Source organism: Pelodiscus sinensis, chromosome 1 (genome assembly GCF_049634645.1).
Source record: "Pelodiscus sinensis isolate JC-2024 chromosome 1, ASM4963464v1, whole genome shotgun sequence".
NCBI lineage: Eukaryota > Metazoa > Chordata > Testudines > Trionychidae > Pelodiscus > Pelodiscus sinensis.
Genome location: NC_134711.1, coordinates 226476691 through 227630123, shown reverse-complemented (window position 1 = coordinate 227630123; position 1153433 = coordinate 226476691). Strand labels below are relative to the sequence as shown.

The 1153433-nt window shown below is 42.2% G+C and overlaps 3 protein-coding genes and 1 long non-coding RNA gene across 11 annotated transcripts; 3 read left to right on the top strand and 1 right to left on the bottom strand.

Moving 5' to 3' along the window:
- Positions 1–292030: 292030 nt before the first annotated feature.
- GABRB3 (gamma-aminobutyric acid type A receptor subunit beta3) lies at positions 292031–574080 on the bottom strand. Of its 4 annotated transcripts, XM_006116094.4 has the most exons (10): positions 573718–574080; positions 463378–463425; positions 456716–456807; positions 456479–456546; positions 356189–356409; positions 345195–345277; positions 343909–344046; positions 325880–326032; positions 323163–323407; positions 292031–294512 (listed from the first exon to the last, which is right to left on the bottom strand). In XM_006116094.4, the coding sequence occupies exons 1-10, from the start codon at positions 573816–573818 to the stop codon at positions 294162–294164; spliced, it is 1500 nt and encodes a 499-aa protein (XP_006116156.1). In that variant the 5' UTR covers positions 573819–574080; the 3' UTR covers positions 292031–294161. The 4 variants fall into 4 exon arrangements, with proteins under 4 accessions (XP_006116156.1, XP_075772540.1, XP_075772536.1 ...); XM_075916425.1 differs by lacking the exons at positions 463378–463425; positions 573718–574080 and adding an exon at positions 458082–458156; XM_075916421.1 differs by lacking the exons at positions 463378–463425; positions 573718–574080 and adding an exon at positions 457373–457648.
- LOC142827036 (uncharacterized) lies at positions 445575–452943 on the top strand. The gene is made up of 3 exons (XR_012901403.1): positions 445575–445681; positions 449445–449592; positions 452809–452943. It is a non-coding gene; the product is annotated as an uncharacterized LOC142827036 (long non-coding RNA).
- GABRA5 (gamma-aminobutyric acid type A receptor subunit alpha5) lies at positions 494997–591120 on the top strand. The gene is made up of 10 exons (XM_075916457.1): positions 494997–495114; positions 497904–498058; positions 510069–510190; positions 512965–513032; positions 513144–513364; positions 549299–549381; positions 571868–572011; positions 584962–585114; positions 586829–587040; positions 589634–591120. Exons 2-10 carry the CDS (start codon positions 497973–497975, stop codon positions 589934–589936), a joined length of 1392 nt encoding a protein of 463 aa, XP_075772572.1. The 5' UTR covers positions 494997–495114; positions 497904–497972; the 3' UTR covers positions 589937–591120.
- Positions 591121–600062: 8942 nt separating this feature from the next.
- Positions 600063–1149724, top strand: GABRG3 (gamma-aminobutyric acid type A receptor subunit gamma3). Of its 5 annotated transcripts, XM_075916388.1 has the most exons (8): positions 863311–863477; positions 864151–864280; positions 924802–925022; positions 928671–928753; positions 1081677–1081814; positions 1127793–1127945; positions 1139632–1139828; positions 1147328–1149724. In XM_075916388.1, the coding sequence occupies exons 2-8, from the start codon at positions 864218–864220 to the stop codon at positions 1147604–1147606; spliced, it is 1134 nt and encodes a 377-aa protein (XP_075772503.1). In that variant the 5' UTR covers positions 863311–863477; positions 864151–864217; the 3' UTR covers positions 1147607–1149724. The 5 variants fall into 5 exon arrangements, with proteins under 5 accessions (XP_075772529.1, XP_075772513.1, XP_075772503.1 ...); XM_075916398.1 differs by lacking the exons at positions 863311–863477; positions 864151–864280 and adding an exon at positions 860448–860556; XM_075916406.1 differs by lacking the exon at positions 864151–864280.
- The last annotated feature ends 3709 nt before the right edge of the window (positions 1149725–1153433 follow it).

Below are 1153433 nucleotides of genomic sequence, written 5' to 3'. Positions count from 1 at the left end.
ACTCCCGGATCCCCAACATGCTGGATAACAAAGCTTTTACTGTCGATTGTTGGATTTCTGTATGGACTGGAGATCACTCTGAGAACAGAATAAAGCCGGTGTAAGATGACCTGAGAGATCCAATAATGTTAGCTTTAATAGCCAAGATCATGCACAACTAGAAGCAGGGCATAATTCAGTGCCATCTGTATAACTCAGAGATGGCCAGGCCTGAAACCACCAAGACAAGTTTATTTTAGATGTCTAGATACTCTAAGAGTTGTCTCAGGAAAGTCTTAACAAAACATAGAAAATTGGCATAAAGTCTATATTTGACCAGACTGCCAGTATCAGATGATGGCTGACTGAGCAAAGGTTCTATACACACTTTATTTTAAATCACCTGCCCCACAAAGGATCCATTCTTCTCTACTGGCCTTTACCAGCCAGGAAGAACATAAGTCCAAAACATATGTAATGGAATTAAGTTCTTCCAACACATCCAAAGCCTCAGTGAGTACTTCCAGCTGGAACTCAACATTTCTGTTCTGCTGGCACAGATGTGTACAACTTGGTCCAAAATTGAGTACTTGCTATACTCCTCCCCCCGAACCCTTTTAAGAAATTCCCTTTTAAGGTGAATCTATATTTGCTATCGTGTGACCTTTTGGTATGGGAGTCCTGGGATAAATGAGACAGTACTGCCGTACAACTTGTACTGCAAATTCCTTGTGTTCTTCACTTTGCCCAGTGTTCTGCCCCTTGTAGAAATACCAATCAACAAGATTCAGTATAACCCTGTGACAACACTGACAAGCATGAGTTCCACTTGTTTTGACGTGCATTCCACTTTGCACTGTAACCGGAGGGAATTGAATGAATGTATAATACATTAACACAGCCACATCTAGTGAAGACCTTGCTGAATGACTGATATTGATAAGCAACGTGTTGCTTACTGTAACAGATCTTTGCTAGGTTGTCCCAAACTTCACACAGTCTCTCAGGACGTATCTTCACAGCAGAATTAGTTTCTTGTGAGGGTATTGTCCCTAACCTGGCTACCATCCACATACAAAACACCTCTCATAAAGATGGTGTCATGCTTTTCACCTGGGATAAGCCATAAAGCCCAAGCGATGCTTACACTCAGGCTGGCAACCTGCCTATTTTGCTCTCCGTGTGAAACGTAAACCACCTGAATGGTGATAATTCTCCAGTATTTTACCAAAATCCCACTCTGTGTCCCACCTGTTCTCCCATAATTCATTGGGAAAGAATCATAGAATGACTCACCTTATTGCACCACTAAAAACATGGGCTGTGCTCCCAGCAGCCCCCCGGGCACACACAGTTTAATGAAGAATCAATACATAGCCAGTAACTTGAGTGTTGCTTTGCAGTGTGGATGCTCACAACCAACTATAACATCAGACTCAGGTGCTAATCCCTCAGGTTAACTGTGCAGTGGAGGTACTTTATATTGAACTGAAGATAAAGTTCTCCACTGAATCTCCTGTGTTGTAAAAAACACTGTTTTACAACAATCAAAATCCTATAGTCAAGTCTCTTGAATCTCTCTTGTATTATGAACTGCAGACTTATACATAAAGGCTACGTCTAGACTGGCATGATTTTGCGGAAATACTTTTAATGGAAAAGTTTTTCTGTTAAAAGTATTTCCGCAAAAGAACGTTTAGATTGGCACGGATGCTTTTGCACAAAAAGTGCTTTTGCGCAAAAGCATCCGGGGCCAGTATAGACACGATTTTGCTCAAGAAAGCCCCGAACACCATTTTAGCCATCGGGGCTTTTTTGCGCAAAACAGTTCTTCCCTGTCTACACTGGTCCTCTTGCACAAGTATTCTTGCGCAAGAGGGCTTTTTCCTGAGCGGGAAAGTATTTGCGCAAGAAGCACTGATTTTGTACATTACAAAGTCAGTGCTCCTGCGCAAATTCAAGCAGCTAATGTAGACAGCTGGCAAGTTTGTGCACAAAAGCAACTGCTTTTGCACAAAATCGTGCCAGTCTAGACACACCCAAAGACTTCAGGTGCGAAAAGGAATGTTAAGTGAGGCCTGTTGAGTGGGAAACAGCAGTATAATGAGCACAAAAAGTTCTTAGTCAGAGAAAGTAGAAAATGCTCATACTAAATCCTCTGTTTTGCTGACATAGTAAAGCTACTGTATATACTCGAACATAAGCCCATTCGTTTATAAGCTCATCCCCCAAACTTACAGAGAAAAAATGGTAAAAGGTCACTGACTGGTTTATAAGCCAAATCCAGAGTACAGACATCCAGTCCCAACTTCTCAGGGTCAGCACCAGCAGGGAGGCTCTCGACTGAACTTTTAACTCTTCACACTTTACTGAGCTTTTAACACTTTCTGAGCCACAGAAAGCAAGGCGGGCTGAAGGATTTGCTGGCTGCCAGGGAAGTGTTAAAAGCTCAGTGTTAAAAGTGTTACAAAGATAGCCTCCCCAATTATCACCTCTAATGTCATTACCTCATAGACATTAACCTCCCCCTTGTCCCCCCTCTGTTCTAAAATCTGATTTGTCTACTTTATGTGTGTTCACTTTTTATTGTTTGTATCATTTTGGTAGATATGGTTGTGCCAATTTTCTTCCACTATTTGATCTGAGGAAGTGGGTCTGGCCCACGAAAGCTCATCACCTAATAAACCATCTTGTTAGTCTTTAAAGTGCTGCATAGTCCTGCCTTTTGTCTCAGCTGAGAGATTCCTTGCTAGCAGCTAGCAAGTCCTTCAGCACGCATCACTTTGTGAGGCTCAGAAAGAACCTGTTCATAAGCTGACCCCCTCTCTTCACTGCAGGATTTTTTTTCCTGAAAAAGTCGGCTTATGAACTAGTCTATAGTACTTCCCTGAGCGGTACATTGCCACAATCAATGTAGTTGTGTCATCAGAATGGCTATCCTGGTTCATACCAATGGTCCATCAAGCCCAGTATCCTGTCTTGTAATAATGGCTAATGCCTGGTGTGTTAGAGGGAATGAATAGAACAGGGCAAGTATTGAATTATGCATCCTCTATTATACATGCCCAACTTTTGTCAGTCAGAGACTATACCCGGTACATGCTTCTCATGCTGAAAATGAATGAATGGACATGTATATAATGTTCTATGTCACGTAGTGATCCACCTGGTCATTATTGTTTGCAATACAAAAATGGAACCTTCTCAGCCAATCAAAGTGGAGAGATGTTGAGTAGCTATGACCATCATTGTTCCCAGAGAGCTAGACCCTCAGCCAGAGTGAACTAAAGTATTTCCATGATCAGACCCTTACTTTTTTAGCAATGCAGTTCTCTATTCTCAGACTGAAAATTCTGCAGGCTCATTATTCTACTACTTCTCACTCAGTGGGCCTTTCTTAACATTCCTTAAATCTGCTGATTGCCTGAGAAATCCAGCCACATGCCATAGTGAGGGAAACAGAGATCAGATTTCTCACTAATAATTGTAACTTGAGAATGTTCTCTGTTAATATTTTGTGGTATCACTCTGCTCTCCTCTCCTCCATGATGTTACAGCTTTGCTAAGGATTTATGAGCTTTATGCTATGGTAAATACCATACTCAAATAGGTGTGTAGTATCACCACAAACAACCCTTGTGTCTTCAACTGCAGGCTATCCCATGTAAAGATCATTTTAGTACAAAATTTAAAAATAAATCTGAATTATGAATCAGCCTCACTCCTGTAACTGCACTGGTCATTGGGGCACCATCACAGATGAGCAAACAACCAATTGTTTCCACCCCCTGACGATTGTGTGCCAGTCCTTGAGTTCCACAAAATCCATTCCTGTCCACTATTTTATGTTGTCCGCCCATTTCTTCTGTCTACCTCTTGTGAATACATACAAATGTAAACAAAACACAAGTCGGCATGTTTGGGCTGCTCATTTGCTCACCTCACTTGCAATAAATAATTGATCATATTTGTGCCATTGTGTGAAATTCAAAAACAGTTTTGACTAAAACAAAAGTCGTACAAAGTGGTTAGAAGACTGAAATAGCACAGCCTGATTTGTTCCACTGCCATAGACTTCAGTTGGAGATTTAGGTGCTGAACTCTTATCAGGCCCATAATTGCTGTTGCCTTTTGAGAACACCAGTGAAGGAATTGCTTTGGTCAGCAAGACACCTGATATATTTTAAAAATTCCTGAATGTATGTTTTAAAAAGGCACTCATGAAAAATGTGTTCTTTTTATTAATAAAAATGGAACAAGGAAATAGAATATGCTTACACAACAGACAGGGCCTAACAACTAAGAATCACAAAGAAACTCAAGTCAAAGAATGAAATTTACATCCTTAGATTTTGTCTTTTTTCCTTTTAGCAGTTTTAGTTATAGCAAAGTAAAAAAGTTGGCTTTTATTGTGGCCTTCTTGCAAGCTTTGTGGTGGTAGTTGATGGTGTTCTGTTTGTTCTTTCTTCATAATAACATATATTACTACAATGAAGTAGAGTTTTCTTTTTTAACTGCCAACTTCTTGCTATTATTGTGGTTTTATTTTCCTTTGAAAAATGTTTATAGTAAATAGAAATCTTGACCTGAAGGTTGGATACAGGGGGACTCTGGTGTCCAGAAGAAAACCTTTCACATCTTTATACCATATTCTACAGGCTGTACCTCCCTAAACTGGAGCTTTCTGGTCTGACAACATCCATGGTCCGGCAGGGCCACAGATGTTCCTGGATCACAGAGCCCAGGAATAAGGAGGTCTGGTGGCAAGGCTGGGAGCATGGCACAGGGTTCCATCATAGTGAGGGGTCTGGCACTCCAGCTCCAGCTTCAGCAGCTGGGGAGCTCCGGCCCAGGAGGTGGCTGGTGGTGCAGTGGGGAGCTCCAACTCCAGCCCCACCAGCAGCTGGTCCAGCAGTACACAGGGGAGCTCTGACTCCAGCCACTGAGGAGCTTTGGTCCTGGCCACTCAGTGGGGAGCTCCAGCCCTAGCAGTGCTGCAGGAAGCTTCAGTACCAGGGAGGGAGCCCTGGTTCAGCTGGCAGCAGGGGTGCTGGTGCCCGAGTCCAGTGGCAGCAGATCTAGAGTCTGAGCCCAGGGGCAGTGGGCCAAGCACAGGAAGCAGTCAGCAGTAGGGGCGGGGGATTAAGAGGTCCAGCAAATCTCATTGTTCGGGACTGGTCATGTCCTAAGGGTGCTGGACAAGGGAGGTCCAACTTGCATATGTAAAATTATATTATGGATACAGCCTCCAGCCTAATCTTTCCCCAAGCAATGTTGTGGTAATAAAGAACTTAAAATGAGCATCACAACGTATGAGAGAAAATACAGAAAGAAAACGCTTCTCTTAATAACTACAGTATTGCCTATTGCTGAATGTGCAGAGCTACAGGCACAGCTATTGCAAAAGCAAATAAAGGAGGAGTTAAACATACACCAACCTGCTTGGGAGTTCTTTTTCTAGAATCATGGCTCTTGTGCGTGAGAGTGACTTAAGCATTTGCATCTAGCCATTTACACTGTTTGCTGATGTACAGTTCCTTTCATGTGTAAAAATATGCCTTATTTATATAGGTCTGTCTCTTCCATGTATGTAGTAGATCTAGAAATTGTTAGGGTCTTTACAGCTTCCCTCTTATCCCTATTAATGCTACAAGAGAGAAGTTCCAGGCTCCTTCAGCTGGCTCTTTGGCATCTCTCCCAGGAAACTCCCACTGCCCACCAGGGAAGTTCTCTTTGTCCATCTCTTTCTTCCAATGGGCTATGGTGAGGCAGCGAGTGGGCAATGGGTTAAAATTCCATGTTGACACATTCCAACTCATAAGGAATTAATTTGCAGGAGCTTATCTGGCACAGGCACGCTTGCTCTGTGGCCGGAGAGGAAATAATGAAAAGAGTTCTCCCCTTCTCTGAAATATGCTCTCTTCCTGCTGTAAATCTCCACTTAATGCCCCCTGAATCAAACCTCTCTCTGTCTCCCCCTGCCCTATTTCCTGCTGGGGCCAGCTGGCTTCTCTGGTTGCAGCTGTTTATTTAGATTGTAAGGTCTTTGTGGCAGGGACAGCCTACTACTCTGTGTTTGCACAGCACCTACCACAATGAGGCCCCATTCTTGGCTGGCCAGCCTTTAGGGGCTACCATAAAACATGATTATTATTAATAATAATAACTGATCCTGCAGGAGATGGAGGTGGTTGGGGCAAAATAAATGCTACAGTTCATCCTTTTCCTGGTGGGTCAGGGAGAGTGCATGCAAGCAAAAGCGCAAGAGACCCAGAGTGGGGCCAGGAAGGAAAGAGACAGCAGGTGGGTGTAAATATAATTACATTCAATGAGACTTTATTAGCATGACATGTTACACAGATATTGCCAATGTGTACAACAGAGACAGACAGCTTGGCTGTCTGTCAGAGGCAGGTATGTCTTGCCCAGAAGCAGCATGTATCTTGCATGTGGGCTCTGATCCCCTCTGGCCTTTGTCATTGCTATCTACTCCTGTTCTGATGGCAGGTTGCTATATAGCATAATGCCACCTTTGCCATCTCTCTTTTTGCCCTGGTTTGGATGCAGCCGTTTCTCATTTATTTTTTATTAGATTTTTAAAACGATTCCTGATCATTAGAAGAAGCTTTTTGCACGCTCTTGCATTTCTCACATTGACGTGGAAAGCGTCTCTCGTTCTCCCCTCTAGTTTGTGACTGCTGATGCTGTATTTGGGTGAGAGTCTGCCTTAGCTTTGCCCATTTAATTTTTGTGAAATACTAGCCTGCAAGAATGATATTCTGTGCAAAAATCTATAATCAACAGCATAGTTTGTTGCCGGTTTCGATTTGCTCTTCCTAGTAACTCAGATCATAATGTTTTAGGAGCTGATTTAGTATTTTGAGATTTTGGGTGGGCTTGTTTGCTCCACTGTTTGGGAAATGGGAGTTGCTCACAGGGAGAGGTGGGAATGATGACATATAAAAGGGGATCAGCTTTTCATTTAGCTTTTACTGTCCTCCTAAGTTCTGCATCACAGAAAGAGCTGTTCTGGTTGAGATAGCAATGAAGTGTATTGGTTTTTACTGTAGATTAGTGGAGGAAGATTGGCCCAGTTCTACTGTGCTGTCACTTTTGCTGGAGCTCTCATGCAAGTAGAGTATTTGTTTACAGAACTGCAGATACAGGCTTGCCGTTGGAGTTTTCTCCTCATCAGCTCAGTTGTTAAAGAGGAACCCCTGACATGGGCTGGATTATACTGTCAAATAGTTTTATTGGGGTGTTATAACTATGTAATGGTTTCTTTATGGGATAGAGGGCCTGCAGAGATTTACCTTCTAATACTTTTATAGACATTATGTGGCTCCACAATATGTTTATTATAAGACCTCTGCATGCAATTAGGGTGCATTCAATTTCCATGTCTGTGTAGTATAATTTTGTGCTCTGGTGAGTCTGAAGAAGAGCTCTGTGTAGCTTGAAAGGTTGTCTCTCTCACCAACAGAAATTGGTCCAATATGAGTTATCGCCTCTCCTACCTTGTCTCGCTAATAGCCTGGGACTGGTTGGGCTAACCTGCATGCAGGTAGTTATTCCTAACAAGCTAAATAAGCTAACATAAACAACACAAGCATTTTAATGGCAACTATGTCTGTTGAAATTATGATACATGTACTGCAAGATGATACCACCTCACGATGGTGTAGTCTTTGGGTCTCAGGCTTATCTACGATTAAAGGAGACAGTGAGAACGACTTCCGTAAAGTTTGTTTTGGTACCAGCCAGGGTCTTATCGGAGTGAGGCCCTCTTGGAATGTGGTTGCCAGGACGACCAGGGTCATGTTAGCTGCTTGTTCTGTGTGTTTCCATGCCTTGCCTCAAATTTAGGATTTTAATAGGGATTCTTAGCAGAATACCATGGACTGCCTCAGTTTACCCCTACACCTATCTTCTAACAGTGGCCAATGCTAGGTGTCTCAGAGGGAATGAACAGAACCGGCCATCATTACTTGTCACCCATTCCCAGTTTCTGGCAAACAAAGGCTAGGGACACCATCCCTGCCCATCTTGGCTAATAGAATTTAGTGAGGGACAAAATTCTGGGATATGGTGGACACAGAGCATTACACACATATACATGTGTGGTTCTTGCTTTGCCATTAGAGGCAGTGTGTGCATGTATGGGAGGGTTGTGGTGTATGAATTATGAAAATTCAGTGTCTATGAAATCTGGTTGTACATACAATTTTGTGTGTTATTCTGTTTATTTTCTTTAATGAAATGGTTGCATAGCCCGGCGAAGCATTCTTTAGTTACAGAAAGAGAACCCACATTAGCATTCATGTCATCGCTACACCCAAATGGCATGTCATATGAAAGATTAAAGATACATTTTAAAAGACATATGTAAAAGAGGAGGGTTAAACAGTGAGCCAACAAGGTACAGAGTCTAGATAATATCAGTTTAGATGTGTACATTGTACATTGACTTTCTTCCTTTTGGGCTACAACTTGGGGGCTGCCCGTAGCACCTCTCCCATTCTTCCGCCATCCATGTACAAAAACTTCTCCCTTGAATTTAGTGCTGTCTCAGTCAGAGCTAATGGGTCTGACTGGGAGTATGGAACAGAGCCTAGGTCCCACCATCCCTTGGGCTGATCACTGCCAAAAGGACAGATTAAACCACTCCTCCCCACTCCACAACCACATAGGCTGATAGTCCTCCAGTGCCTTCCCACAATACACCCATGGAGGCAGGCCCTGGGCAAGGGACGGGGCTGGCTTTGTGCTGCTGGAAAGGGCATAGCCTTGTATGGAAGAGGCAGGACTGGAGAAGACAGCCCTCAGTGCCGCTCAGGCCTTGATGCCCCAGAGTGTGCTGCACGGTCCAGAGTGTGCTGCACACCGAGCTCTGCAGCACACCGTATGGGGCTCCAGCAGCAATGGACTGGGTTCAGTCCCAGCTGCTGCTTCAGTAGCCAATAGTAGGCTACATGTTTTGAGGGAAGGTCTTTGGAGTTATGTAAGGGGTGTTTCATTTGTTCCACACACCCAACACTACTGACCTGGGTATAAACATTCCTTATAAGTGTGGAAGTTTTAAATATTGTAATAAAAAAAAAAGCCAGGCCCCAAGGCAGTTGCCCCCTTTGCTCCTCCCCTGGGCGGGCCTGCACCCATGTGTGCACCAGAAGTACAAAAATTCTTCCACCATTCACTGGGAAACAATCACATAGCCACTTAGCTTACTGAAGCACAAAGACCCATGGGGTATGCTCACAGAAAGCAAGTGATACTCACTGTGAATGATACACAAGTCAGCACATCGTAATTCAAGTGTGATTTGTTTAATGTGGCTCCTTATACTTAAACTAACCCGGTTGCTAATCTCTTGAGTTAACACTGAAGTGAAAAAAAATGCCCTAAGAGAAACAGAAACTGTCTTCTTCCCTCTTGTATCTCGACCCTCATTGAATTCCAGTTATGGCCCCAACACCTCCCTACTAAGTTTCTTCAGCCAAGGAGACAATGCATCTGACTGACAGATTGTATAACATCCATTACTTAGTAAGTATAGCCTAAGGCACTAGCAGACAAGATTTTGGTTTTATTCCTAAAAGAAAATCTGTGCTACCATGAAGAAAGAGAATTCCATGTAGATCAAATCAGTCTTACCTGAAAAATAATCTGAAAAACTGCCAGAACGAGAAATGCTTGGCAGGCAGAGAGCTGTCTAGCTTTTGCTAAGCTGACTTTTTGATTTTTTTGTAGTTTAAGGATAGCATCAAGCTATGGAAAGTTCCTTTAACTTCTCACACAGGTGATTGTCTTCATTTGGTAGCATATTTCACACTCCAGATATAGTAACTAAGGCTGTATCCAGACTCAGGGGTATTTTCGAAAAAAGTAGCCTTTTTTTGAAAATACTTCCCCTGCGTCCAGACTCAAGCCGCGTTCTTTCGAAATTAATTCGAAAGAACGCGGCTTTTCTTTCGATGGCGGTAAACCTCAATTTACGAGGAAGAACGCCTTCTTTCGAAAGTTCCTCTTTCGAAAGAAGGCATTCTTCAATGTAAATAGGGCGTCTTCGAAAGAGAGCATCCAGACTCACTAGATGCTTTCTTTCGAAAAAACAAGCCGCTTTTTCAAAATGTCTCCGTGCAGTCTAGACGCTCTCTTTCGAAAGAGGCTCTTTCGAAAGAAGCCTGCAGTCTAGACATAGCCTAATTGAAGAGTTCATATCTGGTATCTTCTAACCAAGTCCCCAGTATTTGCCAATGAATATGTTATTAGTCTATTGTTTCAAACTGAGTATTGTTTTTACTACTTGATTTAATTAAAAAAGGGGAAGAAAGCAGAACCCAAGTTTCTTTCTTCAAGACATTTAATTTTGTGCATTTTCCAGTTACTGGACATGTTACCATCTACTGTGTAGCAATGTTATGCATTATTCAGTAATTGCTATGTGTCACCCCAGTGGCAGCTCAGTGTGTAGTGGTCCATATAGATTGAGTGAACCTTATCCTTCAACACGTATTTGTGAATTCAATGGGATTACTCACAAGAGTAAGGATGATAGGGTTGGACCTGTAGCGTATTACAATTTATAGGCTTGAATGTCTGACTAATGGCATGAAAGTCTATATTATTTTTATTCACCATTGATGGATGGGAGATTTTCCCCAGAGTAATCCTTTCCAGCATTTCTTATCTTTAACATTAAATACTCATTCTATGTATTGGTTTAAGCTCTATGGATGTAGTAGTTTATCATTAATATCACATCAGCACTTTGGAACAAGACATCCCTTCCTTTGTGTTTTATGTAGCATCTAATTCAATGTAGGCACAGACCTGATTGGGGCCTATGGGTTCTAGTATACTACAACTAATAATAGATAGGAAAACTAGTTTGGCATGATTTCTCTCTTTCTTCCCATGTTTCTTGCCAGTTGATTTTGCTACAATTTAAAAAAATCTCATAAATGTATAGCAACTTCACCTCCGCTCCATTGCTCATAGTAGGCTACTTGTGTTGAGAGAAGGTCTTTGGAATTATGTAAGGGATGTTTCATTTGTTTCACACATCCAGCACTACTGACCCAGTTATAAAGGAACAGACTTCTTGTAAGTGTGAAAATTGTAAATATTGTAATAAAGGAAAAAAGAGCTTCTAGGATAAAGGATAATAAATTTCCAGTTCTTTCTGTATTAATGTTGTAGTCTATTCTCCCCAAACAATGAATGAATCCTTAGCTCTTCAAAGCCTGCAAATTCAAAGATCTTAAAAATATGGTTTCCTCATATCAGAATCAGAGGAGAAAGCAGAGATTCATAGATTGTAAAGACAGAAGAGATCACTGTGATAATCTAGACCAGTGGTCTCCAACCTTGTCGCACCCAAGATCACTTTGTAAATGACAGAACAAGCCAAGATCTACCGCCCTGCCCCTTCCTCGAAGCTCCGCCCCTTCCTCGAAGCTCCACCCTCTCTATTCTCCTCCTCTCCATCACTTGCTATACCCAACCCTTATACCGTTGCTTTTTCCCCCAATTCTTCTGTAGGAAGTGGTTTTTCCAACATTTGGCTTGTCTAGACTGGACCAAATGTCAGAAAAAACCCTTCTTTTGGAAGCCCCCTTATTCCTCATTGAAAGAGGAATATAGATGTGACCGAAAGATCATGTTTGCTCTTCCACTAAGAGAAGTGGAAGAACAAATGCATCCGTGGATGCAGAAGAGTTTTTCTGGGATATCTTCGGAATCCTGAAACTCCTGGGCTGTGCTGATTATTTTCAGGCATAACGGCTTTGTGCAAGAGGGTTTTTCTTGCGCAAGAAGGGGCAGTGTAGACAGCTCTGTCTTGCGCAAGAGTCTCTTCCGCAAAATGGCGGCTAGTTAGTTATGCAAATGGGGCTCGGCAATATTCCACGCTGAGCCTCATTTGCATAGCTCTGGCACAAGATCGCGCCAGTATAGACACAGCCCTGCAGCTTAGCCGTAACCTTGCTGGGTAGAGACAGGATGTGTAGGCTCTGGGGTGGGAATGAGGGATTTGGGTGTGGGAAGAGGTGAGAGGTGCAAGCTCTGAGACAAAAACTGGATGCAGGAGAAGGTGGATAAGGGGACACTGGCTCAGGGAGAGGGTGCCAGGCCGGGCAGTGTTGGGGTCAGATGTAGGGTTAAGGTACTAAGCAAACCACAAACTTCTGGATGTGAAGGTTCAGGAATTTGGATTGGGGTATGTGAGGGGCTCAGGGCAGGGGGTTCCAGTGTATGATAGGCTCCAATGTAGGATCTGGGGAAAAGAGGAGTGCAGGAGTGTTATGGTGCTGTGGCCAGATGGGTTCTTAGCCCCAATTTGGGGTTTGTTGGCCAGGCTTCATTTTTAAATAAAATACTGTGTCAAACAAAAAGTTTCTGCATTATCTTTATTTCTCAGAAGGGCAGGGAACCTGTCTTGAGTCAGGGGTCACTGACCCAAGAAATTCAGTTGGGGCCACACAAGTGAGATGCAAAAAAACCCTCCTCCACCCCTACCCAAGCTTCACTAATGTGGCCCCAAATGTGTTGGTGGGAACAGGGGACATAGAACTGGGGAAGGGTGCTAGTGGGTGCTTTGGCAGGGGACAGGGTGCCAGTGGGAACAGAATTCAGTGGCTCGGGACAGGGGAATGGGGACAGAGTTCTGAAGCTGAGGACAGGGGAGTGGGGACAGAGTTCGGGGAGTGAGGATGGGAATGGGGACAGTTCTGTAGCTGGGGACAGAGGAGTGGGGGGATAGTTCTGTGACTAGGGAGAGGGAACTGGGCAATAGGTAGTGGGAATGGGGGAGTGGGAAGAGAAGGTGGAGGGGGGCAGTGGAGGCAAAGAGTCCCCTGCATCCGCCTCCTCCCAGGATTCTCCACCCCTCATGGGAAGCCAGCATGTGCCTCCTCAGGGCCCAGCTCACCCCGTCCCCATGCAGGGAAGCCCCCTGCGCGCCTGCCCCGGGGCTGACCCTCCTCTCCCCCCCCCCCCCCCGCGCAGGGAAACCCCGTGCACACCTCCCCCAGTGCTGACTCACCCCTCCTGTGTAGTGCAGGGAGCAGATGCTCCCTCTGGTAGTACACCCAGCAGAGCAGCTAGCGCATTTAGTGTACTGTAAATGCTCTCTGTCTGGGAGGGAGCAATGGGCCTGGACTGCCTATTGTGAGGAAGGATTGTTCAGTGAATGGCTGCGTTAATTAGCACTGCTCCATGGACAATGGCTCTCGGAATGGCCAATACACACTTGAGGAATGTGTCTGGAAGCCTGCAGATCAGCCAGTACCTCATGGCTGCTGGCATGTGAAACACAGCTAGGTCACTTGATCATGTGACCAGCTCCAGCTTGGGAGACACCAGGAATATAAAAGTGCCTTGAGGCTGTCTCCATCTTGTCTTCAATATTGCTCCTGATTCCAGATGCAGCCTTGCTAAGGAGAGAGAGCCGGGAAGGAGTGCTGACCCATCCCGATACAGGATGTACACCAGAGACTTTTAAACTAGCAGTTTGTAAAATCTCTGCTAAGAGCCTGCATCAAGAACTTGGTGACTGGTGCATGTAATGTACTCTCCTTAACAATCTTACTCTCAACCTTTTATTTCTTTTATTAATAAACCTTTAGATTCTAAAGGATTGGCTCAGCATACTCTTATGGCAAGATCTAAAGTGTAAATTGACCGGGGACTGTGGCTGGTTCTTTGGGACTGGGAGGTCGGGTTGCCAGGTGTCCGGTTTTGAAGCAGACAGTCCAGTATTTGAGCTTTCTGTTCAGGAAACACATTGAAAAAATATAAATGAGAAAATAGAACTGTCTGGTATTTTCTAAATAAAATGTAATGTAGATTGTGATGTAATGTCAAGTGTGTCCTGTATTTTTGTTGAAACCATTTGGCAGCCCTACCGGGAGGATCTGTTCAGAGTTGGTCAGATCAGGTTTTATAACCTCTCACCTGTGTGTAAGGTCCGAGGCTGATTGTGGCACAGGGAGAGCTGGGATGTCTGAGGGGTTTTGCTCATAAGGCTTCCTGCTGGCTGGATTGGTAGCTGAAGTGCTCTGTGTGATTGGTGTGTGGCCTATTTGGGAAAGGTCTCCAGTCGAGGGCTGTAAGTAGCCCTGGTTTTGAGCAACTCGCCCTGAGCTGTTGCCCTCAGCAGTGCCCAGACCCATCCCAGGCTGTTACAGTTTCTTCAGCCTCACAGTGCATGGGTGGAGGCTCCCCGGCCCCACACTGCTGCATACTGCTGGGCTTCTCCGGCCCTCAGCCCCGTGCTGCTGTGGGTGACCAAGTTTTCCTGACTCAGTGCTGCGCATGCTGCAAGGCTTCTCTAGTACCCCAGGGCCATGCTGCCGCAGGTGGCTGGATTTCTCCAGCCTCAGGGGTCCCACACTTCTGTAGGAGGCCACTGCTGCACTACCACGGGCTGCCGGGGTTCTACTGCCTTGGCCCAAACACTGCTATGGCTCCTCCAGCCCTGCTGCCCACTGGCCGGGCTGCTGGCCCTCCTGCCATTAGGCTCCAGGACTCTGTGGGCCAGGAGCACCCATGGTCCTACTGGACCACAGATGTTGCCAGATCAGAGTGTGCTGGATTTCAGAGGTACAACCTATATAGGGTATTGATTGCATCATCATTGGTTCTACCTTTATATGGAAATGTCCATCAAAACCTTAGAGTTACAAACATCAGAGTTAGAAATAGCTTAGTGTACCACACGCCTCCTTTGGAGCCAAAGCATGCAATCAGACAGCAAAGAAAAAAGAAGCATATACAGAATTAAAGGAAAGGTTTTTTAAAAAAGATTTGACAAGCTAATGAAACTGTTTTTTTGTGGTTGTTTCATTTAAATTGAGATGGTTAAGAGCAGCTTGTTTTCTTTCTCCTCGTAGTTTCAAAGCTTTCTTAGGTCAATGTTCAGTTGTAAACTTTTGAAAGAAATAACCATAACATTATGTACATGATGTTCATAACATTTCAGAGTTATGAGCAACCTCCATTCCTGTGTTGATCATAGCTCTGAGGTTCTATCGCATATTCTTTCCCTTTTGCCCTTTTACTGGAGAATAGAAGCTTATATTTTATCTGTGTTTCTGTCCTATCTTTATTCTATTACTTTTCTCTCATTCTTCAAGCAAGCAAGCCAATGCATAGCATTAGTCACAGAGGTGTTTTTTTTTTAAATTTACATAGAGCTACTCACAAACCTCAAAGTCCTTTACATAATACTGCACACATAGAAGAAGCACTTCATTTACAACTAAAATACAGCATTGGAACATGACAGCTGTGTAATGATTCCAGCAACACTACTTGACAGCTTTAGGAGATAGACTGAAGAAGAATACCTTATCTATTTGAAGCCATGGATTTTAAACTACAGTAGGCAATTACCTTCTTCACCCCCAGCACCAGGGTTAACATCCTGACTCAGACAAAAACACTCTACATGACTATGGCTCATTATACTTCCCCAGGTAACATTGCTTAAACTAGCTCTCACTATTAACCCTTTATTTGCTTCAGGGGGTAGCAGAGTTAGTCTACAGGATAAACTTATAAAACAACAAATGGACTAACAAAACATGTAGATGGTGTCATGAGCTTTCATGGGCACAGACCACTTCTTCAGATAATCTGTCATCATGATACCATTTGTTTTGTTAGTCTATAAAGTGCTACCAGACCATTTGTTGTTTTTTAAGTTTATCCTTTATTGTTTATCATCAGTTGTATTGCTTTCCTATTGTCTGTTACAGCACAAAATAATTCACTGAACTTTCAGAAAATAAAGCCATATCCAGATGCCACTGTAATTAAAGCTGAACACTGTACTTATGGCATTGTGCTCAGACAGCCTAGACATGTCTATATATCCTGCAACACACTTAGGTATACATAGTGTAATGTTCCATGACATTTTAATGGACAGCTGCTTTCCTCCTGGCATTGTTCATCTCTTTTCTACAATCCCCACGAGAGTGGGAAAGGCTATTATTCCCCTTTTACAAATGGGGAACTGAGGCACAATGGACAAAGATACATTGAAATCCATGTCAGAGCACAGAAACCTGGGTCACTCCCATCCCAAGCTCCAAAAAAGGATCAGATTTTCCGCTGTTTTCTTCTGAAATGTTTGTGCAGTATTTCTATTTCAGTGGAACTGCACATTCTGACAGAACGTGATTCCACTGACATTTCTCCAACTAGCTCTGGTGCATTAGCCAGAAAAAAAAAACCCAACCCCAAACCTCAGTCCAAAACACGCAACTAGACTTTCAGCATTGTCAGGCTGAGTTTGCAGAGCTGGCAGCCAGTAAAGAGCCCGTCCTTTTAATTTGTGACCTGAACAAATTTGACTTGGAAGTCCTGGAGACACAACAAACATGAAATCCCTTACAGGATTGATCTTACAGAATCAATTTCCTGAGAATAACCGTACTTCAACTCTATCAAAGATGGCACAACACTGAGAAATACTACCCAATAATGATGACGTGTTACCAATAGTAGTTTACGCTTTGTGATCCTGGATACAGTGAACACTCAATGATTACAGTGATTATTGTGATGCCTACTGCAAAATGACAGTCTTGTGCAGGGGAGCTGACAGACTTGCTGGGCCCCTGGGCAATGTGTGTGGGGGAGGGGAGCAAGCTCTATGCTCCCAGAAGGGGTGGGGCCTTGTGTGGAAGGGGTGGTGCTGGCTGCAGCCACCTTCAGTGACACCCAGAGCACACCATGCCATGCCTTGCCCCTCCCACAGGTAACCCTCAGTACTGCCCGGAACATGCTGCGGCGGTGCTCCGGAGCAATTTAAAGGGCCTGGGGCTCTGGCTGTGCCATTGTTGTATTAGTGGCGATGGTCAGAGCTGTAGGCCATTTTGAATTGCCAGGCCTTGGGGCAATTGTTCCCTTTGCCTCCCCTGTCGGCCAGCCTGATCTTCTGTGGAATGCAACAACATGAAAGGTGTGTGTAATAGGCCACGTATCTGACATCTTGAAATCAACATTCACATCCTCACTCTCAGAAATGATTAAGTATCTAGAGGAATGAGGGTATTTTCCTATTCCACATGTGGACTACTACATATAGCTGAAATATTTTTGGAAAGAGCTTCACAATTTGATATAAGGATCTATAAGCACCGTGCTAAGTTACCACATGGACTAGCTGAAGGGACTGCGTTAGCCATCGCACAATGCCCTTGCTCTTTGGAGAGTGCCTCTTCAACTTATTTATTAGTCGTCATTGCATACTGTTTTTCAGTTAGACGTGCTCAATTTATGCTGAAAATGTAAGCGTAGAATAATCTGAATCATAGCACAATTAGGTCTCCAAATCGTGGATTGTGGATATAATGAATAGCTACAAAACCATGCCACTTAGAAGATTAATGGTAAGAGATCACTTTATATTAGTTTGGGTAGGTTTTGTTACATGTAAAGTAGTATACAGTATCAGAAACAGTTCACTCGGTATGAAGACAAACCCCATAAATTCACTGCAGAAAGGAAAAGGAAGAAGAAAAAATATTAACATACACACTAATTGTAGTTCTAATGGGAATGGATAACAACTACTCCTCTTAATTAACAATTGAGTAGTTAATGATGATAAAAATCATATGTGCTAAGGCCAATTCTGAAATTCTGACAGGATTCTTCAGTATAACATCAGCTGCAGAAATAAGGTCAGGAGAACACCAGATTCATTAGTGCTGCTAAAATTTAACATCTGTGGTAGACTTCCCTAGCTCTATATGCCTTCTAACCTGAACTATCCACTGATAAAAAATTAATATGTATAGCACAATCCCATTTTAAAGCTATTTACAGCACAAACTTCTCTAGTCTCCAGGGTTTTATTCATTTTTATCCAGTGTTAGAAGGCATATGCACACCCAATCAGATTACAAAGCAAAGAGGCAACATTGCAGCACCTTTTTTTTTTTTTGAATGGTGCCTCAAGCTACAGAATCCTGGTAAGTGAATTAGCATAATACTGTAATTCAGAACCTCAAACTTTGGATTTATTCAAAACATAAAATAGCTGTGCTTGGACATTTTTGCAGGCAGGATAGTAACATGAACAAAAAACAGAACTCAAATAAACAACAATTAAAAATCAGATTCTCCACATCAAGTTGTCTGTTTACCAAGCAATACATTCACCTTTATGCACCAGTTGCAGTTTTTAAATTGTGGGCCAGATTTTGTATAGAATCATAGAATACTAAGACTGGAAGGGACCTCAAGAGGTCATCGAGTCCAGTCCCCTGCCCTCATGGCAGGACCAAATACTGTCTAGACCATCCCTGATAGACATTTATCTAACCTACTCTTAAATATCTCCACAGATGGAGATTCCACAACCTCCCTGGGCAATTTATTCCAGTGTTTGACTACCCTGACACTTAGGAACTTTTTCCTAATGTCCAATCTAAACCTCCCTTGCTGCAGTTTAAGCCCGTTGCTTCTTGTTCTGTCCTCAGAGGCCAAGATGAACAAGTTTTCTCCCTCCTCCTTATGACACCCTTGTAACCTGAAAACAATCCCATTGAAATCAACAAGTCTTCTCCAAAAGTAGGGTAATACACAGTGTGAGAAAGGGGAGCAAAATGTATATGGGTCAGTATAAATTAACGTTTTCTTGAAACTGCATTTAAATTTTTATAACATTATAATTTAATAAAGTCTGTGCAAAATAAACATGAATGAATAAAACAATCATTTTAACCTTGATTCTGGTATAGGGAATGTGATCTAAAACAATATAAAAAGCAAAAGCCCAACTTATTAACTCGTTATTAATGCTGGTGAACAGTGATTTACCTAAATAGTGCCATTGATTTCAGTAGGGCTATTTGTTTAAGTAACTGTTCACCGATTTCACCAGGTAGTTCATAATCTGTCCCCAAATTAGAAAAATAGGTTAGATTTTGCCTATGTACAAAAGTTGTACGATTTTAACTATACAAATAGTCCCTTTTCACAGACACAGTTATACTGCTATACATGAAAGAATAAGCTGCACTGCTATAAACACTTTTATACCAGTAATAAGAATGATTAGCATTGATAGTTATTAATAGGAATATAACTGCGTTCACCCCAGAGCTTGTACTATTATAACTATTGTGGTTTAAAAAATCACCCCCTAAATGCAATACTTATATCTGTACAAATTCTGTGCTGACTAGGTCATATGAAGATACCCACCTAACTGCAAAAGTTAAAGAAGATACAGTTAAGATTAAATTGACCTCCATTCTGATCCTATACATTAGGACCTTTTTACTGGGATGAGGAGTTTCTCCAGAAACAAAGAACTTATCCAGTCTTCAAACTCTGCTACACTAGTACATCCTACAGCACTTTTACTTTTCTGCCATATAGTTTACCGTATTTTCCGGCGTATAAGGCGACTGGGCATATAAGACGACCCTCTAATTTTCTAGTTAAAACATAGGTTTTCGTCTTATACTCGCCATATAAGACTACCCCCCCTTAAGAGGCCAACCGGCAGCGCCCCAGCACCCCTCCGCCTCCCCGGCTTTGCTCCCGGTGTCCCTCGTCTGCTGGAGACGGTCCCCAGCAGACCAGGGGCACCAGGAGCAAAGCTGCAGCCGTGGCGGGGTCCCGCGCCTCTGAGGCTCTCCCAGAGCAAAGCCTCAGAGGCGCGGGACCCCTCCGCCTCCCCGGCTTTGCTCCCGGTGTCCCTGGTCTGCTGGAGACAGTCCCCAGCAGACCTGGGGCACCGGGAGCAAAGCTGAAGCGGCGGCAGGGTGCCGCGCTTCTGAGACTTTGCTCTGGCAAAACCTCAGAGGCGCGGGACCCCGCCGCGGCTGCGGCTTTGCTCCCGGTGTCCCTGGTCTGTTGGAGACGGTCCCCAGCAGGTCAGAGGCACCGGGAGCAAAGCTGCAGCAGCGGCGGGGTCCTGTGCCTCCCCGGCTTTGCCAGAGCAAAGCCTCAGAGGCGCGGGACCCCTCCGCCTCCCCGGCTTTGTCACAGCAAAGCCTCAGAGGCGCGGGACCCCTCTGCCTCCCCGGCTTTGCTCCCGGTGCCTCTGGTCTGCTGGGGACCGTCTCCAGCAGACCAGGGACACCGGGAGCAAAGCCTCTGAGGACGCCGGCAGCAGGACATCCGCGGCGCGTCTGGGCTGCCCCACTGCCGGCTTCCCCCGAGGCTTTGCAAAGCCGCGGAGGGGCTCGGGCAGCGGGGCCCCTCCGCGGCTTTGCTCCGCGTCTTCCTGGTCTGCAGACCAGGGAGACGTGGAGCAGCTTTTCTCAACCCGGAGTACACGGGCGGTGGGACCGCGAGGTCCCGCAGTCCGTGTCCTCCGGGGCGAGAAAAGCCCCGTTCATACCTGCAAGTCGGGGACTGCCTGTATACCCGGCGTATAAGACGACCCCCGATTTTGGGGGGATGTTTTTAGCATAAAAAGTCGTCTTATACGCCGGAAAATACGGTAATTGGTTAACATTTTAAATGGGATTGTGCTTCAAGGATACTACAGCGAGAAGGGACCACTATCATTATCTACTTTGACCTTTTGCATAACACCGGCACTAGTACCTCACTCAGGGTGTGTCTAGACTACATGGCTCTGTTGACGGAGCCATGTAGTTTAGGCAGGACGACAAAGGGAAATGAAGCTGTGATTTAAAGAATCGCCGCTTCATTTAAGTCAAAATGGCCACCGTGCTGTGCTGATCAGCTGATTGTCCGCACAGCGTGGCAGTCTAGACGAGGATCTGCCGACCCCAGAGCCCTTCATCAGCAGATCATTTATGCCTCATGAAACCTAAATGCAACCAGGGCACTGTGTCCCATCTTATTAGTGTAGCCCACATTCTTTGTTCCTAAGTGTATAACCTTGCATTTGCTTTTATTAAAATACATAGTGTCACATAAAAGTCATATGTGGGTCTTGCAGCTTAGCAGGCCTGGGATAGAAGTTTCCATCCCTGCTGTACCCAGCTTAGCATGGTGTGGGATGCTGCAAGCCCAAACAGCAGCTGGGCTTTATCAGCTCTAACCCGTGCCTTGAGCTGAGAAACTACTGAGCAGTAAACAAGTTTGACCTTGGTCTCAGCTCATAAGAGTGATTAGAATGGCGTTGTGCATACCCGGTAAACAACTGTAGTATAACTAGTGTAAGAAGTCCCATGCTCATTGACTCTCAACAGGGACCCAGACCTCAAAGGGTGTCCTGAATCCCCATAGCTGGAGCCACGTCCACTGTGATCGAGTGCGAGGTAACCGGCATGGGACTCCCCGCAGACCTGAAAGTGTGTAAGCATTTCCAAGTGCCTGTTACTCTTATACGCATTTCTCTGCCTATGCTTATTTGTACAGCTTTGCAGTAGCTGTGTAACCATCTGGCAGTATTAAGCCTATAATAGTACTGACGTAGCGAGATTAAGGATAGATAGCTGCTTTTATTAATCTACTCTGTCTTGAAGTGAATCCACAACCCTGTTGGCCTCTGCCCCTGTGAGTTGTCACATATTATTTAAAGGACTGGTCTGTATAACTGTCTCCCTCTCCATCATTATTTACAACTCCACCAAGTTTTGTCATCTGTAATTTTTACTGGCAATGCTTTTATATTTTTTTCTGGATTATTAATAAAGTCTGAAAATCACTGGGCCAAGAACAGATCACTGAGGGGCCTTACTAGACACACCCTCATAGGATGATGAATCCCCTTTTATAATTATTTTGAGATGTACTAGTTTTAATGTATTTATTAAGAGCTACATTAATTTTGTATGTGCTAATTTATAATCAGAATGCTGTGCAAATGCCCTATAGAACTGTGACTATATTAGGTCAATACTTTAATCTTCCAAATTTGTAATATCATAAAACAAAAATCAGCTTTTTTTTATAAGACCTACTATTCTGTATATCACCGTGTTGATTGGTTTTAATTATGCTTCCATCCTTTGATTTTTTTTACTGATAGTTTCCTGTATCAGCCTTTCCATGATTTTTTCTGGGATCAATGTCAGATTCAGTGGCCTATGGGAAATTAAATTACTCAGGTAACTCTCTTAAAATATTAACACGAGTTATTTTTTCAGTCTCCTGGACCTTCCCCAGTATTCTAAGTTTTGTTAAAAATTAATGTTAATGGTTCAGAGAACTCTGCAGCAATTTTTAAAAATACTCTTGAGTACAAGTTATCTGATCCTGCCTATTTAAAAATGTTTAACTGTAATAGTTTCTGTTTGCCTTCCTCTTGGAATAGAAAGCATATTCTTGTTGTTTCCAAATCCCGAACAGAAATATTCATTGAGTACTTCAGCATTTACTACAACATGACTGGCAGTTTTACCATCCTTATATAGTAGCAGACTCTATTGCAATAGTAGGATTTTGTTTATGTCCTTGTATACTTAAATAATTCCTTCCCACTGTCCTTAACGACACTGCCACAGTTTTTCTCTCCCCCTGCTCCCCGACACTGATACTTTGAACTTAACTTATCAATTGCTTGCATTTCCTAACTATCTATTATCTACTAGCCCTAAGATACAACTGGATCTGCTCTGATACCACAGACAGAGACAAATACCTACAGGATCTGTATAGACAATTTTTAAAACTGAAATACCCACCTGGAGAAGTGAAAAAACAGATTGACAGAGTCAAAAAAGGACCCAGACATGAACGCCTTCAAGACAGGCCCCAAAGAGAAAACAACAGAATTCCATTTATCATCACCTACAGTCCTCCACCACATTATCAAAAATCTACAACCTATCCAGGAAAATGACCCCTCACTCTCAGAGGCCTTGGGGTAAAGGCCAATTCTTGCTTACAGACAACCCCGTAATCTGAAACAAATTATTCCCAGTAACTACGCAGCACAGCTACATCATAAGCATTCAGGAACCCACCCCTGCAATCAGCCCCTGTGCCAGCTCTGCCCAAACATCTACACAAGCGTTTTCATCACTGGACCCAACCATATCAGCCACCAAATCAGAGGCACGTTTAACTGCACATCCACTAAAGTGATCTATGCCATCAAATGCCAACAATGCCCCACTGCCATGTATACTGACCAAACTGGACAATCTCTATAGGAAAGAATTAATGTACACAAATCAGATATCTGAAAAGGCAATACACAAAAACCTGCTGGAGAACACTTTAATCTTCCTGGACACTCAGTAATGGATCTCCAAGTCGCCATTTTGTTTCAGACCAATTCCACAAGCCAAATACACAGAGAAGGAATGGAGCTTAACTTCATTCACAAGTTTAATTCTTATACTAATGGTTTGAATCATGATATTGGATGGCTCTAATGTTATCAATCAACCAAACAATGAAGTGCTAATGGTTCTTGATGTCTGTGTAGAATCTGGTGTAGGTCATCTTCCTTTCCAAGTGCTAACTAATGGTTCTTATCAGCCTCTTGAAACTATTTAGTCTCTGAGATGCTACTAGACTAATTGTTGTTTGTTAAGTTTTTCCCGTTACAGACTCACTTGGCTACCCCTTTGTATCTATTTGTACTCATTACTATCAAGTACCCCATTTTCCCATGTGTTATACACTGGATTTTTTTTTTTTTTTTTTTTGTAATTCTTATGCCATCCTGACCAGAATAATTTTTTATTTAATTGAAAAAGTCTTACATGGTTTCAGCATTGTTTTGGGGATATTTAATACACTCTTAAATCATAATAATTATTTTTTCTGGCATATTTTTAAATCATTTCTAAGGCCTGGTTTACACAAAAAAAGTATGTCATTGTAACTATGTCACTCGGGTGTGAAAAATCTATTCACCGGGTACCACCTCTTCTCTGATGGGAGAGCCCTGCCAATTGGCATAGATGGTGTTTACATTGCAGTGCAGTTGTGTTAGGCTTATAAGAAGCGCATGGGATCTTTTTCTGGGGAAAAGGCAATACACTGTGTTTATGGAGAATACAGTAGAGAAGCAGTTAGCATATGCTTTATAAAGACAACCCTCCCCCCCACCACCACACACATCCTGCAGATGGTGCATAGTTACCAATCCATAGTGGCTCAAGTGAGTCTTACTGGCCAGGCAAGGCTGACTGAGTGAGGAGTTGGGGTTCCTCTGAGACTCCTCTGAGGCATGGCTTGCAGGACTGAACCCAGAGTCCCATGGCAAGAGCTTCCCTTCTTATACACGTACATTTCCATTTGAGTCTATGGGTTTTGCAGTGTCATGCTGCACTCGTCCACCCTTAGGAGGTGTTAATCTGTGTTTTTGGGAGTAATCCTGTGATGGTGATTGTCAGGCTGCCCTTCCTTGTCTCTCATTCTTGTGGGGAGGGGGGATAGTGATAGAAATGTAGCCGTGTTAGTCTGGTGTAGCTGAAACAAAAAACAGGACTGTGCAGCACTTTAAAGACTAACAAGATGGTTTATTAGGTGATGAGCTTTCGTGGGCCAGACCCACTTCCTCAGATCAAATAGTGGAAGAAAATTGGCACAACCATATATACCAAAGGATACAATCAAAAAAATGAACACATATGAGAAGGACAAATCAAATTTCAGAACAGAAGGGGTATGAGGGTGGGAGGTAAATGTCTGTGAGCAAATGATATTAGAGGTGATAATTGGGGAAGCTATCTTTGTAATGGGTAAGATAATTAATGTCTTTGTTTAAACTGAGGCGTAAACTGTCGAATTTAAGCATGAATGACAGTTCAGAGGATTTTCTTTCAAGTCTGGCGTTAAAAGGTCTTTGAAGCAGGATGCAGGTAATCAAGTCATTGAGACAATGCCATTTCAACCAGAAAGGCTGTCATGCTCACACCTCTCCACTCATACCCCCCAATTGCACAGTTTGACAAGATCAAAAGTTACTACAAGACACAACTTAGTTTGTGATGCAGACAAGGGGTACAACTTCATTTGCAATGCTAACAGGAAGCAAGGCCTTGCAGTAAACATTATCTAATCATGAGAGAGAGAGAAATGGAAACATACAGAACTTATAAGCAAAATACAGGACTATGTAGCACTTTAAAGACTAACAAGATGGTTTATTAGATGATGAGCTTTCGTGGGCCAGACCCACTTCCTCAGATCAAATAGTGGAAGAAAATAGTCACAACCATATATACCAAAGGATACAATTTAAAAAAATGAACACATATGAAAAGGACAAATCACATTTCAGAACAGAAGGGGAATGCGGGGGGGGGGGGGGGAGGAAGGTAAATGTCTGAGTTAATGATATTAGAGGTGGGGAAAGGTAGATGTCTGTGAGCTAATGCTATTATAGGTGATAATTGGGGAAGCTATCTTTGTAATGGGTAAGGTAGTTGGGGGTCTTTGTTCAACCCCCCCCCCCGCGGGAGAGTGTCGAATTTTAGCATGAATGACAGGTTCAGAGGATTCCCTTTCAAGTGCAGATGTAAAAGGTCTTTGTAGCAGAATGCAGGTAGTTAAGTCATTGAGACAGTGTCCTTTCTGGTTGAAATGGCAAGAAACTGTTTTTTCTTTGTGATCCTGTCTGATATCTGTTTTGTGGGCATTAATCCTTTGGTGAAGTGTCTGAGACGTTTGTCCAATGTATATAGCAGACGGACACTTTTGGCACATGATAGCATAGATTATATTTCTGGATGCGCAGGAATATAGAATCATAGAATTATAGGACTGGAAGGGACCTTGAGAGGTCATCGAGTCCAGCCCCACGTCCTCTAACCTGTTCTTAAATATCTCCAGAGAGGGAGATTCCACCACCTCCCTTGGCAATTTATTCCAATATTTGACCACTCTGACAGTTAGGAATTTTTTCCTAATGTCCAATCTAAACCTCCCCTGCTGCACTTTAAGCCCATTACTCCTTGTCCTGTCCTCAGAAACCAAGAGGAACAAATTTTCTCCTTCCTCCTTGTGACACCCTTTTAGATATTTGAAAACCGCTATCATGTCCCCCCTTAATCTTCTTTTTTCCAAACTAAACAAGCCCAGTTCATGAAGCCTGGCTTCATAGGTCATGTTCTCTAGACCTTTAATCATTCTTGTCGCTCTTCTCTGTACCCTTTCCAATTTCTCCACATCTTTCTTGAAATGTGGCGCCCAGAACTGGACACAGTACTCCAGCTGAGGCTGAAGATATTGAACAGTACGGGTCCCAAAACAGACCCTTGTGGAACTCCACTTGTTATCCCTTTACAGCAGGATTTAGCACCGTTAACAACAACTCTCTGACTATGGTTATCCAGCCAATTATGCACCCACCTTATCGTGGCCCTATCTAAGTTATATTTGCCTAGTTTATCAATAAGAATATCATGCGAGACCGTATCAAATGCCTTACTAAAGTCTAGGTATATGACATGCACCGCTTCTCCATTATCACAAGGCTCGTTATCCTATCAAAGAAAGCTATCAGATTAGTTTGGCATGACTTGTTCTTCACAAACCCATGCTGGCTATTCCCTATCACTTTATTACCTTCCAAGTGTTTGCATATGATTTCCTTAATTACCTGCTCCATTATCTTCCCTGGGACAGACGTTAAACTGACCGGTCTGTAGTTTCCTGGGTTGTTCTTATTCCCCTTTTTATAGATGGGCACAATATTTGCCCTTTTCCAGTCTTCTGGAATCTCCCCTGTCTGCCATGATTTTTCAAAGATCATAGCTAAAGGCTCAGATACCTCCTCTATCAACTCCTTGATTATCCTGGGATGCATTTCATCAGGACCTGGTGACTTGCTGACATCTAACTTTCCTAAGTGATTTTTAACTTGTTCTTTGTGTATCCTATCTTCTAAACTTACCCTCTCTCTGCTTGTATTCACTACGTTAGGCACACCTCCAGACTTCTCGGTGAAGACCGAAACAAAGAAGTCATTGAGCATCTCTGCCATTTCCAAGTTTCCTGTTACTGCTTCTCCCTCCTCACTAAGCAGTGGGCCTACCCTGTCCTTGGTCTTCCTCTTGCTTTTAATGTATTTATAAAAGGTCTTCTTGTTTCCCTTTATGCCTGTAGCTAGTTTGATCTCATTTTGTGCCTTTGCCTTTCTAATCTTGCCCCTGCATTCCCGTGTTGCTTGCCTATATTCATCCTTTGTTATTTGTCCTAGTTTCCATTTTTTATATGACTCCTTTTTTATTTTGAGATCATGCAAGATCTCCGTGTTAAGCCAAGCTGGTCTTTTGCCATATTTTCTATCTTTTCTACACAGCGGAATTGTTTGCTTTTGGGCCCTTAACAACGTCCCTTTGAAATACTTCCAACTCTAGATAGTTCGAACTACGTAGCCATTCCGAACTATCTGTACTCCTCGTGGAACTCCACGAGGAGTACAGATAGTTCGGAATGGCTATGTAGTTCGAACTATCTAGCCCGTGCCGCGTGTAGCCGCGCGGCACGGGGTTCGCACTAGCCGGCTTTTAAAAATGGCGGCGCCAGCTTTATGCTAATGAAGCCCGGGAAATTCAAATCCCGGGCTTCATTAGCAAGTTCGGTATGCATACATTACCCCGCTAGTTCGAACTAGCGGGGTAGTGTAGACATACCCTGAGATACTGATTTGATCTTGCCTCCCTGTTGTGCCCTGACCCTCCTTTCTCCTTGCCATTATAGGCCGTAGTCCCCCCCATTTCCAACCCATCTCCCAGTCCCACACATTCAGCACTTACCTGTGGGCTTTGCTCACCTGTCCCCGTCGAACCTAGTTTAAAGCCCTCCTCACAAGGTTAGCCAGTCTGTGTCCAAACAAGGCCTTCCCGCTCCTGGAAAGGTGAACTCCATCTCCGCCAAGCAGTCCTTCCTGGAAGAGCACCCCGTGGTCAAGGAAGCCGAAGCCCTCCTGGCGACACCATCTTCGCAGCCAGGCATTCACCTCCAGGATGCACCTCTCTCTGCCCGGGCCCCTACCTTTGACAGGAAGGATCGAAGAGAATACTACCTGTGCCCCATACTCCCTCACCCGTACTCCCAAAGCCCTGTAGTCACGCTTGATCCGCTCAGTGTCACACCTGGCAGTATCATTTGTGCCCACGTGGATGAGTACCATGGGGTAGTAGTCAGAGGGCCGGATAATCCTCGACAATGCTTCCGTAACATCTCGGATACGGGCCCCTGGCAGACAGAATACCTCTCGAGATGAACTGTCAGGGTGACAGATGGGTGCCTCCGTTCCCCTCAGAAGAGAGTCTCCAACCACCACTACCCTACGTTTCTTCCTCGCAGTGGTGGCAGGAGAATGCTCAACCTTAGTGGTGCAAGGCCTGGTCTCCTCCACTGTGGGGGGTGACTCCTTGTCTCCTGCAGAAAGTAAAGTGTAACGGTTATGTAACAACACAGTGGGAGGGTTAGGAGCAGGGGGGGAACACTGCCTGCTGCCGGAAGTAAACAGCTGCCAGTGCGCACCCTGCACCACCGCCTCCTCCATAAGTGGCTGGTCAACAGTCCCACATCCTAGGACAGTGACCTCAGTGGACTCTACAGGAATACTGTCCAAGAATTCCTTATGGCCTCAAATGCTCCTCAGCCTGGCCACCTCCTCCTGTAGCTCTCCCACCTGCTGCCTGAGAGATTCCACAAGCAGGCACCTTTGACAACGGTTGTCTCCCCCAGCCTGGAAATCAATCAGTGGGAATTGCAAGCCACAAATACAGCAACACCACACCAGGACCTGGGTAGAGGCATCCATGCTCAGGTTCTCTGTCTGGATACAGTCACAGGTGGAGGAGACAGGAGAAGTACTGGCACAAGCGCTTCGGGTCTTCATCACCATCAGTAACTCAACTCCCTCTTCAACTCCCCTGTCTGCTTCGCTCCCTGGTCGCTCTGCTCTGGCTTTTTAAAGCCTGCTTGCCTAGGTCAGGCCTGCCCCCTTCTGAGTCACATAGGGGAAGGCTGAGCCTGAGGCTAATCAGAGGCAATCAAGGGAACAATGGCAGGCTCTCAGTCCCAACTGCCACAGAAGCTGAAACTGAAACTGCTAGCACTCACCTGGAATCAGACTCACAATTCACACTTCAAACTGTAAAATTCAAACAGTCAGGCACACACACTCACACCACAGCTAGTACTCTCACCGGGTATCCTCTTCGGCGGTGGGGTCGCTTTGCTCTCCCTCTTCAACTCCCCTGTCTGCAGTCCCCTGTCCGCTTCTTGATGTGTTCTTGATCTTATAACTCACTTGGGGTACGTCTACACTACAGCGCTAATTTGAACTAACTTAGTTCGAATTAGTTAATTCGAACTAAGCTAATTCGAACTAACACGTCTAGAACTAAAAACTAGTTCGAATTAGCGTTTTGCTAATTCGAACTAGCAAGTCCACATTAAGTGGACCCTGAACCGGGCTTAAGGATGGCCGGAAGCAGTGCCGGCAGGGCATCAGAGGAGGACTTAGAGCGTGGAGATGCTGTGTCAGGCTAGCCGAGGGCTGTGCTTAAAGGGACCCAACCCCCACCCCGGACAGACAGTTCTCAGGGTGCCCCGCTTGCAAAGCAGTCCTTGCTTGGAGTGCCCGGAGTGCCCACACTGGGCACATCACAGCACTCGGCCATCAGACCTGCTGCACTTGCCGCAGGCTGCCATCTGGGGAGAGGGGGCAATTGGAGGGCTGCAGGAGAGCTTCCACCCCCAGAAGCCCACAGAGCCAGCCCAGTCCTCCCCATCGGGGGCTCGTACCCCATTCCTCCCTCACCTCCTTCCACTTACCCTTCCCTAGCCCCTTTTCTTAATGTACAAAATAAAGGACAATTGTGTTCAAAAATGGAATCTGTCTTTATTGAACAAAACTGGGGGAGACTGGGAAAAGGAGGTGGGAGAGGGGAAGAGAGAGGCTGGGAGAGAGGAGGGCAACTACAATGATCAGGGGTTGGGAACTGGTCCCATATGAAGAGATGCTAAAGAGACTGGGACTTTTCAGCTTAGAAAAGAGGAGATGGAGGGGGGACAGGATAGAGGTCTCTAAAAGCAGGAGCTGGGTGGAGAGGGTGCATACAGAAAAGTTCTTCATTAGTTCCCATAAAGAAGGAGTAGAGGACACCAAAGGAAAGGAATGGGTAGCAGGCTTCAAACTAGTAACAGAAAGTTCTTCTTCACAAAGCAAAGAGTCAACCTGTGGAAATCCTTGCTACAGGAGGCTGTGAAGGCTAGAACTAGAACAGAGTTTAAAGAGACGTGAGATCAAGTGATGGAGGTTGGGTCCATGGAGTGCTATTAGCCAGGGGGTAGGAGTGGTGTCCCTGCCCAAGGTTTGTGGAAGGCTGGAGAGGGATGGAATGAGACAAATGGCTTGGTCACTGTCTTCGGTCCATCCCCTCCAAGGTCCCTAGGGTTGGCCGCTGTCGGCAGACAGGCTACTGGGCCAGATGGACCTTTGGTCTGACCCAGGATGGCCATTGTAAGCTCAGGGCTCAGGGTCGGGGGTCTCAGTGGACCCCCTTGATTTTCATGCACACCTGCTCCTGGGTGGCCAGGCTGGCAGCTCTCCTGCCCTAGACGGCCACTTTCCTATGTTTAGTGCGGAGATCGTGGATGAGGTCCACGATGTCCGCACTAGCCCAGGCGGGTGCCCGCCTCTTGCGGTCCCGGGCAAGCTCCCGGGAGCCGCCAGCCTGGTCCCGGGAAGAGGGGGAGGGCTGGGGGGCATCGTGTGGCTGGCTCGAGCCATGCCAGGTGTAAGGTCTGCTGGCTGGGTGCTGGCAGGCTTGCACCTGGCACGGGCATCGTAGCCAGCCCGTGCCCCTTTAAGGGGTCCGGGGCCGGGAGGGGGGCAATAGAGTTTCCCTGGTGTTGGCCAGAGTGGCCACCAGGGAAACCTGGGGAGGGCTAGCCTCCCACTAGTTCATATTAGGGGGCTACACACCCCTTAATTCGAACTAGCTAGTTCGAACTAGGCTTAATCCTCGTAAAATGAGGTTTTCCTAGTTCGAACTAAGCGCTCCGCTAGTTCGAATTAAGTTCGAACTAGCGGAGTGCTAGTGTAGCGGCTATGAAAGTTAGTTCGAACTAACGTCCGTTAGTTCGAACTAACTCTGTAGTGTAGACATACCCCCTGTTAGGTCCAATAATGGTATCAGCAGAATGAATATATGGACAAAGCTGGCAACGGGGTTTGTTGCAAGGGAAGGTACCAGGGTTGGTATTAGTGTGGTATGTCCTGTGGTTGTTGGTAAGAATCATGTTGAGGTTAGGTGGTTGTTTATAGGAGACTATGGGTCTGTCTCCCAGAGCCTCTTGGAGTTTGGTATCCTGTTCCAGTATAGGCTGTAGTTTATTAATAATGTGTTGGACAGGTTTAAGTTGGGGGTTGTAGGTGATGACAAGTGTAGGTGATGTTGGTTTTCTTGGGTCTGTCTTGAAGTAGATGGTTTCTAGGTATTCGTCCGGCTCTTTCAATTTGCTTTTTTATATCTCCGGGTGGGTAGTTGAGGTTTATAAATGCTTGGTAGAGATCCTGAAGCTTCTGGTCTCTGTCAATGGGATTAGAGCAGATGCGGTTGTATCGAAGGGCTTGGCTATAGACGATGGATCGTATGGTGTGTTCTGGATGGGAGCTGGAAGCATGTAGGTAACTGTATGAGTCAGAACTTATAAGGAAGTCATTGTATGTCAAATCATTACACATCATACTTGTGGCCTTATAACCAATACTAAAATATACATTTTTGCTATAGCTGCAGCATTGCAGCTGGGCCACTGTAGCATTTCACGTGTAGACAGACTCTAAACTGTCTGGAGTGAACCTTTACTGCTCTCTGTTATTGTCTGGATTTAACACATACAGCATGAAGCACCTCTGGTGTAAACCTGTTGTTAACCTATGAAGACTGACCATTTCCCTGTTCAGTAATTCCTTTTGGATAAAGGATACATATATGAATCATGCAGTGGCTAGAAAAGTCATAGAGGGAAGTATTTTCTGAGTGTGAACCCTGAGAACACCTAGGACAACAACCCAAGCTGCTCTGATGGATTCTAAAAATTTAAAATTATGCCAGCTAACACTTTAATTAGTGTATAGTCCTCCCACTGAGTGTATAGACCCAATTTTCAGTAGGGATAGGAGTCTCCTTACTGTGGCGTGTATTACAATATACCAACTGTGCTGCTGTCCTGTGAAAGATATTTATTTTATGGACATTGATGTTGGTCCAAAATAATTTGTAATTTTTCTCTTTCCATCTGTATTGAATAGTGCATTTAAGAAATCCAAGTTATGTTGCCATTGGTCTTTCTTTTCTACTTTACACATTTCTGACAATGCAACAATGAAATTTGATTTTTCTTAAAAAAAATCATGTTTGAAGAGAACTGAAAGAATCTAGATGTGAATTGGGGGAAAACTTCTCTTTAATAGAGAAGTTTAATTCAAACACATGTGCAAAGGAGAATGTTTTCTAAAGGAGATATAACTGTTCCCCTTTAGAAAACATTCTAAACAGGCTCAGTGTTTACAGAACTGTACCAACACAGCTTGATACTAAGTAAAACCAAATACAATAAATGTAACGGAGAAGAATTACAACATCAAAACAGTCTCATGAGTTTATCAAGTGACCTGAAGGCAGGACACTTACTCTCTACTGTGCCGATTTTCACAAGCTTATTAACTTGTCATGTACAGTCTAGGACTGTTAAGGTAAGCATTGACTTACCGGCATGCTTACTGGACCAAATAGTTAACTGGTGCCCAGCCTGACTGGGCCCACCATGCTGCATTGCGCATTGAGGCTGCTCCAGCACCTCCCGCTCATGGCATACCGATTAACTGGTTAAACATATAGTTTAATCAGTTAACAATTTAAATGGAATTTTACATCCCTAGTGCCCCCGCTATGTCAGTGAAATTGCTCTGATCCCTTATAAAAAGGAGGGAAGAACAAAGAAATGAAATTGTCAATGATGGGTTTTTGTTGTGCTATATAAATATGGGAACAGGCTGATTGTTTTTAGCTTCAAATTCAATTTTGCTTACATTCCAAATAATTGTTTGGGGGAACAGATTGAATTTTATAAGCAGAAGGAAAAGATGAGAGTTGGAAAAAGCTAGCTTCATGGAATGTGGAGTGGAGCAGTTAAAAAAAAAGGCTGAATGGAGACTTTTTCTTCTTAACTGCTTGCGGTAAGTAACACAGCGCCCTCTGGGATGGGTTGTTGGCAGGTGGGGACTGGATCTTGACCTCTGCAACTGAAAGCAGGGACTTCTGTTAACTCTGCTAAAGAACTAGTCTCCATCAAAACCTGTAGTTACTCATATTTGTATAGCAGACTGTTCACAAGGGCGAAGGTGTCCCACTGTATAAGCACGTCTCCTGGTTACAGGAACTGAACCTGTGTCTAAGTATCATCCAACTCAGGTACCAGTGTGGGCCACCCTTTTAATATGGTGCCATTGACTAGGCTGCTGGCTGTAGGTTTTGAATCCAGGAACTCTGAATCTAGGAAAGGCACTCAGCGCATCACATATAATACAAAATGGAACATATTTTTTAGCATAAATAGTTACGTGCTTCTACTGCCTGAGCTAAAAAGCCTGGAATTCACTATCTCAGGCTCTCCACAGTGGGAGGACAAAATTAAACCTTATTAGGCACTGCCACAGAAACCAGCTGGCAAAAGCAGCTGAGGAAATATGCTGAATCCACCCAACATCGCTCATTTTTTTTTAAACTATGCCTCCTCTTCTGGGAGGCTTTCCCCAGGACCAGGAGTCTCTCCTGAATGTCTATTGATGGAAATTAGTGTACCCTGCAGAGTGAATTGAACTCACAGAATGTGAACTAAAAGCCCTACTTCTGTGCAGATATAATTTCTGTCATCATAAACAGGCAGTGTAGGCTCTGCTAGTCACTGAAGAGTTACCACCTCCTGGTATTTGCAACATTTTACACGTATGGTGTGTTTTCAGCATTCATGGAACAGCGAGCACTTATATTTAAGACTCACAGGGTGTTTCAACTGCTCAAGCCAGTGCACATTTCATACACACTGTATTGTTTTGTTTTTTTAGCTGGGGGTTGGGCTAAGGAACCATTTTTGTGTGTGACTTTTGATGGCTGTCACTGTCAAATGTGTTTACGTTAGCATTTAGTTAAGAGATTCAGCAGCGGGCTTACATGTGTCTGCTAATACTAGACTGTAGCATGACTGAATATCACTTGGATCAAGAATAAGACTATAATGCAGCACCTCAGTCCAAATCTAGTGTTCAATAGATCAGTCCAGTTTTAAAATTTAAATCCTATTTCACATGACTTGAATGAATTAGTCTATTACCCTAACATTAACATTTTGCTAGTCTAAAAACAATGAGCAGTCCTGTGGCACATTAGGCTATGTCTACACTGTGGGTTTTTTTTGGCAGAAGATATGCAAATTTCACTTTCATTTGCCTATCTTCTACTGATCCTTTTTGCAGAAGATGTTTTGCCACTAAAAAGCCCAGTGTAGACAGGGCCATTTGTCAGAAAAAAACCCTTTTGTGCAAGATCCCTTATTCCTCAAAAAATGAGGTTTACAGAATCTTGTGCAAAAAGGTTTTTTTTCTGACAAATGGCCCTGTTTACACGGGGCTTTTTAGCGGCAAAACCTCTTCTGCAAAAAGGATCAGCAGCCGATATGCAAATGAGAGTGCAATTTGCATATCTTCTGCTGCAAAAAAAGGCAGTGTAGACGTAGCCTTAGAAACTAACAAATGTATTAGGTCACGAGCTTTCATGTGCAAACCCCACTTCATCAGATGAGTTGGAGTGGAAATTACAGAATTTGAGGTGTATATATAACAGCAAAAGAAGTTACCAGTCAATTGCAGGACCAGTGTTAATGAAGCTATTTAAGTCAGGGCGAATGTTTCACATTCACAGCATTTGATGTGGAGATGAAAATATCAAAAGTGGGGAAATTGCCTTTGTAGTGAGTTAACTAGATAAGATCTTTATTCAAACCTAATATTGAACTTGTAAATGAACTCTAGTTCAGCTGTCTCCAACTGAAATCAGGTGATAAAATTCTTTTGTAGAATTATGGCTACTTTTAAATCCATTACTGAATGTCCAGGGAGGTTAAAATGTTTCCCTACAGGTTTATGTGTGTTACCCTTTGTCATGATCATGAGGGTTCGTCAGAATCCTGGGGACTAAGGGGTTAACTATGTCCCTTACCTAAACTAGGTGGCAGGCAGCCAATAGGAATGTAGGTAGGAATTTCAAACTGTGACAAAGGAATTTTGGGGTTTTCCCCTCCTTTGTTCGAGTAGTTTCTCTCCAGCTATTGAAGGGGACAGGATGTCTCCTTCTAAGAAAATACTCTTCACAGTCTGTAAGTAGGATAAAGTTTAGATAAATCCAGTTTTATTGTTTTATGGTTTGGGAAATGGGATCTGATGTCTGTGCATTTAAAAATGGGTTTTGCTCTCCTTTGTAACTAAGTTCCTGGCCCATGGTAAATTTCTCCTCCATGAGTATATTATTTTGTTACTGTTCCATCTAGTCATTATGCTTGCAGCAGGAATATTGTGGTGATAATAAAAGTTCTTTCTCTTTTCTTTTTATTAACCTGGTATTGGTTAATGTTTGTACTTTAGGGGTGAGATTTCCCAAGTAGTCTCTCCCTGCTTGCTTTATTAATATTTGGGTGGTGGCAGTGGCATTTTATTCCCAAAATATAGGTTGTTAAGATGTTGGGAGGAGGTTTTATACCAAAGCCTAGTAGATAAAGTTTTGGAGTACTTTTGCTGGCCTCCACTTCTGGATTTATCATGCCAGAGTGGGGAAGGAGCCATGACACCCTTCTTGATGTCTGATTTGTGTCCATTTACTCTTTGGTGCAGAGACTGTCTGGTTTGACCAATATACCAGGCAAAGAGGCATTGCTGGCACTTGATGGAAGGCAGATTAGCTGGATGTCATTAAAATATATTATTTCTCCGCCTACTGTTTTTTCACGTGTCTGGACAAGAAAGAAACTAACAATGTGTCTATAAACTAATTAGCAGACACCAGATTTCACTTCCCTCGGATAGGAAAGGTGTGTAGGGGATAAAATCTTTTATTGGACCAGATTCTATTGGTGAGAGACAAGAGCTTTAGAGCTAACCAGAGCTCTTCCTCAGGTCTAGGAAAAATACTCAGAACATTCCAGCTAAATAGAAAGTGGAACAGATTGTTTAGCACAGGGGCTGGCAACATTTTCAAACCAAAGAGCCAAACTACATCAAAATTCAGAACAAATGGTGAGCAAAGAGCCAATAAAGAATGCCCATTTGCATGAATGAAAATATGCAACTTAGTATTATTGATAACTGACATAATGATTAATAATAACATAAATGAAATATTGTACTCACAGACTTTATTTAATGGGACTTCTGCTGCTGAATCTTTTCACATATTTCTTTGAAATTTACATCATAACTGGTCAAATTCAGCTTCATGCACACAATCAGGCTGTCTTCTGTCCTTATGGCAGGGGGCTGGGGATGTGGGGGTATGAGGGGATCAGGGAAGGGGGTTCAGCTGTATGATGGGCTCAGGGTTGGTGGGTATGGAGGTGCAGGAGTGTTATGAGGGTTTTGTTGGCCAGGTGTCATTTTAAATAAAGTAACATGTTATGTCCAACACAAAAGGTTTCAACATTGTCTTTATTTATGGCAGGGATGGGGAACCTTTTTTGGTGAGAAGCCACTGACCCACAGAAGAATCAATCAGGGACCACACAAGTGAAAAACACCCCACTCCTCTGGTGGAGTGAGGGGCAGGGAGGACTGAGGTTCAAGGCCTCAGTTCAGATTTACTCTTCTGGAGTTCCAAGGTTAGTGGATTTTGTGGGGCTCCCTAGCCCCATTTTTGGGTGGGGCCAAAAATGAGGGCTTAAGTTTGTGGGACAGGGCTGCCAGTGAATGGAATAGGGATGGGGTGCAGGAACTGGGCAGGTGGTGGGATGCAGGACAGAGTGAGGGGGTGAGGCATGAGTGGGAGGTAGGATGCAGGAGCAGGCTGGAAGTAGGATGCCTGGCTGAAGGGAGAAGGCAGGAGCAAGGGAGGGTTCCGGAGCAGCCTGGGGGCAGGGTGTCTGTCTTGGGAAAGGGGGCCAAAGGAATGTGGGGCAGGAACAGGCTGGGGGCAGGGTGTCTGGTCGGGAGGGTGAGTGAGGATGGTGGGGGTGTGGGATCTGGGCATGAAGGGATGGGGGAGGGGCACTTACTTGCTTTCACACTTTGTCACAGGCACTATGTAACATGGCCTCCTGCTGCTCCCATTCACCAGAAGGAAGCCTTCCTGTGAGGCTGGCCCTCAGCTGGGGGAAAGAAGATGGCAGTGCGCTGAGCCATTTTTGGCTCTGCTTATTCCCTGCATCCTGAATCTGGTGGGGAGGCTCGAGGCTTGCCCCCTGCCCCCACAGCCCCCTGCAGGAAGCAAGTGCTAGCACTCCAAATTCACAGGAGTTTGTAAGGCTGTAGAGCCAGTATGGGCTCCCTGCTGTGGGGGAATCAAGGCAAGGCAGAGCTAGGGCTCCAAAAGTGCCATATCTGGCTCCCTAGTGAGCCATATTTGGCTTGCAAGCCATAAGTTGCTGACCCTTGGTTTAGCATAAGTACTTAGCACATATTCTAAAGAAACCATTCAAGATGAAGTTGTAGGGGGAAAGTTTTGGTAATCAATAACATGTGTACGCCATTTTGGAATAGTCCAAACAACAACATGGACTCCATGTTGGTTGCCCTTCTCTTTCCTCCCCTGAGGGCATTACCTGCTCTTGGCATTTTCCCCGCTCTTTGGACGTTATGGCGGGAAAGCTAGACAGACATGGGACCTAGGTTCTGCCCAGTAACAGCAGCTTATTTAAGGGCTGCCTCTTCAGTTTCAAGGAGCAGATCTTCTGAGTTGCAGGGTCCGGAGCCGCTTAGAGGGTACGCCAGCACCATGCAGATATGTTTTGGTTGTGGGAATGTGAACTTACGTGCATGCAAGAGGTGTGCTACCATCTGCCACCCCTCATCAACAAGGACATGTATACAGCCACAATTGCGCCAAAGCAGAGCTGACACAGCCTGATTGCTCTTTACCTGTGATACCATCTGGAGATGGAATCCGGAGTTGTCCCACCACCCTGAGGGTCCATAGGCTGCAGGATATGGTAGTGGTTTCATAATCCTCCATTTCCTTTCCTGGGTCCCATCCTGGGGAAAGGGAACACACCCAAGTCACAGTCGTGCTCTACCTTTGTGTCATTTACCTTTAGTTGTGGGGGTCCTGGTTATAGCTACATTCTTTACTTTGTTTGAACAATTAAATAAGTGCCCTCTTTGCTAGCACCCATATTTTAGTTGGTTTTATTTTTTCCAATGGGGGAGACAAACCCCGATGACAGAAGCGAGTCGAGAGATATTCTCTCTACTTTTTGGCCAGGCACACCAGTCAACAAAATTGCCCTTTAACCCAATTTCAGTCATAGGACAAAAAGGAGTGGGAGATTATCGATTATAGATCATTGTAATAAGCCATAAATTCAGTGTCTTTTTTAAGACTATGAGTTTTAGTGTTTTCAGGCTGAACCTCCAAAATCCGGAATTCTCTGGTCTGGCAACATCCATAGTCCAGCAAGACCCCAGCAGTTGCTGGATCAGAGAGCCCTGGTGCCTGAGAGTGCAAACCCCATCCCCGAGGAGCCCCTGCTGGGCAGGCAGCAGCGGGGCAGCCAGTAGCAAAAGCAGGGCAGCCGGCAAGCCCCGTCCCCGGGGATTCCCAGGCAGGTGGGGGAGAAGCAGGGCTGCAACAGCTGTGGAGTGCCGTCCCCGGGGAGCCCCTGCAGGCTGGAGCCCAGTGGCAGTGGGGCCAGAGTAGAGTCAGCTGCAAGGAGGGGGAGCGTCCTGGGAGACTGGTGTCAGGGACCTCTTCTGATCTGGCAAATTCCCTCCTATAGGATGGGTCATCATGTCCCAAGGATGCTGTACAAGGGAGATCCAACCTGTAGCAGAGTTATGCATTTAAACTCCCAGACTCATAATTTGAAGGGGCTGTGCAGGTTTCCTTGAAGGATGAAGACTGATAGGTCGAGAGCAGACAGATCATTATACTGAAAAGGGTTTGACCATGGGTGTTACAGTGTTTTTATCTTTTTCACCTTTCTGTCTGAGTTCATTTGCAAGCTTAGCAATATTCCTGTTTCACCCACATTGATGTTAAATGTCAGGTGTGATGGGTTCCATTGCTTGTTCTGCAGAACAGTGCCACATACGTGCCTGTGGCGGTGCTAAATGCCACCAAAGCAGAACAGTGAAGCCTGGGACACAGATTGCAATCTGCAGCCTGTTACACAAATGCTCTTCGTCTGGAGAGCTACTTTAGACTGCCAATGGAACGAACAGGGAGGCAAACAGGAAACTGCAACTGCACGGGTTGTGCCCACACTGGTGGGTAGTAATAGAAATAGTGTCATAAGGCCAGATTTTCAAAGGTATTTAGATCTCTAAAGATGCAGTTAGGCACCTAATGGAATTTTTGGCAGGAATCATTGAGAGTTGGACACCCATCTGGGTCTTCAGGTGTCTAACTACTTTTAACAATCTGGCCTATACAGCTTTTATTTAACCTAGAGCTGTGCCCTTGTCTACCCTGCTGTTACTAGCATCTTCCTAGTGAAAGCCTACTCATCAGTTTGTAGAATTCCACCCCCTCACCTACACTGCTATCAGGACTCATTGCACGTATCTGTTAACACACATTACTGCAACCAAGCCTTCAGCCAGAAATCTTATAGTCTGCAGGGATGTATTCCTCCCCTGGCTGAGCCACTGGAAGCCCTCAGTATAACATTATACTCAGGAAAAGATGATACTGGCAAACTTTCATTTTTTTTCTCCCTTCCAGGGTGATAAGAGGAAATTATGTTATCACATTGAGTGCTTAATCGCCAATTGTGTTTTCCACTGAACAGTTAAGAAATGGAGCCAAGAATTCTGAAGGCACTTTTCTGTTGCCCTCATGCTGCCAGGAACTCAGCCACAGTTTGCTGTAACTGTGCACTGCCCACTAATTGTCTTCTCTGTTAAAAACAAATTGAGCAAGAGTGGCTTATATTTTTAGGGGGTGGGGTTAGCTTAGCAATTAAACAGCACCATCTCCTGGCTAAAGAACTCACATAAGAGTGCCCCCTCTCCATCAGCTGAGTTGTGAAACAAAGCCATCATGGCATGGCCACTGCTATCCAGTGGTTTTGTAGAACCTGAAAAGTAGGGTTGTGTGACTTTCCACACCTCAGGTAGCATAGGTAGGCCTAGCATCTGCCGCAGGAATTAGGCTTCTTCTTTAGTCTGTGATGATGGTCGCTATCTGGGATCCATGTCTTTCCTTGCCAGAAAAACCATCTCTCCTTCACTTCTGGTGTGCTTCACCTGCCATCTGAAAAATTAAGACTTTCCCTCTAAATCACCAACTTTTTCCTTCTGCTGCTAGCATATTTAAAAGGTCTGCTAAATCCTTGACTACTCTTAAATCACCAGAACTGGGTTGTGAACATTTTCTGCTGAGACTTATGTTGTTAATAATATCTCTGCTATCTTATATGGAGCCTGTTAAAAGAACCCTGGCTGATTTTATATATTTACTGGCAGACTTAATAGTGTTGCCCGGGTATTTTAAGGCAGGGTCTTGAGAGTTGCAGGAGGCTGGGGAGCAGGGGCCTATTCTCATCCCCACCTCAGGCCACCCACCCAGCCTGCTCAGGGCCTGTTCTTTCTTCTTCCTCCGGGCTATGCCCCCAGCTCCCAGGGGCCTGTTCAGTACCCCTCCCCTCCAGTGCTGTGGCCAAGGGCTGGGAAGGGTGGAAAGGGTTTGGGCTGGGGGGGCATTAACTTACTCAGGATACGTCTGGACTACGGAGTCTCTGGTATCCTGGAAAAACTCCACTGTGTTCAGGGAATGCACCTGCTCTTTCAACATTTTTTTGCGGGTAAGAAGGGCTCTTCCAAAAGAAGAGGATTTTCTGAAATTTGTCCCAGTGTAGACGGGCCAAATTTCGGAAAAGCCTCTTCCGAAAAAACAAACGGAAAGAGGTTTGCCAATTGTGGGGCAGTCTGCTGGCAGGCAAGATGGTGGAGCCCTAGCCCTGCTGGCCACTCCCTTGGTGATGTGGCTGCTCCCAGTGGACAGTCTCACATCGCATTCCTTGGAACAGCAGCTCCTCTCTTTGCATGGTATAAAAAATTGTCCCTTTCCCAAGGCTTATGGTTCTCCTGGCACAACCAAACCCTGACCTTGCTTTAAATTAGGAATTTAAATTGGGTGAAACAGGAATATTGCTAAGCTGCATATCAAATTTGTTGGCTCTAGCTTTTACCGTCTAGAAGGAGTTCTTGAACAAATTGACTCATAGAAAGACACACAGAGAGATGCACTCTAAAATGAGCACACACACACACACACACACACACACACACCCTCTAAAGACATGAGGCAGACAATAGAGGAGAAAATGAAGTGGAATGAGGTGTAAACTTGAACTAAGGACTTCGTTCAAGTTAACGTTTGAGTGCCACGTGTAGCCGTGGGCAGTTAGTTCAGACTAGGGGGATTTAAAAATGGCGCCCGGATGGGAAGATGCAAATAAATCCTGGGATATTTAAATCCCGGGCTTCATTTGCAACTTCGAATGTCTACGTTAACCTCCCTAGTTTGAACTAGACTCCTCGTGAAATGAGGAGTAACGGTAGTTCGAACTAGGAAGCCTAGTTCGAACTACCTAGTTTGTGCCCCGTGTAGCCGCGCTGCATGGGGTTCGAACCAGCGGGGTTTTAAAAATGGCGGCTCCCCGCTTATGCAAATGAAGCCCGGGAAATTCAAATCCCGGGCTTCATTTGCAAGTGTGGTATGCCTACATTACCCTCCTAGTTCGAACTAGGAGGGTAGTGTAGACATACCCTTAGTGATCTATGGTACAGATAAAGTGTGCTGTATGTGCTAAATATTATTTGAATTCTAAAGTTGAGTCTTTCAAACTGTAATAGAATCTTCTTTCCTTTCTAACTCTATTATAACCATTCACTCCTGAAAGAATACTTGCAATAAAAAGATCTCACTCTGAGAACAACTGCATTTGGTGAATTTGAGTAACATTTCTAATGCGAGTCAGAGTATGTTTTTTGAAAATTCAGTGGCATGATATTGTCTTCCTTTGCCATCAATATTCTTCACAATGTCGCTTAAATAGCTGGAAGGGAAGTTTCATTTTCCTTCTAGATAAAGCATATTTTATCTCTTTAAATGTTTTTGCAGATAAATAGGGCCCATTTTGAAGTATGAAACAACATTAATGGAGTTTCTGTATTAGAAGTTGAAATAGCATCAATTTATGGGACCGTTAAAACAAGATTATAGGATTTTTGTATATGCTGTTGCAGAAATTGTTGTTGCAGAAAGAATGTAAAGAAAGCAACTTTGTATTAGCCCTAACATGCAAGATGATTAATTTATTGTCAGAAATTAAATAAAGCAAAGTTCCTCTAAAATGGACACGCATTTACGCTGAGTAGTCAGAAGTCAGAGCTATGAAATTTATGCACTTCCTAAATGTATAGTACCTCCAGAAATGCTCAATAAGAATTTCTTTCCCTTTTTTTCTATTTTATGGACTGTGATGGTGCTTACAGACCTTGCCAAATATAATGTTACAGGAGTGTAGAATTACATGTTCTATGACTTAAAAGGCCAAGAAAGTTGAAAACATTAGCATTTATTTCCTGCTGCACCTGAATTAGTATAAGCCACTGCATTCATGCAACTGGAACAGGAAGTAGGAAGAATACCAATCTCTAAACCAAGCACAGACTTTGGAAAAAACAGAGGACAGACCATTCCTGGTTTGCTGCCTTTTAATATTTTCTTATGCACTGTATGCTCTCTTGAGCTTCAAAAGGCCAAGAGGAGCAAAGCAGCAGTAGAATGAAAAGTCAGGGATCTGAACTAGACTGAGTGATTTTTAAAGAAAAAATTATCCCTGCACTTCATTCTGCTTTTCTTGTCTATATGGATGTTGTTAAAACCTCACTTTAGCTCTGCCTCTTCTGTAAGAGAGAGACAAATGGCTATGGGGATTTAGCTAGTGATGTTGCTAGTGAGGTTGCTAAATGCACTACTGGAAGGCACTGAGGCCTGCTCTACACTAGAGTGGAAGGTCAACTTAAGATACACAACTCCAGCTAACTGCATTTAACTGCACATCCACTAATGTGATCTATGCCAGCAATGCCTCACTGCCATGTATATTGGCCAAACTGGACAGTCTCTACTGGAAAGAATTAATGTACACAAATCAGATGTCTGAAAAGGCAACACACAAAAACCTGTTGGAGAACACTTTAATCTGTCTGGACGCTCATTAAGGGATCTCCAAGTCACCATGTTGTTTCAGACCAATTTCACAAGCCAAATACATAGAGAACGATTGGAACTTAACTTCATTTATAAGTTTAATTCTTATGCAAATGAAATGAATGGGTGGGTGGCTCGATCCGTGCCAGGTCCAGGGTCTGCTGGCTGGGTGCTGGCAGGCTTGCACCTGGCACGGGCACAGTAGCCAGCCCGTGCCTCTTTAAGGGGTCCGGGGCTGGGAGGGGGGCAGACGAGTTTCCCTGGTGTTGGCCAGAGTGGCCACCAGGGAAACCTGGGGAGGGCTAGCCTCCCACTAGTTCGAATTAAGGGGCTACACACCCCTTAATTCGAACTAGCTAGTTCGAACTAGGCTTAATCCTCGTGGAATGAGGATTACCTAGTTCGAACTAAGCGCTCCGTTAGTTCGAACTAACTTTGTAGTGTAGCTATACACTAAGTTACCTGACCTTCATGTACAAAGCCAGTCTAATATTTTTTCAGACTGCAGGCTGAAGAGAAAAAATAGATTCACTGCATTACATCCAAGCCAGGAGCTCTACTGAAAGGGAAATCATATGGCATTGAGTGCCTGCTGAGAGCTTTTATACAAAGCAGACATTTACCTATACCCAGCTGTGGTGCAATTTTCAAAGGAGTGCAAGAAGATTCTTGATTCATGTGCAGCTTTGTGTATGCAGCTCACTTGTACACACAGTTTTTGTACGCTCTCAGCTTCCCTTGCATGCATAAACAAAATATTTTCCAACTGTGAGAGTGTTTGTTTTGTGTGTGAGCACAAACTGGTTTTATGTGAATACTATTATTTGTACAAACAGTGCACAAACTTGCATGTGCACACACATATGCACACATAACTGCATACGCAAAATTGTGCACTACATCAAGTTTGCTTGAAATAGCACTGAAGGGGCTCGTCTACATTGGCCCCTTTTCCGGAAGGGGCATGTTAATTTCACGAGTCGTAATAGGGAAATCCGCGGGGGATTTAAATATCCCCCGCGGCATTTAAATAAAAATGTCCGCCGCTTTTTTCCGGCTTTTAGAAAAGCTGGAAAAGAGCGTCTACACTGGCCCCGATCCTCTGGAAAAAAAGCCCTTTTCCGGAGGATCTTATTCCTACTTTGAAGTAGGAATAAGATCCTCTGGAAAAGGGTGCTTTCTCCGGAGGATCGGGGCCAGTGTAGACGCTCTTTTCCGGCTTGTCTAAAAGCCGGAAAAAAGCGGCGGACATTTTTATTTAAATGCCGCGGGGGATATTTAAATCCCCCGCGGATTTCCCTATTACGACTCGTGAAACTAACATGCCCCTTCTGGAAAAGGGGCCAATGTAGACGTAGCCAAGCTGTGGAAAAAGCACACCCTGCACAGATATGACTTTGTTGGAAATGGCAGCAGAGAGTGACCAAAGATATTGGCAATTCAAGATCTGGGATTCTCAATTATTCCAATGAGAAGAGGCCTTGTTGGCAGTCTTAGCAAAGAGTCCAAAGGTTGAATGGGGATAATGAATGAACTACCCTCCCACCCCTAGAGCTATCTGCCAGTAGAGCTTATGGCACACAGTTAGGGTATGTAAACACGAGCCCCCTAGTTCGACCTAGGGAGGCTAATGTAGGCATTCGAAGTTGCAAATCAAGCCTGGGATTTAAATATCCCATGCTTGATTTGCAACTTCGAATGCCTACATTAGCCTCCCTAGTTCGAACTAGGGGTCTAGTGTAGACATACCCTTAGAATGAAGCTGGGAACTTGAATTCTGCTGTCTGTTCTGCAGCTACAAGATTTCAGAAGAGCTGCTGAAAATCTGCAGTTTACAAGCATTCCATTCTCTTCAACACGCGTTGTTTTAAGAATAAAGCAGAATTAAAAATATCTTATGGAAAGGGCAGAGCAGAAACCCAAAGGACACACATTCATCCTACACAAAACAACCAAGACTGAGCTCCTCTTTCCACAAGTGCCCCAAAGTAAAGTGCCATCTGTGCATGTTGTTACTGCGTTGGTGGGCCAGAGAGATCACAATGTGAGCGGGGGAATGGTCCCGCTATTGTGGGGGACTTTCCTGGCTTCTATACTACCCCGGTGAAATGATCCAGCGAAAGGATCTGAGTCCCCACTCCCACTTCTTTTACCCAAATGCTTCCCTTACCCTGAGCGCTCCTCTTCCACTCTCCTGAGTAGCAGAGTCCTTGAAATCCCAACAAGGCTGGGCCCAGGTTTTCTGGGGCTTAATCCCCGACCTTGTAGTCACTTAGGGCAGGAGCTAGCGCAGGGGTGGCCAACCTGTTACAGACGAAGAGCCAAAATAGTGGTGGATACAGTGCAAAGAAATGAGGGAAAGAAGTTGTTGAGCAAAAAAAAATAAAAATAAAAATAAAAGTCCCGCTTTCAGAGCCACGTGTGGCCGAAGCAGGCTTCTGTCGGCCGCAGCATCAGATCTCACTGCGCCAAGTGGTGCCCTGCCCAGACAAGGAAAAAAGATCAGATCAGGGGACTGTGAGAAGAGCCGCGGGTGTGGGAGCCTCAATTTTTCCTTTGAAGAGCTGCATGCGGCTCATGAGCTACGGGTTGGCCACCCCTGAGCTAGGGTGTCCACACTCCAGGGTGCTCTCTTCATGCTGGATGCTTCCTGACTCACTGATCATTACATACAGTTCAAAGCAAATACATTTATTAAACAGCATCTGATTAAAAAGAAAAGAATAAGGAAAAAATGAGAAAGGTTAAAAGAGAACAGATAGCCCCACTCTGAGGCATGGGGACATGACAAACAGCAGCCTGCGGAGTTTAAGGACAGTTCATAGTCTGTTCGGGTATGTCTACTCTACCACCCTAGTTCGAACTAGGGTGGTTAATGTAGTCATACGAACTTGCAAATGAAGCCCGGGATTTGAATTTCCCGGGCTTCATCTGCATGTTGCCAGGCGCCGCCATTTTTAAATGCCCGCTAGTGCGGACTCCGTGCCCGTGGCTACACGTGGCACGAACTAGATAGTTCGGATTAGGATTCCTATTCCAAACTATCTGTACACCTTGTTCCATGAGACGTACAGATAGTCTGGAATAGGAAGCCTAATCTGAACTATCTAGTTCGTGCCGCGTGTAGCCGCAGGCACGGAGTCCGCACTAGCAGACATTTAAAAATGGCGGCACCCGGCAACATGCAAATGAAGCCCGGGAAATTCAAATTCCGGGCTTCATTTGCAAGTTCGTATGACTACATTAACCACCTTAGTTCGAACTAGGGTGGTAGTGTAGACATACCCTTCCTCATAAGTCCCAGGGCTCTTTCTCAGGCCCTGGCTGTGCTGCGGGGGGGAGGGAGGAAGCTGTAGGTTAGACACGCTTGCTCTGGCAGTGACCACATGACTTCAGGCTCTAGGTGGCAGGACCCTTTCCCCAGCTGGAGTTATAATCCATCTCCAAGTCTGGCCTGCAGGGCCTCTTAGATGGTGGTGTCTCCCTGCCCAGAGCCTCTTCCCCCCACCTGTTTTTCCTGGTCCCACCTGCTCACCACACCCAGTTGCAGACTATGCTGCTTTGCCAGCCTCCAGCCCCTTGAGTTGCTTCTCTGCCCCTTTGGCACATCTTGAACCCCTTGCAGCTGTTCATAGCTCTCTCCCATTTTTCACGGAGACCCAAAAAATCCCAGCTCCCACGGATGGGACCTGACAGTCTCAGGGCTCTGATTTCTCATGGACCTTTTCCCTTTTGATACTGGGAGCTAGCCAACCAAAAACCCTCACTGAGTTTTCGTAAGGGGCTAACAGTCCCCTTACAATGAGACATGCCATTATTCAATTAATGTGATATGGGCTTGGAGTGCAGACACAGTCTAACCATGTTACTACCCATTTTTCGAACTGCGCTACAGTCTTGAGAAAGTCCAGGACAACAAAATGATTTGAGAACATAGTTAGAATAAGGTTAGGTCCATGGGAGCCGACAGCATTGCCAGGCCCCTGGGCAATGGGGTAGGGATGGGACAGCCAGCCCCCAGCACCACCTGAATGGTGCCTTGTCCATTCCAGTGGTTCTCAAAGCCAGCCAGAGCAAATGGTTCAGGGCTCTGAGGTGTGCACTCCTATGGCCATTCTAAAGGGCTAGGGCCCTGTGGTAATTGCCCCCTTGATCCTTCCCCCATTGGTGAGCCTGGTTGGGGACCATTTACATAATAAATTGTGTTTTCACCTACCACATTCAACCACATCCCTCAGTTGCTGGCACAGTGCAGACCTTTACTTGAAACTGAAGATGAATTCTGTGCACAGCCACATTAAGGCAGAGAAGAAATATTCTCCACAAAACAATTACCTTTCTCCACCCAGGGCTTCTGACAGCCCCAATTCTGAGAGAGCCACTAGGTGGCTACCCTAGAACCAGGTACCCTGGAGTATCAGGCTGCCAGGGAAAGAAAGATTGAGAGCTTGGGACCTGGAATTCCTAGGACATTCAAGCTCCTTGTTCTCTTTCAGCCCAGCAGGCAGGTTGCCAAGCAATGCTTGAATTACATGGGGCTTTGGAGAAGCCAGTCCCCCTTAGTACTTTTAGGGTATGTCTAAACTACATGGTTCCGTCAACAGAGCCATGTAGATTTGTTGTTTTGGCAAAGTCAAATGAAGCTGCGATTTAAATGATCGCGGCTTCATTTAAATTTACATGGCTGCCGCGCTGAGCCGACAAACAGCTGATCAGCTGTTTGTCCGCTCAGCGCGTTAGTCTGGACACTCCCCTGCCGACATTAAAGCCCTTTGTCGGCAGCCCCGGTAAACCTCATCCCACGTGTTGAAGCATTTTTGTATAGTTTGAAAGATATTGTTTTCCACCAAGAAAACCAAAATAATTTGATCTGGGGTCAATTTTTGAAACCATTTTTTCCATTTTTTTCTAGTTTGGTTTTAAAAAAAATCAGTTCACATAAATCTAGATATAAATGCTCAATTCAGAATGAAAAAAAGCTTTCCCATTCTCTTATAGGCACAGTCATTGCAAAAATAAGTAATTATTTTGTTCATAAACACACATTTATATGTATTTATGTATAAAGTGGGCATAAATCCATCTCAAAAAAGTTTTAGCATCTACTGCAACTGCCATTTCTGAAAGATTAGAACATGTGCAGTAACCAAATCTCCCTTTTATGAAATGTTCTTATTTTCAATTTTAATTTTCTACTTCCCAATCTTATTTCTTCTGATCAGAATTAAAAGAAATAAGTAGAAATATTTAAAGAGAGCAGAGACTCGCTAATCAATGCTAATGACTTAAAATTAATGCATTTTTAAATTAACAAATGACTAAACAAAATAAAAAATGCAAAGTGAATCACAGGATATATTTTGTGCATTTATATGGTTAACTGCAGATTGTTATGTATGGCAATACTTCATAGTATAGTAGTCAATGTAGTGTGATACAGTTTGTAGAAATGATGCTATTAATAGAAGACTGCAGTATATCTTTCATTAAATTGGGGAGAGGCTGCCAATTTTTATTACTGATTGTAAAGTGTGTAGTTTAGGGAAATGCATATTACTTAAGTCCTATTGTGCATGTATGTATTTTATCAACAACAAACCCTTTAAATTTTGACTATTTTTCCATTCCTGCTGCCTTACCAGTGAGATAAACATGAGTCATTTTGAAAAAGAGCTCACCACAACAGCAATGGCTGTTGTTTGCCCTGGTTACATAGCAATCTGTAGTAACAGTTTTCATAAAGTACTCCCACTTGCCTGCTTCTGTCTTTGAGCCACAAAAGCATTCTGCATATGTGTTGGCTACCAGGATAAATGAAGGCAGAGCATGACTAAAATTAATGGGCTTGCAGAACTATATTTCCTTTGACCCCATTAAAATCTACAGCAAGGGCCAGATCCGTGCCTGCAGATGAAGAAGGCCTGAGACAGCTGCAAGGTGAGCACAAAAGTAAGGTTGAACCTCTCTAGTCCAGAACTCTCTGGTCCGGAAACATCCATTGTCCAAAATGATTTTAGTTAGCTGGATGTCCACTTTAGAATGGGTGTGGCCAAGTTTCCCATGGTCCCATAAAATTTGTGCTGTTATTTAATTTTAATCTACCCCTAAATGTTTTTAAGAGCTCTAAGCAGTGGAAGTGTTGGTAATGCTGCTACACAATATTGACCTCCCATGATCCAGAAAATTCTGTAGTTCAGGACTGGTCAGGTGATGAAGGTTCTGGACTAGAGAGGTTCAATCTGTATCTTTTACACTACCCTACTGGGGAGATAAGAGGAGGCTCATCTAAGTGTGGGTCCCAGACATAAATTAGAACACAGCCTTTAGGACTCTTCCTGGCTGCTAGTAGTAAGCAACCATTCTAATTGCTGAGGTTCTCCCAAGCTCAGGGCCAACCGCCCCATCCATGCCTCCTTGTCTCTTATCCACATTCTCCAAACTGGCAGAAGAATGGCTCTAAACTTAACCAAAGATCCCCTAGATTTCAAAGCACAAAGCAGATCTAATGCACTGGAAAATTGTGTTCTATTCACCCGAAAAGAAAGATAAACATATATTGCTAGCTTTTGTTTCAGGTAGCCCCGGTTAAGTGCTAGGTGCTACACAAACACATCAAAACATAGAGTGGCTGACCCAAAGATCTTAGGGTATGTCTACACTCGCTTGTTAATTCGAGCTAGGGAGGCAAATGAGGTGACCAGAGTTGCAAATGAAGCCCGGGATTTAAATATGCCGGGCTTTATTTGCATGTTCCCATCCGGTCGCCATTTTGAAATTTCACTAGCCCGAACTCACTGCCGCACGGCTACACGCAGCAGTGAAACATTAATTCAAACTAAGTCCTTAGTTCGAATGAACTATTACTCCTCATTCCAAGGGTCAAATCATCTGTGAAATACTGGTCCGTAGTTTCTAAGAGAGTTCTATTTTAGTGATTAAAATATTAGCTTTGTATCTTACTATGCATAAAGCATTTAGTACGTTGGATTATGGTATGTCACATTACCTGTGACCAAAGGATTTGTTGTTTTAATTAAATCCTTTAACAGCTATTATCATGTTATTTTAATTTGGTGGATTGTAGAAATGATGAATCAGACTTCATAAGGCAACATATACAATTCTTTTTTTTTTTTTGCATTAAAATTAAATTAGTTGGAGAATTCAAATAAATTTACTAGTGGAAAGAAAAAACATATAAGGATGTCAACCTAAATAAATCTATTCCTGGGCACATGGTGGAGACAGACACATTAATAGCTGGGCCATATAAAACTTCTATGGAGGTTCCATTTCAAACAATGAAATGCAATATTGTAAAGCATTGTTGTGAGAAATAGAACAGATTCTATTTTTCCATTATTCAAATCTCTTTGCTATGAATGGTTAATGAATCACTGATCAGCATGCAGGGATCTGCATATGGCACAACAACTGAGAAACAACCTTAGAACATCTGTGCAAATCTGACTCCTTTAGTCAGTCACCATGTAGGGAACTACAGAAGTAAGACATAAGCATACAGCTCTGGTGAACAGGAAGGCATGTTGGGCAGGCAGAGGGAACACCTTTTTTTCACACTCCCACACTTATGCATGTTCTAGCGATGCAGGCAGCTCACACAGGGGAGTAATAAGGCCCCTGTGCCTGTAGCAGAGATTATGATTGCATCTTGACGATTGGGTATTTTCCTCTAATTGTTTTGGCCAAGCAAAGAGCTGCCTAATGCTCAGCTCAGCTTTGTCTGTTTGCAATGTGATCATTTAGAATGCCACAGTGGAAAAGTTCTGGGAATGTTCTAGGCATCAATAGGCAAAGCCCTATTGATTTGGAAGGAAAACTGGAAAGGAAAAACAGGGGATGTGCAGAGCCCCTTGAATTTGTTTACCACCACATACAAGCTTTAACCATCTCTGGCAATCTATCAAAGAAAGGGTTGATAGTAGTCATGAACACCTCTCCAGCATAATAACATCACCTCCTATGTCAGCTCTGCCCTTTAGAGTTTAACATGCTGACACCCTGACACTCCTCCTCACAGATAAAAAGAGAAGGTGATAATAGCTGGGAGAGCCAGAGAAGAGAGAAGGAAGTTTCAATTTAACTTGGGGAAATGTGTGTAGTCAGGAGTCTAACAACAGACTTAAAAGGTCTTTAAAGGGTTTTTAGAGGGGGTACAAGAGAAGGTGGGAGAAGTACCTGTGAATGGTCAGATGATGCAAGGACCCAAAGTGAGGGAGGGCATAGGCACCGACTCTGTGGGTGCTTCCAGGGCCAGAGTATCCATGAAAAAAATACTGGGCGCTCAGCACCTACCAGACACAGCTGACTAGGGGCTGTTAGTGGTGAGCTGATTAGTGACTTGGGAGTGAGTGGAGAGCAGCAAGTGGAAGGAAGGCAGGGACCCCCAGGAGAGTGGTGTGTGTGTGTGTGTGTGTGTGTGTGGAGGCTTGGGGAAAGGAATGGTGGGGGAGGAGCACCTCAGGGAATCCTTGAAGTCAGCACCTGTGTGGGCAGGAGAGAGTGAGTATGGGGAACAGGGACTGTTTATAATCAACCCTGGAAGGAGAGAGGTAAGTGTGTGTGTGTGTGTGTGTAAAAGAATGATTCCAGCCACAATGAGAGAGGGGTGTGAACTTCTGGGGCCCAAGGAGAAGAGGATAGGTTAGTGAGTAAGTGAAAGGTAAAGGACAAAGCACTTATGAGTGTAGCATAAGGTTGTCTAACTTCACATGATCACCCATCTCTGCTCCTTTTCATGGGCCCCATTACTACTCCACCACTCCTTGCAGAGCCTTTCTTTCCCTCCCCCCAATAGCTACAAATAGAGGACTCTCTGGTGGCACTCCTGTGGTTTTCTAAACATATCACAGGCAGAGGCTTCATACACTGCTCTCTCTCAGTGGTCTTACCGCTCAGCCTGCAGCAGCAACACAGCGTGTGACCTTCTAGTTTATTGCATCCAATATCTGAGTTGTCCTCGGTGGCTGTATTTGTTCATTACATTAATTTTTCACTATGATCTTGCAAAAGCTGGAAAGCTAAAATAACCCCAACACTTTTATTCCACAATGCAGGATTTTTGGTCCAACTGTGTGATAAAACACACTAATGGCTCTTTTAAGGAGGAAAGGAATCTCATAGCCCTCTAGCTGTTTCTGTTGGTACTACAGTGTTGCTTTGCATTGTTATTACTCAATATGCCATCCTGCAGCTTGGTGAAAAAATCTCCGTCTATGGGCCTTCCCTATGTAATGAGGGAACTGCGAGACCTAGTTAATGTTTGTTAATCACACGGAAATCCTTTGAAGAAAGGTGAATGTGTATGCAGAAAGGTGACTAATATAAAACTCCTAATAAGCTTTTCTTTTCTTTTGTCCCAAGGGCACAACTTCAACACAGGTCTACAAAGATGAAAAGCAAATTTCCCAGTTTCAAATTGGCTTTCTCTCACAGAACTGCTAATTGTAACAGCATTTTTAAAAACCAGTGATAACAGAAAACACTTTGAGTTGCTGAGCATGATCTATTTCAGAAGCCGGTGCAGTCCTTCACCCTCACTCCCCATGCTGAATGTGATAGTCAGATATAGTCAGAGCTGCAATTTTTAAAGGTTAGTATTTTGCTGTACACATATCCTGAATCTTCACATTCTGAAAAGGTTAATGGGATCTCTGCAAGATCAAATGTTTATATGACAATGGATTAACCTTTACAGTTAAATTAGTTTCTTGCCACTGTAAGCACGGATACCTTATGATGATGCCATGCCAATATGGTCAGCAGTTTAAGTCTTCATTAACTAAGAGCTAAATTGCAGTAATAATCATGTAATTTTATACTATGCAGGAGCTCTTTTCTTGCCCACTGCAGCAAGCAAGCATTTTCAATGACATATTAGAGCAACTTAGAAACATAAGCTCACTATACAATGTTTCCTCTTTATATTGTCTTACGCTGTCTTTGTGAGACATGCCAGACTTTAAATAGACAGAGTTTTTCAGTTTCTTTAAAGACTTTGTGTGTAGAGTCTCTTGATCCAAATTTAGACAAGCTGGTGCTTTAAAGTAGCCTTATGAGATCAGCTGCCTCCATGCCAGTCACTGAATCCTTTTCTACAGTGTTCGTGATAGTGTGAGCCTTGTTCTTGTGGGCAGGACAGTGGCTTTATGCTGCACTGTTGACAAAATATGTCCCTAAAATGTGTTCAGCTAACCACAGGAGCATCATTCAGTAGATGGGGATCCTCCAATAGCAAAAAGATGACAGATTATCTCTTCCATGCCCTTCTGCTGCTGATGAATCAGATAGCTGGAACAAAGACTGACCAAGCACCCCTTCAACTTCTTTGAACTCCAAATGGTATATTGGCCCCTGGTAGCTCTTGTCATCAAACAACCTGCTGTTTGCTGAATAAGCCTGAAGGTGGCTCTTAATTTTGACAGGAGCATGGATTGCAAAGATCACCGTCTCAGGGGCTCTTCTGTGTGCATATCAACTGTACGGGTGAATCTAGCCCAGAGCGTGCAATGAGAGCCTGTCGCCAACTCCATTTTTTTCTCCGTAAACATCAAAAGTCCCTGTATCATTTCACACTGAGGGCAAAGTTGTTTTGGACAGAGTTAACCCATTTACTTTTCTCTTCATGATTATTATGAAAATGGCATTTCTCAGTTGGCTAGTGGGGAAGAGGAATACCGGGTAGTTCCGTTAAGAATGGAGAAAGGGATGGGCTGAACAAGATCTTCATTGTACTTGACACCTTTTCAGTCTTTACTGCCAACAGTTAAGTTAATAAACCTTTCTCAGTTGCTAGCTGTGATAGGGCACATCTACATAGCAGGGCTAAAGCCGAAGTAAGATACACAGCTTGAGCTATGTCAGTTGCATAGCTGAAATTGGAATACTTATTTCAGCTTTTAGCACTGTCTATATGGCAGGAAGTCTGAGTTAAAGCATTCTTCCTCTGAATTCCCTTACTCCTCGTAAAATGAGGGTTACAGGAGTCAGAGTAAGAAGTCCTCCAGCTCAATGTTATATTGACGTAACTGCTTGTAGTGTAAACACAGACTATGTTATTTTCACATAACATCAGTAATACCACTGCTGAGTAGACGTAACCATAGAGACAGTTGCATTATCTCTGGAGCACAGATATTACAGAATATGTGGTTGGCAGTTGATTTGCAACTTCAAATGCCTACATTAGCCTCCCTAGTTCGAACTAGGGGGCTAGTGTAGACATACCCTCAAAGAGTATCATAAGGAGGAGGAAGAAAAATTGTTCTGCTTGGCCTCTGAGGTTAGGATGAGAAGCAATGGGCTTAAATTGCAGCAAGGGAGGTTTAGGTTGGACATTAGGAAAAACTTCCTGCGTATCAGGGTGGTTAAACACTGGAATAAATTGCCTATTGAGATTGTGGAATTTCTTCAGGCTTGCCTCATATCTCATGTTCTCTAGACCCTTCATCATTTGTGTTGATCTTCTCTGGACTTTCTCCAGTTTCTTCACGTTTTCTGAAATGTAGCTCCCAGAACTAGACATGATACTCCAGCTGGGGCCTAATGTAGATGGCTCATTCCCTGCCTAGGGGACGTGAGACTGGGTGGGTTAATTTCCAGTCCTCCTGTTTATTCTTTTCCTAAGCCAGGAAGGCACAGTAGTTCTGATGGGGGCTCTGCAGGAAGGCAGCCCGCACTGCCCCCTGCCTGAAACCCTGTGCAGGTGTTAAACAGCTGTCCAGCCCACCCTAGAGGTGACTGCATTTCAGTATGCCTGAAGCAACACAGCACCAGCAATGGACAGGAGAATGGCTCCCAGGCATGGCTTGCTCATGACTGCTTCAGTCCCGTTGGATGGGCCTCACCCTCTTTCCTTCCACTCCCCCACTTTGCAGTGGGGCTGTAGACTTTGGGAGAGAGGGGTGGAGGCAGGCAGAGGTGTCTCCCTGCAGCAGATGTAGACATGACTCTGTATTAATCATTCTCTCATTGAAGTTTTTAGCTTTGTAGTGAGTCCTTTGGAAACTTTGTATTACGTCTTGGTAGAATAGTCCCTAGGACAAGTGAGGCAGAGACTGTCCCTGTGGGGTGAATGAGGTGGGACTGGAAAAGGCGGAAGGTGAGCACCTCTGGGCAGTTGCAAAGGTTGGGGAGAGGATGGAAGCCAGATCTAAGACCAATGAGCCCTGGAAAGTGGGCCCATTGAAAGGAGACTGGACCTGTGGATGCCTTGGGGGTCTGCTGCAAGGGCCTGCTTTGGGAAGCCCCCTCTTTGGAGGTGAATGTGGCAGCATTGAGACACCACCCAGAGGCAGGCGCCACAGACACTAACTGCAGATTCATGGGACGGCTCTCACAGATCTTGTACATGCATCAGATGATAGATCTGCAGGGGTGGGGCAGTGGCGTAGTGAGGGGGCCAGAGGGGTCAGTTGCCCCTGGGAGAAAAATAATATAAAATTTAGTTAAAAATAGATGTCACACATTTTTAAAAGGAATACCATATCTCCTGCCTTTTGTCTATTTTTATCTCTTTAGGCCCCCAGTTAAAATTTTCGAAAGCACTTGAGTGACTAAAGTCATTTTTGAAAATTGGACTTGGAAATCTATGCTCAGATTTTCAAAGGTAATTAAGCTGCTAAAGAGACAGTTGCCAACTCAGATCTTCAAAGATCTATCTGATCTTTACACACCTTTGAAAATCTGGTCATAAGTGTCCTAGTCAGTTCTGAACATGAGATGTAGGAGCCCAGTCCTAATTCCTTCAGGCTTTTTTTTTTTTTAATTTGAACATTTATCTACATTAATTCCCCTCCTTTCTCTTTCACTATCCAATAAATGCATGCATCAAAATTATAGGTGCTTTGTGAATATGCTGACTTGAGAGTGGAAAGATTTCATATTGTCATGTATGATTCCTGATAACCCATCTCAAATATGAAAAACTAGGTTGATACCTGTTCATATCAGGAGCTGTTGAATTCAGTTCACCATTTTCAGTATCTCATTAGGATGTTTAGTGGAGATGATGTTGTGTTTTTTTTAATTTATACTGTGGGCAAAGCATGGGCTCACAAAAATTCCTCCGTTGTTTTACCATGAGTCTCAAAATATTTGGGCTACGTCTAGACTACATCCCTTTTTCAGAAAAGGGATGTAAATTGGACATATCTCAATTGCTAATGAAGCGGGGCTTTAAATCTCCCCCGCTTCATTAGCATAAAAATGGCTGGCGCTTTTTTTCCGCACGGAGCTTTGTCGGAAAAAAGCGCCAGTCTAGATGCTGATCTTGCGGAAAATAAAGCCTTTTCCGAAAGATCCCTTATCCCTCTTGAAATAAGGGATAAGGGATCTTTTGGAAAAGGCTTTATTTTCCGCAAGATCAGCATCTAGACTGGCGCTTTTCTCCGGCAAAGCTCCGTGTGGATAAAAAGCGCCAGCCATTTTTATGCTAATGAAGCGGGGGAGATTTAAATCCCTGCTTCATTAGCAATTGCAATACGTCTAATTTACATCCCTTTTCCGAAAAAGGAATGCAGTCTAGACATAGCCTTGGTGTTTTTCTAAAGGCCTGAAGTCAATTGATTATGTAGGAATCTCCACTTTCATTTAAAAAAAGTTCTCTATACTTCTGGGCCTTACAGCTAAGGAGGACAGCTTTAAAACATGAACCCTAAATACTCAAGAAACAAAAGGCCAATACAAATCCAAAATGTTTTATTTTAAAAAAATCTTATGATTTGTAGACCATTCTCATAACTTTGTGTAGGCGTTCTTTGTGATTTTGGGGTTGGCAATACTGCTCTTTGACTGGTGAATTTAGAGAGGTCTCTCCCTTCAGTTTCCCTTTCCACTCTGCTTTTTTGTCACATACCATATTACCTAGTGAAATCATTGGTGCTGAAATCACTAAGGACTGGAATTTGACCACAGAACTGACACTTTCTTAAGAAAGACTCCATTTTTGCTATTTAAAAAGTAAATCAATGTAACAGAAAACTGCAACGCTCTCTGGTAACTTTTTAAAAATCAAACTTTAAACTTTATTGAAAAGACTGGATAGTTTGCAATTGAAAATATTTGACCTACACTTAAGGCAACTGATTTAATTTTGTGTAAAATTTGCATAATAAAGGATGGCATTTTTTTTTGAAAATGTTCAACTATATTGTTATACATTTTGATCAGATCTACTTCTGATGTGATATTTGTGTGTGGTTGTGGTTTGTTGTGTGGGTGTCTTTTTCTTTTTTTGCTCAACAAAAAATCCTGGATGGTGGGACCCCGCCAAAACTGTTCGAATTGGGGCCTGCACTTCCTAAAGCCGGTCCTGATGGCATGGTCCTGGTCAAGCTGCTCCTGGGGTCCTCCTGCACCCAGGCCTGGATGGTGCAGTGTAGGGCTCGCAGGGCCCCCAGGTGCTGGTCCCGGTACCCCTGCTGCGTGCTGGTGGTCTGGAGGAGCCCTTGGGTGTGGGAGCATGTCCCAGGTGGGGTGGTGCGCCCTGCACGTGAAGCTGGTGTGGCTGTGGAGAAAGAAGGGGAGTGGTCAGTTCTCCCTGGGGCTGCAGTGGATGATGCCCAGCACCTCCTGCGAGGTGCGGATGACCAGGCCCTGCACCGTCAGAACCGACACGCTTGTACAGAGGCCATGGTCAGGATGTCTGGCTCTCCCCGGGAGTGGGAGCTGCCCCAAGACCACACCCATGCCCCTGTGCCATGTACAGTGTGGCCAAGGCGGGGGTTGGGGGGGAAGATGCCCCCTGCCTCTGTGTAGAGGGTGTGTGTGAAGGGAGGGCATCATGCTGGCTCCTGTCCCGGGGTCAGGAGCATGTCCGGTCTCTTCACAGACATATGTGCCTATTGGGCCACGGCCCCTGGGTGTCACGCAGCTGGAGCCACCTGCCCAAGGGTGGCATGGCACGTGCTCGCATGTGTATAGGTGGCTGCGTGATCTGTGGAAGGCATGGCTCACGCGCGCAGTCCCTGGTCTCCCTCCCCGCCTCACCCCCAGGTACGGGACAGTGCTGGAACTTACCTTGTATGGCCTCCCCAGACAACCCTGCCGACTCTGGTGCTGGGACAGCTTGTGGTTGCCCAGGTCAGAGTTCTCAGCTCCCGGCTCACTGCCTCCCAGGCTGGCGTGGACCGCCTTGCCCTCCAGGATTCGCTCGAGGGTGGGGAAATAGGGGCAGGGGGCAGGTGGCAGCCCCTGCTGTGGCGCCGCCCCGGTGGCCCTGGCGTACACCTGCCGCAGCTCCTTCACTTTCAGGCACACCTGCTCCTGTGTGCGCCTGTGGCCTTTCCTGGCCATGGTGGCTGCTGTGCAGCCATGGATGGCCACATTCCTCCACCTAGTTTGGAGGTCATGAACATTGGGGGCCTCCCCCCAAACCTCAATGAGGTCCATGAACTCCACACTAATCCATGAGGGTGGGCGCCGTCTATGACCCCTGGCTGGCCCCTGGGTGCTGGGGGACTGGGCGGGGGACAGCTGGCTGCCACTGGCTGCCATTGTGCGGCCACTGGTTGAGGGTCTGTGGCTGCTGGCAGGCCTGGCTCTTGCACGTGCCCAGTGACCAGACTCTACCCCTTTAAGGGCCCCGGGGCTGGGGGAGAGGAGAAGATTTTTCCTGGTTGTGCCCAGGGTGGCCACCAGGGGAAACTGGGAAGGGCTGGAGTCCCCCTAATTCGAAATAAGTGTCTACACAGCACTTATTTTGAATTAGCTATTTCGAATTAGGCATTATTCCTCATAGAATGAGGTTTACCAAATTCGAAATAAGTGCTCCACTATTTCGAATTTATTTCGAAATAGCGGTTTGGCTGCGTAGACACTATTAAAGTTAATTTGAAATAACTACTTTTATTTCGAATTAACTTTGTAGTGTAGACATACCTTCAGGGAGGATTCACACTCAACAGACTATTAGTGAGAATTCTGTTTTCTACTTTTTTCGTTGCTGAGATTATAAACTTAGTTTTTGGTGGGATTGATTTTGACTTTGGCTCTAAGTTTGACTTTGAAAGGGTTCCACTTTTAACACTATATTGAAGATTTTAAAAAATATTTTGTTTTTAACAATTATTGCTCCTTTTCAAGATTTGCTGTAAAACACAGCCCTTTTGATTATTTTTATCCTGAAAGTTAGGATTTCCACAATGTTAATTCTTAACAGTTATCTGATTAAATGTCTTTTATTCAGTTGGGAAAACCTTATGCTTTTTTGCAACTAGGCTTCTTACCATCTACTTTGGGATCACTTTCTGAAATTGATGAATACTTACTGCTTATTCTTAAATTATATTTTTTCCTTTTTAATGGAGTTAGGGTTGTTATTAAGATTTCACTTCCTACTTGGACTGGCATTTGCTTTTATTACTAATTTAAGGAAGGTTCCTTGGGAAAAAGGAAAATTAAAAATTATGCTCTGTTGCACTGGATAATAGATATTAAAATGATCTTAAAGGAAATATTATCAGTTTATGTCTTGCTCCTCATTACTTTCCTCCCTTTCTCCACTGGAGGAAAATCTCCTAAAAGAGATGTGCTAAAAAACAAAATGGGAAGATAGATATCTCTTATGTATTTTCCTCCTATGGAATTACAAGACAAGGTTCTTTCATTTCCAATGCCTTTGATATGTCCTCTTGCAATTACAGCATTGGATATTGTTTGAAGTGCTAAAAAGTGGTCAGCGTCATACCCAGCTTCCTTAAAAACTTCTAAAGACACATTAGAAACTTATTTTCATTGCCATACTGGGCCTGCAGTCTAAAGGTCTGATTCTGTTGCACCAAAATTAAATTAATAATGTATGTGTAACATTGTCATTGTTGGAAAAAAATAAAACCTGTCAATGATCGTGCAAAGAAAAAAATAACGTGTAAATTTTTTGAATGATAGTGACAAAGATAATTCAAATGCTTCAGTAGAACTAATTGAAATATTTTTTAAAAGAAATGTTACTGAAATGTGAAGTTTTGATGGGTGGTGGAGGGAAAGAGAGAGTCTTTTTCTGATCCAATATTCAGGCTGGGTGTGGGCAATTCAGGCTAAAATCCCTCCTTGAGAGAGAGCTGGAAAAACCCTGGTCTGATTCAGAAAAATGAGCAAAAACTCAAATCAGTGGTTTCCCACATCCCTGAAAAGTTCTAACTTTGATCTGTAAATGAACATTTTGACAATCACTTTTTCAAAAAAAGGTATGCAACGAGTTTTTTTTCTAGTTTTGAATGAAAACAAACATTGAAAACTTGCCACAAAACAGAATCTTTGTTCTCTGCTCAGCACAGAATTCTAAGCACTGTTTTCATTAAAGACAGACAAATTCAGAGTCTGATATAAGTTAGCCCAGTGGCCTAAATTCTGGGGCTCAACCAACTATTATTCTCTGGGTATATCTACACTACAGAGTTTTTTTTCCCAGAAAAACAGCCATTTTTTCAAAAAAACTTGAATTATGTCCACACTGCAATTGCGTTCTTTCGAATGAACAGAGGGTTTTTTCTGACATTGGTAAACCTCTTTCTATGAGGAAGAAGCCTGTTTCCGAAAGAGCTCTTTTGGAAAAAGGCGTGTGTGGATGGGGAAGAGGGTTTTCTTTTGAAAGAAGAGGCCTCCAGGAAATAACACAGGTGCCCTGGTGGCTACTCTGTCCAAAGTAATCACAACTCTATAGTTCCTGTCTCCTGGCACCTCTTAAAGCTTCAGGCACCCTGGACAAGCCTTGTGGCAGGAAGCTGGCCTGGGAGGAGCACCCTGACTGCCAGGATCTCCCTGCCACAGGCTCTACAAAGGTGGAGCCACAAGACCCTCCTGGCCTTTGCAGGGAACAGCACTAGGGCTCCCAGGATCCACCCAGGGGGACCAAGAGGTGGGCACCTTCCTGGTCTGGTGTGGAGATCCTGTCCCTCCTCGAGCTGTGGGGCGAGTAGGAGACACTCCAGGATCTCCACCCAAAGCACCGTAATGTGGACATTTATGGCTGGATGACCAAGTCCCTGGCAGAGCGCGCACACCCACCCCGGATCTTGGAACAGGTCCGGAGTAAGGTAAAAGAGCTTCGCCAGGGATACATGAGGGCCAGAGAATGCAGCTCGTGCGACAGGGTAGGACCCCACACCTGCCCCTGATACCAGGAGCTGCACCAAATCCTGGGGATTGAGAAAGCCATTTCCTCACCCGTTGTGGTGGACTCTGGCCTCAACACACCTGTCGTCGCCCAGCCGGAGGTCACAGCGGAGGAGAAAGAGAAGGACCAGGGACAGCATGTGGAGGAGGAGGTGGACAACACGGCCACCATCACACTCTCCTTGGAGCCGGTTCCCAAGAGCATGGATGTGTCCCAGGCCTCCTCAGACACCGGGGAGGGATCTTCAGGTGAGTGTTCTCAGTTTGTCACACAGACAGGGCGGGGGAGGCAGGCACAGAGGGGGAAGGGGTTTGAGCATTGCTCAGCTTGCTCAGGCTGGACATCGTGCTGAAGTCCATGCATGTAGAACCATGCGCAGCATTAGTGTGCACCATGTGGACTCAGCAGGCAGCCCCTGAGCATGGGTGGGATTCTGCTGCCAGGCTCAGGAGAGGCCACATACATGTCTGGCCCCCGGGGTTGGGGGTAGGGACGTCCTCCCAGCATCTGCCACGGCTGGAAGCAGGCTAGCCACAGGGCACAGGCATGACCCCAGACACACTGAGGAATGCCACACATAGCACACGGGCATGCCTCTATGTTCAAGGCAGTGCCTGCTCTCATGGAGCAAGGCGCAGGGAGGTCCAGGCTGCTCCCAACTCTTCTGATGTCCATGGGGGGAATCCCACTGTGGCCAGACACTTCCCTTGTCTGATTGTCCCTGGCTGGGGGTGGAAAGAGGGTGGGGAAGCAGGCAGCATGGTCCCCTGGGCACCTCGGGGCCTCTGTGAGGCAGGGCTTTCTGTGCAGGCCACGCATAGCCTTGCTCTCAGGACATCCCCCTCCTTTGGCCCAAGGACAGTTGGTTGCTGCTCACAGAGGAGGGCACAGCCTCAGGGCCAGTGTCTGCATGGACGACTGATCGCCTCTCCCTCTTTGTGTTCTCTACAGCCGGGCCAGTCCGGACTGAGGGGTGAGCTACACCACCCGTGCCAGCTGCCACCACCTGGGGGACCCGCAGGCATGTCAGGGTCCAAGAAGACCTGATGCAGCAGCATGTCAGCATCCTGCGCAACATGCAGCAGACCCTGGCACAGAGGATCCAGAAGGATGCAGAGTGGCAGAACTGCGCCAGGGACCAGCTCATGCAGCGATGCAATAGTATGTGTGCCATCATGAAGGAAATGATGGCACACCCAACTGCTGTTGCTGCTCCTGCCTACCACCCTCCTGCCCTCCCACCTATGACCATTCCCCCCCTTTTGTCCCCCAAGCGATGCCTCTGCTCCCTCCTCAAGCAATGCCTCCTCCCCCCTTTTTTAAAGACAAATACAAAGTTCATTTTGTTCAAAACCAAACAGGTGTCTTTATTGAGAGATCAGGGAATGTGGGAAGGGAGGGGTTGTGGTGGGAAAGGGATAGGGCAGTAAGCCAGAGGCCCTTAGGGGAAAGGCCTGGGGGAGAGTTACTTGAGAGAAACTCTCCCTCAGGAAACTCTTCTGGATGTGCATACTGGCCTGATGGGCCTGGGGGATGGCAACTGTCCACGGCTGCTAAAGGGGTCTCCTTTCGTAGCCAGCGTCTGTCCTCCACCCTTGGGCGAAGGCCTCCCCTTTCCTCTCCACAGTGTTGTGGAGGACACAGCTTGCTGACACCACTTAGGGGGTGTTGTGTTTCCCCACACTGAGGCAGGTCAGGAGGCACCTGAACAGTGCCTTCAGGTGCCTGAGGGTGCACTCCACCTGAATCCTGGCCCAGTTCAGGTGGGCATTAAATTGGTCCCTGCTGGGGTCCAGGTGGCTGGTATAAGGTTTTATAAGTCAGAGCATCAGGGGATAGGCCATGTTCCCCATGATGCACAGCGGCATCTGCACATCCCCAACAGCAAAGTTCCGGTGGGGGAGGAATGTGTCAGCTTCCTGTGGAGGCTGGATTTCCAAAAAGTCTGAGCATCATGTGTCCTGTCCAACCACCTGACAAAAATGTCTGGGAACTGTCCACGGTGGTCGACCAGAGCCTGCAGCACCACAGAGAAGAGGCCATTGTGGTTGATGTACTGGGCTGCTCTATGTTGGGATGGGGGTCCCATCAATCACTTCCCCACAGTTTGGGAACCTCAGGGCAGCAAATCTGGCTACAATGGGGTCCAGACCTCTCATCTGGATGACCCTCCGCAGCAGGATGGAATTGATGGCCCTCACAACCTGCAGAAGGAGACAAACAAACACACAAAATAGAGAATTAGAGAGGGGGTGCCTGAGCCTTTGGCAGGTGCCCGTCCTCTCCTATCTCCTCCCCCTACAAACACCTCAGAAGCCACTCCCTATGAGGTCAACCCCCTGGGGATGGGGCTTCTTCCTTACCCCCACTCCATCCTGCACACCCCTCAACCCCCCTTCCTCTAGGGCCCCCCTTTCCAGTACTTCCCCCCCTCCAGGCACTGCAGCCTGAGAGTGCCTTACCTCCATGAGGAAGGCCCTGACAATGGACTTTCCCATGCTAAACTGGTTGCCCACCAACCAATAACTGTCTGGGGTAGCGACCTTCCAGACGGCTATGGCGACCTGCTTCTCCAAGGAGATGTGGGCTGCTGGTGGGTGTTGCATCATCAGAGGGCAGAGTGAGCCAGGCACATAGCTCCAAAAAGGTGGTCTTCTGCGTGCGGAAGTTCTGGAGGCACTGCTGGTCATCCCACCGCTCCATGACCACCAGGGTCCAGCTTCCAGAAATGCCTCTCGACTGCGGTTGCAAGGGTGTTGCTCCCGCACCCAGGGAGAGGGTCCCCAGAATGAGCCTGAGATTGAGCTCAATCAGGACCAGGAAGGCAGCTGGCACAAAGTGCTGCAGAAACTGCAGCATGGCCGTGTGGGACCACCGCATGCCCAGGGCAGCTCCGACTACATGGCATAAAGGAAAAAGCTGTGGTGTCCCAAAATGAACAGGTCAATCACAGCAGGCACTGCGAGAGCTCTGCTGCCCCTAGAAGAGGTAGGCAAGCAGACAGCAGCAGCAGATAAACGGCTGTCCGGGGGGGGGGGGGGGGGGGCGGGGTGTGTGTGTCCCTTTAAGTGTGTGTCTCTGCAAGGCTCCAGCACCAGCAGTCAGAAGCAACTGGTGACCTTAAACCCTGTGTGAAGTGGTTTTGGGTGGCCTTTTATGTGAGAGACTATCCAATCAGTCTGGATGCTTCTTTCAAAAAAGCAGATTGCTTTTTCAATGTGCTTTGGCAGTGTGGACGTCTTTCAGAAGACGTTTTTTCAGAAGATCTCTTCCGGTAAGAAAGAAATCGTTTCTCTTCTGAAAGAAGCCTGCAGTCTAGATGTAGCCTGTGATTCCTTAAAAGCTACTGATGCATACACTATGGAAACTTCTGAGGGAATCAGGCACTCAGCCCGCATTAATGGAGTTTGAGTACCTTACTCCCTGAGGCTGCTTTGAAAATCGTAGCCTAAATAAGTACAATTTACATGTTGAGGTGTTAGAAGAAAGCTTATTCTAAAGAATGGGAGCTGCAAAAACAAACTGAACAAGATTTCTGATTGATTTATACAGATGTACTTCGTTGGCTAGTAATGCACTGGAACTTTTTCCTGCTGAAAAATGAATAACTGTTTATGTAAAATATATATCTTTTTTGAATAGACTGATGCCATAACTTTAACTGCACAGCTTAAAAAATGGAAGGGTGACATGACTGATGACATTGTCATAGCTGATTAATTATTTTCTGAATAGAGATTTCTCTCCTGTTGGCTGCATTTGTACTTATTCATATAGTTGAAATTAAATGCAAAGATAGCAAGATTTTGATACTATTAACACATCATTCTAAGCATTTATTATTATTAAAGCATCCAAGCTTTCACGGATAACTGCTTGTTGAACTGGGGATCTTCAGAAGGTGGAATAAACAAAAGAAGGAACCTTGCTGGGAGAGGCAAGAGGCACGGTATATTTTTGGCTGCAGCTAAGGGTGATAATAACCTCAGACAAGTCAGTTTCTACACAGCTAGGATGTCCTTGTCATGATGGACAACATACTGACCTTATATATTACCAAGGAGAACAATTGTCATGCAGTTATATACAAAAAGAAACTGGTGTCTGGTTTGTTTGGAGGTATCATGCCTTCTACTCATGCATGAGTAGGCATACCTGAACTAGCTGCAATCTAGCTAACTTGAGTTCAAGAACAATGTAACCATGGTAGCATGCTCTCTCCACAAGGCTGTAGAAGCCTGGCTAGAACTCTGGATAATTATTAGTGCTGCTATGGCTATGTACCTGAGCTAGCTGTGCATAAGTTAGCTGCTATCACACTCCGGGTATGTCTACACTACAAAGTTAATTCGAACTAACAGACGTTAGTTCGAATTAACTTTGATAGGCGCTACACACGAACTTAATTCAAACTAGCGGAGCGCTTAATTCGAACTAGGTGAACCTCATTCCACGAGGACTAACGCCTATTTCGAATTAACTAGTTCGAATTAAGGGCTGTGTAGCCACTTAATTCGAACTAGTGGGAGGCTAGCCCTCCCCAGCTTGCCCTGGTGGCCACTCTGGGCACCACCAGGGAAACTCTTCTGCCCTCCTCCCGGCCCTGGAGCCCTTAAAGGGGTACGGGCTGGCTACGGTGCCCGTGCCAGGTGCAAGCTTGCCAGCACCCAGCCAGCAGACCCTGCACCTGGCACGGCTCGAGCCAGCCACCCGCTGCCACCCAGCCCTCCGCCTCTTCCTGGGACCAGGTTGGCGGCTCCCGGGAGCCTGCCCAGGTCCGCAAGAGGCAGGCACCCGCCTGGTCTAGTGCAGACATCGTGGACCTCATCCATGACCTCCGCACTAGGCACAGGAAAGTGGCCATCTTGGGCAGGATAGCTGCCAGCCTCGCCACCCAGGAGCAGGTTTGCATGAAAATCAAGGTGGTCCACTTAGACCCCCGACCCTGAGCCCTGAGCTTAGAATGGCTGTACTGGGTCAGACCAAAGGTCCATCTAGCCCAGTAGCCTGTCTGTCAACAGCAGCCAACACTAGGTACCCTGGAGGGGATGGACCGAAGACAATGACCAAGCCATTTGTCTCGTGCCATCCATCTCCAGCCTTCTACAAACAGAGGCCAGGGACACCATTTCTACCCCCTGGCTAATACCACTCCATGGACCCAACCTCCATGACTTTATCTCACTTCTCTTTAAACTCTGTTCTAGTTCTAGCCTTCACAGCCTCCTACAGCAAGGAGTTCCAAAGGTTGACTATTTGCTTTGTGAAGAAGAACTTTCTGTTGTTAGTTTGAAGCCTGCTACCCATTCATTTCATTTGGTGTCCTTTAGTCCTTATATTATGGGAACTAATGAAGAACTTTTTTTTATGCACCCTCTCCTCACCACTCATGCTTTTATAGACCTCTAACATATCCCCCCTCAGTCTCCTCTTTTCTAAGCTGAAAAGTCCCAGTCTCTTTAGCCTCTCTTCATATTGGACCTGTTCCAAACCCCTGATCATTTTAGTTGCCCTCCCCTCTCCCACCTCCTTTTCCCAGTCTCCCCGAGTTTTGTTCAATAAAGAGAGTTTCTATTTTTGAACACGTGTCCTTTATTTTGTACATCAGGAAGGAGGGCTAGGGAGGGGTAAGTGGAAGGAGGTGAGGGAGGAATGGGGTACGAGCCCCCGAGGTGAGGGAGGACTGGGCTGGCTCTGCGGGCTCCTCGGGGTGGAAGCTCTCCTGAAGCCCCTTGATTGCCCCCCCCCCCCCCCCCCCGGATGGCAGCCTGCGGCAAGTGCAGCCGGGCTGATGGCCGAGTGCTGTGATGTGCCGACTGTGGGCACTCAGGGCACTCCAACTGCTTTGCAAGCGGGGAACCCCTGAGAACTGTCTGTCCGGGGTGGGGGTCGGGTCCCTTTAAGCACAGCCCACGGCTAGCCTGAGACAGCAGCTCCACGCTCTAAGTCCTAACCTGATGCCCTGCCGGCACTGCTTCCAGCCATCCTTAACCCCGGTTCAGGGTCCACTCAGTGTGGACATGCTAGTTTGAATTAGCAAAATGCCAATTCAAACTAGTTTTTAAGTCTAGATGCGCTAATTCGAATTAGCTTAGTTCAAATTAGTGCTGTAGTGTAGACATACCCTCCCTGACTGAAGTCTGGACAGTCTCATGGACAAATGAGAACCTTGCATCCTGGCATGCATATTGCATGAAGAATAAATCAAAACTAACCACTTTAGAGGGATTACTCATGAGTTACTCATGTGCATAAACATTTACAGGGTCAGGTGTACAGAATGTACCTGGGCTTAGAGGACTTTTGATTGACAAATTTATTCTAATATATTTAATTTAAATATTAATTTGTTGATGTAATAGTTAGGTGTTCATATTGCTCATACAGTATGAATACAATTAGTTATAAACAGCCTCACCCCAAAACATTTCTTTTCTCTCATTATGGTTTCTTTTTCAAACTCTCAAGGAACATGTTTTGCTCCCATTATATGGGAGAGATGCTAGTGATGAAAAGCCCTCATTATTACTGGTATATGTTGATTGCAGAGCACTTTGAAGATGAAAGATCTCGGCTTTTTATCAGAATAATTAATTGTAATCTGTCTACTTCAAAGCCCTTTCTAAAGAGACCATTTTTAGTAATAAAGGAATTAAACTGTCTGCAAACAGCACTGGATCATTTTTATCTTCATTGCTTCACACAGCAATGCATAAATTCTCAATTTTTTTTTGCTTTTCCTGCAGCTTTTCTGAATATTTACCCAGATCTCTACATATTTCACTTTTGTTAGGAGCTAATTCACCTCACAAGCTCTTCACAAGCTTCCAGCCAGTATTCCAAGTGCTTAATATTCTGGGCCTTCTTTTGTAAAAACTTGTTTGACTTAGATGATTTCTTGATTTATTACAGCAGAATCTGCTGATTAGGCAGGAATCCTGTGCAGCTAGAAATGAATTTATGCAGGAAATCTTTCTTGCATCTGTCAAGGAAGTGATGGCTCCTATGTTTTTTTCGGACAACTGCCTTTATCTGGAGAAGTTTTTAGTCTCCCAGAACGAGGTCCATGTTCAGAATGATTTTCATTTTGGTTTGAGCCTACCCAAACCAAACAGGACACTTTTATTCACCATCAGTGAAGGAAGGAGAATTTGGACATAAAGTGAAAGCATTGACAGTGAGAAAGGGGACCTTTGTATGTAGCACTGCATATTGGCAGTCCAAAACAGAGGTCAGATAGAGATGGATACTTGAAATAATCCACCTGCAGATTTTGGCTGTTGCTTTTTCTGTCTTTCTCCCCTGCTACCAGCAACTGTATCCTGCTCCCCTTCTGGTACCTGTTGCTGAGCAATGCCCTGGTGCTTAGCCAGGCCCTGCAGCATATACATTTTTCATAGACCAGGCTGGGGGTAATCCTTGAGTTGGTGGATCCACAGAACAAAATGGGAGAAGGATTGGGGGAGAGGGGGGAAGAAGGGAAAGAGCTTGGAAAGGGATTTAAAAGCCACAGAGTAGAGAGTAGGGAAAGAGATCTGAGAGCAGAGAGAGCTGCCAGGAAAAGAAAGATGCATTTGAGCATGACCACGCAAGGAGAGATGTGAATGTTTATTCTTGATGAGGTTTGTAAAATCAGTGCTGTAGTTGAATTAGCTGAATGTTCTGGTAACCACTGAGTACAGTCACACCTTAGTGAAGAATGTACTTAATGGGGATATTAGCTAATAATCTGAATTGGAATAGAAATCTAAATACTGGGGACTTTCCCTTTCTCATAGATAGCATGAAGTGCATTTCAGATAATCATAATGCTATGCAACCAGGGCTGGAATAAAATACCATAACCTATTTGGAATAAGATTGTATATGGTGATGAAATAGTTAACTCCACCATTACCTACTGGCTATCTTAGTTCATTAATGCTGTGTACATCAGAGTTCACTATTGTACTGGTACCATAACCAGTTTTTAGATCCGGATGGCTAGATATGGTATGCACCAGAAAGGATAATATGGCCCTTAGTATTTTCTTTCGGGAGTTAAGCTAGTTTATTTCATCTGACTTCTGGTGTATGGGGGAGCAGGATGTGGAACCGAGATACGTTTGGGAACTTGCGCAGTGAGAAGAAAAGTGGACACTCCTATGTGAAATATTTTCTCTTATGTGCTCTTCATTCTAAACTTGATCTAAATGCAGTATGGTGCCTTTGGTTACTCCTTCACGTCTCTACACGGAGCTCTTATTTTATTTCTTTTTTAACCACTTCCCTTCCCTCTCCTCCTCCATTCCCTCCTCCCCCCCCCCCCCCGCTATCTTAACTTTTTTTGTTAAGTGGGCACTATAGCTATAACCTCTGAAATCACAGCAAGGGAATAAAGAGCATAAAGAAAAAAAAAGGAGAAGAAGGACATTTAACCTGAGAATGACCAATGTAAGCTGAAATAGAGAACAGAGAAAGTGAATAGAAAAAGAGAACAAAAAATGAGAAGAAAGAAAAGGCAAGACAGAAAAACCAAAATAAATAAATAAATAAAAAGACCATGTTAGACAGAAATGAGGACAAATATGGAGGGATAAGGTTAGAATGAATCACACAAGGAAGGAGTGCTAAAAATAGGAAAACTAAAATCAAGTGGTGTTAAGATAATGATTTTTTAAAAACTTGTAAGTGATCTTATTTCTTAATGCTTTACTTCATTGGCAAATGCCCTACACAGTCAAAGCCTATTTGCTCTCCAATTACCCGTAACTCTCAATTATCTGAGTGTCATAAATGTCCTCAAAAGTAGCTCGCATATAAAAACGCCTCTCCAGTTAACAAAATCTCTGGCTATCTTAAGGTTACTGATGTTCAGAGGTCTGTGGATTGCTTCCACCTTATCTTAAAATTCTTAGACTGTGCCAGATACTTCACAACTGCTTCTCCGAATCCAGAAATAGTGAATACTTAAACGTGTTGCCTTCTTCCCCATAGCCCTCTTTGTCCAAATAGTTTTAAGGTGGTATCAGAGTATATTCCATCCTAACACTAACAAGAGTCATGAACAAACTCTTCTGATTCTGCCCACCAAACTGATGTGTCCCACCAATATTTTTAACAAGTCCCTTAACTGTCAAGAAAGCAGTCCCAACAATACAGCTGTGAACACTAAAAATCTCAATACAAATGAATGTACCTGATAAGAATCACTGTCTTTACTTTTAACTTTCTTAGTGAGGCACTAATTAACAGATCCTGTTAATTTCATGGCTCTGATTTTAGACCTTTTTATGGTCTTTATATGCTGGAAGCTAAACTACCTCCCTCAACCAGAGGTCAGTTTTACATTTTAATTTAGTTACAAGCTGTACAGTAACTACAGTTCTTCAAGATGTTGTAGCAAGTGTGGATTTTGCTTGGAGATGCAGACTGTGGGGTGGTGTCAAGAACATTGTCCTTGTGACCACAGATGCCACCCCTGTAGCTCCCAGTGGTAACAATTTCCGGCCAATGGAGTTGCAGATCGGGCATTCGTATGGGGGCAGTGTGTGGAGGTTCCCTGGCTACTTTTGTGCCTTGGAACCACAGGACCTGACAGTTGCTTCCATGAGCCATGCAGAACCAGGTAGGAAGCCTGCTTTAGCTACAGGAGGGGGTGTGCTGGCCAAAGATGGTATATTGAACCTCATTCTTGTAACTTCTGAGCCTAAAATAGCCTTCATGGACTACTTTAGCAGAAGTAGCTTGAGCCGAGAATCCTGGCCTTGAATGTCCTAGAGGAAAAGGACTTGAACACAAAGCAGATGTCTGGGATGTGGCTCTCCTGTAGGCAGATGACACATCAACTATCTCTATTGATTGCAATCAGCCCATTGCAGGATGACAGTTTGATCATTGAGGGTTTGGATTCTGCCATGAGGCACAGCAGTTGACAGAGTTGCTTGCTTTATGTACAGGGGAGTTGCTGATTTGTTTTTCCTGTTCTTTTATTTTATTTTAAGTATGCCCTTAGATGGGAGTGGAAAGATGAGATTTCTTCACCAAGTGATTAGAAAAGAGCCAATTTAGGGTCTCTGACGATACCAGCATATCAAACTCTCCTTGGGTTCTCTCTCTCTCACATGGGGCTTAGGTGACTCATGGTAGCACTCTGGATGTGCACTGCCTCCCTGTGTCAACACCAAAATTCTAGTTGCTAGATGGGGTATCTTCTCATGCCTGTTCCTCTGGGTGGCCCTCCCTACATCTCCTCCCGCCAGGCACTGGTTGCTTATGCAAAGAGTCATGAGGCACAGAGTTGTGGCCATGATGGACAAAGATATTTAGAAAAAAATTGAGTCTCAAACAAACAAGGCCCACATGCATCCACAGTGGGATCCAAACCACCACCGAAGGACAACCACAACATAAAAGCATAATGGAAGGTATCAGGCAAGTGAACAAACAGTTCCTTGCTCAGACTTTATTCACAGATACCATGCACAGAGATATCACTGTGGGTACATGTAGACTGTAGAGTTTTTCCAGGATATCCAGAGGTATCCCGGAAAAGCTCTGCTGCGTCCAAGGAATGCATCTGCTCTTCTGAAATTTTTTCGGCATCCCTGTAAACCTTGTTTTACCAGGAAGAAGGGATGTTCCAAAAAACAGAGGGTTTTTTTTTCTCACATTTGGCCCAGTTTAGATGGTCCAAATGTTAGAAAAGCCTCTTCCGAAAAAAGAAGCGGAAAAAGATACAAATTGCAAACCACAATTTGTGTATCTTTTTCCGGAAGAACTGTGTAGTCTAGACAGCCTGAATATGCAAAAAATATATCAGCCAGTCCATAAGTTTTAAATAAATATTGCCTGTGGGAGACAGTAGACCTGACCTTTCATAACTGGGCCTTTCATGACAGGTTGCCATAGTGACTGCTGTACAACACAAATTGTCTCCCACTATAAACTTGTGAAAAACAAAGGCTTAAACACTGTAATTAGAAGACATTAAAAATACTGTACATATAATCAATGCCCTCAAAAATCTATGATGTTAGTAGGCGGGGAAATAAAATCTATATGGACTTTCACAACAGGCATTTCTTCTATTTAAGTATTTTTGTACTCAGAGTTAAAAGCACAGACATTAAAATTTCATCATGCGCTTCCAAGAAAAATGTTCTCTGCTTAGTAAAATAATTAAAAGCCTGCATGGTCACTGCAGTAAGTGGCTGTGGAGCGATGAATGAGCATGCAGTAGGAGAAAACGTGCTTGCTTTAATCAGCATTACATCAACCAAGAGGGATCCTTGCAAGAGAATTGGTAAAATCGAGCATTCTATAGCTTGCACATCCATGGGGAAGGCTCAGAGGCTCAGCCCTGCTTTGCATTTCATACACTCTGTGACTGGGGCAGCGCAGAGTAAATCTAAAACATATCCCTCCCCAGAGTGCCCAGATCATTCTAAATAAATAAAAACACCCTGCAATACAGTGTAATATATCAAAAACTCCTGTGTAAAGAGATTTCTGCCAGCTACAGGGCTATTTTTAGCTCTAACTCGTATGAGGCTTAGCTCGGTTATGAATCCAAATAATAAGAGTGAAGCTTACCCCCAATTCCTGTGGAAGGTCCAGAAAAAGGAAGAATCTGCTTTGAAATCTTTATGAGAAGCAGTTGGCTACCCTGAAAATATACAACATACACACACAAGTTCTGAGGCAGAAGATATGCAAACTCCTTAAAAAGTGGTTGTGATGAAAGCATTTGGAAGAGGAGCCATGAAATCCGAAACATGATAGACAATACCTTGGAAACAGTTGTTTTAGAAAACTGATCCAAATTGTGACAGCTGAGAAAAGCATTCATTTGCTGTTAGCAAACATCGGCACCTTTGTGTGCAAAATGTAAGTAAGTATTTAGTTGGTTGGCCAAGCACACATGGGATACCTGTAAATGGAGTTCTACCCTGCAAGCTGCTGAGCCCTGTGACCCTGATTCAGCTATTCACTAAGCATACATTTAATAGTAAGTCTATGAGCGGTCCCATTCAAGTCAATGTTTGCATTCATTTTTACAAAGTTAAGCTCATGTTTAGTGTATCCCTTGCATTAGGGTCAAAATGCTCAGCACCCTTTAGGTTTGAGCCTGTGGTAGGATGGAGTATTCTTCATATCAAATGACAAGGGAAAAGCTCATTGTTGTATATGTCTATATGTGGTATCTTCTGACTAGCATGATGCTGAATGCTGCGTCTTTCTCAGTGCAGTTTACACTTTTTAAAGTTCCTAAGGGGGTGCCACTAGCTATACTCACTTGTCACTGCTAGCACCTTTTGTTCAGGTTTCAATGGTATGATCCTACAGAAATCAACTGATTGAGTTGAGGATCTTAGTTTCTCCTATACCCTCTTACTGCTAAGAGCAGTGCATGGCCCTATGTGAATAACTTGTGCCTTCTTGTTGTCTCACTAAATTATCTAATAACATTAGATAACGATAACAGTATCGTGCCACTGATCTATAATCTTTAACTCCCAATTACAAATCGATGCTGAAATCTGTTTAAGTGAATACTTAAACGATGGCTGCAGAAAGCAGAGACTTTTGCTTTCAACTACCAAAATTACAGGCTTAAAAAGAAAGCTATTTAAATCAGAATTCTTCAAGGATGTCAACAAGCATGTGAAGGAGGGTAACCAGTGGATAGAGCAAGGCTGGGCAAACTATGTCCCATAGGCTGCATCCAGCCCATCAGCCAATTTAATCCAGCCCCTGGGGAGAGGGGTCTGGTGCTTTCCCTCCTCCACATGTGCCATGGCTCCGGATGGCTTGGGGAAACAGCAGCATGACCCCTGGCTTCTATGTGTAGAGGCACCCTCACGGCTCTGTGTGCTATCCCTGCCTCACACACCATCTCTTCAGCTCCCATTGGCTGGGAACTGTGGGGAGGGGGAGGAGGCAGCATGCAAAGCTGCCTGGCCATGTAGGAGCTGGCTGGAAGGGGGACGTGCTGCTTGCTTGAGCACAGCCCAGAGCCTGCAAACCTGAGTTTTCCCCATGCCCCAACCTTTTGCCCCAGACCTGATTCCCCTCCCACCCTCTGAATCCCTCAGTCCCTTCCTAGGGCCCCCTGCTGTACCCCCAAACCCTCATTCACAGCCTCACACCACAGCCTACCTCCCCAGCGAGAGCCCTGCCCCCCTCTTGTACTCCAATCCTCTGCTCCAACTTGGAGCCCCTCCCACACCCTGAACTCCTCATTTCCTGCCTCATCACAGAGCCCACATCCCCAGCCAGAGCCTTCACCCCCTCCTGTACCACAATCCCAATTTTGTGAGCCTGCCATACAATTTCCATACCCTGATGTGGCCCTGAGGCCAAAAAGTTTGCCCTCCCTTCAGATATAGTGTACTTGGACTTTCAAAAAGCCCTTGACAAGAGCTCTCAAAAACTCTTAAGCACAGTAAACTCTATGGGTATGTCTACACTACCCCGCTAGTTCGAACTAGCGGGGTAATGTATGCATACCGCACTTGCTAATGAAGCCCGGGATTTGAATTTCCCGGGCTTCATTAGCATAAGCGGGGAGCCGCCATTTTTAAATCCCCGCTGCTTCGAACCCCGTGTAGCGCGGCTACACGGGGCTCGAACTAGGTAGTTCGGACTAGGGTCCTATTCCGAACTACCGTTACTCCTCGTGAAACGAGGTGTACCGGTAGTTCGGAATAGGCACCCTAGTCCGAACTACCTAGTTCGAGCCCCGTGTAGCCGCGCTACACGGGGTTCGAAGCAGCGGGGATTTAAAAATGGCGGCTCCCCGCTTATGCTAATGAAGCCCGGGAAATTCAAATCCCGGGCTTCATTAGCAAGTGCGGTATGCATACATTACCCTCCTAGTTCGAACTAGGAGGGTAGTGTAGACATACCCTCTGGGAAAAGGGGGAAGGTCCTCTGTTAGATTGGTAAAAGACAGGAAAAAAGGATAAAAAAGGAATAAAAACTTAGTTTTCCCAGTGGAAAATTGTAAATAGCTGGGTCCCTCAAGGATATGTACCAGGACCAGTTCTGTTTAGCATATTCAGAAATAATCTGGGAAAAGGGATAAACAGTGAGGTAGTGATGTTTGTAGAGGCTACAAAGCTACTCAAGTTAGTTTAGTCCACAGCTGGTTGTAAAGAGTTACAAAGGGATGTCGCTAAACTGGATGACTGAGCAACAAAATGGCAGATAATGTTGATAAATGCAAATTAATTCACTTTGGAAAACAACCTCAACTCTACATAGAAAATGATGGAGTTTAATTTAGCTCTTATCACTCAAGAAAGATAACTCAGAGTCATTGTGGGTAGTTCTCTGAAAACATCTGTTTGGTGTGCAACAGCAGTCAAAAAAGCTAGGAGAATGTTGGGAATCATTAAGACAGGGATAGATAACAAGACAGAAAATATCCTGTGGCTGCTATATAAATCCTTGCTACACCCACATCTAGAATACTTGTTGGCCCATCTCAAAAAACTACATACTAGAATTGCAAAAAGTTCAGAAAATGGCAACAAACATGATTAAGGGTATGAAACAGCTTCCATGTGATGAGAGATTGAAAGACTTGGATTGGAATTGGTTTGGAATAGAAGGAACTTAAAGGGGCATGTGATTGAGGTCTATAAAATCATGAATGATGTGGAGAAAGTGAATGAAGAAATGTTATTTATGACTTTACATAGCACAAAAACTGGGGTCACCCAATAAAATTCAGAAGAGGCACGTTTAAAACAAGAGGAAGTTGTTCACATAATGCACACTCACCCTGTGGAACTATTGCTGGGGAAGTTCGAATGATACAAATATTACTGGGTTTTAAAAACATAAGATAAATACTTGTAAGATAGGTTCATCAATGACTATTAGCCAAGATGGTCACAGATGCAAGCCTATGCTCTGGATATCCCTAACCTTTGACTACCACAGGGCTGGGCAAAATACGGCCTGGGGGCCGGATCTGGCCTGCCAAACCACTGGATCCAGCCCCTGGACCACCCTGCCGGGACCCTCAGGCACACGCAGCTGCTGTGGTTTAAAGCTCAGTCTTTGTGTCTCTCTGCTCTGCAGGGAGGGGGAAGCTTCATGCCATCTCCCTGCCCCAAGCCCAATCCTCAGCTCCTAAAGGCCAGAAACAACTGGCCAATAGGAGCTGAGAGATTGGCCTGGAGGATGGGGGCAGCAGCTAGCCTCTTCCCCCTCCAGTGCTGAGAGCAAAGTGCAAAGTGATATGGGGCTACAGCAGGCAGGGAGTCCAGCCTGCCTTGGGTGTGCTGCAGGCTTAGGTAAGTGCCTTCCAGCCAAAGCCTGCCTCTGCCACCACAACCCCTTCTGCATCCCAACTCCCTCCCCTAGGTCACCATACAAACCCTCTGCACCCCCTGTCTCTGGTCACAACATCATCCCAGACCCTGTACCCTCTCCTATACTCCTTCCCCAAGCCAGAATCCTCTCCTGCACCCAAACACCCTCCCAGACCGTGCACCCCATCCTCCTGCCCCAAGTCACCACCCATACCCTCTGTAGTCTGAACCCCCTTTTCCCCTTCTCCCAGGTCACAGATCCCTTCCAGACTTTGCACTCCCTTCTAGTGCCCCTTCCTGACCCTACATTCCTATCCCCTGACCCAGGTCACAACCCCCTCCTTTGCCCAAACTTCCCTGACCCAGGTCACAACCCCCTCCTTTGCCCAAACTTCCTCTCAGACCTCACACCATATCCTGCACCCCAGTCCCTTACCCTGTGCACCCTTCTGCACCCAACCTCCATCCTAGACCCTGCACCCTCTCCACAGAAAAGTGCAGCCCTTGACCACTTTCCAAAATCTTGGACTGGCTCTCCACCAAAAATTATTGCCCACCCCTGGACGACCAGAAGCTGAGGGGTGAATGACAGGAGATGATCTCTAGTTCTGTTCATTCTCTGATTTATCCGACACTGGCCACTGTAGGAAGACAAGGTTCTGGATTAGATGTGCCATTAGTCTGATTCAGTATGGCTATTCTTATGTTTTTAAAACCTAAGATGAGTATTTTTATATGAAGTGTGTAACTAAAGGAAATTTGCTCAAATATAGCTCTAGTTCAGGGGTGGGAAATAATTTGGGCAGCACTCCAAAAATTTGCCAAGTGGTCAAGAGCCAGACTCTTTCATTATATTAATGGAGGAGGTGTGAGCTGTGCAATGGAGGTTGGGTGCAGAAGGGAGCATGGGGTTTGGGAGGGAGTTTGGGTGAAGAAAGGTCTCCCCCAGCAGTAAAAGTAACAACATTTCTTACAGGTCCTATCCCATTGCAAGCTGGGTCCCTGCCAGCTCTTTAAATAGCTCCATGCCGGCTTTTGCTGCAGCTTGTGGGAGCTGAGCACCAGGGCGCACCCGCTTACTTTAATCTCTGGTCTCCCTTCTCTCAAGACCCTTTTGATAGGGTGCTATCGCTCTTCTTCCCCTCCTCCAGTTTTCTTCTGTTTTCCTGAGCTTTGACCTTTCTGGATGAACACAACTTTGCAGATTAGCCTGGGAGGAGGGAAAATCTACAATGCTAACAGACTGGGCAATATCTCTTAAGAATTCGCAAATGTTGCTGAGGGACAGTTTATCTTGAACCACTCTCTTTCCTTCTGCTTGCTTCTCTTTAAAGACCCTTCTTAAGCTAAACCAATATATCCATACAGTAATATATGCTAGGCCAGTAATTAGATCAACCTATAATATGCAAAAATTGTACAGAGCAACTTCAGTTCCATCATACTGTGTCTTTACCATGATGCCGACTAAAGCTCTGAGAGAAATACAAGACCGTATTCTTCCTGTCAAGGTCCTGGGTTATACTTCAACCAGCTATATCTAACTAGAAGGTGTTACTCTGCATTTGCATTAGGAAAAAGTGAAAGTTTAAGTCAGGTTTGCCTAACATGGGTTACCTAAACCCAGTCTAAACTCCTCCACTATTCCTAGTCAAGACAAAGCTTAAACGAACCTCACCAATTAGAACTAATCAAATATAGAAAAATCAAATACCACAGTCAATATTCACAAATGTATCTTTGCATTCCCAGGAGTTGTTGGATTCCACTATACTGTATTTAATATTTGTTATTTGCAAAAACATTTGGGGAATGGCTGTCCTTCATCTGAATAACTCCTGTCAACAACCGAATTTGGCCATGAACCAATATGTTCAATATTTATTATTTGTGATTCAACTGATACTAGAAATCTTGTGTTGTTTTTTGTTCTCCTTTATAACAAGGCCCAGCTATCCAACTGAGGGTGTGTAAGTGAGTGTGGCCATCCTGCCAAGTTCACCTTTCATGGAAGACACCTCTCTTCACCGTTTGGTCTGCCAGAATACTTCTCAAAAACAAAGAAGGGGGAATTAGTGGTACTCAGTGGGTCCTGGTCTTCAAGAAGGGCAGCACATAATCAGGGTTGTGACCTTTAGTCAGGTAGAGCTGAAGCAGTTTATTTGCCTGCCCTTGAATCAGGGCAAGGCAGCACATAGTCAAGGTTCTGGCATGCAGTCAGGTGGAGCTAGGCACCAACCTAGTCCATGGGGCTGAGGTTGGGGTCAAAAACCAAGTACAGTCTATTGGGCTGAGGCTGGAATGTCTAAGGAATGTATGCCTTCTGTTCTGAGAAGGGGGAGGACTGTAACCACAGGCCTGCCCAACTCTACAGCCTTCCCATCCCAGTCCCCTAACAGTGGAGGAGAAGCCCACCATTGGGTCATGAATGCAAAAAAAGGCCAAATTAAGAGGACAATGTATTCACAAGTAATTTATCCCCAAAATTCCCTTGCTCATAGTCCTACTTACCACAGCTTTATATTTTGTAAGGGAAACTGCTGATATATTAAAGAAACAGACAAGATTTAGATCCATCTCATGTATATTACTTCTTTTTTAGATTTATTACCCTCTTCATACCAATCCCCCAATAAATTTACTTATCTATTTTTGTACTGCTTTTTATCTACAAAATGCTTGATAATCAAGAAAGAATCCTAAATGCTAGAGCTGTCCAGAGAATGACAATGAATTTCATGAAACTTTCCATGCTTCTAAATTTGCTTTCATTCATTTGTAATGAAAACAAAATCTTTTAAAAGTGTTTAGTTTTTGCAAAACGGAATTGTGACAAAACATCCATTTTCAGATTGACAGATCTATACTGGTCCTCAGAAATCATCTTGCTGATATTTTGTAGAAATGTATCAGTTTTGAAGTTGTTTCAGTTTCAATGAAAAAAGACACCAAAAATATTTAATTGAGAATGTTCTGACTAGCTCTACAAACCAGTTCTCTCTGAGAAAGGACAATAACCTTGTGTTACAAAAGGGGAAGAAAGGAAGAGAAGTTGACTTATCTAAAGCTAGAGAGTGAATCCGTGTTAGGGACTTGATTAAAATTGATGTCATTCTTGCCCCAGTTGTATATTTTAATTCAGTAAACACATAAATGGCATTTTGGTTAATACAATAAGTTTGTTCAAAGAAAGCATTACAGACAACTGAGAAAGTATCTATTTTGCCCTGTTCTGTATATCCATCATCTCATTGTCTATTGTTATCATGCTTAATGATTTATAGAAAATCTACATTAAAAGCCCACTGCCACTTAATGGAAGAGAATAGTTTGTGAGGAAAAGCTACTTAAACTACTGAAACTTGCACAGTATGAAGATGTTTTTGAATGATTTTTAGTTATACATAGCTACCGATTAAAACAAATGTCTAACATTTCTGTCCCTCCCCCACTCATGCAAAATTAAGCCATGTTAAAAAAAATTGTGCCACAATAAGACTGGTGCATGGTGAGGGAAGAATCAGAATCATGGGGCATGACATTAAAAATAATCAATCTATGTGCATATAAAGTTCATACTGTTTAGTTTGTGTAATTCAAATAAATCTGTGAATGTTGAAATATTGTGTAAGTCACAGTTTCAATTGATCGGCACTAATGGCACTATTACATTAGTAAATTGTCATTAATCAAGTGATAAGGAATTTTCAATCTGAATAACTATTGCCTTTCATTATTCATTCTTAGGACATATCATTTCAATGTTGTAATTAATGAAATCTTGGCTCCAGGCAAGAAGATCACAGTTCTTATATGTTTTAAACTTTTATCTGTCAATTTCATTTTCAATTTTATTTTACTTCAGACCATCTTTTTTATCCAATTTTGACATGAGTGCAACGAAGTAGGTGATTATATGGCTACACTATAACTAACAGAGCAAAAGAGAACATCATTAAAAAAGAAACACTTTCTCTTTGATCAGCAACCCATAGAAGCCTGCTGACTTCTTTCAGACATTATAGCACTTTTTAATTAACTTACTACTGGCTTTGCTATTATACAGAATTAAACTACGAGAAGTATGTTAAAGTGGTATTAAGCATATCATTTAAATCCACAAAAGACAGGAAAAATCACTTGAGGCAAGATCTTTGTCCTTAGCTCACCCTGTTGTGCCAAAGGTATTGCAGCCCAATGAGGAATAAATGCTACTTGCCTTGATCATAGAAGTAGTCCCATTGTTTGGGATGTGCCTAATTGTAGCAGTAAGGTGAGCAGCGTTTGTATTTTTATATCCAGAATTACATACTTGTCTAATACACTGTAAAACTAAGCAATTTGTACAGGTTAAGAATGCAGTTTACAGTTATTTTATATTCCCTTTTTTAGTAATTTCAAGGCACAATTTTAGAATGCAGTTAACAGTTTTTGCAGGTTCATTGCCCAAACTTACATCCTGAGCTGACTGCACCATTAGTTTTTGACTGATGAATCTTTTGAAATAGAAAAACTTGGGACCTAATGGAATCTTTTCTCGTGGTAATAGCTCTACACCTGGTTTTACAGATACAGATACTTGAAGCATTCTAGTGTCTGCACTTTAAAAGGAGATTGAAAATTTGGAAACAGTTCAGAAGAGACAGAAGACAGAACTATGTAGCACTTTAAATACTAACAAGATGGTTTATTAGGTGATGAGCTTTCGTGGGCCAGACCCACTTCCTCAGATCAATATGTGGAAGAAAATCGACACAACCATATATACCAAAGTGATAGAATTAAAAAAAAGTGAACGCATGTGAAATTGACAAATCAAATTTTAGAACAGAGTGGGGGCGAGGGGGGAAGGTAAGTTTCTGTGAGGTAGTGGCATACGGGTGATAATAGGGGAAGTTTCTATGAGGTAATGACATTAGGAGTGATAATTGGGGAAGCTATCTTTGTAATGGGTGAGATAATTAGAGTCTTTGTTTAAACCCATACATAAAGTGTCAAATTTAAGCATGAATGACAATTCTGAAGCTTCTTGTTGAAGTCTGGAGTTAAAGTCTCTTTGAAGCAATATGCATGTTTTAAGGTCATTAAGTGAATGATCAGCTACGCCAGACTAACAAGGCTGCATCTCTATCACTGTTCAGAAGAGAGTTACCAGAATGATTTGGGTCTGGAAAATATGGTTTACAGTGAGAGGCATAAGAAACTCAATCCATGTAATTTATTCAAGAGAAGAATAAGAGATGACTTGGCTGTAATATATAGTTCCTACAGCTGGAAGAGATTTTTGACCGTAGATGGTGATGTAGTCAATAAGACATAAATGGTCTGGAAGTTAAAGCCACACATATTCAGACTGGAAATAAGGTACAATGTGTTAAGAATTATGGTAATTAACCATTAGGACATCTTACCAAGGAATGTGGTGAACCTGAAGTCATTACATCTAGATTGGATGCATTTCTAAGAGATGTTCTAACACAACCAGAATTTAGGAGTTTAATGCAGGAACTATTAAGTAAAAGTCTAAGGCCTTTGTTATGCACAAAAACAAACTGGTATAAAAAATCCGCAAAAAAAAACCAAAAAACAAAACAAACCAAAAAACCAAACCAAAACAAAAAAAACTTTCTGAAACCCCCTAACCACTGTCTGCCACATAAGCCTTTAGATTAGGCATATGACGTTCCAACTCCACCTTCTGCAAGTAGGAAAATTCCTTTGATTACGTTTTTGACTATAATATGACACAATTAAATTTAAACTCTGCATTCAGTCAACAAGTATTCTGAACGTTAAGGAAAAATGTTTAGAGCGATGGCTCAGAAACAAATTACAGCTTCCAGACACTTTAAAATTCATAGATTCTAAATCCCAGTGATTTTTGCAAGCCATTGTCTTGATTATGAGTTATATTAATCCAGTCAGGGAACAGAAACAATACCATGTACTTTGTGACCAATCTCAGCTAACCAAGAGAGCTAGAATACTAACTGTGAGTTGCTTATAATTAATCCAAAGAGCTTTTAAAAAAAAGTGCAACAAAATATGTCCTGTAAATTCAAACAATGAATACATTACAGCTGCTTCTGGACTTTCTGTGAGCTGGAAAAATAGATAATTCAATTAAGTACATTGTTCACTGCAAATTATTATTTTTTTGGTTCAATCATAAACTATTGCACAAAGACAAACTGTCTACTTTGCAACATTTCCCATTTGTTCTGAATGTTAAATGTTAAGTGGAAGCTGATGTTCTTTCTTCTTTCTTAGTCTTGTAGGTAGCCTAATTATGGAAGCTGTAGGCTTTCCCACATGGCGCTCCAGCAATCTTAATTGATTAAACCTAAAGAAATCACAGTAAGTGATATTAATATTATTTTTCCATGAAACTTTACTGTAGTTCTTAACCTCTGACTGCTTGCTGAGACAGTTGTTGATCTGAAATATCCCAAACTTCCAGAACCCTGCCAAAAGTGCTCCAAAACATGTATTTCCCATTTGTTCTGTTGACATTTGTTGTTGCTTTGGAAAAAGTTCAAAAATGATAATTATTATAGATTCTTATCTTCACAATATGTTTTCCTGTTCAAAATTTAACAGGAAAATTGCTGTTTTCAAAATAAGATGGAGGGCACCATGATTATTTCGCTTCACCGGTTTTACTCCATTGAAACAATGATGAAACTGTCAAAACATTGCCTTGGAGACTCTCTTGCTCACATACTTTTTCTGATATATAATATTCTCCCTTTGTCAGTGCAACAGAACTCAGCACATTAAAGAAAAAGGCAATGTGATGAACTGAACTTCTTTGCATGTCTATAACTATTTGCAATCACAGTACGATGAGGTTCAATATTATTATCTGCTTTCCAGGAGTTTAATATCAAACTGGCTTTAGCTCTAGAGAAAGTTAAATTTGGCACAGGACATGAGTCAGGGCAGAATTTGTACATAGAGCCTTATGACTACACCAAGGTGCCAGCTTTCAAGTCCAAATAATTTTAACAGTATATTGTTCATCCAGGTCCTTACATTCTATCACTGCAGGCTCCGTATGACTGTCTCATTAGGTACACCACTGTTCTGAAGGACGTAAGAAGTCTTGCCATGTGAGCCCATTCAAAAGCCGCCCAGCCTTGAATTTGATCAGAAGTCACGAGGCTTCAGTAGTCATTTTTACCAATAATTGAAATGCCCTGATGGCCATAAGGAGGAATACCGATTGTGAAAATGTCTGTTTTTAAAAAAAACAGCTACTAAGTGTTGCTAGTTTTTATCAATCAAGTCGTAGCTTACTCTCGCCTAAATCAATGTCAGACAATACATGAACACTGAATGGAAATAAAAAGCAACAATGAAGAAGGAAAAGTGAATAATTTCTAAGAATTCAGGACTCCAATAAAGTTGTAAAGCTCAATGGCATTGGAACAGATTTGATAGTGGGGGTGCTGGAAGCCACTGAACAAAATTGTAAACCCTGGCTATGATGGAAACCACTCTAAGCCAGGGAGTGTTGCTGCACCTCTAATTCCCGTACTGCGGTGAAGCCCCACAACAACTGAGATCATTTAGTGTACAGACAGTCCCCGAGTTACACGGATCTGACTTATGTCGGATCCGCAGTTACGAACGGGGCTTTTCTCGTCCCGGAGGACGGGAGCGGCGGGACGCCCAGATGAGCCACGGTCCCACCGCCCGCGTTCTCCGGGGCGAGAAAAGCTGCTCCCCGTCTCCCTGGTCTGACCAGCAGAACAAGGAGACGGGGAGCAAAGCCTCGGAGGACGCCCGCAGCAGGACAGCCGCGGCACGCCTGGGCTGTCCTGCTGCGAGTGTCCTCTGCGGCTTTGCTCCCCGTCTCCCTGGTCTGCTGGGTCGGGGAGCGCAGCTAGTGCCCTCTCCCCCCCAGCAGACCAGGCTTTTCTGCCCACGACGCCTGGGGTAGAGCAGCTGGGGCGCTGCTGGGTTGGTCCCGCAGCGCCGCTCCTCGGCGCTACTGGACCAACCTGGCAGCACCCCAGCTGCTCTGCCCCAGGCGTCCTGATTCAGCCGCTGCTCGTCAGTTTCAGCAGCGGCTGAATCAGGACGCCTGGGGCAGAGCAGCTGGGGTGCTGCTGGGTTGCTCCAGTAGCGCCGCTTCTCGGCGCTACTGGAGCAACCCAGCAGCACCCCAGCTGCTCTGCCCCAGGCGTCCCCAAGTCAGCCGCTGCTGAAACTGACCAGCGGCTGACTACAGTAAGCTCGAGGCAGAGTTGCTCTGCCCCCGGCTTCCTGGAATCGGCCGCTGATCAGTTTCAGCAGCAGCTGACTTGGGGACGCCTGGGGTTCTTAAGTTGAATCTGTATGTAATTCAGAACTGGCATCCAGATTCAGCCGCTGTTGAAACTGATCAGTTTCAGCAGCGGCTGAATCTGGACGCCAGTTCTGACTTACATACAGATTTAACTTAAGAACAAACCTACAGTCCCTATCTTGTACGTAACCCGGGGACTGCCTGTACATGCTACTGTGTTAGCTAAACTCATTTCTGTTTAGCTGTGATGCTGACAATATGTTGGCCTATATGAGACTGAAGACAGTCTCATGACAGAAATGAATAAAGAACACATAGAGCTGCTAGGTCATAGCTCTCTGGAAAGTGCAGAGCAGATCAAAGACCGGGACAGCAATTAGAACAAGAACATATAGTGCTCAACTAGATATGTAAAATCTTGATTAATCAGTTAATTGGTTAAACATTAGGTTTAACGGGTTAAACTTTAGTTTACCAACTAAGTGGAAGGAGCAACCCCCAGCCCATAGGGTTGGCTGCTGGATCCCAGCGCTGTGTTGGGAGTGGGGCTGCCGATGGCTCCTGAATCCAACACTGGGGCAGCCCTCTGCCCATGGCAGGCCTCAGGCAGGGTGATGCTTCTGGGCACTGATTAACCATTAGCAGATAAGCATCATCCGGTAAGGGTGTTGCTTACTAGGTAACCAGTTAACTGACTACCCATTCACATCCCTATGCTCAACTGATGTAAATAAATCCACTGCTGGTGTAAATTACCATCATGGTATCTGCTGCAATTTGGCTTCAGAGGAACTATGATGGTTTCCACCAGCTGATAATTTTCACCTCTTAGGTGAAAGAAGAGGAGAGTTGCAAAATCAGGCAGAAACTAAATGGGATTGCTCCATTTTTTCCAGTTTTGAAGTTTCAGTTAAAATTTGCCTTGTAATTTCAGATTTTGTGGAATAAATTGTAATGTCTCTTTCAATATCAAATCAAACCCTCTGTGCAACATTTATGACATATTGAGATACTCTGTAGTGAAATTATAAAACAAGGTAAAGCTCTTGAGATAATAAGGATGACACAGATATCAATGATAAAAACAATATCATATACATTGCTATGTGTCAGATAAGAAAATAGGGATTATTTCATGTCTATTGTCTGTGGGTCAAATCTTTGGCTGTCTTAACTATCCCCAAAGGCCAAAAGCATCCAAAAACCTGCTTGTTCAGAGGGAAATGTCATTGAATACCCCACACAGAGAGGTTGTTCATCCTAATTGTTGCAGAAAATATAGCTTGATATACACACACAATTCTTATGGCATCACTGTGTCATTCACGGGTGGGAAAAAACCACACCCTTAGCAATACATTTAGGCCAACAAAACCCCCACTCTAGACAGGATTATGCTTATGTCAGCATTGCTACTGGCATTCAGAGAGCTGGTGTTCCTATCCCAGGAGAAAAGCTCGTTGTGTTGGCATATGCTGCATCTATGCTAGGAGGTATGCCAATATAGTTATGCCTATGTAGCTATGCCAGCATAGGCTGTGCCTATACTGCCAAGCTAATCTCTGAAACTTGTGTTTGCAGCTTCTTAAAGTGGGGAGGAGGGCTGTCAGGGGGAAGGAAGTTTCACCAAGGCTAATAGTACCACCTAGGCTGTGTCTAGACTGAAAGGTTTTTTCGAAAAAAGTAGCCTTGTTTCGAAAAAACTTCACCTGCATCTAGACTACAGCCGTGTTCTTTCTAAATTAAATCGAAATAATGTGTCTTTTCTTTTGATGGCGGTACTCCTCATTTCACAAGGAAGAACGCCTTTTTTCGAAAGTGCTCTTTCGAAAAAAGACGTTCTTGAATGCAAATAGGGATTTTTCAGAAGAGAGCATCCAGACTGCCTGGGTGCTCTCTTTTGAAAAAGGAGCTCACTTTTTTGAAAGAAGAGGTTGCAGTCTAGACGCGCTCTTTCGAAAGAGGCTTGTAGTCTAGATGTACCCCTAGAGACAATACTGTCACCCAGTGACTACAGTCTGTGGAGACCTTGCCTAGCAACTAGAGTTAGTGATTGAGGGTCGGGGAACCCAGGCCCGCACTGGATTCCAACACAGGGAATTTGAAAATAATGAGCTATGAGTGGACCCCTTTACACCTATTCCCTGGGTCAGTTCCTACCTCACTTCTTGTTCTTCAGTTTGCACCACAAGTTTATCTTGAGGTCTCCCTTGGCATCTCCTCCGATCATTCTCTGGTCTGTCTTCTCCCCTCTCCAATGACTCATCATCCTCATTCCCCATATGGGAAGAGGCCTGTGGCTTGACTCTGAGGCCTGGTCCCAATTACCTTATCCCGGGAAGCCATCTTGGATACAACAATCTTGCAGCCCACTGAGATGGAGGGCCACTTATACAGCCCACTCACTAGCCTAGATTGTTTTACCTCTCATCTCACCAGTGTGGAGTTTGTACACTCCATCACAAGGGCTCAGAGCCTCAAAGATATTTAGGCACTTGACTCCCATTGAAATGAATAGGAATAGGTTCCTAAACAGTTTTCAGTATCTGGGTTAAAGGCTCTCAGGGTATGTCTACACTACCCTCCTAATTCGAACTAGAGGGTAATGTAGGCATACTGCACTTGCAAATGAAGCCCGGGATTTGAATTTCCCGGGCTTCATTTGCATAAGCCGGGTGCCGCCATTTTAAAATCCCGGCTAGTTCGAACCCCGTGCCGTGCGGCTACACGCAACACGGACTAGCTAGTTCGGATTAGGCTTCTAATCCGAACTAGCTGTACTCCTCGTGGAATGAGGACTAAAGCTAGTTCGGATTAGGAAGCCTAATCCGAACTAGCTACTCTGTGCCATGTGTAGCCGTGCGGCACGGGGTTCGAACTAGCCGGGATTTAAAAATGGCGGCACCCGGCTTATGCAAATGAAGCCCGGGAAATTCAAATCCCGGACTTCATTTGCAAGTGCGGTATGCCTACATTACCCTCCTAGTTCGAACTAGCGGGGTAGTGTAGACATACCCTCAGAAAGCCAAATGTGTGAGCCACGATTCCTTGCATTGTATTGGCTGAGGACAGTGAGGTGATGATGGAAGAGTGGTAATCTGCATTTTCCCCATCTGCTATATTATCAGCTATGACACAGCTACACTGGCAGTAGGGGACAGCTGGGGTTGTGGGTGCAGCCCCCTAGTCCAATGCTATTTTCCTGAAAAATAAAGTTTGCTCTGTGCCATAAGATTTAGCCTGAAGTGCACAAATGTGCAACCTTTCTACTTGTTTTAATATTTTTGTTATGGGATATCAATGTATGTCTCTTAGAAGTTATGGAAAAGCAGTTTCCAAGGGTCATGCTCATGAGGCTTTGCCACCCCCTCTCCTTACTGCAATTCTAGAGAAAAGTCTGAGGGGGAGTACATGTCAGAGCATTGCTCCTATTTAGGGATTCTGAGGGCTATGGAAAAATACACAGATCATCACAGCCAAGAAATAAATAAATAAGGGGGGAGAGCTAGGAGAAGGGAAGCCCTAACTGATTTGATGAAGCCTAAAACAAAGAGCTTGTTCTCTCTTCTTTTCACTTTGTTATTTTAAGCGCCTTGTCCAACTGCTTCTGGGTGGCTACAAAGTACATAATAAAATTAATAACAGCTCATTGCCACCAGATGCTCACAAGCAACAAATGTAACTGTAGATTGTCTTAGTCATTTTTTTCTTCTTGGCCAGTTGTTTTCCATCCTGGGCAAGAGATACATGGAAAATGAAACAGGTATTAGACTCAAAATGCTGATAAATCAGTCCGTTCTCTTGAACCTGTTTGCAACTGTAATCAGTAGTTTCAGAAGAGCACTGATTATTTAGGACCAACATGTACATTAGGAAAATCCAGCCTGGGTGTTATTTAAGTAGGGACATTTCCTCTCCATACCACCCAGCCTGCGTAATTCGTCTAGATGCATGAGGAAGAGTCTTTTTACTCCTCTAGAGTTGCTCCACAGCAGGAGAACTCATAGGGCACGTCTACACAGCAGGGCTAAAGCCAAAATAAGCTACACAACTTCAGCTATGACAATTGTGTAGCTTAAGTCGAAATAGCTTAATTCGGCTTTTCATGCTGTCTACATAGCAGGAAGTCTGAGAAAGAGCACTTTTCTTCCTACTTCCCTTACTCATAAAATGAGGGTTACAGGAGTTGGAGTAAGAAGTCCTCTAGATTGACATTATTTTTAGATTATATCAAAATAACTTTGCTGGGTAGGCGCTATGTTATTTTGGAATAACGTCAGTTATACTGAAAGAACACTGCTGTGTAGACATAGCGATAGAGTTTGGCTCTATTGCCTTAGTCATGCCTTTCTGCCAGTCACCTCGGCACACAGGTAACAACACCACAGCTCTTTTGGTATGCTCCCTTCCCAAATCCACCCCTCTTCTCCTTTCAGCAAATATTTAATAGTTCCATCATACATAGGACTCCTTAAATTGTTTCTCTAAACTTTGTGTTTATTCTCTGGGTCTTCAAGTGTTTTTTCCTTATTTGCTGTAGATTATAGTGGTTAGTGCTTGCATAAGCACAACAAAAAAAAGTACAATCTGCATTTTCTTTTTTTCATTTTAGAAGACATAGTTCCCTGGTAATGAGGTTATTCCAAGAAGAAAAGAAGAGGTGGGAACCTCACAAACTATCTGCATGTTTACTGTCCTCTTGATACCTCTTTTGCACTGTGTTAGCAAAAGTCATTACTCAATATGTATGGTCATTGTTTCTGCTATATTCCAAATCCTTCTTGCTTTACATCCCACCCACTGAAGTCAATGGGTCTACTCATGTAAGCAAGGAAGCAGGAGCTTGACCTACAGATACTTTGACTATCCATATGGCTAAACTCTCTCCATTCCACACAGTTTATTGATTTCTCCTGAAAGAAAAAGTATTTGAAATATACAGGCAAGACACTCTGTGTCCATTTGTGAATCTTGTAGAGGTTATGCACTCTTACTCTTGCATACTTATACCTGTGTGTGGCGTTTGGTGTGGTAATGATGCTTTTCACTTACAAGTTACTTCCCATCAGCTGTGTAACTGCTAAACTTTGCCCTCAGTTCCATGAATCAATGAGAATTGCATGTGCGTAACCAAGGGATAGTTGGATATAGATAAGTAAATGGGACATAAGATACCGAGTCAGGAGACTTCGGTTTTGCTTCTGTCCGAGCCACTGGCTTCCTACATTATTTAGAGTAAGTCACTTTGCTTCTATATATCACTTTCCCCTCTTTTTCATGTGAAACTATCAGCTCTCCAGAGCTGGGATTTCCCTTGTGTTTGTACAGTGTTGGTAGCACTACTTTAGTAGAAAGAAAAAAGAAACACGAGCTGGTCACAAATTTTCTGACATTTTTCTATCTGAAAAATGACAATTTATCCAAATCAAATCATGCCACAAAACTGTGTCGGTTTGGATGGAACCTTAATGGAAGCCATGTAGATTTCCTGCCCACCAAACCACCTGCCTGCCCGGTAGCTTGCCCTGCTGGCTGCGGGGGCCAAGGACTTCCTGGGCAATCAACCACATTGGCAGCCTGGCTGGGGAACTGGGGTTCCCTAGCTCCAGGCTTTTCAGTAGCTTACTGAGGAACATATTTCAATTTGCAAACACAGACATTCCCATTCCAAAAGCACTGTGCTGGTTGGTAAACGTACTGAAATGTACACCCAATTGTAGGAAAAATGTCAAGCTTTTGGATGTTTGTTTCCCTACGCAGCATGTGAAATAATAATGAAATAGCAAAGCAGGAAGTAATTTGGCAAACCTAATAGATTACGAGTCTTTCCGAGTGAAGTTCTTTGCCTTAAATGACTACTTAAAACTTCTTTCAAGTGAAGGAAGCCAGGCAAACTGCTAATGGAAAAAAGAAAGAGTGCTTGTTCCATATGGTACAGTTAATATGCAGATTTAGATCCTCAGCCCTTAAATATAGCTACCACCCAAAAGACAAACAACCATGCAAATTTCATGAACTGGAAGGCAACAGATTCATGCACTTCACAGTGGTACCAGCTTTACTGTCTAATTTCAGGTGGCAAATGTCTGGGACAGACAGACAGACAGACAGCCCAGACGCTGCATACTAAAGAATTGAATTATCTAGCTACAAGGGAAACAGGATTTTACTAACTGTGGTGAAGCAGAAATAAAATCTTATCAGGGCAGAAAAACATGGGCAGGCAATAGCATCCCTTCTCATTATACAAAACTCTGTTATCAGAAGGAGTGTACTTACAGCACTACACTTAGGAGTTCTCAAGAGAGTATATTTTTAAAGATAATCCAATGCAGTAGCACGTCTGACTGTATTTAGTTGTTCTTGTATCCAATGGTTCTCATGACTATAGTGAGAAAATAGAAATTCAGGGGTATCAGTATATGAGCAGTATGACCTGTTGACCATGTCAGACTTAGCCAAAGTGGTAGAAACAATAAAACAGTCCATAGGAAAATTGGATCAACAGAAGGGAAATGATAACTTAGAAGATTTTTTTCTGGCTTTATACAGTAGAGGGAGAGATTATGCAGAGGGAGAGATTAGACATCTTTCCCGTAGTCACATATCAGCGCTATGGCAGTGAGAAGAATTGAACTTGGGTTTTGTGATGCTTAATCTGCACCACACAAGACCATCATCCCTAGATCCATCCTGCATGGATACCAAATCACTATTCTAAATGCAATTCAGGGCAGCATGCATTGAAAAATATATTGTCAGTAGCACCACTACTGTACATCCCAGTAGCTAAGAAAGGAAATCAGAATTCTTGGCAAAATTTTGTTTCTTTCAGCATTTTTTGTTTCTTAGATAAGAATTTGTTTTTTAAGTTTGCATTTCGTCTCTTGAGCTTCTTTCATTTTCTTCTGCTTTTTCTGCATCAGGTTGCTTCCATTTCATTGGTGAACCTGACAATGTGTTTCCCAACATAGATGATTTTATTCTCTTTTGCTCAGATATCCATCTATCCTTTGTCGTTGCATGAGAAATCTCAACAGTAGTGAACCTCCAGGACTCAAGCAACACAAATAGGGCTCCAAGTTTGATCTAATCTTTGAATAGCATTTATGGCCAAACATAGCACATTGAGAAATATTGTCTAGCTTTAGGCTGTAAATAATGTAAATTCAGAATGGAGAACTAATAAAGTTCTCTATTCTTGCATGCAGGTTACAGAATCCACTGCAAAGTAGACTCAGTCTTATTTTTGTTGTCTTGGTTTTTTTCTTCCTGCTAGGTTAAAATAATCTTAAACATTTTCTCCTGCATATTTGAATTATAATGTATCTATGCAACTCCTGATGAGATTTAAGGAGGGGGAGGAGAATTTACAGGTAAAGCTTGATGCAGAATATTTATTTGTAAATTGTGTCAGTACTTTTCCATTATTCAGCCTCATTCTTCCCCAAATGTAGGAAAGTGATGTTCATCTCAAAATGTATGACAATAGTGGCAATACCTGTTATGGTGTACATAATAAGCACTGGGTGCAGACTTCAAAAAAGGATCATCCCAATTCAAGGAAGTCAAATGGTTGTTACAGTGTAAGGACTTGAGTATGGATGGCTTATTCCACATTTGCCATATTATGTGATTGCGTTTCGTAATGTAGAATCCAGAATAAGATTCAGAAGAGGTAACTATGTCTGGCAATCTGTCATTCGGAAGAAACATGGAAGAGGCCACTTTGGAGCTTAGCATGGAGCTTAGCTGAACTTGTATTAGCACTTGCACTGTTCCAACAGTAACATGATTAGAAGGACATATAGCACATTTACCCATCATATTGGGTATGGAGTCTTGTGGAATTTGCAAGGAGATGTTTTCCAATCCAGTGGATTCAAGAGATCTAAAGCAAACAGCAAGTCAAGGTCCCAGAAGACAAAAGCTGTCTACATAGATAGCTGCCTTCCCTGCTGAATTACTGCCCACCTGCCTCCCTCCTGATAGGATTTGTGCTACTCATCATTTGAAAATTCCCCCTATAGCTGCTTGTCACAGGGTGTCCTTGTCCTTGTCTGCAGGACAATCCCCCCCCCCCCCCTTATTGGGGTAAATACAGCCCTCAGGCCCAGTTCCAAAATACAATTCCCCCTACTAGGGTAAATGTGGCCTCACCAGCCTAGTTCCAAAGTACAATTCGCTCGACTAGGGTAAATACGGCCTCACCAGCCTAGTTCTAGAGTACGGTTCCCTCTACTAGGGTAAATTGACCTCCCTGGCCTAGTCCCAAAGTGCAGTTCCCTTTCTTAGGGTACGGACGGCCCTGCAGGCCTAGTTCTTAGGGAAGCCTCCCAAAGAGCCTGGGAGAGGCGTTACTGTGGAGGTTTGGGGGAGGTAGTGGGACTCCCATTCCACCAGGTCCCAGCCCAGGGCCCTGTACGCAGTGGAAGCCTCCACAGCCAGCTCAGCAGGGGTGCCCACCAAAGTGCGCTGAGCTCTCAGAGGACAACCCTCCATTCCAGGCCACTTCCTACCATTCTCAGTATGCAATGGGGACCTCGGCGTTTGGTTCAGCGATAGGGTTGCCAGGTGTCTGGTACTGACCCGGACAGTCCGGTATTTTCGCCTCCTGTCTGGGAAAAAAATTCAGAAAATACCAGACACCAAAAATGTCTGGTATTTTCTGATTTTTTTTCCCTGCCAGGAGGTGAAAATACCGGACACCTGGCAACCCTATGACACACTCAGCAACCAGGCCCAGCCCCCGCCCCCCACCCTTGCGTCCCCGGGTCCCCGGACCTCCCCTGCTGCTTACCTGGTTCTGCAGGGAAGCTGCCTTCTGGCGCCGATCAAGAAAACAAGATGGCCACCGGCAAAAAGCCCAAAGACTTTTCTTAAAGGGGCCATGCTGTTTTAATGCTGTTTTATTTATTTATTTATTTATGCTTAACTCTCGGTCCCCCCTTTTTTAACTTTGGTCTCCCCCCCCCCCTTTTTTTCCTCAATAGAATTTTTTCCCCATTTTGGGGAGGGGTTGTTTGGTATTTTTGATTAAACCATCTGGCAACCCTATTCAGCGAATTGGTGTCTTCCGGACGTCCTCACTGTTTTGGGTAGTTGGTGAGGCTGGGGTTACTGCTGCTGGGGCTGCTCACAAGCTCCTTCCCCTCCAGCCACCCACACCAACTGATCTGAGACGCTCTCTCTTATACTAGTACAGCCGGAGCATGCCCAGTAAGCTAATGGGGGTGTGGCCTCCCCTGTTCTCTGGGCTGAGATAACCCCCTCCTGAACAGTGCGGGGTGGATACGCCCCATCACACTGCTCAGTAACTTTTATACCATGGATTGTGCCATAGTCTATATTGTGTTAGCCAGAATTTACTCCTGATAGGATAATGGCCAAGTCCCCTGTCCCTTCTTCTGACATTACACCAGAACTCTCAGAATATCTTCTGACTGGAGTCCCAGGTGATGGTATTCCACAGGGCTTACTGGAGAGAAACTAGACTTCGGGGTGTCCCTTGCACACAAGCAGATGAAAATGCTTCCTTCAAAAATGTAAATTGAGTGGTTGCTTTACCTAGTGTTTTCAAGGGAATAAAACAATGATAAAAACTTCCCAAATTTCAGGTTCATTTTTTCACTTAATTTTAATAGATCATCAGAATTGCTAAATTCTTTCTTTTTTGGAGCTCACGTCAAATGCCAAGGAAGCACCAGAAATCAACCCAAGCCATGTCAAAAGTAGATGCTACAGCAGTGACCGACAGCTATCACAGATGTTTTCAGGGCTGTTCACCACTCTGGCACTACAGCTACACTGCCTTTTTTTGCGGAAGAGTTTATGCAGATTGCGCTCACATTTGCATATCTTCTTCGGATTCTTTTTGCAGAAGAAGTTTTGCAAGATCCTGTAAACATCGATTTATGAGGAATAAGGGATCTTGTGAAAGAAGATTTTTTTCCAACATTTGGCCCCATCTACACAGGGCCAAATAGCGGCAAAATCTCTTCCGAAAAAAGAATTGGAAGAAGATATGCAAATGCAAGCACGATTTGCGTATCCTCTTCTGCAAAAAAAGGCAGTGTAGCTGGAGCCTGAGTGCAGAAGATGGGGCTAGCTAAGAACTCAAAAGGAAAAAAAACCCTTTTCGTCTATAGGCACTGGTTACAAAAAAACTTCCGCACAGAATCAGAATACACAGATTTTAGGGGATCACTGCCACCAACAAGTGAGTTTTATCCCTAAAAATCAGGGGTTAACACTTGAACCCACCCCCAATGAGCAGGGGCAGATGAGGATTTTACCGGGGCCAGGGCAGCACAATTTCGCTGGTCCCCCTCTTTGACATGGCGCATGCGCGGTGGCGTCACGGCACATGCGCTGGGCTTCTTGAAGCATGGGGCCCGGGGCAGCCGCCCTGCTCGCCCTGCCCTATATCTGCCCCTGCCAACGAGTACCCCAAGCTCTTTTGCCTTAAAAAAGCTTGGAAAAAGAAACAGGAAAAACAAGTTGCAGTCTCTAGTTGCTGACCTCTCAGTCTGAGGCAGACCTCCTGTACCTTCCAGGACACAAGAATCAAATCATCCCTTTAAAAAAAGTGATTTTTATTATTAAACAAAAGATAAACTCGATAAAGCATACCTGGATGCGAGATGTTACAGAGCAACTAAGGAAAACAAATTAAATCACAGAGAAAAAGTCTATGAGCACAATGGAAGATGGTAAATGGGGAATGGAAGCATAGGTTCACACAGAGCAGTTCAAAGCAAAGCACAAAATAAAGAAAAAATACCCTGAACCTGACTAGATTTACTTTTTCTCTTTATTTCCAATCTTCTCTTTATTCAGTCCACTTCCATGCCCCAAATTCCTTGGAGGCATGGTAGTCCTGCCTGGGATTAAATCATTCTGTGTCTCTCAATTCCTGGTTTTTCTCTCCCTCACAAAGAAAACAGGCAAGTAATCTTATATGATTCAAATTTCATCCCTCTATCTCAATTGGTTCTCCCAGTCTCTTGGCCAACACCTTTGCTAGCTACCTGACTTTAACCTCTTAGTCACTGGGGCTACGTCTAGACTGCATCCCTCTGTCGACAGAGGGATGCAAATTAAGCATGTCGATATTGCTAATGAAGCTGGGATTTAAATGTCCCATGCCTCATTAGCATAAACATGGCCACCACTTTTTTTTTAAACGGAGTTTAAAAAAAACTGGCAGTCTAGACATGGATCTGTCGAAAATAAAGCCTTTTTCTACAGATCCTGTATTCCTCAAAATCTGAGGTTTACAGGATCTGTTGAAAAAGGCTTTAGTTTTGACAGATCCGCATCTAGACTGCTGGGTTTTTTCGAAAAAACTCAGTTTCGAAAAAAAGTGGTGGCCATGTTTATGCTAATAAGGCCCGGGATATTTAAATCCAGGCTTCATTAGCAATCTCAATGTGCCTAATCTACATCTCTCTGTCGACAGAGAGATGTAGTCTAGACACACCCTGGATGCTGGTCAGCACTGCTCCTGTCCATTACAGATGTATTGAAACAGTTCCTTAACATGACCATCAGGAAAATGTGACAATTGAATTCTGGCATTGATGTATTGCACATTCAAATAGGTAAAATACAAAGACAGTTCTAAGGATGTGAATTGTATCCCACAAAAGCTTATGCCCTAATAAATTTGTTAGTCTTTAAGGGCATGTTTACACCAGGAAATTATTTCAAAATAACTTATTCTGAAATAATAACTCACAAAATAACTTGTTCCAAATAATGCGTCCATGGTACAAGGCATCAGCGAAATAGTGTGTCCACACTGATTGGAGCCTGCATCACATTTAAAGCACCCGGAAGCACTCCAGGGAGGGCACCAGGAGGGTAGTCACTTCCTGTAGCTGCTTGCTGAGGCTAGCTGAGATGCGTGCTTAAAGGGGTGCCTCTCTACTGCCGCTTCTCATATGCCACTTCTCAAGTGCTACCCCCTCGCAAGACACCAAACTCATGCCGTGTTCTGTGGCTGTCCTTGTGGATGCCGTAGCACTTTCAACATGGAGCCAGAGCTGCTGCAAAGTAGTGCCAGGCTCACGGCTTTTGTGCTGCACCTCATGGTGCAGTTGATCCAAACTGCCCAGGTGCTGCTTTGGGCTCATGATGAGCTGTCTAGACTGGGGAACCTCTTCACCCAAGTCCTGCCTACCCTGGGTTCATCCAATGCCTGGGAGAGGGGGACCATTCTAGGTAGAGAAGCAGCTCCTGTCTGGTTAGCATGGTGTCCTGGTTAGCCTACTCCTTCTCTTTCTCCTCCTTTACGGCCCCGCTCTCATAAAGGCTGACACTGGATGTGTCCTGACCGGAGTTAATGATGATGATGGGGGAGGTGACCAGCTCCCTTCCCAGTATGGCATCCAACTGCTCATAAAATTGGCAGGGGTGTGATGCCACCCCAGAGCAGGGACTTTGCTCCGTGGCCTTTGGGTAGGCCTGCCCGAGTTCTTTAATTTTCATCTGGACCTGGTCCAGGGTCCTGATGTGCCCTTTCTTCACCAGGCTGGTGGCCATCTGAGCACAGACATTGGCATTCTTCCTCTTGGAGCAGAGATTGTGGATGTTGGTCTCCTCCCTGCAAACCTCGATGAGATCCAGGATCTCCACACCAGTCCAGGCTGGTGCCCTCTTTCATCCCTGACCAGGGACATCAGAAGGTGCTGAGGGTGTATTGTCAGCTGTGGGGGGTTGCAGAAGAAGCATTGGGGTAATTCATGATTCCAGTCAACGGTGCTGTGTGGCACGGGGCAAGCAGGCCTGTTCTGGTGTCATAAGCCATTCCCTTCTGCCTGTAGTTTTAAAGTCTACAGGAGGAGGGGAGGAGTGGAGCTGTCAGGTGTGTGGCCAGAGAGGCCACAAGTGTAGCTGTGAGAGGCCTCTGGAGGCCAATTATTTTGAAATCACAGCAGCTGAGCATCCATACTCACGCTATTTCAAAATAACAATTTCAAAATAAGTGTTATTCCTCATGACAAGCAGGAGTTATTATTTCGAAATAACGGGCTTGGTAGTGTGGATGCTCCACTTGTTATTTCAAAATAAGGGGAGTTCTTTCAAAATAACTCTCTAATGTAGACCAGGGCTAAGATGCCACCAGACTCCTTGTTGTCTTTGCTGAAACAGACTAACATGGCTACCCCTCTGAAATGTTGATCAGATTCGTATATCTTCAATACACCACTCAAATAATTGCACATGCATTCATGGGGCATCACAGAAATATACACACACATATATGCTCATCACATTCTACATTGAAGTAAATAATTGCAAATTATTTATCTTTGTTGCAACAACATGTTTAAAAATAACCAGAGATCTGTGATTTGTTAGGTAGACAGACATTTTAAATAGGTTTTTTTTTGCGAAACTTGTGTGAATTGTTACACATTTAACAGAGGTTTTGTCAGGTCTCTATTACATTTTTACTCTTTGTCCAACCTGAAGGTTGCTCATTCTTTTAATTTTTTTTCTTTCACTTTTTTTTTTCCAGGCATCTCTCCAAAGAAAATTCCATTATACAGTATCTCTGCAGATGTTTTGCTTTTTTGTATGGCAAGCGTATTTTATAACCTAAAATGGTGTGTGTCTTTTGAAGGGATTTCTTTAAGTGTAATTAGCTTGAAAGGAAAGATGAATTCCTTACAAAGCAATCTGTACTGTTTTTCAAACTGCAAAAATGATCACCGTGGCGTGTTCTGAGTTCTCAAACAAAGCTTCCAGCAGGGGGATGTAGAATTCCAGTTTCAGATGTATTGCAGAATAGGTGGGACAATTACCTTTATATGTCACGCACACGAAAATGGATCTGTTTTTAAAAAAGCAGAGAGATGAGAGGAAAAGAGATAACCTGAAGAGTTATGACACCTGCATAATCACTAACTTGTTTCTCTAATGTGATCTGAATAAATTATGACAGTGAACTGTTGAATTACATGCCTGATGACTGTCCAGAAAATGCTAAGGGCAAGTATTGTCTGAATAAATTCAGAAGAAACAATGAAGGGAGGAAATAGGACAACATATATGCATGCAATTTGGCAACCATAGGGCCTTATTTTGTGCCATGAAATGCTGAAAACTGGACAAGTAGAGTCACATTGCTCTGGAAGACAGTTTCCACTAATGTGTAAGTACAATTCTAATAATATTTTAAGGCAAGGTAGGTGAATATGATACACGGGAATAAAAAGTGCTGATTGCCCCTGAAGGGTTCTAGAAAAGACACAGAAACAACACTATGGTCCACAAAGCATGTTTGGGTGCATAAGAAAAAGTTATTTACTTATTCCCATCATATAAGAACTAGGAGTCACCAAATGAAATTAATAGGCAGGTTTAAAAAGCAAGTTTTGCTTCACTCAGCACTCAGTCAACCTGTGGAACTCCTTGCCAGAGGATGTAATGAAGGCTAGGACTTTAACAGGGTTCAAAAAAGAGCTAGAAGATACATTCATGGAGGTTATGTCCATCAATAGCTATTAGCCAGGATGGGTAGGAATGGTGTCTCTAGCCTGTTTCTCTGGAGGTTGGTGACAGGGGAGGGATCATGTGAGGATTTCCTGTTGTGTTTCCTCCTTCCAGGGCATCTGGTATTGGTCACTGTCAGCTGACAGGATATTGGGCTAGGTGGGAGGTACCGGGCACTGGTAAATTCCAGGGAGGGTGGTGGAGGGAGGGCAAGGTGTGGTGTTGGACACAGGTCTCTGGGCAATGTGCATTGGCGGGGGGAGAGGAGGGGAGGAGAACGGGCGAGATGTGGGGCTGGGCACAAGTCTCTGGGCAGTGGTGCTTGGGCTGAGACCTGTGCCCAGACCCACATCTTGCCTGTTCCCCCCACACAAAGAGGTCCTGGCTGTTTTGGGGGGTCAGATAACATGGCCCTGGCTTATATGTTGGTGGCATATGGGAGGGGAGGCAGATTGCAAGGCTGAGTACAACTACAGGGTGTGTGTGGGGGTAGGCAGTTAGCCAGGCTTATACAGGTACCAGCTGGCTATGTGTGGTACTGATGGCACAGTTGGGGACTGGGGCCAGCATGCTGAGTAGTTTTCAGGGTGAGTAGGTACAGGGTCATGCACCTTGTTAATTATCTGTTGTTTTAGTATTTTTTCTTACATAACAATTTAAAATTATATATATACAGGCAGTCCCCGGGTTACATGGATCCGACTTATATCGGATCCCTACTTACAAACGGGGTGAGGCAACCCCGCACTAGCTGCTTCCCCCCAGCAGACCAGGGAGACGCGAAGCTAGTGCCCCCCCCGCTCCCAGCAGACCAGGGAGACACGGAGCGGCTTTTCTCAGCAGACACCTCAGCTTGAGAATAAAGGACTGAGGGAAGTGAGGTGTGGGAGAATAAAACTGAGCTCTGGAGAAATGTTTGATGTTTGGCTAGAATTTCCCCTACAATATGTACCAGTTCCAACTTACGTACAAATTCAATTTAAGAACAAACCTACAGTCCCTATCTTGTACGTAACCTGGGGACTGCCTGTATATATATATATATAATATGTGTTTGTATGCATGTGTGTGTGTAATTTTATTCAAACAAGCATACATGACCTCAATATTGGTGCACAAGACAGAGCTCACTCTGCTCACGGATGGAAAATCTTTGCAGGGACACTGTGTTCAGTCTTTTCTTGAGCTGCCTTTCCCTTCTCTGAGCTCCCTTTTGCCAGTAAAAGTTTCCTTAAAACAGTGACTCACTCATCACCTTCCCATATTAACCCTGAGATTTCTTACCTCACAATAGTGATTCCTTTAGAGAACATAAATTGGAATTTGAGCATTTGAATGGTCCAAAAGCTGCATTAGAAGCTTTAGCATATGTCAACTGAGGAAGGAAATGTTTCTAACCTTATTGTAGAAAATTGCATTCAGGGAAATATAACAGAATAATCACTGAAACCAAATGCCAGCAAAGCCAATTAAGTGCTTCTAAATTAAAGAAGAAACCAAGCTGTTGTTCATGTGCTAATGCCAGTTCTCACCGGTGCTGTCTGCTATCCAATCAGGAGGCTAATTCATGGGACTCACTCCTACCCCACTGGAAGAGTGTCAAAAATCCTAATGATTGAAGTGGGAGCGGAATCTAGTGAACAATCTGCCAACTGCCAGTTCATTGGGACTCATAATTGTGCAGTTGGCCACGTAACAATGTTCTGCTGAAAGCCATGTTTTGTATAAACAAATTGAGAGCAGAACTTCCATGCTCATAGACAGTTATTGGTGGCTCACATTTTAGAGTCTTCTCTATGTATAAGTCAATGAATATTATCAAAGGCGAGCAATAGAGCATGTAATGCAAATTGATACAGATGGTCAGGAAGAACAAGTTAGTACATAAATGAAAGTACAATAATACACTAAGATGGAATCTTATGGGTTTATTTTCAAGAGGTATTTTATATATATACGTCAGACTCTATTGATTTTAATAGGATTGTAGAGAGTGTAAACCAGTGTACAATTGACCCATTTGAAATTTGAATTCCTTGGGTACCAAAGCTAGATTAACTCTGGGTATGTCTACACTACAAAGTTAATTCGAACTAATAGCTGTTAGTTCGAATTAACTTTGATAGGTGCTACACTAGCGATCCGCTAGTTCGAACTTACTTCGAATAAGCGGAGCGCTTAATTCGAACTAGGTAAACCTCATTCTACGAGGACTAACGCCTAGTTCGAATTAAGTAGTTCGAATTAAGGGCTGTGTAGCCACTTAATTCGAACTAGTGGGAGGCTAGCCCTTCCCAGGTTCCCCTGGTGGCCACTCTGGCCAACACCAGGGAAACTCTTCTGCACCCCTCCCGGCCCCGAAGCCCTTAAAGGGCCACGGGCTGGCTACACAGTTTGTGCCAGTTGCAAGCCTGCCAGCACCCAGCCAGCAGACCCTGCACCTGCCACAACATGAGCCAGCCACCCAATGCCCCCCAGCCCTCCCCCTCTTCCCGGGACCAGGCTGGCAGCTCCCAGGAGCCTGCCCAGGGCCACAAGAGGTGGGCACCCGCTTGGTCAAGTGCGGAGATCGTGGACCTCATCCAGGTCTGGGGGAAAGCCTCCAATGTCCACGATCTCCGCACTAGCCACAGGAACGCGGCCATATACAGCCGCATGGCTGCCAGGCTGGCCGCCAGAGGCCACCAGCGGAGCCGGGAGCAGGTCTGCTGCAAAATTAAGGACCTGCGGCAGTCCTACTCCCGGGTCTACCAGCCAGGGGCCGACCTAGAGGCATGCCCCCACTTTGAGGCCCTGGACCACATCCTGGGGGCTCATGCTGTCCATGCCCCCCGGATGGTGATCGACCCCGGGGCAGAGGGATCCGTCCCGGACACCGAGGAGGAGGAGCCGGAGGACTCCGAGAGCCAGGAGCCTGCCGGGAGCCTGCCCAGGACCCCGAGGAACCCCACAGAGCACATCGCCTGTGTCGTCCGCGGCCGGGGAGGGCTCCACATGTGAGTATCATCATGCTCCCCTTAAGTGTACAGGAGGGTGGGGGGAGAGGGAGCCCAGGAACCGTGCGCCTGGGCCTTGCCCACCATGGAGCAGCAGCTGGGTGTCATGCAGGGGCCCTGGCCTTGCAGAGGGGGGCTGGGTTTCACCCACCATGTCCCCAGGGAGAATTGACCGCTACTGTTGTTTCACCACAGCCGCAGCACCTGGGACTGCAGGGCGCACCACCCCGCCTGCAACAGCCACCCGCGCCCGGGCCAGCAGGCATGCCAGGAACCAGGAGGACTACCAGCGGCGGCACCTCAGGTTCCTGGAGCAGCTGCTCCGTAACCAGGAGTACTGGGTCCGGGAGGACCTTCGGCTGCACCAGCGGAGTTTGGAGGCACTGGAGGATCAGGGCCGTGGCCTCAGAGGCCACCTCCAGACCCTGGTGGACCGGTTTCTGCCTCCTCCTGCTCCAGCTCCTGCAGCTGCCCCAGCTCTCGCTCCTCCTCCCACCCCTGCTGCCCCTGCTCCCCCTACCCCTGCTCTCCCTACCCCTGCTCCCCCTGCAGCACCTGCTCTCCCTCCAGCTTCCTCCGCACCCCCCGTCCCTCCTGCCCCACCCTCCACACTCGTTCCCCCCGATGCCCCCGCACCCTCAGTGCTGCAAGACGGGAGAGCCAGCCGGACCCCCAACCATGAGCTTTCCCTTCTCTTCCTTCCCTTCCACCCCCTTCCAGCTCCCTCCTCCCAGGTTTCCCCCTTCCCTCTCACACCCTCACTCCTCCCTCCTCCCACCCCAATTATGTAAAATAAAAAGAGATTTTTTTTTGCCAAAACAGGTGTCTTTATTTGACATTAGGAAGGGGGGTTAGGGAGGGGAAAGGGGAAGGGGGGGAGGGTGGAAGAAGGCCCCAGTGGGGCATGCAGGGAGAGTTCAGTCCTCCTCCTCCACCTGGAAGCTCTCCCGCAGGGCTTCCCGGATCCGGACGGCCCCCCGCTGGGCTTCCCGGACGGCGGCGGTGCGGGGATGAGTGTAGTGACCAGACATGCGGTCAGCCTCAGCCATCCAGGCTGGCAGGAAAGCCTCCCCCTTTCACTCACACAAATTGTGCAGCAGACAACATGCTGCCACCACGGGAGGGATGTTGTGCTCAGTGAGGTCGAGATGGGTGAGGAGGCATCTAAATCGGGCTTTCTGTCACCCGAAGGCCCCCTCAATGATGATGCGGGCCCTGGTCAGCCTTGCATTGAAGGCCTGGTGGGAGGGGTTGAGGTGCCCCATGTAGGGCTTCATCAGCCAGGGCTGTAGGGGGTAGGCCGCATCCCCCACCAGGCAGACGGGCATGTCCACGTCCCCGACCCTGATGTGGCGGCCAGGGAAGAAGGTCCCGGCCTGCAGCCTCTGGCACACGAAGGAGTTCCGGTACACCCTGGAGTCATGTGCCTTGCCGGACCAGCCCACATTAATGTCCATGAACTGTCCCCGGTGGTCACACACGGCCCCGTGCCCCACTCCCGGAAGCAACCCTCCCCGGGCGGCGTGTAGTACGGCCAGGAGAGACCGGCCCATCCAGTGCGGGGCACTTTCGCCTCCTCCCCCCCATCCTCCTGTTTTTCCTGGGGCGGCCCATCCCCTCCTTGGATCTCCCCACGCCGAACTGGTTCCCAACAGATCGGTAGCTGTCCGGCGTGGAGAGCTTCCAGAGGGCAATGGCCACACGCTTCTGGAGGGGGATGGTGGGCCTCATGCGAGTGTCCCTTCTGCACAGAGCAGGGGCGAGCCACTCGCAGAGCTTCAGGAAGGTGTCCCTCTTCATCCTGAAGTTCTGTGTCCACTGTTGGTCTCTCCAGCACTCCAGGATGATGCGGTCCCACCAGTCGCTGCTGGTGTCCAGACGCCAGATATGGCGGGGCACGCCGGCACCTGGGCGCCGCCTTAGCTGCTTCATGGCCCCCAGGGAGGCCAGGCGGAGAGGCAGGGGGCTGACGTGCACCAGGTGGTGCCAGGCAGCCTCCAGCCATTGCTGGCAGGCTTGCAGCAGGAAGTCCAGAAACTGCACCAGAAAGTGTAGGGTAAGCTCTGGCTCCATGTTGCCACCTGCGGCGGCGGCCCCAAAGGGAAGCACCGACACAGATGGGCGGAGAGGAAAACGCTTTGCTGTCCCTCGGCGAGGTAGGCAAGCAAGCGGAAAAGCTGAGAACCTGCTGTCCAGAGGGGTCCCTTTAAGCACAAGCCTCAGATAGCCTCAGTCAGCAGCCACACAAAGCAACTACTGACCTGATGCCCTGCCAGAACCGGTTTCAGCCGGCCTTAAATGCGCCTCTGCGCTAGTTCGAATTAGCAAAATAGTTTTTAAGTCTAGATGCGCTAGTTCGAATTAGCTTAGTTCGAATTAACTAAGTTAGTTCGAATTAGCACTGTATTGTAGACATACCCTTTGACACATGAAGGTGCATGGAAAACCTCAGTGTAAAAGGGGGTCAGTACTTCCCAGGACAGATTCACAGAGTTTTAGGTCCAAAGGAAGCATTTTATCATGTGGTCTGATCTCCAGCATAGCACAATTCACCAAATTACCCCAAATTACTAAAGCATAACTTCCAGAAGAGCAACCCATTTTGATCTGAAGACATTAAGAAATGGAGTATCCATTTAATAATTTGCTCCAATGATAAAATGTGCATAATTTCTAATTCAAATTTTCATGGCTCCAACTTCCTGCTCTTTTACCTCTTTTCTCTAGAACAAAGAACTTTTCCACTATTTTCTCCCTATGCAGGTATTTCTACACCATTATCCAATCACCTATTTTTTTTTTTTAAAAGCCTAAGCAGATTGAACTCTTTAAATCTCACACTGAGAAGCATTTTCCCCTGCCCTTAAATAATTTTTTGTGGCTCTTTTCTGAATCTTCTCCAAAATGTGTTGGAATAATATCTCCATGAGACAGCAAGTGGTATTTCTATCATCCTTTTTCAGGAATTCCAATGTAGCCCTTCTTTTCACCAGGGTCTTCTTAGGAGACCCACTGGTGGACAGTGTGTTGACAACATGTGGATGCTGATGCTATGGTAAAAAATGAGCTGAATCTGTGTATTGCCACTCATTGCCAGCCATGTTCTTTTCCCAGACATTTGAGGAGCATACTATAAGCAACCAAAATATTCAGTTGAAAGAGGGGGCCCATCACTTTCCTGGAAGAAAAGTGGGGTCCCCAGGTAGTGGAAAGCTCAGGGGAAGACCATGCATGGTCCAGAGGTTCTTCGGGGGCCTAAGAACCATGTGTGACTAAAGCATTAGTTATATTGTCAAGCAATTATTGAATTTGCAGGCCAAAATGTGGGGTTTTCTACCAAAACTGGAACAATCCAGAGACTATGTAGCAAGCAGGCAGAATTAGTAGCAGAAAGAAAGAGACTTGTAAAGGACTCATGGTTGTAAAGGAATGCTGCCTTCCTCAGGAGAAAATCTGTATAAGTGCTCAAGAAGCCCAGCAATAATGGTGAAGCTCAGGCACTTGGATGGATGTCTGATGCCTAAAATGTTTCAAGTGCTAGAGGAACTTGCACTTAAACAAGGTACCAAATGCCAGATATGGGGTCTCTGATGGGGACCAATTATGGGAGTGACCAGTATATCAAGGTACTAGAAGAGAAGCAATACCCAGAAACTCAAATATCTCAACTCAAGAAGGAGCAAAGCAATAGTAGAAAGTCTCATTAAAAGCCCCTTAGGGGAAATTGAGGCAGATGAAACCACTATTCCATGTCTGGCTTCTCATGGGTTCTGGCTTTGGCTTCCCCTACCCAGGGCATTGGGCTCAGCCTTTGGCTTTGCCCCCCTGCCTTTTGGCCTGTTCCCTTTCATGAGAGTAATTTTATCATATTTCTAAGGGTATGTCTACACTTGCACCCTCTTTCAAGAGAGGGATGCAAATGAAGACATTCGAAATTGCAAATGAAGCTGGGATTTAAATATCCTGTGCTTCATTTTCATATTCGCGTTATAGTGCTATTTTGAAATAGCAGTACAGGGAGTCCCCGGGTTACATGGATCCGACTTACATCGGATCCCTACTTACAAATGGGGTGAGGCAACCCAGCACTAGCTGCTTCCCCCCAGCAGACCAGGGAGACACGAAGCTAGCACCCCCCCCCCCCCAGCAGACCAGGGAGACGTGGAGCGGCTTTTCTCAGCAGACACCTCAGCTTGAGAATAAAGGACTGAGGGAAGTGAGGTGTGGGAGAATAAAACTGAGCTCTGGAGAAATGTTTGGCTAGAGTTTCCCCTACAATATGTACCAGTTCCGACTTACATACAAATTCAACTTAAGAACAAACCTACAGTCCCTATCTTGTACGTAACCCGGGGACTGCCTGTATTTCGAAATAACAGACCCTGTTAAGACGTGGTTATTTCAATAGAAAACCCTTCTCTCGAAATAACCCTTATTCCTCATACAATAAGGTTTACCAGTTATTTCTAGAGAAGGGTTTTCTCTCGAAATAACCGTGTCTTAACAGCCTCTGTTATTTCGAAATAGGGCAGTAACACAAATATGCAAATGAAGTGCGGGATAGTTAAATCCTGGCTTCATTTGCAATTTTGAATGTCTTCATTTGCATCCCTCTCTCGAAAGAGGGTGCAAGTGTAGACATACCCTTGCACTTTCACAGAGACCTCAGCTCTGCCATATTGCTCTCTTGTAATTGAAGGTAGGACTCAATTTATATTCCCCAATAGATTGCTAATATAAGGCTTTCTTATAATATACCTCTCCAAAATGAGATTGTTTTAAGCTGTTCTGAATGTGGCAAAGCACCTGACTCCTGAACTATTTGAGCTATCTAAAATTTGTGAGAATGCACTAGACTAGAATAATAGTTTCTCTTTTTATTGCGAAAGAATCCTATGGAATCTAACAGAGAATGATGTCCTTTCCATAGAATTTGTGAGCTGCCTTATAGAACTTAATTATTTCTCTTATATAGAATTGTGCGGAATTATTAAAAAGTAAATCCTACAGGAAAGGTTTCCATTCTTTGTTCAAATTCTCTTGCACATAGTTATATCCGTTTAATGCAGGTGTAACTCCTGTGTAAAACTGGCACAGCCAAGTGAAGATTCAGATCTGATATTTTTAGACCCGATTGGTTTAATCATTACTAAGTGCCACAGCACTTTTCCAGAAGGGTTCCTCTCTTTGTTATGTGTATTTAATCTAACCTCTCATTTGGCTGGCAGTTGGGAAAATGCCACTGTATTTTTGCATTTACAGATCAAGGCCAACAAAGAAGATTTTTGGTTTTGATTTGGACTCTGGCTCTTTTGAACACACTGACTCATGCACAGATCTGGATCTGTGGATGTATTTCTACTGATTTAAATGAGAGTACTGCATAAGGGTCATGAGATTCTATGGCCAGCTATTGCTTTGTACATGAAAATGAAGCTCCATGTGGGTGGACACATGTAGATGCCTGGAGCCTCATCCAAGTTAATGAGACACAGGCTCTTACTGCAAGATCAAGTCTTAAGCCTTAGCCAAAGATGTTGAATTTATACTTTAGTTGCATAAGTCTGTTTATTCTGTACCATTCTAATTCTACTATATTCTTTGGATGTAGGCTTACCATGCATTGATGATATGAATAAATTCTGATTTGCTCCTTCCTGGAGTACTTTTAAATAGGACCAGTTCATATACAAATTTACAGATTAAGTTAATGTCATATAAGATGTTACATTCCTTTGTGGTTTAACCTGTCATTAAGTCTGATTATTCTACTGTGTTATGAGCTTACTCAGTGCAGGAGAGAAAAACATCTTGTCTTTCTGACAGGGCGGGGGTGCAGGAGGGGGAAGATTACATAAAAGAGATAGCAAGCCTAGATCTGCCTCTGTTACCCTGGATTTGCATCAGTGTCATTCCATGTACTTCAGAGAGTTAGTCTTAATTTGCTTCTGAGTAACCAAGAGCAGAATTTGGCTCACTTGGTATAAAAGCTGCTTCCTGTTGTTATGGTAACCAAAGTTCTAAGAATTATAGATGGCAAATAACACCGGGTTGCTGTGATAAATGGTAAATAAAAAATGACTGGTTTCTCATGGTGTCTTTCTTTTAATTGATATGTTTTTTTAAAATTGTACTGTATTGATTAATGCAATTAATCAGGGTCCTGCTGTACCTAGGACTACTTTAAAATTCCAGCAGCTGGATTTCCAGGGAGAGAACAGATATGACCTCGTTCTATTATGTAACCTGACAAATGAGATAGGTGAGCTTAAAATGACAAATTCGTGCTCTGTGCACTCTCATTGATTTCTGAAAAAGCTGTCTTCTGGCAGCAGCAGTCAACACAGCCAAAGCGGTAACGGTGACAAGAAAGCTGTATTCTCTGCACTGTAAATGTCCTAGAATTTGGAATGGATACTTCAAAAAGAAAAGATTGCAATGTCTTTTCACACAGACTTATTTTGTTTATATTTGTAAAGGGAATGTTAGGCATTTAGAACATAAATACACATTTCTTATGATCCTGATAGATCCTTTCACACCTACAAATCCGCACCTCTACATCACCTATAAAACAAGAGGGACAATATGGGTTTGTTCAATAGAGTCTCTAGCTCCTGTCCTGAAAAAAAATAATTAAAGGCTCTGATGCTGCAGCTGCACTCTCGTAGCAGACTGTGCACTCACAAATAGCCCCACTAGGTACTGGACCCCGAACAGTTGCATTTGCCAAGTAGGAGCCTATTAAAAGATGGCACACTGGGAAACCTAGGGGTGGCTGTTAGCTTCGAATTTCTTTACATTTTAATGATACGAGATATAAATTATAGATGTAAACATTTCTAGTACTTGAGAGCAGGAGCTCAGTGCTGAAGAAAACACAAAGGAAGATATGGCCTTCAACTCATTGTCTCAAGGCACAATCCTATTCTCACAGACGTCAGCCACAAAACTTCTGACTTCCAAGGGAGCAAGATCAAGTGCTAATAGATTCCAGCTACAGGGCACTGAAGTCTATAGAACTATGCCAAATTATACCAGAAGGTGGCCACTAACAAGTCAGACATGTGACAACACTGAGTTATTCCAAACAGCTGCATATTGTCATGTATTTTGTAATAGGACTCTGCACATTTCTCCAGTATGTCAGACTTTCATTAAAACAAAAGACAGGACTGTGCAGCACTTTAAAGACTAACAAGATGGTTTATTAGGTGATGAGCTTTCGTGGGCCAGACCATGCCAATTTTCTCCCACAATTTGATCTGAGGAAGTGGGTCTGGCCCACAAAAGCTCATCACGTAATAAACCATCTTGTTAGTTTTTAAAGTGCTGCATAGTCCTGTCTTTTGTTTCAACAAGACAAGACTAACATGGCTACATCTGTATTACTAGACTTTCATTAGGCAGTGATGAGAAAGGTACCTAGCATCAACAAAAGCACCTCTTTTCCATCTTAATTGATCTTTGGAAAAACAACTGCAAAACTCCAGAGTAATCTATGCTCACAATATTTGTATGAAAATTATGCAACTGTGGAGTTATGCACAAGCCATGGATTCTTTAGAGAGTTTACTTTTTTGGCTTTGATACAAAATTGATAACTATGCTATGGACATGTGCCTTTGAGATGTTGGAGCAGATTTAATGCATGGTGCCTGCAATGAGTCCAGCCCTCTGATTTCCCAGGGCATACATGGAGCTACTACAAAGCTTTAGTCATTAGGGGTGTTAACTGGAGAAGGGGTTAGGAGTTACAACACTGATGCGATGTCTAGACTGCAGGCTTCTTTCGGAAGAAGGTTTTCATTAAAACATCACCATCAACCTCCTCTGGCTGGGCTAATGAAGGCATTCTGATCCAGTAGGTGTGCTCAATGGCCATGTAGGACTTAGCCAGCTAAATGCCTATTCTGATTTGTTTATGAATTGCTCTGGATCTCAGGCAGTTGGCAACACTAAATCCCTGCAGGCTTAGGGACAGCCACACAAGCTTACGTGCCCACAGGTTTCGGGGCAGCCAAACAACAGTTTTGTGGATTGGAATGGTGCTGTATCTAGAGATGTAGGCATCTAACTCGGGAGGCTTTGTGGATCACACTGGAGGGTCTAACTTCAGTTAGATACTCAAGCATGAGCTTAATTTTAAGCATGTGGCTAAATCAGTGAGATAAAGCAATTGCCTACAATTATAAAAACGAGAGTCACTATATTGCTGCAGCTGGGCCAAGAATCCTATCAATTGCAACTTGTAACCCAACACAAAGGGCATATCTTCACTCTCCTTTTTGTGCTGTTTTTCCTCACTCACTTTATAGTAAAACTTTTCCAAGGCAACAGAATTAGCTACAATATGTTTTTAGCATCTAACTGAAGAGGTTATCAAGTGCCAACTCCCTTCCCTTGTGAAGCCGATAATCAGCTTTTTACACTTCGCACAAAAACACTGACTTAGTAGAAAGGATATAATTTTATTAAAATGTGATTCTTCACATCTAACAGCACTAACTTTGAGACTTCATCAGTGACTTAAAGGCTGGAATAGAGAATATTAAAGTCTAGCAGGTTATATTTATTGTAGAATACTTGCTCTGTGCAAAACAAGTGGGTACAGAACATTATTTCTGGAAAGGTCTTCAGCTCTGCATTCACTCATGATTACTGAAGACTTAATTTCTCCTGGGTAGATTCTTCTTCCACAGTTGTTCTGCTGTAGGGAATGTGTGTCTCACAATGGAGAAACTAATCAATATGTCAGAAAATAGCAAAACCAAATAAATGCCTAAGAGAGAGAAAATAGCAATGGCTGGGTTCTGCTCAATGGCTGCTGATTCTCCTCTCAGTGAAGGGGCTGCCTACACCACAGAATGGATTAAAGTTACATGTAGGTGCCTCTCACACATTTTCTGCTGGGGTTGGGGAGGGAGGACAAAATCCACATACGATGATGTTGCTGCAGTATTAAAGGTGGCTGCAACCATTTTTCAGGACTTTTCTTTGGTGTATCGGGGGCCCTGCTTAAAGTATAGCAGGTGGATAAGGGCAAATATGTTAAAAATCATACTTTAACCTGCCACTAGTCTCTACTACACTTCCCTCTGGCTGTGTTCAGGTTCTGAGGGAGCAGAGCTGGAAAAGTTGTATTGCTGCTTAGCTTGCTGTTGGGAGGAAGGAGCCCCAGATTGTGATGAACAGGAAAGAACCCCACCACAACAAATACCCACTACCTTTCTCCTATGACCAATCCTTCCCGCCCCTAAAACACAAATGTTGTCATAGGACTTCAGTGGCTTGTCAAATTCAGGCTTAGACTAGTGCCAGAGGACTTGTTATGCGTCAATAATTCATATTTACTATGAAAAAGAAGGAATGACAGAGTATGATTAATGGCAGAGTGGAGAGGGCATGCCCATGGGGATGTCTGACCCAGAGGGTCAGAAAGGAGAAGTGAAATATGGCATCCTTTTATTTACACTAACTAAAGTTAATGGCCATCTACCTAATTTGACCTTTGCATGGTTTCAAGTTAGCGATGACATTAATTGGTTCTTTTCTTCTTCTGTTACATTATAGATTTCTCTCTCTGTTCTTTATAAATCTGGTTTTAATTAAAACAACCGTGTCCTAGGACTATTTGGAGAATGATCATACAGACTGTGCTAAACAGCGAGAGCCACCCATAAGGCAAGATGATCTTGGGAGACACCTAAAAAATTCCGGTATCTCTAAAGGGAAGGTGAAGAGATCCCAGGTTTCTCCTATTCTCCTCCCATCTCTATTTATTATCAAGCCACTCCAACCAGAGATGACTTACTCCTGGTTCCCTGCAATGGGATCTGTTACTTACCTCTTGGTAGTGCCTCCTCCTGCTCATCTGGGGAATGAACTTGAGACTGTCTCTGTACTGTCCATCCCTTTGTCCCTGGCACTTGCCCACTAGCAACTTCATGGCTTAACACTCCCATCCAGTCACCACCAGTCTCCCCTTCTGGGGTGTTATCAGATTCTCCTTCCTCAAAGTCTCAGGCAGTCTCACTATCCATGGTGCTGATTGCACCACTCCTGAAGGGATGGGTAAGGGAACCTGGGCCTGCGCTGTACACCAGGTTCCAATCAAGGGACACTCAAACCAGCAGTTCAGGTCTATCCCTTTAACCTAGCTACTCCTTTCCTAGATTGCTTCCTATCCTGCCTTTCTCAGGCTCCTACACTTCCTATTACAGCAGAAAGGGGCACGGCAAGCACCTCTCACTGCAGTCTCATTCCTGCCTAAACTCTTGGGCTTTATGGATGCTCTCCACATACCTATTCCTGCCCAGATGAGCTTCATTCTCAATCAGTCTCATTTCCCCTTAGCTCCCTAGCAGATGCAGCTTAAGGTTGATTGGCCTCTCTTGCCACCTTAATGTCATCCATGCTGGTGAGGGCTGAATGCCTCTGGTGGGCTTCATGATCATGGTTGCCTGCCTCAGGGCAGACTGTCAACAACAGGGAAGACCTCTAAACTGGTGGTATGTTCTATTAGATCTACCATGCCAGTAACAAACAAGAACTTTTAGATGACTATGACTGCCTTACCATGGAGTCACAGGCAGTCTCCTTGGTCTCTCCAGTAGCTCTTGCCATCTTGGTAAGATGAACTTAGTGATAAGCAGTCACACCAAAAATCACATAGTATTCAAGTTGCTTCCAGTGCCAAGAGACCAGTCACTTATCCCAGATCAATGGGTACCCTAGCTCTTCCACCAAAGACAATCCCTGCAGCCAATCCTAGAATAAACTATTCAAAGGTTTATTAACTAGGGGAAAATGACTGTGATTGACCAGTAAAAGCAGGCAAACACATACACTCAAGGGAATTACCATTTATGATTCTTAAAAGATGACAGAGATGAAGTAATCCATCTCTTCCAAATGTTTTTCAGGAAGGCTCCAGGTTGATCCTGAGAATCTCTGCTTCAGTTTAGTCTCTCTGACCCTGAGAGTGTTTCAAGCAGCAAAGAGAGGACCTTTTTTTCTTGCAACACAGATTTTTTTTTTACATTTACATTTTACATTCAAATGTAAATATTTCCTTATAACATGGGATACAGATGTTACAAGGGAGATGAATGCATGGCAAAAACTTACCAGCATTTCATAAGTCTAAGAACTACATATATTTTATAACACTAATGCCAGGTTTGAACAAGCATAACATACAGATGAGCCCATTCAGTGTCCAGCTATGAGTTTGTCAGTACTTAGCTAGCCTAAATTGCTTTTGGCCACAGCTGGCACTTGGATTATCAGTGTCACAGCCCCATCACAGACTCAACCATATTTTGGAAGAACTAGATTTGTGTCTTTGGAACGAGCTATATTTTAAGTATTATATACCTGATATTTGATATAAAGTCTTCTTTGAGAAGATGAACCCCTCTATATGGAATCCATCCCCATCCTACAGTATTCAAGATGTTATTTTCTATGCCATATTGTGCTTTATGTAAAGAGAAGGAAGGGAAAGGCATAATATAGCTTGCATCAAGTATAGCTACTGACTAGAAATATGATTTGCACCCTTTTGTTGTCTTTAATAGAAAACAATTTAATATAAGGGGTGCTGAATGTGTGTTTCAAGAGAGGATGTAAAGAAAAATGAACATGTCCAGATGACCCACATAAGCAATGTTGTTGATATCAGCTGAAACAGAATTCCTTTGGCACCCCATCAGCAGCAGTTCTGCTGAAGTTTTATTTATCAAGCATCTTTGCTTAAAAGAAAATTATGAATCAAAATAGCCTGCAGTCATAAGATGATTTTTTTTCATACAGGGGAGTATGATCCTAACAGCAACCCAATGCCAGAGGCCAAGGGGGGCCCTTGTATCAAGCAATGAGTTTCAGCTTGTCTGACCAGCAGAGTGAACCTCAACTCACTGTTATCATAATCTGTAACTAAAAGGGTATCACAGAATCATAGAAATGTAGGACTGGAAGGGATCTCCAAAAGTCCGGTCTCCTGCAGTGAGACAGGGCTGAGTATTATTTAGATCATCCCTGACAGGTGTTTGATTAATCTCTTACAAACAAACAAACAAACAAACAAACAAACAAAAACAAACAAAAAACCTCCTATGATGGAGTTTTCACAACTTCCACAGGTAATTTGTTTCTCGGTTTAACTACTCTGACAGTTAGGAGAAACTTCTCAATGTCTAACCTAGATCTCCCTTTCTGAAATTTAAGCCCATTACCTCTCAGTGGATAAAAAGAACAATGGGAAAGGAGAGTGTGACTGTTCTCTTTATAAGAACTGTTTTACTTGAAGACTATTATGGCTCCCCTCTGGCTTTTCTTCTCTTATCAAGGTATCTTATGGAAATTGGTAACACTCTGGTTATTAATATTATTGAATGATCTATGTATAGGTGATACATAAAATGATGAATATGTGCTGGAATTATCTTAAAATCTGTTTGGCTGGTAAGGATTAATTCATCCTCCAACTGCTTGAAAGTGTCTCCAGTGTCAATTGAGCAAGGAGACCCAATGGAAGTGCATTTACATAAAAGGTGAACAAAGCTACCAAAGAAGAAATAGAACTTTGTAGTCTAGACATAGCCTATCGGAAAAAGATACTCAAATTAGGAACTGCAATTTGCTTATCTTTTTCTGCTTTTCTTCCAAAAGAGGCTTTTCCGACAATTGGCCCGTCTACACTGGGCCAATTGTCAGGAAAAAGCCTCTTTCAGAATATCCCTCCTTCTTCGTGGAATAAGGTTCACAGGGATGCCAAAAAACACATCTGTTTTTCAGAATTTTTTTTCAGAAAAGAAGATGCATTCCTTGGACGTGGCAGAGCTTTTCCAGGATACCTCTGGTACCCTGGAAAAACAAGGCAGTCTACATGCACCCTTAACCACTTAACTATCATGACAGGGAGAAGAAACTGCCAAAATTACCATGGTGTCAGCTCCCTGGTAGCCACAGCAAGATGAGCCCTTAGTAGGGTTTCCTGACTGAAAACAAAGATAAACTTGGAGGATATAAGCAGAGAGGGAAAGCCACTTTGGCATCCTGACACTGAATGAGACAAAGAAATCACACACTTTGAGCTCTTTGCTGGATCCTGACCAAAAACTGGCCAGCCATGCTGGAAGAATGACTGTCCCCCCAAAACTACTTAGAACAAAATACTCTAGTTTGTTAAAGTAGGTTTTAGTTTTAGAAGCATGTTGTTACTTTTGTGTGTTTATTTATATTTATTTATGTATTTAAAATGTTTTTGCCCAATCTCTCTATTTAAAATATTCGAGGTGGCCCAATTTCTTCTACTTGGTATCACTTAAATATCTGTTCCTTGTTAATAACCCTAATATTGTTCTGAACAGTGTTTCAAAGTAAAGAATAAAATCTGCAGCAAAACTAACAGGCCAGTTCTACATACTGTCTCTTTAAAGGAGAAGCAAAATGGGTATGTTTTGTAAGCATTACTGTGAGAAGGGCTGAGCACTGCAGAGGAACCGTTTTGAGGAGACTCCGGAATAGTAGCATTGTGTCACCCTGTGAGAAGTAAACAGGCAGGTGGCAGCCAGGGTGATGTCAGTGTGCTGAAAACAGGCTGATGGTGTCAGGGCTTTGAGCCAAAGCTGCATAGCAGAGAAGCACTGAGAGTTACAGGGCAGGCAGTGATACAGTCCCTGACTAGTTTTGGTGAGCCTACAAAGTCTCATGGGGGAGGAGAGAATTAATAGAATCAATAACAGATCCTCAATGTTTCTTCTGTCCTCTGTGTAATGGAGGATATAGATCAAGGTAGCACTGTGAAATATAACCTTGAAATATTACCTTGGCCTTTGAGATGGTGAAGATTCCTTGGTGAGCACAGGCACAGCTTCATTTGTCAACTGGATAGAAAAGAATAAAAAATATATATTATTTGCTTTTATATGCACAGAGCTATTAAAATATTAATGGCCCAGGGCTCCAAGAAATGTATCAGACAAGAACAAATGCAAAAAGATATATTTTATGTTTCATATACATATTTGGAGGAGGATTGGAGAGTAATAGTAACTCATGAATTAAAACTGGCGGACTTGGATGTGCCTGGCATCCTGGAACTGCTGTGGAGATGTGTGGGGAAGTGTATGTGGAGATGAAGCACAGGTTATTTCCAAGATTTATACTCAAAAAACCTTTGAAGAGGCTCAGTGAGGATGTGATGGTTGGTGTCCAGAGTAGTAGAACTGGCAGCCCTGATGTCCCTTTGATTTGGGTAAAGTTTGGAGATTGGGATTCTTTTAAAGGCCTCATTTCCCCATCCTGCTTCACAGTTGCCAGGTGTCCGGTTTTGAACTGAACAGTCCAGTATTTGAGCTTTCTGTTCAGGAAACAAATTGAGATAATATAAATGAGAAAATAGAAATGTTTTCTAAATAAGATGTAATGTAGATTGTGATGTAATGTCAAGTGTGTCCGGTATTTTTGTTGAAACCATCTGGCAACTCTACTGTGGTGAATCCCCTGCAGCTACCAGGAGCAGCAATAAGTTCTGGTGGCTCCTGGCGGCTGTGGTGAGTTTGCTGTGACTCATGGCCCCTGTGGTGAGGTGAGGCCATGTGGGGAGCTCTCTGCAGGGGCTGGGAGCTGCAGCTTCTAGTACTCACTAAGGACACATCTAGACAGTGGTTATCCCCTTCCCAGAATGTTTCCTAGGCATCATCTGAAGCCACGGAAGGCCCCTCCGGTGAGTGCCATTACTTTCCCTAGACACACACAGATGGAGGTGGTGGGTGGTGAGGAGCTGCTGCGTGCCCCTTGCTCGGCCTTCTCAGCCTGAGGATTGTGTAGCAACCTGTGTATGTGGATGCACGTGAAGCACCAATCTGGGGAACACATCCCCAGAAGGCAGCAACAGAGGACCCTTGTTCTCTGGCTCACAGGGGGTCTGGAGAGGCCTGCCTTACTTCTGACACCTGGACACGACACCCTCCCACCCACCACAAGCCACCACTAGAAGGAGGCTGGGAACATGCGCGCGTGCGCACACACACACACACACACACACAGACACACACTCTCTCTCCCTCTCTCTCTCTCTTTCTCTCTCTCTCTCTGGGTATGTCTACACTACCCTCCTAATTCGAACTAGGAGGGTAATGTAGGCATACCGCACCTGCAAATGAAGCCCGGGATTTGAATTTCCCGGGCTTCATTTGCATAAGCCGGGCACCGCCATTTTTAAATCCTGGCTAGTTCGAACCCCGTGCCACGCGGCTACACGCGGCACGGAGTAGCTAGTTCGGATTAGGCTTCTAATCCGAACTAGCTGTACTCCTCGTGGAATGATTAGAAGCCTAATCCGAACTAGCTACTCCGTGCCGCGTGTAGCCGCGCGGCACGGGGTTCGAACTAGCCGGGATTTAAAAATGGCGGCGCCCGGCTTATGCAAATGAAGCCCGGGAAATTCAAATCCCGGGCTTCATTTGCAAGTGTGGTATGCCTACATTACCCCGCTAGTTCGAACTAGTAGGGTAGTGTAGACATACCCTCACTCTCTCTCAGTATTGCTGCATATAGCACACAGGTATGCACTCTCGGGGCAGCATCCACTCCTGGGGACAGCACGGCGAGGCAGAGGAGCATCTGCCCCTCACACACACCTCCCCCCAGCAACCTGCGACCCTCTCCTCCAGCGGGCAGGGATACAAGTCCTCTCCCTGTGGGACACTGCCGCTGACAGACCTGGCATGTGCACTTCACAGAGGGAAGCCCAGCCACCCTGTAGCCACACTCCCACCCACAGGCTCCCAGTCTGGCTGGCACCTTCCTATGCCTGCTTGTCCCTGGGATAAGGGGGTAGTGAGGCTCCCCCCTTGGACATCTGTGCCCCTTCTGGAAAGGGCCGGCTGTCTAGACTTCAGGTGGCTTTGCTTAAGCACATCACCTTTGTCTGACCTGAGGCCTTTCGGTCTCGGCTCAGATAGAGGGCTAAGCTTTATGCACGGTGTCTTCTGGGATGACTGCCCTTCTCTTTGTTCTCCACAGCTGAACTAGCTGTAAGAGGGGAGAGGACGCCACCTGCTGTGCCATACTTCTGACCATGCGTGATCTGCAGGGGCCGGAGAGCCCACGAGGACCTCCAGAGGAAGTATATCACTGCCCTGTGAGCCCTGCAGTGCTCCATGGACTGGCAGGACCGGAGACTGGAGGAGGACCTGCGGCTGTGATGCAACACCTGGGCTGTGTCTAGACTATATGCCTCTGTCGGCAGAGGCATGTAGATTAGGGTTGTAGGCAAAGGTAAATGAAGCCACGATTTAAATGATCGCGGCTTCATTTACATTTACATGGCTGCCACGCTGAGCCGACAAACAGCTGATCAGCTGTTTGTCGGCTCGCCGCTAGTCTGGACGTTCCCCCTGTCGACATCAAAGCCCTTTGTCGGCAGCCCCGGTATTCCTCGTGGAATGAGGTTTACCGGGGCTGCCGACAAAGGGCTTTGATGTCGACAGGGGGAACGTCCAGACTAGCGGCGAGCCGACAAACAGCTGATCAGCTGTTTGTCGGCTCAGCGCGGCAGCCATGTAAATGTAAATGAAGCCACGATCATTTAAATTGCGGCTTCATTTACCTTTGCTGAACAAACAAATCTACATGCCTCTGCCGACAGAGGCATGTAGTGTAGACGTACCCCTGGTGGGAGCTGCTGTAGCAGGGCTGATCCATCTGCCCAACCTTCCACATGGTCATCGATTGCTGTTGGCTGCTCCTGTGCTGGCTCCCATGGTGCAGGAACACATCCACTATGAATGGCAACCATTTTCTGCATATATACAATTATGGGTACAGTTCTGAGATGGATTTCATAGTAGAGAGGGTGAACTTTTGAGTTGCACATAGTTCTTTCAGAATTAGTCCATGGGATAGAGTCCAATGTTCTTATTGAGGGTGATCCAGATGGGACTGGAAATCTCAGTCTTATAGTTTCCCCTGAATAAAGCTTAAGCAGCTCTGAAATAAAAATGATCAGAACTCAAGAGTTCTTTATAAAGTTCCAGGTCTTCTCTTGACAGCTCAGATTTCTCAGGTGTAGGCTTTTAAAGTAACCTTCAAAAAGAAAAAGGAAGATTGTCTTCACTCAGCGCACAGTCAATCTATGGAACTCCTTGCCAGAAGAAGTGGTGAAGACTAGGACTTTAACAGGGTTCAAAAAAGATCTAGATAGATTCATGGAGGTTAGGTCCATCAATGGCTGTTAGCCAGGATGGGTAGGAATGGTGTCCCTCTTTTTGCCTGGAAATGAGTGGCAGGGAAGGGATCACGTGAGGATTACCTGTGGTGTTCCCTCCCTCTGGAGCATCTGGCATTGGCCACTGTTGGCAGACAGGATACTGGGTTAGACGGACCATTGGCCTGATCCAGTATGGCTGTTCTTATGTTCTTAACCTTCTGTTTCCTTAATATCATTGATAATTAACTATACAGATTAACATAAGATAAGTAGCCATTAAACTGTTTATCACTAACTTTAAAGAGACTTATAGACAAGGACATTATTTTGCCTAAGTTTCATCTAAATGTTAATATTTCTGATCTTTGTATTTACACAATACAGCCTTAAACAGGAGTCCCTTGGTTACATTGTTAATCACAAATAAGACATAGATAAACATAGCATGGACCTTTCTAAACCAGAACTCTATGGTCAGGCAACATGTTCCAGGACCAGAGAGTCCCAGATGGGGACTGGGAGTCCTGCGGGCTGCCAGGGCAGCAGGCTGCCAGCAATGAGGCTACCCGCTAGGCCGGGAGCAGGGAGGGAGCCAGCTGGGAGGCCAGTGTCCGGGTCAGGGCTGGTGGAAGCAGGGGTCAGAAATGACCTTCCCTGGTCTGGCAAAATCCCTCATCCAGGACCGATCAGATCCCAAGGGTGCCAGACCAGAGAGGTCCAAGCTGTACTAGAATCACTATCTTCTTATGCTTTAACAAGTTTAAATTTCAAAGCTTTAGTCTATCTAACATTGTTATCCAAGCTAAGGAATAGTCCTAATTATCACTAAGGGTATGTCTACACTACAAAGTTAGTTCGAACTAACGGACGTTAGTTCGAACTAACTTTCCTAGGCGCTACACTAGCGCTCCGTTAGTTCGAACTTAATTCGAACTAACGGAGCGCTTAGTTCGAACTAGGTAAACCTCATTTTACGAGGACTAACGCCTAGTTCGAACTAGCTAGTTCGAACTAAGGGCTGTGTAGCCCTTTAGTTCGAACTAGTGGGAGGCTAGCCCTCCCCAGGTTTCCCTGGTGGCCACTCTGGCCAACACCAGGGAAACTCTATGCCCCCCTGCCGGCCCCGGACCCCTTAAAGGGGCACGGGCTGGCTACGGTGCCGGTGCCAGGTGCAAGCCTGCCAGCACCCAGCCAGCAGACCCTGCACCTGGCACGGCACAGAGCCACCCACCCGATGCCCCCCAGCCCACCCCCTCTTGCCGGGACCAGGCTGGCGGCTCCCGGGAGCTTGCCCTGGACCGCAAGAGGCGGGCACCTTCCTGGGCTAGTGTGGACATCGTGGACCTCGTCCACGATCTCCGCACTAGGCACAGGAAAGTGGCCGGCTAGGGCAGGAGAGCTGCCAGTCTGGCCACCCAGGAGCAGGTGTGCATGAAAATCAAGGGGGTCCACTGAGACCCCCGACCCTGAGCCCTGAGCTTACAATGGCCGTCCTGGGTCAGACCAAAGGTCCATCTAGCCCAGTAGCCTGTTTGCCGACAGCGGCCAACCCTAGGGATCCTGGAGGGGATGGACTGAAGACAGTGACCAAGCCATTTGTCTCGTGCCATCCCTCTCCAGCCTTCCACAAACCTTGGGCAGGGACACCACTCCTACCCCCTGGCTAATACCACTCCAGGGACCCAACCTCCATGACTTGATCTCACTTCCCTTTAAACTCTGTTCTAGTTCTAGCCTTCACAGCCTCCTGCAGCAAGGAGTTCCGCAGGTTAACTATTTGCTTTGTCAAGAACAACTTTCTCTTACTAGTTTGAAGCCTGCTACCCATTCCTTTCCTTTGGTGTCCTCTAGTCCTTCTTTATGGGAACTCAGGAAGAACTTTTCTGAATGCACCCTCTCCACCCAACCCCTGCTTTTAGAGACCTCTATCCTGTCCCCCCTCCGTCTCCTCTTTTCTAAGCTGAACAGTCCCAGCCTCTATAGCCTTTCTTCATCTGGGACCTGTTCCCAAACCCTGATCATGTTAGTTGCCCTCCCCTCTCCCAGCCTTTCTCTTCCCCTCTGCCACCTCCTTTTCCCAGTCTCCCCCAGTTTTGTTCAATAAAGACAGAGTCAATGTTGGAAGAAACGTTATCTTTATTTTGTACATCAATAAGAATGGGGGCTAGGGAAGGGTAAGTGGAAGGAGGTGAGGGAGGAATGGGGTACGTGCCCCCGATGGGGACGACTGGGCTGGCTCTGCGGGCTTCTGGGGGTGGAAGCTCTCCTGCAGCCCCCCAATTGCCCCCTCTCCCCAGATGGCAGCCTGCGGAAAGTGCAGCCGGGCTGATGGCCGAGTGGTGTGATGTGCCCAGTGTGGGTACTCCGGGCACTCCAAGCCAGAACTTCTTTGCAAGCGGGGCACCCCTTAGAACTGTGCGTCCGGGGTGGGGGTCGGGACCCTTTAAGCGCAGCCCTCGGCTAGCCTGAGACAGCATCTCCATGCTCTAAGTCCTCCTCTGATGCCCTGCCGGCACTGCTTCCGGCCATCCTTAAGCCCTGTTCAGAGTCCACTCAATGTGGACTTGCTAGTTCGAATTAGCAAAACGCTAGTTCGAACTAGTTTTTAGTTCTAGATGCGTTAGTTCGAACTAGCTTAGTTCGAATTAACTAATTCGAACTAAGTTAGTTCGAACTATCGCTGTAGTGTAGACGTACCCTAACATACTGTCTTAAAAAACAACAAATAGTCTAGTAGCATCTTAAAGACTAGCAAACATGTAGATGGAACCATGGGCTTTCGTGGGCACAACCCACTTCTTCAGATGATAGGAGTGTTGGAAGTCCAGATCCAAGAATACATAAGAGAAAGGGAGAGGGAAGAGAAGGAAAAAATGGAGGGGAGGAAGAAAAAAAGACAGTAAGTAGATAAGCTTCAGAGGGGTAGCTGAGTTAGTTTGTAACAGGAACAACTTAAAAAATAACTAATGGTCTAGTAGCACCACAAGGAAGAAGGGCTCCTCCGAAAGAGGTTTTATTTCCAAAATTTGACTCAGTGTAGATGAGCCAAATTTCGGAAAAGCCTTTTCTGAAAAAGTATTGCAATTTGCGTACCTTCTTCCAATAAAGCCCCATACTGTAGACATAGCCTTGGACAGATCATGATGTTTGACCAATACTGCTGGTCAAAATATCCAAAAGTAGGTTCAGAAAGCTTCAAACTTCCTTATGCTTTGGAAGCTTCAGATTTCCTTATGCTTTGGAACTGTGGTTTTTTTTTTGGCTGATTTAAATGTTTATCAAAAATGTTTTTGAAATGGCTGAACAGTTATTATTTACCCAAAACTGGGCATGTTGCCTGCTCTACTGTGTCAGCATGAGCCTTGCCCACCTACCAGCTGTGAGTTGGTTTCCCTGTGGCCGGCTGTCTGTCTGACAGCTCTGAGTGGGAAAGGGAGGAGTGGTTGCTACTCTTCAAACTTGCCCTGGAAAGAAAAAAAGAATTGATTTTCCAGTTCATGGTGTTTGGGAGAAAAAACTTCCTAGCCCACAAAGAAACCAAGAGACAGTTTGATAATTTCAAAAATCCTGAAAAAAATCACTGGAAAAGGAAGCTGGGTGTCTGCCTGGAGGCAGAGACTGGTAAGGAGTTCTTCCTGAGGGGTGCTCCTTGTGGAGCACAGGAAAGCATGCCATTTTAACAGTTATCACTTTACATTTGTAAGGAATATCCTAGCTCTGCTTGCAGATTAGTGGGCTCTGTAGGTCAATGTGTGAGCTAAGCCTTGAGCAGTCAGTCTGCAGAGAGCTAGCCTAGAGCTTGTGCTTTTCTGCTGTGGTGTGCAGTCAACCATGTGTCTAATTTTCTTGCGTACAATCCACTTGAATGGGCAGAAATAAGTAGTGTTGCATGCAGTTCTCCTACTAATTTTTCCCCTTCCTGAGTGGAATGAATTTTGTAATTCGCACTGATGAAGAGGTGATGTGCGACATATCACCTTCGTATTGGTGCACATAACAAAATCCCGCTGTGTGTGAGGGGGCAAGCTGTTCTGAGTATGGGAGGGGGCTTAGGTGTGAGGCAGAGGGTTGGGGTGCAACAGGGTAAGGGGTTGGTTGAGAGCCCGGACTCTGGCTTATGGTGGGAACTGAGGGTTGTGGTACCGGGGTGGTGAAGGCTTTGCCTCTAGGTGCAGGCTATCGGGTGGGGCTGGGTTGAGGGGTTTGGAGTGAAGGAGGATGTACCAAGGCTACTGTGAGGAGAGAGGACTCCCCCCAACTCTTTCTCTGAGCAGCCGTACTTGGGCTGAAAAGGAAAGGCACCTCTCCCTGATGGGTCAACTCCAGGGCTGGGCATCAGGGAAGATGCCTTTCCCCAACAGGTTGGAGCTGGGGCTGGGTTGAAGCTGGAGCCATACCACCCAGGCTGCATCAGGTCTGGGGCCATACCAGCCTGGCTGGTCTGGGGCACCCAGCTGCAGGAGGTTTGGGCTGGCACTGACTTCAGGTCATCGCTCCCATGGCGGTGGCAGGTTGGAGGCCGGACTACGTTAGGACTAGGGTTGGGGCAGACTTCCCTCAGCAGTGGCAGGTTCCCAGGCAGGTTCCTTTAGTGCCTGCATGACTTAGAGGGAACTTAGGTTACATGGCAACCTTCCAGAAAGAGTTTTGATCCACCTTCGCTGTGTGTATGAAATGAAGGTCACAATCTCCAGCTCAGGCTGAGAGCGCAGATGCAGTCTGGCTGCAGTGTCAGAGAGCCTGCTACAGCAATTATGACAGGGAGGGGATGAGTTAGGAGCTGTTTATTAGAGAAGCTTCCCTACAGCACTTTTGCCTTTAGAAAAGGAATGATCCGTTTTTTATTTAACATAGTCAATGCAGACATTCTGATGGCTGTACGTGTATCTGGACTGCCCTCTTGCTAAGGAGTCAGTCCCAAAACTGCTGATGGGAGGGTGATTTCTGGCATGTGCATGGGATCAGCGTTACAATGCTTTGGAGGTGTTTATGTGTGATTCGTAATGGAGGCCACATCCCGTTATGATACACTGTTTCAGCTACACAGCTGCACCTGGTAGCACAATCCAGAAGAAACGTGCTGAGTTGAAATTTGTGATCTGGTGCAAGTAAACTTTCTGGGTGTGTTGGGTGTAGGGTACTTGCCATTCTACAAAAACCAGCCTCTTGTGAACTATCCTATACACAGAAAGTGAGCACAGACATTCAAGTTTGATATTCCCTACCTCAAGCAAAACATAATGCTTAGTTTGATGTGGTTTGTTTTACTACATTTATATTGTAATGAAGTTGCTAACATGCATGGCCTTGATCTGGGGGAAAATAAGGAGCAACAGAAAAACAAGGGAAGCGGGGTTCCAACATAACCCACTCCCTTACGGTCTGTGCATAAAGGGGTTTTTTTTGGTGTACATCTCAATAGGATCAGAAAACATAATATCTATTAAAGAATTCATCTTCACAGCATCCATGTGAAGTAAGGAAGTAGTATCATCCCAATTTCACCAAAGAGGAAACTGAGGTGCAGACCTTGTGAATTGCTTAGGAAAGGAAGTCTGTAAGGATATGTCTACACAGTAGTGTTATTTCGGAATAACTGCTGTTATTCTGAAATAACATAGTCCATGCCTACACTACAAGCAGTTATTTCAACATACTGCTGAAATAATGGCAAGCGGGAGGACTTACTCTGGCTCCTGTAATCCTCATTTTACAAGGAGTAAGGGAAGTTGGAGGAAGAGTGGTCTAATAAGGACTTCCTGCTGTGTAGGCAGCGCCAAAAGCTGAGTTAAGCTATTTTGACTTATGCTATGCAATTGACATAGCTGAAGTTGCGTAGCTTATTCTCATTCCACCAGTGCTGCTCTGCAGGCCAGTGGACCTAGGGCAGGCACCAGACCCGTGCCTTTTCCATGTCTCTCTTCCTTTAGAGTGCTGGAAGTTCATGAAGGAAACAGAACATTTACTCTTTGGACCAGAGACTGTAAATCCAAGGCCTTTGCACTGACTACACAAGTGAAGGAAAGTCCTCATGTGTTCTTCTCTCCTAGGCACTCACATAAAGGTCTGTGAAACCCAACCCTTATGGATTGTGGGGCTATACCATGAATTTTTCAGTGTCTTAACATCCCTTGACCAACTCTTCCAGTGATCAGATGAAGGGTAAAGCTTCCAGAAGAAGCATTAACTGTCTGAACCAATATACTTGCTCTGGCTATTGCTGTCATAATCACAAACACACATGAAGCTGGAAGTTTTGGGAGACAGGTAGGCTCAGCAGAGTTTTTGGCTTATTGTGCTTAAGATGAGAATTGATAGTATTTGACAAGCTGCCTGGGAACAAACATAAAAAAACCCCAAAAGAGGTTTATATATATATATATATATAAACTAAAGGTGAACTTAGCAAATCAATGCAACAGCCCAGGGCAGTAAAAAGCCACAGCAGTAAAATGGATTGTTAGGGAACTGCGGAAAGCAGAGCAAGGCAGCTGCATGAAATATTAGGAAGTATCTGACTGATGGGAATTTCAGAGGTTGTTAAGCATCCAGTGCTATAATTACAATATAGAGAGTCAATGAGGCTGCAAATTAGTTTTAAATGTTTCAGTGTAGTTTGGAAATTGAGAGCCAGGTCTCACTGTTGATTTATATTCCTGACTCACTCCCCCCCCCCCCCCCCCCGCCCCAAATCTGACAACCTTACAGTTCTCCATTTAGAGTTTAGCTCAGTTTTTTCACCTGTAAAATGGGAATGACATTACCACATTGACTTTCATCAGAGGGCTGTGGTGTTTGATTAGTTATTGCTTATCAAGCATTTTCATTGTAGGATCTTTTTTATTACATTTTAGTATTGTCCTGGTCCCCAGGTAGGCATCACCCTGTGAAACCCTTCTCCGTGCTTTTCACCACCTTTCCCAGTGGCTGCCCCAGGACACCACTGTAGGGTGGGGTCCCACCGTACTTGCACTCTACAAGTGAATTACGCACCTCACTGCAACTGTGTGATGTAACAGTCGCAATGGACGTGGCACTATCAAAAATTTCCTTCAGAAGCTTGTGGTTGTAACAGTATGCAGTGATCCAAAAGCAGTGCTTCCAAAATAGCCTGATTTATTTTGCCCAAAGGTACTTGGCTTTAAAACAACAGACCTCCATGCAGCCTACATGCATCTTGTTTTATCTCTCCTTGGCATTCTCTCCAGGTTTTTGGGTAGACATGGCTCAGGCCTTGTCTACACTAAAGAGTCATGTTGACTTAACTCTGTACAGGCATGTCTATACTAGAAAATTATTTTGAAATAAATTATTGTGAAAAAATAACTCCTGAAATAACTATTGCAAAATAGCATGTCTATACTACAGGGAAGCTTCGAAACTCATCTGAGGCAGGCTCCCTTAATGTGGATGTGCTACCTTGACTTAGAGCCCCAGAAAGCACCGTGGAGTAATTACTTTGAATGACTCTGGGGAGGAGTTATTTCAAAATAGCAGCAGTGGAGCATCCACACTACTGCTATTTCAAAATAACTATTTCAAAATAAATGTTATTCTTCTTGGAAAGCAGGAATTGTTATTTCAAAATAGCCAGCCCCTTATTTCAAAATAATGAGCTTGGTAGTATGGACACTCCACTTGTTATTTCAAAACTAGCCAATTAGCCCGTCATAAGATGGGATTTTCAGGTCTCTCCTCCACATTGGTCTTCTTTCCTGTGCCTCCGGTCTCTCTCTCTCTCTCTCTCTCTCTCTCTCTCTCTCTCTCTTTCCCTCCCCCCCACCGCAGCTCTCCTCCGCCTTCTGCCTCTCTCGCTGTCTCTCTCTTTCTCTTCTCCTCCCCCTCTTGCCTCCCACCGTGGCGCTCGGCTGACTTCTGCGCCACTCAGCCGGGCCACTGCGGAGGAGCAAGTGGCGCAAGCGACCGTTTGGGCCCCACGATCTCCATGCAGCACGGGGCCCAAACAGCTGCTTGTGCCACTTGCTCCCATGCGGCAGCTTGGCTGAGCAGTGCAGAAGTCAGCCGAGCGCCACGGCAGGAGGCAAAGGATGTGACTCAGGCAACAGCGCCGCCCAGAGGGAACAGCCAGCATTTTAGTGTTACAGAGTCTCAGACATTGGGCTACTATATATATGATAAGAGGAGTTATTTCAAAATAACCCCTGGTGTAGACTAGGACTATGAGTCTACATTCCAATGTAGCTCCCACTGATACAACTCACCCACTATCCAATTTAATAACTCTGCTTCCACAAGAGGCACAGTGCTTAGGTTGATGTAGTAGGTCAACACAACATGAATGGAGACTCTGCTTTGTTTACGTGGACTGTTGGTTTCTGCCTATGAGAAACCAAACCTGATGCCCCGCACTGGCAGTTGAATTGGTGCAAGCACTCCTGGGGTATGTCTAGACTGCATGATTCCATTGATGAAGCCATGTAAACTAGTTTACCCAGCATAGGAAAGGAAGCGGGGATTTAAATAATCCCCACTTCATTAAAATAAACATGGCCACTGTGCTGTGCTGATGATCAGCTGATCCAGCACAGCGCGGCAGTTTAGACACAGATCTATCGGCTGGGGAAGCCTTTGCCAACCGATCCTGTAAACCTCGTTTCACAAGGCATAATTTAAATCCCCGCTTCTTTGCCTATGCTGGGTAAACTAATTGAGGGTATGTCTACACTACAAAGTTAGTTCGAACTAACGGACGTTAGTTCGAACTAACTTTAATAGGTGCTACACTAGCGCTCCGCTAGTTCGAATTTGAATCGAACTAGCGGAGCGCTTAGTTCGAACTAGGTAAACCTCATTTTACGAGGACTAACGCCTAGTTCGAACTAGCTAGTTCGAACTAAGGGCTGTGTAGCCCTTTAGTTCGAACTAGTGGGAGGCTAGCCCTCCCCAGGTTTCCCTGGTGGCCACTCTGGCCAACACCAGGGAAACTCTATGCCCCCCTCCCGGCCCCGGACCCCTTAAAGGGGCACGGGCTGGCTACGGTGCCCGTGCCAGGTGCAAGCCTGCCAGCACCCAGCTAGCAGACCCTGCACCTGGCACGGCACAGAGCCACCCACCCGATGCCCCCCAGCCCACCCCCTCTTGCCGGGACCAGGCTGGCGGCTCCCGGGAGTTTGCCCTGGACCGCAAGAGGCGGGCACCTTCCTGGGCTAGTGCGGACATCGTGGACCTCGTCCACGATCTCCGCACTAGGCACAGGAAAGTGGCCGTCTAGGGCAGGAGAGCTGCCAGCCTGGCCACCCAGGAGCAGGTGTGCATGAAAATCAAGGGGGTCCACTGAGACCCCCGACCCTGAGCCCTGAGCTTACAATGGCCGTCCTGGGTCAGACCAAAGGTCCATCTAGCCCAGTAGCCTGTCTGCCAACAGCGGCCAACCCTAGGGACCCTGGAGGGGATGGACCGAAGACAATGACCAAGCCATTTGTCTCGTGCCATCCCTCTCCAGCCTTCCACAAACTTTGGGCAGGGACACCACTCCTACCCTCTGGCTAATAGGACTCCATGGCCCCAACCTCCATGACTTTATCTCACTTCCCTTTAAACTCTGTTCTAGTTCTAGCCTTCACAGCCTCCTGCAGCAAGGAGTTCCACAGGTTAACTATTTGCTTTGTCAAGAAGAACAACTTTCTCTTACTAGTTTCAAGCCTGCTACCCATTCCTTTCCTTTCCTTTGGTGTCCTCTAGTCCTTCTTTATGGGAACTCAGGAAGAACTTTTCTGAATGCACCCTCTCCACCCAACCCCTGCTTTTAGAGACCTCTATCCTGTCCCCCCTCCATCTCCTCTTTTCTAAGCTGAACAGTCCCAGTCTCTGTAGCCTTTCTTCATCTGGGACCTGTTCCCAACCCCTGATCATGTTAGTTGCCCTCCCCTCTCCCAGCCTTTCTCTTCCCCTCTCCCACCTCCTTTTCCCAGTCCCCCCCAGTTTTGTTCAATAAAGACAGAGTCAATGTTGGAAGAAACGTTATCTTTATTTTGTACATCAATAAGAAGGGGGGCTAGGGAAGGGTAAGTGGAAGGAGGTGAGGGAGGAATGGGGTACGAGCCCCCGATGGGGACGACTGGGCTGGCTCTGCGGGCTTCTGGGGGTGGAAGCTCTCCTGCAGCCCCCCAATTACTCCCTCTCCCCAGATGGCAGCCTGCGGCAAGTGCAGCCGGGCTGATGGCCGAGTGGTGTGATGTGCCCAGTGTGGGCACTCAGGGCACTCCAAGCCAGAACTTCTTTGCAAGCAGGGCACCCCTTAGAACTGTGTGTCCGGGGTGGGGGTCGGGACCCTTTAAGCACAGCCCTCGGCTAGCCTGAGACAGCATCTCCATGCTCTAAGTCCTCCTTTTATGCCCTGCCGGCACTGCTTCCGGCCATCCTTAAGCCCTGTCCAGAGTCCACTCAATGTGGACTTACTAGTTCGAACTAGCAAAACGCTAGTTCGAACTAGTTTTTAGTTCTAGATGCGTTAGTTCGAACTAGCTTAGTTCGAATTAACTAATTCGAACTAAGTTAGTTCGAACTAGCGCTGTAGTGTAGACGTACCCTTACATGCCTCCGTCGAAAGAGCCATGTAGTCTAGACCTACCCCAGGTGAGGTCCTGCACCTCCAACACAAAGAATGTATTGTGGACGTGTAAAATCGATTCAATTTCTGTAATGTCTATACATCAGTGTAAGATAGGTTGATTTGATATTGCAGCATATACTTACCCTTCTTCTTGGTGTTCCCTAGTCTGCCTGGGCCCCAGGTTAAAGTTTGTTTGCTGCAGACTCTATGCTATTCTTGCTGTATGCTGAGCCTTCCCCCTCCATTTCTATAGGGTAGCTCTTAACAGCCCAATCTTTCCTATTAGCCTTGGTCAAACAGCCTTCTCATCAGGGCTGAGGTTAAGGGAGTCCCTCTTCAGAGCTATAAATCTGACTATTGTGTTTGAAGAGATGCTCCTAATTTAAGCCATTTTTTACCTTTCCTGTCTGGGTTCTTTTAACAACTCCTTTTGAAATAACTCTGCTATAGGCTGGATAATATCACGTGGGAACATATTGATATTTCTTTGAAAAACATAATACAAATATTTCTATGTTCTCCACAAGTATCATCTTATCAAATTAGAACTTTGAAACAAGAAACTACTTGAATTTGATCCCATCATTTTTGTGTACTGACAGAGCCTGACGTGATATTACACATCCTTTGCAATATGTATATCTTCAATTAATCAGCTACGCTGCTGGCTCATAGTATGTGCAAACCAACTAGACAGAACATGTGTCTTGCAACAAACACTTAAAAAGCAACAGCAGAGGGTTGGAAGAACATTAGTGGCTGGACTTTTCATTCAGGTTCTGAAAGAAGAAAGGAGAAAAAACAGGAAACGGAGTAAGTAGCTGGAAGAGATACTATAGTTCCAAGTTAAGCGTCGAATAAGTTTGCTGTTTGGGGACTTCCAAATTGATTTTAGGGAGGATCAATATTTGTACCTTTCCATTCTAGGGAAAAGTCTGTAGTGGTTGACCTGGGGCAAGGTATATTTCTGTCATTTTTTGTAATAAGAAAATCATTGGAGGGTTTTCTTTTTGTACGAGAAAACGTTGGTTACTATTTCCTTAGCAAAGTGAAGGTTGGTCTCAGTCTTGTTAGAGATAGATTTGTTTGTATGCTTTGTTTACCATTTAGAGAGTAGTAGCTTTTTAGAGTATAACCAATGCATTATGTTTTCCCTCTGTTAATCCTACTAATCAGTGGCTAAGCCCAAATATTCAGCCCCTGCTAAATGAAAGAATCTACAATAAAACCTGCTTTAGTAACCACCCCTGAAAGTCCATCAAACATTCCCTCCTTATCATTTAACTATTCAGAGACTATTGTCGAGGGTTGCCAGGTATCTGGTTTTCTACTGGACAGTCCGGTTTTTGGGTCCTCTGTCCGGTGAAAAAATCCAGAAAATACTGGACATGTGCAATGTCCGGTATTTTCTGGCTTTCTGGCTGGGTGCCCGGAAGCTTGGTGGGGGTTGGGGGAGTGACTGGCAAGTGGGGCACGATTGGCGCTGGGAGCCTCTGGTTGCATGAGGAGGAGGAGGGGTAGCCCGGTCCATGCTCCTGCGCACTGGTGAAGTATATGGTGGAGCCACAGCCAGATTGACTCGCACTTCACCAGACTGTGAGGGGAGTGCCCTGCCCGGGTCAGTCCTGCTCTCCGCCAACCAATTCACTCCCCCCCTGGTCCGGCTGGTTGGTTTTCCCCCACTTGTCCTCCTGATCTACCCCGGCCAGCCCCGCTGCACCCGCCACCAGGCCTGCTTCTGGCGGCCAGTTCTCCCCTCCTCTCCCAATCTCCCCCAGCCAGCCCTACTGTACCCAACCCCCACCACCATCTCTACCTCCCGCCGGCTGGTTGATCTTCCCCGGCCAGCCCTGCTGCACCCCCCGTCAACGCTGCTTTCAGCGGCCAGTTCTCCCCTCCTCCTCCTGAGCTCCCACAGCCAGCCCTGCTCCTGATGGCCACCCCCCTCATTTCCCCTGGCCAGCCCTGCTCCACCCGACCCCCTGCCCCCACCGACCAGTTCTGCTTCCCGTCGCCCCCCCTCCCCCATATCTCCCGGCCAGCCCTCGACCCCTCCCCCACCAGCTCTGCTTCCCAGCACCCCCTTTCTCCTGGTTCCCCCCCTTCCTCCTGGCCAGCCCCGCACCCCTCCCAGCTGGTCCCCCGCACCCCACCATGTGTCCGGTATTTTTTTTAAGCCTATCTGGTAACTATTGTAGCCTCTCCTGTTCACTAGCCCAGTATATGTTGGACCTCCCTGGTCTGGCAATGACAGACTTTGCTGAACAAGGGGAGGTCAAGTTTGGTCAAAAATGGACTCTGTGGCTTTCCCAGGATCCACCAGCAAAACTGGACCGGCTCCTCTCCAGGCTCTACATTCCCATCTGGCTCCACTGCCAGCCTATCCACCAGTCTGGCTCTCCTCCTGGACACCGACCCACCCACCAAGCTTCTTTCCCCTAGGGGGCTGGCCTCAATGAGGCTGCACTGCCAAGTCTGGCCCCAGCCCCCAGACTTCCCCCTGTAGCGGGGCTGTGATGCCAGATCCAGTCCCAGCACTAGCTGCCAGGCTCTGTTGCCCGCAGCAGGGATCTCATGCTGGGTCCATCCCTGTCCCCATCCACTGGGCTCTGCTGCCCCAGAAGGGCTGCACTGCTGAAACCAGCTCTGGCCCTGGCCACAGGTTCCATGCCCCCGGCAGATCTGCAATGTTAGGCTCAGCCCTGGCCTTGGCCTCCAGCCTCCATGCCGCTGGTGGAGCTGCACTGCTGGCCCTGGCCCTGGCCCCGGCCCCAGCTGCAGGGCTCCCTGCCACTGGGCTGGCAATACTGTTAGAGAAGAAGCAGGCGACCCAGGAACAGATGGGATAAATGGACTGCTTTACTGCTGACCTGGGTCTTGTTGAAGCACCTCTGTGAGAGCAGTACTGGGCAGGCTCGGATGTGGGGAGGGGCTAGAAGAAGGAGACTCCTGCCTGATATCTGACAGGCTGTGGCCTTGCCACTAGGGCCAGGAGAGTGCAAAGGGGTCACAGGCCAAGTGGCCCAGGGAACACAAGACAGTGGCGCCCCACCACCACCTGGGCCTCCCTGGGGCGAGGGAGGGCAGGACAAGGTTGCCACCAGAGGGTCCCTGAGTTGGGACCTAGAGTAGTGGGTGGGCCTGGGTCCCCTTTTCTCTTTGCATCACACCTTGTCACTAAGGCATGGCTCATACAAACTGTGGCTTGCCTCTGAGATGAAGCGTCTGGGCTTGGAGGCCACAGCTGGCCACAGTTGCGGATGAACCACAGGACTACTGATATACCCCCCGGGAAGGGGGATAAGAGAAAACTGTAGTGATCACTGCTGGAAGGCAGTATCCTGAAGAGGACACCATGGTCCGGGAGTGATGCAGGTCTAGAATACGACCGTGGACAGAGTGGAGCAGTGGGGGAGACCCTAGCCAAGAGTGAGGGGATCTGCTGACAAGAGCTGATTCCAAGTGCTACTGGTAGAGAGGCCATAGCGGTGAGTCATGCCCTGTGACACCCCCAAAGAATGGTCTTTACACTAACTACCAGGTTAGTCATGAGGGACTCGGTGATGTTCCCAGGGTTAAATGTCATCCCTCAATAAATGATCAGTGGAGCTAAGGGCTGATCGCTGAAACAGTCATCCCCCCCCCCCCCCGCCCGATCCAATAACCCCAGAGCATGTCCCAGGCATTGGATTCAAGTAGAGGAATCAGCTTTTTGCAGGGAGTTCCATCCTTCCCATACACAGTTAGCAAGATCTTGCCACCTCTGGGTACTTCTGTCAACCGAATTCTTAGTGGCCCACAGCAGCATCTTTTCTCCTACTTTGGCAAACTGGAAGTAATTAGCAAATGTGTTATTAAGATACCAAACAGTGGGGAACAGGCTGATTCATGATTTTCAAACCCTATGTATTATGAACCACAGGCCGCAGGGTGAGGGCGGACCCGCATGGAGATAGGTGTGTAACTACCAATTTGGTCTGAGGTGGAGGGGTAGGGAGAGGAAGAGGTTTAATTAGAGTACATTTCCTTTTATTCCAAAAGGGAGTGGCATGACATGCCCAATAAAAAGGGTGTACCATGCCTGTAGAATTCAGGGGAATCCAGAGGGTAGGGGAAATTCCCATCCAATGTCCCTTCTGCAATTTTAGTTTCTGTAAATATAATTAAAATGCTTATTAATTCTTTTCTGCCTAATGCAGTATCCCCACTTTTTTCAAAAACAACACACAGCCATGCTAGCAATGAGACAAACATACAACACAACAGATAAAATACAATAAATCCATGTTATTATCAGTTGCTCTTCAGCTGACACCAGCGCTTTCTGATGTTCTGAAAGACAAAAGGAAATATTTTCTACCCCACTCGGAGGGTGGCACATTATATCTTAAAACACTCCTTTCTTTTACAAATATTCTTGCTGTTTTCTCTGTTTGCCTGCAGTTACCCCAATACTTTGTTCTACAAGCAAGCCAGGTTTCAATGGTTTCTTCCCTTTATGGGTTTTGGGTGACTTTTCCCACTGTTCAATCATTACATTAATGAGCTAGTGTACCTCAGTTTTCTTTTTATACTGCAGACAAGATGTGTTTCCAACCACCAATCCAGCATGCTTAAAGGCTTTTCCTTTTCCAAAATAAAATCATATGCATTTTACATTGTTACAGGTTTACTTATGAACATTAAATTTATCCCAGGATTAAACAGCAACATTAGCATCACATTTTTTACAAGTGGATGTTTACCATGTCCTTTATTAGACAATTTATCTTTGAGACCAGTGTATTCAATACCTTCTTGAAATCTTTGAATAGGCCTTAATTTATCTTGGAGGTGTGAGTGAATTAAAAGGTAGGAGTATCATGCATAATAGCAGGCTCCTTTTATCTCTGTTTTCAGATTTCAGCATTGTTCATACACATTTTTTCCCTACTTAGGGTTAACCTGCCCCCCTTTATTCTCAGATCTGTCTCCCCCTGCTAACCATCCCCTCCCTTCCGGAGGCTTACAATATTAACCAGGTATATTAACCATCTACAGCCCCTTTGTACTGTCACTTATGGGAAGTTCTAACCCTCCCTTAAAAGCTAGCAGTCTGCATTCACATAGACACTTTCTGGCTTGGTTTCAGATCCAAAGTTATCTATCAGCAACCCAGAAACTCAGCCTTAGAAGGGACAGTGAACTTTCAGAGTTCTGATTACTTTTCACTTTCAAATCCTGCTCCCACAGTACTAAATAATCTGAAAAGGAAAACACGAACCATTATGGCTTTTTTTTGAGTCCTAATAAGATGTTATGTAGAAGGTTTGTTTCATTTACCCCTGTTACCATATACATTGTATATGTTACAGGAAAATGCACATTCCTTCTAGAGTTTAATTTCTATAACGTTATATTAAGCACATCAATTTTTATATACAATGTAACTTTCTTTTGTGCTTACAGAGTTTTCACGTACCCTTACCAAAGTGATGGTTTGGTTACTTAGAGCCACCTTAAGGCTCAGTGTTCCTAACATTTCTGTTTTCCCTCTTTTTATTCTTATTTTTAAACTACTGCTCTTATTTGCCACTTTGCCAAGAAACAAGACATCCAAAATCTTTTCCATTCTCCTGCCCCTTGTAACAGCCACAACTTAGTTTATAAGAAGATATTGAATTTTCTACATTACGGTACTGGAAAGATTAAATGCTAAATATCAAAAGCCAAGCACTAGTTATCTGTATATGGCAAAAATGTCTTGTCAGTCTTACAACTTGAAATGAAATGGCATTATTAAAAATTAATTTCAAGCCCACAAAACTTTACAAATCATGATTGTTGGTTAAATTCTAAAACCCTTACATATTTACACTATATTTTTATATGCACATACATATACATACATGTGTGTGCATACACACATACACACACACACACACACACACAAATTAAATAGTCTCTTTGCCTGGATTATTTACAGACATTTCTTTGGAAAAGGGCCCATTTCCCCACTCAGAATGGCTGCAAAGAAACCAAGAAATCTTTTTCTATAATAATTTCCTTCTGTAGCATTTACAGAACGTTCAATTGCTCAATTCCCCCTGGACTCTGCCAAGTTAACTTCTCACTTTCTCTTTTTCCTTAAATCACTTGCTTAATCTCCCAAGATGACATTTCCAACAGCTCACACTATCACCATTCACAGAGATCTGAATTCCCTCTCCTGTACTCTTTTCCTTACTCCTCCTACTATGCCCTCCCCTAGCCTGGTTTTATAGTTCATCAGTTGAGTACCATCTTGTCTGGGCCTGATCCTTTTTTCTGTCCTGCTGAATGGTCCCTTTCCATGGACGCAGGCTAGTTTCACTATCAATTTAACGAGGAGAGTGTTCTTTTTAATTACCCCCACATCTCCTGGTCATTTTCTTAAAAAAAATTCAAATGTCCTATGCTTATGTACCTCTCTTTGAAGAGAGGGGGTGGGGAAAAAGGTATGATGCTTTAAGACATCTGCTTGACCCTTCAGTACTAGGTTCTCTGACTTAAGATGATTAAAAATCATCCATGCAATTTTCAGCCATTCTGGCTGCCAGCACACTCTGGGTATGTCTACACTACAAAGTTAATTCGAACTAACAGATGTTAGTTCGAATTAACTTTGATAGGCACTACACTAGCTCTCCGCTAGTTCGAACTTAATTCGAACTAGCGGAGTGCTTAATTCGAACTAGGTAAACCTCATTCTACGAGGACTAACGCCTAGTTCGAATTAGCTAGTTCGAATTAAGGGCTGTGTAGCCACTTAATTCGAACTAGTGGGAGGCTAACCCTTCCCAGCTTGCCCTGGTGGCCACTCTTGCCAACACCAGGGAAACTCTTCTGCACCCCTCCCGGCCCCGGAGCCCTTAAAGGGCCACGGGCTGGCTACATAGTTTGTGCCAGTTGCAAGTCTGCCAGCACCCAGCCAGCAGATCCTGCACCTGGCACGCCATGAAACAGCCACCCGATGCCGCCCAGCCCTCCCCTTCTTCCCGGGACCAGCCTGGCGGCTCCCAGGAGCCTGCCTGGGGCCGCAAGAGGCGGGCGACCGCTTGGACTAGTACGGAGATCGTGGACCTCATCGAGGTTTGGGGGGAAGCCTCCAATGTCCACGATCTCCGCACTAGCCACAGGAACGTGGCTGTCTACGGCCGCATGGCTGACAGCCTGGCTGCCAGAGGCCACCAGTGGACCCGGGAGCAGGTCCGCTGCAAAATAAAGGACCTGCGGCAGTCCTACTCCCGGGCCTGCCTGCCAGGGGCCGCTTGGAGGCCTGCCTGCACTTTCACGCCCTGGACTGCATCCTGGGGACTCACGCCGTCCATGCCCCCCGGGTGGACATTGACCCCGGGGCAGAGGGACCGGTCCTGGGCACCGAGGAGGAGGAGCTGGAGGACGCCATGAGCCAGGAACCTGCCGGGATCCTGCCCAGGACCCAGGACCTCTGAGGAAACCCACAGACAACATCTCCTATGTAGTCCGAAGCCAGGGAGGCCTCCACATGTGAGTACCATTATGCTCCCCTTATGTGTACGGGTGGTCGGGGGGAAAGAGGGAGCCCAGGGACCGTGCACCTGGGTCTTGCCCACCATGGAGCAGCAGCTGGGTATCATGCAGGGGCCTTGGCCTTGCAGAGGGGTCTGGGTTTCACCCACCGTGTCCCCAGGGAGAACTGACCGCTGCTCTTGTTTTACCACAGCCGCAGCACCTGGGACTGCAGGGCGCACCACCCCGCCTGCAACAGCCACCCGCGCCCGGGCCAGCAGGCATGCCAGGAATGAGGAGGAATACCAGCGGTGGCACCACCGGTTCATGGAGTAGCTGCTCTGCAACCAGGAACACTGGGTCCAGGAGGACCTTCGGCTGTGCCAGCGGAGTGTGGATGCACTGGAGGAGCAGGGCCGTGGCCTCAGAGGCCACCTCCAGACCCTGGTGGATGGGTTCCTGCCTCCTCCTGCTCCGGCTCCTGTGGCTGCCCCAGCTCTCGCTCCTTCTCCCATCCCTGCTGCCCCTGCTCCCTCTCCCGCTTCCTCCGCACCCCCCGTCCCTCCTGCCCTACCCTCCACACCCACTCCCTCCTGAGGCCCCCGCACCCGCCGTGTTGTGAGATGGGAGAGCCACAGGCTTCTGGAGGGGGATGGCGGGCCTCATGCGAGTGTCCCTTCTGCTCAGAGCAGGGGCGAGCCACTCGCAGAGCTCCAGGAGGGTGTCCCTCTTCATCCTGAAGTTCTGGGTCCACTCTTGGTCTCCCCAGTGCTCCAGGACGATGCAGTCCCACCAGTCACTGCTGGTGTCCAGACGCAAGATGCAGCGGGGCACGCCGGTGCCCGGCCGCCGCCACAGCTGCTTCACGGTCCCCAGGGTGGCCAGGCAGAGAGGCAGGGGGCTGATGTGCACCAGGTGGAACCAGGCAGCCTCCAGCCATTGCTGGCAGGCTTGCAGCAGCAAGTCCATAAACTGCACCAGAAAGTGCAGGGCGAGCTCTGGCTCCATGTTGCTACCTGCGGCGGCGTCCCTGAAGGGAAGCACCGACACAGACAGGCGCAGAGAAAAACACTTTGCTGTCCCTCGGCGAGGTAGGCAAGCAAGTGGAAAAGCTGAGAACCAGCTGTCCAGGGGGGTCCCTTTAAGCACGAGCCTCAGATAGCCTCAGACAGCAGCCACACAAATCAACTACTGACCTGATGCCCTGCTAGAACCGGTTTCAGCCGTCCTTAAATGCTCCCCTGCGTCCAATCAATGTGGACACACTAGTTCGAATTAGCAAAACACTAATTCGAACTAGTTTTTAAGTCGAGATGCGCTAGTTCGAATTAGCTTAGTTTGAATTAACTAATTCAAACTAAATTAGTTCGAATTAGCGCTGTAGTGTAGACATACCCTCTGATAGTTAACAGTGTGCTGCTCTTCAGCAATTTGCTACAGAGTTTCTACTTCAGTATTAAGTTTACTAACTTCCTCCCACAAATGTGACAGACCCTCACACAGAGCCTTCACCAGCACAACCTGTTCCTCCCCTCAAGAACTCCTGGATGGCAGAACAATTCTGATGACCCTTGGAGGGATCCACATAATGATCCCTTCCCATTTCCCTACCAACTTGTTAATAAAATCCCTAAAGTTGTTGCAACAAAGAGCCCAACAGAGTTACTCATGCGATTCATTGAGACATGATGATCAGGCATGCCTCTCCCCTGGGATCCTGTTCATGATGCTAGATGTTAGAGAAAAAACAGGTGACCCAGGAGCGAATGGAGTAAATGGACTACTTTATTGCTGACACATGTTAACCTCAGACTCCCAACACAATGTTCCGAGTCGCAAAGACTTGGCACCAGTTACACTTCTTTATTCATTTCCAGTTACACTTCTTTATTCATTTTAGTATGTTTATTTACATGTCTATTACTACTGTCCCTAAATTCTTATTTAGCAACGTTAACTCCCATGTAATGAATATTAATAAACAGGTGATGAATATAATTATACCCACCCGTTTGTTGTTTATTGGTTATTAGTTAAATCAGCATTAAATACTGTCTTAATCAGCAGCTTATGGGAGTGTGGGGTGGAAGAGCTCTGACCCTGAAAGTGTTTTTACAGAGCAAATAAGAAAACAAACCAGCTACCTTTCTAGGCTGCAAGGACAAAGGGGAAAACATGCTTACAGGGCAATGCCTGCTGTGGCAGATCCCTTTAACCACTAATACACAGCTATTCCAGACCCCTATTAATGTGTACATATCCCAGCAAATACCATATCATATCTTTGAAGAGAGACCATCACTTACAAGTGATCACAAATGGTCACACCACCTTCTAGCTATTGAGCAGTTTGCAAGATGTCACTGTCAGCACTGAAGAAATCACAATACATGTAGCTACTGTTTCTGTTTTGTGTGTACTACTCTATAGGTGAGCTGTCCTGAGGTACCAGGGGGCTTCTCTCTCCTCCAGCAGGACTATCAGGGCCTGTACAAGCTCCTGTCTCCCTCTGCCCTTCTGGAGACAAGGTGCAGAAACAATGTGTACAATGGGGTTGCTAAGAGCCACTGAACCAAACTGTAAACCCTGTGTATGATGGAAACCACGTTAAGCTACCTGCAGCTCCAGTACTCATGTCAGGAGGTGAAGGATATGGCAGCCTGTCACATCAAGTACAGCAAGAGTAGAGAATGACTCCCACTCCCAGATAGCTTTCTTGAAGTGGGATTAAGAAATAGTCCTTTCCCCAGCCTGAGAATATCCTGAACCAATTTTATGGAATTAGGATACAGTGTATTGAATTAAGGCTACTACCTTTGGAGTCCAATGCATTAATGTAATTGTGCATGTGTCATGGCATTGGATGTACCTTCCTTAGTTGGAAGGGGGATGCTAAAGTAGTGCCTCCATTATCTGCCTTTGAAGCCATCTTCTGATGAGGTTTGCATATGCTAGTTCAAACTGGATTCTCCAGGGCCCAACAGACAAAGAAAGGGGTTTTAGATAAATAGCCTTTTACATTGGCTCAGAGCCAGGGCCTTCCTTCTTCCTGGCAAATAGGTGCTTAAAAATAAAATAGGTTCTCATAGGAAGGGCTGGGTGGTATCCTTACAACTAGAGAGAGAACATCCAGGCATCCTTGGGACACCTGCCTATGCTGGGAAATGCACAACGAAGGAAGGGAACTGTGGAGCCTAGAAATACCGTGGTCTGAAGGGAGGTAGATGCCCAGAAAAGCCATGGTTGGGGAGCTGGAACCCTGAGAACAGATTTCCTTCCTGGACCACTGAGGGGACATACACGTGCAGTTGTCTTTGGGGTAATAGCCAGGGAATCTCTGGGATTTCTCCGGCAACTGCTCAGACAGACCGCACATTCTCTAACAGAGATGCTAGCCCACCTCATCAGTTAATGACAATACACTTGACCAGAATCATGGCTACATTGTGTGTGGCTGTAGAAAAGTTTTGACATTTGTTGTGCCTGTCCTGCAAGTTCTCTCTATACTACCACTACTCTCTCTCTCTCTCTCTCTCTAAGCTCCTACACTGTTTTTTTTCTTCCTACTATCTTGGTTTCCTGCTTTCTTCACCCTGTTTAAATTGCTGTCCTATGAGGAATTAATTCCTTCCTTCTCACATCTAATATTGCTTCTCCCTTCCCGTCTCATTTTCCTGGTTTAGCTCTACCAGCATTTGGATCCACCCGTATTCCCATGGAGCAGCACTGGTAAGTATGAATGTAGTAAGAAAGTAAGTGGCTGGTGGGATGTGGGAAATGCAGGATTGGGATACATGTCAGAAAGAAGGGTCATGAGGATGGCTTCTGGGGGTAGCAGGGCAGTGCTGGGAGCTAGAGTTCTAAAGGAGGAGGACATAGGGGAGATATGGAAAGATCAGGGCTCTCTTGCAGTGGATACTTATCAACACTGATCACTACTCAAGGAAATAAATGGTCAACAATGATGCATGTGTATGAAAAAAAAAAAAAGCTTGGGAAACTCCTAGGCAATAAAACAAATGTGGGCTGAGAATTGAGGGAGCTGAACCTGGGGAGGGGAACTGCAAAGTGGTATGTAAGGTGGAGTATTCATTGAATGAACTAAGAATTCTAGCTGAAGTTCAGTGAAGCATATTTTAATGGTAAATATATTTTTATTCCTGAAAGAGGAAACACTATATCATCATATTCTAACCTATTTTATTTGGCTCCCTGTGACAATGGAGTGGATGATCGGTAACTTGAAGTTCTATTTTCTTGTCACTGTGGGTTGAACCTGCCTCAAAAACCCATCATCAAGTGGCATGTAAAGACTGTAAATATTGGCTTGAGCATCAGTATCTCCAAAAATACTAAGCCACTTATGTTACGTTCAGGAGCTGACGAAAGAAAACTGTTATTAGGAAAACACTAGCCTCTTTGTTCCCAGTCACGAAAATAAGCGCTACCTTGTCCTTAGTGTTATTGCTAAAAATATAGCCAACTAATGTTGACTGCACTGGGACTTGTTATTAAAAATATTCCAGGGTCTAAATAACCAAGTTTAGCCAGGTCATTGTGTAAAGACAGAGTAGTACAATGTAAAAAAGAGGTACATGTTATTCCTTGTCTCTCCAGGAAGTTGTGGAGAACTCAGCATATACAGGTGTGCTCTGAAATATGCATTCAAAGCTATCTCCATTTATACTGGACCTATTTAAGAGTCAATGATTTCTAACCCACCAGTTTATACAAGTCTTGTACCTTTCCTTGTTTTTCATTTTGTTCCAGATAATATCAGACTGCAAAGATACCTCCCAACTTTGTACCTAGTCAGAACATTCATGTTTTTGTATTTTCCAGTGCCAAAGCTGACCTGAGCTATGCAGGGTATTTTGGGATATATATATCCCATTGAGGTGGTTTTGAATGCATATTTTAAAGCACACTGATGTAAGGTGAACTGCATGGTGCAAGATCACAACTTCCCAGAGAGACAGGGAGTAGCCTGCATACATTTTTTTTACATTGTACTACTCTGTCTTTACACACTAATCTATCTTATCTATCTTATCTATCTAATCTAGGCATAAGTGATCTGAATAATGGGAAATGCACAATGCCATTCAGTTAGTTTAACTTTCCAACAGCTATGTATATAAAGGCAATTTCCCCCACCTTTGATATTCACATTTTCACATCAAATACTATAAATGGGACACGTCAAGGATGACAATTAATTTCATTAACTCTGGTCCTACAATTGACAGGCTTTTACTGTTATATATACCCTGGATTCTGTAATTTCCTCTCCAACTCATGTGATGAAGTGGGGTTTACCCATGAAAGCTCTTGATCTAATATATATGGGTATGTCTACACTACCCCCCTAGTTCGAACTAGGGGGGGTAATGTAGTCATATGGAGTTGCAAATGAAGCCCGGGATTTGAATTTCCCGGGCTTCATTTGCATAAAGCCGGCCGGCGCCATTTTTAAATGCCAGCTAGTTCGGACCCCATGCCGCTCGGCTACACGTGGCACGGACTAGCTAGTTTGGATTAGGCTTCCTAATCCGAACTAGCTGTACACCTCATTCCACGAGGCATACAGATAGTTTGGATTAGGAAGCCTAATCCGAACTAGCTAGTCTGTGCCGCGTCTAGCTAGTCTGTGCCGCGCGGCATGGGGTCCGAACTAGCCGGCATTTAAAAATGGCGCCGGCCGGCTTTATGCAAATGAAGCCCGGGAAATTCAAATCCCGGGCTTCATTTGCAACTCCGTATGACTACATTACCCCCCCTAGTTTGAACTAGGGGGGTAGTGTAGACATACCCTATGTTAGTCTCTAAGGCTACGTCTAGACTGCAAGCCTCTTTCGAAAGAAAATGTCTAGTGACAACCAGTACTTTTGAAAAAGCAAGCTGCTTTTTTGAAAGAGAGCATCCAGGCAGTCTGGATGCTCTCTTTTGAAAAAGCACAGTTTGCATTACATAGCGCCTTTTTTTGAAAGAGCGCTTTCAAAAAAAGGTGTTCTTCCTCTTAAAACGCAGTCAAAAAAACTGCTGCGTTCTTTCGATTTACTTTCGAAAGAATGAGGCAGCAGTCTAGATGCAGGGGAAGTTTTTTAGAAAAAAGGCCACTTTTTTCGAAAAAACCCTGTCATCTAGACACACCCTAAGGTTCCACAGCACTGCTTGTTATTTTTAAAGTTACAGACTAACACGGCTGCCCATCTGAAACTATGTATATGTTTAGCACATTAATAATGTGTACATAGTATCTATTAATATGTTGCGTACTACACCTAACATATATTGTCTACAAGTGTATTTCTTATACAAAAATGTGTATTCCATTGATTAGATTTTAACCTGGACTCCTCCATGGACATTCTATGAGACTAAAATTGCTTCACTCTGCATGATAATTAGAGTGATGGCAGTGCTTATGAAAAGAACTCCTACAGGATGGGGAAACACAAACATTCCAAAATTAAGCCTTTCCCCCCCGCTTTATGTCAGACCATACAGTGCTCTGATAAATGCCAATCTCCTTTCTGCTTTCCAGTTACATCAGGAATATGCCAGGTTGATGAGAGACCTACTTTTCCTGCACATTTTGCCTTGCTTTTAATTACAGCAATTAGAGTGCCCAGATCACTGGCAAAGTCCCCAGGATGTTGACTCTTTCTTAATGTTACTGTTCTATAGATTACAGTTTTTTTGCCAGCATGAGGCTCCCTAATTACCCAGCCCTTGACTGTGTCACAAGCATGGAGGAGGTATTTTTTTCCCCTGGATCTTTGCAAATTTTTCAGGAGCCTGCCATGCAGCCATCATTACACAAAGATCTCTTAAGAAGCCAAGGGATAAGATTACATGTTGGATCTCCTCTTCTGCCACATGGGAATAGCATTCCTGGACTATTTTGTAACCTAGTCTGTCTTATTCAATATAATTACACATATGATATTTAACAAAGGATACAGGTGATTTTTTGATTTTCCTTGTTTGCTTTAATATAATTTAGTTAGTTAGAAGAACAAATGGAAATTAGAAGAGTTTGTTCTCTGTAACATTTATTTATTGGGAAAAGAACAGTGATTAATTGGCAACACTGAGCAGCCCAAGTTTCTATCACCCTTATTCACCATGAATAGTGATTTATGTTACAGGCAATCTCATTGAAATCAATGGGAATATTAAAGTAGTAAGTCACTACTCATCATGAATAACAGGATCAAACTCTGCCCATAATCCTAGACTTTTGTAAACATGAAGGAGACCTCCTGCAGAGTCTATTTTTTCTCCGAAGCGAATACCTTAAGAAGAATCCTATGGCCTCTGACTCCTATTTTAAAATGTTGTGGGAGTCATCACTATGGTTCACTTCTGTAGCAGTGAAGTCAGTAGGACTCTGGCCACTAATCTCATTTGGCTGAATCAGGTCCTCTGTCTAATGGAGCTTTTTTGTGACAAGAGTGAAATACTATCCTCAGTTTAGTTCTGAGGATGTCTCTTCCAAAAATGAGATGACTGAATTACTTATGAGTGAAGTCTTCATTGGCTTATAAGGCTCATCCCAAATAAGTACCAGTTAAAATCTTGACATTGTGCCACAACATCATGTATTCTACATATGCCACATTTTACAGGACAATTTGTATTAGACTAATAAAGTATTTTGACTGGCATTATTCTGTGCCCCTTCACTGCAAATCCAGCTGTAAGGACCACATGAGTAAACCTGCCAGTTGTTTTTTAAATTGATGAGGTTTTTTGCAAGAATGTAATTTCTTAGCCAGCTCTACTAATGTTGTCACATCTCTAAAAATGACATACTTCACTGCAGGGACATCACAACTTTGAAATCTGATAGCCTAGGATCTTTCAGAGCCAGTGGTTTCTCATTGGAAAAAGGCACTCTTTTGTTTAGCTTTGCAAGGTCATAAAATGCATGATCTTAGGACTGACCCTTGCCCATCCAGGACTCCATTTTGGTGGCCTGTCTCTTGAAAAGCACACATTTGGTGAAGGGAGAAATAGGACGTAATTATGTCTTGGTTGCTCTTTCCCCCCATTGATTTCTCTTTTCCCACAGATGTGTAAACTCATGAACAAAGCTTGAAATGAATCCTATATTAGAAGTGACAGTCATTGTTATTTTTACTTTAACTGAAGACTTTTAGTTTACTATGTGACAATGTGATAGTAATGATAAAAGGAATGTGCTATATTTTTCATATACAGAGGCAAACATGCACTTTGTTTGCTGACTTACTGTAAATAATGGAGTAGGAGAGGCAGGGCTGTCCTTAGGATTTATGGATCCCTGTGCTATTAAGCTGGTGCCCCTATGACTGATGGTAGCCGGTGGGGGGGTTTAGAGGTGTGATTTTATAATCTTTATCAACACACTAATGAAATATTTTAAAGCAATTTTTAAACTAAGGTACTAGAGACTAATATAGGACATTTAGAAACTGACAGTATATACCAGTGATTGGTAAATGTCTGCTAAATGGCCCCATTACCACTTGAATGGCTCTTTCTGTGTTCTCTTAATAGGTCAGGCAGGGTTGGGGTTTTTTTTCACTTTTTAAGTTAACTAGATCCTCACTGGAGGGAAGCAGAGCCACAGAAAAAGGAATAGGAAGAGGTGGGTAAGTAGATATTGAGACCTGGGGTGCTCCAAATTGTCGAGTTCCCTACATAGCTGCATATTATGTGTATGGGTGAGGATAGCCCTGAGGAGAGGGGAAACATACTTCATAAGAAAAAAAGGCCAAAGTGACCCTCAGCTACTCCATTTTAAAACTCCTTGTAGTCCTGCCTCTTTAGCCGAGAGATCTATTATGTTTTATGGTACAGTACAGGCAGTCCCCGGGTTACATGGATCCGACTTACATCGGATCCCTACTTACAAACGGGGTGAGGCAACCCCGCACCAGCAGACCAGGGAGACGCGAAGCTAGCGCCCCCTCCCCCCCAGCAGACCAGGGAGATACGGAGCGGCTTTTCTCAGCAGACACCTCAGCTTGAGAATAAAGGACTGAGGGAAGTGAGGTGTGGGAGAATAAAACTGAGCTCTGGAGAAATGTTTGGCTAGAGTTTCCCCTACAAAATGTACCAGTTCCGACTTACATACAAATTCAACTTAAGAACAAACCTACAGTCCCTATCTTGTACGTAACCCGGGGACTGCCTGTATATAGAAAATAAACCGATATGTACACATAACAAAATAATGTCTTAAATACATTGAGTTTTACCAAAAGTGTCTTGAATTTTATTATAAATTACATTAATCTGAAATATTAAACTAAATCCATGGCATCAAAAGTATCATCATAGCAGGCCAGAACAATGATCCTTCTAGCCCAGTATCCTGTCTTTTGATAGTGTCCAAAAGCTTCAGGAGGAAGAACACAACAGGGCAATTATCAAGTGACCCATCCCCTGACATCCAGGCCCAACCTCTGGCAATCAGAAGTTTAAAGACACCCAGAACATGGGGATATATCCTGATCAGCTTGGATAACAGCCTCCGTGGACCTGTGCTCCATGAATGTATCCAGTTCTTTTTTTAACCCTGTTAGTCTTGGGCTTGACAGCATCCCCCAGCACTCAGGCAGTGAGTTCCACAGGTAAACTGTGTGTTGTGTGTAGAAGTACTTTGTTATGTTTGTTTTAAATCTGCTAATTTCATTGGGTGATCCCTGTTTCTTATGTTAGATGAAGGGGTAAATAGCACTTACCTATTCACTTTCTCTATACCATTCTTCATTTTAGAGACCTCTATCATATCCCCTCTTAATTATCTCTTTTCTAAGATGAAAAATCCCAGTCTTTTCAATCTCACCTCATAGCTGCCGCACCCCTAATCATTTCTGTAACCTTTCTACATACTTTTTCCATTTATGACATATTGAGCTGTGGTGACCAGCGCTGCCTGCAGTATTCAGGCATGGGCACCATGGATTTATATAGTAGCATTATGATGCCACATGATTGTAATCTGAAGCCCAAATGAGGTGGTTAGCAGGGTGAACCATACTGAGTGGGAGTCAAGCTATATAGGTAAAAAGAAGAAACTATTCCTGTCTGGGTTAAGTCAATGGACTGAAGTCAATGCTTGGGTTAAGTCAGTGACCTGAAAATCTTAGGAAATGAAAATAAGAAGTTACTAAAAGACTGGTAGCCAAAGCCACACTAGAAAAAAAATCCCCCAATTTCTGGAGCACAGATACTGCCCCATAGATATGGTAATTTGACATGGCCCATGGGACTCCAAAGCTAGTATTTGCACTTATTGGTAGATCTACTGCACAGAAGATTTTCTTCTTGTCAGCTCAGTAAATACTTGATACTACATTCTAACACACTAGGTTTTAGAAGACTAAAACCATTTGTGTGAAAATCCTTGAGACTCTTTAACTACACATTATTATTGAGTAACAAAGTATTAACCATAGGATATTTTAATTTCTCCAAACTAATAAACAGAGAGATGTAGATGTTGCCATGCTATATGGAATGGTTTACGACTGAGGCTATGTCTAGACTATGCTCTATTTTTGAAAGAAGATATGCAAATTTCTGTGGATTTTGCATATCTTCTTCCGATCTCACTTTCAAAAGCAGATCTTTCGAAAGTGAAAGTAGTCTGGACGCATTTTTGGGGGGGGAAAAACCCTTTTCGAAAAAAACGCTCTTCCTTAAAATATGAGGTTTATGCGTTTTTTTCGAAAAAGGGGGTTTTTCATGAAAAAAACATTTCCCACGGAATTTGCATATCCTCTTTCGAAAATAGACCGTAGTTTAGACGTACCCTTTATGCCTGCCTCAGGACAACAAGTGGTCCTGTCGCACCTTATAGATAATCAAAACATTTGTATATAGTACCATGAGCTTTTGTGGCACAAACCACTTCTTCAGATGAGTGGAGCAAGAGGCACAATAGCTCATGGTACTATATATAATTTTTTGTTAGGTTCTAAGGTTCTACAAGACCAGTCTTTTTTTAAGTCATAGACTAATATGGTTACCCCTCTGAGACTTTTTCCTTAGGACAGACTGTCAGAAGCAGGGCAGACACCTCAAATTGGTTCTATGTGCTATAAATATACTTTATCAACCCATTAACAAATGGGAGCTCCTGGATCACTGTAATTGTCCTACCATGGAGTCATAAATAGTCCCCTTGGCACGCTTGCCTATGTAGCCACCCAGCAAGCTGGACTTGCTGATATACAGCCACTTACAGGAGACCTGCATGATTTTTGGAATCACTATTCATGGTTTCATGTATTCATGGGTCTCCTGGCCTGGCCTGGGGAGGGGAGAGGTCCAGAAGGTGTGGAGAGCTTACCGAGGCTCCTGGCCCTGACTGGGAGTTCCCCACAGCTGGCCAGAGTCATGTGGAAGTCACTGCAGCTGTCAGCTGTTATTTACAGGTCAAAGCAAGCAATACAATTAAGTTTCAGTCTGTGATTCAAAAACTGACAGAACTTTAGTCTCTTGTCAATTCAAAACATCTTCCAGGGCTAATCCATGCCAAGTAGCACAGGGATCTCTTTGCTCCTGTTTAGGAATCTTTGACCCTCCAACTCTAGACAGAATGAAAAGAGATTAAGTTTCTCCTTGTTAGGCTTTTTAACCCCCTCCACTGGTGGGATACACTAATGGGATGAGATTATTTATGGATTTTCTCTTCCTGGAGGGAGTTAGGAATGCAAGCACCAGAGTCTCTCTGCTTTAATGCTATGCAATGCCTTATTTGCCTTCCCTGGGCCATCTTTCTCACTTAACTTTAATGCTTCTTTCCTTCTTTGGTGAATTACACAATTAGAGAAATTTGTAATGCAAATACTTCACCTCAATTTACATCATGGTCTGCAGAGGTTAAGTGAGATTGATACATGAAGCATCCTACAGGCATTTTAGAAAGTCTAAGCTCTAAACACAGTCTTACGAATTTAACTTCTAAGACCTATCATGATCGTGCTAATCCACTGGTAAGCACAACAGGCTTCAATTATGTATCTGTCAGCATTCAGTGAGGCCTGGGGCCTTGGCATGAGCTGGCACATGCTCTGCATTATGGCTTGAAGGGGAGTTTAGACAGCTTGCTTCTATAACATTGCATGTATCCCAGAGTCAGTGAGTCTGAGAACATAGACCCCATGGTGGTGGTATCTGTTGCCCTGCACCAGTTATAATTCTAATGCATCTCAAAGACTTCCCGTATGAGAACAGCCTTGTTCATAACCATTCCACCCACAACAACAGGGCTAGACCCCCCCAGAGCTTGACCCCACCCCAGAACACCCTCAAGATGGCTGAATCATGTAGATGACATAGCCGATTACTCCTTCAGCTCTACATCTGATAACAAGAATCCTGAGAAGTTTCCTTAAGGGAGTCTTAAGTCCTCTTTTCATCACTGCAATGATGCCAAAGGTCTTTTGACCAAGAGCTGGTCACTACCATCAGAAAAGAAAAAAAAAGGAGAGGCGTGGGAAATGTTGATTAGTGTGAACCATTATCTTATTAAGCCATTTTCATGGTGTCTTGCCCTCACCAGCCTCCTTCCACATATAGAAACTTCTGTTCCAATTCATGCATAGAACAGCCAAACAAATCCCTCAGTTTGTGAGCAGTGGTGTTACATAATAAGCATTCAAAACCTACGGAAGTGACAGGAGCTTCCTCACAGTTATAACTTTATTCCACAATCTGAAACATTTTGATTGTGTTGTGTCTGTGGGGAAAAGAGAATTGTTTACATTTTATTTTAAGCCAGAAAGACAGTTTGGGTTGATTTTGCCCTTTTTTTAAAAAAAATGCAAAAGGTATACTCCTTGGGGCCTTCGGAATGGCTGACCAGCCATGCGGATAGAAAGACAGCTTTAGGGATTTTGCAGGAGTTTTCTGCCGAATTTTTTTTAAACGCTGCACAACCTGCCAGATAACTCCGTAGGGGAGTTCAGGCATGATGTCATGCCACAATTTCACAATGAATGTAATAATTTACATTTACATCACAATCCCTTGGGAAGAGCTGTAAAGTGCATAATGATTTAGGCCCAGTACCTGGAAAACTACTAGTATACATGTGCTAATTGTATATATAAAAGGGTAGCATGGATGTAAGGTGTCATTTTCCTTAGGGGCCTCACACTTCAAACTTGCATATGTAGTGCTTTGTCTATGGACACATTTGTACTGCTGTAGTTAGGTTGGTTCAATCCCCCCTGTAGACACATATTTCATGTTAATAATGACTTGGTTTTGTTTATCTTAAGCCTGTCTTAACTTATTTGAGTTTAAATGAAATGAGTCATTCTCAAACTATGGAAACTCTTCATTTCAGTTAATCTAAATCAGTTTAAATTTACATCTTTAGTTAAACTAGTCAACTATCTGTCTAGACAGCTAAGTGTTTGGAGACTCAGGGACTTCATGTCTGGATATCGTTTCATCCTCCACTGAAGTGCAGTCTCTTTTGGACGGGAACTCAGTAGCCAGTAAAAAATGATAATGATTATTTTAAAAGAGAGTGAACTGCTGGGAATCTTATTGAATAAAAGTCACAATAAGAGTTGTCACAAGCTGTGATTTAGACTCTTTTGGAGTAGGTTGTGCTATTCTCATCCCGCTCTGGGTGAAACCAAGGCTGACACCTTACATCACCCCCATCTGACACCTGACATCCAAGATATGGAATGAAATCGACAGATAGGCTATGTCTAGACTACATGGCTCCATTGAGGGAGCCATGTAAAATAGTCAAAGAAGCGTGGATTTAAATAATCCTTGCTTCATTAAAATGAAAATGGCCACTGCTCTTTGCCAATGATCAGCTGATCTGGCACAGCGCAGCAGTCTAGACGTGGGCAGTCGACAAGGGAAGCCTTTGTCAACCGCTCTGGTAAACCTCATTTCATGAGGCATACCGCAGCGGTCGACAAAGGCTTCCCTTGTCGACCGTGCCACGTCTAGACTGCTGTGCTGTGCTGGATCATCTGATAGTCGGCACAGTGCAGTGGCCATTTTTATTTTAATGAAGCGGGGATTATTTAAATCCACGCTTCTTTGACTATTCCGAATAAACTATTTTACATGGCTCCCTCAACAGAGCCATGTAGTCTAGATGTAGCATATCTGACGACAAAGCCTCTGTCGACAAAAGCCTGTAGTCTAGACGTACCCCTAGAGTTGATTAATAAAGAATTAACGTATTGTAACATAATTTATACACACACACACTCACACACAGAGGCACTGGGGGGCTGTACCCCCTGCTCATTACACTTGCCAACCCCCCTCTCGCTGGCTGCTTTTGTGGCCAGAGAGCCTGTTAATCTTGCACTGAGCCCAGCTGCGCTCTTCATGGTCTCAAGCCATTGTACCCTTCTCTGCTTCCATCCCACCACAGCCCTCGATGGGCCCCTCCGTCTGAACACTCTCAGCCCATCCCACCTGTTCTTGCCCTTCAATCATCAGCTGTTCTCTCCCCCCCACAAACTCCTTTCTTCCTCCTACTCCACCCACCAATAAAATAGTTTGTTCATGTGAAGAGTTCAGAGCCTCTCTTGGCAGCTAGTACAGGGCTACAGAGAAGTGACCTGCCAGGAAGGGCTGTGCTCTGCAGGCTTGTGGGCCTCACTCGTAAACAAAAACCAAACACAATCAGTAAAATGGGGCCCAATTCAAACAAATCCCCTTTGTTCCGGGTGCTCCTGGGCACCCGGTTCGCTAGCAAAGGGAAGGGTTATGTGCAAGAAGCCAAGCAGGGAGAGAATTCCCTGCAGTCCGCACCAGTTACTGCCTATTTTTGCAGGGCAGCAGCATTCCAGATGTGCCCTTCCAGCTGGCATGCGAGCTCCTGCCACAGCGCTGGGACATGCTCCGTGTGGACAGGGCACAATGGAGAGACATGGAACCATGGAGGAGCCCCCAGCTTTGCGTGCCTGCATCCTACTGAGAACCAGATTTGGGTCACATGGGAGGAGATCCCAGTGGGGTAATCTGGGCCGCTAGTCCTTATCCTAGAGCTCCATGACCCACTGCTCATTCCCGCTCCTTCCATTCCTACCCCCACCTACATCATACATTCCTACACACACCATCCTCCCTAAGCACTCCCCCGCTCCATCCCACACTGCCCATCCCCCTCCTTACAGCTCTACCTCAGTTCCATTCCTGCACCCAGCCATCCTCCCTAACCCCTCCCTCTCTCCATCCCACACTGCCTATCCCTACTCCCATCTCCTTCCTTCTTTCCTATACCCCCATCATTCCCTAACCCCACCCTCTCTGCACCCCATACTGCCCATCTCCCTGCCTCCATTCCTATATCCCCCTCATACGCACCATCCCCCCTCACTGCACTTGCCATCCCCACATACACCCTATCCCCCTTCCTCCCTCTTTACACACATCCTGATCCCTCCCATAAATTCATCGAGCTGTGCTCTCAGGCTCAGCCCAGCCTTTCCAAACAGGGCTGTTGGGGTTTGTGTAATGCTGTGTGATCAGCTGGTGGGACAGCTTTGCTTCGTGACAAGCCCAGGGAGCCCAGAGTGCAGAATGGTTGCTATGGAGAGCTGGGGAAGTGGCCAGTGTGCAGCGTAACCACATCATTCCCAAAGGGCTGGGTGTGCAATGTGGCCAAGACCTGCCCAGCTCACAGCAGGCCCAGGAGAGTGCACCTGAGCCAGGGGCCAGGCCACAGGTCACCGGCACACACCAGAGCCATTCACTCAGGGTGAGACCTTCAACATGGCCCCCCAAGTGCTGTGGCCAGATGCGGGCCACACACAGAAAAGCTGCATGGCAGCTGCAAGGGCCAGGCAAGCTGGGGGCAGGGCCCAGAAGCAGGTGGACGGTGCTCCAGGGGACTCATGGGGATGGAACTACCTGCACCCCCATTTCATGGAGCAGTCATCTGGTCAGGGCCACCGGGGAGAGGGAAAGCTGTGAGGCTGAGGTGGAGGTGGGCGGTGGGATGCAGAGTGACATAATGATATCACTGTGTCGTGTAGGAAATTTTTTTATATATATGAACTGAGCCATTGATCAATGGATCTCATCTTCTATAATGCCATTGTTCAGTGACTAAACCAATCCTCAATCAGCAAATCTGATTACAGACATCACATAAAAATCACCATCTGTGGGTGTTGTACATTCTTTTGTGGACACTGTGCTTTTTCTTGTAATATGTTGACTATCTGGATATGTTGACTATCAAAGCATTTGAGAGCCTGTGAAATAGTTTGCCACCCAAACAATCAGTCCTGAGCTATGATTTCCAAGTCACCAGGAGATATGCTACATGACTTCATGTTAGCCTTTAAGATATCTCTGTAATGCTTATACTGACCACCAATAGAACACTTTCTGTGAACAAGCTGGCTAGAGTGACCCTCTTCAGTATCCGTGTATCATCCATCCTCATAACATGACCAGTCCAGTGAAACTGGTTGTTCATAAACATTGCATCCAGGCCCATGACACCACACAGTTTAAGAACCTCCATGTTAGGAAGATTGTTCTGCCAATTTGCATGGGAAATCTTCCATAGGCAGAACATAAGGAATTGATTGAATTTCAAAACGTGACAGTGATATGTGGTCCATGACGCCAAGCCATACAGCAGGATATTCAAGATATTAATATCAACATGGATTTATGGAAAATAGATCCTTTTTTGATGAGATTATAAGTTTGACTGATAAAAGTAAGAGTGTGATGTAATATACTTAGATTTCTATAAGGTATTTCACTTGATATGACGCAACATGATAATTAAAGAAATAGAGCAATACAAAATGAATATGGCTCATATTTAACAGATTAAAAGCTAGTTAACTGATAGGTCTCACAATGTAACTATCAATGGGAAATTGTATGGTATGTTTCTGGGTCTGCAGGGATTGATTCTTGGCCTTATGTTCTTTAACGTTTTTTATCAATGACCTGCAAAACCTTCCTCATTATCCCAAACCATTAATAGTGAAGTTTGCAGTTGACACACAAATTGAAGAAGTGGTGAATAATGAAGAGGATGGGTCACTGTTTTACAATGATCTGGATCTCTTGATAAACTGCGTGCCAGAAAACAATATACATTTTATTATGTCTCAATGTAAACATGTACATCTATGAACATGCTTAGAGGATGTGGGACTCTATCCTGGGAAGTACTGACTAACCAAGATTTGAGGGCAATGTGGGATAATCTGCTGAATGTAAACTCCCAGTGTTACATAATGGCCAAAAGAGCGAATGTAATCCTTTGATGAATAGATGGGAATCTTGAATAGGAGCAGAGATGTTATTTTACCTCTGTTTTCAGCACAAATACTTTCTTTGCTGTTTCTTTGAAGACCCTTGATATTCTCTCCGGTGTGACCATCTTTGTCATTGTTTTATTTTGCGTTTGTTCCCTCCATCCTGAGCAGTTTTTAAAGCCAACCTTGACAAATCCTGACTGGAATGATTTAGTTGATGTTGGTCCTATTTTGAGCAGAGGGTTGGACTAGATCAGTGTTTTTGAAAGTGTTCCACGAAATCACTTTCAGAAACACATTAACTGGCTGCCCCAGTTTGTTTATTTCCTGGTGCTGTAGCCATGGAGCCTCGGGGCTCCTATTGGCTCCTTTTCATCCTTTGCAGCCAAGAGGAGCCTCAGGAAGCACCGCAAAGTATGAAACAACGCTCCATGGCCACTGTGCCTGTAAATAAACAAACTGGGACAGCCAATTAATGTGTTTCTGAAAGTGATTTAAAGAACATTTTCAGAAACACTGGACTAGATGACCTATTGAGGGCTCTTCCAATCCTAATCTTCTGTGATTCCCCACAAGAGCCTACATTGATTTATCCATGAAGTAAATCAATGTAGACAGACAAGCCAATACCAAATAGATACATTAAGGAAGATTTGGCATTAATAAAAATATAAATGTCTCAATTCTACATAACACTCCTCACTGGACAAAAAAGCAGAGTAATCAGAATTAGAATTTAGTCCAAAACACTGTAACTTATAACTCTCCTATTCTTGGAATTGTTACAATAACTTTTAAGGCCACTAATGATTAAATGATCTCATTTGAAAGATAACCCCCTGATCAACAAATTAGTATAGTTTCTCTATAGACTGACAGGGAAAATAGTGCCTACTGAAACTCTTTTGATGGATCTGATCTCAAGAGCTGCACTAATCAAACCTTAAGTAATTTAGATAGGCCTGTTAAGATCATAGCCAAAGACTGCAATTTTTTGATGCTTGCAAAACCCTTGTTTTCCTTCAGTCATTTCCTCTGTACCTATTAACATCCTGCTCTGTGTAACTTGTCATTAAAACAGACTAGCGAAAAGAATGAAAGTACTCAGATCAAAGGTTAATTTTTAAAGTGTTTTGGATAACAAAGGCTAATCTATATTCTTCCTGACTCTTGCTTCATCACCAGTATAATAATAAGGCATCTCTAGATCACATTCTGCCCAGTTAGTTTTGGGCAATCCCATTTTCTTCAAATTCATTGATTGACACCAATGCAAAACTTGGGGGATATGTTAAAAGTCAGAATTCAGGCCAGTAAGCAGAATTGCTCCTGTGCACACTGAAATGGAATTCAGATAATGTGCCTGTAACAGCATCGATTCTACTGCACTACAGGGGTTACAGGTTGCCTTGTTCACGAACGGCTGTAGCTGACTAAATACGCATCAGATCCATTGGTGTGCTCTTGCTGCTGTTGTGCTGCATGAAGCAAAGAGACTGCAAATCAAGCTTAATTAACCAATTAACCTCCGTTTAAGTCTGGTGAATAGGGCTCAAGGCCTGAGTCTCTACTGCCACATACCTTGTGCAGTGATTTACAACTGTGCAGAGTGGGGTAAAGTGATATTATCCTTTTGCATTTTCATTTTGCATTTACTTTGGCCTGGGGTAAGTGACTACACAAAGTTCATGGCAATGGAGAATCAGGCCATCAGGCCTATTGTTGCTGCTTCAGTAGCATCCTTTCCAGGAGTAGTTGAGGGAAGCTGTTCTACCCTGTATAATATCAAAGTATTTATACGCACCCCATCACTATAGTATCTGAGGGTACGTCTACACTAGCCCCCTAATTCAAATTAGGGAGGCTAATGAGGGCGACTGAAATTTCAAATGAAGCACGGGATTTAAATATCCCACGCTTCATTAGCATGTTCCCTGGCAGTCACCATTTTGGAAACTGACGAGCCCGGAATAACTGCCCGCGTCTACACGTGGCAGTGAAACAGGAGTTCGAAGTAAACCCCTTAACTCAAATTAGCTGTTAAACCTCATTCCACGAGGAGTAACAGCTAATTTGAGTTAGGGGTTTACTTCAAACTCCCATTTCACTGCCCCATGTAGACGCGGGCAGTTATTCTGGGCTAGTCAGTTCCCAAAATGGTGACCGCCCGGGAACATGCTAATGAAGTGCAAGATATTTAAATCCCAGGCTTCATTTGCAATTTTGGTCGCCCTCATTAGCCTCCCTAGTTCGAACTAGGGGGCTAGTGTAGACGTACCCTGAGTGCCTCAAAGTCTTTAGTGTGTTTATTAGAGCAGGGCAGAGATGGTATTCCATCCATTTCCTGGAGGATTTTGATCTTTCAAAACTGGATTTTGTTCCATTTGGAGTGAAAACCAAAAAGTTCAAGATTCTCTATGAAGTGCGATGGATCTCCACTCTGAAGCAGTTTAATGGCAGGTTGCCCTTCAGCCTTGAATGCCAAAGCCCAGGATGGTAAGAAGCTGGGCAGGTGACCTGACAGGTCTCCAACAGACACCTGGCTGGTAGTAGGCTTCTTTCAGAACAATTGTTGAAACTGAAAACCTCCCTCAAGGTTATTTGATTTCAATGGATTGGCAAGTTCAGATGAAAATATGAAGAGGGTCAAGAGTAGGAAGTTACAGAGCTGCCTCACTGGACTGTACTAACAGTGGAACACAATTTTTAGAAGCCTACAAAAATCCCAGTGTTTGCAGATGATTTGAAGCAAAATAGATATAAATAACATAAAACTATAAAAATGGTGCAAGTTGCTATTACACTATTATACATTTGGAAGGGCTGCATTACTCATCAACAGTAACTTTCAGATACTTATGTAGCCATGTAGCTAAAATGTAGCCTTATCCAATGTACCTAAGTGTACCTTGCCAGCCATCCTTTCGGACTAGCAAAAAGAAATGGTTAAGTGCTGTTGGTACAGAGGCATTACACATGCTATTTGTGTTTGTTATTAATGTTAAAGCAGAAATGGACCAGAAGGGTCTTTGTGAATCACCGTGGCCACACTTTTACCCTTAGGATTGTTTTGTTCTTTAATTTAAGAGCGTAAGAATTTTTTTTTTTGTATTATGGAAGAATTTGTAATAGTAATCGTTATTTTAAACAGAATATTTTGTACTAGATCTATTTTTATAAAAGCAACTATGTAATCCTTGTCTATGTGATGCAGCTAGGTAATGTGTGTTTGTGTGAGTGAAGAATGTGAGTGTTTGTTTCAAAAGAGATTGGTATGAAGGCCAGCACAGCATGAGATGGTCAGAGGAAGGGTCAGAGATTTGGGGGCACAAAAGAACTATTAAATGTTCCCACAGCATTTTTGGACAGATGAGGGGTAGATAGGTGCCCCTGAAGTTAGAAGCCAGCACTTCCAATGTGTGAAGATAACAAATCCTATCAAAACCATGATGGGAAAACACTCAGAAAAGTCATCAGGAGACTGATATTAAACAATAATAAAAACAATCTCCAGATAAAGATATGTTACAAAATGACTGATTACAAAATGATGCAGCAAAACTCATAGATTTGCATGAGAAGGTTCTTCTGGTTCTGTCCTACAAAGATCAAGGAGAATCCATCTGAACCAACAGGAGCCTGCCTCCCTTCTGACACACAGCCTAAATGCCTACTAGGCTGACGCAAGCAACAGACTGGGTAACTATAACATCAACAGAACCATGTGGGTATGGCTAGACTACAAGAATTTTTCTGGGCATCCAGGGACATGTTTGCTCTTCCACTTTTTTTTTCCAGAAGAGCAAACACACTCTTTCAGAAGTCCCTGTATTCCGCATTCCACGAGGAATAAGAGGGCTTCCGAAAGAGGGTTTTTTTCCTGACATTTGGCTTAGTCTAGATCGACCAAATATAAGAAAAGCCTCTTCTGACAAAAGGATTGAAAAAAGCTTCGCAAAATGTGGAGCACATTTTGTGTAGCTTTAAAAAAAACCGGCAGTATAATCGTACCCTCAGTGTGAATGTGTGCATATGCTTTTTACTTTGTATTCTCAATAAACACAGCATATTGTCTTTTCCCCTAAAAAGATCCCGCATGTTTCTTATAAGCATAACACATAGCAATCACTTCACAATAACCCACATCAGCACATATTTTGTCTGGCCTTTACTGATTTTTTTTAAGTGTTGAAACCAAGTAAGAGCAGGTTTTGTCTTTCTTCCACCCCTTTCTTCTTAGTAATACATTAGTTACTGAGAAAGCCATGATACAAATCCTCTACTAGTCAATGTTATGGATATTCAGAAGTGCAGCATATAGTCCTTTTCAGTGATGCTGGGGGCAAATGCCAGAGTCTGTAATAATGGATGGATCTTCATTTGTATTTGTGACCTCCTTCTTTAAATGCAAAGTTAACAGTAATTTTTTCTTGACACAGCCTGAAATTCCAGGAGCATCCGAGTGATATATCATAACAGAGGAAGGAAGGAACATAGCCAGTCAGAGGTCACTTTCTAATGTGGGTGTGTAATGCAGCTCTCCAAGAGGACACTTTTCTCTGGCACACTGATAAATAATTTGATTAGATTCAGAGGGCAGGCTTCTGCAGCCCACAACACAGGACTCAATTTGCTGAAATCACTAACTCGATTTATAAATGAGGCAGTGACACACCCAGCATTAAGCTGCCTAGGGGTCAGTGCTATGGCTCTGTTTGGTGGCCTAGTTCTTGATTTATGGCATTTGCTATCATAACAGTTAAGGGACCAATGACACAGACATAGCAGCAAAAAGATGCGATTGCCAGGCTACACAAATTGGGTTTTACACTACCTAATCTACTATGGATTCCCTAGTAGCTATTGAATTCCCCATGTGTATCCCTGACTCTGAGAAACAATGTATCGACACTGCGCTGATGTGATATGACAATTCATAGATAAGCATTTTTCCAATCTATTGTATACCCTTCCAACAGAAACAAGTTGGAGTACGCCCCAGCGCTTGCTCTGGTTTTGTTAATGAAACTGTAATGGGAATGCACATCCATGTCTAATGCTAGTGTAACACCATATTGCCTTTTTGGAGAAACTCTTTGCTAGTTCCTTAGCATCACACTAACAGCTCCCATTAGGGTACTGAACATTTCTCACTGCTGTACATTGTTCACATATGAGCATTAAATACGTCCTGTTAGCTTTATAAGGATCTTTAGTGTATCTAAAAAGTATGCCAGTCTTAGGATCTAAATCACGGAATCCACAGTACTAACTTCTTTACTTGAACTAAACACAACTGTAATAGATATCTTCTTTACAGGAGACAAGGCACTTGGGTAAAATATGATAAAGCTGAGTAGCTCAGCTAGATGCTCCAAGAAGATCCTTTCCAACACTAGTTAGAATGGACTAATTCACTACACTACAACAGTTCCCAGCCTAGAAAGGGCCACATTTTATTATAGATATTTCATGTGATAGGTTACAACTTGACACAGGAACCCTGCAGGGGGTAGCTTTGGCAGTAATATATTGCCGTGGATATTTTGTCACCGCCGTTATATATTTTGATTTAAGACTATTCACTTACACTTGTATCATGCCGTTGAAGCCAGTGATGTTACTCAGGTTTTATAGTTAGGAGAGAAGGACATAAGGCTCATGTTTCCAAAGACTAGATTTTTTTCATGCAATAAGTGGTATGATAAGTCAACAAAAGGGGCATGACAAAAATATCCTTGACAATACATTGCCCACAGCCCCTCACAGTACTAGAGACTCTAAATGAGTTTTACTGAACAGAGGATGATGCCAGTATTTTGATAACACATTTGGAAGTAAGCCCCCTGGAAATCCCAGCATTGCTTTTGCAGCAATTGTATAGTAGTATGTGATTAGAAAGGAGCCAGTTTCCATTTCTTCAGCAAACCCTTTATAGCACAGGGCTTAATTACAGCAGGCGAGAGGCAGTGCTTATGTCACACCGGAGAGTAATAATTGTTTTAATTAGAAGAAACCTATTGTACCTGCTGAGAATAAAAGCTGAAATTTTCACTTCTCTAGATAAATTGGCTCGTTTTTCTGAAGCCATCGCTTTTGGGTTAGGTTTGATGATGTTTATGTTTTTTCATATTTTATTGCCATGGGCCATTCTAACATTTAAATTACATCCATTTTATAGGGAAACTGTAAACAGTGGATTTGTTTCCCTAATGGCAAAGGTTAATTGAAGATTTTGTGCTTTCTAATTTATCATGTAATGGTACGCATCATGAGAAACTGCGTGGTTTTCAAAGGAGAATTGAAATTGGGCACATTTAAATAAACACACTCTGACAGGTACTGACTGTCTTTCTTGAGATAATTGATGCATTGAGTATTATACCTGAGATATGAAATAGGCTTTGGGAAATGTAGACTTCTGTTGACAGAGTCGAGGCAAAGAATGCCTTTTATAGTCCATAATTAGTTGTTTACTTAAGGATACCCTGAATTGATATCAAAGCCTACATGAAAATTGTGCTCATTCTCGCAAATATTAAATTTTGCAAAGAAGAGCTATTACATAGTTATGACACAAAATGCCTCTAGCTAGATTAACGTGTAGTCTGAATAACCGTTGAATTTAACAGAAGTTTTCTTCAGCCCACACAGACAGTGCAGTAAGTGATACCCACCATCATCAATCTTAAAGAGACTTAATTTTCTGTTCTCAGTTTGCTCTTGAATTTCATGACTATAGAGTTCACAAGGGAGGTTGCATCTGAAAAAAAATCACTGTAAGTGCAGATAAGCATTTAGAGAAAGCAAACAGCTAAGAAGAAATGAAATTGTTTAGGGTGGTACATGGAGAAATTGAATGATATTAGATTTCAAACGAAAATGCAGTGTGAATAAAAATGTCCTAGCAGCAAAAACTGTGTAATCTAAAAGACCATGGAGTCGTTAGCCAAAAGAAGAAGAGGAAGACACATTATTTGGGACATTTACAGCTGGTATAGTCCTGATACAAGAAACCCACATCTTCCCAATATTAGCTAAGTAATCTGTGTATTTTTGTTCTACTATTTCAGAGCTATTATAGGTTCAGAGAGGGGTGATGAAGGGGGTCAAGGGTATAGAAAGGGCTGGATATTTTTATAATAGGTAATAGAAGCAAAAAGTATTGGAAGGAAGATTTAAAAAACCAAAATGTTTCAGGGTTTAAGCCAATTTCTAATTATTAAGGACTTCATGAGAGTTGATTGTATTACATCTGCCTGCTTCATGATTTATTGCATCTTCAAAGTCTGAAGAAGCTGGTCCTGGCCACCATGAGACAAAACTGGCCTATGGAGCATAAAAAATTTCCATACAGAATCAGATATATTTTCTTATGTGCATTTTATGAAAATCACGGCTTCACCATAGATAGGTGCATGCATCACATTTTTCAGATACCTTAGCAGTCAATTGTTTATTATCCAAGACATCTTCCACCCCCACCCAACACAGAGAATGTAGTTCCAGTGTAGACGATTTGTATTAGTGTATCATTCAGGAACACCTGACATTTGCACATGTTTTTTTCTGAGTCAGAGTTCCATATAAAATTACACTGGCCTTGTATTTTTAAAAGCAAAGTAAAAAAGGCATGTTTCAGGAGAAGAAAATTCATAGTATTCAAAATTTTATATTAGGGCAATATTTACATGGTATGTTCCTTAAGCCACTTGGTCACCATACTGTCCCTTCCTGGTGCTGGAAGATCTGGATGAAGCAGAGGACTGGTGTCTTCCTGTATGCTTTGTATTAAGCACTGGTGAGGCCTTATCTGGAATATTGCATACAATGCTCCCCACCGCCCCCATTACAGAAAGGATGTGGACACATTAGAGAAAGTCCAGTGGAGGGCAACAAAAATGATTAGGGGGCTAGAGTACATGATTTACAAGGAGATACTGAGGGATTTGGGTTATTTAGTCTGCAGAAAAGAGGAGTGAGGGGGGATTTGATAGCAGCCTTCAACATCCTGAAGGGGGGTTCCAAAGAGGGTGGAGAGAGGCTGTTCTCAGTACTGACGGATGGCAAAACTAGGAGCAATAGTCTCAATTTGCAGTGGGGGAGGTCTACATTGGATATTAGGAAAAACTATTTCACTAGGGGAGTGGTGAAGCACTGGAATGGGTTACCTAGGGAGGTGGTAGAAACTCCAACTCTAGAGGTTTTTCAGTCCTGACTTGACAAAGCCCTGGCTGGGATGATTTAATTGGAATTGGTCCTGCTTCTAGCAGGGGGTTAGACTTGACGACCTCCTGAGGTTTCCTCCAATCCTATGATTCTACCACAGAATGAGGGCTAACCACCAGCTAATACAAAGGAAAGCATTATGGGTGCACTCAGATAAAAGGTCCTTCTTACAGACTTACAGATCCAGTTGTCAATAATTCTTAATTAAAGGATCATAGCCACTATACCAATTTGTAAACTGAAGTTCTGACTGAAAACCTACTGAAAACTTGAATGAATTATAGTCCTATTATCTGCTAGCTAATAAGTGGGAAAAAATTAATTGAATCCCAATCCCTTCAGAATTCCCTGTATATAGGTCAATTGCCTGGAGTTTAAGGCTTGATACTAGTTACTCATGAGGTCAGTGCCATTGTTCTGAATACTTCAGGATGAAGCCTTACTGGTGGAAGGAGAAGAAGTAATTCCCACTGACAGAACACCCACACATTTAGAATTATAAATAAGTACATCTTCAAACAATAGCAAAAATAGCTTCTTCTGTATTTAACTTCCACGACTCAGGTCCCAGGTTCTCTTTTCCCTTTCAAGGATGGATTAAACTAAAACAGCATTAAAAACTGATGTCCCCTTGCTCAATTTAAGATATTGCTGAGGTCATCTACTTTTGCAAGAGAAAAAGAGTCACCTGAATGGAGATCTTGGCAAATGAAAAGCTTTTAGGTCACCTTGAGAAAAATAATTAGCAGAGGGAGATGAAACATAGCAAACGATATCAGGTTACTTGACAATATGGGAAGTGTTTACATTCACTTTCTGTTTTCTACAGTATTTTGCTGTTCCCAAAATGTACTGATGCTTTATTTAGATATAGATAGATCCATTGACAACTTCTCCCTTGCCCAGTGTGCCTGAAGAATAGCTCTTTGACTTACCTATGTAATCAAATGGTCTACACATCAGAAGACTGCTTAAGCATGTGCTTAATTCTTATTGATTTCACTTTACCTTAGGCCCATGATTAATTGTTTTGCTGAATAAAGAACATACTGAACAAACAGTATATAGGAAAACACATAAATATTTAAGTTATTCTTGTGAAAATAAAAAACAATATAAGAGATTGCTAATTGTGCCAATAGATAATCTAATTACAAATTACATTCATGTAAAGGGATCATTATCTACTTACTAGTTGGATGCTATGTGTTAACTATAACTGTCCAGAACTGGGCTACTGCACTGACACTTTTTTGCTTTGTTATAATGATTTCGGAGTAGTACAAGAAAGACAAAAGAATGCTGAAATCCACAGGTAAAAAACTTGACAGCAGAAATGCAGTGCACAAAGCATTGTACAATATAACTTTAGAGGTGTGTACACTTTTGGAATGGAGTTTGTTCATAACTTTGAAATGTTCACAACTTTGAACAAAATGTGATGGTTGTTCTTTCAAAAGTTTTCAACGGAACGTTGACTTAATACAGTTTTGAAACTTTACTATGTAGAATTAGCGGTGAGGAGTCCTGTGGCACCTTATAGATTAACTGAAGTGTTGGAGCATAAGCTTTCGTGGGCATCTGATGAAGTGAGTCTTTGCCCACGAAAGCTTATGCTCCAACACTTCAGTTAGTCTATAAGGTGCCACAGGACTCCTCGCCACTTTTACAGATTCAGACTAACACGGCTACCCCTCTGATACTTGACACTATGTAGAATAAAACTGCTTTTAACTATCTTAAATTAAATGAAACAAGCATACAAACTGTTTCCTTGCCTTATCAAAGCTGTCTTTTTAAATTTCCCTCACTTTTTTTTGGATAGTTTACATTTAACAAGTACTATACTTTATTTGGCTGTTTGTCTCTGATACAGCCTGATTGCAAACTTCTGATTCTAAGTGAGGTGTGTGGTTGACCAGAAGTAGGTAATTCTGGGGTTCATAAGTCTGAGGTTCTACTGTAGTTCATAAATGATCTGAATACAAGACAATGCATAACTGAAAAGTGCTTTAGAGTGTTTTTATAGGCTATTAGAGACAACTATACCTGTATATTTATTGCCCTGTGTGAAAAGAAATCTGTGGTTGCATTTCCCCAGGGATCCTTTTTTAAAATGAAAATTTAAGCAGCAGAGGATGGTCAAAGTGACATGAAAATTAAGACATTTAAAATGATCAAGAATAGGATAGTAAACTCCTTGTTAATGTTTGTTTTGTGCTTAATTCTTATTGATTTCACTTGACCTTAGGCCCATGATTAATTGTTTTCCTGAATAAAGGTCATACTGAACAAGTAGTACACAGGTATACCCATAAATATGTAAGTTAATCTTGTGAAAATAAAAACAGTAGAAGAGATCGCTAATTGTGCCAAAAAATAATCTAATTCCAAATTAGGGACATTATATCGACAAAGTATATTTTCTTGAATGACAACACACTGATTTATTTTATATTAATATGGGGTTTTCCATGTAATTTTCCTCCTTTTAATTTCTTTCTTCCATCAGTTCCCATAACCTGACACATATTTCTGTTTTCTCCTGTCCTCTTTTGACTTTTAGCAGCGTGATATTATCATTCACTTTTCACTCTCATTGGCTTACAATATTTCTGATCAGATGCAAAATAGTGAAGATCTTCAGTTTCCACTGAAGATGCTTATACATTTTAAATACCTGTCCTAGTAGTGACCATTCCTTCGAGAGAGATTTTTCAGAAAGCTTTATGTTAGGACGTGTAAATGTTTAAATTATGGCTTACAGACCAATGACAAGAAATAGGACATCTATTTCTGGGTACATTGCAGATTTATTGTGATGAGTCAATGCTAATGCAAGGTGAACTCCTCCCTTTATGATCATCACCACAAACACATTAGCTCATCTGTGAGTTTAAAAATCGACCTCCAGACAGTTAGCTGGCAATTTGACACCTTGCTTTGATTGTATACAATTTAACAAAAGAACATTCAGCACTAATTCAGGAGTAATATCACTTCTGTCTTTCAGGAATGATTTATTCCTTTGGATATAGTGTCCAAATCCCATTTTCTTTAGGTGTTGATGTGTTGTTTGCAGTGTATTGCATTGTTTTTCAAGGGCAAAAAGAAAGGGAAGATGCACACATTCAAAACCTATCACACTTCTCAGATAAACTTTAGACTAAATTGTTTTTCTACCCAGAAAATCCTGAGGGAGGGGACAGGAAGTTATACAGGGTTCCCTTACACACTACATTTCCTTTGGGGGATGTGTCCCTCTGCCTACAAAGAAGGCTTGGGTTTGTTCCACAGAACCCACACATTCTATATGATTTACTGTGTCGCTGTGCCTCCCCAGCCCTGCAGCTGTTACCAAACCCATATCAGCACTTCTCCAGTGAAGCCAAGCTGAGAGAGCATGCATAGCCAATGCTTGAACTCCTCCTCACTAATACTGTATAATTGGATGCTCTATTAACTTTCTAGAACATTTCCTGTTGTCTGCCTTTGGGCAGAAGGTGGAGATGGGAAACATAATATGTAATACATTCATCATCACCCCCTCCTGTCTATAGAAGGTCCCATTCCCCACTGTATGCAGATCTCAGCTCGACAGTGGGCTATGGGGGCTCAGGGAGGAGATAATATGTCAGGGTATGTCTACACTACAATGTTATTTCGAAATATCTTATTGTGAAATAGTTAATTCGAAATAGCTTATTCCGAAATAACGCATCTACACACAAAATTCATTTCAAAATAGCATTTTTCTATTTCGAAATAGCGTGTCCACACTGAGTGGACTCTGAATCACATTTAAGGCTGGCCAGAACCAGTTTTGGCAGGGCACCAGGTCAGGAATCAGGGTACGTCTACACTACAGCGCTAGTTCGAACTAACTTAGTTCGAATTAGTTAATTCGAACTAAGCTAATTCGAACTAACGCGTCTAGAACTAAAAACTAGTTCGAATTAGCGTTTTGCTAATTCGAACTAGCAAGTCCACATTGAGTGGACTCTGAACAGGGCTTAAGGATGGCCGGAAGCAGTGCCGGCAGGGCATCAGAGGAGGACTTAGAGCGTGGAGATGCTGTCTCAGGCTAGCCGAGGGCTGCGCTTAAGGGGTCCCGACCCCCACCCCGGACAGACAGTTCTAAGGGGTGCCCCGCTTGCAAAGAAGTTCTGGCTTGGAGTGCCCGGAGTACCCACACTGGGCACATCACACCACTCGGCCATCAGCCCGGCTGCACTTGCCGTTAGTTCGAACTAACTTTGTAGTGTAGACATACCCTCACTGTGTGGAGGTGCTGTCTGAGGCTATCTGAGGTCTGTGCTTAAAGGGACCCCCCCGCCCCCGCGGACAGTCAGTTCTCAGGTTTCCCTGCTTGCTTGTCTACCTCGATGAGGGACAGCAAAGCATTTTGTCTCTGCGTGCTCTGATTGCCCTCACTCGGAACACCACAGCACTCGGCAACATGGAGCCAGAGCTGCCCCTGGGCACTCTGGTGCTTCGCTTGGATGCATTGCTGCAAGCCCGACTGCACTTTCTGCAGGCTGCAATCCGGGAGGTCCATTGGGGGGCTGTCAGTATCCAGGAGGCCTGTGGGAGAGCTTCCACCCTGAGGAGCACTAAGAGCCTCCCTGGTCTGCCTCACTGGGGGCTTGTACTTCATTTCTCCCTCACATCCTTCCACTTACCCCTCTCCAACCCCCCTTCTTGATGTCAAATAAAATACACATATTTTCATGAACACAAACTCTCTTTATTTAACAAAATTGGGGAGGAGGGAATGAAACTCCGGTGAGACTGGGGAAAGGAGGTGGGAGAGGGGAGAAGAGAGGGAGGGAGAGGGGAGGGGAAAACCTGGGAGGAGGGAGCTGGAAGGGCGAAAGCAAGGGGAAGAAGGGGGAGGGAAAGCTCAGGGCTCAGGGTTGGGAGTTTAGCTGTACAACTTGATTGTCATGTAGTCCTGCTCCTGGGTTCACATGTGGCCTTTGGTGGCCAGGCTGGTAGCTATCCTGCCATAGACAGACATGTTCCTCCGTCTAGTGTGGAGATCAAGGACGTTGGGGTTGAATAAGGTCCATGATCTACGCCCTGGACCAAGAAGGCGCCTGCCTTCTCCGGGCTCTGTCAGGCTCCTGGGAGCCTGGCAGACTGCTCCTGGGGAGCGGTGGAGGGCTGGCTGCCAGTGGCTTGCTGGCTCATGTTTTGGGGCCACTGGATCAGGGCAGTGACTCCTGGCTCTGGGCTGGCAGGCTTGGAGCTGGCACAGGCACTGTGGCCAAAGTCAACCCCTTTAAGGGCTCTGGGGAGGGGGGGAAGGAGAGGAGTGTTCTTGGTTGAGGCCGGAGTGGCCACCAGGGCACCCTGGGAAGGCTGGAGGCCCCCTATTTCAAAATAAGTGTCTACACAGTACTTATTTCGAAATAGCTATTTCGAATTTGGAGTTATTCCTCGTAAAATGAAGTTTACCAACTTTGAAATAAGCGCTCCGCTATTTCAAATTTATGTTGAAATAGAGGTTTGGCTGTGTAGATGCTAGGAAAGTTATTTTGAAATAAGGGCTGTTATTCCGAAATAACTTTGCTGTGTAGACGTACCTTTACTGAAGGACCTATACACAAATCTTCCTATGCATGTTCTGTTCCTAGAAGAACAATTTGTAATACATTGCAGGTGCTGATATCACAGATGACCTGTAACAAGGTGTTGAATTTTTTACAGTCTAGTCTTAACTAATTATTTGGACAGTGTGTCATTACATTTACCCAGTCTCTAAATTGCCACGGACATTGTTTTGTTAACAGTAAAACTGATCCCACATACATGCTGTACCAGTTTGTAATGCCAAGAGACTTTTCACAGTATTGTCCTACCAAAAGCATTTACTCCTTAGTTCTTAGGCTTGTCTGAATACAGTTTCCGGCTGGGGCTTTCACAGGTATTTACAGTTTTAGACAAATGACTACCTAGATGCCTTGGAAAATTCCCACCTCTCTGGTTATATCTTCAGTGTTTACCCAGATCCAGGCACCAGGATCTGGGAACACTGTGACAGACGTGTGAACACTGTTACACAGCACCCAATTCAGACCCATTTGGCTGCACCTACACTGGTGCTGCACTAACCCATGAGAGTTGCTTGGACCTGGAGGGAGAGGGTGGAGGGGGAATATCCCAGGGCTCTTAGTTGCTTGTGACAATAATTTGTTTTGCAATGTAGGGTAAAAGAATTGGTCTGTTCTTCCTGCTATTGTATTCTGGGTGGCAAGCCAGACAAATGAGGACTTAGGCCACCACCTGCCCTGCAACCTTGGGTGTCTTACAATGCTTTGCTCCAGTAGCTCCCAACCTGGGCATCTCACAAGCAGGTAAACAGCATGAAGGTCACACTCTGAGGGCACGTCTACACTTGGTCTCCCAGAGATCACATTCTGGTGTTCAACTTAGGGGGTCTAGTATAAACCCTTACATTGTATGCTGAGGGCAGCTGCGGCTGGCGCCTGTACACCTCACAGTTATGAGGAGTACGGAAAGCCAACAGAAGCATTTGCTCCCATTGGCCTCCTGCTGTGTGGATGTCACCACGCTCAGCTTATGGTAAGCTGACTCCAGCTACGTAGACTATGTACCTGGAATTGCATATTTTAAGCTGATATTCCACGTCTAGTGTACCCCAGTCTGAGGGTATGTCTAGAGTACATGGCTCCGTCAACAGAGCCATGTAGATGAGTTTACTGGTCATAGGAAAATGAAGCGGCGATTTAAATAATTGCCACTTCATTTACATCAAAATGACTGCTGCGCTGTGCTGATCAGCTGTTTGGTGGCACAGCGGGGCAGTCTGAATGTGCCGCAGTTGACAAAGGAAGCCTTTGTCGACTGCTCTGGTAAACCTCATTTCACAAGGCATCTCCAGCCTTGATCCAGTCACTCTGACATCAGCAGCCTGTTAGCAAAACACCAGCCAGGATCTGGCTTCCACCAGCCTTGGTTACTACTTGCAGAGTGATCCCAACAGACTCCCAGCCCTGGATTTCCCCCAAAGTATAGAGTATGAACCAAAGCAGCTTTTCCTGGGCATTTCAGATGTTATAGATCTGTAAAGATCTGCCCCATAAAGACTCAATAACTAAGTTTGCTGCTTTAACTAAAATAACTCAACCAGCTCACTTTAAACACAGCCCTGGATTAATTTTAATTAAAGCACACACCAAGTTTATTTAACTACAAAGAGAAAGGCTTAGGTGAATCCAAATTCAAAGTATTAATATCAAAAGGGTTACACTTCTCCCCTTTAACTTTTCTGCATCACACCAAGGTTGCATCATTTGCAACATCAGTTGCATGGATGCATCACCAGATTTCCAAACCCAAAGCTTCAGGAGAGCACCCCATTCCAAGTCAGCCCATGCATTTATGCAGGGCAGTCACCAGGAGAAGTGGGGAAGGGGAAGAGGGCAATTGTCCTGAGGTCCAGCAATTCATAAGGGATCCTGCCTGCTGCCACTATACAGCAGGGCTGGAGCCCTAGTCTCTTTAAATTGCCAATGGAGCCCTGCGTGGCACGGTCCGGGTGACACTGAGGGCTGGCTGCCCCACCCTGTCCCTTCCACCTGAAATCCCACCCTTTCCGTGTGCACTGAGCGCCACCCACCACACCTGGCCCAGGAGCCCAGCCATTCTGTTGGTCCTCCAAAATTGAAGACTTGAAGGCATGGAGTGGTGTAATGTAGTTGACATACTTTGGTATTCTGTTGTAAGGGTTCTTTACATAAAGAACATATTGTGAGGGTGAAGTAAGCACAAATGCAAAACCAAATGCCGTACTGCATTGTAACTCAAGCGGCCCATTGGGTGGTGCAATTCAGAAGGTATGTGTTACTGTGAGCCACTGAGTTGGGACAATACCCAGAGAGAAGGGCATTCTGGCATGGGGAACAAACTATTGGACAGCCTATGGGGGAGAGACACATGCTATGTGAAAGCAAGGAATCCGGAGGCAGCTTTTGATAATCATTCAGTATTGATTAATCAGTTACCATGTTCATTTGAAATACAACCCAAGGCTTGTTTAGGAAATGGCATCACTACAGCTCAGGAGTGTCCAAAATGGGATATCACTATCAAGGTTAATTTAACACTGATGAGATCAATAGAGTTCCCTGGGCTAGTAATAGATGTGAGACATGGCTCATTACATACCGCTTCAGTTCTCTGTAGTAAAATGGAGTGGGGGTGGAGGTGGAGGGAAATGCCATAAAGAATAGAGAGAGACTTTGAGATCAGGCAGATATCTTCTACTTTTGATTGAGTGAATTGTCCATTCTTTGTTATAAGGAGGCTGGTTCAATTTTCATGATTTGAAATATAGCCAGCCAAAATTGCCAAGAGATTTGCACCCCTCCCCCACCTCTGCAGGGTTTATGTTTACATGCCGCTAGATGTGAGTTGCCTTTCCAGCTGTTCAGTTAGCACACTCTTCATTTGACTGCCCCCAAAAAAGGAGTTTTAAAAAATACCCCCAAATGACCAGATCTGAATTTTTCCCACAAGGGCTAGTAGCTTATAAGATCCTATATTTTCTTCAGTCATCCCAACTCAGTTGGAACCAGTTGCGTCTGATCACTGCCCATTAACCTTTCCGCCCCAGTACAGAATCCGAGTATGATTCCATTGGGGCTTTCAGACTTGAGCCCCATAAAGATAACATTCCAAATCATATGGTCCAAAGATATTATACAGCAATTGTAAGAAAATAAGGGGATTGGCAGGCTCCATAAGGGGTGTGGCAAATGGGCATTGGCTTTCCTTCTATGTCACTGGGGTCTAGCTAGACCATCACTGCACCAATGAAGAAACAACCAAAGGCTGCATAGTGGCTTATGTGGAATGTGTTTATTTGTACATTCTTATTAGAGTTTCCAGCATCGCCATGCGCAGCACATTTCATTAGGGTGTGCACCCAGGGATTTTTTTTTAAAGGCAAACATTTATTGAATATTCAGTCACAAAGGACATTATTTGTATTCATCAAACAAACTAAAGAAACTAAAACTTAACTGAATTTGTTTTTTTTTAAATTAACAACTAAACTTTACTTAAAAAATACAAACTTAAGCATGGGACATTGTACTTCTTAATTTGTTTTTTACATGTGCAATTCGGCGCTTATTGCATAATACAGCAATCCATACTTGAAAACTAAAAGAGCATATCATGCGATTAAATTAAAACACAAAGCCACTTTTTTTTGAGACATTATAGGGTTACCAGGTAGTCTTAAAAAAATACTGGACACATTTCATGGGGGGGACCAGCCGGGAGGGGAGCGGGGCTGGCAGGGAGGAAAGGGGGGTGGCCCAGGAAGCAAAGCTGGAGGTGGGGGTCAGGGGCTCACCAGAAGAGATCGGGGGGGGGGGGGCGGCCGATGGGAAGCAGGGTTGTGGGGGGAGGGAGAGGGCGGAGCGGGGCTGACCAGGGGAGATCAGGAGAGGAAGGGAGAACTGGCCGCTGGAATCACCGCTGGCGGGGGGTGCAGCGGGGCTGGCCGGGAAAGATCAGGAGAAGTGCGGGAGAATCAACCGGCCGGCCAGAAGGGGGCGGGGGAGGGGGAGGAGCGTATCAGCTGGTGGGGAGCGGGACTGACCCGGGCAGTGCAGATCCCAGGGCGCTCCTGCTCCCCGCATGGTCCAGGTGAAGCACGAGTCAGTCCGGCTGCGGCTCCACCACGCACTTGACCAGTGCACAGGAGCACGGACCGGGCTGCCCCTCCACCCCAACCAGGGCTCCCAGCACTGATCACGCCCCGCCTCCCAGACACTCCCCCCACCAGGCTTCCAGGTGCCCAGTCAGAAAACCAGAAAATACCGGACATTGCACATGTCCGGTATTTTCTGGTTTTTTTTTACCGGACACAGCCCCAAAAACCGGGCTGTCCTATAGAAAATCGGACACCTGGCAATCCTCAGACATTAGGGTGTGCCTGGGAACACCCAGCACACCCCATACACACGCCAGTGGTTGCCAGCTGTCTCATCACACAAATCCAAATGCCCTTGCCTCACCCTTGTCCTGCCCCTTCCCTGAGGCCAAATTGCCTCCTCTCCCCTTCTCCAAGACCCTGCCGCTAATCACTCCACTCCCTCCCTCCTTCATTCACTCGCCCTCCCACCCTCACTCACTTTCATCGAGGTGGGGCAAGGGGTTTGAGTGTAGGAGGGGGTACAGGCTCTGGGCTAAGAATGTTGGGGTCTGGAAGGGGGCTCTGGGCTAAACCTGCAGCAGGAGGTCGGAGTGCATGCAGGAGTGCAGGGTGTAGATGCTGAGGGACTTTCAGAGAAGGAGGGGGCTGGGGCAGGGGATTTAGAGGGCAGGAGAGGAAGCAGGGTTCAGGCTGCAGGATGTGGTCAGGCAATGCTTACCTCAAGCGGCTCCTAGAGAGTGGGACAGAGGCTCTAAGGTAAGGTCCCTTCCTGCCCTGGTTCCACGTGGCTCCCAGAAGTGTCCGACGTCTCTCTGCTCTGCACTTGGCCCCTGCCCTCAGGTGTCATCCCGGCACCCCAACTCCCATTGTTCCTGGTCAATGGGAGCTGTGGAATCAGCACTAAGTGTAGGGGCAGCGCACAGAGATTCCCCTGTCACACCCAGTGTTGCAGGGACCTGCTGGTCTCTTCCAGGGGCGGCACGGGGCAAAGGCAGGCTGGGAGTCTGCCTTAGCTCTGCTGTGCCATTGTGCTTTCAGAGGCCTAAAATCTCTTGGGTTGGCTTAAGCAGCATTGGGGAGATAGAGCCTGGTTGCAGGAGACTCCTGGTGAACCTAGGAGGGCAGGCAACCCCAATTCCTGTGGCATATGTATTAAATAAACAGATCTAGCAATGAAGAGGTGGAAGGCTGTGTAGTTACTGAACCAATAAGCCAGTCAGTCACTTCCTCCTTTTAAAGATGATGTACATATGGACATCATAAGTAGAGACAGATTTGAAGTCAGGAGCATAGCAGCATATTGTGCCCCATATACCATCACCCCTTTTGTTCAATGAAACATGGTAACAATAGTTCAGTCCATTCGTAATTTTAGATGAGACAGTTCAGCAGTTCTTTGCCTGGAGATGCTAAATGGATAGTGCACTGGTTCTCAGTCAACCTCTCACATACAGTGTACCCCTTCTACGCAGGATAATGGGATAATGTGGTTCATTGATTTAGATCAGGAGTGGCTAACCTAAACCTGAGAAGGAGCCAGAATTTACCAATGCACATTGCCAAAGAGCAACAGTTCTGTCACCAGCCCTGATCATCTCCCCACCTCCACTCTCAGCACATTCCTCCCACTGGCAGCCACACTGGTCAGCACCTTCATCTTTTCCTCCTGCCCATTGGGATCAGTTCTCTCTCAGGGTATGTCTACACTACAGCACTAATTAGAACTAACTAATTCGAATTAGTGCATCTAGACCTAAAAACTAGTTCGAATTAGCATTTTGCTAATTCGAACTAGCATGTCCACATTGAGTGGACCCTGAACCGAGGTTAAGGATGGCCGGAAGCAGTGCCGGCAGGGCATCAGATTAGGACTTACAGCGTGGAGCTGCTGTCTCAGGCTAGCCGAGGGCTGCGCTTAAAGGGACCCGACCCCCACCCCGGACAGACAGTTCTCAGGGGTGCCCCGCTTGCAAAGCAGTCCTGGCTTGGAGTGCCCTGAGTGCCCACACTCGGCACATCACAGCACTCGGCCATCAGACCGGCTGCACTTGCCGCAGGCTGCCATCCGGGGGGGTGTCAATCAGGGGATGCAGGAGAGCTTCCACCCCAAAGAGGCTGCAGAGCCACCCCAGTCCTCCCCATCGGGGGCTCGTACCCCATTCCTCCCTCATCTCCTTCCACTTACCCCTCCCTAGCCCCCCTTCCTGATGTACAAAATGAAGGACAAGTGTGTTCAAAAATAGAAACTCTCTTTATTGAACAAAACTCGGGGAGACTGGCAAAAGGAGGTGGGAGAAGGGAAGAGAGAGGGTGGGAGAGGGGAGGGCAACTAACATGATCAGGGGTTTGGAACAGGTCCAATATGAAGAGAGGCTAAAGAGACTGGCACTTTTCAGCTTAGAAAAGAGGAGACTGAGGGGGGATATGATAGAGGGCTATAAAAGCATGAGTGGTGTGGAGAGGGTGGATAAAGAAAAGTTCTTCATTAGTTCCCATAATAGAAGGACTAAAGGACACCAAATGAAATGAATGGGTAGCAGGCTTCAAACTAATAACAGAACGTTCTTCTTCACAAAGCAAATAATCACCCTGTGGAACTCCTTGCTGCAGGAGGCTGTCAAGGCTAGAACTAGAACAGAGTTTAAAGAGAAGTGAGATAAAGTCATGGAGGTTGGGTCCATGGAGTGGTATTCGCCAGGGGGTAGAAATGGTGTCCCTGGCCTCTGTTTGTGGAAGGCTGGAGATGGATGGCACGAGACAAATGGCTTGGTCATTGTTTCAGTTCATCCCCTCCAGGGTTCCTAGTGTTTGCCACTGTCGGCAGACAGGCTACTGGGCTAGGTGGACCTTTGGTCTGACCCAGTACGGCCATTCTAAGCTCAGGGCTCAGGGTCGGGGGTCTCACTGGACCACCTAGATTTTCATGCAAACCTGCTCCTGGGTGGCCAGGCTGGCAGCTATCCTGCCCTAGACGGCCACTTTCCTGTGCCTAGTGCAGACGTCGTAGATGAGGTCCACACTAGACCAGGCGGGCGCCCGCCTCTTGTGGACCCAGGCAGGCTCCTGCAAGCCGCCAGCCTGGTCCCGGGAAGAGGCAAAGGTCTGGGTGGCAGCGGGTAGCTGGTTCGTGCCGTGCCAGGTGCAGGGTTTGCTGGCTGGGTGCTGGCAGGCTTGCACTTGGCACGGGCACCGTAGCCAGCCCGTGCCCCTTTAAGGGCTCTGGGGCCAGGAGTGGGGCAGACGAGTTTCCCTGGTGGTGCCCAAAGTGGCCACCAGGGAAAGCTGGGGAGGGCTAGCCTCCCACTAGTTCGAATTAAGTGGCTACACAGCCCTTAATTCGAACTGCTTAATTCGAACTAGGCGTTAGTCCTCGTAGAATGAGGTTTACCTAGTTCGAATTAAGCACTCCGCTAGTTCGAATTAAATTCGTGTGTAGCGCCTATCAAAGTTAATTCGAACTAACGTCTGTTAGTTCGAATTAACTTTGTAGTGTAGACATACCCTGGGAGACACTAGAGGGGGGAAGCATGGGTGTGACAGGCGCAGTGGAGAGGGTGGGAAGTGGCAGGATCCTAGGGGGAAAGAGTGGAGCAGGACAGTGCCTAGAGCAGAGCTGGGGATTGAACAGCGAGCACCCTCTGGTCCAGTGGAAAGTTGGCACCTGTAGCTCCTGCCCTGGATTTGGTACCTATGTAAAGAGCTGCATATTAACTTCTGAAGAGCCACATGTGGCTCTGGAGCCACAGGTTGGCCACCCCTGATTTAGATGTTATTTTTGCATCCTCTGACCCATGCTGTGTCCTTTCTAACGTTAGTTCGAACTAACTTTCCTAGGCGCTACACTAGCGCTCCGCTAGTTCGAACTTAATTCGAACTAACGGAGCGCTTAGTTCGAACTAGGTAAACCTCATTTTACGAGGATTAAGCCTAGTTCGAACTAGCTAGTTCGAATTAAGGGCTGTGTAGATCCTTAATTTGAACTAGTGGGAGGCTAAGGCTTCCCAGGTTTCCCTGGTGGCCACTCTGGCCAACACCAGGGAAACTCTATTGCCCCGCTCCCGGCCCCGGAGCCCTTAAAGGGCCACGGGCTGGCTACAAAGTTTGTGCCAGTTGCAAGGCTGCAAGCACCCGTGCCGGCAGACCCAGCACCTGCCACAGGATGAGCCAGCCACCCGAGGGCTCCCAGCCCTCCACTGCTCCCCAGGACCAGCCTGGCGGCTCCCAGGAGCCTGCCCGGGGGCGCAAAAGGCGGGCGCCTGCTTGGCCAAGTGCGGAGATCGTGGACCTCATCGAGGTTTGGGGGGAAGCCTCCAATGTCCACGATCTCCGCACTAGCCACAGGAACGCGGCCGTCTACGGCCGTATGGCTGCCAGCCTGGCCGCCAGGGGCCACCAGCGCAGCCGGGAGCAGGTCCGCTGCAAGGTCAAAGACCTGCGGCAGTCCTACTCCCGGGCCTGCCAGCCAGGGGCCGACCCAGAGGCCTGCCCCCACTTCCACGCCCTGGACCGCATCCTGGGGCCTCATGCCGTCCCTGCCCCCCGGGACGTGATTGACCCCGGGGCAGAGGGCTCGCTCCTGGAGACGGAGGAGGAAGAGGAGGGCTCTGAGAGCCAGGAGCCTGCCGCCAGCCTGCCCAGGACCTGGGACCCCCGAGGCACCCCACAGAGCCGCTCGCCTGCGTCGTCTAAGGCCGGGGAGGCGTCCACCTGTGAGTACCGTCGTGTTCCCCTTATGTGTACGGGGGGCTGGGGCGAGAGGGAGCCCCGGGACCGTGCGCCTGGGCCTTGCCCACCACGGAGCAGCAGCTGGGGATCCTGCAGGGGCCCTGGCCTTGCAGAGGGGAGCTGGGTTTCACACACCTGGGCCCCTGGGGTAATTGACCGCTGGTCTTGTTGCACCACAGCTGCAGCACCTGGGCCTGCAGGGCGCACCACACCACCTGCAGCAGCTGCCCGTGCCTGGGCAAGCAGGAGAACCAGGAATGAGGAGGAGTATCAGCGGCGGCACCTCTGGTTCATGGACCACCAGCTCCGCACCCAGGACCACTGGGTCCAGGAGGACCTGAGGCTGCGCCGGAGGAGTCTGGAGGCCCTGGAGGAGCAGGGCTGTGCCCTGCGAGGCCACCTCCAGAGCCTGCTCGACCGCTTCCCATTTCCTCCTCCCCCTGCTCCCCCTGCTCCTCCTGCTCCCGCTCCTGCTTCCGCTCCTGCTTCCTCCACACCCCATGTCCCTCCTGCCCTCCCCACAACTATTTCCCACCGACGCCCCCGGACCCGCAGCGTGGCGAGATGGGAGAGGCAGCCGGACTCCCACCCCTGAGCTTTCCTTTCCCTTCCTCCCTTCCCTCCCCTTCTAGCTCCCTCGTCCCAGGTTTCCCCCTTCCCTCTCCCACCCTCATTCCTCCCTTCCACCACCCAGTTCTGTGAAATAAACAGACATTTTTGTTTCAAAAACAGGTGTCTTTATTGTACAGTAGGTAGGGAGGGGAAAGGGGAAGGGGGGTAGAGTGGAAGAACGCCCCAGTGTGGCATGCAGGGAGAGGTCAGTCCTCCTCCTCCACCAGGAAGCTCTCCCGCAGGGCTTCCCGGATCCGGACGGCCCCCCGCTGGGCTTCCCGGATGGCGGTGGTGCGGGGCTGACCGTAGTGTCCAGCCATGCGGTCAGCCTCAGCCATCCAGGCTGGCAGGAAAGCCTCCCCCTTCCGCTCACACAAATTGTGGAGCACACAACATGCTGCCACCATGGGAGGGATGTTGTGCTCGGCCAGGTCCAGACGGGTGAGGAGGCATTGAAAGCGGGCTTTCAGTCGCCCGAAGGCCCCCTCCACCACGATGCGGGCCCTGGTCAGCCTGGCATTGAAGGCCTGGCGGGAGGGATTGAGGTGCCCCGTGTAGGGCTTCATGAGCCAGGGCTGCAGTGGGTAGGCGGCATCCCCCACCAGGCACACGGGCATGTCCACGTCCCCGAACCTGATGTGGCGGTCGGGGAAGAAGGTCCCGGCCTGCAGCCGCTGGCACACGAAGGAGTTGCGGTACACCCGGGCATCGTGTGCTTTGCCGGACCAGCCCACATTAATGTCCGTGAACTGTCCCCGGTGGTCGCACACGGCCTGCAGGATCACGGAGAAGTACCCCTTGCGGTTGACGTACCGGGACGCGTGGTGTTCCGGGGCACGGATGGGGATGTGCGTCCCGTCGATGGCCCCCCCGCAGTTTGGGAAGCCGAGGGCGCCGAATTCCCGGATGATGGCATCCGGGTCGTCGAGGCGTACCACCCTGCGGAGCAGCACCCGGTTGATGGCCTTGACCACCTGCGGAGAGAGACACAGCAAAGCGCCAATCAGTGGGGCGCCCGGGTGGCTGGGAGCGTGCATGCCCTGGCAGTGCCCCGCGCCCCACTCCCAGAAGCAACCCCCCTGGCAGCATGTAGTACGGCCGGGACAGCCCGACCCCTCCGGTGCGGGGCGCTTTTGCCTCCTCCCACCCCCCCTTTGTCCCTGGGGCGGCCCATCCCCTCCTCGCAGCCCCCTTCCCCCCGGCTCGGTGGCCGACGAGTGCCATACCTGCATGAGAACCGCTCCGACGGTGGATCTCCCCACGCCGAACTGGTTCCCGACAGATCAGTAGCTGTCCAGCGTGGAGAGCTTCAAGAGGGCGATGGCCACCCGCTTCTGGAGGGGGATGGCGGGTCTCATGCGAGTGTCCCTTCTGCACAGGGCAGGGGCGATCCACTCGCAGAGCTCCAGGAAGGTGTCCCTCCTCATCCTGAAGTTCTGGGTCCACTGTCGGTCCTCCCAGCGCTCCAGGACGATGCAGTCCCACCAGTCGGTGCTGGTGTCCAGACGCCAGACGCGGTGGGACACGCCGGTGCCGGGGCGCTGCCCCGGCTCCTCCACGGCCCCCAGGGCGGCCAGGTGGAGAGGCAGGGGGCTGACGTTCACCAGGTGGTGCCAGGCAGCCTCGAGCCATTGCTGGCAGGCTTGCAGCTGCAAGTCCAGAATGTGCACCAGAAGGTGCAGGGCGAGCCGTGGCTCCATGTTGCCACCTGCGGCGGCCCCCCCCCCGAAGGGAAGCACCGACACAGACGGGCACAGAGACCAACGCTTTGCTGTCCCTCGGCGAGGTTGGCAAGCAAGCAGGAAAAGCTGAGAATCGGCTGTCCAGGGGGGTCCCTTTAAGCTCGAGCCTCAGATAGCCTCAGACAGCAGCCACACAACGCAACTACTGACCTGATGCCCTGCCGGAACCGGTTTCAGCTGCCCTTAAATGCCCCCCTGCGTCCAATCAGTGTGGACGCGCTAGTTCGAATTAGCAAAACGCTAATTTGAACTCGGTTTTAGTTCTAGATGCGCTAGTTCGAATTAGCTTAGTTCGAATTAACTAATTCGAACTAAGTTAGTTCGAACTAGCGCTGTAGTGTAGACGTACCCTCAGTTAGAAGAGAACAACACCAGTTTATTTATTAAGGGACAGATTCCGCCATCCTTACTCACACCAAGTAGTACCTGACTCCGCAAGTTGCTGCAAGAGGAAGAACTGCAAAGTACAAAATAAGCTGTTTGTTCAGGTCCCCCAAAGTATTCTTTTTTCTTAAATGGAAGTGCCTCTGTATTCTAATTACAACAGTCTCATCTTAGGATGCTCTGTCTAAGAGCACTCTCTTCATATGCTGGATATTGCTCTCTAATGGGCACTAGTGAGCTGTTTAGATACAAACATGTTGTCTGAATTGTAATTGGCATATAAAAATAAGCAAGTTGAGTTATCATGTACATCAATTAGTGCCTAAAAGCAAGGACTGCAGAGCTGCATATAGAGTTTAATGATTTCACTGCCTACTGAACAACAACAGCCTAAGTTTGCCAAGCCTGTGCTGACAAACTAACGAGGGTCCCATTTTCCAGAGGCAGAGATCAAGCTTATTGTTGTTGCATTTGGTTTATTGGCAATACTTCCTGGAATAAAGATGAAACTTTGAGCCTCAAAGTAAAGTGCACATGGATATAGAAGGGCAAGGCAGGGGTTAATATTACAGTAAGATTGTATTTATTCCTTCTTGGTAGCTCTTCCTAAGTGAATTAGAAAGAACTACCCGTTCCCTCGACCTACCCATTCACTCAGCCTAGGATTTTATAACATACCAGGCATTATAGTATCTCTGTGCATAAGCACCAATTTTTCATTTTGCTAGAGGGTGCTCAACCCCCTTCTCCACTCCAGGCCTCATCCCCACTGCACCTCTTCTTCCAAATGCCCACCCTGCCTCTTCCTGCCACTATTCCGCCCCACCTCCTACCTCAATTGTGCCTCCTACCCCACTCTTCACCTTCCCTCCTGGAGCTTGAACACTGTGAATCAGCTGTTTGAAGTGCTCCAGATGCTCTGGGAGGGAGGGGGAGTAGCTGGGGGGAGAGGAGCAGAAGGGGCATGCTTGGTACCTGAGGATGCTCTGCACCCATTCATTTTTCCCTGTGGGTGCTCCAACTAGCAAAGAGAGGTCTCTAGTGGATTTCATGGAGACTTCTCCTGACTCTTTGGGAGATACTTGTTAGGACACTTTTGACAGGGTTTGTTACTATTGCATATTATGGTGGCAAAGTTTTACCATTTACCATATGTCTTAGAAGTGGACTAACTCTGGACTGCTGTGATTGAACTTGAAATCTAAATCAATTTAAAAAAAAAGGTCCACCTGTAGCTTTAATATACTTCATCCCAGACCTTTCAAATGTCATTCTCACAGATTTATTGGCAGCTGCCTACATTAATCAAGAGGTAGCTCTTTGGATACTCTTCCATCTTCAGTATGTTGTTTGAAATCAGTTTAGCACTTTTTACCTACAGAAGTTGTATTCCTCTGGCTACACCATAGTCAGGAGAGCAGTATAAACCTTCTAGGGTGCACACACTTATACTGGTATAAAAGATATCTTTACCCATAGAGTTTATTCCTGTTTTGGGAAGGGGAAAAGTTATAAACAATGTATCTACATCACTAATGTTCAACATGCATGTGGACCACTGGGGTTCTATGTGTGGCCCATGAGAGTTTTTGTTTACTGTTGCCAGATTTCATTAGTTTCAGTCTGCATAGGTTTTTTTTCCTAACAGTATTACTGATGAGACACACATGAAAACCACGGGCACATGAAGTGAGGTGCATGCAGAACGCACACAACTTTGACTGAGAGAACCATGAGCTCCCTCTGCATTCAATCAAAGCCCTGCTATGAGTCAATCAGCACACACAACAAATTCTAGGTACACAAACACAGCTAGCAAAACTACCCTCTCCCGGGAGACATTCTTCATTGTTACCGTCTTGCAGCCCACTGAGATGAAGGAGGGCTACTCATACGGCCCACTCACAAGTCTAGATCTCCCATCAGTGTGTACTACGTCCCTGTGAGGAGTTTAAGTCTAACTATGTCAAGCAAAAAAAGAAAAAGAAAACCAAAATCAAATGAGGCAACTCGTGTAAGCACTTTTCCTGGTACCAGAAGCTCTATTTAAACCATGCTCATCTTCTTAGTCTTCCCTGAAATGGCGACCAAATAAAGCTTTGAATTGGGTTTTCTGCACCTCGACTTCATGACTGGAACAAGTCTAGATCAGGGTAATAAAGACCTTTCATACTGAAGGATGCTATCAACATGACATTAATAGCAGACTACAGTCACACCTGCATCCAAGACTTCCTTCTCAAGAAAGACATCTTACTTCATTTGCAATGCAACAGACTAGTAACACCTTTATTAAATGTGCCAAGAGACCATTATTACATGGTGAAACGCTGCTTTTTTCATCCCAGAGGCCACCCCCAAATCTGCATTTCTATGTAGCTGTTCCCTCCTGAAACCTATATCTCCTCTACAACCTATGATGGCAAATGTGTTGCTCAGGCCTGTGAATATACCACCCCTCTGACTGACAAAAGTTTCAACAACATCAGCACTCATATGCACATCACTATGTCAGTGGGAGAGCATCTCCTGCTGACACAGCTTCTGTCACTCACGTAGGTAAAGCAGCGGGAGAGCTTGCTTCTGTCAGTATAGAGCATCTTCACCAGATATGCTGCAGTGGCACAGTTGGGTCAGTACAATTGTATCACTGCATGCACAGACTCGGCCTTATTCTCCAAGACAGCAGAGGATTTAGCACTGTAAATCCTTGCACACATCATCAATGTTATCAATTAAGCACAAGTTACCTTGCAGAACTGGGGCTCTAGAAATGTCCCAGGCAGAGCTGTGCCCTTCTCAACACAGAGGCTGTGTCTAGACTGGCCAGTTTTTCCAGAAAATCAGCCACTTTTCCGGAAAAACTTGCCAGCTGTCTACACTGGCCGCTTGAATTTCCACAAAAGCACTGACGATCTCATGTAAGATTGTCAGTGTTCTTGCAGAAATACTATGCTGCTCCCTTTTGGGCAAAAGTCCTTTTACACAAAACTTTTGCGCAAAAGGGCCAGTGTAGACAGCTCAGCTTTGTTTTCCACAAAAAAGCCCCGATCGCGAAAATGGCCAATCTAGACACGCTTTTCTGAAAATGCTTTTAATGGAAAACTGTTCCGTTAAAAGCATTTCCGGAAAATCATGCCAGTGTAGACGTAGCCAGAAAGTATATTTCAGCTAATGTAAAAGGGAAAAATACTCTGCAAAATTTGAAATCAAACTAAATTCAGGAAGGTGGTCAATAGAACAGGATGGTTATAAACTCAATAATATCTTTGTGAGCCTGTTCTCAGTAATATAACAGAGTCAAGGTTCAAATCCAAAGAAAACAAACTCAAATCACAACCCAGAGGTCAGCTACAACTAAAAATCAGTAGCGTAGCTTCCTGAAAGGGTTGGCCATCTCAGCAGTTGCTGTTGGTGTTGGCGCTGCCTTCAGAGAAGGGTGGCTGATGGTTAGGATCCCAGCTCTTAAGGCAGAGCCACTGCCAGGAGCAGTGCAGAAGTAAAGATGCCATGGTATGGTATTGTCATCCCAATTTCTGTGCTGTTTCCTACAGAGCACTCTGAAGGCAGAGCACTGTCAGCAGCAGTGCAGTACCATCCAATACCTCTTTAGCTTCTGCACTGCAGCCTTCAGAGATGGGTGACCAGCTGGGCTGCTGACTGAGGGTCCAGCTATGTGGGCAACTGCACAGAACTAGGGGTGGCAATACCATACCGTGCCATCTTTACTTCTGCATTGCTCCTGGTAGTTGCTCTGTCTTCAGAGCTGGGATCCCAAGCATCAGCCATCCTTCTCCATCTGAATTTATGCAGCAAAGCAAGTGAGGAGAGAAGAGAAGACAACCAACTGAAGAAAGAACAGGAGAGGGTAAGGAGGCAAAGAGCATAGTCAGACAGGAAAAGGTGGGGACAAAGAATTATGGAAAGGATAAAATGTTTGAACGAGAGAGAAAGATGGTGGCAGGAGAGACAGGGAAAAGTGAAGATTCGGGCTTTCATCTTAGTTCTAAGAAGAGCTGAGTGAAGTTTTTTGGCTGAATAGTAAATTTGCCTAAAAATGCAGCTGAGACACAACCAAAATAATTAATGAATTCTGATCTAATTTGGTGAGTGGCTTCAGCCAAATAAAAATAAGGAAAAATTTAGAAAAAGTGAGAGCTTCTTTTGACATTTTCTAAATCAACATGTTGATTTGAACAGATGCTGGAAACATTTTGTTTCAACCCAATGCATTTTTTTCAATATTTTGTTCCAGCAACAAAAACAAAAATTCAGTTTTGGTTTGAAACAACCAGATTTTCTCCAGATTTTCTGATATGGCCACTGATCTGAAAATAAAAATCAGTTATTCATTCAGCTTGACTCCTGATATCATTCAGGGTTGTAATACAGAAATGGTTGGGCCTCTCTTTCTTTTAAGCTGATTTCCCATGGTGAAAGATACTAGTTTTTGTTCTTGTGTAACCCACATACCTAGGGTACGTCTAGACTACAGGCTTTTGTTGACAGAAGTTTTGTCAACAGATACTGTCGACAAAGCTTCTGTTGACAAAGAGCATCTAGACTACATTCAGTTCTGTCGACAATTTCTATGCTGTTTCCTACAGAGCACTCTGAAGGCAGAGCACTGTCAGCAGCAGTGCAGTACCATCCAATACCTCTTTAGCTTCTGCACTGCAGCCTTCAGAGATGGGTGACCAGCTGGGCTGCTGACTGAGGGTCCAGCTATGTGGGACCCGTACTGTTCAATATCTTCATCAATGATGTAGATATTGGGATAGACAGTACGCGTATTAAGTTTGCAGATGATACCAAACTGGGTGGAGTTGCAACTTCTTTGGAGGATAGGGACATAATTCAAAATGACCTTAGCAAGTTAGAGAAATGGTCAGAGGTAAACAGGATGAAGTTTAATAAAGAGAAATGCAAAGTGCTCCACTTAGGAAGGAACAATCAGTTCCATACATACAAGATGGGAAGCGACTGTCTAGGAAGAAGCATGGCAGAAAAGGATCTAGGGGTCATAGTGGATCACAAGTTGAATATAAGTCAACAGTGTGATGCTGCTGCAAAAAAAGCAAATATGATTCTAGGTTGTATCAACAGGTGTGTTGTAAGCAAAACTCGTGAAGTCATTCTGCCGCTCTACTCTGCACTAGTTAGGCCTCAGCTGGAGTACTGTGTCCAGTTCTGGGCGCCACATTTCAAGAAAGATGTGGAGAAATTGGAAAGGGTACAGAGAAGAGCTACAAGAATGATTAAAGGTCTAGAGAACATGACCTATGAAGCCAGGCTTCATGAACTGGGCTTGTTTAGTTTGGAAAAAAGAAGATTAAGGGGGGACATGATAGCGGTTTTCAAATATCTAAAAGGGTGTCACAAGGAGGAAGGAGAAAATTTGTTCCTCTTGGTTTCTGAGGACAGGACAAGGAGTAATGGGATTAAAGTGCAGCAAGGGAGGTTTAGATTGGACATTAGGAAAAAATTCCTAACTGTCAGGGTGGTCAAATATTGGAATAAATTGCCAAGGGAGGTGGTGGAATCTCCCTCTCTGGAGATATTTAAGAACAGGTTAGATAGACATCTGTCAGGGATGGTGTAGACGGAGCTTGGTCCTGCCTTGAGGGTGGGGGGCTGGACTCAATGACCTCTCGAGGTCCCTTCCAGTCCTATGATTCTATGATTCTATGACAAAGCAAGCTGCTTTGTCAACATGGCAGTGTAGACGCAAATGACAATTTAGATGCAATAATGCCTTCTGTCAACAGAACTCTGTCGACAAAAGGCGTTATTCCTCGTAAAATGAGGTTTACCAGCATCGACAAAACTGCTGAGTTCTGTCGACGTTATGTCGACAGAACTCAGCGGTAGTGTAGACGCAGGTTTAGTTTTGTCGACAAAAGTCCACTTTTGTCGACAAAACCCTGTAGTCTAGACACACCTCTAGTGTGGTTACTGAATAATGCAAGTGGCACCTAGACCACTGCAACAGTTAAGATCAAGAGACCTCTACAGCATGGGCTGGGAGCCAGCTGGCTTTTAGTTCAGAGGGTAGAGGCTCCTAGGCTATGTCTACACTCACGGCTTCTTGCGCGAGTAATATGCAAATGAGGCTAAGCGTGGAATATCACCACGCCTCATTTGCATACCTAATGAGCCACCATTTTTTTCAGAAGAGGCTCTTGTGGAAGAAGGAGCATCTACACTGTCCCTTCTTGCACAAGAAAAATCCTCTTGCACAATGCTGTTACACCTATTACTTTTCAGGAAGAACGGCATTGCGCAAGAGGGTTTTTCTTGCACAAGAAAGGGCAGTGTAGACGCTCCTTCTTGCGCAAGAGCCTCTTCTGAAAAAAATGGTGGCTCATTAGGTATGCAAATTAGGCTTGGTGATATTCCACGCTTAGCCTCATTTGCATATTACTCGCGCAAGAAGCCGCGAGTGTAGACATAGCTCTAGAGTCAGCTCTGGAGGTCCCAGTTCAAATCTGCCTCGGTGGTGATTACACTTGCACTTTCAGGCTAGACACTCTTGTGCAAGAAAGTTCTGATGGCCATTCACAGAATGGCCATCAGAGCACCTGTGGTTTTTCCCATAGGGGTTTCTTGCACAAGAAACCCCTCTGGAGTGTCCATACTTGCCTTCTTGCGCAATAGCTGTAGTACTAAAAGCAGTTATGCCTCAGAAAAGGAGGTTTACCTACGGCAGAAAAAGACTTCTGTTCTGCCGTTTAACTGTCCATTTAATTGCATAAGAGCTCATTTGAGATGTGGACTCTCTGCAGCTATTTTTGCTCAAAAACCTTGTAGTGTAGATGTAGCCACAGTGTTTTGAACCCCAGAATAATTCTCATACTGAGTCAAAGCAGCTAATATCTGGTTTCATTGCATGATCTTTCAATCATTATTTATCTTGCCTTAAAATGTTTTAAATATCAAGACAAAATATTTAGCAGAAGTGTTGCTCAATGTAAGTATGATCCAAACACCTTTGAAGTCCATGAGGGTACGTCTACACTAGCTCATTAGTTCGCACTAGGTAGAGTAATTAGGGCAAACGGAGTTGCAAATGAAGCCCGGGATTTAAATATCCCGGGCTTCATTTGCATGTTCCTGGGCGCTGCCATTTTTAAATCCCCCTTAATCCGAACTCCGTGCCCATAGATACGTGCAGCACGGAGTAGGTAGTTCGAATTAAAGATCCTAATTCGAACTACCGTTACTCCTCGTGGAATGAGCCGTTTGGGCTCTGCACTCCCCATGCAGCACAGGGACCATGGAGCCCAAACGGACGCTTTTGCCTCCTACTCCCCAGCGGCGGCCTGGCTGAGCGGCGCAGAAGTTAGCCGAGTGCCATGGTGGGAGGCAACAGCGCCCCCCCAGAGGCAAAGCTATAATGGTACAGTGTTACAGAGTCACAGACATTGGGCTACTATATATATGATACTATGCAATCACATCCTCTGCAAATAAATTAGTGCATGTAAAACTCAATAATTGGGCTGGTTAAATCAAATAATTTGTATTTATAAGTCTGCTAGTATTTTAGTGAATGGTGTTTAAAGATTTTACAACGCCATTATTGTAATGGCTATCAAAACAAATACTATGTTGTAAAAAGATCGGTATTCTACCCACCAAACATGACTTTTCTTGTTTAGTTAGCAATCAGCAGTGAAGTTAATTAAGGAATAATCTATTCTGTACATATGAATAACTAGAGAACAAAGAAAAGCAAGAAAGCTTTCAGCTGAGTTCTCAAGCAAACCTACAGGACTGCTTATGATTATATTTATTTTTACTGATAAAACCTTACATTTCCTTTTAGTTCTTCTCCTTTGTCAGGAACGTAACGTTGGAGCATGACAGAAGGAGAGGGATTATACAAGCTGCTCCTGTGCAAATGCCCTGTATTGCAATTTCATTTATTCTCATAAAGCTTAAGCCAATAAAAGTCTTTTCTGTGATTCTAAGTGGCTCTCTGCCCTTTATTTCCTTTTTTGGTTTAGATCAATCCCTTCTTCTTTTGGTGTTCTCAGCATTCTGTTTTAGTCACCCCATTTGGAAACAGAAAGATTTGCTTTATATTAAAACTAGGTTTTAACTCCAAACCCTTATCACTGCGTTGGTCTTGCTTGCTCTTTTTGGAAGAATAGCCCAACATGTATGGAGTTCATAGTATTTTCACTATACGCTAGAGCTCTGAAGTCATTTAGCATATACACTACACTGCTTCTCTCCTTCATTCTGTTTTCAAGACCTCCTTCTCTGCTTGTCATATAAATTCAATACAAATCCAAGTTAATGTGGCAGCAACCAAACAACTTGAATACTTAAAATTGCTATTCTGTTAACAACTGTATACTTGGGCCTCTGCTATATGTTGCAAAATTTAATGTACTGAAAGTTAGTTCATACAAAACATAATTATTTACCAGGTCTATCAAGCCAGTTTCCTATTACATTTTACCTTTTGGTATACTAGAATGTTATACCCATGAAAGGTTTATGGCTTCATTGGATATTCATCTGAGAAGACTTCACTACATTTCTGTATCTATTCTGATATGAGGCATTTTATTTAAATCATTTCTCCTGGGTTGGTTGCTCTACAGTCTTGATTTGATTGATTTGACTAATATCATGGATTTTCAAACCTTTTCCATTGTATGGCCCTATCTTCCCAATCCCTATTACACAAGTGCAGCTATTGGAAAAGTAACATTGAGAAGATATGCTTGTATTCTAGTAGCCTTTAATGTGACAAATGAGGTGTTCTTTTTTTAGGAAAAAATGTCTTTTTGCTTTTTGTTTCATTTCTCTCATTCACTGTTCCTGGTTCCCCGCTTTCTCCAGTGCTCCTGCACATTCATCTCCTTTCAGTAGTGTTTGCCCGATTACGATTCCTGACCTTGCACCGATGAGCCGTTTCTCACACGTGCAGGTGCATTGACTTCTATGAAACAACTTGCAGACTCAGTGGCTGCTCATTGTGAGTAAGGGCATCACAGTCTGGCATTCTAGGTGAAGGTGAAATCAGGAGAGCATACACATACTCAGCGGCATGGGAAGAGTGCCTGACTTTGTTTTGGGGATTTTGTAAATAAAATAGAACAGAATCTCTCCTGCCCCCCCCCCCCCCCCCCCCCCCCCCCCCATGACTCCTGATGGTCTCTGGCTGCTTTCCTAGTTTGGGGCCCTGAGAGAATTTTTTCCTCCCTCTCCTCTTTAGTAGCTGCTAAGCTAGCCACTTTGTATCTAGCTAGAGCTGGACCAAACCTAGGGATTCCATTTTGTTAAAGATTTAGAGGTTTCAGAAATTTCTTCTCATTCTGTATTGGAACAAAAATGAGAACTTTCAAATTGTTTTTAAAAGCATGCTACTCACCCCTACAATAATCAACAGATGGCTAATTAGGGTATCTACTGGGATAGAAGACCCACATTCAAGTCTCTGGTTTCCCTGATTCAGGGCTGGGAGGTAAACATAGCAGGCATAGGTCAGCACCAGCAGGCTATGGAATCAGACTCTCCAAGCTGCAAGAATAGTGCCACTTTGTGTTAATATTCATGGGGCCAGCAAGCTTAGAGGAAGGTTTCATTGAAACAGAGACATTTTGGCAAAAAAGTTTGATTTTTCAATGGACTGGCATTTTCTAACAGAAAAACATTAGATCAAAAAATTCCCAGCGAGCTCATTCACAAGGTGCCTCAGACACCTGCAGAAGCAGCTGGAAATAAGCAAGCACCAAGTACTTTGTGATTTGCCATCTGACAAACATGCAATTGAGCAAGCTATTTATGCCAGGCTCATTTATGTAGCATCCAAACACTTCACCACTGGTATGTGCTCTGTGGACCACACAGTCTAAAAAGCACATGGTTTGCAAAATACTGGCTTAGATAAATAGTGATAATTTGCAGCCTCTAACACCCTGAGAGAACCCGAAATCTATAATTGCTTGACTAAAATCAGCAGTTGTGTTGGCTTAGCAGACTAACGACATCTGTAACAGGTGCCAGAAATATCAATATTTTATTATAATGTTATTGGTTTTGTGCCAAGGTTTAAAGTAGTAAAATTAGATTTGTGATAGAGAAAAAAAGTATAGCATTGGTAAACTGACACAGTTCATCAACTGCCTGTCTCGCTAGAAGGGGTCATCAGCTTATTGGCTAAGTCAGTCTAAGGTGGATTGAGAAGGCTGATTTCAGGAAAGACTCAGACTAGAAAAGCCTCCCATCTCTGTTAGGTGTTTGAAGCATTGCTTCTGATTTCTTCAGGTCTGTATGGAGAAGGTGAGACAGATTAAACTTCTGTCTAGGTAAGGGCCCTCTTCCAGGAATGGAAGATGTGCACCTGACATGAAATTCTGGCTCCTTTGAAAGCAAGGATAACAAGATTCTCTTAGTAGGGTGGTGATTACGAGCCTTGCCTAGTAGTGATGTGAAGGCAAGTTCATAGCCTTGTTCTGCTTGATTTAGAATAGTGACTTCGAAATAAGCCTCTCATATCCCAGATAGAGGCCCATCCCACAGGGTTGTTGTCTATTGTGAGGGGGACTGCCTCTTCTTTCCCATCAGAACATCGGCAAAAATGTTTGCATTTTGATGAGTCAGCATTTTCAACAAACAAATCCCTCCCACGCAAAAATGACCAACCATTTAGATCAGTGGTTTTCAAACTTTTTTTTTAATTCATGGGCCCTTAAAAAAAATTGAATGTGTAGACCCCTTTAGAAATCTTAGACATAGTCCCACAGGGGTCCATGGGCCTTAGATTGAAAATCACTGATCGAAACCCACAGAACCACAGGCATGAAAAAAGTATTTTTATGAAAACAAAAAAAATAGCCCCCCCCCCCAAAAAAAGTAAAGGCAAGTATTCACAATGGGAACAAAAGAAAGTGCTGAGCATGCAGAGGCTCTGATTTAGCAGTCTATCCCTCTTCAACAGGTCACTTAAACGTGTAATTTTAGACACGTGCTTGTGCAATGGAACTCAGAAACATGTTGACATGCATGCAGGCTCGCTGACAGGGGGAAGTGGGGGGACAGTGGGGAGTTGACACGGGGCCTGGCAGCAGTGGCAGCAGCCTGAGCCATGGGCCCTTTAAATCACTGCTGGAGCTCCGTGCAGCTTTGAAGGCTGAGGAGGGGGAGGGGGACACATCGTATTCTGGGTGTCACAGAGGCCTGGCTGTCCCAGTCCCGCCCCTTCTGCCTGGGGCCCCATCCCTTCCAAGAGCATGGAGCCACCTCCCCACCCCTCACCCAGAGGCACACAGAAGTTATCGGCTCCCCTATATGAATGCTGAATTCGGCCTGAGGGAGCTTCAAGATGATATGTGCAATGAATTTGCAGAAATGTTTTAAAATCTTGCATGTAGCTGCCGATCCTGCACTGGATCCGTGTGGGCACAAGATTCCACCCACATAGATTCAATTACAGAAATAGCCTTAATCCCTGTGCTTCAGTTTCTTCTTTTGTAAAAATGTGATAAACACTTCTCATCTGCCAAAATTTTAGAACCAGTTCTCATTGTGGTATAGTTGGGTTTAGTATAAATGAGATTCAAGTGCCAAGGCTCTTGTTTTGAGGAAAATGGATGGATTTTTTCTTTAAACTTTCAATTTATTTGGTCTCTAATGCAACAAACACTCATGGGAGCAGATACTTTTATTTTCTGTGTTGTGTTGTACAGCACCTAGCACAATGAGATCCTGGTCCATGACGAGGGATACTAAGTACTTCAGTGGCAGATAAACCAGATGGAAAGCAATCTAAAACCAGGGCTAAGTTTAAGTACTCTTGCATTGTGGACAAATTCAAGCATATATTTTTATACAGATAACTTGCATTGGCAGAATGTAATATCTGGCACTCTTGCTAGCAAGAGAAAACAGATTTTTCATGAAATACTTTGATGTATTTGTTAACTGACCCCGTTTCTTCCTTTCCTTAATTAGAAATTCAGTTCTGGAAAGTGTAGCATTTGTTTCTGTTTGTTACTTACAAAAAGAGGGAAAACAGGATTTTTAAGCAGGCTGTCACACACAATTTGTTTACAGATAAATACCGTACATTAATTTCATTGCTACCTTGGAGCACTAATTTAAAGACACCATGATAAATTGACACAGCATCTTAGACTTTCAAAATAGCTGAAACCTGTTTCAACGTAAGTTAGAGATGGAGATGGGAGGGGTGATGCTGGGGAAAGATGGGTCCTGTTTGTTTCTCTTTATGTTTCCCTTCTCTGATTGTTACACTAAAGATTTCTTGTCATCTTCATCCAATTAAAAAAATAATCAGTGAGCTAGGATGCAGCTGTATTTCTTCATCAAGGCGCAATTATGACAAGAATGGCAGGGGCGTCAGAGTGCTTGTTGTTAATGTTAATGTTGTTGCAATGGGGGGTGGAATGAGGGGCAGTAATAGGATGTGTCTTCATCTGTGCTATGGCATGATGTTAACTAAGAACAACATTGTCCAGTTACGTAAAGCTGGCTGTATGGACAGTGTGCAGCTGCCTTTCCCCCAAGGGAATACAAGGAAGATGCAGCTAAAGCCTATTTTCCTCCTGGATTTGCTAAGATCACTAAGAGTATGTCTACACAGCAAAGTTATTTCGAAATAACAGCCCTTATTTCGAAATAATTTTCCTAGCATCCACACAGCCAAACCACTATTTCGAAATAAATTTTAAATAGCAGAGGGCTTATTTCAAATTTGGTAAACTTCATTCTACGAGGAATAACGCCAAATTAGAAATAGCTATTTCGAAATAAGTGCTGTGTAGACACTTATTTCAAAATAGGGGTCTTCCAGCCTTCCCAGGGTGCCCTGGTGGCCACTCCAGCCTCAACCAAGATCACTCTACTCCCTCCCCCCTCCCTGCAGCCCTTAGAGGGGTAGGCTCTGGCCACAGTGTCTGTGCCAGCTCCAGGCCTGCCAGCCCAGAGCCAGCAGTCACTGCCCCTGACCCAGTGTCCCCAAAACATGAGCAAGAAAGCCACTGGCAGCCAGCTCTCCACCGCTCCCCAGGAACAGTCTGCCAGCTCCCAGGAGCCTGCCAGGGCCTAGAGAAGGCGGGCGCCTTCCTGTTCCAGGGCAGAGATCATGAACCTTATTCAGGTTTGGGGGGATGCCCCCAACATCCATGATCTCTGCACTAGCTGGAGAAATGTGGCCATCTATGGCAGGATAGCTGCCAGCCTGGCCACCAAAGGCCACATGCGGACCCAGGAGCAGGTTTGCATGAAAATCAAGTTGGTCTGGCAAGATCCACAACCCTGAGCCCTGAGCTTCCCCTCCCCCTTCTTCCCTTTGCTTCCCCCTTCCAGCTTCCTCCTCCCAGGTTTCCCCCTCCCCTCTCCCACCTTCTCTTCTCCCCTCTCCCGGGAGCTGCAGGGAGGGAAGGGGCCAGGCAGGGATGGGGACGAAGCGGCACTGGCAGGAGCAGCATCAGCAGCACCAGGAGAGCAACAGGGCAGCGAGCGGGGCCAATCTTCCAGCCCACACCCAGGAGCTGCAGGGAGGGAAGGGGCCGGGGCCAGGCAGGGATGGGGACCAAGTGGTGCTGGCAGCTATCCCTCCCTCCCCGTATTCCCTATTATCCGACATTTTTGGTAATCCGACCACCTGTCTCTCCCATTTAGGTCGGCTAATTGGGACTCTACTGTATTTCGAAATAAGATATTTTGAAATAATCCTGTAGTGTAGACATACCCTAAGCTATTCACTACGCTGGACCTCTTATGGTGTCTCGACACATGAGTAGAGCAGGCAATATCTTTTCAATTACTTGTGTTTGCATTTAAAATCCATTTTGGGACACTAAACTTGAATTTCATATTTGTTCAATGAAACAACCAAACATCTCATAGGGATGTCGACCACCTGAAACGGTCAAATCTTAAACCTACACGAAAAAAGTTTGTTTCAGATTGATCAAAACATACAAAATCTGAGTATTTCATATTTGATGGCGATATTTAAAAAAAAAGTTTTGGTGACAATCAACCTGAATTTTCTTTTTAAATTTTGATGTTCAACCCTCAACCAAAAAATCTGTTATTTGCTCAGTTCTACCTATGAGCTATTTCCAAATGCAATTATTAACATATTCTGCTATTCTTACTAAATGAGATCTTCTTCAGTCTCCCATTGTTCACCTGTCATTGGTTGCCCTTGGTGACAGCTGGAGCCAAGCCCTCCTGGAAGAGGCAGAGAGATGCCTCCCTTAGGGGACAGAAAGCTCTGATTTCAACACTATCTGTCGTGCCAAAACAGCAAGTGGAGCAAGTGGCCGTTTGGGCTCCCCCGCGGCGACCTGGCTGAGCTGCGCAGAAGTCAGCCGAGCACCATGGCGGGAGGTGAAGGGGGGCAGGGCAATGACGTTCATGGCCAGGAGGCAGGGCCTGGAGGTGCTGTCATGCCGCATGTTGCCGAGCACCACGTTGGGAGGCAACAGCGCCACCCAGAGGGAACAGCCAGTGTTTCAGCATTACAGAGTCACAGACACTGGGATGCTATATATATGATAATAAACTCTCATTTCACAAGGAATAATGCCTATTTTGAAATAGTTATTTGGAAATAGGGTGTGTACGGACAGGGCAGCTGTGGTTATTTTGAAATAATTGGCCTCCATTGATTCTCACAGCTGGCATGGTGGCCATTCTGTCCTCACCCATCAAAACTCTTATCATTTCCCTTCCCCTGCAGCCTTTAAAGGTGCAGCCACAGAGGAAACAGTTAGTGGCACCACGCAGGCCCTGCCCGTTCTGTGCCACACAGCAGTGCCCTGCTCTGCCTTCCCTGCTGCCATGTCAGACCCCCTGCCTTACTCCTGACCCCGGGGTGGGACATCTTCCCATCACAGGTTACCACTAAGGAGACTGGGGCCATGACAGATACAAAGCAGTGCCACACATGGCACACAGTCATGCCCACACTCCTGGGGCAGCATCCTATGCAGGTCAAGTGCAGTGAGGCAGAGGACACCAGGCCTCTGCATGGGAACCTGCTAGGGGAAAGGAAGTGAAAAGGACCCCAGCAACACCCTCCCCAGCAAGCGGTGTCTGCTGCTCATACACACCTCTCCCCCTCCCACCTCTCCTCCAGTGGGCAGGGATAGAAGTCCTCTCTCTGTGGGACACCACCACTGTTCCCAGAAGGTGGGAGTAGCAAGGCTCCCCCTTTGGACATTTGGGCTGCTGCAGGAAAGGGCCCACGGGCTAGGCCACACATGGAAGCACATCGCCTTCGTCTCAACTGACACCTTTCGGTGTCACCTCAGAGATGAGGGTAAGGCTTCAGGCACAGTGTCTCCAGGGATGACTGACTATCTCTCTCTCTTCTCCACAGCCAGACCAGGAGATCCATGTAGTGTCAAAGAAGAGAGGCTGAACACCGTATAAAAACATGCAAACGTTTCTTGCAAAAAATTCATCTAATAAATGAACCTAGTGTTGCCTCCTTTGATTAGGAAGAAGCATCTAAGTAAACAAAAGAAAACTTCAATCCTTTACCATACTTGGAGCACAAGGGCCACTAGGATATGGGCTTTATTACAGGTTGATTGGGAGGGTGGCTGAGGAAAATTGGTTTAGGTTCTTGTTAAAATGTCAGCAGCCCCTCACTGTGTTTGGGGAATTGAAATTTTAGAATTCTTTAAAAGACAGAGAAAAGGGTTAGGGCAAGGTACTATTTTTTACTGAACCAGTTCTATAACTGAATTGGCCATTGCTCAAATTTGGCACTTGTGCATGGAGATGGTCAACATTTTTGGGACACAATTTTTTCACTCAAAACTACAGATTTGGGTTGATGTGTTGTTTGCAAATTCATGTTGATTTTGACTAATCGTTTTCATCAAAGTGAAAACAAAGTGTTTTGGAAATGTCAAAATGAACCATTCTGATATTCTCAAAATGAAATATTTTCATTTGTCAGGCACCATTCATAGAAGAGGAGCCCTCCCCCTCCTAATCTTTTAACTCACTTGTGAGGGCACTCAACTGTGGGAGACACCTTGATTCAAATTCCTGATCCACCACTTTCCCTCACTGACATAGTGAGAGTCATTCTCATTCTCTCCGCCATATGACTATTTAAGTATATTATACAAAGCACAGAGCTTCAAGAGGAGAGATTAAGAGAGCCTAACTGTAGAATGGCATACCAGCCAGCACTGAGGGCATGTACTTGGGAGGAGGGAGAGCTATATTCACATCCCTCTCCCATGGAAGGATTTGAATTTGTGCCTCCCACATGCCAGGTGAATGGCCTTACCATAGGACTAAGGGTGATATCAGAGCAGCCTCTTCCTCCACTGATGTGGAGAGAACCTTTCAGAGAACCCTTTGATCTAAGTAAAAGATACCTAAAACAAATTTTTTGATCTCCACCACTACAATTTATGTTTTTATTTTATTTTTCAGCCCTGACAGAGATAAGATAATTATTTGGACAGCTCTACTACCTCTCTACCACTTTTTTCCATCCCTTCTCCACATGTCAATGCATAGGTCCTAAATTTTCATAAACCACGATTCTACGTATTGTGTGTATGTTGCCTGATCCTGAGATTCATCAAACTCCTAATTCAAAGGTTTATGATTTCCTAATTTTGGCTGCTCATTTTCTGAATGCCTATAGTTATTAAACGTTTAGGGGACGTCTACACAGCAGGGCAAAAGTTGAATTAAGATACGTAACTTCAGTTATATCAATTGCTAGGTCAATTGTGTAGCTGAAGTAAAAATACCTTAATTCAGCTTTTGGCATTGTCTACACAGCAGGAAGGGAGAACGCTCTTCCTTCAACTTCCCTTACTTCTTGTGAAATGAAGGTTACAGGAGTCGGAGTAAGAAGTTCTCCAACTCGAAATAACTGAGGCTTGCTGTGCTAGACATGCATTATTTCGAAATAGTGGCTTGCTGTATAGACATGCACTTTGTTATTTCGGAATAATATCAGTTATTCCAAAATAATGCTGCTGTGCAGACATACCCTTAGAGGGAGAGTCCACTGATGTTAATAACAAATGATTGATTTAGAAAGTTTGCTACATTGACTCCAAAGAAATGTAGATTGCAACAGCCTGTAAATAATCTTTACTGGACCTATAGTTCTACAAGCAGATATTGAATATTTTGAGTAACAGATATCCATGTGAGAACAATATTATGAGCACATATTCTCAAATATAATCCTTTCATTGTTTTCTTTTGTTTCCATTTACAAAACAATTGTACAGAGTGTTTTCTTCTCTCACAAAAGTTTCCTGTATTTTTTTTTTTTAATTTCAGGTTAGCAAAAGTTCTTGCTGCATATTCATAACCACTTGTGTCATGTTGCCAACTGCCGAATCAATTATTCAGTGAATACTTAGCATGACACTTCAAGGGATGTGATGAAAGTGCTGGAGTTAGACCCTATTTTAAGCTCTTTCACTAATGATTGCTAGAAGTACATCAAGGAACATCACACCTCCGGAGAATGCATGGTACAGATAAATGAGCTTCAGGAGGAAAAAACAGTATTCTTTTATTTCCTCATAAGTAACAAGAAAAACAAACTAGTTCTAGAAGTCCTTCGGTCTCCTGAAAAAAATGACTGATTTTAATCAGTCAATAAAAATAAGAACAAATGGTCTGATAGCACTTCATAGACTAACAAAACATATAGATGGTATCATGAGCTTTCGTGGGCACAGTGAAGTGGGCTGTGCCCATGAAAGCTCATGATGCCATCTACATGTTTTGTTAGTCTATAAAGTGCTACCAGACAATTTGTTGTTTTTTTCTGTAACAGACTAACTCAGCTACCCCCGAAGCAATAAAAATAAGAAAAATCATCTGAGAGCAGATACCCAGATTGCAGTATAAAAATAGCATATTAGGGTTCATTCTTTGACTAGAAGCCCTTTCCTAGTACACCTCTATTCTATCTCCTTGGATCTCCATGTTATAACTTCTACATGCACAAGCCAAAATGGGTGCCTGAAGTTAAGCTTCTAAAAAAGAGATCTGATGCTCAAAAGTTCTCAGCTCCCACTAGGACTGCTATAGTATCAACTCTTCTTAGCATTCCTTTACAGGGACTGGGCATTAATGTCCATGGCAAAACTCTCATTGAATTGAATGATGATGGATCAGGGCTGGAGTCATTGTTGCTCTTCTTAGATCTTCCCTTTTGGTTTGGTCAGTTCTACATTCCCTACAATACACAATGTCACCAAGGAGAGCCAGTAACACAGTACAAATAAGAAAGTCATCTAAAAGAGTCAGAATTATGTAATCTTTTAGTTAAGAGTTGATCCTAATTCTTCGCTTGACCTGGTTGCTCTTCTCTCTCCATAACTAATTCCCTGCTTCTCTCATCTCATGTTTTTTAACAAACAAACAAACAAACAAACAAACAAACAAACAAACAAACAAACAAACAGTCCAGATGAAGCCTTCTAGTTAGCTTCCCATTCAGAAAACCTTCTTAATGATTTGTATTTTAGTCTCCATGATACCTCCCCCATAAGTCAAGTTTCTTTGCCACCACCCACAAGTGATAGTTCCCAAGGCAACAACAACATACAAGAAACACTAAAAGACTCTACAATTTGATGTGTTAAAAAGAAGAACTGGTTGAAAATTTCCATCTTTTTAATCATATAAAAAAGGGAATCATTTTCATGAAAATGTTCACCCAAAATGGTCTCCACTCCAGCCAGCTCTCATTAAAACTAGGGAGAACTATTGTGCAAGACAGATAGCCAGTTTGGATTCAGTCGTGGGGGGGGGGGGGGATACAAGAGAGTTGTCTTGAGGAACAGAATAACCAGTACCAGTGCTAGTAGTGCAAGGAGCTGAGAGGGAGGAAAAGGGAGCTGTTTGGGGGAAAGAAGAGTCTAGGGGCAAGTAGCCAAAATTGATTTGAAGATCTTCATTGAAACATCTGGTTTGGACATCAGTGAATGCCATGGTCTGGACATCCAGCAACTTCAGGTCGCTCTGAAATTCTGAGCCTGGAATATTTTCCAGTCGCTTAAAACTTATATCACTTCTGTGGCCTCTAATGCTAACAAAGCAAAGGTATGAAATATGTGAAGAAGTTAAGTTTAAAGGCTTCATTATCCCTAGGAGTTATCAAGAAAATCGACTAAAGGCATCATCAATATTTGAGTTTAAAATCCCTCATCTGTAGTCTTTGGGAGAAGGAACGAGTTCATTTAATCAGAATTCTGAAACTTCCAGTAAGAATGCCCTCATCAGTTTCAGAGAGTGCTAACAACAACTGTGAATGAAGATGCAGAAATTATATCAAATCTGCAGTCCCTATCACTGTTCGCTTAGAAATGCTAGCATGCCAAGAACGGTGATTGGTTTTCTCGGTGACTGGAGGCAAAATTTTGAAGACTTTGAAAAATGTATACTAATCAAAACCCCCATTGGCATCCATATCAATTGATGTCTGACTGATATTTTAACAAGAGACTCCCATAATTCTCCTTTCCTAACTCCTATCCCCCAGCCTTAGCCTTTTGCTGACCCAAATAGGAAACAGTCAGAGGTCTTTTGCTATGAACATTTTACATTCCATCATATTTTACTTTGTATTACCTTAAAGATTTAAAATGCCGTCAGTGAATGTGCCTGGTAGCCTAAATCTTGCATTCTCCACTATCATATGTAATGCAGGTTAAACTCCTGGGCTGTGTCTAGACTGGCAAGTTTTTCCGCAAAAGCAGCTGCTTTTGTGGAAAAACTTGCCAACTGTCTACACTGGCCGCTTGAATTTCCGCAAGAAAACTGACGATCTCATGTAAGAAATCAGTGCTTCTTGTGGAAATACTATGCTGCTCCCGTTCGGGCAAAAGTCCTTTTGCACAAAAGCTTTTGCGCAAAAGGGCCAGTGTAGACAGCTCAGATTTATTTTGCGCAAAAAAGCCCTGATCACGAAAATGGCGATTGGGACTTTTTTGCGCAAAAGCGCGTCTAGATTGGCACGGATGCTTTTCCGCAAAAAGTGCTTTTGAGGAAAAGCATCCGTGCCAATCTAGACGCTCTTTCCCGCAAATGCTTTTAACGGAAAACTTTTCCGTTAAAAGCATTTGCGGAAAATCATGCCAGTCTAGACGTAGCCCTGGGGTGAAATCCTGGCTCTACTGATGCCAGTGGCAATAAAAATCCATTAACTTAAGTGGAGCCAGGAATTTCCTCTGATCCTGGCCTTTTGTTCCCATATTTGGTCAAGTTAGAAGTGCAGTAGTGGAAGAATATTCATTCCTGGGAGATGAGTCAGTTAAATAGTCTTGTTGATGGGTCCTGAAGAGAGTTTAGTACTGAATGCAAGGCACCAAGGTAGGGAAGTGTGAGAGCTGTGCTATCTATAGTATATGTATGTGTAGGGAAGTAAAGAAATTATAAATAAAAATTCCATCTATGAATAAAGGGCAAGCTTGTCCTCAGCACTGTGTGTGGTTTGGTAGTAGAGTCTTTATTGGCCTACAGTTCACAGATTATGCCCCATCATGGAATACTGGCTACAACCTTTACTTCTAAGTGCTCTTCCTGCTGGACTTTTTTGATTCTATGACTTGTCAAAATGATGGATCTATTAAATAGCAGGTTTACAACCTCACTGATATTATCCAAATAAAGAAAGGGAACTGGGGAAAAATAATTTCCCAGAAAGCTTGATGAGCATGGTGTTATTAGCGCCACATAATTGTACATGACCATTACTTAATGTTTTGTGACTGCAGTACTTGATATTTAATGAAGCAGGGACAAATATTAGCAACTGTAGTGATGGGAGTGTGCTACTTTTCTTGCTTGCAATAAGGAGCAACAGGCCGCTGATGGGCTATGTAATAGAATTACACACCAGCAGAGAAAAATTAGCACTAGCTGTAACAGGTTAGTGCAGACAGAGATGAGATAATTACTACTAAATGAGTACCAAAGTAATAAATATTCACCTGGGAGGCCACTCTGAGACCATGACAGGCTGCAATGCAGAACTAACGAGCAAATCCCTGCAAAAATTCAGCACTATTTCACTGCAAAATGGAGATTAATTTTCTTTCTTGTAGGGCAGCAGCTATTAAAAACCTCACAGAAGATATATATTGATGCAGAGATTGGAGAAAGGGAACTGTTTATCACACTGTTTATCATTACAGTAATGGCTAAGACCTTTATGCAGCAATTGAAAGAGGATATTAATGATTAAAAATCATTTACAAAGCACTTACATTTTCACCGTGCTTTACAAAAAGCAGATTAAGATGTGCTCTCGCTCACTCCTGAAGAGCTGACAATCAACGGAACAAAAGCTGCTCATTTTACTCTCAGGAGCAGCTCAGGAACTTTTGGTTAATAATCTGAAGCACATCAAACTGAAATGGCCAACCATTAGAGGCCCACCCTATCAGAACACTGTTTATCTACCTGCTGATAACAGGAGTTTAGAAGTCTTCCCAAAATTTTGAACTTTCCTTGTGGTAAGTGGTTCAAACACCTGAGATCACCCCAACATTAACAATAAATACATATAAAAATGAAAAACTCATCCTTTCCTGAACTTTCACTTTGTTTGCCATTCCTTCTTTTCTAGCTGGCATCAGTAGCAGGCCAAGAGAGTTAACTGAAGAGGGATCAGGACAGGCTTAGTGGTTGCTTCAGAACTATTGTAGTAAACTCATTCCTTAGCCAGGCTTTGGCCAATGCAGAAAGGTGGGCATACGGTACAAATTTCTATGCCTACTTAAAAGCCAGTAAAGAAAGCAGAAATGATGTTGCTTCCTGTTAAAGGGGAGTTTAGAAGTTGGGCTTCCCACCCAATTACTTTCCACTCCCCACTTCACCCTTTGCCCACTTGCTTTCTGCCCATCACACATCATCACCCATTACTATCCCCAGCTTTCCACTGACTATCTCTGCTGATCTGCTACCTATTCCTGTCTAACCTCGGTCTGTATTTAGAAATATCAGCACCCATAAGAACTGCTCCTATTTAACATGAATTCTGGGAGACACTACTGGATGGTATCTGCATAGCCTTGCAGTTTACTTCCCCACCTCATAAATATCAGAGCCATCGGCAAATGGTTTTCTATTTTTTTCCATCTAATATTCATCAGCTATTCCTCTACTATCATGCTTTTCCCTCAACTTAGTACTATTATGGATGCTGCTCCAGCTCATGGCGTTCTACAAAATCCTAAGGAAAGCACAAGCTGTTGACAGACTTCTTGCAGCCAAGATGGCTGCTTAGGGAGAAGCTGCCCCCCTGGAAGATAATGAAATTATGAATTGACCGTCTTGAGAAAAATAGCTGATGCTATGACTGAACTAATTTTCAAGGCTAGGCATCAATAACAGAATCTCCTTGCTAGAAGATATAGGTGAGTACTATGAATATAACTGTAGAGCAACAGGAAAGGACTAGTAAATCACTGCTGGCTAATAACCGGGAGGGATGATTGGGGAAAAGCAGTCTGAGTATTGTGGGTCTCCCATGGGGGCTAGAAAAAAAGAGGCCAGTGGAATTTTTATCATCATGCTATTTTTGTCTCTGCTCCAATCAGAACTTAGATATTGAGAGAGCCTGTCACTCACTTGCACTAAAACCCTTTTGGAAAACAAAACAGAAAACAAAACCACAAAAAAACCCAGGCTATAATTATACGATTTTAAAATATACATTTAAGAAACCTATGAACGTAAAACTCCAACTGGGAAAGGACACAGGCTCATGATTTTTCCAGATTACGCCAAGGATGTGGTAGAAAAGAGGGCTACATTTAATAGGAAGAAACTGTCTGGACTTCATTTCCTTCCCTGCAGCTTATAAAGATGCCCCCTGCAGAAGATACAGGCATGATGCATTAAAACACCTTGACCAGTTATTTACTGCAATCACTGCAGTGAAGGAATATGGAATTATATAGGGGGAAGTCCACCATTTTGTCTTAGGGTGCATCTACACTGAAAGCTTCTTTCGGAATAAGCTTTTCCAGAAGAGATCTTCTGGAAAAGCTTATTTCGAAATAACATGTCCATATGCAAAAAGCGCAATGAAATAGCGATCTGCTATTTCGAAAGAGAGAATCCACACTGATTGGACACTACCTCGCATTTAAGGCCACCCAGACAACCAGTTCAGGCAGGGCATTAGGTCAGAAGTTACTTCCGGGTGCTGCTGCTTAAGACTATCTGAGATGCGTGCTTAAAGGGAACCCTTTGGACAGCCGTTTCTCTGCTTCTGCTGCTTGCTTGCCTACCTCTCTGAGGGATAGCAAAGCATTTGCAGTGCGTGGACTGGTTGCCCTACTTCAGGACACCACACGACACCTTCAGGACATCCTTGCCATGGAGCCAGAGCTGCGTCTGGGCATGCGATGGCCCCACACGGCCATGCTGCAGTTTCAGCAGCAATTTCTGTAGGCTGCCTTCATGGCCCTGCATGAGCTCAAATTCTGAGCTCATATTTGAGACCCTCTCCCTGTGTGTGGAAGCAAGGCCCTTGCAACTGCACCCCATAGTGGAGAGATGGTTCTGGAGGCTGGACACCAGTTCTGACTGGTGGGACCATCTAGTGATGGAGTGGTGGGATGACCAGCAGTGGCTCCACAATTTCTGTAGGAGGAAGGCCACCTTCATGGAGCTATGTGCCTGGCTCACCCCTGCCCTCTGACGACATGACACCCAGATGTGACCTGCTATCCTCCTGGAAAAGCAGGTCGCCATCGCTGTCTGGAAGCTCGCAATGCCAGACAGTTACCGGTCCATAGGCAACCAGTTTGGAATGGGAAAGTCCACAATTGGGGCCCTCCTTGTACAGGTAAGGCTCTCTCAGGCTGCAGTCTCTGGAGGGGGATGGAGTACTGAAAAGAGAGCCCCTAGGGAAAGAGGGGTTTGTGGGTGTGGGGAGTGGCCTGGTGGTGGTGGGGGGAAGCCCCGTCTCTAGAGTTTTTTGCAGTTCTGCCCTCACACAGACCTGTGAAGGGGGAAGACGGGGGGAGGGGATTAATAGGGACCGGCTGCTGGGGTGTTTGGGGTAGAAGGAGGGGGGAGCTCAGGGACCTCCCAAGGGTTCAGACACCCCCTTTGAGTCTCTATTTTGTGTCTTTGTTTGTCTCCTTCTGCAGGTGGTGAGGGCCATTAACACCATCCTGCTGAGCACCTGGAAGATCTGGACCCTATCATGGCCAGATTTTCCATGCTGGGCTTCCCCAACTGTGGGAGGGCTATAGATGGAACCCACATCCCCATCTGTGCCCCCCAACCATCATTCCGCACAGTACATAAACCAAAAGGGATACTTTTCCATGGTCTGGCAGGCCTTGGTTGACCACTGCGGACAGTTCACAGACAGTTTCATCAGCTGGTTGGGGAAGGCACATGATGCCCGCATCTTCTATAACTCCAGCCTCTACCAGAAGCTGGAGGCAGGCACATTCTTCCCCCAGTACAACATCATGGTTGGGGACATTGAGATGCCACTGTGCATTGTGGGGGATGCGTCGTACCCCCTAATGTCATGTCTGATGAAGCCCTATACCAGTCACCTACACTGAAGCAGGGACTGGTTCAATGGCCACCTTGGCACGGCCCACATCCAGGACAAATGCACCTGCGGGTGCTTGAAGGCGCAGTTCAGGTGTCTCTTGACCTGAGCACAACATCCCCCAGGTGATCTCCATGTGTTGTGTTCTCCACAACATTGTGTTGAGGAAGGGGGAGGCGTTCCTACTGCGTTGGGGGGGGGGGATGCCATCCGGGAGGGACGGGCCTTTGAGCAGCCATGCACACTTGCCATCATCCAGAACCATCAGGTGGGAGTGTGCATCTGGGAGTCCTTTTTCCCACAACACCCTTTCCCTTCCCCCCTACAACCTCCTTGCCAGCAGACCCAATAATCACACATGTTTTGTTTTGAAAAAAAGAACTGGTTGGGTTTTTTTATTGGGATAAAATAAACTGGGGAGGAGGGAGGGCTGAAAACCTGGAAATGGGGAGGGGGGTTAGAACCTTGCAGGGGGGGGGGGGCTCAGAGCTGGGGCTGAGGCTGACCTGCGGTTCAGGTGCTTGTTCCACCTTGTGTCTGGGGACTCGGCAACCTCAGGAGTGGGGAGGTCCTGGGAGAACAGGGGGATAGGCAGGAGGGGATGTTGGAGCAGGGTCAGGCCTGGGAGGGGGGCAGGGGATGACATGGGATGGGGCAGGGACTGGAGCTGGGACTGGTGCTGGGTACGCCATCATTTCCTGGATGGTCACACACATGTTACGGCCCTGCTGCAGCAGCCTGTTCTGCATCTGGGCCCACCACTGTACCTCATCCTGGACCTTCTGGACCAGCATCTACTGCGTGTTCCCTCATTAAGTCCTCTTGAACCTTCCGACGCCTGTGACTCTCCAGGGGTCAGGTCATGGCTGGCTCAGGTGGTGTTGATCACCCCACAGTCATGGCTGGTTCGGCTGGGGAGAATAAAGAGAGGTGGTCAGTCATCCCTGGAGACAGTGGCCCTGAGGCCTTTCCCTCAGCTGTGAGTGGAGAGCAATAGTTTTCCGGGCAGAGGACGGCGATGTCCCAGGAGAAAGGTCACGTGTGGCATGGACAGCAGGCCATGCCTCACAAGGGCCTAGAGGTCCCTAGGGGACCATCCTTCCTGCTCGTCTCCTCTGTCCCATGGACAAGCAGACAAGGGAAGTGTCCAGCCTCACTGGGATCCAATGGCTGGGAGAAGGACCTGGAGCTGCCTGGGCTTCCATTGGTGCTACACACACACACCTGCGCCTGGCAGTGCTGTCCCTGGGAACGGGTGGTGCCTCGAGCGCGCAGGGATGCCCGTGTGCAGCACTCCAGAGTTTGTATGCAGACGTGCGTGTGCCCTCGTTCCCAGCCTCCTTCCAGCAGTGTCTGGGGTTGGGAGGGCATCCCACCAGAGGTCAGAAGTGTGTTTGGCCTCCCCAGAGCCTGTGAGCAGGAGCTCAGGGGTGCTCTGGGGCTGCCTCCTGGGGCTGCATGGTGCAGACTGGCACTGCACATGCTTCTACATGCACAGACTGCAGCATGATGGATAGGACAAGTGACAATTACACCACATCTCCTCAGCACCCGCCACCCCCACCCTGTGTGAAAAACTAGGAGCACTCACCTAATGATCCCTCCCTGGCCTTGGAGGATGCCTGGGACACATCCAGGACCTGGGGTACCGGCTTCAGGGTAATGGTGTTGGTCATTTCCTCTTCCTCCTCCAGCTCCTCTTCCTTCTCCTCGTGGGCTGGAACCCCCGAGCTGGCAACGATGGTCGTTTTTTTGAAATCAAGATAGGTGGCTATCAAGAGTCTTTTTGAAAACCTCCATTGCAGCAGATTTGATGATATCCCTCAGCAGTCTGTTTCCCCATTGTTCTTATAGCTAGGACATTTTCATGAGATTTCATCTAAATCTGTTCTGATGTAGTTCTAACCCACTGCATCTTGTCCTGATCTCTGTTGCAAGAGAGAACATCTTTTCTCCCTCTTTTTTATGGCAGCTTTTCAAATATTTGAATACGTCTAGCATGTCCCCCCAAATCTACTTTTTTTTCCAAACTAAACTTACCCAGATCCTTCAGTCTTTGCTTGTATGGCTTTGATTATCTTTGTCACCTGTCTTTGGTTCCTTTCCAGTTTCTTTAGAATCCTTTCTATACAGTGGTGACCAAAACTGAGGTCTAACCAATGCTGAATAGAGCATTATTGTCATCTCCTGTCACTTGCATGGTATGTGTCTGTTAATGCAACCTAAAATTATTTGCTTATTTTTTCCAACACTGCAGTTCAGTTGGTAGCCTTCTTTATTGGTGTAGCACATCTAGGGTGTGTCTAGACTACAGGGTTTTGTCGACAAAAGTGGACTTTTGTCGACAAAACTAAACCTGCATCTACACTACCGCTGAGTTCTGTCGACATAACGTCGACAGAACTCAGCAGTTTTGTCGATGCTGGTAAACCTCATTTTACAAGGAATAATGCCTTTTGTCGACAGAGTTCTGTCGACAGAAGGCGTTATTGCATCTAAACTGTCCTTTGCGTCTACACTGCCATGTCGACAAAGCAGCTTGCTTTGTCGACAGAACTGAATGTAGTCTAGATGCTCTTTGTCGACAGAAGCTTTGTCGACGGTATCTGTCGACAAAACTTCTGTTGACAAAAGCCTGTAGTCTAGACGTATCCCTAGTGAAGATGCATTCTGTAGACAGAAGAGTACTCTCCTGTTGGTGGAATTACTCCTATAAGAGTATGTGAGCATGAGAGTGTCTCTTTCCAACTTAGTATTGGTTAGTAGTACTAACTTGTGTTACTCAGAGGGGGTGGCTTTTTCTCATCCCTGAGGCTGTATTTAGACTACAGAGTTTAGTCGGAAAAATTGCTGTTTTTCTGACAAAGCTTGAGTTACGTCCATACTGCAAGCACATTCTTTTGACAGTAAATCAAAAGAACGGAGGGCTTTTTGCGCAATTGGTAATCCTCATTCTTCAAGGAAGAAACCTTTTTGTGATAGAGCTCTTTCACAAAAAGGCGTGTGTGGACGGGGAAGAAGGAGTTTTTTCAGAAGAAGAGGGAAGAGGAAAAAGCACAGGTGCCCTGGTGGACATTCTGTCCATAGGAATCACCGCTTACATGTGAGATAGTGTCCAGGCAGTCAGGACACTATCTTTCGAAAAAGCACATCACTTTTTCGATGAGCTTTTTCAGTGTGAACGCTCTCTTGTGCAAGAAGTTTTTTTGAAAGATCTCTTCCGAAAAAAGCTTCTTGTGCAAGAAGCCTGTAGTCTAGACGTAGCCTGAGTGATATAAGTTACGTTGACTGAAGTGCTAGTGTAGACAAGCCCAAAGTTAGAGGGAATTCAGTGAGGGTAGTGAGTGACAAGGCCACCCCATGATAACACTCCTGGGTTGAGTCCTATTTCCATTTGGATAAGAATGAGGGTATGTCTACACTACCCCGCTAGTTCGAACTAGCGGGGTAATGTATGCATACCGCACTTGCTAATGAAGCCCGGGATTTGAATTTCCCGGGCTTCATTAGCATAAGCGGGGAGCCGCCATTTTTAAATCCCCGCTGCTTCGAACCCCGTGCAGCGCGGCTACACGGGGCTCGAACTAGGTAGTTCGGACTAGGGTGCCTATTCCGAACTACCGGTACACCTCGTTTCACGTGAAACGAGGTGTACCGGTAGTTCGGAATAGGCACCCTAGTCCGAACTACCTAGTTCGAGCCCCGTGTAGCCGCGCTGCACGGGGTTCGAAGCAGCGGGGATTTAAAAATGGCGGCTCCCCGCTTATGCTAATGAAGCCCGGGAAATTCAAATCCCGGGCTTCATTAGCAAGTGCGGTATGCTTACATTACCCCGCTAGTTCGAACTAGTGGGGTAGTGTAGACATACCCTGATATATTTTAAGTGATCCTTGGTTAGTTCTGACCCCTTCATTTCTTTTTTCTCAATTTTTCTGTTTCTCACATTATCCCTACCTTTTACCTCTTATTGCTACTTAACCCAGGGGTGGACAAAAGGTCCCCCGTGGGCCAGATTCGACCCACCAAATGGGTGTATCCAGGCTGCAGAGGCCCTGCTGCTCTCCCATCCCCAAGCCAATTAGGGCCTGGGGGTGGGGGAGCATGCAAAGCCTTCTCCTCTCTGCCCCTGCCCTGCGAGCAGAACACAGTGCTTCAAAGTGCCACGTGCTCCTCGCAGGGCGGGAGGAGGCTTCCCACACTCCCCTGCCCCCAGACCCTGATTGGCCTAGGGGTTAGGGAGCATGCCAAGCTTCTTCCAGGGCATGGGTGCCTAATGAGAAGGGGGGGGGCAAAGGGCTTCCCCATCCCCAGACCAATCATGGTCAGGGGATGGAATAGCCCCATCCCTTCCTGTTTAGGCCCCGCCTTTTCCAGGGTGGCCTGGGGCTACTTCAAAAAATTTTGAAGTGGCCCCTGAGCAAACATTATTGCCCAGCCCTGGCTTAATCTCTTCCCCTTAAGCCCAGGGCAGTGAGGGAGAACCAATACATAGCATTCCTACATCTGGAACTAAAAATGCCACAAGCAATGGTGCTATTTGGGCACCTGATAAAGAGATAGTTGCCCTAAACATTCCTTAAGTCTAATAATATAAATTGTATTTCCTGGCGCATCAAAGGTGAATCACCCGATAAAAGGGAAAAGTATTAATGCCCATCTAAAAATAATGAAAGCAGATATTATCTTCCTATAGGAAGCCCACCTTGTCAATTTGGAGTCTGAAAAAATTAGGGTGGAATGGCTAAGGGAAGGAGTGTTCAACAATTTATCCTCAGCAGCCAAAGATGTAGAATCATAGAGCTGGAAGAGACCTCAGGAGGCCATCAAGTCCAGCCCCCTGCCCAAGGTAAGACCAATCCTGTAGGAATATTGTTTCACAAAAGACTCAGCTTATAAATTCTAGATGTAAATAAAGATGGAAGGCAGATTTTTGGTAGTGAAGGTGATCTGACTCTCTCTGTCTATTTTGATTAATATATATGGTCCCAATAAAATGATCCAAGGTTTTTTAAACAAGTTTCTTTTAAAATAACACACCACTAAAATCAGTCAGCATGAGACTTTAATAATGTGTTGACCACTTTGTTACACAAGGCAGGCCAAGCCGTGGCATACACAATCACATGCTATAAACATTATAAAAGATTATAGGAAAGAATTGAGATTAAAAATGTTTAGCCCTTGCAAAACCCCTAAAATGAAAGATTTTTTCATCCCATATTACACATCAAAATTTTCCTGATTTCTATGAATCTGGTGAATTAAGTGCTTAATAATTAAATGAAGTTGTAGCATCATTTCTGATCATGTACCAGTGATGCTAAAGTTTTCCCCTTCTGAGATAAACTGGACTTGTAAAAGATGAAGACTAAACTCCTCTCCTTTGGAGACATTTTCAAAACTATGTCACAGAAGAAATTTGTTTTTTCTTTTAAACAAATGATACATCAGAGATATCCCAATCCACCCTAAAGGATACAATAAAAGCTTTTATTAGGGAAGGATCATTTCCTATTCCATGGTTAGAAAGAGGACTGGGCAGACTTGGTTCCTGGAACAACTTAAATCAATTTAGAATTTAGATTTAGAAAGTGCAAGCTACACCTTCTAAGGAAAGCATTAAAAATGATCGATCTTAAGTATGAAATAAATAGATTGACTTCTGCACAAGTCAAGTTTGTTCCTTTTAGACAAACATCCTGGGAGTTAGGGGAGATAGCAATGGAAAACTACATGAAAAGTGAGAGATCAAAGGTCCCAAATGATACCACTTAAATCAGAACACGGGTAGGATATTGCTAAGCAAAAAGAGATCAGTGATCAATTTTTGAAATTCTATTAGGCTCTTTACAGCAATGATTCACCACCTGGCCCCGAGGAACAGAATAATTTCTGACATCTAACAATAATTAGCTTCTCACAAATCTCCAAAGAGTAGCAATCCAAGATGGCCTCTCCTTTGCAATCAGAGGCAATAAGGTCAAGGAGGAAATGAGTTGAGGGAAGACCCCATGCCACACTGGCCTAACAATATAACTAAAAGTATAATTCTATCCAGTGCTTTTTTTGTCAAACAAACAAACAAACACACCTAAGAGGTCAGGGCCGAAATGCAGTCATGTGTCTTGAGCGGGCTTCTGTCTGGTGTGGCACGAGTGCTCCCAGGACTGGCTGGGGGCTGTGCCAGAGGAAAGCAGTGAGTGCTCCCAAAAAAGGTGACAATACGCCATACCATCACACAAAAAAGCATTGATTCTATCAAAGTCTAAAAGAAATTCTGGCTCCTATGCTGTTATACAGTTGGGCTACGTCTACACAGGAATGATTTTCCGGAAATGCTTTTAACGGAAAAGTTTTCCATTAAAAGCATTTTTGGAAAAGCGTGTCTAGATTGGCAGGACGCTTTTCCGCAAAAGCACTTTTTGCGGAAAAGCGTCCGGGGCCAATATAGACACGCTTTTCCGCAAAAAAGTCCCGATCGCCATTTTAGCAATCAGAGCTTTTTTGCGGAAAACAGTACTGTGCTGTCTACACTGGCTCTTTTGCGCAAATGATTTGCGCAAGAGGGCTTTTGCCCGAACGGGGGCAGCACAGTATTTCCGTAAGAACACTGACGATCTTACATGAGATCATCAGTGTTCTTGTGGAAATTCAAGTGGCCAGTGTAGACAGCTGGCAAGTTTTTCTGCAAAAGCAGATGATTTTGTGGAAAAACTTGCCAGTCTAGACACAGCCTTACAGAGATGACATAAAGAAAAGTACATTACCTCCTACTATGAGGGAAGCTCTAACTATTGTACTACTTAAGTCAGGTAGGTTGTGCAAAAGTGTAATAACTATAAATCCATCTCTTTAATCAATACTTCTGTACAAATATTTTCAAAAATATACACTATGAGACAAAGTCGAATTCAGATACACAACTTTAGCTATGTTAATTGCATAGCTTAAGTCAAAGAACATTAACTCAGTTTTAGGCACTGTCTACACTGCAGGAAGTCAAAGGAAGAACCCTTCTCTCGACTTCCCTTGCTCCTCATGAAATTAAGGTTACAGAAGTTGGAATAAGAAGCCTGTTATTTTGAAATTATTTTGAAATAATGGGCTGGCTGTGTAGATGCGCACTGTGTTCTTTTGAAATAACATGAAGTATTTTGAAATAATGCTGCAGTGTAGATGTGTCCTAAGAGTCTTGAAAAAGTAATAAGTGATATGTGTCACCCTAATCAAGTGGGATTTATTTTAAAAAAGCATGGTTCAGATAACACAAGCCAGTTGATTGATGTTATGGCATTCCACTAACATTCTTGAAATTTTTATATAACCATTTCACTCAGTGCAGAGAAAGCCTTTGAACTAGCAATATCTGTTTCTTACTCTGGATAAATTTGAATTGGGAAAATAAATCCTTTATTTCATGGATAAAGCTGTTACATTTGAATCCCAGTGCTTGCATCCTAACAAATAGCTACAATATCTCCCTTTCTACTTTGATCTTTTGGGGGGAATTAGAGAAGGATGCCCCCTCTCACTGCTCCTAATCAATAGAACCACTTGCAGCACTAATTAGAGAACAGGAAGGTATTGAATGTATCAAATCAGGAACTCAGGAGACAAAAATCCTTCTATATGCAGATGACATCCTCCTGGTTCAAGAGTGGGAGGCTCAGGGTGGGAGTTCCCATTTGTCATGGGCCTTTTCTCTCTATCCCAGCCCCCCTTCTCCCCAGCTACTGGGCCCTTTTCTCTCCCTCTTCAAACTTCTCAAGTTCCAGGAGCCCTTTTCCTCCTCCACCACCCTCCCCAAGGGCCAGGTCTTCTTTCTCCCCCCTCCTCCCATTTCCCCAACCTCCCCTCTTCCAGGGGCCTTTTTTCTCCCTCAATCTGGCACTGTGGCCAAGGGCCAGGAGGGGGAAGAGCTTGGGGGCAAGGGGGTTACTTACTCAGTGTGCTTGCAGGCAAGATGGTGGAGCCCAAGTCTTGTGGGGTAATTAGGCTATCTCCAGCAAACACTCTACAGGATAGCTTTCACCTGTAGGGTCTCTGCCTCCAGTGGCTGCTCTCATATCACATCCCTCAAAATAGCAGCCTCTTCCTTTGGTTGTTATGGAAAACTATCCTTTTGCCAGGGCTCCTAGTTCTCGTGGCACAATTAAACTTTGAATTTTCTTTGAGTTAGGAGAAGAGGAAACTGCATAATAATGTGGTGGCCCTACCTCTTTACTGTTTAGGAGAAGTTCTTGAACAAATGGCCTCACAGACAGACCCACAAGAAGACAAATAGATGCACTCTAAAATATACATATAAATGAAACATTTCAAATATAGCTAAAGAGAGGTATATATTATGCTAAAACTATGTGTGATGAGAGATTTATGTATAGTCTGTTAGGGTATGTCTACACTACCCCGCTAGTTTGAACTAGCGGGGGTAATGTAGTCATCCGCAGTTGCAAATGAAGCCCGGGATTTGAATTTCCCGGGCTTCATTTGCATGAAGCCGGCCGGCGCCATTTTTAAATGCCGGCTAGTTCGAACCCCGTGCCACGCGGCTACACGCGGCACGGACTAGCTAGTTCGGATTAGGCTTCTAATCCAAACTAGCTGTACTCCTCGTGGAATGAGGAGTACAGCTAGTTCGGATTAGGAAGCCTAATCCGAACTAGCTACTCCGTGCCACGTGTAGCCGCGTGGCACGGGGTTCGAACTAGCCGGCATTTAAAAATGGCGCCAGCCGGCTTCATGCAAATGAAGCCCGGGAAATTCAAATCCCGGACTTCATTTGCAACTGCGGATGACTACATTACCCCCGCTAGTTCGAACTAGCGGGGTAGTGTAGACATACCCTTATATTTGTTTCTTGTATGTATATAGAGAGGTAATAGGACTCATTTATATTTGTTTTACCTCCTGGTCCTCCATTCCTTAACCTTTTATTTTTGTGTCATTTTCAGATTCTATTTTTTCTAATCTAGAGATTAAATTCTTTACAGACACAGTCATTGCCACAAAGTCCTCATAAAATATCATTTAACATTATAAGTCTATCTATCTATCTATCTATCTATCTATCTATCTATCTATCTATCTATCTATCTATCTATCTATCTATCTATCTATTTGTACTAATAAGAATAATGCCCTACTTTGCACTTTTTAATTTTAGTTTTTCAAGAACTCCACTTGAGAAGGCCCATATAGCAGACCATTTCCATACTACTACAGCACTAGCTTAAACTACCTCTTATATGCAGTGGTGTCTTGCTAATGCCTGAATATAGCTTAAGAACAATATTCCGCTGTATTGGGTCTTAGCCATTTTATCTAGCATTTTTTAAAATGTATCATTACTTATCAACATATTTGAAATGTTGCGGAAAACTATAGCTTCAGGTATCATTCAGGAAGCTAGTTAATTATGTGTGACTATGTTGTATCAAGGGAATGTTGTGCTTTTTTTAGCTGCTTCAGGGGGTAGCCGAGCTAGTCTGTACAGGATAAATTAAAAAAAAAAAATGTAGATGGTATCATGAGCTTTCATGGGCACAACCCACTTCTTCAGTTCAGTGAATTATCTGAAGCTTATCTGAAGCTTCTTTAGTTCAGTGAGTTATCTGAAGCGTATCAAATATATGCACTTTTAACATATGTGTAGAGCTGTTTGGAAAGTATAAAACGTGCTGTTTCTCAAATCAGAAATGTCTTGTGAAAATGAATTGGGTTTAAGATGAGAAGTGGTGAAATCCCATCTGCTAGAACCCTGCCGGATTCCCTCATGGCTAACCTGGTAAGCTACAGGGGAGCTCTGCCATGTAGACTGCCCCTGGGCCAGAGACCCTGGGCCTCCAGGATCTTCGGCTCTGGTACAGCCCAACCATCCTGGGGCACCTTGGCTCCCTGTGAAGGAGCCTAGAAGAGTTCCAGATGCCCCAAGGAGATCTAGCTTTAGCGGGGGGGGGGGGGGGGGTCTCAAGGTCTAGGGCTCTGGTTCCGCTGTGGGAGTTCTCAGAGTTTCCAAGGCTCAGTGCTGTGGAGTTGGTAGCATGTAGTCCTAGGTGAAATTCCAAGGTCCCGGGATCCCAGGGAGACCCAAGGCTCTCACACTCAGGCCAGCTGGTTTCCCAGGTAACTCAACTGCCAAGTTGTCAGCCTATCATGAACTGGAAATCCTGAGCATTGCCCAGCTTTATGTAAGGATACATTTAGGCTATGTCTACACTGTAGGCTTCTTGTGCAAGAACTTTTTTTGCAAGAGTTCTTGCACAAAATTTCTTGCACAAGCGCGCATCCACAGTGCCATGTGCTTTTGCGCAAGAGATGGCAGCGTGGTTGCTCTCTTGCGCAAGAAAACTCTGATGGCCATTTTAGCCATAAGTGTTTCTTGAGCAAGAAACCCCTGTTCCCATCCACACTAGTCTTTTCGCGCAAGAGCTCTTGCGCAAAAAGGCTTATTCCTTGTGTGGAAAGGAATATCTCTTGTGCAAAAAGCCCTCTCTTCTGATGATCTGCTGTAAACTTTCTTGTGCAAGAACAGGCTGTACTGTGGATGCTCCCAAGTTTTTGCGCAAGAACGGTCATTCTTGTACAAGAAGCCTGCAGTATGGACATAGCCTTAGAGGAATGACTCTAGCTTCAGTGGTGCAACTTCACTGATGTCCACAGCCTTACATGTGTATATGTGAAAGGAAAATTTAGTCCATACTATGTATACACACTATGATAGGTTTAAAATGTATTACTCACCTATGTCAGCTGAAAAGTCTTCAAACCTGCAAAACCCTTTATCCCAAAACCGCATATCTCTGTGACTGCAAAATTTTTTAGTACAAAATTATTTTAAAGGGTGAAGTGAAATGCTGTTTACAGCATGTGCCTTATAACTAAGCATTCATGATTGTACAAAATACAGTGAAAGTACTTCAAAAATACATGAGTAACAACTACTCTAGCAGATGAAAGCAGCGTTTGCTGTACTCATATTTCTGATCAAGCAAAAAGTATCTTACATAATATAGGTACATTTCAGTCTTTCTTTTGTGATTAGAGAAAGGATCATCTCATTACACAGCTGAGTGAAGCCAGATGAGGCTCTTCACAGCTATTAAACAAGCCACAGTTTGAACCTTTTTTTTCTTATTTCCAAATATACATATATTTCTATTACTAGGGGAGGTCTCTTTCAAACTGCAATACTCACCAATCTAGACATCATAAAAACTGGAGCAGGGAATGCAATTTATGACATTTTTGGAAGTATCCTCAGTTGGTGAATTGCTCATGAATAGTGTTTGGATTTGCACACAATTTTTCAACAAATGTTGCCTGTGAATATGTTTTAGAAAGTCAGACTAAATGATCTAAGGATCCCTTCTGACCTTAACCTCTATGAATACATGTTGACCTCTGCATTGCTCATGACCTATGTTCCCCAAACTGCTATTTATTAACTCTTCTGTGTGAAAGACACCATCATAACATGGGGCCTGTGACATGATGAATGTGCTCAACACAGCCAAACCTTTTGTTTGCTGCGAGCCAGAGATCACAAAGTTTGTTCTGTCTGTCTGTCTCTCTCTCACACACACATATGTACCTGGTCACAAAGTAGTGTCTTTCATTAATGACAAACAGGATGCCCTCTAAATGAGATTACCTAATTCTTTTAATTTTGAAATAAGATTGTTATGACATTTGACACATTATTACATTCTGGGATACAATCTAGAAAGGTGAAGATTACCTTAAAGTTTTGTTGCTACATTTTTCTGCCTGGGATGCCTATAGTCAGAAATAATCATGCACTACATGTCTGTGTAATGGGCAGCCTTGGTTCAATGCATTGTATGCAGACTTCCACTCATCTCCCCCAGGTTTGGTTATCAACTGGTGCAGTGACTGCACATTTTCCCCAGTGCTGAATTTCCCCAAAATGTGTTCTGAAATACTCAGTCCAGTCCTAAGAGGAGTTATGAAACACTTCAGTTTCAAACAGAGCACTCGGTTGGTGTAGATTAAAACGAAAACCAATTAATTTAATTTCAAAGAGAGAGGATTTAAGTGTGTACAAGGATACGGATTAAATGGTTATAAGAGACATACAGACAAAAAACTTTCTAGTAACTTAAATTTAACAAGCTAGATTTGGTTGAAGATAAATTCTCACCATGTGTTTCTATGAAGATGGCTGACTGGTCAGGATCTATCCCCCAAAATCAAAGGGCGGTTGCCTTTGTATTCTTACGTGAAAGATAGATAATTCTGGATTCTGTCCTCTTCTTTTCTGTAGCCCAGGGGATCTTTGGAATGGATTCTTTTGAGGGATACCTCTACATAACAATCTGTTTCTAGCTATGAGGTAGGAAACATGAAGTTGGTCTTGAAGGAATGGTCCTGCTGCTTCTCCTCCCACTGGGTTGTCTGATAAAATGCAAATTATTTAATTCCTGCTCCACTTAGGGCAATTGAATGAACATTAATGCCCTTATCAATCTCCTCCTCCAAGGTGACAGTGTGGTTTGCCCCCACCTCTTGTTAGCTTGATGAGTCCATTTGCATGTTTTGTTGGAAGTAACTTCCCAGTAATCCACATTATTTTCTTTTAAGGGTGGGATATCATCTGTTTGGCGGGCAAATACGTTTTAATAATAATTATAATTTCACTTAATGTCTATAACTGCATCAGTTGATTGTAACTACATTATGTGATGTGACTAATAGGTACTTTTTTGTTCATACCCTTGCATGTCACTTATCAGGCCAGTTCTACACTAGGGGATAAGTTCAATTAAGATATACAACTCCAACTATGTTAATTGTATAGCTAGGGTAGATATACCTTGATCCAAACTTTGATTTCAAATGCTCCCATCGACTTCCCTTACTGCTCCTGAGGAATAGGCATATTGGCACTGATGGAGGCACCCTCAGCTTTCGATTTAGTGAGTTCTTACTAGGGCAGAAGATCAACCTCCGAAACGTCGCTCCATGGGTAAGTATAGAAGTAACCTTAGACATATTTCATGAATTGGGGTACACTTGAATGGGTTTCACTAGCTGAAATTCATTATCATTGTGTTTCTCAAACTGTGGGTCCCGACTCCCCAGGGGGTTGTGAGCAACTCAGAGGGGGGTGGCGAACAGCTTAGAGGGGGGTCACGGTATCACAAAGTTTGAGAACCCCATAATTATCAGATATCAGAGTGCCCCTTGCCCTCCTCTCTTGTCATACACATCAGCCATCTCATAAACCCCTCTGCCTCTCTGCTTCCTTCCTTTATGCTCAATACACAGCTCCTCTTCTGGCTAGGCTTTGTCTTCAACCAGGTGAACTTACCAGCTCCAAAGTGGGCTCCCTACCCCATCACAGAAGACTACTGCTGTATGGGTATTTGAGGGGGTTGTTTTATAAATCTTATAAATAAGAGGTAAGATGGCACTTTAAGAAGAGAGTGGGGAAAATGGAAACCTAGTTTTAATTTGGATTTGTAGGAACCTTTTGTCCAGATACTTAGAGTTGCAACTGCACTATGATACATTCCAACAAAGAATATTCTAACTTTCATTCAAAGCTTGACTCTTCTTTTAACTAAATATAAATCTTTTAACTAAATATTCATGGTGGCTGACTATCAAATGCTTCCTTAGATCTCAGTACTCTGCTGCACTTTAAGAAGCTCTCATTTGTAGGCTTCTGGGGTAAGGATGAGATGAACAAAGACTGAGTAGCTGGTAGGAGGAAATGGCATGATCCAACAGTTTCAGCCCATTCTGCGTATTGGACACAGCTTGCTGCCCCATTTCTGTTCTTCCTACAATAGAAATCCACGTAATGGTTAGCATCTCCATTGTGAACACGCTACCCCATCTTTAAGATAAAAATACAATTGGAGCTGACACTTTATACTTAAGGCATTAGAATGTGCAACTAGACTGTAAGGTTAGTGAGAGACTGAGGGAACCACTGCTAGAAATAGGGCATTAAAGAGAGGAAGTGAAGTGAATGTGTCCATGCTGCAAAGGGGGTATGTTATTTGGACAAGCAGGGGAAAAAATCAGAAGGCACTAAAAAGCCAATTGATGGATCCAGCTTCTGAAGCAAGATATTCTAGTTTCAACGGTGAGGGACAAAACTACAATAGAGAAGAGATGTCCTGCAGTTGGAAATAAAAAGAGGGACTATTTTTTTTAAAAAAGAGGGTTAGATACAATAGAACTGTAGTAGCATTGACTCATAGAAGAAGGACGAATGAAAGGAGACCCAACAAAGTAATCTTAGTTTGTCTTTCCAATAATCAGGAAAAAAAACCACAAGGGGATAGGAATGAACTGTACTTCAAAAAACTCCTCTGATCATTCAGGGAAAATGTTGAAAAACTATTTTAGACCAAACTCTGTCTGTTTTATTTTAGAACTGGTGCTAGAGATAGCTGTCTATATTGTGTTTACTTCCAGAGGCTATTTTTATCAATGGGGCATTCATACAGATCTATGCTTTGTAAAAATTCATCCTTCCCCAGTGCTTTCTCTGCATATGAGAGCACAGCCCTTAGAGATCAATTCCAATGTGATCAGTCAAGTTCGGCTCATTTCCATACACTGTCCCCCTCCCACTGCATTCCACTTGCTCTTCTTATTTATGGTGGCAGGCTTTCAAGTGAGGACCCAGGATCCTTTAAGTCCTGTTATTGTCCCTCAGAGGGCTGACTACCAGGTGACTACTGCCTTCTTCTGTCCTGTGTTGGAAATCTAAGGTCAGACTACTGTTGTGGTCTTTCAGGAAGGTTGTCCTTCATTAACTCACCTGTTCAAGCCAGTAGTCTTGTCTATTATGACTAACTTCGCTCTATGACACATGATGATTAAAGGTACTTTGAATAACACAATACCGAAGGAAAATTAATCTTCCCTCCCCTCTCTAACTCAGGCACTTTGAAATTTAACTATAAAACATAATGAGCATTATAACAGTATTGAAATACATATTAAATAAAAAAAGAGAGAAAGAAAAAGAGAGAACTAGAGAGTGGTAATGCCAAAAAATCTAAAGGTGACTGGACAAAAACTTATATAGAAGACTATAATAGAATCGGAGGGGGTAACAGGCCAACGTAAGGTTTTGATTTGGCTATGCAGTGCCAAGAAAGAATGAAAGTGTTGTCCTTTATTTTGCACTGGTGCGATCACACCTGGAACCTTTTTTTGTATTTGAAAACCAAATTGTCAGAAAGATATTGACACCTGGAGGGATCTCAGAGAATAGCAAGAAAGTTTAGCAAGATTAAAAAGCTAACTACATCTTTGTGAAGTAATTGCAGGGAAGATGAAGCAACAGTGAAAGGGGAAAGAATGTGGTACACTGTATAATTAAGCCAGCTTTTCATCATCAAGAGTACCATGAAACATGGTTTTCTTTAGGTAGTTGTTCATGAACATTCACATGCACTGGTTATAAAAGAAAGAAGCAAAGGTTTCAACATAAATGGAGAATGAGAAAGCCCTTGCTCAGTCTATAATCTAGCCTTCTTTGGTCACCTCTTCAGAAGCCTTCTTTCTCTGAATGAAGAGCTGTTTTCATGGCTGCTTTTTCCCTCCTGTGGGCTCATTTGGCCCTTCTCTCCAGACTCCTGATTGAATACTTTTTCCCCAGCACCTAGGAGATGTGGTAGATAATTAACTCCTGTCTTGCTGGTTCTTATCAGGTGGTGCCTCTCCATCTTTTTATTCCCTTCTCCTCTAACAGCTACATGTGGTGAACACATTCTTAGCCTGAACTGTTCCATACTAGATATCATTACTGCATTCATCTCCACACAATACACAGCAATATCCAGACATTTGAGACCTGGTATTTATTTAAAGCCATTACAGTCCAAGTGTCAGAACTAATGAGATCACCTCTCTCTGATGAAATGGTGGTTAGACCAGCACCCTAAGTCCTATTACTTGTAACCTCTGAAGAGGATTCTGCAGAGATGGGTTTTTTTAAGAAGAGTCTGTAAGCTAAGAAGTAACATCCCATAATTACTTAGCCAGTACTTAAATTACTGAAAGCCATTTTTTCTCGCTACTTCTATGGATAATTAAGATTCAAAAGAGAGTCTTCCCCCATGTATCTAAACAAATAAGAGGAAATATCAATTGACATAAGTAAGAAGTTTGATTCAATATAGTTGTTAGAGAGGAAGAATGTTGGTTGTGATTCCACTACCCATTATGCTTACACCAGGGGCACTACCTACCCCATTGAGTGGTGTTGCGACCTTAGGTAGCTGTACCAAATTGAGTAAGAGGTGGTGTGACTGCGCACAGTTGGCCAAATTTGACATGGCACAAGAGGTCCCAGCACCACTCAGGTTTTGTGCCCACCTCCACACTGGGCCCAGATCTCACCATCACCACTGCTAGCATCATTGGACTGGCCTGTGGCAAAAGCCAGACCAAGAGCCTGAAGGTAGGAGTGGGTTTGGGAATATCATGCCTAGCTTGCAGTGGAACCTGAACTCAGGAAGAAGTAAAACTAGGTATGTACCTCCACCACTTGCAACAACATTCTATTGTTTATAATTTGGCTTTAGGTTGATAAAGCTATAGATACACTTATATGCATTCATTTATTACAGTGTGTGATATTTTTTTACCCCTTGACATCAGGCCAGCCACTCAGTCTTTGTCAGATAACCTTGTGCTTGATGTACAACTTCTGCAGTTTGAATCACATTGAATGTGGTATTAATGAGAAAACTAAGCATCAGCTACCTTAGAACTTGAAAAGATCACCGGGATATCATTTGGATGAGTAATGAGTGCATCAGATACAGAAGTGCATGTGACCAAATAACATACCGTATCATCAACGAATGTAACCAGCTGAAGTGACTGAAAATTTACATAAATCTTCCAAGACTGGGGCTTCCATCGCCCTGACAATTTCTGCCTATTGCATGTGAGACTTTTCAAAAATATCCAACAAAAGGACAGCTTTATTCTCTCTTCCTCATAGTTCCTTTGTCATAGAATCATAGAACACTACAACTGGAAGGGACTTCAAGAGGTCATCGAGTCCAGTCCTCTGACCTCATGGCAGGACCCAGGACCATCTAGACCATCCCATGATATCATGGACCCCATATTTAAATGTAGCTATCACAACCAAGGAATATCTTTCTATTGTGATTTAAAGAATATTTAAGAAAATAACTCTGATAAATATGAAACTAGTAAATAATATGATACCATGAACTTATCCCTAACACTTTGCTCAAGCACCATTATGGAGTGATGCCACTGAAAATACATAATGAAAAAAATTGCCACCATGGAGAGAATCTATTTAAAAGCTTGGAATGCTCTGTTAATATTCATTATTGATATTACCAAAGTGTGTAGAGGTTTGAGTCAGGACCGTGTGTCACTGACCACTTTACAGACTTTCTGCTCCACAGGTCTTGCAAAATATTACAACGAAAGTTGTGTGTGTTACATCAAAACCAATAACACAATCTTGGAGTGTTGTTCTGGCTTTTCTATAAACTGGCATTTTTCAAAGGAAGTTTTCACAAGGGTTTCAGGACCTATTCTCATTTAGTCAAATTCCCACTGGGGAAAGATTCCCAATAGCTGTATGATGACTAAATTGTCAGTCAAAAGAAAAATAGACTTCTATAGAAAGATTTAATTTGCAATTTCAAAGCCTGATATAAACCTTTGAGATTTTCACTTGCTGCATTGACAAATCATGACAACTATATTATATAACTCAAGTTATGATTCTTTGCAACCAAGTCTCTATGCTTTAGAGTTAAGTCTATGCATAGTTTTTGAAAGAATCGCAGTGCTAGTGATCTGGTCAATAAGTGTACATCTACACTGCACAGCAATTTCAGGATACTTTAGGTATCCCAAAATAACTACCCCGCATCTTAATAAACTGCCATTATTTCAAAATATTTTTCGAAATAATGAGTGTACTCTTCGGTATCCCTGTAACCCTCGTTCCACGAAAGTTAAGGGATGTCTCAAAATAACATGTTATTTTGAAATTTGGTGTTGTGCCAAATTTCAAAATAAGCTATTTCAAAATAGAATCGAAATAAGATATGCAATTTGCATAGCGCAAATTGCGTATCTTATTTCAAGTTTAGGGTGCTGTATAGATGCATGCTTAATGAATATGAGCATTCATACAAAGAAACAGTGAAAGGATTATGGTCAGACTGATATTTCTGCTATTCTGTCAAACTATCAGCTGGATAGCAGAACATTATATGAAACAAAGTTAATCAAGAAAATGGTTTATTGACCAAGATTGTGATGAAGATGTTGCCTTGCTTTTGAGAAGTCAGAAAATTTCATTCCTGCTCTCCAAAGTCTTTAAGATGCTGCCTATGGTGTTAGGTTGAATGCCTCATGGCAGAAAACCAAGGACCATAACCTATGTGTTGGGCCATCAGAACCCCCAGAGCAGGTGGAGTCAAATACTATGGAGAGCATCAATGAGTTAATCTGTCTTGGCTGCAAGCAGAGATCTAACTCTTGCAACATACCAGATGTTAAATAAACAATTCTCTCTGACTCTAGCTTATAGTCCGTGTCTTGCTCATGAAAGCAAACATGTCTTTGCTGTGAGACAAAGTTTAGGTGGTATCAAACCTGCATGCTACCTGTTTTGTTATATGTGTCAGAAACTGGGACCCTGTTACAGGGAGACATAGAGCTGCTAGAAGTAGTCCACATTAGCTGTCAGGACCAAAGTCTGAGCATAAAGTGGCTTGCCCTTTTGCAAATGTCAATCTCTTGCAAAAATCTGGCCTTTCTTCTATCACTCATTTTATTCAAAAGCAGCAGTGCCTGTTCTTCAGCCCTGTTACCAAGATGGGCAAAACCCCTCCATCAGTGTGCCAACAGGTACACTCCCTGATGCCTCCCATGGAGCTGTCTCAGAGATCTGTGGTTTGGTAGGACTGAGACAGATCTGGGAACTTCGCTACACAGTGCCTGTTTCAGCACCGTCAACCGTGGTCATCCTGACTGGCAATGCACATTTGACAGATTGACATTTGTAAAAATATTTTATGCTTGTTGGTGCTAAAGAATCCTAAAACATGCATATGACTAAGAAAAGGAGAAGGCTATAGTTTATTTCCTGAGAAATAGTCCAATTTCCTATCCTTTTTTTAGATTAGTTGCCAGAAATTTTGTCTGAAATGGAACAGAACCTATTCTGTTCCACAAACTGCAGCAATACAACTTGATTTTTAAACTAAGTTTGCCTCCTAAAAGGAATATACCCTCATACCCTCTGCTGTTTTAAGGCTAGATTTAATAGCTGAGTCATATATATTATGTAACCAATGCACCCTATCCTCATTCATTTGCATTCCTAAGACTTTTGGAAATGAGAGATTGCTAAAAAGTATTTCCATTAAATAAACAAATAAATCTCTCTCTCTATTTTAGAGATTTGTTTGTCTGTGAAAGTGTCTGTCCATGAAACTGTTTGTTCAAGAACTCCTCTTAAGGGATAAGAGCTAGAACCACCAAATTTGGTATGCAGTTTCCTCGAATCCTAATTTAAAGCAAAGTCTGGGTTCGGTAGTGCCAGGAAAATGGGATGTGTCTGGAATTTGATTGTTTTCCATAACAAGAAAAGGGATGGTGCAAAGAGTGGAGGGAAATAATACTCACAGTAACCACTGGGGGCAGTGAGTGCAGGGGACTGCTATACTGCAGAGTGACCATTGGGGGCAGCCGCACCATCAAGGGATTGGCCAGCTGGGGATGGAGCTTGGTATCTTGCCTGTCACTGGCCCAAGTAAGTGGTCCCATTACACAAAACTCCTCCCCTTGGACCTAGCACCAGACTGATGGGGGGAAAGTCCTGCCAGACCCATCGCTCTGCTCCCTCCTGGAGCACCACCAGGGCAGTGCAGCACAGCCCTGCTCCCCACCCCTGCCCAGGATCCACCGGCAGCTGCTCACCAGCACTGCAGGGCCACCCAGCATAGCCACGCCTGGACACCCTGCACAGCCCACCCCTCCCCCACTATGCCCGAGTGCCAGTAGGAAGCTTACGCACTCCCAGCCAGAGTGGACCCAGGCAACACTGGGCAAGTCTTCTAGTGCAGAGGTAACTAGAACCAAGATTCTCAAAAACAGAGGAACAGAGGTAACTTGGAACCAAGATTTTCAAAAGCAGGTGCCTAAAATTAGTCTTCTAAATCCATTTATATCTGAGGCCTCATTTTCAGAAGTCCTGAGGATCCAGAAGATCTCTGTTGTGAAAATCTTGACCCTTGTTTGTACATAAAAGTTCAATGTGAAAAGTTGAATTGGTCATACAAGTTGCGATGGGATTTATTTGGTCACTGCAAATGCAGCGAATGATTTGTTTATTTCAAATTCCCCAGAAGAATCTCACATCGTGAAGGAAACAAAAGGGAAATTGCTGTAAAGATGAAGGACTTGATCCCAAAGACATTATTCATGAAAGACATCTTCTGAAACAAATGTGAGTGAGGAAAGTGTCTGGGTTTAGCCCTGAAATCAAAAGGCAAAACTAAGAAAACTTTTATACTACCAAGATGTTTGTTTAAAGTATGTGACGTTTCTGATGTTGTTAAACAGACAGAACATTTTGTAAGATAGCCATAGCTAGTGTGATACAAACTGGATATGGAACACACACTGAGAACTCTTGGCTTCATTTTGTTGGGCAGAATTCCTACGTTTCTGAATAGCACATTAAAAAACAGCATATGAACTGCATATGCAGTGAAATCAGAGAGCTGTTCGTAGTCTGAGCAGTCATTACAAGCTACAGAGATAAAGACGTCGATAGCTGACGGGCAATGAACTAAAGACAAAATGTATAATGTTGCAAGGAGTGGGCTGCTACATCTTTGTTCCCCTGTAGTAAGCAAAATGCAGTATTGATAGCAGCTACATGGAGTGAGACGTTAAAAAGACTATCCCTCTGAAATATTTCCTCAGCATGTTGCTTTTCCTGACAAACGTATTGGTTTCTGCTATCTGCTGAAAACCCAGCTTGAGGACTGTGGACATGTTCTGCCTCATGTGACAAATTCTGCTCTTCCCCAGTGCTGGCAGCTCCCTATTTTTATGAAAAACAGAATTCTTCAGTGCATAGAGACGTCTGTAAATGCAGAAAGCTGGCTGGAATGATCCCTAGTACTAGTTTTGGTTATGTACTAAAGGACTTTTAGTGCTGTTGAAGTCATTGCCAACATTCATTTTTGCATTTAAATGGACATTAATCCACTTCCCCAAAATGCAGTATTTCCATGTTAGCAACTCCCACCCCATCCTAACCCAAATCATTTGCAGGGCGAGTAATGGACCTGGCAGAGTCTTACAAGCAATGAGATCATGTGAATAACAAGAAGTTCACATATTGTTATCTGACAGGCTCTGAGTGGCACCTGATGATGTTAGCTGACAACCACAGAGGGCTCTTTTCCCCAAAAAAAGAATGATAATTTTGTATTAAAGTGCAGAACAATCCCAGCTTCTTTAACTTTTCATTTCAATGATATTTTAAAAAGTCACACAAAATCCGGAGCCTTTTTTGTTCCTTAAATTATAGCTTGTTCAGTCATTACAATGAATATATTAATCTTTCTAAATAATCTTTGTCTTCTTAATATTCACTTGCATAATACCCCATGAAGAGTCAAAGTCAAGAGCAAATTTTTACTTCTGAGCCTGCTGTGAGCCATGATCTATCCTCTGTCACGGTCTCTGGGCAGGCCCCCTGAGCACATCCTTTCAAGTGGCAGGCCCATGCCTGCCCTTCTCCTTTGTGTGGGATCCTATGATTCAGCCACTCTCTGAGTTTCTGGATTACACCCAACCTTGTTGCCAACTGTGTTACTTAGCAGGTCCAAGTGGGTTTTGCTAGCATAGACTAGCCCTTAGTCCGTGGGTGGGCAACAAAATGGCTGCCCCGGTGGGCTGCTGACACTATATTTACCTGCAACTCTGCAGATACAGGTGATTGCAGATCCCATTGTCTGGGAATGGTGATCTGTGGACAATGGGAGCTGTGATATCTGTGGAGGTGCAGGAAACGATGGCAGTGTGGGAGCCTGTCAGCAGTTAACTCTGGCAGATCGGATCTGGCTCATAGGCCAGTATTTGCCCACCCCTGCCTTAGTCTCTGGGTGTCAGCCTCTTGGCTTGCTGATATTCCCGCCCCCAACCCCCTTTCCTTCTCTGCTGCTGGAATTTTTTAAGAGCTCAGTGTCTTTCTCTTCTTAGCGTACAGCAAACTTCCTCATTGCCAAAGCTGAGGCTGAGGGACCCTCTTCATAGCTAAAAACATGACTACAGTGTCTGAGGAAATGTTTTTATTTATACCATGGTTTTATCCATCTTGTCTCCCTTTTACAGTCTCATACATGATAGTAAATATTATAGACATTTTCCAGATTTCTTACACATATCATACATGCAATTTTTCTTGCCTCTTTTTCTCTATAATTGTGCAGATACGTTGTGCAAGTTTTTACTTTTGTGAGTTTTTTACTTATAAAAATTACCTCGTTTTTATTTTCCACAGAAGTTTCTAGATGAAACTGAAGTTATATTTGTCAGCCTTCGGCATTTAAATGTTCATGACTTTACTCTACCACCGTGGGTAAAGAGTGATGATGCATAGCATTTAAGGCCAGATGGGACCAATAGATGAGATTACCTAGTCTGACTTTCTGCATATCGCACCTCAATATATTTCATCCAGTTATCCCTTTAGAGAGCCCAAGAACTTGTATGAGACTAAAGGATAACTTCCAAAAGGGCACACAATCTCCATTTGAAAATGCCAAAATTCATAGTCTAAGACTAACAATCTATGAATCTTGATGAATTCAAACTAAGAAGGAGATGGAGAATCCACCACTTCCATTGGTAGTGTGTTCCAGTGGTTAATCAACATAAATATTATGCCTTATTTATAATTTGAATTTGTCTGGCTTCAGCTTCCAGCCCTTGGTACTTGCTATGCCTTTCTCTGCAAGATTAAAGAGCTCTTAATACCTGTCATTTTCTCCCAATCTATGCACTTATACGTAATCAAGTCACTTGTCAATCTTTTTTTATATGCTAAACAGATTGAGCTCTTTAAGGCATTTTCTCCAGACTAACAAGTATGTGTCACGTTGCTGGATCTTGAGGGGAGCAGCCAGATCACTGAAGCACCCATAGGTGGGGGTGTTGGCCCCAAAAATGGTACAGAAGGGGGCCATGTGAGGTATTGAATAGAAGCTTATTATCTGATAATCCTATGTACGCTGTTCATGTGTTTGTATAATGTCTGTGTGTGCAATTATTAGCATGTACTTGTATGGACACTGAGGATTTCCCTGCATGTGGTAAAGGGCCGGGCCTGTGGACATGCTAATTACCGAGGCCCTGTGGGACAATGGCTCTCAATGGGCCAAGGACACACCTAAAGAATGGGGGCTGTCACCTGAGAGCAGCCAGCAGGGAACACAGAGATTGGCCTCTGTCCAGGTGACCTGCTACATACTAGAAGAGGCCAGGAAGGAGGTATAAAGAGGCCATGTGGTCGATGCCATTTGGTTCTCAGCTCAGCACTTCATCCCAGAGGCAGCATTGCAGGGATCGAAAAGCCCGGAAGACCTGTGAACCCATCCTGATGCTAGGATGTGCAACAAGAACTTTTAAACCAGCAGCTGTAACATCTCTGCTAGAGCCTGCATCGAAGACTGGGAAATTCGATGCATGTAACATACTATTCTTTAACAATCTTACTCTCATACTTTTCTTGCTTGTGATAATAAACCTTTAGATATAGATTCTAAAGGATTGGCCCAGCGTGATTTGTGGGTAAGATCCAGAGGGTAAATTGACCAGGAATCTGTGGCTGGTTTCTTGGGACCGGACAGAACTTGTTCGGGGTAGGTGGGATTGGGTGCTAGGACCCCCCTCTTCCCACCTGTGTATAGGCCCGGGACCATCTGGGGCATGAATATTGCTGGGGTGTCGGAGGGGTTTTGCTCGTGAGGCTTCAGGCAGGCAGCTGAAGCACTCTGTGGGACTGGTTTGTGGCCTGTTTGGAGAGGTCACCAGTCTGGGGACTGTAAGGAGCCCCAAAGTTGAGCAATTCGCCCTGAGCGGACGCCCTCAGTTGTGCCCAGACATGGCCCGGTCCATCACAGTATGTCCCTTGTATCTTTCTTCTTCATTCTTCTAGAGATAGGTTCTTTGGTAGCTGACTGGCTGAGAGTCTGATACCATGTTGTCATTTCTAGCCATGTTGAATTCTTCCTGTTAAAGTCACAATTTAACATTCCATTAATTTGGTTTCTTATTTTCTCCAGTTCATGAGCAGTTCAAAAGAAATTTAATGTAATAATAAATTAGGTCAAATTTTTAAAATATGCAGGAGGCGGGAGAAAGGAAATCAAGCACGTTAGCGCTATAATAAATATTTAGGGCCCTTAATTTTCAGTTTTTATTTTATTTATTTTCCCAAGAATTTTTCAGTGTTTATTACCACAACAACAAAAACAAGTGAAAATAAATGCAAAAACCTATTCATATATTTTCTGGGTAAATATCGGGGTTTATTTTGGTGTAAGGAAAGACAGAGGATAAAGTAATCAGTAGATTAATGCTTGAATTCTGTTCATCAATGTGGTTTTGCTGCAGAACTAAAAGATAACTCAAAACACAATGCCACTATTGCAATAGGTCTTGAATAAAACTTTTCATTTGAATAAGCAGTTTACTGTTGTAGACTTGATTAGCGTTTCATAACTGGGCCACACTATTTGCAGTGCATACACTCAACTTCATTTTCTCCTGTTTTTTTTAACTTTCAAATACTAACTTATGTCCTGAAACATATTCTGATACAGATTTTCATCTTCTTCCCACTGTAGTGTGCCAAATCTTTAAACCTACATCTGTGTGGAGAGTGTGACTTTCATCTGTACATTCAAATGCACATGCACTATAGAGCATGCTTGTTTGTTTATTGTGTGTATTTTCCAGATAGACTCATACACAGCCTTACCTCAACAGGCAGCTTTGCATATATACCAAGACAAACGTATTATTGTAACTCATACAACTCATGCATTGTATTGTACTTTGCTAATTAAGCATAAGAACATAAGAACATAAGAATGGCCGTACTGGGTCAGACCAAAGGTCCTTCTAACCCAGTATCCTGTCTGCTGACAGTGGCCAGCCCCAGGTGCCCCAGAGAGGGTGGACCGAAGACAATGATCAAGCAATTTGTCTCCTGCCATCCCTCTCCAGCCTCTGACAAACAGAGGCCAAGGACACCATTTTATCCCCTGGCTAATAGCCTTTTATGGACCTAACCTCCATGAAATTATCTAGCTTCTCTTTAAACTCTGTTATAGTCCTAGCCTTCACAGCCTCCTCTGGCAAGGAGTTCCACAGGTTGACTACACGCTGTGTGAAGAAGAACTTTCTTTTATTAGTTTTAAACCTGCTACCCATTAATTTCATTTGGTGTCCTCTAGTTCTTCTATTTAGAGAACTAATAAATAACTTTTCTTTATCAGCCCTCTCCACACCACTCATGATTTTATAGACCTCTATCATATCCCCCCTCAGTCTCCTCTTTTCTAAACTGAAAAGTCCCAGTCGCTTTAACCTCTCCTCATAGGGGACCCATTCGAAACCCCTAATCATTTTAGTTGCCCTTTTCTGAACCCTTTCCAAGGCCAAAATATCTTTTTTGAGGTGAGGAGACCACATCTGTACACAGTATTCAAGATGTGGGCGTACCATAGTTTTATACAGGGGCACATTATGGTGTATGTATTTTAAGTAGGATGACAATCAGAACAAACTGAATAACACTTTTTGTAAAATCAAGGTTTTTTTTTGTAAAAATCAGTATAAACAGAAAACAAAGGGAGTTAAAAAACATTATACCTGCAGAGTGAGACTGGAGGCACAAGAGTAAGGAAGAGGGAAAGAAGGCAAAAGTGGCTTTAAGCCAATGCTGCATCCTTGTGCTTCTCAGGTGACTGCAGCGCTGCCACTGGTACACCTGAGAGCAGCCCAGAATCCCTATAGCAGTATGTGCTATCACTCCTCCGACCCCCTCGCATGGCCCCGGTCCTGTCTCTTTCCACTCATGTCCCTGTCTCCAGTAAAACCCCTGTCCCACAAGCTTGTGAAGGGGTCTACAGTGATGCCACTTATGGCAACACGATCCAATGCCTGTGCTGGAGAAATTCTCCCTGGTCTATTCATGGAGTATTTCTGGCCCCTTAATGGAGATGCAGCTTTATACCATGGCAGGAGCAAGATAAGGGAGAAACCCTCCCTTGTTGTTTTACATCAGCTTGAATCATCAGCAGCTGAGTCAAGATGTTTTGTATATTTTTTCTTCAGTTTTGTCTTGCACTTGTAATTTATTGTAGAGAGAATGCAAAAGTCAAAGGGTCCAGTCTTACTGCCCTGGCGACTGAATCTAACTATGCACCCAAACAGCTCAGCATGAAGAGTGCCAGCTTATGTATTGCGCCGCCCCACTAAAAGGCCTCAGCTTTTGTGAGTAAAAGACTGCCATTGATAGACTATCAGTAATGAATCTGGTTGATCACTGGCATTAGTTACACCCTAAGGGTATGTCTACACTACAGCGCTAATTCGAACTAACTTAGTTCGAATTAGTTAATTCGACCTAAGCTAATTCGAATTAGCGCATCCAGACTTAAAAACTAGTTCGAATTAGCGTTTTGCTAATTCGAACTAGCATGTCCACATTGAGTGGACCCTGAACCAAGGTTAAGGCTGGCCGGAAGCAGTGCCGGCAGGGCATCAGATTAGGACTTAGAGTGTGGAGCTGCTGTCTCAGACTAGCCGAGGGCTGTGCTTAAAGGGACCCGATTCCCATCCCGGACAGACAGTTCTCAGGGGTTCCCCGCTTGCAAAGCAGTCCTGGCTTGGAGTGCCCTGAGTGCCCACACTCGGCACATCACAGCACTCGGCCATCAGCCTAGCTGCACTTGCCGCAGGCTGCCATCCGGAGGGGGGATCAATCGGGGGGCTTCAGGAGAGCTTCCACCCCGAGGAGCCCACAGAGCCAGCCCAGTCCTCCCCATCGGGGGCTCGTACCCCATTCCTGCCTCACCTCCTTCCACTTACGCCTCCTTAGCCCCCCTTCCTGATGTACAAAATAAAGGACACGTGCGTTCAAAAATAGAAACTCTCTTTATTGAACAAAACTCGGGGAGACTGGGAAAAGAAGGCAGGAGAGGGGAGGGCAACTAAAATAATCAGGGATTTGGAACAGGTCCCATATGAAGAGAGGCTAAAGAGACTGGGACTTTTCAGCTTAGAAAAGAGGAGACTGAGGGGGGATATGATGTAGGTCTATAAAAGCATGAGTGGTGTGGAGAGGGCTGATAAAGAAAAGTTATTTATTAGTTCCCTAAATAGAAGAACTAGAGGACACCAAATGAAATTAATGGGTAGCAGGTTTAAAACTAATAAAAGAAAGTTCTTCTTCACACAGCGTGTAGTCAACCTGTGGAACTCCTTGCCAGAGGAGGCTGTGAAGGCTAGGACTATAACAGAGTTTAAAGAGAAGTGAGAGAAAGTCATGGAGGTTGGGTCCATGGAGTGGTATTAGCCAGGGGGTGGAAATGGTGTCCCTGGCCTCTGTTTGTGGAAGGCTGGAGATGGATGGCACGAGACAAATGGCTTGGTCATTGTTTTGGTCCATCCCCTCCAGGGTCCCTAGTGTTGGCCACTGTCAGCAGACTGGCTACTGGGCTAGATGGACCTTTGGTCTGACCCAGTACGGCCATTCTAAGCTCAGGGCTCAGGGTCGGGGGTCTCACTGGACCACCTTGATTTTCATGCACACCTGCTCCTGGGTGGCCAGGCTGGCAGCTATTCTGTCCTAGACGGCCACTTTCCTGTGCCTAGTGCGGAGGTTGTGGATGAGGTCCACGATGTCTGTACTAGACCAGGTGGGCGCCTGCCTCTTGCGGCCCCGGGCATGCTCCTGGGAGCCGCCAGCCTGGTCCCGGGAAGAGGCGGAGGGCTGGGTGGCAGCGGGTAGCTGGCTCGAGCTGTGCCAGGTGCAGGGTCTGTTGGCTGGGTGCTGGCAGGCTTGCACCTGGCACAGGCACCGTAGCCAGCCCGTGCCCCTTTAAGGGCTCCAGGGCCAGGAGGGGGGACAGAAGAGTTTCCCTCGTGGTGCCCAGAGTGGCCACCAGGGAAAGCTGGGGAGGACTAGCCTCCCACTAGTTCGAATTAAGTGGCTACACGGCCCTTAATTCGAACTACTTAATTCGAACTAGGCGTTAGTCCTCGTAGAATGAGGTTTACCTAGTTTGAATTAAGTGCTCTGCTAGTTCGAATTAAGTTCGAACTAGCGGTTCGCGTGTGTAGCTCCTATCAAAGTTAATTAGAACTAACGTCTGTTAGTTCGAATTAACTTTGTAGTGTAGACATACCCTAACCTCCATTTGTCAGAGGGTGGAGATGGATGGCAGGAGAGAGAAGGCTTGATCATTACTTGTTAAGGTCACTCCCTCTGGGGCACCTGGCATTGGCCACTGTCGGCAGACAGGATACTGAGCTGGATGGACCTTTGGTCTGACACAGTATGGCCATTCTTATGTTCTTAGTCGCCTCCGTATAGGAATTTTGGAAAATGCTTAGATGCTATTTTGTTTGCAATAGTGGATCCAAGTGTTATATGCTAAGAAGAGTTCCCATTTCCTTTCTTAGAAACATATTATCCACAATGAACTTCTGGCCTGAATGCAGTTCTGAATTTTATAGCGCTTTTATATGTATAAAAGGGGGGGAGGGGTGACACAGAGGCTGTATGTAACCAATTCATATTCACCACTAACATATGTTTGGTGACCAAGTCTTACACCCACACATTCAATGTCTAATTTGTATGCTCTTTGTGGCAGGGACTCTTCCCTTGCTATATATTTGTGCAGTGGGCCCTAACCTGGTCAAGGCCTTTAGACATTTCTGCAAATAAGTAATAAACCTCTTTACTTTTATTGCACCACCTTTTTGGAGGTATGAACACCCATTTTGTCAGATAATTATTCTCAGTATGGGAGGATCACTGTGTTAAGCTCTACTGTATCTGCCTTCTTTTTATAGGCACCATTGTAGCCTGCTCAAATTCACCAAAAGTGCTTTTCCAGCTTTTTCTATGAAACCTGTGGTGGCAACAAGGCCATTTGTATCACTTCCCATATGGTAAGCACATACCTTCATAATATTCCCATTTCTAGGGGTTCAGAAGTTTGTTTTGCAACCATTTGTACAATGGAATAGTCTTCTTGTCACTACACAGTGTAGAATTATGCCTATTTTGATCCAGTATTCTGGAAAATATTAATTCAGTTGATTTTAATTATTCTTCCTCTAAAAAGAGTAAATATACAATGCATTTGAGGTGCAAGGTAGAGAACATCTCAAGAGTGTATACTTAATGAAATATTAAGGAATAGAAGCTGCATAAAAACAATGGACCTGTTCCTGAACTGGTGTCCATCAGTATAACACCAGCAAAGTCAATTGTGTCAGCATAAACCAGGACTGGGCCAAATACGGCCCAGGGGCTGGATCCGGCATGCCAAGCCACCAGATCCAACCCACGGACCACCCTACCGGGACCCTCAGGCATGTAGCTGCACAGTTTAATGCTCAGTCCCCACGTCTCTCTGCTCTGTGGGGAGGGAAGAAGCTTTGTGTGATCTCCCTGCTCACAGCCCAACCCTCAGCTCCTAGTGGCTAGAAACAACTAGCCAATAGGAACTGACCCCAGCCAATCTCTCAGCACCTATTGGATGGAAACAACCAGCCAATAAGAGCTGAGAGATTGGCTTGTAGGATGGGTGCAGTGCAAGTCTCTTCCCCCTCCAGTGCTGAGAGCCACATGGCGGGAACAGCTGCAGTTTTAAGTGATTTGGGGGCTGCAGCAGGCAAGGGAGCCCAGCCTGCCTTGGGGGTGCTGCAGGCTTAGGTTTGTGCCTCCCAGTCAGAGCCTGCCTCTGCCACCCCAGCCCCTCCCGCATCCCAACTCCCTCCCCCAGGTCACCATCCAAACCCTCTGCATGCCCTGCTCCATGTCACGATTCCCTCCCAGACTCTGTACACCACTCCCCCAGGCCAGAATCCTCTCCTGCTCCCAAACATCCTCCCAGACTCTGCACCCCATACGCCTGCCCCAAGTCACCACCCACACCCTCTATAGTCTGTACCTTCTCCTAGTGCCCTTCTCCTGGGCCAGAATAATCTCCTGCACCCATACCACCTCCCTGACCCTATACCCCTATCCCCTGACCCAGGTCACAACCTCTTCTTATACCCAAACTTCCTCTCAGACCTCACACCATCTCCTGCCCCCAGTCTCTTACCCCATGTGCCCTTCTGTGCCCAATCTGCATCCTAGATCCTGCAAATCCTTCACAGAAAAGTGCGGCCCTTGACCAATTTCTTGGAGTGGCCCTCCACCAGAAATTATTGCCTACCCCTGCCATAAACTAACTTCAGTGGTGCTTATTTATACCAGTGCAGGATTTAGCCCACTAATATTTGGCTCAAAGGCATATTTTGATTGGTTGAAAATTGATCTCCTGTTTTAGGAATTCTTTAAGAATGGACAAATTCTGATTCTCGAATCAACAGATATAACCAAAAAACAGCCCCAGTGAAATAAATGTAATTACAGCTTTATAAAAATGGGGTGGATGGAATCAGGGCCAGGAAATATGGTAGACATGTAGCATTCATGTAAACTGGATTCCAGCTGCAGCCCACTGTTGCTGTTTGTGAGGTACAATTCAGTATGCAGGCTCTGCTCTTTTAAGATGCCAAGCTCATCAGGAGAGATTAAGATGTCAAAAACTGACAATCTAGGCAATTAAAAACTTACACGAGCAGCGTTTGTCTAGTGGAAAAAAATTAAGTGATTTAATGGCTGCTTTAGGGAACCAAATTTCAATAATCTCCATTTGTATTGCTGCCAGTTTCTGGTTGACAAATGCATGTAGAAAAAGCAGGAATTTTAATAAAGTATTTATGACCAATATTGATGGAGAATGCTAGTGGTGCTAAACTCTCCTGCTCTCCTACAACTGCAGTGCATTAACAACTTACACGCCTACAAAGTCAAATAGATGGGATTAGAGAGAGTGAAAAGTGATGCTCAATGTGTATGAGACTAACTGGCACTGCTGAGAAATGTGGCTTTTACAGGAGCTAACACAGGAAGACTATCACAGCACTATGTCTGCTACACTCACCAGACAGACCTGGATGCCTGATACATTAAGCTTTGTAAAGGTGAGGTTGTGGATGATATTCCTTCATCCCAGGAGGCCTGTACCAGGCTCACAGCCTATTAAAGGTTCTAGTTTATATTTAAATGGAGGATGCATTTTGCCGAAGTTCCTTTTTCACATCAGACCATTCTACCCTGCAACACTCTGGGAACACGGCACAACGAAGCTGAGACTGTATTAAAAATATAACCAGATGTGCAATATGGTCTCTGGCTGGAATGCAATACTAAACCTGTACCTTCAGCTAGCTGAACTTTCCATGTCCAAAGAGAATGTGAAAGTGCTGTAATTTGCACTTATTTTAACCCAACTAACCTATTCCTGCCATTAAGAAAACTTCAGAGAACAGTATCAGAGGATATAGAATGCACATATGTTTCTCTGCCAAGTTTTGCCTCAAGACTGCTTTTTAATTTAGAGATGTCTCCATGCAGCTGATAGCCAGGTAATTAATATTTGCAGAAAAATATGTTGTGTGGGTTTTAGTAGGATCAGATTGAAAAGTGCACAGGATTCTGATTGTGGGGAGGCACTTTTGCATGTCACTAATCTAGAACAATGTCTGCCATGTCCATACCTCAAAAAAGATTGTGAAATCAAGGTAAAGGGGTTTATTACTTATTTTCAGCCTTGATCTGGTTGGGACCCACTGTACTACACTGCACAAATATATAACAAAGGAAGAGTCCCTGCCACAAAGAGCATACAAACTGAAAGACAAGATGAAGTGGGGGGCGAGGGTTGAGGGAGACAAACATGTGATAAGGGACGGTTGAAGTCACAGGATATCTTAGTGCAGGCCAGCTGTGTGCACAACACCAGGCTGTAGTAAGGAAAAGGGCAGTAGGAAACGGGGTCTGAATATGAAATTTTGCCACTGAATGTGATGATTTCCATGAGTACAATTATTTTTAAACTATAAGAAGTTCAAAATTAAGTCTGCTTTGCATGTTAAATCCCAAAATTCAAATGAAAATTGTTTGCAGCGCTTTCGTATACTGCTTCTTTCCCCCAAAATATTGGCACTTTGTATCATGTAGGAATCAGAATGATCCTTTACTTTAGAGTCACAACCTTGTAATGTGGCTCTGTGTACTGGAATGCTTTAATGTCACAACTGTGTATGTTCCATGTTTTGATTTTCACAATCTGTACTGAGATCCTCATGCAAAATAAGAACTCTCAACACTTCCGCTAGCAAAAAGCAGAGGATCAGAAGTCAAGATGTAACTAGAAATGTTGGTGGATCAGTTGCCAGCACCAGCAGACAGGTCATAGCCCTATAGTAGTCCCAAGGGCTGTTGGGCAGCAGTGGAGAGAGTGAGAAAGAGAGAGAAATATGGACTCCAGAAAAGTTCTGTTATTAAAAAAATGTGTCAGTGGAATGACAGAGTGAAGAGCTGCCTTCTAAAATCAGCAGTTCCACACTGGTACAAAATCAGAATAATCAGCCTTGATGTAGAGGAGACATTGTACTGCCTTATTTCTAAAGAAGCAAGTCATTGAGAACATAGAAAATGGTATTTTTTATAAAGCTGCTCTAACAAAACTAATTTTCAAGTATTTTCATGGCAACAGGTGCAGACTTTAGGTCAATAATATGTGGCCATTCATTTGCTGTGAGTGTTCAGATAGCTGCAAGGTAAAATCATCATGCTAGCATAAGTGTTTATTCATTGCACAGATTCATGCCTGAGTGTTCTTTCCTATAACATTTCTTTTGTTTGAGTGGTTCAGTCCTCCAGTCAGGGAGCAGAAGCAACACCATGTGCTTGGGAGATCAAGCAGAGAATGTTTTGAGCAGTAAGTAGCTGAAGCAAATAAGTCTGTGAATAACCAATAAGTTAAAAATGTGACCACATATTCAAATTCATTAGAAGAAAGCCGGTATTGGGTCAGAATCTATTTGCTAACCAAGTCAAGGTGGTTACATCTGAAATAAGTATTACCCATAATAAACAGCCTAGTTTTACTACCTTTTTATATTTTCCTGCTTCTACAAGTGGAAAAATTGATTAAACGGGATCTGATATTTTCAAACATAGGGCATCATTTTATTATATATTTTACAAATGCCTTTCTGTCTATCTGTCTGTCCATCTGTGAATCCATTTGTTCAAGAATTCCTCATAAACAGTAAAAGCTAGGGCCAACAATTTGGTATACAGCTTCCACTTCTAAATTAAAGCAAGGTCAGGGTTTGGTTGTGCCTGGAATTTGACTGTTTCTCATAAAATGGAAAGGGAGGGGTCTACTAGGAGGAAGAGTTATATTGTACAATGGTCACAAGGTGGCTGCGAGGGACCAGAAATGGGGACCAGGACTGTTTTAATCCCATTAGCCAACAGGTGCCAGGGGTGGAGAAAAGGACAGCTATCTATTGTATGTTTCATATTTTTTCTGTTTGTGTGTCTGTTCATCTATACATTTGTCTGTCCCCCAGCTTGGGGACATTCATTCCTCTCCTGGTTGTGCCCACTGCAGCTACAGGAGCCATGGCCAGGTGCTTCTCACCTGGCTCAAAGCTGTTGCAGTGATAGAGAGCTGTGGTTGTCCTCTCTCACCAGAGCAGCCTGAATACTGAACCTGTCATCCCCAGCCTCACCCCAGAGCAATGCCTTAAATGAAGAAAAACAAAACTTATTTGAGTTAAGGACAGGAGCAATGCTGGGTAAATCTTCTAGTCTTCTTATAAATATTTCTGAAAGTTTGTTTGTTTGTTTGTTTGTCTGTGTGTTTGTTTGTTTGTATGTGTGTGTGTGCGTGTGTGTGTGTGTGTGTATTTGTCCCAAAAGATCTCCAAAACAGTGAGAGCCAGAAAAACCAAATTTTGCATGGATACTACTGATTGCCTAACTTAAATAATTGGATTGGTTATATCTCAAACTCACTTCCCCCGGTTCTCCCAGAGCCCCAATTGGGCTCCACTGATAATTCTGAAAGGTCTTTGAAACGGCAAGATCTAGAAACACCAAATTTTGCATGGATAGTACTGATTTCCTAACTTAAATAACTGGATTGGTTATATCTCAAAATCGGTCCCTCAGTTTCCCCAGAGCTCCAATTAATCCCACTGAAAATTCCAAAAGATCTCCAAAATGGAAGATCTCTGAAAGAGTAAGAGCTAGAAACACCAAATTTGGAACGGCTACTACTGATTTTCTAACTTCAATCACTGGTTTGTTTATGTCTTTAAATCAGTTCCCCCAAACCCCAATTGGGCCCACTGATAATTACCTTTTAGTAGCACCTGATCATAGGCGTTTGCTGGACTCCTCTGTTAAGCCTGTCACATAAACTGCAACTACGAGATCCTAGAGGATAAAGCATGTGGCACCTGCAGCACCATCAAGGGAAAGCCCATGGGGAAGAGGCTGCAGTGGGGCAGAGAATCAGCAACCTCCCCTATACTACGGCACCAGCAGGTCTTCAGGACAGACCCACATGTGGCTGATGCTGGCTGGGGTCTAGCCTTGCTAATTGTGGCTGGGAGAAGCCTCCAGCTGTTACAGCCTCTCAACATCATCCCACAGCAGGGCTCCAACTGAACCCCTTCTGGAAATTAAAGTTGCTTCCCTCCCCCCACACCCAAAGGAGCCCTCCCACCACTTGCCCTCCTTTGGGTTGCATGCGTTCTCCTGGCAGGGCTGTGTGTGTTATCAGTAAGTGCATTGTGCACTTCGAAGGATTCATCTCACAGTACAAAGAGGAGGTGGGTAGGAGGACAAGGTTTAGAGCACCGTGGAGCCTGAGGAGGACACGATACACTCAGAACAGCCTATTCTCATTAGAACAGGTACGTTTACGTGCTGCATGCTCTGATCATCTAGATATCACTCATTGCACCTGGTCTGAAGATGTTTCACCTTGTCTGATCAATGCAACGGGTCCAGCTGCCGCTAGGAAGTCCATGCAGGTTGCCCCATGGAGCGTGCACTGAAGACACTCGGGGAGTGGCTACTTGGGGAGCAGTGATTTGCTGCTGTTGTGGAGCCCAGGAGACATCCCCTCCATTTCTCAGGGCTTCTGGCAAGGAGGCTGCAGGCATTGGTTTGCATAGAGTCTTTAAGGGAAGATGGGCCTTCCTGATTTGTGGGGATTGAGAAAAGAGACCCTATGGGTTTGTTGTTTTATAAGCACATCACTAGCTATGTTATTTTCTTAAAGTAATATATAAGAGAAAAGTATTTCCAATACAATATGCTATGTTCATGTTATAGATGTAGTTCATTCATCACACCTTTTACTATATTTTCCCTGGGTGAAGCCAGGTATTTCTGCTAGTCATTAATATTTATATTACAGTATTCCCTGCTAAAGGTCCTATCTGAGATTCAAGTCCTATTGTGTGTAATTCTTTGGGAGCAGGCACTATTATTATCTAAATAGATATGGATGGGAAGGAAAACCGAGACGCAAAGGGTAATTTCAAAAGTGTTTAAGTGACTTAGGAGCTTAAGTCACACATTCAACGGACTTATATACTTAGAAGACAGATTTTAAAAAGTATTTAGATGCCTAAGTCCTAATGATTATTGGCCTCGAAATGCCTGTGTCTTAATAAAATAATCATAACATAATAATAAAATAATAAATAATAATGATAATAATAATACTCCTAAGTTGCTTAAGTGATTTTAGATCACACAGTAGGTCAGTGGCTTAACCAGTCTTCTAAATCCAAGCTAGGTGCTGTATCCATCATACCATGTGGCATTTTAGTGTCTGGAAAAAGTGAAATGGAATAATTCAATTGCAGTATTGTTTGGATAAGCCTAAATAAAACTGAACTGTTTACATTTTAGTAGCAGCCATACACACTCCATCCTCGAAGGGAGTTAGGCATTGTGCAAAATTCATAGAATGTCTCAGCAAGTAGATTTAATTCCTAGTAGCTTTTTCAATGTCTCTTTTTGGCCTATGAGATGCCTTTTAGCAGCATTTCCATCATCCCGTATCATCAGAAAACAATGTTCCTGAATTATTTCAACTGCAGAAAGAAGTCTGTGATATTACGCTCCGTGCAGGGAGGGCAAATAACAGCTAATGTCACATAAGTGTTCTACAGATGGAGGAGGAAGGTTGGATTGCTGTCTAATACCACAAATAGGGTCTTCAACAGTCCTGCCTTTTTGAAGGTCAAACAGGAGCCAGTGGACGAGAAATTCTTTTCCTGTTTTTTTTTCAGCCCATAGTTAGAGCAAAGCCTGGCTTGCTTTGTCCAAACCCCAAAGATAAAATAAAGAGTAGCTCCTCAGAATGGCACTTCATGATGCATGAGTGAGTACAAGGAACCTCAGGAAATAAGTATGAGATGCCCACTTTGGACATGTCTACACTGGGAAGTTATTTTGAAATAACGCCCCTTATTTCGAAATAAGGCAAGCATCCACACTACCGGTATGTCTACACTGCCACCCTAGTTCGAACAAGGGTGGCTAATGTAGGCATTCAAACTTGCAAATGAAGCCCAGGATTTAAATATCCCAGGCTTCATTTGCATGTTCCCAGGTGCCACCATTTTTAAATGCCCCGTAGTTCGAACTACCTGCCCATGGCTACACACGGCACGGTCTAGGTAGTTCGAATTAAAGCTCCTAGTTCGAACTACCATTAAATCTCCTTGCAGGAGGAAAAATGGTAGTTTGAATTAGGAGCTTTAATTCGAACTACCTAGTCCATGCCGCATGTAGCCATGGGCAGGTAGTTCGAACTACGGGTATTTAAAAATGACGCCCGCCCGGGAACATACAAATGAAGCCCGGGATATTTAAATCCTGGGCTTCATTTGCAAGTTCAAATGCCTACATTAGCCACCCTAGTTCGAACTAGGGTGGCAGTGTAGACATACCCTATTAAGCTTCAGAGGGGTAGCCGTATAAGTCTGAATCTGCATAAACAACAAGAAGCCCTGTGGCACCTTATAGACTAATGGATTTATTGGAGCATAAGCTTTTGTGGGCAATGACCCACTTTGTCTATAAGGTGCCACAGGACTTCTCGTTGTTTACTACTAAACTTGTTATTTTGAACTAATGGGCTTGTTATTTCCAAATAACAGCTCCTGCTTATTTCAAAATAGTGGCTAGGGCACTTCCTGGCATGCGGGAGACCCAGGTCTGAATCCCCACTCTGGAACAGCAACTTAAACTCACTTTGCTCCCATATCAGGTGAGTGTTCTAAAGACCAGGCCAATTCACCCAATTTCTCATGCTGAGATGGCTCTACTTGTTGTAAATACATAAATCTTCACAGGGCCCAAGAGAGAATGACTGTTGCCTTGTGACTAAGGCTCTCACTTGGAAGGTAGGAGATGTGAATTCTAATCCTTCCTCCGAACCAGAAGAATGAAGTTATTTCAAGTTGGGTGCCTTTCACTCACCCAGCAGTGAGTGGATGTTGGCAGCATCTACAGGATCTAAATTACTGTGTATACATCAGCATTTTTCTTCAAATTTCTCTCCATTACACTGCCATTCATGCAGCTCCACCCGAGGCTGTGGCATGACTTTCAATGGGAGTTGGATACCTAACCACCCTCTGTGCCTTTAAAATCCTCTACCTACATTTTCTTTTCAGGAAAGAATGATATTGCAACAGCTGCTGACAATGGTTTTGGAGGCAGTGTGGATTGTGTTATTTTTGGTAAGGAAGGTCTATAAATAAGACAGATGATGGCTGCTTCTAGCTGTTCAGATTGGAACTGTGTGTTTGTGATATGACAGACCTTTGGAGAACCTGTGTTATAAGGCATTTTTATGGTAAGGAACCTGCACCTATTAATCTATCCACAAGAAAGAATTGCCTTTGTCAAAAATTCTCATAGCAGTGAACTCCTAAAGCAATCCTAGCCTGGCACCATCTCTTTCACTAAGGACTATAAAGCTAGCTCGAGTTCTGCTCTCAGTGTAAGGCAAACAATTTTCCATCAGTATTCTACATCAAAGAAGAGGGATTAATTTACTGAAAAAAGTATTAATAGTATTTGGAGGTCCCACAGGAGCAGTCATGTCTGTTCTTGGCAGGATTCCTTCATCATCCAGTTAATAGCTTTAGTTTCATAAATGGCTCATCCACAGATAGCTTTGAGGAGAGAGAGATGATGAAATTAATTTTCCTTCTAATTTTTAGATTACACAGGACAATAATTTACTTGGATTGCTATTAGAGTTGTAAGGTCTGTTTTAAGGGGAAAGGGGAGGGAAGAAACAGAATATCTTTCAGGTTACAAAATTATTTGTTTCTATTTTTAGTGCTGTGAATTTTACACCATAGGATGTTGGTGCAAGATATTTTTGGCTCTTGTTCTAAATCACACAGTTAGTATGGAACTGTACATATATCTTTTGTTTATGATTAAATGAAGTTCAGTTAATCCTGTTAGAATAGAAGGACATAAGAACAGTCATGCAGGGTCAGACTAGAGGTCCATCTAGCCCTGTATCCTGACTTCCAGCATGGCTAATGCCAGATGCCCTGGAGGGAATGAACAGAACAGGTAATTATCAAGTGATCCATCTCCAGATTCTGGCACACAGAGGCTAAGGACATTTCAAAGCATAGAAAGAGTGTTTGTACAAAAGAAAGAATGCAAGAATTCCAAGAGTTTATTTATTAGAATGATACAAAAAGTACATTCTATAGTACTAACATCTGAATCCTAAACAACCAGAAAGCCCTTACATAATATATATGTATTATATATAAATAGTAAATTATAATAGTTTCCTAGGGTATGTCTACACTACAGAGTTATTTTAAAATATCTAATTTCAAAATAGTTAATTCGAAATAGCTTATTTTGAAATAACGCATCTACACACAAAATGCATTTCAAAATAGAGTTTTTCTATTTTGAAATAGCGTGTCCATACTGAGTGGATGTTGAATCGTGTTTAAGGCTGGTTGGAACCAATTCCGGCAAGACAACAGGTCAGAAGTTACCTTGTGGCCAGGGCGGCCAGCAGGGCATCCTGGGAAGGGCTGGAGGTTCCCTATTTTGAAATAAGCGTCTACACAATGCTTATTTCGAAATAGCAATTTTGAAATTGGTGCTATTCCTCATGGAATGAGATTTACCAATTTTAAAATAAGTTCTCTGCTATTTCGAATTAATTTTGAAATAACGGAATGGCTGTGTAGACACTAGGAAAGTTATTTTGAAATAACTGCTGTTATTTCGAAATAACTTTGCTGTGTAGACATACCCCCAGAGATTAAGACAATCTAGTTAAAAATGCAATGAAACTATTTAAAATAATTCATGGTCTTCTAAGTATGCCGTATATTGTCAGCTGTCAGTAGGAAGACTTTAATTTTCAGACTTTGAATTTGAAATTGGAGCCTAGTGAGTGAGATAAAATTGTCTCTGAAAGATGAACAAAAATAATTCCAACTAGCCAGATCCTTGAAATGATCTAAATAATGCTAGTCTCGTCCTTGAGATCTAGGAAGAGAATTTTCTTCCTGGGACTTTTGGCAAAGGATTCTTCTTTCTCGTGAAAGCCTTACCTTCTTAATAAGCCTTCCCTCATCAATCTCTTTATAATGTAGAAAAGGTCTGAAAAGCTCAATAAAATATAATCCCTTTCTAATTTTTTACACTTTAGTCTAGTTTAGCTTCAGAATTCTCATACTAAACTTCTGAGGATCTGACCCTATAAATATGGATTACTGAGCAGAATGCTTGTTACCACATGTAATCCCTTCAAAAAAAAATTAAGCATAAGCAGTAGGTATTTTCTAGTACTTTAATGGATATTGATGAAACTTGACATTCTCTCTGCTTAGCCTAAAAAGCACAGGAGCCATTGCTCTTAGGCTAGCATTAGAACAATTTTCATGAGACACTACTGTAAATGTACCATTGAAAAGCACAAAGGTGCATTTTATTAGCAAAGAGTGAAGCTGAATCTACATTAAGTTGAACAAATGTCATGTTAATAAACCTTGTGCACTGCTCCATGTGGCTGTGTGTCACCAGCCCAACTCTTCCAATTCCCAGTTTTCCTGCTATGACTTCAGTAAAAAGTTCCTACATGAAATGTGGGCCCCTGTGACTCAGCTGATCACAATACATCTTTCCTATTTTACAAACATTTTAATATACACATTGAAATAACATTTGATCCCCTGATCCCCACTCCATGTTCCTTTGGTCAGAGGTTGCTAGTATATAGCTAGTATATAGCTGAGTTGGTGTCTTGTGTTTACCAGAGACTCAGCTAACTACATATTCTTTGAGAAAGTTTGATCTCCTCAACAGGTGACCACTCTTGGAACAACCTCTGTCTGTCTCCCTGTCAACTCTGTCACATTCTTGCAAACTTTCTCTCTTTGGAGTCTCCCTTCAGAGTTGGATTCCAGAGGGTTTTCTGTGATGATCATAGAACCATAGAACTGGAAGAGACCTCAGAAGGTCATCAAGTCCAGCCCCCTGCTCTAGGTAGACTCTCAATGGACCTATTCAACCAGGATGGCCTAACCCACCTTGGCATGACCTTGCACAAAACAGGACGTGAGAAGTCATATTGCATCTTTAAGAGTGTGCCATCCCTACCACCCACTGGTGTGACCTCATATTCATGCAAGGTCATGCAACATGCCATTTTAAAAGTGTGCCTGCCCTGCCCCCAACAGTATGTCCTTGTACACATCAGACATTCAAAATCGTACTGGAGGAGGTAGAGTTATATGCTCTTAAAAAGTGTCCCTTGTTTGATACCAAACACGCTAGTCTGGTTTTGTTCCACTGCTGGATGGCGGACAAACCTCACAAAAAGAGGACTGTCCAGTTTGATACCAACCAGGCAGCCTCCTTTCTCATAACTCCATTTGTCCACTCCTTGTGGTGTCCCTCTAGTTGCTGGATTCTCACAGGAGTGCCTGTCTCCAATCTCTGTCGGCCACCTTATTTTGGCAGTATTTCCATCCTTCTAGTTTCCACAGGACTCCTCTCACCAGCAGCAGGCGTTGGCCCTTTGCTCCATCAGTGCCTGCAGCAGTTTTTTTGGCACCCCGGTGATGGGGTATTCTTGTGAATCAAAATGTCAACAAGGGATCACAAAAGACAGCCTAGTGTAACAGTCTCAGATGTTTTCATAGTGGGTTCCACCTCACCCTTACACTGTGAGCATAATGGGGGAGACAGAATAGTAGTCAAACTTCTATTTGCGTGCAAATTCCCTGAATTCTTCCAAAACTGGAATTTGGTGGTGGTTAATAAACAGTCCTCAATCTTGCAAAGTGGGCCTTCAGTGTGCTAATCACTGACATACTTCTTGTATCCAGCAGGGCACTGACTTTCCAAAATGGGACAGTTGTCCATTGTAACAAAATACTGCTTTTTATTGATGGTAAATAAATCTGCCTCCACCTTTTCCACAGTTGGCTGGGTATCCAATGAGGTAAAATTAATTTGATTTGCATCCTCTAAATGCACAGAGAACAGCTTCTGTTGTGAAATTATTAAGGAAATAAGTGTGTTCTTCAAAATCAGTGCTTTTCACTGCACTTTCAGATTTCTACGTTTTTAACTTACTTTCCTTCATTCATGTAAAGTAATTACAAGTTTGACGATGTCACCTGAATAATATTGCCAATGCGAAAGCAAACAAAGATAATTTTCTTATCTGATAATTGCTGGCTCTCACATATCCTGCTGCCTGCTCTTCTTAAACCAAACACATTGACATCAGCACTTACCACATGTTGTCTCATCTGCACACCACACTAAACAGAACTTCTAAGAAAATGTCCCCAATAACTAAGATGCTGTCTTATTAATCGCTGTCAATTAACCACATACTTTCTGTATCAGAATGGGTGTCTTAGCAATATCATTTACTTTACTTCTTTTGGATTCCCTTAGGGATATGTTTCTGTAGTCAGGCAAGCTGCAAATATACGCAGTTATTGATCACTGCAGTACTGCTTGTTAAACTATGAAATATAAGACAAAACTACATTAAAATGACATCTGGAGTCATTTTGTCATCTTGTCAAAAACAAGATATTTCAGCTAAAGAAGATCCTGTCCTTCTCTTAACTCAATGGGACTCGGTGCTTCAGAATCTAAACAATGTATGACTTAACTGAGATTTCAATCACTGAATGCTACAAGGTGAGTTAAGGATGAAACTAGATTCCCTACCTTTGTGAAAATCTGTTGCAAATCTAAAGACCAGTAGAGCCCAGAATCAAGACCCACATGTTCACCAAATTCAGCAGAGCACATGGATAACTTTAAACACATCTCCTATAAAACAAAGAACTTAAGCACATTTGATTCCACTGAAGTCAACTGCTGTTTTGAATCAGGGTGTTAATTCCAACATTTTCTCTTTTGGTTTCTTTCATCAAAGTCACAGCATATTTTTTAAAGTGAATTTAGTTTTGTATCAGTTGTAATTGTAAAGCAGGAAAATACACATTTTGTGTTTTAAGAATGCACAGAGATATGCAGTGCATTGATATGTATTCATGGATTCTTAAAACAGAAGATGTGTACTTTCCTGCTTTACTATTGCAACTAACAAAACACGAAATTAGTTTAAAAAAATATACTGTGACTTTGATGTAATGAACCAAAAGAGGAAATGTGTGTGTGTGTGTGTGTGTGTGTGTGTGTGTATTGTGTAGATACACACAAGACCCACATTTAAGGGGAAATTCTGCCCTCTGAATATATACCTGCCATGGCTACTTATGGTAATGGTATTTGTGCATAGAGATGAAAGCCGAGTTTGACACAAATTTAAAATTTCAGGAACAGTTGCCTTATGAGATATTCAAAAGCTGGGCATCTACATTCTGAAATAATAATTAACATATGAGTTTCACACACATGCCTGGATCATGCAAGCAACTCCATGAGGTCATGTCTTGTCCACACTGATTTCAATGGGACTGTGTCTGTGTGAGGACATCTTGTTGCATCGGAGACCAACATGGTACGTCAAACTGTTAAGAGATTCATTACAGCAGAAGCATGGAACACTGGAGACAGAACATGGAGAATCTGTGGAACCAATTAGTTTTAAGTAGTTATTTAGTGCTGATAGACACCAGCATTAAATAGTGTGGTAAGGCAAATACCACATGTAACCCCCAAGGAGATTGCTTGGATTCCCGGGGCTTTGTCTGCTGGCAGCTCAGGGAGAGGCACTATGAGTTTGCCTTGGCTCCCCCTCCCTACCAGGGCCAGAGTCTGCCCGGCAACCCACAGGGAGTGAGATGCCCCTCCCAGGGGGAAGGAGAGACCATTGTTGAGGGGAGTCTGGAGCCAGCCAGGAAAAGGGGAGGACTGAGTGTGTGGGAGCTAGTAAGCCCCAGGCCTGCATGCAGGGTTCCCCCTGAGAGCTAGCCTCTAGGGACCTGAAGGCAGGATCCCTCAGCTGGGTTTATGTCTCCACTGTTGATTCCCAGTTGTGGAGTTTGCTGGGAGGCTTCCCCAGCCAGGCGGAGTTGGCTCTCCAGCTCCCTGGGTGAGAGAGTCACTGCATGGTCAGCTGGGCTCTAGCAGCAAGTTCAGGGCTGCTGCCTGCTGTGTGGGTCTGGAGGCTGGGCTGGGAGGCTGTAGTTTTGAATTTTGGTGCAGTTGTGTGGTCTGCATCTTGAGCCCTGCAGCCCTTTGTGGTGAGGGGAAATTCTGGGACCGAAGCAGCCTGGTTCCTGCTTAAAGAGGACCCCTGTGAGAAGAGAGCAGCCCCTTTGCAGAGACTGAGTCATCTCTCAACCTGAGGCTCATTCATGGAGTGTGTGAGTGCACCAATTTTTAGTTAGTAAGTCAGGGAATTTGTTTGGGGATTTTATTACCTGCAGCATATTAAACTGTGGAGGGATTTGCCATCTTCTCCCATTTGTGAGTCCTTTGGGCTGTACTGGACCTAGTCAGCCCCACTGCTAAACCTCTGCAGAGAAGGATTGTGTGGTCAACAGTCATCAAGGGCCCCAACAAAGTACGCGTACCAACGGGACACTAACCTCACAGTTGCTGGGCACCGGTGACCCTAAAAATAGTGTTACCCTGTTCTGTTATAATTGTCTCCTGTTTAATATAATTGTGTTTATTATAGTGTATGTGTTTGTGTTATTTTCTGGGAGTCTCCAACTATCTTACAAATACGTGGGGATTATCCTGGGCTAGAATTTTCCTCCCAAGCTGCCCTGGTGACCCTGCTAGGAAGGAGTGAGGGGGGTGGAGGCACCGCCAAGTACATCAATCAGAAAGAATAAAATTGAGTAGGTGGCGGGATCCAGAAGAACCCAGACCTATCCATCCGAACCTGAAAGGAGATTGGCTTTAAAAGAAGGTAACCAGGTGGAGAGGGGGCGCTACACACATGTTGTTCTGTCCATTTTATTAGATATATTTCTGATAATTCTCAGAACGGTGTTATGTATTTAAGGCACTCTGCTGATCAAAGTTGCCTGCAAGATCTGCTAGGAGTTCCAGATTTATTGGTGCTGAAATTGCAGATCCTCCTCATTAATCATTTCAAATATTGCTGTAACCAACAACCCGTGAACTAGTTACGACCAGTCAACCTGTGGAACTCTTTTACCAGATGATGTTGTGAAAAGCAAGATTACAACATGGTTCAAAAAAGAACTAGATACATTCATAAAAGATATGTCCGTTACTAGAGATTTTTTACCTGCTTGAATCCTATATAGATTACAGTACTGTGGACAGAGATACTGATATCTGGGAAGTGGGGTGTGAGAAACATCTTGAGCAATTCACCTCTCTGAATTAGCATTACAAAGGTAGTGGTAGCATCTGAGTGCTTTAGTTTGTAGTAAATAGCAGTTAATTTTAGGCTGGATGTTTTAGCTAAGCTATAAATAATGATAGTTTGAAGCTAAAAATCCCAAATAGTGGGCACACTGATTTTTGGTTAGAAAACATCAAAGATGGAGGACACACTTAGCTGACCAATAGCAAGCAAGAAACAAAGCTCTAACAAAATTCAGGAAGTGTGTACTCATCTCACTTCAGAACAGGGAGGAGGCAAGAAGAGGAAATGATGTCAAGTTGCCAGCCATGCAGGGAGCTCTCAGCTTGAAAGGGCAACTAATCAGAAGAGGCCAAAAACTAAGCATAAGGCTGGCCAGAAGTAGATTTGGTGTGTGTGACAGTGAAGAAAACCAGAGAAAAGGACAAAAGAAAGGAGAAGACCAGAGAGTGGAGAAAAGCAGCAGCAGGAGTAGACTGCAAACAGCAACAGAGTACTTGACAAAGCAAGAAGGACCCTAGATGATTCAGAGAGATTGTTAAAAGAGTGCAAGTCTAATTTTTATGATTATTTTTTAGAAATAACCGCGTATGCCCATCAATAAGAATGGAATGCATGGACACCCAACCCCGTTTTGTGGCTGTTTCATCACTGCTTCGAAAATTGTAATCCTAATGTTTCTTGAATATGATATTGTACTGTTTTATATGTGTAACCCAGTGGCACTGAGAAAGGGAGCATGAAGCCTGATCTACAACTTTAGCTAGGAGGCTGTTGTTTTTTAGCTCATGCTGCAGAAGCACATGGCTTTAGCTCCTAAGGTGATAGGTTCAATCCCACCTGCTGATGACTCCATACACATTCATAAAGTATCTGTATGTTATATTGTAATAAGTCTAATGTTATTGTTCTAGATGCCCTATGCATGTATCTGAGATATGGCAATGTGTACCCAGACTGCAACATTGTATGTGCTTTATAATTTGTTATACATTGTAATGTTTTCTTTTCTTTCCTTTTCTTGTCCAAGTACTTTTTGTATTCCTCTGTGAAGTTCCATTCCATCAGCTTTCTTTTTATGTCAATTAGTTCCCTGTATGAGGGGAAAAAAATAAACGGAAAGGATAGAATTTTGAAGTGTATCTGGAAAGATTTTCTTGTATCACAGAAACACGGAGAATTATTTGGTGAGGAAGTAAGAGAAGATGTTCAAAGCCAAACTCACTTCTCTCATTTCCTGTTATTCTCACTTGATATATTGATAAGCCTGTAGTGTATGCAAACTTTTAGCATAAAATATTATTAAGTATCTTCAGGGAAAAAAATCAATTACAAATCCCAGGTCCCACTTGAAGGCTGCAGTGGGTTAAATTGTGATTTATTGACCCAATGCACAATTATTTTATTTTCTATGACTAGTCATGGCACCTTGATGAAGGGCTGTGATAGCATCTCAAAAATTGCTGCTCAGTAATGGACCAATTTGTATGGTAAGTGACAGTGGGAGAATCAACAGGATGTTTTGTGTAGGATTTGATAATGTCTCAGGTTTATTAATTTAAATGGTGGCCCATTTAGCTTTCATTTCTGTCATTTTTCTTCTGGTTACTGGGAGCACTTGAAATTAAGTTCAACTTCATCCATATAAAAGCACTTGGCAGGAGTGCTTTCAAAATATATTCTCAGGGGATAAAAATAATAAATCATGATAAAGTTTTATGAGGTTATTTTTCTTTTTCACTCACAGAAGGAATTTTGAGAGAATTAAAATGGCTGTTCTTATGTTCCTAATAATTGTAAGGCCCTTCACAGGGGAAATGTGCTATAGAAGTGCTAACTGTTATTTTTGTTTTTCCAGCTTTTAGGATTCTTTTCAAGATTTGGATAGCCATTTTTCAGAAAAAAATTCACCTGTTCTGCGAATGATTTTCTGCATTTCTATCTACATGGGCTCAACTGAAAATGAGTTTGTTTTTTACTGAATAACATATTTGAGAAGCTTGAGTCATAAGATAAAGAGGGTAGAATTAGATCATTCCGGATTTGGTCATTCAGTGATCATTCAGGATCCTTGTGGACTACAATACACGTAGATCTAGGTAACTGAAAATTTTGTTGTGTCTTTTTCTACACAAAGGCTTTAAATTTACATTTTGATATTAGAAATTGTTCAGCAAACACTGGAAGCAAATATATTTCACTCTATATATTTACTAGCAGTGAGGCCACCAGCTACTGTGTCTTAGCCCCGGGCCCAGCACAGAAGAGGCTCCATCTCCTGTAGCTGGAACACTTCCTACCTCCCCTGTCCTCTCTTCAGTTTGGGTGTTGTCCCAGCACTCAGCAGAGGGTTCCTCCCTCAATCTCTATAATTCAGACACTCAGTTGGGGCTTCCCAGCTGACTGTTCCAAGATAAATTTCCCCTTATTGTCAGGGAGAAGGAGAGAAGGGGTCCGGCCTTCTCTCCCAGTCAGGTGTCTGAACCCTTCCCCTGTAGATCCCTCTTGTCCCAGAAGCTGCAGCCTGACTACCTTTTTTCAGATAGACAGTCTCTCCTTCAATACATGTATGTCAGATTTTGCTTCCATATGGTCCTTTGAGCTATACCAGGTCACATGGCATTTTAAGTCAATGACTAAAAGGACCTGAAGCTATATAGGGTTGCTCAGGTCATTTACTTTCAGCTTTACTGCAGATACACTTTGGTTCTCTGTGTGATGAAGTAAGTTTGAAGTTCTGCTCCAGATTTGTTTTAATGATCTTTATCTTGACAGGTATTTCCTCGTTCCAAAATCTTCTAAGCTAGATCCTGGTATAATGAAGATTTTGGAAGGGGGAAATACCCTCCCTCCTTTAGCAATATACAATGTTCTAGTTACCCATTTTTCACTGGTCTCAATAAAAGTTGCAATATTCTAAACTAGGAGATGGTAACCACTAAGGTTTGAGCATACAATGTGTTTATAGTCCCAAATAAACCCATTGTATCATATGGATGGTGCCTATGTAACCCACTAATACTCATGTATGTTACAGGTCTCCCCCCTGCATGTCAATCTGCAGATAACGTAAGTTGTTGCAACCTTTAGCTATAGAGCTTTAGTTCAGACTTTACCAGAATTTGAATAATAGAACCATAGAACACTAGAACTGAAAGGGACCTCACGGCAGGACCCAGTACCATCTAGACCATCCCTGATAGATGTCTATCCAACCTGCTCTTAAATATCTCCAGTGATGAAGATTCCACAACCTCCCTGGGAAATTTATTCCAGTGTTTAACCACCCTGACAGTTAGGAAGTTTTTCCTAATGTTCAACCTAAACCTCCCTTGCTGCAGTTGAAGAGGAAGGTGTGTGTGTGGGGAAGGGGGTGGGGAGATGGCTGTATACACCTTCCTGCTCCCTTGATCTTCAACCTGACAAAAAGCCGAACCCACTCCTGGTGATACTTAAATGATTTTAAATTATGCTGGCTACCAAAAACCCCTAAGGACCTCCCTTAAGGGCAACAATAAGCAGGCTAGAGACGAGGCAAAATCAGATCCCACGTGTGTATTGTAGATAGCTACATATAGTAGGATGTCTCTGTAGATGTAGTTTTTACTATGTCATCATTGAAATATAGAGTAAAAATCTGATCCTTCTACTTCAAGAAAGACTGAAGCTATTTTGATTCAAAAGCAGCTCTCCTAGAGAAACCTTAGAAATTATTTTCTACATTGCCATCTTGAGTCTTAAGTTAATACTAAGTGATAATGTTAACATTTCTTCATTGCTTTAATTGTGTTAATGATGGGTTTGTGGGTCTAAGTTCAGACTCTCTATGACTGATATTTTAAACAAAATTGTTTTGTGGGTGCTAAATTACAGGTTTTACTTTGCCAACACTATCAAGAAAATAAAACAACTATAAGTTATTTCCCTAAGTTACAACCCATAACCTGATTAAGTTAGAGTTTAAATTGGTGAATTTAGTTTTTCTTTCAAGTTTCAGTTAACACTGTGAATCATTTTCATCTTGCCCCCTGAAGTCTTTTCCTTTAAATACCTCAGAAATACAACTTTATCTCAGTGTCTGTCACTAGGTAAAGGCAACATTTCCAAAGAAATTGTACATCCATATTACCCTTCTAAAATGGACTGTGGAGGTGCTTTTTAGAACAGAGTGCAGCATATAGGAAAACATCCCCATGCAAGAGAGTGGTAAAATTGTAGAAAAATACCCTTGTTTACTTCCCACGTAAATATGCAAGAATGTAGATCTTAATGAACAAATTTTTCTCAATACTTTCTTCGAAAGATTTCTTCATAGAGATGCAATATTTTTGCATTCTCACCTGCAAATTTGACTTGCCATAGTGAAATTTGACCCCAGTTCTGCCTTTCTCATCATCAGCTCTCAAAAGTTATTTGAGTCCCAAGGCAGAAGAACTCTACAGCCTGAGGAAAACAGCCTCCCTGGGTGGCTTCAAGTCCTTTTGAAGAATCCCTCCTGTACCACACTCACAAGTACTCAACAAGAGCTAGAAGACCCTCAGCTTGGCTGGCATCTCCTTTCCAGAAGTAAACAATACTCAGTGGGTTCCCCTCCCATAGCCACATTTTGCTTGGAGATAGCTTTTACTCGGCTTCTCCCAGTTCTGCTTCTACTGCTTCCAAAACTTTCTGGGGAAGTCCTGATCTGCTATCTCCCAGATCCAGCATAATGGTGGATACTACATCAGGGATCACTCTCATGAAAAGACTTTAGGCTCCTGCAGTCCTCCTCCTCAGTCAAGCAGGTCCTCCTGAGATAAAGCAATCCCATATCTCCAGCAGTAATTTTTCTAGCAACAGCTAGAAAATACCAGTACAACAAGTGACAGTCCAATCACTGCCCCCTTTCGCACTCCTAGTTTTTCAGCTCTTCTCTCTTTCCAACGGGCAGTTTCCTGGCCACCATAGATTTCCTGCATGACCTTGTGCAAGTCACTTAGGTATGTCCAACACTAGGAAAGTTACTGCTGTGTGACCTCACTATCTCCTTGCTGATGGGCTAACATAAGCAGGCAGAGTCCCTGCGATGATGAGACTGATAAAGGCTTATTTAATAACATCCATTCACTCCCGTAAGAAGATACAGAGGCAGTTTCTCTTCTGCTGCTACTTCAAGACACTTTCTGGCCACTCAAGCAGGGAGCAGAGTCCAGGCCCTCAGGTTTCTAAGAACAGGGTCATTTCCTTCTGGAAGAACTGAGGGATCTGTGGATATGCCACACAAAGAGTCAGCCTGCAGAGTAAGGGATACATTATTCTAGAATCACAACCTGTCTGGCACCTCCTTGTGGATGTCTAGCTGTCAACTCAGGGGCAACATGACTAAAACAAAGCTCTAAATCAGGGATCTCAAACTCCCAGCCCCCCCCCCCGCAGCTGAGCCATCCCCAGCCAGAGCAGTTGTGCAATCTGGCCCAGCTGCCGGGGGGGAGGAAGGAGAGGCACTCTGCTCTCATCCCCTAAGCTCTGCCCCTTCCCACCATCACTGCACCCTCTTCTCCCATGGTGCCCTATCCCCTGAGAGAGGCAGCCTTGGGGAGTTACCGGGAAGGCCTGACAGAGAAGGGTAGCTGCAGTTGTCCACACACACACTTTCCATGGTGGTGGGAGCCATGGAGAAACAGAGCATACTCCATTGTGTTCTGGTTCCCTATTGCTCCTATCACTATGAGGAGCATGTGTGTGGGTGGGAGGGCTGGGCTGACCATTGCTGCCACCCCACACCAAACACTCAGGGATCCCCAAGACAGTGTCCCTTAGGGGCTGCAGTACCATGGGAGGAGAGGGCAGGGTTGTGGCAGGAAGGGGCAAGTCTGGGGATCAGAAATGGACAACCCTCCCCCCCAATCTTCAGGGACTCCCAGGCCAGATTGTGCAACTGCTCTAGCCGGGGATGGCCTGTGGGCCAGGAGTTTGAGACACCTGCTCTAAATATCCACCTTTCCTGCTCTCTACCTCCAACTTTAACACAGATGATTACCTCCTTTCCTGATCGTTGTGCAAATGAGTGATGTGGTAGTAACTGGCCAGGAAGCAGAGATGCCATGCTTTCTGTACATTCCCCCTTGCTGTCTTTGGGACTCCCTGTGACACTTCCTGCTGACACAGCCAGAAATAAAGAAGCCCAGGACAACCTGAAAAGAGAGACTTCATACAGAGCTACAGGAAGTTTGTTGACGCATTGCTGCACGTAGTTGTGTTTATAATAAAAGGTTTTTTCTTGGCATTGTTCTCTGCTCACGACTAAGATACTACAAAACAAACACCCCCACACTAGAAAAGCACCACCCCCACACGCTCCACAAGACAAACAATATTGACCTCTGTGCTGAGGTCAGTGTTATGGCCTTGATTATTTTCAGCACAGATCTCTCTCTAGATCCTCACATCCAGGCTATGTTTATGTTTTGATAATTCTTTCTCCGCAAGCTCTCTAAGATGTGGCCTTTTCATTCCATCCTCTCAGCTAACACTCATTTTGATTAATGCCACATCTCTCCCTGCTCAAATCCATTCAGAATGCTACTATGAGTTTCTCTCTCCCCACCTCCGTCAAGTGATATATTCAAGGACTACACTATTGTGTGACTTTAGGTAAAATACATCATGAAAATGTATAAACTGATCTTGAAAACTTACCTTTTTAACCTGCTAATTGTAGAGAAAAAAGGTGGATCTTTGTACATATTTACAAGAGTTGACATAGAAACACTTAGTCTCTAAACCTTCACTTTACCTTTACTAGGACTTGTAATGTGGTAAACTATCAGTCTCCATTATCTTGGAATTTATTCCATGAGGAATGTGCCCAACGTTATTTTCCAGAGAAATGTTCCCTTTAATCATCAAAGATGTACAGTGCCTCTCAGAACAGAAAATATTACTAAGCCTCAAAGTGGCCTAGCTATATATGGTGAAGAGCTGGAGTTAAGAGCCAGAATGGTGGCAGCAATAGGAACATTAGTGCTAGGAGCAGAATTATTGCCTCTCAGCCTAGCAAACTCCATGCAGCTATCTCTCTATTTAGGGCCACATTGGTATGGGAACCAGATGCAATTAGAGCTCAGGTGGGGCAAGGTCTGACTATTAATATAGATCTTAGCAGATCCATTCCTACCACATACTCCAACACAGAAATCTAGCTGTGAACAGTGGAAAGTACGTCTATCTTGTCAAGAAATTAAGGCCCTATTTCAGCAAACTATCTCTAGCCCACTAAGATTATGCTCAAATGCTTTGGTAAATTGGGGCTAATAGGCCTTCATTTTTCTCATGCCATCTTTTCCCTAGTTACAAGATGCTGAATGGGCTTAGTAATATTCAAAAAAAGCCAGGGATTAGAGAATGTCATAGAAAGCTACATAATACAAGTTTCTGCTCAGGTTATTACTTCAGTCCATTGTATTTGTGCTGTTAACATAATTGCTCTTGAATGGCTGCAAGATCCAAGTCTTCTGATAGCTCTTGTACTGTCATTGCCACATTTGCTGTGAAGCTTTTAGACAAGCCATTAGAGAAAGGGTCCATACCTCAAAACATTGTGATAAGGCGGGAGGGGGAGTTATAAGCTAAAGAAGTGAGGTAAGTGGAGAGATTACACATCAAGGAAGACTAGTGAGTAGAAGTTCTTCAAAGTAGACAGGAAAGCTATATCATGAAGTCCCATCATTTTTTTAACTGATGGAGAGAAGTAGGTAGCAGGGGGGCCTGTAATGTTTAGTTTGGAAAAAATGGAAAGTTGGCAACCTTTGACCAGACACAAGAGATGATGCAGACTAGAGATTAACTCCTGTGTGCAGTGGTCCAAAGGAGAAGGTTGAATGCAATTAGTGTGGCGACAAGATCTACACAGCTATTAACTCTGTCAAACTCTTCTTTGACTGATATGGCAGTGCTGCTTCATATGTATCACAATTCAGCTACAATACAGAGCACAATGGCCAGCAATCAGATAATGCACTTTGCTAATTCATTAAGAGCTCTTTAAGGTGAAGGATATACAACATCAATTTCATTTAAGATACAGGCAACGGTCGCTTCAATTGCATTTGTCAAATGTTCTAAGCTCCATTGACTATGTAGTATGCCATTGGGATGCTATTTCTTTTTTGCATTGAAAAAGGTAAACAATAAATTGAGTGAGTATTTCGAAAAGGCTAGATCTTTTGGTATTGCCTGTGGGAGGCACAGAAATTAAATACATGCAGAAATGGAAAAAAAAGCCACCCTAAAGGGATTATTTTCAGCAGGCAGATGGATGAACCAGCCTCCAGGCACAGAGCTTTTGACAGGAGATATCAAAAGTTGGCATAGCAATGAGCTCATCCTTGTTTCAATTATCTGTTACACAGTTAATTTGGGGGATTTTAATCAGTTCAGAAACCACTTCTTGAAATTTGAAGGAGTGCTTTATGAGTTGATTTCGAAAAATATGAAGAGTTGGTCTTGCTGCTTATCTAGTCCAAACTAACTGCTGTTCTCTTAAAATTAATGTTTCTGTATGTTTTAGGAAGGGCCATCTCCATCCAGTTTAACTATTTCTAGACTGAGCAGAACTCAACTCTTATTTTTATTCATAATTTTGATTGATATTAGTTTAATAAAAATTAAAAATAAGTTTAAATCATTTAAATATTCACAGTTGTGGGAAATGATGGATGATCAGACAGTTATTCAATGACAACATTGAGCTTCAAAAATGTAAAGCTTTATAATCATTAAAACACACAATGTCAACATCACATCAACATATACAAAATAATCAAACTCTAAGCCATTCTCAAGCAGCAGTTTTCTTATTTTGTCCATCTATAAAGTTTTGTCATCTAGGTAAATATGTTTTCATCACTGTGTGTGTGTGTACCATGAAATCAGTGTTTATCAACGTTTACCTATAAAAATCTAATTCTTCCAAATCTAACCATTTCACTAGGAAGAAAAATCACTCCTAGATGAAATAGTCAAGTGGGCATCAAAGGAACATTGTGTTAAGCTCAAGATTTGTTTACTTACTTGGAAAAGTTTCTATCATACCCCCAGGAAATTAAAGGCAAAATTCTTTTTAACTTATTGGGAGCAACATCCAACTTCCATGTGATTCAGGATTAGAAATTAAAGCTAACAAGCTAAGTGTTTATTTTTCTTTGTCAAGGTGAAGAAAAATGTTCTTCAACAGGCAAAAGTGTAAGTTACTATGACAAATGCAATGTAGTCAATTTACCCAGGGAAATACCAATTTTGCTACTATTGTACATCAATGAATAGGTGGAGTGGTAGCTTAATATATTTTATTGGTGACCTGACCAGAACACCTAATGTATCATCAGAATAGCATCTAGACAAAGACATCCTTCTTCACTAGTGTGTGAAATAAAAGTTTGTGCTGCTTAGGAAATAGCAGATGAAAATTAAAGTTTACAAAATTTAATTAATGATATGGAACAAATACTGATTCTTTAATGTTCTGTAAGCAATAGCTATCACATTTTGTCACAATAATTTTAAATGGAGCAGTCACAGGTAAAACACATGGATTTTTATTTAAAAAAGTGTACTGTCTTAGGCCAGGTTTACAGTAGACCTGGAAGGTCGACTTTAGGTATGTAACTCCAGCTACACAGAATATGTAACTGGAGTCGTGTTACCTTAAGCCGAGCTTGGAGCTGTCCCCACTGCTGGAGACCGATGGGAGCAAACACTCCTAAGGGCTTCTCATACTCCTCATGACTGCAAGAAGTACAGACGCTGTCTGGAGCTACCTTCAGTGTTCAATTTACAGGTCTATACTAGACCCACTAAATCAAATACCAGAACGTCGAATGAAGACATGCCCTTGGATTTCCATCATAATTATTCTTTACCTAAATGTACAACCTAACGGTGGTTAGCCCTCTAACTTAGTGTACTTTCTGCACTCATGATATAGGTTTGAAACATGTTATGATCTTCTAGAGAACTAATTTTTGCACCATACGTGACTGAATTAACTGCTATCCCAAAGATATATTACATAATATACATAGTATTTTTAAAGGTCAGTTATTTTCAAACAGCATGCACTAAGCATAAGGTTTGTTATTACAGGATGTTGTTTAAGTCCATTGAGAACATGTTCAAAACAAATTTATTCTCTCATATGTCAAGCTTTTGACTGTACCTGCAATTTCTCTCCATTTAAAATATCTTGTATTTACAGAGATCCAAATACATTAGTAGTTCACTTAGATTTTTTTACATCAATTTGGATTGCTCACATGCTTAAAGTTAAGCAGATGCTGATGAGCTTTAATGATTTGGCCAAAATTTTTTTTAAAAGTATGTGTACATAGGGAGAAGGGACATACGTTTAAGCAGCGTGAATTGCATTTAGTGGCATTATTTTAAAAAGCGACATAAGGTACAATTTAACAACTTATTCTGCATGAATATAGGTAAAAGCTCTGGACTGAATTACATTCCATCCTGCATTATCTACAGGATGCATATGCCATGTAGCTACTATTTATAAAATGGTATATATAGTTTTTTAAAGTACCTGTATTGTGAATTTTTATTTATCTGGTCACTTGTAAAGAATCCTCCTATATAGGGTGCTATAAAAATCACTACAAAGCTTAAAAAGCTTTTCTATACCTGGGCCTGGTCTACACTAAAGGGTAAGGTCAGCTTAAAGATACGCAATTCAAGCTGCATTAATTACGTAGAGGGAATTGGCTTACCTAAAATCGTGGCTTTTTGTGCCATCCACACAGCTGGAGGTTGACAGAAGCAAGCATTCCTGTCAACTTCCCTTACTCCTCATGAGGAGCAGGACTACCAGTGCCGATGGGGATGCCCTCTCAGTTCGAATTAGTGTGTCTTCATTAGACCCACTAATTCGAACCCTGGAAGATTGACTGCAGCAGTGTCGAACTTCTGCATAGTGTAACTAAGCCCATAGAGGTCAGAGTCCTCTCGATTTTCCAAGGCTAGAATGAAACTGTTGGAAAGTGGCTGTCTCCTCTCATTAATAGTGTGATGTTCCCATTGGTCAGCCCTGCAATCATTAGCCATAGAGGGACATCTTCCTCAGCCCAGAAAGGTTTTACATATTGTGCCCAGATCTCTTTCAGGCCCTTTCTTCAGGGCATAATTTATTAAATCAAACTAAACCAAAAATTCGCAAAGTAACACAAAACAAATCAGCTTCTATACTCAGTGCAGTCTGGAGGGGGTCAGAGACCTTTCACTCTTTATCTTGCTCTGCTCCAGAACTGTTTCACAAATCAGCCTCCGTTTTGCTTCTCTCTTTCCAGCTGAGATCTCAGCCCTTCATAGGTACCACCACACACAAACTCACATGCACACACACACCTATACCCCCAACCCACTATCATACAGGGCTAGCTGGCTACAGTCTCTTAGGCTATGTCTTCACTGGCAGCTGCTTGTGCAAGAAAATCTTGTGCAAGGGTTCTTGTGCAAGAACTCTTGCACAAGAAAATGTCCACACTGCCATGTGGGAGATGTGCTTTTGCGCAAGAGCATCCATGGCAGTGTAGATGCTCTCTTGCGCAAGAAAGCTCTCATGGCCATTTTAGCCATAGGGCTTTCTTGTGCAAGAAATCCCTGCTGAGTGCCCACACTGCCCCCTTGCGCAAGAGCTCCTGCACAAGATGGCTTTCACCTGTTTAAAAAGAGCGTAGCTCTTGTGCAAGGAGCCCTCTCTTAACACGCTGTACTGTAAATTTCCTTGCGCAAGAGTGGGTGGGCAGTGTGGACGCTCTGCAGATTCTTGCGCAAGAACGGCCGTACTTGCGCAAGAAGCCGCGAGTGTAGACATAGCCTTAGAGTGTGTCTACACAGCAAAGTTATTTCGGAATAAAAGCTGTTATTCCAAAATAACTGTGATCGTCTATACAGCAATTCTGTTATTTTGAAATAATTTCAAAATAATGTACGGCTTATTCCAACTTCTGAAAACCTCATTCTATGAAGAATAACGCATCTTCCGAAATAGCTATTTCAAAATAAGGTGTGTGTAGTGCTCCACTTCTGCTATTTCGAAATAGCCCCTCACCAGGGCCATTCTAAGTTATTCCTCCTGAGTCTCTGATTCAAGATAGCACGTCTACATTAGGGAAGTCTACCTCAGACTAATTTTGAGGCTTCCCTCCAGGGTAGATGTGTTATTTGGAAATAAGCTATTTTGGAATAACTATTTTGGAATAGCTTATTCTGAACTAACTGTGCAGTGTAGACGTACTCTTAAAAGCAGACACTGGTCTGTTACAGTGCTTGAAACAAATTTCTACTGGTCTAGGACTGAATATTGCTATCCTGGTCCTTGGACTATTTGTGAATGTTCTGGAGGAAATTCTATATGAAAGAGAAGAGAAATATTCCTCCAGTAGGCTGCTTTATAAAATGAATAGTATCTGAAGGTGTTCAGGGATACAGAATCCTTGAGGTAGCCATGGTAGAAATGGATTACTGCCAAGTGTAAGACAATTCAATTTACATGATAAATATGATGTATCACATAGTTCTGTCCAGTCATCATATGACGATATATATGCCATGAAGGGATACATTTTATCATATACATTGCTGCACTTCTGCAACCTGTAGTTAAGACTAAATGGGACCTGTATCCAACATAACCAAGGGATTTTTCCCAGTAATTACAATACGCCACCACCTATATCAAACCCCCACACAAAAGCTGCATCTGATTTTAGTTCATAAATTTTAATTTAGAAAAGAACAGCCTCATCATTGCAGAAGTTCACAAAACAGGCAACCCTTCCTACAGAGTTTAACTTCACTAATCCACGTTTACTAGTCTGTACAATCTGAGACTGGTTCACTTCTCTATTACTCCAATTTTACACTCACATGTGGAATAAAACTGAAGGAGTATTGTGATGAATTATGCCCAGTCTCTCCTCGCTTCTCAGCAAAACTTCCTAAAACAGTGCAGTAGTGCAGTCCAGAATGAATTTATTCATACAAAACACTCTGTGAACCTTTAGAAGTGAATTTCTAATTTTTGTGAAGTAATGAACACTTAAGTTTGTCAGCTGACAAAAAGAATAGAGGTGTGTTCATTTTGTGATATACTAGCTGTTGGTATAGTTTTTTGTATGTTTGTCTTTGTGGTTTTGTGTTCACTTACTTTAATTCTCTAACTTCAGAAATATGCAATAGATTTTCTATCTGTCAGTCTGGCCTTTCTTTACCTCATACCAGAATCCACTATTATATACTTGCAACAAGCATCTTCAAAAAACAGTCCCAGGTGATTCCAAGTCATCACTGTAACTTTAAGGAAATGACTGAAAATGATTTGATCTATTGCTTACCGCTAAAGGAAAGAACATTCCAGACCCGTGAAGGAGGCTGGGAAACAGCCATTAACATCCACATGTAGAACCCATTTACCATAACATTTTATTTGGATCAAAATACCGGCATAATAAATGGAGCATTTGAACTGCTAGATTTCAGGAAAGAAAGTCAGAGGAAAAAACACAGATATAGAAGAGGGATCGATTATATGAAATACCTCTGTTCCTCTCAAAGTCCAGTAGGAATTGGTAGTTTGATGTGCCAAGAGACAATACATGAACCAACATTAATTATTGTAATGTGAATACACCCATATCACAGCTTAGCTGTTATGGTATAAATATTAACAGCCTTAGATCAGAGATCCTGAAGGATATTTCATGAAAAGGACACCAGAGAAATAAAAGGGCTCTGAAATGTAGCAGCCTTGATATGAAAGGGTGCAGAGTTGAACAGCTACAAACTGATTGGAGGAAGAGGTTCTGAGAAACTGACAGTTGCCTGAAATTAATAGGCTAAGCAGTTGTTGGCTGCAAATTAGATATACCATTCTTCACACCATTTTCCTTTGATTTAGTACAGTTTTTCTCACTTTTGGGTAAACTTTGCTATCTTTAAGATATTTTAGTCTGTTTGGGGGGTCTTAATAATAAATCAGTCTTAGGGTATGTCTACACTACAGTGTTATTTCGAAATATCTTATTTTGAAATAATGCGTCTACAAGAAAAATGCATTTCAAAATAGCATTTTGCTATTTCTAAATAGCGTGTCCACACTGAGTGGATGCTGAATCATATTTAAGGCCGGCCAGAACCAAATCTGGTAGGGCATCAGGTCAGGAGTTACTTTGTGTGCCTGCTGCCTGAGGCTATCTGAGGCCTGTTCTTAAAGGGACTCCCCCCTGGACAGCCAGTTCTCGGGTTTCCCTGCTTGCTTGCCTACCTTGAGAAGGGACAGCAAAGCATTTTGTCTCTGGGTGCTCTGGTTGCCCTCTCTTGGGACACCGCAGCATCCTCTCTTGGGACAACATGGAGCCAGAGCTGCCCCGGGCCCTCTGGTGCTTCTCGTGGACATGTTGCAGTAAGCCTGGCTACACTTTCTGCAGGCTGACATCCAGGAGGTCCATCGGGGGGCTGTCAGTATCCAGGAAGCCCTGTGGGAGAGCTTCCACCCTGAGGAGCACTAAGAGCCTCCCTGGCCTGCTCTACTGGGGGCTTGTGCCTCATTCTTCCCTCGTGTCCTTCCACTTACCCCTCTCTAAGTCCCCTTCCTGATGTCAAATAAAATACATGTATTTTCATGAACACAAACTCTTTATTTAACAAAACTGTGGCGGGGGGGAGGAAACTCTGATGAGACTGGGAAAAGCAGGCGGGAGAGGGGAGAAGAGAGGGTGGGAGAGGGGAAGGGGAAACTAGGGAGGAGGGAGCTGCAAGGGGAAAGCAAGGAGAAGAAGGGGGAGGGGAAGCGTAGGGTTGGGGGTCTCGCTGGACCAACTTGATTGTCATGAAGACCTGCTCCTGGGTTCACATGTGGCCTTTGGTGGCCAGGCTGGCAGCTATCCTGCCATAGACGGCCACATTCTTCCGTCTAGTGTGGAGATCATAGACGTTGGGAGCATTGCCCCCAAACCTGAATATGGTCCATGATCTCCACCCTGGACCAGGAATGTTCCCACCTTCTCTGGGCCTTGGCAGGCTCCTGAGAGCTGGCAAACTGCTCCTCAGAAGTGGTGGAAGACTGGCTGCCAGTAGCTTGCTGGCTCATATTTTGGGGCCACTGGGTCAGGGGCAGTGACTGCGGACTCTGGGCTTGCAGACTTGGAGCTGCACAAGCACTGTGGCCAGAGTCAACCCCTTTAGGGGCTCCGGGGAGAGGGGAAGGAGAGGAGTGTTCTTGGTTGAGGCTGGAGTGGCCACTAGGGCACCCTGGGAACGCTGGAGGCCCCCTATTTCGATATAAGTTTCTACACAGCACTTATTTCAAAATAACTATATCGAATTTGATGTTATTCCTTGTGGAATGAGGTTTACCAAATTCGAAATAAGCACTCCGCTATTTCAAATTAATTTTGAAATAGTGGTTTGGCTGTGTAGATGCTATTAAAGTTATTTTGAAATAAGGACTGTTATTTCGAAATAACTTTGCTGTGTAGACATACCCTTAGGGACAAGAAATACAAAGTTTCTAATCTCTGATGACAAGTATCAGAGGGATAGCAGTGTTAGTCAGAATCTGCATAAACAACTAGAAGTCCTGTGGCACCTTATAGACAAACAGATTTATTGGAGCATAAGCTTTCGTGGGCAAAGACCCACTTTGTCAGATGCAAAGACCCCCCCCCTGCATGCATCTGATGAAGTGGTTCTTTGCCCGTGATAGCTTATGCTCCAATAAATCTGTTAGTCTATAAGGGTGTGTCTAGACTACAGAGTTTTGTCGACAAAGCTATACCTGCGTCCACACTACCGCTGAGTTCTGTCGACAGAACTCAGCAGTTTTGTCAACGTATGTAAACCTCATTTTATGAGGAATAACACCTTCTGTTGACAGAGTTTCTGTCGACAGAAGGTGTTATTGAATGGAAACTGTCCTTTGCGTCCAGACTACCATGTCGACAAAAGCAGCTTGCTTTGTCGACAGAACTCAATGTAGTCTGGACGCGCTTTGTCGACAGAAGTTTTGTCGACAGTATCTGTCGACAAAACTTCTGTCGACAGAAGCCTGTAGTCTAGATGTACCCTAAGGTGCCACAGGACTTCTCACTGTTTAAATCTCTGTGGAGTGGCTGAAGGGCAAAAGACTGTCCATCTTTAGAAGGTTTTGCTAACATGTTCACACGGCCAGTAAGATGCACTGGTAAAGACTGGTGAGCAGTAAGGGTGATGGAATAGAAGATCAAAGGTATAAAAAATCAATAGGCTTACTTTGCTAATACAGCCATTCAACAATATTGTCCAGCTACAGTAAAACTCCATTGGTCCGGCATCCAAAGCTCTGGCACTCCTGATGGTCCAGCACCATCAGGAACCTGGAAGTGCGGGCAGCCGGACAATTGGAGCTGCTCTGTGCCCGGCTTCCCCGATTCAGCTGCTGCTGAAACTGATCAGCGGCTGACTCCAGGAAGCCCAGGGCAGAGCAGCTGGGGTGCTGCCGGGTTGGTTCCTGGAATCAGCCGCTGGTCAGTTTCAGCAGCAGCTGAATCTGGGATGCCTGTGGCAGAGCAGCTGGGATGCTGCCGGGTTGGTCCCATAGCACTGCCCCTTGGCACTGCAGGACCACCCCGGCAGCACTCCAGCTGCTCTGTCCCAGGCGTCCCCAAGAGCAGCTGGGGTGCTGCCGGGTTGGTCTCATAGCACTGAGGGGGCGACGCTACGAGACCAACCTGGCAGCACCCCAGCTGCTCTGCCCCAGGTGTCCCTGATTCAGCCGCTGCTGAAACTGACCAGCAGCGGCTGAATCGGGGATGCCTGGGGCAGAGCCGGACTATTGGAAGGGGGGCTATGAGAGGTCTGGGGTGGTATCCCCCCTCACCCCACCCCAGACCCCTCATAGCCCCCCCGTTCCGATAGTCTGGCATATTTGATAATCTGGCACCCCCTGGGTCCTAAAGATGCCGGATTATCGGAAGTTTACCGTATTAGTCCACTGGAAAAGGCTTCCAGTAATTCTAAGATTATGTACCATGTTAGCCTAGGAAGACAGCAGCTACCAATGTAACAAAGATGTGTTTGACTCACAAATTTGCCTTTTGGTGGGTAAACTGTTGAGACTTAAAGCAAGCTCCTATGGAAATAATAAAAGTGACTGTTTCCCTGCTTTATGAAGTCATCCTTTATTTACTGCCAGTTTTCCTGCTGTCTCTGAATTGTTAAGGCTCATTTATTTTCATTAAAGTTTCAAATGTAAAATGATAGTAAAGTAAATGAAAGACAAAGAAAGCTAGTATTGTGGAGCTCCACATAGGTTGTGTGGCACTTCATACAAAATGAAAGTTATTAGAATACAATTGATATGTAATCGATGGTCCAGGCAAGGATGAAGGTGAACCCACAACTTGCCTTAGAAAGATACAGAAAATGTCTCTGCCTACCTCAGTGCTTTCCCACACGATTATTCATTTATCAGAGCAATCGTTTTCTCAACGTACCCCAGGTTTTAAATGTGTCTGAAACATTAAATTCATAAAGTGCTCTCTTGTGTAAAGATGAATACTTTTAGCCTCCCTGTGCTGTAGCACTTTTAACATTGGTCAAAAGGCATGCTGGAAAGTAGTCGTGGTGGGGGAGGCCTCAACAGAATTGCCAGGTCCCTAGCCAAGGTGGGAGTGCAACTCTGTACTTTTGGATGGGCTTTGAGCAGAAGAGGTAAGACTGTGGGCTAGCCTCCCCCCTGCGAGGCTTTCAGCTCTTCCTAGAATATGCTTCTTGGGTGGTGATTTAAAGCACAGTAGCAGTGGCAGTGGTGAGAAGCCCTGGGCCATTTTGAATTTACAGGCCCTGAGGTAGTTGCCCTTCATCTCCCTCTGTCAGTAGGCCTGAGTAATGGATTCTCTACAATGGGTATGTCTAGACTGCATCCCTCTGTTGGCAGGGGGATGCAGATTAGGCAGGTTGACATTGCAAATGAGGCAGGGATTTAAATATCCCGTGCCTAATTTGCATAAAAATGGCCACCGCGTTTTGCCGACGCAGCACTTTGTCAGCAAAAAGCGGCAGTCTAGAGGGGGATCTGTCGCGAAAGAAAGCCTTTTTTGACAGATCCGGTAAACCTCCTTGCAGGAGGCATAAGAGATCTGTCGAAAAAGGCTTTCTTTCTCGACAGATCCCCCTCTAGACTGCTGCTTTTTGCTGACAAAGTGCTGAGTCAGCAAAATGTGGTGGCCATTTTATGCAAATTAGGCACGGGATATTTAAATCCCTGCCTCATTTGCAATGTCGACCTGCCTAATCTGCATCCCTCTGCCGACAGAGGGATGCAGTCTAGACATACCCAATATTTCAGGTAGGTCCAAATAAAAAGCTTCTCCTCTCTTTTGGGCACTAGGGTTAGTATAATCACTCTGGAAGTACCCGAAAAAAAATGTTTGGGAGACTTTGTGCCTGTTCTTCTCACTTTCCTACCTCACTGACATGTTACTGTAAAATTAACTAACTAATTCTAGCCCCTCTGCTGTTACCTTATGGAATGAATACAGTACACACAGTACTGTAGAACATCAGAGTTACAAACACCAGAGTTACCAACTGACCAATCAGCCAGAAACCTCATTTGGAACCAGAAGTACACAATCAGACAGCAACAGAGACTTTAAAAAACAAATACAATACAATACCATATTAAATATAAACTACTTGTATTAAAAATAAAGGGAAAGCAACATTTTTCATCTACATAGTAAAGTTTCAAATCTGTGCCACGTTCAATGTTTGATATTAAACCTTTGAAAGAACAGCCATAATGTCTTGCACAGATATTTCAGAGTTATGAACAATTTCTAGTCAAAAGGTTCTCATAATTCTGAAGTTCTACTCTAAATCTAGTCATTCATATTACACTCATTCATAGAATTCAAGACAAAAATGGTGGCAGTAGTGGTTATAAATCATGGTGATGTCTGACTAATCATAGAGAAGTGGTTTTGCTAAATGTTAACCATGCAAAACTTTATATGTTGCTGTCTGTCTTTCCTTGGCTGTCTTCCATGCTGCAAAAGAAGTAGTGACTGCCATGCTGAAGTGAAGAGAAAGGGAATAAAATGGGATTCAACCAAGGCAATCCTTCTTCCCATCACCATGTGACACAGAACTGTACAAGGGAGTCCCCTACACACATACTCTGGGGGAAATTAAGACCCAGATGGTGCACTCCTTACCTCCCTATCACTCCATGGCCTTGGGGAAAACTCCAAGGAAGAGAAGCATCCAAAATAGGGACCTTTGGACATTCAGGATGTGTCTACACTGCACTGTAATACGAAATAAGATATGCAATTTGAGCTATGCAAATTGCGTATCTTATTTCAATGCTATTTCAAAATAGCTTATTTCATCATTTGTCACTGCCTACAGTGTGCCAAATTGGAAAATGTCCCTTATTCCTCGCAGAATGAGTTTTACAGGGACATCAGAATAGTGAGCCCAAAATAACGGCCTTATTGTGAAGACACAGAATAGCTATTTCAGGCTACTCCGATATCCCAAAAGAGCTTTGCAGTGAGGATGCACCCTCACTGACCTGGAAGAGGTACAGACCCATATTCACTCTAAGCTGTGGGGCAGCACAGCTTTACAGGTGATTAATCAGCCCCTCTCTGTCAAAGGCTCAGGGCTCCATGCACAGAGCTGACTGACTGGGTGTGGCTGATTAATCACCTGTGAAGCTGGGCTGCCCCCCAGCTTAGAGAGAAGACTGGTATAGACATCTATAAACATTGAGGATAGCAAATGTTCAAGAAGGTATTTCTGCTTCATAACTACCCCACTACAGTGGTGTGCATGACGAATGGATGACTTTTTAAATGGTCATAAAATCGTAAGTGGAGTTTGCTGGCAAATGTCTCAGTGCTGTCTCAGTGTAACATATCACATGAGCCTCTGCCTCAGATCCCTGAATATGGATTAGAATGGCTGTCTCCAGGAACATAAGTCAGGTTTCTTGTAAGTTTGCAAGAGGATTTGATATTGTGTGCATCAGCCGGTTTGTTTTTTGTTTGTTTTAAAGAACTTGAGATTACCCATGAAAGCGAGATATTTTCCCCATTAGAGATAGGATTTCTATTGCTACATTCACAACTTGCAAAATTCACCTGGTTCCCACTCAGAGGAATGAGAGATGTTTTACAATTTTCTGAGCTGTAAAGCATTTGTCTAAGAGACAGTAACAGTGATCAATAGTGAGAAGGAGCTGACGGCCATATTAGACACCAAGGAAAGATTGAATCTCTGCCCCTTTTCAGCATCTGTTTTTTGTTCATAGTCCTACCGCTGTTGAATGTGGAGCAAAAATGACCAGATCTTGACTACCATTTTAAAAACACTGGGAAGGGCAAGTGTGATAGCTCATTGTCCTGGACAACAGCAGGAGAGGAGGGAGCTAGCAGGTCATCATGCCTGGTGGTTTCCAGACAGAGCAGCAAGTGTGATACACCAGGCTAGTTAATGATTGGAGGAAAAACCCCTATGAAGCTCCTGGAGAAAGTTGGCAGTTTCCAACTGACTGTAAAGCTCAAAAGAAATTTTTGGCTATTTCCGGAGCATCAACCAAACATTTGGGCAAGGGAGTAAGGTGATATGGGAGAAGGGGTGATGATAAAATTATGCAGATCAAAGCCAAAAGGAAAAGAATATATTTGCATGAACCTCAAAACTACTGCCAAGTTCTAGAAGTCTGTGGTTCCTTATGCTTGGAAGAGAGGCACCCCCAACAGGTTTTCTTTCACAGAGCAAGCTTCTGGCTGGGTTTTCTATTTACTGTCTGAGTTATGAAGTCTTGCGTTTGCTCATCCTAGACAATGTCTTTAAACACAGCCAGATCAGGAGCTTTTTGGCCTCTGGGAACCAGGCTGCTTTCTGAAAGATTTTGAACTTTTGTGCCATACTGCATGGAAGCCAGGAGCTTCTATGGATCTATAAATACGCTCAAAGGGAGCAATTACTTCTAGAGCGTGAATTATGGAATTGATATGTGTGCGTCGTGAGGAGCATTTGCCTGGCATGTTTAGTAGGTTGGGGAGACCATTTTTAGGGAAGCTGATTTTCTGTCAAGGTGGATTTTTTTGATGACCCTCTAGCTGTGTAAGTGGGGGACACCCAATGGGGAGTCATGCCTGAGGAGCAAGCTCACTTCTAAAAGAAAAAAAGTGCATCAGTCTCACACGTGTAGGGGCAGATTAATTAAAATACATAATCCTGTCATTCTGATGTTGAAGAAAACAAAACAAAGTATTTAAAAAGTGCCCTTGGAGGGGTCAGTCCATGCGTTGCTTCTCTTACATCTATCGCTCCCTGTCATGTGGAAGGCTGAAGCCTCTGCTGATACAAAAATTTTTCATCATAGTCTAAATGAGATCATGTCATAATGTTCTTGCTGTCACCATCACCACATGGTCTCAGTTCATCCATGACTCTGGCGCCTTTTTTAGAAGGGGTTAATGGAAACCTTACTTCATGGCAATCCTGACCGGCAGTGAGCTTTTAGACAAGACACATCGCTGCAAGTGAGGCTCTCAGCTAATCAGACTGTAGTCAGAATTTCTATGAACTCAAAAAGTGTTGGTCTGGTGTCAGAAGGACAGCGAGCTGCTTGTCAAGGAAATGGAACTCCATTAAACAAACTCAACCAGACTTGCAGGCTCACTGTTATTCACCCACTGAAGCCAGGCCTGTCAATGGTGCTCAGTTCCTTTAAGATCCTAGAATTTAGATACGTAATTACATTATACTCCTTTGAAGTCTCATCTTGAATGAGCAGCTAAGAGCTAGCCATTTAAACATGGAAAGTTTACAGACACTTGCAGTTTGTGACCTCAGTAGCCCAACAGTACAAGAACATGGGCCCCCATTAATGAGATCTTAAAACAGCTGGACAATTAGACTGATCAAGCTCTGGAAGCCAACAGAACTAGCTTAACTCAGTTTTAGTAACTGTCTACTCTGCAAGAAGCCCTTACTCCTCATGAAAGCAGGGTTACCGGCACTGACCGGAGTGCTCCTCTCACTTTGAATTAGCTGTCTTAACTAGACAGTCACTAATTTGAACCCTGGAAGATCTTCCTCTGTAATGTAGACATACCCTAAGGGAGTAGAGCTGCTCCTTTGAGGAGCAGCAGGCGCAGTCCAAGGTACTTTGCTTAGTGTCCCCGATCCACTGCCTGGATTTAATGAACATTCCAATTCAGTTTTTTTGCATTTTTTGTCCCTTGAATTCAGTTGTGGCCTGAGCTTTGTGGTTTGCCCTGATCAACTGTGGGGGCAGGCCTCCAGTTTAGGCCTAGTATAGGTATCTATAAGAGATACTGGAACAGGCCCCTACTTGGTCTTCACTTCAAGGAATTTAATCCTTCCATACTTGCTATGGAATGAATTATGTACACACTTCCTCACAAACACTTCAGGCCAGAGGCTGTCTCTTCCTGTGTGTTTGCAGGACATTCTCTATAGTTGAGCCTAAATGTGACTGGTATGTTGGTGAATATATTTATGAGGAAGGAAGAATAAACCTTGACTTTCAGGCACCAAATTTGAGTTTACAGGACTCTCTCACAATATTATCATAGATCTCACAATATTTGGTGCTTTTTAAAAAGATAAGACATGTTTCTAGTCCACATGGCTATGAATCTGAGAGCTTCAAAATGATTTTTGAAAATGGGGCTGGTAGTTGGAGCTGGGTATTTCAGCAAAAATCATCTTTTTACTTGTAAGTTGAACAAATTATAGGCCACCTATAGTTGAGGATACCCAACACTTCCTATTAAAAGACTCTGGTTTTGGTTTCTTAGAACTTAGCCAAACTGTAAGTATTTTGTCTGAAATCCCCTGACTTGGTATTTATCTTCAGCTAATTTTCTTGGGATAGCTTCAGTAAAAGTGGTTCAGCCCTTTCCAAGAATGAGATCAGGTGAAAACATGTTGATTTGAACATATTAAAATATTCCTACAATTTTCTCTCTAGATCTCCCATCCTTTGGAGCAGGAACCTGAAATTTGGCAGAGGAGTAACCTTGTGTTATTTTGTTGTCACATGAAAAACTGTCCAAAAAAATTCTCCCTTAGCAGCTGCTCAGGATAGTCTTGGTTTTTAGCTAATTTAGTAGAGGTTCATGCTTTTACCTCCAAAGGTCCCAGTTTTGATCCATTTTATATTAGGGATTTATAGAAATGCTGGTGAACTTATAAGCAGCTACTTAGCCTACTTCCACAGTTACTGTGGCCTTCAGGAACCTCAACTAGTGTGTCTTTAGAATCATTACTAGTGTTTCAGAGCAACAGAGTAGATCAAAACACACCACAGAACTTTTAGTGTGCAGTAGTGACATCCATATGGACACTTAGTACATGGCAGGCTAGGCCCAAGCGTAATTTTTTGGGGTCCAGTACAAACTTGTAACATGGGCCCTCTCTCACACACACACCACAATTTGCAGTCTGAGCCAGGGTTCCCTGAGCCTCTGAGTCCAGGTAAAAATGTACCCTTCTCATGTGGGTGCCCTGCAGGCTAGTGTAGGGTAAATTTATACCCCACTTTATGGAAACTATGTTAATGTTGACAAGCCCGAGGAATCATGCCTGGCATCTCATCTAGGAAACAACAATCTGTGCATAAACGGCTTCACCTCGCTTAAGGAAAGATATAGATAGGCTGGCTCCTAACTAGCTTTCCATACTGTGTTGCCCTATATTTATATTGTGTATTAATTATATGGAAGATTTAAGGATTCCCAGTAATTACATCGAGGGTTGACTGGTTCTTGTCCCAAGATCAGGCCCAGTATTCTTTAAATTATTCTATAGTTGGGGACCCCGATGCGCACAGTTGCAACATTCACACAACAGGAACTTTTGTATATTTACAAATATAGTTTATTAATACATTTAGCATAGTCACAGCCATGCCAAGTTAGTAAGATAGAAACAGGATGTCTATTTGCACATCCTTATAGTCACCCAATCTCTTGTAAAACACCCTGAGCTATCATCTTCCTCCTCCTCATCATCACTTTCCCCATCATCACCATTGGTCATCTTTCTGGCACCTCCCGAGGGATCTCTCTCTCTCTCTCTCTCTCACACACACACACATACACCACCAATAAGCTGCAATGCTGGCTTTTTTATAATATATTATGCTGATGCCATTATAATTTGATGCATAGTCAGTAAGGGATTTCCCCCCTTTTCCATATTTTTATTTCCTCACCTTACTAATGTTGGAATGTTTCTTTCCTATTCAGTGATTTCAACTTATTATCATATATTTCAATTTGTTACCATGGCCTTTTTGTGGTTAGGAATCACATTTGGTATTTCTGTCCTAACTGGTTGTTTTGGTTCTTTCTAAGTTCCAAGTGGTGGAGAACTTGTTAAGTTTAAGAAGATATGAACTTAGGAACTCCCCCTACCACACCAACCTACTTTAACATACCCCCTATATTACAGACCATATCTTTAGTTCATCATTATCTATGTAGGTGAAAGATTCCAAACATATGTACACTAAATTTGCTTAGCTCAACATAAAGGAAGTGACCTGCAGGTTTCTTGTGGTACAGCCAAAATATACTCTAATAGAAACCTATCGACCTATTAATAAAACAAATAATCAAACCCATAAGAAAATAAAAAACTCCCAAGAAAAGATCTGATAATCAAGCAGGCTACAACTGTGCCCAGCATCATAAAATCAAACTACCTTGATTCCTGAGGGCTTTGTCCAACACCAGCAAGGTGCTTACATTTTCCTGGTGCCACATTATCTGGGAAATTACCCCTTACCCTGTTTGACTTGCAGGTAGAAATAGTTCACCTAATTGCAAAAGCCACCACCATGGTCCAACCCAACAAATTCTTGGAACTTGCTAAATTCCTACACTCATTCATCAAAAGGAAAATTCCACTCAAAGAGGAAATAAATAAATTAAAAAAACAGTTCATTGCTAAAAATTAAAGAACAGAATACCCAGATCTAAGGGAGAGCTTCCCCAGAAAACTAGTAGTAAACTATGAAAATAATATATTTAAATGCCTTTGGCATAAGATGCAATTTACATTTTTAAAACATGTCTGAAATAATTTACAAAATCATTTGCATTTCATGTCAGCAATTAGAATTTAAAATCACACAATGGCAGCTCTGGTAAATACTACTGCCTGTAAGAACACTATGTGCATACTTTCATTCTGTATAGAATCGCTTGCAACTTCTGCCATTTTAAGGTTTGGATTGCCCTTGATACTATAAAACTAGAGTTTCTAAAATAATTAGAATCCACATATTGTAAATTCTGTAATGATAAAAAATGGTACTCTGCAATGCAGCTGACCTCATATGCAATATTTTTTTCAAGGTTTATTATAAGCAACTGTGTATCGGCAGTAGACCCTGAAAAGCCAGCAGTAACAAACAAATTTACTGTGTATAGACATAATGAATAGTTCATTTGAACTGACTGCAGAACTGGCTTCTAACTGAGAAAGGTATAGTCATAATGCAAACCTCCTGACTCAGCTCTGCTAAAGAACTACATACTGACCTGCTGTACCAGCTCTGGATTTCACTGGAAGAAATACAGCAGACTTTCAATAATCTGGCACCTTTGGGACCCAGAGGGTGCCGGATTATCGGATATACGGGAGGTACTCCAGCAGGGGGGCTGTGACTGGTCTGGCGGGGGGTCAGGCGGAGAACGGCGCGGCATGGGGCAAACCGGGTGCTGGTGAGAGGCGGTGCTGTGGGACCAACCTGGCAGCACCTCAGCTGTTCTGCCCCAGGGCTTCCACAAGTCCGCTGCTGGTCAGTTTCAGCAGCAGTTCCAGTTGGTGCCGGACTATCAGGAGTGCCGGACCACTGGATCCCACACAATTGGAGTTTTACTGTAGTACTAACTGCATAAGGTTCAGGGTGCTTTACAGGCGTGTAGCTGTGAGGTCCTCAGCACCTTCAGTCTCTCCCTAATGCCAATGGGAGCTGAAAGCACTTAGCACCTCTCAGGATCTGGCCCTTTGGGAAGTGGACAATGTGGATAGGTACAACATTCATAGCTCATTTCGCTTTTGCAAGGCTGGTGCTCAGTTCTAAAAATATGTCTGTGTTGTACCCTGCCCAGCTTAACTTGGCCTGTTCCTTTATGTAAGGGGACTGTTAGCCCCTTACTAAAACTCTGCGGGAGTTTTTGGTTCGCCAACTCCCAGTGTCAAAAGGGGAAGTGTCCATGAGACTGACAGACCCCAGAGACAATGGAAAGCAGCCAACACTCCAGCTCAGCCTGATTGACAGGTTGGACAGGCCAGCGAGGAAAGTGAGAGGCCAGGCCCCATCCTCCCTGTGAGCTGGGATTTTTCTGGGTCTCTCTGAGCAAGGAGAGAGTTGGGAGACAGCTAAGAGCAGTGCAAGCTGTGTGAAGAGGCAGTCCTGCAGCAACAGAGCCAGGCACACACAGCCCAAGGAGCTGTGTTGAGCAGCAGACTGGCAGTGCTCAGAGAGCCAAAAGGGATAGAGAAGCAACGCAAGGAGCTGGAGACTGGCAAAGCAGCACAGCCTGCAGCTGGGTGTGGTGAGCAGCTGGGACCATCAAAGTGCTGGGAGAGGCTCTGAGCAGGGAGATATCACCAGCCAAGAGGCCCAGCAGGCCAGACTGGGAGAGGGGTCTGGCCACTTAGAGCTTGAGGCTGTGTGGTCACTGCCAGAGCAAGCATGTCCAGCCTGCAGCCCCCCTGCAGCACATCTAAGGCCTCTAAGGGGCCTATAAGGAAGAGACTGTGAACTGTCCTTACACTCTGCAGACTGCTGTTTTGATGTCCTCATGCTACAGAGCAGGGCTGTGTGTTCTCATTTAACCGTTCTCATGTTCCCTCAAGGAGGGGACAGGAGAATCCTGGGAGGAGTCGGGTGCAGGGGATTCTCTGCCCCCACTGGCCCCTCTCCCCACCCCCCAACTCCCTGTTCCCTCTCCCAACTCCCCAGCCTCAGAAACCTGTCCTCACTGGCACCCTGTCCCCTTCTTCCCTGTCCCGTCTCCTATCCCCAGTCGCAGAACTCTTTCCCCCCGGCACCCTGTCCTCTGCCAAAGCACCTACTAGCACCCTTCCCCAGTATTATGTCCCCTGCTCCCACCAACACAGTTGGGGCCACATTAGTGAAGCTTGGGGGACAGGGGCAGGGGGTTGGAGGAGGTTTTTTTGCATCTCACTTGTGTGGCCTCAACTGACTTTTCTGTGGGTCAGTGACCCCTGACTCAAAACAGGTTCCCTGCCCCTCTCAGAAATAATGACAATGCCGAAACTTTTTGTGTTTGACATAGTATTTTATTTAAAACTGAAGCCTGGCCAACAACCCCCAATCGGGGCCAAGCCCCCATCTGGCGACAGCATCATAACACTCCTGCACTAGAGTCTCTTTCCCCCAGACCATAGATCTGAGCCTATCATACACTGGAACCTCCTGCCCCTCAGCCCTCACATACCCCAACCCAAATTCCTGAACCCTCACATCCACAAGTCTGTGGTTTACTGAGTACCCCAACCCTACATCTTACCCCCAACACTGCTGGGCCTGGAGCTACCTCCCCAAGCCAGTGTTCTGTTATCCACCTCCTCCTGCATCCAGATTTCCTCCCAGAGCTTGCACCTCTCACCCCTTCCCACACCCAAATCCCTCATTCCCACCCCAGAGCCTACACATCCTGTCTCAACCCAGTGTGGGTATGGCTAGACTGCAGGAGTTTTTCAGGATTCTGGAGACATCCCAGAAAAACTCCTCTGCATCTAGGGATGCGTTTTTTCTTCCACTTCTTTTAGTGGAAGAGCAAACATGATCTTTCGGTAACCCCTGTATTCTTCTTTCCACAAGGAATAAGGGGGGCTTCCAAAAGAAGGGGCTTTTCTGACATTTGGTCCAGTCTAGACAGGCCAAATGTTGGAAAAACTTCTTCCTAAAGAAGAACTGGGGGGGAAAAAGCAGCAGTATAAGGGTTGGGGATAGCAAGTGATGGAGAGGAGGAGAATAGAGAGGGCGGGGCTTCAAGGAAGGGGGCGGGGCAGTAGATCTTGGCTTGTTCTGTCATTAAAAAAGTGATCTTGGGTGTAAAAAGGTTGGAGACCACTGCTCTACATAAAGGTCTCATGACGGGGCAGGTTGAAGAGCTTGTAAAATAGCAAAGGTCCCGGTTAATTAGGAGCAGCTGAAACAGGGCAGCTGTAAAGCAAATAAGGGCCAGCTGAGCTGACTTCAGGCAGCCACAGGCCCTCTTTAAAACCCTTCCCTGTGGGGGAGGGGGAGGAGAGTCGAAGAGGAGCTTGGAGGGAAGCAGAGGGGAGTTACTACTGATAAAGTTAGAGTCAGAGAGGTTGATAAAGAGAAGGACAGCATTGCCAAGGGAGGGGGAAGGTGAGGCACTCCAACAAGGAGTGTTTGGACTCCCTTCCCCCGAGCAACCAGAGAGTCCAGCTGGTAGTTTGGGAGGACTGGTAACCTAGCCCAGACTGACCAGAAGCATCTGTCCTAACAGTCATTTTTGCCAAGGGACAGCCCCTCACAAAATATTGTAAGGGATTAGCATAACCTGTGCTGCAGTACCTAGACTGCAGCTTGTGGGCTGAACAGGAGTCTGGGACCCAGGAGTAGGACTGACCCTGTCACAGGAGGGATAATTAAACAGTGAGGCAACGTCTATACTGGCACCCTTTTCTGGAAATGCTTACAACGGAACAGTTTTCCGTTATAAGTATTTCCGGAAAAAGCGCGTCTACATTGGCAGAATGCTTTTCCGGAAAAGCACTTTTTCCAGAAAAGCGTCCATGGCCAATGTAGACGCGCTTTTCCGCAAAAAAGCCCCTATTGTCATTTTCGCGATTGGGGCTTTTTTGCGGAAAACACTACTGTGCTGTCTACACTGGCCCTTTTCCGGAACAGTTTTCCAGAAAAGGACTTTTGCCCGAAAGGGAGCAGCATAGTTTTTCCAGAAAAGCACTGAAGATTTTACATTAGATCGTCAGTGCTTTTCCGGAAAAGCAAGCGGCCAGTGTAGACAGCTGGCAAGTTATTCCGGAAAAGTGGCTGATTTTCCGGAATAAGTGGCCAGTGTAGACACAGCCTGACAAGTCAAAGGGAGCCAGAGCAGTTTTTTGAGGCTCATGGGGCAGTCCAGCTGAGAATCTTCAGGATTAGCACCTGGAGTGTCTTTCCAGTTTAGTCTCTGTTCAAAGCAAATGGGCATTTTCATGTTTCCAGGCTGGGCTTGGTTAGTGTCTTTCATTGGCATCTCTACTCACTGGCTTCCTGTTCTGCTGCTGCTTCCTGACCAGCAGCCAGACATCACAGCCTGTTCCAAAAGCGGCTCTCATGTGTTTCCTGGGGAATTCTCTCTATACCCAGCCACTCTGAAGCTCCCGATGAGCCATGTGGCTGCTTCCAAACACAGAAGCAGATCTAGATAAGTGATTATTTCCCTTTATTTGGCACTGGTGAGGCCACATCTGGAGTATTGCATTCAATTCTGTGCCCCCTGCAACAGAAAGGATGTAGATGCATTGGAGAGGATCCAGTGGAGAGCAATGAAAATTATAAGGGGGCTGGAGTACATGACTTAGGAGGAGACGTTGAGGGATCTGGACTTATTTAGTCTGCAGAAGTGAAGACTGAGGGGGGATTTGATAGCAGCCTTCAACTACCTGAAGGGAGGTTCCAGAAAGGATGGAGAGAGGCTGTTCTCTGTAGTGATGGATGGCAGAACAAGGAGCAATGGTCCCCAAATTGCAGTGAGGGAGGTCTAGGTTGGATATTAGGAAAAACTCTTTCCCAAGGAGGCTGGTGAAGCAATGGAATAGGTCATAGATGGAGGTGGTGGAATCTCCATCTCTAGAGGTTTTTAAATCTCATCTTGATAAAGCCCTGGCTGGGATGATTTAGTTGGGATTGGTCCTGCTTTGGGCAAGACTTGATAACCTCCTGAGGTCTCTTCCAACCCTAGGATTCAATTATTCTAGAACCTGCCCACTTCCTGATTCAGGATTTTCCCTTGACCCTATTCAGGAGGGAGGGACTGTGCAGAGAGGGGGCTAATGGGAGTTATGGCCACTTGCTTAGCAGTTCCCATCACAATTAGCTCCTTCATTTGTATTATAAACCAACAGTTCATCATTAACATGTCAGAGCATAGCTCCTCTGTGTACATGAGGCTCTTGTTTAAATAAAAGTGCTTTGCAGATACCAAATACACCCACATTCTAATCCATATAAAGTTTCATGGCTTGATTCAATGAGTTGCTGAGTGCCCTCAATTCACACTGAGGCAAACCAAAGCTGAGCACATAAGGGGCCTGGGAATCTAAGACCTAAATTCAGTGTCTTTTTTTTTTTGGATGTTGAACTTGACATGTCTGAACAAGCCTGATTTTAATACAATAGGGGCTTGGCCCTTTGTAAGGTCACCCATCACTAGTAAAGTTTCAGCTTTTAATTCAACAGTAATTTTAGAAACATTCACCTGCATCAACCAAGGACCTTGTAAGAGTCCTTCGGTCCAGCCTAAGGGTGCCTGAACTTGCAGGCTTTGATTCTGTGTGCTTTTGTGCTAAGAACACTGGAGAGATATGCAGAACCATGAATTGTTCCTATCAATGCCCATAAATGTGTGCAAGAAGATGTTTGTGCCAAGTCTGTCCTGCAGGGCATCTGGGGGAGGCAGCGTTTTGTTATAAATGAAGCATATTGCTTTACTCTTTCTTTCCCCCTTGGTGACTGTTAAGCAGAATGTTTATGAGCAATTTTTCTGTTTAGCTGAGCTGGTGAAAGAAGGTGCTTCAGGCCATCATGGGCCAGATTACTATAAACCGGCTTGTGCTTACTGAACATAGTTTATACAAACATCTTGCTTCACAACTCTGTCATGGATTAACAGTCAGATGCCAAGAAAATGCATAGGCTACGTCTACACTGGCCCCTTTTTCGAAAGGGGCATGCTAATTTTAAACTTTGGAATAGGGAAATCCGCGGGGGATTTAAATAAAAATGTCCGCCGCTTTTTTCCGGCTTGGGGAAAAGCCGGAAAAAAGCATCTAGACTGGCCGATCCTCCAGAATAAAGCCCTATTCTGGAGGATCTCTTATTCCTACTTCAAAGTAGGAGGATCGGGCCAGTCTAGACGCTTTTTTCCGGCTTTTCCCCAAGCCGGAAAAAAGCGGCGAACATCTTTATTTAAATCCCGCGGGGGATATTTAAATCCCCCGCGGATTTCTCTATTCCGAAGTTTAAAATTAGCATGCCCCTTTCGAAAAAGGGGCCAGTGTAGACGTAGCCATAGTGTTTAACAATCCACTGAAGACAGCTTTGTGATTAAGGGCTTGTCTTCACTATATGGTGGACCAACACTGCAGCGATCGATCCACGGTGGATTGACCTCGAGCACTCTCCTGTCAATTCCAGTACTCCTCCAGGACAAGAAGAGTAAGCGGAGTTGATGTGAGAACAGAAGCCTCTGACCTTATCTCATGGAAGACTCTGTGGTAAGTATGTTGCATAACTGAGGTTGCATATCTTAGATCGACAGGGGGATGGGGAGAAGTGTAGACTAGGCCTTAGTCAATGCTGGCATTAGAACAGAGCTATAGGAAGAAAGGAAGGAAGAAACTGTCTCAAACCAAGATCTATTCATGCAGTGCAGCCAAGGAGACAGGAGAACCATCATTGCCAAGAGGTGTCAGAGTTGGGTGCTTTCCCAAGAATATTTGTCACACAAATGCCTTGTGTGACAGACCTAGGGCAGTTGACTATAACAGTTTGGTGGAGGGCAAATATACAGGAACTGGGTAGATAGTTTTCTGTTCCCTGAGTGAACTGGCCACTTAATCCAGGCAGGCAGGCACCTGGGCAATTTAAGAGCTTGCTGGAAGCAGCAGGCTAATCAAGGCATCTGCAGCCCATTAAGGCGTGCGAGGGCTAGTTTAAAAAGCTTCCTTTCAGGAAAGGCAAGGGGGAGGAGAAAAGCCAAGGGCTGAGAGGAAGAGGCATGTTGCGGATGAGCTGAGGCCTGCAAGGAGAAGTGTGTTGTGCAGGCGAGTACTCAGGTACTAGGGAGAAGTGTCCCAAGGAAAGGTTGCAAGACTGGGAGCACTGCCTAAGTTGCCACTGCCTAAGAATCTGGAGTAGTGGGTAGGCCTGAGTTTCCCCCAACCCTCTCCATGCCTCTACAGAGACTGCCCTGGGAGTGGGGAGGAGGAGACAAGAACTACAGAGGGGCTTCACCCCAATCCTTGGGCTTGCCTATGATGAGGATGGCTAAGTAAGCCATGACCCTTGCTCTAACAAAGGGCAAGAGGCTGTGTGGAAAGTCACAGCAAGCCTCTGAGGCATTAACCATGTGTCTAGATGTGCAGGACTGTTGGGACACGGCCAGAACTTTGCCACACTTGATACCTAGAGAGAGAGAGAGAGAGAGGAAAGTTTAGTTGTCAGTATCCCAACTTATGGGACTGAAATATGATCCCTTGCTGTTGAAACTGAAAAGACGTGCCATTCCACTGAGGGACCTCCATGTGATCATCAAATAGTTTGAAGTCAGGTGGAATGGAGAAATCTATCAAACTAAACAGGCCCTACTACCTCAAAACAGTTACCCATTGACACTGACTCAGCATTTTGACTCCTCATCATTCTGCTCCATCGATGCCTTTCAAGAGAGCGTGCCATGGATTGCTTAATGACCTTCCTATCCAAAGCTCATGCTGCCAAATGCTGCTTGCATTCGCTTCCAGAACTGTCTGCAGTAATGAATAACTGCACTTGGAAGTTATTTACACAGAGTTTTGTTCTCATGCCACTGCCACAGACCTGTTTGGCTAGAGAGGAAAACTGGGAATGAATTTGTAGAGCACCACTAAGACCCATGGAATATCCCACATAAAATCCATCCGCACATCATCAGATGGCATTATATGAGTCTGGACCAGGTATGACTTTGAAGTGGGGACACAATAGCTAAAGCAGCTACCCTGAGAGCACTGCAGGTGTAGAAGTCACCACTGAACATGCAAGATAAAAGGTAATTACTTTGATATCAAAAGAACCAGCAAGAGAGCTGCTTGACTGTTCTTGCTCTCAGGAACAACAGGGGAAATGTCGGTTATGTAGGTCAGTGTGAATGCTGCCTACCCAGTTGTTCAGTTTTTGCATATTTAATTAATCCTGAATCACATGCATTTCTTTCCCTCATGACTATTAGAATTTCTGATTTTAAACCCTTGCTCTATATTGACCTGACACTGTGCAAGCCTGTGCACCTTGGGTAAAAGATTGAGAGACCTTTTTAATGAAGGAAATGGATATCAAAACCAGGTGACATTAACTCTCGGCCTTAGCCAAAGTCCATTGAAATCAGTGGAAGTCTAAGTCTTGGCAACAATGAGCTTTGGATCCTGTCTTTGTTGGAAATCATTTGGTTGAATCTTCTAGCTGGTTAAATTAATCACTAGTAGATATTTTTCCACACTATGGTCTATAGTTTTTTGACAAGCCAGCATATGTGAGGAGTGCATACAAAATAATATGAGATTTTATGGCAGCTGGTTTTCTTTGGAACATGAATTTGTAAATTGCACAAATAAAAGCAAAGAATATAGACAAATTCTCTGCTTTCAGAGGTGAAGATCATGGTGTTTTACATGAATATTCTAATAATAAAATGTTACAGACTATTGAAAATTGGGAAAAGATGGCAGCTTTTTATACAGCTTAAGTGAGCCTTAGCTATATTCTCCCTGAAGAAAATGACTTTTTTTTTTAGGTCCCCCAGTTCTTTGTAAATCCTTGGGATCTGGCTTGCATTTATATTAATATACTTATACAGTGCAAAAATATTGCAAATCTAAGTATAAAAATCAGACCCTTGATATTCCAAATTAATTATTTTAAAAATCACCTTCACATTCAACAAATGCCTCTAATACTGAAAGAGATGAATGATCAGGATTTGTTCTATTCAACCTTTCATGATATTTAGGCATCTGGCGTTTCAGATTAAGTAATCAACTTGATAATTAAAACTACATCGTTGTGAATGTTAACTGTCATCAGCATTTGAAATTGCACACGTTTGCAAGAAATGATGATAAAGAGAAATTCACCATCAGTTAGGCTATAAGAAAATTGCTCAGTGGAAATGTGTATTGTAGAGGCAAATTAAATGCATAGAATTGTATTGTTAAATATTGAAAATCCAAATTATTACAAACAAAGAACACTCTGCAAGTGTAACCAGTTACTCAGTATTTTGAAATTTATGCCCTAGTGTGATTTTTCACTAGCCATGCAATGTACACTTCGATATTTGAGATACACTATTGACTGCAACAGTCACTAATGTGTTTTACTGAAAGAACGTAAGTATATATTTCTGTGCAAAGAAAGTCTCACACCAGGTGATGATGGGGTAAATTAATCTGAAAAATCTAAATTTATGAAATGTATGTTTTTAAATGTTATAGAACTATTAGATAATTAAAATCAGGTACAGTCAGATGTGCCAATTGTATGGAGATTTGAGAAAAGATTCTCAAGATTGTACCTTTTTTGTCAATTTTCCCCAGGAATTGCTGCTTATTTTTATGGGGTGCATCCTATGCAGGGGTAATGGTCTTTCAGAAATGCTCTTAAAAAAAAAAAAGATTTTAGAATTAATCTTGCACTGTGAAAATGGTATGGGTATGAGCTAGTATCAAGGCTCTCCAATCTCAGGTGATTTCCTAGCAGCTGACATGACTATGAAGACCAAGCCAGTGCTGTGTGCATCTATTCTACTGTAATCAACTTTTCTTGCTTTTTATCATTACAGATGCAAAGGAAAGTTGAGCAGAACAGAGCTATGGCACACATAGCGGTGTTATCTTCTCCATGCTGTGCTTTCTTGGCTCTCAATCAGCTGATTCTAAACAAAATGCTACAGATCAAACCAGCATCCACCGGGCCATCTCAAGGCAGCGGAGGTGCTGGAACAATGTGTACAGTGGGGGTGTTGAGAGCTGCTGAAGCAAACTGTAAACCTTGTATATGAGACTGCTTCAAGCCAGGAGGTGCAATAGCACATGTCCAGCTTCCTAGTTCCAGCACCTATACAAGGCAGCCTGAATTATTTTCATTTTATGTGTGTGGGTGAGGGGAGGAGGCGGGTTTGTAAATCTAGTCCCCCTGTAGTGGACATGGAGAACTCTTATCACGGCAGAACCAATTCTGAGAAACAGCCAGGTGGGGTGATCTTGCTGCTCTTTAGCCCATTGGGAGAAAATCTTTGATTTATTTATCACCACACTCCCAGTCACTATAAACATTTGTAGCCCAAGGTCCAGTATGCTTCAACAGCAGCCCTGGGAACTACAAGTTATGGACTGCAAACTGCAGCATGCTGCGAGAACTTCCTGCCAGGATGTATTATCTGCCCTCAGCAGGGACTGTGCTAGAAGCAGCATACAGGCTGCATGCAGAGAGGAGCGGCTGCTGAACTGTGATCCTGTTGTGGATTTTATCCAGGTGTATTTGAAGCTGGGACCTCTGGAGCTTAGTATAGGAGCTTCTATCCTTTGAGCTAAAAGCCTGCTGGCTCTCAGTACATGCTGTAGAGGTCTGTTGTTCTTATCTGTTGCTATGGTCTAGGTGCCACTGCACGGGACCATGAAATACACTAGGGCTGCGTCTATACTGCAGCCTTCTTCTGCAAAAGCTTATGCAAATGAAACTCAGAGTAGAATATCACTGCGCTTCATTCCCATAATTAATCAGGGGAAACTCCCTCTTGCACAAGAGCCGTTTTTCCTGAAAAAATGAACGGCTCTTAAGCAAGGGGAGGGGGCTTGCGCAAAAAGGAGCTGCCTACACAGCTCCTTTATGCGCCAAAGCCTCTTGTGCAAAATGGCTCCTCATTAATTATGCAAATGAAGCATGGCAGTATTCCACTCCGTGCTTCATTTGCATAAGCTTTTGTGGAAGAAGGTTGCAGTATAGACGTAGCCTAGGGGTGTGGGTCACACTGTTCCATGGAGGGTTTTTTTGTTTTTGTTTTTAACAGACTAAAGCCTCTTTCTGCTAGTGTGTCTTAGGTGCACACACATAATGCAGAGCACACCAAGGAGCCTCAGGCCTAGCCTCCCACAGTTGTGTAAGAAGTTGCATGGCTTCCCCTATGTCGAATAACCTCACGCTGGGGCTAGTGAACAAGAGGGGTTACACGTTAATAGCCGCGGCTTTGGAAATAGTGTGCATTGAGGAAGCACTAGATATTTTGTCAAGTTCTGTTACACCCCTCAAAGCTTCTTTGGAAGCTATTTTTTTGCAGCAAATTAAGGATTAAAGCCAAAATTGGGGCCAGATTCAGTCAACCTTATGAGCATGTGATTAACTTAATGTGAGCAATCCCACTGACCTCAGATGGACTATACACATGCTTAAATTAAGCACATGCTTAAGTGCTTGGCTGAATCAAGGTGTTAGAAGCAGTATGATTTAGAAACATAGAAAACTAGCATAAAAACACTTTCAGGATTCCTTGCAAAGTTTAATTCCATTTTATGTAGAAAGACATTTTCAGAACAAACCATTTAGAAAATAATTGTCAATTCAAATCCATATTTCATTTAAAATGTAGCTTCAAATCAGCATTTGACATGCTGTTCAAAATGTTTCCATCCAGCTACACACTTTTTCTCTTGGTTATTTCAGTGAGGGGCGGAGGGGAGGAAGGGGAGAGCACAGTTTTGGATTGAAACCAACTGACTATTTTCAGTTCAATTGCTGAACTAAAAAAAATCATTTGCTCATCCTTAGTAATCACTTTACTCAGTTTGTAGGCTTGAGCCCACAGATAAGTTAGGCATCTGTTTACAAACTGATTCAGTGGTGCAGAAACACCCGCCTGCAATGTGAGTGTAAAATAAAGAAAATGTCCGGTCGCGGCCTAGTGAATTGGGCAGTAAACACCATTTGATGCTAGGGGCTTATCTACATGGAGCAATGTGTTCTATGGGATGTGATTTCTAAAGCACACTAACAGGTTGAACATTAATTGATCCATATAGACCCTGCTGATGTGTTTTAATGTAAAGCTGCTGGAAGCAGAAGGGAATCTTTAGTGAACATCAGGGTCTGCATGGACCAATTGGTGTGTAACAACTTAGTGTGCTTTAGAAATCATCCCCACATAGATTGCATTACCCCTACTATGTAGACAAACCTTAGGATTCCCCCCAAATCAATATGTACATATAAAATGTAGTGGCAGCAACGAGAAGAACACCAGTTATATTATCACCAAATGGTTAATTTATAAAACAAAGTACATTAGATATGACATTAAGATGATAACCTGAAGATTGTTATGATGTGGTGGTCAGACAAGTATTGCTAGTGTTTGCCTGTAGCACAGTGAGTACTTCACCCCCTCATGTTTTATTTTGGCTTGTATTGGTCCTGTCTGAAATGCTAGTGTGTGGAGTTAAAATTGAGCATTCAAGCTTTATTTCTGACATGATGCTAAGGGAAGGGATATATTGTAAGTTATGCTGCAGTGTCAGGACAGAGCCATGCTAGAAAAGCACATTACAAATGTTGTATTAGTCATCCAAATAAATCCCCTTTTAATATTTTCTTCGCAGTGGAGCAAGTAGTTGTTGGAATTTAGCATTTTTGGTTTGACCATGTATAGTTCAAATGGGCTGCCTCTTTTACTTATTTGTCACCCAACAGATTCTCTACATATCACTACATTGCACACTTTGGCCCACATTTTCAAAAATAAGTAGTGATTTTTGGAGGTCCAGTTTGCAACAGCTTTTGAGAGGCTTGGTGCACAGCTTTTCTAAAAATCAGGCCCCATTGTGGAGTGTCAGGGCAAGCACTTAAAATCTGAGGCATCCAAAATCACCAGTCATATTGACAATTATACTTTTAAACAGAATTTGAAGGCAACTATAACTGTTGCTGCCTTTATTCTAGAAAATAATAATTAAACAAGTGTGGGGGCCTCAATTTATTCTTAGACTTATTGTTGAGCTTCATTTTTCTCTTCTATTAGTTTTTCTATGGAATAGTTAAGACACAATTTGTTTTTTGTTTGTGGCAGCTAAGCTATCAACTCTGAAATGCTGGGCAAACAAATGGCCTTATTAATTTTAGGCAAAATACACATTCACTTGCAATGGGACTTCAACTCCCTAAATAATTATTAGATGGGATTGTAAGGGTTTAATAAATACTCTACCATATATATTTAACATTGTTAAAAATGAATACATTGAAAGACACACTTAACCAGAAATTCCCACATTCAAAATGCTAAAACATGTATTTTGGCTTTTTTTACAAGATTACAGATATGTTAAATCAGCATGATTTATACTTCCTTTCTTAGGGATTTTCCACACAAATAACACCTTATCTTCTTTCATATTTATAATTTAAAGTAGCCTAACTATTCCCGATTAATTCCACATATACTCATACTTATTCCAGAATATGAGTTCCTTATTCAGTAATAGTTTAATTCATTGCATTAAGCTAATTCAGAATGGCCTGGTCTACACTAAAGGGGAATGTTGACTTAAGATATACAACTTCAGCTATGTTAATTATGTAGCTGGAGTCAACATATTCTGAATCATGTTTTTGGGCCATCCACACAGAGGGATGTTGACAGAAGCAAACACTCCTAATCGACTTCCCTTACTCCTCATGAGAAGCTGGATTAGCAGTGCCAACAGGGGTACCCTCTCAGTTTGAATTAGAGGATCTTCACTAGACTTGCTAATTCAAGCCTCGGAAGATTGACTGTGACAGCTTGAATCTTCTGTATAGTGTAGACATGGCCAATAAGGTTTGCTCATTCTGGAATAAAAGCATCCATACATAGCTATACTGAAAAAACTCCCTGTGCATCAAACTGATTCATAACATTTTGAAATCAGTGGGAATCCTTCTCCTGATTTCATTGTTTTAGAGAAGACCCACAAAGTCTAATACTTTTAACAATCATTTAGATTGTGACACAAACCATTAGTTGCTCAAGGACTCAAGAAGGCAAAAGCTGGTGTGTTCTGTTATCTTTGCACAGGTATCTGAGATTTTAGAAGCTTGAGCTAGTCTTCATTCTGAATATCCTGCTTTCTCTTGGTTTCATCTCCCTTGTAACTGTTATGACTTTTTAAATCTACTGGAGTCTTCAGTACTCTGAGTCCTCTAAACCAACATTTATATTAATAAAAAATATAGTGATTACAATTATTGCTTCTGAAACAATCACTACATGTAAATGCTTGTTTTTAAAAAATAGCTGTGTGTCTGATGAATGGAGGCAGGGGATAGAATGCTACTATCAAGAACAGGAGTTGTCTCATTCACATCTCACATGTATTTTTGCTTCTTGGGCTGGTAGAAGCTACACAGGAAGTGAAGGAAGATTATGCAGTCTTCAGCATGAAGAGGATTTGCACCACTATACCTTTCCTTTGCAAGACTGGGTGGCCACATCTCTCCAAGTTAAAGTGGATGTAACTTTACACTCTTCTCATTATGCTGTAGAAAACACTTGAGGATATGATAGATTCAGAAGGAAGAAGCATTTATTTTTATTTTCATGTCAACTGGGAAATCTTTTACTCAACTTTTAAAAGTATTTGACTAAACATCAGGGACATGTAATATCAGAATAAACATGAGCTCACCAAATGTATTTTATTCTCCACCAAGTAAAAGAGAAGCGATTAATCTTTAAGTCCCTTTTTAATGCTTGAGTATTCATTCATGAACATATTCATATAGCAACTCATCATCATTCAGTTTTCTCTATTCTATTTTTTCCCCATGATTGAAATATACCAAAAACACATAAATGTGCCCTAAAAACAAAAGACTGGGGTTTAGTTTTATCTTTACAATGGGCTGAAATCAATTTAGAATTAACCATCATAATATTTCTACCTCTTATTGAACCCTTGGGCTACAATTGGATAATCTCAGTTTCCTCTATGCCTTTATTGAATGAATGATGAGGAAATGACAGCTTAGTTACACTGAATTACAAAAAAAGTGTTAAATGGCTATGAAATCCATTTACTCTGGTGTAACTGGGTTAGAATGATTTGTGTGAGTTTTAAATCACCTATAATTAAATAACATTCTGGAAAACACTAGCACAAGCCAGAAAATTTAAAATTAAGGCAAACACTCTTGTGTGTGGGTATGTGTCTGGGTGGGGTGAGGCTGGAGATGAGGGAAGATGGACAAAAGGCACAATGATGTCAGGACAATGTGTTGACCTTAATTTAGAGTTTCCTGGCTTTTATCATATCAGCCTAAGGTTTGAAATGTGTGTTCCCTCAACCCCTTTGGAAAGAAGCATGACAGACAGAATCCTGTGAACATTTAAAATATTGAATTGTATATATTTAATAGATGGAAGAGTAAATTATTTCCATGGAAAGTGGTCTACAAACTTGCTCTCTCCACAGCCAATCAAGGAAGCAGGAAAGAAAGTGAATTGTGATTCGCTGAGACCCAAACTATTATCTAATGTGTTCCTGGGTTAGCGCAGATATACACTACCTCTGACTCATTCCAGATTGTCAGGTTACAATCTAGTTCCAAGAGCTAGAGCCAACCCACACTGGTATTAAGTAAAAAGACCACCACAGACTTCAATGGATTTCTGTTGAGCCCTAAATGACAAGAAAGGTTTTTGTTAATCAGTGGAAGGTCCTGTTTGCTTTCCTGAAAGCAAGAGGACAATCAAATGAAGCTCTGACCAACCTCAACTGCCATTAACTTTAATGAGAATTGAGAAAGCTTATGTCTTCCAGAGATGTCCCTCACATGTGTTCAAAAATTGTGATTCAGCCCCCACAAAATAGCTTACAGTTTGGCCTACAAATCATGAGATTTTAAACAATAATAAATTTGGGGTTCTTTTTATTTGTCTTGTGTATTTGAGCCTTTAGGGGTCAAATTTTAAAGTATTTTCCTACAATCATGAGAGCTGCAAACGTAGGCATTTTTAAAATGAAAGCTGTGTCTCACATGACTCCCGGATTCGGGGTTTTAGGAAAAAATACAGACTCATGATATATTCATGAGATTTGACCATACAGTGTTCAACACCCTTCATATCTGGGCCAAGAGAAGAAGGAATTTAACCCATTTATTCAACACAGCTGAGCAGATCACTATTTGCAAAGCTCTCTCAAAAATAGGTTTACAATACAGATATAATTCTAAAAATTATGGAAAGTTATAAACTGTTTTTGTTTATGAAAATATTTGCATAATTGTATTTTTGGATTAAAATCCTTTTTAAATGTGTAGTTTTTATTTTATTAAATTGTTTAATTGATTGTAATTATGCCAGTGTTGCAAATATGCTCTTTAACTGTCAGTTTGCAAATGTGTAAGAGGTCAAAATATGTTATCCTGCTGGATGCAAATTTGTATCGGGGAATTTTTAAAAGAACTAGATGTTTTGGGGCTCTGCTGTAAGAGCCCTTTTGACCTTTTAATTCTTTGACCAATGTTGAAAAAGCTTGTGTGCACTTGAATAAGACAATAATGAACACTCTGCATAAACCCACTGTAGCCAAATATGCATGAGGGCTACGTCTAGACTGGATTGATTTTCCGAAAATGCTTTTAATGGAAAAGTTTTCCGTTAAAAGCATTTGCGGAAAAGAGCGTCTAAATTGGCACGGCCGCTTTTCCGCAAAAGCACTTTTTGCAGAAAAGCATCCATGCCAATCTAGACGCTCTTTTCCGCAAAAAAGCCCCGAAGCTTTTGCGGAAAAGCTTGCCAGTCTAGACACAGCTAGATCTGATCTCAGTAAGGCTCTGATCTCAGGATCTCTTGTGCATATGTTTAACTTGTCTGATGTGAGTAGCAGCAACTGAGGGTTAAATCGCAGACTTGCCACTAGCTGCTTTTATGAGAGAGCACATTATTGCAAACCGAGCAGCTCAAGAACCAGATTGCAACTCAGATCTCACCGCCTGAACGTGTATGTTGAGTTTCAGCTCAGAAGAAAGTTGTATGGGAGAATTATGTTCCTTTGGACAGATTAAAATGGGAATGAATAATTTACATTGCAGCAGCAAAAATATCACTGGTACTTACAAACAAGTCAGATATTATTGAAAACATAGGATACTTTAGATCAAAGGCAGCATTTTTAGGTTAATCTTATCTCGCTTACTTGGCAGCTGCACATCCACATATTTTTCCTCCACCAATCCTTGTCAATTGCACTCTGAACTGGAAACAATACCTGCCAACTTCCTATTGCATCAATAGGGATTTTGTAGGCAAAGAGCTGGCAGAATCCAGCCCTTAACTCCTTTTACAATCTATGTCTACTACTGTACTTGGTTCTATTTATGGATGTGTGTGTCAAAAACAGTGTTTACAAAAAATATATCTTTTTTTCTTTAGAAAGATCTATTTCTGTTAAATAGTAAATTAGGATTACAGCTCCGAAACGGATGTGTCTTTACTAGTAGAACGTACTAGATTTAAAAAGTCAGATACTGATGAGGGAATGAATTGGAATGAAAACAAAAGTGGTCACAGTTGCATAAAGAATGCCTGAATATGTTTAATGTTGAAACAAGATATGTTATTTGCTATCATGTATGATCTATGAATGGACCATACTAGCTGTATGAGTTTGTGTATATGCTGTATGTATAAAATAAAATATGAAAATGCTGTTATTGAAATATTAGAAGTACTCTATTTGTCTAGATAAGAAAAAGTTGTAACATCACAAACAAAAATATGACACAGCATGCAATCACAATAGTAAGCACAAAAAGAAAAATCTTGTTAAAATATACATATATATGCATATTATGCAAATATATCTTACATTAACATACAATGTTATAAGAATGTTTGATCATGTGAATGCATGTTTAATAAAGAATATAGCTTGATGGTTTTATGTTGAATTAGCAAATAACCTGAGACGTGTTTACACTTTCACTAGAATAATGACCTTTAAAATCTATAGCAGATGCAGAACACATTGGCAGTAGTTGAATTCTTAGCTAAATTACACTAAAAATGTGCTTGTTTTTCAGAATGAAATATTAGCTGGAACCAGTCCAAGTGAAAAAAATTACACTGTACATTTTAGTACTTACAAAATATTCCTTTCATTGCTGATGGATATTTAAGATGGATGTTTGGAAACATGAACATGAATTTCTCCAAAACACTAAACAACACTCATCCAAGGATTAGGCTTACTTACTGCAGAAGAGAAAGCAAGCGATCACTGAAAATTGCCAGGAAAAAAATCTATTACAACATATAAAAACAAGAACTGTTTGCAAGGAAAATTAATTTGGCTTGATGAAAGTAACATTGATGATATGCAATACAAATGAAATTTTAACTTTACCAATGGAACGGTGTTAGTTTACGTTCAATGTGTAGGTCAACTTTTACAAACATAATGTTTATGAATGCCGACTTGATATATAATTACAACTGTTTGAAAATTTCTATGACAGTCAAAGTGATATTATACAATATTCAATTTTCTCAAGGCTTACTGTTTTGAGGACAGCTGTCTTTCAATTTAAAAAAGTTCTTTTGATGTGCATTGTATATTGAATTATCCATAACCTCAGAATGTATATATATACCTGTGTGCATGTGTATATATAGAATACACTTCTGTGCACATGTCTATATATATACATGCTTCCACATTATATGTATACACAAATACATGTGCATTTTATATATAATAAAAGTTCATATTATACATATATATATAAACTTGACAGGCAGAGCAATATTTCATGTATTGTTAATGAAGTCTTTTAGAAAAGCAGTCACTCAGTTAACATAATATAACCAATAAATTAAGTTGAAAAGAGAAAATGTGAATGGAAACACTACCCGTGACCATCTGTCTATAGCATTCACATCCGTTAGATCAGGGATTTTTATTTTTAGCTGTGAAGACCTCCTCCGTAAATGGCTCTTCTTGCTGTGGGGTACTGTTCTATCCATTGTACGCCTTCCAAAGCTTTCCCTATGTGAACTTTGTTTTCTGTATTGGATTCCTGAGTTGTCAAAGGATATTGTTGAATTCCTAGCATCAGTAACACTGGTTGTAACTTCATTGCTTGCCACTTCGTTGTGAATTTCCAGCGATGTTAGCAAAATGTTTCCATGGGCATCCACCTTGTTTGCAAAAGGAAATTCATATGGTTAGGATTCCAAATTTGTTTTCATATATAAACAAAACTGGAGTTCATATAGGCTCCCAAATCAACAAAATACCTATCTGACTTTAGGCACACAGGTGACCTCATTAAAATCAAACTAAATGATACTCTTCATCTGTTTTACTTAGACATATATTTGAGTGTTTTGCTGGTCAGGGTCATAATAAAAAAAAAGCATATTACATACAATTTCACTTTTACCATCTCCAAACACTTTTTTCCCCCATTTGAAAAACTCTGTTTTAGAGAATTAAGTTCAGTAATTTATCTGCATTTTTGGGCGGAGTAGAGAATCACCCTGAAAGGCCTTACACTGTAAGAAAATAAATAAAACTAGATTAGCATTTCCGTATTCGATTTTCTCCTATCCTCACAAGACAAAGAAAAGATTACTGAAGTGTTTCTAAGGAAATCTTGAATGCCTTACATTTTGGAAATCTCAGAGGGGCAGCAGTGTTAGCCTGTAACTTTAAAAATAATGAGTGGTCCTGTAGCACCTTGGAGAATAACCATAATGCATAGAATCATGAGCTTTAGTGGGCAAAACCCACTTCAATTCATCTGATTAAGTGTGTTTTGACCACAAAACTTCATGATTCTATATATTTTGATTAGTATTGAAGGTGCAACAGGACCATTTGTTGTGTTTATATTTTGAAGCAACAGAGGACTTCTTTACAATTTTTTGTTACATTCTTCATTCCAAAGTCATTTACACAGTTTTGTAATCATAGTAAAGCAGAAGTTTCCAATTGGATGAGAGACCATAAAGCAACAGCAACAGGATTCACAAAGAGAAATCAGTGAATGGTCAGTAGATAGCACTCTTTCCTTTGAGCCTGTACAGAGTTGATGATGAGCATGGAGTTGGAGGACAGGGTGCTGTTTGGAAAGGATTGTCTTATTGAATGATCATGAACTGAGGTTCTGATTCGTAAGGTTATTGAAGATTGTGGGCCAGATTCTCTGTTCCAATTCAATACAGTGGAGATGAGAAGAGTATCTGAAAGCAAACTGTGGTTTCATGTTCCCCTGCCTCCCAGTCCCAGTGGAAGTTACAGTTGCTGAAAAATAAATCTAAGTAATGCCATTGGTTTAAGATTCTTCATTGTCCTTGCATCACTGGAGAATTGAGCATAATAGATTCCACTGTTTCATGTCCCTTCTTATGTCCAGTCTGTCTCTACTCTACCGATATTGATGGGGAGTAAGGCTGGTACAAGTATTTGGTTCAATCCCCCACTAATTTTTTGCCAGTGGAATACTCCTCTGCACATAAAGAATGTTCTGTTGACTATTTAATTCCACTTTTTATGACCCTCCATGTCAATTAGTTTAAGAATATATTATTATTTTATTATCCAGGTTCATTTCCAGTTCTCATTATTAAATCCATCCAGCTAAAATTCACCCTGCAATTTCAACTGCAAACAATATTTTTCACTCTCAACCCAAAACTGTTGTGTGATCCTCCTTTTTGAAGCTAAACATCACCATTCCAGAAGCTCTACTTCAGCAATGGATGGAGCGATCCCTTTTCCATAAGGGATGTGCTGAAGCTTTAACAGTCATCTAAGTACTTTGGAAGTGTACAAATGTAGATCCCTCTAGGGATCTTTCGGAAAAGGCTTTATTTTCCGAAAGATCTGCGTATAGATTGGCGCTTTTTTCCGGCAAAGCTCCGAGCTGTAAAAAAGCGGCAGCCATTTTTATGCAAATGAAGAGGGGGGATTTAAATCCCCACTTCATTTGCAATTGCGATGTGTCTAATTTGCATCCCTTTTATGGAAAAGGGATGCAGTCTAGACACACATAGGTGTATAAGTGTCACAGGAGAGCTATACTGCATTTATTACATTCTTGTAAAATACTTGTATGATAGATTCTTTCTTCATGAGTAACAATCTAGTTTTGACACTGAAAACAATTGTGACATGGTTGCACTAATGCTTTCTGATGATGTACATAAGAACGGCTGTACTGGGTCAGACCAAAGGTCCATCTAGCCCAGTATCCTGTCTACCGACAGTGGCCAACACCAGGTGCCCCAGAGAGGGTGGACCGAAGACAATGATCAAGCGATTTGTCTCCTGCCATCCCTCTCCAGCCTCTGACAAACAGAGGCCAAGGACACCATTTTATCCCCTGGCTAATAGCCTTTTATGGACCTAACCTCCATGAATTTATCCAGCTTCTCTTTAAACTCTATTATAGTCCTAGCCTTCACAGCCTCCTCTGGCAAGGAGTTCCACAGGTTGACTACACGCTGTGTGAAGAAGAACTTTCTTTTATTAGTTTTAAACCTGCTACCCATTAATTTCATTTGATGTCCTCTAGTTCTTCTATTATGGGAACTAATAAATAACTTTTCTTTATCAGCCCTCTCCACACCACTCATGATTTTATAGACCTCTATCATATCCCACCTCAGTCTCCTCTTTTCTAAACTGAAAAGTCCCAGTCGCTTTAACCTCTCCTCATATGGGACCCGTTCCAAACCCCTAATCATTTTAGTTGCCCTTTTCTGAACCCTTTCCAAGGCCAAAATATCTTTTTTGAGGTGAGGAGACCACATCTGTACACAGTATTCAAGATGTGGGCGTACCATAGTTTTATACAGGGGCAGTAAGATATTCTGGGTCTTATTTTCTATCCCTTTTCTAATAATTCCTAGCATCCTATTTACCTTTTTGACCGCCGCTGCACACTGTGTGGAAGTTTTCAGAGAACTGTCCACGATAACTCCAAGATCTCTTTCCTGATTTGTCGTAGCCAAATTAGCCCCCATCATACTGTACGTATAGTTGGGGTTATTTTTCCCAATGTGCATTACTTTACACTTATCCACATTAAATTTTATTTGCCATATTTTTGCCCAATCACTCAGTTTGGTGAGATCTTCTTGGAGTCCCTCACAGTCTGCTTCTGTCTTGACTATCCTAAACAGTTTGGTATCATCTGCAAACTTTACTACCTCACTGTTTACCCCTTTCTCCAGATTATTTATGAATAAGTTGAAAAGGATTGGTCCCAGGACTGACCCTTAGGGTACACCACTAGTTACCCCTCTCCAATCTGAAAATTTATCATTTATTCCTACCCTTTGTTTCCTGTCTTTTAACCAGTTCTCAATCCAAGAAAGGACCTTTCCTCTTATCCCATGGCCATGTAATTTACACAAGAGCCTTTGGTGAGGGACCTTGTCAAAGGCTTTCTGAAAATCCAAGTATACTATATCTACTGGATCCCCCTTGTCCGCATGTTTGTTAACCCCTTCAAAGAACTCTAACAGATTAGTAAGACAGGATTTCCCTTTACAGAAACCATGTTGACTTTTGTCCAACAAATTATGTTCTTCTACATGCTTCACAATTTTATTCTTTACTATTGTTTCGACTAATTTGCCCAGTACTGAAGTTAGACTTACCGGTCTGTAATTGCCAGGATCGCCTCTAGAGCCCTTTTTAAATATTGGTGTCACGTTGGCTACCTTCCAGTCATTAGGTACGGAAGCCGATTTAAAGGATAGGTTACAAACCACAGATAATAGCTCAGCAATTTCCCATTTAAGTTCTTTTAGAACCCTTGGATGAATGCCATCCGGTCCCGGAGATTTGTTAACATTAAGTTTTTCTATTTGTTCCAAAACCTCCTCTAATGACACTTCAATCTGGGACAGTTCCTCAGATTCATCACCCACAAAGGACGGTGCAGATTCAGGAATCTCCCCAACGTCCTCAGCCGTGAATACTGAAGCAAAGAAATCATTAGTTTCTCTGCAAAGGCTTTATCGTCCTTGATTGCTCCTTTTATAGCTCAATCATCTAGGGAACACACAGGCTTTTTAGCAGGCTTCCTGCTTCTAATGTACTTAAAAAACATTTTGTTATTTCTTTTTGAGTTTTTGGCTAGCTGTTCCTCAAAATCTTTTTTTGCTTTTCTTATTACATGTTTACACTTGATTTGACAGTGTTTATGTTCCTTTCTATTTATCTCACTAGGATTGGACTTCCACTTCTTAAAAGATACCTTTTTGTCCCTCACTGCTTCTTTTACATGGTGGTTAAGCCACGGTGACTCTTTTTTAGGTCTCTTGCTATGTTTTTTGATTTGGGGTATACATTTAAGTTGGGCCTCTATTATGGTGTCTTTAAAAAGTTTCCATGCAGCTTTCAGGGATTTGGCTCTAGTCACTGTGCCTTTTAATTTCTGTTTAACTAACCTCCTCATTTTTGCGTAATTCCCCTTTTTGAAATTAAATGCCAGGGTGCTGGACTGCTGAGGTGTTCTTCCCACCACAGGAATGTTGAATGTTATTATATTATGGTCACTATTCCCAAGCGGTCCTGTAACGGTTATATCCTGGACCTGATCCTGCACTCCACTCAGGACTAAATCGAGAATTGCCTCTCCCCTTGTGGGTTCCTGCACTAGCTGCTCCAAGAAGCAGTCATTTAAGCCATTGAGAAATTTTCTCTCCGCTTCTCTTCCTGAGGTGACATGTATCCAGTCAATATGGGGGTAATTAAAATCCCCCATTATTATAGAGTTCTTTATTTTGGTAACCTCTCTAATCTCCCTCAGCATTTCTATGTCAGTATCGCTGTCCTGGTCAGGTGGTTGGTAATATATCCCTACTGCTAATTTCTTATTATTGGAGCATGGAATTTCTATCCATAGCGATTCTATGGAACATGTTGATTCACTTAATATTTTTATTTCATTTGATTCTACATTATCTTTCACTACAGTGCCACTCCGCCACCCACCCGGCCTGCTCTATCCTTTCTCTATATATTCTATGTATACAAACAGGATAAGAATATGTAATGTTGAGAATGAAAATCAGGAAAATAAAAGAGCAAGGATTACAGAACAAAGATAAAAGAACTAGGGTTCCTAGAAATAAAAGTAAGCAAACTAAACTGGCCTCTTTGTTCCACTCATCTGATGAAGTGGGTTGTGCCCATGAAAGCTCATGATGCTATATAATTTGTTGTTAGTCTGTAAGGGTATGTCTATACTACAACGTTATTTCAAAATAGCTAATTTGAAATAAGTTATTTCGAAATAACATGTCTACACACAAAATGCATTTCGAAATAGTGTTTTGGAATGAGGTTTACCAAATTAGAAATAAGCGCTCCGCTATTAATTTCAAAATAGCAGCTTGGCTGTGTAGATGCTAGTAAAGTTATTTCGAAATAACGGCTGTTATTTCAAAATAACTTTGCTCTGCAGACATACCCTAAGGGTACTGCAATGTTTTTTCAGAATAACTTAGGTGATTTCAAAATTAATAACTAAACTTAGGTGATAACAAAATTAATGTCTAAACATCAAACCATTATTTTGTCATAATGTATAGCTGGAGCACTTCTTATTCCAACTCCTGCAACCCTCATTTCACAAGGAATAAGCGAAGCAGAAGGAAGGGTATTCTTCCTTCATCTTCCTGCTGTGTAGACAGCGTCAAAAGCCCAAATTAAGCTATTTTTACTTGGGCCACGCAATTGATGTAGCAGAAGTTGCATAGCTCAATTTGACTTTTCCCTTGCAGTGTAGATGTGCCCCAAGGAGTTACAAGACCACTTGTTCTTTTTTAAAAAATTTAAAGTTACAGCTAACAAAGCTACCCCTCTGAGACTTTGAAGCAGTGGGGTTAAGAAGCCTCAATGGGGTGAAGAAATCCAGTTTTTTTCACCACAGTAACAATCTGGATCTGCTGTTTGTATGAGAATATATAGTTGAGGTTTGCAAAAATGAATGCAAGATAGCTAAACCTAAGCATGGTCTACAGAATGAGGCAGTCAGCAGAAGAAGTGAAAGACACTCAGAAGATTTGAAAAGTACAACTAACCCTTTTGCACACAATTGTCACTTACAGTTGTCTCATAACATAATTAATCCAAATTGATTTTTTCCAAATTGTAAACAGCATTTGAAATACCATTTTGCATAACATCGATACAATCTGTCCTTTCTTTACCAGCCATAAAGTCCCATCCAAGCCCTCAACATCTTTCATTTCAACTGGTGCAACCACCTCCTCCCTAGCCTTGAAAATGAAGGCTTGTCTAACCATATTTTTTTAAATGGTTGCAGCAAATATTGTTTTCCTGGCTCACTGCTTTGATGATGTCATCCCTTTCTTTGCATCTCTCTACTGGCTCTATTTGGTCCACCACCTCAAACAAAAATCACTCATTATTTAAGGCATTCATGGCCTATCCCCATGCTAACCATGATTACTTATAAACTAACGAGATGGAGCTCCTGCCTCTGCTCTGCCTTTATCATCCACTTATTAAAATATTAAACAAGGATTTTCATGCTTGCTCCCATGCTTCTCCAGAAGCACTGGAGGAGCTCCCCATCGACACTTACAGACCACTTTCTTGTCCTCATTCACATTCCTCTATAAAACTTTTCTTTGCTATGATTCCTAAAAAAAACCCTCGACAATGGACCTGGCAACTGGTATGCCATGAACATATTGTCCAGCACCTTGCACATCCCCCATCTGATGTATCTTATTGTCTCTTGTCTTATACTTCACTGTGCTGGTTAGGCCTCAGTTGGAGTACTGTGTCCAGTTCTGGGCACCACATTTTAAGAAAGATGTGGAGAAATTGGAGAGGGTCCAGAGAAGAGCAACAAGTATGATTAAAGGTCTAGAGAACATGACCTATGAGGGAAGGCTAAAAGAACTGGGTTTGTTTAGTTTAGAAAAGAGAAGATTGAGGGGGGACATGATAGCAGTTTTCAGGTATCTAAAAGGGTGTCATAAGGAGGAGGGAGAAAACTTGTTCGTCTTGGCCTCTGAGGATAGAATGAGAAGCAATGGGCTTAAACTGCAGCAAGAGAGGTTGGACATTAGGAAAAAGTTCCTAACTGTGAGGGTAGTCAAACACTGGAATAAATTGCCCAGGGAGGTTGTGGAATCCCCATCTCTGGAGATATTTAAGAGTAGGTTAGATAAATGTCTATCAGGGATGGTCTAGACAGTCTTTGGTCCTGCCATGAGGACAGGGGACTGGACTCGATGACCTCTCGAGGTCCCTTCCAGTCCTAGTATTCTATGATTCTATGAATAAACACTTCAGGGCAAGGAGTGTTTTTAATATGTTTGCACAAGTTCCTGGAACAATGGACTCCAAATCTAAGATTTTGGTCCCTAAGCTTTACTATAATACAAATTATTACTACTGCTATTCATAGTAAACAAATAAATACCGTCTTTTAGCGAATACACCCCACACTCGAATATACCCCACGATTTTTTCTTTTTGAGTTAAAAAAAATCTTGTATGCCCCGCACACCAGCCTCCAGGAGGGGGAGCGCTCACCGCCCAGTTCCTCCGTAGCCATAGGAAGGGGTAGGGGGAGCGCTCATCCAGATGTGCAGGAACCGGGCGGTGTGCGCTGCTCCGCCCGGTTACTGCACAGCCATCAGCCTCCAGGTTGGGGAGTGCTCACTGCCCAGTCCCTGTGCAGCTGGATTAGCGCTCCCCCTTCCCCTTCCTATGGCTGCGGAGGAACCGGGCCGTGAGTGCTTTCCCGCCCAGAGGCTGGAGGCTGCTCAGGAACCAGGCGGGGGAGTGCTCACCGCCCGGAGGCTGGAGGCTGAGCAGGAACCGGGCAGTGTGTAAAAAAAATTTTGTATACCCCACACCCGAGTAGAACCCGGTGTGTGTGTGTGTGGGGGGGAAATGTGGGGTTTGTAAAAACAAATATAACCCGCAGGATATAGTCACTAAATTATGATACATACATACATATATGAACACTGTGAGGTCTCACTCTTTATATATCCAAACTAAAAATGATCACAAAAACTAAACTGTTCACATGAAAAACAATCACTTAGTTGATCTGAAAATATAATTACGTTACATAAAGTTGTGCAGTCATATATTTCTATCAAACTCCATATAAAACTAATTAGAAGGTACCAGTTTGAACATGTATCTGAAAGCTAGTAGACGGAGGCACTTGTCAGGAGAAAGAAACAAAGCGTGTACAAAGAGAGAAGCAGTATAGTCCAGGAGAACTGAGTTTGGGGCTAGTAGATAGAAATTCCTGAAGTCTAATCCTAGCTTTCCAATGACTCCTTCAATTTGAACAAATCACTTAAACTCTCTGCAAAACAAGAACACTATAATAATACTTCTTGACTGAGTTGAATTGATAGGATAGCGTGAAGAATGAATAGCTAATGGATGCAAAATGTCAAATTTTATTTTAAATAAGGCCTGTAGTAAGTTTTAAAACACTTAAAAGTGTTGGCAGTTGCACACTAGCTGCATCATCTCTTCTCAGAGCATTAGAAAAACTATATTGCTAATGGCAGTGTACTATATACTGAATGATTCATGAATACATATAATTGTACTATTTGGACAACATCCTCTGCTGGTGGAAATGTGTGTAATTCTATTGCCTTTAATGGAGCTATGTAGAGCTACACCAGCTGAGGATTTGGCTTATTTTGTTTAAAATGTACAACTGATTCATGATTTTTTATTTATTCAGGTTATCAATATTGTGATCACCACTTTAATGTTTACATTTCCTTTCCTGCTCTTCTCTTCCTGGGCTCTCTGCCCATGCTTTTCTATGCTCCTGCAGTCTCCTTTATGCTTCCTTGCCAAAACCTGTAAGGGAACATTTTAACTCATCTGGGCACGGGGTTCGCACTAGCCGGCTTTTAAAAATGGCGGTGCCGGCTTTATGCTAATGAAGCCTGGGAAATTCAAATCCCGGGCTTCATTAGCAAGTTCTGTATGCATACATTACCCCGCTAGTTCGAACTAGCGGGGTAGTGTAGACATACCCTCAGTCTTTCCTCATAGGTCATGCGCTCCAGTCCCCTAATCATTTTGGTCGCCCTCTGCTGGACCCTCTCCAATGCAGCCACATCCTTTCTATAGTAGGGGGCCCAGAACTGGATACAATACTCTGGATGTGTCCTCACCAAAGCCGAATAAAGGCGAATAATCACGTCTCTGGATCTGCTGGCAATGCTCCTTCTAATGCACCCTACTATGCCATTAGCCCTCTTGGCTACAAGGGCACACTGTTGACTCATACCCAACTTCTCATCCACTCTAATCGCCAGGTCCTTTTCTGCAGAACTGCTACTTAGCCATTCGGTCCCTAGCCTGTAACAATCTTGGGATTCTTCCGTCCCAAGTGCAGTACTCTACACTTGTCCTATTGAACCTCATCAGATTTCTTTTGGCCCAATCCTCTAATCTGTCCATCTCTTTCTGGACCCTATTCCTGTCCTCCAGTGTATCTACCTCTCCCCCTAGCTTAGTGTCATCTGTGAACTTGCTGAGGGAGCAATCCATCCCCTCATCCAGGTCATTAATAAAGATGTTGAACAAAACTGGTCCTAGAACAGATCCTTGGGGCACTCTGCTAGAAACAGACCACCAACATGACATCGAGCCGTTGATCACTACCCGTTGGGCCCGACAGTCTAGCGAGCTTTCTATCCATCTAGCAGCCCATTTAACCTACCCATATTTCCTTAACTTTCTGGCAAGAATATTGTGGGAGACCATATCAAAAGCTTTGCTAAAATCAAGGTATATCACATCCATTGACTTCCCCATATCCACAGAGCCAGTTACCTCATCATAGAAGCTAATCAGATTGGTCAGGAACAAATTGTCCTTCGTGAATCCACATTGACTATTCCTTATCACTTTCCCCTCTTCCAAGTGCTTCAAAATTGATTCCTTGAGGATCCCCTCTATGATTTTTCCAGGGACTAAGGTAAGGCTGACTGGTCTGTAGTTCCCTGGACTGTCCTTCTTCCCTTTTTTAAAGATGGGCACTACATTTGCCTTTTTTCCAATCATCCGGAATTTCTCCTGATCACCACGAATTTTCAAAGATAATGGCCAAAGGCTCCATAATGACATTTGCCAACCCCCTCAGTACCCTCGGATGCATTAAATCCAGGCCTATGGATTTGTGTATGTTTAGCTTTTCTAAATAGTTCCTAACTTGTTCTTTCCCCACCAAGGGCTGTCCACCTCCTTCCCATACTGCATTGTCTAGTGCATTTGTCTGGGAGATGACCTTGTCTGTGAAGACAGAGGCAAGAAAGCAAAGGCATAGAAACATATATATGTTAGTCTCTAAGGAGCAAGAGGACTACTCATTGTTTTTCAAGTTACAGACTAACACGGCTACCCCTCTGAACATCTTGGTCACTGTCATTCTCCCCTCTCCTTCTCTCCTCTTCAGTCTCCTCTCTTTTTACCCTATCCTTCTTCTCTTTTCAGCCACAGTACTCCTCTCTGCCCCTCATTGCCACTCCTTGGGGCACAGCCAATTATTTCCATGAACAGTTTCTAAGTCTACACTCAAAACATTGCAGTGGCCCAGCTGTAGATTTACAGCTGCATTGCTTCACGATACCTCCCTGAGAATTGGTAACTAGGTCAATTAAAGAATTCTTCCCTCAGTCTAACACTGTCTACACTGGTAGAGGTGGTTGGCTTAATTATGATGCTCCTGTGTATTTTTCACATCCCTGTGAGTGATGCAGACTTAGTTTAGAATCCGGGTGTCCACCATGCTAGCCACCAGTCACATGTGGCTATTTGGCTGATTGAGTAGCCATAATGGCTACTGCTTCAGAACTGGTTGGACACCACGCCTTTAGAATGTAGACCTCATTTTAAGAAGAAGCATCAAGTGCTCTTTCAGGCAAACAGAAACAGCCAAGTGCCAAAGCATTAATTTTCTGCTGACTCAGCAATGACTAAATATGCAAATGGTTACTATCTTATTTCAGAATCAATCTTACCCAAAAACCCATCTTCCCCATCTCTGAGGGATGAGAGTTCTCTGCATGTGTGCAAAATGATGGGTTTTTACATTATTCTACTTAGAGCCTGAGTTGGATGAAAAGTCAGAAAGCACCATAAATATTTAAAAAGAGGGTAATTTTCAGGATCCATACGATGCATCCTATAATTCTGAAACTTTAACAAAAATGTCTAAAACAAAGTACAACAACAATCTACTCTACTCATCACTGATACAGGCCTCCTCTGGAGAACTGGGTCCCATTTCTGGGCATCACAGTTTGTGATAAATGTGGGTAATTAGCAGAAAGTCCAGAGAAGAGTAATAAAAATTATTAAAGGTATAAAAAAAACATGGCCTACAAGGAGAGACTGAAAAAAAATGTGTTTGTTTGGTCTGGAGAAGAGAAGATTGGGAGGGGAGACCAGATAGTAATCACCAAGTATGAGGTGATGCTGGTAGACCATGTGCCAGCTCATGAAGGCCTTGGGCTTCACTGAACAGTGACAAATGCATAGCTGGAGATCAGTCTGACTCACCCATCAGTTAGTATAGTTAAAAAAATTAGTGTTCTAAGAATATGCTTAGTGTTTAAACTGTATGGAATACTTGTAGGATGCTGCATGTAATATCTGTACTCCAGGATCCTACATATAATATCTGTATTCCATGCTGTGATGGAGCAGCACAGTCTTGTACGCTCCCTGTGGGTGGTGTGGAGCTGGTGCTGCGGCCGCAGCCAGCTGTGCTCTGGCCAGGGATGCTGAACACGCCTCCCAACCCAACGTCTGGTGACACTGGGGTCAAAAAGGACAGAGCATGCCAGGAATAAGAGGGCAGCCTGACGCCAGCGCAAGGGGAGGGGCAGCACAGGCATGGGACCTTTAAAAGGTCTACAGGCTGCCAGGAAGAGAAGGGGTGTAGGGACTCTCTGGTAGCATCGGAAGCACCCCTGGATGACTGAGAGGATGCTGAGAAGACACCCGGAGAGCCAAGGGACAAAGAGGAGGAAGTAGGGTTGTCTGAGTGGACCCCAGCTGGGGAGGCTGGAGGGCACCTGGCAACGGAGAGGTAACTAAAGGGGGGGGAGAAGGAAGAAGCCCAGGGCAGGCAAAGGAGCCACAGCCTGTGGGCTGACGAGTTGCAGACAGTAGCCTCATCAGCCGAGACAGGGACAAAGATCCCTTTGTCTCTAGGTCCCAGGGCTGAGACTCGGAGAGTGGGAGGGCCTGAGTCTCCCTTCTCCGCCCCGTCCCTCCCGCAGAACCAAATAATAATATATAGGCAGATTAGGGTGTTCACCGCACTAGTCGCAGTGCCAGCCAACGCCCCAAGGGAACCTCTACCCCCCCCTCCGCCCAGTCTGTCAAGGCTGCAGATGTGTGTGGGGGGGAGGTGGGGCCTGAAAAGGGCTAGAGAAACACAGGGGCTGACCCAGAGGGTAGAGTGCTACGGGACTTCGTAAAAGGGAGGACCATTACAGACGACTCCCAGGCAGAGTGCCTTTATGGGCAGACCCCTGACACATGCTATAAGTTAACACTTAAGTGTTTGCTTTATAATGGTAAAACATTTGTTCTGTAACTCACCAAAGACTTCATCTAATGCAAAATGCTGGATTCCTATCAAAAGGTGCTATCTCCTGCCATTAGGAAGGACTACTGAGTCTGAATGCGCCACTATGGAACAAAGACTTGGTCAATTGTCCCCTCCGTACACATGGTGCAGAAGTGCTTGCACTACTACATGGACTCTTGGGAATGGACAGAAGGAACTAGGGTCCTCTTATGCTGTTTAAACTCTAAGAAACAAAGATTCCTAAACACCAGCAAGAAACCACTAGGACTCACCTGGGTTAGCCCTAAAGGACATACAGAGCTGGCACATTTCAGCAGCTCTGTCACTGGAACTGAAGGCTGCAACTCATGTGTGTGAATGTTTATCTGTTTTAACTTGTAAATAACGTTCTTATCCCTTTTTCCTCATTGATAAATCTTTACTTAGTTTATTACAGGGATGGTTACAAGTGTTATCTTTGGTGTTAGATCCAACAGTATGTCTACACAACAAGCTAATCATGGCTGGCCTGGGTCAGCAGACTTGGGTTTGTGGGGCTCTGGCTTCACAGCTGTTTCATTGCTGTGCAAACATTCTCGCTCAGGCTGGAGCTCGACTCTAGGACTTTGCTAGGAGAGAAGGTCCCAAAGGTCAGTCACCAGTCAGAGCCCAGATAACTACACAGCAATAAAACAGCCCCTCTGCCTGAGCCCATGAGTACAAGTCAGCTGGCACATCTGTTTAATATGCCACAAATTTTAAGGTTTTTTTTTAAATCATACCTTTGTCTTACAAGTCAATCACTGTACTCTGTCAGAGGAAAAGGAGGAAATATTTTGCCTGCACATTCACTCTGTGGTTATGTTTAGTAATTCATCAATCCCTATTTTTTAAATATAATATAGACACTTTTGTGCATTCTGAATAGTACATGTGTAAACAACTGCTTTAATAACAGCATGAAAAACTAATGTTGTCAACTTACTCTATTTTACATTAAAAGGACTCTACTCCTATATGTTATCACATGAACTAAAATAATTATAAGATGGTGGAAACTGCATTCTAGATTTTATTTCCCTGATTATCCCAGGCCTTGTCTCTTGTGTAGTCAGCCAGAAAGGTATAATTTTACAGCCACTTTTGCTCTTGTGTAAATGGCTATCAAGTACGCAAGACAGTGGACAATCAGACCACAGATATCTGGCTTGCTTTAAAAAAAGTCAATTCACTATTTTGTTTTTGGAAACTTTAAAAATATTTTACATTTGTGGGTATAACATGTGACATTGTCGAGTAATCTCATCACTGGTCTGAAAGTTAACTTTTCTATCAATTGCTGCTTTGACAAATGTTCATGCTGGTGAGAGTAAATGAAAGAACCGTTAATTTCAGCCTGATTGTCGATAAAGGAAGAGCTCAGTGTTTGAATATAAAATGGAAACCTGTCAAGGATTTTAAAGTATTGCAAACTTTGGAGAAGGAAAAAGTCTATGTTTTAATTTTCCACCTACTAAAAATGAAGTTTGTTAAAATAATGCTGACTGTTTTGCACTGATGTTGAAAAGAAAATGAAGCACGTAATTCACCTGTTGCCCTACACTTTTATGTAATCATTTTTGCTAGTGCAAAGTAGGTGTAAAATACTACCAAATCATAATGGTAGCAGTGAGCATACACTCAACATACTCAGTCTGATGTAAGTAAGTATACTGGGTGCAAGATATCACAGGATCAGAGTCTGAGGTAAGTTGTGCAAAGTACTGTAATGTTGTCAAGTCTTCAAACAAATGTCAAACATCCATATTCCATGTGCTACAACATTAGCATTTCCTCCAACAGTAATTGCTGTGCCCATCCTGGTACATGTTTTGAAAACTTGGTACATGCTCCTCACACTTTGACAAGTTTTTTTTTTTTTAATAATACAAAAATGGAATCCAGGAAAATTGAATAATATCTGAAAATAAAACCACCCCAGCTAGTCTCATATATCTAAAGACAAACCTTAATATAACATTGCCACTTTTATGTACAGAAGCAAGACCTTTTAATTTTCAGAGTAAAATTCAGTACATGAGAATGAACAGTATAATAGACAGCCTATTTAAATGGTACATAGTTGTAAATAGTACTGGAGGGGCTATACTAAATAAGACCTGGTATGACAGCTGCTGTTTTGGCCAACATGCCAGGAACTGACCTGGAGACCTCTAGAACTAAATGTATCTCTGTCTACAGCTTGCATTTTAAAGCTCTGTAGCTTGGGGCTGTAAGAACTCATATCCTTTGAGCATCAGCAGAGATGGAGACCTGTACCTCATTTTCACCAGTCGGTTATACCAGCATCATAACAACACAAGAACGGCCATACTGGATCTGACCAAAGGTCCATCTCAGTATCTTGTCTACCAATAGTAGCCAATTGCAGATGACCCAGAGGGTGACATGATCCCTCTCATGTAATCCATTTTCAGACAAACAGAGGTTAAGGATACCATTCCTACCCATCCTGACAAATAAGCATTGATTTACATAACCTCCATGAATTTATCTAGCTCATTTTTGAATCCTGTTAAAGTCCTAGTTTTCACAACATCCTCTGGCAAGGAGTTCCACAGGTTGACTGTGCACTGCATGAAGAAAAACGTCCTTTTATTCATTTTAAACCTGCTACCTACGAATTTCATTTGGTTACCCCTAATTCTTATGTTATGGAAGCAAGTAAATAACTTTTCCTTGTTCACTTTTTCCATACCAGTCATGATCTTATAGACCTCTATCATATTCCCCCTTAGTCTCATCTTTTCCAAGATGAAAAGACCAAGTCTTTTTAATCTCTCTTCATATGGGATGTGTTCCAAACCCCTAATCATTTTTGTTGCTTTTTTCTGAACCTTTTCCAATGCCTATATATCTTTTTTGAGATGAGGCAATCACATTTGTACACAGTATTCAAAATGTACCATGGTTTTGTGGACAGGCAATAAGATATTCCCTATCATATTCTCTATCCCTACTGATTCCTTAATGATTCCTAACATTCTATTTGCTTTTTTGACTGCCATTGCACACTAAGTGGATGTTTTCAGAGAACTATCTACAATGAATCCAAGCTCTCTCTCTTGAGTAGTGGTAGCTAAGTTAGTTCCCATCAGATTGTATATATAGTTGGGATTATTTTTTCCAATTTGCATTACTTTGCATTTATCAACATTAAATTTCAGTTGCCATTTTGTTGCCCAATCACTTAGTTTGGTGAGATCTTTTTGAAACTCTTCACAGTCTGCTTTGGTCTTAACTATCTTGGGGTACGTCTACACTACAGCGCTAGTTCGAACTAACTTAGTTAGAATTAGTTAATTCGAACTAAGCTAGTTCGAACTAACGCATCTAGAACTAAAAACTAGTTCGAACTAGCGTTTTGCTAGTTCGAACTAGTAAGTCCACATTGAGTGGACTCTGAACAGGGCTTAATGATGGCTGGAAGCAGTGCCGGCAGGGCATAAAAGGAGGACTTAGAGCATGGAGATGCTGTCTCAGGCTAGCCAAGGGCTGCGCTTAAAGGGTCCCGACCCCCACCCTGGACACACAGTTCTAAGGGGTGCCCCGCTTGCAAAGAAGTTCTGGCTTGGAGTGCCCTGAGTGCCCACACTGGGCACATCACACCACTCGGCCATCAGCCCGGCTGCACTTGCCGCAGGCTGCCATCTGGGGAGAGGGAGTAATTGGGGGGCTGCAGGAGAGCTTCCACCCCCAGAAGCCCGCAGAGCCAGCCCAGTCCTCCCCATCGGGGGCTCGTACCCTATTCCTCCCTCACCTCCTTCCACTTACCCTTCCCTAGCCCCCCTTCTTATTGATGTACAAAATAAAGATAACGTTTCTTCCAACATTGACTCTGTCTTTATTGAAAAAAACTGGGGGAAACTGGGAAAAGGAGGTGAGAGAGGGGAAGAGAAAGGCTGGGAGAGGGGAGGGCAACTAACATGATCAGGGGTTGGGAACAGGTCCCAGATGAAGAGAGGCTACAGAGACTGGGACTGTTCAGCTTAGAAAAGAGGAGACGGAGGGGGGACAGGATAGAGGTCTCTAAAAGCAGGGGTTGGGTGGAGAGGGTGCATTCAGAAAAGTTCTTCCTGAGTTCCCATAAAGAAGGACTAGAGGACACCAAAGGAAAGGAATGGGTAGCAGGCTTGAAACAAGTAAGAGAAAGTTGTTGTTCTTCCCAAAGCCAATAGTTAACCTGTGGAACTCCTTGCTGCAGGAGGCTGTGAAGGCTACAACTAGAACAGAGTTTAAAGGGAAGTGAGATAAAGTGATGGAGGTTGGGTCCATGGAGTCCTATTAGCCAGAGGGTAGGAGTGGAGTCCCTGCCCAAAGTTTGTGGAAGACTGGAGAGGGATGGCACGAGACAAATGGCTTGGTCATTGTCTTCGGTCCATCCCCTCCAGGGTCCCTAGGGTTGGCCGCTGTTGGCAGACAGGCTACTGGGCTAGATGGACCTTTGGTCTGACCCAGGACGGCCATTGTAAGCTCAGGGCTCAGTGTCGGGGGTCTCAGTGGACCCCCTTGATTTTCATGCACACCTGGTCCTGGGTGGCCAGGCTGGCAGCTCTCCTGCCCTAGACGGCCACTTTCCTGTGCCTAGTGCGGAGATCGTGGACAAGGTCCACGATGTCCGCACTAGCCCAGGAAGGTGCCCGCCTCTTGCGGTCCAGGGGAAGCTCCCGGGAGCCGCCAGCCTGGTCCCGGGAAGAGGGGGTGGGCTGGGGGGCATCGGGTGGGTGGCTCTGTGCCGTGCCAGGTGCAGGGTCTGCTAGCTGGGTGCTGGCAGGCTTGCACCTGGCACGGGCACCGTAGCCAGCCCGTGCCCCTTTAAGGGGTCCGGGGCCGGGAGGGGGGCATAGAGTTTCCCTGGTGTTGGCCAGAGTGGCCACCAGGGAAAGCTGGGGAGGGCTAGCCTCCCACTAGTTCGAACTAAAGGGCTACACAGCCCTTAGTTCGAACTAGCTAGTTCGAACTAGGCTTAGTCCTCGTAAAATGAGGTTTACCTAGTTCGAACTAAGCGCTCCGCTAGTTCGATTCAAATTCGAACTAGCGGAGCGCTAGTGTAGCACCTATTAAAGTTAGTTCGAACTAACGTCCGTTAGTTCGAACTAACTTTGTAGTGTAGACATACCCTTGGGTAGTTTAGTATCATCTGAAAATTCTGCCACGTCACTATTCACCCCTTTCTCCAGATCATTTATAAACAAGTTGAATAGGATTGATCCCAGGACAGACTCTTGGGAGACACCACTAGTTACCTCTCTCCACTCTGAAATTGTACCATTTATTCCTACCCTTTGTTTCCTGTCTTTTAACCAGTTATTAATCCATGCAAGGACCTTCCCTCTTATCCCAGGACAAGTTACTTTACTTAAGAACGTTTGGTGAGGGACCTTCCAAAAAAATGGAATCTGTATCATTAGCAGAGTAGTACTTCTATAAGGGACTCAAATTCTAGACTCCTAGCCCTGGTTTACACTAGGAATTTATTCTGAAATACGCCCCTCCCCCGATCCAATTTATAAGTGGTGTCTCCACACTAGCAAAACCGTTATTTCAAAATAACAGGCCACAGAATTGGAGATCTGTACTCCTGCTTTTCATCAGGCGTAACGCTAATTTTGAAATAGTTATTTCAAAATAATGGTAGCATGGAAACTCTAGAGCTGCTATTTCAAAATAATTACTCCCTGGAATAATTTGAATAATTACTCCCCAGTGCATCCTACTAAGTCTGAAGTAGCGCATCCATGTTGACAGAGTCTTTCTTGGACTAATTTCAAGGCTTCACCGTAGTGTGGACTTGCTAGTTCGAATTTGTTAAATCTGGAATTATTAAGTCGAATTTAGTAATTTCGGAATACTTTCCTAGTATAGACATGGCCCTAGTGCAGAAAAGCCTTATTTAAAAGAAAAACGAAGCTGCTTATTAAAACTGAAACTGAACATGGTGGTATAAATTAAAGCAAAACATAGGAATCTGTGCATTATATTCAGGTGACCCAACCCCCCATCAAGCCACCCCAACTACATGATCCTAAGCATACGTACAGAACAGGTGTAATTGTGTGACCTTGGAAATCAATTTCTAAAGGAATATATTTTTACAAAATCTGATTAAGTGTACTTAGCCTTTTGTGCATGCTCTTCTATAAATACAGGAATGCAACTTTTATATTTGTGCCATAAAACCTCAGACAGTAAATATTTTACTGAAATACACGTTTTCAGTTGTTATGTGGTTACTTTATTACTTCAGGTAGCTGCCCTGAGATATTAGTCAGTCTACTAAGGTCTAAAGATGAGTTTCTTTTAATCTCTAAATTCGTAGTACTGCCAAATGGACCACATAGTGAAGGGGCATCTGCTGTTGCTATCCAGTAAACACAACTGGGTGGAGCAACATTCACAGGCTTGAAAGATATGAGCTGATACCCAGGGTCGGCAGAATTCTTAGGGTAGCCACTCCAGTGCTGAACAATTCCTGCCTAGGGGTGGCTCTAGGTTTGCCAACTTTCTGATCGAGTGAAACTGAACATCTTGGCCCTGCCCCTTCTGTGAGGCCCTACCTCAATCACTGCCTCTCCATCCTTCCAGCACTCTCTCTCTTTCCTACCTTAACTCACTTGCTCATTTTCATCAGGCTAGGGAGAGCCCATTTCAACCTGGTGTTCAGTTGAAAACTGGGAAAATGTCTCCCTGCATCTGGCTGGTGGGTGAATGACTGGGGCGATGACAGATCTCCATGCACGGTCATGGAAGGGAAGGGAGGTGCAAGGAAGGGAGGCTGTATTTGCACTGACTGTTACCAATTAATATTTTTTCATCCATTTCATGGTCTAGCTGAAATTGATGAGTACCAACATATATTGAGTTAACTAGACTCTTGCCAAGACTACTTTAAACATTCTTCCGCAAAAGGTCTCATGAGGTAGGAAACTTTAAATAGAGAATAAAACAAAATTAATTATTCCATTTACAAATAATATGCAGAAATGCTCAGCTAGCTCAATAAAACAAGTGACCAGGTATGATGGCCTCTCTTCTACTGTCTTTTAATCCACCAATAATTCGCTGCTAAGAGTCTCTCTGATTTCTTGCTTGAGTTGCTTTTTTTTTTCTTATCCACCTGTTCTCATATAGCTGCTCTTTACAAGCATTAAAATTTCTCGTACACCACTGGTATATGGCACACAATGTAGGATATATTTTCTGTTAATGGTTGATCTTATATTTTTAATTGTTGAATGTGATGCTATATGAATTTCCTTCTCTTTAGTCCATGAAATTAATAAACTTGCTTAGATTTATTAAAGCAAGAAATGAAGGAGTGAATGGAATCAGAATAATAGTTTCCCCTCCGTGATTGTCTTACAAATATTTACTCTCATAGGATTTCATAATGGCATTGATCATCAAATTATCAGCAAGCTAATGATTTTAAAGTCATAATAGACCTCATCTCATAATTAAACCTTCTATATGGCAGAGTAATAATTACAACAATCATCATTTGTGTATTCACAAGATCATTTTTGGAGGTCAATATTACATTAATTAAATAGATAAATAGATGGAAGATTTTAGGTGTCTAAGAGTTGGAGACTGTTTTTTACAACCAAAAGTTTAGAGAGAACGGAAAGTGCAAGGAATCTGAGACTTTTGCAAAGAAATGCAGCAATACAATACAGAAATGTTGAGGAACCTTTTTGACATGTGGAAATACACCAAATAGTAAAGGAAAACATGTAACAACAGCCTCAATTGCACACTTCAGGCTCAGACCTTGTTACATAGAAAAACGAAAATGCTAATTAATTTGATATACTATTGAATGGAGGTATCTGTGGTGTATTGAGAACTGTATTGGAACTGCAAGCTATCCTTTTAAGAATGTGTCAGAAAGGGTAGTCTTCAGGTGTTGCTTCCAGTCAGGGGACTCTGCAGTGAAGTATGAATGTGGGAGCAGTCAGTCTGGAAAGGGACAACTTAAATCAGAGTAAAGCAAAGTTGTGCTTTCCTGTCTTGGAGGCATCCTCTTTTCTATTTTGGGGTTCTTGTGTATAATTGTTCTGAATTATAAGAAATAGAATAGCATTACATGGCAACCTCAAGAGTTTTTATGTTTTCATCTAACTTTTTGGTTTGTGTGCTGTGAATATAGGAGTGTCATACTATTATCTAATTTTTAGCCGGTCAGGTCCAGGCAGATCAAAACAGGAAAATAGTTCTTAGCCCAAAAATTGGTGTATATGAATTGCTCCAACAATTGGCTTGCACGCCTAAAAGCAGTCTAGTTACAATCCTGGTCAACCAAATCTGCCATGGTAATTTGCCAGAGCCCAACAATTACTACAGTACAAGGTTTTCCAGGTGCACAGTGGTATGATCTCCATAATAATGTGGTCCTAATAGAATGTCAGCAGACCCATTACAGTTCCTGCACTGCTCTAGATACCTTGTGAGGAATTGTGTAGGGATTTTAACACCAAATAGGGCAAAAAGAACAAAGACAATATTTTAATTGAATATGTACCACGACTGATCAGCAGGGAGGCAGGAGCTGGAGGTGGCTCATAGGGTGTTTGAGATATGGATTCCAGAATATTGGAACATACTGTCCCTTTGATCTGAAATAACCTAGATTGGTGAGCATCTGGATAAGCTGCAAAAGACATCTGTTTGACATGAATTTTGGAGAGGGAGGATGATGGAGTAGAATGATGAAGGAGTGGAAAACAGCTTTATTTTATGTGGTGGGCTGGCAGAGTTCCTTATAAATGATTGTTTTGACACTTCTGTGTAATAGTAGTTATAGAGCTATGTGCGAATTTTCCAATGAAAAATCTGTTGACAAAAAAAAATGTAGAACCTACAAAACTGAGAATAATGAACAAGGTAGAATTAAAATTTTCCTACAGAAAATTTCAGTCGGGAAAATTGAAATCAGGTTAAGATGACCTGAATAAAAACCAATTTTGTTTATGCATCTGGATTGAAATGTTTTGTTTCAGGCCATTTTGACATTAATTTTTGTCTTCCTGAGTTGCTATGGTGAATCATAGGGGCTGTAGTTCAGGTACCTCTATTTCTGAACAGTATCTCCCACAATACATAGTGGTCTTTCTTTCCATTTAAACTACTGTGGGGTTTAAGGAGATCTCAGGATCTCAACTCATCTTTAAAGATGTAGGCCAGCTGAGGAATCTAGTGAATAGATAAGAGCGAGGTCATGAGGCACCTGAACTACAACTTCCATGAGGCACAATGACAGCTTTTATGATCACAATTCAATGCTGAACTGATCTGCAGGCAAAATATTTTGTCATTTCTGGATGAAAATTTATTTGGACTTTCTATTCCATGCAAATATTTTATATTTAGAGTTTTTGCCCCAATTCTAGATGAAAACAAATGATGACATTTTAGAATTTCTTGCAAGATGGAAATTCCGAAGTTTAGCCAGTTCTCATTATGTTTTATGTTTCTTAGGGAATGTCTACACTACAGCGCTAATTCGAACTAAGCTAATTCGAACTAACAGATCCAGACTAAAAAACTAGTTCGAATTAGCGTTTTGCTAATTCGAACTAGCATGTCCACATTGAGTGGACCCTGAACCGGGGTTAAGGATGGCCGGAAGCAGTGTCGGCAGGGCATCAGATGAGGACTTAGAGCGTGGAGCTGCTGCCTCAGACTAGCCGAGGGCTGCGCTTAAAGGGACCCGACCCCCACCCCGGACAGACAGTTCTCAGGGGTGCCCCGCTTGCAAAGCAGTCCTGGCTTGGAGTGCCCTGAGTGCCCACACTGGGCACATCACACCACTCGGCCATCAGCCCGGCTGCACTTGCCGCAGGCTGCCATCTGGGAAGAGGGGGCAATTGGGGGGCTGCAGGAGAGCTTCCACCCCCAGAAGCCTGCAGAGCCAGCCCAGTCCTCCCCATCGGGGGCTCGTACCCCATTCCTCCCTCACCTCCTTCCACTTACCCTTCCCTAGCCCCCCTTCCTGATGTACAAAATAAAGAAAACGTGTGGTCAAAAATAGAATCTCTCTTTATTGAACAAAACTCGGGGAGACTGGGAAAAGGAGGTGGGAGAGGGGAAGAGAGAGGATGGGAGAGGGGAGGGCAACTAAAATGATCAGAGGTTTGAACAGGTCCCATATGAAGAGAGGCTAAAGAGACTGGGACTTTTCAGTTTAGAAAAGAGGAGACTGAGGGGGGATAGGATAGGAGGTCTATAAAAGCATGAGTGAGGTGGAGAGGGTGCATCAAGAAAAGTTCTTCATTAGTTCCCATAATAGAAGGACTAGAGGATACCAAAGGAAAGGAATGGGTAGCAGGCTTCAAACTAGTAACAGAAAGTTGTTCTTCACAAAGCAAAGAGTCAACCTGTGGAACTCCTTGCTGCAGGAGGCTGTGAAGGCTACAACTAGAACAGAGTTTAAAGAGAAGTGAGATAAAGTGATGGAGGTTGGGTCCATGGAGTGGTATTAGCCAGGGGATAGGAGTGGTGTCCCTGCCCAAAGTTTGTGGAAGGCTGGAGAGGGATGGCACGAGACAAATGGCTTGGTCACTGTCTTCGGTCCATCCCCTCCAGGGTCCCTAGGGTTGTAGGCTACTGGGCTAGATGGACCTTTGGTCTGACCCAGGACGGCCATTGTAAGCTCAGGGCTCAGGGTCGGGGGTCTCAGTGGACCACCTTGATTTTCATGAACACCTGCTCCTGGGTGGCCAGGCTGGCAGCTCTCCTGCCCTAGACGGCCACTTTCCTGTGCCTAGTGCCTCTTGCGGTCCCAGGCAAGTTCCTGGGAGCCGGCAGCCTGGTCCCGGGAAGAGGGGGAGGGTTGGGGGCATTGGGTGGCTGGCCCGAGCCGTGCCAGGTGCAGGGTCTGCTAGCTGGGTGCTGGCAGGCTTGCACCTGGCACGGGCATCGTAGCCAGCCCGTGCCCCTTTAAGGGGTCCGGGGCTGGGAGGGGGGCAATAGAGTTTCCCTGGTGTTGGCCAGAGTGGCCACCAGGGAAACCTGGGGAGGGCTAGCCTCCCACTAGTTCGAATTAAGGGGCTACACACCCCTTAATTCGAACTAGTAAGTTTGAACTAGGCTTAGTCCTCGTAGAATGAGGTTTACCTAGTTCGAACTAAGTGCTCCGCTAGTTCGAATTAAGTTTGAACTAGCGGAGCGCTAGTGTAGCGCCTATCAAAGTTAATTCGAGCTAACGTCCGTTAGTTCGAATTAACTTTGTAGTGTAGACATACCCTTAGTGCCTTGTGTAAGTATTTTTATTATTATTATTATTTAAACATATCTAAAAGTGAACAGTAGTTTGACACATTTCCGGGGTGGGGGGAGTCACAAAGGCTTTGTCTACACTGCAACACTATTTTTGAGATACCAGAGTATCCTGAAATTGCTATCCTGTATCTTCACAGCAAGCCTGTTATTTTGTACTTGCCATTCTGACGTCCCTGTAAACCATTGTATGAGGAATAAGTGACGTTTTAGAATAGCGCTTTATTTCGAAATTTGGCACCATGTAGACAGCGCCAAATGACAAAATAAGCTATTTCAAAACAGCATCAAAATCGCATCTGTAATTTGCATAGCTCAAATTGCATATCTTATTTTGAGTTATGATGCAGTGTAGACATATCTACACAGAAATAGCTTATTTCTATTTTACTGTCTCTGTGTGTCACTCATTTTTGTTACCATGCATCTTTCAGTGTTGATATCTGTTAGGATAGAGCCTTGAATATTCTCTTCATTCTTTCTCCTTTCTTTCTCCTCCCCCATGTACCATAATACTTCTACAGGCAGTCCCCGAGTTACGCGGATCCGACTTATGTCGGATCCGCACTTACGAATGGGGCTTTCTCGCCTCGGAGCTCACAGGTAGCGGGACCGCCCAGAGCGCAGCAGTCCCGCCACCTCGACCTCTGGGGTGAGAAAAGCTGCTCCGGGTGCCCCTGGTCTGCTGGGGACTGTCTCCAGCAGGCCAGGGACACCTGGAGCAAAGCCTCAGAGGCACAGGACTCCGCCGCCGCTGCGGCTTTGCTTCCGGTGTCCCTGGTCTGCTGGAGATGGTCCCCAGCAGACCAGAGGCACCGGGAGCAAAGCCGCAGCGGCGGCGGGGTCCCGCTCCTCCCCGGCTTTGCTCCGGGTGTCCCTGGTCTGCTGGGGACCATCTCCAGCAGACCAGGGACACCTGGAGCAAAGCTGGGGAGGCGGAGGGGTCCTGTGCCTCTGAGGCTTTGCCAGAGCAAAGCCTCAGAGGCGCGGCACCCCGCCTCCACTGCGGCTTTGCTCCCCATGTCCCTGGTCTGCTGGGGGGGGGGGTGCACTAGCTGCGCCCCCCCCCCCCCAGCAGACCAGGATTTTGTTGTGGACCCTGGGATAGAACAGCTGGGGTGCTGTCAGGTTGGTCCTGCAGGGACCTACCTGGAAGCCCAGCTGTTCTGTCCCAGGCTCGAGATTCAGCCGCTGTTGAAACTGATCAGTGGCTGATTCCAGGAAGCTGGGGGCAGAGCAATTCTGCCTCCAGCTTCCTCTAGTCAGCCCCTGGTCAGTTTCAGCAGCAGCAGCTGAATCTGGAGCCAGTTCCGACTTACATACAAATTCAACTTAAGAACAAACCTATAGTCCCTTTCTTGTACGTAACCCGGGGACTGCCTGTACTGATAATACCAGTTGCTGAAAATGTGGGAGCACTGTTTATGCCGGTCACTGGGAACACTCCTTTATCTTTTGACCAGACTTATGATGTTTTTTTCTCTCTGTCCTTCACACACTGGCATATTAACAAGTGAAGCAAGAATAGCTGGGAGTGGAATGGACAGGAAGAATGGCAACAACATGTATAGCACTCCCAAACAGGGTATGACTCGGTGACAGCATATCAGGAGCAAGTCAGAGGAACTGCCTAAAAGCATGACATTTGAGAGGCACGTCTGTGGCAGTATGACCAACATGGAGATAATTGTGTCATACAGTTTCAGCTTTTCAAATGCAAGGCTGGTACAACATAAACACAGCCATTATGAAACATAATTACTGAGCCTGAACTACAAGCCATTTTTTAAACTTAATCATCAATAAAAAAAAACTCTGCCAAACCAATGGATTTTCTAGAATAGAAAATATTCTTGGTGTAGGGTCAAATAAGAGCAATGAAACCTCGTAAAGCCCTTTTGTAACATACCTAAAAGGAATATTTGCAACCAAGCTTGGTAGCCTATATGTCAGATTTCAGTCCTATGACATTTAAAAGCTGAGCTACAGTATAAACATCCATCATGTTAATGTGATTGCTTTTAATGGCTGGAAGGCCACATGAAAGAAATGACACATTTCCCATCCTCCCCCTGTTCTCTTTACCCAAGAAATAAGTACTCTGCCTCACTAGCATGCCCAGACCTTATTACTTTAAGATCAAGGGATCCTGACCAAGAAGCTGCTGTGCCTCCAGCCTGCAAGACACAGTACTCTATTTAATAATAAATAAGATCAGCAACTGGAAAGTCAGGGAATGCAGGTGAGACAGGTGCTACTAGAGCATCAATATATCTCTGATGATTCTCGCCGACAGAATAACTCCTCATGGAACAACATCTGATGACCCTGCACTAAGATAGCAAGCTCTTTGCCTTTATTTTCTGTACCAATAAAGTGAATCAGCATTGAAGGTGTGCATTGCATGAGCTGTAATTTTCTCTCCTCCATTCAAGATGTCTTCCTTCAATAATGATCTCTCTACTTCTCTCATCCAAAAGGGTCCTGATAGAAACAAGCCTCCCTCTCTTGCAGAGGCATGCTGGACACATCTCCCTTGCCAACTGGACAGTGGTAGTTTCTTTGTGTAACTAGAGCAGAGGTGAGCAAATACCAGCCTATGGGTTGTATCTGGTCCACCAGGTTAGTCCCTGGTGGGTCGCCACCACTATATTTACTTGTGCCTCCGCATGTCCAGGTGATTGCATCTCCTGTTGGCTACACATTGCTGTTCCTGATGAATTGGAGCTATGGAAAATGGTGTCCCAGTCTGTGCTGCTTCCTGCAAGTCCCATTGGCCAGGAACGGTGATCTGAGGCCAAAGAGAACTGCAATTGCTGGTATCTGCAAAGTTGCAGGTAAATATAGTGGCAGCGGCCCACCAGGGGCTAACCCTGGTAAATCGCTGCCATTTTATTGCCCACCCCTGAACTAAGGTGATTACTGGTGAAATTAACAGAAAATTCTAATTTCCAGATAGGTTTATTATCACCTACAGTATTTGCTAACTCTGTGACAATGTATAATTTGAATGGTTCCAGTTTTCAGGTGTTATAAATAGGAGTAGTGACAGTGAAATCATTGCTTCTGTTTATTTCAATGAAACTATAGCAGCCTACACCAGCTGAGGATTGGGGACAAAATGTGTAGCACAAAGATCTTTATCCTAAGTGTTTCTGAATACTAAAAAAACCTCCCCATATTCAACACAATCACATGCCTTTTCATCAACATTACTCAGACTTCTTTTCACAATAGCCCCCCTCAGAGACCTGAATTTATATCCTGACATCAGGTCACAAGTGAACATTAATTATTTCTGGTCACCAGTAGTGCACATTATTTAACAATCACAAAGTTCAGAATAATTCACAATCTCTGTGAAAAATGGCAGGAGCGAAAGTATAATAGTAAAGGCATCGTAGGTCAGGAACGCCATAAGTTGGTATACTGCATGGGGGGAAGTTTGTACAATGTCCACCCAGCGTGTACCTGGCTTAAATCAATACTATTGCTACCTCACTTTCATTAGTACTAAATATACTCCAGTTCTCTTAATAATATAAAGATAGACTCCTTGATCTCAGGGTAGCAGAACAGTGAGCCATGGGGGAGACAGATATTGGTCTCATGTAAAAACTTACATTGAATGACTTAAATAACTTAAATGGATTACATTTGACAGACAGTTCAGATTGGAAGAATTACCAGCTTCTATCTAAGCCTCAACTACTGTCTTCATTGTGACACTCTTCTTTTCCAGCTCTGTCTTTGATGAGAGAAAATTCACTCTCCATGCTAGCTTAATCCTAAATAATGCTTGCCATCTGTGATGAAGTCTTGGTCACAAAGTATGGTCAGACTACAATGAGTTCATTCATTTAAAAGCTGCTTTACTAGGAATAACATCCTGATAAACAGGAACAGTTCTCTGGCACATGTAGAATGATGTATAGTCCCAGAGTCATAAAGTATACATTGCAATTATATTACATTATAGAGCTACTTGAGAAACAGCTAGTTACTTTGTCAGTGTGATCATTTGTAGTAATACAAGGGGCAGATAAATACAGTAGTACTCAGTAGACTTGGTCAGAAAAAATTAAGTAAAACAATTTTTTTCATGGAAAATGCAGTTCCATAAAACCAAAATGCTTTACAAAATGTTCTGTCATTAATTCACAGACACACCTTCCTCAATACATATTCTTTCCTTATAAGATAACCATGAAGGTGATTTACTTAAGAACATTATTACAGATCTGCGATGTGACTTTATGCACCACCCACCAATAGCCCCAGAATTCCCTGGGCTTCAGACATCCATATGAGGTATATTACCCTTGATATACATCCACTGCCACCCAGGATGAGGAGCAATACGTTGCTGCTGGCCTACAGCAGCAGTAAGTAATGACACCATGCACACTGGCTCAACGGAGCTGATCAGTGAATTAGTGGATGTGACCAATGCTCCGTCACCTATTTCCTGCCACTCTCTTCCCACCTGCCCCAGGAGAAGGTAGTAAGCAGGCTTGCCCAGACTCTTGGTATGTGAAGGGGTTCTTACTTTTCCTTATTCCCTTGTGTAGGCACACAGTCCAAATGACTGTTACACCCTTTGAATTTATGGCCTTGGTTTCAAAACAGTCTTAAACTTAGCTCCCTTTTTGCACCCTTGTTTATATGTGGGCACTATTTATGTCATGTCAGGTATATCTAAATACCTCTTTTTGGATACAGACATGCACTCAGATGATAAATGAAACATTGTGCCCACAAACGGCTTGCACAAAAAGGGAGGCAGGGTTTTTCTTTGTGTTTCTTCTTTCTCTGTCTGTCTGTTTATTTGTAGTAGAACAAATCACTGTATTGCATTTAGGAGATAAAAGGCTCTTACCCGGTTGCCTTCAAATCTTGAGCGATCAGTGTTTTCCTTTGCTGTCTTTTCTGCAAGTTTCTTCTGCCTTTGAGGGCCTTTTCCAAAGAAGATGTAATTAACAAAGGCGTATTCAAGTAAGGCCAAGAAGACAAATACAAAGCAGCCCATAAGATACATGTCAATGGCTTTAACATAGGGAATTTTAGGCAAAGTCTCCCGAAGATGAGTGTTGATTGTTGTCATAGTCAGTACAGTTGTAATTCCTAAATAAAGAAATAGAAGGGTGGGCATCTTATATGTTTCAGTAGATCATGTATTAGTTTTCTCTTCTGTTTTGGAAAGTTTCTTCATTAGCTTGGCGTAACTTAAACATATTGGGGAGTAGGGTGGAACCAATGGCATCACACTGGGGCATAATTTGGCTCAGTACACTAACACTGGGAGTTCAAAGCATGATGGAATCAAACTGATCCTTGTATCAGCCTTGTCATTTATACATTTCAACATATCTTAGAACATATTAAACTGTTTACCAGTCACACTACAGGATATGCCAACTCTGAAATTAAATACTCATAGCTGGCCCATTTTTGCTGAGTTGATCTTGCAGGGTTTGATTTACAGGGTTGTAACATTTTGATGTAGGCATTGATGCTCAGGTTGGGACCTCAGCTCTGGGATCTTGTGATGGGGGAGGGTCCAAGAGCCTGGACTCCAATCCAAGACGAAATATCTATGCACGGCGTTACAGCACTGCAGCCTGCCCTGAGAGCCCAAGTCATCTGACACTGGCCAGCCTGGGCATTTAATTGCAGTGTACACATACCCTCAGAGGAACTTAACCTTTAGGAAAACACAGACCTCTTGCAGAAGTCCTAGTCAACAAGGTTCTATAAGTGAATCCCTTCCTAAGCAAACATCTAAGCTAGACAGGATCTGAAACAACATAGTACTGCAGTGCAGAGTGAGTGTTAAACACCATCATTCTGGTTTGAGAGCATTTTACACCCATTTTGCACTAGTGTATGTGACTACACAAGATACAGAGTACTCAAGGATCAGGCTTACCATCTTGAATGTGATGCAGGACAAGGGGATAGCTTACGGATTTTAGGTGGCATCCTCCATAATAACTTAGGAATACTGGCTGCTTTCACAGGAGAACCTGCCAGATTGATTTTTGGCCTTTGAAGTGGAGTCTTGGTCAGGGTTACCAACAGACTTTGCCAGATGCTAGGTAATGTGTGTGTCAGGGGTGGCGGAGGGGTGGAGGAGAAGGGGACTCAAATTCAGGCCACACCAGAAGAGTGTGGCTTTGGGTGGAAGGGTTGGGAATATGGGCAGCAAGCCCTCAGAACTGCCCAGGCTGACTCTTGCAACTCCTTTGAGTGTGGCTGACTAATTGTTATTTTTATTCTCAGAGGGGTAGCTGTTTTAGTCTGTAACTCAGTGTCGGACCGAGCCACAGCTGTGCCCTGGGCAGTGGGCGTGCAGCGCAGGCGCAGCCTAGCCCCAGGCGCACGGCTCATGCGCAGCCTGGCCCCAGCGATGCGGCGCCTCTTACCACTTCAATCAGGCGCCCCCCATAGTTGGCGCCTCAGGCAGCTGCCCGGCTAGCCCCCCAGCTAGCCCCTTTCTTAATCCGCCCCTGCTGTAACTGAAAACACTTTTTAAAAATAGTTCTGCAGCACCTTAGGCTATGTCTAGACTGCAGGCTTCTTTCGAAAGAGCCTCTTTCGAAAGAGCCTCTTTCGAAAGATCGCGTCTAGACTGCAGGCAGATCTTTCGAAAGAGAAATCCGCTTTTTCGAAAGAGAGCGCCCAGCGAGTCTGGATGCTCTCTTTCGAAGACGGCCTCTTTACATTGAAGAACGCCTTCTTTCGAAAGAGGAACTTTCGAAAGAAGGCGTTCTTCCTCGTAAATTGAGGTTTACCGCCATCGAAAGAAAAGCCGCGTTCTTTCGAAATAATTTCGAAAGAACGCGGCTTGAGTCTGGACGCAGGGGAAGTAGCCTTTTCCCGAAAAAACCCCTGAGTCTGGACACGGCCTTAGAGACTAACAAAAAAATCTAGATGGTATCATGAGCTTCTGTAGGCACAACCCACTTCTTCAGATGAATGGAGTAAGGGGTCCAGAGTTACCAACAGATTTAACAGACACTGTAATTGACAATATTTTTCCTATTTTTTCCTTTTCTTTTCCTTCCCATCCCCTCTCTTTTTCTGCTATATATTTGTACCCTGGATCCCTTACTCCATTCCTCTGAAGAAGTGATTTGTGCCCATGAAAGCTCATGTTATTATTATTGTTTATTACTTGGGTTGCTTTAGAGCCTAGGAACCTCTGATGTTGACTAGGACCCCGCCCTCTATGCTAGGTGCTGCGCAAACCACTTTACCTCCCTCCCACTTGGCTGTGCTAAGCATGAATACAGCTGAGACTCAAGCCCTCAGAGTATGATCCTGGAATCTGCCACCACTGAAGTCATTGGCAACATGCCACTGATTCTAATGTGAGCAAGACTGGGCTTTGTTTGAGGAACTCACATTAGAGATTTAATGATAGTTACATTCTGCATTGAGAGAACAAGCCATTATTGACTCAACACAAAATGACATGATTTTGGCATAAGTGAGGTTGGGATATCAAAATACTGACATGCTGCAATCTTTAACAACTTCTGAAGGCTACATTTAGTTTGACATTTTAATGTCCCACTCATCCTTATCACATACCAAGGGCAACTCTTGCTGCTGATGCATCATAATTGATCCAGAATGACACCCATGACAAAATGGTAATCAGTATAGAGGGCATGTAGGTCTGAAGAATAAAATATCCAATATTTCTCTTCAACTTAAAGCTCAGTGAGAGTCTTGGATAGGCACCTAAGAAAAAGGGGGAAAATAACACTTATTTATACTGAAAAAAGACCCTGGTAGACAAAATACTTTAGTTTCCATAGAAACTAAATCATGTACCTTTGATGGGATGTTATGACATTTATAGAACAGAAGGGTAAATGCCTTACGTGTATTACTGGTTACCAAATGCATGCTATTCAAAAGGAATTCTGGACTTTCTGCAGAGAATGCCCTAATATTAAAACTGGTTGTATTTTATGGAGAAAAGAGGTACTAAGATAAAATTTTAATTATAAAACAATTGGCTGAGCTCTGGAATTTTTGTAATAAGTGATGCTTAAATCTCTATGTAAAATCTAATATATAAACGAGAATGTTTGTACACTAATAACTTGGACACTATAAGAGCTACCGCAACCAAACTTTGCATGGGGTAACCTTTTATCCAGGAGAAGGTTTTAAGGAAATGGGAGGAAAGAGATGAGAGATCGACACTTCTCCCCAGGGCTGCACGGAGCTTGGCAGTGCAGGGAGAAGCCGCTTCCTGGGGAAAACAGCAGGGCCAGTCACTCACTAAGGCCAGCGGAGGGACAAGGAAGCAGAGGGCAGGCTCGGGCGCCAGCAGCAAGCACGCAGCTCCTTTCCTCCTTCCTCCCCTCAGGCTCCTCACCTCAGTTATATCAACTGTCAACTTATATTTCAACAATGTATACTAACAAAGCGCAAAGACAGTCACTTAAAGTAGTTAGAATTGATTTGGAGACATCTTGCTTTTCACATGGACAACTCTATGTTGTGTGTTCAAGAGTTGGAAGTGGAAACATTTGTACATATTTGTTAAGAATAATAAAACAAATATAGTTTACAATAAAGTTTTTGATGATAACATGTAAAATCGGTTGTTTTATACTTTTTTATATATTTTAATCCCTATAGAACTCAGTGCAACTTTTCTACCATTCGAAAAATGATAATGGACTACTGTTTTTCTAAATTTTGTTCCTCCACTTTCCCAAGCAATGCCGGGTAATTCCCACTAGTATTATCTAAGGGTATGTCTACACTACCCCCCTAACTACCCCCCTAACTACATAGTTCGAACTATCTAGCCCGTGCCGCATGTAGCCGCGCGGCACGGGGTTCGAACAAGCCGGCTTTTAAAAATGGCGGAGCCGGCTTTATGCTAATGAAGCCCGGGAAATTCAAATCCCGGGCTTCATTAGCAAGTTCGGTATGCATACATTACCCCCCTAGTTCGAACTAGGGGGGTAGTGTAGACATACCCTAAGTGTCTACACTACAGCATTATTTTGAAATATCTTATTTTGAAATAATGCATCTACACACAAAATGCATTTCAAAATAGCGGTTTGCTATTTCAAAATAGCACATCCACACTGAGTGGACGCTGACTCGCATTTAAGGTGGCTGGAACCAGGTCCGGCAGGGCATTAGGTCATGAGTTACTTTGTGTGGCTCCTGCTTGAGGCTGAGGCCTGTGCTTACAGGGACCCCCAGGACAGCCAGTTCTCAGGTTTCCCTGCTTGCTTGCCTACCTCGATGAGGGACAGCAAAGCATTATGTCTCTGAATGCTCTGGTTGCCCTCACTTGGGACACCACAGCGCTCTGCAACATGGAAGCAGAGCTGCCCCGGGACCTCTGGTGCTTCTCGTGGATGTGTTGCTATGAGCCTGGCTGCACTTTCTGGAGGCTGCAATCCAGGAGGTCCATCGGGGGCTGTCAGTATCCCGGAGGACCTGCAGAAGAGCTTCCACCATGAGGAGCACTAAGAGCCTCCCTGGTCTGCCCCACTGGGGGCTTGTGCCTCATTCCTCCTTCGTGTCATTCCACTTACCCCTCCTTAAGCCCCCTTCTTGATGTCAAATAAAATACATATATTTTCATGAACACAAACTCACTTTATTTAACAAAACTGGGGGGGGGAATGAAACTCTGGTGAGATTGGGGAAAGGAGGCGGGAGAGCGGAGAAGAGAGGGTGGGAGAGAGGAGGGGGAAACCTGGGAGGAGAGAGCTGGAAGGGGAAAGCAAGGGGAAAAGGGGGAGAGGAAGCTCAGAGCTCAGGATTGTGGGTCTCGCCGGACCAACTTGATTTTCATGCAAACCTGTTCCTGGATTTGCATATGGCTTTTGGTGGCCAGGGTGGCAGCTATCTTGTCATAGACAGCCATGTTCCTCCATCTAGTGCAGAGATCATGGATGTTGGGGGCATCCCCCCCCCCCCCAAACCTGAATAAGATCCATGATCTCTACCCTGGACCAGGAAGGCGCCCACCTTCTCTGGCCCCTGGCAGGCTCCTGGGAGCTGACAGACTGCTCCTGGGGAGTGGTGGAGGGCTGGCTGCCAGTGGCTTGCTGGCTCATGTTTGGAGCCACTGGGTCATGGCAGTGACTGCTGGCTCTGGGCTGGCAGGCTTGGAGCTGGCACAGGCACTGTGGCCAGAGTCAACATCTTTTAGGGCTCCGGGGTGTGGGGAGGGAGAGAAGTGTTCCTGGTTGAGGCTGGAGTGGTCACCAGGGCACCCTGGGAAGGCTGGAGACCCCCTATTTCGAAATGTGTGTCTACACAGCACTTATTTTGAAATACCTATTTTGAATTTGGCATTATTTCTCATGGAACGAGGTTTACCAAATTCAAAATAAGCGCTCCGCTATTTTGAATTAATTTCAAAATAGCGATTTGGCTGTGTAGACACTAGTAAAGTTATTTCGAAATAATGGCTGTTATTCAAAATAACTTTGCTGTGTAGACATACCCTAAATGAATTATTTTCATGTTCCATTTATTGAGTGCATTAGTACAATTAACAGTCAAAATGTAATATGATTAACTTAATTTTAATATAATTATAATTAAAATCAATTTTGCATCATGCATTATTTAGATAGAATAACTGTTCCTGAACTGACACTTATCAAATAGACCCAAACAATGTGAAATGTGTTACCTAAAGTGTCAGAAATAAATTATTTTCAGTAATAGTAAGAAAAAGAACACAACATAAGAATGGCCATACCAGGTCAGTCAAACGGTACTGGGATAGATAAAATGTTTTCAAAACATGCTAAACATTATATTTCAATTATCATTGAGACATACTACACATTATTATAGCCTGTTTTTAAAAGTTAGTGGAGAGGAATGGTGAGCTAACCAATATTTCCTCTTTATTTAGTCCAGTATCCTGTCTTCTGACTGTGGTCAATGTCAAGTGCCTTGGAGAGAATGAACAGAATAGGTCATCATAAAGGGCTTGTCTATACAACAGAGAAAATTGACTCTCCGGCGGTCGATCTTCTAGCATTAGAATTAATGAGTCTAGTGAAGACCTGCTTATTTGAATTGAGGGAGTGCTCCCAATTGGCACCGATAGTCCTTTACATCACCATGCATAAGGGAAGTTGCACAGGAGCATTTGCTCCCATCAACCTCCCAATATTTGGACAGCCCAAAAACATGATTTAAAATATGTCAACTCCAGTTATGTAATAAACGTAGCTGGACCTGCATATCTTAAGTAAAATTTCCCCTTTAGTATAGACCAGGCCCAAGTGATCCATCCCCTGGTGTCCTCTCTCAGTTTCTGGCAAACAGAGGCTAGGGACACATCAGAACATAATTTGGCATGCCTGCCAAGCCTGCCAAGCGCCACTGATGGACCTATGCTCAATGAATATATCTAGTTCTTTTTTTAACCCTTTTATAGTCTTGGCCTTCACAACATCATCTGGCAAGGAGTTGCACAAGTTCACTGGGCGTTAAGTGAAAGAAATACTCCCTTTAGCTTGTTTTAAACCTGCTGCCTATTAATTTAATTTGGTGACCTCTAGTTCTTGTGTTATGAGTAGGAATAAATAACACCTTATTTACTTTCTCCACATGTTACGATTTTATAGACCTCTATCTTTTCCCTGTTAGTTATCTCTTTCCAAGATGAAAAGTCCAAGTCTTATTAATCTCACCTCATATGGAAGCTGTTCCATGCTCCTAATAATTTTTTGTTGTTTGTTTCAGTACCTTTTTCTATTCCAATATATCTTTTTGAGATGGAGTAACCGAACTGCATGTAGTATTCAAGATGTGGGCATGCCACAGATTTATATAGAGGCAATATGAAATTTTCTGACTTGTTATCTACCCCTTTGTTAATGATTCCAAAGATTCTGTTATTGCTACTGCATAGTGACAGGATATTTTCAGAGATTTATCCACAATTATTCCAAGATCTATTTTGGGTGGTAAGAGCTAATTTAGACCCACATCATTTTAAATGCATAGTTTTGATTATGTTTTCCAATGAACATTACTTTGCATTAATCAACACACAATTTCATTTGCCATTTTGTAGCCCAATCAGTAAGTTTTGTGAGATCCCTTTGTAACTCTTCATTCTATTTTGGACTTCATTAGCTTGAGTAGTTTTATATCATCTGCAAATTTTGCCATCTCACTGCTTACCCATTTTTCCACATTATTCTGAATATGTTAAACAGAATTATTCCCAATACAGACCCCAGGGGACATCACTACTTCACTCTGTCCATTCTGACAACTGAACATTTATTCCATCCTGACGCGTAACAAGAGAGGCAAACATGGTAGGAGACCGGATTGGCTTACAGGGGAAATCCTTGGTGAACTTAAGCACAAAAAGGAAGCTTACAAAAAGTGGAAACTTGGACAAATGACCAGGGAGGGGTTTAAATCTATAGCTCAAGAATGCTGGGGAGTTATCAGGAAGGCGAAAGCGAAAATGGAATTGCGACTGGCTAAGGATGTGAAGGATAACAAGAAAGGTTTCTACAGGTATGTTAACAAGAAGAAGGTGATCAGAGAGGGTGTGCGGCCCATACTGGATGAAGAAGGTAACCTAGTGACAGATGATGAGGGGAAGGCTGAAGTACTCAATGCTTTCTTTGCCTCTGTATTCACGGACAAGGTGGGCTCCCGGACTAATGCACTAAGTGATGCAAGATGGGATGAAGATGGACAGCCCGTGGTGGGTAAAGAACAGGTTAGGAACTATTTAGAAAAGCTAAACGTACACAAATCCATGGGTCCAAATGTAATGCATCCAAGGGTACTGAGGGAGTTGGCAAATGTCATTGAGGAGCCTTTGGCCATTATCTTTGAAAAGTCATGAAGATGGGGAGAAATCCCGGATGATTGGAAAAAGGCAAATGTAGTGCCCATCTTCAAAAAAGGGAAGAAGGACGATCCAGGGAACTATAGGCCGGTCAATCTTACCTCGGTTCCTGGAAAAATCATGGAACGGATCCTTAAGGAATGCATTTTGAGGCACTTGGAAGAGAGGAAAGTGATTAGGAATAGTCAGCATGGATTCACAAAAGGAAAGTCGTGCCTGACCAATCTGATTAGCTTCTATGATGAGGTAACTGGCTCGGTGGACATGGGGAAGTCAGCGGATGTTATATACCTTGGCTTTAGCAAGGCTTTTGATACAGTCTCCCACAATATTCTTGCCAGCAAGTTAAGGGAATGTGGATTGGATAAATGGACAGTAAGATGGATAGAAAGATGGCTAGAATGCCAGGCCCAGCGGGTAGTGATCAATGGCTTGATGTCAGGATGGTGGTCGGTTTCTAGTGGAGTGCCCCTAGATTCGGTTCTAGGACCGGTTTTGTTCAATATCTTTATTAATGAGCTGGTTGAGGGGATAGATTTCACCCTCAGCAAGTTTGCGGATGACACTAAGTTAGGGGGAGAGGTAGATACGCTTGAGGGCAGAGATAGAGTCCAGAGTGACTTAGACACATTGGAGGATTAGGCCACAAGAAATCTGATGAGGTGCAAGAAGGACAAGTGTAGAGTACTGCACTTGGGATGGAAGAATCCCAAGCATTGTTACAAGCTGGGGACCAACCACTTAAGTAGTAGTTCTGCAGAAAAGGACCTGGGAGTTACAGTGGATGAAAAGCTGGATATGAGTCAACAATGTGCCCTTGTAGCCAAGAAGGCTAATGGCATATTAGGTTGCATTAAGAGGAGCATTGCCAGCAGATCCAGAGATGTCATTATTCCCCTTTATTCAGCTCTGGTGAGACTGCATCTGGAGTATTGTGTCCAGTTCTGGGCCCCCTACTACAAAAAGGATGTGGACGCATTGGAGAGGGTCCAGCAGAGGGCAACCAAAATGATTAGGGGGCTGGAGCATATGACTTGTGAGGAGAGGCTGAGGGAATTGGGTCTGTTTAGTCTGCAGAAACGAAGAGTGAGGGGGGGATTTGATAGCAGCCTTCAACTTCCTGAAGAGAGGTTCCAAATAGGATGGAGAGAGGCTGTTCTCAGTAGTGACAGATGGTAGAACAAGGAGCAAAGGTCTCAAGTTGTAGTGGGAGAGGTCCAGGTTGGATATTAGGAAAAACTATTTCACTAGGAGGGTAGGGAAGCACTGGAATGGGTTACCTAGGGAAGTAGTGGAATCTCCATCCCTAGAGGTGTTTAAGTCTCGGCTTGACAAAGCCCTGGCTGGGTTGATTTAGTTGGGATTGATCCTGCCTAGAGCAGGGGGCTGGACTTGATGACCTTCTGAGGTCTCTTCCAGCTCTATGGTTTTATGGTTCCTATCCTTTGGTTTCTATCGTTTAACCAGTTAACCATGGAATTACCATCCTCTTACCCCATGACAGTTTAGCTTGATTGAAAGTCTTTGGTGAGGGATGTCAAAGGCTTTCTGAAAATGTAAGTATACTATATTCTATGAATCACTCTAGTCCACATACTTGTTGAATTCTAAAATTGGTGAGGTATGATTTCCCTTTACAAAAATATGCTGACTCTTTCCCAACATGAGCTCATCTTTGTGTCTAATAATTCTGTTCTTTACTACAGTTTCAACCAATTTGCCTCATACTGAAATTAAACATACCAACCTGTAACTGCCAGAAGTTGGGAGGCTGATCGAAAGCCTATTTAAGTCAATTGTGCTCCTTGATTTAAATATTTACATTACTACCATGGGTATTATATTTCTGCCAGTCAATCAAAAAACTCAGTGAGTGTCCAGTATTGTAACAACATATTTTCTAATACTTAAACGGCCTGCTTAGAATATAAGAACAGACATACTAAATCAGACTAAAGGGCCATCTAACTCAGTATTCTATCTTTCCACCGTGGCCAATGCTAGGTGTCCCAGAGGGAGTAAACAGAACAGGTAATCATCATATGATTCCTCTCCTGTTATACATTACCAACCTCTGACAGAGGCTAGGGCAGGGGCGGATATAGGGCAGGGTGAACGGGGCGGCCGCCCCGGGCCCCGCGCTTCAGAAAGCCCCGTGCATGCGCCGTGGCAAATGGGGGGCCCCGTGGAATTATGCTGCCCGGGGCCCTGCAAAACTGTCATCTGCCCCTGGGCTAGGGACACCATTTCTACCCATCCTGACTAATTGCCATTGATGGATCTAACCTCCATGAATTTATCTAGCTCATTTTTTGAACCCTGTTAAAGTCCTGGTCTTCACAACATCCTCTGTCAAGGCATTCCTCAGGTTGATTGGGAACAGCATGAAGAAAACTTTCCTTTTGTTTGTTTTAAACCTGCTACCTATGAATTTCATTTGTTGACCCCTAGTTCTTATGTTTCAGGAACAAGTAAATAACTTTCCCTTATTTGCTATCTTCACACTAGTCATCATTTTATAGACTTCTAGTATATCATCCCTTAGTCTCCTCTTTTCTAAGTTAAAAAGTCCCAGTCTTTTTAATCTCTCTTCAGATGGGACCCATTCAAAACTTAATATTTTTGTTGCCCCTTTCTCCATCTTTTCCAATGCAAATATATCCTTTTTGAGAGGAGGCCACTACATCTGTATGCAGTATTCAAGGTGTGTACCGTGGTTTTATATAGAGGCAATAAGATATTCTCTGTCTTATCCTCTATTCCTTTTTTAATGCTTCCTAACATTCTGTTGCTTTTTAACTACTGCTACACACTGAATAGTTTTTTTTAGAGAATTATCCACGACTCCAAGATCTCTCTTGAGTAGTTGAGTAGTATCTCTCTCTTGAGTAGTTCTCATCATATTGTATGTATAGTTGGGATTCTTTTTCCAATGTGTATTACTTCACATTTATCAACATTAAATTTCATTTGCCATTTTGTTGCCTAATCACTTAGTTTGGTGAGATCTTTTTGAAGCTCTTCATGGTCTGCTTTGGTCTTAACTATCTTGAGCAGTTTAGTATCATCTGTAAATTTTGCCACCTCAGTGTGTACTCCTTTCTCCTTATCATTTATAAATAGTTTGAATAGGATTGGTCCCCAGTAAGGACCCTTGCGGGACCCCACTAGTTAATTGTCTCCATTCTGAAAACTGTCCATTTATTCCTACCCTTTGTTTCCTGTCTTTTAACCAAGACCTCTCCTCTTATCCCATGACAACTTACTTTACTTAAGAGCTATGGTGAGAGACCTTGTCAAAGGCTTTCTGGAGATCTAAGTATACTATATCCACTGGATTTCCCCTTGTCCACATGCTTGTTGACCCTGTCAAAGAACTCTAGCAGATTAATAAGGCATAATTCCCCTATATAATAACTATGTTGACTTTTCCCCAACAAATTATGTTAATCTGTGTGTCTGACCAGTCTATTCTTTACTATAGTATCAACTAATTTGCCTGGTACTGACATTAGATTTACTGGTCTGTAATTGTCAGGATCACCTCTATAGCCCTTTTTAAATATTGGTGTCAAATTAGCTATCTTGCAGTTATTGGGTACAGAAGATAATTTAAAGGGTAGGTTACAAACTACAGTTAATAGTTTCACAATTTCACATTTGAGTTCTTTGAGAACTCTTGGGTTAATACCATCCGGTCCCGGTGACTTGTTACTGCTAAGTTTATCAATTTGTTCCAAAACTTCCTCTAATGACATCTCAGTCTGGGACAATTCCTCAGATTTGCCACCTAAAAAGAATGGCTCGGGTTTGGAAATCTTCCTAACATCCTCAGCCAAGACCAAAGCCCGAAAGCAAAGAATTCATTTAGTTTCTCCACAATAACGTTATAAACTCTGAGTGCTCTTTTAGCATCCAAATTGTCCAGGGACCCCACTGGTTGTTTAGCAGGCTTCCTTCTGCTGATGTAATTGAAAAATATTTTGCTATTACTTTTCGAGTTTTTGGCTAGCTGCTTTTCAAACTCCTTTCTGGCTTTCCTTATTATACTTTTATACTTAATTTGACAGAATTTATGCTCCTTTCTATTTTCCTCACTAGGATTTAACTTCCACTTTTTAAAAGATGCCTTTTTAATCTCTCGCTGCTTGTTTTACTTGGTTGTTAAGCCACAGTGGCACTTTTTTGGTTCTGTGAAATTTTGAGCTCCATCAATTCCCACTGATTTCAGAAGCAGTTTATGCATCTCGTTGCTTTTCAGAATTGGGCCCTCTAAAAAAGGAAAGATTTGCAAATTTATTTTTAAAAATTATAGGGTATATTTTACATGTGTTCATGAAAAGTCCACATGCACATACAAGGAACAATTCCTTAAAAAAGATTTGATAGATCAAATGCCATTTGTAAAATCTTCATTTTAAATATTAATGTATAGTACACTTTTTCAACTCTTACGACAATTTCAATCAGCTGTGATATTTAAAAGAAATTAAGTCCTCTCATTTAAGGAGGACAGGGAGTAACTTATCCCATTAAAGGACCCAGATGAACCTTTCTACTATGCAGAGCAGTCTATATTTTTTGGTGAACAATTCCTGGTGCTTTAGTTTGCTTGATCACATTCATTTTCTAAATGAACAATGTCTCACTTCCAAGGATAAACTATTTCTCCTACATTTCCAGTAACAAATGTTAATGCTTTTATCTAATTTTCCAGTAAAATTGCTTTGAGTACACACCATTTTGTAAAAACAAAAGAGGTTTTAAAAATAAATCAAGGACTGGGCACCCACTACAATGGGAAAACCAGGCAGCAGGGGGACAGTGGAGTAAACATCTGCAAGGTTCTCTCAGGGAGTTTCTTCAAATTTATTTAGCCCACAGAAGGGGTGGAGTTTGCACCTCACATATCAATCCCATCCAGAGTCCTTAGCTGACTTTGTATCCCTAAAGATTTATCCCTCCAGAGGCTGGTGGTGCTACTGCCCACAGGGCAGGCAAGGCTCAAACCCAGCTTCTAGAAGCCATGATCTTATCCATTACACCACTGGAGTTACCTTAACTTAGCTATGATACAAGAGTACCAGCTCTATCCCTTGGGCAACTGGTGGTTGGTGACACCTGGGAACGCGGGACTCCAACCACCCTCAGCCTAGCTTTCATTCTGCCAACTCCTACTCCTTTCTCATTTACTCCCATGCTACCTCAGCATGTTGACCACAGAACTCGGAAAGGGATGAAAGGTAGGGACCTTTTTTATGAAGGCAGCTGATTCTGCCCTTTCTGTGTGGAAGATCTGTGCACAGAAGCCTCATCTACATGTGATCTCATCTACATGTGATCAAGGGATTATAATCAAATTCTCCTATATTTAAACAGAAATTAATTATTTCATGGAATCAGGATTTCCTGGTTTGCTCAACTATTAGATTGTAACTGGCTTGATAATGCCTTGATAATGAAGGCTCAATACATTTACTGATTGTTTTCTAGCTCATGTATATGATAGGAAAATATATTTTAGTCTTGAAAATCGTTCATGTTCAGGGGCCTGTTTCTGAGACCCTTCCTCAAACTCAGCATTAGGACTGCCACCAATTCAAGAGGGATAACTGGAAAAGTTCAGTACCGACTCATGGCATATAAGAGTGGCAGAATCTGGCCTTAAAGTATTTTTGACTAATGATATGACTGAGAATGCAGAGAGGAAAATAAATGGTTAATCAATACGCTGAATACAAACCCCAACTTCTCATTTATCAAAATGCTTGGTAAAAAGCAATTACTTGTGTCTGTTTCGATTTCATTAAAAGCCACTGAGCTGAGCTGAAATACCTAGCTCCAAGGCTAAATTAGTCTCTTGCTGTTTTATTCAAGAAAAAAACCAAGATATCAGAGATGGCCAGCTACAAAATTCATATTCAAATCTCTTCTTCCAGGATATTTCTTTAGCTAATTAGAAATGTACTTTAAAGATTGATCTTTCAGAACATGCCAAATAATTAATTTTCAAAGTCTATTAAAAGTACTCTTTCAAACTAGGAGCTAATTTGGCTAGAAACTACAATGGGTCATGAAGTTTCCATACAAAGTGGGTTATGTCTTCCCTTTTCAGGTCAGTCTCTAAATGTGACCTTTCTTTCTTGCTTTCTGCAGAAGGGAACCTTTCTAGAAAATCATTGCTATTTTCAGTTGAAGATAGACTACTTCTGCTTTCAAAATAATTTTAATACAGGTTGAACTCTCTAGTTCGTCAACCTTGAGACCTAACCAGTGCTGAACCAGAGAATCTGCCAGACCATGGAAGGTCAATATTGTCTAACAAACAGCATTACTACTTCTTAATGGGCTCTTAAGAAGACATTTAGGCATAAATTAGAGCTAAATAACAGCATAGAATACTGAGAGACGGGACTGGTGGCTGTAAACAAAATTTATGGGACTGCAGGAAACTTGGCCACCCGCAGGGGCGGATGAGAGTTTTGTGGGACCCAGGGCAGCACAATATTGCGCCCCCCCCCCTTTGGAGAAAAAACAGCAAAAAGGGGTCCCCCCGTGCCCACTCTTCCAGTAGCCCCACACTGATCATGTGAGCCCCTCCTCATCCTCTCGCCTAACTCCTCCCTCTACACACCTGCCCTGCCTCTCTCCTCCTGGTGCTGATCCCTCCCCTGCAGGTGTCTGCCCTTCTGCTTCACCCCCAGAATCCCCTGGCACCTGCACCTTCACTTACCCCTGCACCCTCCTGGTGCCTCCCCCTTCCCTCGCTGCCCCTGCTCCCTTTGCCCTCTTTTTCCCTGATGCCCACCCCCTCACCACCCTCTGCCCTCATTCCCCTCATGCCCCTGTGCCCTCACACATGCCTTGCTCCATCCCCACCTTCCTCACGCCCACCCCTCCTTTCAAGCCTTCTCCCAGCAACTCCCCCTCCTCCCTTTAGCCCCCAATGCCCTTAACCTCTCCTCTCCCAGCATCACCCTGTTCCCCCTCCCACTAACACCTCCCCTCCTGCCCTTTTCCTCATTGTCTCCACTTGGCCCCCTGGCATTTGTCTCAGAGGGTATGTCTACACTACAGAGTTAGTTCGAACTAACTTTCATAGGTGCTAAACTAGCGCTCCGCTAGTTCGAACTAGATTCGAACTAGCGGAGCGCTTAGTTTGAACTAGGAAAACCTCATTTTACAAGGATTAAGCCTAGTTCGAACTAGCTAGTTCGAATTAAGGGGTGTGTAGCCCCTTAATTCGAACTAGTGGGAGGCTAGCCCACCCCAGGTTTCCCTGGTGGCCACTCTGGCCAACACCAGGGAAACTCTATTGCCCCCTCCCGGCCCCGGACCCCTTAAAGGGGCACGGGCTGGCTACGGTGCCCGTGCCAGGTGCAAGCCTGCCAGCACACAGCCAGCAGACCCTGCACCTGGCACGGCTCGAGCCAGCCACCCGATGCCCCCCAGCCCTCCCCCTCTTCCCAGGACCAGGCTGGCGGCTCCCGGGAGCTTGCCCGGGACCGCAAGAGGCGGGCACCCGCCTGGGCTAGTGCGGACATCGTGGACCTCGTCCACGATCTCCGCACTAGGCACAGGAAAGTGGCCGTCTAGGGCAGGAGAGCTGCCAGCCTGGCCACCCAGGAGAAGGTGTGCATGAAAATCAAGGGGGTCCACTGAGACCCCGACCCTGAGCCCTGAGCTTACAATGGCCGTCTTGGGTCAGACCAAAGGTCCATCTAGCCCAGTAGCCTGTCTGCCGACAGGGGCCAACCCTAGGGACCTTGGAGGGGATGGACCGAAGACAGTGACCAAGCCATTTGTCTCATGCCATCCCTCTCCAGCCTTCCACAAACCTTGGGCAAGGATACCACTCCTACCTCCTGGCTAATAGCACTCCATGGACCCAACCTCCATGACTTGATCTCACGTCCCTTTAAACTCTGTTCTAGTTCTAGCCTTCACAGCCTCCTGCAGCAAGGAGTTCCACAGGTTGACTCTTTGCTTTGTGAAGAACAACTTTCTGTTATTAGGTTGAAGCCTGCTACCCATTCCTTTCCTTTGGTGTCCTCTAGTCCTTCTTTATGGGAACTAATGAAGAACTTTTCTGTATGCACCCTCTCCACCCAACTCCTCCTTTTAGAGACCTCTATCCTGTCCCCCTCCGTCTCCTCTTTTCTAATCTGAAAAGTCCCAGTCTCTTTAGTCTCTCTTCATATGGGACCTGTTCCCAACCCTTGATCATTTTAGTTGCCCTCCCCTCTCCCACCCTCTCTCTTCCCCTCTCCCACCTCCTTTTCCCAGTCTCTTCCAGGTTTGTTCAATAAAGACAGATTCCATTTTTGAACACAATTGTCCTTTATTTTGTACATCAAGAAAAGGGGCTAGGGAAGGGTAAGTGGAAGGAGGTGAGGGAGGAATGGGGCACGAGCCCCCGATGGGGAGGACTGGGCTGGCTCTGCGGGCTTCTGGGGGTGGAAGCTCTTCTGCAGCCCCCCAATTGCCCCCTCTCCCCAGATGGCAACCTGCGGCAAGTGCAGCCGGTCTGATGGCCGAGTGCTGTGATGTGCCCAGTGTTGGCATTCCGGGCACTCCAAGCCAGGACTGCTTTGCAAGCGGGGCACCCCTGAGAACTGTCTGTCTGGGGTGGGGGTCGGGACCCTTTAAGCGCAGCCCTCGGCTAGCCTGAGACAGCATCTCCACGCTCTAAGTCCTCCTGTGATGCCCTGCTGGCACTGCTTCCGGCCATCCTTAACCCCGGTTCAGGGTCCACTTAATGTGGACATGCTAGTTCGAATTAGCAAAACGCTAATTCGAACTAGTTTTTAGTTCTAGACGAGTTAGTTCGAATTAGCGCTGTAGTGTAGACATACCCTGGGTCAGGGCCCAGAGTAGCAGGAAGGCCTGGGTGCTCATCTTCCCCATTGAACAATGTTTAGCCCCACTGTTTTGGGGCTTGGACAGAATGTGGGTTTCCCCTGAAGCGAGGGGCTAGGCTTGGAGACAACAGTCAGCAATTAGAGAAGCAGAGACACCTGACTGCCAATAACCCCTCCCTCTTACCCTCCACACACACCCAGAAGGGGATGCCCTGTAATTGTTATTTTTGTGTCTCCAGGAAATGTTCCAGAAACACTTTCAATTTTCCATAAATTGATAAAATCATATTTGGCCCTAACAATTTGGTGATTCACAATTCTAAGCAATTGAATCAGCAACAACTACTCCATCTTGTCCAATCCAACTGTGTGGGGCTAACTTGGCATCATGTTGTTTCCTTCAGGCATTAACCACATCCACAAAGATGGAGTTGGTAGTATCTAGAATCGCCTCGTTAATTGGGAGGTGGTGTGCAGAATATCCCCCAATTGTGATGTGAATCTACCACCTCCTGTTGGGGGATCTATAGCTCATGTGCCATCCTCTTGGCATGATCCTCCTGTTCTGAAAAAGCTTCCTGTGTCTCTGGCTCAGGGGCTCTGCACAGCCACTCTGAGAGACAGTGGATGGCTGTAACCTGTGTTATATTGCCCAAGGATTGCAATAAGGCAATGGGGGTGTGTGGCATGGATGATGGTGTCTCATACTACGATTGTGGATGGGGTCGATGGAGCTGGGGAGGATCCTTGCATTGTAACAATAGGCCATGACTTCCTTCTGGTCACTGTCAGACTTGTCACTGGGTAGGGGTGGCACTGACTGGGGTATTGGCAGTACACAGCCTGGTTCCAGGAGTGATTTCAGGTGCCTGGATGTGCTTGGTACCAAGGCCCAGGTGCCACCTAGTGGGGATTGTGGTTCTTCCCCACACATCATGTCTCCAGAGTACCAGAGTTCATGTGGAACTTTGGGCTCCCTGAGCACCATGACGAAATGTCCATGGTACTTTCTTGGTACCAGTGGTTGAGATAGTGCAGAGCACTCTCTAGGCAAGAGCTTTCTTGATCCATGTACTGAAAGTTGTTAGTGCCACACTTCTAGAAATGGCACAGCAACTCTCTTTTCCCGGGTACCAAGGCCACAGATTTCCAGGATACCAGAGCTCATGTGTTACCATGGGCTCATTTGGCACTGCAGAGGAGTGTCCGCGGTACACTGTCAGTACTGATGCTTGGGAAGGTGCAGAATACTCCCTAGACGGGAGTTCCGTTGCAACCTGGTACCAGCAGTTTTCACTGTGACTCTCTTTTCAGGACTGGATGGCAATTGTGTTAACAGTGCCTGAGAACCTGACTGCCTCTTGCTTATCATGTGTTACTACTGCAGTTTGTGCTGCAGAGCAGAGCTGCATGGGGGGAAAAGCTTCAGAGCAGTGGCTGCTGTGCTGATGCCATGATAAGCTTGTTTTCCTGTCCGTAGGGAAGGGGCAGCTCTGGGGAAACCCCCACTGGCTGCCAACCACTTGGCTTTGGTTTTTCTGTTAGTACCAAAGTGACAGCTCTGGGGAAACAAACCCCTCTGGTTGGTAATGATTCTGAACTTGCTGGAGGAATCTACTGTAGATTTCTAATGACTCTTCCCTTGTTAAGTTAAGTCTCTGGGGATAAAGTTTCAGGAGTCACCTGGGGTACGTCTAGACTACAGGCTTTTGTCGACAGAGGCTTTGTCAATAGATACTGTTGACAAAGCCTCTGTCAACAAAGAGTGTCTAGACTACATCCAGTCCAGTTCTGTCAACAAAGCAAGCCGCTTTGTCGACATGAGAGTGTAGACGTAAAGGACAGTGTAGATGTAATAACGCTTTCTGTCAACAGAACTTTATTGACAATAGGCATTATTCCTCGTAGAATGAGGATTACAGCCGTCAACAAAACTGCTGAGTTCTGTCGACATTATGTTTTGTATAGTTTTGTCGACAAAAGCCCACTTTTGTCAACAAAACCCTGTGGTCTAGATACACCCCTGAAGACTGAAGTGCCTTCTCCCTAAAGAGGAGTTTTAAACTTCAGCTCCCAGTTCGGGTGTGTCTAGACTACAGGGTTTTGTCAACAAAAGTGGGCTTTTGTCGACAAAACTATACCTGCGTCTACACTACCACCACATTCTGTCGACAGTAAGTCGACAGAACACGGCAGTTTTGTCGACGGCAGTGAACCTCATTCTACGAGGAATAAGGCACTTTTTCTATAGTACTCTGTTGAAAAAGGTGCTATTGCATGCAAACTGTGCTTTTTCGAAAGAAAGCGTCTAGACTTTCTTTCAAAAAAGTGGCTTGCTTTGTCGACAGTACTGGTTGTAGTCTAGACACTCTTTTTCGACAGAGGCTTTGTCAGTACCCTTCCTGTGGTTGTTGAAGCACTTCTATAAGGCTGTCCCAGGAATCAGAAACAGTGAGAGTGTCTGACTGTTATAGAAACTGCTTACAGGAGTGGCACCTCTCAAAGCAGGTAGAGCTAATGACCCCGGGTGGGTGTTGGGGGCAGATCAATCTCTAGCAATGAGGAATGCAGAAGCGAATATCTCCTCTTTACTCCTCCTCTTCTTTTCCTTTCTTTTCTTTTCACCAGAGGTGGGGGGAACCAGGACAGGAGATGCCCCCAGACGGGTTAAAAACCAAAGGATTTCCTCCCCCACTTTCTCCTCCTTTTTAATCCCAAGGGAGTTAAAAAAAAAAAGGAACAGTATTAGGGAGAACAAAAGCTGCTCATTATGCTAATATTACAGGTAAGGGAGGGACAGCTGGTTTCTCTCTGTGGTGCCAAAGGCAGCTGAAAAGGAAGTGAGAGTTCTAGATAGGCTTGAGGTACATGCCCTGGCTCAACTGGCACTGCTACCAAAAACCTCCCTTTTGAGACACATATGCCTACAGTGGTGCACCCATAAGGACGCTACTTGAAGAAGAAGCTTAGTTTATTAAATGGTTTGAGAAGAAAGGTGCAATAGGCAGCATGGTCTGAGTAGAGAGAGCTGAGAGCTTTTATCTCCAGAGCTGAAGTCCCAGCTCTGCCAAGGAATCGCTATGTGTCCAAGTCATTCATACCAACATTTTCAAAGATATCATTTTCAAAGATATTAAATACTTAAATCCAGGCTGTCTTCAATCATCTCAATAAGTATTCTAATTTTCACAGATACTGTGAAATTCTGTCAATTAAAACTACATTTCTGGGGAGGGAAAGTGGAACCTCTGGACCCAGGAATACACCACAAAACCGACTATTGGAGGCATTGGATGTATAGAAACTAGATGCCTTCAGTTGCCTATTACATGTAAACACATACCTTAGGGAAACATAAGGTATAAAATACACTGCATCCACTATTTGGAATGCAATCCAAACACACCCTCAACGGTTGCATATCAGTGATGTTTCAGCTGTTCTTTAAAATATGGCATTCCCACAATTCTGGAAGGGTCACTATGGGGTAGCATGAACTGACAGCTCAAATTGAAAGACTTTATACTCAATTTCAAAGATTTTTAGCCTCTCTGTTAAGTATGAGACAATACTCATGGACTATTCATGTGTAAAAATAAATTGAGAAGTATTCCTGTTTCAAGGATTACTGCATAGTAGCTTTATCAGCTAATAGTTTATAAAAAATGTGGCATCCAGCACTAGCATTATATTCAATAATAAGCATATAAGAATGGTCATATTGAGTCAAACCAAAGATCCATCTTGCCCTGTCTTCTGACAGTGGCCAATGCCAGGGACCCCAGAGGGAATGAATAGAACAGGTAACCATCAGCTGACATATGTAAGGAGGATGGGAACACAGTGAACATGTGAACAAAAGAAACACTTGCCTGTGGCGAAGACAACATTCCTTGACACCAGTCTGTATTCCACAATGGAGAACTGCGGAAGCTCAATCCTCTCTACGCCTGTGACTGCATTATCTCCACCTCTCCAATAAAATTCTATGTCATCTGTGGTATAGCCATCTTCAAACAAAGCACAGATATCAGGAGGCAAAATAAACCCTCTATTATATTCTGCCATGAAAAATCTAGTATATAGTACTTCAGAAGATTCCAGAGAGGATGATGGCTTTGCAGCTGTAATTTTTATAAACTACTTTATTCCATAGGGTGGTTTTCAAATATATTACCATTCTAAGTTGTGCTCTTAAAGGGTTGCTTCCATTAGATTAAAGAGCTCATTAGTATTTGAGGCAAGTTTTTTATTTTGTTTTTTACTTCTGATGAAATTCAGGGGAAGAATGAAGGCAACCTGATAGCCTATAGTCAGGGTATAAATACAACCAGTATTAAGTAGAGCTCCCCCCGCCCAGTACTGACTACAGCAGTCTGCTTACAGATTGGTGTAATTTGAGATATTAAATTAACAGAAAAAGCCAGACAGTTCTATCATACAACAAACATATCAGAGAGAGAGGTCTTCTCCCATTCACACTGAAATTAGTGGTTAAACTCCCACTAATGCCAATGGGAGTGGGATTAAGTCAAGTGTAATTTACACAAAGAATTCATTAGAATGTTCTTCATGAACTATATTTTATGTATGTAGATGTTCCCTCACTTCCCATTGTGCAGTAGAAATAGAGCAATGGCTCTTGAAACAGAATTATAAAATATCGGAATATTCCAGTTATAGAAAACCAGGTTTCAAGAGCGAATCTGCTTGTGTGTAGAGCTGAACTCCAAATCATAAGTGGGCATGACGGCCAAGGAGGTCCCCTGGCAAGGCCATTCATGCATAATAAATCACATGGAAAGAAAATTGTATCTCAGTGTTTGCTGTCTTCGAAGTCAAGCTGATTAATATATGAACCTTTGTTCTCTTGTGTAGATTTGTATCCAGCCACTATCTCCACCTAATCAGTCAAGAGTGGTGAACTGTTTTATTCTTTCAATTTCCTACCACCACTTTGTATCAATACAACACGCAGCCTGAAATTAACAATTCCCTTATATTTTAAAAGCAGCATAAAATCAAACATGCCAAAGGGTGGTTGTATTAAGGAATTCACAGGTTTATTAGGCATCAGAATGACTGTTCTATGCTTGTATAGGGGAAAACAGCTCTCACAACTGAATTGGATATCATTTGTATCTTCATATATACGTACAGCTTTCTATTTCCAGAGTACAGTTCTGTTCATCTAATGGGTATCTTCTTAGGTCCATCATACAAGCTGCAGTCGTTGTGATTCTAAAATACAAACACATGGCATTACAGTAGGCAGTGACCACAGACCAGATTCGGTGGCTCTTTCTATGCTACATTGGTGTTCAGTTTTTCTTCTTCTTTGTCTTTATTTTAACTACCACACAATATGGTTTTCCTGTGGTTATGTCTTAGCAAAACTTATGTAAAGAAATAAAAACCATAGCAGCCAATAGAAGTATAGATTCAAAAGAATAATCCATATATAAATGTGATAGTACAACTTGTACATTCTCTCCAAAATCAGAATATTTTACAATCAATGTATAAACAACGAGGGCATAAGCTTTCCTGGGTGAAACCCCTGTTGTCAGATGCATGGAATTATGAATGATGCTCCCTTAAATGCTAAGACTTCTCTTTGGCTAAACACTTAAGTGTGTGCTTAAACTTAAACACATATTCAAGTTCACTGCTGAATCAGGGCCAATCTGTTTATATTAATGACATCCCTCTATGTATATATCTGATGACGTGCTTTTTACCCACGAAAGCTTATGTCCAAATAAATCTGTTAGTCTTTATGGTGCCACAGGATTCCTTGTTGTTTTGCAGGTACGGACTCACATGGCTACTCCTCTGAGACTAATCAATGTGCAGTATATATTGAAATGATCAATATGTTCAAATGATTATATATGTTTCAATTCAAAGTAATACAATACTGTATATGCATTCATTCAAAGTAAGCCACATGTAGACTCAGAAATTGAACTTAATTTTAAAAAATAGTGAATTAATATAGACACATAGGCTCTGATTCAGCAATTAACTTGAACATGTGTTTAAGCACACACTTAAGTGTTTTGTTGAAGTGAGGTCTTAGCCTTTAAGGGAACATCATCCATCTAATATTGCTTTCTTATTAAGTTCATGTTTAAACTACCTTCTGTGTTTGACTAGGTCCACATTTTAAAATCAAATTAACCTTTCTTGATATTCATAGTCACACACTTGAAAAATGGTTAATTAATTCCTAAACAAAAATCTGAATCTGAAACTTTCCTTCAGAGCGGTAGCCGTGTTAGTCTATAACTGGAAAAACTTTAAAAACAACAAATAGTCTTGCAGCACCGTAGAGACTAACAAAACATGTAGCTGGAATCATGAGCTTTCATGGGCACAGCCGACTTCTTCAGATGAATGGAGTTAGAAGCAAGGCTCTGACATCACTTTCTGGGGCACGCTTTTCACATAAGTTTTCCTGAGTGCTGTTCAATGGAGGGAGTCTTTCCGATGATCCCTTTTACATGTTTTGCCTGCTGATCAATAGCTTGCTCGCCCTGATAGATGTAGGGGTTTAACACATGTCCCAGTGGGCTGGAATAGTTTAGTGAGCAGCTTCCACACCTGCTCTGTGGTTTAGGAGAAGGATTTATCTCAATCGAACATCTGCCCAGTGCCCTGCTGTCTCTTTAGGCAAGGTGGTAGGCCCAGGGTTATTCATTATGGAAGCTAAAATTGCTGCAGTATGACTGTTAGTAACTCTGATTTAACACATAAAACTAGCACCAACTAATGCACTTGGTGGGAAAAAAATCACATATTTTATCTTTGATCACTGCAGGAACATTCTAAATTTTATATTCATAACTATTATGAATTTCGCAAAGTCACAATTCTTATTAAATCACATTATTTTGCATATAATTCAAGATTGGTATTTCCAATTCAAAACAATAAGAGAAAGCAGTAATATGTAATTTTGATTATTATGCTGTTATCCCATTCTATTTTAAATGAAAAATATTTATTACATTGAACAATGGGTCACTTAGTTCCAGATCCTCCATGGCATCTGGATGGGTTAAATTAATGCAAAGCCTGAATTAGGGTCTCACAACTATTAGTGTCTTTAACTATTAGCAAATGCCAAGTAGACAGAAAATGGACATTTATAAAAGATAAATTCGGTATCTTCTTATAAATATTTCTGAAAGTTTGTTTGTTTGTTTGTCCTGAAAGATCTCAGAAATGGTAGGAGCTAGAAACACCAAATTTGGCACGTATACTCCTGATTTCCTAACTTAAATAACTGGATTGGTTATATCTTGAAGCCGGTTCCCCCGGTTCCCACAGAGCTCCAACTGGGCCCACTGATAATTCTGAAAGATCTCCGAAATGGTAAGAGCTAGAAACACCAAATTTTGCATGGATACTACTGATTTCCTAACTTCAATCAGTGGATTGGTTGATCTCTAAATCAGTTCCCCCAGAACCCCTGTTGGGCCCACTGATAATAAGCTTTTAGTAGCACCTGATCATAGGCATTTGCTGGACTCTTCTGTTAAGCATGTTGCATAAACTGCAACTACGAGATCCTAGAGGATAAAGCATGTGGCACCTGCAGTACCATCAAGGGAAAGCCTATGGGGGAGAGGCTGCAGTGGGGCAGAGAATCAGCAACCTCCCCTATCCTAGGGCAACAGCAGGTCTCCAGGACAGACCCAAATGGGACTGATGCTGGCTGGGGTCTAGCCTTGCTAATTGTGGCTGGGAGAAGCATCCAGCTGTCACAGCCTCTCAACATCTTCCCACAGCCAGGCTCCGACTGAAACCTTTCTGGGAATTAAAGTTGCTTCCCTCCCTCCACACCCAAAGGAGCCTTCCCACCACTCACCCTCCTTTGGGCTGTGTGCATTCTCCTGGCAGGGCTGTGTGTGTTATCAGCAAGTGCATTGTGCACTTCGAAGGATTCAGCTCACAGTACAAAGAGGAGGTGGGTAGGAGGACAAGGTTTAGAGCACCGTGGAGCCTGAGGAGGACACGATACACTCAGAACAGCCTATTCTCATTAGAACAGGTACATTCAGGTGCTGCATGCTCTGATCATCTAGATATCACTCACTGCACCTGGTCTGAAGGGGTTTTGCCTTGTCTGATCAATGCAACTGGTCCAGCTGCCGCTAGGAAGTCCATTCAAGTTGTCCCATGGACAGGGAGTGGCTACTTGGGGAGCAGTGATTTGCTGCTGTTGCGGAGACCAGGAGATATCCTCTCCATTTCTTGGGGATTCTGGCAAGGAGGCTGCAGGCATTGGTTTGCATAGAGTCTTTAAGGGAAGATGGGCCTTCCTGATTTGTGGGGATTGAGAAAAGAGACCCTATGGGTTTGTTGTTTTGTAAGCACATCACTAGCTATGTTAATTTCTTAAAGTAATATATAAGAGAAAAGAATTTCCAATACATTATGCTATGTTCATGTAATTGATGTAGTTCATTCATCACACCTTTTACTATATTTTCCCCGGGCAACGCCGGATATTTCTGCTAGTATTTACTAAAAATGATGCTGCTTGCAAATTTGTATCTGCCTTCAACATATTAGGATACCTTATGTCTTTTAAGATAATGTTCTTTGTCTTAAACCCCTCAACATTTATGTATTGCAGGGTTGCAGTGTCAGGAAGAATGTGCTCCATAAAAACTATATAAGACATTTATGTACTAAATCAAGATGTGAACTTGTAAGTCCAAACATCAAACTCAAGATTTTTAAAAAAAACAGATAGGTAAATATCACATTTAGTCAAATGTACAAAATTATTTGCTGCAGTAATGTTGTTTGTGTGACCTTTCAGGTGACTTCATTTTCCTTGAATACAATCTCATGGAAAGAAAGTTTAGTTTACTCAGCTATGTGCACAAGAAGAGGGTTTTTGTTTGTTTTGTGAATGAGATACTCTCTGGTACAGCAGGATGACAAAATTCCCAGAATCCCTCAGCAGATCACTGGTAGAGAAGCAATTACATGCGCTAGAGAAAAATCAGATTACACACACACACACACACACACACACACACACACACACACACTTTGAATGCATACAATACAGAAAGGAAAGGTTGACAATTTTCTAAAATTCCCCAAGTTAGCTTATCTCCTGGTACCGCTCTCTAAACTGCAATATTATTATTAGTAATATAAGTGTTAGTATTTATATCACTGTGTTGTTTAAAGGCTCTTAATCTGTTGTAGTAGGCACTGTACAGACACAAAGAAATAGGTCCTTCCCCAAAGAATTTAAGTAAATCTAAGTAAACAAAAGTATTTCTGTCTGAGGGTATGTCTAGACTACATGGCTCTGTCGACGGAGCCATGTAAACTAGTTTTCCCGATATAGTCAGTGAAGCAGGGATTTAAATAATCTCCGCTTCATTAAAATAAAAATGGCCACTGCACTGTGCCGACAATCAGCTGATCCGGCACAGCATAGCAGTCTAGACGCGGCACAGTCAACAAGGGAAGCCTTTGTTGACCGCTCCTGTAAACCTCATTTCAGTAGGCATAAGGGAGCAGTCAACAAAGGCTTCCCTTGTTGACCGATCTGTGTCTAGACTGCCACGCTGTGACGGATCAGCTGATTGTCAGCACAGCGCAGCGGCTATTTATTATTTAAATCCCCTGCTTCATTGACTATATCGGGTAAACTAGTTTACATGGCTCCATTGGGTGAGCCATGTAGTCTAGACATACTCTGAAAGTCCCAATGGTTAATTTTGACATCCTGCTTGTAAGAATTATATACATCCAACTAAAGAATAGAAAGAAGGTCATGTTCTTTATCTGACCAACCATAACCAACCAATACAGCATGAATATTGAAATACTGAGTACTGAACAAAAAATAATCAAGCCACAGATTAAAATGACTTGCAAAAATTCTCATTTTAGCTGTTTATAACTTGCTCCACCACCATATTGTCTAAGAGCAAAGAAAAAAAAAAAAAAAAAAAAAAAAGCATCTGGTAAGCCTACAACAAGCAAGGATACTTTACTTTCTACCCCCGCTTTGTAAATAATATTATCTTTTTTGTTCGAATTATTGGTGAGGAAAAGCTGCTGTGCAGAAATGTGCCTTTTACATGTTGTGCTGCCAACAGTCAGTCTCCTCCTTGGAACTATTAATTCCATTGTTCTGGATGGATAGTGGTTGTTGTGGCGAAGAAGAATCCAGAGATAACCTAGGCTCAATCCCTTGAAAACTTTGAAGATCAGGGTTCTGAATTTTACAGGATCTAACATGGGGTCAGTATGACATATAAGTCACTTGAATCATGCATTTTCAGGCATCAGTGTTGCTCAGAAGATCACCTCCATCAGTAGCTTTCCTATATTTTCTATCATGCAGTATATTGTAGTAACTGAGCTTTGGGAGTGTCAAACATAACAGCTACAGAGGCCAGATCCTCACTAAGGCTGTGTCTAGACTACATCCTTCTTTCGACAGAGAGATGTAAATTAGACACTTCAAAATTGCAAATCAAGTGGGGATTTAAATATCCCATGCTTCATTTGCATAATCGTGTAATGGCGCTCTTTCAAAAAATGAGTACAGGATCTTTCCAAAAAGCCTGCCGTCTAGACCATGGTTTTACTTTCAAAATGGCACTTTAAGTCCCCATTTCATTTGCAATTTTGAAGTGTCTAATTTACCTCTGTCGAAAGAGGGGTGTAGTCTAGACACAGCCTAAAGAAGAGGCATATAGCCTCATGACCAGATGAAGATGGCAGAAGGTATTTTTGGCTACTGATGCTATTTTATGTCTCAAAAGCAGCATTGCCTAGATGGAACACAAGTCTGCAAGTAACCTTTGCAATGAAATGCTTGATTCCTTTGATCAAGGATGCTAAGGTTTTGGCAAATGTTTCAGAATGCTTCCCCTTTCTTTTTGCCAGGATTTAATTTCAGGAGCTTCTCTCTTGGAGGAACAGCAAAAAATGGGCCACAGTGATGAGGGTAGGAAGTTGTAAGTTTGGTATCCTCTATGTGCCGCGGGCATTGAAGTCCATGTTTCTCTCATTCTCTTCTCAGTGAGTATATTCAAACAATAAATACATTCAAGGAAAGCGTAATGGGCATGCTCTGTCTACAGAAGAGCAAACTAAATTCACCAAATAAATGATTTTATACCGATTAGTATGAAGCTTTAGCTGTATAACTAATATTAATTGATTTTAAAATGTGCTGTGAACATTTTGTAACAAAATCAGACCTGATAGTTCTGGGAGGATAGTTGAAGGCAGGTGTATCACTCTTAGAAGGGTTAAAGATCTTTTTCCTGTGAACTGAAAGAAGTTACTTCAGGCTGATTAAGGATACACTGAGTCTAGTTAAGAGCTGCTTGTGACCTTTGAAAACCTCTTCCAGTGAGTGAGACAAGGGAGGAGAAGCAAAATATAAAGGGGTGCATGCAGTGATGGGAAAAGGCTTCTCTTAGGTAAAGAGCTGCTTTTCCCCATAAGGGCCAATCTTGTGTTTATTTCTGTGTGGAAGGGGTCCTTTGTTCCCACTGCTGGGCCCAGAATGGGTTAGAGAGGATGGGGCTGGCAGTTGGTTGGCAGAATAAGAGGCAATACTGCAGGAAGAAAGGAAATATAATATTTTAGTTTGGTTTTGTTTAAAGGCACCCTCAGGCCAACCATTAGGCCTACCCTGTAAATACTGCAAATAAATCAATATGAAGTATTAAACCTCACAAGTGGGACTGTTTTACCCCAAGTCCCCTGAATGCCAGAGGGAGAAATGCTGAAATGGAGCTTTATGTTGTTTGTATATTTAAATTCACAAAGGGAAAAATTCAAAAGTAATTTTCCAGATTGCTGCAAAACTTGTCAGTATTTGGAACAAGGGTACATAGTATGCAAAAGCAAAAATCACCGTTTAATAAACATAGTTGATAGTGCAGAAATCACTTGCTGAACATGCATGTTCCCAAATTTCTGTGGGGCTCATTTTATTTTATTTTAAACTTATCTGGTATTGCACGGGTCCTTTTGGGTATGGGGCTGGCAGTGTGGGCTGTGCAGGAGTCAGAGCAGGGACTTGGAAATGTGGCTGACTCAGGGCAGGAACCTTGGAGTGTTTGGGGGGTACAGGAATCAGGGTTGGGGAATGATGAGGCACTCAGGGTAGGCGGTGGAAGGTGCAGAAGTCAGAGCAGGGGGTGAGGAGAAGCTATGGGTAGGAGCATTTGGTGCAGGAGCCTGGACAGGGATTTGGGAGAAGAGGGGCTCAGGGCAGAAGTAGTGGGTGGCCACCAGTTTCTCCTCTGAAAGAGAGCGCTCACACTGCAAAAGTGCATATAAAAAGTGATCTGATTTTTCGAAAGAGAGCGTCCAGACTGAATGGACACTCTCTCGCATGTAAGCTGTGGGCACCTGTGCTTTTACTTCTTTCCTCTTCTTCCAAAAGAACTCCCTCTTCCCTGTCCATACACCCCTTTTTGCAAAAGAGCTCTTTCCCAAAAAGACTTCTTCCTCATAGAATGAGGATTACCAATTCTGGAAAAACCACTCTGTTCTTTCAATATTCTTACAGAACACAATTGTAGTGTGGACGTTCCTCAGGTTTTGTTGCGAAAATGGCTGTTTTTCCAACAAAGCTCTGTAGTGTAGACATACCCCCATTGTCTGGCACAACCAAACCCTGACTTTGCTTTGAGTTAGGATAAGAGGAAGCTGAATCCTAAATGTGGTGGTCCTAGCCCTTACCACTTAGGAAGAGTTCTTGAACAAACAGACTCACAGACACACATGTATAAGATAAACTGGCTTGCTCCTCCCTAATTCGTACAGAATGGAAGCTTGGGAAGCCCTATCCAGGCCCTATTGGGAGTGGGGGGCAGGAGGGCCATTTGGCCTGAGCTTCAGGAGACAAAGTCTCAAGATTGGACATTTTTCTACCAAGTCATTTCCATTTGTTATACACCTTGCAGTTATAACAGATACAACAAAAGAAGCTAAATATATATCTTAAAAAAATTAATTTAAATCATTGTGGAACCTCAGGTCTTCACCAATTTTTCAGTCGCATCCAAGTTTTCATCTGTGTGACTGGAGACTGGAGTAGCTTCGGTGATTAATGATTCTACGTTATGAAACACTGTTTACAGTCTTTGTATAGATTAGAGGTTTTGAAAATGGTAATTAATTCTCTTATTGTTAAGTGATTTTGCTTGGTCTGAGTGTGAATTTAACCTTTAAATTAAGTGTTTGTCTCTGCACAGGAGATTTTCATATTCCTTTTTTTTCCTGTGTGTCTTTGTATACAATAACCATATCAGGATCAGCTGTAAGCTACCTCTTTGTCCAGTTTTAGATTCACCTTTAAAGGCTTTTTTATGATAAACTTTTAATTCTAGTTGTTTAATAAACTTTACATCTAACCTGGCAATCGCCCCATGTTCATATTCATAATAGCGCACCAATTATTCGAGTAATTTAATAATGGGAACATGTTAGCAGATGAAATTTCAAGTCTTTGAAATAAGCCTATAAGGTTGTAGTAAGAACACCCCCAAATCGTTGTTAGATAATATTAATTGTGAAGTACATACAATTACAATTTTCTACAATCAATAATCTTTAGTGAATTAATTTAAGTCATGTTACCGTGGTGTTGGTTTTTTAAACTTTATAAAAATGAAGCAAAGACTTGAAAGTGGTAGAAGCAGGAGACAGAGAAAGCAACAGAGGAAAGCAGCAGTCAAGAGTTTAAAGCCAATAATATCATTTCTCATAGAAAAGATGCCTCAGCAATTCAATTAAAAACTTACTCCTGAGTGAAATAAACACAGAAACTAATAACTGGAAAAAACTCTTTGAGTGCATATTGACTGTCATTCTTTTTCTTTCTGAATGGGGATTGGCTTTGTTTGGTTCCAGTCAGCATATCGGTGACTCTACAAACAGAAACTTTCTTGGTGTACGTGAGCTTCTTAGCAAGTATGACCCACTTTTATCAGGCCATGATAAGCGTGTTTGTGAATTGCATTTTCTGCTCTCTTGCATGCAAGTCCATTATCTGTCTACCAGAATACAAAATGAGTTTATTGAGCCGTGTGGGACATTTGTGCAAAAACCAGTCCTTGAAGAGATATGACATGTGAAGTACTTTTCAATTATTATTGATGCTACTCCAGACTGTTCTCATAAAGAACAGATGACCTTGGTTGGTCGATATGTTAAAATTGAAGGAAGTTCAAAGGTTTCAATTAAAGAATGATTCATTTTGTTTGACAATTTCATGAAAAAAATGGAAAAGAAATTGCTGCTCATATGTTAGAAATTCTAGAAGGCTTCAAATTACATTTTCAAGTCTGCATTGGCCAAGCCTATGACAATGGATCCAATATGGCTGGGAAGTACAATGCAGTACAAGTAGTCCTTCTCGAGCAAAATCCAAATTGTATGTTCTCCACTTGTGGCAACCACACACTAAATCTTGTCAGCCTCGATTGCGCTGAATCATGCAAAGAAGCAATCACATGCTTTAGATCAATCCAGCAATTGCACTACCTCTTCAGGAGCAGTCCTTGAAAGTGGGAAATTCTGAAGCATCATCTGCCTGTTTCCCTTCATGGCACGTCAACAATGAGATGATCAGCACAAACTGATGGCATTAAACCAGTAGCACAGCATTCGGACGCTGTGAGAAAGGCTTTCATTGAGCTTGAATCTCTTACTCTCATAGCACAGACGCTCACTGAAATTAAGTCAATTCAAAAGTATACATCTACATTTGAATGCATTTTAATATCATCCATGTGAATGAAGATGCTAAAAATGATCCACAAAACTAATCTTGTAATTGAAGCACTCAATGTTACATTAGATGTTGAGAGGGATAACATTGAACAACTTCTTAAAGATATTCAAAACATTTGTGGATCAATGGACACAAGCCTACTGATTTGGACTCAGAAAGTACAGGGTATTGACATTACATCTGCGTTTTCCACCAACTGCAGCCTAACATCTCAATCTGATGCAGAAAGGCATTATTGAGTCAATTTTGTTGTTGTTATTATTGACTCCATCAAATCTGGTCTTGTACGTCGATTTGAGTCACTGTGACAAATTTGTACCCTTTTGGATTCCTTTGGGAGTTCAGAGAACTAAGTGATGAAGATCTATATTCAGTAGCTGAACAGTTTCAACAAAGGTACAGCAACAAAATTTCAAAAGATCTTTGTGATGAGATAAGTCTTCCTGAAATGTATACATTCCACCAACTTTAAATTGGACAGTGAGCCAAAGAACTACTTCAAGAACTGCTTCAAGAAATATTTGATCTCGGCCGGACGACTGTATTTCCTAATATCACAATTGCATTACGTATTTTTGTCAGTCTCCCTGCATCAGTGGCTTCAGGTGAATACACATTCAATGTGTTAAAACAAGTAAAGAACTATCATCATTCTACAATGGGACAAGAGCATTTGAATGGGCTCGCAATGCTTAATAACAGTGATGTTGCACAGAAATTAGAATTTTCTTCATTTGCTGCCCCCTTGCCTATTCCTGTGGATTGCCTGGGAGAATTAAAATGGGCCAGTGGGATTCCTGGCTGCCACTATCATAGCAGTGGCTAGAGCCCTTCAGCCCTTTTTAATTGCCTGGGCCCCTGGGCAATTGACCCCATGCCCTCCCCACACAATTAGCAGGCCTGAAAGCAGTGTCCTTTAAAACCCCTTTACACTTCCAGAGTAAACAGAAAATTTAGAAGGTACAAATATTCATGTTTTAACAATGTAGACTTTACTTTTTTTCCACCATCTACTTCAAAAGTGGAACTCAGCACCCAAATTAAACCTCACTGCCAATATTTGTTGAATGAAATATTTAGGTTTGCAGTTAGTGGTTCCCTTTCAACTTCCTGTAGCTACAGAAATTTCCAGTTACAGTGATGTCATATAAACAGATAAAGTGACTGAAGACACTGGTGGCAAAATTAAGACACACTGAGTGTGTAATTTGTTTTCTACAAGCATCTTTCAGGGTTTCTGCAAAATGTTATATAATATGCTACATTGATTGTGTAATAACCTTGTACCCAGAAACAAATAACAATACAAAACAATGGCTATGAAATCTTCATCACAAAGTACTGACCTGAGGCCATATAGCACTGTTCCATCTGGATGAAGGCGAATCATTCGATTTTTCACTGTAACTCCATGCACAAATGATTTCTTGTCATTTAAAAAGTAAGTGTCGGGCACCCAGAGTTGATCAGCCACTCGATTATCAAGCGTAAGATTGAGAGGTATCCCAGCATAAGCTAATCTCTTATCTCTCCAATATTGTTGAAAATACATTGTTAAGGTATAATCCTGATGGGAAAAAGGAGAAGAAAAGAAAACTTATAGTCGGTGCTTGATTAGAGAATCAACAATTCATTACTGAGGAAACAAATTTTTATACATTTAGTTACATCTTGCATAAAAATAAATTCTTACTAACACCAGTTTAACACCCTCATTGTTTCTGGTTCTCAATTTTAGCTACATTTTGAGTTACATTTACCTTGCCAAAAAACAATTTAAACCATTAAAACTTTAGATAATGTTAAAGAATTCAGGAATGATTTTAAATATGTTTAAATGTGTATTTCAAAACCACTAGCAAATTCAACTTCTTTTGGCATCTTCTCCCCTCTCTTTTTTGTCCCACAAATTACCACTATAAATTGTGTGACATTTTCATAAGAGAGAGTTTTGTGGACTGGGGAACTAAAAAATAGGTAAATATTGTTATAATCCCCATTTTACCGATCATTAAACAAACACAGATGGGACTAATTTGCCAATCTCTGGCACCCCAGGCAAAATATTAAACAGCAGTCAAAATTATATCAAAAAACAAAATTAGGAAGTTGCAGTGCGTATGTGCACATACAGAATGAGAACATGTAATGGCATGGTGTAAAGATTTTACCTACCATAAGTTAGGCTGAGCTGCAGTGCACACAAGTGGTAAGTAAACTCTAGCACAATTTCTACTACCATGGTTATATTAGTTTCTACATTTTGTGTTCATGGTTTTGAGTGTAAAGAATCATTTGATGGTGCTGGATACTCAGCATTTTTTTTAAATCGGGTCACTTATTTAAGACCCTAAACATATATATAGGCTACTAACAGTATTCAACCATTAAAAAAAATCTTTTGCTATTTTACGATGTTGAAAATTTTACTTGACCATATCAAGAATAAAACCACACTTAATACGCTGGGAAGAAGTTCCTAGCCTCTGTAACAAACCTTAATTGATGTGGTTCATGCACTGACTATAGCTAGGATAGTGGTTTTCAACCTCTGGTCTCTAAGGGATCAGTGAAAGGTTGTCATTACTATAAAACAGTGGTCCATGGACGCCTAAAATCAACACCTCCACTGGAAATGTTTTAGGTATCTTCAAATGGAAAAAGGTTGAAAGCCAGTGGTAATCTAATACATTACACAAAAACATAGAACTGCATCTAGATATTTTATAGTACTAAGCATAATAAGTTAGGGTATGTCTACACTAACCCGCTAGTTCGAACTAGCGGGGTAATGTATGCATACCGAACTTGCTAATGAAGCCCGGGATTTGAATTTCCCGGGCTTCATTAGCATAAAGCTGGCGCCGCCATTTTTAAAAGCCAGCTAGTGCGAACCCCGTGCCGTGCGGCTACACGCGGCACGGGCTAGATAGTTCGGAATGGCTACGTAGTTCGAACTATCTAGCCCATGCCGCGCGGCTACACGCACTAGCCGGCTTTTAAAAATGGCGGCGCCGGCTTTATGCTAATGAAGCCCGGGAAATTCAAATCCCGGGCTTCATTAGCAAGTTCGGTATGCATACATTACCCCGCTAGTTCGAACTAGCGGGGTAGTGTAGACATACCCTTAGAGTTACAATTAATTTCATACTAAGATTTCCTCTTTTTCAAATTATCTGCTTTTTCATTGATTTTAAAATGTGATGACATTTCCTTTTAAAAAATCCTTTATCCTCATCATTCTTTGCATGAAAACCAAATTGGTTATTTAAGATGTACACAATCACTGCCTATCAAAATAATGATGTTCAATAACACACAAGTACTTTAAACAGCAAAAACATTCAGGTAGCACAGAGAAGTTAATGTAAATTTCAAACATATATTTAAACAGTGAACTATCAGAGTGTGAGCCACAAAATGGCTCCATTTGCATGTGGTTTAGCAAGCTGGTGAACCAAACCCCTCAGGCTTGCTTCTCTCAGGTTGGTTGGGAATCTTCATCAATGTGTTTAAGTAAAACTGTTAGGGCTCATGGTAGCCTGTATATCCATTCTTGAGAAAGGTTTCATGCTGAGAAATTATAGTTTGAAGCATCATCCCTACTCAGTACTTCAAATCAGACCCAAACATTCCTCCTCAGAATAAAATAAAACCTATTACCACTTCAACATTTGAAGTCCTTGGGATTTTTATTGACTGAATCATTTTCTTTAATCGTGCAAGAGATTTTGCTTTAAGAAACTGGTTTTAATTTCTATACAATATTATAGCCAATGAGTAAGTTGTCCTCTTTGTAGAAGCTAAGAGCTTTTAAAATGAAGGAACCAAGCAGTAGTAGGAAAGAGGTTTTGTAGAACTGACAGAGTGCAGTGTATGCTTTAAAGACCAAATCTGATATGACTGTTCAGAATAATCTGATACAATCTTTTGGTTGAAAAGCTTTTCTTAGTGGGATTAATCAACCTTAACTCATCAAGCAAAAAGGTATATGCTGTTCTCACTGCACATGCATAGCTCCTATTAATGAATCAGGAGGACCATATACCTCCTGGCGCTCTTATGTTGATGAATAGGAATAACTACATTCTCTATCAGTTGTGGCTTAATTAAAGCTTGTTTAATAATAAAGTTAGCACAGTACTTTACTTTGCTTTAAATCTTCAATGTCAGGAGACTGTGAAGTAGTGAAATAGTGGATACACAGATGCTTAGTCTACACTGCAGGGTTTTTGTACAAGAAGCCTTTTATGCAAGCGTTTTTGCGCAAAAACTTCTTGCGCAAACATGTGTCCAGACCTCAAAGCACATCACAAAAGCGATGTGCTTTTGCGCAAGAGAGCATCCACACTGCATGGATGCTCTTGCGCAAGAAAGCTCTGATGGTCATTCACAGAATGGCCATCAGAGCACCTATGCTTTTTCCAAGAGGAATTTCTTGAGCAAAACCTCTTCTGGAGCATCCACACCTGGCTTTTTGTGCATGAGCTGTAATGCAAAAAGGAGTTATTCCTTGTGGGGAGAGGGATAATTCTACCGGCAAAAGCCCTCTGTCTGTAGATTTCTTGCACAAAAACATGCTTGAGGTTTGGACACTCCACCATTTTTTGCGCAAAAACAGGCGTTTTTGTGCAAAAACCTTGTAGTGTAGACATAGCCAGAGAGTATCGTACAGTGCACACTATTATAATAAGATGTTTTTTGCAAAACCTAGAACAAAGGGGAGCAAACTACAGCCTTGGCCCATAAGATCCTTCAGTTTGGTTCCCCAGCTCCTGCCAGGGATTGGGGTCAGGAACTTGCCAGGAGGAGGCTGGGCAGCATGGCTGCAGCGCCACTGGCTCCAATGCTCCAAATGGCACAGTCATGGAGCAGGGAGTAGGAGGAGGCTGGATAGGGGTTGGATTCTCAGAGTTCTGTCAAGGAATAGTAAGTAGGGAGGTTGCATAGGGGGCAGAAGTCCTGGGAGGTTGGGAGCAGAAGGGTTAGATAAGGGAGGGTTTGGGGTCATACCTAGTTGCTTGGGGAGGCATAGCCTCCCCCAGCCTTTCCTGCCTGGTCCTCCATGTAATTTCCATACTTCATGTGCCCTCAAGCCAACAAAGTTGCCCACTCCTGACCTAGAAGGACCAGAAAAAAAAAGGCACAAAACCACTAGTGTGATCTGTTAACGCACACAATTGGAAAGGGGATTTCAGGAACCCTCTTTTCTTTGCACGACATATGATACATGTTAACAGCTAGCTGATTGCCCTACTTAGCTAGCTAAGTATAACATATATAGCAATTCATGTTGTACAATCCCTTCATCATACTGTTTATTTTGGCTCCATCTTAGTAAATCAGGAACCTAATGAACAAGGAGTTCTCTACCTCATACCCAAACATTGCAGTGATTATTACTGTGCTAGGTGGCTGGATTGTCTCTTTTGTAAGAGTTCAGATTAAGTCACTACTTTTTTTTTAAACTTATGTTCAGCACCTTAATTTCATTTAAATGAATCGTCTGTTTATCTATACAAATCAGTGATACTCAGATCACCATCCTAATATAGATTCTACTATGGCAAACATGGTATTTATTCTTCATGCAGTACACAAAGAGAAAGCAGCTTTAAGCATTTTATTCAAACTTTACTGTTTAACTCCATGGATTGGATTGTGCATGGAACATAGAATACCTGCTAGAGCTTCCTTGTGCACATGGAAGCATGTGCATTGCACACGCAAACACTTTTAATGGCTATTCATTCTGCATACAGCTGGACAACTCCAATGGCTGATGCAGAAGGTAGAAGAGGGAAGAGATGGAACCACTTGCTCCCCTTAATCCTTAACCATCTATGACCCTCTGGCTATGACTACACAGCAGCATTATTTTGGAATAATGTCAGTTATTCTCAAATATCGTAGTGTGCATCTACACAGCAACCCATTATTTCAAAATAAATTTGAAACAACGGGAGTCCTACTCCAACATCTGTAACCCTCATTGTATGTGGAGTAAGGGAAATTGGGGGAAGAGTGCTCTATTTCAAAATAATTGCTGTGTAGACAGCCTCAAACTTCAAAATCAGCTAGTTTGTCATAAAATACACAATTAGCATTGGTCAAGTGGCGTAGCTTATTGCGAGTTTAGCCCTGCTGTGTAGATGAACCCTCCTTGGGTTTCTCTTCACACTTGGGGTAAATAGGAAGCAGTGTCTGTTCTCCCCTGAATTCAGGGATTGCAATTCTACCTGGCCCACATGCATACAATGCAAGGTGGTGGAGGAAGACCTCTATTCCCTAACCCTTCACTAGCAGAATCTAACCTTCATACGTAAATATTCATTTTGAGGTTTCATGTTTTTATTTATAAGAGCTTTAATACTAGAAAGTACTAGAGCTTGATTTAAAAATACTACTTCTCTTCCCTGAGCATGAAATACACTTTTTATTGCTTTATGTAGGAAACTGAACAAAGTGCACATTTTATCATCTAGTCCATAAATGTTCACAGGGCATCTTTCTTTCCTGGAGTGCTAGGGCTCAGGTTATTGCAACTTTTTTTTCAGTAGAATGCAAACATATGGGCTATGTCTAGACTGCATCCCTTTTCCGTAAAAGGGATGCAAATTAGACACATCGCAATTGCAAATGAAGCGGGGATTTAAATCCCCCCTGCTTCATTTGCATAAAAATGACTGCCGCTTTTTTCCAACTTGGAGCTTTGCCGGAAAAAAGTGCCAGTCTAGACGCAGATCTTTCGGAAAATAAAGCCTTTTCCGAAAGATCCCTTATCCTTTATTTTAAGAGGTAATAATGAAAATTGGCCTCAATTTGACATTGGGCGAATGAACAAAGTATGTTTACATTGTAGCGCTCTAAAGTGGATTGGAGAAACACTGAGCATGTGCTGTTTGAATTGCAAAATTAGCGTACAAATACTCCAACCTCCTCTGGAACTGCTACAATCATTGATGTCAGGATTAACATCCAGATCAAAACATTTCTTGCAAAATATCAGAAAGTACAACTCATGTTTCCAAATGACGTCTTTTGGTACAAGCAACAAAATATTTGAGCCAGGTTTCATGCCTACTTTTAAAGTTCAAGGCCAGGTTTATCATCGTATAGGATCAATGTTGCCACTTCCAAATGAAGAGCATCAATTTCTTCAAATTTATTTCATGGGTGATGAAAATCAAGAAACATACCAATGCTGCAATAACATTCCCAGTACAAACCCAGATATCATTTTGGACTTACAATGAATACTTCACCAACATAATGACTATGTACATATTTTCAAAACTGCTATTCAGAGGATGACTTCTGATGAATACAAAGTGGTCATTTGAGTGGACAAAAGACCTGCTGGAGGAGAACATGAGCATTGATTTAATGAACCTTTGACAAATGAGGTGGCGATTGTCATTGTAGGAAATGAATTTGAGAGACGCGATATCATCTTGGAAAAAAGAAACAATCAACTGCAGAAAGTGGCAGAAACGCACAGATCTTATGATGCATTACAATACCCTCTCATTTTTTTGCAAGGAGAAAATGGCTATCACTTTCAAATTATGCAGATTGATCCAATAACAAAAATCCCTATTAATGGAAAAAAGTATCGTCAATGAAATGTTATGCTTAATGGTGCGAGCAGAAAATGGTTATCACATTTTGAGGTGCAGTCAACTCTTCCCTCAGTATGTCGTTGATATGTATGCCAAGATTGAGAGCGAACAATTACTGTATAGTCATTTAAATAAAAAAAAAAACGTAGAGTGGATGCATATATTCACCTGAGAGATGCAATGGCTAATGACGGGAATGCAAACAACCTTGGTCAATTAATAATTCTACCATCAACATTTACTGGAAGCCCATGTTATATGCACGAATATACGCAAGATGCTATGACATATGGCAGAAAATACGGTAGACCTGACCTATTTGTGACATTCACTTGTAATCCTAAATGGCAAGAAATTCAAGCAGAGCTAATGACTGGCCAAACTTACTATGATCGGCATGATTTATCGGCAAGAGTCTTTCGTCTAAAAACTTATAAAGATCATGGATACCATTACCAAGGGGCATTTATTTGGACAAACTCAATGTTGGATGTACTCTATCGAATGGCAAAAGAGATGATTACCGTATGCCCACATATTAGTATGGATGAAAGAAAAAATTAGGTCAGATCAAATAGATAGTTTTATTAGTGCAGAGCTACCTGATCCTGAACAAGATCCTAATCTGTTTGACCTAATTGACGGTCCGTGTGGTAGTACCAATCCTAAATCTTCCTGCATGGTACATGGAAAGTGTACCATAAAATACCCACAGAATCTTCTTCAAGAAACTCAAACACGTGAAGATGGATATCTTCTACAGAAGGACAAAAGTGGAAGACGGTGATTTTACAGATAAAAAAAAAATCAAGATAAAAATTAATAACTCTTATCAAGAAATTGAAATCGACAACAAGTGGGTTATACCATATTGTCAATATTGGGTATATTCTCGGATTTTTGCGGCCCATATCAATGTTGAGTATTGTAACTCAGTGAAGTCAATTAAGTACATATGCAAATGAACCACTACTGGTCACTGATCAAAGATACGCTTATAATGCTATCTTAGACTTGGTTTATAAGAAAACTGGAGGAATATTTTTCCGTGATGCACCAGAAAGAACAGGAAAGACATTGGTCATAAATTTACTTTTAGCCATTATCAGGGAGCAATCAAAAATTACAATTGCAATGGCTTCTTCTGGTATTGCTGCTACTTTACTTCATGGTGGTCACACTGCTCACTCAAATCTCAAATTACCTCTTAATCTTTCACATACTGAAAATCCTCTATGCAATATCAGCAAAGGAACAGATCAAGCTAAAGTACTACAAAATTGTGAACTTATCAAATGGGATGAGTGTACAATGGCTCACAAACACGCATTGGAGGCTCTAAATCAAACTCTTAGAGAACTGCAAAATAACCAGGCAGCTATGGGTGGAGTTGTTGTACTCTAAGCAGGTGATTTTCGACAAACATTGCCCATCATCCCAAAGGGAACAATGGCCAATGAACTTAAAGCTTGCTTAAAATTTTCATACCTATGGAGATATGTGCGAAGACTAGAACTAAAAAACAACATGCGAGTTCAATTGCAGGGTGATGTGGCTGCTGGACAATTTGCTCAACAGCTGCTAACACTTGGCAATGGAAAAATACCAATTGATCCGACAACTAAACTCATCAAAAGTGATAAAGTAAACCAGGAAAACCCATCTAGTAGTCTTCCCATGCCTTAGATATGGTTACAGTAGAGCAGGGGTGGGCAAGAGAGTCTCCACTAGCCAGATCCAGCCTGCCAAGCAAGTTGATCCATCCCACAGATGCCCTGATGCCCCCCTGCCTCCAGGCCAATCAAGAACTAGGAACAGGGAAGTGTGCGATGTCTCCTCCCTCCCACTAGGGATGTGCAGCACCTAGAGTGAACTGGAAGCTGTTCGGAGAGACTTTGAGGGTGAGAGACTTCAAGCGCCCCCATGGCCCCAGGTCCTGATTGGCCTGGGAGCGGGGGAATGCTCAAAATCTTCTCCTGCCACCAGGGGCATGCAGTGCCTAGAGGGAAAGCTGAAGAGCTGGTGGTTCTCTCTAGGTGCCAAGGGGCAAAGACTTTACATGCTCCCCATGTCCCCAGGGCAATCAGGGTCTGGGTGGCAGAGCGTGGAAGCGTCATGGCCCTTCCCCTTTCACCCAAGGCTCCGTCCCTTCAAGGGCAGCCCGGGGCCACTTAAAAAATTTGTGAAGCCCCCCTCCCCCCTTCTTAAATTAATGCTCACTCCTGTTGTAGAATAAGAGGCATAATTTTAAAACATCAATCAGGGACTGAGCTACATGATTCCCATTAAAGCTAGTGGAAGCTAAATTTCTGCATTCTCTGCTTTTAAAACCTGCTTCTGACTTTTCACACACTGATAGGCACACCAGTATATGCAGGAAGGATTCTAGAAATACATAAATGTAGAAAGGTTTCAGTTAAATAAATTCTCATCAGCATGGAAAAAGTCAGCATTCACCAACAGCTGCCATGCAGAGTTATGGGAGAGTATCACATTTCTCCTTCTCTCCCCAATTCTTGGGAAATACACGTAATGACAGCTCATTTTTTTTAATCTAACAGTGAGAAGACAAAAAAGGGAAACTATAATCCCAACATGAAGTAATTTATAGCATAAGTAGTTAAAGACAGTACCATATTCTAGGACACTAAAAGCATTTTGCTAACTTTTTAATCAGTTTTGGTTTTGGTCTTCTGACAGTGAAAACTTCTTGAGAAACGTACCTGGTCTACTCCATTTTCTGTACAATGCTGAAGAATCCTCAAATAGTGCATGTAGTTATTTATTAATATAAACATTGTGAGAATGAACATTCCTTTTATTTCTATAAGCATGAACTAGCCCTTGAGATTATGCCATGATATGGGACCTTCCCTAAAGGCAGAATGTCTTCCAGGAACCAAATGGGGCATGAATACTTTGTGACCAAAGGTGTTAATTCATGCCTTTTGCTCTGAGAATATGTACACTCACAGGGTATGTCTACACTACCCCCCTAGTTCAAACTAGGGGGGTAATGTATGCATACCGAACTTGCTAATGAAGCCTGGGATTTGAATTTCCCGGGCTTCATTAGCATAAAGCCGGCGCCGCCATTTTTAAAAGCCGGCTAGTGCGAACCCCGTGCCGCGCGGCTACACGCGGCACGGGCTAGATAGTTCGGACTAGCAAGCTATTCCGAACTATCTGTACGCCTCGTGGAACGAGGCGTACAGATAGTTCGGAATGGCTTGTTAGTCCGAACTATCTAGCCCGTGCCGCGTGTAGCCGCGCGGCACGGGGTTCGCACTAGCCGGCTTTTAAAAATGGCGGCGCCGGCTTTATGCTAATGAAGCCCGGGAAATTCAAATCCCGGGCTTCATTAGCAAGTTCGGTATGCATACATTACCCCCCTAGTTCAAACTAGGGGGGTAGTGTAGACATACCCACATATAGTTTAAATACACTCTGGGGTTTGGCTTTAGGGTGGTTTTAACAATAATAACGCAACACTCACACTTAGCTTTTCTCCCCAAGCTTAGCTGTTCATGATGGTTCCTAGCTGGGACCTCACTCTTTCAGGCCTTGGTTTCCTTTTCCTCCTAAAGAAACTTTCTTCATCCCATTCCACAATATCCTGGTAGAGTTAAACAGCCCCCTCTACCTCAATGAGTCAACAGAAGTTATCCAGCAGTGTTACTACTTGTTCAGCCCTGTTCTTATAATGAGAACACTAACTTAATGTACAATGAATCTATAGGATTATTAACAGAAAAATAACAACAGGATGGAAACATGTCACATATTCAATGTAGCAAGAGCATTGTCCTTCCTGTTTAAAATACGGCCATATTGAGTAATATCAAAGGATAGAATTTTCAAAGAACCTAAGTCTCACTGAAATGAATGAGACTTAGGTTCTTAAGTCGCTCAGGCATTTTAGAAAATTTAATTTTTATACTAACTGCTGTCTCAGTAAGGTGCAGAAAGGTTTCTCTCTGCACACTCTTGCCTTTCTATGCATTACTTGCATTTCCATACTTAGATGTTGAGCAAGCTTCCAACCATTGAATATTGATCTCTGGCACTGCTCAAGGCACTTGCCCTAAACACCGGTAATGGAAACATTAGCCTCTGTCTAGCACATCTCAGATAAATTGAAATGCTCAAGTCCTGTAAACATCAAGTTCTGACTTGAAACACTAAAGCACTGTAATAGAGAAGTAGCCGTGTTAGTCTGATCTTGCTGAAACAAAAGACAGGACTATGCAGCACTTTAAAGACTAACAAGATGGTTTATTAGGTGATGAGTTTTCGTGGGCCAGACCTACTTCCTCAGATCAAATTGTGGAAAAAAAATTGGCATGACCATATATACCTGTTCTAAAATCTGATTTGTCAATTTTATATGTGTTCACTGTTTTTTTAAATTGTATCCCTTTGGTATATATGGTCATGCCAATTTTCTTCTGCAATTTGATCTGAGGAAGTAGATCTGGCCCACGAAAGCACATCCCCTAATAAACCGTCTTGTTAGTCTTTAAAGTGCTGCATAGTCCTGTCTTTTGTTTCACTGAAGCACAGTGTATTTATTCAGTAAAATTCCCTCTTCCCTGCCTGCAACTGTGTGTCTATTGTTTGGCATCCTTTGTAGCATAGGGAGGACCAGACATTGCCTAGCCACATGGGCTGTGTCTAGACTGGCAAGTTTTTCTTTTGCGGAAAAGCTTGCCAGCTGTCTACACTGGCCACTTGAATTTCCGTAAGAACACTAACTTCCTACTGTCTGAAATCAGTGTTTCTTGCGGAAATACTATGCTGCTCCCGTTCGGGCCAAAGTCCCTTTTGCGCAAAGCATTTGCGCAAAAGGGACAGTGTAGACAGCTCAGATTTGTTTTGCGCAAAAAGCCCCGATCGCGAAAATGGCGATCGGGGCTTTTTTGCGCAGAAGCGCATCTAGATTGGCACAGATGCTTTTCCGCAAAAAGTGCTTTTGCAGAAAAGCGTCCGTGCCAATCTAGACGCTCTTTTCCGCAAATGCTTTTATCAGAAAACTTTTCTGTTAAAAGCATTTGCGGAAAATCATGCCAGTCTAGATGTAGCCATGGTGTCCAGAGCACACATTACAAGGCAGGCATACTGGGGGCCTCCAATGAAGCAGAACTGGGCACCTGAGTGTTGCAGTTGAACACAACATATGCATGGATTTTATGGACCCTTTGAGGTCTAACTGCACCAAGTCAATTGGGACACTAAATACTTTTAAAAGGCTGATTCTGTGACTCTCAAGGAAGCAGCTTATTTTTGAAACTTAGTTACAAGAGTTACACGATTTTTTCTTTTCATCTTCTTTTGATTAAAGTGTGAATAACTGATACTTTGGTTCAGTGGCCATACCAAAACATCAAAGAAAAATAATTTAAAATAAATATACACAAACACTTTTTCAGAGAGCAAAAAATTTGGGAAAAAACATTGTTTGAGATCAAACAAAACATTTCATTTATTTTTTTAAGGTTTACCTTTTATTTTTTTTAAATAATAAAAGTTAATCACATTTCAAAATGAAAAGTTTTCATCATAACAAAAGATAAAAAAATTCATTCTGAAAATATGGAAACAAAACATTTTGATTTTTAGGTTGTTTTCACTGCACCCTCCACTCTACCTCGCTGCCCGATCCAAACCAATCTGGTGAATTTGACATGCATTCATTAAATATTTCAGTTCATCTTAATGCATTTTTCCTTGAAAAATATGACAGTCCAAAAATCAGCTGGCTATACTTCTGCTGCACATGGAGGGCAAGATATAAATATGCAGCCTCCGAGAACTTGATGCAGGAACAGAGAAAGTTTCCAGAATGTCTCATGTTTAGAAAGCTTCTTTTCTATGTGCAGTTGCATGTGTGGGAGGAGAGGTTTGTCATGTTATCATCTTGTGGACCATCGTTGCTTATCCTTACCAGTATTCTGTGGTAACAGTCAGAGCTGGCCCTTATCCTTGATGTGCTTATATAGTCAGGTGTGGGAGTGGAAGGCAGTAGTTTTATCTTGGCTCCCTCAAATCAACATTTGCTCGCAGTTCATGTTGAATGTCTGCACTTCTCCTCAGTAGGGTTGTGTGAATGTGCTCTGCCTAGGTTGCTGCCCTTCAGTTTGCTAACATGCTGAGAGACCAAAAGTGCCTTTTCCAAAGTGTTTGTCACATACTGGGCATGTATAAATGTTCTGAGGGGGTTGCCATATCAACCGCTGTTAGGCATTCTGCATGCAAAAAGAGAATGGTTGACATAGCAACTGGGTAAAGATGCCTGCCATTGCCATGTGAAAGAAAGAAGGTGGCTATAGCAACTGAAGAGAAGCCTTCTCTGAATAGCAAGAGAGAAAATGCCTGAGCATCAATGTTCCTTCCAATTTCTTCCATCCATGTGTGGAATAAATTTTGTTGCATGCACCAAGACATGTTCATATGTGCAACACCAGTATAAACACATGCTGATAGTGGTGCGTGCTATGCTAATCAGCTGGGCAGGACTTGAATCTCTCTTTGGTAGCTGTCCAAGTGCTCAGCTTACAGAGAACTCTGCTGTGCACTCACCACTAGTCCTTCACTTTGGTATGCTGATGTCTTGAGAGACGATGGTTACACAAGAGGGTTGGCTCTTTATCTGTTCACAATAATGTCATGGCAGTGTCTCCCCAGCCTCAGTGTCTCCTACCCAAAGTAGGAGGAATGTCTGGCAAGAGAGCTGGTAAATGGCATGCAGTTTTGGCACACATACAGTCGCAGAGAAAGAGCCTCTGCAAATGTTTCAGCACCAAAGCATCAATGAAGCCTGTAACAGAGTCACCTCTAGATTATTGTAGGAATGTCAGTCCCAGGACAGAAGCATTCCAGCCACACACAGCTCTTCCTCCTGTCTAGAGAAAGTTATCAGTATTAGAGCTAAATAGAAGATCCAAGATCAAATTTAGCATAAATAGTTAGCACATAGTCTAAGGAACCGCGCAACGGGAACTGGCCCACGAACACCTCTGCAGTCAAAAAACAAAAAGGAGGGGTAGAGGGTTACAGAGTTTTGCAATAAACTATATATCCATGTTTTTACTAAGACCAGAGAAGAAGCCCTGTTAGTCTGTTTCAGCAAAAGCAACAAGGAGTCCTGAGGCACCTTAAAGACTAACACATTTATTTGAGCATCAGCTTTCATGGGCTGGAACCCACTTTATCACAAGTGGGCTCCAGCCCATGAAAGTTTGTGCAAATAAATCTGGTATGTAGTCTTTAAGTGCCACAGGACTTCTCATTGTTTTTACTAAGATAGTGATTTTTAGTGTCTAGGGAAGTTATGAATTGGATGTTAACGGGCCACTTCAACTTATGTGGCACATTAGAACATGTGCTTTTAACCCTTTTAAAATGGAATTCTTTGGTGATGGAGTACAATAATATATGCCTTTATCTATTTTAATTACATACAAAGAATTTTCAATGGCATATAAGCAGGTTGCTTTAAACCTTTTTTAACCTACCCAGGATAAAAGTATGCAAATCACCTTTATAAGTAAGTTCATATTAACATATGTATGTAAATATAGACATAAAGAAAATGTTTCATGGGAAAAGCTCTTGTTAATATATTTTACATAAAATATTCATCTTACACATTTGAAGGTGAAATGCCTAATTTTGTGTGATATGAGATTCCTAATTGAAAAGACGGGGTCAAAATATCTGTATTTCTTCACTATTGATACAAACATGTTGAAATAATAAAAGTAAAGTTATTTTCTGTATCCAAATTGTTTTCCCTCACTGCATGAACACTCTCCTAGGCTGTGTCCAGACTCAAGGGTTTTTTGGAAAGAAGTAACCTTTTTTCGAAAAAACTTCACCTGCGTCTAGACTACAGCCGCGTTCTTTCGAAATTAAATCGAAAGAATGCGGCTTTTCTTTCGATGGCGGAAAACCTCATTTCACGAGGAAGAACGCCTTTTTTCGAAAGTGCTCTTTCGAAAAAAGGCATTCTTGAATGCAAACAGGGCTTTTTCCGAAAGAGAGCATCCAGACTGCCTGGGTTCTTTCTTTCGAAAAAGCAGCTTGCTTTTTCGAAAGTACTCCTTGCAGTCTAGATGCTCTTTTTCGAAAGAGGCTTTTTCAAAAGTATCTTTCGAAAAAGCCTCTTTCGAAAGAGGCTTGCAGTCTAGATGTAGCCCTAGGGTGCATCTACACAGAAGGGTTTAACTTGAAATAAACTATGCAAATTGAGCTACGTCAATTGCGTAGCTTATTTCAAAATTGGGAGCATCTACACAGCACTTACTTCGAAACAGAGCACTCTTCCTCCGACTTTCCTTACTCCTCATACAATGAGGGTTACATGACTCAGAGTAAGAACTTCTCCAGATTGTCAGTATTTCAACATTGTTTTGAAATAACTGCTTGCTGTGTAGACACAGACTAAACTATTTCAAAATAATGCTAGTTATTTTGAAGTAATGTTGCTGTGTAGATGTACCCTCATTTTACAGTGGGTGAAAAGGGCTGATGTATCAAAGTTCTGACAGAGTTTGCTGGATATGTTGGTTTCATAGGGTACATCTACATAGCAGGGCTGAAGTCGAATTAAGATACAAAACTTCAGGTACATCAATTGTGTAGCTTAAGTTGAAATAGCTTAATTCAGCTTCTGGCACTGTCTACACAGCAGGAAGTTGAAGGAAGAACACTCTTCTTTTGACTTCCCTTACTCCTCTTGAAAAGAGAATTACCATGAGTCGGAGTAAAAAGTCCTCCAGTTTGACATTATTTTGAAATAAAGACTTGTAGTGTAGATGCACACTGTATTATTTCGAAGTAACACCAGTTATGCTGAAATAACGCTGCTGTGTAGAGGTACCCTATTAGTGACTAAATATTCAAGAGTAGTCAAGCACATACCTTATGTATGTACAGAATCGAAGCCTTAGTTAGCACAGATTTTAGTTACTACAGATATAGTTCATAGTCCTTGCTAACCCAGCTATAATATTTAACTATTATAGTTAAATAGCTCAAACTCTGAAAATGATATATTTTTGGTGTATCTACACAGGAGGAAAAAAATCTTCTTTGCATTCCCTCCCAGCACTTTAAATGAACAACAACTGGTTGAATAAAAATATGTTCTAACATTTACACATTCTAAAGTTGTTTTCACCTCTTTCTTTTACATGCAGATTAGCACTCGAAACAGCATTTAAAACACGATGATCAAATGGGTTCTTCATATACAAAATTCCCAGCATAGATCATCTAGCTCAGAAGAGTTAGCAGTGGTTTTTGGTACTAACTATAAAGCTTCAGAGTGTTATTAAGGTGTTTAGAATACTGCTGAATTGTCCATTAACTGATTTAGTTGTCATATGGCGTTAATAAGCATTGCTATCAACTGGACAATGCACACTACTAATTTCAGCCATTATGGCTGACAAATAATTTATGCTTTCAGAGAAAAGAAAGTAGAAATTGATGTCCAGAAATACTTGTGCAATTCAGTTTTGATTCAATTGGTACATAGTTTTTTGCAGATAGCATAAAGATATCAATGTAGAATATTTGACTGACTGTTAGGGTACATCTACATAGTACGGCAAAAGTCGAATTAAGCTATGCAACTTGAGCTACATCAATTGTGCAGCTTAAGTCAAAATAGCTTAATTTGACTTTTGGTGCTTTCTACACAGAGGGAAGTCAAAGGAAGAACACTCTTTCATCGACTTCCCTTACTCCTCATAAAATGAGGGTTACAGGAGTCGGAGTAAGAAGTCTTCCAGCTTGACATTATTTTTAAATAAAGACTGACAGTATAGACACACACTAAGTTATTCGAAAATAACTCTGCTGTGTAGTTGTACCCTTTGTGGAATCCTAATAGATTCCATTCCTCAGTAGTACTGAGACATAGTTTTGTTCATTTTTATTCATTCAACATCTGCTCTTGTAAATGTAAGCAGATGTCCTAATTATTACCTTTCAGTGCTTGTATACGCATAACATGAAAACATGAAAAATAAGGTTCACATGAAGTGAAGGTAATATGCTTATGATACAAACAAATGCTGGAATGAAGTTTATTATTAAGTATCTGTATTATGCTTTGGAAATTAATAAATAATAACTGAGCCAAAAGTGAAAATATTGTCTTAATAAGACAGTTGTATTTGTATAGCTGAGAATTTACATTAATTTTCTTTTAAAACTGAAATTCTATGACATCCACATATATACACACATTCTTGTCAATTCACATTCATTCATTGGTATAACCCCCTGACATTAAATTCCCATTTCAACATAGTAGTCAGCAGAGGCACTAGAGGACATATATCTTACCACTGAGGTATTTTTGTTTATATATGGTTTACATATTATTAGAGTATACATGGATAAAAACTACGTGTCTATGTAAAAATTTAAAATCGAACGAATCTCAATTAATAATTATATATATTTGTAGACTAAAAAGGATGTAAAGGGACACTGGTATCCTTTTAGAGTAGTGGTTTTCAAACTTTTTTTCTCATGACCTAGTTGAAAATAAATGTTGATGCCTGCAACCCAACATAATTTGATTAAAGTGTGGGCTCTGAAGTGGAGCTGAGGGTGAGAGCTTTGAGCTATAGGAGAGGGCACTGGCTTTGGGAGTGGGGTCAGGGCTGAGGTAGGAGGGGCTTACTTCGAATGTCTCCTGGTCAGTGGTCATAGCGGAGGGGGTTAAGACAGGCTTCCGGCCTGTCCTGGCACTGCAGACCATGCTATGCCACAAAAGCAGTTAGCATCAGGTTCTCAGCCAATGGGAGTGCAGAGCTAGTGCTCAGGGCAGGGGCTGTGCATGCAGCCCTCTGCACTCTTTTCCCTCCCTTCCCCCAGGATCTGGGCCTGCTGCTGGCCAATGCTGGGGCTCCTAACCAGGAGCCAATCGAGGTAACCCCCTCCTGCCTCAGCTCTGATACCCGCCCCAAAACCAGAACCCCCTCCTACAGCTCAAAGCACCTCCACTGATCACCCTGCAGCAACGAGACCCAGTGCCTAACATTCTACCACCCAACACTAGGTCACAACCCCTAGTTTGAAAACCACTGTCCTAGAGCACCTCTGACTTCAGTGGCACTGTGCTTATGCAAATCCAATGGCAGGATTAGGGCTCATTGTCTGAATTTCAAAAACTGTTCACCATCAAAAGCTTAAAAATAAAGCAGGGAGCTGCATTATTCATCTCAAGTTATGTGTGGGTAATATTATCAACTCCTGTAGGCGAAACAAAGACCATAGCAAATTAAGAAGAGATTTTCAAATATTTCACTTCTTTAAAAAATATTTTTAAGTCTATACGTGTTCTTTGCTAGGGATGTTAGATATTAAGAACTTTTTGGATTTTAAATGCTCATTTTACCTTTAAATAGACTGCAAATTATTGTTAGGGTGGAGACTAAAATGGATTATTCCTTGTGAAGGTTATTATTGGTATTTGTGATACCCACAGAGTAAGAGCGGAATCAAATACTAGTAGCGCATGAAGATGCACCAGAAGATAGGTCAAATTTCAGTGTAAATCAATGTGAAACTAATAGATAAATATTGGTCCAGTCTGTCTAGTTACCCTGAACTTTGATTCTACATCTATTTATGCAACCAGAGATGAATGTAATCCATAATGCTAATTAATTAGCTTCTATGCTGATGAGAAATAAGGTTTGTATTTTTGCTAATTAGAATTGCAATTATCAGCTACCAACACAAGTAGAATTACCATTTAATTTGATTTATATAAAATAAAAGAAAGACCCATATTTCAAATTGTGAAATTAAATGTGTGTGAAGTTTCTGGTACTTGATGTGAACTAGTTATATATCAGATGTCTTCCATTTCTCCACTTTCATCTGACAAGCACTTCATTTTCAGATGGCCAGACTTTCAAAATTGCCCAAGACACTGCAGCTTCTATTCAGAACAGTAGAAGCTGATTATTACTAAGTACTTTAAAAGACTGGTGGCTTTATTTAGGTATTGGGAGCAGAACTCCTTTGAAAATCTGGTCCCATTTTTGGATGTGGCACACATTTGAAAATCTAGCCAATTCTGATTCTCTTTTAAAACTAACTGTGATTAATGTACAGGCAGTCCCCGACTTACGTGGATCCGACTTACGTCGGATCCCTAGATACGAACGGGGTGAGGCAACTCCCGCACATGCGCCTCCTCGGGCCGGCTCCGACTGGGGTCCCGCAGAGCTGCCGGGCAGGGGAAAAGTGCCTCCCCACACCCACTGCCCCCCCCACCCCCCTGCCAGCAACAGGCTGCCCCCTCCCCTGAGCAACAGGCTGCCGAACAGACAAAAGCAGCCTCTCTGCCCCTCCTCCCCTCTATACATGCCGGGCTCCCGGAGCGCAGCAGCGTCCCCGGGGCTCGCTCACCTGGGTCCTAGAATCCACCTCTTCCTCCTCTTCGGCCGGCTCCAACTGGCCTCTGCCTGCAGCAGCTGGCCACAGGGACAGGGATCGCGCAGAGCTGTCGGGCAGAGGAAAGGTGCCTCCCACCACGCCTGCTGCCCCCCCCCCCCACGGCCTCGCATCCTGCACGCCTCCCCCCTCCCCCCCTGCCAGCAACAGGCTGCCCCCTCCCCTGAGCAACAGGCTGCCGAACAGCAGACAAAAGCAGCCTCTCCGTCCCTCCTCCCCCTATGCATGCTGGGCTCCCTGGGCAAACAAAGACTCCACCAAAACAAACAAAGTGCTGGCCTCATTGTGTTAGCAAAAAAAGGACCCTCCTCCTAGAACCCTGGGTGGTGTGTGGAAAAAAGCTATTAGCTCAAAGCATGGTGCAGAGCTGTTTGGTATTTGATGAGTTACTCCTTTAGTCCTGAGTTTGTCACAGGGACAGAAAGAGATGTGAAATCTTCTGAACAGGGGAACAGACAGCAAAACAAACATTAGAGGGGAGTTAACCTTTCCCTATGCTATCCAAAACTAAAAAAAATGTTTGGCTAGAGTTTCCCCTACAATATGTACCAGTTCCGACTTACATACAAATTCAACTTAAGAACAAACCTACAGTCCCTATCTCGTACGTAACCTGGGGACTGCCTGTATTGCGTAAAATGGTAATATACCAGACTGACTCCCTTTGGAATCAGCACCACTGAATTTTTACTTTCTATAGTCCTATCTTGTTATAATTTCTAGAATCATCTTCCAAATGGAGTAATATATTCCTTGTTTAGGAAAACTTTTTACTAGAGTTCTGGATTTATCTGTTAGGCCTGGTCTACACTAAAGAAGAAAGTCGACTTAAGATATGCAACTCCAGCCACATTAATTACATAGCTGGAATAGATGTATCTTAACTCGAATTTTGGCACTGTCCACACTGCAGGAAGTCGAAGGGAGCATACTCTCCCTTCGACTTCCCTTACTCTTCATAGGAGCAAGACTACCAGCACCGATGGGAGCACCCTCTCAGTTCAAATTAGCATGTCTTCACTAGACTTGCTAATTCAAACCCTGGAAGTTCGACTGTGTCAGCTTCAATCTTCTCTGTAGTGTAGAGAAGCCCTTGCAAACAACTGTACAAATAGCACCAGATGATGCCAATGTATTACAAATTGAAAGTAACATGACAAGTTTTTGTGCATACCTAAATATTTATTTACATAATTAGTTGCATGTGTGCGCGTATGCGCGCACACACACACACACACACACACACACACACAATGCTACTTGTGTGTACGTAAAAATAAAGGAAAGGTACATCCAAAGGCTAAACACTGTATCAGCTTCCACTGCCAAGAACTTTGGCTACCTTACTTACACACTGTAAAACCTCACACTTACGATACTTACTCAACATTTTCATTTTGAATGCTTCTTCATTGATTGATTCAAAATAGCAAGATATTTTTGCATGTGGCTATGAAATACAGTGTCAGTCATGTAAGTTTCCAATCATAATAAATTCAGGATGAAATCTTTCCCCCTTTTGAAATCAATAGGAGGTTTGTCATTGATATATTCAGGCAGTGTACCAGTTTAGATATTTTGCTAACATGTCTTTTCAATATACTCATATTTAATAAAGAATTACCTTAAGATTGCTAGTAGTGATTCTGAAGACATTTAATAAAACAATATCATTCTAAACTATCAATATTAAACTTCATTGGTCAGTACCAATATGAATGTTCATTTATATCAAAGCAAGGAAAAATAGCAGAGAGTGAATAATTTGATTTTTTGGGGTCCAGTGGTTGAACAGAAATATGTTTAAAAGTTGTCTTATTTCAAACTGAAACTTTTTTCATTTTTTCCTCACCAAAATGAAAAATCACAGTACATTTTGTTCAGATTTATCAATTCTCAATATTGATTCAAACTGACACTTTGAAATAAAATGTTTATTTGAATCTATATTTTCAAAACAAAATTTCATTTTAAATGACAGTTTCAAAATGAAATATCAAAATGGCAATTTTTTTAAAATGTTGAGATGAAGCATTTTAACTTATTCAGAAGAAATCAGGTGGTTTTTGTGTTTTTAGTGGGATGCAAACATTATTTTCTAACTTTCATCCAAATTCACAAATAGTTTGTACTCACCAAAATGCATTTTAGGGGCAAATCTAGTATTTGCAGGGAAAAAAACCCATCCTGCTTGAGGGAAGAGCTAACATTTCACAAGTCCCTAGATGCCCTGTAGGGATAGCAGTGTCTCATTCAATTAGATACTTTCTGAAAATTTTACTCTACGTCTCATTAATAACTTATTCTACTTAAATTACAGTTAGTCAAAATAATATAATTAGAATTTAACAGTTAAATTATATGAATTAATATCAGAGGTAAATAGATAAATTAAATTTCATCCAGTTAATGGTGTCAAGTATCAGAGGGATAGCTGTGTTAGTCTGCATCTGCAAAAGTGACGAGAAGTCCTGTGGCACCTCATAGACTAACATTTATTGGAGCATAAGCTTTAATGGACAAAGACCACGAAAGCTTATGCTCCAATAATGTTAGTCTATGAGGTGCCATAGGACTCCTTGTGGCTTATCCAGTTAATGGGTTACTATTGCTGAGTATATATGGATAGACCTTTTCCTTAATCTAAGACTACCCTCCATCTATTAAAACAAATTCCATCCTTACAGCTGGATTCCCTCAAACACATATCTCACTGTCATGGGCTATTCACCCAACATACCTGATTGGATGTTTGATAAAACAAAATCTTGTTGAATCAAGATTCTATTTTCTTTATCATCTTCCACATAAGCTTAAGAATGTTTTAATATGATTGAACCTACTGGAGCTTTATCCCTCTTACTTGTTTTATTTCTGTTTTTCGGCTGTTATTTTTAAATTACCCAATCCTCCATGCATATGAATCCAAACAGGTTTAATCTTCTCTAACATGGCTATTCCCCCGTATATATCACAGACGAGATTATGCTTGCAGTTAAGCTACATCAGTATCTGTAGAGCAGAGCAACTCCCTGAAAAGCAGGCAATTGAAATAAGCATTATTGCTCATGACAAGCAGGAGTTATTATTTTGAAATAACAAGCTCATTATTTTGAAATAATGGGCTTGATAGTGTGGATGCTCCACCTGTTCTTTTGAAATAAGGAGAGTTATTTCAAAATAGCCCTTGTCTACACTAGGGAGTTAACAGCACAAAACACTGGGAACCAGGACTGGTGGCTGTAAACAAATGTTATGGGGGTCCTTGGGAAACATGACCATACCCATGAAAAGTGGATATCCGGCTAACCAAAATCATGGCACCCCATGGATGTCATCAGACCAGAGAGTAGCAAACTATAGAGGTTCAATCTGTACTGCTTATTTAAACTATGAAAGAAAACCGGGCCAGAGTGGTGGAAAGATTCTATGCAGATGGTCTGTTGTAATGCAAACAAAAAGACAGTTCCTTTAAGAATAATGCGGTCTCTTGTTCAGTGTTAAACTGGAAAAGAAAGGAATTAATACAAGAACTAAAAGTGGATCATGTATGTGTGTAGACCACCCCAACTTGGATAACATGTGAAGGCCTGATCTACATTAAACTGGAAGGTCTAAGGAAGATATGCAATTCCAGCAATGTAAATTGTGTAGCTGGAGTTGATGTATTGTAAATAGCATTGCTGTGCCGTTCACCCGGTGGGAAGCCGATGGGAGCAAATGCCTTACTCCTCATGAGAAGCAGGAGGACTGGTGCTGAGGGGTGCACCCTTTGAGTCTGATTTAGCGGGAAGATTGACCATGGCAGCATCAATATTCCATGTTCTGTAGATGTGCCCTAAAGAAATAGTCTAGTATTTGAGGTGCTAAGCAAGGAACTTTCAAAAAAGTTACAGTTAATGCTTCTAAAGATTTTTGGAATGCAATTTGTATGAAAAGATTCCAAGGATAGTAAAGCTGAATTATTGGAATTATTGAAAATTAGACCCTAAATGTTGTTAAGCTGAAAGATATTAATCAATCACAGATTTCATAAAAGTCCACAAATGTACTAAGTGCCTTTTATTCAGGCTAAATACCATAAAATGTAAATGGTAGGAAAATGATTCAAAGACCATACATATATGTCATTGTTTTATTTATGAAATATTTTTTCAGTAACAGTCTTTCTTTTTCATTTCAACAATTAATTAAATCTCAGAAGCTTAAGTAAAAGTAATTGGCAAGTTAGTTAAACCCTGTATGTCTCTGAAACAAAAGGGACATTATTCTACAAACTTAAAATGTAAAAAGGAATAAACAAAGGAGTTCTTAATTGTTTATGTATTGAATCGCTTCATTTCTGTAGCCAAACTATCACTTCAGTGCTTCCAATTCTGGATACCATCAGTATGCAACCTACTAAATGTAAAATATATTTAAATACATGATTTCCTCATTTCTTTTACTGAGACATTTAAAGGAATTTTTAATCTATAAATTAAATGTACAAAAAGGGAGGCTCCTTATACAAAAAAGGGAAACCTCTCCTGTATTTGCTGTGGGAAACAGGTAAAAACACCTCTTTCTTCCAAAAATCAGTGGCTGCCATCTCAGATTGCAAAAAACAGATAGCAGTAAAATGTCAGATGACAAAATGAATTTCTGTGTAGAAGCAATGATACAACTTGGCTAAAACTGGGGGAAAAGATGTGATTGCCAAGGGCAGTAAAGTTGTCAGCCTGCTTTGCAGATTTTACTCTATTTCTCTTAGAAAACAGTTACTTTGTTTATATTAGGCACTGGAAATGCAAGACTTTTGTATTTGTTTATTCCTCACCTTCCTCTCAGAACTTTCATTTTGTGACAGCCAAGGTATGAATTGATTATATTTCTGCTACTGCTAACAATGTCTGTACAACAGTATGAACTGATTGTGTGAATTAGCTATCTGTTCTTTCATTTTTCTCCATCTCTACAACTAAAATCCTAAACTAAAGCTAGAAGAGAAAGAATCACACTAATAAAGTTGCAGAGTCTTCACAATTTGCTGTGGTATCAGCAGCGTTAGCTAAGACACACTCCATATATCATAAGCACAGGTATGACACAGCTTGTATTTGTATTTAATATATTATCATTTATGACCTCAGTGCCTAGGATCCCTAACTATACGTGAGCAACCCATCATGATAGTTGCTTTACAAACTTTTATGCAAGAAATAATAAGTATGACCATAAGTATGGAATAATCACATTTTTACATCAGAAGAATACATCTCCTCTGTGCTCTGTCTACAAATATAAGACAATGGAATTTGCTACTTCTAACATCAGACTGGCATTTGCTACTTCTAACATCTCTATCCTGTCAAACAAGTATCTTGTTGTTGCTATTTTTCAAACAGAAAGCATCTATCACCAAAACAGTTTATTACATTTGTTACATCTATCTCAACATAATCTATTTTAGATAACTTTAAGTTGTAAAAAATTATTTCAAAACATTTTTAGTGTTAGAAAATGTATTAGTATTCACACTTTCTCTGACAGCTGGTTTGCCTTTACTACTATCATCAATAGTATATAAAGCAAAGCAGTTTTGCTAGAGGAGGATATGAACAGCAATACTGAACAGCTGTTTCTAACTTTGTGGCATTAGTAAGATATGTAGTGGTACTGTATAACATTTTATTGACATGAGATTGGATTGACCTCACAATACTTGTGGCTTTACTACTCATGAGCGAGTTATGTAGGTCACCTGGAACTAATGCCAATATTTTTTCCTTCTCTCTTTACACCTAGAGCAAATAAAACATAGTAGTGTAAGAGAATCAGAGGCAGTGATTACTAATTGTATCCTTCCTGGTTCTCCCTATAAGGGCAAGGATGACATAACCAACTCTGATTCAATGAAAATAAAAATTAAGAATTAGCAATTATTAATACTGCTACCCTTTAGTTAAAATTTGGGTATATAGCATTTGATTCAAAGCCTTTTTCAGTCAATGGGAAATTTTCTATAAGGTTTTGATCAGGACTAATCTATGTTTTGCTTTTTTGAGGGTGAATATGTGTGTGTAAGTTTGGGTGAATATGTAAGTCTCCATATATGTAGGTACATGGATCGGAATATCTTATTTTAAAGAATACATTTATATGAACAAAACATTTTAAAAATGACCACTACTTCTAATGCGGATATAGAAAAATATATCAATATAAATCTATTTGTTTAGAAACATTAATATTTAATTGGTCATTTCAAACTAAATGATAAACCACCTATTTCAATTCATTAAACTGAATAATGTGAGATAAATCAAATAAAATATAGAATTGATAAACAGAATATACCTTGGATGAATGAAATCAACAGAATTTATTAGTTATTTTTATTGCTACTGTTTAAGTTATTTATGTCTTTTTTCTTAGTGTTGAAACTTCTGTTTTTTGAGAACTCTGAAACACTTCATCATTATTTCGAGATAACTAGCATTATTTCGAAATAACGAGTGCATTTACACTGCCACTATTTCAAAATAATGTTGAAATAATGGACGGCTTATTCCGAAATCTGTAAACATAATTCTACGAGGAATAACACCTGTTCCGAAACAGCTATTTCAAAATGAGACTATTTCTCTCAATTCACCTTGTTCATCTAGCTTGGTCTGCAACTATTCTTTATGAGTTTTTAATCTTTATGATACTGAATTCTGGGATGCATTAACAGGTGTGTTGTAAGCAAGACACAAGAAGTCATTCTTCCACTCTACTCTGCACCAGTTAGGCCTCAATTGGAGTATTGTGTTCAGTTCTGGGCACTGCATTTCAAGAAAGATGTGGAGAAATTGGAGAGGGTCCAGAGAAGAGCAACGAGAATGATTAAAGGTCTAGAGTACATGACCTATGAGGGAAGGCTGAAGGAATTAGGTTTGTTTAGTTTAGAAAAGAAAAGCTGGAGGGGGGACATAATAGCAGTTTTCAGATATCTAAAAGGGTGTCATAAGGAGGAGGGAGAAAACTTGTTCATCTTGGCCTCTGGGGATAGAACAAGAAGCAATTGGCTTAAACTGCAGCAAGGGAGGTTTAGGTTAGGAACTTTTTCCTAATGTCCAACTGTCAGGGTAGTCAAACACTGGAATAAATTGCCCAGGGAAGTTGTGGAATCTCCATCTCTAGAGATATTTAAGAGTAGGTTAGATAAATGTCTATCAGGGATGGTCTAGACAGTATTTGGTCCTGCCATGAGGGCAGGAGACTGGACTCAATGACCTCTCGAGGTCCCTTCCAGTACTAATATTCTATGATTCTATGATACAGGCTTTGGAAAATTTTCATGACTTTGAGTTAATGTAGCTCCAAGCCTCCTCCACGTATTAAGATCCTTGTGGTTCTTCAGTCCAGTTCACTTTCCTAATTCTCTTAATTTTTTTAAATATTTGCCCTTTTGAAATAAAAGACCTTAGCTGCAGATCTACTTTTCCTTTCTATTTCGCATAAAATGAAGTAACTCATGATCACTCAAACCTCATTTATGAGATCCTCACTACTTATAATACTAAACTTAAACTGGCATCATTTCTGGTTGGTTCAGTGATTATTTGTTGAAGAAATCTGTCAGCTATCACATCCAAGAATATCTGGCCTCTATCCTTATTAAAAGCACTTGTCCTCCAATATCTGGGAAATGTAAGCCTCCCATAATCACATAATCTATAGCAAATCCCAAACACTATCTCAGTGGAGCCTCTGTTACCTTTCTTCCCAACATGATTTTGACAAACATATTACACTGTATCCATTCCATCAATTCTAATTTCTTCTCGGTCTAACTTATTAACATACAAAGTTACTCCATCAGCTTTAAATTTATATCTGTCTTTTCTTGAAGCGCACATACCCTTCAACAGCTGTACTCCCATCATTACTACAATTCCACCATATTATAGTATCCCTATAGTATCTGGTTTCACTATCTGCACCAGTAATTCTAGTGCCTCCATTTTGTTACCCAGGATTCTGGCATTTGTGTGCAGAAATTTTAGTTGTTTCCGTTTGGCTTGCTCTGAAAATCTCACCTGCTTTGGTGCAGTCACTGTACTACCAGTATTGCCTATCTGAGTGTTAGTATGATTGGTATTATCACTTTCCTTCCTCTTGTTGTCCTTTGTCCTCTGTTTTTTTCTTTCCCTAATGCTGTATCCTTTTTTTTTTAATGATTTTCCTCACACCTAGTATTAGAATCAGGCATGGAAATTTCATGAGCATCTTCCAATCATCTCTCCCAAATTCCTGGTTTGAAGTTCTTTTAATCATTATACCAACTTGCATCCCAGAAGTTTATTTCCGTTTCTACTCAGGGAGAGAGCACCCTGTGAAAACAGTCCTTTGTCTGCCAATGCCTCACAGTGGTTGAACAAGCCTAAGCCTTCCTTATAGCACCATCGCCTGAAACATCTGCTGATCATCATAATCTTGTCTTGCCTTTGCACTTCTCTCCTTAGAACTGGTAGAATCCCTCTGAAGACTACCCAAGTCTCCATTTTTTTAAACATCTTTCCAGACTGACATAGTCTTTCTTGATGTGTCCCAACAAGAATCTAGCTATATCATTCATTTCCACCAGAAGTCAACCAATGGATTATTCCCTGTTCCCATTAGGATTCTCTTTGGCATCAGCATTAGGTCCTGGCAGACAGCACACCCTTCTGCTGTCTGGATCAGGTCTGGTGAAATGGCCTGTCTGTTCCTCTTGATAGGCACTTCCAATCAAGTATACCTGCCTCTTCCTGATTTTCTTGTAATTCTCCAACCTTCCCCCTTCTGTTCTCTTTTAGCGATAAGTATTCGTGTCTTCTTTTCTCATATGGAATCTCCTGCAAGTCATCTTCTATACTCCTGGGGCTCCGAATTCCAGCTATCTGAATAGTCTCTTCCCTTTTTCTTATAGGACTCTTTTCTTCTTTCATGTTCTCCCATCTTCTCCAATTGCCTGTCTCTCCCCTGCATTTTCGAATTCAGCAAGTCTGCTAATCAGATCCGCTTCACTTTCACTAGCTGGTCTTTTCATCTATCTTGTTCTCAAATTCACGTTTCAACTATCCACTTTCTACCCTTACAGTTCTCTGATCCAGCATGGAACTGCAAATCTTGAGGTGTCTCTCAAGACTCTTTTTCTCCTTCCTTGTATCATCTGCTTGATCACCTTCAAAACTCAAGTCACAATTTCTAGCTGCATCTCCACATCTCAGATCTATCAGGTGGCTCTTCATAAAAGCAAAGTACCTTTCAGAAACCTTGTCCAAAAGAATGTATATCACATAGCTTCCACATCCACTCACCTTCATTATCTCTTCCAATCCTCAAGTCACAACCACTGCTGCCTTTGTAGATGTTATGGCCTTCCCTCTTACACTCAAAAAGGGGAATATGGAAGGAGAAAAGAAAAACAAAAAATACACACACCAAACTACCCTTAAAACTTCCTTGTTTACAGCTCTATTTGTGAACTCCTGTTCTGCTGATGTCTTTTATTTCATGATAGACCTAATGATTATGAATATATTCTGTAACTGCTAGTAGATATTTTGAGCTTTAAAGCATCCTTCCATTTTTGTTTAGTAAGTCAAGGCTATTAGCTACAGGTATCTTAGTTTCTGGAGATGAACTATCAAATCTGGACCAACTTACTTTATGAAGATAGAAAAATGGCCATCTCTGAGGGAAACACCTCAGGTCTTGAAGAAAAAAATTCTTCTGCAGCACCAGTTTTCTCTCTGACATTTTAACCTCCACAACAGAATTCCACAAGTAAAAAAGCATGCAATCTCATCTCTTATTGAATCACTTCTGTGACACTTCCTTTCCCCAATTATACCAGCATCATTAATTAGCCTGAGCATTTTGCCAACACTTTGCTTCATTTCCTACCCTGCATATTCCATACTTGGACAACATTTATTCCTGAAAGCCATCATCCTCTCTGTTCAGGACCCTCACTCTGCCCCACCACTGCCACCGCATATATATGAAATTAGCCAAATAAGTCTTCAATTTAGTATCAGTTTAAAGTACAATTCTTCATTGTGACGTGCTTATCTGTGCTAAATAACTGTATCATCTTACTGGTGTTATCCTTGACATCTTTAATATTAAACTGTTATGTATATATCAAAATACAGTAAACTTCCGACAATCTGGCACCTTTGGGACCTAGGTGGTGCTGGATTATCAGATATGCTGGAGTATCAGGAGGTACTACATGCTCCCAACCCAATTTTCGCCCCCTCCCACGTTATGCTCGTGTTCCGGAACTGCAGGTACAGATGTGCATCTCCCTCCAGGCACTGGGGCACATGCACTGAGTGGCCAGCTTTTCAATCAGCTGGCCGGGATACTGTGCACAACCCAGTCCCCCTACCCCACCCCTTCCCCTTCCCTGGAGCCAAACATTTCTCCTCCTTGCTGTAACCCAATTCCCCTCCTCCTCCCCTTCCCCAGAGCCAAACACTTCTCCTCTCTGCTGTAACCCACGTGAGAGTGGCTGACCTGAGTAGTTCTGGGTTCCATCCCGGTTCCGCCAGGAGCGCTTGACATTTTGATGCTGGACTATTGGGAATGCTGGACAATTGGGTGCTGGACAATTAGAGTTTTACTATAGTACACTTTTGTTCAGGTAGCTACAGAAGATTATTTTTAAGAATGAGATTGGTGGGCACACACAGAAGCAATATACAAATACAATCAAGCAAACTTAATTGAATTCACGCAAAAATATAATAAATCAAGATAAATATAACAAAACAACCCCCTACATTGGGAATACTCATAATCTTACTGAGACCCTTAGAAGTGAAGATGGGAATAAAAACAAGTGGAGCTCATCATAAATGAGCTTGACAGTACTAAGGGTGTGTCTAGACTACCTAGTTTTGTCGACAAAAGTGGACTTTTGTCGACAAAACAATACCAGCGTCTACACTACCGCGGAGTTCTGTCGACATAACGTCGACAGAACTCCGCGGTTTTGTCGACGCTGATATACCTCATTTTACGAGGCAAAACACATTCTGTCGACAGACTTCTGTCGACAGAAGGTGTTATTGCCTGTAACGTTGCGTCCAGACTACGGAGTTCTGTCGACAAAGCAACTTGCTTTGTCGACAGAACTCCATGTGTCTGGACGCAAATTGTCGACGGAAGTTTTGTCGACAGTATCTGTCGACAAAACTTCCGTCGACAAAACGCGGTAGTCTAGACGTACCCTAAGACTTCTACTATTCTGTCACCTTTTGTGTCTCAACCAAAGATTGTATTTCTATCTTTTCTTGTACCTTTTTCCCCCTGAATCCTCCGCACATATCCAGTGATCATATTTAAATTGTTTTCTGGACTTCCTGCACACATGGCTGTCTGGAAAACCATAATTGGGGCTTCAGTTGTTGATACAAGACAAGTGCATTGATATCTTTCTCAATATTCCTGGTACATCAGTGTGGTTAACCTCATGATTACACATATTAAAAATCTTCCCAGGAACTGTACATCTTTGATATACTTGTTTATCACAAGCTACACTTCGCAAAAGCCCCTGTAAAACTTATAACACTTGGTCATGTACTTATGCTACTTGCCAGTCCTTGCTAGGTCTCTTGCTAACCACGATATCTTACTAGGCCTTAACTGAGCTTATTGTAACGCAAAGCCCATTTTATTTATTTATTCTACTTGGGTCCCTCTGTTTGCATTACAGTTCCTCTTGATCAGTATAATTTATTATAATGTATAGACTACTGTTATTTTTAAGGACCTCCCAAGATCATATCAGAGTCCAAAAGTCAGTACATTAACAATTCAAAGCGTACACAAACTTTACCACTCATTAACTGTTATAGAAGTTATATCTCTATATTTACACAGAAAAAATGCTTTTAAACAATTTTCTGTGGCACTCACTACCTAAGACCTGAGTACCTCAGATATTGGAGATGTTAGTCTCAGAAGCAAGGAAGTATATTTTACAGATAGGAAGATGTGGCAGAGAGATTTACTTAAGCTAGGTCACATAGGAAATCTGTGGCAAAGCTAGAAACAGAATCCAAGTCTAGTTTGTCTCAGTCTAGTTCTTTAAGCATGAGAGTATTCCTGAAATATTACTCTGTGAATAAATAATACACTGGTTAATAGCTAGCTAGTGCTTTACCTACCACCCATGTGTATTTCTTGGCACAAAATTTCTATTGATCAACCTTTCCACTTACTTGAGTCTGGGATCTGCTGCAACATATTAAATAGAAGTGAAATAAATGTAAGGTACATACATACACTAGGGATATTAAATTTAGATTAGCTAATCAAAGAGTGGCGGGGCTCTTGTAGATATCAAAAGGAAGCCCCGTAGGAAGTGTGGGGCCAGAGGGGGAGCTCTTGTACATTTCAAAAGCAGAATCGCAGCAGAACTGGCACAAGCGGAGACTGCTTCAGTCCCCACTCATGCTATTTCCCACTGTACATCTACATCCCCTTCCCCATGCAGAGACAGTGCTGGGGGGAAACTGGCTTTTAAACAGGTTCCTCCTAGCACAGGCTCTTGCTCCACTATTTCTGCCTCTCTAATAGAGACAATAAGGGAGGGAAGCGATTATTCACATTATTAGTCGACTAACCTATAAGCTTATGCTTATCGGATAGTTGACCAGTCGCTTACATCCCTAACACACACAGAACTCTTCACTCGTGTCAGTCTATTTTATAAATCACATTCACCGGTGTTGAGGAAGGAATATTTGCTAGGAAGGAACACATAATTTATTATTCTGCCATAATTAATTATTCTTCTGATAGGAAAATGATCTCCAGATGACAAAATAGCCATCTATCAGTCAGGATAGTTGATTCACAGAAAGCCAATGAACATCTTCACCTACAAAAGATTTAACATTTCAGCCTAAATGCAGGCCTGGAACCAGATCCTCAGCCCTATTCAAGTACATTTCTACTGTCTAATCTTTTTACAGCCTGCTGCACCATCTCCTCAGCAAGGCTTCATATAAAGGGATGGATGTGTTTTAAACCAGTGGTGCTGGTATTTAAAATCTGCGTAAACCCTGACTATAATTCAGACTTTCTCCCTCAGCCTGATGGACATCTGCATTCACAGACCTTTTATGGACCACACTATCACACTTTAGATGAACTTATAGTAACGCCATTGATGTGGTGGGCCTACAGAGTGGCACTAACTCTGCTTTAATATCTGTCTATATCTCTTAAAAGTCTATTACAGGAGTAAAAGAAAAAGAGAAGAAAAAGCTTTCTGCAGACTGCATACACAGGACTGCAACAGCCAACTAAGTCACCGAATATTATGAGTGGCAGGCAAAAGCATAGGGTAAATATTTTAATGTCAAACAAATGTAATCCCCTTGTGTATTTCCCCCAGTTTCTATTCTGATTGTTCAGTCACAGAAATAAGCTGCTGCCCTGTCAGGACTAAAAAAAGATTTTCCTAAATGAGTCAAAGGAAGATAAGTGAGAAAAGGACACAAAAAACAATTCTCATATGGGGTTATACTTGAGTTCATTTCCAGTTCATTTTCAATTTGTCCCCTTCAATCCAAGCAGTCAAAAATGAATTTAAATTTGTTGTCTTCAACTTTGAGATCTGAAAGCACTGCAGAACAAGTGCACCTTGGTAATATAGACACAGAGGGTAAAATCCTCACTTTAGTGAAATTAATGGAAATATTGTCATTAGCTTTGATGGTGCCAGGATTTCATACTTGAAGAGGTAGAAAAATCTGTGTCTAATATTTCTAGAGCAGATAGTAATTTACCTCTAAATGTTTCCACATGTAAATGATGTTCCTGCACCAAAATGGAATGATCCTTCCTGATGCTATATTATTCTTGATAATGAGATGGCAACTAGAGATCATGCAACAGTGCTTTTGATCTCAGTTGGTTCATTGTTCGGAACAATCAAATAATCAGTTACTTATATCAGTAGCAGATTTGAAATCTGTTGACGTAATCAAATCAATAACCTTATGGAGAGAATGTATTTAATTATTCATGCATGTGCATATCTCCACAGTACAGCAGTACTTCTATCCTATTCATGTCAATCAGTGTGTGAAAGTGTAATCTTTGAAGAGTCACAAATCACATAAAAGGAAAAAAAAAAAGAGATTAATTATTTACAAATTTCTACATAAAATTACTTAGTCTAATTACTGACTGAAAACCCATTGTCTCTCTCAAATATCACAGATCTGTACAGTTCACAGGTGGACAGTAATTTTAGCGGGGGTGGAAGGAGGCATTTCAGAAATTTTTGAAGTGGCCCTGGGTCACCCTGGAAGGGGCAGAGCCTTGGGCAGAAAGAGCCAGGCCAGGACACTTCTGTGCTTCCCCACCCACAGTCCTTGGTGGCGGGAGGAGACTTAGTGCAATCCTCCAGACCCCGGGTTAATCAGGAATTGGGCTCAGGAGAAGCACAGGAAGTCTCACTCCCTGCCTCCCCTGCAAGAGGGTGCTCAGACTCAACCTCCAGCCGAGCAGCTGATACAATATCATCATTTAAGTTTCATAATCTGAAGGAGTATAAAAAAAAGCAGTCATGTAGCCATTTGGAATGGAAATCCATCAACCATATGAAGGAGTATAGTATGTTGATTTTTGTTTGTTTGTTGTTTAAAATCATCTGCCAAACACTAATCTTCTTCGTAAAAATGGGGGGGGGACTACGGCCTATAATGGCAAGGAGAAAGGAGGGTCAGGGCACAACAGGGAGGAAAGATCAAATTAGTATCTTAGATGCCTATATACAAATGCGAGAAGTATGGGTAATAAGCAGGAAGAACTGGAATTGCTAACAAATAAATACAACTATGATATCATTGATATTACAGAACCCTGGTGGGATGGGACGCATGATTGGAATGTTGGTATGGAAGGGTACGACTTGCTCAGGAAGGACAGACAGGGAAAAAAGGGAGGAGGGGTTGCCTTGTATATTAAAAATGTACACACTTGGACTGAAGTGGAGATGAATGTAGGAGATAGCTGTGTAGAGAGTCTCTGGGTTAAGCTAAAAGGGGTAAAAAATGAGGGTGATGTCATGCTAGGAGTCTACTACAGGCCACCTAACCAGGTGGAAGAGGTGGATGAGGCCTTTTTTAAACAATTAACAAAACTATCCAAAGCCCAAGATTTGGTGGTGATGGGGGACTTCAACTATCCAGACATATGTTGGGAAACTAACACAGCGGGGCACAGGCTATCCAATAAGTTTCTGGACTGCATTGGAGACAACTTTCTGTTTCAGAAGGTTGAAAAAGCTACCAGAGGAGAAGCTGTTCTGGATTTGGTTTTAACAAATAGGGAGGAACTAGTTGAGAACTTGAAAGTGGAAGACAGTATGGGGGACAGTGATCGTGAAATAACAGAGTTCATGATCTTAAGGAAAGATAGAAGGGAGACCAGCACAATTGAGGTAATGGATTTCAGGAAGGCAGATTTTGATAAGCTCAGAGAACTTGTAGGTAAGGTCCCATGGGAAGCAAGACTGAAGGGAAAAACAACTGAGGAGAGTTGGAAGTATTTCAAAGGGACGTTGTTAAGGGCAAAAAGGAAACAATTCCGCTGTGTAGGAAAGATAGAAAATATGGTAAAAGACCAGCTTGGCTTAACAAGGAGATCTTGCATGATCTCAAAATAAAAAAGGAGTCTCATAAAAAATGGAAACTAGGGCAAATAACAAAGGATGAATATAGGCAAGCAACACGGGAATGCAGGGGCAAGATTAGAAAGGCAAAGGCACAAAATGAGATCAAACTAGCTACAGGCATGAGGGGAAACAAGAAGACCTTTTATAAATACATTAGAAGCAAGAGGAAGACCAAGGACAGGGTAGGCCCACTGCTCAGTGAGGAGGGAGAAGCAGTAACAGGAAACTTGGAAATGGCGGAGATGCTCAATGACTTCTTTGTTTCGGTCTTCACCGAGAAGTCTGGAGGTGTGCCTAACGTAGTGAATACAAGCAGAGAGAGGGTAAGTTTAGAAGATAGGATACACAAAGAACAATTTAAAAATCACTTAGGAAAGTTAGATGTCAGCAAGTCACCAGGTCCTGATGAAATGCATCCCAGGATACTCAAGGAGCTGATAGAGGAGGTATCTGAGCCTTTAGCTATGATTTTTGAAAAATCATGGCAGACAGGGGAGATTCCAGAAGACTGGAAAAGGGCAAATATTGTGCCCATCTATAAAAAGGGGAATAAGAACAACCCTGGAAACTACAGACCGGTCAGTTTAACGTCTGTCCCAGGGAAGATACTGGAGCAGGTAATTAAGGAAATCATATGCAAACACTTGGAAGGTAATAAAGTGATAGGGAATAGCCAGCATGGGTTTGTGAAGAACAAGTCATGCCAAACTAATCTGATAGCTTTCTTTGATAGGATAACGAGCCTTGTGGATAAGGGAGAAGCGGTGGATGTCACATACCTAGATTTTAGTAAGGCATTTGATACGGTCTCGCATGATATTCTTATTGATAAACTAGGCAAATATAACTTAGCTAGGGCCACGATAAGGTGGGTGCATAATTGGCTGGATAACCGTAGTCAGAGAGTTGTTGTTAACGGTGCTAAATCCTGCTGGAAAGGGATAACAAGTGGAGTTCCGCAAGGGTCTGTTTTGGGACCTGTACTGTTCAATATCTTCATCAATGATGTAGATATTGGGATAGAGAGTACGCTTATTAAGTTTGCAGATGATAACAAACTGGGTGGGGTTGCAACTTCTTTGGAGGATAGGGACAATTCAAAATGACCTTAGCAAGTTAGAGAAATGGTCAAAGGTAAACAGGATGAGGTTTAATAAAGAGAAATGCAAAGTGCTCCACTTAGGAAGGAACAATCAGTTCCATACATACAAGATGGGAAGCGACTGTCTAGGAAGGAGCATGGCGGAAAGGGATTTAGGGGTCATAGTGGACCACAAGTTGAATATGAGTCAACAGTGTGATGCTGTTGCAAAAAAAGCAAATATGATTCTAGGTTGTATCAACAGGTGTGTTGTAAGCAAAACTCGTGAAGTCATTCTGCCGCTCTATTCTGCACTAGTTAGGCCTCAGCTGGAGTTCTGTGTACAGTTCTGGGCGCCACATTTCAAGAAAGATGTGGAGAAATTGGAAAGGGTACAGAGAAGAGTGACAAGAATGATTAAAGTTCTAGAGAACATGACCTATGAAGCCAGGCTTCATGAACTGGGCTTGTTTAGTTTGGAAAAAAGAAGATTAAGGGGGGACATGATAGCGGTTTTCAAATATCTAAAAGGGTGTCACAAGGAGGAAGGAGAAAATTTGTTCCTCTTGGTTTCTGAGGACAGGACAAGGAGTAATGGGCTTAAAGTGCAGCAGGGGAGGTTTAGATTGGACATTAGGAAAAAATTCCTAACTGTCAGGGTGGTCAAATATTGGAATAAATTGCCAAGGGAGGTGGTGGAATCTCCCTCTCTGGAGATATTTAAGAACAGGTTAGATAGACATCTGTCAGGGATGGTGTAGACGGAGCTTGGTCCTGCCTTGAGGGCAGGGTCTGGACTCGACCTCTCGAGGTCCCTTCCAATCCTATGATCACCAGCAGAACCCAATCATGGAGACAATGAGACATCTGAATCGTTGTGATAAACCCTATCTTTGGTTGAAACCTGAGTGGAAGGTCATTTGAACCCTCTCTACAAGTTATATAAAACTGTTGCTGAAATAGAGTACATATGTACTCTGAGAAACAGGGTGAGCGGAGTTCCCGTGGTCCACGTTAGTTGTTTACAATGTTACTCTAAGGAGGTTACAAAGTAATTATAGGAACAGATCAGAATATACCTGAAATAAGAGATGGTTGCCATCTATGATACAGACACTGGGAATATGTTTTAACATTGATGGAAAACAGTTTCTGCCCCGATATGAATATTTCTGTTTTATGGCTAATTTCAGAAAATTTTCAGTTTGGGGCACCCACTGGGCCCCACATTAGTAAGCTCTCATCTTCCTGAATCAGAAAAAAAACAACCCCTAACCAAACCAAATAAGGAAGGGAAAACAGATGGCACCACTATTTCCATGGTTATGCCCCAAGCAACTGAAATGCGAGCCTGCAATTTCTGCTCTCCTATTCATCCTCTTTGCTCATACTTCTTTCATAACTCTCTTTTTGCTTAAATTGGTTTATTGTCCAGCTTAACCAGCCATGTGAAATATAAATCTGCAAACATTTTCTTGTGACTAGTTTAGCAAGGAAAAAAGCAAATCCCAGACAGCCAAAGTTTGCCAAAAAGCAAAACCATAACAACAAAACAAACACACCACAAACCCAACCGTTGTCTCATAAGATCCAGTCAAACATTTGTCAGAATTAGAGAGGTTAGGCCAGGTCTAGAACAAGGTAAGCTGTGTCTTGGACAATGTGCAGTGCCTGGATCTTTCAGCTATTGAGCTGGAAGCACTAACACCAAAAATTCCATCATGCTTTCATCTGCTATTCTTTTCTTACCCCCTCTTTGTGTTCACTGTTCTTGTTTCATCTTTAGAGAGGCACAGAATCAACAATTAACAGCAAGTTAGTATATACCATGTAAACACATTTTCTTTCTTTCTCTTACCAAAGACATTTGAAAAAGTTTGTTTGTTTTTTGCAGAGGGAGAGGGAGAAGGAGTTTGTTAAAATACTTTCATGGCTTTTAAGTTTCTGTTCTTTATGGTTTTTTTATTTAATAAACACATACAATGACTTTTTTGGTGTACAATAAACCAAAAAATCAACAACCCCAAAACAATACCAGAAACAAAAAATCTGAATTGGTCTTCATATTGTGACGACAGAAAAAAAAACAAAAGGCTAATTTTAAAAGATTAGAAAGAAATGGTGGGAGAGGTAATATCTTTTATTGGATCAACTTCTGTTGGTGAAAGAGACAAGTTTTCAAGCTTACAAAGAGCTCTGTGCCTCTTTCACCAATAGAAGGTAGTTCAATAAAAGATAACTACCTAACCCACCCTGTCTGACTCATAACCTGGGACCAATGCGACTACAACAACACTGCATATAATTTTAAAGGTATGTTTATCCTAAACCCTATCCAGTTCTCACTATTGTGTTGGCATGGGGACAATTATACCTTATCTTAATATGAAACCTCACTATGGGGGCCTAATATCAGGATGTATTGTTATCAAAAAATTGTATAATGAAGAACCAAAGCAGTTTGAATAATGTTAATATCTCAGTGTGTGGCATGCAGCATATGACAATCCATGGTTTATATTGTCAGGACTATATACATAGATGCTGAAAGGGTAACATCAACTTATGACAACTACATTATTCAGATACTGAAAATCTAAGTTTCTAAAGCCTTAAGGGCTCTACAGTATGTCAAACATGGTTACATTCTCATGCTTACTGGCCCTTAAATGTATATTCTAATTATGTAAATACCTACATTTTACATACAACTAAGACATTAACTCTTTAATGCTTACTGCAATGAAATTGGGTGCCACTCTTGTTTACAGACAGAGAGAGCATAAAATGTGGTCCAGCATGCAGGCAAAGCGGCTCAGAAGGGGGTAGAAAGCTTGGTATGCTTGGAGCAGAGACACAAAATCCCAGTAATGCTTTTCATGTCTCTTTCCACCCACTTAGCCAGTTCAAATGTGGCATGAACCTAATTTACGCTAGGCTGTCTTTTTGAAAATCTGTTCAGCTCAGACCAGAAATAAATTAGAGAGAGTACATTCCATTAACTACATGTGCATATTCTCAGGATGAATAGCCATTTGAATACAAATCACAGCTGTGAACCCTGCTCTCCGCATTCAGATTAATAAATGCAGTACATGGACTTTTGACTGCCTGTATTTCTTTGTAAGGCATTGTGTCCAGTTACTATTGGCCAGATCATTATATTAGGTATCAGTGCTTCCTCCTAATGAGTGATGGCCTGCAACCGCTCCAATCAAGTCTCTATCTGGAAATCCTACACAGACAAGTCAATGGCTGAACTCTTGAGAATCACAGGCAGTAAAATATGCATAATATAACTAGTATGGACTACCACTGTGATTTCTTACTCCACTCTACTATGCAGCTTTTAATAAAGTCCTTAGTCTCGGATCTTTTTGGACGATCAAACTTATGAATCCAGACTGTGAAAGTACAAATCAATGAGTCTTGATAACATGAAATATGACATTTGGATTGTCTAAATAAATGGACTGCATAAACATTCCTGGAAATTGTTGGAAAGGTTTCATTTGAGACCCACATTTCAATAACTTTTATTTGTAATATTGTTTCTGCTGTGTCTTATTGATCAATATGAAACACTCTTATTGATAACACGTATCAGCTTTCATTCATAGTTTTCATAAGAGCTAAATATTATTGTAGTTATTATTAGCACTCTTTTCAAAGCCCTTTATAAACATTACCTATGTTTATGTCACAGAATAGCCTTTAGGTAGACAAATATTTTCATTTTCCAGATGGGAAATTGAGGTAGAACAGCTGAATAACTTCTCTTGAGCTACTGAGGAAGACTGATCTCCCAGTCCTATGATCAGACCACACTTTTCTCATTACATCTTACTTTTTTAAAGCAACATTTTTATCGTCATAAGATAAAATTAGCACTGAAGCACATAAAATTGTTTAAAGCATCACTTCACAATGCTAAACAGAGCAAATAACTTTCCAAGTGAATCTGGATGTTAAAAGTCCCAACAGTCTGAGTATTCCAAGTTTAAAATGTCAGTGTGAAAAAAGTCAAGGAAGCAAAGTAGCATAACACAATAACATCAGCTGACTTCAAATAATTCCTGGGTTATAAATTTCTAAACATCTATTTCTGTTATTTCTTAGTTATATTGCAGTAGTGCCCAAAGATCCTAATTATGATTTGTGTTCCACTATGGTAGACAGACATGAAGACAATCTCTGTCCCAAGGAAAGTGAAGTACAAAAGGTGAGAGGAAAAGAATCTAAATAATTTAAATACATTCACATTTGCTGTTGTTAGATAAATAAAAAGTGATTCAATATCCCCACGAACCTAGTGATCATTAATTCGCCAATTTCTTATAGGCTTCACAGCAAAAACAGTTATTAGATCTCTAGAACAGATCTGCATGAAGAGAATGAAGACAGACCAGTTCAATGATAAGGGGCAGCACAGAAAAAGTATTTGTGTGAAAAGGTGACAGATAGATGGATGTAGGCAGCATCCTTTGTGGAGCAAAGGAGGGTGTTGTGATAAGTAGCAAGAGCAAGCTAGCAGCAAAAGAAACAAATATGTCAAAGTCCCTAGAGATGAAGTCAAGAAGTTTGAATTTGATGTGGTGAAATGGAAGTGTAGTGTAGGGATTCAAAGAGGGGGTGATGTCTTCAGAGTTCCTGGAAAAGTGGATTGTCTGAACAGCTACATTTTAGAAAAGCCAGAAAGGAAGGGGTTACAACAGTTGAGATTTGAGGTAGGGGCCTGGAACAGAATTTTGGTTGTGCAAACAGAACGAGGATGACAGAACTTAGGAGAGTATCTTAGATATGAATTCTGAGTTTAAAGATGGAGAGAAAATAAATAATGAAATAAAGCATAACCATGAATATATGATATCTACAATGTAATTAAGAGTAAGGCCATAAGTTGACCTAAGTCAGAAGAGCAAATATATTGTTCAACAATGGAGATGGCCTGGATCAAAGTAACTTCAAACAAAATCAAATCCAAAAGCAGGGGAATGGATAATATATGATTCTGTTCAGAACCAGACAAGATGGCTGAAATATCACAGGAATGGCTTGGCTACCACACCCACAATGGTGAAAGGAATTATTTGGTTCTACGTGTGGAGATAAAGCAATTCAAATACAATAGATTATCCAGTCATGCTCCAATTCTAAATACTTATACACAGAAGGATATTAAATTTTATCACTTAGGTTGTGTAAACACAGATTTTGAAGGAAAAGAAACATAACTCTTTGTTTTACTGTCTAGTCTGAGATATAATTTATTGCCCAATCTAAAATGATTTAACTTTCCACAGAATTCTGTGGGCCAAATATCATAGGAACAAAGGCATGTGCACTGGTGCCCCTTAATTCCTGCCTTTCTCTGCCTATGGCACTTATTAATTTATCTCCTATGAGCTGTAACACTTTTGATCTAATTTCAGACATCGGGTATTTTTATGTAGGTGTTGGGTTATGCTGGTGGCCTGTGATCTACAGGAGGTCAGACTAGATGATCTAGTGGTCTCTTCTTGCTTTAAACTCTTTGACTCTATTTGCACAAATGATATACACGCAATTAGATGGATTTTAACATTTGTGTAGGTTACTATCATCTAGCAAACTAAAACAAAATTAAACAAAGTAGTCTTCACTGTGTTTGCATAGAAGGGAGGTTTCAAGAGAATCAAAAAAGTGTTCTCAAATATCTTAGACTATTATAAAGACCAAAGGGACGTTGTTAAGGGCCCAAAAGCAAACAATTCCGTTGTGTAGGAAAGATAGAAAATATGGCAAAAGACCAGCTTGGCTTAACAAGGAGATCTTGCATGATCTCAAAATAAAAAAGGAGTCATATAAAAAATGGAAACTAGGACAACTAACAAAGGATGAATATAGGCAAGCAACACGGGAATGCAGGGGCAAGATTAGAAAGGCAAAGGCACAAAATGAGATCAAACTAGCTACAGGCATAAAGGGAAACAAGAAGACCTTTTATAAATACATTAAAAGCAAGAGGAAGACCAAGGACAGGGTAGGCCCACTGCTTAGCGAGGAGGGAGAAGCAGTAACAGGGAACTTGGAAATGGCGGAGATGCTCAATGACTTCTTTGTTTCGGTCTTCACCGAGAAGTCTGGAGGTGTGCCTAACGTAGTGAATACAAGCAGAGAGAGGGTAAGTTTAGAAGATAGGATACACAAAGAACAAGTTAAAAATCACTTAGGAAAGTTAGATGTCAGCAAGTCACCAGGTCCTGATGAAATGCATCCCAGGATACTCAAGGAGCTGATAGAGGAGGTATCTGAGCCTTTAGCTATGATCTTTGAAAAATCATGGCAGACAGGAGAGATTCCAGAAGACTGGAAAAGGGCAAATATTGTGCCCATCTATAAAAAGGGGAATAAGAACAACCCAGGAAATTATAGACCGGTCAGTTTAACGTCTGTCCCAGGGAAGATAATGGAGCAGGTAACTAAGGAAATCGTATGCAAACACTTGGAAAGTAATAAAGTGATAGGGAATAGCCAGCATGGGTTTGTGAAGAACAAGTCATGCCAAACTAATCTGATAGCTTTCTTTGATAGGATAACGAGCCTTGTGGATAAGGGAGAAGCGGTGGATGTCATATACCTAGACTTTAGTAAGGCATTTGATACGGTCTCGCATGATATTCTTATTGATAAACTAGGCAAATATAACTTAGATAGGGCCACGATAAGGTGGGTGCATAATTGGCTGGATAACCGTAGTCAGAGAGTTGTTGTTAACGGTTCTAAATCCTGCTGGAAAGGGATAACAAGTGGAGTTCCTCAAGGGTCTGTTTTGGGACCCGTACTATTCAATATCTTCATCAATGATGTAGATATTGGGATAGAGAGTACTCTTATTAAGTTTGCAGATGATACCAAACTGGGTGGGGTTGCGACTTCTTTGGAGGATAGGGACATAATTCAAAATGACCTTAGCAAGTTAGAGAAATGGTCAGAGGTAAACAGGATGAGGTTTAATAAAGAGAAATGCAAAGTGCTCCACTTAGGAAGGAACAATCAGTTCCATACATACAAGATGGGAAGCGACTGTCTAGGAAGGAGCATGGCGGAAAGGGATTTAGGGGTCATAGTGGACCACAAGTTGAATATGAGTCAACAGTGTGATGCTGTTGCAAAAAAAAAGCAAATATGATTCTAGGTTGTATCAACAGGTGTGTTGTAAGCAAAACTCGTGAAGTCATTCTGCCGCTCTATTCTGCACTAGTTAGGCCTCAGCTGGAGTACTGTGTCCAGTTCTGGGCGCCACATTTCAAGAAAGATGTGGAGAAATTGGAAAGGGTACAGAGAAGAGCGACAAGAATGATTAAAGGTTTAGAGAACATGAGCTATGAAGCCAGGCTTCATGAACTGGGCTTGTTTAGTTTGGAAAAAAAGAAGATTAAGGGGGGACATGATAGCGGTTTTCAAATATCTAAAAGGGTGTCACAAGGAGGAAGGCGAAAATTTGTTCCTCTTGGTTTCTGAGGACAGGACAAGGAGTAATGGGCTTAAAGTGCAGCAGGGGAGGTTTAGATTGGACATTAGGAAAAAATTCCTAACTGTCAGGGTGGTCAAATATTGGAATAAATTGCCAAGGGAGGTGGTGGAATCTCCCTCTCTGGAGATATTTAAGAACAGGTTAGATAGACATCTGTCAGGGATGGTGTAGACGGAGCTTGATCCTGCCTTGAGGGCGGGGGGCTGGACTCGATGACCTCTCGAGGTCCCTTCCAGTCCTATTATTCTATGATTCTATGATTCTATGAAAAGGTTAAGGTTATGTGATTAATGTTTATAATGCAAATTAATGTAAACTATGCAAGTTGATTTAACTTGTGATTGAAAGAACACATCAATATATTCATTTTCCAAGCAAAACAAATTTTGTATGAAAAGTGCAGGGTATACTTATACGTATAATTTGTATAAGTGTGTGCAATAGCTGCAACCCCTACCCCCAAAACCAAAACACTGAGCAACCAGAACACAACATATTCAATGAGTAAGTATCTGCCTATTGGAGATTCTAAAATGTTTTTGAAATAGTCCTGACTGACTGAATGGCTTAAAGCCCTGCCTTTGTTGATCATTTCCATATTAGTGTCAGTAAATACCTACCATTTAATGATCTGTGCAAAATATTTGGTAGTATCTGTCAAGTTCCTTAATACAAATAGCATGTCAAAACTGTCCATAGCAATATCTATAAAAATAAAACTTTGAAAATCTATGGGCACAGTGGTGAACATATATTTGTATACAGTGTATGGAGAGTAGCTTACAGAAATTGGAGAGATGTGGGGAAAGAAAACTCCCTTAGGTTGGTGAAAAAGTATGATCTAAGGGTAAAATTTTAGAAAATACACACTATTCATCAACACATCTTTGAGGCAAGGGCTGGGGAGGAAAGAACTGTTATTGTGTTGTGGCAGCATAACTAGCACCGTATCTCACCTTGCACTACCAGGGTATGTCTACACTACAGGACAAAGTCAAATTAAGCTATGCAACTTCAGCTATGTTAATTGCATAGCTGAAGTCAAAGTAGCTTAACTCAGCTTTTGGTGCTGTCTATTCAGGAAGAAGTCGAAGGAAGAACACTTTTCCTTCACCTTCCCTTACTCCTCATGACATGAGGGTTCCAGAAGTCTGAGTAAGAAGCACGCTATTTAGAAATTATTTCAAAACAGGCTTGCTGTGTAGACACACAATCTGTTATTTCAAAATAACAAGAGTTATTTCAAACTAAGTGTGCAGTGTAGGCATAGCCCCAGAGATTACAAGACAGGAGCTTGATTTTCAAAGTGAGCATTTTGCTGGTCTTGGGAATCTAGCACCCCAAGCAGTTGTCTGCCCTCCTTATTCTTAATACTGCCATTGATAGATAATACCCATTATGGGCATGTTTGGTAGAGTAACAGCAGACATCATCCCTCAGGGATATCAATCCATTTGTGTAGCTTGAACAAAAAATGTAAATGTACATTTAAAAAAAATCTGTTTGTTATTTAATTTTTATACTACTAGAAGTAGGTAGCCAATAGGGTAGTTACATGATCTTTTCACTGATTCCAGAAAACATCATCTTTTGCTGTCTAAAATGACAATATTCATCTTTCTGTTATCTCTGAGCAACAGCTGTGGGTACAAAGCTACCCTGAGGAGTTTTGAATTATTTTCTGCACATCGCACTATCAGGGCTATATTGCATCCAAAGACAAAAGTCATTCTTTTCCTGGCATACCACAGTTGGTAAGAAAAGATCAGGCATGCTGTGTCAACAAGAATTTTTTTAAAAATAAGTACAGTTGTTTGACAATGTAATAGACAAGGCAACTTCTCACAATAGGTTGCATTGAGTTTATGTAACATTGTTTATGGTTCCTGTAACATTGTAGACCAAGGATTCTATGCACCCAGGCTATATCTATACTGATGATTTCCCCCCCTGGAAAAAGATATGCAAATTGTGAATTTGCGTATCTTTTTCTGCTTGTATTTTCAGAAGAGGCTTCTCTGACATTTGGCCCAGCTACATGAGACCAAATGTCAGACAAACCTTCTCTTTTGGAACATCACTTATTCCTCATAAAATGTGCCCGCTTTTTTGGATAATGTTCTGAAAAAGTGGATGCTTTCTCTGGACGCTGCAGAGTTTTTCTGGGATATCTACAGTATCTCGGAAAAACTCTGCAGTCTAGACATAGCCTCAGTGAGGAGAGGGTTACTACAGCTCTTTCAGGAAGTGAAAACAGTTGGGGATGGTTGGGAAAATTGTTCAAATTTAACACTTCCAGTGATCTCCACCACCACCTCTGGGAGAGATTTGCATACTCTGGTTTAAACTGGATTCTCCAGAGACCAACAGAAAAAAGAAAGGGCATCGGGATAAATAGCCCAAGCGTAAATGGACTTGAGGCCTTCATTCTGATTATTCATCTATCGATTGATATGAACTTATAGCCACAGGGAAAATAGTTGTGGAATTTGAAGGATAGACACCTACCAGAGCCCTATGATGGAGTTAAGGGTTATCTCTGGTAAGCTTTTTAGATGTATGCAGGGGTTTTTTAATCATTTTTCTGTTATTTTCTCTGTAACGCTTTTCCCTTAAGAATAAATGTGATGGCTTCTAAGGAATTATGTGGTAACTCATAACCACTGTGAATACACTGCTCATAGCCTATGGAGAAAACAAAATACAAGTGCTGGCTTGTATGGAAGACTGACTTGCTGGTGATATTTCAGTGTAGATCAGGGAGATGTACAGCTTTAAAACCATCTGTCAGAAGTGAATGAGATGCAAATTTCCACCAAGAGACCCGACAACAGGGAATTGGAAATCTTTAAGTGGGTGGTCTTGGTGGATCACAAAGAGGGAATAAAGGTGTGATTATTCTGAAACAATGTCATAAATATTAGTATTTGCGAGATATATAGCAGTTTGAATTGGCATAAGTACGAACAGCTTTGAAAGCAAGTACTATAGAAGGCAAAAGCTCTGAGAAAATCTCAGTCATATCAGGAAATGGAGAGTGAAAGGAGAGGGAGTAATGAGTTATGAAAAGTTGGAAAAAATCATCTGCTTGGGTTATGCAGAGAAAAGCAGCTCAGCACTGAGGAGTGGATTTAGGCACAGTATGTCAACTTGAAGAGAGTGGGAAGGGGTGAGCTGACAAAGTATCTCCTCCTACATGCATGGGAATGAAAATAGGCCACTACTTTTTGTATCTGTCTCTGCTCTTTATAGGGGCTGGGTTGTCTTCTATTCAGTAGAGAGAGACACACAAAATGGTAAATCATAGTCATCTTATAATTTTACATGTCTATGGATTTAACTGGAATGAAATCCACACATCTTTTTCCCATGTTCAGAATGTCATCTCTTTAATAGCAGTTCATTAAAAATAAAGAGGGGAAAAAGGAATGAAGAAGGAGAGAGAAAAAAAACAACATTATTCTGACAATTTGGAATCTTTCAAATGTGAACGCCTAAGTTCCTCTGAATGCTGAACAGTATACAACCTGTTTCAGTTTCTATGGCTGTGCCTTAGAAAGGAAAAGTTCTATTTTTAGCCATGAACATTTTCCAGTTAAAGAAAGCCAACATAAAGCCATTGCAATTAAATATAATAGTTTTGCACAACAATACTGTCATGTTGACTCCCATTAGGTGAATGGAAAGTGCAGTTGTACTCAGAATCCTATTGCTGAAGGCTATTACACAACTGAGTTGCTTTACCAGTTTGGTATTTTTAATCTGCCTTTTTTTTTTTATAAGGGAAATATGTTATCAATTTGGGTTAATTTTCCTTGGAACATTAGACATGTATTTCAGTGTAATATTTTTGACATAATACAGAAGATGAGATTTGTTATTATGAACTTGTGTCATAAACCTTTCAGAAATCATGAACACAATGAATTTAAATTGTCTTTTAAACATACTGCTAGAGTACAAAAGGAATAATGGAAAGAGAAAAACCTTTTCACAGTTACCTTTGATGTCTGAATTCCCTTATAAAACTAATTTTGCTACCTACTTTCAGTTTCTTATATTGTATATATTGTTTGTCAGTGGAAACTTTTTTTGTCCAGAGTTAAGTTCATTTAGTGAGCTTGCTTTGAGATATAAGATTTAGAAATAAATAGGTCTTAATTATGTTTAAGATTCTTTTAACACATTTTACATGGTTTTTTTTTCCCCAAAAACTGCTTGCACTAGAAACTTAAAATGAGGGTTATTTGAAAGATGTTAGCGATGTATAGCTCACACAGCCATGAGGAGATGAAGAAAGACATTTTGAGAACATTATTCACTGGTAATTAGGAGAGTCAGAAGAGTCTGAGGGCTCTGAAAGATTTTTAAAAGGTGTGAAATGACTCATTAATGACTGATTCCTTAAGTAGTTACCTTGATTAAGATGTGAGTGTAACTCTACAGGAGACAGCTGAGCTACACCAATGTTGCAGTGGAGTATCAATCTGTCTTCATATTGGAGATTGTTTTACATTTTGAAGGTGATTGTCAAGTAGGTTTATTACAGTGCTCAAGAAATTTCATAACCCCACCTCTAACCATCGCCTTCTAGCCTCCAGTAGCCAGGGTAATTAACAAAATCACTTGCTCCTGGCATCACCTCCTTCAGACCAGGCCCTGCCCAATGTCCTAGATAGGATAAACACCAGACTTCAGTCTCTAGGAACTCTCCTTTCAGTGCTGTAGCTATGTTAGTAGTTCTTGAGAATAAATTTTCAAGCTCATTCGGAGTACCCTGAGCTAACTCATCTCATTTCCACTTCTCACAGGGTAAGTGGGGGGCAGCTGAATCCCATTAGGGGGATGTTTCCTGAAGAGATTTAGTGTACTAAGGCTCACAATACATTGTCATGGTTACACAACTTATTGCACTTCTGTTCCCTTTGTAGCACCACTGTAGGTTCCCCTTCAGGTCTTGGACCTGTGGGTCTTTCCTATTCTAGGGTGGAACCTTATTATTTGAGCCCTACCAAATTCATGGCCGTGAAAAACATGTCACAGACCAGAAATCTGGTCTTTTTTGTGCTTTAACCCTATGTGCTTTAACCCTATGTTATACAGATTTCACAGGGGAGAACAGCATTTCTCAAATTGTGGTCTTGACCCAAAAGGAGGCAGCAGGGGAATTGCAAGGTTATTTTAATGGTGTTGGGGGGGAGAAGGGAGAGGGAAGGGGGAGTTTGTGGTATTGTAATCCTTACTTCTGTGTTTCCATGAGACCTGGATGGCCGGAGAGCAGCAGCTATTGACTGGGTCCCAAGCTCTGAAGGCAGCATACTACTAGCAGCAGCACAGAAGTAAGGGTAAAGTACAGAAACCCTCCTAAAATAATATTGCAATTCCCAATGACAACTCCTTTTTGGGTCAGGAACCCAAGAATTACAACATTGAAAAAAATCATATTTAAATAGCTGAAATAATGAAATTTATTATTTTAAAAATTCTATGACCATGAAATAGACCAAAATGGGCGGTGAATTTGGTAGGGCCCAACTTCAGATTCTTCTGTTTTTATTAGATCAGGCCCAGGGACAGTGTGCCAACTGCTTAACATCCTAAAGTCCAGCTGCCTTTTGGGAATCTGTGTTTCTTCCTTGCAGTAAAAAATAGCCTTTGTAAATAAAGTATTTTGTTTTGGAGCAAAGCCCTAAAGGATTATTAAATAACAAACATCCTACATGCCTTTTCAGTTTCCCCTAATCGTATATGCTGAAGTACAAGTTATGTTTCCTCTAACATTGCAGGAACATCCAGAGGAGTACCAACTTACTTTCTACTAGCAAGTCTGGATCCTCCTGCGAGTCTGTTTGACTCTCAGGCCTTGTCTAAACTAAACTATACAGATTTGTCAACAAAACAGTGAAGCTCTACATACAGCAATGCTTCTCCCATCAATTTAACACTCCTGCTATGCCAGCATAATAAAATACATTGAGGAGAGGCATAGAGCTTTTTGCAATTAAGCTGACCAATGTAATATGACCTCCAGAAAGTATCCCACAATGCCCATCATGACTACCCTGGACAGTAATTTCAACTTCACTGCCCAGCAGCCAGGTACATAGGCATGCAACTCTCCCCTTTTATAGCACTGAGAATTTTTGAAATTCCACTACATGTTTGCTCAATGTAGAGAGTTCACATAGCATCTTCCCAGCTACACATGCTGGCTTTCCGCAGCAAATGCTCTCCTGCCTGGTGTACGCTGGAGCAGTGTTCCCTCTAAGCTGCAGGGCAGCACAGCTTCACAGGTGATTAATTAGCCCTGCCCAGTCAGAGGCTCAGGGCTCCATGAAAGGAACTGACTGACTGATGGTGTGGGACTGGCAGAGGGCGGCTGATTAATTACCTGGGAACACTGAACTGGAATGGTTGGATTTGTTGTGTCTATGGGGAGAAGACGCTGGGCAGTCACAGCTCCAGGCCAGTCATATGATCTTTGATGTCAATGAGCAGATTGCTCATGGCATGGAAGAGAAGGCACACAAAAAGGACATGATGCATTGCCATGCTAAGATCAAGGAGATGAGGCGGGCATACCAGATGGCTAGGGAGGCCAACTGTCACTCTTGTGCGGTGCTAAAGATATGCTCCTTCTACAAGGAGCTGCATGCTAAGTGGCTCATGGATACAGAGAGAGAGTGTGTGTGTGTGTGTGTGTGTGTGTGTGTGTGTGGGGCTATGTCTAGACTGCAAGCCTCTTTCGAAAGAGGCTCTTTCAAAAGATACTTTCGAAAGAGCCTCTTTCGAAAGAGAGCGTCTAGACTGCACGTTGAACTTTCGAAAAAGCGGCTTGCTTTTTCGAAAGAAAGCATCCAGTGAGTCTGGATGCTCTCTTTTGAAGAAGCCCTATTTACATTGAAGAACGCCTTCTTTCGAAAGAGGAACTTTTGAAAGAAGGCGTTCTTCCTCGTGAAATGAGGTTTACCGCCATCGAAAGAAAAGCCGCGTTCTTTCGATTTAATTTCGAAAGAACGCGGCTTGAGTCTGGACGCAGGGGAAGTTTTTTCGGAAAAAGGCTACTTTTCCCGAAAAAAACCCTGAGTCTGGACACAGCCTGTGTGTGTGTACCCCCCTGAAAATTCCTATGTGCCCCCTTAGGGGAGCATGTCCCACAATTTGGGGACCACTATCATAGAAAAATCAGAAATTCTGAAAAAACAACCCAGATTCATATCATTGGTAGGAAAAAAAACCCAGAATGGCTTAACTTTCAATCATATAGGAACAGCGTCAAATCCACCCTTTTCAGGGCCATACACAGTCCACAAAAAGAATGTATTGTATAAATGTTGATTAAGCACAACACATGGAAATCAATCATTTCAACTCTTCACTTAGAGGGCGCCTGTCTATGCAGCATAAGCAAAGAGCATTAGAAGGGTGCGATTTGTAAAATGCTCTGATGTTTTGTGCTCTAACAATCCTGTGCGTGGCAGTTTAGCATTAATGAGAACTATGTACATTTACAAGCTAGCAGGATCTACACAGGGCAGTTAAGACACAGCACATTAATCCGCTTTACAAAACACACTTCTCTGACTTGTTGTGGCACACTGTAACCTTCAAGACTTGTCTGTGTCCCTTTCATGATGTTGCACGAGCACAGTATACTTTACACAGACATGAAAGCTATGTGATAATAGATGTGCATGTGTCTTCAGTTATCAAAGGAGAAATATCCAGATCACGAACTGTTAATTTAAGAAAAATAAAATTGTACTCTTTAACCTGAAGCCAATGTTTGAGAGAAAGTACGCTTACATAAGTACAATGATAAAGAAAAATGGTTTCTTTGAGACACAGCTAGATTATTTATCTGAATAAGAAACTATTTTTAGTTTTCAAGAAAAAAAATGAATCATTCAAATGGAAGAGCAATGCTTTCACTATACTCATTTATCATCAATTTTAAGTATAATGGTCATGGCATACTTAGATTCTGTACATAAGTTTGATGTTGATGTTTTATTTATCTCTTTGAAATCCTGATTATTATTTAAATATATGTTCCCTCACTTAAGCTATTATATTTTATTTCAATGTTGTTTACTTATCTAAATTAATATGCTGTTTTAAAAACAATTAAATTGATGTACTAGGTGAATACAAATCAATGATATTTTAGCATTAAAACTATTTTTTACATGTACATTGCTATAAATTCACTTGAAAACTAATCTCTTGCAATCCTTGTACAAAATTATACTAAAGCAAATTCTTCTGTTCCTCCTCTCCTTTTAGTTTCTCTTCCCCCCCCCCCAAAATAAAATCATTATACTATGTTGAGACTTGTATGACACTGATTCATCACAATAGTATTCACAACACATTATTAATTATCAATGTATTGATTTGTATTACGATAGCCCCTAAGAACTGACTGAAGATAGGCTCTTTTGTGCTAGGTATACAGAGTAGCAGACAATTCTTGTCCTGAAGAGCTTCCAATTTGAAGGGAACATGCAAGCAAAGTAAATAACATGATGGCAGAAAATGTCATGTTGGTGTCATAATGTATTAATATATATTTAAGGGGAGGGATTGTAGAAGAGAGCTAACTAAAGTAAACAGAATAACAAAGGAAAGGAACTGGGGTCACTAAAAGGATGGGGATGCAGCAGGACAGAGCAGAGGAAGGGAGGGAACAAAGTAGGTTAGAATAGTCGATTGAGGTTTATTTGACTAGACTGTGAAAGAGGAGGCAGGGAAGGTGGTTGGGGTATAGAGTCAATCAAGTACAATGGAGGAAAGATTGAATGTGAAACTGAGGAATTAAGTCTAATCACATCAGCAGTGTCATAACCTGCTGAGGGTGCTTGGGACTTCTCTGACTGGCTTCACTTTCTTTTGTCCCATGGCCTGGGGTTAGCTCTTCCCTAGGATTTTTTCCTCCCTTTAAGCCCACATGGGTTGGATATATAGGTGGTGATGCATGGAAGGAGGCCACCCATTCACAGTTCTGGTACATACCATATGTATTACATATCTTTAAAACCTACTTTATTAAACAGTGTAAGCAAAGCTAGAATGAGACAACACCATATAGCATGGATTGTGTTACGAGTCTTAACATTTCAATACTTCGTTTTGCAGATTTTGCCTTAATCAAGGGATTTTTCACATTAATTCTGATGTTTAACCAAAGCAATAAACTGTTGTTTTCAGGAGGGTAGCCATAACAGGATCTCTTATCCCCAGATTCAAAAAAGTCTCCTGGTTCAGTCAGGCAGCTCGGCACGTGAGTTTTTCATATTTCAGCTCCTTGTTTGGAACAGGGAAACTTGTTTTCTAGTGTCTCTACCCCAGTCAGTTTTTCAAATATGAGTGAATTAATCTATAACATTCCTCACTACTATAGTGTAAAGGTTTGTCTATACTGAGAAGTTTCCTAGAATAGTTATACCAGTATAATTATTGTACTATAGCAATCTATATGTATATTTTAGAGTGCCCCTGTCTGTCTGTGTGTCTACCTGTGAGTCCGTTTGTTCAAGAACTCCTACTAATGTAAGAGTGGTCAGAGCTAGGATTACCAAATTTGGCATGCAGCTTCCTTTTCTCCTACCTTAAAGCAAGGTCAGGGTTTGGTTGTGTCAGGGCAACCAGAAGCTGTAGGGAAAGGCTGTTTTCAATAGCATGCCAAGGGTGTGACTGCTGTTTGGAGAGACTTCATATGAGGGTGACCACTGGGACAGTAAGTCTGCAGGGGAAAGCTATCCTGCAAAGTGTCCACAGGGTGCAGTCATACCACTAAGGGAGTGGCCAGCAGGGCTGAGGCGCTGCAATCATGCCTGCCACCAGAAAAGTTAAGTGGAACCCCCTGCCAGGCGGACAGCCCTTGCCATCCCCGCCCACCCTGGAAGAGGCCAGAGGGGAGGGAGAGAGCCCCCTCCAGGAGGGACTGGGAAGAAGGATCATGCCTCCTGCCCCAGGAGAGGCCTGGGGGAGCGAGAAAATCCCCCACCCCAGGGGTACATCTAGACTACCGGGTTTTGTCGACATAAGTTTTGTCGACAGAATCTGTCGACAAAACTTCCATTGACAAAGAGCGTCCAGACACATTGAGTTCTGTCGACAAAGCAAGCTGCTTTGTCGACAGAACCCCGTAGTCTAGACGCAACCCTACAGGCAATAACACCTTCTGTCGACAGAACTCTGTCGACAGAAGGTGTTATGCCTCGTAAAATGAGGTTTACCAGCGTCGACAAAACTGCTGAGTTCTGTCAACGTTATGTCGACAGAACTCAGCGGTAGTGTAGACGCTGGTATAGTTTTGTCGACAAAAGTCGACTTTTGTCGACAAAACTCAGTAGTCTAGACACACCGCAGGAGAGGCTAAGAGGGTAGGGAGAGAGTGCCCCACCATGGGAGAAGCTGGAGGGGGAGAGGGGGAATGGAACCCGGGAGATTGCCTGCCCCTGTCCTGGGAAGGGCCAGGAGGAAGTAGAGAGCCACTGTCAGCCTAGGCTCAGCCGGGGGAACAGGACCAGAGTCACATGAAGATTTATTGGAGTGCACCTAATACCACCTGTGAAGTCTGTCATACTCTTCTCTTTGTTAATCTAATTGTAATCATGCAAACAGTTTGAGTTGAACTGACAAAAATAAATAATAGATTTCATACATAAGATGTGTTCTTCCTTTAGAGCTTCCTTTTTTAAAGTAGGCATTGCTCTGTGTTGATGCCTCATGCATCATTATTAAAAGCAAATAAAACATACACAAATAAATTACAACTGGGGGTTAGACGAGGTGATATTTTTGTTAAACACCAATTGATAGATTTCACATACAAAAGTATCACTGATATTTCTAGTCTTTACAAAGATTATATTCTTCCTGTGGTTAAAATTGATTCTTCCTAGTTTATCCTATTACCTGAAATGATTTTTCTGGTGCCTCTAAGCCACATTCTAACTCTCTATTAAACAGGATAAACCGAGATCAGTGGTGGGCAACCTGTGGCCTGAAGGTCACATGCAGCCTACTGGCTGAAGGTACATAGAAAATGGTTGGATTGGGCTAAAAGATAAGATGGCATTTGCACCTGTGCAGAAGGTCAGCACAAGGCCAGTGCTCCACCTAAGTAGCATTGCCAACCTGAAGCACTAAAAATGAGGAGTCAGGACCCAAAACCCATAAGATTTGCTTAAAATCTCTATGAAGTTTTTAAAATAACAAAGATAGGCTTACTTTCATTTACTTTGTGGCTTCAAAGCCTTTAGGGTACTCTTACCTCACTCTCTCAGGCTTTCCCCCCAGAAACAAGAGGGCCCAGAAAACAAAACTGAGATTTTTCATGTAACCTCATGGGGATTTAAGAAAAGCACCATATATCCCAAGACTAACTAACTTCTGCAAGGTAGCAAGAGTGCCCAAGTACTATGCAAATACTCAAAGCAGTGCTTAAATGGGATTCAATTGTACATAGTGTAATGTGTACAGGGATGAATTTCATTGTTAGTCATCATCTATTCTCAATACCGTAACAGAGTATTTAGAATTAGCATATCCTAATCTCACACTAGTGTGGGGGATTTAAACCACAGAGTCCAAAAATTCTTAAATCTATTTGTTAGATTCTAACATGTGAATGATGGGCTGTACATTTCAGAGAAGCAGAAGGCTCAGTAAAAGACTTGAGAGCATTAGGAATGTAGAAGGGAAATATATTACTTTTAATTGTAGGTCCTGAAGGAACTGAATGACTTAAGTAACAAAAATTTCCATAGCAATTTCCTAACAATATAATTGCCAAATAAAGAAAAAGCCCCAAGAGACCGAACAAGCTTTTGTGCAGTCTCAAGAAAATCTTTTCAGGCTTGTGCAGCCTGTGGTGTTCAGTGATGACTCAGGGTTTGTGCTGTTTGCAAGAACTCGGCTTTATACAGCATCCAGTTCCAAGAGGCTGTGCATGCTATTTAACACCAACAACAGCTTCACAATGCCCTGCCGCAAACTCTCTGTCTGGGAAGCTCAGTGCTTAAAGGCACAGCCCCTAAAACTACCCAGCCCTCTGTTAGGCTTCCAAGTAACCCTAATTTCACAAAAGTTGAATAGGCCTCTTCCTAAGCCAGTTTTCCAGACTGTCTTCCAAAGTTCCACCTAAGAAGAGTTATTCTTTACATTGGAGAAAACATGCATTAACTCATCTGAAAGTACTGCCTCGAGGACTTCATTTTCAGTCACGAAGCCAGCATTGTAAGTCTTTGACAGACTGCATAGTAAAGATTCCTCTTCAAAGGATTTTTTTTTCGCCAGCTCCCAATTAGTTCATCAGATATTTTTCAAAATTAAAAAAGAGCTTCAAAGTGCACACACAACATCTAACTTATTTGTGTATGATCTTTACATGGCTGAAAATACAGAAGTATTTTTGTTTTTAATTCTGCCAAAGCTAACCAAAACATGCTATTTGGCAATACAGTATTTGGCGGGGTCAAGTGTTTACATGGAAGCCTGCAGTAACATTGGGTCAGCGGTCCCAGACAGGGAATTCAACTTAATGGGTTTAAACTGAGACAATTTAGCTCTTTAATTTAATCTCCTGTATTTCTCCTTCCTTTCTATTAACCATGAATTAAAGGAACATTGTACATAATCTTAGATATATTTGTGCAGTCGTAAGGTGGCAAAGGGATTAAAAATTTTATCACAGATAACTTTACAAAGTCCTTTATGCTCTAATAGTAACAAAACAATTAACTTGGGGATAGTGTGAGAACAGTTTATGTTTAATAGTTTATGTAAATGTACTACCCAGATAAGGAACTTTAAAAGTTTTTTAAATATAACATGTCAGTGCTGTTACTTTATATTATACCCTCTTCAACTAGCATATTCCCCAGAAAATTGCTGAAGTGGCATAATAGCTGAAATCGTAATACCACTAACATATTTATGATACTGGACTACATAAGCTGTTTTCCACTAATAGCATTTTGCTTTCTGGTTTAAATACTAACTTGCAAAGTAATTTAGTTCTGTGGAAACTATGGGCCAAAATCATCCTTGATGTAATTCAAGTGAAGCTATTAGGGAAGATTTTGGCCCAAGGCATTTAATTAAACAATATCTGCTATATTACGTTTTTTCAATAAAGTGAAAATTTCTTTTATTAACAGAAGCTTTAATTAAGAGAACTGTCGAGGCAGCACCAAATAAGTAAAAAAATGTTTGCATAATAAAAGAGGCAATCACATGTGGTGCTTGTTGTAGTTACACATCAATTTTCTTTAACTGCGCTGTGGAGATTACCATAGAATCCTAGAGATTTTTGATAGTTTTGCTCTGATTAAAAGGACTTTATTGAGTATGAATGTGAATGTATGAATGTGAATGTGTTTTAAATTGTTCTATGCCTTTAGTATTCTTGCTTGTTTCTATTCTGCTACTGTACTTGTAAAATTGCGTATTTAGCACTGGCTAAAATTTTAGTGTTCTGTCTTTGGGTTAGACTTTGCCTTTATGCACTGAGAAAAGAATGAGGCATATAGACCATTGCCACAGGAGAAGCCAAATCAGACACTGTGCCTCTAAAACATTCCTCTGAGGTACTGTCCTCTCTCTGCTTCCCCTTTGGGGTGGTAGCATTTTGCTGCTGGTATAACTATGCTGACCATACGTCCCAATTTTTCCAGGACTGTCACGAATTTATATACTCTGTCCAGGTGCCCATCAAGTAGTGAAATGTTCCGGAAAGCCCTGCCAGACATTTGACTACTCGATGGGACACCGGCTTGCAGCAAGAAGCACCGCACCATGCCATTTCTCCTCGCACGGCGGAGCAGCCTCCTCCCTCTCCCCCGGCTGCAGGACATGTAAAGCAGCTGGGCCAGCTTCTGGTGATGTGCAGCCTCTCCCTCTCCCCTTCCTCCTCCTGCAGGACCGCCTCTGCCATGCAGGGTCCTGATCTGGCAGCACCACCTTCTTCTCCTCCTCCAGGATGCCTTGGAGCCCCGGCAGGAGCCACATGGAGCGGGGCATGCTTGGCCTTGGCAGGTGCCAGGACTGGACCATAGGCCTCCTGTGGTGCTATTTTTCGTATCGCAGTCTGGGTCCCTGTGGGCAGCTCCAGATCCTTCTGGAATCAAGCAGCAGCCACAGCAGCCGGGTGGGCCTTGTGTGGCTGCCACTTGACTCCAGCTGGAGCCGGGCAGTTCGCGGGGACCAGGATTGTGGTACTAAAAATAGCATGGTGGGCAGCTTCTGCTCCAGTTCTGGCACACAGTCCAGCCCTGGGAGCAGCTGGGGCTGGGACCGCAGTAATAAAAATAGTATCACAGCCTGGCTCCAGCCCCGCAAACTGCTTTCCATGTGGAAGGCAGAAGGTGAGGGAAGGGGCAGAGGGAGAACTCAGGGGGAGGTGTGGCTGCGGAGAGGAAGGGGTTTGTGCTGAGGGGAGGGGGGCAGGGGGAGAAGATAGGAGAAGGCACCAAGAGTAGGGTAGAGGAGAAACAAATGCCAGGGGACCAAGAGGACAATGAGGAAAAGGGCAGGATGAAGGAGGGGAGGGAAGGTATCAATGGTGGTGGGACAGTGGAGAGGACAGGGTCATGCTGGGAGAGGAAAGGGGAGGGACAATGGGGGCAAGAGGAAGGAGGTGGAGGAGAGGAGTGGGTATTGGGAGAAGAGGGGTTGAAAGGCGGGGTGGACATGAAGGGCCAAAGCTATGCATATTTCCTGCCTCTGCATTTCAGGAGTTCAGGATGAAATAAGCAGGTAGCATGCCTAGGAGTGCAAGAGTGTTCTTAATCTCACTTATTTCTCCTGTGCAGGCATGTAGTCCAAGTGACAAAGTAACTCTTTTTGTTTTAAACTTCTGTACTGGTATTTCACTATTAAAAGCTCATTCTCCAACTTTTATAATTAGTTGGAAATATAGTTATATTAGGAAATATAATTATATATATTAAAGTGCACTTAAACAGATTATGAAAAATTCTGATTCTGAAAGAAATTCTGATTCTGAAAGAAAAAAATACCAAAAATAACAGTAAAAATTAATTTCCCATTATTTCCCAAGCTCAACAATATACTTAATAAAGAAGCAGAACTTTGATGCTATCACAACATATTCAGGATAAGGGATTTTTTCTAAAATGAATAGAAAAGTAATTAGACTCACTATTGTGTATCAAAAGTTCTCTATTTTTCATTCCTTTGATTAGTTGATGGCAGAAATTATTTTACATGTCCTGCATTTTTAATAGTGATTTGCGTCGACTGCCCTGTGGGAAGTCTGAGTCTATTAAATTATATCCACTAAAAATTTTAATAAATATTTCAATGGTGAATGGGACTTTTTGGCTATTCAGAGAATGACTACAAAAGAAAGCAATACTGTAATATTTAGCACCATATAATTACTGACAATTAATGAAGAAAAGAAACAGCTCTTTTTCAGAAATATTGCACCTATGTATATCAGTAAAAGTATCCAACTCAGAATTAGGAAAGTGATTATAAAGAGAGTCATGAAATTCTTAATATATCATTGATAATCAAAGCGTAAGGCAGTCAAAAGCAGGAAGAAACCACCTTTTCACCCACATTATCTGTCATACAAAACATAATCATGAAGAAATGCTGCATGAGCACTTAGGTCATATAGCAAAATCACATTAAGGCCTAGATTCTGATATTTTCCCTCTGGTTTATTAGAACTTTACTTCAGAAGCCATTCAATTAACTTCAGTGGGGCCACACATGGAGAAGACATTGAGCAAAATGAGTGAGGATAATCAATCCAGCTCTTAGAATTTAATTTTCAAAAATTCTAACATAATGCTGGTGTATGCTAGAAACCAGATCTGACTAGAAGAAATTCTGAGGAATATTTAAAGCAATCATAGAAAAACTGATTTTGAAACACACTCACACTTGCTCCTTGTCATTACCTAACAGTGAATTAATAGCACTGTGTTTCCTTTTCTGCATACTCCAGTTTTATCATTCCATATACAAATGCAGCCCACAGAAGATTTGATATAGTAACACGTAAAAACACCTACAATTATATATTTTTTAAAACAACAATAATTATATTAACAGGTATATGTATGTAGGTTACCAGGAATGAAAACAGTACTAATTTAATTTCTCCTGACCTGATGCAATTTAGTCTGTGGTTTAGGTGAGAACGTTTGGCAATGATGGTAGAACTTATTAACCACAGTAAGTACAATGTGGGAAGGGAGAACAAGAAGGGGTGGGGGGAGAGAGAGAGAGAGACGGGAGAGAAATTTTCTAAGACCACAAAGAATTGGAAAATTCAAAAATTGATCACACACTTGGCTACTTAAAAACAAATTGATTCATGCAGAGGAACTATCATTTCTACAATGTAATAAAGCTTTTGGACAGGTAAAATAATGTTATGATAATTTTGCTACCTTATGTACAAATTATGGATTGAGTGTAGAACCTGAACCATAGTACATATTAAAAAATCACAAACAAGGCATATGCTGAATAAAAAATTAAAAGCAAAAAATATATTGCAGTGATTCTTCAGTGCTATGATAATATGCAATGAATCTGTCAGAAGTTCCTGAGCTTAAGATGCTAGGAATTCACGTCAACATTCTAGCACTTAAAGTTAATTTAAAAACCGATGTCTTATCTTGCTCAACTGCTGTGCTCACACTACACTTGATCACTGCTTCTAAAGTTCAGTGAATAAATCACACAGAATAATTTACTTGACAAATTTCATCTCTTTTTTCCCTGTTTCCAGAATAGCTGTAAGCACATCAGTTTCCTCACATGTGCATGTTATTCAAAATGTACATATTATTTGCATTTGTTTGTTGTGCATTTGTTCATTTCCCAGTGTTTCAAATCTGAGCAGGGTTGGCTAATTGCAGCTGGTAATAGCTGTAAGACATTAATTCTATTCCCTGAGTGGATACCCCATAATTCAGTGGTCCCCAACCTTTAGAGGCTGCCACGCGCCCGGGCCGGCGTTCCTCCTAAGCGCCGCGCACCCGGGGCCGGTGCCCCCCCCAAGCGCCGCACGCCCGTGGCGGGCGCCTCCCACCCTCCAAGCGCCGCGCGCCCGGGGCATGAGCGGCCAATTCGCGGCGCTCCTGGGGCCGGCGCTTACCACGTGCTCGGGCCGGCTCCAGCACGATGCATGCACCACGTGCCCGGGGCCAGGCCAACCCCGAGCACTTGGCGGGCGCACACAAATGGCCCCGCGGGCGCCATGGCGCCCGCAGGCACCATGTTCGGGACCACTGCCATAATTCATATAGTCCAAAGAATGGTGTGAACAAACTATGAGGGTTTTGTATCTTGAAGGGAAAACAGCAGTTTTAAGTAGCTATAAAACAAAAGCAGGATTATGGCATTTTCAACAACTGTAGACATAAAATGTGAATAGCTGGGAAGGATCAGTTCAGATTGTTGTCAATCTCATCATGGGCCAGACTCTCATATCATATACAGATTGAACCTCTCTGGCCTGGGACTCTCTGGTCCAGCAAAATGCATGGTCTGGCAAGACAATACATGTTGCTGGACCAGAGAGCCCCTGAACCAGAGAACCTGCACTAGAGGCAGTGGAGTCCTGGTGCCCTGGGGCAGCCTCAGGGCTGATGAATGCTGGCGGCCCACAGCTGGCTATGGAGCTCCACAATTCTGTTATTTCAGAATAACTTCAAAATAACGGACGGCTTATTCTGACGTCTATAAACCTCATTCTACAAAGAACAACACCTATTCTGAAACAGCTATTTTGAAATAAGGTGTGTGTAGATGCTCCACTTCTACTATTTCAAAATAGCCCCTTACCAGGGCCATTCTAAGTTATTCCTCCTGGGGCTCTAAATCAAAATAGCACATTAGGGAAGCCTGCCTTGGACTAATTTTGAGGCTTCCCTGCAGTGTAGACGTGGTATTTCAAAATAAGTTATTTCAGAATAGCTTATTCTGAAAACACTATGCAGTGTAGATGTAGCCTATGTGTTTCAGTTTGCAAGCTTAAATTTATTTTTTTCAGAACATTCCAGGGAGCACAACTCAAACTGTTCTTAATATTTGTGGGAAGTATATACACCAATGACATTAGCCTTGGCTGTTAGGAGTATGTTGGATCCCAATTAAAATCTGGTATGTCCAGACGATCTGGTTAAACACGCAATTTCAGTTTAAGATGACAAATGCTTATCTATAGCTATAACCATAAATAGTTTGTTTGGATACATATTTTCATGTAAATTTAGCTTTTAACACCAGTGGGACTACAAGTGTTCTTAAAGTTAAGCCTGGGCATAAATGAAGACAAGGGGCCCAAAGTAGGCATTTACATCTTTACAAATCAGGATTCAATCCATTTGTGCCAAATTTAGCCCAGGCATAAGCAGGTCCATCCTTTTACACAAGGGCTGAATTTGGCTTCTCCTTTGGTTTCAATAATAAAAGCTCATTACGGTCTTAACAAAGTAGAAGGTATGCTGACTGAGCAGCTGTGAATGGAGGTATTGAGTGAAATCTCGACCCCTCTGAAGTCAATTCCATTATACATGTACAGCGGGTAGGAGCATGAATGCAGGATACATGCAAGGAGTAAGTTCACCGTAGTTACTAGAGCTCTAAGCGCCTGTACCTGCAGCCACTTGTCAATATGTGGCCTGTGGCATGCCCCATTCAGACCCATTTTTTCTGAGGGCATTATGAGTACCTTTGCACTTCGATAGACAGCATACCAGTTACTGGAATAACTTCATTTAAGTTCAGTGGAGTTACACTTGTGGAGAAGGAAGGCTCAGGCAACCCATTAATGGCTGCCTTCTGCATGCACATCTTTCCTATCTCTCCCAGCACATCTTTTCTTGGGCAGTAGTAATATGGTCACAAACTGGAAAGAGCTATATTTTTTCTGAATATTTCTGGGAGGGGGCGGGGGGAAGGATGTAAACACTAGAAAATACCATTATACTCCCAGCAACGTTTAAAATCTGTTAAAATCAGTTGCAACAATATATACTTTTAGCATTATCTAGTTGTCACTACACCATGCTCCAACTGCACAAATGCCAGACTGAAACACAGGTCCAGGTTCTGGTCTCTGTTATGCCACTCCTGAAACAGTCTACTTCTGAATTGCTGAGTGCCTAATTTAAGCATTTTAAAGGGGCTTGATTTTTAGACAATGGATTCTATCAGCACTTTCTGAAAATCGGGCCTTTTCAAGGTCTTGAATAAGGCACTCAGCAATTGAGGCAACCCAAATCATTAGCTATTTCTGGATTTTAGGCCTGTATGTCTGAGGGTATGTCTGCAATGGAGAGTTTTTCCAGAAAAACTACACTAACGTCCACACTAAAATTTTTCTAACAGGGGCTTTTCCGACAGCAGTAAACCTCTTTCTAGAGCTCTTTCAGAAAAAGGTGTGTGTGAACGGGGAAGAGGGTTTTTTTTGTTAAAGAAGAGGCTTCCAGGAAAAAGCACAGGTGACCACTCCGTCCATAGTAATAACAACTTAAATCCAGGATAGTGTCCAATCAATGTGGACGCTATCTTTCGAAAAAGCAGATCACTTTTTCGATGCTGTCTTTCAAAATAAGTTTTTCTGGAAGATCTCTTCCAAAGAAGCTTCTTCCAAAAGAAGCCTGCAGTCTAGACATAGCCTAAAAGGCAGACACTTAAACTCATAATTATACCCCCAAAATAAAAATTATCCTGAATTTAGGAGGTGCTGTGCACCTCCAGATTCTTGTAAATTTAGTGAGGAACTGGAGTTTTAAGCACAATCAGTTAGCTACCTAACTTTTAGCCCTCAGTTTTGAGCATTTGGGCCATATTTATCGGCTGAGTTAAGTCATTATTAGGTTTTTAATTGTTTGGGGGAGGGGATCAGTGATGGATATATCCATCTCAGTTACAGAACAGATGAAAATTTACGGTAAACTTCAAATATGAATCAGCAGCTGTTATTTTACCCTTTATTTTACAAAGCAATGTGGACAGCAAGATAAGATATCTGAATCATTTCTGTCGGAATCTGACTAACAGTGGAAGAGGCAAGTGGCATAGGACACATTGTCCATTATTGCATCATCACCCCCTTCATATATTCATTCAGCAAGAAAGTTATTGCCAAACACATCTTATCCCAGATTCAAGTTATTAAAATGAGCACATACTCAGGAACATCAGAGAACAAATTTAAGCAGTATTAAAATTATTTTACAAATTTGAAAAGATTATTTCAATCTTTTCTGCATTAATTCAAATTTGTCGATCACAAAGGTAGAGAGGATTTTAACTTCCAAACATAACTTAATTGAGTATTTTCACATATCAAAAATGTTGAGTAATTTTTGGTTACAATGAGTAAGAACTCAACAAATATGTTGGTACACATCCAATAAACTAATGCACACAACATATTCATAGCAATTATTTTTCCTTCTCCTTCCTGCAAAAGTAGCTTGATATACAATTTTATCTCTCCTTCTTTCAATTTTACCAAATAATGAAATGAATCCCTTTAGCATTAATAATATTTAGCAGGAAGAGGGCGGGGTCTGAACTAATCTTGCCTTGATTAAAATGGGTGGATTTAGACAGAGTAAATACTTCAGACATGTTAGCACAGTAAGTCATCCCATCCCCAATTCTATCAATTAGTTGAGCTATCCACCAAAAATGACTGCATGAAACATTCCCCCACTGCGAGATCCTTGCATTTTCTTACACATCTTGAGAATTTCTCCCTTCCTAGACTTTGAAGAAGTCAGTAGACCTAGCATAAAAGATGAAATTTTGTTTTCTCCCCAGTGCAGTCTTCTGTGCTTTGCCAAGCTGCAGGGAACAGAAGACATAAATAGCTTAATCTTTTAAAAGGAGTCCTGCTCCCAAAAGGGCTGACCAGGGTTTGCTCAAACTATCATGAATCAACAAAATCATCTTGAAGCAGAGACTAAACCTGGACAATTTTTTCCTGAAATTTCCACCAGTTCTAAGTGATTGAAAGTAAGTAATGAGGATAGATACACTTGTACAGCTTTACAGAGGTCACCACCAGTTTCTCTACACCAAAGAAATTATTTTAAATCAACAGAGCAAAAAATCTACATGGATCTTGTGAAGTGTCTTTGGAGTATTGTGGGATTACAGTAAAGAAATCACTGGATCTTTACATCCCCCCAATTGTAACAGCTGTGCTGCATTATGATTTGTACTGCCTAAAATTATAATGTGCAGAAATACTAGCAGATTTTTTTAGTAGTGTTACTATACATATAAAGGTCTGGTCAGATATATGTTACATCCTAGTAGAAGGGGAGGAGCGGGAGAGGGACTAGAATTTTACTTTCATCAGATATCACTAGAACATGTCCCATTATTTTACCTGTAATATACTAATATTCCCAAATTAGGCAGGCTTTTCTAACTGGTTTTGAAATCTTTAAATAACATTGTGACTGTGCTAAAGAAAAAATGTATCTGTTTCAACACTGGTAAGCATTTGGCTTTATCTTATTTATTAGGGAAAATGAATTTTCAGCAACTGTGGAAGGAGAGGGAAAGAAGGAAAACCATATCAAAATAAGACAATTTTTAGCCTAGGCTGTGTCTAGACTGCAAGCTTCTTTTGGAAGATCTTCTGGAAAAGCTTATTTTGAAAGAGAGCATCCGCACAGCAAAAGTGCAACAAAAAAGCAATGTACTTTCTCAAAAGATAGCATCCACATTTATTGGATGCTATCTTGCATTTTAGTTGTGATTAGTATGGACAGAGTGGCCTCCAGGGCACCTGTGTTATTTTCTGGAGGCGTCTTCTTTTCAAAGAACTCCCTCTTCTGCGTCCACACACGCCTATTTACGAAAAAGTTTTTTTGGGAAAAAGACTTCTTCCTCGTAGAAAAAGGTTTACTGCTGTCAGAAAAACTCCTGCATTCATTCAACTTTCTGTCAAAAGAAAGCAATAGCAGTGTAGACGTAAGTATAGTTTTTCTGGGAAAACGCTGCAGTGTAGACATATCCCCTAGAATAATATGGAAGAGAAGCTTAATGGAGAAAACTTCATGATAGAGGAGTAATCTATAACTAGATTCACTAACACTAAAAGTCTAAAGCAAGAAATCTCACTTTAAACCATTAAATTGTAAATGTATGTGAACAAAAATAATAGTGCTGTGTGGAACAATAATGTAACAGTTTTGCTTCCTTTGTCTTACTCTTTCCACTTTAGAAACAGGGAATTTACCCAGGTTTTTATCTTTCCAAAATGTTAATTGGATCTGCAGAAGATTGAGTGCAATACAAGACTATACCCTAGAGGCAAAAGTCTACCACATGAGTGGAAGCAGTTCAGACATTACAAAAATGCCTATGAACTCTTCAAGCAGAAACAGTTTGAACAAAAGGCAACATGTCATCTTAAGGAATTCACTGACAATGGTATTTACAAGAGGCCAGAAAACATTCACTTGAAACTTTCAAAGTATTATTTTTAAACCAAGTTCACAGAAAACAAAATCAATCAAACAGCCAACGAAACCTTTTAGATGTCTAGTGCTCTTTTACCCAATCAATGTTACAAATAATTGAGCCTAATCTTATGAGTTGCTGTGCACCATTATGTGAATAATTATTTAATAATTTATTTTTAGATACCATGTATACAATACTGGTGTTTTGATATAACCTGTTTAAAACTCAAAGTTCTAAAAAATAATTTTCATTTCCTTTTTCATCATTATGTTTTCATTAGTCATTACAGACAAATTCCTATGGCTGAGATCTTTGTGAGTAGAACTGAGAGGAACTTCTTCTATTCTCTCTCTAGGTGAATTAATCAAATGTTTAACTTGTTTTGTGTACAACTGTCCTTGAGAGGTGTTAATACTCCCCTGATTTAATTCTAGTCAACTTAAATAGGCTTTGGTCTACAAGTACATTACCAATAGTGCCTGAAAATTTCAGTGGTTCGTTCACCAAGGAAAATACAGGATCTGGCAAACAAAGCAATCCAAACAGAAATTTTGGCCCTGTGAATGTGAATGGCTGATGCTCTAACTCACTATACAACCAAAATGCCCTATTTTTAATAATTAAGTACTTTGGCCCAAGTTTTGCTCTGTTGCACTAGTGTGAATCTGGAACAGCAGATTTCTACCAATGTAGCACAGCAGAGTGTAATCCAGTATTTTCAAAAATCTCATATAAAGAAATAATTTACTGCTTCTTTACTGTGAAGTTCTCCAAGGCCTGTTACTACTGTACTTACTTAGAACATTAAACAGTTTCTGAATACATAGCACAGGGAAATTTGGAGATGAGAGCCAGATTCTGAGCTGATATAAAGTAGCATAGCACCACTGGCTCCAAAGCAGAAATGCTGATTTATGCCAGCCGGGGATCAGTCTTTGCATATTCTCCAGAAGATATGAAGATGCATATTCAGGGGTTTAGGAATATTTCATGCACTTGTGAAATTGAAGGGCTTCAGTTACATGAAAAAGAGGGATGTAAACTTGCAGGGTGTCCCATAAAAGAATTTTCCAACAAGAGGGAACTTGGCAGCTGGAATATAAAGAGGCTAGAGGTGCTCTTGCAGGAAGGTTAGATGTCTCATTACTGAGTTATTGCTTCATTTGTTAGGTGTGGCAGGAGAAAATCATCATTTGGAGGATCAGGGTGTTCATCTGGGTTGAGGGCTTACAGATATAATTATAAGAATATATAGAAAACTATAGTCACCCTCTACTACTTTAAACATAGGACACGCAAAATTAATGATGTGCAATCTTCTAAGTTTTTAAAAACCTTATGACAAAAGTAATTTGACAGAACATAATTTAAACAGATGTTTCACTCTGTATTTTAAAATAATTAATTAATCCTTCCTGCTGCTATAGTAGCAGCTTTTCTGATAAGATGCTGGCATTTTTTCAAATTTTCCATGCATGTATGTGCCCGGAGTCAACTTTCCTGTGCACAGACGGTAACCATGACAGCAGGATATTTGAAGAATGAGGAATTATCTAATTATGAATGGGTTTGGGGGATATAGTAAATCTGTCTTGAAAGTCCATTGGTTCTGTGACTTTCTGGTACCCAAGGGCCTTGTTGAGGAATTAAGAGATGTGATGTTAGAAACATTTTTGAAAAGTCTAATGTAGACAAAGCACACTGTAGACTTCCTCAGGCTTTAACTCAATCATCTTAGCACATGATAAAGTACACATTGATTTATCTACAGCAGAGTTTTACCAAGTGTTATTCAGTCTCTGTTAACATACTTCCCCCCCCCCCCCTAGTCTACATAAGGCACAAATTATTTTAAGTCTATTCCTGCAAAGAAACACAATTATTCCTCACTCTGCAGCTGGTTCCACACCATACCTACTGCTGTTGCTCTTGTTCAGGGAGATACAGGGCTTTTTCTAAAGAAAGGTTCTCTACTAACTGAACTAAATTAGTAGAAAGAAATGATTTAGTTAAATTGGTACAACCTTCTAGCGTGGCTACCGTTAAGCCAATATATAGGCATTTGTATTGGTTTAGCTTAACTTTTAGGCCCACCTTGGGGAAGTATGTTGAGATGTAAGCTGTGGTTTTTATGTATCTTCAGAGAAAAAAAAATTAAGATAATTAACGTTTATTTCTCTAAAGTTTGCTGATACAATAGCCCTGCTGACAGATTAAAATGGTCCAGGGAGGGCCCTTGAAATCATTGGTGCTAGAAATATACATGTAATAAACTGACTTAAAACAGGAAGCTATCAGAGCATGATTCACAAAGTGTGCCTATAAAACAAAGCATTATAGGCCAGATCATGGCCAGTCCTCCATGAGCATGCCTAGGGTAAAAAAGGCCACAAGACACCTCTCCCCATCTTTTACAGTTTGGCTGGGGAATATAACTATTGTTCCTTGTCAGTAATGTGGTGATGTGAACCTCTCCAAATGGGGCCATGACATGTAGGCAAAGGGCTCATCCCCCCCCAAAGTTGCACACTCTGGCTAGGTCAGACATTAGAGCTGGGCAGTGCTAAGAGTCACTCAGAATCTAGGCTGCTGTAGGGAGACCTGGAACCTCTATCTGCCTGAAAGCAGCTGCTGTCCTGTGTCTACTCCCCTGCACATGGGGCCCAGGGCTCTCCAAAGTGCTGCAGCTCTTGCTTTCAGCCTGGCAAGTATGTAGGGCCTCAGCAGAAGGGGGGGGGGGGGGGGGAGGGATGGTCAAAGAGGAGGAGCAGGGGAAGGAACCCCATAGTGGGGGATAAGGCCCATCTCAGGTCCCCTATCAGGTAAAGATAAGTCCCCACTGGCAGGGACTTATCACCTATATTATCTGCAAAATACAGACCATCACTCCACACCTGCTTGAGGCTACTATACCCATATTAAAAAGCGAGTTGGCATGGCCCTCATATTTTTTAATAGTGGGGAGGATGGCCCTTTTGCCTCCCCTCCCATGGTTCTATTGCCCGTATGTTCTAGTATGAATTTTATATTTTGTGTAACATACTTGTTAAGAAGAACCAACTGAATTTTCAAAGTTAATATTTTTTTTTTCCATCAGAAAATTCTATTTTGTCAAAGTTTTCTACAGGATCATATTCTTTTTTAATGAAATTTAATTTAGAAACAATCAACAATGTTTCAACAACACTGAAATATTCCATCCATTCTGACATTTTTTAAATGAAATGTTTTATTTTTTTCCCAGGACTTTGGCCTAACAAGTATTCCAAGAGAAACTGTTGGCAGTGTTGTAGCCATGGTGGCCCCAGGATATTAGAGAGTCAAAGGCGGGAGGGCGAGAGAATATATTTTATTGGACCAAATTTATTACAGATAAGAAAAAGACATCAGCTCACCCACTTTGTCTCTCTAGTATTCTAGTATCGGGACCTGCTGTGAGGACAGGGGACAGGACTTGATGATCTCTCGAGGTCCCTTCCAGTTCTAGTGTTTTCTGTCTCTATGATCCTGGGACCCACACAGCTAACAGCAAACAACAATGAATTTTGCATTTTGAAATAGAAACTCCACAACATGAAGAAAAAGAAAGCAAAACTTATCAGTGACTTGTTGAGAAACTGAACAAATCATCATCCCCAAAGGATTCATCATCTATAACTTTCTGACCACTACTTAAAGTGCTAAATATGCCAATCAGCATTGCAGAAACACTTCAGAAAAAATGAAGAACCCTCTCCTGTATCTCTCATGCTTTGGAAATCGCTATCTCAAACAAGAAATCATCACATACTCCCACACACCAGAAATATTAAAAAACAGTAATCCTGCCTCGAGATCATGCAAGAAACTCAAAACAACTATAAAAGAAATTGTCCCAATACAAGATATGACATCACCTATCTTGTCTCTCTCTCATTGTCTCTCTCAGAGAAGCTGACATTTAAATTTTAAGGCTCACAACAGTTTGGACAGAAAGCCTTTGGGGCACTTTAATGGCTTCTAACCTGACTCAGCTAATTGGGCTGGGTTAGTGGGGATGTTGAGTAGAAATGATTCTAAGTTACTGCATATCAAACTTATGCATTAAAAAGGCCAATATTTGATTTACTAGTCTAAAAATGAGATGTATCCATGACAGAAAAACCAGATTTTCAAATGACCATTTCCACTTCGGCACATATAAACTCATTCGTGTGCAGGCACACAGAACTAATTGAGAAGGCAAAAGTGGAAGCCTCATCTAAAATCAGTTCCTATGGATGTTGGTCCCAAGCTACCCACATATCTCATGATGACAGTAACTTTTTTGAATTGTTAAGTGTTCAGTAATATCTTTGCGATACACACTAACATTGAATGACACTAAAACCCTAGAGATTAGTGAATAATAAATAAATCAGTCTTTTTTTCTTCTTTTGTCAGTGACTCATGTCCTAGTTTATTTATTCCTCTGGTGTGAAGCCAAGGAAAAATTGTGTTGGCCCAGCTGGTACAACCAAAATTGAACTAACTAATATATAGTCATTAGTCTTTGTTTGTTTTAATGATATAAAGTTTTGAAAAAATATTCACTAGATTAAACCCTGTGCAGCTGAGGACTAAATTGAGCACATCTTGGGGAAGGACGGGGGCATTGGGGAGACAGTTGGGTCTGTTGCTGTAAGCCAACTATCAGCCCCTGTGATCCTGGGCTGGCCAGGGATTGAAGTGACTCTATGAACAACTTGAAGTGGGGCTGCCTGCAGGTGAGAGTGCTGTACCAGCTGAAGATCAGGTGGAGCACCATGCACTCTGCCCCTGTCCCTAGCACAAATGTGACATGATCCCCCCATACAAAGGATATGTTTATAATGAAGATAGGAGTGAGTCTTCCAGCCCAAGTAGACAGGCTCAAGCTACAGGGGCTCAAGGTAGCCCACTATAAACACCTGTGTGGATGTTGTGGTAGGCTGTCAAGCATGCCTGACCACCTACACTTAGAGCCTAAACTCCAGCCCAAGCTATAAAGTTCACATGGTTATTTTTAGGACTTGCTCAAGTCCTTTTAAAAATTTTGCTGATGCCAGAAACTGTTAGAATGGAGTCTACCAGTATCCCCCAAATGTATTGTGTTATTTCACATCAGCTTAGGTAACATCTGAAAAAAAGAATCAGACTTTTTGAAAATAAATGTGCCTTTAAAACATGTTTTCAAAATTAGATAGATAGATAAATCCAGTGAGTTAAGGCCCCCAAGTGTTATGATGGCAACATTTTAAGGGACAGAAATACGGTGGAAGACTATCACTGTTCCTTAACCTTCAGCCGCACCTAAGGCCTGAGCCCATTATTTAAGGATTCAAGCCATGGTGTGATGGTTTGCGCATGTGTGATATATATGCTATCACACTCAGGACATATTATGGCCTGACAAACAGGCTTAATCTTGAACTGCTTTGCTTTGCTAGTTTGTGTCACAATAATAATATTGGATGGCGGGCCAAATTTTGTTCTCATGACACCAATGGCTTCAATGTAAGTGATAGAAAGAATTTAGAATACAGAGTTAAATTCTCTCCAGATATTTTTGCTTTCAAAAAGGAAGGGAAAATATTCTTCTAAAATTCTCTCCAGATATTTTTGCTTTCAAAAAGGAAGGGAAAATATTCTTCTAAAATAGTTTCCTTCAGAGTTGTTTCAGTAAATCATGAAAATAGATATTTGTGGAGAGATAATTACTGAATTCTTTTGATCTGATAGGCCCCTTCTGAATAATTGCCTTCCTACCAATGCATTTGTGAAGAAGTGCAACCATGTTAAGTTAAGCAATCATAACCAAACAAAAACCTCCATTGAACTTAACCAATTGTAAATAAGAAATATTGCTGCATTTTGTAATTTGGTTTTGGAAAATATTCAACATTTATTGGTGTCAGCCAAAGAGACGTACATGGAAATGTAAACTGAAGTATTTTGACATTGATCTGGATGGTAAAACTTATTTGTCCAAAAAATATTTATCCTTGATTGTAATTTTTAATATTTGTATAAGTGCCTGGGAACCTGAGATTTAATCACCAACGTGTTTTCGTAAGTCACAATAAATAAAGACACAGATGGATGCTATCAATAAAAAAAGCGGCACCTTTTGCTTTATGAAAAATTAGCAAGTTTCTACTGGCAATCATGACACATTGATATGAAAATGAGACAGACAATTAATAGAAGTCTAAGGCTGAGCACTGAGCCATGGAAACCAACCATAGGGAAAGACATCTTGAAGACTATGCAGAAGACAAAGTAGCCATGTAATGCTGGTCATGTTGCCAGTTGTGAAAAACAAAGTTATCTTCTGGGCTGTGTCCAGACTCTAGGGTTTTTTCGAAAAAAGTAGCCCTTTTTCGAAAAAACTTCACCTGCGTCTAGACTACAGCAGCGTTCTTGCGAAATTAAATTGAAAGAACACGGCTTTTCTTTCAATGGCGGAAAACCTCATTTCACGAGGAAGAACGCCTTTTTTCGAAAGTGCTCTTTTGAAAAAAAGGCATTCTTGAATGCAAACATGGCTTTTTCAAAAGAGAGCATCCAGACTTCCTGGATGCTTTCTTTCAAAAAAGCGGCTTGCTTTTTCAAAAGTACTGCTTGCAGTCTAGACGCTCTTTTTCGAAACAGGCTTTTTTGAAAGTATCTTTCAAAAAAGCCTCTTTCAAAAGAGGCTTGCAGTCTAGACGTAGCCCGTGAAAAGGACAGTAATGAACAATAGGCAGAAAGACACAGAAAGGGACAACAGAGCAAATCTTAACAGACTCACAACAAAATATTGTAATGATAGATGCAAGTCAGTGTCAGACTGAAAGTAACCCTGATACATTTCTCCTTTGATTGCCTTCATCAGCATTATATCTTATCCATTGTTCACATCTATTATTTCAATATGTATAAAGAATTCAATCATCTTTAAAGATAAACAATTGAATGTTGTGTTCTCTAGGAGCAGTTAGCAATATCCAACTTCTAAATTGTCAGCTGTTACTGTATTATTGCTATGCTTTAATTAATTACCCAGATGTAGTTGGTCATTAATTATATATTTAACTATAGCATTTTATTTCCAGTCCCCTTTGGTTTTATCATTGCAAAAGAGGTCACAAGAAATCAACAGTACTTATTGAGAAACATGGAATTCAATGACAATGACATAATATAGTACAATAGATGCTTAAGATTTTTTAAAAATCTCTATGTGATCAGCTATTAGTTTATATTAATACAGTACTGCAAAAAAAATTAGGACTTTTATATTAACATGCTGTGCATGAAAAAGTTGCAGCTCTTGGAATAACTAGCTAAATAAATGTTCAGAAACAAATGCCTGCATTTCTGCTCAAAGTCAGCAATATTTTTCTCTGTCTTCTTCACAACTACCAGCAGATGAGAAAATTTAATTAATGTATTATTTTAAACAGCCTTGTCACAGGACACACTTCCTAACCCTTGCAAGCAGTCCTCACCCATTCTCTCATAGGTTCATCATAGTGTATTTTACATACATTATTTTTTGAGACTTGTCTACACCACAGAGAAGATTGAAACTGTCGCAATCAATCTTCTAGGGCTCACATTAGCAGATCTCATGAAGATACACAAATTCAAACTGAGAGTGTGCTTCCGTTGGCGCCAACATTCCTGCACCTCCCACTGTAAGGATGGTGCCAAAACACGATTTAAGATACGCAACTCCAGCTATGTTAATTACATAGCTGGAGTTGAAGTATCTTAAGTCAATTTACCCTTCAATGTAGACCTGGCCTTGAAGTTTCCCAAGCTTTATCTTGCTCCAGAGGTCTCTCTGCAATCCTTAGCTTCTTGGGTACATCTACATTACAGGACAAAGTGGAATTAAGATATGTACCTTAACTCAGCTTTTGACACAGTCTACACTGCAGGAAGTTGAAGGAAGAACACTCTCCCTTCAACTCCTCTTACTCCTCATGGAAGCAGGACTATCAGCATCAACTCGACTGCCCCTCTCAGTTTGAATTAGCTGTCTTAACTAGACCTGCTAATTCAAACCCTGGAAGATTGACAGCGGCAGCTTCAATCTTCTCTGTAGCATAGACATATCCTTAATGTGGACACGCTACCTTGACTTAGACCCCCAAGAAGCACTGGGGTATGCTTACTTTATCAAAGTCCTAATATACACCAATAAAAAGTAATAAATTATTTCTTATACCTTACAAAGTACACAGCCCATTTTTGTGTCTATTCATTGTAAAAAGACTTCAGTTTAAGCCACAATGGCCAGTTAGTATTCTAAAAAACCCCATTTCATTTCCCCAATTGAAGCCCAGAAGTATGTTGCTCATCTCCAGGGTACAATTTTAAAAGAAAAAAAAAATCTTATTCCTATTTTTTTATTAATTCAAAGTGTTTTGCCCTTCTTACCTTTCTTTACTAGGCTTTTAAATTCCTGTTTATTGAAGAAACAATTTTTGTGTCAATCCTTTCATTTCTTACAGCAGTTTTAGCTGCTTTGTGCACCAATTCATTCCATTATCCCGATGTGTATTGGGATACAAACTAATGTTAGATGTATCCCCATCTGTACTAATTATTAGAAATACAATCTCATTGATTAAATCACTTCCCCATACTGAGATACCCTTTTTCACTGCCATAAAGAGTGAGATCGAGTTAAAAAAAGACCATTGCTGTTGGGCAGAAAACCCAGATCCCATATAATACTAGCATTAATGCTACTAGTTTGGCTATCATGACAGCTACAAGATCATATTATGTTACATGTATCAATTCTAACTTTTAGTATACAATATGCTGTCCCTGCTCTTCTTGATATCTTTTTCAACCATCCGTATTTAGTTGACAAAAATGTCTTTACTTTTCATCTATATATTGGTATATTTCATTTTAATATCTTGTGTCTCTTTTCACCTTCAGCTTATGAAATAAATCATATAGTCATGGAATCATAGAACACTTAGAACTGGAAGGGTCCTCGAGAGGTCATCAAATCCAGTCCCCAGGACCAAGCACCATCTAAATCAAAATCCACTGTTGGACATGTGACTTCTCATCCATAACTAATTCTCCCATGACAAAGTTTTGACTTTGTTTAGCTTTTCCAGGTCTTTCAATTTCTGCATTCACACTTGAAATTGAATGGCATGTGGAGCTGTAATATCATGTGCTATAGTTTGTCTATCAAATTCCCAACAGTCCTCATATATTTGTTTGATACTTTCATCATTCCAATCCCCATTAGTTTTGGTCCAGAAAGTTAGATCCATTTCACATTGACGTTAACTGTAGTACATCCACATATCACACATTTCATCATGCCTGGGCTTGCATTAAATCTAATATTTTTTATCTTCTGATTCTGATGCTGTCCCAAAAGCTTGCAGCCATAATCAATAAATGTTCTGATTAAGGCTTTGTTTTTCCATTTGCTCCCCAAAGTAATTTATTAACAAATATTTTATTTTAGTGGAAAACTGCATCTTGAGTTTCACCATAACTAACTAATCAGAAAGTCCCTATTAAAACTTCTGTTCTTTCATTATTGGAACTTCTTACTATTTTGTCAGTCTCTATAAGATCCAGAATGTGACTGCTTTTAGTCTTATTTTCAGTCATTCTTCTAATTTGCCTGTATATTTTTGGTGTCCCGGTATTTCTATTTATCAACCCATAGTTCTGCCCCCAACTCTCTTTTAAATTTTTAATTCTTTGTGCTATTGCCTTATTTATTTTATACTTCCTTAGATTTTTGCTATTTGTTGTATTTTTTTGCTATTGTATATGTTTTGTTCCTTTCTTTAAATTCTATTTTTCATTCCTCGTTCCACCATGAAAGTGAACTTTTAGTTCTGAGGTACTTTGATACCTTGGATATGGCTATAGTAGCTGCTGCTATTAATCATTATATTACATTGTCACTGTAATTATCTGTAATTGTCACTGTAATGATCTGTCATCACTTACAAAAAGATCATTCACACATTCTGTATATTTATTTGGATTTCTTAAAATTCCAGATGGGTAATTTTCAATCTTACTTTTCAGAGCTAAGTAATAATAATGGAGAAATTATTGCTCCCCACTCCTTCTTTACATATTTTCCAACTGCATCTACATACAATGTTTGCTGTTATTATTCCCAGGCCTATGCTAGAGAAACTACCAGCTGCTGCATTAAAACTAGTTGGGATTCCAACACTTAAAATAACTAGCTTCTTTTCAATGAACTTTTCTAAGTATGAATCATTTTTGTCAGTTGTCTTTCTTCCCCACAATGTATTCCAATTATTTAAGTCTCCACATGTAATATACGGTATTTTAGTATTCTTTGCTATTTCTTGTAATTCTGCGCTTTCTGAATGCCCACATGGCTTATAGACATTATAAATCCTTACAGGAATATTTCTGTTTTGCACTGGGATGTCAGAAGTGTTATATTCCTGACCTACTTCTTCATTCTCTGCTGTTATGTAGTTTAACCTTTCCCTTATCAAAGTATAAATACCTCCTCCTTTTGCTAGTTTTTGATCTTGCGTAAAGGCAGTATACTCTGGAATTTTAATCAGCCATGGTTCCAGGATACATGTAATATCTGATTTGGTGTTTATTTCCAAGATATTTTCCTTTCATTCTTGATCATCTGCTATTTATTATGAGCATTCCAACAAGATCCCCATCTTACCCATGTGATCCCCATATTACTCATGTTTCACTATTAGCCCCATTAAAAATCACATGAATCCAGTTCATTGTCAGACTGCCAACATGCAGATATTTTTCTGCTGCCCTTGCTATACATTTTATTTTTTTCTGATTTTTCCTGTTTGTTATCTGCAATTCATCACTTGTATCACTAAAGGCAATAAACCTTTCTTTTCCCCCTGCCCTGTGCTAGTATATCATCATCTATTCAGTCTGTGGTGTTTACCATTTTCTTTACAGAGTGATTCTGTCTCTGCAGGCCCCAGTGCTCATTTTCTTTCTCTTCCTTCTCTCCCTGATATTTTGAGAGTCTTTGTACAGCTTCTGCATCAAATGTATTATTAATAATTTTGTTTTGGTATCTGTTTAGTTTATCTTGTCTCAATACACCCGCAATCTGTCAGATTGTGATTATCACCACAGTTACTACACTTGATTGCCACCCTCTCTATACAATTTTCATAGGCATGCTTTCCCCCACACTTACCATATCTCATTTTTCCCTCTTCAAACATTTGCTACATACCTGTATCTTTGGCACTTGTAGCACCTGAGAGATGGTCAGTCCTCCATTCCCTTCCTGTCTCCCATTTACCAGTACTCAGATGAGGAGTTGACTCTCTTGTTAACTACTTAATCACTCAGTCCTAATCAATTATCTCCAAATTTGGCTCATGCTGGGATATTTACAAAGTCTACAGAGTTGTGAGCCAGCTCTAGGCTACTCTGATGTCACAGGTCCACTTGAGGGAAATGACTAGAGGAATAAAGTAAAATTAGAAATGTAGTCTCCTATTTCAAAGTCCAGTGTAGATGGAAAGGAGAAAGGGAACAGAGGGTAAAATTACAGCTTTTTAATCTATTGTATTGAACACAAGAAATTTAATCACTTCCTTGAGCTATTAAAATAATCCATTCAGGAAATCTGGAAAGATAAATGGTTAAGCATTTAAACAACTACTTTTGTCTTAAAGAGATCTACTCAGTTAGCACCAACAGTCAAATTAAAAGGAACAGTAGCCTGAGTGGAGAAAATTTTTTTCAGTGAAAACATTTTGCAGACACAGCAGACTGTTTGCAAGCACCCTACTAAAATGGCATCCCAAGTTTTTATTTTAGGTTGTAGTTAGAAGAAAACAAGGCAGGATTATAAATGACCCTTTTAGATGTAATTCATGTAAGCAAAGGGACATATCATCAGGGTTTTGGCTGAGTTATTTATGTAGCAAGGCTAAATGCAAGAGATCTTCTCATTAGAGGTTGAGATTTTTTTATATGTAAACATAAGGAAAACATTTTGATAATGGATAAGGAGCTTGCATCAAGTAATCTCTTGGTTTCCAATTCCAGCATGCAAATCTAAAGATAAATACTAACAACACACAAATGGATATGCCAGGAAAAATGTTAAAGTAGTTGTTTTATAGCCAACTCCATTGCCTGTTCTCCAGCAACTTTAACTTTTGACACAAAGCTTTATTGTCAGGTTAATAATATATGAGTATGCCACTGAAGTGGTTCCATTGTATAGGTCAGCTGATTGACTCTCAAGTGCATTTTCTAATTTACTGACCATCCTTTCTTATGATTATTTGTTCCTGCCCTTCATTTTAAATGAGCTATAATAATCTTCCAGATAGACACTCAGCATTTTTAAGTTGCTATCCTGTATCAGGGCTGGTCAAACCAGGTTTCTGATCAAGTACAAGAAATACCATTTCTTTGGTAAAGAGTTTAAGACCAGTAATGGAAGTATTTCCTATAGTTCATTTCCTGACCCAAACACATTTCCCTTATTTACCCATATGCCCCCACAAATACCCTCCCTCCCCCCCCCCCACACACATTATTTCTCTGGCATGTTGTCAAGGCTTCTTCCCCACTCTGGCATGATATATGTAGAAGTGGGGGCCCGCAAAAGTACCCCAAAACCTTATCTTTCCAGGCTTTGGTATAAAACTTCCCCCCAAAATTTTAAAACCTAGATTTTAGGGATAAAAATCTGCTGCCACCACCCAAATAATGATAAGGAAACCAGGGAGAGACCTAGGAAATCTCATCCCTAAAGTAAAAACCAGAACACAAAAAGTTAACCAATACCAGGTTAATAAAAAGAAAAGAGAAATAACTTTTATTTTCACCACAATATTCCTGTTACAAGCATAGTGACTAGATGGAAAAGTCACTAATTAATAAACTCATGGGGAATTCCACCATGGGCCAAACCTTAATTTAAAAAAAGAGAAAACCCCATTTTTAAATGCACAGACATCAGATTCCCAAACCATAAAACAATAAAACCTAACGGATTTATCTAAACTTTAACCTACTTACAGATAGTGAAGAGTCTTTTCTTGGAGACAGACATGAGAACATAAGAACATAACATAAGAACATCAAAACGGCTGTATTGGGTCAGACCAAAGGTCGATCTAGCCTAGTAGCCTGTCTGCCAACATTGGTCAGTACCAGATGCCCCAGAGAAGATGGACTGAAGACAATGATCAGCGATTTGTCTCCTGCCATCCTTTTCCAGCCTCTGACAAGCAGAGACCAGGGACACCACTTCTGTCCCCTGGCTAATAGCATTTTATGGACCTAACCTCCATGAAATTATCTAGCTTCTCTTTAAACTCTGTTAGGGTATGTCTACACTACAAAGTTAATTCGAACTAACAGACGTTACACTAGTGCTCCGCTAGTTCGAACTTAATTCGAACTAGCGGAGCGCTTAATTCGAACTAGGTAAACCTCATTTTACGAGGACTAACGCCTAGTTCGAATTAGCTAGTTCAAATTAAGGGCTGTGTAGCCACTTAATTCGAACTAGTGGGAGGCTAGCCCTCCCCAGCTTGCCCTGGTGGCCACTCTGGCCAACACCAGGCAAACTCTACTGCCCCCTTCCCGGGCCCGGAGCCCTTAAAGGGGCATGGGCTGGCTACACTGTTTGTGCCAGTTGCAAGGCTGCCAGCACCCAGGCAGCAGACCCTGCACCTGGCACGGCACGAACCAGCGACCCGCTGCCACCCAGCCCTCCGCCTCTTCCTGGGACCAGGCTGGCGGCTCCCGGGAGCCTGCCCGGGTCCGCAAGAGGCGGGCACCTGCCTGGTCTAGTGCGGAGATCGTGGACCTCATCCACGACCTCCGCACTAGGCACAGGAAAGTGGCCATCTAGGGCAGGATAGCTGCCAACCTGGCCACCCGGGAGCAGGTTTGCATGAAAATCAAGGTGGTCCACTGAGACCCCCGACCCTGAGCTCTGAGCTTAGAATGTCCATACTGGGTCAGACCAAAGGTCCATCTAGCCCAGTAGCCTGTCTTCCGACAGTGGCCAACACTAGGGACCCTGGAGGGGATGGACCGAAACAATGACTAAGCCATTTGTCTTGTGCCATCCATCTCCAGCCTTCCACAAACAGAGGCCAGAGACACCATTTCTACCCCCTGGCTAATACCACTCCATGGACCCAACCTCCATGACTTTATCTCACTTCTCTTTAAACTCTGTTCTAGTTCTAGCCTTCGCAGCCTCCTGCAGCCAGGAGTTCCACAGGTTGACTCTTTGCTTTGTGAAGAACTTTCTGTTATTAGTTTGAAGCCTGCTACCCATTCATTTCATTTGGTGTCCTCTAGTCCTTCTATTATGGGAACTAATGAAGAACTTTTCTTTATGCACCCTCTCCACACCACTCATGCTTTTATAGACCTCTATCATATCCCCCCTCAGTCTCCTCTTTTCTAAGCTGAGAAGTCCCAGTCTCTTTAGCCTCTCTTCATATGGGACCTGTTCCAAACCCCTGATAATTTTAGTTGCCCTCCCCTCTCCCACCCTCTCTCTTCCCCTCTCCCACCTCCTTTTCCCAGTTTCCCTGAGTTTTGTTCAATAAAGAGAGTTTCTATTTTTGAACACACGTGTCCTTTATTTTGTACATCAGGAAGGGGGGCTAGAGAGGGGTAAGTGGAAGGAGGTGAGGGAGGAATGGGGTACGAGCCTCTGATGGGGAGGACTGGGGTGGCTCTGTGGGCTTCTTGGGGTGGAAGCTCTCCTGAAGCCCCTTGATTGACCACCCCTCCGGATGGCAGCCTGTGGCAAGTGCAGCCGGGCTGATGGCCGAGTGCTGTGATGTGCTGAGTGTGGGCACTCAGGGCACTCCAAGCCAGGACTGCTTTGCAAGCAGGGAACCCCTGAGAACTGTCTGTCTGGGGTGAGGGTCAGGTCCCTTTAAGCACAGCCCTCGGCTAGCCTGAGACAGCAGCTCCACGCTCTAAGTCCTAACCTGATGCCCTGCCGGCAATGCTTCTGGCCATCCTTAACCTCGGTTAATTGCTAAAATGCTAATTCGAACTAGTTTTTAGGTCTAGATGCACTAATTCGAATTAGCTTAGTTTGAATTAACTAATTCGAATTAAGTTAGTTCGAATTAGTGCTGTAGTGTAGACAGACCCTTATAGAACTAGCCTTCACAGCCTCCTCTGGCAGGAAGTTCTACAGGCTGACTACACACTGTGTGAAGAACTTTCTTGTATTAGTTTTAAACCTGCTACCCATTAATTTCATTTGGTGTCCTCTAGTTCTTCTATTATGGGAACTAATAAATAACTTTTCTTCATCTGCCCTCTCCACATCACTAATGTTTTTATATAACTCTATCATATCCCCCCTCAGTCTCCTCTTTTCTAAACTGAAAAGTCCCAGTCGCTTTAAACTCTCTTCATATGAGGCCCGTTCCAAACCCCTAATCATTTTAGTTGCCCTTTTCCGAACCCTTTCCAAGCCAAAATATCTTTTTTGAGGTGAGGAGGCCACATCTGTACACAGTATTCAAGATGTGGGCGTACCATAGTTTTATACAAGGGCAGTAAGATATTCTGCGTCTTATTTTGTATCCCTTTCTTAGTAATTCCTAGCATCCTATTTGCCTTTTTGACTGCTGATGCACACTGTGTGGAAGTTTTCAGAGAACTATCCACGATAACTCCAAGCTCTCTTTCCTGATTTGTCATAACCAAATTAGCCCCCATCATACTGTACATATTGTTGGGGTTATTTCTCCCAATGTGCATTACTTTACACTTATCCACATTAAATTTCATTTGCCATTTTGTTGCCCAATCACTCAGTTTGGTGAGATCTTTTTGGAGTCCCTCACAGTCTGCTTCTGTCTTGACTATCCTAAACAGTTTAGTATCATCCGGAAACTTTACCACCTCACTGCTTACCCCTTTCTCCAGATCATTTATGAATAAGTTGAAAAGGATTGGTCCCAGGACTGACCATTGCGGGACACCACTATTTACCCCTCTCCATTCTGAAAATTTATTATTTATTCCTACCCTTTGTTTCCTGTCTTTTAACCAGTTCTCAATCCAAGAAAGGACCTTCCCTCTTACCCCATGGCAATGTAATTTACACAAGAGCCTTTGGTGAGGGACCTTGTCAAAGGCTTTCTGAAAATCTAAGTATACTTTGTCTACTGGATCCCCCTTGTCTGCATGTTTGTTAACCCCTTCAGAGAACTTTAATAGATTAGTAAGACATGATTTCCCTTTACAGAAACCATGTTGACTTTTGTCCTACAAATTATGTTCTTCTACATGCATCACAATTTTATTCTTTACTGTTGTTTTGACTGATTTGCCCGGTATTGAAGTTAGACTTACCGGTCTGTAATTGCCAGGATCGCCTCTAGAGCACTTTTTAAATATTGGTGTCACGTTGGCTACCTTCCAGTCATTAGGTACAGGAGCCGATTTAAACGATAGGTTACAAACCATAGATAATAGTTCAGCAATTTCCCGTTTGAGTTCTTTTAGAACCCTTGTATGAATGCCATCCAGTCCCAGAGATTTATTAACATTAAGTTTTTCTATTTGTTCCAAAACCTCCTCTAATGACACTTGAATCCGGGACAGTTCCTCAGATTCATCAACCACAAAGGATGGGGCAGATTTGGGAATCTCCCTAACGTCCTCAGCTGTGAAGACTAAAGCAAAGAAACATGATGTCTGTCCCCCTCAGTAACTGGAGAGAAACTGCCCAGGGACAAAGGAGGGAAAACCTCAAAAATTCCTTTGTCCCAGTTTGAAATTCCTATCTGCATTTTTATTGGCTGACTCTACCTGGCTTAGGTAAGGGACATAGTTAACCCCTTAGTCCCCAGGCAGCTGGCCATCTTCCATGATCATGACACATGTCCATGGATAATCTCTGTAATCCCATGAACACATACAGTCCCTAGCGCCCAATGTCAAACACCTTGGCTGCATCTACACTGGCATGATTTTGTGCAAATACTTTTAATGGAAAAGTTTTTCCATTAAAAGTATTTGTGCAAGAGAGCGTCTATACTGGCATGTGCCTTTGCACAAAAGGTTTTCTTTTGCACAAAGAATCCATGCCAGTATAGACGCTCTCTTGCACAAGAAAGCTCCGTTGGCCATTTTAGCCATTGGGCTTTCTTGCGCAAGAAATTGATGTTAGCTATCTACACTGGCCTCTTGCACAAGAACACCTGCTCAAGAGGACTTATCCCTGAGTGGGAGCATCAGAGTATTTGCACAAGAAGCACTGATTTCATACAGTAGAACATCAGTGTTCTTGCACAAATACTCGCGGCCAGTATAGACAGGCGGCAAGATTTTGAGTAAAAGCAGCTGCTTTTGTGCAAAATCTTGCCAGTGTAGATGCAGCCCTTCTGCCTCCATTCAGACTCAACTACCACTCCTCATCTCTGCAACTGATTGTTCTCCTATGATTGTACCAGCTCCTGGTTTTTGATTCAACTCTACTTATACTGAGTTCCAAATTACCAGTACTCTGAAAGAAGAGGGAAATTAAAGATTGCAGGTCTGGAATATGGAAGTTATGAGGGGGAGAAAGTTAACTCTATGCTATGAGTCTCTTTCCCTTCCACTACCTAGAAGGCCTAAAGATGCAGGAGAAGATTAGAGTCTGAATCTCCCTCTTGACCAAGAAAGAAGTTAGTGTAAGTAGTGTGCAGTAAATTGCATAGAATAGGCCCAGCCTTAGGGCAAGGTGAGCAAGGAAGTTGACTTCAGGGCCCCACGCTGCCCAGCAGCTGCTCGCCAAGCCGCTTGCTCGCTGCCCTGGCCAGGCCCTACTGTCACCATGTTGCCTTGGGCCCTGCAAACTCTTTGGCAGGGCTTGAATAGGATCCCCCATGATTCTGTGAAACTCTATCTTGCCATGTCCATGCTGACATGGGGCAGTATGAAAGATAGGTGGCCGTGTAGAGAGGTGAAGGGGGCCCAACATGGATATCCTTTGAATCCAGAAAATGTCTCAAAGTTTAGCATGGAAGAAGAATGATCCACATATTTTGGGGCCTGAACACTCAGGCTCTTCTAACAGCAGAATGAGATCCAATATCTATTTTATAAGTCCTGTATACACTTTATACATACAAGCAGCTCATAGTCAATGGGACTACTCACACTGGCAAAGCCACTCATGGTCATAAGTTTCTATAAGATAACATCTACACATACAGATTCCTAAGATCAACATCACAGTTATATCATTTGTGTTTTGTATATTTGTGGAGTATAAAGGAATATATATGCATCTTTCTAGGAAATGGTGAATCCATTGCACAGTGGTAGCTAAAATTAAATAAGATTCCTCAGGTAAGGGTTACTACATTGCTGTGGATTAAGTGGAAGAGAAATACCAAGAGAGTGGAAAGAGCTTGTCCATAACTGCACAAATCCCTTGCCTGAGTCTGTTTCTCTACTTTCGTTTAAGCCTTTCCTAGGGTTCCTACAATTTTAGGCCTGAAGTATCTCACTTGCAGAAAATAAAGTGAATGATTAGGAATATTGAATCTACATTTGGAGAGAAGGTGGTGGGAGTTGGCTGGGATTTTTGCTTCCCAAAGGGCATCTACAGTGGTTATGCAGCACATTCCCAGTTGTTCTGAACAGTACAAAGTAACAGTGGTACATCTCCCATATATTGCCCAAAAGAGTGTTTTCACTATTGGAACTTCACTGGTGCTAGAGCAGGAGTAGACAAAATGTTAGAATTGCAAAAGCCAAAAGTGAACCTGAGCTAGCGATAGTTCAGATTTGTTAAGTGTAACTTGTTTAAATTCATAATTATATATTCAAAGAGCCCCATATTCTAGGCCTTATGCTATTTTACATCTTCAAATTATTTTCTTAGAGTGCAAATGAATTAAGTGATAATGCAGTAAAAAAGACAATTTAGTATCCCACTACAGGCTTTGCACATATACTAATGAAAATTCAACATTCAGATCAATATAAAGAAAAAAAAGTCATTAAGCGTGATGAAACTGACAATTACCTAGTATAAATGCAGAGCCCCCAGCTTCTCCCTTTCATACAATACAAAATTTATATTGCAGGTTACAGTAACAAAATAACCTGAAACTGGTTCCTAACTGCTGAGAGAACAAATTATTTTGCTAAAATTATGGTTATAATTTATAATACTAAGTTATACATGCTGACACGTTTTTTCCCCTGAAATATAGAAGTGTGAAATTCAATTACAAATATTAAATGAACTCCCTTTTTGAATTGATTCTCTCTTGGCTATATATATATTTTCAGCAGCTGTCACATTTGAATAAAAAACTGTTTATTCTGGAGAGACTAAAACCACCTTCTGTTTTACCAAGTATTAATAAATCCTTCTCCCACACACATACAAAACCCCTTTCTATTATACTAATCGAAACGGTAAGGGTATGTCTACACTAGCCCCCTAGTTCAAACTAGGGAGGCTAATGTAGGCATTCAAAGTTGCAAATGAAGCCCGTGGTGCAGTTTGGGTTTACGCGAGGCTCAACCTGTGGCTTGCAGGTGTGATCCTTTGAACATGGGCTTAACTGGGAACATGCCCACAACAGCAAGGTGTCTCCTGTGCAGAGTGAGTAATGAAAGATGCAAGTGGATGGGCTGACTGGCACAGATGGGAACAAGATGACAGCATTTCTAGCCCCCATGGAGGAGGTACCAGGAGTGCTGGGGCATTGTGGGAAGTGCTTTGTAGTCATACCCATCAGTGTAAAAGAAGCTATTTGCATATATTTGCATTTATATTTGCATGTACATGCAACCACACTTAAGTTGAGGCCCTCAGCATGTGCTGTGAGTATCATTATGGCCCCTGGGTCTTCCAAAGTTGAGTAGCCCTGATCTACATATTTTGTTAGTCTTTAAGGTGCTGCTAGACTATTCATTGTTTTTAAAATTTTTCCAGTTATAGATTAACTCAGCTACCCCTCTGAAGCTAGTACAAATATCACTCATTCCTGGATATCGCTACTCCTATCATCTAAGGATAAGGAAAAGCTGCAATATATAAAGAGTTTGCAAATATTTATGAATCGGCACCATTTACAGCATTTTACATAAAATTTTTATGTCAGAGTGCTAACATTTTCAAAGATTTTCAGCAGCAGAAGAAAGAAGGTATGGTCCAGCACATGGAAGTACTGCCTTCTCGTATGCTAAGGGGCCAAAGTCTAGTACCCATTAGGTCAATGCTGAGATTCCAATTGACTTCAGTGGGAGCTGAATCAGATCTAAGGAATGTTTCTGACCATCACCGGGCTCACATTGGCAATATTTACTGACACAAGAAGTGCTGCTGAAACCAATCCAATTATTCCTGTGAATTTTTAACAATATGAGCAGAAGTTCCATAACTGCGTTCCTATAATTCATATAATTGATATAATAATGGAAAACTGTATTTTACCTCCTTTTCTCCTCATAGTCTGCCACATCCATATTTTTTCTGTTACAACTCACCTGAGAGCAATGGTTCTCAGTCTACTTATGAAAGTCACAGCCAAATCTATTAAAAACATAACTAGGAATATAGCCAGTCCACATAAGGAATATGGACAGAATTCTACAAGCATTGCTAGGCAGAACAACATTTTTCTTTCTGAATATACTTTTAAAATTATTTAGAAATTATTGATTGATTCATGTAGATTTTTTCTCTAGCTAAGAAAACGTTGTTTTTGTTTATATTAAGTAATATTTATCCAATTGTATCATTTACTTGAGATGTCCCAATTTTTCCAACTGAATCTTATTACAAAATACACATTAAGCTAATAATAATTTAATGACTGATAAAAATTTTAAATTTTAAAGAGAGACAATATTTACAAGGTAGCTGCTTGTTATGACACATAACATTAGGCAATTGCAGTAGTTCATTATAAAAACATTGTTTATTCACTACTCCTAATGCAATGTAGACAATATTTCTCCTTAGAAAATAATGAAATTAAATGCACTTACAATAGCAACTAACTGTAGTTTGTCAAGAGAATTTAAAATTGCTATGAGTCAGTAGGAATCTAGTGAAGTCAGGTTACTGACTTGCAGTTCTGAAGAAATATAAAAATAAATTATTACTGCATTAATATAGAAGGGTATGTCTACACTAGCCCCCTAGTTCGAACTAGGGATGCTAATGTAGGCATTCAAACTTGCAAATGAAGCCCGGGATTTAAATATCCTGGGCTTCATTTGCATGTTCCCAGGCGAGCCCCATTTTTAAATTCCCTTAGTTTGAACTGACTGCCCGTGGCTACACGCGGCAGTCAGAAGTTAATCCGAACTAAATCCTTAGTTTGGATTAACTGTTACTCCTCCTGCAATGAGGTGTAACAGTTTATCCGAACTAAGGACTTAGTTAGGATTAACTTCTAACTGCCGTGTGTAGCCGTGGGCAGTCAGTTTGAACTACGGGGATTTAAAAATGGCGCCTGCCTGGGAACATGCAAATGAAGCTCGAGATATTTAAATCCTGGGCTTCATTTGCAGGTTCGAATGCCTATATTAGCCACCCTCGTTCGAACTGGAGGGCTAGTGTAGACATACCGAAAGAGATTACATACTTTTTGGAAACAACAGTTTTATAGTCTGACTTTAAGTAAGACTAATTTCATGAATACAGTAACCTCTTAAATAGCAGATTATATTGCTAATTATGCCTACTGGTTATATTGATTTTGATTCAATTTTATTGAAATAAGAATTTGCAAATAGTATCAGATCAACAAGCCCTGAAGACCGAAATCTCCTATATATATAAATATACAGGAAGGAAGGAAATAGTATAGGCAGCACTAGAGTGATTCTCCTTATACAACATTATACTATCACCACAAGTTTATAAAGACTAAGTTAAAGGGAAAGGTTAGTTTATCACATTGGTATTTCAGCTAAGTCTGACAACCTGACTCCAAACTGTGATGGAAGTTTGGTTATATGGTTCTGTAGTTAGTGAGAACAAGATTAGAAATTTACCGCACATAATTCAACAGCCATCAGAGCCATAACTTTCATTCATCCTACCTAGTTATATTAAGACCTAGTCCCTGAGCCACATCTTAAAACTACTGTAAAGTAAAAGTGCACTTTCTTAATCCTCCAAATATTTTGTCTTTTTAAATAGTGTTTTGCTAATAGAAAAGTTCCTGGCTACTGCTAGGAAAGTAGTATATTCAATACTGTGACAGGGTCAGGTCAGAGAGATATGAAAGAGTGCTCCTATTGGGGTCTGGGAGATGCCCGCCCACATCTAAAGAACCCTCCCTCATCCTATAGGGAGGATCCAAAGAACCCTGAACACCAAATGATTCTGGGGGACAAAGAAAAAGAAAATAGACACGGGTTACAGGGTCAAAGAACTAAAACGAGGGAACCGGATGGGGACACTGAGCAGAGAACTCCAGTCAGCCTCCACTGCTCTTCGAAGGTCTTGAGAGAGCCAGCAGATGCCGCCAGTAGAACTCTGCCCAGATGCATGAATGGATGCTAGAACGAAAACTGGCACCTACCTCAGCCAACCTCTGCTCCCTGGTCTTATAAATTGCCATCTTGGCCATAGCCAGGAGGAGGTCCCACAACTTTGTGGGGCCACGGATGGGGTGTGCGGAAATTAATAGGTGAATGGAGAAGTATAGCCAAAACCTCAACAAGAGGTTCTGGAGGAACTGAAAGAGGGGCTATAACCTGGTTCACTCAAGGTAAATGTGCTCCAGGGTCTCCCTCTCACCACAGAAGGGGCAAGGTTGGAGGACAGGGGTGAACCGTGCCAAGTACATGCCCATGCTCACAGTACTGGGAAGGATTCTCCAGCTGATGTCCCCAGTGGGCCATGGAACCAAAGTGGAATAGGGGTTGGCCCACCGGGGCTCTGCACCCTCTATTGATGGCAAGCAGCCCCGCCACTTGGTATGTGGGTGGGACACGAGAGTGGAGAAGTGGAGAGTGTGAAGCACGAGCATGTACAGATGACTCTTTCGCACAGTTCAAAATGGGACCAGCTGCAATATGTGCAGGCAGCTCAGGTGATGAGGGGGAGGCAGTTGGGAAGGTACACTGAGCTGAGGACCAATGGAGAGATCAGGAGAGCCAGGGGTGAGGGACAGGCAGGGTGCAACCTCTCCCAGGAATCTGTTGAGATAAACCTGAGCAGTGGGCAGCAAAGCGTTCTTTACGCACCAGGGAGTACACAGAGTGAAGAGCCTCATGTGCTGGGCAAGCGCTAGAGGATTCACCCAGTCTCCCTGGTCGTAGTCTAGGAGGTCTCTGATCCTGGTGATTTCTGTCAGAACCAGCCTCTGGTGCACCGAAGGGGACTCCGCCGCCTGCACACGAATATGGAGATTGTATAGCAGGGGCTTTGCGAGGAGGTCTACCTCCATGGTTGCACCAAGGACCTGGTCACTGCAAAGAGCTTCCAGGTCCAGAGGAGGTCCTGGTAAAAGGCCGGCAGCTCAGAGAGATCTCGCGGAAGACCTCTCAAATAAAGGAGCTACCAGTGATATAAAAGAGTGCTAGATGGAAAGTATGTGAGTCCTAGATTAAGTAAATCTCTGTTCCCTGGGTAAACTGGCAGGGACTGATCTAAAACAAGCAGGAACTTTCCAGAAGCAGTCTGGGCAATCAGGCCAGTTAAGAACACCTGGAGCTAATTAGGAGCACTCCAGAGCCAAGGGAGTCAGGCAATTAGATGACCTGGGGCCAATCAAGAACCAGCTGAGACTGGTTTAAAAGGGATCTTCTGTTAGCCAGAGGTGTGGGAGAAGGAAGGGAGGTGCCAAAGTGCTAAGAGTGAGAGGAGTCTGGGTGAGAGCTGCAAGTCAGGAAGAGTGTGTTGGAGGAGTGGATCAAGCTGCTCAGGTAATGGAGGAAAGATACTGGGGAAGCAGCCCAGGGAAGTAGTTGCTAGATGGGGAGTAGAACAAGCCCCACCTGTTGCCACTGCCTCAGGGTCCCTGGGTCAGAGCCTAGAGTAACACCTGGATAAGGAGGCCAGGACTATAGAAGAGTGTCACCCCCATGGCCTGTGATGACCATGGCTGCGTAGGCTGTGAACCCTGCCTCTAGTAAAGAAAGAGGCTGTGTGGTGGGACATAGTGAGACTCTGAGGCTAAACACTATCCACCAGAAGTACAGGAGCCACAGGCACAGCCATAGCTCTGCCACAATATGTTAAAAATAACTAGGGTGGATATCTGTGTGCTTGAAAACTATTTATCTGTATCTAAGTTATTTTATTCAGAGGCCACACACAATGCAAGGATCACTGATGTCAGGTTTCACAGGTTAATGATACTATCAGGCCAAGATGGAGCCTAACTTGCTGATAAGAAATGTAATAGTTGTTAATGGCTTACATTAGCCACATCCAAGCAAAAACAAAATCATATATAGTACAAAAAAGAATAGAGTCCAGGATGCAGCAAAGCAAAATAGCATAAAGAGATAGATAAAAAGCTAAGCTATACAAATCAGAGCAAATTATCTTTAAATCTTCTGTTCCTAAAAGGGAGAAATCTGTGAATGATCTCTGGTACTGTTGTACAGTGTCAGTAGGCAGAGACTCATAAATGCACTTTAACCTTTTTTTTTTGAACAAGTATTTACTGTAATTGCATATACAACTACTAGAAGTATGCACACAAATGGCTAGATATCTAAATATCCATTTGTAGGCAAAACTGTGGGATGCTGTGTACATAGTAATGGAAAAACATGCACAAAAGGGCACGTTTAGACTACTTTTTTTTGAAAGAAAATATGCAAATTCAGCCCAGATTTGCATATCTTCTTCTGATCACTTTTTTGAAAGAGGTGTTTTCAAAAAAGCAAGCAGTCTAGATGTGGCTCTTTTTTGGGGGGGGGGGGAACCTTTTTCGAAAGAACACTGTAAACCTCATTTTTTTGAGGAAGAAGGATATAATATTAATGGAGTTCTGCACAGACTGTGAGCCTTCTTTGAAAATCTTGCCTTATCTATGCAGATCAGTTGCACAAACTACAGTTACTATACATGCATACACAATGTATTAAATTAAAAACCTGCTATCTTATTATAAATTATACTATATACTTATTTATCAATAGGTTATAAACAGTACATTGTAATTGCTCACATCATTTCTATAACACTAATTAAAGAATACATTAGTATTATTAATTTATTTTACCTAGAATCCCCAGTCATGGGCCAGGATCTCTTTGTGCTAAGTGCTATAAAAACAGGGCCCTGTACCGGACAGTTTATAATCCAAGTATAAGACAAGAGACAATGGATGGATATAGACAAATGTGGGAGTAAACAATTAAACAAATATCGATCAGCATGACAGACAGTGGTTTCTCTACAGTAGCAGCCGGATCACAGGCAAGTTTTTGTAGGAATCATTCCAAAAAAGCAAACTCTGAAGAGGGATTAGAAAGTAGAAATGAGGTAGGTTCCTGGACAGGGGTGGCCTATGAATATAGGCAGACTAGGCAGTCGCTTAGGGCACCACCTTCAATGGGGTGCCCGGGGTGCCCGATGATGACATCATGGGGCACCCGGGGCGCCCAATGATTGTCACAGCCACTGATGGTCATGCAGGCAAGGGCACCGATCGCGCGTTCCGCCTGGGGCGCCAGCTGCCACAGCCGGCCTAAGGCCACTCCTGTTCCTGGATGTTTACAAGGAGCCCTCCCAAGTATTCAGGGCAGGATGAGAGAAAGAACAAGAGTGTTAAAAAATGTAATAGGTGAACAGTGGAGGTTGGCATCCCAGGGAGAACAGAGGGGATCAAGGATGGCTTGGTTGTGATTGATAGATGATAAGCAGGGTGCAGCCTAACCATGAAGAGCCTTGAAATGGATACAAGCATCTTCTATTTGATGAAATAGAGAAGGAAAGGAAGGAAAGGAATTCAATAAAGGGTGTGAAAGTGTCAAGGCAACAGGCTAGGAAAATGATCTTATAGCACCATTCTGAACGTATCAGTGTGGGGCCCAATTGTATTTGTCATAGAAAACACTTCAGCATTTGTGAGAGAGGACATTTCAAAAACTGAGACACAAAAATGATGAGAGAGCTAGATGATAGTTTTAGCTACGTGCATGGATAAGAAAGGCCATATTTCTGAGATGTTATACAAAAAGGATCAGAAAAATTTAAACATAGATCTCTCTCTGGGTATGTCTAGACTATATCCCAGAATCATATAAATCCCAGAATCATATTTGCTTTTCTTGCAACAGCATCACACTGTTGACTCATATTTAGCTTGTGGTCCACTATGACCCCTAGATCTTTTTCTGCTATACTCCTTCCTAGACAGTCGCTTCTCATTCTGTATGAGTGAAACTGATTGTTTCTTCCTAAATGGAGTACTTTGCATTTGTCCTTATTAAACTTCATCCTGTTTATCTCAGACCATTTCTCCAATTTGTCCAGATCATTTTGAATTATGACCCTATCCTTGAAAGCAGTTGCAACCCCTCCCAGCTTGGTATCATCTGCAAACTTAATAAGCGCACTCTCTATGCCAATATCTGAATCGTTGATGAAGATACTGAACAGAACCAGTCCTGAAATGGCAAAATCCTGTTCAGAGAAAGAAGTGAATACAAGAGGAAGGGAAGATTTGAAGACTGAGTCAAAGGTGATGAAAATGTGGTTAGATTGCAAGCATAAGATTCAATTAAGATAGAGAAGTAAAGCTGATTAGCTAAAACAGCAGCACTGAAAGAGAATAGAATTTATTTATAATGGCAGAAGTCTGCCTGATCATGGGACTTTTGCCAGAGACACTCCACAACAGCAGAGCTGGAATGTAAGAAGTGTATCTGGGGATAAGCCAGTGTTGAAGTTTAGCAAACCAGACCTTGCAATGAATGGGTCAGGGGTAGAAAAGTCAAGAGTGAAGGAAAGTGAGGGCAGGAGTGGATCAACAAATATATCAGTAGAAGAAAGGTAAGAGAGGGCGGGGAGGAGAGAGCTAAGAGCAGACAAGTAGTCTTTGACACTTATGGCCTGGAGGTTATAGTTAGGGCAAGTGACAGATATAAGGGAAGAGGCTCAAGAGCAATATACAAGGTCAGAAGATGAACTCAGCAATGGAATGATCAGAGGCCAACTTAAGTGAATGGCCTTTTGGTGAGTGCAAGAATTAAAGTAGGTTTCCAGTTCACATGACTAGGTGAGGCTAAGGAAACGTACAGCCAAAGGGTCCAATGTATGATCTATAAGGAATCTGAAATCACAGAGGAGTATGGGAGACTGTGAGGAGAGAAAGAGAGAGAGTCAAAATCAAAGAAGAAGGCTGATGGGAAAGACTTGAGTGTATGGTAGATGACTAGTATACAGAGGGGGAAAGGAGAATAGTCAGATGCAAAGCTGTTCAGAAGGTTAGAAATAGAGGAAAGGGGGAAAAGGAGGGCTTGGAAGGTGCTATAATTGGAGAGGAGAAGTCCCACAGCCCCAAAACGGTCTGAACCAGGGTGGAAGGTGTATGAGAAGGAGCAACCTCTGTAAAAGGGAGTAGCTGCAGAGGCAGTACCAGACAAAGAGATCCATGTCTTTCAGACAGACAGGAGATGGAAGCAACAAGATAAGAGGAGATCATTGACTATTGATACCTTCTCATTCCAGGCACAACAAAACAACAGGAGGCGGGGAAGAAGCAGACAGGTAGGAGATTACAAATGGTGACATCGAAGGGACAGACTGTGCTAGGAACTGGGGTGCAGAGGCAGAGGCTGGAGGGAAACCAGGATTAGGACAAATCTCACATTAAGAGGTAATTAAATATAAACTACTGAATATTTAAAATTTTCTCCATTAGTTATGGAAGATGCAGACCAATTTTCAATAAAAAGTAATTATAACTTAAAGGTCAGATCATGCCAAACATATTAATAATTAATGTGATATAAGAACATAATAACATAGGAATAGCCATACTGGGCCAGACCAAATGTCCATCTAGTCCAGTATCCTGTTTTCCAACAGTGGCAATGCTAGGTATCCCCAGAGAAAGTGAGCAGAACAGGTTATCATCAAGTGATCCTACCCCTGTCGCGCATTACCCAACTTCTGACAAACAAAGACTAGGGCGGCAATCTTACCCATCCTGGCTAATAGCTATTTATGAACGTATTCTCCATGAATTTATCTTTGTTTTGAACCTTGCTAAAAGGCCTGCCTTAACAACATCCTCTGGCAAGGAGTTCTGCAGGTTGACTGTGCGTTGCATGAAGAGGTACTTACTTTTGTTTGTTTTAAATCTGCTATCTATTCATTTCATTTGGTGACCTCTAGTTCTTATGTTATGCATATCTTATAACTTTTCCTTATTCACTTTCTCCACACTAGTCACAATTTTATAGAACTCTTATCATATCCCCCCTCAATCTCCTCTTTTCTAAAATGAAATGTCCCAGTCTTTTTAACCTCTCTTCGTATGGCAGCTGTTTCAAACCCTTAATCATTTTTTGCCCTTTTCTGAACTTTTCCAATGCTATCTTTCTTGAGATGAGGCAACCACATCTGTATGCAATATTCAGGATGTGTGTGTACCATGGTTTTATATAGAGGCAATAAGATATTTTCTGTCTTATTCTCTATCCCTTTTAAAATGATTCCTAGCATTCTATTTGCTTTCCTTCCTCCCTCTCCCCTCCCTCCCGGGGCTGCACATTGAGTGTATGTTGTCTGAGACCTATCCAAAATGACTCCAACATCTCTCTCTCTTGAGTCGTAATAAAGAATTTAGTCCCCATTATTTTGTATGTATTGTTGGATTATGTTTTCTAATATGTATTACTTTGCATTTATCAACATTAAAATTCATATTCCATTTTGTTGCCCAGACTTCTAGTTTTATGAGATCTTTTTTAAGTTCTTCACAGTCTGCTTTGGTCTTAACTATCTTGACCAATTTAGTATCATCTGCAAATTTTGCCACCTCAGTTTTTACCCCTTTTTCCAGATCATTTATGAATATATTGAATAGGATTGGTCCCAGAACAGATCCCTAGAAGACATCACTATTTACCTCTCTCCATTATAAAAAATGACCATTTATTCCTGCCCTTTGTTTCCTATCTATTAACCAGTTATCAAGCCGTGAGAGGACCTTTCTTCTTATTCCATGACAACTTACTTTACTTAAGAGCTTTTGGTGAGGGATCTTGTTAAATGCTTTCTGGAAATCTAAGTATACTTTGTCCACTGGATCTCCCTTGTCCACATGCTTGTTGAAACCCCCAAAGACCTCTAGTGGATTAGTAAAGTATGATTTCCCTTTACAGAAACTATGCTGACTTTCCCCCAACAAATAATATTCACCTATGTGTCTGACCATTCTATTCTTTACTATAGTTTCAACTAATTTGCCCAATACTGACATTAGATTTCCCACTCTGTAATTGCCAGGATCTTCTCCAGACGCCTTTTTAAAAACTGGTGCCACATTAGCTATCTTCCAGTCATTGGGTACAGAAGCTGATTTAAAGGATAGGTTACAAACCACAGTTAATAGTTCCGCAATTTCACATTTGAGTTCTTTTGGAAATCTTGGGTGAATGCCATATGGTCCTGGTGACTTGTTACGGTTAAGTTTATCAATTTGTTCCAAAACCTCCTTTAATGACACCTTAGTCTGGGACAATTCCTCATATTTATCACCTAAAATGAATGGCTCAAGTTTGGGAATCTCCCTAACATCCTCAGCTATGAAGACCCATGCAAATAATTCATTTAGTTTCTTTGCAATGACTTTATCATTCTTGAGTACTCCTTTAGCATCTTGATCATCCAGGATGTGTCTAGACTACAGGTTTTTTCGAAAAAAATAGCCTTTTTTCAAAAAAACTTCACCTGCATCTAGACTGCTGCCATGTCCTTTCAAAAGTAAATCAAAAGAACACGGCAGTTTTTTAGATTGTGGTAAACCTCATTTTACAAGGAATAACACCTTTTTTTGAAAGTACTCTTTTGAAAAAAGGTGCTAATGATTGTAAACTGTGCTTTTTCAAAAGAGAGCATCTAGACTCTCTTTTGAAAAAGCGGCTGGCTTTTTCAAAAAATCTGCTTGTAGTCTGATGCTCTCTTTTGAAAGAGGCAATGGTTGTGACCTAGCTCTTCAAATAGCCCTATCAGTTTCAACTTTTTATTCCACTAGTAGTCCCATAGAATTCAGTCTCTAGCAAAGAGCACTTACGTTCAGTTCAGGAAGAAAAGACAGAAATAAAAAGGGCCAAATGCCATTTTCCATGTTAAAAACAAGCTAAGTCAAGTCAAATGGGGCTAAAGGAATTTAAATAGTTTTCAACTGAATGACCCTTGGATTTTTAATGGTTGTCAGCAGAACTGCCCTTGAAAGAAGTTCCAAACACCAAAATGTTGCAACATTTATTAAAATTAACTTCATTATGAACTAATTCATAATTTACAGTAACAAGAGATTTATATGAAATGAATTTGGTGGGAATCTACAGTTTCCTAAAGTTTCAGGAAAGAATACAATTCAAACCATCATTTTAGTTTCAAAAAGTTGCCATCATATCTCAAGAAGCCCATTAGGTGTTTCCTACAAGGAACATATAATAATGTCACACTAGAAATCTTTTTATATGCATAAAATCTAATAATTATATTCCTCTGGTTATTTTATCTTTAGTACAGAGATGAATTTTAATAGGATAACTATATAAAAGGTCAGAGCAAAAGTTTAAATTAAAGAAATCTATGTTAGTTATCAAATGTTATAGAGAGTAATGCCTGCAAGATTGTTTTAAACTGTTAATAAGATTAAAGGTTAAAGCTCGTAGTGTCTGCATGGAATTAAATGAAACAGTATTTTTGAAGATCAAAATTTGATAGCCAGCATGAATGTTCAACAGATTGGCTCAGTTCTTCAACCTAAATATATCTTATATTTTTGCAAATTACTATCTGCAAAAATATAATTTAGTAAACAAAATAATCTCCTGTTTCTGTCCCCTCATTATAGGTGTAAGGGTTTATTCCAAACAAATCTAGATTCTGAAACAAATGAAGAAAAAATACCCGCCTCCACTGTTTGAACCTAGCTGTGAATGAAGACTCTGGATGTTTTTATTCCCTTAAAATTGATGTTGCAATAAATTATCCAAAACCAAACCCATAAAGGCTTTCAGTCCATTTTTCCAAAATAAATTAATACTGTGCTTGTTACAAAATCTAATTTTCATCAGTTCATTTTAGAAGCACTCTATATTAGTGTTACGAGAAACTTAGCCTGCATTTTATTATGAAATTCTGAATAAAATAACACCTGTTAACCATGAATGAGTACTAAATAAGTGGTAGGTTACAGCTTTGCCACATGCCCTATGGACAGAGCAGTGAAGGAATCAATTCTTTACCTGTTTCTTCTGACTTCTGGGGACTGAGAAGAGTGTATAGTAAATTGCTGACCAGCAGAATATTACAAATACACATCACCCCAGCCCACCTGCACAGGCTAGTGTATCAGAAGGGTCGAACACCCCAACATCAATGACCTGTCTTGAGGATTAAGTGTAGAAGTAGGTAGATAGCTATTCCTTAACCCAAGATCTGATTAGCATGTGTAGTGGAATAAGGTGAGAGCAGGGTTGTTGATAATGATTGTCCTTTACAACCTTCTGCTCATGGGTAGGCTAATTCAGAATTTAGCACAGAGTCTTCCATGACTAAAGGAATACAGGTTTCATTCTCTGGCTTTCTATTATACTTATGTCTTACGTAGCACTTGGGTATATACAAAATGCTGTACAAATATTAATTTAATCCACAATGCAGAGTTTCCAAATCATGGGGTGAAGCCAACAGATTAGCCAGGGGGGTGCAGTGAAATCTCTCATTTACTCTCACAAGATCAATCTTCCATTTTGATAAAAAAGGCACTAGCTGGTCTAGTTGTGGAGAAAATCTTGAAAATGTGGCATGCAAATGATGCAGAGTTTGTTGAGAGCCTGAAATAGCAGCTGAGCTATGAACTGCCCCACTCTTCTTGCAAATTCAGATGCCAATTACACTTGAGATCATTGTTAATTATACCCTTGTTCATGTAAGAAGCATATAAAAAGGGAAAGGAAGTGTATTAAGACCCTCATTCACATTTCTCAAAGTGCAAGGGGATAGGGAGAAGCACGAAGGATTACGCACAAGGGTGTGAGAAAAAGTTTTATATATCTTAATTTATATATAACACCACATGGATAGATTTCAGAGAGGGACTGATGAATTTCAGTTCCCTGAAAGGGGGAAGGAGGAACCTAAGGTTCAGCTTTCAAAAGATTGGTGACCCAAAAATGCTATAAATGAAATGTAAAAACCTGTGGAATATATTAATGTTGTTATCCTGATTTCACAGGTGGAAGACACTGAGACTATGTCTAAACTACATCTGTCTTTCAAAAGAGGGGTATAAATTAGGCAGATTAAAAGTGCAAATGAAAGTGATACATAATTACATCACAGCGTTCTTTCAAAAAAGGGTATTTTGAAAGGGAAACCATTGTTTAGACATGGCTCTTTCAAAGAAACCCCCTTTTTCGAAAGATCCTGTACTCCTCATTTTTTGAGGAGTAGAGGATCTTTCAAAAAAGGGTTGTTTTTTTTAAAGAACCGTGTCTAGACAGTGGTTTCCCTTTCTAAATACCCTTTTTCGAAAGAATGCTATGATGTAATTCTGCAAATGAAGTGTGGGATATTTAAATCACCGCTTTATTTGCACTTTCGATCTGCCTAATTTACATCCCTCTTTTGAAAGAGGGATGTAGTTTAGACCTGGCCATAGATATCTGGAGGGTGATTGACTTGTTCAAGACTGTACAGCGTCAGATTTGGAACTGGGATGAATTCCTGCCATCTAGTCCCATGTTCAGTCTACTAAAGAAAACAAAAAAGATAGTTTGTATGTTGCTTTAATGAATCAGATAGATCCCCAAGAATTAGTTTGAGAGGCTGAAATACCATATTTATGGTATAGTGCTGTTTTAGATATATTTAACTCTTCATCCCGGGTTGATTCTACTAGAGAGAACAGAAATTGGGGAGAAGGTTTGAAAGCTTTAAAAAAAACATTCTAAGCTGTGAGGTCTTGTTACTTTCTCTAATCCTGGTTTATCACCTGAGGTTTGGTTAAAGAATATTATTTTTCTCCTGTTCAAAAAAACAGTGTTTAAAAAAAGATAAAGCACATAACATTTCCTTTAATTATTTCTTCTGACTGTAAAATAGTTGTATGATTTTATCAACTGTTCCCTTGATTTCTCTATTTTTTGCTACTTTTATTGATGAAATTTCGGATGGATTGCTCCTGAATTGCAACTGAGCAACCTAAAGCTTTGTGTTTAATAGTTGCAGAGAACATTTTTATGAGAGGAAAAGTTAATTTTATATTAACTAGTAAAACTACTATTGGTATTTAGTATTTGAGACAGATTTAAATGTAAATGTTTAAATCTTCCAAATGCTTTGCATACATGTTGTCACTTTATCTGAAATATTTTAAAAGACGCCCTTTGATAAATCCAGTATTTTGGCATATAATAAAAATATTTCAACACTATATTTACTACCCATAAAATTGATAAGACCAATATAAATGTCTTTTACATTTATATTTTTGTCTGCAATTCAGTGTCTAATCTGCATTTTTATTTGCTTCCAGTAGCCTCTAAAGCTTTCACATTAAATAAACAAACAATAAAATCAAATACCTCTTTTAAATCAAGAGTCTGAGTTAGGTCCCATTAACAAAAAAGTTTAGCATGTTATAAGACAGTTTAAATTTAAGTGAAATTACATGAAGTAAAATGCAGTTGGTTGATCATCAATGGACTGATGTTTTCAGCAAACAAATACTATTTTTGCTCTATACTGTTTTCAGTCCATTTGAGCAATCCAGTAAACACTGTGTAGTAGTGACATACAATATGAGATGGATATTTTAACCTGCTCATGATCTGGACAGTTTAAATCCTGTTTCACATAACATTTTTAGATGTAATTTTTAAGCTCAGAAGAGTTCAGGAAAGAAGAGGTTCACTTACAGCACCTGGGACAGCTCCTTATAGCATAAAGCTGTATACTGTATTCATTTCAAAGTGGTTCAGCACCAGGCTGTACCCCATACCAGGAACAAAATCCAACCCCTCTGCCAGAGAATTAATTGCCCTTTGGCACATTTGTGGTATGATATTCTCTGCTGTAGCTCCCTAAATCAAAAAGAAGCACATTCCAGCACTAAAGATAAAACACAACATTTCTCCAGGGATATCAAGTTTCCAACTCAATCCAGCTGTACCTGTCACCTGTGACATAGACCCACCTACAAAAATGCCCCTGGCAGCCTCCAGCTCATAAATGAGACCTAGAAGCATTGGCAAATGCTTCCACCAGATGGATTGATCTAAGGACAGCTTCTGGCTACAAGTGATCAGCTACTTGTTCAGCCTTGGGTCCATGGAACCGGTCCCTCAATCAGCAACAGCTAGGAGCTCCTACCACAGCCCCAATTAATACACTTCAGTCCCTTGGCTCTGGGGACCAAACACACCTCTAACAGCTGCAGAACCAAGATAAACAAACAAAACAACACAAAACCCAGTCCCAGTCTTTTTGAGTACAGAAGATACCAACTGAGTACTCACCATGTTGACTTCAGAAACCATGTCGATACTGGCAATGTCTATGTTCATCCCAACGCACACAGGAGGCCCTGGGGAGGGGGAGGAGAAGCCATCAGCTTACCCAGAGAGCGGCTGGCAACACGTTTTTCCCTAAAAGGAAACACTTTCCCATCCACACAGAGAGCTGGATAGTGACTCACACATACAGACACAGGAAAGAGCCAGACACCACAGTTCTGCCTGAATAAGGCAACTCACCTCCAAAATCCGGCCGGAGGCGAATGTCATAGCCTTTCAACAATTTATCCACAGTTTCTTTCACGAAGGACATGTTTCCTGGATCGTTCACGCTGTGGGATAAATGGCAAGTGCAGGTGGGAAGAAGGCAAGGTGGGGGGTAAAGAAAAGAAAGAGAAAAAGAAGGTGGGAAGGAATAGGGGAGATAGAGTAGGAGATGAGGAAGCCGGAGAGAGCAGAGGAGGTATGGGGGTAGGAGAGGGCAGCGCAAAAAGGTGGACGGGCATTGAAGAGGGAAGAGGAGACGGGGAATGGGCATCAGAGAGAGGCGAGGGCAGAGCAGATAGGAATGGGGTGGGAGAGGGCAGAGCAGATAGAAATGGGGTGGGAGAGGGCAGAGCAGAGGGGGTGGGATGGGAGAGGGCAGAGCAGATAGGAATGGGGTGGAAGAGGGCAGAGCAGAGGGTAGGAGAGGTCAGAGCAGGGGGGAGAGAGGGCAGAGCGGAGGGGGGTGAGAGGGCAGAATGGGCGGGGGAGGGCAGAGCGGAGGGGGGAAGCGCAGAGAGGCGAGCGGGGCAAGCCCCGGGGAGAGGGGCAGAAGAGAGAGGATCAGCTCGGTTTCCTGCATAAGCGCAGCCCTTGCACCCAGCCCCGCTGGCGGCGCGGAGCAGCCCCTACCTCTGGGCGCAGCAGACCACGGCCACCAGGACTGGAGCGGAGAAGATCCCGAAGATCCTGCCTCCCCCAAAGCCCCACATCCCTCCGCTCCGGGCTCCCTCCGCGCAGCAGCAGCCGCCGCCGCCGCCGCCGCCGCGACCCGACAGCCGCCCGCTGAGGAAGAGGCGGAGGCGAAGGCGACAGTCCCCCACCCTCCAGCCCGGCCCGGGAGCCGCCCGCACGCCGGGCTGCAGAGACCCCGGCGCCGGGCTGTGCCGAGCCCCGGAGGAAGCCCCCTCCGCCGGAGCCCGGCTGCCTGGCTCCCCCTCCCCGCCTCCCGCCCGCCCCTTCTCCCTCCGCCGGGGAGGGGAGGGGAGGCTCCTCGGCTGGGCGGGCGGGGGAGCGGGCTGTGCCGGGGCCGGGGTCTCAGGCGCTGGGCGAGCGGCGGCTCCTCCCGGGAGGGCGGGAAGCTCGGCAGGGCCGGGCCGGTGTATGGTCGCTGCACCGGCTGCCGTGCCCTAGGGCACCCCGAGCGCCACCCTCCCCCCTCCAGCTGCAGCCACCCCGGCCCCGCGCTCCGGGCACCCGCAGGCCCGGCAGCGAGGCAGGCGCCACAGGTGCCGCGGAGCTGCTCCCGCCACTGCCCGGGGGGCAGATCCCCGGGGCACGCGTGACCGGCTGAGCCCGAGGCGGCCCCCGGGAGCAGCTGCCAGCGCCCGCAGCCACGCACCTCCCAGCCGGGCTGAGGAGCGAGGAGCGTTTCCACCGCGCAACGCCCCGGGCCAGGCTCCGCCAGTGCCTCAGCTCCCTGCCGCGGCTCCCTCCACCTACCCCTACCCCACCCCACCGCTAGGGCCACGCGGGGAGCGCGCCTCCCTGGGGGCGAGCACAGGCCAACCGGGGAGCGGGCAGCGCTGGGAAATGAGGGCAGCCCCTGCAGCCAGTTTCTTCCGCTCACTGGGGCCCGAGAACAGGAGTGAGTGCGGAGTGCTGCTTCCTCCCGCCCCCAGTCCCGCTCCGCTCATGCCTCTGTGAGTCTGGGGGCTGGGGGCTGGGATTGGCATGGGGGGTGGGGGTTAGCGCAGCCAAGGAGATTAGGTGAGATTTAGGAGTTTAGTGCAAGTGCCTGAGGATGGCAATCCCTCAGTGGGCAGGGCAACTTCGTGGAAGTGCCTGCAGTCTCAATTTTCAAAAGGGTCCGATAATGTTGAGTACCCAGATTCAGGCATCTTGGGCCTGTTTTTCACAGCTGCTGAACAACTGTAGCTTCCACAGAGGTCAGGTAAAGTTGTGAATGCTCAGCAACTGTGGGAAAGGGGGGAGAATTCAAGCCCCTAAATGTTTCAACCCTTGAGCATTCCCCTGGGTCTCAAAAAACAAAACACAGATAGAAAGATCTTCATGATTTTAAGGCCTAACATCATTTGTGACTACATGGGGTTGGCCATATTGAATCTATGGCTGCACAGGGAATCTGCAAATTGGGGAGAAATACCAAAAAGCCTAAAGAAAGAAAAGAAAAGATTAGAAAATGCTGAAAGGATACAGCTTATGGACAATAGACTATAGCATAAAACATTTAAAACATTGAGGACTTTTCTTAGATTTTCTGTTTTCTAATTTTAACAAAATTCTTTAGAGGATTCAGCACATTTGATAAATGCCCTCTTCAGGTTCATTGGAAATATATCAGAGGTCTGACTGAACCAACATTCCTGTAGACTCTGCTGTGTTTTATTACTTAAAATACTCTTCCTCTTGTCTGACCTCTCCGACTAACCATATCCATTTATTTGTTGATAGCTTAAAAGATAGTCCAATTGGGGGAATCCCTGAGACAGGGAATTGGAAGTAGGATATGAAGCATGTGTCCTCCTGGACCATGTTTTCAATCTAAGTAGTAACTGAAAGTCATTATACATGAAAGATTGTCAATGAAAAAGAATAAGTGATCTCCTGGTCCTTGATCTGTAGTCCAGAATACAAAGAGGCACCATGACAACAATCACTAATGGGCAGACTCAGCGGGAGGACCAGAATGGAATATGTATAGAGCAGTGGTTCTCAGCAAGGGGTATAGGCACCCCGTGGGTACACAGAGGTCTTCCAGGTGGTATGTCAACCCATCTATATCCATGTTTCTTAACCCAGGGGAAGTCTAAGGGAAGGTTGCAAGTGCAGGGCTCTTGTTATGGAATGGCAAGCAGAGAAACTGCCCTGGCCCCACACCACAGCATAAAGCTAAGTTATATGCTTCAGCTCTGGGCAATGGGACTCAGGCTTCAGACACCTGAAAATGATATAGTAGTCAGGAAAGTCTGAGAGTCACTGGTGGAGAGAATGAATTCCATTCTCAATTCTACAGTTAGTATCTCACACTCAGGATCAAATCATATATTTGAAACCATTTAAAATGAAAATTTGTAGTGCAGCTGTTTATTCTGATGAAAAACTGTAGCTTTCAGGACTGGACATTGTATGTGTATCTGATCTGCCTCTGATTAAAAAATTGTCCATGACCAGAAAAACTGGTATTCCTCTTTTCCAGATGTCTGCCACAGTTATCTCTAGGAAAATGGATAGGCCAAAAATGAGCAGTTGAACCTCTTATATGGAAGATCAGGTATCAAAAGTTAAGGTGGTATCTGTGCAGCTGCTGATCAGATATATAAAAGCATATGCCTGCCAAGTCTATAGATACGATGTAGTTCACTGGAAGTGCAGATACAATGATGGAAATCATTGCTCCAAGAGGGGGTGGGATTTTAGATGCTAAGAATAATTTTTTTGGAGGTGGGACTTGTTGAAAAATGTGGATGTAGGATGAGGAATATTCCAGCTTTCCTCATGGTAGTCAAGAACATACACCTTAACATATTACTGAAGAAACAGAAGAGGAGGCACTGACAGGGAGATCGCGATTCTAGGAGCCAATCAATGCATTAGGGAGGTCTGCTTGCAAGCAACTCATAGATTGTGTATTCTCTGTAAGGGATCAATCACCAAAGCTGCAGCAGAAAGGCTGGATTGAAAATCAGGGAAGAGGAACTCAACCACTCAGCACTGGCAGACGAGTTGGATGTAACTGGCAAAATGGACACAGCTCAGTCTCTGTATTGGTCTCAGAACTATCTGATGGAGCATCTTCTCTTAATTTTCTCCTTTGGCTTCTTATGGCTGACTTTGGTGAAGATGCTATCTGCCTACGGATAAAAATGTAAATTCAGATGGCTCAGAAACCCAAATTAAAGGCAGACAAGATCCAAAAGGGGAAAGAGAGAATCAATGCTAGAACTGTAGCAATATCTTTTGAGAAATTAGGGATCTTAATTGTATTAAACTGGGAATTATACTACTAGCTGTCTGCTCTGCATTGTAGCATTTTAAATATCCTGCTGGCTTAATCTGCTGAGATGTAATTAATTCATGTAATTGGAAAACTTATATTTTTCCTTGTAGAAAAGCTTGACTTTGTCAAAAAAACTGGAAAAAAAATGGCCCAAAAGATTTTGATTAAAATCTTGAAATGGCCTCCAGAAAGAAGACACTGTTCACTTCCCCCACCCCTTTGCCTAAAATTTCTTGTGGTAGGCAGACCTTTAGAGTGAAGACAAAAGTCTGGAGACTGTGCAGTTAGAGTCAGGTCTTAAGGAATGCTGTGAATCCTGTCTCATAACCACACATACTGCCTTCACATCTTTTCAAAAGATGAATCATAATGGCTAGACAAAATATTTAGGAGAATAATCTCATGTAAATCTAGTGTGCATATTAGGACCACATTGTGCATCTTTGCACATGTTGAGTACCTCTCCTATGGTTTCAAAATAGCAGGTAGTGAATGGTGTTGCATAAATGCATTTGTTTCAGTTGCATAACCTCTTGTTTTTCATTTAATTTTACTAAAATAGTTATTTTGAAGGTTTTGACATCCTACAGATTTTAACATTTCAGTTTGGCTACATTCAGGTGAGGTTTAAATCAATGTGAATAATGGGAACAGACTCTGGTCCTTAATGTGATGTGTGACCTAAATGGTTCTGAATTATTCTTTATAGTTCAGTTACAAAAACTAAGACCATTATTTTCTCAACTCCAAGAAAACTTGGCTGAAATTTGCTTTACTTAACAGATTTAAAATAGAAATCTTGTATCATGGCCACAATTTTTTATATGGCAAAAGTTCTGAATTATGCAGAATAAGAGTCAGACCCATCAAAATAAAAATCTATTGACAATTTGGCACAGATGCAAATGGTCAGGGCTCTTTATAACCTAGGTTTTTTATAATAAAGATTAATATTTATGCACTCAACTAACATATATACATTAGAGAAGTCTAAAGTGCCTTCGGAATAATATTCTTAATGACTGTCTTGGGAAATGTACAATTTAGGTCTGGAACAAACAAACAAACAAAGTGAGGCTTCTGAGTTGGCAGTTGATGGAAGATCTAACATGGAGACTGTCAAGAGTTCCAATCTACAATCGTTCACCAAGAATCCTAATATTTACATCAAACGTATATGTATTTTAATATTTGTCCAAAAGTATTATGAACACTGTTTGTTTGTATGATTTGTTAGTTGGGCTTTATGTTAGTTATTTATACCATAACAATCAGAGGTTCTGGTCAAGACTGCAGCTTCATCATACTATACACTGCACAAGCCCAGAACAAAATAGAAAAGGGCTTGTTATTTGATTTGTTGATATTGAATGTTACATATATCTGCAGAAAAGGTCAAGCTGATTACTGGTAACTCTAACTTTAATACAGTAGTAGCATTTATATAAGGACTAGCTAAAACAAACAAAGAGACATAAGCTTGTGCTGATTTTTTTTGGACAAATGTCCTTTTGAGTTTTTCCTGATCAACGAGAAAGTGCAAAGACTCAAAACAAAACAAAACAAAAGCAAAAAACTTCAATGATTTGGCATCAATTCTGACTTAGTAAGAGTAAGAAGAGTTCTGAAGATGATAATAAAGGGTAATAAAAAAAATAAATGACAGATGGCTGTAAGCCTTTTTTGCTGTCCTGTACACAATTTCTTAGGCCTCATCTATACTTACCAGGAGATCAGCAATGTGGGGATCTAGCTCTTGGGTGTTAATTTATCAGGTCTAGTAAAGACTTGCTAAATCGTCCGCCTATCAATTCTAGTTCTCCAGCAGATCAAGAAGAGTAAGAGGAGTTGACCAGAGAGTTCTCCCATCAACCGTCCCTCCCCCCTTAGTGGGAGTAACACAAACTAAGGTACATTGATTCCAGCTATACTATTCATGTGGCTGGAGTTGTCTATCTTAGTTCGACATAGCGCCATAATGTAGATCTGGCCACACTTATGAAAAGGTATGGCTTTCACAGACAGTGGAACACAAGGAAGGAGTCTGTAAGCAATATTTTCAGTGTCTGAAGAATATGGAAAGATGTCTATGAGTAGACTGTGTCCACACTTGCACCCTGTCCAGACACACCCCCTATTGATGCCTATAGAAGTTCTATTGAACACTTGAATTTCAGGAATAAACCCTCACCCCCATTCTCACCTGACCCTGATAGGTTCCCTGGCTGTACCAGATAGCTCTTCCCTTTCATACCAATAATGCCAACAGCGTTTTTGATGCATTCTGAGCATGAGTGACAGGAAAGGAAGTTGACTGCCCAAAATCAAGCCTCTAAGTTTGGATAGTGTGCCAAATTCTTCTTTAATATAGCTATTGAAATTAGTATATATACATCCACTGCAAATAATCAAAAATATACCTAGGATGAGTTTGTCCACATAAATATATTTTTAAAATGAAATTATTGTTAGGGATGTATGTGAGTTGGTGCCTAAATGAATAGATATACACACACAAGGATCTGAAATATTTTCTACCTTAATGTAAAGATTATTATGTGGCTCAAAATAAGTAGCTTTCTAAGTATGTGTTCATAAAGATGTATAGCATTTTAAAAGGGTCAATGTTCCATTTAAAGAACATAATGGCAATTAGAAGTTATTGTTCATTACTTACCTTGTATCATAAATAGCATATAATTTTTTGTTTTCTTCAACTGCATTCCTAGAAAAAGAGAAAGTACATTTGATTTATTTATATGTTCTATATTGATAATCTAAATAAAACAGAATTTTAGGTCTTCAGGATCTTCACACCCTCATTATAGAATATAGATATGGAAAAAATATCTGATAATTGTCTTGTCCAACATTTGCCATGACAAGATTGTTACAATATGCAGGAAGTAATCTCAACATGTTTTAAGTTATGAATCTATAACTCTGTTGCAGAGAAATTAAAAACAAAACAATAGTCACTACTCTTGTGGCACCTTCAAAACTAAACTATCTTCTATAAGGTTCTTTCTGCTGACATGACAGAAGGAACTAACTAAATCTTGAAGTCAGTTCCAAATTTCCATTGATTTTAATGAGAGGAAGAGCAGGCTCAGACAATGTTTGCAGAACATTGTTGACACTGCTCATATTATTAATATAACAACAGCAGTTTAAGCAAGGTCATTTTTGAGAATGGTGTGATAAATGTGGGAGGTGCTCTAAAATGACTATTGATTTGTATCCCAAACTGTGATTGGTGTGCTATGTATGTTAGTCCAACAGCCAGGATCACACAGTATTCATACACACAGTCATAACACAAGTAATCACGGGTGATTACAATCCATTAAGACTGAATTGGGTCTAACTACCCTAACAATGCAGGAACCACTATAATGGCGTATTCCTAGATGTATGCTTTGGCCAAGTGGTTCTCAACCAGGAGTACACATACCCCTGGGGATACACAGAGAATACTTTCAATGGGTACATCAATTCATATAGATATTTGCCTAGTTTTACAACAGTGTACATTAAAAGTACTAGTGACGTCAGTACAAACTAAAATTTAATGCAATGATTTGTTTATACTGTTCTACATATTATACACTGAGCACAAATGTAAGCACAATATTTATATTCTAGTTGATTTATTTTATAATTATATGGTAAAAAAGAGAGTAAGTAATTTTTCAGCAAGGGTACATCTACACTAGCCCCCTAGTGCTAACTAGGGAGGCTAATGAGGATGACCGAAATTGCTAATGAAGCGCGGGATTTAAATATCCCGTGCTTGGTTAGCATATTCCCAGCCAGTCTCCATTTTGGAAACTGACTAGCCCAAAGTAACTGCCCGCGTCTACACACGGCAGAGAAGCGGGATTCCGAGATAAACCCCTTAGTTCAAATTAACTGTTAAACCTCATTCCACAAGGAGTAACAGTTAATTCGAACTAAGGGTCTATCTCAGAATACCGCTTCTTTGTTGCATGTAGACGCAGGCAGTTACTTTGGCCTAGTCAGTTTCCAAAAGGGTGACTGGCCAGGAATATGCTAATCAAGCATGGAATATATAAATTCCGTGCTTCATTAGCAATTTCGGTCATCCTTATTAGCCTCCCTAGTTCGAACTAGGGGGCTAGTGTAGACGTACCCTAATACTGCGTTTTGACACTTTTGTATTTTTATGTCAGATTTTGTAAGCAAGTAGTATGTTTTAAGTGAGGCTAGCCCACCAATGTGGGGGGACAGAGGAAGGGGGCAGTTGCCTCAGGACCTGGTGATTCAAAGGGGCCTGGGGCTTCTGACTGCTGCTACTGTGGCAGTGACAGCATCCACAGCCCTGGGCCCTTTACATCTCAGCTCTGAGGGCTGGGGGGGAAGGGGCATTACACTTGGGTGGCATTAAGGGGAGTAACGGTAGTTCGGAATAGGACCCTAGTTCGAGCCCCGTGTAGCCGCGCTTCAAATCCCGGGCTTCATTAGCAAGTGCGGTATGCATACATTACCCCGCTAGTTCGAACTAGCGGGGTAGTGTAGACATACCCAGGGTTACCTTAACCAGATTGCAAGTACTCCCCACAGCAAAGTCACACCCAAATTACCATGTCCTCAGTGTTTCTGCATACATCCATGTATGTCCAGGAGGTGTATGCCACAGTTCTTTGTGCTGAGATGCTCCAATCAATTGTTTCAGAGGCGGGAGAATCTGTCTGTCCTCATTGGTGAGTTGGCAGGCTCCAGCCTGAGTTAGCCTGGAGCTCAGGCTCTAACCCACAACCTGAGCTGAGTGAGCTACTCAGATCTAAAAGCATCTCCAAACCCTGGTCAGAGGGTTTTATGTGTGGATGATGGGGCAGGTAGGGGAGGGCTGTGTTAAGAACCTGGTTTAACTGTGCAGCGCAGATATACTTTCAGAGATGAACTGAGACCAGGCTGGTGTCCCAGGAGATATCTTGCTGTCTCAAAATGTTTGTTGGTACACAGCTTAACCTGTAACTCAAGAGGAAAGCCCATCAAATTGAGCTACTAGTGAAACATATGTTTTGCTGAGACTAACTGTGCATTTAGCTGTTTGTTGTTTTAAAATCATGTTCGCTAATGCTTTGTTCCAACTGCTAAATAAAATACATTAGAAAGGCTGTTAGTCAATTTCACAGGCCACGAGTTGTCAGAGGGAGGAAATGCAGGTACCTGAAACCCAGTCAGACCTGCAGTATGATAAAAGTGGGTAACAAAGAACAATATACTTTGATCCTATTCTAAGAAAAGAATCACAACAGTCCATCCCAAGACAGTTAAGGGCAAGAACTGAGGGGTAAACTCACAGAGGGTATGTTTACACTACCCTGCTAGTTCGAACTAGCGGGGTAATGTAGGCATACCGCACTTGCAAATGAAGTCCGGGAATTTGAATTTTCCGGGCTTCATTTGCATAAAGCCGGCCGGCGCCATTTTTAAATGCCGGCAGTTTGAACCCCGTGCCACGCGGCTACACGCGGCATGGAGTAGCTAGTTCGGATTAGGCTTCCTAATCCGAACTAGCTGTACTCCTCGTGGAATGAGGCGTACAGCTAGTTCGGATTAGGAAGCCTAATCCGAACTAGCTACTCCGTGCCGTGTGTAGCCGCGCGGCACGGGGTTCGAACTGCCGACATTTAAAAATGGCTCTGGCCGGCTTTATGCAAATGAAGCCCAGGAAATTCAAATCCCGGGCTTCATTTGCAAGTGCGGTATGCCTACATTACCCTCCTAGTTCGAACTAGGAGGGTAGTGTAGACATACCCAGAGACAAGAAAGGGCACTACACTTGACAGCAAACAGGCTGTCCTTAGGATTTATGGGGCCCTACCTAGTACTAATAAATTATGCCAGGGCTGGGTAAAATATGGCCTATGGACCAGATCCAGCCTGCTAAGCTTCTACATCCAGTGTGCTGGTGCAAGCAGAAGCCTCACCACTCAGAAAAACGTATTGGAGGGCCCTGTTTGTCTTTGAACAAATAAGAGCCCAGGCGAGGAGGGAGAGGCTTCACACACTGATCCCACCCCAGCTTAATCTTGCACCTCCCATTTGCCTGTTTCTGGCCAATGTGAGCTATCTGTTTGAATAATAGGCAGCGAGCAAAATACCGTATTTTCCGGCGTATAGGGTGACTGGGTGTATAAGACGACCCCCTATCTTTTTAATTAAAAGATAGGGTTTCATCTTATACCCCAGCGCCCCTCCGCCTCCTTTGCTCCCGGTGTCCCTGGTCTGCTGGAGATGGTCCCCAGCAGACCAGAGGCACCGGGAGCAAAGCCGCCAGGAGCGCCTGGGCTGACCCCCCCCCCCCCCCGCCGGAGCCCCTCCGCGGCTTTGAAAGCCTCGGGGGAAGCCGGCGGCGGGGCATCCCAGGCGCGCATGGGCTGCCCCCCCGCCGGCTTCCCCCGAGGCTTTCAAAGCCGCGGAGGGGCTCCGGCGGGGGGGCAGCCCATGCGCGCCTGGGATGCCCCGCCGCCGGCTTCCCCCGAGGCTTTCAAAGCCGCGGAGGGGCTCCGGCGGGGGGGCAGCCCATGCGCGCCTGGGATGCCCCGCCGCCGGCTTCCCCCGAGGCTTTCAAAGCCGCGGAGGGGCTCCGGTGGCGGGGCATCCGGCGTACAAGACGACCCCCGATTTTTGGGGGATGTTTTTTAACTTCAGAGGTCGTCTTGTACGCCGGAATATACGGTATCCCTCCCTCCTGTCCTTGTTTTTGTAGCTGTTCACAGACCCACATAGCCCGACAGCCAGTGCAGGGGCATGGAAGGCAGGAAGTCTGACTGAGAAACCTGCTGGGCAACTGGCCAGGATTTGTCCAGGTAAGTCTCCTGGCAGAGCCTGTCTCTGGCATCCTAGTCCCTCCCTCAGTCCTGCCACTCCTGCTCCCCTACCCCATGTAACCCAAATCCTCTACCCCCTCTCCTGTGCCCATGCCCCCTCCCAGTGTCTGAACTACTACCTCCTCCCCCAGATCAATTTCCTGTAAGATCTCAACAATTAAAATTCATAAGAGAATGCAAAACAGTGAGCTCCATGACCACATTTCATCTTAGCAAACATCAGCACAAAGAACTGACTCAGGCTTTCTCTTGAAAAGAAAGGTAAAAACTTCAAAGATGTATTAGAAGAACAATTTAGGCAAATGATGTCACTGTGATTGCAAGTGGAAAACTGAAGGAATCAAATGCAGTCTTTTAAAAGTTAAATTTCAGAATGGGGTTTTTATTCATACTGATAATGCACATTTTCTTTCTCTTCTACAAAAATGTAGCCACCCCTTGATGTTGAAACTCTCTCATTCTGCACAGGAGTATACTTACAAAACCCCATTAGTCTCTGCAAAGAAAGATGCCTCAGTGTGAATGATGAGTAAATTGATTTCATCTCCTATTGATGCTTTCTGCTTAGTACCAATGGAAGCTATACTTCTGAAAGGATTACAAGTGATTCTTTCCACACAAAAGCTCCACGGTAATGAACTACTTACATTAAGAACACTCTGTGGTATAGGAATATCATTATATATAAGGTATCTTTATCACAAGATTTAATAAAAGAACAAAAATGCTTTGAATAGTATGCATGCACTTGCTTACAACCACTATTAAGCAAAGAAACACTGCATGCAGCCAGGCAGTCATTGATGGTAAATCAAATGGAGGGCATATGGCATTGCTGCTGGTGGTGGTGACTTTGTTGCTAGGAAAGGCTAATTAAAGTACTTAAAATATTAACTCAATTGTTTTTCCCCATAAATCACACTTGATAGGAAATAGGAAAACACAGTGAACAAACTGTACTGAACTGTTAGCTGAGACTTGACCTCTGAACTGCTAAATGTAAATGTCATGGTCTTCCTCCAAGATCAAGAATTTGTTAGGCAACACAATACGAGACATTCAGAATATCTTCCAGAAAGTACTTGGTGGCTTGATGAGGACCAATTCAGGGTTGCTTGTACTTGACGTTTGTACTATGAGTTTGAACATCAACTCTGCTCTTTAGGTAAAGGAAAATGCCTTGCTGTATCTATATAACCTTTTGATTTCAGAGTGGTAGTTGTGTTAGTCTGTAACTGAGAAAAACTTAAAAAACAACAAAAAGTCCTGCCACACTTTAGAGACTAACAAAAAATATAGCTGGTATCATGAGCTTTCATAGGTACAAAAGAAGAAGTAGGTTGTGCCCACGAAAGCTCATGATAGCAACCTTTGGATTGTTTATAGAAGGTAATTGTGTCTGAGAGAAAGGAAGGCATACATAGTATTTTAAAGTGACTGACAGTTCTGTAAACTGAAGTCCTTAAATTATGCAGAGAGCATTTAGGATTCTAGAGAAGTGGTGGAGACTTCATCCCTAGAGATTTTTAAGTCCTGGCTTGACAAAACCCTGGCTGGGATGATTTAGTTAGGGTTGGTCCTGCTTTGGGCAGGAGGCTGGACTCGATGACCTCCTGAGGTCTCTTCCAGTCCTTGGACTCTATGGCTACGTCTAGACTGGCCACAAATTCTGGAAAAGGGATGCAAATCAGGTAAGTCAGCATAGGGAAATCCACGGGGGATTTAAATATCCCCCGCGGATTAAAATAAACATGTCCGCCACTTTTTTTCCGCTTTCAAGTAGGAATGAGAGATCCTCCTGAAAAGGGCTTTATTCCGGAGGATCGCGCCAGTCTAGACGCTTTTTTTCCGGCTTTTCTCCAAGCCGGAAAAAAAGCGGCGGACATGTTTATTTAAATCCGCGGGGGATATTTAAATCCCCCGCGGATTTCCCTATGCTGACTTACCTGATTTGCATCCCTTTTCCGGAATTTGTGGCCAGTCTAGACGTAGCCTATAGGTATGTCTAGACTACATGGCTCCATTGATGGAGCCATGTAGATGAGTTTAATAGACATAGGAAAATCAAGTGGCGATTTAAATAATCACCATTTCATTGACATCAAAATGGTCACCGCGTTGTGCCGATCAGCTGTTTGGCAGCACAGTGGGGCAGTTTGGATGTGCCACGGTTGACAAGGGAAGCCTTTGTCGACCGCTCCAGTATGCCTCATGAAATGAGGTTTACCGGAGCGGTCAACAAAGGCTTCCCTTGTCAACCGTGGCGCATCCAGACTGCCCCGCTGTGCCGCCAAACCGCTGACTGGCACAGCGCAGTGGCCATTTTGTTGTAAATGAAGTGGCAATTATTTAAATCATCGCTTCATTTTCCTAAGTCTAGTCAACTCATCTACATGACTCCGTCGATGGAGCCATGTAGTCTAGACATACCCTATGATTCTATTTTGTTGCCCAGTCACCCATTTTTGAATGATTCTTTTGTAGCTCTTTGCAGTCTATCTGGGACTTAACTATCGTGAGTAGTTTTTGTATCATTGCAAGTTTTGCCACCTCATTCTTTACCCCTTTAAAAAAAAACCCTTAAAAAACAACAAATAGCCATGCAGCACCTTAGAGACTAACAAAAATATACATGGTATCATGAGCTTTCATGGGCACAACCCACTTCTTCAGACGAATGAACCAAGGGGTCTACAGGTAGTAGAGCTAAATATTTGGACCCTTTATTTGTATCTCTTGACTCCTTACTACATTCATCTGAAGAAGTGGATTGTGCCCACGAAAGCTTATGATACGATCTACATTTTTTTTTAGTCTCTAAAGGTGCTGCAGGTCCATTCAGTATTTTTTTAAAATTTGTTCAGTTACAAACTAACATTGCTACCCTTCTGAGACTCTTTTTCCAAATAATTTATGAATATGTTGAATAGGACTGGCCCCAGAACAGACCCCTGGGGAATACAACTCTTTATCTCTCTCCATTCTAAAAACTGACCATTCTTTCCTGCTCTTTATTTCTCATCGTTAAACCAGTTACCAGTCCATGAGAGGACCTTCCCTCTTATCCCATGGCAGCTTACTTTGCTTAAGAGCCTTTGGTGACATACCCTGTCAAAGGCTTTCTAAAAATCTAAGTACACTATATCCACCCTCTTCCACATGCTTGATACCCTTAACTAATTCTAGTAGATTGGAAAGTCATGATTTCCCTTTACAAAAACCATGTTGACCTTCCCCCCCCCACCACCAAATTATGTTAATCTATATGTTTATATGGCATAATTTATATATCTAAAATTTATACAACTCACAAAGCTTGTATGATGTTACAAGCTATGTTTAGCACTTTTCAATAATGCATGATATTTTAAGGAAAGTAATAAAGAAAAACACCATATTCACTTTGTATTTCAGCAGTATTTAAAGGTGGAATGTAATTATCATTGCTGGACTATAGCCAGGACACAAAACATCACAAATGTTCCATAAGAATATATAATACGATATATTTAATGGAGTTATTTAGTAGAAAAATACAGTTGCAAAGGTTAATATTTAAACTCAAGAGATAATGCTTATAACAAGAAAACAAAGTAAATTAACAGAAAACTCTCCATTTTGGAGTTCAAAACAATAATGTGACCATGGACATGGATCTCTCTCACCCATGTAATGATTTCCTGTTTGCCTGAAGAAAAAGTAAATGTATAGTTCTCACACAGCACCTCAAGCAGAAAGAGAAAATTGAGATCTGGTTCATCTCTTTTTCTGTAGGGACCAGGTAGTTCTCCTGCATTCTGTTACGTTGTATTTAACCCCTTTAAAGTGGTGCTTTACCCAACTTCAACAGCATTCATGCTCTATAGAGTGCAAATTCACCTCCTTTCTGGAATTTGACTCAATTATCCTGAAATTTGCAATAAAATGGAAAAATCAGTTCTAAACTTCTCTTCAGGCTTAGTTGTTGCTTGGGTTTCTACTGCAAGTCTAGTCAATCATCTCTCTTACATACAATAGGGTGAATGAGACACCTGGACCTGTGAAACCACATAAGCTTTCCATAGAAGGGTCAACACCTGGTAACATGGATGGGTGCTCCCGGCAAACACTTGCTCATTTTGTGTGTCCAGTTCCTGTGGTCACAGTTCAAGATGGATGTTGATAAATAGAATAAGCTTCAGAGAATTATCACAGGAATGATTAAAGGACTGAGGAGTGCAAAGAGTGCAATCTATTTAGTTTTACAAACAGAAGGTTATGGATTTGATCACAGTCTATAAATATCTACATGGAGAACAAAAATTGGATAATGGGCACTGCAGTTTTGGAGGCAAAGACATAGTGTGAGCTAATGCCTGGAAGGTGGACATAGACAAATTCAGACTGAAAATATGGCATTAATGTCTTAGAGTGAGTGCAATCAACCACAGCAACAATTTATCCAGGGCTATGGTGGATTCTTAATTTCTGGCAATTTTCAAATTAAGAATGGATGTTTTTCTCAAAGTTATCTTCTAGTTAAATTAAGAATTAATTCAGGGAAGTCCTATGACCTGCATGAGACAGAAGGCCTGATTACATGATCAAAATGTTTCCTTCTGGACTTTTAATATATGAACTTGTGCTTGGTAATAATTGATGCTGATAAATTATTTTAAATGAGTAGAAACCTATCAAAAATAAGAATGAATATGCTAAATGTCAAATGCAAACCCTGCAAATTGTGTTTAGGAATCCTTTGATATTAAAGACACGGTTATTGAATTATCTCTGTGGACTGTCAAAATCACAGCAGACAGCCGACTGGTGGATTCTGCTATAAATAAAAATTCACTTATCTATCTCTTATTTTTAATGCATAAATAAAGCACATGTGCACCAAGTTTTCATAAATAAATGCCAAAAAATGTTTATGTATGAGGAGCTTACAGCATGCTGTTCTAGCTGAAATAAATGTTTCAGTGAGCATGATTTATTCAAATGTTATGTTAAGTAAGCATTCAATATTCCTTTATGTAATTCTGATGCCTAAGTTACATGTGAGTATGATAGTTTTATAACTTCCTTGAGGTTTCATTGCATCCCTGGATATTCCTTTTTTTCTATCATCAGCAGTGCACAGGCCCACTGATCGGAGAGGTAGGAAAGGGATAAAGGGGGCTACTGCTCTGGGGCCCAGCTATTCAAACACCCAAATCTTCCAGCTGCTGCTGCAGCTATGACATCAGTGGTGGTGGTCAGAGCCCTGGTTCCTTTAAATCACCATTGGATCTCCAGGTGGCACGCTCCAGGTGACACTGAATGTCTGATGGGAGGAAGTTAGCCTTCCCAGCTCCTTCCTTCTGCCCAAGGCTCCCCCGTGTCCAGGAGTGCGGAGCTAGGACCCCACCACCACCACCTTGCCAGAAATTCTGTCGGCCCCTCTGACAGTGCAGAGAGCATAATGTCATACAGGACAAAAACTGTCAGTACAACATATTTGAGGGCCAGTTCTATGAAGTGCCAAACACCCTCTATTTCCTTTTAAGTCAACATGACCTGTGGATGCTTAGCATCACTCAAGACCATGAATCAGAAATCTACATATTGATTTACATTACGGGATCAAGTACAAAGGATATTAATGACTAAGTGTAAAAATGAGACTGTGTCAAGGTATTGATTTGTACTTACTCTCAGTTTAATTTATTAGTGCTCTCAACATATATGGGATGAAACTATGTTTGGTGTGATTTCAAAGGACTTTACATGATGAATTTTGTAAACAAAATTCATTTGATGCACTTTCTTTTTATAATTTTTTTTTTCAAAAACATATGCTCCTGAATTAACTCTGAATGTGCCACTAAAGCTGTTACCAAGCCTTCAGAGATCCTATAGATTTCATCTGCATGTGCTGCATATATATACGTACGCAGGTGAAAGCTGTAGGATCTCTGAAGGGTTGGTAACTCTGTGTGTGTGTGTGTGTCTTACAGTTTCCGATTCTCTTTTTTAAAGTAGGTGAGTACGTATACATTTAAAATAATACAGTGGACAGCTGCAGCTGCACCAGTATAACAAGTCAGTGTAGATACAACCTATGTCAATGAGAGGAGTTCTCCCATCAGCATAGAAATTTCACCATCTCAAGAGGCAGTAGCTAAGTTCATGGAAGAATTTTGGTATATACCTAACACTGTCTACACTAGGGGTTAGGTCAGCAAAGCTACATTTCTCAGGCTACATCTAGACTGCAGGCTTCTTTCGGAAGAAGCTTTTCTGGAAGAGAGCTTCTGAAAAAAAGAGAGTCCACCCAGCAAAAGTGCATCGAAAAAGTGATCTGTTTTTTCGAAAGATAGCATCCAAACTGAATGTGTGCTTAAAATTTGCACTCCTATTTCCTATGGCACTATATGCCCTGTGAGGCTGATCAAAAGTTTGATAATATGTCCTTCTTAACCTTTGGGAGTTACACAATTATTTTGTACAGTATTTTTATTTTTAGAAGTGTTGACTTTCAAATGCATTTGGGCCAAGGGTTTGAAAAGTAACTAATATTTCTGGCTGTCTCAGTTTTTGGATGCTTTATTTGATACTTCAATTAATCCTGTTTTTCAGAAGGTAGTGTTCAGCACTTTGTGAACATCAGGCCCATTTAAGGTATCTCAGGTTGGGGACTCAAAACTGAGCAGCCCAAATAACTATCACTCTAGAAACTCTTGGCCTTAATGCTTGTGTAATCCCTGGAGAATTTTCCACAGACTAGGAAAAACAATGTGTATATTATTATATGGGCCAGTGAGGAACATGATAAACAGCTTTATGAGGCCCTGATCCTGCACCACTGAAAGAAATGGGAGTTTTAACCTAACTGACAGCAGTCCAAAATCAGTACCAGACCCTTAATGCTCTCATTTGTCAAGTAAATATACATTAAAAATTCTAAGCCACCTCCTTAAGCCTCCTTTTAGTTTCATAAATACTTTCCTCCATCTTAAGGAGGAAAATGAGTAATGCGGGTATAATAAAAATATCTTTTTGAAAAGACTTTGTCTATCACTGTAATATCTAAAGGCTTGTCTTCAAGGAGACACCCAAGAAAGTTATCGTGAATCAACTACAAGTGTGAAATCAATCCACATAAGTTAAAGCCCTTAAACACCCATTGGATGTATTCACTCAGGAGCAAAGTGGCATTAGTTTGCTGTAACTTAATCCTAAGGATTAAGACAAAGCCTAAATGCTAACAAGATCTTGATGAGCTATTTTGTTATGAACAAATTTAAAAAAACAATTAATAGTCTTGCAGCACCTTAGAGACTAACTAAACATGTAGATGGTATCATGAGCTTTTGTGGGCACAACCCATTTCTTCAGATGAATGGGGTTTAAGGGATCCAGTTTTCAAGTAAGTAGCACAGAGAGGGGATGGGATAGGGGGAGAAGGAAAAAAAGAAAAAAAAGGGGAAAGAATTCTGAATAATTTGTCAGATATGCCTCCCCTCAGCCCCCCTTTTTTTTTGTTCACTAACATAACTTTCCCGGGTATGTTCACTGTTGAGAACGGTTCTTTAAGTTCTTTAAACCATTCTTTAAACGGTTCTTTAAGCCACGGTTCTTTAAGTGTTCTTGTAAACTGTAGTGCATATCTATTAGAATATTCAGAATTTACCATTCATGCTGTTTGATTGGCCACCTACATTCACACAGAATATTTTCTGTGTCCTTGCTGGATGGTATAACATATATTAACAGGAGCTTCACCAGAAAAAATATCACTGGGTTGTTAAATCCTTTGCAGAGTTGGAAACACTTTAGAAAGCGTAGCACAGCAGAAAATAAAGAGACTTAGGACATTTAAAATATTTTCCTGTCTTTTTTGCACAAGAAGGCATTATAATTACAAATGTGTGCTTGTTTCAGATTTTAAAATATCTGTGAGAGAACAAGAACTGTATAAACTAGATTTATTGGCTATATAGAAAATTCATATTTTGTTACCGTATCTTCTGGCAGATCCCCAACAAGAACCAAAAACTCTTGCAACCCAGAAATATTGCTCACAGTATCCATGACAGCCAAGGATTTGGTAGTCCACACACCACATTCCTTTTGTGGATTAAAAACTTTACATTTTAAACGCTTTAGGACAGGGATTTTTTTCTGTATTCATATAATGGCTTACGCAAAGTGCCCCACAGTCATGGCTGAAGCCTCACTTATCAAAAGAAGGACCAGGAAGTCACTTTTTTCATGAATGGAAAAGATCAGAAGACCTTTTCCCCACCCACTCAAGTAAACTACTTTTTCCTGAAAAATGGGCCTTAGTCAAAACCAAAATTTGTCATGATTTTTTAAAGTGAAAATATTCAGTTTTTTAAATCAGCACAACTGAAAATGTCATTTTAATTGCTATCAATTAGAAAGCAAGGATGATTTAAATGTTTAGATTTTCAGTTTAAAACAACAAAAACATTTTTGTTCATTTTGGTTCATTTTCTATAATATTTTCATGGGAAAAGTAATTTCCTAACCATATTTAATGAACACATACATTTGTCCACACATATATTCATTTTTTGCACAAATATCTATATTTTCATGAATGTAAGCTTCCACCCCACAAACATTTGCACAAACAAAAGCCCATTCCTAAAAAGCCTATGGGAAAGTCAGTTAAAAAGGTGTGCCAATATACATGGCCTGATTGAATCATAAGTTGAATTAAGGAAATATGTTCAAGAAAGCAAGTACTGGAAAAAATGCTAATCTTAGACCCAATCAAAATTATCAACAAGATAAAAACCTTACACTGTTCCAACTTATGAATCTAACAAAGTGGATTTTACCCATGAAAATCGATGTTCAAATAAATCCTTTAGGGTATGTCTACACTAGCCCACTTTATTTCCCAATATCCTGGGCTTTATTTGCATCTTCCCATCCGGGCACCATTTTTAAATCCCCCTAGTCCGAACTAACCGCCCGCGGCTACACGCGACAGTCAAACGTTAACTCGAACTAAGTCCTTAGTTCGAGTTAACTGTTACACCTTATTCCACGATAAGGTGTAACAGTTACGAGGTATAACAGTTAACTCGAACTAAGGACTTAGTTCGAGTTAACCTTTGACTGTCACGTGTAGCCGTGGGAAGTTAGTTCGGACTAGGGGGATTTAAAAATGGCGCCCGGACGGAAACATGCAAATAAAGCCCGGGATATTTAAATCCCAGGCTTCATTTGCAACTTTGAATGCCTACATTAGCCTCCCTAGTTCAAACTAGGGGGCTAGTGTAGAAATACCCTCAGTCTTTAAGGTCGTGTCTACATTAGGAAATTATTTCAAAGTAACTTATTTTGAAATAATAACTCCCAAAATAACTATTTTGAAATAGCATGTCCACACTACAGGGAAGCCTTGAAATTAGTGCTAGGCAGGCTCCCTTAATGTGGACACGCTACCTCAACTTAGAGCCCCAGAAGGACTGATGAGTAATTACCTTGAATGATGCTGTGGAGTAGTTATTTTGAAATAGCAGCAGTGGAGTGTTCACACTACTACCATTTCAAAATAACTATTTTGAAAGTAGCGTTATTTCTCATGGAGAGCAGGAGTTGTTATTCTGAAAAATAATCAGCTCCTTATTTTGAATTAACAGGCTTGGTAGTGTGGACGCTCCACTTGTTATTTGTGTAGACCAGAGGACTCCTTGTTGTTTTTGCAGATGCAGGCTACCCTACTGAGACTTCTCATTTTGAAAGCAAAGATCAAAACAATCATTCTAAATCCCTCTATATGTAACCTCTGTGCCAAGTAGCACCAGTAGGAGCCGGGGTTGGGTTCAATATCTATGGGTTCCTCTCCATCTGTCCAACAGAGAACTGGCTCGAGCCTCCCCTCTCCACCCCCCAGTAACCTGGGAAATTCACACAATACATCTCTGGGAGGCAATGCTCTGGGCATCTCTGGGAGGCAATGCTTCCCTACTCACAGACACAGAGTCTGAATGTAAAAAAGAAACCTTTAATAAAAAGAGCAGGGAGTAATGTGGCATTAATTTAGAAAAACACCACAGACAGAGTTCGTAGAAACCACCACAAACAGAATTCATAACAAAAACCATGAGTAACTGTCCCAGCTCAAGTAAGTTGGGCAATGTCCTTTTCCTCTTTGGCTCTCAAGTCCAGAAATGTAGATGTCCCCTTCAAATGCCCAACCCTTCTCTGCACCCCACTGAGTCACTGCCCTTGGTCAGGGCAGACCAGACTTCAGAGGTGCATCTGCAGAGTTCACCTCCCATTCTGAGTTGAGGTGGAGGGAAGGTAGAAGGCATCTCACCCACTCCACTGATCACTCGCCATCCAACTGCTCGCTGCTTTTGGGTGCCTCTTTGCTGGCCCTTCGTCGCTCTTGCTGCCACCATTCTGCTTGCTGCTTCTCATGCTTCTTCATTGGTTGCCCTTGCTGTTGCTGCTCTGCTGGCGGCTCCTAATGCCTCTCCATCACTGCCCTGCTAGCTTCTGCTCATTGCACCTTCCGCTGGCTTGTGGTAGATTTGGCTCTGGGCTAAACCTAGTGATTTCAGCTCTCCGTGATTTCAACTCTTGGCCCAAAGCACAGTCCAGCCACAAGAGATTCCAGCATCTTCATGGAGCCTCTCTTTAATTCTATCATTGAAACAGTGGGAAGAAACAGGTTGGACCAGTCTTACAGCTCACATCTGGAGGGCATGCAGCCTAGTGGCCCTCTCCCCAGTTTAATCCACAGGACTCTGAAGGAGCAGCCTCAGTCCATTCAAGTGTATTTACACTAACAGGGTCTCTCCTTTGAACTGAGCTAAAAACAGTCTGACTTTTCTGCATTGCACATTGCCACAATAACTGTAAGCATTGGTGGTCATCTCTTACAATTCCTGCATTCATTGTTAACATGGTTTGTGACCCCCCCATAACAGCCAAGTTGGTTACAATGGACAAAACACCATTTCAACAATTGACTATATAGCAGGCCTAAGCAAGCAGAATGAACAGTATTTACATAACCACACCCAGGATTTCTTTCTCATTCCAGCCTGAACTGTGTTTACATAACTGTTGAATACCTAGCAGATCTAAGCAAATGTAATGGATATACCACACCCATGATTCCTTTCCCATTCCAAGTGGCTATAATGGAAGCATTGATTCAGACCCTCCTTACATATATATACATATATAAAAAATCTTGTGGGATGACAGAGTGACATCATCACGTCGCTCTGCATCCACAGGTTTCGCCCTGCGCAGACACTGTTCGAATGCTGGCAAAGCCGCTTGGCAGCCCAGCCTGGGCAGATTCCACCTCCCAAGGGTCCTTTCCACTCAACTCTGGCTGCTGCTTTCCAGGCAGCCTGTCCTCGCACCCAGGGGCTGCTTCAGCTGGTGTGAGGTTCACTCTCACCAGGAATGGAGGCAGCCTCCTACAACCTCGGGTACCATGACTTGCTCCAGGGCAACACCGCTGTTGTTCTTGGCGCTCATGGGCTGCTGGGCCTAATAGGCTCAGGAGAAGCACCAGGTACAGGGCCAGGCACTCCCACATTCCTGGCTTCCCGCTGCCCCATCCTCCACCATGCGCTGAGTGGCTATGTCCTGAGCCCAGTGCTGAGCTGCCCCAGTGAGACCCAAACCCAGCCTGTTTCCCAAGCCCAGACTGGCTCCCTCCCATCAGCCATAAGTGGGACTGCAGCAACAGGTGGTGCTTCTGTAAGGTAGGTGAGGAGGCACCCAGCAGCACTGACCTGAGTGGCCCAGTCCCCCTTTGCCTGGCATTGCAGCATCACCCTCCCCTTCCCAGTTGGAGTACCAGTTCTGGCTTTCCATTGTGGGTGCAGGGTGTTAAAGAAAGCCCCAAGCCTTGCTATGCGGGGAAGAAATTCTCCCCCACACGGGCTGGGGGAACAGCAGTGCATAAGCACACTGCCTGGAGGCTTTCCCTGTGTTCCCATTGGCCAGAATCCAGTTAATGGGAGCAGCAGGAGGCCAAGCCTGAATTCAGTTCACAAAGCCTTGAACCTCAGTCCTTCCCTCCCCCTCCCCTGCATGGGGCTGGAGCACTGGGGGAGTGAAGTGTTTCAACTGGGGGCCACATCAGTGAGGGTTGAGAGTTTTTGGAAGGGTTTTTTTCTCACTTGTGTGGTCCCCAACTGATTTTTCTGTGGGTCAGTGGCCCCTGATCCAAAAAAGTTTTCCCACCCCTGCCGTAAATTAAGACAATGTTGAAACCTTTTTTGTGTTAGACATAATATTTTACTTTATTTCAAATGAAACCTGGCCAACGAGGTCCCACTTGGGGCGCAGCCCCCATCTGGCTGCAGCATCCTGTCTCCAGACCTTATCCTGTGGCAGGCTCTGTTGTCCAGCCAACATCTGGCTGCAGAAAGGGCTGGTGGTAGCCCCCACTCCTACTGCAGCATGGGTAAGAGGAGAGGCCACAATCTGGCTGTGGCAGACAGAAGAGTTTGGCATGCGGAGCGAGCAGGGGGCACAGCTCCCTAGTAATCTTTAACTTTATAATTATTGTGAAAGGTGGAGCCCTTATAAAATCAAATAAAATTGACTCAGAAAGTGTTAGGAAACTTGAATGTAAAATCACAACTCATATTCTCCTTATGTTATTCTTCAGAACTGTGCTGAATATTTAAAGTATTTGTTTCTTTTGGGACATCTAAGCACATCATATCATTGCCTCAAGAAGTATTTTATATAGAACATAGAATCATAGAACTGAAAGGGACCTCAAGAGATCATCGAGTTCAGTCCCCTACCTTCATGGCAGGACCAAGCAACATCTAGGCTATCCCTGACCCTAGATCAACATTTAGACTATCAGCAGTTACACAGTTACACAACAGTCTTTTTAACATTCCTCCTTGGTATCAGCCCAAACAATAGATTTTAAATGGGCAAGGGACACTCATTTATCCACAACCTTCCCTTAAACATCATAAAGTTCTGGTGCAAAGGATCATTAGGATCTGATGCAAAAGATCAAAATTATGTCAATAGCTAAATGTATATATCTCCTCATTCTCTCTAGTTAACATTAAGGTGTAAAGTGAGAGAACTGTACAGTGAAGCTAAGTAGTTCTGGCACTCTATGGAAGAGCAAGAAGACACTCTTTATCTGAAAAGTAACTTGAAAGTACTAACACCATTTATATTTTACAGGTTTTTATAAAACATGAATAGATATAAATTATTTAGTTAAATGTTCTAAATATAATGGAACACTCCACCCTACTCTCTTTTATTGCACGAGACTTATTTTTTAAATTTAGAGTGGTTTTAATATTTGGTCAAGATCTCATTGTGTTCATTTATCCACTAGAGTAAGTTTGCTGCATAGCTTTGTTTATAATCAACTTTAGATAAGTGGTGCTTCCAGTAGATAACACAAAAAAGTACCATGCACAGTATGTTTTCTGATTGGTCTAGAGGCTATAACAATAATAACAATAAAATACCAGATACTAACGATATAGCACCCTTCATCTAAAGGCCACAAGGGATATACAAACTTTCATTAATGAAGCCTCTAAGTCCTCTGTTTATACCCATTTAGAAGATGGGGAAATTGAACACTGATGGATTAAATGATTTACCAAGTTCTAAAGTGAACCAGTAACAGAGATGGGAATAGAACCCAGCTGTTTTGACAGCCTGCTAGCTTAATCTTAAATAATCTTAAAAGTGGCTCTAGTCTCATTGTATAATGCAGCCCTCATGTGTTTTCTAAAACATCCCTAATGATGTTGAAGTGTGAAAAATGATTTACTCAAGTAACTGTTCTATAGCCCTTCTAAGATTTTAATAGCCTTATAGTTACATGTATTTATCTTATGATGGACCACTTATTTTACATCCAGGGTGTCATTTTAAAAGAGACATGTATTATTATTATTATTAGATATCTTAAATCTTAATGAAGCATTTCAGTAGACATATCCATGATGGGAATAAAATGTACTTAGCTGAAACAGATCTAGTTTACTTCTTGCCTAAGACTGAAGCTTTTAATAGAGAATTTCCATGGCAAAGTTATGTCTTATCATTAAGTTTCTGAGACCCTCATTACTTTTTGAAGGTTTAAATGCACAGTCTTTAAACCAGCTTCAAGCTGAAAAAAGTCACAAACTTGTTGTTTTAATCAACATATAACTACTTTTCTTCTTGATGGGAGCCTTTCATTTCTAAATGACATTGCCACACATCCATTGTAATTAATCTGCAGAGAAGGAACCAAAGTTGACAGTTTGCATATTCCATTATGACATGTGCTAGTATCTTTTCCAGTTTCCCTTCTGAAAAGACTATGACGTTGGCTTCCATAGCAAATATTTTTTAAAGCTTACTTTTTAACCTATGCCTTTATCAGTATCTTTTTATGAACCTTTTACATATGATTCAGTCAGAACATTTTTTTTAAATGAGATGTTTGAAAACATAATGTGGTGACAAGCTATATTTTGAAGTTAGATAACAGGTGGATACCAGAAGCCAGATTGTGCCAGGCAAACACAAGCTTGCCATGGAGGCTATTCAAAGCTGTACAGTCCTACGCCAACCACAGGAAGCTTTTTGCCTCCTAGAGTTGCATGCACCTTTTCAAGGCATTATGTGCTCCCCTCTGTGGATGACCACCTCTGAAGGCCATTATGGAAAGAGGGCCAGGTTATGGCTTACTGCCCCTGAAATTGGCTTGTGAGACTAAGAGTTACTGGGGAACAGGCCCAGAATTCAGCAAAGTGCACGTGCTACACCTGTGGCTAGACTGTCCCTGGGAAGATTGAAACAAAAGACAGGACTATGCAGCATTTAAAGACTAACAAGATGGTTTATTAGGAGATTTGATCTGAGGAAGTGGGTCTGGCCCACGACAGCTCATCACCTAATAAACCATTTTGTTAGTCTTTAAAGTGCTGCATAGTCCTGCCATTTGTTTCAGCAAGACCAGACAAACACGTCTACATCTCTATTACTATTCCCTTTGGAAGAGAAAGAGAGAGAGAGAGAGAGAGAGAGAGAGAGTGTGTGTGTGTGTGTGTGTGTGCGCACGCGCGCGCGTGTATGTGTATGTGTAGGGGCATTTCTTGCACAGCATGGTCTTATACTGTTATACACCATACTGTTATACACCATGCTGATATATTATCCTAAGAAGAGACTGTTAGGGGGAGGAAATAGAATAGTCCTTGAAATTGTCTTTAACTTTGTAATCTGCTATTACAATAACAGTGATTAGTCCTGACATCCACATTAGTATGGAGCTGTTTATAACGTTGATGGTGATTTAATATGTTGAAAGCCAAGATGAGCCCCAGTTAAAACTGAAAAGCATTCTTAAGTTAGTCCAATTTCTCATCCAAAAAGCCCTGAAGAACATGTGAATTTGACTGATTTCATGAAGTGTGCTATTTAAACCGAGGGCACTCTGGGCCACATGGTCTTCTTTTGTTTTGTCCTTTTAATTCCATGTGTTCCTTTTAACAAGTACTAAACACTAAGGCTCTGTCTACACTGGCATACATTTCCGGAACTGCTTAAAACGGAATACAGGGTGTTGTGTGCCTGACAAACTGTTTTATTGAGCTGCTGGGATGCTGCAGTGAAAACAAGCTGAAGATCTCTTCATTGAAATCTCATTTCTGAGTATCCTTTTCATGTTTTCATTTCTGCAGAACAGAGTGGGCATGGGCAAACCACTTCATAGTGTGTTTTTCAGTGTAAGGTGGCAGCGGTTTAATTCACAAAGTAACATAGGTCAAAGTTCCATCCATGACAGCAGTTGTGTGCCTATTGCTTATATTCTGGACTTGATGTACACAGCTAATAACACCAATGATTTGTATTCATAAGTGATGAACAGGGAGAACTTTACAGATTCTTAGAAACTTTGTCATGGGAATAATTTTCCATACATTATGTCAGTCAACTAGGATGAGAGTGATCTATCCTAGCAATCAGGTATTGGGCACCAAATATCAGCAGTCAGAAACTGGAGCCATGGCTCAAGCCAGAAGGCAGAGCCAAGTTTCAAGCTGGAGCCAGCAGTCAGAAGCCAGAGCCATGGGTCAAGCTTGAGGTCAGGAACTGGAACAAGCAAGATAGTAGGCAAAGAGAGAAACAAGGCTTGGTCCAAGGCAGCAACAGTCACAGTGATGGTAGCCAGTTAGGGAGCCTGGCTCTGCTGCAAGCCCTGATTGCTGACTCATGAGCAGATGAGTTGAACTCACATGAGTGGAGTTACTCATGGGCATAATTGCTTGCAAGATCAGGTAACAATAAAGTAACATCTGCAGAAGCGATCCATTGTGATGAATAGCACTTTGATATTTCTCAGTAAAAGCAGCAAGCACAACTGCTTTGAAAAATTCTACATTAAACTCCACTTTCCATATTCCTTTTGACCATTTTCTGCCTTAATTTACACTACTGCAACTTTGTTGTCTTGAATAGGGTTCAGATATCTCAGAGGGGATTGTGATATGAAAGTTTAGAGAGCTGTAGACACATATAAAGATAAAGTATGTTTCTTTATGAGGAAACTATACCATTTTCCTCTTGTATGTGCCCCTTAAGTTTTGAGTGGGTACCCTCATTATTTCAAATCCTCCTCTACTTTAATGTCACTCTCACTGGTCCACAATCTCCTTTTACATATGTGCTGTCAGTATAGAATGATACATAGATCAGGTCCAAAGTTAGTTAACAGCAGAAACATGTTGATTGAGACACAGATGACGTGATGTGCTGCATAGTTCATGGCTGCCAAGAAAGAAATATCTGCATTTTTACAAAGCAAGAAGGAGGCAAACAAGAAAGTCACAGTTTATACCATTATTGGGGGTTTATGATTCATTGGATGAAATTCTATGGACTCTAATACAGGTGGTCAGAATAGATGATCCCTTCTGACCTCAACATTTAAGAAATCTATTGGCTTCATTTTCGTTTTCATTATGCTATGTAACTCCCATTGACTTTGGTGGTACGCATCTAAGGGTAGAAATTGATCTTCTCTGTGGAAATAAGAAAGGTCTTCCTGATCTGTTCTGTCCAAACATATGTTCAGTGTTCAATAAACAGCTAGTCTAATATGTGGAGATGGATTTACGTGGGTGCTGCTAGCAGAGTACAAAAAGCCTATCTTTGAAACAGAAAATGCACGCCTTCATTCTTTTCTAACCTGAATAAACACAGAATATCAACCTAGTCTGGGATGAACTTTATCAGATGCTTATGGATTTTGGACTTGAATCACCACAGATAATGAGCAAAACCATTTCTTTTGTTTTCTAAAAAACACACATATCAAAACCAGGCCAAATATTACATAACTCCATTAAACAATGTTTACAGACACCAACATGATAGGTCACATAAAAACTAGTTCAGTTCATAGCATGCATACCAGACAAGAGAAAAGTATATTACATGGTTTTTTTGACTGTTCATAGCATTGTGTAGGAGGTATGCACAAACTAAAAGATGGTATGTAATTACTAGAGCTGTTGATTAATTGCAATGAACTCATAATAAAGTAAAAAAATTAATCATGATTTAAAAACTAATTGGCTACGTCTACACTGGCCCCTTTTCCGGAAGGGGCATGTAAATTTCACTAGTCGTCGTAGGGAAATCCGCGGGGGATTTAAATATCCCCTGCGGCATTTAAATAAAAATGTCCGCCGCTTTTTTCCGGCTTTTAAAAAAGCCGGAAAAGAGCGTCTAGACTGGCCCCGATCCTCCGGAAAAAGTGCCCTTTTCCGGAGGCTCTTATTCTTACTTCAAAGTAGGAATAAGACCCTCCGGAAAAGGGCACTTTTTCCGGAGGATCGGGGCCAGTCTAGACGCTCTTTTCTGGCTTTTTTAAAAGCCGGAAAAAAGCGGCGGACATTTTTATTTAAATGCCGCGGGGGATATTTAAATCCCCCGCGGATTTCCCTACGACGACTAGTGAAATTTACATGCCCCTTCCGGAAAAGGGGCCAGTGTAGACGTAGCCATTGTGATTAATCACAGTTTTAATTTCATTGTTAAATAATAGAATCCCAATTGAAATTTATGAAATATTTTCTACATTTTAAAATATATTGGCTACATTTTCAAATATATTGACTTCAATTACATCACAGAATACAAAGTGTACAGTGCTCACCTCATATGATTATTTATTATTACACATATTTGCACTGTAACCCCCCAAAGTAATAGTATTTTCAAATTCATATCATACAAGTACTGTAGTGAAAGAGCAACATACAAATGTAGATTTTTTGTTACATATCTGCACTCTAAAACAAAACAGTGTAAAACTTTAGAACCTACAAATCCACTCAGTTACCTTTCTTTGTAGATTTGGCAAAACATAAACAACATAATAATGTGAGAGTTCTAAAGATCTGATTACATAATTTTTCATTTGTAAGTTCAACTTCCATGATATAGAGATTGCACTCTAGTACTTGTAATGTGGTAATTAAGAATACTATTTGCAAATATTTGTAATAAAAATACATATAAAATAATCCTTGTACATTTTGTATTCTGTGTTGTAATAGAAATCAATACATTTGAAAATGTTGAAGACATCCAAAACATTTAAATAAATAGTATTCTAGTATATTTAACAGTGCAATTAATTGCATGATTAATTGTGATTTTTTTAAATTGTGCAATTAATCATGATTAATGTAATTGCTTGACAGCCCTACTAATTACCCTTTCACTTCACTGGGAAGCATGCCTTTGACCTAGGAACCTCCTTATGTCAACTGGAACAGAGAATAATGGGCACATATAGCTTTATAGGGATTCCCTGGGTCAAACACACATATAATTTAGCAAAGGCTAGGTTGTGAAGTTTCTACGGGTCATCATAACCATTATAAAATGTAAGTGAGGATAACAGTTTAAGGAGTTATGTACTTCTACTAAATATATGTTCTGAAGGTCTGCGAGTTAAAGCTAATCACCAGGAGGAAACAAATACGTTCCTTGAAGAGGGGCAGGATATGTGTCTCTATCGATCTAAGATAGGCTGAATGTGCAGGAGGAAGGGTGTCTAGTTTATGTACAAAGTTCACAGGAATGTTTTGACATTATCTGTGGTTCCAGAAGCACACCCTGGGTATCTTTCACGTAAAAAGCAAGCTGACAGTGGGCTTACTTCATGAACAGAGGACCATAGTCAAATCTAGTTGTAATACAATAGATATATTTTGCTGTTATGACTTTCTTCTTGCCATCACTTGAACCTCTGTTCTTTGTTAAATAAACTTACACATATAGAATCGTAAAATACTAGGACTGGAAGGGACCTCGAGAGGTCATCGAGTCCAGTCCCCTGACCTCATGGCAGGACCATATACTGTCTAGACCATCCCTGATAGACAGTTATCTAACCTACTCTTAAACAGCTCTAGAGATGGGGATTCCAAAACCTCCCTGGGCAATTTATTCCTGTGTTTGACTACCCTGACTGTTAGGAACTTTTTGCTAATGTCCAACCTAAACCTCCCTTGATGCAGTTTAAGCCCATTGCTTCTCATTCTATCCTCAGAGGCCAAGATGAACAAGTTTTCTCCCTCCTCCTTATGACACCCTTTTAGATCCCTGAAAACAGCTATCATGTCCCCCCTCAATCTTCTCCTTTCTTAACTAAACAAACCCAATTCTTTCAGCCTTCCTTCATAGGTCATGTTCTCTAGACCTTTAATCATTCTTGTCGCTCTTCTCTGGACCCTCTCCAATTTCTCCATATCTTTCTTGAAACGTGGTGCCCAAAACTGGACAGAAGACTCCAACTGAGGCCTAACTAGCGCAGAGTAGAGAGGAACAATGACTTCTCGTGTCTTGCTCACAACACACCTGTTAATGCATCCCAGAATCATGTTTGCTTTTTTTGCAACAGCATCACACTGCTGACTCATATTCAGCTTGTGGTCCACTATAACCCCTAGATCCCTTTCTGCCTTACTCCTTCCTAGACAGTCACTTCCCATTCTGTATGTGTGAAACTGATTGTTCCTTCCTAAGTGGAGCACTTTGCATTTCTCTTTATTAAACTTCATCCTGTTTTCCTCAGACCATTTCTCCAATTTGTCCAGATCATTTTGAATTATGACCCTATCCTCCAGAGCAGTCGCAAACCCTCCCAGCTTGGCGTCATCTGCAAACTTAGTAACTGTACTTTCTATGCCAATATCTAAATCGTTGATGAAGATATTGAACAGAGCCAGTCCCAAAACAGACCCCCGCAGAATCCCACTTGTTATACCTTTCCAGCAGGATTGAGAACCATTAATAACTACTCCCTGAGTACAGTTATCCAGACAGTTATGCACCCACCTTATAGTAGCCCCATCTAAGTTGTATCTGCCTAGTTTATTGATAAGAATATCATGTGAGACCGTATCAAATGCCTCACTAACGTCTAGGTATACCACATCCACTGCTTCTCCCTTATCCAAAAGACTCATTATCCTATCAAAGAAAGCTATCGGATTGGTTTGACATGATTTGTTCTTTACAGATCCATGCTGGCTGTTCCCTATCACCTTGCCACCTTCCAAGTGTTTACAGATGATTTCCTTCATTACTTGCGCCATTATCTTCCCTGGCACAGAAGTTAAACTAACTGGTCTGTAGTTTCCTGGGTTGTTCTTATTTCCCTTTTTATAAATGGGCACTATATTTGCCCTTTTCCAGTCCTCTGGAATCTCTCCTGTCTCCCATGATTTTCCAAAGATGATAGCTAGAGGCTCAGATACCTCCTCTATCAGCTCCTTGAGTATTCTAGGATGCATTTCATCAGACTCTGGTGACTTGCAGGCATCTAACTTTTCTAGGTGATTTTTAACTTGTTCTTTTTTAATTTTATCTTCTAAACCTACCCCCTTCCCACTAGCATTCACTATCTTAGGCATTCCTTCAGACTTCTCGGTGAAGACCGAAACAAAGAAGTCATTAAGCATCTCTGCCATTTCCAAGTTTCCTGTTACTGTTTCTTCCTCCTCACTGATCAGTGGGCCTACCCTTTCCTTCGTCTTCCTCTTGATTCTAATTTATTTATAAAAAGTCTTCTTGTTTCCCTTTATTCCCGTAGCTAGTTTGAGCTCATTTTATGCCTTTGCCTTTCTTATCTTGCTCCTGCATTCCTGTGTTGTTTGCCTATATTCATCCTTTGTAACTTGTTCTACTTTCCATTTTTTACATGACTCCCTTTTTATTTTTAGATCATTCAAGATCTCGTGGTTAAGCCAAGGCAGTCTTTTGCCATATTTTCTATCTTTCTGATGCAGCGGAATAGTTTGCTTTTGGGCCCTTAACAATGTCCCTTTGAAAAACTTCCAACTCTCCTCAGCTGTTTTTCCCCTCAGTCTTGATTCCCATGGGACCTTACCTATCAGCTCTCTGAGCTTACCAAAATCCGCCTTCCTGAAATCCATTGTCTCTATTTTGCTGTTCTCCCTTCTACTCTTCCTTAGAATTGTGAACTCTATGATTTCATGATCACTTTCACTCAAGTTGCCTTCCACTTTCAAATTCTCAACCAGTTCCTCCCTATTTGTTAGGATCAAATCTAGAACAGCATCCCCCCTGGTAGCTTTTTCAACTTTCAGAAAAAAAAAGTTGTCTCCAATGCAGTCCAAGAACTTATTGGATAGTCTGTGCCCCGCTGTGTTACTTTCCCAGCATATATCTGGATAGTTGAAGTCCCCTTGGTTTCTTTGTAAAGAAATCTAGTTGATGTATTTTAATCAGAGCTGTATTCTAAGGTGTAACTGGTAAGCTGTGGGGGATTGTAATTTTGAAAACTGCGGGTCTAGTAATTCTCTGGGGATACATCTTCACTGCATGCTTTTTTCAGAATAAGCTATTCCAGAAGAAATACTCCAAAATAGCTTATTTCGAAATAGCACATCTGCACTACAGGGAAGCCTCAAAATTAGTCCAAGTCAGGCTCCCCTAATGTGGACATGCTATCTCGATTTAGAGCCACAGGAAGCACTGGAGAGTAATTACCTAGAATGGCCCTGCTGAGGAGTTATTTTGAAATAGCAGCAATGGAGCATTCACACTACTGCTATTTCGAAATAGCTACTTTGGAAAAGGAGTTATTCCTCACGGAATGAGGTTTACAAAAGTTGGAAAAAGCAGTCTGTTATTTCAAAATTATTTTGAAATAACAGAATTGCTGTGTAGATGCTTGCATTTTGATTTCTAACAAAAGCCAAAACCACATCATGAAGTAGTTATTGTCATGAATGGTTGGATGGGCTGCAGGTTGGTAACAATAGGAATACCTTCTTGGTCATTGCAAAGATCACATAATTTTTTTCACTTACAGAAGTGAATAAAATACTTTAAAATTAAACAGGAAGGCTTAGTATACAGATAGGATGACCATAAACCACAAAGTAACTATTGAAACAATTATTCTGAAACTCACATACAATATAGTATATTGTTCTCTGAAGACAAAGCAAATCCCATTATTCGTAGGATTTGTTACAATTCTCATTGGGTGAAATTCTCCCCTGCACAGAGGTTCAACATGAAGGCCTATTCTGTCACCATTTAATGTCTGATTTAATCTCTCAAAATACAACTTCTGTGCAGAGGGTAAATGTAATTCATTATGAATAACATATTTTGAACATACTGTGTCATGAGGGTAAATGTAATTCATTATGAATAACATATTTTGAACATACTGTGTCATGATGGATAAATTAATTGCTACACAAGGTCAATTCCACTTTACAATAGTACTGTATAAAAATGGCATAAGGAAAATCAGCAATTCTGCTTAGAACCAAAGGAACAAATTCATCCCTGATGTAATTTCATAATTCTCCCATTTGACCCCTTATATTTTATATGTTTTCTACATAGCCGATTTATTTTTCCTGTATCATATCTGTGGTATTGCACAGTAGTTGGTTGATAGCCAAAGCCATTTACTTTGCACTCTGCCTTTGATTGATTATCTTTTGTGTTTTCCTTGCAATTGCCACAATTATATATACAACCACATGAACTCATAGGTCCTGGACTCTGCAGAGTATACAAGGAATGAGATAGTGTAAGTGCTCCACCATCTGACTAAGTGTTTTAACTTCACATACAGAGACCATTCTCTGAGCATGGCTCTTTTCAAAAGATATCAGTGCTGTTTAACACTATGGTTATGTGGAACTATGCTGCCCTCTATCGGTCTAACAACAAACTACAGATATTTACCAAGAAAACTAAATATCAGAAAAAAATGCTGACAGATGGAATTTAGCGAGTATGCTTGTAAACTGACATTTTTCATGACAAGCAGAATATTCTAAAATTAAACTGGTATTTATCAAATGTTCTATTTTAAAGAAAAATGCCCTTTTCTATTTTTTCTTCAAGAAGTTACAAGTGGTCTAATATTTTACTGCCATCCAATTTCAAGAAGTTTTTTTAATGATTTCTCTCTTTGATTTAGTTAAATAAATATTCATCCAAAGCATATGGCTCTGAGGAAAAGATCTAACAAGTTAAAGAAAGTAATGTTAGATTACATCATCATGAAAAGTGGAACACAGAGCAAAAAATGTGTAACTCTTACTAGTTAAAATGAAGAATCTAGGCCAGCACCTTTAATTATGTTTTTTATTTAAGAGGGAGAAAATTTGCTTTATCACCTTTACATATAATTAATGCAGAGTATTAAAAATCAATGTCAAAGCAAAATCAAGGATCAGATTTAAAGCCACAAATGCAAGAAAACTATCGTTAAAGACTATTCTTAACCCATTTCATTTTGTATAGATATTTTAGAACACAAAATGGTATTCTGTTATTAATACCCATTCATAATTTCATATCAATTTATGTTACTAATGTACAACAAGAAAATATAAGGGATTGGCTCTGCATTTAAGACTTCCATAGATGCTATGTTTAACAGAAAATGCATAAGCACCACAGATGAATAAAAAAGAAGGTTACACTCATGAAGCCCAATCTTCAACATGAGTTTTGTTAAGTGAGAACTGCAGGATCTGGCAATGAACTCTAAATTTGCTTGCCTTTGGGACTTTCAGTCAGACTCTTAGCTATATTCGTGTATGCACCAGCATGATCCTGATCTACAAAACCAACGAGAGTTTTGCCATTGACCTCAACAGAGGCAGGATAAGTCTTATATTTTCCTTGTTTAATTTCCTTGATCTTTCTTTATGGGTATTTTAAAAAGAAAAAAAAATGTTCCATTGCTCCATTATGGTGTCTGAAGGCCACATATCTTATCACTAGATCTATAATGGTGTGCTATTAAATCTTGGTGCATTTTTGTATGGTGCACTCACACTACTATATCATCACAATTCTTTTGAACTCTTAGGGCACATCTATACTTATCACAAAATCGATGCTCCAGAGGTCGATCTGATATATACCTGTAAATCAAGTGCCAAGGGCAGCCCTCACTGGTGTCTGGTACTCTTCCTTTTTCAAGGAGTAAAGGAAACCGATAGGAGCACTTGTAGACCCTGCCATGGCTCAGCTTAAGGTAAAATGACTCCACCTACACATTTTGTGCAGTTGGAATTATGTACCTTAAACTGACCTTCCAGGTCCTGTGTAAACCTGGCCTTACAGATTTATTAAATGGTTTCATGCATAGTGACAAGAATACTCCAAATATTCTGCATGGCAGAGGTTTATTCACTTTTGCACGTTATCCTAAGTATATATTCACAGTAAAATATTTAAGTTATCACAGTGTCTTCTGAAATATGTAACACAAGTAACATGTAATAAGGAATTATATTACAACTATTAACTATGCTAGTACAAACTGCCACTTAAATATTTAAAACTTTAGAGCAGTATAGGCCATCAATCATCTACAAAATTTCATTTTAAACTGGAGTGCCTATAATGGGAATCTTAACAGGTCTTTAAATATAGTAATTCTATGTAGTACAATTACATCAGCACAGACTTTACATTTCTGAACAAGAAAAAAAGGCAATCGAATGAAACACCTCTACAAAATGAAGGCCAAAAAATAAAGCCCACTTACTCTCTGTGAAGGGATTTCTATGACATGCCTCTTGCACTAGGCACAGAAGGTATGTTCCTCATCAGTCAGTTGCCCTTGGAGTTAATGGAGAGCTCTTTTCATGAAGGACTGACCTTTTTATCCGGTGGGTTGAGGCAGTATGTTTTGCTGTCTTAGGGGACATCATTATGGAGAGGTGGCAATAGCATGTGTGTGCATGTGGGTATCAAAGGAGCTGGAAAAAGATGCCTTCCTTATTTCAGCATACACAGAAGTCTCTAGGTATACCACATACCTATTAAATACTAAATTAATACATGTCATTAAAATATACTAGGGTTTGGTATAGGAAGGACCTCCAGGATCATCTATATTTTATTAAGTGCTTTTTAAAGCTTCAAGCCTATTGTCAGCATTCAGTAAACAATAATAGGGAGATGTAGTGGTCCCAGGATAAGGCATGCATATCAATAAATGTGTTTTTCTTTTCATAGAGTCATAGGGTTAGGAGGAACCATAAGGGTCTAACTCAGTGCCAAGATGCAGGATTCATGGTGCCTAAAACATCGAAATATCCACCTTGCCTTTGGTCATTAAAATGATTCTTGAGCATTGCACCCAGCCCTGAAACTTGGAGTGGTTCAGACATTCCAAACAGTACGCAAATCCACTGCCCGGTGCAATTTATTCTGCAGCCTCCTCATTCCATACGCCTGAGACTGCACTGGGGAGACAGGAGTCTGTCCCAATCCCATCCCGCAAATTGCCTCCGGAAGAGACATGGTGACTACTGGCCTGCCTGCCTATTTCTGCTATGGGCATGGTGGCCTCTGTGGGCTCCCAGCTACCTGGTGAGTTGCTCATCTTGCAGCTGGGAATACACAGTGCACAGTGTTGCCAAGTCTGCCTTTTTCCTGCAGACCTGGGCAATTTTAAAATGCCAGTTGCAGTTTGTTTTATTTTTGAATGAGAAATGGGTTTGGGGCTAGTTTGTTGATAGACTGCTACATTTTGGGCTGGGATCAGAACGAGGGAAAAGGGGGCAGCCTGTGCTGTGAGAGTCCCTGAGGAGTTGGAAAGGGGCAGTGCCTGGGATGTGTGTATGTCCTCCAGGGGGAAGGAACTCAGTTAGTGGTCAGTGCCTAGGGGCAATGTGGGGAGGGAGAAGGAATAGTGCCTGTGCTGTGAATCCTATGGAGCAGTGCCTGGGGTGTGAGAGTGGTGAAGGGCGATAGTGCCTGTGCTGTGTGTCCTGGAAGAGGGAGAGTGCTTGTGCTGTGTCCCAGAGGGGGGTAGTGCCTCTACTGTGTGTGCGTGTTTGTGTGTGTGGGGGGAGGGGGATCCTTGAGCTGTGTGTCCCGAGGGGGGCAGTGCCTGTGCTGTGTCCCGTGGCGGAAGGGGGGGAGCAGTGCTTGTGCTGTGTGTGTGTGGGGGGGGAAGTGCCTGTGCTGTGTGTCGGGGGGGGGTGCCTGTGCTGTGTATGTGGGGGGGCAGTGCCTATGCTGTGTGTCGGGGGGGGGCAGTGCCTATGCTGTGTGCCGGGGGGGGGATGTGCCTGTGCTGTGTATGTGGGGGGGCAGTGCCTGTGCTGTGTGTCGGGGGGGGGGCAGTGCCTATGCTGTGTGTCGGGGGGGGGGATGTGCCTGTGCTGTGTATGTGGGGGGGCAGTGCCTGTGCTGTGTGTGTGGGGGGGGGGGCAGTGCCTGTGCTGTGTGTGTGGGGGGGGGGCAGTGCCTATGCTGTGTGTCGGGGGGGGGGATGTGCCTGTGCTGTGTATGTGGGGGGGCAGTGCCTGTGCTGTGTGTGTGTGGGGGGGGGGCAGTGCCTGTGCTGTGTGTCGGGGGGGGGCAGTGCCTATGCTGTGTGTCGGGGGGGGATGTGCCTATGCTGTGTGTCGGGGGGGATGTGCCTATGCTGTGTGTCGGGGGGGGGGATGTGCCTGTGCTGTGTATGTGGGGGGGCAGTGCCTGTGCTGTGTGTGTGTGTGGGGGGGCAGTGCCTATGCTGTGTGTCGGGGGGGGGCAGTGCCTATGCTGTGTGTCGGGGGGGGGCAGTGCCTATGCTGTGTGTGTCGGGGGGGGGGGGGGAGGGTTCCCTGGAAGTGACAAGCCCCACAGGTCATTCACCTGGCCTCGCTGCGCGGGAGCCTCCAAGGCTGCTGAGCGGACCAGAGCTCGGCGCGTGACAGAGCCGGGGCATCCCCGCTTCCCGCCCCGCGTTGCTGCCTCTGCCCGCCGAGACGCCAGGCACCAGCCGCCTGTGTCCGGGCCCAGGAGGGGGGATCGGGGCTGCTCAGGCGGGGGGGGGGGGGGCTGTCCCGCCATCTCCCCGCTGCCAGGGTCTCACCCTTCCCCCCACCCCGGCGCACTTTGCAGCACGAGGAAGATGCTGCCCCTCCCTGCTCGTGGCTCCAGCGAGGAGCCGGGACCTGGCGCCGCCCCGCCCCGGGCAGTGCCGAGCCGAGCCACCAGCCGCAGAGGAGGTAAGCGGGGCCGCGCCGCCTGCCCCCCGACCTGCCCCGGGCTAGGCTCTGCCCCGCCGCCCGCCTTCCTGCTCGCACAGCGGCGGCTGCTCGACGGGAGCGCCTGCTGCAGAGCCCCTCGGGCTGGAGCGCTGGAGCCCGGCAGCCTCCCGCAGGCTGGGGCTGGGCGAGGAGCGGACCCCGGGCTGGGAGGTAGCAGCAGCCAGGCTGGATCAAGGCAGGGGGAAGATCCGTAGCTGCCCCTCTGGGGCTTGACGGGGCAGGGCTGAGCGAGGGGCGATCTGGGTATCAGGCTCTTTGGGGGGCTGCGGGGTGTTTGTTGGGGTGACTGGGTGATTACTGGGGGCAGGGGGCTCTGAATGCCGGATGTTTATCTGGAGGAGAGGGAAGGCTGGGTGACAGCTGATATTGGGGCTCTGAGTTTCCCTAAAGTGTAGGGGACTCTGGATGGAAGGATTTCGGGAGGGAGGGGGGGTTAATTAATTGGCTGCCAGGATATTGATGGAAGGGTCTCATCTGGGCTGGGTTTGTAGATCTCCATTTGCAAAGGGCATTTTAATAAGGTTGAAGTAGGGGGCGACTGGTGAAGTGACCTCCCTGTCAGCATTCCCCAGAGGCGGAGGAGGTGGATTTTGAATGTGATTGTCACTTCGTAGCTTTGTTACTAACGTGGGGAACTCCTGATGGGACTTGTAGCTTATTTATCTAATCAATTAATTAAATCTGTACTAGGGATCTAATGAAAGCTTTCATTTGGTTACTTATGTACAGACCAATGTGCTCATTAAACCCCCCCCCCACAAACTTGGTTTCAATAAATAGATTGGGCTACTAAATGTATGGCTAGTTTTTAAGAGACTCTGGATTATTAACGCAGTAGAAATCTGGCAATCCTAGGGCAGGTGGGAGAGAGAGCAAGAAACAAGAGTTCTGCAGGAAAGAAAAGCAAGCGCAGTCTGGCAGGAGGGAGCTGCCTGGGTCTCACTCTGCCACAGAACTATCCCTGGGTGCTTTTGGGAAACTTTCAGCCTCCCACATTCATCACCCAGCCTTGTATTGCAGCAGACTCAAGAAAAAGGATGCCCTGAGCAGCCCCTTCCTGAACTAGGGCAGCTGGTAAGCATTGGGGGGAAGAGGTAGGAAGAGGAATTATTCCTGCCTTACAAAACAATGGGAGATGTTTGAATCCATGTGGTGGAGGGCTGGGATCCCACAAGGGGAGGATCCCCACAGAGCACCTTTGCATCCAGCGCACCTTGTGTTCTGTGCATGGCTGGGCCCTACACTACCTTATATGTACCCGTGCAAACTGCCTGGCACACTAGGCACTCATGAGACAGCCAGAGCTGGCCATGCATACTGCGGTCTTGCTGACCATGGACAGTGGTGTTGTGGGACTTGTGCGTCAGGCATGCCACTTTTGGCTTTTTGTGAGAAGTTGGCTAAATTGGGCAGCTTGAGGGCATCAGGGCACAGTGACCCATAGAGCAAAAGGGGCAGTAGTGGGCTCTGGGACTGTGTTCCACTGTGGGCTGGTACTTTTGGAGAGGCTGCATGGAGCGTCAGGAGGTGGGTGAGCAAGTAAATGAGGGGGTGGCTATAGAGATTTCAGGGTTGGTGACAGGGCTGAGGCTGCGTGTGGAAGGCAGAGGGTTAGGGGATGATGGCTTTGTGGGTCTCTGCAATATCCTAGGCTACAGGGTGGGAGAGAGAGAGGGAACCAACCCACTGACCAATTTCTGCTACAGCCAAGGGCTGGACTGTTGGGGAATGCTTGTGGGAAGCTACCTGTCAATAGGACTCCAGGAGAAATGGCTCCCTGGCTCTTCATAGATGAGTTTTTACAGACTGATCAAGAGAGAGCTCCCTAGCCTCACTGAATGGTGCCTTGTGTTGTCAATTGAATATTTCTAGGAGTTGAGAGGGAAAGTTGTGGACTGGAACCTTAAAACATTTGGGGTTTTTTGGACTGTGAAAGAGAAAGTGGAGAGGCTTTGTGTATTTGCATGAGCATGTCCAAAATGAAGAGAGAGAGAGAGAGAGAGGAGAGTGTGTGTGTGTGTGTGTGTGTGTGTGTGTGTGAGAGAGAGAGAGAGAGAGAGAGAGGGAGAGAGAAAGAGGGAGAGAGTAAAAGACTTTAATTAGGGCACAGAGTTGAGCAGGGAGAGATAGCTCTCCCAAATACTGTAATTATCAGGTTACTTAATCATTGAGCAGACATCCAAAAAGTGACAATCAATCCCACAGGCAGATATTATATTATTGTAAATTGTTTCCTTAGCATGAGGTTTATATGCATTTAAAACAAAGAATGATTTTGTCTTTTTAATGCACAATATATTGGCATTCCTGAATTCCAGATAGTAGAGGATTTCTAACAAAAGATTTGGAAAAGATAAATTTGTAATTGAATTGTGATTATGAAAAGAATGTAACTAAGAAAAACATACACAATCAGCACTTGATTATCCAGCATATAGCTGTTACTTAAAGTAGATAAGAGTTAAAACCAATATTTGGAAACTAGTAAACAGCTCTATCATTCTACATTATTTGCTTGATGAGCAAATCAACAAAGGTAATTTCTTTTGTTTTGTAATTTGTTATTAGCACAAGATTAAAATGCCCTGAAAAAATACATTTTCAACTATATAACATGGCATGTTCACAGGTAAACATAAGTAGCTAAAAACAGACAATTTTGGTTGTTGTCTGAATGCTGTTATCCTATTATCTGTTTCTCTTTTAATTTACATTGTTTTTGTTTGTTTTGTTTTTTGCTCTTACAGCTTAAGAAAAATAGCAGGAAAGGAATATCTTTTCCAAAAGAACTGCTTATATCATTAAATTCATTTGGAATGGACAATGGAATGTTCCCTGCTCTTATCATGATCAAAAAATTCTTCCTTCTCTGCATTTTCATGAGTTTAGCCAGTCACTTTGGGTAAGTTGTCATATGTTTGATTTTTTTTTTAACTGAAGGCCATTTTTTTAACTGACGGCCATATAGTCATATAGACTCTAAGAACATCTAAAGCTCTGTTTCCTGGCAAGAAGAAAAATAGACTTGCTTTTGCTCCACTATAAATGTCAGGGGGAAAGGAACAATTGTTTCCCTGGTGAAATGTTCTGATCCTTACCAGTTTACGGACCAGTCTTACATCCCTTGCAATGCTGCTGACTATGGTGGATATTGAAGTTAAAGGGAGTTTTGTGTGTACAAGAAATTCAGAATCACAATCATAGGGGTCAAGTCAGCCAGGTGCTGAATGTGCTGACCCCCATAGCAAGGCACTAAATTAGATACAAAACTTAAGTCGATGCAGGTCACATGATTTCAATGGGAAAAAGTGCTTAACTTTAAATACTTAAAATTAAGCACTTAAAGTTAAGCACATGAGATAAGCATATGCTTTAGTTCTTTCCTGGAAGGAGTCCAGAATGCTGGGACATTGGTGGGATTGAGCCCCTAGTGTGTTTTGAAATTAAAATTGCTGACACCTTTCTTCTGCTGGATTATTGTATACACGGTGTAGTTGGCGAATGTGCAGGTTGTATTAGGGCAGAGAGAATTCAGTATGCACTCCCAGTTATTAAAATTAATTGTTTAAAAGAGAGCTTGATCCTACTCAAAATGAAAATACAGGTTTCAAAGCTGAGAAAATATTTCTACAGAACATGTTACAAACAATTTTGCTTAACTTTTTTAGGTGTTTACCCGAATCATTATTTTCTGATTGTTACATATAGAAAATATAACTACTATATTTCAACTCTGAAAAAATAATTATCTGTTTTCACTAACTGTACCAGAAATAGCCTATGAAGGTAATTTTACACAGAGCATTTAGCAAGGCTCATAGAAATCTAAAGTGACTATATTTTAGGAAAATATATTCCATACAATTTTGAAAGATAAATTTTCCTTATTGAAACCTATCCAGGGGCACACATTAACAACTCCTCACTTTGAAAAAATATATAGTAAAGACAGATTCAAATCAAGACACATTTCAACATGATTAATTTTTTGAAGAATTTTGAAGAACAGGAGCCAAACTGGTGATTCTTCATAATGCAAAAAACAAGCACCCTGCTTGTGATCTGCCCCATACTTTTAGATCTGAACTTGAAGGCTCAGACCCATTTCCTATATAAGTCTGTTAAAACATTCAGACCTCTGCTACAAGTCTGCTGAGAAAAAGCAAACAGTTCTAAAACTGTATACTACAAAGATGCCAAACAGCTGAAAAATTAAAATACTAACCTATGGTACACCTGCTTCTGCTATCATTGAAGGCTTTGGCAAAACTCCCATTGGACCGTATTGCAAACAGAATCAGGCTCTTGGATCTAGATTCACAAAACATACCTCTGTGTGGTGATGGTCAGAACCTCCATGCCTAGCTCTTAGGCCTCTGCAATGAATTGGGCAGAGAGAAATTGCCTTAGAATGTGGGATTCACAAAACCCAGCTTAGGTCGCTCTTTGTCTAAGATAGCCAGTGGGAGACATGGAGTTGCTGCATGTGTCTTAAGCATTGCCTTTCTCTCAGAGAGTGATGCTTATATCCAGATGGCGGGGGGGGGGGGGGGGGGGGGGGGGGGAGGCGCACTTACCTCTGTTTGGGATTCCCAGCTGCGAACCCTCTCCTGGTGTTAGCTGTTCTAGGAGAGGAGAATGATAACCTCATATCCCATCAAAGGGAGGAAGGAGGACAAGGACAAGAACTGCTTTCATAGCATTTAGTTCTGTGGTTAAGAAAATTTCAGACTGTATTTCAAGTCCTTCCTCCAGTGGATGGGAAGAAGAGATCTGAACAGGAATTCTCTAGTCAGGTGAGTGCTCTAACTACCAGCCTACAAAGTCATCCTCATGCTTGTATCCTCTTTGGCCCAATGATTCTTTCATTAGCTAATCCACAGGGGAACAGCTTTGACTTTGGGCCAGTATGTGAAAGAGAGTCTGATGCTTTGAGCTCTCACCTGGGAAGTTGGAGATCCACTTCCCCTGTTGTAACATAGGAAAACTCATAATAGAATGTACCATAGCTGAGGGGTAAGGGTGCTCAGCTAAGAACTGACAGTGTCCCTGTTCAAATTTCTGCTCCTACTCAGGCAGAGGGGGGAAAACTGTGGCTCATCCATATCCCAAGTGAATGTTTTACTCTCTGGGCTAGAAATCAGGAGGGAGGTTCCACCCCTGGGAGACTGTATAAATGTCTTCTCCCCCTCCTCCAGCATTCCATGAAAGCTTCTCTGTAGGCCCTGATCTACTAGGCAAGGTCTGAGCATGTGTAATGCTGACAGGCAGAACTGAACCTGGGACCTCTGGAGCTTAGTGTATGAGCCACTACTGCTTGATCTAAAAGCCAGATGGCTCTCAGCTGAAGTTGTAAAAGAAACTCATTTTTTCTCTCTCTGTAAGTGGTCTAAGTGCCACTAGATGGGACAGAGCACCACAACCAGCAGGTGTGTGGGTTGCACATGATAATTGAACCAGGCTCTGCAAGTGAGCAATGCTTAGCTTCCCCTGAATTCTGCATTGGTCTGAGCCTTAGGTCTCAGGACATCTGGCATAGAGGTTCAGTGCACATGCTCAGCTGCAGAAACATGGTGTCAAGGGAACTTTTATAGCAAAAACATAGGCACTAAATGAGGAATCAGCCACCTATGGGTTCAGAGGGGCCTGATTCATGGATTTAGGTGCCTAAAGTGATAGGTGCTGTCTATGTTTTTTGTGAGTATGTTTATTATAGACGTGAGGAGGGAGTAGACAGTGATAGTTTGGTTCTACAGAGATGGTGACAATTTGCTAAAAAATATTATTTTGAGAAATATTCTAGGATTGCAACCTTGAGGTCTTTGCCCTTTCACTTCATTGCTATAGTAAACAGGAAAAAAATACAATAATTTAAAATTATCCATGGTTTTTTTGGGATAATATTCAGTCCTTTAACTTCTGTATGATACTATCTTTACAGAAAAAGTGTAGATTTGTTAGTCTTTGAAAAGAGGGTCTAAATACAGTGGCTAAAAACAATAAACAAATAATGGATAGAAATAAGCCCTATCGAGGATTCATGACAAAGGTTTGGCAGTGCTCTTCAGTTGTGACCTGCAACTCACCTGAGTTATGTGGCCTTGTACCAGGCTATGGCTAGACTACATTGAGCTATCAGAAAAAGGTATGCAAAAACATTTTTCGGAAGAGGTTTTTCCGAAATATGGCCCATCTACACTGGGCCAAATTTCAGAAAAGCCTCCTTTTTCAGAAGAGCCCTTCTTCCTCATGGAAGGAGGAAGCAGAGCCAGCCCAAGCTACAGGATGTCTGGGCTACTGCCCCATTGTAGGGGGCGCTACGCGGGGTTGCCGGACCAGGCGGGGGCAGGGCCGCGCATGCGCCAGGCTTCCGGGCCCCGGGAGTGCCGTGCACCCGGGGGCGGGGTCGCACATATACCACACTCCTGGAGACAGCTCCATGCTCCTGGGGCCCGGGCCGCACGAATGGTTCAGGCCGGCCCTGGGAGGAAGACAGGGCTTCTGAAAAAGCATGTCTGCTCTTCTGCAAAACAAAAGCAGAAGAGCAGACGCATTCCCTGGATGCGGCAGAGTTTTTCCGGGATACCTCTGAAAAAAACCCATAATGTAGACATAGCCCCATATAAACAGAAAGAGACAGTCCTGCCAAATTGGGCCAATTTATTTCTAAGAGTTAGTCAAATAGCTAGTAAGTATTCTACAATTCCATTCTTTCCATTTGTGATCCAATAATTTACCCTACAGAGTAAATGTATCCACTGCAGTGTTAGCCCTTCATGTCCAATTGCTGCTGTAGGGTCAAATTGTGACTCTACTCATGCAGCAGCATTGAGGCAGAAGGTAGTATAGTTCTGCCTCAGAAGCAGCAGCTGTGTCAGTGTATATTTCAGAGATGCTTCAGCATAAAAAGACACTATATTAATATAAATATTAGAGTAGTATGTAAACAGTGGTAACCCTTTGATTGTTGCAGTTAACATTTGTTATTGCCACTAGACTGTACTATAATAATTTAGGATCATTTAGGTTCGGTATGCAGAGCTACATTTTAGTGTGTTTTATTATACATGAAGAAAAACTGGCTGCCATTCTTGTACAATGGCAAATATTTAAAACAAAACACAAAAAGAAGTTGTAGGTGAAGGCTGTGATTTTCAGATCTGCCTAGCAGGACTAAGACATGTAATACCCAATGAAATAAATGAGAATTATGTATCTAAATCCCCCAGTTGTTTTTAAAAATCTCAGCAAAATCAAAATCTCAGATGTAATTTGGGGTTATCAGAAATATGGAATGACTGCTGAGGCTTAGATACAACATTAAACTGGGGGTGAGAGAGAAGCAAGGTGTAGAACTGTAAACATAGATAAATGGTGTTATTAAAAAGTTATGAAATTAAAATTCAGAGATATAGATCAAAGAAGAAGAAAATACAAAAATATACCAAACCAGCATTGTTCTTATAACAGTAATTTATGAGCCTTGTTCTTCATTGTCTAATATGAATGAAGCAGACTTCAAGCTTGCTAAAATCAGACCATGATTTTTATACCTTACTATACCGAGGTATTTTAAGATGCTTTAGATGCTTTACATTTATACTTAAATTAAAAATTAATCTGTACTATAATGTTAATGAATAGTAAAAAATCAATTACAGTAGCTGTAAAAGCAAACATCTTCAGATTAGACAAAGGCTCTGACATTTTTTTCCTTTTACACCCAAAACTTTGAGTGTTTTGAGTGTGCAAGAAATAGTGTCAGATTGCCACAGAACAAATGAAAGGTGTCTGATTTCACTGGGGGTGGAGCACAGTAGAAAGATTCTCCCCAGTGGCACACTTCTGGAGTGAAGCATAAAATTAACTGAATCAATTGACCAGAGCAGTCATTCCATAGAACAAGGAGTCACTTATTCAGTATCTTATATTGTGGGGTAGCTCTTGCCTCTTGGGTTTACCTGAGTATCACAATATGGAAAGATTAATTTAGCTGTAATTTGGGAAAGGCTCACCTTATGAGTGCCCAGAAATATATTTTAGCTAATAAGAAATTTCACTGGGAACCATTACTATTGGTACAAGATGAGAAGTGAGGTGATCCTAACTGCAGCCAGTCTAACTCGCTGGTGACTCTTTCTGCAGGTAGAAAACTGTTAATTGGAGCTGGTCAAACATTTTCATTGAAAAAGTCAACATTTTTTCTGCATTTTTCAACCAGTTCTATTATTAATAAAGCAATTGGGATGCCTGTAATGAAGGTCCTGCTTTTCATCTAAATTCATGCAGTACAGAGTGATGGATGATTGCAGTTCCCTGATCCTCAGCCATCATAAATGTAAGAGCCACGGGTTCTATTCTAACCTTGTGTTAGTAGAAGATAAGACATAGTGTCATGCCCCTTCCTAATCACACTCCTCCTGATATACCCCTTCTCTTCCCTTGCTCTGGAGTTAGGAGGAGGTGATCAGCAGAGAATGTGGCAGAGTTGCTTCTGCCAACTTTCCACCCCTAAAGAGATATATCCTACACAAATGTGGTAATTCTCCACCAGCTATCTCTAGCCTTAAAGTTTGACAGTGAGTTATCCCAGAGGCAGAAAGGCGCAATATCTACCCCAGGAAAGGGAATAATTCTAGGAATTTATCAAATAGTAGAAGGCTGATTTCATCACCTCAGAAACTTTCTCTTTTACACCTAAGGCCTCAAGTGAATCAGAAGTCCCCTCTATGTGAGCAAAGGGGATATGTTTGGTTTTCTGAAATATGGCCAAGAGGAAATCATTTGAGGATGCTGGTTGGTGTTATTACCCATTAACTAACAGAGTAATCAGAGTAACTGAGAAATATAAGAACCCTACTAACTTGAGTCACCTGCCAATGCAATAATTTTTTCTCTACAAGATATTTTCTGGGTGTTTTGTCCTGGCTACTTTTACATATCTTAATCTAATGGGCTTCCATTGGCCCAGGGATGTCAGGACTCTGTTGCTCTGGGCCACCAAGGCTCTCCTGTCCTGGGGCTACTGGAGCTCAGCTGCTTTTTGGCTGCCAGAGCTCCATGGCCAGCCGTAGGCCGCCAACACCCTACAGCCCAGGGTGCCAGGATTCTGCTGCCCCGAGCTGGGGCTCTCTGATCCAGGGGCTCTCTGGTCTGGCAACCTCTGTGCTAAACCAGAGAGTCCCAGATTAGAGAGGTTCAACCTGTAGTACGTTGGTGAAAAGAACCCTAGTTTCCATATTTGTCTACTTGCAGCCTAGTCCTTCTTTCCTTTTTACCCCTTTACTTAAAAAAACAAACAAACAAACAAACAAACAAACAAACAAAACACAAACACAAGTGCAATGTTTCAGTATCTGTAGAACTACCAGAAAAACTACCAGCGCTGGGGAATGAGTGCAATATGTACTGGGGGCTTGGCAAAAGTTTTTTGATAGAAGGGACTAAGCTTAACTCATCTTCATAAAAATCTGTGCTGCTTCTGTGCAGCAGCACTCTAATGCATGTTTTGGGCATCGCTTCCTCCAAAGAAGGCATGTAATACTGAATTACAGAAAGACTATAGTACCGGTAATACGTATTTAATATTGATCAACATTTGTCACTGAGGTATATGTCACAGTTTCAGAGTTGATTGCACCTGTATTTCTTCTCCAGAGTCCCTTGAGACTCCCATTTAAGGTTTCAGACTCCCAGCCATTACCTCTCTTTGGTGGAGACCCACATTTCTTTTCTTCCTGATTGTGAGTTTTAACGCTGCACATTACCCTGTCATATATACTGCAATATCGTCAGCAAGCCAGGGTCTATGCTTTGCTTGCTCTATGAGGATATAACCAATGTCTGCCAGCAGTTACAAGTTAACCACAAAATACATTTATTTTTAGGATAAAAGCATCACAGAGAAAATATCTAAAAAAGTTCCTACATACTCACTAATATACCAGAAAACTGCCCCTTTTCTGTACCAGGAATCTGAGAGACCAACATCCTTTATGCCCCTTCTGCAAAGGCAGAGTTCCCTTAGGATTTAAAGTCCTGTCCATTTGCTGATCATCAAAAGAAGGATCTTGAATCTATTTATACTCAGCCTTTATATATCCCAAGTTCTTTCTTTGTTTCTTGGTCTCTGTAGTTGAGGTTTGGTCTCTGGGTCAAGCTCCAGTAACTCATTGGAACTCAAGTTTACAACTTGTCTTAACCAAACCTCATTGTTTTTAGTTCTTCGTGGAGCTGTGGTGGGTTCCCACCCCCACTTCCGTAGAGTAGAGGACATTCATACACAAACCATTTCTACATTTAATACAGTGCTCTCTAGAAGATACTATATGGGGTTGCAATATCTGCCACATATAAACAGAGTAGCAGGGAGGCTCTTTTGTTCAGAGAGACAGCTAAAAGAGTATCTCATCCCCCTTCTCTGTAATACCCTGGGACTAAGACAGCTACGACAATACTGTAAACATAAACATGCAAACAGCTTTACATTTTGAAGAGGGGTTTTGTGTGCAGTTTATTTTTTGAGATTGCTAATAAAATCATTTACCTTGGGTCAGAGTTAAGGTTGTAATTTTACAATGAAATATTTATGTTTGATAAGAATGTGTTTCTTTAGGGTGCTGTAAAACACTATCTCCTTAAGTACGTTCTTCAGCCTTCATTTTCTTACTTTTAAATGCTTTAGTTTTATAAATAATTTAATAGGTTATATTTACTGAGCAGCTTTAGTTGTTTTAAAAGAAATATTTTTGGAAATGACAGTGGACCCAGGAGAGACCCCCAGAGACAGTAAAAGAATTAAAAGTGAAAGAGACAAACTATTTAAGATAGAATCAACATGAGCAAAACCAAGCGTATTTCTTGTCAGACCAATTTAATATTTTAGTCAGTTCAGCATGATCAAGACCATCAACAGCAGCAGAAATGTCCAGCAATGCAAAAGCTTGTAATTCCCTAAAGATGTTCAGTCATCCATATTGGAAGGTAAATCATTCACAGTCTTAAGCATCACTGTCTCTATTGCAGTTTGTTCCAAAGCCTGACAGTTAACACTAACAGATTGTTTGTGATAAGGCGATGATATACTGGTAGTTACTTGACAACAATCCTCTCAAGCACTTTCACAAGAAAGGGTAAATGAAACACTGGAAAATATTTCAGACTTCAATGCTGCTTTTCTTTTTTGCTTTCTTTTTGAAGAATAGAGTTTCCTGTAGGACTGGAATTATACTGGAATGCAGAGACAAATTAATAGTTTATGTAATAAACAGAGGGGAGTATATCGGCACTTCTGGAGAAATTCAGTTGGCCAGGCACCAAAAGAAGGCTTCCTTTTCTGAACTAGCATTTTGAGTTCCCTTTTCTGAGATAGCTTTAAAATCTAACAATCCTGATAATATATTAAAATGTTTAATGTGTAATTTAATTCTTTCACCAGAGAGCAGGGTAAGAGCTGGGGATAGGAATGAGTTGGAAAATAACGAACCCTTAATAGTCTTAAAATCTCCTTATAGAAAAGGGCAATTTCATCTTTCCATCTACCAGGAGACATAATTGAGTATGTGCTTTTGCTGCTGTTGGGGAAAAGAAATTGATTACATGTTTTAAACAGAATTCTTGGATTTTCCTTTTGTGTCAGCAATGCTAGCTGAATAGTTAAAATAGTTGGTACTTACCTCCATTAACTAGGATGTTGTTTTCAACTAAATTGAAGGTGCAGCTGACCTTCACTGACATTAAGTGTACAACCTATTATCCTGAAATCCATCAACTGCCCACTAAACCAACAAGCAGAATCCTTGTATAATTAGTCTGAATCTAGTGGATTAAACTGCCATATTATGTTAGTTGATCATTTGCATTGCATCATCCACCTCACTTTGGTACTAAATGGCCAATGGAGTAGATGTGATCATAAGAGACAGAACTGGGAATTAAATTAACCTGCAGAGAATAGTTCTTGTGGCTTGGGCGAGGGGTGAGATTCAGTGCGGTGCCTCTAAAAACCTAGGGGGAAGGCTGTAAACAGGGCTTCAAGGCTCTGCACTCTCTTGGGATGCTCAAGGGGCTGTAGAGGTTCCTAGCATAATTAGCCCTCAGAGCCCAAGTTACAGCAGCCTCCCAGGGCTGCCTCATGAGCTTTAGCATTTCTGGAAATCTCCATACAACTACCTGCTATGGTCCCACATAGAAGTGAACATAAGAACATAAGTGTCCCTCCCCCCCACTATTTCTAAGTCCCCCCCCCCCAATGATCCCCTTTATCATGGCTTACAAGAAGGCTTGTCAAGGGCAGTGTTTGCCTTTGTTCCTCAGTGCCTACATTAGGGAATCCCCTGGCAGCACCCTTGTTATACCACTCAGACACTTCTACCTGCTATAATGGGTCAGGTCAGGGGAAAAGATCTCACACCTACTAGGTGGTTTTGAACCGTACTGTGTGACCCATTGGCAATTGACTCAGGGACAAGTTCCAATGTTACTTAAACCAGGAGTAGTTTAATTGAAGACGGTGGAATTACACAGATGTAATACTTGTGTAAAATAGATCAGAATTAGGTCCCTAATCTCCTGATCTTTTCTGGTGTGAAATGGAAGTAATTCCTAGTGTAAGAGTGCTAGGAGGCTAAACTGGTGTTTTGCAAAGCCCTCTGAGATTCTTGTGGAGGAGGACATACATACTGCATTCTCTGGGGATTGGCAATGGGTAAATGAAAGTAAGATATATGTGTGGAGGGAAGGGATCATGCGTGAACATGACTTAGAGACCATCAATTCCAGAACATGCAAGGATGGAGCCTGGTGAACTTACAGCTGCATGTGTTTCCTAGTCCTTACATCCTCTGACAAGGCAAATACCCAAACCTTTCCACTCTGAAAGGAGAACACTCATGAACCACGGTGTATTTCACACATTTTCTCCTCTCTCACTCTCCCACCGGAGAGGAATGAGTATGAAGCTCACCATTTGTCTGATGTAAAGCCAGATACACCTAGATTTTTGCAATATTGTCTCTGTCCATAGGGACTTTGCATAAGACATGATTTTGTCCTGTGAAAGTAGATTGGGAACGCAGGAGGACACAGAGGCAGTGCCTCCATGTGGCCTCCATATGGTCCAAAACAGCTGGGAGTGGAGTTTTTCTGTATTGTGGGAATGCATAAGTGGCTGCACTGGGAGTATGGGATTAGAAGAGGTTGTCAAAAAATGCTAGCTCGTTTTAATTCCCCTCCTCTCCCCCCCCCCACACACACTTTCCCATCAACATTTTTTAGTTGCTATAAAAAGAAAATGTCTTTTCAGTTTTCAAAACCAATCTAGGGTAAACATTCTTACTGAAAATGTGAGTTCTGGCATTTTGAATATAATAAATAAAACAAAACAATTGACCAGAAATGAAATTTTATATGGAAAACTTTTTGGTAAGCAATATTTTTTTCAATCCCCCTCCAAAAAAGATGTTTCAGTGAAACTATTTCAGTCATTTTTCCTTATGAGCCACTATTTTCACTGTGGGTATGTCACTGTGGGTAATGTAGGCATACCGCACTTGCAAATGAAGCCCGGGATTTGAATTTCCCGGGCTTCATTTGCATAAGCGGGGCGCCGCCATTTTTAAAACCCCGCTGGTTCGAACCCCGTGCAGCGCGGCTACACGGGGCACGAACTAGGTAGTTCGAACTAGCCTTCCTAGTTCAAACTACCGTTACTCCTCGTGGAACTACCTAGTTCGTGCCCCGTGTAGCCGCGCTGCACGGGGTTCGAACCAGTGGGGTTTTAAAAATGGCGGCGCCCCGCTTATGCAAATGAAGCCCGGGAAATTCAAATCCCGGGCTTCATTTGCAAGTGCGGTATGCCTACATTACCCTCCTAGTTCGAACTAGGAGGGTAGTGTAGACATACCCTGTTTTAGTAATGTATTTTTCATTCTAAATATACTTGAAAAAAATTAATATAGGTTCCTTTCTTATGTCCTGGATACCAGGTTAGGTTTTCCTTGTCTGTAAACTGTAAATAACTGACATTATTCCAAAATAACAGTGCATGTCTACACTACAAGCCTTTACTTTGAAATAGTGTTGAGATGGAGGACTTCTTACTACCATTCATGGTAACCCTCATTTCACAATGAGTAAGGGAAGTTTTGCTTTCATTCCTGCTCTACTCTGAACTGATTAGTACTCAACTGGAGTATTGTGTCCAATTCTGAGCACCACGTTTCAAGAAAGATTTGGAGAAGGTCCAGAGAAGAGCAACAAAAATTTTAAAGGTCTAGAAAACATGACCTATTAGGGAAGACTGAAAGAACTGGGCTTGTTTAATTTAGAAAAGAGAAGACTGAGAACGGACATGATAGCAGTTTTCAAGTATCTAAAAGGGTATTACAAGAAGGAGGGAGAAAAATTGTTCTCCTTGGCCTGTAAGGATAAGACAAGAAGCAATGGGTTTAAACTGCAGCAAGGGAGGCTTATGTTGGACATTAGGAAAAAGTTCCTAACTGTCAGGGTGGTTAAACACTAGAATAATTTGCCCAGGGAGGTTGTGGAAGCTCCATCACTGGAGCTTTTTAAGACCAGATTAGATGAACGTCTGTCAGGGATTGGGTCCTGCCATGAGGGCAGGGGACTGGACTTGATGACCTCTCAAGATCCCTTCTAGTTCTAGGATTCTATGATTCTATAAGTTGAAGGAAGAATGTTCTTCCTTCAACTTTCTGCTATGTAGAGAGTACCAAAAGCCGAATTAAGCTATTTCTACTTAAGCTATGCAGTTGACGTAGCTGAAGTTGGTATCTTAAAATTATGGGAGAGAGTAGAAAATTGGAAGGAAAAGGAAGTTGATCTCCAATCCTCACCCCTATGTGACTGGCACAGCTTTTAATCAGTTTCCTTTATTTATATATTTAAAACAGCTTTTCACAATTGCCAACAGCTTCAGGGAAAGATGACATCAATGATAATATTACCATATTCACCAGGATTTTGGATGGCCTACTGGATGGCTATGACAATAGACTGCGCCCAGGACTGGGAGGTACAATTTCTATTGCTATTGCATCAAGTGTCTCTATTGCGTAATTCCTACAGCAAAGTCTATATAACTTGAGAACCCTGTCAGTGGAACAAACCTCTTAAGTATAGTTGTTCTGTCTACCTAACCAAAAGGAAATAGAAAGAGCCTTTGTAAACAAATGGCTGATTGGGATGAGGGAAAAGATACTGTCTAGAAATTGGTGAGACGACGCTCTCCTTAGAATCTGAACCCTTGCTGCTCACCTTGACTGTAGGGATCCACAGTATCTCTGAATCCAACTGTGGGCAATTAACCAATCCCCACTTAACAGAGTAACAGCCAAAGAAGGATGAATGGATGGGCTAGTCAATTTCTGGAAGGCTACATTTAGAAGGAAAACCAGGGATTCCTTTTCCTCTGAAACATTGCTGGAGTTATTGGGACTTCATACCTTTGTGCTGGCCTCAGCTGAAGCAAGCCACACAGACTATGCTTTACATTGCACTTTGGGTAATGGCAGCCTAGCTTGGTTATTTACATTTGGCTCTTAAAGCGGTATGATATTTTGCTATACATTTCAATAAAGCAAACCACAGAGGGGTTTCAGGTGAGTATAGGTGAGCAGAATCCTCTGTCGCTTAGAGTGGTCCATCACACTGATAACATTTCTAGTGCTACAAATTCAACTCTGGTACATCTCAGTGAAAGAATATGGCAGGTAAATATATACTGTGTGTAATGTACAGAATTATATTTAGCAAACAGCACAAACAACTTCCACAATAGATTATTTGTAATACTAATTTAGAATAACCCTGGTGGTTTATATTTTTCAGTAATAAAGACAGTCCACTGCTGATTGTGTCAGCATTTAGAAATCTCTAGTCAGGGCCCAGTCACAGCATAATGGACCTGATCCTCACTCAGGCAAATCTCTTTTACAAGTCCATGAAAATCTCTCCTGAATAAGGATTGCATAGGAAGCTCCATTGTGAGACCATAACATTACCTATAAGAAATGGGGAAGCTCTTACACCAGTAATACTGTGGATCTTATCTGATGCCCTAGGCCTTAAATAATGTATTTATTTAGTTATTTGTGTATGTCCTAAGAAAATCCAGTCTCCAAAAGCCCTCTGAAATCTTTACAGTCATTTTCATAGGATTCAAATCAGGTTTGGGTCAGGTTGACCTATGACAAATTCTTCTAGTCATCACTAAGAATTTGTGTAGTTGAATAGATTTTTCTTGTTCTTTTTGATAATATTGCCTTACAATGTGATGCCTGACTTCAGCTTTCCAAATATTTTAAGTTCCATAATTGAAAAATAACATGTACGAACCCGTCAGAACAAATCAAACATATTTTATGAAGTATGACTGACAAAAATCTCTAGAAGAGGTAAAAATTAAAAATATCCTTTTCTGTGATCAGCTAGATGTGATAAAATTGTATGTATACACCTACTCTGTAGCACCTATATCTGCTATTTTAAAATGTCAGTAATTAAAATTGCATCCATCATCCCTGCTATTTTGATCTTGACCAACCCCTCTACATATTTCTCCTTTGTCTTCTCCCCACCTTCTGCACAGGCTTACTCTCCCTATTTTGTTTTTTCAAATCTTTTTACAGCCTGATTTACACTCACTTTGCTGCTCTTCTCTTCATTCTGATCAAGGTGTTCTCCTAGCTGCTTTTTTTCTTTCAGACATTCATGCACACATCCCATATTCCTGGAGCCCCAGCCCTCTCCCAGAGTTGGTCCACCATCTGTCCAAGTCCTTTCTTAAAAAATAGTATTTCCATAGCCCTCTCTGCAGAGAAGTATTAATAATCCCATGGCTGAAAGTGATAACCAAAAAACAAGGCAAAAAAGATATATCCAAATGAAATTAAGGGAACTAACAGATCATGTTGTGTATTTCAGTGTTCTTACACAATGCTTACTATTTCAAAGAGTTCTTTCTTTCTTTGTGCAGGGAGTTATCTATGAATAGTTTACACTCTTTAGGATAAATACTAGGGGAGCTGATTCACTATTGCCCTGTGTCTAGTTTAGTCAGTTATATCAAACTGTGATGTGTATGTACAATGCTACCATTCTGATTTTGCATGGATGTAATTGATTTCTAAAGGGATAGAGGAATGCCTTTCAGGAATCAGGCCTTTCATGCATGTCTGTAGGGCAAAGTTACAGTCAACATTCATATATTTTGTATTTTAGAAGACTTTCCACACCTACTCTCACCACCATGCCACCACTGAAAAAATGGTACTTGGGCTCTTTGCTCATTTATGCTGGAAGGTCGGCGTAAGGTATGCAACTCCAGCTACATAGGTAATGTAGATGGAGTAGACATACCGTAAGATGAGCTTGGTGCTGTCTCCACAGTGGGAGGTCAATGTGCAAAAACGCTCCCATTAGCTTCCCGAACTCCTAGCAAATCAAGGAGTAGTGGAGCCAACCAGGGGTGCCCTCAGCATTTGATTTAGTGGGTCCTTACTAGACCAACTAAATTGAACGCCATAAAATTGATCTCTAGCACAGCAAGTGGAGACGTGGCCTTAAAGTATTAACAAAATTCCCTGCTCAAAAAACCATTAAGGCTGGGATAGTCAAAGGATCCAAAGAGTTAGGCACTCAAATCCCATTGAATTTCAAAGTTTTGGGCTTCTTAGAAAATGCTGGCCTAAAATAACAAATGTAGTTGTTAATACAAAAATGAATACCTACAGAGTGTCTGTTTGTTATAGCATTTACTGATTCAGGCTCTGTATCTCTTTATTGCAGAGAGAATAACTCAGGTGAAAACAGACATCTATGTTACCAGTTTTGGTCCAGTGTCAGACACAGAAATGGTAGGTTATAGCATATGGATCCTAAATCAGTACTATTTATGTTGTTAAAATAACTGTAAAAATGATTATTTTTTGAGACACATTATTAACATGACTGGTTCTTTATGCCAGGAATACACCATTGATGTATTTTTTCGACAAAGCTGGAAAGATGAAAGACTTCAATTCAAAGGACCGATGCAACGTCTCCCTCTTAACAACCTGCTTGCCAGCAAGATATGGACCCCAGATACTTTCTTCCATAATGGTAAAAAATCTATAGCTCACAACATGACAACACCAAACAAACTTCTACGCCTTGAAGATGATGGCACCCTACTCTATACCATGAGGTAAAGATTTTTCTGATTTCTTCTTATTTTTACTCCCTAGTAGCTTTACAATTGCTTTTTTGGAATATCATATTTTTCTCACAATAGAGTCAACTAAGTAGATTTTTTGCACATTTTTATGAGAATACCAAGAGAAAATGGAAAGCATAATCACTGCCTATAACTACTAATTAATTTGCAGCTTCTGAACAGAGCTAATGCTGAAATATTTCCTTCGGTGAAATGGAATGCATATTCTCAGTGGAATTGATGATTCAGTCCTACTGTTTTATGTAGACCTGTACTCTCTTATTATTTGTGTTTTCAACAGCTCTGCTGATGAGATTTGAGAGAACTGTCTTAACAATCAAAAAGTTAAATCTGTCTCTGGTATAGTACATCTTGAACTCTTAAAGCTTCTGTTTATTTCTAGTTCTAATTTAGCTAAAGGACAAGCCATCACTGGAATAAAAGCCTTGCAGGTGGCAGATACAGCATTACAAAGCTATTAAATGAATTCCATTTTAAGACAAAGCTGGTACATTTTTTTAGTCTGAGAATCAGATCTGTGTGTGAACTTTTCCAGACCTTGCTTCTTATCTGATCTGATGGTATTATGAAGCCTTATCAATTCTTAACCTAGATATTATATCAGAGATTATATCAGTAATATCAGCATAACCTACTTTATTTGAAATTCTCCTAATACAACTCCTACATTACTGAAGCCTGCTTTGTTTGTTATAAGTAATTCATCTGCAGTAATTAAGACTGCTTTGTGTCTGTAACAGGGCTTTCATTGAAAGTGTAGTCATACGAACAGCACTTAAGAAGCGATTTAAAAAAATATAGAGAAGAAAGTGTTTATTCTAAGCTCATCACATACGAGTATCTGCCAGATTTAAGCAATGCCTAAAAATCTCTAATGCCTAACTTTTTGAAAAGAACAGAAAAATGTAGAAATGACCAGGAATTAAAAGAAAGAAGAAATAAAAGTCTTTGTACTGTAATAAAGGTATTTAAAACAAACCAGCACAACTAAATAACCAATCCCATACAGTTTCAGAGGGGTAGTCATGTTAATGTATAAGTGGAAAAACATAAAAAACAACAAATAGTCTTACAGCACCTCAGGGACTAACAAAACATGTAGATGGTATCATGAGCTTTTGTGGGTACAACCCACTTTTTCAGATGAATGAAGTTATTAAAGATCCAGTTTCCAGATAAATAGCGGATGGGGGAGGGGAGTTAAAAAAGGAAAAGGAAGGGGAAAAAAGGAAAAGAGTAGTTAATTAGAGTGTCTATGCTACATGAAACTGAGAGGCTACATCTAGATTACAAGCCTCTTTCGAAAGAGGTTTTTTCGAAATAATCTTTTGAAAAAGCCTCTTTCAAAAGAGAGCATCTAGATTACAGCCAGTACTTTTGAAAAAGCGAGCTGCTTTTTTGAAAGAGAGCACCCAGGCAGTCTGGATACTCTCTTTCAAAAAAGTACAGTTTACATTCAATAACTCCTTTTTTTGAAAGAACACTTTTGAAAAAAGGTATTATTCTTCATAAAATGAGGTTTTGTGCGACCAAAAAAACTTCCATGTTCTTTCAATTTATTTTTGAAAGGATGTGGTGGCAGGGGAAGTTTTTTCGAAAAAAGGCCACTTTTTTCGAAAAAACCCTATAGTCTAGACATACCCATAGAGAAGGTACTAAGTGTTCTTAACTTCATTTACAAGTTTGATTCCTTCAACAGAGGTATGAAAAAAGATTTTGGGTGGATGGCTCCCTACATTCCACATCATAATGACATAAAAACCAAACTATAGGTACTTAAGAATACTTAGTACCTTCTCTATCAGCTTCATGTAGTGCTTATTCTTTTCCCTTTTTTTCCCTCTTTCTTTTCCCTTCTTTTTCCTTCTCTCCTCCCGCCCCCATCTGCTATTTATTTAGAAACTGGACCTTTAAAAACTCCATTAATCTGAAGTGGGTTGTGCCAATGAAAGCTCATGATACCATCAACATGCTTTGTTAGTCTTTTTTTTATGTTTCAGGGGAAGAGGGAAAAAAGGAGCAGAAATAAATTTTACTGTTTATAACATAATAGGGATTGGAATCCATCTCTTTTTAAACAGCCTACATTTGACTTGATGACAATTTAAAAATTTAAAATAAAGCTTTTTTGTCATCCTATTGTAAATGCCATCCTACTGAATCCTAGGCCAGGAGAGTGTGCGTATAATTTATAATCAGATCAAGATGTCTCTGAGGCACTGTGCTACATTAAGAGAGTCAGCTCTTCCACAACGGGCATTTTTGAGATACATTTCAGTGTCAGAAATAATATGTAGTAACTAATCCCTACAGAAATGGCTAATAGCGTAAAATGTCACATTTGAAAAGAGTGACAAGAAGAAAGCACAATGTGTGTCAGTAGGTAAAGTTACACCCCTCCCAGAGCTCTCAACCCATTGTAGGCAATGACAAAGAAATCAGTCTCCGGGGGAGTAGAGCATCTTCCATTTGTAAACACCAAAGGGTATGAACTTCCCATGGGAAATTTGAACTTTACTAACAAAGTGCTAGAAATGCAACTATGTCCATGTTATCCTGGAAAGCACCACCCGAATACCCTAGAAGAGCCTGCTTTGGGAGGGGAGGAGAGGCGAGAGAACTCACTGACTGAATGCTCTTAGTTGTCGCTTACCACTCCACACTGAAACCCATAGGAGGTACCATCAAACCATTAAAACCCACATTTGATGGGGACCACATGCTTAAAGAAACTTTACTGAACCCCTTCTTCTGGACTTCAAACAACCCTTCGGTATCCCAAAGCTCAAAATCAGAAGTGCTCCCCACAGACAGGCACACACCAACACAAAGCACCACCAGATCCTGCTAGAACAATTGGTGTAGAACCTGTAAATATATCTACATTGCTAAGATGATCAGTATCCCCACAACACACCTTTCAAGATTCATGAGTCATACACATGCCTTTTACAACAAATGGTGTGCCTCATCTCCCATACCCTAATTACATCTATGTGGACTATACATGACAATCACTTCAATCTTGAATGAACTCATGCAAAAAAAAAAAAAAAAAAAAAAAAAGAAGATAAATGACAAAAACACCCTATTAAATGTGAGTGAACACTTTTTCACAAAGTCTCAGAAGGGCAGCCATGTTAGACTGTATCTGCAAAAACAATGAGGAGTCCCGTGGCATTGAAAGCTTATGTCCTAATACATCTGTTAGGGACACGTCTAGACTACATTCCTCTTTCGAAAGAGGAATGTAAATGAAGCAAAATGAAAGTGCAAATGAAGCACGGATTGAAATATCCTATGCTTCATTTGCATATTCACGTCCGAGCGCTTTTTCAAAAAAGGGTTTTTCAAAAATGAAAGTGCAGTCTGGATGGGGTTCTTTCGAAAAAAAACCCCAAACCTTTTTCGAGAAAACTCCTCAGGAGTATGGGTTCTTTTGAAAAAGGTTTTTTTTTTCCCAAAAAACCCTGTCTAGACTGCACTTTTACTTTACATCATTGACTTTTCACAAGGCGATCACTCTATATCCAAGCTCTCCAGTCATTATGCTCAAAGGGCACCGGCAGAATTTCTGCAATCCTGGGAGCTTAGAATCATAGAATCATAGAGTTGGAAGAGACCATAGAAGGCCATCAAGTCTAGCCCCCCACCCAAGGCTGGACCAATCCCAATTAAATCAACCCAGCCAGGGCTTTGTCAAGCCGGGACTTAAACACCTGGGCTACGTCTACACTGGCCCCTTTTCCGAAAGGGGCATGCTAATTTTACAGGTCGTAATAGGGAAATCCGTGGGAGATTTAAATATCCCCCGCAGCATTTAAATAAAAATGTCCGCCGCTTTTTTCCGGCTTTTAGAAAAGCCGGAAAAGAGCGTCTACACTGGCCCCGATCCTCCGGAAAAGGGCTTTTTTCCGGAGGATCGGGGCCAGTGTAGACGCTCTTTTCCGGCTTTTCTAAAAGCCGGAAAAAAGCGGCGGACATTTTTATTTAAATGCCGCGGGGGATATTTAAATCCCCCGTGGATTTCCCTATTACGACCTGTAAAATTAGCATGCACCTTTCAGAAAAGGGGCCAGTGTAGACGTACCCCTGTAGGGATGAAGACTCTACTGCTTCCCTAGGTAACTCATTCCAGTGCTTCACTATCCTCCTAGTGAAATAGTTTTTCCTAATATCCAACCTGGACCTCTCCCACTGCAACTTGAGACCATTGTTCCTTGTTCTGCCATCCATCACTACTGAGAACAGTCTTTCTCCAGCCTCTTTGAAACCTCCCTTCAGGAAGTTTAAAGCTGCTATCAAATCCCCCCTCACTCTTCTCTACTGCAGACTGAATAGACCCAACTCCCTCAGCATCTCCTTGTAGGTCAGATGCTTCAGCCCCCTAATCATTTTGGCTGCCCTCCGCTGAACCCTCTCCAATGCATCCACATCTTTCCTAAAATTGGGGGCCCAGAACTGGACACAGTACTCCAGATGTGGCCACACCAGAGCTGAGTAAAGAGGAATAATCACATCTCTGGATCGACTGGCAATCCTCCTCTTAATGCAACCTAGTATGCTATTAGCCTTATTGGCTTCAAGGGCACACAGTTTACTCATGTCCAGCTTCTCATCCACTGTCACCCCCAGGTCCTTTTCTGTAGAACTGCTTCTTAGCCAGTTGGTCCCCAGCCTGTAACAATGCTTGGGATTCTTCCATCCCAAGTGCAGGACTCTATACTTGTCCTGTTAAACCTCATCAGATTTCTTGTTGCCCAATCCTCCAATTTGTCTAAGTCACTCTGGACTCTATCCCTTCCCTCCAGTGTGTCTACCTCTCCCTCTAGCTTAGTGTCATATGCAAACTTGCTGAGGGTGCAATTCATCCCCTCATCCAGGTCATTAATAAAGATGTTGAACAAAGCTTAAATCCATAACTCTGCTGAACACCAGACTCCATGGACTCAACAGGGACAATGATTTTATGATTCAGTACAACAGTTTGTCACACACATCCTGTGTGCTATTCCAATTGCCTACTTCAAACACCTTATACATACCAATCTAACCCTCAGTTGCCCGCTTCTTTTCAAGCCATGGCCTACAGCTTGTGTTACCCCACGGTATATGCTCAGCAACCTGTACCTAGCTGATACACTCTGCTTTATTTTCCCAGATCAGAAGAAGAGCTCTCTGTAGCTCAAAAGCTTGGACGTCCCACCAACAGAAGTTGGTCCAAAAAAAATATTACCTCCCCTACCTTGTCTCTAGGGCTTGGTCTACACAACAACCAGACAGCTGGTGCTGGCCCATGCCAGCTGACTCAGGCTCATGGGTCTGTGGAGCTGTTTCATTGCTGTGTAGACATCTGGACTTGAGCTAGAGCCCAGGGTCTGGGACCCTCCCAAATCACACCACAGCAAGGCTCTACTTTGAACCAAGCTGTCTAAACAGCAATGAAAGAAGCTCTGTAGCCCAAGCCTGAGTCAGCCAGCATGGGCCAGCAGCGGGTTTTTCTTTGCTGTGTATACATAACTAAAGTCAGCTGAAATGGACCGAGGACAAATTCCACCCTATTGTAACTCCACTGTTATTTCATTTAGCCCTTAAGGTTTGGCAGCAAAGTGCAAGCTGGGAAGCTTCTTACTGGCATAGCTGCATGAAAGGCCAAAAGGCCATTTTAAAGTTATCAGTAGAAAGAAACCTGAAGCCAGATGCACCTCTCTGGTTCTGTAGTGGGGGAAACATGACTCTGTGGCTCCAGACTATGGAGCGACTTCTCTTCCAAGTCCTGGGTCTGGGAATCCAGGAAGAAGGGAGGGTATTAAGGGCTGGAGCGATGGTTGCATTCCCCCAAAAACCTTGGGTGTGGGCGAGAAAAAAAGGGGAGTCAGAATAGTGGAAGGGAAGGACACAGCTTCTCTCTTTGCTACGAGCATTCCCCTCTACCCTTGTAAGGATCCTTTTTTATACTGTGCTGTAACCTCTACAGACCTGTTTGAGAATACCAGCACAAGATAAATGGTGAGTCAGCATTAACAAGCAAACATTTCCTCCTAGATATTATGTAATTCCCTCTCCCCACTCCTCTGTGTCTAGGGGTGTCACTTTGGGCAGTTAGGGGCCTATCAGTGGTGTGGAGGCACAGGGCCTCAGCATGAGGATAAGCCTTGCTTCTTGTGGCCTCCACCAGGGTATGTCTTCACTACCACCCTAGTTCAAACTATGGTGGTAGTGTAGATATACCCCCAGATCTTCTTGGCTGTCGGTGGTCTGTGAATTTTCAGGCAAACCTCCTGACAATGTAGGGTGCTTTTCCCAGCCATCTCCGAGGAAGAATTGGAGGTAACGAATGGAGCTTCCCAGTCTGCACACCAGCAATAATCTGTATATTCAGAGAATCAGGCCCTCTGTCATGGCTGGAGATATCTGAACCACTTTTATAGCCTTCCACGTAAGTTGTCTGAATGATTACCAAAGAGGAGAGGGAAGAGAGCAATGTGAGCCATGCCTTGCAATCTGTTTTGAATTCCAAATGTATAGTATTTAATCAGGTCAGCAAGGCTTCGTCTACACTGCACAGTTATTTTGGAATAAGCTATTCTGGAATAGTTATTCCAAAACAGCTTATTTCAAAATATCACATCCACCCTGCAGGGGAGCTTCAAAATTAGTCTGAGGTAGGCGTCTCTACTGTAGACTTTCTATTTCAATGTAGAACCCCAGGAGGAATAACTTAGAATGGCTCTGGTGAGGGGCTATTTCGAAATAGCAGAAGTGGAGCAACTACATTGGTCCTGCCTTGAGGGCAGGGGGCTGGACTCGATGACCTCTTGAGGTCCCTTCCAGTCCTATTATTCTATGATTCTATGATTCTACACACGCCTTATTTTGAAATAGCTATTTTGGAATAGGCATTATTCTTTGTAGAATGAGGTTTACAGAAGTCGGAATAAGCCGCCTGTTTAAAGAAAAATATTTTGAAATAACGGAATATGCTGTGTAGATGCTTGCATAGTTATTTTGGAATAATGGCTGTTATTCCAAAATAACTTTACCGTGTAGACACACCCTAGGGGTACGTCTATACTAGCTTGTTAGTTTGAGCGAAGTAGGGTAATTAGGGCAAGCGGAGTTGCAAATGAAGCCCGGGATTTAAATATCCCAGGCTTCATTTGCATGTTCCTGGGCGCCTCCATTTTTAAATCCCCCTTAGTCCGAACTCCGTGCCCGCAGCTACATGCAGCACAGAGTAGGTAGTTCTAATTAAAGATCCTAATTCGAACTACTGTTACCCCTCACGAGGAGTATGAGTTATGCCACCATATTAACAGATATGATGCTTTATTTTAATAGCCTATACACAGTAATAGGACCACATGCAAACTAGTACTCCCCCAATCACTTCCATTTAAATGGAAAGCAATTAAATAATTATATTAATTTCAAACTTCCAGCTTTAGAATTTTTGAAGAAATATATTTTCACTATGATGAAAATACATTATTTGAATTTTGCATTTTCTATTGATAGGAGTCTAGGACAGAAATAAACAAAGTATTTAAAGTTTTCCCAGTGAAATATTAAAATATGCTTCTATGCATACATGCTATCAAAGTCCCTTTACATCACAATAAAACAAAAATATAATATATATACTGATTTTACATAATAATTACTTTACAGCTGTGTTCTATGCAGTGAACACCTGAAATAAATTTTATGTTGTAAGGTTTATGTTGTACAAACTCTGGTCATCTGAAGAAGTGGGCTGTACCCACAAAAGCTCATGATACCATCTACATGTTTTGTTAGTCTATAACAGGATATCTCAACCAGTGGTACGAGTACCCTTAGGGGTACTCAAAAGAAGTCTGGGGAGGGGGGAGTATGTCAACACAACTGAAATTTGGAGAAAACAGAATTTTTGTTTTAAGTTTTACAGCACTTTATTATTTTTGTACTTTTTACACCCAAAAATTTCATCGCTTGCCCAGCTACGATTAAGTTTATTAAACAAATGTGTTGCAATGGTAAAAATAAATTTTGTGTGTCTGAAAACTGTAGGTACTCAGGGCACTCATAATTTTTTTTTTTAAAGGGCTACTTTATTAAAAAAAAAGTGTAAGAAATTCTGGTCTACAAAGTGCTAGCAGATTATTTGTTGTTTTTTAAGTTTATCCAGATCATACAATTAATGTTGCAAATCCTATTTCTGCCCCTCGGGGGCAGTATTGTCTTCTTAATGAGAGGAATGGGTTTACATTTGCTAAAAATGCATCTTTTCTTCTGTTGGTCTATATATGATTTTGTAACTTTGTGAAAGCAGGAAAAAAGTTAATTTTTTTTTACTTTTTTAAAAATCAGATACTCTCATTATACCAGAAATAAAAATACAAGGTAGATATGTGGAAATATGTGAAGCTCTGGCCTTACGTAAAGCTTTTGAAAAATAGGAACAGCAGTTAAGTAAGCTTTATTCCATACAAAACAGTTAAATGAGATATATTATTTTTACAGTGGGAATGGAGTATAAAGAAAGAGGAGTTTTGGTAAACTGTCAGAATTAAACTTCTACAGTGAAATGGTGGGAGCGTAAAATCTGCATTTATAGCCAAAATGTGAGCAAAAGTAATGTGTGCAAAATGTGTACCATTGAATTTCTGACATTCTTAGAAAGTTATAATCATTTCATAAACTGCCTATCTACTCTTGTGCAAATTTGAAAATATATAAATATTGTTATTGTTCATGGAGGCCACATAAAATTCAGTAATGTGGAATATGTATAACTTAAATATCCACTTGATGGCAGCATAACCACATTTGTTGTTACTATTTACAGAAGAGGTATTAGTGCTCAAAACATTTTATGTAACATTAAGTTCAAAAGTACTGATTTTATTTGTATAATGCTCAGGAACATTTTACTTTATAATCTATGCTTTCATAAAATATTGTAATGCAAAATAAGCATATTTGTAAACTGTATAGATACTACAATTAATAGGAAGTTATCCAGTTCTTTTCAAGATTTTCTTTTTTAAAAAACAAAAGAGCTTATTCAGTCAAAAGTCTTGCTTTGTGTGTGTGTGTGTGTGTGTGTGTGTGTGTGTGTGTGTGTGTGTGTGTGTGCGGGTGGGTGGGCATGGGTGGGTGTTTTTGTTCTTTTTTCTTTTTATATAGACATCATTGCAGGACCTATTCCAGATATTATCAATTCACAGCTGTGGATTTCATTATATGGACCTAACTGTGGGAGTCCTTAGCAGAACTGCACTTTAGAAATACAGGCCAGAGTTTAGGCAATAGCTAGTTATATTGAATCCCTTTTGTTCAATCAGTGTAGTTTGTTCTCATCAATAAAGAGACTATATTTACATCTGTGTTTACATTAGAAGAATGTCTGGCCAGTGATTTGGGAGCTGTCCAAATATAAAAACATTCAAAACAAGCAAACCAAACCAAGCCAAGCCAAAAAAATTTCAGTAAGTCTCAAAATAAGTTAATTACATTAATTTCCTCTCTTTCCCCCTCTTCCTATGCCTCTATCCATTGCTTCCCTTTCATTCATTTTCAAGGCTCTATCAGTTGCTTCCTCATTGTTAGACAAAATCAATTTTCCCAGGGATCCAATCCTTTAGGCTATGTCTACACTACCAGGTTAGTTCAGAATAAATTATTTCAAAATAATAAGTCCTGAAATAACTATTTTGAAATAAGCTCATTCTTCTTCACAAGCAAGAGTTATTTTGAAATAACAAGCCCATTATTCCAAAATAACAGGGTTGGTAGGGTAGACACTCACCTTGTTATTTCAAAATAACTCCCCAATGTAGACATTCTCTTACATCAATGGTTGTCAAACTTTTTGGCCCATGGACCACGTGGCTCAATGTCAACCTTTCCGCGGACCACCGGTTGCTAATGGAAACTCACTGTTAATTACATAATTACACCCAAGCCATTTTGCTAGTACTGCAGCTAGAGAGACTGGTTTAATTTAAGTTATTAAACAGATTAAGTGCTTTAACTTTCTCATGTTAGTTTATCAAACTTCATTTTAAATAAAATAAAATATTAATTTATGTTCAACACAAAAGGTTTCAATGTTTTCTTTATTTATGACAGAGATGGGAACCTTTTTTTGTTTCAGGGGCCACTGACCCACAGAAAAATCAGTTGAGGACCACACAAGTGAGAAGCAAAAATACTCCTCCAACAACCCACAATCCTCACTGATGTGGCCCCCAACTGAGATACCTCACTTTTCTGGTGTTCCATCCCCATGGGGTGAGGTGAAGGGAAGGGACGTGGAGGACTGAGGTTCAGGGCTTTCCATAGGCTAGATTTACTTTTCTGGGGTTCTGGAGTTAGTGGATTTTATGGACCCCCTTCATCTGTTGGGTGGGGAGAAAAATAAGGGGTTCAGTGTTGGGACAGGGCTGCCAGTGAGTGGGATAGGGATGGGGTGCAGGATCTGTGAGGAAGGTAGGGTGCAGAAGGGAGTGAAGGGTATAAGGTCTGGGATGGAGGTAGGGTGCAGAAGCAAGATGGGAGTAGGGTGTCTGGCCAGGAGGAGTGAGAAGGAATAAGGGAGGAGCAGAAGCAAGGAGCAACTGTGGATGCAGGAGCAGGGTTGGGGTAGATGTCTCGTCAGGAGGGAGGGTGCAGGACCAGATTAGGGGTAGCGTATTTGACCGGGGCAGGGAGTGCTTACGGCTAAAGCTAGGGGGCAGAGTGGCTGAGGAGGTTCAGGGAGATGGGCGGCAGGGTGTCCCTTGGAATAGGGCTGGGGTCAAGGTGGCTCGCGGTGTGTGTGTGTCAGGGAAATGGTGGGACAGGGAGTCTGGGCATGGCACAGAAGGGCAGGGGTGAGTGGGTAGATGACCATGGGGTTTTGAGCCCTGCAGGGGATGGGGTTCCGCAAGGATCCAGTCTTTGGCATGCTGCCCTCAGACCAAGTCCTCATTGGTGCAGGGCCCCAAAAGGCTCCCACCTGCCTCCTGCATGTGCACGGTCCTCAGCATCACCTCCTCTCACCACTGCCGGGCACGGTACAGCCCAACCTGCTGCCGGGAAAGGGGGGGTGCCAGCTGCTTGTGCACATGAGTCTGCTCCACTTGACTGAGCTCTGCACAGCCTAACCTGCTGCCTGCCCCACAGGTCCAACCAAAGGGCACACTGCTCTTACCATGGTGGCAGCACTCCTCTATGTTTAGATCCGTGGCTCACATGGGGGAGGGTGAGTTTTCTTTCTTCACCTCCTTGCTGGCTGGCCGGAGCTGCTATTGCAGCCTTGCAGCCTTGCAGCTGCACACCGACCACAAGGCTGCAGTGGCAGTGTGGGCTCCCTGCTGTATGGGAAGGTGAGCCCCCACCCTGACCACCTGGGAGGCGGCTGCAGACTACTAGTGGTACATGGACTGCACTTTGAGAACCACTGCCTTATGTCAATTGTGTAGCTTAAGTTGAAATAGCTTAATTCAGTTTTTGGCACTTAAGTCGAAGGAAGAATACTTCCTTCGACTTCCTTTCTCCTCGTGAAATGAGGGTTACAGGAGTTGGAGTTAAGATGTCCTCCAGATCGACATTATTTCCAAATAATGGCTTGCGGTGTAGACACGCTCCTTGCTTTTTTGGAATGACGTCAGTTATTCTGAAATAATACTGCTGTGTACACATATTGGCTACGTCTACACTGGCCCCTTCTCCGGAATAGGCATGCTAATTTCAAACTTTGGAATAGGGAAATCCGAGGGGGATTTAAATATCCCCTGCGGGATTTAAATAAACATGGCCGCCGCTTTTTTTCTGGCTTGGGGAAAAGCCGGAAAAGAGCATCCAGACTGGCGCGATCCTCCGGAATAAAGCCCTTTTCCGGAGGATCTCTTATTTCTACTTTCAATTTCGAACTTTGGAATAGGGAAATCCACGGGGGATTTAAATATCCCCCGCGGGATTTAAATAAACATGGCTGCCGCTTTTTTTCCGGCTTGGGAAAAAGGAATAAGAGATCCTCTGGAATAGGGCTTTATTCCGGAGGATCGCGCCAGTCTGGACACTCTTTTCCGGCTTTTCCCCAAGCCGGAAAAAAAGCGGCGGCCATGTTTATTTAAATCCTGCGGGGGATATTTAAATCCCCAGCGGATTTCCCTATTCCAAAGTTCGAAATTAGCATGCCTATTCCGGAGAAGGGGCCAGTGTAGACGTAGCCATGGGTATGTCTAGACTGCATCCCTCTGTTGGCAAAGGGATGCAGATTAGGCAGGTTGACATTGAAAATGAAGCTTGGATTTAAATATCCCATGCTTAATTTGCATAAAAATGGCTGCCGTTTTTGCCAACTCAGCACTTTGTCAGCAAAAAGAGTCAGTCTAGAGGGGGATCTGTCAAGAAAAAAAGCCTTTTTTGGACAGATCCTGTAAACCTCTGTGCAGGAGGCATAAGGGATGCAGTCTAGACATACCCATTGTTAGTGCAACTTCTGATGATCTAATTCAAGGTCTAGAAGACTGTCCTCCTATCTAAATGTGGGTGCTATCAGCTCCAGTAGCTCAATTGATCACTTTCCATGTGAAGCCATCGCAGTTTTGGAACAATGTTGTGAACCAGGAAGCATTGGTCTTACACAGATAGCTTGGTTTACACTCGAATGAAAATCAAAGCAAAGTGTTGTATATCAGTTTTTTACTACAAGAAATATCACCTAAGAAAAAGGCAATTGCATTCTATAGTAGCTACAAATTCAAAATTCCAAATGCATCCAATAGTTTCAAACATTCCTCTAAAGTCACTTTTCTAGACTTTTAACCATTTTCGTTGCTCTTTTCTGGACTTCTGTTTGTCCACATCTTTCCTAAAATGTGGTGTCCAGAACTGGACATAGTACTCCACCTGAGGCCTAATTAGTGCACAGTAGAGCAGAAAAATTACTTCTTGAGTCATGCTTACGAATCTCCTGCTAAAGCAGGGGTTCTCAAACTGGGGCTACGCCTACACTGCAGGCTTCTTGCACAAGAACTTTTTGCACAAGAGCTCTTGCGCAAAAAGTTCTTGCTCAAGAGCACATCCACACTGCTGTGGACTCTCTTGCACAAGACAGCCCTGATGGCCATTTTAGCCATAGGGGTTTCTTGCACAAGAAACCCCTGCTGCCCATCCACACATGCCTTTTTTTGCAAGAGCTCTTGTGCAAAAAGGCTCATTCCTCTAAAAAGATGAATAACTCTTGCGCAAAAAGCCCTGTGTTCTTACAATTGACTGTACTTTTTCTTGCGTAAGAACATGCTTGTAGTGTGGACGCTTTGCAAGTTTTTGCGCAAAAACTCTGCAGTGTAGACGTAGCTCATGTCACAAGATTATTAAGTGGGGGGGTCATGATCTGTCAGCCTCCACCCCAAAACCTGCTTCACCTCAAGCATTTATAATAGTGCTAAATATGAAAAAGCGTTTTTAATTTAAAAGGAGGGCTCACACACAGAGAATTGGCGTGTGAAATGGGTCATGAATACAAAAGTTGAGAACAACAGTGCTAATACACCCTGCAATGTTTGCTTTTTTTTTCTAATGTTACCCTGTTGACTCATAATTAACTTGTGATCCACTGTGATACCCAGATACCTTTTCACAGTACTGTTTCCTAGGCAGCCATTTCCCATTTTGTATGTATGCTAATAACTGGTCTTTCCTAGAGTGGAGTACTTTGCATTTGTCCATATTGAATTGCATCCTGTTTACTTCAGAACATTTCTCCAGTTTGTTCAGATGATTTTGAATTTTAATTGTATCCTCCAAAGCACTTGCAACCCCTCCCATCTTGGTATCATCTGCAAACTTTATAAATGCACTCTCTTTGCCATCATCTAAATCACTGATGAAAATATTAAACAGACCACATCCCCACTTGATATGCCCTTCCAGCTTGACTGTGCACCAAAGATAACTACTTTCTGAGAATGGTTTTCCAACCAGTTATGTACCCATCTTATAGTAGCTCCATCTAGATCGTATTTCTCTTATTTGTTTATGGGAGGTCATGCCATATATCATCAAAAGCCATAAAGCCTTAAAGTCAAGATATATCACATCCATTGCTTCCCCCCATCCACAAGGCTTCTTACCCATCAAAGAAAGATTTTAGGTTGGTTTGACACAATTTGTTCACAGATCCATGATGCTGTTTCTTATCACGTTATTATTGTCACGGTGTCTGCAAACTGATCGCTGAATTATTTGCTCTAACATCTTTTCCAGTTACTGAAGTTAAGCTGACTGATCTGTATTTCCTGAGGTTGTCCTTATTCTACTTTTTATTGGCAGGATATTTGCTTTTTTGCAGAGTTCTGGAATCTTAACTTGCTTTTGTGACTTTTTGAAGATAATCTCTAATGGCTCAGATATCTCCTCAGTCAGATTCTTGAATATTCTAGGATGTATTTCATCAGGGCCTGGTGACTTGAAGACATCTAACTTCTCAAAATAAGTTTGAATTTGTTCTTTCCCTGTTTCTGCTGCTGGTTCATTTTCACATGCTTTTATTAAGTTAGATGTCCAATTGCCACTAAATATTTTGGGAAAAACTGAAACTGTAGCCAAACTGTTAGACACTGGGCAAGCCACACTGAACAGGACAGGTGTGATGGAAACAAACAGGAGGAATGTCACGTGGCTAATAAAGACACTGCAACCTAATTTACCATATACACATTGAAGAGATGGAATGATCCAAACTCCCTCTCCTGCAAGAAATAGCCTTAGTTGGTGAGTAGTTGCCTAAAACTTCTTCTTCTGAAAGAAATAGAACCATTGTAGAGGATTCCATCATCCTGCCAGGGTCCACATGCAAGTAAACAGTTTATCATGGTCAAAGATACTGGAGACAGATGACAGACCTTAAAGAATTTGCATGGCTACCTGGTTTCCATTACTGTGAGAAGACCAATCACTACAAAGGGCTCCCTAATAATTTCATTGCCTGAAATTATAATCATGTTCCTAACTGGCAGTAACATTACATGAAGCACATTTCTATTTGTTCTGAAAGATCAGTGAATTATCTAAAAGGTTGCTTTGTGGTGGATTATCTGAGACAATATATGCCACAAATCTCACATATTTATCTATGCTGATAACATAGAAGGGGAAATCTGCTTTAAACTCTGAGAAACTGAGGGCAGCATCTTGTTTTCTAGATGCATTCTGTGAAAGATTTGCACTGATTTTCCCTATACACCATCACAATATCCTTTACATTCAACAGATTATCAGAATACTTTACAACAGTGACATAAATATAACCCAGGCTTGTAGAATACTCAATCAAGATATGTTACAACATTAAACCATAAGGTTTACAGCTTTTTGTAGTATATTACACATGTCTAAAATGAGGCACATGCTTGGTTTCTTGCTATGCCATGTCACTTAATCTCTGCCCTCCGTTTGCTAGAGTGAGCTGGCTCTACCACAAAGCAAGAACATACCATCACCTGGAAAAAGAAAAGATTAGGGAAAGCAGAATGTTAGCTGAGAGGGATGGGCATTTTCTTATTTACCTAGAACCAGCCCTCTACCTGTTGTTATGACATATGGAGTGAATCGGCATGTTATAGATGAAAGACAGATATACAACATGCCTTGCATCTCCATGTATGTCCCAAAATGTCGCATTCCAATGTCAGACTGCACAAGCAATTTTTCTGTTCACCTGTGATACTTTAAAAGACTTAGCTGAAAATTGTATCCATTTTGCTTATCCTGGAAATCTGAAATTTCAAAGATGATGCTAAACTAAGTCCCATATATCACACTTCATTCATACCCAAGTGATTACCTTTTAAAATTTCAAGAGTGCTTAGGTGAAAATTTGCTTTCTAGGATAAGGAAAGCCTAGTGTTTAGAATTGAAGGGAGTGGTTCTCTTAATGTTTTTAGGTGTAGATGAGGAACTGAAGGTCTCAAACTGAGGAGGAAGGGTGTTTTTATACAGTGTTTGACATCTTTAAAAATAATGTTACTTTCCATGGGAGAAGCTTTGCTGGCTCACAGGGGAGTCTTTGTGGTTTTAAAGCTGTTCCTTTTTGGGAAAGAGTAGACCCTCTCCCCGGTTTCTTTCCCTCTTCCACAGTTCTTCTGACTTTGATCATGTGTGATGAGGGCTGGCTTTCATCAGCCTTCTGCATGGCTGCCTATTATTTGCCTTTCACCAGGGAAGTCAGTCAATAGCATGGGCTCCCTAGTCTTTTCACTACCTGAAATTATAATTATCTTCCTAACTGCCAATAACGTTATCCTTAGGACATTTATATTTGTGCTGAAAGATCAGACTCCCAGTGAATTAAAAGTCTCTTTCTAGCACCCAATATAACAACAGAAATTAGAGATGGAAAAGTCCATGTGAATTGTCTTATTCACAGTCTTTTCCTGTGACCTTCTTCAGTCTGTTTGCTAGTACCTTGTCTACTCTACCCTAGCAAAGTTTCAAGTGATGGATCTCAAAACATGTTCCTTGGATATCTCATATTTAGGAAGCTTTTTTTCTTAATATTCAGCCTCAGTTTCCTTTTCTAAATTTCACCCCATTACTTCAAAATTATACTCCCAGCAACCAAGCAAAATAATTCATATCCCTCTTTGATGTTAAAACTTCATAAATGTCTAGGTTGTTACTATTACTATACGTCTCTGCTTATTTGGTGCTTCTTAATTCATAGTTCTAAGATTTGTAAGACAGACATACAGCTATGAATTATATCATATTGCTCTAATTAAACTTCTCACATATTCACCAGGCTCAATGTAAAATCTAGGGAGAATTTCCTGGGGGTTCTCTCTTCCTTAGTTAGTCAGGTCAGTAAGATGGAGCATATGTCTCTTGAATAGAAACATAAGAACAGCCATACTAAGACAGACCATTGGTCCACCTAATTCAGTATCTTGTCTTCCATCAGTGACCATTGCCCAAACTTTCAGAGAGAATGAACAGAACAATGCAATTAAGGAGTGATCCATGCCCTGTTGTCCAGTCCCAACTTCTGGGTTTTAGGGAAACTGAAGCCTGGTATACACTAGAGCAGGAACGTTGGCTTAAGGTACACAACTCCAGCTGTGAAAAATGCATAGTTGGAGTTATCTTACCTTTAGCCAAGTCTTGGCGGCACCCATATTGCGGGAGGCTGATGGGAGAACACACTCCTATTAGAGGGGTAGCCATGTTAGTCTGAATCTGCATATATGATGAGAAGTCCTGTGGCACCTTATAGACTAAGGGTATGTCTACACTACAAAGTTAATTCGAACTAACAGACGTTAGTTAGAATTAACTTTGATAGGCGCTACACATGCAAACCGCTAGTTCAAACTTAATTCGAACTAGCGGAGCGCTTAATTCGAACTAGGTAAACCTCATTCCACGAGGACTAACGCCTAGTTAGAATTAAGCAGTTCGAATTAAGGGCTGTGTAGCCACTTAATTCGAACTAGTGGGAGGACAGCCCTCCCCAGCTTCCCCTGGTTGCCACTCTGGGCACCACCAGGGAAACTCGTCTGCCCCCCCCTCCCAGCCCCGGAGCCCTTAAAGGGGCACGGTCTGGCTACGGTGCCCGTGCCAGGTGCAAGCCTGCCAGCACCCAGCCAGCAGACCCTGCACCTGGCACGGCACGAGCCAGCCACCCGCTGCCACCCAGCCCTCCGCCTCTTTCCGGGACCAGGCTGGCGGCTCCTGGGAGCCTGCCCGGGGCTGCAAGAGGCAGGCGCCCGCCTGCTCTAGTGCGGACATCATGGACCTCATCCACGACCTCCGCGCTAGACACAGGAAAGTGGCTGTCTAGGGCAGGATAGCTGCCAGGCTGGCCACCCGGGAGCAGGTTTGCATGAAAATCAAGGTGGTCCAGTGAGACCCCCGACCCTGAGCCCTGAGTCAGAACAAAGGTCCCATACTGGGTCAGACGAAAGGTCCATCTAGCCCAGTAGCCTGTCTGCCGACAGCAGCCAACACTAGATACCCTGGAGGGGATGGACTGAAGACAATGACCAAGCCATTTGTCTCGTGCCATCCATCTCCAGCCTTCCACAAACAGAGGCCAGTGACACCATTCCTACCCCCTGGCTAATACCACTCCATGGACCCTTATAAACTAACAGGGTCATGAATTATAACCAACCTTCATGAATTTATTTAACTTCTCTTTAAACTCTGTTCTAGTTCTAGCCTTCACAGCCTCCTGCAGCAAGGAGTTCCACAGGTTGACTATTTGCTTTGTGAAGAAGAACTTTCTGTTATTAGTTTGAAGCCTGCTACCCATTCATTTCATTTGGTGTCCTCTAGTCCTTCTGTTATGGGAACTAATGAAGAACTTTTCTTTATGTACCCTCTCCACACCACTCATGATTTTAAAGACCTCTATCATATCCCCCTTCAGTCTCGTCTTTTCTAAGCTGAAAAGTCCCAGTCTCTTTAGCCTCTCTTCATATGGGACCTGTTCCAAACCCCTGATCATTTTAGTTGCCCTCCCCTCTCCAACCCTCTCACTTCCCCTCTCCCACCTCCTTTTGCCAGTCTCCCCCAGTTTTGTTCAATAAAGAGAGTTTCTATTTTTGAACACACGCGTCCTTTATTTTGTACATCAGGAAGGGGGGCTAGAGAGGGGTAAGTGGAAGGAGGTGGGGGAGGCATGGGATACAAGCCCCCAATGGGGAGGACTGGGGTGGCTCTGTGGGCTCCTCGGGGTGGAAGCTCTCCTGCAGCCCCCCGATTGACCCTCCTCCCCATCTGGCAGCCTGCGGCAAGTGCAGCCGGGCTGAAGGCCGAGTGCTGTGATGTGCCGAGTGTGGGCATTCAGGGCACTCCAAGCCAGGACTGCTTTGCTGTCCCTCATCGAGTTAGACAAGTGAGCGGGGAACCCCTGAGAACTGTCTGTCCGGGGTGGGGGTCGGGTCCCTTTAAGCACAGCCCTCGGCTGGCCTGAGACAGAAGCTCCACTCTCTAAGTCCTCATTTGATGCCCTGCCGGCACTGTTTCCGGCCATCCTTAACCCCAGTTCAAGGTCCACTCAATGTGGACATGCTAGTTCAAATTACCAAAATGCTAATTCGAACTAGTTTTTAGGTCTAGATGCGTTAGTTCAAATTAGCTTAGTTCGAATTAACTAATTCGAACTAAGTTAGTTCGAATTAGCGCTGTAGTGTAGACATACCCTAACAGATTTATTGGAGCATTAGCTTTCGTGGGCAAAGACCCACTTTGTCAGATGCATGTCGCGTGCATCTGGCAAAGTGGATCTTTGCCCACGAAAGCTTATGCTCCAATAAATCTGTTAGTTTATAAGGTGCCACAGGACTTCTTGTCGTTTATACACTCCTATTGGCTTCCCTTACTCCTTGCAAAAGGAGGAGTACAGGATGCCAATGAGGCTGCCCTCAGCATTCTATTTAGGAGTCTATACTAGATCCACTAAATCAAATGCCAGAACATCAGACTCCGGAGTGTCAATATTCTGGTAAGTATATACATGCCCTGAGATAATAGGTTTTGCATCTTTGACTGTCTTGGCTAATACACATTGATGGACCTATCCTACATGAATGTATTTATTTCTTTTTTTAAGACAGTTATACTTTTGGCCTTCACAACAACTCCTGAGGTAAAATGTGCATTGTGTGAAAAATTACGTCTTAATATTTGCTTTTAACCTGTTGCCTATTAATTTAATTGGTTGTTGTTAATTAATTAATTTAATTAATTAATTTAAACTTGTGCTATGTGGAGGAGTAAATAACATTCTCTATTCACTTTCTTCATGCTATTCATGACTTTACAGGCTTCTGTAGTCTCTTTTCTAAACTGAATAGAGTTGGTCTTTTTAATCTGTCTTGAAACAGAAACTTGTAATAATTTTTCTTGTTCTTTTCTGTACCTTTTACAATTCTAACATAGCTTAGTTGAAATGGCGTGATCAGAACTCCAGAGTATTCCAGGTGTGGACATATCATGGATTTGCACAGTGGCATTATGATATTTTTCTCTCCTTATCTATTTCTTTTCTAATGATTACTAACATACAATTAGCAAAATACAGGACTATGTAGCACTTTAAAGACTAACAAGATGGTTTATTAGATGATGAGCTTTCGTGGGCCAGACCCACTTCCTCAGATCAAATAGTGGAAGAAAATAGTCACAACCATATATACCAAAGGATACAATTTAAAAAAATGTATATTTGGTATATATGGTTGTGACTATTTTCTTCCACTATTTGATCTGAGGAAGTGGGTCTGGCCCACGAAAGCTCATCATCCAATAAACCATCTTGTTAGTCTTTAAAGTGCTACATAGTCCTGTATTTTGCTTCAGCTACACCAGACTAACACGGCTACATTTCTATCACTAACATACAATTAGCTTTTTTGACTGCTACTGCATGTGGTACTGATAGTTTCAGAGAACTATCCATCATGACTCTGAGATCTCTTCTTTTGTCGTAACTGTTAATTTAGATTCCATCATTTTCTATGTAAAGTTGGGATTTTTTTTCCAATGTGCATTCTAATTTTCCCTTATCAACCATGAATTTCATGTGCCATTTTCTTGCTCAATCATCCAGTTTAGTGGGAACCTTTTGTAACTCTTCACAGCTACTGAAGCAATTTTGTATCATCTGCAAACTTTGTTGTCACATTATTCACCCCATTTTCCAGATTATTTATGAATAAGTTGAACAGCACAGGTCCCTTTACAAAAATTGTGTTGACTCTTCCCCAACAAATCACGTTCTTCAGTGTTTCTGATTATTCTATTCTTTGCTATAGTTTCATCCCATTTGCCTGGTACTGAAGTTAATAATTGTTTTATTCACTTCTGGAGCCTTTTAAAAATATATGTTACATTAGCTATCCTTTATTCATATGATAGAGGCTGATTTAAGTGGTGTGTATAGATATTAATGTTAAGTTGTTCAGCCAAAGTTTATACAGTTGTTTTATTTCTCCATATAATCTATTCATTGGCTTGTATCCTCTAGGCACCCTTCCTCCTCATATTTCCAGGTGCTAGATTTTTGGTCTATGATTTAGCTAGGAAATGTGGAAGATTATGTAGGATCCCTTTCCCTCTCCATCCCAAACTTTATATTTTAAAAATCATAATATTTTCCAGCTAAGGTCAGCATTAATTTAAACTCAGTATAATCTCTCTATATCTACCTATTATGTATAAGAAGAAAGTAATTTAATAAAAGTTGCAGAAGGAAGGGAATAAGCTGTAAATGGTGAGTTCAGTCTTCACTAGGAACCTGAAATGGGACCCCACCAAGAGAAAGAATCCTCCACCACACCGGTAACTGAACAATGGAAGGGAGATTCCCTCAAAATCTCAAAGTAGTTTTGCTTGTCCTTTCCCTCCTCCTGGTTTCTCACAAACATTACTCCTTTTCCAGAGCCCCAGTAGCTCTCTCCAAAGCAGCAGGAGGAGAGCAGTGTTCAACATGTACAGAGGCAGTCCATGGTTGGGGAGATTACTTGCCTGAGATGTCCACCAGTAGGTAGCATGGGTATGGATTCCTTTTCCACACCAGGTCAATTCAGATCAATAGTTGGTTTAGGCAGCCTAAAGTGTATGCATCCATAACTTCAGCATACATTGGGTCATAGATTTGACTCAATTGTGATAAAAGTTCTCCTCTACTTTACAATACAAGTCTGAATTGCCTACTGTGCAGGATGAAACTCACAATCACATCAGTATTTAGAATACGTCTTACTTGTATAACTCTTTCCATCTGAGGTTTTCAAACCTTTCTACATAGCCATACAACTATTATTGAATTAGAGGCTCAACACTGGAGTCAGGTAGGACACTGATAAGTTTTTGCACAGAATAGTTAAGTGTCATGAATGAATCATAAGTTAGGGGCAGAAGTCCAGTTATACATTTGTCCAGAACTCTTGGCTCCTACCCATGAATTTTAACCACTAGACTATGCTCACTTCAACTGGATTCCAACACTTGAAATGACTGTGGACAAGAATCATAATGTGTAAAATGTCTTATGAACACAGGGCTGGAATAAAGCCTATGCACAACTTAAGCCCAGAAGGACAGATTTTCTTTTCTTGCTTTTCTCACACATTCAAGACAGAGGTGAATATTACCCAGTGTGATTCAGGCTGAATAGCTGGGGCATCATGAGAGAAGCAACATCATAACTACCAGTAAGGATGTGTCTACAGTGCATTCTTAGCTCAAAATCAGATACACAATTTGCGCTATGCAAATTGCAACTCTTATTTAGATTCTATTTCAAAATATCAGAGGGGTAGCTGTGTTAGTCTGAATCTTCAAAAGTGACAAGGAGTCCTGTGGCACCTTATAGACTAACCGAAGTGTTGGAGCATAAGCTTTCGTGGGCAAAGACCCACTTCGTCAGATGCATGTCGTGGAAATTTCCAGAGGCAGGTATAAATATGCAGGCCAGAATCAGGCTGGAGATGACCAGATGGATCCAATCAGGGAGGATAAGGCCCACTTCTAGTAGGTGATTTGGAGGTGTGAATACCAAGAAAGGAGAAGCTGCTTTTGTAGTTAGCTAGCCATTCACAGTCTTTGTTTAATCCTGAGTTGATAGTGTCAAACTTGAAGATGAACTGTAGCTCAGCAATTTCTCTTTGAAGTCTGGTCCTGAACAGTTTTTTTGCTGCAGGATGGCTACCTTTAGATCTGCAATTGTGTGTCCAGGGAGATTGAAGTGTTCCCCTACAAGTTTTTGTATGTTGCCATTCCTAATATCTGATTTGTGTCCATTGATTCTTGTACGCAGGGACTGTCCAGTTTGGCCGATGTATACAGCAGTGGGGCCTTGTTGGCACATGATGGCATATATTACGTTAGTGGATGTGCAGGAGAATGAACCAGTGACAGTATGGCTGATCTGGTTAAGTCCTATGATGGTGTTGCTGGTGTATATATAAATTATTTCAAAATAGACTATTTTGAAATTTGGCACGTTTACACAGTGCCAAATTTTGAAATAACACACTATTTCGAGACATCCCGTATCACTTGTGGATCAAGGTTTACAGTAATGCTGAAATAGCGAGTCTACTATAATTTGCAATAGGGGACATGTTTAAAAGACGTGGGGTAGCTATTTTGGGATACTTCTAGTATCCCAAAATAGCCTTGCAGTATAGACATACCTTTATATGTACATTTCCTCTTCCTTGCCAGCAACCATGTTACAGACAACTCTCTTAGCTAGTCAGAGGCAAGTTTCAAGACTTCATCACCTTAGCATGACTTTTTCAGCCGCCAGATAGTGGCTAAGTGTTTATCCATGTCTTAGGACGTCTTTACAGTGTTAAATCATCCACCATCCTCTCTGTGCACAGATTATATTGAGGCTATAAGTAAATGCCTAGGAATAATCGGAGATCTTTAAATATGTTCCAAGAGTTATGCTTGTTTCAAGAACTGAAACTGACATAAGTTAGCTTTTGTTGTCCAGCATGTGATGCAATGTGGCTTGCTAAACCAAATAGTTTCTCCAGAATCAAAGCCATATTTTAGTGTGAACATCTCAGAAAGAAACTTTGTCATGAAAGTCTCCCAAGATATAGCAGATGTTCACCTTATTAATCAGATATCTTTTAGGTCAAGCTTGAGTGGATAGTTAAGTGAATTTAGCAATGTATTCATTTGCACCAAAAAGTGGCTTGCTAGTTTATGCACATAATCATCTGATGAGAGCATACTGCAATTACTAAATCATGTGAATCATTGTACTTATTCAGTAAAAGAAGAGCAGTAGCAGAATCAGGTATCTGTTATGGATATAATGTATCAGGGCTCTTTTATTTTTCTTTATTACATCTGTAATATTTATATTCCTTTTATACCAGAGGGGTTCCCTCTCTCCCACCCCCAGGGGTTGTGAGGAAACAATTTTCACTCTTGTCCCTTAAACACAAAATGAAACCCAGTCAACACACTATAGAGTCAAAACTCATCACTTTCCTAGGGTTTGGCTTCATTGGCTGCAGAAAAACAGGGAAATCAGTCAATTAAAACTTTAGCTCAAAGCTTTTCCCTGAGCTTTCCACTGAGATCCTTTTTCAGACTGCTCCACAAGAGTGTGTCTACACTGCACAATTATTTCGAGATAACTAGCATTATTTCGAAATAACAGTGTGAGTGTCTACACAGCCAATCCATGATTTCGAAATAGTTTAGAACTAATGGATGGCTTATTCCAAAATCTGTAAACCTCATTCTGCGAGGAATAACGCCTATTCCAAATTAACTATTTCGATTTAAGGTGTGTGTAGATGCTCCTCTGCTGCTATTTAGAAATAGCCACTCACCGGGGCCATTCTAAGTTATTCCTCCTGGGTCTCTAAATCAAGGTAGTGCTTACATATTAGGGAAGCCTGCCTTGGACTAATTGTAAGACTTCCCTGCAGTGTAGACATGCTATTTAGAAATAAGCTATTTCGGATTAACTGTTCCAGAATAGTTTATTCTGAAATAAGTGTGCAATGTAGATGTACCCTAAGTGCCTAAAATCTGTCCCCTCAGCCACACCTATGACTTTTTTGCCTATGTGAGGTAATGCCAGAGCCAGCAAAGTCCACTTGACCCTTTCCTAGCAAGATCAATAGCTGATGAAATGGGGCTGAGGTGAGTTACAAGCCAACATTGCCAAGCTAATTTAACAAAGAATAACCTTAAAAAACAACAAATAGTCTGGTAGCACTTTAGTCTGGTAGACTAACAAAACATGTAGATGGCAACTAGCCTTACAGAGGGGAGGTAGTTTTGACAGTTTGTGTCCACCACTTTCTAGTGTGGAGGCAAGGGTCACAGCCGTGTTACATGGGGCCTCCAGAACAAATGGAAGGAACTCTCCTCCACACATACACAGTATTTAAATACTTTCCTGTTTCAGCCGCTAGGGGTATGCATAGATATGCAGAGCTAATAAGATCTACCTGATTTTGCTGACAGCGTGAATGAACAAAAGAGCTTTGTATCTCTGGGAAAGGTATTGCGTATCCTGTCACAATCCTTTCATCCTCAATATCCCACTGCCACAGTCCCTGATTATCCTGCAGTTATTCTCCCTGATCATCTCCTAAAAGTTTTCAGTGACCCCATTCCACGGTCTCCTTTTTTCCTTTAAAACATTTGATGGCTTCACTCATCTCTTCATTTCCCCCTCTTTTTTCTGCCCATTAAGGCCCCTGTGCAGGTGGATGCCTCTGCATGCGCCCAGGCTTGCCTCTCTCATGGCTGCCAGCCTCAGGTACCATTCTGGAAGGTGCTTTTGGAAGAGCAAGGCAGCCAGCGTATATCTTCCCAAGGGGCCTCCTATTGCTTTTCCAACTCCCTAGCAGCTGCTTTATCTCCCTGTCAAGAGGGTAGCTATTTGACAGCTTTCTGCAACTTCTGGTTCCTGCTTCCCTCTCTAGCATAGTCTATGGCTCCTCCTCCTCTTTCTGTTGCACTCAATAAGGCCGTGTCCAGACTCAGGGGTTTTTTCGGGAAAAGTAGCCTTTTCCCGAAAAAACTTCCCCTGCGTCCAGACTCAAGCCGCGTTCTTTCGAAATTATTTCGAAAGAACGCGGCTTTTCTTTCGATGGCGGTTTCACGAGGAAGAACGCCTCATTTCACAAGGAAGAACGCCTTCTTTCGAAAGCTCCTCTTTCGAAAGAAGGCGTTCTTCAATGTAAAGAGGCCGTCTTCGAAAGAGAGCATCCAGACTCGCTGGGTGCTCTCTTTTGAAAAAGCGGATTTCTCTTTCGAAAGATCCGCCTGCAGTCTAGACGCGATCTTTCGAAAGAGGCTCTTTCGAAAGATGCTTTCGAAAGAGCCTCTTTCGAAAGAAGCCTGCAGTCTAGACATAGCCTAAGTGATAGGAAGTTGAGAATCTATTGTAGCCTACAGGCTCCCTATGGTGGTGATGGCTCTTGTAGGGCTTTCTGAACGCCTGGGTTCCACCCACCTCTGGAATGGTTGGGGGGGATTCATCCCTAATCTGGAGCCCACTCTGAATGTAGGAAGTGGATCTATAGATCCCAGAGGTCTGCCCTTAATTGCTCACTGCATCTGTGACTTAAAAACCTTTCATTCTCAGTCCAGTGAAAATTGTACAGCTAGGCAAAGGACAAATATTCAATTCTCAATGCTCCAAATGTGGATTTTCTCTCTTGGCTTTTTCCTGATTTTGTGACATCTTGCCTTTTGGATCACTATGTATGTATTTATGTTAGCTATAAAATATGGTTTGCTGGAATTTAACATCAATAGCAGGGCCGTCCTTCTGATTTCTGGGGCCCTACACAGCCCGAGCACCTGCACTCTCCATTCCATGCCGGAGGGCAGCCACTCCATGGGGCAGGGCTGTTCTCATGGCTGTGGGGGCAGGAGCTCTGGGGGACACGGAAGGAGGACAGGGAGGCTGGTGGAGGAGCATGCAGATTGAGTGGCATAGCTAGCTGGAGCCATGGGCCAGCAGGCAGAGCAGGTGGAAGGGGGAGTAGTGCAGCTCACCAGAACTGTAGACTTTGCAGAGTTTGATGTTTTTTAAAGTGATTTTGACAGAGATCGGTTTATCTTGACACATGTATTTTCCAATTTTAATTGATTTAAAATTTCAGAGTTGTGGAAAGTTATAGGTGAAGTGTTACAAAACATGTGTGGATAGGTGGAAGGGATAAAATAATTAATGACTATAGATGTTACAATTCAAAAAGTTAAAGGTTGGATAACATTTAAAAACACAAATTGTCACTATCCTATGTGAAATATCCTTAATCAAACTCTAATAAGATTTCAAGCTGAATTTTTCTTACTACCTGTACATTTCAATGGAAATATTTGTCAGCTTGTGTTCATGCAGGAACATCAACATCTACTGATAAAAATCTAATCCTTCCAAGCCTACATACCTCTAAAACAGGAATAATGATCCCTACCAGCCTTTGAGATTTATAGACAAAAAAGTGTTTTAAATAAAAAGATAAAGGGAAAACTGAAATAAATAGAAAAACTTAAAAAACAATTAATAGTCTTGCAGCACCTTAGAGACTAGCAAAAAATGTAGATGGTATCATGAGATATCATGGCCACAACCCACTTCTTCAGATAAATGGAGTTTAGGGACCCAGCTTTCAAATAAATAGCAGAGAAAGGGGGGGGGGAGGGAAAAGGAGGAAAAAGAAGGAAAAAAAAGGGGGAAAGAAATAGTCAATTAGGGTATATCTACACTACCACCCTAGTTCGAACTAGGGTGGTTAATGTAGGCAACCGGGGTTGCAAATGAAGCCCGGGATTTGAATTTCCCGGGCTCCATTTGCATATTGCCGGGCGCCGCCATTTTTAAATGTCCGCTAGTTCGGACTCCGTGCCCGCGACTACACGTGGCACGAACTAGGTAGTTCGGATTAGGCTTCCTATTCCGAACTACCGGTACACCTCGTTCCACGAGGAGTAACGGTAGTTCGGAATAGGAAGCCTAATCTGAACTACCTAGTTCGTGCCGTGTGTAGCCGCGGGCACGGAGTCCGAACTAGCGGACATTTAAAAATGGCGGTGCCCGGTAATATGCAAATGAAGCCCAGGAAATTCAAATCCCAGGCTTCATTTGCAACTCCGGTTGCCTACATTAACCACCCTAGTTCGAATTAGGGTGGTAGTGTAGACCTACCCTTAGAGTGTTCATGCTAAATGAAGCTGGTAAGAATACTTAGTACCCACTCTAAGTCCCTTTGTCTGGTTTTTTATGTCATTAGGATGTGGAATGTAGTGGGCCATCCAGTCAATGTCTTTGTTTAGACTTCTGTTGTATGAAACAAACTTATAAATTAAATTAAGTTCTGTAGCTTCCCTGTTGATCTTTTGAAATTGGTTTGAAATAATACAGTGACTTGGAGATCCATTAATGAGTGCCCGGAGCAGTTAAAATGTTCCCCAATAGGTTTCTGTGTGGTGCTTTTTTGAATATCTGATTTGTGTCCGTTAATTCTTTCTCTAGGGGTATGTCTACACTACCCCGCTAGTTCGAACTAGTGGGGTAATGTAGGCATACCGCACTTGCAAATGAAGCCCGGGATTTGAATTTCCCGGGCTTCATTTGCATAAGCCGGCCGGCGCCATTTTTAAATGCTGGCTTGTTCGAACCCCATGCCGCGCAGCTACACGCGGCACGGGCTTGCTAGTTCGAACTATCTAGCCCGTGCCGCGTGTAGCCGTGCGGCACGGGGTTCGAACAAGCCGGCATTTAAAAATGGCGCCGGCCGGCTTATGCAAATGAAGCCCGGGAAATTCAAATCCCAGGCTTCATTTGCAAGTGCGGTATGCCTACATTACCACCCTAGTTCGAACTAGGGTGGTAGTGTAGACATACCCTTAGAGACTGTCCAGTTTGACCAATAAACATGGCAGAGGGGCATTGTTGGCACTTGATCGTATAGATTTCATTAGTGGATGTGCAGTTGTATGAACCTCTGATGTGATGGTTTACATGGTTAGATCCTATGATGATATTGCCTGTATAGATGTGTGGACAGACTTGACATAGGGGTTGATTGCAGGGGTGGGTTCCTGGGTGACTTTGATGGAGATGTGCTATGTGGTTATTGGAAATAATTTGTCTGAGGTTAGTGGGTTGTCTTTAGGCAAGGATTGGTCTGTTCCCCAAGGCCTTTGAGAGTGAGGGGTCATTTTCCAGGATAGGTTGTAGATTGTTGATAATGTGTTGGAGAAGTTTTAGTTGGGAGCTGTAGGAGATGACAAGTGGTGTCCTGTTGTTTTCTTTGTAGGGCCTATTTTGAAGTAGCTGAGGTCTGGGTGCTCATCTGGCTCTGTCACTCTGGCTGTGTCTAGACTACATGCCTCTGTCATCAGAGGCATGTAGATTAGACACATAGGCAAAGGCAAATGAAGCCGCGATTTAAATGATCGCAGCTTCATTTAAATTTACATGGCTGCCGCGCTGAGCCGACAAACAGCTAATCAGCTGTTTGTCCGCTCAGCGTGCTAGTCTGGACGCTCCCCTGCTGACATCAAAGCTTTTGTCGGCAGCCCCGTTATTCCTCATGGGATGAGGTTTACCAGGGTTGCCGACACAGGGCTTTGATGTCGGCAGGGGAGCGTCCAGACTAGCGCGCTGAGCGGACAAACAGCTGATCAGCTGTTTGTCGGCTCAGCGCGGCAGCCATGTAAATTTAAATGAAGCCGCGATCATTTAAATCGCGGCTTCATTTGCCTTTGCCAAAACAACAAATCTACATGGCTCCGTCGATGGAGCCATGTAGTTTAGACGTACCCTCTGTGTTTTCATTTTTTCGGATGGGTATTTCAGTTTTAAGAATGCTAAATATAAATCCTGTATATCTTTGTCTATGGGATTGGAGAAAATCCCACCCCACCATCAACCTTAGGCTGGACCAGTCCACGCAAGCGATCCACTTCCTTGACTCTACAGTACAATTATACGATGGACACATTTCCACCACCTTATACCAGAAACCTACTGACTGTTACACTTATCTACATGCCTCTAGCTTCCATCCAAGATGCATTTCCAATCAATTGTTTACAACCGGTCCCTAAGATACAACTGGATTTATTTCCCCTTTTTTTCTCTTCTTTTTCCTCCTCCTCCCCATCCCCTCTCTGCTACTTTTTGAAAACTGGATTCCTTAAATTCCATTAATCTGAAGAAGTGGGTTCTACCCACAAAAGCTGATGATACATCTATATTTTTTGTTAGTCTCCAAGGTGCTGCAAGACTATTCATTGTTTTTTAAGTTTTTTCCAGTTACAGACTAACACGGCTATCCCTCTGAAATAAATAGATCAACTGTATATTACATTTAGAGTAAGTTGCTGCCCTATGAATATATTAGACCACTTTCATTTGTGGAAGTACTTGCTTGATATAGAGAACAAAACTTGTGGAAAGGTGGCCATTTTTATTTTAACCCCTCCCTGCTGCATGTTATTTTGAATTACAGGCAGTCCCTGGGTTACATGGATCCGACTTACATCGGATCCCTACTTACAAACGGGGTGAGGCAACCCCGCACTAGCTGCTTCCCCCCAGCAGACCAGGGAGACGTGAAGCTAGTGGCCCCCTCAGCAGACCAGGGAGACGCGGAGCGGCTTTTCTCAGCAGACACCTCAGCTTGAGAATAAAGGACTGAGGGAAGTGAGGTGTGGGAGAATAAAACTGAGCTCTGGAGAAATGTTTGGCTATGGTTTCCCCTACAATATGTACCAGTTCCGACTTACATACAAATTCAACTTAAGAACAAACCTACAGTCCCTATCTTGTACGTAACCCGGGGACTGCCTGTACTTTTAAAAAAGACGGGAGAGAGAAAATGGCTGGTTTGGAGCCTGGATACATCTGCTGCCAATACTGACAGCCTAGCAGCCAACCTCTGCATACATTAATTTTTTTTCTTAAATAGCTATTTGGCTAGATCCACTCCTGTAGGCGCAGCAGACTGAAGTTATAACCAAGGGGATTTGATCTTGGATATAGATGGGCAGTTTTTGTATCTCTCCTTTTCAGAGGCAGTCACTGGGGTGAAGAGAAATCTAGTTCTAGGCTGTGTAGAAGGTGAGAAAAAACAAAGGTTGGGTGAGTCAGCATGTCTGACGGACTGTACAAGACAACTCTGGGCTCCTTGTAAATTGGGAAGATAGCAAGCAACCTTCCCATTGCAGCTCCTCCTCCTCTTTCAATTTTAAGTCATGGGAACAATTTGTTTGGGTTGTGTGTGCCATTTGACAAAACACCGGGATAACTACAGCTCACTCCCCATAGATATTAGAGTTATTCAAGACAGAGAGGTTTCTGAGAAACAGAGTGAAGATATCAATATGGCCACTTTTCAGGAGATCCCAGTTTATTTCAGATGAGGTATATTCTTTTGCTGCAGTTACATGATTCTTCTTGGAGATGATCGCGTGTCTGATGGTTATAGAATGGCAATCTCAGAACAGGTGAGCAGGAAATGGGTTTATAGCTGTTGAAAGTACACGTAACCTGGAAGCCATCTTACCTTTTATGTTCTGGGTTTTAAAGTTTTTTTTAAACATCCTTGCCTCAGGGATGGTGACCTGAACCTCACCTATTGTTCTTACCACATCTTAGAAGCAATATTTTCAGTCTGTCAGTAAGAAATGGTGTATCATTTCCATCAAGTTGAATTTTCTGTCTCTTTACTGCTGATGTTACCTTTCCAGATGCATTATGTATCCCTTGTTTTCCATCTTCTTCTCTTCCCCATGCACACTCATTCCTCTTCTCCCCACATTGCCATTTTCCTCATTCTGTACTGTCTCAGCCCTGGTCTACACTAGGGAGTTATTTTGGAATAACCCCCCTTGTTTTGAAATGGCAAGTGGAGTGTCCACACTACCAAGCCCGTTATTTCAAAATAACAGGCTGATTATTTGTACTCCTGCTTTCCTGGGGGAATAACACTTATTTTGAAATTGTTATTTCGGAAAAGCATTAATGTGGAAGCACTGGTGCTGCTAATTTGAAATAATTGGCCTCCAGCGACCTCTCACAGCTGCACTTGTGGCTGCTCTGGCCACACCAGCCAGCTCCACTGCTCCCCTTCTCCTGCAGAGCTTAAAGCAGCAGTCTGCAAGAAAAGGGCTTGTGGCACATGAAGATCTTTGTCAGCACCTTCCCCTCCCCCACCCAGTCCCAGAGGCTTCCCCTTTTAGTGCCCCCAGGACATGCCAGGGCCCCAGAACTTAGGGTGGTGGGACCTTGAGGGCAGCTGAAGCTTCCTGAGCTGACTGAGGCAAGTGCCAGTTCCAGCCCCATCCCTAAGACCAACTCGCTGCTCTTTCCTCATTCCAAATTCTTTCCCTAGTCCTTCCTTTTTTTTATATCTCCCTGTGACGGGATGCCGCAGCCATGCACTGCAGCCCCCATCGCGAATGTCCTGTTCATGGCATGGGGGGCAAGGTACCGGCATTGTGCCGGGTGCTCATAGGCTGCAGAATGTCTTGCTGCCCCAGACGCGGCGGATAAAACGCATCCCAAACACAATGGGGTAGGCAGAGCCACGCACGTGACGTCAGAGCGATGTCACGTCGGATGCCAGAAGCAGCAGGGAATTTAAACGCCGCCCGGCACCAAGAGAGGATGTGTGTGTGTGTGTGTATGTGTGTGTATGTGGCATGTGTGGGGGGAGGCTGAGTGCCAGTGGGGCCCCCGTGGCACCACAGGGACCCAAGCTTGGGGGCAAAGCGCGGCGATCAAGCCGCTGGAGGTCCAGGTAAGCCCCACGCCGAAGCGGCCAGGCCAGTGGGAGACAGGAAGCAGCCCAGGGCATGGCAGCACTAAGCCCACGGGCTGATGGGTTTTGGCAAGGAGCCTCTGTCAGCCGGACCGGACCACAGAAGGTCCATGTCCTTAGGGCCCTTGGCTGGGGCCCGTGAGTGAGGACGGGCCCAGGCCCCCCTTCCCTCTTGCCCTCTGAGGAGGGAATACCCAATGAGCAGAGATGGAGATAGCGCACCACTTCCCCCACCCCACCCCCAGCTACAGGTGGAGGCCCGGCGCAGTTAAAGGTGTAGGCAGACTTTCTAGCATAGCGACTCCAAGACAAGACTAAGGGGAAGTTTGGGATATCTGAAAAGGGTCAGGGTAAAGACAATACGGCGGACAGACCGGACTGGTCACTAGCAGATAGATCAGACCCGTCACACTCCCAAATAAACATACTTGGTTTTTTTTAAAGGCTTTTTTATTTGCTCTGCAGGGGAGGTGGGAAGGTGGGGAGGGGGGCAGGGAAAGGGAGCGGTGGGAGAGGAAAGGCACACAAGGGGAATGCTGGGGGGGCGGGCTTGTAGAGAGGCAAAGGGGAGAGTCTCATGGTTAGCCTTGGCTGAAACTCTCCCTCAAGGCCTCATGGATGAGCACATCCCCTTGATGTACTCATTGTATGGCACTGGTGTCCAGATGCTAGTAAGCCCTGGCCAGCTGTTCAGCCTCTGCCCCTCACCCTGGTAGTACAGTCTCCTCCTTGCTCTCACAGAGGTTGTGGAGCACAAAGCAGGCCACCACCATAAAGGGGATGTTGTGCTCTCTGAGTTCCAGGTGGGTGAGGAGACTCCTGAACCTCCTCTTTAAGTAGCTGAATGCACACTCCACAACCATGCGGCACTTGCTCAGCCTAGCATTGAAGTTCTCCTTGGTGAGGTCCAGGTGTCCTGTGTAAGGCTTCATAAGCCAGAGGAGCGAGAGGTAGGCTGCATCACCCAGGATGCACATGAACATGTCCACATCTGTGACCCTGACAGTGTGGTCATGGAAAAAAGTGCTGGCGTGCATCTTCCGGAACAGGCAAGAGTTCTGGAAGATGCAGACATCTTGTGCCTTCTGAGGCACGGTGGTTGGGGGCCAGGATGGGAATGTGGGTGCCCTCTATAGCCCCCAACAGTTGGGGAAGCCCATGTTGGCAAAGCCATCAATGATGCTGTTGACATTTTCCAGAGTGACAATTCTCTGTAGCAACATGTGATTGATGGCCTTGGCTACTTGCAGGAGCATGGCCCCAACTGTGGATTTCCCCATGCCAAACTGGTTCCTGACAGAATGGTAGCTGCCTGGCACGGCAAGCTTCCAGAGGACGATAGCGATGTGTTTCTGCAGGATGATGGCAGGTTGCAGATGGGTGTCCTGTTGCATTAGGGCAGGGGCAAGCCACTCGCAGAGCTCCAGGAGGGTGGCCTTCTGCATGCAAAAGTTCTGGATCCACTGTTGGTTGTCCCATCACTGCTTGACAATGGGTCCCACCAGTCTGAACTGCTAGAAGCAGCATTCAACAGTGTCCAGAGGATTGAGGGGCATTTGCAGGAGTTCCAGGACCTGAGTGAAGAGGTCCATTTGGGGCTGGTTGTCATCCTGTTGGAGCAGCATGTGGGCAGTCTGGACGAATTGTGCCATGATGCGCAGCATGAGGTCTGCGAGCCTCGTACTGCTTTGCAGCAGCTCCAGCTCCCTATAATTAGTGCTGTGGCATCTGCAAGGGAAACCAGAGCACACTGGTATAGGCTCCACCACAGATTTTTGCAAAGAAAGAGGTTTGTCACTGAGCTACCAGGACTGTGCTCCACAGACTTCAGCATAATTCCAGGATGGGACAGAGACAAAAATACAGTGCTTCTGATCTACAGGATCTGAAAATGGAACATCCACATAAGAGCCTTGACTTTTATTCCAAAGAAGGAGAGCACGGGAACATTCCCGATGTGAGGCAGAGACCTGAATCCTGCTACCCTTATCCATATTGTTAAATATTTCTATTGTGGTGGCTTCCAAAGATTCCAGTCAGGATTGGAGCCAATTGTGCTGAGTGCTGTACAAAAAGAAAAGAGACAATTCTTGCTTTGAAGGATTTACAATGGAGATTGGCCAAAAATGTCCAATTGGAACTGGTTGCCAGTGAAAAACTGGGTGTTGCTTTAACTTGATGAAAAATGAAACCAAAACCTCAGAAACCAAATGTCCAAAACCACAAACATTCTGAGTTGGCTATGCTGCCGCAGAACCTCATGGGAGCTGTCATTTAGGCTGTGTCCAGACTCCATGCCTCCGTCGACGGAGGCATGTAGATTAGCCAGATCAGAAGAGGGAAATGAAGCCGCGATTAAAATAATCGCGGCTTCATTTAAATTTAAATGGCTGCCCCGATCTGCCGATCAGCTGTTTGTCGGCAGATCGGGAGAGTCTGGACGCGATGCCCCGACAAAGAAGCCTTTCTTCATCGACACAGGTAAACCTGGTTTCACGAGGCTTACCTGTGTCGATGAAGAAAGGCTTCTTTGTCGGCGCGGCGCGTCCAGACTGCCCCGATCTGCCGACAAACAGCTGATCGGCAGATCGGGGCAGCCATTTAAATTTAAATGAAGCCGCGATTATTTTAATCGCGGCTTCATTTCCCTCTTCCGAGCTGGCTAATCTACATGCCTCCGTCGACGGAGGCATGGAGTCTGGACACAGCCTTAGTTTCAGTTGAAAGACACAAACAAACCAAAGGCATGGGCTACCACCTGCACAGGGTGGGCAATATACCGCCTGCACAGATCCACACGTCACTCAAAGTGGCCAGCTACTGGGGCAAGCATGTGAGCCCTTTGTGGGGAGGAGGTCAGTGGGTCTCCGTGTGCTGCCCCTCCCCACCCCCCAGCTCCATCTTCACTGTAGGTTGGTGCTTGCAGTTATGGGCAGCACACACAGCCCTGCTTCCCCCCTCCTACCAAGGGGCACAAAGAGACATACTTGCCCCATCAGCCAAATGCTAGGAGTGGCATGTGGGCCACCAGCCAGGAGCGACCTATGGTATGCACCTCCTGGCCAGAGTTTGTTCCTGGCACCCCCTCTCATACCCCAAGCCCCCTGCCTCAGGTCACTCCTTCTTCATTCACTCAAACTCCTTCTCAGATCCCACATTCCCTCCTGCACCCAAGTCCTCTGCTTGGAGCTCCCTCCTGAACCTGAACTCTGCCCCAGATCCCGCACCCCCTCCATTAATACAGTGCAGTCCATGACCACTTACCAAATTCTCGGAGTGGCCCCCCTGAAAAAACTATCGCCTACATACAACAGCATACAACATACTAGTTCTCTTGCATTCAAGTAGTAACAATGATTTCATTGGGATTATTTACAAGACTAAAGGCTGCTCACCAAAGTAAAAACTGCAAGATCAAGCCTGCATCACGAAACACGTGCCTATGTTGTATGTTACATCCCACGTAACCAGAGCATTGCTCTGATTTCACAGGAGAAGCCCCATGTAAAATGTGTATGTCAGAAACTAGCCAACAGTGAAGGGCCTACATAGTGATGAGTAAAATGAAGATTTTGTTTCTTTCTTCTCACAGATTGACCATTTCTGCTGAATGCCCCATGCAGCTTGAAGACTTCCCCATGGATGCACATGCTTGCCCACTAAAATTTGGAAGCTGTAAGTTCTTGTCACGGTTAAGAACTATTACTATAGTTTTGACTTGTCTTTTCATTTTCAGCCACGACAGTTTGTGTGCATCTTTCATTAGATATGGATGATCTGATTCCCTTCAATCAGCCATCCCAGCTTTTAAAGTCTGATAGAGAGCAAACTCTGTGTAGCAGCTACTTTCCAGATCATGTATACATCCTGATAAACTGCATGTCACAAGGATGACAGAGAGTGGGGGTATTTTAATAATCCCTATTCAGTACTAGATGCAACCAAATAACTTTTTAAATTATTGATTTTTTTTACAGGTATGGAAAAGTGGAACTTTTCCAAGTGTCAAGTATATTCCTTCAGAGCTTACATATGTACCACTTTGGAGTATGTCTACACAGCAGGTCTAAAGTCGGATTAAGCTATGCAACTTCAGCTACATCAATTACATACCTTAAGTTGAAATAGCTTAATTCACCTTTTGGCACTGTCTGCACAACAGGAAGTGAAGGAAGAACACTTTTCCTTTGACTTCCCTTATTCCTTGTGAAATGAGGGTTACTAGGAGTCGGAGTAAGAAGTTCTCCAGCTAAATATTATTTTAAAATAAAGGCTTGTAGTTTAGACACACTCTTTGTTATTTTGGAAATACACTGCTGTGTAGATGTGCCCTCGATGTTTTCTATCTATGTAACACTGACTACCACAAAAGCTCATGACACCATCTACATGTTTTGTTAGTCTATAAAGTGCTACCAGACCATTTGTTGTTTTTTTTCTGTACAAACTAACTCGGCTACCCCCTAAAGCTACAAATATAGATTATAGCTATCTAGGAGTTAGCAAAACAGGAAATTCTACTCATCTTATCTTTGATAAATCCAATTCTACAGCTTGTTACACAAACCTGCATTCATACACATACTAACATTATAGTTTCATGCACACTACTGTTCGCATATATGCGCACACATTATCCTCTAAATTGTGTGCCGAAGAGATGATATTTCTTGATACCCTGAATCTGTAATCCACCATAATGCTGCCCTACCAGCAGCTTACTTTAAAAATAACTTTAGGGGATTGTATGGCTATATTTAAATACAAAGCCCTTAATTAAAGTACAGAGTAGGCTACTAGAATAGATATTTTTTATTTCAGTAATCAAAACACAGATTTCAGGTGGAATGAAACTCTCCAAAGGCTTTTGAAGTTACCAGTCAGGGTTTTTAATGAGTCCCTGAAACAAGTTAACTGATGGATTCCCTGCCTCCTGTTTTTTAAACGTATCAATGTAGATTCTATAATCCTACCAAGATTAATCTTTGCTTTTATCTGCTGTATGTGTGCTGCTTTAATATTTGTTATGCATTGTTTTCTTGTGATCCCTAATGTTGATAACAAGAAAAAAATACTGCATACAGTAATGGTTATCAAACTCGGTTACTTGATTTCCCTTCCCTCAAAGTGCAAATAAATAAACAAATAAACAAACACCCAGATTCAAATGTTTTTTACGGTAGGTTCAAATGCATCAGTTAAATGGATTGATGTTAACCAGTGACAATATAATTTATAGTTCTGTCACTCACTTGCATTACAAAATCCTAACTTAAAGATTTAAGAACAAACTACAGATTTTACTTCAAAATCATAAAATGAGATACATGGATTCACGTGATTTGTGTGAGAGAAGCTAATTGCATACTGCAATAAATATCAGAATAAAAAATTCACCCTCTAAGGTATTCCCAACACCATGATATCTGGGCTCACTGCAATCTTTCACGTGTTTCTGCAAAAATATCCCTGTGAGGTAGGGAAGTGCCGATATCCTCATTTTACATACAGGGAACTGAGGCACAGAAAAAAAAGTGACTTAACCAAGCCAATGCAGGAAGTATATAATAAAGCAGGGAATTGCAACCACATTTCTTAACTCTTAAGTTAATACCCAAACCACTGAACCATTCTTCTACTTCTGTTAAGGGCTTCAGATGTTTGCTACTGTTCTTTGATATAGTGACAACTGTGGCTTTTAAAGTGCAACACGGTCATAATGTAGAAGTATTTCATTTGGCAGATTTAAGGGCTTTACCATATTTACTGTAAAGAATCTCTATGTGAATGCTCCGAGTGTGAGAAGTAACTTTATTTACTATAATTTGTATTTAGGTTAGCAAAGGCTCCAGTTCTGTAAAGCATTGAAGCATATTCTTAAATGCTTTGCCAGAGCAGGTCCAATATGATTCAGTTTTCCTACCTTCTTTCTCCTCCCCACCCAGACAGGCATGGGCTCTTGAACCTCTGCTTGGGGGAGAATAGCTCCTAGCCCCACCTCTTCCTTCTATGTTCATGCCCTTTCCCCTGAGGCCACACCACTTCTGTGTGATCTGGAACCCAGAGCCCTCCCACGGTGGCCACTGGCCCTCACCACAGGCTGTCTAGTGCCCAGTCCCCTCTCTCCAGTCATCCTCTTCAAGTCTGCTTTCCATTTCCACAGGGTCCACAAGGATTTCATAATAAGCATGCTATAACCCATATACACCTCTCCTTCTTTCCTCTTCCTCTTTCCCCTAAATATATTTATAAGCAGCCCTTCAGGAGAAAAACAGCAGGAAATATAATGGAAGTAAATTTTAAACACTAGATCAGTAGAATAGGTTGAGGGGGCTGGGGAAAGGAAGAATGCTAACTAGTCAGTGGGCACACAGAGTAGCAAGAGGCAGAACAAAAGAGTGAGTACATGGACAGATGAGCAGGAGAGTTGATTTTTGAGAAGCAACTGGAAGGTAATCAAGGTGGCGGGAGGATATTGCTTTTTCTGGTTGCATGTATGTACATTGAACTGTTGATATTCTGAAAGGCAGAGTCAAATGTGGCATGACATTCCTTCAATATTAAAAAACTCTCTGGTACTGACAAAGATCAATCTTGCTGTTTTATTTTCCATGTGGGTGGCTTATAGTTAGATTTGAATCACAGAATGATAGAACCATAGGGTTGGAACGGACCACAAAGTTTATCTAATCTATTCCCTGCCAAGATGAAGGATTTGCTTAGCCAAGATAGATGGCTAAAGTTTGAATTCTATGAGTGCCTGGGATCAGAATTGTTAAAGAGGAAGGATAGCTCAGTGGATAGTCTATCATGTGGGATCAAGTCCCTGCTCCACTACAGACTTCCTGTGTGGCTGTGGGCAAGTCACATAGCCTTTCTGTGCCTGAGTCCCTGTAGGCATGAATGTACTTCCCTACTCAAGAGGTGTATTGTGAGGACAACTATAAATTTTTAAGCTCTCAGGGTACAGCTACACTGTGGTTTTTCTTTCAGAAGAGGTATGCAAATAGCACTCGAATTTGCATAGCTTCTTCCATTTTTTTCCCCAGAAGAGGCTTTTCCACCATTTGGCCCCGTCTACATGGGGCCAAATATCAGAACCCCCCTTTTTTGAAAGCCCCCTTCTTCCTCGTAAAATGAAGTTTACCGGGGCTTTTGAAAGAGGGGTTTTCACCAATATTTGGCCCTGGGTAGATGGGGCCAAATGGCAGAAAAGCCTCTTTCGGGAAAAAAAACAGAAGAAGGTGTGCAAATGCAAGTGGTATTTGCATGCCTCTTCCAGAAAAAAAACCCACAGTATAGCCGTACCCTCAGAAAGGCTACAGTAATGGGGGCTCTGTGAGTACTGTAAGTAGATGGGACTTTGTTCTGTAGCAACAAGATATTTTGCCAAAATAATTCAAAGTAAGGGGTAACTAGGGGATGGCAGGACGGGACGTGGGGGGAGGGGAAAATGTGCATAGTGATATAGAATGAACACCACACGTGTTAGGCAACTAGTACCTTCATGGATAAGTCCCATTTTTAGGAACTGCTGCAACCCACACAATTCCTGCTAAGCTGCCACCACATCTAAACTCACTCTCTGGACATGTGCGGTGCTGCCTCACAGTAGACACCCAGATACTTATGATTTTCTGCCTAAGCCCCAGTACAGATAAAACCTGGAAAGATGCATTTTTGTCCACTTGCAGGGTCTAAACTGGTAGGGATTCTCAAATTAGCCTAAGCCCCTCAAGTGAGTTCACATAAAAGAATCTGGGAAGGAGACATTTAGCCCAGTGGTTAGAGTAGTGGTGGGCAGCCTGTGGCCTGGAGACCTCATGCAGCCCAATAGGGTAATCTGATTACAGGCAGTGAGAATTTTTGTTTACACTGGCTGTCCACAGGCATCAGCTCCCAGTGGCCACATTTCTCTGTTCCGGGTCAATGGGAGCTGAAGGAAATGGTGGCCTGCACAGCTCTCTGTCCTCTTTGCATGTAGGTGCCACTCTCACAGCTCTCATTGGCCAGGAACAGAGACCCACAGCCTCTATGAGCTCAGGGGGGCAGTGCCTGCAGACAATCACTGTCAGCAAAACGTCTTGTGTCCCTCAGTTGGATTACCCAGATGGGCTGCATGAGGTCGTAAGGCCCCAGATTTCCCACCACTGGGTTAGAGTGCTCACTGGGGCTTTGGGAAAATCCCAGTTCAATTCCCCACCCAGCGTGAAGGGATTTCTCAGGTGAGAGCTCTAACCAATGGACTGCACAGTCACTCCCACTGTATATTCAGTACTGAAGTTGTTCTACTTTAATTATTTGGGCTAGTGAAGCATTAGAACAATGGCCTAATGGTCAGGGTAACTCATCTTAAGAGGGAGGGGGTGATCCTTGTTCCCCTGTTATACAGAGAAGGGATTTGAAGCAGGTGTTTCCCACATCTTGAGTGAGTACCCTATCAGCTAGGTCATAAGGAAGGTCTTGCCTCTCTTCCTGCCAAGTTTTATTTCAGCCTCCCTCTGCCCCAACTTAGCTTTCCCTCAGTTTGCAGAAGGCAAACAGATACTTGTCTAACTTCAGCTGCAGGAATGTGTCTATCCTTTTGAGAGGGGCAGATTAGCATATTCCCCATTTCATTGGCCTCTCTTATTGCTTGCTTAGGTGGTTATCCACCTAGCCTGCTTGCTTTTTGTGGATCGCCTTCTGGGACGCTGATCGATCCTCATTCGCTGTATAGGGAGCCAAGCTGCCTAATGCAGGTTCTATGGATCAGAGCACTGTTCCTGTGATTTTCTAGGTAGTTAGAAATTGGGTGCTGCAGTGCTTAGCATTGCAGTGCTTAAGCCCCTTCCTGGAGGAGGACTCACCATCTTACTTCACCGCAAAACAGTCAGAAATACCAGAGTAGAAATAATACCTTTTAGTGCTTTGTCTTTGCCAAATGAAAGGTCACATTGGCACCAGGCTAGGAGGTGAAAGGCAGCATCTAATGAATTAAATGAATTAGATTGTAGCTGGCCTCAACTTTAATACAAAAGTACCTGCTCAGAGATAACAGGCTCCAGTGTACAGTGCAGCTGGTGCAATTCCAGAAAAAGCACTGTATGGGTGCATCTACACTGCACCCTTAGCTCGAAATAAGATACAGAATTTGCACTATGCAAATTAAGTATCTTATTTCAATTCCTTTTCAAAATAGGCTATTTCAAAACTTGATGCATCTACACAGCACCAAATTTCAAAATAAAACACTGTTTTGAGACATTCCTTATCCCTCGTGTAATGAGGATTACAGGGATGCTGTAACAGCACATCCATCATATTTTGCAAGAGCAGACACGTTCAAAAGACACAAAGTAGTTATTGCGGGATACCTTTGGTATCCCACAATAGCATTGCAGTGTAGACGTACCCTATGAGCACATCTACACAGCAGGGCTAAAGCCGAAATAAGCTACACAACTTGAGCTACGTCAATTGCGTAGCTGAAGTCAAAATAGCTTATTTCAGCTTTTGGTGATATCTTCACGGAAGGAAGTCTGAGTTAGAGCACTCTTCCTCTGACTTCCCTTCCTCCTCCTAAAATGAGGGCTATAGAAGTCAGAGTAAGAAGTCCTCCAGCTCACTTTTATGTTGACATTATGACTGCTTGTAGTATAGGTATGGACTATGATAATTTAGAATAATGCCAGTTATTCTGAAATTACACTGCTGTGTAGACATACCCTATGTGAATATGTGTAACCTCCTTCAGCTACATTGCCATATTAAGTGTAAGGGCGCTTAAGAGTCACATGGTAGCAATCAACGTTCCCTCTAATCTTTTCCATTTATGTGTGGATTTTTTTCTATCTACATGCAGAATAATTTTATGTTCTCCAAGGCATGTGCAAATGTGCACCACCAATAGCAACATAAAACCTAGCTGTGGGCACTCTGCTAGTCAGCTGGGTAGCATTTGAATTTCTCCTGATTGACTGCACAAGCACACCACATACAGGCTATGTCTAGACTGCAGGCATCTTTCGGAAGAAGTTTTTCTGGAAGAGAGCGTCTACACAGCAAAAGTGCGATGAAAAAGCCATGTGCTTTTTCAAAACATAGCATCCACACTGAATGGATGATATCTCGCATTTAAGTTGTGATTACTATGGATGGAGTGGACACCAGTGCACCTGTGCTTTTTTCCTGGAGGCCTCTTCTTTCGAATAAACTCTCTTCCACATCCACACTCGCCTTTTTCCGAAAGAGCTCTTTTGGAAAAAGGCTTCTTCCTCATAGAAAGAGGTTTACCACTGTCAGAAAAAATCCCTGAGTTCTTTTGACTTTCTGTCAAAAGAACGCAATTGCAGTGTGGACGTAAGTATAGTTTTTCTGGAAAAATGGCTGTTTTTCCGGAAAAACTCTGCAGCGTAGACATACCCAGAGAGAACACTGGGAGCAAGATTATTTGGAGAAAAAAAAGGAGACCAAGGATAAACCTTGGCATGAGGACTCTGGAGACTAAGTTTTATGAAGGCATAAACAGACTCAGCTCCATTTAAGTCAGGGGAGCCACATCAGTTTATGCCAGCAAGGAATTTGACCCTAGCAGTTTGCTCTTGTATTAAAACTGATATATTATGGATAAAAAGCTAACTTCCTTCATGGGTGAGTTCAAAGGAGGATTTCCATTATACACCTGGCACTGATTCTTCACTCCCTAAATTTGTCAAAGCAAAACTGATCCACTGAGGTAAAAACAAACAAACAAACAAACAAACAAACAAACAAACAAAGAAAAAGTAAGTGAAAGAGGCAAGGTCCCAAAACTGTAAACTGTTGTTGCATCTTGTTCACTGACTAGCCTTGGTAGTAGTTTAGAAGCAGAGTTCACTTAAGGTACCCATATGGAAGCAAGTAAATAGCTAGAATAGCTGAGGCAGAGAGAAGTTAATTGACTTTTCTCAAAGTCACACAGCAGATGAGTGTCAGAATGAGGATTACAACCCACTGCTTTGGTCAGACAGACAGATGTCTAATCCAGAGACCACAGAACCCCCTGCCCAGACAACTGACTTAACTCCTAAAATCTCATTTTACTGCTGGTGTTAATTAAATCCTTTTAACTTTGATCACTGGGTTGTCCTGAAGATGAAGTAGTTATTATTTGTGAGTTAATGCTTGCCTAATATTTCAAGGTGTGAACTGCTGCATTATGGAAAGATGGAAGTCTAGTTAATATTATGTAATTATCTGGTTAAGCCAATTTTCTGTGTGTAGTATCTCCATAACTGTGTGTGCATTTGCACTTCCATACCAATTAACTTCCCACACCAAGTTACACCAGCAACGTGAACTTTTGCCTGGTGTTGTAGAATGGAATAGCTAATGTTGTGAATCTAGTCACTTGCTCACAGAGCGATCATAATACTGACAACACAATGAAGATTCTCTTTTAACTCATGGTTTGTGCCTTGGGAGCTAAACAGGTCAAGATTATATCACTACTGACTTTCATTTGGCCATAAAAGTGCAGCTGATGTGGTCACTGCTGAGGTGCTCTTGCAGAAGGGGGTTACATCCTTAACTTTTTCCTAAGGCTTTTAATTTATTTGTGTATGCTCAGGATTTATTGCAGAGGGAAGCATTAGAACAATGGCCTTTTCCCAATCCCATTCCACCCCCTCCCCCTCACTCCTCCCCAATCCTGCTTAGCATAACCTACATGCTGTGGAACAGCTGATTCACAGTGGACAGGAGGTGCTGGAGTGAGGCAAAGGGTGCCTTCTGGTGCGTGCTCAGAATCTGCCATTTTTTCCATGGGTGCTTCAGCCTTGGCTCACTCATGCAGTTGACACCTATGTCTAGCGTCATTTATAAATGAGCACCTTTGTTACCCTCTAGTCCTCAGAAGAATGGCTGTTTTTAATGAGCAACTGCATATTTGTTAGTTCAGAAAATTCATAACTTCACATTGTTTTAGAAGCCAATAAATTTATCTTGGCTAGATTTATAGCAGAGATAAGGAGGAGGATAGAGGGAGCTGAGCAGAAACTATTGTGAGCACAGGCTGTGTACCACATGAACCCTGAATGGCACTCTCTTCCATCACTTACATTTAAACTTTTGTGTGCAGCTTACAATCATATGTAATTCCAGGTTACAGACATGTCTGGGGCAAACTCTGGGTCAGATCCTCCACTGTTATAAATTGATATAATTCCACTGAAGCACACTAGCTGAACATCTGGTGTCCCATCTGTAGATAAGGCAGCCACCAAATAGGCAAGATCACATATAATTTAAATGTTTTGATGGGGCTTGTTTTTTTTGGAAGTGCCTTCCAGTAACACAGTCAGCATCTTTTGAAAGAGCTGCAAAGATACCTGCTGTTACAAACAAATTTATAAAGGTTGCAAGCCTCATACTGTCTGCTTAGTAAGCAATCTCTTTACTGGAGATGAACTGTGTCTATGAGGCTTGTCATGAAGAACAATTAAAAAAAAGATTTGGAAAACATTTTAAGGCAAAAGGGAAAAAGGAGAAATCAGGGTTTGGTTTGAGAAGGATTGGGTGGAGACTTCCTTTGAAACCTTTCTCAATTTTCTATGTCTGATAGGTGAGGGCAGTCAGATCTGAGAGATATAGCACCTTGGACATTTAACTGTCTGATGTAAAATTTACACAAATTGGCTTCAGACCTGGTTTTGACCAGCATTCAAAAGTCTCACAGCTGTATGACATACAGAAAGAGAGCAACTGCATTTGAGTCTGCTACACAAAACAAAAGTGTAAACTTTTGTGCCTAAATATTCCTATTCCTAGTTCCCAAAACAGTTCTGACTCACAGCTAGCCCTGCCTGCTACTCACAGAACCTCCAGCATGCTCAGGGAAAGTTACTGCACATTCCAAGCTGCCCCATAACATGCAAAGTAGAACGCTAGATGAGCTACAGGCCAGGAGCCATTGTTTCATGCATTGGCAGTATTACATTGTATCATTGCTTTCCAATCCTTGTTTTATTTATTGTAAGTCCCTCGTAACCATACTATCTAGACATCATACAAGAATTAGTTTTATAAATCAGTATACTGTTTAAAAATCTTCGATTTATGCTGTCATTCCATAGATATGTGGATACAATTTTTTTCATCCCAGTTAAAATACAATTCTACTTTGAAAACTATATGAAGCAATGCAGCTTCTCCCCAACAGATTTGCTCTGTCTGTATTCAGTATCACATCTACTTAGTTTTTATATGAAACTACATTTTTTACTACTTTTCTTTATGCTTTTAGTGCTTAGTGAATTATAAGTTGGATTGTATTCTGGCTGACACATGTTCAACAAAACTGTTAATTAAAAGTTCCAATTACAGAGCTAAATTTTGACCTCATTTTCACAGTCATTATCAAGTACAGATTCCTTATTTATAACTAGTGTTGATACACAAAACTAGAAAGAGCACAGTTTGATTCCTGGACCTAAATCTGTTTTCATCAGTTAGTAACAGCATCTTTTCAGATACAAACAAATACATTTGGCACAGAAATCTTCAAAAGACAATAAACCTGGAACTCAGCAATTCTATTTTAACAGTCTCCAGTAAGTAAGTCTAGGAGACAATGAATAAGCAACACATAAAACAGATCAATTAAAAGGAGTTTCATTACCCATTTTAAAGCACAAATTGATAGAGGTCAGGAGCTCTGTTATATCAGTCTCTTGAGTTTTCAATTAATTTTTAATTAGTTTTTGGCCTTAACAAAATTCCTTAACTCCATGTTTAATGTATGTCTAAGTGAAACATATTTTTGGTTTGCACAATTCCAATTCCATATTTTTTAAAAAGTGAAGCCCAATTCCATAGGGCAGATATTTCAGCCTTTAAAATATATATCCCCAAATCCCATAAAAAATAGTTATCAAAATTCAAATATTTTGTATTGCATGACAGATAAAATCCTTTATAATTAAAAGAATCCCATTTGTATAATCTGATAATTTATCTTTACCAGTTCATGGGCCTGGGATCTCGACAGTAGGCTACTACTGATAAGGATTAGCAGCAGTTCCAAGTTTAATCATTCTGCTGGTGTCACGGTAGTGACAAAGATAGTATAAGAATGTAGCTAGACAGATAAAATGAACAAAATATAAGTGTGAAGATAGCTTTCTTTAGAACACCTTTATTTCTTCAACCAGTTATTAGTCATCTGAGAGTAATTTTGGACATATTTAGTCCAGATTTATGCGATATTTTACAGCTTACTTTAGAATTTGGTAGATTCTAGTAATGCAGCAGCTACAGGATCCAGTAGACCTTTAGTCTTCCATATATTCAAGAATTCAAAATTCTTCTTAAATTGTTTTGTATCTCATCATCTGGGTATCAAACACAATTGTTCTGGGTAAGCCATGCAGGTAATTACAGGCTGACGTCTCTCGTCTGGCAACATCTGTGGTCCAGCATGATTATAGTTAGCCAGATATCAACTTATCATTGGTGTGGCCAAGTTCCCCGCTGTCCCAAAAAGTTTGTTTATAATCACCAGTCCTGGCTCTCAGAGCTCTGTGATGTTATTTAGCTGTAATATACCCCTGAATGTCTTTTAAGAGCTAGTAAGCAGTGAAAGAGTTGGTAATGCTGCTAGACAATAATGACCTTCTGCGGTCTGGCAAAGTCTCTGGGTCGGTGCAGGTCAGGTCCTGAGAGTGCTGGACTAGGGAGGTTCATCCTGTATTATCTTTTAATTTGGTGGTGATTTAAGGTCAGATCCTGTAAATGATCCACACATACACAGTTCCCACTGACTTGTACATTTGATCTAAATCATCCTAATTTGGGTATTTTATGTGCAGAGGCGAAGAAGCTCTAAACATTTTGACTTGAGTGCTATATTTTCCAAGTGGCGGCTCTGTTAAAAATACTTGTCCACAGCCAACACACTTAGGTGGTCCAGCCTACTGATTTTAGGAGATCCCTTATAAGCCAGGGCTACCCTGCATCTCTGCTCTGATGCCTATTTTCCCTGTCCCATCTTCAATAACTGCAGGAATCATGCTTCCAGTTGAATAGAAGGAACAATATCATGGCAAGCACACAATCCCACCAGAAGTTCCCAGTCCTCAGAGCACATAGAAAGTGGCTCCAAGAAACATGCTTGGGAGCTGGCATTGTAAAGTGGTGGGCTGTTTCAACTGCATGGAAGGTGAAGCAAATGCCACACCCCCATGGGGTTGCCAGGTGCCCAGTTTTTGACTAGAACACCTGGATGAAAAGCATCCTCCATCAGTGCTGCTCAGCACCACTGACCAGGCCATTCAAGATCTGGTTGGTGCAGGGTTGTCAGGCTCCCTCCCTGGCTCTGTGTTGCTCCTGGAAGTGGCTGGAATGTCCCTCCAGCTTCTAAGTATAGGGGTTGTCATGGGAGCTCTTCACACTACCTCATCCCTGAGTGCCTGCTCCGAAGCTTCAATTGGCGGGGAACCGTGGCCAATGGGAGCGGGGTGGGGGGATTGCCTGTGTGCAGAGCTCCCTGGCTTTTTTGCCTAGGGACATGTCACTGCTCCTGGGAGCCACTTGGAGTAAGCACCACCTAGTCCCTACATCCCAAGCCTTCTCTGCAACCCAGCACCATGCCACAGGCTGGAGCCCCCTGTTGCACCCTATTCCCTCATCCCTCATCTTACCCCAGAGCAGGCATCCCCAGCCAGTGAATGCACCTCCTTCTGCATCCTCGCTCCCCTGCCTCAGCCTGGAGCTTCCTCCCACATCCTGAATCCCTGATTTCTGGTCCCACCCCGAAGTCTGCACCCCCAGCCTCAACCCCTCCCACCCTGCATCCAAACCCCTGTCCCAGCCCAGTGAAAATGAGTGAATAAGGGTGGAGAGAGTGAGCAACCAAGAGAGTCCGGATGGAATGAGTAAGGCCTCAAAGAAGGGTTGGGGCAGGGATGGGGGTTCGAGGAAGCGGCAGGTCAGGGGATGGGGTCAATGTGCTTGGTTTTCTGTGATTAGAAAGCTGGCAACCCTACCCCTGTCAGCGGTGAAAGTCACTTTACACTTCTTACAGGTACTGTCCTATTGCAACCTGGGTCCATATATGAAGAATTACCTGGCATTGCTGGGTCCTTCTGGGCAGGGAGCTGGCAGTGTGGGGGATGCATAAGTCAGGGAAGGGAGTCATGGGTGTATGTGTTGGGAGTGAGGAGTGGCTCAGGGTGGAGAGTCCTATCTTTTGCCCCCTCTTCTGACCGGAACTTTTACTCCCCTGCAACTTCCCCAGCTGCCAGGGGCCTTCAATCTCCTCCTAGCCCCTCCAGCCACAAGAGGCCTTTTCTCTCTCCCCACTTCTGGTGCTGTGGTCAAGGGCCAGACAGGGAGGGACTTGGGGGCAGGACAGCTACTTTCCTGGTCTGGTGGCAGGCAAGATAGCAGAACCCCAACCCTGTCGGCCTCTCTCTTGGTGGTGTGGTTGCCCCCAGTTGCTGCTTCTCATATAGCTCTCCCTTGTGCTCACTGGCCTCAGTGGCCACTCTAAGTATCATGTCCCTCCTCTCTGTGCTCCTCCCTTTCCATGTTATGGAAAACAGACTCATTCCTAGCACTTTCTGTTTCCTTGGCACAACGAAACCCTGACCTTGCTTTAAGTTAGGATAAGAGGATGGTGGTTCTAGCTATTACCATTTAGGAGGAGTTCTTGGACAAACAGGCTCAGAGATAGACAGACAGACATTACTAAAATATATAGATAGATTCCTTCTACACCCAGTTATATGATAGCAGGGATATTTACGTCTTTACAGGCTAGTGGTTTGTCTTGTTACAGACTCTTTCTCATGTTTTCTTAGGCCAGGATTCACAAACCTCAGAAGTTCAAAAATCACGAGTTAGCCCCTCCCCGAATCATCAGTCAGACTTAAAAAATCATAAGACTATGTAAAAAGGATTATGTTGGGCATTTGGGGTCTATTTGTTTTTTGAACTCCCCATAATCCTCCCCAGTGTGAGTTTCTGACTATTAGTATTGCCATCATTCCCAAATGCATTGGGGAATGTAATTTTACTCCACACGCTTCCACCCCCGCATCTGCCTAACCCTTGCCAGGCAAATCATTCTGCCCCTCAAACCTCCACCCCAGACTCCAAAAAAATTCTACTTCCCCAGCCTCTTCATCAGTTCTTTTTGCACATCAGATCTGCCCATTATTCCACCCCCATATCTGCCCACATCCCCCATCAAGTCTGACCCCATATCAGTTCGGCCCCTCTCTCATCTCTGCTCTTCCTGGGCTCTTCAACCCTCTCTCCCACAGGCTGGGAGGAGGGCTCTGCCAGGATCCTCTCTCCCTCTTCTAGGCTGGCCTTGGAGGCAGCTCTCAGTGCTCTTCAATCCCCCTCCACCAATCCTCCCCTAGGCCAAGTCCTGCAGGGGGGTATGGAGTGGCCCTGGGTAAGTGGGCTTCTCAGCTCTCCTCCTGCATCACTTCCTGTGACAATGGCATGGGCCTGCTGAGGGGATGAGGAGAAAGTTCTGCCTGCTTCCTTCAGCAGCCCTGGTTGGTTGCTCTATCAGGCAGTGGGCAAATGAGGAGTAACGGTAGTTCGAACTAGGAAGCCTAGTTCGAACTACCTAGTTCGTGCCCCGTGTAGCCGCACTGCACGGGGTTCGAACCAGCGGGGTTTTAAAAATGGCGGCTCCCCGCTTATGCAAATGAAGCCCGGGAAATTCAAATCCCGGGCTTCATTTGCAAGTGCGGTATGCCTACATTACCCTCCTAGTTCGAACTAGGAGGGTAGTGTAGACATACCCTTAGAGTGTTTGTTGATTTTGAAAAATTACGTCATATGGCTCATTGGCCAGGAGTCTAGCAAACATTATTTCACATCATCATTTTGGTAGATAATCAGAATTCCTCAAGCTTTTTATAAACTGCTCATTGAAAGCAGCCATCAGTTAGCACTCACTCATTTTTTAAGCTTTGAAGAGTTTCAGACACGTCTATATTTTTATATAATTGTACCAACTTTACCGTCTTTCTTTTTCTGCTGGCAGTGTGTGCTTAGAGGAGGCGAGAGAAGGAGTCAAAAGGGTTTCCTCCTTTAGGCAATCAGAAATATACTGATAAAGAATAGCAAAGTAATCATCTGAGTTCTGAGAGAAATAATATATCCTAAATTAAGATATATGATGTATATTTTAAAAGACAAGTGGTTTATTGGCTTTGAATCACACCACCACATGTGCCACATTTTGTCTGCAGATCAAATACACAACCCTCAAGTTTCCCAGCCTCTCTCCCACTTCACCATCAGTGATATCCACCCATTAAAAATTGCCTCCCTTACTTTACTAGAAACCTTTTTCCTGGAGGTAGGGGGTGAAGCATGGAAAAGACTGAACCGAGATCTAGCATTTGTTTTATCTGTCAAATGGAAAGCCTTTCTCGTAGCTACACACAAGGTTGTTTTAACTTCCTGTTTAAGCACTTCAGCAGGGCAGATTGGAAACCTTACGGAACGTTATTTTAAATAGAAAAACAGATTGTTGTGGCGTTCATTATGATAACTGGTATATTATAGCCTGCTTTATCTTGATATTACATTGATTTTATCTGAGACTACCCCCACACCACAAATTTCAATCTGACACTGCATAACTGCATTTCATAAATTGTCAAGGAGGATGCTTGAACAACAGACGGAGGAAGTTTGTGATTGTGGGTCAAGCATATATTAACAAAATGTGTCTTCTAAAATTACCCAAAGTGATATAATCAACAATGTTGACACCCCATTTGTATACATGGACATTTCACACGTCTCAGAGCTATTTCTTATAGACTATATACATATTCAGGAAGTCACTGCATCTATATAAGAACAAAAGAACATAAGATCAGCCATACTAGGTCAGACAAAAGATCCATCTAGCCCAATATCCTGCCTTCCAACAAAGAACAATGCCAAGTGCCACAGAGAGAAAGAACAGAACAGGTAACCATCAAGTAATCCATCTCCTATTGTCTAGTCCCAGCTTCTGGCAAACAGAGGCTAGGGACACCATTCCTACCCATCCTGGCTATTAGCCATTGATGAATTTATCCTCCATGAATTTATCTAGTTCTTTTTTTAACCCTGTTATAGCCTTGGGTCTTCACAACATCCTCTGGCAAAGGGTCTACAGGTGGGCTGCATGTTGTATGAAGAAATACTTGTTTTGTTTTTTTTAAATCTTCTGCCTCTTCATTACATTTGGTGACTACTATTTCATGTGTTATGAGGAGTAAACACTTCCTTATTTACTTTCTTCACACCAGTCATGATTTTATAGACCTCTATAATATCTTCCCTGCCACGGCCGGCTTTAGGCCAGTTCACCCAATTCCCCCGAATCGGGCACCGCGCCTAAAGGGGCCCCGCGACTTGAACCCGGAAGTGTGCTGGGCGGGTGCACTGCAGGAGGGACCATTGGCCCTGGAGGAGGAGTGCGTTGGCTGCCTGCGCTGCAGGAGGTGTGAGTTTAGTGCAGGATTTTCCTGTGCCGTGGGAGAGGGGGGTGTGCTTGTTGGCAGGGGATTTTTTGTGTGCTGTTTTTTTTTTCTCAACCAAAATTGCTGTGGGGCCCCGTCAAAATTGTTTGAGTTGGGCTCCGCACTTCCTAAAGCCGGCCCTGCCCCCTGCAATGTCTCTTTTCCAAGCTGAAAAATCCCAATCTTTTTAATCTCTTCTCATATGGAAGCTGTACCATATCCCTTATAATTGTGTTGTCCTTTTCTGTACCTTTTCCACTTACAATATATCTTTTCTGAGATGAGGCAACCACGTCTGCATGCACTATTCAAGATGAAGGCATACCATGAATTTATATAGCGGTAATAACATATTTCTTATCTTATTATCTATTCCTTTCTTAATGTTTCCCAACATTCTGTTAGCTTTTTTGAATACCAGTGCACTTTGAATGGATGTTTTCAGAGAACTATCCACAAAGACTCCATGATCCCCTTCTTGAGTTATAAGAGTTAAATTATACCGTATAATTTTATATATATAAATGGGATTATATTTACCAATGAGCATATCTTTGCATTTATCAACACTGAATTTCATCTGCCATTTTGTTGCTCAGTCACTCAGCTTTGTGAGATTCCTTTTGAAGCTCTCCGTAGTCTGCTTTGGACTTAACTATCTGGAGTAATTTTGTATGATTTGCAAATTTTGCCACCTCACTCTTTATCCCTTTCTCCAGGTCATTTATGAAGGTGTAGAATAGGACTTGTCCCAGAACAGATCCCTGGAAGACACCTTTATTTACCTCTCTCCATTCTGAAAACTGACCATTTATTCCTATCTTTTGTTTCCTATCTTTTAACCGTTATCAATCCACGAAATTACTTTCCCTCTTATCCCATGACAGGTTACTTTACTTAAGGTTCTTTGGTGAGGAACCTTGTCAAAGTCATTCTGAAAAAATCTAAGTACACATTATTCACTGGATTTTCTTTTGTCCACATGTTTGTTGACCCCCTCAAAGAATTCTAGTAGATCGGTGAGGTGTGATTTTCCTTTACAAAAACCATGTTGACTCTTCCTCAACAAATTATGTTCATATGTGTGTCTAACGATTCTTTTCTTTACTAGTTTCAACCAGTTTCCTGAGTACTGAAGTCAGATTTACTAGCCTGTAATTATGGAGATCACATCTGGAGCCCCTTTTTTAAAAATTAGCATTGGATTAGCTATCCTCCAGTCATTGGTACAAAAGCTGATTTAGATGATATGTTACCGTTTACAAATCATAGTTAGCCATTTTGCAATTTCACATTTGAGTTCCTTCAGAACTTTTGGGAGAATACCATTTAGTTCTTGTGACATGTTACAGGTTAGTTTACCAATTTGTTCCAAAACCTCCTCTAATGACACCTCAGTCCGGAACAATTCCTCAGATTTGTCATCTAAAAAGAATAGGATAGGTTTGGGAATCTCCCTCACATCCTGAGCCATGAAGACCAATGCCAAAAAAATCATTTAGTTTTTGCTATCATCCTTAAATGCTTCCCCCCACTGGTTGATTAGTAGGCTTTATGCTTCTCATGTACTTAAAGGTTTGTGGGGGGGGGGGGAGGTTGCTATTATTTTTAAGTCTTTTGCAAGCTGCTCTTAAAATTCCTTTTTTTGCCTTCCTAATTATATTTTTACACTTCACTTGCCAGAGTTAATGCTTATTTCTATTTTCCTCATTAGGATTTAACTCTGCTGCTTCTTTTACTTTGCTTTTTAGCAACATTGGCACTTTTTTTGGCTCTCTATGTTTTTTTTTAATTTGGGGTATAAATTGTAGTTGAACCTCTATTACTGGGTCTTTAAAAAGTTTCCATGCAGCTGGCAAGGATTTCACTTTTTGGTTTGTATTTTTAGAACACAGTGTATAACCTCAAATAGGGGAATAAAAATCCTGTAGGGAGGAGATAGTGAGATAAACTCCCCTAGTCTTTTTTACTAAAAGAAGAAGAAGCAAAAAAGGCCCTTGACACTTCCTGTAATTTGGGGTATTGCAAAGAAAAAGAAAAAGATCGATCCTCATATTTTTTATGAGCTCTGGGGTAAAATCATCCATAAAAGGGATGACTTAGCAGTATTTCTAGAGGGGAGTGATTTCTCTGGAGGTCAGAAAATCACACAAATCTTTATTCAGTTTGGTGGCAATATATTAACAAAGCTTTTTAGAGCCTGGAATGTCTCCAGCATACATCAGCTTCCTCTTTGCTGCTTTGCACTGAAGAGCAAGCATCTCTGTATTTAAGAACATAAGACTTTTCCATACAACTTCAGCTGATCTGCCATCACACTTCCTTGAACAACAGCACTTCTGAGCTCAGGAATTGGGCTCCTGAATAGGATTGTCAGTTTTGGTTGAATGTATTTTGAGGCTATGTCTACCCCACAGAGTTTTTTCAGAAAAACGGCCGTTTTCGGAAAAAAAACTTGTGGAGCGTCCACACCTCAAGCATGTTTTTGTGAAAAAATATCGAAAGAACAGAGGGTTTTTCTGGCATAAGTATTCCTCATTCTATGAGGAAGAATGCCTTTTTGCAAAAGAGCTCAGGTCCGAGACCTGGAGGAATAATTTCTGTTGGGATGGAATCATATGATCCCCCCCCAATCTTAGTGCTGTCCCAAGCTGCAGACCGATATACATCATCTGTGATTACCTCAGCAGGCCCAACAATTCTGTCCTCTCCAGAAGCAATGGCAGTGGTAACCAGTAACCAGACAGCTGCCTTAAGGCTTAAAGGAGTCTGTAGCATGCCAGCCTTTCCATAAGAGTTGCCAGCTCCTTCAGATTCCCTCCACAGAAGCTCTGTCTGTGTCAGTTGAGATGCTTTTGACAACTGACCCTCTTTCTTCTCCAGAGACTGCTTTTTTAACTCTTCAGTGCCCTTTTTGATCTCATACTTTCATAGTTTAAGGCCACCATTACATCATGTAGTCTGACGTCTTGTATATCACAAGCCTTTCTATTTCAGCTATATTGAGTTCAGAGTTTAGTGCTGTGTGCCAGAGACAGAGAACAGGAGTGACCAATATGCCACCAATGCCCAAGGCCCCTACAGTGGGAGCGAATTGACTAGGTGTTCTATGTCTAGTTTATCCCAGCAGATAAACCATGCCCCATGCTGCAAAGGAAGGCAAAATGTGCCAACATCTCCCACCAATCTGACATGTAGGAAAATTCCTTTCTGACCCAAATCTGATGAGGAGTTTAACCTTGGACATGTGAGCAAGTCATGTGAGTCTGGCACCTCAGAAGGAAGATTCTTTGTACCACCTCAGAGCATTCATCTACGCCGTTTGGTTTCCTGTTTCCATCTGTGGCCAATCCCTGATGCTTCAGAGGAAGGCAGAAAAAAACCCAAACAAACCCAGAATGCATCTGGTCAACTGTGCACTGGGATAGGGTGAGGAGGGAGGAGGGAATTCCTTCCTGACCCTTGAAGCCCTGAAACATGAGACTTGCTTATAGTCATTGACTTTGTACAAAGCTGCAAGCATTATGAGTATATCAAGGGCAACAGAGATATTCCTATTCTTCCCCTCCTCCATGAAGGAAGGGAGAAACTATAGAATTACAGCTTCCAAAGACACAAGGGACTACCTTGATCTGCCAGCCTGAACTTCCCCCTGCCTCCCACTGACAGAGGCTGCAGAACGTCTTCCAGAAACAAGCTGAAAGTTTGTATTAAGGTATATGTCATGTCTTAAACACTCCAAGCGATGGTGAGTCCAGCCCCTCCCCTGGTAATCTGTTGCTGAATTTAATTACCCTCTCCTCTAAGAAATCGTGTGTTATTTCAAGGTTGATTTTTTTCTAATTTTAACTTCCAGACATAATCTTGTTATGCCCTTCTCAGAGAAGTTGAAAATCCCCTACTTTCAGATCACTTTCCATGGATCAGTATCTGTACACAGCGACCAAGACACTTTTCAACCTTGTCTTCAGTAAGTTCAAGCTCCTTAAGCCTCACATCAGATGCCTTGGGCCATTCTTGTGGCCTTTCTTTGAACCCTTTACTATTTCAACAACAACAACAACAACAACAACCACAAAAATGATAATTAATAAAACACCTTGCTTTTATATAGGGCTTTTTCCATCTGTAGATCTCCAGACACTTCACAATGGAGGTCACTATATTCACCACAGAATCATATAATACTAGAACTGGAAGGGACCTTGAGAGGTCATCACACAGCAGGATCAAGCACTGTCTAGATCATCCTGATAGATGTCTATCCAACTTGCTTTTAAATATCTCCAGTGATGGAAATTCCACCACCTCCCTAGGCAATTTAATCAAGTGTTTAACCACCCCAAGTTAGGAATTTTTTCCTAATGTCCAACCTAAACCTCCCTTGCTGCAACTTAAGCCCATTGCTTCTTGTTCTATCCTCAGAGGCCAAGGAGAACAAATTTTCTCCCTCCTCCTTGTAACACCATTTTAGGTATTTGCAGATGAGGAAACTGAGGTGAGGTGAAGTGACTTCCACAAGGTCATCCTGAAGGCCAGTGACAAATCTGGAAATAGAACCCAGTGTTCTCAGTCCTGGGCCAATGTTCGGTCAATGAGGCTACATGCCTCCCCCAAAAGGAAGTAGATGAGTAGAGTGGATGGAGCAAGCTCCTAGCCCATATTCTTGAAGAATGGTCTCTAGAATGGGATACAGTATTCCAGTAGCAGTCTCAGCAATGCTGCATGTGAGACAGTATTTCTTCCCTACTTCTGTCTGGTATTCCCCTTTTTATACAGCCAAGGATTATGAGCCCTTTTTGCGACATGATTTCACTGAGCACTCTTGTTTGAGAGATTTTGAACAATGATTAAGACTATCATTTTGTTGCAGAGGTCACAGAAGTCATGGAATCCCTCACTTCCAGAGACCTCCATTACTTTAGCCCTCAGATGCTTGGAGTGGCGTTCCCTCCCAAGGTCTCCCCTCTGCCTGCAGTGGCTCAGAGCCTATGGGACCCCACTGCCCCTCTGTGCTATAGCTCCCAGCCACTGCAAGCTGTGGGGGTGCCCCACAACTCTCAGCTGCTGTGGGTAGCAGAGGACCCAGCAGCTCTGAACTACTGCAGGCAGTGGGGGTTCCAAGCCAGGGACACCAAGAGCAGGGTAGGGATCAGGTGCTCTTCATTTTACCACATACATTTTTAGTAACAGTTGAGGACAAGTGGTGGGCTTCATACATTTTTCTTTGTTGCCCGTGAGCAGTCTGTGACTTTTACTGAAAATAGGATGATAAAATCTTAGCCTTAGCAATGATCCCTAAGTCCTTCTCTGGGCTCCTGCTTTCAAAGACAGGCTACCAGCTTTAGAAAAAACAGGTTTACAACTTATTGAAAACAGAATAGAGAACCCTTAGTGCTAGCTAACAATTTGCCCGTTATCTTTCAAGTGCAAGGGTGCTGGAACAATTTTTATAGTGGGGGGTGCTGAGAGCCACTGAACCAAACTGGAAATCCAGTGTATAATGGAAACCACATCAAATGAGGGGGGTGCTGCAGCACCTCCCTTTCCATTCCCCACACTCCTAGTTCTGGGACCTATGTTCAAGTATGTGCCTGAATAGTCTTAAAATATCCAGCTATTGTGCTGCAACCCTGCACAGACCCTACTGAAGGTGACACTATAATAAACATTTCTCTAGTCCAACATGAATCTGTGTTTATATTAAGTTTCATATAAATATTCTTACATTATTACCAAGCATTTTTTTGTCCATCACACCTGCAATTTGCATTCTCTTTGCAAGGAAATTGGGGCCCTGGTCAATAGTTTTTCCAGATAATTTAGTAAAATGGTCTGTGGTTCATTGCAACCCCATTGCCACCCCCAAGCATTCAAAAATTGTAAGACACTTAAGTCCAAAATAATAAGATTTTCTTAAAAGTCAGTCTTTGTTTAAAAATCTCCTGCTTTTTAAGACTTTACTGATGTTGTTTTCAAGCTTTCCTTTACAACCACAAAGGCTTGAAACTTTTATTTAAATGTGAAATCTGAAGTTCTTGTATAGTAATATGATCCAGGTGCTGGGGCTTGAAAAAAAATACAAAATATGGTGAGATTCACAATAAATTAATGTAGTTGGCAACTCTACCATTCTCTTTGATTCCCGGGACCTCCAAAAGAACATAGAGGCACAGAGAAATCATATCAAATACACACACACACGCACACACACACACACACACACACACACACACACACAGAGCAACCTTCTACACACACACATACAGAAACATCAGCCTCCCACCTCCCGTGTACACACTCACCAACCCCTCTCAGGCATATACACCAGCCTGCACACTCCCACACCAGTTCCTGCACATTTCACTCTTCCAGTGAAAAATCTCTCCTAAATCAAATGGCCCTAAAGGATTATATTTGTAACTCCACTGTTCCATCCCCTTTACACACCATCCCACACATCTGTTATACGAGTAGGCTTCAACCTAATACTTTGAAAGCTGGACATATGGGAACATTGTTATATCATCTTTATTTGTTTCTCTTACCCACTGTCACTCCTCTCTTTTACCCCCTCCTCTTCCCAAAACTATATAATTTAAGAGTCCACTAGGAAATTAATCTCTGTTTTGACTTCTCATCTTTATTTCTATTAACAGATGCTTATCCCAATTCTGAAGTGGTCTATGTCTGGACTAATAGCACCACTACATCTGTGGTTGTTGCAGAAGATGGGTCACGACTTAACCAGTATCATCTGATGGGCCAGACTGTAGGAACTGAAAACATCAGTACCAGTACAGGTGTGGTAAAATGCATCTTTCCACCACACAGTTGCTCAGGGGAAAATGAGGTTCAGTGGGGAGATGCTTACAGACTCCTGGCTCTTTGATGGGGGCAATAGGGAGATGCATATCAGCACTAGGCAACTGCACAGTAGCACCTGAGGGTTACGAGCACCAGACCTACAACCTGACCAGTTAACCACACACCTCATTTGGAATTGGTTCTATGCCATCAGGCAGCAATACAGGCCAAAACCAACCAAACAAACAATCAAACAAACAACAAATACAGCACAGTACCATGCTAAACATAAACTACTAAACATATAAAGGAAAGCAACATTTTTTTCCTGTGTAGTAGTGTTTCAAAGCTATCTTAAGTCAATTTACCCTTGCAAACATTTGAAAGAACAACCATAACATTTTGTTCAGGGTTAAGAACACTTCCAAGTTACAAACAACTTCTGCTCTGGAGGTGTTCCTCACTCTGAGGCCCTACTGTATTTGCTGATATCCTAGCATTATTGTTGGCTTATTTCCCTGCTGGAGGAACAGCCCTGGGAGATAAACACTGCCTATCCGTGAGCTGTGCACCAATCCCTAGGTTTATAGTGATTCACTTGATGAAAGCATTTGGGGGAGGGGAAGAGGGAAGGTGGCAGCTGTTGTTGGGCTTTGCAGCGTGTCGGGGACTCCACGTGGCCGGAGAGGAGGTGCTAACCCCAAGGATTCCCATTTCCTCCGTAACTGGAAGTGGAGGCGCCAGATGTGGCAGCATTAGAGAGGCAAAGAAGCTTTAATCCCAGCCCAGCCACCCACGTGAGCCCCCTCCCTTCTCTCCCCCACCTCCTGTTTAAGGCTTCCATGTCAGGGCAGCCCTGTGCTCTGATGGAAGAGGAGGGGGGGCACCTGGGAGGGTGAATTCCGACCAGCCCTGACAGTTACTTGGGTTCTGCAGCACAGAGGCTTTAATAGGTTATATAATACACTTGTCTTGAGGGAATTAATGGAGTAGAGTAGAAGGGCTCCTATGATTGGAACTGAAAGTGTCCTGCCTTTAAACAAAACCAGTTCTCCCCACACGCGTGGCTTTATTCACAGGGAACTTTTAGAATACAGATTTGAGCAGTGAGCTGGGCAGAAAGGAACACTAGTAAAGCACCAAGGTGTGTTTATTGTGAGGACCTGGCACCTCCTTTCATTGGCTAAAAACGACAGGCTCTGAGGTCTAATTTGAGACCCCGAGGAGAAGGTGTAAACCAGACTGGTAACCTGTTTCTCTCCATGGAAGGGATATTTAGGACACTTCAGTGTGCGCACAGTCCTCTCCCTCCCCTTCCCCCCACAAAAGTTGGTAGGGTGGTTTAAGGAATGAGAAGTTCTCTATTCAAAATTAGACAAACAAACAAATAGCCCTGTGGAAGGTGGGACTCATCTTGAGTCCAGCTAGGCTTACTATTTACTCCCCAAACAATCCCAGAAGAAGAGCAATCTTCCTCTGCATAGTGCAAGGCAATCGCAAACCAAAGTTATCCTTCACTTGCCTGCAAGTTCTAACCGTTCTCAAGCCCTTCCATATCCATAAAGCAGTTGCTAAATAAACCAAAAGACTCAGCAGCCAGGATATGCATGTTGAAATAATCACAGTTGCTACCCTAGCAGCAAAGAGCCTCATGGAGAAAACAAGCTGCCTCCCATTAAAGAACAAAGACATGTTTCCTTACCAGTTCACCATCATAGCTGCATTGTTTTCTGCAATGAAGGGCAGCTCGCCTTTTGCCTTCAACACTGCCAAGAAAAAGATCCAGGGGATGTATGGGAGCATCTCCTAGAAACTCTCCCTGATCCCAGGAGAAATAAAACAGTCCCAAGCAGACTCTCCAGGGTGTCAGCTTGGGGCCACTTCCACGTCTCAGCTTTGCCGCTGAAGGTAGCTTGCACTCCTCAACCTCCGGAAATAGCAGAAACCTTAGAAGGATCAAAAAAAATGTGCCCCAAAATCACCTCCCCTTCTTTTCCTAAGATTAGGCTAATAAATTACTGTTTTCCAACATCCAGGATATTTTAATGTCCCAGGTTGCATCTGGGCAGACTGGATTCTGATTGCAGGGCGGATCACAAAGAGCAGGACACAGATTGTAACCAGGGATTAGCAAAATACAAAAATCCGATTTTACACAGGGAAAGCATCAGTCAGTGATGGATTTTCTGTACTTCATCAAGCTCTCTGTAGGCTGGTAATCAGGGTTACTTGTGATCGGATGCTTAAGACATTTCTCCTTTGTACAGAATTGTAGAATGTGCGGGGCAAGGAAGAAAGAATATTGCACAAACCAACAGTCTGGATACTTTGGATATATTTTGCGCCACATGTCAAAATACTGTACAGCCCTTTCAACAGCCCAAGGGAAATATTTGTATATATTCAAGTTTTGCACATTCTTGATGCTATCATTTCAAGTTGATGCTTTTTAGAAATAAGTAAAATCTGTCTTACTGTATGCTACTGATTTTTGCATCCAGCTCCCCACGTACTACCTGAACAAAAAAGATTCTCTGATACTTAGACTGCACCAAAAAATCATGGAATCTGGCACATTTTAGCATTGGCATGCTTCAAAAACTCTGAGACTGCTAATCTTTGCCCTCAAGCCCCCAAATTCTACTGGCTATGTAGGGAACACATATGCCACAAAAATCTCCCATGGAACAGTGTTGCAAAAAAACAGAACAAAGCCCCAGTACTTCCACTTCATACATAAAGAATACATCCAGCCATTTGTATGTGTCAAAATATCCCTGCACTGCCTACATAGAGAAGATATTTGGAACAAGTCCAGCCCCTTTCATTGCACCAAAGATCTTGGATTTCTTCATAATGCAGCACCACACTGCTACAAAAATCCTGATCCAAAATATATAATGTGCTGGAATTTGCCAGTTTCTCTACTCACCCCCAAATTCCAATATAGAACACAGCTAGCTGTTCCATCTATATAAAAAAATTACAGATCTTTGTGTATCCTGAGGCAAAAAAGGAGTACTGAAGAAAAGGATCTGGGTGTTATAGTGGACTACAAGCTAAAAAATGAGTCAGCAGTGTGACCCTGTGCAAAAAAAAGGAACCATCATTCTGGGATGCATTAGCAGAAGTGGTGTAAATCAATCAATTATTCTTCTCCACTACACACTAATTAGGCCTCATCTGGAGTATTGTTTCCAGTTCTGGGTGTCACATTTCAGCAAAGATGTAGACACACTGAAAAAAGTCCAAAGGAGAACAACAAAAATGATTAAAGGTCTAGAAAATATGACCTATGAGGGAACACTGAAGAACTGGATTTGTTTAATCTGGAAAAGAGAAAACTGAGGCTATGTCTAGATTACAATGCTTCATCGGGAAAAAGGTACGAAAATTGCACTCCACAATTTGCGTACCTTTTTCAGATAGTTTTGTAGGAAGAGGCGTTTCTGAAATTTGGCCTGTCTACACTGGGCCAAATTTCAGAAAATCCTCCTTTTTTGGAAGAGCCCTTCTTCCTTGTGGCATGCGGAAGACAGAGCTTCCGAAATAGCATGTCTGCTCTTCCTTAAAAAAAAAAAAAAAAAAAAAAACCTAGAAGAGCAGACGTGTTCCCTGGATGCAGCAGAGTTATTCCAGGATACCTCCAGTATCCCGGAATACCCCCGTAGTCTAGACATAGCCTGAGAGGGGACATGATAACAGTTTTCAAGTACCTAAAAGGGTGTTACAAGGAGGAGGGAGAAAAATATTCTCCTTAACCTCTGATGATAGGACAAGAAGAAATGGGCTTCAATTGCCAATGGAAGTTTAAGAAAAATTGTTTGCTAGGGTGGAATAAATTGCCAAGGGAGCTTGTGGAATCTCCATACTGGAGATGTTTAAGAACACATTAGACCAACACCTGTCAAGGAAGGTCTACATGGTGCTTGGTCCTGCCATGAGTGCAGGCAACTGTACTTAATGACCTCTCGAGGTTCCTTTCAGTTCTGTGATTTTATGATTTTATGTATAGTCTGGTTTAAAGTGACACAACAATACAGATTTGACATACCTGGATTCTGCCAGAATCTCGCATTTTATTTCACCCAGGGTCTCAGCCTACAAGTGTAGCCACCATTCCACGACTGATAAAGTAGACCTTGATGTATCCAGCCTAAGAGCATATGAAAAACACAGATATAGTATCTGGATCTTACTGGAGCATGCCCATTTTTAGCCATATTCTTTCTCCAAAATTCTGTTGTCTAATTCTTTTTTTTAATGTAGCAACTCACACTCTATCAACATATCTAGGTCAATGCTTCTCAAAGGATGGGCTGCATCATGGAAAGGATGTCAATGGATCACAGGATCAGTGTGGAGGAGAGACCCAGGGGCAGGGAAGTTGGATAGTTAGCCTGCTCAGCATTTACACTGCACAAATGGCTTCTGTCCCACGGGCTTTAGCTCAGCACCCTCCTGCTTTTGCACCATTTTTAACTGCTATCAAATTTGACCTGACTATTCTTGTCATGTCAGAGAAACAGGTCATTCCTGAGTGATGCTGCAAGGGGTTGCGTAGGCCAAATCTGAGTGACACTGCAACTGAATGGGCAGGTCACAACGCCACTGACATTTCTCCAAGCTGCTCCTTGTCATCATGATGGACTGGTGCTGTGACCTCCTTTGCCAGGTGGAACCTCCAAGAGCAGGGAGCCTCCAAGAGCAGGGAGCCCATCCCTGCATTGAAAGGAGTCTTCACTGTGGGCTGAGTGCAGGGCTAACTCTTCACATAACAGCCCCCCACACCTTGGGGCATTCCCTCTGCACCACTCTGAGATTAGAGCTGTGGTGCCAGGATAGAGGATGCTGCTGTGGATGGTCAGTGTCCCCTTGGCAAGATGAAGAGAAGGTGGCAGAGGAGGACTTTGGTCTATGATTTTGCCCCACCACCCCAATTTAGATTCTGAATGGGTCACCCCCACCCAAAAAAAAAGACAATATGCAGTTGTTTGGTTGCTTAACTAAAAAGTTTGGGGCCCACCGATGTAGACCTGCAACTTGACTCAGCAGCAGCACAAAATCACACAGCCTAACACCTGGATCCAGCTCAGTTTTCAATCTGGGACCAAAAATATTACCAAGTAAGTGCAGAAGAAATGCAGCAGCTCCATTTCTTCTGTATTATTAACAGTGTCTTAGGATTACTGATGCTGAGAATGGCATCCTACAGTGACAGACTCTGCATAGATATATAACCAAAATGAGGTCTTGTTCCAAAGAGCTTAAATCTAAGAGAGAAATCCTGGTGCTGCGGCATTCAGTCGAGTTTTGCCATTGACTTTAGTGTGGCCAGAATGTCATTTTTGCATAATACAAGAGGCAGCAGCAGGTGAACAAAATAAATGTCTGGGATGGGCACAAAGTAACAACGAGACAACACCAGGCAGCACAAAAGTCGTGGTCACCTACCCACCCCAGCTGAGATTTTTGCAGGCATGGTGGCTGAGAGAAAAATGCAAATTTCATGGATGCAAATGCAAATTCCAGGCTGGAACCAGCAGCTACTTCCCCTCCCCCCAGCTCCCACCCCGATCTCCTCAAGATGGTAAAGTGAAATTAATGCTGCCTAAATTTGGGGAAAAGTTGAGGCATACTTGCAGTGCCACATTGGGCCACAAGGAGGAACGAAGGGATAACACACACATTATCAGGCAGCGTGGGAGAAAGTGGAGAGGTACTTACTGGAAAAATGAACAGTGGACAGAGCTGGAATCTGTGGAGTGACCATGGTGGGACCAATGGCTCAATACTATGTAAAAAAATGATAGGATGTGAATCAGCCATGACTGTCCTTACAAATGAAAGCAAGTAACTTGGCTTTTGCAGTTTGCAATTTTTTTTAAAAAGGAGCAGCCACTATGCATACTTTCTGCATAGCACTACAAAAACTATTATCTGCCTGCTGCTTCCTACCAGGTTTTGTTGTGTTCCTTGCCCCTTCCTCAAATCATACTGTCAAAGTAGGCAACACTATTTGACCACTCTTTGGGTATGTCTACTCTGCAGAGTTTTTTTGAAAAATAAATCAAAAGAACAGAGAGGGTTTTCCAACACTGGTAAACCTCTTTCAATGAGAAATAGATCTTTTGGGAAAAGGTGTGTGGGGACGGGAAAGAGGGAGATCTTTTGAAAGAAGAGGAAAGAGGAAAAGAGAAAAAAAACACAGGTGCCCCGGTGGCCACTCTGTCCAGAGCAATCACAGCTTAAATGTGAGCTACGCTACATCTAGACAGCAAGCCTCTTTCGAAAGAGGCTTTTTCAAAAGATACTTTAAAAAAAAAACACTTTCGAAAAGGAGAGTCTAGACTACAACCAGTACTTTCGAAAAAGCAAGCCACTTTTTCAAAAGAGAGCACCCAGGCAGTCTGGATGCTCTCTTTTGAAAAAGCACAGTTTGCATTACATAGTGCCTTTTTTCAAAAGAGCATGTTTGGAAAAAAGCATTTTTCCTCATAAAATGAGTTTTTCCGCGGTCAAAAAAACTACTGCGTTCTTTCAATTTACTTTCCCAAGAACGCAGCAGCAGTCTAGACGCAAGGGAAGATTTTTTCAGAAAAAAGGCCACTTTTTTCGTAGTCTCCATTCTGTATGGATGCTATCTTTTGAAAAAGCAGATTGCTTTTTCGATGTGCTTTTGCTTTGTTGACACACTTTCGGAATAAGTTGTTTTGAAAAAATCTCTTCTCAAAGAAGCCTGCTGTCTAGACATAGCCTTAGTTGACCAAGTAAATCCAGGTTACAATACATCTCAGTGTAGTAGCAACACAAAGACCATGTAGCTGGTACACAAACACTTGCTGGATCCAGCCCATCTGTGGCCCTGTCCACAAACTAATCCTGCTAAATGGAGAGCACATGTAGCCAGATGTAGAGCATCAAAAAATCCTGCATACTTGGTGTGAGATTATCATAAATCAGTGGGTATATATGAAATTGTCCCATTCTAGGAATGTGCTACTTGTTTTTATACCAGACCTTCTGCGAGTCCCTCTCCTCAGTGTACTTCTTGGATCCTTTTTTCCAAGAAACTGAGACTCCAGAAACAAGTCTTCCCCTGGATTGAGACACTTTTTCAGGTAGATTGGCCCTCAGCTTTTTAGGGAGTTATAGGTTAAGACCTTAAATTTATCTGGAGACACATAAACAGCCAGTGCAGATCAGGGAAAACCCCGAGCCGGAAAAAAGCGGCAGCCATGTTCATGCAAGTGCCGCGGGGGATATTTAAATCCCCCACAGAATTTTCAATTCCGAAGTGTCTCATTAGCATCCCTTTTACGGAAAAGGGTGCCAGTGTAGACACAGCCTCAGGGAAGAAGTGTGACAGTTTCCCCACTGCTTTTCTCCAGGTGCTAGATTTGTCTGGCATATGAGCAAAGGAGATATGGCTATCTGTTTTGGCAGTGCATTTTGGGGGCTTGAGTCCAAAAATCAGCAGGTTCCAGGAATGACACAGGGATGGATGCAAAGAGATCTGGAATGTATTAATACAAGCAGAGATGCTGGACGTGTTCTTTGTGTAGCTAGGAGAATTTGGAGTCTAATGTGCCAAAACGAGAAGGATCCCACATGATCTATGTCAAGATTGTCACAGAGAGGCAAAATAGACACTAGCAACAACAACTTTACTTGTTTAAACAAAAACCAAAAAACCTTGCTGCAACATTAGTGAAGATGTGCTACTGTAATCTTCAAACAGCGCCACCTGGTGACAAAACATTATAACACAGCGAGATAGCCGTTTTAGTCTAATCATGGAAAAACAAAAAAGCAGTCATGTAGCACTTTAAAGACTAACAAAATAGTTTATTAGGTGAAGCACTTTCATGGGGCAGACCCACTTCTTCAGATCATATTCAGAATATGATCTGAAAAAGTGGGTCTGCCCCATGAAAGTTCATTGCCTAATAAACTATTTTGTTATTCTTTAAAGTGCTACATGACTACTTTTTTGTTTTTCCATTATAACACAGTTTAAATTTCCATCTTGTCACCCTCTTTTTCTGTTCTGCATTTTAACAATTTCTAACACTTTTTTTCAAATATACTTTTCTTAAGGTACATCTGTCTGTTACTCATACTGTTTTTTAACTATATGGCCAGAAGGGGTAAGGCTTGGTGACTAGAGTAGCTTCTGTGCGCAAACACTGTCTCTGGCTGGTTTGGTATAGGTCAGCAGTCAGCAATCTTTGTCTCTCAGTCTGTCAGGGTAATATGCTGCAGGAAGCAGAGCAGGCTGCAAGGATGGGCTAGCTACCACTTCCCTGAGCTCCCATTGGCTGCGAATGCCAAACTGCGGTCACTAGGAGCTGTGGGTGCTGTGCCTGTGGATGATCAATGTTTGCAAAATGAGTTGCAGTCCATCATTGGATTATCCTGATGGACTATACGCTAAAAGGCTACCGACCCCTGGTATAAGTGAATATTTTCTCCTAGTTCTGTACCTGCACTTTGTACAGTTTGCTCAGTAAATGGTTTAGTCTTTGGAACAAACTAAAGATATCGACAATTTCTATTGGGCTACGTCTACACTGGCCCCAAATTCCGGAAAAGCCATGCAAAGCAGGTAAATCAGAATAGGGAAATCCACGGGGGATTTAAATATCCCCCGCGGGATTTAAATAAAGATGTCCGCCGCTTTTTTTCCGGCTTGGGGAAAAGCAGGAAAAAAACGTCTAGACTGGCGCGATCCTCCGGAATAAAGCCCTTTTCCGGAGGATCTCTTATTCCTACTTTCAAGTAGGAAAAGGGCTTTATTCCGGAGGATCGCGCCAGTCTAGACGCTTTTTTCCGGCTTTTCCCCAAGCCGGAAAAAAAGCGGCGGACATCTTTATTTAAATCCCGCGGGGGATATTTAAATCCCCCGCGGATTTCCCTATTCTGAAGTTGAAAATTAGCATGCCCCTTTCGAATAAGGGGCCAGTGTAGACGTAGCCAGGGAGTATTGGCCTTTAATTGTTCATTCAGTGGTTCTGTCATTGCAGGAAAGCCTTGTAGCTATCACCCAAGATGGTTTCCAAAAAATCACTTTGGAAAACATACTTTCTTTTATATGACTTGAGTCAGTACTTTCTGGTTTAGCTCAGGACTTCACTGAAGATGTTGTTATGTTCCTCCACTGATGTGTTGCCCATAAAAAGGACTACACCATTTATGTTCTCTAATAGCTCTGCCGTCTTTTATGGGTCATTTTCAGGAACACTAGTAATCTCAAAATGTAATCTTTGAAAGCAAAATATCCCAAATGGTATAATGATTGGAGGAGTCACGTTAGCTCTCTCATTTGATAAATGAAATCACCAGTATTTGTGTATTTACAGCATTTGCCTCCTTTAGGAGAATGTAGGGAAGTAAAATCCCATTTAATTGATTAACTAGTTAAATGTAATGTTTAACCAGTTAACCAATTAAAGGAGGACAGGAGGGGGCTGCTGTCATCCGGCTGGAGCAGCCCCTGACTCCAGCATGCCCAGGCCCACTGCAGAGAGGGGTTGTTCCAACCTGGCTGAAGTGCCCGTGTCTGCAGTGGACCCTGTGGGGCTGGAGCAGCCCCAGTCTATGGTGGGTAAGGAGCTGCTCCAGACCCCACTGTTTAACCAGAACTGTAATGGACAGGAGGAGTGCTGGCTTTTTCTGAACATCCCAACATTAAATGACTAAAAGATTAAACTCAGATAGCTAAGGGTATAGCTACGGGTAGGTACCAGGAGAGCCAATGGGAGAAGGTGTTGAGATTTGAATGGAAGATATACCTGCCTGCTGTTCTTCTTTATGTGAGTTTTAAGCCAGTTGGGGGAACAAGATGAATTGAACCAGGCAGAACTAACATGCCTACAAAGAATGCTGGGCATGGAAATGGACTGGACCTTGAAGCACAGATTATATGTAGATAGGGATATGTCTGTTGAGATGCAATCAGGCTCTTGTTTGGTTTGTGTCTCCCCCCTCCCCACCCATATACTGTACTTTAAGTTGTATCCCAGGGTTGGAATTTTCTCTGTGTTTTAAATTGTTCTTTTCTCAATTGCTTTAAAACATCTAGCATCCAAGAATATCTTTTTGTTTTGTTTAATAAAACCATCTTTTTTAAGGTGATGATTTGATTCTTGTGTCCTGGAAGGTAATTGGAGGTTTGTGTATGCATGCCTAAGATTGAGAGTCTTAGGGTATGTCTAAACTACATGCCTCTGTCACCAGAGGCATGTAGATTAGGCTACCAGACATAGTAAAATGAAGCGGCGATTTAAATAATCGCCTCTTCATTTAAATTTACATGGCTGCTGTGCTGAGCCGACAAACAGCTGATCAGCTGTTTGTCGGCTCAGCGCGATAGTCTGGACGCGCGGGTGTCGACATCAATGGTATTTGTTGACCACCCAGGTAAACCTCATCCCAGGAGGCTTACCTGGGTGGTCAACAAATACCTTTGAGGTCGACACCCACGCGTCCAGACTATCGTGCTGAGCCGACAAACAGCTGATCAGCTGTTTGTCAGCTCAGCGCGGCAGCCATGTAAATTTAAATGAAGCGGCGATTATTTAAATCGCCGCTTCATTTTACTATGTCTGGTAGCCTAATCTACATGCCTCTGGCGACAGAGGCATGTAGTCTAGACGTACCCTTAGAGAGGTGGCCGTGTTAGTCTGTAACTGGAAAAAAAACTGCAAATGGTCCTGCACTATGTAGATAGTATCATGAGCTTTTGTGGGCACAACCTGCTTCTTCAGATGAATGGAAAAAGGGGGCCAGAGTTATAAATAAGTAACAGAAAAAGATGGGCTGGGGTGGGAAAAAGAAGGATAAAACCTTGTCAATTATGCTATGTCTAGATTACTGAGTTTTTCCAGGATACGAGGTATCCCAGAAAAAATCTGCCATGTTCAGGGAACGCGTCTCCTCTTCCGGCATTTTTGTGACTGAGCAGACGCGCACTTTCAGAAGCCCTGTCTTCCTCATGCCACGAGGAAGAAGGGTCCTTCTGAAAGAGGAGGTTTTCCCAAAATTTGGCCTACCATAGGCGGGCAAAATTTTGGAAAAGTCTCTTCCGACAAAACTATCTGAAAAAGAGACGCAAATTATGGAGTGTAATTTGCATACCTTTTTCTGATAAAAAGCAGCAGTCTAGACATAGCCTTACAGTGTCCATGCTAAATGAGGCTAATAGTGTAGGCTGGAAGTTCTCAATACTTTTGATGTCATTTGGGTGTTGAATGTAGCGGCCCATTCAGACCTTGATTAAAGGTGTCAGATTTGCAGATGAAGGCAACTTCTGCAGCTTCTCTTTGCAGCTGTTTTTTGCAATTGCTTTGTAATAGTATAGACACTTTTAGATCCATTAATGAGTGCCTGGACAGGTTAAAATGTTCCTGAACAGGAACTGAGAGGTCATCTATCAGAGATTACAGTTTGTTTCCTCTTTTTATTCAAACTCTTTTGTATTAGAAGATGTTGGGGTACCTCCCCCCCAGAAAAGTGCTTTCTTCCTGGATTCAAGAAGAAAGGGGTTTTTCACTTGGTGGTGGCAGCCTATCCCCCAGGTCAGGAAATCTGTGATCTTAGGAAACTTTTAAGCAGAAGCCTATAGAGGCAAGCTATTTTTAAGGTATCTTGCAGGTCCCCACCTTCTGCACTCGGAGTGCCAGAGTGGGGAACAGCATTGACAGGAACCCATAAGCATCATTTGTTCAGGGTGATGCTTACTGGTTAACCATTCACATCTCTAATTGAACAATCAACTTTTGCACTGTCATCTTTCCTACATTATATGTATCTAGTCTGAAAAGTCTTTACATTTACCTAGGGTTTATCTCGTGTTGTTTTTGAGGATTAATTGCAATTCTTTTTGCAGCTGTGCTATATCTCCTATTGTGACTGTGTTTGTAAGTCATAGCATCAAAAAATCATAGAAGATTAGCATTGGAAGAGACCTCAGGAGGTATTCAGCCCTACTCAAAGCAGAATCAAGCAAATTAAATTGCAGTGAGGGAGACTTAGTTTGAACCTTAAAAGAAACTTCCTAACTGTCAGGGTGGTTAAATACTGGAATAAATTGCCTAGGGAGGTTGTGGAATCTCCATAACTGGAGATACTTAAGAGCAGGATAGATAGGCATCTATCAGGGGTAATCTAGATAGTGCTTAGTCCTGGGGACTGAACTTGATGACCTGGTGCTTGAGCCTGCTGGATTGTGTGGTGCTCTAGGAATGGTAGGAAGTATTCTCTGATAGTGGGTTGGTGTTTCAGTGGGGCCCATGTTCTACATCCAGGTTTTGGAATTCTGCATCACTGGAACGTGCTATAATTTACACATGTTCAGTACAGTAGGAATGTCTGGATATGTTCCCTTAGATATCCCTGTAGATGTCTGGGGGTTTGGCAGCAAAAATTGTCACAGTCAGGCTGGATCCTGATACCAAATCTGGGGTTTTGCAGCATTGTACTTTCTGCTGGGATGTGTTGGTTGTGGAACTATTTGATGCCCTAGGACCAGTTGGATGTACTGTTTATTTTGATGGTGAAATTTGGGGCCCACAAATCAAATATTGGCCAGAGCTAACAGAACTCATGTCACCTATACAAATCTCTGAAGCCATGGTGCATTGAGACATGCCAAGTTCTAAAACTATTTTAATGCAGTAGGAGAAGTTCATTGTGTATAATTCAGTGTCATTTTGGAGGCATAGGTACAAACATCAGGAGGGTGTATGTTTCAAATTCTGATTTTTCCATGATTGCCAGAACTAGGCTCTCTGGAAGATCAGGCATTTTTGGTGCAGTGGAAATGGCGGCATGTTTTCTCCCAGCACGTGGTGGATTTTGGGAACGTATGCACAGAAAACAGCAGGATCCATCAATTTTAGGCATGGTCTGACTTTTCCCCACCACTGCATTTTTCTCCTCCTAGGTGAATACACTATTATGACAGCACATTTTCACCTGAAAAGAAAGATTGGTTATTTTGTCATCCAGACGTACCTTCCATGTGTTATGACCGTGATCTTATCACAAGTGTCCTTTTGGCTAAACAGAGAATCCGTCCCTGCTAGAACTGTCTTTGGTGAGTACTTCACTTCTTTGTGGTCATTATAAAAATATTGTCTTACTCAAAGGGGTGACTTTGTGTAAAGAAATAATAATTTACTATGATTTATTTCTGTTCCTGGTGATTTCTATTTCCCCCTAGTTCTGAACTAATTTAACTCATCGGCTTTCTTCCTGTCATGCTTAGAACTCCTTTAGTTCAATTCTGATGAAAATTACACAAGAATTAAATGAGGGTTAGTGATAGAAGAGGGAAGAAGAAATCAAATCTGTATGTATTTATTTTTTCAATCAGGAAAAAAGGCAGATAATTTAGATCAAACAAACCTAGTAGATAGCATGGAGGGGGAAGGGAGGGCGTGGAGGGTTAATACATATTCTAGACATAGAAATGAAAGCACTGATTTCTCTTCAAAAGTTTAGTGTGTCTGTGATTCAAGGTGCAGGGCTGATCTAGATGAATCATAAAAGAGGTTAATTAGTGGCAATTAATTTGTACTGATGATAATAGGGGTATTATAATCAGTACAAATTAATATAATTACTCATTTATAAACTGTATGCATATTACAGAATATATAATAAGTAAAATCCTTTTGAGATGTCTAAACAGCTCAAATTATCACTAGAAGATTGCTTGTAAACAGAAAGTAAACACCCAAGACTGATGCAATACAAAAACACAGTAGCTGGGGAAAATCAGTTTTGTACAATAGACAGTTTCCCCCACGAATATCAGGGAGCCAAATCTTGTTATTGACATTTATACAGAACTCTTTCCTGAGATCAATTGGGCATTTTTCTTTACATTCAATGGTGACATATGGCCCAGGACAATACAAAAAATACCTACCTTGAGGTCAAAGGATTGAGGTCTTAATTCCACTCTGTTACATTTAAATCCAGTAAGATCTGTGGAATTTCTGGATTTAAAAAGGTATAAGTGATAGTCGAATTTATTCCTTTGAGTATAAACTGGAAGGTGGATCCATGAATGAATTCAGTAACAGTTTTATCATTAATTTCAGTGGCAGTGGGATACTTACAATTATTGGGAATGAATTCTCGAAAATAATTTTATGTTGGGTATTTTTTATCTCCATGTGGTAAAATAAATATTGAAATCCTGCTTTATGACTACAATTATTCCTAATTAGTTTAGTTTATTAGTTCCTCTATAGTAAAGTGACATCCACGTTTCTCTTTACTACTTGTGATAGTCTGAACTGTTTGGTTGCTCTATCAAATCCATGTTCTATATTGGCTGGGAGCCAGAAGAAAAAAAAAAAGATTATACGATTTGCATGGATCTTTACACAAACATATCCCTCCAAGTAATAGAAAGTCTGAAGATTATATTAATTCTTCAGTACATGAACAGCAGATTTTTGTAATGTTTTTATAAATGAGGGCTGCGATAAATGTTCTGTCTGTGAAAGCGAATTAATTAATTTAAAAAAATTAAATAAGTAAGATTTTGGTTCACACCACTAATCCTTAGCGAAACAAATTTTAAAATATTCTTTAAAGATGTAGAAATTAAAGATGAACTGGGTGCCCCAAAAGTCAGAAATAAGGTCCTCGGGGCAGGGACTTTGTTTATCTTTTGGTAACCAAAGCACCATAGACTGTTAAAATGCTATATAAAGAACTATTTCCATGCTTAGGCATCAGGGCTGAAGTCACACAACATTCCAAGTCTCACTTAACTTTTTTTTTTCTTTTTAAAGGAGTAACAACAGTTCTTACCATGACCACTTTAAGTATTAGTGCCCGCAACTCCTTGCCAAAAGTGGCCTATGCGACAGCAATGGACTGGTTTATAGCTGTGTGTTACGCCTTTGTATTTTCTGCGCTGATTGAATTTGCCACAGTCAACTACTTTACAAAGAGAAGCTGGGCATGGGATGGCAAAAAAGCTTTGGAAGCTGCAAAAATCAAGGTTTTTAATTTACAACTTTTTGAATCCCTAGAATAAGATTCAATTACCTTTTACAGCACAAGTAACTGGATGTACGATTTGCTGCTCTACAAACATGTATTTAATTTGCTCATGTCATTGACCTTCAGATGATAACTTGCTGGGCATACTGAACTTTTTTTAGTGCTTATGCTGTGGGATAGTATAGGAAACATTCATCTTGGCCATGAAAATGATCTGATCTGTGCTTGGAAGGATGACTGAGAGGGACTTAAATGTATGTCACCACCAGAGCTGGGTAAAACTTTTGGGACAAATAGTTTATTCCCTGAAAATGCAAAACTTGACCCAAACTATTCACAAATTCATTCTGAATTCACAAAGAGCTTCAGCTGAAAAAACACTCAATTTCAGCATCTTCAAAGCAAGCATGCTGAATTTTCATTTTGAAACCATCTTTCATTTCAAAATGTGCTTAATTTTTTTAAAAGGTTGAACATATCCCTGTAACGGGTTCACCCGCTGGTGAGCGCCCCACTGCGGCCAAGTGACGCTGTGCAGTGTCCTTGTCTGGTTGTCCGGTCTCCCTCAAAAGTCCTGGAACCAGGGCCTGATTAACCCTGTACACGGTACTAGTAAGTCTCTGCTTGTGGCTGGTCTTTGGCCTCTGAGTCTTACCCAGATCTAGGCTCAGCTCACAGTGGAAGCTAGTCATAGTGCTGATCACCCAGACAGGGTATAGACCTGGATGGGTCCAGCTCCTGAAAGGAAATGCCAAGCCCCAGCCCTGCAGCGTCTTTTATACCTCTCTGCTGGGTCCTGATAGGCTGCCGCAGACACAGCCACTCTATAGTGTCTGGAGGACCTCTACTCCACCCCTCCTGTCAGGGGGATGTTGGGGCCTAGTCCAGCCCATCACAAACCCAAAACTTTTGTTTCCCCTTTTCACTGATACAGGTTTAATGGACATGTCCCAGAGTTCTATAATCCAGCATCATCTGTGATCCAGTATCTCTGTGGCTGCTCCCAGGCCAGAGCACTCACAAAGAAAAGCCAGGCCCTGCATTCAACAACTCCTCCCCTAAAATCCCATTGCTTCCAATGCTGCAAATAGCCCATGTGTGGTGCTCAAGCTCAGGGAGGGAGAGAAGAAAGGAGGGGAAGAGTGGGAATGGGGGATGCTCAGAGGAAGAGGCTTGTTGTCCTCCCATGGGGTTGTGTTCCTGGCCCCCAGCCGTAGGGCTCCAGAGCCATCCTGCCTTTTCCCTGAGCACCATGCCCCAGTTCTTGCTTAGTCAATGCTGGCCCCTCTGCTACCAGCAGAGTAGAAACCTGCAGCCAGTGGCAGCAAAGAGACCAGAATTAACTTGCCCTGATCTGTCAAATTCTCTGGTTAGAGGCGGATCAAGTCCTAAGGATGCTGGACTAGGGAGATACACCCTGTATAACCCCCCACCCCTTTTTTGCATCAACCTGAAACAATGTTTTTTCTTCAGTTCAGACACTAAAACAAACAAACAAAAACAATTATAGCTTTAATAGCTCTAATTGCTATGGATTTTGTTCATTGAAATTAAGGATTTAAACAATTATACAGCACCAAATGAATCTAGGCAGTCCAATCCTGTTGTTACTGGAGTGAATAGGAAAGCCTGCATTGAGTGCAGTAAATCAGGACCCCACATCAATCGCCATAAAAGCAATACAAACAAAAAATACAGCATGAAACCATGAACTTTTGAACTGCAGTATCCCCAGTATTATTACAAAAGTAGGCCCTGTGTGCAAACACTTAGACTATTGAATGCTTACTTGCCTAACATTATTCACATGAATAATCTGATCAACTTCACTAAAACTACAGTACTCCCATGTGAAAGTTACATGTATAAGCATCAGGACTTCAGTGGGCTCTTTGGTGACTATTGTCAATAATAAGGGCTAGTCTAATGAGTTTTATCAAACAATCTCATAAAGCAACTTTATATTTGCAGGCAAATACACGTTACATGAATCCCATGTGAAATAACTAAATATCAAGACAAAATCTTACAAGGGATCCCAGGCCTTTTCACATGTTGATTTTTTTTGTTGGTGATGTGATGTTAGTAATTTGTTAGCCATCCTGAAACACTGGGATAACAGCAGTAGCTAAATGTTTCTTTCTCAAGGCTTTTACATCCATTCATGCAAACCCAGGGTATTGCTTAACTTGTAATGAGAAAGGTGTCAGGATTCAAGCAATTCAGTGTCAGGGCTAAATGAACTTTTTTACTTCCTTAACGGACATGGCAAGTCTAGAGGTACCAGGGCTCAGCCCTGATGAAAATTAAGCACTGACCCAGGGCGAGGATCACATCAGTAAAGGATTTTGCTAATTTTCATGCTAATCCAGGACCTGATCCTGCAGTCCTTGCTCAGTGTTCACTGATATCAGTGGAAGGTTTGGGTGAACAAGGGCTTGAAGCTCAGGACATACATAGTTGGGATTTGAAACAGGAACAAGTAGTGAACAGTTTGCATAACTGATTATTATGCTGAAATTTTTGTTTACACTTGAGAACATTTACACCTGCCTTCTACCTTAAATGGTGTTTCCTGATTTATATTTCAGAGAAAAGAGCGTGAATTACTAGGAAACAAATCAATTAATGCTTACAGTGCTGGAAAGACAGGCCCACCACCAAACATACCAAAGGACTCAGCCCCATCAGTCATCTCAAGCTCTACTACTGTTGCAGTGAAATCTGCTGAAGAAAAGCCTGCTGAAAGCAAAAAGACTTATAACAGCATCAGTAAGATTGACAAAATGTCCCGAATAGTTTTTCCAGTGTTATTTGGAACTTTTAACTTGGTCTATTGGGCTACGTATTTGAATAGGGAACCTGTTATTAGAGATGCTACTTCTCCAAAATAAACTGAAGGACTCCAAAATCACTTGTGAGCCATACTAATAAAGCAAACACTACCATGGAGAATATGAAGGCCAGAAGACTTTCTATTCTTGGGCAATATTCTTCAGGAAGTTTTTGCATGTTTAATAATATGTACAAATAATATTGCCTTGATTGTTTCTACATGTAACCTCAGATATTTCTGAGACATTGACATGAATTATTACAGCCACAGATCTTTTTAGAAGAACAGAAGAGCGGGCATTGAACATGGCTTCTGTGGCACATGGTATCTTGCATTGATAGTTTGTAAATAAAATAAGTTATATTTTTAACTGTTCAAGCGTATTACATATCTGTAGTTTTTATATGTCCAATGTACAGTTATACATACATAGGCATATCCTGTATTTTACAGAAATGCTCCATTATTGTCATCTGATAGGGTACTGTGGGTAATGTATGTGGTAAATAGAGTATTATCTCTTATAGGGTCACATTCCATCACCCTTACTCTCTCCAAATAGCATCTTATTTCACAAATAATTCCATCACTTCAGATTCTCAGCAAGTGGAAATTTGACACAGTACCTAGTACTGAATGGAACTTTGCTGATTCACACACACACACACACACACAGAGCCAAGAATCTGGGTCACAGATATGGGACTGCTTCAGGAGCAAGGTGTTATTCAATGTAAATAAAAGTTGTAAAATCTTACCTTAGGAGGAAAGGTCAGTTTTTTCATACTCCAACTACATTTTTCTCCTGTAATTCTAATTTTTTATTGCAAAAATCAGGCATACATTACACAAAATTATCTTGAAAATAAACTAAAAACATACCATGCAGATAAAACATTAAAGTCCTTAATATACACATTCATTAAGGTAACAAATTCAGGGAGTTTGGACAACATCTTCCATTGAAGATGATGTATGAAAAAGATGCTTCTGAAATAATGATTATATCTTACTCACAATAGCAAGAGATCCCAAATTATCTATCAACACAAAAAAAGGTGATAAAGAATGCAAGTTACATGTGATAGCGAGGGTTTTCAGAGACAATGCAAGAATTTTGGTCTTTGCCTGAAACTTTTCTTTATTACTTCCTTGCTGCTGTCATTGTGTTTTGCTTCAACAATGAATGAGAAAGTGTAATTTAAGTTTTCACCTTTTTCCTTAAACGCCTGGCATGACTGCTCCCTTGCTCCAGTAGCTTTTGTAATTTGATCTTAAAGTTTAAATAAAAAAATGCATTCAGTACTTGGCTGCAAAATGTCATCCGTTTTTAGCTTAATGGTTTGGAAAACCTTTGTCATACTAAATTTTTCAGCAAACACACACAAGTGATGTTGGTCATAGAAGCGCTATCTCTGGTGCCAGTAGAGCTATTGAATATGCATCAGGATATGTCAATGTGTGCAGAATCAGGCCCTGAATCTACTCTGAATCTGTGTGTGCCGGGGAGCCTGTGCAGAATATATACTGCAGGGCTCTCCCTTCCCCACCAATTCCTGGCAAATCCTTTATAAGGATTCTACTCCATAGAGAGGTACGGGACAGGCCAAGTACTGGAGAAGTGTTTGGGACTCTCTGACTTCTTCCTGGCCTCTCTTCCATTTCACCTCCCTAACAACTTTGAAAAGGAAACAGAAGATTATAAATAAAAGATGTAATAATTTTTGCTGCTTTCCCACCCATGTTGTAGGACCACGTCTTTTGGGAGGTTCCGGGAGGAGCCAAAGAACTGTGTTCTCCCTGAGCCAATAAAGCCAAAGAGCAGAGTGGAAGCTGTCCGAAAAACAGTAGTGAGGAAGATGGTCTAGTGGCTAGGGTAGTTCCCTGAAACTCCGGAGACCAAGTGTCAATGTCCTGCTCTGCTGTGTGCTCTGCAGAATCTTACCTGAGAAGATAAAATAGTTTTTGTGACCAGTTCTTATCTCTTGCAAACTTCATGCATTTATGGGATCCCGTTATTTCAGCATCTGGATGCAACCAGTGGGGAGGGAAGATGTACAATTAAAGGGATATGGGCCCCCCATCTTTCCCCTTTGTATTTCTTTCAGTTTGGTCTCATGCAGTCTCTCTCCAGTGTCCAATATTTTTAATGAGGTTGCTCTACTCCATCTAGGATCAGAGGGAATGGAAGATTCACTAGGATATTCAGTGAGTGAAAACTCCAGTGTTTCCTCTCCTTTATGTGGGCTGTTCCTATGCAGGAACAAGTGGAGTCCAAAGAAATCTTTTCGTTTTGGTTTGTTAATTCTTATGTTATAAAAAGAGGCCCAGTGAAAGATAATTATTTTTAAATGACCCTTTCTTGAGCTGCTCACTATTGTTCTAGAATGATCACCTACCCTTTTAGGGTTGCATGCCTAAATTTAGTGCAGACACCTACCTCTCTTGAGTAAATTTCCTCATCTGAATTGTCTCCTTGACCTTGATGTAACTAGTGACATGCATATAGTTGCTCAAGAGATCAAATGTTTGCAGGATTGAGCCCTTGTCTGGCTTCTTGTTAGTATAGAGTTTATAGATGTTTGCTGGATGTGTAAAAGATAGACTTGGGTGGATGTGAATTGCATTCCCCTGGTCTATTTATGTTTTAGAGAGGATTTACATCTAGAGAAAGGTAAAGTGGCATTTAATATTAGAATACTGGAGGGAGTGGGGGAGGAAATACCTTTGTGTCTGAGGAAAAAATCTTGTACATTGAAAAGAGAATATGTGCAAGGACAGAGGCAATTAATAGCCACACTATATGGAGAAAGAGAAATTAACAGAGACTGCCCACAATGATGTTTCAATGATTAGTGGCTGAATACAAAATACAAAGAAAATTAGTAAAGTTTATGGTTGCTGCTAAGTCATTTGCTTCAATCAGGTAAAAGTTTGAAGAATCACAAGAACCCCCAGATAGATTTGTGCGTATTAGACAGAACAATGACAGGTGAAATTTAAACTTTGGCAAATTTAAAATGATACACACTGGAAAAAATAGCTCAGACTTCCCATTAATGTTGATGGGCTGTGATGGTACAGTGGTTAAAACACAAGCTTGGGGCTCTGGAGAAGAGGGCTCTGTTACTTCATCTTTTCTAGATTTTTTCCATCTCAGAGATCCCCAAACCATGGGGTTCACTGCCTTCTGGGGGCAGGAAGGAACACTTGGGGTGTGCAGCAGGCCCCATGGGCAAGGGAGCACCATCCAACTCCACTCTGATCTCAGCTGTGCCCCCCTACTAGTATAGGACCTGACAACACCCAAGTGGTGACTCTGCATCTTGCTAGACTCTGATTCTTGTCCTGGCCTCCATCCCCCTAGGCCAGCCCAGCCCAGCTCAGCCCCTGTCTAAGCCTGTGGCTATAGCTTCATTCCTGACCCTGACCCTGACCCCCAGCCTGGCCACAGCTGCAGCTCCTTATCCCATCCACATCTGTCCCTGGGAGCCCTGACCCCAACTCAGGTGGGGGGGGGGCAAACAAAAGAGGAGAAATGACCCTGAAAACTTTGTGGACCACTCCTCTATGAATTCTGGACAAGTCTCTTTTGTGTCTCAGGTTCCTGTCTGTGAAATGGAAACAACATCACTTTTATCCTTTGCAAGGGGGCTCTGAGACTAAAGACATTACAAGACTGAGAGGTGGTGAGATGCTATAGCATCATGTTTGGACCTCATTAGCTAAGATTAAAGATTTGGCATCTTTATTGGTAATTTAACAAAAATGCAATGTATGGAACAGCAGTTAAAGGTAAATTCCAAAGAGACATACTTTATTATATTAAATGTATAATTACTGTGTTATTAAAAAAACAATAATTTTCCTTTTTGTTGGCATCTTGATTTTAATAATGGTCACTTCAATTGATGATAGTGTAACCCACACACCTGCTGGGTATGGTTCCCTGTCCTGTATAGTGGCACTTAGATCACTTATAGGCTATGTCTAGACTGCAAGCCTCTTTCGAAAGAGGCTTTTTCGAAAGTATCTTTCGAAAAAGCCTCTTTCGAAAAAGAGCATCTAGACTGCAAGCAGTACTTTCGAAAGAAAGCAGCTAGTGAGTCTGGATGCTCCCTTTCTAAAAAGCCCTGTTGGCATTCAAGAATGCCTTTTTTCGAAAGAGCACTTTTGAAAAAAGGCGTTCTTCCTCGTGAAATGAGATTTACCGCCGTTGAAAGAAAAGCCGCATTCTTTCGATTTAATTTCGAAAGAACGTGGCTGCAGTCTAGACGCAGGCTACTTTTTCCAAAAAAAACCCAGAGTCTGGACACAGCCATAGAGAGAGAGATTGAGTTTGCTCTACAGCCTTAGGTCACATCCAACCAGTTTTTACCTCAAGCTGTAGGCTCATTCACTAAGCTCCAAGCTTGATTCCCCTAAATGGAGGCTCCTCCAGGATTTCAACTGGGATTACTCTGAAGCTCAGTGGGCTTCTGAGCTAGAGGAAGTATGTAACCCACACACCTATTGGGTGTGGTGTACTGTCTCATGTAGTGACACGAAGGCTATGTCTACACTGCAGAGCTTTTCTGGGATACTTCCGGTATCCCAGAAAAGCTCTGCCATGTCCAAGGAACACGTCCACTTTTTTTGGAACAGTTTCTGAAGAAGTGGACACATTCTTTCGGCATCCCTGTATTCCTCATTGTATGAGAAATAAGGGACGTTCTGAAAGAGGAGGTTTTTCCAAAATTTGGCCCTGTGTAGATGGGCCAAATTTCAGAAAAGCCTCTTCCGAAAAGAAAAGCGAGAAAAGATAAGCAAATTGCGGTTCACAATTTGCATATCTTTTTCTGACTTTTCTTTGCAGTCTTGACATAGCCTTAGGCCACTTACAGTATGAGAAAATGAATTTGCTCTGTACCCTTAGCTGTGAGGCAGCTGTCTCTTAGCTCTAACTGTAAAGGCTCATCCCAGCAGCTCCAGAGATCCCAGGTTCAGTTCGTCTATCTGCAAAGGCAGACTAGATCCAGAGAAGGTAAATGGGGTAGTTAAATGTAGAAAGAAAAGGGTATCAGTATTGGGGGGGGGGAAGCATGAACAAGACTGAGAATGTTAGTGTTATGAGCAGTGGAGTAAAAATGCTCATTTACTTCTTTTGGTCCTGAACCAAAATACATTGGCAGCAATAGAGAGACTCCCTTAAATGTTGGTTGGTATTGGATCAGGTCTCCCCTCCTCTGTTACAGAATTAAAGGGACTCTTGCTTACAATAAGTTTAGAATGAAGGATGGGTAATACAGCTTTATGAAGTTATAGCTGAGTTCTGTAATTCATTGCCACAGGAGGCCATTCAGTTAAAGATAGGGGGGAGCTTTGAGAGAGCTGGCTGATTTAATGGTAACTTATAACACTTGTAACATTACACACTCACCTAACAAGAGCAATCAATTCTCTCTTCAGGTTGCAAGGTAATCATTTGTGAATACTAGGAAGGAATTTTTTTTCACCACAGACCCACAGTATATAGTATGACAGATGTGCAAGAGAGGGCTCTGCTTTCTTTGATAGCATCCCTTGAGGCTGCTGCAGTGGAACTGTAAATGATCCATATACATGTGTATTTCAATGCAACATAAATAATGTGCAAGGACTTGCAGCACTGTTATTATTTGTATTACCATAACAATGCCCAGAGGCTGCAATCAGGATCTGTGCCTCATTGAGCTGTCTGGTGAATACTGTATCTGTATTAGGAGGGTTTTGCCAGTAAATACCAATAAAACACTCTAAAATACCAATAAAACACTGTACACAGCATCATAATTTTGGAATAACTGACGTTATTCTGAAATAACATTGTGCACATCTACACTACAAGACTTTGTTTTGAAATAATATTGAGCTGGAAGACTTCTTACTCTGACTCATGGTAACCCTCATTCATGAGAAATAAGGGAAGTCAAAGTAAGAGTGTTGACATAGCTGAAGTTGTGTAGCTGAATTCTACTTTGGCCCTGTGTAAACATACCCTTAGAGTAGACATATTATACAGGCATAAAAGTGCTTTTTGCCTTATTCTAGCTCAGGGAACAAAACATGATATACTGGCAAAAGTGCTTTTATGCTTTTATATCAGAGCTTTGGCTGGCATAGCTAGGTTGATAAAAATCACACCCAGAACCACCATAGCTATGCCCACAAAACTTTTAAGGGTACTTATGACTGAAGATGGGTCTCTCCATCAAGGACTTTAGAATTGCATTTGGGACAGCATGAGAAGTGGATGGAAGAGACAATAGAATGGGGATGGGGAGGGTGGGCAGGGATAGCTGGCTTGTGCAGTGTAAAGGATGGGGAGGGAAGTAAGGGACTGTTTAACTCCAGCATTAGGTGGTACTACCTGGATTGATTCTGATGGAGTGATGGGAGTGAATCAAAGCAGCAGCTGGTTATAGAAACAAACTGCACCCTGAAACTAGCACTACACTCTTTTCTATAAGAGGCATATGACACCAGAGGAGTTCCTCTATAAGATGAAAGCTGTACTGGCAGGAAAAGAGAGGAGCTACTTTCAACATTGTTTGGTGGTGATGCCCGGCTGTACAAATCTCCAGGACATTACAGAGATGGGGGAACAGGGAGGGAGAGGTAATATCTTTTATGGGGACAACCTCTGCTAGTGAGAAAGAGTTTTTCCCGTTTTCTTCTTCAGGCCTGAGAAAGACAACTAGGCGTGTCACAGTGAAATACAAGGCGGCACAAATAGAAGTTGTGCTAACTTCTCACACTAAATACAAGGGCCACTCAAGATGAAGTGGGCCGTTGACACATGCTTGCATTATGGGCCAAGAAACCACGTTTTGTTTGATTACAGGTTTTTCTAGTGCTGACCTCCTGCGGACTAGATGATCCCTTAATAGCTGGGGACTCGTCTTCATTCGGCTTGTGACAGTCTGCACACCAATTGACGGCAGGATTCCTTACCAAAACTCCCAATTTAAAAACTGTCTGTACACACTCCCCCTCCCCTCCTTCCTGGTGAGCACTTGCCGCAGCCTTCCAGACAGCAGCTGGGGGATTCTGTTATCTCGGGATCCGAAAAGGAACGTGCAAAGCCCCTCTCCCAAGTGTTTGCTAAGAAGTATTTCTCATCTCAGCCGCAAGAGGCTCCTGCAGCCAAGGAAGAATCGTGCAAAAAATAGCAGCTTCTCCTTGTCATCGGAAGAAGGAGAAGCAGCGGTGGGCTACACTCTTGCCTGGGAAGAGGAGAGAGCCATTCAGCTCTAGGACACATTTCCCGGGGTGGGGTGAATATCAGTCTATCTTTCGGTTCAGCTGCTCCAGAGCACAAACTCCTCGACACTTGTTGGAAGTGGAAGGCTGGTGCATTGTGTGACTTGCCAACACCGATCGCCTCCTGCTCCCCCGGGTATAAATGTAGTTGTAAGATTAACCAGCCGCCTGGGGACTGGGACAAAGCTATAGGAAGGCAGCCGAGGAAACGCTACGGCCCCGGGAACTGTCCAAGCCTCTGGTGCTGAATTTGGGGAAGGCGCTTGGACTCGACAGCTGCGAGCAGAGAGGATGCTCATGTGTTTGCCAACACACACTCGCCACCCGCAACACAGCTGGAAATCCCCTGACGGGCTTCCACACACAACGTGTGTTCCAGAAGGGGCACCAGACTAGCACGGTCTCACGCCAACTTTTCTCCCGACTCCACCGCTGAGAAGACTCGCGGACAGTGTTGTATCCAGCTTCGGTGCAGATTTTTCCTCAGCAATGTGTCTGCTGCGCTGTAATTGCCTTACGTCCTCAAAGCTAAAGTGCGGCTGGTGTTTGTATAGCCGTAGCAAACCCGCTCGCCTCTCTCAAATCGCCAGGAACTTTAAGGTGGGAGTTTAAGATACATTTTAAATTTAGGGTAATACACTTTCCAATAGGGAAGAGAGATGCATATATAATACATATAATATGCCACTTTGTTGGAGGACGATCCACCTTGCCCTGAGACCTAAGATATCAATCGTTGGGAATAATAAATTAGGCAAAGTTACTAAAGAAATTCCTTCAATTACATGTGTTTATAACTCGACCTCAGTCTGTTTTAGACACTTGAAATACTGTCTGTCATTTATCCGAAAGAAATCCTGATAATTGCAGATAACCTTTCAAATGCGCATATCAAAGCAGCGCAAAAGAGCTCTTTTCTTCTAAAGAAACATTTCAAAGCTCCACTTCATGACATAGACAGCACGGTGAATTTTAGAGCACTGAAAATGAAAATAAAGCTGTCCTTTGAACTTCTGCTCCGTCTTGTTTCAAAGAACAACCTCCATAGTTGTTCTGGACTCCCCTGCTGGCGATATGAGAGAGATACACGTTTTATAACAGGTGACGGATAATCATTTACATTCAGTGCAATTAGATAAAGTCAACACACAAGAACTAATGAATAAAGTGTCAAATGCAACTATAGGTTCCAGGAAATGCGCATCATTGGAAGTTAAATGCCGGATCATAGTGGATTTCCTCTAAGCTGTACCACTCCAGTAATAAATAACATCGGGAACACAAATCCTTCTAGTTATCTCTGTAAATAACTATTTTTAGACTTCACATACAAGTTATCCTGAGCACAAGATTAGATTTTATTGTACAACTCTTTTTTGCTGCATGAAATGTTTATGATCACTTTATAGCCCTGGGGGTAAAGGGAAGAAATGATAACTGTAAGCTTTACTTTCCCACCAAAATGAACACATACTGTATTTTGCCAGGCTCTCTTGTTTCTCAATTGATGTAATATAAATAAACGATTCTGACACCCCTTTTTGTTTCCAAGAAAGTGAGTATCCTTCGTTTGATGGAGAAAGGCACACACAGACCTGAAATAGTAAATAAATTACTAACAATATTTCCTCTACGATATTTTTAATCGCGGTGGGATGGCACATAGCGTACTGGTCATCCCGCATACTATTATGCTGATTGGCTTGGGACAAACTTGCTCGTCGGTCCTTATTTCCTGGGGTGGAGAATGCATTATGTAGACGTACCCCCTGTGGGCATGCTAGAGACTCTGGACGTTCTCTGCACACCTGTTGTACTACTCCTCCCTCCCCCAGCATCTAGATCAATTTAGAGTCTAGATCAATAATCTCATTTCACGGTTCTCAGGAATCACCCAGCCATCCCGTTTGGAACTAGGGTTACCAGGCGCGGATTGGACGGGGGGTGTCTGCATTGCCAGACAGAGGGGAGCTTTCTTGGCCCCTTTCCCGGAGTTGTCTCCAAAAGAAGCGCAGATTCAGGCTTAACCGCGCCCTCCCGCCTCCACCTCCAGATGTGCTGGAGGGGAGGGAAGGGGTCTGAACCTCCCCTCCTCGCGCTCGTCGCTAGCCTCCTTCTAATGGTTGCAAGTGCTGAGACCTACCCGCGCGCGCCAGGAAACTCGCAGCGCCGGGCGCGCCGGGCTGGGCTGGCCTCAGCCATTGTCAGAGCGCGGCTCCTCCTCGCCAGGAGCGAACGGGAGAGAATGGGCTCCCGCCCGGGGGGACGCGCCCCGCCCGGCACCTGCAGCCCAGCGGGGGCTCTGGCGGAGAACCCGGCCCCGCTGCGGACTGGCATTTGACAGCGCCGGGGCGGGAGTTCCCGCTCCCGCTCCCCCGTGTGGCCCCTCGCGGGGGAGGGGCTCTCTCGCCGCCTCCGCGCCTCTCGGACGAGCCCGGGACCTGTTGGACGGGGAGAGGGACCCAGGTGCTCTGAGCCCGCTCGCGCAGCCCCCCCCGCCTTCGGCTCCAGCGCCTGGCCGCGGGGCAGGGTCCGGGGGCATCCGCTGGGGGGGCTGGCCCTCCCCCCCCCCCCACCCGCTCTGCTGCCGCTGTGGTGCTGCCTGGTCTGCTGGCTCTCCCGGCTGAAGGTGCTTGGCTCAGACAACTCGGCGAAGCAGGAGGGGCCGCCGCTTCCTTGCTGCAGCCCTTTGCCTGCCGGCGAGGGGCAGGGCGCGAGCTCCGCAGCCCCTGCCAGCCCGCGGCGCGCGGCCTGGGGGGGCTTGGCTGGGGGCTCGGGAGCCTGCGAAGGGGCTCGCGCCGGGCATCCAAGCGGAGCCGGAGACGAGCCCAGCCTCAGCCCTTTGGCGCGGGAGCGGCCGGCAGCCTTGACCCACCCGGCTGCACCTGCTCCCTGCTCGGATCATGTCAGCTAAGGTGCTGGTGCTTGTCCTGCTCCTGGCCGTGTTTCAAGCCTGGTAAGTCTGCGCCGGGGCGCCCCTGGCAGGGTCTGTCGCTCAGGCCGGAATAGCGGCCCAGAGTTGGGGAAACATTTAATCCGGGAGCCCCGGGAGGCGACTTGCCCCCTGCCTTTCGCCCCCCTCATGCTCGGCAATATTTGTATCGGCCCGCCCTGCGCTGTAAGCAGATCAGCTAGTGAGGATCAACCCCCCCCCCCAGCCCGCGTTAGTCCTTACACTTGGGCGGGTTTGTGTGCGAGTCCCGAGTTGCCAGGCAAGGCTCGGGGGACTGAGGCGCTTCTGCCAGGGAGCTGGATCAAATCTCTCCGCTTCACCGGGCTCCGCAAAAAAGTTTTCCCCTTACTTCGCTTGGCGTGGAATGAAGCGAGCCCTGACCTCGCCTTGCCAGCTGCGTCCTCGCTGCAGCTGGACCCACTTGACAGCCACGGCGCGGGGCTTTTCTGGCCGGGCGGTGTGAGACTGGGGCAAGACTAGCACTGAATCGGCGCGGGGGGAAGGGGGGCAGGAGTCTCCGAAGTACCCTGCTGCAGGAGAGGGAGCGACAGGACGCTGTGGCTGGAGGCAGGGGAGGCTGCCTAGGGGAGGGTCAATCAGACAAGCTCAACAACCAAGCCCCCGAAAGGCTCGTGCCAGCTTCTCCAGTTCTGTCACTGCAGCGGGTGCGAACGGGTCCTCTCAGTGTCTGGCGAGGCTGGTTGCTTTGGCAAGATCAAAGCCATGTGGCTTGGCTGCATTTCTTGCCTGAGGTTATCCGGGGTGCGGGGCTCCTTCGATCACAGTGCTACAGGGCTAGCAGAGCACCTTAGCGATCACAGCACAATCCACTGCGGAGCCATCGCTCTGCAAATGTCATCTCGGCACGACTGTGCCGTTTGTGAATAAGCCCCAGTCCCGTCTGTTGGGGGCTCAACCCCAGCCGGCCCTGCCTCCGAGGAACAGCCCCTTGCTCGCCTGAGTGCCAATGAGATGCATTGGAGAACTCCAGGAAGAGTTACTCAGGTGAGCAGGTTTTGCAGAATCAGGCTCTTCAAAGGAAGTTCCGGGCACTCAGCCACTCCGAGGATCAAGCCCTGAGAGACGGGAACTCCCTCTTGGGGGTGATCTTTTAAAACGAATCTAGAGTATTAAAGAGGAAAAAGGGGGCCATGCAATGACTCTCCAGGAAGCTCTAATGAAGTGAGCTGGGGTTAACCCCCTCCCATTGACACCGCAGAGCTGTAGCGCAAGCTGCGCAGCAAATACTTTCCGTTTCAACTGAAAAAGTCACTGGCTAAGTTTCGGTAAGACCATTGCGTCTCCCATGGACCGCTGGCTGGGCAAACTGCCAGAGGCATCTCCCTTTAGCACAGCACGCTGAAAGACGCAGACACGTTTGGAGTTAACTTGCTGTGTCTCCCACACAATCTAGTGCATAGTCATTTTCCACGCTGGAATACTGAATTCCCGAATAGGGAAGATTATCAGACTGTTTTTTTATAAACCGAACAGCGAGGGTGGCGCGGCTTCTCAAACCCCCTCTGAGCTCACCTCTCACTATCTGCCACTCATTCCCCACAGAGGCAATTTCCCCCTCCCTATTCCCTCTTCCCGCAGCCCATGGTTACCTCATTGTTTATTAATGTCAGCTCTTCAGAGCAGATGGCAAGCTCTAGAAACTGAGGCTGCAGACAACTTTTACCAGTTAAATCTTCCTACAGCATTTCAAATGTGTTTTTTTGGGGAGAGGTCCCCCGTTCTTTTGTTTTCCAACTTTTCCTCTTACAGAAAAAAATCCTCATGTTGTAGGAACTTGAAGGGGTGACAGCTCGGCTTTCCATTGTATCTAGAAATCAGTCTCTCTTTCTCTGTGACTATTGAAAAGTCTTGGAATATGATTGTGGCTCCTTGGGAGTGGGGAACTAAGCAATTTTGTTAGGGCAATGCATCCTACATGTTTAGCAGATGCCTGTTGGTTTAGAAGCACATAAATGAAGGCAATAAAAGTGCTTGTAAAGATTTACATAATGCACAACACTGCAGTTAGCATGAATTATTCTGAATATTTTAGTTACCTCTCTCAACCCCCATGTTGCAATCGAACATCTAGATGAAAACACAAACCTCCAGAATGTCACTTTCTGGGAAACAATCTACTGGAGCAAGAAGATTTAAAGGATTAGCAAGTGTTAGATTATTGTTGATTATTATTTTTAAGGAAGCTATAATCTTAAATGGGAACATAGCCCTCATTTACACTCATACAGCCTGATTTCTTCTGTGGAGTTGCAAGGGTACAGCTCAGGACAGAATTTCCCCCCTTGAAAATACCTAGTTTTCAATGCAGATCATTAATTGTTGGACACAAGAAATATGTATAAAAATAGTATGTTTCAGAATGATTCTGAAAAATGTTAAGCCAAATATATGTAATGTATCAGGGGTTTCATAGAAAAAAAATCTTAGACTGAGTGATGAAAAAAAAAAGGAACTGAAAGATATAACTCATGTGCCAGGAAAAAAAAGTTTCACCATTAAAAATGTGTCCTCCTATTTTAGCTTCATCCTACAAGTCTTCCACATATAGAACTCCCAGTGGCTCCATTTAGAAATAATTCTATGTAGACTTGTGAGCAGGAAAACAACTCCCCTTCTCCCTGCAAGTCTTTTACATATGGTATATTCTTTGAAGGATATACATCTTTTATTCACTATGATAATTGTAGATGTTCCTTTAAGTATACATAGTGCCTATCACAGGCAATCTGAACAGTCTAGACATTTAAACCATATAAAAATAATAATCCAATATACACACCACTCCTAAAATACTCCTGAATCTATCAAAGAAGAAGTGAAAATAACTTGTAGGTCTAACTCAGCTCATCCTTTCATAAAAAGCTTGAGTAAAAAGTTAAGACTTGCAATATGCCCAGAAGGTCAATACATTAGTATTGAATGGGCAGGGGAGAAGACAAGTTTAAGAGTCTATAGGCCTTGTCTACATTGGGAGCATGACTGATGCAGCTGTATAAATACCTTTAGTTCTAATCTGGGCAAATCTCTAGTATAGCTGTGCCTTATGCATCTGATTCTCCATTGCTTTGCACCTTGTGTAGTCCTTCACACTTTCCAAAGTGGTGTAAAATTACATCAAATTGGAATGGCAGTATGTAATGTAGAAGACAATGGAGACCATTGAGATATTCTTCCAGCTGCATAAATGCAAATCTCTGTCCCAGGGAGTCTCAAATGTGGTGAATAAATTAAATATGGTCTCTAAAATATAGAAACTCAAACCATAAAAGACTTAGAGAGTGAAGTCAACATTTGGCATTGTACTCAGAAAGCAACTGGTAGGACAGATGCAAATAATTCCCATGTGTAAAAACACTGTATGTTGTGCTAGTCAGGGATGCTGGAATATTTTTTATACTGGGGGGTGCTGACTTCCACTGAACCAACCTTTAAACCCTGTATATAAAGGAAACCAGTTCAGTCCAGGAGATGTCACTGCCCCCCATCCTCCCACCTCTAGCTCCTGCACCTGTGGCACTAGGTGAAGTTTCTGGACAATTATTAGTTGTCAACTTATTTTAATGCCTTACTCACGTAACAAAGATAATCTACCTCTTGTGGAAAGAGGAACCTTAGCTCCTGAAATGCCCAGAGTGCAGAACTATAAAAACAGAATGGCTTAGATTGTGAGATTCAGATTTACACAAGGCATTTTTGTACTTGAGAAAATCTGTATTACATTCAAGAAGCATGTTCTTAATTCTAACCCTTGTACCACATTAAGTTCTGAAATTCAATATCATTTATTAATAGGATGAAATGATCAGGAAGTATTAAAAGAGCTGAATTTTTAATATTCTTATTAGCCTGCTGTGCACGAGATGAATCAGTTGTGTTGAAGGAATCAGTATAATACTGCAGGATGTTCACCTACCACAGAATTCTGTTACCAGGTAGCCAGTTAGCTGTCAGTTAATAGGTTACTTTTATTTTTATTTTTTTTAAAGTTATCTAGTCTGCTACCTGTATTAATCCACAGAAGTTCCAGTGATAACCAGTGGAGTGGGATGGATTATATAATTATTTCCAATTAGTGCCCCCTACACAGACTCTTACGTCTGGCAATAAATACATCTTTTAATAAAAATATTTCTAAAATTAGATGAAACAGAATAAAGAACTCAAACTCTTTGAACTACTTGTTGAGATGAGTCAATATAAATTTATGTAACATAACATTTGATTTTTTTGTATTGCAGTTCCAGAAAGGTTGAAGAGGATGAATATGAAGATGTAACAGGCAACCAGAAATGGGTATTAGCTCCAAAAACACAAGACACAGATGCGACTCTTATATTAAACAAGTTGCTGAGAGACTATGACAAAAAGCTTCGGCCAGACATAGGAAGTGAGTCCTCATTTTCTTTCTGTAGAAAATATACAAAGGTATCCAGCCTGAAATATTTTGTGTTTCTATTAATAGTGTTCTTGATTTGCAAAGTTAAGATTTAGATCCAAACTCTGACCACGTTCAGCAATGTTCAGGCATTTGGTTCAGGCTTGGTTCTAGTATAGACCATTCATCCTTGCATTTTATAGCTGTTTACAAATACTAATTCTCACAGTAGGAAGCTCAGCTTGATCAGATGTGTTTTACAACAGGACAGTTTGGTGGACAGCAATATTAAAATGTTTGTCCAGGATTATAACTGGTCATTGGCAGAATCAGGGATATATTTATTTCCATTCGATCACACAAGACAAAAAAGCTCTCTGGCATCCTGACAAATGATTAAAACGACAGTCCACAAAACTATCAAAAACAGCAAGAGAAACCTAGTGGACTCATATCTGGCCCCCTTCCAACTGTGCCGTAAAACTACATAAGTTCCCTTGTGAAGGGCCTCCTGCAGATGAGAAGGAGGGGGCTGGATTTACCTCTGTGAAGAGGAAAGGCAGCTTGTGGGGAGTTTCCTAAATTTTCCAATCAGAAGCTAGAAGAAATGTCTCCAGGGTGATCAGATGGAATGTGGGAGTCTAGTGGCAATATGGATCTATTATAGGAATTGGATTCGAAAAAACCCAACAGATACCTTTCTTTAATCAACTATTTTCACTCATTTGTCAATGAGCAGGATCTTTTCTTCCATAACACAAGATGTATAGTTCTATCTCCCATTTTATCATTCCTTTGGTCATAACCTTTGAGAGAGGGAAATAAAGAGTCAGTTTCTCTTTTTCATTTCCCTCACCTTATGTATAGGCAGAGGAACAAAAAGGGTGAGGGAATTAACCTTAAGATGTCCAACTGTGCATGCTCTGCTACTGATAGAGTTTTACAGAGAGATCAGGGAGATAATCCCTAGCCCAGAGTACAAACAGAACAGAAATATGGTGACACCAAGCATATTTAATCTGCCCTCTAAAAGTCCTCCCTTCTGGACAGTTTAGAGATGAGTAGGAGCTGCCTATTGTTATAACAAATGCTAAACAGCTAGGCAGTAGTACAATGTTAATAAATCTATCCTATGCTGATAAAACATCTCTACATAGGACTCTTTAATTAGTAAGTACAGTTACATTTTCATCATGCTGGCAAGGAGCACAACTGATAGAAGTTTGTGCTTTTGCTGTACAGCAACAGTTAATCTTTCCATCTCCCTAATTTACTAGACAAGTTTCAGCAAATCTTTGATACCTGATGGAGTCATGTTCTTCTGAGCTGCAGTGAGAACAAGGTTTCCAGCTAGCAGTAACATCTACAAGAAATGCTAGGGACTGATATTTCAGTTTGCTCTGTACAACCTGTCCTCAGATCAGCAACTTTGGAGATAAATCATCTCTCTCTGACACAGACTTGAACAGGATAAATTATGGGATGCTTCTGGGGGCGAGCTAATAATTCAGAATCCAGGAATGAGTTCTATAAGATTAGTAGTGGTCGTATATTTTCTACAACATTGGAAAGGTCATTTAGTGCCAAAATAATTCCCATTATCTCTCCCTCCAAACAGTCACAAATCTTGTTTTCGATAAAGCAGTTACATTACTGAGCACAGGATAAAGCATTTACAGTTCTGGAATCTGTTGGTTGAGTTTATGTATAGGATTACCATAATTTCAGTCCTGCAAGTAAGTGTTCCCCAGTCATTAATTAACTTATCACAACACCGCTGTGGTGGAGGGAAATAATATTGCCATTTTATAGGTGAAGACTTGTGGCGCTTGCCCAAGGTCAAACAAGAAGCCCCAGGGAAGATCAGATATTAATCCCAAACCTCATGCATCCCCTGCCAGGACTGCAATATCACCCCTTCCTCTCCCACGGAGCACAGTAACGAGTGGCTTTATTGAGCTAGAGAGTTCAATGCTCCTAATTTCCAAAGCGTGAGAGCTAAGGAAAAGAACTAACCTAAATTTTCTCTCACGAGCTTCCAGAGATGTAAACATATCACTTGAGATAGATAAATGTTGTATATTAATCTTCCTACCTTAACTGAGGCATCTGTATCAAAATGGTATCTTGGGGGGAAATACATTAGACATCATGGGGCATAAAAGAGAAATCACAGTTTGGAATACTAAGAAAAAAATTGCGGTACGTAAGATACCAACTATACCACTGAGTTGAAAACAATGTTTCGTAACCAGGCAGAAGTTCAACTGCTGATAGACACAGAGTTAAATCTTGTACTGAGGTCCAACAGACTACTCATTAGCAGGGCCAGACCGAACCATTCCAGCACCGCGGGCACACAGTTGAATTACGCCCTGGGTTGGGGAGGGCGCATGCGCAGCCCCACTCCCACACTGGCGCGTGGGGGAGGGCGCGTGGAGCTGGCGGCGACAGGACACATGTACCCAACCCAGCCCAGACCGGCTAGCCCGGGGCCACCCAGGGTGGGCCGAGCCTGGCTGTGCAGGGCCCAGCGGCTCCGGGGGGAAGGGCGCTGCTGGCCAGTGCTGCGGGGGTTAACGCTGCCCCCACCCCGGATGGCTGCTGCAGGGTGACCACTGAGAGCTGCTGCAGCCTGCGATCTGGGAGCCGGATGGGAGGCGTGTAATGGCAGTTATAAGGGGCGCTGAGCCCCTTACAGCTGCCATCACACGCCCCCCATAGGTTGGCGCCCTGGGCAGCTGCCCGGCTAGTCCATGCCTTAATCCGGCCCTACTCATCAGGGCTTTCCATTTGTTCAACATTTCCTGTTTTTAATGGAGCAGCAGCTATTCACCAATCTATGCAACTTTTGCTCTGCATTTGGTTTTTCTAGTTTTTTTACGAGTCCAAGGTTTTTGATAATGGAGGCTTAAAATTAGGCTCTTAAACAGGTGGACTGATTCTCAAAAGTGCTAAGCACCCAGCAGCTCCCAGGGAAGTTAATGAGAGCAGCTGAGGGTTGCAACACTTTTGAAAGTCAGACTATGTCTTCAGAGGTCTGTTTAGGTCAGGGCTGGGAAAAATATGACTTGCAAGCCTGCTGGATCTGGCTCCCTGCTTGCCCCTCCTCCCTCACGCTGCTCAGAAAATATACTGAGGAGCCCTGTTTGTCTTTGAACAGCTGTGAGCCCAGGGGGAGGGGTGGAGAGGCTTTACATGCTGCCCTCGCCCTCAGCATAATCCCATTGGCTAATTTTCAGGCCAATGGCAGCTTCCTGCTTGAAGAACAGACACAGTATGAAGCAGCCCCCCTCCCTTCAGGCTCATAGCTATTAACAGACCCACATGACCCCTACAGCCAGTGCAGAGTGAGGCAGGCAGGGAGCTTGCCTGAGAAACCTGCTGGGCTGTTGGCTGGAAGTCTCCTAGGTAAGTCTCCTGAACAGAACCTGCTTCTGGCACCCCAGGCACTTTCTCCCCAAACCCTCTTTCCCCTTTTCCTGCACCCATACTCCCTTCCAGATCCTGCACTCCAATCATATGTCATAACCTCTTCCTGCCCTAGGCCGCAGCCAAAATTCCAACACCCCCTCTTGCACCTCCATCCCCTGTCCCAGATTGCATCTCCATCTTTCACCCAAACTCCCTCCCAGACCTCACACTGCTTCTGCCCATGGTCTCTGAGGGTGTGTCTAGACTACATGGCTCCGTCAACGGAGCCATGTAGATGAGTTTACTAGACATAAAGGCATAAAGGATCTGATGACAAAGGGTTCTGGGGTTGGCTGATCCCCATCTAGACTACCGCGCTGTACCGGCAGTCAGCTGATCAGCACAGCGTGGTGGCCATTTTGATGTCAATGAAGCGGTGATTATTTAAATCGTCACTTCATTTTGCTATGTCTAGTAAACTTATCTACATGGCTCCGTCGACGGAGCCATGTAGTCTAGGCACACCCTGAGTGCCCACATGACATACTTCAAGTGTTTTAATACTCAAACAGTCACAGTGCATCTCAGCCAGGAATAGCACACTTATTAAGTGTCCTGAAGGGAATCTGAAAGCACAGGAGGCTCACACTGTTGGCAAGTATTGGAAAAATCACTATCTTTCCAAATCCACCTTCAGTGCTTCCAAAGATTTGGGTTTTAACTGTTGTATTGGACACTTCCCATTATGTCATAGAAAAGTTATTGTATTCTGGGAAAAAAAAGTGTCTCAAATTAACAGCTTGTACTAGAGGATTCATAGAAGTGTTTAGCATCTGGGCCACACCTTTACTATCAGTCATAGTCACTGGACTAATGATACCAGCTCTGGGGCAAGCTATTGTTGCAAATTGCACCAAAGTCCAGAAGCTGGTGCATTGGCTCTTACCTGGAAAACTCCTCTACTGTGCTCTGCTGCTTCTCCCACAACCAGACATCAAAGGCCTGCTCCAAATTCCACTGAAGTCAAAGGAATGCCTCATTTATTTCTGTGAGCTTTGCATCAAGCCATAATGGCCAGATTCACAAAGGGACTTAGGCACTACAGTACTTCACCCATAGGTGTGCTGTTGCCTTGTGGAATTCACAGTCCCAAGCTTGGCAGAATAGTTCATATGTGGGGGACAGTTGGGCTTTTAAAAAGGGAATTCACAGAAGTCAGCAAATTGTTTTGGATCAGGGATACAAATCCTGGTCTCCTACCTTCCAAGTTGTCGCATCTAGTCAGGCAGAGTGCTCTCTCTTTCCTGCTGAAGCTGTTCCACTCTCACTATTAATTAATTCAAGGATGTTACCTTGACTTACAGACTTCCCAGGTGAATGCCTTACTACAGAGCTGTGATGGATTGGAAGAGGGCTGGCCAGCAGTCAGTGACTAAAGGGGGTGTTGGCAGGGAACCAGGAAACCAATGGGAAAAGGTGTTGAAATTTGAATTAGAATTGAACCAGACAGAACTACCATGCCTACAAAGAATACTGGGCATGGAAATGGACTAGGCCTTTAAACACAGATTGTAAGTAGATAGGGAAATGTCTATTTAAATGTGATCAGATTTTCTTTGTTTTGTTGTTTGGTTAAACTTCTCGGTGCTAAATCCACCTCCCGTACACTGTATTTTAAGCTGTATCCCAGAGATGTCATTTCTCTGTGATATAGTCCATTCTTTTCTCATTTACTCTAACACCTAGCAACTAAGTATACTTTATCAAGTGTATCTTTTTGTTTTGTTAGTAAAAGCATCTTTTTTTAAGGTGATGATTTGATTCTTATGTCCTTGAAGGTAATAGGAGGTCTTGTATGCATTTCAAAGACTGAGAGATCAGCTATCAGAGATCGCAGTTTGTTTTTTTCTTTTTTTTTCAAGCTCTTTTGTAGTAACAGAGCTTGGGGATACCTCCCAAGTGCTTCCTTCCTTGGTTCAAGAAGACATGGGTTTTTGGTTCACTTGGTGGTGGCAACCTATCTTCCAAAGCCAGGGAATCTGTGATTTTGGGGAACTTTAAGCAGAAGCGTATAGAGGCAAGGTATTTTAAGGTCTTTTCCAGGCCCCCACCTTCTGCACTCAGGGTATGTCTACACTACAATGTTAGTTCGAACTAACGGACGTCAGTTCGAACTAACATTCATAGCCGCTACACTAGCGCTCCGCTAGTTCGAATTTGAATCGAACTAGCGGAGCGCTTAGTTCGAAATAGGAAAACCTCATTTTACGAGGATTAAGCCTAGTTCGAACTTACTAGTTCGAATTAAGGGGTGTGTAGCCCCTTAATTCGAACTAGTGGGAGGCTAGCCCTCCCCAGCTTTCCCTGGTGGCCACTCTGGCCAACACCAGGGAAACTCTATGCCCCCCTCCCGGCCCCGGACCCCTTAAAGGGGCACGGGCTGGCTACGGTGCCCGTGCCAGGTGCAAGCCTGCCAGCACCCAGCCAGCAGACCCTGCACCTGGCACGGCACAGAGCCACCCACCCGATGTCCCCCAGCCCACCCCCTCTTCCCGGGACCAGGCTGGCGGTTCCCGGGAGCTTGCCCTGGACCGCAAGAGGCAGGCACCTTCCGGGGCTAGTGTGGACATCGTGGACCTCGTCCACGATCTCTGCACTAGGCACAGGAAAGTGGCCGTCTAGGGCAGGAGAGCTGCCAGCCTGGCCACCCAGGAGCAGGTGTACATGAAAATCAAGGTGGTCCACTGAGACCCCCGACCCTGAGCCCTGAGCTTACAATGGCCGTCCAGGGTCAGACAAAAGGTCCATCTAGCCCAGTAGCCTGTCTGCCGACAGCGGCCAACCCTAGGGACCCTGGAGGGGATGGACCGAAGACAGTGACCAAGCCATTTGTCTTGTGCCATCCCTCTCCAGCCTTAAACAAACTTTGGGCAGGGACACCACTCCTACCCCCTGGCTAATAGCACTCCATGGACCCAACCTCCATGACTTGATCTCACTTCCCTTTAAACTCTGTTCTAGTTGTAGCCTTCACAGCCTCCTGCAGCAAGGAGTTCCACAGGTTAACTATTTGCTTTGTCAAGAACAACAACTTTCTCTTACTAGTTTCAAGCCTGCTACCCATTCCTTTCCTTTGGTGTCCTCTAGTCCTTCTTTATGGGAACTAATGAAAAACTTTTCTGTATGCACCCTCTCCACCCAACCCTTGCTTTTAGAGACCTCTATCCTGTCCCCCCTCCATCTCCTCTTTTCTAAGCTGAACAGTCCCAGTCTCTGTAGTCTCTCTTCATCTGGGACCTGTTCCCAACCCCTGATCATGTTAGTTGCCCTCCCCTCTCCCAGCCTTTCTCTTCCCCTCTCTCACCTCCTTTTCCCAGTCTCCCCCAGTTTTGTTCAATAAAGACAGAGTCAGTGTTGGAAGAAACATTATCTTTATTTTGTACATCAGGTAGGGGGGCTAGGGAAGGGTAAGTGGAAGGAGGTGAGGGAGGAATGGGGTACGAGCCCCCGATGGGGAGGACTGGGCTGGCTCTGCGGGTTTCTGGGGGGTGGAAGCTCTCCTGCAGCCCCCCAATTGCCCCCTCTCCCCAGATGGCAGCCTGCGGCAAGTGCAGCCGGGCTGATGGCCGAGTGGTGTGATGTGCCCAGTGTGGGCACTCCGGGCACTCCAAGCCAGGACTGGTTTTCAAGCGGGGCACCCCTGAGAACTGTCTGTCCGGGGTGGGGGTCAGGTCCCTTTAAGCGCAGCCCTCAGCTAGCCTGAGACAGCATCTCCACGCTCTAAGTCCTCCTCTGATGCCCTGCCGGCACTGCTTCCGGCCAGCCTTAAGCCCTGTTCAGAGTCCACTCAATGTGGACATGCTAGTTCGAATTAGCAAAACGCTAATTCGAACTAGTTTTTAGTTCTAGACGCGTTAGTCCGAATTAGTTAATTCGAACTAAGTTAGTTTGAACTAACTCTGTAGTGTAGACATACCCTCAGAGTGTCAGAGTAAGGAAGAGCCTTGACAGGAGCTATTGGTTATAGTGTGTTTGTGTGTGGAGGGCGGGGGAGGAGGGAGGGCTGGCTTTTTCTTGACCAGAAAGGACTGAGTTGGCTCTGGAACCTAACTCCAGGAGAAGGTTCACACCTGTGAATCCTGGTCAAAGACAGGGATGTTTTTCTGCCAACTGATTAGTTCCCTAAGTCCCTTGGTAGATGCGGTCCCTAAACACTACCCCATCCTTAGCATTTCATTCCTGGCTAGATTACTTGGTTTCCTGCTCAGCTTTCTGACATCCTTTCTTGGCATCTAACTCTCCTCATACAATGCATAGGGAGCCTAGATATCTAACACAGGGCTGAAAATTCCACTGGGCATAAGGACATCTAGGACTCAGGCACTGAAACACTGATGCCATGTCAACCCTGGCAAACGTAAAGCACTGGTAGTTACAGCACAGTTCATAGTGTGCTTCAAGAAAATCACTGTCGTGTGTCCACACTGTGCTCCTTGTGATGGTGGAGTGCGTGCATATTAGCAACTCTTGTAATGCCACAGAGAGCACTGGGGGTAGAATGTGACAGGGAGTGAATGTATGTGTATGAAGGGCAGGAGGGGATACTGTGTTTTAGGGGATGTCAGCATGCTGTCTTGTATGTTCAGGTAGCAGCAGGAAACAACCCATCTTGAGGGAGGGAAGGGAGAAACCATGACATCTTAGCCTCCCTGCTCCCTTCCTGGCTCTTTGCATGGCAATTTCTCTCACACACACACTCACACACACATATACACACAAATGCCTGCCTCTGTGTTCAACAACATGAGCATTCATCTGACTGATTTGCTCTCTACAGCATGCAGGTTATCAGAAATGGAGCTCTGAAAGGGGATGTGCACATGCCTGCGGGGCAAACAGACAAGTTCCACAAACAAAGAGCAGACAGGACTTGGGGAATTATGGGCCATTTTCGGAGGGCAGTCAGAACACAGCAAACAATTCATGTGTCCACTCTGTCCCCCCAGTGCTGTATCCAGAGCACAGAAAGCTCCACACTTCTTATCAAGGTGGTTTACATAGAGCACAGCAACTGCAGAGTTAGTGTGCATTAAGTGTCTTGCCAATGTGAACACCTCAGGAATTACAGTGTTGGGAGCTGAATTACTGCACTGTAACTTGCCAGTGTAGACTTGGCTTGAGAAGTAAAAACTTAAATCCTCTTTGTGTTTCTAGCCCAACTACATATCTGGCTGTGGAGTAAGATCAGACGTTACCAAAGAAACAGGATTTCCCCAACACACAGGATTAAGCTCTGACATTTAGCTTGAGTACAAACACTGGACCAAAGAGCTAACTTCATATTTATCCAATGACAAGTAAATAACTGACAACACAATGGGCCACTGAATGAGGTTTACATTAATGCAGCCTGAACTCCAGGAAGCCCAGGTCTGACTTATTCCCCATTAATGGTTACATTTTGTTATTCCTATTGAGGTTTTTAGATAGAAGAATACTAATTTACCTATTAATATAGCTAACAATTTTTTAAACACCAAGGAAATTCAATAGCAAGTGACAAAATGTATGCTCTTTTAGATTAGTTCATTTATGTATCACTTCACTTCCCAGCCAGCTTATGTCCAATTTAGTTCATGGCTGATTTTCAATTTTAGAAGCATCTGGAAAAGTACCGCTCACTGCATTATATCATTTAGATCTCATTTTTACATGCAACAGTTTCTTTTGGACACACATGCAGAGACCAGAGAAGACTTCATTGCTTCAGAAGTATAATTTGTGACACCTACAGGAAGAGTTACTGTGTTCTCTGTAGTAATTTTATACCTAAAGGAGAATGTCCTGTAGGGTTCTTTTATGGCTGGCGAAAGTAAAATAAGGGAGAGGTTTCATGTGTGTAGTAGGGCTGGGTCATTATGTAGCGGGGCATGCAGTGTACTCCCATCATAGAAAGTCTGTGGGTAGGAGAGAGTGAGGAACAAAGATAGGATGAGAATAAGAAATAAGAGGGGGCATTAAAGAGAGGAAAGGACAAAATACAAAAGCTAAGAACAAAAAAAGAGAAACTGTGGATGTAGCAAGAAAGAGAAGGGATAGAGAATGGTGTGATGGGGACAGGAGCAAGCAGAAAAGGAGATAGGAAAGAGAGCATCCAGAAGTGAGAAAAGTGGGTAGGACAGGAGTATCACATTTCCAAAATGACAACAATAAGTCAGATGAGGAGGTGTCCCATTACATTTGACAATAGTGTGCTCTCAGTTTGTGTTTATCATTGGTCCACAGGAAGGACTCTGACACATTCAGTCTCGAGACTTATAAAAGCAAATTGAGCCCCTTGTTATGAGAGCTGTTTCCTCTCTTCAGAGACCTTTGCCGCCCATTGATTTCTAAAACTGCAGTATGACTATAGTGCTACTTGCCATTCTGGGTTTCTATGACAATGCAATCTCCTTCAATGCTTATATCACCATCTGTATCAGGTCAGAAAGAAATTATTTAATAGCATTATGAGCTCTGTAATGCTCATATACTCAATTTAGGCCAAGTCTACATTACTGGAGAAAGTCAATAGAAGTTATGCGACTCCAGCTATGAGAATAGCTGTCAACAAAGTGCAATTATTGGTGAAAAAATGTGCCAGTGTAGACAAGGCCTTTTGGTGCCTACAGGGTTTGACAGCAGCAAAATGAAGCTAATCTCAGGTCTTGTGTACACTGGCACATTTTGTTGCCAAAAACGGCCCTTTGTTGACAAAACAGTGAAAGCATACATATTACAGTGCACTTTTTGTTGGGAAAAACACCCAGTTTTGGCATCAAAAAAATTTTAGTCCCAAGAAAAACTTATCTTTTTCCCTCTTTTTATCATCGATAAAGAGTCAGTGTGGACTCTGTTTGTTTTGTCAAGAACACTGGCTTCTGCCAGTGTTCCACAATGTCCTCCCTGATGACTGTGCTCAGTGTTTTGTGGTCTATGCTGTCTTGCAAGCATGCACCCGTCCCCCTCCAAAGCTATGGGAAGAATCTGACAGCTCAGTGAGCTGCTCTTTTTGGGGAGCAAAGAACAAATCATTGGAATTCTTCTGTTGCCAGGTGCGGTCTTTCTAGTGACAGCAGAACTGCTGCTAAAGAGGGAGGACTGGAGAGCCTGCTGTGTTGCTTTGACATTCCTCAGCACGGAGAGCTCTTAGAGCTCAGAAGAAATCCCAAGAAGTGCAGGGATCAGGTCTGCCTTCCCACAACACTGCGCTGTGGGATGCTTACCCACATTGCTTTACTCTTGTCTGTCCGAGTACTGGCAATGTGGCCATGAAATATTGACAATGGGAAGCAGAAAAACTGATTTGACCATTTTTCACTTTTGATAACTTTTGCATGTTGACAGTGCTTTTGTCACCAGACCTTCCCAGTGTACACATAGCATCAGTGATACATAAAAATGGGACTTCCGTGCCTTTGTGGATTGCCTCTAAAGCTAATAGCTAGAGATTCCCATGGCTCATAGCCACCCTGCACAGGGGCGAGTTTTTCATGTTTTCTAGCACTTGGCCCAGGATTTAAAAGGGAGCCATTCTTGCCACAGACAAAGGTGGCCTTGTGTACATGAGATAGTCATCACCTTGTTTTAGTATTGCTCTCTTTCACAAGCACTGGCTTTTAAAGCTGTCTGACTTTAATTAAAAAATGCCTCATGGGCAAGTCATGGATTTCAAGGCAATGCATTCATGAATCCATGTTAGCTGAGACCAAACAAGAATGATTTTACAAGTATACTTCATGAGGGCTGTTTCAGACATGGAGACTGTCTTATTAATAAACAAATTTGAGTCTTGCCACAATTATGCCAGCATTGGTACTGACAGAGCTACACAAGCAGTTCTATGAGGGCAGGCTCTTGATCTTTCAAGGCCTTATGTTTGTGTGGATTTTTAAAAGACCCACTACTTCAATCCATCCATACCCAGGTTTCCATCTTCTTTGCACTGGCACTTTGGCTGCCTCCTCCACTCTCTTTTATATGTTTAAGCCTTCATAGCTTCTGGTTACCATCCCTAGGGTACCCATGAGTCCAAACAAATATGCTCCCTTTTAAAGTAAAACTGTGTTGGCTTCTTCTGCCAATCCCACAAACTCAACCTGGATTAATAATAAAACTGCATTCTTTCCTTCCTCTTACCTTTTCATATCTATGGAGAAAGGCTCTGCAGGTCAAATTTGCCCCTTAGCCAACTGTGCAACTCCCATTTGCCTTTAGCGTGTTTGCACAAGTATAGTGAGGTATTCTGTTCCTGATGTGCAGGGAGAAGTCCAATCCATCTCTGTCACTCTTTGCTGTGTTGGCTTCAGAAAGTTTTACAGGAGAAAAAAAGGCATCTAAAAACTTCCGGTTGTAACCCAAATAAGCAGATTCTGAGGCCACACAGAGAGAAACTCTGTTATCTGAGAAGATAGCACTTTGTCAGTCACTTTTTTATAGTAGAACTGCATTTTAAGCACTACCCAAATTATAATAGTTACTGCTGAAGCTATATTGAAGTCTTTCCTCAGCCCTATCCACTTTCCTGGAGTGCCAACCAGAAATGAACCCTGAAGTGCACTATGGACTGCTGCTTCTGTGTGCTTTGCCTCTATTTCTGTCAGCTGCTGATTGCCACACCTATTTCCTTAAATCATCTCCAGCTATTCTGTCTCAGACATAATGGTAGGGAGATGCTGACTGCATCACAGATCAAAATATTTTCTAGATTATATTGGAGAGACAGCTTTGCCATATCTGTCAGAGCAGATAAAATTATTACTCACCAGTGTTCATCTTCTCCTGGGGCCTGCTATGACAAAGACTGACAGCATTGAGGTTTCCCCGGCTAGGGAGCAAGGAGATGTGAGTTGTCAATTCAGGATCATATATACACCCCAGTCCTCTCACTTCCTCCTAGTTATACTTCTCAGAAAAGCAAGCATATACATACTAGAGATGCCTTTGTCACATTATCTGGAGTGCCAATCCCAGGGTAGACTACTAAGAAGCAGGGCAACAACCTTACCGTGGTTATATGTTTTACAATTCGATTTCACCAACCCAGTCATAAATGCAAATACTCAAAGCACTAAACCAGTCTTACTGTGGAGTCATAGGCAGTCCCCTTGGGCTTTCCTGTCTATCTTGCCACACAAGCAGGCTTGAGTTTGTGATAGATGGTCATTTATATGAAAAAAAGATCACATCAATATTCAGTTTATACTCAGCCTCAACGCTCCAGTCATTTGCACCAGGTCAGTTGTACTCAGATCTCAAACCAAAGACAATGCCTGTGGCTATCCCTGTAAAACAACTAAGGGTCTTTTGCTTATGCTTAATGATTCTTGCCCCTGTATAGTCTAAGAAACCAAGTTTCTTCTTGCCAGGGATTTTTATTCACTTCACCTCAGAGCTAAGGGGATGAGTTCATATGCAGGTCTCTGCTTCCTAGGGAAAGTGAGGAATATAATCAACAAGGTCTCTGTCCATAATAGTTCTTTTGTTTCCAATTACTTTTTAATTTAATTCATGTTTTTTTCCTGTTTGGTGGGTTACACAGTTAGAGGTTTACAAATAAAACATTTGCTATCCCTCTATGACATAATGTACAGGTAAGTAAGCCTAATGCATGAAGCATCCTACAAACCAGTCATAAGGTGTAAACACAAAACTTATGTCTATCAATTTTATATCTATTTTAACACAGGTGAGCCAGGCTGGCTTCCATCTGTGGCTTTCAGTGTGCAATGGGGTCTGGAGCCTTGACACCTGGTCTGCCAGAGTCTCAGAGATCAAGGGGAAACTTCTAGTGGGAAGAAGAGAGGGATTTAAAATGGATTTTTAATATATATGTTACAGTAGCTCTTATAATCCCCAGCTCCCATTGTGTTAGGCACTGCACAAACACAGATGGTTCCTTTCTCAAACAGCTCAAAATCTAAGATAAGTAGTGGAGAAAGATAGGACAATGCCTAAGCCAGATATCATCATTACCTCTTGGAAAATGAATCCTTTGAGTAGGGTGAGGGAAGGAAAAGGGAAGAAAAAATTGTCTTCTCTCCTGCAAAGGGGTGGGAATATATAGCTTGTGGAAGCCATTTACGGAGCAAGTGAGAATGAATGGAAAGAATACTTAAGTGCCATTTGTGTTCCATGGATAATTCACATCCATTGGCATGTCTGGAAAGGTTACCAGAGTGTGGGACAGAACTTCTATCCCACAGTCTAGCAAGGAGTGGGGAGAAAAAATGGATTTCCCAGTCATCCATTGTGGAAGCGCTGCTGCTTGGAATCCTTTACCAATAATGGTACCTCCGTCCCCCCCATCCCCCCCGCCAATGTGCACAACAGCAGCTATATTTTGCTATGGAAATTCTCTGAAAAGGCTAACCTGGGAAATAATTATCTACGCAAAGCATGTTTGAAGCAGCACTCAAATTATATTGGTAAATTCAGTATAATCCACTCTTGCTTTGTTTCAGTGAATATGTTGCTTCAAAACCAACTAGATGTCAGCAAGTCTAGTTTTGTAAATGTAAAGTTAATAAATTGAGCATTGCATAAATAACTGCTGATGGCTACATATTGGGTATTTGTATTGTTTACTGAAGATATTGATGACTGGAAAAGGTGTTATATTGCTGTTTTGGAGCATCAGGAAAATGTGCTGACAGCATTTTATATAAACGTGTATGATCTGACAGAATTAGATTAACACAAAACACATTGTGTAAAATCTGAATGTGGCATAAATCAGTGTAGCTCTACTAGAGCCTGCAAAACAAACAAAGGGCTTTTGTCTTTTAGTAGAAATCCGTGAAAAGTAAAACTCAGGCAGTTGGTGGGGCTATGTCAATTTACACCAGAAGAGGATCTGGTTTTCAATGGTACTGTATATTACAATATGTACCAGCCCTTTTAGGAGTGTTCCTGAGGCAGGGTGTGTTACCATTTAGGACAAGGTTCTGGAATGCAGCTGTTTGGTGAATGTAAGATATGTTTACCTGGCATGAGATGCTTGTAGCATTATACAGTAAAACTCCAATTGTCCAGCATCCAGTGATCTGGCAGTCCTGATAGCCCGGCACCAACTGGAACCCGGAAGTGCTCCGGCCAGCTGGACAATTGGAGCTGCTCTGCCCCCGGCTTCCCCAAGTCAGCTGCTGGTCAGTTTCAGCACCGGCTGACTTGGGGAAGCCGGGGGCAGAGCAGCTGGGGTGCTGCTGGGTTGGTCCCACAGCGCCGCCCTCTCCCACGCTGTGCAGTTCCCCGTCGACTCCCCTCCCCCCACCCTAGACCCCTCATAGCCCCCCCTTCCAATAGTCTGGCATATCTGATAATCCAGCACCCCTGGGTCATAAAGGTGCCGGATTATCAGAAGTTTACTGTAGAATGAATAAGAATGTTGGGTTCACATACAATGATCTGATAGGCCTGGACTATACTGGACTAGAGGGTCTGCTTAAGGTATGCAACTCCAGCTATGTAAAATGCATATCTAGAGTTGGCTTACCTTAAGCCAAGCCATGGTGGTGTCCACACAGCAGGACGCTGACGGGAGCAAACATTCCCGTCATCTTCCCTTATTCCTCCCAGAAGGAGGAGTACCAGACACTGGCAGGGGCTGCCCTCAGTGTTTGATTTACAGGTCTATACAAGATCCACTAAATCGAATGCTAGAAGATCAATCTCCAGAGCGTCAGTCTTCTGGTAAGCATAGACATGCCCATAAAGGTTTATTAGTTTGAGCTGTGCTTCCACTCAGAGGTGATTCCTACTAATGCAACTTCTTAAACAAAAAAACAAACAAGCAAATAAAAGAAATATCAGAGTAGGTCTTGCTATGTGAACATTAATGTAAATAATACTTAACCCAGAATCAGATTGGGTTACTCAGAGCTTTCTCTCTGTAGGTGATGACTATCTGGTGAAAAGTGTTGTATGTGTTCAAAGTGTAAATCATTATTTTCCTTATGCTCTTAAGAACCTGTATGGCTATGGAAGCTTGGCAGGTATTTAATGTCAGCCAAACTCATACTCAGTAGGTATAGTTAGTCTATGGTTAAGGCTGAAGGTAATAATTTTCCATTATATAGCTGATTTTTACTCCCCCTTACATTGCTTCCTGGAAAAAAAAACCAGTGCCCCTAAAAGCTTTACATCTTAATCTCAGTGTTGAGTATTTCCTGGGAAGTTTGGTTAAAATCAGACAATGTGTGGTATGTGGTGGTGGCATGCACGCACCACGCTAAAGTAACCTTTTCCCCCCAAAAGCATTTTCCTTTGTCTCTGCTTACTCTTCCTAGAGCAAAGATAAGCTCTTGTAGGATATTGTTCCCTTCTCAGGCAGGCTTTTCTTGGCAAAGAAACAGCCACAGACCTTCTGTAACCATTGTACAACTAGGGCAGAGAAAGGTGGCACACTCTATATAAATTCATTTTGAACAGAGAATTTCTTAAATATAATACATTAAGTACAGGCAGTCCCCGAGTTATGCGGATCCGACTTATGTCGGATCTGCAGTTATGAATGGGGATTTCTCACCCCGGAGAACTAGAGCAGCGGGACGCCTGGTCCCGCCGCCTGCCTTCTCCCGGGCGAGAAAAGCTGCTCCCCGTCTCCCTGGTCTGCTGGCAGAGCCAGCAGACCAGGGAGACGGGAGCAAAGCGGCGGAGCACCGGGGGCGGACCCATGGCCGCTTCCAGATCAGCTGGAAGTGGCGCGGGTCCAGCCGGGTGCTCCGCCGCTCTGTTCAGCGTCTCCCTGGTCTGCAGACTAGGGAGACGCTGAACAAAGCGGCGGAGCACCCGGGGCTGGACCCGCGGCTGCTTCCAGATCAGCTGGAAGCGGCGCGGGTCCGGCCCCAGGTGCTCCGCCGCTTTGTTCAGCGTCTCCCTGGTCTGCCGACCAGGGAGACGCTGAGCAGAGCGGCGGAGGACCTGGGCCAGACCCGCAGCGCTTTCAGCTGATCTGGAAGCTGCGGGTCCGCCTGGGTCCTCCGTGGCTTTGCTCAGCGTCTCCCTGGTCTGCAGACCAGGGAGACGCTGAAGAAAGCCGCGGAGGACCCGGGCCGACCGCGGCGCTGATCTGGAAGCGCCACAGTTCGGCCCGGGTCCTCCGCAGCCTTGCTCCATGTCTCCCTGGTCTGCTGGGGGGGGGGGGGTGTGCAGCTAGTGCCCCCCCCCAGCAGACCAGGGAGACGTGGAGCAAAGCCGGGGGCCTGTGGTAGAGCAGGTGGGGCACTGCCGGTTGGTCCCGCAGCACCGCTCCTTGGCGCTACTGGACCAACCCGGCAGCACCCCAGCTGCTCTGCCCCAGGAGTCCTGATTCAGCTGCTGATCAGTTTCAGCAGTGGCTGAATCAGGATGCCTGGGGCAGAGCAGCTGGGGTGCTGCTGGGTTGGTCCAGTAGCTCCGAGGAGCGGCCGCGCTACTGGACCAAGCCAGCAGCACCCGAGCTGCTCTGCCCCAGGCGTCCCAAAGTCAGCTGCTGCTGAAACTGACCAGCGGCTGAGTACAGGAAGCCCAAGGCAGAGTTGCTCTGCCCTGGGCTTCCTGGAATCAGCTGATCAGTTTCAGCAGCAGCTGACTTGGGGATGCCTGGTGTTCTTACCTTGAATCTGTATGTAAGTGGAACTGGTGTCCAGATTCAGCAGCTGTTGAAACTGATCAGTTTCAGCAGTGGCTGATGCCAGTTCCGACTTACATACAGATTCAACTTAAGAACAAACCTACAGTCCCTATCTTGTACGTAACCCGGGGACTGCCTGTAGTTGAATATGTTTCTATTGTTTGACATCCTTTCTCTACTTTTGTTCCCACTGTATACTGGCCCCACATTCTACCCTGGTATAACTGCACCCAAACCACCTGACCTCCTGTGGACTTGCTAAAAGTCTTTTTGGACCTTATACGAGCTTAGAGGAGAGCACCTTCCCTAAGGGGTATGTATTCCCCATCACATGGGAACTTCTAAGACGGATTAAAAGACTAGTAAATGTCACTCCCACCCACAAATAATTCATTAAAAATACTGCTAAGGCTAAACATAGATGTCAATGGATTCCTGAGCCTGAAAAATAATTACACTTTCTGTACGAAAAAAAGTCTTTAACTTTAAAACCCTCAAAGTTTAAGAAGTCTAGAAGGAACTTGACCTACCCAGCTCTTTATTCCTATGTAATCTGTTACCATCATTCCACTTGATTTACATTGCACATCCCATTTTGCACCCTACTATGGGGGTGTGTGGAAACAAGTAATGGTCAAAGTAACCAATTAATGTGCCAGGTCATGCATGCTTTGGCAGTGTTACAAAGCTGCACACATATGGTACTCACTGTAAGAATATTGCAGCTTTCAATATAGTAATCCGCATTAATCAAACTATGTTTACTAGGCTGAGATAATAATGACAACATAAAAATGCAATATCTAAGATCCTGAACAACAGAGCTATTTGGGTGTCTAAACCCTGATTAAGTGCCTAAATCTCTTGTTTAGGCACTTACATAACAGGTTTTTTCCCCACTGTAATACATCAGACTCCTGACAGACACTTATACTTAACTGGTACCCATAGCAGAGGAATAGCCACTGGGTCAATGGGGCTTGGACATAGAGGCCCTGGACACTTGGGGGTCCCCCAGAAAAATGGGAGCCCCTGCATCCTAATGCTTATTCCCTAGGAGGAATGCTGGGTGGAGAAGGGCCCTCACTTGCTCTGGCCCATGGACCACAAACCTATAATCCACGGATGGGTGCGTACATTTTCAGGGTCAACATTCCCGCACCACCTAAAGTCTTGTCTACATGGTGCAGAAATGTACATTAGAAGAATGTGAATTACCATTTGTACCAATCTGATATGTACCATTGGCCTTGCTGGTGCAAACTAAAAATTCCAAAGAGTGTGTTAATGTCAACACATTGGTGTGAATTAGAATTCATAACAATGTAGACAAACCCCAAGTTTCTATTTCTGTGACTGCTTGAGCCTGGGAACTCAATACATGCCTTTCTGCATCATTGCTGTGGATTTTACTATGATAAAAACAGCTCCAGTGTTTCTCTAGCAAGCAGTACTTGAGGATTGACCTGGAGGGGGCTTCCACTACACAATGTCAGTGCATGTTGGTGTGGGTGAGTTGCCAAAATATTTTTTCAAAAAAGAATTCCAGTTGATTTTTTTAAAAAGTTCTAACTGCCAGTGAACCAAAACTTAGTCTTCCAGCTCTAATCATTACTCAGTCATAGGCTTATTTAAAGTACAGCCTTGCCACAGTGTAAAAGTGGCAATGTGTGTGGTAATCAATTACTCTTTGAATTATCAGATCTTTTGGAACATTACATAATTTCCAAGAATATCTAATTTCTGTGGATCTAATCCTACTAGCATTTTGCATGCAGAACTCCTGTGGAAGTTTCTACAACCCTGGAATACAGACTAGTTTTTGGAACTGGGACCATACAATGTTTATACATTGGTTACACAATTATAGGCATTCTTTAAGAATAAAAACATAGCACTTTATTTTAAACAAAAATGATTTAATTATGGATCCATAATATTGGCATCAATGTCCCGGTAAAAGACCAAGCCAATTTAAGATTTGCACTATTTCTCTAATAGAAAAAAAGCCTTAAGTTTAATAACATTAAACATTTTATTTTTCATTGGTATTTTAAAGTTTTGAACCTCTATTCATGCCTAATAATCTTCCAGTGAGGGAGATTTCTAAATATTAAATATGAGCCCTGTGCAGCAATATAGATTTGTCTCCATAGGCTTCAAATATGGAGATTGTCATGGTCTTTCTGCAGTTTTCTGCAGAAAATATTCAACTGTGGTCTCATGTTCATAAAATTAATTAAATGGGCACCAAGGATGAATGGCAGCTACAAAAGAGACTTGAGGTCTTTAAGTAGCAACATTCATTAATACTAAATTAGAAAAATGTGATCAGAGTCTTACATCCCTTGGTTGTCCTGTGACGAAGTGTAAAGATGCTTACATACAACAGGCTATTAAATAGACATTCAAATGTGTCATCTAATAAGCCTTTTGACATAGCCATAGGGGATGCATCAGCAATATAGGGGATGATTAGCTCCCCGGCTATCGTGGGAGCAGTGGTGTTCCTCAGTGGTACTGCCTCAGGGTAGCGGGTGGCGTAGTCTACCAGGACCATTATATATTGGAACCCCGTCGAGGACTTCTCCACTGGTCCTACCAGGTCCAGGCCCACTCTGGCGAAGGGGACGCTTACTACGGGGAGGGGTACTAGCAGAGCCTTGGGGCATAGTTGTAAGCACGTGTGCTGGCAGGTGGGGCACGAATCACAGAAGTCCCGAACGGCTCGGTATATTCCTGGCCAGGAGAAGCGTTGTATAATTCATTGTAGGGTCTTCTCCCTGCCCAGATGCCCGGACCAGGGGTTCGCATGGGCCAGCTCCAGTACCTTATGCTGGTAGCGGCGTGGTACCAGCAACTGCCAGAGCGTCCCCAACCCCTCAGTTTCTCGGGCCACGCGATACAGGCAGTCCCCCCGTACCTTGAAGTATGCCCCTTGTGGGCTCAGTGGGCCGTCTTCCTCTTCTCCTCAGGCCTGCTCCCAGGCGTGGGCCAGCATTGGGTCATTTCTTTGCTCGGTGACCCAGTCAGGCTCGATTTCACTGGCCTCCAGCCCTTCCCTCTGGGGTGCCGGGTCGGGTTGGTTCCGTGCCTGTAACATCTGCCAGAAACCTGGCCAATCCCGTCCCAGTACCACTGGGTAGGTGAGCTGAGGTGCCAAGGCTACTTGGCAAATGCCCTCTTCACCCTCACATTGTAGCCGCGCCCAAGGGGTGGCATAGGGCCGTATGTCTCCATGAATACACCTCACCCACACTGTGGTCCCAGCGGGCTCGGGACTCGGGACCAAATCCTCACGGACCATCCTCTGCCTGCAACCCAAGTCCACCAATGCTTGAACCGGGACCCCCTCCACCAACACTTGGGCGGTTACTGTAGCTCCTCGATTAGGGCGAGAGGACACCCCCAGGGATACCCCTTGCCCAAAGGAGCAGTCCATAAAGGGGCATTCCCGCTTAAAGTGCCCCTCTTGTCCACACTCATAGCAGCGGTTACGGGAGGACCCCCCTTCGGCCTGTCCTTCCCCGGGCGTTTCCTCCTGGGTCCCTCCTATCCTGGGGTTCCCGGGGGGGGGGCCTTCCCTCTCGGCCTGTCTCCTCACCCATCCATGGCCCAGGCCCCAGCGAGCCTCAGTTCTCCGGCCTCCCCTTTCTGGCTTCCCGCGGCCTTTTAAGGGTCACTCCCCCCGAGTCTCTCTATCCCCCCTTCCCATTCCTCCCGGGGTTTCAGCCGCCATATAATTTTCCATGACTGTGACGGCATTGGCCAGCGTTTGGGGGCAATGACGACGTACCCATTGCTGGGCCCCCGGGGGGAGGATTTGGAGGAACTGTTCCAGTACTACAACGTCCGCCAACTGGGGACTGTCCCGCTTGTTGGGTTCTAGCCATCGCCAGGCCAGTTCCCTTAGCTTCTGGGCCACCAATCTCGGTCGCGCCCCGTGCGGATATCGCTTGCTTCGGAACCTCTGCTTATAGGTCTCCGGGGTCACGCCTATCTGGTCCAATATTGCCTCTTTAACTTTATAGTATTTTAGGGCGTCCTGGGCTGCCAAGCTCCTATAGGCAAGCTGAGCCGGCCCTGTGAGATAGGGTGCCAGGAGGGTGGCCCAATATTCCTCAGGCCAAGGGGCAGCTTGCGCTACCCGCTCAAAAGTGACCAGGTATCCTTCTGGGTCATCCAGAGGCCCCATCTTCATTAGCCATATGGGTAACTGCAGGGGGCCTACCAGTCCCTCGCTTCCCTCTCCCACCGGCCCAACGCTGGCGCCTCGTCCTATTCCATGTTGCACCCATCTTTCTTGTTGTTGCGTTATTTCCCTAGCCAGCTGTCTTTGTTGTTCCTGGCCTTGAGCAGCCAGCTGCTGCAACAACTGCACTTGATGTTGCTGCTGTTGTTTTTGTTGCTCAGTGAGCCAATCAAATATCTGGGCAGGGTCCATTGTCCTGGCTGTCCTCCCCTTCACCCCGGGGAGACACCTTCCGCCCTTCTTGGGGTTCACCACCATTTTGGACAGGTTGTTCCCCCCCTTTTTTTGTGTACCCCTTTTAGCCTAGGGGTTCAGAGCTACACCCGCATTCTCTACCATCTGTGAGGGGGTTCACTCACCACCGTAGCGGGGGTCTTCCGTCTGCCTCCGGAATCAGCTCCTTCTGCTGGCAGCGTATCTTCCCTCTGGTGGGGCTTCCCCTCTTTCCTCCAGGCCGCGTCGTCCTCTTCACCACACTGCCCTCTGGCAGTGCCCAAGTCCGTCTCTGAGCCCCCTTCCGGGGGTTGTTGTTTCTCCACCGGGCCGTTATTCAGGCCCTGCAGTCTGGGGGTTTGTTTGGCTAGAGCTCCCCTCCCCTAGCCTAGCCTAGCCTAGCCTAGCCTAGCCTAGCCTAGCCTAAGCTCCAGGGAGCCTCCTGCTTCCCCAGCAGCCAGGCCCTCACTGACTTTCCTCCTGGGAGCCACCGCCCAGGTTCTTATATAGCCCCCAGCTGGGCCCTCATCTCCTAATGCAGTCCCAGCTGGGGCTAAGCTCCCCAGCCCTGCTTCAGGATGGGGTTTGCCCTTAAAGGGCCAGTGCAGGGCAAACGCCCTGTCACAGTGGGGCACCAGCATCTAACCTGTAGCAGGTGGGACCAAGTCTAACCACCCATATCCCAGTCAAAATATGACTGCTTTAGCTCTTTGTTCATGGTGCAATGTGGGAAAACTTGACTATCCACCAAACGTTACTGGTCAGAGAACAAAACGTTGGCCATGGGATTGAGGGATACTTCTAGGCAAACGTCCAGAGCACAAGTTCAATGGGGCTGTATCTACACTGAAACAGACTATGGCTTGATTCCTGGGTCCTGGCTTGATGCAGGCTTGGACTCTCCATCTCTATGGGGTCCTGGAACCCTAGAACTTAACTCAAGAAGGGGAGAGTCAGGTTTGATTCTGCATTTAAACTCCAGTCTTATACTGTAATGTAGACATACCCAGGGACTGATCCAGAGTCCAGCAAAGTCTTTCCATTGATTTCACTGGGTAGTCAGGTCCATACAGTATAGATATATCAAATTCTGTTTGTATAAATCTAAATACTAATATATATTTAAATTACAACTTCACTAAAACCAGTGGATATATGGCTGATTTACTGGCATGAATGAAAGCAGAATTTCTCCCTTTGAATAGAGTGAGAATTGCATGATGTATACATTTTGGTACTTTCTTGACATAATGTTAATTTTGCAGATATTTTGACGAGTTTTATAAATTTCCTTTAACACCAAGATATTTGAAAATTAAAAATCCATATGGCAAGCAATTAAATAACCATAAATATTACAGTATGTCAGTATTCCATCAGCATTACAGTTCTATAATTTGGACGCATTTGTGTTGTCTTTTAGCAAAAATAACTGCCATGTAATAAACAATATGTCAAAAACCTTCATTGGGAGAAGTTTGATATATCTCTTGACAACCTTTAATCAGACTTCTGCTTATGATACACACAAGGTTCTGTCAGGATTTTCCCAAGGTTTTTGACAGCTCTTTAGAACTATTTCTGGCTGATCCCTCTGACAAAACCGTTCTGAGGAGTGGGGTATCCATCTGTAATCTTACTGTCAGTTTTTAGTGTGGTATGAAAATTTTGGATGCTTCCTCAACGTCTGTGAGGTCTGATTACATGTCAGTACAAGAAAGAAGGCTCCATCAGCAGCTCAACAGCTCCGGACAAGGCTAAATCAATGTATTACTATGTGTGTTTGTGAACACTTGATTATGTGGCCAGAATGGAATGGGTTGCTGAAATTACTAATGTAATTGCAAGTTGGAGCTTCCTGGTCTGGCACCCTCGAAACCTGACTGGTCCCAGATGAGGGCTTTTATTGAACCAGGGGAGGTCATTTTTGAACCCCTGCCACTGGCCCCCCTGGCCTGTCTGCCAGCCTTCCAGTCGGCTCCCCACCTCCTGCTCGCCCCACTGCCCTGCCGACCCACTGGGCAGCCATTGCTGCCATGGCTCCACCAGGCAGCCCAGCACCGCGTCTCCAGGCAGCTGTGCACACCATGTGCTGGGGCCTCTGGGCAGCCATGCGCCAGGGTTCTCAGTCCTGCTGGGCAGCACATGTCAAGTCTTCCAACCCTGCTGGGCAGCCCTGCTGTCACACACTGGGTGGACCCACCGTCAGCTCCTTGAGGTCAGCCCACTGCCCTGCTGGCCCTGCAGGTATCCTTCCTGCTGGCCTTCCCGCAGGACTCTCTGGTCCTGCAAGATCCATGCTGGACTATGGATGTTGCCAGACCAGAGAATTCTGGTTAAGAGAGTTTCAACCCGTATCTCCTTCTTTCCATCAAACTCAGTTGATTTTGAAAATGTGAGAAGAGTTTTGATAGGCACTGCATGTAAAAACATTTGAGACCCAGCTGGTCCCAACATGATACCTTTTTCAGTTCAATAGTCCCAGGGGTAAACTGCTACTATAACAGCTCTAAACCTATGTACCTGTGGGGTTTTTCTTTGATCATTTCTAACCATGAGGCATCCATGTTCTACACGAGCTGCAGTTTTTAACAGCAGAGCTAATTACAGTTCTGTTAAAATGTGTAGAAACAAGATGTGGCACTTATATCTTCTAACACCATTAAGCAAAACAATCTGGTCAGGGAAGCTGTCTATCTTCTCTTATACTAGGAGATGTAATAGTTTGGCAGATATATTTTATTTGGAATTAGTGGGGAAATTTGAGGTTGGGGCTCACCGTTCACTCACATGACATCAGCAATCTTCTCAGTTCTGTTTATAAGACATCTGAAGCATTTAACACTTAGAAGGCCAAATTCTCCACTGTTTTAAATAGGCCATTTATGCCAGCAGATTATTTAATTCAATTTATTAAACCTATACCATACCGATATAAAATACAATTTAACTAGAAAATAGATTTAAACAATGCATGAACATTTAGCCCCCAATGCAACAGACTGAGGGTATATCTACACTACAAAGTTAATTCGAACTAATGGACATTAGTTCGAATTAACTTTGATAGGCGCTACACTAGCGCTCCGCTAGTTCGAACTTAATTCGAACTAGCGGAGTGCTTAGTTCGAACTAGGTAAACCTCATTTTATGAGGACTAAGCCTAGTTCGAACTTACTAGTTCAAATTAAGGGGTGTGTAGCCCCTTAATTCGAACTTGTGGGAGGCTAAGGCTTCCCAGGTTTCCCTGGTGGCCACTCTGGCCAACACCAGGGAAACTCTATTGCCCCCCTCCTGGCCCCGGACCCGTTAAAGGGGCACGGGCTGGCTATGGTGCCCGTGCCAGGTGCAAGCCTGCCAGCACCCAGCCAGCAGACCCTGCACCTGGCACGGCTCGAGCCAGCCACCTGATGCCTCCCAGCCCTCCCCCTCTTCCCGGGACCAGGCTGGCAGATCCTGGGAGCTTGCCCGGGACCACAAGAGGCGGGCACCCGCCTGGTCTAGTGCGGACGTTGTGGACCTTGTCCACGACCTCTGCACAAGGCACAGGAAAGTGGCCGTCTAGGACAGGAGAGCTGCCAGCCTGGACACCCAGGAGCAGGTGTGCATGAAAATCAAGGTGGTCCACTGAGACCCCCGACCCTGAGGCCTGAGCTTACAATGGCCGTACTGGGTCAGACCAAAGGTCCATCTAGCTCAGTAGCCTGTCTGCCGACAGCGGCCAACCCTAGGGACCCTGGAGGGGATGGACCGAAGACAGTGACCAAGCCATTTGTCTCGTGCCATCCCTCTCCAGCCTTCCACAAACTTTGGGCAGGGACACCACTCCTATCCCCTGGCTAATACCACTCCATGGACCCAACCTCCATCACTTTATCTCACTTCTTTTTAAACTCTGTTCTAGTTCTAGCCTTCACAGCCTCCTGCAGCAAGGAGTTCCACAGGTTGACTCTTTGCTTTGTGAAGAACAACTTTCTGTTACTAGTTTGAAGCCTGCTACCCATTCCTTTCCTTTGGTGTCCTCTAGTCCTTCTGTTATGGGAACTAATGAAGAACTTTTCTTGATGCACTCTCTCCACCCCACTCATGCTTTTATAGACCTCTATCCTATCCCCCCTCAGTCTCCTCTTTTCTAAACTGAAAAGTCCCAGTCTCTTTAGCCTCTCTTCACATGGGACCTGTTCCAAACCCCTGATCATTGTAGTTGCCCTCCCCTCTCCCACCCTCTCTCTTCCCCTCTCCCACCTCCTTTTCCCAGTCTCCCCAAGTTTTGTTCAATAAAGAGAGATTCTATTTTTGACCACACGTTTTCTTTATTTTGTACATCAGGAAGGGGGGCTAGGGAAGGGTAAGTGGAAGGAGGTGAAGGAGGAATGGGGTATGAGACCCCGATGGGGAGGACTGGGCTGGCTCTGTGGGCTCCTCGGGGTGGAAGCTCTCCTGAAGCCCCCCAAATTGCCCCCCCCTCCAGATGACAGCCTGCGGCAAGTGCAGCCGGGCTGATGGCCGAGTGCTGTGATGTGCCCAGTGTGGGTACTCCGGGTAATCCAAGCCAGGACTGCTTTGCAAGCGGGGCACCCCTGAAAACTGTCTGTCCGGGGTGGGGGTCAGGTCCCTTTAAGCACAGCCCTCGGCTAGCCTGAGACAGCAGCTCCACTCTCTAAGTCCTACTCTGATGCCCTGCCGGCACTGCTTCCGGCCATCCTTAAACCCGGTTCAGGGTCCACTCAATGTGGACATTCTAGTTCAAATTAGCAAAACGGTAATTCGAACTAGTTTTTTAGTCTGGATGCGTTAGTTCGAATTAGCTTAGTTCGAATTAACTAATGTTAACCCTAACCCTTACCCTAACCCTAACCCTAACCCTAACCTTACAGACTTAGGGTATGTCTACACTACAGCACTAATTCGAACTAACTTAATTCGAATTAGTTAATTCAAACTAAGCTAATTCGAATTAGTTCATCTAGACTTAAAAACTAGTTTGAATTAGTGTTTTGCTAATTCGAACTAGCATGTCCACACTGAGTGGACCCTGAACCGAGGTTAAGGATGGCCGGAAGCAGTGCCGGCAGGGCATCAGATTAGGACTTAGAGCGTGGAGCTGCTGTCTCAGGCAGCCGAGGGCTGTGCTTAAAGGGACCCAACCCCCACCCCGGACAGACAGTTCTCAGGGGTTCCCCGCTTGCAAAGCAGTCCTGGCTTGGAGTGCCCTGAGTGCCCACACTCGGCACATCACAGCACTCGGCCATCAGCCCGGCTGCACTTGCCGCAGGCTGCCATCTGGAGGGGGGGCGGCAATTTGGGGGGCTTCAGGAGAGCTTCCACCCCGAGGAGCCCACAGAGCCAGCCCAGTCCTCCCCATCGGGGGCTCGTACCCCATTCCTCCCTCACCTCTATCCGCTTACCCCTCCCTAGCTCCCCTTCCTGATGTAAAAAATAAAGGACACGTGTTCAAAAATAGAAACTCTATTTCACAAAACTGGGGTGGGGAATAAAACTGTGGGAAGACGGGGAGAGGAGGCGGGAAAGGGCAGGAGGGAGTGTGGGAGAGGGGAGGAGGAAAACTGGGAGCAGGGAGCTGGAAGGGGGAGGCAAGGGAAAGGAGGGGGAGGGGAAACTCAGAGATTGGGGTGGGGGTCTCGCCGGGCCAACCGCCTCCCAACACGGTGAGGGAGGGGGCCTCGGCGTCCCCGGGGGGATGGGGTGGAGTGTGCAGAGGTTGAGGTGGGGGGGTGTGGACATTAAGGAAGAGGGTGTGGGGGTTGAGGAGGAAGAGGTGGGAGAGGTGGCAGGAGTGGGAAGAGGGACAGTAGTTGGGGGGGCAGCAGGCGCAGGACCAGCATGGGGCACCATGCTCTGCTGCAGGGCCTGCAGGTTTGAGTTCAGCCCTCGGACCTCAGCCAGCTGCTCATGGCGGAGCTGGAGGTCTGCCCGCATCCAGGCCTGCACTGTGCAGTGCACGGCTCGCAAGGACCCCAGGTGCTGGTCCCAGTACTCCTGCTCCGTGGTGGTGGTCCAGAGCAGGCCACGGGTGTGGGAGCATGTCCCGGGCGGGGTGGTGCGCCCTGCACGAGCAGCTGGTGCAGCTGTAGAGAAAGAAGAGAAGTGGTCAGTTCTCCCTGGGGACCCAGCCCCTTCCCTCCCACCCCCACGACGTGAGGGCGACCATGCCCTGCACCGTCAGAGCCGCTGTGCTTGTACAAAGGCCATGGTCAGGATGTCTGGCTCTCCCCGGGACTGGGAGCTGCCCTAAGACTGCACCCATGCCCACGTGCCGTGTATAGTGTGGCCGGGGTGGCGGGGGGGGGGGGAGGGAAATGTCCCCTGCCTCTGTGTAGAGGGGACATGTGAAGGGAAAGCATCCTGCTGGGTCCTGCCCCGGGGTCGGGAGCATGTCAGGTCTCTTCACACATGCATGTTCCTATTGGGCCATGGCCCCTGGGTGTCATGCAGCTGGAGCCACCTGCCCAAGGGTGGCATGGCACGTGCTCGCACGTGCACAGGTGTCTGCGTGATCCGTGGAAGGCATGGCCCACGCACGTGGTCTCTGGTCTCCCTCCCGCCTCCCCCCCCAGAACTACTTAATTCTAACTACTTACCCGGTACGGTCTCCCTGGTCGAGCCTGCCGACTCTGGTGCTGGAACTGCTTGTGGTGGCCCCTCCGGTGTGCCCGGGTCAGGGCCCTCTGGTCCCGGCTCGCTGTCCCCCGGGCTGGCACGGACCACCCCGCCCCCTAAGAGTCGGACGAGGGCAGGGAAGTAGGGGCAGGTGGCAGCCCCTGCTGCGGCACCGCCCCTGGTGGCCCTGGTGTACGCCTGCCGCAGCTGCTTTACTTTCAGGCGCACCTGCTCCTGGGTGCACCTATGTCCCTTTCGGGCCATGGCGGCTGCTATGCGGCCATAGACAGCCGCGTTCCTCCTCCTAGTGCGGAGATCATGGACGTTGGGGGCCTGCCCCCAAACCTCAATGAGGTCCATGACCTCCACACTAGTCCAGGAGGGTGCACGCCATCTACGGCCCCTGGATGGCCCCTGGGTGCTGGGGGACTGGGCAGGGGACGGCTCGCTGGCACTGGCGCCCTGGCTCATCCTGGGGCCACTGGTTCGGGGCACAGACTCCTGGCAGGGCTGGCTGTGTCAAGTGCCGTCTGGCCACAGTCTACCCCTTTAAGGGCCTGGGGCTGGGGGAGAGGAGAGGAGTTTTCCTGGTTGTGCCCAGAGTGGCCACCAGGGAAAGCTGGGGAGGGCTAGCCTCCCATTAGTTCGAATTAAGTGGCTACACAGCCCTTAATTCGAACTAGTTAATTCGAACTACGCGTTAGTCCTCATAGAATGAGGTTTACCTAGTTCGAATTAAGCGCTCCGCTAGTTCGAATTAAGTTCGAACTAGCGGATCGCGTGTGTAGCGCCTATCAAAGTTAATCCGAACTAACAGCTGTTAGTTCGAATTAACTTTGTAGTGTAGACATACCCTCCGATTGGTGCACTTTGGCTAGTTCCACTAGCTTCAGTGGAACTAATCAGTACATAGTGTTAAATATGTGCATTTGCCTTTGCAGTGTCAGGGTCTTGTTGCCAACAGGCAATCTATATATTTTAGACTGTGTGTCTCTGTGCATCTGTTTGCCCATTTCTTCAAGAACTCCCACTAAACGGTAAGAGCTAGAACCACCAAATTTAGGAGGCAGCTTCCTCTTACCCTATGTTAAAACAAGGTCAGGGTTTGGTTGTGCCTGGAAAACAGGAAGTGCCAGGAATGGGACTGTTTCCCATAATGTGGAGGGGGGGGAGCAGAGAGAGGAGGAATGCAAAAAGGAGGGGCAAGAGATGGGAAGGATACGATATTGAGAGTGGCCACTGGGGGCAGCTGCAGCACAGGAGAGTGGTCAGCAGGGCTGGGGCTGTCATCTTGCCTGCAAGCTCACTGGTAAGCAGTCTCCCTACCCCAAACCTGGAGCCTACCCCACCCACGGAGTGGGTGGAACAGTCCTCCGAGCCAGGCCCCTCTCTGGTTGTCGGGGGGGAGGGGTGATGCAGGGGGAGAGCTGGAGGGAGGAAGCCCCCGGAGCCTTCTTCCTCCCCCCCCCCAGCAGCCTACAGACCATGGGGGAAGGCAACTGATGGGGGGACCCACTGGCAGGGGAGCACTGCCCCAGCCCCTTGGAAAGAGTTGCTGCCAGAGTAGCACCACTTCCGCTACCATGGGTGACCCCAGTAACCCTCCCAGCCCCCTGCCCTGAGTCCTGCACCTCCCACCTGCCTTGACTTCAGCATCCCTTCTCCATTCTCTGAGCTCCCCCCCACATCCCAGCCCTTTGCTTTAAGCCACCTACCCCTTCTCACCACCTCACTCCAGCCTTCATTTCTGAAAAATACAATCAATGAAATACATTTATTTTTCATTTATTTTTTCAAAAAGGAAACTCAGTTGCAGATACGAGCAATGCTGGGGACATCTGCTAGTAACTAAATAAAGCAGCTTGGGCTTCCCTACTACCTCCAATCTTTACCTAAATTATGTCATTGTAGATTTCTACAGTTCTACCAGTTACTGAATTTTGAAGCCAGTCTCCTTGCTAGCAGCAGTTAGGCTCCTATTTTGTTATCAGATGGGTATAATTAGAATTGCATTGTTCAACTGGGTTCAGATTTCTTTTTGATTGCTGTAAGCAGGATTTGAATTGTACCACCATAAGTCAATTCTTCAGTCAAAAATGAAATTTGTTACCTTAAATAATCCAAATTGCCAAATACTACACTTTGACAATATAGAACCACTTTATGAATGAAGGCTGGGATTATAATCTTTGGGTTTCTATTTCTGCTCATACTCTTTTTGTATTTCTTTTGTATTTTCCTGTAAATTTGTATTTTTACATGTTTATTGTAATGGTGGTTGGCTGAACAGGAATTGTTTCTCATAACCACTGAAATAAGCACCCATTTTAAAAAAGCCAAACAATTTTACAATCTCTTTAATTGTTCACATTCTACATACAAGATAGTTCTACCTGTTACCTACATTCTAGATAATATTTAGTCCTTCCATGAGTGCAGGGGCTGGAGTAGATGATTTCTCAAGGCTGCTTCTAGTTCTACACTTCTATGATTCTGTGTCTACTAGGATAAATTCAGAAGTATGGCATAAGATAGGATCCCTCAGAGACAGTAATTATCACAACTGATATCTGAATTGGTTTAAGTTGTGTGCTGAGGAGATAGAAGGAGTAAGTGAAAGTAGGATGAGAACAACCCACTTAAAGTAGCCCTATGTTATTTAAAACCAGCCCTGATGCTTTCAGTCACCAGTAGTTTGAGGTAAGTAGAAACTTTAAGGTGGTCTTTTAATGAATCACATCACACCTCAGTTTAGCCCCCTGAGTCTGGAGGAATCTAAGACCTTACTTACATGAGAGTTGCACTAGTTAACTAAACTGATTTAATTAGGTGAAGGCAGAGCAAAAGGCTATATGAACAGTCTTATTTGGGTTAAACTCAGGTTTATTTTAAGTTACCATAAGTCAATTATGAATTCTTAAATCTAACTCTCCCCCCGCTCCCTAAAAAAAGGCGAGGGGGAATTGCTCCAATTGAACACAATCAGTTAAACTGATTTTTCATTAACATAGTGCAACTTTCTTATGTAGACAAGACCAAAGTCTAGAAAGAGTTTCCTAGGGTAGCTAAGCACATAGATAATATAGTTTATATGAGGGGAGACTGGAAGAAATTCCAAGCTGAATCAATTTGGATGCCTTGTAGCTTAGCTTCTGAATCTGTGCCACTAAGTAACCTCAAACAGTTTAATTTCCTTGATGCTACTAAAAAGAATAGAGATCATAAAGAGACAGTGAGCTGGGCTGGAATTTACATTGGGGAGTACAGAGGCAGAAAGCATAACATAAAGGCTATTTAAAGGAACCTTGCCAGTTCTTCAAAATGTTTGAGCTGTTTTATTTATCAATTGTTTTGTTTTTGATTTAATCAAAGACAAGTATATGGAATTATGATGAAAAAGTTTAACATGGTGAGTATGCCCTATGTAGGGTGGTATTAAATGCTACCTTTTGTTTTCTTCCACAGTAAAACCAACAGTTATTGATGTTGACATTTATGTTAACAGCATTGGCCCAGTATCATCAATAAATATGGTAAGTGTCTTGCTAACAATGGTTTTATCTGGGCTCCTTGCCTTGGCATCAATACTGCTTTTGAAGGGAGTGTGGGGTGAGAGATGTACCACTAGGCTAACATGTTTTGATGGAAAGTAGTGAAAAATAAGTCAGCAGAAATAGTTCTATTTTTCAGACAATTCGTATGTGCCTTTCCTGGGAGAAATAAATAAACCCAGCAGTATCATGCTGGGTGCTGCCTGTCATGAAATGTTGATATATCTTGGATGATAAAATTCTGTTCAGAAGGACAGGTATAAAACAAACCTGTTTTCAGGAAAATGTTCCAAATGATGCTCAAATCATATGGTTTAGGAATATAGGAAATTAAATTGAAACAGTTCTATGTAAAATTAATCCATGTTCATCTTAGAAATAAGCTAGGTATTCACAATATATGTCCCTGCGCAGAACTATACACAGGTAGTCCCCGAGTTACGCGGATCCGACTTACATCGTATCCGCAGTTACGAATGGGGTTTTTCTCGCCCCGGAGGACGGGAGCGGCGGGATGCCCAGATGTGCCGCGGTCCTGCCGCCCGCGTTCTCCGGGGCGAGAAAAGCTGCTCCACGTCTCCCTGGTCTGCTGGGGGGGGGGGAGTCCCCCCCAGCAGACCAGGGAGACGCTGAGCAAAGCCGCGGAGCACACGGGCAGCGGGACAGCCCAGACGCGCCGCGGCTGTCCCGCTGCCGGCGTCCTCTGAGGCTTTGCTCCCCGTCTCCCTGGTCTGCTGGTCTCCAGCAGACCAGCAGACCAGGGAGATGCAGAGCAAAGCCGCGGAGGACCCGGGCAGCGGGACCACGGTGCGTCTCGGTCCGCCGCCCACGTCTCCCTGGTCTGCTGGGGGGGCGGGGCGGGCGCAGCTAGTGCGCCCCCCCCCTCCACCCAGCAGACCAGGCTTTTCTCTGGACGCCTGTGGTAGAGCAGCTGGGGCGCTGCCGGTTGGTCTGCTACTGGAGCAACCCGGCAGCACCCCAGCTGCTCTGTCCCAGGCGTCCTGATTCAGCCGCTGCTGAAACTGACCAGCGCTGACTACAGGAAGCCCGAGGCAGAGTTGCTCTGCCCCGGGCTTTCTGGAATCAGCCGCTGACCAGTTTCAGCAGCAGCTGACTTGGGGACGCCTGGGGTTCTTAAGTTGAATCTGCATGTAAGTCGGAACTGGCGTCCAGATTCAGCCTGTTGAAACTGATCAGTGGCTGATTCCAGGAAGTCCGGGGCAGAGCAACTCTGCCTCTGGCTTTCTGTAGTCAGCCTCTGGTCAGTTTCAGCAGCGGCTGAATCTGGTTGCCAGTTCCAACTAACATACAGATTCAACTTAAGAACAAACCTACAGTCCCTATCTTGTACGTAACCCGGGGACTGCCTGTACAGAAGATTTGTCTTTTTAAGTGTTTAGTTAACTGGATCAAAACCAATATTAACTGTATCAGTGTATCAGCTCTCCAATGGGAGAAGATAATGTCTTTCAGTTTCCCTTAGAGCTCTAGGGAAAAAAGAATTACTCTTAGTGGTACTGTGACCATGCAGCCAAGGGATGCAGAACTGTCAGAAGGGATGGTAGTCGTTGCTGGTGTGTCTGACACCACTGGTTTATGCTGGATATGATCAGAGATATAACACTCACTTCTAGCTTACTGTTTAGCTCAGGGGTGGGGAACTTTTGTTCCGTTGGGGCCTCTGACCCACAGAAAAGTCAGTCAGCGGCTATACACAAGTGAGAACTCACTGACCTGGTTACCAACAAGTGCAATCCCCACTCTGAAAACCAAAACAAAACTCACTGACCTGGTTCCCAATGAGCTTGAGGCTTCCCCTGACAGTGGTGTATGCTGGAGATCATGCTCCGAGACTTGCTGCAGGGATAGAGCTGAGTACAATTTGTCCCCTGAATCTTGCCATGGGCCAGAATCAAGTAAGTCATGAATCTGGGCCCAATCCGGCCTGTGGGCTGTTGGTTTCCCACCCCTGATTTAGCAGAAAGGTTTAGCAAACAGGAAAGGCCTCCATTTTTTCAGTGACTTTGTTCTTCTTTAGGTTGGTGTTGACATAGTTACATAGGCTTGGATTGCTTTTGGCTTTTGGCTTCAATTCATGTATTCCAATCACTTTCCGTTGTGTGGAAAGATGAAATTTGTCTTAACGTGGTTCAGAAATGGGGTCAGGAACTGGAGGAAAGAGGTTTTGCTAATATTTTGATCTGCTCATGTCTAAAATCTCATACTTAAATTCTTCAGAGCAGACACTTGGAATGCCATTGTCTGTGTTCAAAACCTAGCCAGTGACCCAAATCTGATTGAGCTCTGGGTGTTCAACAGTAATATAAATGTTACATCATACATGGAATTGTTTTTCTAGCTTACTGGGGAGGAAGGCTGAGTTTTGAAACACTGTTCTGAGTTTGAATGCCAATGCCTTTTTTCAATGGCTTGTTAATGTATATGTAAAAAAAAAAAAATCCAAAAACTGGACTCAGTGAAAATGGGATCTGGCAAGCCAAGATGGAACAAATAATCTCTACTGAGAACAATTCAGTGTCACGTCCTCTGAGAGAACAAAACATTTGATTATATTTCTTCAGCTGAAGCATAGAATGTGAAACAGTGGAGGCATCTATATTATTCTTAAATTGTTAATTATCTAACTCTCTGGCTGAAAATCAGAAGAATGTGTCTATAGGAGGCTCTATTCTGCATACATTCCTCTGGCTCACTTCACTATATGTATCTAATGTGTACCCTTACTTGAGGGGAATGAGAGAATTTAACTATTACCATGTTAGGTTTCTTCCCCATTCTTGCTCCTCTCCCTTGTTCCTTGAACTGGCTTGTAAATCCTGCTCTGGCCTGCTGGAAACACAGGTGTATCTTCGGTCACAAAAAAAACTCCTGTGGATTAACTGAATTTTATAGGAACTGCCCAATCTAAGAGGATGAAAAATATCATGTCAAGTGAGCCAGCAGTACTTGGAATCAATTTTATGCCACAGGAAAAGCACAGCAGGCTTACTTGTGTTTTAACCTTGAGTGTAGGCTCCCTCATGAAACTTTGGTGAAGAGATAAATTAAGAAGTCTGTTTCTAATATATTCTCAAATGGGGCTTTGTAATATTTAGAGTAGTACTGGCATTCTGATGTCAAGTTTTCATGGCACTACAAAGAGTAACAGACAACATAACCTTGATAGTGGTCGTAATTACTCAATCTACACGAGTAGAGCAATAAGTAAAAACACTGAAAGCTATGCTCAGTAAAGCAACAGTAGTATAAGAAAACCAGCTTGAATTGTGTAGTAAATAGAAGATATTAGAAGATGTTAGAAGATATTTCAAAGGAAGAGGATGCAAGGAAATATATAAGATTTAAATAAAGTATAAAAATTATGTATCTAAATAGGGATGAAACACTATTGTTTCAATATTTATTCCAGGAAACTACATATTTATTAAAGCCCAATTTCTCTGCTATAGAAGCTGAGGAAGGAAAAATATTTCCTAAAATAAAAGTAGCAGACGATCTAGAGCAAAGTGGTAACTAAAGTTTTTTCACCACAAAGCAATAATACTGAAATATTCAGAAGGGATATTTCTGTTATCAGTAGAAGATTTTACTGTGTCCATAGATGAAATCCAAAAATATAAAACCTTGGTGCTTAGGCACTTAGAATATAAGAACATAAGAATGGCCATACTGCATCATAACAGTGCTCCATCTAGTCCAGTACCCTGGCAGTGGCCATGCCAGATTATTTAGAAGAAATGAACAGGCCAGGATAATTTTGAGTGATCCACTCACTGTTCAGCCCCAACTTCAGGCAGTCAGATGTATAGAAGCACCAAGACCATGTAGTTGTATCCAAGTACATTTTGGCTGATAGCCACTGATGGACCCATCCTTTAGGAATGTATCTAATTCTTTTTTTCAGTCACTTATATTCTACCCAACATCCCTGGTCAATACGTTACATAGATTGACTGTACATTTTGAGAAGAAGCATTCCCTCATGTATGTTTTAAATCTGATGCCTGTTAATTTCATCAGATAACCTCTAGTTCTTGTTATGTAAAGAGGTAAACAACACTTCCATTTGCTCCACAAAATTGAATTTATAGATTTCTATAATTTTTCCTTTGTTGTCTCTTTTTGAAGATGACCAGTCCTAGTTTCTTTAATCTCTGCTCCTATGGAAGCTATATCATACTCTTAGTAATTTTGTTGGCCTTCTCTGTACCTTTTCCACTTCTAATCTTTTTTAAGTAGGGATCACCAGGAATGTACACAGTATTCCAGGTATAGGTGTACCATGAGTTTATAAGTGGTATAGAAGTGGCATTATCTATTCCCTTCCTATTGATTTCTAACATTTGTAGCTTTTTTGACAGCTGCTATGCATTGAGTGAATGTTTCAGATAACTATCCATAATAATTCTAAGTTCTTTCTTAAGTGGCAACAACTATTTTGGACTTCATTTTCTCTGTATTGGTGGGATTAGATTTGCCAATGAGCATTAGTTTGAATTTATCAATATTAAATTTCATCTGCCATTCCATTGCCCAGTCACCCTGTTTAGTGAGATCCCTTTGTAACTCTTTGATGTCAACTTTGGATTTAACTATCTCGAGTAGCGTATTATCAGCAAATGTTGTCATCTTACTGTTCACTCCCTTTTCCAGATAATTTATGAATGTTAAACAGCACTGATTCTTGGGGAACCCTTATATCTAACTCTTTCCACTGTGAAATTTGACAGTCTATTTGTATGCTTCGTATCCTAGCATTTAACCAGTTGCTGATACATGAGAAAACCTTCTGTATTATCCCTTGACTGCTTAGTATGCCTAAGAGTCTTTGGTGAAGGAATTTGTCAAAGGCCATTTGGAAGTCCAAGTACACTGCTTTGATTGTATCACCCTGTCCACATTTTTATTGTCCTCCCACTCAAACACTTATAATAGACTGTTGAGGAATGATTATCCTTTACTGAACCTGTGATTCTTCCCCAACATATTTATCTGTGTGTGATAATTCCATTCTTTACTATTACTTCAGATCAAGTTGTCTGATGCTGAAGTTAGACTTACTGGTCTGTAATTGCCAGGATCACCTCTGGGGTCTTTTGAAAATCTGCTATCTGGTATGGTGGGTGACTTAGGCAACCTGAGGAGAAGTGGTCTCCTTTTCAGAAATGTTCAATGCATACAAATCTCAATGAAACCTTCAGGATCTTGAACTGCTCAGTGCTTCTGAAAATCAGGCCTCTTCAATTGCCAAAATATGGATTTATGAGATTAATTTTAGGCCTCTAAACTTGAGAAATCTTGGCAGAAGCCAAAGGAACTAATTCCACTCTGCTATACTAGAATAAAACTAGGGTAACACCAGAGAAGTCAGTGGAGTTACTACATACGTACACAAGTACAAGTGAGAGCTGAGATTAGCCCAGTCTCAAATTCACAACTGAATGAATATTGAATGGCTTATCTTCAGCAGTCCCTTCATCTTGCTTGCAACAAATCCTGTCTACATCTGAGAAGACTAACTTAGGAAAAGAATCATTCTTGTCATCATGAGCCTACCCCTCCAGCCCTTTCCTTCATTCTCAGCATGACAGTTGCTTCTAGTCATCCATCACACAGCTGTCAAGTTAGTAAATACTGAGACACTCTTTACAGATAATTGCTAAACAGTTTCTTATTAGGCAAAAAGAAACCGGTCAAATTGGATTTCATGTTCTTCAATATTTTAAGTATGAGCTCACCAACAGGTGTGTGGAAAGGAGTTAACCTGCCTTCTCTTCCAACTATAGATCTTGGCTGCTTTTCTAAACCTGCACCATGCTGAGGTCAAATTGTACATTGCTCTCCTAGAGCCCAAACACCATGCATGCATAGCTTAAGTTACAACCTAGGAGGTAAAACTCTCTTCCTTAAATTACAAAGCAGTCTGAGCAATGGGTGTTTGTAACACAGCGAGCACTCACTGCCATGGCACCTCAAGCTGGACACTCTGGGAATTAGCATTTCAGCTCTGGACCACTCCTTTCTTCTGGTGTCTCACCCACTGTTACTTGTTGTTCTCCCCCACCTAGTGTTAGGACCCACATCCCTCCCAGACTATGGCAGCCTCTCCCTCTGGGTACTGCCCTACTGCCATGCACCCACACTCTGGGGTCTTCCCTCTCTGGGCATCTCCAACCCCTTATAGCTACCTTGCCTGAGTGACCCACTGCCAGTCTTCATCTATTCCCTTACCTAACGGGAAAACTGCAGTCTGAAATGGCCACTCAGCATTGGCAAGGGGGTGTAGACCTGCTGCCTTTGCCTACCCTGGCTGCCTCTCTGCAGCCCTAGTAGCCTCAGGCCTAGTCTCAGGCCCTGAAGTCTAGGAGTTTGCCTGGCCATAGCTTCCCCAGCCCTGCCCCGCCCTGTGTCAGGAAGCTTCCAGCTTCCCTGGCAGCCAGGTCCCTCCTGCTCCATAGCAAAAGTGAGTCTGTCTTCACCCCTCTAGGAGCCTTTATTTATACTGCCCTCAGCTGGGTCCTAATTGGCTCATATCAGCAATCGCTCCTGGATTGATAACTCCAGTGCTCCAGCCCTCTCCTGGGCTGGATTTTATCCCCTTTGTAATGGACAGGAGGAGTGCTGACCAGCACTCAGTGTCTAAGGGGTTAAACTAAGGTAGCTAGCAAAAGCATTGGCCAGGGGGCCTGGAGAACCAATCGAGATAAGAGTGTTAAAATTTGGATTGCATATAGATCCTTGCCTGCTTTCTTTGTGTAGGAAAAAGAAACAGGAATAGAGACACACAGAGGGTGTATCTAGACGACATTCCTTTTTTGGTAAAGGGATGTAAATTAGGCACGTTAATATCGCAAAGGAAGCTGAAATTTAAATATCCTGCGCTTCATTTGCATAATTGAGGCTGCCACTTTTTTTTGAAATGGGGCTTTTTCAAAAAAAACCCAGCAGTTTAGACGGGAATTGTCTGAAAATAAAACCCTTTTTCAAAAGTTCCTGTACTCCTCAAAAAATGAGGTTTACAGGATCTTTCAAAAAACAGTTTTATTTTCAAAAGATTCCCATCTAAACTGCTGGGTTTTTTTAAAAGCCCCATTTCGAAAAAAAAGCGGCAGCTGTAATTATGCAAATGAAGCACAGGATATTTAAATTTGGGCTTCATTTGCAATATCGACGTACCTAATTTACATCCCCTTACCTAAAAAGGGATGTAGTCTAGACATACCCAGACTGAGTTAAACCCAGGCAGGACTGCCATGTCTCCAAGGAATTTGGGGCATGGGAGTGGACTGAAGAAAAGAGAAAATTGGAAGTAAGTAAAAGGAAAAGTGGATCTAGTCTCAATTAAGGTATTTTTCTTTATTTTGTAATTTGGTTTGAACTACTCTGTGTGAATCTATGCCTCCCCTCCCCATTTGCCATCTTACATTGTGCCCAGAGACTTTTCTTTGTGTTTTAATTTGTTTTCCTTAGTTGTTCTATAACATCTAGCAACCAAGTATGTTTTATCAAGTTCAACTTTTGTTTTTTCAATAAAAATCACATTTTTGAAGGTGATGATTTGATTCTGTGTGCTGGCAGGTTGGTCTGTCTGTTTGTTTGTCTGTGTATCTGCATGCCTCCAACTGAGGGGTCACCTACCAGAAACTGCAGTTTGTTTTTCTCTTTTCTTTTTCCAAGCACTTTTGGGGCAAAGAGTTTGGGGTACCCCTGGGGTGTGTTCAAGTGTTCACCTCCAGTTTTAGCAATAAAAATCACTTGATGGTGGCAGCAATTCCCCACTATCTGTGAATTGTGATTTTGGGGAAAACTTTTTGGTAACCAGTGTCTATACAGGTAAAGGTTTTTTTCTTTTTTTTTCTTTTGAGTTCTTTGCATACCCCCCCACTACTGCATTCAGAGGGCCAGAGTGCGGAACAGCATTGACACCCTTAAACGGCCAGTGCAAGGCAGATGCCACATCACAGTGTTCAATTAAATATTTGAGCAAATTTTTGCAGACCAAGTTTTGTTATACCTTTGTCCAGCCTATAATTGGATGTTAAAATAAATGCGAATACCTCATTATTCTTCCATCTGAGTGAAAAAGGGAACAGCTGGTGAAACATTCAATTCATTTTATTGTCTGAAATAATGTGAATACCAGTGTCCATGATAGGAAAGCGAATCCACTTAAACCAGGGCTGGAGCCCTAGAGGATGTCTGAATGGGAGAAAATCTCACTGGGGGTTCCCTTACTGTAAGGGTGGGCAAAAGGGCTTCAATGGGCCAATCCAGCCCACCAGGCAGGTTGATCCAGCCTGCTGAGGCCCTGCTGCTCCTCTGCCCCAGAGCAATCAGGGCTTGGGGGAGGTGTGAGCATATGAGGTCTCCTCCCACTGCCAGGGGCACGGGTGCCTATAGAGAATTGCCAGCTGTTCAGAATAGCTGGTGGTTCTCTGGGGGAAGCAGAGGCAAAAACTTCGTGTAATCCCCCACCCCCAGAACAGTCAGGGATTGTGGGCAGGGAAGCATGGGAAGTGTCCTGGCATCACCCCTTCTGCTTGAGGCCCTGTCCCTTCTGGTGGCCTGGGGCCACTCCTGCCTTAAAGAATCTTTCCTGAATACTATGCCATGGAGATGGAGTTTGTCCTCGGAATGTGGAGGATACCTAGAGACACACATGGATGTGCCAGGAGCTCAGGGCCATCTTCATGGAGGCTCTGTGTTTCCAGCAGCCCAGCCCCAACTCTTCATTTACTGGATTACCAGCAGTCTCCAGCTTCTCAAGTAAAGAATCTGAGGATCCCCAGAATGGAAGAGGCCTTGGTGAAAGATTGAGGTTATGCTTTTTTCAGAGGAACACTTCAAGAAGTGTGATCCTCCTTTTAACTCTCCACTGTTAAAGTGGGGCTGGTCTCCTCCTGGTCACAGAGTATGCATTTGAAGTTGAGGACCAAGTGAAAGAGCTCCAGTTAAATTTCCTGTCAATAAAATCAATAAAGGTGAGACTTTAGGAAATTTCTGGCTGTGATCTTGCATTTTTGGCACTATTTTAGCTCAATGTAGAATATATAAAACCTTTGCTGTGAGTTATAACTTGTAGGTAGGCTTGGAATGGGCATGGAGTTAACCACGTAAATAATTATTTGATGGGTTCCCTCCAACTCATGGGTAGTTTTATCTCTAGTGGAACTTGAGTAACAATCCTATCTAGTCTTGACACTTTTCAGGGAGTTTCTTACTGCAGGAAGTCTAAACTATTGAGATTTTTAAACTGGGCCAACTTTAGTTTTGGAGCTGCCATTGAGTAGTCTACTGTATATATTGCATCTGCCTGTAATTCAGCCAAAAAGCAGCTCCTACAACAGTCACTGAAATAGTCTGTAAACTGCAACCAGGCATAGTCAGGAGCCAGATAGCGTTGAGCATTCTATGAGAGCAATAGTGGGAAGGAAGCCTTCCCTTTGTCTGTGCCCTTGCATAGGAGGAAGGCAGTATTGCTCACTATTACAGTCCCTGTACTCTCCTGACTATAAGGTTGCTCCAGGCTAGTGCAGTAGCCTCTCTAAAAAGCTTTTCTTGGGAGCGTGAGGGGTCAGCTATAGGCCAAGTCTTTCTGTCTGTCTACTCATCCCCACCTGTTCTCCCATGGCCCTGTCAAAATGGCTTCCCTTGTATCAACACCGGTGTGTGTGTGTGTGTACACATGCATGTAATATATAAAATACAGACCATATAAAAGAGCGCCTCTGGTTCCAGATCTTGGACCTCTGTCTCCTGCTCTCAAAACTACAAAAGGGAGAGGTTCCACTCGGGGGTTACTAGAACTTTGAGCTGTAGTCCCCATAGAATTATGAGGGGACAACGTCCCATCTTCCCCCTTGCAGATAAATGGCCCTACAAAGGGTCCTATCAGGTCTGAGTCAATACCATTGAGGTAACTTCCCAATTCTATAAAGGCAGTGGGGTCTGTGTGTACAGAGTCCGCTCAGCAAGAAGGATCTCTGGGGAGCAATCTGAACAGAGGTAATATTAAATAGCAGAGGAACTCCTGGGCAGTCAAAAGAAAGAGGAGAGTATAGATGGGAAAAATCAAGCGGAATGATGTAGGATGTTTGTCTCAGATGGCATTAACTTCAAAAGAGAATTTTTCCAGCAGGGGAAAGGTTATATGAAGTGACAGAGGTGACCATAGATACACAAAAGCACTTGAATATGTAGAATCTGAAATCTTCAGGGCAGCATTTTTTTTAAAGTCAATTTTATAAACCAGCCTTATTGGGAAAAAATGGAACATGAATTGTGATCATTAAAAGACATATCAGCTGGCTGCCTAAAGAACTGCCACGGGCATTTAATATAAAACCACATTAGAATTGTCCATGTATATATAGTGTGTATATTATATGCGTTTAACTTTATTCTGTATATACAGATAAGTTCTAAAAAACCCATCACTGGCCACTTCATGGTGAAATATCATTAGAGATTGTGACTTGTGAGACATGATATTTGATGTGTCACAGGAACTTAATCACTTTTACCGTTTAAGAGCATTGCTGTAATGAAAAGGATGTGTTAGAAGACTCCATTCTAGTGAAGCAGGCTAATATTTATTAACATTTAGGACCATCCCTTTAAAAAAATCCTTTTTATGTCAGTTATTTCAAAGTATAGTTTTCAAATTTCACATAACACATTTCAATATCTTAAAATATGTGACCAGCTTTAGTTTTCAAAATGATGCTCAGAAAATCAATGCATATGCATCAAGTCCCATTTTTTGCAGTAGCAGCAGAGGGGATATAGTCTATAAGCAGACTGTGATGCAAAATCCAGACTGCCAAATACTTTTGAATGGACCCTGAAACCTTTTTATTTATTTATTATCATTTTTTATTTTCCATGAGGTCTGGATCTTGATGGTTGCCCTTCACTATACTATCTCCAATTTGTCCACCTCTTTTCTATAATGGACACAGTACTCCAGATGTAGCCTGGACACAGTACTCCAGATGTGGCCTCACTACTGCCGAATAGAGGGGAATACTCACTTCCCTCGTTCTGCTGGCAATGCTTCTACTAATGCAGCCAATATGCCTGTTAGCTTTCTTGGCAACAGGGACACACTGTTGACTCATATCCAGCTTCTTGTCCATTGTAACCCACAACTGCTGAAAAGGACATACTTGTCATGCCCCCCCATGCTTTATGAAAATTAGCTTATGAATATGAAAATCTATAACTTGAAGACATGTTAGACAAAATACTTCATGTAGCATATCAATTTTGAAGTAACACTCTGCTGAATGTGATATCCTATTTTGTGCATGTATCATTATTGTGTGTGAAGCTAAAAGTATGAAGTATGGATCTGTGTATAATTCTAAACTTGCTAATGAGGGCCAAACCTATGCTCTGGAAAATTAGTCGCTCAGTTATCAAGTCATTGATCTGTGAATGGTTCTGTTTTTACTGGAAGTCTGGATTGTAGTTGGTTGTACCAGGACATGTGGCCAGGCTACCTGATGCCGGCACCCCTTTTGGATCTGGTATGTTTCCAATCAAAATGAGAAAAGTTTGAACTGAGCACAAAGAATTCCCACTTGGGGCAAAAGGGATACGGGGAAGGGAGGGAGGGAAGCAAGCAATAGAAGCAGTCACTGGATGCCAGGAGACACCTCTTACCTCCCCACTTACCACCTTCGATGCCTGCTGGAAACTTCTAAGACTGAACAAGGGAAGGATCATGCCCAAACTAGGAGGCTGCTTATCTTATGAAAGAGATGTTTAGAACAAGTACTGTTAAAGGTAAAAATTTGCATGTAATAAATTTCTCAGTGTATTAGGATTAGCTGGCGTGCTTTATTTTAGTCTAGCAATTTACTTTGATCTGTCTGTTTTTACTTGCAATCACTTAAATCCTATTTTATACTTAATAAAACACTTTTGTTTATTATCAAGCACAATGTAAATAGTTGTTACTGTAAGGGTGGGGGCAATCACTGCACATATCTCTCTTTGGGAGCAAGCATCTCTATGAGTATTCTCTCTGTAAAACTTTTACACAGGGTAAGAAGGATTTACTTGTGGGTTTGGTCCTCTTTGGGGGTATGTTCCTGAATGCCAAAACTTTATAGCTGAGTCCTCCCAGAACTGAGGTGGTTCAGTGTCTGAGTTGTTCTGTGGGGGGGCAGAGGGTAACCCCAACTCTGTGCTTTGACTGGGGGAGACAACCAGAGCTTCTGGCTCAGCAGGACAGGGTGGTGAGAAGCCGCAGAGGGCAGGAAGTCAAGCATCAGTGGCTTGATCAGCATATGGGGGGACAACCCCAAGGGGACTTCTGTGATCCAACATGTCACAATACTTTTCTGCTGAAGTTGAGATGTAATTCAGGAAACATACCTACATGTTTTATTCTCCGACATCTTCTTCAAGAAGCTCAGTAAGGCAGAAAGAAACACAATATACCCTAATGGCAATTCAGACCCTAGAAAACCAAATCAGGTGTGTATACGCACAGTGGACACATCTAACTTTGTTGAGCAGCTGACATTGAATGAGGTCACAACCCAAGATGAGAAAAGACTGTGCTTAGACCTCTTTGTGGCTGTGGAATCTGAAATCCTTTCAGTGCAGCTTCAGGTAAAAACATTGCTTGAGAATGTGAGGAACATATACTTAGCTATTCATAAAGTTACCACTTATTCCCCGGATATATGTTCACTCATTAATTTTCATACAATTTGAAAATATAATTTATTTGCTGTTTCTTTTGTGCTTTTTATTGCCACCTTCTTTTGTATCCACTATCTAGTCTGCTTCCTCATATCTTTATGTATGCTCTATTTCCTCTTTGTTCACAGTTCAGTGTTATAGAATAAAGCCAATCCTTTACACTCGTATGCCCTTTAATATATTGATAGACTTCTTTGAACTGCAATTTCAAAGTCCAGACATGCTCACTTTTTTTTCTTTCCGGACACCTTAGGTATTCTTTTTTTAAATATGTCTGAAAATAGACACTTGCCAATCAAATACAGTCTGTGGCTTGTAAGGAAGGCTAACTTCCAATTGCACTCTACACCTGTTTATTCAAAGTAAACGTATCTTCTGAAGCACTTTCAGTTATGGAAATATTATCTGCCCAACTTCAAGTATTATGGCAAACCTGTTTTCAAACTAATTGCAATTACAGTTTTATTCCATCCCACAACTCTATTGAGGTTATATATATATATATATACACACACATACACACACAATTTCTTTACTGGCTTCTGTTACATTTTAGACCAACTCTGCCGATTTTTCCTATCAGTGGTCCATCTAGGGCAAGTGTTCTCATCTACACAGCTGTGTCCTCCCTTTTCAATTCAGACTGGTGTATTTCTAAGCTTCACAGTTCCCTGACTTCACTCTTGTTCTCAGCACAGGCATGTTGCACATGGGCACTGGCTTGCTTTCTCTTCAGAAATAGTTAACGGGTCTAAATGCTAACAATTATATAGTTCCACACAGCACTTTATGTGCAAATCTCTTTTATTAGTAAGGTAAAAAGCATCACAGAGAAAACATATTAAAATAACCTAATCATGTTAATAAGCTTATTAGAATTCATCCTGACCCTAACACAGATTCTGGTGGGCCCATACCTACTCTAAAAGTGGGGCCCTCCAGGAACTAGGAGTACCGTCTGGAAGGAGGCCCTGATCCAGTTTAAAACCAGATGATTTATCCAAATTCGTTGTTTGTCTGTTTTTCCCTGGATAATCTATTTTGAACTAATATATGCAAACCTTACCCGGGGGATGACTTCAAAGTATATACTCATTCCCCTCCTACTAGAAAGGGTACACACAATGACAAAAATGCAATTGTGTTTTGATGCAATTTACCCTGAAGCTATTAACCCTAATTCACTAAGGTTTACCTTCATTCAATAAAATTCATTTTACTCCTATAAGGTTGGTTCCACAAGTTACAGGAAACTGTCCAGCTTCTTTGAGATACAACTTCTATAGCAGTACTATGTTGTGTCAGTCATTAACTTGTAGTTTGGAGTGTCATTTCCTTTGCAGAGGCCCACCCCTTCATTTCCTTCCCTCATAGTAACTACCAAAAAACTGGGGGAGGGCAGAGGGCAATGGTGGGTGATTTTGTTTTATTTAATAAGTTCAGATCATGAAAATGCTGGAAGCTTTGTTTTCAAACACACTTGATGTATAATTCTAAAAAATTTCAAGCTCCTGTTCTGGACCACAGTCTAGCAAAACATTTTAAGTCTGTGCTTAACTTTAAATGAGTAGTCCCAACGAGTTTAATGGGATGGAGAGACTGAATATAGCCCTAAACATTTTGCTGGATCTTGGCCTAGTCCACATGCTATTCATCGAGGGCTTGATCCAGAGCTCATTCACTTCCATGCTTTTCCAATTTAAATTAGTTGTGTATAACTGACTTTTAATGACACAATTAAAACAGCCCCAAATTGCACAATCTCAACAGAAATAGCCACTACACAAATAGCTGAGGCAGAATGAGGATGAAATGCTATTCTTCCTACCTAAACAATGCCTCTGTAAGAACAAGAAAGGGTTTCTGTGCTCTTCCTAGCTAATGAATGCCAATTAAATCCACTCTCTTCTCTTGACTGTAGCCTATGGATCACTTCCCTAATTCAGAAAACTATGATAAAATTGTGGCATGGAGTGTCACAATGCTGGGCTTTTTGCATTGGGTAACTTCTGAGTCTCCTTGCTTAGATCAATTTGATCCCTCGATAGCCTCAAACTCCTCAAGTTTGTTCTACACCATGCACGAAGCTTTCCCAGCGTGTTCAATTAAATGAATCTTGTTTATTGGGTGCACTGCACTTCCTTGATACACATATGCAAGATTTTTTAGTATGGAGCCATTCAATAGTGGACTTACTTTGTAATGGAGACTAGTATTTTATTAACAGTCCTCCTTAATAATATTTGGCAATTAAATTTTAACTATTAACAACATTGTCTAATGTTGGTCATGGCAATGTAAATCTAGAATTACTCCAATTGCAGCAATAGAGTCCCTCTAGGTTTACAATAGTGAAACTGATGGCACACTTGAATGGAATATGGTCCCAAGTCTTCCAATGAATCACAGAATAGTCTTTGTTTTCTATAGTTTAGTTGATTGCTAAGGTGTAATTTCCATTTACCAACTACTAAAAAAAAATAAAAAATATTCTTCATTTTTTATTGACCTTAGATTAAATCAAACCCAGAGGATCTGGATGCCTTTTGTATTTTCTGTTGGACACAATACCACCCACTTAATCAGGCAAATTTTCATTGAGTCTCGCATGGCTCTGTATCAAAATAGGAAGAATGATATTTCAACTTCATTTCAAGCTTTTAGTTAACACAGTGTCCCTTGAATCACAGGTGCTCACAGTCAGTGTTAACTCTGGTACAAATCAATTAGTGCTCCTGGGTAGTTCTACTGAATTAAGGAATATAATGAATGCTTTGTCTGTGCAGGCTTAATAACCTACAGAATACCAGAGATTCCCATTTCTGCAAAGGCATTAGACATATACAGACTCCACTAGGCTTTTGCTAAAATTCAGACATGAATATCATTAGAAATGAGCATTACAGTGATTTATTACTTTCTCCGATTTGGAAAGGTGCCACCTATATTGTGGAAGTTGCTAATTTCCAGGTTCTTTGTATGTTTTCAAAGGGCCATTTTCATCTTGCTGCTGTCAGATCTGGACTGGTAGACCTGCCTGCCCCGGCATCTGTTTGAGTGGCTTCTTTCTTCTTACACATTGAAGGCAGAAGAAGTTCTGCTGCATTCAATGCCAGTGGATCTTGTATCCACTGGCTTTCCCACAAAACTTAGGTCTCTGTTGGATTCCTTTGTCTTCTTTTCTTGTTGTGACATTTCAAACCCTTTCTACTTGAGAGGAGATAGTAGCTGATGAGATGGTAGACCTTTGTGGAGTTTCCATTAGATTTCCATGGTATTTCTGTGGGAGTGGATAATTTTGGCCCAGAAGGTGTGGAGTGAATGTAAATGAAGTTAGATAAACCACCCTCAATTATAGTGAAGCATAATTTAGAGACTTCCTTCTCACTCAAAAGAAAATCTATCTCTGGTAGACCACAAGCTCCTTGTCCTCACATCTTTGAAAAGCAAAACGTAGCATATGTAAAGTGAGGGCTCTTGATATGAACTGTGTGATGGACAAACTGCTAGAAATATTAGTGACCCTCCCTTCCACTGATGGAGAGAAGTCTACTCTTATGGCAGCTTGAATGAGCAGCCTTGATTTTTTTCAGTGATAGTTGCACAGCTTGCTTCTATGAGGCTATGCTAAAAGTGCAACTGTTCTGAGATACTTCAGTTCAGGTGCATTCCAACAGTGAGGCTGCTGTTCACCTTTGACTCTGGATCAGAAAAGAGAAGAGGACTTGACTCAATTGTTGCTAAGTACTGAGCCTATTTATAACTTTTCTCCCTCCTATACAACTGCTACATGCCTCTATCCCCTTTCTATAACCATGAAATGCTCTTAAAATTCAACCAGGGTGGCTGTTTCTTTGCAGATCTTTGTTTCTCTGCTTTTGTCTAAAGAGAGAATCATCTTTGTATTTGACTAATCCTATTTTATAGGTTAAGGTAGTTACAGATGTATTATAATGATGCAAACTCATACTGCCATAAATCATTCACACATTTCTAGTTGGACATTCACATAGCTGATATGTTGGGCTGGGCAATTTCTATAAGTAGTATTCAAAGGCTGCTGTCTCTATCTTCAATCTGTCTCAGTAACTATGATTTATTGACTCTTATATGTGGTAATTGCTTACAAACCAACTGAGTTATTTCACAAGCACTCAGGATTTATCTTTCTCATTGGGTACCTTACATTTTTGTTACTGGATGTTGGTTTCCAAAGATGGGTCCTGTGGCCCCTTATAGACTATCCGAAGTGTTAGAGCATAAGCTTTCATGGGCAAAGACTCACTTCATCAGTTGCATCTGATGAAGTGGGTCTTTGCCCACGAAAGCTTATGCTCCAACATTTCGGTTAGTCTATAAGGTGCCACAGGACTCCTCGCCGCTTTTGCAGATTCAGACTAACACAGCTACCCCTCTGATACTGGTCTCCAAAGAATGGCCATACCCTAACTCATGTAGTCAACTTGTGATGGGATTCAGATTATGCCCGTTACCCTTTCTCATTGTCATGTCCTAGACTCAGTCTTCAGACTAGGCCTCCTTGTCTGAAAGAAGTCCCTTTAACTAGGAGAGTTCCCTCAGGCTAATCTATTGAGTTGCCTCTTCCAAGTCATTCTGCATATTTTGAAAAGAGGGTAGAGTTTTTCACTTGTGTTTAAAGGATTAGGCAGCCGACTCCCTTAGAATAGCTCTTTTTGTCTAGAAAACCTTATGTAACTGACAGTGGTTGCAAGTGTAGCTCTTTTAGAGTAGGATTGAGGGACTAGAAGTGGCTTTTCCCCACTTGGTTAGGTAGTGAGTAACTGGAACCACAAACAAAGGAGGAATTCCAGAGTTCCTGACTTCTGTTGTCACCATCAGAGCCAGTGTATTTTGCTCTTAAATTAATCCATTATTTTTGTAACAGTAGCTAGAAAAGTCAGTGGAAACTGACCTTTGTCATATAATAAAGTATTAATTTTTTGTGATCCCAATCTATGGCGGGTGACTGGAGCCAATAAACTCCCTAACTAGTTTCTTATCCAGCAAACTCAAAGGGTAATAAAACCTCTCTCTGTCTAACAATGTCAGTCATTTAATTTTATTGCTTTTGATGACCATGGCACTAAAAGCAGTGAGTTATCGGCAGGTCTTCTTCACTGTGAATGGAAATGAAAGATTTCTTCTTGCATTAGTAATGGGCTTCTGTCTTGATCTTCATTTCTCTGGGTGAAATTGTCATTTGATCACATACTTGCTAAACATCTGGCTATCTTTAAGGCAAAGTAGTTTCAATTTCCCTAAATTGGGCTTCATGCATTATGCAAACATTAGTTCATTAGAAACTGAGATGAGCCATCAAGCTATATTGTTTGGTCAGAATACTGTAGGCTAATGTCTTTCCTTTCGATGCTAGTTTGAAATCAGGCTCAACAATGCAGAATAAATTCAGTCCACTCCATCATTTTTTGTGTGATTCAATTAGGGCTTTACATAGAGGTCCAGGCATGGTACAGTAGGTGATAATGTATTTGTTTAAGACTTATGCATTTACCTGTATGTAATGTTTAAAACAGTACATTAGCCATAAAAGGCCAACTGAATTTCCAAGGAAATGTATAGGATTATGCCATAGATAAATTTGAGACATTCTCCTAAAATATTCCATACTGAAAGATTAGCCATTAAAAACAAAATAATCAATGTTTGTCTCAGCACAGAGTATACTCAGGCATATTCCCCTTTGTCTTCACTTTGTATAGTCATTTATACCACCGCAGAAGGGCAGAGGAAATGCAAAATGCTACTAAATTGGAATGGAATGATCAGCATTCATGCTGGTGGAAATGACAACACAAGGTGCACAGCAACAATGAATGTGACTGCTGTCTGAAACACAGTATTCACTGTACTCATATTGCTGTTCATTCCACTGTGACAGTAAACTTTAGATCTAGATGTTTAGCTGGTGTAAATTGACATAGCTCTATCAGCGTCAATGGAATCATCCTGATTTACATCAGCTGAGGATCTGACTCTTTCCTAAAGATTTGTCTGACCTAAATGCTCCTTTCTAATTGTTCCTAAATTGCAGCAGCATTAGTTGTCTTCCTCTTTTATACAATGTTAATGACTCTTTGGCTGACCTCTGTGTGATGTAAAGGAATGCATAAGAACTTTCTGGTTGAGCAAACCTGAAAGTTGCTCAGTTTATCTTCATTATTTTCTCCACAATATGTTCCCTAATCCTCTGGTGGATGACACTATATTTATGTAAATGTGGCTGATTATTTCTTTGCCATCTGGACAGTTCTGTTAGCACCGTAAGAAGAGAGGGAAAGCCAAAACAAATGTAGATGCTCTCAGAGGTCTCACTAAAGACACTAGACATATCTTAGAAGCAGCCTAACCGAAAAAGAAAAAGTAAAACAATAAGCATTTGACAGCTGTAGCAAGGTTAAATGGGTAAACATTTCAGGAATATAATCTTCAGAATTTTCATTGTGCTCACAGGATCTCATTTTTTTCTTAGACTGTTTAGAAATCTATTTTGTAACTAAACAGGACTGTCATTCACTGAATAAATACTCACATTATGGAGGCTGGTCTTCAATGTAGGGCAAGTCTACATGAGAAACTTTTGCCATTATAGTATATCCGTTAGGCAACGTGCTGCCCTGCAGCACATACAAAAGCCCCACTTTAGAGGCAGTTATACTGGCAAAACTCTACTTCTTGTAGGTTTAGCTCATTTTGCTCCGGGAGCCTAGAACAAGCTATACAACTCCAACGTTCAGTTTTGCTGGTACAGGTTGAATCTCTGAAATCTGGCACTCTTTGATCCAGCAACATCTGTGGTCCAGTAGGACCATGAATATTTCTGGACCAGAGAGCTGGCTGGGAGTGAGGGTGACCAAGGTCAGGAGCGAAGCCCTGGCCAATGGAAGCAGGTTCAGTAGCTGGGAGCCACTGCCAAGCTGATGGTTGAGAGCACAGCCCAGGCCAGAGCGATGGGGAGCAGAGCCCTGGCCGGGGCTGGCAGCAGCAGGGCCAGTGGGGCAGGAAACATAGCCCCAGCCAGGACCAGGAGTGGATCCCAGTGGCCAGGGCTGGGAATGGATCCCAGCGGCTGGAAGTCATGCACCAGAGGGGATGTCGGCAGTAGGGAGCCTTGACCTTCCCTGGTCTGGCAAACTCCCTGGTTCAGGACTACTCAGGTCTGGAGGGTGCTGGACCAGGGAGGTCCAACCTGTATACGCTTTGTCCATTCTAGGAACACTGTGCTAGAGAAACTATAACATCAGAACTTTCCAAGTATAGATCTGGCCTTAGACGTGGTATTAGCAATGCTGCAAAATCACTTTTTTTGCTATTACAGGCTGTGTCCACACCAGAAGTGTTTGTCAGTGAAGCTATATCTGTAAACCTACTATAGACCTGGCATTAGTGTTACTGCAAAATACTCCTATCTTACTCTTTAAACAAATACTAGCACCTTTGTGGCTAAGAGCAGGAGAACAAATATTTAAAGATCTTTGACAATACAACTTTGTGACAGGGACCAACATTTTGCTCTGTGTTTGTACAGTGCCTAACACAATAGGGTCCATGACTCTAGCTCCAGCATACCATGATTATGCAAATGGACATGAATGCACATAACTAAACATGTTTTGGACAAAGTGCTTCATGTAACCTATCAATCTTTATGTCATAATCCGCTGGGTCTGTTTATCTTATTTTGGTGCATGGATCATTCTTGTGTGTAAAGTTAGACATATGGAGTAAGGAATACTTTATGGTTTTTAAATATGTGAATGGAAAGCCATCAAGGGTGGTTCCACTGCTAGAAGGCCTCAGTGCCTGGGCAATTATATGCAAATAACCTTTTGTCTTAACAGTGATTGGTAGGTAGTGGCCAGGTGACTTCCCATGCAAAAAGGGAATCTTTCAAAACAATAGGAAAGTAGGAATGAGGGGTCTTTGACTGGCACACCCCAGGGAAGGAACCAAAAACCCCCAGGGTGGGGGACAACCCTGGTTTGGAAGACTTTGATGGAAAATAAATAGTTTTAGAGGGTAATGAATTTGTACTGAGGTTTCAGTGTTAGAGTTAGCTAAGCGTTTTCTGTTCTTTTGAGTTTGTAATCTACTTTGCTCTGCCTGTTTTCACTTATTACCACTTAAATCCTACTGCTTAATAAAATCACTTTTATTTTCTATCAAGCCCAGTGTAAATAATTGTTACCTGGGGGAGCAGTCAGGGTGTACATTCCCCCTTTCATTTCTAAAGGGGGCTTACCCAAATAATTCCTTTGGGGTTCTGATCCCATTTCGGGAGTGGTATCCCAGGAAGCTGGGCCCTAAACTGCACTTTCCTTAGACCTGAAGAGATTCAGTGTCTGTCCTGCTTTTCGGGGCAGGGGGGCGTGATGTGCCTTGGCTGTGGGAGACCCCGGGGACCTTGCCCAGCAGGACAGAGCGGTGAGAAGCTCCAGAGAGCAGGAAGGTGAGTGGCAGTAGAACAAGGTTTACAGGGATGCCAGAATAGCACGCTTGTTATTTTGAAACATATTTTGAAATAACGGGCATGCTCCAAAGACGTGGAATAGGTATTTTGGGATACATGCGGTTTCCCAAAATAGTGCCACAATCTAGGCATAGCCACAGTGTTTATGTATTAACAGTGTCATGTGAGATCCAACTGAAAGCCAGGATCATGCTGGCCAGTAATAGCATTGTGAAATGTCTGTACTATCACCATGTAAGTTATAGACACGCAGGCATATGTTTTAAAGTCTGAATCAAAGTAGCATTGACAAACAGGGTTTCTGCAAGACAAAGAATGTATATTTGGCTATGACAAATCAGGAAAGAGATCTTGGAGTTATTGTGGACAGTTCTCTGAAAAGTTCCACACAGTGTGCAGCGGCGGTCAAAAAGGTAAATACGATGCTAGGAATTATTAGGAAAGGGATAGAAAATAAGACACAGTATATCTTACTGCCCCTGTATAAAACCATGGTACATCCACATCTTGAATACTGTGTACAGATGTGGTCTCCTCACCTCAAAAAAGATATTTTGGCCTTGGAAAGGGTTCAGAAAAGGGCAACTAAAATAATTAGGGGTTTGGAATGGGTCCCATATGAGGAGAGGTTAAAACGACTGGAACATTTCAGTTTAGAAAAGAGGAGACTGAGGGGGGATATGATAGAGGTCTATAAAATCATGAGTGGTGTGGAGAGGGCCGAAAAAGAAAAGTTATTTATTAGTTCCCTAAGTAGAAGAACTAGAGGACACCAAATGAAATTAATGGGGAGCAGGTTTAAAACTAATAAAAGAAAGTTCTTCTTCACACAGCGTGCAGTCAACCTGTGGAACTCCTTGCCAGAGGAGGCTGTGAAGTCTAGGACTATAATAGAGTTTAAAGAGAAGCTAGATAATTTCATGGAGGTTAGGTCCATAAAAGGCTATTAGCCAGGGGATAAAATGGTGTCCTTGGCCTCTGTTTGTCAGAGGCTGGAGAGGGATGGCAGGAGACAATTCACTTGATCATTGTCTTCGGTCCACCCATTCTGGGGCACCTGGTGCTGGCCACTGTTGGTAGACAGGATACTGGGCTAGATGGACCTTTGGTCTGACCCAGTATGGCCGTTCTTATGTTCTTATGTTCTTATGTTCTTATGCCTCAAGTCACATGTAAATTAAGCACTGAATTGACCTTGTTATCTCTGGCCTTCCTCTTGATTGGACTCCTTTCTGTTCGTGTGCCTGTATATTTATACCTGCCTCTGGAATTTCCACTACATGAATCTGATGAAGTGGGTCTTTGCCCATGCAAGTTTATGCTCCAATAAATCTGTTAGTCTATAACGTACCACAGGACTTCTCATTGTTTATGCAAATTAAGCATGGTAAGTCAACACAAAGGAACCTCTATTTGCATGCAAAGTGAACATGACCATGTGAAAGCAACATGCAGTCAGCAAACCAGAGAATATCCTGACTTTGGGGCAAAGTGACTTTTGGAGGTGTGGGACACAAAGGGGTGCACTTGGACTTTGCAGAGGCCTCCTGAGTCCTTCTACACCCTCTCCCCAGGAAGCAGCGAAGTGACATGAGAGAAGCAGTAAAGAAACCAATCAGAGCCCAGCAGGCTGAGATAAAAAGGAACTATAGAGCCTTGGCAGATCAGTTCTTGGCTGGCACTAGAGATGACTGAGGAACAGCCAGAGTTTTGTTGTGGCTGAATTTGCTTCTGCTGGGTGTTCAGGGACAGAGAGGACTTAACCCTGAGGGACGAGTGAAGCTAAAAATGACCCATAAGGCTGTTTATAGGGTCCCTGGGTTGAATGGGAGTAGTGGGAAAGCCCATCTTTCCCCACCAGCCACCATAGCATAAACTCCAAGAAGGGGACAGGACTTACTTGAAAACTTGAACAAAGGACCGTATTTAAAGGGTGATGCTGAAGGCCCTAGCAAGAGCAATGGGACTGTTCACTTATTGGACTTTTTGCTACCCTGGGAGATGTTCATTTAGACATTGTGACTTGTCCAGATGGCCAAGTTGTAGACAACACATCAAAAACAGCTGGCAGCCTGCAAAGGATACCAGGGTGTGAGGAAAAAGACCACAGTACTACCACAATCCATAAGAGATATTCAGGAGGTGAGAGCCCCTATTCCCAGGGTATAGACTAGAGGGAGGAGGTGAACAAACCTCTTTTTATCATTCACCAAGGAGTCAAAAAGCACAGTGGTATTTACGTTCATGAAAGAGGAATGCTGACTGGGTTGGCTAGAGATGCTGGAAGATTCATTTAAGGTGAAAAAATACTTTAGACGAGGGCTTAGGCAGGTACAGTTATTTCAATTCTAGGAAGCGTGTTCTATTTCTTGTTTTATATGTCACCATTTCTGTTTCCATCATTGTCCTTATTCACTATCTTTTAGGCTTTGTCTACGCTACAAAGTTTTGGCATCAAAACCTGCCTTTTGGCGACATAACAGTGAGAGCATGCACTCTGCAGAGAGAGCTTTATTGGGAAAAATGCCCAGTTTCAGTGTCAAAAAACTTCCAACCCTGAAAGAAACCTTTTTCTTTTCCCCTCCCTTTATTATTGACAAAAAAACAGTGTAGACTCCGCTATTTGTTTCGTCGACAGAAGCGGCTTCTGCCAGTATCCCACAATGTTTGCCCTGATGGCTGTACTCAGACCTTTTGCTATCTCTGCTGCCCTGCAGGCATGTGCCTCCTCCCCTTCCAAAGCTCAGGAAAGTGTCTGACAGCTGAGTGAGCTGCTCCTTTTGAGGAACAAAGAGCAAATCATTGAACTGTTCCTTTGCTTCCTTGCACTAGGAACACAGAAGCAGGCAGTCTTTCGCTGCAGGGGGAGGGCTGCTGTGTTGCTGTGACATTACTTAGCATGGAGAGCTTACAGAGCTACTCATGATGCCACTCCCAATATCTGAAAAGGCTGTGGGTGAACTGAATCCCTAGCTGTGCAGGGATCAGTTCTGCCTTCCCAGAACACTGCGCTGTGGGTTACATACACACAGTGCATTGCTCACACTGTTGACCATGGTGCCCTCATTGTGGACATGATTTCTTGACAGAGGGACCAAGTGTGAACACCCTCTGGCGATTTTTGTTTTGTCCACCTTTAGGTATCAATAAGAGATTTGTTTACAAAACTCGACAGTCTAGAGGAGGGGTGGGCAATACTTTTGTAGGAAGGGGAACTTCATGAATTTCGGTATATGGTCCTAGGCCAGCTCCACCCTTGGAAGGGGCAGGGCTTGGGGTGAAAGTGGCAGTCTGGGAACTAGCCTCCCCCCAGAGTTGTCCGGGTCTGGAGGCTTTGAATTAAAAACACAGCAAAGAGCTGGCGGCTCCAGGACCTGCTGCTACCTTGGGGTTGTTTGACTATTTAAAGGGCTCGTGCCTCTGACCCCTGCTGGGGTAGTCCTATGACCACAAGCCACTTAAACAGAACCTTACTGCCTGAGCCACTGCTTGGAAATTTAGTGGCATAGGCAGCAGGATCTAAGTAGAAAACAGCCAGATGCAATTCATGGGCTGAATCAAAGTGTGAGGTGACTAGATCCGGCCCCCAGGCAGCATCTTTTCCAGCCCTGGTCTAGACATTTCCTTAATAAGCTTTTGTTAAGTAAATTGTGATTGGTTTCACTCTACCTGTATTTTAGTGATTCAGTAATCAGGACCCAATCTTGAATTGTAGCATTCGAGATATGTACAGTGTTACCTTGGCCAGAAAACCTGATAATCTCCGTGTGCAGTGGTTAAGGGCTGGGCACTGCAGGGAGCACTCTTTGGGGGATGCTGTGTGCCTATCACCAGCCTGCACAGGGAAAGCGAGGCCTGTGGAGGCGTGGAGTGCTTGTGCTGCCAGAAGCTGTTGGTTCCAGAAGCTGAGCTACAGTAGACACAGACAAGACTGCTTCACATTAAGAGCAAGTAGTAGGGAGGTTTCTCACAATCCCCATCATCCCCGGGGGAAGTATCACAGTAGCCTCCTCCCAAAAATCCCTCTTGGACGTCTTGTCAGCTCTCTCCTGCTTAGAATCCTCAGAGGGATATTTTTCTTGACAACTTCAAAACAATTTGGACTTTGGTTTCCATGCAGAAGATGGTGGTTACTTTCAAGGTGGCAGCATTTATGATGGGGAGGGAGCTCCCTTGTCAGGGGAAAACAATATATATCTACAGGAAAACTTTGAAACAATTGCTTCCAACTCATTTCCTAGCCCTAGTAAAAATGTAGTTTAGTGTGATTAGATTTGCAGGAAACTGCCTGTCACAAGCAAAACAAATAGCTAGATGATTATGTTTAGTCTACTTGACATACTCCTTTTGCATGGTTTAAAAATAATTGGTTGGAAAAGCCCTTTAGATGTTTATATTCATGGCATTCTGTGCTTTCCCTCATTTTTCTTTTTACTGTATCTTTATGTGCACGTTTTCTTACTAGTAAGTTGGCATTAGCTAGCTAGCAACTTTCATTGTGCTCTCCTGGGGATAGAAAATAGAGGCTTCCAGTTGGCACAGCATATGTTTGCATACCCATTGAATTGAAGGCTGTACTGTCTGCCCTCATTTTAGCACCTTCCACCTCTTACAGCTGAAAAGATTAAGCTCGTCCTCCATGAAGCCCAATTTAGATAAGGGTTAGAATCCTGTCTTTGCTGAGCTGAAATGCTTCGCTTTCAATAACGCAATTATTCATCCCCGAGCTAGCCAGTGAAGTATGGCTTTACATGAATGTCTATTGCTGTGATGGCAGGAGTCACCAGGTGGCACTGTGACACACAGCCTTACAGGGTCTCTTTCTTCATGTGTAAGCAGTGCTCAGTCTTCAAAGAAATGTTCCTGTTGGCCTTAGTTTTGTGGTGTCCTTGCTTCTTGTGGGAGTCTGATTGTTGAATTCCATTAGTGGTGTTGCCTAGTGGTTAGAGAGAGACCTAATATCTCTATTCACTCAACTTCCAATGCCTCTCACTGGCCGTTGTCACATCCTGTGGCACTCTGCCTTTTTATGGGTGTGTCAGGCTGACATGTTTCCAGTTAGCTGGATCCTTCTCTGGAGAAACACTCCCAACAGAGGATGGGGCGGGGGGGAGGGGAGGACCTTCAGTATGTTTATAACCCCCCTGGGTTTCCAGTCCCAGCTGTGGAGCTTACAAATTCTTTACCCTCTCCAGATTTCCACCATGGAGAGTCTGGAAGAGATTTTTGTGCTCTTCATGCGAGTGTGGCTGGTAAGGCAGGCCAGGCCCTCCCACTCTGCCAGACTCCAGGCGAGGGCCATGTGCAAAGCAACAGTATCTAGCAGAGTGCTTTAAAGCTGCCACTCCGTTCATAACTCTCGCTATCCTTCCAAAGCCTGACACAGTAACAAAGAAAAAGAGAATAACTGAGCCTACAGCCCCTCAGGGCTTCACAAAGAGACACTTTTCTCTCGCATCCTTCTACTGGTGCTGTCAGGGTAGGTCTCTCCCTGCCCTATCAGACTTCTTCTGAGCTGTCTGGCTCCCACCTAAGCCCCACTTCCAGCTGCCACCAGCTCAGCAGGTGAGGCTGGGCAGGATCACCTGGGCTCACAGTTGTTCCTTAACCCCTTCTGTTCCAGAGTGGACTGTATATTCCTAATCACAGAGAGGTGCAAGCACCTGCAGAGTTTGTTCTCTGCCTTAGTTTCTCTAACTGATGGCATTTTTGTAGGCAGATTCACTGCCTGGGATATGGATTTTTGGTTTAGACTTCTGCAAGAGAGGAATGGCTGCATTCTGTTTGACTAGTTCTGGTCCAGGTCTGACATTGCAAACACATCCAGAATCTGCACCACTGATTTTTCCAGTGTGAAACCAACCAGCATGGGCTTGAAAAGTCCCACTGCTTAGCAGAGTGGCAACATTATGAAGGACTCCTATTGACAAGGTAATTTAAAGAGCATGTGTGTTTTGCATTAAAGGGGTACCAAACAAAACTGATGAATGTAGGGGAAAGGTTTGTTCTGTATGTTGGCTAGTATCAATAAGAGCTGGATTCAGAAAGCATTTTGAACTTACCCTAACTTTTATGGTTTAAATTCCTTAGTTTCCTTACAGTCATTACAGCTTCTCAGATATCATTGAATGCAACCTATAGTCAAGAAAAAGACATTCTATTAATAATGCATGCTAATCAGTAAGCAGAGTGAGAGAAACATCCTGGCCAACCCTTAGAGAGATTCCCTGTGTGTGTCTAGACTGCATAGGCCCGCCAACCATAGAATCCTAGAATCCTAGAATTGGAAGGGACCTTGAGAGGTCATCAAGTCCAGTCCCCTGCCCTCCCGGCCAGACCAAGGGCATCCCTGACAGGTGTCTGTCTAACCTGCTCTTGAATATCTCCAGTGATGGAGATTCCACAATCTCCCTAGGCAATTTATTCCAGTGTTTAACCACCCTGACCAGTGATAAGTTTTTCCTAATGCCCAAACTAAACCTCCTTGCTGCAATTTTAGCCCCTTGCTTCTTGTCCAATAGGGGGGATAGGGACAAAAGGAGCAGTTACTTCAGCGTCCGACAATTCAAGGAGGCCTGGGGCTCCTGGCCACCACCACTTCTACTGTGCAACTGGAGCCTTGGGCTCTTTAAATTGCAGCTGGAGCATGGTGCTGCATGCTCCACACAGCTCTGAGGGCTGGGGGGCAGCACCTAGGTCTGGGCACTGCCGAGGACTGGCTACCCCTAGCCCCAGCCCTTCTGCCTGAGGCTCCAACCATTTCTGAGGTGTGCAGCTGCTTCCGCACCTTGCATGGGAGCCTGCAAAAGCTGTGAGCCCCCCTAACACTACAATAAAAATCCCTTGGCACCAAGTCTCAGCAGTGGACACTATTGACTCGGGTTTACAGGGCTAGGGATTCAGGGGCTAAACATTGCTGTGTAGACATTCATGATTGGCTCTGAAATCCCAGCCCGAGCCCAAACAGCTGCATTGCAATTTTTAGCACAGCAGCCCAAGTCAGCTGGGCCAATGGAAGCCATGCCACAGGCCTCTGATTGCAGTATCCACTCATACACCTCAAAATACAATCTCAGTATCCAGCTTCACAAGAAGATCTGGGGCCCTAAACTAGGTCACATATGGTTTATACAGAGTTAGCAGTGTATCTCTGGCTAGCTTCCTTGGTGCTGTGTGTCTGGCTTGTTGGCAGAGAATGGAGAACAGAACACTTTCTTGATTAAGTGGCTCTAAGCATACAAATTCAGTTTATTCTGAAAGCAGGAAATAGTCTTCAGAGATGGAAAGCTTTGAATTAATTTTACAGAAAAGAATTCCTAGAGCCACTGTCTTACTGCTCCTGGGCAAGGGGTCTTAGAGTCAGCGAGTGGATCAACCTGCTCACCTTTGCCAGCTCAACCTGCTCATTATATTGTTAACCTACAATTGTTCATGTCACTTCTGCGACTAACCAAAATCTGTCAATCTCCAGACGCAGTTTAACTTATTCCAATGGCAGCCATCCTGAAGTGGGCTGATTTTAAAATCTGCTGCTTGCTTGGTAAAACACAAAAGCTCCTTTCGAATTGAGACCCTTCTGCCAAAAGTTGCTTTGGCCGAAGGCTTTGCTGGGGATAACCACAAATGACAGGCCTCCATCAGCTTGGAAGCAGGGGCTGAAGAACTATGTGAATGATGCATCTTGTTTGTACTTGTATGAAAAGGGGCTTATGGCTCAGGTTGAATTCCAGCAGATGTATTTTTTTCTCCTCCCCCTACCCCCAAGACCTAATATTTTTTTCTCTCCAAAGAAGTTGTGCTTTTAGGTAACCTTTGATTTTGTCTGAAATGTTGTGGTGGTGTTTTTCTGAGGGCAAGTCTGTGCTGTCAGTGCAGTCTTTGGTTAATGGTTGTTTTGATTTCATAGTGAGTTTATGAGAACATAAGAATGGCCACAGTGGATCAGACCAATGATCCGTCTAGCCCAGTATCCTCTCTTCTGACAGTGGCTAATGCCAAATGCTTCAAAGGGAATTAACAGAACAAGGCAAATTATTGAGTTATCCATCTCCTGTCACCCAATCCCAGTCTCCAACAGTCAGAGGGTTAAGGGCATCCACAGCCTGGAGTTGCACCCTCATCATCTTGGCTAATAACTTCATGGAGGACAGGTTAATCAATGTTTATCTCATTCTTTTTTAAAACTTTTTTGCCTTTCCATTACACCCTGGAAACAGGTTACACAGGTTGCTTTCCTTTTGTATGTTTTAAACCTGCTGTCTATTAATTTCATTGGGTGACCCCTGGTTCTCGTGTTATGTAAATGTGTAAATAATACTTCCTTATTCACTTTTCCCACCCCTTTTATTATTTTATAGACGTAGAATATCACTCCTTAGTCGTCTTTTTTCCAAGCTAAACAACCCCAGTCATTTTAATCTCTCCACATGAGGAAGCTATCTCTTACCCCTAATAATTTTGGTTGCCCTTCTCTGTATCTTTTCTAATCTGTCTTCTTTGAAAAGGGGTGACCAGGACTGCACACAGCATTCAAGTGTGGGTGGACAATGGATTCACAGTGGCATTATGATATTTCCTGGTTTGTTTGTTTATCCCTTTCCAAATGATTTCTAATATTATTAGCTTTTTTTTTTTTTGTCTGCAGCTGCATATTGAGTAGACATTTTCAGACAACGATCTACAGTGACTCCAAGGTCTTTCTTAAGTGGTAACAGATAATTAAAATGCCATCATTCTATATGAATAGTTGGGATTGTTTTACAATTGGGAATGTGCATTACTTTGCATTTTTTCTCAGTCACGTGTTAGTACATGTAAAGGGATTTTCTGAGAGTGAGCATTGGTGAGCATTTCTCTCTTTATCTCTGCCTTACACTTTTGAGTGTGTGCAATTAGTTACACATGAATGTAGACAAATATTTTCACTCTGACAACTTTTGTTATATGCTGGTTTGGAAGGAAAATGACTTCATAGGAGGAGGTTGTGGAAGAACTGAATTATTTGGATGAGAGAATTGAGCTATCTGAAAATTTCCCAAATATACCAACCATGGCCACCTTACTTAAATCCCCCAAATCCTAACCATTTTCTGATGTTTGGCAACTATAAACTTGCCAGACATAAAAACAAATTATAAAAGCTTTTGTTTTATATGCATATATATAGGAAAAAAGCCAACTGTACTAAATTTTGTATATTTTATCTACTATATATATTGACAGTATTTGTGTCTCTACATGTCTGTCTGTTCAAGAACTTCTCCTAAATGGTAAGAGCTAGGTATACAGCTTCCTCTTATAACTTAAATCAAGGTCAGGGTTTGGTTGTGACAGGAAAATGGGATGTGCCTCAAATGGGATTATTTCTCCTAAAACCAAATAGAAAAGACAATAATCAAATCAACTACAGTCCTCAAAATTGATATAACTGAACGAATGTTGAAAGAGGCTATGGGCAGGCTCTGGGAGGGCAGGGGCTCAGGGCAGGTGTGCAGAGGGACACCTCTGTTCACCAGCCCCAGCAAAGAGCTATCACAGCAGCTCCTTTCTCGGATTGGGGTAAGGGCTATACCTCTCTCCTAGCTATGACAGCTGTGTTGGGGCCATGTGAGTGGGAGCCTTGCCCACGGCCATGGCCGCTCGGTGGTGGGGTGCAGTGAGAGGTACTTGTCTCCCACCTCCAACCACATCTGCTTTATGCTGAGGCCAGAAGGAAGGGGCACCTCTCCCCCAGCTGTGGCACCCAACCCAGAGCTACCCCAGAGCTATGGCTGCCAGAGGACAGATGGTCCTTGTGTGGTTCCCATTCAGCCTAACCTGGATTTGCCACAGCTGGGGGAGATGCACCCCTTCCTCAGTGGCCATGGAGAAGCACTTCTCACCAAGCCCCAACCTGCTGCAGTGAAAGAGGGCTGGAGTTATCCTCTCTCCTCAGGGCAGTCTGCACATTGAACCTCTCATCCCCAACCACACCCCAGAGCAATGATTTAAATGAAACATGTACATTTTCAGTTTATTTTCCAGAACAATAAAAATGAATTAAGGTTCCAAAGAAAGCTGGGTAACTCTTCTAGGAATTGAATATGATGGATGAACCTATCTTGCTGTTAAGGGATGGAGTCTGAAGGAAGAAGAAAAACTTCAAAGTTTGGTCTTTATATTAGTCTCACATTCATATTCTACTCCTTAAGAGAAGAGTTCAACTCTTTTAAGTTCCCAAAGTTCTCAGCAATGTAGGTTAAATATGCCATGCAAGATGAATTATTGAAGGCACCAGAAAGGGAAGACTGCTGATCTGCCTGTCCTTTGCATTTGAGGGACAGGTTTTATCCTTCCTAAAACTTGTCTGGTAAACATATTTCAGTCACAATTTAAATTTACATTCATAACTTTACATATAATATTCCCATACACATTTGGCCATGATAATACTAACCGGTGAATTCTTAATTTTTGAATGATACCTCAAGGCATACATTTTAAAAAACTATTACAGTGTGTAAAGTGTGAATGCAAGGGTGAGTTCAGTGACAGTGATTGATAAATGCTTATTATGACTAATGTTTTCTGTAATGAACGGGAGGAGGGGGTCAATAAGGGCTAATTGTTAGTACAGATGGGTTCTGTAAGGGATGAAACCGTGACTGATTAGAATTCCATTTAGCGTATTGTCCATGTAACTTAAAGTTACCATAAAAGAAGCTCCATAAATAAATAGAGAAAATGTCAAAAGAGAACACAGTGAAATTAATTGTGGGAAAGTATTTTCTCTCTAAAAAGGGGATTCCTTGTCTCACACTCTATAAAAAGGCCAAAGTTTGGGGAATTAGGTGGGGAATGCAATCTGCTGGTGTCTCACCAATAACGCTAGCTCTAAGCCTTGCCCTAAGGGTGGTAATGTGTCTATTCTTTCTCTAGTCTGTATGGGTATGTCTACACTACCCCGCTAGTTCGAACTAGCGGGGTAATGTAGGCATACCGCACTTGCAAATGAAGCCCGGGATTTGAATTTCCCGGGCTTCATTTGCATAAGCCGGCCGGCGCCATTTTAAATGCCGGCTCGTTCGAACCCCGTGCCGCGCGGCTACACGCGGCACGGGCTAGATAGTTCGAACTAGCAAGCCATTCCGCACTATCTGTACGCCTCGTTCCACGTACAGATAGTGCGGAATGGCTTGCTAGTTCGAACTATCTAGCCCGTGCCGCGTGTAGCCGCGCGGCACGGGGTTCGAACGAGCCGGCATTTAAAAATGGCGCCGGCCGGCTTATGCAAATGAAGCCCAGGAAATTCAAATCCCGGGCTTCATTTGCAAGTGTGGTATGCCTACAATACCACCCTAGTTCGAACTAGGGTGGTAGTGTAGACATACCCTGTGATGTTGTACTAATCTGACTAATAATCTTTGATTAATAATTCCATTTGAGCCTCTGAAATTGTTATTAATTTCAAGCATGCTGCTGGTTCCAAAATATTTTGTCAGGCCTCCTGCACAGCATGGCAATGAGAATACAATGAGAGAGCTTGGCTGCACTGCTAACAGGCATTTTGATGTCATTGTCTTACATGTACTTATATAGCTGATCCAGATAGGGCATATCCTTTCTTTCTTGGTGCCCGGTTCAGATAGCAATTTGGATGAAAACCCGTCTGAAGCCTAATTCGGATTAAGTGAAGGTAATTCTTGTTGGTTGAGGGAATAAATTCCATAGGGTAGCAAGGATAGTGCTTGTCCCACTACGTAAGAGTGTTTAATATTATTTTCCATTCAGGGATACTTCTGGCTACCACAGACACCTGAGTCTTCTGGGGCCAGGAGCTAACGCCACTGCAGTTCTGCTTTTTAAATGCATTACGAGTTGGTAGGCTCTTAATGCATTTAAAAGGCTGAAACACAGTGTGGGGGACCTAGCATGAGTCAGGACAATTGATCCCTGGTGCTTAGAATGGTGTGCAGGCTGGCAGGCTCTTAATACATTTAAAAAACAGAGGCACATTGTCTGAGACTGAACACGATCCAGGAATCAGCTGATTCCTAGCTCACGCCCAGTCCTGCTATCCCTCTGCCCCCCCTGCCATAGGTGGAGATGGTGTTGGTGGGGAACCAGCTTTTAAGCCAGCTCTCCTTAGTACCGGTTCCTGCTCCTCTCCTTGCTGCTTCTGACAGAGGCAGCAAGGCAGGGAGGGGGGAGGCGGGGATGTGGAGAGAAGTGACTTGTCAGAACTAGTCAATTAACTGACAAGCTTATGCTTATAGGATAGTCGACTAGTCGCTTACATCCCTATCACTATTTTACATCCCTAGTCTTTACTAGACCTACTAAATGGAACCCTGGGAGATTGATTACATGAGTATTGATCCTCCAACAAGTGGAAATGAAGTCGAAAAGATTTATTAGGGCATAAGCTTTCATTGGTAAAACCTACTTATTCATATGATGAAGCAGGGTTTACCCATGAAAGCCGATGCCTTAATAAATCTGTTAGTCTCTAAGGTGCCACAGGACTCCTTGTGTTTTTTTCAGATACAGATACCCCTTTGAGACTTTTCAGTAGTAAGGACATTGACTTTCTGTTTAGATTGTGTATATCTCCTGCCTGAAAGTAGCACTTCTCGAATAAAACACCCTCCTCTTTGTCTGGCCCTTTCTGTGTTGTGTGCTTGCACTGTAGACCTAATTAAATACTGAGCCAAGTGCACAGAGAGATGAGGAAAATTACAGGGTAAAACAAACAGCAGAGCTGTGCCCTATTTAGGAATAAAGACAAAGGATTGTTTGTATGGGATATCATAGAAGGCAAAGGAGAAGAACCAAACTGAAGCAAAATGACTAAATGCTTATCTCATGAAAGAAGGATCACAGCCAGCTTGGTGGTAAAATGCTGCACAGATCTGGGGTGAGCAATATTTCAGTAGATGGGAAAATACCTTGTTAATTAATGTCTGCTATGATTGTATTTGGTGTATATCTGTTTCCAGTAGTTCTGTTTGAACCTGTGCTTTAAATCAGCCTGATTTCATGGCAAACAATTATAAGTTCTGTGAGTTAAGTGGAGCAGCTATTTGGGATATACCATTTCTTTAGAAGCATCAAAACAGTGGCCAAATCCAGGGAGGTGCTTGGAAAGCTTGAGGGCTGAGGCAGCATAGCAGCAGGGTCTGGAGGCCCACAGGGGGCTGGTAGAGTTTCAGGAGTTGATGTATGGTACACAGAAACAAGGCTTCCTTACACTAAGAGAAAGTGGCAGTGAGGTGTCTCCTAACTCTGCACACACCCAGGAAGTATACCAGGAAGACACTTGATTCCAGATGAAAGTTAATATCTTGAGTTACAGATTTAAAACATTGTGTAGATTTGAGCCTAGTTTAAAAAGTTCACCTATTTGCTCGTGCTTAGCTAGAGCAGGTCAGATGAACTGAATGTTCTGTTTTCAGTCTCTGGATTTGCTATCTGAGTCCAGAGGTAGAATTTTCTTGGTGAAGGGACCTCAAATTAGAACTCACTTCTCCTGTAGGTCCAACACATGTTCATGTAAATGGTCAGGCTATAGTGCAAAAGCTAACAGATCACTGAGGCTTTTATCTGAGGCAAATTAGCTATACATGGTTTATTTTTTAGGATTGCTCAGATAATGGGTCGTGGTATTAGCCAAGCAGTAGAAGGGGTAGTTGAAAATTCAGAATTTGTTGCAGCTGTAGGTTCTCTGCAAGGTGTTAAAATGTGTTTAACATATTTATATAGAATGCACTGCATCTAGGCAGAAGGGACTGTATTTGTGAATCCCAGTTTTAACGCAAACAAAAACAGATGTGACTCTCTGGTTTGAAACAAAAATTATCACCTCTAGTTGCAACATTTTTGACAAGCAATTTCTTGTTTTCTGTAATGGATAGTGGAAGAGGCAGGCGAGGCAGGAAATTGACAGATTTTAATAACACAATCTATTCAGCAACAACTGCAGTTGCTGTCATCAAATCAGTAAGGTCTCCCTTTAGAGTCAAAGGCTCCATCATAATTTCTCAAGGTAACAAATGCAATAATAATTTAAATTCATCCCTCAGGTACAAACAGGCTTACGTTCTTAGTAATATAATTTACTAATCTAGTTAAAAAAATGGTAAGTGAATATAAAAGCATCCTGACTAGTACATACTCTAAAGCTATCTTATGATAATATACATTTAGTCACAACCACCAAAATTGCATATTATCTCTGATTCAAGTGGTTGACAAAGACGCATCTTGATGTGTGATCTAACGCAATTATTGTGACACAATAAATCCATTGCTCCCGAATGGAAAGATTCTCCTGCCAGAAAGTCTCTGAAAGTTACATGTAATAAAGCTATTTCATGGAATTGTATCACGATATCACATGATTTGGTATCAGCAATCATTGTTCTACTTGCTTATGTTGCTGAGATTAGTCATGAGCCATATAGAACATTTTCTATATGTATATACAGTGCCAAATGTAATTGTGTAGGGCCATGATACATTAAGACAGTTCCGCATGTGCTTGAGTTCATCCTTATTCACCAAAACACTTTGGCTGTGTCTACACTGGCATGAATTTCCGGAACTGCTTAAAACGGAATACTATTCCGTTTTCAGTTTTTCCGGAAAAGGAGTATCTACATTGGCAGGCTACTTTTCCGGAAAAGCCCTTTTCCCGGAAAAGCGTCTGTGGCCAATGTAGACGCGCTTTTCCGGAAAAGAGCCCCGATCGCCATTTTCGCGATCGGGGCTTTTTTCCAGAAATGACTACTGGACTGTCTACACTGGCCCTTTTCCGGAACAGTGTTCCAGAATAAGGACTTATGCCCGAGCGGGAGCAGAATAGTTTTTCCGGAATAGCGGCTGATTTTGTACAGTAGAGCGTCGTTGCTTTTCCGGAAATTCAAGGGCCAGTGTAGACAGCTTGCAGCTTATTCCGGAAAAGTGGCTGATTTTCCAGAATAAGTGGCCCAGTGTAGACACAGCCTTTAAGAATATGCTTGTTTTGCTAATCTGAGTCCTAGGTTCACATCTTCATGGAACTGCTAGAGAAGAAAGATGGCCTAGTAGTTAGGGCAAAAGCTTGTTGTTTAAATACTGCAGTGATGGGGAGCAGTATGAAATCATGTGAAATGCATGCTTTATCTTACATAATTTGCTGTTAGTCTGTTAAAAAATAGGCATCTAAACACTTTGCTCAATAGGTAACCTGTATGAAAGAAAAATAAAAGTGAATGATACTCCTATAAATGTTTGCTCACATAGTTCTAACATTTAAGGTGGTAAATGTCAGTGTATGGTATATAACTGTTTTTACTTGCGTGTGGAAAATTCATTGATAAATACCAGTGGATAAATCATAGTTTTCCAAAGTTGTTAGGTTAAAGATCCAAAAATGGATATGCTTTTGCGAACCTTTCCAGAATGGACAAAATTTTTCTCTCCACGAGTAGACTGGAAATCTAAGAAGGTCATTCTAAAGTAAAACAGACAGACATTCAATGCTAATTAAAAAAAAGCGCATTGGTGTGAGTATGGTTGAATATTCTACTCATATTTACTTTATCTGAACTAGTTTCTCTACCCATAATTGTTATAAAAAATCATTAGCAAAAAAATGACTCCAGAGTCCTATTTATGAAGCAGCCTTTCACTTATTGTGCAGAAGACACGTGAATGGGAAGGAGGAGGAGGATTTGGGCTAATCAGTGAGAACAATCCAAATACAGCTGTGAAAGCCTACCTCACCTACTTTGTAAGTTGCACAGTTTCCCTGCTATTATAGATGCCTTTAGACTGTGATTACAACAGCTATGAGGGTTCTTTTCACCTGGTATTATTTTGCATTATTTAGCCCACAGGATATTTCAAAGGGACAATTCCAGTATAAAGACCATACTTAAAATCAATGTCTTTAGCTCTGTTACTAATAATACGTTGGATCTTAATGCCAAGATAATTCTAACAATTTAAAAGTCTCAGAGGGGTTGCTGTGTTAGTCTGTAACAGAAATCAGATCCAGGTGGGCAGAGCTTGACACCAGTGAGGCACCTCATTTGAATCCATAGAGCTCCTCAACTGGGTGTTTTGCTCATGTTAGTCCAATTTCAGGGTCAAGATCCCATTTACTCTTGCTTTCCTTTTTTGTCCATTTTCACATTGCCTGGACAATGCATACTCAGGCTATGTCTATGCTGCAGAGTTTTTGCACAAAAAACAGCTGGTTTTGTGCATGTCTATTTACAGTAAATCAGAAGAGAGTTATTCCTCTTTCTACGAGGAATAAGCCCTTGCGCAAAAAGGCGTGTGTGGACGGCAAACAGGGGTTTCTTACACAAAAACAGCCTATCAAAAGAAGCACATGTGCTCTGATGGCCATTCTGTTAATGGCAATCAGAGCTTTCTCGCGCAAGAGCATCCATGCAGTGGGGATGCATCACTTTTGCGATGCGCTTTTGTAGTGTAGACGTGCTCTTGCACAAGAAGTTTTTGTGGAAGATCTCTTCCACAAAAAGCTCCTTGCACAAGAAGCCTGCAGTGTAGATGTAGCCTAACTGATCAGTTTTGTTACTCTATTTACACTCCAAGCATGAGATTCAGAAAGTCATGTGTTAAGTGTTCACTTTTAGCATTCCAAGGAATCCTACTACAAGCAGGATTAGCTTGAAAAAGTTCACTGAAATGTCTATGATGTTGTTACTCTCCTCCACCCCCTCGTCAAGTAAAAAACCTTACCATATATAATACAGCTTTTTGATGGGAAGAATGTAATTCTGTTGTATTGTTCAAATGAGATTCTGTGTGTTGAAACTTTCTGAGCAATGCAATCTTTAAAACTAAATGGATGAAATGCATATTGAACAAGTGAGAGAGCATGTCCATAACAGCCTGATCCTGACTTCAGTAGAAATTGTAGAAAGATGCTTGGTATCTTTCAGGATCAGACCCATCTTTAATAGATTCTACAGCACAGAATGACATTAGCAATTTGTCATTACAACCGCACGTGTACCACTTACGCAGGCTCACTGTGGAACACGTGGAGGCTTTTTTACCTCTGTGCACTGTTTGGCATCAGTGTGTAGGGGGCACGGAAGGGTGTGTGTCTCTCTCCATCTATAGCTTCAGTGGCAGCTGTGGAGCCACTGCACTCAGGGCTGAATATTTATTTTTTTGAAGGGTCGATGATGGGTTAATCCTTCTCATGTTGTTATGTGGCTTTAGCAAAGTGATACTAATAGGGAGACAGCTTCATTGCTAGTTCTGTGATGTGACATCACTTGCCTGTTGGAGAAATGCTGGAGCTTTCCACAGATGCAAGCACTCCTCATTCAGATTGATGGATTCAATTTGTCAGCAGCCCAGAGCTATGAAGGAGCTCCTACTCAGCCCTCATATTTTGATTTACCTTCATTTAGTTAATTTGGAGGATGCTGCCTCTAATCCTGCATGCAGCGCTTGCTCTATTTTTAAATGTCTGGGTCACTTTGTGTCCTAGGCAACCATCTCAAGTGAAGGAAATCCTAAGAATCCATCCCACGCATGTGGGATCCAACTGCAACATATTATCTCTGGGAGGGTCTGCCAGTTTATCAGCAGCAAGATGGATATCATCAATTTGTCCCTGAGCGACTAAAGCTGGCAACAGCTACTGGATGTTTAATAGCACTGCATAGCATTCAAACATGAAGGAATAGCTGTTCTTTCATGTCCTTTTTGCATTCCATTCAAAACAGTCCCTCCCCCCAGTAGCAGGTTTTTTTTTAATTTTATTGTTTAGCTGTATGAGTATACGTATTAATCATACAATTGTTCCAGTTTTCACAAGTCAACATCTTTGTCATTATAGGTGAGTAAACTAATAACATGTATGCATATGTTTTTCCTAATGAGGCAATTCAATTTTTCATTCCGGATGCTACCCGCAGTTTGACGAACATCAAGATGAGTTGTCAGTCCAGCATCCCAAAGGCTGATTTCATATAAGTAAACGAAGGCACTACTCACTATGTAGATTTCAGGGAAAACTTACCTTACAAAAACATGCCTATGGCTGCTTTAGTAGAGATGTGAAATTGTACATCTCTGAAGCAATGAGCCGATTGGACACAGTCAAAAAGGAAGACAGGTCTCACTCCTGCCTCACAAGATATCTGATGTGCAAAGATGGGAAAAGTGTGTTGACACAGTAATGTATTTTGCACTTACATTCCATCTTTATCAAAGGATTTCAAAGCTACTGATAAATTAAGGCTCACAATATCCTTGCCAGGTACCAATTACTTTCATTTTTACCATGGTGTAAATCAATACATTTTAAAATATATAGTTAGCAATAGTTCAGTTTAAATCAGGCCCATTCCTGCTTTGAACAAACGCAAATTGTAAGAGGCGGGGAAAAGCTTCAGAATTCTTTGCCGTCTGGAAAATTATTCTGCTGGACACCAGTTCCGACTGGTGGGATCGGCTCATCTTATAGTGATGGGCCAACCAGCAGTGGCTCTAGATCTTCTGCATGAAGGAGGAGACATTCCTGGAGCTGTGTGCCTGGCTCACCCCTGCCCTCACATGATGGAACATACAAATGTGACCTGCCATCCCCCTGGAAAGGCTAGGTGAATAGGCAGGGAGGGGTGCTGAAGTGGGGTCTGGCATGGGAATGGGAGCAGGGGCTGGAATGAGGGGGAACAGGAGTTGGGACTGGGACTGGGACTGGGACTGGGACTGGGACTGGGGCTGGATAGGTCAGGAGAGCCTCGTCGGTCATGCACATGTTGCATCCCTGCATGTCCCAGAGGATGGATATGTGCTCCCTCATTAGGTCCTCCTGGACCCTCCTGCGCCTGTAACTCCTCCGGGAGCAGGTGGCTGGCTCAGGTGGTGTAGATCGCCCCACAGTCATGGCTGGTCTGTCTGGGGACAATAAAGAGAGATGTTCAGTCATCCCTAGAGACACTGTCCCTGAGGCCTTGCCCTCATCTGTGAGCTGAGAGCAACAGTTCCTGGGTCAGAGGAAGATGATATCCCAGGAGCAAGGCCATGTGTGGCCTGAACAGCAGGCCCTGTCTTACAGAGGGGACCATGCTTCCCACCCCACCCCACCCCATGTCCCACAGACAAGCAGGCCTGGGAAATCACAGCCCCTCAGCACCTGCCACTCCCACTATGTGTGTGTGAAAAACTAAGACCACTCAACTGATGATCTTTCCCCAGCCTCAGAGGATGCCTGGGACACATCCAGGCCCTGGGGTACTGGCTCCAGTGTGATGGCCATGTCCTCCTCCTCCTCGTGGACGGGCAATGACTAGTGTTTCCAACCCCAAGTTTACTACCAGGAATGGGGAAGGGGCTGCACCACCCCACCAGAATGTGGTTCAAGTCCTCAAAATAGGGAAAGGAGTGGGGTTCTGCCCTGGAGCGTGAGCTGTTCTCCTTCGCCCTGGCGTATGCCTGGCAGAGCTCTTTACTTTGTTCTGGACCTGCTCCTGGGTCCGGGTATGGTCCTTTTTGGCCAGGTTTATCAGCCTTCCAAGTGTATATATTGGCATTGTGCTGTCTGGAGCAGAGATCCTGGAGGTTCTCCTTATCACCCCACACCTCGATGAGGGCCAGGATCTCTACCTCAGACCAGGACAGCGCATGTTTCTTTTGGCCCCTGGCAGGCTCCTGGAGCCCTGTGAGTGCTCCCTGGAATGGGCAAAGGCCTCTTGTGGGGCTTGTGGCTGGAACATGGTGGCCAGATGTCTGGCACTGTGAGCTGTACTGTGGCTGGAGACTCTGAGGGCCAGCTTCCTGCCATAGGTCCTTTCCCCTGTGTCTGCAGCTTTAAGAGCTGCAGAGGAAGAGGAAGTGTGGATGGAGAGACCAGCAAGGCATCTGTGGGATTTCCTGGAGGCCTCTATTTTTGAAAAAAATCTCCCTATTCTATGCCCACACATACCCTCTTCCAAAAAAGTTTTTTTTGGAAGTGGCCTTATTCCTTGTGGAATGAGGTTTATCAACATTGGGAAAAGCCTTCTGTTATTTTGATTTTCTTTCAAAATAACACAATTGCTATGTGGCTGCTATAATGGCTGTTATTCCGGAAAAACAGTGTGGTTTGGACGCACTCTAAATTTCATATATACATAGGCATTCTAGTCCCTCCCCCTTCTGTGGGGATTGAATTTGGAACCTCTGGATCTACAAGCACACATCTCTAGTGCTTGTTCACACTACAACAAGAGGTTAAAACCCCTTAGTTCCAAATGATTTACAAATAGTAAATTAAAGGGAACTCTGGTTACAACTACATCTCCCTAAGTCCTACCTTGAAATAGTAATTTGTATGTCTGATGAATAGACTGAAGTAGTAGGGTAATGCATTGCATTCAAGATATAATGATAGTATTGGTTGACACAGTTTCATCAACTTTAAGGCCATTACATCATTTGGTCTGACCTCAAGTGTAGCATAAATCACAATAGTTCACCCAGTTACTCTTGACCGAGCCAAAAAGCTTGTGTTTGGCTAAACCATGCCCTCCTGAGAGGTGTCTAGTCTTGATCTGAAGCCAGAGATGGAGAATCTGCAACATCCCTTGGTAGTTTGTTCCGATGGTTGATCTTCTTCAAAATTAGCTGTGTACCTGATTTCTAATTTGAAATTGCCTGGCTTCTAGCTATTTGGTTCTTGTTATGCCATTTACTACTAGATACAGGAGACAGTTAGTGCCTGATGTATTCTTCCTGGGAAGGAATTTATATGCTGTATTCACCTCACCTTTCAATCTCTTGGATAAGCTAAAGATACTGATCTCCTAAGTCTCATTGTCAGGCATTTTTCCAGCCTGCAGGTCATGTGTGAGGCTCATCTCTGCACATGCCTCAATTTTTCAACTTCCTTTTCAAAAGGTGGGCATTAAGTGTGTGCAGCATTCCAGTATCAATCTCACTAATGCCACACAAAGAGGAGGAAATCACTTCTTTCTACTACTCACAACTCCCATTTGCTTCCAAGGGACACATTAGCACATTTCTGCAACAGCCTACTGGGAACCCCCATGGAGTAGCTTGTCTGGTAACACTGTGTCAACATAATTATAATTAAAAAAACTCAAGCAGAATCACACAGCAACACAGTAGCTCTTCACCTTCTATTCTTTTAGACTTTGTGTTTAGTATTTCTCAGTCAGTTAATATTTTTACTATTTAAAAGCCCCATTCCAAATGATATTCTGCCTTCCTGGGAAATGTAGGACACTTCATTGTTCCCAGATTTCTGTTTACATGGTGTTTTTTATTTGTGTTTATAAGTACCTGTTCTTTTCTCATCACATTATTTTAGTCTCAGCCACAGGTGATAATGACATTGAGAATTCCAGTCAGGAAGACTGAAAAATAGGCTTTGAACTGTAGCAGATCCATAGTAAATAGTCATTTCTTTGTACTTATTCTGTGTTGCCAATGTTCTTATTCATAGTTTACTTGTTCAGACTAATACTGTTGAATATATTTTGTAAATAATGCACCATGAAAGATTATCTCTCAGTAGGATTTTCTTTCTTCCTATTCAGTAGAGCTGTGTAAAATAATTTAGTGGATAGGACATTACGTTCAGTTTAAAGACTGAATATGGCTTTTAAGAAACCATGTTTCCTTTCAAGATCTCTGAACTGGATCCTCAAGTAGTATAAGTGCACATAGTTTCATTGAGGTCAATGGAGATGTGCTTATTTATAGCTGAGGATCTGACTCCATCCTTTTGAAAGAGGGGTGTAAATTAGGCAGATTGAAAGTGCAACTGAAGCGGAGATTTAAATATCCTGCACTTTATTTGCATAACCACATCACAGCGGTCTTTCAAAAAAGGGTATTTTGAAAGTGAAACCACAGTCTAGACACGGTTCTTTAAAAAAAAAACACCCTTTTTTGAAAGATCCCATACTCCTTGTCTAGACTGCGGTTTCACTTTCGAAATATCCTTTTTCAAAAAAATGCTGTGATGCAATTATGCAAATGAAGCGCAGGATATTTAAATCTCCGCTTCAGTTGCACTTTCAATCTGCCTAATTTACACCCCTCTTTCAAAAGGATGGAGTCAGATCCTCAGCTATAAATAAGCACATCTCCATTGACCTCAGTGAGGCTATGTGCACTTATACTACTTGAGGATCCAGTTCAGAGATCTTGAAAGGAAACATGGTTTCTTAAAAGCCATATTCAGCACGGGATATTTAAATTCCTGCTTCATTTGCACTTTTGATCTGCCTAATTTACATCCCTCTTTTGAAAGAGGGAAATAGTCTAGATATAGCCATAGACTTTAAGGTCAGAAGTGATGATTGTAATTATGTAGTCTGACCTCTTGCACATTGCAGTCTACAGAACTGCCCCCACTACTCCTGTAATAGACTCCGAGGCTGTGTCTGCACTGGCCACATAACCTGTAATAGCTATGGAAATGAGAGAAGGCAGAATAGGGAAATGCGCGGGGGATTTAAATATCCCCCGCGGGATTTAAATAAACATGGCCGCCGCTTTTTCCGGCTTGGGGAAAAGCCGGAAAAAAGCGTCCAGACTGGCGCGATCCTCCGGAATAAAGTCCTATTCTGGAGGATCTCTTATTCCTACTTGCAAGTAGCTATTTCCATAGCTATTACAGGTTATGTGGCCAGTGTAGACACAGCCCTAAACTCTGAGGGTATGTCTACACTACAAAGTTAGTTCGAACTAACGGACGTTAGTTCGAACTAACTTTAATAGGCGCTACACTAGCGCTCCGCTAGTTCGAATTTGAATCGAACTAGCGGAGCGCTTAGTTCGAACTAGGTAAACCTCATTTTACGAGGATTAAGCCTAGTTCGAACTAGCTAGTTCGAATTAAGGGGTGTGTAGCCCCTTAATTCGAACTAGTGGGAGGCTAGCCCTCCCCAGATTTCCCTGGTGGCCACTCTGGCCAACACCAGGGAAACTCTATGCCCCCTTCCCGGCCCCGGACCCCTTAAAGGGGCACGGGCTGGCTACGGTGCCCGTGCCAGGTGCAAGCCTGCCAGCACCCAGCCAGCAGACCCTGCACCTGGTACAGCACAGAGCCACCCACCCGATGTCCCCCAGCCCACCCCCTCTTCCCGGGACCAGGCTGGCGGCTCCCGGGAGCTTGCCCTGGACCGCAAGAGGCGGGCACCTGCCTGGGCTAGTGTGGACATCGTGGACCTCGTCCACGATCTCCGCACTAGGCACAGGAAAGTGGCCGGCTAGGGCAGGAGAGCTGCCAGCCTGGCCACCCAGGAGCAGGTGTGCATGAAAATCAAGGAGGTCCACTGAGACCCCCGACCCTGAGCCCTGAGCTTACAATGGCCGTCCTGGGTCAGACCAAAAGTCCATCTAGCCCAGTAGCCTGTCTGCCGACAGCGGCCAACCCTAGGGACCCTGGAGGGGATGGACCGAAGACAGTGACCAAGCCATTTGTCTCGTGCCATCCCTCTCCAGCCTTCCACAAACTTTGGACAGGGACACCACTCCTACCCCCTGGCTAATACTACTCCATGGACCCAACCTCCATGAATTGATCTCACTTCCCTTTCAACTCTGTTCTAGTTGTAGCCTTCACAGCCTCCTGCAGCAAGGAGTTCCACAGGTTAACTATTTGCTTTGGGAAGAACAACAACTTTCTCTTACTAGTTTCAAGCCTGCTACCCATTCCTTTCCTTTGGTGTCCTCTAGTCCTTCTTAATGGGAACTCAGGAAGAACTTTTCTGAATGCACCCTCTCCACCCAACCCCTGCTTTTAGAGACCTCTATCCTGTCCCCCCTCCGTCTCCTCTTTTCTAAGGTGAACAGTCCCAGTCTCTGTAGCCTTTCTTCATCTGGGACCTGTTCCCAACCCCTGATCATGTTAGTTGCCCTCCCTTCTCCCAGCCTTTCTCTTCCCCTCTACCACCTCCTTTTCCCGGTCTCCCCCAGTTTTTTTCAATAAAGACAGAGTCAATGTTGGAAGAAACATTATCTTTATTTTGTACATCAATAAGAAGGGGGGCTAGGGAAGTGGAAGTGGAAGGAGGTGAGGGAGGAATGGGGTATGAGCCCCCGATGGGGAGGACTGGGCTGGCTCTGCGGGCTTCTGGGGGTGGAAGCTCTCCTGCAGCCCCCCAATTACCCCCTCTCCCCAGATGGCAGCCTGCGGCAAGTGCAGCCGGGCTGATGGCCGAGTGGTGTGATGTGCCCAGTGTGGGTACTCCGGGCACTCCAAGCCAGAACTTCTTTGCAAGCGGGGCACCCCTTAGAACTGTGTGTCCGGGGTGGGGGTCGGGACCCTTTAAGCGCAGCCCTCGGCTAGCCTGAGACAGCATCTCCATGCTCTAAGTCCTCCTCTTATGCCCTGCCGGCACTGCTTCCGGCCATTCTTAAGCCCTGTTCAGAGTCCACTCAATGTGGACTTGCTAGTTCGAATTAGCAAAACGCTAATTCGAACTAGTTTTTAGTTCTAGACGCGTTAGTTCGAATTAGCTTAGTTCGAATTAACTAATTCGAACTAAGTTAGTTCGAACTAGCGCTGCAGTGTAGACGTACCCTGACTGAGTTATTGAAGTCCTCAAATCGTGCTTTAAACACTTCATGAGAATCTACTATTTTCACTAGCTTAAACCTGCAAGTTGTCCATGCCCCATGTTACAGAGGAAGAAAACCACCCCCAGGGTTTCTACCAAACTGATCCAAAGGAAAATTCCTTCCAGACTACAAATATCGTGATAAGCTCTATTCTGAGCATGTGGACAAGATCCATCATGCAGATACCTGGGAAGGATTCTCCATAGTAACTCAAAGCCCTCGTCCTTTAGTGTTTCATCTCTAGCCACTGGGGATTTTTGCTGTTGTTAATCACCAATGGGCCACATGCCACCGTAGGCAGACTAAATCATCCCCTTCACAAATTTATCGAGCTCAGTCTTGAAGCCAGTTAAGGTTTGGGGATTTGGGGGGTTTTTTTGGCCTCTACTGCTTCCCTTGGAAGGTTGTCCCAGAACTTCACTCCTCTGCTGGTTAGAAATCTTTGCCTATCTTTGAGTCTAAACGGTTTATAACCATTTGTTCTTAAAAGCCAATGTGGACTTAACTTGCCCCAATATTTATCTCTCTTTGGGTATGTCTACACTACCCCCCTAGTTCGAACTAGGGTGGTAATGTAGGCAACCGGAGTTGCAAATGAAGCCCAGGATTTGAATTTCCCGGGCTTCATTTGCATAAAGCCGGGCGCTGCCATTTTTAAATGTCCGCTAGTGCGGACTCCGTGCCGTGCGGCTACACGTGGCACGGACTAGGTAGTTCGGACTAGGCTTCCTAGTCCGAACTACCGTTACTCCTCGTTTCCTCGTTTAAAAATGGCAGTGCCCGGCTTTATGCAAATGAAGCCCGGGAAATTCAAATCCCGGGCTTCATTTGCAACTCCGGTTGCCTACATTACCACCCTAGTTCGAACTAGGGGGGTAGTGTAGACATACCCTGACATATTTCTAGAGAGCAAATTCCGTCTTCTTTAGCTTCTTTAGCCTAAGCAAAATTCTTTGAGTCTCCTCTCATGAGATAGGCTGTCCATTTCTCTGATCATCCTAGTAGCCCCTTCTCTGCACCTTTTCCAATTTGAATGAATCTTTCTTAAACACAGGACACCAGAATTGTACACCATATTCCAGATGAGATCTTACCAGTCCTTGTATAGTGGCACTAAACTCTTCTCTGATTCTACTGGAAACACCGTGCCTGATACATCCTAAGACTGCATGAGCCTTTTTTCATGGCTGCATCAGATTGACAGCTCATAGTCATCATATTATTAACCATCATGCCCAGATTTTTCTTCTCTTCTATCGCCTGCAGCTAAGTCCTTATATCAAAAATTTGTATTAGTTCCTACATATATGACCTGGTGTGGCATAGTAGGGGGGCTGTCTGCTCCGTATCCTGGGGGCCCCCTATGTTGTGATGTGTGATTCCCACTGACTCGCCCACATGTTCTGATGCAGTGTCAGTACCTTGCAGGTTGCTATGCTAGGGCGGTGGGCTGTAGAGGACCCCCACTGGCGGTTGTCTGTAAGCAGGGCCCAGCAAGAGGGGCCTCATGACAGTGGCCAAACCAGTTCTGCTTGTTAAGGAAAGAGACGGGACAAAGGAAGTGTGTGCTGGGGGAAGGGTCAGTCTTGGGCTGGAATCATGGAGGAACCAGTCTAAGGAGAGGGATGGAATCCAGGGGCCTAGGAACCCCATCTCAAGGGGTCAGAGGTATCCTGGCCGAGACTCCTATAAACACATCACATCTATGCTGTGCTGTATCCCCTCTATTCTACCAGCTGGAGGAATCTGTTCTTGCTTCTACGGGGGTGCAGGATCAGAGGAACCCCGACTGCTCCGTCACACCTAGCAATTTGAAGTACAGGTTGGACCTCCCTGGTCCAGCACCTTCGGGACCTGACCTGTCCCAGAAAAGGGAGTTTGTCCCCGGGCCAGAGGGTGTTGAGGGGAAGTAGGGGAACAAACTTCCTTACTGGGTTCCTCTTCCTGACCACCGGGCTCCACTTGCCCCAGACCTACTGGCTTAGGCAGTTCTTCTGGCTCCATGAGCACTGGTGGCCCCTCCAGCTCTGTGGCCCCCATGAGCTCCAGAAGCCCTGCCAGAGGAGAACTTTCAAACATGTTTATGTTTCTCAGTCAAATTGTTCATGAGATCTCTGCTGCTGAATTTCAGGAAGTATTGTCATTCGCACACATTGAGGACACAGCACCTTATTTACAAGTACTTGATGAAAGACTCCAGAGGAAGCATCCAGCCCTACATGACTAGATGAGCAAAATGGCCTGATGTGGGGCCTATGGAGAGGAATAAAATGTGTAAACTTGGTAAATTCTGTTTTATCCTTCCTTGCTCCTATACTTTAACTATTACTTCTATGGAAAGCTTTGTAGCATAGATACACTAAGGGCTCGTCTACACTGGCCCCTTTTCCGGAAGGGGCATGTAAATTTCACCAGTCGTCGTAGGGAAATCCGCGGGGGATTTAAATAGGAATAAGACCCTCCGGAAAAGGGCACTTTTTCCGGAGGATCGGGGCCAGTGTAGACGCTCTTTTCCGGCTTTTTTAAAAGCCGGAAAAAAGCGGCGGACATTTTTATTTAAATGCCGCGGGGGATATTTAAATCCCCCGCGGATTTCCCTACGACGACTGGTGAAATTTACATGCCCCTTCCGGAAAAGGGGCCAGTGTAGACGTAGCCTAACAATGTGACTGTCACAATACTGTCCCCGTTCAGACAAGATTGGAGGCTATAGGATGGTGTTTCTTGCCTTATCTGTGTTTGGCAGATCCAGAGGAGTTATTGATTTAGAAAGTGGGACATTAGCACTCATTGCTACTTGTCACTGTTGTAGGACCTCATCACATAAACTTTAATGCCATTTGACCGATATAATTTGGAAGCTAGAGAGATTAATTGGCCACAATGCCTTTCTCCTCTAGATTGCTATTGTTAAGATCAATTAGTATTTACAGTATCTAATTATTCAGTTATCTATGTGAAATATTAGTGGACTGACAGAAATCAACATACAAAATGGCATTACTTGGCATTCCTATGGGTAGGCTCACTGCAGGAAGGAGTTGAATGGGTACAGACTAAAGTCCTATACCCATACACTATTAGAGATGGTCTCTCCAGAATATAACCTGGGGCATATTGTCAGATGACAATTTGGAGACGTTTGTTGATTACTACTTCCATTCTCAGAGCCCCAGATACCACTCGTCTTCTCTCCCAATCCCCACAGCTTTATAACATGACTTGGGATAAGATTTTTGTCATGTTAAAACTCAGCAAAATTCTCAAAAGAGTCTTGTTCAAAATGTACAGAATCAGGGTATATTCATAGAAGGGAGAGGTGTGAAGCCTGAGTGGTAGATAAGGGGAGAATGTACAAAATCAGGGTATAGTGAGGAAAGGGGTGTGACATTGAAGCTTGAGGGAATGGGGGCTGACAGCTGGAGCCAATGAAGCCATGGAGGCAGCACCATCCCAGGAGGAAGGGCCAAGGACAGCCCTCCCCCTCTCCAGACCTGGCTCCCACTTCCCACAGTTCCCACTGCCGCTGGTGAGTGTGGGGGTGTGCCCAGCCCCTGCTGCCAGTGCCAGGTCCCCTGGCAACACCCCTGGATGCCCTGGTCCCTGTGGTGCCCCAAAGTGAGGGGCCCGGGCAACTGCCTGGAACTATCCAATGAACGGGACAGCTTTGCAAGGAGGTCGGTTAAAGTCACACAATCTGTAACCTCCGTGACCAAATCGTATCCTTAACCATGACCTGTTTCTTCAGAACCTTCCCACATCACTCCTGCATCATCTGGAAAGTTTTGCAGGAGATTGACATAAAATTCTCCCTACTGTCAAATACAAAGAACATCACCTTTGAAATGTATTCAATTCCCATCAGTTCAGAGAAATGGAGGAGCTAGATAGAGTCCTTCATTAAGCAACCCACTCGACTACTGAACTGGCCTCCAGGGGATCAATTAGAAAAATGGCTCTCTCATATGATGCCAGGACTCAAGACTGGCAGAGACTTGTCACCCAAATGTAAAATAAGAATGTTTTCCCGCAATGCCTGCAGTAATTGATTCAAATCCTATTCTGTGCTCCAACCTTTCCTGTGCAGTTCCATAGACTTTTGGATTTATAATATAATAGTCATGTTGCATAGAATACAAAAAAGACCTTTTGACTTCCACTTCAGTTTGTTGCTGGATCAGATAGGTGACATTCATTCATAGACACTGAGCCTGTTTTAATTAGTTTACTGAAGGGAACCTCCATTCATGAGCTCATGGAAGTGACTCCAACGTAATCTTTTTCAGGGAAAACCTAATCCTTATTAGATACTTGACAGATCATTATAATTGTGCTTAGACTTTCCATAAAAGCCTTTTACAGCGGATACTCTTTGTACCCAGTGCAACTCCCTTAATACTTAATCCTGCATTTTGATCATATCAGGATTTCAGTTCTATGTTATGGGTATTCAGAGATGAATATATTATGATTTGGTGTCAACATAAAATGCTATTGTGTCTATGCAAGCATATGTAAATTCAGGCTTTATTTTCAAACTTCTGTGACAGATTTTACAGCGCTCAGCAGCAAGTAGTTCCTTTTGACCTTAAATGACAGTTGCTCTGTGAGCTGAATTTTGAATTTCCTTTTTTTAGTTTTAAATAGAAGCTTATATTACCAATAAGAAGTAGTAAACTTGGACCTCCCTGGTCTGGAACCCTCCAGGACCTGGGTGGGAGTTTTCTGGACCAGGGGAGGTCAAGGCTCCCTTCCCAGCCATGAGCCCCATTGCTGGGTGCCATCCCAGCCACTAGGCTCTGCTCCCAGCCCTGACTGGGTATGTACTTACTGCCCCCAGCCCCGGCCAGGGACTGAACTCTCCACTGTCATCCTGGGCTGTGCTCCTAGCCTCTGGCCCTGCTGCCACTGGTGGGGCTGCACTTCTGACCCATTTCTGATCCTGGCCACCCCCACACCCAGCCAGGCTCTCTGGTCCAGCTATACCTGCGGTCCTGCCAGACCACAGATATTGCTGGACCAGAGAGTACCGGATTTTAGATGTTCAACTAAATATGAATATACATATACTAAGCTGGGGCACATCCACTACTTGTAGGGTCTTGTTGCAGTGGGGCTGGATCTTCTACTGGCTGTAGAGAATCATATGGGGGATTCCAGGCTTCCTGTTTGCCATGGAGCATTGTTCAGCAGCACCACAAACAATACAGATTGGGTCTGAATACATAGATCTTGCCTGGGGCTACCTATAGACAAGATACCATCACAGGATTGAGTACACAGAAGTTGACCAATGCTAATCAAGGTTTCATCAACTAAAAGATGGCTACCAACATCTACTAATATGACAACCACAGGTGCTCCAAATTTACTTAGAGTTTAAGGCCAAAATGGACCATTGTAATTATTTTGTAACCTTCTACATCAGTAATGGACAACACAGGCTATTGAGTGGGCTGAATAAATGGCCCTCTTTCATCTCAGTGGGCTGCAAAATTATCATAACCAAGACTATCTTCTGGAATAGGGTAGTTTTGCTAACTGCACTTGTGTACCCAGAATTGTGGTTGTGCTTACTGAATCGTAGCAGTTCTTTGATTGGATCCAGAGAGAGTGCACAGCTCTCTCAGTCAATCAGCACATACCTCACTTCATGTGCCCTTACTTTAAGTGTGTGTCACTTTGGTAATACTAGCAGGAAAAAAGCCTATGCAGACGGAAAACAGTGGAATCTGGCAACCCAGCACATGGTCAACAGTAAATTAAATGTCTCGTGAGCCAAACATAGAACCCTGATGGGCCACCCATGGCCCTCAGGTTGTAGGTTATCTACCACTGTTCGATATAATACAGGCCAGACAACCTCATCCATTAACTTCTGTAGCAAGTACATACCATCTAGTTAAGCTATAACATATCTTGTAGAAAGACTTCCAGTCCTGATTTAAAGAGTTGGTGTGATGGAGAATATACCACACCCCAAAGTATTTTTTTAATGGTTAAGTGCCCTCACTGTTAAAATTGTGTGCCCAATTTCTACGTTCTCTTATTTGCAGTTACTAAATACTGGCACAACATTAGCTTTTATTTCTAGTCATCTGGAGTTGAAGATTTATTAAAAAATCTATATTAATGATTCACAGAAATCCTTGGCCATTTCTTGTAACAGTCTTTGGTTCAAGTTACTTAGTCCTGATCTCAAATTGTGCAACTATAATAGTTATTGTTTAACATCCCCCTGCCTCCAGTTATGGTTTGAATAGAAATTCTTCCTTTTTCAACATAAGAGATGAATAAACCATCCTGGACCTTTCAAAATATGTATTGAATATTTCTGCCTTCTCTGTAACACAATAAACAATTTAACCTCTGTCTTTAGAATCATTGTTAGTATTCAGGCCTGCCAACAGGGGACGGGGACAATTGCTTGCAGGCCTAGAGATTCAAAGGGGCCTAGAGCTTCAGTAGCATCAGCGGCCGAGCCCCAGACTGTTTTGACTTGCCACAGGAGTGCCACTCTGTGCTGCTCTGAGGGCTGAGGCAACACACCACAATCTGAGCGGTGCTAAGAGCTGACTGCTCTCAGCCCCGCCCCTTTTACCCTTGGTCCCACCCCTTCTCGGGACACAGTGCTAGGGCCCCTTCCACACCTTGCCCCGGAGCTCGTGGTGGCTGTCAGCCCTGCTGTTAGGATTTCATTTGATCATTTTACATGTTGGGTTATGAAAACTTGGCATTTTCTTATTGCAGAAGATATTTGCTATACTACAAAGAACATAAGCAACTTTGCTACAAAGATTTGTGTTTCTGTCTTTTTAAAATAGCTTTTAGAACTTGAATTATTTAGTCCCTAATGAAGCAAAAGTGATGAATGGCCTCAAAGTCTGGTAATCCTTTATCTGTTCTTTTTTGAACGATGATATGATTGTGGAAACCTCAGAATGTTAAAAACAGCAGGCCATTATTAGCTAAAACTGTAGTCACTGCAGTGTTCCCTTGACAATATTTCGTAATTTGAGCATTGAACTCCCACCCTGCATCAATTAAAAGAGGAGTATTGTGTCTGACTGTATGTTTGAACCACACAATGTCACTATTGCCTACTTAAGGCCTTTAGTGCTGCAGTTGAGGTAATGCTTCTTTGCATCTGTTGTGGTAGTGGCTTATTATCTGCACTTTGTTGTACTCTGACCTTTTGAGAAGACGACATAAAACATAATAAATTGTGATGGTAATAAACAATATCTATTCCACTGAAATTCCTCAAGGGGAAAAAGTGCAATATGGAGTAGCCCTACAATGATTTTCTTGAAGTGGAAAGTATGCTAGACCTAATGAAAGAGGATTAATGTTGTTTTTGATGGTGGGAATTTCTTAAGCATTCAGTATTAGCTTTATTCTGCTCCTGCTTATGTCCATCATACAACAGAAACTGGCTGAACATCATGGAAAATTTCTTGATGGTCCAGTTTCTCATCTTATCCATCAATTTACAACTGTGCAAAATGGGTGCAGAATCCTACCAACTCTGAATGGTAGCACTTTACATTCACTTTGCACAAGTGTAAATGATTACACAGCTATCAAGGCAATAGACAACTGAGCACAAAGAATGTAAACCAATAAGATTAAGAGACCAGTCCACAGGCTAAGGAAGAATCTATGACAGGGATTGAAACAGAGGCATGCCTTTGTCTCACTTCATTACTTGATTGATTCCATGTCCAGAAGGGACCATTGTGATCCTTTAGCCTGACCTCCAAATGCATGACACACCATAAACTGTACTGTTTTTTTTAAACTTAAACTATGGCCCCTTGCTATCTCTTATGTTAATGAGGTGCCACTCTTTGTGGCCAAGGATTGCATTAACCATTCAGAAGAGAAACTGGTTTAGCTGCAAGAACCTGCTGGGAGGGAATGACCAAAAGTAAAAGCTTCTGGGGCACTGCCCTGCCAGCTGCAAAATGCTAGATAGAAACCATAAGCTACACAGATTCCCAAAGGCTGGCCTGAAATCACTGTAGAAGAAGTGCACCCATAAATCATCCATAATTCTTAGGGGTGAACAGTCTAGAGCTAGACATTTAAACAGAGGTCAGCCCTGATATTTTTGGCCCCTCAGATTGAGGGTATATAGCCAACAGCCAATATCCAACTGGGAGTCATATGTTAGAAAATCCCATATTACATTCTGTAGGTGACTAGTCTGAATCACCACTTCCAGGCCAAAGAGCCTGTGTCTACACAGCAGCGTTATTTTGGAATAACTGACATTATTCTGAAATAACAAAGTCTGCATCTACACTACAATAATGTAAAAGTAATGTAGAACTGGAGGACTTCTTACTCTGACTCCTGTAATCCTCATTATATGAGGAGTAAGGGAAGTTGGAGGAAGAGTGCTCTTTCTCCAACTTTCTGCTGTGTAGACAGCACCAAAAGCCGAAATAAGCTATTTCAACTTAACTTACGCAAATGATGTAGCTCAAGTTGCGTAGCTTATTTTGGCTTTAGCCCTGATGTGTAGACATGCCCAGGGAGGAAACTGCTTTTCATTGTAATCTCTTTAGAAAGGAATGAATAGAACAATTTATTATGCATCTGCCAGTGCTTAAGATTGACAATGACATTTTTAAGTTTCAAGCCACTCAGTTCCACTTGTAGCATTATAGTATATGGGTCTTAGCAGAACTATTAGGAATTATTCTAATTATGCAACTGTCTGCAGTCTGCATTATGGATTTCATAATGTCTTTTTAGAGCCCAAATTAGAATTCTTGGTTAACCAGCAGATCTAACTCAAAACCAGCTTTAAAGAAACACATTAGAAGTGCCCTCCCAGTGGAGGTTATGCAGATTTTAATGATCTATATCTTTATGATCTATACTAATACATGTAAGATTGGAACAGAATACTATTTTGCTATATTCTTTTCTCCTTGCTGAAATTTGTAGGCTACACATGAGAATGCTGTATTATAATTCAAATCCTATCGTGTCATACTATTATGTTATTACTCCACTTAGTCTTACAGTACGACCATATAACTAGTAATAATACTATGAATAGACATGGGAAATCCCCATAGTTACAATAATACCATTGACAGAGCAGAACATTAATATATTTTTTTAAAATCATTGAAAAGCAGTAACCTCCCTGCTCAATAGCTTTTTTTCCAGACATAAACATTTAATCTGTTTCTAAATCTCTCCCCTCCCTCACCCAGATACCCAAAGGGATAGTTTTTTTTTAAATAAGCTAACTGCCCACAGTATGTGGGCCTGCAATATTCATTTACAGTCTTTTATTGACAACAAAAGCATCAAAAGCTACTTAAAAGCATTTGCTTTGTTGTATAAATAGTAGTCTGAGCAAGTAATGCTTTTTCTTCAAAACATGATTCTGAACAGCAGCCTACAATATATGTTAATATGCTATTCAGCCTGACTGTTGAAAACAATATCAGGATATTCAGTTCAATAAGCAGGGTTTGGAATAGAAATATGCTTGTTTCAATGACTGAAATTTTTCCTCCCATGCAGCTCTAGGTCTCTAGGCTATATTCAGAAAAGCTCTTGGGATAAGAACTGGAGTCCAGTTTTCACAGTACTAGATGAACTGGAGCTAGCTGGTCTATCTGTACCTTTGAGCGAGTCCTTTCATGCAGGGAGGGTGGATTATTTATAGAGAAGTAGACACTGACTTTGGTCCACTTCTGTCTCTGCTTTATGACACACATCCCCTTTCTGTGCCTCAGTTTGCCTATATGCAAAAGGGGGGGTAATGATATTGTCCTTCTTTGGAAAGTTTTTTGAGACCTGCAGATTGATAAGTTCTAAATAAGAGCTATGCTATTATTTAATTTAATTTATTTATTTATCTATCAATTAGCAATGTTTCTTACTATCCAGTGTCCCTGTCAAGCTTGTGGAAGAAAACATTGTCCTCACTCTGAGTTTGTAAGCAACAAGTAGCCAGAGGCAGTTTTATTATGAGCTGCAGCAAGGGAAAAACTGGTTCGGACAGGGGGGGAGTCCCCCCCCTCACCGAGGCAGATCTTTGAATACAAGCAATTATGAAGCAGTTTATATACTGTCTATTAAATATAATAACAATAACAATTAGTCTCCTTCCCATTACAAACACCAATGGCTAACAGTTATTTAGTTCCACCCAGATGCTCCTTATCTCAAGGTCCCTACCAGAGTCAGCATTCTATCCTTATCTCTGTATGGAGGCGAGAGGCGAAGGCAGCGTCTAATTACAGATCTCGCGTTGTCAGGCCACAGACTTAGCCTGACTCTTGCTCTCTTGTTAACAAGACCAAGATGGCTGCACACAAATTCCCTTATTCCCTTTTCCTGCCTCCGCAATCCCCCTTTTGTGCTTACAGCACAACTACCTTTCTAAACCTTTATTTTCATTAAACATTACATAATTAGTACAAACATTAAAGCTACTTCTATTACTACATCTTTTACAACAATCAAATATGAAACTTTTAATAAGCAAAAGCAATATAATCATTAATATCCCCAATATAATTCTATGATGGGGCTGTTCTATAATTTTAGTAACATAACACAACATATCATAATTAGTAACCAAATTAGGGAGGGCAGGTACATGCTGATGGTACCTGTCCATAAGCACAGAGTCCAGATCAAAGGGAGAAACCCAGACCACTCCCACAAGTTTCTCCTTGGCAATATACAATACTTCGCTTCTTTCACCAAGGTCAGTTCTTAATGTCCTTTTGTAGTCAGAAATCTTTGGGCTTTGGCAGTGTCAGAGGAGCGGACTTTTCCTCTCTTTTTTCTTGAAATAGTCGTGGTTCAGCATCATGCAGGGGAGAGGTTACCAGCACATCACCCTGTAATATTTTGGTTCTTCTGGTGTCCAGCAGGTAGGAAAGCAGGACCAGAAGAGAGAGGCTTATCAGCAATCGGGGTAGGATCATTTCGAGATGGAGGGATCTTTTTGCAGTGAGAAGCATTGGCCAACAGTCAGTTCTTGGCACTTCACAGCGGTGTTGGTGGTTAGCAAAACTTGGTAAAGGTCTTTCTAGAGCAGTCTTTCGCTGATGGACATACGAGTCTCTATTCTCTGAGGGTATGTCTACACTACCCCGCTACTACGAACTAGCGAGGTAATTGAAGCAAAATGCAGGACAATATAGCACTTTAAAGACTAACAAGATGGTTTATTAGATGATGAGCTTTCGTGGGCCAGACCCACTTCCTCAGATCAAATAGTGGAAGAAAGTAGTCACAACCATATATACCAAAGGATAGAATTTAAAAAAATGAACAAATATGAAAAGGACAAATCACATTGCAGAACAGAAGGGGGATGCGGGGGGGTGGGAAGGGGGAGGAAGGAAGGTAAGTGTCTGTGAATTGCTGATATTAAAGGTAGGGAGAGTGGGATGTTTGTGAGTTAATGGTATTACAGGTGATAATTGGGGAAACTGTCTTGGTAATGGGTGAGAAAGTTCAAAGACTTGTTAAGTCCCTGTTGGTAAGTGTCGAATTTTAACATGAATGACAGTTCAGAGGATTCCCTTTCAAGTGCAGATGTAAAAGGTCTTTGTAGCAGAATGCAGGTGGCTAAGTCATTTAGAGAGTGTCCTTTCTGGTTAAAGTGGCAAGAAACTGTTTTCTCTTTGTGATCTTGTCTGATATCTGTTTTGTGGGCATTAATCCTTTGGCGAAGTGTCTGAGATGTTTGTCCAATGTACATAGCAGACGGACACTTTCGGCACATGATAGCATAGATTATATTTCTGGATGCGCAGGAATATGTGTTCTTGATCTTATAGCTCACTTGGTTAGGTCCAATAATGGTATCAGCAGAATGAATATGTGGACAAAGCTGGCAACGGGGTTTGTTGCAAGGGAAGGTACCAGGGTTGGTATTAGTGTGGTATGTCCTGTGGTGGTTGGTAAGAATCATCTTGAGGTTAGGTGGTTGTCTATAGGAGACTATGGGTCTGTCTCCCAGAGCCTCTTTGAGTATGGTATCCTGTTCCAATATAGGCTGTAGTTTATTGATAATGTGTTGGACAGGTTTAAGTTGGGGGTTGTAGGTGATGACAAGTGGTGTTCTATTGTTGGTTTTCTTGGGTCTGTCTTGAAGTAGATGGTTTCTAGGTATTCGTCTGGCTCTTTCAATTTGCTTTTTTGTTTCTCTGGGTGGGTAGTTGAGATTTATAAATGCTTGGTAGAGATCCTGAAGCTTCTGGTCTCTGTCAGTGGGGTTAGAGCAGATGCGGTTGTATCGAAGGGCTTGGCTATAGACGATGGATCGTGTGGTGTGTTCTGGATGGGAGCTGGATGCATGTAGGTAACTGTATGAGTCGGTGGGTTTTCTGTAGAGAGTGGTGTCTAATTTTCCATTGTTGATTTGTACGGTGGTGTCCAGGAAGTGGATCTCTCGTGTAGAATGGTCCAGGCTGAGGTTGATGGTGGGGTGTAGGTTGTTGAAATCTCTGTGGAATATCTCCAGTGTTTCTTGGCCATGTGTCCAGATCATAAAGATGTCATCGATGTACCGTAGGTAGAGGAGGGTGAAAGGGGACGGGAGTTGAGGAAACGTTGTTCTAGGTCAGCCATAAAGATGTTAGCATACTGTGGGGCCATGCGTGTACCCATGGCTGTGCCGCTGATCTGGAGGTATAAGTTGTTCTCAAACCGGAAATAATTGTGGGTGAGAACAAAGTTACATAGGTCTGCTATCAGGTTGGCAGTAGTGTCCTCTGGGATAGTGTTTCTAATTGCTTGTAATCCGTCTTCATGTGGGATGTTGGTATATAGAGCTTCTACATCCATGGTGGCAAGGATGGTATTATTGGGGAGGTTATCGATGTTTTGTAGTTTCCTTAGGAAGTCAGTAGTGTCTCGGAGATAGCTGGGGGTATTGGTTACGAAGGGTTTGAGAAGAGTGTCTACATAGCTGGATAGACCAGTAGTGAGCGTGCCAATACCAGAGATGATGGGACGTCCGGGGTGCCCAGGTTTATGGATCTTGGGAAGTAGATAGAACAATCCTGGTCGGGGGTCAGAAGGTGATTCTGTGAGCTATCTCCGAGACACTACTGACTTCCTAAGGAAACTACAAAACATCGATAACCTCCCCAATAATACCATCCTTGCCACCATGGATGTAGAAGCTCTATATACCAACATCCCACATGAAGACGGATTACAAGCAATTAGAAACACTATCCCAGAGGACACTACTGCCAACCTGATAGCAGACCTATGTAACTTTGTTCTCACCCACAATTATTTCCGGTTTGAGAACAACTTATACCTCCAGATCAGCGGCACAGCCATGGGTACACGCATGGCCCCACAGTATGCTAACATCTTTATGGCTGACCTAGAACAACGTTTCCTCAACTCCCGTCCCCTTTCACTCCTCCTCTACCTACGGTACATCGATGACATCTTTATGATCTGGACACATGGCCAAGAAACACTGGAGATATTCCACAGAGATTTCAACAACCTACACCCCACCATCAACCTCAGCCTGGACCATTCTACACGAGAGATCCACTTCCTGGACACCACCGTACAAATCAACAATGGAAAATTAGACACCACTCTCTACAGAAAACCCACCGACTCATACAGTTACCTACATGCATCCAGCTCCCATCCAGAACACACCACACGATCCATCGTCTATAGCCAAGCCCTTCGATACAACCGCATCTGCTCTAACCCCACTGACAGAGACCAGAAGCTTCAGGATCTCTACCAAGCATTTATAAATCTCAACTACCCACCCAGAGAAACAAAAAAGCAAATTGAAAGAGCCAGACGAATACCTAGAAACCATCTACTTCAAGACAGACCCAAGAAAACCAACAATAGAACACCACTTGTCATCACCTACAACCCCCAACTTAAACCTGTCCAACACATTATCAATAAACTACAGCCTATATTGGAACAGGATACCATACTCAAAGAGGCTCTGGGAGACAGACCCATAGTCTCCTATAGACAACCACCTAACCTCAAGATGATTCTTACCAACCACCACAGGACATACCACACTAATACCAACCCTGGTACCTTCCCTTGCAACAAACCCCGTTGCCAGCTTTGTCCACATATTCATTCTGCTGATACCATTATTGGACCTAACCAAGTGAGCTATAAGATCAAGAACACATATTCCTGCGCATCCAGAAATATAATCTATGCTATCATGTGCCGAAAGTGTCCGTCTGCTATGTACATTGGACAAACATCTCAGACACTTCGCCAAAGGATTAATGCCCACAAAACAGATATCAGACAAGATCACAAAGAGAAAACAGTTTCTTGCCACTTTAACCAGAAAGGACACTCTCTAAATGACTTAGCCACCTGCATTCTGCTACAAAGACCTTTTACATCTGCACTTGAAAGGGAATCCTCTGAACTGTCATTCATGTTAAAATTCGACACTTACCAACAGGGACTTAACAAGTCTTTGAACTTTCTCACCCATTACCAAGACAGTTTCCCCAATTATCACCTGTAATACCATTAACTCACAAACATCCCACTCTCCCTACCTTTAATATCAGCAATTCACAGACACTTACCTTCCTTCCTCCCCCTTCCCACCCCCCCGCATCCCCCTTCTGTTCTGCAATGTGATTTGTCCTTTTCATATTTGTTCATTTTTTTAAATTCTATCCTTTGGTATATATGGTTGTGACTACTTTCTTCCACTATTTGATCTGAGGAAGTGGGTCTGGCCCACGAAAGCTCATCATCTAATAAACCATCTTGTTAGTCTTTAAAGTGCTATATTGTCCTGCATTTTGCTTCAACTACCCCAGACTAACACGGCTACATTTCTATCACTAGCGAGGTAATGTATGCATACCGAACGTGCAAATGAAGCTCGGGATTTGAATTTCCCGGGCTTTATTTGCATAAGCCGGCCGGCGCCATTTTTAAATGCCGGCTTGTTCGAACCCCGTGCCGCGCGGCTACACGCGGCACGGGCTAGATAGTTCGGACTAGCAAGCTATTCCGAACTATCTGTACGCCTCCAATGGGAGTTACATCCCAGTTCAGGCTAGGTGTGGGGCACATGGGTGAGGGGCTCAAGGGATAGCAGGGGTTTCAATCTCAGTACACGGCCAATGTGATATATTGGCTTGAGAAAGTAATGACCTGAATCATTTTCTTATTTTTGTATGAGTATAACAGTAGGATAGGAGTCCTACTCACTGAAAAATAACAGTGTTAGGCTTAATTCTGCCATTGGAGTTACATTTTAGGTTAGATTCTATTTCTTTTGATTCTGTCAGAGTTTGACTGAAGCCATTGCAGGAAACCCAATGTTGGTTTTATATATGTATTTATTTATGTTTTCATTGGCAACCTATATCATGCTGTACTGTAATCATAGGAAAGGAAATCTGCATTTCCACCCATAAGTGTGCAGAGACTAAACAAGACCTAAAAATATAATGGCTTGAGGAAATTTGCGCAATAAGAGGACTCTCATTATGAAGGCTTCCTCGGAAACACCTCTAGTGATTGACTCTGTCTCAGCGCATTGGCTCCAGTAACTTCATTTCTTTCTGATGATATATTTTGTTGCATCTTAGCGATGTAACTCTGCATTGAATCAAATATGTTATCAACACAGTTTCCATATTCAGTCAAACCTGTAATCAAAATTGGATTCTGTATTGAATCAAATTTTTAATCAAATCTGTAATAGGGCTGCTGTGGTGAGAGGCTCCTCTGAGTCAGGAACCGTGGGTGAATGCTGCAAAGGCAGGGAAGGGGTGGGCTGAGTTAGAGCAGTCTCATGTTTGGCTCAAGTAGTAGAGCACATTCTCCTGTAGACATATGTCTCAAGTTCCAATCTGAATCTGTTTTAAATGGTGTTATGGCCAAGATTTGAAAAGTGATTAGTACATTTTTTTAGTTGCTGCGATTCTGGGGTGCCCAACTTGAAATACTCTGTTAAAAGAGCTGTTTTTTTCCAGATGGTGGAGTTCTGTACTCTGAAAACCAAGCCTATTTCAGATAGGTACCTAAAATAACTAATTGATATAGAAAATCATGGTCTGTGTTCTCAAGTCTTCCATTTGTTCAACAGATTATTCAGTCAAAGCTTTGGTCGCGAGAAAAGTTTTTGGGGACATTTTTTCATCTGTACAGATTGATGTTACAGATTTCAGCGGCCAAGGGAAGTGTTGTAGATGAAAAGGTATCTTTTGGTAGTTATTATCTTCTTGGCTTCTCTTTATTTTTATGTTATTTCTTTCCTATAATTCCTTTTGGCCATATTGGCTGAGGGTCTCGTTATTGTTTACCTGATGTCAACCCCGTGGTAATTCTTTTCAAGAATTTGAATGTTCTGCCTTTCCTTCATCATCTCCCCTTCTGAAAAAGATTTGTCTGAACCAAACACTTTTAATTCTCTTTTGTCTGAACACGTGGGTGAATAGAGAGTTTGCTGCTGCAGATGCTAGATGATTTACTGATCACTCAAGGAGAGAGAGTCATCTCAGAAGTTATGGAATCCTGATTGTTTGGCCAATTTGAAGAAAAATGTCTGGAGGTTATTTTTCTATTATGGTAATGAGAGTCCTGCTAGTTATGCTAACAAGTTGCAGAATTCAGAAACATGCCTGCTGTCTCAGACATCATGACAAACTAACAACTAGCTCTTGAGGGGTATGGAAAAACACCTGCTATGGGAGAGAAGTTGAAGTTCCATAATTGTCCAGTTTGGGGGTAACTTTTACTTTTCTCTGGAGAATCTGATACTTGCCATTGTCAGAAGTATTCTGGGCACACTGTACCACTGGCTTGGCTCAGTATGCCATTGTCTATCTTCATAACAAATATGAGAAACTGATCTGGTAACTGTCAGCAAATATATGTTGTACTTTACTTGTAGGATAAGTTCTAGTTGACAGCTGTATCTGTGCTTTCCCACTGTCATTAATATTACCAAGTTCACCACGAGATTTTAGCAATATATTAGGTTTGATGTAACTATACCTTGAATGAAAAGCCTGATATAACATGCACTGCAAGACTTAGAACTCAAGTTGTACAGTATTCTAATCTACAGCGATCAGTCAGTTTGAAATCTATTCCAGGAGTTCTCAATCAGATCTCAGGTCTCCAACCATCACCTGTCTTGAACAAGCCAACCTTGTTCCACTCCCTTCTGATTAAGGCTTTTAAGACTCCACAGCTTCCTGCCTTACAGTGCAATATCCCCAGTAAGACAGTTTAGAAAAGGCCAGAACCTCTCCGAGGGATGCTAGACATTACAGCTTATCACATAGCTCTTTCAAAGCAAACACTTTTATTCTTAAGGTAAAAGCATTATAGAAAAACACATAAAAATAACAAACGAATTTACACACACACTAAAGATACCAGGAGTCACTATCAATGTTATGGACTCCAGTAAGCCAAAGTCTTTCCTGACTTTCTACAAGAACTGGGACCCCTCTTTGGAAAAAAGGTCCTGTTTGTTTGCTGGATTCGAAAGAAAGCGTTATGTCAGTTCAAACCCTTTCTTTGTCTCCTACTCTCTGAAAAACTCATCTTGAATTGGCATATGCAAACCACACAAGGATTTAGTCTCTAGACTCATCTCTCCGTAATCATCTTACCAGTATTTCTAGTTCCTGGAGGAGCTATGGTAAACTCTGACACATGGAGTAGAGAATGGACACAGAAGAATCATTCGTAGATTTAATACAGTATGGTCTCTAAAGATGTTGCATGCAGGTGCAAAGTCTGTCATACAGCAATTTTTATAAATAAATCTCAATTTATTTAAGGATCACATTTGGCAAATCCCACAGAATTGATATGTCATCAGAAAAATTGTGATTAACTGAGTAAAAAGTCCCTCTGAGCTAAATGAGTATCTTGCCTTAATAACAGAGTGGAGAACTCAAGATTTAGATAATAACAAGGTACAGCCACAAAATATTCTGAGGTAGTTGCCAAACATAGAGACATAATTAAAGGAAGAATGAAATGAAACCATTCTAGTTTTTTACTAAAATCAGTCATTGGTCATGAGGGAGAAATGCTTTGGAGATAACAAGATGTTGTATGCCTGTATCTGCTGCCTCTGAACAAATCTACATATATTCAAAGGATATGTGCAAGACCTTTGGAAGGAAGCTCTCTCTGTAATAAGAACACATAGATTAAGTTGTCATGATCACTTTAAGTTTCATCTGTGTTTTCAAAGGTTAGTAATTTTGCAGCATTCAGTTAAAGTCAATGGGATGTTGGGGAAAAACTGCACTTGAAGTATTTCTCATTGCAGTAGCTGCATCATGTTGCCCAATGGACAGCACAGTGCCATTCCCAGTGCTTGGGTGAGTCACTGAACATCCATATGCTCCTGTCTCCCTATTTATTAACCAGGGATAGTGGTATTAGAACCTTTGCAAAGTGCTTTGAGATCCAAGGTGGAGGTAGTTATGATTTATTGGCCTGTGGAATGCTCAGCAACAGTTAATTTCTCTTGGCACTAAGGGCTTAACACTTGGATCACTTTAAGTGATGAATCAATGGGAGCATAAGATGGGAAAGGAAGGGAGTAGGTCTTTAGTGGTTCCAAGTAATCATCCGTGGGTTCAGTGCTAATAACATGTATTTTTAAAATGAATGGTATTGTATATCTGATTTGCTGGTAATGTTAATCAGTACAATATGGTAAAGCATCAATTTTAAGTATTATTCTTTGCTTCCTCTTTCTTCCTCTGATGATTGTTTTCTTGATAATATCTACCCTTTTCAGAGTCATTAGCCTTTAGCCTGGCCTTGCCTTTTTCTAGAGCTATCATCCATCTCACTGGTCCCTTAGCTACAGAGCCATCTGCATAAGGTTCCACAGGACTCCTCGCTACTTTTGCAGATTCAGACTAACACGGCTACCCCTCTGATACCTGCATATTGTAGTTTAGCCTAGTGAATTTCATTTGAGTTGCTGAAGAATTTCTTAACTGGCTGTGTATGTAATGACTATCTGAAGGAGCAGCAGATCCCTTTAGAGCGCCATCTAAGGCCCATCCTCTCTTACAGCTGACAGATTCCAACCTTCTGTGTCTGTATGGTTATTTTCTTAGCTAGTAATTCAACTGCACTTTTTGTTTAATGGCAATGCTGTTCTAACAGACCATTTAAAAACTCAAAGTCAGAAAGTCCCTTACAATGTCAAGACATTCCTCTTTTTAACACCCTAATAGCATCAATATACCAAAGGCTACTGCTCTGCAGACATACATCCACCAGTGGAAAGTCTGTTGCAGTAACTGGCACTGCAGCCCAAATATGCTTCCAAGAATAATTTTAAGACATCAAGGGTTCAGCTAATAACCTGTCTTTGTAACCACCAATTCAAAGGAGAAATAAGTCCAAAACATTGAGTGCAACTCCTTGATAGTTGGCATTGATAGTGCTCCTGGCTATATATTTGAGCATCTCTCTCATGTAGCAATTAAACACTTAGCAAGCTTTTTAGATCAACCCCTGTATCAGACTGTTGATCTATTCGATAAGGGCTAGTAAGGGTTAGAAGGTAAGGTCTGCAGTGCTTACAAAGCCAACTAATTCACATGTAAAGTTAATGGGTTAGGTACACACTAGACATGTGGCAATATTAATGAACATCTATTCTGCCACATGAGATGGGGGAGAACAGGCTAATTTCCTAGTAATGGTGTGCAGATTATTCTTCAATGTTTTGGACATGAAGGGCTCAACTGTGGACAGGCTACAAGTTGTCATTTCTGGCTGCTATGTATATTCTTAACTATTCTTTTCAGTGCCATGAGTTGCAAGGTACTTGACTTGCAAACAAAAGAGACAAGACCCTTCCTGTTCCACTTTACTAGACTGTTAATGTGGAATGACAATGAAAGTGAGTAGAAAAGGTTGAAAATCTGGAAGATAAACTTGTGATTTATAAAGGTCTCCTTTTTAAGCAGCCTTAAAAATATAATTGTATTAGAAACAAATTTGGAGACAGTGCTGGGATGCCAGGAGCAGTTATTTCCAAACTGCTTCCTGCTCTTTGACTGTAGCTTGGGATGATTGTGGCTAAACTCTAAAGCACTTGATTGTGGTATAATTACATTTGAATCTGAACTTTAATTATTGCTCAGTGGAAATGCAATTAATTCTAAGATGAGTGTTAATTCATGTTGGGTCCATATGAATCAGTTCCCTTGAAATATTCACCTGCTGGGAGCTTTAGTGCTGGAAATAGCCCTCCACTGTGTACTCTTATTGCAATCTGAGTGTCATTGGGACTACTCAAGTGAGTAAGGATTGTTTATGAAGATGAGGGTTGTAGCGCCAATCTGCCACTTAACACCCTACATGCATAAAGCATCTCTCTGATCCTGAAGAGATTTCCCTAGTTCTTTAAAGTATGAAACATTAAGGCTGTGTCTACACTGGCCACTTGAATTTCTGCAAGAACACTGACTTCCTACTGTCTGAAATCAGTGCTTCTTGCGGAAATACTATGCTGCTTCCATTCGGGCAAAAGTCCCTTTTGCACAAAGGTTTTGCGCAACAGGGCCAGTGTAGACAGCTCAGATTTGTTTTGTGCAAAAAAGCCCCGATCGCAAAAATGGCGATCGGGGCTTTTTTGCGGAAAAGTGCGTCTAGATTGGCATGGACGCTTTTCCACAAAAAGTGCTTTTGCGGAAAAAAGCCCCGATCTCCATTTCTAGATGCTCTGTTCCGAAAATGCTTTTAATAGAAAACTTTTCCGTTAAAAGCATTTGCGGAAAAATCATGCCAGCCTAGATGTAGCCTAACTGTTTTGGAATCTCTTTGGGTGAACTGTGCTTTATAATCACTTGATATGAAATACATATCCACCTCTAAGAATCATTTGCTGCTGAGTATTTTAAAGAAGCTTTACCTCATCTTGCTTTGCTGGCATGTGTTAGAAGCTATCTTGCTAGAATTTTAACTGAGCATTAATGTAGTGAATATAGAATTAAAGTGTAATTATGGAACAATATTAAGAAATGTCCCTAAAAATGAAGGATAACTACACCATGAGACACATGGTGCATTGCTCTTTAAGACAACTTCATGGAATTCCTGACTTTACAAAGCCCACAGTTCTGCATCACGGAAAGCCACAGCAATATTATTTTTCATGAAATAAATATCCTAGCAATAGAAGCTTAATTTGAGGCTTTCATGTTAAGAAATGCTTATGCCTTGGCACCCAGGTGCATCATTTTTTTTATGACCTTTAGAAATGCTACCATAAGTTTGAGAGGTATGTGTTTCAAATCTGTGCTGCAGCAGAGTTTCTTTTCACTGTGATGCTTCCGATGTATTTTCTGCACTTGTTACCTGGGAACCCAGACAACAGAATGTTATGAATAATAAATAAAGCTTTACAGATTACAGTGTCTGCATTGTTTTCTTTCAAATAAGAAGACAGGAATGTATTCTAATGCAGCAGACTCTACTGAAACCCATATTTAAGGAATTAATTTTGTAAAATTACTTAATGCAAGTTATATTCAGATGAATATAAATATGGAATTGTGTATAAACACACAGCTGCCTGGATCTCTCTGCGTATGTCTACCCTGTGAAGAAAACACACAGTGCTGTGAATCTTTGATCACACTGCACATATACCCAATGACAAAGTTACCTTAAAACATTGCTATGTAACTGAAAGGTAATTATTTAGAACTCCAGTTTATTTCCAGTTTTCTTTTCCATGGATAAAAACTAAGGGTCCATTTCCTTTACTCTAACCTTCTATCATATGGTTCTTGAATTTATGGGACTCAGCTCTGATGACCTCTGAGATAATTCAACAGAGATGGTGATATTGGGCTAATCAAGATAAGTGGGAATACCTGAAAATGATAAGCTTAACATGTAGATAAGGTGAGGTTATAAATGATTGGTCTATTCATGATCTGTACACTGTCCAGACCAATGAGATTCAAGAATTATAGATGCTAGCAGCTAGTAATAATGTATATAAACCATATAATGTGCAAAGGAATTTGGAGTTGTTTTATCCTGTATTTAGGCCTGGCCTGCATGGGCACAGCCTAACAATGAGCATTTTATCACTTAGTTTTGATTTAGGGTAAAGAAATATAAGGCTTATCTTTTGACATGACACAGGTTTTTTTTAAAAAACAAGTGGACTTGTGTATGTGAAGCTCTAAAGTCTGAGCATTTGGATCCCTGGCAGGTGAATGCAGTGTCCTCTCAAAACTGGACCATATGTTCTGGATAAGAAAAGTACAAAAGGTCTCCAAAGGAATCCCAAGGTGAGACACTTACTTCCATTTTTAAAAGCGCAGGAAGGAGGCCATTTAAAGGGTACATATAAGAAAATGCCCAATAAACTTTTCCTTTCCTCTTTGTGCAGTCTTTGGCACTTGTGCCACGAGGGTGCAGAACATTACCAGATCAGAGGGGTAGTCTTTGGTATCCGTCTTGCATTGGTGTATATGCCTTCCTAGGGTGCTGCAGAATGAGGAATAGGGATGTAGATGTGATCACTTCTTCCAGGTTCAGCAAGGGGAGCCATCCCTTTGCCAGCTTTGAGGCATATTAAATTAAATGACATAGGGCAAGCCTGTAGGTAGTAATCGGTAGAGTAAAGCTGTAGGGTGGTTGAACATGCAAGCTGGAGGACTTTATGACAACCATGGCTTGTTTTTCTTTATTAAAAACAACCTTTATAATGGACAAGGTCAAGCTCTGCATTTCTTCACCCTAAGTCAAAATTAAGTGATAAAAAACTCAGGGCTGGCCTCAGCAAGTAGTTCTGTTGCCTTCCTGGTAGAAGGGGGCTCAGCAGCTTTCCAGCTCTTTCACTCTGCCCTAGATCTAACAGTCTACTGTGTGCACCCAGGATCTGTGCTGCAGCAAGGAAAAACCTGGCTGGGCCAGATGGGAAAAGTTATGGAAGAAGGGGGACACACCTTTCTCAAACCTGAGACCCTGCAGAATATATTAAGAACAGGCTGTGGAGCTTTTTTCATGCTATCCACTGATGGTCCTGCCAGGAAACTTGGGGAGAGGCCTTATCAAGGGCCAGAGCCTGTGTGTGTGTGTGTGTGGGTGGGTCTACACTACAAAGTTAATTCGAACTAACAGACGTTAGTTTGAATTAATTTTAATAGGCGCTACACATACAAACCGCTAGTTCGAACTTAATTCGAACTAGTAGAGCGCTTAATTCGAACTAGGTAAACCTCATTCTACGAGGACTAATGCCTAGTTCGAATTAAGTCTGCACCTGGCACGGCATGAGCCAGCCAACCGCTGCCACCCAGCCCTCCGCCTCTTCCCGGGACCAGGCTGGCGGCTCCCAGGAGCCCGCCCAGGGCCGCAATAGGCGGGCACCCGCCTGGTCTAGTGCGGACATCGTGGACCTCATCAAGGTTTTGCGGGAAGCCTCCAACGTCCACGATCTCCGCACTAGGCACAGGAAAGTGGCTGTCTAGGGCAGGATAGCTGCCAGCCTGGCCACCCAGGAGCAGGTTTGCATGAAAATCAAGGTGGTCCAGTGAGACCCCTGACCCTGAGCTCAGAACATAAAAATATAAGAATGGCCATACTGGGTCAGACCAAAGGTCCATCTAGCCCAGTAGCCTTTCTGCCAACAGCGGCCAACACTAGGTACCCTGGAGGGGATGGACCGAAGACAATGACCAAGCCATTTGTCTCGTGCCATCCATCTCCAGCCTTCCACAAACAGAGGCCAGGGACACCATTTCTACCCCCTGGCTAATATCACTCCATTGACCCAACCTCCATGACTTTATCTCACTTCTCTTTAAACTCTGTTCTAGTTGTAGCCTTCACAGCCTCCTGCAGCAAGGAGTTCCACAGGTTGACTATTTGCTTTGTGACGAAGAACTTTCTGTTATTAATTTGAAGCCTGCTACCCATTCATTTCATTTGGTGTCCTCTAGTCCTTCTATTATGGGAACTAATGAAGAACTTTTCTTTATGCTCCCTCTCCACACCACTCATGCTTTTATAGACCTCTATCATATCCCCCCTCAGTCTCCTCTTTTCTAAGCTGAAAAGTCCCAGTCTCTTTAGCCTCTCTTCATATGGGACCTGTTCCAAACCCCTGATCATTTTAGTTGCCCTCCCCTCTCCCACCCTCTCTCTACCCCTCTCCCACCTCCTTTTCCCAGTCTCCCCGATTTTTGTTCAATAAACAGAGTTTCTGTTTTTGAACACACGTGTCCTTTATTTTGTACATCAGGAAGGGGGGCTAGGGACAGGTAAGTGGAAGGATGTGAGGGAGGAATGGGGTACGAGCCCTCGATGAGGACTGGGGTGGCTCTGTGGGCTCCTCGGGGTAGAAGCTCTCCTGCAGCCCCCCGATTAACCCCCCCCGGATGGCAGCCTGCGGCAAGTGCAGCCGGGCTGATGACCGACTGCTGTGATGTGCCGAGTGTGGGCATTCAGGGCACTCCAAGCCAGGACTGCTTTGCTGTCCCTCATCGAGTTAGACAAGCTAGCTGGGAACCCCTGAGAACTGTCTGTCTGGGTTGGGGGTCGGGTCCCTTTAAGCACAGCCCTCGGCTAGCCTGAGACAGCAGCTCCACGCTCTAAGTCCTAATCTGATGCCCTGCCAGCACTGCTTCCGGCCATCCTTAACCTCGGTTCAGGATCCACTCAATGTGGACATGCTAGTTCGAATTAGCAAAATGCTAATTCAAACTAGTTTTTAGGTCTAGATGCACTAGTTCAAATTAGCTTAGTTCGAATTAACTAATTTGAATGAAGTTAGTTCGAATTAGTGCTGTAGTGTAGACACACCGTGTGTGTGTGTGTGTGTGTGTGTGTGTGTGTGTGTGGCGGGGGGGACAAATCCTTTCCTGGATGCCTCTGATCTTCCATAGAACCTCTCCATAATCAAGAAAGTTTGGTGATGTTCTGCCCTTATTTTGTGGGAAGACAAAGCTGGCATTCCCCAGTAGTAGAAAGATGTGGATTCCTCGTATAGCTTTCATCCTCAGCCACCCCTACTTGTAACATGGAAGAGGATGAACAAGGCCCATTTTCTGGTATCAGCACATCAGTCAAATTTTAAAAAATAAACAGCTAATTGTCTATATATAATCCTAGACACCCAATAAGGGGACAGAAAACCAAGTGATGAAAAAAATGTTGTTTGGGATTTATGACTGAGGGAGTCTATAATTATCTTCTATATATTTGAGAGGGTTTGTCTGTCTGTGAATGAGTGAGCGAGTCTATCAGTCTGTCCATCTATCTGCTTGTTCAAGAACTCTTTCTAAATGGAGAGAGCTAAGAACATCATATTTGGCATTCAACATCCTCTGATCATAACTTAAAGCAAGTTAATGGGTTTGGTTATGTGGGGGAAGGGGAGCTGAAGCTTCCCCCCTCCCCCACCCCAATTTGTATGAGGATGCCTAAAACCAAACAGAAAAGAGAAAATCACCAAGCAGGTGAAAGGGGCTAGCTGGAGGTTACACTGCCTCAGCCCCAAGCCTCTCATCCCCCCAGGTGCCCTTTAGTAAAGTTGAGGGAGGGATGCATCATCCCTCCTCCTTCTCCCCCCTTCCCCCGATTAGTACAGGAACATTGCTGATTATTCCCCTTCATCATGGAGAGAGGCAAAAACACACAGTTTGCTCCATTCCTCTGTGCGGCTGGGGAGTGCAGAAGGCCTATGAACCTAGTCCTGACCCAGGTAGGGGACATGCACTTCTCCCCCAGCTGTGCCCACTGGAGCTGCAGCTGCCATAGAGGGATGCTTCTCACCTGGCCCCAAGCTGCTGTAGTTGAGGGTGGGGGTGGGGGATTTGTTCTCTCTGGCCGTGTCCAGACTCAGGGTTTTTTTTGGGAAAAGTAGCCTTTTCCCGAAAAAACTTCCCCTGCATCCAGACTCAAGCCGCGTTCTTTCGAAATTATTTCAAAAGAACGCGGCTTTTCTTTCGATGATGGTAAACCTCATTTCACGAGGAAGAACGCCTTCTTTCGAAAGCTCCTCTTTCGAAAGAAGGCGTTCTTCAATGTAAAGAGGCCGTCTTCGAAAGAGAGCATCCAGACTCGCTGGGTGCTCTCTTTCGAAAAAGCGGATTTCTCTTTCGAAAGATCCGCCTGCAGTCTAGACGCGATCTTTCGAAAGAGGCTCTTTCGAAAGATGCTTTCGAAAGAGCCTCTTTCGAAAGAAGCCTGCAATCTAGACATAGCCTCTCTCTCCAGTGAAGCATCCATATTGAACTCCTAGAGCAATGATTTACATGTAGAAAAACAAAAAATTAATTGAATTAAGAACACAAGCAATGCTGGATAAATGTTCTAGTAGAAAAATAAAGCATAAAGATCACCACAGTTTTCTGTCACACCTTGAACTATGACTTGCTAACATGGTGAGGACAGAATTTCTGCTGGATACTAGATAATGATTAGATTATGCTATGAATCAGGACAACTGAACAGTCTAATTTTTTCCCATGTTATTACGTGGTAGGTACAATTCTAATAATAATATCAATAGCAGAATAATAGAAACCAAAATCTTTGTTTAAATTTAAAATGTTCTCCTTTTTAAGAGCTGAGAAGTAACATCTTGAAGACTTTCCTTTTTAATTCATGGATTCATTTTGCAGATTCCTTTAGGAGTGGTGGTGATGAATTTGACATTGAACTTGAAACCGATTTGAGTTGTGTCATGTGTAGATATCATGTCTAAGAGCTTAGTAGTAGAATGATGTGCACTGAAAATAACAACGCGGTGTTATTAATTCTGTTGGATTGTACTCAAGGGGTACATCTAGACTACATGCCTCTGGCGACATGCACTTGCGACAGAGGCATGTAGATTAGACTACCCGGCATAGGAAAATGAAGCGGCTATTTAAATAATTGCCGCTTCATTTAAATTTACATGGCTGCCGCGCTGAGCCGATCAGCTGTTTGTCAGCTCAGCGCGGTAGTCTGGACGCACGGGGGTCGACATCAAAGGCATTTGTCAACCTCCCAGGTATGTCTCCTGGAATGAGGCATAACTGGGAGGTCGACAAATGCCTTTGATGTTGACCCCCACGCGTCCAGACTACCGCGCTGAGCCGACAAACAGCTGATTGGCTCAGCGCAGCAGCCATGTAAATTTAAATGAAGCGGCAATTATTTAAATAGCCGCTTCATTTTCCTATGCCGGGTAGTCTAATCTACATGCCTCTGTCGCCAGAGGCATGTAGTCTAGACGTACCCAAGGTGTGTCTAGATTACAGGGTTTTTTCAAAAAAAGTGGCTGTCTGTCCAACAGTTCTTAAGTTCCTTGGCTCCCAGCCTTGTGCCATTGCAGTCTGCCAATCTGCACAGTAGTCACTGTCGGACTTCCCTTACACCAGGCAGCTTTAGAACTCCTAACATGGCATGGTCTCCCATGTGAATAGAGCATATGGAATATTGACCTTACCTGACAGATATTTTAAGTGGGTGTCTCTTTAGTCAAGAATAATTAAAAATGAGGCTATACAAATTAAAGAATAACTAACAGAGTGAACATAGTTTCCTGATGAAAGTAAGAATATACTACACAATAAGTGTGCTCCACCAACAGGAAGTGAGGCACATGCATGCCCACTGTAAACACCTAACACCGTGTTCTAGACATGTTATGTTTACAATTAACCTCTATGGCTAAATTCAGAGAAATGCTTCCAATGGAATGAATGAGTAAGGAAATCTAGAAGGATAAAGCCTACAACTGAATCCATAACACTATTAACTAGCTAGTGTTTTCCTGTACTTGTGACTGTTTGTATGTCTATTTTTAGCCCTCACACTCTGAATAGTATTACCCTCCATAGTATTTGTTATAACTCCACTTACACTAAAAACAAAACAAAACAGAAGACCCTGAAAATAAAATATCCAAGTAGAGTTCCAGTAGCAGGGCATGCCCCATTCTGGAACTGTAGGGGTTAATTCTCTTTGGGCCAAAGAAGCCATACCTCCCTGCGACCCTGCTGGGCATTCTCTGGCTTGACACTAGGTATAAAAGGGAGCATCCCAGCTCATTCAGGGTTGACCTCTGGAGAGGAAAGAGGTGTACTGCAAGCCCCTACTGAAAGACTGCCAGCACTTCACAATATGGAGGCCAGCCAGACGCTGGCACCAGGCAGAGAGGAGCAAGCCCTCGTGCTCCACATGTAGCACACTCAGGGCTGGTGATGGCAGGTGGGCCTGGATGCTAAGTGGGGAGACATCACACCTCACCATCCGTACTGAGTGTGGCTGATAAGCCTCACATCCATAATAGATTGACCATGGCTGGTAGACCACATTTCTCTAGGACCTAGAGGGGTCATGCAGTCTTGGAAGTGGGACCATGGTGAACATAGCCCCATCTGAAAACCTGAAACAGGCCCCAACAGGAAGGTTGGAGGTACAAAAAGAAAAAATTTCTGACATGCTGATAATTGTGTATTCAAGCTCCCACATCTAGAGATCTGCACATGTAGAATCTATGATCCCAGAACATGTGTTTTTATTGTGTTGTTTCTAGCCACTCTTAATATATGGCTAAATCTTCAGTCCTCCCAGCGCAATATCTGATCTGAGCAGTTCAGAGATTTGAGTATGAACCTACACTCAGTGTGGGCATTTTCTAAACTGTGGGCCTCCTGATATCCTCTTATCATCAATAATAATAATTAAAAATCTCTAGCAGAACAGATATTAACTGATCCAAAGCCCTTATAAAGTTATTCCACTGACTTCACTAGAGTTGGAATCAGGTCTGTACTGAAGGTGAACAAGTAACAGTGCAATTTATTTACATACCAAGTTAGTGTTACATGCCTTATCTCTCAGCACTGTAATAAGAAATGTCAAGTACAGTGAAAATCAATTATACCTAGTTTAGAGTTGATAGCAAGAATGTCTTGTTTTCTTGTGTTCTTTAATTACCTGAGCTACCACACTTTTACACTGCTCACATTGAATAGCGTCCTTTTTTTCCTTTTAAACAGGATAAAACTGTTTAAACACCAGACCATTAGGACCAGAGACCCTACTTATTTGACACTTTTCTTTCATTGATAGCACTCTACCCAAAAAATCCTATGAATTACAATCCAAAGGTTTTTCTATTAATTTTCAGGTTAAACTGGATTGTTCTATTCTTATTTTGTCAAAAGTATTTTTGATTTTTCATTCTCTTTTCTATTTAATCTTCATGTTTCCCACCTTTTGTTTTCTTCACTTTAATCCATTAACTTTTTAAATCTTCTTATTGGTAGGCTGGTGATGAACTAATGAAGTTACATCTGAGGTTTGACTTTCAGCTGTTGTTCATTTTTCTTTAAATTGTAAAATTTAGTTTCTTAGAAAACACTCTAGGTACGTCTACACTACAGCGCTAGTTCGAACTAACTTAGTTCGAATTAGTTAATTCGAACTAAGCTAATTCGAACTAACACGTCTAGAACTAAAAACTAGTTCGAATTAGCGTTTTGCTAATTCGAACTAGCAAGTCCACATTGAGTGGACTCTGAACAGGGCTTAAGGATGGCCAGAAGCAGTGCCGGCAGGGCATAAAAGGAGGACTTAGAGCATGGAGATGCTGTCTCAGGCTAGCCGAGGGCTGCGCTTAAAGGGTCCCGACCCCCACCCCGGACACACAGTTCTAAGGGGTGCCCCGCTTGCAAAGAAGTTCTGGCTTGGAGTGCCCGGAGTACCCACACTGGGCACATCACACCACTCGGCCATCAGCCCGGCTGCACTTGCCGCAGGCTGCCATCTGGGGAGAGGAGGTAATTGGGGGGCTGCAGGAGAGCTTCCACCCCCAGAAGCCCGCAGAGCCAGCCCAGTCATCCCCATCGGGGGCTCGTACCCCATTCCTCCCTCACCTCCTTCCACTTACCCTTCCCTAGCCCCCCTTCTTATTGATGTACAAAATAAAGATAATGTTTCTTCCAACATTGACTCTGTCTTTATTGAAAAAAACTGGGGGAGACTGGGAAAAGGAGGTGGGAGAGGGGAAGAGAAAGGCTGGGAGAAGGGAGGGCAACTAACATGATCAGGGGTTGGGAACAGGTCCCAGATGAAGAAAGGCTACAGAGACTGGGACTGTTCACCTTAGAAAAGAGGAGACGGAGGGGGGACAGGATAGAGGTCTCTAAAAGCAGGGGTTGGGTGGAGAGGGTGCATTCAGAAAAGTTCTTCCTGAGTTCCCATTAAGAAGGACTAGAGGACACCAAAGGAAAGGAATGGGTAGCAGGCTTGAAACTAGTAAGAGAAAGTTGTTGTTCTTCCCAAAGCAAATAGTTAACCTGCGGAACTCCTTGCTGCAGGAGGCTGTGAAGGCTACAACTAGAACAGAGTTGAAAGGGAAGTGAGATCAAGTCATGGAGGTTGGGTCCATGGAGTGGTATTAGCCAGGGGGTAGGAGTGGTGTCCCTGCCCAAAGTTTGTGGAAGGCTGGAGAGGGATGGCACGAGACAAATGGCTTGGTCACTGTCTTCGGTCCATCCCCTCCAGGGTCCCTAGGGTTGGCCGCTGTCGGCAGACAGGCTACTGGGCTAGATGGACCTTTGGTCTGACCCAGGACGGCCATTGTAAGCTCAGGGCTCAGGGTCGGGGGTCTCAGTGGACCCCCTTGATTTTCATGCACACCTGCTCCTGGGTGGCCAGGCTGGCAGCTCTCCTGCCCTAGCCGGCCACTTTCCTGTGCCTAGTGCGGAGATGGTGGACGAGGTCCACGATGTCCGCACTAGCCCAGGAAGGTGCCCGCCTCTTGCAGTCCAGGGCAAGCTCCCGGGAGCCGCCAGCCTGGTCCCGGCAAGAGGGGGTGGGCTGGGGGGCATCGGGTGGGTGGCTCTGTGCCGTGCAAGGTGCAGGGTCTGCTAGCTGGGTGCTGGCAGGCTTGCACCTGGCACGGGCACCGTAGCCAGCCCGTGCCCCTTTAAGGGGTCCGGGGCCGGGAGGGGGGCATAGAGTTTCCCTGGTGTTGGCCAGAGTGGCCACCAGGGAAACCTGGGGAGGGCTAGCCTCCCACTAGTTCGAACTAAAGGGCTACACAGCCCTTAGTTCGAACTAGCTAGTTCGAACTAGGCGTTAGTCCTCGTAAAATGAGGTTTACCTAGTTCGAACTAAGCGCTCCGTTAGTTCGAATTAAGTTCGAACTAACGGAGCGCTAGTGTAGCGCCTAGGAAAGTTAGTTTGAACTAACGTCCGTTAGTTCGAACTAACTTTGTAGTGTAAACATACCCTCTGAAACATTAGGAAGTTACCATTCCACCTCTTACCAGTTTGATGGGACAGAAAATGGCAACAGAAAAAGTGGTTGGCACAAGTGTTTTTGGAAGATGGATAGGCTCTTTGTGTTGCTCAGTAAATACTTTGTCAATTATCTGCAGGATTTAAAATAATTGTATTCACTGGGGGCCTACTCCTGATAGCTGTTGGACATTTGCCAACTTTGAGGAAGTTGGTGAGAAAGGCTTCCTAGTCCGAACTACCGTTACTCCTCGTGGAATGAGGAGTAACGGTAGTTCGGACTAGGAAGCCTAGTCCGAACTACCTAGTTCGTGCCGTGTGTAGCCGCGCGGCACGGGGTTCGAACGAGCAGGGATTTAAAAATGGCGGCGCCCAGTTTATGCAAATGAAGCCCGGGAAATTCAAATCTCGGGCTTCATTTGCAAGTGCGGTATGCCTACATTACCCCGCTAGTTCGAACTAGCGGGGTAGTGTAGACATACCCTGATTGATTATACACAGTTCCTAGCAAGATGTAATTTAAATGTAAATATAATGAGTAGTCCTGTGACATCTTAGGGTATGGCTAGACTGCGGGAGGGAGGGAGGGAAGGGAGATGTTTCAGGGTGCTGGAGGTATCCCAGAAAAGCTGTGCCACATACAAGGAACACTTTTGCTCTTCCACATTTTTTTGCAGAAGAGCAAACACGCTCTTTCAGAAGCCCTGATATTCCTCATTCCACGAGGAAGAAAGGGGCTTTTGAAAAAGTTTTTTTTTTTAAATTTGGCCCAGTCTAGAAGGGCCAAATTTCAGAAAATCCTCTTCTAACAAAAGTATCGGAAAAAAGATACAAAAAATGTGGAGTGCATTTTGCGTATCTTTTTCCGATAGATCCTCACAGTCTAGCAATACCCTTAGACACTAACAAAAATATATATAGGGTGCCACAAGACTACTAATTTTTAAAGTTACAGGGTAACACAGTTACTCCTCTGAGACTAAATGTAAATAGTTTGTCTCGTAAATGAAAAAGGAGTTACATGGGATATCAGCATTTTTTCCCCAGAATTAATTGCTTTCTCTTGAACTTGGGGATTGGACAGCATTATGATTATGCTTGATCTTCAGAAATGCTCTCTTGCTGAAAAATACCAGAGATTCAATGTGGCTGCGGATACTATAATATATAGGCCTGAGATCAAAGAATTTAAACTCCACTGGTAGAGCCAAAGGTGCTTAGAAGCACTGTAAGGCCAATAGCCCTTTTCTATTCAAGCTCCCATATGCCTGCCCCTGATTTATTGCAAATAAACAAATATTCCTACATTGCTTGTATTAAACTACCAAGCAGTCAATATGCAGGATAATTTAAAAAGATATTAAATTGGATGCATTCCACAGGTATAATATTTTCTTTTTTTTCTTATTAAATGTGATATCTAGAGCTGGCTGAGATTTAAAAAAAAGCAAACTATTTTCACTGTAAAAAGGTTATCATGATTAATTCCTAACTTTGATGTTTTGTGAATGATTTTTTCACATTTTTGGACAGATTCTAGTATGGTCATTAAAAATGTTATACTATCAAATGTAGAAAGTTTGTGGCTACATTAATATTATGGGACCAAGTGTCATTTTGGTAATTCCATAAGTCTTCTGTGCTTGATATTTCACCAGAAAAAACTCAGCATTAATTCCAGCAATTCATGCTGAATTACCAAGGTCTTTCTGCTGACTTAGACTAGACACCCACATAAGGAAGTAAGGGAAAGGAACCCAATCTTATGTCCCTATACCGTCTACCTAACAGCAGCCACATCAGAAATAAAACTTACTGACAGCAGAAAAAATACTACAATTAGACAAAGGAGGCAAGACTTAGGGGGCATATTCAGGCATTATCTTGTAATCAGTAATGTTCATTCACCCTCTCATTTGCCTCTGTGTGTGTGTGTGTATGTATGTGTGAGAGAGTGAGAGAGAGATCCTGCTAGTTCTGCTTTCTATCTTACTTGAATATTTAGGTGTTATGCCTTGAGAACTGTGTGTAGTCATCTATGATGCACTTCTTTCTGGACGCCAGGTATATCAGCAGCAGTAAAAGTTATTGTACATGAATGTGTCTTTCTGTTTTATTTCTTTGGGTGGAACTGCTGCCTACAGTCTACATCTACATTAGCAAATAAGACTTCCCAGTGTCAAAATATAACAGTGAGAGAAATGTAGCGTAAGATAAAGAGGGGAAATTAAGTATAAGAACGTATTACTGAGACAATCACGTTCAAAGATTTTACAGTTTCCCTTGGAATTCTAGGAAGGTTTGACCAATTTGTTTTTTTTCTCTCTCTCTAAAGCTGATTTAAAGTGTCATAATACTGTCCATCAGAAAAAGAACACAATGTTCTTAAAAATCAACCCAGTGTTGGCAAATGTCTATATTAATTAGAAATTACTATATAAAATTGGTGCATTGTGAAAAACCACCAAAGAATTAACAGTTTCATGTTGGTACCAGCATATAGTTAAAAGCTTGCTAGCTATAAAAATATTTTAGAGGAGGTTAATTCAGTCTTAAAAGTTGATTATCCTCATCCTTTCTGTGGTCCCAGTACAATATAGGATGGTTTATGGCTATATATATTCATCGGTAAATTACAAATACGTATATAGCATGGGAGAACAAATACCAGGTAGTTATCACTAGGTAATATTCTTTGTAGAATTGAGTTCCAAAGGAAAGATTATCCTCTTTGCACAAATTTTGGGACAGACCATGAAAAAGATTTGGAGTGGGCAGATTTATTCCCAACCCTGATGACTGATCACTGAGGCTATGTCTAGACTGCAGAGTTCTTACACATCACTTTCCACTTTTTTTTTTCAGAAGAGGCTTTTCTGAAATTTGGCCTGTCTACACGGGGCTAAATATCTCCTCTTTGAGAACATCCCTTATTCCTCTCACAGAGAAATACAGGAATGCCAAAAGAATGCACCTGCTTCTTTGGAAACTGTTCCAAAAAAGCAGACGTGTTCCCTGGACACGGCAGAACTTTTCCGGGATACATAGCCTGAGTGTCTTTGCAGACATATTGTAGCTGTTGCACCAGCCCCCTATAATGGACAGATCCTAAGCTTTGTTTCTCATTCATGAGAAACACTGGATCCAGTGGCCCTAGCTTGAGTTTTTGGGTGGCACTCATTTCATTTTGCTACCCTGCCCTTCCAAACTTTTCTATGTATTTTTTTCATCAGATATATCCTGCCTGACATCAGGGCTATCTCTACACTGCAGAGCTTTTGCGCAAAAACTTGCGGAGCGCCCACACTACAAACCAGTTCTTGCGCAAGAAAAAGTACATTACATCGTAAGAACACAGGGCTTTTTGCGCAAGAGTTATTCCTCTCCTAAGAGCTCTTTCGCAAAAAGTCATGTGTGGACAGGCAACCGGGATTTCTTGCACAAGAAACCCCTATGGCTAAAATGGTCATCAGAGCTTTCTTGCACAAGAGAGCATTCACACTGCCATGGATGCTCTTGTTCAAAAGCACATCTCTTGACAGTGTGGACTTGCTCTTGCACAAGAACTTTTTACGCAAGAACACTTGTGCAAAAAGTTTTTGCGCAAGAAGCCTGCAGTGTACACATAGCCCTAGATTGGATCCCTGTGTCAAGGGCTGCCTCCTCTTGTGTGTATAATGCCTAGCACAATGGGTTCCTGATCTTTGAATTACATTTTAGACATTGCCATAATAGAAAAAATATTTTAAAACATCCACTAGAACTGACTTGTTTGAGTCTGGCCTGGATTTTCCCTTTCAGGAGGCACCATCTGTATATAGTATCTCTTCTCTTCTCTCAACCCCCACCTATTTGGAGTGTCTATCTGCCATGTGTGGCACAATCTCCTGGCATTGATTTTGTTAGTAAATATTAACCTTTTCAGTCCTCTTCTTCTTATATATTAAATTCATCTGCATACTAACTGTTCTCCCAAATATTTGTTAACAGCAAAGAGTGTGTTTGGATTTTAAGGCCTAAGGTGTTGGTTCTGGAACTGAATTGAGGAACTCCATGTGACCAAGTATTGGGTTATACCACATTATTGCTGATGCCTCCACATTTGTGACAATATAGATTTATAAGGAAAAGACTCCTAAAACTAATGAAAAGCCTCTGCAGAAGTATGATTTAAAGAAGACTAGGTGATTGATAAGAGTTGCCTATGATCTAATTATGTTCCTTGATTGATATGAGGAATTTGTTATTACAAAGATGTTTCTGTAATGTATGAAATAAGGATCAATTGAAAAAAATACTTTTAACTCATCAAGATCTGCCACTTTCACTTCTGTCACTGATAAGCTAAAGGGAATTTTAATCCAGTCATTATCGATCATGTAATCTAAAGATACCATAAAAGAAATTCCATATGTAATTAGATAAAATGAAAATGTCAGAAATAGAATACAGTGAAATTAATCACAGAAAAGCAATTTTCCCTTCAAAAAGGGAGTTTTTTTTTTTCATACCCTGTAAGAGATAGAGGGCTTGAAAGTCAGGTTGCCGAGTGCAGGCTGACAGCATCCCAGTAGTCACAGAGGGGAGAGATACAAAGACCAACTTTCTACCTTACTGGGATGGTAATGTATTTGTTCTTTCTGTACTTTGTATAGTGTTGTATTAATCTCTGATAATCTTCCATGAAATAATTCCATTTGAATTTAGTTATCAATCTTAGCTTATTAAATCCAGACACTCAACACCTCATCAAGCTTGCTTGTCTTCAGTGTGTTATAGCCCTATATTTGGGGAGAGGGAAAGAATTCCTGGGTCAGTAAATGGTGTGGGGGACACAGTCCATTGTCAGGCAAAGCCTGACTTTCCTTTCCGAAGAATGACACTCTTGTATACCAGAACAGAAATGGCGCGAGTCACTGTTGATTATGGATAGGGATTGATTCACCAAATCCCTTTGGTTCACATAGACTTTGATAAGTGTCTGTATCAGCACTTAGGCTTTAGCACATTGCTTTAGTACTAGCACTTAGGCCTTTCAGAACACATTGCTTCAGTAATTATATAATTTTGACAAGCATGAGATACGGGAAAGTTTGGAACTCTGTTGCCATGCAACTTTATTTATGTATTTCACAATGGAGTATGTTGGTCTAATCAAATGCATCCCAGTTCATTTTAAGGGGAGTTGCATAATGAAAACTTGAATATGCCGATTCAGAAATATTAAATGAGCCTTACTTTTTCCTCCTTTGTGCTTAGACACTCTTTAAAGTTAAAATTCTAGACATACTTGAAAGTCTACTCTCATCCTCTCACTGTGTCTCTAGTACAAAGGGATATTTTTGCACATCTGTATCTGCCCAGTGCAACAGACAGTATTTGAACAATGTCCCAGTAGTCTCTATGTATTTGCAATCTCCTAAAATTTCTCCATGTCCAATCTAATAGGCTGTTCACAAGAAATATTTCTTTTTTTTGAACATCAGTTTGAGAATAAATTGCTATTTCATGCCCGATAATTTGTACAGCTGCATGATGGTAATCAAGCATTAGCCTAAGACTTTCGAATCCAAAGCTTGAGCTTGTGAAGAGGCTGCTATAAAATTTTATCCTCTGATGCTATGAGTAAGAGATAAAAGGAGAAAGGAAATGCTAGGGAATAAATGCATGTTACCATAGTAATAACTGAATCCTGGAGCCTCCTTGAAGAAAGTGCCTTTAGTTCTCTGGAATCTTTTATTATTTCATCCTACAATAATTATGGGTCATTGAGATGAATAACCTCTGTTGTAAGTTAGGAGTAACAAAACAGTATCCCACTTAGGAAACCAACCAGAAGCATTAAAGATAAGACCTGCAAAGTCAAAAACAAATACTGGGCCAATGTCCTTTTTATTTATTTTTCTTTATAAAAGAGGCTTGAAAGATGGTGTGCACTTGTTTTGTTTTTCACATTAAAAATACAGGTTTTATCTGCTCTGAAAGATTCTGTGGTAACTGATAAACTAACACAAAAGTACATCAAAAGAATGATGAGTTTGAAAGTTAAGTGACTGAGGGGGGATTCTAGTCAACTATTAAAATTCTCTGGATCATTTCTTAAATTAGCATGAACTGGCATGGTGAGTGCTGCTACTGAGAATCTGAGTCATTGTTTTTGTTTTGTGCATACTTATTTAACTTTCTACTCCTATTGGTGAAAGACATGTTACCTAAAGATTTAAGCAGCCTTGCCCCTCCAGTAGAGGCTTGGTAACTCGAAATAATTGTGCTTGGAAGCCCTCACATTTTTTCCACCAAAATTAAGGAAGCCAAGCTTGGTATTTCTGATAAAGATAACACAGCAAGCAAGAAGAATTTAATTACGAAGAAAACACTATGACTTAATTACATCTCACAGAGAAATAAAAACAGACACAAGCCCATTTAAAAAAAATCCCATCCTGGTCACCCATTCTAATTTTATAGATAGATAGATAGATAGATAGATAGATAGATAGATAGATAGATAGATAGATAGATAGATAGATAGATAGATAGATAGATAGATATAGGCCTCTGCAATTGGGAAGAAGAGAGAGACTGGAGAAAAGTCAAGCTTGATCTATAGACCTTCACACAATCAGGCATATCTCTGACTTAGGGTTGCCAACCCTTCTTATTTGCGAGGAGGCTCTTGGAATCATGCTTGATCCCCTGGAGGCCCCTGATGCCAAAATGGGAGATTAGACACTAAGGCTATGTCTAGACTACATCCCTTTTTCGTAAAAGGAATGTAAATTAGACGTATCGCAATTGCTAATGAAGCGGGGATTTAAATCTCCCCAGCTTCATTAGCATAAAAATGGCTGCCACTTTTTTTCCGCACGGAGCTTTGTCGGAAAAAAGTGCCAGTCTAGATGCTGATCTTGCGGAAAATAAAGCCTTTTCCGAAATATCCCTTATCCCTCTATTTCATAATAGAAAAGATCAGCATCTAGACTGGCGCTTTTCTCCAACAAAGCTCTGTGTGGAAAAAAAGTGGCAGCCATTTTTATTCTAATGAAGCGGGGGAGATTTAAATCCCTGCTTCATTAGCAATTGCGATACGTTTAACTTACATCCCTTTTGCGAAAAAGGGATGTTGTCTAGACGTAGCCTAACAGTGGCCTTAGCTCCCTGCCTACCTGGCTCCATTCTGCTCCTGGAAATGGCTGGCACATCCTTGCAGCTCCTGTTTAGGGCAAGGAGTTCTCCTCGTGCTGTCCAAACCCTTCTCCTGTGTCCTGAACCCCTGCCTCAGCCCTGAGACGCTGTCTACATCCCTCTCTCCATCCCACACCTTAGCCTACTGCCCCAACTTTGAGCCTTGCCCTGAATCCAAACTCCCTCCCAAAGCCTGCACCCCCTCATGCTGCCTAATCCCCTGCCACAGATTCACTCACAGCCCTATCTCACCCTTGATCCCAACCCAGTGGTTGCACCCCCTCAAAAACTGAACCATCTTCCCCCATTCTAGTGAAAGTAATCGAGGGTGGGGAGAACGAGCAATGGAGGGAGAGGGATGGAGTAAGCAGAGCAAGGCCTTTGAGAAGGAGCAAGGCAGGAGTGTGGGGCAAAGATTTTTGGGTTTATGTAATTAGATAGTTGGCAATTCTAATTTGACCGTGAGCTGTCCTAGTGGCTTTGTACTTTTCTAAATTTTGCAGAACTGTGGCCTTAGTAATACAGATACACTATTTGTTTGCCTTGCTGACCATGTGACTGACATTTATGCTATTAGTTTAGCTTAAGACCCATGTGACAGATATTTTCTATTCCTTGTTTCTTCCTGGGGTATTGCTCAGTGTTACCAATATTTTTGGGTGTGTGTGGAGGGTTTGAGTATATTGTTAAATAAGATCTAAGCACAATAAAAACAAATCTGAAATAAGACTGTAGTTAGTTACAGATGGAAAGGTTTCTGTTTACACTGAAAATGTAATTAGTGGGTTTTTTTCAATAAATAAATTACATCTTACAGAGAAATAAAAACAGGCACAAGCCCATTTAAAAAAAATCCCATCCTGGTCACCCATTCTAATTTTATATATATACTCACATAAACCCAAAAATCTTTGCCCCACACTCCTGCCTTGCTCCTTCTCAAAGGCCTTGATCTGCTTACTCCATCCCTCTCCCTCCATCACTCGTTCTCCCCCAACCTCATTTACTTTCATTGGGATGGGGGAAGAGGGTGCAGTTTTAGGGGGGTGCAACCACTGAGTTGGGATCAAAGGTGAGATACGGCTGTGGATTGAATCTGGGGCAGGGGATTAGGCAGCATCAGGGGGTGCAGGCTTTGTCCAAATGAATTGGAAAACAATATTTATTTGGGGTATGTTAAGATGAAGACATTTAAGATGTGTGCAGCAATATTGTGATCTGTTCAAGTTGAACTCTACAGACATGGGAAACCTCCTAATTCTGGAGGGCTTAAATTTACTTCTGCTTTAAAATATTATGAACCTGCCTCACCAGAAGGCATAGCAGGTATTTATTAGCCACATTATTATACAGATAGGAAACCAGATTATGCTAGAGACAATTAAACATATTTGTAAATCTGCTTTTTGAATGGAAAATTTGCTTAAATTATGTTTTTTGTCAAAAATATTGGGTTTGTTTCTTGCCGATATTTTGCTCAGACTATTAGTGATTTAAACCACAAATATTTATATTTCAATTGTCAAACCCTGTGTAAAATTCTAATAAAAACTTCAGAAATTATGCATATAAAATTTCCATCCAGCTCTATAAGTTATTTTATTCAGGATCACAGAGGAAATCTGTGGCATAGCAAGGAATAGGTGCCTTGTGCAGTACCCTACCCACAAAATCAATATACACCTCCAATTATCTGTCTAAGCAATAGAATCTCACCCTGAGGGTACGTCTACACAGCAGGGCTAAAGTTGAATTAAGCTACACAACTTCAGCTACGTCAATTGTGCAGTGGAAGTCAAAATAGCTTAATTCATCTTTTTGGCACTATTTACACAGCAGGAAGTGGAAGGAAGAACACTCTCCTTCAGCTTCCCTTACTCCTTGTAAAATGAGGGTTACCATAAGTCAGAGTAAGAAGTCCTCCAGCTCAACATTATTTCAAAATAAAGGCTAGTAGTATAGACACATACTGTGGCTACATCTACACTGCAGCACTATTTCAGGATAATTGAGGTATCCTGAAATAGCTATTCTGCATCTTTTGAGCACTCCCTTTATTTCAAAATCTAATGGGTTTGCTATTCTGATGTCCCTGTAAACCTCATTCCTTGAGAAATAAAGGACATTTTGGAATAGCGATTTATTTCTAAATAAGTGCTTTGTAGACAGTGCCAGATTTCAAAATAAGCTATTTCGAAATTAACTTGAAATAAGCTATACATTTTGTGTAGCTCAAATTGTATAGCTTATTTTGAGCTCCACGTGCAGTGTAAACACACCCTATATGTTATTTTGGAATAAAATATAGGGTGCTGTGTAGACCTATCCTGATTTTTAACAGATAAAACATTGCATAGGATCTCTTTCAGTCATTTCCTTTCCAACTGAGGAATCTGCAAAGGATTTCTGATAAATGTCTCCGTCTAAAATCAAGGTTGAGTTCTTTGCCTTTATTTAGATACAGAACATGTTTTAGCATGACCTCCAAAGAAAAGGGATTTTAAAGAAAATTAGTCTGTTTCTGTTTCTCATTCACTGTAAACAGCTGCATCCAGATTCCTGCTCTTTTCCCCTTTTCAGAAACGTATCTTATATAAATCTTTGAAATGTCAGTCTTTTCCAGTGCTGCTTCAAAGCTGCTTGCACCGCTTGCAGTCCTTCCAAGTCCGGTTGCTTCATCAGAAGTTTAAGCTAAAGGTCTGTGACAAATGCTGGGAGGAGCAACAATCATACTACCAGATGTGAACATATAACAAAGAAGAAGATATGAGACTTGAGGGGCCTGCAGCACAAAATTCAGATCACACCCAAGTACGAGGGCTTTCAGAGTCACAGTTTTTGCCCAGCTTCTTGAAGAGAAAGACCAATTGCAGTAGTCACTTCTGGACCCTGGTTTAGTTTTGGAACCTGCTTCCCTGCTTTGGTTTGTTACATTTGTCAAGAATTTTATTTCAGGTCCCATTCTAATTCCGTGTTTAGAAAAGGTTGTTGATTGCCCCCAAAATGTGAATGACAAGCAGGGAATGATTAGGGATGGTCACAGTAGGTGGGAAACTCTGCCCCTGACCTGTGATTCTTGCTGGGGAGTGCAGCAACTGCATGGATAACAACGAGTCCAGAACCTAGTCCATTTCTCATTTAAGAGACAAAGGGGACTGTGGGAGCTTTTATAGGGAGGAGTTGAAGCCAGTAGTTGGTGGGCTCTGTGTGTGTGTGAAATACCTTTTGGATGGAGGTTAGACCTGAAATAGTTCAACCCAAAAATAATAGTTCAGAAAGTTATGAACTTGTGAACACATGGTGTTTCAAAATTATTTATAGTGTTTGCTATTGGCATATATGAATTATATATGAGTAAACTGATTATGCTGATTATATATATGAGTAAGCGGAACTCTGATTATCTGAAATTTGCAAATTTCCTCAAAAATGAGAATTCCAATTCCTTGACTTTTGGTTGTATCCTCTGGGCCATTAAGATAACTGAAGTTTCACTATGTATGTGTGTATCTGTGTGTGTATATAAGTGCATGCGTGAACATAATAATAACAGTTTCTCCTCCATTTTGAGGGTAGCTCTCACATTTTCTATCCATCTTTTACCCATATATTTCTCCTTATTCATTCCATCTGGGAGCTCACCCTTCATCTCCCTGCCCCCTTCTTGGATTAGTGGCTAATCTGTTGCTACTTTGATGGAATGGAAGAAGTAGGAGAGAGGGCAAGTGGAATGGGTGGGTCTCATTCAGTTATTTTGGGTTCATTATTGGAATGATTATACACTGACAATTTATCAAATCCAGTCATAGTGAGTGCACCCCCACTTTGGTCTCTGTACCTACTATATATTTTAGAGAGTTTGTCTGTTTGTCTGTTTGATCAAGAACTCCTCTTAAATGGTGAGAGCGAGGACCACCACATTTGGTGTGCAGCTTCATCTTATCATAAGTTAAAACATCGTCAGGGTTTAGTTGTGCCAGAAAAACAGGCTGTGCCTGGAATGGGATTGCTTCTCATAAAACCATACAGAAAACAAAATCACCAAATCAAGCACAGTACACAAAACTGACATACATGAATGAATATTGAAAGAAAATGAACCAAGATGAAAAATAGGATGATCCTAGAACAGGATTGCTTCTCAATATACCTTAGAGAAAAGAGATAAAACAGAGAAATTTGGAGCAGTGCCCTATTTTGGCCTAGCTAAGTTATTGCTTATGGCTCGAAAACTAGAAGGGAATGTAATTGGAAACCAAATTCACTATAGCCCTTTCTTTGTTAACAAAATAGTGAATGATGATGCTTTAAAAATATACTTGATGGAATTTTGATTTTTTAAAATAAACTAACATTTATTTAATAGAAATAACACCATATTTTTGAAAAAATGCAATCATTTCAATAAAACATGTACGTTTTCCTTGTATTTTAAAAAAATGAGGTTAGTACCCAAGCAATGCTGGGTAAATCTGCCAGTGTGTATATAACCTGAAGATATACAAGGCCCAATTCTGAAGGACAAAGCCCCAGGAAAAGTATGTGCTGCCTATGTAAAAGTGCCTGCATTCTTCAGTGCAGTCATGTGATTTTAACTTTCTCAGTGTTGCCATCGCCACTGTCTCATAAATCAAGAGATAAACTCTAAAAAGTCAAGAGTATATAAATAATGAGTTCCTATTTTTTCAAATAGAAACCAATGTAGATTTACTAACAGTTGGTTTATAAACCTCATTAGATGTGCATTTAAATTTTAACTGTCCAGAGTTCTTTATGAAAACTGTATTTCTACTTCTGAAAATGCTTTACAAAAACCTTTTGAAAACCCCTACCTGTTCTCAGCACATTCCGATAAAGCTAGGTTTAAGGTTATGATGATAGATTCTTGTTTAACTATAGTGCTACATTTTAATTTGTTAATGCACAAGCCCTGGAAGACACTGGGCACGTTAACTAAAGACAATATAGTGAAATCTTATGTAAGTTAAGATCTTGGATACATGAAGGTGTGTGTGTGGGTAGGGGAGGAATAGGTTTGAGGAAAGGGGTTTAGGTCTGTAGGGAATAGTTCTGGACACACTGGGTGCAGGTGAAAACAAACAGGATTTATTGGTTCACACAGCTGGTGGAGTACCCATCAGGGATTAGCCTGGTGAGCACTGACTTAACCAAAACATACATTAGATTATATAGGCATCAGAGGGGAAGTGATTTGATAGGTCTAGCAGCGGAAATTAGATGAACATATAAGCCAATGAACTATGAGGTTACACAGTGTCTCTGCCCATTGCCAATTAAACATGTTATCACTAATACACGTAGTTATTCCTAACAAGCTAAATGAGCCAACATAAACAGGGTGGAAGCCCCCAAAATGGACATGTTGATGTTAACTTGTTTTGCTGAAATTATGATGTCTACTGTGAGATGACCCCTTCCTTGTGTTGACACAGTCCTTGGGATCCAAGCTGATTAATCTGAAATTACAGGAGACAGTAAGGAAAACTGTGCAGCCTGGCTAATGCCAGCCAGGCCTTATCAGAGTGAGGCCCCTTTGGAATGTAGTTGCCAGGATGACCACGGTCAAGTTAACTGTTGTCTGTGTGCTTCCCAGGCCTGGCCTAATGATTTAGGATTTGAGTTCTCAGTTCTCAGCAAGATACCTGTACCATGGACTGCCTCAGTTTACCCCACAAGGTCCTTGGGTGGGGAGTGAGGTTAGGCCCCTGAGTGTGTGTGTGTGTATGGGGTTACACCTGGCCATGGTGTATGCTGGGGGGGGGGGAATTAAGACCCATCTTGGGGTGGAATCAAGGTGTAAGGGGTTAACTTGCAGAATGGGGTGTAGGATTCAGGCCTAGTCTGGAATGGGGGTACGTCTACACAGCAGGGCTAAGGTCAAATTAAGCTACACAACTTCAGCTACTTTAATTGCATAGCTGAAGTCGAAATAACTTAATTCAGCTTTTGGCACTGTCTACACAGCAGGAAGTCGAAGGAAGATCACTCATTCTTTGACTTTCCTCACTCCTCATGAAATGGGGGTTACAGGAGTCAGAGTAAGAAGTCCTCTGGCTTGACATTATTTCAAAATAAAGGCTTGTAGTTTAGACACACACTATGTAATTTCGGAATAACATCAGTTATTCCAAAATAACACTGCTGTGTAGATGTACCCTTAGAAAACTAGCAAGCATGATTAGACCAGTGCAACATTTTTGAGAGGTTACATGGTCTGCAAGTTATCAGGGAGGAGGAATGAGGGATGGCTTGGCTGTTCATGCTGTGAATCACACTTTAATAGTGCTGCTGCTTAATATGATAAGGGCAATTGCCCTCCATGACCCAATAGCAAATCTTTCAGTGTGCAGAAAGGCCTCATGATGCACAGTACGATACATAAGAAACTGCTGTGATCTGCAGAGGGAAGTGAGAGATGAAAAATATTCCTGGAGGACTCTCTTTTTCTTCACAGACCCAGAAACATTCAGAACACACCTAGTCAATGAATATCTATTAATGTCAGTTGCAATAACTATCAACAAAATAGTAAAATCACATTTCAAGGGGCAGTAGAGGATTTATTTGAAAACTGGAATTTTTCAATTTGCTGTGCTCTCTCAAATTGCCTACCAGTTTAGTATTAGGAGTTGCACTATGTTATAGTTGATTTGTTGGTAAAGAGAATCAAATAAAGTCTTGTGCTTTTTTAAGTCCTGAAAATCACATCATCTTCAAGTTCATTATTTTTTATTATACTCTTCTACAACACAAAGAGTACAGAACAGAGTGACAGTAACACAGTAGGAAAGTAATAAAATCTGTCATTAAAGAAATAAGGAAAATTTATGAAGTTGTTCCAGATAAACTAAAAATGTGGATTGCACATGAGAGACACAAATAAAAATACATCTTAGAACATTGCATCTTTTAAAACTGTAGATATGGAAACATGTTATTACAAGGAATTTGATGTTCTTTCTGTTTTTAAACTGTTCTGATAAGACTTGTATTTTGTTCATAAATCTTTCATCTTGCCTACGCGTATTCTTCAGACTGCAAATTCTCCTTTTCTTCTATAACTGGTAAATGTGTGTACATGTATCCTGAGATATGAATTCTTACCATTCTAATCATCTAGACAAAATCAAGACTGTATTACAACAGAGTGATTGCAATATTGTTATAATCAGGGGATTTTAATTTCAATCATTAAGTTTTGCCTACAATCACTTGAAAGTGAGGCTGACGGCATAGTCAATTTAATTCAGACTTCTGTAAATTATTTTTATGGTTCATCATTCACGCAATAACATCTTGATGTACACAGGCAATATCCTGCTAGGCTCTACTGGTGCATTTCATCACTACAACTCACTGAGAAAGTGAAAGACTTTATGACAAGTCTATTCACTTTAATGAGAATTGTGGAATAATAAATTAACATGAGTACAAGAGTCCGATTATTTATTAATTTATTTTTATTTTACTAACATACATAACAAAGCTACATCTCTTTGTATTGCCTCAAATCTTTTGCAATGTCTGTTGTTTGTTGTCTTTCTTTCAAGCTCTTTGGGGCAGGACTGTATCCTCTCTGTGTTAGTCCAGTACTATTCCTTGAACATTTTGTGTTTTACCACAGTATTAATTGTAGTGATTAAAGCAGGTAACTTGAAAACAGGTCAGTTAGATTTTATTTTCAACTCCTTCATTAATCAGCTGTTTCATTTTGACATGTCATTCAGCCTTATTTTATTCATCGCTATTACAGTAGATGGAAAGTGTGAGAGCTTAATTGTCCATTGTTTTGAGAACATCGTACAAATTCACTACATACATGCAACATAGTAATATCACGAATAGGACTTTTTTACTTGTATGCAGTGTAGTTGTAGCTGTTTTGGTCCCATAATATTTGAGAGCCTAGTTGAATAAAGAAATATCTTTTATTCAGACCTGCCATCATGGCGGACAAAGGTGATAATTGCCCTGGGTCCCGGTGATTTAAAAGGGCATGGGGCTCCCAGCTGTCACTACCACTACTGCAGCAGAAGTGCAGCTGGAGCCCTGGGCCCTTTAAATGGCCTGGGCCCTTTAAATGGAGTGCCACATGGCACGCTCCAGGCACTCTGAAGGTTGGGAAGCGCGCTTTCTGCCCAAAGCTCCATCCCTTCTGGGATCATGGAGCCACCCCTGCCCTTGTTGAGGGGTCTGGCAAGTCTGTCGCCCCCCTCTCCCCCCCCTCCCCCCCGCTGCTTTTACTGGATCAATTTCGGCTGGTGAGACCAGCTTTTAAGCTTTAACCTAACTCTTCCTTCAGGTCTGTAAAATAAAGTGTCACAGCTAAATACAAGGGGGTATGTCTACACTACCCCCCCCCTAGTTCGAATTAGGGGGGGTAATGTAGTCATACGGAGTTGCAAATGAAGCCCGGGATTTGAATTTCCCGGGCTTCATTTGCATAAAGCCGGCCGGCGCCATTTTTAAATGCCGGCTAGTTCGGACCCCGAACTAGGGGGGGTAGTGTAGACATAGCCAGGCAGAACACACTGTTTAGAATAAGTAATCATTCTAGGGATCATTCTAGAGGAAGTGGTTCGTTAACACAAACAAAATCACGGTGAGGAAAAAAGGGGGAAGTCGAGGATGGAGGCAGCCTTTTATAGATTTTTGCAATAAGCCATAAATCTAGTGTCTCTATTCAGTCCATGATTTTTGGAATCTAGCAAAGTTATGCATTTAAGGTCCCATGCTCACTGTATGAAGGCATTATGCAGATTACCTTTGAGGATGAGGACTAAGAGGTCAGGTATAGAGTGATCATTTTGTCCAAAGGGTTCACAGGGAGGTAATATAGTGGTTTTGTCATTTATCATTTTCTGTGTGAGTTCATTTGAGAGTATAGTGATCATGTTGTTTCACTCACATTGCTTGAGCAATGGATGAGGTACACTACAAACAGACATGCATGCGGAGAATCCCAGGATTTTGAAAGATATGTTGTGGAGGCTGTTGATCATTTAGCAATGGAGATATGTCTGCACTTTTACATCTAGTGTTTTGACAGAGTCTGGTATCACTTTGAGCTGGTCTGTAGGAAACTTTCTTCTGGTAAAGAACTTGGAGTTATTAGCAGGTTGTTAGCAGTTATTATTTGATGGTACCTCATATGGGTTTTAAGGTGGGGTGGGAGATGTGTGTAGTTGGTGGTGGAGGGGTTATTTATGTATGTATCAAAGCAGGTTTCCTTGGGGTATTTGGGTAACTCATACAATGATGTAATCTACTTCTCTGGCGGAGTCCTTGTTTGGGAAGACAGTTTTAAAAATATTTTAAGGTGCACATACAAGACCTTCTCCTCAGAGCATATTCTGTAATAGAATTCTTGGTGTGATTTGGATGGTTACTAAATCTGTAAAGGTAAGAAAGGTAAGTGTGGTGATTTGTGGGTGGGCTTTTTTTTATACAGCTGTCTGTAGAGTTTCAGGCTATGTCTAGAGTGGCATGATTTTCTGGAAATGCTTTTAACGGAAAAGTTTTCCGTTAAAAGCATTTTTGGAACAGAGCGTCTAGATTGGCACGGACGCTTTTCTGCAAAAAAGCCCCGATCGCCATTTTCGCGATCGGGGCTTTTCTGCGGAAAACAAATCTGGGCTATCTACACTGGACTTTTGCCCGAACGGGAGCAGCATAGTATTTCCACAAGAACACTGACAATCTTACATGAGATCGTCAGTGCTTTTGCGGAAATTCAAGCGGACAGTGTAGACAGCTGGCAAGTTTTTCCGGAAAAGTGGCTGATTTTCCGGAAAAACTGGCCAGTCTAGACACAGCCTCATTGTTTAAACTGATCAAGGTGTTCAAGAAGTTGATGCTAATGAGAGCATTGTAGAGAGAGGTTAAAGGACGGGGTGGTGGTTATTGAAGTTGGGGGGAAAATCTTTGAGGGAGTTTTCAGTTCCCTAAAGCTCAGGGTATGACCATTTATGCCAAAAGTGGTAGGACTCAAACATTATTCCAACTTACTTATGTTATTTGCTACCTGCTCAAATAAATATCTTACATCAGAGGTTCCCAGCTGGTGGTTCGCAGACCCTTCGAGGTCCATGAGGGCACTGCAGGGGGTCCACCAAAAGTTCTTAAAAGTAAGGATTAGGCCATTAGGCCCACCATGATGGGCCCGATCCTTACTTTTCTTCTCCCACCCATCCTGGAACACGCGTGTGCGTGTGCGCGCACAGCAGCCATGCGTACCGGGACACGGCTTGCTTTTGATCCCATCCTCCAGAAGCTAAGGGAGATGGGGAAAGTGCTTATATGCTATGCATGTCTTTCACACCTGGCTGGTGTGTGAGAGGCATACATGGGATGCAAGCACTTTCCCCTTGCTCCCTTAGCATCTGGGGAATGGGATCAAAAGCGAGTTGCATCCCAGTGCACACAGCTGCTGCCCCATCCCCCCACTCCTAAAGTTCTGCCCTTGCCCCCTACCCTCCTGAAATTCCACCTTTAAAGAGATGGCAGCTGCAGCGCTCCCTTTGGCCAGGAGAGCCCCCTTGCTCTCCGCATGGGCAGGTGTCAGAGGGGACAGGAGCTGAGCAAGCAGAGTGGGTGAACAGCAGCCAATGGAACCCGAGAAGCTCTGTGCCCTGCAGTCTGCATGTCCCTCAGACGAAGCTGACAAGCTGCAACTGTGCTCTGGAGTCAGCTTATCAACGGATCAGTCACTTTTTACATTTTTTTCTCTTTTTTGACTACATCACCCTGCTCTAGCCGTTCAAAAGCTATTAGAGTGGTGGGAAGGGTTTAGTTGGACCACTAGCAAAAATAGATCATTTGGGGGGGATCCGTGAAATTTTAATAGATTGAAAAGGGGTCTGTAACCGCTTGCATAATAACCCATGTGACCCTCCGCACAGTTTTTAGTAATTACAAGTTTATTCGCGCCCACCTGGTGCAACCTGGGGGACCTCCCCCTAATCTCCTTGCACTACGGCTTGACACACGGCTGTGGAAGGGAGATCTGGGCCCGCCCTCTCTCCAGGCCCCAACCCAGGACCATATGGACGGAGAATCCTCCCCGTCTCGGTTGGTGGGGGGTTTCCCCTAAACGCACCAACCCTCAGGCATCCTCCCAGCTCTACACTGGGTCACTTCCTCCCAGCCGGCCTCCTGCCAGTCTTCACTTATCTGTGCACCCAACAGGTTTCTGCCTCTCCCGTTCTCCTTCCCCTCTCCCTCCTTTATCCTAAGCCCCTTATCAGTCCCACCCCCTGCACCAGCATCCCTCCCTCCCCCTGTGAGGCTTGCCAGAGCATCCACAGGCGTGGGTCCCGTAGCCTCCCCCCGCCCCCGGGCCCTCCTCCACTCCCGGAGGGGGCATGGTGATGCCCTCGCCCCGTCATCAGCCCCTGACATCCGTCCTAGGTGCTGGCTCAGCTTCCGGTGCCTGAGCCATGTTTGTGGCACCATGGCTTGTGCTCCACATTCCCAGCTGCGCCGCCAGCTCCCCTTCTCGGGCGAGAGTGCGGGACAGCCTTGCCCCATCACAGGGTCCATATGGTCGAAAAGGTTGGGAACCTCTGTCTTACACAATAAAGGCCATTAGGTTCCTTCTATTACTGAGAAGTGAAATGAAATGCTAAGCTAAAATAGAGTTCCTTAGCTTGGTTAAGTAAGCTGTTATTTCTTTTCTGTAGCTTTGAGCAAAAGACTTTAACCAATTTACCTCTCTGTTTCCTGACCTGTAAATAATACTTATCCATATCGTAAGGGTAGCCATTTGAGGTCACTGCCCAGATACCGCTGACATAGGAACAGTTCTGGGCCCCCCCACTACAAAAAGGATGTGGACGCATTGGAGAGGGTCCAGTGGAGGGTAACCAAAATGATTAGGGGGCTGGAGCACATGACCTATGAGGAGAGGCTGAGGGAGTTGGGTCTGTTTAGTCTGCAGAAGCGAAGAGTGAGGGGGGATTTGAGAGCAGCCTTCAACTTCCTGAAGGGAGGTTCCAAAGAGGATGGAGAGAGGCTGTTCTCAGTAGTGACAGATGGCAGAACAAGGAGCAATGGTCTCAAGTTGCGGTGGTAGAGGTCCAGGTTGGATATTAGGAAAAACTATTTCCCTAGGCGGGTGGTGAGTACTAGAATGGGTTACCTAGGGAAGTAGTGGAGTCTCCATCCCTAGCAAAAAAAACCCAACCCCTATTTATTAACATTCTTGAATATGGCTAATTGTTCCTTCTATTGAATTATTCCTTTTTTATTAGCTTTGTGTAAAGGAACCTATGTTTGCATGAATTCTGGGAAATTACTCTTCTTTATGCACATTACCCTTTTAATATACAAATATAGCTATGTACTGTTCATGCTTATGTTGATAATATAGTCTCTCATCCACTCATGAAATAGAAACAATGCTCCCACTTCTATGAATTTTGAAAGGCTGGCAAGGCAATCCAAGAAACCATAAGCTGAAATATATTTGCATAAAGTGTTCATTGAACATTAAAAATTAGGAAATATATTTACAAAAATTAGCCTGTAAATAGATAATTCAGAACAGCAAATGTTGTAAAATTCATTAGATAAATTGTTTGCATAGTTTTCCAGCTCTAATTAGCTCTGAACAACTTTTTTTGAAAGGTGGGAAAACATGAGTGCCGATGCCATTGATAGAAACTCTCTTTAATAAATTATTATGAAATTTATAACAGTATTAGTTAAAGCTATCCAAACCACGTGATATGGTAATGTGGTTTGCATAAACTCAGAAAAATAATTTTTAATTTGTTTGAACAGTCAACTGAGACAATGATCACCCTATTTTATAATGTATATCAGAAAAGAACTCCAATTAGTCTTAAAGCTAATCTGCCTTCCATGAGTTTGGAAGTTCAAAAGACTCTATTAGTTTTCTTAATAATTGGGAATTGTTAACAGGATATGAGAAATACAGTGTAGTCAGCAACGGATTTTCTTCAAATGTTTTCACTGCTGGGAGACATCTGATTAAGAACTTATAGCATGATAATATGGAAAATCAATTCTTAGATGTTATGATACACACACAGAGTCTTTCACTTTTTTATTTCTAATTATGTTTGCATTCAGACACTAGCTATCACATAGTCCATTTTTTATTCTCTATCCAGTTTTTAATCCTTCATTTGTACCATCACAGTTAATGGTTTATTGTTATGTCACAAAAAGGATTACTTCAGGTGATGAATAGGCAATAGGCAGATGAGCTGTGGAGTAGCTCACCATCTGATTTAATTAAATCCTCTTAATTCTAAACAAGAGAGAGCAAAACACTTTATAAACACAGAGCATGTTATATATGTAGCATTGTTATGCATTATTTCTCTATTGTTCTTGACAAATAACTAAGAGTACGTCTACACTACGTCTACACTACAATTAGTTAATTCGAACTAAGCTAATTTGAACTAATGGATCCAGACTAAAAAACTAGTTCGAATTAGCGTTTTGCTAATTCGAACTAGCATGTCCACATTAAGTGGACCCTAAACCAGGCTTAAGGATGGCCGGAAGCAGTGCCGGCAGGGCATCAGAGGAGGACTTAGAGCGTGGAGATGCTGTCTCAGGCTAGCCGAGGGCTGTGCTTAAAGGGTCCCGACCCTCACCCCGGGCAGACAGTTCTCAGGGGTGACCCGCTTGCAAAGCAGTCCTGGCTTGGATTGCCCGGAGTACCCACACTGGGCACATCACAACACTCGGCCATCAGACCAGCTGCACTTGCCGCAAGCTGCCATCTGGGGAGAGGGGGCAATTGGGGGGCTGTAGGAGAGCTTCCACCCCAAAAGCCCGCAGAGCAAGCCCAGTCCTCCCCATCAGGGGTGCATACCCCATTCCTCCCTCACCACCTTCCACTTACCCTTCCCTAGCCCCTCTTCTTGATGTACAAAATAAAGGACAATTATGTTCAAAAATGGAATCTGTCTTTATTGAACAAAACTGGGGGAGACTGGGAAAAGGAGGTGGGAGAGGGGAAGAGAGAGGCTGGGAGAGGGGAGGGCAACTAAAATGATCAGGGGTTGGGAACAGGTCTCATATGAAGAGAGGCTAAAGAGACTGGGACTTTTCAGCTTAGAAAAGAGGAGACGGAGGGGGGACAGGATAGAGGTTTCTAAAAGCAGGAGTTGGGTGGAGAGGGTGCATACAGAAAAGTTCTTCATTAGTTCCCATAAAGAAGGACTAGAGGACACCAAAGGAAAGGAATGGGTAACAGGCTTCAAACTAGTAACAGAAAGTTGTTCTTCACAAAGCAAAGAGTCAACCTGTGGAACTCCTTGCTGCAGGAGGCTGTGAAGGCTACAACTAGAACAGAGTTTAAAGGGAAGTGAGATCAACTCATGGAGGTTGGGTCCATGGAGTGGTATTAGCCAGGGGGTAGGAGTGGTGTCCCTGCCCGAGGTTTGTGGAAGGCTGGAGAGGGATGGCACGAGACAAATGGCTTGGTCACTGTCTTCGGTCCATCCCCTCCAGGGTCCCTAGGGTTGGCCGCTGTTGGCAGACAGGCTACTGGGCTAGATGGATCTTTGGTTTGACCCAGGATGGCCATTGTAAACTCAGGGCTCAGGGTCGGGGGTCTCAGTGGACCGCCTTGATTTTCATGCAAACCTGCTCCTGGGTGGCCAGGCTGGCAGCTCTCCTGTCCTAGCTGGCCACTTTCCTGTGCCTAGTGCGGAGGTCGTGGACAAGGTCCACGATGTCCGCACTAGCCCAGGCGGGTGCCCGCCTCTTGCGGTCCTGGGCAAGCTCCCGGGAGCCGCCAGCCTGGTCCCGGGAAGAGGGGGAGGGCTGGAGGGCATTGGGTGGGTGGCTCGATCCGTGCCAGGTGCAGGGTCTTCTGGCTGGGTGCTGGCAGGCTTGCACCTGGCACGGGCATCGTAGCCAGCCCGTGCCCCTTTAAGGGGTCCGGGGCCGGGAGGGGGGCATAGAGTTTCCCTGGTGTTGGCCAGAGTGGCCACCAGGGAAACCTGGGGAGGGCTAGCCTCCCACTAGTTCGAATTAAGGGTCTACATAGTCCTTAATTCGAACTAGTAAATTCGAACTAGGCTTAATCCTCGTGGAATGAGGATTACCTAGTTCGAACTAAGCGCTCTGTTAGTTCGACTTAAATTCGAACTAACAGAGCGCTAGTGTAGCGCCTATGAAAGTTAGTTCGAACTAACGTCCGTTAGTTCAAACTAACTTTGTAGTGTAGACATACCCTAAGTGTTCCTTAAAACATTAACACAATATTTATCCTGACTGCTGTTCCTACTTATGCTCCTTTACACAGAGTAATAGCCACTTAAGCACTGCGATGTCTAGACTGCAGGTTTCTTTTGGAAGAAGCTTTTCCAGAAGAGATCTTCTGAAAAAACTTCTTCCAAAAGAGAGCATCCACACTGCCAAAGTGCATTGGAAAAGCAATCCACTTTTTCGAAAGATAGCATCCACACTGACTGGACACTATCTCATATTTATGCTGTGATTACTATGGACGGAGTGGCCATCAGGGCACCTGTGCTTTTTCCTCTTTCCTCTTCTTTTGAAAGAACTCCTTCTTCCCCATCCACATACACCTTTTTCTGAAAGAGCTCTTTTGGGAAGAGGCTTCTTCCCCGTATAAAGAGGTTTAAAAAACACCCGGAAAAACCTCTCTCTTCTTTCATTTTTTTTCTCAAAAGAATGTTATTGCAGTGTGAATGTAAGTGAAGTTTTTTTTTTATCAGAAAAACAGTTGTTTTTCCAAAAAAAACCTCTGTAGTGTAGACATAGCCATAAAAATTAATGTTGAGAAGCAATAATGGATAATAGCTCTTATCATTTTTAAATTTTTAAAATAATCTGTTTGCTCTGAAACAATCAAACATGGATATTTTTGACTATACATAGAAATGCAGAAATAATGTACTAATGCAATAAAAAATTGAAGCTAAGAGGGGATTTTCCAGTGATATAGCCTCTGACCCTGGATCCCTGTCTTTGGGTCACTTCCTCAGTTTTCCAGCATGTACAATGGAGATAATACTTAGTGCCACATTTTGTGGTGTAATCCAGACCAATAAAGAGTTGTTTCACCACCTGCTAGTATCTCTTTCTTGAGTGGTATCAGCTATTTTGTATGTATAGCGGATTATATTTTTCCATATGCCTTACTTTGCATTTATCATCACTGAATTCTGTTTGCCTTTGAGTTGCCCTATCACCCAATTCTGTGAAATCCTTATGTAGCTCTTTGTAGTCAGCTTTGATTATTCCCTGTTCACCTCTTTTTCAAGAACATTTGTAAGTTTAACACAGTAATCCAAATACAGATCCCTGCAGCCCAACACTCATTCCTACTCTCCCCCCCTTCCCCCGTTCTTTTAAGTGGAGTAGCAACAATGTTTTCATGATGATCTAATGATCCTTTAATTATTGGATTGCTTAGCCTTTTGTTATTCTTAAACACCCTGCCTCCCCTTTTTTTATGACAAACTCCCTGCCCCAAAGGCAAAGCTGCAGCAGCTCAAATTCTGTTGCATTTAAAAACTGCCTCTGGAGTCAGGGCATGCAACTTTAAGCAGACCTCAAGTATGAAATCCAGGGGCTTTAAACTTGGGAAGGAGGGGTATTGTGCTCTCTATCCCCTCATAAATGACACCCTTGTTGAAGCTCCCTTTCACCATGAATTGTCATTCCCAGCCAACGGGAGCTGCGGAAAGCAGTGCGGACCAGGGCACTGAATCTCCTCGTAAGTTCTCCCACATCTGCATTCCCTAGGAAAAGTTCCCTAGTCAAGTGTCTTCAGACACCACCATCCTCCGCACACGATTATGCAGTGTGGAAATTTATATTAAAGAGGGCCTTCAAAGAGAAACCAGCAGACAGCTATACAGAGGCCTCTCCATTACAGCCACCTACTCATTTTTTATCTTTTCCTTTTCTCTATTTTAAGAAAACTAACCACAGAGGAAGCTTAAGCCAAAATAAATAAGTAAATAAATTCATTTTTATTAGAAAACCAAGCACACAGAAAACTTATACCCCAATACAAACAAGCAAACAAAGAAAAAACTCACTTAATTATAAAAACTCACCTCGTAAACCCATAAAACCCAAGAAGTGCTGAGTGAAGGGAAACATAAGAGACTCCACACTTCCACAGGAAACAGCTGCTAATCATAAAGAAAGGCACAACAGATTAATTCCACTTACACACTAACTTTGTGTATTTCTAATCTATTCACATTGTTACACAATGTATTATCTGAGAATCTAGCAGCAACACACTAAGTAACATGAAAAGGGTCTATCCTGCATGATACATTCTCTGTGTCTCTGGGTCTCTCCCTCTCTCCATTTTTTCAAGGAGAAGATTGTATCAGGATTTTTTTAAAAAATGTATGTACTATGTGGTAAGTAGGAGTACTGTTTGTATTAGTGCCATGAACCACCACCCTATCCTCTAACTCTTCTCAGAGTAATTCTGGTCAATAGAGAACAATGTCAGCCTCTCATTCATGTTAGTGCCCCCCCTTAGACCATCAGCATGATTTCAATCTGGAACCGTCACAGCTAATGGCATGAGTTTATACTGATTGACATCAGGGACTACATTTGCTAGTGGGAAGTGGTAACCTCTTATCTTTCCCAGTAACCCATTGTGACAAATCCAAAAGGGACATGACATCCTTGAAAATTGAGTGTCACCTGGATTAATCACTGGCCAGGTCCTTAAGGTGATCTGATTTGATATTCATTTTGGGTAGATCTACACAACAAGTTATTCCGAAATAACTTTGTGAGCATCTACACAGCAAGCCCATTTTTTCAACATAATTTTGAAATAATGGGTGGCTTATTCCAGATTCTGTAAATCTCATTCTACGAGGAATAAAGCCTATTCTGAAATAGCTCTTTTGGAATAGTGCCTGTGTAGAGCAGGCAGCTGGAGTTATTTCGCAATTTGGGGCCTCCAGGAAATCCCACAGGTGTCCTGCTAGCTGCTCTGTCTACACTCATCACTACTCTATAGCTTCCCTTTCCTTGCAGCCCTTAAAGCTGCAGGCAGAAGGAAAGGGTTTGTGGCAGAAAGCCAGTCCTGTTCACTTTGTGCTACACAGCAGCACCCTGCACAGCCTTCTCTGCTGCTATGGCTGAGTGCACTGTTCCAGTCAAGCCTTCCCACAGCTGCCAGCACTGCCTCAGGCAGCTCTCAGGACCCTGACAGGCCCCATCCAATCCGCCAGCCGGGCAGAGGAGCTGAGTGCCACTGCGGAGAGGAAAGTGTGGTGATTCTCACCGCCGGGCTGCCTGCATGCAGCTCTGGTGCGAAGAGGCGGGACGCGAGCCACTGGCATGACGTGGCATCGTGATGTTATGGCCGGTGACCACCGAAAACTGGCTCTGGCAGCCCCGAAAAAGGCTCCGGCAGCCCCCAAAACTGGAAGGCAGAAGCCAGGTATGGGGGGGAAGGGGCTTTTGCTGAGGGGGGGGCAGGTCAGGAGAAAGGGGAAGGAACCAAGGGACAGGGTGAAGGAGAGACAAATGCCAGGGGGCCAAGTGGAGACAATGAGGAAAAGGGCAGGAGGGGAGGTGTCAGTGGGCGGGGAGACAGGGTGATGCTGGGAGAGGAGAGGGTAAGGGCATTGGGAGCTGTATGTTGTGCAGGCCTGATTTAATTGAAAAATTCTTAATAAAGTATCACCCCTCCCCCAAACCTTGCAGCTAGGGTTGCCAGGTGTCTAGTTTTCTACTGGACAGTCCGGCATTTGCGCTCTCTGCCCGGTAAAAAAATATTTTCAAAATTTCTAGCTGGGTACTGGATGGAAGCCTGGTGGCGCCTCCTGTGTTTGCGTGCTGAAACCAGGCAGCACGGAGGGTTTTTTTGTATGCCCAACACATGTGGTTTGTTGGGGGGGTTTTTGCGCAACAAAAATGTTTAGCCCGCGTGTTGGGTATTTTTTGGGAGAGCATCTGGCAACCCTACTTGTGTCCTGTAGCTGTTTTCTTTGGAGCAATATAGCCCTCGCCACTTTCCGAGTTGTGCAGGCCTGCCCGGAGCAACCTCCTAACCCTGATTGACCCACCAGCACAGGAGAACCCAGGAGGAATTCCAGCGGGAGCACATCTCCACACTGCGAGCCCCGCAGCACACCCTGGACCAGAAACTGGAGGAGGATATCCAGCTGCAGCGAGACACTTGGCAGGAGATCCTGGATCAGGACCACACCATCTGCATAGCTGTCCGAGCTCTCATCACCAGCATGGTGCCTGCCCCTGCTGCCACTCCTGCCCCTGCTCCTGCCCCTCCTGCTTTTCTCCCTAGCCCCTCCCCCCACCATGACTGCCAAGGTCTTTGCACCCACCGCGGTCGGATCACCAGAACCAGGTGCCGCTCCCAGCCCTAGCCCTTAACCTCTCCTCCCCCACGTCTCCTTCTCCTCCTTCTCCCAGGTTCTTTCCCCAGTCCCTTCCCAGTTACTTCTACCCCAAATCAAAAAACAAAGAGTTAATTTTTTCTAAAACAAAAAGTGTAGTTTATTGTCTCTGCAGGGGATGGAGGGGGAAGGGCGGAACTGTGGGAGGAAAGGCAAGGAGGAGTAAGGCACAGGCCCCAAGTGGGGAGGCCCAGGGGAGAATGTCGCTGGGGTCCTTGTGAGAAACTCTCCCCCAGGGCCTTCCGGATGTGCACAGCCCCATGATGGGCCTGCCGGATGGCAGCCATGAATGACTGCTCGAATGCCCTGCCGATCCGCTTGGTATCTTCCCCCCACTCTGGCAGGAATGTCTCCCTCTTCCTTTCACAAAAATTGTGAAGGACACAGCACACAGCCACCACTTGGGCGATATTTCACGCTCCAATGTCCAGCCAGCTGAGAAGGCGCCCTCCATCACCATGCAGGTTCTGCTGAGCCTGGCATTGAAGAGTTCCTTGGTGTGGTCAAGGTGTCCAGTATAGGGCTTCATTAACCAGAGCAACAGAGGGTAGGCCATGTCCCCTACAATGCACATCAGGACACGGGCATCATGCACTTTCTGTGACCACCCAACATAGATGTCCGTGAACTGGCCATAGTGGTCATTGATGTCCTGAACGACCATTGGAAAGTTCCCCTTCAGGTTGATATATACAGATGCCCAGTGGTCAGAGGCCTGAATGGAGATGCGGATGCCATCCATAGCCCTCCCCCACCCCCCACAGCTGGGGAAGCTCATGTTGGCAAAGACGATATCGATGGGGCCCACATTGCTGAAATTGATGACCTCGTGCAACAGGATGATGTTCATGGCCCTCACCACCTCTAGAAGGAGACAAACAAGCAGAGAATCACAGGGTTGCCAGAGCCTCTGCAAGGTCCCTGAGCCCTCCTCCCCCGACATATACCAAGAGCAACCCCCTACCTACCTCATCCCCCCGGCAAGGCTTTGTGAAGGTGGGACTGAAGAACCTACTGGAGAGGGGGCTTCCACCACCACCACCACCAACCCCCCCTTTCCCTAGTGTATCCCTTCCCAGCACTTCACCACCATCCTGGGACAATAGCTGAGAATGCCATAGCCGCATGTCCCGGGCCGTGATGGTGGATCACCCCACACCAAACTGATTCCCCACAGAGAAGTAGCTGTCCAGAGTGGTAAGCTTCCAGATGGCAATGGCAACCTGCTTGTGAAGGGGGATGACGGGTCACATCTGGGTGTCCAGTCACCTGAGGGCAGGTGCGAGCCACTCACACAGCTTCAGGAAGGTGTCCTTCTGCATGTAGAAATTCTGGAGCTACTGTTGATCGTCCCACCACTCCATAACGAGTCAGCCTCACCAGTCGGAACTGGAGTCCAGATGCCAGAAGCGGCAAGGCATGATGGAGTCTAGCTTAATGAGCTGAGCCCACAGAGAGATGACGAGCTTCTCTGTGATGAGCTGGGGGTTACGTTCTTCAGGACCTGGAGGGCAGCCTGCAGAAACTGCTGTAGGAGTTGCAGCACAACAGATAAGAGCTGTCAACTGCTGGGAGGAAGCTCCAGCTCCATGTCTTGAGAGCTGAGGTGTCCACAAGGGCAACAACAGCAGGCAAAGGAATGAGTTTGCTGTCCCTCTAAGACAGTAGTCCCCAACCTTTAGAGGCTCCCGGGTGCCCGGGAGCTGGGGCCACACGCCGGGCGCCTGGGAGGTGGGGGCCACTCACGCGCCGGGCGGCCGGGGGCAGGGCCACGAGTCCGGGGGCACACCAGGGGACTGGGATGCCCTTGCACCCGGCGCTGGCATATGCCCTAGGGCCAGGGCTGGGTCTGCCCAAGCGCCTTGTGCCGTGGGCCCGGGGCCGGCGCTGCCGCCTGAGCCGCGCGCCTGGGGCCGGCACCGGCACCGCTCGAGCGCCGTGCACCCGAGCGCCCGCATGTGCCCCGGGGCCGCTCGAGCGCCGCGCACCCAGGTTGTCGGCGGGCGCACACAAATGCCCCGGCGGGCGCCATAGCACCGTGTTGGGGACCACTGCTCTAAGAGATAGGCAAAAGAGAGGAACCTGAGCCATGGCTATACGGGATGGCCCCTTTAAGCATGAGCCTCAAATAGCCTCAGGCAGCAGCTCAGGAAATAACTGCTGTTTGGGTGCCCTACTTGGAGTGGTTCTGGGTGACCTTAAATGTGATTCAGTGTCCAATGAGTGTGGACGCTCTATTTCAAAATAGCTCAGTGCTATTTCTATGAGTATTTGCTGTATAGATGCACTATTTTGAAATAAGCTATTTCGGAGCATTTCTTTCGAAATAGCTTATTCCAAAATAAGCGTACAGTGTAGACATACCTTCAATGTCCATCACTAGCAATTTTACCATGCCACTGAAGTTTTTGATATTCATGTGGTTCTTGGCTATGTGGTGATAGTCCTTGGAAATCAGGATTCGGAATCTGTAGGAATTTCATTCTAATAATATGTCCACGCCAAAAAGCAGCAAAAACTGAACCACTACTAATGGAAGTTGTTGAGTTTGCCTTCAAATAGTCCCATTTCTGATTGTGTCCTGAATGAGCAGCTGGCAAAGCTGACAACAGTCAAAAATTTCAGTCCAATGCTGTTCATTAGCTCTCACATTTCACTTCCATGCAGTAAAATGGGCATAACTATGGTTCTATCAATCCACAGCTTGATGTCATGGTATCCTCAGAGAAGCTGTTGAAGGATATAATATATAGTAGCATCTGCTACTTGGACCAGTCGCTACTGATGAACAAACACATACACTAACACCAGCTCTGCTAGAGGTGACGAAATACAGGCAGTCCCCGGGTTACGTATAAGATAGGGAATGTAGGTTTGTTCTTAAGTTGAATCTGTATGTAAGTCGGAACTGGCGTCCAGATTCAGACACTGCTGAAACTGACCGCCAGTTCTGACTTACATACAGAATCAACTTAAGAACCCCAGGCGTCCCCAAGTCAGCTGCTGCTGAAACTGATCAGCAGCTGATTCCAGGAAGCCCGGGGCAGAGCAACTCTGCCTGGGGCTTCCTGTAGTCAGCGCTGGTCAGTTTCAGCAGAAGCTGACTTGGGACGCCTGGGGCAGAGCAGCTGGGGTGCTGCTGGGTTGCTCCAGTAGCGCCGCTCCTTGGTGCTACTGGACCAACCCAGCAGCACCCCATCTGCTCTGCCCCAGGCGTCCTGATTCAGCCGCTGCTGAAACTGACCAGCAGCGGCTGAATCAGGACCTGGGGCAGAGCAGCTGGGGTGCTGCCGGGTTGGTCCAGTAGTGCCCAGAGCGGCGCTGCAGGACCAATCGGCAGCGCCCCAGCTGCTCTGCCCCAGAGTCCAAAACAAAAGCCTGGTTTGCTCTTGCAAAGCCTCAGAGGCGCGGGGAACTGCCGCTTCAGTCTGGGTGCCTGTGGTCTGCTGGCAAAGCCTCAGAAGCGCGGGAACCCGCCCGGTGCCCCTGGTCTGCTGGAGACGGTCTCCAGCAGACCAGGGGCACCGGAGCAGCTTACGAACGGGGCTTTCTCGCCCCGACCTCCGGGGCGAGAAAGCCCTGTTCGTAAGTGCGGATCCGACGTAAGTCGGATCCGCGTAAGTCGGGGACTGCCTGTAATAGAAAATTTCTGAGCAGTTGCTTACATGGCCAAAGTCCTAGATTATCTATCCTTTGTTGACCAGTCAACATATTTCTTGTGTTGCATTTTTAAAGATATATTTGTGCAAAACTTTTACTGTGGGCTGATCTGTATATTGATGCAGCGAAGTCATGCATGTGATTTGTGTCCCACAAGAGCCAATCTGCATTTTCATAATTGTCAGAATGCCAATTAAGCCAAATCTGAAAAATAGAGATAGGGCAAAGATTTCTGTCTGAGGCTTTTATTGCATGCTCGTTTTTGTGCCCTGCCATGTGCTGAGAGATGCAGTAAACAATGACGAGCGTGAAATTCTCAATGGACATAAATACTTTAAAAAAAGATACATGCAATTTAGTGAGGAAAACACAAGATTGGGCGTTCTTGTGAGGTAATGAAGTTACAGCCAATCCTGGCTTAGAGCTGCCAACTTTCCTAACCAGACACCATTGCCATGAATGGTGTCAGATTCATCCAGGTGGGAAAGTTGGCAACCTGGTGAGGCCAGTCAGGAGCTGATTTGGTGACGCTCAGGGCAGATGCATAAATCTTACGAGACTACAGCAGCTCAGTCTTCCAGATATCATGTAATGGCTTGGAACTCTCCATTGTCTGACAGTGGCCCTCCAGCCCTCTTGTTTCTGTAGTCCAGCTCCCAGCCTTGATGCAAATGCACTCTTGGCTTCTGATTCCAGCTTTGACTTCTGTCTTCACTTCCCAAACTAAAGTTACTACTCTAGCCACTAGGAATGCCCACCCAGGTTGATTTCTAACACTTTTGAGCCTTTGTTCTGGCACAGATTTCCTTATTTAATCCCTCATCTCCCTTTTCCTACTTATATAATGGAATAAGATGTTCCTTACAGTAGGTGTGCAGTGTGATTCCCTGGAGTTCATGAACTATTCTAGGATCTTTGGATGGAAGGTTCTGTAAAAGCGTAAAGTCCCTGAAGGAGGCAGCTGACTGAGGCATTGTTGCTTTGAAGTGTAGTCCAGAAGTGAAACTATATATATTCAAGATTGGTTGGTTATTAACAAATAATTATTTTGTAAATACATTTATTGCTAAAATATCTTGGAACAGGGTCCATCACCTTTGCTGTTGGAATTCTAAAGCTACGTGAATATGTCTTTCCTGTTGATTACCACGGCATCAGGGTGCTGTGTTTCCAACCCAACAAATTGGAGCAATAGCTAATGATTAACTAATTTGCTTTCATTACAGTAAGATTAAGGGCTTGTCTATATTAGGGTGCTAAAATGGAGCTGCTGTGACTGATGCAATGGCATTGATTTAGTGGTGAAGATATAATGTATTGATTGGAGAGCATTTCCTGTCAAATATAGTACTTCACCTTGAGAAGCAGAAGGTAAGTCAGCGGGAGAGCATCTTCCCCTGACACAGCGTGGTGTAGATGCTGTATTAGGGCAATGTAAGCTAAAGCTATATCACTCAGGCTATGGCTACACTACTCTTCCTTTCTCCAATTTTTTTTTGGAAGAGACTTTTCCGAAATTTGGCCCAGTGTAGATGGGCCAAATTTCAGAAAAACCTCCTCTTTCAGATGAGCTCTTCTTTCTTGTGAAACGAGGTTTACAGGGCTTCTGAAATAGCACGTCTGCTCTTCTGCAAAAAATGTCGGAAGAGGAGACACATTCCCTGGATGCAGCGGAGTTTTTCTGGGATACCCGGGTATCCTCGAAAAACTCCACAGTGTAGACATGGCCTCAGGCACGTGATTTTTTCACCACACCCCTCCGCAATGTAACTTACACTGACTGAAGCAGAAGTGTAGATCAACCATCAACTGAAATGTGTACTAGTCTCATAAGAGCAACAACATGCAGAAATTCACCTCCATTTATGAGGGTGCAGAGACCTTTTAGAATTTCCCAAATATAACACTTTCTTTCTTTCTTTCTTTCTTTCTTTCTTTCTTTCTTTCTTTCTTTCTTTCTTTCTTTCTTTCTTTCTTTCTTTCTTTCTTTCTTTCTTTTAGTATATCTCTACTTGTGTGCAAAATCTCAGGTTTGACATTTTTATTCCTGTTTTTGTCTTTATAAATATATTTGTATAAGAATACAACTGCTTTTGAACCTGTAATTATACAAAAAATTGCAACTGTTTGGTTTCTCAAGTGTTTAAATTGCCCAATTTATTATGAGAGCCACTAGAAAACACTTCTTAAAAGTTCTCCCATTTGCAGCCCTATTAATTAATATAGGGGAGAGAGAGAGAGAGAGAGAGAGAGAGAAAGCTAATAGTCTTTTTAGCTCCCTGAGACCATAAACTACTAAGTAGAAGATGGATGGAATGCCTTAATTCCTATGGTTTAGCTAATGACTTCAATGTAAACTGTCACTGAGGGCTTGTCTACCTGATAAAATCACACAGGTAGAACGTGAATTGATTTTAAATCAGGTATAGTTAAGCCAGGACAACTGGCTGTGCAGACCCTTTTTTGTTTCAGCGGAAGAATGGATTTTTTTGGTCAATCCCAACCTCCCTCCTAATGAATTGAAGCCACTCGTAAACCAAAATTACCAGTCATTCTAATTTACAATAAACTTATTCAGCTTGCCCTTGGACTGCTCTGACACCCAGAATCTTGCTAGTACTCAACACTGTGTGAGACCCTCATTTCCCAGCACTCACCACAATGGCAGGTGCTGTGAGAGGAGCAGCTTGGAGCCATGTATGAAGGCATTATATTGTTTCTCCATCAAGTGAATTCTCCACTGGCCAGTTGCAGTGCCCCTATAAACCAACTGGATCAATGTGTATGTTAGAGGTCCAATCCCTTCACACTCCCATTCCCTGGTCCTTCTCACATAAACAGAGAGCAGCAATACCCAAAGTCCAGAGATGCAGATAATTCAATATTTATTGGCATTCATTTCCAGCAAGCATGATTCCAAAGCCCTTCACACTAGTCAGACTTACCTCTATAAGTTGATAGAGTCTGTTCCCCAGTGTTCCATTCCCAGCTCTGATGCCGCAGAGTCTTTGCCCTGTGTCCCTGTTCCTAATTCCCTATTCCCTGTTCTCATTCCCCTTAGCAAAACACTACTGCAATGTCCTCTCCCCACATCCTCGTTCACCTTAGTCTATATAGCAAAACTTGATTTCTTCTTAGCTCAGCCTTAATGGATCGTTTTACTGTTTAACTAAGCAAACCTAACATATCATAACATGATTATCTAACCAAACAGATTCCAGCACCTTTTTTTGGTTTATACCCAGCAAACTTAATTATATGGCAGACAGAAACAATCACAGAACCAGACAGGAAACAATAGGGAAGTAGGGACCATCATGAAAAAACACTATGGAAATGACGACTTCAGAATACCAACTATTGGTAAGAGGGTCCTTGCCAGACAGAAAGCTAGTAACCTAAGTTTTCTTTAAACATTCTAGGATCTGTTCTTTATTTGGAGACAATGTGACTGGTGAGGATGTGACCATGTTTCCAAGCCTGTCGTTGCCCCTGCTGCTCAGCCAAAGGCCTTATCTTAACAAGGCCTTAGACTATCATAGTGAGAGAAGGCACTTATACAGGAAGATTGTGATTCTGGTTATTTGTTTTTATACCCCTCTAGCTAGCTAAATGATAAGAATACACATAAATTCTTAACATATAGGCCTTTGCAGGTAGGCCTGAATAGTGATATCTTAACAGTACAGGGGCTGGGATCGGAATAAGCCCATTTATTTGGGCATTAGGAGATTAATATCTGTAGCTGGGTTAAAATAAAATGAGGATAACTTGCATTATATTCCTAAAATATAACCTTTATCTTGAGCTGGAACAGTGAAGCTGTGCACAATACCCAGTCCTTCCTTCCTACTGTTTGTTATATTCATTTGTCGCATCTTGTCTTAAATTGTGAGCTGTCTGTGGTGAGGATGATGCCTCCTTGTACTTGAACAATGATGCTGACTTGGCCCTTTGGACAAGCCTTCAATGCATGTAAGTAATAGTCCAGGTATGCTGCACTCTAGAAATCTAATGTAGAGTTAAGATATTGAAAGTGGAACCTCTTTCTAAAGCTCAAAATCTGGATTTGGAACCTTATGTGCATCAAGAGGAAGCCCTCGCTGCCATATTCTAACTAGGGAAAGGGACCATAGTTGAACAAAGCTATTGCATTACAAGGCAAAAGATGTACAAATACTTTCAATTCGAACTGTAGCTGATTATCCTTGTACTCAGTTGTTATGGTTCCAGCTTAAAGCACTGCCTCTGTGGTGTGAATGCTTGCTGTCAGGTAATAAAGAATCCATGCACACTAACAACAGCTAAATGTGAATGCTGGAAGAAATAGGTCACAAATTAATGGCAATGAGCAGAGTCGCTATAGCCATAATAAAAGCAGTTAAAAGATTCAAAGTACTGAAATGGCTATTGAGGCTGTTCCAACTTCTGGAGCTCAGAGTAGGAGGCCCGAATATCCTGTTTTTCTGATCGCTGTTCAGAGGGATGGATTGTAAATGATTTCTGTAGGCAGAACAATTTGAATTAACCTGCCAAATAAATCCATATAATGACGGAGACAGAATGAGCGGCCTAATTTTATTACTTTAGAGCCAGGCAAGAACTGTACAGTGGTTTACCACCCAAGAGGAAACTAAGCAATGACAAATTGCAAGCTCTGTTGAAGCAACAATTTAAACTTAGATATACACGTGTACTGGAAATGGGCTGCATTCCTGGAGTAGGGCTGTAAACCTATAGGAAGAATAAAGAACTCCCAAGGGCTATGGGACCATGACCAGATCGGGACAAAAGCAACAAAAAAACCAAGGGTCACTAGCTTCCTCATACAACATGAACCTGTGGAGAATGTCAGGAAGAAAAGATATGAAAATTTGCTAGAATGCTGCACCTCAGACATTTTGTAAAAATGACCCCATTTAAAAAATGGAAATGCTCATAGAGAAAAGCTTCAAGAATCCATCTCTTCAGAAGATGTCTTGATTATGCTGCTTGACATTTGCTGTCTGTTCCACTGGGAATGAAATTCACCTATTCTGTAAAAGTCTTTTTTTTTTTTTAAAGACAGATCTTACAAAACTTTTTTTATGGAGGCCACTATGGTCTACTCTTCCGTAGTCTCAATCCTGGCTCTAACATAGTACCCCGAGAAAGTGGTTTAACTGCTACAAACCTGTTTTCCATTCTAGAATATGGGTGAATATATGTTCTGATATAACTATATAGTTGGACAGTACTATATAAATTCACAGTACAGGAAGTACTAGAAAAAGTAACTAACTTTGGGTATGTCTACACTACCCTCCTAGTTCGAACTAGGAGGGTAATGTAGGCATACCGCACTTGCATAAGCGGGGAGCCGCCATTTTTAAAACCCCGCTGGTTCGAACCCCGTGCAGCGCGGCTACATGGGGCACGAACTAGGTAGTTCGAACTAGGCTTCCTAGTTCGAACTACCGTTACTCCTCGTGAAATGAGGAGTAACGGTAGTTCGAACTAGGAAGCCTAGTTCAAACTACCTAGTTCGTGCCCCGTGTAGCCGCGCTGCACGGGGTTCGAACCAGCGGGGTTTTAAAAATGGTGGCGCCCCGCTTATGCAAATGAAGCCCGGGAAATTCAAATCCCGGGCTTCATTTGCAAGTGCGGTATGCCTACATTACCCCGCTAGTTCGAACTAGCGGGGTAGTGTAGATATACCCTTACTGGCTCCCAGACCAGCCTTTAGTCCACTAGCTCATTTTGCCTCTAAAAGATGGACACACACATTCACTCTCTATTTCTACAAATGTAAAATCAAAGTTCTGTGTAAAACTGAAAATAGTTATATTTTGTCAACTGTTGTTTGTCATCAATATTCCATCCAGATTTATTTTTAATCCCATATTAGGAGACTGCAAAAAGTGGCAAACAGAGTGCCTGAGTATATAGCTTGTACAAACTGAGGGTCTTCACTAGCTCTTGGACTAAAGCTATAACTGAAAAGGGGGTGACCATCTACTTCCCCCTGCCTGACCTATAGGCAGCATTGGTGGTGAATGATCCCTGTTTGAAATGGCCTTCACAACATAGCTTTTTCTACTGTGCAGTAGCTGAATGAACAACCACTGTGTTCCTTATATATCTGCTTTCATGAGAACAAATAAGGGAGCAAGTAAGAACCAGTACAAACCAGACAAAATTTAGTGTTTGCACTAAATAAGGATGTAGGCTCACATTTACCCTACCTTTTTGCACCAAAAACCTGTGAAGTGTCCACACCTCAAATGAGCTCTTGAGCAATTAAATGGGCAGTTAAATGTCAGAACAGAGGGCTTTTTCTGCTGTAGGTAAACCTCCTTTTCTGATGCATAACTACTTTTACCGCTACAGCTATTGTGCAAGAAAGTAAGTGTGGATGCTCCAGAGGGGCTTCTTGTGCAAGAAACCCCTATGGGGAAAAAGCACAGGTGCTCTGATGGCCATTCACAGAATGGCCATCAGAGCTTTCTTGTGCAAGAGTGTCCATGCAGTGTGGATGCTCTCTTGCGCAAAAGCACATTGCTTTTGCGATGTGCTTTGAGGTGTGGACGTGCTCTTGGCAAGAAGTTTTTGTGAAAAAACCATTGTACAAAATGCTTCTTGCGCAAGAAGTATGTAGTGTAGACATAGCCTAGCAAAAGAGGGATTTTGCATAGCTTATAAAATGACCTCCATTTGGAGCTTTTCCTGGTATAACTACACTGTTAAGCCCTTTCCAATGCCATCTAGGCTTCAATTTGTAACAATTGTGTGGCCCATTTCACAAAACAGCTTTAGGATCCAAAATGAAATTAAATTGTAAACCATTTTAGGCCATAAAGAGTTTTTTCATAACTTTAACTGAGGGTGGGGATGGGGGAAAATAAGAGCTCTCCTATGCTTCTTCGTTTCATCTCAAACATGACACCAAAAAGCAGTGGAGACTTCATTACAACATGTGAGATTTCTCATACAATTTCCAAACAAAAATGATGATTTTTGGTAAGCTTTGGATCCATAGTAAAGTTTCATGTGTTTAAATCAGATGAGACTGAAATGTACAAAGTCTCTCCATTGACAGGTTCTAACCAAGATTGTGACTCTTGTTTACTGCTGATATGGCTAGGAAATCACTAGCTTTCCTTGTGCCTTAGGGTATGTCTACATTTGCACCCTAGTTTGAACTAGGGATGCAAATGCAGACATTCGAAATTGCTAATGAAGCAGGGATTTAAATATCCCACGCTTCGTTAGCATGATCTTGTCGGCGCGCTAGTTCAAATCACAGCTGATTCGAACCAGGAAGTGCGCACCGGGATGTGGTAGTTTGAACCAAACCTCTTGGTTCGAACTAACGTTACTCTTCAAAAAATGAGGAGTAATGTAAGTTCGAACCAAGGGGTTTGGTTCGAACTAACACGTCCCGGCGCATACTTCCTGGTTCAAATCAGCTGTGATTTGAGCTAGCGCGCCGGCAAGATCATGCTAATGAAGCACAGGATATTTAAACCCCCGCTTCATTAGCAATTTTGAATGCCTGCATTTGCATCCCTAGTTCGAACTAGGGTGCAAGTGTAGACATACTCTTAGTCAGCTGGAAAATTAGAGGAAAAGTAGTATCTTGAACTATCCTGGGTAACGACTTTTTCTTCATGTTGCCATCCTGTTGTGTTAAATACATTCTTTTGGGGGTAATAAACAAATATCAAAGGTCAAGGTAAAAATCAGATTTCCTTCCCTGCTATCTAGATGTAAAATGCAGCATGCATAGTATCAAAACCCCTGTATGGGGTTGAGGAAGGTATGAGTTGCAGTCTTAAATATCTAGGAAAATCTGTTTCTTTATGACACTAAGGGCATGTCTACACTAGGAAATTATTTTGAAATAACTAAATTCTAAATAATAACTTTTGAAATAACAAAACCAAAATAACATGTCCCCACTATGGGGGAGCCTCAAAATTAGTCAGAGGCAGGCTCCATTATTGTGGACGTGCTACCTCGACTTTGTGCCCCAGGAAGCACTGGGGAGAAATTACTTTAAATTACTTTGGGGAGTAGTTATTTTGAAATAGCAGCAGCAGGGCATCCACACTAATGTTATTTTGATATAAATATTTCAAAATAAGTGTTATTCCCCAAGCAAAGCAGGAGCTATTATTTCAAAATAACAGGCTTCGTAGTGTGGACGCTCCACTTATTATTTCATAAGTCAGGGCTAGGAGTCAAGATTTTCTAATGAAGATTTTTAAAAGTTTCTGCTCATCAGAGTAATATGGTGCAAGTTCTGCCTATCAAGTTTCTGAATCAGCCTATTTAAGAGGTTTGAAACTGGCAAAACGCGACTGAACAGTCTACACCAACTTTTGGCCTTTTTTTAGTGGCTTTACTGTGTTCTTAAGTTAGGATTAAATATCTTGTTGAATTGAGCCCTATAGAAACTATTCCATTTTGCAAGTTCATATGTCTCATAAATAATGTCATTCCTTCAGGCAGCTCTATATGAGTATCTGCCCTAGTATCTTGGAGACTGAGTGCCACACTTTTAAAGAGTTGTTTTAAATTGAAGTAGGTATTATGAATGTACTTATCATTTTTGAATCTGTGCTGATTAGAAATGCATAGCACTACTCTGTGCTACGTTAATCTATAAATGTTGTAGAGCTAAATTCAGCCTGAATTTACTAAACAGATACAGCCTGGTTAGTGTTGGCACTGTCACTTATCCATAGTACAGATGGGGAAAAGATGGGGAGTTCAGATCCAGATAGAAAATTGCTCATACTTTGAGAATGGTGAGATCCAGGAAGGGGAAGGGAGGCAAAATAGCCCAAAAGTCTGTTATATGCAGTGCTACTGGATATGCAGAGGCGCTGGTGCAGATCATGAAGTGTACTAGTCATGCACACAGGTGGAAATGGAATAAGGCTCACTAGCTAGGCTTACTGTTGAATATAAGAGGTAGCAGTTTCCAGGATTCATCCAAGAATGCGAATTGGATGCTGTTAGTAATGTTGGCCTGTTATGCTGGGAAAGGAATTGTTATATCCTGATGGGTTTTAGCATCCAATTCCTAAATTATTTCATAGTTTGGAAGATATTCAAGTCAATCAGTTGTAAATCAAGCAACTTGACATACGAGCACTAAATCTTCCAGTTATTTGTCATGGATTAACAGTACACCTAGGCATCTGATCCTATTGTGCAGCAACAAAACAGTGGAGCAACATATGTCACTAGTTAGCAAATGAAGGTAAGCGCTGTGAAGTACAAACTGCATCTGTGTTTGCAATTGGTTGAGTTACTCTAACTATGATTCAATAGGCAAAGATTAGAGAGAGATTCCTATATTTGTATTAAAATCCAAATTCAAGTTTGAATTTATTATAGGTGTTCCCTTTTACTCTGCTCTCTTTGGAGAAAGATAGCCTGATGCTGGGATTGGTGTGTATGTGTGGCGGGGGTACATGCAGTATGATTAATTAACAACACTATATTGCATTTAAGCAATTGCAGTGCAATGACACCAAAACCAAGTTCTTAAATAGAGTCAACATGCTGCATAAACCATGATGAGGCAGGTTTCTCACTATATTGGGGAATTTAGGTGTACTACAGCACACACACAGGATGACAAATCTAATTAAATATGGACATTGTTTTAGTGCAGACTAGAAGCTTTTACTTTGAATTAGAGGAGTTAACAATACATCAGGGATTTAAAAATCACTGGCTGTGATGGCTAGAAATCCCCTTATAAATGTTGAATATGACAACATTAAAGGTTTGTAATGTATGTGGGCATGCTGGTATTATGACTATTGAGTAGGACAGGAAAACTGGGCATTCAGTCTACTGTAACATGGCAAATAATTTTCAGAGTAAAAGACATCGACCTCTATGAGTATCTGATCTTTACTGGTACCCATGGGGAAAGTACAAGCATCCACTGCGCTACAATGGTGAACTGCTGATCAAGCAGATGATGACAGTATGATTAATTACTTAATGGTCAAGGCTCTTTTGTAATTATAAGGACATTCTAGAGATAGTGAATGTTAGAGAACAAACATCATGATCCTAAAGTCAACACTATATATATACACATACATACAAGTTTCAGGCATATTTATCTGCAGAGCTATTATGAGAAATTCTTCATGTTATTCTATTTGAACAGCATGCCATTGTAGTTTATGTTGTGCCTAAATGTCTTCCCTAGATATTCCAGTCTGTGGCGTAGTTTGCCCAGTCCTCGTTTGGCCTAGATAGAAGGAATAGAAGGTGTCTGTGAAATTGGTTGTGATCACAGTTTTTAATTGTTAACATGGATTATCCTTGGGCAGTTCAAACCCCTTGGGTAGTTCAAACCCCTTGGGTGTGTCTAGACTACATGGCTCCATCGACAGAGTCATGTAAATTAATTTATTCGGCATAGTCAAGGAAGCAGGGATTTAAATAATCCCCACTTCATTAAAATAAACATGGCCACCGCGCTGTGCCGATGATCAGCTGATCTGGCACAGCGCAGCAGTCTAGACGTGGCGCGGTCAACAAAAGAAACCTTTGTTGACTGCTCCGGTATGCTTCGTGATCACTGCCCAAGGCAACTGCACCTGAATTTCCCCTAGGAAGGGGTACCTGTTCTAACCTTCAGCTTCCCTTCCTGCTGCCTCTCTTGGGTGAAGACCCACATCTCTCTCCCTCCAGCCTCCTTCCGGGCTGAACAGTTCCTTGCCTTCATTCTGCAGGCCTGCTTGGTTTCTCTTCAGATGAGTTTCTTTGAAGTTTCAAGTTCATCGCAGAACAAACACCCAGTCTTATGGAGTCTCAGTCAGCAAGTCCTTCTAACCTGCCTTAAGGACTGTTCCTTCTGTGGACCAGAGGTCCTGTTCATTTGCTGCATAAGGAAGAAGGCCCCAAGTCGGTTTTAAAACTAGGCTTTTTATTCAAAAATCCTTTCTTTGTCTGGTCCCTGGGGAATCCAGTTTGAATTGACATATGCATATGTCTGAAGGGGTGTCTGATAACTGGAGGAATTATATTCCCATAAGGGAATTACATACAATTCCACCAGGCCTATCGGGAATGATGGGGTGGAAACAGGAGGGCCATTTGACCTGGGCCTCAGGAGACAAAGAGACCTCAAATTTTGACATTTTTCTATCAAGTCATTTCCATTTATTATACACCTTGCAGTTATAACAGAGACAACAAAAGAAGCTAAATATATACCTGAAAAAAAATTGATTTAAATCATCATGGGACCTTGGGCCTTCACCAATTTTTCGGTCACATCCAAGTTTTCATCTGTGTGACTGGAGACTGAAGTAGCTTCTGTGATTAGTGTTTCTACATTATGAAATGCTATTTACAGTCTTTGCATAGTTTAATGGTTTTGAAAGTCGTAATTCATTCTGTTACTGTAAAGTGATTTTGCTTGATCTCAGGGTGAGTTTATCCTTTATATTAGATTTTTTTTCTGCATAGGAGATTTTTGTATTCTTTTTTTTTCGTATGTGTCTTCATATACAATAACCATATCAGGCTCAGTTGTAAGCTATCTCTTTGTCCACTTTTAAATTAATCTTTAAAGCCTTTTTTGTGATAGTAAACTTTTAATTCTAGTTGTTTAATAAACTTTATATCTAATCTGGCAATTGCTGCTTGTTCATATTCATAATAACATACCAGTTATTAGAGGAATTTAATAATAGGAACATGTTAGCAGACAAAATAAGATTATAAGGCTCATAGCAAATAATCCCGCAAACCATTATATATAATATTCATTGTGAAGTATAAACAATGAAAATTTTGTATAACTGATAGCCTTTAGCAAATTAATTTATTGAGTGCTTTAAAAGAACCCCTTTATAAAAATGAAATAAAGATTTGAAAATAGTGCAAGTAAGAGATGGTGAAAGCAACAGAGTAAAGCAACTACAGGCAGTCCCCGACTTACGTGGATCCGACTTACGTCGGATCCCTAGATAGGAACGGGGTGAGGCAACTCCCGCACATGCGCAGCAGCATTCCCGGGGCTCACTCACCTGGGTCCTAGGATCCTCTTCCTCCTCGGGCTGGCTCCGACTGGGGTCCCGCAGAGCTGCCGGGCAGAGGAAAAGTGCCTCCCCACGCCCGCTGCCCCCCCACCCCCCTGCCAGCAACAGGCTGCCCCCTCCCCTGAGCAACAGGCTGCCGAACAGCAGACAAAAGCAGCCTCTCTGCCCCTCCTCCCCTCTATACATGCCGGGCTCCCGGAGCGCAGCAGCGTCCCTGGGGCTCGCTCACCTGGGTCCTAGAATCCACCTCTTCCTCCTCTTCGGCCGGCTCCAACTGGCCTCTGCCTGCAGCAGCTGGCCACAGGGACAGGGATCCCACAGAGCTGCCGGGCAGAGGAAAAGTGCCTCCCCACGCCCGCTGCCCCCCCACCCCCCTGCCAGCAACAGGCTGCCCCCTCCCCTGAGCAACAGGCTGCCGAACAGCAGACAAAAGCAGCCTCTCCGCCCCTCCTCCCCCTATACATGCTGGGCTCCCTGGGCAAACAAAGACTCCACCAAAACAAACAAAGTGCTGGCCTCATTGTGTTAGCAAAAAAAGGACCCTCCTCCTAGAACCCTGGGTGGTGTGTGGAAATAAAGCTATTAGCTCAAAGCATGGTGCAGAGCTGTTTGGTATTTGATGAGTTACTCCTTTAGTCCTGAGTTTGTCACAGGGACAGAAATAGATGTGAAATCTTCTGAACAGGGGAACAGACAGCAAAACAAACATTAGAGGGGAGTTAACCTTTCCCTATGCTATCCAAAACTAAAAAAAATGTTTGGCTAGAGTTTCCCCTACAATATGTACCAGTTCCGACTTACATACAAATTCAACTTAAGAACAAACCTACAGTCCCTATCTTGTACGTAACCCGGGGACTGCCTGTATAAAGAGTTTAAAGCCAATAATATCATTTCTCATAGAAAAGACGCCTCAGCCATTAGACAGTGACCAAACTGACAGTGACACTTCCAGTTCTGATGGTGAAAACTTTGTACCCACAAATGACATTTCAATGCCATTGCCTCAAAATGAGGAGGTCATTAATCAAGACACAGAAATGCCAACAGTAGCGATAGTTGTAGAATCTAAACGCGATTTAGAGACTTTGCAGGCAGAAAATGAGGACCTCGGAGATGCTGCACAGCAAGAACAAGTACTTTTGACTAGTACAGGACACTGTGTAACAACAGTGGCATCATAACCTAATATTGGACTTCTTGATAAGAACAATGTTGCTCAAATCTAGTAATTTCTCAAAGTTAGTTGTTTTCAGATTCCAAGTAATATACCAAAAGATGCTGAAAATCATGCTTTTTCCACGCATCTGCTGACAAAACCTCTTCCAAATGGAGACATCTACACAAGAGACTGGTTCTGCTGATGCATGGAAAAGCTGGCTCTGTAATATGTATCCTGTTTCCTTTTTAACTGTAATACTTCAAATGAATCAGTACTGTCTGTCCATCTGGTTGGAGCATCAGTAGATGTTGGAGGAAGTTTAAAGCCCAAATACCTGCACATGAAATTTCAGAATCTCATAAAGATAACTATGTTACATGGAAATCAGGTAGTAGAGCAGCACTAGCTGACAGTTCAATTGCAAACTTACTCCTGAGTAAAATAAACACAGAAACTGACAACTGAAAAAAACTTCTTAAGTATATATTGAATGTCATTCTTTTTCATTCTGAACAGGGATTGGCTTTGGTTCTAGTCAATGATCTTACAAATGGAAACTTTGTTGGTATACTTGAGCTTCTTAGCAAGTAGGATCCACTTTTATCAGGCCATGTTAAGTGTGATGAATCACAAGAGAGTGGAAAATGCATGCATAAGAATATAAGAACATAAGAATGACCATATGGGGTCAGACCAAAAGTCCATTTAGCCCAGCATCCTGTCTGCTGACAGTGGCCAATATCAGATGCCCCAGAGGGAGGGATGACAACAGATAATCCTCACATGATCCCTCCCCTGTCACCCACCTCGAGAAACAGAGGCTAGGGATACCATTTCTACCCATCCTGGCTAATAGCAATTGCTGGACCTAACCTCCATGAGTCTATCTAGCTCTTTTTTGAACCCTGTTAAAGTTCTAGCCTTCACTGCATCCTCTGGCAAGGAGTTCCACAGGTTGACTGTGCACTGAGTGAAGAATGGAATGCAAATCCATTATCTGTCTACTGCATGGGCTCTCAAACTTGTGATACCATGACCCCCCCCAGTTGCTCACGATCCCCCTCTAAGTTGTTCATGACCCCCCTCTAAGTTGCTCGCAACCCCCCGGGGTGTCGGGACCCACAGTTTGAGAAACGCTGGTCTACTGGAATACAAAATGAGTTTGAGCTGTGCGGGACATTTGTGCAAATAATTCTTTAAGAAATATGGCATGCAAAGTACTTTTCAATTATTATTGATGCAACTCCAAACTGTTCTCATATAGAACAAATGATCTTGGTTGTTCAATATGTTAAAATTGCAGGCAATTCAAAGGTTTCAATTAAAGAATGATTCATTTTGTTTGATAATTTTATGAAAAAAACTGGAAAAAGAAATTGCCACTTGTGTATTAGAAATTCTGGAAGGCTTCAAATTAAATTTTCAAGTCTGCATTTGCCAAGCCTGTGACAATGGATCTAATACAGCTGGGAAGTACAATAGAGTACAAGCAGTCCTTCTTGAGCAAAATCCAAACTGTATTTTCTCTACTTGTGGCAACCACACATTAAATCTTGTTGGCGTTGATTGCACTGAATCATGTAAGGAAGCAATCACATACTTTGGAACAATCTAGCAGTTGTACAACCTCTTCAATAGCAGTCCTCAAAAGTGGGAAATTCAGAAGCAGCTTCTGCCTGTTTCCCTTCATGGTATGTTGACAATGAGATGGTCAGCACAAACTGATGGCATTAAACTGGTTGCATAGCATTTGAACTCTGTCAGAAAGGCTGTTAAGTGAGCTTGACTCTCTTACTCTCACAGCACACCCTGTCATTGACATTAAGTCAATTCAGAAGTATACATCTAAATTTGAATGCATTTTAATGTTGTCCGTGTGGATGAAGTTGCTAAAAATGATCCATGAAATTAATCTTGTAATTGAAGCACACAATGCTACATTAGATGTTGTGAGGGATAACATTGAATGACTTCGTAAAGATATTCAAAAGATTTGTGATCAATGGGACACAATCCTTTCTGAGTCCAAATCATTAACACAGGGTATTGACATTTCATTTGAGTATTCCACCAATCACAGCCAAACATCTCAGTCTGCTGCAGAAAGGCATTATTGAGTCAATGGTTTGTTGTTGTTATTATTAACTCCATCAAATCAGGTTTTACACATCGATTTGAGTCACTGTGACAAATTTGTATTTGTTTTGGATTCCTTTGGGAGTTCAGAGAACTGAGCGATGAAGATCTGTATTCAGCAGCTGAACAGTTTCAACATAAGTACAACAATGAAATTTCAAGGGATCTCTGTGACGAGATCATCTTCCTGAAACATATGCATTCCACCAACTTTAAATCAGACTGCAAGCCAAAAGAACTGCTTCAAGAAATATTCAATCTCAGCCTGTTGACTGTATTTCCTAATATCACAATTGCATTACGTATTTTTGTCAGTCGTCCTGCACCAGTGGCTTCAGGTGAATGTACATTCAACATGTTAAAATAAGTAAAGAACTATCATCATTCTATGATGGGACAAGAGTGTTTGAATAGCCTCACAATGCTTAATATTAACTGTGATGTTTCATGTAAATTAGATTTCTCTTCATTAATAAATGAGTCGGCACACAACAAAGCCAAAAAGCATTCCTAAAATGAAGAATTTTGCTTGCAGCGGATATTCATAATTAAAGTTACATTTTTAATATACATGCTGTTAGTATAATCATTTAATCATTAATAAATAAATGCCTCAAGTGTTCATTTTCATATATTCTTTTGGTTTTAGCGTAACCCTGTGGATGAGAAGTTAGATACGTTGGGTGCTTGGGGCTGGGGCCTTTTAAACTCAAAGTGGCTTGGGCCTCTGTCATTCTCTGAGAGGGCCTGAAATTCAACAATAACACATACACAAATGCTTTATTATTACAAATCCCAAAGGGTATGTCTACACTTCCACCCTAGTTCGAACTAGGGTGGATAATGTAGGTATTCGGACTTGCAAACGAAGCCCGGGATTTAAATATCCCGGGCTTCATTTGCATGTTCCCAGGCGGGCACCATTTTTTAATGCCCATAGTTCGAACTACCTGCTACACATGGCACGGGCTAGGTAGTTCGAATTAAAGCTCCTAATTTGAACTACCGTTATTCCTCCTGCAAGGAGGTTTAATGGCAGTTCGAATTAGGAGCTTTAACTAGAACTACCTAGTCTTTGCCGCGTGTAGCCACGGGCAGGTAGTTCGAACTACGGCCATTTAAAAATGGCGCCTGCCTGGGAACATGCAAATGAAGCCCGGGATATTTAAATCCTGGGCTTCATTTGCAAGTTTGAATGCCTACATTAGCCACCCTAGTTCGAACTAGGTTGGCAGTGTAGACATACCCAAAGTTATTAAACCTAATTCAATACAATATAACTTGATTACTAAAAAAGTATCAGAACTCTAGAAGGTTGGTCCTGGATATTGTACGATATTGTAAGTCTATCAGAGCTATGCGTTAACCTTGGTCTGTAGTCAAGCCTACCTATGGGGGTGGGGGGCAAAGAGGTAAATTTACTTGGATCCTTTAAATCACAGCTGAAGTGCCATGCCGGAGTGCTGGGCCATGTACTCCAAGCAGCGCTAAGGGCAGGAGAGACACTGAGGTCTGGCTGCCCTGAGCTCCACCCCTTCCAGGAGCATGGAGCTGGCCTCCCGCCACCATACACACATTGCCAGGGTCCTATGGAGGCTGTTGGCCCTGCTTTCTGCAGTATGGAAAACAGCTCCATGTAGAGTGAAAGTGAAGGCTTATGGATTTATTGTACAGGCCATCACCTGTAATAAGTAGATAATGTTAGCTCTATCAAAGCCATTACCCCGCAATGTTTTTTATTTCAAGTCTAACAGTCTTTTGAGTCCTCACCTAGCAAAAGGTGAGATGAACCTATCTGGAAGACTTGGGATATTTTGACTATACACAAAGGCACATCCATTTTCCATCTCATCAAGAAGTTACTATCCAACATCTTAGAAAGCTAACCCTAACTTTGAATTTTAACAATGGCTATATCAGTATCAGACTTATAGGAAACAGTATTGTTAGCACATATGAACATTCATATTATCTTCTAAATGAAACTGCAGCAGTAGTGTATTCCCTCCAACCAAAACCAGTTACTCTAACTTTTATTCCATTTGTGCAGCTCCAAAGCAAACTAGTGGGTGCTGGAAGGCCTGTGTTCCCAGTTGTGGATGTATGCAATGGACAAACTTTTAAGCGTGTAAATTGTCTGCCATTTTAAAGTATTTGCCATTCAGCTTTGAAACACATGCTGACTTTGATTACTACCTCCAGCATGTATTTCAAGTGCCTGGGGGTGCTTCTTCCACGCTTACTCCAATTTTCAGTAGGAGTGGGATGGTCTTTTAGTATAGGAAATACTCAGACTGTCTAATAAAACAGAATACATGGTGATTGCCCTGCATAGAAAAAGCGGTTTGATTTAAAATGTGAGTAATTAGAAGAGCTCTCCTATTGGTCTAACAATCAGGAAAATACATGCTCAGGCCAAAATTACTCATAAATATCATGGAAGGATTATTACATATCTTGCCTAGCAAGCAGTTCAGTGAAACAAGAACGACAAGCTGAACCCACCGTGTACATCACACATATTTTGTGCACTTCTAAAAATGTATGTGTGCCCCCTCTAAACATTACAACAGAATCTGTTTATTAGGAACCAGAATGTTTGTGAGGGTCTGACACTGGCTTGGGACTCAGCTTATAGTGTTTCCAGTTAAAAATAAACTGTATAATCTGCTCTCCATCACATTAAATACTTTGACATAAAACAATCTTTCACTTTTTACGAACTCTAAGGACAGTTACTTGTTACCCTCCTCCCATCAGCTACTCTGCTGGTGGTGTGAACTTCTTTGCACGGGTCCATGCATGGATATTCTCACTAGCCACTAGTGCTCTTGTGTCTGTAAATGTTCACTGAGGTAATTTCAGAAAGCTTTGATTCTCAGGCTGTATTGCTAGTGGCTGATGAGAATTAGAATTCAGTTTGCATTACACTGATCGACTTTCTCCTCAATAAGTGACTCTTTGTATGTCCTGGGCAAGTCATTCAGCTTCCCTGGGTTTCAGGGAAATGGGTCTGATAGTATTCTGCATCTTCCACTCTTTCTCTTTGAGGTAGGTCTGTCTCCTACTATATATGTGTCTAACACAATGGGGTCCTGAACTTGGTTGGGGCCTCTAGAGCAGGAGTGGGCAAGAGGTGGCTAGCAGGCCAGATGCAGTCCACCAAGACACTGGATCCAGCCCACAGGCACCTCGCCCACACCCTTACTACATAGCAGCTCACACTTTTTTAAACAGCTTGCTGCTAATTGCTCTACAAGCTGGGAACGAATAGGAGAATTAGTGTGCTGTCCCTACCCCCAGCAAATCCTTTAGCTCCCGTTGACCAGGTTCAGGTCAATAGCAACTGAGAAATTTTGCTTGAGTCAAGGGCAGTGAGAAGCCTCCTTCGTCCCTCCCTCCCTCCTCCCAGTCCTGAAGCAGAGTCATGTGGAGCAGCTAGCCCAGCAGACAGGCATGGAGACTGTTTCAGGTTTCTGCTGGGCTGTTGGCTGGGAGCTGCCTAGGTAAATACCTCTCAGCCACAGCCTGTCTCTGGCACCCCACCTTCTCTCTGCTCCCAATTTCCTGCCTCAGGCCATCACTCCCTCCTGCCTCCAGTCACCACCCAAAACCTCTATATCTCCTCTCCCCATCTCTCCAGTTCATAATTCCCTCCCAGACCCTGTGCTCCCTCCTCCGAACCTTCCCCAGGCCTGAATACTCTCCTGCACCCATACTCCCTCCTGAAGTCTGTCACTGTCTCTGTAGCCCTCTTTCATTTGCAGCAGCACAAAAACACAGAAGCCATCTCAAATAGGAGACCTTCATACTGCAAAAGTTTGTAATCTAACCCAATTCATAAGCAACTTTCTAAGGTGGTGTTGCATAGTGAGATATCTCTTTTGATCCTCTGTTTCAATTTGGCTTTCTTTCTTTCTTTCTTTCTTTCTTTCTTTCTTTCTTTCTTTCTTTCTTTCTTTCTTTCTTTCTTTCTTTCTTTCTTTCTTTCTTTCTTTCTTTCTTTCTTTCTTTCTTTTCTTTCTTTTCTTTCTTTTCTTTTGTTTTCTCAAAAGGCATTTTAGAGATTACAGGAGAGGGACTGCAGAAAGTGTCAAATGTGCAATGATTAAATCAACATGTCAGGATTTCTAAATGAGTATTTTCAAAGCAGAAGCTATTATGTAGAAACAAAAGACTCAGAATTGTTTGTCTTTTGGCTTATCTATTATTGCTTCACATTTCTCAGGCTCTAAAATTCATTAGGTGTGTCTATTGTCTAGAATAAAACAAAAAAATATAATAGGTGCTTAGCACCCACCAGTCACCTGCTGATCAGTTGCTTGGTGGAGCTTGCTGAGATGCTGAAGGGCAGGGAAAGAGCAGGGGCAGGCAGAGGCAACGTGAGGGTGGGGCACATTTATAGGATTGCCAGAAGGTCTGGTCAAATGGGACCCTGGTGGCACTGGTCAGCACCATGGACCAGACAATTAAAAATCCAGTTGTTATGGGGCTGGCAGACTCCCTACCTGGCTCTGAATGGGTCCTTGGAAGCAATGACATGTCCCTTGATTTGTAGGCAAAGAGACAGCCAGGAAGGCACCATGTGGTGCCCTGCCCCAAGTGATTGGTCCTCCCGCATTCAAACTCACTCCCAGAGCCTGCACATTGAACCCTCTCTTGCTCCTCATTACACTGCCTCAGCTCCTGAACTCTGAACCTCTTAGTCCTAGTCCAGAATCTCTTCCTGTACCCCAAATCCCATACTCTCAGCCTGAACCCTCATCCCCCTGATCTCCATTTTGGGAGAGGAGTGAGATTGCTCTGTCCATACGAGGAGCTTCTGCTAGGAAGCCAGAAGCTGCTGATGAGAGCCTGCTGAGGACCTTTGATGGAGTCAGCTCCAATCTTCAAAGGAGTTGTGCAGAATGTAGCCTTGACTGGACTGATACACAGGAGTGCTGCCTCCAGCTGCAGCTCTTTAAGCATGACCACTCAAGTGTTTAGCACTTTGATATCCAAAGGACCGTACCCTCCAGGGTTGTTGGTAATGTAAATGCAAGTTTCACTTATTACTGTATACTATATTTGTTAATCGATTTTAGTCAACTGCCCCGTATGGATTTAAATTAATAGAGATATTTTATCTTAGTCTGTTATACCCCCTTTCTTTAAGTTGCTAAGTAAAGGTGTTTTAACACTAAGTATATTGGATGCATATTATTTATAATAGATATTTTTCAGTCAGACCCATTCACAGATTCTTATTCTTTTATTAGAATAGAGTTATTCCTGGAGGTTCCCAAGACACACCATTAAGTGTGTATAGGGGTCAACCAGTTGGTGGTACCACCAATTTTAAATCCGTTTAGGAGACAGAAACTGAAGGAGATGGGAGGGTATCTGCCCATGACTGGATGCAGCCCACCAAGCTGTTTCATCCAACCCACGACCTGCCCTGCCACACCTGCGTCCCCAGGCCAATTGAGACCCAGGAATAGGGGCCCTCCCCCCACCAGGGGAGCACATCTCCAGAGGAAACCACCAGCTGTTCAGAACAGCAGGCAGTTCCCTCTAGGTGTCAAGTGCCCCAGTTGGGTGGGGTGGCAGGAGTGGGGAGACCTTGAGTGCTTCCCTGTCCCCAGGCCTGGGGACAATTGGGAACAATTGGAGCCTGGGGGCGAGGGAGCATGCAAAGTTGCCTCCTCCACCAGAGGCACTCAGCACCAGAGGGAACTGTTAGATCTCTCTGGGCATCATGCACCCTGGCAGGGAGTACACAGTCTCCTCCCCCATGTGCAGTGCCTAAAGAGAACCGCCCCTTGTCACTGAGGCCCTTCTCCTTAAGGGACCATCCCGTGATTGCTATCAACATTGTGAAGTGGTCCCTCTTACAAAAATTATTGCCCACCCCTGAAGTAAGGCATTCTTGTCAAATGTTTTGGAACAAAAACAGAACACTTTGTCAGATGATTTTGAGTAAACTAGCCAATGCCAATTCAGTTTCTCACCATTCTTGAGCATTCTTTTCAGTGTGAACGTGAGAAGTGTCACTTTTGCTCATTTACTGAGGAGTGTGATATCTTTGATTTGACCAGGCCCATTCAAATTTGTACAAAGTCTGCAGTTTAGAATTATTGGCCATAAAGCAATATTTGGTGTATCGATTTATGGTATGCAATTCTTCTCACTCTTGTTTCTCTTATCATTTTAGGCTGATTCTACATTATTATTTCTCTCCTTTTCACGGAAAGATTTTTCTTATTATTCTTCTTTTCATGTGAGCCACAGTTTTTATCCTCACTCTCCTCTATATTTCCTCACATTTCCATTCCTTATTTTCAGGTAAATCTGCTCATTCCTTAATAATAGGAGTCCATCATTTACACTTTGCTCCTCAGTTTCTTCTGCACTGGGATGATGGCTACTGCCTAAAGACTGTGTTACTATATTGCCACTGTTTAAAGCCTATATTTTTCCCATCAAATTTGCCCCTTGCTTCAGACTAATTTGCAATGAGCTTTTGTCTTCTTATACTGAGCTTGGGGACAACTTTTATTTTCTATGGGGTAAACCAGACAGAATTACGGAGAGAAAAAGTCTATGTTCCACAGTATTAGAAAGTCATCAAATATGCTTAGCATGGCAATAAACCAACAACAGTATTTCTTTTTTATTATGTAGATAGGGGTTTACTAGATCTCTGGTATCTCACTAAAATGCCCTTTATAAGTTACTACTTAAACTATTCAAGTCTTAAAATACAAGTACATTTTCACAATAAAATAAGGTGCACAATATCACAGCTGGGCTCACACTTCACTTTGTATATTTCACTGACTGAGCAGCAACTCCATGCACTTTATATACCCATGAGGGTATGGCTGAAAACATTTGAGAAGTTTCAAGGCAAACGTAGCTGTCAGAAAGTCTGGAAAGTTCCATGAGATTCTACAAAGGTCCAGAACATTCTAAGACATTAACAAAAAAAAATCCCAAGCTTGGCACATGCAGCCTAGGTCACCCAGCCCTAAATCTGGTCCTTTTGGGAAATGTCCTTTGACTAAAATCCCTGACTTTGCTTTGATGCAAGCTCCTTTATGTGAATAGGAATGATGTTTTTTGTAAGAATGGTTATGGAAAGTGGAATTCTCATAAATATGTTAATCTGTTCATGAAAAGATTAACACTGGAAGTGTCTGTACAACCAGCTTCAAAACCTTTTTGAGTTTCCTCCTTTTTACAGAAGTTCATCCATCCAGTTAGGAAGCAAAAATAATACTATGCGACTTACCAGATTATGCCTCGCAAATAGCCAAAGGGTATGATCCTGCTGCCATTAAAACGAAGTGATAAAACTCCCATTGACTTATATGGGAGCAGAACGATGCTTAAAGTGAATATTTTATGAACCTCATATGTTGAAATATGTTTGCACAAAGTGCTTGTCAAAGAATGTGAAGAAATTAACAAAACTGCAAAAATCAAAATCTGTCCTCAGAAAAGTCACAAAGAAATGAGCTAAATTAATCAACCACAATGCAATTATATATAGTGAACATGGTAGGAGCAAGGTAGTTTTCTAGTCAGATATATATTTTGTAATTACTCATGGAGTCTGTCTGGAAAAGAAACATAAACAGTGTGACAGGCTGCTGGCTAAGCCAGGGCTCTGCCACTACAGCCTAACTGAAAAGGGCAATTGAAGCCAGATGAGCAAGTTCATGCCTGGGGGGCTACTGGGAAACAGCTGTGGGCCTCATTAGCCAAAGGGTTATATAAGGCAACCAGAGAGAAAGTGGAAGGGGAGGAGCCAGAGAGCGGCTGAGTGTGTGCCCCAGCCAGTTACAGAGGCTATCTGAGTTTGCTGCAGACACAAACAAAGCTCTGTAAATAGAAGGTGGTGGTAAATTGGCACTGACAATAAAAGACATGGATGATTGCACAAGAAAGGGTCTCTGGGTGATTTGTGCCTGAAGAAGGGGTCCCAGAGCAAGGGGCCAAAGCAAGGGCTTTGCCACAATAGTCATAGAATTTATGACCATCTAGTCTGACCTCTTGTATACTACGTATCATCAACACTACTTTCAAATGAAACCCAACAGTCAAAATTAGAGCAAAGTATTACAGCCCACAGGAGACTATACTATGATGTGCCACAGGCAGAGAATAGGAGGGACTACAGCACACCAGTCATGAAACCCCCACAATGTCAGGGAAATAAGCAAGAGAGATCTAGAGAATCTGGCAAGTGACCTGTACCAGCATGCTGCAGAAGAAGGTGACTCCAGGACTCATCTCTGATCCTATATACAGACATTTGAAATCTAGGAGTTCAATGACATTTCATAGGCATTGTAGTCAAAGAACTGGACTGCACAAGAAATGACATTTTGAAAAAGGTTATAAATAATTTAAAATATTTATCTTTTTAATATCTTAGGTAAATTATTAAAATGACCCCAAAGGAGATTGTGTAAAGTACTTTTTGGTTTTTAAAATGGCAATTGTGTAAAGTACTTTTTGGTTTTAAAAAGCGGCCACTTTTGCACAAAATCTTGCCTCCTGTCTACATTGGTCATGAGTATTTGCACAAGAACAGTGACGTTGTAATGTACAAAATCAGTGCTTCTTGTGCAAATACTCTGATGCTCCCGCTCAGGGACAAGCCCTCTTGCCCAAGTATTCTTGCGCAAGAGGCCAGTGTAGACAGGCAACGTTAATTTATTGTGCAAGAAAGCCTGATGGCTAAAATGGCTATTGGAGCTTTCCTGTTCAAGAGAGCATCTACACTGGCACAGATGCTTTTGCGCAAAAGCACATCTCTTGCGCAAAAGCACATGCCAGTGTAGACGCTCTCTTGCGCAAATACTTTTAACGGAAAAAACGTTTCCGTTAAAAGTATTTGCTCAAAATCATGCCAGTGTAGATGCAGCCAGAGAGTGTTCTTATAGGATATTCTGGCATCTCAGGAATGTCATTTGGCACATATGAAAACTCCCAGTTTTTCATTTCATAAGCCAAAAAATTTCAGGGTGTTATTGCCATCATTTGTTTAGGGTGCATTGTTACATTAATGTGTTAAGTATAACTACTGAGGGTATACTTAGGGTGACCATATTTCCCTATGCTGAATATGGGACATCTGTTAAATTTATTCATATTCAAGTGAGTTCAACAGCAATCAATAATACAACCATTCAAATTAACATTAAGTTGACTGAGCTGCTGTTAAAAAGAAGTACTGCATAGCTGTATTTACCTTCTTATCTTTAAAGCTCTAGAGTTTAAAAGAAAGGGGGTGAAACATACACATACTCCCATACAACTCTCGCAGATGGGGAGTGACTGACCTAACTTTCCTGCCTAGCACTCTCTGCCTGCCATCTCTCACTAGACTCCTAAGACAAACCTGCCTCTCTTGGTCCCTGACCCAATGTCTTCCTGGGGCAATGCTAAGGTTACATCCCGCCTCCCCAGATTTCTGCCAGGACTCACAACAGAATGCGGCCAGCAGCAGCTTTTACACACTCTGTGGGAGGGAAGGGAGGGAAGTTGCTTCCAGTTGCTGGGAAGTGAGAGGAGGGAAAGAGATGATCTGGCAGTGCTCATCTCTTTCCCTGCCACCTCTCTCATGTGGCTGGGTGCAGTTTGTCCCTTCCTGCCCACACAGTTTCAAAAGGCAGCTAGTATTTCCAGGCTGCTGCTGGCCACCAACATAACTCAGCCACTTCCTGTGCCCTGGTTACAGTGCAGGCAGGAAGGGGTTAAGCCCCAAGGATGCATTGTGCACCAGGGCCCAGGGAACCTGACTACAAAGGCTTCAGCAAACCCAAACAGAGATGTGGCTCATCAGAGGAAGGTGGCTAGGGAATGGAGCAGTCCATGTCCCCTGGGAGCAAGACCCAGAAATGAGAGTAGTGAGGGTGAGTGAAAATGGCATGAATAGGTTGAAGACCCCTCTCCCATCATTCCAGAGCTTAGCTGAGGGGCAGAGATGCTTTGCTTGCCAGCACTGTGTGGGGCTTTGGCCTTGCCAACATCTTGGGCCAGAGGGTCTTGCACTTTCCTGTGGCACTGATCTAGCCAGAGGCAGTGGGGGAAAGGGCATAGCCTGTCAGCCAGGCTGTTGGGGAGCTGAGTAATCCAAACAAGGGCTGGTTCTTCATGCAGCGCTGGGCGCGGGACGTGTCCCTGGGTTTGGGATATGAAGAAACAGTGGGGTTGAGGGGATTGAAGGAACAAAGCAGGAAAAGGACAGTGAGAAGAGAAGCATATAAAGGGCTGATGGGTGGTCAGCAAAGGTGACATATAATTGGCCACCATCTGGCACCTGCCTGCATTCACCAACCACTGCAGCCAGTGCCTGCTAAAAATGGGATGGGGGCTAGGGCTGCTGACTCAGAGCCAGAATGCAGCAGGAGCTGCATTGATGGGCTAGCAGAGGAGCAGATAGCCTGACTGGCTTTATCTTTGTCCATTCACCGGCCTTGCATCCCCATACCCATCACTGGCTACTGGACCCCATTGCTGGTGGGCAGGCGACTGGCAAGGAGGGATCCAGCCAGCCAGCAGCAGGACCAACCATTACTGATGGGGGCAGAGGGAGACATACAATATGGGACAGTTTTCCTATTTTTCTTAAATTGGGACAAGTGCAGTAGGGCTTAAATACAGGACTGTCCCTTTAAAAAATGGGACATCTGGTTACCCTAGCAATACAGGCCTAGTGAGTCAATGGGGACATAGAATCATAGAATACTAGGACTGGAAGGGACCTCGAGAGGTCATCGAGTCCAATCCCCTGCCCTCATGGCAGGACCAAATACTGTCTAGACCATCCCTGATAGACAGTTATCTAACCTACTCTTAAACATCTCTAGAGATGGGGATTCCACAATCTCCCTGGGCAATTTATTCCAGTGTTTGACTACCCTGACAGTTAGGAACTTTTTCCTAATGTCCAACCTAAACCTCCCTTGCTGCAGTTTAAGCCCATTGCTTCTTGTTCTATCCTCAGACGCCAAGATGAACAAGTTTTCTCCCTCCTCCTTGTGACGCCCTTTTAGATACCTGAAATCAGTTATCATGTCCCCCCTCAGTCTTCTCTTTTCTAAACTAAACAAACCCAATTCTTTCAGCCTTCCTTCATAGGTCATGTTCTCTAGACCTTTAAGAATTCTTGTTGGGCTTCTTTGGAACCTCTCCAATTTCTCCACATCTTCCTTGAAATGCGGTGCCCAGAACTGGACACAATACTCCAAGGGTGTGTCTAGACTACATGCCTCCTTCGACGGAGGCATGTAGATTAGCCAGATCGGAAGAGGGAAATGAAGCCGCGATTAAAATAATCGCGGCTTCATTTAAATTTAAATGGCTGCCCCGATCTGCCGATCAGCTGTTTGTCGGCAGATCGGGGGAGTCTGGACGCGATGCCCCGACAAAGAAGCCTTTCTTCATCGACACAGGTAAGCCTGGTTTCACGAGGCTTACCTGTGTCGATGAAGAAAGGCTTCTTTGTCGGGGCATCGCGTCCAGACTCCCCCGATCTGCCGACAAACAGCTGATCGGCAGATCGGGGCAGCCATTTAAATTTAAATGAAGCCGCGATTATTTTAATCGCGGCTTCATTTCCCTCTTCCGATCTGGCTAATCTACATGCCTCCGTCGAAGGAGGCATGTAGTCTAGACACACCCCAACTGAGGCCTAACCAACGCAGAGTAGAGTGGAAGAATGACTTCTCGTGTCTTGCTCACAACACACCTGTTAATGCATCCCAGAATCATGTTTGCTTTTTTTGTAACAGCATCACATTGCTGACTCATATTCAGCTTGTGGTCCACTATAACCCCGAGATCCCTTTCTGTCGTACTCCTTCCTAGACAGTCGCTTCCCATTATGTATGTGTGAAACTGATTGTTCCTTCCTAAGTGGAGCACTTTACATTTGTTTGTATTAAACTTCATCAGACCATTTACCTCAGACCATTTCTCCAGTTTGTCCAGATCATTTTGAATTATGACCCTATCCTCCAGAGCAGTTGCAACCCCTCTCAGCTTGGTATCATCTGCAAATTTAATAAGTGTACTTTCTATGCCAATATCTAAATAGTTGATGAAGATATTGAACAGAGCCGGTCCCAAAATAGACCCCTGCGGAACCCCACTAGTTATACCTTTCCAACAGCATTGTGAACGATTAATAACTACTCTCTGAGTATGGTTATCCAGCCAATTATGAACCCACCTTATAGTAGTCCCATCTAAGCTGTATTTGCCTAGTTTATTGATAAGAATATCATGCGAGACCGTATCAACGGCCTTACTAAAGTCTAGGTATACCACATCCACTGCTTCTCCCTTATCCACAAGACTTATTATCCTATCAAAGAAAGCTATCAGATTGGTTTGACATGATTTATTCTTTACAAATCCATGCTGGCTGTTCCCTATCACCTTGCCACCTTCCAAGCGTTTACAGATGATTTCCTTAATTACTTGCTCCATTATCTTCCCTGGCACAGAAGTTAAACTAACTGTTCTGTAGTTTCCTGGGTTGTTCTTATTTCCCTTTTTATATATTTGCCCCTTTCCAGTCCTTTGGAATCTCTCCTGTCTCCCATGATTTTCCAAAGATGATAGCTAGAGGGTCAGATATCTCCTCTATCAGCTCCTTGAGTATTCTAGGATGCATTTCATCAGGCCCAGGTGACTTGCAGGTATCTAACTTTTCTAGGTGATTTTTAACTTGTTCTTTTTAAATTTTATCTTGTAAACCTACCCCCTTCCCACTAGCAATCACTGTTAGGCATTCCTTCAGACTTCCCAGTGAAGACCGAAACAAAGAAGTCATTAAGCATCTCTGCCATTTCCAAGTTTCCTGTTACTGTTTCTCCCTCCTCACTGACCAGTGAGCCTACCCTCTCCTTGGTCTTCCTCGTGCTTCTAATGTATTTATAAAGAGTCTTCTTGTTTCCCTTTATTCCTGTAGCTAGTTTGAGCTTGTTTTGTGCCATTGCCTTTCTAATCTTGCCCCTCATTCCTGTGTTGTTTGCCTATATTCATCCTTTGTGATTTGTCCTACTTACCATTTTTATAGGACTCCTTTTTTATTTTTAGATCATGCAAGATCTCATGGTTAAGCCAAGGCAGTCTTTTGCCATATTTTCTATCTTTCTGACGCAGCAGAATAGCTTGCTTTTGGGCCCTTAACAATGTCCCTTTGAACTGTACTGCAGTCAAGGATATGAGTGCAGTTTGTGTCGTCACATTTAAGCTAGCTTTAATCTGGTTATGTCAGGTAGCAGGTATCAGATCAGTGAATCTTCAGCAGCCATAGATTCAATACAGGCTAAATAAGTGACCAGAGCTTCACCCTAAATGGTAGCAAATCTATATCTACATAAGTGTAGTCACACCCTGTGATTGCAGTATAGACACACACAGTGACAGATGAGTGAATGGAAAGTCTCGATGTAGGCCTGGGGAGACACACTGGGATGAATACCTGGTGGTTCTTCTGTCTTTTGCTTCCTTTCTGTCCATGTGTTGCCAGAGGGTAGAAAGGAAAAGAGGTAGAGTGGACTGTCCTCCATCTGTTCAAGACAGAACTTTTCACCTGCAGGTAGAATACGTGAAAGAAAGAAATCAGGATCTAGAACATTTGAGTATTTTATGACCCTGAAAAATGTTGCCACAATCATTCTGGATTTTTATTTTGAAAATAGTGTCATTTTACTAGTACATTTCTTGAGTCTCTAGGGCTGTGTCCAGACTCCATGCCTCCGTCGACGGAGGCATGTAGATTAGCCAGATCGGAAGAGGGAAATGAAGCCGCGATTAAAATAATCGCGGCTTCATTTAAATTTAAATGGCTGCCCCGATCTGCCGATCAGCTATTTGTCGGCAGATCGGGAGAGTCTGGACGCGATGCCCCGACAAAGAAGCCTTTCTTCATCGACACAGGTAAGCCTCGTGAAACCAGGTTTACCTGTGTCGATGAAGAAAGGCTTCTTTGTCGGGGCATCGCGTCCAGACTCTCCCGATCTGCCGACAAACAGCTGATCGGCAGATCGGGGCAGCCATTTAAATTTAAATGAAGCCGCGATTATTTTAATCGCGGCTTCATTTCCCTCTTCCGATCTGGCTAATCTACATGCCTCCGTCGACGGAGGCATGGAGTCTGGACACAGCCTTGGTGGATGGGTTTGGTTTTTTGGGGGGTATGTGGAAAGAGGGGAAGTAAGAATGTCTGGAAGACACTGAAAGCTATTTTAGTTTAATGTGGAATACAAACTCTTAATGTCAGTTATTACCCTTTTGTTTGCCTCAGTATAACTGATGGTGTCAACATGAACATGCACAGTTCTTGGAAATTATAGTAGTTCGTGTTGTTTATCTGCTGCTGCAGAAACAGGAAAGGGCACAGAGAAGCAGAAAAGGTTGTTTTGTTCAGCGCTTGCAAAATACATTTTCCTTTCAGTAACTTGAAGGCAAGAATCTGGATTAATTTAAAGTTCCCTCAGATTCTTTGGACATTCTTATCAACTACTGTGCCATTCATCTCACAAGGGGTGCCCATTTGTAGTTTAATTTATTCTCCAAGTATTTGTTTATTTTTATTTTAATGACAGAACTGCTAAATATTTGCACAATGATTTGAGAATGTAAACCACTATGGAAGCACTAAATATCATTACTCAGATGTTTCAGCATTTAGATCTCATCAGGGCTGATTTCAAGAAATTAGAATGGATAAGAGGGAAAGATGGGTAAAATCCTTATCAGCATTTTATGCAGTAATGGAGAAAGTGTGGCCTTTCTAAACTGCTAGAAACAAATGTTATTTTGATAATACCAGCCATAATTCGCTACACTTAAAATACATCCTCTGGCCAGGGGTCCTGGAACAATTTCTATATTGGGGTTGGGGAGCACTGGTAATAGAAACCATATATTTGGTGTGTGTTATTTCAAGCCAGGGAGAGCAGTGGCATCCTATTTGTACTATCACTGCCTCTGACAAAACATAGCATAGAGCAGTCACAAGTTCAGCTGCTTAACTGTACAACCCAGTATAGGCCATAGCAAGATTTCATAAACAATGCAGCTAGTTAAATAAATTTACTAAAAAATCCATTGAAAAATAGCATTAATGAAATCCAAATGTTTCCTTAAAGCACTTGTTTTATTTATGTGCAGGCTTTTGATGAAAATTCAAAACAATAATTTTGGTATAACTTCAAAACTTTTAAATACTTTTCTCTCTCTCTGTCAAAACAAAGCATGTAGTCATAGCTTTATTGAGATCAATATTAAAATTTCCACTGTTGTCAGAGGGACTGGGATTTCACCAGGAATTGCTGTGAATGTTTTCTATCAAAACAAAACTTTTGGAGCATCTGTGCAAACTTAGGGGGAATTCTTTAGGATACCATTTTGAAAATGTGATCTCTAAACTGCAGATTCCTTAAGTTTATTTATATAGTAAAGTGATGTGTCCAAAAATCAATTTACCAGAAAATCTGCAGATGGTATTTTATTTCCTTCCGAACTTTGATATTACTACACTCAAACAAAAGCCTTTGAAATACTCTGTAGAGAAAAGAAATCCTTGAAAGTTGATTTGAAGTCAAACGTGCTTTTGTCTGTGTTTTGTAAAGTGCTAGAATGGTATGCACAGTATGAGCATCTAAACCTCTTGCCAACAATATAAAATGCATTGATGTGGAAAGCTGGAAAGGCAGGAAATTGAATATGTCATAAATTGTAACAGAGTGAAGTTCAAACAGTCACTTTGGATAATAGACTTCAATAAATATACCAAAGACATTGAAAGTATACCTACTGTAATTACAGAGGATTTTTTATTTTGAGAAATATACATTCAAAAGATAACTTCTGGTTGATACTGGACTGTAATGGGATGCCACTCACCTTCTATGAGTGCCCTTATCTGGCTGAGAATGCGTGCCTGCATTCACTCTGTTCTTCAGCCTTTTTTGTCTATTCAGCCTTCTGGACGAGTTGAGCAGCCTGGTGTGCATCACTCAAAACCCCTTCCTGGGTACCTGTTTACCAGGGCCCATATTGACACTCTATATGATCTCTCATTCTATTTCACACTCGCACGGAGAATGATGGCTCCAGGGCTTCCCCCTTGGAGACAGCGTCCTCACTCTTACCTCAGGGCTCTATCAAAATTCATAATCTATTCCACAATAGCGCCCCACACAGAGGTCTCCGTGGTGCTGCCGCTCCCTCAGCCAGCAAGTCACTTGTGGTTTTTCTCCTTAAGATCTCCAGCGGGGCTGAGTTTGACTCTAGTCCTGCTGCTCCTTTTATAGGCCTTGCTGGGTCCTGATTGGCTGGTTCCATCATAGCCACTCTAGCCTCCTTGGAGAACTTCTTTATGCCCTTTTCTGGCATCAAGGCCTGGCCTGCTCCATAACATTGACATTCACAGATGGTTAGTTCAATGGTATATTTGCAGTTTCATAATAGCTTTGACATGGAACACATGATACAGAATATTCAGATGCTTTTGTCCCCACTCTTCTCCACTGCTCTTTTATTTTTGGTTATAAATTAGAGGTGGACAGAAGTCTCCAAATATACACACACATCTGGATGTAAAACATCCTTAAAGACTGGGACATTCAGATTGGGAACAGGGGTTAGCTCAGAATTATCTTAATTATTTTATTTGATCAGATGCAAATAGGAACAATGAGTCTGATCCAAAGTCAGTTTAAAGACTCCCATTGACTTTAATGGATTTGGGATCAGTTGCTAACCACACACAGAACAAGTAATACTTGCAGTAATTAGAAGAATAAAAATAAAACTCTGACACTGAATACTGCAGGATACTTGTCATACAAGGGAGAAGGAACATTTAGTCTGACTTCCTGTATATTACTAGTGTTGGTCAAGTGGCCCAGCTGGCCTGGAGAGCTGGAAGCCTGAGTTCCCTATTTGAGGGGTGTCTACATGGCAAGGTTGACATAGAGCCACAGATCCAGGGAATGTTGGCTATTGCTGAGTGTAACCAATTCTCATCTGTTTTGTCACAGCTAATAGCAATTCACAAGTGCTAGAATAATTTTTTAACAAAATTTCGGGTTTAAGGAAAATTTTAAAGTAACAAATAAAAAAAAATTCTACATTTTGGCCGGCTCAGTGCATCACAGGCCATAGAATTTCACAGTTACCCCTGGTGAGCCAAATAACTTGTCTGACTAAAGAGCATCTTTAAGAATGGTATCCAGTCTGGACTTTAAAACATCCTGAAACTATTTCCCTTGGTAGTTTGTTCCCATGATCAATTACTGACTGTGCCTTCTTTCTGTTTTGAATTTGTATGGCTTTAACTTCCAGCCATTGGTTCTTGTTGTGCCTTTCTTTCCTAGATTCAGGAACCATTTGGTACCCAGTATTTTCTCCTCTAATAAACATATGAACAGTAATGAAGTCATCTCAATCCTTTGAGAAACAGATTAAGCTTTTTATGTCTTTCACTGTGAGGCATTTTCTCCAGTCCTCAAATCACATTTGTACCTCTTTTCTGGGCTATCTAATTTTCCCATATCTTTGCTGTCTTCTAATATCAGTGTCAATAAAACTGTATACAAGAGGTAAAATCACCTCTCACTTCTATTCCCTACTTCCATGTTTAAGCATCTAAGGATCACTTTAGTTACAGCACCATTAGCTGGCAGCTCTGGTTGAGTGGTTTTTACACTAAATACTTTTCAGTCATTGCTTTCCAGGATACAGTCTCCCATTCTTTAGGTATAACATGAGTTCTTTGTTCCTAGATACATTTGGCTGTATTAAAACACATTTTACACGTGAGCTACATTTCTTCTCTACATTTCATTCTTGCACTCATAACTTGTCTGTTTATCCCTGATCTGCCAATGAAAAGATCATTGTCATTCACAGGGTTTGATGGGAGTATATAACTGGCTGTCCTGGTAATTTAATAAGCTATTTCATTTGGCATCATGATAGTTTCTTTTCTTTTCTTTTCTTTTCTTTTCTTTTCTTTTCTTTTCTTTTCTTTTCTTTTCTTTTCTTTTCTTTTCTTTTCTTTTCTTTTCTTTTCTTTTCTTTTCTTAACATGTTGACTTGTTTCATCGGAGTAATAAGCTCAGAAGGGAAATAGTGCACTACTCTAATTGGCTTTATTATATGAAACCATTTTCAATCACAATGACATTCACATTCAGTGTGCTCCACTTATGGTCACCTGGGGAAACAGCAATAAAATGTACAGCCTCTCAAAAATATTTGTGTTTTTGAGTGGTAAAAGACATTGGAAATAAATGAATAACATAGAAATTAATTGTATTTCCCTTTCATCCTGTATGTTTAAAGTGACAGCTATTACATTAGCTGTTTGCTCCTTTAGGTTGTGCACTTTCTTTTATTTTAAACTTCATTTGCCTCTTTAGTACAATTAAATCAATTTTTCCAAGACAGATTCCAATGCCAAGATTAATTTGATTCTCATCTAATTGTGCCTAGGGGAAGTGCAATACTTTACTTTGCTCATCATTACTGTTTCATAGACAGAATGATAAATCCCCTCCATGAACTTTTTGCACCAAGTTCATCCTATTTCACCAACACATTCCTCAGGGAGTTCCCAAACAGTAACAGAACAAAAGCGTTTAAACTTTATCTCTGAAGTTCTACTGTCGCATAGCTACAGCTGTCTTTCCATTTTCATGTAGTTCTGCAGAGTCACCTCTTCAGTTTAGGATCTTGCAAATTAAGTGAACAGCAACTCAATTCATGTAAGATACCACTTAGCCATCAGATGATAATGAATTAATCACTAATGACTTACAGATAATGATTTTCATTTATAATATCTTTCAAGCAGAAGGATCCCAAAGTGCTTTACTAACTGATCTACAAATAAGAGGCATTTCTTCATTCACCACTGACGGGCAGCCACCCTGGTTGAATGGAATCTATCCATGGTGAATAGTTCTTAGCATTTGAGAATAGAAATTGAAGAATAGCGTTATAGTGTGCTCTTGCTTTTTGCAGTCTGAACCCTTTTAAACCAGAAGTTAGTTATAGGTCGGCTTGTGCCTTATAAGGCCTACAAGTAGCTTCTTGAGACATGGTGGGAGGAGTCTACTATAGGAAGGTGTGGGTCTCGCTGGGCTGGGAGAAACCACAAGCAGGGGAGGTTCATGTACAGGACAGGGTAGGCCCACTGCTCAGTGAGGAGGGAGAAGCAGTAACAGGAAACTTGGAAATGGCGGAGATGCTCAATGACTTCTTTGTTTCGGTCTTCACTGAGAAGTCTGGAGGTGTGCCTAACGTAGTGAATACAAGCAGAGAGAGGGTAAGTTTAGAAGATAGGATACACAAAGAACAAGTTAAAAATCACTTAGGAAATTCAGATGTCAGCAAGTCACCAGGTCCTGATGAAATGCATCCCAGGATACTCAAGGAGCTGATAGAGGAGGTATCTGAGCCTTTAGCTATGATCTTTGAAAAATCATGGAAGACAGGGGAGATTCCAGAAGACTGGAAAAGGGCAAATATAGTGCCCATTTATAAAAAGGGGAATAAGAACAACCCAGGAAACTACAGACTGGTCAGTTTAACGTCTGTCCCAGGGAAGATAATGGAGCAAGTAATTAAGGAAATCATATGCAAACACTTGGAAGGTAATAAAGTGATAGGGAATAGCCAGCATGGGTTTGTGAAGAACAAGTAATGCCAAACTAATCTGATAGCTTTCTTTGATAGGATAACGAGCCTTGTGGATAAGGGAGAAGCGGTGGATGTCATATACCTAGACTTTAGTAAGGCATTTGATACGGTCTCGCATGATATTCTTATTGATAAACTAGGCAAATATAACTTAGATAGGGCCACGATAAGGTGGGTGCAAAATTGGCTGGATAACCGTAGTCAGAGAGTTGTTGTTAACGGTGCTAAATCCCGCTGGAAAGGAATAACAAGTGGAGTTCTGCAAGGGTCTGTTCTGGGACCCATACTGTTCAATATCTTCATCAATGATGTAGATATTGGGATAGAGAGTACACTTATTAAGTTTGCAGATGATACCAAACTGGGTGGGGTTGCAACTTCTTTGGAGGATAGGGACATAATTCAAAATGACCTTAGCAAGTTAGAGAAATGGTCAGAGGTAAACAGGATGAAGTTTAATAAAGAGAAATGCAATGTGCTCCACTTAGGAAGGAAGAATCAGTTCCATACATACAAGATGGGAAGCGACTGTCTAGGAAGGAGCATGGCGGAAAGGGATCTACGGGTCATAGAGGACCACAAGTTGAATATGAGTCAACAGTGTGATGCTGTTGCAAAAAAAGCAAATATGGTTCTAGGTTGTATCAACAGGTGTGTTGTAAGCAAAACTTGTGAAGTCATTCTGCCGCTCTACTCTGCACTAGTTAGGCCTCAGCTGGAATAATGTGTCCAGTTCTGGGCGCCACATTTCAAGAAAGATGTGGAGAAATTGGAAAGGGTACAGAGAAGAGCGACAAGAATGATTAAAGGTCTAGAGAACATGACCTATGAAGCCAGGCTTCATGAACTGGGCTTGTTTAGTTTGGAAAAAAGAAGATTAAGGGGGGACATGATAGCGGTTTTCAAATATCTAAAAGGGTGTCACAAGGAGGAAGGAAAAAATTTGTTCCTCTTGGTTTCTGAGGACAGGACAAGGAGTAATGGGCTTAAAGTGCAGCAAGGGAGGTTTAGATTGGACATTAGGAAAAAATTCCTAACTGTCAGGGTGGTCAAATATTGGAATAAATTGCCAAGGGAGGTGGTGGAATCTCCCTTTCTGGAGATATTTAAGAACAGGTTAGATAGACATCTGTCAGGGATGGTGTAGACGGAGCTTGGTCCTGCCTTGAGGGCGGGGGGCTGGACTCGATGACCTCTCGAGGTCCCTTCCAGTCCTATAATTCTATGATTCTATGACTGGAAGGCTTACTTTCCCTTTCTTCAAGGATGCTCTGGTATTTGTTGGGTCTTTGTTTTATCCTGTTCTGACAATTGTGTAGAGATTAGACCCAGCACACTCTAATCTGAGTAAAAGCAAGACTATCCTTATTTTCTGTGAATACAGACCCCTTCTTGCTCTATATCCACTACTAGCTACCCTAGCACCAACTCCAATGTACTTATACTTAGGATTCTATGGAAATCCCATCCTAAATGTAAGAAGTAGAGATCTTACTTAGCTATATAATTGACCATGAAAACAGAAGAGAGCCCCAGAGAGAGAGACGCTATTGTGTCCAAATGGAAAATAAATTTTCATGTTCAATGAATAATCGTGCTACCACTTTATAGTCACACTTAATATTACAAGGGTTCTATCGAGGGGCATGCCAGAAAATAAAGTGACATACTGATCAATTTGTTAGGTGTCAGAGCCATATATCAGAATTGTGAAATGAGACACTATGTCATATACCAGAGATGAGCAAGTGCTGTAGCATTTCCCACCATCATCCCCAGGAATAATCTTTAAAATATTTCAAAGAAACCCAGTTAAGTTGTGACTGTTCTTGTTTTGTGTCCACTTTCTGAATAGAGCCCTATCAAAAGCTCCCAACCCCTCTTTCCCAGGGGTCCCTCTTTTCCAGAACCCTGCACCCCCCCATGCAGGGACTGCAGCCCTAGAGTGCCTTACCTCTATGAGGAGGGCCCCGATGATGGACTTCCCCATGCCAAACTGATTGCCTACCGACCAGTAGCTGTCCGGGGTGGTGAGCTTCCAGATGGCAATTGTGTCCTGCTTCTCTAGGGGGATGGCAGGCTGCAGGTGGGTGTTGCATCTCCTCAGGATGGGGGCAAGCCACGCACACAGCTCCAAGAAGGTGGCCTTCCGCATGTGGAAGTTTTGGAGCCACTGTTGGACATCCCACTGCTCCATGACCCTCCAGTCCCATCAGTCCAAACTGGTGTCAAGCCTCCAGAAATGCCACTCCACTGTGGAGTGTGGTTGCCACAGTATAGCTTCCGCTCCCAGGGAGAGGGTCCTAAGAATGGGCTCGGGGTCAAGCTTGATCAGGACCAGGAAGGCAGCTGGCACAAAGTGCTGCAAAAACTGCAGCATGGCCGTGTGGGGCCAACACATGCCCAGGGGCAGCTCCAGCTCCATGGCACCAAGAGAAAAGCTGTGGTGTCCAAAAAAGCAGGGCAACCACAACAAGCACTGCGAGAACTTTTCTGTCCCTTGAAGAGGTAGCAAGCACACAGCAGAAACAGAGAAATGACTGTCCAAGAGGGGGTCCCTTTAAGCACGTGTCTCTGCAAGGCTCTGGCACCAGCACTCAGAAGCAACTGGCGACCTAAAGCCCTGCCTGAAGTGGTTCCGGGTGGTAAGAAAGCATCCGTGTTGACGCTCTCTTTTGAAAAAGCAGATCACTTTTTCGATGTATTTTTGTGTGTGGACACTATCTTTCAGAAGAAGTTTTTTCGGAAGAGATCTGAAAAAACTTCTTCTGAAAGAAGCCTGCAGTCTAGACATAGCCTATCTGTTAAATTAAAGCAGCATGGATTTTGTACATTGAATACTTAAAGTAAACTGCTTATGTACTTAAAGTAAACTGCCCAAGGAGTCTTGGCATTTTTTGGAGGGGGATAATTGTAGGGGATATTTTTTGGGGGGGATATTTTTTGATAATAAATAGATCAGAGGAACTTCTGATTTGTTTGTCTAAAATCACATCTCAAACAGCAGCAGAATTCACCAAATAAATTAGTCAGGTTCTTGGTCCCATTTGAGCCACAATGTACACTGATGATAATTTGCATATTTGTTCCTATTTGCTGATTGAAAGACAAGCTGAAAAATCAACCCCCCTTGCTTTTAGCCCTTCTCTGATACAGAAATGTGAGGCACTGTGGAATAGGTATTGCTATACCATTAGGAATAAATCATTGAAAGGTCTTGAAGTTCATTAAAAATACCGAGGACACTAATACAGAGAATAGGCTTTTAGCTGAAATGCATGAAAGAGTTGTTAGACATTTAGAAATGTATATCCTTTAAGGTGACCTGTCAGTAAAGTTGCACTGCTCTGCACAAATATGGAAAAAGGGGTCCCATGAGTTGAAAAACCATATGTAGAGCCCTGTATATATTCGTTTCATAATCGTGGATAGTGGAGCATATACCCTTATAGGGGTCTCCCCACTCCCCTGCCAGGGCAAGCAGGGAAAGGATACAAGAATCTGTGTCCTAAATCTCCCTGCAGGGCCCACCTTTCCCGTTGCCTGGTGAACACTGACTTGCAGAACCCCGGGCACACTGTTAAAAAGGACAGCAGGCTCCACAGGTGAGGAAATCCAAGAAGTAGTTCTGGACACCCCCTTCCCTCTGCCTTATACTGGACCTCTGCAAGGAGGATTTACCTTGTAAAAGCAGTTCCCATGGAGCACACTCTATAGTCATGTTACTGTTGATAATGTTCACCATAAGGTGAGTTTAAAAGTAAATAAGTTAAACATACAAAAAATACTGATGAAAGCACATCAATAAAGCCTTTCTGAAACATGGGCTCTATAGCTAATCTTACAAAGTACATCATCAATATAGGCTTCAGAAGGCGTAGTTTCTGTACAAATTACACTAGCTTCATGTAGGATCTTTTAACTTTTAAAAGTTCTTTTCTTTTGTTCTTAGTTTTTGAATGCACAGTTACTGAATTACTGGAGCATCTAAGTTCTTTGGAAGAAGTGACATTATTTAAACTTGACTGTAATAGAGAAGATGGAGTCTTTTTATTCCCCCTCCCACATGGTTTCCTAATTCTCATGGATTTTTTCATGTTGCTTGGACAATGGGAAACACTTAGGTATTTGGATCCCGTGAAATCTCAGGGACATGATGGAGAACTGATTATGTGATAACAAAACCTTTACAAAGTGATTTTGAAAGATGTCAGCTATTACTTCTTCCATTAAGGGAAAAGGTCAATTCTATTTAAATGTTTTTTTTCTCCTAACCTGAATGATTTCCTTGCCATTAGAACCAGAAATGAGAACAAACATCCCAAACTATTCTGTGCGCAGTTGGTTGAAAGCTAAATTGTCAAAAAAAAAAAGCCCCCCACACACATTATAAATGGATCCCCATAACTTCCAACTTTATAGAATAGCATTTTGGGTGATTCTGAGATGTGTTGAGTAGTCAGGACAGAATGATGAAAGGGGTGTTATAAGTATGTCCCGGAACAGAGAGAATTCTCAGAGACATCATTCAATGTCTCTTCTTAATTTGGTTGTGACAAAAATGTAAGAAGGGGTTCCAAGAGCTCTAAAGAATCCGGTTTTTTTGGAAAGCACCGATGGGTTGGTTTTTTTGCCACTCAGGTTTTGTAGGTTATCAACACTTTTTAATAAACCAAAGCCAAATTCATTTAACCATCTAGAAATGAAAGTAGGTGCTTAACTTTAGATACCCAATATGAAAGTATTGGACATAAAGACCAATATCAGTTCTATATTTCTAGAAGGAGAATAATATTTCCAAAACTGAGTCTCTCCTCAGGGCCAGATGAGCTCCAACTGACTTCAGAGGGCTAAAACTGGAACCCATTGATTAACCAAATGTATGTGAAAATACATAGAACACATATTACTTGGAGCAAGGAGTGGCAGAGAGGGAGAAAAAGAGAAGAAATAGCACATAATAGATCTGTCTTTGAACTGGAAGGTGAGCAAGGTGAGAGACCCTGAATGCACTGAGTTTTTAGGTTGTCAGAACTCTTCAGCTTTGTTGTCCTGTGTAGTTAGGTCAAAAGTTTCGAACTTATTTGCCAGTGGTTAGGCCTAATGTCTTTATTATTAAGAAGCTTTCAAGCCCTCTGCAACTTTTATCCCCCACATACTTTGTTTCCTCTTCAGCCTCAGTCCTGTAAACCATTTCTAGACCTTCCTATTCTCAACATTTACTTAAGGCCACACACCGATGGTTTTTTAGTTGTTATGTGGTCTTTCAATGCATGGAGTGCAAGATGATTATTTTTTAAAATTTCTATTGAGTTTAGATTATGGTAATTTATCAGATTATATTTTGGAGAAATTTTGACTATGTTTGGATCCCTTTAAAATTGCTTTAAAGAAAGTTTGCATTTAAAAAATTCTTCATGTCTAAACAAAAGAGATAACTTTTAGTATATTGTTCTGATACAGAACAATGTTCTAAAATGCTGACTAGTCTGTAAAAAAAATTCAGCTGAACTATGAGCCACAATAACTTGAAAGCTCAGCAGAGAGTCTGTGCAACTCAGGCTAACGTAAATAATGTGTCACACCAATTTGTTTTATTATCCTGTTGCATAGGCGTCAAAATCTTTGAATCATGGAATCATAGGGCTCAAAGGAACCACAAGGATCATCTAGTTTAATACTCTCCCTTTCCCACCAAGATGATATTCAGCCTTTCTGAATCCTCAAGTGGAACAAATCCCATGACTTGGGGGGGGGGGGGGTTCAATTCAAAATGAATTGCAGCAAAATAATTAGAAAACTAAATTACATACTTTTACAAAATTGACTGAAAAACTTTGTTTATATTTAGAGTTCCATGTCTTGTTTCAATGATAAAGCAAATGCACCTCGGTCTGGACTGTTGTACAGTGTAAAAGCCACATTACTTAGAAAACCAATTGGATTGCACTTTTCTAGCATTTTATGGTGACACCTTAAAAATGAGCTCTTTGATGTTCTTGATTATATCAATTGGGAACTCAGACTGTATCTTCTAGTACATTTATTTTAATAGCTCTATAAAGTTTTAAAATTATACATTCAGTTCACACTGCTTTTAAGAGCCAGACTTGCTGTGCTCCAAGGAAGCTGTTAACCTGATGGGTGCTTAATCAGGAGTTACAAGAAGAAATACTGTGTACCCAACAGGAGGAAAATAAGTTTTCTAAATAGATGAAAGAGGGAAGGGAAAACTCAGTGGGAAGGGAAAACTCAACTTACTACAACATAACCCAATCCACTCTACTGTATGTCAGTCAAATCTAGGATCCAGTTTAATAATCCAGGCAGGGTGATAGGACAACCTCCTGCATAATTACCCTCTATCTGCAGCTCCAAAATAACCCCCATTCCCTCCTACTCTGAAACTGCTCCATGTGCACAGAATCTCCAACTTCAGTGGCTGCAGAATAGAACTGGATCGATTCCCATGAGGGGATAAGAAGGATGGGTTTCTCACAGCCCAGAGTGTTAGTAAGTCTACATATTAAAATAACCCAAAAAAAGTCAAAATTTCACAATTGGGAGAAATAATAGAGACGATAACAATTAGTTGATGATTTCAGGGAAAATTAAAATCAGAGTTACTGATAATTGTTGTGTGAGACTGTGAAGGATGTGCTTTTCTATTATGTCCCCATAAGCTCTTTCCCATAGGCATGCTAACCAAAGAAATTCAACTTTGAAATAAAACTCGTTTGTTTAAACAATATCTAAAATCAATAAGAAGCAAAGGTATGCAAATGAGTCTGTCAGAAGTAATTCTATTTTGCATAGGTCCTTATACCATAATAATCACAAAGTTTCTGAGCATCTTCCAGTAGTGCATCAACCAACATGACTTACATCTGTCATGCCTATGTTCTTTCTTTCCCCAGGGGGAGAATTATGTGCAGTAGATTGTTTTGAATGTATACAATAATGTATACATGTATATACACTTGTTGCAGTATAATAATGTTAGAGAAGGCATGGTCAAGGTGATGTGCATTTTTCTTAGGCCATGTCTATACTACAGAGAAGATTGAAGCAGCCACAGTTGATCTTCCGAGGTTCGAATTAGTGGGTCTAATGAGACCTGAGGGGCATTCCCGTCAATGTCAGTAGGTCTGCTTCTATGAGGAATAAGGGAAGTCGATGGGAAAGTGTGCTCCCTTCGACTCCCTGCAGTGTGGATAGTGCCAAAATTCGACTTAAGATACTTCGATTTAAGTTATGCAATTAATGTAGTTGAAGTTGTGTATCATAATTCAAACCTATCCACTAGTGTATACCAGGAGCAAGAGTGACAGCCAGTGAGGTTGATGATGGTCCTTAATTCTAGCAGGAGTTCATTCCATACACTTCCAATAGCCCATAGGAAAGCTACCTCCAGAACAAACTAGCTTTAGCCTTTTGGTAGAAAGATCCAAAGAATGATACAAACTAATTATGTATAACAAAAGAAGATTATAACTTTTGGTTAAAGAACTAATAGTCAAGTATCATTAACAATATTCAACAACCAGAATTAAAAATCAATACCACAGAAGGAATGCAAATTTATTTAAGGTGTACTTTAATCCAAACTCTAATGTTGGTCACATCATATCAGCAGGCTTACAAACAAGCAAAAAGTAGTAATAAAATGAGCAAAACAGATTAAATACCACAAAGGCAGGATTGAACTATAAAAAGGCTTCAGTATTATAACAATTATTTCAGTATTATTACATAGTGTTTTTAAAACTGAACAAGTATTCAAAGGAAACAACTTTAAATCCTGTTACAATCATAGTTCAATGCTAATGTTCAGGATACACATGCCTAATTAAAAACAGTTATCAACTGAATACTAGCAAATTTTGTTACAATACAAAACAAAATGGATGCCAATAACTCTGAGGCTATATTACATTATAGTGCATTTCAAAGGGTTAACATGTATATTAAAATCTGATACCTGGTGAAGGACTTGGCCTAAACTTAAAAATACCTAGGTGAAATTATGCACAGAAAGTAAAAGAAGGAAACTGTTTCCATGAGTAAACTACAATAGAACCTCGGTAATGAATATCAAAGTTACTAACTGACCTGTCATACACCATTTTAAAATGGGAGCTGCAATCAAACAGCAGCAGAGGGGTAGGAAAAGAAGCAAATATAGTACTGTAAGGTGTTAAATGCAAACTATTAAAATAAAAGAAAAGTTTTTAAAAATATTGCACAAGCAGATTATTTGTGTTTGTTTCATTTAAATGAAGATAGTTAAAAGCAGCATTTTTCTTTTGCATGATAAAGTTTCAGAGCTGTATTAAGTCAATGTTCATTTGTAAACTTTGAAAAATGGTTCATTCAATTCAGTTACAAATACCTCAAGAATAGAAGTTGTTTGTCATTCTGTGGTTCTACTGCTGTGGAAAAGGTTTGTGTGAAACAGAGTGTAAACACTAAGAAAATGGATTTGTAAAAAAAAAATATATAATAATAAGCAATCCAATTTCTCACCAACACATTAAATGTATGTTAGGTTGATCAGAAATCTCTTAACACATATGAGCAAGAATGAAAACCTCTGAAAAGTTGTATAAGGTGTTTATAGATGCCAAGGAAATAAATATTATGTCAGTGTTGGTAACCTATATACACACAATCAAGACTGCGAGAAGGCTTGAGATTAAAAGGAGCTTCAATCATATCAAACAGCTCACTGTGTAGGAGGCTGAGGTAGGGAAGAAAAGCTGAAACTATTTCTCTCTCATACAGGCAAGCAATCGAACTGCTGGTCAGAGGTTGAGGGAGAAGTGAATAGGCTGAACAGCAGACAGAGCAGTAGAGGTTTGTAATGATAACACTCACACTGCTGAAAATTACTTCAGTTTGAAACTGCAGATACCAAAAGTCAATATCACTGAACAAAAAAGCTGACTCTCACCAAAATATAGCTCCTCAAATTACAACTTAAAAGTATTTACTTGTGTAGTGCCCTTTGTGTTGTCTAGAATAGAATAATTTGGAAGTGTCTATGGAAGTTGTTTAGCTTATTACATCTTCTTTCTCTAGAATTTAGATTTTACCCATGCAAGGGTCTAATTTTGGGGTAAAGTTCAAACTCCGATTTTCCTGATCATTTAGAGATGCTGTCTTATGTCAAAATCCTACTTTCTCTTCAGATATGTAGGGTTTACTAATGAAACATGACTGACAAATACGTGTTTGCTTAACTTCTCTACACTTACACAAGATAGGCAAGATACACAAGATATGACAACCTCACCCTCAGCATGCTGTGGGCCCAGAGAAATCCAGCACCCCAGGCTGAACAACTCTATCTGACCATTGGAGCACACAATACAAATCAAATGGAACTTAAGATTTGGAGCAACACATGAAAAGTGTGTAACACACTGCTAGAGAAACAAGCTTCTTATATTTTTGTGGAAGGTCCTGACTTGGCTGGAAAGGAGAAAGACAGGTAAACAATCCACCTCAAAGAAATACTGTGTCTTACTCAAATAAGTTTTAGACTTTAGATGCTTTTTTCCATTCTTGTTCTCTATTTTTCTCTCTTACTTTGACTCACTTAAAACATCTCTTTCCGATTAAAAGTATTTTGCCTTTCATATAAACCAAGCCAGTGCTCTGTTTGAATTGAAGTGATTGGTAATTAAAGTTAACATCTAAGTTGTACCTTTTAAATCTCTTTTTAAAGAAGCAGTGAACCTTGTGATGGTTCAGTGTTGTCCAGAGGAAGGTTGGACATGTCAGAGTAGATGACCTTGGGGAAATTCAGGATTGGAAGTGTGTTGGTGTGTGTAGGGTGGCTGCGTTGTGAGTGGCTGCAAGGGTTAGAGCACTGAACCTGCGCCTTGATGCATGTAGGGTGTGTCTAGACTACAAGGTTTTTTCCAAAAAACTTCCCCTGAATCTAGACTGCCACCGAATTCTTTCAAAATTAAATCAAAAGAACACAGTGTTTTTTTTGACTGCAGTAAACCTCATTTTACGAGAAAGAATGCCTTTTTTCGAAAGTGCTCTTTCGAAAAAAGGCGTTTTTGAATGCAAACAGGGTTTTTCCGAACAAGAACATCCAGACTGCCTGGGTGCTCTCTTTTGAAAAAGCGGCTTGCTTTTTCGAAAGTACTGGTTGTAGTCTAGATGCTCTTTTTCGAAAGAGGCTTGTAGTCTAGACGTAGCCATAGTGACTCATTGTATTTCCTGGGTTCAGTTCTCTGAGGAATGAAGAGCATTTTAAATGCCTACCTAACCATGACTTCTGGTCTCATGAATAGCTCAGTCTTACTTATTGGTCTCTGGGAACTACCCACTCTAAAATACTTCTTCTTTAAATACGATTCTTAACAAAAGACAGAGAGGAAGTGGTGAGGTGGATTTCAGAGTTGGTTTTCAGTAGTATCTGAGTTTGATGTTTGCACTGGTTGTCTTCTCTGTTATGATGCTGGAAGTGGGGATGGCACAAAAGAATGAGGAATGTTTTTGAACTGAGATGATGCAAAGTAAAGATTTAATCCAAAGCCCATTGAGGTCAGTAAGAGTTTTTCTATTTACTTTATTGGCCAGAGTATCTCTGAGCAAACAGGCTTTGAACATATTATGTCAATGAGAAATAAATTATTCTTAGACAAGAATAAAACAAAAATTAGGATGGGTCTGGTATCACAAATGTTTAAGGACCATACATTCTGAGTTGTAAGTGTTAAATGTTGAAACTTTCATATTGGTTCCAGAAACAACCTTGCACCTTCCCTTATAATTTCACCTACCCTCAATCTTCAAGCATAGTAACATAAACAGAAATATAGAGTTGGAAAGGATCTTAAGGGGTCATCTAGTCCATCCCCCTGCTGTGAGGTAAGATTAAATATACCTAGACCAACTATGACAGCTGTTTGTCTAAACAGGTTTTTTTTTTAACTTTTGGGGAGGAGTCTACAACTTCCCTGGAAGTTTTTTCCAATATATAACCATTTAGACAATTTTCCTTGAATCTAACCCAGATCTCCTCTGCTATAGTTTAAGCAGATTATTTTATGCTACTTTAGGTGGATATGGAGAACAACTGGGGCCCATCTTCTTTAACTATCTGTTACATGTTAGAAGACTATCATGTCCTCTCCCACAGCCTTCTCTTCTTTTAGTTATAAATGCCCAGTTCTTTCACACTTTCTGTATGGGTCTTGTTCTTCATTGGACTCTCCAGTTTCTTCATATTATGAAGTGTGACATCCCAAATGGGGCACTGTATTCCAACTGAGACATCACTAGTGCCAAGAGGAGCAGAACAATTAACTCACACATTTTACATACAATACTGCTGTTGTTACATCCCAGAATAACATTGACCTTTTTAACCGCAGCATCATCCTGCTAATTCATTTTGTTTGTGACCCTTTATAATCCCCACCTCCTTTTCTGCAATATTGCTGTTTAGACATTTATTCTCCATTTTGTATTTGTGCATTAGATTTTTCCTTCCCGAGTATAGTATTTCACACTTGCCATTACTGGTTCTTTGATTTTAGTGAAAGAATGTCAGGGTAAATTAAGTACAAGTTCTTGTATCTGGGGGACATGGGCCACTACAGATGTCAAGATGCACCGTGACTTAGACTGACAGGACTGTTAAAAAGGAGATAGTCTTTCTTCAACTTGGCTGTTTGCCAGGGATATGTTTCCACTCCTTGAGATTACTGGCTTCTACACGGAAAGTCCTGCTTAACTTTAGCGGTGAAAGTCACTTCCTGTCAGAGACAGACATGAGTTGTCATGTCTAGTGGTTAGAGCAGGAGACAATTAGCCAGAAATAGGAGCCCATAGTCACAGACCAGATACAAAGATCAGAGGTCTGAGGTCTGAACCAGGTTAACTGGAGCAATGCAAGCGCAGCGTTGGGAACAGGAAGGCATGACAGCTTTTATAGCTACTGAGAAATGCTTTGAGGAGCCACCAGACTGCTGCTGCTGGATTAATAGATGGTCTTCAAGAGTGAGCCACCAGTTGGATGGTATAGCCAATGAGGCAGCCTCCTACAGGCCCACTGTGCTCATTAGCTTTGCTATAGCCTGGCTCTGCTGCTTCAGGCCCTGATTCCTGGCACTCTTACACCTCCACAAGTGTCATATCACTTAGACACCTTGGCTACGTCTAGACTGGCATGATTTTCTGCAAATGCTTTTAACGGAAAAGTTTTTCCGTTAAAAGAATTTGCAGAAAAGAGCATCTAGATTGGCACGGACGCTTTTCCGCAAAATCACTTTTTGTGGAAAAGCGTCCGTGCCAATCTAGATGCGGTTTTGTGCAGGATCGCCATTTTCACCATCGGGGCTTTTTTTCACAAAACAGTTTTTAGCTGTCTACACTGGCCCTCTAGCGCAAAAACATTTCCGGAAAAGGGCTTTTGCCCGAACAGGAACGTCAAAGCATTTGCGCAAGAAGCACTGATTTCGGACAGTAGAACGTCAGTGCTTTTGCGCAAAATCAAGCGGCCAGTGTAGACAGCTGGCAAGTTTTTGCGCAAAAGCAGTTGCTTTTGAGGAAAAACTTGCCAGTCTAGACACAGCCCCTGTGGAAAAGAGGATGGTATGTATTATCTAGCCACCCTATGCTGCTTCAGGTGTAAGGAGATTGGCAAATGGGGCCAACAGGACACAGAGTAGCTCACCTGTTCCATCTATGAGGAAAAGGACAGAAATATAGACTCCATTTGGTGGTCCAATATACTCTGGTGTGTAAGGCCAGTGAGTATAAAGTAGACGGGGGATAGTTATGCATGATTTCTGGATTGCCTCTGAAAGGTGGGATCTCAGGCCCATATCAGAAAGAAGCAATCAAAACTGAAGTAGTATGTCAAGTTGTGTATTCCCTTGTATCCTGTGTAAACATCTGTACCTGCACAAAGGGCTTGTATTTTTTTTTTTGCCAAATCAGAGAGACCTCTTTACATAAATGTACATGATTATACACGGTACAAAAGAGTAGAGAAATGGGCCCACTGTAGGTACTTGTCTGTGTTAGGATGAGGTCAACTGGCATCATAATTTGCCAGTTTCCAAACCTCACTATGATCAAATTCCTTACTGAGTTGAAATATCAATACAATTAGGCTGGTTTAATGAGAATGAAGTTCAATGAATTTTCATGAACATTTAAGATAGCCCAGAAATTGTCCAAAATTTACAAAATATTGATTAAGTTAAAAGGCATATCCTACAACTTTGTCTTTGTGCTAAATTCAACTTCATAACCAAACTGCAATACTATTTGCTTCAGTGGGATTCAACAGGGGTAGAGGGCACAATTTGGCTCCATTTTATTCTCTCCCAGTAACCCACCAGTAACTGGAAGACTCCATCTCACCAAGGAAATGTCAAGTCTCAGCAAAGTGTCTCTTCTTAAGTAATCTCCCTTTGGTAACTAGAAATCTCCTTCTGTTACAGTTTTTGGGGCCTCTGTACAGGATACGCCTGCATTGCAATACAAGAGCCATTGCATGGTCATAGCTGACACAGGTCAGCTGACATGCTTATGGGACTAGGGCTACAGAGCTAAAATTTGCCATTTTAGATGTTCAGACTTTAGTTGGAGACTGGACTGTGAAACTCCACTAAGTGGGTGGATCTCTGTGCTTGACCTCCGGCCTGAGCCTGAATGTCAGCACTGCTAATTGTAGCCCCAAAGTCTAAATAATTTAACCTGGGCTTCTGAAACATGGTACCATGGCTTTCTATTGACGGGTAGATGTACTCTTAGGTGTCCTGTCCTTATTTGCCCTGTTACATTACCTCCCCTTTTATTGTAGTCATCAATACACAACTCAGCTGCCATTGTATTTATCTAGTTACATTAATTATGCCTTCTTTCTCCAAATACACCACCTGTTTCAGTTTCTACTCCTTTGTTTGCCTGGGTATATGCAAGTCCACTTCAGAGATTTCCACCCTTTCAAAGGATTCTTTTGATCCTTTATAAAGGGTGAACTTTTTAATTTGAATATGTAGACCTTTCACATGAAAACCTATCTAAAGAGTCCATAATATTTTCTTTTTAGTACCTTTGAAACATTCAGCGGTTCTTCACCCACCATGTTTGTGATCTGAACAAACTTGCTTGGTAGAAGCAATGCCGTAGTATGTTGACAACCTCCTCTTCAAAGCCGTTTTCTATAATTCTTAGCTGATTGTCACATAGTATAATTTATAAAGATCAGTGTGAAACTCCCAAAATGTATGTAAAAATGCACTGAATGTTACTGGAAAAACAACCCTAGTTAACCTTCAAAATATAACATATCATTAAGGCCTTTCTTCAAGAAGGAAAGACCTAATGACTTAACTAAAAATGTTGATTAGACGTAGCTTGGAAAGGTCACTGTCTTGTGCATATAATTTCCATAAGAGACCTCTCAGTGCTCTGATCATTTAGGATTTTCCCACTCAATAACAGTTGTAATGTAATATTAATAACTGCATGTTGTTTTCACAAAACCCTACCTAATTGAGACTAGTTGAAAAGCGATAGATAATTGGTTTTGAATTAGAAATGGACACCACAGCAATGGAAGTGTAATGGGGTTGACTCACCACAGCAGCCCCTCCTGCTGATCATTCTGGGAATTAGCTCAGTTTATGGAGTGTGCTGCCTTCTTGTGTCTCATGCATCATAATACTGCTCCTCTATCCTAACCCTCTGGCTCAGGACCCACATCACTCCCTGGACCACAGCATCCTCTTCACAATACTGCCCTCTGGCACTGGCCATGACTCCCTTCTTACCGCCTTCTGGAGGTATCAGCAGTCCTCTGTCCTTGGTGGGGCTTCTCTCCAGTTCCCCTCAGCCAGCCCAGCACTGCTCTGTCCAAAGTTCCACTGGCTCCCTCGCCTACTAGGACCTAAGTACTTCTCCCTTAACTGTTCAGGACAAAAGTGAGCTCTGCAGCTTTTATTAGGCCCAGTCTGGCCCTGACTGGCTGACTGCTCCTCACCCTGAATAGCCCAGATTTTGCAGGCTCCCTCTACCTGCTTGTAACCCTCTTCCCTCTGGGGTAGACTATAAGGATATGTCTAGACTACATGGCTCCGTCGACGGAGCCATGTAAACTAGTTTACCCGACATAGTCAATGAAGCGGGGATTAAAATAATCCCCGTTTCATTAAAATAAAATGGCCGCTGTGCTGTGCCCACAATCAGCTGATCCGGCACAGCGCGGCAGTCTAGGTGCGGATCGGTTGACAAGGGAAGCCTTTGTCGACTGAACCTGTAAACATCATTTCACAAGGCATAAGGGAGCAGTCAACAAAGGCTTCCCTTGTCAACTGATCCGTGTCAAGACCGCCGTGCTGTGCCGGATCAGCTGATTGCCGGCACAGCGCGGTGGCCAATTTTATTTTAATGATATGGGGATTATTTAAATAACCACTTCATTGACTATGTCAGGTAAACTAGTTTACATGACTCCGTTGATGGAGCCATGAAGTCTAGACATACCCTAGTACTACAACTTGAAGTTTGAGTAGTGAAAACAAAAACCTAATATTTCCCACCAAGTCCTACAACTGAATAAAGGGTCGATTTACTTCAACCTTACTTAAAAAACAAAAACAAGCAAATAAACTCAAGCAAATGAAAAAAAAATCTCATCTCTCATCAGATCAACTACTAGACATGTCAAATTAAATGGAAGTTTTATATGGGGGCTAAAAAAAGGCCAAAATTAGGTTCATAGTGGACATATTGTATTTTATCTTATTTGTGAAGTAATGCATCTCCATAAACAGACCGAATAAACTAGTGGGAACATTTTACAGCCTGAAGGCTTAGACATTTGATACATGAGTTCTTTCACACATTGGCGAAACCATGCACAAGAATAAAATCGGAGCAGGAGAACATTCATCTAGATCAGCTTTTCTAAACTTCTCTTAATCCATTGTTAAATTCCCAGGATTCATTTCATGCTTCCACCTCAGGCGTTTTTGAAGTATTGCATGCACATGTACTGTAAGGCACGGCACTATAGGTATGTCAATGCAGCAGTGTAAGCCCTCTCTCTGCCAGCAATCAGTGGGTTGCACTCTATTGCAAACACAAGCCATGCCTCCCTTTGCAAAAAGGAGCAGCACAGATCAGCATTAATTCTGTCTGTTGAATAACAGTCGGAGAACCTGCAGGGTTTTCAATGGGGACGCATCAGAAGAAACTTTTTGCAAATAGACCTGCTTCCTGGCCAAAGAGCATGGCCAAGCATGCTGCCTCAGCACCCCTACACATTCAGCTCCCAGGGACAGCCTGGAGGGGATGGGAGCAATTGGCAGAGAGCAGAGAGTAAGTGGCCGTGCTGCAGGAAGAGGAAGTGGCAGAGCTCCCAGCTCACCATGGTAAGGGAAGGATGATCCCCAACTCCTTAGCTACTCTTTTTTCTGCAGGGCAGCTGTTTGGGCCCAGCTCTGCTCTTTGCTTGATTCCCTCTCTGGGACTATGTGTGCAGAGGTACCCAGCCAGTGTGCACAGTGAGGGCAGTAAGTGAGGCCAGCCCCAAAACTTCCCCACAGCTTTCTGGGGATCCCTTGTGCCTGCTCCCCAGAATGTAGTGGGGCAGGTAGAAGGGAATTATATGGGGTGCTACAGCATATTGCACCCCAAGCCATTGGGATGCACTTCATTGCTCTGCAGCGAGCAGCAGCTAGGCCGGGGGTATGTGAGAATGTGTGTGTGTTTTCCCTCGGAAACCTTCCTTTTATGTCAAATTTCAAAACAAACTGGAGGAATAAAAACCCAGCCAAAAAAACCCCCAAGCCTCTCCATTGAATATCCTAGTTTAAAAATTAAGGATCACAAAGTTCCACTTTTATAGCTGGACAGCCCTGGAGACAACACTGATCCACAGAACAAGGGCACATGGGCAGTTTCCTGCCAGTGTGGAGGCGGAGAGCCCATTTGTCAGATGGCAGCTCAGTATAAAGCCTTTTCAAATTGCCCACCCTGTTTCATAACTGTGACAATGTGAGGCCCATAAAGGGCACCTGGGTGCAAGCTGCAGTCATTGTACTGAGACAGCCACTGAAGGCACCCCGATGCACCTTATCTGAGTCCCATCCATCACACCGTCTCAGTTAGGAAACAAAGTGAGCAGTAGAATTTTCCCACCAGGCAACCCATTCACAGGGCCTGAGTATCAACACTGAGGTGGGGAGGTGTGGGAAGCTCTTGGGGACTCGGGTGTGTGCACTGCAGTGTTTACACCAGTGCTCTTGTATGTGTTAGAAAATCCTTAGCCTAGGATTGCAGTGCAGAAGCTCAAGCCCAGGGTTCTCTGGCACAGACTCAAGTCCCATTTTCCCCAGGGTTACATTTCTCTGTAGACCGTCCCTATGTCAGTCCAAATCTTACCATTGAACCTGCATGCAATGGAAGTATCCAAACATTCACTTGGAAGAAGCAAAGCAACATGCTGACTGTTCTCTTAAAGGGTGTCTTCACTGGGTCTCCGTACAGGTGGGATCTCCCTCCTCCGGCATCCTTTGGACCTGACTGGTTCTGAACAAGGGGATTTGCTGGATCACGGGAGGTCCATCCCAACATGGCCCATGTTGAACTCCTGCCCTCTGCTAGGGCTCCAGTCTGGCACCACTGCTGCCTGCCCGGCCATGGCTCCCAAGGCTGGAGCTCCCTAGCTGGCGCTGCCAGACCTGAGCTCTGCAGTTAGAGCTGAGGAGCCACTGCTGGACCCGAGCTCCAAGCTGAAGACCTTGAGCTCCATGACCCCAAGAAATTCTGTGGCTGCTGCTGCCCCCTGCTACCTCCTGGCCACAGGAGGCAGAATTCTGCACTGTGCCACCTGTCCTTCTGCATCCCCTCATGGCTTCCAGCGAGTTGCTGCCCCCTCCACCATTCTCCTACCACATGACCTGACCTCCCTATACCTGGCTCTGTGGTCCAGGAACAACCCGGGTATGTCTGCACAGCAAAGTATCCCAAAATAGCTATCCTGCATCTTTTGAATGCATCTGCTATTTCAAAATATAGTGGACGTGCTATTTCACCATCATTGTAAACCTCATTCTATGAGGAGTATGGGATGGCTTTATTTCAAAATTTGGCATTGTGTAGACAGACCCAAATGACAAAATAACTTATTTTGAAATAGACTCAAAATAAGGTATGCAATGTGCATAGCACAAATAGCATATCTTATTTCTAGTTTTGGGTGCTGTGTAGATGCACTTCCCTAGTCCTGCTGGATCATGTATGTTGCCAGATGAGAGAGTCCCATTTAAGGGTGTAGACTTTTGGCTTCTAACACTTATTATTATTGCCTGTTGAGTAGGACAATAGATCACTTCAAGTTTTCATCAACCATTAACAATGTAGACCCAGATTATTGAGTCTCTTCTGTATAGTAGAGCTGGTCAGAAATCTTCCATCAGAAAATGTCAATTTGTCAAAATCAAAGCATGCTGCAGGAACATGTCAATGACAATGAAACTTTGGCAGGAAATTGCCTCTCTGGACTCTCAGCCGTCAGGACTCTGCAACTGCTCAGCAGGTAAGTGGTGGTCAGGTTTGATGTGTTCACCATAGCTAATGATGTTGGAGAGATGGGTTGCAGCAATCTATATAGGCTGGGGTTCTCTAAGTGCTGAAGGCTTCATGCTCAGATATATTGCATTGCTGAAGCTCATATAGGAAGTGACAAAGGCATCTTTTCAGAATGGGATGGAGTTTCAGAGCCAACTGGAGAGGGTAGAAATCATTAGTCACAGATTCTGCTCTGTGGGAAAATAGCACTAGCAAGGAATTTGGAGCATTCCTAGTTTGTGGACTGAATTCAGGCCTAACAACTGGGGGCAGGGGAGGTGTAGGGCAGGTGTCCCAGAGCCCAGAGATTAAAAAGGGCCTGGGGATCCCAGCTGCTGCTACTGCTACTGCATCAGCAGCAGCGTCTGGAGACCTGGACCCTTTACATCACCACCGAAGTTCTAGTGTGCTCCAGACAGTGCTGAAGGGCTTGGCTGGAGGAAGTTAGCCTCCCAGCTCTGCTCCTTTTTCTGGGGCCCTGCCCCTTCTGGGAGTGTGAAGCCAGGGCCCTGCATCTTGTCCAGGGGCCCAGCAATTCTGTCCACCCTCCTGACTGAATTAATCCTGTCACACCCTAATTGTGATATATTTACTATGTATTATATATGTCTGCATCTACACTTGGAGCTAGGGCTATAATTCCCAGCTCATGTAGACATACTAATGCTAGTGCTCATCAAACTAGCATTCCAAAAGAGCAGTGTAGCTGGGGTAACATATGCTGAGCACTAGAGAGTTGGGAAGCACAACCTTAGCTTCCACTATAGATTTGACTTCTGTGTAGTCCCACTGAAGTCAATAGAGCTACTTGTAGACTGCTGTAAAGGTCTATAATAATTTGGTATTTCCATCCCATTCACTTCTCTCGTCTCTCACATATATGTGTGTGCACACATAAAATCCCAAACTATCACATTATAGCTATGTCTACACTGCATGCTTTTTGCGCAAGAACACTTGTTCTTGCACAAAAACTTGCCAGGTGTCTACACTGTACACGCGTTCTTGCACAAGTAAATTTACAGTACAGCTTCGGAAAATAGGGCTGCTTCTGGAAGAGTTATTCCTCTTCCCACGAGGAATAAGCTCTCTTGCGCAAGAGCTCTTCCACAAGAAGGCCATGTAGACAGACAACATGATTTTCTTGTGCGAGAAACTCCTATGGCTAAAATGGCCATCAGAGATTTCTTGTGCAAGAGAGCGTCCACACTGCCATGGATGCTCTTGCTTAAAAGCACATCTCTTGCACAAAAGCACATGGCAGTGTGGACGCGCTCTTGTGGAAGACCTTTTGCACAAGAACTCTTGTGCAAAACAGTTCTTGCACAAGAAGCCTGCAGTGTACATGTAGCCTACAGGTATACAATTATCCACAAAAAATTAAAATTCCAACAATAATGTTAATGCAAGTTTACTGTTTTCTGTTGGTCATTCAGGAAACAAGCACAGTATATGAAGCTATTATATCTCTATTCAGCAATAGAAAGACAAATAGAAATGACTATGTGCATATACTATAACAGAATTTACACTGATTTAAACAACCAATAAACTCTTCCTTTATCATTAGTCTATATGGGTATGTCTACACAGCAAAGTAATTTTGAAATAACAGCCCTTATTTCGAAATAATTTTCCTAGTGTCTACACAGCGAAACTGCTATTTCAAACTAAATTAGAAATAGTGGAGTGCTTATTTCGAATTTGGTAAGCCTCATTTTATGAGGAATAATGCCAAATTCGAAATAGCTATTTAAAAATAAGTGCCTTGTAGACACTTATTTCGAAATAGGGGGCCTTCAGCCTTCCCAGGTGGCCACTCCAGCCTCAACCAAGAACACTTCTCTCCCTCTCCCCTCCCCAGAGCCCTTAAAGGGATAAACTCTGGCCACAGTGCCTGTGCCAGTTCCAAGCCTGCCAGCCCAGAACCAGCAGTAACTGCCCCTGACCCAATGGCCCTAAAACATGAGCCAGAAAGTCACTGGCAGCCAGCCCTCCACTGCTCCCCAGGAGCAGTCTGCCAGCTCCCAGGCGCTGTCAGAGCCCGGAGAAGGTGGGCAGCTTTCTGGTCCAGGGTGAAGATCATGGACCTTATTCAGGTTTTGGGGAGATGCCCCCAACATCCATGATCTCCGCACTAGACGGAGGAACGTGGCCATCTATGGCAGGATAGCTGCCAGCCTGGCCACCAAAGGCCACGTGCAAACCCAGGAGCAGGTTTGCATGACAATCAAGTTGGTCCAGTGAGACCCGCAACCCTGAGCCCTGAGCTTCCCCTCTCCCTTTTTCCCCTTGCTTCCCCCTTCCAGCTCCCTCCTCCCAGGTTTCTCCCTCCCCTCTTCCACCCTCTCTTCTCCCCGCTCTCGCCTCCTTTCCCCAGTGTCACCAGAGTTTCATTCCCCTTCCCCAGTTTTGTTAAATAAATAGAGTTTGTGTTCATGAAAATACGTGTATTTTATTTGACATCAGGAAGGGGTGTTAGGTAGGGGTCAATGGAAGGATGTAAGGGAGGAATGAGGCACAAGCCCCCAGTGGGGCAGACCAGGGAGGCTCTTAGTGCTCCTCAGGGTGGAAGCTCTCCCGCAGGGCCTCCTGGATACTGACATCCCCCCAATGGACCTCCCAGATGGCAGCCTGCAGAAGTGCAGCCAGGCTCACAGCAATGCATCCAAGAGAAGCACCAGAGTGCCCAGGGGCAGCTCTGGCTCCATGTTTCAGAGTGCTGTGGTGTTCCGAGTGAGGGCAACCAGAGCACACAGAGACAAAATGCTTTGCTCTTCCTCATCGAGGGAGGCAAGCAAGCAGGGAAACCTAAGAACTGGCTGTCCGGGGGGTCCCTTCAAGCACAGACCTCAGATAGCCTCAGGCAGCAGCCCCACACAATAAGTCCTGACCTGGTGCCCTGCTGGAACTGATTCTGGCCAGCCTTAAGTGCGATTCAGAGTCCACTCAGTGTGGACACTCTATTTCAAAATAGCAAAATGCTATTTTGAAATGCATTTTGTGTGTAGACGTGTTATTTCAAAATAAGCTATTTCAAAATAACACTGTAGTGTAGACATACCCTATGATACTCCCTGGGTGTGAACAGGCTGCTTTTTATTCTCTATACCTTAAAGGTATATTGGCCAACAAAGCGTGCCTATGGGGGAGGGGAAGGGTGTATTTTATAAAATCACAGAAATCCATTACTTATAAAAATAGTATTGTAAGAGCAATGCAAAGAAAGAGGGAAAAAGCGAATTTCAAGAGTTATCTTTGAAAACAGTACTCTACTGGAATGAAAATTTAATGAATGAAGAACACCATTTGCTCATAAAGGCCTTTATAAATAGATCTATAATGCCGGAGGAAAAGAAGGGAAATGAAGAGAACACAAAAGGGAATAAGTAATGTGTTTTGCCATTTAGCTCCACAAGTTAGGGAGTCAAAAATAATAATAATAGGGAGCCAGGCTATGCTTTACAACAGTGGTCAACGTGCGACCTGAGGGCCACATGTGGCACATTGCAGTTCTATGTGTGGCCCACAAGACTTTTTTGTTTATTTTACCGTTGTCCATGTGTAGAGTTGCCAGATTCTACTGATTTCTGTCTACACAGGTTTTTTCCCCCAACTGGTATGACTGAAGTGACATACACACCAAGCAAGGGCACATGAAGTGAGGTGCGTGCTGATTGCACACAACATTATGAGAGCCAGGCATTCACGCTGTGTTCAATCAAAGCAGTGCTGCAATGTTATTGGCCCACTCTGCAAATCCTAGGTATCTTGGTTATAATAATCTTGCGGCCCAATGACATGGAGGGCCTCACCCATTCATTAATTTAGGTTATCCTTTGCTGCCTTACACACTATAACAGACATTTTAACCCAGGAGTAATACTATATTACTTTTCAAGGGTACAGCAGCATAAAGGTTGCAGAGTGAGTCAATGACAGTTGTGGGAAGAGTAACGCCATAAATAAGCTTATGAGAACAATAACCCAGGGTATATCTACTCTACAAAGTTAATTTGAACTAACAGACGTTAGTTCAAATTAACTTTGATAGGCGCTACACATGCAAACCGCTAGTTCGAATTTAATTCGAACTAGCGGTGCGCTTAATTCGAACTAGGTAAACCTCATTCTACGAGGACTAACGCTTAGTTCGAATTAAGCAGTTCGAATTAAGAGCTGTGTAGCCACTTAATTTGAACTAGTGGGAGGCTAGCCCTCCCCAGCTTTCCCTGGTGGCCACTCTGGGCACCACCAGGGAAACTCTTCTGCCCCCCTCCCGGCCCCGGAGCCCTTAAAGGGGCACGGGCTGGCTACGGTGCCCGTGCCAGGTGCAAGCCTGCCAGCACCCAGCCAGCAGACCCTGCACCTGGCACAGCTCGATCCAGCCACCCGCTGCCACCCAGCCCTCCGCCTCTTCCCGGAGCCAGGCTGGTGGCTCCCAGGAGCCTGCCCAGGTCCACAAGAGGTGGGCGCCCGCCTGGTCTACTGCAGACATCGTGGACCTCATCCACGACCTTTGCACTAGGCACAGGAAAGTGGCCGTCTAGGGCAGGATAGCTGCCAGCCTGGCCACCCAGGAGCAGGTGTGCATGAAAATCAAGGTGGTCCACTGAGACCCCCGACCCTGAGCCCTGAGCTTACAATGGCCGTACTGGGTCAGACCAAAGGTCCATCTAGCCCAGTAGCCTGTCTGCCGACAGCGGCCAACCCTAGGGACCCCGGAGGGGATTGACCGAAGACAATGACCAAGCCATTTGTCTCGTGCCATCCATCTCCAGCCTTCCACAAACAGAGGCCAGGGACACCATTTCTACCTCCTGGCTAATACCACTCCATGGACCCAACCTCCATGACTTTATCTCACTTCTCTTTAAACTCTGTTCTAGTTCTAGCCTTCACAACCTCCTGCAGCAAGGAGTTCCACAGGTTGACTATTTGCTTTGTGAAGAAGAACTTTCTGTTGTTAGTTTGAAGCCTGCTACCCATTCATTTCATTTGGTGTCCTTTAGTCCTTCTAGTATGGGAACTAATGAAGAACTTTTCTTTATGCACCCTCTCCACACCACTCATGCTTTTATAGACCTTTATCATATCCCCCCTCAGTCTCCTCTTTTCTAAGCTAAGAAGTCCCAGTCTCTTTAGCCTCTCTTCATCTGGGACCTGTTCCAAACCCCTGATCGTTTTAGTTGTCCTCCCCTCTCCCACCCTCTCTCTTCCCCTCTCCCACCTTCTTTACCAGTCTCCCCGAGATTTGTTCAATAAAGAGAGTTTCTATTTTTGAACACACGTGTCCTTTATTTTGTACATCAGGAAGGGGGTTAGGGAGGAGTAAGTGGAAGGAGGTGAGGGAGGAATGGGGCATGAGCCCCCATTGGGGAGGACTGGGCTGGCTCTGCGGGCTCCTCGGGGTGGAAACTCTCCTGAAGCCCCTTGATTGACCCCCCGCCCCCGGGATGGCAGCCTGCGGCAAGTGCAGCCGGGCTGATGGCCGAGTGCTGTGATGTGCCGAGTGTGGGCACTCAGGGCACTCCAAGCCAGGACTGCTTTGCAAGTGGGGAACCCCTGAGAACTGTCTGTCTGGGGTGGGGGTCGGGTCCCTTTAAGCACAGCCCTCGGCTAGCCTGAGACAGCAGCTCCATGCTCTAAGTCCTAATCTGATGCCCTGCCGGCACTGCTTCCGGCCATCCTTAACCTCAGTGCAGGGTCCACTCAGTGTGGACATGCTAGTTTGAATTAGCAAAATGCTAATTCGAACTAGATTTTAAGTCTAGATGCGCTAATTCAAATTAGCTTAGTTCGAATTAACTAATTTGAACTAAGTTAGTTATAATTAGTTCTTTAGTGTAGACATACCCCCAGATGTAAATTTTACTATAAACACCCTCCAACAATATTTTTAACCAATTTCTTCTCCCTCTTTAGGGTTTTCAGTTAGGAGACGTATGTTTAGTAATAAAAGAAAATGTTTGCAACAGCTTTTATTTAACTGGAAAAAAACTTGAAGTGAAAACAATCGGTTTAAAATTAAGAGTCTCAAATCAAGCCTTGAACATGCAATGAAGTGTGTAGAGGCTAACACCTATACCTGCCCAATATTTTCTCATGCAGAATTTGTGATGGGCTGAGAGATATATTATTTCTCTTAGTCAATAACTATTTTAATTTAGTCATCAATGCAAATCTAAATAGGGGGAAATGAACAGTTAGCGTAAAATAATAAAACATTATGCCTTTATTTTTAAAAGGGGGTAAGTTTTATGTTTTAACTGAGACAAAGAACACCACCCATTTTAAAATATTTGCTAGCAATTTCTGTCTCTCTCAACAATTGTATGCTGTCATTTATTTATTTATTCTGGGCTGGAGACAGAGAGGAAACTGTCCCACAGGGACAGAAATGTTAAAATGCTTTAAGAAAATTCAGTTTTGATCATAAAAATTACAAATCACTTTATACTGATTGGGAAGAAAATTAGCTGAACCAAAGGCTCACAGCCTTAGAAATTACTGTCACTCCACATCAATTAAACTATCTTTACAAACATTTTAGAAAAGAAGGTGCTTTTATAATAGGTACAGTGTAAAGCTCGATCGAGCTTTTCATTTTTATCACTTATTCTAGCAATCCATGAGTCATAATGATGCTAAATAGTCTGAAATTATTTTTAGAAGTAGGCTGTAATTTAATTAGAACAAGCTGCCAAATTTGTTGATATTTCTACTACTAAATATTTACTCCACATGTCCTCTTTATGTTTAAGGTATCCTTAAGATCTTCAAAAAAAATATGAGGAAGAGGGAAAGGAAGAAATACATGACCTACACTGAAATCTTAATTAATGTAATATTTATTGACGAAAAATAGCAGATGGGGATGACTTGAGACCTGATATAGCATAGATTAACTAGGCACATGCTTAATTTAACTCTGAGTAGTTCTTTGACTTCAGTAAATTAGCATATGCTTTGCTCAGTCAGGCCCTATATCTTCCCAATTCCATGTTTCTAAAACAGGCATTATAAAGTAGCCCATTAAAAGTGATCATTCATATCTACCATATAAACATAGAATTGTAGGCCTGGAAGGGAACTTGATCCCCTGAATTTAAGACATGAATAAAAGTATAAACTAAAGCATCCCTTACAATTTTTGTCCAACCTGCTCTTAAAAATCTTTAATGGCAGAGATATCACAACCTCCATAGGCAAGTTAGTTCAGTATTTAACTACCCTGACAGTTAGGAAATGTTCCCTGATGTCCAACCTAAATTTCTCTTGCTACAGTTTAGTCCAATTGTTTCTTGTCCTATCTTCAGAGGTTAAGGAGAATAATTTACTTCCTTCTTGTAACAGTTTCTTATGTATAGGACCCTACCAAATTCATAGTCCATTTTGGTCAATTTCAGTCATAGGATTTTAAAAATCACAAATTTCATTATTTCAGCTATCTAAATCTGAAATTTCACATGTTTCTAGGTGTCTGCAAATTGATTACTTATTTGCTCCATTGTTTTTCCTGGAAGTTAAGATGACTGTTCTGTAATTCTTCAGACTGTCTTTATTCCCTTTTTACAGATTGGTACTATATTTTCCCTTTTCCATTCCTCTGGAATCTCACTCGTCTTCCATGACTTTTCAAAGATAATCATTAATGGCTCAGATGTCTCTTCTGTCAACTTCTTGAGTATTCTAGGATGAGTTGAAGGCATCTAACCTGTCGAAGTAATTTTTTACTTCTTCTTCCCCTATTTTAGCCTCATCATGTCTACTGAAAACACTTGGTACAATAGAAGGGTGTAACAATATCATTGCTGCTGGATGACTTTTCTCTTGCTCAGAAATTTCTTAAATGTTTCATTTCTCAAGGCATTTTTGTAGAAAGTTGCTCAGGTTAGCTGTTGGCTGCTCATTTACAATGAGGCACTAGATGCATTCGGAAAACTGTAAGAAACATACTGTACAATAACCCTAGCAAACATCATAGTTTTGAATAAAAGAAAGTAGTTGAGAAAGTCAAATCATTTTTAAAGTACAGCAGCATAAACAATACATTTAAGATTTAAAGAAATAATAAAAAAGGACAATAAAAAAGTCTTGGTTTAAAACAAGTGTAGATAGATTCCTGAGTGCTTGAAAAAAAAAGAAGTGATGGTTGAAATGCTGAATTGTCAACTCAAAAAAACCCCCAAACCCTGACTCAATAACAAGTGCCTGACTGCTTTATTTGTGCAAAGAAATCATTACAAACCAATTTTGATTTAAAAACTCAAGCACTTCAGTTGCTAGAAGTGCTAATTAAATTAAACCATAAAAGAATATTTGCTGCCTGTAATTCTCTCATCCTTAGTTAATTCTGACTAGACTGTGTATGTTTATGTGGGACTCTGAAAAGGTTATTGAGTAAGGAAAACTGATTGAAATACCTGTTTGCAATTCTCTTTTTTTGCTCTCCAGCTAACATGCTCACTCTGGTTTAAGTTAATAACTGGGAGGGTAAGGTAATGTTAATTTAGCCATGTTTTCCCTACCAGTAACTTTTATGAATCTCATATCAGACACACATTTTACATTTAGTCTGCTTTCATACACTGTGTTATTTAAAAATCTTTTCGCTGTCCTCTAGTGATCAACTAGCAGAACTGTCCTTACCCATACACAGAATATTCGGTTGTGTAGGTCCCCCCAAAATTTGGGGCATCACTGGGTCTTAATGTCCACCCACCTGCCTCTTCCTATCTCTGTTCTGGGGCTCTACTTCCTCCTGAGAGGATCTAATTAATTTTAATAGAAATGTAGCCCTGTTAGTCTGGTGTAGCTGAAGCAAAATGCAGGACTATGTAGCACTTTAAAGACTAACAAGATGGTTTATTAGATGATGAGCTTTCATGGGCCAGACCCACTTCCTCAGATCAAATAGTGGAAGAAAATAGTCACAACCATATATACCAAAGGATACAATTAAAAAAAAGTGAACACATATGAAAAGGACAAATCACATTTCAGAACAGAAGGGGGATGCGGGGGGGGGGGAGGGAGGAAGGAAGGTAAGTGTCTGAGTTAATGATATTAGAGGTGGGGAATGTTAGATGTCTGTGAGCTAATGGTATTAGAGGTGATAATTGGGGAAGCTATCCTGGTAATGGGTAAGATAGTTGGGGTCTTTGTTCAATCCGCCCCCCCGGAGAGTGTCGAATTTTAACATAAATGACAGTTCAGAGGATTCCCTTTCAAGTGCAGATGTAAAAGCTCTTTGTAGAAGAACGCAGGTGGTGAAGTCGTTGAGACAGTGTCCTTTCTGGTTGAAATGGCAAGAAATAGTTTTTTCTTTGTGATCTTGTCTGATATCTGTTTTGTGGGCATTAATCCTTTGGCGAAGTGTCTGAGACATTTGTCCAATGTACATAGCAGACGGACACTTTCAGATTGCGCAAAGACCTCACTTTGCGGATTGAACAAAGACCCCAACTATCTTACCCATTACCAGGATAGTTTCCCCAATTATCACCTCTAATACCATTAGCTCACAGACATCTAACTTTCCCCACCTCTAATATCATTAACTCACAGACACTTACCAACCTTCCTTCCTTCCTTCCCCTCCCCGCATCCCTCTTCTGTTCTGAAATGTGATTTGTCCTTTTCATATGTGTTCATTTTTTTAATTGTATCCTTTGGTATATATGGTTGTGACTATTTTCTTCCACTATTTGATCTGAGGAAGTGGGTCTGGCCCACGAAAACTCATCATCTAATAAACCATCTTGTTAGTCTTTAAAGTGCTACATAGTCCTGCATTCTAATTAATTTTAAAGTGAGAAAGCTTGCCAGACCTATTAGCAGAACATCAAACCTGGGGAAGAGTCATTCACATGGAAATGAAGCCATTTAACGGGCATTTGTCAACCTCAGGTATATACTATCAATTTCTGAATTTACTGTGGCAGTGTAAAGAACCTTAGTTTAAAATTTGTTTTTAAAATATTTCATTAGTGTGTTGTTGAAGATTATAAAATCCCATCTCTAAAAAATGTCCGGACTGCCATTGGGCATCAGTTTAATAGGGCCCCATAAATCCTAAGAATGGCCCTGCCAACCAAGTTTACTCTCCTTCCTTTAAGGAGCAGAGGAAAATAAATAACCAACTCTTTTTCTGAAAAATGCCCTCCAGAAAACTTGGCTTTTATCCTTTATGGTTCTTATTTAATTCTTCTTTCCTTTTTTTCATAACCATCAAAGCTGCAGTTCAGCAAAAACATCCCTAAAATAAACTACAAATTATAGGCCTTTGGTTTACCACAGTGTCCCCACGTGTCATTAACAACAGTCTTCAAAAGCCATTCTCTCTGCAAGCCAGGAGGCAGCCGAAGTCCATGGAACTGTAACATTCTCTTCAAGTGCTCCTAATCCCTGTGCATTTCAACTAACCATTACTTAAGACAGTGCTAATGAGCTAAGATTGAGAGGTATTTCACTACTGGCATAAGTAGGTGCAACTCCATTCATTTAAATATTTATGCCAAGGGTGAACTTGAACTTTGACTTTGCTATCATTTTACAGTAGGTGACAGTGCAAAGATTTGTGATCAGGGAAATGAATATATTGATGATGAATGAGGAGTTTTACAAGATGCAGATAAACCTCATAGACCAAATCTTCAGCTGGTTACATTGTCCTAGCTCCTTTGACTTACTTACAGTGAGAATCTAGTCCCAGAGCTCTATATACTGATATGTCAGAGAGTGTGTCCACCTGTTCCAACCTATGGTCAATCCATGTAAAAACTGCTTATAGGTTTACTTCTCATTATTTTTTTATAAGGCTGCTGAGTTCATCTGATGTCTGCAGATGTATAATAACCTCTGGGCGTACTAGGAAAATTGTTACAAGAAGCACAGGCCAAATCAGCAAATGGACTAAAAAGCCTCTGCAATGCGGCTCTGCAGTCTGAGAGAAAGCTCTGCTGCATCTGTCCAGTGCACAGCCTGACAAATTGGGCCAGAGGGTTGGGACAGGAGTTTGTCCTTAATAAATATGGGTTCAATTGCAAGATTTGGTCCAGGATCAAAAATATGAAGTATGGGAGCATTGTTCTCTAACTGTAAGAAATCTTTTAGCTTTACTGACTAATATCTTAGCACATATTTTATGTATTCCTTTATCTTTTAAATTAGCACTTTGCTGTCCTTTCACTTAAAATGTATGTTGTTACAATTCCACTAGATTTTTACCTGATTTTACATTGGTGCAGGTCAGAGGAGCACTGGATCCTTAAGCATAAAATACCTTCCACTAAAGATTCAATATAATCCAAATCTTTAATTTACAAGTGGCTATACTGGATTGAAAGCAAATATTGATAAAAATATAGCTGTGAAAAAATCAAATGCAGATTTACCTAGTTAATGTTTAGAAATATATTTTCCTCATAGTTTAGCTTGATTATGTAACAAACATCCATTCATCCTCACATTAAAAAAAAAGAGTTCCTAAAAATCTGATGTACCCAAAATGCTAAATAAACATTTTTTTCACTCTATTATATCTCACAAAAATAAAGCAAAGTAGCCACCTCCCCACCCATTGCAGCAAAGGGACGTGTGTGTGTGTGTGTGTGTGTGTGTGTGTGTGTGTGTGTGTGTAACACCATTAGGAGTAACCAGGGCTCACCAAGCGGCAGTGAGCCCCGCTCGCCAGCCGCACAGTTTCACGCTGTTCTGCACTCTGTACATGCGCAGATCGCTCTGCGCCGGCTCTTCTGGGTTGTAATCTACTCTCCACGGGCGAGTAGATTACATTATTTGTCGAGCCCTGGGAGTAACCGATGAGCCCAGGTTTATCGGTTAATCGTGTAATTGAGTACATGCATCCCTAATATATGCTTTGTCACACTAGATTCCCTAAAATATCTCTTTTTGAATCTACACAGAATATTAAAAACTGTGGAGAAGCAATGAACCCAATGGAAATTCCACTTGAACTGTCTAGAGATTTTGGTCTCCTACCTAAAATATCCAGTGTGCTTAATTTTACACCTGTAAATGCTGATTGAACTCAGTGCCACCACAAATAATGCATGAAGTTAAGCATGTGCATAAGTCTCTGCAAAATCAGGACCTAATTGTAAAGCTTACACTAGTCTAAAAAGAAAAAAAGCCCATCAGCTTGTTGAGATTTTATTTTGTTTCATCTTGTAAAATAGCCATCTGTGAGGGTGCTGACATAAACACATATTATAGTTAAAACAAATTATTTTAATATCATATACCCACTCACTGAACATGATTTGATTCAATTAGCTAATTTTCTACTAGTGTTATCAAGAAGAGATTGATCATTTAAACAAACTCTCACTTTATCCACTTGCACACCAGCATATTTAAAATAAATATGAATTCTGCTGAAGAATGAGGCTCAAGTTTCAATCAAAATCTTGTGAATGATATGACAGTTTTACTTCAATTAACCAATAAATCTGCATGCATCCATAATTTTCTATAAAATGTAGAAAAACTGGGACCTATAAGGACAGATTTTCTGCAGAAACTGTAAAAATTATTAGAACAAATCAAAAGGTTCACTATAATGGGAAGGCTGAAGGACCTGGAAAAGATAATGATAGATTCAATAGATATCTGAATGTTGATAATTTGGTTTTATAGTGTCTGTGATAACGCACAAAGTAATTTGACCTATCTAATACATACATTAGGGGTTCCTTATAGGCTTCAAAAATTAAAACTTAAAATAAGTAAGAACAGTGAAGATAATTAATAAGCCTAAAATGTTAATCATCACCTGCACAGAAAGTACAGCCACTGCTGTGGCAGTGCTGCCATTATGAAATCATTTGTGGCTATTTGCTGGACCATGAGCAGTCTCTTGTCCAAACTAGAGTAAACTCTTGAAATAAGTAGGAAGGTGTAACTGAGCCATAACTCACCACCATGGTACCTCCTGCTGGTCCTCAGGAATTAGCTCTTCAGCCTTGGAGTGGCTTCTGTTGGCAGTGTTTCATCCTCAGTTATCTGTCTTCTGCACTGCTTCAGGCCTCATGTTCCTTCCTGACCACGGTGCCTTTCCTAGCGGTACTTCCCTGTGACAGTGCCCACACACTCTGGAGTCCTCTCCTCCAAGGGAACCCTAAAATGTGTTAAAAGCAGTGGGTCATCACTGTATATTCATGAGGGGAGAAAGGAGCTGCACCTACAGGCTACGTCTACACTGGCATGATTTTTCGGAAATGCTTAAAACGGAACAGTTTTCCATTATAAGTATTTCCGGAAAAAGCGCGTCTACATTGGCAGGATGCTTTTCCGGAAAAGCACTTTTTCCGGAAAAGTGTCCGTGCCAATGTAGACATGCTTTTCTGCAAAAAAGCCCCGATCGTCATTTTCGCGATCGGGGCTTTTTTGTGGAAAAGAAATCTGTACTGTCTACACTGGCCCTTTTCCAGAACAGTTTTCCGGAAAAAGACTTTTGCCCGAATAGGAGCAGCATAGTTTTTCTGGAAAAGCACTGATGATTTTACAATAGATCGTCAGTGCTTTTCCGGAAATTCAAGAAGCCAGTGTAGACAGCTGGCAAGTTATTCCGGAAAAGCGGCTGATTATCCAGAATAAGTGGCCAGTGAAGACACAGTCACAATGTTGCTATAGCTGTGTTGGTCCCAGGAGAATATCCTAAGGATCTGTATAAGACATTTATATACTTTTTTAGCATACTTCAAAAATGGTTGAGGTACAAGGAGCTGTGAATGATTTAGTTGCAAAATTCATTAACATTTTTGCAGCAAAGGCAAATTAGAGCTTGCAATTAATTAACCATGGCAGTGATGGGATTACATACTAGAAACCACCCAAAAGGTGTGGCAAGGGAGGGAAACATGTCAGAATTTTATATACTAAATCCTCAGTTTTTCTTATGAAAATGGATCTGTCATTAATACACCAAGTCAATAGTCCTCTCTCCTTTGTACCGAGTCATACAAATCGCCTCTTGTTACAAAGACAACACAATGCTTTTCTAAATGACTAGTATTTACAATTGTTTTTTGTGTGTGTCTATTTTCAACAGTCTTGAGCATAACTGAGCCTTATTGGAGATAAGGTATCTAATATCCTTTGTTTTCTCTTCTGAAGGGAAAGTAGCTGCAAGGAAAGTAGAATAGAAAGATGAACTGATCTTTTGAGTAATCCTAATTATCATGTGCTATGGATTCTGGCGCTCACCTTAGAAAAAGAAATGCCTTGAGATCAGTAAACATAGAAGGCACTTTGAGGAAATCACCAGTGGTATCTAGAAATGTCTGCTTAAAATCATATATAACACCATAATATTAGACATATCCTAATTTTAAGCCAAATAGTGTTGCATTGTAAATATCATTTACCTTGAACAGCTATCTCTCAGGAAACTTTAAAGGTTAAACATACAGTAGTTATAAAAATGGAGAATTATTACTATGTAGGACTGAGAGAAGTAATGGATTGTCATTGATAAATCTATTTTAGCCGCTGCAGTAACCCACCTTTTGTGAAGACAGTTAACATCCTTCTGCATGGGTTCCATTGTTTGAGAACAAATAACTGTTCTTAACTAATTTTAGGGTGCTGAATTCAAATATTGTGTCCATTTTTGCCCATGACATACAGATTTTATGAAAAGTGGAGTCTACTTTTTTAAAAATGCTATTATAATGTGTTATACACTATATGCAGCGACTTATTTTCAAGAACTTGCATGCAAAAATACCTCAAATTAATTGAATTCATCAAAATGAATTCCATCTAGCTTAATTTTTTTGAAGAGGATCACCAAATTACTATATTATATATTATAGGAGTAACAAAACAGAATGGTTTCATTGTTTTATGTTTTGAATGATATTTACGACTGTATTTTCTGCATTTCTTCTGCATTTTCCAGGTAATCCCCTAACATGGCATCTTGAGGTTGCCTGAATGATCCAAAGAAGCAAAGACAGTACATAACAGATTTTGTTAGAAATGTATATCACACCTACCTTGGTATAAAACTTGGGGATCAAGACTTTGGAACAAAACTGCCACAAATGTAACAAAATATGTCTGGATCATTCAGGCAACCTCAAGATGCCATGTTAGGGGATTACCTGGAAAATGCAGAAAAAATGCAGAAAAATGCAGAAAATACAGTTGTATATATCATTCAAAACATAAAACCATGAAACCATTCTGTTTTGTTACTCCTATAATATATAATATAATAATTTGGTGATCCTCTTCAACAAAATTAAGCTGGATGTCATTCATTTTGATGACTTCAATTAATTTGAGGTATTTTTGCATGCAAGTTCTTGAAAATAAATCACTTCATATAGTTTTAAGTTCTTGAAAATAATTATTTTCCTGAAAATCTTGGAAGTGTCAGTGAAGATCAAGGGGAAAGATTTCATCAGGAGATCAAGACGATAGAAAAGAGATATCAAGGATGCTGGGATGTCAACATGATGGCTGATTACTGCTGGTCCCTGAAAAGAGAGAGTGATGGTGAAATGCATAAAAAGTTGTCAAAAAAGTATTGATTCAGTCGCATCTAATCATTTAAAATTACTCGATTGTTAAATTTCATACATTGGTCCTTTATTCTTTAAACAAGGACTTACAACAGACCTTCTAAAAGAACTATAACTTACTATTTACCAAGTTTTTAATACCTAATGTGGAATAAAATGCATGAAAAACGTCCATTTTTTTCTTTTTGATTTGTGAAAAATCCTTATGCTGACATTTTTTAAATCAGCATAGCAAAATTATGTAAAGTTACTTATTTTTATCAAAACAACTGAAACTTTGTTACAGACCAATGTAAACCTTTTTCTAAAAAAATCCTCTCAAGATTAGATAGTAAAATTAATGACATCAGAAAAAAAAATGCAGAAGTTTTATGCTATATGTAATAACATTGATACTTAGCACTGTGTAAAAAGAAGAAACATATTTTTAATTTTATTCCATGGAAATTTCAGTTTCCTTCATAATTGTGACTGTGCAGGTAACTTCACCCACAAACTATTGCAATCACTCTGCCAATTATTTATTCAAGACTTTCCTACTGAAAGAAGAAATGATTAAATGAGCATCTAGAAATATGGAATAGGATGTGGTAGTGGTAAGTGTGAGAGAGAAATTCGGGCTATATTTTCAAAAACATATCATTGCATACTTTGTACGTACAAATAATCAACTGATTAGTTGCACAATTTATGTGCATATAAAAATTTAAAATTATGTATATTTGTATGTGCAAATGGACAAATAGGCATTTAGACATGAACCAAAGTTCTCTGAGGTGAATGGAAATATTTCCATTTACTTCAAAGAGCTTTGGATCAGACTCTTGATTCACCTGTACAAATAACTGGCTTGTACCTGTGCAGCTTTGAAAAGCTGACACTGTACCTAAACAGAAAAGTGTTATGACATAAAAGGGGTTGCAAGAAAAAGGAGTAGGTTAAAGGGAAGAGGATAGAGTTATTGTTGAAAAAGTGTGGGAGAGGCAGAGCACACTCCTGCAGGGCTTGGGGGCATTCTGAAAAGGCACAGAGTAGGCAACCAGCCTCTGAAAAGGCATGTAAGAAGGTATGAGCCAGTAATGCACATGCAGTGGTTTGCCTGCTGTTCCAAGTGTCCATTATAAAGTGGACCACCCGCATTCTCTCAGATTAGAGAAGCAATCTCAGCTGCTGGTAGCACTGCTTTGAAACTACGTGAGGACAACCATAATTTCAAAAGAAAAAATAGCATAAGCTCTTGGAAATTTTGTGCATGAGAAATGCAAACAAGAAATCTGCTGATCTGTGTTACCATGTCATGAATGGTAAATTGTATCTAACAGGTTACATACTCAGGAAACACTACACAAAATAAATTCAATAGGCGTTTTAATGCTGCCATTTACAATGCATTGCTGCAAAGACAAGGATTATGACCTATAATATTGTGTGGTGGAAAGATTACTTTTGCCTTTCGTTTCATGGGAATGGATCACTTGATGATTACCTGTTCTGTTCATTCCCTCTGAAGCACATGGGATTGGTCACTGTCAGAACAAAGGATCCTGGGCTAGATGGTCATTTGGCTTGATCCAGTATAGGCATTATTTTGTTCTTCTTCGAGTAGTGTCCCCGTGGGTGCTCCACTGTAGGTGAAGGGTTGCCCTGAGCCGCAGACTGGAGCTTTGTATAGCAGTTTCCCCTGTTGAGCCACGCATGCCCAGGAGGCATCTCGAGCCCTTCCCGCCTCCTGAGGAACGTGACTCAACCCCCTCCCTTTCAGTTCCTCTTTAACCGCCCTCGTCAGCGGACGGAGCAGCCAGGAGCTCCCTGTCAGACTATCTGACTCCTTTCCCCTTAGTTATTTAGGCATAGTTAGCTTCCCCTGTTTTATCCTAGTTACTCTTTCCTTGTTTTTTTTTTTTATAAACAAAGAAAAAACTAGAAATAGGAAAAATAGACTTAATTAAATCCCCCCCTCAGGGGGCTTGAACTTACCTCAGACCGGGACTCCGGTGAACCAGCTTTCTCCTGCCTGTCAAAACAAGAAACACATAAAGACTTAAAAAAAAAAAGAAGAAGAAGAAGAAGAAGAAGAAGCAAAACCACATAAAATATAACAATATAAAAGATAAATATAATAATTTCAAGAGGTGGAGAGCCCTCAATGTCTGGCTCCTCAGGTTTTAAAAAGTGCGGTCAATGCCGGGACCCAATGCCGGCTTCAGATGGCCACTCGGACTGCATACGGTGTTTGGGGGAGACCCACTCTCCCCACAACTGTACCCACTGCAATTCCCTGACAGCGAGAGCCAGAAAAGACCGTGAGCTCCGCCTCAGGATGATTTTATTTGAAAAAGCTCTACAGCCTGTGGGAGAACAATCTGCACCACGGCAAGAGCCTCCGCCGCCTTCCAAAAATGCCCCGAGACTGAGAGCCTCTCCATCCCGCTCTCTTCCAGCCTCTTCCTCTCCCAAACACAGAGGAGAGGCACACCAGACTGGGAAGTCCCCTGCCACTAAGGCTTTGGGGCGATCCTCCTACTCCACGCCGGCATCGGGGCGCTCAACAGCTGAGCGGCCCCGGGAGCTCTCTAAGCAGCCAGCACTGCATGAAAAGCCGGCGCCGATTCAAACCGCGGTGCCGCTTCAGAGCACGGCACCGCTTCCAGCCCCGGCGCCGCTTCAAGCCTCTGCAGCTCCAAAAGCTACACCACGGCTTAAAGCTGTGGTGCCTCTTAAAGTCACGGCACTGCAGCAAAAGGATGGGCAGCCTCTGAAGCCACTGGCACCAGCTGATGCTCCGCTGGTCCTCCCACAGCCGGACAAGCAGCCAGATGAGGCTGCTGGGGATCAGCCCCAACAAGAGACTGATCCATACAGCAGGCATCATTATCTGTGCTTGCCCTCTACTTCTTGCTCTCCTGGGAGGTCTCCATCAAGGGAATCCCCTCCCAGGTCGATATCACCGTTGTCTCTTCATGACGCATCCCCTGATGATGACCACCACACGGACTATTCCTCGTGACACTCATCACCTGGGAAGGCTCGCTCCCACCATTATAGGGCTCCGCCACAACATGGCCCATGGCACCCATACTGGCCTACCCACCTCCACCTTATCCACCGCAATGGGGACCGTGGGAACACTGGGAGCCATATGGACACCGCTTCACACCTTGTTCCACTGCATCCCGGAGAAGTTTGCCTCGGCCACAACCCCTACCTCCAGCAAGTTTTTTGGAGGACGAGGTGAAACAAATCTCTTCACGCATGGCTTCTCTCTGGTTCTCGGAGGTAGAAGAGTGCTGCTCCCAGCGAGTAAAAGACGTCCTCCTCCATAGCAGGAGACAGTCTACTCGGAAAACTTACCAACAGAAATGGACACGTTTCTGTCACTGGTGTCAGCGAGCCAAAGTGGAGCCCCGTGCCTCACCACTAAATACCATCCTAGACTACATTCTGGACCTTAAAGCATCAGGATTGTCAATCTCCTCTCTAAGAGTACACCTCTCTGAAATAGCAGCATTTCGTACCTCAGTAGACGGCGTCTCCATTTTTAACCATCCTATTACGAAGAGATTCCTCAAGGGACTCCAGAATGTGTAACTACCACATAAGGCCCCACCCCCTTTGTGGGACCTAAATCTTGTTTTGAATTGCCTCACCAGACCTCCCTTTGAGCCACTGGCAACAGTACCACTTCCCTTCCTTTTTATGAAAGTTTCCTCTTAGCCATCACCTCCGTCAGGAGGGTGAGCGAACTCGGAGCATTAATGTCAGAACCTCCTTACACAGTTTTCACAAAGGATAGGGTCATACTTTGACTCCACCCCACGTTTTTCCCAAAGGTCTGTACAGAATTCCATCTCAACAAACCAATCGTATTACCTACCTTTTTCCCAAAACTGCATTCTTCGCAGACAGATGCCAGCCTGCACACTCTGGACATCCGGAGGGCTCTGGCCTTCTTCCTAGAAAGAACAAAACCATTTCGTAAATCTGAAAGACTTTTTATCTCCATTGCTGAACGATCCAAAGGGACACCAATATCATCGCAACGAATCTCAAAGTGGATAGCGACATGTATAATCAAATGCCACTCTCTGGGCAAAAGACTGCTACTACGCCCACCACGAGCGCATTCTACTCGAGCCACGGCTGCTTCTACAGCCTTTCTGGGCAATGTCCCCTTAAGAGACATTTATCGGGCAGCAACATGGTCTTCAGACCATACTTTTGCTAAACACTATGCTATCCTTCCAGAACTCAAGAGTGATTCATCAGTTGCCACAGCAGTACTCTCTATCACTGCTAAACTATGACTCCGGCTCCCTCCAGCCTTACATTGAATACTGCTTTGTAGTCAGCTACAGTGGAGCACCCATAGGGACACTACTTGAAGAAGAAAAGGGAGTTACTCACCTCGTGCAGTAACGAGTGTTCTTCGAGATGTGTGTCCCCGTGGGTGCTCCACGACCCTCCCTACCTCCCCTCTGCTCGGAGTCAAATTCTTGGGCGGAGATGAGGAACTGAAAGGGAGGGGGCTGAGTCACGCTCCTCAGGAGGCGGGAAGGGCTCGAGATGCCTCCTGGGTATGCGTGGCTCAACAGGGGAAACTGCTATACAAAGCTCCGATCTGCGGCTCAGGGCAACCCCTCACCTAGGGTATGTCTACACTACCCCGCTAGTTCGAACTAGCGGGGTAATGTAGGCATACCGCACTTGCAAATGAAGCCCGGGATTTGAATTTCCCGGGCTTCATTTGCATAAGTGGGGAGCCGCCATTTTTAAAAAACCCCGCTGGTTCGAACCCCGTGCAGCGCGGCTACACGGGGCACGAACTAGGTAGTTCAAACTAGGCTTCCTAGTTCGAACTACCGTTACTCCTCATTTCACGAGGAGTAACGGTAGTTCGAACTAGGAAGCCTTATTCGAACTAGTTCGTGCCCCGTGTAGCCGCGCTGCACGGGGTTCGAACCAGCGGGGTTTTAAAAATGGCGGCTCCCTGCTTATGCAAATGAAGCCCGGGAAATTCAAATCCCGGGCTTCATTTGCAAGTGCGGTATGCCTACATTACCCTCCTAGTTCGAACTAGGAGGGTAGTGTAGACATACCCCTACAGTGGAGCACCCACGGGGACACACATCTTGAAGAACACTCGTTACTGCATGAGGTGAGAAACTCCCTTTTCTTATGTTCTTGGAGTTTAAAACATGCATATACAGCAGGCTCACTTCAAGTTAATTTTGGGTTTACAGAGATCACAGCATTTGCAGATATTCCATGGAGCATACAGAGGATTTTCCACTATAAGCAACACATGCAACAGATTATCTTATTGCTGAGGTCCTTTTTTGGACTGATAAAGTGGTATGAGTGCAATTCAAAACTGTGTACAAAGGTCAGATCCTAGATGTTTTGGAGATGGACACCCTAAGAATACAAAAAAGAGGGGACTAGAAAGGAAGATGCAGTTCTTGAGGCCAAAGCACATAATGGTGGACTTATTGTGGAGACATTGTAGAGAAAAAAGTGTCAGGGTTGTTAACAACAGCACCAGTGTGTGAAGCAAAGAAGTGAGGGGAGTGAAAAGTTTGAGCAGAAGTGATGACTTTATGGGCACAGAGGGAACAGTGGAGATGCCACTGGTAGCAGATGGGGAAACATTTGTAAGAGAATGTGAGGAATTCAGATTCAACATATTGAAAACTTAATTCAATGGAGCATGTTTTTAGTGACATCAATATTGGGGAAAGGAAATAGTGTACAAAACAATTGTTTTAACTTGGCGAAAATGCCTTCCCTGCTATGCTTATGTAATTCCCTATTATGCTGAAGTCCTACTTTTTCAAAGCCAAACCAAACATTTTCAGGCAGAGCTGACCTTCTGGTTGCACATTGTTACACAATTTTTGTGTGTGTACTGTACAGCACCAGTATAGTGATATTAACAAACTTTCTGACTCAAGAATTACGGATTACACGGAAAATATGATATCATTTATGGCTTGTACCTCATTGTTGCATCAGTCTGTTCATTTATGCTCTATTTGAAAGTCAAATGTCAAAGAGCCTGTATGAACAACTCAGCTCTTTGTACCAGCAACTCATTATCCACCCCAATCAACTTGACAGTGCCATGAGTTGCTTCATACAGGTGCTTGTTTGATTGAAAGTGCTAAAGGTTAAGCAGATGAGTCCCTCAGCATTCCAGTGTATATTGCATTGAGTGCACATGTAAGTGTTCTGATCTGCAGAAGTACATTCCCAAGACTTACTGTTCATATATTCCTTCAATTCATAGCGCATCCTCAATGGCACAGTTTGGATGGTAATTTTCAGCTGAGAGGATCACAGAATCATAGAATACTAGAACTAGAAGGGACCTTGAGATGTCTTTCCCCTGCCCTAGTGGCAGAACCAACCACCATCTAATCATCCCTGCTCTTAAATATCTCCAATGATGGAGATTCCATAACCCCCGTAGGCAATTTATTGCAGTGTTTAACCACCCTGACAGTTCGGAAATTCTTCCTAATGTCCAGTGTAAACCTCCCTTGCTGCAGTTTAAACCCATTGCTTCTTGTCCTATCATCAAAGGCCAAAGAGAACAATTTTTCTCTCTCGTCCTTGTAACACCATTTTAGATACTTGTACACAGTATATTAGTACCTGGCTGTTGTAATTCTGGCAACTCTTGGTCCATCGTTTCCTCGGTCAACACTTGTGTTGTCTTTCAGCTGTGGAATTTACTTAGCAGTGTGTGTTGACAGCAATTGGGTATTTCTGTTATCACGCAGTAAATGTCTTATAGTGTGAATTACCCGAACAAGCTGTCTGTCAGGGATACTGGAACAATTTGTGTAGTGGAGAGTGATGACAGCAATTTAAACAAACTGTAAACACTGTATGTTATACCCACTTCAAGCCAGGGAGTATAACAGCACCTCTGTGGTCTATTTAATTTTTTTTAAAGTTAACTTTGATGAGTTTAGGCATTTTCTCTTCTATCAGGGATTTTTCTGACTGTACCGTTTAGTAGTTATGTAATTTTTACCTTACCAGTGAAATTACAATCTCTGGGGTTAACCTAAGCCCCTCCCTCAACCTTGCCTTAGAGAATATAATGAAGCATATTGCTGAAATTCTACATTACAATGTCCACCTAATTATCCATGATGAACACATCCTGAGTGCTGATCTCTACACTATGATAATGGATGGTTTCTGAATCTCAGGTTTTAATGGCATCTCACAGAGATTCATCCTGTGTTAGCTTCTGTTTCGACAGAGTTCAGCACCATGATAGCGCAGAAATCACAAAACTACTATCGGGGCATTCTCAGATGGTAATCCAGGATTGTTCCTGTTACCGTTGCTTCTTATCAAGCACTAAAGTGCTTTAAAACAAACTGTGTTGTGTTGTGACATTTAATTATACGTTCTGGAGCTGCGCTGCTAGTGGTAATTATTTACCACAAACACTTCATGAATTTTAAATTGGCCTTTGGTTTGATATGTTCATATGCCTTTTATTTATTAATCTGAGCAAAGTCTGAGGGAGGTTTTCATATACAGCAATAGAAAACAGTATCTTGGTACAGATCCAAAATTTATTTCATGTCAAAAGTAAATTAATAGCAACCTTAAACAACAATGGTGGCCGTCTTAAAGAAGTTCTGTACAGTTTTGGAGAGGGCAAGGCAAGAGAGAGAGAGAGAAATGGTACGTCTACACAGCATGCTTACTTTGAAATGTTATTTCGGGAAAAAATTCTGAAATAGCTTATTTCAAAATAGCATGTCTACACTATAGGGAAGCCTCAAAATTAGTCTGAGGCAGGCTTCCCTAATGTGGATGTCTTACCTCAATTTAAAGACCCAGAAGGCACTAGGGAGTAATTAGTCTGAATGGCCCTGGGGAGGAGCTATTTCAAAATAGCAGCAATGGAGCAAACACACTACAGCTATTTCAAAATAGCTATTTCGGAATAAGGATGTTAACTAGCGATTAATTGACTACTCAGCTAGTCAATAGGCACTTCCGCATTCCTCCTCTGAAATGTACAAGAGCCCCTATTGGGGCTCTTGTACATTTCAAAGGAATGTGGAACTCTGTGTGCAGCCCACGGTCAGAGGGAAGTCCTGCTGACTCTGGGGTGCATGCGGGTGCCAGGTTAGAAATGCACAAGAATCCCCAGTAGGGGCTCCTGTGCATTTCAAAGTGGCAGTACAGCATGGAGCCTGGGGTCAGTGGGGTACTCAGTTTCCTGCTGACCCCGGGCTCCATGCTGTACTGCCACTTTGAAATTCCACGTGGAGCTGGGGTCAATGACCCGGGGCTCCATGTGCAGTACTGCACAGTTGATCCCAGGATCAGCTGTGGGGCACTGCCCCTTTGAAACGCTGAGGCGGCATTCAAAGAGGCAGTGCTACACAGCTGAACCCGGGCTCCATGCTGCACTGCCACTTTCAAATACCCCATCTTTCCTCCCCCCCCCCCCCTTTTGCTGCCTCTTTCAGAATAGGCATTATTCCTTGTGGAATGATGTTCACGGATTTCAAAATAAGCTATCAGGTATTCCGAAATTATTTTGAAATAACAGAATTACTGTGTAGATACTAGCATTGTTATTTTGGAATAACGGCTGTTATTCCCAAATAGCACCGCTGTGTAGACGCACCAAGAGAAAATACATAAGGAAAGAGTCAGGGTGAAGATGAAACAGAGGAAGGGGAAAATTTAAGAAAGGATGGAGGATGAAGAGGGGAGTCAGGTTTATGTACTACCACTCCACAGGCTGCTATAAACAAGACATCTGTCAGAATCACATAAGCAGTGTTGTCAATGGGAAGGGGGTTTGTACTCCAGTCCTGTGGGCTTATTTTCAATCCAACCACAGGTTCCAGATTCAAGCTCTGATAGAGGAAGCTGTTCCTCCTCCTTCTAAGACCTGATGTCTTAAAGCCCAAGAAAGAAAACTCCACTCAGGCCCTCTCAGGGCATGTCTACACAGCGGGGCAAAAGTCGAATTAAGCTACACAATACCTTCCCCTACCACTGTACAACCAGCCTCTCAGTCTTGTATTTTGGCAGGCAGGAAAGCCTGTCAGATCATGGTCAGCCAGATATGTGCATGGAAGAACCCTCCACTGTGTAAATTAGGTTTGGCGGGTCAGGTATTGGGATTATCTCTCCATGTATGGTGAGGAACAGAGGAAGAGATAGGATGGAGGTAGATTGTAGGAGGTAGGATGGAGAATAGGGAACAAATAATTCCCTTTTTACCCCAGTGCAGTGTTCCCAGAACATTAGTTTAGTCCAACTCCATTAACTTTTCTGTGGAGCATCTGAGTGTCCTCAAAAGTCTGGGCTGCTGAGAGAATCTCTGATCAAATGGCTTCAATCAAGCTCTGCTGTATGGGATCGGGGGGGATGCATCGGGGCATAGAAAGTGCAGGGGCATAGGATCTGCATGCAAGTGGACCTGGCCCCCACAGATCCTGCTGAGATCTGCCTGTAACACAGGCCTATTTTCTATAGGGGCAATTCTCTGACAGGAGGATACGGGATAGATTCCACATGGGAATCTCTGTGGTGATTGCCTGGTTTAAAAAAGCAAGCAAATACCAACAAACTGCACCTACCTCCTTCTTGAGGCTTTTAACGTGGAAATGGAAAATGTGGCATAGTGGCTATTGCATCTTTCATATCAAAAAGCCACTTTGAGTTGAGGCTTGAGAGGGGACAGCTACTTAAAAGAAGGCCACTCCCAAATCCCCATATTGCACCAACAAAATCCTGTAGGTATGTAGGAACATCAGTTTGGTCCTAGTTTCAGAAGCTTTTCCTGCAGCTGGGATGTCAAGTCCAATATCCTGTAGCCTGTCCTGCAGGAAGCACTCCCTCCCTAAACTGGCACCTTCATCCTGCCGTCCTCTCCAAGCAGAGTGCTACTGCTGGCACTTGGATCAGGGTCCTATTGAATGCACTCAACCCACTCCACCAGCTCCCCTTTGTTTCCAGTAGAGATTCCCCTGCTTCTCTCTCAATTACACACATATACACCTGCAAATTCAGGCTTCATGTATGTAGCCAAATACAATGCTTCTTGTACAAAACATGACAGGAAAATATTAATAATGTCCTCTGCCTCTATCTTCTGCTGTGTTGCTCTCCCTGAAGTGCATGTAGATTTAACACCAGCTCAAGTGTTAACATTCTTTACCCCAGGAAAGTCTTCACTTCTGTTCTGTTTTGGGATAGGAGTGTTCCACCCCCTTAATCTGCCTCTCTCAATGGAACTTGTTAGCCTTCCATGTTGGGAATGTGGAAGAACATAGACATAGTTGTGGCCTGCCATGTTTGGGGCATGCCTAGCCTCCCAGCTATCTCACCTGTCTGCTTCTGTTGTCCTTTATATTCTATGTAAGGCTACATATAGTTCAAAGAGACACATAATACCGCGCATTATTTTGGCTCATTTAAAATGGAGCAATCTGACCAATTGCTGTAGAATGACTCTTGTGACACAAATATGGGCAAGACCAAATTGTTGACTTTTACCTTTGATGGATGGTGAAGGTGTTTAACAATTTCCTGGTTCTAGATGGATTATACAGGAGAAACAGCAATATGAAATTGACACCAAATGCTGTCAATTGTACTAAGTAAACTTATTTTAAAAAAGAATACATTTACCCCCTACTAACTTTTTTAGTAACCATAAATGTTGTTTGTAACAATAGTATTCAGTAACAATTTTCAGACTGAAGTGGGATTCTTCAATTTCAGGTTTTTTCTTTAAATATTGTGTTTAATACTCTATTGTAAATGAAAATGACAGCATATTGGAAAAACAGGGCTTATCCAACATGACAAGACTTAAGATATGGAAATGTTACTCAGCTTTCTAGAGAAAATGATACCATTTCTAGTAAAGAACAAGAATAAATCACTTCTTTAACTAGATGTGAAAGGAATACGCCCAACTTGATTAAGATGCAATAGAACAGAATGTTCCAAAAGTTATGAAAAAATGTATTCATGAGTTCAAGATCATGTGGGACCAATATCATTTTGAGTTGCTGAAAAGAATAGACTTCTTCAGAGGAAACAAAAATTGAATCTCTGATACAAATTTCAGTAGACTTAAGAAATATGTCAGCACATTGCCCATTGATAGAACTATGGGTATGTCTACACTACAAAGTTAATTCAAACTAACAGACGTTAGTTCGAATTAAATTTGATAGGCGCTACACTAGGGCTCCGCTAGTTCGAACTTAATTCGAACTAGCGGAGCGCTTAATTCGAACTAGGTAAACCTCATTTTACGAGGACTAACGTCTAGTTCGAATTAGCTAGTTCGAATTAAGGGCTGTGTAGCCACTTAATTCGAACTAGTGGGAGGCTAGCCCTCCCCACCTTTCCCTGGTGGCCACTCTGGGCACCACCAGGGAAACTCGTCTGCCCCCCTCCCGGCCCCAGAGCCCTTAAAGGGGTACGGGCTGGCTACGGTGCCCGTGCCAGGTGCAAGCCTGCCAGCACCCAGCCAACAGACCCTGCACCTGGAACGGCTCGAGGCAGCCACCCGCTGCCACCCAGCCCTTCGCCTTTTCCTGGGACCAGGCTGGTGGCTCCCGGGAGCCTGCCCGGGTCCGCAATAGGCGGGCGTCCGCCTGGTCTAGTGTGGAGATCGTGGACCTCATCCACGACCTCCGCACTAGGCACAGGAAAGTGGCTGTCTAGGGCAGGATAGCTGCCAGCCTGGCTACCCGGCAGCAGGTTTGCATGAAAATCAAGGTGGTCCACTGAGACCCCTGACCCTGAGCCCTGAGCTTAGAATGGCCATACTGGGTCAGACCAAAGGTTCATCTAGCCCAGTAGCCTGTCTGCCGACAGTGGCCAATGCTAGGTACCCTGGAGGGGATGGACCGAAACAATGACCAAGCCATTTGTTTCATGCCATCCGTCTCCAGCCTTCCACAAACAGAGGCCAGGGACACCATTTCTACCCCCTGGTTAATACCACCTCATGGACCCAACCTCCCATGACTTTATCTAACTTCTCTTTAAACTCTGTTATAGTTTTAGCCTTCACAGCCTCCTGCAGCAAGGAGTTCCACAGGTTGACTATTTGCTTTGTGAAGAAGAACTTTATGTTGTTAGTTTGAAGCCTGCTACCCATTCATTTCATTTGGTGTCCTCTAGTCCTTCTAGTATGGGAACTAATGAAGAACTTTTCTTTATGCACCCTCTCCACACCACTCATGGTTTTATAGACCTCTATCATATCCCCCTCAGTCTCCTCTTTTCTAAGCTGAGAAGTCCCAGTCTCTTTAGCCTCTCTTCATATAGGACCTGTTCCAAACCCCTGATCATTTTAGTTGCCCTACCCTCTCCCACCCTCTCTCTTCCCCTCTCCCACCTCCTTTTCTCAGTTTCCCCGAGGTTTGTTCAATAAAGAGAGTTTCTATTTTTGAACACACATGTCCTTTATTTTGTACATCAGGAAGGGGGTCTAGGGAAGGGTAAGTGGAAGGAGGTGAGGGAGGAATGGGGTACTTGCCCCCGATGGGGAGGACTGGGGTGGCTTGGAAGCTCTCCTGAAGCCCCTTGATTGACCCCCCCCCCCCCCCCAGATGGCAGCCTGCGGCAAGTGCAGCCGGGCTGATGGCCGAGTACTGTGATGTGCCGAGTGTGGGCACTCCGGGCACTCCAAGCCAGGACTGCTTTGCAAGCGCTGAACCCCTGAGAACTGTCTGTCCGGGGTGGGGGTCGGGTCCCTTTAAGCACAGCCCTCGGCTAGCCTGAGACAGCAGCTCCATGCTCTAAGTCCTAATCTGATTCCCTGCCGGCACTGCTTCCGGCCATCCTTAACCTCGGTTCAGGGTCCACTCAATGTGGACATGCTAGTTCGAATTAGGAAACGCTAATTCGAACTAGTTTTTAAGTCTAGATGCACTAATTCGAATTAGCTTAGTTCGAATTAACTAATTCTAACTAAGTTAGTTCGAATTAGTGCTGTAGTGTAGACATACCCTATGGCTACGTCTAGACTGGCCACAAATTCTGGAAATGGGATGCAAATCAGGTAAGTCAGCATAGGGAAATCCACGGGGGATTTACATATCCCCCGCGGATTTAATTAAACATGTCCGCCGCTTTTTTTCTGGCTTGGGGAAAAGCCGGAAAAAAAGCATCTAGACTGGCGCTATCCTCCGGAATAAAGCCCTTTTCTGGAGGATCTCTTATTCCTACTTTCAAGGGCTTTATTCCGGAGGATCGCGCCAGTCTAGACCCTTTTTTTCCGGCTTTTCCCCAAGCCGGAAAAAAAGCGGCGGACATGTTTATTTAAATCCGCGGGGGATATTTAAATCCCCCGCGGATTTCCCTATGCTGACTTACCTGATTTACATCCCTTTTCCAGAATTTGTGGCCAGTCTAGACGTAGCCTATGAGATGGGCTTTATAGAACCATGGGTTATAAAACACAAAAGGAACTATTTGTAGAAAGATCTCAACATAAAAATAGATACTATATGGAGTACTAAGAACTGCAGATAAGCAGGCAACTAGTTACAAGGCATACTGCAAAGAAACACTCAAAGTTCCTGAGATGAAAGCTTGGCTCCTTTAAAGTTAATGGTAGTTTTGTCACTGACATCAATAGAATTGAGATTTCATCCCTCCTTTTTTCATGATAGGCACCTTGGAACCTGTGATAACTTTGTAGCTTGACATCTGTTTCTTAAAGTGAATTATAGATGATGAGTTTTACAGGAAGATAGAAAATTTATACAAGCTGTGGAACTCCACAAATGTGGAATAACTCTATATTTCAGTTTCAGACATTTCTGGATGTTTACATTTAACTTTGCTTATATGCTAATGGACATTCGTTTGTGCTGCTTTATTCAAAATCACTATGCTCAAATGAACGGGCATTTTGAATACTCTTTCCTTTCTGCCAAATCATAGGCCTTTATTTTCTATGTAATAGTGGGTTTTTTGTTTGTTTTTAATTTGGGGCAAGAGCAGTTGTTTGTATGTCCTGTTAACATAAGTTGTCTCCTGACAGCTACTTGAACTGAATGGATGTCACAGGGATAGAGTCTGTGTCACTGAAGTCAGTTGCAAAACCACCACTGATTTCAGTGGGACACGAAGCAGTAAAATGAAGGACTTAGGGAGTCACCTTCATCACTCTACATACAGCAGGAGACAGGAATGGTTTTGTTGGTCAGAAGTTGGCTCTTTCCACTCATTAAACTGGAATAAGGTTAAATCTGTGTGTGTGTCAATCAATAGGCTACTGCAGTTAGCATGGAGGCTACCTTGAAAGTGTAGGACAAAGCTATTCCTTACATTTTCTGCTATATTACCTGAAGAAGAAAAGGTGAAAAGACCTGAAAGTCTAGATCATTTAACAGAGTAGATTTACCTCACAAATGAAAGGGTGCTCTATGCTAAATTCCTAAGGCACTGCCTACCCTCTGCCTCAGCACTGCATCCCTAATGCTACCCCTATGGCCTTGGGGATTGGCCTAAAGTGGGATTCCCTCCCCCAGTCACCCCACAGGGTCCACTCAGTGTGGATGCCCTATTTTGAAATAGCAAAACACAATTTCAAAATAGTTTTTTTGTGTAGATGCGTTAATTCGAATTAGCTTAATTTGAATTAACTATTTCGAATTAAGTTCATTCAAAATAGAGCTGTAGTGTAGACATACCCTCAGTTACCCCTTGCTACAGAACCCAGCCTCTGGAGTCTGAGTGGCAGGGGGAGATGACAACTGCACTCTTCTATTTCCCAGGGTAGACATGTGGCTATTTCTTGATGTGTTGGTCTCATGGCTGGTTGCTGAAGTGGCTACTGCAGAACCTTGAGGAAAGCAGGCAAACAGACGAAAGATTCCAGTGGCATCTCAGCCCTGCCTCTGTAAATTATGAAGGGATCTACTCAACACTGTCATCAGTGGAAGGTTTTCTAGGAGCCCTTTCACCCAAAAGGTGAAACTCCGTAATTATTCTTTGGCATGGTGAGTTTTCCAAAAGTACACCTTGATAGCTAAAACAACTCAAGAAGGCATTTATTAAAGAATGTTATCTTGGAGTAAGGTTCAACATGCCAAGCAGATTTCAAACCACTAAAACTCCTTTTTAATACACGGGAATGTAATGAAATGCCAAAATATTGATAAAGCCTCAATTTTTGTGGCTAATGCTGCTCTTTCTTGGGCTGGATTCTCTCCCTCCTGGCCAATTTGAGGAACAGTTCATTGCTTATTCACAGAGGTTCTTAGCCTGAGCTGAGCATGCTTACCCAGAGATTGAAGCTTTTAGCTAGCATTTTCGGAGTCTAACAATTTCTACATGATCTGGGTGGCCAAAAAAAAATGTGCATCAACCATTAACATAGCCCAGCGTCTCTTTGGCTATTTATGCCTCCTCGGGCCTATTCACAAGTTGAGTGCTCCCCTATTGGGGTAATTAAGACTCCTCAGGCCTAGTCATGGCTACAGCCTCACTCCCTCAGGGTGCAAATAGGTTTACAGCCTAGTCACAGGTAAGCTTCCTCTAAATCTAGGAAGCTGGTTTATGGAGGAATGGGGACCTGGGCCCTCCCACTCCACCAGGTCCCGGCCCAGGTCCCTGTTGGCAGCAGCTGAGGCCAATCCTCCACCCTGGGCCACTTCCTACCCCCTGGTGCACTATGCTGTCCTCTGCATATGGCTCCAGTGGTCACTCCCAGTCTGAGGACTCCCTTGCCCGGCATAGTCGCTGTAGCTGCAACTGCTGAGGCGTCTTGTGCAGCTTTGGCTGCGGCTGCATCTGGTACGGCTCCGGCAGCTAGTGCAGGGGCTGTCCAGGAACTCCCCCGTGGGCTCCTTCCCCTCCCAAGGTCCACCCCTTCTGCCTTGAATAGCCCTCTTTTATACCCAAGCAGCAGGAGCATGCCCAGTAGGCTACAGGGTGTGTGGCCTCCCTGGTACTCAGAATGGAGTCTACCACTTCTGGCCTAGTGCGGGGGGAACCTACCCCATCACAGAGGGATTATTATTTCCCTGTGCTGTGATATGCTGTTTTTGTATGGCTATGTATACCAAGATCTACTAGGCTGTAGGGATTCATTTTCATGATATTTCAGTGGGTGCTTTTTAACAAATTCCCAGTGGCAAATCCATCTCCACTACAGGCTGTTTCTACATATATAGTTCAAAATCATAATGGCTCCTCATGGAAAATTTTGCTCTATATCACCTCCGTGTTTCTTTCAACAATTGAGGACGTGTTCCTGTTTTCTGTTCTGACCACATGAACAGAAAAGTTGTCTAAAGTTTTATCCTTTATATTGGGGTGGGGAACCTCCAGCCACATGCGGTTCATAAGGCTTAGGTGCTGGTGGGCCCCCTGACAATTTGTTTACCTGAGTATCTGTAGACACAGAGCCCCAGAGCTTCAAGTGGCTCAGTTTGCTGTTCTTACTCAATGGAAGGTATTAGAAGTGGTGGCCCACCCTGTGTCACTTCTCACAGTTCCAATTGGGCAGGAATTTTGAACCATGGCCAATGGGAGTTGCAAGTGGCTATATCTGCAAATGCTCAGATAAATAAATAATCTGGCAGCCTGCCAGGGGGTAAGGTTGGTGACCTGTGTCCAGACCATGGGTTTCTTACTGCGAACCCCAAGGTTTTGTAAAAGCCTTAGCTAGACAACATGCTTGGTGGCCATCTGTGAAGAAGAATATTGAAGAATCAGTAAAAACTGTGGAACTTTGCATTTTGTATAGCCAAAGTAGAGGATTTTTTTCTTTTATTGCCAAACCTTTGGATATGAATTTTATCCTAATGGAGGCAAGCCAACAAAGATCTTGCAGAATCTATGTGACTGAATTTTCTAATACTTCTTTTCCAACCAAAATGTTTAAAAAGTGAACAGTATGTACTCATTTAATACTAACAACAACTTTAAGGCATAATTCTTGCAATTTTTGGCGTACCCAAAGAAGGTCTGTAATGGATCATCTTGAGATGGAAGAGGTCTTTGCTGTTTAATACAATAAGATGCATTTAGTCAGCACTCTAACATACATATTATAGTGGGGAAGTCAACAATTGGGGTGGAAGTTTTTAAACCATTACAAAAAACTATTAAGGAAGAAAGTGCTTTTAAAATAGAATTTGTTCTTTCCTACACTTATAACAAACACTATGCACTTTAGTGCAATTTCCTCCAATATCTTTGAAAATCCTTTTTGAATGAAGCTTAAGTATCTTTGGAATCCATTATGTTACATGCAAAGGTTAAATATTATTATGGACTCAGATGAGCTAAGGACAATACAGAAAAATGTGTCAGCCAAGAGTGGTATTTTGGGACAAGAGGTGTGAAATATCTAGGGGAAAGTGAATGAAAATGCAAATCTAGTGAAGGGTGAATGTATCAAACACCGAGGCTACGTCTAGACTGGCATGATTTTCCGCAAATGCTTTTAACGGAAAAGACTTTAGTAAGGCATTTGATACGGTCTCGCATGATATTCTTATTGATAAACTAGGCAAATATAACTTAGATAGGGCCACGATAAGGTGGGTGCATAATTGGCTGGATAACCGTAGTCAGAGAGTTGTTGTTAATGGTTCTAAATCCTGCTGGAAAGGGATAACAAGTGGAGTTCCTCAAGGGTCTGTTTTGGGACCCGTACTGTTCAATATCTTCATCAATGATGTAGATATTGGGATAGAGAGTACGCTTATTAAGTTTGCAGATGATACCAAACTGGGTGGGGTTGCGACTTCTTTGGAGGATAGGGACATAATTCAAAATGACCTTAGCAAGTTAGAGAAATGGTCAGAGGTAAACAGGATGAGGTTTAATAAAGAGAAATGCAAAGTGCTCCACTTAGGAAGGAACAATCAGTTCCATACATACAAGATGGGAAGCGACTGTCTAGGAAGGAGCATGGCAGAAAGGGATCTAGGGGTCATAGTGGACCACAAGTTGAATATGAGTCAACAGTGTGATGCTGTTGCAAAAAAAGCAAATATGATTCTAGGTTGTATCAACAGGTGTGTTGTAAGCAAAACTCGTGAAGTCATTCTGCCGCTCTACTCTGCACTAGTTAGGCCTCAGCTGGAATAATGTGTCCAGTTCTGGGCGCCACATTTCAAGAAAGATGTGGAGAAATTGGAAAGGGTACAGAGAAGAGCGACAAGAATGATTAAAGGTTTAGAGAACATGACCTATGAAGCCAGGCTTCATGAACTGGGCTTGTTTAGTTTGGAAAAAAGAAGATTAAGGGGGGACATGATAGCGGTTTTCAAATATCTAAAAGGGTGTCACAAGGAGGAAGGCGAAAATTTGTTCCTCTTGGTTTCTGAGGACAGGACAAGGAGTAATGGGCTTAAAGTGCAGCAGGGGAGGTTTAGATTGGACATTAGGAAAAAATTCCTAACTCTCAGGGTGGTCAAATATTGGAATAAATTGCCAAGGGAGGTGGTGGAATCTCCCTCTCTGGAGATATTTAAGAACAGGTTAGATAGACATCTGTCAGGGATGGTGTAGGTGGAGCTTGGTCCTGCCTTGAGGGCGGGGGGCTGGACTCGATGACCTCTTGAGGTCCCTTCCAGTCCTATTATTCTATGATTCTATGAAAAGCATTTGCAGAAAAGAGCATCTAGATTGGCATGGATGCTTTTCCGCTAAAGCACTTTTTGTGGAAATGCGTCCATGCTAATCTAAACACGCTTTTGCGCAAAAAAGCCCCGATTGCCATTTTCGCGATCGGGGCTTTTTTGCGCAAAACCAATCTGAGCTGTCTACACTGGCCCTTTTGCGCAAAAGCTTTTGCGCAAAAGGACTTTTGCCCGAATGGGAGCAGCATAGTATTTCCACAAGAAGCACTGATTTCTTACATGAGATCATCAGTGTTCTTGCAGAAATTCAAGCGGCCAGTGTAGACAGCTGGCAAGTTTTTCCGGAAAAGCACCTGCTTTTGCGGAAAAACTTGCCAGTCTAGACACAGCCCTAGTCTTTTGGATCTGTGCTTTGGGGATAGGTCTTTGCTGATCTTTCTTACATGAAACCAAGATCAAAGGGTCAAGCTGTATAAAGGAAAGGCTGAACTATGCCTTGGTTCTGGTTCTGAGCTAAAGCTGGTTTAAACTACCCACAGAAAAGCCCCCTTGTGAGGTTTGAAAGACTGACTTCTACCAGAGCCCTTATTGGAGTTGGGAGTGATGTGATCTCTGGGTAAGGTTATTAATGTGTCTGTAGACTTTCATTCTTGTTAATGTGTTTGCTCAGTAACACTTTCCTCTTTTACCTTTACGTTAATGGTGCTTATTTATAGACAGCTGTGTGGTAACATATAATTGCTGGCACTTATACTGTTCAAAAGCTTTTTGGAAAATGACTGAAGTGCAGACACTGACTGTTTAGTCCGTCTGGCTTGCTGGGAATTTATAGGTTACAGGTAGGGAACTGTACAGCCTGGAAAAAAAACCAGTCAGGAAGAAAAGAGATCCGGATCTCTATCCAAGGGAATTGATGGCTGGGGTCCTAAGAGTTGAGGTGTCCTCAAGGGACCATGGTGGGGGAATATAGACACAGTTGCCGACAACTGTGACATATAGACCTGTTATTTGATTTAGCTCTTTAATCAGATATCCCAATATCATATTTGGATGCTCATATTGGCATTTACAGTGTAGGTGGTGAAACCAATTAAGGCACCCACATATGAAAATTGGTCTCTTTGTTTGGGATGACTAAAACCTTCTGCTTCTGAACAAACAATATGTACATGTTTCTGATTCATTGAAAACTCCTCATTCTCTTCTTCAGTTAGACCTAATAAAAAAAATAGGAACCTTTTACATGACTAACTGTCCATGTGGACCCTGCTGACATGCCCTAATTGTTCGTTAGTATGGCGTATCAGTTCTCTTTCAAAGGTAAGCAAAGTGCATTAAGACACTTTTAATGCAGGTCAGCAGGGTCCATATGAACAGTTATTCCAAAGGAGGTTAGTGTGGGGTAGATTTATACTCCAGCTTACCCTGAACAAATTGTCCTGCAGATAAACCGTGTGTGTGTGTGTGTGCACGCACATGTACACTGTATTACATACATAAACATACCCAGTGAGCAGCTGGTGTGACATTTTTTAGAGATCTGAAACAAAAGCAACTTGATGTGGTTTTACATACTGGCTACGTCTAGACTGGCCCCAAATTCCGGAAAAGGGATGCAAAGCAGGTAAGTCAGCATAGGGAAATCCGCGGGGGATTTAAATATCCCCCGCGGATTTAAATAAACATGTCCGCCACTTTTTTTCCTACTTGAAAGTAGGAATAAGAGATCCTCCGGAAAAGGGCTTTATTCTGGAGGATCGCGCCAGTCTAGACGCTTTTTTTCCGGCTTTTCCCCAAGCCGGAAAAAAAGCGGCGGACATGTTTATTTAAATCCGCGGGGGATATTTAAATCCCCCGCGGATTTCCCTATGCTGACTTACCTGCTTTGCATCCCTTTTCCGGAATTTGGGGCCAGTCTAGACGTAGCCACTGTCTACTATTTATTTAGAAGAGTTGTGGTGCAAAATAAAGTCATACTCCTCAATTACCTACAGGTACCAAATTTTGCATTAACAGCCCTACTGCTTAAATTAGCTGAATGCACTACTTTTTACACAGAAATATGCTGGGTGAAAGGTTTAAATAATTATTTTTGATTTTCATTGGAAATAAAGTAATAACTTATGATTAGAGTTCATACAAAATATTTTCTAACAAAATTAAAAGCAAGTCACCTATTCAACTGTCATTTTAGTTCAGGGGTGGCCAACCTGTTACAGACAAAGCGCCAAAACAGTGCATACAGAGCAAAGAGCTCAGGGAAAGAAGTTGAGTAAAAAAAAAAAAAAAAAAAAAAGCTGCCCCAAGTGGCTCTGTGACCAGACAAGGAAAAAAGGTCAGAGTAGAGGAAGACAGAACAGCCACGGGTGCAGAAGCCAAGCCATGGGTGTGGAGCCACAATTTTTCCTTGAAGAGCCTCATGCACCTCACGAGCTGTGAGTTGGCCACCCCTGTTTTAGTGCAAACAAAATGTTTAATGTTACCAATCACAAAATAATTAAAATTAGTTACATAAAGAGTAATGGAAGCTTTACGAGTTTCTGATTCAAATTTGCAGTGTATGGTAATTATTCAATAAAACGAGCAATGTCTGATGTTGAAATCCAGACTCAGCAGTGATGCCCAGTGTAAATAGAGAAGCCAGTTTCATTACCCTTTCGCCAACAGCACTTCTCCCTCCAGAAAAAGATTTGCACCACTTCTGCCTTTTCTAAATCTCTGTTTATTGCTGGCATGTTAAAAAAAAGGGTCATACCTAGCCTGACGGAGCGAAGAACTGAAGATCCAGCACATCAGGGTTTAAAGGAAGCCTGTGGAGCCAGCTAGCGCCACCCACTTTACCTGTAGCCAATGCCAGGCCTGGATGGGAGAGAAAAAGAAGGATCCTGTCCCAGTTTGGGGCTGCCTAGTAAGGAGTCAGGAGTGTGGTTTGAAAGTCTGAGGACCTGAATCAGAGCCTGATTGCTCAGCAGCCATGGGATCCAGTAAGTTTTACCCCCTACCCCCTCTTACCAAATTTGTCAGAATTTTTCCAGCCAGCTCTAGCTTAGTGTTTGCAGATGGTATAGTAACAGAAAATGTATTCTGAATTACTTATATAATAGTTATATGAAGGTACACTGAGAGAGTTCGTACATTTTGATTGTTCAATAAAGAACATCAAGAAAAGATTAAAAAATGGGTTACTTGGTACTTTAAAACATTTGCAATTTGCTCTAATCTCCTGAGCTAAAAGTCTTAACCTCAAGGTCTGAATCTCTGTTTTTATACTTGGTAAAACAAAAGGGAAAAAATATAGCACTCTTGTTAGTTTTTTAAGTGCTACGTATTTTTTTTCCTTTTGTTTTACCAAGATCAGACTAACACAGCTACTACTGTTTTTATACTTTAAAAAGTTATTGGAATCTAACGTGCCTTTATTTCTATTTATTACTACAACATTTGGGTTTCAAATATTTCTTATTCACTACAAAATTCATTGTACATAAAACATTTTAATCAAAATCTTTACAGATAAAGATTGAATTTGTAGCTGTTGAAATATATTGTCTTATACTGAATACTGAAAATGGTCAGTTTATGGCCTGGTTTTGTATTTCTTGCACACTCAGAGTTCCCATTAACATTAGTGAGAGATTTAGATACACAAGAAATGTTGGATTAGGTGCTTCACTGATTTCTATTGTCCACATTGTCTTCCCAAGAGTTAGGAGGTCAGGAGATGTTGCTTGTGAATTTAGTTTCAAAAGAATTTGCAATGCTTAATAAAACAAACAACAAAAGAAACCCCCAAATTCTCAGTGGGAATTCAGGATTTCTTAGCATCTGAAAGTGGGACTAATTTATATGCATGACTTTTCAGCTAATTGTGTTGTGATAAATTACCATGTCTTTAATATAATAATAGTGATTTGGTTGTACAGTAAATGTTAACTGCAAATCATCCAGTGCTAATGTTTTGAAACTGTTACATCACGTTTTAATATATTAGAACTATCAACCAAGTCATAATTGTTAATGAAGTTTATTGTTAGAGGGAGCATATTCAAAGACAAAAATCTTACCCTACTTTTTGTGTGAAATTATGGGAATTACTTTACCTTTCTGTGCCTCGGGCTACATCTAGACTACAGGCTTCTTTCAGAAGAAACTTTTTTCAAACGAGATCATCCGAAAATAACTTCTTCTTTGAAAAGAGAGCGTCCACACTTCAAAATTGCATCAAAAAAGTCCAGACTGAATGGATGCTTTCTTACATGTAAGCTGTGATTGCTATAGATGGAATGGCCACCAAGGCACATTTTCTTTTTCCTCTTCTTCTGAAAGAGCTCCCTCTTCTCTGTCCACACACATCTTTTTGCAAAAGAGCTCTTTCACAAAAAGCTTCTTCCTTGTAGAATGAGGATTACCAATGCCGGAGAAAACCCTCTGTTGTTTCGATTTTCTTGCGGAAGAACACAATTGCAGTGTGGACGTTCCTCAAGTTTTGTCAGAAAAACGGCTCTTTTTCCAACAAAACTCTGTAGTGTAGACATACCCTCAATGTCCCCATCTGTAAAATGCAATGAATCTGATTTCCCTTTGAGGTGTTTTGAGATTTATAGGCCAAAAGTGCTGCATAATGGTGACTATGTAGCAAAAGTTTTTAAAAGGTTTCCATGAAAACTGTATTTTGTGTAACCCTAGTGCATTTTCTATATAATGCATATTTTCATTATATGCTTTTGTTCTGGTTTCAATCTTTATTTTTATCCGTTAATACTAATATTTATACTCTTGCCCATTTATATCCATTTCTAGTTTATTGGAATTGCAACTTGCAAGGGATGTGAAGGATAACAAGAAAGGTTTCTACAGGCATGTTAGCAAGAAGAAGGTGATCGGAGAAGGTGTGGGGCCCCTACTGGGTAAGGGCAGTAACCCAGTGATAGATGATAGGGGGAAAGCTAAAGTACTTAATGCTTTCTTTGCCTCTGTATTCACAGACAAGGTCAGTTCTCAGACTAATGCGCTAAGTGACACGATATGGAACGAAGGTGGACAGCCCGTGGTGGGGAAAGAATGGATTAGGAACTATTTAGAAAAGCTAAACGTACATAAATCCATGGGTCTGGACTTAATACATCCGAGGGTACAGAGGAAGTTGGCAAATGTCATTGAGGAGCCTTTGGTCATTATTTTTGAAAAGTCGTGGAGCTCAGGAGAGATCCTGGATGATTGGAAAAAGGCAAATGTAGTACCCATCTTTACGAAAGGGAAGAAGGATGATCCAGGGAACTTACCTCAGGCCCTGGAAAAATCACGGAGGGGATCCTCAAGGAATCTATTTTGAAGAGGAGAAGGTGATCAGGAATAGTCAGCATGGATTCATGATTCATGATTTGGCTCTGTGGATTTGGGGAAGTCAGTGGATGTGATATACCTTGACTTTAGCAAGGCTTTTGATACGGTCTCCCACAACATTCTTGCCAGCAAGTTAAGGGAATGTGGATTGGACAAATGGACGGTAAGAGGGATAGAAAGCTGGCTGGAAGGTCAGGCCCAGCGGGTAGTGATCAATGGCTCGATGTCAGGATGGAGGTCAGTTTCTAGCAGAGTGCCCCAAGGTTTGGTTCTGAGACCAGTTTTGTTCAATATCTTTATTAATGACCTGGATGAGGAGATGGATTGCACCCTCAGCAAGTTTGCAGATGACACTAAGCTAGGGGGAGAGGTAAACATGATGGAGGGAAGGGATAGAGTCCAGAGTGACTTAGACAAATTGGAGGATTTGGCCACAAGAAATCTGATGATGTCAACAAGGACAAGTGTAGAGTCCTGCAACTGGGAATGGAAGAATTCCAAGTATTGTTACAGGCTGGGGACCAACAGGCTAAGTAGCAGTTCTGCAGAAAAGGACCGGGGGGTTACAGTGGATGAGAAACTGGACATGAGTCTACAGTGTGCCCTTGTAGCCAAGAAGGCTAATGGCATACTAGGTTACATTAAGAGGAGAATTGCCGGTCGATCCAGAGATGTGCTTATTCCTCTTTACTTGGCTCTGGTGAGGCCACATCTGGAGTATTGTGTCCAGTTCTGGGTCCCCAATTACAGGAAGGATGTGGATGCATTGGAGAGGGTCCAGCAGAGGGCAACCAAAATGATTAGGGGGCTGGAGCATATGACTTATGTGGAGAGGCTGAGGGAGTTGGGTCTATTTAGTTTGCAGAAGCGAAGAGTGAGGGGGGATTTGATAGCAGCCTTCCAGTTCCTGAAGGGAGGATTCAAAGAGGCTGGAGAAAGGCTGTTCACAGTAGTGATGGATGGCAGAACAAGGAACAATGGTCTCAAGTTGCAGTGGGAAAGGTCCAGTTTGGGCAGGGGCTGGACTTGATGGCCATCTAAGGTCTTTTCCAGCTCTATGATTCTATGATTTTAACTCTTAACCTCTTTCTCGCATTATCATCATTACACTGCCACTACATCTAGTCTAGATAATCCTTTTAAGTATTCTTTTGTGTTATATTTGAGTGTTTTCATTCTGATAATTAATGTTGGGATCACAGATCTTAAGGCCAGGAGGGCCTTTAGATATTCTAGTCTGATTCCTGTATAACACAAGCCAGTTAACACATGCACCCACACATGGGTACCTTCTATTTTAGCACCCTAATTCAGGAGATTAGAGACAGGTTGGTGCAAAGCCTGTTGGTTTCAGTTTGCATGAGGCTGTGTAAATAAGGGACTCAAAGCTCAGATCGTCCTTCCATTACTAGATTCTCAAGCCAACCCACCTGGAATATTGTTGGATGGAAAGGCACAGCTGAACTCCCATGGAGTGTATTGAAGTTGGTAAGAAGAGTAGCAGTTACTACATTTTTAAATCAGAACATGAAAAAATACATAAAATATTAGCGCCTGAGGTGCTGTCACTACATCATCTTACTACATCTCAATCTGTAGAAACTGTACATTCGTTTTCAGAACAGCTAGTTGTAAAAACTGTTCTGAGACATTTTCAGTTCTAAAAGCACTTGGAGAACACAAGAGATTGCTCACACAAAATACATAATATTCACTTATAAATATTAATGGATTGACACTACAAGTTGCCAAGAGTTCTCAGGCACCTCTAATTGTTCACTGAACACCACCACCACTTCTATTTCCTTTCCATTGGAGCATTACACACACAAAATAGGGGAGAACAACACATTTTGCATAAATATTTATACTGACAAATTTTTATTAATGTTTTTACATTTGGCTGAGTCTTTGCTAAATTTAATTTCAGCTTTTCTAAACAGCAGGGCAATTACGTGATTATTTTTAACTAGCAGATTTACCCGACATTGCCTAGTAATGCTGAAACAGAACACTACTCCAAATGTCTCCATTTTAACTCTCTTCTGTATGGTTTATTCCAGGTTCATCCTATTGTTCTGGCTCATCTTGGTTCAGTCTCTTTAAACATTTGTTCAATTATGTCAGTTGTAAAGACTGTAATTGCTTTGGTTATTCTGTCTGTTTTCTGTATGGTTTTATGAGAAACAATTCCATTCCAGGCACATCCCACTTCCCTGACACAACCAAACCTTTATGTTGCTTTAAGTTATGATAAGAAGCTGAATACTGAATTTGGTCCTAGCTCTTACCGTTTAGAAGGAGTTCTTGATCAAACAGGTGGAGAAACTCTGTAAATGTATGTTGTAGATAACACTGTACTTAGCTTTGTACCTTCTCTAGAAGATTTACCTGGCATTGCTCAGGTCCTTCACTCAAATAAGTTTTGTATTTCTTCATTTTCATCATTGTTGTGAGGTGAGGCTGGAGATGAATAGTTCAGTGTGCAGGCTGCCCTAGGAAGAGAGGACAATCCCAGCCCTCACTCATTGAAGCAGCTTGGGGACAGGTGAGAAGTGCCTGTCCAAGACCACTTCAGCTGTAGTGGGCACAACTGGGGGACAAGGTTCAGCTGCGTGGAAGCATGGACCTTCAACTGCTTAATAAGCACTGCTGCCTAGCCAGCAGCTCAGTTCTCTGCAGGCAGAGCTGTCTGGCTGGGGGAGGGGCACTTCTCCCTCAGCTACCTTCTGAGGACTGAGCAGCAGATCCCTGCTGAGGACTGAGCAGCGAGTCTCTCCCAGCATCCCTGCAGGCTGTTGAGCAGCTTAGAGGGAACCTTGTTGGGGGAGGGGTGCTTGTCCCCTGGTTGGAGGACAGACAGACATACAAACAGACAAATTCTTTTAAATATATAGTAGATGCTGTTCTTTTCTCCACCCTTGACCCCTGCTGGCCCAATGGAGTTATAGTAGTCCCAGTACTCATCTCTAGCTTCTTGCTGCCACTATGATTATTCTACAGTATAACTATCCCTCCGACCAGACCCTTCCTGTTCCATTTTATGAGAAACAATTGAGTTCCAGGCAGAGCCCATTGTTCTACCACAAGCAAACCCTGACCTTGCTTTAGGTTATGATCAGAGGAAGCTGCATATCTAATTTGGTGGTCCTAGCTCCTACCATTCTGAACAAACAGACTCATAGATGGACAGACACACAAAGCTTCTAAAATATATAATAGATAAGCATTATTGAATCTTGCACATCATATGTGAGGTAAGCATACACTTACCCTATTTTATTTGTGAGAAAATTGTGACAAAAATTTTAAGTGAATTATCCATGTCCTCAACAGCAATCAATTTCAGAGCCAGGCTGAGTACTGAATTCCTGTCTTGTAGTTTTGTGTTCAAACCAGTCTCTTGTAAACCCTCAGTTTTAAAGAGTTGTATGATTCTAATAGTGCATATATGCTGACTCGGAGAGCTTTTTGTCATACCTATTGATAATCAGCATAACTGTAATGATTTCCTACTGTGTATTAGGTCCTTGAAATTTGTTACCTACTGGCAGAGGTTGGAAGACCCTCTACCCATTTCCAAGATTTGGACAGCATAAAAGTGGCTGAAATATAAAACCGAAGTAGACCTAAGAATGTGGGCCATTGATTTAATTACATCTCAAATTCAATCCAGACTCCTAGATAGTGTTTTTTTTTTTTGGAAAACAGAGATCTAAATACCATAAGTCATTTAAAAATTGCCCAAGATAAATACATAGAAAAGAAATGTTCATCTTTGCAAGATCTTAGTACTCATTCCTCTTCGTGTATCTTCAGGCTACGTCTACACTACAGGCTTTTTGCTCAAGAACTGTTTTGAGCAATAATTCTTATGCAAAAGTTCTTGCTCAAGAGTGAGTCCACACTGCCATGTGCTTTTGCACAAGAGCGTCCGTGGCAGTGTGAATGTTCTCTTGCGCAAGAAAGCTCTGATGGCCATTTTAGCTATAGGGGTTTCTTGAGCAAGAAACCCCTGTTGATTGTCCACGCTGCCTTCTTGCACAAGAGTTTTTGTACAAAAAAGCTTATTACTTGTGGGGAGAGGAATAACGCTTCCACAAGAAGCCTTCTTTTCTGACGGTGTGCTGTAAAATTTACTTGCGCAAAAATGTGCGTACAGTGTAGGAGCTGTGCAAGTTTTTGCTCAAGAACAGGTGTTCTTGCTCAAAAAGCCTGCAGTGCAGACATAGCCTCAATGTATTTATAAAACCTAACTAGCTATGTATGTAGATCATAGAGTAAGTCTTAGATTTTATGATCTCTCCTCTCCTTTTCTGCTTACACAACTTTTTTTTTTTGGTGTGGTAGATTTGTGGTGGCTTACATTTGTTTTGTAAATTCTAATTTTGAACTTCAAGCTCTTCTCAGGAGGTATTATCCCTTTTTACTTATTTTTCAAAAGTAACTAGTCCACTTTGCTGTCAAAGTAATGACTAAGGCATAGGGTTTAAAAGAGTCAATTGGTGACCAAACTCTATTTCCGCTACTATACTTCATAAAAAGCTTTGACCTGGAGCAAAGGGATCCGGCAGAAAGAGGGAAATGAAATTACTGTCCATTCCCACTCTCTCTTTTTGAAAAAGTAAATTTTTCTCTAAGTTTAAAAGCCTGCTGATTTTTAGCCTTTTTACTGATATTTATGGATAGAAACATACTGCTAGTAGCTATAAATAAATAAATAAAAACAGACAGACAAGCAAAGAACAAAAATTTCACTTTGATGCACAACAAATTGTTCAAAATGAAATGTATTTGGTTTTACAGTAACAATATTGTATCAGATAATTAAAAACTATGAGCTGTGTCTAGACTGGCCAGTTTTTCTGGAAAATCAGCCGCTTTTCCAGAAAAACTTGCCAGCTGTCTACACTGGCCACTTGAATTTCCGCAAAAGCACTGACTTCCTACTATAAGAAATCAGTGCTTCCTGCAGAAATACTATGTTGCTCCCATTCAGGCAAAAGTCCTTTTGCGCAAAAGGGCCAGTGTATACAGCTCAGATTTGTTTTCCGCAAAAAAGCCCTGATCGCGAAAATGGCGATCGGGGCTTTTTTGCGGAAAAGCGCATCTGCATTGGCACGGACCCTTTTCCGCAAAAAGTGCTTTTGCAGAAAAGCGTCCATGCCAATCTAGATGCTCTTTTCCAAAAATGCTTTCAATGGAAAACTTTTCCGTTAAAAGCATTTCTGGAAAATCATGCCAGTCTAGACACAGCCATGGAGAAAATATTAATTTCAACTGTGTAGTAGTTTACAGCTGCCCTAGGGATAACACAACAGCTCACTTCCTTGTTAAAATTGTTTTAGCTTGCCCATTAGAGTATGTATGCATTGAATAATGCTCTCCCTTCTAAATCTGAACTTTGTCCTCTGGTTCTGAATATTACACTAATGTAATGAATGTTAATTTTATAGATTGGTCAAAAAGCTTATGAAAGCTCTCTCTAAATCCTTAAGTGTGTTGAGATGAGTCTGATCATGGATAGTGACAGGTGAACCCTAAAAGCCTGTGAGGTTTGATTGAAGTTAAACAACTGCAGAGAGCCACTGACTTTACCTCTTCTATCCTTTAAGAAAGGGGATTTGCAAATCTCTCAGTTGTTACTGCTATCTATTGGCTGCACTACACAGAGTAGCTGTACACAGCATTCATATAAACAAGTCATTGAGTGAATTTAGCCCTATATTCTGTTTTTAAATTGTCTGGATTTTTTTGGACTTATTGGTGATTTGAAATTGTTCAATAAAGAAGTTTATGTAAACATATTTCAGCCTCCAGATTACTCTCAAACTATTTACTGTGACTATTTATAATTCATTATTCATGCCTTTGTGATTATTCATGCTGTGTGATTGTTCAGCTAAATCAGATGGTAATATTTGTGAATCCTAACTCAATGATTTCCAAATCCCCAAGAGTTTATAAGTTGGCAACACATACATGTCTGAATTTTGCACCAATATTTACAATGCTTACTCTTTCCATTACAGGCTTTGCTCACCCAAGTGGTCACAGTCAACATGTAAAAGTGGTGGCAAATTACACTGAAGTGAATCATTTTTACTTTTTATGTAAAAAATGATTAAAGATATTTATTATTTCCCCCATTTCTAGGGAGGATTCCTTTTCTCCTTTGACCCCTGAAATGCCTCAAACATTAATTGTTAATGTAGGTCATTCTAATCTGTGTTTCCATATGGTTTCAGTGAATTAAAATAGCTTTCTGGACATCTTCTTTTACCATATTGTGGCAGTGGCAGTCCCAGGCCCCTGGTCAGTTCACTAGCTGCAATCTAGGTATTGCAGACCCTTAGCAGGATTGGGCTGCTGGTCTCCAGCTAAAAGGGTGTGGGGTAGATGTCCTTTGGTTAGCTGAGGCTGAGCAACCAGTCCTCCCCCAGCTATCAGCTGGAGTTCAGGCTTCTTGGTGAGGGGAGCCCAAATACTCCGTCAGAGCCCCTCACCTTCCCCTGCTGTCTTTGGCAATGCTGAAGTTGTCTTGCTCAGCTTCTCTGACTTTCTTTATGAGTTGACAATACCTCTCCACTCTCCCAACTCCTCTTCCACACTTCCTTCCCACAGGGAAGGCTTTTAAAGAGGTCCAATGGCAGCCTGAAGTCTGCTCAGCTGGCCCTTAATTGATTTATATCAGCCCTGTCTCAGCTGCTCCTGATTAACCAGGGCCATAGCTGTTATTTTTTAAAGAGCTGCCTCTCTTCTCTTCTAATCAAGACCTCTAACCTGCCCTGTATCAATATCTATATCTGTCATATTAGCTCTTTCTATTGTACCCTTCTTCGCTATAATATGCAAAATTTATTTTTGATTGCATTGTAATGTACAGGCAGTGTTACTGAAATAGATAAGGGAAATATACTGAGTAAAATTAATTGTTGCTTCATTTGAACTATTTATATATCAATCAATATCCTTTTCATCAAGTACAGGTTTGACTTTCCTGGTCCGATACCCTTGGGACCTGACTGGTCCTGAACAAGGGAATTTGCTGGACCAGAGAAGGTTCCTTTCCTGCTGGCCACCCAGTCTGTCTCCCCTCATGGACCTGTGCCAATCCCACTTCCCCCAGACTAGGGCTCCAGCTCAGCCATTCTGCAGCCAGGCTCCAGCCCCAGCTCCCTGTCATAGACCCAGCTGGGGCTCCCCAGGGCTAGAGCTCCCAGCTCTACCACCCACCTGCCCTGCCACTGGGCTCCCAGCCAAGTTACTGCCCTCCTTCCCTTGCCCCTCCCCCATCAGACTTCCCTGCTCCTGGGCTCTGTGGTCCTGTTGCCAGACCAGAGGTTTCCAGTTTAGGAAGGTACCATCTGTATTGTCTTTTTTGAAGACCATATCAGCCCCTGTGTTAATAAGGCTCATCATTTCATCTGCATATGTTCTTCCTTCAGATATAAACTCTCTCACTATTTGAACCAACTGAAATCACTTTGCAAGTATAGCCCGTTACAGCTAGTTGACTGAAATATTAATTCTTTGCAGTTAAAACATAATTGTCTGTTCATAGAAGTTGAAACATTCTAAACAAATGTACATTTGCTTAAAAATAAGCTAAGAAGGCTATATCCCAAAAGTCCCATGTCTGTTTGTCTCTCTTGAATTATTTCAATTTGTTTTGAGTAAACATATATAATTCTGAGATCATTCTAGCTCAAATAACTACAAGGCAAATAAAAACAGTTACTTATTATAACTGTGGTGCTCAAGACGCCCATACTTAAAACATCTTCAGAGTTTCTAAATATTATAAATGACATTTTCCTAAATCCATAAGTGTTTCAGTCAGTATGGGATAATTCTATATTAGCTCTCATTTGACAGATAAAAAAGAAATGATCATTGAACAAACATTTGGAGTATCTTAGGTACAAGTTATGACTTGATCACATCTATTATGTGCAATCAGAATAAAATACAAACCCATAATAAACACCCCCCCCCCCACACACACAGACACACTTGAGGTACATCTACACTGCACCCAGAGGTGGAAATAAGATATGCAATTTGAGCTATGCAATTCACATATCCTATTTTGATCTAATTTTGAAATAAAGCACTATTCCCACAAGTCCCTTAACCCTCATGGAACGAGGTTACAGGGATGCCAGAACAGTGCACCCGTTATTTCGCTAACTATTTCAAAATAACAGGCATGTTTAAAGACGTGGGATACTTCTGGTATCCCAAAATACCGCCGCTGTCTATACATAGCCTTAGTAATTCAAAAAGTGCCAGTTTAAAAAAACTGAAAACAATTATGGGCCAAATCTTCTGAGGGCAAAATTAAACAGCCAAGTGTGAATGATCATTGGAAGTTGTTTAGAAACATCTGACTAGATACCCCAAAAGCTACAATTGGAAAAGAAGACTGTTCTGCTTAAAAAGCAACCTGGTTTAGACAGGAAGCGTAAGCAACTATAAAGCTCTAGATCTACATATAAAAAGAAAATAGACAAAGGGGACGTTAAGAGTAATGAAATCAAAGCTAGGAATTGCAGAAAGTTGACAAGTGAAAGAAAATAGATATAAGGAGAAATTTATGAGCATCAGAGTTAAGGACATTAGATTATAGTAATGGGGGATTTGTTCATTAGAAACATATAGCTGGGTTTGTGATGACCAGGAGAACCATATGGTGACTTGTCCACCTAGTGCAAAAGGTGTGGATATCTCGAGACATCTAGATAGACTTAGGTGTAGTGCTGGGGAGGAGCCAGTGGTCTTCATATATGTATGTACCATTGACTTAGGGAAGAGTAGGAGAGAGATTGTGGAAGCCAAATTTAGGCAGCTAGGAAAGAGATTGAAATTCAGGACCTCTAGGGTAGCATTTTCTGAAATGCTTCCAGTTCCATGTGCAGGGCCAGGTAGGCAGACAGAGCTTCAGAATCTCAATACATGGAGGAGAAAATGATGTACAGAGGAGGGGTTTAGATTTATTAGGAACTGGGGAAACTTTTAGATGGGGGAGCCTATACAGGATGGATGGGCTCCACCTAAACCAAAATGGAACCAGCCTGCTGGCACTTAACATTAAAAAGGTTGTAGAACAGTTTTTAAACTAAGGGCTGGGGGAAAGCCGATGGGTATGAAGGAGCACATGGATCGCACAGAGACAGCTCTTAGGGGAGGGTCTATTAATAGAGATTCTGTATGTTCTAGTCAGGAGGAGAGGATGGAGGTATGGGTCAGATCAGATGAGACACAATCAAATGAAAAAGAGTCTAACACACCAGGAAATGGCAGACAGATAAATAGTGACAAATTTTTAAAGTGCTTATTCTAGTGTTTGTGCTAGAAGACTAAATAATAAGATGGGTGAACCAGTGTGCCTCGTTTTAAAGGAGGATATTGATATAATAAGCATCACAGAAACTTGATGGAATGAGCACAATCAATGGGACACAGTCATACTAGGGTACAAAATATATTGGAACGACTGGTGGGGGAGTGGCACTATACGTGAAAGAAAAAGTAGAATAGAAATAAAAATCTTACATGAACCAAAATGTTCTATAGAATCTCTGGAATCGTACTTCGAAGTAGGAATAAGAGCCTCCGGAAAAGGGCGCTTTTTCCGGAGGATCGGGGCCAGTGTAGACGCTCTTTTCCGGCTTTTTTAAAAGCCGGAAAAAAGCGGCGGACATTTTTATTTAAATGCCGCGGGGGATATTTAAATCCCCCGCGGATTTCCCTACTACGATAGGTGAAATTAACATGCCCCTTCCGGAAAAGGGGCCAGTGTAGACGTAGCCAGGGAGATTAGAGAGGATATCAAAATAAAGGGGATTTCAGCTATTCCTATATTGACTGGGTACACATCTCCTCAAGACAGGATGTAGAGATAAAATTTCTTGATACCTTAAATGACTGCTTCTTGGAGCAGCTGGTCTGGAACCCACAAGGGGAGAGGCAATTCTTGATTTAATCCTAAGTGGAGCACAGGATCTGGTCCAAAGGTTAAATATAACTGGACGACTTGGATATAGTGACCATAATGTAATGAAATTTAACATCCCTGTGGTGGGAAAAACACCTCAGCAGCCCAACACTGTAGCATTAAATTTTAGAAAGGGGAACTACACAAAAATGAGGAGGTTAGTTAAATAGAAATTGAAAGGTAAAGTGACAAAAGTAAACCTCTGCAAGCTACATGGAAACTTTTCAAAGATGCCATAATAGAGGCCCAACTTAAATGTATACCCCAAATTAAAAATCACAGTAAGGGAACCAAAAAAGTACCACCTTCCTTAACAACCAAATAAAAGAAGCAGTGAGAGATAAAAAGACAACTTTTAAAAAGTCAAAATCAAATCCTAGTGAGGAAAATAGAAATGAGCATAAACTTTGTCAAATTAACTGTAAAATATAAGAAAAGTAAAAAAGGATTTTGAAAAACAGCTAGCCCCAAACCCAAAAAGTAATAGCAAAATGTTTTAAAAAATATGTTTATGATTTTTAAGTACATCAGAAGCAGAAGCTTGCTAAACAACCAGTGAGGCCTTGGATGATTGGGATGCTAAAGGAATACTCAAAGAGGATTAAGTCATTGCGGAGAATCTAAATAAATTATTTGCTTCAGTCTTCATGGCTAAGGATACTGGGGAGATTGCCAAACCCCAGCCATTCTTTTTAGGTGATGAATCTGAGGAATTTTCCCAGATTGAGATGTCATTAGAGGAAGTTTTCGAACAAATTGATCAACTTAAAAGTAACAAGTCACCAGGAACAGGTGGCATTCACCCAAGAGTTCTAAAAGAACTCAAATGTGAAATTGTGGAACTATTAACTGTGGTTTGTAACCTATCCTTTAAATCAGCTTCTGGAAGATAGCTAACATGATGCCAATATTTAGAAAGGGCTCTTGAGGTGATTCTGGAAATTACAGACCAGTAAGTCTAGTGTCAGTACTTGACAAATTAGTTGAAACTACAGTAAAGAATAAAATTGTCAGACACATAGATGAACATAATTTGTTGGGGGAAAGTCAACATGATTTCTGTAAAGGGAAATCATGCCTTCCTAATCCACTAGAATTCGTTGAGTGGGTCAATGGACATGTGTAAAAGGGGGATCCAGTGGATAGAGTATACTTAGATTTCCAGAAAGTCTTTGACAAGCTCCCTCACCAAAGGCTCTTAAGTAAAATAAGTTGTTATGGGATAAGAAGGAAGGTCCTTTCGTGGATTAATAACTGGTTAAAAGACAGGAAACAAAGGGCAGGAATAAATAGTAAGTTTTCAGAGTGCAGAGAGGTAACTAGTGGGGTTCCCCAAGGGTCGGTCCTGGGATCCATCCTATTCAACTTATTTAAAATTATCTAGAGTGGGGTGGCCAACCAGTTAGAGACAAAGAGCCAAAATAGCTATGAATAGAGTGCAAAGAGCCACATATTATATATTTATTGTTATATCTATATAGATAGATACTGTAGATATAGTACACAAAATGTAGTGTTAAAAATAAAATTATGGGACATTTCGGACACAAGCCAATAAAAAAGTCTCTAGTCACTTAAAAAATCCATGGACAGTCCACAGATTTTCAGAGAACTTGACAAGGAACAAACATCAACTTAAAAAAAAATCTTTAAAAATATAGTAATATTCTCACTCAAAAAAAAAAAGCATCTCCACCATCTATTTAAAATATAACACTACTGCCCTATTATGTCCTGTGAGTTTTTTTAAATTAAACTGAACTGAGAAGTAAATTAGCACAATTTGAATTGTCTGTTTCACTCCAGCTTGTTGATCTCTGGTATGCTTTCCTCATTTTTTTTTAACTTATGAATATTATGGCTTTTTTATAGTTCTAAAAATTCAGGTCTGTCCCAGACTGCAAATATAAGAGGTTCAAAAACAACAAAGGAGACTCATATCTCAGAATAATTGCTTCAGCCTGGCAAACAATAGCCTTTGAATTTTCTTTAAGGAAACACAGAGTAAACCAGATGCATGCTGATGCTTTTTTTGCCTTGGAATTTAAATATGACATCTGTGTTGGCTGCCTTATTCTGCATCCATGAAGACTTTGAGTTTAAGGTGCTTCAGCCCCCAACTCTTAGGGTTGCCAGATGATTTCAACAAAAATACCAGACACACTTGACATTGCATCACAATCTACTTTACATCTTATTTAGAAAATACTGGATATTTATATTTTCTCAATTTGTTTCCTCAACAGAAAGCTCAAATACTGGACTGTCTGGTTCTAAACTGGACACCTGGCAACTCTATCCACTCTATCCTCTCTAACCCAATGCCCTACTGCTGCCCCATAGCCAGGCACCCTCAGCCCACCACTCTAACCCAATCCTGCTCCCCTCCCTCAGAGTCTGGTACCCCCAGTCCTCCCCCCAGCTGTAATCCAATCCCACTCCCCTCCTCCAGAGCCAGGCACTCTTAGCCTCCCTGCTGTAACCCAATGCACCTCCCCTCCCCCAGAGCCAGGCACCTCCAGCCACCCCCATCCCCGTTCTAACCTAAAGCCTGAGTCTCACTGGAGCCTCCGCCATGCACTTCTCCCTCCAGGAGCTGGGGCACGTGTGCAGAGTGGCCGACCATGAGCAGTCCAGGCACCTGGCTCAGAACTAGCAAGAGCCGCATTTCTTTGAGCAAAGAGCCGCATGCAGCTTGAGAGCCGTGGGTTGGCCACCCCTGGGATAAAGCATAAGACAGAGAAAACTGTATTACCTCGCTATATAAAAGCATGGTATGCCCATGGTATGTGTTTGCCTCATCTCAAAAAAAGATATATTGGCATTGGAAAAGGTTCAAAAAGGGCAACAAAAATAATTAGGGGTTTGGAAGGTGTGCCATATGAAGAGAGATTAAAAAGACTTGGACTTTTCAGCTTAGAATAGTGGAGACTAAGGGGGATATGATAGAGGTTTTAAAATCATAACTGGTATGGAAAAAGTGAATAAGGAAAAGTTATTTACTTATTCCCACAATATAAGAACTAAGGGTCACCAAATGAAATTAATAGGCAGCGGGTTTTAAGCGAATAAAAGGAAGTGTTTCTTCATTCAGAGCACAATCAGCTATGGATCTCTGTGCCAGAGGATGTGGAGAAGACTAGGACTTTAACGGGGTTCAGAAAAGAACTAGATAGATTCATGGAGGTTAGGTCCATTAATGACTATTAGCCAGGAAGGGTAGTAATAGTGTCCCTAGCTTTTGTTTGTCTGGAAATGGATTACAGGTGAGGGATCATGTGATGATTACCTGTTATGTTCCCTCCCTCTGAGGCATCTGGTATTGGCGACTGTCAGTACACAAGATACTGGGCTAAATGGACCTATGGTCTGACCCAGTATGTCCATTCTTATATTCTTACAATAAGGAATTTAAGTAAATTAGGAAAAAAAGAATCTTAATGATATTGGTGTATTACTTGATGACAATAGTAGAATTATCCATTATAATGCATAAAAGACAGAAGTGTGCAATAAACTTTTTTGTTCTGTATCTGGCAATAGGCCAAATAATGTATCATATCAGATGATGGTGATTGATGATGAAACACTTTTATGTTCTAACAGTAACTAAGGAGAATGTTAAAGAGCATCGCATCAATTTAAAATTAATCAATTTTAAAGTCAGCAAGTTTTGGTACTTTTTATGCAGGAGTTTTAAAAGAACTGGATAAGGAATTCTTTGGAACTTTTGGAGTTTTCAGTAACTCTGGCAATGCTGCAATTCTGGAATACTAGATGTAAACAAATATACCAAAAAGGTTAACTGCTGATACAGAACTTGATTAAAAAATTAAATGACGGTAATATAAATTAATGACAATCAAGAGATCTTTATGAAGAATAGATCTTGCAAAACTAACTTGATATATTTTTGGTAGGTTTTGTTAATAAATATAATAGTGTTGACATAATATACTTTGTCTTCTCTAAGGAATTTGAATTGGTGCCACATTTTAAAATGAGAACAAGAAAAACTCAACATGGTACACATTAAGTGGATTAAAACTCGCTAACTCACAGGTATCAGTGTAATTAAAAATTGGAAAACATCATGAAAAAGGGACATTTGGGGAGTGGGGTATGCAGAAGGATTAGTTCTTGGAATTGTGCTATTGAACATTTCTATCAATGCTGTGGAAGAAAACAAAAATATCACCGTTAAAGTTTGTGGATCATACAAACTGAAGGCATCAGAAATAATGTTGAGGATAGAAAGGCATGCAGAGCAATCAGGGTCACAGTAGCCCTTTTAAAGTATTTTAATATGGCCAAATGTCATGTATACAACTAGGAATAAGTAGTGCAGACTATATCGACAAGACAGGGGGATTCTATCATGGGAAACAGTGACTTTGAAAAGTACATGGGGAGCATGGTGTTTAATCAGCTGAACATGAGTTCCCAATGTGATACGGTTGCCAAAAAAAAAAAAAAGGCTTATGTGACCCTTGGATACATAAACAAGAGAATATCGATGAGGAGTAGGAAATTTAAATTACTTCTAAATTTGGTACTGATGAGGCCACTGCTGGAAAACTGTTTCCAGTTCTGCTGTCCCCAGTTCATGAAGAATGTTGATAAATTGGAAAAAGTACAGAGACAAGCTAGAATGATTCACGTATGCCTGTGAGCAGCTCCAGAAAATGCAATACGTTTAGTTTAACAAAGAGAAATGATAGAGGTGACTTGATTGCAGTCTATAATTATCCATCTGGGAATCCAATTTACAATCTAACAGCCGACAGTATCCCACAAGCCAATAGATGGAAGTTGAAATTTGACCAAATTCAAACTACAAATAAGATATTATTGTATTAAAATGGTGTATTAATTTGCCAAGGGTCATGCTGTATTTTCCCCCACCGGCAATTTTTAAATCAAGAATGGATGTTCTGTTAAGAAACCGGCACTAAGTCAAGTAATTCAGGGGAGCTTTATGGCTTGTGTTATACTGGGCTATATGCGCACTGCAGCGGGAAGATGTGATTCCCAACTCAAGCAAACAGACCCACTAGCTCTGCTCAAGCCAGCTCACTAAAAGTAGCAGGGTGGGTGGGGATTCAGGTTAACTACCCATGCTTGGACCCATGGGTCAAGTGGGTTTGGATTTAGGAGGTACCCAGGCTCCAATGTCCACGATGCTATATTTAGAGTGCTAGCACAAGACTCTCTTCTGAGCTGGGACAAAACAAAAGGGAAAACTATTTAGCGCTTTAAAGACTAACAAAATAGTTTAATAGGTGATGAGCTTTCATGGGCTAGACCCACTTCCTCAGACTCACACTTCCCTGCTGCAGTGTAGCCATGCCCGCTCCTAGGAAGTCAGGCGAGGTGTTCATAGTGTCCCTTTCAGTCCCCAAAATCTGGAGGTGTCCATCAAAAGTTGACACATCTTCTTCCAGGAAATTAACCAAGGATTCTCAGACTTTATTACCTTTGCTTTGTACAGAAAAAAGCCTGATTCAGCCCATATACTTGCAGCTTTTATATTATATGGCTATGCCTTCTTTTCTCACAGCCTATCCTTGTCTGTGCTGTAGCGAACAGTCAAGCCCTGTCTTTGCCCCATCTTCACCTGTGGTACATTTATATTTGCCTTACAATACTTATTTCTCTTTGACTTTGTCTGTGTGGTGATAAAAGTAGTGCTCTCTGCACTGTATATTGCAGTTCGTTTTCATCCTTAGATAAAAGTGCACAAAGGCACTTACTAAAAGGTAAAGTTAGTGCAAATGTAATGATGTCTTCCACAGGAAAATGAAGCTTGAAACTTCAGCAGAGCTTTGAAGTGACAAAATAATGATAACCAGAAAAAAGCCGGTTTCTTTAAAAAGTAATGCTTGTATTAACTAATCTTCTAAGAGTTTTGAATTCCTTGAATGATTATTATAGTAATAATAGTAATTATAGCATACAACTGATCTTCTGTAAAAACAGTCATCTATTCAGCAAGTCTACCTAGTACCATTGCTGTACACCAGACATCTACTGGAACATACAGATAAGATAGGGGAGAGAATGAATATCAGTCATAGCAAATCATCTCTTCTTAAAACTTTCATTGTCACTTTTTAATATATTTTAATGCTTTCTCCGCACTGACCTGGACCACTTAGGTCTTTTGGACTGCGGAAAAAAGTGAGTGAGTTTGGGATTGTGTGATAAGCTCATTAGCAGGGGTTTCTTGCTTAAATGATCATCAGTGAAATAGATAACCAATTTTCCTCATTCAGTTTCCAAGTTAACATCCAGTGCATTGAATTGGGCAGTTCACAACACTGAGTTTGTTTCAGGCTCAGATGCACAGAACTTTGCCAGGCAATTAGATTGCGTTCACACATTGGGAGATATTTGTTCATGAGCATAAAGATCAGATACTTAATTTTTTGAATAATGAAAGTATGGATTCAGGAGCACATTCATAAATAATAAAACGATGGGTTTATGACAATTTCCTTAGCTACAGAATCCATGTGGTGCCCTGTGCATATGCATCAACTGCAGAATCAGGCTGTGTGTTTCAGTTTGTGGCTATCTTTTGTAAAAGGAGGAGCTAATAATTGATTTTTCAATTCCATAGTCCATTTCAAACTAAAGCTGATTTTTATTTTCTTGCAAACATAAATAAATAAAGACAGAGAAAAAATTATGTGGAGTGAATGAAATACTGTTATTTTCAAAATAAAATGAACCAACATTTGAGAAACATGATTTTCATCTTGGTGCGGACAAAGATAGTCCCATTTAAAATGTTTGTTAGCTACCAATGGTTAACACAAACTCAGGCAAGGGCAAACAAATAGGGTTCAATATTCTGCTAGGGTGCATCTCCACAGCACAGTTATTTCAAAATAACTGACTTTATTCTGAAATAACAATGCAAGCATCTACACAGCAATTCTGTTATTTTGAAATAATTTCAAAATAACGGATGGCTTATTTTGAAATCTCATTCCACAAGGAATAACGCTTATTCCAAAATAGCTATTTTGGAATAGCAGTAAGGTGGATGCTCCACTGATGCTATTTTGAAATAGTTCCCCTACCCCCGGGGGCTATTAAAAGTAATTACTCCCCAGCGTCTCCTGAGACTCTAATTCGAGGTATCACATCCGCATTAGAGAAGCCTGCTTCAGACTAATTTTGAGGCTTCCCTGTAGTGTAGATGTGCTATTTCATAATAAGTTATTTCAGAAAAAAAATCCAAAATAGCTTATTTCAAAATAAGTGTGCTGTGTAGATGAAACCTTGGTTTAATTGTGTTACTTATCATAATACATTTGCACCATAATAATAAGCCCCAAGTCTTTATTCCATCTCTTCTTTTGGTTAGTTGTTATAGTTATCATTTAATTTTACAGGACACTTAATTACACTACCCAGAATCCATAACTGGAAAGCATGTTGAGTTGTCACCAGCAAATCTCTGGATATCTGTCTTTTCTTAAATAACAAAGAGTAATCCCAAAATAAACGCCATCTATCACAGTTGGCTTGGTTTTGTTTATGTGTTAGTATCCTATTTTCAGTGAAGCAGCAAGATTTCTACCAAGTCTCTGGTGCAAAGCTAATTAGAAAGGGACTGCTGCTGCTGAAGCAAGATGTACCTGTTCGTCAGTGGCAAATCACAGTGACTACAGACCTGTCACTTTCTTGTGTTCCAAAATAAAGAGTTGGAATATGTTCCTCTCTTTGGATCTGGGTCATTTTTAGGGACCAAGACAGTCAGGGGTTTTAAAAACAAAAATTATATACAGAATACTTTATCTTTAAATTGAACCTTACTATTTACATTGCTGACTAATTTGAATTGCTTTATCCTACTAGGTGACTATATAAATGATTATACAACTTACAAGCTTGTGAGCCACAGGGAAGGTTTGGGGTGCCACAAGCAGGCTCTGGCCAGGAGACTTATCAGCCAGCACCTTCCTGAAGCAGCCTCCCTGCCTGCCCTGTACCTGTAGAAGCTGCAGTCATGTGCTCTGTGAAGAGAGAAGACATAGTGCTTCTTGGCTGCCTGATATTGAAACAGGCAGCTCCCATTGGCCAGTTTCTGGCCAAAAAACAGCCAATGGGATTGTGGTATGGGCAGCAGTAGCTCCTAAAGCCTTCCCCCCTCTCCCTTCCGGGCTCACAGATTTTAAAGCGAAACCGCCCAGCAGCTGCATTTCTGAATGGCATGCAGGTGGGGCAAGGCAAGTGGGGAGCCTGCCTGGGGCTCCCACTGCATCCACAGGCAAGATCTGGTAGCTTGGTGGGCCAGATCTAGCCCATGGGCCGTATTTTACCCAAGCCTGATTTACACCATCCCTGACAGTTGTTTGACTAACCTGCTCTTAAAAATCTCCAATTATGGAGATGCCACATCCTCCCTATGCAATTTTTTCCAGTGTTTGACCACTCTGGCAGAAAGTTTTTCCTAATGCCCAACATAAGCCTCCCTTGCTGCGACTTAAGCCCATTGCTTCTTGCCCTACTGTCATAGGTTAAGGAGAATATTTTCTCTCCCACTTCCTTGTAACAACCTTTTATGTACTTGAAAACTGTTAACATGTGTCCCTCCTCCTCCCCCCCCCCCCCCCCCCGTTATCTTCTCCAGACTAAACAAACCCAGTTCTTTCAATCTTCCCTCATAGGTCTTGATTCCTAGACCTTTACTCATTTTTGTGACTCTTCTCTGGACTTGCTACAATTTGTCCACATCTTTCTTGAAATGTGATGCCCAGAACTGGACATAATATTTGAAGAGAGTGGGAGAATTACTTTTTGTGCCTTCCTTACAACACTTCTGCTAATACAAACCAGAATGTCTGCTCTTTTTCTTTCTGTAACAGTGTTACACTGACTCACAGAGTTTGTGATTTACTAGTACCCCCAGATTCTTCTCCATAATACTCCTTTCTAGGCAATTGTGACAGGGTGTACCAGTCCCAGAATCCCCTTGCTAGAGACCTTATGGTCCTGCCACACACCTGTCTCAGACAGCCTACAGAGAAGTCCTCCAAGCAGGCCAGAGTAGCTACAGGAGAAGCAGCCAATCAGGGTCCAGGAAGGTCCTATAAAAGGAGTTGCAGGACTAGAGTCAGTTCAGTTCCTCTGGAGACCTCAAACTGGATAGAGGAGTGATAGAAATGTAGCGTATTAGTCTGGTGTAGCTGAAACAAAAAACAGGACTATGTAGCACTTTAAAGACTAAGAAGATGGTTTATTAGGTGATGAGCTTTCGTGGGCCAGACCCACTTCCTCAGATCTTTTCTTCCACTCTTTGATCTGAGGAAGTGGGTCTGGCCCACGAAAGCTCATCACCTAATAAACCATCTTCTTAGTCTTTAAAGTGCTACATAGTCCTATTTTTTGGATAGAGGAGGAGACTGCCTGGCTGAGAGAGCAAAGAACCACTGTGGATAGCTCTACGCAGAGAGCGCATTAGAGACTGATGGATTATGTGTAGACACGGTGGCTATGTCTATACTGGCATGTTCTTGCACAAGAACATCTAGCCCTCTTTCAGTCTAAAGCCTCTGGCTGAGTCATACGCACTCTGGCTACGTCTAGACTGGCATGATTTTCTGCAAATGCTTTTAATGGAAAAGTTTTCCATTAAAAGCATTTTCGGAAAAGCGCATCTAGATTGGCAGGACGCTTTTCCACAAAAGCACTTTTTGTGGAAAAGCGTCCGTGGCCAATCTAGACGCGCTTTTCCGCAAAAAAGCTCCGATCGCCATTTTCGCGATTGGGACTTTTTTGCAGAAAACAAATCTCTGCTGTCTACACTGGCCCTTTTGCTCAAAAGTTTTTCGGAAAAAGACTTTTGCCTGAACGGGAGCAGAATAGTATTTCCACAAAAACACTGACAATCTTACATGGGATTGTCAGTGCTTTTGCAGAAATTCAAGCAGCCAGTGTAGACAGCTGGCAATTTTTTTCCGGAAAAGCGGCTGATTTTCCGGAAAAAAAGGCCAGTCTAGACACAGCCTCTGGCTATGTCTAAACTGATGGGTTCTTGCGCAAGAATGGCTATTCTTCTGCAGAGTGTCCACACAGCCCGCCCACTTTTGCTCAAGAAGATTTACAGTAAAGCGTGTTAAGAGAGGGCTTCTTGAGCAAGAGCTATACTCTTTTCTAACAAGTGTAAGCCCTCTTGCACAAGCGGGCAGTGTAGATGTGCGGCGGGGATTTCTTGTGCAAGAAAGCCCTATGGCTGAAATGGTCATCAGAGCTTTCTTGCACAAGAGAGCATCCACACTGCCATGGATGCTCTTGCGCAAAAGCACGTTTGTGTGGACATGCTCGTGCACAAGAGTTCTTGCACAAGATCCCACCAGAATAGACATAGCCCCTGTGTGCAATCAACAAACTACTTACCAGGTACACATTTAACAGGGGTCCAGCTCAGTGCTCCCTCTATAATGTCTGAGTCTGTTCCCTTAGTGTTCCCCTCTTGTAAAGGCTTCCCCTCCTGTAGGCAGCATCCTCACCAATAACTCAGGGCTTTATCTCAGGCTATGTCTACACTCGCGGCTTCTTGCACAAGTATGGCCGCTCTTGCGCAAGAAACTGCAGACATCCACCCTGCCCACTTGCTCTTGTGCAAGAAAATTTATAGTACAGCATGGTAAGAGAGGGCTCCTTGCGCAAGAGTTACGCTCTTTTTTATCAGGTGTAAGCCTTCTTGCGCAGGAGCTCTTGCTCAAGAGTGCAGTGTGGATGCTTGGCAGGGTTTTCTTGCGCAAGAGAGCCCTATGGCTAAAATGGCTATCAGAGCTTTCTTGCGCAAGAGAGCATCCACACTGCCATGGGAGCTCTTGTGCAAAAGCACAGCACGCACATGGCAACTTTCAAGTAGGAATAAGGGATCTTCCAGAAAAGAGCTTATTTTCTGCAAGATCCCGTCTAGACTGGCACTTTTCTCCGGCAAAACCCCGAGCCGGAAAAAAGTGGCAGCCATGTTCATGCAAATGCCACGGGGGATATTTAAATCCCCCATGGAATTTGCAATTCTGAAGTGTCTCATTAGCATCCCTTTTACGGAAAAGGGTGCCAGTGTAGACACAGCCTAAGTGTTCCCTATGCCATTGTCTAAATCATTGTTGAAGATATTGAGCAGAGCCAGACCCAGAATCATTTCCTGTGGGTCCCCACTTGATATTATGTATCAACACCATGACTGTCAGTTGATCATTTGTATCAACTCCATGATTAGTCGATAAGGGAAGATGTTCTGTCCCATCTTCTGCCAGGCCCAGGAGCTACCCCTGCTGCAACTCCACATTTTAAATGTTGTAGGAACATTCTTATTACATTTAAAATGCAGAGCTGCAGCGGTCCTGGACCTCCTAGAACAGGGGCTGCTACCAGAGCAGCCTATGTTCACGGCCAGCCTGGGCTGATGTGGCCAGGACTTACTTTAAATAGACAGCTCTGGCAGCAGCCCCTGTCCATGGGAGAGTCCCATCTCTTTGCAGCAGCCTCCCCTGTCTCTCCCTCCCCCTGAACTCGTACCCCCACACGGCTGCCTTTAGGCAGCAGCATAGAAGGGGCTAGCGGAACCACAGAGATGGTGCTGGGGGGAACCGGATTTTAAGCCAGCTCCCCCAACACTGGCTCCTGCTTCCCCTCCCTCCGTGCCCTGCAGCCTCTGATGCAAAGGAGGGGGGATGCAAGAGGTTGACTACTTGACTAGTCACTTACATTCCTACTGTGAACCACTGATAACTACTTTCTGGGAATGGATTTCCAACCAGTCACATATCCACATTTGATTAGCTCCATCTAGTTTGTGTTTCCCTAGTTGTTTATCAGAATGTCATGGGAGACAATATCAAAAGATATAGCGTATCTGCCACTTCCCCACTCTATAAGGCTTATTACTCTGTGAAAGAAATCTAGTAGGGTGGTTTAACAGTACTTGTTCTTTGCAAATTCATGCTCACTGATACTACGTCTTCATCTGTCCAGTGTCCTATTATGAATATTTCTCAAGTGTATATTTTAAGTTAAGAGTGACTAAAGGTCTGTTGTCTCACTAAATGTGGCTATTTCTAGACTGGCCCCTAAAAACGGAAAAACGATGCAAAGCAGGTAAGTCAGCATAGGGAAATCCGTGGGGGATTTCAATAACCCCGCGGATTTAAATAAACATGTCCGCCGCTTTTTTTACGGCTTGGGGAAAAGCCGGAAAAAAGCGTCTAGACTGGCCCGATCCTCCGGAATAAAGCCCTTTTCCTGAAGGTAGGAATAAGAGATCCTCCGGAAAAGGGCTTTATTCCGGAGGATCGGGCCAGTCTAGATGCTTTTTTCCGGCTTTTCCCCAAGCCGGAAAAAAAGCGGCGGACATGTTTATTTAAATCTGCGGGGGATATTTAAATCCCCCGCGGATTTCCCTATGCTGACTTACCTGCTTTGCATCGCTTTTCCATTTTTAGGGGCCAGTCTAGACGTAGCCTGTGTGTATGGGAATATATTAATCTGACTTCTCTGGGCCTTATTCCAAATTCCTGAAGTTCTTCAGCCAACATTTTGTTTGAGGTTTTTTCCTCTCTCTATCTCTCAATTTGTAATTACCTGTCCTTGCACCCACAAACAAATCACTATTCACCAAACTCTAAGGCTACGTCTACATTGGCAAGATTTTGCGCAAATATTTTTAACACAAGAGTTTTTGCGTTAAAGTATTTGCGCAGGAGAGTGTCTACACTGGCATGTGCTTTTGCGCAAAAGCATCCATGCCAGTGTAGATGCTATCTGGCGCAAGAAAGCTCCAATGGCCATTTTAGCCATCGGGCTTTCTTGCACAAGAAATTCATGTTGCCTGTCTACACTGGCTTCTTGCGCAAGAACAGTTGCGCAAGAGGGCTTATTCCTGAGCAGGAGCATCATAGTTTTTGTTCAAGAAGCACTAATTTCACACATTAGAACGTCAGTGTTCTTGTGCAAAACTCCCCGCCAGTGTAGACAGGCAGCATGTTTTTGCACAAAAGCAGGCAATTTTGCGCAAAATCATGCCAATGTAGACACAGCCAATGATGTGCAAGGGTCAGCACCCATATTAGTAACAGTTTTATCACATAAAACTGTAATGATTTTAAAGTCTATGTCATGGCTCGGCAAGGCTAGGAATAGAAACTTTACCTCAGTGGAAGAAGGTCAATTCTACTTTCACAATGGTATTCAATGTTGTCACTCCTAGTCCCATAGACCCTACAAAGTGGAGCTGATAATCATTGCAGAGTAAGATATTTTAGATGAATGTATGGCTCCATCTGATATTGGACTCCTGGTATCTAAGGATATCTGGATTTACAGACACATGAATAATTAAAAACAAAACAAAATCTAGCCTCCTCAATGTTTTTAAAACCTTTGCTACAGCTGGAATATAGTCGAGTTACATCTACAGTTAAGCTGATGTCAGGATGTACCAATTTTGGGTAAATAGATTACAGTAATCAAACATTCTAGATTCACCTGTTTTACTATTTTATCAATCAGAAAGTTAGATTCTGACCTTTTTAACCATTCCATTAAGCAGGGATTATCTTGTTCTTCTGCTTCTATAAGTGCTCTTTAGTGTTCTGTGACCTGTAAAAGTTACAAAAGGGGTGGAATAGAAATAAAAATGGTTAAAGTCCCAAACTACAGCTCAATGCTTTTCTCACCAGTGGTAAGTTTTTATTTTGTCAAATGTCTGTCAAACTCCTGATGACTGGTAAGATAGAAAGCTATAGGCTAAAAGTTTCAGGGAACTGATTATTTGTTTGCCTGAGGGGCTTTGTAGGAGAGTCACACAGAAAAAAAGTACACTTTTCATTCTGATAAAAAAAAGAGGAAGCAAGGGGGAAAGACTTCACCAGAAGCATAGGAGCTGATTATTTGTATATCTGAAAAGCTTTGCATGAGAGCACAGCATGGGGAGATGAAATTTGCCGCCCTTTTTCAAATATGAAAATAACAATGAAATAACCACTGAAAAGAAATGTATCCCCCCCCCCCACAATCCATGAGAAGCTTCTTAGAAGTCTTAAAAAGGCAAGTGTACAGTACAAGGTGGAGGCTCTTTGAAGAAAATCAAGCAGGTCAGTCAGAATTTCTGCTGACATTTTGAAATGATCAAAGTATTGGGAGTTTTTGTTATGTTCATCACTGTATTAAATTACATACTAAGCTTAATAAATAAGAGACACTCTGCAAGTATTGGCTGTTAATGGTGCTATCCAGTAACTGGAGTACAGCAACAGGGAGAAGATGGAAAACAAGTGAGGTTAACTGAAAATAGTGTCTGAAGCCAATTGTAGCATTAGAAGGATTGACTGAGGAAATTGGTGGGAAAAGGCAGTGTACTGATGCAGAGGTATCATTTAGTCTGGTAAGAGAAACATAGTAAAGATACATTTTCAGGATTAAGTACATTTCTAATAAAATAATCTCCATGTGTGGGTAACTGACACCACTTCTGCTATTTTGGGGATCAGCCATATGATATGCACATTCAGGAAGATTATGCCATCTGGAATTCATTGCTGGTCTCCTCCTATAGGGAAACTTCCTGCAGCCCTGATTTCCTACTCTTTCATTAACATTCCTTCCTTTTTAAACTTGAACCCTTCACACTTCAGTGAAATTCTGAGTCTTCCAGATCACCTGTGCTAGAGTAAAGGTGGAAAGAATTTGTCCCAACATATAACAGTTCCAAGTAGGGCGAAGATTCCAGCTTAATGGACTTGGGAATTAGTTCAGAGAAAGGAGATATATGCTATTGCAATAATTAGCCCTTCAAATTTACCCTATTTGTGAGCTCAGCTATTGAAAAGTGACTGAAAGCTAATAAAATGGCACAACAACCTCTAACAATAAATGTTGAGGAGGGTGGGGTGAGCCTGTGCAAAATAGAGTCAAAGTCTGAATTAATCCAAACAGAGTCCTAGGGATATAATTCAGTGACAGCATAATGATCAGGTTTCGTAAACAGAAGAAGCATGGGACTGAAAATCAGTGAACCAAAGTTGCTATGTTAAAAATTGTGCCTTAATGGTGGACAAAATAATGAGAGTTTGATCTATCCGAGCCATCACTTCCTTTGAGACCTGAGAAAGACTTTGTGGGGGGAGGAAGCTTGCTACTATAACATTAGATGACTGAAAGACCAGAACAGGAGAAGGCACAAATTATTCCATGTACCCTACTGTCTCCTGGGAGAGCAGCTTCATTGTAATCCTGAGAAATATCCTGCCCAGATCAGCCAGAGAGGGAGCCAGATGGCATCATTACCTCCACCTGCTCCATCTAAAACCTAAACGTCCACATGGGGTGTAAATCTTTCACCACACTCAGTGTGTCCTTTTCCTTCTATACCTTATTCATGTACTTTCCTATTCCTCTCCTTTTGCCTTTGGTCTAATAAGAGCCTGGTTAGACAGATAAAACTGTAAATTTTGCAACACTGCTTTAAGCCTATGACCAACACAATGTCCTAAATATACTGGCATAAACTTGCTAGATTTTTGGAGTGGCTGATAGGCACAACACAAGATCCTAATTTTCTCCAGCAGTGAGATTGCATGTGAAAGTTAATACCAGAGACAGAAGATGCATTTTCTACCTTTTGCTAAGGTTTTCCCACTTGTCTATCTTGTTTTGACTTTTAGGAAAAGAGACCGGACTTTAACAACAGCATCACCAGCCCCTCTCAACTAATTTCTCTTTTCTCCAAAAAGGCAGTTCTTATTCTTTATTACCATCTAAAGATTGTCTGACATAGGGCAGAGGGGGTATTCCTGAATTCTCTCCAGCAAAAGAGAGAAATAATTATAGTTAAAATGAAAGCCTTAGTTACATTTCAAATATTGTAACTGTTTTGAACCTTTTAATTAAAATACAGAAAATAAACAAAAATGGATTTTGAATCATATGCTTGTCACAATACTAAGAAGACTACAGTCTCTGAATACCAAACTACAAACCTTTGAGGTTTTGGCCCCATGTATTCCATCTAAATGAATACAAAACTACCTCAGGAAAATGGAAACCATGTTAGAGAAGTTATAAAAGGTTCAATGAAGTGTCTTCTTAGCACTGTGAAAGTACCCGTGTAGTAATTAGTAAAACCCTGTTCTCTGGGATAAAACAAGTAGTTGCTAAAAGTAATGCTTTCATAAACATGACTTGCATAAACACAACCTTGAAAACTAGAATGGTTTAGTAAATTGTGAAACTGATTCATGGTTTCTTGCTTTAAGGCACCTGGGATATTTTGGCAGGGAGGCAAAAGTAGAGTGATAGACGAATAATAGACTGAATCTCACTTGCATTAGGGCAAATGGTTTGCCTAGGCAGCTAATTAGGGAAATTATCTTGTCATTTTCTGTTAAGTAACTAATCTTCAGGGAAGAAAAGACATTAATGGAGAATATCTGGAACCCAGAGGTGCTGTAATGTTACTGGTTAGCTGTCTGGGACCAGCTGTTTTTGTGCATTATTGCCAGTAACAGGACTTTGTACTAGAAAAAGCATCTACAACCACAAAAGAATTGGCAGTGGAGAACACTAAAGAATTGAAGCAAAGAGGCTCCGAAACAAATACTAGAGGTACAAGTCCTTACATATTTTTAAGATGTGGGATGTTTCCTGAATCACAGAGCCATGACTGAATTACTGGAAATAGCTGGGGGTTTATTTTACTAGTCTATATCATTTATTGAAGACATCAGCCAAATAAAGCAAAGTCTATATTGGAGGAAGGTGAAACTCAGCATTTTGAGAGGATTAAAATGTTTTGGTTTACATAGTGGAGAGAAGTGACAAACTGTTGAGTGATTGTGATTATTATTATCATTTTGCTCTGGATCTCTAGATCATTGTAGTTCCAGTATTGTTAATCAGCTCTCTTTTCCTAATAAGAGGTTTGAAAGAGTCTGCATTTTGGTGGGGGAGGAGTTAAAATATGCTAAAACACTGTTGCCATTTCTTCCTATACTGGGGTTCCATGATGAGATCAGAGTTGCCTGCTGTGCTGGGTGGCAACAGATGAACCTAAGCCTTTGCACCTGGGCTTTTCAGTGGAGGTGAAGTTAGTGATGCAGTGTTTAGACATATGCAAAGTGTAACTTGTTCAATTTGCACAGAAAAATTTGAAAAGAGATGGTCAAACAGCATACTAGGCAATGCCTTTTTTCTCACCATTTACAAATAGTCCCTTTTCTTGCTAATTTCATTTTTAGAGATGTTTTCATGATTGTAGAAAAACAACGTATGTTTTTAGAAAAGAGAATACAACCCCTCTAGAACCACACGCAAACTACCATTCATCTGTGAAGCCTTGAAGTCTCATGGGAATTTTTACTATTGCCTTTTCCTATGTTATGTTTGCTCTTGGCACTGCATTAAAAAAGGTGAGTAAACCACATCAGTTGTTATCTCTTTGTAATGATGCCAGCAATGTAGCTCAAACAAGGCAGTCAGCCAGTTATTTGTGGTGGTAAGTTATCCTCGCATGACTGAAACTAGCCTCCTTTTTAGGGCAGTTCAACTGCCAAAAGTGGATAATTGCCTTGGATATTACATTGCACATAAGGAGATGTTGTGTGCTAGCCTGCATATTGTAGGCACTGTCTTTTGCTACATTGCTTTATTGTGGCCTAAGGGTATAAAAAGAGGCGATAAATTAAGTCATAATGACACTGAAAGGAGATCAGTTTTATAAGCCAGTCCCTGTACTCTCCCCCTTTTTGTTCCTGATTCCTAAAAATGACCAGGGATGGGATATGTATTCCAAACCAATATCCGTTATCAGAGAGACTTGATTGTCAGCATGTGAATATTTCTGGGCCAGATTAGTACAACTTTAATTGAGAAACCCCATCCAATTATTCTTCAATTACAGGCAACTTGGTTCTTGTCCCAGTCTAAGTGGCTAATTAACTATTTTATTTCATAGATGAATCTGGAATTTGTCTGCTAATCAGTCTAAATTTTCCTTTTCTTTAGTATATTCCCATATAGGACACATTTACATGAGTGTTTCCTCATAAAGAATTCCTTTACATTACACATTGCTGGGATGCTCTACATTGAAACCAGCAGGGAGGGACTCATTCTTAGGAGACTCTCCCATCCAGGGCACCAGCCATTATGGGGATATCTACACTGCAATGAAACACTTGCAGGGGCCCAAATTCCCTCCCAAACATCTATACTGAAAGGAAAGGCTACATCTAGACTGGCATGATTTTCTGCAAATGCTTTTAACGGAAAAGTTTTCTGTTAAAAGCATTTGTGGAAAAGAGCGTCTAGATTGGCACGGACGCTTTTCTGCAAAAGCACTTTTTGCGGAAAAGTGTCTGTGCCAATCTAGACGTAGTTTTGTGCAAGAAAGCCCCGATCGCCATTTTCGCGATTGGGGCTTTTTTGCACAAAAGAATACTGCATTGTCTACATTGGCCCTCTTGCGTAAAAGCATTTGCGCAAGAGGGCTTTTGCCCGAATGGGAGCAACATAGCATTTCCACGAGAAGCACTGATTTCAGGCAGTAGGAAGTCAGTGTTCTTGCGGAAATTCAAGCGGCCAGTGTAGACAGCTGGCAAGTTTTTCCACAAAAGCAGCTGCTTTTGCGGAAAAACTTGCCAGTCTAGATGCAGCCAAACTGTATAGCTCACCTGTGTTAGCTGACTCCAGTTTGCAGAGCTCAAGTTGCAGAGCTGTGTGGGTTTTACTGCAGTGGAGGCATGATCTTGGGAAGGAAGAGTGATCTGCCAAGGGTGGAGCCAGCCGTAGGAGCAGAGGTTGGTTGCCAAGAAGCAGCTAGCTGGTGAAAAGGCATGCTAGCAGAACAACCTGCAAGTGTTATTTCCCACACATCTGCCTGATTACTTTGCTTGTATGTTGCCTCTCACTCCCTGCCTGTTGTCTGTCTTGTCTATACATTCTATGGTGCCAGAGACCTATTTTCTTTTGTGTTTGTAAAGTGCCTCGCATTCCAGCCCCTTGCTTTTGATTGTGGCTTAGGGGCAATGCTAAAATATAAAATATGACCTATAATCACAATTTGGAGGCTGTTGTTTAACCATGTTGCTTCATCAAATATGCACAACTACTTAACTTCCAAGTCTTACACATCAGAGAACAGCAGTAAAATCATGTGGTTGAACTCCTTTCAATCACTGTTTTGTTTCTGATAATTCAGTGATCAGACCTGAATGCATATCCTGTTGCACTTCAGATGCAGTGTTCTAGGTGATGTCATTGAAAAATCAGGGTGGGTGCCTGAGATAGCTCATACTGCTTCTCTCACTGATTTATGGATAAGAGGCAATAATTTTCAGTACTTAAATCTTTCCCTATCGCAAGCAGTCATTGCCACTCAACAGGAAAAAAAATCAATTCTAATTGAAAAAATATATTGCAAAGGATATAAGGGTTAATCTGCTGAGAGACCAGGTTAAAGAAAACTGCAAGTGTGTAGAGTTTGGTAACTTGCTTTGCTTCACTCAGCATAAAGAATTAACAAATAGCATCAGAGGCTTCCTTGCCATGGTAGAACATGGTGACTTTTTTTAAAGTCAATCGTGCTAAAAGGACACACCTCTTCTTTCCTGTTATGGAAATGCTTCATAATTATCTTGCTCAAAATCATTATTAGCACCAATTGTTTACCTTTACACTTTTTGTCACTGTGTCCAAGGACTTTCCAAAAGTGACAACTATACTGATTCAAGCTGTATCAATCCTTACTGTCACTACTAGTTAGTAAAGACTAGTCAGTGCACAGAACCACACTTCTGCTACCTTGGCAAGAGCTTGCATTTGAACACAGAATACTGATCTCTGGCTGGGTTCTTTGATGCACCATTTGTGTGACTAAAGCATTCACTTAATGTCCTTTAGATCAAATGTCAGACAGGGGTTGGCAAGGTCTTTAGAAGCTTGAAAATATTCTCCTTGAAAGAGCCATTTTCATTGGAAAATTAGTGCTGCTGCACCTGAGGAACTGCTAGTAAAGAGACTTCAAAAGGCATCTGACAAAAAGGATTTCATCTCACAGATTTCCATATTGGCAAGTATCCATCTGTCCCTACAATAGTAGCAGAAGCCCTACGCTCATTAACCAAGACTTTTCACCATTGGACCCACACCAGAAAATAATTCCCATAAATGTCAGCCAGAGATATGGGGTTGTCAACATGCATGTTCGGACTTGTATCATTTCCTGTCCTGTTTGGACTGCCGCTGTCTAGTATTGGGCCAGGCTGCAGGGAACTCTAGTGGGTACTTTTTAATTTCAGAAGCCAGAGTTCCTCTTCCAATGGCCTCATCCCCATTGATACAGCAGTAATCATTTATATCCGCCATTAACCAACTCAAAGCAGGAATCTTGCTAGGGAGGCATATGAGGTCATGCCGCAGGTAGCCATGCTTTCCCATGAACAACAGCTCAACCTGACTGGAATGTGAAATCAAGTGGATAAGCTCAAGACAGCAAGACCCTGTAGCTTGGAAAGGGACCTTCAGCAGCATATACAAGTTCCATACTACCTGGGTCTTAAATGTAAACATTGCCAGAAGCCAGCCCCATATCCCTTTTAAAAGGTTCTACAGCAGATTTAAGACTGATCTTTGCACGAGAGAAAACCAAATGTCAAAGTTAATACTCTGTTCCATATTCGTCATCCTGTAAAGAACAAGGGAGGCAACATTCAAGATTCCATCAATCATTCAGGCCCGTAGGAAGAATTTCTGTTTTTAATGTGTGTCCAATGTGCATATAAAAATGTAGTTATGGACACAAGCTGCACTTGTGTCTCTTTTCTGATCTAAGTGCACTTTCATCAAGTATTAAGACTCTTGCCTTCCTGGCTCTGAATAAATCCTCATGGTTTTTCCACAGGCCTTGGGCACACTGTTGGGTTTCAGACACTTGCAATTCTTCCCCTTTGGGGGCAAAGATGACTGCTGATTGAATATTCCCAGACAACCATACTGTGGAAAGCAAACACCTATATTTATTTAAATGTAGATACCCAGCACCAGAGAAACATAAATAGGAACAACACGGAGGTGTGTCTGCCTCATTAAAGTCCCCCCAGTAGAATGTATTGTAGTAGTCTAATCTTCACAGCAAATGTATGGAGAAACAAATGTGGCAGAACTGGGAGGGTGCATCAAGACTGGCAAGATTTTGCGCAAAAGCAACTACTTTTGCGCAGAAACTTGCCAGCTGTCTACACTAGCTGCTTGAATTTGCGCAAGAGCACTGACTTTGTAATGTACAAAATCAGTGCTTCTTGAGCAAATACTTTCATGCTCCTGCTCGGGGGAAAGCCCTCTTGCTCAAGAATACTTGCACAAGAGGGCCAGTGTAGACAGGGAAGAACTGTTTTGTGCAAAAAAGCCATGATGACTAAAATGGCGATCGGGGCTTTCTTGCGCAAAATCACGTCTAGACTGGCCATGGATGCTTTTGCGCCAAAGCACTTTTTGCGCAAAAGCATCTGTGCCAATCTAGACACGCTTTTGCGGAAATATTTTGCGGAAAGTTTTTTCCGTTAAGTCATGCCAGTCTAGACACAGCCTGCAATGCAAATATTGTGGTGCTTGTATGCATCGTAATGTCACTTGCACCTGGTGCAGGTAAAGGAGACAGAAGCAAGAGTGGGACCCAAAGGAGCTGGAGTGGCTGCTGCAGTGCTGGCATTGGGCCAGCCTGCAAGGGAGTGGGCATCAAAGGGGCAGAAATAGACCATAAACAGGTAGAACCTCCGTGATCTCTCTCTCAGCCTGGAGCTGGTTGCTTTCCCCCTGTTGAGTCTTAATAGCTCCTCTCTTCCTCCTATTCTTTCCCCCGTCCATTTGCAGACAGCCTTCCTTCCTTCCTTTCCCTCACCACGAACAAGTGGTCTGTTAAGCCCACATGACTCACTTGGTTGTATTTGGTTATGAAACATCTTTCCTGTTACTCTTGTAATTTTTCTAGAATGTTCTGACTTTTGTGAGGAAGGCGGTTGGCCCTGTGACATGCATGCAAAGATTTGTTTGTGTGGAGAAACTGACATGAATGCATTCACTATATTTCTTGTGTGCTTAAGTCTGCAGAGACAAGGTCAGGACAGGAATCTGTCTTTCAATAAATGGAATATTTAGTTCCATATTTATAGAACATATATATTTCCTAGGCTTCCACAAGAGACACAGTCATTAACTCAAAATGGATGACTCAGATACACTCCCATTTCTTCCACCCACCACTGCACTAAATAGAATGATCTTGAATATTGTGGAAAAGTGCCTGGGCACCAATCAAGGCCTGGAGAAAATTAATTTATATAAATAAAATTCTGAAAGCTTGTTCTCTGACTTCTATACACTGTATAAAAAGAAAGTGAATGTTAAACCCATTTACAAGTGTAGATTTTGCACACTGCTAGCTACTCTAGTGTACTGTAATAACAAAGCAGAAGAATGTGTGGTGAAGAGGGAAAGATTGTTTCTATATGATCTTTAGCCTAGATTATTTAAAAAAAGACTAGTGAATTTGGGTGCCCAAACCAGACTTGTCTTAAAAAGTGCTTGAGTTTCAAAGGATGGGTGTTTTAAACGCTACTGGATACCAAACTAAAAACCACAGAATAGAGGTACCGAAAACATGAGTTTCTATAAAAGGTGCTTGGACTTCCTATTGAATATATTTCAGTCCTAACACTTGAGTATGTGGGTAGAGCAGTAATTGGAATCTTGCAATCTTCCTGCCCAAGCGGAGAGTTGTTTGGAGAAACGTTGACAGAATCATATTTTATCAGACAGTGTGATTCTATTGACATAAATGCTTCTTGAAATCTGGTCCTGCTTGTGAGGGGATTTTGCTTTTGGAAGAAAATGGGGGGAAGCCTTTTGTTTCAAAGTTTCTTGGTTTTTTTTTTTTTTATTTATTTTACAAAATTTTAAAAAGCCAAAAGTGAAATAAAACATGTTGATTACCAAAACATCGTTTTGGGTCAAAGGCTGATTGATTTCAATGGTCTTTGGATACGGGCATTTTCTTTTATGTGCATCTCTGAAAAAAAGATTGATGCATATAATTTTCATTAGAATATAAATAATGAATGGAGGAAAAACCTTCATTTCAAAAAAATGTTGGAGTACCCAATCAGTGCTTTTGTGGGGGAAAAAAGGTAATACGTAAATTCCATTTAAAAAAAAATCTGTTGCAATATCTTATTGTTTATTGTGGTAATTTTTAGGAATTACTCAATGGACCTAAAGATCTTCAATCTTTGGATTATAAGAAAGTTTTCTGACAGGAAAGAATCCTGCTTTGCAAGTTACTTTAAGATTGTTTTTGTTTTGTTAAAATATGGAGTGAACTCAAATGTTAGAGGCTTTTCTTAAAAATATTCATTTTCATCCCCTCAGGCTTGATGTAGATAGGTCTTGTGCAACTGCAGTTTTTGCCTCGGGATTTGGATTCTAAACTTCAACAATAGAAGATATTATGTTGTTCAAGACTTCTCAGGACTAAGTCCTTATTTTTTTATATATATAAAAATCATCCTGTTTTTCATTGAATGATCATTCTTATCTTTAATCTCTGGTAGCAAACTATGCATCATTTTCCTTTCCAGGTGACTTATAATCACCATAATTCTGCCTTCATACTACTGCACCAGAGTTTGCTTTGGGCATTATAAACCTAAATTAGGATGGAAGTGAGTTTCCAGATTTATCACTAGAATTCCTATTGCAGTTGAATTCAATGTCCTCTCTGATAAAGTGGAGAGCCCAGTTCCTGAAAATACTATTGTCTTCCTTTAGAAAGCTCAAGCTTCTGGCTGAAAGTATAAGTGCAGCTTTCTCTTGAAAAGACCACTTGTGGCAAACTCCTGTATATTTTTGCAATTCTAGATTGTATTATAGCTTTAAAATTATTACTTTGGTCCCCCTTGAAACTGCTTTCAAAAGCAAAACATAAGGATGCTGCAAAGAGGTCACTGGAAATAGCTCAGACTAAAGAATGGAGAAAATATTTTCAAATAATTTCCCAGTTGAATTCTTTGGCTTTTGTTTAAAAGCTCAGCACTGATTATTGTAGCAATTATTTTGGATGCAGATAGCTCTTAATCATTATAAAGTATAATTTATTCTTGATGCATGTTCTATGATTAACATATCCACTCATGCAGTAACAAATAACTTGCAAAGATTTTTTGCAGTCCGGAGCTCCCAGGTGGCTATAAATTGACTTTAGGTATGTAGTTTTCAAAGTATTAATCCTTGCTCTTTTCAATCATGTCATGCTCCACAAACACTTTTCCCATAATTCACATTTCCCTGTGATAGTAAATGTAGTTTTCAGGGAGGGAAAAGTTAAAACACAGTGATCAGCATTCTAAAAATTTAAGTAGGCTTTATTTTTAATCACTATAACAAGTTTGGATCCCAGACAGCTGTAAACTTTGGGACTAGTTTGCCTGTAGTTTATTGTCCTATATATTGCAGAGTTGTTAACATTAGTTCAAACCACTGAATGCCTATTATGTGCTTGTTATGCACAGATATAAATAATTACGCAATGCGCAAAGTGTCTGTGAATTGAGCTTCATGAAACATTTGCCTTAATTTCAGAGAGAAGCATTGGCCAGATATATGCTGAGATTTTACCATTGTTCTGAAATAATTTCAACAACACCATAGCTTAAGATCTCTTTAGCTTACTACAACAAACAATAAATACAGCCACAGTACATTTAACTAACCATTAATACACAAGTCTTCATTGTGAAGCACTTTACATTTGCTATACAATGGAACATATCTACAAAGACCTGTAAAAGCAAGGAAAAGAAAAGCCATGTAATCCAACACTCATCTTCCTTCCATGCTAACACACACCTTCCCAATCCCACAACTACAAAACACACAAACAACATGCCTCCACCTTAACACTCTCTCTTTCATTTGTCCTTTCCCCATACTCTTTATCAGGTTATTTTCCCTTTATACTAGTAGCTGTGGATGTTTGGTGTAGTAACTTTTTGCAATGTTACAGAATCATTTTGTAGAGGCAAGTTTGCAGAAGGGCAGTTAAATGGATGGAATGCTGGTGCTGCTAAGGAAAAAGAATTGAAGCTGTAGTACATCACCTGTGTTTTCATGGTAGACGAGAAATGTAACTGTAGAGTTGACAGGGGTCTCCAACCTTTTTAAGCACAAAATCACTTTTTGAATTTAAGTCCAGGATCTACCTAAAACCCAAATATCCCTACTCCATCCTTTTTTTTTTTTTTTTTTTTGAGGCCCTGCTCTACCCTGTCGCCAAGGCCCCACCCTCCTCACTCTGTGAAGATGGGGTAAGAAGAGAGGGCAAGAGTGACATCAACACCCCCTGCCTCTGTCTCCCCCACTCTGCACAACAAGCAGGAGGTTCCCCGGGGGGCAGCTCTGAGGCTCTGGGTAAGAGCAGCAGTGAAGTGGGGGAGGGGCAGTTGAAATGCAGGCACTTGATAGCCTCCCAGCCAAACCAGTCAGGATTACCTGCCAGAGGCTCCAAGATCTACTGGTAGATCCCAATCTACTAGTTGGTGATCACTATGCAACCAGATGCCTCCATTAAAATACAGCTTTTTAGTTACTCTGTAACTTGTTCATATGGTATATTATTACTTATTGTAAATGTATTCTACCAGTCTGATATTCATAAAGGGTTACGTAATTAGTGAGCATATGTAGTACAGGATTGTCTTTTTCTCCAGATATTGCAAAAGGAAATCAGTAATTCTATCTTTTAGTCCTTCAAATAGGTAAAATAAGGACAATTATATATTAATGAAAGACACTGAGAACATAAGAATGGCCATATTGGTTCAGATAAAAAGTCCACCTAGCCTAGCATCCTGTCCTCTGACAGTGGCCAATGCCAGGTGTCCCAGAGAGTATGAACAGATTAGGCAATCACCAAGTGATCCGCCCTCTCAGTCTCTGAAAAACAGAGATACCATTCCTACACATTCCGGCTTATAGCCATAGATGGACTTTATCCTCCATGAATTTATCTAATTCTTTTTAGAATCCTGTTTAAAGTCTTGGTCTTCACAATATTCTCTGGCAAGGAGTTCCACAGGTTGACTCTGTATGAAGAAATACTACTTTTTGTTTTAAACATGCTACCTATTTTTATTTGGTTACTCCCAGTTCTTATGTTATAGGAACAAATGCATAACTTTTCTTTCTTGGCACCAGTCATGATTTTATAGACCTCAATCAGATCCCCCTTAGTAATTTATTTTTTCAAGCTGAAAGGTCCCAGTCTTATTAATCTCCTAATATGGCAGCTGTTCATACCCCTAATAACTTTTTTGCCATTTTCTGAGCTTTTTCCAGTGCTAAGATACCTTTTGAGATAAGATGATCAGATCTGCATGCAGTATTGAAAATGTGGGTGTACTATGGATTTATATAGAGGCAATAAAATAATGTCTTATCCTCCGTCCCTTCGATATTTTTTTTTCCAGTGGTGCTTTACATTGAGTGGATGTTTTCAGAGAACTATTCACAGTGATTCCAAGATCTCCCTCTTGAGTGATAAATTGATTCCCCATCATTTTGTACATATAGTTTAGATGATGTTTTTCAATGTGCATTAAACTGTTTGACCTCAGACAAATTGAAAAGGTTTGTTCTGATTTTTCTAGAAAACTTTTGAGTAATTCCTAGAGGACAGAGACACTAAGATGTCTGTCTCTTTTTTTTTTTTTTTTTTTTCCCCCCCCCCCCCCCCCTCCTTTTAATACATTTATAGATTCCAAGGCCAGACTGAACCATGTGAACATTTAGGCTACATCTACACTGCACGTGTAGCTACTCCCCGTCTACACAAACTGCCTGTTATTTTGAAATAGCATCCCGGTAAACCTTGTTGCAAGAGGGATATTTTGAAGTTTGGAATTTGAAGTTTGGTGTTGTGTAGATGTTGTTTTGAAGTTTGGCACCTGTTTCAAAATAGATTTGAAATAAGATATGCAAATTACATAGCACAAATTTCATATCTTATTTTGAGTTTAGGGTGCTGTGTAGACACACATTAGTGGTCAAACTAGGGTAACAGGCATAGTATTTCTCACAAAATAATTCCTAGAGCAGATCTTACAGGACAAACAACCTATGTTGATTTAAAAATTCAGTGATGGACCTCAGTAAAATTTTTAAGGGTTTAACTATGTTCATTGTTAAACAGATTATTTCCTGTCTGAATTTGTCTACCTTCAGCTTCCAGCCATTCTTCCACTAGATTGAAGACCCTGTTATTAAATATTACAGACTGCAGTCAACCTTCTCTTTCATAAGCTAAATAGATCACTCCAAGGCATGTTTTCTCATCCTTTTAATTATTTTGTGACTTTTCTCTGAACCCTCTCAAATTTATTAACATCCTTCTTGAACTGTTGACACCAGAACTGGACACAGTATTCCACTGGTTGTCACAGCTATGCCAAATACAGAGGTCAAATAACCTCTACTCCTACCCTGTTTATGCCTCCCACAGGAACACCTTTGCCCTTTTGAGCAGTGTCACATTGGGGCTCCTGTTAAGCTGATAACCTGTCACAAACTCCCAAATCTTTTTCAGAGATAGGTCCAAAGATAGTGCCCTCCATCCAGTAAGCATGGTCTACATCAGTGGTCCCCAACGTGGTGCCCATGAGCGCCATCGCGCCCACTGGGGCATTTATGTGCGCCTGCTGAAACATCTGGGCTGGCCCCGCCCCCGGCGCGCGGCACATGCATGGTGCCGGCCCTGGGCACGTGCCGCATAGGCGGCCCCTACCCCGGACGCACGACGCATGCACGTGCCAGCCCAGGGCACATGGGAAGCACCTGCCCCGGGCATGCAGCACATGCGCAGTGCTGGCCCTGGGCTCAGGGAGTGTGGGCGGTCTCACCCCCGGGCGTGCGGCACATGCCTGGCCCCACCCCCGGAACCGTCGTGTGTGAGCAGCCCCGTCCCCGGTCGCCCGGCAGCCACGAAAGGTTGGGGACCACTGGTCTACATTAATTGATCATAAATGAATGCATTTACATTAGCTGTATTAGAATGAATAGTGTTTTGTAGCAACATGCTCACCAAGTAAACCAGATCGCTCTTGTATCAGCAATCCATCCTCTTCATTATGTATCACTGCTCCCATTTTTGAGTGATCTGTTAACTTAATCCGTGATTTTATATTTTCTTCCAGGTCACTGATAATGTTAAATACTCTAGGCCAGGATCAAGATCCGACCCAATATGAACCCCACTAAAAACACATGTACTATTGATGATGATTTCTCATTTTGTAACCTATCAGTTAACCAGTTTTTTAAAAATTGATTTATGTGCCATGCCAGTGTTATATTCTCATGTTGATTATCAAAATGACTTGTGGTACTAAGGTCTAAGCATATTACATAAACAATAGCTCAATCTCATTAAAAAAACCTGAGTCAATTTGGTAAGATCTAGTTTCCATAAACTCATATTGGCTGGAATACATTTTATTACCTTTCTTTAGTTTCCTTTTCTTTCTCTCTCTTTCCATCCGTTTATACTTCTGTTCTTTGTCTTTTTTCTTATTTTTTGTTGCAGGGGAAAAAATCAAAATATAAATTAAACTCCACAACATTTAAAAAAACCTTTTAATTAAAAATAGACCATTTCCATGTTTTTGAAGGGTAACCTGCCCCACTGCACTTTTAGCCTTTATATTTGGGCCCCAATTTAGTACTAAGCATAATTCCCACTGAAAAGGAATGAGTGAGATGGTGGGATTTTTCTCCTCTATCTCTAACTCCTGTGGCACTTTCTCCTCCTGCAATCTTGTTGCAGATAGTGTCACTTCTCATCTCTTAGACTCCCTACACAAACTCTTTCTCTTGTGAGATGGGGCTGTGTTAAAAATTGATGTATTGATTTTTTTTTCTCTTGTTCATTTATTTATAGGTTCAGGAAGCGGTTACTAAAATAACTTAGCAGTTAACTAACAGGACTACATCTGTACTTGTCATACAAGCTTTCTCGGAGCCCCAAACATGTTTCTTATCAAAGCAGCATTATGCCTATGGAAATACCATGCAGCAGACAACTAGGCATGCATTTCAGCAAGTCCTTTCATACTTGGTAAAGGAAGGAAAGCAAGCTAGATCCTGGGGAAGGCAAGCAGTATGTGTCAATTGGAGTTGGACTTACAGGAAAATAAAAATGTTGTATAAGGGGATGGAAGTGTTAAAATAACAGAATGATGTCAAGATGCAGTGCCTGTGAGTATTTTAAATGCTGAGATTGGGAGACAAGCTTTCCAGAAGATTAGTTTGAACAGAGCATGTTTAAATGATTAACTGTCCCATACTGCTGACATTGGCCTATAACAAACTATTAGAAGTGATTTTAGGATGTTACAGTCAGAGATTGCTCCAATGTTTATGCACCTACTCTGTTCTGGTTTCTGCCACAACACTCTGTGTGACATTGCAAGTCACTTCACAGCTGTGTGCCTCAGTTTTCCTTACTACCTATTTAGAGAACACGATCTTAAGGGCAAAGACTATGTATTCATATTTATATGTAGAGTGCCTGCCAAAATATGGCCATTAGTTTGGTCAGAGCCTGTGGCTACAATGATACACATAAATAGTTAATGCTACCTTAAGTGATCATTTTTATGCATTCTCACATGTGAATACACTAGCTATTCTGTATGAAAGAGAATGTGATTACTAAACTTTGAAAATTGTCTTTACTAAGAGGCAGAGGAGCGGCTCTGGGAATGCACAATCCTGTTTTAAATCAAAACCAAAACCACCCCCCTACATGCGCATACACACAATTTTGGTATTCATAATTCCCTTTCCATACAACTGCATGGTGTTGAACATGGGCTGTGTTATGAAGTCTGTGCATGACAACCTCTACTTGGAAGTCCTTTCTCTCTCTAAAATGGGCAGCAGTCATTGGTCCTTTTAAAGGTTTAATTGATGCGTGTCTTATATGTCTTCTAAATAGAAGTATTTTTAAATGAAGTCACTGTCTGAGGCAGCCTTCTGTTTTATTCAAGAAAACAAAACCTCTTAATTTTATTTCACTTGTTCCAAAAAGCTAGCCAAGTGTTGGTCTTCCAAGACTTGTCCTACCTATCTCCTTAAACTCAATGTAGCTTCAGGTCATCAATCAACCCCAAATCATAAGTGTATTCACCCTCTTGTCAGCTGGTGCACGTTGCCTATGTAGTTGTGTGAGTCAGTGTCACATGGGATGCAACTTAAAAAATTCTTATGAGGGAATCAACTGCTCTCATAAATTCATGAAGTTTGACTTTTTAGAATCAAACTCCACACATTACAAAATCTGTGATATTCATTTGCTCCTCTGTTTACAGTTGCTATGTATTCAGTCAAGATTTCTCCTGGAAAGGTAGCTGGGGCAGCCTGAGTTTATCCTGTAGCTAGGTTTCTGGTTACTTTTGATCAATGTAAAATGTTTATAAATATGCCACAGTTGAGCCACGTAGAAGCAGCTGTTTTCAAGTTCAAAATATTTCAAACATTTTAAGGGTAAGAAAATTTGCTAAAAATAAGACAAACTGTTTTTCCTTGCCTTGCTTCATTATTGCACTTAACTGGGGAAGGAGAGAGGGAGGGAAAAGGCAGATATGCAGGATAGGGTCAAGAGTGACCTAAACAAATTAGAGGAATGGACCAAAATAAATTTGAGGTTCAACAAGGACAAATGCAGAGTCCTGCACTTAACGCTTGGGATTGTGCCATCCTGCTACAGGCTGGGGACAGACTGGCTAAGTGGCAGTTCTGCAGAACAGCACTTGGAGACTGCAGTAAATGAGAAGCTGGATACGAGTCAACTCTGTCCTTGTTGCCAAGAAGACTAATACCATATTGTGCTGCAGTAGTAGGAGCATTGAGACCAGATTGAGGGAAGTGATTATTCCCCTCTCTTTGACATTGGAGTATATGACTTACAAGGAGTAGCTGAGGGATTTGGGTTTATTTAGTCTATAGATAAAGAGTGTGGGGGAGGAGTGAGGGATTTGATAGCAGCCTTCAGCTACCTGAAGGAAGATTCTAAAGAGGTTGGAGAGAGGCTGTTCTCTGTGGTGACAGATGGTAGAATGAGGAGCAATGGTCTCAATTAGTGGGGGAGTTCTAAGTTGGATATTGGAGATAATGATCTCACTAGGAGGATGATGAAGCACTGAAATGAGTTACTTAGGGAGGTGATGGAATCTCCATCCCTAGAAGTTTTAAGGTTTGTCCTGGCAAAACCCCTGCTGGGATGATTTAATTTGATTTAGTCCTGCTTTGAGTAAGTTGCTGGAACAGGTGACCTGCTGAAGTCTCTTCCAATCCTAATCTTCTATGATTGTATGATCTTGTACTTTAGAGTATTGTATCCTGCACTCTATTATAACTGTGCGTTACCTGTGGAGCTCACTTGGCCTGTTGCAGTCTAGATGTGCCATGAGCACTTTATTTACAATTTACTATACAAGTGTTTTGGCTATGGAGTGGAGAAATCTCGGCTCCCTGAGATCTTCTCTAGTCTTTCCCTCTGTCTCTTTTTAACAGTTCTCAGCTGACAAGCTGAACTACCTCCTTAATTGGATATCTGTCCAGTCCTTAACCAATTATCTCCAATTTGTCCCTCATGGAGACACTTGCCCAGTGCAGAGTGGTGAGTCGGCCTTGTGCTACAGTGTGACAGCTTATGATCCAACAGCTTTTATTTTAAAATAATAGGTTTTACCTTCTGATTCCTGCAGTTGTAGGGCCAGCAGTGACTAGAGTTAAAACCCTTATAATCTTGCCTATATTATGTATTGGACTAAAATGAACATAGGATTAGTCTGTGATTATCTTGCCGTTGAAATTAGCTGAGAACTGGATTTTTATGTTCCACTGCAATCTAATCTGTTTGCTCAAATTGCAAATTAGGATAATTTGATAATAGATCCCAGACCACTCAAGTTAGTTTTTAAAGTCATAGCTCAGCTATGTTAAATACAGTTATATTTACTTTTCTGTAATGCCAATAACTAGATCATCTAAGTACAGCCATGTGTTCCTGCTTTCTATATGTTATGTCAGTATTGTGTACTGTAGAAAACAGGTATGCATTTTGCTTTTCTAATCTTGAATAACTGAACAGTCAGCAAAAGCCTATGTATGGGAATTTTATTAACATTATAATTAAATGTAAAATTGAGTTTAATTAGGGACAATCCTGATCCTGAGGAGCCTTTAAAAGAGAGTAACAACGTACGATTATGGGGTATATGTGCAGTCGTCATATTTATGAACAAACTCTAACTCTCTCGAAAGCACCTGATTCTCAAACATACAAATAAAGATCCTTTTTCATGATACAAGCAGTGTAGAGAGCTTTGAACTGGTTTTAAATATTATTTGCAGCCCATGTAAGGCTTCTTTACACTGCTAGAGAAGTGTCCAGGGGTCTTTGTGTAAATGGAAGTCTGGTCCTGATGATTTGAATCTTCCCTGCCTTGCTACCCATCTTCAAAGGAGTGTAAAGCACTATCTTTTCTGATCTGTAAATGAGTACCCAAGATGCACAGCAATGGAATATCAAACTACTAGTTCTTACTCTTGGTACAAACATAATGCATAGTGGACTTCATGGGGATTGTATCTGCCAAAAATAAGCTTGATGGTTAATGCTCATTTGACTGTGTATGATGTAATACAACAATTTAACATGTTTTAGAGCCAAAGGAGTTAAATTCTGGATACTGAGATGTAAGGCTTTGATCCTTATGATTGGATAAAGCCTCAGCTACAACAAAGACTGAATTTCAATCTGTGAACAACTATGACAGCTGTGCTCCTCTGGGACAATACAGATCGCAAAGTCAAGAATGAAGAATTTGAGAGCTGGAGACAAAGCATTCTGGGTTTCTAGTGTCTGGCTACAGACCTATTTTTCAGAAGGGATCAAGTGAATCCAGAGTCAGATTATCTTTAGGAAATATAGCCAAATCTTCCTGCATGAGAGACTATCCAGCAAAAGTGAAGCTCATAATACAAACACACTCCTTAAGTTTCCAACCACCTACTAATCTCCTCACCAGCCCTTGCAAACAATCAAAAAGGAACATTGTACCCTAGTAGTTTTCACCTCCAAAAAGGAAAAAGTGACACCATGAAATCTACTTGGGTCTTCCCAGTGGCTATTGATTTTATGTGGAAGGTGCTCAGATATTATGGCAATGGGTATTGGTATAAAATCCTAAAACAGCTAGATATGTGTACTTTATACCATTAGAACTATAGTATGTTACACTGCTTCATTGTGTCACACATGCAACTGCTATGGAAAACCTGCCATGTGATAGATACCAACTCCACCCATTGAACCTTTATGCACTGTATTTATAGCAAATAGAGAAATAAAAAGCTGACCTTTTCCCATTGGCTTGAACCTCTACAGCTGTACAAAGTACTGTAGATGAAAGATGCTACCAGATCAGAATTTTATAAGTAGTGCCCAATCAAGAGGAGAGAAATTTAATTTATCACAATGAGTGGAATCTAACTCTTAATGCAGTGGTTCCCAGACTGTGGGGTGAGCCCACATGGAGGGCATGGAGAAATGTTCAGAGGGGCATATGGGGGCCCAGGCTTTGGGAAACATCATGCTTTCAGCCCCATTACAGCCAGAATCCTGTTCTGCCTCCAGATCTCCTCTCATTCTCTCTCCATCCACAACCTTGCTCCACTTGCAGGCCCAGATCTACTCTGTCCTCATTTCTTCTCTGCTCACAGATCAGCTCTGCCTCTAGCCCCAGCGCCTAACCCATCTGCATTTAGAATCATAGGGTAGAAGAGACCTCAGAAGGTCATCAAGTCCAGCCCCCTGCCCAAAGCAGGACCAACCCAACTAAATCATCCCAGCCAGGGCTTTGTCAAGCCAGGACTTAAAAACCTCTATGGATGGAGACTCCACCATCTCCCAAGGTAACCCACAGCAGTGCTTTACCACCCTCCTAGTGAAATAGTTTTTCCTAATATCCATCCTAGACTTCCCCTACTGTAACTTGAGACCATTGCCCCTCATTCTGCCATCTGTCACTACTGAGAACAGCCTCTCTCCATCCTCTTTGGAACCTCCCTTCAGGTAATTAAAGTCTGCTATCAAATTCCCCCTCGCTCTTCTCTTCTGTAGACCTAACAAGCCCAAATCCCTTTGCCTCTAATCACAGGTCATGTGCTCCAGTGCCCTAATCATTTTCATTGCCCTCTTCTGGGCTTTCTCCAATGTGTCCACATCCTTTCTGTAATGGGGGGACGGGACCAGAACTGGATGCAATACTCCAAATGTGGCCTGACCAGTGCCAAATACAAGGAAATAATCACTTCTCTGGATCCTCTGACAATGCTCCATCCAGTGCACCCTAATATGCCATTAGCCTTTTTGGCTACAAGGGCACACTGTTGATTCAAATCCAGCTTCTCATCCAGTATAATCCCCAGGTCCTTTTCTTCTCCCAGCTCTTCCTACAGTCCAAGCTCCACTGCTGGAGGTGGCCTTGGCTGTGTAGCAATGGGGAGAGAGCAAGAACACATTCCATTTATTGGTAGGGACATGACAGGAAAGTTTGTGCACCACTGTCCTAATGCTTCTGCTCTGATATGTTGGATTCCTCCATTGTATTTTGTTGTCACACATTGTTTATATTATTTTTTTAATCCATTAGTTCCTCATCAAAATGACTTTCTGGCTGATATGGCCAAGCACAACTCCTGCTTCTTCTAGACTCCTGACCTCCCCTTTCTAGTTGCTACTTTTTATAAAGATTGTGTTGGTTTTACTTTGGAACTCATACAGAGAACTTAGTGTGTACAGTGTCACTGGTAATACACACACTGACACCATGAACTGCAAATAAGTCTAAAATAATAGAAATACTGTATATTTATCAACATTATTCAAGGTATTATGATGTACCTATTGTTTGTAAAATCTTTTTTTAAAGGCTGTTTTCTCTTGGGATGGAGAATGTGAGAATTAATTAAAACAGATGTCTTAAAAGAGAACTGGAAAAACAGATTCTATTCTGTTCAGTCACAAGGACTCCTTGTATGTGTTGTCATAAGCAGGTTTTGAATCCTGGCTCTTCAGTACCACAGCACTCTTTCATCTAAGTTAAAAAAAAAAAAAGTAACTTTTCCTCACGTGGAGAGAGGAAATGATAGAAGTCTATAACATCAAGAATGGTGTGGAGAAAGTAAATAGAGACGTGTTGTTTACCTCTTTTAATATTCCATAAGGACCTAAGGTCATCTGGAAATTAATGGGCAGCAGGTTTAAAACAAATATAAAAGACGTATTACTTCCCCCAATGCATAGTCAGCCTGTGGAATCTGTTGCCTGGGGATTTTGTAAAAGGCCAAAAGTATAACTGAGTTCCATAAAGAAATGGATAAGTTCATAGAGGTTAGCTATGGGTCAGAGGAGGGAGTTTAAAAGAACTACCTAAACCTCTGGCTGCCAGAAGCTGAGACTGGCCAGTAGGGGAGTCCCTGTTCTGTTCATTTCCTCTGTAGCATCTGGTACTGGCCATGGTCAGACAGGATATTAGGCTAGATGGAACATTACTTTGGCCCAGTATAACTATTTTTATGGAAAAGCTATTTATTGGACAACACTAAAACATTGCATCGTAATTGCTGGGATATCTTCCAGGATCTAGGTGGGGAGTGTGTTCTAGTGGTTAGTGATTGCGGACAGGCTATACAAATCCATGGATTTGGCACATTAAGTGTAAAGGCAATGTGGACAAGACTAGGGATGTAAAAAGGTTAACCAGTAGGAGTTGGAGCAGCTCCCTACACACCCCACTGTAGGTCACATGCTGGCTCCCTGGGAGCAGAGCTGGCAGCTGCCCCCAGAGACTTTGCAGCAGGCTCTGCAGTATAAAGATTATTTAAGCTTTATACTGCAGAGCCCGCAGTAGCACATGTAACTGTGTAACAGCTATGATTTTTAGAGGTTACATATTTAAATGCATTTTTACATCCCTGGATGAGACATAGGTCTGCCATATCACAGAACTTGAGTTCTAGTCTATCCCTAATTCTGCCATTGGTGATCTTACGTAATTTCTATTTTTTGCTTCATTATCTGAAAAATGTTCAGTGATACTTGCCAGTCTCAGGTGAAGAATGGAGCTGGTTCAAATTTTTCCAATGGAACAGTTTGCTGTCAAAATGCTGACTGGAAAAATGAATGTTTTGTCAACAGGTTTGATGGGAAATCAAAACATTTTAGTATGGCTGAAATGGTTTGTCTTTATAATTGACATACTAATTACTTTATTAGTAAATTATATTAAAACATCAATAAAATAATCTGAAATTTTGTTTCAAACTTATTTTGACAAAATCCCAGAGATTTCTGTGGGAATGTGCATATATTCTTCCAATCTAACTTTCAAAAGAGCATCTTTCGAAAGTGAAAGTAATCTGGACATGGTTTTTTTTGGGGGGGGGGGGGGAATCCTTTTTCAAAAAAAAGCTGTGTAAACCTCCTTCTTTTTTAAGGAAGAGCAATTTTTTCGAAAATGGATGGATTTTTTTTTTCAGAAAAAAAAGCCCTGACTACTTTCTCTTTCAAAAGATCCTCTTTTGAAAGCGAGATCAGAAGAAGATATGCAAATTCCTGCAGAATTTGCATATCCTCTTTCAAAAATTCTATGTAGTCTAGACATAGCCTCTGTCTCAGTTGTGGTAAGAACTTGCACTCTGCTATCAAACAACATGAAATAACTGGTGGTGTACCAGGAACACATAAAATTTTCCATTAAAATTAGGCAGTTTGTGTCCCTCTGACTGTGATCTGGGTGTTGAATCATAGGACAATTTACTAATATAAAGGTCTATTGGTGTATTAAAGTTGAATCCTTTACTGACAGAGGGCAACTGCAATGAAGAAGCAAAAAATAGATAGGGCCTGCTGTAGGCAGGGAACTGAAAAGGGAAGCTTCTTATAGGTTTTCACCGTACAATATGCAAAGTTACTACCTCATCATTTCTCTACATGCTTCATTCCTGCAAATATCAATGCTGAATATTTGATGTAGTAGTTGAAGTTGTCATTAAAGTATGATATTACACAATGAGGGTGATTAGTCTGTATGCAGTATGCTTCCAAAGGAAGGGCCTGGTAAAGATGTTGCACAGACATTAGAGTTAGGTTAATAGTTGTGCCATAAATTGGCACACTTCTTGCTTCTAATGGTTTATATTGGTAGATGGTCATGTTTCACTAAATTAAACTTTTTAAATTAATTGTGCTGGCATATATATATATGAAAGTAATTTTATTTCTTTCTAACTTAAATTCACCTTTGTCCTCCATTTCCCTTCCCTATCTCCCTCTCCCTACCCACACCATGGAGAATACTGTCATACACCTGCTCATACAAACTTAGGTGCAAAATGCAGATTGTTTCAGTATTTTTCCTCTATGCTATTGTGACTGGAGGAGGCTAGTGCCCTCTTCATCAATAATCTCCCATTTAGAGTCTAAATGTTGCTGACTCTGCAGGTAGGATTCACAAACATTTATCATAGCAAGCAGAATTTCTCCTTTAGAATTGCCACAGCACCGGAGGGATTTCTGTTCCGTGTTGCTCTGTTGTTTTTTCTAGTATTGGTGTGACTGGCAAACTTCACCAGTTTAGCATCTGAAACTTGTCATGCAATGTGTTTTTAGCTATAGTAATTATGGTTGTTAAGCAGTTACATTGCAGTTAATCATGTGATTCATTTCACTTTTAAACAATAGTAGAATATCAATGTAAATGTTTTGGATATTTTCTACATTGATTTCAATTACAACATAGAATACAAAGTGTAGAGTGTTAATTTTAAGTGATTGCACCTATTGGCACTGTGTAAATATTATTTTTGAACTCACATAATGCAAGTACTGTAGCGTAATCTCTTTATCATGAAAGTTGAATTTACAAGTGTGGAATTATGTAATAAAAATCTGCATTCAGAAATAAAACATAACACTTCAAAGCCTACAAGTCCACTCAGTCCTGCTTCTTGTTCAGCCAGTCACATAAATAAACACATTTATTTACATTAGTAGGAATGGGACAGGGTATACCAGCCCCTCCCTTGACCTGTAAGGGTTAACCAGGGTTACATGGCAAAGAGAACCCTGCCTCCACAGCCTAGCTCGGCATGCTCCAGCTGAAGGCCAGATATAAAGGCTGGTGGAGCAGCTCAGTGTGGGTTGACTACTGCTAGGGAAGGAGGTGCTGCCAAAGCTTTGGAGGAAGAACTGTGAATGGACCAAACCACAGAGCCAGTCAGTAGGAAATGGCCAGAGAAGCCCCCACTTCATAGGAAAGTGGCAAAGAAGGTGGCTGTAGTGAGTCTGATAGTAATTTGCCCTGGGTGGGGAGAGTTTGGCATGTTTTGGGCAGATTACCTGCTAAGCTAGTGATGGTCCATCCCACCACTAACAAGACCCTGGGCTGGGGGCTGGGACCTGGAGGAAAGGGTGGGCTCAGGTCCCCTTACCTGATCCCCATTAACCCTCAAAGGATGCTACAACTACAGTTATTGACTTGGGCTGCTAGGCCACGCTGAACTGTGTGAAGGGGCATTGATATTGACTTTGCTACTGACTCTGGCTGCTGGGCCTCGCTACCCTTCAAGAAGAGGGGGTTTTAGTGACTGTGGCAAGTAGGCCAGACTGCCTCATTATGGATGGGGTGTAGTTATTGGCCCTGGGCCATACGGACTGAGACTCACATGGGTGGAACTCTCTTTGAGATACCTAATGCCCTGCCTCTGCGGGGGTCGGGTATACCCACCCCAGGACAAGGAGATAATGTTGACTATTGCTTCTTGTTGACAAGCTCACTTAAAAGTGAGAACAGGTGTTCACATGGCACTGTTGTAGCTGGTGATGCAAGATATTTACATGCTTATGGATGTACTTAATATTAATATCTCCCTTCATTCTACTGCCATTCCAGAGTACATGTCCATGCTGATGATGGGTTCTTCTTAATAATTCAAAGCAGTATGGACCAATGTATCTTCATTTTTGTCATCTGATTCAGAACACACCAGCAGAAGGTTGATTTTTATTTTTGGTGGTTCAGGTTCAGATTTGCACACGAGAAAAGTTGCTCATAAGACTTCTGAGAGCACATGCCACACCTTATCCCTCAGATTTTGGAAGGCACTTCATATTCTTAAACCATGAGCCAAGTGCTATAGCTATCTTTAGAAATATCATATAGATACCTTCTTAGTGTTCAGTTAAATCCTTAGCAAAAGCATAGAGTAGTCATCCAAGATTCATATAACCTGAAATATGGCAGAATCTAGGTAAAACAGAGTCAGGGATGTACAATTTTCTCGCAAGGAATTCAGTCAGAAATCTAAGGCATTATTTTTAACAGGCATTATCAGCATGGAAGGATGTGTTCTGGAATGGTGACCAAAGTAAGATGGGCATTCAAAAGTTTAGTGTATCTGGCATGAAAATATCTGGCAATGCCTTCCACAGAAGTCCCAGGCTAACTCCTGTTCTCATTTTTTGATTACTCTAAAAGTAGGCAATATTAGTACACTTGAATGTAAGCATTATTTCCTAACTTTGTCTTAGCAATTAGCTGAACCAGAAGTAGGACTCAGTGGATTTGCAGACTCTAAAATTTTGCCTAGTTTTTTTTTTGAGGGCACTTAAATAACCAAAAAGCCCTACATTTCTTAGTTGCAATGTCACAATAATGCAATTGCACTACAATACTTCTATTACATGAATTGAAAAATACTATTTATTTCATTAAATAGTTGCACTGTAAAAGTGATGATACAAATTATTCAATGCTCACTTTCAATTACTCTAATTGAAATCAATATTTGAAAATGTATAAAGATCCAAACATATTTAATAAATGTCAACTGGTATTCTATTTAAGTGTAACTAAAAACTCAGTAATTGCAAAATTTTTTAATTGGTTAATTGTGAGAGTTAACTGATAGACTGAAAGGGGTCTGTAGTAGGTAATGAAGAACATTTTTCATTTTGTTTTTTTTCTCTTCATGTATTCTTTACATCCATAATCAAAAGGAATACTCCCATATAAAGTGATATAAAAGGAAAGGTATCTCCTGACACACAGGACAAATTGTACAAACTTGGGTTCATGAAGTTTGGCCCACAAAGCTATGTTTAGATATCTAACATGTTACTAATTTTAAAAAATGAGCACTTCTGAAGTCTCACTGACTCAAGCAGGAGTTGTGGATGCCCCATGGTTCTGAAAATTAGCCTACTTATTTCAGTGCTAAACTGTATACCTGCCCTCCATCAAACTACTGCAGCCCGCTAACTTTGGTCCACCACACTCTATAACGTATAATAGCAATCCATGCAAAGAAAGTGATAGGATCAGAAAAGAGTGTCCATAATGTCACTTCTGCAGCTGAATTGATTATCTCTTATTTTAGATGATTTTTTGAGTAATCCCCTGAAATAAGAGGTAGCAAAAATGAAGAAAAAAATATACCTGAAACACAAAATAGTAATTCAGAGGTAACAGTCAGTGCCTTTGCAATTCCAGAGATAGTCACTGTTGCAAGTCTATATGGAATTGTTTATTGAATGAATGACTCTGTTCATCAAAATTGAGTTCAGGGTCAAAGAAAAAGTTGACTTCTTTTTGGAGCTATTATGTTTTAAGGAGCTGCTTAATGGTTACCTATGCCTTTTATAGTGACCACATAACTCAGATATATTCATATGTAATTAAGATTTAATTGTAGACACCTCTACAACACCAAGATGCACTGTTTAAAAATATTAAAGGAATAACTAGCTGTATAAAATCTGTGCATATTGACAGTTATTTAAAAAAAAAATTACTACTCTGGGTCCAAGTCTCAATGGGATTTTGCTTCATGATTGGGTAGGGTTGCCAGGTGTCTGGTTTTGAACCAGACAGGCTGTGACGTAGTGAGGGGTACCTTGCTGGTTGCTATGCTGGGCAGTGGGTTGTAAGTGACTTCCACTGGCTGCTGGCTGCAGCACGACCCAGCAGGGCAGGGGATGAGTCATTATGCAAGGGGGCTTCGAACCTGTCTGATGAGTTATCTCCCAGGGAGTGGAACAATGGGAAGAAGGGGAGTGGAGTCCTGGCTGGGGGCAGGGATGGAAGTGAGTGAGGTTTCTGGCTGGTGGTATGGAGGAAGCAGCCTAGGCAATGGGCTGGGATTTAGGGGCCCAGGCTCCCCCATCTCAAGGGAGGCTGAGGCATCCTAGGCCTGCCCTGTTTTTTGTCTGTGCTGTGCTGTATCCTGGAGAAGCAATAAACTCCCTCTATTCTACTGGCTGGTGGAGTCTGTCCGTGCCATTACGGGGGTACAGGAGATGGAAAAACCCCAACGTGCCATCACACAGGCCAGTATTTGAGCTTTCTGTTTGGGAAACAAATTGAGAAAATATGAATGTCCAGTATTTTCTAAATAAGATGTAATATAGATTATGATGTAATTTCAAGTGTTTGTCCGGTATTTCTGTTGAAACCATCTGGCAACCCTATGATTGAGGCCTAGAGGTTTCAGCTGGCTATATACAGAGTACAGATGTGCAGTGTATATAAAGGTCTGCATCAGATTGAAATGCCTGTCACCCATCAGTGACAAAGCAAACAAAGAGCTTAATGGTCACGACTGAGCTCCAAGCCTCAAAGTCTGAAGTGCTTAGGATTTCTGCAGAACTTCACCTACAAATCAATGAACTGACTGTTTAAATCTATTATTTTATAGGATTTCTTATCTCTCAGATCTCTTAGCCTGAACTTTTAAATATAGATCAGCTGCTCATTCAATTCTTGTTTGCTGATTTAAATAAATGAAACAATTTCCAGACATTTAAAAATGCCTACTACATATCAGTGAGCAGACAGAGAATCAGAGTTACCCAAATGCAGAGACAATATAACTCAAGACATTGTAAATTGTCTAGAGAAACTGATATGTATTTCTCCTTTTAGTCCTCACACACCGTTTGTGGGAGAAATAACAACCCTGGTGTGCTCTCTGGTCCTTTAGTGTATAAGACGCTAATAAATGAAAGGTGTGAGTGATAGGAAATCTATGTTGTGACTCCAAGCAATAAGCAAGTTAACTGATTAGCCGTAGATGTCTACAGTGATGGGAAACACCTGACTAAAAAAGCCAAATGAAGGGATAAATATAGAAATGTAAGTGTGAATTGGGAAGCAGCAAACAGAGGGTAGCTAACTGCACTTTACCAACTTAAAAAAACAACACACTTATCACCAAGCCCAAGGCACATCACATTTTAGGTCTGTTTCTGCGTGACACTGAAAATTGATACAAAGCACTACCACATGTCCTTTTTTTCTACATAGAATTTTTAATTTTTTTCTCAATAGTAACTGAACATTGAACACACAAAATTGCTTGTCTCACATTAGTGAGACTCATAGCATAGGCTGATACTGTGTAACTTCTTTTGATAGCTCGGTCAACACACTTCAGTCTCCTTTTGCATTACAAAGGAAATGTTCCAAGAGATTCCTTCCAGTCCTATCAAGTTCCATACTCCTGCTATCACAGGCAACCCTGTCATACAATTCCATTAATAAATTTATCATGCTCCATCCTGAATCAAGCTAGGTTGTCTCCCCATCCCAACTTCTGTTGGAAGACTGATGTAAAATATCACTCAAGTAGTAGAAACCCCCTAATTTGTTCATGGCCATTTTATACATATTTGTGCTTGTGCCAATCTTGTCTCTTTATCTTAAAGAGCTCTTCTCCATCATTGGGCTTCACCCAGGATGTATTTATAGAAAGCAATCATATCTCCTCTCAGCCTTTTTTTGCCAGGCTACACAAATGAAGCTCCCATAAGACAGGACCTCCATTTCCCTGATCATCCAAACAGTCCTTGTCTGCATGTGTTCCATGATGAATTCAAGTTTCTAAAACATGGGTGACAAGAACTACACAGAGTAGTCCGGATGAGGCTTTGCCGGTGCCTTGTGAAGTGGCAACATTGCTTCTCTCTCTAGAGGATATACTCTGCCTGATGTTCCCTAGGACTGCATTTTCTTTTTTGCATGGATGTATCACATTGGGGCTCAGTCATTTTGTGATCAGATAATACATTCCTCCTCCTGTTTCCAAATGATGAGCCCCAGAAATTCATGATATTAGTTTAATGCGTGACCTTGCACTTTGTACAACTCAACTTCATTGACAATGCCTCCCAACTTTGTGTCATCCGCGCACTACTACTTTTTGCCCCAAGGTCACTGCTGAAAAATTGAGTCTCAAAACCAGTCACTGCAGGACTCCATGAAGAACCACCCTCCAGTCCAATAGTTCTCTTACTCACAACTCATTATCGAGTTCCCTTAAGCCAACTCTACCCATCTTACACTTGTACTAATCCCTGTATTCTCCTGTCCTGATATGGAATATCAAATGCTTCACTGAACTTGAATAGATAAAATATGGTTATTTTTAGCAATGAAAGGTGTCAAGTTAGTCTGTCACACAATACCTTTGATAAATTAATGTTGTTTTATCCCACTTTATCCCCGTCTTCATTTATTATTTTCTTCCACTCTTGGGATGCACCAACTGGTGCATGGCTGAGATGGTGGAAAGCTCTGTTAGCAGAGACTGTCTGGGTGCTCACTCATTCCTCCCACTCTCACCTCCAGCCTTTGAGCACGTTTTTAAGTAATGGTTGTAGAAGGAAGTGTGATGCCTATTGCCACTTCAATTCCTTCCAGTCGGAGCAGTGAACAGATGTGAATTTCTTTGGATTCCTTAGATCCATAGTTACGTAAGTGCCCTTTTACCTTTTATAGTTGGTTTTAAGATAGTTTAGATACACCATGCTAGAACTGATGAGTATGCTAAGAAGTATGGGTTCAAGAGGTGCCTGTGTTTGCAGGGTCCAACAGGCATCTTTGGTGCTTGTAATGCTTAGGCAGAAATCATCCTCAGCATACTGTTCTCTCTTTAGCATGGTTACTCTTCAAGCCCAGAAGGAGAGAGAGAATAGCCTTCAAGCCCTTCCATAACAAGAGTCATTTTATGTCTCCAAAGATGCCTTAGAATCTGTTGCATCAGCAATAGCTATATTTTTTTAGGCATGCATGGCTATGAGCATCTTTTCCAATGGAAACAAAATCTAAAACAGAATCTATCCTCTGAAAGTGATGGACTAGTTATAGGAAAAACTGTTGAGGTGTTGGAAAAGATGTAGGAGACTCTGTCCTCTGCAAAATCTCCTGGGCTGCTGTCTTCTTTTTGAAGAAAAGCCCCTATGCCTATGTTCAGGTATCACAGGCAACATTTTGTACCTTCTTCTCTTCAACTTATACTCAAGATTGTTTGAAGTGTTCTGGAACCCAGGATATGAGAGAGGCAAGGTAGGTCCAACTTCTGTTGGTGGAAAATTCAAGCTTCCAATCTACAGAGCTTTTCTTCAACAATGAGAAGAGCTGAGTGCCAATACCTTCAATATAAAATGTCCCTATTTTTGCTCAAGAATGGGCTCATACAATCAATCATTGATGGGGTGTGTTTCTACTTGACTGGAGAAAGGGTGTTATATGAGCATTTCCCACCCTCTATCAGGCTCAAATTCCTAAAGAAACCAAGACATGAATTAACCAGGGTGATTTTAGTTGCTTCAGCATGGCTAAGGCAACAATGGTGCACTGAGTTATTCCATTTATCCAATTGCATTTACAAGATGCTCCTGTTATCAACAGATTTGCTATCTCAGCAGGAGAGGAAAGTCTTCGACCTAGACCTCCAATCATTACATCTGATAGCTTGGGCAAAGGCTTTTGACAGTTGTAGAGAAATCAATGCTCTGCTGAGGTGCAGCAAATTCTAATTAATGTTAAGAAACTCTCTGATAGAAAAAGTTACCATCTTAAATGGAAAAGATTTGTCTTATGGTGACCAATAATAATGCTGACCCAGTTTCAGCTCCAGTGCAACTTATTTTAGAATATTTGTTACAACTAAAAAACAATGGATTTGGCTTCCTCCTCTGTTAAGGTCCATTTAGCCGCCTTTCATACTCACATGAATGGAAAATCAATTTTTTCAAGTATGTTGGTGATAAACTTTGTAAACATATATTGAATCTGTATCCTCCAGCATAGGACCCTGTCTATCCATCAGATTTGAATTTTTAGTTTTAACACCACTTATGTCCCGTCCCCCCCACTTTTGAACTTCTAGGGAGCTGTACTTATATTTCACCTTTCTTTGAAGACAGCTTTTATAAAATCATTTCTGCTAAAGGAGTGAGTTGGTTACATGCCTTGGTGGGAGAATCCATCTTACACTATTTTTTTGTAGTGACAAGGTTGTTCTTAGACCTCATCTTAAATTCCTTTCTATGGTGATTTTTGAATTTCATGTCAATCAAACTAATACTGTAGTGATACTTTTTCCAAACCTCCTTCATGTCCAAAGGAATCTAGATTACATTCCTTGGTTATGAAGAGACTACTCCCATATTACTGGGACAGAATTAAAAACTTCTGTGCCTCTCCTAAATTATTCATCTTCTATGTAGGAAACTCTAAAGATTAGGTCATTTAGCATAGTCCCCGTCTAGATGGGCTAAAGAGTGTGTTGAAGAGTGTTACAGTGGAGCTTCACTCTCTCCTTCTCTTTCTCTTATATCCTGGTCCACTAGGGAGATTACCATTTGCTAAAAATACTCCTTTTACTGAAATATGCAAGGTGGGATTTGATTTACATGTTTACAAAATATTATGCATTGGATCTGGCAACTTGGCCTCATGCAGTTTGGAAGTGCGGTGCCCCCGTCATTGTTTAATTTGGACTCCTCCCTCCTTTCCTTCATTTTACTCATGCTTGCCAAACTATCCCCAAATTGGGAATATGCAGAGTACACTACATGATTACTTACTTGTAACCTGAATTCTTTGGGATGAGTTCTGTCTATTAAATCTCTTCCCCCTACACACACACACACACTCTGTCCCCACCAAGTGTTTTCCCTGCTCCTGAGGAGTCCTAATTTGATTATTACTTAGCATTCCATGTTGGCAAGGGAGAGAACTGGGGGAACAAGGAATGCCTTCTGTGGCCACAACCTTAGATCATGCCTGAACTGTGGGGGCAGAGGTGGGAAGAGTATGAGAATGTCCTGGCAGAAAAAATTATCAGAAAGTTCTGCCATCCCAAGAGTGTAATTATGCAGTCCATTTTTAAGAATCCTGATTACAATTAAATATTCTTCAGTTTCTTTATACTCCTTCCCATTAGCCAGGACTACCTTTGCCCTATGTTCTACATTATCATCTTTATTGAAAACTGAGGCAAATTCTTTTGAGCCATAGATTATCCATAATCTGTACACCACCTTCTCTGCATAACAGCTCCACTCCTTTTCTCTTCCTCTTTTTAATTCTTAGTCTAAAGAACATGTATCAGTTCTGCCTGCACCTCATTCTTGAGCTGGTTATCGCTGCTCTTCCACTCATGAATCTTTTGTGCAGGAATAGCTAATCACACTGGCTTGGTTTTGTAATAGGATCAAGGGGCTGATTTTTTTTCGCACAGACGCCAGTGACTTCTGAGAACTGCTGAACACTCTCAGATCCCTTGGAATTAAACAGGATTTGTGGAGAGGGAAGCACATTTTACAGAATCAGGCCTCATCATGTCTAATATATTCACCTTAGATTCAGAATGTCTTCAGTCTTCAGAAGACAGAGGCCAGTGCATTACCCTATTAAACTGTCTCATGCACTAAGCACAGCAAACTCATTAAGATCCCACTTTATGCTGACCTACATAAATATCTTTTTATTCTAAACCAAACTGGGATCTCTCACCCTTAGGTGTACCATCATATTTTATTTATATATATATATATATATATATATATAGTAGCCCAATGTCCGTAACACTGACGTACACGGCTATGCCCCCGGGCCATGTACGTCAGCGCCCCACCCTCCCCCCTTCCTCCTCCCATGTTGGTGCTCTGCTGAGTGCTGTGCCACATGGGGAGCATGAACGGGGAGCGCGGACCCCAAACGGCCGCTTGCCGCCACTTGCTCCCCCGCCGCGGCCCAGCTGAGCGGTGCAGCACTCAGCGGAGTGCCACAGTGGGAGGAGGAGGAGGGGGACAGGGCACTGACGTACATGGCCAGGGGGCATGGCCATATACGTCACTGCCCCGCCCCCCCCTTCCGCTCCCGTCGTGGCGCTGAGTGCTGCACCCCTCAGCTGGGCCACCATTGGGGAGCGTTTGGGCTCCTCCGCAGTGGCCCAGCTGAGCGCACAGCACTTAGCTGAGCACCACGGTGGGAGGAGAAGGGGGGGCGGGGCAGTGACGTATACGGCCAGGGGGTGGGACCGTGTACGTCACTGCCCCCCCTTTCCCTCCCACTGTAGCGCTCAGCTGGGCTGCTGCGGCAGAGCCAGCAGTACAAGGGGCCATTTGGGCTCCCTCATGGCAGGAGGGGAAGAGGGGGTGGGGCGGTGACATACACAGCCCCACCCCCTGGCCGTGTACATCACCGCCCTGCCCCCCTCCCTCGCAGTGGCCCAGCTGAGCAGGCAGCACTCAGCCAAGTGCCACAGTGGGAGGGGAAGGGGAACTGGGGCAGGGAGAGATGGAGGGGAGAAAGAGCCAGGAAGAGGAGAAGAGAAAGGGAGAGTGAGAGGCAAGAGGGGGAGAAGAGAAAGAAAAAGATGGAGGGAGAGAGAGGCAGAAGGTGAGAGAGGCAGGAGGCAGAGGAGAGCTGAGAGAAAGAGGGGGAGGCAGTAGGAGGAGAGAGACAGACAGACAGATGGAGCGAGAGACAAGAGGCTCAGGAGAGAAGACCAAGGTGGAGGAGAGACCTGAAAATCCCATCTTATGAGGCTAATTGGCTAGTGTACCTAGAATTGTATAGGGAATAAATGCCTCTTCAGGCTGTGACTGCTTGGACACCCACTTTTGGGATGCCAGTGGATGTGCTGGGGTCCCATTGAGCCCACCAGTCCAGGTTACCCTGGCACTGGGTTGTTGTGAAAGGTTTCCAGGCCCCTTTCCACACACTCAGGCACGACCACAACTAGCTGCAGATGTAGACTGAAATAAGCTCTTTGTAGTATATTCATCTGGGGAACTGGCCAGCACTGTGGTGCACACACTCTCTGGAGTGTAAGCCTCCAAATAATATTGTCTTGCACGTGTAGAGAAATCTCCAGAATGCAGGCTCATAAAAATTGTCCCCCTCCCTCAATGTGGTGGAGAGAGATGCACAGCTTCTTCACCCTCAGCCCCAGATATGAACTGCACAAATTTATAAATAAAAAATATACTGACTACAACAGGTAATTGTAAGGGATAGCAGATAGAACAAAGTTGATTATGCAGGAACTAAGCTTAATACCCTAAAGAAACAGGTTACACATGTAATTTGTCACTCTACATATGGTTTCAGGTGGGTAGCTGAGTTTCTGCAGTTCATAGTTCCTGTTGTCTTTAAAGGCTAATCCCTTGTTTGCCAACTGGACTCAGTCCTTCCCTCTCCTGTTTAGTTCTTTTGTTCCTTCAGACATTCTTAGTAGTCTTCCTTCTTGAACAGGGAGACAATCGACCAGAGCCAAGATTGCCTTGCTTCCCAGCCTTAAATAGAAATTACATAAGGCAGGAGGTCTTTGTTTCCAGTGGAAGAACTGAAGAGCTGCTGGGTCAGATGGCCTTACTGCAGAAATATTTCAGTATGGAGGCAAGATCTTGCCGAAGCAACTGTATGGACTCTTTTTCCCTGTATGGAGAAATAAAGCTATATCGCAAGACTTCAAACAAAAGGGAAGGTAAAAAGTCACATTGTGGCAACTATGTGATCTCTCATTTCTCCCCATCTCTGGAAATGTTCTGTCCAGAATATTCTTTGTCTGCTATGCAACATCACTAACTTCATGCTACCGGAGTCGCAATGCAGTTTTGGGCCCACACAAGGAATGGCAGACATTTGTAGCTAGTCACATGCAAGAAAAATGCATAGACTAGCAACAGGATTTTATATTGTGTTCATCAGCCTCGAATATCATCATTGTACCTGGACTTTGGCAGCTATTATGTAACTTAGGTTGTCCAGAAATATTCACCAACATTATGAAACTATTTCACGATAAAATACTTAGATGATTCTTCACTGATGACACTCTTCTCATCCAGTTCCTATCACTAATGGTATTAAGCATGGCTATATAATTGGCCTAATCCTGTTCAATCTCTTCTATGCAGCAGTACTTAATACTGCAAGAGATCTGAATGTCAGTACCAGGATATGTTTCCAATCCTCTGGAAAATTATTCAACCAGAACAGGGTGTGATCTTCCATAAAGTTCTTTGAGACTATTATTCACAAGTTGCTGTTTGCCTATGACTGTGCTCTAGAGGCATATGCTCAACAAGAGACACAATTGATTTTTGGACAGATTCACAGAATCTGCAAAATGATACAGGCTCCCAATCAATCTGAAAAAGACAGAAGTCATGTATCAATCTGAACAAGGGAAACAAAACCAAAAGTCACCATCTGTGACACACAGATGCATGCTGCAACAGTTTTCTGCTACTCTGGCAGCTGATTGTTGAATGATGCTACTATAGAAAAGGAGATAAGTTGCATCATCAAAGCCAGTTCATCATTTGGCAAACTACCAGGCAGAGTCTAGCAGTAACACGCATCAAGCCAAGCTAGAAGTGAATATAGTGTGCTGTCCAATTTGTTGTATAAGTGCGAGACATGGCCCTGCTACAGGCACCACATTAAGCTCCTAGAAAAGAACCATTTCATTTATGAAATCCTTGCACCATAATCCACACCAAGTGGCAGGATAAAGTTACCAAGAAAGATGTTCTGGAACCCAGCCACTCTACTGGGATTGGGCCCATGCTTATTTGTATCATTGTTACACTGAAGTGGGGATGGATGACACAAGAATGGCAAAGCAGTTGCTATATGCTGAATGGAATGTGGACAACTACAGATGTAGCAGCCAAAGGAAATGCCTTCAGGACACACTGAAACATAATTTAAGCAGTACAATGTTCATGCCATCAACTAAGAGTCATCAGCAGCAGACAGATCATGCCAGCAAGCAGAAATCCAGGATGGGGATACTCCCTTTGAGCTTGATAGTCATACGGATCTTGAGGCTCAGCGGCTGAGTCATAAACAGTGGCTGATTCTGTGGGTACAGAATGTAATTCCTTCCTTGCTATAGAATTACATATGTAACTCTATGTGGGAAGGACTGCCAGTTGGACATTGGCCCTTTTAGCCATAATTGTACTCACAAAATATAACAACATTGTCAACATCATCTTCCATCATGAAAGATAAGAACAACAACTGTGCTTTGTCATCACCTAAGACTATAAATAGCAATCTTTTTATGGCCACCTATGTCTAAAATCCAGTTCACATCTGCAGCTGGAAAGAGATGAAATCTTTTTGCCTATCAATCCTCACAGAATTGATTGCCATTTTAAAAGGACCTTAGAGAAGGCATATGCACACTGGACATACTATGGCTTATGCTGACTCACTGATGCAGATGGCAAATTACTAGAGTTCACTGTTTTAGTCATGCAAAATAAAAGTAACCTATAAAAATGAAATAAAACAATTTCCTTCAGACATTTCCCCTTAGGATTTGACCCATCTTCAAGCATTGTGACCAGGCAAATGGGGGTCACATTGCTGCTCAGGGGTGGTCCTTTCTCCCCTCCAAGCATTTTTGAATGAGTGGTATTGTGACCTTGTGCACTAAGTTGCAATACAATCCACTTACAGTTGGCCAGTGCACCCTCCTATCATGACAGAGGGCTGGAGGGACCATACCCAAATGGTGTTAAGTCCCTCAACACCCTTAGATTTCCCACATACAAAATAAAATTAAATTAAAAAAAAACCCACATAATATTTCATGGGACTCCACTTATTACCATGCATAGGGAGTGGTTCTTTGTGGAAAAGAGGTTATAGGATGTGGGCTGAGAAGCTTAGAAAAAAGAATCCTAGGAGCAGCAAGCCTGAGATGAAGGTCTGAGCTAAAGTTTGTAACTTACTATTACCAATATTTAAAACAACACTGTTGGGAACAGGGTGAGTTTGGACTCTACAGAATGTGAGGACTGTAGGCTGAAAGAGAGAAAGCAGGTCAGCTCATTATGCAGAAGCCAACAAGAAATATAAATAAGGATTTGGGAGATTCATGCTATGAGGGCTTAAGAAAATCACTGGGATGCGGAGGAGTGGGGGGAGAAAACGAAAATGTTATATGGCAAACTTGTGTCCTAGTTCTGAATCAAGAAATAGGTGAGTTCAATGAATATGCTGAACAAACAAGCACATAAAAAAGAATAAAAATATGAAAGGATGAGTTATGGGGCATACCAACACTCTTATCAACTAATGAGAGCTTTTGGGCTCAGTCAGCCCAGCTTTCCTACACCTGCACTACATACCAAGCCTGTAGGGAGTGATTGAAAGCTCAGCTGGGAGGTTGCCAAGAAGGACAGTAAATCGCTGAGACTCAGTGAAAGAAAATTGGCTGGAGCCAGAGAGCTGACTTAGACTTCTAACAGGTAGAGCTTCTCTGAAGGAAAATAGGCCTGCAGCAGGGAGTCAAAGACAGTAGGGAAGGTAAGCTAAGAGAAAGGAGTCCTTCTAGGGTTCTCTGCACTGGCCAAGAGGCCTGCAAGGAGCAGCAGGGAAATTTTGACAGAGTCAGAGGGGAGCGGTCAAAACTCTCCTGCAGCAATAGCAGATGGATGTCTGTAAGTGCTAAGAAGCTCTGCAATAAACTGGAGGAGAGATCTAGAGGGAGTGATGCCAATATACAGCCAGCCTGGGAAGAGGCTATGCAAAAAGGCCAAGAGGGATTACAACTGGAAGCAGCCCGGAAAGACAGCAAAGAATCTAAATAGAAAAGCATTTATTGGTCATTAAAACAGTCCTAGACTGGAACCCAGTGGAAAGGGAGGGTCAGGAATATGATGTAGAAACTTCTGGACACAAGGGTTAGGAGATCTACTAAACTCCCTAGACACCAGGGTAAGAACCAATGACACTAGAGTCAGACTGAAGGCCCACCATCTGATTGATGGACTATTATTTGGACTACTGGGTTATCCTGAAATGGGTGGACTATGTTGCATGGCTGGAGGCGAAGTCATAAGTTGATTGGTCAATAGCAGCAATATTACATTGTCGCTATGGTGGTGAGGAGAATGGACTTCTATCCTCAGTGGTCCCTTGCAAGTCATCTTCAGCAAGAGTCAGTAGGGGAGGATGTAGATTGCTTAAATGCTTCAATTACATCTTCTAGCCCTTTTTGTGGTTGGTCTCATGCTCTGTTTCCTTTGCGCTCAGCTCTAAAAACCTTCTGCAAAAAACAAAACTTCCTGTGTACGTTGGAAATGTCCCTATCATCACAGTCATCGTCTTCTCAACTGTGTATGACTGCAGTTTGCTGGGATTATCTAACTAACTTCGCATTTGTTACAAAAATAAGACAGTGGATGTGATGAATACACTGTAATTTTTTACACTGATAACCGTTTAGTTTCCTCTTCTAAGCTGTTTTAACAGACATGTTTAGGTTCCATATAACAAAGCTGTCATAACCACTATATTGAACACTTGTATCTCAGCTGTCTCTGACACCTTACAACCCAAACAAAGGCCTTTAAAGATGCCAAAATACTGCTTCAAGACCAATCTGATTCATGACTTCTTTAAATAGAGAGCCTCCTGCTATCAACTGACTACCCATGCAGATAAAAACTATTCACCCATTCAGTGCCATTGCCTTGGGCACACAGTTTTGGCAAGCTGTTCATTTTTATTTTATAGAAGGCATGCATAGCTTTGATTATTATCACCTTTAATCTCATGTCTCCTAGATTCTTGCAGTTTTTGACTACTTTAACACCTTTCATTGTAGTTGGGTCAGTAGTCTCTCCAAATAAGCCAATATCATCCTCATTCTATGAATCTTTACATTTCATATCTCCTCAATTAGCTTTGTCATTGGATAGCTTCTTAGAGCATTCAATAATGTAGGTGAGAGATTTCACCTTTAGAGCACTCCTGACTGAACTGAAAACCCATCTGTAATGCCAACATCGACTTTCACCCAGCTAGATGTTCTGTGATACAGTTTCCCCATGAGGCACACCAAGTCCTCTGGCACCCTATGGTGGCCTCACAGTATCCAAAGAGCTGATTGATGGACTGAGTTTGAGTCTGAAAAATCTACAAGCGTGACCTTAACTTTCATTTGTAGTCGGCAAGAGTAAGTCTCGGGTCCGACACTGGGCTCTCAAAGTACAAAGGACGCTACACAGGTATCTGTCAAACACAAGCTACATCTACACTGGCACCCTTTTCTGGAAATGCTTAAAACGGAACAGTTTTTCCATTATAAGTATTTCCGGAAAAGCGCATCTACATTGGCAGGATGTTTTTCCGGAAAAGCACTTTTTCCGGAAAAGCATACGTGCCAATGTAGATGTGCTTTTCCGCAAAAAAGCCTTGATCGTCATTTTCGCAGTCGGGGCTTTTTTGTGGAAAAGACTACTGTGCTGTCTACACTGGCCCTTTTCCAGAACAGTTTTTCCGGAAAAGGACTTTTGCCCGAACTGGAGCAGCATAGTTTTTCCGGAAAAACAATGACGATTTTACATTAGCTCATCATTGCTTTTCCAGAATAAGTGGCCCAGTGTAGACACAGCCAAGTAGTTTATTTCCTGACAGTTAACAGCTGTGCCCCATAAATGGAAGAACAATATAACAAAGAAGCAGCATATCTTACATCCCTCCTGTAAGCCTGGAACCCCGGGTAGACTGCGGACGAAGCGGGAGGTTGTCTCAGTTTCCGAGGCACCGATACCCAAAGCCCATCGGTGAGGTCCAATTTGCTAGGCTTTGAGGCAGCCTTAAATACAGTTTTTCCTGCCTTGTTTTGCAGTTTGGAAATTTCCAGGGGTTACTCATTACGTGCTGATGTAGGGCTTAGCTGTTAGTTATCGATCTGGTTCTGATCTAGTTCTACTTGTTCTTTGGCCCTGTTTACGTGATCAGTATGTTAGGGTAAACAGAATTGTTTATGCATTCTTGTATTTAGGTATCCTTATCTTATACTTGTTTTTGCTATACTAGCAACAATGCTTATCTTAAATGGCGTATGTTCCCAAAGACTGGCTTCTGGCTCATCAGATATAGGGAAAGGGGGGAAAGAATGCAGGCCTCACCATCCCTAAACTAGCACGTACAAAGTTCTTCCACAATTGACCCCTATACCATTTGTCACTCTAGTCTTTTCAGTACCATCGGGCAGAGTGCATGCAGTATGGATTTGTAGATTGACCTGTGAGGCATCCATACTGGTTATCTCATTTTTGGGCCAAGGCAGCATTTCAGTTGGCTCAAAAGTGTGGTTGTATACACTTTCCCTGAGTCTGACAGCAGTGTTATTCACCAATAATCTGAGCAAGATGATTGCTTCCTCTTTTTCAAGGAAAAGGGTATGATGGGTTGTGATCAAAGAAGACTCCCTAGGGATGCTTCCCAGGGTACTGACAGGGCCGGTGCCACTCACCTTCTTGCTCTCTGGGGCTTCCTGCTACCCTGTCCTGCTGGGCCAGCTCGCTGGTCTCTCCCAGCAAAGGCACAGAGGTGAGATCACAGCCTCCTCCCCCAAGGAGCAGGACAGACACTAAAACTCTTTAGATCCAAGGAAAATGCAATTTTGGGCCCAGCTTCATAGGATACTCCTCCTTCTGATACATGGTATCAGAATCCCAAATGAATTATTTTGGTTAGCTCCCTTTAACAATGAAACACTGATTGCTCCCCCAGGAAACAATTATTTACTCTTTGCTTGATTGTAAATAAGTGATTTTATTAAGTATAAGCAGTAGGATTTAAGTGGCTAGAAGTGAGAACAGACAGAGCAAAATAGATTACAAAGTTAAAATAACAAAAACGCATAGCTAATTCTGAAACTAAAACCTCAGTACAAATGTATTACAATTCAGCTTAAAACCGTTCTTGTTCCAGCTATGCCTCCAAACCAAGGAAGTTCTTCTCCCTGGCTATGTCTACACTGCAGGCTTCATGCACAAGAACAGCCATTCTTGCACAAAAACTTGCAAAGTGTCCACACTACAAGCCTGTTCTTGCGCAAGAAAGTTTACAGTAGATCATCAGAAGAGAGGGCTTTTTGTGCAAGAGTTATTCCTCTCCCAATGAGGAATAAGCATTTTTGCGCAAGCGCTCTTGCACAAAAAGGCTAGTGCGGATGGGAACAGGGGTTTCTTGATCGCTAAAATGGCCATCAGCTTTCTTGCGCAAAAGCACATGGCAGCGTGGACACGCTCTTGTGCAAGAACTTTTGCGCAAGAACTCTTTGCACATTTAAACCATAACGCATTCAATCATACATTTACACACAAGAATGGTCAATACACTACAATAAGATATACAGACCCAGTGTATTAAGCTTGATAGGTTACATGAAATAATTTGTCCAAAACATCTTTGAGCTATGCATACTTGTGTCCATAAGTCCATTTCACAAAGCATGTGGGTGAGGGGAAGAGCCTGTCACAAAGACATAGAGCTATTCCTTTTCCAATCTTTTGGAATGTGACCCATTTCTCAAACTTCTGAAACAACTCTATAAAGCCAGTGGACAAACTGGAGCCTAAACTGTTTAGCAATTCAAAGCCAGGTGCTTCATAATTGTTTGACCAGAAGCATCACTTTCTACATAAGAACGGCCGTACTGGGTAAGACCAAAGGTCCATCTAGCCCAGTATCCTGTCTACTGACAGTGGCCAGCACTAGGTGCCCCAGAAAGGGTGGACCGAAGACAATGATCAAGCAATTTGTCTCCTGCCATCCCTCTCCAGCCTCTGACAGACAGAGGACAAGGACACCATTTTATCCCCTGGCTAATAGCCTTTGAAGGACCTAACCTCCATGAAATTATCTAGCTTCTCTTTAAACTCTATTATAGTCCTAGCCTTCACAGCCTCCTCTGGCAAGGAGTTCCGCAGGTTGACAACACGCTGTGTGAAGAAGAACTTTCTTTTATTAGTTTTAAACCTGCTACCCATTAATTTCATTTGGTGTCCTCTAGTTCTTCTATTTAGGGAACTAATAAATAACTTTTCTTTATCGGCCCTCTCCACACCACTCATGATTTTATATACCTCTATCATATCCCCCTTCAGTCTCCTCTTTTCTAAACTGAAAAGTCCCAGTCGCTTTAACCTCTCCTCATATGGGACCCGTTCCAAACCCCTAATCATTTTAGTTGCCCTTTCTGAACCCTTTCTAAGGCCAAAATATCTTTTTTGAGGTGAGGAGACCACATCTGTACACAGTATTCAAGATGTGGGCGTACCATAGTTTTATTCAGGGGCAGTAAGATATTCTGGGTCTTATTTTCTATCCCTTTCCTAATAATTCCTAGCATCCTATTTTCCTTTTTGACCACCGCTGCACACTGTGTGGAAGTTTTCAGAGAACTGGCCACGATAACTCCAAGATCTTTCCTGATTTGTCGTAGCCAAATTAACCCCCATCCTACTGTACGTATAGTTGGGGTTATTTTTCCCGGTGTGCATTACTTTACACTTATCCACATTAAATTTCATTTGCCATTTTGTTGCCCAATCACTCAGTTTGGTGAGATCTTCTTGGAGTCCCTCACAGTCTGCTTCTGTCTTGACTATCCTAAACAGTTTGGTATCATCTGCAAACTTTACTACCTCACTGCTTACCCCTTTTTCTAGATCATTTATGAATAAGTTGAAAAGGATTGGTCCCAGGACTGACCCTTGGGATACACCACTAGTTACCCCTCTCTAATCTGAAAATTTATCATTTATTCCTACCCTTTGTTTCCTGTCTTTTAACCAGTTCTCAATCCAAGAAAGGACCTTCCCTCTTATCCCGTGGCCATGTAATTTACACAAGAGCCTTTGGTGAGGGACCTTGTCAAAGGCTTTCTGAAAATCCAAGTATACTATATCTACTGGATCCCCCTTGTCCGCATGTTTGTTAACCCCTTCAAAGAACTCTAACAGATTAGTAAGACAGGATTTCCCTTTACAGAAACCATGTTGACTTTTGTCCAACAAACTATGTTCTTCTACATGCTTCACAATTTTATTCTTTACTATTGTTTCTACTAATTTGCTTGGTACTGAAGCAAGCAAATTACCGGTCTGTAATTGCCAGGATCACCTCTAGAGCCCTTTTTAAATATTGGTGTCACGTTGGCTACCTTCCAGTCATTAGGTACGGAAGCCGATTTAAAGGATAGGTTACAACCCACAGATAACAGCTCAGCAATTTCCCATTTGAGTTCTTTTAGAACCCTTGGATGAATGCCATCCGGTCCCGGAGATTTGTTAACATTAAGTTTTTCTATTTGTTCTAAAACCTCCTCTAATGACACTTCAATCCGGGACAGTTCCTCAGATTCATCACCCAAAAGGATGGTGCAGATTCAGGAATCTCCCCAACATCCTCAGCCGTGAAGACTGAAGCAAAGAAATAATTTAGTTTCTCCGCAATGGCTTTATCGTCTTTGATCGCTCCTTTTATAGCGGGATCATCTAGGGGACCCACAGGTTTTTTAGCAGGCTTCCTGCTTCTAGTGTACTTAAAAAACATTTTGTTATTTCTTTGAGTTTTTGGCTAGCTGTTCCTCAAAATCTTTTTTTGCTTTTCTTATTACATTTTTACACTTGATTTGACAGTGTTTATGTTCCTTTCTATTTATCTCACTAGGATTGGACTTCTACTTCTTAAAAGATACCTTTTTGTCCCTCACTGCTTCTTTTACATGGTGGTTAAGCCACGGTGACTCTTTTTTAGGTCTCTTGCTATGTTTTTTAATTTGGGGTATACATTTAAGTTGGGCCTCTATTATGGTGTCTTTAAAAAGTTTCCATGCAGCTTTCAGGGATTTGGCTCTAGTCACTGTGCCTTTTAATTTCTGTTTGTTTAACCTCCTCATTTTTGTGTAATTCCCCTTTTTGAAATTAAATGCCAGGGTGCTGGACTACTGAGGTGTTCTTCCCACCACAGGAATGTTGAATGTTATTATATTATGGTCACTATTTCCAAGCGGTCCTGTAACGGTTATATCCTGGACCTGATCCTGCGCTCCACTTAGGACTAAATCGAGAATTGCCTCTCCCCTTGTGGGTTCCTGCACCAGCTGCTCCAAGAAGCAGTCATTTAAGCCATTGAGAAATTTTATCCCTGCTTCTCTAATATCACTGCCCTATTTATGCTGGGTTCATTTTTGTATTAAGTTGCAATTCATATATTGTTGGAAATCAGTATTTCATAAAAATGCTCATGCCCTTGCCAATTCTTTTCTACATCAAAATCCTATCAGTATTCTTCATTTTTGTCCTTATCTGGGGCTGGGATGGGGGCACGCTGCACTTCAGACAGAGCACCCCTTAATCCTGAGGGTACGCCTTTTCTGGGAGTACAGAGCAACCCCCACCTACACACACACACACACACACACACACACACACACACACACACACCTTGTCCAGGGGCCAATGCAGGCTGTCAGCTCCATCGGTACTGTCCCTTTATAAATGGGACATCTGATCACTCTATGTACTGAGGATTGTGTGATATGGTAAACAAAGGGGGCAACAGAGGCTCAAACCTTCAGTATATTTAAAAAGTTAAATAGCTGTCTTAAGGAACAAAAATTACTGCACGTGACCACAGGCTAGACAAAATAATTTTCTCAAAGCAGAAAGGAAGAATGGATTGTATCTGCAGACAGACTGACAGGCTGGGAAAAGGTGTGTAATGACTAGCTACTTGAGGATTGTGAAAAATACTGTACATGAAGCTTTTAGATATACAGGCAACAAACAAAGAGAAATAAATTGATCCCCATTAGTTGAAGACGTTTGGAATGAACTGAAAAGCATTTCTGCCAGAGTTTGCACTTCACATTTTCTGACCTGTTTCCATGCTAAGTCAATACAGTGTTTGAAAGAAAGTATCTATATGCAGAAACAAGAGAAACCGTTTACACTTTGTAGACATGTTAAATAAAAAGGCTGTTATCATTATGAATAATGATCCTAGTATATGACCCCACTCATCCTTCAGCAAACGTGAAAACTTCCTAAGGAAATGAAAGAAATGTTAAAGCATCCCTGAGCTACTACTGACATGTTGGACACCTTGAAAAGTTTGATCTAATTGATTCTGCAGTAAATACTAACCTTTAAAAAACACAAAACTAAAATTACTTCTTTTTTCAGAAAGAACTTCTTGTATTATAACTTTCCCTGATAATTTTCCTGCAATTCTAGGACTTTCATGTGGATTAAATATGCATTTATCATGTGTATTAATGTACAGGTTACTAACCTGGATCTATAAAGAAAAAACTCCTTCCCCCAAACCACACTTTACAGAGTTATTTCCATCATAAGTCAAAATTCACCAGTAACCACATTTTAGTATTTGAGGTATCATCTCCTGTTTTCTTAATACAGAAATAAATGTGACTGCTGTATCTCATACCCCCTTTGTGGATACAGCATGACTTTTTAAATCAATCTATGTAAATATACTATGCAAACTTCATTTTTCCCCAATGAAAAACATTAGTATCTTAGCCATTCTGCTGTTTTTCCACATTAAAGGAAGTTTCTTTACTCTAGTTCTCTATCTCATTCTTTGTTTTTATGTAGGTGAAACATGGAATCTCACTTCAGTCAGCTGAGAGTAGCCAGATGTATTTCCCTAGAAAGATTCACTAGTCCACTTTACTCACAAGTCCACTTTACGCCTAATTCTTGTCTAGGAAACTGGACCTATTTTTCTCTAATTGTGGTGTCTCTAGCAGGATTTTGTTGTTGTTTGTTTGTTTGTTTTTTTGCCTCTTGATTGCTCTGGGCAAAACCTTTCTTTTGACTGGATTTTACCAAGAAATGACAAAATCCCAGATGACAGGTGAGGATTTCCTATTGTGTTCCCTCCCTCTGGGGCATCTGTCAGCAGACAGGATACTGGGCTAGATGGACCTTTGGTCTAACCCAGTATGGCCAGTCTTATGTTCTTATGTCTTTTCTCAGTCGTCGTAAGATTTATCAAATCAACTTTTTTCAATTTTCCCCCATAAGTCAGGTTTTCTAGACCTTTAACCATTTTTGTTGCTGTTCTCTGTACTTGTTTTAATTTATCCACATCTTTCCTGAAATGTGGCACCCAGAACTAGATACAAAACTTAAATTCAGGCCTAATCAGCACAGAACAGAGCAGATTTACTACTTGTCTCTTGCTTAAAAATACTCGTTAATACATTCCAAAATTATATTTGGGAGGGTTTTTTTGTTGTTGTTTTTTGGGGGGGAGGGGTTTGGCAACAGTGTTACGGCACTGGCACATATTTAGCTTGAGATTCACTATGGTCCTCTGACTCTTCTCTGTAATGTGCCTTCCTAGGCAGTCATTTCCCTTTCTGTATATGTACAAATGGTTGTTCCTTCCTCAGTGGAGTACTTTGCATTGAATGTCATTGAATTTCATCCCATTTATTTCAGTTGATCTCTCCAGATCATTTCCGGTTTTAATTGTGTCCTGCAAAGCACTTGTGAACTGTCCCAGCTTGGTATCATCCATAAGCTTTATAAGTGTGCTCTCTATGTCATTATCTAAATCACTGATTGAGATATTGAACAGGACGAGATCCAGAACCGATCCCTATGGGATGCCACTTCATGTGCCCTTCCAGCTGGACTGGGAACAATTTGTAACTACTCTCTGGGAATGGTTTTCCAACCAGTTATGCACCCACCTTACAGTTAAAGCTGTAAGTCTGTTACGGAGGTTATGGAAGTAATTGATTCTATGACCAGGATCTCCATGAATTCTGCAGCTGCAGGAGCTGATGCGGCTGTCCTCAGGCCCAGCTGAGCAGCTGGGGCAGCCCCAAGGCCAGCAGCACCAGTAGGTGCTACAGCTGCTCAGGGAGCCCAGGACAAGCTGGCAGCTGCTGTAGTGGCCTCAGAGCCTGTCTCACTGGTCACTGATAGAGCTGCCATTTCAGATTTGGATGGGGGGGGGGGCAATGATTCCTCTAATCTTTTTCATCTATGTGCAGAATAAATTATGTGCATTGAAGCATGTATGAAATGTGCATCACCAGTAGAAACAAAAGCTAGCTGTGGGCACTCAGCTAATCAGCTAGGAGGCATTTGAATCTTGCAAAAAAAAAAAACCCAAAAAAACCACAGTGTAGGCGAGGCCATTTGTTGGGGGGGGGGAAAACCAATTTTGCAAGATCCTGTAAACCTCATTTTTTGAGGAATAAGGGATCTTGCGGAAAAGGTTTTTTTTTTTTCCCCAAAAAATGGCCCCATCTACACTGCAGGGGTTTATTGCAAAAAACTCTTCTGCAAAAAGGATTGGAAGAGAATATGCAAATGAGCATGAGATTTGCAAATCAGTGCTTCATTTGCATTTCCTCTTCCTCAAAAAACAAAAAGTATAGACCGATCCTCAGTGATTCATCACCTATCGCCCATTCCCAGCTTCCAGCAAACAGAGGCAAGGGACATTCAGAATATAATGTTGGATCCCTACTTACTCTGGCAAATAGTCATTATCTAAAACACTGATGAAGATATTGAATGCAACCAGATCCATAACTGAAGGACACCTCTAGATATGCTCTTCCGACTGGACTGTGAACAGCTCATCCGTACTTTCTGGGAATGGTTTTGCAAACAGTTATGCACCTACCTTATAGTCAAGGCTATGAGTCTGTTACGGATGTCATGGAAGTTATGTGATAGTTTTGGTCTTCCCTGAGCATCTGCAGTGCTTGACCTCAGGAATAACTAAGATTTAGTCAGCATTACTTATAGTAAAAGTCACAGGTAGGTCGGGCTATGATTTTTTTTATTGTCCATTACCTGTCCATGACTTTTACTAAAAATGCCCATGATTAAATCTTAGCCTTGCTCATATTTGCCTAATTTGTTTATAAGAAGGCCAGGTGAGAATATCAAAAGCTCTACTAAAATCAAGATATACCACATCTATCACTTACTCCACCCTTTTTTTTATAGATTGACATGGCATTTCCCTTTTCTGGTGTTTGGGAATCTCTCTTATCTTTGTATTCCAAAAGTCATGAATCACTTAGTTGGTCAGATATCTTCTCAGTCAGCTCTTTGAGCATTCTAGAACCTATTTCATCAGGCCTATTTCATCAGTCCGACTTGAAGACATCTAACTTCTGTAATTAATATTAACTTGTTCTTTCTCTATTTTTGCCTCTGATCCTGTCTCATTTTCATTGACATTCACAATGTTAGATGTCCTATCACTACTAGCCTTTTTGGTGAAAACTGAAACCCAAAAGTCAGCAAAACAAATTATTTCCCCTGGCTTTGTTCTCAAAAATTACTGACCCATTACGCTTGTATTTTTCAAAAAATAATTTGTCCTGACATGGAAATTTTCAGTATAAGTGAAATTTGGCAAAGATATAACCAACTGGAAACAGTTCTGTAATGGGAAGCATTGGACATGCTTAGTAGGTAGCGCTATCAGCTTACACTCTAATAAAAAGTGAGTATTCTGAGACAGAGCTATTTAATCATGTTTATATTTTAATAGCTCTAAACTGAATTTGGATTTTGTTCATCCAGCATTTGTAGGCTTTGTTAATTTTACAATTCTATGAATACAATTTAGTCACACATTACCCTCTGTTGAATTTCTATGAGATTCTGATTGTTCTCTTTAAGCATTCCTCTTCAGCTGGTGTTCAGATTACAAACACCTGTACATATTTGTTAAAAGGCTACTGTAAGGAAGAGTTGCTTGTTTGCGATTATCTGCTTTAATATTATTGTCCCTGGTAGGAGTGGGATTACTGTTCCAGGATATTAACATATTTTCAGCATATGTGTTGTTTTGTGACAGCAGGTGTTACATTTTGATCATTGGCTTCCACTCATGTGTTACTCATCTGGATCATTTCAGTCCATTTGCCATTTGTTTAAGTGATGTTTTGATCTATTCAGTAGTTTGTGTGTGGGGTTTCTTTTTTTTAAAACACACATGTATATTTAATCTCATCTTGTTATCCTGTTTTTAGTTTCATTATTTCTGCATATCAGGATTATTTGCACGTTGAACTGTGTCAAATTTCAGGCTGCCTTAATTTGTTCTGAATGCCTTTTTTGTTCTTTTTTTTATTCTGAGTGATTTAATGCTAGGTTAGGAAAAATTACGATGTCGTTTTGATGATCCACCAAGCTTTGTGTAACTGTCCCTCTTTTTATTAGTTTCTGACTTATTTAAAAAAATTTCTGTTGACACGTTAAGACAAAAGTTCTCACACTATGGTAAAACCTGCCCTTACTGACTTCAGGGGCTATTCTACTGCAGTACATTTGGTGTTCATTCATTGAAATATGACCACTCAGCACACCTCAATTTTGACACTTTTCTGCAGTATTTCATTCACTCCTATCCAAATCCTGTCTCCTAACCTAGAAGCTTTTTGAAGGACATGAAATTTCTAAGGATAATTAATGTTGGCTTACTATCAAAGAATATAAAAATCACAATTAAAAACAGCATTAAAAGTCTCCATCTTTGAAAAGTCCCCAAATGACTAATCAGTCTAGCACCCCTCTCAAGTACTCTGAAGCTTCATGTTATTAGAGGACCAAAGAAAAGTTAAGCTCAAACAAAATTTTAAAAGTAAAAAGTTTAGTGTCTTCTCACTGGTTTTTCCACAGTCTGGTAAAAAGTTTAGTGTCTTCTCACTGGTTTTTCCACAGTCTGGTAACATAACTTTTGATTATGAGAGTCACTGAATTCAAGCAAAGAAAAGTCACAGTCTTTACACCTCAAAAGTCTGTTCTCCTTTTTGTGAGGAGACAAAGAGGAACTTTATTAATGCAACTTTTCAGCCAACTAACCTTCTTCATTCTAACTACAACTGGCTTATATTTATTTATCAGGAAGGGAAGAGCTTCTCTTTATGAGACAGACAATTAAAACCTCAGTTGTTCAGTGGTCTATGTGATACAGTATTTCATTTCTGAGGAAAGATCACCCAATTCCAAAATGACTGAGAACAACTCATAAGGCCAGTTTTAACTATCATTTTCTTGGTTTTCTGGCTCTGTTTTTGAGTGTGACGTATTGCAACTCAATACAAGTCTGAGGGGTAGCTGGGTTAGTCTGTATAGACTAACAGATTTATTTGTGCATATTTTTTCTTCTCTTATTGGCAATAAAATGGTATGTTATGAACTGATCTATGCCCCACTTTTGAAGCAAACATTCACCTTGATGTGTTATGAAATATATTTTAGAAACATTGGTGAGGAAAAAGAAGATCTCTTCATTATTGTATTGAAATATAATTAGAGCAACAAAACTAGAGCCAAACTCTATTTCTGTCAAACTGGTGTAAATGCAGAACTGTACCAATAAGGAAAATTAAGTGACTGTGACTCTGAATTTTACCTGTAGTATATTCCCATATCACAGAAGATTAGGTTGGAAGAGACCTCAGGAAGCCATCTAGTACAACCCCCTTCTCAAAGCAGGACTGACCTCAACTAAACCATGCCAGCCACAGCTTTGTCAAGAACATAGGCATTGCCACACTGGGTCAGACCAAAGATCCATCTAGCCCAGTGATCAATGCCAAGTGCCCCCATCGAGAATGAACAGAACAAGTAATCATCAAATGATCCATCCCCTGTCTCCCATTCCCTGACAAACAGAAGCTAGGGACTTATCCTCCGTGCATTTATCAAGCTCTTTTTTAAAATCCAAGTTGATTGTACATTGTGAGGAAATACTTCATTTTCTTTGTTTTAAACATGCTGCCTATTATTTTCATTTGGTGACCCCTCGTTCTTGTGTTATGGGAAGGAGTAAATATTTTTCCTTATTTACTTTTGCCACACCAGTCATATTTTATAGACTTCTATACTATTCCCCTTTAGTCATCTCTTTCCAAGGTGAAGAGTCCTTTTCTCAATAATCTCACCTCTTGTGGCAGCTGTTCCATACCCCAATCATTTTGTTGCCCTTTTCTGAACTTTTTCCAATTTCAGTATACCTTTTTTGAGATGAGGCAACAACATCTGCAAAAAGTATTCAAGATGTGGGTATACCATCAAGTTATATAGAGAAAATAAGACATTTTCCCTCCCGTGTATCCATTTCTTAATGATTCCAAACATTCAGTTTGTTTTTTTAACCGTTGCAGCACATTGAGTGGAAGTTTTCAGAGAATCCACAATGACTTCAAGAGCTCTCACTTGAGTGATAACTAATTTAGATCCCTATCATTTCATATGTATAATTGGAATTGTTATGCACTACTTCACATTTATCAGCATTAAATTTAATCTACCATTGAGTTGCTCACTCACCCAATTTTGTGATAGCCTTTTAGAAGCTCTTCTGCCTGTGACTTAACTATCTTGAGTAAATGTATATCATCTACAATTTTTGCCAATGATTACCCCTTTCTCCAGACCATTTATGAACATGCTATATAGGACTGGTTCCACAACAGACCCCTGGGGGACACCACTAGTTACACCTCACCATTCTAAAAATTGAAGAAGTGGGGCCTCTAAGGTAGGAGATTGCACCACCTCACTAAGTAACCTATTCCAGTCCTCCACAACTCTCCTAATGAAAGAGGTTTTTTTCCTAATATCCAACTAGACACCCCACACTGTAACTTGAGATTACTGCTGCTTGTCCTCTCATCTGTCACCATTGAGAACAGCCTAGTTCCATCCTCTTTGGAAACCCCCACCCCATTCAGCTAGTGGAAAACTGCAATTCAATCCCCCTTCACTTGTCTCTTCTGCAGACTAAATGAGCCCAATTTTCTCAGCTGCTCCTCATAAGGAAGTTGTTCCATACTCCATACTATAAAGGGATACTACAGATGTGGCCTCACCAATACAAATAGAGAGGAATATTCACTTTCCTTCATCTGCTGGCAATGCTACTACTAATGCAGCCCAATGTGCTGTTAACCTTTTTGGCAACAATAGCACACAGTTGACTTATATCTAGCTTCTTGCCCGCTGTAATCCCAGGTCCTTTTCTGCAGAATTGCTGCTTAGCTGGTTGATCCCCAGCCAGTAGCAGTACTTGGGATTCTTCCATCCTAAGTGCATACTCTGCACTTATCGCTGTTGAACCTTATCAAATTTCTTTTGGCCCAATTCTCCAATTTGTCAAAGTTACCCTTTCTATACACTCCACCATATCTACCTCTCCCCCCAGCATAGTATTATCCGTGAACTTGCTGAGGGTGTAATCCATTCCACCATCCAGATAATCCGTAAGGAAGATGTTGGCCCCAGGACCAATTCCTGGATACTTTGCTTGATACCAGCTGACCATTGGACATCAGGCTATAGATCACTTCTCATTGATCCTGATTATTCTGCTAGCTTTCCATGCACATTAAAGTCCAGTCATCCAAGCAATACTTTTTCAACTTGCGATCCAGAATACTGTGGGGGAACTGTATCAAAAGCTTTCCTAAAGTCAAGGTATATCATATCTTCCACTTTACCCATATCCAGAGCCAGTTTTCTCATCAGAGAAGACAGTTAGCTCCTGATGGGCCACAAGGTACTTTGTTCACATAAGCACCTGCAGGCATGATTACTCACTGCTCCCATTGGCTGTAGTTCACCCCTCCCCCCACACACACACTTTCCACAGCTTCCATTGTCTGGGAGTGGTGAACTGCAGCCAATGGGAGCTGTGAGCAATCATGCCTGCAGGTGCTTAGGTAAACAAAGCATCTTGTGGCCCATCAGGAGCTAACTCTGGCATACTACATCTAGCCCATGGGCTGCTTATTGCTACCCCTGTTCTAGTTACACAGCTCTGGTGGATTCCATCACAATAAGGCAATTAACAGCTGTGAGGACCAAAGCTGCAATGCAGAACGGAATAGCAGCTGTGGTGTGAAGAGGAACCTGTTGCAAGCTGTTACTATAGCAACTGGGAGGGGAACTATTGCTTCAATATAGAGGAATAGAGGTGGGCGTGTTTCCACGGCAACTGAGAGGTTTCCAGATCTGGGTAAATTGGAAAAAAAAAACCACACTGGCAACAATTACTTCTAATGTCAGGCATGCAATTAGTAGGGAGATAGACATATCAAGAATACCTGTCAATCACCTACATATATTAACTATTACATTTCTAATAATAAAGGAAAACTGAATTTAAGTTGCAGTGCCCCACACATACATACCAGCTGCATTTGTTTTGTCCCTCCTATGAGTTGTATTTTATATCAATATAAACATTTTACAAGAGTAATTGCAGAATTTCTTTTTTATTCTTCGGCATATATGCTCACAAATTTAGATAACTGCATTGTAGCCATGGAATAATATAATACTAGAGCAGGAGTGGGCAATACAAAAAATGGCAGCCCACAGGGTTAGTCCCTGGCCAGCCGCCACTGCTATATTTTCCTGTGCCTCCACAGGTATCAAAGGATCATAGCTCTGGTTGGCTGCAAATCATCGTTCACAGACAATGCGAGTGTTGGGAAGCATAATGGACCAGGTGATGCTGCTTCTTGCTGTTCACATTGGCCGTGAATGGTGATTAGCAGCCAACAAGAGCTGTGATACTCCGATACCTGTGGAGGAGCAGGTAAACATGGAGGTGGGGGCCCACAAGGGACCAACCCTGGGAACCACATCCAGACCACGGACTGAAATGTTCCCAACCCTGCACTGGAGTATACTTCTGAAACTGGAATGGAGAGAGAATAGAGTTTTTTTTCCTAAATATCGCTATCTATGTATGACAGTTGAGATCACACTTTCAACATTCATGATTGGAAAATGTACATTTGATTATTATCTAGGGGTACGTCTACACAGCAGGATTTAACTCAAAATAAGCTACACAAATTGAGCTACGTCAATTGCGTAGCTTATTTTAAAATAGGTTATTTCAAAATTTGGAGCTTCTACCCAGCACGTATTTCAAAATAGTCTTCCTCCAATTTCCCTTACCCCTCGTACAATGACGGTTACAGGAATCAGAATAAGAAGTCCTCCATCTTGACAGTATTTCAAAATTATTTTGAAACAACATTAGTTATTTGGAAATAATGTTGCTGTGGAGACGTACCCTACGTGTTATACAGGAATTACATTTCTTTTTGGTTTTAAAAAAACATTATAATAGTGGACTGTAACTTAGGAATTGTGTTTTGGGTATTTAATTACTATACATATGTGTGCATGTGTATTCATCTGTGTATCTATATATCTCTATCTATACATAATGTCTTTCTGAAATGTGGCCAGTGGAAATAAATATCTTGAGACTGAAGTTTTGGTTGAAATCCTGACCCTTTGAGCTGTATCTTCAAAATGTGGCCTTTATTTTTGGAAGTGTATAGGAAGTTAGTTTCACACCATTTGTTTGTGCTATCAGATGACACAAATTCTATACACCAATTCCACTTGAATTTTACATTGTGCATAAAAGTGGTTTGCATGTATTGAGTATAACAGGTAAATGCACAAGATTGTCCAAAATTTCTTTAGGCAAAACTGTATATGCACAATTGAAGGGCAGATGAGAACATTTTTGAAAACTGTCCTTTTGTCATCTGTCTCACTCAAAACCGCAGGGATCCTTAAGAGCATGCCTTAGCTAATATTACATCCAGTCTTTCCTAAGTATACTGTATAGACAATATAGAGAATACTGCAAATATTAGTGTTTAGCTAAGGCAAAATTCACAAATCTGAAAATGAACCAATTTCCGATATACTCTTCTGTTATGTTGAATGAAACAGCATTTTTGGAATGTATCAAAACTTAAGATTTTCTCTGTTAGAAATATAGCATTGTAGTGATTGATATGTTGAATAGTGTATTTATAGTTATGATATTGTAATATTTTGTCTTGTTTGGACATTTTTAGTATTTTACCTAAAACTGTTACACTTTTTTTTATGTGTTGGGTGAGATAGGCCTCATATTGTCTTTCTAAATGTACTCACGTATTTTATGGGTGAATGAAACTAAGCATTGCAAATAGAAGCTGGTGGTCTTGAATTTGCCCAAGTGAGAAGCAAGGGCATTCAATAACATGAAGAAGTTTCTCTTTATGTCTCCTTGGAGAATGAGAAAACAAACTGGTATTTGGTCTGATTTTTAAACAAGTTAAATTGTAATTACCTCAAACACAGTCTAGGAAGTGCATTTACAGTCGACAATGTAAGCAATTTGCACAGAAAGTTGTGTGTGTTGTCTTGTGTCCACATGCCTAACTTGTTTAAAAACAAATTCAATACCCATGATGTATTTTACGTCAGAATAAAAACTTTGATATGTTTATATCTCACAAGTATATCTGTATTATTATCACCTATGCATTAGCTTTCTCTCACCCCGCCCATGTTTATTTAAAGGTATTTTTTTTATGTATAGGGCTGATTTGTGCCAAACTACATTTAAGTCCTTTGAGCAGAGGCTATATCTTTGTTTTTGTGGGGGATATCTAGCATGTTTCTGAACATCCAGTCATTTTGTTTACTTGAAAGTGGCCACTGATGGACTGCAGGGACAGGATTATCCAATTAATTAAAAGCACTGTACTAGGAATTAGGCGAGCTGGATTAAATCCCCTGATCCACTATAGCGTTCCTGTGTTACCTTGGGAAAAATCACGTAACTTCTGTGCCTTAGTTTCACTATGTAAAATGGAGATGTAAACATAGTTCTTAAACCAGTGTCCCACCTGATGACTAAGGATGTCATTGAAATCTCTTCTATATTAGAGCTTCCTGCTGACTGCTGTTCTAACCTTGTGGTAGTCAGCTACTTTTTGTATTTCAGACTTCTGACTGTCACAGACTCCTACCACATCTGGAGTACCAAAAGTCAAACAAATAGGAGTCCAACTTCAGATAGGACCCTAAGTATTTGCCTTTGGATCAGGGAGTTCAGCAGTCCTTTTCCATGTGTTGGGGGAAGGGTGTTCTACTCTACCTTCCTTGGTAGGGCATCATAGTGGGTTCCAGTACTTGAACAGACAATCAAAGCCTAACTACACATACCTCCAGCTACCTCACTGGTCCACTTTACATATTGCCTTTCTTGGGCTTTTCCCTCAGACTCTTCTTGTACTCTTAGTGCATTAGTCTCATTCTCTCTCAGCTTCTCCCACTGGCTCACTTCATAGCTGCAGTTCCTACTAGGTAGTTTGTTCTTACTGAGGAAAGTTTTCTCCACTCCACTTGTAGGGCAGACCCTGACCCAGCTGGAGATTTCATGCTCCCTGCAGGCCCATCTTCACAGAGTCAAACTTCTTTCTTGCTGCTACTTCACAATTGCTGTGCTTCCCCCCCCCCCATGTAGAGCTACCTTCCTTGAGAGAGCCTCTATTTGCCAGTATCCCCCTCAGTTACCCGACTCCCACCAGGCTCCAATCATTGGGTATCTTCCAGAGATTTGCTGTCCTTCCTTGTTAGAGCTGAATTGCTGCGGTCAGCCCTTTTAACTGCTACCACCAGGTTTGATGCTTCATGCAGGTATAGTAGAGCAAAGCTGATTGTGTCTGCATGCTCTCATTAATCCCTTCAGACCCATTCACACACCACCTCCCCTCCTCACAGGAACATTGTTAGTATAGTGATAGAAATGTAGTCGTGTTAGTCTGGTGTAGCTGAAACAAAATACAGGACTATGTAGTACTTTAAAGACTAACAAGATGGTTTATTAGATGATGAGCTTTCGTGGGCCAGACCCACTTCCTCATATCAAATAGTGGAAGTAAATTGTCACAACCATATATACCAAAGGATACAATTTAAAAAAAATGAACACATATGAAAAGGACAAATCAAATTTCAGAACAGAAGGGGGATGTTCTGTTCTGAAATTTGATTTGTCCTTTTCATATGTGTTCATTTTTTTAAATTGTATTCTTTGGTATACATAGTTGTGACAATTTTCTTCCACAATTTGATCTGAGGAAGTGGGTCTGGCCCACGAAAGCTCATCATCTAATAAACCATCTTGTTAGTCTTTAAAGTGCTACATAGTCCTATATATTGTTAGTATAAACACATTAAAGCTTGTGAGGGGTCTTAAAAAGTTGTACCTGAGACAGACAGCTGTAGCACTGAATGCTCAAAAAGTGACCCTAAGTAATGACTAGCTGTAACAATTCTCTTGTTGGATTTTTTTTTTAGTGTTTTGCCATGACCCCTTTTTCCTATATGTTTGGCAAAAGATCTCTCATATCGTCTTTCTAGATGTTTCAATGAAATTATGAGCAAACCCAAGCATTGCAAATTAAGATTGGTGATCTTGGATTTGCTCATTTGGGGAATAAGGACATTAATAATATGAACTATTTTTAAGAGTTTTTCTCCATGTCTTCTTCAGGAATGAGGAAACAAAGAGATAGTTGGTATGGTTTGAAAATAAGCTAAATGTGCAATTTCTTTTTCCAATCCACATGCCCACAAAATACTTCCAAATAATTCTCATATTAGATCATCCAGTACCCAAAAGTGTCAATCCCTCACTCTCTTCGCCTTCTCTCCTCCTTCCCCCCACCCCCCAGACATATACCTACTCTTTCCACAACAACCCATCCCTTTATTGTCATGGTCCCATCATAGCTAAGTTAAGACACATTAGTCAACCCACTACAATGATATCTATGGTCCAGATGAAGACCTGGGCCTGCTTCTCTACTCCTCCCATTCTTTGTACACAATGTCTCTCAAGCCAAGGGGTACACACTACTTTTATATTTCAGAAATAAGTAATTAGGAGCTGGCTTATTATATATAATTTCTAAATTTATTTATTCCCATGAACAGGCAAAATTGTATTTGCGTAGGAAACATCTCAAATATGTGCTCAGAAAATTGATGTGTCTCTAGCCGTAACTGATGAGATTGGTTTCTCTGTTTTCTGATTTCTTCATTCATCAAGTATTCCTCTGAGTTAGCAGAAACACAAAACCACACCCACACACCCCTTGCTCCTATTAGTATTTTCTTGGCAGAAGATTATACACAGAACTTACGACAAAGCTTATGTTTTGCCTAAATATCATAAATGCTAGTATTATCTTCTATAAAATAATTGACATTCCTCTAAAAGGTAAAACCAGTGAATTGAAAGTGATCCTTGTCTTTTCATGCATTATGGTACAAATATTTACCTCTATGTGAGGCAGTCTAGCATGGAAGCCCTTATATAATTGAATGGAAAGGTAAGTATCACCTGCAGGTGAACACTCTTCAGACTCTTTGCACAATCTCTAAGTGGAGTTTAAATGGCCATTGCACATCCCTCCATCCTGCAATGAATGCTATCCATTGACTGCTAGGAGAAACACCCTTAGTGTCTAAGAAAATCAAGTCACTTCCATGTAGATGCATATAAATTAAAATTTAGGGTCCAGATCACCAAAGGCACGTAGGTGTCTGACTCCCACTGGACTCAACAAGAGTGATGCAAATAAATACCTTTTCAGGATCTGGTCCAAGGAGCCTAAGTTCATACACCCAGCTTTTAAAATTGACCTTTGTCTCTTGCTCAAAAACAAAATAAGCTAACTACCAAACCCCATTCACGATTTGGTTGAAGAATGAGGTAATTCCAGTGATTGTACTGTACTAATCTAGTATCCCCTTTTAAATGAATTAGTGGATGAAGAAAAAAAGGGAAGATTACAGTTCAGTTTTCAAATATAAATATTGGTCTACCCCCTTATTATCAAAAATAGCACATTGCATCTATAATGAGATACTTTTAAGCAGAGCTAAATTGTTAGGAGAGATGTTAGTGGGAAAATGCTGTTTACTGAGTTATGTGATACTGCTTAAATAAGTCACTTCAGGACAAGTGTAGGACAAAGAAACATTTAAAACAATAGACCATGTTTTATTATTAAAGGATGCAACACAGTGCTATATGCACACAGGTTTCAATTCAGCCCTGGTGTAAGCAAATTATTCAAGTAAATGGAGTTGCATCTCCCCACCATTGGCCCACACTTTACCAGTTGCATTTTGAATAATCTCTAGGGGAAGTTCTACATATAGTATTTAATAGCAAACACCAACTGGACTACTTTACTACCTAAAATATTTAAAAAGAAGGAATATGTGTTGTGGGAAGTGTGGGGAAAAGAATGGTGGACAGCAATTAAACAATTTCAGAGGGTAGCTGTGTTAGTCTGTAACTTTAAAAACAATGAGTGGTTCTGTGGCACCCTAATGACTAACAAAAATATGTAGAATCATGAGCATATTGATAACACCTTCATCATATGAACCCATGGGAAGGAGACCCTTGAAAAATTATACAGGGGTTTCAACAATTTCCATCCCACTATCAACATCAGCCTGGACTAGATCCACTTCCTTGACTTGTCTGGTATATCCACTATGGTACAAATAAAAGAAGGTTATATAAACACCCTCTGTACCAGAAACCCACTAACTGCTAGTCTTACCTCTAGATTCCATCCAGGACATATCACATGATCAATTGTCTACAACCAAGCCCTATGATACAACCAGATTTGCTCCAATCACACAGAGACAAACACCTGTAAGGTCTTTTAAGGCATTTTTAAAACTTAAATACCCACCTGGGGAAGGGAGGAGACAGACTGACAGAACCAGACCAGTACCCAGAAGTCACTTACTTCAATACAGGCCCAACAAGGAAAAGAACACCACTGGTCATCACCTACAGCCTCCAGTTTAAGCACCTCCAGTACATCATTGACGATCTAACATCTATCCTGGAAAATGATTTCTTACAGGCCTTGGGAGATAGGCCAGTCCTTGCCTACAGACAAACCCCCAAGCTGAAGCCAATCCTTTCCAGCAGACACACATTACTTCTCAGATACACTCTTCCAGGAACCTACCCCTGCAACAAAACCCATTGCCAACTCTTTCCACACAAGCGACACCATCAGAGGACCTAACCACATAAGCCACAATATCAGGAGATCATACAATTGCACATTCTTTAATGTGATATGTGTCATCATTTGCCAGCAATGCCCTTCTTTAATCTATATTGATCAAACCGGATAGTCTCTGTGACAAAGGATAAATGGACACAAATCAAACATCAGAAATTGTAACACACATAAACCTATAGGGGAATATTTTAACCTGCCTGGTCACTCAGTTGTGGATTTAAAAGTAGCCATTCTTCTACAAAGGAATTTCACTAACCAGTTACAGAAATTCCAGTTCTGCAGACTTTTTATCTACAGATTTGACACTGTTACCCTGGGCCTGAACAAAGGCATTAACTGGTTGGCACATTACAAAGCCAATTTCTCCTGCCATTAAGATCTGTATTTCCGCATCAAAATCACACATCCAGCCTACTTAATTAGCCTCATTAACATGGGTCCTACAAGTGACAGGTATTTCTTCAGCTGTTGTATGTTGGTTTCTGTTGTTTCCACTCTAGTTCATCTGAGGAAGTGGGTTTTGCCCATGGAAGCTCATGATTCTATGTATTTTGGTTAGTCTGTACTATTCATTGTTATTAAACAATTCAGGACTATCTTCTCTTGAATAAGCAAAATCCTAAATGTGCACAATAAACCAAAAGAGAATTACAGCTGATCCTAAATTTAGAAATAATTTGGCAATCAAAAGAAACATTCTTTTCCTTAAAATAACTTCAAATATGAATATATTTGCTCAGTCCATTGTTGTGTATAAATACACCATACTCATCAGCCAGATATATAAATATGACCTCATAACTTTGGCTCAATAAGTACTGGTTTCTACTTGCACACTAGAGTTCCACAAGCTCAGCAGTTAGGGAAAGCTGCTAGACATGTGGCCATGTCTAGCACAATCGATTCTGTATTTGGTGAATATATATAAGTTTTTCATTTCTAGGATGTTGCAATGAGGAGTTGGCAGAGACCAAGAAAATATTAGAACATAATTTGGATAATCCACTCTCTGTAATAGTGGCTCAGTAGGGAAACAATGATTTCTGAAGATATTTTAAAATATGTAGATGGGTCATTTTATGACCATTTTCCCCATTCCTGTAATTTCTGAATACTTCCCCTGTGTTTAAAAATAGAAATAACTATCAAGTAAGAGCTAGATACTTTGTTAGATTTTCTTGTCAAAAGAGATGCACAATTCCCTGCACACCAAGATGAAAATAAGTTCCCTTCAGCTTCAAATTTCTAGTCCTACCCTTGAAAATAAAGCTAATCAGAAATAAAAATCCCTGCTAGGAAGGTTAAAAGGAAAGGTTCTAGGAACTCTTAGTAGTTATGCTGCAAATCGTAAGGTGATATATTACCTGTTATTCCTATACATGCTAAGAATTCTTACATTTCCATCAGTTATTCATCAAGTAAAGGCGTGAGTCCCAGGGAGTGTTTCTCAGATAATAGTGTCAATGAATAGGGCTTTCTGGTGTTATAACATTAATTTTGAAGGAAGCCCTGCAAAAGAAGTTAGTTATAGGAATAACACAGTATAACCAGATAGCTCTCAGGATACAGTTAGAATACTAGGATAAATTAATGGCACAAACCCTGCTAATAACATACAATGGATACATTGTTACTGGTGTGCATAATGGAATTTGTATGTTTTTTCTTCTAAGAAAAAAACCAGGCAACTTAATGGAAAAACTATATTAAATGAAAATAAGGCTAGACAAAGACTCAAGCAAGGAAATGCCAGATTGGCCAAGACACCTTAATTCTGCCCTCTTTATGTTTATGCATGATGATAAAGTGTTTAATTATACAGTATAATCGTGATTTCCCGCAAGATTCCCATTCCCCCACCCCATCACTCAGTGTATAGATTGGATGCACCAGGATGCAGAATGAAGATCCCATAGGCAGATGTGGAACTGGTATTTTAAGCACTGGATTTTGCAACTTAAATATCTGTTAACAAAGTGATTTTTTTTTTATGTAATAATATATACACATTTTCTCGTGTGTGTGTTTAACTTCAACTTTATCACCTTATAATGACTACATAGTAACAGAACCATGGCAATAACAATGTAACTATATAAAAGTTTAAGATTGTAGCATTGGGACCATCATGTTAGTGTATTAATAGCAGCCTCAGAAGAGTTCTGGCTCTTGGCATTTGAAATACAAGAGGTGTCTATAAAGAAAAATGAGTATCTATAATTCCAGTATCTTTCTGACTATACATGCAACTGTTTAGAAACAGAACACTGTGTGAGTCTCTGCATGTGTACCATGTTTGGTACAATTTATCATTCTTCAGCTGACTTATTTCAGCACTAGTCATATTTGTCTAATGCTACCTGAATCTCAAACCTCCATTTCATTAGCAGCTCCTTAAAGACTCTGTTTTCACACAGAGGCAGATATATTGTCCAGGCATGAGAATGACTTTGCAAGAAAAAGGATGATCAAGATGCTGGGTAAATGCTGACAGCAATTCCAGGCCCCAGAAGAGAACAGTTAAAGGGCCCCCCAGGTGCACACACTTTGTGCCCGTGTGGACATTGTCCACCTAACATCTGGCTGGGATTGCACCTGTGCTGGCAGGTGCACAGTGAGCGTCCAAATGTGATTCTCAGCATGCTTTTCTGGCAGGCCAGGGCTTTCAGGTGTCTGCCCACTAGGCTTGCCAACTGACTAATCACACAACTCTTCCATTATTCCGTCCCTGAGAACATGCTTTTGTCCTTCCCCTTCTTACAGGCCTTGCCCCACTCACTCCTCCCTCTGGTAGTCACTCATCCCCATCCTTACTCACTTTCACCAGGCTAGGGCAAGGGCTTGGAGTATGGGAAGGGGTTTGAGGTACAGACTCTGGGAGGAAGTTTTAATGTGGGAGGGATCAGTCTGGGAGAGAGTTTGGGTGCAGGGTGCTAGCTCTAGGCTGGGCAGGGGATTGGGAGATGGGAGAGGCTGTGGGTGCAGGTTCTGAGAGGGAGTTGGGGGGCAGGATCTGGGCTAGGCAGGGGACTGGAATGTAGGAGAGAATGAAGGGAGTTGTGTTTACCTTGGGCGGCTTCTGAGAGTGACTGGTGCAACTCTCTAGGCAGGGGTTGATGAGATCTCCATGCATCACCACCCACAGGCACCAGCCCGACAGCCTCCATTTCCCACAGTTCCTGGCCAATGAGAGTTGCAGAGTCGATGCTTGGGGCAGGAGCAGCACATAGAAATTCCCTGCCCCTTACTCCTCTGGGGCCAAAGGGACATGCCAGATACTTCCAGGAGCAGTGCAGTGTGAGGGCAGACCTGCCTTAGCCCCAGTGCACTGTGGCAGAGGTAGCAGTCAGGGGCCCAGGAACCATTTTAAATGACTCATGCCCCTAAGCAATTGACCTCTTTGACCTTTTGGCTTAGCAAGCTTTGCTCCACCACAGAGGGCAATGCTGATCACGTTGTTTTTATTTTTTCCTAAAGCAAAATAATTGAGAATGAAAACAAAGAAAAAAAACTTCCGAAGACCAGATCCTTAGTTTGTGTAAATCAACACAGACCCACTGATTTTACTAGAACTATCCTGAGTTACATTGATTGATGATACAGCTGTTTAACTATATCCCATCAAAGACCAAATATAAGTGGAATATGTGGAACTGACTTCAATTTGTATGTTGTGCTTTAATTACAGGAATACCAAATAGATATATTTTTTGCTCAGACATGGACAGACAGTCGTCTTCGTTTCAACAGCACCATGAAAATACTGACTCTAAACAGTAATATGGTTGGATTGATATGGATACCAGACACTATCTTCCGAAACTCTAAAACAGCAGAAGCTCACTGGATCACTACACCCAATCAGCTTCTGAGAATATGGAATGATGGGAAAATTTTGTACACCTTAAGGTAGGAAGGAAGACTGTAGCTAAAAATATTTGGTCTCTTTTTCTGCAAAGTATTTTTAGATATTTTGTTTTCTACATGCTTCCTAATTTATATCGGAATATGTTTAAAGGATAGATAAATTGATGTGGTTTAAAAGAAATGCCATAAATATTTGTCAAAATTCAAAATAATCCTCAAGATAAATAATTTTTTTGGTTTTAAAAACTTGCTTATTTTTTTAAAACTTCACTTTGTGCCTTTTTTCTCTTTCGTATTCAGGAACCAAAAGCTGAAGTGACCAAATCCCTCTCTCCATGTTTGTAATTTATCTACAAGCATGCAGTCCCAGATATCTTGCATGAGAATTGGTTCCTATAAAGCTTCCTGACTTGGATTTTGATAGAGCTGGGGGAAAAATCAAAATATTTTTGATGAAAAATGTATTCTTTTTTGACAAAAGAGAAGTTTACATGAACCATGTTTTTTGTCATTTTTTTTTTGTGTGTTTTCAGTAAAAAAGCACCTACAGAGTTTGGGTTGCTGTTCCAAGTAGACTGAACATTTTAAGTTTTAGATTTCTAGATTCCTTTCCCAACCCCCCAAAGTCCAAGAAAAACTTCTGCAAATACAAAGAAACATAATCTATTTGGTTGAAAATTTTTGCAGGGAAGTTGACATTTTTCCCAGCCAGCTCCACTTCAGAGGGCAGATTAGCTCAGATTGGACTTACTTATATGCCTAGAGGTGTATATAAACCAAACAGAGCCTCTGGGGAAAGATTAATCTGCTTCTTGGAGCACTTAATTACACCAGGATTTGACACTGGATTTTATTCCTATCTGTGCCATTTACTTACTCTGTGCCCTTGCGCAATTCAGTTAACTACTCTATGCCTTATTCTACCAATTTGTGAAAATGCTTTGAGTTCTACAGAAGCTTTGAGTTCTACAGAAGAAGAAAAAAGGATGCAAACTACATATTTAGATATTCTTCCTCAATTAGTATGCTAATGTTTAGGTGTGTAATGTTTAGCATCAATGTCAAATTCTATATACAAGTCATGAAATGTTTTGCTAAAAAGGTGAATGATAGGAAGAAATGTTAGAGCTTATCTCGGCAAGACTATCATAAAGTATACATTTGCATTAAAAGGCTGCATTTTAATAAAGACATCTGCTTTTATTCAGTGGAGGTGTTGCACTACTCAAAAGTGGAATTCCACAATGAACAAGATTTTCTATACAGCAAGCAATCTATTTGTAAAATATATCTTCCATGCTACACAGTTGAGGCACTGATTGTATTCATCCTCCTCAGTCCATCATCACGCTATTGATATTTGTACTGTATATGGAAGTTGAGCTTCAATGACAAGTGTTCCTATTTACTTACTGTCAAACAAGAAAGGGATTTGACAGCTGGAAACTGCCACTAAAAGTGTGTGTACACTAGAATAAAAGTCCTTCAGTACCACTATGGCTGGCCCAGCTCAGCTGACTTGGGCTCTGGCTGCGGAGCTAAAAATTGCTGGGTAGATTTCGGGATTGGACTAAAGGAGGGCTCTCCCTCACTGTATTCTCCAGCCAGAGACTGACTGTCTACACAGCAATTGTATAGCTTGAGCACCATGAGCTCGATTCAACCGAGCTGGGCCAGTGGCAGGTGCTTAACTGCTAAGTAGATGTACCCTACATGAGGTTTTTTTTGGGATCCTCCTCTTTTGAGGTGTGATCTAAAGCTCACTTTTGTACATGGAAAGTATCTCAGTCACTTCAGTGGGCTTTCAAAGAGGACCTTGATGAATGAGAGAAGATGCTCATTTGGTTAGTTTTTGAATGTATCCTCCTTTTTATCTGGCCCATATTTGCCAAATTGTGCACAGTTATAGACCCCTATGAAACCGCACTGATGTAATAGAGTTTTGTAAGTGTTACTGAGAACACCATCCATCTCAGGAACTGAAAAAACATCTTAACATACACTGGAAATAAGAAAACCTTTGGCTTTTGTCAAAGGGTGGACTGGACTTTTTAAACTTAAAAAAACCAAATGATCTGGTAGCACTTTATAGACTAACAAAACATGTAGCTGGTATCATGAGCTTTCGTGGGCACAGCCCACTTCTTCAGATGACTGGAGTTTTGAGTTTAGGATGAGAGAACTGGTCCAGTCCACCCTTATAAATGGCCTTTCAATGGGGCCTGATAAGGGGCAGCTGGTGTCTATAAAGACACTGAGGATAGCAGATGACAGGCAGAGGAATCTGTGGTGCAGAAGAACTGGAGTAAGCTGCAGCCTCCTGTAAGAGAACCTGATTGAAAGAGTTAGGGCCTGAGCTAGAAAGCTGAGCTGCAGCTAGGGCAGATGACAGAGTTGCAGGAAAGGCAGGGACTTTTGGGATTGCCAAAGAGAGGAGAAGATACCTGTGAGGGCAGAGACTGAGGCTAGCAGAGTAATTGCCTCATTTTATTGCCATTTTGGTTCACTGGCTTTGGAAAATAAATAAACCCCTGCCAGAAGGGCCCCTGAAACTGATCTGTGTGGAGTTTCACTGGGGGCCTTGAAGAGAGGAAAGATTGACGGGCACATGCTGCTGCACCACCTCAGGCCATGGGATTCTGGAGCCTGCTGAGCTTATTACAGCCCTTCTTTGCTTGACTGAGCATTTTAAATATACAGAAGGAGCTCTGATTCCAGTTTTACCCCTCAGACTTTCCTCTAGGTAGGAGGAACTCTATAAACCTTAATATTCACCACCTAGGACATACAACTCAGCAACAAATAGGCAGCCTTCATTATCGCAGCCTATTGAGTCTACAAAACTGTATTTAAGAGGCAATTGCAGCATCACCAATTTCCTCACTGCAGATGCCTCAGAAAGAACAGCCTTGAGATAACTAAAGTTCTAAATTCAAGAGAAAGTGTACAAGTTTGTGCCAGTTCCATTTTCTCTTCCTTCTCTCCTCTGGCCACTTTAGGGCATACAGCCTTGGAGTCTTGTCCTGCTGTACAATTGAAACGCCTGAGCAGAACTAATTTGCTTACAACTGAGCTTCTATAGCCTTTTTTCTGGCTGTCAGTCTAAATTTATAAGCATCCAGAACTTCTCAAATCTACTTTGTTTGTTTGCCTTTTAATTAGTTTTCCTAAAACTTACTATTTGCTGGGAGAATTTCAGGAGTGAAGTTAATGCATGGTTCATTATTTGAAAATAGCTTCCAAAAAAAATATATGATCCACTTAAATATATAGACAGACTTTGTTGTTGCATGGACTCAAACCTCTGTCTTAATAGTAATTTAAAATTTGGCCTTATTTGTAGTGTGTCCTATGTTAATAAACCATTTCAAACAAAGCTTTAAAATGCGACAGGGGTTTTTTGCAAACATTTGTGCTGGTCTGTTGAAGTTGGACATATCTTTGTTAAATGTGTTTTAAAAGATCTTGTGGTGGGATTTTAAAGATCTCTGAAGTGGGATTTTAAAAGCACAATCTGGGGGGAGTGTGTGTGTGTTCACACGCACATATACACACACCTACCTTAATTCTGTGGCTGTGCTTCAAAAGTTCTCGGTTGTGTGTTGGCCAATTACCAAAGATCACTCTAACCTGTTCCTTCAACTTTTTGTTGGGTTGATATATAGTGACAATTACCTGGTTTTAACACAGGCTCACCATCAACGCAGAATGCCAGCTGCAGCTACATAATTTCCCAATGGATGAACATTCCTGCCCGTTGATATTCTCTAGCTGTAAGTACTGCTTCAGTGCATATCTATTATACTTGAACCATGTGGAGAGATGCCAGTTTGTCTCTAATTTCTGTCAGGTTGTTCAGGGTTTTTTGAACAGGTACTGGAAACAGCAGTTTGCTTTTGCTGTTATCATGTGTGTATTTTCTTTTCAGTATCGATGGCAGAAGTTTTTGTCATGTAGAATTGTACTGGTATCGCTGCAAGCAACAGCATCTTTGTTTGTGGTCATAATTGTAGTTTAACAAGGAGCAGATATTCACATCAGTCTGTGCTATAATGAGATGGTTATAAAAATAATGTGCCATTTCAGATGAGAATTTATGGTATTATGAACAAATGTGTAGTTCATATATAGGCCTAATCATCTCTTAATATCTGAGTTTATGAGGAAAAAGCATGGTAGCAACTTTGCCTCATAATTCAGAAATAAACTATGTCATTAGACTAAGGCTATTTTTTTCTAGTATTATTCAGCTGCATGGTGGTTCCAACTGGATTGTATTGTGTGTAATTTTGTCGATAAATGCTGTCATCATTGTGGGAGGTTGGCAGGAATCCTGTTGTTAACATGAACACCCCAGAGATGGGAGATGGGAGATGGCACATCTCAATTAACATTATGCTGCTGCAGAAATGTAATTACAAACATGATCCAAATGTGGTAAGTGATGTTTAAAAGGACAGGCTTGGCATTTGCTTTAATGTGTCTCTCTCATTGCAGGCTTTTCTCCCGAATATGGGAAAAATTAGGTTTTAGTGTGACTTTTTAGAAAAGAAAGTCATGAATGTGAAAGCTCACCCATAATATCATGCTAGGTATTGTCTGTGCAAGGGTGCCTACAAACATGGTTTATGGCTTTCTAAATTGTATTAAATGTTTGCTGAAGGCACATTCCTGATTGTTGCCTCTGAACCAAAAATAAAAGTTGAATTGTTTAACCAAAAAACCCCCCAACCCCACCCCAAAACAAAAACAAACAACAACCCTTCCTCCCCCCCACCCTCCAAAACCATCAGTTGTTTACCCCCTGAGGTAGGATTTGCCTTCTAAAGAAAGGCAATGTTGAGCCAATTGAACATGTTTACTATGTGAATTATAGGTGCTTAATAATGACTCAATTTCAGTTCTACTACAACTGGTGTTCCCTTCCAAAAAGACTTTTTTTTTCTGGCCAGGCTCTCTTTCTTAATTTCTGTTTTTTTTTCTTATGATATAATCAATACTAAGTTGTGTGTTTATTCTCTCCTTACAATCTCTGCACTGATATGAAATAATCTTAGGGAAAATATTTCTTTTCTGATGATTGGGTAGAAAAGGTATTACAAATATATTTTGACAGAGTACTTCCTTTGCCTGAAACTAATCACTCATCAGCAGTGATGTGCTGCTAGTATTTTTTAAAAGGGCTTTAACGAAAAGTGTGCACTTCAATAAATCCTGTCTCGGAGAAGGTACTCTGTAAATAGCAATGAAGGACTGGGAAATCTATGATTTTGTTTTTCCTTTTAAATGATATCATTTTTCCTTCATCTCTGTAAAATAAATAGAGAGGTAAAATCATTTGGAAAACACATTTATGTGATACACACTACCTTTTTTCCTGGGAAGTATATTAGTAGTACAGAAGAGTATTTATCCTGCCCAGCTCGAGAGGATTTGGAACCTGGTAAGGTGGTCAAGGTGGTATTTTTCCTTCCACAAAGCAAATATTTTGAAAAAAAAAATGTGCAATCTAATCCATTAAATTTTTCAAAAATGAACTTTGGAGTATTTTTATGAATTCTGTGATGTAGAAATGTAACCCACATACCTAGTGTGGTTACTGAGCAATGCAAGTGGTACCTAGACCACAGCGAAAGTTAAGATCAAGAGACCTCTACACCATGGGTAGAGGCTCCTATAGTCAACTCATGAGGTCCCAGGTTCAAGGTTCAAATCCTACAAGTGGCAGTTATAGAAATACTGGGCAAAAATGCTTTCAGACATAGAGCTCACAAGCCAGATACAGTCCATTTGATATATTCAGAGTAAGCAGAATCAAACTTGTAATTGAAAATAAAAAGTAACTTTCCAAATGTAACTATTGCTGAAATGTCTTTCTGGGTCTTTAGATCGCCTGAAATAGTTACTTAGATTTGTATACTCCTCGGTCTATATTGATCTTACTGAGATGTTAATCTTAAAGTCTAATGATGACACTATATTATCAGCATGACTGCTTTATTGGTGATCATTTTAGTGAATGGAATGGGAGAGAAGGTGGGTGGGGGAAATGGAGAGAAATAGAAAAATAAGATGGGAAAGAATGAAATAGTGAACAAAATTGTAGTGGTTTTTCAAGGAAGCAGATTTTCCCAGTGAATTTAATGTGACAATAAGTTACTCAACAAGAAAATAATGTAAGTTGTTTATAAAGACCATATTCTGTCTTTGATTTTTGTGGAAGTATCTCATTGATATTTTTCTGTAGTCTAAAGTTAGTGTATAGATTTAAATTTATGCTATTTTTGATTATAGGTATAATCAAAAATAAAAATAATAATAAAAAATGAAATTTGGTTCTCTCTGCCAAATGAGTTTGATACCCTAGATTTATCAATATCCAGAGAAGATGGCCAACTCTTGAAAGGCAGAGAAATCAGCCCAATCCTTTCTTCAATTTGAAGACATAATAACTGTTAGGAACACCTCCAAAAAGCGATTAAGCTGTGTTCTGTGCCATTATCTTATTTAGAGGAACAACTCTTTGCTTTGCACTGAATAGGATTTGAACTTCAAAAGGTTCAACTACAAATATCTTTCAAACTTTGGGTTCATGTGGGCAACACCATGAGAGTTTTATGGCCATAGCCATGGGTTCCATTTGTTTCAGTTGTATGGTTTTCTTGAAGTATGAATGTAACCCATGAAAAACTGTAACAAAATGATTCTGTGACTTTCTCATCTGCTCTGATAATACTGTTCACTAGAAGTTATCAAATGACATTCCTTTCCTTGAAGACTTAGCACTACCTTTGCTTTGCTTTTGTAAATTTTCATGTAAAAAATCTCCTTGGTGATTTGTTTGTGTTCTAGCTTCATGATGATTTCAGTGTTATGTACACACATTGCAATTTGAAGACACATGATGCTCCACAAGACTTATGAGGTCAATGGTTGAATAATAGAATCATAGAATCATAGGACTGGAAGGGACCTCGAGAGGTCATCGAGTCCAGCCCTCCGCCCTCAAGGCAGGACCAAGCTCCACCTACACCATCCCTGACAGATGTCTATCTAACCTGAATGATTTATTACTATCAGCTATGCCAAATTTCCAAGAGGAGGAGCTTATTGCAAATTTAGATTCCACTATGTGTTGTCTTGTGAATAAAACAAAAAGCTAAATGGTTAAACAATTTGCAGGAGAATGGTCATACACAAGCACACAGAGTTGAAAGTTAAATTGCAGGCAACAGCAAAAAAAGAAGAAAAAAACCCACACAGATTTCTTACACAGCATCATACCTCTCTGCACAGACACTTGGATGTTAACTATGTTACTATCTAAAACTTGGCACCTTTCCTAGAAATTCCCTTTAACTTTTACTAAATAAATTTTACACTGTGCTAGGTCCTTGCAAGACCTCCTGACTTTGTGAGTTGCAGTCAAATGGTCTGGTAGCCAGGGAGAGTTAGAAAAATATTGTGGATTGGATGGGGCCATTTTACCATGCTAATTTAACTTATTTGACTACTAACTCCTAAAAATCCCCTCTTGTTCAAAAACCCATGGGAGAAGGAAACATCAGCTAGAAATGCTGTGTAGTTCTCTTCATAGAATCCACCTCTCTCTCTCATCTCTGAAGTGATTTCTGAATTCATTTCTGGTTGGCAGCAGAACCTACAGCACTGCAGTAAAACAGACTATAAGCCTCATGAGCTGCAAGGATAGTAGCTCAGGGAGCCAATTTCCTGAGTATAAGCATGTGGAGTTTCCAAGACAACTCCTGGTCTCTGGGAATCATGGTGCTTTCCATTAATGTATAGAAGTTGGGCAGTATTCCTTTAATTAGCTTTGAGAGGCCTCTAGTTATCCTTTGTCTTCTATGTTTCAGAAGGTACTACAACTTTGCCAGAAAAGTGTGTATATATATATATATATATAGCCAGGCCTTGCATATTGTGTATAATGAGTAAATATGGTAATTTGGATCCCAGAGTGCCTGAGTGCACAAAAAAGGCCCATGCACTTCTTGGGATGGGGCTAATAGTATAGAAGGGGAGTTAAAACTAACTGGAAAAGCATTAATTTCTGTGTGAATTTCCTGTTGGAAATTTTCCTGATTAGAAGAGGAATGAACTTTTTACCTGTCAAGATCTTCCTGCCCAGTTTGCATAAGATCTCTGTGGTGTCTCCCTTAGGCTCTGTAGACAGTAGAAACAAATACCAGAGCCACATGCCTTCTCTCCTTTTCCATCCTCCACTTGCCAAAGTCTGAGCTTTTGCTCTTCTCAGCCAGTGAAAGCAGAAGGCAGATTCCATCCCTTGCATTCTTTAAAACAAATACAATAGTAGTAAAAAGGGGGAAAAAAAACCCCTGAGTAGATTATTATAGGAAACAGTCCCAGCATAATTTCCAGCTACTACTTATTCCTCAGGACCTACCCCCGGCCACGTATCAAGTAGGCTTTATGATCTTAACTTGCACATGTTCCACTCGATCCAATAGAAGCACCTGAGACTAGATCAGACAGAAGCACAGCCATCCCATATGGCAGCTGATTGCTCAAGACCCAGTGTTTGTATATAGTGTGTCAGGGTCACTAGGACTGTATGCTTTCTGTACCATTAATGTATAGAATAATCTGTGTGGCAGAGTTTGAAGATTTACCACTTTTAGATATATCTGAGCTGGAGGCTGAGCAAAGAACAATGTAAGATAATACAAATAAAGAGCTATCTCCCTGGGCTTTTTTTTGCGGGGGGGGGGGGGGGAATTAATTTATTTTTTCTGTTGTTTTTGATCCACTTAAGGCCATAGTAGTTAATTAAAAGGGAATATTGGGTTTTGTGGAACAGACACACCAGCCAAATTGTATGCTGCCAGTTAGCTACATTTCTGCTGGTGTGTGGGTCTGGGCTTTTCTCTAGTTACTGGTCCTTTTCTTAAAGCACTATTCCCATCCTCCAGTATAGGGAGGACTGTCAGCAGGAAGTAAGGGATGGGCTTTCCTGCTATGGATACCTCACGCCACTCAAGGCTCCAGATGTGAGTTGTTCAGCTCTTCCCTCTCCCAGACACTTATCCAATCACTGTACAGGGAAGAATTCAATATGGTGTTTGCCATTTTGCTGATACGTCTAGTGAAGTCTCCGCAGAATAACTAGATTATTTTTAAAAAATTCACCTTTTATTGTCAACAAACAAAGATATAACTTTTACAGGTGACTCATTGGATGCTTTTGTAGTTACAGAAATTAATGCATTTAGTAGGATTTTGCTGTTTTTCCCAATGTTAGCACCTAATCTATATAGGCAGTTTACACTCTATTAATTTTCTAATTAGGTTGATATATTTAGCAGTTCCAGTTGTAAGTAAAAATACACAGCCAAAATATTTAGATGAATTACATGTGCTTTATAAACTCTAAATCAGTGTAGAGAACTAGAACACTACAAGTGTACTTTTAACTAATCCAAGTTCAAAGAGCCAAGCTACTGTGGTGTGATGCCACCATTCTTTAGATGAGATGGGAATGGAACTCAAGTGTTGGAGCCCAGCCCTGTGTTCAGTCCAATCACAATAGATGAACAGCCTATTAAACACATATAGGCTATGTCTACACTGGCCCCTTCTTCGGAAGGGGCATGCTAATTTTGAACTTGGGAATAGGGAAATCTGAGGGGGAAAAGCTGGAAAAAAGCGTCTAGACTGGCGCAATCCTCCGGAATAAAGCCCTTTGAAGTAGGAATAAGAGATCCTCCGGAAAAGGGCTTTATTCCGGAGGATCGCACCAGTCTAGATGCTTTTTTCCGGCTTTTCCCCAAGCTGGAAAAAAAGCGGCGGCCATGTTTATTTAAATCCCGCGGGGGATATTTAAATCCCCCACGGATTTCCCTATTCCCAAGTTCAAAATTAGCATTCCCCTTCCAAAGAAGGGGCCAGTATAGATGTAGCCATACTGTATGAGCAAACTAGACTACTTTCATGTCAGGTAAAATATATGCAAATATGAAGTTTCAACAAAAAATGGCATAATTTACTAAATATTAGTCATACTTCAATGTGAAAAATGACCAGTCTTCTGAAGTTTCAAAAATAGTTTAAAAAAATTGCAATGGAAAATCATGAAAAACAGAAGAGTTAAAAATTGCAAGAAATATGAAAAAGTTTTCACCAATTTCATCTGCATTTATTATTGTCAGTGTGTGCAGGAAAAACAGATCTTCTCTTTCTTTCTACATAAAAATACCATTTCATCAAATGTATCCCTTAGAATAGAGAAACTCCTTCTATTGCTATTCAGTTTAGATATTTGGTATTAAGATTTGTCAATTTAGTTTTCTGACTAAAGTAATGATTTCAACTATATTTTATTTTATTTTCCCTCCCATTAGCCTAGAAAAAACAAATTCTGGTCTGGCAGATAGTCGTATTCTATTCTGTCTCATGTAGTATCAACAGAAGTATTAATCAAGTTCTGATTGCAGAATCTTATTACCGGTGAGGCACAAGTCAGAGAGAACCCAGCTTGATTTTATATCCCATGCTGAGTTTTCATTATTGACATTTTCGTAGGTGAGAGCGTATTTCTCATAAACTAAACAACAGAGAAGTGTATTCAGGAAGAATCTGGATCTTAATCTGAACTTTTTAGCTGAGAGGTTGACTTGAAGGAGTTGAATTATATTAAAATTATGAGGCGGCATTTAGCACCTTAAAGGCTAACAGATTTATTTGGGAATAAGTATTTGTGGGTAAAAAACACTTTGTAGCATACATGGCATGGAAACTAATTTGATGTTTTGTAAAGTTTTTACCCACAAAAGCTTCTGCTCAAATCTGTTAGCCATTAAGGTGCCACAGGACTGCTCATTGTTTTTGCAAATACAGACTAACATAGTTACCTCTCTCAGACTTGAACCATATTATTTTTCCAGATACCACGCAGCTGGAATTCTTGATTCAGTGTTTGTGACTGTTTCATCTCTTTCTTCTTACAGGAAGATAGGAGTTGCTATACTGAGGTGCATAGATAATTTCTCAAAACTGGTTTTCTACACCTGAGAATAACCAGTACTGGATGCCTGAGAAAGAGGAGAAAAATGGAAAAATTGTAATAATAAAATGCTGAAACCTTTTCTTTCCATCTTGCAATAGTTAGAAAGGGGCTTATGAACTGAACTATGAGGGTTTCTATTGTTATATACTGTCTGATGCAACTGAAGAAGATGATAATTTTCAATCTTGTCTTTATTCTTTTATTAAACTCTTGACCTCAATATCTCATAGCAATGAATTCCATGGGTTAATTTGGTATTTCATAAAGTTTTTTTCCTTTTAGCAGTTTTAAATATTTTTTTTAAAGTATAATTGTTTTGTTTCTTGTCAGTAAAAAAGCATAAATAATGGAGCCATTATATGAGCCATCATATTCTAAACGTCTGCCATGTCTTTGTTTTCTCTCTGAAGCAAATGATTCTTTTCTAATATTTGCTTATGGAACTTTCTATACCTCATTATTTCTATGCCATTCTCTGGACTTTTCTATTTCTTCCAGACATTTTTTCAGACAGGTCTATCAATACATAACACCATATTCAAAGTGATGGCTTAATCACTAATTTGTGGTATTATATTTCCATTATTATCCTTCTTAATGCAGCTAATGTTGCTTGCTTTTTGAATGTCCACTGAAAAGAAATTTTCTTGAGCTGTCCCCAGTAAGACCTAGATCTTTCCCTGAATAAATACAGTTAATTTAGAAAATATTAGAATGTATGAGTAGTTTTAAATTGTTCATTTTAATGGGCATTACCTTACACTTATCAATTCATTTCATCTGCTATCACGTTGCCCAGACGCCAGTCTTATTAAGAGTTTTCCGAAAGTCTTAATAATTTCTTAATAATTTATTTCCCAGAAAGTCTGTTTAGCCAAACACTTATTCTTTTTACTTTCTTGTTTATCCATCCTCTTCAATATGTCTCAGTACATGTCTATGTTAAGTGACTCTAAAACTGTTGTTTCCTCTCCTTTATAGTCACTCATGATACTGCAGATACATTCAACATTTCTTCTAACTCGGTCTAGACATTCCAACAGCACAATCTATAGTTATAACATAGGCAAACTTATCACCGGTCTGGTATATATGGATTCAGTCCAATCAAATGAAGTGTGGATGGAATTGCAGCTTTATTTTTTAATCTAACTGTAATGGTAATAGAGAATTATTTTAATTCATGGGAAATTCATATCAGAATTGTGTATGCAGTTGCAAATGTCAAATGAATACTAACTTGCCCTTATTCATCTTGAGAAATATATTATATGTGAATATAGACAGCAGTCTCCAGTGTTGTCTTCAAGTCATCATTGTCAAGTCCAAGTCAAGTCTCGAATCCCTAAAGTCACTTTCGAGTCAAGTTCCAAGTTGAGTCTCAAGTCTTAATTTAAAAAATGTCAAGTCACTTTTGTACAAGCCATCAATATTGGCATTTTCGGACAATTTTTCACCAAGTCGATTTAACAAAATTAGTAAGTCTCCAGTTGAGTCTCAAGTCACAAACAATGAACCCGAGTCGAGTCTCAAGTCGAGTCACCTAGGCAACTTAAGTCGGACTCGAGTTCAGGTCGTGGGACTCGAGTCAACAACTCTGGCTGTCTCTCTTAACATTTGTTACTGTATAGCTCCAGAAAACAGTTGAGATTCTTATACAATATACTGTGATTGAATACAGAGAAAGAGGGATAGACATAAAAAATCTAAGCCAAATCCTTATGAATATTCACCATTTCTGTTTTAGCTAGGCAGGACAAAGTAATGAGCCTGCTGTTTGGACCCACATTCAACATTTTGCAAAGCTTGAGAGCTGATTAACATAGGTTAGTTTAGGTAGATTTCCCTCTCCCTTTCTTGTTCTTCCCAGGATTTCTGTTCCAGCAGGAGAGTTTAAGGTATTTGTTGTGCGAGAGACCAAATATCTCTATTTCTTGAGCGTGACCCTCTCAAGGTTTTCTGAATAACATGGAAAGAGCCTTAGAAACTGAAGCTACTTCCAACTAAAGTAGGCAAAACTTTCCCCACAATGTAGTAGTGTGGTCTTATTATTTATCAAAAATTGAATTTTTGATGAAAACATTAATGAAGAACTTGAAATTTGCACAATTTCAAACAGCTTTCCTTCTAGCAAAGCAGGAAAACATGTAGCACATCTTTGTTGCATGTTGCAAAGAAGAGGGACTGGGAGTAAAAACCTGAATCTAGGTAACAAGTTTCAGAGGGGCAGACATATTAATCTGTTTCATAATAATAAATGGAGATATACCTATCTCATAGAGCTGAAGGGACCTTAAAAAGCCATCAAGTCCAGTCCCCTGCCCTCACAGCAGGACCAAGTACCATCCCTGACAGATTTGCTCCAGATCCCTAAATGGCCCCCTCAAGAATTGAGTTTACAATCCTGGGTTTAAGCAGGCAATGCTCAAACCACTGAGTAAAAACAATGAGGAGTCCTGTGGTACATTTAAAATTAACAAATTTATTTGCATCTAAACTTTCATGGGCCTACTTTATCATGCATCTGAAGTGGACTCCAACCCATGAATGCTTAGGCCCAAATAAATGTGTTAGTCTTAAAGGTACCACAGGACTCCTGGTTGAATCTAGGCAGGCTACCCTGTTTGATTGACAAACTAAAGTAGTGGCATCCACTAGATAGCGATCCCTAACTTATGCAGGATTAGTGTCAGCTGCCATGATGTTTATCATTAGTTTTGAAATTGCTGTTTTTTTAAATTAAAGCCCAAACTCCTTCAGGCCAGACACACGATGGCAAAAGTTTTAGCATGACTCATGATTTCTAGGTTATTGCAACTAGCAGCACTGTAGTTTCTTCCTAGCACTTCTGTGTGTCATGTATATATTACAGGATGGAGTCATCCATTTATGCATACTGATAAGAGTTGTGTCAGAGAAAAACACTGGCAACAATTCTTCAGCAGAGTGTTTTTGGATTAAGTATCATATCAATATTTTTGATCCAAAGCTTCCATAATTCCCAGAAAACCAGTTCTTCTCAAATTCTCTTTCCTTTGTAAAATAGTTACTCCAAGCAAAAGTTGCAGGGGAGGAGGATTGAAAATAAGTTTTAGAATAGAAACTTATATTCGGCCTTAGTTATGGAGTCAAGGCAAGCAACTCTAATATATATAAAGGTTTAATTGTGTTTAAAATGTAAATGTCTAAAATGAAAATGTCTATTTACTGACAGCAATCCATTCTTTTTTATTAGAAAATGAATGTATTTACTGCTATAACATTTAAATGTCTGTGCTTCAGAAGGTGACTCACTATGTTGCAGGTGTCTATGTGGTAGTAACACCTACCTAACTTGTCATTCAGTATTTATTATGATTTACTTCAGTTTGGGTTCTGAGCTGATTTAGTTGCTTTGTGAGTAAGTTGCTATAAGAACTTCCTTTTTTTTGTTCCTGAAACCACAGCAAGAAGCTCCTCCCTGGACTATCTAATGTGCAAAAAGATATTTCCCCAGCTTAATTGTATTTTGCTTCTTATATTTCTTTAAGATTTTTACATATGCAAAAAAATGCATCTGTTCATATCCTCTAGGCACTCTTGATATAACTTTAAAGTATATCACACACAATATCCTGAAATTACAGCAATACAATTCAGTATAATACACCATCCAAAAGCCAGACAATTAAAAAGCTCAAATAATCTTTTCTTTCAAGAATTCCTTTCCCTTTGCCTCATTTTCAAATGCCTGTGGAAATTTGATGAGTTTTATAACATATATGAAGATTCAGGCTATTTTGAATCATGCAAGGGAGCAAATGTATAACACATATTCTAGAAAATATAAAAAATTTTCATAGTAACAAAGAACATTAATTTCTAGCGGCTTTAACAATGTTGATGCCGGATCTTTTAAAATAAATGTTCCTTTTATTCACGTACGTCAGTGGCATACTTATCATTCAAATGAAGCAGCTCCACTTAATAGAAATTATGCAGTTTAATTCTCAAGCATTTTGAGAAAACTGTTATACTCACTGAACTGTCAAACTGGTGCATTTTATTCAGTGCTAGATGCTACACAGACAATCAAAAGCAGAACAAATAAAGGGAAAGAATTTTGGGGTGTGGAGTGGCCAGGAATGGAGAGATGTCAACTCAGACTAAGTCCATCCGTTAATGTAGAATTTCCCCCCACAGAAGTGTAAAAGATCCTAAGGAAAGGAGGAAAATGCAATAAGCAGCACTTCTGCCAGCTGTACTATTAACAAAGTTAAAACCATATCAGCAAAGTTTCATCTGTATCCCTTTCTATTAAGGCAGTGCTGTTGAGGTCCAGGCTTCTTGACTGTGCTGACTGAATCCCAGCATATGAAAAGCAGTTTTGCCTCCTGACAAGATAATTAATTTGGAAGAAATGGCATACTACAAGGCAGTGAATAAATCTTCTCTCTTTCTCCTTTTATTTTGGGCGCCATATGTCTCTGAAATCAGAAAACACTATACTTTTGTCTTTAATTATCAAATAACCTGTCTAGTGTGGGTATCAAATTCAGTTTTAGTTTTAACTTTAAGAAGTCCTAGTTCTATATTCCACCATGTGATGTGGAATTGTGTAATAGCCCTGCAGAGATTATTCCCCTTTATGGAGCCAATTGCAACTTTCCGTTTGATGTTTATCTTAGAACAACACATTATCAATTCATTCATTTTCTTCCTAAACTTTTAAATCATGTCCCACTCCAAATCCCTGGAGCTATCTAACCCCTCTGACCTTCAAGTTTTTTGTTTTGGCTTTTAAAAAATCCCCTTAAAAAGTACTCCGTTATGGTCTAAAAACCTTAATGTGGCTATAGTTGTGAGCCATCTCTTTATCCACAATAAAGTACAGTGTAACCTTTGTTACCTGGCATTTACGGGGAATGGGAGTTTCCAGTGAATCAGATGGGCTGGTTACTCAAGCTTTACATCAATGGTTCATGAATTTGTCACTAAACTCTAGCCATAGTTGCAGCATGGGTTAGAATAATATCTGATAATTATATTATACGCAGAAGTATGACACACAAACTTTACTGCTGCAAATTTACAAACTTGACTTCTGCAAGTGCTAGAAAATGTCAATATGATGGGAGCTAATTTAGCTACAACTAATCAGGAAAGAGATCTTGAAGTCATCATGGTTAGTTCTCTGAAGACGTCCATGCAATGTGCAGCAGCAGTCAAAAAAGCAAACAGGATGTTAGGAATCATTTAAAAAAGGGATAGAGAATAAGATGGAGAATATCTTATTACCCTTATATAAATCCATGGTACCCCCACATCTTGAATACTGCATATAGATGTGGTCTCCTCATCTCAAAAAATATATACTGGCATTAGAAAAGGTTCAGAGAAGAGCAACTAAAATGATTAGGGGTTTGGAATGGGTCCCATATGAGAAGAGATTAAAGAGACTAGGACTTTTCAGATTGGAAAGAGGAGAGTAAGGGGGGATATGATAGAAGTATATAAAATCAGGAGTGGTGTGGAGAAAGTGAATAAGGAAAAGTTATTTACTTATTCCCACAATATAAGAACTAGGGGCCACCAAATTAAATTAATGGGCAGCAGATTTAAAACAAATAAAAGGAAGTTCTTCACACAGTGCACCGTCCAGCTGTGGAACTCCTTGCCTGAGGAGGTTGTGAAGGCTAGGACTATAACATGGTTTAAAAGAGAACTAGATAAATTCATGGAGGTTAAGTCCACTAATGGCTATTAGCCAGTACGGGTAAGGAATGGTGTCCCTAGACTATATTTGTCAGAGGGTGGAGATGGTTGGCAGGAGAGAAAACGCTTGATTATTATCTATTTGGTTCACTCCTTCTAAGGCACCTAGCATTAGCTGCTGTTGGCAGACAGGACACTGGGCTGAATGGACCCTTGGTCTTATCCAGTATGGCCATTCTTATGTTCCTAAAAATGATGCTGGATGGCTATCAGAATTTTTCTGGTTAACTGAAGGTGGCCTGGTATTGTCATTATGAGAGGTGCTTTTGAACTGAATTTTCAGGATATTAAAGTGCTGGAAAACACAGCTTATACTCTATTTAATTTTAGATTTAAATTCTTCAGTACTGTACTTTTAAACTGTACAGTTAGTAATAGGTTGATTTGGATATTTAAAGTGTGCTTAGCTCATGCTACATTGGGTTAGTGGAGAGTGAATGTTTCAAAGCTAGCAAATGAGGGAATGTTTACACTGCAATCAGGGTGTGAGATTGCAATGGGGTAGACTTATTTGACTGAGGTAGCCTTTACTACTGATAGCTCTGAAACTGCAGGACTGTTTTCCATGCCAGCTGTACACGACTGCCCAGAAGGCTAGCTGAATTCTTTCTCGGTTACTCAGCCCCTGCTGAGTTTAGCACGCTAAACAAAGTTTAGAATATTTACTATAATACTTGTTCAAAAAGCAGCATTTACTTTGTCACTTTTTGGGAGAGGGTTGAAAAAATGAAGGATAAAAATGGTAACCACTAAGAACAAATACTCACTAGCTTCGCCAATTAACCTGTAAGATAATGCTGGAAGATCTGTTGCCCTTTTTCAATAATCAAAAAATAAGGCAGAGACACTTACAATGTGTGAGTGCTTTTGTTCATTACCATCAAATGAGCTACACAGATGCGTAAGCCTAGACAAATGTGCTAGTATGAGTAATGATTTTCAGTTGAAGGGAACTTTATAATTTTAAAGACGTATTTGATCACAGTAGTTGTTTAAAATCAGCATTGTGATGAGACAGCATAGCTTATCTCAAGTAGACAGAAAGCACCCATCCTATAACACATCAACAGAGATGTATTCTAAAGTAAGGGAAACTGAGCTGTTCAGAGATTTAATAATATATGCTTTGTGCAAGGTAATCCTATTTTTTTTCCCTCTCTCCGTCAAGGATTTACCTCAAATTCTCTACAGCTTCTCTTGTCTGACCTAAGAGAGGTGCTTGAGAAGAAGTTCTTCCCAACAGCTTGTGAACAGATTTAGTGTAGGGATTGGTACTTTAGGTTTTATTGATTTACATAGAAAATTCAGCAATATTTTCTGTCCATGCTTAACAGAATTTGCTGCCAGATGATGCTGGTCATTGCACCTATCAGCAATAATAATCTAAACAATATGAGGCTTAATTGGTACTTGTAAGGAGACTTCCAAGAAAAAGAGTAGTGTTACAGTGATCGCAAAATGATAGTGGAAGGTGTGTGTGTGAGTTTTGAGGGAGAGAGCGCTTGTCTGTAAGCAAGCCTGTCTGTCTGTTTGTTCAAAAACTCTCCTAAACGGTAAGAGTGAGGACCACCAAATTTGGTATACAGCTTCCTCTTAACATAAATGAAAGCAAGGTCAGGGCTTGGTTATGTCAGGAAAATGGGATGTGCTAGGAATGGGATTGCTTCTCATAAAACGAAACAGAAAAGAAACAGAATCACCAGCCAGGTGAAAGGGGTTGGTGGGGGATGTGCCCCACCTATCCAGGACTGGCTCAGCTCCAAGACTTCTACTCCTCAAGGGCCCTTTAGGGAGGGCAAGAGGCGCTGAAGTACTGCTCCCCACAATTCATATAGGAACATTGCTGGCAGTTCCCCTTTGTCAGGGACTGAGGAGAAAGTGTACAATTTGCTGCATTCCTCACTCTGGCTGGATAGCACAGGGAGCAGACTAGCTGTGCACTTTGTGTGTCTCCATGACAGAAACAGGAAGGGGAAGAGCAAGCAGACCTGGTATGAATCTTGTAGCTGGGGGCTTGGCTTCCCTGCCTATCCTCCCTCCTTCCCCCCCCCCCCCCAAAATCCCCTGTCCACAGCCCTTCCTAACTCTTCAATCCTCCTACACCCTCACCCTCCCCCCATCCCCTACATATACACATGAAGTTCCTCCGGTAACAAAATAGTTCTTATATAGAGCTTGTTGAAAAAAATAGATCAAATTTATTAGTGTTCAAAATTTGTTTTTTCTTTGAATGTCTTAAAAATAAAATCTAATTTTTGTAAAAAAGTTCAAGAAGAGTTTTCAACCAACCTATGCAAAAAAAATTTTTTTTGCGATTTCTTTTTTATTCTTATTCTTTTTTGACCACCTCTGTTCATATCCTGTTCAAAATAGTGGTCATATCACTTCAGTAGCATTCACTTATGGTAGTTGATTTTATACTATGTAAACAAGGCAAACCCTCATTTGGCTGAAAACCTGGGTTATTCTTAAGATATTAATGTGAACATAGAACATGTTAAGAATCAAGTTGTAGCCAGACCTCCTTCTCACACCCAGCATTGTAGAGCTTCTCTGTATTTGAAAGATCTTACTCTGTGCTCCCCAAGAATAGAGCGAGCAGGAAATATTTTTCTCTCCTTTTAAAATTGTTTAGATTTCAAACATTTTCACATTGTATAGGGGGCAAATGGTGTGTGTGTGTGTGTGTGTGTGTGTGTGTGTGTGTGTGTGTGTGTGTGTATGTATGTATAGGGGCAAATGGTGTGTGTGTAATATGCAAAAGCAGAGATGTAGAAATCCCAGAATATCCAATAGCCTGGTCAGGACACTCACCTCTGAATCAGAACAGGGATTTGAAAATTGTCCCCCCCCCCCCCCCCCATCACATCCTCAACCAGAGAAACCTTCCCTACAAACATTTTGTTAAAGTTGACATGTTCTTCTGAAAAGTTTAAGACAGACTGACTTTCTGATTGCTCATGTACTGGCATGAGAGTTCATCTTCCTGTCCCCTGGCCTTCATCATTACTTTAAGAAGGACAAGAGGCAATCTGCTTAAATTGCAGCAAGGGAGCTTTAGGTTGGACATTAGTAAAAACTTCCTAACTGGTTAAACACTGAAATAAATTGCCTGGGGAGGTTGTGGGATCTCCATCCCTGGATATATTTAAGAGCAAGGTGGATAGACACCTGTCAAGGATGATCTAGATTGTCAGTTTGATCCTTCTGTGATGGCAGGGGACTGGACTTGACGTCAGCTCAAGATCCCTTCCAGTTCTAGTATTCTAGAACCCTCCCTCCCCACACCACCACAACACACCCCTTTTGTTGACACCAACAGATTTTTCACTCCCTTCATGTTTCTTTTTCTACTGCAGGCTGGGTACCATCTTTCTTTCCCTTTTCTCTACTTTCCTTCTTGGATCACCACAAAGCCCTCTCTAACCCACTGCTCCTTTCCTTTCTCCTCTCCTGTGATGTTCCTTGTCTTCCTCAACTCCTTTTCTTTCCCCCAGAATCCCTGCGTCCTTCCCATATATCCTTTAATATCCTATTGTCCCTGTCCTCTACACAATGTCCCTCTACTATTCCTGTGCCTCCACTAGACCCCCACACAAGGATTTAGCTACCTAAACCACAGTTTTAGGTATAATTATGCTCAGCTGCAGCCTAGCCCTGAAGGCACCTAATCTTATTCAGTAAATTTTCACTGTAAAAGGTCCTTCAGAGCCTCCATTTTTGTCTCAAAATGGGTAACAAAATGGCAGATGAAATTCAATGTTGATAAAGGCAAAGAAATGCATATTGGGAAACATAATTCCAACTATACATATAAAATGACTATACATATAAATGGGGTATAAATTAGCAGTTATCACTCAAAATAGATCTTGAAGTCATTGTGGATAGTTCTCTAAAAACATCCAGTCAATCTGCAGCAGCAATTAAAAAAATCAAACAATGTTGGGAATCATTAAGAAAGTGATAGGCAATAAGACAGAGTATATTATATTGCCTCTATGTAAATCCATGGTACACCCACATCTTGAATATTGTGCACAGATGTGGTCTTCTGATCTCAAAAAGGATATATTAAAATTAGAAAGAGTTCAGAAAAAAGGGAAAAAATGATTAGGGGTATAGAACAGTTGCCACACAAGGAAAGGTTAATAAAAACTGGGTGTTTGCAGCTTGGAAAAGAGATACTGATATGATAGAAGTCTATAAAAACTTGTCAGGAGCTGGAAAAGTAAGGAAGAAAAAGTTGTTTACTCCTTTCTATAGCACAAGAATTAAGGGTCACCAAATGAAATTAATAGGCAGCAGACAACAAACAAAAGAAGTATTTCTTCATACAAGATACAGTCAACCTGTGGAACTCCTTGCCAGAGGATGTTGTGAAGTCCAGAACTTTAACAGGGTTCAAAGATGAGCTAGATAAATTCATGGACGATAGGTCTGTCAATGGCTGCTAGCCATGATGGGCAGAGCTTGTGTCCCTGCCATCTGTTTGCCAGAGGCTGGTAGTGGGCAACATGGGAATAAATCACTTGATGATTACCTGTTCTGTTAATTCTGTCTGGGGTACCTGGCATTGGCCATTGCTGTAAGACAGGACACTGGGCTAGACGGACTTTTGGTCTGACTCAGTATCACTATTCTTATGTTTTCTGCTACCACAGAGGCCCCCACATGCCAAAACTCCTGTATGAGTCAGTAACTAGAGGAAGAAAGAAAGAAAGAAACAGCCTCTCTTGTAGCACTTAAACTTAGTGGATGTGGTAGCCCCTGGGATGGGGGGAGGCCTTGGTTCAGTTCTCTCCTTTGGCTAATGTGAAAATGGTACTTGAGCAGGGACCTCTCACTTTCCCTAGCACTAGAGTGTGACACTCAGTTTCTGGCCCAATTAATAATTAAATAGTACATATTAATGTCTTTAAGACAGACTGAGACACTTCTGTGGATCGCAGTGTTCCATAGTGCAGTGATTAAGATACGGAAGTCAGAAGGTGGGTAAACCTGGTCAAATCTCTTCTTCTCACTAAGCAATGAGAGGAATTGAATGAGGGTTTCCCATGGGCTGGGTGTATGCCTTACCACTGGACTAAACCTTCTGCTTCATCATTTGATCTTAATTTCAATGTATAGATGAATGCATTTCCCAGGCTCCCCTTGAAATAGGAAAGACAAACAGCAGTAGCAAATCAATTGTCTCTATCTGCCATAACACTTTCAGAAAAACACTTGTATAGAAATGTATAGTTTTGCAAATGTTACTGAGACTATATTTTATATCCCTCTCTTGTAAAAGGTTTAGAGGAATTGCGAGGAAGCCCTAACAATTACCTAAAATAGCCATCTTTCTGTGAAGTGTCATTATTTAAAATCCTTCATTCCATGTCCTTCTATCTATAGTATCTCCTTTCATTTCTAGCCACGGAGGATTGTTGTATGATATTGGATCTTGAAGGAAGGTCATTTGAGCTCTTTAACATTATTTTACCATGTATGTATATAAATATATACAATAGCCACAATTAGAGCTACAGCATGGAAATTGTGCATTGCAAACTTGTTTAGCTCTGTGATTGAAAGGAAGTCAAGACACTAGCATGTATCTTCAAACATTATTTTAAACCCCATTGAAATGAGATCACATTTTATTACATGAAATAAATTGAAGAACCTTTTGGATACCTTCATTCATCTAGTTATCTCTTTCCAAAGAACTAAGGTCGAGCCAAACCTAAATTCTGGCCTTAGCTAATTTATCTTATAGCTGCTTCTTAATTTAGAAGTGTAAAATGTACCTGTCACTAAAAACAGGTTCTTTACTGACCAGCTATATTAAATTTGTTATGAAAAGTGTGAATGGTGTCACAAATAGAGATATGAGGGCTTTATTTAAAATCCAAGTGTAAGCATAACTGTATGAAAACAGATGCATATAACAAAGAACCACCTACATTGTACTTCCTTATAACCTTAGGCTGTGCAAAACAATACATTTCTCATGTTAACTTACAACCTAATGAAAGCTAAGTGGCATTGACTATATCAAGGGTTGTCATACTCAGATTTCTGCTATTCAGCCATGCCTGATATCTCAACCAAGTGATAACCTGGTCGTCTTTTATTCCCATTTCCCTTGCATTCTCCACATATCTGGGACCCTATTTGAATTAGGTCTTAGTCCCCTTCTCATGTTTGTCATTCCAGGGATGATAATTAAAAGTCTCACAATGGTTTTGATATGTAAATGTGGTTTCACTTCCAGGTTACTTATGCTGAAAATCCCCTGGAATCTATTATTTCAAGCTTATATGGCTTACTGTTTTATTACAAAGATGCCTTTTGCTAAATCTTACATTAGGTGAACCCTATAAGCATTGTGCTAATTAATCAGGCCTTATGATAATTGTTTAGTTTTCATATTTATTTCAAATCCCATTTTGTTACATTTATTTCCCCTATTTGCAACATTACAGCTTTAATTGACTTGATTATCATTTTCTAAAACTTTTGAGTATGCCGTAGTATGTGATAGTTTAATCTTGCACAGCAACTTTCCTAAGATTGTCTCTGGGGTCACAGGTCAACAATATAAAATGTTGGAGACTAGTGTCTGCAGTACTTCTCATTCATTCTATCTATGTTCGTTTGGTTTTATGTCACTGTGGTACTGTGTGAGGGTATAAATTACCAGCCCATTCAAATGAATGAGGGCCTAGATCCATCCAAATATATAAGCATATATTTAATGTGCATAAGATACTCCCTTGTTATAAAGTGGGATGGGCAATCATGCCTAATGGTTAGAGTGGCAATCAAGTCAAGAGGTCAGAGCATCTAGATTGCAGCTACATTCTTTCAAAAGTAAATTGAAAGAATGTGGCAGTTTTTTCGATCGCAGTAAACCTCATTTTATGATGAATTACTCCTTTTTTCAAAAGTACTCTTTCGAAAAAATGCACTATTGAATGCAAACTGTGCTTTTTTGAAAGAGTGTCTAGACTCTCTTTTGAAAAAGCAGCTCATGTTTTTGAAAAATCTGCTTGAAGTCTAGACGCTCTCTTTCGAAAGTCGCTTGTATTCTATACGTAGCCTCAGAGGATTTTCATAGGGTGGAATGCAGCTTAGAGTAAGTTACAGAATTTAAAAAGCAAAGTGGCTGAAAGTTACAAAGATTACAAAATTGCAAAGTTCAACAAACAGGGAGCTTACAATAAGTTGCTGAACTTAAAAAGCAAAGCAGCTGAAAGTTACAAAGAAACAATTATAAAGCTTCAAAGCTCAATAGTTACAAAGATACCTTCCAAAGTTCAGCAACTGACTGAGATCGGTTCCCATCTTAATCATCTACAAATCATCAATAATAAAGTGACTTAGCAGACAACTGCTCCCACCCCCAACAGAATTCACAGTCACAGCAGTGCAGTTAGCATCAGCTTTTGTCATTCTCTAAGTCATGTGTTGGCAGGAACTTACAGTTTAATGTATTTCCAGAAAATTTGTGTAAATCAAGTAGCTCCAATTTACAGGGTAATAGTTTGGACGGAGGCTTTACACAACAGCTCGTGGGCTTCAGTCGGAGGAAATGTAGTGTGAGACTTGGTTTGGACAAGCTGCAGACATCCCTGGGTACATGTGTCACGGCTGCCTAAATGCAGTTTTAATTAGCTTGGAGCTGTGGGTGTCTTATTTTGCACATGGCATAGAAGCTTAAATACAGGCCTAATATTGCCATGCTGGCTGATCCGGATTTTGGCATCTCACATGTTGGCTATTTGGATATTACAGTGAACACCTGGTTCCATGTCTCTTGCTGTTGAATGTAATGGCTAATCCAAGTTGTTGCAAAATTGCTATTAACGAACAATCAAAAATCATAAGTCAATCCTCTTCCCCCCCCTCCCCCATCAATAGATTGTCTTAAAAGTCATGAGGATTTTTGTTATAATTTTTTTATCCAATTTCTTTACTTCTGGTTTTTGAGCCATGGGGATACACCCAAGATAAATTTTCAAACTTTTCTCTGCAATCATAAGGACAAAAAACAAATGGTTCAGAGTTTCATTGGTCCAAAGTAAATGGGTTAAAGTATACATAGTATCCTGCAGGATGCAGTGCAATGTCATACTTCCTGTTGATTCTCAACCATGTGTAACTCCCACATCAATGGGATCATGCAAGACTAAAATACTTTTAGAAATGCAGCACTGCTAATGCCAATTGTCAATTTTTTTTTATTCCTAGAGTTAAAAAACAAAATATTTATTAGTGGTTTAAAATCAAACACAATAGCCTGACCTGTCAACACGTGAATGACACATTTTATGAGTGATCATGATAAGACAGAGGATGGGCAATGGGATACTATTAGAAAAATAGCAAAAATAAAGGAGGAGTCTGGTACTTAGCTGTACCTTTATTTGCAAAGAAACAATTCCTTCCTGCATCCACACTGTGATCAAGTGAGTGTTTGAAAGTTGGAAATAGTTTTTTTTATTTTCTTCTTTGCTATCTTCAATAATGAATCTCAATTTTACATGAAGTATTTTTTGGACTGTATGATGGGTGGATATGGGGTAAGCTCTTTAATATACCAAAATAGAATCTGAACTAGAAGCCTAGGAATTAACATACTAGATCAGACAAAAAAACAAAACAAAAAAACAAAACAAAAAACCACCAACCTAAAAACCAAAAAATATGCTAGTAGCACCTTAAAGACTAACAAAACATGTAGATGGCATCATGAGCAAGTGGGTTTTGCCCATGAAAGCTCAAGGTACCATCTACATAGATCAAACCAGTAAGTCCTTCTAGACCAGTATCTATTTCCAACAGAGTTTTAGGAAGAAGATATAAGAAACCTATAGTTATCAGTTATGGAATAATCTCATCATATGGGAGATATTTCTCTTAACCCACTTAAATTAGTGGTATGTCATTCAGCTGTGGTGTATTCCTATATTTCTGGCCGATGAGCAATCTAAAACATGTAGAACTAAGAGGGGAAGTCAATCAGATCTCTGGTTTTCCATCTGTTGTATCTCCATGGCATATCCATATCAATATCAGACATATCCAACATCTCAGAATATCCCAGAATATTTGAGTTGATTTGCTTTTCAGTAGGATCTTCATATAGCACTCTTCAGGTTCCACCTGCCTGCCTCCATTTGCAGCACAGCAGGACTTACTTTCCCCTTGTCCCCTCTTCCACGTTTGCCTTGACTATCTCCACTGCTTCCTTCCCCTCCTCTCTCTTCCCTTTGCCTTCTCATATGTCTTCATGGCCATTCTGAAATCACTCACTCCCTAAATTTCACCACTGGGTAAATCTGGCTGTGTTGCCTCTGCTCAGTTCTCTCTTTGGGCTCTGTGAAATACTTTGCCCAGAAAATCAAATGCAATACAGCAAGAAAGGATGAGAGAGCTTGACTGTAACTCCCAAGCATCTTCTGCCTTTTCTTTTATATACATGGCTGGTGCTTTTGTGCATACAAGAGAGTGATCCAAAAGCCAGGGGTGTATGTGGGTGGACACTGGACAGCATTACAGGGCATTGCAGTTGTTACTTGTTGTATGTGCAGTGAAATGCTCAAGCGCCTAAGAGAGGCTATTGCTTCTCTATTTTCTTTCTATGCAACATCCTATATACCTGGAACTATTGTTCATATAAAAGTGCCAAGAGGTACAACTGATGATGACTTGCTTGTTAACGGGTCTAATTACAGGATCTGCTGAGATTCAGGGACAGCTGATGCTACCTGGATCTTTCTTTTTTCACTGGTAATAGTTAAATTTTAAGAAGAGAATTTGCTAAATCCTAATTTGATGCTTGTGACCCCATCAGAATAACTTTTGTTAGCACCTGGAAAAATCAGAGAGTGTAAAGGAAAGAGTGCAATCTAAGTCAGTGGTCTACACATCAAGAAGGAGCTGGGCCGGCAATGCAGAATAGTTAGATGCCATATAGCCAACTGTGCACCCATGGCATCATACTCAACCTGCACCCATGTCTAGTGGTGCAATATATGATTTTTATGTTTATTTATGGCTTATCTTTGACTTGGTGTCAGAGGCAGAACTGATGGCAGGCACTCAGCTTGAGATACTGAATCTACCCCATAATTTTGCAATGCTATATGGTATTTACCATTGGGATTTATTGATAGATATGTCTATACGTTTCATAATCACATCAGACTTCTAAACACCTAATAAGACCAAAATGCTTTGCAGGAGTTTTGAAAGGTTTAAGGGGAGGGCATCCTTTCTTGTCACCAGGCCACAAACTGGCAGAAGAATAATTTAGAACGCATTACCTCAGCCTGACTCCCCACCTTCTTCCATTCAGGGGAGAATTTTAGCCATAGAAACCACACTCACAGATCCACCAACCATTACTGTTTTTCTTTTTTTCCCCTTTGCACTCAAGCCATTATTTAGCCTCTTCCTCAAAGTACTCAGAATATTGTAAAGAATTGCTATTAGTGAGCCAATGGTATATCTCGAGGCTGCTCTAAATTGTGTTGATTAGATTGGTTTCCTAGGGGCAAAGCCATTAGCTGCAGAACTATGTAGTCTCCACTATAACATGGAACCAATCTGGCCCCAGATATGTTTTTAGAAAACAGAATTAATCTAATGATTTTTGTATTGTCATAGGAACATCTGAGTTTGTGTCAATGTTTTCATTCTGTAAATTTACACCAATTATAAATCAAGACTCCCTACTATATACTCTCTTTTCTCTATAGGGTAACAACATTTTCTATTCCAGTGGTTTTCAACCTGTAGTCTGTCTAACATTTCCAAAAGAGTTTGCATCTGCATTCAAAAATGTATAGGGGTCCACGAATGAAAAAAAGATTGAAAACCACTGGCCTAATATAAATAGCACAAAAATAGTGCCGACTTGTACTATTCCTATGAGTCTTATTACTAGTCCCTAAGGTGACTAAAGCTGGCAAAAAAGGTAAAATGTAATGAACTCTTCACCATTAATGCTAATTGTCTATTTTTTGCATTTCCATCTCTTTGCACAAATAAAATAGCTCATCCATTTTCACTTTTGTTTATAGTCGGTTTCTCTTTCCATCTGTTGTGCATTGACACAATGCTGCTACATTTTACAAATATACTGCAGGGGATGTCTGATCCCATCTACAAATTGTGTGCTTTTTGTACTGGGATTTTTAAAAGATTATGGCTCACTGATATTAATCTTAAATTCTAGTAAAATCTTGATTTTTATATAACCCACACTTTGGACATAAATTGACCTGACAGTTTCTTTTGCAACATTACATATGGCTGGCTTTTTACTAAATATTATAGACTAGAATATTGCAATGTTCAAATAATTCTTTAGGCATATTGATTGTTTGGTGTCTACCATATGCCAGGGATTAGTTTAGCAGTTAGGAATATAAATTCTCTTTCAATGCAAAGAAAGGGACCAGATGTGTTGCTATTGGAAGTGGCTTTTTCCCCCCAGAGGGGAGGTATAAAGGAGAAGCTATAGTTCTTTGGGGAGGTATGATTAGGAGTAGAAGACAATAGCTAGTAGAAGTTACAGATTTCCCGTAGGTGTATGCTATCCTCAGCTGTGACAGGTATGTATGACGACCATGGACAACATATGTGTTACAAAAATGAGTTTGTAGTAGATTTAGAAATGAAAGTAGACAGTTTTATTCTATATTTGCAGCTGTACTTATTGAATATAAGCTTACCATAGTAAGTAAAACAAATTCTACTGAAGAAGGGAAGGATATACTTGTTACATGTTCTGGTATGAAGAGGAGTTTCCAAAAGTAAAATTGTTCTTTTAATTGTGATCTGTTGGAACTTCAATTTTTTTTAAAAAAAAAAGCAGCAAATCTGTCTGTAGACTGATTTTTTAAGAAGAAATGAGTGTGGATTTCAGAGAAGAAGGTTGGCTTTAATGATCAAGACCATGTTTATTAAAACAGGTGGGACTATTCTTCAATGACATACTTTAGGGCATTTTAGGGTTGAAAAACGGGTCTCATATTTTAAAAAGTAATTATTATGAATATAAACTACACCAAAATTAGTTAATATATTGACTATAGCTTTCTGGGACAAAAATCATCCATAGTGGGTATACAAGAGAAACTAGGGTAGTTGCCAACATTTTTATCCTGTTAACTTTCCACATTTTTAACTCAACACTTTATCAAATTTATAGAGTCATTGATAGGTTAAAATAACCTTATAATGGTTTTTTTTCATCTCTGGCTGTAAACTCTTTCCACCCAAACAGCAAGGGAACAGATCTCTGGAGCCTTATTCACAGGGAGAAGGGAAAAAGGAAAGACCTTCCAGAACAAGAGGCAGGAAGTCCAAAAGGAAGAGCAGGTCTGTTAAACTTCCTTTCTGGTTGTTTGACAGCTGAATTTCACAGAGATTTTTCACCTCTTTTCATCAGTGTCTGCAGGTGTTCCAAAACAGATACTTCACTTCTTGCTTTAGAGTTCTATACAAATTTATACTACTATTATAGTCTTAAATTACCTTGGCTGTATGTGATAGTTTGTTCTGGTGTAAAATTCATGTAGATTCTTGAGGTAAGTAAATGAAAAGAGTGTTTGAAGCTATTTTCTGCCTTTCATATCTCTATGTTGTCTGGAATTTTGCATCAGGCTAGCGAGACTATTGTGAATTGGATCCCTTGGTATCCTCCCCTCCCACCCCCCAATGCCTATGTTAATACAGCTTTGTGCTCATTTAGGTTTCTAGTAATATACTATTTATCTGGGAAAAGTTCCCAGTTAACTTTTTACCAGTGTTTGCCAACCTCTAGTTTACAATAAGACTTTATCAGTGGATGGTCCACTGTTAACTTGCTTTTTCTTAAACAGAGGATGATGAAATATGTTCTGATTTAAGATTTTAGAAAAAAAAAGCACAGTTTAAAGCAGGGAGGGTCCAATAGCAAGTGAAATTTTTCTGAAAGCCACACAAGTCAAAATCAGTATTTTATTATCTGAAACCAGCAATTCTTTTCTCTTACTAATGTTTTCATTTGTTATACTCTCATCATTAGAACATTTTCAAGTTCCTTAGTGGAACAAGTAATTATAGGTATTTCATTATTCCATTTAAGAATCATCTTCTTCTAAATATTTCTGAAAGTTTGTTTGTTTGTCCCAAAAGAACTCCAAAAAGATAAGAGCTAGAAACACCAAATTTTGATTTCCTAACTTTAAATAACTGGTTTGGTTATATCTCAAAATCAGTTCCTCCAAACCCCCAATTGGGCCACTAATTTGCTTTTACTATCTCTGAAACAGTAAGAACTAGAAACACCAAATTTGGCACAGATACTACTGATTTCCTAACTTAAATAACTGGATTGGTTATATCTCAAAATCGGTTCTCCCAGTTCCCCCAGAGCTCCAAATGGGCCCACTGATAATTAGCTTTTAGTAGTGCCTGATCATAGAAACACAACATTTTGAATGGATACTCCTGATTTCATAACTCAAATCACTGGATTGGTTATATCTCTAAATTGGTTCCCCCGAGCCCCAATTGGGCCCACTGATAATAAGCTTTTAGTAGTGCCTGATCATAGGCGTTTGCTGGACTCTTCTGTTAAGCGTGTCTTACAAACTGCAACTATGAGATCCTAGAGGATAAAGCATGTGGCACCTGCAGCACCATCAAGGGAAAGCCCATAGGGGAGAGGCTGCAGTGGGGCAGAGAATCAGCAACCTCCCCTATACTAGGGCACCAGCAGGTCTCCAGGACAGACCCAAATGGGGCTGATGCTGGCTGGGAACTAGCCTTGCTAATTGTGGCTGGGAGAAGCATCCAGCTATCACAGCCTCTCAACATCTTCACGCAGCCAGGCTCCGAGTGAACCCCTTCTGGAAATTAAAGTTGCTTCCCTCCCCCCCACACCCAAAGGAGCCTTCCCACCACTCGCCCTCCTTTGGGCTGTGTGCGTTCTCCTGGCAGGGCTGTGTGTGTTATCAGCAAGTGCCACTCGGGGCATTATGCACTCTGCAGGATTCAGCTCACAGTACAAAGAGGAGATGGTAGGAGGACAAGGTTTTGAGCACCGTGGAGCCTGAAGAGGACACGGTACACTCAGAACTGCCTAGTCTCATTAGAACAGGTACGTTCAGGTGCTGCATGCTCTGATCATCTAGATATCACTCATTGCACCTGGTCTGAAGGAGTTTCACCTTGTCTGATCAATGCAACGAGTCCAGCTGTCGCTAGGAATTCTATTCAGGTTGCCCCATGGAGTGTGCACTGAAGGCACTCAGGGAGTGGCTACTTCGGGAGCAGTGATTTGCTGCTGCAGCAGAGCCCAGGAGACATCCCCTCCATTTCTCAGGGCTTCTGGCAAGGAGGCTGCAGGCATTGGTTTGCATAGAGTCTTTAAGGGAAGATGGGCCTTCCTGATTTGTGGGGATTGAGAAAAGAGACCCTATGGGTTTGTTGTTTTGTAAGCACATCACTAGCTATGTTAATTTCTTAAAGTAATATATAAGAGAAAAGAATTTCCAATACATTATGCTATGTTCATGTAATTGACTTAGTTAATTCATCACACCTTTTGCTATATTTTCCCCAGAAAAGGCCAGGTATTTCTGCTAGTTTATAATAAAATGAAAGTTAAAAGCAGGCATGGAGAAAACATTCCTGAGAGTTGTGCTAGCCTGTAGTTTCAGTCTATGTGATTGTTTTTCTTGTTGTATATATCTGAACAAATTATTTTATAGCTCTTCTCCTATGACTGACCATCTTTTTACTTCACTTTATTAAGGAATTAATCAAGATAGGTTTAGGCATCTGATTTAAATATATTATGAGTTAAGATATACACTTTCTGATGACACAACATCTTTAATTCACTCCATTTCACTTAGTTATAATTCTGATAATATGGTCAGATACAAATCTAGAACTCTAGGTCAAATGTAAGTAGCCTACTCACAGTAGTATATCTATTTAGTAAAGAAACAATGCCATATCTCTTCGATCACTTCACGGTATATTATGTTGAGATCTGCAAATTATTTCCATTGTAACTATCCTTAGCTACTTTGATCTATATTTTTCTAAAATACTTAAATTACTAATTTGGTCATCATGATGATGATATACTTCCTTGCATGATTTTAATTGTGTTACTTTATTATAGAGTCAGAAGTCAGTGCTGAGTGGATTTTAATCAGGCTTTGTCTGCACAGCGAGTTTTTGCGGCAGAAAATATGCTAATGAGGAACTCATTAGCATAAGTCACAATATCATTAGCATATTTTCTGCCGCAAAAACTTGCAGTATAGACAAATCCTCAGTGAGGGCAGATGAGATAATTAAAATGCATTTTCTTTTTATTTGTTTTTATTCAAGGAGCCTAGAATGGCCATAAATCCAACAAACTTAATTCCTGATAGTGATCATTCTCAAAATGCACTTCTTTGATGGATTAATGCATTAGAAATAATTAGAAAGTAATATACATTATATGGAGCTGGATTTTAACTTTACCAGTTTGTTTGTTTGTAGAAGAAAGCATTTAACAAAGAGTTCAATGATCCTTAAAAATGTGAAAATTTAAAGGATAACTTAAACTTACTAATATTTTGCTAATGTGGAGCCAAGTTTTCCAAAGACAAAAAACAAAATCTATGAGATTAAATGTGCGAGCATTTGCATATGCTATTGTGTAAATTGGTCCTTAACATACACAAATGAATATTTTCAGAATTTTGCACATTTTGCAAGTGTTCCTCAGTCCTCTTTCTGAAAAACTGGAACTTACATCAACATTTTTATTAATTGGATTGACTTTTTTTGGCCTTTAATTCCAAACATATTTACGTAAACTCAGTGACCAACCAAAGTGGTGATGGTTTTTCTGACTTGTTATCCTATCAAAGAAAGCTATCAAATTGGTTTGACATAATTTGCCTTTCTAATCTTGCCTCTGCATACCTGTATTATTTGCTTATCCTTTGTAATTGTCATTCTTTGTAACTTGTCCTAGTTTCCACTTTTTACATGACTCCTTTTTTATTTTTAGATCATGCAAGATCTCCTGGTTAGGCCAAGGTGGTCTTTTGCCATGCTTTCTATCTTTCCTACACAGCAGAATAGCTTGCTTTTGGGCCCTGTGATGGGACGCCCCCATCCTGCACCGAAGCCCCCACCAGGCAAGCCCTGTTTGGGGCACAAGGCATGGGGCACTGTTGGTGTGTTGGGTGCTCCCACGCAGCAGCACAGCTGGCAAGCCCCAGGGCTGCATCAAAGAACGGCGCAGACGTTACGGAGGGGGCGGGCCTTCCCCTCCCCCGGGACGTCAGAACGGCCTGGGCCCTTCTCCCGGGGAGGCGGAAGTGGTGAGGAGTTTAAAAACGCCACGGTCATGGTAGAGAGGGAGAGGAGAAATTGACACGACTCCAAGGAACCGAATCCCCTGCCTGGCAACAGCTCCGGGGGCACCATGACGACTCGGGGTGAGGTGAGCCTCGAGGCCCCGGGCCAGGAGGGTAAGGGGGAGGGCGAGGACTCCTGAGGTCCCTGCCCCATCGGGCAGACCGGCAGGAGTAGAAGGGGGAGAGGAAGCACCCCAGGTCACAAACAGGAGGGGTTGGTGGGCTGGTGTGTTTTGGCTATATGCCCCATCAGCCAGACCGGATCGCAGAGGATCCGAGTCCTTAGGGCCCTGGGCTGGGGCCCGTGAATGAGGGTGGACCCGGGCCCCCCTCTCCCTCTCCATCCCAGAGAGCAATGAACGCTTGCTGCTCACATTTAGAAAGCTTCCAGCAGAGTGCACTGAACACGAGTCACACCAGGGTGGGGGTGTGGGAAGCACTAGTAATCAGGAGGGAGACAGCAGCAAGGGGACAGGGGTACAGCCCCAGCCCTGGATCCTGTCATAGGCACTTTGAAAAACTGCCAACTCTCTTCGGTTGTTTTTCCCCTTACTCTTGCTTCCCATGGGACCTTACCTACCAGCTCTCCGAGCTTACCAAAATCTGCCTTCCTGAAGTTCATTGTCTCTATTTTGCTGTTCTCCCTTCTACCACTCATTAGAATCATGAACACTATGATTTAATGATCACTTTCACCCAAGCTGCCTTCCACTTTCAAATTCTCAACCAGTTCCTCCTTACTTGTTAAAATAAAATCTAGAACAGCTTCCCCCCAGTAGCCTTTTGAACCTTCTGAAATAAAAAGTTGTCTTAAATGTAATCCAAGAACTTATTGGATAGTCTGTGCCCTGCTGAGCTCATTTCCAAACAGATGTCTGAATAGTTGAAGTCTCCCATCACACCAAATCCTGAGCTTTGGATGATTTTGTTAGTTGTTTTAAAAAAAGCCTCATCCACCTCTTCCACCTGGATAGGTGGCCTGTAGTAGACCTCTAGCATGACATTACCCTTTTTTTTAACCATTTTTAGCCTAACCCAGAGACATCCATCTCCTCCTCAGTCCAAGTGTGTACATTTTTAATATATAAGGTAACACCTCCTCCCTTCCCCCCCCCCCCGCCTATCCTTCCTGAGTAAGATGTACCCTTCTATACCAATATTCCAATCATGTGTATTATTCCACTAAGTCTCTGTGATATCAACGATGTCATAGTGGTGTTTGTTTATTAGCACTTCAAGTTCTTCCTGCTTATTATCCATAAGTCTTGCATTTGTATATAGGCATCTAAGATACTGATTTGATCTTGTCTCCCAGTTCTGCCTTGTCCCTCCTTTTTCTCTGCTATTCTAGCCCATACTCCCTCCCAGTAAAAGCTGAACTTCAGAACAGCTCAAACTACCCTGACATGCAGAGAAATTTGAGTATGGTTTGGGAGAAGGGCCTGCATTTATACTTCTGCAGAGAGATGCTAGAGTCATGACTGTACTGTGCCTTCCTGATCTGCCCCTAATTTAGGTTGTGTATTAATTTCCCCAATTTCCGTGAGCTTCCCAGCACAAAGCCTAGCTAGTGTCATGGTGAGAAACTAAGATTTTAATCTGATACAAGAAGCAATTACTGTATTTTTTTTGCCCACAGTGGGAAAAATAAGTGCTATTTTTAGAGTAATTTTAATTTTGGGTCTGTCAGCTAAGACAGTAGCCTTTAAGTAATGCTGTATTCCTGCATGATGATCACTCTTACAATTATCTTTATTCTTATTTTATAACTGGCGATAATAATATGTGCATCTTACCTTCTTAATAACTTTTCTTCCTTTAGATAGGCCATTAGCTCACCAACTGTGGATAGACTAATTGTTTCAAATTACAGGTTTGAAAAGACAATTTTCTGACTATAAAAATTCTCTCCATAATGATCCCATAACCAAATTATATTTATGTGCCCTGTGCTTTGGTACATTGAATATTTTAATATTTTCCATACTTAGAGGGTGTTGTTTGGGTATTTCTATGGATTTTAATAATATAGCACTTTTTTTTCTGTGTATAACATGACATATTCTTATTTTCAAAGTAACCCAAGGAGTGCTAAATCAAAGTTGCAGAAAACTTTGCTGTGATTGTGCATGTTTTTAATGGTGCAGAATTAAATAAAACAGTAGAGAATTAGGGGTTTTTAACATTTTCCTAGGAAAACATAAATCAATACAGACTATAAATGGTTGCTATTTATTGTTAATTCTGTAATTTTGGAGTGAAACATATGGATCGATTCTGTTTGTTGAAGACTGAAGAAAATCCCAACTGGCTATTACATTAGAGTCTTTTAGTAAACTGGGGTATACTTCCTGACACTATACCTGAGGAACAGTCAGCTATGTTCAATAATGCCCTGAGCATAGTCTCATTATAATTTACATCAACAGTATTAAATCACCAACAAAAAGAGTACTGCTCCCACCCCAGCAAAAATCCCCCACTGATACTCTAATTAGAATGTGTCTCTGTCTAAGCAACCACTACATGAACTTACTTTTGCAAACTGGCTTCTCCCATTCATCTACCATTCCCACCAATATGTTCACTGTCACCAGTTATTTTATGTCTGTGTTCACAGTTTATCATGTGCGCTGTATGACTGGGCAGCAGATGCATTGTCTACTTGGTAATAGCGGGGGCAATACCTCCTGAGAGCTTGTGCGTGGCATGCAGGAAAGTGCACGTTACTGTAATTAGTGCTTCCACACCACTTTAACTCTACCCACTTTTGCCCAGTTTCCAGCAACATTCAGCTACCTGAAGGGATGTGTGGCAAGGGTTCCTCTTTCCCTGGCCCAGCTTTGCACCCCCAGAAGAGGTGGGGCTGAGGGTGGAAGGGGCAGGGCCTAGGGCAGTCAGTCCTTAGTGCTGCCCAGACTGCACCACTGCTCCACCCCCAGACTTCAAAGATGCACAGAGTGGCAGAGCAGCATCTCATGGGCTCTGGCCACTGCCATTGCTGAAATAGCAGCTGTGCCAGGTGCCTTTGAAACACTGGGCTCCAGGGCAGTAGCCTCCTTTGCTACCCTGATGGCAGGCCTGACCACAGCTCCCATTAGTGGGGAATTATGGCTGGGGTAGTGGGACACTTTTTATAGCAGGGGTGCTAACAGATGTTGTAACAAACAGGAAACCCTGTATTTAATGGAAACTACTTCAGGTTCCAGTACCTGTAATTGTTAGGCCATGCCTGTGCCACAAAGGGAGCTGCTTCAGATAAGCCCCCTGCCTCTTGTCCCATCCCTATGCCTTTTTCTGTACCCTAACCCCTGCCCAGAGCCCGCAGTCCAATGTCAACCTCCTGCCCTGAGCCCCCTCCCACACTCCAAAGCCCTGGGCCCTAGCAAGATCAGAGGAAGGGTTTGTAATTGCTGGGCTGAGCTGCTACTAGGTGCTGGGAGGAGATGGACTGGATGCCCAGCCTCCTGGGGTACTGCAGCACAACCACAGCTAAGAGGGGGCAAGGATCAGGGAAGCAAGAGGCTTCTGTCTGGCTGCTCATACTGAGTTAGAACTGAACTTGGGGAGGGCCCCAAGGGTGTGGCTAGACTACATGCCTGCGTCGATGGAGGAATGTAGATTAGACAGATAGGCAACGGGAAATGAAGCCACGATTTAAATAATCGTGGCTTCATTTAAATTTACATGGCTGCTGTGCTGAGCCGACAAACAGCTGATCAACGTGCTAGTCTGGACGCTCCGCGCCGACCTGAAAGCCTTTTATCGACATCCCTGTTATACCTTGTAGGATGAGGTTTACCAGGGATGTCAATAAAAGGCTTTCATTTCGACAGGGGAGCGTCCAGACTAGCGCACTGAGCCGACAAACAGCTGATCAGATGTTTGCCAGCTCAGCGCGGCAGCCATTTAAATTTAAATGAAGCCGCGATTATTTAAATCGCGGCTTCATTTCCCTTTGCCAAAAAAACAAATCTACATGGCTCCATCGACAGAGCCATGTAGTTTAGACGTACCCCAAGAGAATAGTGACTCCACAGGAGAAGTGCTGGGGATACAGCCCCATCCCAAAACTGAGATTATTTAAAGAAAGAGTCCCAGGCAGATCTAGTGACTCCTGACTAGTAGGCGGAGTCATTAGAGGATACAGAATGCTGGCACTCACGACCAAAGGGGGTACTCGTGAGAGGTGGGTATTGGCCCCATCACACCGTTTCAGAATGGAGAGGCATTGCATGTTGACTGAAGAAGACCGTAAGTATGCCATTGGTAGCAATAAAGATTGGCTTTAAATGAAAGAAAAGTCTCTCAGAAAACAAAGTAGATCACATGGGTCTACCAGAGGGGACACGTTGGCTCCATCTAAGTTGTTGGCAGAACTCCCAATGACTTTAATGGAGTATCACCCAGGAATCCTTGTTATGGAAATGTACACAACTGATTTGGAAGTAGAACAAGCATTTTTTCTTTAGTCTTGACCTGATGTGGAGTGACTAAAAAATGGAGTTGTCTGTGTGCATATAGTATTCAGAAAAAGTATTTCAAGTATTTTGACAGTCCTCAAATAATTTTGAAAAGATAAAATAGTTTCAGTAATTGTTTATATCACACTGAGATGTTTTTTACAATTGTAAAATCTTCTACTGAATTCAGATACATACAGCTGTCTCAAAGGGGTAGCTGTGTTAGTCTGTAACTTTAAAAACAATGAGCAGTTCTGTGGCACCTTAAGGCATGTCTACACTACAGAGGTATTTCATTTTTTCAAAATAATAAGATGAGTATCCATGTAGAAACCCTGTTATTTCAAAATTATTTTGAAATAAAGGGTTTGTTATTTTGAAATACATTCCTCATTCTACCAGGAATAACACCTATTTCAGAACTGGGTTAGTGTGGCCATGTAATCAACAGCAGGCAGATTTGAACCTCAGACCTCTATGCTGTGTCTAGACTACATCCCTTTTCCGTAAAAGGGATGCAAATTAGACAGATATCTATTCCAAATGAAGCAGGGATTTAAATCCCCCCTGCTTCATTTGCATAAAAATGGCTGCCGCTTTTTTCCGGCTCAGAGCTTTGCCGGAAAAAAGCTCCAGTCTAGACGCAGATCTTTTGGAAAATAAAGCATTTTCTGAAAGATCCCTTCACATCCCGAGCTCCAGAGATCAGTTGAGATCCCTGACGGTTACAGATGCTCAGCTGCTGTTATTTTGAAACTACTTCTGAGAATTATTCAAAGTAATTACTCCACAATGCTTCCTAGGGCTCTAAGTCAAAACAGTGCATTTACATTAAGGGAGCCTGCCTTGGACTAATTTTGAGGCTTCCCTGTAGTGTGGATGTGCTATTTCAAAATAGTTATTTTGAAATAACCTGGTAATGTAGACATACCCTTAAAGACTAGCAAACATATTGTGATGGGGTGTACCAATCTTTGCACTGGGGCTGTAGGTGTTAAGCCTGGCTACCTGGCTGAGAAGGCCCTGCACCCACAGCCCTGCTGGACATGGTCCAGATGGAGGCCAGTTATGAAGGCCAATGGAGCAGCTAAGGCTGGGTGAACTGCCAACGAGGAAGGAGGTGCCATAGGAGCTCCTGTAGGGAAGCATAAGTGCATCCAAATGCTGTTATCAGTCAGCAGGGAACCACATCAGAAGTTCCCAGGCTGGAGGAAAGAGAAGACTAGGCAGGAGAGATTGGCAAGATTCCCCGCCAAGCTTGTAGTGGACTCCTCCACAGCTGATGGGGGCCCTGATGTGGGACCTAGTGGAGAGGGCAAACCTGGGTCCCTTATTCCCTCCTCACCAAACCCAAGAGAAGTGCTTTTTTTTTTCTTGACTTTGGCTGCTAGGTCATGCTGTCCTGCAAGAAGGGAGCTTTACTACTGACTCTGGCTGCTAGGCCACTCTGCCCTATGGGAAGGAAGCAGCACTATGGCCTTGATATGAAAGGGTCTTATTATTGATTTTAGCTGTTAGGACTCACGCAGGGTGGAGTACCACTTGAGGGGCATCAGAGGCCTGCCGCCCCACCATCAAAGGGAATGGGTGGACTCATCCCATGACATATATCATGAGCTTTTGGGGGTAAACCCACTTCATCAGATCAGTTGGAGTGGAAACTACAAAATCCAGCCTGTATAGAACAGCAAAAGCACTTACCTTTTAATTATAGGATCAGTGTTAATGACGCTAATTGAGCTAGGCTGGAGGTGTCCCATTCACGGCTTTTGATGTGTAAATGTGAATATCAAAGGCAGAGGTTAAAGTGTTTTAAATTTTAAGAGGGTCACACTCAGAGGCTTGTTTTGTGAAAGGGGTCACCAATAGAAAACCACTACTCACAGGGTTTGCTACATGTAGAGATTAACATTAGATATAAAGGAAAATTTCACTTTAGCCTAAATCAACAATATCATTTTTTTTAAACCTACCTTTGCCCCATCATGCCACTCTCCAGCCTTTGAGTAACTGAGCGGTATCCTTTCTGTCTCAGCAATCTATCTATTGACTTTGATCTTTATCTGCTTAAGTTTAAGTATCCATTCTCCAGATATTTAATAATGCCCTGTTCCCCTCCTCCCCTACCAACCTACCTTCCTCTTTCCTTTCTCTTCCCTTCTCCTATTTATTTCCAGTTTTCATATCCCCTACTCATAATCTGGTCATCTGAAGAAATGGGCTGTGCCAGCGAAAACTCATGATACCATCTACATGTTTTGTTAGTCTACAAAGTACTACCAGACCATTTGTTGGCTAATCTTACTGATTGCCCCATCTGGTTGCCCCATCTGGTTACCCTATCTCTCCTCTATCCCCTACTCTCTGTGTTGTTACCACATTTTTATAATTTCTGAAATTAAATTGCAAGTTCTTTTGAAGGTAATGACCCAGGCACCTTACATGCTGAGTTGCAAGCAAGCATAATTGGGATGTTGTAATATATGCTTGAGTGTAGAAGCTTACTATCCCCAAGAATTCATCATCCTTGTTTGTGCCTAATCAGTTACAAGGTGTAGGTGAATTTCCTCCAGCAATCTTCCCAGTCATTTCTATACAGCATATGTTAGAGAGTCACTCATCACTCTAGATAACTAAGTATTTATCTGAAATTCACTAAAGTAGGCCTATTGTTAAGTCATTTTTAAAGATACTACTCTGCAAAATAGAAAATGTCTAATGATTAGTTACACAGCAAGAACTAAGAATTGAAACTGCCTTACATACAACACAACTACAAAGCCTTCTTCCTTCCTGGCTATTTCTACAATACCTGTACAGTGGTGGTGGTGGTGGTGGTAGTTGAAGGGTTTGGTTTTTTTTTCAGTTGTTGATGTTCCATTTGGACACTTGCATTCCAAGGGTTTCCCTCAAGTATGTGAAGATACGCCGGTGTGCATTTTACATCACTGACTTGTATGCTAGCAGTAAAATGAAGCCGTTACCTGGTTCCAAAGTCCTTGATATGCTACTTATCAGCCAACTGGAGGTGCTTTCATCTAGCACAGCCAACTAAACGCGTGCATTCAAATGAGATGAGAGAACTAAGCAATAATCAGGAAGTTTCATTCAGGCTTTCTAATCAGTAACTGTCAAAGGCTCGCACCTGTGTGTGGAAGGAATGGTGGAAGTGATACTTGCCAAAGAACAAATTGAGCACACCAGACAATATAGTTTTCAGATTTGTAGTTTAAAACCCTTTCCCCATGACAAAATCTGTGTGTAGACTTGTTTCTTCCGTACCGTTATTTTGAACCAAATACCTCCATCAATGAAAGGAGCTACTAGCATGATCAAAACAAGCAGGCCTATTAACTGCAGTCTTCTGAAGAGTTATCAATAACTCCTTTTCTATCCCCTCCTTTCCAATATGAAAAAGTTACAAACACTTTCTTCTAACTTCAATTTAAAACAGTGGTGCCACATTTCCAGGCAACTGCAACTACATTCATCCTGTGTTGTCCACCAACAGCATCCCTCTGGGCTCCCTGCTCCTCAGCTGTCACTTATTTTGGGTAGAAACTCACATCTCTCTCCCTCCTGACAAGAAGTTTTCTAAATTGCCCCTTCCCTGCTTATACAGTGATAGTCCCAGCATGCTAGAATGCCTAAACAAGCCAGCATCTGTACTTCGCTTTCTCTTCAGACTATGAGCACTCTAAGAGCCAGCAGTTATGAGTTGGCATACAGCTCTAGGGGCATGTCTAGACTACATGGCTCCGTCAACGGAGCCATGCAGATTAGGGTTCTAGGCGAAGGGAACTGAAGTGGCAATTTAAATAATCACCGCTTCATTTCAATTAAAATGGTTGCCACGCTGTGCTGATCAGCTGTTTGGCGGCACAGCGCTGTAGACATCAAAGGCATTTGTTGATCTCCCCAGTAAACCTCATCCCACGAGGCATACCGGGGAGGTCGACAGATGCCTTTGATGTCAACTGTGGAGCATCCAGACTACAGCGCTGTGCCGCCAAACAGCTGAGCGGCACAGCGCGGCAGCTATTTTAATTTAAATGAAGCGGCGATTATTTAAATCGCCACTTCATTTCCCTTTGCTGAGTAAACAAATCTACATGGCTCCATTGCTGGAGCCATGTAGTCTAGACACACCTTAGGTTAGCAAGCACACCTATGGTGAAAATACTATGGGTTAAAAAAAATTAAAAACAATAAGCGAAATCACATCCATACTAAAAATCTTACCAGTAGTAATCCCAAATCCAGCCTCAGTCTATGGTAGGTGTCAGTTATTCAGAACCCATAACTGGATTTTCCCCAGGGTTAAAAATTCATAAATGGCTCCATTTCATAACCAGAACAACCAATGAATAATTCAGTCTTTCCCTTATACTACTTGGGCCTTTAATCTGGTTTCATGTAACAGGATCATCTGACAAAGGTCCACTCCTCTGTGGCTAGAAAAGGCTTTTTTCCATACCCAGGGCTTAATTTATGCAAGGGCTTGCCAGGGCTAGGCCCCAGCAGCTCTTCTGCCAGTTCTGGGCAAAGCATGACCTCTTACATAAGGTGCATGAAAATTCATGCTGTACAGAGGACCCCATTTTAAAGGCATCCTCTATGCAGTATGACCTCCTATGTATTGCATGTGCAATGGAATGCTGTGTGTAAGATGCCATTTTATTGCTTGAGCCCCAGCACTTCTATGTTGTTAATTTGAGAAGTGTGCAAAACCAGAGGCGGTGAATTTTTATTCACTTACCCATAGATATTTTCCAGGAAATCGACTTCACGCATCTTGTGCCCAAAGTCCATTCTCATGTGGTGCATTGTTCAATACAGTCCTTTGCTCACCCAAACCTTCCATCACGTCTCTCCTCAGGATCATGTACTGATCTAGCCCACAATTTTACATGAAATTGGCATCTAATACAAAGGGCTCCAAAGAGTACTGCAAGAAATTGCTATATGTGTCACAAATGGGTGCTGGGGATCCCTCTCCTAGACATCCTGATTCTGTCCTGAGTCGTATAAGCCACTTATAAGGTATAGTCAGGAATCCCTTTCATTCCATGTCTAAGCTCTATTCCATCAGCGGTCAGGCAAGTATCATATCAGAAATATTTACAATACAGACAGGCGGCATTTAGATATAGAATTGAATTTAGTACATTTTCAGACATTTTCACTTTTGAAGATATATTATGGACAACCACTAGTTATAGATATACTGGTATAGAATATACACAATTAAATATAGTATAGGTTTGGCAGAATTCAATTTTTAAATATGATTGTGTGCTCTAAGCATTTTGTTTAATTTTTGTAAGTTAAAATGTTTACAGTTGTAGGAGAATCTGAGAGGATCAGACAGTATGAGGGGGAACAAATAATTATTTAATGACCGTAGACATTGAAGTCCAAAGAGTTAGCTTTGTTACTTTAAAACACAAAGTGGCAATATCGCATGTCAAAATACTTAACGTAAATATTCTTAATCAAACTTGTTTTCAACAAGCATTTTTTTTCTCTGCCTATCTATACATTTTACTTATTATTGATTAATTATTGATTAAAATACTTATTTCATTGCTTTGGTTATGCATGATGAAACTGAAGTCTATTGATGGTACTAATAAACAAATATAATATAGTGTGTGTGTTTGGAAAGAATGAACAGAGAAGAAATGCACTCTTAAAATTGAGGATTAACCTTGTTGTACTAGGACTTATCTGTTGAATGACAATGGAACATATACAAGTTCTGCATCAAAGCCTGGTTGTTAATGCACAGGCTTCTATGAACTTCAGTGGGACCAGGACTTCAAGCAGGAGCACATAGGACAGTGATATTATATTGGCCCAATCCTGTACAGACTTGCAGTATGTACTTAACATTTAATGGTGTCTTTCTTGAATCAGTGCTGTAAACATCATTTACTCATGAAAAAAAAATCCTGTCTTGAACAGCATTTTGAGCTGAATGAAGAGTAGAATTGAGCAAAGAATTCCTTATGATTATCACAGTAGCTACCTTACATGTGACTTCTATGAGGTGGTGGTCAACATTCAATAAATATTGACAGACCTATTCAGATGCATGTATCCTATTTGTTAAATGAATTTATATTGCAAATTATGAATCCTAAAATGTATCTTTGACAATAGAATGGTTCCATCTGCAAAATAAAGCCATGGAGCATATAATGTAACTATTGTGTTCTATGGGGCAGTATTGTATTCCAATAGGCCTGGGATTAGTTGCTGGGAGACTGGGGAGACAGATGGCACAACAAATATAATGTAATTATAAAGACTCAAATACTATCCAGATGGCCATGTATTTGGCTTGTTTGAACAAAAGCCTGAAGTCAGAGTTTGGATTCTCAGCATTTTTGTTTTTATTTCAATCTAGATTGGAAAATCTGAAGCCACTATTTCCCTGACTGTTTGGATATTCACTACATGGTTTGACAATCTGTTTCTGCAGCCTTGATCCATAGCATAATGGAAGAGTGTGAGACACTCCATTACATTGTTGCAGATTTTAGTGTAACCGTATGAGAATTTTGGACATGCTACAATTCATCCATTGAGATATCTCAGTGGTGTATATTGTATATGATCACAAGAATGACACACTTCATTATGTGACATTATGAGTTTCATTCAATTTACATCATTTATAGAATCCTTTTCCTGTACACAGATTTCAGTGGTACTTAACTCCTGAAATGCTGCACTATTCTGAAAAATATTTATTGTAAATTTGTGGTAGCCACTTTTCAACACATATGTCATCATACTATTTTCAAAATAACAAAGTGAAGCCATCCTCTTGACAAATATTGTTAATGCATAATTTGTAATTTCAAAAGTCAGAAGTTCTGTCTTGAATGTTGAGGGAAAGTCAACCAGTGCATTTTCAAATCTTGCAATGAAAAGACAATCTAATGAAGGTAAAAGATTGCTCAGAAACAGAGAAACATGCATGTTCTATTTTAGTTGGATACCTTCTCTATGAAAGTATGGGTTTATAACCAACTCTGACAGCTCTCTTGCTATAGTACTACAAATGTAATGATATAAAATACTCTAAATAGTGAGGAGTATATCGTCTCAGAATCCTTGTCAACGTGAAAGCGTAAAATAGTCACATGTCAAAACACAAGACGGAAAAATGTTAATAAGAAGCCCTTATTATGTCTGCGGTAGGCTGACACACAAATTATACTTCTGATACTGCAAGATACTTAGGGCTAGATTGTGCAGTGTTTACTCATGTCAGCTGGCACTTGTTCACATAGGAAGAGCAAATGAGTTCAGTGAGATTATTTGTGGGTAGATAAACACCAAGGCTATGTCTAGACTACATCCCTTTTTAGTAAAAGGGATGTAAATTAGACGTATCGCAATTGCTAATGAAGCGGGGATTTAAATCTTCATTAGCATAAAAATGGCTACCGCTTTTTTTCAGCACGGAGCTTAGCCAGAAAAAAGTGCCAGTCTAGACGCTGATCTTGCGGAAAATAAAGCCTTTTCCGAAAGATCTCTTATCCCTTATTTCAAGAGGGATAAGGGATCTTTCGGAAAAGGTTTTATTTTCCGTAAGATCAGCATCTAGACTGGCGCTTTTTTCCGGCAAAGCTCCGTACCAAAAAAAAGCAGCAGCCATTTTTATGCTAATGTAGCAGGGAAGATTTAAATCCCCGCTTCATTAGCAATTGTGATATGTCTAATTTACATACCTTTTATGAAAAAGGGATGTAGTCTAGACGTAGCCCAAGAGTAACACAGTCTGTTTCACAAAAGGTACTAAATACCCTCAACTGTCATTGACTTGAATGAAAGCTGAGGTGCTTAGCTTCTCTCAAGTGATATCCTGCAAGCCACAGTGTTTGATCTTATATGTACAATCTTGCTGGTGTCTATTGGCCATTACGTTGCTAAATCAGTCAGATTCTGAGGTACAGATTGGACCTCCCTGGTCCAGCACCCTCGAGACCTATCTGGTCCCACATAATGAATGTTGCTGGACCGGGGGAGGTTATTTTTGGGCCCCTTACCACCAGCCCCATTCAGCACTTGCCCAACTGCCAGCCTCCCAGCTGGCTTCCCCTTCTGGCTGGTCCACACTGCCCTGTCAGCCCCCACTTCCCTGTTGGGCAACTCCGTCACCTCTGCTCCCTGGCCTCCAACTGCTGTGCCAGGCAGCCTTGCCACCTCCGTGCACTGGGCTCTCACCACAGCGCCCAATTCCTGCTGGCCTTCTGGTCAGCCCCATTACGATGTGCGGGACTCCCACTGCCCAGCCAGGAAGCCCCACTGCTGTGTGACAGGCTCCCACTGCCCTGCCAGCTTGCAGGATTCCCAGGCATTACCTCTCCACTGAAACTCTCTTCTTAGAACATTCGTTGTTCTGCCAGACCATACATATGGCCGGACCAGAGAATCCCAGTTAAGAGAGTTTCAACCCGATGTTGTGAGTCAATCCATTTGTACCTGAATGTGAGATCTTAATGTTTTCTGTCACTGATATATTCCCAGCTTTACACAAAGAAGGCACAAAGAATTCTACTGTAGCACAAAAACAAAGCACATTTCCGAAGAGTCAAGCCGGTATAAAAGTGGAATAGCATAGTGGAGAATCAGAAAATAGAACACTTGAATTTATTTCCGGTCTCTCAGTTTTCCCACACCATTCTCTGGGCCCTATACCCAAACACTTTATAAGCACTTTTCACTGGTTCAGTAGCACAGAATAGCCATAAAAATCATAGATGAGATGTTCTGTATTGTTTGCACTCTCATGGGGAATAAGGAGGTCCTGTAGCACTGGCATAGTGACTTCACCTTACACCTTAAGCTTCTGGGTAAGGGATTGCTCCTGAAGTATGGCCAAGGTGTCCCTAAACCCCAGTAATCTCCAGCTACCAGGCCAGCTAGCTTAAGTAGGACAATCCATTATAAACCTCACTAAAATTATTCTATAAAAATTCAATATTACTTTTTACAGCATTCTAAAGTGTTCGGTGTGACTCACAGGGGATTAGAAGGCACAGTGCTTGCTGCCTCAAGGAGTTTGCAAACTAATTTCTGACATGAGGCCATGAGGGAGTTGACACACCTAGGAGACAGAGGCAAGATCAATAAGATTATATGATAAATAAGTGAAGGCCATTGCACAGCATTATCTAGTAAAGAAAGGTTTTGTATATGTGTCTATATTATAAACAATACATAAAAATGCCCCCCTTTTTAATACTCAAGAAATGAAAAAATAATTCCAACACCCCTTTAAAATGTATGCTATGGGGTCATTTAAATATTTCTTTCCCCATCTAATAATGTTATGAAAAATTGATATTTTCAATTAAAATAATGATATTCTTTTCCTGTAAGAGCAGCCCATTTTGATTTATGTTTTCATAAAAACCTAAAAGAGTGATTATAAAATGCAATTAATATATTTTTATTCACATTAAGGTAATATAGATGATGGGATAATGATATAATGTAATTAACAGGAGCAGCGGAAAGTCTGTGCTCTCACATGGTATAATTCATAATCATATCGGTAAAATAGCTGAGATTGGCTGAGAACTTTAAAAACTGGATAGTAACAGGTCACAAACTCTTAAGTCTGGTGATGATCTAAACAAAAAGGACTCTCAACCATACTTATATAGCAATCTTCTATCTCTTCGCAGTCACAGCGTTTTAGGTTTCAGTGTAATGTTTGGGGTTATTGTGTGCACTGGTTGTATTAATTTGTGTGGGTTGTGTTAAGCTGGGACAGTTGAGTGGATTTCCAGAGGTGGTGAGAGAGGGATTTGTGCTGTTGTGAGGGTCTGGAATTGTGTGTGTTATACACCAATGAGCCACTGAATGCAAACCATGTATAGTCTTAGGTGATTTGGTTGAGATATGTCTGATATTACAATGGTCTAAGATGCTTGGCATGGCAGGGAAACATGACTTACTATAGTTTTACGCTACACAAGTGCATTTTGTGAATATTGGTTAGTAACAAACCATAAAACCCAGACTATTCATGAACAAAAAACTCTCAACCATGAATATAATTGCTTACCATTGCTTCATACTGACTCAAATATTTTAGGTTGAAGAGTGATATTCCTGGATTTGTTTAATATCTATATATGATTAGCAAATTCACAACCATAAGTCAGTAGTCTAAACCAGGAATTTTCAAATTCTGGGTCCCAACTGGTAAGGGCAAGCCATTAGCTAGCTGTGAGATGCTTTGTTTACCTGCACCTCTGCCGGTATCGGTGATCACAGCTTCCATTGGCCACAGATCATTGTTCCCAGCCAATGGGAGCTACAGCAAGTGGTGTGGTCTGTGACACCATTTCCCATAGCTTCCATTGTCTGGGAACAGCAGTCCGTAGCCAATGGGAGCTGCCTTCACCTGTACGTATAGAGGTACAGGTAAACAAAATGTCTCAGAGCCAGCTAGCTGTTTGCCCTTACAAGCTGCAACCCAGAATTTTATGACCCCTGCTCTAAACCAGTAAGGAAAATACTATATCTGATTCAATTAAATTAATCTTACTATTTCCACTGGCAAGTTTCTTTTGGCATAGTCAAAACTAGTGCAGCTATATTTGAATAATGAGATAATTCTAACATTAAGTACATTACTTGTCTAGTACTTCTGAATGTTCCCTGCTAATTACTTTTTTCTATCTCCTCTTTTGCTGTTTGTTTTTCAAGTAGTTTAACATATTTTTCTCAGAAGCTGTTTTTTTTTCTTCCTCATAAATCAACAGAGCTGTACAGTCTGATGAATTCTGACTGATATTATATAGAAATCTCACATGTTGGTTTGCTTTATTGATGTGATATTTTGTGCTTAAATCTTCACGTCATAGGAATAGGTGTTCTCTCTCTCCGTCTCTTCCTCTCTTTCCGTCTCTCCCTCTCTCCTTCTCTGTCTCTCAAAAAAAGTGAACATTAGGGATAAATACTTTGTATTGCTCTAGATCAGTGTTTCTCAACCAGTGGTACGAGTACCTTTAGTGGTACTCAAGAGAAGTCTGGGGCGTACGTCAACACAACTGAAATTTGGAGAAAACTGAATTTTTGTTTGAAGTTTTATAGTGCTTTATTATTTTTGTACTTTTTACACCCAAAAATTTCATCACCTGCCCAGCTACAATTAAGTTGTTTAAATAAATGTGTTGCAATGGTAGAAAAAAATTGTGTCTGAAAACTGTAGCTACGGGGGGTACTTATATATTTTTTAAAGAGGGGTACTTTATAAAAAAAAAAGAGTTGAGAAACCCCGAATTAGATAATATTGGTGCCAGTGAACTCAGTCATGCTTATTTGGAAAAAATATACAGATAGGACCTCTCTGGTCATGTCAGACCGTGGGTGTTGCTGGACCAGAGAGTCCCAGTGCCTGAGCGTGGGGGCTGGCTAGGAATCCAGCAACAGAGTGGATGGCAGTTTGGAGCCGAGCTGGGCCAGTCGAAGGGGCCAGGATTGTAGTCAGGCTGGCAGCTGGGGATGGGAGTATTGCTAGGGCCAGCGGGCAGTGGCATGGGTTGGGAGCAGGGCCAGAGCATGAACAGGGCCAGTGGCAGAGACGGGAGCAGGGCTGGGAGCATGGCCAGGCTGGGAGTGCTGGATTTTTTATGTTTTATCTTTCTGGAGTATGATGAAATTTAAGAATGATCTGTTCTCCATTATAGACATATTCTTTCTTACTTCACCTTCTCTGGTAATTTATTCCATAGCTCAAATCGCAATCATGGGTTTTGTAATCTAGTCTGAGTGGAACACAGGCAGCTACAGCTTTTTTTTCCCTCAGTTTTTGATAATTTTGGAAGTTCAGTAAAGTACTTAAATTATATAAACTTAAAAAACAACCAGTAGTCTGGTAGCACTTTAAAGACTAACAAGACATGTAGATGGTGTCATGAGCTTTTGTGGGCACAGCCCACTTCTTCAGATGACCGGAGTGTTGGATGTCCAGAACTAAAATAAATAGAGGAGAAGGTAATGACAAGTGGAATTCTGTTGTTTTCTCTTTTGGGTCTGTCTTGAAGCAGTTCACATCTGGGTATTCCACTTGTCATTGCCTACAGTCCTCAACTTAAACCCTTCCAGTGCATTATCCATAATCTACAACCTGTCTTGGAAAATGATCCCTCACTCTGAGGCCTTGGGGGAAAGACCTATTCTCTCTTACAGACAACCCCCCAACCTGAAACTAATTCTCTCTGGTAACCATGCTACACAGCTACATCATAAACATCCAGGAACCCAGTCCTGCAATCAGCTCCGATGCCAACTCTGCCCACATATCTATACAAGCGATTTCATTACTGGAGCCAACCACATAAGCCACCAAATCAGAGGTTCATTTATCTGCACATCCAGGAGTGTAATCTATGCCACCAAATGCCAGCAATGCCCTACTGCAATATATATTGGACAAACTGGATAGTCTTTACAGGAAAGAATTAATGGACACAAACCAGATATCCGTAAAGGGAACATACAAAAACCTTTTGGGAGAACACTTCAGTCTACCTGGGCATTCATTAACAGATCTTCAAGTGGCTGTTTTGTTACAGACCAATTCCACAAGCCAAACACACAGGGAAAGACTGGAACTACAATTAATTCATAAATTTGATACTCATGCTAATGAATTAAATAAAAATACCGGATGGCTGGGACATTATCAACCTACCAAACAATGAAGGTGCCAATGATTTTTTGTCTGTATAGTATCTGGTGTTAGTACTCTTCTTCTCTATTGCCTCCTAATGAGTCATATCTGTTTCCTTTGACTATCCAGTCTTTAGGTGCCTACAGACTATTTGTTTTTCCTGTTACATTCCAGCTCGGCTTTCCTCTTGATATTTTTATACCCACTACCTCTTCTTGTTTTCCCCTTCCTATTTTTTTCCTTCTCTTCCCTTCCTTTCCCCTACCCCACTTTGCCCTATTTATGTTAGTTCTGGACATCCAACACTCTGGTCATCTGAAAAGTTGGCTGTGCCCACGAAAGCTCATGATACCATCTACATGTTTTGTTAGTCTTCAAAGTGCTACTAAACTATTTGTTGTTTTTTAAGTTTATTCTGTACAGACTAACTTGGCTACCCCCTGAATCTACTTAAATTATGTTCTTTATGAGAATAAATCTTTCATTTTCTTTTATTAAGAATTATTTTTATGAAATTTGGAAATTACTGTATGATCACACACACACAAATAATTTTAACATTAATCATGGAAGTGGTTTTCTTGTAAAGTGTATTACTCTAATCACATAATTACTACTAATTTGATATTTGAATCAGAATTTTCCATATTCATTTTTGTATTAAGAATGAGTATGAAATCTTTAGAAAACAATACTGGGAAAGCAAGTCAGCCAATAATCTTCATATAGTAAATCATAAAGTTAATTATAAGTCTACATACAAAATGTATTTCTGGAGTTTGAAAATTCTATTGGCCTATATCAAATAAAATTGAGGATACACAAATCAAATGTCATTATAAGCTCACAAGTGTTATCAGTCTTGCGAGAGCAGATAGTAAGAAAAAGGAAGACAATTCCCATTTTAATCTTCATACCAAGTCATTTTGTTATGTGCGACAATTTATTTTTCAATTTCTGTGTTTTTGCAGATTTTTAGCATCTTGGTAACAGACAGTTTTGCTTATTCATATGCATTGAATTTTTGAGTGTGTGGGTGCATGCATAAAATACAATATTTCTTAATGATGTTTTATAATCTATGATGATCTCACTTTCACATGAAACAATTTGCACAAAGTCTGGCTATTCATGAGAAAATGAAATTATTCTGGGAATAGGTACACATAATTAAAATAGGAGTTTCCCAGTGATTGTTAGATATATTTTCAGTGAAATTTATGCTAAATCCTAAAAGAACATTATAAATTATAGGGGAAGACCTATGAACTGTCCTTCAGGATACTGAACAATGAAGAATACAACTAATTATCTTACAAGTTCCACAAGTATGGTGTATGGAAGACTAAAATTTACATAACTTGGATCACTCTATATATTGAGTGTCTGAATGTCTGTATTAGACTTATGTAAAATCTGTTACCTTTGGTTAACCATCTTGTTCTCTAGCAAATAGAATTGAGAAAAATATGATGTCAATACAGTTATGGAAAAGAGATGAGACACTTGGATATATTTCAAAAATATTTCAGGCAAACTGAGAAAAATAATCTAATTAGCCTTTATGGAAAAATGTTAAAGTTACATTGGAACGTTACAAATCCTCGTTGCAAATATTGGTTTCAAAGGAAGGTCCTTGTTTTACAGGTTGAACCTCCCAAATCCGAGACTCTCTGATCTGGCAATATCTGTAATCCGGCAAGGTCCCATATTACCAGACCAAAGAGCCCCAGCAGCAGGAGCCAACCTGGAAAACTTAGAGTTTGCTGAATCCTGGGGCCAGGAGTCATTGGGAAGTCTCTGGCCTGGCTGGGGAACCCCTGGTGTCAATAGGGCCATGCAGGCAGAAAGCCTCTAGCAGTGGGGCTGACAGTGGTACCCCAGAGATCTTCCTGCAGCAGGGTTGGGATGGCCGGGCAGCACTGACTGGGAAACCCCAGTGGTAGCAGGGCTGGCCAATTGGCCCCAGCCAGGGAACTCCGGGAAACCCCCACTGGCAATAGGCCCAAGCTGCCACAGCGGGGCCACTGGTGGCTGGGTTGTCTGGAACTGGGGAACCTGGAGGTACTATGGTCGGTGGTGACCAGTCAGCAGTGGCTGGGCAGCCCCAGCTGGGAACTTCCAGATTCAGTGGATTAGGGAACCCTTGAGAACTCCTGGTGCAGTGAGTGGGCAGCAGGGAAAGGAGCCTCATCTGAGCCAGCTTTAGCAGGGCCGTATCAGGGTGGGGAGTGCCAGCCTTGGGAGCCCCAGAGAGATGAGCTGGCAGTGAAGCAGCCAACAGGGGAGCACTGACCTCCCCTGGTCCAGCAAACTCCCTGGTTGGGGATGACTCAGGTCCCGAGGGTGCCGGACCAGAGAGGTCCAACCTGTATAGGTTTCAGTCAAAGTAATTTTAGGTATCTCTCGATATTTATCTTATTAGGAGCCCTAAATGGATGGTGTTCTAGGTGAGGAATATCATTGGAGCCACTTTCCACTCTAGTTTGTTACATTTCTGAATACCTGATTTTTATTGTATTTGTAACCAATTTTATAACTTTGATGAACAATTTGCTTGCATGATTTATCCCTATCATATAGGATGAAAATTGTGTATGCTATGATCTGTGACTCTGTATTCATTCATGCTATATATAAATAGGAAAAAAACTTATTTTCTTTAATCGTATAGAAACATTTTAATTTTAAGAATAACTGAAATGTATTCACATAAAGAAATTGAATTCTGCACCAGCATTAGGGAGGACAGAATTAAATAGTGTGCATGTGGGTGACCAACTTAGAATGGTAACTTAATCCTTTAGTTCCAAAGCTTGCTTTTCTCTTTTTTGCCCTCACAAACTGAAACACAGTGTCAGAGAGATCTAAAGACGGGCCAATGGCATTTTCAAGTGACAAAATTGCAAGTGATGTCAGTCTCTTGTTGGCCATCATCAATCAAAGCCACATTTTAATGAGGCTCACCATTTGCAACTGTAACTGGCAGTGTGAGCAGAATCCTCAAAGCTGTCTGCACATCATGAAAAGCTCCTTTAGTGGTACAACATGAATTAATTGGAGAACTTGAAGAGGAAAAACTTTAAAAACAATGAATAGTCCGGCAGCACCTTAAAGACTAATGAAACCTGTAGATGGTGGTATGAGCTTTCGTGGGTACAACTCACTTCTTCAGATGAATAGAGTTACGAGGTCCAGGGGACAAATAAATAGCAGAGAAAGAGGGGATGGAGAAGGAAAGAGTGTCCATGGTAAAAGAGGCTGATAGAGTGGGTTCTAAGTACTCTAAGTACCCAGTGCTTGGCTTTTTATGTCATTAGGGTATGGAATGTAGTGGGCCATCCAGTTAAGATCTTTGTTTAAACCTTACAAGTTTGACACTTGCAAGAGGTTTAAGGTGCTGCAAGATTATTTGCTGTTTTTTAAGTTTATTCAGTTAGGATACGTCTACACTGTGGTGCTATGTTGGGATACTTCTGGTATCCCAAAATAGCTATTCTGCATCTTTTAAAGCAGCCCGTTATTTAAAAGTAGCTTTTGAAATAACAGGCTCGCTCTTCTGACATTCCAGTAAATCTTGTTCCACAAGAATTAAGGGACATTTCAGAATAGTGGTTTATTTCAAAATAAGCTTTGCAATTTGCATAGCTCAAATTGCTTAGCTTATTTCAAGCTACAGGTGAAGTAGCTTTCAGACTAACACAGCTACCCCTGTGAAACTTTTGGAGTGGAGATTGCTTCCCATGTTGCAGGATGTAACAGATGTTGTCCAACTCAAAATAGAGATCTTTATCATTGGCATCTGAACATTCCTCATGTGTCAGCCTCTACTGATAGTCCATGCAATTCTTCAAGTGTGCTTTCCTGTCTACCGAAGGTTTACTAGGGTGATACAAAACCAGATTTTATCATGATGTTTAATTTGTTCAAAGCACAAATGAGACCAGAAACTTGAAGTCAATGAGCTGGTTTACCAGGCTTTGAACCTCATCTTGATAGTAATTGAAATGAGATGCTCAATCACATTTCTCAGGTGCTTGGTGTCTACATTAATCATGTGCTGGGTTTCTGCATCTGTACTTTTATTTAGCTTGAGTCTGGACTTGATATCCATCCATTTGGAGTAAGCTGTAAAATTGCTGAGTGACTTTTTCGTGTTACTTCAGAGTATCAGATAAGCTATGCTAATAACTGTACCCAGAAAGTGAAGGCAATGATTTAGCACTTTTGTCACATATTTTGCAGCAAAAATAGCACACTTTGTCAGTTAAAGTAAACTAGACAATGCTGATTCAGTTTCATACAATTCTCAAGTGCTCTTTCACAATGTGCCTTTCAGAACTATAACTTGGTGCTCATTTACTGTTAACACCATATGCTTAATTTTTCCTTGCCCATTCAAATATGTATGATCAACAATGGCAATATTTAGGATTGCTAGGGCCTGATGTAAAGAGGGGTCTGATGTATCATTTTCTGGTATGCAGGTTTTTTCACTGCATTTTCTATCACCATGCAAGGCTGATTCTTCTTTAACATTTATTTTCTTTTTATGTAAACCAGATGTTTTGTCATTATTTTCCTTTGTCATTATTCTCCTTTCCATGGCAGCCACATTCTTTATCATCACTCTCCTTTACATTGCCATGGAAACGGAATGATTCCCCACCATTTTTTTCACATTTCTGTTCCTTACCTTCAGATAAATCTGCTAATCCCTCAGTAATAGGAGTCCCATCATTTACACATCATTCTTTAATTTCTTCTCTGCTGAGACAATCACTACTGACATAAGCCCGTATTATGATGATCTGTTTCAGATATTTTCCCCTTAGTTTTGCCCCTTGCTGCAAATTAGATTGCAATTGAGCTTTTTCCTTCTTATATGGAGCTTTTGAAGGCTTCTTCATACAGGTAAAACATACAGTACTAGAGAGAGCAAAAGTATATGTTCCACAGTCTTAAAAAAATCATGAAATATTATGTGTAAAGCATGGCAACAGAAGTAACAGAATTTCTTTATATTGTTGCATAGAGAGGAGTTCAATAGATATCTCTGGTGTCTCATTGAACATGTCTTGTGTTGGTCTCTACTTAGATTCTTCAAGTCTTAAAACAAGTCTTCAGCACTTTCACGACGGCACAATCAAACAAGTTTCAAAATATCACAGCGAGGCTCTCACTTCATTCTTTTATCTCTCTGACAGGTGAAGCCCTACCTTTTCCATACTCATGAGGGCACGGCTGATAACATTCTAAGAGGTTCAAAGAAAATGTAATTCTCAGAGGGTGCATCTAAACAGAAGCATTATTTTGGAATAATGGTCGTTTCAAAATAACTATATCAGCTTCTACACAGCCATTCCGTTATTTCAAAATAAATTTGAAATAACGGATAGCTAATTCTGACTTCTGTAAACCTCATTCCATGAGGAATAATAACACCTCTTCCGAAACGGCTATTTCAAAATAACTGTAGTGGGGCTGCTCCACTGCTGCTATTTTGAAACAGTTCCCCACCCCCACCCCCACCCCCAGGGCCATTCAAAATAATTACTCGCTAGTGCTTCCTGGAGCTCTAAATTGAGATAATGCATCCACATTAAGGGATCCTGCCTCGGACTAATTTCAAGGCTTCCCAGTAGTGTAGACACACTATTTCAAAATAAGAAATTTCAGAGAATTTCTTCCAGAATAGCTTATTCCAAAATAAGGCTATGTCTAGACTGCAGGCTTCTTTCAGAAGAATCTTTTCCGAAAGAGATCTTTCAAAAAAAGTCTTCCGAAAGAGAGTGCCTACACAGCAAAAGCACTTTGAAAATGTGATTTGCTTTTTCAAAAGATAGGGTCCATACTGAATGGACACTATCTCGCACTTAAGCTGTGATTACTATGGACGGACTGGACAACATGGTACGTGTACTTTTTTCTCTTTCCCCTTCTTGCGAAAGAATTCCGTCTTCCCTGTCCACACACGCCTTCTTTGGAAAGAGTTCTTTTGGAAATAGGCTTCTTCCTCACAGAAAGATGTTTACCAATATCAGAAAAGCCCCTCTGTTCTTTGGATTTTTTTTTTTCAAAAGAATGTGATTGCAGAGCGGAGATTTTCAAAAGACTGTGATTAGAGTAAGTAACCTTTTTTCAGAAAAACAACCGTTTTTCTGAAAAAACTCTGCAGTGTAGACATACCCTCAGTGTGAAGTATAGATGTCCTCAGAATGTCTGGAAGGTTCCACAAGATTCTATGGAGGTCCAGAATATTCTATGTAGTTAGTGAAAATGAATCCATATATGGAGTTCCCCCACACATTTTACTTGAAACATTCTCTTTCCCCTTTCTTTTTTGCTAAGAAAAACAATATCCTGATGCTGGTGTCCTCCAGACCCAGCACCCCAGACAGTTGCCTGGGTCTTCTGCCCCTCAATCTAGCCCTGCTTCTGGAATAATAACACGATTGCTTTGAATAGATTGTAATCCTGATGAGCGTATGATTGGACCATACAGTGTGACTCGTATGTATTCTTGGAAAGCAGAAAAAATTGATGTGAAATATGTGTCTTTAGGTGTGGAGTCGAATATTGTATATGGCTACGTGAAGGAAAACACTTCAGTCTCCCTGGACACACACTAGCAGATTTAAAGGTAGCCATCCTGCAACAAAAAATCTTCAAGAACAGACTTCAAAGAAACTGCTGAGCTATAGTTCATCTGCAAATATGACACAATCATTTTAGGATTAAACAAAGACTGTGAATGGCTAGCCAACTACAAAAGCAGTTTCTCCTCTTTTGGTGTTCACACCTCCACACCTGCTGCTAGAAGTAGGCCTCACCCTCCCTGACTGAATTGACCTCGTTATCGCTAGCCTTACTCTTGATTGGTACTCTTTTCTTATGCCTATATATTTATACCTGCCTCTGGAATTTCCACTACCTGCATCTGACGAAGTGGGTCTTTGCCCATGAAAGCTTATGTGCCAATAAATCTGTTAGTCTATAAGGTGCCACAGGACTCCTCATTGCTTTTGCATAATTAAAAGTATCTAATAATGACACCATTTGATTTTTCTTGTGAATATAATGCTTATGTCATCCAGGTGTTCTTCAGTATTTTACTGGGAAAGTCAGAGGGGGATCTCCTCATGAATGTATCCTGTTAACCACATTCTGAGGTTTTTGACAGTACTTTGGGGAGGGTGGATTCTGACAGTTTTGTGTTGACTGATAACATTTAAATTTCCATCATAGACACCAGACTTACAGCTCAATGGAGAAAGATGTCCCCTAGCACTTATAGTAGCCAACTGAGCAATCCAAAACTATTAATGTAGTCATTAAGCTTAATGTAACAAATATGCAGAAAGATGGAACTAACTTCGGCTCCTATGAAGGGAGAACTGGTAAAACTGAAATTTAATCACTAGCATTTGGCAAAAAAAATTGCAAAATCTGGAGCTTCAGGCATCTAAAGTTCAGTTCAAGAGTTCTGGTTGCATTCATTCCAGCAACCTAATTTGTGCACAGTAGTTGGCTAATAGTGACCCTGTGTTATTCAGAGATGACAGGAATATGAGGAAAGTTGTTTTTCTCTCTTCTGCTACCTGGCTTGAATTTACGGATGAGAAACAAATTCCTGGACACAAATAATTATTGCAATATGTACTTTTTTTTTAAGAATTGGTGTATCTTGACATAGGGCAATTGCTGGAATCCTTAATAACATAGTCATGTTGTGTCTAAGCCTCAAAGTAGTCTTGTATGACACATGACAGGATGCTTTAAAACCCTTGATCATTACATTTACTGTATGTCTTTAAATGTTCAGTCATAGGCACAAGAAACTGGGGTGGTGGTGGTCCTGCAGCACCCTAAGTTTTTGTGCAGGGTCTCAGTAGCCACCATGATTCCAGTGGTGTTTGTCAGCACTTTGTAAATATTCAGTGTGTTTAGTTCTGTCACAATGTGTGGCATTGTTTCTGCTCCCTGGATGATTTAGAGCTATTCGAATCAGATTACCAATGCAAATGCTTGAGTTCATAATTCACGTTCACTACATAATGTCTAATATCTGCCTGAAAGTTCTTGTTCTTAGAAAGATTCCTTCCAGAATGAGCTTTCACTAAAATATTCATGTAATGCAAGCACAATAGGGTAAATGTATATGAAGTGAATTGAGTTTTTTGTTATTTTGCTTTCAATTTGAATTTTGAGTTATTCACTTGGTTATATTTACAAAAGCCCAGAAACTTAAAAATTACAATTTATGAACATTTAAAATTGAATATATGACTACAGGAAACTTGAGAACTAAATTTACATTCTTCTACAGGAAGAAATAGAAGATAACTACTGTAATTCTGCTGTGTAGAGCTAAATTCTAAGGTGATGTGGTAAAGAAGGTCTACGTTCCACCATGTAGACATATTTTATTCCCTAGATTTTCATTCCTTCAAACTTTTGTATCAACTTTCTAGCTCAAACGAAAAAAATTAAAAATACGTTTTGTGATTTAAAAGTGACAATACTCAATATCTAATGGAAAATATATGTTGGAGATAAAACTCATATACATCAAAACTCTAATTATGTTTTAATGGAAAAACCACATCATGGAAGCTAATTAATTTTATAATAGAAGAAAGGCAAAACAAACAAAAAGATAGACCAAAAAGCTGTAAAATAAGTCAATTAGCCAGCAATCAAAATAAAAGACCAAAAAGCAATGAGTCAAGCAATTTTCTGAAGGAAATAATGTTATTAACCTAACAAGCACATAGAATATGTGTGCAGTGTTCACAAAGATCTATTAGTAACTATACAAGAAAATAAAAAGGATAAAGGTTAGTGTTAGTAGCAGAAATTACAGGACACACTACTCACATTAAAATGTTATTTAATGTTTGGATTTTTTTTTAAACTAAATTTAATATTTAGTATTGTGATGACAACAAATATTGTTAACATTCTTGGAGATTTCATTGTATTTAATGGAGACTTAATGATTTACATCAGCTGGGGATCTTGCCCTTAAAAACATATTATCCTGATTTCTTTATACTTCACATAGTTTGCTATAGGAATGTTATAGGCTGCCAAGGATCCAAACTCCCCCACATTTTTGGCCTCTCCATCATACATCTGTTGTGTGTGGAGAGAGAAAAGATAGCTGCATTGGAAGGGAAATAGCATTCCACATGTGTTTGCCACTGATGAGTAACCTCACTCTTGTTCTCTGTGATTTTGCTTCTACATGCAAGACACAACAAAGGGAATTAGAAGCCCTAAGTTCCTTCTGCTGCTTTAACAATATCAACCCCAGAAATTCAATCCTGAGGATCAAGAGACAGTTTTAGTTTTGATGGTGCAACACACCACTATGGTGTCACATTGCGGCCACTCCACTAAAAGCAGTGTACAGCATTGACAAACATGATGTAATGAACATGAATACCTACCCCCAGGCTTATATTGTGCCAGATGTGCTGTTGGTAGGTATTGTTAGGGGCTTTCTCTTCACCTCCTCCCCAGAAGTCTGAAGTGCAGGCAATGCGATGTTTACTGGGTTAGTTGCAAGCAAATGTATCCTTAGCTGCACGTGCTGGCAGAGTCTGTTTCCCAGTGTTGTGTACACAGCTCTGATACTGCAGAGCCTTTTCCCCAGGTTTCATTCTCCATTTACCCCCTCCTTCATCTTAGTCTCCCAAATATGACTGTTGTGCACACCCCTAGTTACACCCCTTACAACTTATGGTCATTTTCTATTTTGGAGGTTCAAGAGTCTCTTTCTTTGTCCCACCTCTTTTGTTTCCCAAGGGAATTGTATGGAGGTTGTATTCTGGTCAAGGCCAGGATTTTCTCTCTTTTTTTAGAGCATGTCTACATTAGGAAATTATTTTGAAATAACTAAAATTGATTTAATAACTCCTGAAATAACAAAATCGAAATAGTGTGGTGCCCACACTATGGGGAAGCCTTGAAATTAGTCTGACTAGACATTAGTCCTGTTAATGTGAACAAGTTACCTTGACTTAGAGCCTCAGAAAGCACTGGGGAGTAATTACTCTGAATGATGCTGGGGAATAGTTATTTCAAAAAGCAGCAGCAGAGCATCTACACTACCACTATTTTGAAATGACAATTTCGAAATAAGTGTTATTCCCCAAGGAAAGCAGGAGTATAGATTTTGAAATAACCAGCCTGTTATTTTGAAATAATAGGTTTCGTAGTGTGGATGTTCCCCTTATTATTTCAAAATAACTCCCTAGTGTAGACCAGGTATAGTGTTTCTTATGCAGTCTTCCACTGTATACTTGTATATTACACTCCCACCATAACCTTAACACTTTAGCTCTATCTCTTATCTCTTTTCACTCCATCAGTTTGTGGGCAGATGTAACTCTAGGGTTGCCAGTGCTCCCACTTTCACCTGGAGTCTCCCACAAGCAGACTCAATCTCCCAGAGACTGCTGAAGCCAAACTGAGAGATCAACCTCTAAAAGTTGGGTGGTGCAACAGGGTTAAAGCAGGCTCTGTGCCTGCCCTGGCCCAGCACTGTTCCCAGAAGCAGCTGGCACATCCCTGAATGCAGCTTCCAGGTGGGTTGGGAACGGAGGGGCAGTGGGTCTTCCATTGGCTAGGAATTGCAACCAGTTGGAAATGTGGGGTGGAACCCAAAGGCAGGGGAAGCATGTGAAGCCGCTTCTATACACACACATACCTGCAGGGGCTGCAGGGATGTGCGGGCCTCTTCTGGGAGTGGCAGAGGACCACACCCCAACTGTCTGCCTTATTCTGGTGAAAGCTAGTGAGGGTGGGAGAGAGTGAGTGATTGAGGAAAGGGGAATGGACTGAGTGGGGGCAGAGCTGTGGAAGGGGCATGACCTCAAGGAAGGGGCATGGCAGGGAATAGGACAAAGATGTTTTTGAGTTTGTGATTAAAGAGTGGGAAGCCCTACGTAACACAGGCTATGTCTACACAACAGCATTATTTAGAAATAACCGATGTTATTCCAAAATAATATAGTCTGCATCTACACAGCAAGCAGTTATTTTGGCATGATGTTGAAATGATGTCAAGATGGAGGATTTCTTACTCCCACTTCTGTAATCTTCATTTTTGGAGGAGTAAGGGAAGTTGGAGGAAGAGTGCCCTAACTCAGACTTCCCTGATGTGTAAACAGTGCCAAAAGCCAAAATAAACTATTTCGACTTAAGCTACACAATTGACGTAGCTCAAGTCGTGTAGCTTATTTTGGCTTTAGCCCTGCTGTCTAGATATGCCCACACACATTTGTGCACACATATTAGTCAGGATATAAGAATATCAAAATGTCACACCCAAAATTCTACCCCAGGCTAACAAAGAGGCTTATACACTGTGATAGGAAGTAATGCTGCGAAGGAAATGGAAAGGCCAAATCATAGTAATACCATGCCTTGGCATAAAAGGGTATGTCTACACTTGCCCCCTAGTTCGGACTAGGGAGGCAAATGAAGCATACCGAAGTTGCTAATGAAGCGCGGGATTTAAATATCCCGAGTTTGAATAGCATATTTGCGGCTGGTCGCCATTTTAAAATGCCGGTAACCCGATTTAACTCGCCGTGTGTAGATGTGGTAGTCCGATCCAAAACCCTTCCCTCAAATTAACTGTTACTCCTCATTGCCCCCGAACTAGGGGGCAAGTATAGACATACCCAATGAGAGGAATATAGACCAGATCCAAAGCTGACTGAATGGGTGTCTTTCCATGGAACACAATGTGCATGGAATCAGGTCGCTTATAAAGGAACATCGTGGAACAGATTTTTCACTGTTCTGGACAGAAATCTGTACTAACGGAGGTGTGGCAAGCTCCCGGTGGCAACCGAATCCCCAGGTTGCATAGAGTTGGTGTTACTAGTACAATGTCACGCTGTCCCTATGCCATACTCTGATAAAGGCATATGGAAATAACAGGGCTGGGGGAGAGGGCAACTCATGCTTAGCTGATCTGAGGATTCATCTCATATGTTTACAGAGAGAATTAATAATAAAGTCCACTCAGCACCAGTAAATAGAAATGTCATTAGACAGTAGCGTGATTTTAGCATTCACAATTGTGGTTATATACTAACAGCATGACTTTTTAAAGAAAATAGGTCTCAGTGAAGGGACAGGTTATTCCAGCTGTATGCCTCATTTTGTTCCAGGGCTTAGTGCACTCATTTCAAAATCTTGTAACTAATAGTCTATATCTCGGTAATTCAATTTAATGGAACCAGCTGTAATAAGGATGAACCATAAGACACGATGCAATAGAGACTAAAATCCAAGCCATCACTTGAGCTGTAATACTATTAAATTGCAATACTTGCTTGCCTGCTTCTACTTTATCTGTCTTGAAGGAGAGCAGCTGGCTATGAGGCGTTTTGGGCTTAATCTATTATATTGTGAAAGTGGACAGTGTAAAGCTCCAGGAAATATACCTAAATAATAGTGATATAGAAGGTGGCAAAATAAAGATGTGTACCAAGTGGAAAAACCTGTAAATTCCAGAATCACTCATTCCTAGCTAACATGGCATACTTGAGCAAAAGCTGCTCACAGCTACAAAAATATCAAATTGCAAGTACTGTACAATTCAGCTATGGAATGATTTGATGTGGTCAGAATTTTAAAAAAAAGAGAATCATTTAAATGGTCATTAGCTACCTAGAAAACTTTAAACAACTTTTATTATGAAAAACTTTTGCTGAATCTAAAACATAAATTTTTCACAAAATTGTGATAATTTTGATAACTCTACCTGTGAACTCCTTTTTCATAAATGAAAATAATTTTTTCAGATTTTTTTAAAATTATGCAAGTTTAATTTCATAATGAAGTGTTTTTTTTCATTTTTATACTATTATTTTATAGTATTTAATGGCATGTCACTAGTAGTACATATGCCATACATTACATGCATAATATGTCATATTGTATGACATTACTCATGTGCTAGTTACAATATTGACATCTTCATAAAATTATATTAATTTTGGAGACATTTTAGTTATAAAAAAGTGGGAAAAGTTAAATATTATCAGATCAAAATATTTCATTTTCTCATTTTGAAATTATTTTAGTTTATTATATTTTTAATAACTGTATATAATATAATTATTTAAAAATAGATGAAATAAAACAAATGTGGTTTTTTTTCAGAATGTTGTTTTGGAGAGCATTTTGAAATGTTCAGATTTCACTGCAACAATGACAATAGTCTAAATCTCAAAATCCTTTAGAAAATGGTATTCCATCTTCCACACAGGCCTCCTTCCATGGGCTTTGGATAACAAAATGGCCAGAGTTAATAAATGATAGCTAAGAATGTTTATGCTGCTTTTTGAAGAGATAAATGTGTGGTACATGGAGAACTACGGACAGGCCTGCCACTGTGGGGGTTGGCAAAGAGGGAAGTTGCCCTGGGGCCTGAAGATTTAAAGGGGTGCAGCTGTGGTGTTTGGAGCCCTGGGCCCTTTAACTTGCCACTGGAGTGCCATGCCAGAGAGCTGGCAGGTGGATGGCATGCTCTGGCAGTGCAGAGGGCTGGCTTCTCCCACCACTGCCCTTTCTGCTCAAGGCCCTGCTCCTTCCAAGAGCACAGTGCTGGGGCCTCATCCAGTCTTGCTCAGGGGCCCACAGAGGTTGTTGGTGCATTGACTACTGAACACATACATCCCTATAAGTGAATAGTGCTTAGCTTTTAAAATGGCTAACAATAAAAATATGAGATCTTTATGGCAGTGAATTTTGGATAAGTATAGATGAACAGAAAACATTAAAAATGTAACGTGCAGAAGTCAGATTAAATAAAAAAGTATGAATGTACTATTTCAAAACAATATGGCTACGTCTCGACTACATCCCTTTTTCGTAAAAGGGATGTAAATTAGACGTATCGCAATTGCTAATGAAGCGGGGATTTAAATCTCCCCCGCTTCATTAGCATAAAAATGGCTGCCGCTTTTTTTCTGCACAGAGCTTTGTCGGAAAAAAGTACCAGTCTAGACGCTGATCTTGTGGAAAATAAAGCCTTTTCCGAAAGATCCCTTAACTCTTATTTCACAGAGTTAAATATTATCAGATCAAAATATTTCAGTTTATTCTATCATAGAGGGATAAAGATCTTTTGGAAAAGGCTTTATTTTCTGCAAGACCAGCTTCTAGACTGGCGCTTTGTTGTGTACCCATACAGCTGTGTCTCTGTAAGAGCTCTCAGGTAGCTGTTCCTATATCAAAGAAGATGCTATTTTAGGGTATGTCTAGACTACATGGCTCCGTGAACGGCACCATGTAGATTAATTTACTAGACATAGGAAAATGCTTCATTTACATCAAAATGGCTGCCGCGCTGTACCAATCAGCTGTTTGGCGGCACAGCGCGGTAGTCTGGATGCTCCACGGTCAACAAGGGACGCCCTTGTCGACTGCCCCAGTAAACTTTATTCCACGAGGCATAACAGGGCAGTCAACAAGGGCTTCCCTTGTTGACCGCAGAGCGTCCAGACAACTGCTCTGTGCCAATCAGCTGTTGGGCGGCACAACACGGCAGCCATTTTGCTGTAAATGAAGCATCGATTATTTAAATCGTTGCTTCATTTTCCTATGTCTAGAAACCTAATCTACATGGCTCCGTCGACAGAGCCATGTAGTCTAGACATACCCCTAAAGACATAGCACTGTGCACACTAACACTTATGCCGGTGAAATTTATATCACACAAGGGTGTGAAAAAAACCCTCTCTGCGTGACATAAATTTCACCATCTTAAGTGGGGCTTAAATGACCAAGATATGTCTTAAAGGACCAAGTCAGCTCATATTTTCTATTATTTAAGCAACTAGTTTCACAAAAGTGCAGCTTTTTGTTGTTGATCATAGAAGCTTTATTAAAAAAGCATAGAAGACACAAACTTGTTTAGAGTGATAGGGACGGATAGTTACAAAGGATTTTGTAAACAAAAAATGTATCAGACATTTAAATAGAATAAAAAATGATTTTGCAAAATAGTTTGAAGATGAAAAGTGCTATGTATAGCACTAAATAAAAGTTTGCATTGATTTGTACTGTAGATGACAAAATGCAGATAATACAACCCAAAGTAATGTTGTTATTAAGATGCTTTCCATGTCATTAGATAGTTTAAGCTATTGGACCATTGTGCCAGCCTATTAACTTTATGTAGACATGATTGAATTTTTCAAAATTTCAGCTCAGATGTACATACCTCCTGGCAGTCAACAAATTGCATAATATTGTCTGACTTGGGTTGTTTGTGAGGCCTGAAATGAGTAGTAATATTGGTGCTTTTTTCTGCCTGATATTCACATTTTTCCCTTGGGTTCTTTGCCATCCTGAGGGAGGATCTAGGTGCTTCTACTTTCTTTGCCCAGATTATGATGGTGCTTTCTTTCTTTTTCTCTTCAGCATCTGAGGAAGTGAGTTGTAGCTCACAAAAGCTTATGCTCCAATTCCCTAATAAATTAGTCTTTAGAGTGCCACCAGACTCCTTGTTGTTTTAACCAAGATCTTGCTTCATAGTTGCCATTTCACTCACCAAAGAGGATGATATATTATAAAGAACTTTTCCAGTTTTGTCAATATCCCTCCTGAAATTGTTGCTGAGCAAGGTGAGACTTGAGAAAATTGAAAAAACAGCCTAATTATTTTATATGTGCACAAGAACCTCAGAGATGTTCTAGATGGAGCCTCCTTGGTTTATAGGAAAGTAGGAGTGGCTGGCAAGTTATTACCCATGATTTTGGAAGGCAGTCTCTTACCTTTCTGTGAAATAGCCCAAATCTGTTGACCTTAATAAGATATTACGAAGCTTATTTATTTGCAGGGAGCCTGTAGAGGGTTAAGGCATTTGGCATGTTTTATTTGGGGGAGAGGGATGTTCTGGGAGGTGAGATGTTGATATTATTTTGGTTTGCATCCTTTTGCTGACTTGCTATTTTGGGGACCTGTCATTGTTTTGCTATTGCTGTGTTGTTACATTGTTCAGGATTATGTTCCTAAAAATTAGCAAGATGACTAGAAACTGGAATAGGCTGTTTTTATATGTCTAAACTAAAATGAACAATCTCATTTTTGTAATATGTTACTAGGACTGTAGGAATAGGTGCCACATCTTAGTGAAGGATGAATGAAATACAGTAATTATGATATTAACTATGAGAAGGTCTTCTAAATGGTGATGTTCTGCTTTAGTTTTCTGTTTAATGTGAGAAATATCTGACAATATATGAGATAATCTCTCCTCTGCTAGAGAGAGACGTCTGCTTGTGTAGTATTGGGGAGGGATGATTAAGAGCTAGAGATTCAACTGAATCTATAAAGGGAGAATAATACTTTCCACCTTTTGTTCCTTATTCCTGTCCTGTTTATGGAATATATGCTTTAATGGATTATGGCTCTTTGCTCTGCCCTGGAGGAGAGCTTTACTTAGCTATGAAAGCTGTGTTGTTTCATTCACCCCTTACTTGATGTTTGTATAACTGCCAGGGGTTGGGAATCTGATGGTTAGGTGAGTGGGAAAAACATATTGCATGCACATTTGTAAAGTGTGAAGACTTTCAGCGATAAAACCACCTTTTTTTTATTGTGTGTCTTTAGACTATCGTATTCATTCATTATTTGTGTTATATGAAAGTCTTCAGGGAACAATTAGGGATCATTGTGCTATGCTTCATACATACTCAGAACAAACAAGTCCTTGAGGCATGTTGCCCAGATCCTCAAAGATATTTTAGTCCCTAACTTCCCAGGACACATCTACACAGCAGGGCTTAACTCAAAATAAGCTAGCAAATTGAGCAATGTCAATTGCATAGCTTATTTCAAAATTGGGGGTCTTTACACAGCACTTATTATGAAATCATGTTGTTGTGCAGATGTACCCCTGTGATTTCAATTTACATCACTGTAAGTTGGGAGCCTAAATACCTTTGAGAATCTTGTCCTGTGTATCCACAGGAGAAAAATCTTCCAACTGTCTCCCTGTTTGGTGGTTGTATGTACCTAGAATATATTACACCAATAGTGCAATGCCACCTTTATAACTTCTGACTATTCCTAACATCAGTGTTAACATTGATGTTTAAAGATTTGTTTACCCTTCTGAGAGATGATCTCTTGAATTATGACTTAATGACAGTTCAGAGCAGTACTCCTACTAACCTTCCTAGCATTAGAGATCTGAACACTCGACTTGGAAGAACCTTAATTTTTAAGCACGCTTCTCTCACTTGTATAACATAACCTTTGGCTTACGTGTTTTACAACCTATTGTTTTACTCTAGCTTTTACTTGTAGAGACTGTGTAGTTTAGACTATTTCATGGGTTCTTTGTCTTCTTACACTGAATGTAGTCCTGTTTTATAGACATATTAACAAGTGCTCATTCATGTGTTCTAGGCACCTTTGGAATAACTTAAAAAATAAATCCACAGAACCACACTTCAAGATAACCTAGTAAGCAACTTAAAAGTTACCAACATGAAAACAGGGAATATGCTGATATATTCTTTAAATGCAGCATATTCACCTATGGAAAAGTGTAAAGAAAAATATTTTTGCAAGTTTTCAGATGAGTACATCTGAATTTTGCTTATGTTTCTTGCCAGTTTCAAGAATAAATCAGCATGTGAATTATGAATGCTTTGGCTCATAGACTGTAAGACTTATTTATCAGCTCTCTGTTACTGAAAATGAAGATTATACTGAATGGGGAACACTAACGTAACTATTTTTAAATAGCTTTCTGCAGATTAATATTATGTATTATCTGGTATTTCACAAAAACTAAGAGGGTTCTTTGGGAGAAGTTTGTTCAGATAGTTAACAGCTGGATAAAAAATCAGCTGAGCAGCTGAAGACAGCTGTTGTTACTTGGTTATGTTTAATGCTTTTTCCTCTGTAAGTTATGTATGTTAGTGAATTATATGACCATTAAGGTCAAGTTAGAGCAGTGGTTCTCAAACGTTTTGGTCCATTGCCCACCTGGCTCGTTACAAACCTTTCCATGGATCACCAGTTGCTAATGGAAACTCTCTATTAAATATATAATTATGCCAAGCCATTTTGCTAGTGCTGCAGCAGGGAGAATGGCTTAATTTAACCAGTAAGAAAGAAAATATTAATTTAAATTATTAAACAGATTGTTTTAACTTTTTCATGTTAATTTATCAAACTTCATTTTAAATAAAGTAAAATATTACTTTATGTTCAACACAAAAGGTTTCAATGTTTTCTTCATTTATAGCAGGGGTGGGGAACCTTTTTTGAATCGGGAACCACTGACCCACAGAAAAATCACTTGGGGACCACACAAGTGAGAAGAAAAAAACTCTCCAACTCTCCCAACCCTCACTGATGTGTCCCCAACTGACACACCTCACTCTTGTGATGCTTTGGGGAAGGGACAGGGAGGACTGAGATTCAAGGCTTTCCATAGGCCAGATTTACTCTTTAGTGGTTCCAGGAATAAACATGAGGGGTTAAGTGTGAGGAAAAGGGCTGCCAGTGAGTGTCATAAGGATGGGGCTGCAGGATCTGGTCAGGGGGTGGAGTGCAGGAGTGGGTGAGGGGCGTGAGGTCTGGGCAGGAGATGGGGTGCAGGAGCAAGCTGAAAGTAGAGTGTCTAGCCAAGGGGGAGGAGACAGGGCAAGGGAAGGCACAGTGTGTGGCCAGGAGGGAGGGTGCAGGAGCTAGGGTGGGTACAGGTATAAGACGGAGATAGGATGTCTGGACAGGAGGGAGCGTGCAGGAGCAGGAGGGGGAAGGGTGCAGGAGCAGGGTGGGGTTGGGTATCTGGCCAGGAGGGAGGGATTAGAGGTGGAGTCAGGTGTCTGGTCTTGGCAAAGGTGGGAGGGATTGCATGAAGGTGGTGGCAATGTGAAGTCTGGGCATGAGGAGGTGGGGGGCACTTATTTGCTTTCATATTCCTCGCCACTTTCTGGCATGGCTTCCTGCTGCTCCCATCAGCTGGATTCTGGCCAATGGGAGTAGCAGGGGAAAAGCATCCATGTGCTGCTGGTCCCCTGGTTGGTGGAGGGGGAGCAGTTGTGCACACAGCTACTTCTGGCTCCACTTCTTCCTCATGAGCTGGATCCAGTGTGGAGACTCGGGGCTTTTGCTTCTCCCCCAGTGGGAAGCCAGCACTGGTGCTCCAAAGAAAGGGAGGAAAGGGGGCTGAGCTCAAACCGAGGACCACCTGGAAGGCAGCCGCAGACTACTATGGTCCATGAACCACAGTTTTAGAATCACTGAGTTAGACCCAAACATAATAAATAATGTGGAGAAATTGAATTATTAAAATCTGAACACCAACCTTCTAAAAATCTCCTTGGGAATTTGAATGCTTTGACTTCAATGGATGTAAATAATGCTAAAAAACATTCTGGTTCATTTGTTCTGTGCTCCTATAATTGACCTGTAACTTTCCTGTTGTTATAATTATGCATGTTATAATTATGTCATTTGCAAGTCTACAGTCATAGTTTAAGTTTAGAGTATCATTATCATTTACAGTATTATTTCTGAGACTAAAAGTGTCTGTTTACAATGTTTGTCCATACTGTATGCTCAAGGAAATAAAATGAACAATTTTGATGGTATTATAATCTCTCTCAGTTTCTGCAGGCTGCTCTGCTTCTCAAATGGCAGCAAAGACATCTCCCTGAAAGCAGCTTGCATGGATACAAGATGTGAAGAACATATGAGATGTACAATAGTGACATGAGCCAAATTAAATCAACAGTATAATTATAGGTGCCCCAACTTGATGGAAAGTTTGGGATGTTGCCCTAACTATAACAAACATTGGCAATTTATTCTGTATGTTAACAAGTCATTCTAAGAAGTCATTCTAATATCACCATGACGAGGCACTGGTCCTTTAAGGGGTTAAAACCCAGCGGAGGAGAGGGCTGGAGCATTGGAGCTGTGGACCCAGCCTTTGTGGCAGGTTTGAGGCAATTAGGGCCCAGCTGAAAGCAGTATAAATGAAGTCTTCTGGAGGGGTGCAGACAGACATGCTTTTGCTCTAGCTGAAGAGCAGGAGGGACCTGGCTGCCAGTGAAGCTAGAGGCTTCCTGATTTAGAGCAGGGCTGGGGAAAGGGAAGCAGAGCTGGGGAATCTCTGGACAGGCAAGCTCCCAGGCTTCAGGGCTTGAAGCAAGGCCTCAGAGTACCAGGAGGCAGCCAGAATAGGAAAAGGCAGCAGGTCCACACTACCTTGCCAATGATGAGTGGCCATTTCAGACTGCAGTTTGCCCCTGAGGCAGGGCCTAGATAAAGACTGGCAGTGGGGTCACTGAGGCAAGGTGAGCATAAGGGGTTGGGAGGTTCCCTGATGGGGAGGGCCACAGAGTGTAGGGGCACTGTGGTAGGGCAGTACTCAGGTAGGAGGACGCAAGGTTCTGGGAGGTTTGTGGGACCTAATACACAGAGGTAGGAGAATAACCAGTACAGTGGGCAAGACACCAGCCAGAAAGGGGAGCAGCAGCACCAAAGAGCTGATTCCCTGAGGGTATGTCTACACAGCAAAGTTATTTCGAAATAACAGCAGTTATTTTGAAATAACTTTCCTAGTGTTTACACAGCCATTCCATTATTTCAAAATTAATTCGAAATAGCAGAGGGCTTATTTTGAAATTGGTAAACCTCATTCCATGAGGAATAGCGCCAATTTCGAAATTGCTATTTTGAAATAAGCGCTGTGTAAATGCTTATTTCGAAATAGGGGGCCTCCAGCCGTTCCCAGGGTGCTGTGCTGGCCGCCCTGGCCACAAGGCAACTTCTAACCTGATGCCCTGCCGGAACTGGTTCCAACCAGCCTTAAATGCGATTCAACATCCACTCAGTGTAGACGTGCTATTTCAAAATAGAAAAACGCTATTTCGAAATGCATTTTGTGTGTAGCCATGTTATTTCGAAATAACTTATTTTGAATTAACTATTTCGAAATAGTTTATTTTGAAATAACGCTGTAGTGTAGACATACCCTGAGTGACAAGTAGGATGCATCTGTGATAGCGAGCCATGCCCTGTTACAATCACATTTAAAAAAAAAACACAACTCTTTACATGGATATCATGCTGGTAGAGAAGTACATAGTTAAAACACAAGGTCAATATTCAGCTGCTCACATTTTTACTAAAATTAAAAAAAACGCACCACATTATTTCTTAAACTTGACCACAATCCTCATTTATTCTACTGCCATATGAGAGAAATAATCCCAGTTATGTATTCTTCTGAGTACAGACGGGAAATTCTAATGGCTTCAGTGGCACAATCAGCAGCAGGGAGGGGAGGAAATGACATGCCCATCTCTGATTGTAGCCTGAATCCACCTCTGTGGGATGTAAGGAAACCCAAACCAATGTCAACTACAAACACACACCCACACAGCCCCTTCAGGATTTTTAACCAGACATGAAAAATTATCCGTTTTGGGCTAGAACCACTCTCTTACCTCTTGGTAGCTAGGGCCTTCCTTAGGATTTATGGGACCCTACACAGTACTATTAAACTGGTGCCCTATGCGCAGTAGCTACCCAGTGCAGAGGAATAATTATTTTTAATAGATGTGACTTTTTAATCTTCAGTGACACACTAATAAAATATTTTATAGCAAATTGTAAACTAAAGTCCTGTAGACTAACATAGTAAATTCAAAAAACAACAAATAGTCTGGTAGCACTTTAAAGACTAACAAAACATGTAGATGGTATCATGAGCTCTTGTGGGCAGAGCTCACTTCTTCAGATGACCAGAGTGTTGGATGTCCAGAACTAAAATAAATAGGGAAGAGGGAGGGGAGAGAAGGAAAAAATGGGAGGAGGGGAAACAAGAAGAGGTAGTGGTATAAAAATATCAAGGGGAAAGCTGAGCTGGAATGTAAAAGAAAAAGTAAATTCAGAAACTGACAGTATATACCTGGGGTTAGCAAATGCCTGTTAAATGGTTCATTACCATGTCAATGGCTCTTTCACAGGTTGAATGTTCCACTAATAGGTCTGCCAGACTTTTTCACTTTTAAGTTAACTAGATCCTCTCTAGAGGAAGCAACGCCACAGAACAGGGATAAGAAGAGGCAGGTGGGTAGCCCTTAAGACCCTGTGGTGTCCCAAATTTTTGAGTGTCCTACACAGCTGTGTATTCTGCACATAAGGATGGCTCTATTGGTAGCTTTTGTCCTTTCTGGAACTGACTTTTGGTTTTTAACAAGGAGTTCTGTTTACCCCGTGAGTAGCACAAACACTTAATAGGCAATTCCAAAACAGAGATGAGAAATTATTTTTTTAACCTATTGCAGTGCACAGGTTGTATGGTGACACTCTACACAGGGGTGGATTCTCTTTCAGATTTTTACCTTTCACTGTCCTTAGGATTCAAAGATTAACCTTCTTTTCATAGTTAACGCTTTTAAAAATGAAGATATATCAGGCTCATACTGAATGAAGGAAAGAGAGCTGCTATTTTCTTAAAAGGATCCATCATAACTGAGATTGAGCTTTAGCCTTTGCCCAACAGCAAAGTCAAGGAGAGTTTTCCTGCGGGATGCCAGCAAGCTAACTCACTCGCCTGCTTACTAGAGAACATAGTCCAGACACAATTTCTTTTCTTCAGGGACTCAGATTTGTGCTGAAGAAATAAACTTCTGTTCAACACAACAGTCCTTCCATATCAATCATACCCTTTCCTCTGACCTCTCCATAGCTGTCCCTGACACACAGTCATGGGAAGTAGGGCGATGGGAGTGCTTTAGCACCCCAGGGTTTTGGATGACCCATCTTCATGTCTGTGCCACCTGGGGTCTGTGCTCCTGCTGCCTGGAGTCTGGGACCAGGGTCACAGCTGCCAGCCCCTCAGCCCTGCTGCCCAAGATCAGCACCCCTGACATCCAGGGCCATGGCTGCCAGGCCCACATGTGAGTTCCTGGCTGGCTGCCAGACCCCAGGGTCCTGGTTAGGCCCATGTGTGGGTTCCTAGGTGGTCGCCTCAGCTCTAGGGTGCGGTGAGAGGAATGGATAAGGAGGGAGGTGCAACCTAGCACCCCCAAACCAAAAACTGTTGCAGTGCTGCTGCCTCTACATAGTTGTAATATCGTTGGGATTCATTAAATAACAAACCAGTGATTGAGAAAGGAATACAACTTTAATAAAACTGCAGAATGTCTCTCTGGTTAACTGGTGTTCCCAACCCTGTCTTCAGGGCTCATCTCCACATTTCTGTTTGTAATACTAGCCCTTATGAGGTAGCATCTCTATATTATAATTGTCTATAAACATATCTACACACTGGTTACACTCCACAGCCCATCAGTAAGACAGTCAAAGCAAGTTTCCTTGCTCCCTGCTGGATTACACTCTGCTGGCAACCTGAAAAGATCAAACTCCTCTTAAAGGACCAGGAGCTTCAGGGGGTAGCCGAGTTAGTCTGTTTACAGAAAAAAACAACAAATGGTCTGGTAGCACTTTATAGACTAGCAAAGCATGTAGATGGTATCATGAGCTTTCATCATCTGAAGAAGTGGACTGTGCCCACGAAAGCTCATGATACCATCTACATCTTTCATTCGTCTATGAAGTGCTACCAGATCAGTTGTTGTTTTTTCTTAAAGGACCAGTCACTCTGTGACACTGCCATAGGTCCATTTAAAAATCCCACCTAACAAAATCAAGGGGAATAGAGTCTGTGTCTTCATGTGGAAGAAAATTTGTTACTGGGTCAGCACTGTTACTTGAACGATAAAAAAATGAACATTGTTGCTACTGAATTTGCCTCCATGGATTCATCCATTCTATATCAGTCTGAGAGTTCTTACATTCCTTGGGTTTTTTCCCCCACAGCCTGTTCTCTGTCACTTTTAAAATAGAATAATAGTTTAATTTTTCTTTACCAGGAAATGTTCTGGTTTAATTTGTTTTCTGTTGATTCCAGAAAGATTGTTCTCTTTGGTTATTTCGTTTTCAGCAGGAGATCACTCTTACTGTCCTTGCATCATTTATTTGCTAAAGATGGTTCTTGCTGACTTGATAAGGAACTTGTCGTGGAAAAATAATGCACTATCCTTCCGAGGACATGAAGGATTTGGAGTTGCTTTTCACAGTAGGGGAAGAGGGGTTTTTTTAATCACATTTTAAAACCAAGGGCAAGGATCATGGAAAAACTTCTCCTGTAAGAGAAAGCAACATCTCTGAAGGAGAGGATCTAGGTAGGAAGGCTAAGGAAATAGCTTTGAAGTTCTGTTCTAAAACTGAAGGGATAAAATCTAATCTTAATTTTCTTGATTTAGCTGTTACCTGAAATTATCTCGGTGGATTTCATAGCAAACATTTTGGCTGATGATTTTCCCTTCTTTTGAGCCACAAGGATATATTTATTTTATATTGACAGTCTAACAAATAAGTAATTATTTCTTCTAATTGCAATTAAAAATGTCAGTCCAATAAATACATTACTTAATGTGTATTAATAAATAATTGCATTATGTAGCCTAAGAATATAATACTTGAAGCACTTTTAGCCAATTCTATTTACATTGAAATAGCTACTGACATTTTACCTGTCTTACAAGATGTTTTTTCTAGACCTGAAGGGTATTATATTGTCACACAAAGCAAAGTAGTTTCTGTAGCTGTGTAACAGGACTGAGGTAACTGACCCTCTGACTTCTTCATGGTTTCTGTGAGGATATATCACACAGGTCTCAGGCCTCTGGCTGTCACCCTTCTAAGGATGAAAACTCTTGTTCCTCTCCCTCCAGACTGGGGACTTATATTGAATTTAGTTCAGCACCTGCCAACTTGCCTTCTAGGGGTAATGACAGGCATAACCAATAACCAGCCAGTCTCTATAAAGCAAAAGATTTATGAAAAGCAAAAAGCAATACAGAAAAAATATATCTTGAAAACAGCAAGCAACTTAATTGCATGCCTAGTTTATCAGTTATCACCCATCTTCAACATGGAACCCCTGATAGGTTTCAGAATCCTGCAAACCCTTTGAGTGGAACGTGCTTGGTCATAGTTCCATGTCATTTCTTGAACTGAATGTGAATGACCATTGCTCTTTGTCAGATTGCTCACCCAATAAAATTTTTAGTTCTTTGTTTGCTCGTCCTCTGGAACCTAGTCAAAACCAGCCCACAAAATTCTTCCCATCCACATTTCCCCAGGATCTGGTATTCCTGCAGACTTGTTTAAATGCCTAAATATTGGCATTAATTACCTTCCAGTGACTTTACTTCCTCTCAGTTCATTCATGTTTTTGGTGACTTTTCCCCACAGCCACTGTATTCTTCTAAGAAAGAGAATTAACAGTTTCATAGCTGGTACATAACAATAAGGTGAGGAGGAAACTGACTACTTCTATATGTTATTTCATCAAAAAACAATTTCCCAGTTCTTCACAAGCGAATGCTAGATGTGTTTAAAATGGTAAACAGTGGATTTTTTTTTCAGTATACTATGGAGATTCCCTTATCTTTCCATAGGACAGCCCTTTATTCAAAACCTTAGAGTATGGTGTGCCTGATCGATTCAAACTGAGGGTGTGTCTACACAGCAGAGCAAAAGTCTAATTAAGATACGCAACTTCAGCTATGTCAATTGTGTAGCTGAAGTTGAAATAGCTTAATTTGGCCTTTGGCACTGTCCATCCAGCAGGAAGAACACTGCCTTCAACTTCCCTTACTTCTCATGAGATGAGGGTTACAGGAGTTGGAGTAAGAAGTCTTCCACCTTGACATTATTTCAAAATAATGGCTTGCTGTATAGATGCACGCTTTATTATTTTGAAATGTCAGTTATTCCAAAATAAGCATGCAGTGTACATGTGACCTGAGAGAACTACACTACACTGCTTCACTATTTTCCTCCAAAAATCACTGTGAAGGGGTTAGTCTGTACTCATTATTTTAATTTGGTGTGAGTAAGCAACTAGCCAGTTTCTTCCTGGAAAAATATTTGCTTTCCATGGAAAATTTCAGTTTTTCATTGAAAAAGTTGACTCCCTAAAACCACAATATTTTGGTCAAAAACCAAAATATTTCAATTTGTCAATGAAGTCTGAGTACCACATGGGATTTATAGTTTAGTTGCCTCAAGGCTCCATTCTGCTGTTTGTGCTGGACTCCTCCAGTCAGAATACAGCTGCCATAATGCACAGGGCTTAATTTAGAGTATCAGGACATCCCTGGGTTACCATGATGTCTTTGTAGACAGAAGCGGGATTAGACTTGAGCCTAAATTCAAACTCTGGGCATGCAATGTTGACCCATTCTTGGGGAACAACATTAAATGTGCACATCCAGTAAATGCTTTCTGCTGACTACCCCAACTAGCTAGAGAAATCAGCATATAATTATCCAAAACCTTTTCTTTAATAATCATTGATATCTGCCACTTCCAATTGGAAATAAAAGATGGCCTCTTTTGTTGTTGCTTTATAAAGGTAAGAAAGAAATATGTTTAAACAATAGAATAGTTTCCAGGGACAGTGGTGGAGGTTTAAGAGGTTTACAACTAGAGTGGGAAAAGGACTGGAAACAAGTACTTCATTGCCTTGAGAAGAGACTAAGTCATCTAATAGGGCTCGACTATCTCCAATTTTTTTTTATTTTTACCTAGTTGGAGCGGGGATTTGAACATGACTTCTCCCATCTGAGCTCGCGTTCTCTCACTCGCGCTCTCTCACTCGCACTCGCTCCCTCCCTCTGGGTATGTCTACACTAGCCAGCCTAGTTCGAACTAGGGTGGTTAATGTAGGCAACCGGAGTTGCAAATGAAGCCCGGGATTTGAATTTCCCGGGCTTCATTTGCATATTGCCGGGCGCCACCATTTTTAAATGTCCGCTAGTTTGGACTCCGTGCCCGCGGCTACACGCGGCACGAACTAGGTAGTTCGGACTAGGCTTCCTAGTCTGAATTACCGGACTAGGTGTACTGGTAGTTCGGACTAGGAAGCCTAGTCCGAACTACCTAGTTCGTGCCGCGTGTAGCCGCGGGCACGGAGTCCGAACCAGCGGACATTTAAAAATGGCGGCGCCCGGAAATATGCAAATGAAGCCCAGAAAATTCAAATCCCGGGCTTCATTTGCAACTCCGGTTGCCTACATTAACCACCCTAGTTCGAACTAGGGTGGCTAGTGTAGACATACCCTCTCTCTCTCTCTCTCTCTCTCTCTCAATAAATATTTAATTACTTATACATAGTGGAACAGCTCTGATAGGAGAGATTGATAGCAGGGAGGACAACAACTTCTGCAGGCTCCCAGGCAAGGTGTGTGGGAGCTGGCTTCTCACCCCCAAAAGTGAAGGAGAAACTTGTTACATGCAAATTCTTTCTCTAAACAGCTGTTCTTATTTCAGGCATAAACTTCAAATCAGAGTAGATCTTTTACTCTGAGTTGGATCTACAGCCTTCTTCAAAGTTCTTCCATATCCTCTTAGGGCAGGCCTGGACAAAATATGGCCCGCAAAGGCAGGCTCCCCCGCATGCCCCACATGCTACTCAGAAACATGGCTGCAGGGAGCTTTCTCTTTGAGTCCAGAGGGGATGGGGGAAGATTCAGCCTGCCTCTGGCACTTCAACTCTGACCTTCTCCAACCCTCTGCCCCACACTCCTGCCCCGCTACTCCACATGCACCTGTGCCTCCTCCCAGATCTAGCACCCCAATCTCCTGCCCGAGATCACAATCCCCTCCTAACCTAGGTCACATCCCAAAACCTTCACCCCAGTCCTCTGCCCTAGATCACAACTTCCTCCTTTTCCAAGCTCCCTCCCAGACTCCATTCTCTCTCCTGCAACCCAGTCTTTTCCCCAAACTCCCTTCTGCATCCAACCTCCATCCCAGATCCCGCACCTCCTCCATTAATATCATGGAAGAGTGCTGCCCTTGACCACTTTTCAAAAGCTTGGGAGTGGCCCCCCATCAAAAATTATTACCCACCCCTTAGGTAAAAAAACAGCTGATGATAAAGGCTGATTGCTTCCCATTGTTTCCCATTGTTTAAATAGACTTTTCGCAAGAGTAGGAATCCTTTGTTTTTCATTTCCCATCCCCATGGAAAATCACCATGTCCAAGATGGATTTCAGTACAAGGTGGTATGGTCACATGTCTTTCTAGGATTAACCACCATTTGGGCTCACAGGACAAACAAGACACTTCACGGCTTATCATTTTGATCACAGAGTCATTAGGTTTCTGGTGTACCAGTAATAGCCCTCATTAACACATTTAGAATATAAATAGATTCACACTTCATATTTCTAACTTCATATACAAGAATGATACCTGTACAAAAATAGAATATACAGATTCAATGGACTGTAATATTAAAACTGACAACTTACATGAGGTATTTTACCTAAAGCGTCTTTGAGTTATGCATAAGTAAATTCATAAGCCAATTCTCATAAGGCATAGGAGGGCATCTCACAAACTCTGCATAGTTCTCTACTCTGCCTACCATCCAGTGGTGTCCTTTCTTGCTGTATGGAAAGACGGTTCAGTGGGGAAAGGCTCTGGCATGTTTCCTGTGGCCTCCTTGGAGTCAGAATCTTTGCACCCCACAGCGACAGGTTCCGGCCCTGGGGAGCTGCAGAAGCCTATCACTGCTGCCAGAGACTTTCATTGACATGTGCAATTATGCGCTGCAGAGTAGACACACCTTGTTTGTCATTGTAGCACATAGCCACCCTGACATTACACACAGTTATCGCTGGTATGCAGTGTAGGAGTCACCTAAGATTTGCCTCCCATGTGCATTGCACATCTCTTGCACAGGAGTGCTCTCAGACTGCTGCTTTGGGCAGCTAAATTTGGTACAAATAAATTTTCCTTTTGTCTTGGAGCAGGAAATCCAATGACCACAACTGTAGTGTCATCTACCTGTAGACCTCGTTATGCTAAAATTTCTCCCAGGTATATTATGTCCATTAAATGGAATTGACATTTTTGTTTGGGCCCTCATTTTCCCACTTGATTCCTTTTATGGATCGTTGCATGGCTTATCAGTTTAAGATGTTCTTGCTGATTCAGTGAGGCATTTAACATCGGAAACTAATACGCCGTCTTTAGGAGGACATTAAGAATTTGGAGTTGCTTGTAATGTTGGTGGTAACTTTTCATATAAATAAAAAAAGGCAACTATTAAAGATCTTGATTTATTATAATTTTTTATAGGTAATACATTTACTATAGTGGGAGGTTATTTTAAAGACTAGGTTGTAGATTGTCAATGATATGCTGGAGGGGATTAACCTAGGGGGCTGTTGGTGATAACCATTTGTGGGGTTATTTTCCTGGTTGGGCCTGTCTTGAAGAAATAGATTCTTGGGTACTTGTCTGGCTCTGTCGATCTGTTTCTTCATTTCTGTAGGTGGGTATTTAAGTTTCAAGAATGCTTGGTGAAGATCTTGTAGGTGTTTATCTCTATCAGTGGGATTGGAGCAAATCTGGTTGTATCTCAGGGTTTGGATGGATGTAAGCTAGCAGCATGTAGGTAAGAAGAGTGGTCAGTAGGTTTCCAGTATAGAGTGGTATTAATGTGGACATCATTTAATGGTACTATAGTTTCAAGGAAGTGAATCTCTTGTGTGAACTGGTCCAGGCTGAGGTCGATGGTGGGGTGGAATGGTCAACATGACATCCATGTGAACCATATTACATTCTGTGGCCTCAAAAAATGTCTTGCTCCTGGGTGAAATGCCTCACAACCCACAGCCCAAATGGCAATCTGTGGAAACTGTCTTCCAAAGTGGCAGTTGAACGTGCATAAACATGTGCACTCTGTTTTAAAAGCACCTGCCAGAACCATCTTGATCCATCAAATGTAGAAAAATATTTGGCAGATGGCTACTTAATATAAGATTCATATAGCCTTCTTTCTTGATATACAAAATGTTATGTAATTTGGTGGGCACATTGTTATTTTGATTTTTCAAAAGGCTTTTTGCTTTGGTTGTTAAAAAGTTTATTAAGAAAAAATAAGTGTAGGATAAAGGACAATGAACCGCTGTGGATTAAAAACAGGTTAAGTGATGGGATTCAAAGCTTTCTGATTAGTAACTGTGCCAACAGGAGAGAAATTAGTAAAGGGTAATGGAACCAAAGATCAGTAGTGAGGCCAGTTTTCAATGTATGATTGTTTGTAGGAGTAGGAGTTGGCACAGAATTGATGTAATTTGCAGATAAATACTTCAGTTACCAAGAACTCCAAATTAACATACAGTGAATTTAAACGGTCTGAGATGTGCATCAACACAGTGACACATGAAATGTCAAATGTGAGGCAATGAGCACTGGCAAACATGTCTATATTTGTACTCCAATATTCTTTGAACTTCTGGAATCCTCTGGGGAAGAAAAACTAAAGCTTACCAGAGATGCCTACAACAGTATAAAAGCAAATAGGAAGTAAATATTATAGTGACAATACAACAAAAATCGTCTTATCTGATTCACTCAGATAATTTTGGTCATCACCTTTAAGAAAAATAAGCCGTAGCTGTGATATGCTGCCAGAGAACAGAAAGGCAATAAAGAATGTTAGAGGATGCTGGAAGCAAATAAGAATAAATGAAACAATAAAAAATTGTGATTTTTGTAATCTGGAAAAGAGAAGTTAGAGGGGGCATCACTAGAAAAATTATAGGAGTAAGTTGTAACCTTCCTTTATTCACTCTTATGCCTATAAAAAAAGAGATCATTTAATAAGAAGAAAAGTGGAAGGAATGAAGGAAGTGCTACTTCACACACATGCAGTGTGTCATATTTACTGTTACAGAAGAATATAAACTCAAATACTACTAAGGCTGAATTTTAAAAGGCTGAATCCAAGAAAAAACTGGAAAATGACTTTTTGATTAGCAAATTCATTTCAGAAACTGGTGAGTTTGTGAATAGAATGAAAAGGTGAAATTAATAGAAGCATAGCAACATGGACACTGGTGCACACTCTAACTAGTCTCTACTTCTTGGGAAAGCCATGCTATACTCTATATTGAGCTAAGAAACTGCCCTCCCAACGTCCTCCTCCTGGAACACTGCTTTCTAATCGCCCATGAGGAAGAATACACAGGGTCCCCATCAAGAAAGGTTACTTGCTAGCTACTGTTCTTTACTGGTATCCACTTTGCATTCATACTTCCCATCTGCCTTCCCTTATGCTTCCAAGTTCTATATAACATCTGGTTTAGTGGTTAGGGGGAAAAATCTGAGGCAGTTGGTGGTACGCTGATTCATACTTAGAGTTGGGTGATGATGTCACTGTGGGACAAAATCCCATTCGCCGTGACTTCATCCCATCAGACACTACTTTTTCAAGGCTGTTATTCACCTTGATGCCAGGTACCATGTCCCACGCACGTGAATGTGCAGAGGTGTCAGTTACTTGAAAGTCACCTCTTTATGTAACCCCCTTTTTCCTCCCCGGGTTACTGGGGAGGAGGTCACACTGACAGGTGTGCCTGGGTGCCTGGTGTTTTAACCCAAAAGAGAGCCTGAGTACCCCAGTGGTGATGGTGTTTAGCTGGGGAAAGCCCTATCCACCCCCTTGCTGCAGTCCCTTGCTGACAATGAATGTAAAATGGCGGTGCCTCCACCTGGCTGGCCTTGTACACACACTGGTGCCTTGAGAGCCTCCAGGAACATAGTCATTCCAACTATAATATGGATCCAAAACAACAACTACAAATCATATACATCTAATAGAATACTTTAAAATAAACAATCTTTACTTAACTTAAATAAACAGGGATTAACAGAATTAGCAATGAATAGTATTAACAAAACACATAACAATAATTGACGCTTATACAGCTACCATTTGTACTAATGGTGACCCCATCCCAGAGTGTGCACACCCCTAGACTCAGTCCCAGACACTTGCTTGCGTTGGCGCGCTGATGTTGCAGCTGTAGTGAGGATTTGGTCCAGGCTAAACAGCAGCTCTGTCCCAGGCAGCACTTTTCCAACAAGGCCCAAAACTTACTGCCTCATGCTGTGCCTATAGGAAGCAGCCTGCTAACTCCTAGTTCCAACAGGCATCTAGTAGCTGCACTCCAACAGCCCCTGCACTGGATCAATGTCCTTGGCTGCAGCCTGGCTCCCCCTTTGGTTCCAAACTCCAAGGCAGAGTCCCAGACTCCTAGGCCTCTTCTTCAAGCACATGGAGAGAGCAGTCCTCTCTCTCCCCAGAGTCCTCCCTTCCTGGTTTTTTTTTCAAGGGCTCATGGGAATTGTAGTCTGGATTGTAGCACACAGGGACTTTTCAGAATAAAACAGAGGCCCCTTTAGTAAGGGGACTATATTTATTTTTCCTAAATGCTATTCAAAAGCTCATGTTTCCATTTTTGTATGTCTGCCTGTGCAAAACCCAATTCAAGTGGTAAAAGAGTGGAAAGGTACATTACTTTTAATATTTTATATACACTAGCTAGTTACAGATCAATGCAGTCACTCCAGGTAATTTTCCCATAAGCATAATATTGTAAGTTTCCATTGTTAAACATTACAGCGTGGCCTCAAAAGCTTTACTGCTGTCATTCACTTTTCACTGGCTGTATGATTCCTTAAAAAAAAAATACCATGGCTTTCTTCAAACTTGTTTGCTGGTCTAAAGACTCAGTGAGCAGCTTAAACCCTCTTCATTATTTTAGTAATATACATTTGCATTAGTATTCTGAATCTTAAAAATAAACAAGTTTCAGGTATATTTAACAGGTATGTATGTTACTTTTTAAAAAGCCTAGTAAGGTTCTATTCCCTAGAATTTGCAGTCTAAATTGGAACAAAACAAAAAAGCATTAAAGGACTAAGTGTGAGAGTGGAAGCCAGTAGCCGTATTTGATTAGCAATGGAGGAATAGGTGAAAGGAACTGTGCTTGTGGTTGTTGTCTCCAAGGAGAAATTTGGAGATAGTGTTGCAAAGAAAGAGAAAGTGGGCAGGATGAGGAAAAAAAAAGACTTCCCTACAAGAGTAGGGAAAGGGACTATGGAGGAAAGAGGACTATGTATTTGTAGGACCAGGGTGCAAGGGACCTGTTTTACAGACAGATTAGATAGGCATATGCTATTGACAAATCCTGAAGCAGGGATGTATGTTCAAGTGTTTTTACATAGTGTGAAATTTCTTGCATCCATTGCTTTCCCCATTTTCAGTCAGGTAGATTGCCTTCCCATTTCTAATTACATGTAGCAACTGTAGCAAATGCTTACATGGAAAACTAATAGCAAAAGAAGTCATGAATTTTCTGCCGTCTTCAACATGGGTCAGCAGCAGGAAAAAAGAGAAGACCAGTACCATGTTACTAGCCTACACACTATCAGCAAATACTCAGAGGAACACCAGAAGTCATGAATCATAGTTTAGGTATCTTTAGGCTACATTAGTATTTTTCAGTTATAGCAACAATTTCTTCTAGGTTTCGGACTTCCTAGTAGAACATATATATCTCTAGTTAAGAAAAATTAAAGTCTACCAAAAAGATTGAAGTTACTTTAACAAATAACAGCTATTCCTTTCATATATATCACCGAGTCCCTTCTTCCTCACAAAAAAACCCACACTGACAACCTAAAATTTTGCATCTATCTGGTTAGGTTAAAGAAAAACAACAAACGGGCAAGATAAATAGGCAAAGTTTTATATAATAGATTTACTTTATAATTGTAAATAGATCTATATGAAAATGTCTTGCTATTAATAATAACTACCAAACAGACTCTTGTGACAGGGAAAAAAACACATCAAGAATCTAAAGCTCCTTAAACTTGAGATGCAGCAGATTGTTACTTTTAAATCTGGATTTAATAAAAAACAGATCACTCCACTAAAGGAAATTGTTCTAGCCATTTATACCGTCAACATTTCAGGGAGAAAAATTGAATTCTGATTTGTGATTACTGGAATTATGATCATTTTCAGCACATTTTGCAGGTGTGGTGGGAAAAGAATAACCTCATTTAGCATGATTATAATATGTTAAGCCTAGTTACTAATGGTCTTAGACAGCTATGAAAAGTATTGCTCCTAAAAGATATTATAGGTAATGGCAATGCCTTGTTTAATAGTTTGCTTTTGACTTCTACAAGTTTAGTATAACCAAATGTATTAGAAACATAACATCTATGTAAATTGGAGAAAAAATTAAAACGGATGTTTTTACTGTTGCATCCATTTATTCCTTCTTCTCACTATATTAATAAAGGTTACTACAAACCAGTAATATGAATCCCGGTACATTGTTAATGAGCAAATATATCAAACAGTAGACTTTAACTTAATGGGATCTTCTCCCATGCCAGAACTCCACTCCGCACAGGAGACGCTGGTAAGAGCAGGGCATGTGTCAGGGACCTGCTTACAATTCCAATGGTTAAGATTGATCCTAGCCCCTTCTGCAATTAATTGTCTGGTTTCTTTAAACTGAATCATGGACCTAGCAGAACTCTATTCTGCTGTGTCGCCTTTCCATACCTGGCATTTCCCCCCTCTCTATTTCTGACAAACACTAATGCTGCATGAGCAACTCTAGGCATAGGAACCAGCTGCAGGACACTTACATGGGCAGAGAGTTCCTTTCCAACAAGGGAATTCATTACTGGCAGGGCATTAGTAGCCTGATTACAACATGATAAAATGGGCTGTAAGGCAGCCCCTCTCCAAGATGCTGTAAAATTACACCTCTGAAGTTGTCTCACATGCCCCCTGTAGCCACCCTCACTGTTGTCAGTTCTGATGCTCTTTGTTTCCTTCTCCCAATTCTTATGTACATACTTTCTTTCATTCCATCCTGCACTCTCAGTCCCAGGCTACCAAGCCCCTTTCCTGAGATCATTCATTTTACAGTTCCGGGCCCACCAGTAGCAGCAGTGAGAGGAATGGGAGGGCAAAGGAGAAACCTCACAAATACATATTTGAGACAGTGGATCCATCAATAACAAATACATCAATATCACACACATTAACAGCAACCCTAAGAAATCCCATATTGTTCCTGTGCCCTTCCTCCTACCCTCCATGGCTGTGTCTAGACTACAGGGTTTTTTCGAAAAAAAGTAGTCTTTTTTTGAAAAAACTTCACCTGCGTCTAAACTACAGCTGCGTTCTTTCGAAATTAAATCAAAAGAACGCGGCTTTTCTTTTGACGGTGGTACTCCTCATTTCACGAGGAAGAAAGCTTTTTTTCGAAAGTGCTCTTTCGAAAAAAGGCATTCTTGAATGCAAACAGGGCTTTTTCAAAAAGAGCATCCAGACAGCCTGGGTGCTCTCTTTCGAAAAAGCGGCTTGCCGTCTAGATGCTCTTTTTCGAAAAAGGCTTGTAGTCTAGACGTAGCCCATGTCAGCTCCTCAGTTGCAGCACCAGCAAGCCCCCTAGGTCTGTCTGGATGTTTCTCACTTGCTGTATTCAGTGCTTAGCATGGTTTAAGCGTGGAACAATTACTAGGTAATAATGACTGAATGGGCATGCTCCCTCAAATCCTAACTCAGCCATGGAAAGTCTCCTCCCTTTCCTCCAGCCCCTCAAGTCAGAGCTGAGATATACTGAGGGAAAGCAGGGAAGCAAGACTGTACTGTTGTTCTTCATGCAGCGTCTTTTGGGCTGATTGACAAGCAGCTTCATGCTCACTCTCCCAAGGTTTTCAGTACCATGGAATCTAGTCAGGAACATGCTGTCAGCTTAGCATAGCACACAAAGAGACAGCCTGACCCAACTCCACACACACAGTTTAAAACAATGTTTATTTATTATAGCTACATAGCATGCTTGTCCCATTAGATATTCTCAACATAATAAACCGCTGTTTAATCAAATGAGTCAACGATAATCATCAACACAGCACAGGTCTGCCAACAGGAGGGCAGCGGGAGGGGTAGAGGAGGGGACTGGGCAACTTAAAAGGACCTGGAGCCCCTGGCCACTGCCACCACCATGGTAGTGTTGGTGGCATCAGGAAACTCCCTGCTGCTTTTAAATTATGGCAATTTAAATCGTGGTAATGGTGTGGGGGAGAAGGGAGCCCCAGGCCACCCAGGGCTCCCTCCCACTTTTAAATCACAGCAGCTGCATTGGCTTGTGTGTGCCATGTGACCCATCCAGCCATCACCCATGGTCTAGCTCCATGCCCTGGTGGGGATACCATGCCAGGCCAGCAGCAGTGTTGGACATCCAGGGCTACAGACAGGAGTCAAAAGGGGTAGATGCCCCAAGCCCTTAAATTCACTGTTAGAGCCCCAAGTGGTGCAGGATGGACAGTGCTAAAGGGTTGTCTTGGGAAGCGAGCCTCCAGCCGCACCCCTTTTATTCGGAGCCTACAACCCTACCTTGCCTGGGGCCTAGCAGACGAGAGCATGTTACCTAGAAAACAAACCCACAGACAAAAATTTGAACTGTCATCTGGTTGTATGACTATGTCTTATGAACTTGAAATTTGAAAATTGCTAATAGAAAACTGCAGTTCATTCATTCTAAGAGTCACTCGTGATGCAACACCATAAATGCTAATATTGGGAGGAAAATTAAAATTGTTTCTTGATCAAGGGAAACGGATTAGAAAAGTCTTTGATAGGACTCCATTTGCAATATCCCAAGAGACCCATCAGCTTTTACAACCAAGAAACTATTTACAAGGGTTGAGAACTAGGACTTGTCCGAATTATGTAACAAGAATATGTGCCTTGAGCATGTGAGATGAGAAATAAGCTTGCTAACCTGTGATCTATTGTTAAACCATCTATTAAAATGCATTTAGGGCCAAAACCTTCAGAAGATCACTGCAATAGAAAGTGTATTGTGCGTGGTTTGCAGGGAGGGGGCATGACCAACTAGAGCACTGTCCTAGCAATCCTCAGGAGTACCAAGGGGTACTTTACCAGATGTGTAAGTCAGAGCACCCCCAAGAGAGCTCTAATTTCCATCCGGTGCTGAACTCAGCCTCCATTTGACTCCAGGGCTACATCTAGACTACAAGCCTCTTTCGAAAGAGAGCGTCTGGACTGAAACACTTTTTTCGAAAAAGCGAGCCACTTTTTCTAAAGAGAGCACCCTGATAGTCTGGATGCTCCCTTTCGAAAAAGCCCTGTTTGCATTCAAGAATGCCTTTTTTTTCGAAAGAGCACTTTCGAAAAAAGGTGTTCTTCCTCATAAAATGAGGTTTACCATGGTCGAAAAAACGCCGCGTTCTTTTGATTTAATCTGGAAAGGATACAGCAGCAGTCTAGAAGCAGGGGAAGTTTTTTTGAAAAAAGACCACTTTTTTCGGAAAAAAACCCCTGTAGTTTAGACAAACCCCAGCTCTTGCTCAACACAAACACGTTAGTGCAATATCAGAAAATGAAAAAAAGAGAAATCCTTTGCCTATTAATAATTAATTAGTATTTAATTAGAAAACAATAACTCTGTTACTGACATCTCTAACAGAAACCTCGGGACAGATTCTCATCTGAGGTAAATCAGTGTAACTCCATTGACTGGAATCACAATTTAATTGACTTCAGTGCGCTTGCCCTGATTTACACTGGCTGAGCATCTGTTCCTTAGACAGCTATTACATAATTGTTGAACCTCAGTAAATGTATTCTTAATGCTGCAGTGGATCTCATTTAATATGCAGTAATTGTGTTATAGCACTTAAATTAGATCCTGTATATATTTAAAGCATCTGATTTATAGTGCAACACTCGAGGTCATACCTCTAAGTTTATTTCAGAGTCCGAGCTGGGAAAGAAACCTTCCCACAATCCTCCTAGCAGTACCATCCAAATCTTGATTAAACTAGCTGAAAAGTACTGTGTTCTTTGTTCTGTCATCTTTTAGTTTACATTCTTGGATGCTGAAAAGGGGCTAAAGAGGTTTGTGCTCTCAGGGAAGGAGGGTAACATGAAGGGCTTAAAGATTTTTCATGGAAATATTCTGAATTACCTACCACAAATGAAGTAAAGTTATACATTGTCTATTAGATGCAGTAGCACAGGATTTACTTTTTCCCTATAAAGTTAAGGATAGGTTCAATTTCTGAAAAATGTCTGTGACTGAGCCTAGGAAGGCGATGAGACATAAGAACATAAAAATGGCCACACTGGCTCAGACCAAAGGTCCATCTAGCCCAGTATCCTGTCTGCCTATAGTGGCCTATACCAGATGCCCTAGAGGGAGGGGAAAACAGGTAATCCTAACATGATCCCTGTCCTGTCACCCATTTCCAGACAAACAGAGGCTAGGGACACCATTCCTACCCATCCTGGCTCATAGCTATTGATGGACCTAACCTCCATGAATCTATCTAGCTTTTTTTTAACCATGTTAAAGTCCTAGTCTTCACCACAACCTCTGGCAAGGAGTTCCACAGGTTACTGTACACTGAGTGAAGAAAAACTTCCTTTTGTTTGCTTTAAACCTGCTGCCTATTAATTTCATTTGGTGACCCCTAGTTCTTATATTGTGGGAATAAGAAAATAACTTTTCCTTATTCACCTTTTCCACACCAGTCATGATTTTATAGACTTCTATCATATCCCCTCTTAATCTCCTCTTTTCTTAGCTGACAGGATAGTGCTAACCATTTTGCAGGAGACTCCAATTGCTTCTTAAAATTGAGCCATTTCAGTACAAGAGAAAAGATGTCTCTCATTTCTTAGAACAGGAAAATGTCAGTAATGTTTAGTGATCCTATATCTTTGTATCAATTCCTTAACTTATCTGTAAGGCTAGTCCAAGGGAAGGGCTCCAATATTTTCTAAAACAATGACCATTTTCAAAAGTGTCTTAGGTCTGATGTGCAGAAGGAAAAAGTACTTAGCTCCCTATTGTGGGCACTTACATCCCAGTTTTAGGTGCTACTATGAGACAGAAAACTCCCACAGATCACCATAGGTACCTAAAGTTACTCAGCACCTAAGTTTTGGCCCTAAAAGATTCCTACATGCCTATATTTCTGCCTCTGAACATGAGCATGGTTATCTTTCTCTCCTTCATTCATCTAGAGGAAAGATACACAAAGCAGAGGAAGATAGTCCTTTAGACACCCAAATGTTGGGGAGGAGACCCAGTCCAATAGGCTGATGCTAAACTTGAGGTGCAGGGGAGAGGAACTCTTTGAGATGAAAATTACTCTAGCCTTGTAGTTAGAGTGCAAACCAAGGATTTGGGAGTTACATAGCCAGACCCCCAGCTCTAATGACCCTATTCATTTGAAGTGCAACAGTTTCAGCAGGAAAGACTGAAAGAGACCTACATCAGAATATCCCATAGTCCAGTGGTTTCAGCACTCACCTGAGAGATGGCAAAGAGCTGTTCAAACCACTTCTCCCCCTCAGTTGAAGGGTGGACTTGAACTGGACATATTGAATGTGAGTACCTTATCTATATAATAAAGCCATGAGGGAAGGCATCATCTTCCTTCCCTTCTCTGGCTCCATCCAAAAAGTATGTTAGGTACTGAATTCCAATGAGCAGAGATAGGTGCTTCTGTGAAGACCAGATTTAGGCACCTGTCTCCTTGAAAGGAGTGGGGTTTAGCATACACTCATCTCCTCAGCATATCCCATTAAGTGGCTTAGATTGCTTCCTGCTGGCATTTATTAATCAGTCAAAGATGCCTCTGTCTCCCCATTCACTCTACAGTATAGAATTTCTGGTGCCTAACTCAGGTTTTTTAATTGAAGTGATTTTTCTAGGTACCTGCAAATCAGGTGCAGTGATTGCTAACTTCTTTTGTGCATCCAGTCCTTACTCTAAATTTCATTTGTAGAAAATTGAGTTACATGCTCACAAGAGCAACATAAGTTAGACTGACAAAAATTTTGGATTTTTGTACAGTTAAGATATTTACAAAATCCAAGAATTAAAATAAATATATCCCGAGTAAGGGGTTTACAAGCTAATCAGGTCTGATTACCATCCTCTCCCCCCCCCCCCCACACACATTTGTATCATATTTGTATTTTATACACTTTATTACAGAACTACAGAGCAGTATTGACTATGTGAATTGAGAAGTTTAACATTTTGCAGCAGGTTAACAGCTGTGTTGGCAAAAAGCAATGAACCAGCAGACCTCTTCAGGGGACTGGAAAGATAAAATGTGCTATTCATAACAACCAGCAAGTTCCCCCTCATTGATATAATGCTAAAATAAAATTATGAATAGATATTCTTGTTAGTTTTGAAAAATAAAATAGACACACCATACGTGGCAATATATTGGAGTGGAGACTGTAAGGATTCTTCTTCATATTTTCTGGGTTTTTCCAAATTGAAGGACTTCTGGTCTGATGTCAGAAAATTAATAGAAGAGTTATTTCAGAAGTGTGCCCTCCCAATTTGTATTACTGTGCTGTGTGAGAAGTATCCAGCTTTGCTAAATTTAAACAAAGATGTGTAGCTGTTCAGAGTCTTTGAGAGCAGCCAGAGTTCATTCAGCATGATGTGTCCAATCCAAAGCGCTTTGAAATCAGTGAGTATACATCCATTTATTTTAAAGAGCTTTGGAATGGACCCTTGTACTGAAAACCAGTTACTAATGATAAAAATGTGATTAAGAATAAAAAAAATTATGAGAAGTGGAATTATTTCCTTCCTATATGGCACTAACAACTTAACTCCCAAGGAAAGATGAATAACCATGATACACTGAATAAAAATAAATAATTGTTGTATTACCTTATTTCTTATATTTGTCATCTTGTCACCTAATACTTACGTAGGAAAATTACCTTCATTATCAACAGTTCTACTTGCCTCGGAGAAAGTGTAAGTAAATAAAATGATAGTTTCTCAGATAAATTACATAATTTTCAATAATAATAACATGTATTTTATTATTACTATCTTATCTGAGTCCAATTTAAACAAAGCTAATAGTTGTTTAGTAAAATGGCTATATGTTGCCTCTTTGTGATAGTTCTGTCCATTTAGAATTGGGGTGTGTCTAGACTACAGGGTTTTTTCGAAAAAAGTAGCCTTTTTTTTAAAAAAAACTTCCCCTGTGTCTAGACTGCAGCCGTGTTTTCTTCAAAATTAAATCGAAAGACTGCCGTGGGTTTTTTTCGATCGCCGTAAACCTCATTTTATGAGGAAGAATTCCTTTTTTCAAAAGCGCTCTTTTGGAAAAAAAGGCGTTCTTGAATGCAAACAGGGCTTTTTCGAAAGAAAGCATCCAGACTGCCTGGGTGCTCTCTTTTGAAAAAAGCAGCTCACTTTTTCAAATGAAATGGTTGCAGTCTAGATGCTCCCTAGTGTATAATCTTATTTATAATCTTATTTAATAACAGTCAAATTGTTCCACATTACTACAGGCAAGTCATTTGGTCCATTTTTTACCTTGTCTTTGGACAGACCTTTTCAGTCTGTGAATCAGTATTGGAAACATGATTGATCAGAAATCACATTAATTAACCTTTAAATAAGACTGTTGTACACTAAACTTGAATTCTAGAAGAAAAGTACCATAATTGTATAAACTGGGAAGCAGGAGAAACTCAACCATCTAAATCCCACAAAGACTTTTCAAACATCTAGCTTACTCACAAACAGCAGAGAATTAAGCTGAAATAGCACTAAGATCCAAGCCCCAACCACAGTACATCTATAAGGATATGTCTACATTAGCCCCCTAGTTCAAACTAGGGAGGCTAATGTAGGCATTTGAAGTTGCAAATGAAGCCCGGGATTTAAATATCCCGGGATTTATTTGCATCTTCCCATCTGGGCGCCATTTTTAAATCCCGTTAGTCCGAACTAACTGCCCGTGGCTACACGCGGCAGTCAAACGTTAACTCAAACTAAGTCCTTAGTTCGAGTTAACTGATACACCTCATGGAATGGAATGAGGTGTAACAGTTAACTTGAACTAAGGACTTAGTTCAAGTTAACGTTTGACTGCCATGTGTAGCCGCGGGCAGTTAGTTCGGACTAGGGGGATTTAAAAATGGCGCCCGGACAGGAAGATGCAAATAAAGCCTGGGATATTTAAATCCCGGGCTTCATTTGCAACTTCGAATGCCTACATTAGCCTCCCTAGTTCGAACTAGGGGGCTAGTGTAGACATACCATACTAGGCTAAGAAGTGAAGGAGATTTTCTTCTAGCCTGTCCAATTGACTAGCATTAGAAGCCCACCTGATGCTGCTGAATAAATGTCATTGGCTATTTATGGCAGGTCTGGTTTGTTGGGATATAAGTTGAGGTGTGTGACCTTATTAAAAAAAAGGCAGAGATGGGTAGATATTTCAAGAATTCATGAGGCTTAAGGAGAAAGCTTAGGCTGAAGTTTCTGTTTTGCTACTATCTGAGTTCCAAGTAAAGCTAGACCCCAGAAAAGAAGTGGGTTTGGTTATATAACAGCATATGCGCACTTCATTTGGAATAGTGAAGCAACGCCATCTGATCAAAGCCCAGTTAGAACCTAAAGGTTCATGATGACAAATTAAAGTGTTCTTGGCACTCTAGCTCTGTGATCTCCCATTCATTCCTCCTCAAGTGATAGATTCCAACCTTTTCCGGCAGTTTCTTCCCCTCTCCCTATTGATACTTGCATCCAAATTTTGTGCATCCACATACGCTGTCCAGCCCAAGTTGCATAGGTGAGGATTCTGTTAAGTTCTAAGTGACTTTTACAGTCACTCTTGTTTGTACGCTGGTGTAACACCATTAAAACTGATGACACTAAATTGTATAAAACTGGAGTAACACAATGGTGAAACTGGCCCTTAATCAGCCTCCTGCAGGAGCAATAGGTGAGATTCTTGAGGCTACATATACACTACAGAAAAATGGCTCCAGCAGCAAATCTTAGAGCTTCAGTTAACTGACTCGGGTTTGTGCTACAAGAGTGAAAATAAGAGTAGATGTGTTTATGCTTGGGCAGGAGCCCAAGGTCTGTGACCCATGTTCCTTGCCAGGTTTCAGAGCATTGGCTCCAGCCAACCTTCAGATATCTACACTGCTATTTTTAGCTCTTAGTGTGATTCCCCATGTTCCCAAGTGCGTAGGCCTGGACTCTGAAACTTGCTGCTGGAGAGGAGTTTTTGACTTACGGAGAGTGGTGTATTATATAAACTTCCCCGGCAAAGAGTCCACGAGTTACATCAGTATAAAAGGTAGTCTGACTGGTGAATTCTTACTTAGCTAGGGTTCTAGGAACAAATAAGCCTGAAAATTAGCACCAAGCTCATAAGATCTGAAGCACTTTGAAAATGGGGATCGCAAAGTGCCCCTGAAAACCGAACATAAGAAAGGTAAACCATTACCTAATTATTATAATAGCTTTTCCTTATGTGTATAAAAATCTCAACATCACCTTTTTTTCTGTTGCCATAGCAACACTTCAAACCCAGCTGCGAGAACCATTGTTACTTAGTCCTGCCCAGTGCTGGTCTGCACACAGATCAGCATGCGAAGGACACTCAGAGAATAGCATAGTCCAAGCAGCCATCTAGAGATCACAAATAATGTTTTATTGTCAGGAAAGATCACTGTGAATTTTACTTAATTTCCTCCTTTACATTTCAGAATCCTTTGAAAGCCTTGCACAGTACATGAGATGCATATTCATGAAAAGACATTACATAACTGGAACAAGAATTGTTTCTTCACTAAACATGGTTAGGCAGCAAGGTTTAAATTGCAGGTTGTACTTAACAGTAAAGTTTGTACCACCACTGCACAGCAAGGAATTCCTTGCTACACAGTGGCATTGAATGCAACAGGACCTTCTGAAGGGGTTTGATACCCTTAAGCACAGCTGTTGCTTGTATTCAGGAAAAATGGAGGTTACCACTGAAAGTGAAATCATGGCTCCATGCAGCACCTGAACACAGGAGCTTTGTTCTGTGGCTGAACCCTGGATTTGGAAGGATGAAATTGTCCCAGCCTTCTGCCAATTCAAAGTGTGTGTGAAGATCACAGGCACAGCCAGTCAAAAAGCAGTTGTGCAAAGGGAGTCCAAGCTATTTGTGAACTCATTAAAGAAATCCTGACCTTTGTCCTTGCCCTTCCACAAAACTGCTCCTGTCATGTGCTCCATTTCAGGACATCACTCTCTGGTGTATAGGAGGCCATGACACCTCAGTGGCCTAGCTGTCTTTGGGCAGCAGATACAGTAGCAGCTCCACTGTATCTGGTGCCTTCTGCATCAGAAAGTTTTCACTGGAAAACTCCTCTCCAAACAAGCTTCAAGTTGTCAGAACTCAAGCATTATTTTACAGATTCAGAAATAATGAAATAGTGCTTTTTGGCAGGTGATGAAAAATCCTCTTTTCTGAATGTGCCATCTCAGGAGGGATCAGATTATATAAGAAATCCCTAAATCACATTTAACCAAGGCATCCTGTTGTCACAGAAGGGGCACAGAGAGATGCTTAAATCCCAGATAATGTGCAAAGCTGAGAAGTATTTCATCTGGCTGCTGTTGGATCCATTGGATTGCTATTGTTGATTCTGCATAGCTTGTGTATTGTATTTCATTGATCAAATGACATTGTGTGTGTATCAATAGGTTTTTTTTTACTTTGCACAAGGCTGTATATGAAGACAAAAGAAATGTAGTCACTTCACAGAGCATATTCACATACACTTAGCTAGGTGAGCATATAGCAATGATTCCAGTATGGCTGGTTGGAAACTTTTAAACGAGAGAGACAGGAATGCTGCTTCATCAAAAGGAAAAGATTTTCCAGGAGTATACTCATCTGACAGGACTTTCATCAGGAAAGTTTTCTCAAGTCCAGGACGGAATTTCAGGAGAAACCATACATACACCTCCCCTCCCAAATATCTTGGTGTTTCACCTGGAATGTGAAAGGATCAAGACTCTAGTTGCTGCCATACTTCAGACCACAAAATGGGTTTCCCTCATCCCCGGTGGGTGCCCTAAAATCCAGGGTGTGGGCTAATCTCCCTGGGTATGTCTGCACTACAGCACTAATTCGAACTAACTTAATTTGAAAGTTAATTCGAACTAAGCTAATTCGAACTAGTGCATCTAGACCTAAAAACTAGTTCGAATGAGCATTTTGCTAATTAGAACTAGCATGTCCACATTGAGTGGATCCTGAACCGAGGTTAAGGCTGGCCGGAAGCAGTGCCGGCAGGGCATCAGATGAGGACTTAGAGCGTGGAGCTGCTGTCTCAGGCTAGCCGAGGGCTGTGCTTAAAGGGACCCGACCCGCACCCCGGACAGACAGTTCTCAGAGGTTCCCCGCTTGTTTGTCTAACTCCTGGCTTGGAGTGCTCTGAATGCCCACACTCGGCACATGACTGCACTCGGCCATCAGCCCGGCTGCACTTGCCGCAGGCTGCCATCCGGGGGGGAGGGGGGGTGTCAATCAGGGGGCTGCAGGAGAGCTTCCACCCCAAGGAGCCCGCAGAGCCACCCCAATCCTCCCCATCAGGGGCTTGTACCCCATTCCTCCCTCACCTCCTTCCACTGACTGTTCCCTAGCCCCTCTTCCTGATGTACAAAATAAAGGACACGTGTTCAAAAATAGAAACTCTCTTTATTGAACAAAACTTGGGGAGACTGGGAAAAGGAGGTGAGAGAGGGGAAGAGAGAGGGTAGGAGAGGGGAGGAGGAAACCTGGGAGGAGGGAACTGGAAGGGGGAAGACAGGGGAAGAAGGAGGAGGGGAAGTATCAAACTATGGTTCACCCACATCTTGAATACTGTGTACAGATGTGGTCTCCTCACCTCAAAAAAGATATTTTGGCCTTGGAAAGGGTTCAGAAAAGGGCAACTAAAATGATTAGGGGTTTGGAATGGGTCCCATATGAAGAGAGGTTAAAATGACTGGGACTTTTCAGTTTAGAAAAGAGGAGACCGAGGGGGGATATGATAGAGGTCTATAAAAGCATGAGTGGTGTGGAGAGGGTGCATAAAGAAAAGTTCTTCATTAGTTCCCATAATAAAAGGACTAGAGGACACCAAATAAAATTAATGGGTAGCAGGCTTCAAACTAATAACAGAAAGTTCTTCTTCACAAAGCAAATAGTCAGCCTGTGGAACTCCTTGCTGCAGGAGGCTGTGAAGGCTAGAACTATAACAGAGTTTAAAGAGAAGTTAGATAAATTCATGGAGGTTGGATCCATGGAGTGGTATTAGCCAGGGGGTAGAAATGGTGTCCCTGGCCTCTGTTTGTGGAAGGCTGGAGATGGATGGCACGAGACAAATGGCTTGGTCATTGTTTTCAGTCCATCCCCTCCAGGGTACCTAGTGTTGGCCACTGTCGGCAGATAGGCTACTGGGCTAGATGGACCTTTGGTCTGACCCAGTATGTCCATTGTTATGTTCTAAGCTCAGGGCTCAGCATCGGGGGTCTCACTGGACCACCTTGATTTTCATGCAAACCTGCTCCTGGGTGGCCAGGCTGGCAGCTATCCTGCCCTAAACAGCCACTTTCTGGTGCCTAGTGCGGACGTCATGAATGAGGTCCACGATCTCCGCACTAGACCAGGTGGGCGCCCGCCTCTTGCGGCCCCGGGCAGGCTCCTGGGAGCCGCCAGCCTGGTCCCGGGAAGAGGCGGAGGGCTGGGTGGCAGCGGGTGGCTGGCTCGTGCTGTGCCAGGTGCAGGGTCTGCTGGCTGGGTGCTGGCTGGCTTGCACCTGGCACGGGCACCGTAGCCAGACCGTGCCCCTTTAAGGGCTCTGGGGCCGGGAGTGGGGGCAGAAGAGTTTCCCTGGTGTTGGCCAGAGTGGCCACCAGGGAAAGCTGGAGAGGGCTAGCCTCCCACTAGTTCGAATTAAGTGGCCACACAGCCCTTAATTCGAACTACTTAATTCGATCTAGGCATTAGTCCTCGTAGAATGAGGTTTACCTAGTTCAAATTAAGCGCTCCGCTAGTTCGAATTAAGTTCGAACTAGCAGTTTCTATGTGTAGTGCCTATTAAAGTTAATTCAAACTAACGTCTGTTAGTTCGAATTAACTTTGTAGTGTAGACATACCCCCTGTGATGGAGATGAATAAAAATAGGTAGCTGAAGACACTGCCCATATATTGTGACACTAATCTGGGATGTGAGAGAGGTTCTCTTTCAGAGAATATTTATGCAAAGTGGAACACCTCTATCAAGAGACATCGAGAGAGATGCACTGCAGAATAGCCCATAGCCTGATGGGGAGAGCCCTGATCTGGGGAATCTAGACTTAAATCCCCATTCCAAATCGTACAGAGTAGGGACTTGAGTCTGTGTCTCCCACATCTCATGTAAGTCCCTTTAGTATTTCACTATTGGCTTTTCAGGATGACCTCTTTGTTTTTGTTTTTATGTTTCCCATGGAAAACTACACAGGGCTCAGTTTCCTCCTGAAGTGGAACAGGAAAGGTTTGGGTAGATGGCTGTATTAGCAGGAGAGGTCTCAGCAGTTAGATATTCAATCAAGGGTGCATTAATACTACAGTAAGCCTTTGAAAGACATGTGATGGGATAAAAAGAAAGAAGAAAAGAAGCAAAACAGAACCTGAAGCAGCTACTTGTGTAGAATTCAAAGATAGGGTCACGGGGAAAATTATTTACCCACTGATATGAAATGGGAGCATAAGAACACTTTTAGAGCCAGAAAATAAGATTGGTTTAAAGTGAAAGGTTAAGTAAGATTATGAGAAATTTAACTTGTTAGAATTCCAATTATTAAGGAGACAATAGTTGCCATATCAGATTGCAAGTACTAAGCTGGTTCATGCTTGCAAAGGTTATTCACAAAAGCCTTGTCCCCCAAACAGAATTGATTCATTGGAGTAAGCTGGGTATTGGCGTTGTTCTAGAACAGGGGTCTCCAAACTACGGCCCGCGGGCCGGATGCGGCCCGCGAGGCCCTCTCATCCGGCCCGTGGAGACTGTGACGGGGAAGAAACTCCCCGCACTAACAGCCCCTCCCCCGGAGAAGCGCTGAGCAGCGCAGCGCAGCGGAACCCAGGGGAAAGCCCACGGGGAGGGGAGCGAGGGCGCATAGCCGCAGGCGCGGCAGGCGAGGAAGGCGGCAGGACCCAGGAGGAGAAGGGGCAGGGACGCCAGGGTGAGCGGCACGCCCCGTGCGTGCCGGCTCAAAAGGGGGAGGGGCCGGAAGGACAGGGGCGGCCGGCACTCACTTTCTTTTGGGCAGGCAGCCAGGAGAGGGAAGCCGGAGGAGCCAGCGGGACGGAGGAGGGACTCTGGACCCGCGCAGCCCTTGCCCTGGGCAGCGAGACTCCCCGGCCGGGGGTGCGGGGGTTTGGAGCCGCCAACGGACGGCCACACGCCCTGCGGACCGACGGCCGAGCCCGGGCTCTGCGCGTCCCTCACAGCAAGAGGGGTTGGGACTTGGCGTGGACAATTGCTCCCTATTGGCCAGTGCGTTCTTATCCTATTGGCTAGCTCTCTCATGAAGTCACTAGTGGGCTGGGCTCTATTTTGGCATCCAGGAAACAATTTCACCATTCACACTAATACAGGTGTTCATGTGTAGTGTATCAATGTGTTATTAAATAATAACTGAATACAATAATATTAAATAAATAATTAAAAACAACATCCATGTTTTGATTGTTTTTGATTTGGACCTCAAGTGTGTAGTCGGCCCCCGAACTGCTGTTTGATAGTTAATGCGGCCCTCGGGCAGAAAAGTTTGGAGACCCCGTTCTAGAATTTTGTTATAATGAATACTTTGTATGTCAACATTGCTCTTAAAAATCATTTCCATTCAAAGGTAGAACAGATGTAGCATGTAATCCATGATGCACATGGAAATAAAAGTGAATATAATGGCAACATCCATTCACTTAAGGACCTTGCTGAAGAATAGGATTGCCAGAGGGCGCTCCCTTGGCATACATGTTATGTCTCAACAAGCTAAGCAGCTGAATTTAAGTAGTAAATCCTATGGAAGTGTGAGACTTATCAATATAAACTGTGAAGTACCTGGAATTTAATGTATGTTTTGGCCATAAGTCATTTTCAGTTTGGGGAGTATGTTTTCCAAATGATAAGAAATGTTTCAAAAATGTGGATTCCTATTCCTATACTATTTCCAATGCTGTATTGTGGTCAGTAGTTCATAGCTGTAGGCTTTGTATATGAACAATTAGCAAACTAAAGTAGAAGTATACACTTGGGCTGTTCTTGGAGGGTGTTTTGAATTTCTGATGTTATGTTGATATGTGTTTTGAACTGAAGATAATTGCTGTTTAGTCACTGCTCAGTACCGGGGATCCCGGGCAATTTTTCGTTGTGGTGCTCAGAGGCTCAGAGTATCCCATGGCTCTTTGAGTACAGGAGACAAAACCAAAACATTGTCCTTTGCATTCCAAATTCATATTTGGAATTTCTCTGTACTAAGACGAGTGCTATCAAAAACATGGACTAGACTAGGACAGCCATGTCAGTTTGACAGAATATTGTACTTTCCATGTCATCAGTCATAAAGGATATGAAGTGTGGTTCTACTCTGAAAAAAGCCTGTGCAAAAACGATGTCACGTAGATCCAGGTCTCTGATAGGTCAGGAATTCCATATAAAATGCACTTAATTTCACAAGAAATACATATTTTTATTTGAATGTAAAACCCAGATAATTCAACTTAGAAGACATCCAGAAACTGAACTGTCTTCATTTTATCAACAGTGATGATAATGCAGGTTGATCCACTAATCTGGTCCTCTCTGGCTGGGCAACATCGATGGTCCGGCGTGATTTCAGTTAGCCAGATGTCTACTTATCATAGGTGTGGCCAAGTTTCCTGCAGTCCCATAAAGTCTGTTTACAGCCACCAGTCCTAGATCTGTGTTATTTAGCTCTGTGTTCTTTTTTATTTAGCTCTAATTTGCCCCTAAATGTCTTGGTAATGCTGCTAGACAATATTGACCTCTGATAGTTCAGCAAATTCTCTGTTTTGACACCGGTGCTAGACTAGAGCTGTTCAGTCTGTACTAGTAATAGAGGTTCTATCTTCAGATGTAACTGAAGGGAAGAATTTAGCCCTAAAGTTGAAAGTTGGTAAATAATTCTACTGACAACACAAAAGATAAAGAATTCAGCTTTTTGTTTCATATTTCTGCTGATTCTCAGAGCAATCAGGAATATATGGCAGTAGAAAAATATATTCTGGTAAAGTCAACAGATAAGACTGAATGCACATGATGAGCAGATCTGATAATAGTAAAGAGCTGTTTTTATCCATTCTGTTTCCAGAGTAGCACTATACTTCAGTGCTAATTCAGTGCTATTCTCTCTTCTGTAAAGTACAGTTGCATTGTCTATTTGAGAAGGCTATGCACATTTATAAATATGGCACTTTGGAAACCCTGACACATTAGCCTTGGATGCTTCAAAAGAATCTTGCTTTTAGATTTCAGTGTACTGACCCACTTCCAAACCTTTGGAATGGTTCCATTTGTGCTTTGAATTCACCTCCTACCTGAAAAAGTTGAGTTGATACAAAACAGAAATCAGTCCTTTGGGTTCACATTTAACTTTCAAACAACAGCTGTGGAGGCAAAGCTTTTGCTGTTCATCAACTGTGAAAACCCTGCTATAATATCAATCCACCTCAAAAACACGCATGCATATCAGTGGATATTTGAATAAAGAGTGGTCTTAGAAGTTGGCATCTTTGGCCTGAAATTCTCTCTCATTTGTTAGCTGTCGATCCTGCTAGGGAATATTAAATGGATTCTGGTGAGTCATTAACACAAGGGGCTAGTTACCCAAACTGGGTCTAAAGGAGAGTGACTGCCTAGGGAAGAAGCATTTATGTTAGTAGGTGGCGTTGCTCAGGCCAAAGGGAGGAACTGTAGAATTAGCATAGTCTCAGGCAATTTGCACTGTATTTAACCTATCATTCAAAGGCTATGCTCACAAAACAAATCTTTTATTTTTCATCTCTATTTGTGATAGCATTAGAAAATGGAATTAGAGATAATGAAAATGCTAAAATGTAGGCAGCGACTGTAATAAATTCAATTTGGTTCTTTTTTATTGTTTTCTTCGTTTAAAAATAAAGAGAGATGTGCCTGTGAAATTTTACTTTCATGTTCTGGAAGGACTTTGCTTGATGCTTCCTCAACCCTGACATCATTTGCTTGATGCTTCCTCAATCCTGACATCATTCATTCAAAAGCTTCAGAGGAGTAGCTGAGGGTATGTCTACACTACCCCGCTAGTTCGAACTAGCGGGGTAATGTAGGCATACCGCAATTGCAAATGAAGCCCGGGATTTGAATTTCCCGGGCTTCATTTGCATAAGCGGGGTGCCACCATTTTTAAATCCCCGCTCGTTCGAACCCCGTGCCGCGCAGCTACACGCGGCACGAACTAGGTAGTTCGAACTACCTAGTTCGTGCCGCGTGTAGCCGCGCTGCACGGGGTTCGAACGAGCAAGGATTTAAAAATGGCGACGCCCCGCTTATGCAAATGAAGCCCAGGAAATTCAGATCCCAGGCTTCATTTGCAATTGCGGTATGCCTACATTATCCCGCTAGTTCGAACTAGCGGGGTAGTGTAGACATACCCTGAGTTAGTCTGTAACAGGAAAAACTTAAAAAACAACAAATAGTCTAGTAGTACTTTAAAGACTAAGAAAACAGGTAGATGATATCATGAGCTTTCATGGGCACAACCCACTTCTTCAAATGCTGAGTGTCACAAGAGGCACAGAAACCCCAAAATGACATTGGGGCAAAGCTTAACTCCTATAAATCGGTTCATAGGCCCTTTGATATTTACAAAGAGCAGACAGAGCTTAAATTTGTAAAGTCTTGTTGGAAATCATCTGCCGATAAAAGCAAGGGATGAAATATATCTATGGTGAGGATAAAGGGCTAGAGGAGCCAACCTCCCCTAAACTGATCCTATAGCTACAAGGAACCTAAATATTGATGTTCATCCATCAAGTCATCAAAGTGTTGCCCATGGTTACCATGGTTACTTTAACTTATCATTTAAAATTTGCTTCTCTTCCAGCAAAAAAAAAAATGTTTGCCAAACATTCTTCCTTCCTCAACCCTTGTTGTTCTGTCTTCTTTTGTGTAACTTGAACATCTCACGTCCCTCTTTGTGGAAGTAACTGAAGCTAAGGTATATATGGAGGGAAGAGGAGATGGTACTGCATTATGCTCTTCTTGGTGGGAGTAGGCAACTTAATTATATTTTAAAACCACATTGCAAACATTGGCTGATTTGCTATGGGATAAGTTCCTACAGATATTCCTGGTCTACATTTTAAACTAGAAGGTGTAATTTATAGCTCAAGGATACATATCCATGCTGACTCTCACTGATCTAGGGCACTAAAAAGAATGTGTATCTGCAGTAACATGAGGAACTACCTGCCCCAAATACATACATACATACCTGTTTTCTTAGCTGGGATAACACTTAGGGTATGTCTAGACTGCATCCCTCTGTCGGCAGAGGGATGCAGATTAGACAGGTCAACATTGCAAATGAGGCAGGGATTTAAATATCCTGCACATAATTTGCATAAAAATGGTTGTGGCATTTTGCCAACTCAGCACTTTGCCTGCAAAAAGCAGCAGTCTAGAGGGGGATCTGTCAAGAAAGAAAGACTTTTTTGACCAATCCCTTATACCTCCTGCAAGGAGGTTTAGAGGATCTGTCGAAAAAGGCTTTCTTTCTCCACAGATCCCTGCTAGACTGCTGCTTTTTGCAGACAAAGTGCTGAGTCGGCAAAATGCGGTGGCCATTTTTATGCAAATTAGGCAAGGGATATTTAAATCCCTGCCTCATTTGCAATGTCGACCTGCCTAATCTGCATCCCTCTGCCAACAGAAGGACGCAGTCTAGACATACCCTTAGAGTGGCTATCTCCTCATGTCACTGCAGCTAGCCACTTACTTTAGTTCAATAGCTTGATCATATCTAATGCAGAGGTGTTCCCTTGAGGCAAAATTGGTACCTCTTGCTCAAAGTGTAGACATATCTATGATTCTTAGTGTATCCATACTTTAAAGAATTTCTCAGACTCATAGACAAAGACAGATATACTCTATCTTTTCATGACCGTATGCTATTTCTTAGTGTGTGTCCTAAAATGACCACCTGATATCTTCAGATATCTACATCCAACTAGACCACCACACAACTGTCTATTTCTTGTCCAAAAGAAAATTCTCTTCTGTGAATCTTTCTAGCTGTCAGCACTCAGTTATCTTTAGGGTCTCCTTGTGTTTTCTGAATAGACAGGAAATCTTACAGCAATCAAAAGAGTTCTAACAAATTCCTTCCTCTCCACTACTGCTCATAATTTTTCTGTGCTTAAAAGATAATGTTGTGGTAGAAGAGGAGGATTCAAATGTGGGTTGCATAATATGCTCTCACTGTGAAGTCTAAAGACTCCATGTTATTTTTCCTTCTGTCCTTGAGTTACAAAGATAATATGCTATAAGGGTCAAATGCTGAAATTATTATTCAGTTTTCACTCAAGTCAACTACGATCAGAACCTGTTGAAGGTGGCCTGGCTAGAGACATGGGAGAAACTGAAGGCCATGCTCTGCCTTGCCTTTATGCAAGTACAAATGGCCCCTAGTCAAGCAATACCTGGCTATTATGTGGAATTCAAGCCTTGCTTTTCTGTGGTCTTTTCTGTGGGAAATGTGGTCTGCCCCGTTCTTATTTTCCTAGGATTTGTAGAACTCCAAATGGGGCAAAGAATATGCAGATCCATGGCCACTTCTTTCACCAATTGGTCAGCAAAGCTAGACACAGAGCACATAGGGCACAGATTAGGGAATAAACTGTGTACCCCATATACTTCTTGGTGGGGGGAGGGCAGCAGGCCCATAGCCTCTACACCTCTAAGAGCTTTGGAGTGTCTACGTAGCTCCTTACCACAACTTCTGTGTTTAAAGCACATTTGAGTGCTGACTGAAATCTGAGGTTAAGACCCTCGGGATTTGACCTGGCAGTTGTACAGACTTTAAACATCTCCATATGGAGCTAGTTACTCCATTTCACGAGAAAGAGAATATTTGCTCTGACTTTATAGCTGTTCCTCCAAACTGTTGATAAAAATAATCCAGTCAAAGTCTTTTTATCCAAATGTCAATTATCAAGAAGATCTTGGTATATAACATTGTGTCAGTTTCCTAAGGTCACGTTAATCTGGAGGATTAGCTGAGGTCAAGAAAACACACAGCTTTCAGATTGGCTGTGGACCATTATAAAAAAGTCATTGTTGTTGGACAGAATGTGTGTTCACACTGTTTAAGACCTAAAAGATGAGAATCATGCTAAATGTACTTGTAAACCTCAGATAATAGATTGTTAAATCAGATGAGAAAACTGTTGTGCTGGCTTTGCAGCTTCCAAGTCAATAATGACCAAAACCTGTGAATGAAAATAGGAAAGAGAAAAATGGTTTTAGTTTGTCAAGACATGAAATCTCTGCATCTCCCAGGAAACACTATAATGTTGACCACAAAGTTCAAAACTACTGAAAAAGAAAACCTGAATGCTATATTGGTAAAAAAGATTTTCAGTAGAACCACTGTTACCCAAACACTGAGAAAGATTCAAACAGTTGGTCATTCTATAAAGCATGTTAAAAAATCAAGTGTCAATAGGCATACAGAAAGAGCAGCTGCCACTATGCCTGGTTTAAAAGTGATGTACAAAGGTGATGATGATACACATAGGAATTCAAGGTGTTTACTTTAGCACACCGATCATCCGATTTGAGACTATGTAATGAAACTGTAACTGTTTTCTTTTAGAGCTGAATTTTCCTTAAATTCTTTGTCATGTTCTTGTCCATCAGAGTTATTAATGAAACACAACTCCACAACTTTTTGGTACCGTAAAAAATATTTGTCTAACCATTACAATGTTTTCACTACAAAATAGTTAAGACCAGTGATACAGTGAATGATGTACTAGATTTTGTCCCTTTGATATGATTTAGGTTCAAAACCTGCCTAGTCCTAGTCCCTCTTGACAATCCTTATATCAAAACCACTGAACAGTTGGCAGTCACAAAAATAATATTGCAGGAATAATTGGGAATAGATATTGAGATGTATTTTCAGGCCAGTGTATTAGAAGTTTACATAAATAATATTAGTATGCTGTATTAAACCTGATTCTTTTACTTGTTCTCAGTACTTCTCTCTCATATTTGCTATTCATCCTTTAGGGAGAGGGAAAACAATATCCATAAACAAGCTATTTCTTGTTTGGTTGGCAGTCATTCTCCAACATCTCTGAGTCTACTATGGCCTGTTCATATCAAACGTGCACAAAAACATCTTCTACAAAATATCTCTTCTAGTCAAGATAGGGAGGATTTCAAACATAAATTGGATCATACTCGCTCTACCTGTAATTCAAAAGGAAGTACGGTGGTTGGAAGGATTGTAAACATACCATAACTTCCAAATCCACTTCCTAGGTCATTGTTATCCAAGTCATGTAAAACTCAAATGATAAATTATTAAATCTGATTTATTAGTATCACACTTTCTAGTTGTACCAGCCAAACATTGCGCACTGTTTTGATGGGAGATCATCTAATGGTGTCCTACTTCCTTCAGCACTAAAAGGAGCAATGGAAAAGTGTTTTCTTTGTGTATGACCCATCTTTTTTATTTCCTGTATGAAAATCCTTGGTTTGTAAATTTCCCTCACTGTCTAAAACTAACCTCATGTGGACTCCAGAATGTAAATTTGTAAGTTGTAAAGGAAAGTTTTCTAGTTTTTCCATAATAATTCATGACTGCCCAAATTTTTTCCCGTAACAGGTATCATCTCTAAAATGTCTCTGCAGCAGTATGTGAAAGAATGGAATATTCTGGGAGTTGTAGTCTTTCAAACAGAGCTCTGCAAGTATATACCTGTATTGGAATACTACAGCTCCCTGAACTTCCTAGTGTCACTGCCTATGAAACGTCTTGCAACATGACTAGTGTAGGGGGGAATTCAAGGACTTCCAGCACTGCAAATCATGTACCTTATTTCATCGGTGTATTGAGTTTAATTGAGAACTGGAATGCAAGCCTTTTGAGCCAAGTGTATGTAGAAGTAGGGAGAGAATGAGGAAGGAAAGTCTGGCATAAGAGGAAATATTATCATCTGAAGTCTGTCTTTTATCACTTGGAATTTTTAAATTTAGAAATATATTCAATTTAAAAGATACATTGCAATTCTATCACGTGTCATTGGTCTCATTAGTGTTTGCCTTTATAGTAGTGAAGAATAATTCTTTCCATTAGAAAAATAAATAACTGGGTGAAATGGCTGGTGTTTTGCTGAAGACCCAGATAAATTGTTATCCTTGTCCCTTCTGGCATGAAAAAATCCCTGACATTTATCATAGTAGTGATAGAACAGCTCTGTTTGGATATTTTTAGAAGCTCATCATTTGCATTATCTAGACTGGCAAAACAGTACTAGAATTTCACAGGCATAGTGTTGCTTCAGAGCATTGTTACTTCCTACTGCTGCTCAGTCAGAAATGCTTCTAGAACTTCCTAGCCAAGTTTGGTACTTTTGCTTCTGGCTGAAGTTGGAATCCCAATGTGTTGAGGGGTGGAAAAATGAAAAACTGAGAAAGTTCATCAAAGTTTCTAAATCATCAAAGATTTAACTTCTGGGCAGAGAATTAGGGAGGCTCCTAATTTCATTTGAAAGAACTTGTTTATTTAATGAGCTGCAGCATGGATTACCTGTGCTGACATGCAAATCTTTTGTGACCCAACTCTAGAAAGATGGTGGACATTTGAGCTGACAGCTAATTGTAGTGTAAAGTGACTTAAAAGTTATAGTACTAATACATTGCACATCTATCATTTAGATTTAACAGAATAATTCACTTGCATAAATTTATTCATGCACATAAGTGTTTCACTGAACAGAGGCCTTATTACACAATATAAGGACATTAGTCTGGGGAATAGTGAGGGGGGAAGGAAAGAAAGCAGAGGAAACAGACAGTTGAGCACTCATCTCCCACTGAAATAATTCATCTCACAGAAGGGAGCTCTAATTGATCGTGTTTTTCTGGCACATCTACTAATATCTTCAATCTATTTGAGGTAATGAATAGCTTTGTGTTTTACTGTCTGTGTCCTACATAAACAAACAAGTTCCATAAACATCCAGTATACAGATCTGTGAGAAACTGTATGTATAATTAATGTTCTTGTGCACTGGGAGATGTCTATTTATAGGTTTATCTAATAAATAGCACAGTTATGACAACAACAGAGAATGCCAAGAATTTTATAGAAACTATACATTTAATTGTGTCTTAAGCAGACCTAGGTTGTTTTGGGCAGTGTCAGCCGACGGTCAGGGCAGTATGTGTGTGTGTTGTCACCCAAGTCTTTAACTGCTAAGACATGAGGTCTCGTCGCAGTGGGCAGCCAGAAGGCTGAAGGGAGCCCTGAAAGTTTAACGTCCGTGACTTTACTGCTAGGACCGGGGTCCCATCGCAGAGGGTGGCCAGCAGGCCAACAGACGCCCCTTTATATAGGAAGAGCTTATTACTCCTTAGTTTTTAGCTGCTAGAACACAAAATTCCTTCTCAGCGGGCAGCCTAGGGAAGTCTGAAAGGTGCCCCAACGGATCTGTCACCTGGGAGTGACACAGATCCAAGCTCTTCATATGACTGTCCCTTTATGACCGGCTAAAGTTCTTTTAAATTGTGCTTAGTTCTATTACAGCAACTGAAGGAGTCAGGTTAAAGCTTAAACAATTACAGGTTTATTAAAGAAGCTTATAAATCATATGGTTACAATGGCTATTGCTCTATTTCTTAAATGCTAGCAAATATATAAGTCTTAAAAATAGTTACAGGAAAAAGGTAAAGATAGAAAATAGAAATAATGGTACCAAGTGACAGCTTAATCTTTAAAGAGCTCTAACACTATGTATATATATACTTAAACAAAGGACCATATCCAGGTACAATTTTTACCCCCTTCTGTGCCTCTCGACTCCAGCGTGTCAGGCCAGGGTCGGTCCCTCAATTCCTCGGAAAGACAAATACGAGGTGGGCGTCCCCTCTGGAACCTCGGGAGGTCAAACACCAAACCCGACCAGCAGATAGGTGGTAGATTGACACACAGAGTAAGTCCAGTGCTGCTGGACTCATCTTTATACTCCCGGGGGCCCGTATTCTCTTTCTTATCTTAAGATGCCAAATTGTACTGGTCCGTTTTGTGGTGCCAGTTCTTACAAACAAGTTTCAAGTTAATTTACACTTGTAAGAGAGGAAGATAGCTAAATTAGGAGTGCCGGATGTTCATGTTGGGTGGGAGATTCCTCCCCCCGCGGACTGCTGTGTGTTCATATCAATATGGGTTAAGTCAAGGGCACTTTTGTGCAGCCTCTTAGTTTGACCACCCTCTTATCTCTGCTTACAGTTGTCCATGGTCACTGAGCCAGCATATCTGAACCTCCTGCTCCAAGGTTTTCAAAGATCATGCTGTTTTTCTGCTTTGTGTGTCCTGCATGCTTTCAAGCAGACAAAGATGGATGTTAAAATGGGGGTTCACGTCTGGCTACAGGCAGCCACAAATATAAAGAGATATTGAAGATACCTGCCTACCTTGGTAAATATGAAATTTACCTTTGGAAAATATGTTGCTGCCTTCTCAACTGTTCCCTAATGTTGGGGAAAAAAGCATTTTTTTTTCTGAGATGCAGTACAACAAATAAAATAAGGAACAGGGAAAGGGTTAGGTAAGGAGATGTGTTTTTGTTAGACGACAAGTCCCGGCAAGAAACACTGAAGTTCTATTATTTTTATTTAAAATAATGTTCTGATGCAATGTGTAGAGAGCCTGATATATCCTCATAAAACCACGGTCTCTTTTATAAGAAAGCAATAGATTTATTTGAGCAGTATTAAGACATTTTTTCTTTTTTCTTTTGTCATTCAATCAGCATGCATACATTTGCTTCTATGAGTCATTGTGCTTTTGAAGATGAATATGTATATTCAACACTATAGTGATTTCATTCATTTTATTTAGTGATCAGGACATTGTTTTCAGGAAGTCACTGACCAATAGGAAAAAATAATTAGTCACATACAGGAATTCAATTAAAAAAAACCCACACACCAGGAAATCAACTTCGGTTTATAGAATAATAATTAAGGAAAATAAATATTGCCATTGTTTAATGTGTTTAATAAGCAAATTTGTACTGGTGATGTGCTCCACCATTGTAAGAATAAATTCCATCTATGAACCAGGAAGAACATTATAGGTCAGATTGTGTCACACTCACTTGTTGGTTGAAACTGATAGTTCTTGCAAGGTACAGTATAAATCTGGCACTATGTTTTGAAATATTAGTGTTCTCACAAGTTTAAGGCCAAAAATTGCCTTCACTTAAATTGCAATGGAGCTCCCTTAATTCAGGAGTAGACATGGAATTGGATAAGATCTATGAACAGAAATATGATATATAATTGTTTATGTCAAGTTATTTTGGATTTATGCCCATGTAACAGAATTTGCTCTGATAGAGCAACTGGTTGATATTTGTATATTGTGGAAAGCATACATTAAGAAAGCTACCCATCTGTAAGCACTATCAGTTTGTAACATTCTCTAACCAAGTTAATTTCAAGTATTTTTTGGAAGAACTCTGAACTAAACCCATATTTTTGGCCCCTTGCCCTCTGTTTTATATTGTATGGTCTTATAACATGAAAAGAGTTGGTCAATCTGTGACTCAGATATAATTTAGTCAGTACATTTAGCCCTTTTCTCCAAATGATTCATGAATATATTTTGATTTTCATAAATGTGTTTTTGAAATAGTTTGAATTCTTTGGCCTATAAATTATTCAGGAACTACTGACTTTGCATATCTTCAGCTATTGACAGTCACCTAAGTTATTTGGCATGGCATTACTGCTGTATTGCCAGTTGGATAACTGAAACTTTTATAAAAAGAATGAAAACTAGAAGTTTCAAGTTGATTGAGCAAAGTCTTCCTGTGCTAGACTTTTGTTTTGCATGAACATTTTTTTAACTAAAAATCACCCAGATGAACATTTATGGGATGCAGTTAGGAACTTGGTTTGGAATACCACTGAAGTAAATTCCTTGCGCCAAATATTTTGATAGTATTCTATGCATCTTTAAGCTTGAGGCCTTACTGTAAATAATTTTTTAAAAGTACATTGACTATAGCTGATCATAGATACTGTGCTTACATTTATTGATTTGTGTGAAGAATGGTCCATTTAATCACAATACCTGGGAAGCATTAGCAAGTATCTTAAATAGATTTGTAAGTTGACTTATCCATTGTTAATTAACCTACATGACTTTTTGCAGCTGATATATGAATGAAGTTGTGATAGAGTGATCATACTTTTCAAATAATCACACTGTGGTACACAAACTACCCATTGCATTTTTTACGCTGGAAAGAATGAACCAAGTTCCTTCCGAACATGTCTTTATCTTTCCAAGTCTCAGAAAGAGTAGTAGTTGTGTAAGTCTGTAAATTAAAATACAACGAGTAGTCCTGTTGCACCTCAGGCTATGTCTACACTACTGAGTTATTTCAAAATTGTTATTTCGGGAGTTATTATTTCGAAATAAGCTATTCCTCTTCACAAGCAGGAGTTGTTAGTTCAAAATACCAAGCCCTTTATTTTGAAATATTGAGCTTGGTTTTGTGGACACTCGCCTTGTTATTTTGAAATAACACTAGTTATTTCAAAACTAGCCAACAGACCATCATTAAATGGGATTTTCGGGTCTCTCCTCCATGTCCGTCTCTCTCTCTCTCTCTCTCTCTCTCCTCCTCCTCCTCCTCCTGCCTCCCCCCTCTCTCTCTCAGCTCTCCTTCGCCTCCTGCCTCTCTCTCCGTCTCTTTCTCTTCTCCCCCTCCTGCCTCTCACTCGGGGGACCGCAGAGCCCAAACGACTGTTTGGGCTACGCGTTCCCCGTGCGGGGGCAAGTAGCAAAAGTGGCTGTTTGGGTTCCACGCTCCCCATGCACCACAGGGACTGCAGAGCCCAAACGGCCCTTGCGCAGCTTGCTTCCCCACGGAGGCCCGGATGAGCAGCGCAGAAGTTAGCCGAGCACCATGGCGGGAGGCAACAACGCCGCCCCCCACAGAGGCAAGACTGTAATGCTGCAGCGTTACAGAGTCACAGACATTGTGCTACTATATATATGACTAGCCAATTAGCCCATCATAAGACGGGATTTTCAGGTCTGTCCTCCACGTCGGTCTTCTCTCCTGAGCCTCCGGTTTCTTGCTCTGTCTCTCTCTCTCTCTGTCTCTTTCTCTCTCCTCCTCCGACTGCCTCCCCCCTCTCTCTCAGCTCTCCTCCTCCTCCTGCCTCTCTCTCTGTCTCTCTCTCTCTTTCTCTTCTCCTCCCCCTCCTGCCTCTCACTCGGGGGACCGCAGAACCCAAATGTCCTTTTGGGCTCCACACTCCCCATGCTGTATTGGGAGCACGGAGCTCAATCAGTCGCTTGCTCCACTTGCTCCAACACGACGTCCGGATGAGCAGCACAGAAGTCAGCTGAGCGCCACGGCGGGAGGCGAAGTGAGGCAGTGATGTTCACGGCCAGGGTGCAGGTCCTGGAGCAGCTGTCACGCCTCACATCACCACTCCACCTCCTTTCCCCTCCCGCCGTGGTGCTCGGCTGACTTCTGCACTGCTCAGCCAGGCCACCACAGGGGAGCAAGTGGCTGTTTGGGCCCCGCACTCCCCATGCAGCACGGGCTGCCTAGAGGGAACAGCCAGCATTTCAGGCAACAGCGCCACCCAGAGGAAACAGCCAGCATTTCAGCGTTACAGACTCTCAGACATTGGGCTACTATATATATGATAACTCTGTAATATAGACATGCCCTTTGAGACTAACAATAATATATAGACTCATGAGCTTTCATGGATAAAACCCACACATTCATTTCCAACCCTACCATGCTTTTTAAAGAAAGGGTCCTGCCTCACTTGCAGAATGTGCTGAACTCTCTCCTTTTGGGGTTTTCCGTTGCGGCTCAAGCCAATGTATTCTAAAATCTTCTACATCAGTTTATCTAGGGAATATTTCATGGGCACAAAACTGCAAAAAGTGATGCATAAGCTAAACTTTTCCGCTCACTGGGACTAGTCAAAGTTAAGCATGAATATAAGTGCATACAGGATTGGGACTTTAAAAAAAAATACAGTGTGAAATATAAAGTTACAGTTAGAGTTGGTCAAAATTGCTAAATTAAAAATTAGCTTTGATTACAAATGGCTTTTTATCAAAAACAATTTTTGGTCATTTCAATTACAGTTTCCCTTTTTTTCAAGGGAAAACTAAACCTTTAATACGGATTTTTTTAAAAACTTTTGTTTTTCATTGGAAACACTAAATATTTTTCAGGAGAAATATTTGTGCATTTTTTAAAACAAATCTATGCAAAGAGCCTTTTGCTACCAGTTCCAGTTATAATCCATTCACTTACCATTGATTTAACATCTTTTTTTCCCTAAACTCTTCCTAAACATCTGATCAGCCTAACTAATATCATGTTACTGACAGCTATTATTAAGAATCATTTCAGTACAACTTTTCTGTACCAACAAAGGCTTGATATTGAGAAGTAGGAAATGTCTACCACTTCCTGAAACTTCCCTCTGAAATCTTTGCATTGAAAAGAGTGGAAGTTTTACACTTTTGTTCTTGTTACTTGTGCTGGTGGAGATCTGATTTTAATACGGTCTTACAGTAGTTGGCGGATTTGATAAAAGGAATGCAAAAGCAGATTGAAGATGTTGGTATGGGGGTAAGGGAGGCCTTCTGCAAAGCATTGATTTAATTAGTATTATTGACAACAGGGAATAACATCATATTGGTCTAATTTCAGTTTCATTTTTTTCTATTGTAATGCCACAGAAAAATAGGGCTCGGTTAACTCAAAAGTATCATAGGGGGAATATGCCAGCTGAGGTGGGAGTCTCACATCAATGTGGTTTCATGTGTTTTATGCATGAAAATCCAGTGGGATAGACACACAGGTGGCAAGCACTCTACAATAGCACATTACATTAATAGAGTTTTTTAAAGGCAGAATAGACCATTTAGATAATTTAAATCTGACCCCTGATATATCACATGACCTTAAATTGTGCCCATTTACCCCTGTTTTGAGCCTAATGGCATGAAAAAATGTGAGGGAAAAGGAAGCTTTGACATTCCCTTTCAGTTTGTTTTTTTTCTTTCTGCATTTCCCATCACTAACCAATCTCAGTCTTCTACACTTAAAAGTTACATCTGTTGACTATTCAAAAACTGAATTGTTGCCTTCCTCTTAATGATCCTTCATGCTACCCAGGCCTCCTCACTCCTCTATCTATTTTGGCCTTTGGTATTGTTCCATCCCATTACAAAAGGAGATTTCCAAGAAAATAAACTAAAAGAGTCCTGGAAGAAACAGATAAGGAATGATTGATTTACTATATCTTTTATATATCCTATTCCCATTTTGAAGTTCCATGTGTATACAAACAATTGGGGGCCTTCCGTGGAGCCATCAGAGAAGTGGGCTCCTTTCTTGGCTCAAAAATCTAATGTGTATAATTACTCCATTCTGCTGTTACACGTCTGTATTGCTGTTCAACCGATGCATCCACACAGCTCTACAGAACATATCATTCGCGTTTGTCAATCACTAAGAGAAAGCACTGTGTGAACCAACATAGTGATTCTGTTCTGAGCACAGCTTCTTTAGCATGCACATTAGCAGGCTGGGCAGGCTGATTAATAGCCTCTGAAGAAGAGTATGTCAGCAGGCTTAATTCAATTTCTGGGAAGCATAGGTATTCGGTGTCTCCTCATTCTGCCCTCCCCGTACACATCAGCAGCACAAGTACCTTTTAATTTTCAATGCTCTGTACAAAAATAGGTGTATTTTTCCCTCCCCCACACCAACCTGCAGTATGCCACATTTTGTCAGTGTTGAGCGTTACGCATTGTACTCAATATCCAGCAATTTACTGGAGGGACTTAGAGTAAAAAAGCAGCTATGTTTTGTTGTGAACATAAAACATCACTTGTTTTTTGAGAAGGTTATTTTTGGTTTCTAAGTTAAAATGTTAGCTCTCATGAGAGCTGCAGTCCTGGCAGCCCTGAAGAATGAGTCCTCTGTTATCCATAGAACAACTGTGGCATGGGCACTACCAGAGCAAGTTTCCTTCTGCTGCCTCAGCAATATACTTCACCCCTGATCAGGTGTGTGCCCATTGCAAGTCATAAGAACATAAGAACGGTCATACTGGATCAGACAAAAGGTTCATCCATCCCAGTACCCTGTCTGTCGACAGTGGCCAATACCAGATGTCCCAGACGGCGTGAACTGAACAGGTACTGATCAAGCGATCTCTCTCCTGCCATCCATCTCCAACCCCTGACAAACAGAAGCTAAGGACACCATTCCTAACCCATACTGGCTAATAGCCATTAATGGACTTAACGTCTATGAATTTATCTAGTTCTCTTTTAAACCCTGTTATAGTCCTAGCCTTCACAACTTCCTCAGGCAAGAAGTTCCACAGATTGACTATGTGCTGGGTGAAGAAGAACTTCCTTTTATTTGTTTTAAATGTGCTGCCCATTAGTTTCATTTGGTGGCCCCTAGTTCTTGTATTATGGGAACAAGTAAATAACTTGTCCTTATTCACTTTCTCCACACTACTCATGATTTTATATAACTGTATCATATCCCCCTTACTCTCCTTTTTTCCAAGTTGAAAAGTCTCAGTCTCTTTAATCTCTCCTCATATGAGACCCGTTCCAAACCCCTAATCATTTTAGTTGCCCTTCTCTGAACCTTTTCTAATGCCAGTATATATTTTTTGACATGAGGAGACCACATCTGTATGCAGTATTCAAGATGTGGGCATACCATGGATTTATATAAGGGCAATAAGATATTCTCTGTGGGTATGTCTACACTACAGCCTTAATACGTCTCGTGGAGTCATTGCCATCAGCCCAGCTGCACTTGCTGCAGGCTGCCATCTGGGGAGTCCATCGGAGGGGCTGTTTGATCCAGGAGGCCCTGCGGGAGAGCGTCCAGCCCGAGGAGCCATCCTGGTCCTCCCCACCGGGGGCTCGTGCCCCGTTCCTCCCTCACATCCTTCCACTTACCCCTCCCTAACCTCCTTCCTGATGTCAAATAAAAGACACATATGTTCAAAAATAGAAACTGAGTTTATTGAACAATACTGTGGGAGGGGGGATGAATCTCTGGGGAGACGGGGAAAAGGAGGTGGGAGGGGGAAAAGAGATGGTGGGAGGGGAGGGGGAAACCTGGGAAGAGGGAGCTGGAAGGGGGAAGCAAAGGGAAGAAGGGGGAGGGGAAGCTCAGGGTTGGGGGTCTCGCCAGACCAACTTGACTTTCATTCTAACCTGCTCCTGGGTTTGCATGTGGCCTTTGGTGGCCAAGCTGGCAGCTATCCTGCTATAGACAGCCGTATTCCTCCATCTAGTGCAGAGATCATGGACGTTGGGGGCATCCCCCCCCAAACCTGAATAAGGTCCATGATCTCCCCAGGAAGGCTGGAGGCCCCCTATTTCAAATTAAGTGTCTATACAGCACTTAATCTGAAATAGCTATTTTGAATTTGGAGTTACTCCTAGTAGAATGAGGTTTACCAAATTCGAATTAAGCGCTCCACTATTTCAAATTAATTTCAAAATAGCAGTTTGCATGTATAGACAATATTAAAGTTATTTCAAAATAATGGCTGTTATTTCGAATTAACTGCACTGTAGACATACCCTGTCTTATTCTCTATCCCTTTTTTAATGATTCCTAACAACCTGTTTGCTTTTTTGACTGTCGCTGCAGACTGCGTGGACATCTTGAGAGAATTATTCATGATGACTCTTTCCTGATTAGTTGTAGCAAAATTAGCCCCCATCATATTACATGTGTAGTTGGGGTTATTTTTCCCATTGTGCATTACTTTACATTTATCCTCATTAAATTTCATTTGCCATTTTGTTGCCCAATCACTTAGTTTTGTGAGATCTTTTTGAAGTTCTTCACAGTCTGCTTTGGTCTTAACTACCTTGAGCAGTTTAGTATCGTCTGCAAACTTTGCCACCTCACTATTTACCCCTTTCTCCAGATCATTTATGAATAACTTGAATAGGATTGATCCTAGGACTGACCTTTGGGAAACACCACTAGTTACTCCTCTCCATTCTGAAAATTTACCATTTATTCCTACCCTTTGTTTCCTGCTTTTTAACCATTTCTCAGTCCATGAAAGGATCTTCCCTCTTATCCCATGACATCTTAATTTACATAAGAGCCTTTGGTGAGGGTCCATGTCAAAGGATTTCTGGAAATCTAAGTACACTATATCTACTGGATCCCCCTGGTCCACATATTTGCTGACCCCTTCAAAGAACTCTAATAAATTAGTAAGACATGATTTCCCTTTACAGAAACCAAGTTGGCTTTTGCCAACAAATTATGGTCTTCTACATGCTTCACAATTTTATTCTTTAGTATTGTTTCAACTAATTTGCCCGGTACTGACGTTAGACTTACTGGTCTGTAATTTCTGGGATCGCCTCTAAAGCCCTTTTAAAATATTGGCATTACATTAGCTATCTTCCAGACGTTGGGTTCAGAAGCTGAGTTAAAGGATAGGTTACAAACCATAGTTAATGGTTCTGCAATTTCACATTTGAATTCTTCCAGTACTCTTGGATGAATGCCATCTGGTCCCAATGACTTGTTACTTTTAAGATTATCAATTAATTCCAAAACCTCCTCAAATGACACTTCAATCTGTGACATGTCCTCAGATTTGTCACCTACAAAGGTGACAGGGGTCAGGTTTGGGAATCTCCCTAACATCCTCATCCCTGAAGACTGAAGCAAAGAATTCATTTAGTTTCTCTGCAATGACTTTATTGTCTTTAAGTGCTCCTTTTGTAACTCAATCATCCAGGGTTGTTTAGCAGGCTTCCTGTTTCTGATGTACTTAAAAAACATTTTATTATTACCTTTTGAGTTTTTGAGAGTTTGAGAGGCCCAACTTAAATGTATACCCCCAATTAAAAAACATAGTAGAAGAACTAAAAAAAGAGCCACTGTGGCTTAACAACCATGTAAAAGAAGCAGTGAGAGATAAAAAGGCATATTTTAAAAAGTGGAAGTCAAATCCTAGTGAGGCAAATAGAAAGGAGCATAAACACTGCCAAATTAAGTGTAAAAATGTAATGAGAAAAGCCAAAAAGGAGTTTGAAGAACAGCTAGCCAAAAACTGCTAGCTGCTCCAAGAAGCTGTCTTTTAAGGTATCAAGAAATTTTGTGTCTGCCTCTCGTCCTGATGTGACATGTACCCAATCAATATGGGGATAGTTGAAATCCCCCAGTATTATTGGGTTCTGTATTTTGATAGCCTCTCTAATCTCACTTAGCATTTCATAGTCACTATTACTGTCCTGGTCAGGTGGTCGATAATAGATCCCTACTGTTATATTCCTATTAGAGCAGGGAATTACTATCCATGGAGATTCTATGGAACATGTTGATTCATTTAAGATTTTTACTTTATTTGATTCTAAATTTTCTTTCACATATAATGCCAGTCCCCCACCCACACAACCTGTCCTGTCCTTCCGATATATTTTGTACCCCGGAATAATTGTGTCCCATTGATTGTCCTCACTCCACCAAGTTTTTTTGATCCTATTATATCAGTATCCTCCTTTAACATGAGGCACTCTAGTTCACCCATCTTATGTTTTAGACTTCTAGTCACAAGATACCCAGTTCCCACCCATTTCTAATCAAACAGTGATTAGATGGTAACAACATTCAGTCACAATCTGTCTTTGAAATAATGTCCTGAATATGAAAGACTCTGTATACTATTATTAATTCCGGAGTGTTAACACCTCAACCCCTCCCACTTCCCCTCTCCAAAAAAATAAAGCATGCACTCAGTATTGTTGTTCTAAATTCTGCTCTATGATAAAGCATCATGAGAGAGAGAGAGAGTTCTTGCAGGCTTGCGTTTTTTATTTATCAGTTGGCGCCTACAAGTACACATTTATCACAGAGTCTGCTGCTAGAGTTCTAAAGGAGAAAAGGAATCAAATATTGCTTCCCAGCTGCTGTTTATGAAATATTTTATTGAAAAATAATTTAATATATTTGTAATGGCCGTGTTTCTCAAACAAGCAGCTCCAGAGTCCCCTCTGTGTTCTATAAACTCTGAATTATTACTTACAGAAAACTATCAATACGCTCCTGCATTTTTAGAGTATCCAATTGTCCAGAAGTTAGAATAGGGAGCAGCATTGGATAGAAGTGGTCCATTGTCATTTTTATTGTTGTCCTACATTCTCAAAAGGCTCAAAGCTGGTAAGTGTTGCAACATCCTAGGGCAGCCTCATACCTTCTATGGATGTATCTCTTCGTAAATGTGGGAGTTCAAACTCAGGCACAGAGTTTTCAATTTAGCCCGGAAACAGCTGGATCTCTGCACCGAGAGGAAATTGTAAGGTTTATTCCATAAAAAAAGAAATAATAATTGAGTTTCTACCACCATAGCAAGTCAAAGGCCATTAAAACAACATCTGCCAACATGCTACATAATCATACCCAGCTCTGTTATTTGCAATCCATAAGAACTTCTTCTTTATATATATACACTGAAATCTGCCCTAAAGCCTCTAGTAATTCTGGGCTAGACTGGCATTTAGCCACAACCCTGATATAGGGTACAGGTCATAATTGTGTCACTCCAGAAGGAGCACAGAGGAAGACTGGCTCCCTCAAGTTCTCTGGCATTATTCCTGGTACATGGACCATGTCTATTTTGCATTAGTCATTATGAATGCTCTCCTTCATGTAACAATCTCACTCTTTGCACTGCTATATGGAAAGGGAGCATGACCGCCCCTTTTTTTGGTTGCTCTGTTCCCCGGAGGGGTGGGAGATGAGGATCAGGGAGCAGTCTCTGCATTCCCCAGAGGGCATTATGATGTGTCCTTGAGCAGCTGCCAATGGTAGAAAGGAGGTTTCTTGTGTGTCCTTCTGCTACTATGCACCCAAGTTTCTCACAAGCAGACCATCTATGCCCATGGAAAACTTCCACTGACCTCTCTGGGAGTTTTTCCTGAACACAGATGGGCTTCATCCTGAAAGATTCCAAGCACGCTCGCCTTGATCAGGTAAAGCACTTAAACACAAGTTTATCTTTAAGTACATAACTAATCCTGTTCAAGTTCATGGGGCTACTCACATGCAAAGTGCTCTATTGAATGAGGGCCAGATTGCTCAGCACCCAGCAGGATTGAGCCCAGAGTGAGCAAAAGCATCAGGATCACTTCCTTAGTGAAATATTTATAAAACATGATCAAAACTTGGCTCTTGTTATTTTAATAATGTTGTACCTTAAGGCAGAAAAGATATGGGATCAGGAAATGAAGAGTTATGGAAGATGTTGACCTACGCATTCAGCTCAAACAGAAATATTAGATTTGCTATGTTTCGTGAGAAAAGATGGATAATAACACGACTTAAATCTTTATTACTTTGTACAGAGTATGTGATGCTCTTTACTTTTTCATTTTTCTGAGTGAAATTTAATATAATATGTTACCACCATAGAATTAGCTCAAAATAAATACTCATGTATTTATACTTAAATACTGTAGGTAAATTTCCCCAATTGAAATATGCATTAAACCTGGAGACAACCTAGGCACTCAAAGCATTGTTCTGTTAACAAAAGCAGTGAAAAGCTGTCAAGAAGATACCTGTGTAGATTTTTATGAAGCCTACTGCAACAATTGCAACCTGGATATTAAAACTCATTAAACAAAGAAACAAGTCTACGTCAACCACCACTTAGTATTGAGTCTAGGTGGACAAGTTATGTTTAAAAATGAAATAACTGGTAGGAGAAGCAGCATAATGTGTAGAACTGGGTGAAAAAACAATTTTCAGGTTGGTGGCCAAACCAAAAAAACTCAGATTTCTTGGGAAAAGGAAAAATGTTGTCCATTTTTGAGCCACATGAAATGTTTTATTCAAATTTAAATGTGTTTTATTGTGGGGGGTTTAAAAATAAAATTAATATACATTTTGGGGAAATTCCTGAATGAAACATCTTTTCTACACTTGAAATTCAAATGTTTGGTTTCAGAAATGCTGAAATAAACTGTTTGACCATTCCCAAATTTGTGGTGGTGTGGAGATGAAGTTGTTTGATGGTATTTTGTGTGGTTTTTAACTTAATCGTTAGCTTAAGTTGACCCAAATTCATTATTTCAGTCACCAAACTCAGGATGTTTTGGTGAAAGCTATTCACATAGAAAATTCTCCCAGTCCTAATAATGTAATTGTTCAGTCCCTGCACTGGGACTTCAAATCCCTGGATTCTACTCCTTGCTGTATCACTCAGCTGCTATGTAATCTTGAGCATGTCTCTTTCTCTCTATGCTTGTTTTGCCTCCCAGCCTTAGTTTGCTTTGTCTGGTTGGATTTGCAAGCATTTCAGAACAGGAACTGCCTTATACTAGGTATGCCTATCGCAGTGAGGCATTGACCCCAGCTAATGCCCCCATTTCCTACTTTCATATTAACCACTTTTTTATTACTAGTATGCCATCTTTAGAGTTAACGATGATCAGTGAATACATTTTTAAACAGACTGCCCTTATCCATGTTAAGGCCAAAAATAAGTTAATCATCATTCAGTTCAAAGCATATAGGAAACATGTTTTCATACATGACATATGTTCGCAGTGCTGACATGGGTTATGGACAACTCTAAAATCCAGTGAGCAGTCATGTGGCACCTTAGGGCCGGGCTATTCAACTTTGGAATCCCTGGAGGCCACAATGAAACTCCTAGTACATGCCAAGGGCCGCAACTTAAGTGTGGTTGCATATACATGTAAATATACATGCAAATAGCTTCTTTCACACTGAGGGGCATGAATAAAAAGATTAAGCCTTAAGGTGTGGTGCCGGACCCAAATGTGGCCAATGTGAGCCAGTCAGAACCTTTCAGTTCTACCCACAAAGCTAAGCAGCCAGCAATTCCCACTTCAAAGTAGGAATAAGAGAGCCTCCGGAAAAGGGCTTTATTCCGGAGGATCGGGCCAGTCTAGATGCTTTTTTCCGGCTTTTCCCCAAGCCGGAAAAAAAGCGGCGGACATCTTTATTTAAATCCTGCGGGGGATATTTAAATCCCCCGCGGATTTCCCTATTCCCACTTTCAAAATTAGCATGCCCCTTCTGAAGAAGGGGCCAGTGTAGACGTAGCCAGAGTGTGTGTGTGTGTGTGTGTGTGTGTGTGTGTGTGTGTGTGTGTGTGTATATATATTTACAAATTCGACACTATCAACTTAGGCTTGAATAAAGCTATTAATTAGTTAACGTACTCCAAAGGCAGTTTCCCCTGACTTAGATATTCTCTTTCACACATCAAAAACTGTGAATGGGATGCATTCATCCTAACTCAATTAGTATCATTAACACTGGTCCTACAGTGTGTGTGTGTGTGTGTGTGTGTGTGTGTGTGTATATATATATAAAAACAGCAAAAGCAGTTACATGTCAATTGTAGGACCAGTGATAATGACACCAATTGGGTCAGGATGAATGCATCCCATTCATAGTTTTTGATGTAAAAGAGAATATCAAAGTCAGGGGAAATTGCCTTTGGAGTGCGTTAACTAATTAATAGCTTTATTCAAGACCAAGTTGAGAGTGTCAAATTTGTAAATATATTCCACTTCAGCAGTCTCTCTCTCTAATTGGGTAGTGAAATTGCTTTGTAGAAGAATGGCTACTTTTAAATCCATTATTGAATGCCCAGGAAGGATAAAATCTTGCCCCCTACAGCTCGGCTGTGTCTAGACTGGTCAGTTTTTCCAGAAAATCAGCCGCTTTTCTGGAAAAACTTGCCAGCTGTCTATACTGGCTGATTGAATTTCCGCAAGAGCACTGACGATCTCATGTAAGATTGTCAGGGTTCTTGCGGAAATACTATGCTGCTCCCATTCGGGCAAAAGTCCTTTTGCGCAAAACTTTTGCACAAAAGGGCCAGTGTAAACAGCTCAGATTTGTTTTCCGCAAAAAAGCCCCAATCTCGAAAATGGCGATCGGGACTTTTTTGCGGAAAAGCGCATCTAGATTGACATAGACGCTTTTCCGCTAAAAGTGCTTTTGTGGAAAAGCATCCGTGCCAAGCTAGATGCTCTTTTCCAAAAATGCTTTTAACGGAAAACTTTTCCCTTAAAAGCATTTCCGGAAAATCATGCCAGTCTAGGCGTAGCCCTCTTGTGTGACCATTAATTCTTTGTCGCAGAGACTGTCTAGTTTAGCCAATGTACATGGAAGAAGGGCACTGCTGGTACTTGATGCCATATATCATATTAGAGGTATGAGCCTCTGCTGTTGTGGCTTATGTGGTTAGGTTCTGTTATGGTATCACTTGTACATGTGGACAGAGTTGGCAATGGAGTTTGTTGCAAGGGTAGGTTCCTAGGTGTGTGTATCTGTGGTGTGGTGCGTGGCTGCTGGTAACTATTTGCTTAAGGTTTGGGGGGCTGTCTCTAGGCAAGGACTGGCCTGTTTCCCAAGGTCTGTGAGAGTGAGGGGTCATTTAAAGTATAGTTTGTAGATTGTCAATGATGTGCTGGATGGGTGTGAGCTGGGGGCTGTAGGTGGTGTTCTGTTATTTTCCTTGTTGGATCTAGCTTGAAGTAAGTGACTTCTAGGTACTTGTCTGGCTCTGTCAGTCTATTTCCTCACTTCCCCAGGTGGGTATTTAAGTTTTAAGAATGCTTGATAAATATCTTGTAGGTGTTTGTCTGTGCCATTGTAGGAAATCTGGTTGTATCTTAGGGCTTGGCTGTAGACAATTGATCATGTGAAGGAAGATAAGAATAGCCATCAGCAGGTTTCCAGTATAAGGTAGTGTTAATGTGACCATCATTTATATGTACTGTAGTGTCAAGGAAGTGAATCTCTTGTGTGGACTGGTCCAGGCTGAGGTTTATATTGGGTTGGAAATTTTTGACATCCCTGTGGAATTCTTCAACCCTCTTCTTCCCATGGGTCCATATGATGAAGATATCATCAGTGCAGTGTAAGTAGAAAAGGGGTGCCAGAGGATGTGAGCTGAGGAAACATTCTAGGTCAGCCATAAAAATGTTGGCACATTATGGGGTGATAGATAACACGTGAGGTGGTGTAATCGCATCTATTGCACCACTACATCCTGCAGCTATATGCCCTACACTGCAGTACAGTATGTTAACAATAATTACATGAATAGTTGAAGCCAGGACATGATCAGTGAGATATTGAAAACTTTTGAAATCCTCTTGATTATACTTTATGAAGTCCATTCATCCCTAACAGTTAAAGAACTAAGAACTTGGCTTCAATTAGAGAACTGGTAAGAAAATGTGCATTTTAAGGATAGTGTTGAAATGACCCAGGAACAGTCAAAATTACAACACAGAATCAGCCATAAACCAATGAATGTTTGTGGATTTTAAGGAAGGAGTTCATTCTAAATAAGCTTTTTTCATCTAATATTAATATAAATGGTGACATTCTTGGACAGTTATTCTCCACCTCTTCCTGTTATTGACCACACTACGTAGTGGGAAATGCCCATTACTTTATTTAGGTAGATTTTTCTCTTATGCAGATGATGAGAGGTAACCCCTAACATAAATTCAGTGAGCAAGGACCTTGGTGTTGTCAGCCATTTGCTGCAGAAGAGCTTTGTAATAATCATAGTTTTCAACTGTAATTGACCTTGTGAATTTAAAGAGTTGGGATATGGAACTAGATAAATCATCATCTGGTCTGGTCTGATCTGATATGGCTATTACTATGTGGTAGATAAATAATTTCCAATGTAGCAGTCTAGGTAGCATCAAGGACGAGGAGCACCACAGAAATATAGTGGAATGACACATCCTGATGGGAAAAGAAGGAATGTTAGTTTCCACAGACAAAAACAAGAAATGAATGACCAGCAACCTTCTGAAGAAAGCTGAAAAAAATCTGCCTCCAAGCTATTTTGGAAAAGGACATAGGACTGAATGTATGTCCAGTCCTGTTTTGAACCCCACTATGTTTTTGGATTCATAATTATGGTAACGAATTCCACAGACTGTTGCACAAATTTTTAAATATTTTTTTAATTGCTGCTTTTGATAGTTATCTAATGTCCCTTGTAGCTTGTATTATGTAGATTCTTGTATTATGAGGGACAGTGAAGAGAATACCCATTTAACCTCTATCATTTCTTCTATCATATGCCTTTATCATGCCTAGTATATCCATCTCTTATCTAAAGTATACACTCCCCAATTTCTTTTCTTATAGAGGATTCTGTGCATATCATCTTTGTCACTCTTCTCTGAACTCCTATTTCTACTTTTTTGGTAAGGTGATCAAATATGAACACAATGTTCCAGCTAAGGTTTTGCCATTGATTTCTATAAAATTTTCAGTCCTACTGACATTCTTTTAAACATTTTGTTTGATTTTGTTTTACTCCTGTTGCATGCAGGGCCATCCCACAACACTTTGGCACCTGAGGTAGGGAGCTCAAATGATGCCCCCATGCCCCCTTGCTTGGGCCAAAACTTTGAAAGGTTTCAACTCTGCCTTCTTCCTGTTCTACTCCTCTCATGGCACTCCACCATCTCTAGAGCAGAGAGAATACATATGCACCAGCAGCAGACACAATTTTCTACACTCTAGGTCCTAGTAGCACCCTCCCCTAATCTGGCACCTGAGGTGGCCGCCTCAGTTCGCCTCATGGTAAGGCCAGACCTGGTTGCATGTTGAACAAAAGTCTGCATTGTCCACAGTTTTCACCAGATCTTTTTCTATTGGAGTTAGAGTTCATTTTTAACCTGGTAAGTTGTATGAGCGCTTTATGCATACAAGTTGGACCTCCCTGGTCTGGCACCCTGGAGACCTGAGCCATCCTGGACTAGGGAGTTTGCCGGATCACAGGAGGTCAGTGCTCCATTGCTGGCTGCCCTGCTGCTGGTTCCTCTCCCTGGGGCTCTCAAGGCTGGGGTTCCCTGCCCTGCCACTTCCTCACTAATTCTGGTCCTACTGAAGCTCTCAGCCCACTGCCACCAGGGGTTCCCGAGTCAAGGTCGCCCAGCTGCTGTCAGTCTTGTTTGTCAATTCTTGGCCCTGGTACCATCAGAGGTTCCTCAGGGTTTCCCGGCCCCAAAGCATCCTGGCTGACACCTGCCCTGTTGCTGTGGCCTGGCTCTGCTGTCCCTGAAGGGGTTCCTGGCCAGGGCCAACCAACCACCACTGAACCTGCTGCCACCAGGGATTTCCCAGGGTTTGCTGGCCCTACTGCCACCAGGGATTCCCTTTCTGGGACCAGGACTCTCAGCTGCCACCTGGATCCACTGCCAGGGTTCCCCGGCCAGAGCTCCTGCTGCACCAAAGAGTCCTCAGGGCTCCCCAGCCAAGGCCACCTGACTTCTCTGATGCTTGTAGTTCCCTGCATGATGTATAGGCTTTCAAATGGCATCTGGCACCGGTGTTATCCTGCATAGCCACTACTGGCCCAGCCGGGACTCCACAGATTCCGCTCTCACGGGACTCTTTGGTCCAGCCAACAACCATGGACTTGCTAGACCACAGATGTTGCCGGACCAGAGAGTCCCAGATTTAGGAGGTTCAATCTGTAGTTCCATTCAATATCTATTACACTGTATTGATCAGCACTGAAGATGGGAAAGGAATCTCTCAGCGAGTATTGCAGAGGATCACAAATGTCAAATAAGCTGATGATAAATAAGACATTTAATAGCCTAGCACCTTTGACTAGGATGTTTGATGTGAAATGGAAAATAGAATCTGGATGCTTGATGATAAATTTCAAAAGCCTTCCCTTTCTATTGCACCTTGAAAGCTACTAGAGATAAAAGGATAAACCATCTACATCATTCCCTATTGCAGAACAGCTAAACTGAGAACAAGGAAACATTCTTTTGGTAAGGGATTTAAGAATACATGCCTTTATGACATTTACAAGTAGATTGTGCCATGTGTGTGCTCCCTACGAGGACAGACATTTTCACCTGAGAAATTCTTTGCAGCATTTCAAGTGCGATGCCAAACCCTATCTTAAATCAACAAGCACTTTCTTTTGGACTGACAGACTCTTCTAGCCCCATATTATTGCCCACCTGGCAGGGCTTTAAACTTCAATGAAATCATTCCCTTTAGTCCTAAAGCACATACAGAACCAAATAACATCTCGTTTTCAGGAGAATTCCTTTCCATGAAACGTCATCGAAAACAATTTGTAGCATCTACAAATGGCATTCCCCCTGTTACACAGGTTTATCTGGTAGAACAGAAGATATTTGTCTGGAATTGTATCTCCCCACTAAGCCAACATATACCACTTAATTAAAAATAAAACCTGGCATCTCAGTTATGTGAACTATTGTCACTCAAGCAGCACTAATTAGCTAATCTTTGCTAAGTTTCTGAATATTGAACTCCCATGTCCTCATCTGCTCTTTTATTCTAAATTAGAGTATTATGGGAAAATATAAATAGGGAAAATAGATTTTTCAATCAAAATGTTGCTTTCCTTAACTTCATGCTCATATTAGTTTGATTAAAAGGCTGTGAGACTTTATGACATTGACAAAAGCTCTCTTCATTTTCAAGTACACTGGGCCAAATTTATCCCTAGTGTAATTCCTTGACTTACTGACATACTGAAGGATTTCCAAAATCGGCTAGCAGCACAAGTCCACAAAAAATCAACTCATGCATTTGAGAGTCTCATCCAAACTGATTAACACTCTGCTAACTTGTGAATATTCAAAGTAGTAGCATAATTACTGTTTTGATATATATCTTTTCCTGATAACCTTTTCATTATAATGACATAAAAATTGTCAGAAAGCTACATTTGTGATGTATATGTTTATAACTGATGGCATCACTGCATTTAAACTTTTAAAAACTTTCATATATCTAACTGATCACAGGGATCTCTATAATGTATACTTTTGAATGTAATAATCACACTGTGGTGTTTTGTTTAATACTGTGAGAGATTCCCCAAGCCTTGACCATGAGTCTTTTAGTAGGAGTCCTATTATAGCTTCTGAAAACAAGAGTTGAGCATGGTATTTGCATGGATATCTTTATTGGGCACGTTGTAGGTTACCCAATCTGAATTTTCACAAAAGTTGGTTTTCAATGGCCCCTTACTGCCCTGTGAGAACAGATATCTGAATGAATGGGAGAGAAACTGGGGTGGGGGCGAGGCATTGCTGTCTGTCCTGTGCATGTAGGTGGGGTTTGAATTAAATCTTCACTCCACCTTCCAACATGCCAGCCGCACAGCTGATCCACATTCCATTGTTTGTGATTAGATGGGAGAAGGGTCTTTTATCTATTTCTTTTAAAGTGTTCAAGGTATGGAAAAGATTGAAAACCCCCTGATACATGAAGAATAAATTGGTGGATGAATGGGAAAGATGCACTATAAAACCAAAGCAAATGAGCAGTTCAGTCATTGCGACTCTATCACATAAGAATATAAGAACGGCCATACTGGATCAGACAAAAGATCCATCCAGCCCAGTACTCTGTCTGCCAACAGTGGCCAATGCCAGGTGTCCCAGAGGGACTCAATTGAACAGATAATGATCAAGCGATCTCTCTCCTGCCATCCATCTCCTCCCTCTGACAAACAGAAGCTAGGGACACCATTCCTTACCCATCCTGGCTAATAGCCATTGATGGACTTAACCACTATGAATTTATCTAGTTCTCTTTTAAACCCTGTTATAGTCCTAGCCTTTTCAACCTCCTCAGGCAAGAAATTCCACAGATTGACTATGTGCTGTGTGAAGAAGAACTTTCTTTTATTTGTTTTAAACCTGCTGCCCATTAGTTTCATTTGGTAGACCCTAATTCTTCTATTATGGGAACAAGTAAATAACTTTTCCTTATTCACTTTCTTCACACCACTCATGATTTTATAGACCTCTATCATATCCCCCCTTACTCTCCTCTTTTCCAAGCTGAAAACTCCTAGTCTCTTTAATGCCTCCTCATGTGGGACCCGTTCCAAACCCCTAATCATTTTAGTTGCCCTTCTCTGAACCTTTTCTAATGCCAGTATATATTTTTTGACATGAGGAGACCACATCTGTAAGCAGTATTCAAGATGTGGGTGAACCATGGATTTATATAAGGACAATAAGATATCCTCCGTCTTATTCTCTATCCCTTTTTTAATGATTCCTTTCATCCTGTTTGCTTTTTTGGCTGCTGTTGCAGACTGCGTGGACATCTTCAGAGAATGATCCATGATGACTCCAAGATCTCTTTCCTGATTAGTTGTAGCTAAATTAGCCCCCATTATATTACATGTATAGTTGGGGTTATTTTTCCCATTACTTTACAATTATCCGCATTAAATTTCATTTGCCATTTTGTTGCCCAATTGCTTAGTTTTGTGAGATCTTTTTGAAGTTCTTCACAGTCTGCTTTGGTCTTAGCTATCTTGAGCAGTTTAGTATCTTCTGCAAACTTTGCCACCTCACTGTTTACCCCTTTCTCCAGATGATTTATGAATAAGTTGAATAGGATTGATCCTAGGACTGACCCTTGGGAAACACCACTACTTACCCCTCTCCATTCTGAAAATATACCATTCATTCCTATTTTTTATTTCCTGTCTTTTAACAAGTTCTCAGTCCATGAAAGGATCTTCCCTCTTATCCCATGACATCGTAATTAATGTAAGAGCCTTTGGTGAGGGACCTTGTCAAAGGCTTTCTGGAAATCTAAGTACACTGTATCCACTGGATCCCCCTGGTCCACATGTTTGCTGACCCCTTCAAAGAACTCTAATAGATTAGTAAGACATGATTTCTCTTTACAGAAACCATGTTGACTTTTGCTGAACAAATTATGGTCTTCTATGTGTCTGACAATTTTATTCTTTAGTATTGTTTCAACTAATTTTCCCAGTACTGATGTTAATATTACTAGTCTGTAATTGCCGGGATCGCCTCTAGAGCCCTTTTTAAATATTGGCGTTGCATTAACTATCTTCCAGTCATTGGGTACAGAAGCTGATTTAAAGGATAGGTTACAAACCCTAGTTAATGGTTCCGCAATTTCACCTTTGAATTCTTTCAGAACATTTGGGTGAATGCCATCTGGTCCCGGTGACTTGTTACTTTTAAATTTATCAATTAATTCCAAAACCTCCTCGAATGACACTTCAATCTGTGACACGTCCTCAGATTTGTCACCTACAAAGGTGACAGGGGTCAGGTTCGGGAATCTTCCTAACATCCTCATCCCTGAAGACTGAAGCAAAGAATTAATGTAGTCTCTCCGCAATGACTTTATTGTCTTTAAGTGCTCCTTTTGTAACTCAATCATCCAGGGGCCCCCAGTGGTTGTTTAGCAGGCTTCCTGCTTCTAATGTACTTAAAAACATTTTATTATTACCTTTTGAGTTTTTGGCTAGCTGTTCTTCAAACTCCTTTTTGGCTTTTCTTATTACATTTTTACACTTAATTTGGCAGTGTTTATGCTCCTTTCTATTTGCCTCACTAGGATTTGACTTCCACTTTTTAAAATATACCTTTTAAAGAACTGGGGAGGGGGAGCCTATACAGGAAGGATGGGCTCCACCTAAACCAGGGTGGAACCAGACTGCTGGCACTAAACATTAAAAAGGCCGTAGAGCAGTTTTTAAACTAAGAGATGGGGGAAAGCCGATTGGTGCAGAGATGCATGTAAATCGGAGGGAGACTTCTCTTAGAGGAGAATCCATTGATAGAGATTCTCTAAGCTGTAGTCAGAAAGAGAGGAGGGGAGAGGGCAAACCATGGGCCAGGGCAGACAAACAACCGCATACAAAGGGATCCAATGCATCAGGGAAGGGCAGACAAATAAGCAGTCACAAATTTTTAAAGTGCTTGTACACAAATGCTAGGAGTCTGACTAATAAGATGGGTGAACTAGAGTACCTCGTATTAAATGAGGAGATTGACATAATAGGCATCACTGAAACCTGGTGGAATGAGGAAAATCTGTGGGACACAATCATACCGGGATATAAAATATATAGAAAGGATAGAGCAGGCTGGGTGGATGGCGGAGAGGCACTGTATGTGAAAGATAATGTAGAATCAAACGAAATAAAAATATTAAGTGAATCAACATGTTCAATAGAATCGCTATGGAGAGTAATTCCATTCTCCAATAAAAAGAAATTAGCAGTAGGGATATATTACCGACCACCTGACCAGCACAGCGATACTGACATTGAAATGCTAAGGGAGATTAGAGAGGCTACCAAAATAAAGAACTCTATAATAATGGGGGATTTCAATTACCCCCATATTGACTGGATACACGTCACTTCAGGAAGAGAAGCAGAGATAAAATTTCTCAATGGCTTAAATGACTGCTTCTTGGAGCAGCTGGTGCAGGAACCCACAAGGGGAGAGGCAATTCTCGATTTAGTCCTGAGTGGAGTGAAGGATCAGGTCCAGGATATAACCGTTACAGGACTGCTTGGAAATAGTGACCATAATATAATAACATTCAACATTCCTGTGGTGGGAAGAACACCTCAGCAGTCCAGCACCCTGGCATTTAATTTCAAAAAGGGGAATTACACAAAAATGAGGAGGTTAGTTAAACAGAAATTAAAAGGCACAGAGACTAGAGCTAAATCCCTGAAAGCTGCATGGAAACATTTTAAAGACACCATAATAGAGGCCCAACTTAAATGTATACCCCAAATTAAAAAACATAGCAAGAATCCTAAAAAGAGTCACCGTGGCTTAACCACCATGTAAAAGAAGCAGTGAGGGACAAAAAGGTATCTTTTAAGAAGTGGAAGTCCAATCCTAGTGAGATAAATAGAAGAGAACATAAACACTGTCAAATCAAGTGTAAAAATGTAATAAGAAAAGCAAAAAAAGATTTTGAGGAACAGCTAGCCAAAAAACTCAAAAAGAAATAACAAAATGTTTTTTAAGTACACTAGAAGCAGGAAGCCTGCTAAAAAACCTGTGGGTCCCCTAGGTGATCGAGCTATAAAAGGAGCAATCAAGGACGATAAAGCCATTGCGGAGAAACTAAATGATTTCTTTGCTTCAGTCTTCACGGCTGAGGATGTTGGGGGGATTCCTGAATCTGCACCATCCTTTGTGGGTGATGAATCTGAGGAACTGTCTCGGATTGAAGTGTCATTAGAGGAGGTTTTGGAACAAATAGAAAAACTTAATGTTACCAAATCTCCGGGACTGGATGGCATTCATCCAAGGGTTCTAAAAGAACTCAAATGGGAAATTGCTGAGCTGTTATCTGTGGTTTGTAACCTATCCTTTAAATCGGCTTCCATACCTAATGTCTGGAAGGTGGCCAACGTGACACCAATATTTCAAAAGGGCTCTAGAGGCGATCCTGGCAATTACAGACCGGTAAGTCTAACTTCAGTACCGGGCAAATTAGTAGAAACAATAGTAAAGAATAAAATTGTGAAGCATGTAGAAAAACATAATTTGTTGGACAAAAGTCAACATGGCTTCTGTAAAGGGAAATCCTGACTTATTAATCTGTTAGAATTCTTTGAAGGGGTTAACAAACATGCGGACAAAGGGGATCCAGTAGATATAGTATACTTGGATTTTCAGAAAGCCTTTGACAAGGTCCCTCACCAAAGGCTCTTGTGTAAATTACATGGCCACGGGATAAGAGGGAAGGCCCTTTCTTGGATTGAGAACTGGTTAAAAGACAGGAAACAAAGGGTAGGAATAAATGGTAAATTTTCAGATTGGAGAGGGGTAACTAGTGGTATACCCTAAGGGTCAGTCCTGTGACCAATCCTTTTCAACTTATTCATAAATGATCTGGAGAAAGGGGTAAGCAGTGAGGTAGTAAAGTTTGCAGATGATACAAAACTGTTTAGGATAGTCAAGACAGAAACAGACTGTGAGGGACTCCACTCAGTTTGGTGAGATCTTCTTGATTGGGCAACAAAATGGCAAATTAAATTTAATGTGGATAAGTGGAAAGTAATGCACATCGGGAGAAATAACCCCAACTATACGTACAGTAGGATGGGGGCTAATTTGGCCATGACAAATCAGGAAAGAGATCTTGGAGTTATCATGGACAGTTCTCTGAAAACTTCCACAGAGTGTGCAGCAGCAGTCAAAAAGGCAAATAGGATGCTAGGAATTATTAGGAAAGGGATAGAAAATAGGACCCAGAATATCTTATTGCCCCTGTATAAAACTATGGTATGCCCACATCTTGAATACTGTGTACAGATGTGGTCTCCTCACCTCAAAAAAGATATTTTGGCCTTGGACAGGATTCAGAAAAGGGCAACTAAAATGGGGTTTGGAACGGGTCCCATAAGAAGAGAGGTTAAAACAACTGGGACTTTTCAGTTTAGAAAAGAGTAGACTAAGGAAGGATATGACAGAGGTCTATAAAATCATGAGTGGTGTGGAGAGGGCCAATAAAGAAAAGTTATTTGTTAGTTCCCTAAATAGAAGAACTAGAGGACACCAAATGAAATTAATGGGGAGCAGGTTTAAAACAAATAAAAGAAAGTTCTTCTTCACACAGCGTGTAGTCAACCTGTGGAACTCCTTGCCTTGCAGAGGAGGCTGTGAAGGCTAGGACTATAATAGAATTTAAAGAGAATCTAGATAATTTCATGGAGGTTAGGTCCATAAAAGGCTATTAGCCAGGGGATAAAATGGTGTCCTTGTCCTCTGTCTGTCAGAGGCTGGAGAGGGATGGCAGAGGCTGGAGAGGGATGGCAGGAGACAAATCACTTGATCATTGTCTTTGGTCCACCCTCTCTGGGGCACCTGGTGCTGGCCACTGTCGGTAGACAGGATACTGGGCTAGATGGACCTTTGGTCTGACCCAGTACGGCCATTCTTATGTTCTTATCTCTCACTGTTTCTTTTACAAAATGCAGGACAATGTAGCACTTTAAAGACTAACAAGATGGTTTATTAGATGATGAGCTTTCGTGGACCAGACCCACTTCCTCAGATCAAATAGTGGAAGAAAGTAGTCACAACCATATATTCCAAAGGATACAATTAAAAAAAATGAACAGATATGAAAAGGACAAATCACATTGCAGAACAGGAGGAGGATGTGGGGGGGGGGGGGGGAGGAAGGAAGGAAGGTAAGTGTCTGTGAATTGATGATATTAGAGGTAGGGAGAGTGGGATGTTTGTGAGTTAATGGTATTAGAGGTGATAATTGGGGAAACTGTCTTGGTAATGGGTGAGATAGTTCAAATGTTTGTTAAGTCCTTGTTGGAAAGTGTTGAATTTTAACATGAATGACAGTTCATAGGATTCCCTTTCAAGTGCAGATGTAAAAGGTCTTTGTAGCAGAATGCAGGTGATTAAGTCATTGAGAGAGTGTCCTTTCTGGTTAAAATGGCAAGAAACTGTTTTCTCTTTGTGATCTTGTCTGATATCTGTTTTGTGGGCATAAAAACCATCTTGTTAGTCTTTAAAGTGCTACATTGTCCTGCATTTTGCTTCAACTACCCCAGACTAACACGGCTACATTTCTATCACTATGTTTCTTTTACATGGTTGTTAAGCCCCGGTGTCTCTTTTTTAGTTCTTCTGGTATGTTGTTTAATTTGGGGTATACATTTAAGTTGGGCCTCTATCACTTTGTCTCTTCACATCGTATTTTAGTTCTTTTTACCACAGCCTCTTCTTCTCCTTGGCAATTGTGCTAAAATGTATGATAGATCTATATAGTGGCTAAATGCTTAGTAAAGTATTAGTATATACCAACCATTTCACTTCTACCTGTGTCTTAAATGAGGACAGTTGTCCAAGGAGAAAGGGCACTGCCAAGTATCCAATCTTATAAAAAACTTAAAGTTGAAAGCACTGCTTAATCAGTTCTCCATTTTCTTACAGCATCCCATTTGCTGCCAAGTTTGGCTTTAAATGTATAATTATTTAAAAGAAAATTTCAGAACTTTTCTTCCAGATTAATGAGTATGTGCTGTATAGACAGACAGATATAATGATATGCCCTGGATGGTTTATTCACACTTTTCTGGCATAATGTGTATTTCTCTCTCTCTTCCCTCACCCCAATATAGAGGGCAAAACCAGCATGCAGTGTGAGAGAAAATAAATTCTTCCATTGGCACTGGATGTGGCCGTGTAATAGGATGTTCACTTCATGAAAGTCCTGCACATGTTAATATGGGCCAGAAAAGGCCAATTTACTTTATTTGCTGCACTTGAAGTAAAGCCAGGTATCAACAGGCCCTAACTGCAGATGAAGGCCAGCTGCGGGAAAAGCTGAGATAAGTATAAAAGAGGATGTGAAAGCAGAAAAAAGCTGCAGGAGAAGACTTTCAGTCACATTCTAGAGGAAAAGAGAGCTGGGTATGGAAAAGGAAAAGTCCAGGGAGAAAGTAAGCCTGCAGATCCTGTCCTGGACTAGGGAGTCTGTCAAAAAGCCAAGAAGGGTGAAGGAACATAACTCAGATATAGGCAAGGAGATAGAGAGGTGGGATAAGACGAAGCTGAGAGAAACAGTTACAGAATCTGGGGACTGAGTAGACCTAGATGGTTGGCTCCTAAGGTCTCTTGACTGGAACCCAGCGTAGTAGGCAGGCTGTTACCCTGTATACTGGCCCTAAACTTAAAACAGAAGAGTATCAGAGGTTGTGTCTAGACAGTTTGTCTGGTGACCATTAGTTACCCCAAAAGGGGGACCGCTATGTAGTCAGTTGGCCAGAGAGCAGAGTCATGAAGAAGGAATAGCTTGAGGCAGAGAAAGAGGGTAACCAGCAGAACAGAGCAATAGAGGGAGTGAGAGCTAATTTCCAGACCCAGCCACAAGGTGGTGCACCTACAGTAAATGGGATGTTTTGCAGGCCCTTATTGACATCTCTGGGAGCTTCAGTTAACTTAAATAGGCTTTGGGTCAGGCCCTGAAAGTAAGGTGATCAAACAGTCAATGTGAAAAATGAGTGTGGGGTGATAGGTACCTTTATGATATAAAGCCTCACTCATATCCAAGGGCTGTCCCTATAAAATCAGGACGTTTGGTCACCCTAGCCTAAAGCATCACTATTAAAGGCAACTTCAGCAAACTCACCATGCTAATATTTCTTCTATTTGTTTTGTGAACTGTCCTGTTTTAAAATGTTTAAAGTGCTATTTTGTATTAAAAACTCAAGTTTCTGTTCTTCCAATATCTTGGAAGGGGTTAAAAACAAAAACAAAAAAAATAATTAAAAATATCCTGTCTTGGTCTTAGTTCACAACACTAAAGTAGCTAATCAAAATGGCCACCATCATAGTTACTAAGTCTAGTATGACTGCTGGAATTACTCCAGATTTACACTGGTATAACTGAGGTAAAATTTGGCTCTGATCCTCTTCTGCAGTATCCAACCAGTTCAAAATTTAAGAATTACACGAGTCCTGACATTTATATTCAAGGTTTACCTGCTCAGACATAGTCAAAGTCAAAAATGCCATAATAACAAAACTGCATGAAAACTGACAAAACACAATTGTGCATAAAAATCATTTAATTCAATGTAATGGTAACCCTGAGGTTTGGGATATGTCATTTTGCATAGCTTTTCTGAAGGCCAAACCAGACTTCTGACCTTCTAGATGTGTGTATTATATAGCAAATTTTATATATAAACACAACCTAAAATATTGTAATGAGAAAAAAAGAGGAGAGAATGGTAGCAAGATTAGAAACAGCATTAGGATTAATGAATATTAGACTAGGAAAACTCCTAGTAGTCTCTGACAAGCAAAAACCCCAGTCTCCACAAGTGAAATTTATTTACATGTTTTTAGGTGGATAAACTTTTAAGAAATAATTTAAAAAAATTCTCACTACTGTGTTGTTCAATTTGTTTTTCCTGAAGGAAAAAATCAGAGAGATTATGCCTTACTTACCACTAAGCAACAGAAGATATCTACCTCGCCTTTTATGTTAAATAGCTTCTCTGATTCCTTTCAGCCAGTGTTGTGTGTTTTTGAACTTCAGGGACAGTCAATATGATACTTATATATTGCTACCAAAAAAAATGTGACAAATGAATCTGAGATGCCCTTTCACTAAATTTTTGCCTGGACTGACCAGGGTAAATAAATTTAGATGTAGACATGATTTTCACTTCTTACTTTTAGCGGGTTTTTTTCATCATTAATTTGCATGGCAGGATGTCAGTCTGATAACAAAGTGTTTGTTTCAGTGTTTATGCTGCAGACTAGAGTGTTATATTTACTGTTATTCATTTACTTTAGGAATTTCTTCAGATGAGATGGACAACTCAATTCAACTCTGACCAACATATTCTTTTTTGCATGGTCTTTTATAAGGGTATTCGAGAGGCCCCAAGGGTGAAGTGCTGGTTAATTCTTCTTTTGTGCTTCTGCCTTTTGTATCCCCCTGGTAGGCCAAGGCAAAAAATTAATTATATATTTCTGATTTTGTCCTTACATGTTTGTTCTATTCCTTTGTACCCCTGCACCCTTCTCAGACCACCATAGCTGGACTTATTTTAAGCACACTAGCTCAATAAGATCTAGTGCAGTTATGTCTCCTCGAGCTGCAATGTATATGTTCCAGCTCTAATACAGACATACCTCAAGGCACTAGAAAATACAAACCCTGCCAAATGAGTAGGTGTGAGGATAGGCTGTGCAAGTGAAAGCACCTCCAGAAAAGGGTGTGCTAAAAGTAGTGCAATGAAAAATGTATATTAAGTGGTTCCATGGGTGGGGAAGCACAGTTGGGGCACATTAACCCATGAACATTCATGAGAAAACTAGGTAAGTTAGCTACCTGATTTTATGAATTGCTTCCTTTCTCTTCCTTTTCTCCTACCATATCTGTGGGTAGACTGTTCATCCCAACCCACCAGTGAATACCTGGTAACTCAGTTTCCCAGGTTCTCAGCAATATTTGTAATGTAAGCAGCACATTCAGAGAGGTCCTTGTTCATTATGAAAGGGTGTGGGCAAAAGCCTTTCTAAGATCTGTGTATCATACATGGTACACATAGATTTCAAATAAATACTGTCAAAAAGGATACCTGAATCTTCCATTTTTCTTTAATAATAACAGTGATTTATATGGTATCCAGCATGGGACAGAACCATGCACAGATTTAAAGAGTGGGAGAGACAGCTAGTCAGTCAACCTTCAGAAAAAGTATTCCAGGATCCAGGGCCAACCCACAACATTTTGGCATCTGAGGCAGGGAGCTCAAATGACCCCCCTATACCTCCTCATTTGGGCCAAAACTTTGAAAGGTCTCAATTCTGCCTTCTTCCTGTTCTTCTCCTCTCATGGTAGTGCAGAGAGTACGTATGCACCAGCAGCAGACACAATTTTCTACACTCTGGGTACTAGTGGCACCCCCCCGCACAGTCTGGTCCTTGAGGTGACCGCCTCAGTTTGTTTCATGGTAAGGCCAGATTTACAACAAAAAGCTTGTTTTGCCTTTACCTTCTGTTGCTTAGTCTTGCGTGCTATGTTGTTTAGGATATGCAAGTCCTAGATAGATATATCTGAAAGCTAACAAAATATTCACAAAAATAGAATTCTCTTGGCTAACCTGCTATGCTCAGTTTTAAAGATTTGCTTATCGTTTTGCCAATTTCATATTCACAAGCTAATATAAATCTGTTTATGGAACAGCTATGTCATTTGAATACATAACTTCATTTGAAATCAGGACATCACCTGAGATAAAATATCCACTAATACCCAGTACTGGAGATCTATTGTAGAAGGGGAAAGATGGCCAGGATGTAAGAAGACGTTTGGCTTGTAGGTAGGGTTTGGGCAGGGATACGACACGAGGCAATACAGTCTATAGTCCAGACTTTCATAGTCTGGCAACATTAGTGGTTTGGTATCCCCATAGTACTCTCGGGGGTGGGGAGGGAGGGGAAAGGGGAGGAAAAGTTGGGCCCCACACTCAGAACAATTCCGCTCCTGCCCTCCCAGGGTGTTGAAAGTACTGCAAATTGCTCATTTGCAGTGCCCAAGCTCAGGGAGGGAGGGAGTGAAATGTGTTGGGTGACACTCAGGGGGAAAAGTAGGATGTCTGTGGAGCTCCATGGCCCAGGGACAGGAGCAAAGCCTTGCAGCAGTAAACAGGGGCCAGTAGTACAGCCAGTCATCTGGTCCTGCCCATCCCTCCCTCCCCAGCAGCTACAAAAAAGAGGGAAGGAAAGAAGCCTATTTGTTGTTTAGTGACTTACATTGCTGGAGCTCTGACTTTCCACCAGAATCTTGTTCAATTGATTATATGATTTCAGGCAAGCAAGAACACATTTTCTCTGCCTGATATATAACTGATTGATTGAACAGCACTATCTGTGCCTGTCTTTTTGTCTCTTTGGGATTTTGTTTGAGGGCCATAGATTGAAGTTACAATTACATTCTTAGCAATTTCAGTGGTTAAAAATAAAATTATATTGTTTGTTAGCAAAAAAAAAAACCTATTACATTTGAACTCGGCGAAAGGTATTTTTAATACAAGTTAAGTGTTAGGGATTTTTTTTATTAACAAATAAAGAATATGACTAAGCCAAAGAACTGCATGTCTGAAATTTGCTTCTATAATAGGTTCAGGATTTTATGTCCTGCTTTGACTTTTTTCTCGCATTGTTTCCTCATTTATCTGAAGTAGTTTTGTCTAAACACCAGTTGTTTTGAAGCACTGATGTGAGTGCTTATAATCTAGTTCATCCAAGATTTCATTCTGTCTATTCTGGTTTTACTATTGCTTGTAGTGTTACTGTACTGGTGTTTGGTCCCAGGACATGAGACAAAATAGGTGTGGCAATATCTGGAACATCTTCTATAAGTGGAAATTCCAAACTTTTGATCTATTCAGAGCTCTTCAAGTCTGGCAAGTGAAATCAGAGTGTTTGAGCTAAATGCAAGTGGGAAGAGATTTTTATAAGGGGTAATGTGTCTTGTAAAGGCCACTTGTAATAGATCAGACAATATGGATTAGATTGTTATTCATAAAGGATTTGAAATGGACCACTTAGGGTTAGCAGGTATGTGTGTGCTACAAATCGTTGTAATGATCCACAAATGCTAGATGTGAAAAATCAGACTTGAAGAGATGCTAGTTTCAGGTCTTATTACCATTTGTAATGCATCTTCCTGCTAACTCTTATTTGCTGATTTCAAACTCCTTTTCAATAACAATTTAACCCGCATTCCCCATTTCTAATAGCCTCATACAACAAGCATCACTTCTTATGCTTAAAAATCAGTCCTATTTTGTGTTTAGCTTAAAGTAAATGTATCTTGACTATAGCATTGGGCATACTCTGACTAAACATGTTTCTAAAGGGGAAGGGATTCTTCCGTTACTGTAGTAATTCCACCTGTCTGAGAAGCAATCTCTAGGATGATGGGACAATTCTTCTGCCAACTCAGCACTGTTTACACCAGGGGTGGGCAATAATTTTTTGCTGGGAGCCACTTCAGAAATGTTTAAAGTTGCCCAGGCTGCACCAGAAGGGGCGGGGCCTCAAATGGAAGGGGCGGGGCCTCAAATGGAAGGGGCAGGGCCAGGATACTTCCCTGCTTCCCCACCCACAGACTATGATTGGTGTGGGATTGGGGGAGCGCCTTTACCTCCCCCCGCAAGAGGTTCCCCCTAGGCACCAATGCCACCGGCGGTGAGAGTAGACTTTGTGCTCTCCCCTTTCCTTTCCCAGGTCAATCATGGCTTGGGGCCAGGGAGCACACAAAGTCTCCTCCAACCCTGCGAGGAGTGTGTGGCACTTCTAAGCACTTGCGTGCTCATGGCAGAGTGGAGGAAACGTCATGTGCTTCCCCCTGCCCTAGTTGGTCTGGGGGCGGGGGAGCAGCAGGGCTTCCACGGACTGGATCAACCCACTTGGTGGGACGGATCTGGCCTGTGAGGCTCTTTTGCCCACCCCTGGTCTACACCAAGGCTTAAGTCAGCTTAACTACATTTCTTGGGGTAGGAATTTTTCACAACCCTGAGTGTTATAGGTAGGCTGACCTATGCTGCAGGTGAAAACCAACCTTGTTGCACATGGCATAAGGGATCAGTTGGCAAAGGCTTTCCTTGTCGACCAATCCCCGTCTTGACTGCCGGTGTATGCCGACAAACAGCTGAGCCGGCACAACGCAGCGGCCATTTTTATTCTAATGAAGCGGGGGATATTTAAATCCCTGCTTCATTGACTATGTCGGTATGTCTAATTTACATGCCTCTGTTAGCAGAGGCATGTAGTCTAGACATACCTTTACAATGCATTGTTCCACAATGGTTTATAAATTGGAAATAGTACCGTTATAAAATAGATACGGGACTATGTGACATGATCCGTGCAAGCATTTACAATAAGAATAGTGACTGCCTGACATCAAATTGAAAACTAAATTAATTTGACCAAGTGGGCACAAATGAGCCAAATTCCAGAGCATTCCTATTGGAAAATGTGCTAAACACTGGGGACAAAGAATGAGTAATCTGGCTACCACCTTAGCATGATTGTTTAAATGCACCCTTCATATGTTTACCTTTCTTAATTTCCATAGTTTTCTGACCTCTTCCTGCCAAACAGAAAGGAAGAACAGCAAAGTGTAGCTCATAGGCTATGTCTAGACTGCAGGCTTCTTTCGAAAGAGGCTCTTTCGAAAGCATCTTTTGAAAGAGCCTCTTTCGAAAGATCGCGTCTAGACTGCAGGCGGATCTTTCGAAAGAGAAATCTGCTTTTTCGAAAGAGAGCACCCAGCGAGTCTGGATGCTCTCTTTCGAAGACGGCCTCTTTACATTGAAGAATGCCTTCTTTCGAAAGAGGAACTTTCGAAAGAAGGCGTTCTTCCTCGTAAATTGAGGTTTACCGCCATCGAAAGAAAAGCCGCGTTCTTTCAAAATAATTTCGAAAGAACGCGGCTTGAGTCTGGATGCAGGGGAAGTTTTTTCGGGAAAAGGCTACTTTTCCCGAAAAAACCCCTGAGTCTGGACACGGCCATAGAGAAGAGTTGGATATAAATAAACTACAGCAGAGAAGTTTCCTTATCCTATGGCACAGTCATAATAGAGGTTAAAAGAACTTTCTCCTCTTCTTCCAAAGTCATCACAGCAGCCAAATCATGCCCTGAAAACTGGAGAAAAAGGAGGAAAATAAGAAGGGAAAAGTGATTGTGAGTGTAGAAAAGTAATAGCAGTAGAGGGAGGAGAAAGAGAAGAAATAATTAAGAATGTAAGAACATAAGAACAGCCATACTAGGTCAGACTAAAGGTCCATCTAGCCCAGGACCTAACCTTTATTCATTTATCTTGTTCTTTTTTGAACCCTGTTAAATCCCTGGTCTTTACTACATCCTCTGGCAAGGAGTTCCACAGGTTGACTGTCCACTGTTTGAAGAAGAACTTCCTTTTGTTGATTTTAAACCTGCTACCTATTAATTTCATTTGGTGAACCCCTAGTTCTTATGTTATGGGAACAAGTAAATAACTTTTCCTTATTCACTTTCTCCATGTCTCTCATGATTTTTATAGACCTTTGTCATATCCTCACTTAGTATCATTTTTTTTAAGCTGAAAAGTCCCAGTCTTTTTAATCTCTCTTCAAATGGCATCCATTACAAACCCCTGATCATTTTTGTTGCCCTTGTCTAAACCTTTTCCAGTGCCAATATATCTTTTTTGAGATGAGGCAACTATATCTGTATCAGGGATGTAAGCAACTATTCAACTAGTAGACTACCCAAGAAGCAAATGCTTATCAGATAATCGAGTAGGAACTCAACTAGTCGCATCCCCCTCCTTTGCTGCTTCTACCAGAGAGAGGCAGAAAGGGGGGGAGTAGGAGCCAGTGCTAGGGGGGAGCCAGCTTAAAAGCTGGTTCTCCAGCACCATCTCAGTGGGGTATGGGAGGCACAGAGCAGTGGGGAAGCTGCAGGAACAGGGATTGAAACAGTCCTGCTCATGCCAATCCTAATTTCTGCTCCTCTCCCTTTGAAATGTACAAGAGCTGCCTGCGGCTCTTGTACATTTCAAAGGAAGAGGCATGGAGGGTCCCTAATGGTGTAGGCTCCGCTACCTCTCTCCCTTTGAAATGTATAGGTACAGCTGGCTCCTCCTGTACATTTCAAAGGGAGAGAGGCAGCAAACCCACTGCGTTTCTCTCTTTGAAATATTCAAGAGCCATGGGCAGTTTCTGTACATTTCAAAGGGTGTGTCTAAACTACATGGCTCCATCGATGGAGCCATGTAGATTAGGCTGATCGGCAGAGGTAAATGAAGCCGCTATTTAAATAATCGCGGCTTCATTTAAATTTAAATGGCTGCCACGCTGAGCCGACAAACAGCTGATCAGCTGTTTGTCAGCTCAGTGCGCTAGTCTGAACACTCCCGTGCCGACCTGAAAGCCCTTTATCGACCTCGCCGTTATGCCTCGTAGGATGAGGTTTACCGGGGAGGTCGATAAAGGGCTTTCATGTCGACAGGGGAGCGTCCAGACTAACGCGCTGAGCCGACAAACAGCTGATCAGCTGTTTGTCAGCTCAGCGTGGCAGCCATTTAAATTTAAATGAAGCCGCGATTATTTAAATCGCGGCTTCATTTCCCTTTGCTGAACAAACAAATCTACATGGCTCCGTCGATGGAGCCATGTAGTTTAGACACACCCAAAGAGAGGTGCAGCAGGATAGTGAGTACCCCCCTTATCGACTGATCAAATCCAAATCAAATTCCATCTACTACTGGATTAGTTGATTAATTGAAATTTAACATCCCTAATATGTATGCAGCATTCAATATGTGGGTGTACCATGGATTTATATAGAGACAATAAGATATTCTCTGTCTTATTCTCTATCCCTTTTTAAATGACTCCTAACATTCTGTTTGGTTTTTTGACTGCTGCTGAATATTGAGTGAATGTTTCAGAGAACTATCTACAATGATTCCAAGATCTCTCTCTTGAGTGGTTTTAGCTAAGTGAGTCCCTATCGTTGTATATGTGTAGTTGGGATTTTTTTTCCACTGTACATTACTTTAAAAACTGAACATTCCCAAGTTTCTTGTGCGGAAAAAAGTGTGAAAACTTGGTAATCACCGCATTATTAAGGGGAAGGGGAAATTCTATATTAGTGATGGTCTTCATTAGCAGAATCTAATTCAACAGATGGTTAGACAGATAAGACTGAGCATCAGGGTGGAGCACCAGTGTGCAGCACAATCACAAAGCCTCAGGCCCAAATTCTCAAAGGCATTGATTTCAATGGTAGTGAAGTTCCTAAATAACTTTGAAGATCTGCGCCTCGCTGATTGTTCAAACCCTCCTATCTTCAGCAGCATCAACTTCAGGGAGTTGTGAATGGCCCAGAAAGGGCCATGGAGGTTGTGGTGAATCATGTGTAGGTAGAAAACTGAAACTATGGGTGTGGCAAATTATGGGGAGAGAGGATAAGAACTTCTACTGGGGAATGATGGGAATGGGACCAAATGGCTAGGTCTCATATGTGTATGCTGCACATATGGGCATGGGGTGAACAAACACTAGACAAGGAGGCTAAATAGACAGTGGAAAAATAGGAAGGATAAGAAAATGTATTCCATTCCTTCCCCTGTTCCTTACCTGTTGAGATTACCAACTCTTTGGGGGCAACACACTGTGCATATAATAATACTGATGTGATTAGCACATTTTTGGCATTTTTATGATTGTCAGCTTCAGGAGGAGGTGCTCCTGCTTACAAAGGCTGTACTTGATCCTCTTCCCATTATTCTGAGTTTGCTTTATTTTGTTTCCCCATGCTTTTCAGTGTTTCTAATGTGCCATTTAATTAGCTATCAATTACCAGTGCAAATTAGAGGGAGCAATTGGCACAACTGCTGACAGAAATCATTTCATGTTTTTAAAAAGTGTCCTTTACATGTTCCATATGTGTGTCATTAATTGTAGCTGCCTTATAAATTGCCTCATACTTAAATATTTTAAATAGAGTGAATGGATGATGCCACCAATCTAATTTTATTCGTGAATTACTTCAGTTTTGGACCTAGGTTTCTAGCTCTTTGAATATGAATCTGTTAGTAGAATTACAACATCACGAGAAATTTTTATTTTAGACAATTGAAAGGGGATCTAATCTGTTTGTCCTCTAACTGATGTCTCTCAAAGAGCTTATGACTGTGGTATCACAGGCTATGTCTACACTGCAGCTCTATTTCAGGATACTGTAATATCCTGAAATAGCTATCCTGAATCTTAACAGCACGCCCATTATTTCAAGCTCGCTATGCCAACATCCATGTAAACCTCATTCCATGAAGAGTAAGGGATATTCCAGAAAAACAGTTTATTTCAAAATTTGGTGCTGTGTAGACAGTGCCAAATTATGAAATGGGCTATTTCAAAATAAGATCAAAATAAGATATGCAATTTGCATAATTCAAATTACATATTGTATTTTGAACGACAGTGCAGTGTAGTTGTAGCCAAAGAGACCATAATTTTAAGCATGCTAATTAGAAGTTGCCATATCTTGCATACTTAAGACATAAAACTTTTCTAAGAACAAACCCTGGAGAGATTTGGAAATGGATGTCCCAATCTGCAACGTTCAGTAATTTGGATAAAGAAATGTTCATTGAACAGCTGCTGCTGCAGGCAAGGAAAAAAGCATGTATAAGCCACCCATCCCTTCCCCCTGTGAAAAGGATGTGTTATGGCCTACCCAGTATATGTCAAATGAGCACCAATATAGTTGAAAGTGTAAAAGGAAGGCAGCAAAAAACCAAAATTTGATTGGATGACCAACAATAACCCTGCTTTTAGGGAAATAAAAGTAGATGAAAACTGAAAAAGCAACAAAGTACTGATAACCTCACTTTTAGGGAAATAAAAGTAGATGAAAGTAAAAAACAACTCCTAAAAAGGCAGCATGAGACAACAAAAATTACCGTCAGCATAGCCAGATGAGAGGAAAAATACCGAAACAGGGTATATGAGGTTGAACTAAGCAGACCAAAATTGGACGGGTTGTGAATCCAAAAAAGCCAGCTCTGATCAACCAGGGCTCCTTCCCTGGTGCTGAATCTCACTGCCGCTCATAAGCTCTGAAAGGGGAACACTGGTCGTAAGTTTCAACGAAAAATCCGAAAGGAAAGACATAAATAAAAGAATCTCTCCAGAATCTAAACAATGTTTCTATCTATCTTAATGTAAGTATTATATAAGTATGTCTGGGTATGTCTACACTACCCCGCTAGTTCGAACTAGCGGGGTAATGTAGGCATACCGCACTTGCAAATGAAGCCCGGGATTTGAATTTCCCGGGCTTCATTTGCATAAGCAGGGAGCCGCCATTTTTAAAACCCCGCTGGTTCGAACCCCGTGCAGCGCGGCTACACGGGGCTCGAACTAGGTAGTGTACTGGTAGTTCGAGGTGTACCGGTAGTTCGGAATAGGAATCCTAGTTCGAACTACCTAGTTCGAGCCCCGTGTAGCCGCGTTGCACGGGGTTTGAACCAGCGGGGTTTTAAAAATGGCGGCTCCCCGCTTATGCAAATGAAGCCCGGGAAATTCAAATCCCGGGCTTCATTTGCAAGTGCAGTATGCCTACATTACCCTCCTAGTTCGAACTAGGAGGGTAGTGTAGACATACCCTCTGATAACTCCACAAACTGTTCAAAGGTAACTTTGGAGAGTATAGCTAAAGGATGGATTATTGTTCTCATTTTATTTGTACTGGTTTTTCTCCTTATTTGTATGTTACACTGTCTTAAAAGAATTAAAGATAGTGAATTGATTTAAATGAAAACTTAATTATAAAAGTAAATAGAAATACATTCTTTGTTTAACCCTAAAAGGAAGTATTCTTCTGTCTGTGGTTTCAAATTCTTTAAAGAACCAATCACCGGTTACTGAAACCTCCTAACAAGAAAAATAAACAATTACACCAACCTGACATACTGGAACGGTCTATTTCTGGATTTCCTCAGCTTCTTTATCTAAACCCTGTGACATGGCATCAGGCATAGCCATGGTTTAGACTTGGGGTGAGGAGGTGGTCACTGAGACATCTGAATGCCAGAAGAAAGAGTGTTTCAAAAGAAAAGCAGGATGTTACTGCCACAGCCAGTGAGCCATGAGTAAGATTTGTTCATTACCACTCTGGAAAGTAAGCCTCTGCTTGCATAATGGGGTATCCCCTCTCTCTCAGCAGAAAAACAAACACCAGCAGCAATAATTTCTGGAGCCTGCCACCTCCCTCCACCCCCTGAACAGGTCTAGAATGTTTATCATGTATTGTCTGACTGAGTGTGACACTGGCATGTGGCTTGTCCTTCAGAATGCAGCTTCTGCTGACATTTAACTTGGCTGTCTTGCCACTGCATGACAGGCCTCTCCTTGACCCCACGCTTTTGCTCCTACACACTTACCACTGTCACAGGCATTAGCACTCCGACTCATCATTAGGAAGGTCTTTAGGTCAAATGTAAGCCTGCTGTCACCAAACCCACCAAGCTGACTCTTCTTCCCTTTTCTCTCTGGGGAAAGCAGCAGATAGGTATATGAACAGATTCAGCTTTGCTTCTGCTGTTACTAAGGAACACCCTTTTTCAGGGATTGAAGAAGAATGTGCATGTACTCTCCGCACAGCAGAGTTGAAGATGAATGGTGTGTGATGTTGCCCAGTCTTCTATAAGAGCATAAAGTATAACTGACTGCCAGCAACGAAGAAAGAAAAGTAACTGATTGCACACACAATTCTCTCAGAATCACAAAATTAAAAATTCCTCTTCCCCAAAAAAGAGATTCTCCTCATACACCATGGCATACCTCCCAATTAACAGTATTTTTGTGTTATTTGCAACATTTTTTCTAGAGCAATATTCAGCTTGAAATGAGATATTCAAGATGACTGTGTCCTTTAGTATGACCTTTGTCACATTTATTATCTCCCTTTCAGCTCTTATCACTCGGCGCAACAGGCCCATATGTGCAGGAGAGATATAGGAAAATGAAATAAACATTGACTTGAGAGACTGATACAAATAGTAATGGTTTGTGGAAATCAAGGTGAGAACAGGTATGAAATCTTATACAAACCTGGAGTCCAAATCTCCAAACAGTCATGTTAGCAGAAAGAGTGTTCCAAAAGACAGTGTGTCAGAATGTTAGTGCCACAATCAGTCAGTTTACTTTAAGTTAATAATCTAGATTTCATGTGGGGTGTTCCAGAAATGCTTTCTGCTTACGTATTTGTCCTTGTGAAGTTAATGCAATTGATAAGCAAATTGTGCCCTAATAAATCTGAACACTCATGAAGGAATGTGTAAACCCGTACTGTGAAATAGGAGTGTCTAATTTGAACCTAATCACCGCTGGTTTCAGAGGTAGCCATGCTAATCTGTTTCAGCAGAAATAAGGAGTCCGGTGGCACATTAAAAAAGAACAATTTTATCATGGTAAACTTAAAAACCAACAAATGGTCTGGTAGCACTTTATAGACTAATAAAACATGTAGATGTTATCATGAGCTTTCGTGGGCACAGCCCATTTCTTCAGATGACCAGAGTTTTGAGTTTAGGATGGGCTGTCTGGAAATAAATAGGAAAGAAGGGAGATCAGGGAAGGGAATAAAAGGAAGGGGGCATGAAACAAGAAGCAGAGGGTATGAAAATATCAAAGGGAAAAACAAGTAGGCAGAACTGGTAACCTATAAGCACCTAAAGATCCTAAAGATTAGATAGTTAAAAGAAGCAGATAAGGATCATAGGATAGCAATTACATAGGAAGTGTACTAAAGCAAGAATCTACACAGACAACAAGCTGTTGGCACCTTCATTGAATGTTAGGTTGACAGTGTCCCAGCCATCTGCTATCTTGATTGAGGAGGTTATCAGTGTGAGCATTGGATTTGTGGATGAATTTGTGGATGTGTAATTCCAACACCTCTCTGAATATTTGGCTTATAGAATTGGTTTGTGACAAGATAGCCACCTGGAGATCTTTTAAAGAGTGATGAGGTAGATTGAAGTGTTCTCCAACAGGTTTCTATATCTTCCCTTTATGTATATCTGATTTGTGTCCATTGATTCTTTCCTGTAGGGACTGTCCAGTTTGTCCAATATATATTGCAGGGGGGCATTGCTGGCATTTGATGGCATAGATCAAATTACTGGATGTGCAGTTAAATGAGCCTTTGATATGGTAGCTTATGTTGTTGGCTCCAGTGATGAATTCACTTGTATAGATGTGGGCACAGTTGGCACCGCGGCTGATTGCAGGTCTGGGTTCCTGGATGCTTATGATGTGGTTGTATAGCATGGTTACAGGAAAGAATTTGTTTCAGGTTGGGGGGTTATCTAGAAGCAAGAATAGGCTTTTCCCCCAAGGCCTCTGAGAGTGAGGAATCATTTTCCAAGATGGGTTGCAGATTGTATATAATGCGTTGGAGGGGTTTGAGTTGTTGAGTTGTAGGTAATTACAAGTGGAATTCTGTTATTTTCTCTTTTGGGCCTGTCTTGAAGTAGTTCATGTCTGGGTTCTTTTTGGGCTCTGCCAATCTGTTTTTTCACTTCTTCAGGTGGGTATTTCAATTTTAGGAATGCTCTAGAAAGATTCTTTGTGGGTTTGTCTCTGTCTGTGTGATAGGAGCAAAGCCAGTTGTATCTTAGGGCTTGGCTATATACAATAGATTGAGAAATGTGTCTGGGTGGAAGCTGGAGGTATGAAGGTAAGTGTAGCAGTTGGTGGGTTTCCAGTGTAGTATGGTGTAAATTTGTCCATTATTTAATTGTACTGTAGTGTCCGGGAAGTGTACTGGTCCAGGCTGAGGTTGATGGTGGGGTAGAAGATGTTGAAATCCTTGTGAAATTCTTTGAGAGTCTCTTTTCCATGGGTCCATATGATGAAGATGTCATCGATGTAGCGTAAGTAAAGTAAGGGGGCTAGGGGATGAGAGCTGAGGAAAAGTTCAAGCTCAGCCATATTGTGGTGCCATGTGGGTACCCATGGCTGTACTGCTGACTTGGAGATGCAAATTGTCTCCAAATTGGAAGTAGTTGTGGGTGAGGACAAAATCGCAGAGCTCTGTAATCAGATGCGCAGTGCTGTTATCAGGGATGGTGTTCCTGATGGCCTGTAATCATGGTAATGTGTGAGCCATTCCCAATCTTGGTTCAGACCCATTCTAATGGTGTCAAATTTGTATATGACTTCTGCTCAACAGTTTCACATTGCAGCATGTTTTTGAAGTTTTTTTGCTTGAGGATGGTAACTTTCAATGCTTCTCAGCCCTTCATTGTGAAAAGTAAAATGTGTTGGATTTCTCTTTCTCTCTCTGAAGCCTCATGAAGTTGGGGCTTTTCATTGATATTCTTCTTCTCCAAGGAATCCAAACAGGAAAAGGGAAAAATTAATCTCTGTCTTGAGATATCTGTAATAAGCAGGGCTTGCCAAACCGCGGCGAGCCCCGCTCGCCAGCCGTGCGGTTCGGCACGCTGTGCATGCGCAGACCGCGCTGCGCATGCGCTGACCACGCTGTGCAGCTGTGCCGGCTTGTAATCTACTCGCCACAGGCGAGTAGATTACATAAATTGTCGAGCCCTGGTAATAAGCACTGAACTGTTCACCTATTATTTTGCTGATCTTTCTGTTTTCTGCTGTGCAAAATCAAGGCATATGAAGCAAGTTGACCACTGTTTCAGATAGTTATTTTCAAAGCTAGACCTCTATTTATGCACAAATGATCAGATTTGCACTGGAAGAATTGCAGTGCAAATGCAAAGAAAAAATATCATTTTTTAAAATACACTGATTAAAAATACAGTGGAAGAAGTGGAAGCAGTGACCTAATTTTTTTCAATAACAAAAGGAAAGTGAAGTACAAAAAAACTAACTTTTATCTTTTCTATGGAAAACTTTCCTGCTTTCAGTTGTTTTGTCCCCAAATATGGCAAACATGTATTTCGTATCTTGTAATGTTTACTTTACTTTTAAAATTAAAGATGATTGTACATAGTCTAAAAATATTTCTGGAATAACATGCATAAGCATTTACAAGGCATTTGTATGAACTAGATTAGCAGGCAGTTGTGTGTTTGGAAAAAGTAATCATGAAGGCATCAGGGATGAACTTGCCATTGGACTCTTAAATAAATACCAGAACTTGCCATTAGAATATGATCTGACTTAGAAGAAAACTTCACCAACTGCACATAATTGTAGAGTTATACAAAGCCTGGTAATCAAGAGTCCATAAAATAACTTTAATGCATTTAAATCTCATTCCTTCTGGGGGCAAGGTTTATTCACGGCATAGTGAACTGTCACAAATAGAGAAATAAGATTTTAAATACACGTGCTGCTGATTATTCAACCTGAATGGCCGAATGCCAAAAAAAGGGCAAGCAGACTGGGTAATTTGTTGCCATCCATTGTACTAGAGAAGTGGAAGAAGTTGGGAAGTCACAAAAAAATGAGACTGATCTTTGATATCTTTTATCCAGAAAATCATGGGTAGTATTGCAGCCAAAATGGAATTTCAAAGTGGAATTCCAATTCCAGTGTTCCACAAAGTGGAAGAGCATATAGGGCAAATTATTAGATGGAGACTTACTTTGATTATAGAGCCCAATTAGTGGTGTGTAGTAAATGTTTAATAAAATTAGAAAATACTTCCTGTTTGGTGACTTGAATCAACTAAGGATCAGTCTACAGAGAGAAATATGTCCTGTCTTACACTGACGACATCTCCCCAATGCCATAGGTACACTCCGGCTATATAATTTTCACTCCATCTATATAGTAGACTCTTCACAAACTGGTGCATCTGTGTTCTTTCATTGGAAACTGACAGAGCTACTGAAGCACTGGAAAGGCTAGACATTTTTTACAGATATTTTAGGTACATGACTGTACTGAAAAGGAACATGATTAAAAAAACTTGTGTAGCATCTTTTGAAAACATAAAGTCTGCAAGTCTAAATGGTGTATAGTGAAGAGCAGTCATTCAATAAAGTGAAACAACTCCTGTCTAAGTTGTAAGTGTTTTATCTTTTTTGATGTATGCAAGCCAACCATTCTAAAGAGCAGACGCCCGTGACTCTGAATGAATAAGTATTAATGCAATGGCATGATGGTCAACTGAGGTCTGGTTCATATGGTTCCAGGACAATGATTGATGCTGAGACTTGTAATATTCAGAATAACTTCCTTTCACTGCAGTAAAAGCATCTGGAAATTCACAGAACACTGGGAGATTAGATTAGATAGTATTATTTTCTGACAGGTTGACTATGCATCTATCTAGATAGAAATCCTAAATGGGATTCACAATCTATTTCAGAATGAATTCAGGAGGCTGCATACACTTACTGCTTCTTACTTTCCCAGTATTTCGGACTTTACATTAGTCAGTATAAAACTATCTGGTTGTTTCTGGCAAAACGAGTTCTTCACTATATACAGATTAGATCTTAGAATCCTGGGGCTGGAAGAGACCTCAGGAGGTCATCAAGTCCAGCTCCCTGCCCAAAGCAGGACCAACCCTAACTAAATCATCCCAGCCGGGACTTAAAAACCTCTAGGGATGGCCTCCTACTTCTCCACTGCAGTGAACTCCGGATGGGCGACAATGGGCATTTCAAGTCCCGAGTCCACCACCATGGGTGGGCGCATGATTGAAGTGGTAAGGGGTGCCGCATGCCCAGGGGCGGGGCCATGCATGCACCATGCGCCTGGGGCCAGGCTGCGCATGCGCCGCATGCCCATTGCCCGGGGTGCAACTATGGCTCGGTCTGGCACTGAGTGTAGACCAGTGTTTCTGAAAGTGTTCTGCAGAATCACTCTCAAAAACACATTATCTGGCCACCCCGGTTTGTTTATTTATCGGCGTCGCAGCCAAGAAGCCTCACGGCTCCCATTGGCTGCAAAGGATGAAACGGACCCAATGGGAGCTGTGGTGCCGGTAAATAAACCAACCGGGGTGGCCAGTTAATGTGTTTCTGAGACTGATTCCATGAAACACTTTCAGAAACACTGGTGTAGACAAACCTTTCGTGTCACTCTGAGAAGCTATTAAATGTAAAGAAGGGAGCAAATTAATTTCAATTAGAAGTGTGCACTGAGCAAATTCTATCAATGCACTCAGTCAGTTAGGATTGGGCATTTAAAGCCTCACAGGATTTCTGCTGCTTAATTATATAGCATTTTTCTGGCAACAGATTACCCTCTAAATCCCCCACAGATTGTTGCAGTATGAATTCTCTTTTAAGCACTAGAATTCTTCTGCTAAACTCGAATAGGGGACTTAGTTGTGCAAACAATGACAGAAAATATATTAATATTGCCTTCTAAATTCATGCTGTACAGATCAGAAGTGAAGGACTTGAAGGTATCTTTCTTGTGTTGGGATGGGTGATAAATAAAGGAGTCTTTATAATAATGAATAAACTTTAAGCAAGCTCTAGAGAGGGATAATGTGGGAGTATGTTCTTTTCAACACAAGTATTAGGCTGTAACCATGTTCAGCAGAGAAAGAAAAAAATATTGTAAAAAACAAGTGGATTGTATTTAAATGGGCAGTCTTAACTTTTCATTTTTCCTGTCATAACAGTTTGATGTATATCTGCTGTATTAATTACCAGATGACTAACAATGTATTAGGTTATATATTAGAAAACACTATATCCTGGAGTCATAGATTTCAAAGCCAGAACACACCATTGTGATAATCACAATAGGAGTTAGGCTCTAGGAAATCACTGGGATCCACACAAACCCAGGTTAGGCATCTCAGTTCCCATACAATGAAAATAGTGAAAGAGTGGCACCTTTGCCTGTCATTCTAAAAATTAATATGCTAGGGAGACAGCTGCAAAGCTAGCCAATGGGAGATGCTGAGTGTCTAGTGGGGTGTGTGCTTAATCCTCTATTGGCTTCTGCTGTTTTATTAGGAAATCAAAAGGAAGATTACCACCTCCCTCATAATTTTAGCGCCATGGTTAGGTTACTCACATGGACTATGTCATTTCAACTTCCCACTCCACCTGAATGGGAGAAAAGACTTGAACTTGTCTCTGCCTTCATTCAGGTGAGTGCCCTGCCACTGGGCTTTGGATATTCTTGTATGAAAGCTCCTTCAGTCTCTTCTCTCAGGCTACGGCTACCCTGCCCTTTTGTATATCTTAGAAAAAAAATCGCACTTTCATTTGCATATCTTCTTCTGATTCTTTTTGCGGAAGAGATTTTGCCGATATTTGGTCCCGTGTAGTTGGGACCAAATGTCAAAAAAAACCTCTTTCGCAAGACCCTGTGAACCTCGATTTACAAGGAATCTTGCAAAAGAAGTTTTTTTCCGATATTTGGCCCAAATATCGGCAAAACCTCTTCCGCAAAAAGAATCGGAAGAAGATATGCAAATGAAAATGTGATTTGCATATCTACTTCTGGGGGAAAAAAAGGCAGTGTAACCATAGCCTCAGAACTGTGGCATTCTAGATAAATAATTAAAGCAACTGGAGCAGATGTATTGGACCCTGGGTCTCCCATATCCCAGGTGAGCTCCCTAACTATCAACCTCTAGAGTAATTTTCATTCTCTCTTTCTGTCTGTGTCTCTCTCTCTCTCTCTCTGTTTCTCTCTCTGTCTCTCTCTCTCTCTCTGTCTCTCTCTCATATAGATATAAAATCCAGCCCAAATGATGTTTCAGGTAGTTATCCAAGGCTGCAAAAACTTTACCCAGAAAGATTACAAAAGAACTATATCAGAATACCTCAGAGTCAGGGATGAAAGAAACTTAAATTTCTTAACGGTACTCTCCTATCACCACCTAGGTCTCTACCAGCTCTTTAAATAGCTTTTGCCACAGCTCAGCCAGCTCTTCTTGCTAGAGCTGAGCACTGGGGTGCACCCTTATTTTCACCTCGTTAGAGCCCTATGACAAGGACATTCACCTGAGAATGGAAAGATCCTACGTCAAATCTCTTATTTCCCCTCAAGAGGAGTTGGGACTTGAATTGGGGGTCTTCCCACATCCCAGGTCAATACCCTAATGTGAAAGTTGTGAGTATCCTAAGTGAAAAGTTGAAAGTTATCCCCTCTCCAGACCGTTTTGCTTTATTTTTTATCTTACTGCAGAAACTTAGATGCTAAGTAAGGTCTGGAGTGGGTGCGTGGGGGTTGTTCATTACAGTGGGCCCCAAACTGGAACACTGATGACTAAAATGGGATTTTGGTGCTCAATCCTTTTGTGTTTTCAGGACTATAGACTCAACTAGCAAGGGCTTCTTGTTCTTTTCTAGATATCCTTCTCAATATAGTTTATATGAATGATTTTTGGAAAGTCTCTGCTCATTCTGATAGAGAATTAAATATTCTGTAAACAAAGAAGGAAATGTAAATATTGGGTGGCAGAATGAATTATTATTAATTATTGCTGTGGTGGTAAAAAAGGGTTTGTGCCCTTTCAGTTGTATAGATCTTGTGATGCACTATTACATTTCCTGGCTTTTAGAACTAATGTGCTTGAAATCATATTCTGACAAAAGCTTTGCTTAGGTTTAGTGCATTGTGCTTAATTTACTTTAGAAATCTCATGGTATACACTGTTAATTTGAAAAAAACTGTCATGCTCAATGATTTATCTTCCCTTTTATTGTGAAATTTCACACATTCTAATTTTTGTGCTTGTAAAATAAACAGCTATGGAGACTCGTCCATGCTAAATTAGTGTCATAAATTAGTGTCTTCATTTAGTATAAAAATCTGCATCACTGAAAGATCTGATTTCCTAGCACTAATAATTTTTTCCTTTTGAGGAAAATTTTAACTTTTTTGTTGTTTGGCCAGAAACCAGCTGAGAACTGAAAGATGTTTGGCCAGATTATACTATTTCTTAGTTTTCAAATGAAAAATTTCAGTTTTGGGATTTTTCAGAGAAATATTTTTAAAAATCCAGAAAAGCAAATATTTACCACAAAAATCATATATATGGTAGCCCAATGTCTGTGACTCTGTAACACTGTAGCGTTACGAGTCGCCTCTGGGGGGCATTGTTGCCTCGCGCCATGGCGCTTGGCTGAGTTCTGCGCTGCTTCGCCGGGCCGCTGCGGCGGAGCAAGCAGCGCAAGCAGCCCTTTGGGCCCCGCGCTCCCCATGCAGCACAGTGCTGCATGGGGAGCATGGGGCCCAAAGGGCCGCTTGTGCTGCTTGCTCCACTGTGGCAGCCCGGCTGAGCTGCGCAGAACTCAGCCAAGCGCCTCGGCAGGAGGGGAAAGGGGCGGGGTGGTGATGTATACATCCTGGGGGTGGGGCCCGGCCATATTCATCACCATCCCGCCCCCCCCTTCATCTCCCGCCGTGGCACTCGGCTGAGTTCTGCACTGCTCATCTGGGCTGCCGCAGGGGAGCCCAAATGGCTGCTTGCTCCCCTGTTGCAGCCCAGTTGAGTGGCGCAGAACTCAGCCGAGCACCACGGCGAGAGGAGAAGGGGGCAGGGCAGTGACATACATGGCCGGGGATGGGGCCCCACACACTTTCACTTCCCACCATCGCCCTCAGCTGAGTTCTGCGCCACTCAGTTGGGCCGCCGTGAAGGAGCAAGTGGCCGTTTAGACGCCGCGGTCCCTGTGCTGCATGGGGAGTGTGGAGCCCAAACAGCTGCTTGAGCTGCTTGCCCCCTCATGATCCCCTGAGTGAGAGGCAGGAGGGGGAGGTGAAGAGAAAGAGAGAGTGAGAGGCAGGAGGGGGAGAAGAGAAGGAGAGAGAGGCAGGAGGCGGAGGAGAGCTGAGAGAGAGGGGGGAAGCAGGAGGGAGGAGAGAGAGAGGGAGAGACCCAAAAAATCCCATTCTATGACGGGCTATTGGCTAGTATTTATTAGAAAACACAATTTTCCTGTAAAGAATTTTAACAGAATGTTTTTGACCAGCCCTAATCTGCCCTTTCCCCACAACTTCTTCTGAACTTTGATCTCTATAGAAATATGGTGTGTGAGTGAATTAATAGAGTAGTCTTTTCCAGTAAACATATTGCTATTGGGTCTTCTCTATGCCATAAAACTATCTTCCTCTGAATCTTATCAATAAAATGACCTCCACGAGTTTCAACATTCTCAAATTATCAAAAATCATACATATGTTTTTCCACCATTTCCTTAAGAAAGGTAACACTTTTTTAAAAATTTACAGATGGCTATCCTAAGGAAGAAATGGTATACAGATGGAGGAAAAACTCAGTAGAGGCTGCAGACCAGAAATCTTGGAGACTCTATCAGTTTGACTTCATGGGTCTCAGGAATACTTCAGAAATTGTGACAACCTCTGCAGGTAGGAATTGAATGAATGCTCAGTTCTCAATGTTAAAAAGTTCAATATGCGGTTTTCTACACTCTAGATCGGTGTAAAACAGTGTTTCTTAAACTTTTTAAGACCGAGAAACACCAAACAATATTTTTTTTATGCGGAACACCAAGGATTTTTTGTTGAGGGAAAAAAAAAAGGTCACCTGTCCCTTTAAGAGTGGCCATTTGAAATTCTGTTCTCCGCAGCACACCTCTGACTACCTCACGGCACACCAGTGTGCTATAGAACACAGTTTAAGAAACACTGGTGTATAACATGCTCTCACCTGTGTCTTGAATCTGACATGCTTCAGCTATTTAATCTTCTACACTGCAATCGATTGAATATATTTGAGTTTAATTGTGTTTATATTTTAAGCAGTTATGTTATTCTTCTGGCAAGCTAAAGTCTAATGTTTTCCGTAAATATTAATTTCAGTGGGAACTTCAACTGTTCAGGACACTACTATTTAGGTGTCTAACTTTAGAGACCCTACTTTGAAAATGTTGCCTTTAAATTACTTTTTCTCAAACACAATCATTATTTATGAATATACATGGTGAGTAATGGATTGGGCATTTGTTGAAAATTTGTTTTCATTTTAGTACACTTTGAATTCAGGGAGTTACAGTTTTTACAGTGTTCATATGCAAAGTGCCAAATTCCAGACTTTAATCTATTTGACTATCTACTTGGATTTCTAACAAAACCCTTCCCTCTGCCTTTCCTCTCTCTTCATGGTATTACCAACCTAGGAATCGTATTCACTTGCAGCTGCTGTTTACACTACATTTTAAGTTGCCGCAATATGCTCATTCTGCAATTAGATGTTATTAAATTATTCATGCACTGAGACATATGTTTTGATCATTGATTTTTTTTTAAAGTATCAGACATCAAGGACATTAACTGTTTATTACCTTAGCCTAGAGCATAGTGGTAGAACTAATTAAATTAAATATTTTCATGACTAGTTAAACTTTCATTCACTGTTTGAGTATTTTTCTTAATGTTTCAAAGCCAAAGAACATCTCCAGCTGATTAATGCCTTTTTCCACTGACCTTATCAATTGATTTCAATTAAAACTTAATGACCATTTTATTTCCACAGAAATCTTTTTCTGTCTAATAATAACAATAATTAATAATAAATTAGCTGTGCATTAAATGACATAGATTGCTAAAATTGGAAAGTTAAACATAACTCAATATAAACAATGAATGCAGCACTTGGTAACTCATAAAAGTTAACCACCATCTAAAGACTATAAATGATGCTGAAGTAAGTTACACATCAATAAATGTGGCAAGTGGTGTTAGTAGCAGTCTGCACTTTTAATGTTAACCAATTATGAATTTTTTAAAAGTATAATTTAAGCACATCTATATTATTTATTGGGGAGCACTGTGGATAAAGAGTAAAACACACTGATGTGTGGGCTTAACATGGATAATTGATGGCTCATCTTCATGCATCAATAATGCATTCTCATGGCTGACAGACAGTATTTTCTCATTGAAATGTAATGAACATATTAGTAAATCTTTTGGGTCTGGCTATGGAGAGTATTAACAAATGGAACAACTATAAAAGTTTGTTCTGCTATTTGAATAATGAATATGGATGTGTTAGCTCTTTAGGCAAGTTAACTGTAATCTGGGTGTTGGTAGATCACGGTCAAACCCAGGATACATTATGGTTCCAAAAATCTGAGATAGGAGGTAAGAAACTAATTAGGAGAGATGGTGAGAAAACTGAAGATAGTGTGAGTGACCTGCCACTTCTATTCTGTGCTCACCAGGAGTCAAGCTAGCTTGACAGTTTTCCTCAAGAAATCTCGTTAAATGCATAGAACAGCCCCATCTGAAATATGAAGTTGCTGACGGTGGCCTATTAAATACACATACCCACTCCATTTGCACAAGTCAGAAGCCAGCTTCACATAGTCATGTAAGATCACAAACAATACATGAGGTAACAGAACAAATTCCTTTTTTATACTCTTCTATAATTTAAAGAACATAGCCAGCTGACATTACATTTTTTACCCCCATTACCCTTGCTACTTCTCAAGGGGAAAAAACCCACATAGCATGTTCTTTAGAGTCAATTTATTTTCTGCCATTAGATATATGCTGTAGGCCAAATTTCCATGTACCAGCACTGTTAGAGGATATACTGATCTAACGTTTGGATGTTCAGATGGGCACTTAAAATGAGCACTCATGCACTGAATCCTGATTTGAGCTTCCAAATGTGGGATTTCCATTCCATTGTGAGGTACCAACATTTGAAAATTGGGCTGCTCAAATCTATCTATACAGATTCCTACATGACCTTTGTCATCACGATAACTGAAACCCTGGTGTTTATGTGTAATTTTTTAAAATGCCAATCTGACGTAGAGGATGTTTCATATACAAACATTGAGGAGTGCCTGGAAAAGAGATTTTCTCTGTTCAGATATTCTTTGCCAGGTTCAATATTTCTGGCTTTTCAGTAGTTGATTAAAATATATATAAGAACCGTCATACGGGGTCAGATTGATAGTTCACCTAGATCAGTGTCCTGTCTTCCAAAATTGGCCAATGCCAGATGCTTGAAAGGGAATGAACAGAACAGGATAATTATCAAGTGATACATCCCCAGGGTATGTCTAAACTACATGGCTCTGTCGACGGAGACATGTAGATTTGTTTGTTCAGCAAAGGGAAATGAAGCCACAATTTAAATAATCGTGGCTTCATTTAAATTTAAATGGCTGCCGTGCTGAGCCGAGAAACAGCTGATCAGCTGTTTGTCGGCTCAGCACGCTAGTCTGGACGCTCCCCTGCCGACATGAAAGCCCTTTATCGACCTCCCCAGTAAACCTCATCCTACGAGGCATAACGGAGAGGTCGATAAAGGGCTTTCAGGTCAGCGCGAGAGTGTCCAGACTAGCACGCTGAGCCGACAAACAGCTAATTAGCTGTTTGTTGGCTCAGCGCGGCAGCCATTTAAATTTAAATGAAGCCGCAATTATTTAAATCGCGGCTTCATTTCCCTTTGCCGATCAGCCTAATCTACATGGCTCAATTGATGGAGCCATGTAGTTTAGACACACCCCCATTGTCCAGTCCCCACATCTAGCCATGAGGAGCTAAGGACACCCAAAGCATGGGGTTGCTCCCCTGATCATCTTGGCTAGTGGCATTTGATGGGCCTATCCTCAATGAACTTGATTAATTTTTTTTTTCTGAATGCTGTTATTGTTTTGGCCTTCACAGCATCCCTTAGCAATGAGTCATTTGAGTTATTGGGTGATTTGTGTCACATGATGATGCAATCTTTCCATATGATGTATTCCACAAATTAGTCAAAATTTCCTAAAAATTCCCCAAGTCCCTAATGCTCTGCAGGATTTCAGTGTGACCAAAATTAAATGAATCACAGTTAGGTTATAGGTGGGCCCAAAGGAAATAATCACAATCATTACCAATTAAATAATTAATTATAAAGTGAATTACTAAATTACATAAGAACTTAAGAATGGCCAGACTGGGTCAGAGCAAAGGTTCATCTAGCCCCAGTAGCCTGTCTGCCAACAGTGACCAGCATCAGGTGCCGCAGAGACGGTGAACCGAAGACAATGATCAAGCCATTTGTCTCCTGTCATCCTTCTCCAGTCTCTGACAAACAGAGGCCAGCGACACCATTTCTATCCCCTGGCTAATAGCCTTCTATGGACCTAACCTCCATGAAATTATCTAGCTTCTCTTTAAACTCTATTATAGTCCTAGCCTTTACAGCCTCCTCTGGCAAGGAGTTCCACAGGTTGACTATGCGGTGTGTGAAGAAGAACTTGCTTTTATTAGTTTTAAACCTGCTACCCATTAACTTCATTTGGTGTCCTCCAGTTCTTCTATTATGGGAACTAATAAATAACTTTTTTTTATTCACCCTCTCCACACCACTCTTGATTTTATAGACCTCTATCATATCCCTCCTTAGTCTCCTCTTTTCTAAACTGAAAAGTCCCAGTCATTTTAACCTCTCTTCATTTGGGACCCATTCCAAATCCCTAATCATTTTAGTTGCCCTTTTCTGAACCCTTTCTAAGGCCAAAATATCTTTTTTGAAGTGAGGAGACCACATCAGTACACAGTATTCAAGATGTGGGCGTACCATAGTTTTATACAGGGGCAGTAAGATATTCTGGGTCTTATTTTCTATCCCTTTCTTAATAATTCCTAACATCCTATTTGCCTTTTTGACCGTCGCTGCACACTGTGTGGAAGTTTTCAGAGAACTATCCATGATAACTCCAAGATATCTTTCCTGATTTGTCGTAGCCAAATGAGCTCCCATCATACTGTATGTATAGTTGGGGTTATTTTTTCCAAGGTGCATTACTTTACATTTATCCACATTAAATTTCATTTGTCATTTTGTTGTCCAATCACTCAGTTTGATGAGATCTTTTGAAGTTCTTCACAGTCTGCTTCTGTCTTGACTATCTTTTACAGTTTAGTATCATCCACAAACTTTACCACCTCACTGCTTACCCCTTTCTCCTTTCTCAATAAATTGAACAGGATTGGTCCCAGCACTGACCCTTGGGAAACACCACTAGTTACCCCTATTCATTCTGAAAATTTACCATTTATTCTTACCATTTGTTTCCTGCTTTTTAACCAGTTCTCAATCCAAGAAAGGACTTTCCCTCTTATCCCATGACATCTTAATTTACGTAAGAGCCTTTGGTGAGGGCCCTTGTCAAAGGGTTTCTGGAAGTCTAAGTACACTATATCTACTGGATTCCTCTTGTCCACATGTTTGCTGACCCCTTCAAAGAACTCTGATAGATTAGTAAGACATGATTTCCCTTTACAGAAACCAAGTTGGCTTTTGCTCGTGTTACTCCATGAGGAGTAACAGTTAATTCGAACTAATGAGTTAGTTCGAATTAACGTTTAACTGCCGCGTCTAGCCGCGGGAAGTTAGTTTGGACTAAGGGGGATTTAAAAATGGTGGCGCCCAGGAACATGCAAATGAAGCCCGGGATATTTAAATCCCGGGCTTCATTTGCAACTCCAGTTGCCCTCATTTGCCTACCTAGCTCGAACTAACGAGCTAGTGTAGACATACCCTTTCTGACTGCAGCTTAGAGAATCTCTATCAATGGATTCTCCTCGAAGAGAACTCTCCATCCGATTCATATGCTTCTCCGCACCAATCGGCTTTCCCCCATCTCTTAGTTTAAAAACTGCTCTAAGGCCTTTTTAATGTTTAGTGCCAGCAGTCTGATTCCACCCTGGTTTAGGTGGAGCCCATCCTTCTTATATAGGCTCCCCTTCTCCCAAAAGTGTCCCCAGTTCCTAATAAATCTAAATCCCTCTTCTCTACACCATTGTCTCATCCATGCACTGAGACTCTGAAGCTCTGCCTGCCTACCTGTTCCTGCTCGTGGAACTGGAAGCATTTCCGAGAATGCCACCATAGAGGTCCTGGATTTCAGTCTCTTATCTAGCAACCTAAATTTGGCCTCCAGGACATCTCTCCTACCCTTCCCTATGTCATTGGTACCTACATGTACCACGACCACTGGCTCCTCCCCAGCACTACACATAAGTCTATCTAGATGCCTCGAGAGATCCGCAGCCTTCACACCAGGCAGGCAAGTGACCATACGGTTCTCCCGGTCATCACAAACCCAACTATCTATGTTTCTAATAATTGAATCACCCACTACTAACACCCTAACCCATTCCTTCCCCCTCAGAGGTATCCTCAGTGCAAGAGGATACCGCAACATCCTTTGGAAGGAGGGTCACAACTACAGGATGGTTTCCCTCTGCTCCCATTGAATTCTCTGTTCCCTTGAGACTTTCATCCTCCTTAAGAGAACTGGGGCTCTCAGACTGGAGGTGGGACAGTACTACAGTGTCCTAGAAAGTCTCATCAACATATCTCTCTACCTCCCTTAGCTCCTCCAGTTCAGCCACCCTAGCCTCCAAAGCTCAAACTTGGTCTCTGAGGGTCAGGAGCTCCTTGCAATGGGTGCACACATACACCACCCACCCATAGGGCAGATAATCATACATGTTACACTCGACTCAATATACAGGATAGCCCCCACTCTGCTGCTGGGCTTCTGTTTCCATTTTTCTTATGAATAAGTTTAATTATGAACTGGGCTTCTTATTAAATGTCTGGAATATAGATTATTATAAAAGTTATTTTACTTTAATATTATAATTTAATATTATAAAAGTTATATTATAAAGAAGTTATGCTTAAAAGTTATGTTTAAATTATGACACAGAAAATTAAAGTGACAACCCCAATATGCTTGAGATTTGAGGTAATCCTATAATGGAAGAGAGAGATGGTAGTTTCTTCACTGAAAGCTCTTTGGGGTAGAGACCATCTTTTTGTTTTATGTTTGTACTGTAACATCATTTTTGTTTTATGTTTGTACCTAGCATAATGGGGGGTTCTGACATAAGACTTCAGCTACTAGGGATGATACTAAATATACATCAACAAAATAAGGGATGACTTGGGGAATCACAATAACAGGAACTATTGCCAAACTGGATTTTTTTTTCAAAAGAGCACCAAAATGTGTAAGGAGGAGTTATAGAAACTAATTTACAAAATGAATTGTACCTAGACTAGATATTCAGCTTGTCTCGTTAGTCCAAGATCTCACTCATTTATTTCGCCTATCTGATGAGGAGGAGGGCAGGTCCTGGCAATCTACAGATATAAAAAAGATGTGAAAAAAACAAAATGAGGTCAGCTATCTTTGTGGAGGCCAGGTGGAATCTGTTGGACACTGTGCGGGGTTAGTCAGCACAGATCTTTTAACAGAATCCATGGAAAGAAAAGAATTACTTAAGGCTACACCAAATACAATTATGAGCAACAAGATGAAATTAAAAAGAAAAGCAGTCTGAATATCTGTGTTAGCAGTCTGTGTTATTCTGTTCCTCCCAAGGAAAATTGTGAAAACCTCCAACACATGGAATAGTTAAAACTAGACCAGACAGAGTTTTAGAAAATGTACTGTAGGAAACAGCCCTGCATTCCAAATGGACTCACTAGCCTAATATCATTTCACTTCTAATGTATATAAGTTTTAGAGGGGTAGCCATATTAGTCTGTAATAGAAAAAAAAATAAAAATACTATGCATTATTTTTTAAATTTTTTCTACTGTATGTTTTCTAACATTTTATGACACTGTTACATCCTTCCAGAATTGTGTGTGTAATGTGAGGCCTTTGTCAGTATCACTGGTTTACTTGCTTATGTCTCTATATTCTCTCAGCAACCTTGCAGCATAAGTGATATAGAACAGGTATATAGAGGAACATATTGCAAGTGGGGCCACTATATGTATAACCCATTTCCTGTAGTATAATTAAACCTATCAAGTGACAACTTCATGAACTTCACAGAGTCATTCTTTTAAAATTCTTTTAGAGACTGTGTGTAACTGAAGACATGTTTAGGTTTTGCAAGTAATAGTGGTTCCCACACAAAGATGTCACAATTCCTGGAATCTAAGAAAGATTAAAAAAAAATCAATGCCCCAAATCAGCAGAAGCTTAAACCAAAGTCAAGGTGGTTTTCAATCAGGGGGGAGAATAATCTGGGTAATGACTTGCTGGCCAAAGAAGATTTGTATCTTTGTTAATGTCTGAGGTCCCTAGCTTTTTGCCTGCCAAGTGAAAAAATGTTTTTGTACCTCCCACTCGGTCCTACTCCTGCACCAACTGAACAAAAAATAAACATATGAATCCTGGACAATCAGCAAGAAAAAAAAAAGCAGCCACCAATCAGAAGGGAGCAGAAAAGAAAATCCAGTACAGTGATCCCTGGAAGTTGACATGTAGGGTGACCACTCTGGCCAGCCACCCCTAGATCCAGCCCTGAATAGAAGACTATTAGGAGAGATATTAGGCTGGTTACAAACAGCACAGATTTGGTTTAGCCCTCTAATATTGGGCTACGGAAAAGGCTACTACACACGTGAAAAAAATCTTCTGTAGTTTCATATCAGAATAACCTTGTTGCACTGTAGGTTTTGTAATCCTTAAAACCCATGAATAGTATGCTGGCTGTGAATTGTTAGTATTTAAAGTACAGTGCAGCCAAAAGACAGCAGAAGCATGAAGGGAAAGAGGAAGCTGGGGAGGAGCTGTTGCTTAGGCATAATAGGTTGAGTGGTGGTGTTGCTCTACATTGCTCCTTAGTCTCCTTTCCAGCCTTGACATCCTTCTTCCCCAGTCAAGTTTTTAGAACATTAATTAAAACCAAAGATATAGAAAGATTGGCTCCTTTACACCACATAAATCACATTTGCACTCACTCAAGACCCTTTTAATTTGCCAAACGTGTGCAGTCTGAAGGGGCTTTCATATAAATGAGAACTCATCTCATTAACTAACCATAAAAGAGCATAGTAATACTCCAAACAAAAACTTTAACTAATCATTAAAGCAACATGTACTTTTGCTCACATTATAAAAAAAAATCCCTGAACATTACAAAACATGGCAATCACCAGCTAGGGTTATAAGTACACAAATTCAGGTCTTTTAAATCAATGTGTAGTATTTGTATGTGTTTGATGTAGTTCCATAATCTTATCTGCTAACTAAAGATTTTTTTGTGAGACTCTAGATATAGACATACACAAAGACACCTTTTATAGGTCTATGTTAATGCTCTCTGTAAAATATTCTTCTGTTTTAGGGAGCGAAGATATTAACTAAGAAAGGTACATTTTCATAAAAGGTCCTGAAATGTATTTGTGCTTATTTATAATTCTTGTATTAAAATATGTGGATATAAGATGTGCTGTCTCTTTGGAACATCACTGAAATGAATTTTTTGCAGTAAGATGATTACTGTCTACCTAGCATTTGAAAATAACATAGCCCTTGATTTAGTCTGTAAACAGATTGCCAGCCCAGACCTGAGGGAACAGCCCATTGTGTTACTGAGGAAATTGAAGAGAGCTTGCTCCACAGACTGGATGGCATTATAGAGCCAGTTAAATCACATGGATAAGACATGACCATGTTCAGATTTGGATGCAGTGTTATTGTAGAAGTATTGGGCCTGGGATTTGCAGGTACGGAGGTGACAGCCTGTACATTAGACATTTCCCATCCACAATGACAAATGTTTTCATTGAAGAAAAGAGGGTTTTTTATAATTAATGGAAAAAAATATGGTTCAAGATCTTGCAGTTTATGACTGTAGTCATTTTAATTGCCTTTCTTGCCACGCCCACTCCAAAGCTAGATGCCAGCTCTAAAGACATTCATTTAATGACTATTCATGAAGCTTTAATTGTTTATTAAATGTCAATGACATTTTCAAAGCACTGGTGGCTCCCAACTGCGTCCTGATGGCACATCAAAGAGTGCTTGTCACATGAGTGCTCTTTACAGGACAACCGCTGTGGGGTATGTTCTCTCTTTTAAATGCCCGACTTGAAAAGGTCTAGCACAAGGGTATGTCTGAATGACATTCCATGGAGTTAGCCTCTAAAAAAGTGACCATCTGAGGCAGAAAAAATTGAGTCTCAAAAATGTGCCATGTCATACAGAGGCAGCACCTGTTTCTAACAGTTTTATACTCTACAAGTATGGAAACCCCAAATTCTTCAGCATTAAAATGAGATTGTTAGGGAAACTTTGTTTTCAGGACATCAGAGGCTGATTATGGTCCATGCCATTCCATGCACAAGATTTCTCCTACCCTTCCTCTCCCCCCCCCCCCCCCCCCCCCCCAGATATCATGTCCTACATGTAAGGTATTTTGTGACATCAGTCTCCTCTGTACCTGCAGAGGGCCCTCTGTTTTGCTCAGGGATCCATAGGAGGAGAAGGGCAGTTGGTAGGAATTGAATAGTACAACAGCATTATGTTGGCTTCATTATATCTAAGGGTATGTCTACACTACCCGGCTAGTTCGAACTAGCGGGGTAATGTATGCATACCGAACTTGCTAATGAAGCCCAGGATTTGAATTTCCCGGGCTTCATTAGCATAAAGCCGGCGCCGCCATTTTTAAAAGCCGGCTAGTGCGAACCCCGTGCCGCGTGTAGCCGCGCAGCACGGGGTTCGCACTAGCCGGCTTTTAAAAATGGCGGCGCCGGCTTTATGCTAATGAAGCCCGGGAAATTCAAATCCCGGGCTTCATTAGCAAGTTCGGTATGCATATATTACCCCGCTAGTTCGAACTAGCGGGGTAGTGTAGACATACCCCAAATGTGGCATTCAGTGAGCTGTGTCTGCCTCAGGGTCTCTAGACAAATTGACCTTCAGCATCTTCTGGGGTCCAACACCTGCTAAAAGGGTGGAGAGTCCATTAGGAGAATCCTACCTTTACTATTACATCCACTCAGAGCAATTTTGGTTATAGAGAAACTTTACTTATTCCACCCTAAGCTGCTTGTGATGAGTTTTATACTGACTGTTTCTTTACAGTGCTTGTGTATCACTTCAGATGGGGAAATATGCTATTTAACAAAGTTTCCATAAATGTAAGGGAGATGTTTAGTGATGAAGATGATGGTGATGTATTTTCTCCTCTCCTCGCGCAGGACCACACTCTGCCTAAATCTTAACTTGGGGCCACAATGTGTTTGAAAGGAGCAAGGCGTTTCCCCTTCCATGACTTACATAAGACCCAGGCAAAATTAAACCCCCACAGAAAGACTGTTCCCTCCTGACATCCTCACTCATTAGCCTGAACAAAGGAGGACTACAGCCTGGTCTATACTGGGAGTTTAGATCAAACTTAGTCAATTTTCTAAACAATTAGTCCACACCACCAGCCTGTTGTGTTGACCATAAGGACCATTAAAGTTGTTTTCTGTACTCCTGCTTTCATGAGGGATAATTGCTAAATTCAGTCTTGCATGGTTGACTTTGTGATAGAGCAGATGCAACACTTTGAAAGTCGATGTTCGTGATATCCAGGAGGTATCCCGCACCACACTCCCCTGACCACTATGGCCACAACTTTCAACTCAATTGCTCTCCCGGTGAACAGTAAAAGCCCCAGGAAAATGTGAATGTCATTTCCTGTGTGTAGCCACCTGAGCAAAACACCTGACCATTAGTTCCATAAGCGCCATGAGTTTCCAGAGTCACAGATGAGCACCAGTGTGGAGCGTGCAAGAGATCCTGGGCCTCACTATTGTGTGAGGAGAGGAATCTGTTCTCACTGAACTATGAGCCAGAAAAAAACAAAAAAAATGCAAATATCTATGCCAAGATCACAAAGGGCATGGAGGAGGAAGGATATGCCAGGGAAGCCAACCAGTGCTGAGTGAAAATAAGGGAGCAGAGGCTGTCATACCAAGAAACAAAAAGATGATCTGGAGCATTACTGCAAACATGCCCCTTCTATGAGCAGCTACACATGATTCTTAGTGGGGACCCGACCAAGGGTATGTCTACACTACAAAGTTAATTCGAAATAACAGCAGTTATTTCGAATTAACTTTAATAATGTCTACACAGGCAAACCGCTATTTAGAAATAAATTCAAAATAGTGGAGCCCTTATTTCGAATTTGGTAAACCTCATTCTACATGGAGTAACACCAAATTTGAAATAGCAATTTTGAATTAAGTGCTGTGTAGACACTTCATTCGAAATAGGGGGCCACCAGCCCTTCCCAGGCCACTCTGGACACAAACAGGAAAATTTACTCTCCTCTCCCCCAGCCCCGGAGCCATTAAAGAGGTAGACCCTGGCTGCAGTGCCTGTGCCAGCTCCAAGCCTGCCAGCCCAGAGCCAGCAGTTGTCACCGAGGCAGTGGCCCCAAAACATGAGCCACTGGCAGCCAGCTCGTCACCTCTCCCCAGGAGCAGTCTGCCAGCTCTCAGGAGCCTGACGGGGCTGGAGAAGGCAGGCGCCTTCCTGGTCCAGGGTGGAGATCATGGACATTATTCAGGTTTTGGGGGGGATGCCCCTAACGTCCATGATCTCCTCAGTAGATGGAGGAATGCGGCCATCTATGGCGGGATAGCTGCCAGCCTGGCCACCAAAGGCCACATGCAAACCCAGGAGCAGGTTAGCATGAAAGTCAAGTTGGTCTGGCGAGACCCTCAACCCCAAGCCTTGAGCTTCCCCTCCCCCTTCTTCCCCTTGCTTCTGCCTTCCAGCCCCCTCCTCCCAGGTTTCCTCCTCCCCTCTTCCACACTCTCTCTTCCCCTCTCCCACCACCTTTTCCCAGTCTCTCCAGAGGTCCATTCCCCCCAGTTTTGTTCAATAAATCCAGTTTCTATTTTTGAACATACATTTCTTTCATTTGACATCAGGAGGGGGGGCTAGAGAGAGTTAAGTGGAAGGACGTGAGGGAGGAATGGGGCATGAGCCCCTGGTGGGGGGGACTGGGGAGGCTCCGAGGGCTCCTCGGGGTGGACGCTTTCCCTCAGGGCCTCCTGGATCCTGACAGCACCTCGATGGACCCCCGGATGGCAGCCTGCAGCAAGTGCAGCCGGGCTGATGTCAACAACCCCACGAGACGCACCGGTGTGCCCAGGGGCAGCTCTGGCTCCATGTGGCCGAGTGCTGTGGTGTCCTGAGTGCAGGCACTCAGGGCACTCCAAGCCAGGACTGCTTTGCTGTCCCTCATCGAGGTAGACAAGCAAGCAGGGAACCCTGAGAACTGTCTGTCCGGGGTGGGGGTAGGTCCCTTTAAGCACGGAGCTCAGTTAGCCTCAGGCAGCAATCCCACACACTAAGTCCTAACCTGATGCCCTAACCTGATGGCACTGGTTCCGGCCAGCATTAACTTTGGTTCAGGGTCCACTCGGTGTGGACGCGCTATTTTGAAATAGCAAAACGTTATTTCAAAATAGTTTTTGTGTATAGATACATAATTTCGAATTAGCTTAATTCGAATTCACTATTTCAAATTAAGTTAATTCAAAATAGTGTTGTATTGTAGACATACCCAAATTTCCCTAGCCAATCCATGGGTCCTCTCAAGACACCCAAGCAGACTCAGACAGCAGCGTAGTATGGAGGAGGAGGTAGAAGAGGAGGAGAAGACTCAGCAGAGAAATGGGACAACCGATGTCAGAGAGAGCCAAGAATTTTTTAAACCTTTGGAAACAATCCCCTCCTCCCAGGATTTCTCCCAGTTGGTCACTAATCCTGGATAGGGCACGTCTGGTGAGTTCACATTTTCTATCATGCTATAAGTGGATTAAGACAATTGGGTGTGATCTGTGGGGTCACTGTACCTACACAGCAGGGGCTCCCCGGAACAGCAGGAATCCTCCCTGCACAACTCCATAAAGCTCTGATAGAGGAACTCTAATCCTTCTCACAAGGTGTCTGGAGAGACCTGCCTTATTCTGTCTCCACAGTAGGACACCTTTCCACACAAAGCCAGCAATAAGTAGGCTGGTATCGTTGCAGCACAAAGCATTGCAACATAAGATCCAGGTTTCTGGCCTCATTCAGTCAGTGTCTGCTCCCTATCAACTCTGTGCGATTCGGAGAAGACTGATATCTCATATGGCAAACCTGGATGAAGCAGGGGAAGCTATTAGCTGATGCCTCTGCAGTAATCCTCCATTTGCTCACCCCCAATGAAACATGGCTTGGGCCCCTGCCACCATGCCTGGACCGTTTCCTCCTCCCACCTGTTCTCTCCTGTGGTAAGGGAAAGTTGCATTCTTCCAACAGGCGGGGGGGCTGCCATCACAACCAGACCCCCTCCCATCTCCCGCCTACAGGCTCGTTCGTGTCTGTCCCTTTCCAAGCCTCCCACCAAAATGAGTCCAGCTGCTCCTCTAAGAATTCTAAAGTGTCACTGCTGCGTAGCAGGCACTTAAGAGCATAACTGTGGCCTTGTACATAACCCTATTGTCTTTAGACAGATCTTCCTTTCCTGCTAAGAAATTAGGTTTTATGCTTTACAGTGTGCCTGCTGTAAAGTCTGCCTTCACTTTTCATTACAGTAGGAACAGCAGGGAGCCTGTTGTGCAGTCCCCTGACTCTGCCAGCTGTCCACCTGACACAAATCCACAGGCTGAAAATGGACTACGGAAGAGATGTTCAAGGAACAAATGCATTCTGCCAACTTGGACAGGGAGCGTGCAAGCAAATGGAGGAACATGCTGCTGGAGAAAATGCGAGTGGAGCATGCGGAAAGGATAGTGTGCAGGGAACTGAAAGCACCACGAGAGGGTCTTGTCATCCATAGCAGCTGTGATAGATCTCATAGTGGTTTTCCAGGATGCCACCATGAATGGGCAACCCTCCCAGTACTTGTGGAGCAATGTTCCCTCCTCGATGAGTTCCATACCTCTTCTTCCAGAGGCTTCACACTCCACTTCAAAGGATGCATTGTGAAGCGAAAGACTCTCTTTGCAGTTGTGATCACCTACCCATCCTCAAAGCTCCCACCCTGGACTCTTTTTTTTGTTTTGTTCCTGCTGTATTCCCTAAATTAAAAAAACCCTTGATTTCTGAACAATCATCTCTTTATTGGGTTGAAATGGTTGAGGGTTACAGGCAAGCACACTAAATGCAGAGAGGCTTGGAAAGGAATTGTTGATGGCCTATGCTCCCATAGGAGCTAAGGGCCAAGAAGACACTAAATGCAGGGGCATCTCCTTGAGAGCAACATATATGACTCTCAAAACTGGCCATTCATAAAACTGTCTTTCAAAACCTGTTGCACTGCTTCTTGCTGTGCTCTCCTCATTACCCTGGTGTCAGGCTGCTCAAAATCCGTCCCTATCTGATCTGCCTCATCCCTCCCCACCTTGTCAGATGCCTTTTCCCCTCTCACAAGCATGATGGAGCACACAATAGGCTGTCACCACAATAGAATGTTGTGTTCCCTGAGATCTAATCTAGTTAGTAGACTGCAAAACCTTCCTTTTAAATGCCCAAAAGCACATTCTACCACCATTCTGCACTTACTCTGCCTATATTTGAATTGCTCCTTACTACGATCCAGAATGTTTGTGTATGACTCCATAAGCCATGGGAGCTAGAGATAGGCTGGGTCACCAAGGATCACTTTGGATGGCATCAACATCTCCAGTGGTAATTCTCTGGTCTGGGGAAATTTTTTACACTCGCAACTTACCATAGAGGTAGGAGTTCCTAATGATGTGTAGATGCACATCGTGCATCTTTCCCAACCATCCCAGGCTGATGTCAATGAAACGATCCTTGTGATCCACCAGCCCCTGCAGAGCCATCGAGAAGTACCCATTGCGGCTTATGTACTCCTTGCCAAGATAAGGAAGTGAATTCCATCTATAACCCCACCACAGTTAGGGAACCCTGGCCCCGTGGAGTCCTGGGAACACTGCTGCGCTCCTTGGCTTAACATAGTTTCCATTATAGACATGATTTATAGTTTGTTCAATGGCTCTCAGCACCTCCACTGTAGAAAGTGTTCCAGTGTGAACAGAATAAGGCTCAGAAACCATTGACTGCAAAGCCTTCCCTTGAAATCAACAAATATAACTTTTTTAATAATCTTCTCTGGAGTAAGGGAATATTCTGAGCTTTCTTTCTTGGTAGTAAACTATAATTTAGCCTATCAGTGGAGAAGTAGCCTGGTGTTTATAAGCTCTAACAATAATATGTTGCTGTCAGAATATTACTCTACAGTGCAATATTTGTAATAAATCAGCCTACTTAACAGTCCTAATCAACAAATCAGTATCTGTATCCCCTGTTCAAAGAAATCCACACATCAAATGATAATCAGTCTCATACAGTACCTGCAATAAGTCATGGCTCTTCTGGGGGGAACATCGATTTCTCTTTTAACAGCCTCCCAATTTTGTAATGCTTTTGTGACCTTCTCATGCAATATTTTGGGATTTCTGCTCCTTATTCATTTAACTTGTGAATTATATTTTGATTAAATGGGAAATGATGGATAATGTCTTCTTTCTATTTTGGAGAGTGATTTTCCTATCCTGGACGTGTGTTTTTCATAGTAAGGATCTGTTTGCTAAAAATGTAAACATGGAGACATTAATATATATATAAAAAAAATCGTAGGCAAACCTAACAAAGGTTAAGCTGATGAAGTTTTGTCTGCTTATATTGGCGCTTGTGTTTTATTCCATTCCTCTGTTTGCTAAGAATAAAGTAGGCAATTGGAGGAAATCTCATAGAACTTATCCTTGAGGGTGCACATAAACCATATTTATCTCATCTGAAGCAGTGAGCTCAAGTGAATGAGCTATGAGTTTTCTGAAAGTACACATGCTCTAGTGCAAAATGTGTCAAAGCTATGCACACAGATGACCTCTTGTTAATGAAATTTGTTGAAGTTTTTTCCTATCCTGTTTGCCACTATGACTCAGTCAGCTATAATACAAGTTAGATGCCAAGACTTAGGCACCCACTTTCTATTTGCACACCCAAGCTGGGAACCTAGGTACCTAAAGCATTTAGAGTTAAGTAAGTTAAGTGAGTATCCAGATAAGGACAAAGCACTCAGTTTAGGTGACCTACTTTGCAATGGTATACTAAAATGTTTTGCTGAACTAACTAAATGGTATGTTGCTAAGAGTAAAATACAAAAGAATGCCACTGATGAATTGCATTCATTCACTTTGTACCTTTTGATGAAACCAGGGAAAAGTTAAATCTCATTGATTTCACTTTATGTTCAAACTGGCTTTTACAGCTTGACTTCACAGTTTTGTAAAGAAAACAATAACAAGTTGATAGGCCAACATTTGATTCAAGGCCAACTGCAAATGATTGTATTCTAGTGTGTAGATTTTATACTGCTCAGCAAATGTACTTCAGGAAAAGTTATTTGTCTGACTATAAAAAGACAAGCAAAGGTCATAGAAAGCTAACTTCTAAATATCATGACCTAAGGCCTGATAAAAAGCCAGTTGCCATTTATGGAAGCTTTCCAAAGACTTGGGTGTTGGACCAGGTACTTAGTTTTAAAATACTACCATACCTTACAAGTGGTTACTTAAATTACAGCACTAAGTAAATAATTGTCCAGTAGATAGCAACTAAAAAAAAGTAGTTAATCAGAGGAGAATGCAATCAAATTAAAATCACATTTCTGTCTGAAAATGTTTTACATTCTGTTCTTATACATAACACAGAAGATTGCTATAATCTCTTCCAAATTATAAGAACTTTTTTTTCTATTCTTATTGTTTACTTTTGCATTGGGAACATTTTGTGTATAAAAGTTGAACCTCTCTTGTCTGGCACTCTCTTGTCTGGCAACATCCGTGGTCTAGCATGATTTTAGTTAGCAAGATGTTCTGTGTTATTATTTAGCTCTAATTTACCTCTAAATGTCTTTTAAAATCCCAATAAGTAGTAGAAGTGTTGGCAATCCTGATAGACAATATTGACCTCCTGTGATCCAGTAAATTCTCTGGTTCAGCACTGGTCATGTCCCAAGGGTGCCAGACTAGAGAGGTTAAACCTGCACCTATTTAATGTTTTTGTCTTGTGGACACAATTAAGTAGTTTCCATTGTGTGGGTCTTTCATAGAGCAAATTGAGAGAGAAATATATTGAAATATAGGAAAATGTGTCTTTAAAACTATAAAGAATAAATAATGGGGAGTCACAAGGACAGGCAAGAAGTATCAGAAACTGCTATTCATTTTTCTCCAATTTTATTTTAAGTTGTTGTTTTCACTATTGAATTTTCAGCTAGCTAGACAAACAAGCTTTGGTGTATTATTTTCCATAAACAAGCATCTTAAGAAGAGAGTTTGGCAGGTTCATATTTTTAAAGACCTATATGTAGCTAGCTCAATTAGAATAATTAATTCAATTATTAATGTGTTGTACTGTTTAGAATTCAGGTAACTATAGTTGTTTTTCTTTTCAATATTACCCCACTGTTCTACTCATTTAAAATAAAATGTTGCATAGATTATTTCACAGGAATGGTTGAAGTCTCATCATCGCAAAGTGCCAAAATGCTGTGCTTAGAAAAATGGCCATTTCTACATGAAAAGTGTACTTTGATTTTATTGGTGAAATGTACATTGTGGCTTGCAAATCTTGATTCACTGTCCTTCCAAATTCACAAATCTTTACTAGTTGTGCAGGAATAACTAACTAAGCAGGAATGTCTAACTAAGCTACTCTAAGTCAGTTCTTCAGTGCAGTTATTACTCTGGTATGATTTTTTTTAGCATTGACTTAATATTTTGGAGACATCACATTACTGCAATTCATTTACATATTTTTACACGTGGCCTGACTTAAGCCAAAGATTTCAGCAAGGGATGAAACAACTTCCTCTTGCACATGTACAAAACTTAATGCACTAAATTTTTCCGTTGGGAGAATAATTAGTGAGAAATTTGATATGGTTACTTAATTCACATGATTCTATTTGTTTAACCAAAGAGGAATCTTGAAGTTACTTTTGAAGTTCTAACTTTTTAGCACCACCCTGCTACTTTATAGGTTTCTGTGTGGACCTTGATGCTGTGCACTAATGGTTCCCTTTCTGACTAGGATACAGTTAAGTAATTAAGACTCAGTGATGCCGTAGTCATAGTTAGTTGAGCAGGGAAGAAAGAACCCCCACTCTCTGGATACTCCACCTAATGAGCAAAGTGGCAAGGGGATCACTGAGCGGGCAGAGTAAGGGTATGTCTAGAGTGCAGTCCTAGGCTCACGCCTAATCTCCCTTTTCTCTGACCACAAACCATGCTAACCCAGGGCTCAGACTCAGAGTTCCAGGAGAAGGAAGAGAGCAAAGATTCTGAGTTATGCAGGCATTCAGGGTTCAAGCCCTATTGTTCTGTAGTGTAGACACAGCCCTACTGGACTCAGGGATCTGCCAAAAGTATCTCACATTCCTACAGTCAGGGGTTTTTGGTTTGGTTTTTGGTTTTTGGTCCTCTGGATAGTCAGCTTAAGTGGACAGTGAAGTTTTCCCACAAGACACCATAACTCAAGGCACTAGGACAGGAATGGGAAACCTCCAGACCATAGACCACACCTGGTTCATCACAGTTAGCCACTGGTGGGCAGCAAGATCACTGTATGCAGGAGGTCAAGAGTAGAATGAATTTTTTTCACATATAAGGGAAACTGCAGACAGAATGGTTGAGTTTTCCTTGCCAGCTGCGTTGCACTCACATTTCATAGTTGTAAATGACTCCTCAAAATGTGGGTTCATTAGTTGTATTCATCTATGAGAGGGTAACTAAGAGACGTGAACCTTTTTGTCAGTCATGAGGTAGAGTTTTTTTGGTATACATTAAAATATGAATTGATAATACTATTCATAGCCCTGCTATTAATACCACTGCAACCTGTAACTGAGATTGTAAGCCAATATAAAAGCTTGTGGGACTGCTCTAATTTAATCATTTGGGAGCTATTTTCCACTCAGCTGCTGCCCAATCTGTCTATGACTTTTGTACTAAATCCTGTGCCATCCAGCCATTGTGCTGATAATTTATGGTCAGCTCTATCAAAAGCCTTTGTTATATTCATAAATAAAGCTCTGTATTCTTGGCCTTGACCCAAGGTTGTTAGAATGTCATCTGCAGCCCTTTCAGTAACAGTAATTATGCTAAATTTAGAGCAGAAACTATTTCAAAGGATGCTTTGTATTTTCATTCAGTGGTGAATCTACAATCTTAACAAGACTTTAAAGATTCAAAACTGGGTGATTATTCATATGTGCCAACATGGTCTTGAATACCTTATAGTTAATTTGCACTAACATTAAAAAGAGCAACTGAAGGTAGTCAAGGTTACTCTAAATTTAGGAATAGATCCACAAAGGGCACATAAGCTCTGTGTGGCAATACCTAGAGTTTAGGCACCTTGCACCCTTGTGGAATTCAGAGCCCCTAATTAGAACATGAGAATGGCCATACTGGGTCATACCAAAGATCCATCTAGCCCAGTATCCTGTCTGCCGACAGTGGCCAACACCAGGTGCCCCAGAGAGGGTGGACCGAAGACCATGATCAAGCGATTTGTCTCCTGCCATCCCTCTCCAGCCTCTGACAGACAGAGGCCAAGGACACCATTTTATCCCCTGGCTAATAGCCTTTTATGGACCTAACCTCCATGAAATTATCAAGCTTCTCTTTAAACTCTATTATAGTCCTAGTCTTCACAGCCTCCTCTGGCAAGGAGTTCCACAGGTTGACTACACGCTGTGTGAAGAAGAACTTTCTTTTATTAGTTTTAAACCTGCTACCCATTAATTTCATTTGGTGTCCTCTAGTTCTTCTATTTAGGGAACTAATAAATAACTTTTCTTTATCGGCCCTCTCCGCACCACTCATGATTTTATATACCTCTATCATATCTCCCCTTAGTCTTTTCTAAACTGTTCCCACATATGGGGTGAGCTAGGCACCTAAGAACAGGAAACCAAAAGCCAGCATGCTGAGCAGGAAGCCACTCAAACTAACCAATAGGAAATGCTGAGAAGAGGGAGTTAAGCACCTGACTGCACTACAGGGACAGGAAGCCACTCCTCAAATTATAAATGATATTTTTTGACATTTGGTCTCAGTGCAGAAGTAAATTAAAATTGCCATTCCCTAACATAATCCCTGAGTGTGGGCAGCAGCAGAAATACTACCTGCTCATTCAGTGGCTGAGCCCTGCAGTACAACGAGGTGCTGTCCCATCATCTGTCTTATTTTTCTTCAGCAGAATGATCATTCGACAAAAATAATCTACAAATAGCTGTGTGTTATGGTTGTCTATTAGCCTGCAGCTGTAGTAAAAACACTTACAAATGTTTTAATTTAAATACTGCAAATTTGCCTGACATGATTCCTGAAGCAGAATCCTTATATTTGTACATCAAAGGGATGGCATTCATTCAGTAAAATAAACTGTAGATTAAATATTTTCTTATAATAACTGCCAAAACACTACTCCATATTTGAATTCATGTCAGTATGTGATAATTGTAGAAAATTCCCATGGTAAGAATACTTAGAGTTATTTTTTTGGATTTGCAGACTTTATAACTTTAGGCACATCTTTCTAAGCAGTAAACCAAATTTTGCTGTTCTTAGATTCTAGTAATGCTATTGACTGAGGGTGGAATTTGGTTAAGAGAATAGAAATACAGATGCATGTTCTACAGCCTGAACAGAAAAATGGCTTACAGATTCCTCCCAGAGTTCTGTATACAGTAATTCCTTGCTTACTGTTGTAGTTATGTTCCTGAAAAATGCTACTTTAACTCAAATGGTACTAAGCAAATCCAATTTCCCCATAAGAATTAATGTAAATAAAGGGGGTTTTGTTTCCAGATTTTTTTTTTACATCAGGCAAAATACATTAGAAATGTATACAGTGTGGCTACATCTACACTGGCATGATTTTGCGCAAATACTTTTAACGTAAAAGTATTTCCGTTAAAAGTATTTGCGCAAGACAGTGTCTATACTAGCACGTGTCTTTGCACAAAAGATTTCCATTTTAGCCATCGGGCTTTCTTGCGCAATAAATTGATGTTACCTGTCTACACTGGCCTCTTGCGCAAGAACACTTGCGCAAGAGGACTTATCCCTGAGCAGGAGCATCAGAGTATTAGCTCAAGATTTCATACAGTAGAACATGAGTGTTCTTGCACAAATGCTCGCGGCCAGTGTAGACAGGTGGCAAGGTTTTGTGCAAAAGAGGCCCTTTTGCGCAAAATCTTGCCAGTGTAGGCGCAGCCTGTCAGTTTTAAATATTTTGAAAACAACAATTTAATACTTTACTCACCCATGATTGTTATAATTTATTAATTTTGGCTGAGGCAGGGATGTAGTGGGGTCAGAAGATTTTCCTGCTCTGCCTACCCAGCATTCATGCTGGGGAGTAATGTTGAGGGCTTGCCTGCTACCCAGCTAGAATGCCCAGTGGGATAAGCCTTCATGCCCTGCCCCCACTCCCTGGCTGAAATACTGGATGGGCAAGTGGAGCGGAACGATCCAAACAACTTTATAATGGAACATTGTGTAATTTTAAATGAATATGTTCTCTAAGGGTGTGTCTACGCTGCAACCCCAGCTTGAAATAAGCTATGCAGTTTGAGCTATGCCCATTTAAATGATACCTTGTAAGTACAGCTGTGGCTGAAGAATAGTTGACAGCTGAGCGCTGGCATTCAAGTTCTAAGTTAGCTGATTGCTGGTCTCCATAGTCCTGGCTAAATGAGTAGTAACCCCTAGTGCTTACCCAAGTATCTCTCTGACTAATAAAAAACTTGTTAGGATTCAGATACGGGCCACTGAAGAATGATGCTTTTTTACTGTATTATGACATGGCATATTTAAAGACAGTCTAGAAACCAAAATGTTTCCAATACTTTTGAAATTATTATTTCTGCAGGGGTTTATCACAACAGCAATTTAAAATTATTTTGTTAAATTCAAAAGTTGAGTGATATTCATGCAATTGCTCTGACATTGCCTAAAAAACCTGAATAACAAGCTACTAACTACCCCCAAAGAGTAGCAAAACATTTCTAAGCTTTTGGTCAAGGTATTTACAAATAGGCTAAACTCAAGGTTGCTTAGATTCATTGTTGCCTGGCTCCAGTGCGAACAGACAGATATTAGCAATGAACCTTTTGAGAGCTTATTTTTTTCTCTCTCTCTATAAAAAAAACAAAAACCCTTTTCCAGTGGGCTGGCAGAGTGATGTCATCACCTCACTCTGAATCCCAAATCCCCTCCTCCCTCAGCCACCCAGCCTCCACCCTTCTTCCTCCCTGCTTCTAACCCCATTAGCTCAGAATGTGGCCTGTGCCACCCTGCCCTTCTCTCCTGGCTGGGGGGGAGGAAGGGCTAAGAGGCCTGGGCTGACTTCAGGGGAGGGTGTGGGGTGGGGGCCGAGAGGCCTGGGCTGGTTGTGAGGGAAGGCTGTGGGGGGAAAGGCGAGAGGCCCAGGCTGGCTGCGGGAGGTGGGGCAGACTCCCAGGCTCCCCTCCCCCAGTGGCCAGGGGTCAGAGGCCAGGGCTTTTGTGTCTCTGGCCCTCCCATCCCCAGAGGCTGGGAGGAAAGCCGAACTTGCCTAGCTCCAGAGACATGAGGTTGGCGGGAGCTGTGCCCCCTGCTTACTGCGCTCTAGTATCCTTTAACAAACAAGTGATGCCATTGCCAATTATTGGACCTTAGCTCAGACCAGATGAAATGGTTTCTTATACAGCCAATTATTTACTGCACCTGGTATCCAATTAAATTATTTCTGTTATTCAGCCCAAACCGTAAATAAAGTAACTCTGATATTTCGAAGGGTCACTGCAAATTTAAAACAACTCTTCTCACTCATCGTTTTATTCTGTTTTGGTCAAATGCCTTGAATATTGCTCATTCTAATAGCCCTCCTCAAAGCTGAAAAAGCAATGTTTATAATATCGTATCTTAGCTTTACTCCTTAAGGAGAATTACAAAAGGAGTTCAATGGGCAGTTTGCATAACATGTTTTCTAGTAGGGATGATAGCTCAGAAATAAAATGAGCCAGAATAATTTAGTCTTTCTATTATGTATTTATGTGTTTGTTGCCTCTTTCTAGACAAGCAAATCATTTTCGTTGACCCTATGTTAGAATGTTGCTATTGTTTTCAGTAACTTCTCCAGAATCTGTAGCTGTACTCAAAAGAACCAGCTGTACTCAAAAGTGGCAATCAGTTAACTATGGCATAAGAATTTCAAAAATACACTGATCATAGAATTATAGGACTGGGAGGGACCTTGAAAGGTCATATATAATTTCATTTGAATTTCTATCAGTATAAAAAACCTATAGATAATCTTGGAGAGGAACTGACTGAAGTTAAAAAAAAACAGAATTATGAATATTTTACCATAAAAACACTGGTAACTTTGCTATGATTTGTGGGATCATCAAAGTTTAGTATTAGTATTTATTTGTCCAGAACTTTTTGCTGTATGTTCATTGGTCATTCACTATTCTTAAAAGGCTTGGCATCCAGTCAGGGAGCAGAGACAACACTAGGGCTACGTCTACATTGCGCTCTCTTGCTCAAGAACATATGCAAATGAGCTACCATTTTTGCACAAGGGGCTTTTGTTCAAAAGTCTCCTCTAGTGCAAGAGCCGTTCTGCCGCTTATTTTCAGGCAGAACCAGATTTATGTAAGCTTTTACCCTACTTACACATTTTGAAGAGACTTTTTTTTCTTGGAGACAGACATGTCTTCTGTCTCCCTCAGTATCTAGAGTGCAAATTGGCCAAAGACAGAGAGAAAACCCAAAAATACCTTTGTCTGAGTTTGAAATCCCTATCTGCATTTCTATTGGCTGACTGCTACCCGGCACGATACAGTTAACCCCTTAGTCCCCAGGTTGCTGGCTCTCCCTCATGGCCATGACACTTGCCCAAATTCACACAGATATCTGTAGCAGAGTCAGGGACAGAACACAAATTTAAGCCCTAGCCTGGTGCTTTAAGACTCTTACTACTATTATTAGGCATTTGTATTGTAGTAGCATCTGGCGATCCCAATCGGAAATCAAGACTACCTGATGTTAGGGACTGTACATACATGTAATGCAAAGGTTGTTCCTGCCCCAGTTTAGTAACCACAAGACCATCTTTGATGGCTTTTGTCCTCCCCTGCCCCATCCTCAATTTTCCCCTTCTGCTAGTGGTAGAATTCTAATTCTGGAGCCCCTACAAAAAAACCTGATTTCTCTCTTGAATCAGTTGTGATTCATACTTGATTCAAGTAATGCACCAATTTAAGAACAAAACATATAGACCTAATTGGCCTTTCTCAGGTTCTCTGTTCATTGTACTGAACATTTGCAGATCTCAGTGTTTGATTATTTAAAACACTTTTCGACACAGAATGCAGTGGAAAGCACTTTTTTAGGAGTTTGCATTAATTTTTTAAAGAGTCCCATTCTTTTTTCCATTAGCACCATTTTTGTACAGGTACTGAGAGCATGTTACTTGGGTTGAGTGTAAAGAATAAAGTGCATTGGAGATGGATTGTCTTCTGTTTGTCTCTTTAGCCTGCCCACAAGGGACTTGTGAAAACTTCACAATTGCTATATATTACAAGCAAGCAACTGAATTAGAGAGATAAAGACAAACATAGAAGACAATGTATCTGCCAGTGCAAAGTGTGTATAAAACTCCCTCAGATCAGAATGGTGGCTCTCTGTATCCATTTTGCCCATGTTTAAATGACCCCAGAAAGATGTAACACAGTCAAACTTGAGTCTCAATATTTCATCGGATTCTATATATCCTTTTAATAATTTGAAATTACATGTGAATTTATAGTGTGATGATCACCATTAGAACTAAGTGCCTTGTAGTTTACAAAAAGGAACAGCAAAGGTAAGAAACTTAGAAGGAGAAAAAAGTAAGAAAAGGATTTACTTGTTTGGCCTACAATTTGTAAACCTTTAGATCAGCATCTGACTCCAGAGAAATGAACCCTGAAACCAGGAATCATTTTTATAACAGCACATGGGGAGTGCAATGTGCATCAATAACATTAATGAAAGACAGCATAATGCACTCTCTGTGAATGCACTTCAAGAATCAGTATTATATGTGTCTTTGTTGATTTCCAGCTCTGGTTTGTCATCTTACAGTTTTGAGCAGGTTCACATCCTTAGAACTAATAATAAATAGCAGTAGTTCTATAAATCAAATATTTTCAGCCATCCAAAACTCAGCAAAAGTGAATACAATTTTATTAAAGAACCATGTCCTTGGGTAAGCTGGTGGGAAAAGCAACTATTTGTGATTCATTGGTAAGTGAGCTTTACAAAAAAAACTGCAATTCTGCCTCCATCAGACACTTATCTTGGTCCATTGTTAGCTAAACTGCCATCTTTCCAAAGGTGGTAGTATGCGGAAATTATATGGCCTAAAAGAGAATTCACTCCATAAAGCAAGCTAGATGAAGCTGAATTAACACCATAAAATATGTGCAGCTGTAAATCAATATTTTATTTTTAAAAAAGTAGTGGGTAAATTTTAATTTCATTGTTTTATCCATTCCCCTAGCTGTCTTAAGTCTTTCTGGAGTTCCTCATAATTTTTTTCAGTATTGAAGAACCTAAAAAAATTGTCTCACCTGGTGATTTTGCCACCACTCTTTACCTCTTTTCCTAGATCATTAATAAATGTGTTAAAGAACATCAGTTCTATTATGGTACCTTGAGAAACCACTGCTAATCTTCTGCCATGCTGAAAATATGTGGTGCTGTGTGTCTTTATCTACATCAACACACATATGGTGGGGTGAGGAAGAAAGCTGGGAACTAGTATGAGGGAAGGAGAGAGAACAGGGAATGGATGAGCAAGGAGACTGCGACCAGAGGAGAAAAGTCAAAAGACTGGTGACTGGAACTGGCTAGGTGATGAGAACGGCTCTGGATCAACGAACCACAGGTTGGGAGAAGACTGGATTTAGAAGATTTTAGGGCACAGAGCAAAATGGCTCCTGCTTGTGGAAAATGGACAGAAGGGTCTGTGACTACTCAAGAACGTTCTCCTCTAGAGCCTTGAATGGAACTCACTATTCCTGAGTCTGGTCATTTTGTTGTTGTCACCAGATATCTGTGAAACCCAACAGCAGAATATACTTCATCCCTTTCTGGTACTAGGCCACACTATAATATTTTCTATGAAGACTCATCCAGGCCTTTGTATAACTACAGTATTGTCTCTGTAAACTCATCCACTGTCTTGTGAGCTATTATATTGCCACCCATGAAAAATAGTAGGGACAAACGTCTATGTATTTATAAGACCTCATTAACTGACTTTCCACTCATTATCGATGAGAGACTCTTATATTTGCTTGGATGAGTGCAAATTTTCCTGGAGGTCATTTGCATTTATTATTCATTACATTATTCATATGTTCAGTTGCATTCATCAAAGGACTAATGAGATTATTTTAAAATAATATTTTAATCAATTAAAATCTGTAAATCAGTACAGAACAAACAATTCAAGCAACGATTCCCAATGCAGGGTAGCATGCAATGCAACTTGGGGCCAGTATACAAATTGCTAGTATAGAAGTTCTTGTGTCCAGCTCAGATGTAGCTAACTCTCACACATCTCTGTAAAGGTATCTGCAGAGGGGTAGCACAAATGTCATGAGAAGAGAGTAGAGGGTAACAGAGGGAACTACATGGATTTGGATAGATTCAGATGAGATTAGCCAGATGGGGAACGCAGCTGGAATTTGGAAGGAGTGAGTGGGAAGGGAAGAATTGTTGGAGAATGCAGGGAGTGACTCTAGAGTTTAAAAAAAGCCGTTATTGCAGATATAGACATTTTTTGATGATATATAGCTTGGCCACTTAATTGTGTCACAGTAGATTCCACTTAGTAGCAAACTTGATATTAGCATCTTCTGGATAATGACAACATTTTTTCTGAGAACCAATCCCATCCTCTTAGCAGGAGAGTAAGTGGGATTTGGAAATTGCCAATGGCATACCACTTATTAGCAACTTAAAGAAAGAAAGAAATGCCCCAGCAGAAGGCAGATGGGCAAGGTTATAGCCAGGGAAGAAAGTTCTGGGACTTTCTGGCTGCATCCTCTGGATCCTGCCCATGGTACTGAACTCAGTCCATCCCAGCACTTCCTTTTGGGGCTATGGCCCAGGAAATCTGACAGAAGACAGAAACCACATAAGGGCTGGAACAAAAGGCTGTGGAGAGAGTAATAGTGGAGATAGAGGCTGCATCTTGGATGCTGGGGCTGCATGGTACCTCTCCCAGCACTGTCCGTGCTGGGCACACAGGAAGGAAGCACTGGAATATGCTGAGTCCCAACCCTGGAGAGCACGACGAGATGAAGGGTACAGCCCTTCTGAAACCTCAATGTTTCTGCTCACATAAGAAAGGCCTGGCATCTAGGCTGCAGCCCCGCTCTGTTATGGCCCTGCCTGAAAGCAGGTTTGCAGCAAAGGCATGTCCTTGTGTTTCCTTCCCTGCCTGCTGCCTTGTAAATCTTTCTTCTGCTTATTAGCCACTGCTGGATAATGACAACTTTTTTCTGGCAATTATACAGGACAGACCTAAGGTCCATCTAGCCCAGTGTCCTGTCTTCTGACAGAGGCCAATACTAGGTGCTTCAGAGGAAATGAACAGAACTGGGAATCATCAAATGGTCCATCCCATTGCCATTCCCAGCTTCTGGCAAACAGAGCAACACTTAGAGGCCTCACCAGTCGATCGCAAGACATTAGGGCCCCCCCACCCTCCATTTTCCCCCCACCCTCCATTTTCTCCCCACCCCCGAGAAGCCCCACTGCCTACCTCCAGCGTAGTGCCGGATTCCTGCGGGGTGGACGGAAGTCCTGCCTGCAGCTTCGTGCCACTTCTGGAGGTTCAGGAAGTGCGCTGGCTGCTCCCCTCCCACAGCTCTGTGGCATGCCAGGCGAGCTGCGGGAGGGGGCATCGGCCCTGGGGGAGGAGTGCGGCAGCTTCCCTGCACCGCAGGAGGGGTGAATCGAGCACAGGGGTTTCCCTGTGCTGTGGGAGGGGGGATTTGGCCCCGGAGCAGGCATGCGCGGGGGTTTGGCCCCGGGGCAAGCGTACGGGGGTTTGGCAGTGCCACGAGTGGGGGGTTTGGCCCCGGAGGAGGCATGTGCCAGCTTCCCTGGGGGGGGGGAGGTGCAGGGGACTCTCTGACCCCACTGGCTCCTGTTCCCTCTCCCCAGCCCCTGTTCCCTCTCCCCACTCCCCAGCCGCAGAAACCTATCCCCACTGGAACCCTATACCCTGCACTCCCGGCACCCTGTTCCCTCTCCTTTCTCCCCTGTTCCCTCTCCCCACTCCCCAGCCTCAGAAATCTGTCTCCACTGGCACCCTGTCCCCTGCTGAAGCACCCACTAGCACCCTTCCCCAGTACTATGTCCCCTTCTCCCACTAACACAGTTGGGGCCACATTAGTGAAGCTTGGGTGGGGGAGGCGGCTTGGAGGAGGGTTTTTTGCATCTCACTTGTGTGGCCCCAACTGACTTTTCTGTGGGTCAGTGACCCCTGACTCAAAACAGGTTCCCTGCCCTTCTCAGAAATAAAGACGGTGTGGAAACTTTTCATGTTTGACATAGTATTTAAAAATGAAGCCTGGCCAATAAACCCCCAATTGGGGCCAAGCCCCCATCTGGCCACAGCATCATAACACTTCTGCATTCTCCTTTCCCCCAGACCCTACACTGGAACCCCCTGCCTTGAGCCCCTCACATACCCCAACCCAAATTCCTGAACCCTCACATCCAGAAGCCTGTGGCTTGCTTAGCACCCTAACCCTACATCTGACCCCAACACTGCCTGGCCTGGAGTCCCCTTCATGAGCCAGTGTTCCCTTATCCACCTCCTCCTGCATCCAGATTTCCTCCCAGAGCTTGCACCACTCACCCCTTCCCACACCCAAATCCCTCATTCCCACCCCAGAGCGTACACATCCTGTCTCAACCCAGTGAGGGTATGGCTAGACTGCAGGAGTTTTTCAGGATTCCGGAAATATCCCAGAAAAACTCTTCTGCATCTAGGGATGCATTTGTTCTTCCACTTCTTTTAGTGGAAGAACAAACATAATCTTTCGGTCACCCCTGTATTCCTCTTTCCACGAGGAATAAGGTGGCTTCCAAAAGAAGGTTTTTCTCTGACATTTGGCCCAGTCTAAACCAACCAAATATTGGAAAAACTTCTTCCTACAGAAGAACTGGAGAAAAAAGCATCAGTATAAGGGTTGCAGATAGCAAGTGATGGAGAGGAGGAGAATAGAGAGGGCGGGGCTTCAGGGAAGGGGTGGGGCAGTAGATCTTGGCTTGTTCTGTCATTTAAAAAGTGATCTTGGGTGTAAAAAGTTTGGAGACCACTGACTTAGAGCATGAGGTTCCATGCCTGCCCCATACCAGTTAATAGCCATTGATGGATCGATCCTCCAGGAACCTATTTAGTTCATTTTGAACCCAGCTATAGTTTTGGCCTGCACGACCTCTGGCAAAGAGTTCCATAGGTTGACTATGTGTTGTGTGAAGATAATTTCATATTTCCCCTTTATTCATTTCCACACTGAGATGTTCCATTCCTTTTACACTCCTCAGATAGACGCTGTTCCTTATCCTTCTTCATTTTTGCCCTCCTCTGTTCCTTCTCCAATTCCAATATATGTTTGTTAAGGTTAGGTGTCAAGATCTGCACTCAGTATTCAAGATGTGAGTATATTATGGATTTATAAAGTGGCACTGTCATATTTTATCTCTTATTATCTACCCCTTTCCTAATGACTCCTTTTTTTCCTAATTTTTTTTTGACAGTCATTACACAGTGAGGGGATGTTTCCAGAGGGGTTGCTAATAAGCGAGTTTATTTGCATTTCCAAAATACCCAAAGCAATTAGATCATGTCACTGATTAATTATTGTACTTGCTCAATGTAATATTTAATCAAATCCCTTTTTAAGCTGCACCAAAAATAGTCTCTCATATGAATTAAACTTGTTCCTTAGCACTTGTAAATCAGAAATGGCTAGGACAATTTTTTTTCTGAAAGTCCACAGAAAAAAATTCCAAGCTACTGCCTTGTTTGGCAAATTTCAGCTTAGAATGAATGTGGACTTGTACACTTGAAAAATAAGAAAATGCTGGCACAGCCTGAACTTTAGAGGTGTGTGTGTGTGTGTGTGTGTGTGTGTGTGTGTGTGTGTGTGTGTGTGTACATATATATAGTACCCATGTAAGCTGGATAAGGCCTGCCAAGGTCTGTATTGGGCAATAATTTTATTGCCCTTTTCTGAACTCTTTCCAATGCTAAGGTATCTTTTTTGAGATGAGGTGATGACATCTGTACTCAGTATTCAAGGTGTGGGCATATCATAGTTTTATATAAAGGTAATAAGATATTCTCTGTCTTATTCTCTCTCCCTTTTTAATGATTCCTAACATTCTGTTTGCATTTTTGACTGCCACTGCAAATTGAGTAGATGTTTTCAGAGAACTATCCACAGTAATTCCAAGATCTCTCTCTTGAGTGTTAATAGCTAATTTAGTCCTCATCATTTTGTACATATAGAGGGATTATTTTTTCCAGTGTGCATGGCTTTGCATTTATCAGCATAAAATTCATTTGCCATTTTGTTGCCCGGTCACCTAGTTTTATGAAATCCTTTGGAAGCTCTTCACAGTCTGGTTTGAACTTCACAATCTTGAGCAGTTTAGTATCACCTGCAAATCTGGCACCTCAGGATGTGTCTAAACTACATGGTTTTTTCAAAAAAAGTGGCCTTTTTTTTCAAAAAAACTTCCCCTGCATCTAGACTGCTGCTGCGTTCTTTCGAAAGTAAATCGAAAGAACGTGGCAGTTTTTTCGACTGCGGAAAACCTCGTTTTATGAGGAAGAATGCCTTTTGAAAAAAGTGCTCTTTCAAAAAAAGGTGTTCTTGAATGCAAACAGGGCTTTTTTGAAAGAGAGCATCCAGACTGCCTGGGTGCTCTCTTTCGAAAAAAGCGTCTTGCTTTTTTGAAAGAGGTGGTTGCAGTCTAAACACTCTCTTTCAAAAGAGGCTTTTTCAAAAGATTCTTTTGAAAAAGCCTCTTTTGAAAGAGGCTTGCAGACTAGACATAGCCTCACTGTTTCCCAAACCATTTATCATACAGTGCTGCTGGAACCAAGGCGGTACACAGTTTGGCAGTGTAAGGAGCAAAGTGTCCCTTCTCTCCCCACTGCTTGCATGCAGCAACTGAGCCTGGGTTTGCCTATTAACCTTCAGCAGAGATATGCCAGACAGTGTAATCTCAGCCTGTGGACAAGTGTAGGATTATTACGAATTGTTTCCATGTGCAGCTACTGCACAAGTGCAGATGGTACTTTCTTGGGAACCCATGCTCAACCCTCCTTCTTCTCACATTATCCCACCTTTAAAACTCAGTGTGATTAGAAGGTCTGGAGAGATCTGTTTTTGCCTCCAGGGTAACAAGGAAAGTGGTAAATTTTATTCAGACACGTGCATAGTAGTGAAATGTTACAATCTTTATCATGAAAAGTACAGTCACTTCATTGTTAATGGTTACTTTCCCAGAGCAGGCCTGGAGGTGTCAGGCACATTCACCAGCAGACATACTTCATCAATTAAGAAAAAAAACACAGAAGAGGAGGAAGAGTCTGGTTAAGGTTGTGTGCATCACTCAATGCTTTAAATGGAGAAAAGAGAACAAAGAAGAACTGTGGCAATGCAAGTGAGAGCACAAATCCCTGATCACATGTTAAAGCTCACGGAAGACCAAATTGAGATGCTGAAGCGTCTTATGAAACTGCAAGAGCAAACATAACCAAAGTCCTCTCTGTCAAAACATGCAGAACTTTGACAGAACTCCTCTCCGTCAAAACATGCACAGCAACCATCCCTTTCCACTCACAAATCAGCCTCCAGGGCCACACATGTAAAATTATTTATCCAGCAAACTTCCCTCTATGCTTACATACTCATTTTAACAACCAAGTAATGTTTTTCCCCAGCACATTCCACTCCCTATGAAAGCAGTTGTGACTTTAACAATTGGACAATAAAAACCATTGTGAGGTTTTCCAATAACCTTTACCAATCCTTACTACAGAGCATCCTGATTGAAAGATATCAATAAAGAGAAATGCCAGGCAGGTTCCATGAGTTGATTTTGTGTGACGCAACCCACACCAATTGCTCTGGTCCATGTGGAAGCCTGAAATAGCCATTGGGTTTTATGGGAATGCCTCACTCTGGACGAACAGTGGGATGAGGCAGGGAAGCAACCCCAATGCACAGAAATGTCAGCACCTCTCATTGTCAAAGTGGTTCCTCAGAGCCTCCCGATATTGATGGCCACCCTTTGGGCTCCTCTGGCAGCACGAGTGTCTGGCTGTTTAAACTGTGTGTCCAGACACCGTCTCTCATTTTTCCATCCACGGGCAAATGCTTCACCCTTATTCTCACACAAATTATGTAAGCAACAGCCACCAACTTGGGATATGATCCTCCAAAAGGTCCAGCCTGCCATAAAGACACCCCTCACTTGAAATCTGTCAAAAACCATGCAGCATCTGTTTAGCCTATTGTTGAAATGCTCCATACTGCTGTCCAGCTGCCCTGTGTAAGGCTTCATGAGCCAGGGCTGCAAGGGGTAAGCCGCGTCACCTAGAGTCACTATGGGACTTGCCATATTCCCCACTGTAATTTTCTGGTCTTGAAAGAAAGTGCCAACATGCAGCTTTTTGAACAGGCCACTGTCCTGAAGGTGCATGCATCATGCACCTTTCCAGACTACCCCACTGTTATGTGTGTCAAATGCCCACAGTGATCCACAAGCACCGGAAGCACCATGGAGAAGTACCCTTTGTGATTGACGTACTCTGAGGTGCAGTGGTGCTACAATGAGAATGTGTGTGCCATCTATAGCCCCTCCACAGTTTAGAAAGCCCATGTCAGCCAAGCCAGCCACTATGTCACCCACTTTTCCCAGAGTCACAGTCCTATGCAGCAAAATGTGTTTTATTGCCCTGCACACTTGTATAAGTGCTGCCCCCATGGTAGGCTTCTCCACTCCAAACTGATTTACAACTGAACAGTAGCAAACAGGAATCATTAGGTTCCACAAAGGCTTCTCTGCCTAGAGAGCAGCTCTCATTTGAAAGTCCTTGTACCGCAGTTCAGGGGCCAGCTCTAGCTCAGCACACAGCTACAGGAAAGTTGCTTTATGCATGGAAAGTTCTGTTCCCACTGATGTTCATCTCACACCTGCCTGACAATGCAATCCCACCATTCAGTGCTGGTTTCTCTAGCCCAAAAGGGACGGTCTACAGGGCACAGCTGATCTGTGACAGCCCAATGCAATGCTACTTTGGTGCTGTCCCTGCCACTCACAATGCTGTCTGCATCCTTCACCCTTTGCTATTAATTGCATAAGTAGCTCTGCTGCAATGTGTGATGTCCTAAGCATATTGAACACAGAATGGGAGAGAATTGTGAGATCCGTGATTTCTCACAGCAGATGCTGGAGTTTGCAGCAAGTGACAAAAAAGTAAGCAGGAAGCAAAGAGATGGCCGACGGGACATTTTCACATTCCCAAAATGCCTACCAGGATAATTGTACCTTCCCACAGTGCTTAGCAACTGAAGATGACACCAGGCATTGTTGGATACTTATCCATGTTGCTTTACTCTTTCAGTTGACAGGGTGCTAACAGTGTGGCCATGAAACATTGACAATGGGAAGCAGAAAAACAGGTTTGACTCTTTGCAGTTTTGACAACTTGTGCATGTCGAAAGCACTTTCATCACCAAACCTTTCCAGTGTAGACATAGTCAAAGTTGTGCAGTGGATTAGTTCACTGGCCTTTCTCCTGGAGTCTATTTGTTCCATTAGACCATAAGGGCCTTTGTTCCTATTTAGCATATCACAAAACTACTGTGCAACATGGTACCAGTAGGAATCTCTGCTCCATGCAGTAACTGATATCAGGTCTTTGGTGGTCAGTTAGGACAGTTGTTTTTGCTAAAATCTGTGTATGGTGTTAAAGCTGCTGCGACACTGGAATAGTAGTCACTGCAATCCTTTCCTAAGATACCTTCTCCCGTCAGTTGCAACACTTTGATTTTTGTCTGAGCCCTTCCACATGAATGAAAAAGGCATGGTGAATCCCACTTCAATAAAAGAAAGATATATATCCAGTTAATGTTTTACAAACCTTTAGTTAGAAATAACTTTACATCTATTTAAATCACACTACGTTCTCTACTTGTTTTTTGTTCCTCTGGAGATTTGGATACCATGGCAACATAATAGCAATACACTCCTTTAAATAAAAAATTATACAACACACAATCATACACAATTGGCAGTCAGCTTGCTGTGGTGGCATATATTGATTCCTCAACCCTGAATGCTAAGCCTAAAATGTACTGAATTAGTAAAAAATATCGTGGTTTATCCATTGACAATTGAGACCCCTTTTCTAATCTCCCCCTATCCTCTTGCAAAGTTTTCACAGAGAGTCACTGGAGTGGATCAGACATGTGGATTACAGAATATAAGACTACAATTTACAAAGCTGTTTCAAACAAAGACCTAACTTTTGTAATTAGATATTTACGATTTACCAATTAAATATGGAAAGCTGACATTAAAAGTAATTACCAAAAATAATACTGCCGATGCTCTTTAGAAGGATACAACATACAAAATGTGTCACGTTTTCAGACCTAGATTGGGGCTCCGAGCACTGCAAGAAATAGGGGTGGGTGAGCCAAACCTTAGTAAGTGGATCAAAGATGAGCAAGTGGCTTTGCAATTTGGTACACGGGGTCATAGCACAATTCAGTTTTTGAAAGTCATTTTGGCTGATTTTTCTGCTAATCCTTTGTGTGTGGGGAGGTGTTCTCTTTCAACATGTGTAGGAGGTGAGTAACTTTTGAGGGCCCAACAGAAAAAGAAGCCATTGTACATTGGTATGGTGAAGTTGAGAGACCCACAGGGAAGATGCCAGTATGTTTTTCCTCTCCATACTAGTGTTGGTGCTGACGGTTATTTTGGAGTAATATGACAATTCATCTGAGAAATTTAAAGGAAACAAAATACATATTTCTTTTTTGTGTTGAAGATAGTTTATATTGTTATGTGTCAGAAGACAAACCCTAGAGAATCCGTCAGTAAACAAAGGAAAGCCTGGGAGACAATGAGGAGACAGATAATGACAAACTCAACTTAAATTTGAACTTTGTTTCTTTAACAGTTTTAAAGAACACGGTTACTGTTCCGCAGACACAGTCAATGGAGTCTACAGTCTAAATTGTACAGATGACACAAATCATGTGAATATATTGAACGGACAAACACTGCAAAGTCATTTATCTGAGGGGGAAGAGCATTTGTTGGTTTTTGCATAATTAGTGTATTACAGGTGAGAGACTTCTCAGACTTGTATCTCGAGATAGGATTTGGCCAGGTGAAGGAAACTATTTTAAGGACAGTGAGAAGCTATGCATGTGAACCCATGGCATGTATGCACGTATTGCACACGACTAAAGCAATCACATGTCAAAGAAAAGTGACTTGTAACTGTGAAGCAGAAAAGGAAATACAGGTTGGACCTCCCTGGTCCAGCACCCTCAGGATCTGACCTGTCCTGAACAAGGGAATTTGCTACTCCAGGGGAGGTCCCCTGCTTTCAGCTTCCTAGTCTGCTGCTGGCTCTGCTTCCAATCCCAAGCAGGTTGCCTGCTGACGGTTCTGGCTTGGCGGGCTGCTGTGCAGCCCCGGCTCAGGCTGCCCCTGATGCTAAGCTGCTATTGCCCAGTCCCCCTGCTGCACTGTTGCAGCCCCGGCTCCCCTACTTGCATGGCCCCGCAGTCCTGGCTCCCCTTCTGGGCTGCTCCTAACGCTGAGAGTCTCCCAGCCCAGCAGGGCTCCCAGCTAACAGCCCTCCTACTGCCTGACTACTGGACCACAGATGTTGCCAGAGCAGAAAGTCCTGATTCAGGGAGGTACAATCTATTTTCATACCTGTGATTAAAAAATATATAAAGAATTGTATGTGGTCTGAGCATTCCAAAGTACAAGTAGAACTTACAAGAAGAGAAGAGCTGACCAGGAAGCATTTAGCTCTGGATCAGGTTTAGACAGGGGCTAAAGATAAGTTCAAGGCTCAATAGAAGGTGAAGCAATCTTCTATGGCTGGGCTATTTAGACTAGTGAGGAGGGCACTGAACAATCAACAGACGGGGAGGGTGAAAAGCAGGGAGAATAAATGAGCACTCATTTAGCACAAAATTATACCATTGAGAGCAAAATTAATCAAGGTACTAAGGGATATGAAAAGATTTTTTTCATTGGCTGTACACCAACGCTAGGAGCCTTGGTAATAAACAAAAAGAATTTGAATTACTCTTTTATGAACCTAAATTCAACCTCACTGGCATCTCTGCAACCTGGTGGAAGATTTGCATGATTAGAATGTTAAAATCACTGATTATAACTTACTGTAGAAGGTAAGGGGCGGGAGAATAACACTCTGTCAAAAAAATGGCATTACCTGTTTCCGAGTCACTGACAACTCAAAAGAAAATGATCTTGAACACTTATGGATCAACAGACACAGCAAAATGGTGTATTCACTGATGTCAGCGACAGGCCACCAATTCACACCAACAGCAGAAAGATCAACTCCATAAGCACTTAACAATAATGTGTGGAGAAGAAAACAACTGATGCCATGGGGGACTTCAGTCTGAGCTACCTATGAGGGAGGTCTCATACTACCAGTACTAAAACAAGAGGAATAGTTTACTATGCTTCATTTTGTCTTCCCCTTTTTGGCCTCCTTCTCTTGTCCCCCTACCCAAATGTGCAGGATGTAATATAATTATATATAATGGTCTATATGCTGACACAACTTTTCCTACTTCCCGCAGAATTTTTTCTTAAATCATGCCCTTAGTTTGAAACATCCTTGGAATTTCTAAATATTAAAAATGACAATTTTCTAACTCAAAAAGTGTTGCATCAAATGCAAGGGAATTTTATATCTTAGCCCTCATATTGACATATAAAGAGGGGTGATCACAGAACTAAAAGTTAGTGATTGCTTAGCAACAAGTGATTGGGACTTGATTACATTTCACACGTGCAAACAAAATAAAGTTCCAGGCACTGACATATATATTCCACATCTTTTCCCCTTGAAACAGTGTTTAATTCAGGGAAGTCCTATGGCCTGTGTTATGCTGGTCAGACTAGATTATCACAATGGTCCCTTTGGGTCTTAAAATAAATGAAGACTGCTTTATTTTGGGATTCAAGTATGATAGCACCAGAGCTTTGTAATATATTTTCATGAGATTTCTACCATAGATGGTGGAAGTATTGTGAGGTTAACTGATTTTTGTAAAATGCACAGTAATCTCATGAGATAAGATATTCTCATGAAGCTTTTGCCATGGAGGGGAGGGAAATGGAATTGCTACTAATTTATCTGCATCTAAACCTGGAAATAATAGAGGCAGCTAGAAAACTGTTGTCCAATCCCATAACAGTTTTCAAAATTTCAAAAAGTTTTCCTTCCCAGATCTGGAAAAAAGTCCAAATCTTAAAACATTTTGCTAACTGAAAATTTGGGAAGGCAGAGGGAAGGGTAGGCAGAAATGCTTGTGGTCACTTAAAACATTTCATTCAGATTTTGGCCTCTTTTTTATTAAACTCAATTTTTTTACTGAAAAGTCTTATACTGAAGTAGGACAATGTAACTTTTCATTTATAAAATGTCAAAATGGGATAGTTTCAATATGTTTTTCTAAATGAGAAATGTGTTGAAATTGTCCCTTTCCATAAAAAGAATTTTCAGTTTCAGTAACTTGGCATTTTGTTAAAAAATATGCAACTGAATAAAGAATTCTAGAAAATAAGTCTCCTTGGTTTGAGTCATACTCAACACTAGCAAGGCAGGATCAGGTCCAGTTATTGAAATCGGAAAGGCCCTGAAATTCAAAGTAATTTAGGTTTTATTTCTAGTCTTAATTGTATAAGTCTAAATGAAATTCTCAATAATAAAAGTGTTGACACTAAAGCCTGGGAGGTTTCATGCAAAACATCATTAAAAACAAAGAGACCAAGCCCTGTACCCCAAGTATATTCTCAATAGATTGTGTTATTAAAAGTCCTACTACTATACATCAGTGGGACGTGATCAGCACTAACAGGTGATATAAAACTCTGGCTCTCCAGGCATGTTTGGACAATTATTAACAGTGAAATGAGTTTGAGAAGCATTAGCTTAGTGTAGGCTTATTACTTCTGCTGCATTCTGTACTTCATGGACCATGGAGAATGTTTTGTTTTAAGACCATTGCTGTGCTCCCAGCCAATAACCCTTGCAATGCTATACAACTCTATAAAATAATCCATATTTCAAAGTCTTGGAGTCCTCTTTATCTTCATAGACACAGCACTAGGAGCCAGTAATTTATTATTAATCAAGCTACAGCCAATATTGTTAATCTTTTCTTAGAATCAAAAGAGGAGCCTAATTATGATACTTAGTGGCATTTTCTCCATGAATAAAGAGTAATAGATAATTCATGTTCTACCATATTTGGACTTCAATTTACTCTTTGTTTCATGTACTAAATGCATTCTAGGCGACAGAGGTTATATGTGTAGTTTTTTCCATTGTTCAGTCAAAAATTGAACTAGATTTGTAATCATGGACTGAATTTCTGCTTGTGGTATTATATGTTTTTAGTCACATTTCTTGGCTTGATGGACCTGCATTTTTTGTGAGGACTGCTCAATATTATTTGTATCTTGCAATAGTAACATGAAAAATCAATCAATCAATCAATCGTTTTCACTAGTTCTGTATTTGGAAGAGCATACAAAATGCTATTTTCTGCTCTGAAATGAAATGTCATTATGGCTAGACATGATCTAAAAGCAATTCTGATGTTAACAGCCGTGCTTGGATGAGTAGGATGCTATTTTGAGGAGAAGCATTATGCTTTATAGTACTGTTGCAAGGAACAGTTAGGTTTTCAGAATAAAGCTATCATTCTAAGAATCAAATTATTTTAACCACCCAAAAGCACTGTATGAACTCAAGCTTTATTGTTTTGGAGTTTATATATTTGCTGTTGTCTGCTTACATGCAGCTGTATACACATATGTTGGTCTATCTTCCCTGTACTCCCAAACAGCTGAAGTTGTATATTGTAGATGAAGACAGTAAAATATGTGCAACCAAATTTCAAATTAACTACCTAGAAATGTAGAGGTACAATATATAAAGAGTTCTTTAAGACACAATAAATACTAGCTTTTAGGTTTTCACAAGTTATTTAAACTATTGAAAAAGGTTTAATTGAAATATTTTAATTCTTACATGAAATGTCAATAATTCCCAAAATTTGCCAAAATGAATTAATTAGAGCTATAACATCATTCATAAATCTTTCCAGACTTAATGCTACCATTCAAAATCATTGGACAAAATACATATAAATATGTATTGGTCGTCAGATTTTCAAAACAGACACAATGTCATTTAACTAAACTTTGACATTTTATTGGGCTCTTGCAAATGTTAGTTCTGTCAAAGAAAATGAAAGGTTATTGCTTATGGAAGAACAAATAACATCAAATGTAAATTACCTGAATCTAACACAGTAAATAAACAACAGATAGCTTCAAGTGCAAATATGGTCTCAAATGTTATACTTCCTAATCTTGTTACAGAGAAAAAATACCTTGAAAACGGCACATATTTAAATAAGAGATTGTTTTGTTATAAGTTATTATTTAGGGGCAAATCCTGGTCCTACTTGAGTCAAAGGCAAATCTTCCATTACCATCAATGAGACCATCAAATCTTCCATTACCATCCTTAATATCCATTCATTACATTAACCACTTTTTATTTACTCTTATGTCTTTCTTATTATATTATTTAAACAACCCTAAAAATTCTTGTTATGAAAAGTGATGTTTTTGGAATGTGTGTGTTTCTTTCCCCTTCTCCCCATATACCATTATACATGCCTCTGTGTGTTTAAAAAAGACCTATAACTTATGTAATATCAGCACAATTAACTACTACTGCTAGCCATTTGCAATAAATTGACTCTCTGTATTTTCTACGAAAAATGCACTCTAAATATTATTTTAAATAGCCAGGTCTGGACTGTGAACAATACATAATCCATGACTAGAGCAATTATTAATCTACATTGCATGTGCTTAGAGGCTGACACCATCTTTTTGTTGTATTTGTATAATGCCTAGCCAAATGACTCCTGATCTATGATTAAGGCTCTTAGGCTACACTACTCTGATAATACAAATAGTACTAAAAGTCACCCCTAGAGGCCCTTAGGCTCATTTATTTAAAATATCTTTCACACAGATCATATGTGATATTACACATCAGAATTAGTACATGTGCATGTTCGAATGTGTACAAATGTGCTTCTCTGCTCAGCTGTGCACACTTGTGTGTAATTATTCACACTGGACAAAGCCTGTCAGAGCAACTCTGTAGCAATCTGGGGAAAACACCTGAGTACCAGGCTGAACTCAATCATTTTATTTTTCTCTAGGCCTTAGGATCATTCAGCCCCGAATGCTTGAGATCAAAGATTCTCCCATCGTGCTGAGAACTAGTGATCCACAAAAAATAATGTGGTTTGGAGGTATCGGAATAAAAGACCACACTAAGCATTAACATATTTGCTTTGATGTTCAAGATTTTAAGGGAGACTGGGACATGTATTCCCTTGCCTTCATCTTCTCTGCATCTCAAAGAAACAGTTACCATGTCCTATTTTTATCGTTCTTTTTAAATAAGAGCCTCTTTCTAGTGTCACTGTGGCCAGGCTGCCTCATCCATGATTGTGCTCAGTTGATGGATCTTCCAAAGGTCTTTCTCTCCCTAGTGGACAAGAGGGCAGCATCTGGCAAAATCATTTCAGTGCAACATAGAAATTGGATCAACAAGTCACCTACGGAAGTGGCATCAATAAACAAATAATACTTCAAGATTTCCTAACTCATTTAGTAACCTGAGAGTGGGACTGGCTGTATTCAGATCACAGATGTGCATTGCAATCTGAGCTGCTTCTAAGTCAGGGATGCTCTAGGCAATGAAAAGTAGAGAGTAACTAGCCCAGTAAGAATTATTCAGCTTAATAGAACAGCACAGCAGGCTTGGTGGGATGCCTAGAAAGAAATAACAAAGGAGAGCTTTGGGAGCAAAGGACATCAGCACAAGGTTGGGTGGAAGGGAAAAAAGAGCCATGGATTGGGGGCTGATGCCTCTGGGTTCAGACATGGAAGAGAGAGACTGAAACTTGGAGTTTGGGGAAATTTACCCACCAACCAATAAGTAGATTTCATGAAAAATATAAAATTGAACATGTTAAATGAGTTTGAGCTTTCTCTGAGTTATATAGATTAATAGTAATATACTCAGACCAGTCTGCCTTACCTCAGTCCCTGGAAAAATCACGGAGGGGATCCTCAAGGAATCTATTTTGAAGCAGTTGGAAGAGGGGAAAGTGATCAGGAATAGTCAACACCACCAAAAGCAATAGTCACCAATGGCAAGTCATGCCTGACCAATCTAATTAGCTTCTATGATGAGGTAACTGGCTCTGTGGACATGGGGAAGTCAGTGGATGTGATATACCTTGACTTTAACAAAGCTTTTCATATGTTCTCCCACAATATTCTTGCCAGCAAGTTAAGGTAGTATGGATTGGACAAATGGACTGTGAGAGGGATAGAAAGTTGATTAGATTGTTGGGCCCAATCGGTAATGATCAATGATTCGATGTCTGGTTGGTGATCAGTTTCAAATGGAATGCCTCCCGGATTGGATCTAGGGCCAGTTTTGTTCACCATCTTTCTTAATGACCTGGACGAGGGGATGGATTGCACCCTCAGCAAGTTTGCGGATGATACTAAGCTAGGGGGAGAGGTAAATAAGTTAGAGGGCAGGGATAGGGTCCAGAGTGACCTAGACAAGTTGGAGGATTGGGCCAATTTGTCCCAAAAGTAATCTGATGAGTTTCCACAAGGACAAGTGCAGTCTCCTGTACTTGGGAAGGGAGAATCCCAAGCATTGTTACAGCTGCAGACCGACTGGTTAAGCAGCAGTTCAGCAGAAAAGGACCTGGGGATTACAGTGGATGAGAAGCTGGATATGAGTCAACAGTGTGCCCTTGTAGCCAAGAAGGCTAATGACATATTAGGGTGCATTAGGAGGAGCATTTCCAGCAGATCTTGAGAAGTTATTATTCTCCTTTATTTGGCACTGGTGAGGCCACATCTGGTGTATTGCATCCAGTTCTGGGCCCACATTATGGAAAGGATGTGGATGCATTGGAGAGGTTCCAGCAGAGGGCTACCAAAATGATAAGGGGGCTGAAGCACATGACCTATGAGCAGAATCTGAAGGATTAGGTTTTATATAATCTGTAGAAAGTGGTGGTGGTGGTGGTGGGGGGGAGGGGGAATTTGATGGCAGCCTTCAACTTCCTGAAGGGAGGTTCCAAAGAGGATGGAGAGAGGCTGTTCTCAGTAGTGACAGATGGTCCCTGGTATTTTTATATTACACATCACTAAAATTAGTCTTCATTTAACTTTTAGTAATACAAATGGGATCACTATTCATTTTAGTCCTTGTGTAAAAATTCTAGAATGAGCGAAGATGAGGGGGTAAGATGGTGAGGCAACTGTAGAAGATAGAACATAAGTTTGAATTAAAGATTTGAATTTACTATGCCATGCACATTAGTGTGGTCAGACTGTAAAAAGATCTGTTTAAAAGAATTGCTTCTTTTTATGAGCTATTCACATTTTGAGTTCTTATGTGGTATAGGAAAACTTCTGGCAGTTCACTCAAGTCTTCATGAGTTTTTAACAGAAAAAGACAATATGCTGCTGCTTACTACCATTCATTTAAAACCGCAGGTTCTGAATCTCTAGAAAATAATTATTTTTCCACACTTGGTCCTATTTTCAAATTACATCCTAAAACTAATAAAGGTAGTCTGGGTCACAGAGAAGAGTCATCCTGGTTTCATGAGAAATACTGCCTCAATCTTTTGATTACTTTAAAAGATGTATTGCCTTAAGATATATATATGTTATATAAGCCTGTAATAGATTGTTTTGCCTCCAGGCAATTTTCATTATTTCAGTGAACTTGTCTGATTGTTTAGTTAAAATTTTAGGTAAGTCTCCTGAGAAATGATTTAATTTCTTGATAACTAAAACTACTTTTGAAATTATTTTGTTCTTTTAAGCCCATGGTATCAGTTTACCCTTAAAAAGGGATTTCCTCTGAAATCTGCTTTGTAGATCTGTGATGTATTTTTTCCTTATTTGGAAATCACATTCTCAGTGGGATTTCTATGGAATGAATGTACCATACACAATGATGTCTCACAAAGCAGAAAAAATACTTTTGTTATAACTGTATTATTAATTATTATTTATTATTATTGATTGCTAATGCTTCTAGGACTCAAAACCTCTTCCTTTGACATTTCTATACTCCTATAGAATAGAAGCTGTGTGATTTTGATTATTGATGGTCTGCATACTAAATAATTGGCTTTAACATTGTAGTGTGTGCAACTCAGCATGTACTTTCTACTGCTGTATACACTAACCAAAACCACGAGTGAGAAATTTTAGATAACAAGGGACTGAGGTAGGCCTTCGGTAGGCTGAGTGACAAAATGAGGTTGTTTCAAAGGAGTTGGTCTGAGCAAGGTTTAAAAAAAATCTAAAATGCAATTTAGATGTGCACAGGAATCTGCAGCCAATTTTAAAAGCCTCAGGCCAGCACACAGTGTACAGAGCAACACTTAGCTTTTACTTATTATTAGGATAGTGTCGACATAACAAACATAAGTGCTTCCTATATTTTTTTTTAATGTTGAGATGATTTCCTCCCCACACTAAGACTAGCAGCAGCTCTAAGAGTATCCAAACAGTGCTGTGTTAAATGCCTGGAGATCCCTCTAACCCTAAATTAGAAATACAGTTCTTTCTGCTGGAAAAAGCAGGGTGTTGATTATTGTACATATCTTCTGCTGCGTGAATAGAGAAGAAGTCCAAGCAAGTTTATCAAGCCACATTTGTAGTAGTTGCAATCACTGAGGGACTTTTAAAGCTATGTAAAGAAAAGAGAAATACAAGCTTGGATATTGTATATTAAAAGTGCATCAGTAGATGCATGGTTGCACTCTTCACAGTGCTCATGACTGAGGGTTATGCATGTGTCTCAGTAGTATGCTTATATCGTATTTTGTCCCCCATACCTCACAGGTCAAAAACAATATCACACAATTATTATTGGTTTCACATAGCACTCTTTAGGGCATGACAACCATAGGAGACATATGTGTTCTGTATGTGAGGGAGTTAAAGAACTCTCCATAGGATATGATCAAGTGCCTCCATAAATAAGAAAATCTACACAATTTTATGCCTTTTCAAAGACAAAGGCATATACACCTGAAGGCCACAGCACTTTGCAAAATACTAAGATATGCTGTTTGTTGTTTTACTTCTTGCTTAGAGAACTGCATTTGAGATTCAACTTGGATACCACTTTCCTAATGGGTACAATATAAAAACCTAGATGGAAAACAAAATTTACAAATGGTGGTATAAGGTACATTATTATTACAAGGGAACTTTTTTGCCCACTACTCAATTATAAATTTGGTACTAAGCACTTCTGAAGTTCTAACCAATCACAAAGAAAATAGAAAATTTAGTAAGGAGCGTTGAGAGAGGATGCTATATTTTGTCATGTTATTGTGTGGTAGAAAACCTGGTCTGAAGTCAATTAAGGTTTCTACATATTGTGCTTTCAACCTCTATGAACAAGTTTTCAGTTTATGGGGTAAGAACTGGAGTACTTCATCTTGCAGAAGGACCCATAGCAGTAGGTGTTAGATCAACATTATGGTCTGAAGGGAAATGGTAAAGCCAATCAAATCAGAAGTCAGGACTTTGGCATGGAGGGTGCATCACAGGAGGGAAAGCAGAGGGAAGGTGAAATGGACACTGCAGATTTGTGGGAAGATGGTAGCCTACTGAGAGCTGCCATGGAATCATTCTGAAGTTCTAGCCTCGGGAAGCAGTGAAGCTTTGGGGAAACCCATGGTTTAAGATCAGGTGAGAGAAAGTGTCTTGTCTCCACTCCTTGCCTCCTACCAGAAACAATGAAAAAATTTTTCAAAGGGAATTTTGAGCTTTCATTCAGCTGCATTGTCCCTGAGCTTTTTTGCACAGATGGTTTCAGAATACAAAGAAATGTTTCATACCCTGTGCATTTTGGAAACAATAGTTTAAAAATTACCAGTGAGGCGAATGAGTAACTGAACTTCATCACAATAGCCTTTTTGGTTTCTTTCCCTTTTTGGTTGTTGCAGGTGATTACATAGTCATGACGATATACTTCGATTTAAGTAGAAGAATGGGATACTTCACTATTCAAACATACATACCCTGTATCCTAACAGTTGTGTTATCCTGGGTATCATTCTGGATTAAAAAAGATGCTACACCAGCAAGAACAGCACTAGGTAAGATCTTAAATCTGTCTCCTCTATGCTGGTGTTCAATATAAACAAATATCCTGCTGTATCATTTGAATATTTCATCTCCTTTCCAATTAGAAAAGCACTGGGCACTCGATATTTACAGTACGTCATCACTGTCAGCTCCTACAAGCCTAAATAAAAATAAATGAGTCTGCCACCTGTTTTGTTTGCATAATAGCTCAGAATATGTGATTGCCTCACTGATCCTTCTGTGGTTTCCCTAGTAGGATTTATGAATAATAGGCACAGTAGACTGCTTCATTCCTTCCTTCAGCTGCTGGTCCCTTATATACAGACAAACGGTCATGGAGTAAGAAGAAATTGGTTTCAAGTGATTAAGTTTGGGTGTCTAAAGTTAGATACATAACTAGGCATCCTGTTTTTCAGAGGTGCCAACAGCTCCCAAGCATTGCTGAAAATCAGGTCACTTAAGAGCCAAACTGTGGATGTAGTGTAATTTATGTTAAAAATAATTGGGCAGAATTCCCAAGGTCTAACCCAAAAGCTGCAGGATGTGCAAGTTTCAGGAACACAGGGGAGGGCTGTAATAGGAAATGAACTATATACACATTAAAACAGAAGGGAAGATTATTTGGGGTTACATTTTAGCTTGTAGGAGTCCCCTTGCAAATATGCAAGGGTCATCACCATCTGCCTATTTTCTACATTGGAAAATATTTTAAAATGTCTTATTGAAATGAAAATAATCACTACGTGATCTAAACTTCTTTCTAGAAGTTATCTTACTAAGCTCACACTGGGGAGCTAGACTCCGTGAGTGGGGCCTAGGATGTCAATTTCTTTGTTGCTATGCAGCCATCTATTAAAGTTTGTCAGCATCAGGCTGGGACCATTCTGCATCACACAAATAAGCAAAACTAATGTCTTAAAATAATACTCCAGCTCGTCATCCTGAATGACAACAAAAATATGCTACTAAAAATATGTTTTAAGTATAGGCTTCCCACTAGCTACCACTTTGCTTCAGCAATGAATCCAAACGTCAGCTGTTCCTGCTGTAAGTACACAGTCCATCTTGCCACTGGGTTAAATGAGCCTTTATTCTTGGTGGATGACAGGAGACATCTCTTCCAGTCAATGATGGCTCATTATGATGGAGCTATTCTGCAGGAGATGTAATAGGAAGAGACTCGGAGACCCTGCATTAAGACCACTGACAGCATACATTAGTTAATGAAAAACAAATAATTCAGCTCTAAAAAATCACTCCCTGTGAGGACAACACAAATTCACAAATGTCCCAGCTGCACTCCAGAAATACACAAATCTTAACAAACCTTTTGACAAATGTGCTCTGATTTTCTGCTTGCGTATAACACTTTGAATCCTGCTGAGTATTGCATTGGTAAGCTTTGAATTGAACAGCTATATACTACTAGAGGATTTACCCAGAGTTGCTCAGGTCAGTAATGTTCCCATATAAATGTGGGGAGGGGACCCTCAGCCCCCCCCCCCATCCTCACTAATGAGTGCCTGAGGGGCTCGGGTGGGGCTGAGGGGTTCAGGATGCAGGCTGCCCAAGGGAGAGAAGACAATATAACCTCGCAAGGGATTGGACTCGTGGAAGGCATGTGAATGTATTAAGGAGCTGGGATTGATGGTTCATTGTTAAGTGGTTGAGTCTGGATACAGCAACCCACCTTCATAGCCATGGGAGCTGTTTATTTCAGCACTGCCAATTAGCTGGTGATTGGGAACCTACAGGTCAGGTTTTCCCCTTTCTAGTTCCCCTGGGCTATGGCCAGTAGTACCCCACTACTCCCAGGCTCCCTAGATAGGTTTTTATACCTCTTGATCCACCAATACTTCTTTGCCTTTGAGCAAATAGAAGGACCTATACCCCTTGTCCTTCTATTTTGGGACTTCTTTAAGTAATTTTGGGACCAGTCCGGGTTATTCTTTGTGTGTTTGTCCATAAGGAGGGACTGCTTTCTGATCTGGATGCCTCCTAATCTCACAGTTCAGAGATTGTATTAAGTTTCAATCATTTCATAGAGTGAAGTTTTATCTTTTATTGTAGGAGTGAGTTATCTCTAAAGCAGGCACATAGAGTTAATGAATGAACTAGAGATGGAAGAGTGGGCACATCTCTGGGATGCATTTGGAATAGTACGTTAACCATTAAGTTCAGATGCATGGGGGCAGTCTGGAGAGATTAAGAGATGCAGAGGGTTTGCAAGACCATGGGGATCCTCCGTGGGGATTGGTAAGCCAAATATCTGAGTCGGAAGAAAGGAGGAAAGATAGAAAGCCCAAAGAGCTAAAAGAGATCTCTATGCAGTGCCTCATAACCATCTGTCATGCCTTGGGGGAACAGGTTCAGGCAACATTGGCTAAGAAAGATGAAAAGATTCAGAAGTTAAAGAACTAGTTGTTTAAGTCCTCAGAGGCACGGTTGGCATTATTTTGTAGAATAGAGCAGGTCAGGCTGAAGTCCAAAACCTGGAAAAAGAAACTCAGACATGGAAAAGGAAAAGGAGTAAACTGTTTAAGAGCTGTGTATACATCTAAGTTTCAGTTGGAAAAGTAGTGTGAAAAACTAGAGGTAGACAAAGCATTGTGGAAGGGCACAGCAAAGACCACTGAGGACTCTGACACTACAAGAGAGAGTGTTCAGAGTGCAGAAAAAGAATCTCCACAGGATGAGGGAAAATCAAAAAGGAAGGCATCAGAGGCCCTCTCCCCATAGGACCAGTGAAACCAGCTGCGGTGGACTTAGTTAAGGGACCAGTGACTCGGAAAAAGGCAAGAGAGCTGGCAGCTCTTCCTTCACTGGAGGAAGTCGATAGGCCATTATCAGCAAGTGATTTGATAATGGAAGAGGGAAGTCTGCTAGCCACAGGGTCAGAAGAGTAAGGTGACTCCCCGGGCTCAGAGATGGAGTCTGAAGTGGACACTGTTTTGTTAGGCATCTACTTTTATGTGAGCTTTTGCAATCCTCCCCTCCTTCAACAGCACTGTTTGCTGGAACCAAAGTGCTCCCAGGGCAACCTCCTTCACTGATGGTAATGCTGGGGGCAGAGGATGAAGGGTCTTTGGAAATTCACCTTGCAAGAGAAGAACAAGCAATAACAGAAATTATGCAAACACCTGATTTATGTTCTGCTCTTGTCACTTGGCTGCAGGAGAGAAAGCATGTAAGTTTGCAGCCTAGGGAAACAATCCCAGACATGTCAATCCCCTCACCCTCTATCTTCATAACCCCTTATGAGGTAGGGAGTTCTCAATTTTTCCTCACATGGGAATTACTCTTAGGGTCACCAGAAACCGGGACACCCCCAAACTATTGGTGTGTAGTGGTATCATCCCCCATCCCAGGTGAACCTTCTTGGGGTACATTGAGGAATGTTACTCATCAGTATACCAATGCCCTCAACTGGCATTGGGGGAATTCCTCCAAGTACTCCACTAACCATTCTCCAGGCTTTCCTACAGACACTTCATCTAATAGTGCTGGTGAGAACACTGAGATTTCTATCACAATCAGCCATAGGACTCTGGTTTGGATATGAGTGAGGAATGTGACCATTCAAGTATCTCTTGCTCTAGCTCTAGCTCTAGCTCTAGCTAACCCATGGCAGTGGTAGCAAACACTCAATCTTTAGGTTTAGTTGCTAAGCAGTCAGGGAGTATGGAGGATTCCTCCATCCCCATGCATGCCCAGCAAGTCCAAGAAACAGCCCAGATCTTTGATCTGTCAAACAAGGAGGATTGGGTCAAGATCCTACAGCTCACTGTGAATCAGGCACTAGGGAACACCTTACCTTTGGAATACCAGAAAGATGAGAAATCTTTTGCAGAAATGGTGGCCCTGTTGGTGCAAAACTAACATCCTGGCCAGGCTGGAGTGGCAATCCTGTCAAATCTGACACAAATACCACAAGAATCCTCTCATCACTTTCATCTGTGGATGAGCACAGCTTGGGACAACCACATGGAAATGGAGCCAGAGGAATCACAGTATGTGAGTTTGCTAGTTAATAATTCTCATCCTTATTTACAGGAAAAGGTCAATATACATACACATGAGAAGACCTGCTTGGGTGAGGCCCTGAATCTGCTAGCCAAGGCCTAGTCACAGGGGAATCCTAAGGGAGGTGAAAAAGCTCCAGTGGTAGCCCTACAAGATCCACAGGACCCCACAATAAGGATTGAGGGGCCAAATGGGACACCTCAGGGCCAGACCCAAAATAACTCAACATTTCCTAGACCTCAACATTGTTCTAATCAGGCCAATAATGCTACTTCGTGAAATAACTGACAGGGATACGCACATGGATCTAGAGGCGAGCCTCTGGACCATGCTTCTTTCTTCATTGGTGTGGCACAAAATATTCCTCGCGAGATGGCAAGCAATGCTTAAGGTGATGCAGTAAACCCTCGATGCACAGAGACAAGACCTGTAGGTGCTTCGGACGTGCTTGAATGAGCTAGTATTGGTGCGCTCATCCAAAACTTTCCAAACAACCAGTGGCCTCCTTAGATGCATCTCTGTCCCCTGACTGGGTATACTCACCTGCCAAAAAGGACACCCCTGAGAGGGTGGAAGAGTCCAAAGGTTTCGTGTCCATTTATGTCAATAGTTATCCTGCATGATGTCAAAAGGCCCCGAACAATGTTGTGGCCCTGGGTAAAGATGAAAATGGAAGACCTATGCTGTGGTAGAAGCCTGCCTCCGAAATATTATTGTAAATACCGGGACAGCAATCAGTATCATTCATGTAAAGGATCCTAGAACCTCCAAATTGTCCTCTTTGACGTATACGCACACTTTCTTGGTGGGGAGTCATGATGTCCAAACCTGTGGTGATGCAGATTAGCACCTTATGGAAAACTCATGACTTTGTATTGCTAATGATGCCAGACCCAAAGAGTAACCTGTTGGATTCAGATTGCCTGAGTAGACATGGATGTGTTCTTGATCTGGCTAACCCCATGGCAGTTGTAATAAAAATAGCTTTGATTTGGTACCACCCACAGTGTCAGTGTAATTGCAACAGATTCTGAGACCTGCCTCCAAACATAGAGCTCTCTAGCTCTTAACTTCTGTAACCAGGGTGGAGGACAAACCTAGAAACTTTCTGGTCAGATTGGTGAGCCTAAAACCCAAACCCAAACCATATTCTTAACTCCAGACTACAATTTTTCACAATGTCAATGGCATTCTCTTATTAGAAGCAGCTTGCTTGTTCTCTTATACTGCACAGGTCCATTTCCAAGCTAATTTAACAAGAGTGACAATTATAACATTAGTCACACCAATATATTGTCTCTGAATGTGCCTGGAGACATATACCCAATAGGAACAAGACATTCTAATAGACATGAATGAGACTCTAATTAGAAACTAAGTTTTCCAAACAATGTTTCTCAAACCACGCCACTTCCCGCACCTCCCTTTGGTTGAAAATTCTGAACCAGAGCCAGTAGGAGCAAAGAAGCTCTGTGGCTATGGACCTTTCAGTTAAACAAAGCAGTGTGGGCTTGCTAGTGGCTTTCCCAAAGTGGGCCCATGGAACACTTTGATCTAGATGAATTACATGTCCCACTCCTTTTGGTTAGATAGCGTCCAGAGAAGCCTATGCGGATATACTCTGAGAAATAATTAACCCATTATTTACTGGGATAAAAATATAAGCATCAAACAACTGGAAAGTAAGACATAAGTACCATTAGATCCCAAATGTCTCCCAATTGTCAGTTTACTGTCAATCTTCACAATAGCCACACCTGTGCTCTTTATTTGCTTTAGTGCACTTACATAAATCCATCTGAACTGAAAAGAAGCATAAATTGTACCTGCTTCTGAAAATAGTGCACCATGGATTTGTGTGCAACACAGTTAATGGCTATTCACTGAAATCATCCTGGGTTTTCTAAATCGTTAATGCTAATCAGTCAAAATGATTTTGAGACTGGGCAGGGGAGGAGAGAGGCAGATTTGCCCCTGATGTAACTTAATTTACTTAAATGGCGTTATATTGGGGGAGGGAGGGGACTTCACTCCCTGAAACTAATAAGTAATGTGCTGAGCAATTGGCAACTACTCCGGGTTGTATGAAATAAAGGCTTTATCCCTTTCTGCACAGTTGTCAGGAACGGGCTACTTGTATACTGAAATAATGGAATAAGGAATATTTGGTTCTGAGAGGAGAATAGAACTGTACCAATAATCCCTATGACAGCATATGTGTATAGCACACCTGTGTATACATATGTGTATAGCACAAGTGTTTGTTTGTTTATTTAAGGAAGGTGGGTATCATTATCCCTACTTTAGAAACTGAGGGACTGAGAAACAGAGAAGTGAAGGTACACTCCTCAGGTCACATTGAGTCAGTGGCAGAGATAAGCAGATAACACAAATCCTGACTCCCAGTTATATGTTCTAACCACTAGACTGTGCTGCTTCCTTGTGTGCTTTACAGAGCTAGAACTGCTCTCTAGTATTTCTATTTCTCATTAACTGTGAAAATTATCTTCTTTGAAAGCTACCACTCCACATCTGTTGGCTGGAATTTGAAGAGAAGAGAAATTCTACTGGGTAAAGATGGGAGGTGTTTTTGAAATTCAGAGGATTTAATTCAGCTGAAGTTTTCAGAAACTGCTTTCTTTGGCACATACATTATCTCATACTATTACCATACTGTTACCATATAGCATCTGAAATTGCAAGTGTCAAAAATAAAGCAGGCATCAAGCCCGACGGTGGCACTTAATAAAAACTCACATCACTTTCCTTTCAATTCCATCTTTCAATCACTTACATTTTGAAAATGAATTTAGTGCTCAAGAACAGTGCTGAAACTGACAGACAGAGCAAATGAAATCTTATCTACATGCTAGCTACATCTTGGGCAACTATAGTGCCATTGTCCCCATGCTGCCCCTTCGATGTGCCCTTACTCCTGCCTGGCAGAGGAGACCCTCATATGTAAGAGGGTAATTGGGCCTCTCCTGTTGTGTAATCCAAGAGTCCTCTGAGACTGCCAGATTCAGCCCAGTAATTTTCATTGTATGGCAAAGTCTTGTATGCAGTTATCAGATGGTAAAATATTAATGTAATTATTGATCATGATTAAATTCATACCAGTGACCTAAGGGTAAAACACTTTTCACCCATTAGAAATCCCCTGAGCCACCTTAGTTTGCTGGAAAGTCTTATTTGATTTATCAAATAGTAAATTTAGTATTGATGTCATTGGTAGAAAATCAATTTAAACTCAGACATGTCTCTGACTGAGAACATTCACCCCACTTGTGATATGAAGCTATGGAAATGAAATCAGGATGACCCTGCTAGTAAATTCAAATCTTTGGTAAGTCTTAAAAGTCTGCTGAAATATAACAGACAATTCTAAAGCATCGCAAATTTTAGAACAAGGTGCAAGTTTCTCCCCACAAGAAGGGTACGTCTGCACCACAGCGCTATTTCGGGATACTTCCAGTATCCCAAAATAGCTATTCCGTGTCTTGACAGTGCACCCGTTATTTCGAAATATCTTTCAAAATAACAAGCACATTATTCCAACATCCCTGTAAACCTCGTTCCACAAGGATTAAGGGACATTTTGAAATAGAGGTTTATTTTGAAATTTGGCACTCAAAATAAGCTATGCTATTTGCATAGCTCAAATTGTGTGGCTTATTTCAAGCTACGGGTGCAGTGTAGACGCACTCTAAGAGACTTCTCATAGGGTTTCCTCAACATCAGCCACGAAAATGATTTCACATGAAATAATAGTGTGGCCACAGTAAAGAATCTAGGCAATATTTTGTGGGAAATAAAGTGTTGGTTCTTATAATGTGCCTGGCATATAGGTATAGTCTGTTGATGTATGGTGTTTTATGCCTTTATTTTTTCCATTCCTGCTCAGTATGTGATACTATAAAACAGAGTTTTTCTTGCTTATACACAATGAAAGCTGGATCAAATTTGTATTACTTCAAAAATAGCTTTTCATGATTGTTTATTGTATTTGTTCTAAGACTAGCTAGCCCCTCCGACGCGTCACACCACCATGGCCATGCTCTGTTTTTAGGGTGCTGTCTCATTCAGAGCTCACTCGGGTATTTCTCCTAAACCTGGAATTTACACTATTTGACTCCAGTGCAGACATACCTTAAGCCAGTGTCTTCAACCTTTTTAACCATAAGATTACTTTCTTGATTTAAGTGTAATGTAGGATTTACCCTCGCCCCACTTCCTTCCTGCCCCTGCTCTGAGGCCCTGCTCCTGCTCCATCCCTCCTCCGAGGCCTCATTCACTTTCACTAGGCTAAGGTAGAGGTGCAGGCTCTGGTCTTGGGCCAAAGGGTCCAGAGCGGGGGAGGAGATTGAGGTCTAGGAGGGGGTTCATGGTGCAAGCTCTAGGTAGAAGTTTGGGTGCAGGGGAACTCACATCTGGAGCAGGAGGTTGGGTGCAGGAGGAGGTTCAGGGCTGGGATAGGGGTTCAGGAAGCAGGCTCTGACTGGCAGGCTTACTCCAGCTCTGCACCACCCCTGAAAGCGGCTGGCATGTACAGCAATGGCTTTGTGGTATCATGTGCTGCCCTTCATCTACAAGCACTGAGCCCACAGCTTCTACTGGCCACAGTTTCCCATTACTGATCAATGGGAGCTCCAGGAGCAGTGTCTGCAGGCAAGGTCAGGATACGGAGACTCCCTGCTCTGCCTGTCTCAGGGGCTGCCAGGACATGCCAGCCACTTCCAGGAGCAGCAATTACCACAGGAATGATGACTCCAGCCACGACAGGTTAGACATTTTAGAACTCACCACTCAAAGAGTTAAATTGAAGCGTAAGGGAGAAATGAAAGTTATGAAATGCACAGACCAGTCAAAACCCAAAACTAACTCACTTTGCAAGCAGTAAAAGGAGTAACAACAACCCCACACGTATGTGTTGTGTCGGGAGATGAGAGGGAAGGACAGTGTGTTTGTGACAATGACAGAGACACACACAATGTGTGAGAGTGACAGAGATTTGCATTGCCAAATTCCCTCCATCCCCCTCTCTCTGTGCAGGGTGGGGGTAGAGGAGTGGGGGGAGGCGGGACACCATGACATCAGCACCCCCTCCTTTTTTCCCTCCCATCCCCTGTACAGCAAGCAGGAGGCTTCCAGGGGTGCAGTACCAAGGCAGAGGGCAGGAGCCGCATGACAGTGGGTGATAGTTTCCTGGCCAAACCAGTCAGGAACCCCTGTCAGAGGCTTCAAGGTCTACTGGTAGATCCTGATCTACTGGTTGGTGACCACTGCCCTAAGCAATGACACATTATTTGCCTAAACCATAAATATTTGAGCTCTGAAGAAGAAGAAATCCAATCCCAATCAGGGCAGGATTAAGCGGGGGGGCTAGCTGGGCAGCTGCCCGGGGCACCAACCTATGGGGGAGTGATTGTTAATAAAATAAAAGATTGATTGGGCACTGGAAGTGTAAAACGGTTGTTGCCTGAAAGCTCAAAGAGATGGGTGTTTCATGTAAGTTGTGAATGTGACCAGGTTTATAGTCACTTTCAGTTCATTGAGTTGAGGATTTCCATAGTTCAGAGTCCCAAGTTATCCCTTTTGTCTGTAATTTTATTGTGCCTGTGGAACCTACCTATCGTTGGAGACTGCAGTCAGAGAGTGAAAGAGCAAGAGAGAGAGTGAGTGAGTGAATGAATGAATTATCTCCCTGGCACCAAAGAACAAATCATGAATCAAGACAGAGACTGACTGTGGATCTGTGGATTCACGGGGGAGTCAGTGCAAAGCATTGTGAGGATGGGTTACTGTGCCAGGGTGTGGTTGTGTTCTGAACTAGCAGGAATTTTGCAGGACATAGGGTTTCCTGCCTTGATATTGAAAATCATAGTAGTGGGCCCTGGAGTTATGGGTTCATGGATTATTGTGGCCACATCTGTCTCTGATATGCTTAGGAGGGTCTTCTAGAAGTTTTTTGCTTTCTTAACTACCATTGGGGTAGGTAGGTATTTCCAAGACCTTAGAGCCCATGCCTTCAGCGACTGTTATGGAAGAGGAAAAAAAATCAGAACACTCCCCTCTTACCATCAGCATCAAGTCAGGCATGCCTGGGTTATCCTTCAACAAAGTGCTCCTTCTCCTGGAGCTGATGTTGGAGGCTCATATTAGGCCTCTGACATATCACATTATTTACTCTTTGACATAAAAGAGATATACAGATGCGTGGTGCTAACATTCTGCTAGCACTTCAGCTTGCTAGCTTTTCCGGTAATTTTATTGCTATTAAATATGATGTGGGAGAGGACTGAATACTTGTGAATCACTTTAATCCATAACAAACACTACAAATCAAGTGCTGGCAGCCTTTTATGAAGAAGATGAGTAAAGTTAGGTAAAAATAATCCATAGACACATAGAGTGTTATGTGTGGGCAGTAATTTTACTATGAGATGTAGGTTTTATATCACCCTCCCTACCCCCAATTTCAAATGCTGCATGCTGTTGCAAAACATCACTTTTTTTTTTTTTCTTTTTTTGTAATTAACATTGTTTATGCCTGTGCTGTTTTAAATAGGTGCTGTCTTCTGGGATGTATTTCAAAGGCTGCTTTAAATTCTTCCAAGCCATTCAGGAACTTTTAGTTTTATTTTTTCTGTAAAAGCCTTGTGTTCCTCTCCCCCTGCTCCCTCCCCCCCCCCCCCCCAAAAAAAAGTATTGCCAATACTAATGCAAAAATTCAAACATTTCTGAGGCAGAGCGATTTCCAGATTTGAACAATGCACACAAGCAGCTTTCACTTCTAGTATGCACCAGACTGTCTAGTTTTAGCATATTTCATATCAAGATGATTCGTATTAGATTAAATACCAGTCTCTCCAGCCAAGATATTATATTTGAAAGAATATGTTCTGAACTAAACTGCCCACTTCCTTCAAGTTACAGTAGCAGTTCATATAAGCCTTAATTTTCATCCAGTCTTTGTCAGAGTTTTAATGCTTAAAACCTCACTCGTGTAAATTTATAAAATAGTCAGACTGCTTCTGTTGATTGATATTGATCTCAGCCAGTGAGATTCTGCATGGAAACAACTGTTGGCCAGCAAACTGCCAAGTGCAGGACTAGGGTTTATATCTTTATTGACAAGTACAGCTGGTTACAAAAAACCCTCAAATCTTCCTTTGACAAACAGTGGCTTTTTGACCTTAGTGAGAAATTTTGTTTTCACCATTTTTCAGGTTTTAATTGAAAAACCCAATCTCCAAATTTTCCAGATGTAGGTATTTTCCACAGTCTTTTCCGTCTACCCCCACTCAAAACCCCACCACTGAAACAAGAGAAAGAAAAGGGAAAATGGAAGGGAAATGTGGAGGGAGCCGACTGGAAAAAAAAGAGAGAAATGTCAGAATTTCAGGAGGAGGATATTAAAAGTAACAGAGGCAAATGTTTTGTTAGTTTTGAAATTTTTGTACTAAATACCATTTGTCTACAAATTGTACTGAAGATTTAATTTTTCACTAAATGTTTTATGTTTACTATTCATTGATATCCCATGAGGATGATAAGTTTTCTATAATTTCTTTGTTGAAATTTAGTCCACTATCTTGTATGTGTTTCCAAAAATTTCCTCCTTGCTATTAAGAAACGATACTGTATACATGTAAATGCAATTTCTGTGTGCAGGTATTACCACTGTATTGACCATGACAACACTGAGTACCATTGCAAGAAAGTCTTTACCTCGTGTCTCCTACGTCACTGCCATGGACCTGTTTGTGACCGTATGCTTTTTATTTGTCTTTGCTGCTCTGATGGAGTATGCAACCCTCAACTACTACTCGAGCTGCAGGAAACCACACTGTACCAAGAAGAAAAAGTCGGTAAGATGTGGTCACCTAAGATTATTATTGAAGGGTATGGAGCATAATCTTCCTCACAGCCAATATTGGAATGTTCCATCCATATGCTTTTACAAAATGCCACCACTTTGCCCAAACCCTCCGCAATTCTTGATCATCCTCAGAAAGCAGGTGAGAAAGAAGTTGCTGTAGGCACCAGGCATGCTGCTGCCAAATACAATACCTTCCACAGCTGCCAGGTGACCCTGCAGCATCAACAGTAGCTGCCCTTCCTTCTATTTCTTTCCCTGCCTTTCAGCTGCGCAGATTAATGGAAAGGAAGTTGGCCTCCAACTGAAAAAACCTGGAGGCGCTTAAATGGCACAGATCCCTTGCTCGGACCCAGTTGCAAGGATTTTCAAAAAAGGCCTTGGGCAATTAAAGTGGGAGAATAGGCTGCTAAGCTGAGGGAATCAGGCACTGTGGTAGTGAGCATGAGTACCTAGAAGAGAAGGTTAATGTAGGCTTGGGGGGGTTGGTGCACATCTCAGGGAGTTCAGAGAATGACAGGCTGCAGTAGGGATGAATAGTGAGTGAGTACATCTGTGTGGGAGTGCAGAATGGGGCTTCAGAGATTGAATGTGTACATAAGATATAGGGAATGAAAGGTGGAGGTATCCTTGTTTAGGGGAGTGACAGAGTAAGTGGTGGGTGTGAAAAGTATGAGTACCAGTGTTGCGTGGAGATGGTGCTGAAGTAAACATGTGTGAAGGTAGAAGTGATAGCCATGTATATGGATTGCAGAATCTAGTATGGAACATATTTATCATGCACTGTTCAATGTATCACCTGCCTCCTCAAAGAAATAATCTCCCCGGATTTATTTAAACCCAAACAATCACAACTTATTTTTAAACCAACCTGCCACAGAAATGATTCCTTCTTCCTCTTCTCCTCTCCACTCCCTGTATGAAATTTTCACTAAGAAATTATCACTGTACGTGGCCCGGGTCAGACAAGTTTCAGTCCTGCACCCTTAACAGTTTTTCCAATTACATAAACACTTCTGCTATGAAGTCTGTTGAAGGTTGGCTCTTCGTGTCTAGAAACCTGAGCCTGATACTGTTCAGAAAAGTTGATTCCCAGTTCCCTACCACTCCAATGGGAACCCACATTTGCCCCTAGACCTATAAGTAAATGAAATAGTGAACTTTAAAACAGTCATTTTTAGGCTCAGAAAACAGCGTTGGGTCTTTTTAATGAGTTTGTTTCTTTCTGAGCCCAGTACATTTGGACTCATGGCAACAAAGCTCCCCCCCCCCCCAAAAAAAAACCACCTAAAATAAACTGCTCTTAAATATTTTCCCAGGAGAATGTTTTGTTCACTTTTATGAGATGTTTCTGTGGAGTAAAATGCAAAATTCAGAAGACAAGCAATCAAAGGGAGAAATAATCAAGAGGAAACTGAGGGACTATAAGTAGCTCAGTCACTCTAACTGTTTAGTGGGAAATAGGAGTCAGAGAGGTTTAGGGAAGTTTTGGTTTGTTTCTCCAGGCTGGAGAAAGGAAACATGTTCATTTGAAATCAAAGATGTGACACATGAGAGTAGAGAGATTGAGAAGAAGGGAATTAAAGTGAAAGCTCAAGGGAAAAGAGGAAGGAGAAGACAGGATTCAGGAAATAGGTCACAAGTGGAAAGAGAATAAAAGAAAGGAATAATGGGGGAAGGATGAGTTGAAACTAGAATAATAGCCAAGAGCCAATCCTGTGAAAATTCCTTTAAACTTCTAAAACAGGCCTTATAAGTATATGTTGCATATAAAAGGAGAAAATGAGAAGGGAGTCAATGAAAGGAATTCTATCGCAAGCTAGAAGTGAGCTGGCTTTGAGCAAATGGAAAAGATAATGGTGTGGAAAGGCTGAAGCAGAAAACAGGAAGTTATAAGGAGGACATATTTAAAGGCATATGTGACAAGATGCTAACACAAGGGAGGTGTATTGACTGAAAATGTGGCTATTTGCTAAGTGACATGAATTTGAAGGCTGGCTTTGCTGTTATTTACTAAATAAATGAAGTTAATGGGTGAAGAGGAATTCTGGGCGTATGACAGGCATTAAAGGTTGTGAAGCGGTTTAATGCCTTTGTTAAGGGATATTTTAAGAAATATTAAAAACTAGATCAATATAAAAAAGTAAAGTTTTTTTTTCTGAACGGTTTTCTTATCTTTATTTGAGCTACCTGATGTCAGTTTTGGTCACATGATGGTGAGTACTCTATTTTATTCAATAGCAGCAAATTAATGCATGCACATATAGTTGACACTAGTTGAATTTATTCATGAAAGATGCAGTAATGTAATGTCATGTGTGAGCCTCACTATGAATATTCTTCTTTTTTGTTAAAAGGTCAGTTTGTTTTTTCACTCTGAGAATGGAACAGAAATACATATGACTGTATGCTCTTTCCAAACCATCTTCGAGGGCTAGAGGTGTCTTATTTTTACCCATGCCTCGTTGCATATCTGCTTTAGCAAATAATATATAGAAACTGGGAAGACAAATTATGTCGTGAAGTTACATTAACAAAAATGAAACTAGTTCTCATGGCACATATATCAATGACTCTTAAACAGTTAAAAATAGAGTTTGCATTGCAAGTCCCACCTACCTTTTTTCTTTTGTGTTTGTTTGTTTTGGAAAGTTCTTTTTCCTAGAGAAATTGGTACATCCCATTCTTGAAATTATTTTGTTCAGACACTTTAAAAATTAGTGAGTCTGAATAATTAGGGAATGATAGGAGCAGGAGCCTAGTCCCACTGGAATATAGAGTTATTCTCACTATTGTGCGTGCTTTCACACTCTCTGGCCCAGTGATGACAGTGGAATCATTTCCAAAGGAGAGTTTGTGGGAGACCCACATCAGAATATCTCAGAGCTCAGTGAATTGGCACATTCCTGAGGGTAGGAAGCCCCTGTCCAAATCCTTTCCCCCTCTAGCAGAGGAGGGAATTGAATGTGAGTCTCCTACTTTCCAGATGAGTGATGTAATCACTCAGTTATAAGGTAACCATCACCTCTCATCCTCCCTCCACTCTATTTTGTGTGGAATGAAGTAAACACCCACCTCATTCTTGCAAGAAATGACTTAATCTGCCTGGTTCCAGGAGGATTCCTGATCTTGGACCCATAGCAGAGATAGGTGCCTCCCTGAAGCCTGGAAATAAGCATCTTTCTCTATGAGAGGGGTAGGATTTAGGAAACATTCCTTCCACTCACATCTCTCATTGTCCAGCTCAGAAAGCTCCCCTCATAGTGTACTGGCATTGGTGGGTCATGTGGTTATGTGCCTAACTCTACCTTTTCATTGAATAGGGAGCCTGAAAACTTAATTTAGTCTTCGGACATCACAAGTTTGTTCTTGTGATTGTCTGGGTACCTACAAGCTAGGTGTTGTGATACTGGATGTTGTAATGTATACATCCCTGTGTGGATCCATGCTGAAGTGACAGTTTGCAAGCTGATGAAGCTTCAGTCACATTTATGACAGTGTTTTAGTAGCACAGCATTTAATGTGGAGCTAAAATACATTACAACAGCCTCTGGTGCCGTTCTGTATCATATTATTATTATTACTATAGACATTTTGGTGTGGTTGGTGGTCTGAAAATAACAAGGCCCTGTGCCAAGGAACTTAGGGTATGTCTACACTACAGCGCTATTTCAAGTTAATGCATCTAGACTCAAAAACTAATTTGAAATAGTGTTTTGCTATTTTGCTATTTCGAAATAGAGCGTCCACATTGATTGGATGCTGGATCGTATTAAAGGGCAGCTGAAACTGGTTCCAGCAGGGCAACAGGTCAGTAGTTGCTTTGTGTGGCTGCTGTCTGAGGCTTGTGCTTAAAGGGATGCCCTGGACAGCCGATTCTCAGCTTTCCCACTTGCTTGCCTACCTCGCCGAGTGACAGCAAAGTGTTTTCCTCTCTGCCTGCTTCGGTCACTCTCCTTTGGGACACCATTGCAGTCGGCACCATGGAGCCAAAGCCACTCCTGGGTACTCTGGTGCTCATGCTGAACGTGTTGCTACAAGCCTGGCAGCAATTGCTGGAGGCTGCCTGACACCTTCTGCTGCAGGCCAGCCCCCTGGCTCTCCCCCTACCCCACCTGGGGGCCCTGGAGGAGTGGCACCCAGATGCCAGCATGCCCCGCCGCATCTGGCGTCTGGACACCAGCAGCGACTGGTGGGACCACATCGTCCTGGAGTGTTGGGGAGACCAACAGTGGACCCAGAACTTCAGGATGAAGAAGGACACCTTCTTGGAGCTCTGCAGAGACAGGACACACGCATGAGGCCCGCCATTCCCCTCCACAAGTGGATGGCCATCGCCTTCTGGAAGATCTCCACGCCGGATAGCTTCCGATCCGTCGGGAACCAGTTAGGCGTGGGGCGATCCACCGTCAAAGCGGTGCTCATGCAGGTACGGCACTCACCAGCCACTGGGCCAGGATGGGGGGCTGCAAAGAAGATGTGGGCTGCCCCAGGGAAAACGGGGGGGTGGTGGTGTAAGTGCCCTCCCCGGGAGGGGGTCAGTCCACCCCAGCCACACTACAGACTGCCCACGGTGGCCAGGATTGCAGCGGGGGTTGCTCCTGGGAGTGGGGCAATGGTGGGGAACGAACACTCCCAGCCACCCGAGTGCCCCAGTGACCCTCAGTTTTGTGTGTGTCTCTGCAGGTGATCAACAGGGTGCTGCTCCATGGAGTCATCCATCTCACCACCCTGGACGCAGTCATCCAGAGGTTCAGCGCCCTCGGCTTCACCAACTGTGGGATGGCAATCGACGGGACACACATCCCCATCCGTGCCCCGGAACACCAGACCTCCCTCTTCATCAACAGAAAGGGGTACTTCTCGGTGATCCTGCAGGCTGTGTGTGACCACCGGGGCCAGTTCATGGACATCAGTGTGGGCTGGTCTGGCAAGACACACGACGCGCGGGGGTACTGGAACTCGTCCATGTGCCAGAGGCTGCACACTGGGACTTTCTTCCCCGACTGCCACATCAGGGTCGGGGACGTGAACATGCCAATGTGCCTGGTGGGGGATGCGGCCTATCCCCTACAGCCCTGGCTGATGAAGCCCTACATGGGACACCTCAGCCTCTCCCGGCAGGCCTTCAATGCCAGGCTCAGCAAGGCCCGCATTGTGGTCGAGGGGGCCTTCAGCTGACTGAAAGCACAGTTTAGGTGCCTCCTCACCCGCATTGACCTTTCCCAGCACAATATTCTGAACGTGGGGGCAGCGTGCTGTGTGCACCACAACTTGTGAGAGAGGAAGAGGGAGGCTTTCCTGCCAGCCTGGATGGCAGAGGCTGACCACATGGCTGGCCAGTACGTACAGCCCTGCACGGCTGCCAGCTGGGAGGCCCTTCGGGGGGCTGGCCACATCCGGGAAGCCCTGCGGGAGAGCTTCCAGGTGGACAAGGACTGAAGTCCCCCTGGTGTGCCCCACTGGGGCCTTGTGCCTTACATTCCACCCCCACCTCCTTCCCCCTCCTAACCCCCCTTCGTGATCTACAATAAAAACACCTGTGTTGCCACAAAACAATGTCTTTATTTCACATAACTGCAGTGGGGGGAGGGTAGGAATGAGGGCAGGAGAGGGGAGCGGGGAAACCTGGGAGGAGGGAACTAGAAGGGGGAGGCAAGGGGATGAAGGGGGAGGGGAAGCTCAGGGTTAGGGGTACTGCTGGCTCTCCCGTCTCGCAGCACTGTGGGTGCGGGGGCGTCGGAGGAGAGTGGGTGTGGAGGGTGGGGCAGGAGGGATGGGGTGTGCGGAAGAAGCGGGAGGGTGAGTAAGGGTGGGGGAGGAACGATAGTTGGGGTGGCTGCAGGGGCTGGAGCAGCAGGAGGCAGCAATTGGTCCGCCAAGGCCTGCAGGTGCTCGCGGAGGGCATGGCCCTGCTCCCAGAGCTCCCTCAGGCTCCCCCGCCACAGCTGCAGGTCCTCTTGCACCACTACTCCTGTCTGTGGACCTGCAGTCCCTGCAACTACAGCTGCTGCCTCTGGAACTCCTCTTGGTTGCAGGTGCACCTGCTGGCCCAGGTGCAGGTGGAGGGTCCAGGCGGGGTGGTGCGTCCTGCACTCGCAGGTGCTGCGGCTGTGGTGAAACAAGAGAAATGGTCAATTCTCCTTGGGGACACAGTGGGTGAAACCCAGCCCCCACCCCTGCAAGGTGAGGACGGCAGGTGTCTGCATCATCACATCCTGCTATCCCCGGGAACTCGTGGAGCAGACAAGTTTTCCTGGTTGTGCCCAGAGTGGCCACCAGGGCTCCCTGGGAAGGGCTGGAGGCCAGCTAATTTGAAATAAGTGTCTACACAGCACTTATTTCGAATTAGCTATTTTGAATTAGGCATTATTCCTCGTAGAATGAGGTTTACCTAGTTTGAAATAAGCGCTCTGCTATTTCGAATTAATTTCAAAATAGCAGTTTGTATGTGTAGACAGCTATTACAGTTAATTCAAAATAGGGGCTCTTATTTCGAATTAACTCTGTAGTGTAGACATTATCTCATTAAGAATGTAAGGGTATCTTTACTATAAACATTAATACATCCAGTGGGGAAGGGGAAAAAGGGAAGATGAAAGAAAAAGAAAGGTGAAACTCTGAAATGTATTTATTTCATGTATACCTTGGGAACCTTGGCAGGCACTTGTGAGGCCTGATGCAAAGATCGAAGCAGTCATTGCAAGTCTTTCCACTGACTTCTGTAGACAAGGTGGGATTTGCAGAGTGAGGAAACTTGATGCTTAGGGAAAAGTAGGTTCTTACAGGAGAAGGCTATGTGAAAATTAAATGGTGTTACAGCAGAGAACTCAAAGTATTAAGAAGAGACGGGGTAGAAGGCAGGATAGAAGAAATACAATGTACATAGAGGTAGAAAGATAGAGCTTTGAAATTTTTTTAGTATTATTCTTATTCTTATAAAGATAGCTAAATACATTTGCATCCTGTGATGTTTCTTTGAAAGTCTGTGATAACACCTTTCATCTCTAGTCACTCACAGCTAATTTTCTTTCTTCCCTTTCCTTTTCCTTTTCCCTTTCCTTATTATTCTCACTCATGATAAGCTTAGGTAGCATTAATGCAGCTTTATTTGCTAATAGGAAGAAGATTGCCCCATAAAATAACTGATGTGCCCACATGCCAGCTCTAATTATAGATTTGATAGTCATAATTTTAATGTTATGATACATTGGTAAGTATAAATACGCACTTTAAGTATGAAAACTGCCTTGAAGCATCTATGAAGAACACACAGCTAGAATTAATTTGAACGAGTAACTGCATATCAAAATTACCCTATGAAGCATATTTGCAAAAGCAAAGACATTGATTCTAAAACCAAAAGTATCAATTGCACATATGCCACATATCTCTAACATCTATGGGCTAGGTCCTCAGCTGTTTACAGATTTCTAGCTCTATAATCAAAGGAAGTTTTTCAAATGTTTGTCTTTTTTCCCTTCTCCCCAGAACTATTCTGTACTTGATATAAGACCACCACCTACAGTCATCACATTGAACAATGCCATGTACTGGCAAGATTTTGAAGAGACTTGTGTCTATGAGTGTCTGGATGGGAAAGACTGCCAGAGTTTTTTCTGCTGTTATGAAGAATGTAAATCTGGCTCATGGAGGAGAGGACGGATTCACATAGACATCTTAGAACTGGACTCCTATTCCAGGGTCTTTTTTCCAACATCGTTCCTGCTGTTTAACCTGGTCTATTGGGTTGGATACCTCTATCTTTAAGTTTATCGGTAGTGGTGAAGACTACTGTTTCACATTTCTTGGGGATGGCGAATATGAAAAAGTGAAGGAGGACATGGTCAGTTTCATCTCAAATTATACAGGCCACGTTACTTTTGTCATCACAAAATCAATGAAGGATTTTAATATATAGTTGCCTGAAAAAGAAAAAACCTTGAACAATTCTCCTGACTGCTATTCATTTTAAGTACAAGATTCTTACTAAATTCAGCTGAATTTGTACTGTAAGCAATGTTTATTAATTCTTATATAATGGACCTTTACTATTCTCCCTTGGCATAGAAAGCTAGACAGCATTCAAGCAAGAAACAAAGGTCAAACATCTGATGTGGGTTCTTCATTCTTATGTCTCTTTCAGTTTCCCCAAGTCCCCAGGGCTCAAAGCAACTCCCACAGGCACTGGTTAGCCATGATGTCTAAGCTCATACCAATGCAGGCCACATTTTTTTATTGAGACCCATTTCACAGGTGTTGGGAGATCTTGTCTTGGCTGTCTCTTTGCATGGGACAAATCTCAAACCATGCAAGCGCCCTTCTGTTGCAAAGCTATGGGATGCATGGGCTTAGCCCTCCCTTTCTGTACACATTGGTTCTAATTTGAGGTGAAAAGCTGATTTATAAGACAGGCAATGTCTTTGACTTTTTCAAACTCTGAGCTATCTCTGAAGTAGCTGCAACTAATAAGCATTTAGATCTTAAAAAAAAAACTGACCAAGCATAACAGAATGGCATATGATTTCTGGAATAGTTTACTTGAAACTGGACAGGACTTCTGCTTGTTTGTGATATTGTAGCAGACTATACATGATAGGACATATGTAAGATTCACTACTTAATAGCAGTAGGGGTATGTGATTTTCTGCAGATTACAATTTAATGCAAAGTTCAGCCATGCATTTTTCTTCTCCTCCCTTGCTCCTTTAAATTACTTTACAGAGTGGAGGACAAACAAGTATATTCTTTTCCTATAGAATTAAATCTTGAAGTCCTTAATTACAGAAGACTCCAATGAGAGTCTTGTCTGAGTTAAGCACTGAAAAAAATTGATCTATGTAATTCAGTATAGGAGCTGGCAAGTTTTAACACTGGGTGTAAATCAAAACAGTTATTGGATCAGAAAAGACTAGGGTTGGTTTTTTTTTTAAATAACCAAATAGATTTTAACTTGGAAAAGCATTTTGTATTTTTGGAACATGTTTCACAAGTTAAATTATTAAGAATTGTCCATTTTGCAACATTTTAAAATATTTCTACACTGTTAAAAACCTCTTACGTTTTCAGCAAATGCTCAGTAATTTATTAAAACAACAACAAAAAACTTAACATTCTCCACCAAAAACCAAGTAGCAATGAGTTCTCTGTGCTCGTTAGTTGAAAATAGCCACATCAAGCAAGAAGAGTGTGTTAGATTAAAACGTAAGTCTGCCTCGTGTGTATTTGAAAATAATGTACTGTACGTTATATCTGAAGAACAATTCCTTCTGTCCTCAAATGGAAACATATATAAAATCCCATAAACATACAAGGACTAATAGCAGAGTTAGGCTTGCCAAAGATGAGGGGGAACTGGGAAGGGCAAAGACCAGTGATTCAAAGGTAACTGGGACTCCTTGCTGCTGCTACTGCTGCAATAGCAGTAACAGAGTCCAAGAACCCCAAGTCCTTTAAATCACCACTAAGATGCCGTGTGCTCTGTGCGGCACAGCGGTCTGGCTGCCCCAGCCATGTCCCTTCTGCCTGAGGCCCCGTCCCTTCTGGGAGTGTGCAGCCATCCTCTCCGTGTACCTTATCTAGGGGCCTGCAGAGGCTGTCGTCTCCCCTGGTAACTACATGGAACCGTAATTTAGTCAGGTCTTGGAAACACCAATGAATCTCACTGCTGCTGCTTCTGTCTTTGCAGAGTGTTTTTAATTAAGTAAATAGCTCACAAGAAACCTAAAAATAGTTTTTTCAACATATTTCTAGTATCATAAAAATATAGCCAAGACAAACGATAAATAGAAAAAAGAAGCTGGATCTAGAAAAACTCTTGCATGTTTGGCAAATCTGAAGCAGAAGTACTAAAAAAGTAATTGTCTCCTTTGAAGAGAAAACAAAATGGGGTGGTTTTTTTTGGCCAGATCAGGACCTCATTTTAGTGAAGTCTATCCTACCTATCTCCTACCATAAATTGAAACAAACACTCATCTTCCCCAAATATCAACATATTCATAATGAAACCACATTTCCTTTGTAGCTCACTGTCATTCTGTAAACTTTCTGTGCGCTGGTGTGGTATTGTGGGTTCCCTGCATTGGATTTCAGCTATTGTCTAAGCAATATGGGTGGTGGACTTAACAAAGCGAGATAAAGCTAAATATTCAGGGCTAAAACCAAGTAAATAGATTCTCTGATAAGAGCCACCCACAATAAGCCTAAAAAAGAGAACAGATCCCGTTATCTTCTGCACCCTGAACATGGTAACCCTCTGCACACAAACACCAATTGACTTCAGCGGGAGTGTTCTAGACAAAGAGGGCTGCTTGCATCATTAGACCTTTGATTAATAACATTTTATTTATTAAGCAGTTATATACTTAGATGGATTTTCTTAGACTCAGTGGAAATGGAATATTCCATTTTTAGACTATGCAGTACCGTGATTGGACTTTACTCATTACCTTGGTAATACTCAGTTCTGCCTTGCATGCAGGGTACTGAACTAGAAGTCCTCTGGATGTCCCTTCCACTCCCATGCTTCTATGATTTCTCCCCAACTCAGCTAAAAGCACACACAGTACCCTCAGGTCCTCCCTTGGAAGATTAATTCTTTTAGGAGTCTGATTATATTGCCTCTCTTTTATAAGTATTGACACAAACAGATGGTGAGAATTTTAAACACCCTGCTCATCCACATCCTGTACAATAGCGAAGTGCCAGACCAAAATTTAGCCTCTGTATTGCTGAAGGTAAACTTCCATAGCTATTCTTGGACAACTGCAAACCTGACAGCATGTGGGTACCCACACACCCATCTTTCCCCCAGTCCAGCATGACTGCAGCAAAATACCACCTGCCACAAATGTATGTCTATCTTCCTTAGCTTTCTAGAACTGCAGTTTCACAGCAACAGCTCCAGTAGTGATATACTGAAACCAGTCACATAATTTCAATACACACGGAACAAGAACATGCAGTTGTATCCTTCACTTGCTACTCCTCTTATCTATTGAGGGCTGTGTGAAATGTGTCCTCTTGAACTGGGCTATTCTGCTGTCTCTAATTTGGTCCTTTGAGCTTCAGTGCAGTAAACTGTACATAAAGGAGGCAGCTGAGAGACACTAGGTTCTTGGAGAGTGTTTTTATAGTCATTGCCCCTGGAACTGTTGCTAGTTTCCATGACTTTGTCTGTTTCAGTGCTTAATATTCTGATGGCAGTTAAGACACAGTTGACCTAGGGCAAAATCGGACGAAGTCGGGCTCAGCATAATTCAAAATGTAAATATTTGCATCATGCCCGTTTCCTATTTATAGTCCCAGAGAATATTTATATTCCCTATCCACACCCTTGCTAATGTGATATGAAAATCATATTCTACCCATGGTTTTTTCAGCTTCTTTATGAGGGAGAAAGAAGCTCAAAACATTTCTGGGGTGTCACAACACAAATTTAACACTCTACTTTTTAGTTATTGAGAAGATCCTATCTTTAATTAGCTTTGTTGCAGGCATTAACTTATTCATGTTTTTGCGATGCAAAAATTTGAAAGGCAAAAGAACTAATGGCACTGATTCACATTTACCCAGCTTCAGTTCTGAGCAATAACATTTACGTTGCCATACTGAATAAAAAGGTTTTAAATATGAATGGCCAATAAAAACAATGCTTCTACATTTCTCTGTGAAAAATCAATAGACAACCTGTGTTGAGATAGCTTGTTAAAATAACCACCAAAGTTCTTTGTCCTTTTGCTTCATTACCCTTTGAGATAATACATTTTACGCACCAAGAAGAGAATGTATAATAACAACACCTTTTATCTACTGCAGATTTACTTCAACCAGAATTTAAGAAGTGTTTTATTGCATTAAGGGAAGCACTTTCAGCATTTGAAACTTTATAAAAACACTCCAGCTCAGTACAAAAGCTATTACTTCTTGGTTATTCCAACTTTGAAAGCTAATGTACAGCAACCTCCTTGGTTTTGGTTTTCTCTTAGAAAACAGATATGTTTGATCATTTTTTCTGGATAAGTTTATTTTACTCCAGGAACTAAACTACCATTTGTAGGACTTAGGGAGGTAAAAGGTTAACCAGTTAATTGGTAAGTCTTACCCTTAAAGGGTGAGGCTTAGTGGTTCCGGTTAATCAGTAGGGCCCCCTGCCACAGGTTATATGCAAACAAAGCACCAGCAGGAATCACATGCAACTAGCTAGCATAAAGATGAATTTGGGGAGATGAGGTATCTATTATACAATCCAAATTTCTTTTACAGATGAAAATCCTGTTAATACACCTCAGATTAATATTAAACTTTTCCCAAATGGCATTACAATGATGATTCATTTTCAATCTGTGATCCACTATAAACTCCACATGGTTTTCAGTAGTACTACAGACTCAACACTTATTTTCCATGCTATAGTTGTGCATTTGATTTTCCTCACTGAAGGTAGTACTTCACATTTTCCTCTTGTGGACTTCAAACCAAGTTTCCAGTTTGTCAAGGCTAGTGCCATCCACAAATTTTATAACCATCCTCTCCACTTTATTGTTCAAGCTATTAATAAAAAAATATTACATAGCACCAGACGTAGGACAGACCTCTGTGTGGCCCCACTAGATGCATCCCACCTGTTCGATGGTGAACTACTCTTTGAGTGTGGTTTTTTAACCTGTTTGCCTCTATTTTACACTAGTTTCATCTAGACAATATTTCCCTATTTTGCTTATGAGAATAGCACGTGGTACTGTATCAAAAACCTTCCTAAAATCAGGATACATCACATTTACTACTTCCACCATCCAATAGGCCAAAAACTCTGTCAAAGTATGCAGAAGAATCTGTACTCCCAAAACAGGTCCTGAGGTATATTTTTGGCCCAGTTCCTCTTCTAAGACAACTGTATGATACTTTACTACTCAATAGTGCATGTTTGGGGAAGGAGAGTAGTTGGGAAGACTTGGTAGATGGGAATATTGAGCCACCCTTTGCCAAAAAGACACATAGCTGGAGAAACTTTCCACTGCTTGCTTCAACTCACACATTAAGTTCTGCCCATTTTTATTCTTAAGAAATGAAGAGCACAAGAGAAAGACTATGGTAACTGAGCAGCTGTCATTAATTTTATAAATGACTTGCTGGAAACCATGTTAAATAGCAACATCAATCCAAGAACAGTATCTGATAACTGCTATATTCTCATTTCAAGCCTATTTGGGTGGGCATTTTGACTTATGCTTGCTTATTACAGACAACAAAGTCTCACAAGCCCTGGATCACATCCACTTGCACCCGGGGCTGCTAACAATTCAAAATATTTTTTTCTGTTTTAAGAGTACATCTACTTCCATGGGAAAAAATGGAGATCATCCCCCAGGACACAATCGGCACAGCACTTATGCCTGTTCCCATGCAAGTGACCCCTTCTCTTTTTTAGTTATCAGACAATTGAGTGTCTTGGTTTTTCACTCCTGGCATCTGAAATGTTTCCTCTCTCACAATGGTGCTTTAACACTGAGATTACCTGCCCTCTCTTGAGCTAAACTAATGTGGGAAGTGAAACAACTACCTCCCATGCACAGTATGGTTGGTGGGGAAAAACATA

What these genes read in the sequence shown, in the direction of transcription:
- GABRA5 (XM_075916457.1), top strand. Translation starts at nt 497,973, where the DNA reads ATGGACAATGGAATGTTCCCTGCTCTTATCATGATCAAAAAATTCTTC. An exon ending in CAGTGTCAGACACAGAAATG is followed by an intron (nt 513,033 to 513,143) that starts GTAGGTTATAGC and finishes TCTTTATGCCAG; the next exon opens with GAATACACCATTGATGTATT. An exon ending in CCCACTAAAATTTGGAAGCT is followed by an intron (nt 549,382 to 571,867) that starts GTAAGTTCTTGT and finishes TTCTATTAACAG; the next exon opens with ATGCTTATCCCAATTCTGAA.
- GABRB3 (XM_006116094.4), bottom strand. Translation starts at nt 573,818, where the DNA reads ATGCTCCCATACATCCCCTGGATCTTTTTCTTGGCAGTGTTGAAGGCA. An exon ending in CCTCCGGCCGGATTTTGGAG is followed by an intron (nt 456,547 to 456,715) that starts GTGAGTTGCCTT and finishes CCCCCTCCCCAG; the next exon opens with GGCCTCCTGTGTGCGTTGGG. An exon ending in AGCAGCAAGAGTTGCCCTTG is followed by an intron (nt 323,408 to 325,879) that starts GTATGTGATAAG and finishes TTCTTTATTTAG; the next exon opens with GAATTACAACTGTACTGACT.
- GABRG3 (XM_075916388.1), top strand. Translation starts at nt 864,218, where the DNA reads ATGGGAATTTTTACTATTGCCTTTTCCTATGTTATGTTTGCTCTTGGC. An exon ending in AATTGTGACAACCTCTGCAG is followed by an intron (nt 1,081,815 to 1,127,792) that starts GTAGGAATTGAA and finishes TGGTTGTTGCAG; the next exon opens with GTGATTACATAGTCATGACG. An exon ending in GTACCAAGAAGAAAAAGTCG is followed by an intron (nt 1,139,829 to 1,147,327) that starts GTAAGATGTGGT and finishes CCTTCTCCCCAG; the next exon opens with AACTATTCTGTACTTGATAT.